General features: G+C 39.2%; 10 protein-coding genes, 4 long non-coding RNA genes and 1 pseudogene across 22 annotated transcripts; 8 read left to right on the top strand and 7 right to left on the bottom strand.

Annotated features, from left to right (window-relative positions):
* The first annotated feature begins 5,856 nt into the window (after positions 1–5,856).
* Positions 5,857–8,885, top strand: LOC148114741 (uncharacterized). Its single transcript, XM_087888821.1, has 2 exons — positions 5,857–6,841; positions 8,803–8,885. Exons 1-2 carry the CDS (start codon positions 5,857–5,859, stop codon positions 8,883–8,885), a joined length of 1,068 nt encoding a protein of 355 aa, XP_087744947.1.
* A 1,423-nt stretch (positions 8,886–10,308) lies between these two features.
* On the top strand, positions 10,309–17,917 carry CACYBP (calcyclin binding protein). The gene is made up of 6 exons (XM_034409754.2): positions 10,309–10,465; positions 11,191–11,386; positions 14,281–14,377; positions 15,198–15,297; positions 16,158–16,252; positions 17,587–17,917. Exons 1-6 carry the CDS (start codon positions 10,340–10,342, stop codon positions 17,744–17,746), a joined length of 774 nt encoding a protein of 257 aa, XP_034265645.1. The 5' UTR covers positions 10,309–10,339; the 3' UTR covers positions 17,747–17,917.
* Positions 17,918–20,949: 3,032 nt separating this feature from the next.
* MRPS14 (mitochondrial ribosomal protein S14) lies at positions 20,950–24,494 on the bottom strand. Of its 2 annotated transcripts, none has more exons than XM_034409758.3 (3): positions 24,360–24,494; positions 23,302–23,460; positions 20,950–21,322 (listed from the first exon to the last, which is right to left on the bottom strand). In XM_034409758.3, the coding sequence occupies exons 1-3, from the start codon at positions 24,432–24,434 to the stop codon at positions 21,140–21,142; spliced, it is 417 nt and encodes a 138-aa protein (XP_034265649.1). In that variant the 5' UTR covers positions 24,435–24,494; the 3' UTR covers positions 20,950–21,139. The 2 variants fall into 2 exon arrangements, with proteins under 2 accessions (XP_034265649.1, XP_060546138.1); XM_060690155.1 differs by lacking the exon at positions 24,360–24,494 and adding an exon at positions 23,701–23,736.
* Positions 24,495–24,518: 24 nt separating this feature from the next.
* Positions 24,519–26,765, top strand: LOC117661186 (uncharacterized). Its single transcript, XR_004589907.3, has 2 exons — positions 24,519–24,611; positions 26,574–26,765. It is a non-coding gene; the product is annotated as an uncharacterized LOC117661186 (long non-coding RNA).
* A 7,457-nt stretch (positions 26,766–34,222) lies between these two features.
* LOC132711371 (uncharacterized) lies at positions 34,223–41,219 on the bottom strand. Its single transcript, XR_015733508.1, has 3 exons — positions 41,131–41,219; positions 35,807–35,865; positions 34,223–34,311 (listed from the first exon to the last, which is right to left on the bottom strand). It is a non-coding gene; the product is annotated as an uncharacterized LOC132711371 (long non-coding RNA).
* TNN (tenascin N) lies at positions 37,186–76,365 on the top strand. Its single transcript, XM_034409752.3, has 15 exons — positions 37,186–37,733; positions 42,595–43,007; positions 43,454–43,825; positions 45,328–45,591; positions 50,874–51,056; positions 54,947–55,036; positions 59,961–60,224; positions 61,318–61,581; positions 63,433–63,563; positions 66,222–66,354; positions 68,100–68,251; positions 69,246–69,342; positions 71,298–71,465; positions 73,220–73,383; positions 76,107–76,365. Exons 2-15 carry the CDS (start codon positions 42,602–42,604, stop codon positions 76,251–76,253), a joined length of 2,835 nt encoding a protein of 944 aa, XP_034265643.2. The 5' UTR covers positions 37,186–37,733; positions 42,595–42,601; the 3' UTR covers positions 76,254–76,365.
* A 4,992-nt stretch (positions 76,366–81,357) lies between these two features.
* KIAA0040 (KIAA0040 ortholog) lies at positions 81,358–104,147 on the bottom strand. Its single transcript, XM_034409750.3, has 2 exons — positions 103,786–104,147; positions 81,358–83,045 (listed from the first exon to the last, which is right to left on the bottom strand). The coding sequence occupies exon 2, from the start codon at positions 82,907–82,909 to the stop codon at positions 82,586–82,588; it is 324 nt and encodes a 107-aa protein (XP_034265641.1). The 5' UTR covers positions 82,910–83,045; positions 103,786–104,147; the 3' UTR covers positions 81,358–82,585.
* Positions 104,148–139,392: 35,245 nt separating this feature from the next.
* TNR (tenascin R) lies at positions 139,393–633,839 on the bottom strand. The gene is made up of 23 exons (XM_060690152.2): positions 633,407–633,839; positions 373,922–374,029; positions 257,250–257,808; positions 244,850–245,326; positions 235,423–235,686; positions 232,000–232,115; positions 228,697–228,847; positions 225,747–226,016; positions 220,831–221,016; positions 200,610–200,699; positions 183,374–183,637; positions 182,419–182,685; positions 175,444–175,563; positions 173,330–173,473; positions 171,731–171,850; positions 170,682–170,825; positions 170,165–170,295; positions 166,219–166,351; positions 160,312–160,463; positions 157,983–158,079; positions 154,878–155,039; positions 152,753–152,916; positions 139,393–151,506 (listed from the first exon to the last, which is right to left on the bottom strand). Exons 3-23 carry the CDS (start codon positions 257,746–257,748, stop codon positions 151,387–151,389), a joined length of 4,071 nt encoding a protein of 1,356 aa, XP_060546135.2. The 5' UTR covers positions 257,749–257,808; positions 373,922–374,029; positions 633,407–633,839; the 3' UTR covers positions 139,393–151,386.
* Positions 164,828–231,822, top strand: LOC148114739 (uncharacterized). 2 transcript variants are annotated; one of them, XR_015733506.1, is made up of 4 exons: positions 164,828–164,917; positions 224,558–224,621; positions 226,635–226,679; positions 231,505–231,822. It is a non-coding gene; the product is annotated as an uncharacterized LOC148114739 (long non-coding RNA). The 2 variants fall into 2 exon arrangements; XR_015733505.1 differs by lacking the exons at positions 164,828–164,917; positions 224,558–224,621 and adding an exon at positions 225,913–226,025.
* LOC148114740 (uncharacterized) lies at positions 187,121–189,343 on the top strand. The gene has a single exon (XM_087891135.1). It carries the CDS (start codon positions 187,308–187,310, stop codon positions 188,961–188,963), a length of 1,656 nt encoding a protein of 551 aa, XP_087747261.1. The 5' UTR covers positions 187,121–187,307; the 3' UTR covers positions 188,964–189,343.
* Positions 633,840–684,980: 51,141 nt separating the features above from the next.
* On the bottom strand, positions 684,981–796,377 carry COP1 (COP1 E3 ubiquitin ligase). 6 transcript variants are annotated; one of them, XM_087891133.1, is made up of 20 exons: positions 796,235–796,377; positions 788,992–789,051; positions 788,219–788,316; positions 786,015–786,079; positions 784,257–784,376; positions 778,132–778,200; positions 777,166–777,225; positions 775,851–775,927; positions 772,954–773,008; positions 770,579–770,693; positions 768,855–768,990; positions 752,130–752,273; positions 741,946–742,054; positions 739,923–740,004; positions 738,175–738,291; positions 724,990–725,107; positions 722,045–722,169; positions 721,033–721,193; positions 693,684–693,728; positions 684,981–686,072 (listed from the first exon to the last, which is right to left on the bottom strand). In XM_087891133.1, the coding sequence occupies exons 2-20, from the start codon at positions 789,033–789,035 to the stop codon at positions 686,055–686,057; spliced, it is 1,758 nt and encodes a 585-aa protein (XP_087747259.1). In that variant the 5' UTR covers positions 789,036–789,051; positions 796,235–796,377; the 3' UTR covers positions 684,981–686,054. The 6 variants fall into 6 exon arrangements, with proteins under 6 accessions (XP_087747259.1, XP_034265635.1, XP_087747258.1 ...); XM_034409744.3 differs by having other exon boundaries at positions 795,737–796,365; XM_087891132.1 differs by having other exon boundaries at positions 786,003–786,079; positions 796,235–796,312.
* Positions 796,378–802,009: 5,632 nt separating this feature from the next.
* LOC117661294 (protein FAM200C-like) lies at positions 802,010–804,959 on the top strand (annotated as a pseudogene).
* A 2,454-nt stretch (positions 804,960–807,413) lies between these two features.
* On the bottom strand, positions 807,414–850,204 carry LOC117661179 (uncharacterized). 2 transcript variants are annotated; one of them, XM_087891128.1, is made up of 19 exons: positions 850,107–850,204; positions 848,657–848,716; positions 847,886–847,957; positions 847,608–847,720; positions 837,226–837,363; positions 828,832–829,089; positions 823,282–823,358; positions 822,509–822,568; positions 821,800–821,871; positions 818,482–818,595; positions 813,481–813,627; positions 811,725–811,801; positions 810,609–810,668; positions 809,855–809,917; positions 809,615–809,679; positions 808,933–809,064; positions 808,630–808,770; positions 807,996–808,133; positions 807,414–807,645 (listed from the first exon to the last, which is right to left on the bottom strand). In XM_087891128.1, exons 12-19 carry the CDS (start codon positions 811,779–811,781, stop codon positions 807,456–807,458), a joined length of 846 nt encoding a protein of 281 aa, XP_087747254.1. In that variant the 5' UTR covers positions 811,782–811,801; positions 813,481–813,627; positions 818,482–818,595; positions 821,800–821,871; positions 822,509–822,568; positions 823,282–823,358; positions 828,832–829,089; positions 837,226–837,363; positions 847,608–847,720; positions 847,886–847,957; positions 848,657–848,716; positions 850,107–850,204; the 3' UTR covers positions 807,414–807,455. The 2 variants fall into 2 exon arrangements, with proteins under 2 accessions (XP_087747254.1, XP_087747255.1); XM_087891129.1 differs by lacking the exons at positions 847,608–847,720; positions 847,886–847,957; positions 848,657–848,716; positions 850,107–850,204 and adding an exon at positions 837,604–837,744.
* Positions 850,106–858,254, bottom strand: LOC117661292 (uncharacterized). The gene is made up of 2 exons (XM_087891130.1): positions 857,800–858,254; positions 850,106–850,204 (listed from the first exon to the last, which is right to left on the bottom strand). Exons 1-2 carry the CDS (start codon positions 858,148–858,150, stop codon positions 850,193–850,195), a joined length of 363 nt encoding a protein of 120 aa, XP_087747256.1. The 5' UTR covers positions 858,151–858,254; the 3' UTR covers positions 850,106–850,192.
* Positions 858,007–868,350, top strand: LOC148114738 (uncharacterized). Its single transcript, XR_015733504.1, has 2 exons — positions 858,007–859,099; positions 862,673–868,350. It is a non-coding gene; the product is annotated as an uncharacterized LOC148114738 (long non-coding RNA).
* Positions 868,351–870,256: the final 1,906 nt, after the last annotated feature.

The following is an 870,256-nucleotide window of genomic DNA, read 5'->3' as shown; positions in this document are numbered from 1 at the left end:
ATCGGAATCCAAGTCTAGAGTGGTCTTGAGAGGTAAAGGCCTCCATCAATTTTTTTTTTTTGAATATATGTTTTATTGGTACATTTTTTCATTAAAAACAAAAAAATCCATTTCTATCTAAACAGCGTGTTGTCTGAGCATAATTAATTTTAAGTAAAGGTATAACAATAACCATAATCATACTAGTAATCTTAATAAACATATTAATATTAATAATAACATAATAAAACAGTTTGTCCACCTTGCAATATTTTCAGTACAAATTTTTATTATCTCTTTGAATTCTTTTTAAATTCTAACCTGTTTTTGTTAGTTAACCATTGGTAAAATATATCCCATGTTAAAAAGTATTCTGTTTCTTCCTTTTCTTTTATCTTCAGTGTCAATCTATACATCTCAGCAGATTGTAATATTTTTTTTATTACACTTTCATCTGTTGGGACCTCATCATTTTTCCATTGTTGTGCAAACACTATTCTTGCTGCCGCTACTACATGCAAAATTAAATATGTATTCCTTTTATTATACTGTTCTGGTAGTATCCCCAGCAGAAATATTTCAAATCTATGTGTTGTTATATCATTTTTTCTAATTAAGTATGTATTTTAGTCCAGTATTTTTTTTTTGCCTTTGGGCATATCCGCCACATATGATAATATGAACCTGGTGTCTGATTACACTTCCAACATTTAACTGATAAGTTTTCAAACATCTTTGCTAACCTTGCTGGTGGTAAATGCCATCTATAAAACATTTTGTATAGATTTTCCTTATAGGCCATTGACACTGTTAATTTACAGTTTCTATTCCACAATTTCTGCCATTTGTCTAATTCTATTGAGTAACCAAAGTTTTTAGCCCATCTTATCACTGATTTTTAAACTTGTTCTTCTTCCATTTTAATACTCAATAAGTAGCTCAATAAGTAGTTTAATAAGTAGCTAACTGGAATGCAGTGGCTAAGACGCTGAGCTTGTTGATTGAAAGGTCGGCAGTTCAGCGGTTCGAATCCCTAGTGCCACATAATGGGGTGAGCTCCCATTACTTGTCCCAGCTTCTGCCAACTTAGCAGTTTGAAAGCAAGTAGAAAAATAGGGAGCAGTTTTGGTGGGAAGGTAACAGCATTCCGTGCGCCTTTGGTGTTTAGTCATGCCGGCCACATGACCGTGCAGACGTCTTTGGACAGCGCTGGCTCTTTGACTTTGAAACGGAGATGAGCACCGCCCCCTAGAGTTGGGAACGACTAGCACATATGTGTGAAAGGAACCTTTACCTAAGTAGCTATAAATTTTTAAATTACCGGTAATTTTTCATATGTCCCTAGTAATATCTGGTCTAGTTCTGTTGGTTCTTTATAGAAACCATGCATTCTTGCATCTTTCTCATATCTTGATTATATTTGCACATATGGCCACCATACGAAATCGATCCTCCTGATTAATCAATTCTTGTTTAGATTTGAGTTCCCCTTTTATCATTCAAAATGTCCATACCATAAAAGGCCTCCATCAATTCTCTGCTGTTAGAAGCAATTTTGTGGAGCTTTAAGTCTGAACAGGCTAGCATCTCCTATGCTCTCTTAAGGAGACCAATTGCTGCATCATTAGTGGGCAGTGATTTGGGGCAATCGTCTACGTAATAATCTTTCTCTACACAGTGTCTGATGTCTGGCCCATAAACTGGCTTACCTTCTTGGCTGAGTGTCTGACCCCATAGTTGCGGGGGAAGGATTGTTGCCAAAGATATGCACCCTCATGCAGTATTCCATAATGTCTTTGGAAGGATCGTTGTCTCTGAACCAGAAGAATCTCAAGAAATGCCTTGTTCCTGTTTAATGAGGAAGCAGTGGATGTCTGCCATGAATGCGACAGAATATGGAAGCGGAAGAGTACTCCTATGAGTCTGTTATTAAGGAGAGAAAGACGTCATTTAGCAATACTGTCAGATCTGCCATTACACCATGTTAGCTTTGCCTCGCATTGATGGCATCCTGCCATAAGAGGGGGAGTAGGGCAAGGGAACACAGGGGATTGCAGGAACCAGAGGTGCCAATCGGAGACAGAAGCATGAGAATGGAATGCAAACACCCATCAAAGAGGTGCCAAACCTTAGAACTCTTACCAAAACAGCTAATTTGAATACTATTGGACACTGACTAGATGATCAAGGGGGGAGGTCCTGGGAAAAGAGAAAATTAACTGCATTTACATCAGAATAGTCAGATCTGGCTTTGCTTATGCTGTAACCATTTGGCCTTTTCTTTACAAATGGAGTCAGAATTTTTCTCCCCTAAACATCCAAGCTAGGAGAGGACTGACACACACCTTACTTACAGCTATTGAGGGACAGGGTACATGGGTGCTATTTGGCAAGTCCTTTATGAGGAAGTGGTTGGGACATGGTTGGAAGTGAGAAGGATGTCCTTTATCTAGTGTGCTGGTAAACATGGTGCTAACTGAAGTGGGTTTGTGTATGTCTCCAGACAGACATCCCCTATGATGACCCACCAATGGTCAAGTCTCTGAGCATAAGGAACGTTGTGGGAACTGTTAATCTGTTCTCTTAGTTTGTGAACCTGCTCTCTTGCCAGGAGCAGGGTTATCTGGGCTTACTCATCATATTCTGATAGGAGATGGGCTATGCATCTCAGATGTGGTTGGTGCATTGCTGCATCTGGCACGGGGATTTTTGCCCAGTAATCTGGATGCACTCGATTAAGGTAGGCAAGGGTAGATGTATGGCCATCTATGGATTCTATGTTGAAGGCAGTAGTCTCCTCCCCATCTCAACAATGCCTGCACAGGTCCTGAGGGAGTCCAGCCTTGATGCTTATTAGACTTATAGACAATAAGTCTTATAGAGACTTATTGCTTTGATCATCTAGAACAGCATACATTTTGATGGCCTTGTTCCTCTGGCCCTTTGGGTACACTCTCACTAGACAGATTTTTGAGCAAATCTTCCACCTGCAGGATCTTTGCATACCGTACACTGAGAGGTATGCAAAGTTTGAACTGGCATGTTTGAAACAATGTTTTTCTGCTTCCCATCCTGCCCATTGGCGTCATCACTGCGCATGCTCGAAGATGGCGGTGTCGGGCTAGCTCCCGGTCTGACAATGGGGGCTATTTGGTCTTTTTGGGGGGTGTAGGGTCGCTAAATCCATCTGCGACCCTGAGCCCCAGCGAGGAGAGCCCCTGCCCAACCTGGGGAGGATTCTTACTCCCTCTGTGACATCGTGGTTGGAGCGAGGGGCTAGTGGTTTGGGAGAGGCCCTGGAGAATGCTGAGGACGCCGCGGAACGCCACAGAATTGATAGTGGCGGCGATGCTGTGGAACCACTCTGGGTGCTGCGGAACTGCCTGGAGCTCCGCGAGGTTATGGCGGCGATGACGGCGCCGTAAAACAGCAGAGGGCACCGAGAAGGCAATGGCAGCGATGGTGGCGGCAGCAACGGTAGCGGCGATAGCAGCGATGGTGGGAGCAGCTTGGTGTGGCCGCAGGGAGTCATCTGGCTGCGGTCTCTATCTTCCATCAAAGAAGAGGGGTTGGAGGGGGATGGCGGCTCCGGCGGTAGTGCGAACGGCCGTGGGGTGATGCCCCCCTCCTCCCCCCCCCCACATTCAAAGTAACAGAGCCAAGGCGGTGCTGGCGGTGGAGGCCAGTTGGCGGTGCTGGTTGCCCCCCCCTCAGATGCATCTGTTTATTTATTTATTTATTTATTTATTTATTTATTTATTTATTAAATTTATATACCGCCCTATTCCTAAGGGACTCAGGGCGGTGAACAGCGAACGATAAAAATACATGTAATACAAACGTTAATAAAAAACCAATTAAAATATACTAAACACTCTGGTCCTAGATAATTCAAGACATCCCAGTTTAAAATAAAATCAAAAAAGCAATATAAAGGGAAAGTTAGGCCAGGCCGGCCTGCTGAAACAGGAATGTTTTGAGGGCACGGCGGAAAGTGCGCAGATCCGGAATCTTCTGTATCTCTGGGGGGAGCTCATTCCAGATGGTGGGTGCCCTCAGAAAAGGCTCTCCCCCTGGGGGCCGCCAGTCGACACTGTTTGGCTGACGGCACCCTGAGAAGCCCCTCTCTATGGGAGCGTACTGGGCGGTGAGAGGCTATTGGTGGCAGAAGGCGGTCTCGTAAGTATCCCGGTCCTAAGCCATGGAGCGCTCTAAAGGTGGTAACTAAGATCTTGAAGCGCACCCGGAAGACCACAGGGAGCCAGTGCAGCTCGTGCAGGAGGGGAGCCACATGGGAGCGCCATGCTGCTCCCATAACTACCCGTGCGGCCGCATTCTGGACCAGCTGGAGCCTCCGGGTGCTCTTCAAGGGGAGCCCCATGTAGAGAGCATTACAGTAGTCCAGGCGTGAAGTGACGAGGGCATGAGTGACCGTATTTAACGAGTCCCGATCCAGAAAGGGACGCAACTGGCGAATCAGGCGAACCTGATAAAAAGACCTCCCGGCCACAGCCGTCAAGTGTTCTTCTAAAGACAGCCGTGAGTCCAAGAGGACGCCTAAGTTGCGAACCCTCTCCGTGGGGGGCAATGACTCATCCCCAATAGTCAGTGATGGCACCAATTGACTATATCGGGACGTTGGAAACCACAGCCACTCGGTCTTGGATGGGTTGAGCCTGAGTCTGTTCCTCCCCATCCAGATCCGTACAGCCTCCAGGCACTGGTGCTGGGGTGGTGGGGGGGTGACACTGGTGCCGGTGATGGCGTCTGCTGCAGAATACTGCAATGGAGTCTGCTGAGAGTGAAGGGGAGAAGCTGAGGTGAGGAGGCCTGGACTTATAGATCGGCAGAGGAGGAGATGTTACCCTCCTCTGGGGATACTGTTTCCCCTCCTCCCTCTCCCCGCCTCCCCCCTCCTCTATGGGGGGAGGGGTTTACGAACTGCTACACTCTGGACACTTTGGACCCCCCCTACCATGTTCCACTCACGCCCTCGCTGGTAGGAGAGACTGAGCACCATTTGAAAGAACTGAGGGATTTTCTATATCCCAACGGAGAGGATAGAACACTGTTCCCGTTAACTTTTTGTAACAGGACCGGCCGTCGTGAGAGGATGGTTGGCTATTAGCCTCCGTTGGAGAAAAAGAACATTGGACCTTCTCCCTGTCGTGAGAGGACAGTGGAGTCCAGCTCTATAAATGGATATTTTGTGACCCTTTATGCTCAGTTATCCCTTTGGACTATGATAGACTCCCGGACTGGCCTTCCTTTCCCATCTTTGGTTCGGTTGATGCTCCAAAAAGCCAACCTTCTCGCGCTGCGAGACTCCCCCCTCTCGCAGGCCTGGCCCTCCACGTTATCGAGGGCCTATCAACCCCGAGAGATGGCATGCAGCAAAGAGGGGGTTGAGGGTTTTTTTAGCCAAATTTTTAAGGAAAATTTTAAGGGGACCCGGGAGGGAGGGAGGGGGTTGTAAAAGCAGACCTGGGGGGGTCCAGATAGTGACTGAGCGGGATGATGGGTCGATTAGTTGCGCCAGGGGGGTCGTGAAAGGAAATTTAACCGGGGAGCAGGGGGACGACAGGAAGGGCTGTGAAATTGAAATAATGAGTGGGAGGGGCAGGTATGACGGGCGCAGGGGGTCATATCAAGTGTCGGGGGTGCGCATGCGCTGTCTCAGAGCGATTGCGCACTCTGGCCCCCAATGCATGACTCGTGTCCTGGGTTCTGTAGAGTCTCAGGCCCAGGGTCTGCGGCTGATGTTGTGTAATGCCAGGTCGGTGGTTAATAAAGCCCCCCTCATTTGTGATCTTATTTTGGAGGGGGGTGCGGACCTGGCAGGTATTACGGAGACCTGGTTGGGTCCCCCTCGTCGAGATGTGCCCGCCAGGTTTCCGTGCATTTCATCAGCCAAGGGCCCAGGGGAGGGATGGGGGAGTGGCGGTGATTATTAGGGAAAGTCTTTGTCCGAGGGAGACCACTGTTCCTCAGATAGCCGGATGTGAGTCCCTTTGTGTGAAGTGGGGCCGTGGGGTGCAGATGGGTTTGCTGACTACATACCGGGCTCCCTGCCACGTGGCAGCGACCCTACCCGAGCTACTTGACGTCATTGCCGGGTTGGCGGTTGATACCCACAGACTTATTGTCATGGGGGATTTCAACCTTCCATCCGCGGGTGAGGCTTCAGAGGCGGCCCAGGAGTTCATTGCTTCCATGACTGCCATGGACCTGACCCAGTTAGTTCAAGGCCCCACTCACATAGGGGGACACACTCTGGACTTGATTTTTGTCTCTGGTCAGTGGTTGAATGATCTTGGTAGAGGGGACCTAGATATTAAACCCTTGTCATGGACAGATCATTTGCTCCTCCAATTAGACTTTCCTACCACCTTCCCCCACCACAGGGAGACGGAACCAACCAGATGGTTCCGTCCCAGGCGCCTGATGGACCCCGAAAGGTTCCTGATGGAGTTTGGGCCGTTCCCTGAGACTCTAACACACGACTCAACTGAAGAGCTGGTGGCTGCCTGGGAAAGGGCGGCCACTGGAGCTTTGGACCGCGTCATGCCTTTGCGGCCTCTGACCCGATGCCGATCTCAATTGGCTCCTTGGTTCTCTGAGGAGCTGAGAGAGATGAAGCGTCAGAAAAGACGCCTAGAGAGCATTTGGAGGACTAGTCAATCCGATTCCGACCGGACACAGGTGAGGTCTTATATCAAGACCTACCTAGTGGCGATAAAAGCGGCAAAATCTAACCATTTTTCCGCTCTTATCGCATCTGCAGAGAACCGCCCAGCCACCTTGTTTAGGGTGAACTACTTCCTTCTTCGGGGGGGAGTGCAGGAAGATCCCTTGCAGGGTCGTGCTGAGGATTTTGTGTAATTCCTGCACGATAAAGTCGCTCGGATTCGGGATGGCTTGGACTCCGACTGGATGAGTCCGCGGGAGGAGACGAGGGCAGGTCTTGAGAATGTTATCTGGGAGGAGTTTGATCCTGTGACTCCCGAGGATGTGGACAGGGTTCTGGGTAAGATTAGTGCCGCCACGTGTTTATTGGACCCGTGTCCCTCCTGGTTGGTGCTGGCCTCCCGGGAGGTTACACGAGGCTGGCTCCAGGGGATTATAAGTGCTTCTCTGAGTGAGGGTGCCTTTCCTGCCGCCTTGAAAGAGGCGGTAGTGAGGCCCCTCCTCAAGAAGCCTTCCCTGGACCCGGCTGAATTAGCCAACTATCGTCCAGTCTCCAACCTTCGTTTTGTGGCGAAGGTTGTTGAGAGCGTGGTGGCACGACAGCTTCCCCGGCACCTGGATGAAGCTATCTATCTAGACCCATACCAGTCGGGCTTCAGGCAGGGGTACAGCACAGAAACGGCATTGGTCGCGTTGGTGGATGATCTCTGGAGGGCTCGGGACAGGGGTTGTTCCTCTGTCCTAGTCCTATTAGATCTCTTAGTGGCTTTTGATACCATCGACCATGGTATCATGCTGCAGCGGTTGAGGGGGTTAGGAATAGGGGGCACCGTTCTGCGGTGGTTCTCCTCCTTCCTCTCCGACCGCTCGCAGTTTGTGTTGGCAGGGGGAGAGAGGTCGACCTCGAGGCATCTCGCATGGGGAGTGCCGCAAGGGTCAGTCCTCTCACCCCTCCTGTTCAACATTTATGTGAAGCCACTGGGTAAGATCATCCGTGGTTTTGGGGTGAAGTGTCATCTGTACGCTGATGATACTCAGCTGTACATCTCCACCCCAGACCACCCCAACGATGCCCTTGATGTGATGTCCCGCTGCCTGGAGGCCGTGCGGGTCTGGATGGGGAGGAACAGGCTCAGACTCAACCCCTCCAAGACCGAGTGGCTGTGGCTTCCGGCGCCCCGATATAGTCAGCAGGTGCCATCACTGACTATTGGGGGTGAATCTTTGCCCCCCACAGAGAGGGCTCGCAATCTGGGCGTCCTCCTGGACATACGGCTGTCTTTAGAAGAGCATATGACGGCCGTGGCCAGGGGGGCCTTTTATCAGGTTCGCCTGATTCGCCAGTTGCAGCCCTTTCTGGACCGGGACGCCCTTCGCATGGTCACTCACGCCCTTGTTACCTTCCGGTTGGACTATTGTAATGCTCTCTACATGGGGCTCCCCTTGAAGAGCACTCGGAGGCTCCAACTGGTCCAGAATGCGGCTGCGCGGGTGGTTATGGGCGCAACTCGTTGCGCCCACGTGACACCCCTCCTGCGCGAGCTGCACTGGCTCCCAGTGGTCTTCTGGGTGCGATTCAAGGTGTTGGTTACCACCTTTAAAGCGCTCCATGGCATAGGACCCGGGTACCTTCGAGACCGACTTCTGCCACCAATAGCATCCCACCGACCAGTCCGCTCCCACAGGGAGGGTCTCCTCAGGGTGCCATCGGCCAAGTTATGTCGGCTGGCGACACCCAGGGGGAGGGCCTTCTCTGTGGGAGCCCCAGCCCTGTGGAATGAACTGCCCCCGGAAATACATAAGATCTCCGACCTCCGGGTGTTTCGCTGCGCACTGAAGATCCTGTTGTTCCACCAGGCCGGGCTATCAACATAATAATTTTAAATTGGGGTATTTTAAATTTCTGGGATTTTAATTTGAGCCTAATCTATTTAATGATTTTAAGTTTTTAATTGTTGTTTTGTTCTGTGTTTTTAAATAGGCTGTACACCGCCCTGAGTCCTTTGGGAGAAGGGCGGTATAGAAATAAAATAATAATAATAATAATAATAATAATAATAATAATAATAATAATAATATTATTATTATTATTATTATTATTATTATTATTATTATTATTATTATTATTATTATTAGCTGTCTTGTCGGTCCAAGGAGCTTGGCTGGGATGTAGTGCTATGCTGTGGTCTGTACTTTGTACTTTTGCACTCCGTGCATGATACACTAACCTTACAGTTCCTGGTGAGGTATGACACGGATAAGCAGCACCTGAAGCAGATGTGATTCCCTTTTAGGAAGGCTTTGTGGTCCATTAGAGACTTCTCTCTGAAATCTCTACATTTCAGGAAAGGATGCAGCTTCTTGTGTAGAGGGCATAGCTTCTCAGGGTCTCCGCTTTTGCCCTCTGGGTGAGAGGAGTTTGGTGATCTGTAAGGAGAATCTGATGAGGAGATATTAGTTTTATGTACTGCCACCGGTGACCTGTTCAGCTTGGAATCAAGAGGTTCAGTGCATGCCAGTGTGAGGTCAAAACTGGGATCATTCATGACCTTCGTTTTCTGAGACAAAGTCTAGAAACACACTCTATGGTGGAAATGGCAGCTTGGATTTTGTCTTATGCTTGAACCTGTATGTAACCCACTTTTATTGTCAGTCAGGAGGTACCTTCAACACTGGGTTTAATCCCCCTGGTCGTATCCAGGAGAGGCTTTGGCAGCTTGTAGCTCTTGCAACAAATCCCTTAGTTCTCTAGCTTTTGGTACCCCCTGCTGGTTATCTTAGGGAAATCGTCAACTTTCTTAAACAGTGCATCTTCAATTGCCTTTGCTGAGCCATAACACTCCTCTAATCTTTCCCAGATCATCTTAAGACCAGTTTCTGGGCATTTTATGTTAATGTTCCTGATCCTCCTGGTGTGCTGAGCATAGTCTTTCCCAAGCCATTGGTTTAAGAGGTCCATCTCCACCGTGTATGATAAGACAAGATCCCTTATTGTACTTTGGAAGGATGATCACCAGGCTCTGTAACTTTCTGGCCAATCGTCAAACCTCCCAAGTCCTTTAGTGATCAGGTCATATTCAGCAAGGAACTAGGCAAGATCTGAGGTGGATTGGTTTGTGGATGGGTAAGATGGTGGCCCATTGCTGTAGAGTGAGTGGTGTGTAATCATACTAGCCCGGTGCTTCTGCTTTAGGCCAGCTTGTGCCATACCGTTGAGGAGGGGAGGCAGTGAGTGTCCTGGCATTGGTATGATGCTTGAGGCCTGTGGTGTGTAGAGGAGTAGGTGGCCTCTGCTTCATGTAGGTGAGCATCCTTTTCTTTGTTGCTCCGAAATTCCAGGTTAACTTCCTGCCCTAATTTTAACGATGTATGGATGATTTTTGTGACAACATCCTTTGATTCCTGTGGTGACAGGATGTCTGCCGCTGATCTCGAATGCTGGTACACTTATTCGGTACCCTTATTATTGTTTTGGAAGCAAGACAGGAATCTTCAGACTTCATCTCTATCACCCGTTTAAATAGCTCTACCTTTTATTTAACCCGGAAGCTGTACAAGAAAGAGAGAGATTCGTGTTTACTTTTCTAGCTCTTTGTTGCTAAATTCGCGTTTCTTCTGCTTCCGTTAGGAAAGCGCCCCGTTATTGGCTGGGCGAGCAGACCAATACTGACGAATGCGGGAGGCCCGGCAGAACCGTCGGGAAAGTTCGAGAGGGGAATCTCTGCGCCTGCGCCAACTCCTGACCCGGAATAGAAGTTCACCATCCTGTAAGCCGGTGCTCGGCGCAGACATGGAGGAGGTGAAAAGGGGAAGGGGAGGGAAGCGGTTCTGTCCCTGCAGGGAGACCCAGATCCGAGCTGGAGGGATGGGGAGCAGCAGCAACCCTCCACTGGCCTGGGCCGGTTGTCTTGGAGGTTGGGTTTAGGAGCGGGCACTAGCAGGGCTTGGGATGCTGCAAAAGTCAGCGGAGGGATGCTCTTGCGCAGAGGTGGAGCCACGAGAATTTATATCGATTTATATAGATGATAGAACCAGAATGTTTCTAGTTCGGAATTATTTTTATTAACTCCCCCTCCCCCCCACCCCCCATCCTTCAGTCAGTCTTGACTCCTGGCCACTGCCTGGAGAGGTCCCTGCCGTTTTCTTGGTAAGGTTTTTCTGAAGTGATTTGCCAGTGCCTCCTTCCTGGGGCTTTGTGTCTAAGTCAGCCTGGTGCCTTAACCACTACACCAAAGTGGCTCTCTGGTTCAGATTTTAGGTGAGCTTAAACCACTTCCATCTCCTTGTCATAGTCTTTCATTCTGTGGGTGAATTCTCTTTTTACAAGACAATGGTCAAGGTTGCTATGCTCTATTTAAGCAACTAGAATGCTCTTGTAACTCTTTCTAAATGTCAGTAGCCTAGTTTGTCTCTGTGATTTGATCTTTATTGTTAACTTTTTATAAGCTTGCCTCTCAAGCAGATGCTGATAGAACATTTGATAGAAATGCTAATTAATTTGTATACTCAATGTATTCTGTGCAGCTACAAAAAGATTTGGAAGAAGTGAAGGAGCTTTTGAAAATGACAACAAGAAAGAGAGTACATGACTTTCTGCTGGCAGAAAAAAACAAAATAGAGAGGGAAATCAAGAACTGGCAACCACTCAAGCTAAAAGCTGAAGGATCTGAAGAAGAAAAACCAACAGTCACTGGATATACAGTGAAAATCAACAATTATGGTAGAAATGGATTTATTTTCCCTCATTACAGAATGCAGTAGAAGAAAATAGTGTAGCCATCACAGTACTACAAAAAGCTGCATAAACAACATCTATTTATAACTTCCAGTATCCAGCATTTATTTCACTCATGTATCACAAGCTAGCACATATTGAAAAAGTTGGTTGCGTATGTCTACAGGAGCATTAAGAAAATGTTGCATATGTCATAGGCAGGATTATGTGTAATATAGTGTATTTTGTGAACATATAAGTAAATGAAAACAATTCTTCGTAGTATTCAGCTTCATGGAGCTGCTAATTCCTATGGTTGTAAGAACAGTGATACAATTCAAGTTTGCTTCCAGTATTAGCTTCTCTGACCAGTAAATGTAGAATGAATGAAGCAAAAACCATGTAACATTTATGTATAATATAATGCATATTACTGAGTTTAGTATGTGCATATTTTTAGAATTGAGCATATATGACCATACTTATAAATAGTTCCCTATTGACAATATAATACTTATTAGATTATTCAGAAGCAAAGGGAGAGAAGAAAAATACTTATTTGTGTTCTTTTATCCAAACAGACGTTCTTCCCTTTGCCCTCTAGAAAATTAGCTTATGTGCCTATTGGAAAGAAAGTGGGGAAAGAGAAATGAATACATTAGAAACTTGAATCAAACCTACATTTCAATCCAGGGGTGATTTGCATTGAGATTAATAATTGTTACAAAATGCTTTTTGAAGATAAATGAGCTACTTGTATTGAATCCAGTACAGATTAGATAGGAGTGATATTACATCTATACCTTAAAACTGTATAAAATGTGTGAGTTTTTTCCATTGGAAACAGTCATACATGCTATGCTAATGCTAACTTGTGAAATTACTGAATTTTCTTGACATTGGCATAGAAAGCACAGTCTGATGTCTATTTATATGGAACAAAAAGTCAAGAAAATCAGCATGACAAAAGTGTGAGTTGTACTGGGGTATTTCTGAAGATCAGTTCTAAGAACACAACATTTCAGCTCTCTTTCAACATCAAGTCATAGAACTGTAGGTTCAGTTTTGTATCTTTCTTCCAAAATGTTTGAAAAATATTCTGTGGGATCAGGGAGGCAAGGGAGTAATTAGAAGAATTATTGTTCAAGAAAAAAACCAATAGTTATCAGAAAAAGCTTGACTAAATTCTGAACATAGTTGGAGTAGAAAAGAACCCAGGATGCTCATACCATAGTTCTTAGGAATTTAGACTGGATCTTTGAGGTCTTGGATCTCTGTAGTGAGAATACTGCATGTCATAGAAAAGGTAGATTGTAACAGTTGCTCTATAAAGGTAATTATAGCAGCAAGAACGTAATTACTGCCTGTGCTGTTGACAAATTCAAAAATAGTTTGGTAATCTTAAAAGCCAGATGTGTGATAGCATTATTGGCTTTCCCCTCAAGGCTTATGTTTAGGATATACTTACAAATATTTAAATGCCTTGATGTGTTCTGTATTAAAAAAATATTCCAGCAATGGTCCAACTTGCAAATCTTGTAAATGAAAACCACTATTTTTGTTTGGGCAAAGCTGATAAAAAGGCTTTGTAACTACTTGTATGAGGAAAGGGTTTGGAGGCTTCATATAAGCCTATTTATGTGATGGATAGGGTTGTTTTGTCACTATAAAAGAGAACTGAAACATGCTTTTGAGAATGGAATTCTGTTTTTGTCAGAGCTTGAAATACAGAATGGATACAAAAATTTTGAAGCAAGCTAGTAATCTTAAATCCTTTTTAAATGGGATTTAGGACAGAAAAGTAACTGAAATACTAGAGACATATCTAATCTGCATTGAGATATGCAGTCTTCACAATCAAAGGGAGAAACAGAGTCAATAACTTTAGATGTTAGTTTTATCCATACCCTATTTCTAGGTATTGAATCAAATGCTGCTTTTAAATTGATAAAAATGATGTTATAGAATGGCTAGAATATTTTTTCCAATAGAGGGGGGGACATAATACAGTGGCTGAATGTTGTCCTGCATCAGCCAGTATGTCCAATAAATATGATTTGATTATGATCTACTTATTATGCTTAGGTGATCAGTTGTGTAATAATTTGCTGGATCCATTTTATCTTTCTTGTAAATTAACCTGAAATTGACCTTTTCCAGTTTGTAAGGATTTGTAAAGAGTGAAGTGTATGAGTGAATAGGTTGTCAGTACTATGACCCATCCATGAGTCTGCTTTTGATAGTTTCAGCATGGGAAAAGAGATAACTGGAAGGTCTTCCAAAATGAAAGTGTCCTACAGAAAAATAATCACATGAGGAATTTATTCTTTTTTATACTTTGTCCTTAGAAATGCTAAACATTAAATTGTTTGAATTGAACCTTGAAATCTTCTGCAAGCCAGCGCAGCTAACAAAGCACTATATGCCTTGACTATATTGACTGGCTAATTAAATCATCAGTTCAAATGTGAAAATTGTTAAATGCAGGTATATAAAAAACACGTTTTCTGATAGATATGCGTGGAACAGGATAGCTCCAGAGAGTCTGTTTAAATGTGATGTGAGCTATTCAATTTTTTTATAGGTTCTGGGCTGTGATTCATTTTGTAGAGTAACCTTGAAAGGACCTTAATTGAAAAAAACAATCTCTTCAAAGTTTTACATCATCCTATTTCTGTGGGTATGGTAGCCGTTATTTTTCTAATCTTTATTTTCATGCCTAATAGGATTTTTAAAGCTTATTTCAGAATTAAAATGAAGAACTTGATTTAGACACAAGATCTAGATGGGATGGGCGGCACACAAATCAAATTATTCATAAACATATTGAAATGTTATAATTTATTTAAAACTGGTATTTGCTTTTTAATATCCAAAATGCTTTCTTTTCATTCCTTTAGCATGGGATCAGTCTGATAAATTTGTGAAAATCTATGTCACATTAAGTGGTGTTCAACATCTGCCAGCTGAGAATATTCAGGTGCACTTTACAGAAAGGTAGGTTTTGTTTTTGATAGGTGTAAACAGCATCTGGTGCTATTGCTACTGCTGCTTGTTTTCACAGAGTCTCAAAGAGATTAGGAAAATGATCCCTCTTCTTATATAGAAAGAAGAGATGACTTCTGTTCCCGTTACGGTTTTACAGAAATGATAGCATGTACCTGCTGCTGCTTCCAACATTTATAAAAAGGAAAAAAGATAATCTCTCTCTTAAAGGTATACTGGCTCATTAAACAAAGCTTAGTCTAGTGATAACCATGGTTAAAATATTTGCCCACAATGCCAGAAGAGTCATAATCATGGCTAAAATACCCACAAAGCCAGCATCATGCAACATGATAAAGGAGTCCTACTACCAGCAACCAATCAACTATCCTAGTAGCTTAGCTATATGACTGATTTTTATTTTTGTTCAACTGTTTAGTTAACATAATCCTGATCACTGTTGGTTACATGAGCGCCATTATACAAGACCAGAAGAAATGAGATAATTCTGTTCAAGACCAGGATCGTGTCTCCTTTGATACTAGGTTATCCCAAACTCTTTTTAATTTATTTCTGATAGACCCATTATATATAAAACAGATTAAATGTGTGACTGCAACTCAAATTGATGTCTTAAAGCAATGCAATCCTTGCCGAGGTCTTATCCATCCATATTTAACAAAACTTTTTCAAACACTCAGCTATATTAAATTTTAGGCCCAAATGAACCTACAGCTTTTTCTCCTTTTTCCTATTAAGGTGGCTTCTTCTTGATGTTTATTTGATGTGGTTGTTTATTAGAGAATTCTGATTCAATTTCTTATCCTCTTAGTTCATTTCATCTGCTGGTGAAAAATTTAAATAACAAAAATTATACAATGACGTTCAACAACCTTCTGAAACCAATCTTAGCTAAAAGCAGCTCATGGAAGGTCAGTATATCTGATGTAGTCAATTTTAATACTGTTCATACAAGTGCTTTGGCTGGCTTTCTACTCATTACATTTATTCATTAAATATTTTGTTTGGTTTTGGCTTAAAATGGTGTACAAGCTTGGCATTTGTGATTTATACAATGATTAATGGTTAAAGAAACCAAGCTTTATAATGAGGCAAAACCCTGCCTTTAAGTTGGTTTCAGCTTTCTGGTGTCTTCCTGTAAATTAGCTTTATCACTAGATGGTCTTTTACTTTGGTAATTGTCTTTGTAGTTCTTATTCCCAAAGAGCATTTCTATTTTTCTTGTCCCGAGTAAGAGGGAACCAGTTGCTAAATATAGGCCTAATTCTGAGTGAATTGGTGAATCTTATCTTGGAGTACTGCTTCCCTTGGCAGACTTTTCTTCACCTTGCGAAGGTATAAAAAAAAAATCTAAAATAGTTCATATCACATCCAGGTTCAGAGTTCTTAGAAAATGTAATTTCAGATTTGAAAATAGGAAATCTCTTCTGTCTAGAACAACTTTATCAATCCAATATCATCACATATGGAGACTCGTAGCTAATGCTTTCATGTTGCAATTGTTAAATTCAGTGACAGATATAGAAGGGAATCTTAGGAAGATAAATAACCCGTGGTTTTGAATTTTATGAACAGCATTTATGATTTAAATTTCTTAAGCTCTGGGTTTTAAAAAAGAAACATTCTACAAGATTAGATTACAAAAGTAAGTTTGTTATTTTAAATAATTTAATATATCTGCATTGGGTTTTGAAAATAATCCAAATCAGTTCCTTTCTGGTAATTCTGGCTTCTTGCATTATTTTGAACTCTGCTTTCTTCCTCCTTACAGATCAAAACAGATATGATCTTGATATTATGTAAGAAGCAGCAAGAAGAAAAATGGGAGTGCCTAACGCAGGTTGAAAAAGAGACTAAGGAAAAAGAGTAAGTGTACATCATCTGCTTGTTCCAGCAGTATGATATTACTGTTACTATTGAAAAAGGTTTGCAAGCTAAAATTCAATAAACCAAGATTCCTTTAATCCATGTAATACATGGAGGTTGAACAGATTTAAAGTATTTATACTTATCCTGTTCTTGCTCACTATGGTTCTTAAACTTTATGGGAAAAGAATAATCCAGATTTCTATCGAAATTGCATTTTATGGCCAGTTGCTGAAACATGTTCACTAAAAAACCCAAAACTTTTATACCAGGCAATTTTTATACTGAATACTATATTGAATATCAGAGTAATACATGATGACATTTTGGAACTCTGCTCCGAAATGAAAACTATAATTAGATATTATTTAAATTATCATTGGTTGTATTTTAGCAGCTTTTGGTATATTACAATGTACAGAAAACAGTTTAATGAACTTTTTAATCTTACCAAATGTATATGAATTAATGTATATTACTAGATCTCCAGAGCTATTATATTAGTTTGGTTTTGGAAGATTTGTGAGAAAAAACAAGTTAGGCATTGAAAAATAATATAGGCTTTGTACTTAAATTCCATGATGTTTATTTTAATCAAATTATTTTTTCAAATATCAAATTCAGTATCAGGCAAAGGTGCTCAAAATAAGCTTTATTGCCCCTTTTTTCTGTGAACGCACTGGCACAGATTAAAAAATGAAATTCTGATGCCTGCTCTCAAAAGAATATGCGCGCGCGCACGCACACACACACACACACACACACACACACACACACACACACTATCAGGGTTCTAAGTAACACCCCCAACGAAAGAAGACTCCGAGGCTAGAAGTTCCTCAAAGTTCCATTTTATTACAGATGTCATATTGACACATCTGGGAAAACCCAAATCTGAAAGCTTCCAGGTTTTCCCCACCCAAAAAAAGTGCAAGTTCCTGCCCCAGGACCCACATGCCCATCACATGGTCCAATCAATGCACCGTCCCAACTGGAGATGCCTCCCAATCATACCACTCCAGGTGCAGAGCAGAATGTCCTTGACTTTCAAAGAAAGGAATGTTGTTATGGCTATATATCTCCATACAATCCCCCCTTCCAATTTTCCACGCACTAAATGTGGCACCCTGAAGATCCAAAGTAAAAGATGACTTCCAGGACTGACACACACATATATACATTTACATACAGACACAGAGATAGAGAAATGATAGATAAATAAATCATAGACCATAAGATTAGAATGTTAAATATTTGGGCATTTGGCTCATGTTATGGAATATACCAAACTCAATACATAACAGCATAATTTCCTGTCCATGTATATCCTTTAGGAAAGCTTCCTATGATACATCTGACCCCAGTGAAGGACTGATGAATCTATTGAAAAAGATGTATGCAGAAGGAGATGATGAGATGAAGAGAACAATTAACAAAGCATGGGTGGAGAGCCGAGAAAAACAATCCAAAGATGATTTGCCATTAGACATTTAACAAGTGTTGAAGATTGTGCTTGCTAATTTAATGTACATTTGATTTATGGAGGTTTCTGCTGCAATATTCTGTTCAGAGAACATGTGCTTTTTATATAACCATCTTCAAAGCAAAAACTACAAAATTTATGTTTCAGATTGGAGATGGGAAATAAAATATGCTGTAAAACTTCTCTGTCTCCTTAAATGTTTGTCCTTCCAACACATCTTGGCAATTCCCAGACTGGTATATATTCAAGTACACAGTGATGAATAAGTGTAAGTATATAATTCCAGTCTCTCAAAAGTTGAAATACCGATTCCTCAGATGAGGTTAGCCTAGAAAGGAAACCTTCAGTTTCAGGGAAAGCAATAGATTTGAATTTTGGGTCAGGCTTATCAGGATGATGTACAATTATAAATACAAAATCCTATCATGTGTTCCTTTATTTAGTCAATCGCTAGATTAAAACAGCAACCAAACAAACACAATACAATAGAAGAACAAATACAAACTAGTTAATACCAAATTTATGTGAGCTCTTGAACATTTGGATCTAGTATATTATACTACAAATATAATATAAAAGAGTTTATTCTTAAAGGCTAAGACTAAAACTCAGCTAAAAATAGTAGTTTGACTGTCAACAAATGAGGGGAAATTACTGCAATATTAGGCTGATAAACTGATGAGTGGTTTTAATTAGAGGAAAAGAGTTCAGCTTAATGACAGTAATGATTAAAAAGATTTTTCAGTGTATTTGCTCATTATGTCTACAAATTTTGATTGTTGCTACACGAAAATTAGCTACATTATATAAAATTGATTCCCTATGCTTTCATTTTGACTTACTGTATATACCAGTGCTAGCGGCTGGGAAGAGGGTGAGTTGGGTAGGAGGAGCTGAGAAATGTCAAATCTATAGCACCTATCTTCAAAAGAACTGATTTTGACAAACACGGAGGAAGCTAGATTGACTCCTCTAGTGGTTTAAATTCCCTGTGATGTATTCAGGAAGAATGGGAAAAGCTATGAAATGAGATTATAAAGATAACAATTGCAAACAATTCCTATGAGGAAAAACAAGAAAAATCTGAAGCCAGCACTGATACATGCAGAACTCTCTAAAAAGACATGCAGGGTGAACTCAATAAATTAGACCTGCCAGTTTGACATCTATACTGGTAAAGTCTTGAACAGATGATCAGGCAGCATGCTTATCAGCACTTGGCTAGATAGGGTACAATTAAGAGGAACCAGCATGGGCTTGTCACAAATTGTACTAGACCAGTGATGGTGAACCTTTTCAGCACCAAGTGTCGAAAAGGGAGCACGTGCGCACACGCGCAGCACCAGGTGCCAAAAAGGGAACACACTGCGTGCTCATCAGGGCTGTGACCAGGAAAAGGAGCTGCCTAGGGGGCATGTGCGCGCTAGATAAGGTACTTCTGGTTTTTGGCATGTGCATGCACGCAGGCCAGCAAGTCTTCTGGTTACTGCTGCGCATGCGCACACCCCAATCAGCTGGCCGGCGTGCATGAGCCAGAAAATGGAAGCCAGAAAATGGAAGACCAGCTCTTCTGGTTTCCGGCACTGCTGTATGCACAAAGGCCAGCTGATCGTTGCATGCGCATGCACACCAGAAACCTGAAAGAGGAATGGGTGACGCCGCGCGTGCCAAGCAACATGGCTCCGTGTGCCACTTCAGGCATGCATGCCATAGGTTTGCCCTCATGGTACTAGACTCTTGTGATAATTACTTTAGTGTATTGAAGAACAGAGGTACATAGACCTTAGCAAAACCTTTGAGTGCCTCATGACATTCCCCTTCATTAAAATGGTAAGATACAAGCTAAATGCAGCTACTGTTAGATGAACTCACAGTAGGTTTAATGACTGCACTCAAGTGATTAATAGATCCATCGCAGCTTGGAGAAGCATTGAGTGGAATGCTATAAGGCTCCATCCTGGACCTCTGCTGTTTTTTACATTTTTGTCACTCACCTGGAGGAAGGAGTTGAGAGACATTTACAAAATTTGCAAATGTCACAAAATTGGAAGGAGTGGCTAATGTTTTAGATAGAAAATTCAAAAAGACAGGTTTTTCAACAGTAGGCATAAGGATGGAATTTAACATGCAAAACAATTTTTTTCATGTGAATAGGAAAAATGGAAGGCAGAAAAAAAATTCATGGGACTTGACTTGGTGGGAATATATGTGAAAAGAATCTGAATGCCCATAAATAAAAGCCATCAGTGTGATCTAATTGTTAAAAAAAATTGCTATCTTGGGGTACATTAATAAGCGCCCTGAGTCCAGATTATAGACACTACTCTAGCCAGGTCAGGTCCCACTTGCAGTCCTGTGTTCAGCTGCAGGCATCACAGTTCAAAAGGGACAATGACAATTTGGATTAGATGTCCTCTACCGAAGAGTTGGATTCTATGACCTCATTTGGCACTGCACGTGAGAAAAATCTAGGTGTACCAGGGACCACCAACAGTAAGTACATCACGGGATTTCTTAATGGGACTCCTGAAGCATTCACTCCAGGTCTCAGGACAAATGATGTCACTGTACTCTTGGTTGAACTGCAAATTGAACACTTCCGAGCACCACAATAAAAGGGACAAAAAAGAAGCTGGAACACATTCACCTTTGAGAATAAGGTTGAGCCAATCCCTATGAAGAATGGGTAAAGTGTATTATATTGAAACAGGGAAGATGGAGGGGGGGATTTCATAAAGGTCTACAAATATTTATGGGTGTCACATTAAAGCAGGCAAAAGATCAACAATTTTAAATATGTTGGGAGGGAAGATTTTTCTGGCAGTAACAGTAGCTAAGCAATGGAACAGTCTGCCTAAAACCAATGGGGATTCTCCCTTGCTGGGGGAGGAGTTCAAATGGACTAGATGTCTGTTCAGTGGAGATGTGCACCAACTGAGCAGGAGCAGGCACTGGATGAAGTATACATTACTTTCAACTTGTACTCAACTTAAATCCCAAGTTTTCTAAACACTTATTTTGGGCCATGCATATACTATTCTACTCTTCTAGAACTCTCCTATCTTTTCTGAAGTCTTATTCTTATGTTATAAAAGTCAGGAAATTATTGTAAGTAGTTATGATATGTAAACTAGGCTATAACATGCAGTGTTATTTAAAAAAAATGTAATGATAAAGTTAAAAAATTACTTCAAATGCAAGAAATGAACCAGAGTCAAATCTGTCACAGTTTATTTTTCATGTCTTCTCCTGAGCTGCAAGAGTAGGTTCACATCTTCATAATATCAGACTGACATCCTTGCCAACATACTTAACATTCACCATCTCTCATTCTTCCATTCCATGTTCAGGAGTTTTCAATTAGGACAGTTTTGTCATGTTTGAAGAGATTACTTGCTTGTATGTTACCACATTGCCCTCTGTATCCCAGAGAGCTGGGCGTGGTCAGCTAGATGGCGGAAGACAATTCGGCTGAGCCTCCATCTCCTTTTCACACCTCTAGGTCGGGATGTCAGAACACATCGATTGTGGATCCGCACAGGGCAACTATCTCGGGGCAGATCAGCTATCTCCTTATCGGTAATTTCCTGGAACAAGTTTTTTAAAAATATAAAATTCCCCTCGTATACTTAACCAAAGATGTGTACAATTATGTCACATGGAGTGAGAGTGAAGAATCTCAAAGATTGTTTTCAACTGGAACTGCCAATCCTAAACTGACATGGTAGGGAATCTGGGATCACAGGATTTTTATCTGTATTTATTCTCTTCCCTGAATAAATACACTGAATTCTTCATATGAGGTCCTGTAATCCTACTGGTTAACTAGTCCAATAGGAATTAGATTGGAAGTGGAACTATTGTTATCAACTAAAATAGCAAGGTATCTCTGAATAATTAGATTTTTTTTTTGCCTGGAATTTTCTAATTACATATACAGATGGCTACTCAACAAAAAATACATTTTGCATTTTTCATAGCCTACACATACCAACTTTTAAAGTGTCTTAAATAGAAAATAGGAGCCTGAGTGGCGTAGGAGGCTAATGCCTCCTACTAAGGCAGCATTTAACATCCAGCTGCCTGCAATTACTGCGAGTTCAATTCTCACCAGGCTCAAGGTCGACTCAGCCTTCCATCCTTTCTAAGGTGGGTAAAATGAGGACCCGGTTTGTGGGGGCAATAAGATGACTTTGTATAAAATATTCAAAAGTATGGAGGCTATTGCTTAACGCATTGTAAGCCGCCCTGAGTCTCCGGAGTAGGGCGGCATATAAAAATAAATAAATAAATAAAATAAATAAAAAACATTTTAAAAAGGATGCTTTGTTCAGTTGCTAAATCATGTCTGATTTCTTGCAATCCCATGGACAATAGCACACCAGACCCCCTGTCCTCCCGTCTCCCGGAATTTGCTCAAATTCATATTCATTGTGTTGTTGACACTATCTAACCATTTCCTTCTCCTTTTGCTTTCGATCTTTCCCAACATCCCAACTTTTCTCATTAGGTGGCCAAAGTATTTGAGTTTCAGCTTCAGTATCTGTCCTTCCAAAGAGCAGTCATGGTTGACTTCTTTTAGGATTGACTAATTTGATCTCCTTGCAGTCCAAAGGACTCTCAAAAGTCTTCTCCAGTACCACAACTCAAAAGCATAAATTCTTCAGTGCTTAGACTTATTATTAAAAAGATACTAATTAAAATTAAAGCAGGAAAATAAGTTTTTAAAACTTAAAAAGAATTACAATTTAACTGTCTGAACATCGCAATCTATCTTTATAACATTTGAGATTCTTTAACAGAATGGCACAATATAACATTCCCAATAAATACAATTAGTGTAAGAGGACCTCCGGGTGTTTCGCTGCGCACTGAAGACCCTGTTGTTCCGCCAGGCCGGGCTATCAACATAATAATTTTAAATTGAGGTATTTTAAATTTTCGGGGTTTTAAACCGGGCCAAATCTATTTAATTATTTTAATTTTTAATCATTGTTTTGTCTTGTATTTTAAATTGGCTGTACACCGCCCTGAGTCCTTCGGGAGAAGGGCGGTATAGAAATAAAATTATTATTATTATTATTATTATTATTATTATTATTATTATTATTATTATATATTATAAATTATAAATTATTATTATTATAGAAAATATATTTAGTGTTAACATGCACAGATGTCTACCTGTCATGTTGGATACAGCAAAAGAGACATGCTCTTAAACTTATCTGCAAGGGACTGTCATCTGGTGGGGCCCAGGAAGAGATGCTGCTGTGGTGCCTAGCCCCTGGAACAACATCCCATTAGAGATTAAACTTGCCTCAACCATGCTGGCCTTTCACAAAACATTACAATCTTAGATTTGCCATCAAGCCTGGGGCTCTGATATAGCCTGTTTCTTGATCATGGTTATATTAAATATTAAATAACACTTGGTGTTGATGCTATTTTAATTTTAGTTTTTCACTATTAATTGGCCAAAATCAAGCATATTAGATAAATTTTCAAATATGTTTTCTCGTTATTTCACTTCATAATATCTTGACAAAAATAATATGCTTCTTACCTGGAGTTCTTTAGGCAAAATTCTATTTTTCCTAATGCAATTCAGCCGTAATCTCTCATCTGCATAATCAAAAGCCATTTTCCTTCTCTTAACATCACGTACCATCCTCCAGTCCACATAATAACTTCTTATTTGACCAGCACATGGCATGGGGAAGAACTAATAAAAAGAAATTACAATCAGCTTTTTGTTCAGGCAAATGGGTATGCATGTCTAAATCTTGACTGATGCCAAGTATTAATGTTTGAAATCTTTAAAAAAAAAGCAAAGCAATCATATTGGTCAACCTATTTTTCAGAAGGCAAGACAAGGAAACAATGGATGGAAACTAATCAAAGAGAGAAGCAACCTAAAACTAAGGAGAAACTTCCTAACAGTGAGAACAATTAACCCACTTGCTTTCAGAAATTGTGGACTCATTCACTGAAGGCTTTTAAGAAGACACTGGACAGCCACTTGTCTGGAATGATGGGTCACCAGCTTCAGCAGGCGTTTGGACTAGAAGACCTCCAAGGTCCCTTCCAACTCTTATTTCTGTTATATAAGGGCAGAGGAGTTTTACAGAACAATTTGCTACTATTTCTTCATCAGAAAAAAGTGGGAGAGAGACAGAGAAAGTTTAAACATACACGGAGAACCCCCAGAAGTCGTTCAACTACAACTAACGACTCCACGGCCAATGATGTGAAGTGGCAGGGACTGCACTTCAGCAATACCTAAGCCTACAGAGAAGCGCTTTAGTTTTAGCCTGTCCGCTGCACCTTCCGTTAACGAGTTCTAGCAGAATGCCATAATATGAGCAAGATATAAGAACTTTAGAAAGGCCGAAAAGGGGCAGGCAACACCAATCCGCCACAGGACTCTCGGGAGGTCGACAGGGCAAGGCTTGTTGTGCATAGCCTTTCATTCTCCTCAAATTCCAGATTTTAAGGCTGGGCTTATCTCGGAGCGACTGTTGGGGGTGGGGGTGGGGGTGAAGCACTGGGCAGAAGCCGAAGTTGACGCAACGAGCACAGCAGCCGAGAGGGAAAGCAGCCCTTCCCGGCCGCGACTCTAACCTGCCGAAGAGCCGAACGCAGCGCCAAAGCTACTGCCGCCATCTTCCCTATAGCAACGCTATTTGAACTGCGCATGCGTTGCTCGCAATAGGACAGAAAGGTCGTGTGAGTTAACCCCGCCGGGGCGTGAAAATGCCGGAAAAGGCGTGAAGGGAAGGGAAGCCGAAGGGGAGGAAGCAGCGAGCGAGGTTTGTGGGAATGGGCGGCAAAATTTAACAAAATATGGCTGTTATGAATTTAGCTTTTTTAAAGGTGAGTGTAGGAGCTTGTACTATTTCCATAGAATCTCTCTCTCTCTCTCCCTCTCCGTGTGTGTATAGTAATATATGCGTGTGTGTATATATATGTATATACATATATATACATATATACATATGTGTATATATATATATATATATATATACACACACACACACACACACACACACACACACACACACACCGTGTATATATACATACTGTGTATGTATGTATATTCGTATCTACACACAACTTGCACAAACATATAGATAGAATTAAGTTACATCCTTAAGGCTAGATTGAGCTTTGCGTTCCCAAATAATTGTGTGTTAAGATTTCTGCCTGGTGGTTCAGATGTTACAGGACTACTTTCATTGCAGCAGGTAAAAGCCTTGTTTCTTTGGAAGCTTTTATTGAGAGACCAATCCATAGCAAATCTCAGTGGGGCTGAATTCACAAAATTCAACTGCACTGGTAAACTAAATGTGGGTGGCTACTTTTCAAGAACCATCCAGGGTGTTTTTTCAACCCAAACAGCTAGATTTATTAAGCAAATCTAGAATCATATAATTGTGAGTTAATACGATGTACTAATAGAATACATAAATGGAATTCTGGATTTCTTGTTTGTATGCTTGTTTTTGAAGTTGACACAATTCAGCACTCGGGTATAGGGAATTGAGAAGGTAACACTGCTAGATCAAACTAAAGGCCAAATAAAGTTTAACTAGAAAAGTACAATTACATTAATACAATGATTATACAAAACTAGCTATAAACTTTAAAAGGATAAGTCTAGTAAGATTTTTATAGCTGGGAAACTATATGGATTTCTACTTATTCTATGGAGCTGATGGACAGACCTGATGAGCCAGCAGTAAGACAAATTGCAATATAACAATATTAAAAATTACTGGTGATTTGAGTTTTTCAGGATACTGTTTCCCATAGATAAAACTAAGGCTGAAACTTCACAATTCTTAACATAGCTACCTATTTGGTGTAAGAATCTGTGTCACATTTAACTTCATTTAGCTGAAGATTATTTTTCACTATTCTCTTTTCCATTTCCTTCCCACCACTTGTTGGGTGTAATTCTCAGATTAAATTTCTGGGGTCTCTGATGGACTATGTTCCACAAAAATGGATATGATAATAATTGAGTAGCGTTTACATGTCAATAAAATTCTTTATTGTATTGGCCGCAGTTCCTCTGGAAAGTAGAAAATGAAGTGACATCCTTAGGATCAGTTCAGGAGGCTGAGAAAGCCTTGATTTCTGCAGAGACCGTCAGAGATCATGAGCTGCTTCAGGTTGCAACAGCAGCACCCCATCGTTTTGAAAGGAAGAAAAAATTCTAGATATATAACTGCAATCATTTCAATGAAACAGATACTATGCTTTAATCAGAGAAGTGATTAACCTTGTTACTCTGCTGTCAAGGTGGTGTCTGTTCAGCCACCTACATTTAAATATATATGAAACTTTACTTCCTTCCCTTTTCAGCTAATTATATTTTGCAATAGAACACTTTTTTCCAAAGCAGAACATTTGCTTCTTTCCAAGGAATATAGATGATTAGAGGACTTAACTCAAATTAGTTAAGCCTTGTGGCACTAATATCAAAATGTACTTTAGGGGGTGCTAGTGACTTAAAAAAAGTGCTGTTATATCAGCCTATATAACTAACAATCTCAGTTTTCTGACTTTTAGACTTCACGTAGCTGAAGTAGTGTGTATTCACATGTAAGAGGGAATTTTTAGAGGGTTGGTGCAATCATTTCAATTCCATCACTGCCAAAAATAGAATCATTAAACCACAAAATCATAAGAGTCATCAGGCCCAATCAATTTGGTTCATGAATTTAGATTAAAGAATCTGCAACAGATAGATGTTCATCTTCTACCTTTCTTGTCATTTGGAAACAATGCTTGTGTTGATGCATCTTAAAATTGCGCTTGTCTCTTTTGCAGGTATGTCATGTGGCTGAGATTCAATTAGTGATCCATTTATATTCCAGGATCTTTTCACACATAATATTACGGAGCTAGATAGCTGCCATTCAATATCTGGGTGTTTGATTCCACCCCCACCCCCCCAATGTACAAGTTTTTATTTTCATGAAATATCAATTTCCCTCATCTCCTAAAATCATTCTGCATGTTGTTTTGTTGTCTGTGTTGTTACTGTTTTCCCAAATTCCATCTATACTGGCAAACTTGATAAGCATTCCTTCCATCTACTACTTAGATCATTAATAAAAATACAAAGAATACTATTTCCAGAACAGAATCATGTGGCATCTTCCTTCTATCCAAATGAAGGACAAGAGCTGAGCTAAGGGACATACACCATCAGAAAGTGGCTAATAGATAACATTAGGTCACCTGATTGCAGCTCTAGCATAATAGTTGGTGAAGTGTGACAGATTCTTCCATGGAAAAATCCATAGAAAAATAGTTGGTGAAGTGTGATAAAGGGGAAAGCTCACAAGACAATGACTTGAAGACAAGGTAGGTAAAGACTCTGGACTCCACCCAAAGACATTGGATACGAGATGGAGAGCAAATAAATTTTATAAATAAAAGAGGTTGCTGGGATATGTGTGTACCATAGTTAGATACAGGTGAAGAAATGCACTGGAACTCCCACCAAATGGCAGTGTAATTTGTGCCTACTACTTTATATTTCTTTGAACGATTAGAAAATTACATTGGGTAGTATACCAACAATAGGATTGCTATTATGGATTCCTTTCCATACTTTAACCTAGATGCTTTCAACATTTATAAAATAATTCCTTTGCATTTTTAAGCAGGTGTAAATATTTTGCAGCTTTCTTCTGCATTGGTCTGTTCCTTTTGAACCGATTACATACTTCAGTTGCTGTAATGCCATTTACCTCAATTATACTTCCAAAATCATTTTAGTATAAGACATTAAAATCATTTTATTTATTTTCAATACTTTGAGCATTCATAGACAGCAGAACTTCTTAAACTCTGAGCCGATGTTTGTCCTGATTTTCATCATGGGTTCTTCTACAAACTTTATTTCCATTTGTAATGCAGAATTCCTTCTATGAAATCTTCATTTCAATATTAAACATTTAGCCATGGCCTATTATCTTCTCTGAGCTTCTCCTAAAATTGATTCCTAGGACCTCTATTAATTGCCATGTTAACTGGGACAGGTTAAAGAAGACAATTTTCAAGATAGGTTTTGAAAAATTACTGTCTTGTTACATATCCTCCTCCAAATTGTAAAACATCTTCCTTTCACCCAATACTAGCATAAGCATCAAAACCTTTATTTGTTTTCTTTCAATTTGAGTTAATAGCCTTCTTGACTTTGAGACACAGGGGTTATAAAAAAAAAATCTCCAGATGTTTCCAGATGGAAGCCTTCTAATGCTATCAGTTCTGAACATACTGTGTACTTACTATTTATGGAGAACCATAAAGACCTGGCTCTTCCCTAAATACTGAGCTAGGATAAGAGTTTAGTCAGAAGGTTAATACTTTGATTGTTTTAGTATCTGGTAAGAAGGATTGATATCCATTTGCAGTCCATCTTGTTTCAAAATAACTTTGGGTGGCTTATACTGTGTTTCCCCAAAAATAAGACCGTCTCATATTTTTTTGAACCCCGAAATAAGCGCTTGGCCTTATTTTCGAGGCGGTCTTATTATTTTGGGGCGCGTGGAGCAAGAGGGGGCTCTTGCCGTCTTACCTGATTTCCAGCTCTGTGTTTAAATATTTTTGGGGAGGGCTTATTTTCAGGGGGAGGTTTATTTTAGCGCATGCGTTCAAAAGCCCAATTGGGCTTATTATCAGGGGAGGTCTTATTTTCAGGGAAACAGGATAGTATTAAAATCATTAAAATTACAAGAGATTTTAAAACAATGAGAATGAAAATTACAATAAAAATGGAACTATAGTTAAAGATGGGGAGTGAGTGAGTAGGATGTACAGGAAGGAAGAGGTGGGATTGCCTCTTAACACATCAGCCAAGTCCAATGTGATGCTCCCCCACTGGGGCCCCAAGCCCTCTGGCAGAGCCAGTCTTCAGGCCCTTATGGAAGGTCAGAAGGGTGGGAACTGATCATACCTCAGGGTAAGAAGTTTTCAAAAGGCAGGAGCCATGGCAGAGAAGGCCCTTCTGATTCTCTACTTATCGTATTATAATTCTATTATTTTTATTAGTTGTCAGCTGCCTAGGATCACTTTGTGGGATAAATCGCCATATAAATTCTTTAAATAAAGCAAATTTTAATTTGAAAAGAATAACTAAATCAGTGAGAAAGAAGAAACTTTCAAATTGAAAGAACAAGGTTACAAACTGGGATTCTAAAGTCAGTTCTAAATTCATCTCCAGACTTGAGTAAACCTAACTTGGAAAATATGTAAAATCTGTATCCCTCTTACTAGACACATTAAATTCCAGAATAAAGTATTATGTTATTATTTATCCTTTACATACATAAATCTAGGAAATTCTTCGAAGCATCTTCATGGAATGAGAGAAAAAATACTTATTATGATAGGTTACGATGTACAGGGATTTCATCCCAGTGCTGATGTCAGTGCAAATAAATGCCTTTATATTGAATTCAGTTGCTAGTAGAAATTGCAAAAGCCTCAAGTAAGGATTTCTAGACACCACAGAGGTCTGGTGGTTGGGATGGGAGTTTTCATAAAAAACATGTGGGATGGACTTCCAAGTGGAAAATATGATACTATGGAATGTTCACAATAAAGCACAAATGTGGTCATTCCCCTCCTTGACATCAATGTCTCTTCCAGTTCTATAATTATAGCACATTTGCTTTCTCCATTAGCCTCCCTCTTTTTTCTAAATCCCTATCTGTATGCCCACGACTCAGTTTACAAATACAGCATTTCATAGTTCTCAGTCCTTCATGATCATGATTGAGCATGTGGTACTTCGTCTTAAAAACATTCATGATTTTTCTACAAAATGATAAATAGGTAATGATTTATTTACAGAGCAGTGCCAATCATAAGGTACAGCAAATACATCAAAATAAGGGGGGTGGGGAATTACAAACTTAAACAGTTATATGAAAATGACACCAAGCAGTCCCTAAAAGCCATGTTTACCAATTTAAAAGAAAAAATTAAGGAAAGCTGCCATCTCATTGGCTCCTGTCTTGGCCATTCTGGAAGGCTGAATGTAGGACACAGCATAAATCAGGACCTAGAGAACTGGCAAGCCACCACAAGTTCAGTACATAAACGCCACATGGGCAGAATATGGCAGGAGTTACAACTCTGACCTTATACCATATTGGTCTTATAAGGCAGGTGAGTATATAACATGGTTGTTCAAACTTTTGTCCTGAGTAAAGAGGAATTGTCTTGAGTCACATATAAAATACATAATATAGTTAATATGTATAACAAAAATTCTTGTGGATTGCAGGTCGGATGTACTTGTATAATAAAAGGGCATTTTGCTGAATTCCAAGGATGATATCCACACTTAAAAAACGACTGCAAAAAAAAAAAAAAAGCTTTGTTCCACTTAGAATCTCCACAAATTGATTTCTTACACCACAATCATTTTGGAAAATATAATTATGGATCACAGGACTTCCTCATTAAAGCCAAGGGTAGTGAAGATGCACTAGTGAGAGAATACGGAAAAATTATGAACAACTCACTCCTACCAGTACACATCAACATCAACCAGAAGACTCAAATCCAGGAAGCCCCCGCTGGCACTTGCACACCATCTATTCAACAACTTTAACATTGATTCCCAATGGAAAGCCTAATTGGTCACTTTGAGCCCACAAAAAAGAGATCAGGCTATGAATTACGTCACAATGGACAATCCTGAATAAGATTTGTACGTCACATGGCATCTGCAGGAACCGTATAAATGGGGCATAGTATCCTATGAGTGCAGGGTCCACATCAAACTAGATCACATTGTGACTGGCTATAAGCTGAGGTCAGTATGTGATTATTTCATATAAACAATGCTGCACTTCAATGGTTAGATGGCCTAGACCAGGCTTGTCAAACTGGTGGCCCCCGGCCTGTGCAGGCCACACCCACCCCGGCCTCTGCAAAGGCAAAAAACATCCCAATATGTCACGATACAGCCCAATATACGGTCTGCGATGCGATCAGATTTGACACCTGACCTAGGCATTGGTATTTGAACATAGATCTTTTTAACATTTATATTTTATTGTGTTTGATAGGTGAAATTTTAATATATAATGCTAGTCCAATTATTATATACCATACACTAAATAGTGAAAACTGTGATTACCCGCTTTGTCCTCTTTCCTTTCTGGTCTTCTCTCCCAATGTATGTAAGGAATAAAGAATGGAGTTCCAAATAAACTGTCATAAAACATACAGGAAATTTCTAAGCATGCACAATATAGTTCTGTCCCAACTTGAGGAGTGATGCAGTCTAAGATGTGGGAGAAGAACATGACTACCACCAAGTTGTTGAACACCTCACTCTTTCCCTCATATCATGTGCATTGACTGCTAGGATGGTGAATTGTAGTAAAATATTCATTTCTGTTGTGAAAAATATAAGCAAAAGAGTTTTTGCACCTTGCCAATCAGTGAATCATTCCAGACATTCTGACCACACTTGTAAGTGGATCATAAGCTTCCTAACAGACAGGAAGCAGCAGGTGAAGCTAAGCAGAATCACATCAGATACCTGTACAATTAGCACAGGGGGCCCACAAGGCTGTGTGCTCTTTCCACTTCTCTCTCTATACCGATGACTGCATCTCAAACGATCCATCTGTTAAACTACTGAAGTTCGTAGATGACACAACAGTGATCGGTCTCATTTGAGACAATGATGAATCCGCATACAGACAGGAGGTTGAACACCTAGCCTCATGGTGCAACCAGAACAATCTGGAACTGAACACACTCAAAACCGTAGAAATGGTGGTGGACTTTAAGAGAAACCCTCCCATACTACCACTTCTTACAAGAGTAGACAACACAGTATCAACAGAAGAGATATTTAAATTTCTAGGTTCTACCTAAAATGGACACCTAACATCAAAAACGTCATCAAAAAAGCACAACAAAGAATGTTCTTTCTGCACCAACTCAGAAAGCTCAAACTGCCCAAGGAGCTGCTGATACAGTTCTACAGAGGAATTGTTGAGTCTTTCATCTGCACCTCTATAACTGTCTGGTTTGGTTCTGCAACCCAACAAGACAGACTCAGACTTCAGAGAATAATTAGAACTGCAGAAATAACCATTACTACCAACCTGCCTTCCATTGAGGACCTATATCCATGACCTCAATGCCTTCCGTCGTTCCCTTAAAACCCATCTTTTCCAGCAAGCCGGGTTGGCTTAAGAATAAATTTTTAAATTCTTTTAATCAGTCTGTGATTTCTTAACTTTCAGGCCAAAATTTATATATATATTTAACTGTTTTTTAATATTAGTATTCTATGTTTTTATCTTGGCTGTACACCGCCCTGAGTCCTCAGGGAGAAGGGCGGTATATAAATTGGAAATTAAATTAAATTAAATTATATACTACACGAGTCAAAAAGAGGGCTGTGAAAATATTTACAGACCCCTCGCATCCTGGACATAAACTTTCAACTCTTACCCTCAAAATGACGCTATAGAGCACTGGAGACCAGAACAACTAGACACAAGAACAGTTTTTTCCCGAATGCCATCACTCTGCTAAACAAATAATTCCCTCAACACTGTCAAACTAGTTATTAAGTCTGCATTACTATGAATCTTCTCATCGTTCCTATAACCCATCTCCTCCCACTTATGACTGTAGGAAACAGCAACCTTGTTGCTGGTATTCTTACGATTTATATTGACTGTTTCCTAATATGATTTGATTGCTTATTTGTTCCCTATGACTATCATTAAGTGTTGTACCTTATGATTCTTGACGAATGTATCTTTTCTTTTATGAACACAAGAGCGTATGCACCAAGACGAATTCCTTGTGTGTCCAATCACACTTGGCCAATAAAGAATTCTATTCTATTCTATTCTATTCTATTCTATTCTATTCTATTCTATTCTATTCTATTCTATTCTATTCTATTCTATTCTATTCTATTCTATTCTATTCTATTCTATGGTTATGACTTCCATCCTGGCCTTGAGGAGGAGCAAAATTCTCTACACTGTATATTCTGAGGAGTCCTTGGTGTTCTCTGAACTTGGTTGTTTTTTTGCAGATGTTTCATTGCCTAAGCTATGTAACATCATCACTTTTAATAAGGAGTGGGGTTTGCTCTCAGTTTATAGTATTCTAGTGGCTTGCTGTGTTGGTGGGGGTCGTCTTAGAGGTTCTTTGGGCCGTTTACTATTGGCTTGTTTGGCAGTTCCTTGATTTGGGTATAGTTTACTGGATTGTTGGTCTGATGTTAATCTTGAAGTTAATCTATGCTCATCTTGGTACTGATTGCTGGTGGAGAGGTGCTTGGGTCTTTTTATTCCCTTTTTGGCTTGATGATTATGGAAGATATGGAAGGGAAAAAAAGTGTTGATTTGCCAAAAGCCTGGCCAAGTAGAGGATGAAACAGTCATCAGAATAGGGATTCATTTCTGAGTAAGTGGCTGGTTTGAATGGGACAGTGGGAGAGCTTCACTCTTGTGGCCTTTCCACTGAGTAAGCATCTTTCTTTTCCGTGCTTTGCACCTGCTGGCAATTTCATTCTAGCAATATGAAAGGAGAACAATTTCTTTTTGTCAACTTTCCCTTTATAGTTTTATACTTTTTTGTTATGCTCTCCTCTCCAGCGAGTGTGATGCACTGTGACCTTTTATGTATTTCCTCAAAAGTGCGCCCTACTACATTCAGTGATTACAGCTTTATTCCTTTCTAAACTAATGTGATTCCTTTAGGATGAAAAGGTTGGTAAAGCTGGGTTTTCAAACAGGAATGCCTGAGAACTGATTGGGAAGATTTTATGAATTTTACTTTAGCTTAATTGTTCTTCATCTGACTTTCATTGGAATTCAGCTGCATCTGTGTCTTTGCACATATTGCCATGGTCTTGACTCTCTGCTACTGCTCAGTACTACAAATGGAGGGAACCAAGATAGTGAGTTGAAGTGAAATCCTTGTTTTCATAGTGAAAGACCATCCATAGGATGATCTATGGAATCCATGATGATGCAGCCAGTACCATCACAATTTCCCCCCACTATCTCAATTGTCAGTGCATTAATGACAACAACATGGTTCATCTCATTTGCATCAGAAAAGAATACACAGATGAACAGTATATGAACTAATAAGATCATTTTACAGAAGATTTTGTATCAAGCAACATTTATTTGGGCCCAACAGGAATTTTTAAAAAGCATAACACATTTCTTAGTTGACTATATGTGCATCAAATTTAACTCTGTTAAAGTCAATGAGGTTTTAGAATTTATCATCTATATATTACAGAAACTCAATTGGGCAAAATGGTGTATCAATTTTTGAACCAAGATACTTTAAATGGGTTAATTTTCAAAATGTGTCCAAAATCCAGGAGCCATGACTCTTGAAGGAATTACATTTGGGAAAGCTGCTTCCTTACTACTGGCTGCTGTTGTACTGCTGGGCTGCTGCTGAAGGCATGTGATCTTCAGTTCCATGACAGTTTCCCAGCCAGTCTCACAATCTCTCCCTTCCACATCCAACACTTACCTTCCTGCTGGAAAGGAAAGAAAAGGCAAGGAGGGAGGGAGTGGGAGGAAAAGAACTCCTGCATCCTCTTCCCGGTTAAGCCAGTTCCCTGCATGCTCCCCTGACCTGGGCTGCAGCAGTGCACCTTCCCCAAACCACGCTGCCTCTCATGGGTTTTCTCTAACTTGTGTACTTCATGCATGTCTTCACCTCTTGCATCCCCCATGTACCTTCTCCAACCTGCATCCTGCATTCTTTCACCATCCCCATGTGGACCTGTTGGGCATCCCCCCCTCACCTCTCCAAATCTGTTCTGCTCATCCTGCGTGCCATCCCTGATCTACACAGCACCTCTTGCACATTCCTAAATACCCCCAGGCAACCTTCCAAACCCACACCAATTGCCCCCACACCAATCCTGACCAGCATGGCACCTCCCACAAACTCCTGCAACCCCTATGCATTCTTAACCTGTACTGCCCCCCATCACACACCCTACATGACCTGATCATCATGTCTTACACACCACTGTGACTCATATGCACCATTCTTGACTGGCACCCCCTCATACACTCTTCTTGACCCTCATAGCACCTCTTTTACACTCCTGTGCACACTTCCCAATCCATGGTGCACAAAAAGTGTTGTGTGGATCGGGGGGAGGGGTGGCTAAAGGGAATGCACAAGAGGTGTCATGCAGATTGGGGAGAGTTCTTAGAAAGGTTCTGCTATGGCCCCAATCAGATCCCAGTTCAGAGGAGGAAGAGGAGAAGTTGGAACTGGGACCATTCAAGGGGAATGGAGAGTCCAGGGCTGACGACAATGCTTCCCTTGGGAGAAGTGGTCAACCGGACAGGGAACTGCCTGCCTTCATAAATGCAGGGGAGTATCTACTGCAGACAGGAAGTGGTGATGAGAGTGGCCAAGAGATTCCTCTCTGACAAGGACTAGCTGCCTCCCCCACCTGATCTGAGGGCATGGAGAATGAAACAGAGGGAAATTCAGGAAGTCTGAGAGGCTGTTCATGAGGAGGCTGCCCTGGCCCTCCTCACAAGGAACACTTGGTTGTGGTGATTTAACCAGAGGTTAGTGGGATGCCTTCATTGGGAACAACCATTTGTCTCAGGATTCACTCTCCTGACCTTTGGAAACCTCGACTTCTGAACTTCAACAAATGTTTCAGCTTCTGGATTTGCATACCTTGCTTTGAGGACTCTGACTTTGGATTGTGGCTTACAGACCTTGTTATGCAACCTCTGCACTGGGTTTGCAGACTTCACATTTCTTCCTGTTTAGGGGCTTGGTTCTGGTAACTATTGGACTGAGCCGATGGGACTGTGTTACATTGACTGTGGGTGGCTGGTTTGGGGAAAAGTGAAGTGAAGGCTTAACAACACCCCTGGAGGGCCACCTGTCATGATTTAGCAGTGCAATAAAAGACTTTATTGGTGCCTTCATCTGCCTGTGTGAACAATCCTCTGATTTGTTTGTTTTAATTCCATCAGTAGACTGATGGTACTTACCCTGACTGGAGATGCTGTTGAAGTCTTATCTTGGACCTGCAGGCTGTGAAGATCTGGATCTGAGAAAACAGACGAGAATTAAATCCTAGCAAAATGGAGTTATTGTTTGTTTATAAAAGCTCCAGTGGTATCTATGGGGGAGCGCAACACCCATAATTTGGTGGTCTTCCTGAATACATGATTCCTGCTGAAACACCAACTGGAAGTCATGGCTGGGTGGGGGGGCTTTGCCAAGTTCTGGCTGGTTGTGATCTTACTTGAGGTGAAGGAATCTAGCTACAAGTGCCAAAGGTGCTTTTTCAGGAGGCAACTGGACTTTCTTGTTTTTTCTTTTGAAAAAGAAAAAAAAAAATACAAAGATTTCTAGCTGCAAGTAGTTGATGCCTTGGTCACCACCCACATGGACTACTGCAGGAAGCTCTACATGGGGCTGTCTTTAAAGAGAGAAGCTTCAGCTGGTTCTAGGTGCAGCTGCCTATATGTCAGCCAGCATACTACATGTCTGCCATGGGCCAATGGGTTTTCAGGTGCAATTTAAAGTGCAACCTTTAAAGCCCTTTGTAACTTACCATTAAATTAGTTTTGAGACTGCATTCTCCCCGTAGAGTTGGACCAACCACTTCATTTCTGGCAACAGTGAATGACTGCAACCAAGATGTGCAAGATCACCTTACGTATCATTAGAGCATAAAGCTCCATTTCAAGAAATAGTAATTGAAGCAAAAAACTTGGCTATTTTAAAAGTGATCTGTGCCATGTTAGGATTATTTAGCTTAAGGCACCAATTTCTTGAGGAAGAAATGGTATGTTTAATTTAAAAGTAAAGGTTGCCCTAGTTTTATGGCTTAGATTCAAGAGCCATAAGAACCCCAATAGCTAAGTTATGTGTCTTCAGAACTGATTTTTCAGGTAGGCTGCTGGAGTCGCTTTCCATGAAATGGGATGAGAAGCAGGATTTTGCCAATACTTTCCCAGAAAGCCCATGCTTTAGTAGAGATAGAATTCCAGGTTTCCTCTTGGCAGAGTCAGCTCAAACCCCTGGGTCCACCCTAAATGGGCAAAATCATGCTTGTATTTCTCTGTTTGAATTGGGTGAAATGCTCCCGGTTTGGACTGGATCACCCAATCCGGTAGCGATGGCAGTGGGTGGTTCGGAGAACCGGTAGCAAAAATCCCTGCAAACCCCCACCCACCCATGCCCAACTGAGCCGCGCGATCATCAGAGGCTGTTTTTTTTTTTTTCTTAAAAAAGCATTTTTTTAAACAACCTCTTCGGCCAAAGAGGTTGCAGAAAAAAATGCTTTTAAAAGCCTCTGACGATCAGGCAACTCAGCTGGGATCATCAGAGGCTTTTAAAAGCATTTTTTCTACAACCTTTTTGGCCAAAGAGGTTTTAGGGGGAAAAAATGCTTTTAAAAGCCTCTGATGATCCCAGCTGAGTTGCCTGATCGTCAGAGGCTTTTAAAAGCATTTTTTTCTGCAACCTCTTTGGCCGAAGAGGTTGTAGAAAAAATGCTTTTAAAAGTTAAAAAAAACAATAGTTCACCCCGCCCACCCAGTCATATTACCTCCCCCCACCAAGCCACGCCCACAGAACTGCTAGTAACAAATTTTACATTTCACCACTGGTTTGAATCCATTTGCAGAGCCCAGTTTTTTCAGCGCTAACAAGGAAAACAGAAACATTCATTCCTTTTTCCATCCCTCAAACCACCTCCATCCATCTGAAAAGGAAAAAAAAACCCAGAAGGGAACCACCCAGTAACTCTATTGGTTCTTTGATCTGTTCCCAAAGAAATTTAAACCTTCAGCGGAGAGAAGAGAAAAGGCATCCCTCTCTGATCCTTTGCTTGCTTCTCCTTGTGGCAAGTGTGGGCCACACCAGACAGCTCTTGATACTCACCTGGGAGAAAGGTACATCTCCAAGGTAAGGAAGACTTTTCTCTGGTCTGCAGAATTTGAGGGAATTACTAGTCTCTTTTTTCCCTCAGGTCCTGTGTATCAGCTTATGATACACAGAAGGATGATAAGAAGAAGTATTCCTTAACTCTTCCTCTTCCTTCTACCTTACAAGATTGAACCCACATTCACATTCAAATCTGGCTCCTTATTTTTGAGGGTCAGCATCGATGTAAGCAATCTATCCATCTTTTGAAAGTTTATAATCTGGTCATTCCGCATCTATTCTTTTTGCAGATCTAAGGACAAACTGCCAGGTGTAAAGGGAGTTGTACTTTGATTGAAACAGCATAAAAACATCTGAGATAGTAACTGTGTGATCATCTGGGGTTTGGTTGTAGGTACCAAAGGAGGAATATACTTTAATAACAGCATCCTGGCCAATGATCTACAATTTTTTTCTCACTCCATTGCTATTTCTTGCCTTTAGTATCTTGCCATGCATATCTTGCAGGTATTAAAGTTCCATTAAAATTAGTATAATATTGATCATATTGGAATAAATATGCAGCCTTCAAGCAACAGGTCCTTAGGTTGGTTTTTTTTTAAAGTAGCTATCTGATTCTGATTTGAACATGAATGCATTTGATTGAAAGTGGTCATCTCAAAAAAAAAAAAAAAAGACTGCCTTGTTTCATTTCCCCCCCTAATATATCAGAAGTTATTCTTGTTGAACAAGGTAGGATTGTTTCTGAATAAACATGCATAAGATCGGTTCAGAACTCTCTATCTTGGTGTAGGGCCTGTGTGCACCATTGTTATACAAATGAAACATTTTTAAATATTTCATTGGAGCACTGTATGCTTGTTTGTAATAAGGATAAAAGTAGATCGCATCAAAAATATATTTATTATTCAAAGTAGCCTCAAACATAGTATACTTTAGTATGTTAAATCCAAGTCTAAAACAACAACTTTGAACCTGTTTGGAATACTCCTTTTCTAATAGTTCCAGAATTCATTACTTTCCAATTTGCTAATTTCAATTAATAATGTAATTTTCCTAATTTATCATAAGTTTGGCACATATATACTTTCTACCACCTTAATAGTTTGAAGTCTTATGTATTTGCTCCAGCATAGTGTAAGCCTCATTTTCAGATGATTTTTATATTTATACAGTATTTAAAAGAATGTACTACCATATCTTCAATTTGTGCATAACCTTATAAAATAAAACAACTGCAGTAAACTCCATATTTCAAATGAGGCAGAGGAAACAGCAGATGAGAGTCTATGGGACTTATTCCAAAAATGGTATCCTATTAAATATAAATTCTCTGGCTAATATGTCACTTTGGCTACTAATTCAGAGATGGTTTTGGATGGTTTTCTAGAAACTTGAGAATAGCACGTATCATTTTCTCTCCTTTCATAACTGCAGCACTATATTATAGTTGTAGTTTGAATCATGTACTGCTGCAATACGCATGAATGATTGAGGACAAATAATTTCTCCCATGTCCGATGCTTTCTTTTATCCAAGAGTAAAGCTTGGATAATAACAGATGATCCAATAATAAAACTTCATATGGGGAATTATTGGCTGAATAGTGCTTCACAAATAAAATGGCTGTGGTGTAAATTTACTGATAATTATAACCTTGAAACAGGATGTTAGTAAAAACATCTTTTATTTTGATTGGCTGAAAGATTATTCAATTTCCATTTTTAGTGCAACTCCTAAGGACTGAAATTTGCAAATTAGTTCAAAAGATAAGTAAGTAAACCTGTAAATTAGTTCAAAAGCTATGCATAAAGAAAAGCAAGTTGCAGAGAACAGTCCAGAGATGTATGATGAAAATAATTACTTAAATACTGGATTTGTTTGCAAAGAAAACCAAAAGGTAAACACACACACACACACAGATGTTTTTTGCTAGTGATTATCAGGAAAAATGAAGATATTAAGGGTATCTGAGAGTTGCTCAGTTGTTGTGAGATGGGTGTCATAAAAATTTAATAAATAAATAAAAATCTGCAGAATGTGCATGGCTGAAAATGTCAAAAGGATGGGCATGGCCACTTGGTTGAAGTCCTGCCTCGTCTTTATGTACCTGGTTGAATCTTGCCCCAGTAGATGGCTGCAAGAAGGAAAGAACAAACTTAGGAACTTCTTTCTTCTGATGCCAGTTGTCCTATACAGTATATGCAAATTGGATCTGTGCTATATAGGGAGATCCCTCTGCTCCCACCCCTATCTCAGTAAGCAGCTCCTGGGGTTATGCCATGTAAATCCAGTTGCCTTTTAGATTGAGGCCCATGTGTGCACACAGGTAAGCAGGGAATACATATGGTGACAATTTAGTTCGAAAGAAAACAATACAGATATTGGCAAAGATTCCTGCCATTTTCATTGCAATCCAATGTTCCTCTCTTCAGAGTGGCCCTTTCATAAAATTATAATATAAATTATAATTGTGATAGTCACATCAAACAATGTATATCCAACCTTGTGGAACAATTAATTTTCTTTGGTATCTGTAAGAAACTTTGCTGAGGCTATCCAACATATAACCCAATAGGCCTCCTTTTTAAGAGACAATTTTTCTGCTATTATTCACTGCAACACATCCCTTTAATAATAGATTTCTTGGTTCTACCTTAATTCATATCTGGTGATTCAATGAATTCATTATATAATAGGCCTTTGTCCCAAGTCAGGCCCAATTTTACTCTGATGGATTGGCAACAAGCAAAGCTGGAATCAATTTGTGGCCCTGACAAACTCTAATTACAAAGTCACGCTTGTGGCTGAGAATGTCATGTGGCAAAACTGAAGGAAGGAGGTTTATTTTAAAAAATGAATGATTTGTTGTAATTGGCAAGTTTGGATAAAAACACTGCCAAATAAGATCATGGATTATCCTTACTACACTTTATTGCAATCATTTAGGCAGTTTAGATCCAAAGTTTTGGCATAATGTTTTTCAGAATAAACTAGGAATTAAAGGCACACTGAGATAGCTAATTTCTGTGGCGAGAGAGAAAGTTTGGAAAATAAAATAGCAGATTTTTAGCAATGTCCTTGATGACAAGTAGCCAGCCAAACCACAGGATAGCTGTGAAGAGAAGCTATTTCAGAAGAATGGTATGTTGTGAGATGAGAAGGGAAGAGAAAAGAGCATATTTGGTCATCCTAATAATTGTTTTTTAAAGTTTCTCTCAAGCAGTGCTTTTAGGTGGAAAATTTATTGGGCAATCTAAACATTATTTTGGATTAAATCATTTTAAGGTAAGATAGAAAATAATAGTGTCATTTTAGTATTTGCATTGGTTGGTTTTAAACAATTGCACATTGATTTCATTCTGTCAGTTCTTACCATCCCACAAACAAAGTCAACAGGAAGTCAGAAATTGCTCACTTTTTTGTCTTCCCACACTCTGTAGCACTTGCCTATAGCGCGCTGGCGCGCGCACACACACACACACAGTACCACACCCACATTCTGCAGGTCTTGTCTGTAGCACGGCCTGCTTGCCTGGGACTCCCAGCTCTTCCCACGTATCGACCCAGGGTTATAGCAGCAACCGGCACTGCCAGGGTTGTCATTGCTAAGTGATGTGGTCATGTGCTTTATGATATTGTGCTTTATGACAGCATCATTTGGCAATGGAAATTCTGGTTCCAATTGATCAGGGGTGAAATCCAGCAGGTTCTGACAGGTTCTGGAGAACCGGTAGCAGAAATTATGAGCAATTTGGAGAACCGGTAACAGAAATTTTGAGCAGTTCAGAGAACTGGCAAATACCACTTCTGGCTGGCCCTAGAGTAAGGTGGGAATGGGGATTTTGCAGTATCCTTTCCCCTGGAGTGGGGTGGGAATGGAGATTTTGCAGTATCCTTCCCCTGCCACGCCCACCAAGCCACACCACGCCTACCAAGCCAGGCCCACAGAACCAGTAGTAAAAAAAAATTAATTTCACCACTGCAATTGATGTTATAACCCAAGGACCACCTGTACTTTGACTTCTGCTTGAAGCTTAGGGAGGAGGGTGGAAACAAGCCCTAAGCTTCTTGGAAAGCTATCTCCTTGGTCATGCTTCTTTATGTTATTACTCCTGATCTGTCTTTTCCAACTACAGCTGTTTGTCTAGGCACTCTATTCTACAGATCCTTCTTCCTCATTTGCATGCTCCTCATTCATACATACATCCTTCCTCCTGAGTTCCTTTTTCTAACTTGGTTGCCTGATTCCTCCAGAAGGTTTACTTGTTGCTCCTTGATGTGTATATTGCACCTCCAATCCACGCAGAAACTCATAGCATGAACACAAAATTACTTTGCCTGATAAGGCTTCACCTCATAAATCTCCCCCTACAAGTCAGAAAGCCTTGCCCAGAAGGGTCTTAATTAATTTAGTAAACTTCTGATGGTTTATGTATCACTTTTCATACTTTTGGCAAACAGAAAAAACTTGAACCTTGAGCCAAACTATAATTCAAGCTCAGTGGCACATGCATGATTAAATGCTCCCTTGAAAGCATTTAAAAAAGACTTCTTCCCATACCTACTTCCTACACATAGTAATCTATTTTTCCAAACAACAGAGAAGCATAGGTTACATGGTGTAAAGGAATGGGTATGTATTTATATATGAATTTATTATGCAAGAAGCAAGGGGTTGCCAAAGTGCATTCTGTAGGGATAACCAATGCCCAACAAGTCTCTTCTATGTCTAGATCAGCTCTTGATCAATTCCCCAGTTAAGATTGCCAGGAATATTTTTCCTGCACTCTTTATAATATCTAGAAAATACTTTTATATTGTTTACCTCATCTTCCCTTCTTATTTCCCCAGTTGAGCCTTTCTATTCTTGTATTTACAGAAGCACAATGGCCATGTGGATTATTTTCCTGGGGATTCTGATGCACTGCTCCTTCCTGGAGGTCCTGACACAACTGCCTGCTCAGCCCGAAAACTGCTCTGACCAAAGCCAGAAGATCAGCTTTAGTCACTCATACAAGATTAAGGTGCCTGAGTCCTTTCAGTTCAAAGTGGAACCAGATCTGGGGCCTCTCCAAGACAACAATCACATGTTGTTCACTAATGGCGAAATAGATGAGGGCGAGGAGCAAAACATTATATTCAAGCATAACATTCGGCTGCAAACTCCTAAAAGAGACTGTGAAGTCCTTGAACAGGTTAAAGCTTTGCTGGAAAGACTGGAAAATTTAGAACTAGAAGTGGCACATCTGAAAAGGATCTGTAACCCTCAAAAATGTTGTGGAAGAGGACAAGGTGAGGAAGCTAGTTGTGTAGCCTGTTGACTGTATATTGTTCCCTATCATGTGTCTGACACTTGCCTTATATCACCCACCAAACATTGGCTTGCTTGTCATCCATAGATGGGGACCCAGATTTAGCATAGTGGACTTCAAGACTATTGAAGTTCTGTAAACTATTTCACAGGGTTTTCTTATGTAGATTCACCCTGCCTATACCCAATGAAAATTCATTCATCATCATATTATTATCCTTAAAAGCAAAGCAGCAGTATTGCACATGTTGGCTTAGGGGTAAAAAGACAGGATTTAGCTCAAGATGTTTTTTGCTTAAAACTGGAGTTTACGCATGTAAACAAGGTGTCAGTGTTCATTATTCTTTTCAAGTGAGTTGGGATCTTGCTGCCCATGTTTCTTTGTCTTCCATTTTTTCTCCTATGTTCTGGACCTCTTCCTGAACAGGGGTGTCATCCTGCAGTGGCCATGGCACTTTCAACCAAGAGATCTGCAGCTGCAACTGCGAGGAAGGCTGGGAAGGGCAGGACTGTTCCCAACCCATGTGCCCAGGAAATTGCAGTGGTAATGGGCACTGCATTGATGGCCGGTGTGTTTGCAATGCCCGCTACGCTGGTGATGACTGCAGTCAACTCCTGTGTCCTGAGAACTGCAGTGGAAATGGGGTCTGTATCCATGGGATATGCCAGTGTTATCAGGAGTTCATTGGAGATGACTGCAGTGAGAAGAGGTGCCCTAATGACTGCAGTGGCAATGGATACTGTGACAGTGGGGAGTGTTATTGTAAGGATGGTTTCACAGAGCTAGACTGCTCTAAAGGTAAGAGCCTTTCCCTAGCTGTCCATGCAATGCTGAAGGATCTTCAAATGAAGATTTCATTGAGCGGCCATTGCTTTTTCAATACACCCCGTCTGGGGGGGGGGGGCAGAATTACATTTGTCCAGAGGTGGGTTCTACTTACCTTTACTACCGTTTCGCAATGGGATCGCATCTGCACATGCGCAGATCACTGATGACAACATCCGGGGTGGTGCTAAATACTGAAAAACTTTTTTTACTGATTAGTGTCTTGAATTCATTGTATTATTTCAAAAACTGAATTATATTTTGGGCAGAGCCCTCTCCATGCATGGGCCTCAAGCAACTGCTCCTGTTATCTCCTCTCAAACTTAATTTGTTTTTCAGTCAAATACTTTTATGGGAAGGTTTTGAAAAAATTATTTTCTAGTTTTCCAGAAATCTTTCCATCTTTTTAAAATATTACAACTAAACAAAATCCATTATGGTATGTTGTATGTATGAGTAGCATACAATAAGTTAAAGCATACATATTGAGAACTGTCTGACTTATTCTGATTTATTCATGCACATTGTTAGACTACAGGGTTTCCTAGTTTGTGGCTCATTGTTTTGTTCTCACTCAAACAGCACTATACATGTGGCGCTATAACTGGAAAGATCCATTTTGTATGCTGTTGAAATTTGTTTTCAGGGTACCTGAAGCAACTCTTATATATTGAACAGAATATTTATTACAGCTGCTATTATTTACTAGGAATATAATCTGCCAGAAAGTGCTCTCCAATTTCTGTTGTACTGAATTGGGAGCTCTTCTTAATTTGCCATAGGATTTGTGAATATGAAGTACATTATCCCTCATTTCAAGGAATGCAGCTGAGTACTTCAAGAATGCCAGTTTCTCTTCCAGTGAGGTTCATACATTTCTAATCTACTTACTTTTCTAAATTTTATAATGATAAATGAAGTAACATAATGGACTTTTATACTGCATATAAATATTTATTGAACTGTCAAGGATTTTAACCGCCATTCTGATGAAAGAGTGCTTGTTGTCTTTACTTGGATAGTCATAGAAAGACAAAATGCAAAAAAGAGACAGTTCTTATATCCTTAAAGAAAGATAACAGAAATTTACAATATTTCTTTTTGTTTTCTACAGTTACTGTAAGTTACCTCTGGGCTCCTTGCAGTTGATCAAACATTTTGCTTGAAAAAAAGGAAGTCAATGTAAGATAATGCAACCTAAAATGGGTAGATTTTATTAGGTTCCAGATCTGCACTTCATCATCTGATGAAAATATTCAAATTTTGAATATTCAGAATTGGACACTGCTGCTTAATGCATGAAAAACAATGTCAGCAAATATTTATTGTCAACACTTGTGCCACTAATTATAAAAAAATGAGATGCTGTGGCCTACCCATTGCTAAGCAAATTATAAAGATAAAATGAAACATGATATGCCTTGCTCGACTCACAGGCTGCATTATTTTAAAATCTTCCCATTATTTCCCAATAGTGCTTGCCCCATGGAATGTCCATCTCCTTAAAACCACCGAAAATTCCCTAACCATTGGCTGGGATAAGATAATAGATGTGGACTACTACCTCATCAGCTACTTTCCTGTTGGGGAAGAGACCTTGATGAAAGAAATACGGGTGCCCAAAGATCAGACAAATTATGAGATTCGGGGTCTGATTCCTGGCACAGAATATGTAATCACACTTCGCAATGTAAAGAAGGAAGTCTTCAGTGAACCAGAACTCCTGCAAGGTAGCACAGGTAGGACACTGCCATTTTCTTTCCATTATCTTTGAACCTGCAGGGTCTTCACATCAACAAAAGGCTAAGGCTTTGAAAAACTAATAATGCAAATATTGTTTCTTAAGGAAGTGGTCCCTATATGAAATATGGTTATTTGAATGAACAAATGTCTGAATGGTAGCTATTTCTAATATTTTGTCCCAAGTTGGATTCTACTGTCCTACAAAAAAAAGGAAAGTAGCTGATAGGGATCAGCTTAATTTTAACTCTCTTTGCAATGTTTTTATCTGCTTACTTAATTTATCTTCTTCATTTGTTTCTTTCTTTGGTTACCTCCATAGCCAAAGTGAGGTCAGAAGGTACAGCCCCTCTAACCGGAGTCACATTTCACGCCACTATGTTTTTCTCTCCTTTTTGGGGTGGGGTGGGGGGAAATCATGTGCATATCTATGCCATGTCAATGGCAGGTTCCCTCTGAAAAATAACTGTTTAAAGCCAAGAATTAACACTAATTGAATATTGTAGCAGATGGTGCTAATATTCCATCTGGAACCAGTTCCCTCAAGATTTCTCCAGAGTTTGGGGTAGGTTTTTTCATGACCATAGCCACAGCCAAGAATTACATGAGGAGTAAATATCCATGGCCAGTGGTGGGATTCAATTTTTTTTACTGCCGGTTCTGTGGGCATGGCTTGGTGGGCGTGGCATGGCATGGCATGGCTTGGTGGGCATGGCAGGGGAGGGATACTGTAAAATCTCCATTCCCTCCCCACTCCAGGGGTAGGTTACTGCAAAATCCCCATTTCTTCCCGATCAGCTGGGACTCGGGAGGCAGAGAATAGATGGGGGCAGGGCCAGTCAGAGATGGTATTTACTGGTTCTCCGAACTACTCAAAATTTCCACTACCGGTTCTCCAGAACTGGTCAGAACCTGCTGAAACCCACCTCTGTCCATGGCCTAAATTAGTTTCCCTGAAGGTTTGAAACAGTGGTGGGTTTCAAAATTTTTTACTACCGGTTCTGTGAGTTTGGCTTGGTGGGTGTGGCATGGCTTGGTGGGCATGGCTTGGTGGGCATGGCAGGGGAGGGATACTGTAAAATCTCCATTCCCTCCCCAATTCAAGGGAAGGTTACTGCAAAATCCCCATTTCTTCCCGATCAGCTGGGACTCGGAAGGCAGAGAATAGATGGGGGCAGGGCCAGTCAGAATTTTTACTACCGGATCTCCGAACTACTCAAAATTTCCACTACCAGTTCTCCAGAACTGGTCAGAACCTGCTGAAACCCACCTCTGGTTTGAAAGCTGTTTTCCAACTGCACGTTTTCCAAGGTCCCTTCTTCTATCTCAGGGTTTAGAAAAAGGCAAAAACTGATAATTAAAGATCAGAAATGAAGCCTTTCCTTCCATCCAGTAACATTTAGACAAAGTTCCCACTGATGATCATGAATTGTTTTGATACCTGTTGTATGTATGGAAGCCTATTTTTGGGGATGAGGGGAGAATCTCAGGAAAAGGGAGGGATGAAACTTCCTCTGCCCAAAACTCATGTTCTCAGTCAGTGTTTTAAAAAGTGAATTTGTCATGTACTGTATGCAGGCTTTTTTATTGTCTCATAAAATATAATCCTACTGGGTGCTTTTGAGGAAGAAAGGATCAATTCTCACTCCAGGATCCTCTGGTGCTGCAACCAGGCATTAAAATAATTAATATTGATTTATTAAATCATTAATATTAGTGAATACTGTACTATTTTAAATCCTACTTGTCATAGTGAGGATTTGGGGTAATATGCACAGTATGTCCATTTGTGTGAATGTAAAGCGCCGGAAAAGACGCCTAGAGAGTAGTTGGAGGGCCAGTCTTTCTGAATCTGACCGGACACTGGTAAGAGCTCATATTAGGAATTACCTAGTGGCGATAAAAGCAGCGAAATGTAGCTATTTTGCTGCTCTTATTGCGTCATCAGATAATCGCCCGGCCGCCCTGTTTAGGGTGACCCGCTCCCTGCTCCACCAGGAAGCGCGGGAGGACCCCTTGGAGGGTAGAGCCGAGGATTTTGTTCAATATCTGTATGACAAAATCGCTCAGATTCAGGAAGATCTGGACTCCGACTGGATAGTCTCAGGGGGAGGGACTGGGGCAGGTCTTGAGAATGTTATCTGGGATGAGTTTGATCCTGTGACCCCTGAGGATGTGGACAGGATTCTGGGTAGACTGAACGCGACCACTTGTTTATTGGACCCGTGTCCCTCCTGGTTAGTGCTGGCTTCTCGGGAGGTGACACGAGGCTGGTTCCAGGGGAATATAAATGCTTCGCTGGGTGAGGGTGTCTTTCCTGCCGCCTTGAAAGAGGCGGTGGTGAGGCCTCTCCTCAAGAAGCCTTCCCTGGACCCGGCAATGTTGGTAAATTATCGTCCGGTCTCCAACCTTCGTTTTGTGGCGAAGGTTGTTGAGAGTGTGGTTGCGCAACAGCTCCCCCAGCACCTGGATGAAACGACGTATCTGGATCCGTTCCAGTCGGGCTTCAGGCCCGGGTACAGCACGGAAACGGCATTGGTCGCGTTGGTTGATGATCTCTGGAGGGCTCGGGACAGGGGGTGCTCCTCTGTCCTGGTCCTGTTAGATCTCTCAGCGGCTTTTGATACCATCGACCATGGTATCATGCTGCACCGGTTGGAAGAGTTAGGGGTGGGAGGCACTGTGTTGCGGTGGTTCTCCTCCTTTCTCTCTGACCGGTCGCAGTCTGTGTTGACAGGGGGACAGAGGTCGACCCCGAGGCCCCTCATATGTGGGGTGCCGCAAGGGTCGATCCTCTCACCTCTCCTGTTCAACATTTATGTGAAGCCGCTGGGCGAGATCATCCGTGGTTTCGGGGTGGAGTACCATCAGTACGCTGATGACACCCAGCTGTACATCTCCACCCCGGATCACCCCAACGATGCCCTTGAAGTGATGTCCCGGTGCCTGGAGGCCGTACGGATCTGGATGGGGAGGAACAGGCTCAGGCTCAACCCATCCAAGACCGAGTGGCTGTGGTTTCCGACGTCCCGATATAGCCAGTTGACGCCATCACTGACTATTGGGGGCGAATCATTGGCCCCCACGGAGAGGGCTCGCAACTTGGGCGTCCTCCTGGATTCACGGCTGTCTTTAGAAGAGCACTTGACGGCCGTGACCGGGAGGATTTTTTATCAGGTCCGCCTGATTCGCCAGTTGCGTCCCTTTCTGGATCAGGACTCGTTACGCACGGTCACTCATGCCCTCATCACCTCCCGCCTGGACTATTGTAATGCTCTCTACATGGGGCTCGCCTTGAGGAGCACCCGGAGGCTCCAACTGGCGCAGAGTGTGGCTGCACGGGTGGTAATGGGAGCGACATGGCGCTCCCATGTAACACCTCTCCTGCGCGAGCTGCACTGGCTCCCGGTGGTCTTCCGGGTGCGCTTCAAGGTTTTGGTTACCACCTTTAAAGCGCTCCATGGCTTAGGGCCTAGTTATTTACGGGACCGCCTACTACCACCAATAGCCTCCCACCGGGCAGTACGCTCTCATAGAGAGGGACTCCTCCGGGTGCCGTCAGCCAAACAGTGTCGACTGGCGGCCCCTAGGGGGAGAGCCTTCTCTGTGGGGGCACCTACCATCTGGAATGAGCTCCCCCCGGAGATACGGAGGATCCCGGATCTGCGCTCCTTCCGCCGTGCTGTGAAGACCTTTTTATTCCATCAAGCGGGCTTGGCCTGATCTCTTCCCTTTTTAAATACGTAAATTTTAATCTGTTTTTAAATTATTGGGGTATTTTAATTTGACTGGGCCAAATAATTTAATTTGATTTTATCGGGTTTTTAAATTTTGTGTATTTATGTATTTTATTGTTGGCTGTTCACCACCCTGAGTCCTTCGGGAGTAGGGCGGTATACAAATCAAATAAACTAAACTAAACTAAACTAATGTGTGTGTATGGTTCTGAAGAAGGTTTGGGGAAGTTATATGCTCACAGTGAGGCGGTTCTGTCTACTTTGCCTATAGATAGGTGTGTCTGAAAGGGGTGATGATTAAAAAAAAATCAAGATGGTGTCCATGTCCACATCACCAAAGCCCCGCCCCTTTTCTCTAATCATAATAGGCATATATGATTAATGAATATTAATCCTAATCAGTTCAATAGGATGCATTCAGTGAGATGTATTTCTTTGCATATATAAAATATTAATACTACTTCAGGCTTGACATTCCCTCCTGTGGATGCTCCTGCATGAAAGACTATCTTTGATGGTACGCAGGCTTAGCTAAATTTACAGAATAATAGAATTGGAAGGGACCTTGCAGGTCTTCCAGTCCAACTATTTGCCACTAGTTGGTTGTAGCCCTCTGACTTAAGCCAGGGGGCCAAATAAGTGAGGATCAATGAACATAAAAAAGGGTCAAGGCTTTGATTACATAGTTGTGGCCACCATCTTAATTCCCTTCAGATACCTATGTCTCTAAGAATTAAATATTAAAACTTCCTAATATTATGGGTAAGAGGCATAATATAACCCAATCATTTAATTACTGTTATTGATACCAAATTTACTTTTAGGAAAACTTTCCTATTATATCATATTTTCTTTTAAACTTCTATATAAATGTGTGTTTTTATTTTATTTTATACTGAATTACTGCTTTTTGTTTCTATATTTTATTTTAAGCTCTGGCCTGTAATAAAGCGTTTTTTGTCTGTCTATAAACTGATGCTACCTTAAGATGGTCTTTGGTCCTCAATTATGTTGTGTTATGATCTTCCTAAGAAGGAGGACTAACTCAAATCCTGACATGACCCTAAATTATCCTAAAATAAGTTTATCCTAAAACTACATGTGTTTTTTTATATTGAAGAAAGATTTATTTGTACAATAGTATCAATATCTAAAAGGATCCAAGAGGGAAAATGGAAATAAACATAATTATAATTATAGAGATATATTCAAGGAGAGTAAACATGGTTTGGGGAAAAGTTTGGTTGGTTGCTACACCAATGCAAAGTGCTTATGGACTTTTAGAAAATGACTGCCATGCTGTAGATTAATACCAACATTTATTTGTATTAGTTGTAGGCTAATACAAAAATTAGATTTTTGCTTTGTGCAAAAATCACTAGTAGATTTTTGGGAAAGCTGCAAGTATAAATGCATCCCTTTGTTTACCATAGCTAAGTGATTACATAATTCTTCATGTTAAAAATGTCCTTATAATCAACACTCTGCACAAAAAAGCTTGGTTGTTGTAGTCTTGGAGTCCTCTTTGTCAATGTTCGTTTTAGCCGTTTCTGCGATTGGGCATATCTGGGTGACGGAGGAGACTGAGAACTCATTGGAAGTGGAATGGGAAAATCCGGCAGCAGAAGTGGATTACTACAAACTGAGGTTCAGTTCTTTGTCTGGAGAGGAGAAGGAAGTAGTGGTTCCCAAAAGTAATGATGTGAAGAGCAGATACATCATCACAGGTAAGCAATCAATGTGTGCTTATCCAGAATAAGGGCAATTAATCTGTTCATTTGGTACCAAAAAGTTGGCTGAGCAATTGCAGGAATGAAAAAAAAGTTTCTGTTTTCAGAGTTAGGGTTCTCGTCTATTTATATTTTACCATCTTGTTATGCGCTTTCCATTTCTGAGATAGAGGTCAATTTCTTTGGAAAGGAAGCCTCCAGCAAGGGCTTTAGACCAGTGTTTCTCCACCTTGGCAACTTTAAGATGGTTGGCTGGGGAGTTGAAGTCCACATATGGCAGTCAGTCAGATGGACTCTAAAAGGTGTACTCCACTTTGCCTACTCCTGCATTAGAAGCTTACAATATTTTATATAGGTTAAAGCACAGAACATAGATGACCACTTCAGCAGACAACCAGAAGCCCTGACACATAATTGGTTTCCAAAGAAGCAGTTTCTAAATGCTTTTGAGAATCAAAGTCTCTGTTTCCTCCTTTCTGTCCAATTTGGAAATATTATTTTCTCTTTTACTTTATTTTAGAACCAAAGGATAACTGCAGAATTTCTCCCCTAATGATTGCTAATGTATTTTAAAAACATAAGATAATTATGGAATGCAAAACCTGTCTTTGTTAACATTGATATGTTGGCACAATGATGGCTGGGTAGAATGTTATAACATGCTTTTCAGTTTGCAACCACAAACATGCCCTAACAGCCTCTTTTTTTCTGCCATATCCTCATGATGTCTTCATGTCATCACCATCCTGTACCTCAGAAAGCTTAGAATCCTTCTTAGCTATTCCAATTCTTAGGTCCTTTTTTCCCTTTAAGCAAACAATAATCTGTGACAGTTTTTCTGTGAGCTCAATACAAAGTGCTTCACTGACCACCTGGTCTCTGCCAGCTTGGAGATCTGGATCTGTCTGAACAGCATCTAACTAATTGTGAGGTCCTTGATTCCCTCTGAGTTTGTTTGTTTTCTTGGAGATGTTTCATTACCAAATGATTATTAGGTAATGATTAGCTAACATCATCAGTGCTAGAAGGGAACAGAGTGGCTTGCCCTGTCAGTATTGGTGGGAATGGTCTTGGTGGTTCCTCGATTAGACTGTTGTTTACTATTAGCTTGTTTGTCTGTGTTATTAGTCCCTTGATTGGGGCATTGTCTACTTCTTGATTGTTGGTCTGGTGTTAATCTTATTATGGTGTTAATGGTTTTAATCTTATTATGGTTTATTGCACAGTCAGCAAGGTGTTCAGACTGGATTTGGGATTTTTTTCCTACCTACCAAGTCCTTCGCAAGGACCTGGGATAGGCAGATGTTGATGTTTTATGATGTTGAAGGTATTGTCATAGGATGTAAGCTATCCTGAGTAAAGCTGTCTTTTGCAATTGAGTGATGATGAATTTGTGAATGCCGATGGGTATTCAAGAGGTGCTCCAGTTGTTTTGGGTTTGCACCCTATTACTGTTGGTACTCCCTTTGTTTTTTTGTTTTTTTTGCTATTTCTATTCTATTTCTATTTCTTTTTTTTGCTATTTCTATTCCTATTTGCAGGTTTTGTATTTTATTATCTTCTCTGTTTGTTCTCTTTTATTCTGCTGTCTACAGGTACTGCCATGTCCACTAACCAGACATTTTTGTTTTTCTTATTGACAATTGTAAAGTCTGGCATGTTATGTGTTTGTTTGAAGTCTAAAGTCCCAGAGCACTTTAGTTTTCATTCTCTATTGTTTTCTCTTTTTTATAGTCCCACCAATTCTTGCTTGCAAGTATTTCTTGCAGATCTTCCAATGCCCCATTGTTGCTACTTTGTCATGCTGTTGTTTGTAGTCAGCTATCTTCTTGCAGCAGCTACCTGCAATGATCCACTATTTCTTCAGCTTCTTTGCAGAAGCAGCATTGTTGACTTCTCAATTCTGGCTTTGTATACATTTCTTAAGGCTTGGTCTTGTGCCGCCAGAATTAGTCTCTCTGTCTCTTTTTTCAGCTTTCCTGCTCTTAGCTATTGCCAGGTCTTGTTATTATCTGCTTTCCCTGCTATTTTTTAAAATGCACCGGCCATGTACTGTTTTGTCTTCCGATGCTTCTTTTCTGTTTTTCATTGGTCTTCCTTTGTATTTTGTTATCTTTTCCAATTCTTTCTCTTCTCTTCTACTGTCTCAGGCACTGCCACATCCACTATCCATACTTTTTTTGTCTTTCTTATCGACAATTGTTAAGTCTGAGGTGTTATGTGACAGGTACCTGTCTGTTTGAATTCTAAAGTCCCAGAGCAATTTAACTTCTTCATTTTCTATGACTTTCTCTATTATTATTATCTCTTTTATTCATTAAACACGAAACTTAGTCAACTGGACATTTAAAATGTGTCACAAATACCATTGACTGGTGCTAATGGTTGATACGGGTTGCTGCCAGGATCCTAGGTATCAACCAAGTATCTTCTTAAAATATATGATGATGATGATGATGATGATGATGATGATGATAATTAATCATTGCACAGTCAGCCAGATGTTCAGTCTGGGTTTGGCATCTCTGTCCACCTAGTGAGTCCTTACCAAATCTGGATGTTTGATGGTGTTACAGATATTTATCGCAGGATGGAAGTTGTTCCAAGTATATTATTGTTATTGCTATTATTGTTGTTGTTATTGTTGGTGCTATCTCTTTTCATTAAACATGAAACTCAGTCAACTGAACATTTAAAAATGTATCACAAATGTCATTGATTGGTGCTAATGGTTGATACAGGTTGCTACCAGCAACCTTAAAATGGATGATGATGATGATTAATCATTGCACAGTCAGCCAGATGTTCAGACTGGGTTTGACATTTTTGTTTACCTATCAGGTCTTTACCAAGGACTTGGGATGTGATGATGATATTATTGTTGGGCTTAGTTGACTTATTATGGCAGAAGGTGCAGGATAAAATGGGGAGAAAGACCATTTTGGTCTTTGTTGCTAAAGTCACAACTCTCCCTATTCCTGCTCTCTTTGTCCAAGCTGTTTTTGAACATAAGTTTAATACTATTTCAGAGTAGCACTAAACCTGTCTCCAGATGAAATTTATCAGCTGAAATTTAGGTTATCCCTAGACAACATTTCCATTAAACTACTGGACTAATCAATTGTCAAAAGTGGCTTCTCCAGACACAACCCATGATTACAGGGTGACCAATGGATATTTTTTTGCTAGCTGGTAATGTTTAATGGAAGGGTAGGAAAGAAAAATCAAGGGAACCCACAATTTTCTGTCCTTAATATGTCTCGTATACCATCTGTAGGCACTGTGCCTGCGAGCATCAGTTCTACTCAATTTGTATATCAGTAAACAAAACGTATATTTTATAAAATTCCAGATGCCTTTTATGACCTGCTTCAAAAGAAGCTGACTCTGAGAAAATACTGCAGCCTAAAAAACCTCTCAGTGCTCTATTAGAATGCAAATAGTCTTAGACAATTTAAAACTCACTAGAATGGAAACATTTCAATAGTTGTGGTATTGCTACAATAAAGGTCTGTCTTGTGCGGCTATAAAGTGGGTTATGCAACAAAGCCTATGATGAAAACTGCAGATGCAGCCATAGACTTAACAAAACAATTTTTTTCATAGAATCTGATACAAAACATTAAAGCATTAAATTAATGGCTTCCTTGAGCTCAGAAACAGTTGAAAGGTGATGTAATTGTTTTGAGTGCAATAATGTAGAACCAAAGTGAAATTTTATTCTTCCTCAAATATGATATCAAAGTATTACTCTGGACATATTATCTAAGAAATGTAAAAAATGTAATTTAAAACTTGTCCCATTAAATCTTGAAAGAAAAGGAAAGAAAAGGATAATTATGTTTCAGACCATTTTATCATTTCCCTCCTGTTTCTTCTTTCCATAGGCTTGAAGCCAGGAACTAAATATAAGATCACTGTCATATCTGTGAGGAATGAGGCTGAAGGGAAGCCATCTTCTGTACATGGTTGGACAGGTATAAACAGAAAGCTTTGTTTGTAGCATAATGATATTCTTACACAATATCACAGCACAATCACTATTGGTCTTCACAGCTATCGCAGCAATCGGCCATACAGCTAGATCATCCAATCACACTTTACTGAAAGCTAGTGTCCAGGAAGAAACAACAGGCATGCCAGGAAGAGAGGGGATTATCCCAGTTAACTCTGGTCCCAACCTCTGTGAGTTGTTTGGTTGGTCTGCAGAGTCTTGACATGTATGGAACATGTATATATTCATAATGTATATTGAGTAGGACTTATGTAAATGATTCTAATTTTCTAGATTCCAGAATTTTCAGGTAGCAAGGGCTTTGGGACAATACCATTTGAGATTAGAGTGCAACTCTATGATCAGGAAGGTTTTTGCACAGATCCATCTTGTGGTGCCCTTTCCTCGACCGGATGACCTTCACATGGTCATTCATGACCCAGTTACTTCATAATTGGACTATTGTAAGCTTTCTGACAATCTGCCCCTTAATTTCTGTTACATACCTCAGGGAGAAACTTCCCCACTTCAGAGTTCATTGGCCCTGAATTCTATATTGAAACTTCCCCACAGAAAGCCTCATACCAAAGGTCATTGTAGGGTTATATTCAGTGCAGGCTCTATGCTAATGATTAAAATAAATGCAGGAAAAGGAAAATGCATCTGTGTTAGCAGGTCAAATTCCCTATTGCTATGTCTTCAGTTACTAGTCTGAAAACCTGGGAGTGGGGTTGTCATGATGACCACTCTTTTGGCTTTCCAGCCTTTGGAAACCATTTAAAAATGTATCAGAGATTAGCCCGGGCTCCTTTGACTATTTCAGATTAAAACATCAGGATGTTGTGTGCTCAGTGATGTTTATACATTTGTAACTTTTGGTTGGTTCATGTTTTGCTTCTGTGTGGGATGGCTACCACCAAACTCCTGGCTTTGGAGTAAAGAAGACCACAAGTTTGACTTCAGAATCGTCCAAGAATGAATTGCATAGCATGACATCAGTCAGAGGGCAGACTGCTGGAGTTGCAGTTTTGCCAATGCAGTCTTACTTCTAATTGTCTAACCCAAACAAATGACACTATTGGTATAAGTGAAGCTTTGCTAGTTATTGTTGGTTGATACATTGAAAATGGCTTGATCAGAAAATGTCCCTTTGACTGGAGATTTGAATTTGGCAGAAGTCTTATTAGAAGATGTGGTTCTAAGAACATGCAGAATGCTAAAAGGATACCAAATAATTAAGTAGCATCAGGCCCCAATTAGAAAATGTTCATGGTATTGTTGTCTTGGTTGCAGATTAAGCCTTGCCCAGCTATCAATGAATGTTAAGAGACATTCCTTATATTTAGAGAGTAAGATAAATTTATTAAGAACTACATAAGATTGAAAAGCCTTACTTTTCTCTAAGCAACATCTTAAAGGTGATGTGCTATATATAGGCCAGGGAGTGCGAAGGCTCAGCAGTTAAAGATGCTGAGCTTGTCAGCTGGCAGCCGGGTTCAAGATCTGAATGCTGGATGATGGGGTGAGCTCCCATTATTTGCCCAAGATCCAGCCCACTTAGCAGTTCGAAAGCATGCAAATGTGAATAGATAAATAGTTACCACTTTGGGAACTATGGGAACTATGGTGGGAAGGTAACAATGTTCTGTGCATTTTGGTGTTGTATAGTCATGCTGGCTACATGACCATGGAAGTATCTTCAGATGCACTGTCTCCCTCAGCTAAGAAACAGAGATGAGATGAATTTCCCCTAGAGTTGGACACAACTGGACAGGGGAAACTTTTACCTTTGCTAGTATAGACCAGCAAGAGAGATGAAGTTGCCTTTGTCTGTTAACATAGAATTTCATTTACCATATTTTTCGGAGTATAAGACGCACCTGAGTATAAGATGCAGATTAGTTTTTGGGGAGGAAAATCGGGGGAAAAAATCTGCCTACTAGATATTCATCTGGCTAGCGTCCTTAGTCTGGTCAGCTTCAGCAAATTAGTTTGCTCGTTTTTTATCCCCTGCTTGGGGATAAAAAACAGCTTCTAAGGCACAGCTGAGAGGAAGCAGCAATGAGAAAAGCAGGCAAAGCATGGGGGAGTTGTTTTCATAAGCAAACAAAGTTTTTCTTGAGATATTTGCAACCATGTAAGAACCAGGAAGGAGCTCTCTAAAATCAGTCCTTTATTTAAAAGAAATAGGTTCTCTCATGACACACTCCTGCAAACCAGCAAGGTAATCTGAAAAGCATCACATACATGTATCACTATATGAAAAAGAGATCATTGGAACCATTGCACCAAAGCTTAAAGATGGTAAGCTCTGTAATGATTTGTCAGCCATTATCTTGAAAGCTAGGCTTTATATGTGTTTGGGGAGAGTTGGGAGATAAAGGCATGCCCCGAACTTTTGATCACTAACCATTGCAACAATTCTCCTCTCAGTATCTAGTCTCCCCACAAGTAGTTTTGTTTCTGGAGTGCCTTTTGTATTGGACATTAGCAAGTCCTGTCTATTTCTGATACCAACTTCACTCCAGGATTTGAACAAGTAGGAGAGAACAAAGGTAGATACATTAGTTCTCCTCCTCTTTACTGCAGTGTCCCAAAAACAACGAGGGATGTCAAACTGAGCTTTTGCTGCTCATTTGTTACTTTCTCTGTATTTGCCAGTTTTAATTACTCTTCCAAAGCAGCTCATTTAAAGATAAAATCCTGAAGTCCATCATTGCTATCAGAGTGCTCAGGCTGACATGTTTTATCTGCTGGCTGATGATTTGCTGAAGTGGGGAGGTGGCAACAAAGACAGAGGAGAAAGCCAATCACCTTGCCTTTATTATGGCACCCTCATAAATTAGAATAATACTATCTGACAGGGACTCAGAAGAGACATGATAGATCCATGGTAGGGATTGGCAAATTTTATGCTGGTATTGCTTTCTACCAACACGCAGTATATAATACTAACACATTGGTGAGAAAGACCTCTAGTTGCCCAAGCATGATTTTACATACGAGACAGGAATATATGATCCAACTCCTGAGGAGCAAGGGATCAGCACAGTTCCATCTGATCATGGAATTAGCCTGCCACAAGATGCTTTAGGCCAATTCTGTGAAAAGACCACACAGACAACCTTTGCCAAGTGGTTAGGTCATTTGAATGTTACTCTAGCCACACAAAAGAGTTGCTCTCAGAAAAGCAGACTCCACATAACTTGTCTAAAATGACCCCAAATTATACAGAAATCTAAGTAATTATTAGTAATTTGAGGGAACTCACCATGAAACTAGATGGTGGTGATGGTAAACCACATTGGTGCTCCCAGGGGAAAGAGGCAGAATACTTGTTCACATTCAACTGGAATTTCTTCTCCTCCCTCCATCAATTATATGCAGGTAAGAGCAGTTTGGAATAAACACAGCAGCTTCACTCCTGTTCTTGTAAATTGAAGAAGGAATGACCTTGAGCAGAAGGAAGAAAAGCTGCTACCAAGGCAATGGTTAGATACTCTGTGTCTGGGGAAGAAATGTGACGTGAAAAAATGTCTCAGACAAAATTTTTCCTAGTTCTTGCCAAGTTGAAGAGAGGGTGGGAAAGCACATTCAGACATGCAAAATTATGTTACTATATCTTTATAGTAACAGTGGTATTAGCCTACATGACTTTGGTTTCCTAGTCTGGCTTACCTTGAAGTGCTTACAGTTCTTACACTGCCCATAGACACTAAGCTCCACCACATTGCAGCCATTTGATTGAAGAAGTCTAACAAACATGCTATCAAGTGAAAGCATATTTCTTCTATGCTGACCTAAGCAATAAGACTTTCTAAATCCCTTTCACAAGGCACCAGGATCTCTTTCCAAGAAAGAGTTGGATTAAGAGAACATTTCTACTTTTCAGACCTTTGGAAGAACTGAGGTTATCAGCTGACAAGAAAACAGTTTTTATGAAGAAACGAATGCATCATAGGAGGAAGGGGGTGTTTGAGCAAATATGCCAGAAACAAATATGATTGAAATACGTGGAATACAAAACACTGGTTCTTTGGGGATTCCCAGGAATTAGGCTAGTTTGAAGTTTTAAATGTGGCAGAGCTGTCTTGCTGTAGCAAGATGTCCAGCTGAAGACCCTGAATATAATCCCCTGTGTAATAACATCTATTTTTAAGCAAGTGAACTCCCGAAGGAGTAACTTCAATGCTAGAAATGGGAAGAGAACTAGTTTTGCTAAAACTCAGATTAAGACTGGATTGTCTTGATGTGGGGAATCATGATCATAAATGGTGTATATATTTGAAGGAGCAAGCAGAGAAAGCTACATCTCAGTTCCAGAAGTATGATACCTCCTACCTACCCCACCCAGTCTCTGGGAAAATCTGGGCAAAGATTCTTTGCTACTGCAAAAGAGGGAAAACAAGATACAAAACAATAAGGGATGACCTTGAGGTTACAATGACTCTCAGTGAAAAGATCTGAATGGGGGAAAGAGATGTATACCATTACAAGTCAGCCAGTATACTTGAGAAAGCAACACAGATTTTCTAAAACAAAACATGATGGATGTGATTCTGACAGGAGCTTGTGGACAGATGTTGTTATTATCATTTAAATCTGTATTAGGTGAAGAAACCAGCAGATTACAAAAAAAGTGGTGATTCTGATTGCTCTTAAAAGAACAGATGAGACAGAAATGATCCATGTGAGCAGCATCCATGGGAAGGTTTCTTTGTGCTAGCCCCAGGTACCAAATCTTCTCAGGCTGGCTTATGCCCTTTGTAACTGGTGGGATGAAAGGGTGCCACGTGGATTGTATACCCCCAAGCATCAAAACGTTCTGAATTAGCCTTGAAAAATGGTGGACAATGAAAAACTTGTCAGAATCACTGTCCTAATTTAAATTTCTAATTCCTTCCTAGACATTGATGGCCCAACACATTTAGTAACAGACCGAGTAACAGAAAACACAGCAACCATTTCCTGGAATGGAGCCCAGAGTCCCATTGATGGTTATGTAGTGAGCTACAACTTAGTTGGTGGTGATACCAGACAAATATCCATTGACAAGGACAAGAGAACCACCACTCTTGTGGGCTTGAAACCTGGCATGGAGTACACTATCCACATCTGGGCTGTCAAGGGAACTCAGCAGAGCAGAAGGGCAAGCACAGAAGCTGAAACAGGTATTCCATAGATATGAAATTGTGAAATCTTCATGAGTCCTTGCGATTTAATTCTACTCAGTGCACTTCTTTTTAACATGCTGAACTGTACAAGTTATATGTGAAGCAGTATTAGAACTCTGGCAGCAGATTGAAGTTTTACAGTCTGCTGAAGGAACCATATATCTTCTTTTTCTTTCTCAGTTTTGTCAAAATAAGTCACGTTCAGTTTGTGACTTTAGAACCTGAAAGATGTCAAGCAAGTACTGATTGTCAAAGAATGAACTATAGAGAAACCAGATAAACAAATAACAAATATTTTAATAATATACGGTAGTAATTGGTTAAATATGGTAATCATATATTGTTATACATTTGCAGATATGCATGTCGGTATATTATGTATGGGTAATCTACAGTTAGATTCACAGTATAAGAGTGGTGAAAACTTAATTCAAGTCCTAAATTAGGACTAAGAATTATTAAATTGGCATTTAAGAATTTGGCCATTGCCAAGCAAGGTGGCTTTTTGTAAATTAGAGTGTTCAGATCTGATAAATCCAATATATTTCTGGATATAGGTATCACTCCAAGGGCTCCAACCATTATTGGCACAATAATAGATTTCTTTTTCCATAAGCATTATTTCAATCTGCAAATCCCAGTATTTTGAATTGTTTTTCTTGAATCCTAGCGCCATGTGATTTAGCAACATCAATGAACCACACTTTCCTCTTTTCAGTAATGGTTATATCAGGCATGTTAAGAACAAGATGGCAGAGTTATATATATATAACACTTCCTGCCTTTGTTGAAGCTGAATATGACAACAATTCTGACAAAACTATTCAGAAACAATAAATAAATGGTTTTCCCAGATTCTTGCTTCCTTTTTTAGTAATCCATAAATTTAAATTTTCAGACATCAAGGAACAAGCATAGTGTATAATGCTGATATTTAGTTGTTAAAAGTTATCTTAAATTTACACATGGCCATATGGTCTCTTCAGTAAAGATTGACAGATCATTTTAAGAAAATGGAGGACTTTAAAAAAGAAAATATAATCCAATGTTACTGAGGAAAAAATGCAATAAACTGTTCCTTGGTTCACAGAAATAGATGGCCCCACCAATCTGAAAACAGACCAGGTGACAGAAAACTCAGCCACTGTGTCTTGGAACAAGGCCTGGGCACCTGTAGAACAGAACATCCTCAGCTATACATCTGCTGATGGAGAAACCAGAGAGGTACCCGTTGGGAAGGATAACATCAAGACTACCTTGACAAACCTGAAACCAGGCATGGAATATGTTCTCCACATCTGGGCAGTGAAGGGAAGCCAGCAGAGCAAAAGGGCAAGCACAAAAATGATGACAGGTAAACTTGAGTAGGGTGGTGGGAGTGGATAACTGCATTTCTTAACCTATAAAAATATTCTGTAGAGGTTCTGAATAACATAAGTTTAATGAAAGAGTGCCCTTTGAATGTCTATGGAGATTCTAAGTCATCCAGGTAATGCTTGTCCCAAAGGTGCTTTTTCAAGAGGCAACTGGACTTTCTGTTTTTTCTTTGAAGACGTTTTGCTTCTCATCCAAGAAGCGAAACATCTTCAAAGAAAAAACAGAAAGTCCAGTTGCCTCTTGAAAAAGCACCTTGGGTGTCCTTTGAAAATGACAGTGATATAATCATACTGCTACCAGAGGTGATGAGTTCTATACTATACTATTTACTCACCGGCTCAAGGTTGACTCAGCCTTCCATCCTTCTGAGATCGGTAAAATGAGGAGTCAGACTGTTGTGGGCAATATGCTGACTCTGTAAACCGCTTAGAGAGGGCTGTAAAGCACTGTGAAGTGGCATATAAATGTAAGTGCTATTGCTATTGCTATTTTCCTTATGTATTCCAGTACAAATTGTACTATATTTTCCAGTTACACAGTTGCATGAACAGGGCTGCTTAGGAAATGCTAGGGACAAACCTAGCATATATACGGAGTCCTGCAGCACCCTCTGTTGACTGACAGTCAATTATTCTATAAGTATTCCTTTCTCCCTGTTATTGGGATTAAATAGGGAGTAAACTTATAAATATCCAATTAGGTTCTGCTATCTTTGCTACATGTTCAAGAAAGGGTAGGAGTGGAAATGTATAATTTGAAAGCTTGTAGAGAATGATAGTAGAATTGAAATAAAAGATCACTTGGTAGATTTGTGTCATAGATCTCCAGCCTTCAGCCTCATCATTTTGGGGCATTAGAAAGTTTCTTACAGAACTGTGCTCTATCTCCTTTGCATATATCACTGCCTCTTTTCTTTTATGTCCCTCCAAAGACATTTATCCATGAGATCTTCGATTTGGCCCCTTATAGTGCAAAAATATATGCTTACTGTAAATTATATATCACTCTATTTCCTGAAATTCTTAGATAACATGCATAGAATTGAGGACTACAATATTTTACAGGGTGATAGAGCTGGTTGGTCATTCTTCAATATAAAAAGGGCCATGCCAGTATACATAAAATATGTATCCTAATATGTATTCTAAACCCTTATATCTTGAATGAAAGAAAAAAATAATAGCTGGGTTCCAAGATATTACTGCTGGCTCTCAGAACCTCCTTCAATATCTCCTAGGCATGTCCATAAATTTTCTCCTCAGCTACATATTCTGGGGTTGATTCTTCCCTAACTACTCTGTTTCTTAGCACACATCCAAATGGCTGTATTAATATGCTAACTTCCAGTCTCTACGTTGGCAGAAAAAAATGTCAATATACTAGTAAATTGTGTTGATGACTCAGCCTTATCCTGCCTTGGCAATAAGGTCACTGAATGGTGCCGCCTGTATAGTTTCAACGTGGGACAAATTAAGACAGTGATTTGTGAGATGAGTTGCCAGGAAATTCTGGAACTGAAAAAATATTCTGGAAATGGACAGTAACAAAGTATTGCTTCATTGTTGTTCAGAAAACTACATGGACACAGATATGTACTCTCCAAAAGGCAATTTTTTACCATACCATAGTTTGCTTCTTCTGAGACAAACCAGGGCAGCAGTGACAACAAGTATTTTAAAACATAACTGCTCAGGGAAAAGAAGAAGATACATAGAACAAAGAAGAATTTGTTCCACTCAACAACACAGGCAACACAGAATATGCATATAATTTTTTGAATTCTCATAAGCTTTCTGAGTATTTTCATGCTGGTCACTGCTTTGTCTAGATATTGATCCACCAAAGAATATCCGTATATCAGATGTGACACAGTCCAGTGGAGTAGTCACTTGGATGCCCCCAGATGCTCAAATCAGTGGCTATCTTCTCACCTATCAACATCCTGTTGGCACCAGTAAGGTAAACCTGCTAAATGCACCATATGTGAAATTGGTCAACCCAGCTATTAGCACATGGCAGACTTGCTTAGATCATTTCAGACAACAATCACAACAACACATCTAGATTTGCCATAAATTGAGCCTGATTCTAATGTCTTGTTTTGCCTTCTTTTGTACATATGTTTTTATGTCATCTTGTTCTATAGTTCTAGGCAACTCACACTAAAACCAAAAGAATATGCAACTTAACCTGGTACAATTTGTTTAAGTAAACAAAACACATCCTATGGCCCAAAACTTGATAAAATAATATGATTATTTCAATAATTGTTCACAATTAGAATTATTATAATTACTTCAAAATAAAAACAAATACCGTAACTATTATAATTACTTCAAAATAAAAACAAATAACTATTACAATTACTTCAAAATAAAAACAAATTATAGGGCAGGAAAATAATATAGAAGATGAAAGTTGAATTCAGGCATTCTTACAATAGCAGTCAAGTAATGGCTTATAGAAACTAAGCTATAATTATCAGCAAATAATGGATCATGAAAAGGCCCAGCACATTGGAAAACACAACTGTTCTTCCCGTGCTGGGCACTAATGCAAGAAAAGAATAAACAGTAAGTTGGATTTTTATGTCAGCTGCAAAAATCTGCAAGGAGGATCTTACATGCAAGGTATATGACTACAGGGAGACTGTAAGTTTTAGTCCCATATTAGGCATTGGCCAGTCCCCCTCTCTCAGCTCTAGGAAGCAGGCAAGTCACTTCTGAAAACTTTGCCAGGAAAACTGCAGGGATTAATCCAGTTAATCTGCAGGAGTCAAAAACTGACCTGGAGGCACAGATGTCAGGTTCAAACTCAGAAACATAGTGAAATCCAATTAAGTTCAATCCTTCACTTATTTACACTTAATGGACAGAATCTTGCCAACTAAAGCTATAATCTTCTAACCTACTAGATATATCCTGAGAGATTCTAGGGTGTGGCTCTCCTGAATCTGTTCTCCTCTCCCCATCCAGTTTGCAACTGTGCAGTCTCTTAATCCAGGCATCTCTCTGGGAAAACTCTGCTAACCCCGCCACCATTGCTCCTGCAGGTGCACATTCCATCCCACAGACATGCATATGCTGCAGGGCCCTCTCTGCAGAAATTCACACTGTGTCTGTGGAGGATGCTGATATCCCTGATACAGAAAAAAGTGTAGGTGTGGTACAGAAAGGCTAAAAATGGTTCTTGCCATGCCTTCATGGTTGTCTGTCTGTCTGTCTGTCTGTCTGTCTATCTCCTGCCTTTATTAGTTTTACAAATAACTCAAGGTGGCAAACATATTTGTAGCGGAGGGAGGCCTGGAGCTCTGGACCTTCAGCTGAAGGAGGAAGTGGCGGAAAAGGAGAGAGGGTGTGTGTTTCTGTCAGGTTTTTGGTGGAAAGACTTTTGGTGAGAGAGTTGGCTGGAATCCTGAAAGGTGAGGCAGCCGGGGGGGGGGGCATTTATCTCAGACAAAGTTAGAAATTGAGGAATTAGAATTTTTAGTTAAAATAACCCTGAAGTTTCCATGAGAGAGAAAGAGGCGGGGAAAGAAGAAAAGGGGGCTCTGTCCTGTTTTGGTGGAAGGACTTTTGGTGAGAGAGTTGGCTGGAAAGGGGAGAGAAGACGGCAGAGGTGAATGGGCCCAGATAAGTGGGTAAGTGACCAGAGGGAGCTCCAGACATGACAGAGGCGAATGGACAGAGGAGAGTGGGCAAGCCTGTGATGGGGGGGGAGGGGTCAGACGTACCAGCAGATGGCAGAGGCAAGCTGACCCAGACAAGTGAGCAGGCCAGTGCTCAGAAGGGCTCCAGACACCCCAGTGGACAGTGGAGGTGACCTGAGCTGGATGAGTGGAGGTGCCTGTGAAGGAGATCAGAGCAGACTCATGTCCAGAACAATGGACATTGAGACACCTGGTGAGTGACTGTAGCAGGAAGAGCCTGGGTACCTGTAGAAAGGGGGTAGAAGAATCTGGACTCTAGCAGCCCTTTTGGTGTGGTATTACATATCCAACACTCTTCTCTCTCCTATTTTTCCCACAATAACAACTTTGTGAAGTGAGTTGAGCTGAGAGACAGTAACTGGCTCAAGATTGCCTGGCTGTTTTTTATGACTAAGGCAGGACTAGAACTCACAATCTCCGGCTTTCTGGGCTGGTGCCTTAAATACTAGATCACAAAGTATGAGGAGAAGTTTTTGCCTTATATTCAGTGTTAAATGTTATTGTGTTATTACACAATGTTTTATTACACTATCAAAAAGACACCTAAAAATGAGACAAGCAATGGTGATAAAAACTGTGCATTCAAAAATGCAGCAGGGAGCTAAAACCCTAAAGATTGATAGGCTTCACAAAATGGTTGAAGAGCATTTGTGATTCAGGAAATAAAAAAGTCCCCTGTGTAAATGAGAATATAAATGCATCCTGTTCTATTCACATACTGTCTGCATTTTAATGTTTCACATAGTTAAAGAATAGCATACATTTTTTGTCATCTGCTGTCCCCAGTGATCTTAGCCAGTCATGTAATTTCCTATTCATCACTGAGCTTTGGGGGAAAGCAGCTCATAGGAATGGAGGGTTAATGTATTAGTTAAATATAATTTCAGTCTCTTTCTTCTTTGTGACAGGAAGTGCAGCTTGGAGCAAATGATCAAAAGTTTGTTCTAGAAAACTTGAGTCGTGGTACTAAGTACACCATATACATTACAGCCTTTAAGGGAGACCAGAGGAGTCGAACTGTGACTGCCACTTTTTCTACAAGTAAGCCTTGTGAACTCTCGTATTGTAATATTTTGGTGCTATATATGTAACTTGTCCTTAAAAGGAGAAGGAACCTGGAATGAATTTGAACTGGGATGAGTTTTGTCTGGAGCAAGAACTTATGGTAAAAGATGGTTTGGAAATGGAACATTAGTACGAAAATATGCAACTGAAGACCACAATAACAAAAAAGAATAGTTATATTTATAACCATGTATTTGAGGATATCATAACAAATACAAAAAGACTTTTGGGCTTAGAATAAACTAAGCAATGTTTGCATTTTGATTTTGTAAGTTAGAACTCCTGTTTCTCATGTGGGAATATTATTGATCTAATAAACTAGTCTGAAAACAGTCCAAAATTGGTAAAAGACATAATCATCAAATTTGAAGAGCAGTAGCTATTAGAAATAGAATGAAGGTTAGTAGTTTCAAAAATGTCAGCATTGGGAGATTTCTATAGATTTGGTAGTAATTCCAAGTGCCATATTCCTATTGTTCAGTTTTAATTTTACGGAATGTAAGTGTGGCTGCTGTCCCTAAATTGGTAAATAATGATTCAAGGCAATTGTGACATATGCTTGTTTTAAATAGATCAAATAAAGAGCATATAGTAAATGGTCAATGGTCAGAAAAAAGTATTTTAATTTCTTCATATTTATACTTTGAAAATTCTTTTTGTAAAACACATGAGATGCAAAGACCATATTAAATGCCACTATTTGTGCCACTAAATATAGGAAAATATAGTGGGAGAAGAGTCCAGTTCAGTTCACCAATTCAGAATGGAATGGAAGGAGTGGAGTGGTGTGAAGTAGAGTGGAATGGAATGGAATAGAATATTAAACTGAATAAATGACAGTTTTGTTATTTGAAATTTAGCCCAGTGTCTTTCCCTGTTTGGAGAATCAAAAAGAAGCTTACAGTTAAAAGAAGATACATTTTAAAAAATAGCACACTTATAAGTAGGAAAGCACATACAACTCTCAATGACCAAGTAACATCTTTCAAGCAGTCATGTTGTATCATGTTTTTATCTTCGGCTGTTCACCGCCCTGAGTCCTATATTGGAGAAGGGCGGTATAGAAATTTAAACAAACAAATAAATAAATAAATAAATGTTGTTCAGAAGATATATTAGACAACAAAGAGCAGAGAGGCCAATTCAGGTGGCCATGTGCAGAAAGCTGTTAGGGTCTCAGTAACGGATAAAGGAATTTCAAAAGGGACAACAGGATTCTGAAGTATACTTTACAGAATGTTATTAGGAAACTGCTTTTCCTTTCTTTTTTCTCAAAGGAAGCTAGATTTCTCTTTCTCGCTAATCTACAAAATAGTGAAAAAAATGGAGAAGATGGAGAAATACAAGATTATTGACAGGTGACAAATGCAATGACATGATCCTAAAATGCAGTTGTATGCAAAAATGTTCCTAAATTGCTGGGATTTGGGTGACATATGAATTAAAGAAAGAAAGAAAGAAGCAATGAAATGTTGCCTGGGAAATAGAAGTCTTATCAGTGTTTAATAGTTTAGACTTGCATTTGCACAGATTCATGCCTTGCTTTCTTAGTGTTTCTTTTTTTTTTCTCTGCTGTTAATGAAATGTATCCAAATGTTTTAGTGGCTTAGATGGTTTGGCCTCAGCTTTTTTTGCCACTAGGTTATTCAAAGACTTTTCTGCATTTTTATCTTCATCCTTAAATTTAATAATGTCAGCTCTTATTTGTTTTGCTCCTGAAGTCAGTTTGCATTATCCCTACCCTGCGGATTGCAGCCAAACCCAGCAAAATGGTAATTCTATCAGCGGCCTATATACCATCTACCTGAATGGTGACAGCAACAGACCCCTTGAAGTATATTGTGATATGACAACTGATGGAGGGGGTTGGATAGTGAGTGTTGTTTTCATTACTTTCAAAACATTATTAATTTTAGCTATTCCCGGTATAGGTAGTCTTTGTTTAGCAACCACAATTGGGATCAGCAACTTGGCTGCTAAGCAAAGCAATTACTAAGTGAAACTGCAACTGTGCTTATGATCTTACTTCAGCTTTGCTTTGCCGTACAGACCTGCAAAGGTCATAAACACAAGGATTGGGTGCAAAGTTATTTCTTCATCACTGTCATAACTGTGAATGGTTGCTGTCTGAGGCAGTCACTAAACGAGGCCTACCTGTACTGAGTTTGCCATTTTTCCTCCATGCTTATCACAGTGCTGATATTGCAACCATCTTGAAACCTCTGAAGTCTTTGATTCTAAGTACAGACAATCCATTGTTAGTCATGAGTCTCCATTGCTGACCTTCTGTCTTACCTCATATTCTTCCTGTTTCATAGTTTAATATGGAGTCTGTGTGTGTATGTGTGTATGGGGTCTATTATACACACAAACATACTTTGAATTTTGAAACGGGTGCAGTTCTCTTTTTTCTCACTTTAAAAGCTTTTGGTACACAAAAGAGTATGTTAATTAGTTCTCTACACAGATAAATAATCTTAATGAGACCACACAAGAATACCTTGTTTGTTGTGGGTCAGTGTATGTGTGTGCTTTTATAGCCATGAAATATGGAAATGAAAAATTAGAGGGAAGATATGATCTAAAACTGTGTAACTTAAATGTTTGAAGAGTTGGATATCAAAGGAGAAATAAAAATGGATAGCTTACTTGATACCATGATTGCTCCATAAATGAAATAGTATTATCTGGAACTCTCAAATTCAGGGAGAATTTCGTGTGTAACATTCTATAGCTTATTCTAGTCTATTTATATCTACTGGATTATGAACTGACTTACCTTCAATTTTTCTTCTATATTTAATACTCTATATGTAGAATTAACATTCAGTAAACCAATTTTCATATGCTTCTGCCTGCTTTTACAGATGATTCAGCGGAGGTCCACAGGGCAGCTGGATTTCTCTAAGAGATGGAAGAATTATGTTGAAGGTTTTGGAAGTTCTTCTGGAGAATTTTGGCTGGGTACTATTGTTTTTTGAATATCATTCAAGATGGATGTATAGGCTTTTTAGAAGAACCACTATTAATGCAGAAATACTAATTAAAGGATTCTACTTTTCTGAGGATGGGTATTGAATCTCCACACTGCTCCTTCCATGGCCCAAGTTCTTAGAGTCTCAATACTACAGGAAGTCTTCACTTAACAACCAACTGCTTAACATCCATTCAAAGTTTTGATGGTCTCAAAAAAGGTTACGACCTATGACCTTTGAAATTGAAATTACGACAGTTGCATGCACCCTTGCAGTCACATGATGGCATTTCAGGCACATTTCAAACAGCTCAAATTTATAACTAGTTCCAGCATTCTGTGATCACGCGACCATAATTTGTGACTTGTTATGCCGTTTTTTGACAGTAAAAAACAAATAACACCCATTAGATATGCTGGAATTGCTTAAAAACTATGCGGTTTACTTAACAGCCATGTATTCACTAAACAACTCTTGTAAAACCAGTTGAAAAATCAAATCAAGTTATGTGGTGACCAACTTAACAACTACAAAGACTTATGACCAAAATTCCGAGCTTGATTCTGATTGTAAGTCAATCATAATGAAAAAGTTGGGAAGATTACCTATAGTGTGCCAAAGTAGGCTCAGATTCTAAGAGTTTTACTTAAAAAAAACCCATTGCATTTAGTACTATCTGGCTATACAATATATAAGGACCCAGTACCATAGGTCATGCTTTACAATGCTATAGGGCAGGGGTGTCAAACGCATGTCATGGTGGCGTAACGTGACGTATCGGGACCTATTCCCCCCCTTTGCTAAACTGGGCGTAGGCATGGCCAGCACGTGACGCATCCGGCCCTCAGGCTGGGAGTTTGACAGCCCTGCTACAGAGAGCTATAGAGAGTCATAACTTTGCTTGAAAATCATTAGCTAAATGGGAATAGAGTTGTGGTGGTGGTGGACTGTGTTGGAATGTGCACCTGCAGGAGCAGTGGGGAAGAGTTTTGACTCATTCAATGCAGAGAGAAAAGGTTCAGGGTAGCCACATCCTAGAATCTCTCAGGATATATCTAGTAGGTTAGGTGATTATAGTTTTAGTTTGGCAAGACTCTATCCATTGGGAGTAAGCAAATAAAGGACTGAACCTGATAGGATTATGCTGCATCACCTCTGGGCTTGGGCCTGACGTTGCTTTAATGTTCAGTTTATAGTTTTTAAAGTTTCCTACTACTAAATGGCATTTGTAGTTCATAATCATAAACTTTGCTAGAGAGCATATAAATGGATATATAAATGATAAATCAGTTTTATTATCTACTTGGAAGAGTTAATATCTCCCCCCCTTACATGCACACACATTCTTAGAATGGGAAACTGAAGTATTTCTATTAATGAACTGATATGAAGTGATATGCAGTGAAATTATTGTATAATATTTGCTTATTCTATAGAAATAACTCCATTTCTTATGGGAGAAATCTTACTTGATTTAAAAATACCTTGAATATAATAGTTTTGTCAGGTCTGCTATTGCATCACTTCAGCCCTGTTTTGCTTTGATGGCATCCTGCCATAAAAGGGGGAGGGAGGAGCAAGGGTATAAAGGGAGAGGGATGACAGGATGAGAGCTTGAGAGCTTGAGAGATTCAAAGACATAAGCTTGGGAATGGAATGTGGAATGCCCGGCCAAAGAGGTGTCAAAATGTGGAGCTGTTAGCAAAACACCTAATTTGAATCTTATTGGACACTTACAAGATGATCAAGGTGGGGAGGGCTTGGGAGAAAGGAAAATTAGCAGGACTAAGTGGAAAATCCTATGCTATAACCACTTGGCATCAGTATACCTTTCACTACAAATGGAATCGAGGGTCTTTCTTTCCTGAACACCCAAGCTGGGACAGGTCTGTCAAGTTTGTTTGGCAGCCTATCTTAAATCTGACTCTGGAATGTTTCTTGCAGGTCTAGAAAAACTGCATAATCTCACCAGGTCTGCCCACCTTCCCTATGAGTTGAGGGTGGATTTACGGACTCACAACGAGTCAGCCTATGCCACCTATGATTTCTTCCAGGTGGGCTCCAGCAGAGATCGATACAAGCTGTCTTTGGGAAACTACAGAGGCACTGCTGGTAAATATTTCTTTTATTTTTTAAATAAAACTTTATTAAATTTCAAATAAAAAATAAAATACAAAAAACCCAAATGGGGGTGAGATATTAAAGGGACAAGTGGGAACGGATAGTGAAAAAGCAAAATCTCACATCCATCTGGGCAGCAACCAATTTTTCAGGGCTTCCTGAACTTATTATATTCAAGGACACTTTGGAAATGTGTATCAGGGATGCTTTAGCAAGTAGCTTCTGTAAGAGAATTATGCATGCACAAATGAGAAAGACCAGCCACAAAATTAAAATTAAAAAAATATACAACAAACATTCACCACTCAGCAGCATGTCCTTTCATGCTGCTTACATAGTATGATGGTATGTCCTGTTCCATTTAATATAATTAAAAAAAATTATAGTCAGTCACAGAACTGACTTATCTGGGAAATATCTATACTTCCTTTTGTCTGCCTGAAAAACAGTTTCAGAGTTTGAACAACAATAAGCAAATTAAAGTATTTGAAACCATAACATTTTCACTGAGAAATAAAATAATTACTCACAAACATGCATACACCTTTTTTGGCTTCCTCCCCACTCTTGTCCATTCCTTTCTGTGGTTCAAAGGAGACAGTGTAAAAAAATAAAATAAAAACACCCTTTGAAATTTTATCCAGCTGTCCAATTTCTGAGGAATCAGGAAAGGAAAAAGGAATCAGATGAGGAAAAGCCAATTTCTGAAGCTGAGAAATTCAGCTGAAGGCACATTGGTTTTTTATTGCCTCAATAAGGGCTGCAGTTATTTTATTTTCCGAAATTTTAAAACTGGGAAAAACTTTCATGTTGTCAGCTTGATGATATCTGGTGGAGTAAAGAAACTTGGTGCTGAGACACATTTTGAGGCTAAGCCATTCCCTGTCAGCACCATTCAACTTAAGATGTGTATGCGTATTTATAGATATTCTGCATAAAGATACCAACTTGGTACATTGCTTTATACTATTTAGCCTAAGGCACATTCATGTATTTATAGTTATTCTGCATAAAGATGCCGGTACTTTGCTTTGCAGCATGCCAGCTTCTTGGTGAATTATTCTTAATAAGATAAATTTGGAAAAAAAGCTTTTTTTAAATAAAAGTTTATTTTTTTTCAAAACAAACACACACAAATAAACAAACATTTTTTTCTGAATAGAGTATTGGCCAGGTCAAAATTTATACAGCTTTTAGTTTTCTCCAACACAATTTATATATTTCATTTTTTGCCATAATATTCTTTCTCTAATTTTTTATTTTATTTTCCTTCTGTTTCTTCTGATATATAATCAATATTACCATTCGCCCTAATCTCTAATCTTGGTCAATTTTTCTTTCCCCCCCCCATTACTTTTTTCAAGTTGAAACCCTTTAATTTAAAGTCAATCATTTTTCTAAAACCTAACCCTAACTCTAAATCATCTTATTCAAATATTTTCCCATTGCTCCCAAATTGGGAAAAAAATCTTGATTGGAGCCTGGGGGCAGCAGGTGAGGTGATTGCTGAACATTTGTGCTTATGGATAATGCGCTGAGAAACCCAGGATTAACTCATATTAAATTATGCTTGCTAAAAAGCAAGATTTTATATCTGTTCTTTGATTAATTGCTTGCATGTTTCTGTGCCTGTGTGTGGAGGCATTGAAAGGTATTTAATTGCATTTCTGCCCACTCATGTCAGTGATCAAAGGATTTCTAAAGTCAGAAATATTATGATTCTAATGCTCCCTTTCTCTCCTAAGGGGATGCCATGACTTACCATAATGGTAGGAAATTTACAACCATAGACAGGGACAACGATATAGCTATTACCAACTGCGCTATAACTCACCATGGTGGCTGGTGGTATAAGAACTGCCACCTGGCTAATCTCAATGGGAAGTATGGTGAACACAAGCACAGTGAGGTGAGTCTGGTACATATCTTTCTAGATTACATGTGACCCATTTCAAGAATACACAAATTACTGTTAATACTTCTCCTTGTGATAGCCACTGTTTAGACCCGTGATGGCGAACCTATGGCACGTGTGCCACAGGTGGCACACAGAGCCATATCAGTGGGCATGCGAGCGTTCTAGCACAGCTCCGGCGTGCATGCAAACACCGGCCAGCTGTTTTTTGGGCCTTCCAGGCCCATCAGAAAGTCGGGAAACAGGCTGTTTCCGGCCTCTGGAGGGCCTCCAGGGAGGCGGGGAAGCCCATTTTTCACCCTCCCCAGGCTCCAAGAAAGCCTCTGGAGCCTGGGGAGAGTGAAAAACAGGCCTACCAGGCCCACCGTGCCATCATGTGCCAAAAGCAGGGGGAGCGTGTGGGGTCACATGCGCATATGTGGGGGGGTGGGGCGCATTAAATTATGGGTGTGGGTCCGCACGCACGTGACTCCCCCTGTGTTCCCCCTGCCTTTGGCACAGGATGGCAAAAAGGTTAGCCATCAGTGGTTTAGACCATCTTAATCATTATTATGAAAGGAGAAGAGTACTTTTCTACTATTATTTGATTTTGAAATAATACAAAGAATCCTTATTTTTAAGGCTGCAGCCTTTATGCATTTTTTTTAAAAAAAGAATCAATGACTCTATTTAATAAACTTCATTGTTCATATTGATCCCAGTTAATCTGGTAGCAGATTCTAAAAATATTGTAAAGAGTTTTTTTCATTAAAATAAGTGTGTAAATATCTAGCAACATCTTAAAGGTCATTCCTCCATTTTTTTTTTACATAGGAGGGAATGCCTCTTTTAAGATATGGCTAATAAATTAAGATTTAAAAATAAGACATTTTTTCAGATCTATTTTTATTTGCATGGGTGATATGAATACAAATTTAATTTTAAAAAAATCAGCCGTAATAATTATACACATTCAATAACTATTTAATAGAAGAAAAACATCTTTCCTGTAGACGGTGGAAGAAGATTGATCTAGTGCATGGGTGTCAAACTCACATTGTCATGTAACATATCGGAACTTTCCCCCTCTTCACTAAACTGGGTGTGGGCATGACCAGTGCGTGACACATTCGGATCTAGTGCTTCTTGATTAGCATATATAATAACACATTTATTGGAGAAAGAGATAATGAGCTTCTATTATGGAAGCTCATAAACTCTGAACGTGTCTTAAAAGTCATCTAGTCCATTGTTTCTCAGCCTTGGCAATTTAAGATATGTCGACCTCAATTCCCAGAATTTCCCACCTAGCATGCTGGTTAGAGAATTCTGGGAGTTGAATTCTGCACATCTTAAAGTTGTTAAGGTTGAGAGACCATGATCCTGTTAAACTCTTTTTAGTGTGAAATCTACTACTGTAATATTTCCAATGACTGTCCAGCCTCTGCTTAAATATTGCAGTGAAACGCTTCATCCCATTTTTAGGGTACTTGTTGCAATCTTGAGCTGCTTTTACTGTTAGAAATTTTATTATAACGTTATCAAATCCACCTCTTTTTGATTGTTTTCCATTGTTGTAAACCTTGTTCTTCTGAAGCAAGAGATTGGGTCTGTTAGCAATTATATTTTTTTGCTAAAATATAAGACTCTGTAAACTATTTCAGTTCTTTCATCCATTCCTCGTAGGTTTAATTCCATTCCTTTATTTCCAGCTTTTTCACCATCCTGGTTGCTTTTCCAAGAAATATTCTAGTTTATGAAAGTTCTTTTTAAAATGTGTTCAGAAGTAGATACAGCATCTCAAACATGTCCTGATTAAAATCAAACAAAAATAAATATTCTGAGTGACCTGAACACTCTGCTTCTGTTAATCTCAACTGAAGTACATTAATACTTTTAGCTATTATGTCACACTGTTTAACTACATTCAAGCCAGACTTTTCCAGTCTAGTGATCTTCATTTGCTTTAGATGCTTCAGTTTTTTGAGATACTTCTGAATATACAATCATTTGCTTGTTAAATTTTCAAACTTGGCCTTTCCCATCATAATCTAACATCTTAGCCACTAAACCACATCACCTTTCTTTGCTGTATTTCAATCATGAATTTTATTCCTCAAAGTCAAAAAGATGTCTGTAATATCATACAAGATATATTGTAGTTGACAGTCAAGCCTTTTCAGTTTGATCCCTGCATGCCACTTGTTAGAAGATACTGAAGGTTAAGATGCTCAGACTGTGAAGGTCCTATTATTATGTACCCAAAAATGAAATAACAGCTGCCAGTTCTTTAGCTGGTGGTGGCTTTCATATGCATTGAGTGTTATTATTATGGCTCATTGCACAGTAAACCAGATGTTTGGACTGGATTTGCCATTTTTATCCACCTATCTCAAATATGCACTTTCCTGGGACTGTATGACTGTAAGCAAAGATGCTGCTTCATTAAGAGATACTCAGAGATGTGGTGGAAGGCCTGCACATCCCTAATCACAAAGTAATTTATGTAAAGTGCCATGTAATTATAGTTATTACTGGATCAAATGAGACAATTTATCAGTCTGTCTTAAAAGATTTTTGCACAGAAAATACATATGCAAAACCCACAAAACCTTAATAATAGTTGAATATTGATGTATGTATATATTTGTATTATCACTATAAAATTTTGCACATTTGTTTATAGATTGAAAAACTTGATCTAACAAGCTCACTAATATTCTATTTTTTCTTTCTAGGGAATTAACTGGGAGCCATGGAAAGGCCATTTATATTCTATCCCTTATGCTGAAATGAAGATCCGTCCACGTTCACATAGCTTTGAGGCAGTCTTGAGTAGAAAACGGAGATCTCTGGCTGTGAAGAGGAAGGAGACTAATGTTTAAAAGTCTTCTGGAAGTGCTGTATTTGCCAACCACACACAGCAATGCACGATCATGTAATAGTGTGTCAGGCCTTTTGTGCTCATTTTAATATAAATATAATCATATCAGTTAATCCAAGTCTTTCTTAGAAATATTTTCTGGTTTGATTTGTTGGGAACACCACAAAATATGCATTACATCTGCATTACTCACATTACGTGTCTGCATTACTTATAGAAAAAAGCCCCTGATTCTCATACGTTCTCAAGTGGTGGAGGTGCTGGTGCTGGTTACGCTCCCTGTGACCATTAAAGCTGCCTGTGACCATAATGGCTGCTTGACACTGCTAAGGTTGAGAGCCCTGTTCCAGTCTTCATTATCCCTCTCTACTTGACAGCAAGGTGACTTATGCTACTCAGTTGCCTTCACAAGTTTTGAGAACCCAAGGCCAAGTAGGCAAGGGCATTAAGTCAGCTTGTCCGCCTCACTGGGTGATTCAGTTTTGCAAAACTGAAGGCTGATTTAAGAAATAATGTTCTATCAGTTGTGTTTTCAATAAGGGATTTATTGTGATTTAACCTGAATATTAACATTTTCAGAGTCTCAGGTCCTATTTGAACTTGTCTTCCAGGAAAAGAAAGTTTCTGTATGAGACAAAAAACAAACATAAAAAACCCACCCTCTTTGCTTTTCATCTGTTCATCAGCAAGTTGAAATGAGGAACTCCAGTATTCCTTTCAGGAAAAAAAAATCCATCTGAGTTGTTTCTATTTCTAACTGGAATAAAACCATGCAAGTATTGTTTGGAAGATCAATTTTTGCCCTTTCATTGGCAAATCTGCCTTTCTACTATTAGAAAACGTAGGTTTAATTCTGAAACTTATTTCAAGTAGAACATAGGTCATGAAATATTATTTCCCCTATACAAAAAAATGCCCTCCTGAAATATTTTATCTATATAATTTTTTCTCAGATGTCTTTTTATTATCACTACCAAAATATTATTGATCCAGAATTACCTCAAGGTAAAATGGGTGGCCAATACATTTTAAAATTAATTAATTAATTGCTTGCTCTTAAATTGGGTGCTTTTCTGGTACTTTGTATTTCATATGCTATTAGCTCTAAGAGATACAATATTGACCTTAGATTTAGTTATACTTTATAGGTAAAACTACATTGCCTGTTATAAAACACAGTGCTCTTCCAATATTGTTGGCTGTTTTTGCTACATTAGAGCCCACTGGATAGCATATGTGTGACAATATGGGGGGTGAAAAGTGGCAGGAAAAGCTTGAGTTTTTCAATCCAGCAAGAACTAACCAGCAAGAACTATCACAGATATGAAGGAAGAATAACACTCTACCATTTAATGCTGACTCTTTGTGCAAAGACTTTGTGCAGCAACCATTTGTGGGCAGGGCCAGAATGATGCCAGACAAACTGTTGTATTTTGCTAACTTACTAGGGTCTGCACAGCGTTGGAAAAGTTTCTGGATACTGCAGAAAGTTTCTGAAGCGCTGAGAGTAGACTTGGTTAAGGCAGCAGAAGAAAGCAGTTTTTCCCCAGGCAGTGATATATAGCAGTGATCCAAATGCATCTGCCATTTTGTGGATAAAATGGTGGCTGCTTCTGGAACCATGGCATGAAGCTGCACAAAGAATTCATTCATTTTAGTGCTCTGGAATCTGGATGGCCTCAGTGCTTTTCAAAAGGTGAGGAGGAGGGTGTTTGGCCTGGTGGGGTAGGAATCAGGCTTAAAGCCTGGGGCGGGGGAGACCCAATGGGAGTGGGAGCCAAGGGGCAGGGGGTGGAGCACAGAGTATCTTGGAGAATGGAGGTGACTTTCGGAGGCTAGGACAGGTGGGCCTAGGCCTGTACTACGCCTCCAAGGGCCTATCCGACTCCTGAGGCACCCCATTTTTCACCTAAAGACCCTGGAGTTCAATTAGACTCACTGGGGAGAGCAGGGATGGTGGCATCATTAGGTGAGATTCTTTACCCAATGACCATTACAACATGCGCCCATAGTGGGCAGGCTCCACTATGGTCATATCTCAAGGGCTACCTTACTACAATCCTATTGTAATTTATCTAGATTTATCATTAAACTGATGAGATTTAAATTTTTTACAGTAGTAATAGATCTATTACTACTACTGTGGAAGTGTCAATTACTGGTATACCCAAGGCTTCCACTGTGACGTGCAACAATTGGATATACATCATTCAATCAGTTTAAATGACAATATCCTTGCATATCTTAAATTTCTTATATAAAAGACTAAAATTGATACAGTCATTAAAGAATAAATTCCAAAGGAGATGGTCATTGCTTACCTACACAACTTCTCCAGATTGATGCTTGAACAGAGATCTATGCTAGAAAAGGGGCATATCAGGCACAAGAAGTGTTACATTAAATTAGTGGCACAGATTATAGTGGCAATACTGTGTTGGCATTATCATAAATATTTAATGAGAAATAATGTTGTAGATGAGTAGATTAGTTTCAGAGAAAAAGAGGAGGTAACATAATAAGTGAACGTGGGGGACAATTTACATGTGGCACTTAAAGCAGATAGGGTTACCAGACCTGGGCTTATACTGCTTGTGTAAAATCCATTGACAGCCAAGTCTTTTGTATCTCTTTGCTGACATTTAATTTTGGACTAGATTTCTGCAGCCCAAATGGGGAAAACCTACTGAATCAAACAAGGGAAATTTCTAATTTTTTAGAATAGAACCTATAATTGTCATTCAGAGTTCTTTCCACTCTTAATATTATAAAAATTAGCACAATATTTTTACTTTATACTTTTGAAGTTACATTTTATGCAAAAAGATATTACTTATAAGTACAATATCAAAATCAATTATTTGGCCAGTTGACTTAGCATACTGTTCTTCAGGGCAATATGGTAATTCATAGCATATTAATATATACTCCATTAATGCATTGCAAGGCCATTCTCACAACATGTTTAACCCAGGCAATTGCAAATCCAATTCCTTTAGCAATGGTTTTCACAGTACACACTCCTGCCAAGAATTCTACTTGGGGAATACAGATACTCTTTATCTATATATAGATTATACAGTCAGGTCCAGAAATATTGGGACATTGACACAATTCTAACATCTTTGGCTCTATACACCACCACAATGGAGTTGGAATGAAACAAACACAATGTGCGTTAACTACAGACTGTCAGCTTTAATTTGAGGGTATGTACATCCAACTCAGGTGAACGGTGTAGGACTTACAGCAGTTTGTATATGTGCCTCCCACTTGTTAAGGGACCAAAAGTAATGGGACAATTGGCTTCTCAGCTGTTCCATGGCCAGGTGTGTGATATTCCCTCATTACCCCAATTACAATGTGTAGATAAAAGGCCCAGAGTTCATTTCAAGTGTGCTATTTGCATTTGGAATCTGTTGCTGTCAACTCTCAAGATGAGATCCAAAGAGCTGTCACTATCAGTGAAGCAAGCCATCATTAGGCTGAAGAAACAAAACAAACCCATCAGAGAGATAGCAAGAACATTAGGCATGGCCAAAACAACTGTTTGGAACATTCTCAAAAAGAAGGAACGCACCGGTGAGCTCAGCAACACCAAAAAACCCGGGAGACCACGGAAAACAAGTGTGGTGGATGACCGAAGAATTCTTTCCCTGGTGAAGAAAACACCCTTCACAACAGTTGGCCAGATCAAGAACACTCTCCAGGAGGTAGGTGTATGTGTGTCAAAGTCAACAATCAAGAGAAGACTTCACCAGAGTGAATACAGAAGGTTCACCACAAGATGTAAACCATTGGTGAGCCTCAAAAACAGGAAGGCCACATTAGAGTTTGCCAAACAACGTCTAGCAAAGCCTTCACAGTTCTGGAACAAGATCCTATGGACAGATGAGACCAAGATCAACTTGTACCAGAGTGATGGGAAGAGAAGAGTATGGAGAAGGAAAGGAACTGCTCATGATCCTAAGCATACCACCTCATCAGTGAAACATGGTGGTGGTAGTGTCATGGCGTGGGCATGTATGGCTGCCAATGGAACTGGTTCTCTTGTATTTATTGATGATGTGACTGCTGACAAAAGCAGCAGGATGAATTCTGAAGTGTTTCGGGTAATATTATCTGCTCATATTCAGCCAAATGCTGCAGATCTCATTGGACGGCGCTTCACAGTGCAGATGGACAATGACCCAAAGCATACTGCAAAAGCAACCAAAGAGTTTTTGAAGGGACAGAAGTGGAATGTTATGCAATGGCCAAGTCAATCACCTGACCTGAATCCCATTGAGCATGCATTTCACTTGCTGAAGACAAAACTGAAGGGAAAATGCCCCAAGAACAAGCAGGAACTGAAGACAGTTGCAGTAGAGGCTTGGCAGAGCATCACCATGGATGAAACCCAGCGTCTGGTGATGTCTATGCGTTCCAGACTTCAGGCTGTGATTGACTGCAAAGGATTTGCAACCAAGTATTAAGAAGGGAAAGTTTGATTTATGATTATTATTCTGTCCCATTACTTTTGGTCCCTTAACAAGTGGGAGGCACATATACAAACTGCTGTAAATCCTACACCGTTCACCTGAGTTGGATGTACATACCCTTAAATTAAAGCTGACAGTCTGCAGTTAAAGCACATTGTGTTTGTTTCATTCCAACTCCATTATAGTGGTGTATAGAGCCAAAGATGTTAGAATTGTGTCGATGTCCCAATATTTCTGGACCTGACTGTAGATACTCTTATTTTTTACCATATGACTGGGTGGAATTTGTGTAAGCTCCTGGATGATTAAGTGTGTTTGCAGAAATTACTGACTGGGCCAACAGTTCCCCCTTTGAACTTCTACAATACAATAATTCAAAGTAGGTTATGGAAGCAGAACCTCAGTTTGTGTGTGTGACAGAGATGAATCAGATCATGAAATCTTGAATGCAGAGAGAAGGAAAGCATCTGGCAGTCCTTGGCATGTTATGCAGACACAACTCTTGTGAGAATAGAAGGGTTTTTACACATGTGGTTGTCTTATTATTTAAGACAATGCACATTTGATTATGTTTTTATTTTTGAGCCAATTACTCCCCCGTGGTCAGAAAAATAACACAACAAATCATTTTTTTCTTTAATTAGTAAGTAGTAGAAATTTGGACACAAAATGTAATGAAGCACAATTTATTAAAATAAATTTATTTTTAAATAAAAAGGTTGTGGGTTTCTTTTAATTATCTCTAGAGTAACCCTAGAATGCAAGTCTAAAAATAAAGAACACAATGCATATTGGTAACAAGTCACCCCATCACTTAATCTAAGCACAGAGTAATAGATTTTTAATGAAAATGCAAAAATATATTTGTAATTGCCTTGACCAAGAGAGTTATTATTCCCTTGTCATAATACATTGTTCCAAGATTGTAGGGTTCCCTCCCCCACCAAATTTTTCATCATGTTGATTGATATGATATTGGTGTTTATTTTTCTACTACTTGTGCAATACTAATGTCTCATCTTTCTGATCTTCAGCCTACCCCATTCCCCAATTTGGTACATCCAAAGCTGTCAGCATAGCTGGAAGTCCTAAAAACCTAACCCTTTAAAGAATGAAAGTAGAGATTATTGGTATGGCAAGCAATGTGTAAAACCTATAAAATTCTGACTAGTTCAGACATGGAGAAGAATGTGAGACATTTGTTAATAAAACAATTTCTTGTGTGCCCAAATGTTCAAACCAAAGGCCCAACTGACTCAGCAATTTTCTTCCAAAACTAGCAAATAATCACTAGTCATAGTCTTCTTCTTTTAAAAATAACCCAATTTCTTTTAAAAATAACTCAATTCAATACCTTGGCTTACATATCAGTGCAATCAGATTGTATAAGTAAATGTGTATGGTAATATATGATATATACCTTCATGTATACAGCAGAGTTTGCTTACTTACTTTCTTACTTGCTAGTGCACATAAGCTTTCAGTGCAAGCTATGCTATGCAAAGCAAAAGTTCTAGTTTTAATTCTGCATCCTAAGGGCACAAGTGCCTATTTGTAGAATACAATTTGCTACTGAGTTCATGTAAGCATATACCTTTGGTGTACACTGAAATAATATGCATTCAGTGGATGCACACTATTCATTCTGCGTTGGTGTAATGTTGCAGCTTGCATGTATCCAACTTGAAAATACAGCTACATTCCTAAACTTAAAAATTAACTTCCTTCATGTGGAAGTAAGATAGAACGGCATGTTCTCAGCTTTATGACGTGGAGCTGAACACATTATGAGATAGCAATAGGAATATTCCTGTATACGAAAGGAAAGTAACTCTTGTCCGTCTGCATTCCTCTAAACCAACAATGATGGCCTTTTTGCCAGCAGGAGCACTTTGGGCTGGGCTGAAATCCACAGATCTTCTTCTTTCTTTTTCTTCTTCTTCATAATATTATGTCTTCTTTTCCCTTGGATTGGACTACTGCTGCTGTGGCTATTTTTGTTCCTTTGCTGCTGGCCACAAAAACAACAATGGCAACAGATGAAAATTCCAACAAGGAGGACAAGAACAGGTAACCCCATTAATACAGCAAGACAGATTGTGTTATAGATGCCCTCCTGATGTTTTAAGCAGATAAAAGACCAGATGGAATGAAAAAAATTACTGATCTGCTCCATGGCAACTTTTGCAGACTGGAAACAGGTCTGATAGAATATTAAAGTTTCTTTCCTTGACCTTTGCCTCTGTCCTAAATGGGAACTCTTTGTGGATTTTGTCTTTGAAGTTATGCAAACATCTTCAGTTTTTCAATTTCTGCAAAGGTAGAAGATGAAACATAAAAATGGGACAAATGAGTAAGGGAAAAGGGTTTCAGTTAATGCACCTGCTGGTGAAGACAAAATATGTTGTGATCCAAATTATATATTTGCCAAAGACCTTAAGAAAGGATATACAGCTTTTCCATATTATTCTCTCAATATTCTAATGAATTAGGTTAGAAGAGATGGATCAAGTTACTTACAGCTGAATGTGAACCCAGCCATCCTTGAACCCACGCTGCCTCCATTCAACATTCTAACCATCATATTATTAACGAAATGTTTGTGAGGATGATAGAAAAGTTGAACTGGAAGTTATGAAATTCTATAGGAAATACCCTCATAATTACACCACCATTAAATTCAGATTAAAATGTCACAGATCAGGCTATATTTTTCCATGATAATAGCTAAAAACTTTCTTTGCATGACATAGAATTACGAGAGAACTCTAATAACCGTGGCAGAATTACAAATCAGGAAAATCCTAATTCAAATATCATCCCTATATAAACTTGGGGCTATCTCAGTCATTTACTGCCACTCTACTTCAATTCCTCCATCTGCAATATGAGTCTAACAACACTGGTCTAAACTATCCTAACATGTACATTAAGTGTTTGGTACAACCTGACATGATCAATAAAAGATAAATGGTAGGATTAAATAATCATACATACAGCTGAAAGTAGATCTACAGAGACAATAAGCATTATAAGCAATAGGAAGAACTGAGTGACTAGGTTAAAGGCAGATAATCCAGGAGAAAAATCTTTCAAGTGAAGGTTGAATGAAAAGAAGGGCCCCTTCCTCTATAATTCTGCTTTAAATAGCAACATTTTAAAAAATTAATCTAGAAAGAATTCCACACTTTTTCTATTCAATCAGGTCTTGCCAGACCATTCCATTTCAGATGTCCATGAAGATATTTCGTTTATGTTGGAAAAAGTTACATGATAAAGCCCGGACTACGTGGTAAGATTCAACTTTGCAATTGCCTTTTGTGTGTCTTTAGATGCAGCACCTTAAATTGCCATGCTGCAGCAGAAGTTCTTTCTTGTGCTTCTGAACTCTTAATTGCTGTTTCAAGTAACAGATCTGGAACACATGGAAATGACCTGCTCAAACAGACAAAGTATAGAGTTTTTTCATGATGGTTTTAAGAAGTTCATTCACTGTTGGCAGATGATGTGTGATGAATGGTGATGATTATGTGGAGAAATAAATATAGGTAACAAAAGTGTTCATTTAAAGATTATTTTCCTTTTTCATATATTAAACTATCTCTATTTAAAATAAAGTTGTGGAGGCAGAGGCATTTCTTTTGATTTGGCTCTTGTTTGTCAATATCAAATCAATAGTCAATATCAATCTGGCACATCATCATCAGATCTACAGAGGTGAAAGACTGAAATGGATAGGTAAGCAGCTGGCATAAACATTCAGTAGTTTCAATTTACTCTAGAAAAAAATCAGTTATGGAAGAATGCTGAAATTGATGTTCTGTTGCTAGTTCATCAATTTTTCTTTTTAAAATGGCAGTATGTTTAAAGATGGCAACTCTGGATTATTTTTAATTTGTAGAATGGTGCAACAAAAAAGGCCTTGTTGCCATCTGAGATACTTCACCTACCTGTATCTAAGGTGATTCTAAATCAAACTCCTGGATCTACTGATGATACTGATTTGTGTCACCTTGTCAGCAAACAAGTCTCTGATTTTACATATCTTTTTTATCACTCCGTTCAGGACACAAGAATATTTTTCCTCTAACCTTCATTGACAGTCCAACCACAGTGATGATGTCAGTCTTGTGACAGATGATGATCTTCCTGATAGTCCAGTACCAGCTTATCAGAAACTTAGTTGCAGTATTTACATAGGTATCATGGGCAGTGCTGTTATAACCCACCAGAATTAAGATTTAAATTTGCTAAAAATGAGCTAGTTTAGAACAGCAAGTCCATGCTATTCTCAATGCTGACAGTTAAGGTGATAATCAAATGTTTTGTTAAAAGGATCTAAAGACAGGAGATGGTTTAACTGTAGCTGGCAATCCATGAAGTGATGCCTGGTACAATTTAGAAAAGTGGTATCTTCCAGGTAGTAGAAAGGAGCTGAGAAACAGTTGAAATCTGCTATTCTTGAAGAAAATATCTGGGGTCTACTTCAAGGTTAGTGGCTTTATTGTCTGCCAAAGGAACAATAATTACTTCAATTGTGCTTTGTTTAATTCCCCTCAAACTATTAGCTGCATTGGAGATGCTCACAATGAAAAGGAGGAGGGGAGTTACCATAATTACTCAGCCTCAGAGATGGCAGCTGTTCCATGATTTAACTTTTTTGGACATGCCTCATATAAGCCAGGCTGAAGTATGAAAGGAAGGTTTATTTGTCTGTAGTTCTTGAAATAATATAACAAAAATTTGGCATGCAAGAGTAAAATGGGCCACAATTTACAATTTAGAAAAAGTGGGTTTCCTCTCTCAGGAGAATTGAACCTTCCTTGATTAATGTTTAATATATGCAGTTCTACACGCCAGTAACTTGAGATGTGCAAAAAGGAAGGCAGAATAGGCTTGGAAATGATAAATTATGGAATAAGGGAAGCTTTCCCTTCTTTTTCCTTTTTAGAGTATGGTCTGACTTATAAGAAATAGGGAGCAAAATACACCAGTGTTTCTTTATCCTCCCAACTGCAGCCAAATAGAGCCACTAACTCCACAATACATTGGTGGATCTAGTGAATCAAACTATGCTTTTAGAGTCTTCTTGCTTTCGGCAGTCTTATTGCTTTTAAATTTGAAATTTAATTTATTTGCCTACTGCTCTAAGAACAACATTTTATTCTGTCACCATTTCCATCCCCCCTTTTAAAAAGCAGAGTAAATCCTAAAAACTCTGGAAAAGCACCTTCAGGAAGAGGAAAAATATGTATACTAATAGTTCTCAAGACAGTATTATGTACAGCCAGCTTCCCCTGCAAAATATACAGGATGGTTTTCTGCATGCTCAAGCTGAAAAACAAAATTGTATGTCAGGAAAAAGTGCCTCCTCAAGCCTCAAATGAAAAACATCTGTATATCTCTATAGTCTGTTGCTTTCATGCTTTATAGTCATTGGCCATGTAAGCTGGAATTCTGGATACTAGTCCCATACCTTTGGAGGACTTTAGTTTTTGTTATAGGGTCAGGCAGAATTGTGGGGAACAAAAGTGTTAAAAAATAAAATGGTATTTGCTCTGGTAAATAGCTAGCTACTTCTAGAAAAAAAATACAAGGATAAATAGATCACAGTTTAATCTAGTAAGACTACTATAATGTTATCAATAACAGTAGGTATGAATGATGATCCTTCCCCCAATTGCCATAATTGAAATTACAATATTTTACACACATATCAAAGAAAACAACAAAAGAGCAAGCTCTGAAAAATATATTACAGAAACGTTGATGTCCAAACGTTTCGACTTTTACTCAATCTATAACCTAGAAAAAGACCATATTTTTTCTATAGTTTCACAAATATTCCATGTATTTACTTTGCTCTACTTTGGCATTTGTTTAAGAATTTATAAAATTGATCTTACACATAGTACATTTTGGCTATAATTTTGGTTTGATTCTTCTCCCCTCCTTAAAGAACACAATTTGAGGAGTCAAATAATAATAATAATAATAATAATAATAATAATAATAATAATAATAATAATAATAATAATATTGACATTGCAATACCTGGTGATGCACGAATTGAAGATAAGCAGCAAGAAAAAATCACAAAGTACCGGGACTTACAAATTGAAGTTGAGCGACTGTGGAAAAAGAAATCGTGTGTTGTCCCGATTGTAATTGGAGCCCTCGGAGCAATACCCAAAGGGCTACCCCGCTATTTAGAAATTCTAAATTTGCCGGACTTGAACATTTTGACTCTACAAAAAACCACCTTACTCGGAACAGCTTACATCCTCCGACGATACCTTAACAGTTCCTAGGTCCTTGGTTAGGACTCGAGCTGCTGAGCTATTAACCAGCCTCAAAGGCTGTGAATCTCACTAAAGATTAACCAATAAATAATAATAATAATAATAATAATAATAATAATAATAATAATAATAATAATAGCAAAATTTCACAAACTGACTACCTACAACGCCATGACCGTGTTGCTAAGATCATTCACTGGAAATTGTGCCAGAAGTTTGGATTTGAGTACAGCAAAAACCACTGGGAACATCAGATTGAGAAAGTTTTAGAGAATGAGAAACTCAAGATCTTGTGGGACTTTAGGATTCAGACTGACAGGCACTTGGTCCACAACACACCTGACATAACAATAGTTGAAAAGAAAAAAGTATGGTTCATTGACATTGCAATACCTGGTGATGCACGAATTGAAGATAAGCAGCAAGAAAAAATCACAAAGTACCGGGACTTACAAATTGAAGTTCAGCGACTGTGGAAAAAGAAATCGTGTGTTGTCCCGATTGTAATTGGAGCCCTTGGAGCAATACTCAAAGGGCTACCCCGCTATTTAGAAATTCTAAAATTGCCAGACTTGAACATTTTGACTCTACAAAAAACCACCTTACTCGGAACAGCTTATATCCTCCGACGATACCTTAACAGTTCCTAGGTCCTTGGTTAGGACTCGAGCTGCTGAGCTATTAACCAGCCTCAAAGGCTGTGAATCTCACTAAAGATTAACTAATAATAATAATAATAATAATAATAATAATAATAATAATAATAATAATTTTATTTCTATACCGCCCATTCTCCCGAAGGACTCAGGGCGGTGTACAGCCAGAATTAAAATACAAATATACAAATATACAATATCATAGTTAAAATTAATTAAAATCATTTAATGAGCAAATAAAGAATAAAAATTATAGCACTTAGACTTATATACCGCTTCACAGTGCTTTACAGCTCTGTCTAAGCCATTTACAGTGTCAGCATATTGCCCCCAACAATCTGGGTCCTCATATATATCTTCATATATATATTTGCTTACTCAAAGGATTGTTTAATATTATTAGTGGAATACCTATAGCAATATGACACTTGATCCTCTTAACATTTGCTATAAATAGCAGAGTTCAATATTACTGAAAGATTAAATATCTAAGAATTTATTTGACAAAAATTATAAAGATATTTGTAGAAGTAACTATTCATAAATTTGGAAGAATATAGTAGTAAACATGCCAAGGTGGAGAAAGCTGGAATTATCTTGGTCAGGAAGAATTGTTGTATTAAGAACTGCAAGAATTAAAATGAATACTCTACCGTGACTTAACCTTTTGTTCCAAATAATTCCAATAAATATTGAAAACAATGTATTATTTGATAAACATAATCAAGTAACATACTAAAGAAATTCAGACAGGGTGAATGGTAGAAAAAGTGGTTTTCCCTCAAGCCTCCTTATGCATATAACTTTCAACACCTGAACAGTAAATCGATGTTTAAAATGTCAGCCAATCCCTGCTCTGAATTTATATTTTCCAATAATACTGTACTGTATCCTCCTAGGGCCGTGATGGCGAACCTATGGCACGCGTGCCACAGGTGGCACGCTGCACGCAGAGCCATATTAGTGAGCACGCCAGCTCAGCTCTGGGGCGCATGCGCGTGCCGGCCAGTTGATTTTCGGGCCTTCTGGGCCCACCATAAGTAGGGAAACAGGCTGTTTCCTGCCTCTGGAGGGCCTGGGGGCGGGGTGGGGAAGGCCTGTTTTTCTTTCTTACCTGGCTCCAGATCCTCTCTGTGTATCTGGGAACGGCGAAAACAGCCTTTCCCACTCCCTTGGAGGCCCTACGGAGGCTCAAAGGGCCCATTTTCCCACTCCCGGTGGGACAGGAAGTGACCTTTTTTCCTGTCCCCAGCATCCAGAGACTCCTAGAGAGGCTCCTAGAGTAAGGTGACCAGATTTTAACATTGGTAAAGAGGGACATTGTGGGCGTGGCTTATTTTGTGGGCGTGGCTAGCTGGTCATGTGACTGGGTGGGCGTGGCTAGCTGGTCATGTGACCGGGTGGCCATGGCTATGTGTATAGGGTAAGGTGAACAGATTTTAACATTGGTAAGAAGGACACAATTGTGGGCGTGGCTTATTGTGTGGGCGTGGCTTGGAGGCCATGTGACTGGGTGGGCTCGGCTAGCTGGTCATGTGACCGGGTGGCCATGGCTATGTGTATAGGGACTACTCGGAGGGCTGAAAAGTCATTTCTGACAGGTCCTCACACTTTTGACTGGTCCTCACACTTATGACCATCCTCACATTTATGCCCGTGCAGCATTCTTAACAACCATGTCACTCATTTCACAACTGCTTCTCTTCACCATGGTGACAAGATAGGGCAAAAACGTAAAATTTGAGGACAGTCGTAAGTTCGAGGACTGGTCAAAAGTGCGAGGACCAGTCAAAAATAACTTTTTCAGCCCTCCGAGTAGTCCATATGCACAAAAGGACTAACCAGAGGGCTGAAAAAAGTCATTTCTGACAGGTCCTCGCACTTTTGACTGGTCCTCACACTTATGACCATCCTCACATTTATGCCCATGCAGCATTCTTAACAACCATGTCACTCATTTCACAACTGCTTCTCTTCACCATGATGACAAGATAGGGCAAAAATGTAAAATGTGAGGACAGTCGTAAGTTCGAGGACTGGTCAAAAGTGTGAGGACCAGTCAAAAATAACTTTTTCAGCCCTCTGAGTAGTCCATATGCATTAAAGGATACAGCAATAGAGAGGGATGAAGGAAGGGAAATTAAAGTAGGAGTGAGGGTAAGAGAGGGAGGAAGAGAGGAGGAGGAGGAGAAAGGAAGAGGAAGTAGGGAGGAGAAAAAGAGGGTGGGGGGAAGAGAAAGTAAGAAGGAAAGAAAAGAGAGAGGTGGTAGGTTTGAGGAGAAAGATTGCTGTACAATAAAAAAGATGAAAGGGAAGAAAGCCAACCCCAAGCAAATATAAAGATATTAAGATAAAGAATGAATTGTTAAACTTTAAAGAATAAAAGAGAACAAATATGAATAAATAGCAGTAATTAGAAACACATACAAACATACAATGTATTTTCTTTGAACAGAATATTTGGCTGGTTCACAAATTTAAACAGCGTTTAGTCATTTCAATTAAATTTACAATTTCTATATTTCCTTTTTGCCATATTTATTCCTCATCTATTTTTTAAAAAAACCAATATTACCCTTCATCCTCATCTCTAATCTTAATCAAATTCAATTTTTCCCTTCTATTCTATATTATACCCCTTCCCATTGTCATCTATTTTTATATCCATCCTTACATTGGTTAATTATGTAATTATGTAATACAGTTGTTTAATACAAATTCAACATTTTAATATAAATCAATTAGTTATATAACTATCTTTTTTGTATATTAATCAATATGAACATGAATATTCCAATTATTTCCATGCAATCCAATTTCTTACAAATCAATTAATTATATTTATCAATAATAATAAACCAAATAATTTCCCCCATATATACTTCCAAACCACAACTTAATTGCTGGGTCGCCCGCCCCTCCTCCCATCCGCGCGGCGTCAGCCTACCCTAGCCCAGGGCTGGGCAATTGTGGCTCTTTTACAACGTTTGGACTTCAACTCCCGCCGAGCCCATTCTGGGGAATTGTGGAGAATTCTGGGAGTTGAAGTCCACAAGTCTTAAAGCTGCCAAGGTGGGAGACATCAAGCATGAAGCTGGCCAAGTATCCTCCTTGAGAGACAACAGTTGAACATCAGGAGAGCTGTAAGAGGGCAGGGCTACATTTGGAAATTTTCACATTTTTGCAGGTGGTGCATTACGATCTGGTGTCTGCAATGGAGAGCAAAATCCGGCTTCTTCTCTCCGCTGTAAAGGCGGCATCAGGATTCCACCTTGGTATATTTGCAGCACAAGGCAGCCCTCCTCTCCTGTCGCTTGGGACTCGGAGCGGTAAACAGCGTCTGGTGCGGGAAGCAGCCGGATTTTGCTCTCCATTGCTCTCTCGGCCCCCTGCAAGCTCTCGTCTCTCGAGGAACGCTCCCTGAAATGGCGCGGGAAACTTTGGTTGGGCTTCTCGAGAGATGAGAGCTTGCAGGGGACCGAGAGAGCAATGGAGAGCAAAATCCAGCTGCTCCCTGCACCAGACGCTGTTTACCGCTCCGAGTCGGCAGGAAACGAGGGCTGCCTTGCGCCGCAAATATACCAAGGTTTTTTTTTTTTAACACTGATCAGCTGTAGGTCGGCCCTTTGAAGCCCCGCGGCAAGAGTTCAAACAGTTTTTTTTCCCTCTAGCCATCAGCGGGGACTCAGGAGGCAGAATGAAAAATCGGGACTTTTTTAAAACGCCGCGGGACGCGGGACAAATTGCTCAAAAGCGGGACTGTCCCGCCAAAAGCGGGACGTCTGGTCACCTTATCCTAGAGACTCCTAGAGATGCTCCTAGAGACTCCTAGAGAGGTTCTGGAGGCTGGGGACAGCAAAAAATGTCACTTCCTGTCCCACCGGGAATTGGGAAATGGGTCTTTTCAGCCTCCGTAGGGCCTCTAAGGGAGTGGGAAAGGCTGTTTTTGCCGTTCCCAGATACACAGAGAGGATCTGGAACCAGGTAAGAAAGAAAAACGGGCCTACCAGGCCATCATGTGCCAGGAGCGGGGGGGGAGGGGGTTGCGCACACATGCGCGTGGGCACGTGCGTGCGCGACCCTCCCCTGCCCCCCCTGTCCTGGCACGCGATGGCAAAAAGGTTAGCCATCACTGTCCTAGGGGATGTTCTCTTTCCATTTCCAGGACAGGCAAGACGGGTTCTTAAAATTCTGCAATGAAATTATTTATGTGCTCAGTCTTTCTACTACCCAGTTGCTTGAAAAATAGGTTTGCCAGTTTTTATTTTTAAAAAATATTGGCACTTTCAGACTATCCCCAAGCAGCCTATATAAAATGTTTTTTCCTGTACATGCTTTTTTGTTCTTTTAATTTGGGAGTGGCTTCCATTTTTTCATTTTGGCTAGTTTATTTGCTCATTAACCATTCTGACATTTTCTTGGACTTAATATTATTTATACATTTGTATGTAAATGTAAAAAAGTGCCTCAGGGGACACTTCTATAATTGTTAGGGGTAAATACAGGGAAGAGGTCTAAAGTCAAGATGGCAGCCATAATCTTGTGATCTATAACTCTGCCCATTTTTAGGAGTGTCACCTTGACTTTTTTTTTCTTGCCTCCCAAATAATTTCAGTTTTAAACCTGAGGGATCCTTATAGAATTCCCAAGCCTCCAAATATTTTGGAGAGCTTTGTCTGTCTTGACCAAACCATTTAACTATTCCTCTTGTTATTTTTTTGACATTTCTTTTCTCTTTTGTGTGAAGTACACTATAAAATGTTTTACCCAGTGGTGGGTTCCTCCCGGTTCGGTCCGGTTCAGCTGAGCTGGTAGCGGTGACGATATGACATCATCGAACCGGTTCTCCCCCCATGCCCTCCCATCCCCTCACCCACCCACGTTATTCTTACCTTTTATTTGGTCCCACCCCCAATCTATTGCTGCTTCCTGAGTCCCAGCTGATGACTAGAGGGAAAAAAACTGTTTAAACTCTTGCCACGGGGCTTCAAAGGGCCGTCCTACAGCTGATCAGTGTTAAAAGCAAACAAATGAGTCGGGTCATAAGTGCGAGGACTGGTCGTAAGTGCGAGGACCTTCCAGAAATGACTGACCAGCTAGCCACGCCCACCTAGTCACATGACCTCCAAGCCACACCCACAAAATAAGCCACGGCCACAGAACCGGTAGTAAAAGAATTTAGAACCCACCCCTGGTTTTACCTTGACTAAATTAAACTGTAACTTTAAATTGAACTAAAAACTGAAGATAAATTGCACTAAATTATAAATCTAAGATTAAACCAGGCATTAAGTTGTCTTAACTACTATAACTGGACTGTAAAGCATTGTTCAGATGTATCAAATAAATAAGTAGGTACTATTTATTTTCTCCTTTCAGAGGTAATTCACAGGCTAAACTGCTTTCTCTGTTTCTCAATAATATAGGATGTGTTGTTCCCCCTTCTTTGTTTTTTATAGTCTGAGGAATATAGAAAACAAATCTCGTCCTTAGAGAAATCAGAATAGGTATTGAGATAGGGCATCAGCCTAACACTATCATTAGAAATAAATTATGAATCACATAAGATCAAATATGTTGTTATGCTGTTCAAATATGCTGTTCAAATATGAATTGTGCTTATTTCATCTCCTTCCTGCCTCAATGAAAAATGCTCAGGTCAAAGGCTAGGAAAAATAGGACTGTCCTACTTTTCTTTTGATCCCCCTTGCTCTTCTGAATCCTGCCTCCCCATTCCTCAAAACCCCACCTATCTGGCAGGAGGGCAATCAGTAGAACTGCAAAATAAGCACATTCTTATACAGAATGGAAGTCCGATTGACATACAATAGTAATATACGGATCACAAGAAGCAAGAAGTTAATAATGTTGAAGAGAAAATATTAAAAAATAAAAATCAGATAGATAATATTATAGAAATTTCTGGGAATGTAAAAAGAGTAGAGAGGAAAAGAAGAAAATTCCCCCTAAAAAAGAAACAGTTAAAAGGGAAAAAGGGAAATATCTGGGAGAGACAAGAGAAAATCTTGGTGAGGGATGCTCAAAAAGTACAACAAAAAAAGATAAAAGGAAGCCAGAAGATGAAATGTAACATATATAAAAAGAAAAAAAAAGAGAATTGAGAAGTTAGAGCGAGATAAAGGGTCGAGCAAAAAACTATTAGAAAATGGGAAAAGATTGAGAGATGATAGTTAAAGATGAATGACGATGAGGTAAATATTAGTAAATATATATAATAAGGTAGATTAATGAATGGGAATGGGAAAGTAGACAAAATAACAAATAGTGGTTTTGATAGTATTGAATTTAAATTGTTATTGTATCGGTAAGAGAGAAGAATTATAGGATATACTGTGATGTTATTTAGGTGAAAGCATTGAATATGAAATGATAAAGAAGTATGTAAAAAGAATAATATGCCAGAAGTTGAAATAATAAGATATGGTGAAAAATTACTATAAATGATTATATCAAAAAGATGAGTGAATAGCATTTGTTTATATTAAATCTCAGCAGACATAAATGTGAAAATAAGTAATTTGATAACATTATTAATTTTGATAACAATGTAAATTAAGATGAATATTTAAAATTCAATTGTAAAGAAAATAACAATGTTGAAATCATGTAAGCGATTATTATTGTAAAAAAGAATGAATAGAACTTGTTTGTGATAAATCTCAGCAGATGGAAATGTGGAAATAAGTACTTTAACAACATTATTAATTTTGATAATAATGTAAATTAAGATGAATAATTCAAATGTTAATGATTGGGAAAAAGGAATTAGAGACAATACTTCCGGAAAAGAAGAAAGATGGTAAATAACTGGAATAATTGAAACTCAGCAGCTAGAGTCAATACAAAACAGATTGATGATATATTTCCCACATGTTAGTGCTTTAATACCTTTTTGATGGGAAATAAAGGATTTATTAACCCTGATAATTAAAGCAGACAAATGTGGCCTTTGGCTTGCAAAGTGCTATATTCAACCTTTTAAGGGTCAAAAGTCCCAAAGTAGGTGTCACTATACCATATATGTGGGTTAGAAATGGTTTGGAGGTTTCTTTGGTTTTTGAACAACAGTATGGTCAGCCATATAGCTTCCATATGTTTTTCACTATTTAGGATACAAATTCCATCAAAACAGCTAATGAGCAACACAAAAATCACAACAAATCGTTTTTTAAAAAATTCATTCTAGGAAGTTCCTTTAGGGACAATTGTTGGTAGCAATCAGGAGAGAGGGGGAAGAGCCTAGCATAGCCAATGTTAGCCTAAATCACTGGCCTGATCATCCTGTTCTGCAACTGGATGTTACTTGAGGTCATTAAGAACTGCATGACTATCTAAATAGACAAAGGAAGCCTCATCACAGCCACTCAATACTACCCCCCCCCCCCAATGCAGCTGGAAATCAAGGCATAGAGAACATGTGAGTTTCTTGAGGTTGCTCAGGAAGTTTTAGGCAAAGCCAAGAACGGAACCTCTTCCCGTTGTGTCTTGAATGTTTTCTTTGCCTGAAGCACAACAGCCTCCTTCTCTAACCTAAATTGCTTCTTCAGCTCATTCAGAAATGCCAAAGGAAAAATAAAGTGGGGGTAGAGAAGTCCTTATGTTATGATCACTTGCCAAGACAAAACAAGTTTAGAAACTGTTGCTTAGAAGGGAAAGTTTGGAAAATCGTTCAAAGAATATGGAGAATGAGCATAGGGGCTTTTCATTCTGACTTCCTTCTAGTTATCCTTGTTCAGCCAAATGTTAGCTTTGTTCTATTTCTTTCCTCTCACCTGATACCTCACAGCCAAACATTTAAATCTTTTTTAATTAAGGAAATATTCTGACCAATATTTCTCACAGTTGGATTACAGCATGTATTTACTCACCTAGTAGATCTGATGTGTCAATCACCTTATTAATGATAATGATTGTATTCTTTACAATAAAAAAAAATATAGAATTGTATTATACAGGTACAAACATTTTTTTTTATTCTGAATCTGTAAACAACTGCCCATAAACAGTAAATATTAATTTCAATTTGTTCCATGTAAACTATCATATTATTGGGTAATAGGGTAGAACTCTCTGAGATACATAGATCAACAACCTTCTAGGCACACCCTGAATAGAAGAAGTGAAACCTTGAAAAATTGCTCTCAAGAACCAACCCCTCCAGATGATCCAGAATAATACAATGAACTGTGATACTAAAAACCAATGAAAGATCTGGGGAAAATAACAATTATATACTCCCCTCTTCTAATTTCCAGCATAAGTCTTAAATTAGCTCAAGCTGTCTCAGGAGTGTATCCAGGATGAAACTCTAATTGAAATGGCTCCAGATAATCAATTTTATTTAAATGCATCTACAGCAGCAAAGCTATCGGGATAACCTTATCCAGAATGGAACATTTCAAATAGGTATAATTATAGAAGACTTCCATGTTCAGACACACCACTCCCCCCACCCCCCCCCACAAAAAAAAAGCCTTATAACTGACTACTTTAAACAGGCAAGACCACATTCTAAACTCAACTCTGTTCATTTACTTTAATCTAAGGCCAGATCAATCTGGCCAATTTTCCTTTTAGTGGCCTTCATCTTCTAATATAACCTGCATCTTCAATATTAAGCTGAAAATAATTCATATAAACATGACAGTTTGTCCAAGTTAGTTCCCTATAATTTGCCCCAGCAGTAGAATTCAAGTCAGGTGAATCCAGTCAACTTTGTTCAAAAAGTTTGATAAAAGTGCTCATATCAAGTTACTTATTTGTTCCTATTTCAATCCTGCAACATATTTTTTTATTTTCCATACTGTAGAATCATCAATCAACTCTGAGTTGCATAGTCTTGCTACGCATAAAGAATTTAAAACACCATAAATGGTAAACAATCGGCAATATTACATGATAATGTATTTCTGTGCCAAAGAATATTTATTTTGTAATGCTGTTCATTGTTTGGCTGTTTTTGGTACAGATGTTGCACAGTTTAGAAAATTAATGCCATGCTGTCCAGTAGTGGGTTTCAATTTTGGTTGCTACTGGTTCGCTCGTGGGCGCTCACTCGCTTGTGCGACACTTCTACGCATGCGCAGAAGCTTCTGTGCATGCACAGAGACGTCCGGGTGGGTGGGCAGAGCCTCCTGCCATCACTGCCGCTATCGGTTTGCCCGCTCTGGGGTGAACCGGTAGCAACCCACCACTGATGCTGCCACGTGTGTATACAAGGAAGTGACTGTTTTCACTGCATCTACTCCCATGAAGTAGGATTTCTCATGCATCTCAAAAAATCCTTCATAGTATATCCAACTTATGTTCAAGAATTCCTCCTCTTGCAATCTAGCCTTCTACTTACCTGATTTTTGTACTAGTAACCTGAGAAACCAAGGTGCTGATTTAGGTGGAAGTTGGTATTTCAGGGTGACAATGATAGCTGCCAGTTATGTCCATGTTCATGCCCAGGAACAGGTAGGGGATTTTAATGCCCCAAATTGTTATGTTTTGTTCCTAATACTCCAGTTTTTTCTTGGCCCAGAATTGTACAATGATCTAAGTTGTTTTATATGTTTGGCAAAATAAAATTGCATAGCTTGCATAACTTATTCTGCTCATGGAATTTGAGAACTACCTGTTATCTCTTCCAAAAATCTGCTACAATCTCCAAGCTCTGCCTCCTGAAAACTTACAATTTCCAATTTCTGAACTGCTCATGATGATTTATGTTGCATATTTCCACCAACAAAGAAGTAAACTATGTATGCGGGAATTCACTTGTGCCAGAGGAAATGCAGGGCAGAGAATTGAATAAGCCCTGGTTTTAGTTAAACCCAGGTGTTGTCAAGTTTGGAGAAGTGATCTAGTCACAGTGGCAAGATTTGAATATAACTGGATATGCCTGAATGATTTTTTTCACCCAATGGTAGATGTCTCCTGAGACCAATAGGCCCTCCTCAACCATCCTATTTGAGCTTGTAGTTTTTCAACTTTTCTTAAATTGTGTTCATGGGTATCGTTTCTCACACAGAAATGATCAAATCTACACTATAACATTGTATTTGCCAAGGTTTAGAAGGACCTTGCCTTTATTATGTTTTTGACCTTGGTGGGATTTGTACATTTTAGCTTTTTTAAAAAATGTGGATTTAACCCATGAGCAGTCTGCAAAGGGTTTGATCTGCTTGATTTTCCTTTTAACTTCTTTTTTATTTATCTCATTTTAGAAAATTACCAAGCCAACTGGCATCCAAAGAATCTATTTATATAAAGGATGCATAACTGTGGCTGATCATGTTTTAAATAGTCTGGCTTCAACTATAAATATTTTCTTTTTAAGTATTCCCCGTTTTAGATCTATTGGAATGTATCTAAATAGGGATGGGCAATAGGTGGTACCTGACCAAGTTTATGTAGCTTTTGCTTAATTTCAAAATCCTTGTAAGAAAATAGTTTAGATTTCTGATAAAAAAGTTGTTTGTCACTTTCCTGTACTGTAGTTTAGGAGGGAACAAGCTATTTGGGGAAAAAATATTTTTTTAAAAAATGGGGGTCCCAACACATTTTTGGCTTTAACTCGGGCACTAAAATCATTTATATCAAGCATATCCAGCAATTTAGGTCCTGCACTTAGGCAGGGAAAACCAAATGCACAGGTACAGAATAGGCAGTATCTGGCTCAACAATTGTGCTGGTGAGAGGGTATCTGCTGGACCATCGCTTAATTATGAGCTTGCAGTGTGCTACGGCTGCCAAAAAAGCCAACACAGTCCTCCAATACTTGAAGGGCTGTCATGGGGAAGAGGGGTCAATTTATTCTCCAAAGCATGACAAGAAGCAATGGTTGGAAGCTCATCAAAGGAAGACCCAAGCTGGAACTAAGGAGACATTCCTTAACAGTGAGAACAATTATTCAGTGGAACAGCTTGATTCCCGGAAATGTGGGTGCTCTATTGGTGGAGAAAAAGACTGGACAACTATTTGTCCAGGATGAATAAGGTCTCCTGCCTTGGGCAAGGGGTTGAAGTAGAAGACTTCCAAGGTCCCTTCCAGGCCTATGATTCTATTCCTATTTTTCTATTTCTGTTGCTTCCTTCAGCCCATCAGAAGCTGAAAAAGTTTGCAACAGAAAAAAAAAAGCCAGCTCATCTTGAATCTAAATAATTAACTGACCTCCAAAACAGCTACCAGTAAAAGTTGTCAAAATACCACTTGCTTCAGAATCTTGTTTAAACAATGGAAAACTGAAATACAGTGATAATTTCCCAAAGCTAATGTTTAATATTTATCTTTCAGAAAGGTGTTTTTATCATTGTTTTGTTGGAAAGGATTACAGCTTACACCCTTCATTGAATTATTTATCATGGCTGACTGCCATAAAGCAAACAAACTCTATAGCCAAGCTTCTAAGGGGTAGACACTTGGTCTTGCCTCTGCAAATTAGTAATCTACTTAATAAAGTATTAGCTTTAATGGCAGAGAACTATCCTAAACCTCTAGGTTATTGACCAATATTTTCAACCACAGGTACAGAATGTGTGGATAATCTTTATGTTTCCAGCAGGGCAGGAATCAAGATGTTTTATAGAAGAGTATCCAGAAAACATGATCCCTTAATTTTATGCATAAGATTGGACCTGAATTCATACTTCATACTATAGGCAAGCCAGAGCTTACAGTAATGATACTTGGTAGGGGCAGATAATTACATCTTAGGAGATAGACTGAACTAAAAAGCAGAGCTAAGATAATAAACCTTATCAAAACAAAAAAATGTTTTCCAACTCCTTGTCTGTCAATCTTAGGACCCTACAATCAATCAATTCGAGATAGCATGATTTCATTTCCAAATGCCTTTCTGAAGAGCCATGTGATTATTGTTCTCCAAAAATTCAATAACAAGGAGATGGTTTTGTTTCCTGGGGGGTTGTGGGTTGAGGGGAGAAACTGTTCAAAAGGAACATATTCTAAAATGTGGGTGCATTTTATTTGCATTTGAATGTCTAGTTTGACTCTTGCTTCTCTCTTTAAAGAAGAATGGCTTGAGATGAGATTGAGTGTGTTAAAAGGATATGGTTCAAAAAAGGGCAAAGTTAACAGAAGACCAACAGCAGCCTTTATGAAAGATTTTAAAACATGCATTTGCTTCCAAGGCTAAACACAAATAGAACAGTTTGTTAAAAAGAACTGTAACTAGAGAAATATAAAATCCAATATCAAGGTCCTATATCAGTGATGGCTAACCTTTTTGCCATCATGTGCCAGGAGGGGGGGGGCAGGGGAGGTTCATGCGCATGCGTGCCCACACCCATAATTCTATGCGCCCTGTCCTGCACATGTGTATGCAAACACACACACCCCCGCGATGGCCCGGTAGGCCCATTTTTCTTTGTTACCTGGCTCCAGATCCTCTTTATGCATCTGGGAATATGAAAACAGCCTTTCCCACTCCCTCGGAGGCCTGAAAGGGCCCATTTCCCAACTCTCGGTGGGACAGGAAGTGACTTTTTTGCTGTCCCCAGCCTCCAAAGCCTCTCTAGGAGTCTCTGGAGGCTGGGGACAGCAAAAAATGTCACTTCCTGTCCCACCGAGAGTTGGGAAATGGGCCCTTTCAGGCCTCTGGAGGGCCTCCGAGGGAGTGGGAAAGGCTGTTTTCGCCCTCTGCAGATGCATAGAGAGGATCTGGAACCAGCTAAGAAAGAAAAACAGGCCTTCCCCACCCCCGCCAGGCCCTCCGGAGGCAGGAAACAGCCTGTTTCCCTACTTCTGGTGGGCCCAGAAGACCTGAAAATCAGCTGGCTGGCGTGCGCATGCGTGCTAGAGCTGAGCCGGCATGCCCACTGATATGGCTATGCGTGCCACCTGTGGTCCTATATTATCCACTCAATTTGGCATTTCCTTGTAAGCTTCCTTTGAAAGCTTTCTTTAATTCCTAATTTCAACTTTAATTTTCAATGGAATTGTTTACAGTTCTCTGTCCATAATCCAAATTGCAGCAGAAGAAAATGATCATATCCCTCAACAACTTCAGAGCACTCAAAGCCTCAGATCACTGGATGGTTCCTCCCCCTTTTCCTTTGGCTTAACCTCAACAAGTGAACTTCATATTCTCCAGGTCCTTTTTGAAGGCTTGGCTGCAGAATTACCCTGACCTTGTCATTATAGCTCCAGAAGATCCAGGCTGACAGTACGTTTAGGTAAGCATGTACCAATAATGTATTACCTTCATTCATTTCTACCATTTGTTCCCTTCCTCCCCACTGATGTGAAAAGCAATAAAAATATTTTGATGGAGCCCTTCCGTTGAACATCCTGGAATATCTCAAACTAAACACTATTGGATTGGATTTCAGATGCCTTTTTAAACATTTAAGAACGCTTGAGCTGTCTTATGGCAGCAGCTGAGGAAGAAATTAACCCTATGCCCTCTGCATCTTTTTCCAAATGAATGTTCTACACCTGAAGCTATTAGATCTACCAGGAAAAAGAAGGGGGAAGGGGGAAATAGGAGCAAAAATCTGCATTTTTTCCTAATCACTTTTTTTGGTGCATGTTTACTAGTTTGGCAGATGACAAAATGAGAGTGTTTCTTCCTGTTCTTAATGGTAAAAAATAAACATTATAACTACTATTGCTCCAGTCAAATTAGCATCTGTATGTTAGTTATGATTATGGGAGGAAATAGAGACTAGGAAATCCAGTTATGAATTATTCATGTGAGCAGAATTGCGGAGCACTGCAGTTTCTTTCTAACTTAATATATAAGGCTGTGCCGGCAGCATCGTGGGGGGGGGGGTAAGTTTTAAAAAAGGTCAGAATAGTAGCCAGGCCACAACTACAAAGTCAAAAACCTGCCCCTTTTTACATGCATTGCACATAAACATAGGTGGAATTATGGCTATGATCTTGACTCTTAAAAGACCTCCCTCACAGAAGCTTCTAGGGTATATATTCTTGGAAAAAGAGTCAGAAGTTGGGCTTCATAGCTGGCCTGCTTGAATAAATAGCAGGGAAATGCTATTCTTATACAACTTCCAACGAATTTCTGAATTAATTTCCAAAGCATGCTGGGTCCTAATTTAAAACATGTATGTATTTAATGTTTATATAAAAGTTGGTGCATCCAAGCCATGGATGCACGGAAAATTAATAACCAGCCCAATTCCCAGCACAGGAAAATTTGTTGGATTCTCAGATGATCAAGGAAACTTCAACATATTTCCTCTGAATTCTGCATCAGGATGAGTAATTTTCCCTCAGGGAAAATCTGTTGGGAACTGGGCAACAAGATGAACAAATTGATGCAACAGCAATTACAACCAAAGCATAGACCATCCTTTCCTCTATGTTTGCAGAGGAAGGGTAAAATATATCAAGATGATAGCTAGAATCATGAGATCAAAACTCCACCCATTTTTATTGGTGACACAAGGTTTTGAAATCATATAGCCAGAAAGCAAATTTGGTGTACAGTGGTGGTTAAGGCATCAGTATGTTAGAAATTGGGAGACTGGGAGTTCTAGTTCCATTTTAGGTCCAAAACCAGTTGGGTGACCGGAGGCCAGACACATTCTGTAAGCCTTAGGGAGGAGGCAATGGCAAATCACTTCTAAATTCTTGCCAAGAAAATTTAGATACTTTTCCAGGAGTGAATTTGAAGGCATAAACATAACATATCCAAGGACACAGGTTGCAAACTTTTACTCTGGCAAATTCAGACCTAGAATATCAGACGTGTGTATACTCAGTGTGCATGATCTGGATGTCACTTCATCCTATTCACAGTTGCCCAGTTCCTATTCAGTTTGTGCATTTTTAGTTTCTAGAACTCAACAGCATCTCATATCTATCCTGTTGCCACCAAAAAGATTCTGAGTGGAGAATCTGTCACACCTTGCCCAGGTTATCAGAGATAATTTGCATTATAATCTATTACAAATGCAGTGGTGATGAAACAAAAGTAATGATGGTGCTTTTTCATTTATTGCAGGTTTACAAAGAAAATATGTTTCTAGATAAAATGGGGATTTGCAACTAACTAATGCAGGGCAAACTGATATTGCTTATAGTATAGGATTAAAAAAGGACCAGTCTCGCTTCCTAACCATGGAAAAACAATACAGTATTTTATTTTATTTTTATATTTTAACCTTGTTTATTGTAGTCACCAAGACAAGTAGACTTTGTTTCAGGATTCCAGGAAAAGCCCTGGAAATGCTTGCTCTTTCTGGGCCTGGCACTGCCTGGCTAAGAGGACTGGAATAGGTCACTTTGCAGCGCACATTGGTTTTCACCCAGAAAATAGTCACAGATGGTCTTCTTTCCTGGTCCTAGCCTTGAGATGTCAATATCATTGTTTAAAGCTATAGAACTTATCAAAGTCACAAGAACTGCCTTGCTTAATAGCACTAACAGCTCACCTTGTCCAGCACTTGCTTTCCAACAGCTGCTAAACAAGTGGCTGATAGAAGACCAACAATTGTTGGGGTGAAGGCAAAGTTATCTCTGCTCCGTAGCAAACTGCCTCTGTCCTTGGACGGTGGCTTCTACCAGCTGCTGAAGCGGAGTTGGCAATATTTTTGATTTTTTGAATTAAATCCACTTACGTCAGGGGATCATAGTGACATTATTTGGTAATTAATTACAAGGAAAGTTACAAGATTTTCTCCTCCTCCGCTGTCGAGAATCGACAGCCAGTGAGAACTCTCTGCCACCGAGGGCGCGCGGGATTTCCGGGAACCCGAATCCAGCTGTGAGCAGCCCACTAGGCAGGCGAAACCCCAACCGATTCAGGCTTCCAAGCGGCTCGTCTGATCCGAATGCACGAATTGGCCACGGCCGACTTTTATAAAACGAATTAGTTAGCGTAAATAATGAATTGAGCAATCGGCGTTGTTTCCAAATAAGTACGTTTTAGGAGCGTCTGGCTAGGCGCTTCAGTCGGAATGAACGGGGAGAAAGTGCCTGAGAGAGAAAACATCGGGGGAAGATTAGTCTGTTTGAACCGGCTGGAACTCAGATCAATACGGATTTTAGTTTAGTTTAAGTAGGGCAAAGGAAAGCGGATGAGAACTGAAAGCAAAACTTACCGGCGTCTCCATTTCTCCAGCCGGCTAACAAATGTCTAATCTTCCGGCAAAAAGCAGGGAGGGAAATCTGCTCCGCACACCATGGCCACGGGAGCCTCCGCATTTCCGCGGGCTGTCAGCCGCCTGGGCCTCCACGCCCCTTTCCTTGGTCGTACCTGGGCGGGACCGGGGCTCCTGGGGCGACGCTTCCTCCCCGCCCGGCTCTGGAACCCGTCCCGAACAGAGCAGCGCCTTTCTCGTGCCTCGCGCGGGGTGGCGTCGCCCCCTTTCAGTCGACCAGGATGCCAGGCTCGTGTGCTCGGCCTCCTGGCATCAGTTTCCCCATTACCCCACGTCCCACCCAGCAGCCCAGTTATGAAGGGGAAGGCAAGCCTCGTGTCCTTTTCGCCTTATAAAACAACTCGTGAGGAGCGCGTCACAAAACGAAAGGCATCCCGCTTCCCCCAATAAAACAACCCTCATAAATGGTTGACTTCTGAAAAGGGAGTGAGGATTGAGTGCTTGAATGTAATGCGTTTGTATCTAGGCTCAAACCTATAAAAGATCTTGAGTTTACAAACTTTACAATTTTGTGTGTGTGCACAAATGTAGGAATTGTGGAAATATAATTTGGCCTATGTGAAAGGTCAGGGTTTTTGGGTTTATAACAGTTGCTTCAAATCGGATGCTTTGAGAACGTCCTAGGATCTGATCAGAATCTCATTTAAGTTATAGAATGCTGATCTTCTTTTGCATCTGGTCAGGCTCCACACAGTACTACTTCGGAGTGTGGTAGGGGCATGTAATGGCAACAAGAAAACATTGTGTTTAGAACATCTCTGCCTAAAAAGACATTTGTGGTAGATGCTAGTCTAGACTGTGCTCCAAACTCCACCTGTGTGACTCACTCGTCCCTGAACTACCTGATACACAGCTCAAAAGGGGAAATTTCAAGACTACTATCAACTTAGTCATACTTAAGTTGTCCTGCAAAAGCCTGATTTTGGTTACTATGAATGTGGTAACTGTTATTTAAGGATGGCTTTCACTGAAGGCAGCTAAGAATATCTAAACTGTTGATATTCAGTGCATACTTTTATGATGCCAACATTTGTAGAGACCTGGGGCTATTTTTTCTTGGTAATATTCCCCCCCCTTATTTCGCAGAAACTAATTACTTCTTGAGCACTTTTTTGTTCCTGATAAAAATACAAAGATAGCCATACAACATGTATACTCTTGCCCCAATGTAAGTTCTTCCTGCACCTGGGGGAGATCAAAATGGAAAGCAGAGAAAGCTTTCCATTTCCCCTCATGAAACCCCTATATTTACTTTTAAGGAAATGGATTCTTTGAACAGCATTTGCCTCTTTAGGTTCTGATTTATCAGTAACACACAGTACAAATGTTAGAGCTGTTTGCAAAATAATATTTTCTCTGGATTATGAAGTTATCAATATTTTTTTCATTTTGGTAATAATGATCCACCCAGAAATGGGACAGTTTTACCTAATGAGAAAGTCAGACTGTGTCTGTGATCAACTTATCCTCTAAAATTGTTTTTGTGATCTGCTGTCTAGCTCATGAATAGTCAGGTTCCTTGGAATGAATGGATCAGCAATAGAGTCTGAGTTTGATTTTCTCTTCTGTTTTTTATTATTATTATTTATTATTATTATTTTTATTATTTAAATTTATATACCACCTTTCTCCCGAAGGACTCAGGGCGGTGTACAGCCAAAAATAAAAACATAAAAATATAAAATTTAAAACAATTTAAAAGTATATTAAACAAATTTGGCCCATATTTGGCCCATATTAAAAAAAAACAACCCTTTTTAAAAAAACGAATTAAAAACAATTAAAAGAGCTACGCCAGCCTGGCTTGCTGGAATAGAATGGGCACGGTGGAAGGTACGTAGATCCAGGATCCTTCGTATCTCCGGGGGCAGGTCGTTCCAAAGGGCAGGTGCCCCCACAGAGAAGGCTCTCCCCCTGGGGGCCGCCAATCAACATTGTTTGACCGACGACATCCTGAGGAGCCCCTCTCTGTGGGAGCATACTGGCCGGTGGGAGGCTACCGGTGGCAGAAGGCGGTCTCGTAGATACTCAGGTCCTAAGCCATGGAGCGCTCTAAAGATGGTAACCAATACCTTGAAGCGCACCCGGAAGACCACCAGGAGTCAGTGCAGCTCACACAGGAGAGGTGTTACATGGGAGCGCCACGTCGCTCCCACAATCACCCGCGCGGCCGCATTCTGGACCAGTTGGAGCCTCTGGGTGCTCTTCAAGGGGAGCCCCATGTAGAGAGCATTACAGTAGTCCAGGCGGGTTTTGATACAGTAGAGTAGTCCAGGTGGGTTTTGATATATCACCAAAGGCTTTCTTAGATATAGGCAAAAATATTTGTTTAAATTTGAGGGAGGGCAGAAAGATAAATCTAAGGGAAGAAATCTGGGTTGGAAGAAAATTCAGAGTGGAATAGTAGAGAGTAGAAACTTGACAAAGAGCAGTTGGAGATCAGGAGCTGGATGAAAAAGAAAGAGCAGAGAAAAGATTTTTCACATATAATCTAAAACAGTGACTATATAGTATATAATAAGAACTATACCAGATGATTCTGAGTCTCTGAAAGAAAACAGGAAATAGGGGAAGGAGTATACCTTACTAGTGGCTTCCTTTGCTATAACGGTGAGATTAATTATAGCACATGTGCTTTGGCTAAAGGCAAAGTCTTTTTAACCTTTGTGTTAGTTTAAAGAGGCTTTGGTCTCTGAACAGAACTCTAGCCCAAATCTCACTTGTAGCTTGCAACAGCCCCATCATACCCTAACATTCCTAATCTTCCCCTTTGGCCACAAAATATTGCCTTCACTTCACCCATCCCAGGGAAAAACAATCTTAAATAAACCACTGAACACCTTGGGATAGCTTGGCTGTGAAATAACTATCATTGTTATAAAATGCTTTATACTTCTGAAGCAAGCACAAAAACATGGGTGGGCGGAATCTGTTGACCCTGTCAGTGTTGTGGCAGCCACTGCCATGAATTAGTTAGCTTTATATTTTAGAAAAACTGAAGCTGGAGCTTGAACATTCAGTCTCTGTGATAATTCCCAAGAATAAATGTTCCCATTTGTTTCATGAGTAATGGAAGCTTCTCCAATTCCACCAGGCCAGTTTTCATGCACCTGATATATAGTACGTATTTCTATCAAAGTACCATTACCTCAACTATTCCACATTCCACCATCTGATACCTTATTAATAATATTCTTTCTGCTATATTTACCCACTGCTTTCCTGAAGATCTTCCTGAATCTTTAGGCCTATTTTGAAGGATCTCTCAAACTGCACTTTTCAGACACAAATATATGACACAAAGCTATACATCATTTTATCATGACATTAAATGAGAATTGTGTTATGTATGTATCTATTTTGTGCGGGAAATTCAAATGTAAAGTGAATTCTGATTGGTTCTTGGTCACCTCTGAAAAGTATATAAGGAAGGTTGTTGCCTGTGTTCTTTTGCTGAAGTCTCACCCTGAATTAAAGAGCTGTTGTCACTAGCTTGCTTGTGCCTCTCGTTATTCCCGCGCTACAACATTGGCAACGAAGGTGGGATAGGGGCCACAAGAAGCATTTCAAAAAGAGCTCTGAGTTTCAGCCAGGGTGACTAGCGAACACGGAGACACAGCATGTCTGCCTACGTTCTGCCAAAACCCTTCGACCCAACCCGAGAGAAGTGGGGATCGTATCTGACCAGGTTCGAGTGCTCCTTGGAAGCGAGCGAAATGCAAGGGCTCTCGGCGAACAGAAAAAGGGCCCTGTTCTTAAGCCACTGCGGGCCAGACGTATTCGAGATGGCCGAATCCCTCTGCGAGCCAACCCCAGTCCAGACGGTTCCCTGGGACGTCCTACAGGCCAACCTGAGAGCTCACTACGCTCCGGTTCCGTCCAAATTTGTACAGCGCTATGAACTCCGGCAACGAGTTCAAAAAGAAGGAGAGCCGGTCAGCGCTTATGTGGCCGCGCTTCGAAAAGCCGCAACGCATTGTGACTACAGAGATTTAGATGACACACTGCTTGAACAATTGATTTGCGGGGTTCGAGATACCCGTTTACAAAGGTGTCTTCTAGCCAAGCCAGACCTAACTGGCCTCCCGGGAGGTTACACGAGGCTGGCTCCAGGGGATTATAACTGCTTCTCTGAGTGAGGGTGCCTTCCCCGCCACCTTAAAAGAGGCGGTGGTGAGGCCCCTCCTCAAGAAGCCTTCCCTGGACCCGGCTGAATTAGTTAACTACCGTCCGGTCTCCAACCTTCGTTTTGTGGCGAAGGTTGTTGAGAGTGTGGTGGCACGACAACTGCCCGGGCACCTGGATGAAGCTATCTATCTAGACCCGTACCAGTCAGGCTTCAGGCAGGGGCACAGCACAGAAACGGCATTGGTCGCATTGGTGGATGATCTCTGGAGGGCCCGGGACAGGGGTTGCTCCTCTGTCCTAGTCCTATTAGATCTCTCAGCGGCTTTTGATACCATCGACCATGGTATCATGCTGCAGCGGTTGAAGGGGTTAGGAGTAGGAGGCACCGTTTTGCGGTGGTTCTCTTCCTTCCTCTCCGGCCGCTCGCAGTTCGTGTTGGCAGGGGGGCAGAGGTTGACCTCGAGGCATCTCGCATGGGGAGTGCCACAAGGGTCGGTCCTCTCGCCTCTTCTGTTCAACATTTATGTGAAGCCGCTGGGTGAGATCATCCGTGGTTTTGGGGTGAAGTGTCACCTGTACGCTGATGATACTCAGCTGTACATCTCCACCCCAGACCACCCCAACGATGCCCTTGATGTGATGTCTCGCTGCCTGGAGGCCGTGCGGGTCTGGATGGGGAGGAACAGGCTCAGACTCAACCCATCCAAGACCGAGTGGCTGTGGCTGCCGGCGTCCCGATATAGTCAGCAGGTGCCATCGCTGACTATTAGGGGTGAATCTTTGCCCCCCACAGAGAGGGCTTGCAATCTGGGTGTCCTCCTGGATGCACGGCTGTCTTTAGAAGAGCATATGATGGCCGTGGCCAGGGGGGCCTTTTATCAGGTTCGCCTGATCCGCCAGTTGCAGCCCTTTCTGGACCGGGACGCCTTGCGCACGGTCACTCATGCCCTTGTCACCTCCCGGCTGGACTATTGTAATGCTCTCTACATGGGGCTCCCCTTGAAGAGCACTCGGAGGCTCCAGCTGGTCCAGAATGCAGCCGCGCGGGTGGTTATGGGCGCAACTTGTTGTGCCCGCGTGACGCCCCTCCTGCGCGAGCTGCACTGGCTCCCAGTGGTCTTCCGGGTGCGATTCAAGGTGTTAGTTACCACCTTTAAAGCGCTCCATGGCATAGGACCCGGGTACCTTCGAGACCGTCTTCTGCCACCAATAGCCTCCCACCGACAAGTCCGTTCCCACAGAGAGGGTCTCCTCAGGGTGCCATCAGCCAAGTTATGTCGGCTGGCGACACCCAGGGGGAGGGCCTTCTCTGTGGGAGCCCCAGCCCTGTGGAATGAACTGTTCCGCTGCGCACTGAAGACCCTGTTGTTCCGCCAGGCAGGGCTGTCAATATAATAATTTTAAATTGGGGTATTTTAATTTTTAGGGTTTTAAATCGGCCAAATCTATTTAATTATTTTAATTTTTAATTATTGTTGTGTCTTGTGTTTTTAAATTGGCTGTACACCGCCCTGAGTCCTTCGGGAGAAGGGCGGTATAGAAATAAAATTATTTATTTATTTATTTATTTATTTAATGCTAGCCGGCGTGCTAGACAAAGCCCGAGCACACGAGGCATCAACGAAAGCTTCGGAAGCGCTGCAGCGACCAAGTTCAAGCAAAGACGGGCCGTTCACAGAGAAGAGGTGCGAACCAGCACAGAGGAAGAGTCGGACGAGGACGTCTTCCATACAGAAAAGAAATTGAGCGAACAAAGCCGCCGCCACGAGAACTGTCCTAGCTGCGGCGGGGATCATGAGAGACATTCGTGCAAATACAGAGAAGCCATTTGCAGGCGTTGCGACAGGAAAGGCCACCTAGCACGAGTTTGCAGAGCTCAATTTCCGCGTAGTCGAAAGCCACGTGACTACCGCGACCAACCAGAGCCGGCTCGTTCAAAACAGCCAATCAAAGATGACGGCGCGAGAAAACGGCGCGAACCTCAAAAGCGGGAAACCTACAGCACGAGAATCGGCCAAGCCAGCACAACCGACGATGAGAAAGTCTACACGAAAGTAGAAATCGATGGCAGACCGTGCGAAATGGAAATCGACACCGGGTCTACGTTATCGATCATGTCCTGGACAACACTCAAGGTGCTCCTGCCCAAATTCCAGAAAACCCAGCTGTCCCGTCAGAAAATCCGCCTCCTCGACTACCAGGGAAACCAAGTTCCCGTTGAAGGCGTAGGCACGTTCCGGGTCACCTACGGTGAGTTCCAGAAAGAGCTGCCCCTGACCGTCGTCAGCAAGCCCCTACCAAATCTATTGGGCATGAAATGGTTCCGAGCCCTCGGCATGGGCTTCACGGGCGTTCACAGCATCAGCGGATCATCCCTCAAAGAAACCCTTCTCCACGAGTTTCGGGACGTTTTCGAAGAGACTCTAGGCAAGTACGTGGGGACCCCAATATCCTTTAATTTAGACCCCAACGTAGCGCCAATCAGACTGAAAGCAAGACGAGTGCCCTTTGCTTTAAAGCCCAAAATTGATGCGGAGCTCGACAAGCTCATTAAGCAAGGGGTGCTAATTCCCATAGATCACGCTAAGTGGGAAACCCCGATAGTCACGCCAGTCAAATCGGACGGCTCACTTGGAATTTGTGCCGACTATAAGTGTTCGATTAACAAGGCGTTGCAACAGAGGGCCTATCCGGTTCCGATAGTCCACCATCTACTGCACTCCCTGGGGCCTGGCAAGCTATTCGCAAAACTAGACCTTGCGCAGGCGTACCAACAACTGCCTGTAGATGACGCTACGGCAGAATCACAGACAATAGTAACTCACAGAGGTGCCTTTAAATGCACCAGACTTCAGTTTGGGGTCAGCATCGCCCCTGGGCTCTTTCAGAGCACAATGGAGCGCCTTCTACAAGGCCTCCCAGGTGTCGTCCCGTATTTCGACGACGTTTTGATTAGTGGCCAAGACGAGACTCAGTTAGGCCAGAGGGTTAGACAAGTCCTAACCAGATTCAGAGATGCGGGACTTAAACTCAAACGAGCAAAATGCAAAATAGCGGTTCCATCAGTGGAATTCTTAGGCTACCGAATCGATGGCACAGGCATTCACCCCACAGATAGTAAAGTCAGGGCCATCCGAAGCGCGCCCACCCCCAAATCGAAGTCCGAACTGCAGGCCTTCCTGGGCCTTCTCAATTTCTATACGATGTTTTTAAAACACAAAGCCACCGTTGCGGAGCCCCTGCACAGGCTCCTTGGAAAAAACGTTCCGTGGGTTTGGGGCAAACGAGAAGCGGCTGCATTCAATGCAGTAAAGAGACTTTTGTCTGAGGACAGTTTCCTTATTCAATACAATGCTGAACTACCCCTAGTGTTGGTCTGTGATACTTCCCCCTTTGGCGTAGGCACGGTTTCAAGCCATAGACTGCCGAATGGGTTAGAGGCGCCCATCGCCTATTACTCTCGCACTTTGTCTAGTGCTGAAAGGAACTATAGCCAGCTAGATAGGGAGGCATTAGCGGCTGTAGCTGGGGTCAAAAAAATTCACGAGTATTTGTTTTGTCACACCTTTGAACTCATTACAGACCACCAGCCTCTTTTGGGACTTTTGGCTGGAGATAAACCGACCCCGGCTGCTCTTTCCCCCCCGGATGACCAGATGGTCCATTTTCTTAGCCGCTTATTCTTACAGACTGCTCCACCGGCCGGGCAAAACCTTAGGACATGCTGACGCCCTCAGCCGATGCCCCTTGCCCAAATTGTTGGACAACCCGACTCCGGAAGCCCCGGTTTTACTTCTTGACATTGTTTCCCCGGGCCCCATCTCCTCAAACGAGGTGGCGAGGGTTTCTGCCAGAGACTCTGTCTTGCGCACTGTAATGGGCTGGGTAACGAGGGGTTGGCCTACCAAGGTGGATGGTGGTGACTTTCAATTGTACTTTAACAAAAAAAATGAACTGTCAATGTTGGGGGGTTGTTTGTTGTGGGGAGACAGGGTGGTCATTCCTTCGCGGTTAAGGCACAGAGTTCTAGAAATGTTGCATGAGGGACACCCTGGTATTGTTCGCATGAAAGGCCTAGCTCATAGTTATGTTTGGTGGCCACATCTCAACCAAGATGTTACTGAGTGGGTGGGGAAGTGCAGGCCCTGCCAGGAGTCCCGCCCAGATCCTCCCATAGCTTCCGTTCGGGAATGGGAAAAACCAAAGGGGCCATGGGGAGGATTCACATTGATTTCGCTGGCCCATTCCACGGCCAGAACTTTCTTATTATTGTAGATGCATATTCTAAGTGGCTCGAAATTGCCTTGATGCCATCTACCACTTCTGAGGCCGTAATCAAAGTACTCAGAAAACTATTTGCAACACACGGATTGCCGTACACTCTGGTATCCGACAATGGGCCCCAATTCACGGCAACTCAATTTGAGGGCTACCTGGCCGAATTAGGCATAAGACATGCATTATCTGCTCCTTTTCATCCGGCTTCGAATGGCCTTGCAGAGAGATTTGTAAGAACGGCCAAAGAAGCTCTTTCCTGGCTTGATGCAGGGGACTGGCAGGCTAGAATAGATGAGTTCTTAGCGGTGCAGCACGCCACCCCGTGCCCCACCTCGGGCCGCAGCCCAGCCGAGCTCTTAATGGGCCGAAAGCTAAGATGCATTCTCGACCGACTGCATCCCAATTACTCCTCCGATAGCTTCACGGGGGAAGGGGGAAGACTAAGACGATTCCAAGTAGGAACACCAGTTTTTGCTAGAAGCTACACCAATGGGCCCTTATGGGTAGAGGGAACCATAGTAGGAATCACCGGTCCAAAGTCTTACACAGTTGATATAGGGCATGGTAAAATCTGGAGGAGACACATAGATCAATTGCGTAAACGTTTACCAAACGAAAACTCTTGTCCTAACTATCAAAGTCTTCCTGACACAGCTACCTCAAGCCCGAGTAAGCCGGAATACTTATCTGGCAACCCAGAGTTCCAGCGCCGCCCCAGCGAGTTGACACTCCCAGCCGGAGATAGCCATACCTCCGGAGAAATCCAGGAGGTTCCATTGGCGAAGCCGGGAGAGACGGGAGGTCCCTCCGACCGGCTCGACGCCTCGCCAACAACTGAACTGCGCAGGTCAACCAGGATTAAGACACGCCCTGGTCACCTGCGTGATTTTGTATGTAAATATGTAAATAGATAGGATAAGTGCCTTCTGGGAGTGGAGGGGTGTTATGTATGTATCTATTTTGTGCGGGAAATTCAAATGTAAAGTGAATTCTGATTGGTTCTTGGTCGCCTCTGAAAAGTATATAAGGAAGGCTGTTGCCTGTGTTCTTTTGCTGAAGTCTCACCCTGAATTAAACAGCTGTTGTCACTAGCTTGCTTGTGCCTCTCGTTATTCCCGTGCTACAACAAATTGGATTATATATTTGGCAATATACTGACATTAATGCTTGATACATGGTTAATTATTACTTAATGGAGCTATATATAGTTAACATTTTCCTCCAATGTAATGTCCTAATTTGAAATGATCCTTTATATTATGCAAGTAGAATGAGCTCCCTACAAAGTGGCCTTTCTTCCAGATCATAAGTACAATTTCTGACTTCAGCTGTTGTACTAAGTTTTGTCTGACATAAAACTCTACTTTTGTAGCATAAAATTATTCTTAAGAAAAATATTTTTTATTCTGAAGATTTTAAAATCTATGCTAGAAAGGCTTGGAAAAGGCATTCTCATGTTTTCATACCAGTGTTCTTTTCCACTCTCCTCTCTTTAACTGAAATTAAAATATGTAATGGAAAATCTTTTCTCTCAACAGCATTCCTTTAGAATATTTTCTAGAAATGTCTCCTTCACAATCCCATTCCTATCTCCACCTCCTCCAATTAGGCCAGTTAAATTCTAAAAATAAACTTGGCCAGATGTAGATTGACTAAAAATAGACCCAAAAATTTATTTAAGTTGTCTTTTTAAAATTTATCACTCCAGCTCTGTTGTGTACTTACAAATGAAAGAGGTAAATGGGTGTGGATGACTTTACCCTTTCAAGAAATACAGCTCATTCTTTCTGAACTGGTATAAATCTACAGTGTTCTGAACCAATATTTAGCAAAACAGAGGGAAATGAGCAAACATTTCCAATGGAATCATTCACCAGTGACATTTTATAAACTAGCATTTATTCAAGGTTTTTCAGCTTCAGTGCAAGATTATTTTTTCTTGACTATTACAAAAACTGCAAATGGCCCTTTATAGATAATTTCTGTTCCCTCCAAAGTGCAAACATGTACAATCCAATTGATCTTCTTTGAACTCTTCGGATAAAATTTCTGCCCCTCCATTAACATCATTCAAATGACATCCTCCTCCCGATTGCAGTTATGTGTACAGAGTGATTCAACACAGGAGCAGAACCTTTCGATACATGGTTGTGTAGTATGTACATTCAGTTCTTTGTGCACCTACATCCTAATGTGGGGGCCCAGCTTGTGTGGAAATTCACGCAAAGGATTACCATCATAGTCTGCATTCTGAAAAATACTTTGGGGCCTGATACCATGCCCTATGTTTGGAGGTTTTATTTGTTCCATGTGTAGGTTTTATATTTTATGCATATTCTTGTTTTGTGTATGGCAGAGACTCCTGGAATTGCTGCAGAATTTGATTAATAAAGTAATAATAAACTTAAATTTATTAATTTAATAAACTTGATTAATTAATAAACTTAAATTAATAAGTTTGAATAATAAATACATGTTTTTAGAGAGAATATGAGTTTTAAGAAAATATACAGACATGGTAATTGGACTCTGGTGTGCGATTGCTTTCAGATTTATCTGACTTTCTTTTACTGCTTCTGTGTAGTTTCAAGATATGTTCGATTGCAGAGTACATTGTAGTTTATTTACTGGCCACCAATTACATTTTAGAAAAGTACTGCTATCAAAATCTTTCATGCATGAAATAGGTTCACTGTGTATATGTTTACTAGATTACCATTATGACACATACTGTAATTGGACTGATAAGGAGAATTTACAATATAAAAAAAAATTAAAGTACAGGTAATGTGTTTCAATAACATAAATGTATTAAAATGACCATTGTTTTATTTCTTATACAAAGGTAGCTAGATACAGTATATGTTTTTCTATAATTGTCTTGTTCATACAGCTTTTTGTTCTTGATGTCACTCTGTTCTGATTATGGCCCTCTGTGAAATCAAACTTTTGCTAGGCCCCAATAATTGTAATCCTTAGAGTGTAAGTACATTACAATACATTCCAAAACCAAAATCTCATGCTATTCTCCCCATTTATGGGTAAATGAAAATGCAAAGCTACTCAAGATATCAGTCATTTGTCAGCACTGGTCTCCAACTTGGCAGAGAATAGTGGGTGAATATAGCTGTACAGTTTTGATAAATCAACCTGACATGAGTTGATTTATGAAAACATGACGTTTATAGTGTAACCAGAGCTGCTCAGGAGTATATCTGGAACCCCTAAGTCATACTATATACTAATAGATGAGAGCCAGTTTGGCTAGTGGTTAAGGCACCAGGCTAGAAAGCCAGAGACCTGAGTTCTAGATTTGCCTTAGCCATGAAATCCAGTTGGATGATCTTGGGCCATTTACTCTCTCTTAGCCTAACCCACCTCACAGGGTTGTTGTTGTGGGAAAAATAGGAAGAATCAAGTGTGTTGGATATGTTCACTGCCTTGAGTTATTTGAAAAAAAAAACTTTAATAAACAAACAAATAATAAAACTGCAGGGACTTTAGTAGTCAACACTGACTTGAAGGCACATGAGCATGCACACATACAAGACTCGATAGCTGCTAAATAAAGGATCTTCAAATAATGCTGAAAAATGGAATCAAACCATTATCATACATATAACAACTTCTTACAACTCGAACGTTTGAATTGAAAAACATACACAAAACAAAGTTAATTCTTTGGTTAAGTCCTTTGGTTACTTTTACATCCTGTGTATAGTATTTCAAATAACTGGTTCTGCCACATGCCTTCTGGGTCAAGTGGAACATATTTTCATGCCCATAGTTCTTGCTCTACAGTATGTATCTTCAGGCAATAGCACAGTTCCTTGTTTTTGCGGTTTTTAAAAGTTGCATTATGTAGTATTTCCTGTATAAGTTGTAACTCAATGTTTAGAAATAATGGAGAAGAGGCTGGCTGGGGAATTCTATGAGTTGAAGTCCACACATTTTAAAGTTTGAGAAATACTGCCTCAGAGCAACACCCAATAAATGGAGAAAATTTTGAAAGACATCAATAAGAGAAGTGGACTAGAAAATCTGCTAATGGAAAAATGGCTATAATTTTTTCTAAAAAACAAAGAAAGAAGACAGAAAATGCCAAAACAAGAACCATTAAAAAAGTCAATGTTGCAATATTTTCAGGATCAGACTCAATAAAGATAATAGGAGTTAGAGCTTTAAATATATTTCTTTTTAATTATGATAGGCATTCTATATTCACTGAATATTCAAGGTAGAAGCAACGAGAATGGTGAGGGTGGCTCCTTATATATACAAGGGGTGGAGCTAGGGATGGGAGTGGTAAGTTATGAATACATTAAAGTCCAAAGAATAAGTTAACCTCTGATGTTCCATATATACATTATTTACACATTGGAGAATAAGGCATTTACATCTGACAAATCCCCCTCTAAATGCCGGTTCGTTACACAACACCAATTACATTCTGATTCAGGACAATATAATACATATAATTTAGAAGTTAAATATTTGTGTTGTTTAGAAGGTAAGGGTTTTGTTAATATGTCAGCTAATTGTTCAGAAGTATCGCAATGTATTGCTTTAATGAATCCGTCTTGAGACAATTGTCTCACATGCTTAAACTTTATATCAATATGCCTGGACCTTTGTCCAATTGCATCGGATCTGGATATTTCAATGGCCGCTTTATTGTCTTCATGCATAATAAATGGTAAAGTGGGTTTCTTCCAAACATCAGTGATCAGATCATTGAACCATACAAGGTTATTTGCAGCCTTGGACAAACAAACATATTCCGCTTCTGTAGTAGAAGTGGCTACTAGTTCTTGTTTACCAGTATACCAGTAAACTGGACAATCATTCAATAGAAAAACATAACCAGAAGTACTCTTTCTGCATGATGTATCACCAGCCCAATCTGCATCAGCATAACAAGTAATTTTTGGTTCTCTGTCATTATTGGGTTCCAACATTAAACAAAAATCTAATGTACCCTTCAGATATCTTAGAATTCTTTTGACAGCTTCCCAATGATACAAGGTTGGTTTACTAACATATCTTGACAATAGATTGAGAGGTAATGCAATATCTGGCCTAGTCCAATTAGATATATAAAGGAGTGAACCTATAACTGATCTGTAAAATGTGTTGTCTTTAAACTCAGGGGAAGATTCATCAGTGTTTCTAAGAAAATCAGTTTGCATAGGGGTGTCACAGGTTTTGGCATTATTTAAGTTACATTTGTTTAGGAGTTCGATGATTTTATCTTTCTGTGTAAGTTTGAATCCCCTTTTAGTTTTGTTAATTTGCACACCAAGGTATTTATTCACTTTACCCAGAGATTTCAGTGAGAAGTGTTCATTTAACTTATTTACAAAGATTTCCCTGCTCTCTTTATGCTTTCCAATGTATAAAATATCGTCCACGTAAATTAATACAAATTCAATATGATCATTACTCTTTTTTACAAAGAAACAGTTATCAGCAGTGGTGGCGTTGAAATCCATGGTCTTAAGTACTTTTACCAAGCAATCGTACCATCTTTTGCCGGATTGCTTTAATCCGTACAGACTCTTATTTAATAACCAAATTTCGTTCTTATTAGTGTATTGACTGTGTGGTGCTCTTACATATATTTCCTTATCTAATTTTGCATGTAAGTATGCGGTCTGTATGTCATATTGGAATACGTCCAGATTGAGTGCAGATGCTACTACAAGGGCTGTTTTGACACTCTCTGTTCTCACTGTGGGTGAATATGTATCAGTATAGTCTTCTGGATATTTTTGTGCATAGCCTTGTGCAACTAGTCTAGCCTTGTATAAGGTATTGCCTCCTTCTAAGTTCTTAATTTTATAAATCCACCTGGTACCTATAATTGTTTTATCCTTAGGTGCGATCGCAGGTGTGAATACATTTAATCCTTGTAAACTTTCCATCTCTTTTTCCATAGCTAGTTCCCATTTTTCTCTTTCTTCACGTGGAAGTTTCAATACTTCTTCATATGTATTAGGTGTTATTTGTTCTCCATTCATATGCATTATGTAATCTTTGTATTTATTTGGTATTTGGTTTCTATTGTTTCTAATAGTTCTTTCAGGCTTGCTATGGTTATCATGCAAATATCTAGCTTCCTTTTTTGTTAATGTGTCTGTCTTTATTTTATGCTGACTATTAGTCCAAGTTTTGGTTTTGTTCTTACTTTTGTTAATATTTTGATTTTCTGTTGTTCCTTCCTCGCAAGATATCGTATCTTTACATTTATTAGGAAATATTTCATTAAGGTGCAATTTTGACCAATTGGCCTGTTCATGGAACACAGCTGTTCTGGATACTATAAATTTGTTATTACTATCAATAAATCTGTACCCTTTGGTTCCAGTTTCGTATCCCATGAATCTTAATCTCCTGGATACGTTTTCTCCCTTTCTCCTCAATTGTTTAGGTATGTGTACGTCTGCAGTGACTCCAAATATGTGCATGTGTGATAATTTGGGTTTTCTATTGTACATCACCTCATATGGTGTCTTATTCACAATACTGGACCAGGTTCTATTTTGAGTGTAATTCGAATAATGTAATGCCTCTGACCAAAATTGTTTGCCTAAACCAGCATCCTCTAATGTGCACCTAATCATGGTTTGTAGTGTGGAATTTTTCCTCTCTGCAACTCCATTTTGAAATGCAGAAAAAGGATTGGACGTGAAATGTAACATTCCTCTATCCTTTAACCATTGGGAGAATTCTTTAGACATGAATTCACATCCCCTATCTGTCATAATTTGCTTTATTCTGATATTATGTTGTGTTTCTATACGTTTGTAGAATTCCTTAAATTTCTGAAATGTTTCATCCTTGTGCTTTAATGTGTAAACAAAACCATATCGGCTGTAGTCATCCACTATTGTTAGAAAGTAACGTTTTCTATAGGTAATTGAGGGACTTAATGGACCAACTAAGTCCATATGTACCAAATCAAAAATATTGTTAGTTGATCTGTTAGATTTTTTTGGTCTGGGACTGGTTTTTAGTTTGGTGGATTTACATACTGAGCATTCCAAATAATTTTCACAATTTTTTATTTTGACACCTTCTGCGTGTTCAGTCATTTTTTGTACTACAGGAAAGCTTGCATGTCCTAACTTCCTGTGTAAGATGTGAGCACACTCATCATGAATTGGTTTACCTATTTTTGGTTTCTTTTCCTTGTATGTATTTTTGTGATCATGAGTTATTCTACACTCATCATTGTCACTGTTACTGACATTTTCATCATCTGCTTCAATACAATCTTCCATATTTGAATCAATGTTATGTAAACATCTTTCTTTAGTTATCAGATAGGGTAGACCTCCTTTTATCATTACAGTACCTACATTTGTTTTGTTCTTTTCTATAGTTGCTTTCCCCTTTGAGAAAACTATATTGATATCAGATTCTCTGCTTAATTTTATGGCACTTAGTATGTTGTGAGGTATTTCTGGGATTAATAATACCCCCTCTATTTTCCCTAGACCAGGCAAGGTCACATTTCCTTTGCCTAGTACTTGAACCTTTTCTTGATTAGCTACCTTTATCACAAACTTATCTTCTATAAATGAAGATAATATACTTTTGTTGTTGGTGGTGTGATTTGTTGCACCAGAATCAATAAGCCAATTGTTATTCTCATCCTGCTGTGTTCTGGTGCTGTCTTGTTTATTTAGCCCATTCAGTGACCCAGATTTCCTCTCTTTTGAATTTTCTCTAACCCTTCTACCTTCTTTGTAATTTGGTGGACTTCTATATTTGTGTCTATCTGTGGAAGATTGTCTGTAATTATATTTGCTCCTATATTCTGGTCTATGTCTCTCTCTTGAGACTTTGGGGCAGTCTCTTCTACTATGTTCCCTGGATCCACAATTGTAGCATCTAAAGGCCTCATTATGTTTATCTTGAAAGACTACTTTCCTAAAAGGTTTGTGGTCTGTTTGGTTACTGGATCGATTTTTTCTTGAATTGTCTTCTGCTATCAATTTGTTAGATAGACTTTCTATGGATAAATATCCCAAATTAATGGTATCTAAGTGTGACATAAAGCTATCCCATGATGGATCAAGTGAATTGATAATAACACTTTTCATTGTTTGATCTGAAATCACTTCCCCCCTCAATTGTAGCTCAGCTCTTATTTTGTTTAGATTTATCAAATGCTCACTTATAGAAACCCCTGGTTTTACTCTAGAGGAAAAGAAATCCTTAGACATTCTTGTGGTTGTAGCTACGCTATCGCTGTGAAATAGATTAAACATGCATTGAATTATTTCTGATACAGTTAGGTTTGGTTTGATGCTATGATACATTGCAGGAGACACGCTAGATATTATTATGAAAAATGCTCTATGATGTAAACAATCTATTTTTAAAGTCCAAGGTCTTCTTGGAGGGCTAGTTATAAAGAATAGTAAATTTTCTTTCATGAAAATAACCTGAAGCTGTTGATACCACTCTTGTAAATTAATGCCATCAATTCTAAGTTTTGGGAAGTCACTGGGTAAGTTACCTACATTATTCTGTCCATTACTTACAACCTGGGGCAGTCCGTGATCTCTCAAGTGCAGGAAATTACAGAACGGCATTGGGATGCTTGCAATGAGTCTGCGCGGTTCTCTGGCCAGTTCAAGTCCTTCTGGGTCGTCTACGTAGTTTCGCACATGCGCGTTGCTCATTTCTTCTTTGGTGGCGTCGTGGAAGGTTCTCTCCCTTTCAGCTCTCTCGATCCGCTCCTCCTCAGATGAGTCGGTCTCTGGCTCGGTTTTTGGGGTTCTGGTGGTGGCGACGGTTCTTTTCTTCTTTTTGTGTGCGTTGGTATTCGATCTTGCCTGTGGTGTAGGGCGAAATCGGCATGGCTCTCTGGGCTCGGGCGTCGTCGCTTTCGAAGTCAGGATGGGAGCGTGCAGGTCTTGAGTCGCCGGTTTGATTTCTTGCTTCTTCGTAGATGTCTTGGTAATTTTCAGTCTTGGCCCAAAAGCAGCAAAAAGCGTTTTCATTGCTGATTTTACTTGAGATTTTGTTAAATCGTCTTCACTTTCTGATTTTGGATCATCTGAAGAGTTTGAGACTTCTTTCTCACTTTCTTCGTCTGATAGTGTTTTTCGCGCCAGAAATTTTGAACTGAGCGTTTTGATTGGCTCTGCTCCATTCTCTTTTGAAGTTCGTTGAAACCAAGATGGCTGCCATTCAAAATTTCGCGCGGGATCACATCTTTTCTTTTTAACAACTATTTTCTCAGTAGTCATCTCACTTACGGTTTTTTGATCTTTGGGTTTTTCTTTAATGACGTTTTTCTCTCTCGCTGCTCCGCTGTTCTTCAGCATCTCCTGGAGGTCCGCGATGAGACTTTCATCATTCTTTTGGCTTTTTAGTATCTTTAATATCTCTGACCTGAGTTCGTTATTTTCTATTTCGATTTCTTTCTGGTCATTATTTTCACTCATTAGTTCTTCTTCTTCAGTGGTGTATTCTTCGGATTCTCTCGAAATCGCATTGGTGGATTCGTTGATCATCTCTTGATCAGTTTCTATTTCTTTGCTGTAGGCCCTGGTGTTGGGCCTATCTTTCTTGGACATTTTTAATTACTTATTGAGTCAATTAACCATCCTCTGCTACCAGCTTGTTGCAATATTTTCAGGATCAGACTCAATAAAGATAATAGGAGTTAGAGCTTTAAATATATTTCTTTTTAATTATGATAGGCATTCTATATTCACTGAATATTCAAGGTAGAAGCAACGAGAATGGTGAGGGTGGCTCCTTATATATACAAGGGGTGGAGCTAGGGATGGGAGTGGTAAGTTATGAATACATTAAAGTCCAAAGAATAAGTTAACCTCTGATGTTCCATATATACATTATTTACACATTGGAGAATAAGGCATTTACATCTGACAGTCAAGGAAACGACCGGTCCACTAATGAGAGAAGATAGTAAACAGGTAATGGGCAGCAGACAGAAAGCAGAACTGTTTAACTCATTCTTTGCATCTCTCTTTATGCAAAAGAAAAAAATAGTCCAACCTAACTATATATATATATATATATATATATATATATATATATATATATACACACATACATACATACATACATACATATATACATACATACACACACACACATACATACACACACACACACACACACACACACACACACACACACACACACACATATATATATATATATATATATATATATATATATATATATATATATATATATAAAAGTGAAAACCACTCACGCCGTAATCACAAAATCTCCAGAACCGTAAAGCCTACAAACTTGAAATTTGCCACGTATGTTCCTCTTAGCTTCTAGGTATTCACTAAGAAAGGATTTTTCGAAATGACCATCAGAGCATTAGTATTTCCTATATTATGATTAACACGCTTTGATGCTAAGGAGTTCTACTCCCCCTCGCCACCTGAAAAGTAATCTGTTCCAAATGCAAAACACAAGCAGAGGAGAGGAGTTTCACTTTCAGTTTTACTTTCACAGCAGGAAGCAGCTTTAATACAGAACACTTGAGCTAAGCCCTGGCCAGGCTCCTTCCTGTCTTCTTCTTGCTCACACAGCAAATACTGTTTTGCTTTCCAAACAGCTCTCTGATGCTAAGGAGTTCTACTACCCCTCCCCACCTGAAAAGAAATCTTTTCCATGCTCTGATGCTAAGGAGTTCTATTCCCCCTCCCCACCTGAAAAGAAATCTCTTCCAAATGCAGAACACAAGCAGAAGAGAGGAGTTTCACTTTCAGTTTTACTTTCACAACAGCAACCAAGGGATAGGATAGGGGAGGCTTCTGTGGAGCAAGGCTGAGGGAGAGAAGGGGATAGGATATGATAGGGTTCTGTGGGGCAAGGCTGAGGGAATGAAGGGGAGAGGAGAGGCCGATCGTAACTACTTATTAATTTTCAAGCTGTAAGTGTCCATTTATCAAGCCGAATCACGTAGTTTCTTGGCAAAGCATGGGTATCCAGCTAGTAGTACTATAAAAACATATTAGGAATACAACTCAAAATAAACAAGAAAATGTCACTACAACACCTATCCAATCTAGATGAATTTAAATCACCAGGACCAGATGGATTATATTCTAGGGTTTTGAAGGAGCTGGCAGATGGAATTTCAGAACCACTGAACCATATCTTTCAAAATTCCTGGAGCATCAGGAAACTACTAGACAACTGGAAAAGAACTGATGTGGTTCTAATCTTCAAAAAAGGGAAAAAATGGACCCAGGAACTACAGACCAATAAGCTTGGGAAGATGGACGTTCCCCAGGATCTAAGCCTGTGGAACTCCACTACCAACCCTGAGATGACTTCCAGTAATTCAGGCACTGAGAGACTATGTAGGAGGAATGCAGCCCAACTGATCCTGCAAACCAAACTTCAGGAACAGAATCTCACACCTGGAAACTTGGGGAGTATAGTCCCTAAAGGCCCAAAGACATTGCCAAATGATTATTGCTATACCTTGCTACCCTACTCTGGGGCCTGGCTAGTGCCAAACCTTAAATCCAGTCAGATACATCTCTGAGAGGGGAACACCCCCCTCTGGTGTCAGTCAGGTATCAGTGATGCATGCCGGGTACACGTGTTCTTCTCCAATAAGGTCACAAATGAGGAATGCCTTATTGTTGACCAACCTAGTATTCATTAGCAGCAGTCAAAGACCCAGGTGTCTGAATGTCTGCTGTGCATGGGCATGAGCTTGGAGGGCTAGAACATACCACCAGTATTAAGTATCAGGGACCTACTTTCTTGCTCCTGTTTCTACCTCTACCTATAACCACATGAATTGGTTGCTCCCTACACCCAATAAGGTGGACTTTTACCAGTGGTGGGTTGCTCCCGGTTCGCAAGAACTGGTAGTAAAAATTTGTAGTAGTTCAGAGAACTGGTAATAACATTGGCTGGCCACACCCCCGAACCGGTCCCCGGACCGGTCGCCACTCACTTATCCTGCCCACCTCATCAGAGGCTGGTTTTTTTTAACTTTTAAAAGCATTTTTTCTACAACCTCTTCAGCTGAAAAAATGCTTTTAAAAGTAAAAAAAAAAGCCTCTGATGATCGCGTGGCTCAGCTGGGATCATCAGAGGCTTTTAAAAGCATTTTTTCTACAACCTCTTCGGCCGAAGAGGTTGTAAAAAAAATGCCTTTAAAAGCCTCTGGTGATCCCAGCTGAGTTGCCTGGTCGTCAGAGGCTTCTAAAAGCATTTTTTTCCTGCAACCTCTTTGGCCGAAGAGGTTGTAGGAAAAAAAATGCCTTTAAAAGCCTCTGGCGATCCCAGCTGAGTTGCCTGATCGTCAGAGGCTTTTAAAAGCATTTTTTTCTGCAACCTCTTAAGGTTGTAGAAAAAAATGCTTTTAAAAGTAAAAAAAAAAAAAAAAGGCCACGCCCACCCAGTCACATTATCCCACCAAGCCACGCCCACAAAATAAGCCACGCCCACAGAACAGTAGTAAAAAATTTTAGGACCCACCCCTGTCTCTATCCTGTATAAGCCAATTGCCTATTTCCTCTTCTACCCCCAGTAGTTGATGGCAGGATGCCAGTGAGGTGCCAAGCTGAAGTAGGTCTTAGCACTGCCAAGAGTCCTCCGTCTCTACAACCCCCAGTTGTAGTATATAATGTAGTATATATTTAGTATAGTTACTAAATATACCCTTTCAACACAAGATGGTTTCTCCCACTTGCCAGTCAGTGAGGGAACCACTCCTACCCTGCCTGTCTTACACCCAGGAAAGTGGGAAGCAAACATAGAATAGCCGAGTACCTGGGTAACCTCTATGCTCACTCTAGGGATCAACCCACTGTCACCTTGAGATCCCTGGACTCCTGTACCCACCCATCCCAACTCCCTTATAAGCTTCTCCCTTTCAGTCCTAGAGGAGGCTTTTTGCCACCAGGGTTCTTCTTCAGAGAGTCTGGCCTCACCCTTAAATTTTTTGCTGGTCCCTGTATTTGTTGGAATTTCAGAGTTTGCAGCCCCAGCCTGGCTTAGCCTAACCCTGGCTCTGTCAGCTGTTCTGCCATCACCAGCTCTGGTCTGCCTTACTGGAGGTCTCCAAACCTGTCTCTGGTCTCTGAGCCTTGCACTCCTTCCCATTTGTGAGAGAAAAATTCCCTCACAGTTGCTGTGCCTATTAATGGCCTTTGGTTTAGACAATTAAATAAGCCAATCAGAGAGCAGCTCCTGGCTTTGAATCTCCCGGGCTTTTCTATGCCCTCCCCTAACTGTCACTGTGACAGTATAAAAGGAGATGCTTGCCAGCAGACATTTTTTCTCTTTGGGATCAGAGGCAGAGCTGAAGTCACTAAAGCCTCTTCCTTCTGAGGAAGAAAAGCCCGAACTCCAATCGCATAGAGCGATTGCACCAGAGAGCTAACAGGACACTTAAGAAAGAGAATGACATCTAATATTCTTTTTGAATAGACCTTGTTTTATTTTATGTAAATAAAAACAGTTTAGTGTAAACTGCTCGTGAGGCTCATTGTTCTAGTAGATTGTAAAAGAGATAAGGTTAAGAGGCCCCCTCCATCATACCATTGGTCTCTGATCTGGGCCACCTACTTCTCTGCCTAGGCCTCTGGGCTCTGGGGCAGTTCTTGCTTCTGGATCCACCAGCTTTATTGCCATTCCGGCCTGCTCCAGTCCAACTTCAGGCTGACTCTTCTCTGTGTCTCTGCTGGTCTCCTTCCCTCTGCACACACATTTTCCTGTGGCCTCTAGGTCTGCAGCCCCTTCCAACCAAAGATTGTATAGCCAATCTTTATTTATTGATTAGCCCTTGGGCCATATCAAAGTGCAGCGCTCCAGAAAAAATTATTACAAAAGTTAGGTAGAAACATTTTAAAATGAAATTGGAGTAGGAATAAAACACAATTTAAAATAAAATTAGAGTAAAATACGTTCTAGAATGAAATCAGAATAAAATACAATAATTTAAAATATAAATTAAATATGATTAAAATTATATTACAATGTCATCCCTGCATCTACCCAATCAGTCTTAAAACTACTATTAGAATTATATTATTAAATCAAGTGATCTTTCCTGCAATCTACAACATTCTGCTGCACCAGCTTTGTCCTTTTTTCCATCAATTTTACAGCAAATTTGGCAATCCATTTCACCAGCTGCAAGTTTGAACCTACCAAACAATGTTGCAAGAAGCACTCTTTAGACTTAGGGGTGCTGGCATAAAAGATCCTGCCCAGCTGATGTTCCTTCAGATCTGAGTACAAGGGGCAGTCAAAAATTACATGGGACATTGTTTCAACTTCCCCCTTCCCACATAAACAGACTCTTTCACTTACAGGGATATCCTTATACCTATCCCAAAGCATGTTTGTTTGAAGTTGGTCTAATCTCAATTTGGTAAAATATCTCCTTATGACGGGAAACAAAGGCACAGTTAAATATTTTTCTATTTTAAAAATTTGTTTATTGGCCGATAACCAGGGCAAACTTTTACTGCTGTCACCTGTGCAATATCCGATTGTGCACTTATGTCCTTAAATCTCTGCAATCCAATTTCGGATCTGCCTATGATCGTACTGCTGCCAATTTAAAGGAATACCAGAGCTAGATACCTGCTTCAGAACTCTTGATAACCAATTGTTTTTATTACTTGAGATAATCTGCTCCATTAGCGCTAGCTTTGGTAACCTCCCTTCCTCCATCTCGATTATTCTTAAATAATAATAATAATAATAATAACAACAACAACAACAACAACAACAACAACAACAACAACAGTTCCTAGGTCCTTGGTTAGGACTCGAGCTGCTGAGCTATTAACCAGCCTCAAAGGCTGTGAACCTCACTAAAGATTAACTAATAATAATAATAATAATAATAATAATAATAATAATAATATTCCCTTTTGATTTTTTGTATGCTTCCCAGAGACACAAATTGTGAGAGGGGTGGTCTTATAAATATTTTAAATAAATTTATAATAAAAATTTCAAAGGAAAGGCAGAAAATAAATGTAAATGATAATCACATTTTCATAGAAAGGGATGTTTGCTCTTGTAATAACCCCAATTACCCCCCCCCACCAAAACCCAGGCAGCTAAATTGAATGTGTAGCTTTTTACATAGAAAAAAATGCTAGTTTAACTTTAAGTAGTATTGCTGTTTACTTAAAGCATAAGAAATATCAATGCAGTCTGACTGGGCACAATATTCTAATTTGGGACTAGCAAATGTAAACACAGCTGTGTCTGATTAACCATTTCCCTCCTATTCCTAGAATTTTGGTAAGGAATTATAAGAATATTAGGACCCCTTTGCTAAGTCTTAGATCTGCTTTTCTAAAACCATTAGAGACTCGCCAGGTGTGTTGAAATGTTGACTTCCCAGAATTCCCAAATTCCTAAGGAACTCCCAGTCTTGGCCACTGGCTGCATATGAGGCCACTATTGGAAGGCACAGCATACATCTGCCAGCTGCAGCTGGCACAAAATGACAGGCAAGGCTGAGAGCCCAGAAAAGTAAAAAAGAAAGTGCCTTGACAACAACAGCAACAGAAAAATAACCCTCAATGCCCTAATATATTTAGGCTCTGAGTCACAGCTAGCTATGGGCATCCAATTTTTTTTCAAGATCTGTAAAGTGTACAAACTCTGGAGGGGAGAATGTCAAAAGAATATCAGGCAGCTGGGAGCCCATTCAGCAAACCTGCTTCCCAGGCTGAAGGAAATCAACAACTGGCAGATGACCTGAACATGTTTTACTGCAGGTTTGAAAGGAAACTACAGCCACCTATCTCCACAAGCCCCATCTCAGATACACTAACAACAGCCAAGCCTCCTACAGCTGACCCCATCCCATTGGGTTCCCAACCCCTAGTGATCACAGAAAAGGAAGTGCAAGACCTATTTCACAGACAAAAGCCAGGAAAAGCTGCAGGCCTTCTTGCTTAAAAGTCTGTGCTGACCAATTGGCCCCCAATTTACCCGAATCTTCAATAAATCGCTAGAGATGGGCTATGTTCCTTCTTGCTTCAAACGTTCTGTATCATCCAAAGAAGCCCACCATCAAGGAACTGAATGTCTACAGACCAGTTGCTCTAACATCTGTAGTCATGAAAACCTTTGAAAGGCTAGTGCTGTCCCACTTGAAAAACCATCACGGATCCGCTGTTAGACCCCTTGCAATTTGCATACCGAGCAAATAGATCAACAGATGATGCTGTTAATATGGCTCTGCACTACATCCTACAACATCTTGAATCTCCAAAGACCTACACAAGAGTCCTCTTTGTAGACTTTAGTTCAGCATTCAGTACCATCATTCCAGACACTCTTCTAACTAAGCTAAACCAGCTAGCGGTACCCGAACACACTTGTAAATGGATCACAAGCTTCCTAACAGACAGGAAGCAGCAGGTGAAGCTAAGCAGAATCACATCAGATACCTGTACAATTAGCACAGCCCCCCCACAAGGCTGTGTGCTCTCTCCACTTCTCTTTTCTCTCTATCCCAATGACTGCATCTCTAACGATCCATCTGTTAAACTACTGAAGTTTGCAGATGACACAACAGTGATCGGTCTCATTCGAGACAATGATGAATCTGCATACAGACGGGAGGTTGAACAACTAGCCTTGTGGTGTGACTGGAACAATCTGGAACTGAACACACTCAAAACCGTAGAAATGGTGGTAGACTTTAGGAGAAACCCTTCCATACTTCCACCTCTTACAATATTAGACAACACAATATCAACAGTAGAGACCTTCAAATTTCTAGGTTCTACCATATCACAAGATCTAAAATGGACACCTAACATCAAAAATGTCATCAAAAAAGCACAACAAAGAATGTTCTTTCTGCGCCAACTCAGAAAGCTCAAACTGCCCAAGGAGCTGCTGATACAGTTTTACAGAGGAATTATTGAGTCTGTCATCTGCACCTCTATAACCGTCTGGTTTGGTTCTGCAACTCAACAAGACAGACACAGACTTCAGAGGATAATTAGAACTGCAGAAAAAACCATTGCTACCAACCTGCCTTCCATTGAGGACCTGTATATTGCATGAGTAAAAAAGAGGGCTATGAAAATGTTTGCAGACCTCTCACATCCTGGACATAAACTGTTTCAACTCCTACCTTCAAAATGACGCTATAGAGCACTGCACACCAGAACAACTAGATGTAAGAACAGTTTTTCCCTGAACGCCATCACTCTGCTAAACAAATAATTCCCTCAACACTGTCAAACTATTTACTAAGTCTGCATACTATTAATCTTCTCATTGTTCCTATCACCCATCTCCTTCCACTAATGACTGTATGACTGTAACTTTGTTGCTTGTATCTTACGATTTATATTGACTGTTTCTTAATACGATTCGATTGCTTATTTGTACCCTATACTATCATTACGTGTTGTACCTTATGATTCTTGATGAATGTATCTTTTCTTTTATGTACACTGAGAGCATGTGCACCAAGACAAATTCCTTGTATGTCCAATCACACTTGGCCAATAAAATTCTATTCTATTCTATTCTATTCTATTCTATTCTATTCTATTCTATTCTATTCTATTCTATTCTATTCTATTCTATTCTATTCTATTCTAAAGTCTCATTCCCCATGGGAATGGTCTGGGAGTATGGGATTCCTGTGGATAGGGATTTTTTTTGCGGGGGTGGGGGGGAAGCAAAAAGAATGTCATTTGTGCCAAAGAATTTAGAGGCTTGGAATTTCTATGGAAAGTGAAGGGGATGGAGGAGGAATTTATAGTCCTTCCCTCCTCTTTCCTAAATTTTAGGATTCAAGCTCTCGCTCATTCATTAATTGTAATGTGAAAGGTCCACTAAAATTGGCCCATTTGATTTTAGTTTTCTCTATTACTTAGACAAAAGATGGGAATTGATGGCTCTTTGCTGGTTTTTTTTTTTTGAAAACATTCTTGGAGGTTGCTTATTACTGTAAAAAGAAAGCAGTAGCCTCACTCTGTAGTGTTGGAGATCAAGTATAAAGTTCTGATGATGGCCAGGGTCCACTAATTTATCAAGCCAGTTATTGTAACATATTGAACTTGGTCTGAAAGAACTGTTGTCATGGACAGAAACCCTGATTCCTTGTTCAAAATATGGTCCAATATGTTTCTTAGCATTGAAGTGATGTTGAGCAATGAAATGGACATAGCTGTTAAATTACTGGGGAACCTTATTCTCACAGGACTAGGATATCACCCCCCCCCCTTTAAAGAAAGCTTCATTTATTGTGTGAGATTTAGTAACCGCTTCATTTATTAATTAAGATTGCAATCCAAGTAATTCTTTGCTGAATTAAGCTTCATTGAAATTAATAGGATTTATTTTAAATAAATTTAATTTTGAAATTGCAACAGGTGCAAAGTTGTCCAGGTGACTCTGGTTGCAGCTGGTTCCATTTCCTAAAGACATTCCTTTCAGGTAAGAGAGATAATTGGATACTTTTTTAAAGATGATATTTGCAGATGTTGGGTTTCAAAGATGTTTGAAACCCAAAGATACTTGAAAAAAAGTTGCCTAGAAATTCTCTGAAAATGCTGCCTAGTTACAGTAGTTAAGGACAGTATTTTCAATCTGATTCATCAATTAATTAGAGTGCCAATAGAATGTATAATTGCATTTGCTCCTATTTATAATTCTTTTTCTCATTCTGCTTTCCTATGTTTCCTATTTTGTAAAGAATTAGATTGCTTTTTCTTTGAGGCAAGGACTAATTTCATTATACAAAGTACTATGATCAATGCTGTCAGGTACTAATAATAGACACTGTTAACCATGACCTGTACTGACGTTTCCAAACATATAGTACTTCTAAATATTATTCTGACATACAATAGTAGTTTCCATCTTGTAACATTCTTCCTCCTCAATTTTCTAATTCCTTAGAAATTTTTGGCAATTGGATCTTCAGTCAGGACACCAGGGCTGAACTCTAGATGGGGGATGTGGCTGACACTTGGTGGAAGCAGGGCCGGATTTTCCTATAGGCTAACTAGGCTTCAGCCTAGGGCCTCAAGATCAAGAGGGGCCTACGACTGTCCTCACATTTTACGTTTTTGCCCTATCTTGTCACCATGGTGAAGAGAAGCAGTTGTGAATTGAGTGACATGGTTGTTAAGAATGCTACAATGGGCATAAATGATGACCAGTCATAAGTGCGAAGACCAGTCAAAAGTGCGAGGACCTGTCAGAAATGACTTTTTTCAGCCCTCTGGGTAGTCCTTTTGTGCATATGGACTACTCAGAGGGCTGAAAAAGTTATTTTTGACTGGTCCTCGCACTTTTGACCAGTCCTCGAACTTACGACTGTCCTCACATTTTACGTTTTTGCCCTATCTTGTCACCATGGTGAAGAGAAGCAGTTGTGAAATGAATGGCATGGTTGTTAAGAAAGCTGCACGGGCATAAATGTGAGGATGGTCATAAGTGTGAGGACCGGTCAAAAGTGCGAGGCCCAGTCAGAAATGACTTTTTTCAGCCCTCTGAGTAGTCCCTATGCACATAGCCACGCCCACCCGGTCACATGATGAGCTACCCATGCCTACACAGTCACGTGACCAGCTAGCCACGCCCACCCAGTCACATGATTGCCAAACCACACCCCCAACTAAGCCACGCCCACAGAACCTGTTGTTAAAAAAATTGAATCCCACCACTGGTGAAAGGGCCTCGTAAGTGGAATAGCCTAGGGCCTCTTTTCATCTAAATCCGGCCCTGGGTGGAAGGATGATCTAAGTAGTTGCTTCCATTGCTGTCATTTGTCTTCTCTTCTCTTGTTCTTAATATTTAGAGCAGTGGTTCTCAACCTTCCTAATGCCGCAACCCTTTAATACAGTTCCTCATGTTGTGGTGACCCCCAACCATAAAATTATTCCTAAAACCATTGAAAATTTGTGTTTTCCGATGGTCTTAGGCGACCCCTGTGAAAGGGTCATTCGACCCCCAAAGGGGTCGCGACCCACAGATTGAGAACCACTGATTTAGAGGATGAATCTAGCCTCCTATTTTTGGGTGAGCAACCTTGGTGCTTGAGGGAACTGGAGTTACTTTCAGTAGCTTTTCTTTGTAATTTCTTGGCTCAGCCACAGAATTCCATCCTGAGGAAATCTTCCAGGCCCTGCTTTTTTGATGAGGATATCAGGGCTGGCAAAAAAGCCTCTATGCAAAGAAAGTTTGGAGAAGCAGAAGTGGAAGTGAGGAAGGGTGACTAGGAATTACCCTGTACTCAGGGGTGAAATCCAGCAGGTTCTGACAGGTTCTGGAGAACCGGTAGTGGAAATTTTAAGTGGTTCGGAGTGATAGCAGAAATTTTGAGTAGTTTGGAAAACCGGCAAATACCACATCTGGCTGGCTCCAGAGTAGGGTGGGAATGGAGATTTTGCAACATCCTTCCCCCAGGAGTGGGGAGGGAATGGGGATTTTGCAGTATCCTTCCCTTGCCACGCCCACTAAGCCACACCACACCCGCCAAGCCAAGCCCATAGAACAGGTAATAAAAAAAATTGAATTTCACCACTGCCTGTAGTCAATGGGAAAGGAGAAAGAATCTCCAGGAGTTCCTTCAGACTTCCTTGTTGCAGACAAGTATTCTCACATGTTCCTCATTTAAATAAAAGGAAACTTCTGTGCACAGAAAAGGAAGATATTTCAGGGGAAAGTTAATGTAACTTTTCAGAAGAACAAAAACAAATACTGCAGCTAGCAACCAAGGTCAAACAGAGAGCAACCATTATAAAATACAGGATACAACTCCTTATAAAGTATGAAAAGTGCTTCCTGTCTTTCCCTTTGAAGTCATGGCAGAAAATACCACAGAGACACAGTTTTTTAAATCTTGTAAACTAACATGATATTATTATAAAGAACTGTGGTTCTGAATAACTTTCCCCAGTGTTATTTTTTTAAACAAGAAAGAAAATACTGGAAGTTTAGTTAAACAAAAAGAAAAGGCAGAATACACAAACACGAACACACACACACACACACTTTACAGTATAGAAATACAGAATACTTAAGTACTTTAAGTATAACTTTAAAAGTTACTTTTAAGTAACTTTTTTACTTAAAAAGTTTGAATTGGGGAAAATTTATATGGAACTCATGAGATTTGAGGGTTTTAAGATCTTGTGAGAATGCAGCTTAGTGATCATTCAAAGTTATGTGGTCCCCACAAGCTACTTATGACACATTTTCAAAGTTATGGCCATCCCCTCTGCTATGGATTCTTAATAGCATTTTGGGCATTTGGTAACCAGTTTACCTTTAGGGTGATTTGCAATGTTCCATGGCCATATGACTGTGATTTGTGACTTTTTTGCTTTTGCTTTTACTTCCGGTTCCTGAAAAAACATGCCAGTTGGGAAAAATTGATTCATTTAAAGAGCATGGCAATCACTTAATGACTGCTGTAAAAATATTAAAAAAATTGGGTCTGGTCACATGATGCTTCAACTTATGTCCATAATTACAACCATAATTATGTGTTCAATTAGGATCATAAATTGAGGATTATCTGCACAGAAAACTATAGTACTTTATTTCCAACACTAGTTTATCCAGTTTTTTGTAGTTTGAAGATGGTAACTCTAATTTCAAAGGAAGCAACCATAGAAATCACTGGAAGCTTTTATTTTAGAGCTAATATCAGATTGGAAAGAATAAGAAAGAAAGGGTTTAACCTCAATTCTGATTGGATGATTTCCCCCCTCCCTTTCCTCCTGATCAGCTGGGAGGTAAACAATGATTAGTATTATTTCTCAGGACTTTGAAATCTCCAGAAGTGTAGATGGCATACTCTTGTTGCAGAATGCTTTCTGAGGAGATTGGGGCAGAGAAACATTGTGGTCTAGAAATATCTTTACTACACATATCTAAATCAGTGTGTATGTTATTGGGTGGTCCTGTAACAATATCATCTGGGATCATTCGTAGTCATTCTTAGTACAGATACCATCAATTATTTAGAATAACTCTCACAATAAATAAATCAGTGAATCCCATTTCCAGCAGAGTTAAAGATGTAGTTTATGTGATTTGACATAGCAGCTCTTCCAGAGGTGGGTTTCAGCAAGTTCTGACCAGTTCTGGAGAACCGGTAGCGGAAATTTTGAATAGTTCGGAGAACCGGTAGTAAAAATTCTGACTGGCCCGATCCCCATCTATTATTTGCCTCCAAAGTCCCAGCTGATCGGGAGGAAATGGAGATTTTGCAGTAACCTTCCTTTGGATTGGGGAGGGAATGGAGATTTAATGGTATCCTTCCCCTGCCATGCCCACCAAGCCACACCCACCAAGCCATGCCACGCCCATCAAGCCACACTCACAGAACCGGTAGTAAAATTTTTTGAAACCCACCATTGAGCTCTTCACTAAACTTTTATTGATAATCTTGGATGACATAAAGATATTGAAGACCAATGGCTGAGCACAACTGTAGCACCACTTGGCTATTACACAAGTGAGAAGGCCTCTCATAGCTTTCACAGCCTCTCATAGCTTTCACAGACTGTGGGGCATCTGTTACACAGACATTTCTTGGGAGCAGAATGAAACACTGAAAAATGAGAATTTAATTGTGTGCATACTTGAAGTTGCCTTACTTTTATTGCAGAGGAGCTGAACATATTGCTAAAGTCCTAATTGCCTTCCCTGTTTCCCAGAGGAGTTGTAAATTCTAGGAACATCTTTCCTTGTTCAGAGGTACCTTTAACAATATATGTGGCTCAAGTTGTCCTGATTGTCAGAAGAATAACTAAACTCTTCCAGTTTCTTCTTCATAATTTCTCCTCCTTGCACCGTGGTTTGAATTAGAAAAGTGAAATTCTCATTTGCTAATTAAATACTTTTCTTAAAAAACCTGGGTGTATGTAAGAGAAATGTGAGCAAATGGCCCAGGGATCTCCTGAAATAGGGATATCACGAGATAGCTTTGCAATGTGCCAAACTTTTAAGCAATCTCTTGTGGCCTTATTTATGCTTTATTGTTTTTAATTGTTATTTAATATGTGTTTTATTGTCTTGTTTTATTGCATGCTACCCAGAGTTGCAGTTGGGAGATAGGCAGCTAAATAAATTTGATAAATAAATACATGGGAATTTCTTGGGAGGATGCTCAGAAGGATTGGTGTGGAGCAACCTCTTTGATGAATGGACATTGCATAACTGTGATACTTATTGGGGCAGTCATTTTGTGAATGAACAAGCCCAGCCCTTCTACCATGCCAGGAGTGTTCTTATGACATACTCTTAAAATAGAAAAACTCCTATTGTTTAAAAGGATGTCTGGTTTCTGCAAAAAAAGAAAAAAGGATTCCACTCTTCAGTGTCATCTTATCTTTTTGTATGTATACATACATACATACACACCGTGTTTCCCCCAAAATAAGACCCTATCTTATATTTTTTTGAACCCTGAAATAAACGCTTGGCCTTATTGCCATGCGCCCAAAAGCCCAATTGGGCTTATTATCAGGGGATGTCTTATTTTGGGGGAAACGGTACATATAGACTTACATACATACTTATGTGTGTGTGTGTGTGTGTGTGTGTGTGCATCAGGGGTGAAATGCTCCTGGTTCGGACCAGATCACCCGATCCGGTAGCGATGGAGGTGGGCGGTTCGGAGAACCGGTAGCAAAAATCCCTGCCCCTCAGCATGCCCAGCTGAGCCGCACGATCATCAGAGGCTTTTTTCTTTTAAATGGCTCTGACGATCCAAGCTGAGTTGCCTGATCGGCAGAGGGTTTTTTAAAAACCCTCTGATGATCAGGCAACTCAGCTGGGATCATCAGAGCCTTTTGAAAGCATTTTTTTTACAACCTCTTCGCCGAAGATGTTGTAGAAAAGATGGTTTTAAAAGAAAAAAAAAAGGCTACGCTCACCCAGTCACATTACCCCCCAACCAAGCCACACCCACAGAACCGGTAGTAACAAATTTTAGATTTCACCACTGGTGTGCATGTATATAAAACAACATGTTTGAATCACAGTATTACTTTATATTTTGCACTATTGATCGTTTGACATCCCTGGAGTTTTATCTATATGCCTTGCAATAGATATATAAATTTGTCATAGCTAGATAAGTGTTAAATTGTCTTTATTAACAGATATGTTTTCAATACCTATTCTGAAAGTTAAGTTGCTATGCTGTCCATTTGCTGCAGCAAGTAGACCTGAACCAAAAGTAAAGAGGAGTAGCACCAATTAGTGAAAAGTAGGAGCTTGAAGTATGAACTCTGAAGAAAACATTCACCAACAGTTGCCATCCAAATAGGTTCAGGTCCAGATCAGGATTAGCTTGAGTAGTGGCATTATAGTCTGCTGTTCCCTCTAAGTTATAAAGGACATGTTCTTTTTGCTACTAGAAAAAAATCCCAGAGATAAATTGGCAAACTCCTGGTCCCAGATAAAAAATATTCTAATATTTATATACCACTTTCAGGCAACCTTCTGGTCTTTTCTCAAAGGTCAACACAACTTTTCTTAATAATTACTGCAAGAAAAAGTTTGGTATACATAAGGTCACTGGTGTTAATTATTTTTGTGTGCATTTGTGCCTTTGAGTCAGTCTTGACTCCTGGAAATGCCTGAAAAGTCCCTGCAGTTTTCTTGGTAAGATTTTGAGGTAGTTTGCCATTGCCTTCTTCCTAGGGCTGACAGAGTAACTGGCTTAAGGTCATCTAGCTGGTTTTGTGCCTAAGTCTGTCTGTCTGTCTGTCTGTCTGTCTGTCTGTCTGTCTGTCTGTCTGTCTGTCTGTCTCAATTAATACTGAATGTAAACTGTATTGTTAATCTTTCCCCCTTCTGTATAAATTGGAAAGAAGTACCTGCTGCCTGAATGGCTGGATGAAAACCAAGAAACTAAACAGAAAACTGGAACTCTGAGAGCAAGTGATAATGTTTTTTTGAATTTGTGATATCCAGCGGAGGAGGAATGATATTTTCTGTGATTTGATCATATTTGCATGTGGCTACCATTTAAGTGACAGGTTTACTGCATGCTGGGAAAAGATGACGTGCAATGGAAACTACCAAGCCACTAACCCAAAGCAGGAGATAGAGCAAAGTATGAAGACTTAGAAGTCTTCTAAGAGAAGAGGTACCAGCTTGACAATCTCAGCTGTCCTACTGCATTATAACTATCCAATTCTATATTAGAAAGCCATTCAACAGACTTGCTAAAAGTTAGCTTTAGAAAGATTTTTGGTGGGATGTGGAGGCATGTTAAGCCTCAAAACTGCATGCTTCAGAATGGAGTTTGGTTTAACATTTACATTCAAAAATTTCCAAAACTCCAAGCTGGCTGATGCTTATAATGTTATACTGTTTATTCAGTACAAACTGAGTGGAGACGTTCAGTTAAACAGTAATGGCTAATTATAGTAACACATTTTCTTATAGTCCTTGGATTCTTTTGCCTAATAGAAGGCATCATCTCTTTGCTAATTTCTGCTTCTTTTTTGAGGCCTCTCCTTGCCATGTAAAGTGCTGGTTCATTGACTTGCTACTCCTTGATTAGATCCCCATTTCATAACACCTTGTTGTATGGAGATACATTTTTCCACTGCTTTCAATGAAGCAATCTCAGTCCAATTATACATGTGTACGGTATGTATCTAGTTGCTGCATTTATTGTTTTATTTTGGTACTTAAATAGTGCCCTATATTTACTTGAATTCAGCTTTTGGGCTTGAGTGTTTGTTGGGTTGATCTGTGCTTCTTCTGAGGTGTGCCTAGCATAGTGCTAGCTGGCATAACTCTTTCTGAATGCAAGTCCTCCCTGTGGCCCAAAGCTATGTTTTAGGTCAGATCCTTGCCCTTGCTGCCACATTTCACAGAGAGATCTTCTCTTCTGAGAAGCAATTATTGTGGTTATTTAGGTAATTTCCATTTCACAGGGTATGTTCCACCCCCCAAATCAGATTTTAGATATCTGACAAATGCTGCTTCTTTAGCCATATTCTTTGTAGATATTTCTCTGGCTCTTTGTGTGTTTTTGGAGTTCCTGCAATTGGAGCAGTGAAATATCTATTCTGAATGGTTGGCTTTAGGCTGTGGTTTGGTCTTAGAACAAAGTAAAAAAGTACAAAAATCATGAACATTTAACCAAGACTATTTAGTTGGGCTAAATGGTTTCCCTCTAATTTTCCTGATCTCTTCTCAAATTATTATTTTCTGTAGGTTATTTAGGATTTTAAAAGTGGCATTGTTTTATCCCCCCCCATCTCCAATGCTTTTCTGATTTATTTGTAGTCTTTGTGTACTATCCTATAACTCAATTTGACTCCAAGCCACTCACAATATTGTTGCAAAAGCATCCTGCAAAGTGTGAGGTTTGTGGCATTTTGATCTTACTCTCTATATTTTCCAGATTGTAAAATAAGATAACCTTTATTATCATTTTTTGAACATTATGATTAAAGTCTTTTGCTTCTCTTCCCTGCTGAAAATTTGTATAGCTTGGTTCTGATTTTGCTAATGTTCTGTCCTGCTCTTATTCTGAATTTGTTTGCCCTACCTTTCCTATTTTCTTTGTTGTATCTTGATTTACAGATAACACCGGGTCTTCAGTATCTCAAAAATATTGACAATATCTTCATATTTTATTTTACTGGTGCTTTTCCCCTATAAATATTTGTGGTCAAATAACATGGTAAATATCTTAAGTTTAAGATTAATATTTTGAGACTCAAAGGCTCACACATTGGTCATCTTCCACGCAAGACTATGCTGTTGATGTATACTGAGTTTTCTTTAGTCACGAGTAGTGATTGTAGTGATGAGAAAGAAAGTGAGATGCTGTATGAGGTCTTGCTACCAGATCTGGATTGCAAAAATCTAGGTAACTACAAGATGATAGCAAAGAGATATAGAAATTCCTAACTCTTTGCTATGATCTAGTGATCATGAGCAAACTAATTCCATATAGAAATAGGTTGCTAATGTGCAGAAATTATCATTGCAACCTACAATCCTTCAGCACTGACTACACTTACTGAAGTGACCTGAATTAAAATTGAGGAAGCTCAGAGAATCACCCTTTGCCCATCTTTCCCACCGTCAGACCAAACACATTGATTAGACACGCCAAAGTTTCTCCTTTGGAATCTTTTATTAACGTATAGAAAATGCATTAAAAAAGGAACTATACAGAGCCTACAAGCAATCAGGACTAAAAATACTAGTTAACAATGGTTAACAAGCGTAAATCCCATTCTGTAAGCTACGGTTCCATATGGGATCCTTGTAAGGGCAATTGCTTTTTCCCCTTCTCCCCCTCATTCTTTTTCACAGGTAAGATTTCTTTGGAGTCTTTCTGAGGGAGCTTTCATCTCATTTTCTTCTTCTGTCAGAGAATAAGTTCAGTTCTAGAATTACCCATATACCAAGGAGAGGGCCCATGTTTTAAAAACCTTTTTAAAACTCTTCTGGCAAGAGGTGCTAGCCCAAATATAAGAACTCTTAGACAGTTCAGTATCTCAGCTGGTTCTGATCCTAGTTCCCCCAGCTTCCTCCCATCCCATCTATCTTTCCTTGCAGACACAGCAATACCTGAACCAATATAGCACTCATCCTCCTTTAGGCAGTATTACTGGATTACATGGCATGTGGATCTAAGGTTTAAAGAAAATCATCATCAGAGCACCTAATGACATCCCTGAACAGGAGAAAAAAGGGGAAATGTCTAGGCAGGGACACAAAAATGAAAAGGGGGCACTGTTTTCAGCATTCTCAGAAAACTCCAGAGTCACAGTGGTTTATCACAAAGAGTTCCTTATGGCTAGAGAGGGCATTTCTTAATTTAATAATTTTGGCCCATTCTGCCTGTTAGGAGGTTGAGAAATAAAGAATAGGAAAAGATACTATCCACCTAGAGCTTATTGCAAGGACTTTTATAAAAGTCACACTCCTTCATTGTATACATAAACATGCATTTAGAAGGTTTATTTATTAAAAATCCTCCTTATCCAAGCCAGTGCTACCAGATTACCATGTACAAAGAAGGATCAATTAAGCAAAATTGTGTCTTTAAGAGGAAAGTAATCTGTATGGAGTGATATTATGGATGCGCTTTAGGATACTAGTGGATGCCAGTTGCATGTACCATCATAAGAAAAATTAGTACAAACAACCTAAGGTATTGTGTCTCATCTCCTTTGTGTTATACATGTATTCCTTTGTGCAGAATTTGATGTTATATCCAAAATCTGCCTCAGCTGAAATAATAGAAGTATGTCTCACTGCAAGAAACAACTGAAGTGGAAGGGATCTGATGCAAGACACGACTGGTTCCCTGGACCTTAAAGAACTGTGCTGAAGACAGAATTTTAGATAAATCGAGTATTGCTGTAATTCCTAGTTTTGCACAATTATTAAGGATACAAAGCTTTGGTCCTCTTTTGTCACTTGGTACTTTTATGGGAAGATGGATAAATTTATTAATCCATGTTGCGCTAGTGATTCCTCTCTTGATGTTCTATGCATAGTCTGTAAGTAGTAGTAGTAGTAGTAGTAGTAGTAGTAGTAGTAGTAGTAGTAAGCCCCCATGGAAACCACCTTCTCGCAGTGGGGATGTTACATGCTTTGATGATGAAGACTATGCTAAAGGTAGCTGTGCTGCCATAATTTTCAAGCAAATCAGAGAGTTATGAACTAAGAAACCTGACTAAGTATTTCCAAAACCCATTAATCAAGTTAAAAACATGAGAAACTGATTTTCGTGCTAGGTTGTCATCACCCAAGTCAACAAGGATTGTGCTGGCCATTATGGCTCTTGGGAGTCCAGTGTCAAGTGTGCTAGAGGATTTTGTCCACTCTTCTAGGGCAGTAGGATATGGGAATGCAATGCAATTGGATGGCAAAAGAAAAACAACAACAACCCAGAGAAAACTAGGAATACCAGTTCATCATGGAATATTATTACTTTTCAAAGTTAACTATTAAATATTCCAAAAGTGAGTGGTTGAAATGTGGAAGCAATGATTCCTGAATTCAAATACAACTGAACAAAAACAATGGATTAATATGATTAGTTGATCATTAGGTGATCATTTCTTTAAAAGCGAATTTGTCTGAGAAGTAGAACTAGGAGAAATTGAGCAAATAATAAAGAAAACTTTTGTGGAACTTAATGAAAACCAAAGAGTGTCAAATTTATTCTCTGAAGGCATGATAGAAAATACAGTTGAAGAAAATTTAGAAGAATACTTTGGCCAAGAAGTACAATAAATAATTGAACAATTGGAAGGATTTTACTTAACTGATTGGCAGAATGAATTGGCAAGAATAATAAAAATTCAAATGAAAGAATTAGAAAGGGTATGATTTTCACATTGAATGCAAATAAAAAGAAATGATTTCACTTTATTTTGCAAGATGATGATAAGCAAAATGTTTAAAAAATAAACTGATATTATTCCAGAATTCCATAAACCAGGATATTTAGTGAAGGAAATTAAAAAGGAAAATCTGACTTGAACAAAAAATAAAGAAAAAGAAAACAAAACTTCAGAAGATTTAAGTCACTTGGGAACTTCCGGTTGACGTCTGGGTGGGAACGGCTGGAAAATAGTGGAGCTCCACCGGGTTCCATGAAATGCAGCCTGCAACTGCTTGCTGGGAGACCCTATGGGGTGAACCCGCCTGGAGGGGTGGTGAAAAAAGGAGAGGTGCTTCATTGATCATGAGGAAATAGCAATTTCCTTGTTGATCCGAAGAAAGCTCTCTCGAACGGCAGCAGGAACGATGGCCATTTTGGTCTGTCACAAGCTGGGACAACCAGGACACTAAGATCTTGTGCTGGAGCAGTAAGTGGACAGAGCAGTGAAACTGGGTGAGATAACTTCCAACTTCTACCCCAAAGATTTAACCCAAGTTAAAAATTACAAAAACCAATCTCCAAATAATAAGAAAGCGGCAATTGGATTTATGGAGAAGGATTAAAGACTAAAAATCAAAGAGAAAGACTAAAGATTAAAGATTCAGATGCAAAAGAAATAATTAAAGGATGTTTTAAAACACAGAAAACCTGGAAAAAGCTGAATAACATCGTGAAAAGTGATTATTGGGAGAAATTGCTTTTCTAAACTCTATTTTTAACCCCCCCTGTTTTGACTTTTACATTCAGTTGAATGCCGGAATTGGGAGCAGGGGAGCCATCTATTAGAGGAAGAAGATTACTGCAACATAGGAAATCTGAGTGAAAGTGATGAAAGAAGAAAAAGCAAACAACAGCTGGAAGGCTATTTGACCTTGACTTTATCTTATTAGACGATTTGGAGGCTTGGAAATATTTCCTGAGGTGTTTGAAGATTTTTTAAAGCAACTGAACTATAAATACCAAAACCTTATTGAACTGTTCATTGAAAGGTGAATTTGAAATATTTGAGGAAACCTGGTGGGCCAAACTGGATTTGATTTACTAACATCATTTGATATATCATGATAGAGGCAAAAGAAGAAAAGCGATAGAAAGGGGGGGGGAGGAAAGGGGGAAAAAGGATATAAGAAGGAAAGACAAATAAGACTTTGAAATTTGGACAATTGGGAAGGTATAAACTGTAAACTATAAAGACTGTAAAGTATAAATTTATAGCATTTAAGGACTAGAAAGCTAGGGGACTTGGAGGAATAATTCGGGGATTGATAAATTTTATTAATAATTGACTTTTTTGGAGTTTTTAGATATTGGGATAGTGGAATATTAGAGATATATTGAGTAATTTTTAATTTATTAATTTGGTACAAAATGACTCAGCAGGAGACAATAAAGTTCTATGAAGAAATGTTAATGGTGGCTAAAAGCTTTTATGAAAGTGTGACAAAGAATCATAAGGAGATGATGGGATTGTCCAAAGAAAAAGAAGTAAGTGTAGAAGACCCTCAATAAATGGTGGGAAAAGATGAAAAAAATATTCAGAAGACAGATGAGAAATCAGAAGGTGTGGTGGAGGAGACAAATCAAAATAAGATAAAAGAAAACAAAAACAATGAAAAGACAATAACAATAAATATTAAGAATCCAATAGATAATTCCTTACAATAGCTTATAATAGCACAGAGAAAAAAAAGGAAGACTTCCCAAAAATAATGAAAGGGTTATGGATGGGCATCCAAATGATGCAGCAGAAGGAGATAAGGGGTAAGGCAGAGGGAATATTCAGTCTATGTAAAAATGTTAGAAAGAAATATAGGATTCCAAGAGAGAAATATAAGAGAATCACCAAAAAGTCAAGAAATGATGAAATTCAAAAAAGGCTGAGAGATGATGGATAGAGACATAATATCATGTAATACTGGGATGGTATTAAAACTAATAGAAACAAATAGAAAGTATAAATTGGGAAAATAGTAACACATATATAGATATATAATAGAATTTATTCTATCCACAAATATACTAAGGTTAGGAAGTGGAAGACTGTAATTAGGCATATTTAAATGTATTATTATGATTAACAATGTGCAAAAATAAATTGGAATTTATAGTTTTTAAGGATTACAAATTCAGGGGACTTAGAGATATTATCCCAGGACTGATTACATTTTATTAATAATTGGTTTTATTGGTGTTTATAGAAAACTGAGATATTGGAAATTTGGTGGAATTTGAGCAATATTTAAAATATTAAAATATTGGTGACCTAACAGGGGTCAATAAACACATTGTATGAAGAAATATAATTGATATCTAAATATATTTTTGGAGAAAGTGATAAAGAATCTTAAAGAGAGGATAGTACTGTTTAAAGATAAAGAGGTGAATATGGAAGAACCCAAAGTGGGAAAAAAATAAGTACAAATTGGGAAAATAGTATTATACATATTGATACATAATGAATATATTATAATTATAATGCACATATTAAGGTTAGAAGTTGGAAGATAAAAACTATGTATATGTAATTGTATTATTATGGTTAGCACTGTATAAAAAATGTATGGCCCAGTTGTTAAACTGTCCACAAAATATGTTGGTTGTTAAAGGAAAACTGCAAATAAAACATATACAAAAAAGAAGAAGAAGAAGATTTAAGTCACTTGAAGAATTTGAAATAGTGCAGCCTTAAAAAAATAAACCATAATCCTGTAGAGCAGTATAATATTGGTCTTGAGACCATTATGGAAGTTTCAGAAGTGAAGAAACGAATTATGGCAATAGCTCAGAAAAGTGAGCATTATAAAATAGAATTAAGCAGTTCAAGCAAAATGTTTTCTTTTAAACAATTTTTATTTATTTTTTAAAATCTTGATAGTGATTGGGCAAAAATTTGAAACAACTACAAGACCTGGATGAAGGAAAACTGTTTTGTTTAGAAAGCTTTCATGGGGAAATAAAGCAGAATATAATAATAAGGCAGAATGAAAAATAAAAAATGAAGAACATATTTGAAGGAAAACAAATGAAAGATGTCATTATACAACTGAATTCTTCAATTTCAAACTAAAAGAATAAAAATCCAGAGTGAACCCAGGGAAGGATAAATACAGTTTTGGGATTAAATACCTTGCAAACCTACATTCCTGATTAGCAACATAGCTAAATAAGCTTCTGTAAACTGTAAAGAATGAAGAATAGATGACAGTGAGAAGAATCTTTCTAATGTGAGAAAAACTAAAGTGAAAGGCACTAATCCTGACCACTACAGGTCTATCACTTGCTTATAAGAGATTTAAATTGCGCTTTATCTTTTTAGCAAAATGGAACTTTTAAAAATTCACAAGGCACGCAAGACCAGAGATTAATTGACAAGATGATTAATTAAAAACTTAAAAGAGAAGAATCTGGTTCAAATCCCTAGTGCCGCGTAACGGGGTGAGCTCCCATTACATGTCCCAGTTTCTGCCAATATAGCAGTTCGAAAGCACGTAAAAAATGCAAGTAGAAAAATAGGGACCACCTTTGGTGGGAAGGTAACAGCGTTCTGTGCGCCTTTGGCGTTTAGTCATGCTGGCCACATGACCCCCATGATGTCTTCGGACAGTGCTGGCTCTTCGGCTTTGAAACGGAGATGAGCACCTCCCCCTAGAGTCGGGAACGACTAGCACATATGTGCAAGGGGAACCTTTACCTTTACCTTTTAAAAGAGAAGAAGTTTTTTATTGCTTGGTTAGACTATGAAAAAGCACTTGGCTCACTTCCATGTACGTGGACTAGAAAATGCCTAGAGATTTTTGGGATTAGTAAAACATTAAAGTGTTGATGAATGCATGAAATAAATCTAGTAGCCGACAGTAATGTTTACTGGCAAAGTCAAAATTGAATAATTGATAACGTACCATTAACTCAGTGTCAATTCTTAGCAACCACATAGATGGACCCCAGCTTAGCCTTTCAAGATCTCCCTGTGGTACACACAGTCACTGAAATCAAGTCCATTCATCTTGCTGCTGGTTCTTCTTCTTTTCTTTTTATTTTCACCTTTCCCAGTATTGTGGTGGACATCTCAAGGAAATATGTTTTCACTTAATATGACCACTATTGTCATTTGTGACTCAAATGAAAACTCTGGATTGATTTGTTCCATGATCCTTTTCTTGGCTATCTGTTGCATAAGTCTTCTCCAACATCAATATTCTTTCTATCCTGCTTCTTCAAGTCCAATTTTTTGCTTTCCATAAAATGGGACAAAAAAGAAATCCTTGGCTTGTATAATTCTGACCTCTGTAGGTATTCATACGTTGTGGCATCTTAAATTTTTTTCCAAGGCCTTCAGACACTCACCTTTCAATCAGCATAATGGTTGAATAAAAAAGGAAAAAATATATAGCCTTGTCTCACTTCTTTGCCACCCTGAGGGCAGTCTGTTTCATTATGTTGCATCCAGACACAATTAGTTAAAATTAGGAGGATGTTCCCATCATTATCACATTCACCATTTGTTTTAGCAATAATGTCATCCTCACATTTAAGCAACTCTTAAACAAGATCCAAAAATAATTCATGAATGGATGACCTAAAGTTATTTGAAAATCAAAAGGAAAAAACTTGGATCTCTCCTGGAGACAGTCCATATATTTAGTGAGGATACAGGAATGCACTTTTGTCTATACAAAGGTGCAGCTTTGAAGATTGAAGGAGGCAAAATCGTTAAAGAAGATTGATTAGAAGCTAATGAATGCAAATGCCATGAAACAATTGACACCAGAAGAAGGTTTATTAAGGATTAATGGGAAGCTTCCGACTTACTACATGAGCAAGTTAAAAAGAATACCAATTCTGATTATATCAAACAAATTTTAAAAATTGAAAACAAAATTAAGCGTGGGGAATATAATTAAAGACATAAACACTTGGGCTGTTCCTGCTGTTCAATATAGTGTGGGTATAATTGATTGGGCTCAAGCTGAATTAGACATACTTGATAAAAAAGAAAACACCAAGAAAATTAATGACCATGCTTTTCACATAAGAGGTGAGATTGGTAGGTTCTACTTCGCCAGAAGTAAAGGTGGGAGAGAATTACTTCAAGTCGAGCATACAAGGGTAGAAGAGAAATATGGCCTGAATGATTATAATAAAAAAAGCACTACTGGTAGAAGTTTGTAAAACCTAATTAATGCCTAGAAATTTAAATCTCTTCATACGCAATATGATATTGAAAGAAAATAAAACCAAAATTTGACTTGGCAGTGGCTGAAATAGTTAAAAAGAAATTGAACAATAATCATGGCAGCTCAAAAACACAGTATGCAAGCAAACATTAATGCCAAAACTGAACATATTTCAAATGATAACAAATACTATGTAAGTTCAAAGAATACCTTATTAGTGGCTTAGCAAAACTAAGCCAAATTGAATATATAATCTATGGATAGAGTTGCAAAAATTTGGCACTGGAATTTATGTAAAACATTTGGTTTCATAAAAGCTGTGGGATCATAAACTTCAAAAAGCCTTAGAAAATGAAGACAGGATTGTGTGAAGTTAAAAATACAGACCAGTATATTCTTGAAAGGCAACACACTATTATTATTAAGAAGAAGAAATGTTCTATAAATGTAGCAATCCAAGGAGATAGTTGAACAAATTTGAAAAACAAATGGAAAAATATTATGATAAGCAAATTGCAGTGAATGACTTTGGAAGGAAAAAAAGTTCTCTAACACCAATGTAATTGCATTGTTGGAGCTATATTAAAGAATTCACCAAATATGTGAAAGTTTTAAATTTGTAAGACTTAATAGTATTGACTTTGCCAAAACAAACAAACAAACAAAAACCCTTGCTAGGAACTTTCTACATAGTATGACAATACTGCTATGATTTCTAGTCTCTTGGTAAAATCTAACCATTGGAAAGAACCCATTCTAATGATATTCATTGGATTAATAGAGGAGGAGAAGGAGGAGGAGGAGGAGGAGGATGATAACGACATACCCCAAAGGAATACAATATTCTATTGAAATTTAAAACTTGCTGGGCAGATAGGATACTTAAAAACTTTCTGTAAATTAGATTATGTTTCTACTTTTTTTCACTTTAGAACAAATGTCCCTAAAACAATGTGTATGATAGACTCACTGTTCCTCCTTGTTTATTGTCAGTTATGCAAATTTAGTGACTCATAAAGTAGTTTGGCTAATCTAAAGTTCCTTCCTTGATTCCATGCCATATATCCTTGATTGCATCACTAGATGGCTGTTGTGTGCTATTCTATTCTTTTAAAAGATCCTTCCTTCCTTCCTTCCTTCCTTCCTTCCTTCCTTCCTTCCTTCCTTCCTTCCTTCCTTCTTTCCTTCCTTCCTCCCTCCGTCCCTCCCTTCCTTCCTTTCCCAATAGTGTATTTTTTTTACCTGCTCTGCTGTTTCCCAACTGTAATAATCTCACAGCCAAATCAAAAGAACATATCCATTCACTAACCTTCAGTATCTTTGCTGTTAATTTAGATGTTTCCCATGCTCCTGTTTGTTTATTTAAAATTCTGTTATTTGATTTCTAAAGGTCATATATAGATGCATATTCTATTAAAATATTTTCAAAAATGTCACTAACTTGTGTTGGTTCACTCTGTAGTTACGATTTTTAGTACAAACTCATGTTAAGAGGGATCAGGTGCTTCTGTTTTGGGTTTACAGACACAGTGATTTATACAATGCTTTGTGAGCTAATGGATCACTTTTGTAATTATGGAGGAGATACAGTAAACTGCTATGTGTAGGGGCAGGAACCAATTCAAGGAATTGGTCAGCACATGCAGATAGAAGAATAAGTGTTTGAAATGAACTAGATTAAGGTCTGCCCATCTAATTAGACTTACGTTTTATTGAAACTTGTACAACCTACAAACATGGGTTCACTTGAATGTGCCTTCATGCCTAACCAACCCACAGAACTTACACATACAGAAGGCTCTGGGGCAAGATAAACTCCAATTCATCATGCTTGTTTTCTATGTGTAACAGATACATGTGTGGATTTCCCCCCCACTTGGTATTATGGAGGAAGACAGGTCGGGGACCATGATAGAAAAGATAGAGATCTATGTTAAGATTTTTATTATTTATAGTATGGGATTTTTTTTTTTTTTTTAGAAAAACACAAAATGAAGGCTTTTTGTGACTGAGGCTGCAATTGCCATGGACTGAAAGAAGTCTGGAGAGACTTGACTGGGAAAAGTACATAGGACAGATGTGTTAAGATAAATACATATCCTGAAATCTGAACCAGATTTCAGGATTTCAATTCTTAACTCCTATTTCCACTTGCTGATCTTTCTTAAAGAAAATAAACAAACAGCTACATCTGGGTTCCAGAGATTATTCTCAAGGGTGAACAATATTCCCCAACAAAGGAGGACAATATTTGTCTTTTGGTGATCATGCTGTAACTATATAGTTGGAAGTAATTATATAAAGAATTTATCTTCTTAAGTCTTGCCTTCATGTCCTCCTAGTCATAGCATGAACATGGCTTGGCTATTCCTTTTTTTTTTCTGCCATATTTTGCCCATCTGGTATTAAAGTAGACCTCTCTGTTCTCCTGACAGTTTCTGTCATGGGTATCCTCTGGCATCCTTCACTGACCATTTGGTTGCTGAGATCAAGAGATGGGATCACTCCAACCCCTACTAATCGCTATAGGCTGCTGTTAAGCACAGCCCTACTTCTATAGTTGCTTAGCACTGCTGTCTATGGCCAGTTTGGCTCCAATTGCAGCATCCTGTAATGTCATATTGGCACTTTCTATAGTGCTGGCCATGTCTTTCAGTGGCTCCTTGTAAATATGGTTTGGTGCTTATCTGCAAGAGTGCTGAACCTCTTTTATAGCATGGGTGTAGTGGTCTCTTGGATGAAAATTAGTCCTGTGCCACATAGAAGATCAATATAAAGTGGGAAACAGATTTCTGCTAGCTATGGTCACCACTGGATATATTACAGACTTTCCCCCTTGTATCTACAAAAAAAGAGATTTAAAGTGATTGCGTAGTTTACAATTTTTGCTACTTTTATTATTTCTGAGGACTTGCACACATGCTACACTTGTTACCTTGCCCTTCGGGGACTAATATACTGCAGTTGCAATTCTTGTAGCCACGTGTGCAACACTCTACTACACTAACTCATGTAGCCCCTGGTGGCAGTGGGGATGGCTGTGTAATTCTGCCCACTCCATTCTGGATTTGGCAGTGCTGGGTTACATGCTGTTATTATACGTGGATCAATTCCAGTTGTGTGTTCTCTGTGCCCAACTACCACCTAGTTTTCAGTGCCTGCCATGATGCCAGAAATGTACTTATTGGCCATTTGCTGCCAGCACTGCCTCTCCTTTGCAGCATTAAATAAAGATGGATCTCACTCATTGGATCTCACTCATTAATGTTCCTCTCTCCTCCACTCTGTGCAACCACTTTTGCTTTTAATGCGTCAGGGTTAGGGCTCTTTCAGAAGAGTACTGGACTTGTGTTCAGAAATACCCTGAAGGGTCATAGACACAAAGGAGGGAGTTATGAGGAACACCAGGAAACACCTGTCTGCTTTAGCCCATTCCCCACTCTTTAGTACCAACCATTTGCTAGGCAGAGAACTTGATTGATGGCTCAACGTACTGTTTTAGGCATCCATGTAAAATTGAACTCCGTTCCATCCTTTCTAGGAAGATTAATTGGTGATGGCACTGGGTGGGAAAGGAAACAAAGCCAGGGTAATCCACCAATCCCTTTCCTTAATTTAGCCTCTAATAAATAAGGCAAAACAATACGGAGGGAAAACAGTCTAGAATAGAAGTGAGGACTTTGCTTCCAAATAGAGTTCAGAGTATGTATGTCTGCAGCATTCGTAACTATAAGCTAATTTGTGAATGTGAAGATTACTGTTTTAGGAATTATATATGCTTGTTTATGTGTATGTATAAATGTTTGTGTATGTGTATATGCATATGTTTGTTTGAATATGTATGTGTGTATGTGTATGGGGCTGTATGTATGTTCTTGTTGCTTGCTCAGTGCAAGATGGGATCGACATGAGTTGAAATAAATAGCTATAATTTGTCTTCTCTTCCTGGCAGATGGCCTTACGTTGACTCAATAAGCATCATTGTGAAAATTCTGCTTCAATCATATAGCTGCATGGATCCAAATATCTTTAAAAATAGCTCTTTGAGCTCCTCCCCCTCAGTACCCTCCAGTAAAGCAGTAAAAGAAAGCATCTATAACAGGGCTGAACTGGGCCAACAGATCTAGATTGCAAAAATCTGGATGGCAAAAAAAAGACGGAGAGAAAATGCTAACTCTTTCTGTCATTTAGTGATCACTTGGATTTTTGCTGCTCAGATCTAGCGGCCATAACCAACAGCAGAAATTGGGTTAAGACAAAGACCTTAAATGAAACCATTGACTAATAATTTCAAGAAGAAATGGAATGAAAACCCAAAGAAGTGGGGCTAGGCAGGAGCCCAATAGGTTCCTAGGAATGATAGCAAGCATTATGGTTGTATCAAAGTTAGTCAGCCCTCTGGGGTATCATGGTGTTCCTCAGCCCTCAGCATGGAGCAGGTTTCTACCTCAGTTTTACTTTTGTTCTTTTCATATTATAAAATGCAAATGCTTGACAGAAAAGGACTGCTTGTCCAGAAGGATTCCTGCCGTTTCACAGTTGTACTGATCGACGTTTCCTCCCCAGGGAGTTGCGATGGTTATACGGCCGCATTTTCATTTCCACAAAAGGTATGGAGAACTCATGTCCTTTCCAATGGTACCAGTTAATACCCTGAAGGCCAAAGAGAGGAAAAGGAATCAATATGCTTGGAACCATTTGCACAGCACCTCTTTCCAGTTATGAGATGCAAATATATCACACTTTTTCAAGCCAAAATGTCCCAATAATTTGAGTGGGAACAGTTTATAATAATGATAAAAGTTGAACATAAATATTGTAAACAATGAGGTGTTAAACAAAAAACCACTTTGAGCTGTAGATAAAGAGATTATATTTTCATTTATTGTATATAATCTCTCTGTGAGTAGAAAATAAGGATAGCCTTGAGGTGGATAAGAGATAATTTGGGCTTGATATTTTAGTTGTTATTACCACTCCAGAATGCATATAATTTTATTATTTTGTAAGAACCGGAATTAAGTAAACAAAACAAGATATAAACATTCTATCCATAACCATATTCAATCTTAAAACACTACACTTTTTAATTTTTTTCTCCATATAAATCTCCTCAACATGCAGACTACTGGTGCATTTAAAACAGTGAGACTTTTTTTCCCTGCTGTGTTTAGTTCTCTACAAGGCATATTTTTTTATGGCAAAAAGGATTTGAATATTCAAATTTATATTTTACCTGAACTCTGGTTTAATGTAGTGCAAAATTCTAACTCTTCCAAACTATTGCCCCATTCTCTGTTTTTTAAATATAATCTCTTCTGTTTTATTTTAAAATAGTTTCCTAAAGCTCTAAATATAAAACCTTATGTAATTTTTAGGGAATAAGTATAACAACAACAATAGTATTAACAACAAATCCGAGGCATGGGGAAAAGATAAACCCTGACCATACTGATAGCATTTTTTCCATACTGGGGTTTGAGCTTTATGCCATGTTGCTTTCAAACTGTAAGTAGCCTATAAAAGTATACTTTGCTGCAGTGGCGCCACCAATAGATATTTGGGCTGGAAGAAAATTATGTAGACTGGGGTGAGATCCAGATGACTCTCTCTTCCCCATAGATTGTTGTTATTGTTGTTAAAAAAGCTTTTGGCATTTGGTGAAAATGTAAACTGCCATTTGTTATTAGTTATGTGGGGTTCTTGGTGATCTCTGAGCTTGTTTTCTTGCTGATGTTTCATTACCCAAACTAAGTAACATAATCAGTGCTGTTAGTTAATTTGATCCCTGAAACTAATCAAATCTATATGACGAATTGTCTGGCTTCTCACTCACTCTTATATCCTTTCCAGAATAGACTCTTTCTTGCAAACAGTACTGTATCGATCCTACTCTTACCTGGCTGTGTCGGGATTCACCATATTTACCATTGAGGTTAGTTCGATGACAGTTTTTATACCACCAGGCCCCTTTGTATGACATAGCACAGTTTGTAACGGCAACATCATTGTCCCTGTCTTTGGTGGAAAATGGACGTCCCTGATGATAGCTGAGCGAATCCCCTGCAAAATAAGGCATTACCTTTAATTTTTTCCATCAACAAAAGATTGATATTTTGGTTTCTGTTATTGGAACTACAATGGTTTCTATTGGTTGGTTTCTATTTTGGTTTCTATTATTGGAACTACAATAATATCAAAGAACTATAAGAAAGCTCTGATTCCAGAGCTAAGAATTTAAATGTCTTCACTGCACCTGTTTTGTTTCATGCGCTCAGGTGACCATCATCAAACCATGTTTGCTAAGTAAATGGGTTGTACTGTAAACAGATAGCACTTGGCTATTTATTTTTGTAGGAAAAGAGAACAGCTGAACATTTTGACATAAAACAGTAGCTTTCAGAGTCAGTGGCTACATCCTCCAATACACACCTTGCTCCAATACATATGCATATTGTATGCTGGTTTTCAGGATCCTTAAAGACTGCACTGTTAAATGAGTAGCATTTTCAGCTTTTGAGACAACTGAGATACTAGAACAGCTGATTAAACCTTTTAAAACTAAAAAAAACTCCTGTTAGTTTCTATAGAATTGTGTTTTATAGAAATTGATTATGGAATCAATTTTATATGCAGATGTTAAAGGGTCTAGGACAACTTGCTGCATCCGACTCACCCTGGCTGTCTCGCCCCGGCTATCCAGCCCTGGCCAACTCACCCCAGGACAACTTGCTGCAGGACAATTCAATACGGGATAACTCAAGAGAGGGACAAGAGAATTGCAGCAGGCCTTGCTGCAAAAGGCTTTAAGTTTGAATCTTCTCAAATTAGAGGTCCTTAAGGCTGAGGTGAGCCAGAGTTTGGAATCCCAGCAGCCCATTGGCCAAGCCTGATGTAAACATGGCACACCTGGGTACTCCCTGCACAGATCCAGGCCGAAAGTGTGGTGCATGTGTGAGAGAAGGCCCACCACTGCTGCCATTTCTTCCAGACATGCCCATTTCAAGGACCAGCTGCTCTACTGACATCCAGGTACTGATCCTGCACTTCCAGCCTTACCAAATGCTCAGGGCTGGAAGGAGAAACATTGGGCTTGGGGCTCTTTGGTGGTTTCATTTTAAAAGGGGTTGCAAATTTCTCTAGGGATTTTTACTCAGCCAGAAAGAATTCTTAATTGGTCCAGTGGCATTTTCCTGCCCAGTCAATGAAGGATTCCTCAGGGATTCCTGGGATTCCTGGGATTGGCCCATTTGCTCCCACTACGCCATGAGGAGTCGAAAGCAGGGGGGAAAAAGGGATGACAACAGCATCCTTCAGGATGAGCACCAATGCATCTGCTTTTCCTCTCCCCAATGCCCCCCTTCTCTCCTCTCATAGTCTTAGCTCCAAATCTGCCCTTTCCCTTCCTCCCACAAGCCTATTTTTTTTAGAGAAGAGCAACAAAGATGATTAGGGGATTGGAGGCTAAAACATGAAAAACACTTGTAGGAATTGGATATGGCTAGTCTAGAGAAAAGAAGGACTAAGGGTGATATGATATCAGTATTCCAATAACTAAGGGGCTGTCACAAAGAGGAGGGGGGGGGAGACAACCTATTCTCCAAAGCACCTGAAGGGAGGACAAGAAGCAATGGATGGAAACTAAAACCTAAAACTAAGGAGAAATTTCTTGATAGTTAGAACAATTAATCAGTGGAACAATCTGCCTCCAGAAGTTGTGGGTGCTTCAAACACTAGAGATTTTTAAGAGGAGATTGGACAATCATTTGTCTGAAATGATATAGGGTTTCCTGCTTGAGCAGGGGATTGGACTAGAAGACTTCTAAAGTCCATCCTAACTCTGTTATTCTGTTATTCTGAAGGGGAGAATAACTGGGAGTGATGTCAAGGAAGTGGTTCTAAGGGTGAAAGCACATAGATTAGTTCCATCATCTCTCCCCCAGCCTTCATTTCCTCTGCTCCATGAGAAGAAGATAGTCTGTTGAGATAGTCCGGGATGGGAGGAGTAATTCTTAAAAGCATACCAGCAGTGCCATTATATTCCCCTATCCGGAGCTTATAGAGATTCCTGGCATCTCCAATGGAAAACTTGTCATAATAGGCATAAGTTGTTTCTTGACCATCTCTCATATCTATCCGCAGTTCATAGCGCCCTTGTGATGTGATCTTGTGCATATTATCTAACCCTGGAGAAAACATAAACAGAACATGAACAGAGATTTTATAAGATCTTGTATCTAGAAATCTGTAAACAATGAGTAATGGAATTCATATTTCAGATGGCATGGAATTTGGATTGAGAGTAGAATGGATATCTACCCTAAACCTACTTGTAAAAAAGAAATCTCTCCACTGTCCAGGTACACTTCCAATTTTGGGTGATTATGGCCATGTGCTGAAAGGTTCTAGATAAGGGACCTCAGAAATTATCCCTCCCCTTTGAAACATCTTCAAATGTAGTCTTGGCTTTTCACTGCAGTTATTTCTGTCTATTTGGCTACCCATTTATTATATTGTATTCAGGAAAGAATTTATAAAAATAAAAACCAATAAAATGTTAACATATTTCATTGGTTGTGCCAAAGATACTAGTTTCCTTTGAAAGATCCAAATAAGTCTCTACAATATTTTTATAGCAGGTTACTATGCTGGGTATCTGATTTGGAAACCTTCTCTTCCAAAGCCAACTTGATGAACTTGCTATATGGGTGTGAAGGCTGCATTTACAATAGAATGACTATTAAAAACAATAACAACAACACTGATCCATTGGCCCAGCCTTTTAAGGAAGGGATAGCTTATTTCCTTATCCAGAAACTTTTCATGATGGTTATAGAAAGGCCTTTATGCTGAATGTCAAGCTGTTTTCACCTGACTACTATTGGTATCTTCATTTTATATGGGGAACTGACCAGCATGCACATCCATGAATTTTCCAAGATCATGAAATCCTCGGGCTGCAAGAATTATTTAATGAATATGATCACACTTATCTTGAACCATTTTATTCCAATAATTCATTTTGTATGTTTCTCTCACTAAAATTCATGACTATGCTGAAAAATTCTCTGGTGATTCTTGCATCTTGCCCCTTTAAGCACCTTAAAGGAATAGACAGAAGCTATCAATCTCTCTCCCAATGTTTTCCCTCTCAGATGGATTTCCAGATGTTTTTTTTCTGGGAATGGGTGAGATATGATGAAGGCGGGGTCAAGGAGCCATGTGTTTTAAACTTCTAGGGGGAAACAAAGAAATCTGACAGCATGTTAAAGAGCAAAACGCTGCTACCTCAACGAAACATAGAAACACAATCAGCAGAATCTCTTTCTGCTGCTCTAGGCATAGAAAAGAAATAGTTCAACTCCTTAATAATTTCTTCTACAGGTCTAAAGGAGACAATGAAGTGAAAAATGAAGTTCAATTTTTTTACCAAAATGCCCATCCAGAATACAGTAGTCATAAATTAAAAATTATGGTTTTTGATAAAAAGGAGAGTTAGAGCTACCTTTCATGATTAAATAAGTTTGCCAAATTGGTTCTTTGTTTTATGGAAGAGGAATAGTCTTAAATTCTCCTTTGCAGACCAGGCATATGTATTAGGCTAAATTGAAACTGAATATTTGTGTACAGTAGATGGCAGCATCTACTTGAACTTGGTTGTTTCTAAGGCAGTGTTCAGCCTGGTTAAGACTTGAAAAGGAAATCACTAGGAAATCCAAAGGTTGCAGGGTAGACAGGGAATTTGGGGAGGGAGGGTTGCTTGTGCATTACTGAACAGAAATTTATATAGTCATATTTGTGTAGTCACCTTGAGTCAGACTCAGTTTGAAAGAATCTTTACTTTTACAGAGTGCAGCTAGATTAAGGATTGGCATCTTCTCAAAACAGACTTTCTTGGGGCATGTTGTGTTTAATGTAGTATATAGTCTGTTACAGAAGAACAGAATTCTCTATAGTAAAGGAATTCATTTAATTATGCCCTATTGATATTTCCTTATAATACACAAAGGTAGGGCTAGGAATTATATTGTGCTTCCTATACATTGCGGGCTAGAAGGAATATAAACTTAATGCACAATAATTCCTTGGCATAGGCTTTTCTTTAAGCAGATACTATAATGCTGTGTGACTGCATGTAATATAATTAAAAGTATATGTGCATAAGACAATGATTCCATGTCATCTGAACAAAGAATTTGATCAACACATTCTATGGAAGCAAAAGGGCTTCATTACCTGAAAAATAAGCCATTTTAGACTAGACTAGACTAGACTAGACTAGACTAGACTAGACTAGACTAGACTAGACTAGACTAGACTAGACTAGAATAGACTAGAATAGAATAGAATAGAATAGAATAGAATTCTTTATTGGCCAAGTGTGATTGGACACACAAGGAATTCATCTTGGTGCATACGCTTTCAGTGTACATAAAAGAAAAGATACATTTGTCAAGAATCATAAGGTACAACACTTAATGATAGTCATAGGGAACAAATAAGCAATCAAATCGTATTAGGAAACAGTCAATATAAATCGTAAGGATACCAGCAACAAGGTTATAGTCATACAGTCATAAGTGGGAGGAGATGGGTGATAGGAACGATGAGAAGATTAATAATAATGCAGACTTATTTATTTATTTATTTATTAGTCCAATTTATATGCCACCCTTCTCCATAGACTCAGAACGGCTTACAATGCATTATAGCAATAGCCTGCATACTTTTATGTATATACCTGCTTATTAGGGCTTTCGGCCCCCCCTAAGTGGTGTTGTTCTATACAAAGCTGTAATAACTTAATAACTAGTTTGACAGTGTTGAGGGAATTATTTGTTTAGCAGAGTGATCGCGTTCGGGAAAAAAAACTGTTCTTGTGTCTAGTTGTTTTATGTGTTTTCATAGCATGTGGTTTGTTATTAATAAAAATCAGAACAAAAAATGAATAAAGCTGCCAAGCCAACCAGACTATTTGTTGAGGCAGAGAGAACAATGATTAAAAAAGGCAATCGGGGGGAAGAGGAGACAGAGAGAAGATGTGTTCATGTTTTCAGGTGCTATGATGAACAGATATCTAGTCTCTCCACAGACAGTGTAAGTGGCAAACAAAGTTAGTGATTTGTTACCCAGCCAGAACTCATCCTCCAGGTTTCCAAAGCCAATGCGATAGTCTGCCCATTTGCGAAAGAAATCAGTCAATCCATTCTGTCTTCTCTGGAAAACCTGCAAGGAAAGATCAAGGTGAAGGATACTGTAAGAAATGAGAAGACTTTCAATATGTCTTGCAGGAAGATGTGTGATTTTTCTAACAGAAAACTTCAAAGGGAAAAAGTTGATGAGTTTAAAATAGACATAAGAAATTTCAGGGAGTTTCTGAACTGGTTGTACTCTTTCCTTACATTCAGTGCAAAAATTTATTTACCAGATTTTTAAACCACTGCATTTTTTTAAACTTCAGACAATTTACATACCTAAAAACATCTACAATACAACAATACAAATGAAAAAAGTAAAACTATAAAAACCATTACCATTGATGTCAGTAAAAAAAAACACACCACTTCTCTGTGGAAAGATTTGGCATTACCCACTATGGAGGAATAAGTGGTAGAAGTGAGAGAACTTTCAGAGAGGTCTTATTATTTTGGGGCGTGTGGAGCAAGATGGGGCTCCTCTTGCCATCTTACCTGATTTCCAGTTCTGTGTTTAAATATTTTCGGGGAGGGCTTATTTTCAGGGGGGAGGCTTATTTTAGCGCATGCGCTTAAAAGCCCAATTGGGCTTATTATCAGGGGGATAATAAGGTCTTACCAGGTCTTATTTTTGGGGAAACAGGGAAATTACCCCAAAATCTTCTGGAACAGTTTGATTTTGACCAATGTCTAGAAGACCTGCAGAGCTGGGGCAAGCTGTCTTCCTGTGGTTTGCTCCAAGAGAGAGGTATCTCTTCCTAATCTCAGCCATTCCAAGGGAGGGAATGGCTGAGGGCTGGTAGAGGGAACTATGATCATTTTTTCCCATATAGTTTGTATTAGACAGATTAATTCTGGTTGAATGAGGTAGTCCTGAAGATATGAATATTCAATACTGAATGTTGATTATCATCTCTTTTTAATCTTTATTGCTATACCAGCAGTTCTATAAACATCTGAAATATGATTTCTTCCCCACTTCTTTCAGGAAATCAGGGATGATTTCTGGCTGATAGGATATGTTGCTGGCAACTTCTCAAGGGAATCAACATGATGTGCTACTGTAGATGGAACCTAAACTATTTCTGCTCAGCTGTGAGAACAGCAAAAGCAAGATTTTTTTTATTTTAAGCCAATTGTGAAATTCACTCCAACCTGGAACATGGGCAGCTTTATCTGTGAAAGTTTGAATATGAAATTGAATAAGCAAGCTTTGAAGTGGATGGAGTAGGAATACATTTTTCTTCAAGAATTCATGCAGGTTATGTAAGAAATTTTATGGCCTTACTTGGCTTTACAGTATGTGAGTGCTTTATTGTTACTTTTGCTACCTCTGATCTATCTTTTGAGGATGGCTAATGCACAGTATCGACTGCAATCTAATCCTGTTATGTGTGTTTGTGTTTATGTGTGAGTGTGTATGTGTGTAATTTCCTATCTCCTATATATGAAATGAAAATATCAGCAATAAGGCCTTTTGCCCATATTAAAAATGAAACACATTTCCTTTTGAGATTAAATCATCTCACAGGTCTTCTGTAGCCTATCCTGGGTCCACACATTCCCTCTAGCTGCAATATATTGAGCAGTGAACATGGAAATTTCACCGTTGATTAATTTCCTTGATAGAACCATGAATCAGTTGCAGCTTCACTCCCAAAAGGAGTTTCAGTGTAAAACCAATCACAAGGAACCTGATTGTAACTATTATTAACTTAGTCCTCAGGGCATGGGAAATAGAATATCTCAGCAAGTCATTCTGATGTTTGATTCATATTTTTCATTCCTGCTTTACATCCTTTATCTAAGAACTTTCATTCAGGTAAAATATACAGTAAGTATCTGTAAGATTCCCCCCCCCACCTTTGCTTTCCAAAATAAGTTTTGTGTTGAAGATCAGCCATTTAAAATGGGCCTCGATACAAATTTTTTCCATCTATTTGTTCTATAACAACAACCTTTAAAGTTTCACGCTAATAACCTCAGAGCCTCTGATGGACTAAAATGTTTTTTTCATGATTTAAGATTCTTTTCAGAAAGCTCTGCTCTGCTACCTCTAATTTATGAAGAGATGAAAGAATTTTGAAAAAAATAAATGACAATAGTTATTTTGGCAAACTTTCAAAACATAAGTTGGTATTTATAAAATGAAAAGTTGCACTACACAAAAGTTGTATTGTTTATACGCTGGACTAGATGTGTTCATTTTCTTCTACCTCTGATAACTGAACTGGATAACATGTGGCATTGGTTATTCACTTACAATCCATCCACCGCCATCTGTAGTCATATCACAGTATACTTGCACTCTCTGGCTGAGATCCCCATTAAGGGAAATGGTGTAAACGCCACTCAGATTGTCACCATTGATCAAATGCTGGGCACAGTCCTGAGGATTCATAAACACACGGCCTCCTGTAGATGGGGGCAATAACAGCAGAAGAGAGATTGCAGGATTGTTTACATATTTACCAGGGATATCATTCATAATTAATTAAGATCAATGAAGTAAGTCACATCCTAGGAGTTTACTTCAAAGAAAAGAAAATACGCTCCTTAATATGAATATCACTAGTATTTTTTGCTGATAACTAGGGAGGTGATCTAAGGGTCACTTCTAATTTTACAACAAGAAATTATTCAGAACTATGGAGGAACTTGATCCATGGGAGGCTACAGGTAGTCCTTGATTTATAACCATTAACAACTATTTGAAGGAACAACAGCACTGAAAAAAGTGAATGCAGTTTGTGCACAGAAAACTGGGTATCAAACAAGCTCAGACTGTTTTTGAGGTAACAACGATGTTTGAAGAAGTTGCTGATGACAAACCTCTGCCATTTGCTCTGAATAACAAAAGATGTGGCCCATGATAACTCTGGCTGTACAATCTTAGACAACTACTCCTTTGCCACAGTAGCCATTGTTTTGCCATGAGTCCCAGCAATCAGCAATGTAAATGGGAATTGCTGAGAGGGATGTCTGTGCAACCTTCCTTTGAGAAGGTTAGCTAGAATTGCTGTACAAAGGGCACTTCTGGAGACAACCATTGAAGACACCCCTCTTTCTTGCAAATAGGGACCTCCTTTCCCATTTAGATTCCTTCTAGTGCATGATACTCTGAGGTGTACCTTGGAAGAGAACTGTTCTCTGCTATCAGTCTTTTTGACCTTCTGACTTGACCATGGTATTGAGTTTGCACAAACCTTGAGCCAAATAAGGGGTACAGTTTAGAGTCAGGGGAAAATAAATGACATAAAAATTCTAGCCACAGACCTAGACTTAACTTGGGATCTTCCTAGTTCAAAACATCAGATCAGTTGTTGTGCTTCTACAGATGACTAAGATTTTGTAAATAGAAAAAAATGGTTATGCTATTCTTAAGTGCCATGAAGAATACTGCATACACTTATGTATAATTTCTGTACCAGTAAATGATTGAACTCTATCAAATAATTTGGGTTGTGAGGGGTTCTTGGTGCTCTCTGTGCTTGGTAGATTTCTTGTAGACATTTCATTATCCAAACTAGGTAATATCATTAGTACTAATAGCTAATTTGGGTTGTTTTGCACATATTTTGTTTACCTCTGCTTCTCAAGAAATGGAGCAAGAGTTTTGCAGGGCACTGCAAACAGCTCTTCATTGCTTTAATGACAATGAACACATACAATTTTGCCTTTGGGACTAATATTGCTTATATAATTTCCTTTTTTAAGATTCATAGATATTTCCAAGTCTTTCACTGTGCAAAGAGACATTTACTTTTTACAATATTTAAACCGCTTATACTCCTCAATTCACTTCATGGGGATTATTTATTTTCCATTTATATTAATACCTTTAAAATTTTCAACAGACCTTGGAAGAAATGGGTGACATTCAAAAGAATGTTTCCTTTGTGTGACTTGTAATGTGTTTCCCCTGAAGGTTTCTATACATATGAACAACAAAGGACAGATAGTTATTAACAAGATGCAAGGAATAAAAGGCCTCTTTGTTATGTTTCCAATAAACATGAGCAGGCATAACACTTTCAGTGTACAGCCAGGGAATTTCCTTTTTGTTAATCATATCTTATTGTTCTGGAAAGCATTACCAGAATTTAATCAGACTGGCATCTTGAGACGTTTTTTGTTTTTGCTTTTTGTCAGACTATACACATTATATTGTGAATTCTGTAAGTTGGTCCATACATCTGGAAGCCCAGATTGGAGAAGGATGTTCAAAGGAGTGTTCAGTTGATCACCTCTGTGGGGCCTTTGGAAGGCTGACTGAGAGGATGTGAGGAGTGCCAAATCTGCACTGGATTGGCTCTTGATCCTAGATCCCTATAGTGGAATCTCTTTTAGTAAAACCCATGCATGCATCTAGGGTTGAAGGTTGTTCTAAAATCTGTCCCCTTCATAGCATTTCCTTAGTAAACAGAAAGACTCTTAAAAATATAGAAGTTGGTTGGCAACTTAAAGGCATTGAGAAGTGGAAAAAATGCAGGGAAAAGCCACAAAGATACTTTGGGGGGGGGGGACTTGTAAACAAAATCCTCCAAAGATTGTTTAAAGGAATGTGATGTGTTTAGCTTACAGAAGAGAAGGCTAAGGGGACACACGACACCAATCATCTGGTTGATGAAGAGATGTCATAGGGAAGGGAGTGTGCATTTATTCTCTAGAGCACTCAAAGGTAGAACACAATGTATGGAAGCTTTACAGTGACACATTCAAATTTGAAATAAAGAGGAATTTCCTAAATGTAAGAGCTATCAAGCAGTGGAGCAACTTACTTCCTGCAATCATGGGTGCTCCTTTACTGGAAGATTTCAAGAAAAAAAAAATGGGACAGCCATATATCCAGGATGTAATGAGGATCCTGCACTGGGCAGGGGGTTGAACTAGAAGACCTCCAAGGACCCTTCCAACACTATGATTCTATGAAAAGTGACCAAGGGAGAAGATGTATATAAGCATGCTATGTCAAATTACACCAAGCGATTTGATAAGCTTTAACTAAGCTGGATGGATCATTTTGAAAACTCTTTTATCCTTTGCAACAAACTTGCTCTAATCCTTTATCCTAAGTGAAGTGGAAGGAAGAATAATGTAGCAGCCACTGATCTCTGGCTATTTAAAGCAAGCGGGGTTTGTGTCTGTTGATAGCTACTGTTGTTAACTGACACTTCAAAAGCCTTTTTATTTGTCTCAGTGAAGCATAGGTCTGCAATACGTCCAAGGAATTCCTTTTAGGCTACTAGATATAAACACAGACAGTGCGAATGGGTGGACAGCTCTTTTCCCTTTTGTCATCTCTTCTGAACACTTTAATACAAATGAAAATGGATTTGACCATTTTTGAACGTGGCTTTCTAAAGAAGTAATTTCACACAGCTATCCTTTTGTTCTGCTCTTATTCACAATGTGTTTACAGAATAGTATTCTGCTAAGGCGAGATTTCTCAGTAGCACCTGGATTATAACAATGTGCTTCATAAACTGACACTTCAACACAAAGGAAACATTCAGATTGTGGAGTTAGATATTCATATTTTTTTAAAAAAAATCTTGCTGTATTGGGAATAAATAGATGTTAGGTATTAAAACAGTTGGTTAAAACTATTCATTTTCTCTACCCTGAGTGGGAGGGGCTTCCTGAGAGCGATGCAGAAAGGGCAAGAGAATAGCAAGAGAAATGTGGGAAAGAAACAGTTCTTATCTTATCCTGCAGAGATATTGAGTAGGATCAAGAAACTGTCCGAGGAAGGCAAGGTGGGAAAGTGGTCATAGTAAACTGTCCACAACAGTATCTAATTTACAGGTATGTGTGTGTGCATGCATGCATGCATGTGGGCTTTCATGTATATATATATTTAATGGATTTATAGCTGCCAATCTCATATACATGATTCCATGTGGTTCACAATATGAAAAGTAACAGAAACATACACAGAAATATAAAAGCTATAGCAACTGGGATTACAACCCACACTCCAGCACAGCAATGGGCTTCCATAAAACACATGTTAGAAAATGCAGCCCATGTTCAGATTAGGTGCTATGGCATGTAATCTTCAGGGAGTGTATTGAACAGCTTTCCTGTGGGAGGTGGCAGCTGAAGAGAAAGAGAACTGGCACCAAAAGATCTGCTTTCCACCTTCTCTTGCCTTGGGTTGCAAGAGAAGTAGAACTGTTGCAGTGGGTGGCAAAAAAGAAAAGTAAAGTATATTTTTGCATGCATGTGGAAGAAATGGGAAGGGGGTCTTCCGGTGCCAATAATTGGACCAAATGAGACATTTGCACCCTACATCTCTCATTTCTCTTTATTCTTTTTTGGGCAAAAACCCATTCTGGTGGTTCTGTCTAGTGATAGGATCTGTGGGCAGTGCATTTTATACTAGCATAGTTTTCTGCTAGCTCATGACCTGGAGAAAAATCACTGTAACACTGCACAGTCCAGGTGCGCTTTTGAAAGCCCTTTGGAAACTCCAGTTAGTAAATCTGAATATTTTGCCACAACTATGAAATTAATATATGTAACATATTATGTTATTTTGAAAGACCTACAGTATGCTGGCTTGTCAACCTTGGTGGCACTACTGTAAATGGTATGTGGCAGTGACCTTGGGAGACAGGAGGAAGAGCCACAGCCTAGACAATCACAATGCAAAAGGATACCTCAGTCCACAGAAGGAAAAGGGGCATGGGAAGCATCTCAGAAGAGACCCTCCCTAATTTTCTGGACAATAAAAGTAAAGGAGAGGAGACGTGCTTTCAGATCTGCAAGATTCTGATACTGTAACCATACAATAAAGTTAGTGTTAATACTCACGGCTTGTGCTTCCCTGTGTGGACCACCTTGAAGAGCTGGAAACCCTCCAGGTATGTTGGAATTGCAATGAAATTACTTTGTGTAAAAGTCTATCCACATAAGAATCTGCTAAAATTGACTCCCTATCTTCCAAAGTAAATCAACCGGCAGCAGTTCCTTTTTAATGAGGCATCCTCTCTTCGGGACTCTTTCTTCAGACAGATTTTCTGGCATTACTTCTATTCTTTTCCTAGTACCAGTCAAAACCTTTTTTTCTTTAAATTTCCCTTGCCTTAAATTATTCTGTGCTGGATTTATATTTGCTACTCTGATTTTGTTATCTTTCATTTTGTTGTTCCACACAGAAGTCAAATAATAAACAGGATAGAAAGTTCAGTGTTATTGGAAGAAAATTAAAAAGGAATACCTAATTTTCTGAAGAAGTACATTTGTTTTTCCCTTGTGTCATCTATTCATGTTCTTAGTTCATTGCTAACTTTGGAAACAGATGACTGGTTTGGAAAATCTCTATCTTGAATTCCTATGGAAAGATTTGCATGGTGGGACCAGGGCCGGATTTAGATGAAAAGAGGCCCTAGGCTATTCCACTTATGAGGCCCTTTCACCTATAGTGAAAGTGTAATTTTAATTTTGCTAACAATTTGAATGTAGGCCCCTCTTGATCTTGAGGCCCTAGGCTGAAGCCTAGTTAGCCTATAGGAAAATCCGGCCCTGGGTGGGACCTCACTCAACCAATTCAGTCACTCTGTTCACCAGCAATCCATAAATTGGGGTGGCTGGGACAGTCATTTATCTGCAATTTCTAGTCATTCTGATTGTGTAAAGCAGGCTGGGAGATGCCCATTCCCATTTTCCATTTTTTCCTTCTGTGCTAGATCAGGAAATGAAAAACTATGGTGGAGTTATCAGAGAAAGAGCCCATCCCATCCCAACCTTTTCCTGTCCCTACATGACTGCGTGAAAAAATGTGTGAAAAAAAAAGTTTGCATTTAGAGACCAAGTGTTTGCTTTTGTTGGCCTGTCTTTGTTGTGGTCATGGCAATGCTACTGCCTACTTCCATGATATTATGTAAACAGGCTCCACAATGTATTTTACTTTCACTGCTTTTGTGTAGGGGAGGAAGGAGAGTTAATTTTTGCTAGGAGGTTTAAGCTTTAGTAATACTAACTGACTGTGCATGGAATAGTTATGAAAATTGCTCTGTGTTTGTGCTGTTCTGAACCCGAGCAGTTAATTATAAGGAATGATGCAAATCAGACAGAGCTCATTTTAAAAATCATTCTCTTAATAAAACTATGGTGGTTATGGTGGCCATGCGAAATAGGATAACATATGATGTACTGCTCTTACCTGTAGTGAAGATAGTGGAGATAAATCCACTCCTCACAGCATCTTGAGCTGCTTGCAGGCGCACAGTGTACTCTGTATTTTCAGAAAGGCCTTCTAGGCGGATCCAGGTATCTTCTGCATCCACAATCAGCTCCTTTGTGTGTATCATCAACAAAATGGAAACACAAATATAACAGAGATGAAATTTGCAGAGCTTGGGTAAGAAATGAGAATGAATAGGAAATGAGGAAAAGGTATCTGGAAATTCCCCAACACCAAGATTGTTATCTCAAACCTTTGACTCTTGGCAGTGGGCAGTGGAAAAATCAATTATACCAACATGGATGGGTCTCAAATGTAATGGAACAAAACATGCTAGGTTGTACTACTCAGTTACTGTCAAAGTTGTAGATCAGGCTTATTCTCTTCTTTGAGCTGCCAGAGAATATCCAATTGCACGAAATTGACATGAAAAACACAGAAGATTGATTTGAGAAGGGACTCATGCAGGGGAGCTGGGAGGAATTAGTGTGCTGAGGGAATGGAAAAGGTCCCTATAATCCAGTTCAAGAGATTGGAAACAAAATCAGCCATTCAGGATAATTCATTTCTGCTAAACTGAGAATTTCTCATGATAATAATTTTCATGACAAACTTCTAAATTTCACTGTTGCTTACATACTTTACTGTAACAATGTATATAGCAGCTCATCTCATCAGAGTAACTCTAGATGGCATACAGATGGTTAAAAATCCAAATAAAACAATTTACAAAATAAATACCCAGAAACAGAAAAATAACAGAAACTTCCAGAAAAAAAAAATCAATATTCTGCTTCTATTTTCTCAGATTCAGGTGCTGGAAAACCTCAGCTATCTACTGTAACCATATATCCAGTTTTCCAAATCTCTATGACAAGACCTCAAACAGAACTAGAACACAATATCCCTTTTCTACAAGCATTTGTCAGTGACTAATAGTTAAGAAGCATCTTGCTCCAAAAATTGGAGATGGATCTCTACATCACTTCTTGATTATTGGACAGAGATTAAAAGTCTGTATCTATTCTTATCAGCTTGTATCTGACTTGAGGACTTTGTTCTTACATCTAAGAACACTGCAGTGTGAGATAAGACTATTCTGTTTGTCTATTATGTGTGGACTTCTTGGCTGATACTAAAACTTGGAGTAATTATTATTTGTCTGAATTTATTAGCCCAACTTCAATGGATTATATGCAGTGTACAAACCCAATAAAAACAGATAAAACAATCAAACCATACAGACAGCCTAGATTAAAATGATTTTATAAACAACACAAATCAATCAATTAATCAAACAGGCAAACAGGAGAAAAACCTGAACCGGTTATTTTTCTGCCCTTAATCTATGGCATTTGCTGAGAGCTGCCCAGCAGCCCTGTTTATTATAGTATCAAGAAAGGGTGCCTTCTCTGTCACAGCTGCCCCCATCAGACAGCATCCTCCTGGAGATAAGGGTAACACCCTCTTTCCTGGGGTTCCGGAAAACTCTTAAAATCTGGCTTTGGTCCCAGATCTGGTGTTGACATATCAATATATTATTGTATTTCTGCCTCATCCCCCATCCATTTTTTGATAAAAAAAAAACAGTTGTGAATTTTGCCCACTTTACCGTTATTAAGTGAATCACTGTAGTTGTTAAATTAATAACACTGTTGTTAAGTGAATTTGGCTTCCCCATTCACTTTGCTTGTCAAAAGGTCGCAAAAGGTGATCATATGACTCTGGGACACTGCAACTATCATAAATCACTTTTTCAATGGTCTTGAAACTTTGAACGGTCACTAAATGAACTGTTGTAAATTGAGGACTACTTGTTTTGTTTTTTATATTGTTTTGGTATATGTGAGGCATACAAAGTCCTTTGGCTTGGGCAGCATTAAATCAAATCAATAAGAAAGCTATACAAAGATGTTGCAAAAAGCCTTTAAAAAGTTGCATGCAAGTTTGAATAATGATATTAGCTCCCTTCACTCTCTGCAGTAATTGGCAGATGAATTGATGGAAATTGCTTCTGTGAAAGCTTAGGATGTTTTTAGTTAGGTGAAGTTTATAGGAATTTTTTTGGATAAAAATAGTGCATAAAATCTATTTAATAAACCATGACTTTAAAAATATGGAGGCAGAAGTATCTTATCTCTTCTACAATTCCCCTGCAGTTGGCCAAGATATAATGCTATTTCTAATTGTATTTCTCTTCAGCGATTACAGTGCAGAATGGGTTGAATAGAAGTGGGGAAATGCTCTGAGTAACAGTGTGAAAGGATTCTCTTCTGTAAGGGAAGAGACTAGCCAGCTTTGCTTGCTGGCCTGTTGCTTCCTTCCATTACTTTTTCATACTGTGCAGGCATGAGTACTATCTTACTGAAATAATAATAATGCTGCAAAACTATTATAGTAGATCATAAATAAAATGATAAACATTCCTTCAATTTGAGATCCACTCTCAGTAATTACTTAAAGAGGCCAATTTAGTGTTTTTGATAATAATATAGAAATGGCTTGCTAGTGCCTTCTGTGATATTTCAAGTTTTCAGTCTCATGTACAGTTCTGGAATGTATGATTGTTTCATAATTGGTTACTCGGAGCAAGAGGTTAGGTGTATGCAGTGGTGGGATTCAAGTAATTTAACAACCGGTTCTCTGCCCTAATGATTTCTTCCAACAACCAGTTTGCCAAACTGCTCAGAAAGTTAACAGCCGGTTCTCCCGAAGTGGTGCGAACTGGCTGAATCCCACCACTGGGTGTATGTCTATACAGATAATCAGATAGTCCGGGTTCCAAGTAACACCCCTAATGAAATAATTCTTCCATTTAAGAAACTATTTTCTTCTCCAACCCATGACAAAGGGCTCTGTATTTTAAAGCATTAAGTAACACATAGCCAAACAGGAGCACTGAGTTATTTTGTGTGCCAGGAGAGAAGAAAGTCCTTCCTTTAAACTATTGCTTTTTTAAAGAATTGTAAGAGTCGGCTTTGTTAGTCCTGATTGTCTAGATTTTTTTTTTTTTTGCTTTAATTTATACGCCGCCCTTCTCCGGAGACTTAGGGCGGCTTACAATGCGTTAAGCAATAGCCTTCATTCTTTTGTATATTTATACAAAGTCAGTTTATTGCCCCCACAATCTGGGTCCTCATTTCACCTACCTTTGAAAGGATGGAAGACTGAGTCAACCTTGAGCCTGGTGAGATTTGAACTTGCAGTAATTGCAAGCAGCCGATGTTAATAACAGTGTTTAGTCCACTGTATTACAGGCTCTTTAGCTATAGATTGCTCATGTGACCTCATAGCCTTCACTCGTAACATATTGCCCTTGCTTTTAATGCTTTCAACAAATAGCCATGTTTATTGTTCTGTACTGTAACAACATCATATTAAATATATGATTCTTGATTTGTAGGCGCGTTAGGAATAGTAATGAAACAATGGAAACCACTTTAGAATAAACCAGGGAGGAGAAATAACTGCAAACAATTGTATATACAAGTGATTCTGGACTCCTTAGGGCAGGGCTGTCAAACTTGTGGTCAGCGAGCCAGATGCGTCTGGTACTGGCCACGCCCACACCCGGTTTAGCAAAGGAGAAAAAGTTGCAATAAGTAACATGACGCCGCTGTGATATTGTGAGTTTGACACCCCTCCTTAGGGTCATTACACACAAGCAAAAAAAGAAAAATATAAAAGTGGCATTTTGTTTGATTCAATGACTTATCATTACAGGCCACAAGTGGCCACACCTGGCCACTTTCCAAAAATCAGCAGTATCGATTCCTACCATTATGAGACAGGAAACTCATGAGAATTGTAGTTTAAGTGTACAGGAAACCTGAAAATAGACTTAACACAGATGCTTCCAAATTCTTTGATACAGCCACAAAATGTTGCCATCCCTCATAATGGAGCTAAGAGATGAAGGCCCCACCTTGCGGCTCCCATCAGGGGATCTGTAGGTCATGATGTAGTTCTCAATCTCAGCTACAGGAGGAAGCCATGAAAGAAGAGCGCTTCGCCGAGTCACTTCACTTGCTGTAAGATTTGATGGCGGATCCAAAACTGTAAAGGTAGGAAAGGAATAGAGGAAGAGGCCTACATATCTATGTAGAGGTGATAGGGATTTTTAAAAATGAGTCATGCAGAAGTTATAGTTTTCCAAGGAAACAAAATGCCATCCAGGTTCTTAGGACTCAGTGGGACCAACAAATTTCCACTCCACTAACTGAAGAAACTGGCCATCTCTACATTATTCTTTATGCTTTTAAAAACAATTCTGAGCAAGAGGAGCAGCAGAAAATGAACAATATACAATAAATCACTGAGCTTAACCCAGAAAACATAGATGCAATTGTGGCTTATCACTATCAAGCAATACTTTCATTTCCTCCTAGTATTTGAAATCAACTTGTAAATTCCTACCAGAGGGAGGAATATATAATACTTACGAGTAGTAAAGTTGGTGAAGATGGTTCTACTTGTGACAGGCCCATTGATGGCATACATGGTGACTTTATAGCTGGTACTGGGAAGCAAATCAATAAGCTTATATTCTTGTTCGGTCCTGTCCACCAAAATAGTTTCTCCTGCAACTGAAATCAGAGGCAAAAGGATTGAACAGAACATGAGGCTAGGTGGGATCCAAATGGAAACAAGAATTAGAATTAATTATCCGATAGCTTATTCAATGTTTTAAAGGAAAGAAAGGTAGAATCACAAAGTCAGTTTTCAGATAGCAATAGTCTAGGTTTATTAATAATACAGACTTTAGCAAGACCACAATCAGATACAAATTCAGCAAGTCTCAAAAACTGGATCTGCTGAATTCATGTTAAGTCATAAATCTTATGTAAGATTTATTTTTAATATTAGGATAAACAGGGAGATTCATTCCTATGTCCCAGTTGGGAACTATTTTGTGATTCACATACGACATCCCTTCTTGGTAGGGAAAAATGTGTAGACACAAATTCAGCCTATAATACAGGAATCCTGCCAGAAGTAAATAATGTTGAAGAAGGACAACAAAGCAGCTCTTACTTTGTCCTGAATTAGTTACAGTATTTGTTCTTATTTCTGCAAGGGAACAGTACTGAGTCAATGGCTAATTGTCTTATTAATGAACAGTTAACACTTCTAAAAATATGGTTATACTTGTATCACAAATATTTAAAAAAATTCTGCTTCTTTGAAATGTAACAAAGGGTGGAGATGGAAAGGTCTGAAAGCGTAACAACTGAAAAAAATTAAGACCAGTTGTCCTTCACTCATCTGTGACTGAGAAAGATGGAGAGCCATAGTTAAAGTGTGAGTGATAAAAGCATGAGAATAAAAATATTGTTGTAAAATATAATGATATTTATGCCAAACATTCTTCAGCATTTAACGATTAATATCAACTTTCATCATCAGCCCCAGCCACTTGTGTTTAGCTTAGCTGATTGGTGGTGGTTGCCTCAATTCCATGCTGAAACCTGATCATTACGTAAAGACATACCATTGTCATGGGTAAGCACAATGACATAATTTTCAGCTTCAACCCCAGGCGGGTCCCACTTTAGCAAGGTTTCTGTTGGGGTAATGTTTATGGCAATCAAATTCTTTGGATGATCCATGGCTGCAAAAGAGGCAAAAAGCAAGATGAGGTAGTCATCAGAATTATTAGTAATTAGTAATGATGAAAAAAATAAGACCAAGACAATAGAAAACATAGTAAAGGTTTATGTTTATGTATGCAAAAGTTATAGAGAATAATGTTTTTATTTCTTAAATTTATGTGCCACCCATCTCCCCAGTAGGGTGATTCTGGGTGGCTTATGACAGCAAAACCCTCATGGAAGCTTTGTAAGCCATTCAGAGTCATTGCTTCTCATCCAAGAAGAAGCTTCTTGGATGAGAAGCAAAAGGTCTTCAAAGAAAATACAGAAAGTCAAGTGGCCTCTTGAAAAAGCACCTTTGGGACAACCATGACCTGGATTACTGAGAATCTCCATAGACATGATGGATGAATGGATGTCTCAATAAATAAATGTTTTAGAATAATCATTATCAACAACTAAAGTCCCAACTAAAATGCATTATCAGTGAAGCACTTGATTGTTTCTTTGTCGCAGCCTCCCTTGAAGCTGCTGTACTTCAAGGTTAGATCCTACTGGACTATGAAGTAATAGGTTTAGAATTTCTTTGGATTACCTCCTCAACAATAACACAGCATTCATACATGACCAGAGATATTTTATCACTCCCTCCCCTCTCTCCAAAAAGGAAGATTGAAGAAAATGATGTAAGCGGAAAAGCTGCCTATAAGTTTTCAGCATATACCTGAAACTTTGGAAAAACACTGTTCGGTATATTTAACTGTAACTAGCCATATTATTTATTATGTTTATAGGAACATTTGGAATAGGATAGGCAATTTGTGGACCACGTTTTAGTCTTAGCATTCCTCTACTGTTCCTGAATTATCCTTAATTGTGATAGTATAATTTTCAGGTCAACATTAATATGAAGATATAAATACAAGTGAATGATTCTGAAATTGGCCAACATTTTTCGACCTTAGGCAATTTGAAAGGGTTAGCTGTAGGCTCAAGTCCAAGTGAAGTTATCTCTGATTTAGAATAATACAAGTTGATTCTATTCGGGTAGAATATTTTACATATTGTTTACTGTTGCTCCTTTCTTTATAACCTATTTCTCAGTGGGTAGTAGTGGAGCTTTGTCCCAAAGGAAGAATTCAAAATTTATTTCCCAGATTAACATTTGTCTCTTTATTTTGTCAGGGCCAATGCATCAAATAGCTATTTAGTGGAATATTTGAATTTGACTACTAGTTCAATATGGCCAATATAGTCTGAGGCGTAGACTTCTAAGCAGACCACGGCACGAATTCATTAATATAATTAGATTGAACATTCTTTAGCTTCCCCAAATTTGTTTCCATCGAAAGGCCTGGTTCCTGGCTCAGTCAAACTCAGTGAGATCAGTGGGATACAGGGTCATCCTATAATTAGCTAATAATGCTTGTCTATCATGAGTCATCTTTTCTCCAAATAAACTTGTTACATTTCTATATTTTCAAAGACACATCTCATACCTGTATACATGGTATGTAAAAGTGGTTCACTTTCCTCTCTGCCCCTTATACTTTTTAGGCTGATTTCATATTCAGTTGAAGGCTGCAAGTAGTTGAGAGTATATTCAGTAATACCTTTTGCAATAACTATATTGTCAACCCGTCCTGTAGGGATTGAGAAAATGACCTTGTTATTTTCAGCTAATGCAGGTGTTCCAAAAACAGCCTGACAAATGCGAGGTCGTATCCAGGAAGAATTTACATTCTTAGTTCCATGGAAAAACCTGAAAAACATAGCCCTTATGATGCTTCTTTCTTTTCTGGATGCAAGTACAGATAGCTCTTGGCTTACAACTATTTGTTTAGTAACCATTTTAAGTTACAACAACATTGAAAAAAGTGACTTACAACCAGTCCTTGCAATTACAAGTGTTGCAGCATCCCCCGGGTCACATGAACAAATTTCGGATGCTTGGCAGTGAAATTACAACAGCCACAATTTCCTGAAGTCATGTGATCGCCATTTGTGACCTTTCTAGCTGGCTTCCAACAAGCAGAGTCGGGGGTGGGGATTGGATTTACTTAACAACTGTTTGATTTGCTTAACATCTGCTGTGATTCAATTAAGATCCATGGCAAAAAAAGATCTTAAAATCTTGTGCAATTCACTTAACAATTGCCTTGCTTAGCTATGGAACTTTGGGCCTTAATTGTGGTCATAATTTGAGGACTACTTGTTAAGCATCTAAAATCTGGGGAAGTGGCCATAAGAAATCTTCTAACCCATTGGAAGTATACAAATTGGCAGTCATCTACAGAAAATCTCTGGTATTGTTTCAGTTCAGACTTGGTGGACTTAATTAAAATGTAATCCAGAAATGTGCAGAATAAATTCTTGGCACTGTGCATTGCAATCAAATATGGGCTGTATTTAACACATTATCTGAAGAAGAATGTATCTCATGAGAAAATTCAGAGCTTCTTGAAATACAGTTTGAGAAGCAATCCAACATTACATTTACAATCCCTAATATTTTTGGAGTGATGTTTATCCATGTTGTGCTTTAAGATTTTCTAAGCATGATAATATTTCTTTTCTAACAACCTAGACAAGACCGCATGTTCACTAGGTTCATATATTGTGCAGAACAATATTGTAGTTGCTTGGTTTGGGTTCAAAATACGCTCATTCATCCATTGTGATTTGTAAGCTATGATTTACAGCTTAGTGTATTATGTGAACTAAGCTAAGTGCAGCTTATTCAATAAGCCATGGTTAAGACAATGGTGGCTTATCACACTGTATGAACTCATTTTATACTTGCTTGGGGAAACATATATAAAAACCTGTGAATTAGGCTGAGCTGATAGATAATGAGTGGCTCCAAAGTAACTTGTACATTTCTATGGCTGAAGTTGGATTTGAACCTGCATCTCTCTGATCCTAGTTCAATACTTTAACTACTACACTATATTCTATACAATAAATAGACATATATGCATCTACTCAGCTCCAAATTATCTGTAAACATATAATGCTATTTGTTCCTTATTTTTTAAAATGTGCAGTTGCATTATGTCAACATGCTTCCATGTTTACAGCGGAATGTCAGAAGACAAGGCAGGAAACTGAATTACATCTGCAGTGAATTACTTCTGGGGAATGTGTTCTTCAAGTAACTAGCAGATGACTTTTTGTATAGAAGTATCTTATTCAAGGTGCTTGTCAAATGCAATGAGAGTCTCTTGCCAAAACATTTACCCCTATTTTATTTTGAGTGCCCATCTGTCTTTTAAAATTAAAATCTTTGGAAGTCTGGTGTATCATTTTATGGAACTGCAATAAAATAATCTTTTTAAGCACATTAAGACTGCAGTTCTGAGCAAACATAACTGGGAATAAACTGGATCCAATGAACTGGATCTTAAGTCTGAGCATAAAGGTGCATGAATGGGACAATGTTAGTCTGCTTTCAAAGGAAAAAATGTTCATACAGTCAGTAAGACCCTTAATAATGCTGGCTGAAAGTAGCCCAGCTGCTGAATAGGTTATCCTGCTATATAAATCCATTTATATATATTCTGTTGGGACCCTTGAACTCCATTCACAAACTTTGGGGATGGAGAAGAATTACCTTGGGCAGATTTGCAGGAAATCTTATAGTGGTCAAAAGGTGCAATTGGAGGTGCCCAATGGAGAGCCACAGATTCTGTAGTCACATTGACAATTGTCAAGTTCTTCGGTGGATCAATCCCTAAATGAAACAAGAGGCAACAGTTAAAAATTCCAAAATTCACATTCTAATGGGAATATAGTGAGCAACTTTGGGTAGCAATTATACAGTATATACATAATGCTGTATGCAGAATGCTGTCAAGCCCCCTTCACTATATCATCCCTTCTTTGAAAAGATATACTGGATGGATTGCAACTTCCCAAAAGATACTAGGACTAGTTCCAGGCTAGGACAAAGTAGGCTTTGACCTAGGGGACCCATATTTCAGGGGATGGCAAAATAAAAAAAAAAACCCATAAAAATCAAAAGGCATTAGATGTACTTCTTGAGCCAACACACTCAAGGATGAAAATGTCCAATAAAAGAAATATATATATATATATCCAGGACTGAAAATCATAAATGTAAAGCCCAAAAACTTGAAGAAGAAAAAAGAAACAAGAGGACACATTCCAACAAAGTCGGAAGATGAACCAAACCATATGAGGCACTGGAAAAATGACTTTGCCTAGGGCAGCAAAATGTCCAGTCACCCTATCTGCAAGTACCTGGAAGCTGATATAGAGCGTACAAGAGATGACCTTGATAGAAATATGCAAGAACTGTTATCCAGACAAAAGAGGCTGATTTTTTTAAAAAAAAAACCCGAGAAACCAAATAAAATTCAGAAATACCTCAGGCATAGGCCTCCTTGATTCTCTGGAGTATAAGAAAGGGGAGCATAATCAGACTTGCACAATTCTGAGCCAATCTCAATAAAAGGCAATCTTAGCCTTCCTGTGGAGTTGGTTTCTTGATCTGGTCTATGAACCCTAAAACTCTGAATTGGATCTTGAAGCAAAGTAGCAGAAGCACAACAACTGGAGCAACAGTATCTGTCTTATCTGTACCTCCAGTTAGCAACTGGCCACTGCATTTTGGACCAATGCAGTTCTTCTCCAAAAGCAGCCCATTTGTTCCAGTAGTTTAACTATGATCTTATGAGGATAAGGTTACTATAACCAGGGCTTCTTGGTTCTAAAAAAACCCCAAACCCAAACCACGCATAACTGCCATACCAGCTAAAGATCAGCAGGGCTTCTGAGAACCTCCAACCATGGATGTGCTAATTCAGGGGAGTGTGACTGAGAAGCAAGCAATTTCATTTTCATTTTTGAAAGCTCTCTGTTTTGGACAGAAGTGTGGTGTGTTTGTTGTGTCAGGGTAATTAAGGAGAAATGGAATCAGTTTTGTCATGAGTGTTTCCAGGATTGCTGTGGCTACTTGCCTACTCACAAACAGTATGGTTTCAATCAAGCCATCTCCTGTTTGTAATTACCTGCAAGCCTTCCCCGCCCTAGTTAATTGCAGGTTAACTCCCCATATAAGCAAGGACCTTTTCGCTTGCTACTTGGGCCTAGACTCCTGGTTTAGGCCTAAATGCACAGCTCCTGCAAGAAGCTCAGTGCAACGCCGCAGATGGGAGAAGAATGCAGACAAGGACTCCAGACACCGTTGCAGAGAAACTCCCACGGATGCTTGCCTTTTGCTGTTTTGTAGCACGCAAGCTATCATCGGGACTGCTGTTGCTGGACCTTCTTCCTCCCACAAGCTTCAAGCAATGTTTGCTTTTTGAACTGTTTTTACTTCAGGTGACTTTTAGCTGTGAAGTTTGTGCTGCCCCCACTTTGATTGCCTTGATGATGTATCGACGCCGAAGCTGCTTACCTTCATGCTAGTTTTATTCTCCTGTGAACTGTTTCGGTATTGTGGAGAGGGATCTAGGGAGATAGCCTTGCTTCACATACCCAGATAAGACTTTGTTTTTAATGTGCTTTCTTAAAGACATAGTGCTTTTTAAATGTTTTAAAGTAAATTATATTTTTACACAAGATGCCTCTGTCAGAATTATTTCAGTCTCAGTGTGTTTGCTCATGAGCTGGTTCACGGTCCGGGGTACCCCTCAACCCCAACCCCATTTCATAACAAGTTTGCTTCCCAGATGCCCGCCTCTTCTATTTCCACTCATACTTTTAAGGATACAAACAAAAAATGTTAGTAATTTTATCAAACAAAGTTTGGTTCTGTAATGCTATATATTGAAAATGGTTTTCTGTGATACCAGTTATTTCTATAGTCTAGCCAAGTGAAGGCAAAGTGGTATTCATGGCACTAGCAATGGAAATTTGTGAGAAAGCATGAAATAGGGATCTGGTTGTCTTGGTCACTACATAAAGTCCATGTTCTGTCTGCGTCAACTATTTTACTACTCCTTACTCCAATCTGAAGTTATGGCCAGATTATGTTGTAGCTACTTGTTTCCAGCTGGAAACCAAAATACAGCTGATGGTAAGAATGCAGCAAGAGTTCTCAAACATCAGAGAGCTACAGAGACTATTTTCTAAATTAAAATTTGGAAGCTCTCTTCATTCTTACCTCCCAAAGAATAATTTTGGAATCTGCAGAATACAGTAATTTAATTAATTTAAATTTAAATTTAATTTAATTTAATTTAATAAATTAAATTAAATTAAATTAATTAATTTAATTAATTCAATTTATATGCCGTCCCTCTCCAAAGACTCAGGGCGGCTCACAATACATTTTAAAAATCAGTAATATTGCTTTCCCTGAGAGGAGCCCCCAACTCTTGCATTCTGTTCCAGTCACTGCCCCTCATCAGAAAATGATAAATCCTGAACTAGACTTACACCAAGATTGAGCTGGCAAATGTTTTTGTGATATGTATTGGCTGCGGGATCCTGCATGACTTACCAGAATTGTTAATAATATAAATGTATTTCTTGGAACAGACTACTAGCTCTCCAAAAGTTTAGGAATTACAGTACTAAGTTAAATAAATTGAGATAGAACATTGATTTTTGGTTAATCTATACCCTACTTCACAGATCAAAAATTCAGTTTACATCATGTTATAATTTTCATAACAATCTTTATTATGGCCTCACATATCATTCTTAGACTCGAAATAACCTGTATTATTCCTCTATTATACTGAAAGACTCTATGTTTCAAACATGATTTAAAGAGATGGAATATAATGAAAGCAAAGAGCTTTTTAAAACAGTCACATCTCCCCTCCCCCCCACATTTTGGGACATTATTGAAAACAGATGGGGCTATTTAAAGGAGCTGAAATATTAAAGCAAATGTATCCTAATGTGACTTCTTCAAGCAGTTTTGAGGACTGAAGCATACAGTTATTTATGTTTTCAGATATTTCAGAAAACTGGACAGCTTATATTAAGTAGGCAATGTAAGCTAGTCTACCTTGAGCTAAATGTGATTTTTAATATCCCAAAAGAGTTTAAATTTAAATCAAAGAGCATTCTCTCATTTGAAAGATTGCCTTTAATATGTACTTATATATTTATTAGATTTATAAAGCTGCCCAACTCAAAGAAGGAGACTTGGGCAACATAAACAGAAAAACAAACAATAAATCAGGACCCCCCAAAAATAAAGCTATAAAGCAAACAGAATATAAATATAAAATACAAAATATGAAGTGGCAACCAAGCACAATAATAAAAATATCTAAAAGGAGACTCCACTCAATTGGTCCCAAACAACTGGTAGAAAAGTTAGATCTTAACAGCTTTTCTGAAGGCGACCATAATTTTGGTGGTGATGGTGTATACAGTATGTGTGTGTTTATGTGTGTAGGTAGAGATATACTTACAAGCAGTGGTGGGATTCAATTTTTTTAACGACCGGTTCTGTGGGCATGGCTTAGTTGGGGGTGTGGCTTGGTGGTCATGTGACTGGGTGGGCATGGCTAGCTGGTCATGTGACTGGGTAGGCGTGGCTAACTAGTCATGTGACTGGGTAGATGTGGCTAGCTGATCATGTGAACAGATGGGCGTGGCTATGTGCATAGGGACTACTCAGAGGGCTGAAAAATGTCATTTCTGACTGGTCCTCACACTTTTGACCGGTCCTCACACTTATGACCATCCTCACATTTATGCCCGTTGCGACATTCTTAACAACCGTGTCAGTCATTTCACCACTACTTCTCTTCACCACCGTGACAAGATAGGGCGCAAAATGTAAAATGTGAGGACAGTCGTAAGTTCAAGGACTGGTCAAAAGTGCGAGGACCAGTCAAAAATAACTTCTTCAGCCCTCTGAGTAGTCCATATGCACATAGGGACTACCCAGAGGGCTGAAAAAAGTGATTTCTGACTGGTCCTTGCACTTTTGACTGATTATCATTTATGCCCATTGCAGCATTCTTAATTAAATTAATTAAATAAAAATGACCTGTTGGAGCAGTCTTAGGCAGTCTGAGGTGGGCGTTCGGGCCGGCTGCAGGGCAAGGTGATACAACCGGGGTAGATAGGCTGCTGCTGCCCAGGTGGGAGACGGGCGCAGGCCTACAGGGCTGGCTGCAGGGTGAAGCGATCGGATGTCTGCAACCTTAAATACTCAACCTTAAACACATGTAAACACTTAAACACAACCTTAAACCTGGATGGGCATTGCCAACGCCATATCACTTACTCCCACACAGGTTTTGTGGCTCCCAGTATTTTCTTTTAAACAGGTATCTCTGGGTGTCTCATATCTCTCATCTTTCTTTTTCCCCTTCATTTTTCTTTCTCCCCCCTTTCTCTCCTTCATTTCTTTCTCTCCATCTCTTTCTCCCTCCCCCTTTCTCCCCTTCATCTCTTTCCCCCTTCTCTCCTTCATTTCTTTCTCCCTCCATTTCTCTCCTTCATTTCTCTTTCTCTCCATCTCTTTCTCCTCTCCCCCTTTCTCCCCTTCATCTCTTTCCCCCTTCTCTCCTTCATTTCTCTTTCTCCCCCATTTCTCTCCTTCATTTCTCTTTCTCCCCCATTTCTCTCCTTCATTTCTCTTTCTCTCCATCTCTTTCTCCCTCCCCCTTTCTCCCCTTCATTTCTTTTCCCCCTTCTCTCCTTCATTTCTTTCTCCCTCCATTTCTCTCCTTCATTTCTCTTTCTCTCCATCTCTTTCTCCTCTCCCCCTTTCTCCCCTTCATCTCTTTCCCCCTTCTCTCCTTCATTTCTCTTTCTCCCCCCATTTCTCTCCTTCATTTCTCTTTCTCCCCCCATTTCTCTCCTTCATTTCTCTTTCTCTCCATCTCTTTCTCCCTCCCCCTTTCTCCCCTTCATCTCTTTTCCCCCTTCTCTCCTTCATTTCTCTTTCTCCCCCCATTTCTCTCCTTCATTTCTCTTTCTCTCCATCTCTTTCTCCCTTCCCCTTTCTCCCCTTCATCTCTTTCCCCCTTCTCTCCTTCATTTCTTTCTCCCCCCATTTCTCTCCTTCATTTCTCTTTCTCTTCATCTCTTTCTCCTCTCCCCCTTTCTCCCCTTCATCTCTTTCCCCCTTCTCTCCTTCATTTCTCTTTCTCCCCCCATTTCTCCCCTTCATTTCTCTTTCTCTCCATCTCTTTCTCCTTTCTTGTTTGGGCAGCGGCGGCAGTGAACCTATGGTGTTTAGTCATTTCAATTAAATTTACAATTTCTATATTTCCTTTTTGCCATATTTATTCCTCATCTATATTTTAAAAAAACCAATATTACCCTTCATCCTCATCTCTAATCTTAATCAAATTCAATTTTTCCCTTCTATTCTATATTATACCCCTTCCCATTGTCATCTATTTTTATATCCATCCTCACATTGATTAATTATGTAATATTACAGTTGTTTAATACAAATTCAACATTTTAATATAAATCAATTAGTTATATAACTATCTTTTTGTATATTAATCAATATGAACATGAATATTCCAATTATTTCCATGCCATCCAATTTCTTACAAATCAATTAATTATATTTACCAATAATAATAAACCAAATAATTTCCCCCATATATTCCTCCATAAACCACAATTTAACCATTTCTGCTTTCAACACAATATACAATTAATAGTATCTCAATTATTACAATTCTCTAGTTAAATAGAGCTTTTTTTCTTTTGTGTTTTAAAATCTTGAACTCTCCTCTTTTGCCCTAAATTTCCCATTGTTTGCACCTACCTTTTTTGGTGAGGAAAAAGAAAAGAAATCTGCCTCTGCCTAATTTTCCAACGTTGCAGCAAACAGCAAAGCCAACAGCCTGCTTTACTTTCAGTTTCATTTTAAGGTTGATTTGCATAAGGAAAAAAAATCTGCTCCAGCAATTTAGCTCTTTGCACAAGCAGCAGAGCCCTGCGCAAAACAGCTAAGAGCAAATCAGCTGAGAGTTGGGAGGCCAATCTAATCAATGAGCTAATTAGCCTAGCTGAAGCTGATAGGAGTTGTTTTTTCTTGCTGTTTGCTTGCAAGGAGGTAACTGCACAGGCCAAAGGGTGGGGGCCACCCTCCTTGCCACTTAGTGCCCCCCTGCCACCCCCTTTTGCCTTTAGCTCCCCCCTGCCACCCCCTTTGCCTCTTACCGCCCCCCTAAGACATCCTACTGCCCCCCAGGGGGCGGTACCGCCCACTTTGGGAACCACTGGTCTATTCATTTGTTTTCTTTTAATACTGATCAGCTGTAGGGTGGCCCTTTGAAGCCCTGCGACAAGAGTTTAAACAGTTTTTTCCCCTCTAGCTGATCAGCTGGCTCCGCGGGCCAATAAAATTACAAAAAAACACTGAACCGTTTTTAAATTGCTGGCTTGCCCACCCATCACCCACCACTATTTATTGGCAATTAATAGTGGTGCAGAGGGGTGGGGTGAGCCAGCAATTTAACAAACGGTTCGGCCAAACCGCCTAGAACCGGCAGAATCCCACCACTGCTTACAAGGGCAACTACTCAAAAGGCATTCTTCCTAAAGGATCTTGTAATCAACTCTCTTGTAGAAGAGATTAAAAAACAGGCATCACACCAGAATAGAGAACACTCTGCTCTTTTACCTGTTGTGACTGAACCAACTATTGGCTCAGAGCTGACAAGGCCATGTACAGCCACCAGGGAAATGATATACTCGGTGGACGGTTGTAGACCTGACAAAGCAGCATGTCTCTTTGTAGGGTCCAGCATCACTTCCTTGGTTTCCTTCTTATCTTTGGGGCTGTAGGTCAGTATCAGCCTATCTGCTGGAGGTGAGGGGTCATTCCAAGTGATGTTCACGCTGGAGGAAGTTACATGAGAAAAGTGAAGTTGTGTGATCGGTCGGAATCCTAAAAATAAGAGCAGAGAACAGACCTGTAAATGTGAAAATGGCAGGCTGGAGTTTATTCAGCCCTAGGATGTGAAATGTAATGATAAATTTAGATGTGCTCATCAAATAATCAGAGGTAGTTTTCATTAACATAGAAATAAGGTAGGGCTAAAACCTCAAGGCTATAAGCATACCATAAAACCTTGAGTGTGCGTATGTGAAATTTTGTCTAATTTATCTTTATACATTAATGATAATATCAACCCAGTTTAATTAATTAACTTAAAATAGGATCAAATGTGCCTCTCAGCTAAGAAAGGTTACTGTTATTGTTAAGAGTTTGGGAATTTATCTTTGGAATGGATCTCATGAGCACTCTTGAATTTTAGTTCTCTGTTTTGAGAAATGAAAAACTGTTCTGAAATAAGTTATTCTATATAAAGGGATTCATCAAGGTGGGCTGCAACTCATGAGGAACAGGGAGGTGGAAAAATAAGGTGTGTGTGTGTGTGTATACATGCACATGGCCATTCAGTTGCCCAGGGCATGAGAGAAATCTTCTAAATACTAGAGGGCTTTGTCTAAGACAAATCACCTACACCAACCAAATGTGACATGGAATGCTTAGACAGTCATAAAATAGCAATGGAAGACCTTTGAGATTTCTCTCAGTACCTGATTAATGTAATCTGATAGTTCTTTAGTACCTGTGAAGGCATCCACAGTGTTTTCCAAGCTTTGCTGTCGGCCCCTTTCAGCAATGACCGAGATAGTGTATTCAGTCCCAGGTTCTAAGTCTGTGAGTGTAAGCTCAGATTTATCTTTAGAGACAGTAACTTCTGATGCCATTCCTGAAGCTTGCATGAAGATGACCCGATAATGATCAATGGGACCCTTGACTTTGGTCCAGGACATAGAGATGGATGTTTCTGTGGAAGCTGTCACAATCAGGTCATGAGGGCTGTCCAACTCTATGGCAGCAGCAGGATATGTAAAAAGACAGAAAGTAACAAAGGCGTGAAATGCATTCACCTTCAGGATAAGAACTAACTTACATTTTGAGTTTTATGCTGAATTTGATTGTGTTTTCATGTCCGTAACATTTATCTAAATGTTAATTTAAACCACTCTGAGCTATTTGAAGAACACAGCTGGAATGTGAAATGATAAATGGTCAGATACACAGGCTCTAGGACAACAGATTACATGAAAAGGTCTGTCATGAAGACATTTCATAAGAACATTTCCACTGAAAATCTATTTAAATTTGAATTTGTCTTGAGAAGTTGGATAGGTATGTCAGTGTATAAATTTTGTATACAGAAAACACAGTTGAGACCCTCAATAATAGCCATTAGCTGTCATTCAATACTTCTGGCTTAAAAAGATCAACAGCTACACCTCTTTCCTACTCCCAAAGTTGGTCCTCAGCAATTTGTGACCACAACCAGTGACATTTTCCCCTCACAGCTATAAATAATAAAATATTAAATTACTATCAGCCAGCTATCCTTCAATAGTCTCTGAGATCTGTTTAAAAGGGTGAGTTTGCACAACATACTAGAAGAAAACCACATACACACAGCAACTTAAAAGTGCTTTTCTTCCATCTTTGAGAAGAAAAAGATCCCACATCTGATGGTGAGCAAGTTGCTCTTCTTACAGAATGCAATGTTGGACACTTCCAGGTCAGTGATAGCTTCCTGGCTCACTTTTCCCTCCCATCTAGCATTATCTCCTGGTAGCTAAACAAATCACTTAACAATTCTCCTGAACATACGATGTGGCTGGGATAAATGTATTCTTTTCCTACCTATCTGATGGGTAGGGATAATTGCCAGTGGCTCCTCTAGTGCTTTGTTACAAATGCCCATTTCCCCTTTGTTCTGCTTTATCCTGCAACATTTCTCACCTTCATAATCACTTCCCTTCATGGGAATGGGACAGTTTGTCTTTTTATTCAAGGGGATTGGAGGGCAACCCCAATCCCCCACCACAAATATCCCATACTGTAGTGAAAAAGGGAGATGAAAGATGGAAACATTCTGGAAGGAGCCCTGCCAGTCTATGAAGAAGGGAAGGAGCTGGTACAGTTTGGCTCTTGTGCCACAGTCCTACTTCCCTTCTACATATGCCTTCCTTGTTGAAAGCTTTTCGTGGTAGTAGTTTGGCTGCCAGTTTACCAGCTCTGTTGTAGGACATGTTCATGCACTTCCCAAGATTGGAGGCTGAGGTGGCTTTGCACTCGAAAGATGAGCTGCTCTTCCTGCAGCATCATCCTAGCCCCCCTCTCTTCCCCAGAGCCTCTCATAAATAGGCACTGCAAATAGGCACTCCAGAGCCAGCAGAAATCTGACTGCCTGCATGGAACACCAGTTTGTCTCCCCATCAAAATGGTACCTATTTATCTACTCATGTAGAACATGCTTTTGAACTATTAGGTAGACAGAACCTGATGTGAGTGACTGGGGCTCACCGTGCCACACAGTGCTAGAACTCAAACCGCTGGCACAGAGACCATCTCCAGCATCATTAAGACATTGAGCCACCATCCTCCATAAAACCAATGATAGAAAGACATGTATCCCTTCAAGTCAGTCTTGACTCTTGGACAAATAAGTGCAATTTCTTTGACAACATTTTTGGAAATGGTTTGCCCCTGCTTCTTCCTAGGGTAGAGAGGCACCCAAAGTCATCCATCTGGCTTCATGTTTAAAGCAGGACTAGAACACACAGTTTCCCAGTTTCTAGCCCAGTGTCTCATCATTGCCCCAACCTGGCTCTTAGGAAAAATATATTAATTTAAAACACAATAAATATGCATGTGACAGGGAGGCACTTTTGGGCCAAAAGACATTGACAGGGTGTGAATATTAAATCTAAATAAGAAAGGGCAATACTAATATTTCACTTGATGCCAAAATGCAAGTAATACCATTGGCATCTCAGCCTCTGGGAAGGAGCATTTGCAAAATTAGAAGAACTTCCTTTGAATTCTAGCTGAAAACGATTTGCTCAATGCAAGCTTGAGGTTCAGATGGTGTGACCTGAGTTTTTCTGCCTCATTGGTCAATCAATCAATTTCCCTTCTCCCTAATCTGAAACTGCAATTCTTAAAAGCACAGGTCCCTAAAATACAGATTGGCAACTGTAATGATACAAGCATGCAAAGCAATCAGCCAAACCTAATATGGAAAAGAAGTAGAGTTGAGTAACATTGATAGAGCAGTTTGATCTAAAAATCAATATTTTGAGATTCTAAGGCAGACTTTGATATTTGCCACACTAATCACTATATAAATATCAAATAAAGGCAAAAGCTGTTTGCATTGAATTTCCAGCTGTAAATACTTTCCCCATGTGTAAAATGTCAGCTTGCTTTTGGGTGTATAAAAATAGAACATCTTTAACTCTATTCTTCTGAGTATACAGAGAAATGGAGGCTAAATCAGAGTTCTTCCCACATCTGTAGCATTTTGTTATGTACATCTGCTATTAATTCAAAGAGATAGAGTTTTTAAAAGCACCCTCATAAATATGAATGTCAGAAGGTTTGCAGTATTCCTCTTTAAACCCTTCAACTTTGTGTTCCCATTTGTATTAATTCTTATATATTTTATTTTTGCTTATTTTTATTTATGACAAGAATCTGGGAGAATGCATGTTGCTGTTTTAGCACATTCAAAAGTACACATGACTCAACATGGGAGATAGAAAGTTGCAAACATTTGGTTCTGTGTTAAAGGTAATATTTCCTTTGCTGAATTGATTATGTGTAATCAGCCATGCTATTTTATTGGAGCTAAATGGATATTGTTTGATGCTGCCTTTTTTCTAGCATATTTTCTCCCAGTTGTCTGATCTATAGTCCTGCTTAGGTTGAGTAAGTATCGTGAATCTTCTACTTTTAAAAGAAAAAGCTCATGAAATCCACAGCGTATAGATGGTTATCTGAAAACAGTTTTACCTGAAAGCTTCTGAGCTTTATTAAAATTCAGTGAAGATGTAGCAAATTCTAAAAAACATGGTTATAATTTTCCCCCCAGAAACAGAAGGGCGGGGGAAGGGAGGGGGTAGAGGGAGACTTTCCACATATTTCTTTGTTTTGCACATTCTGGATCTGTACATATATGCTCTAAAATATTGATTTATTAAATTCTCACTGTTATCTGCTAAACATAGAAATTGTTATAGGATTATTGTAAGCAAATGTGTAACAATCAAGTATTACCAGTTCTATGATAGAGACTGACCCTTTTTTGGGTGCCTCATTTGTATAGCTAAGTATACTCCTTGTTATGCAAATAGGTTTGTTTGGCGGGAAGTTCGAATTAACTGACCTTCAGCTGATTGGCTGACCACTACAGCTGCAAGGTATATAAAGGGAGCTGGCTCCCTGGGTTAGTTGCTGGATTCTCACTATACAATAAAGAGCTGTTGTCACTCACTACTCTGGCTTGCTGCGTCCTCATTCACCCAACTTAACATTGGCGACGAGGGTGGGATTTTGAGGCCAGAAGCAGAGGAGAGCTGAAGCCACACTCGAGAGAAAAGAGCTGAAGCCACGTTCAGAGAGGGGACCGGAGACCGCATCCTGAATCCAGCCAGGCAAGCGAGCGGAGCACAGGAGAATCCCGAACGATGTCTGCCTACACCCCGCAGGCGCCTTTCGACCCCAAGGAGGAGAAGTGGGGATCCTACATGTCCCGGTTCGAGTGCTTCATGGTGGCAAATGACATGCAAGGGCTACCGGACATTCGAAAGAAAGCCCTGTTCCTGAGCCACTGCGGGCCACGGGTCTTCGACACAGCCAAAGCATTGTCAGAGCCGAATTCGGTCCACAACATTTCCTGGTCGACGCTACAGACCCTGCTGAAGGACCACTGTGCACCAACGCCATCGAAATACGTCCAGCGGTATGACTTCCGGCAACGGCTCCAGCAGGAGGGCGAATCGATCAGCGAGTATGTCGCTGCCCTGCGTAAGGCCGCAACCCAGTGTGAGTACCGAGACCTGGATGAAATGCTCCTAGAGCAACTAATTTGCGGAGTGAGAGACAGCCGGCTCCAGAGAAGACTACTCGCAAGGTCAAACCTGACCCTACACATCACCCTGGACGAGGCCAGAGCGCAGGAATCGTCAGTAAAGGCTGCAGAGAAACTAAAGAGCTCCAACCTAACCAGAACAACGCAGAAGACGGCGCCTGTGCACCGAGAGGCCGTAAGCACTGCGAGCGAGGGGGAGTCTGAAGAGGAGGTCTACTGCACCGAGCAGTCCCGCACAGCCCGGAGGGAGCCCAGAGACGGATGCGCCAGCTGCGGAGGGTCCCACTCACGACAAAACTGTAAGTTCAGGGATGCCATTTGCCGTTCCTGCGAGAAAAGGGGCCACATCGCTCGGGTCTGCAGATCCAAAACACACCAGAGCTACAAACCACGTGGCCAAGCCTTCCAATCCGAGCCAGCGCCACACCGGAGGCCCAACAAAGATGGCGGCAGCCGGAAGGGCGCAAAATTCAAAGACGCTGGGGCCTACACCATACGCATCGAGCAGACCTGCACCTCGCCCGGAGAGAAGACCTACACCACGGTCGAAATCGAGGGATGGGAGTGCCAGATGGAGATCGACACGGGATCACCAATATCCATCATGTCATGGGACAACCTGAAGAAAGCCATCCCCAACTCACACAAGCGACAGCTCCAGCCACAGCGACGCAGGCTGAAAGACTACCAAGGGAACCGCATCCCCATCGAAGGAAGAGGCGAGTTCCAAGTACAGTACGGGGAGTTTTCCGAGAAACTACCCCTCACTATCGTCAGCGACAACCTCCCAAGCCTCCTGGGCATGGACTGGTTTAGAGCCCTAGGCATGGGATTCATCGGAGTAAGGAACGTTCGAAGCACCCTGAAAGACGACCTGATGCAGGAGTTCCAGGACGTGTTCGACGAACGGCTTGGCAAGTATGTGGGGACCCTGATTTCATTTAATCTCAACCCCAATATTGCACCCATTAGTTTAAAGCCTAGGCGGGTACCGTTCGCCCTGAAGCCCAAAATTGACATTGAACTGGACAAATTAATCAAACAAGGGGTGCTCGTCCCAGTCGACCACGCCAAATGGGAGACCCCAATTGTTACACCGGTAAAGCCGGACGGATCAGTGCGCATATGCGCTGATTATAAATGCACAATTAATAAGGCTCTGCAGCAGAGCGCCTATCCAGTGCCCATCGTCCATCACTTATTGCATTCCCTGGGGCCCGGCAAGATCTTCGCAAAACTCGATCTTGCTTAGGCGTACCAGCAACTGCCGGTAGATGGCGCTACCGCAGAGGCACAGACTATTGTAACCCACAGAGGGGCCTTCAAGTGCACCCGCCTGCAATTCGGAGTAAGCGTAGCCCCCGGACTGTTCCAAAGCACCATGGAGTGGCTACTACAGGGAATCCCCAGGGTGGTGCCCTATTTTGACGACGTGCTCATTACCGCCGACAATGAGCAACAGCTAGGGGAAAGGCTGAGGGAGGTCCTAAGGAAATTCAGGGACGCGGGACTCAGAGTAAAAAGAAACAAATGCATGATCGCAGTCCCCTCAGTCGAATTCCTAGGATACAGGGTAGATGGCACCGGCATACACCCCACAGAGAGCAAGATCAGAGCAATCAAAGAAGCACCCACCCCCAAAGACAAGGCAGAATTACAGGCCTTCCTGGGACTATTAAACTTTTACGCCATTTTCCTTAAAGACAAGGCAATAGTGGCAGAACCCTTACATAGACTGTTAACTAAGAAAGCCATTTGGAAATGGGGGAAGGCTGAAGACAGGGCATTCACCGGCATTAAAAAACTGCTATCAGCTGAGAGTTTTCTAATCCAGTACAACGCAACGCTTCCCCTTGTTCTAGCATGTGACGCGTCCCCGTTCGGGGTGGGAGCCGTCCTGAGCCATAGACTCCCGAATGGCCTAGAGGCGCCCATCGCATACTACTCCCGAACTCTGTCAAGCGCCGAGAGAAATTATAGTCAGATCGACAAGGAGGCTCTCGCCGCCGTTTCGGGAGTAAAGAAATTCCACGAGTATTTGTTCGGGAGAGACTTTGACCTAATCACTGACCATCGACCGCTCCTGGGCCTCCTCGCGGGAGATCAGCCAACACCGGCAGCACTATCACCCAGGATGACACGCTGGGCCATTTTCCTCGCAGCATACTCCTATCGCCTGGTACATCGACCAGGGGCGGACATGGGCAACGCGGACGCACTCAGCCGATGCCCACTACCCAACAGCCTAGAAGACCCCACACCTGGCATCCCCATCTTGCTGATAGACGTTTTGGACTCCGGGCCCATAACATCAGCCGAGGTTGCGAGAGCCTCAACCAAAGACCACGTGATCCAGACAGTCGCAAGTTGGGTCATGAGGGGGTGGCCGGAAAAGATTGGGAGCGGGGAATTTAAACAGTTCGCGGGAAAACGGGACGAGTTAACAATGCAAGGGGGTTGTTTGCTATGGGGCGATCGGGTTGTTATTCCCTTGTGCCTACGGGAAAAAGTTTTAACATTGTTGCATGAGGGGCACCCTGGGATTGTAAGAATGAAGGGGCTAGCCAGGAGCTACATCTGGTGGCCCAGCATGGATACAGACATTACCGAGTGGGTGGGGAGATGCCAGCCCTGCCAAGAGTCCAGATCAGACCCCCAACGGCACCCGTGAGGGAGTGGGAAAGACCCCAGGGACCCTGGTCTAGGATACACATTGACTTTGCTGGCCCATTTCATGGACAGACCTTCATGGTCGTTGTAGATGCATTCTCCAAATGGTTGGAGATCAAGCGAATGAAGGCCACTACCACCGACGCAACCATCAGGGAGCTAAGACAGTTATTCGCCACCCATGGGTTACTGGACATCCTAGTGTCAGATAACGGGCCACAATTCACCGCGACACAATTCGAGGGTTACTTAGCGGGACTAGGGATCAGACATGTCCTTTCGGCCCCGTTTCATTCGGCTAGTAACGGTCAGGCTGAGAGATTTGTGAGGTCAGCAAAGGAGGCCCTTTCACGTTTAAGCCCCGGAGATTGGCAGGAAAGGGTAGACAAATTCCTAATAGCACAGCACTCCATATCCTGTACAGCCACAGGCCGAAGCCCGGCAGAGTGGTTAATGGGGCGGAAACTCCGAGGAGTACTAGACAGGCTTAATCCCAATTACTCCCCAGAAGCTTTCAAGGGGGGGGGGAGAGAGGAAGCTTAGAGAGTTCACCATAGGAACACCGGTACATGCCAGGAACTACGGACAGGGCCCACTCTGGGAGACAGGGACCATTACAGAAATCACGGGGCCCAAATCATACAGGGTAGACATGGGGGACAGGAGAGTTTGGCGCAGACACATTGACCAACTGAGAAAACGAGTAACCGCAGACACCGACGACAGATTCGACGAACCAATCTCTGACCATGACTACCAACCAGAAACACAAACTACAAGCCCGGGTAGAGCGGAGGACTTAGCTGAGAATCCTGGTATCCAGCGCCGCCCCATCGAGGTAGTCCAAACCGCCGGAGAAGTCGCCGCCCACAAGGAAGTCCTGGAGGCCTCATTGGTGGAGCAGGGAGAAACAGAAAGTCCCTCCGACCTGCTTGACGCCACCCCTCCGACTGAACTGCGCAGGTCAAATAGGACTCGCACACGCCCTAGTCACCTGAGAGACTTTGTATGTAAATAACACCCCAAGTGACTTCTGGGAGGGGAGGAGTGTTATGTAAATAGGTTTGTTTGGCGGGAAGTTCGAATTAACTGACCTTCAGCTGATTGGCTGACCACTACAGCTGCAAGGTATATAAAGGGAGCTGGCTCCCTGGGTTAGTTGCTGGATTCTCACTATACAATAAAGAGCTGTTGTCACTCACTACTCTGGCTTGCTGCGTCCTCATTCACCCAACTTAACACTCCTGTCCCCCTCCTGCCTCAATCAAAGAAAGCATGAAGCCCTGCTTGCCATAAAGGACAACAGAATGACTTGCCCCATTATCTCGACCTTGATGATCCAACAGTGTAGCATAACAGAATGAGTTGACTTGGAAGTCATTAAATTTCGTGTGTTTTCATTTTTAATTACAGAAATTATTCTCATATGGAAGACCAGAATGTGGGACAGATGTCCTTTTCTGCTTGTAAATCACACTCAGGGTTACATAAGATTCACTGAATATTCTCTAGCAGCGACTAAGGGAGAGGAAATATCAATCCCTTGTCTGTGTTAAGTAAATCTATTACAGTACTACAGCATTTTCAACAGGTAGCTTACCCAGCTGTGGCTAACAAATTTCTAACTAAGAAATGCATAGGCTCTCCGTGCATGTTTTCACATCATGGCTTGAGAAGATGGAAGTCCACTGGGATGTATATTCTGTTTATTATTTATTTTATTTATTGAATATATTTGCCATCCATCTCATAACGAAATGACTCTGGGCCAATGATGCACCAACTATTTAGGATACATTTTTATTGACACTTTAAAAGTGAACCAGAAATATATATAGGAAAAAAAATCTAATCACCTTGAGGTAAGCTAGTGTTTTTATGTTGGCTTAACATTTTAGTATAGCTGGTAATGGAAGGTAAATTTTATAAGATTCCTATGGAATTCTGGGTCTCCCCTTGTGGCTCAGGGCAGGCTGAAACCCTGAGTCATGTTCAGTTGTATTTCTTATTTTATTGAGATCCTTGGGTGACCACTTCTCTCAATTTTAATTAATAAACTAAGTATATAGTTTATTAACTGATATAGTTTATACTTTCTTTTTATTGGCGGTGCAGATAGAGCTGTTCCTCTTCATGTGGCCAAATTTTATGCTGCAGCATGTTGAATCTGCTAAGTGACACTTCAAGAATTGGGTTAGTAATGAGTAATTTAAGCCCTGAGCTTTATCTAGATCTTGCCAGAATGATTTTCAATGTTTTGTTTTGTTTTGTTCTTACTTTGACTGTTCAATGGCTGTAATAAAAATGTTCTTGCTTGCTTAGGGAAAGAAAATATCAACTTTCCTCTCTCAGAATTTCGAAAGAATGTTGAGAGCAATCCTTAAGTGTGGCTGAGAATCCTGGGGTTGGGTAGAAAATATAGCTCTGCTCCACAGTTGTATTTAAATTAAACATATTTCCCATAAAAAATGTATTCAGATTCCAATAGGAATCCAAAATGAATTGCTGGGCCAGGAGCTGTTCATAAACAGCTCTTGGCCCAGCAATTACATCATCACTGCACTGTAGACTGAAGGCATCTAAACATGGCTGCTGTCTTTGTATCAAAAATAAAACAAGAACCATACACTATTCTTCAAACTCTGAACATGTTTTGAAGGGTTTTGACCTCAATAGGAGAATGAAATTACAATGATGCCTGCCACTTGGAATTTAGCAGATTTGAAAGCTTGAATGCTTTTCAGCACAGGAAAAGAGTGTTTTTCCTCATTGCAGTGGCCTTATCTTCACATATGAGTTAAATATCGATTAACCATTCTGCTGCAGGATAATTTCACTCCATGTAATTGCAAGAGAAGTGGGATGGTTGGGCACACATGTTAGTCTTCTCAGCTTTCTGGAATTAACTGCAAAGATTCACTTTGTTGAGGACTGGTTTCTGTTTAGCAAGCAAAGAAAGAAATGAAGAGATTATTCTGTGGATCAGTAAATCCATGTCGCTGGCATTGGAGAAAAGTGGCTGTCAAAAAGCCAAGGAAAGATCCTTGGTAATAAGGTCAGATTGTTTGCAGAGCTCCATCAACAGCAGCTGATTACCTCCCTTTATAAATTGTCTCAGATTAAATAAATTTAGCATTTACTAAATATGCTTAGTCTTTTCTTCCTAATGTTTGCAAAAGAAGTTTTTTCCCCCTCAAACAGCAACAGCAATTTGGACATGGTATTCAGAAGAAATATTGCTGTTGCCTTACAATGTTACTTTTTTAATTATTGATTTCCTGGCAGACCTTTATTCAGTCACTATTCCCATTTCTGATAACATCTCTCCCCCACCCCCAAAAATAGCAGTGCAACACAGGCATTTAGTTTTCACAGCACAAATAGTCATGGAGAAACAGCCCAATGGCCAGGTAGGAGACTGGCATATAATGGAGAAATGAAAATTTGCCCTGCGGGTGAGCACTAAAACCATTCCAAGCCAGTTTGCTGTAGTGATTAAGGCACCAGGATAGAAACAGGAGACTATGAATTCCAGTCTTGTTTTAGACATGAAAGCCAGCTGGGTGACTTTGGATCAGACACTCTCTCTCAGCCCAACTGACCACACAGGTTAGGAAGAGAAAGGAGTATTCAGTATACAAATAATGCAGATGGAGTTAATTTAAAAAAAAATCTAAAAAAGAATCTAAAGGAGGTGCTTTTTATTATTTTTGTTGGAGTTATGAGAAAGCAAAGTAATATTGGCCACAGATCCATATTAAAATGCAGAAGCTTTTTAAACTAATATACAGTTAAAACCTTTTAGGATTACTGGATAAGCAGATGGAAAAAAGATCTGTTACTATATTTCTTGACTGCAGTGAGAATTTGATATACACAGAAATGGAAAGATACATCAATCTCCACAATAGATAGAAGAACAGAACAGAATAGAAAGAATAGATGGAAAATGGATGGAACTAGCAGAGATGGCAAAGTTGACTGTTTTAATTAGAAAAAAAAGACCATATTTAGCTTTGTTTTTTCTTGGAAACTGCTCGAGATAGAAAAAAGCGAACTCCTGACTTTGGGTTTTGATTAATTTAGTTTGTTGTTATAGAAATGGATAGTATTTGTGATAATGTAAAAACATTAATAGCAATAGCACTCAGACTTATATACCACTTCATAGCCCTCTCTAAGCTGTTTACAGAATCAGCATATTTCCCCCAACAATCTGGGTCCTCATTTTACCGACCTCGGAAGGATGGAAGGCTGAGTCAACCTTAGCCTGGTGAGATTTGAACTGCAGTACTGCATTCTAACCACTGCACCATTACGGCTCTAGTAAAATACAAAATTAAGCAGTAATTTTATATTTTACTGTACTAAAAAAGTTGGATTCCTTTTTTCTTTTCCCCTTTCCCCTATATTCTCATTCTCCTTTCTTCCTCTTTTCCATTTTTCTACCTTCTTTTTATTTTTATTTTCATTTTATAACATGATAATCTTAATATAAGGCTTGAAAAAAATCTTAAAAAACAGGAATATGGCCAGAGTTTGGCATCAATCTTAAAAATTCCAATCTTAATTTTTGAGTTGTACCCTTTATGAAGGAAAATTATTACATAGGAAGAAAACTGCCTGCCTGTAAGAGCAGTAACGTTAAAGACAAACAAGAACTAGAAACTAGACACAAACACCAGGAATGGATGGCTTAAAAATCCTATCACTAAATGTTAATGGTCTAAATGACCACAAAAAGAGGAAGATAATTCTATCAAAATTGGTAAAACAAAACCCAGAGATAATATGTATACAGGAGGTTCATATAAAAAAAGAGGAAGCAAACTGCCTAGAATTTACTAAATTTGGCAAAGTATTTATGTCTTCAGCAGGGAAAAAGAAAAGGGGAGTGGCTATGTATGTGAAAAAAGGAATTGAGGCAGAATTAAAATATAAAGACGCCAAAGGGAGAATCCTAATCATAGAAGTTAAGAGAGGTAACTCAAAAATGATGTTGGTGGGGGTTTATGCCCCAAATAAAAAACAGGGACAATTTTACAAAAAATTACATGAACAATTAGGAAATTGGGCTCATGTCGAAATATGCATGTTAGGTGATTTTAATGGTATTGTTAATCCAGATAAAGATTATAAAAGTGGGGAAAAGAAAAAAAATAAAAGGTTACCTCTGCCAAAAAGCTTTTTTGATCTGGTGGATGAAATAAATTTAATCGATATGTGGCGTACTCTACACCCTTATGATTCCCAATATACTTTTTATTCAAACTCACAGAACTCCTGGTCTAGAATTGACATGGTATGGACCACTAGAAAACTAGGATTGGAAATTAAGAAAGTTGATATGAGTACAAACACCTGGGCAGATCATAAGCTTCTTGAAATAAACTGGCATTATACAAATAAGAGAAAACAACAGAGATGGATTCTAAGGACTAATCTTTTGAATGAAAAAGAGTTTATATTAAAATTGAATGAAGAAGTCAAGCACTTTTTTATAGAAAATGGCAAGCAAGGCACGGCCAAGGAAATAGTGTGGGTTACTATGAAAGCATATGTGAGAGGAGTAGCGATATCGTATATGGCGTTTAAAAATAAGGAAAAAAGGAAAGCTAGGGAGGCCTATAATAAAAAGCTAGAAGAAGCGGACATTAAATTACAACAAAATCCGGGAGACGAGGTGGCTAAGCAAAAATGGATGATGGCTAGGCATAGCCTGAATATTCTGGATCAGGAGGAGCTAGCGCAAAAAATTAAGAGAATAAAACACTACCATTTTGAGAATGCCAATAAGTCTGGAAGGTGGCTTGCATACAGACTAAAAAAAGAAAAGGAAAAAAAATCAAATTCTTATATTAGAAGATTCCAAAGTAATAGTCTGACAAAAGAAGAGGATAATTTAGAAAGAACAAGAGAATTCTATGAAGCCCTATATAAAGATGAAGAGATTGACCCAGATAAAGTCGAACAATATTTGATGGAGCTACCCTACCACATATAATGGAAGAAGAGAAGGAAATGCTGAACAATAAAATTACAACAGAAGAACTCAAATCGGCCCTTACCAAAATAAAAAAAAAACAAAACACCAGGCCCAGACGGTCTGCCGGGGGAAATATATACAAAATTTGATGAAGAATTACAATTAGAATTGTTAGAAATATTTAATGAGGTTTTAGTTGGCATAAGAATCCCAGACACATGGAAGGAAGCATATATTACACTCATATTGAAAGAAGGTACCGACCCAAAACAAATAGCAAATTATAGACCCATTTCTTTACTAAACTCAGATTATAAACTGTTTACAAGTATAATAGCGGAAAGAGTAAAAAAAATCCTAAACGGTTGGATCCATAACGATCAGAATGGATTCCTCCCAGGGAGACAAATGAGAGATAATCTGAGGACTGTAATAAATGTCATAGAATACTATGAGCAGCACCCGGAAAAACAGCTGGCGTTAGTGTTTTCGGACGCCCAAAAGGCGTTCGATAACCTGAACTGGAACTTCATGGTTAACCAAATTAATTTAATGGGATTCAGGACAAATTTCAGGAAAATGATTGAAAATATCTATCATAAACAGAGGGTGAGCATTCTAATAAATGGGGATAAGACGCGGACATTTTGGATTCAAAAGGGAGTTAGACAGGGATGCCCCTTGTCTCCATTACTTTTCATTATGGCGCTAGAAGTTTTACTTAGAAAGATCAGAGCCAATCAAGAAATTAAAGGACTTCAAATCAGGAAAGAAACATTTAAAACACAAGCCTTTGCAGATGATGTGGCTTTAATAACAGAAGATCCCTTGCAAACTGGCCCCAAATTACTTCAGGAAATACAGAAGTATGGAGAAGTTGCTGGCTTCAAACTTAATAAAACAAAAACTAAAATATTAGTGAGAAATGTGACAGAGACAAATAAGAAAGAGTTAGAAAAATCCTTAGGTCTTCAGATAGTGAAGAAAATAAAATATCTGGGAATATGGATTACTTCGAGATATTCTTCTTTAAAGGATGACAATTATATTCCATTACTACAAAAAATAAATCAGGATATAGATAGATGGAAGAAGTTAAAATTATCTTTTACAGGTAAAATTGCAGCAATCAAGATGAATATCCTCCCTAAAATCATCTTTTTATTTCAAACTATACCAGTGAATCTCGACAAAAAATTCTTCTTGGATCTGAATAAGAAGGTGCGAGATTTTTTATGGGAGGGAAAGAAGGCGAGGATCTCATATAAGACACTGCAAGGGAAAAGAAATATGGGTGGCTTTGGACTCCCTGATTGGGAAGTATATCAAAAGGCGGCTAAATTAGTATGGATTAAAGAGTGGGTTATATTGCAAAACAAGAGAATTTTGATGTTAGAAGGCCACGATCTACAGAAAGGTTGGCACGACCATCTATGGGATTTAAAGAACAAAAAAATAAATAAATCATATTTTCATAAACACAAAGTAAGGGAGACTCTTATTCAAACGTGGGAAGAAATTAGGCAGCGATTCTATGTGAAAGTACCAAATTGGCTTTCTATTATGGAGGCCCTGACCGCCTCAAATAGAAGAGATATTCTAAAATTTAGCATGTATAAAGATATATTAGACGATAAAGGAACCCTTAAATCTCGGGAAACATTAAGAAATCAAGATTTTAATTTAGATTGGTGGAATTACCTACAGATAAGCTCAAGATTCCAGAAAGATAGAGACCAATTTGGTATAGATGCGAAGCATAACAATGTGGATAAAATTATGTTGGGGACGGAAAAGAAAATGTTAGCGAAATTCTACAATCTTCTATTAGGTGAGGACAGGGCAGAAGGAATAGCCAGAAATCAATTAAATATTTGGGAAAAAAACATTGGTTATAGCTTAAATTTCAATGATTGGGAGGAGGCCTGGAATAGAAACTACAATTTGACTAAATCAGCAACTTATAGGAAGAACCATTACAAAATTTTCCATAGATGGTACCTAGCGCCAGCTAGATTAGCGAAAATATTTCCCAATGCTTCAGCAACGTGTTGGAAGTGTGGAAAGGAGGTTGGCACCTTCTATCATATGTGGTGGTCCTGCCCTGAGACAAAAAAGTTCTGGATAAGAATACGAAATTGGTTACGAGAAATAGTGGAAGAAGAAATAAAATTATCCCCTGAAATCTTTTTATTGGGAATGATCAGAGATGGATTCTCTAAAGATAAGATACATCTTATAATACATATCACAACAGCGGCCAGGCTAGTTTTTGCAAAGTACTGGAAGGACAAATCAATTCCTCCAGAGGAAATACTAATAAATAAAATCTTAGAATGTGCAGAAATGGCAAAATTAATAAGTGATCTTAATAATGATGTGAACTCAAAATTCTATGCAGTATGGGAAAGGTAGTACAAATGGTGGAATAATAGAACGAGATTGTTATGTTAGGATATATTTATTTTTAGTAATAGTAATTTCAAATTTATTTGATATATATATTTTGTAAATATGTAAAGACACGACACCTCAGATGTTAACAGAGATTTGATGTTTTCTACAATTTTAAAACCAATAAAGTATATTAAAAAAAAAAGAAAAAAGAAAACTGCCTATCTCGAGATAGTATCTAATGAATAAACCTGTGACCTAGACCACTGCAGCAATATTTTATCTTCTTTTAATGCATTACCTCAGCCTGTTGCACCAGTAAATTTCTTTCATTTGAGGGCACATGCTAAATAGAGAACTCAGCTAAGAATAGATCCTTGTGAGGCTAAAACAACATTCTCCTATGAAATGAAGACATTAGCAGCTTTTCAGAAATGTACAAAATGTTATAAAGGAAAAGAAAAATGAAAAAAAAAAAAAACCTAAGGGAGAAGATCCAAATAGCTCAATAAGAACTAAAATGTTCAATAAACATAGGATGCAATTCTGTATGCATGTTCTGCAGGGAAATGTACTTCCTCAAAGAAGGCATTGTTAGCTGGCTGGAACTCTTGAATATTGTCACATTTTGTTTCATTTTTAATATGGTAAGTAAATAGTTTCCTTATTGTAATCACAGGTAATAACAATATAGTAGAGCATAAGGTACAATACTGTGAAGCAAAACAACATTAAAAAAAGTAGAAGATGATAAAAAAAAAAGTGCTGGATATAGGAAAATCAGATAAACTCAGGGCTACAGTTAAGAACTTAAAATTCTGTTTGCTTAAATGACAAGGTAAAAGACCAACCTGCAAACACACCTGCAAGAATGTAATTAAACAGTTTAAGGGTTCAAGACCTTATGGACATTTAGTACCATAAATTTGCCCCAACCTCATCATAAATGGGACAATGGCAGACACAGTGAAATATGTCCTCTGTTTATTATAGTGAGAGATGCTTTTCAACAGGGCGCTTACAAAATCTCCCTTCAAGATATACCAAAGGCATGGTTTGCAGAAGGGTATAACAGCCTTTTTAAGTTTTTTGCAATAATGATTGAGGATACTTTTGTAGCCTAAGCAACCTAGATTTGGTCCATTGATTCCCAATAACAAAACTAGCAAGATTTGCTCTTTGAAGTCTTTCTAGTTTCTTGTAATGCTCCAGTAGAGCAAGAGGTACGCTAATGTCAATGGAAGGTAACCCTACCTACATCCTTAGCTGGAATGTCAGGTTTTATATACAGATAGTCCTCAACTTACAACCATTTGTTTAGTGACCATTCAAAGTTACAATAGCACTGAAAAAAGTGACTTATGATGGGTCTTTGCACTTATGACCATTGTAGCATCCGCATGGTCACATGATCAAAATTCAGACACTTGGCAACCAGCGTGTATTTATGACACCTGCAGCATCCTGAGGTTATGTGGGCCATTTGAGACCAGCAAAGTCAATGGGAGGAAGTTGGATTCACTTAATGATTGCAGATTCATTTAAGAACTGTGGAAAGAAGTTGTAAAATCAGCTGTAACTCACTTAACAACAGCCTGGCTTAGCAACAGAAATTCTGGTCCCAATTGTGGTCACAGGCTGAGGACTACCTGTATCAGGGGTGGGTTCTACTTACCTTTACTACTGGTTCGCATCGCGCCCGTGCCCGCTGTTCTGCCATGTGCAGATCACCTATGATGACATCCGGGTCAGTGGGCGGAGCCTCCCACCAGTTTTACTACCGGTTCTTGTGAACTGGTCCAAACCGGGGGCAGCCCACCACTGACCTGTATGCAGTATGTCACTTACCAGTTCTTGCATTCATGGTGGCTGGAACACTCTGCTTACTATTCATTATAGCTGAAATCCCAATTCCATATTCTGTTCCTGGCACCAAGTCTGCCCAAGGAAACATACAATAAAATATAAGTGACTCAATAAACTGCAATGATTTCCATATATGTAATATTTTCTTTTTTGTCTGACTTCATAGCCTGATACTTTTTCACACAGCAATCGCAGTTGCCTGGCTAAAGCCATTTTAAGGTGGATCTGGGGGGGTCTATATAGCCACTGAGCGGGGTTATGGGTCGATTGGATGCAGTGGAGGGGTTGTGGAAGGAAATTTGACCGGGGAGCAGGGGGGTGATAGGAAGGGCAGTGCAATTGAAATAATGAGTGGGAGGGGCAGATATGACGGGCGCAGGGGGCCATATCATGCTCCAGGGGTGCGCACAGGCTGTTTACGAGCGATTGCGCACTCCAGCCCCCAATGTGCAACTTGTGTCCGGGGTTGCACAGAGCCTCAGGCCCTGGGTCCACAGCTGATTTTATGTAATGCCAGGTCGGTTGTTAACAAAGCCCCCCTCATTTGTGATCTTACCTTGGAGGGGGGTGCAGATCTGGCAGGTATTACGGAGACCTGGTTGGGCCAGGAGGGGAGGGTCCCCCTCATTGAAATGTGTCCTCCAGGTTTCCATGCATTTCATCAGCCAAGGGCTCAGGGGAGGGGTGGGGGAGTGGCGGCAATTATTAGGGAAAGTCTTTGTCCAAGGGAGACCACTGTTCCTCAGATAGCCGGATGTGAGTCCCTTTTTGTGAAGTGGGGCCGTGGGGTACAGATAGGTTTGCTGACTACGTACCTGGCTCCCTGCCATGTGGCGGTGACCCTGCCCGAGCTGCTCGATGTTATTGCCGGGGTGGCAGTTGATACCCCCAGACTCATTGTCATGGGGGATTTCAACCTACCATCCGCAGGTGAGGTGTCAGAGGTGGCTCGGGAGTTCATGGCTTCCATGGCGGCCATGGATCTGACCCAGTTAGTTCAAGGCCCCACTCACATAGGGGGACACACTCTGGACTTGATTTTCATCTCTGGTCAGTGGTTGAATGATCTTGGTAGAGGGGACCTAGACATTAAACCCTTGTCATGGACAGATCATTCACTCCTTCACTTGGACTTTCCAGCTGCTTCCCCCCGCTGCAGGGAGACAGAACCGACCAGATGGTTCCGTCCCAGGCACCTGATGGATCCCGAAAGATTCCTGACAGAGCTTGGGCCATTTCCTGAGGCCCTGGCACACGACCCAACCGAAGACCTGGTGGCCGCCTGGGAGAGTGCGGCTGCCGGAGCTTTGGACCACGTCATGCCTCTGACCCGATGCCGATCTCAATTGGCTCCTTGGTTCTCTGAGGAGCTGAGAGAGATGAAGCATCGGAAAAGATGCCTAGAGAGCATCTGGAGGACTAGTCAATCCGATTTTGACCAGACACTGGTGAGGTCTTATATCAAGACCTATCTAGTGGCAATAAAAGCGGCGAAATCTAACTATTTTTCCGCTCTTATCGCATCTGCAGAGAACCGCCGCTCTGTTTAGGGTGACCAGCTCCCTTCGGGGGGGGGGGGAGTGCGGAAAGATCCCTTGCAGGGTCGAGCTGAGGATTTTGTGCAATTCCTGCATGATAAAGTTGCTCGGATTCGGGAAGGCTTGGACTCCAACTGGATGAGTCCAGGGGAGGAGACGAGGGTAGGTCTTGAGAATATTATCTGGGAGGAGTTTGATCCTGTGGCTCCCGAGGATGTGGACAGGGTTCTGGGTAAGATTAGTGCCGCCACATGTTTATTGGACCCGTCTCCCTCCTGGTTGGTACTGGGTCCCGGGAGGTTACACGAGGCTGGCTCCAGGGGATTATAAGTGCTTCTTTGAGTGAGGGTGCCTTTCCCGCCGCCTTGAAAGAGGCGGTGGTGAGGCCCCTCCTCAAGAAGCCTTCCCTGGACCCAGCTGAATTAGCTAACTACTGTCCGGTCTCCAATCTTCGTTTTGTGGCGAAGGTTGTTGAGAGTGTGGTGGCACGACATCTTCCCCGGCAACTGGATGAAGCTATCTATCTGGACCCGTACCAGTACCAGTCGGGCTTCAGGCAGGGGTACAGCACAGAAACGGCATTGGTCGTGTTGGTGGATGATCTCTGGAGGGCTCGGGACGGGTTGCTCCTCTGTCCTGGTCCTATTAGATCTCTCAGCGGCTTTTGATACCATCGACCATGGTATCATGCTGCAACGGTTGACGGGGTTAGGAATAGGGGGCACCGTCCTCCTTCCTCTCCGACCATTTGCAGTTTGTGTTGGCAGGGGGACAGAGGTCGACCTCGAGGTGCCTTGCATGGGGAGTGCCACAAAGGTTGGTCATCTCGCCCCTTCTGTTCAACATTTATGTGAAGCCGCTGGGTGAGATCATCCATGGTTTTGGGGTGAGAGTCCATCAGTACGCTGATGACACTCAGCTGTACATCTCCACCCCAGACCACCCAATGATGCCCTTGATGTGATGTCTCGCTGCCTGGAGGCCGTGCAGGTCTGGATGGGGAGAAATAGGCTCAGACTCAACCCTTCCAAGACCGAGTGGCTGTGGCTTCTGGTGTCCTGATATAGTCAGCTGGTGCCATTGCTGACTATTGGGGGTGAATTTCTGCCCCCCACAGAGAGGGCTAGCAATCTGGGTGTCCTCTTGGATGCACGGCTGTCTTTAGAAGAGCATATAACAGTCGTGGCCAGGGGGGCTTTTTATCAGGTTCGCCTGATTCGCCAGTTGCAGCCCTTTCTGGACTGGGACACCTTGCGCACGGTCAATCACGCCCTTGTCATCTCCTGGCTGGACTACTGTAATGCTCTCTACATGGGGCTCCCCTTGAAGAGCACTCAGAGGCTCCAACTGGTCCAGAATGCGGCCGCGCGGGTGGTTATGGGCGCAACTCGTTGTGCCCACGTGACACCCCTCCTGCGCAAGCTGCACTGGCTCCCAGTGGCTTTCCGGGTGCGATTCAAGGTGCTGGTTACCACCTTTAAAGTGCTCCATGGCATAGGACCCAGGTACCTTCGAGACTGACTTCTGCCACCAATAGCCTCCCACTGGCCAGTCCGCTCCCACAGAGAGGGTCTCCTCAGGGTGCCATCGGCCAAGTTATGTCAGCTGGCGACACCCAGGGGGAGGGCCTTCTCTATGGGAGCCCCTGGCCTGTGGATTGAACTGCCCCCGGAAATGCGTAAGATCTCCGACCTCTGTGTATTTCGCTGTGCCCTCAAGACCCTGCTGTTCCACCAGGCCGGGCTATCAATGTAATGATTTTAAATTGGGTGTTTTAAATTTTGGGGGTTTTAAATTTGAGCCGAAATTATTTAATTTTAATTATTTTTAATTGATGTCTGTCTTTGTGTTTTTAATAGGTTGTACACCGCCCTGAGTCCTTCGGGAGAAGGGCGGTATAGAAATAAAATTATTTATTTATTTATTTATTATTTAATAAAACCATTATTTGAATATTTTGCTAAGGTTTGCAGGTGAGGTACAAATAATGGAAGAATATAGGAAATAATGGAATGATTGTGCAACATCTGTTTTCTTTCAAAGTAAAGCAATTCAGCTAAGATGTCTGAAAAAAATCAGTATTTTAAAAACTAAATAACTTTAAAAGCTATCATCACATCATTCTTCTTTTCTTTCTTGTACAAAAATTGTTATCCAGGATCAATGCTCAGAAGGATCTTGATGGCATGGAGCATGTCCAGAGAGATTCTCTCTCTCTCTCTCTCTCTCTCTCTCTCTCTCTCTCTCTCTCTCTCTCTCTCTCTCTCTTGTCTTGGACAGAAAAAAGCAAAGAGCTCTTAGCAAATCTATTGTAAAACAGAACTGAATACCTTTAGGCTTCTCTGGAATCTGTATTGGGTTTTTTGATAGGAACTTCAGGTTTTTCAAGCCAGGTAAAATGTTGCTCCAGGTGGAACAAGGGACTTAAAAAATTTAAAAAATATTTCTAGACAATGCTCAGTCCTAAAATTTATTTTCAGCACTGTAAATAAGCATGCACATCAAAACTAAGTTATCTTATCACCATCAACAAACCGGATGCATCAGAACAGGCTAAACACAGAGATAGAATGATACATGCATATTCAGACAAGAGACTCCATGATTTGTCTTATAAAATCGTAATTAATGATAAAGCCTTTGCTGCCAAATTGTGACCAAATGGCAAAGTGACTACATTAAGGATAAAGATAGGAGATCTTTTAGAAATATATATATTTTTGGAGCACTTGTGAGTAATCCTGGTCCTCTCCTTGATGCGAAGAGAGGTTCAGGGAACTGATCCATTCACTGTTGTATTTATTGGCTCTGCTCTTTGAAACCATCTTCAGCCCATCATGGCAGTTGTCAGGAAATTAAAATGATTGAATTTATGTTATATATTAAAACAGTGCAGTCTTCAAAACAAATTTCAGAAGAGGTTCACACTTCTGCCGTTTATTAAAATAGCCTCTCTTTTTTCAGACTTCTGGATAGGCCTCAAAAAGAAAAAGAAAAAAGAAAAAGGAAAAAAGATGCCACTGATTTTAGAAATCCACTCTAAAATTTTCCCCAGGCTAGACCAAATGATAGCTGAAGTAAGCTAAATGTAGTATTTGCTGATTTAGAAGATGCATATCCTTCTGTTCCCTGCAAAAAAGCCACTCAACACCGCTAGTAAACCCTTGTCATTGTTTGTCTGATTACAAGCGTTTGTTTTATGTGTATTAAACAATACATATTTTCCTTCATCCACTCCAGAAACAATATTAGATTTTTTCTGGATTTAAACAATTTTATTGGATTTGAACTCTGGAGGATTTTATCTATGGGTGAAAAGATATTGCCTAGAATCCTGGTTAATCTACATAAAAAGAAGTATATATCTAATAAATCAATGGTTAGATCTTGGAAGATCTGGTAGTCTATCAAGCTTTTATAATAGTTCTGGATGCCATTATAAAACCATGCAGTTCATAGTTTTATTACAATGCAGTTAAAATTTAATTATAAAATATATACTTGATTACATGTAAATGTTTATTACATAGCTGAAAAAATGGCTGAAAGACACCATGAATGACAGTATGATCTCCCAACACTATATACTGTTTCCCCCCAAAAATAAGACCCTGTCTTATATTTTTTGGAACCCTGAAATAAGCACTTGGCCTTATTGCCATGCACTCAAAAGCCCGATTGGGCTTATTATCAGGGAGTATCTTATTTTGGGGGAAACAGAGTACATTGTTTGGCTGCTGTTTTCACAACAAAAGGTTTGTTGCTAATTCTACAAAATGTTCATCAATGTACCCAAGATGAAGGGAGGCTTTAACTTTGGGGCAGAGCTTCTATTTTTCATGCCCTGTTTCCTCCAAATAGGGGAAAAACATATTCCAACTGACAATTGTGGCAACTGCTATCAGTCAGTGCAATGGACCTGCTGTACCTAAATTCAGTAGGAGAAATTTGGGAGAATAACCACAAGGGTCAGTTGATCTGGTTAATTCCTACAGGATTAAAGAAACTCCAACTAGGCAGACACGTAACAGGCACTCAATTCCAGTGAGTTTAGAAGCCTTGTCTATCAAGAAGAGCTGGAGAGAAACTGCAGCTGTAAAAGCAAATCTTGCCATATCAGGAACTTGCTAGAAGAACACCCCTCCCACAGACTGGATGTCCACAGTGATGTCATGAGTCTTGCGGGTACTCTCTTTCTCAAGACTCATGAAATGCTACTCACTTCCTGGAGAAAGATGGTGCAGATTCTATACAATGGTGACTTTTGACTCAATTGGCGTAATTGTTTGTTACTCAATCCATCAGTAAACATATCTTGTTTACATGGCTTGGGATCAGGTTATCTGAGGGACTGTCTCTTGCTGGTCACATCTACCCAACCCATCAGAGAGGGGAGGCAAGTAATGTTGCGGGACCCATCCCTGAGGTAGATACACCTGGTGGGACCCAGAAGAAGGGTCTTCTCCATGGTGGCTCCCTCTCTCTGGAACATCAATCCCCCAGAGATTAGAATGGCCCCCACTCTAATACTCTTTCAGAAGGTGCTAAAGACCTGGTTCTGCCAGTGGGCCTGGAGAACCCAGAGCAGGATGGAGCCCATTAAATGGCTTATGTGATCTGCTGTCGCCGGGGTGGGGGGGTGATTTTGTTATATTTTACTATATTAATTTATTTGATTCTTTTTGTTAGTTTTTATTGTTTTAAATGTTTTTTTTATATTCTGTAAGATGCCTTGAGTCGCCATGGGCGAATAGGCAGCAATATAAATTCAATAAATAAATAAATATCTACCTCGATTAGTGACACACACACCCATCCAATCAGAGCACAGCCAACCCCCGATCCAATCAGAGCACAGCCAAACCCCCAACCAATCAGAACACACCTCCACCCAGTCAGAACACAGCCAAGCTCCCATCCAATCAGTTCACACCCCCACTGGCAGTTAAAAGGAAGAAACAGCTGTGATCACACACATTGCTCCTAGAAGCATGAAGCCGAAAACACCAGCCTGAAGATGACGAATGAGACTTCGTCGAAACGTTGCCAAGAAACCTCCAATTTTACACAGGAGAAAACCCGAATAACCAAAGACCTACATACAAACACCCGCAAAAACCTCAGAAAACACACACACACACACAGTTGTGTGTGTGTACAGTTAATATCTCGGCAGACGGGAAGTGTCATCACGTTTATTCATACAATATGGTCTTTTCTCTATTTCAATGGCCTCTCTGATTATTCTGCCATTGAGATGTTCTATTTTTGCAACTGTTTTTGTGTTATTAAAATTAATATTACGTCCTGTGGCATTTATGTGTTGTACTAATGATGATGTGTGTTCTTTCTTTTGTACTGAGTTTTTATGTTCCTCGATGCGCATACTCATTCTTCTGTTGGTCTGTCCAATATATGTTGAGGGGCAGGAAGCACACGGGATTTTGTATATGCCTTGATCTTCTAATTCTATTTTGTCTTTAGGGTTTCTCAGAATAGATGATATCTTTCTATCTGTGTAAAATATGGTTTTGATGTTGTGTCTATGCAGTACTTTGCTAATTTTATCCATTGTTCCTTTTATATAGGGCAAGATGGCTTTCCCATTGTTTTGTTCCTCTTGTTGATTTTTCTTCTGTCTGGGTGTTGCATGCTGGATCATACTGATGATTTTATTTCTACAGAACCCATTTGATGTCAGTACGTTAGTTAATATCATGTCCTGTGGCTTTAAGGTGTTGGACCAGGGAACCAACTTCTTCCCTGGTCCAACACCTTAAAGCCACAGGACATGATATTGACTTTAAAAAGACCAGAACTATCGCCAAAACTGAACACTTTAACAACAGAATAATCAGAGAAGCCATCGAGATAGAAAAATGCCCACACAGCATGAATAAACGAGATGATACCTCCTGCCTACCAGCCATTTGGAAACCCGCCCTCATTGACAAACGCGTCCCTAACACAAAGAATGACACCAGACCCACACTCACGAAAACCACACAGGTGACATCCTGTGTGGTTTTTGTGAGTGTGGGTCTGGTGTCACCACACATCCATGCAAAAAGCAAATCCACATCGATGAAGCACGACCACAAACCAGAAGCCAGACCACAGCTGCATCATTAGCCACTTTAAATCCCTCCAATCCATACATGAACCAACTGACATGCACCATGAAGATGTGGCACGACCACAAACGCGAAGCCAAACAACAGCAATGCAGCTCACCAGCTCAAATCCCCCTGCAACTCAGACTAACCCGAGCACAACCAAGCCCCCACCTAAACAGAACACACCCCCAGCCAATCAGAGCACAGCCAAACCCCGATCCAATCAGAGCACAGCCAAACCCCTAACCAATCAGAACACACCTCCACCCAATCAGAACACAGCCAAGCTCCCACCCAATCAGTTCACACCCCCACTAGCAGTTAAAAGGAAGAAACAGCTGCGATCTCACATTGCTCCTAGAAGCACGAAGCCGAAAACACCAGCCTGAAGATGACGAATGAGACTTCGCCGAAACATCACCAAGACACTTCCAATTTTACGCGGGAGAAAACCCGAATAACCAAAGACCTACATACAAAAACCCGCGAAAACCTCAGAATATATATATATATATATATTCGTAGGATTTATGTGTGTTTTCCTCTAGCCAGGTTTTTCCTATGTAACCAAGGTTTTTCTGCAGCCCTAGCTCAGTGGAATCACATCCACTCAATTCTTTTCTTTTCTTTCTGGCAGCCAGCAAGTTCTTGCTGCCAGGTGAGAGACTTATATAGATCTATTTCTGTCTCGTTAGCCATCATCAGTAAGCCGCACCCACACCCTGGCTGCAGAAAAACCTTGGTTATGTAGGAAAAAACTGGCTAGAGGAAAAACATACATAAATCCTACGAAGAAGTAAGAAAATAGATATTGTACCTTTACAGGGAGGATACATGAGATGTGGGTGTGGCTTACTGATGATGATGTGAAGACCCTTCACATAAGCCTGATGATGGCAGATGAGATTCTGTCGAAACGTCGCTTCTACCCTTTTAGAGATATGTTCACAATTACACGGGAAGAAACCCGAAATATTAACTGTACACACATATATACCTGTGAAAACTTACATATATATATATGTATGTATACACACACACACATACACACACACATATATATTTATACTTATTAATTCATAGGTTTAAATGTATGATATTTTTGAAATCAGGGTTTTTTTTCCTATGTAGATAAAGTTGTTAAATGGCCATGGTGAGATGAAATCTCCAATCATCACTTTCAGGCCTGTCAGACATTTTGTGTTGTTTATTCTGAGACTTATGGGAGACTGGGATAGCACTATTTCGGTTTTTTGAACCTCTTCAGCCAGCCACACCCATATTTTATGACTCCTCCCTGTAAAGGTCAAATATTTATACTTATTAATTCATAGGTTTAAATGTATGATATTTTTGTAATCAGGGTTTTTTTCCTATGTAGATAAAGTTGTTAAATGGCCATGGTGGGATGAAATCTCCAATCATCACTTTCAGGCCTGTCAGACATTTTGTGTTGTTTATTCTGAGACTTAAAAAACCGAAATAGTGCTATCCCAGTCTCCCATAAGTCTCAGAATATATATATATATATATTTGGTACAGAATATATATATATTTGGTACTGTTAATGACAACAACAATCCCTTGGATAGTCTCATTGATCTTTGGGGATTGATAATGACACTTTGGGGAACCCTGGTTTGTAGGACCTTCTAGTTCAAAACAGAACATTGTTTTCTTGACAAATCCTTTGCAATGGCCAAATTTATGCAATAGGTATTGCTGTCAAAAAATATGTAAAACATTCTTAGCAGAGACTTAACAACAAATGCATGTGATTTATAATCCTATATTTTATTGCAGCTTTGCCTCACACTGGAGAAATTCTTGCAAATGAATCTAAAACTCTAGGCTCTGTGCCTGCTGAATCTGCTATTCAGGTGCTGAGTCTTAATTGGCCTGTTCAAGCTTCTGCTTTCATTTATACATTTATTTGCTGCATGAGTATCTTCCCTTTTTTCTAGTACTCTCATTTCTATTTTTATTAGGATTACCAACAATGGCTGCAAAGGTTTGGAGGACCACTAGATCATACCAAAGAGTGATGAGTCTTCTGATTCTTATAACTGTTATCTTATGAAGAACCAGATTTGCATAGATGTTGACCAGTCCCAATTTTATTCTTTGAATAAACCTATAACTTAGAGCTGGCTATGAAATTGGACCAAAATTACCCAGTGAGTTTTTCATGACTAAAAGCACCTCTGTAAGTTTTGGTCTGGAACCTGTGTGATTGTAGAATGTTGACAGATTTTGAAAATTGAAGCTTTTCTGGATTTGCTGCAGTGGAGAACAGTTGGAGGTTTCTACTCAGTTCTCCAAAGTTTGCTGATGGTCCAGTTTCTCCTGGTAACTGATGAGTAACTCACCTCCAGGCTCCTGAACTCTCTCTTTCCTGCTGGTAACCTATCACTTTCAGAGGGTTTTAAATGCAGTGGAAGAACAATAGCATGTCACGCTGAGCATATCCTCACATAATATCTTATCGTAATATGGTTGGCAATTTATTTTGTTTATTTTTGCATAGAGTGGGTGAGAATGAATCAAAAAATTCTTTTTGTGGGACTAGCAGTGACTCAGAGGGCAGAGCAACAATTGTATGATGTTCTCTTCAGGCTCCCATTAGGCAGTTGGAGGGGATATTGATTGACTTGTAATGATCTGCCTCCAGGCTCTGAAGGTTGGCAGTGAAGTGAAGATATTTGCAGATTAGTTTCAACAACTTTGGAGGGGAGGGAAGGAGAATAGTTGCAGATGTGTGTGCTCAGTGTGGATTTGAACCATTCTGACATTTTAACTATTCTACAATTACAGTATGTTTGTCCTTCTTGTCTTATATTTTTAAACCTTTCTTAAAGCTTTACATTGGTCTTGGATTCATACAATTTTTGAAGAGGAAATTGTCCTCTGTAAATTAGGGTCACGTTAGCACAGTAACTCTATACAGCAGGGGTGTAAAACTCAAGGCCCGGGGGGTCGGTTCCAGCCTGTGGGATGCTTAAATCTGGCCCACAGGGCCACCCTGGAAATAGTGAAGGACCACCCCACAGTGCCTCTACCAGTGAAAATGGAGCTCTGGAGGGAGCTCTGCTTTTGCTGGCAGAGGGTTGCAGGAGGCTATGCAGCTGAAAATGGAGCTTGGGACCTGTTTTCGCTGGTGCTTGGGCCACCACAGGTGCCCCCAACATGAGTGACATCAAGCTGGCCATGCCCCCCCATGTCCCCCCAAGGTCAAACATAACCCTGATGTGGCCCTCAGTAAAATTGAGTTTGACACCTCTGCTGTACAGTATTATCAGTTCACATGTTTTTTTTTCAGTGTGTTAGGTGATTTTCTGCATCAACATCTACAGTAATATAGATTCACAGGATATAATAAAAAAGGACAAGTTGGCAGCTGTACCTGGTTTGTAGGTGCATTACAGCCTTTGCAGCCACCATCCTGATTTTTTTTAAAACCACACTCTGTAGACACCCCTGACCTGAAAACAGCTAAGATAAATAACTGCAGGTGATCATGAAGAAGTTTGGTACTTCTTATGTTTGGAGTGGTTCTGAATAAATGGGTTTATGTCAAAGAGTTGGATCTAAAATCTCTTTCAACCTGACATATGGAGATAAAGGATAAAGGGCAATTAGCTAGAGGTTATCAATGATATTAAATACTGTCTACCAATACAATCCAATATCCATTTTGGATATTGCATCCAAAATGCAAGAAGGTAGCTTCACTTTCCTTTCTCTAATAAAGGGAGCTGTGGATCACAAGGAAAACTCTACTCCCACTTTCCTTTCTGACTTATCTCCAAGGGGAGGGCATGCAGGGATGGTGTGAAGTTCAAGAAGGGTAGGAAGTGTGCATAAAAGGTGCCACATAGATTTGGGAGGGCATGTGAGGATGCAGCACAGGTCAGGGTGTGTAAGGTGCACAAGAGATGTTGCACAGATTGAAGAGCGCATGCTGGGAAGTGTGAGTGTCTGGCACAGCCTGAGCATAGAGAGGTTGGGGAGGCTGGGTGGTGAGAGGTAACTTGCAACCTTCCCTGTCTGCTTCCCCATTCATGATGTTTCCTGCCAAGTTCCCACAAGCAAAGCTGAAAGAATGATGGCAATCATGACTGAGTTTCCACTTCCTGCTGGCTTCTCCATTGACTTGTGGAAAGTCAGGGAACGTAGGAAATAACCATCATGTGACTATGACTGACCTCAGTGGTGTGTTAACTGGTGCTGAAGCAACCACAACTTCCCCAAATTTCATTCCCATGGAAGTAATAGGTCCTGGGATTCTGTATGTTAGCCCATTGAAGGTACTTAGTTCAAAAATTGTTGCCCTATGAGGCACTGATGCATCCAACTGAAGGTTACAAACAGACAAACATGACAGTTTTACTAGTGTACAGATTCATTGATAGGAGATTTGTTGATTCTGGATACCATTTTAAGAGTCTGTGAATGAGATGGTATCTAAATTTGATAAATAAATAAAATTTTGTCCATTTTAGCTTGACAAAATTGGGTGTGTTGGAAAAGAATAACTAATTCTTGATTATTATTCAGAACTGCTGCAGTTGTCTTTTATAATGCTAAAATTAAGAGAGAGATAGAACATCCAGGATGGCTTTATTTGTTACCAAACTGATATGACATCTAACATTTTCACTTGAGTTTCTTATTTATGAGGCATAAATGAAACATTCAATAATTAATGATAGGAGCCAGCTTCTCCCTGCGTGCTGTGGAGCTATAAGTATCCAGCAGCCTGCAGGAAGCTTGCCCTGTGGTTTTTGGCACATCAGGGGAGACAGCAATTTAGTTAATTTCCAACCAATCCATCATCTATTATCATTATTGGATCAAAGCAGATCCCACTGGCTCTTTGTCCGCTTTTAAAAAAAAGTATTTGTTTATTGAATGGATGTTGGCAATTCTTTGGAAGTATAGAAGACGTAGTAGTGTAGACAATTTTCTTCCCAGAAATGAAAAGCAGCATACATGTGTTTTAAAATTAAATACATATTGTATTATATTTACATACTGTATTGTATTATATTGTATATTAAATACAATATGCTATGGATGAATAGAATAGATCAATACAAGTAAGGAGGGCAGCGTGGCCTATGTTAGACTAGTGGGTAGGTTGCCAAAAATCTCTTTCTTGAGTGGGGAGAATTTATGTTTTTGTTTTGTATTACTTAAAGGTAGATAGAAATCTCTATGTAGTCAGGAATTTTGCTTTGTCAGGCTTCTGAATTTCACAGACACAGAGGGTTTTATGCACATTAAAATCATGCAAGTAGAAGCTTGCTATAAATGTCCCTGCTGAATCCATGGAAATTAGAGAGAGGATGGGTTAGTGTCTGCTAAACCACAGGTGTCTGCAGAGCAATTGGCAAGTCACAAAATGTGTAATGCATTGCAGTTAGGAATGGAGGATTATATGCTGAATGTGATTTCTCACATAGGTTGTTTTTCCATCTGAATGAGGGAAGCTGGTATTTCAGTCTTGTCTCCTTGAGTTCTACTTATTTGCCTTTGCATGATTTCACTGACTGCCCAATTTTTAAGATTACAGAATTGGGAAAAGATTCAATGGGGTTTTCTACGAAAGCATGGATGGATGAATTAATGCAATGCTGTTGATGTCTGTCTGGTATTGTTTACAGCTTTATAGAGTGATATACCAGTGTTTTAAATTACTTCAGGTAAACACGTTGTCTCTTAAATAAGTCACACAAAATTATTCTGGCAGCTATTCTGATTTTAAAAATATAAAGATATGACACTCAATGAGTATTTTTTTTCAAAAAACCCCAGTAAATGAAAAACCTTTTCAGTCCTCAAACAGCATAAGGAATTTAGCATAGAGAAACAGGTAAGATGGTGGGTGAGGATTTTTTTTTTTAAGTTTGTGTTTTATAGTCGATCAGATGGAATGGAAGCCGCTTCTGGCATCAATGGGAGCTTTTCACTGGAATTAAACAGCAGCTGGGAGTGGAGAAAAGAACAGTAGCACAAATGGAGCATTTCTTCCCCCTTCATCATGGCTCTCATCCCCACCATCACAGCTGTTATTAAGGTTGGAAAAATATTTGAGCAGCTCCTAGCAGCGTTTATTGTATACTTATCTATATTTTGGCCCTAAGATCAAATCAAGCTTCACCTAGTCCAGTTCATGTATAGTAGGCAACAGTTACTGGTAGTTTATTAGTGAGTTGTCAGTGTATCAATGCTTTACCAGTACATTACAGTGAAGTTGCATCACAAAAATATCAGCCTGGGGCACAAGGTTGACTAAGCTTTCCATCCTTCCGAGGTTGATAAAATGAGGACCCAGATTGTTGGGGGCAATATGCTGACATTTGTAAACCGCTTAGAGAGGGCTGTAAAGCAGTGGTTCCCCAACCTTTCTGGCACCAAAGAACTGCAGCAGCAGTGGTGGCGGCAATGGTGGAGAGACAATGGCTTTGCATGTAGCTCCTACACATGCACAAATGAAGCTTCATGAGCTCACCTGCAGTTCCCAACAGACTGTGGAGCAGTACCAGTCCATGGCCCAGGAGTTAGGGATCCCTGCTGTAAAGCACTATGGAGGAATATATATGTCTAAGTGCTATTGCTATTGCCACCTTCTCAGATAGTTTTCAACATCCAGTTATCCTGTTTTTTAGTCAATTAAAAAAAAAATACATGGCAAGATACTTAATTTCTATGCTATCCCCTTTCTATTTTTTTTTACCTTATTCTTGCTACTTTGAACATTGTTTTTTTTCCCCTAGCTTGCTCCAGTGCTGAAAATAAACCAAGCAAGGAGAAAACTGCAGTTCAAAGCATGATTTCCTTTGTTGTTTCACAACAAGTAGCAAGGCTTCCTGCTGCACTTATTTGGAGAAATTTTGGGAGGAAAATACAATGAAGAAATATAGAATTGAATGTTTTTTTCCCACCTCCGTTCTCCCACCTCCATTCTAAAGAAACCTTTGAAAATAATTAGGGACCAATCACATTAGTTGCAGTGGAGAGAAGAGGTAATTAATCAGGCCAAAAGCAGCAGGAGGAACCTTGAAAAGAGAAAATAGTTTTTAAAAAAGATTATCTACACCTGCAGACTTTCTTCTTTTAAAAAAATGGATTTTCTGCATGAGGAACATATGGCATAATTATTGAGAAATCAAAATCTAAAAGCATAAAAATAGCAATATTATCTGCATATTCTGTAAAATTTGAGTAAAGAGAACATGGCCAATGCACATTAAATAAAGCGTATGCAATACAATTTGAGTACAAGTTATTTTGAGCTCAAAAGAGCCAATTTGAACATTACATTCTGGAAACAAAATGTGTCTTGAGAGTTTATTTTGCTTAGGAATCAATTCAATCTGCAATTGTTTCAAGTAGTGGTGGTTGGAAGATTATCTGTTCTCTGAATCTTGACATTTTAAAAAAAAATGGCAGTGGTTTGCTCAACTGTTAATTTTCCCATTAACCAGCATCCTTAAAGTATGTTTTTCAGGGAAATGATGTCTGGAAGTTGAATCATGGCAACTGGATTTCTGTTCTTGTTGGTTCATAATGTTTCACTGCTCGTCCAAGTAGCTTCTTCAGCCAGTCTGAAGAAGCTAATTGGATATGCAGTGAAATGTTTCGAACCAACAAGTCCAGTTGCCACGAGTCAGCTTCCAGGCAACTCTACCTGGATGACTGAGATTCTTCATTGACAGGGAAATGATGAATTATTGGAGCAATTCACATTCTATAGGACAAAGCTTCTTGGTTGGACATTCCCTGCCTGATGCTGGATGGAGACTAAGGGTTAGCACTCTTACTTAGACGTCCAGACTATTAGCCTTTGCCTGCTGCTACCAATATTCAGATATAGCTGATGGTAAGGAATGAATGCTGTCCCTTAAACACAAACTTGCCTGTGTAACACATAGCCAATCACTGGCTCACTGGAATGAATCATATCAAGGTAAATCTCTAGTTCATGCCGCCTAAGTCATGGAAAAAACTATCTATGAAGGCTTGTGTGTTATGCACACTGTATAGAAACCCATCTGGTTTGCTTACAGATCTCTCTACTAAACTTTGTAACTGCTGTGAGAATCAGTTATAATCCTAATATACACCCCCCAACCTTCTCCCATGTTCCACTCACCTTCCCACATAGACAGTAATGATATTGGTGGGTCCCAGTTGTCAATTTGACCGGGAGACAGACTGGGCTGAAGCTGAGTTGAACTCTATGGATGAGGTGGAGCAACAAGCAAACCACAGCCAAGATCTTAAAAGAGATATTTTACTTTTTCTAAACCACTTAGAGACACTGAAAATGAGTTGGTGGCCATAAAAATAAATAAAATAAAATAAAATAAAATAAAATAAAATAAAATAAAATAAAATAAAATAAAATAAAATAAAATAAAATAAAATAAAATAAAATAAAATAAAATAATAAAATAAAATAAAATAAAATAAAATAAAATAAAATAAAATAAATAAACTGCTTGCTGCTTCAGGACATTGCCTGACTTCCAGGAATGTAAGATATTGCAGTTTTAAAAGATTCTTTGCTTTGGGGATGTTTTTGCATGGATGTGCATGCACACATACAAATAAACCATTTTTGTTAAATGTTAAGTGAGATTTTATGTATATGTAAAATGAATGTAAGGCACACAAGATGTATGCTATATTTATAAGATTATTTGAATGCATTTCAGGTTGGGACTACATGGTATGGAGAGGACATTACTTATGCTTAATGATGACCTTTGACAGAGCTTGGCTAGGAGTGATGCTACTATCCTGGCCCTTTTCGATCTCTCAGCAGCTTGTAATTCACTGGCATCCTACTGGCTGATTGCAGAAGTGAGAATGAGGAACATAATTTTATGGTGGTTTTTCTCCTTTCTCTGTAACAGATTCCAAAAGTTCTGGTTGGGCGGCAGTAACTGAGCTTGAAGCCCTTGATTTTTAGGGTGCCTCAGGGCTCAATATGCTCTTCACTTCTGTTGAACAACAACATGAGGCTTCTGGAAATAGCCATCTTTGATTTGGGATCATATACAGTATTGGTATATTGATTATCCTCATCTGTACTTCTTGACTCTTATTCAACCATGATGCTGTCAGGATGTTATTCCAGTGCCTGGAGGTTGTAAGGTTCTAGATAGGGAGGAGCAACCTTATATAGCCAGACCATGGCTGCTCCTGTCTATGGAGATTCTCAGTCATCCAGATCATGATTGTCCCAAAGGTGCTTTTTCAAAAGGCAACTGGACTTTCTGGTTTTCCTTTGAAGATGTTTTCATCTCATTCATCTCATTCTTCAGAGCTGAAGAAGCTTCTTGGATGAGAAGCAAAACATCTTCAAAGGAAAACCAGAAAGTCCAGTTGCCTCTTGAAAAAGCATCTTTGGAACATGGCTGGTTCTGCCAATACTAGCAACCTTCCTTCTTTGACTTGATTGCTGTTTCATTTCCCTGCTTGGGACTGGTGCTCAGACTGAAGGTCTTGCTGGATTCTCAGTTTCTGCTCAAGAAGCAGGCAATAGTCCCTTTTTTTCACTGCCATCATACAGAAAGTTTGGCAACATTTACTGATATAGCATGCTGCTGCTGTTAAAATGTTGGACTGGCACTGAGGTGAAACAGGTTTAAGTCCATCCAAACTGGCTTTGGACCAATTCTATCTCAGCCCAGCCTACCTCAGAGGTTGTTGTGGCAGTAAATAGGAGGAAAGATGCTATTATGTTACCTTTCCTCCTGAATGAAATCTTTCAAATAAATCTACTATAACAATGGCTGGAATGATCAAACTAAGAGATGCTGACTAATTTTTAATTGGATCCAGTACCCCAGCATCAAATCAGATAATTTTCTGCTCTGTTTCTTAAGATTGTCTGAGACATTTCCTGTTTTCATTAAAAAAAAAACAACATGCCAGAATTTCTGCAAGTTTCAGTCAATATGGACAAGCCCTACCCCACCAAATGTTGTGGAAAATATTGGCATTGACACCATATTCCATATTTCAATTATTCTCCATGTCCAGAATATATGAAACATTAGATGTTTTTATTCTAAAAGAATAAGGAACATTTAGGATGCTTTTAAAGATCAGTTCTGTCACAATGCAGACAACTTAAAGTATTTTCCTTTGAACTCGAAACAAAATATGTTTTCCATTTTATGAACCTATAATATTAAGCCTCACCTGGAAATGCTCCTATTACTTCTTCTTTTTCAAACATACCCTAAATATCTGAAAAATTATGTACCCCTTCACTCTTCCAGCCCTGTTTTGAGTATTCTCACTTGTGTATTGGATACAAAAATTTTATTTGTGGGAATCCCTGTCATTTAAAAAATAAATCATAATTCAGTTACAAATGAAAAGATTTGCTCACTAAGGTATATTTTGCTAGGCCCCAAAGCAAAGGTTGAGCAACTTAATCCATTATAAGAGTGCTGCTTCTTTTAGGCAAGGATTGTACAGAACAGAGTATACTACCTACCCCTCCCTCTTTGGAGGCTATACATTTTTCAATGTAGAAGGTAGAAGCTAAAAACATTGGAGGGCTGTTATTACCCTGCCTTGCTTGGGAGGCTGGTGATCGAGGGGGGGGGTTACTCTTGGGGTGTGATGGAATAGATGGCCATTAGTCTGACCAGTAGACATCCAAGGGTGTTTTAATGAGAACAAGAACAACATATCCATCCTTTTCCCTAGCTACAATTCAAAGTCAAGTGTTCTATTGATTTCATTTGAAATCCTATTGATTTCAACTGAAGTTATTCAGGTATGTGGTAGGTCTCCCACTGCAGCTATTTCTAGACAAATAAGCTTTTCATGCTATCAATCAAAAGGCCAAGCTTTTTTTTTTTAAAGATTTTCTATGGTAAGACAAGAAAAGGAATGTGGAAAACATAAGAGGGCTACAAAGCAAGAAGATACTACCTGGACCCTTGGTGAAGTTCTGTGAATGAAAAAGGTAACTGCCCAATAAAGGCACAATCTGAAATCTTCCTTTAAATGTCCCCCCAATCTTGTGAACGGCGTACCTATGTACCTTTCCCCTCACCTGTACCCTTAATTTCCCAGTGCATTTCTTAGGCAGCAGATGGTGTAACAAAAGCAATAGATGGAGGGGTGGGCTCTTGACATTGGGGATTTCGCACAATGGACAAGGGCTCAGATAATTTAGTTCATAAATATTTAGATGATACTGTAATGGCATACAATAAGAAGTTTCCTTGATAATGAGACATCTCTGCCACAAATATTAACTTCAACAGATAAATGGATGTTAATTTTCATTAAAAATCTATTTAAGGCAGCAATGCATAAAAACTACTTGGTTGTTTCAAGTACAGAGACTGGGGTCTATTGAAAATACTGCATTTGTGTAGGAAAAGAAGCAAGAGATAGACAAAATAAATTTTAAAATATGCCCAGTAGGGTAAATTCACATTTTTTTTATTTAAGGAGGCATTAAAGAAAATTTATTTTATGTTCTTAGACTCATCTGTGCTTCAAAAACTATATTTGGAGGAAAAACTGGAAAGAGGTGAGAAACAGTAGTACCATTTTCTACTTCAGGGTGCACAGAACAAAACCCGTTTTACTAAAGAGACCAAGGTAAAGGAGAAAAACAGGAGCCTTTGGGAGAGCCAAAGAGTTTACAAATAAACTGACCAATTGAAAATATTTCTTATAAGAAACTTTGTTAAAGGGAGACACTTTTTCAACTTTTGAATAAACTATGGTAGCTTCATGAAGATTTTGAGGCACAAAAGAGCCACTATAGATTGAACACAATACAGAAAGATCATCTTAAGGTAATCATTCCTATTTAAAATACTATGCTACAGTATTTTTTGTTTTTTATTTTCTTCTGGGGCTTTTATTTTGTAGCTCTAGGAGAATTGTGTAATAGTAGTTTATTTTAAAATATAAAAAGTGTGGAGGTTGACTAGCATCCAAATGCTGTGCTAATCTTTAAAGTGGCATTATTTTGCAAAGGCAATAAGAATACCAATGGGCTTTCATCCCAAACTGCTTTTCATGTTCTGAGGCCATTACAATAACAACAAAGTTCAGATATAAATGGTTGATCTGTTGGATAAGACTTGAAAGGCCTGACTGAAGTCCTAATCTCAGCTCTCTGGCTGCTTTTGGTCCAGTCGTTCTCTTTCTCTTCTCTGATTGTTACCCTTGGCTTATAATTAAATGAAGAAATGCAATATATACTTCCTTATGTTCCTAGAAGAAAAGTAGAATATAAATCTAACGATTTAAACAAATGAAATACTAATCTTCTAGAACAGGGGTGTTAAACCCGTGTTGTCACATGATGTATTATGACTCCCCCCCCTTTGCTAAACTGGGTGTGGGCGTGGTTAGCACATGACACATCTGGCCGCAAGTTTGACACCCCTGATCTAGAACGAAGAGATTATACTGCAATGGCACATGTATGTTTGCACTTAAAAGCAATTATGAGGTTTTTCCACTGGAGTCTCTGCAACTAGTCCAAAGGCTTACCAGTGAGTGTGGCTTTGGATGTGGCACCTGCATTGCGTGGCACCAAAACTTCATGGTACTGCTCACCAGCCAGGGTGCTGTATACCACTTTGAAGTTTTCCACTTCCGCCTCACTATTGTCCCACTCAAGGTCTAGGCTGTCTGATGTCCGAGAGAGTACGCGTAAATTCTTCGGAGCATCAATTTCTGCATTAGAAAAAGAAAGTAAACAATACAATTTTATATTATATACTTTATATTCACACCAAATATATCTCATATTATTAAGATATGTTTGGAAATGCATTTCAAAAGCAATTCAGGTGGACAGGTTATTTAGGTTTCACGCTATTACTCTAGGAAGAGATAATTTGAACCATAAACACAAAGGAATTGCTAATTATAAACTATCAACAATGGTAACTATAAGAACTATGTAGTTGTGTAACACATTAAAGATATATGTTTCAGTTGATGTCAAATCTGCTACATTTAAAATGAAGCCAAAAATGGAAAATCCAAGGAGTCAGAGTTTAAAATGAAATCAATTTGCTTCAAATTAAAGCCTAGTTTAATTTTATGAAATAAAGGACTCTGTTATTAGAATTGATTCTGTACAGTCTTAGGCAACAAGAAATCTTTCTGAGCTTTTAGATTTAGAAATTGAATCTGAATGTGGCTATGTGAACAGCATTCTTATCTCACTGAGTTTTGTTCTTTCTGTTACATTTAAAAGGAGCATAATGCTATACATGAAGCTGCTCTAAGATGAATGTTCCCTTTAGCTTCTTTGGTCCAGGACTATCTGCTGGGATAGGCTCCTTCTTTTGCATTTTGACATTTAAAAAAGAAATACTATTGTTTGGCTCAGGGCTCTCAGAGGTATGTCCTTCTATCTCACATGAATACATAAGGGACCTGAAACAATGATGTTTCACATTTAAATATGCACCTGGTTGAAAAGCATGCTTTGCCTGTAACAGTGGTTCTTAAACTGTTTGATCCAATTACCCCTTTTTTGGCCTCAAATAATGTCATTAGCCTGCCCATTTATGTACACAAAAAACAAACTGTGGTTTTACACAAGCATCTTAGCAGTGGCAGTCCCAAATTGGATTGTTGACTCACAAACAAGCAATTACAAATTGCTGCAGGATATGCCCCAATTATCCCCTAACTATAGACAGAAAAACCAGATGCAAATTGCATACATAAATATTTGGGTAGGTTTGGGTTCCTTTTCAACTGTGTACATTTTCATTGTGGAGCTGACAAGTATTCCTGGAACCTCAGTAAATGATATGCAGGGCCAGTATCAGAACTGTATAAATTTGAGCCCAATCTGAATTGCAAATAGCAGCAAGAAGAGAAACAGAAGCAGGAATAAAAGGTCAGGAGGCTTTAAAGCTGCACAGAAAAGAGTTACAGATTAAAATTACAGGTAAAATTCTACATCCAGTCACCTAGGAGGAAACATTCCTGTATGAGATTTACACCTAAGATGATATGGACTGGAGTGTGATGTGGTAGTTGCATTTCATTTTATTAAAAGAGGCAGAGGTTAAATTTGACTTCAGTGAGGTTTTAGTTCTGCTGATTTGTCTTAATCCACACCAAAAGAAAGGTCTTCAGTAATTTTAAGAAAAGTGAGTTAAGATGCGGAGGTCTTCCTGTTGAAGTTGGTGTGGTATGAGTTTCCCGTTGATCAGTGACATAATCAGGGATTTACAATTATAAGGAATTGCAATGCATCTCAGTGTTATTGCGTTCAGTCTGTGGTGAGAAAAACACCCCCTCAAGGTACAAAATGTTTCAAAAATAGCAACTTCTTACCACCTTGTGTACGTCCTGGCTTGTCCCACCTCCCAAATCATAGGATCCAGTCATAGCAGCATGCTGCCATGAACTGATAAAGAGCCGAAATGCAAAAATACTGGAATGCCAGGTTAGAAGTAAAAAGGCAAGATGAAGTTATTAAGAAAATTATGGAATGTGCTGAAATGAGCAAATTGACATTTGAGATTAGAGAACAAGAAGATAAACAATATTATAAGATATGGGATTTATTTTATCAATGGCTAGATAATAAAACATGAAAATGAAATAGAGATGAGACCATTATAACATAAGAATGGTAGAAATATACAAAATATAATACAAAATATAATTGTATGGCTATTGTTAACCTAGGATGAAGAAATGAATGTTATAATATAAACATTTGAAAATAATTTTTATGAAAAAAAGGGGAAAGCCATAGTTAAATGATTAATGAGGATTATATCACAAAGATACTTATTAGACTGGTAATATGAGAAATTAGATAATTAGTAAGTAATGAATATGGTGAGGAAGTGTAAAAGACTTGTAACTGACCGACACACTGTTTGCAATTGTATGGATGATGGATTTATGTTTTATGTTTTGTTTTAAAAAATAAAAAAATTCTTAAAAAAAAAAAAGAAGTAAAAAGGCAATAGAGTTTTGCTATGCACAGAATCATGTGGAAATACTAGCATTTTTTGAACAAAACATGGAAGAAGAGAAAAGGATTTGCATTTGTCGCGGTGGCACAGTGGTTAGAGTGCAGTACTGCAGGCTACTTCTGCTGATCACCACCAGCAGTTTGGCAGGTTGAATCTTACCAGGCTCAAGGTTGACTCAGACTTCCACCCTTCTGAGATGGGTAAAATGAGGATCCAGATTGTTGGGAGCAATATGCTGACTCTGTAAACTGCTTAGAGAGGGCTGTAAAGCACTGTGAAGAGGTATATAAATCTAAGTGCTATTGCTATTGCATTTAGGCCTGCATCGAAGAGGAGATGGAAAGGCATTCAAGTGCTGGCTAATATACAAGCACTGATTGACAGTTCTTTATGCACTGTTATTGACCAAGAAGTGCAAGTGCTCATTGATCAGCAGTTCTCTGTGAACTTTGAATTGAAAACATATTGTACGCTTAAAACATCCTAATATCCAAATAAATCTAAAAATAGTCATGGATCAAAAAAAGCTTGGCTCTACCTCAGGTATATTTTAAATTGGATTCACTGTGGTTTGGAGATGGAAAAGTTAGTGGTCTGGAAGAGTTGTAGCTATCTTTGAAAGAAATTAATCACAGCCATCCTTGTGGAAGAATAATTGACCCGAATGTATCATTTTGTGGTATCCTTCCCTAGCATTTTGAGGGTTGCCATGCCACATTCTGGGTACTGAAAGCAAAATAAGAACATTTTGCACTGTGTGAAACAAGAGTAGCAAATACATCATGCAATAGTTTTGCTACTTTATTTATTGTTTTGATTATGACATCTCACCAAAGAAAGTCTAGGAATGAAAAACTCAGCAAATCAATAGATGCACATTCCCCTTTCTCTTAAGTACAGTCAGCACAATATTATCATAGAGATGATACAAAGCTCTAGTATCCATCTGAAATCTTTATGACAGGCAATATCTAAGCCATAAAACAGTTGCAAGCTCTGTTTTCCATTTCCTCCTTTATGGAGTTGTAAATTAAACTTGCTAGCTGACTATAGTGTTGACTAAAAAAAAACCTGTTCTAAGTTCTTGAATATGATACTAGAATGTACAATACATTTATTATGAGGTTGGTCAGAGTTCCTTCCCAGTGTAATGCTTCTCTTTCAACCCAATATTCTATCCTCTCTCCCTATGCTTGCTTTGTAAACTGGTTTCTTTTGGAATTAATGATTTTTAATTTCACATTATTTTTCTAACTGAAAAGGTTGACAGGATGGTGTTTCTCTGCTGCTATGATGAAAGAGGGAGGACCAAAAGGAGGTTATTCAGTAAGTGCCAAAGTACTTAGCATGCCTGTAGAATAATGATGCCACATGCCTGCGATCTGAGCCTGTTTTTGCCTACAGTTTCTCATTGGCTCTTTGTGGAGCCATTCATTGATGCAGACTCCAAACTGAACAAACTGTGCTCACTTTTTTTGGTAAGAACAAAGGTTCAATCAAAAGATTCCCATAGAAGAAAGAGAAGGCTGCAGATGGGTTGGCAAAGGAGGTAGTCTTAAAAATTTTCAGTGAAGCGCTCTGGAAAAAAGAAAGTTGGAAATGGAGTTGAAATCTGGCAGATAATATAGATTTAGACAATACGTAAAGATGGATGGTTGGTTTCAATCCAGAAACAGGCTAGTGATCCTTACAAGGATTAGGCAATATTTGCACTGATCAAAGCTCATTAGCTTTTTCAGGAAGAGGAAGAGGTTGAAAAATGAGAAAAGAAATGAATTCTAAAGTTATAATTCTCAAGTGATCATTAGCTGGATCAAAGCCAATTGCCATTAATATTGTAAATTCTTTCTGAACCTAGAATTAAGAGTAGGCAAGGACAGAATTGAAATTAACAAATGTTAAGCTTGTATCATTACTTGTACGCGCACACACACACACACAAGTTAGGTTTAAAGTTGAATAGAGGTGAGAGTTAGAATTCAGAAAAAATATTTTTATTTACACTTGCAAATGTACTTGCAAAACAAGTAATTTAAGTGAGTTATTAAATTAAGCGAATAATTTCACGTAAGAAAGCAAACTGCTTTTGCTTATCAGTAGTTGGAATAAAAGGGGAGAAAACCTGGAATGCTGTTTCACACTGCCTCCTTAAGACAAAAGCTTTGGAGCCTTAGACCTATCCTGTGACAGCCTACCTTCATAAGGATATGTTTTTATTATTTTAATCTATTTATTTCAGTAGATAAGTTTTCCAAGATCTCAGGCAGAGGTTGATTTTGATAAGACTGAAATATTTTTTTAGGTAGAAATGCTAGCATTTCCCTCCAGATTCCTCTAAATGCAAAGAATATACCATAATACTAAGCTATGACTCTTCCTCTACTGTACTGAGGGAGAAAGCAGAGGACCAGCGTTACACCAATGAAATATTCAACTAATGCTTGGTCTTACCTGTTACAAAGTGGGTGATTGCAGCATCGCTCTCATTAGCACCACGGACAGCAGAGATAGAGACTTCATATTGGGAGCCAGGTCGTAAAGCTTGCATGGAATACTGCCTCAGTGGAGGCTGCAAGCGGAAAGTAGACTTTCCCCCTTCTTCATTCTCTAGGCCATATTTCAGTAGAATATAGTCCACTTTTGCCCGGGGTGGAGACCATTCAACAAAGGCCACAGTGTCAGAGACATCACGAACCAAAATCTGGGTTGGCCCATCAATTACTGGAGACAGTAAGTACGTGAACAAATAGAAAAGAAGAAATTAATTTCTTTGATCAAAGGGACAAAATAATGTACATTTATGGCTGAGTGGGAATCCCTAATAAACATTTTGCATGAAACAGAAAAATGCATTTATAATTTGTAGTTTTGATAATTAGAAAGAAAAGATAACAGAAAAGCTATTACCAATAGCTGTTTGTGGTAATCATAGAGTAAGAGATAATTTTGTAATTGTACTTATACATGCCTCAAAGGAAATCAGAAGTTTCTTCTATTTTTATCTTTTTTATTCTCTCTCTCTCTCTCTCTCTCTTTCTTTCTTCACTTTTGCTTTTTGCTTTCTTTCTTTCCTACTTCTGTTGTTTATTAATATGTATTAGTTTTAAAAACTATATATATATATATAATTAAATATATACATTATAATTGAAATAAAGTGTTTTGAATATTAGAAGAAGCAATCTATATTCATTGACAAGTTTATTTCCAGAGGAACCTCACTAGGGTAAAAAGAAAAAAAAAAGAGCAGTGACAATTTTGTATATCTTTACTTTTGTGTTTAAATGGTTCAGAGAATGTATATTCAGATAGATTTATTTTATTTTTATTTTTATTTAGATTTTTATTCAAAAATCTTCATGGGAAAAGAAAACTGCATTTAAAGTAAGTAAGGAAATAGATTGGATTGATGCTGACTGACATATCCCTACCGAAAGTCTGCATATATTCACTGTAGTGTTTTACAATGTATAAATGCAGAAGTAAATTATTGCTGAGAACTTCAGCTTCTTATTAGCAAAGGAACTTACTTGAAAACTAAGGACTTTTAAGTGTGGTTGGTGATCCTAAATTTTGTATATGAAACAGAAGGAAAAAAAATGGTCAAAGGTGCCAAGAAAGATTAAAACCAGGAAGGTAAAGACATGGAAGTTAAGAAAGAATTCCGTGTGAAATGGTTACAGTCCTCTAATAGGTACAAAGGATTTTAAAAAAAAAACTCTGTGTAGATTGAGGTTGAGGCAAATGGCACCAACTATTTGTATCCATTAGAACCATACTTAGAATTTCACATACAATAAGGAGGCCAACTTATATATAGAAAGACCCAGTTTGGTCTAGTGGTTAAGGCACCAGGCTAGAAATCAGGAGACCATGAGTTCAAATCCTGCCTTAGTTAAGAAAAACAACTGAGTGACTTTGGGCCAGTCATTCTCTCTCACCCAATCCACCTTGCAGGATTGTTGTTGTAGGGCAGGGGTGTCAAACTGGTGGCCTGTGGGCCAGATGTGTCATGTGCAGGCCCCACCCACCCTAGCTCTGCGAATGGAAAAAACATCACAAAACTTCATGTGATGGCAATGTGACGCGGTAAATTTGATACCCATTGTTGTAGAGAAAGTAGGAGGAGGAAGATTTATTGGATATGTTCAATGCCTTGAGTTGTTGTAAAAATAATAAATAAATAAAAATAAATAACTTAGATTCATTCCACTGTTTTTATTTCCCTCTAATAATTTTTCATTGAGAATATAGAGACATAGCAGAATGACTCATACCAGTCATGAATTACTGGTTTCGGATTAGAATCTTTTCAAGCTGGAGATACAATTTGAACTCTATATGAGAAGCTGTGAATTTCATTTGAGGTTGTAATCCTTACTACTCTAACACTAAAGACACTGAAGTGTCAATATGAGATATTCCTCTAAAAAAATTAGTTTCTATGAGTCTTTTTTCACTCAAGTTGTACAGTATTCCTGGAAGGTCCTGTCAACTCCTGCTGACATGTTGCTGGCCTTGTCTTGACACCAAGCATACTTTAAGCTCCTTTATTCTTACTCATACTGCAAAACATAAGTCAAGGTCAAAACCCAAAGGAAAATAAAGAGAATGAAACCAATGATTATTCTAGCAGCTCTTCTATCATCACAGCAAGGTATGGCTTTGCTTATGGACCATTAGGCAGAAAAGTCTCTTAAACCAGTTGAAATGTATAATTGCTTCACTTGGCCTATAGATGTCATTGGTAAGCTACATCCCGTAAGCAGTTCTCAAACACTGCTATATCTGTAAAGGGGGAAAAATGTTTGTGTGCAATAAATGTCTGTATGTACTTGCTGACATGATGAAAGGATAAGTAAGGTGTCCATCAGGATTGCGCATTAATATTTAGCATGTTCTCTTTTCTTTAAAGGAAGACCTCCTTGTGCTATGCAATAGCTGGCATACATATTTTTGCCCGGATCAAGAATTCATTAACTCTTTATAATTAGCTTTGTTGATGCATCCTGTGTTGAAGCTATTTGCATGGTTTTCTTCCTTCACTCCCCAAAATAGATTTTGCTAAGTGCAGATATGTAAAAAAGATGACAAGAAACATTTCTAGACAAATGAAATCCTTGCTTCCTAGGTGAGAACTTGTTTAACCTTATTGTCGATCTATCCATTCCAGCAAAACGGTTCCAACAATGCTCATACAGGTTCGTGTTCCACAAATAGAGCATGAAGGAAAAAGCAAAAGTCTCTTCTATCACTGCATTTATTATTTAGAAGTATATTATTCCTAAACACGATGATTCTTCTTGAAGCAAATTACTTTTTAAATAGTCTTTTCCCATCAGGAAAGAAGGCTGATATTAATTCACAAGCTTACATAAAAAAGTCAGTTAGGGTTACTTACAGGTTGAAACACTGGCTGAAGTGGGTGAACTTCGGGCTTGTTCCTTGAGAGCTACAACATTGACTGTGTACTCTTCACCTGGTTTCAGACCGGTCTGATTGAAGGTTGTCATACTACTGGGAAGTTGAGCAATCACGCCCCCTTCATTGTCCTATAGACATTAAAAAAACTGATTCAAAGTTAAATAAACTTTGAATTGTCTCCTTGGGCATTACTGAACATCATGTTGCTGTGCCCTAAAATTTACTTCCCTTCTCTGCAAAGAAAGAGAAACATCCATACCCCAGCAAATTGGGAGCTATAGTGAATTTACTGTATGAAAATGTTTTTGTAGCATGAAGGGGCAGTCTGTAGCAGTATAGATTCTAATAATATATGGCATCTACAACCTTCCAGTGTTCTTACCCCACTTTTTAAAACACAAAAGAGCATATATAATCCCCATGAATAAATCTAAAAAGTGGACAAATATGTATAGGAATTTGTAAACTTTTGCTAATAAATAAAAGTATGGTAAGAATGGATTTTCTTTCAATTTTGAGGGGGAAAAATAATTGTCTCAATTTTAATAAATCATAAAGTGAGTATTTACTTAGAGTTGGACTGTTCTGACCAGTTCTGGAGAACCGGTAGTGGAAATTTTGAGTAGTTCAGAGAACCGTAATAAAAATCCTGAGTGGCCCTGCCCGCATCTATTCTCTGCCTCCGAAGTCCCAGCTGATCAGGAGGAAATGGGGATTTTGCAGTGACACACACACACATATATATGCAGGATGGAGGAATATACAGAATATACAGTAGAAACTGTAAGGAAGCCTGTGTATGTGTGAAAAAGAAAGGAAAAAAGAGAGGGAAGGAGAAATAGAAGATTGAGAAAATGAATAATCTTTTGTGTGACTGAGAAATCTTTTGTTGATATTTTGTTTGTGTTTGAGAATGCGTTACTATCCCTGAGATTGATGGATGAATTGTTGAGCTTGTAGGTATGTTTATGCTATTGTAAATGCAATATGTATGCGGCTGAACTTTCAGTATTTCCTGCAGCATGCTTATATGTTCAATGTTTTCCTGCCTCCACTAACATTTAAAAATAGGTAATCTTTTTAAAATATACAAAAGTGATTGTTAGTATATTCCAATCCCCCATAAACTGAGATTTACATGAATAATTTTATTAGTTTGGTTATCCAGACTTAATACTTAAATTGCGAAGACTGTTACAGAAGTAGGTACTAAAACAATTTCTATAAATTACCTTGAATCCATGAAACAGAGTGAAGGCAGGAGAACATTGTTACCAAATAACTTTTATTAGTCATTTTAAATATGATTTCATTAAAATAATATAGCAAACTATTAAAGAAATAAAAGTAGCACCTGCTCTGTAAGTTCCACCACACTAGTGACTGGTGAGCTGCAGGTTCAGTCCTTTCATAAAATATTTGTGTGAAAAATTCCTTGTGTGTCTAATCACACTTGGGCACTTAAAGTATTCAATTCAAAATATATTATTCATGTATGAGTGACAATGTAGTGGTATAAAATAATTGTACATAATGATACGTATAGTTCTGTCTTTGCAAATATATTATGAATTAGAAAACAAAGTAATTCTGACTTTCACTATACTATACATGCAATGATGTAATGATCAAAAAAGCTGATGCCTTTTTCACAGAGCAGGGGGTTTATATCTACGGTCAGCAGCAAACTACAACCAGAACATCAATCCTGTGATCTTCACTCTATAGTGTGACATCAGCAAAAGGTGGCCTGCTTTATGCATGTCAGCTTCTTCCACTACTTGCTGATTTCTATTTCTTCTGCCTATCTCTTTAAGCCTTTAAGTGGTCCAGGGAAGGGTGTATAACAAAGCAATATCTCATGTAGTCATGTGAAGAAGGACAAAGAGAAAGAAAAAGTGAGTTGGATACAGGATCCAAGCAGAGGAAAAGTCACATAAACTAGGTAAAATCCATTCTAGGGAGATGCTCTACTGCAGGGGTGTCAAACTCGCATCATCACAGTGGCGTCACGTGACGTATCAGGACTTTTTCCTCCTTCGCTAAAGCAGGCTGGGGGGGGGGCAGCATGTGACGCATTCAGGCCACAGGCCATGAGTTTAACACCCCTGATCTACTGTGTTAATCTTGTCCAAAGACAGAACCAAAACTAGCTCTATTGAGGATAATTCTAGAAAGAAGGATATATTAACAAACAACCAAGTCAAATTTCTGCTTTAATCCAGGAATGTGTGAATAAATTGATAATGCAGACATCAGTGGAAAAGGTATATATTTGGGTAAATATATCAATAAAGGGAAGTTCCAAGATGATAATCAAGAAAATCCCAGTGACACTAAGAACTCCAAGATCAAACGGTGTTACTTCCAATTTACATTATTAAGAGTCACTACTCTATGAAACTTTCTGTTGCAATTTTATTCCTTATCTTGCTCTTTACAAGGCATCTTCAATTTGATGGTTTAGTGTCCCTCAGTCTCTTTTCCCAAGCGACTTGCCTATACTGGACAATGAAGAATTAACCCTTATAGCTCTTGTATGCAGATTCAGCAGATTTCTCTTTTCCAATTTCTCTTTCAAGCAGATGTTTTCCCCTCAATCAGAAACTTAACTCTAAATTCTACCGTTGGAACCATTAAAGGTGGGAATCCAATTTCCCAGGTGTTTTGGATGCTACTTTGGCAAAAACATCCTTATGGTCATGAACAGATTGTAACTAGGTAAGACATATCTCTAATGATTTTCAACATCGCATTGTAATTGGTTTATTCTCCTTAATGATAGGCTATCCCTGAGCAATATCCCATCATGCATGCAGGCGGAGAAAAGCATGAAGGCATCAACCATCCAAACTGAAGTTGGGAAAATCTCTCATTTCTACCAATTCAATAACATTTTCTCTGATAGGGATCATGGCCTCTCTATCACTTTCTAATCTGTACTCTAAGCCTTCTAAATGCCCCTTTGAACCTGTGTTCAATCTTAAATGTTACTGCTGAACCTTGAAAGCTTTAACTATTTCAGTGTCAACTGAATGTAAGTTGAATAAGGTTGCTCCTTTCCTGCTAATGTATACCCACCCTCAATAAATTGCATATTAAAATTAAAGTTTCTCCTGGGTCTTTGTTCACTTTTTTATTTTTTTGTCTTCCCTCTAGTGCTGCACACATACTGTACATGTTCCCCCAGCCTATGTACCAAAGATACCATAACTTGAAATTTCTCCACATGTTTTGATAACAACTACTTCTGTTAAAAGGATATTTCCAAAGGCAAGACCTTGGGGATGAAGCTGATCTCCCAGCCATCAAAGGAGAAGGAGAAGGGTTCCCATTCCATCTCAACAGTGGTCTCTGTGATAGTTTTGAACTGCAGTCCTCGTGGAGTAGAGAGTTCTGAAATACAGAGATGCAGATAGAGATGGGGAATACAATCTTTCTTTAGTTCAGGTTTAACTATCCTCCTCACTACATACTCAAATGCCTATTTTCCATTGTCCAAAGTACATAACTGGGAGACACCCTGCTTCAACAGAACAATTAGAACACTTATACTATGTACTTATAACTCCAGAGAGGGAATGGTGAAAATAAGACAAAGAAAAGTATATCTCTACTTCTTGAAAGAACTCTCTACTAATTGAAAGAATCCAAGTTATTGAAAATGGAACAGTTTTGTGAACAGAAGGGAGATTTTCCCCGGGGTAACACTTCAGCACGAAGCAAGGATATTTGCAGAAGATTAATTATGTCCACAATGATATCCCGAACAAGCTCTATGGGTCAGTAATGCACTAATGCAAAAGTTGGTTGCATAATCAAGATAATGAAGACGAAAGAGGCTAACTGATCTCCATATGTTTCTTTCCAAGCTATGCTTGTTTCTTCAGTAGTAGAAGGTTTTCATGAATGCACAAGGAGCCTGGCTTTCCTAATGACAAATTCATTTGGCAGAGTGCCACAGCCCTTCCTGACTGAAAGCTCAGAATATTCATAATTGTCAGCTCAAAGCTGCAATTGCCTGTAATTCATACTTCTAAATTTTCAGTTGTATCTTTATGATATCATAGCCAGAAAGTGTTAATCTATCTATAGGAATGGAAGCTATTTGGTTTTAATCAAGTGAATTGAATAGATGTCAGTTGAGATATTTTTCTCTTGCCTATCGTCGTTTTAATACAAGAAACTCAGCGAGAAAAACATATTGGAAAGGCTTTATGAATGCTGCAGGCAGCACCAATAAAACTGTGTCTATGTGTATGTGTACTTCCCTTGTGGTTCACCTACTGAAAGATGAATTTCATTATGATATCTAAGATCAATTGATTTACAATTACCTTAAATCATCTCTCTTTCCTTACAATGGCATAATTTTAAAACATATGTAAGCTAAGGGTTGCCAATTTTTTAATCACCCCACAAACCATATCCTTAGCAGTTGCTTTATGTGTTGACAGCAAAGGTGACTGAACTTATTTCTGTGATATGAAAATTTCAATACCTCTAATTCAAGATGCTACCATACTCATACAAGCAGGCCAGGTTACCCTCCCTCCCTTAACCTTAATGGACTTGAATTCCCAAGCACTGCTGTAACCCAAAATTTGTGAGCAGATATGATCTGAGATGAAACAGACCTAATTATGCAAGGATGCTAATGTTGTTTCCAATAGATTTCCAACATCTGATTGACTTTTTAAATTACTAACTCAGTATTTCTGGGGGATGAAAAGATTGTAATGGGACTTGGATTTCAATGATTTTGAAAATCACATGAATATCGGTATTGGCTCTCAGAGTTGAAACTTTTCAGTTAATCCTGATAAATAGAACTTTGAAAGTGTGCCATATCTGATTTGTGTTTTATAATGTGATGCCTCTCTGCTAATATTCAGATTGGTTTGATAATATTATTTGCCTTTCTCAGGTCTCCTTTCTGGATATCAGTCCTCTATCAACTAATTTTTCTTTCAAACAGAGCAATTCATTGTTGCACAGAATTCTACTGTTTTGTCTTCATGAAGCTCAGAGGTCAAAAGAAGCCAACCACCTATTCATACACCTATAATGAGGTTTTCTGCATAATAAATTCCTGGAGATATTAAGTCCATACCAGTGGTGGGATTCAAATAATTTAACAATTGGCTGCCCTAATGATTTCTTCCAACAACCAGTTCACCAAACTGGTCAGAAAGTTAACAACCAGTTCTCCCAAAGTGGTGCGAACTGGCTGAATCCCACCACTGCTCCATACCCTTCCCAAGGTAGCTAGCCATATAAGAGTTGTGGCATATTCTGTTGGGTGTTGCTTCCTTTGATTCACACTGCTTGCTGTGGGATACCCTAGAAGTCATACCTGTTGCTGCAGGTAGAAAAAAACCCAAGTTTATTATAAATTGGGGAAGGACTCAATAGTGTAACATCACATAATTGCAGTTTCTCAGTCTGTGATTGAGTCTGACTGATTCAGTCTGTGACCTGCATTCTGAAGCTTATATTTGTTCCACATTCCTCCCCACCATCCCAAAGTGACTTTCTTATAGTCAAAGCAAGTATTGCAGTTCTGTGACATGAATTTATATTAGTTTGGCCTTAACTGGTTGATTGGAATCAGAGCATAATCTGTCCCGCAAACACTACACAGCAAAGTCAGCCTATAATTAGGGAGAGTGGCAGCTGTTTCAGCTAACAAATGTGAGGGTTAGGGAACAACATCAGCAGAAGACATGGAGGACAAAGCTATGTGCAGCAAGTAGCCTGGTCTGGTTTGGCCACCCTAAATTAGATTGCTGTTGTCAGCTGCAGAAAAGAGTAAAGCCTTGTTGCCATTGTCAGCTTGGTTGGGTTCTGTAAGCTACCGTTTATTGCCAGGCAGCAAAAATATCTCAATAAGTCCACTTTAATAGGTAGAGCATGACTGTTCCAAGCTTATACTGTCCAGGTTCCACTTGGATTTAAATAAATCATTTTGTGAGGATACATATAAATACTCAGCATGAGCAAGGACGCATGAATATTTTCTGGAACCAAAGAATTTGTGAAACCAATTTTTCCAGTATGTTAAGTGGACTCAGTCCCATCATACAACATATCTCTGACAGATTTTATGTGACCATCTCCCTGGTAGATATGTTATTCAACATATCTACCAAGCAATGTATAGCAAGGAACTGGGGCAAACAGTTGTGATAAGGGAAGAAAAACAAAATTCTGTTTGGAAATGTGATATAGAAATTTGGAAATCCCAGGGACCCAATAATCACTGAGATGATTGACTTTACTGGTGATTTTACCAAGTTCTTTTAATTTCTTTGGTATTCTTACAGATGTGTTTCCCAAATGAAATTTTTCCATATTGATTTAGTTAAGATATGTTGAAACTGACTTCAAATCACTAAATTTTATTATAATCTTCAGTTACACTTAATAAACCGAACTGCCTAGAATGCGTTTCAGTCTCTCAAACAAAACAGAACAATTGCTCCTTTGCTACAGAGGAAGCAGGCTTTCTTAACAATAATTCTATAGGAGTTTATAATATCTGCAACCAATCACCTTCAAAAAGAGACTTTTTTGTGTTTTAATCTTCAACCTTTTTAAACCTATGAAAAGGGATGTCCTTAAAATCTCTTTTTAAAAACTTCTCTCAGTTGTGAAACCTGAAATAGCAATTCAGGGTGCAGAATAAGTAGAGAATACTTACGGGTGGCTACCTTGACTCCAACAGGGGCACTGAGCACTTCACTGATAACAGCATAGATGCTGATGTTGTATGTCAGGCCTGGCTCTAACTCCTTCAGAGTGACAGTGCTCCAGTCACCTGGCACCCTCTGCTGGAGCTGCAGACCCCCTGGCACAGCTGGCTGGTAGGAAATGACATATTCAGTCACAGCCATTGGGCCATCCCATTCCAGGTCAATTGATTGGTCTCTGACTGCAGCCACTTGCAGACTCTCCGGAGGAGCAACTGGAGGTGGGGAGGAGAGAGAGAAGGAGACAATTTTCAAATGTGATTCACCAATCTCTTCAAACTACTCTTTGACATCTGTTTCCCTTTCGACCAACTCACTGAGATTCCGATACTGAGCACCTTACTTTGGGAGTATATTCTATTGAATTCAATGGAAAATGTTCCAAGTCAAATGGCACAATGGCAACATCATTTGTACATATTCCTACAATCAATACAGATTTGCTTTCATCTATACAGTATATTTAATGGAGCCACCATGATTCCTCTTCTCTGATGAAATCTCTTGATGTTATTGTCTTTGCAAGGACATTTTATTTTGTTAAATATTCACTTAGATCAGTGGTGAAATATAAAATTTGTTACTACCAGTTCTGTGGGCGTGGCTTGGTGGTGGTGGGGTAATATGTCTGAGTGGGCGTGGTCAACTTTTTTTTTTTACTTTTAAAACCATTTTTTCTACAACCTCTTTGGCAGAAGAGGTTGTAAAAAAATGCTTTTAAAAGCCTCTGACGATCCCAGCTGACTTGCCTGATCAGCAGAGGCTTTTTTTCCTTTTAGAAACATTTTTTCGATAACCTCTTCGGCTGAAGAGGTTGTAAAAAAAATGCTTTTAAAAGCCTCTGACGATCAGGAAGCTCAGCTGGGATCATCAGAGGCTTTTAAAAGCATTTTTTCTACAACCTCTTCGGCTGAAGAAGTTGCAGAAAAAAATGCTTTTAAAAGCCTCTGATGATCCCAGCTGAGCCGTGCAATCATCAGAGGCTTTTTTTTCCTTTTAAAAGCATTTTTTTTGGCTGAAGAGATTGTAGGAAAAATGCTTTTAAAAATAATAAAAAAAAGCTTCTGATGATTATGCAGCTCAGATGGGCATGGGGGTGGGCAGGGATTTTTGCTACCGGTTCTCTGAACCTCCCGCCGCCATCGCTACCGGATCGAGTGATCCGGTCCGAACTGGGAGCATTTCACCCCTGGCTTAGATGTTGTTTAAACAAATGTATTGCACAAAGTAGACTTAAATCTTAGTTAAAGTTAAGTGTCAGTGTTGTGTTTGTATTTCCTCCTCATGGGGAGACCTTTCAGGTGGACCTTGGGAATTTTTTTTAATTCATAGCTTATATTGTATTATTGCCATAGTAATTTTTTCCAATAGACAATCCATTTAGGCCCAAATAAAAGTCCCAGAAGTTGTGCACAGTTTTCTTTTGGGTGGCTTTGACTTTAACCAGCAATGCCATTCTCAACAACTCACTCTTTCCAGCATTCCACTTGTAATATGCATATGTGCAGTATTTTTACATGCATATTTTCTTTTACATAGTATAATATATAAACATTCCAGGATTTCCAAATATTACAGCTACATCAGTTTATGACTGTTTCGATCTCTTTCATTGTTTGTGGCACTTTGGAAACCGAGCTATGCTGCCTTTGCAGTCCTCGTTCCCATCTCTCAATTTGTTAAGGGTGCAAGGGAGCTTCATATGGTAAGATGTGCTTGCACACACAATTCCCCATCCAGATTCAGATACAAATAAAATGATAATAACTGATCTTTTAAAGCTATCTTTGGCAGCTATGAAGATTAGAAACATGCCTTTTTGAAGTGAGAGCTCAGAATTTTGGGAATCCAAATGTAAATGTGGGACAGTTGCTAAACCCCTAAGCTAAGGTCTGGTCATAAGTCTCTTTTTCAGTGCTATCATAATTTCAAACAGTTGCTAAATGAATGGTCATTAAGTGAAGACTACCAGTATAAAATATAGCATCACTAGAAGGAAGGATGATCTTTGGAATTAAGTAAGAAACTTTCTACTCATCGAGTATTCTTGTGTGTGAAAGTGCCAGTGCTAAGAGAGAGATCAGATAGCATATTGTGAGGGCTGTTTGGTAGGATATGGAATACAGTAAGTGGAATTGAAATTTCCACGTCTTTGTATTATTTAACTTGCCAGCTTATACATGAAGTGTGGTGAGGCTTTATTTTCAACTTAAACTGAACAGGTCAAATGCATGGCTGAGGCTGTAAAATTGATACATAAAAAAGCTTGCTAAGCCAAAAAGGCTTTGTCTCTATACAGTATTTAGGAGATATACAAATATATGTAAGTTCTCTTTATTCTAGAAATAATTTAGTACAATAAGGATTAACTTTAATAAGCAGAGGACATTTGAGAATATTAAGTTCCTGCATGTGCAGTCAGCTGTAAACAATAAGACAGAAGAGATTGCCTTTCATGATTCTACCTCACTGGTGAAGGAAGAAAAATATTAGCATGTCAGAGTCAATATAGAAACACACCCAAGCTTTTTAATTAGCCAGAGGAAATTACTTCTATCACATTAGCTGCTAAACACTTGACTGTGCTCTTTGTTTGATGATGGCATTGTTTAGTATATTCTTATTTCTCTTTGAGGTGAGACGCTGGGGACAATGAGGCAAATTTAGTTCATAAGAAAAAAAAACCCCATCTAGGGTAACTGACATCAATATGGATGTTGTTGTTAGTTGCAAAGTCATGTCCGACCCATGGTGACCCCATGGACAACTTTCCTTCAGGCCTTCATGTCCTCTACCATCCCCTGGAGACCATTTAAGCTCACGCCGACTGCTTCAGTGACTCCATCCAGCCACCTCATTCTCTATCACCCCCTGCTTCTTTTGTCCTCAATTGTTCCCAGCATTAGGCTCTTCTCCAGTGAGTCCTTCCTTCTCCTTAAGTGGCCAAAGTATTTGAGTTTCATCTTCAGGATCTGGCCTTCTAAAGAGCAGTCAGGGTTGATCTCAGAACTGACTGGTTTGATCAGCTTACAGTCCAAGGGACTCACAGGAGTCTTCTCCAGCACCATAGTTCAAAGGCCTAAATTCTTTGACGCTCAGCCTTCTTATGGTCCAACTTTCACCCCATACATTGCAACTGGGAAAACCATAGCCTTGACTATACACACTTGGTAGGGTGATGTCTCTGCTTTTTAGTATGCTGTCTAACTTTGCCATAGCTTTCCTCCCCAGGAGCAAGCATCTTTTAATTTCTTGGCTGTAGTCCCCATATGTGGTGATCTTGGAGCCCAGGAAAATACAATCTGTCACTACCTCCATTTCTTCCCCATCTATCTGCCCCATCTATTGAGGGACGAGATTTTCTGGAAGCCTTTGAAGCTCTTGCTGGCATCATCAGGTTGAGATATAGCACCACAGCCTTGGCTTCTGTTATTCCAACTGGAGTGGATGAAATGAAAACATGGAGTGAAGTGATAGGAAGGAACTTTCCACTCTATTTCTTAAGTACTGTAGCAATCCTATGCCCATTTGCTTAGTAGTAAAGTCTAGTAGTAAACTCAATGGAAACTGCTTAGACGTATCATTGTACTGTTAGCCACTACCTGTGTTCCAACAGTAACAATGGCTTTCTCAGTATTCTTTATATACAGGTAATAACTGGCTTGGAAACTAAACAGCTGTTGTGTTGTAGCAACCCAATTTGCAGAAATCAGGTTGTGAAGCTTTTTGTTACTGTATAATTTGTAGATGGCTGCATTACTGCCCTTAAAAGGAAGAAACCAGTAAATAATTCAAATGACTGAACTCCCACGTCCTTGCTTTCATGATACATCTAGCCTTGGGACCTCTGCAGCAAGCATGGATTGAGATGAATGGATTTAGCAGTCCACTCCGCATAGTTGGTCCAAACTCTCCAGAATATTGGATGATAGAAAGGGGGACTCAGCTCATTTTGGCATGCTAATTTATGCATAAAAGGTGTATTTGTAAGAACACTTGTCTATCATGTGAGTGCCACAAGCACCTCAAACTTACATTGAACCATTCACTAAGAATATCAAGCCACTCATTGGAGGAATTCCCTTTGGGAACAACATATAAAATAATATATTTGAGTGAATGGGACCACTGTTCCTGCTGCTGTCAATAAGGGATAGGAGTTCTCCAGCCAGCCTATGTGAAAATAAAAGAGATGTCTCAAACATGGCATCTCACAAATGTAAGAGACTGTATAATTTGTGGGAATGACCAGGGACATGATCTTTAGATTCTTAGACCATGATTTAAATTACTTGTATGTAGAGCTTCTGGCAGATGATGGGCTACACTTCACAAGAATCAGTAAGAACATTTTTGGAAAACAAGTGGCTCAGCTTATCCAAAGGACTTTAAACTAAATCTGGAAGGGGAGGGAGACCAATCTTTGGGACCTAATCCCAAACATAAATCTCAAAACATTTTGTAGTGTAAAAGAAGAGGAACCCACATACAAAGCAGGAGACATAGGAAGCAAATGCAGGGCCATCAAGAAGGACTCAGATGCTTATACACTAACAGATCAAGGGGAACTTATCAAATTTGCAGATGATACCAAGTGGGAGGAATAGCCTCAAGATAGCCTCAAGATAGAGAAGGATCTTGACAGACTTAAACACTGGGTCCTATCCAACCAAGTGCAATGCACTGGTGAGAAAAGTAAAGTCTTGCACCTAGGCAAGAAAAATCAAAATGCACAGGTATAGAAGAGGAGATACATAGCTAAACAGTTGTGTCTGTGAAAGAGATCTAGAGGTCCTGATGGACCACCACTTAAAAATGAGTCAGCAATCTGCTACAGCTGCCAAAAAAGCCAATGTAGGCCTAGGCTGCATCAAGGATAGCAACAAGATCACAGGAAATACCTCTCTATACTGCACTATAGTACCTCTCTATACTGCACCATTGAGCCCACATTTGGAATACTTCTTCCAGTTCTGGTCACCACCATATAAAAATGATGCTGAGGCCCTAGAAAGTGTGCAGTGAAGAGCAACAAAGATGATAAGGTGGTTATAGGCTAAATCATATGATGAACAGTTAGGGGGACCGGGTATATCTAGTCTAAGAAAGAGAAGGTCTATGGGTGACATGATAGCTGTTTCCCAATACTTGAGAGGTTGTCACAAAGAACAGGAGGTCAACCCATTATCCAAAGCACCTGAGGGTACGGCAAGGAGTAATGGGTGAAAGATTATTAAAGAGAGTTACAACCTGATAGGAAAAATTATTCAGTGGAGCGGCTTCCCTTCAGAAATTGTGGGATATTTTCAAGAAAAGACTGGACTGTCATTTGTCTGGAATGATATAAGATCTTCTGCTTGAGAAGGTGGTTGGACTACAAGACCCTTCTAAGTCCCTTCCAATTCTGTTATTCTGTTATTTTCCTCTGCAAAAAGGAAAGAGGCAGACTTCTGGAAAACATTAGCAGGAAAGATGCTGTTTCTGGTCATTGCCTCTTTTGCTTCACTCCCTTTGGACAATTCATAAGATGAAATTGCCTTGAGTTAGGAGGGAGTGGTCTTTCACAAGACCTCTTCTCACCCTTATTAAGCTTACTATTTGAAATGAGAAATGTGAAACAGCACTTTTCTCCTTTTTTAAAAAAAAATAGCCTTCTCCTTGAAGCAAAAGTAGAAAAGCACTTTGGATAAGAGCCCTCCTGCTCTTTTGTTTAGTCCTGGGCTTGATGAGCTGCCTGAGCTTATCATACCAAATGCCATGAGGGTGATCATGCAATAGCTAAAACCTTTCTGTTACTGGAAGTTCTAAAACATAAAAAACAAACTAGGGAAAACACATCCCAGATCTGAGTGGTCTTCTGAAACCAAAGAGTTTGCTACTTCCCATGGCATCTCTACAGGAAGCTAGAACATGTACGACTCTTCTAAAAATGCCTGTTCAGTGTTGGTACCTCTGACCTGCGGAATAACCCTTGCTGATTATCAGAAATACAGGGACAAACAACAATGTTTCCAGATATTAGAAATGGATTTGATACTCTTAAAGGTTGGAATAAAAATCCTTTGTTCTTCTACAACTGTTCTAGAATATATATTTATGATTCATTTATTTATTACATGTCATACTATTGTAATCTACAGGGTTTCTTGGTGATTAACAATTAAAGAGAGATAATGATTATAATGTCCACAAAAACAAAACTAATTAAGTTAAATAAAAATTAAAAATGAAGCAACAACAATTAAAACAATAAACATCCTATTCTCCAGAAGGGCTCTGTTTTCATTAGTTTCTGGAAGATGTTCAAAAGACTGCTAGTCTAATTTCTAAAGGGAGTTATTCCACAGGACTGAGGCCATAACTAAAAAAAAAAAATATCTGTGTTTTACACCCCAATTGCCTCCTGAAAATGGGAAATAGCAATTTTTCCTGAGAAGAATGAATCAAAGAGATTAATTTTGAGAAAAGGTGGTTTGGCAAGTACCCGCATGTCCAGCCACGCAGGACTTTATGGATGAAAGCATTTTGGATTGTATCCAGAAATTCACTGGCAATTAATGCAAGTTTCACAGCTCATGGCAACAAGTGCCAGTTAGCAAGCAGGTTAACAAGCATTTTGCACCAGCTACGATATTCAAGTGGTCTTCAAAGACAGCTAGATGATCTTGAAGGTGAGATCCAGTGACCTGCTGCAAATATGATTAGAGATTGTGCTGGAAGTTCTGGGAATCATGGATCGCTGCTCTTTCCTCTGGTCACCTGCCAGCATCTCCTGAAGTCCTTGTTATTGTCATGGCTTGCCCTCTTTATTAGCATTTTGTTTCTGGCTTCCTTTCTTCCATCTCTCCATCCTCTGATTTCGCTAGCAACTTCTTTCCAGATTTTCAATAAAGTAGAGCAGAGAAGAGCAAAGCCATCAACCCTCTGAGATAGCCCAGGTCAAGAAATAGATGCAATTTATACTAAACAAATTCATGATGGGATTATTGGGGTTACATGCTTCCTTCTATCTCTAGAGTATTGAACCCTTGCCAAAGTCTCTCCTTAATGGCTCATTTCTTCCTTCCACCACCTAATGGCACTTTCATACCTTGCACAAGGTCAGCTTGTTTTTTTTTTTTTTTTACTATTTTATGTAGAAAAATAGAAGGGTGTAATAATAGTATCTACATATTTTATTGACAGTATTTGAGAACAGCAGGATCTGCACTATTTTATTGGGGGAAGAGTGGGCATATTTGCATAATTCTGCATTAGTATTTTTAAGGGACTGGTGAAGATTTGCCATGAGAAGCTGCGACCACATTTTACCTCACTGTAACATCCAGAATATATAATACAGGTCCTTGAACTGGCACTTTATTGCTTATCTGTCAATTTTTTAGTATTTATCAGTTTCAATCTCCCATGAAATAAAAGTTATCTCAACAGCTAGCCTATTTCAATAAGACCTCTTTGTAAAAACATAGAATCTAAGGGTTAAAGAAATGTTGGCGATTATCTAATCCCTTTGTTCAATCATTAAGTCATGTCTGATTCTTTGCGACCCCTACCCCATTTAGATAATGGGTAGGTAGTCCTACCCACTACCTAAATGAATCCCTGCCCCAAAGCTTCCCCACCTCAATTAAACACTTCCAGCAAAAGAAAGTCTACCAGTTCCTAGGGCAGTCTGTCCTGTTCCATTGTTCACAGGGTCTTATTGTTGAATTTTTTCCTGATGACTAATTGAAATCTACTTCCCTGTAATTTAAGCCATTCGTTCTTATTTTATCAGTGTACTTCCTTAAAAGTAGTACCTAGAAATAACTACAATATTCTCAGCATGGTCTTTACACCGAATAAAAAGAATATATTGAGAAGACCATTTGACATCATATGATATCCTGCTACCACTCCAATCTCATTGTCTGGTAAGGTCCCTTACCAAGAATGCACAATTATTCTGGGCTATGACTCCTAATCTTTTGTTCATTTGGTTGAGTGACTATACTTTGCTCTTCTGCTTCAGAAACTTTACAGAGCATTGGCCTTTGGGTTTATTATGGCATTATCTGCCTAAAGATTTCAGAGTCCAGCCTTGTAGTTTTGGTAGCTATGTTTGATTTGTGGTAAGTCTTCAGTCCTTGAATGAAAAAGAGGTAATATTCAGAGAAAGCAGTTAAAAGCAGAAAATGTATGTTGCTCTTGGAAAACATAAAGGTATATGGGAAAGATCTTGAGTGGTGGGGTAAAGAAATGCTGTCTAGGAAAGAGATAAGAGAGTCTGCAGTTGCACAACGGTCAGAGAAAGAGACTCAGAAGGCACCCTCCCTAGCTTCTCAGACTGTAAATGAGAGGGCAAAAGTTTTGTACTTTCAGATTTGCAAGATTATGTTAATGAGGTCTTACAATAAAGTACAATTATGGTAGCTCATCTAGTAATGTCGCCTGTCTAGTCTACCCAGGAAGGCTGACAAACAAGCACAAATAGTAAGAAAATAAAACTTCAAGATTTATTAGAATTCAGTTCCATTGCCAAATGCATACATATGGTCCCTCTGAGCTGGGCATCTCCTTTCCTTTCTATCAGGGGTATCTGCAACAGGGCAAAAAAACAAAATAAAACAGGTGATGCTTAGATTGCACTGTTGTGGCCACCTTCTTGACTTTTTGACCTTATCTGGATCCCCCTCTTTTCTTCTTACCCAATATAGACTAGAAGTTCATTGAAAGAGAAGCCTCTTCACTTCTAGACTTGTATTAACAACTTCATAAAGCTTGCTTCAATAATAAAGGTCTTTCACTATTATATTTTATTATTAGCAGTATGCCCTGAAATATGGATGCATAGATATGCCTACTTGTGCATAAATCCTGTTTTGATATGACTGCATATTTAAAGAAAATGCATTTATCCCATTATTTTCCATATTAAAATATTTTCTTTTTTCTATTGTAAAATGCATTCTTCAACATGGATTGTCTGAAGTACAGTATGTATTTTATATGCTTTTAAAGTTTATTTGTTGTAGAGAAATAAGAAAATTGGAGATTAATAATATTCACTGTCTGTATTATGGGGAATGCAAATTATGTCTGTTTACTTAAAAATGAGGATTGAGCAAAGTCCTCAAGCATCTCATCGCCTTTAAGTCAACAATGCCCATGCAAAATCACCGTTTTCAGTGTTTTTTTTTTAAAAAAGATACATAATCCATTAACTTCTAATGAATCTGGTTGTATGTATATACTAGCTCCAATATTTTCCTTGGCAAATGCTCCTTTTAAAAAAAATGCTTCAGAGTTCTAAAAATGACAAAGTAAGGACTGAAATTTGCTAGGGGTCCTTTGAGCTTTATATTTATTCATTATCTTAACTGTTACATTCTGTCATACCTGCTGAACAATCCCGTCCTTGGTAACCTTCCTCGCAAGAGCACAGGCCTTCTTGGCAAAATCCACGCCCACTGCAAGCGTTGAGGCACCTCAGCTGCCCACAGTCTTCCCCTATATAGCCCTCTTGGCAGATGCAAGTCCCATTGGCACAGACTCCCTTCCCTGAGCAGTCCTCTGGGCATCTGAGCTCGTTACAGTCTTCTCCAGCAAAGCCTTCTTCACAGATACATTCTCCATCCACACAGAGTCCTCGGGAGCTGCAGTCAGTTGGGCAACGTGCCTCGGAGCAATCCTCCCCACTATAATCATTGTCGCAAATACACTGGCCATCAATGCACACACCCCGGCTAGAGCAGCCAAGGGGACAGAGAGGCTCAGAGCAATTCTTTCCAGCCCAGCCTTCATCGCAGATGCACCCACAGATTTCCAGGCTAAAGTTACCATGACTGCTGCAATGGGGGAGGTAATCCAGCTGCCCTGGAATTATAAAAACAATTATTAATGCTATATCCTTGGCACACTTCATACCTTCTTAATAATGAATAAAGACCACTTCAACTCAGCTCAAAGTGAGATATATTGGGATATCTTCAACAACTGCAATTGATGCCTCTATTAAATTCATAGTCCCTCCTCCCCTTTGTCCCCCAAAATGCGATTGGGTACCTCTCTCCATTTAGAATTCCCCACAGTGACTCTAATGAAGCATTGCAGTAAGGAATAAACATGGCAAATAATTCTACATTTTCCTGGCATTAATGGAAGAAGGAGTTTCCTTAATAAAGGCAAGGAATGAGAAAGAAAATGAGAGAATGATGGATGCCTGCAATGATACTGACCCAGCCATCACAGGACTTGGGTTATGAGGTTCCTAAGAACAGCTGGGTTGATTAGGTAAAGTTATAAGTCCTGGAAACCATTTAAGGAAACATTACAAATAAGTGTGGAACACTATTGTCCCTGACAATACTAGGTGCTAGAGGTCTTGGGAAATAAAGTTATTCAGATGTTATCATATCATGCTATGGACCTTTCAGAATATTTCCCAAACTCCATGGAATTTAAAACACAGCTTATGCAAAGGCCACAAAACATGAAGGGGTTTTAAGTGTTGCAAAATACTTTGCAGATTGCACATACTCTGCCATATATACGATATATATATATATATATATATATATATATATATATATATATATATATATGTAGGTCTTTGGTTATTCGGGTTTTCTCCCGCGTAAAATTGGAAGTGTCTTGGCGACGTTTCGACGAAGTCTCATTCGTCATCTTCAGGCTGGTGTTTTCGGCTTCGTGCTTCTTGGAGCAATGTGTGATCGCAGCTGTTTCTTCCTTTTAACTGCCAGTGAGGGTGTGAACTGATTGGGTGGGAGCTTGGCTGTGTTCTGATTGATTGGGGGTTTGGCTGTGCTCTGATTGGATGGGGGGTTGGCTGTGCTCTGATTAGATGGGGGTGTGTTCTGTTTAGGTGGGGGCTTGGTTGTGCTCGGGTTAGTCTGAGTTGCAGGGGGATTTGAGCAAAGGGGGCAATCAGAGCACAGCCAAACCCCCATCCAATCAGAGCATAGCCAAACCCCCAACCAATCAGAACACACCTCCACCCAATCAGAACACAGCCAAGCTCCCACCCAATCAGTTCACACCCCCACTGGCAGTTAAAAGGAAGAAACAGCTGCGATCACACATTGCTCCTAGAAGCACGAAGCCGAAAACACCAGCCTGAAGATGACGAATGAGACTTCGTCGAAACATCGCCAAGACACTTCCTGTCAAGTATTTACAAGCCATTGGCACATGTATCATACAGACACTAGTGGAGGCAGAAAATGCCCCCACCCCTATGTGGAGAGGAGGGGCTTACACTGAGTATAAAACCCCCTCTAACCTTTCCACCATGCTCTCTTTTACGTTTGTTCTCCATGAGACATGATCTTTCATAAGGGTAGTCACACACGCTGTGTGCCCCCTATCCTAATGGATATTAATACAGCCTTTGTATATAGTTAATATGTTTTGTTATATGAATAAATACATTTATCACATTTATTCATGCATCTGCCTTTGGACTCTTCTATGCTCCTGGGTGTTTCTACGATCCCAATTTCCACACTTCCAATTTTACGCGGGAGAAAACCCGAATAACCAAAGACCTACATACAAACACCCGCGAAAACCTCAGAAAACACACACACACACACACACACATATATGTATATGTATATGTATAGTGTTTATATATATATATATATATATATATATTTATATGGTATATATATCTTCCAATAAATAGTTGGAAATTTTAATGCAACAGAGTTGTAAGATAGACAGGTTTATATTCCAAGCCAGGTAATACAGTCTTGGAGCATCACAAAGAGAAAGTAGATAATATATATATATGGCAGAGCATGTTTTGATATTTTTAAGACTTTCTGTTATCGACTTTCTCTTTATGATGCTCCAAGACTGTATTACCTGGCTCAGAATATAAACCTGTCTATCTTACAACTCTGTTGCATTAAAACTATTTATTTTTATTTCAACTATTTATTGGAAGTTTTTCCTCCTGGTATTGATTTTCCAAGCATATCTCACGGTTTTTTTGTTTGAGCAGCATCATCTCAGGTACTAAGAAGCCCAAGAAATGTTCGTGTTCTTCGAATGGATGCCAGGTGGCCTAGAAGCTCCATATCCAGCGGGTGTTTCTGCCACCAGATGGTCGCTCATGGGCATTCTGAATAGCATCCATCACAGGGAAAAGTGGCCCCCAGACATGCAATTTACAGGCCACTTAATGTCCTGGTGTCTGCAGGATGGCAACATTTAACATGCTGCTGCATCAAATAAATGGAAAAAGAGAACTTAAGGAATTGGCTACAGGGGAGATTGGGAAAATCCTGGCAGGTGAAAAATGTTTCTGACACCAAAAGCCAAAGAGATTCTTCCCCATTCCCAGCAAATTGCAACTCTGTTAAATTCAATCCACAGTTGTGATAACAGAGGTTCCTTCTCCTACAACGATACATTGATGGTATTAATATCAAGTTTATATGTGATAATTTGGGAGATGGGGTGGGAGAGGGTGACAGTAAAATGTATACAGGTAGTCCTTGACTTATGACCACAATTGAGCCCAAAATTTATGTTGCTAAGTGAGAAATTTGTTAAGTGAGTTTTCCTCCATTTTACGACTTTTCTTGTCACATTTCTTAAGTGAATCACTGCAGTTGTTAAATTAGTAACATGGTTGTGAAGTGAATCTGGTTTCCCCATTGACTTTGCTTGTCAGAAGGTTGCAAAAGGGGATCATATGACCCTGGGACACTGCAAACGGTTGTAAATATAAGCCAGTTGTCAAGCATCTGAATGTAAATCACGTGACCATAGGGATGCAATGGTCATAAGTGTGAAAAAAGGTCATAAGACACTGTAACTTTGTATGTTCACTAAACAAACTGTTGTAAGTCGAGGACTACCTGTATTTTTGAGATTTGATTATGAACACTACCCCCACCCCCAGAAGTCTGGGAGGTCTTTTGGTAAAAATTGCAATTTTTTTTTTAAAGCTCTGGATAGCTATAGATCAATTAGCATTCTTGATGGATACTATGCATAAGTACTCCATCAGAATAAACTTGTACTTGGGTGGGTGAGTGGGTGTATCAAAGGTTTCATTAAAATCATCCAGCTTTCCCCCCAATTCTGGCTCAAATCAAAATCCTCAATCCCATACTTAATCAAAATTAAAAATATCTCCAAACATCTAGAATAAGTCACAAGTAGACAAGTCTCTGATTCTTCGGTGACCACCATGATCTTTTTAATAATATGTTGAGCCTTAAGGAGGTCCTCCCACTTTTTACTGCCAGCAAGAAAAGAACATCTGAAAGAATTTTACATAGAAAAAGGTAAAAAAAAAAACAAAAAAACCCTTAGCAGGCTACATGAAAGCATCCTAATATATTTTTTGGATAGATTTTTAACATGAGTTTGCATACTCTCTAATATTTCAGAGAACATCCTCCTTCTGAGGACCATTGCTGGAGCAATCCATTCTTATGCATTGTTGAAGGTGCACAGCATATTCATTGTCATTCCAATGGCTTAACTCTACCCTGGTGTCTCAATGTACATGTCCTGGTCTGTATGTACAGTCTAGAGGTGGGTTTCAGCAGGTTCTGACCATTTCTGGAGAACTGGTAGCGGAAATTTTGAGTAGTTCGGAGAACTGGTAAATACCACTCTGACTGGCCCCACCCACATCTATTCTCTGCCTCCTGAGTCCCAGCTGATCGGGAAGAAAAGCAGAAACCTTCCCCTGGATTGGGGTGGGAATGGAGATTTTACAGTATCTTTCCCCTAGAGTGGGGTGGGAATGGAGATTTTACAATATCCTTCCCCTGCCACACCCACCAAGCCACGCCCACCAATCCATGCCATGCCCACCAAACCACACCCACAGAACCGGTAGTAAAAATTTTTGAAACCCATTTCTGGTACATGTACTATAAACATTTAATGATGCAATGTCAAATTTTGCAATGGAAATGCTGTCAATATTAATTAAAGAGTTTGTTGGTTTATTTATTTATTTCAATTTTTATGGCCGCTCTTCTTACCAACGTGATTCTAGGCAACTACTCAAAACTTAGAGCCTAAGATTTTTATTGCACCTCTACAGTCTTTGAGTATTACATAATGCCTATCACATAAGAGTCCTATGACGCAGTGGTTAGAATGTAGTATTGCAGGCTAATTCTGCTAACTGCCAGGAGTTCAATTCTCAAGACTGACTCAGCCTTCCATTCTTCTGAGGTCGGTAAAATGAGGACCCAGATTGTGGGGCAATATGCTGACACTGTAAAGTGCTCAGAGAGTGCTGTAAAGCACTATGGAGTGGTATATAATTCTAAGTGCTAATGCTATAATGTAATCATTAAAACAGCAATAATACTCTGCAAAATAATAAAAATCGTACTTCTTCTTCATACCCTCAAAACCACCATTTAGTGTTTGGTATATATCTATGAGTGCATAAAAGTGAAATTATTGCAAATGATAACTTTCAACAAAATGGGAGAAGTCATTTGCCAAGGATAGGTAGATGAATTGTCCTTAAAAGAGATGGAACATATTGCCAAACTGTGAGCCCATCTTGATTTATCAGGCTCCCCATGGTTTCTAATCTGAGAACTTGCCCAACGCTACTCATGGCGAAGTGCTTCCTGCTGCTCAGTCAATTCTGGCAAACAGCAAGAATCTACCTGTGATAAATTTTATTTTATTTATTTATTATTTAAATTTCTATACCGCCCTTCTCCAAAATAGGACTCAGGGCGGTGAACAGCCAAAGTAAAAAACAATACATACAAAATTTAAAAGCAATTTAAAATAATTAAATATTTTGGCCGTAAATTAAAACAACCCAATTTAAAATCAATTTAAAATTAACTCAAGCCAGCCCAGCTAGTTGAAATAAATGGGTTTTCAGGGCCCGACGAAAAATCCGGAGGTCTGTTATTGTACGTATCTCTGGGGGGAGGTTGTTCCAGAGGGTGGGCGCCGCCACAGAGAAGGCTCTCCCCCTGGGAGTCGTCAGCCGACATTGTCTGGCGGACAGCACCCTGAGGAGGCCCACTCTGTGCGAGCGTACTGGCCGGTGGGAGGCTATTGGTGGCAGAAGGCGGTCTCGTAAGTACCCCGGCCCTAAGCCATGGAGCGCTTTAAAGGTGGTCACCAACACCTTGAAGCGCACCCGGAAGACCACCGGGAGCCAGTGCAGCTCGCGCAGGAGAGGTGTTACATGGGAGCGCCTCGTCGCCCCCATAATCCCCCACGCGGCCACGTTCTGGACCAGCTGGAGCCTCCGGATGCACCCCAGGGGGAGCCCCATGTAGAGAGCGTTGCAGTAGTCCAGGCGGGAAGTGACGAGTGCCTGAGTGACTGTGCGTAGGGAGTCCTGATCTAGAAAGGGGCGTAACTGGCGTATCAGGGGGACCTGATAAAAAGCCCCCCTGGCCACGGCCGTCAAATGATCTTCTAACGACAGCCGCGCGTCCAGGAGGACGCCCAAGTTACGAGCCCTCTCCGTGGAGGCGAGTGATTCGCCCCCAATAGCCAGCGATGGCGTCAGCTGGCTATATCGGGACGCCGGAAGCCACAGCCACTCGGTTTTGGAGGGGTTGAGTCGGAGCCTGTTTCTCCCCATCCAGGCCCGCACAGCCTCCAGGCACTGGGACATCACTTCAAGGGCATCGTTGGGGTGGCCTGGGGTGGAGATGTACAGCTGGGTGTCATCAGCGTACTGATGGAACTCCACCCCGAAGCCACGGATGATCTCACCCAGCGGCTTCACATAAATGTTGAACAGAAGGGGCGAGAGGACCGACCCTTGTGGCACCCCACAAGCAAGGTGCCTCGGGGTCGACCGCTGCCCCCCTGTCAACACAGATTGCGACCGGTCAGAGAGGTAGGAGGAGAACCACCGCAGAACGGTGCCCCCCACCCCCAACCCCGCCAACCGGTGCAACATGGTACCATGGTCGATGGTATCAAAAGCCGCTGAGAGGTCTAACAGAACCAGGATAGAGGAGCAACCCCTATCCCGAGCCCTCCAGAGATCATCCACCAACGCGACCAATGCCGTTTCCGTGCTGTGCCCAGGCCGGAAGCCGGACTGGAGCGGGTCTAGATAGACATCATCCAGGTACCGGGGAAGCTGTTGCGCCACCACACTCTCAACAACCTTCGCAACAAAGCGAAGGTTGGAGACTGGACGATAGTTAGCCAAAACAGCCGGATCCAGAGAGGGCTTCTTGAGGAGGGGCCTCACAACCGCTTCTTTCAAAGCGGCCGGCAGGACCCCCTCACTCAAAGAAGCGTTAACAATCTTCTGGAGCCAGCCTCGTGTCACCTCCCGGGAAGAAAAGATGCTACTATTGGACCCAGCTTCTCAACTTTATAATACATGGTGAGATGAAGAAAAAAAAGAGAAGGCTGATGGCTGACGACATAGGACAACATATTCCAGTATTGTCTCATCCCTTAACAAATATTCTCCTCCCACATGGAAGGAAGGAGAAGATGATGTGTAGGAAGGAAACATACATTATCCCCCTTTCTTCCTAACAGGTTCACAACTAAAATACTGCTGATTCTTTTACTGTCCTGTGTGTTTTGGGGGTGGGGTGTAAGTGGGTGAGAAACAAAGAAGTCTCTTTTATCTTCTTCCTCCTAATCCCACTCCATACTGAACAGCAGAGAACAGTTTTAATATAACTCTCCTATCTGGGTTGCAAAAATTCAAAATTCTGGATGACATTAGATAGTAGGGAAAAGCTGCAGCAAACTATCTTTGTTGCTTTCTAATTGTCACTCACATTTTTGTAGCCCATATTCAGTAGGCCAAGCCCTAACCTCTTGGTGTACACTCTCTTCCTCATCTGCAGGATAGGATCGTATCTTGCTTTTGTGGTACAATTTCCTCTCCCCATAATTTTCCTTCTTTCTTTCTGCTGCCAGCTATTTTTTTTTTACCTTTCATTTTCATAGTTCAATTACTCCGATATTCTGTGGGCTTCAAGGTTGATTGATCTTTGAGTGATTTGTTTTACAGATCTAATTTTCTTAAATCTTTTTCTGCTCACAAATACATTACTGTGTACCAGGAATCCTCTGGAATTGCAAAACTGCTATCTTGTTTTTCTTCCTTACTACAAGGAAGTATCTTCACTCTCATTATACAATAGAACTTTCTCTCTTGCTTGCTTTAATGCTCTACCATTGGTAGTCCTGGAAGGAAAGCATAAAAACATCTCCATTTCAGAGCAAATTGTCAGTGTGAAATTCAGACAGTAGTCGCTAGCTGAGACATTTCCACACTGGCTTTTCAAGGGGAATCCATACTTTCACCTGATAACTCCCCTTGCATTTTATAGACTCTATAGATTACATTCAATTCTGTTTTTAAACTTGATTTGCTTTAAATATTTTTTTCCTGGATAATCTGATCTTATATTTAAAAAAAAAAAACTAAACCTCCACAAGGTTGATTCTTGTTTGGCTTTTGAAGGAACAAATGGGGTCTGAAATAGAAGATTGCAACATAAACAACTCAATTAAAAACACTAGTTTTTCTCTATCAATCACTTCCTGGTTAGGAAAATAACTCCAAGGACCTCATCAGAGGCCTTGCTCTGAATGTATCTATATTTTGAGCCTAACCGAATAATTATTTGAGGTGAGCAGGCATTTTCAGTGATGGTTTCATATTGTGAAATATCCTCTTAGGAAAGTTCACTTAGTCTTAGCATATTCCCTTCTTGCTCTTTCAGGGCCAAACCAAACCATGTTTATTCACTCAAGTGCTTTAATGTATGTGCCTCTACATTATGTCAGGTATAATTTAACACTCTGGGGCTATATTTTTGAATGATAGTTTTAGATATCTTTGTTTATCGACTTTTAATGGTTGCTTTTAGTCTTTTAAAGAGTTTGTGTTTTTGCATTTGCCATTCATACTAAGTGCATATTTAAAATGATTTTATAGATCTTACTCTTTTATTGTTAAGTTCAGGCTCTAGCTATATGATTGATTGAAGACCAGTTGTACCGCTTAAGCTTCTCCTCAAGGGGGTAATTAAATTAAACAAATGGAAATAGAACTTCTCTTTTGTTTGTTTTCCCTGCCAACCTCCTGTTGCCCAGAGGCCTTTGCCTGTAGATAAATATTACTGAGTGTTCAGTTTTGGGATTCCTAAATTTAATCCTTTAATATCAATGCAGGTTTGGGAGGGGATGGCTCTCTGGAGTATCTCACCCATTGTTTCCTCCCTTTAGAACTACCCTTTCTAAATATAGGAAGGATAGCTCTATATAGTCTTATTGCACAGATGCTCTCCTTTCAGGATATTACTATAAATTGCTAAGAGGCTTGATCAGCCCAGATTCTTCACTCCATCTCCATTTCCCCTGTGTTTTCAGTTGAAGCCTTAACCTTCCTTGTCTCAGTGCTTTCAGGTACATTCTTCTAATATTCTAACGAGAGAGGTACTGTCCAGCCTCTCTTGTCTCAGCTGTGTTCAATGTCAGAATCACAGCTTCTGTCTCATTTCTGACTTTTAGAATCCAGATGCCCATTATTACTCCTTTCTTCCCTCAGTGCACTGGGAAAGACTCAATTCCTCAATCTAAATGAAAGCTGGAAGCATTGAACACGAGACGAGAGAATTGCTGGAGTCAATATTTAAAGAGAAACCTTTTAAGGGCATTTGCTGATGACCTGGTAATAATGTTGGAAGATCCTCTAGAAGAAATGGAAAAACTAAAGGATTTAGTGATGTTAGTTGGTTTTAAAATTAATAAACAAAAGACAAAGATGTTAACAAAGAATGGAAATGGAAAATGAAACATTTTTTCTTGCTGGGATTAAGGGACAGTCAATTAGAAAAGAGCCATGGAAATTTATTCTTAAATACAATTACTGCTGCAAGATTATTATACCAGCAAAAATGGAAAGGCTTTGAAATACACACAAGGGAGAAATGGTTGGTGAAGATGACAGAACTAGCAGAGAGGGCAATGTAAACTTATTTGATTAAAAAAAGATCAACACGTATATTTATCAGTGATGTGAAACACCTTGGACTTTTTGTTGAAAAAAGAGTAAAATGAACTTGTAATTTATGGATTTGAAGATTAGAAAGGATAGCTTATGAAAAAAAAGGAAATTATTATGTAACCTTAAAGAGAGCGGGTAAAATAAACATGCATTTATAACTTCTGTCAAAAAGAACAGAAGCCATTTCTTTATGTTTTCATTTTTCTTTCTTTTTACTCATTATTTTTATTTTCTTTGTCTCTTTTCTAATATCTGCATTGTTTTTATCTTGTTAAGAATCTCTTCAATATATATATATATATATATATTTAAAAAAAGTACTTCTTTCTTTGATGACATTTTCTCCCATCTAGCATATTTTCTGTGTACTACCTATCCCTTTTGGAACTGAGATTCATTATGCCAACAGCTCTCTTCAGTAACATCTTAGCACAATGGCCTGCTGTTTCTTTAGTTTTGAAGAACAGATTTGTAGAGTTGACCAAGTGAACCATGTCTTTTGAATGACTAAACTGACAGGTTTCCAATGAATTCCACAAAGCTTTGCTGTTTGCTATTCAGAAAGAACCCATATGAACAGTTCTGCTTCCATTGAGAGAGTTGTTGTTGCTTTTGATTGCATTTTAGTTTGCTGAAGACAGAATGTCACAGGCATTTTAAATATGTGCCCTTGTTATATGATCACAAATGATTGAAGGCTGTTCATTAGTAATCAGATACATGATTGTTTGTCTCAATGGCACAGATGTGAAAATTGCTGCATTCCTTGGCTCTGTTCAGAAGTTCATTTTCATCATATGAAAGGGGAGAATGAGACTAGGTTTCCTGCCCATCACTCACCATTATATACATATTTTTTACATTTATCTAGGATTTTATATTGCACGGGGAACACATACTCATAGAGGACTCTACTTTTGAGAAAAGCTGCCCATCTATCTTCTCATTCCAATTTGAGGAAGCCAGAAAGAATGAATGCTAGTTTCTGTCCATCCCATCAGATCTGGCAAGATCCCTTCTGAAAACAGTGCCATCCCATTGGACCTAGAAAAAATGGCTTTCTGTCACTGTAGAACATCTTCTCCCCAGGGGTGAAATCCAGCAGGTTCTGACAGGTTCTGGAGAACTGGTAGCAGAAATTTTGAGTAATTTGGAGAACCAGCAAATGCCACCTCTAGCTGGCCCCAGAGTGGGGTGGGAATGGAGATTTTGCAATATTCTTCCCCCAGGAGTGGGGTGGGAATGGAGATTTTGCAGTATGCTTCGCCTGGAGTGGGGTGGAAATGGAGATTTTGCAGTATCCTTCCCCTGCCATGCCCACCAAGTCATGCCCACCAAGCCACACCACGCCCACCAAACCATGCCCACAGAACCGGTAGTAAAAAAAATTGGATTTCATCACTGCTTCTCCCTGAGATTTGAATTGCCCTGACTTGGTTGGCTTTCTAGAAGCCTTTACAAATGTGATTCTTCCTTCAGACTCTAAAGTCAGGTTGATAATAGAGTCCAGAAACTTTGTATTGCTTTTGTATGTATGCTTATGTTTTTAATGCTTTGGTAGCATAAATTAGCAGAATGAATGAATGAATGAATGAATGAATGAATGAATGAATGAATCAATCAATCAATCAATCAATCAATCAATCAATCAATCAATGATTGATTGAATGAATGAATCAATGATACCATAGCTAGAATGAAAAATCTAGAAAACCACTCGATGGCAGTAAAGAGTTTTTGCATCTCTTCCCTGCTATCTAATGGTCATCTGGATCTTTTCAGTTCAGGTATAGTAACCATAGGAAAAGGGTAAGATTGAATGCATTCCCTTCCCTTGATGCTTTGCATACATAGTTGCATGAGAGAAAAAAGGGCTCTTGTTTATACTACTTTCATTTTTTGGAAGCCGTAAAGGGGCTTATTCTCCTTTTATAATGCCACAAAGATGACAGTATACAACTTTTCTTTTGAATTTCCTGTTCTAACTTTGGTTTCCTTAAAATTTGGGAGCAATTGATTCCTTGTTTCAAAATTGTTAGGTTGCTTATGCATCAAAATTTTAATACACTTTCTCAAACTCTGGGGATGATTCTCTAAAACTTTCTTTTTCTCCTTGTCTTTTTAAAATATAAGCTCACAATTATTAAAGACTTGGTGAAGTCTTTAATAATTAATTTTGTCATGGGAGATACAGTCATAGTGCAGATTTTCTTGAATTTGTAAACTTTTCCTTAGAATAATCAGGAAATAGCACTATTTGAGGGTGGGGGGAGGCACAGGATGGTAGCCATTGGGTACTTTCAAGTAATACTTCAGGGGCATTCTCAGAGGCCTGCTACTGCTTCTGCCTATTAACAGCAATTTTGGACAGCGATACTACCTGAGGCAAACCTCTTCCCAAAAGCCTTTTGAAGTGATCCTGTACCCCCTGAAAAAAAGGTTCATTAACCTGTGTGCATAGTTGTAAAAGGAGTGGAACAGAGACAGATAATTATTTTTATAGAAAGAAAAAATAAAGTGTAAGGAAAGAAAACAGGGTGAAAGAGGGGGAAAGTTGGACATAGTAAAAATTAAACATGAACCTAATCCTACTAATAAAGAGTAAAACTAAAAAGGATGTCAAGACTGCCAAACGTGAAACTCTGAAATTTGGAAGCAGAATGGAGTATTCGGTGTGTTCAAGCTTCAAGCAAATGACTCCAAGTTCATTCTTTCACCTTTGACATTTCTTAGCTCCTAGGAGGACCTCATGGCATTAGTTACTACCTGTGGCTGCATTTTCTTGACAGCAATTGGAGTTGCATTGGTCTCGGAGTATAGACACCTCCCTTTCCAGCATCTCAATCCTGCTCAGCAGCTCCTGTATGTCCCGGGAGGAGGCGGCACACTTGCAAGTCTGTTTGGGGAGGTTTATCTTGTGGGTGAAGGTGACCTGGCTCTCACTGTCTGAGGTCTGCTCGGTGTATTCCGTCATCCGGTCATCTTCCGAACTCACCTCTGGGTCAGATGAAGCCTCTAGGGATGAGGAGCAGAGGCTGTCCAGAGGCACATTAATGTTGTATATATGGCTGAAGACCATGGGTTGCTCTTTGATAGGGGATGTGTAGTTGGCAAAGCTGCCTTCTTCATCAGTCACCTGTTTTTTAACTCTCTCTGTCATCACTTCCAGGTGGCATTCAAAGGGTCTGAAGATGGATGCCAACAGCATTACGTTCAGGCTAACCAGAACATTTCTTAGGATCACATTTTCACCATCCGCCCTCATTTTCTTGAGAAGGACAGGGAACTTCTACACCAGCCTTGGGAAACAATGTTTTAGGAAGACCTGCAATGAAGCACAGCAATATATTGTTACAAGTAGCTCCTAAGAAAATCTAATGACAAAGATCAAGACAGTGTTTCTATGCATGGGAGTAACATTGCATAGAATAAAGTAGAAAGGTACAAGTTAGCCTGCAACAGGGATCCATTTGTAATCCATGTCAGTCAAAAGGTTTTTCTAATCCGTAGTAAAACAAAAGGCGGCTGAACTCTTGCAGCCACTACTATTTATGATTTTTCCCATTTGCAAAGTGCTTCATAATCTTAAGACTGTGCAGAACCTTCCCATCTGGTCAAACCAGAAAGCCGCTTTGCCTTTATACAGTCAGGCTCTAGGATGCTGGTGCTGAGTAGTTTTCTTGTCCCGTCTTTCTTCAGTCAAGACAAGCAGCAACTGAATCTGAGACCATCTGAGGAAAAGGAGCCTGAATTGTACCAGATTCTCTCAGCCATTGCTCTAGTGCAATCTCTCAGTCCCTATTGCATGCTGAAATACTTATCCGCCCTGCCCTCCAAAATGCAAGTTCTTCTATTTCGCCCTTACTCTAGTCTCTTCCAAACTTAGTTTTAAGCTATCAATTCTCTGGCCCAGCAACCTGTTGTTTGATTCTCAGTCTTCAAAATTAAAAATTAATGGCTCAAAATAATTACTGCAATAATTATAATTGTTAAGTACCGTGACAATCTGGAGAAGCATCTGGAGTGGCAATATTAATTGGCTGAGGACTGTTTTCTACATTGCCATGCAATGCCATTGGAAGGAGCCCATTGATTTATGCCTATTGGATCTAAGCAGTTTCTTTAGCTATCTTGGAAAGAATTCATACTTTTTCAGCTTGGCTGATTGGTTCTAATGAGATGGGTACAGTCCACATCAGAAGGAGGAATACTTCCTTATCTCTCTAAAACATTTATTCTGCGCATATTGAGTGGCATTGGGGAAAAAAGAATGAAGTATTAAAATACCAATAGTGATTATTTAAAGCATGCCTTCATCTCAGTCCATGTAATGTTCTCCAGAAATGCAGAGCTAATTTCAGGCCGCTGCATTAAATATAATTAAAAGGCCCTGCACAATATTTGGTTTATTTACGTTTCTGCATAAGACACACAAATACAGCTTATTACAAGGCTTTTCACCTCCCACTTGCAAACTGAATGATTTCGTAAAGTGTTTTTATCTACAACAGGGCAACTTTCCATTTCGGTATTGATTTGCAGCCCCTGGGTGTTAAATCCAAATTCCAAGGGCCAAATTCATCCTGCAAGGAAAGCTATTTTCTTCAAAGTAGTTAGGCTGAATCTATACTTTTGTTCAGCAGGGTTTTTCCTTTGTTGTTGATGATTGAGGATAGGTAGATGGGGGCTGGGAAAGCTATGCATTGATCAACATTTCACTCTAATGCTTTAAAGAATTGTGGCAGAGCCTCTGCAGGCAAAGTTGTGATTCCATGCCAAAAGAGCCTCATTATTCCAAGCACAGCACTGGGATCAGGGGACTGCCTCATGCTTTCCTGCTGCTGGAAAATTTGTCTTGCATTTAATTTTCACTGGGCACCTGTACAATTTAAATATTAACTTGCTTGCCTGTTTATTTATTTTTATTTATATATTTATCCATCCATTCATCAAATTTACATGGTTGCCTATCTCTCAAAGACTCTGGGTGGTATGGAAGTCTCATTCATCATCTTCAGCCTGGTATTTTTGGCTTCGTGCTTCTAGGACAGTGGTTCTCAACCTTCCTAATGCCGCGACCCTTTAATACAGTTCCTCATGTTGTGGTGACCCCCAACCAGGGGTGGGTTCTAAATGTTTTTACTACCGGTTCTGTGGGCGTGGCTTATTTTGTGGGTGTGGCTTTGGGGGGGGTCATGTGACTGGGTGGGCGTGGCTAGCTGGTCATGTGACCGGGTGGCCATGGCTATGTCTATAGGGACTACTCAGAGGGCTGAAAAAAGTCATTTCTGACAGGTCCACGGACTTTTGACTGGTCCTCACACTTATGACCATCCTCACATTTATGCCTGTGCAGCATTCTTAACAACCATGTCACTCATTTCACAACTGCTTCTCTTCACATGGTGACAAGATAGGGCAAAAAGGTAAATTGTGAGGACAGTCGTAAGTTCGAGAACTGGTCAAAAGTCCGAGGACCAGTCAAAAATAACTTTTTCAGCCCTCTGAGTAGTCCCTGTGCACAAAAGGACTACCCAGAGGGCTGAAAAATGTGATTTCTGACAGGTCCTCGCACTTTTGACCGGTCTTCACAGTTATGACTGGTCATCATTTATGCGCATTGTACCATTCTTAACAACCATGTCACTCATTTCACAACTGCTTCTCTTCACCATGGTGACAAGATAGGGCAAAAACGTAAATTGTGAGGACAGTCATAAGTTCGAGGACTGGTCAAAAGTGCGAGGACCAGTCAAAAATAACTTTTTCAGCCCTCTGAGTAGTCCATATGCATAAAAGGATACAGCAATAGAGAGGGATGAAGGAAGGGAAGGGAAATTAGAGTAGGAGTGAGAGTAAGAGAGGGAGGAAGAGAGGAGGAGAAGGAGAAAGAAAGAGGAAATAGGGAGAAGAAGAAGAGGGGGAGAAGAGAAAGTAAGAAGGAAAGAAAAGACAGAGGTGGTAGGTTTGAGGAGAAAGATTGCTGTACAATAAAAAAGATGAAAGGGAAGAAAGCCAACCCCAAATAAATATAAAGATATTAAGATAAAGAATGAATTGTTAAACTTTAAAGAATAAAAGAGAACAAATAGGAATAAATAGCAATAATTAGAAATACACATACAAACATACAACACATTTTCTTTGAACAGAGTATTTGGCCGGTTCACAAATTTAAACAGTTGTAGGAGGTTAGCACCCACCCCTTTCCTAGAAGAATGAAATATTTTGGGAAATATTAAAAAGGCAGAATATTACATTTCCCTGGATGAGAAATGGAGAAGCATATTTTACAGACAAAGCAGCTCCCACCTTCCTGCCGCCCACCCTTTGTTAATGGGCCAGAGGCAGAAAGTCAATCCTTTGTCAAAAGACATTTGCAACACAATAGCAACAGAAACTAACACAATGGGCCCCATCTAGCAACCGAAACTCACATGTGACCTGGGAAGCATTTGACCTGGGAAGCACATGTGACCATCAGCCAGCAAGGCTAGCTAAGACCCCCACCCCCTGGGAGTCTGACAATCAATCAGGATACTCTTTCGGGGCCCCAAGAAATGCAAAGCCAGAGAGAGCATAAAAACCCGAGGATTTACTGTATCTACCCCTTTTCTGTTCAGGAACTCAAGCCATGTGATCCTGTCCACCATTAAACCATCTTTCCAAGCAGTCTCCATGTTTCCAGTGTCTTTTTCCCCACTTGGAGCAGAACCCAGAAGGATATTTCTTCCAACACAGTGTTTAGTCATTTCAATTAAATTTACAATTTCTGTATTTCCTTTTTACCATATTTATTCCTCATCTATTTTTTTTTAAAAAAACAATATTACCCTTCATCCTCATCTCTAATTTAATCAAATTCAATTTTTCCCTTCTATTCTATATTATACCCCTTCCCATTGTCATCTATTTTTATATCCATTCTCACATTGGTTAATTATGTAATTATGTAATACAGTTGTTTAATACAAATTCAACATTTTAATGTAAATCAATTAGTTATATAACTATCTTTTTTGTATATTAATCAATATGAACATGAATATTCCAATTATTTCCATGCAATCCAATTTCTTACAAATCAATTAATTATATTTACCAATAATAATAAACCAAATAATTTCCCCCATATATTCCTCCAAACCACAACTTAACCATTTCTGCTTTCAACACAATATACAATTAATAGTATCTCAATTATTACAATTCCCTAGTTAAATAGAGCTTTTTTGCTTTTGTGTTTTAAAATTTTGAACCTCCTCTTTTGCCCTAAATTTCCCATTGTTTGCAGTTTTGCACCTACCTTTTTTGGTGAGGAAAAAGAAAACTCTCTGTCTCATTTTGTCACGTTGCAGCAAAGACCCTGCTTCCTTACTTTCAATTTCGCTTTTTCAGCATAGCTAGGGGGAAAACAATTTGCTCCAGGAATTTACCTCTTTGCAGCTAGCTCTTTGAAGCCCTGCAGCAAGAATTTAGTTTTTTTCCCTCTAGCCATCAGCTGGGACTCCGGAGGCAGCAATAGATTGGGAGTGGGCAGGGTAAGCGAATGGCGACCGGGCGATCCAACAGAGGCAGAGGGTGAGTGAAGGCGTGGCGGGGGGGGGGGGGGCGAGAGAGGGCTTTTGGCGACCCCTGTGAAATGGCCGTTCGACCCCCAAAGGGGTCGCAACCCCCAGGTTGAGAACCGCTGGTCTAGGAGCAAGCTCGAAACGTCGAAACGTTGCCAAGACACTTCCAATTTTACGTGGGAGAAAACCCGAATATATATATACATATATACATATACATATATATATATATATATATGTGTGTGTGTGTGTGTGTGTGTGTGTGTGTGTGTGTAAAATTCTGTGAGACTAACATAAATCAGATTTAGAGGAGTCTTCAGATCCCAGCATTTTTAAACTGCAAGAAACCTTGGTAAGGGTAGGGGGCAAAGGTTGGAATGTAAGCCCATGAAAGTGAAGGTCAAGTGGTTATGAGAGTGGCAGCAGCTAAATTGGTGGAATCACAAGTTCTCCACATTCGCCTACAAAGCAAGGCAAGAGCGATCAAAGCCAGACTGTAACTTCCAAAGAAATATGTAACTAAGCAGGCTGTATGGATTGAGCTGTTTCTACATGGCCATGTGGATTTCACATTTGTCTGCTCTGTCCTATTTGCATGTTATTGTGCAGTAAAAATTTGGCCAGAAAGATTTATAGTTGAAATATTTATTTCCACAAATGACAAATGGATTTTCATCACATCTAGGTATTACTAAACATATTTTAAACTGAGAAGCTTTAAATACATGTTAATATATCTTTGGAACTGAGAAGTACATTGGGAAAGTCTAAGGATGGAAAAGTCCGAAGTTTTTAATTTGCTATTGGACTGGGAAAGGATGAAAATTCTTCAGTCATTACTGAACAGAAGTGAGAGAATGAACTAAAAAAAAAAAAATAATAATGCCTGCACATTTGTTAAAAGGGTATTCCCTCTATCCCAGCCCTGCTTCCCCCTAGTTCAGCTCTGATGCTGCAGCTAAACTAGTCAGAAAAACAATACAATGAAGACACCTTGAATAGTAAAACTGGATTCTGATTATCTCATGCAACTTTTTGTAATGTAAAAATCAGATTCCTGCCTGCTATTTTATACATGCGTTAGGGTAGACACATGACTAGGGTAACACAGTCAATGCTGTTGTCTCATCACGATTTAATCCCAGAGATTAATCAATTCTATTCTATAGACAATATAACTGATATTCAGCTAGTAACATGATCAAAGGTGGCCTGAGAACCACTCCAACTTATATGAAGCAAAGGAGCAGAGCAGGCTGGGAGATACTAAGAGCTACATCCTCGCCATGCCCTTTGAGAATGGAGAAAAAACTTCGTTCCCATGAATGAAGGACAAGATAATAGATTTTCCAGACCCTGCATATCTTACCGGAATGAATGGGGACCAATGTAGGAATATATAATACAGCAGTGACAAATGTAAAATTGCTTTATATAATTCATACCTGTTTTCTGTATTGTGGTTTTTTTTATTCCCCAAGGGGAATGAAGAATCTTCTACTCCTACAATCAGTTGTGTACTACTTTTTTCCTTTTTGCAAAATTATGGCAAGCCTAAAAACATGCTCAGCATTTATAGCTTTAATTTTTCTTAAAGTTACAGCTGCTGTTTGCTTTCCTCCTTAATCAGTGAATAATACCTCTCCCTGAAATCAAATCAGTAGATGTCATCTCCACCTTTGTTCTATGGGAGAAAGAAGAGCACAGATTTAAATTCAGTGACAACCTTATAAAATCTCCAGTTAAGGGGGTGAAGATGAGAGATAGTCTAAGATGGAACACTATAATTCTGATGAAATGAGCTGCCCTAAGGGTTGTGAACATGGAAGTGGTTCAATAGATGTTTATTTCATTAATTGGTTAGCATCATTTGTATGCTCCTTATTCATAACTACTCTAGATTAGCTGATTAACAGCTGTTAAAATTGCTACAAAAACATTATACTACCATATTTTCAATGCTGCCCCTTCCCCCTCTCCCCCCTGCCCTGGTGCCTATTGTTACTTTCCAAAGACTTTTTGAGAAAGTATAGTTTTAATACTTTTCAGAATGCTATCAGGGACCACCCTAGCCTTGGGAGAAGATTTCTTGATTCCTGCCCTCTTAATATGTCATGGTGGTCAATCTGTAGTAGGCCTTTTTGGGCCTCTTATCACCAAGTCATAAGTGGCTTGGTTTCTTCTTTTGTTCCCGTGAAAAAGTGAGCATCTTAAACATGGGTAGGCATCTTGGTTCTCTCTCATCCTCTCCAAGCAATATAGTTAAGAGCAAGGCATAATATAGGATGTAGTCCAAAGCATTTGGAGAAAACTGGGTTGCCTAGCCTCTGTCTGGACAGTACTATCTGGACAATAATCAACTTTTTCATACTGGGATCCTCCTTTCAGCACACCCTACAATCTATTTTTTTTTTAAAAAAAATTGAGTACATTGCATGCCGCCCCAAAACATCAATTTCCTGCATAGTTTACAGTACTTAGTTCACAATTTCTACTTGTCTTTTTCTTATGCATCACTCTCTATTTTCTGTTTCCTCCCCATCCTTCCCACAAACTGACAAATGGCAGTTTGAAGAAAACTGAAGAAAGAAAGAAAATGGCAGATTGATTCTATTCAGCTCAGGTGGGGTCTGGCTGAGACAATGTGAGTTGCCCAAATCACCCAGTCGGCTTTCATGGATAACACAGGACTAGAACTCACACTCTCCTGATTTCTAGCCTGATGCCTTCACCACTAAATCAAATTTCCATTCTTCTCTGGTAAAAATGAATCCTTTATACCTAAAAAATATTGTAGAGTAGGCTAGGAAGCCTCCACACTGAGTCTTCTCAGATTCTCGGACTAGCTATTCTCATGGTAACTAATGGCTTGAAAGAAATCCCACTGGTTTCAGGTTGCCTTCTGGCCTCATACAATATCTCAGGTGGTTCTACAACTAAGACTTACTGGTAGTTTCTGTTTTCAAGGATTGCTATAACCTTATGGCTGGGTATTATTTGGACTTTCCATGACTATCATTTTTATATCAATATGTTAGGTATAAGATAGCAACTCTGGTTCTGAGCAAGCTGAGTGGAGAAAGAGCCAACACTTCAAAGCCAAATTTGTGCATTGTGGGGATGATAGATGGTTCTCTCTGTGGAACTGACTCAATAAAGAACACAAGAGTCACTTTTTCATGGAAAGTGAACAGAGGTTGACCAACTGACGAAATAAGAGAGCAAAAGTCTGTGCAGCATGCAGGGGAAGATGGATGGATAAAAGACAGAGGCAGGAGCAGCAGAGAGGAGAGACTAACAATATAAAGGTACAGAGATAATTCAATAAGAAGGAAGGATGAATGTGATCCTGCAAAAGCAAGGGAAGAAAGATAGAACAAATACTGACTGTATACACATTTGTTAACACTTATAAATTAGAGAAGATAAAAGAACTTGATGAAAAGATATTTGGGGAAGCTACATACCCATCTTATCAATATAATTATCATGGTAACCTTCAGCAGCCAAGGTAATGATGTCCTTTGATAATTTATAAGCACTAGATAATGGACTTTTCCTACTGCTCCATTTTGATACAGTGCTAATGAGGTGAATTGGGGGCTTTCTGCAGGTAGAGGAATTATGCAATCTGGCTATCTTCAGCACTTTTTTTCCCTACTAAATCTTTGCTGTCAAAGGACGGTAGCTTGATGCTGATTGCTCTGTAATTTTGTAGCTTGCTCTCCATTTTCTCCTCACAAGAAAGACTTCTCTATATTTATCATCTTCTCCACAAAGATTGCCAATGGAACTATTTTGCTTGAATCTTACACCAACCTGCAAATGTCAATACATGTTTGCATTGCTGCAGGAAACAGCAAATAGGAAAGTGGGTTTGGAGGGTAGGCAGAGCAATATTACTCCACCGGCCATCAATGATTTGAGACCTGCATTCATGTCTGTCATATTTTTAAACTTTCCACTGGGCGGTCTTAGGCAGCAACCAAGACTTAGCTTCATCAATAAAGGAGAATATCCATAGCTCAGGATTGAAATGAGGTGTCTTTGATGCTCTCTGAGCTTGCTTGTTTTCTTGCAGACATTACCTAGTTACCTAGTTTGTTATCCAAACTAGGTAACATCATCAGTGCTCAGTACCTCTCACTTAGCTTCACCTTACCCATATATCCAAAATTAGGTTAAGTCACACCTTCTACAGTAGGCAGAGCTATTAAGATAAGTCATTCCACTAATTAATTGTTCTGTCAGGAAATATCTCAAATATCTCTTTAATTCTAGGGTCTTCTCTCCTTCATTAATTTCCATCCATTGTTTCTTGTCTTGCTTTCAGGTGCTTTAGAACATAGATTGATCCCCCCTCTTCTTTGTGGCAGCCCCTTAGATATTGGAACACTGCTATCATGTCACATCTAGTCCTTCATGTCACCTCTTTTCATTAAACTAGACATATCCAATTCCTGCAACTGTTCTTCATATGTTTTAGCCTCCAGTCCCCTAATCATCTTTGTTGCTCTTTTCTGCACTCTTTCTAGAGTCTCTTTTTTATATTGTGGCAACCAAAACTGGATGCAATATTCCAAGTGTGGTCTTATCAAGGCATTGTAAAATGGTACTTCACATAATCGTGATTCTATCCCTCTGTTAATGCAGCCTAGGACTGTGTGGATTTTTTTGGCAGCTGCAGCACACTGCTAACTCACATTTAAGTGATTGTACACTAGGACTCCAAGATCCCTCTCGCAGTAACTAGTACAGAGCCAGTTACCACATATACTGTACCTATGCATTTGGTTTTTCTCTTGACAACTATTTCACAACCATGAAGTTTTCTCTCTTTGGGGGTTTTCTGAAGCCCAAAGTGAAGATTTCTGGAAAGATGGCCTCTACCTTTATGTAGAAGATCTATGAAAGGAGAAGGATTTTCCTGTCTATTTCTTTATGGAATAAAATTACTTGGGCCAGTTCTGATATTGTAAGATGACTGGAATCCATTTACCACTGCAAATAGATATGATTGACATTCCAATAATATAGAATTGGCAGCATTTTTGTGGCTATAGCTGCTACTTTTCCACTTAAAAAACCTTTCTTGGTCCACTGTTTTATCACTTCTCCAGTTCCTTGAGATAAAAGCAATACGAAAACATAATTCAAGCAAAACCTCATTGAATACAAAGATTATAATTATTTTAAACATAATCATTGTCACCTCACCATCAGAATCCCAGTTTGAAGGGTTCTAGGCATTAGTCAGGGATGACACTCTACCAAAAAAAGGCAGCACTTCTTATGATTTTACTGGCATGCTTTTGGGGACATGCATAGATAGATGGGTGTATGGTTTTAGGATTTCATTAAGAAATTAAAACTCAGTAAAGGAATAGGGATTGCAGTCCCATTTGAAAAAGATAAAAATGCAGAATGAATGGGCTAGCTCTCATAATTTGGTAACAGACAAGGAGCTTTAAGTATGTGGTTCAGGTTTCAGGGTTCAGAGGGATTTGTTATTACCTGCTGCAGGTACATGTAATTTTTCCTAATTAGACCCATCAATCAATTTTGCTTCCAAAAGAAAAATGAACTTGGAGGTCTTGCACAACCTTTGTTGAAACATAAAAGAAAAACACCAGATCTTTTTTCATTAATTTCCCTTTTAGGTTCTGTTATTTTATTGTAATAAACAAAGGCAGACATGGATATAAGACTTGAATCTGTTCAAGGATATACAGTAGTTAATTAACATGGGTGTATTGATAATTGAAAGAAGGGATTCTAGCAAGTTAATAATTTGTTCTCTCTCTCTCTCTCTCTCTCTCTCTCTCTCTCTCTCTCTCTCTCTCTCTCCCTCCCTCCCTCCCTCCCTCTCTCTCTCCCTCCCTCCCTTTCTCTCTCTCTCTTTCCCTCCTTCTAAAAGACACATATACAGGTTAGGGCTATGGTGTACAGGTTTCTCTTTCTTTCTTAATCACCAAAAAAAGTATCAGATACTAAGAGATACTGAGTGATTTTCTTTCTGTCAGTTAATACACTATTTTTCTTCTCCTAATCATATGCCTCTTTATTTTTATTGGAATGTGCTGGTCATGGGGCTGCCCATGAAGAGCATGCAAAAGCAGTGCACGGGCAAGTTATATGTGCCCCTAGAATTGTTACACTCTTGCTCCGTGAGCTGCATTGGTTGCCAGTGTGCTTCCAGGTCCAATTCAAGATGCTGGTTTTGAAATTTAAAACCTTATGAGGCATGGGGCTGGGTTGTCTGAGGGGCCATCTCTCCCTGATTATGTCTGTTCATCTGACCAAACCTGGCACAGAAGGCCTGCTTTGGGGTCCCTTCTATTATGGAGCCTTGGTGGCGCAGCAGACTAAAGTGCTGTTAACTAGCACCAGCTGCCTGCAATTACTGCAAGTTCAAATCTCACCAGGCTCAAGGTTGATTCAGCCTTCCATCCTTTCGAGGTAGGTAAAATGAGGACCCTGATTGTGGGGGCAATAAGCTGACTTTGTATACAAAAAAAAGAACACCGCTTGGGGGGGGGGGGGCGGCGAAAGCCCTACTAATCAGGTATATACAAAAAGTATGAAGGCTCTTGCTTAACACATTGTAAGCCGCCCTGAGTCTCCAGAGAAGGGCGGCATATAAATCGAACCAATAAGTAAATAAACAATAAATAAGTTACACTTGGTGGGTCCCAGAAGGTGGACCTTCTCTACTTTGGCATCCACTTTATGGAACATGCTCCCCCTGAAAGTGAGGCGACTCCATCCCTTTTAACATTGAACAAATCTCTCAAGCCCTGGCTATGCTGTCAAGCTTGGAGACCCCAGGGTCTCTAAATTATCATCATCCTCTCTGCTTCTATGTTTTCATATAGGTTTTAATTATGACTGTTTTTGTATATTTATTGTTTTCTTTTTCATTTACTATTCTATGCCACCCAAAGTCACAATTTGGGGAGATGAATGGCCATCTAAATATGATAGATAGATAGACAGACAGATAGATAATGCTCCTGTATTTAGTTTTATTTTAATAAATCTCAGATATCAACCTGGGGATCAATCCTATGTATAGAACCAGGTGTTCAAATCAGATGGTATTTCTTCTGCAAAGGTGTTAGAAAATATTACAGTATTAGAAGTATTAAAAATGGACACATTTGCAGGCTATGGAATATGGCTTCTTGTTCAGTGTTTTTCTTTCCCATTAAAAATGAACCTGTTCCATTTGGGGCTTGAGTCATATATTAAAATATCTCTCTTCTTTTCCAAAATAGATGAGTGAATGTCAGATAAGAACAAGAGAAAATGTCCTCTTTTGCTCTTCATTGAATCCAATTTAGGAATTAGAAGTTTTCAGGTTGACATTTGAGCATAAACAGAAAACCATGTGAAACTTTCTGCTCAGTGCAAGGTGCTCAAGGGGAAATGTGTGTAAAACAAGATGCTGTTGGCCCATATGGGAAAAAAAAAGAGTAGGTTGGAATGCTTTTATTAGTCTCTTTTCAATTTGTGTCAGTTTTGTGTTAATGAGTTGATTCTATTATGTTTCTGTATTAATGTGGATTTTTAATGTCCTGTTTAGAAAGTATGCTGATAAACTCCAAATGAGATTTTCTACATAAACTTTGTGTTGCACAGATTTTCTGGGAAATATGTTAAAATGCATTTTAAAATATGGAATCGACAACAAAGGATATGCAAATAGAACTCTGTACAACTTGAAGTTTATGCAGAGGAAATTGCTGGGAGAGGTTCATTGCAAAGGGAGAGAAGGGAGAGAATGTTGAGAAAGAAGTTCATTTAACTTTTCAATTGGCACTGAGAAAAGTTTATCTAGCATAGAAGGTCTCTTTTTCAGAGATTTCTAATTGCTTTTCCAAGAAGACAGCTGAATCTTGATGATGGTTATACAACTGAAGGGAGAAAGTCAGGAAAACTTTCAAAAATCAAGGAATGGAAATAGAACAAGGATCTTTCTTAAAGTGTGCTAGATAGAGCAATCCAAATAATTTCCTCCCCCCTCTTTCTTCTTTCTTTTTCCCTTGTATTCTGCTATATACCGTATTTTTCGATGTATAAGACGCACCTTTTTACCCCCAAAAAGGGAGTGAAAATCTGGGTGCATCTTATACGCTAAATGTAGCCCCGCCCACCCGCCGGCCCCCACCCTTCGGCCATTTTCGGCCAGTTCCAGGCAGCAGGGATCTGGGTCAGGGTGTTGTGACTCCGACCCCCAAGCCCGTTTTATCGGAGGGAGAAGACTCCGAAAGTGAAGGAGAGGAGTTGGCAAGGCCTCCCTCTCCAGGACCCTTCTCTCTGGCAATGCCTCAGGTGTCTCCCAAAGGAGAAGAGATAGGCCAGGAGCCAGGCATCTCCGAGCAGCTGCAGTTAGACAGCGACGGAGATAAATCTTGGCTGGATCCCCACCAGCATCGGAAAGACAAGCGCACGCAGCAGAGAAGGAGGCGTGCCAGAGATTAAGCTGAGTCACTGGACCACACCCCACAGGGGATAAAAGGGGGTGTTGTGGCCATTCAGGTTTTGTGACAGATAAAACTTAACAGCTAGCAAGTCATACTGTGTCTCTGGAACTTCGTTATCTGCCTTCCTTGGAATTATTATGGACTTGACAATTCTTTGGCTTTGTGAATTTATTTTGGTTTATCTGATGGAGGAGGAACACCTCCCTCTATGAGTAAAGTTTTTGGCAAGCAGCTACTGGGTTGCTGCCAATCCTGTTATCAAAGGAAATTATTGTCTGCAAGTTTATTTTAAATCCTGGCTGACTGTTCGTGTGTGTGTGTGAGACAGGGACAGAACACAGGGCACAGCCTGAGGAACAACCCTCCCTCTTGAGAATTGCATTGGGGAATCCAGGCAGCGATGGCTGGAAAGGAGGAACGTTTCCCTTTAGAGGCTCCCATTCAACTCGGCTTGGCTCCTGGGTGCAGAGAGGGCTTAGGCAGTGGCGGCGGCGGCTCCTCACATTGCTGGGGAGTGAAGTCAGCACGGCCAGAGGGGTGACCAGCTGCAAATCGTGGCACCCGCCTTGTTCCCTGAAGCTGCAGGGCAGATTCCTCCCCCCCCCCGACCATCCCGAAGAGGTTTGTTCCTCAGGTTGTGCTCTGTCCCTCCCCCCAGAGCATGTGAGGTGTCTCTTTGGGGGAAAGCGAGTATTCCCTGCACCTTTTACTTGCAGGAGGAGGAGGAGGGTGGCGCCACATTAAATGCTGGTAGGCAGAGGTAAAATACTTTTTTCCTTGTTTTCCTCCCCCAAAATTAAGGTGCGTCTTATACTCCGGTGCGTCTTATACACCGAAAAATACGGTATATATTCCCTTATATTTTCACTTATATTCTGATTAGCTGATTCCTGCTAATCAGTAGGAAAGATTTAGTTAGGTTTAAGTATAGACCTGGTTTGAATGGGGAGATTCAATAGTCTTCAACAGATTAGATCAAGCCCCACATTTTACACCAACTTTTACTCCATCCTATTTGGTTCAGGTTGCTCTTCTGCTTCACAATTTTTCTTTCATGGAGTATAATTGTTGCAGAGCACTCTGGAATGCTTCTGGTTTTCTTTTTCTTCCATCCCTGCAGCCAGCACCTTGGCTTCTCTATTAATGATTGATGAAATCAAATTGGCCAAGGCTGGGTTGGGTCAGGGCAACACTGTACTGCAGTGTGTTCATGTGGTGTTCAGCTTCTGTTGCTATATTAAGCTGCCTATGCTACTCGTAAAATCCAGAAAATCTCATTTTTGAAAAATAACATAGCACTAAGAAGGTCAGCAGGCTTGGACAAAAATAGCAGCAATTTGTTGACTACAAGTGCCAGTATAACAATATTCTAAGAAGGAAAACTTACAAACTGCAGCTTAGTAATTAGAAGAATATGAATGAGAGCACATACTGTATGGTTATAAGTATATTTGGCTAAGAGCTGAATTATTTGTTTGCTATTTTTTGTAGTCAAGGGATGACAGCGACCTACAGTTTTGGATAAATATCTTGAAAAAGCAAGTTAAAAATGTATTGGTGCTTAAAACTTTGTGAACACTTTTGAATTTCCAATATTCTGCATAAACATGACCTAATGGCCATTCTCCACAACTAGTCTTAAATATAGCTGAAGAGAACCCAGGTAAACAAATGAGTGAAAAAAATTATACTTGTTCATTTATTCACTGAGAAAAATGATCCAATCCTATATATACGATTAAAAATTCCCAAAAGGTATCCAGTTGTGAGGGTAGCAAACCTGTTGCCTTCTCAATCTGTGTGACTGATAATGCTGGCCAACCTTCAATTCTGCATTTGGGCAGCATTCCCAAATATGCTGGCATGTTGCTAAGAGGAGTTAGGAGGGAGGAAAAAGACAAGAATTTCCAACAAGGGAAAGCTCAAGGCAGCGTTATGTTACCATTTCTAATGTGACATTAGCTTAGCCAAAATGGCATCTCCCTGTTCAAAGATAAAGCAGCACTGGCACAAGGAACAGCAAACCTCTAGTGACAAGGCTGCACAATTAAGGGAAGAGGGTTCATTTCATTTCATTTCTGAACAGCTCAAGATTGACTCAGCCTTCCATCCTTCTGAGGTCAGTAAAATAAGGACAATATTGGGGACAATTATTGGGGACAATATGCTGACTCTATAAACCACTTACAGAGGACTGTAAAGCTCTATGAAGCAGCATATATATATATGTTTTCTCAGGTTTTCGCGGGTGTTTGTATGTAGGTCTTTGGTTATTCGGGTCTTCTCCCACGTAAAATTGGAAGTGTCTTGGCGACGTTTCGACGAAGTCTCATTCGTCATCTTCAGGCTGGTGTTCTCGGCTTCGTGCTTCCAGGAGCAATGTGTGATCACAGCTGTTTCTTCCTTTTAACTGCCAGTGGGGGTGTGAACTGATTGGGTGGGAGCTTGGCTGTGTTCTGATTGGGTGGGGGTGTGTTCTGTTTGGTAGGGGCTTGGTTGTGCTCGGGTTAGTCTGAGTTGCAGGGGGATTTGAGCTGGTGAGTTGGGTTGGTGTTGTTTGGCTTCGTGTTCATGGTCTTGCCACATCTTCATGGTGGGTGTCAGTTTGCTTCATCTATGGATTGGAGGGTTTTAAAGTGGCTAATGATGCAGCTGCGGTCTGGCTTCTGGTTTGTGGTCGTGCCTCATCATCGGTGTGAAAGCTTGGAAAACAAAACCTCTGGTCTTGGTGATTGATTTATCATTATTTGCAATTTGTACAATTTTTGTAAATTGTAGTGTAAGGATTGGGTTCAGAAAGACTTCCTTCAATATAGAAAGTTTGAAAGCTCTATTTTATCTGGGTATCTACATTTTAATGTGGGAAACATGATATATAATTAAACTAATTGAAGACAGCAATGTCTATCATGAACTACACTGCAATTTACTTATATTTTTATATTGTTATTCATGTGTATGATATAATCCAGGAAGGTGGAAATAAGAGTGGCAATGAATGAACAGGTTTTGTTATAACCCATTGTAGATGAATGACAGGTTTAGCTGGGGACAGAGAGTTTTGGCAAGAGAGAAATTAATTCATATTGATTCTATGGTAGGTGGCCATGTGAATCAAATTGATGTGACAAGTACAAGTATTTCCTGTATTGTAAACCTAGCCAAACAAGAACATTTAAATATTCATCAGTATCAAAATAGAATTTCCCAGTTTCCTTGAATTGTTTTGGAAAAATATTTGTAGATGAACTGTGTAGATTTTGTTTATTACTATTATACTGAGTCACATAGACCTTAATCTTGCTGCATTTCTTAGGGTTTTATTTATTTCTTCCATGCTTTTTGGCATCAACATGATTTATAGTGAGCAATTCTAATGTGTTGAAGATAGCCACATTTTGGGTTAATTGTAGCAGATTCAGATAATGAAAAGCGGGTACTGAATTTATGTCTGAAATCAGCAGGGGAAGATGGAAATAAGTGAATGATTCATATGGCCATGAGCTACAATTATTTTTTGGGTAGATTTGCATATTACCAAAACATTAACTTTATAGTTTTTTGGCTGCATATATTGTCATTAGACGCCCAAGTACCTTCTGAGATATGCAACATTTTCCATTGAGTAAAACTGATGTCCCTGTGATGCTCTCACAGTGGAGACAAGGTATACAATCAAGGAAATTGTATTCATAATCATGAAAAATCATGATTATGAAATTTCATAATCATGAAAATCCTCATGTCTTCTGTGCTGAACAAACATAAATACTGGATAGACAAGGCTGCCTTTATAAATTGTTTAGAAATTATATACTTATTTATTTAGAAAATGTATAAGGCCACCCACCCATCTTAAATACATAAATCTGGGAAATGAATAATGCATACAAAACAGCATTAAACCCTGAAGACCTTAAAATAACACAATGCAAAAACAAAATAAAATGAGCAAATAACCCCAAGATAAACAAAAATAAAAGCAAATTGTTTGGGCAAATGGTCAATAATCATCCACTTATTTCCATCTTCCCTCAGCTTTAGCTAAATTCAAACTAAATATGTTTCGTTACACAATTACTATTTAAAAAATTATGTTTAAATATTTCCTTAAATATTGTGCTTATTGGTAAATTCTGATAATTGGAAAGGGATTGTTTTCAGCTGCTTCTTACATGGAGTGTTCCTCTATGGAGACTAGATTTATTACTGGAAATCTGAAATCTTTGGGGAATAACTGAGGATGTTGTAAGTTGACCAGGCCATCTTGGTAATCACTAGTCTTATCTGAATCTACAGAATCTCACTGGGCTCTGTTTATGGCCCCTATGAAAATAATGGTCAATAGATGTTGAACAAAATGCAGGAGGTTTGAAGACTGATTTTCACTCGCCTTTGGTAAGATTTAAGCTCAAAAAAGTGGCACATATTTTTAATACTGCTCCCTGGGTATCCTTGGAGCTAGGCACAAATTGCTGTTTGCAAGATTCACATTCTTTGCATCAGTAAGAGAAATCTCTTGTGCATTAAAAAATCATGGTTGTTTATTACATTTCTCTTGGAAACATTAGATCTGTTTACAATGAAATTGGACTTGAATTGTATCCTGAGAATTTTAACTCCTGCAGTGTGCTAGAATCCACTGAAAAATCAGGGCAAAGGTCATACGTTGAGAGATTATTTTCCTCCTATGAAGTTCTGAAAAGCTTCAAGGAGCACTGGGAATCCCCTACTTTACTTTTTACTTACCTATCTGTGTCTCAGGGGTAGGGGGAGTGTGTGATGGATCATATAAGTGAAAAATAAATCCAATAAACACACCCCTTAAAAGAAGCTAGCAATCTTAGTTGAATTTTGGTTGAAGCATAAGAGACACTTTAATTTTATGAGTGTTTGACCATAGAAAAAAGGTACAGAAAAGAAGATGAAAGAGATATAACAATGCATCTTACAACAAGGAAAAACAGCATACTGTAAACTGTTTCACATATTATTATTTAAAATTCATGGATGATAGCCATTTATAGAATCACACTTTTATAAATATGTGAAGCTGTCATACAATGAATCACACAGACAGAAACTTTATTTCAGTCATTGACCATTAAGGAACATTCAATAGAATGAACAAAGCAAAATTATCTTCTAACAACAATAACTATTGGCAACCATTTGTAGGCGATGCTTATACATAACAGAGTTATTTTTTGATAAATAGATTTATCTTGGTTAATTGAATCATATGGTTGGTCTTTTTTGTTTGAATAGCAATGGTGAATTAACTGTTATTTTTTCTACTTTAAATATGATATAGCTTTTATAGCTTTAAAAATGATATACTGGGATCACTTATAATAAAGAATTAGCATTTCTTCTTCAATACAGCCTAGCAGCCTGATGGAGCTAAGGAAGCTTGCATTCAACTTCTTGAGGACAAGAAAAGATCAGGTACATTCTGTTTTTCAAGGGTACAGTGTGTTGTATATAGGGGCGGGTTTCAAAACCCGTCACTACAGGTTTGCTCGTGGGTGCGCACACGCTCACGATGCTTCTGCACATGCACAGAAGCATCCGGGCGGGTGGACGGAGCCTCCCACCACCGTGGCTATCAGTTCGCCCAATCTGGAGCGAACCGGTAGCAACCCATCACTGATTGTATATAGGATGTGTGAAGACACTGTTGCTATCAAACCTGTTTTACAAGCACTTCAGTGGTGGGTTGCCCCGGTTCGCACTGGTTCTATAGAACCGGTAGTAAAACTGGCGGGAGGCTCTGCCCACTGACCCTGACGTCATCAAAACATCTGCGCTTGCGCGTGGCCCCATTACGAACCGGTAGTAAAGGTAAGTAGAACCCACCCCTGAAGCACTTCATACATTTGATTTAAGTTGCTTATTCAGACACTTTGTTAAACCTTTTAGCTTAGCCTGATTGAAAACACTTTTTGAGGTTTTCTTTACTAGCGACAGTATGTCCTTGAAAATGTTTTAAAATGGGCATATTGCAGTCTGAATCTTGAATATTGTATATGCATAGTATGCATGTTTTGCTACTTTTCCAGCAAAAATTGTTACCACTTAGAACCAATAAAAAGTCGCCTGGTCCCATCAATAAGTTTGTCATCCTATGTAATTTTTCCTGAAGCATTCATATTTCTAATTTATTGGTTCTACTCAATAGCACAGGCACCATATGGCTGATACCACCTGCAGCTTTGTATTTCTTATTTCTTATTCCTCAGACTAGCTATGGCTAACATTACAAATGCAAGATGTGAAAGGCAATAAGTTCATGAATTAAAATTTCATCGCTGTTGAGTACATTCACTGTCCATCTGAGAATGAATTTTTGCCCTTTTCAACAAGATAGAAGTCTAGTATCCATTGTGGCAACAGTTGTATTCATGAAGTTCATTCATTGAGACTGAAGGGATATTCCACTGAGTCCTGATGAAAGCCAGCAGAAAAATCTTTGGCATTTACCTGAATGTGAAGGATTTGTTTCACTAGATTATGTCTTGCAAGTTGTTATTTGTGGCCTTGTTAGGGTTTTTCTTAATACCGTGCAGAAGACACACACAAAGAGTGTTTGTTTTTCCCACAAAAATGTTTTATTCTACAAAATTAAATGCTTATCTAATGATATTCTCTTCTTATTAGTATAAATTTACCATTGTTCTATCTTTATTGCATCTTTATTTAATCTATACATTTCTATCTCTGTGTTTGATTTCTATGCTCCTATTCCTATGTTAGCAATATGTTTTCTTATCTTAACCATTTCATCTTTAAATCTTTCCTTTCCCCTCAGGGTTCCAACTCTTGTATGCAATCTCTAGTATTGTAGAATATCCAGACATAGAGAATAAAAGTCTTGTATGAAAAAGAGACTTTCTTTTACTCCTGAGGGAAGAAATGATGGTATCAGGATAAAAAGTTTGGAATCCAGTTTCAGATCTGAACTGGAATGTATCTTCCCCAGTGAGATCAAATATTGGATTGAAATGTCATAGCCTTCAAGATCTAAATCAGTTTCTTTTCCAATATGATTGATAGCTGTCCCGTAATGTTAAGGATATGAGTAATCTTAAGAGAAAGGAATGGGAAAGAGTCTGAGATGGCAATCCTTACATAGTTTCAAGCAGAACCAGTCCAGATCCCAAGGATAATAAATAGCTACAAACCAAGAAATCTGGAATATAACTCTTACAATTTTAAATTGTTTATCTGGATTTACTGGATTTACTGTTTTTTATATTTTTTGGTTTATCTATTATTGTTGCGCATAGAGTCATTTTAGTGAGATGGGAAGCTACAGGTAGTCTTCAATTTATGACCGTAATAAAGTCTAGACTTACAGTAGTAAGTCATTGCGATGATTAGGCAGGTCACCAGACAATCATGCCTAATTCTACCTTTTTAGCAATTGTCGGTAAGCAAATGCTGCAGCTGGTAGCAAACACCATAGTTGTTAACCGTGATCATTAAGTAAAACTGTTTTATTAAATGGGCAATTTTTTTGTCAGAAATCAGAAGTAAACATCACAAACCGGCAAAAACAAATTATCTAAAATTATGAGACTGTAAAATGCAGCAATGGCTGTAAATGCAAGCCAGTTGCCAAGTGCCCAAAATACAATCACATGATTGCGGGAATTGTAGCTGTTGGAACTTCAAAATCAAGTTGTAATACCTTTTTGGGGCATCCCTTGTAACTTCAAACAATTGCTAAGTGACTGGTTGCTAAATGAGGATTACTGTAGTTGTATATAAATTTGATTAATAAATAATGAACTGTAGAACTATATAGGTCCCATAGGGCAAGAAACTCATCACTTTAGCTTTGCAGATATTAATAGTGGCACAGATATCATTGGCAATTGTTGCCAACAAAACACAGAATTGTGTTAGCAACCTTATGACTCCATCAGTGATGACTTTTTTTCCCTGTTCCTTCCTGGAGGTAGATGCTTGGAAAATAATTCTTAGGTATTTAAAGACCATAGATTGTTTCACGTGGTTGTAATTTGTTTTTCAGCAATGAAAAACAGCTTTGCCTTTTGTCTTTGTAATTTTTTTCAATAATACATTTCCAAATGAATATATTCAGTATTTGACCCTTTATTGCTGCTGACCAAATAAATAAATTAAAATATGGGAATTTTTTAAAATTAAATAACTAATTTACACTTTCAGATGCTGCTAATTTCTATCCTCTAATTAGCCTCTCAATTCTCTGAGTACTTGTTCACCACAGCAGCTCCTCAAAAGCTTTCCCTATGTGATAGAGAAGCAGTCTGGAAGACTGGGAAAGGAGCACACTGAAAGCCGCTGTATGAATGGCACAGACCATTACCAGGAGGTACTTTTTGCAGACTCAGGGGCAAAATTGAAATGTAGGCAGGTTGCAGAATCATGTAAAAATTAGGTTAGCTAATGCAATAAAATAGTTTAGAATTAAATCTTGCATGGAGGGTATTTCTGCACCTCTAAACCTACTGACCTCTATAACACTATTTCTTAAACTTGGCAACTTTATGATGGCACTTCAACTCTCAGAACTGAATGGGGAATTCTGGGAGTTTAAAATCCATACACCTTAAAGTTGCCAAGTTTGAAAAATACTGCTGTAGGGATACAGATACAGGAATTTAGCAGAGGAGTTTTGCACTTGTTTCCTTAGATAGCCCTGATGATGTTACCTAGTTTGGGTAATGAAATGTCTGCAAGAAAACAAGCAAGCTTAGAGAGCACCAAGGACCCCTCATCTGTTTCCTTGTCCAAAACACTTATATTCTCAGAACCTTTCCCCCCTTACTCTCAGTTCAATCTTTTTCCTCTTTTGACCCTTGTGGTTCAGGTATTCTCCTGATTCAATTTCCATATGACTCTTAGCTGCAAACAGACTTCAGTATCCCGTGCTACCGCTATTAACTTGCTTTATTTTTCATTCACATAAGCACCAACATCAAAACAACGTTCTGATACAAGTGTTTGCCAATCTGCAAAGCAGGCAAATTTATCAGATACAATGGTCATCTATGATCTAGCAAAAAAAAACCCAGACTCTATTCAGATACTGAATGACAGTGTCCATACAAGATCATCCCTTCTGGTGAAAAAGTTGCTGATACCATTAGGGTTATACATATTCAAGAAGAACAATGGCCAAGAAAAACCAAAAAGAAAGGAGAATGGGATTCTGCAAACAGAGAAGCCGTAAGATATTTTAAATCAGAATGTAAGTGACTCACTACAGATTCACAATGAGGACATGAATTCAAAGATGTTTGGAATAAATTACAAGGCTTATTTCAGCAAAGCAGCACTGTATGGCTTTTCAAATATGTTTAATATTACAAGTATATAACAAAAACCTAAAGCTGAAAATGAATTGTCAGCTCAAATAGGTTCCTTTTTGGAAATTTTAAAGCAATCCGAAAGCCAAAATGTAACTTTACCAGAAGTACCTGAAAGAGTTGCATTCTTAACAAAACATGAGATGATTATTAATATTCTTTAAATAAAAGATAACTTAAGTTTTCTTCAAGAACATTTACAGTACTAGAATATAATCTTAGAAAGCAAGCAGAAAATGAAATAGACCAAGAAGGAATAGGTTTCGAAAGCTGGAAAATAAATAAATTTCAAATTAGCAGGCAGGTAATGCTTCTCTTTCAGACCTAATTTACATCTGAAAGAAAGCTGACTAGAGTTGTCAAACTCATAACAGTTGGAAGGATTAAATGCAAGAGGCAAATGCCAGAGAATCAGTCACCGACAAGGCAAGTGATGACAAAAGAAAAAGAAGAAGGAGGTTGGGGAGCAAAGCCAAACCACCTATTGATAAAGAAACTGTGGAATAAATCTTAATAAAAGTCAGAAGAGTCAAATTCATCTGTACAGTGATGCAACTGCCCACTATTTCAATAATTATTCTGCTGAATTAGTTAGGACAGGGGTCAGCAACCTGTGGCTCTGGAGCTGCATGTGGCTCTTTCATCCCTCTGCTGCGGCTCCCTATCGCCAGTCGGCTCCACAATTGATAGGGCTTTCAGTTAGGACAGGTAGAGGAAAAAGGAAACCGTGCTAGGAGGAGACTCTATGGTGGAGGAACCAGACTTCTGGTTCGCTCCAGAATTGAACAGGGGGTTTCCGGTTAGGACCTTTGTGGCTCTTTGAGTGTTTAAGGTTGCCGACCCCTGAGTTAGGAGTTTTAAAGTACCTGCACACCTTGCAGATGGAGAAACTGTAGAAGCAGAGGGAACAGAAAAAGGACCTTTCATTTGTAAAATTAGTGAAAAACAAATATAAGAAATATTTAGTCATGATATCTATTCTGCACCATGCTTGGAAATCAGTTTTCTGAGTGTTAGATTACACTCAGGCATGTATATAAAGCTACTGTTTGTTTTTTCCTGACAACCAATTCTTTCTAAAAGGAACACTGGGACAGAATTTTCTACATTAAGTACAACATACATCTGAGAAATCATGCAGTATAAAAAAATGTTTGTACAATGACTACATGAAACACTGGCACAGGAGATTAGGGCACAGAAATATAGACCGTTAAAGGGATGACTAAGGAACTGAAAATAAAACCTTATAAATCTGAAGAAAAAAAAAATACATTAAAACAAATGTGTTAAGGCAAATGTGACCTGGACCATTTACTGTCTCTTGGTAATTTGTAGAAATACATAGGATTCTTTCAGATTGATGTGGATTACTAACCTTATTTTCTGAAATTTACTGATGATTTTTTAAAAGCATGTTTTCACTTACCCATTTAATGGAAAAGGAGATGTTTTGGAAAATCTATAATAATACATTATAAGAAGAAATAAAACAAGGGATGCAGAATTCTTGACACTGCCACTGTGGTCTGTAAATATACAGATGGTAGATTATTTTGATGAATGACGATAGCCAAATAGTAGAAAAATATCAAGGCTTTGTTTAGAGAACCCAATTAGGGAAGCAATGGAGCAGCATCCAAGCAGAAAGAATGATCCTTGTTTCTTGAGAACGAGATCCAGAAATAACTGCATAGCAAGTAGAATCAGAGAGCTTCAACCAGCAGTAAGATGCTAAAGACTACTATTTATCAAAGACTAATAAAAGAGAATATTTGTAGCTCAGGGTTGACATGAGGCGACATTGGTACTCTCTGAGTGTGCTTGTTTTTTTGCAAATGTTTCATTATCCAAGCTAGTTAACATCATCAGTGCTACTCACTGATGATGTTACCTAGTTTGGGTAATGAAACATCTGCAAGAAAACAAGCATGCTCAGAGTGCACCAAGGATTCCTCATTTATCAAAGAAGATAAGAAAATAAGTCCTTCCACAAAACAATAAATAGGAGAGCTGCAATACACTGACCAAGACAAGTGGCTACAACTAGCTAATGACTGAATCTCTACACAGGAATAAAATACAAATTCTCAAATGTATAAAGGAATATCAAACCAATGTTGGAAGAGTGAAAGAGAATACTTGTACACGGTGGACCTATAAAAAAAACAAAAATTTTTTGGGTACAAATCCAACGATGATGAAACCAGAATTTATCTATTGGGTCTCCTGGACACTGAATTAGAAAAGAAATATGGGAATTCATACTGTCAGGTGTGCTTCCTTCAAAGTCCAGGAAAGAATGACCCAAACTCTATTGCTTATAGAGAAAGGTACTTTTACTAGAGATGAAGTGAACGCAACCATAGGAAAGCAGAATCTAAGGCAATACGCGTGAAAAGTGCATATAGAAAGCATTCCCTCCCACTGTCCACCGTAAATCATCAAATCCAAAGGTCTCCCAGGGGTCAGGTGGAAGCACACATCTTCCAGCGTCATCAATCAGGAATGCCACGACCGTTGGCCCGATGGCAGCTTCAAATATACAGTCCGGTGGCTTAACTATCGGTTTTGTTTTCCTCCTCCAGCACGTTTCCCCCCCTATGCTACCTGCTCTCCCCGCTCCCATTACTATGGCAGCCAAAGCAGAAAAGGCAGAGGCTGACACATACTTGTATATATGACAAAATTACTGTATGCACAGATGAAAGAAATAATCAGAAAGGAAAAATCAATCAATCAATCAATCAATCAATCAAGCTTATGGCAGTGGCAAAGTTGATCAGTTTGGTCAGGGAAAAATATGAGAAAGACCTTTTTGAAAGACTGGCAACTTTATATGGACTTTTTGTTGAAAGAAGAAAATATTGTAGGTTCTTTATTACTGGAGCTTTTCAAAAATAAAGCTTTTGTCATGTTTGTTGGGAAAACATGACAAAAGACTCCTGTCCTGGGTAAGGGGGTTGGACTAGAAGATTTCCAAGGTTCCTTTCACCCCTATGATTCTATAGTTTATGGATCTGGATATTAAAAAAGATTAAAAGGGAAAGGGAAGGGAATTAAAAAGTAAGAGGACAGAGATAAAGCAACTGGATGAAATCTCTCCTTACGTTAGAAACTGGATTGAAAGAGTAGAAAGAGGAAGAAGGAGAAAATAACAGATCTCATAAAGTGCCTTGGACTGATAAAAGCCAATGAAGTACAGATGCCAATAGAGACACATTTCTTTAAAGACCAAAGATCAGCACGCTTCTGTCAGACAACACTATAGATAAGGACAGCAATAAGTAAAATCCTATATGTATCAACAGTTACTAGTCCAGACATGTCAGCATTAGAAATACTATGTAGGAAGGTGGATGTACCAACAAAGACTGACTGAGTTATAGCCAAGAGAATACAGATATGTCTAAAGAAAACTGCAGATCTAAAATTAATGCTACCTGTAGACAATAATCCTCAATTACTGAGTTATATGGATACAAACTGAACTGAAGAGGATGTAAAATCAATCAGTAGAAACATTTATTTGTTTGTTTGTTTGTATTCTGCCTTTATTACGAAGAACTCAAGGCGGTGAACCTATCCAATTTCCCACACAACATCAACTTTTATGAGGTGAGTTGGCTGAAAGAGAGGGACTGGCCCAAGGTCACCCAGCTGGTTTTCCTGGCCAACGCAGGACTTGAACTCATGGTCTTTTGTTTTCTAGCCCAGTGCTTTAACCACTAGACCAAACTGGCTCTACATTTCAGTTCCCTTGATGAAAGAGTAAAAATTCAGAATAAGAGTCTAGAATCAATGCAGAGAATGGCAGGTTGTTGTTGGATGATTTTCTGCTCTAAACTTTAATCAGTTGCTTCATCTATGCATCTCTCATGGCATGCTCCATTCTATCTGTTTTTCCAACTGAGTATCTTTGTCTCATCCCATTCAGATTCTCAAATTCTGGTTCTTACACATCAGACTGTGACTATCACGGAATCCAACAATATAACCTGGTTAGGAGGACTTAAGTGATATGTTGCTGTCATGTTTATCCAAAAAAATGAGAAATTCTGCTTACTAGACATTTTCTAAGTGCTCAATGGGGCAGAATGAATGGTGGAACCAGAATTCAAAATGACAGACTTTTAATTGAACCCAGAATAAATAGGACATAGGTAAAATAGCAAAATATTTATATAATCTGAAGAGAAACCAGAGCTTCAAGTGGCTTCAAAATAAATGAACAGAAAACAAAATGCTCATCAAGAATATAGCTTTTCAGGCTTATGGAATATTGACAAAAAAGTCGGGTGGAAAAAAAGGTGAAATGTCTTGGGTTTACATCGACAAATACAAATTATAAATTATTTCAAAATTTCAGTTTGTGGAATGGTATTACAAAAGACTTATTAAGAAGGGATAATTTGCAATTATCCTTATTGGTTGATTTTTTTGTAATTAAGATGAATGTTTTACCAAAGATGTTATTTTTATTTCAGACTTTACTGATATTTAGAACTGATACTCCATTTAAACAATGGCAAAGGGATATTTCCAAGTTCATATGACAAAGAACCTCCCCCCCGCCCCCCACCAAGAATTAGATACAGTATAAACTACTTTAGATGCTAAAGAAAGAGGAGGTTTGGGGTTACCAGATTTCAAACTTACTTTGATGTCTGGTTTTGTGTCTCAGTGAAAGAGTGGGTGACTGTCAAAAACAGTAGGTGTGGTATCTACTTATGAATGAAAACAGGAGTAGGTATATTGTACATTAGAAATCACTTTTCTTGGACACTGAGTGTAAAATAGGCTCATAATTTTATTGCTTGAAAAATGACCTTTCTTTTTGAGAGCCCATAATAGGTGTGCGATGGAGTGTAAAGTGAGCAGCAATATTCCCTGTATAGATTTACATGACATTTCAGGCTGACAGCCCTTTGCTTTATGGAATGCTTATTTTTTTTTTCACAGGGGCATATTCTTTAAAGGATTAAATGATATGCATTAATAACACTAATTTAATAACCAAAGGTTTGGACTGGCTGTACATTACACAAAAGCAACACTCTGCTATCAGTCAGAATTTTTTTCTGTTTCAGTCAGGAAAGACTCAAAGGTACAGATATAATTATGACCAGCCTGGTTGCAATTATCCTTCTTGGGTAGAAGTACACAGCAGGATGAGATCTTTCCCTCAAAGTGTGCATTTGTGTGTGTGTGTGTGTGTGTGTGTGTGTGTGTGTGTATCTTTATTTATATCACTGATTTAAAATAAGAAGTGGTGTTGATTCTTGGGGCTGATTTGCACATTCTTTTCTGATATTTCAGTAAAAAGGCCCAAAATATTTTTTTTATGTAGTTGATTTCACACTACTAAGGCTTCTTAGGGTAGGCACTAACAGAGTGATTGAGTTTATAGAGTTGCCATATCAGGAAAGGGCAAAGTTTAAGAACAAAAATGTGAATTTGTTCTCAGTGGTTTAGGAACAGATTTTTAAGAGATCAGAAAAATGAAAATGTTTTTGTTCCTTTTTTAAAAGTTAGGGGACTGCTAAATGTTTAGTACAGTAAGTGACTAAATCACTAATCCAGACTTTCCAGGTGGTTGTGACTGGTCAAGGGAATAGACTCTATTTCTAAGCAGAATTCTGTTCCTGCTTTCTGACAACAAAATAGTGACTTGATTACATAGAAACCTCTTTCTGTCCTGAAATTGTTCATGTCAGGATTTAGGAATTCAGGCTCTGCCAAGCAGCCTCCAAAATCTGCTCTTGCTGATTTTGAGCTAGGTTGGCTACAAACTCAAGGGCCAAAGCATCTGAATGCCATATTCCCCTTGACTGAAAGCAAATCCCGTTGTCTTAATTATTAAACTTACCGCTGTGATGGTAGCTATGTGTATTGTCACTTTTATAATATATTCTTCCTGGTATTATTGAATTTTGCACCACAGTTCAATAAAACTCTGTTTATTCCCATATGACGGAAGTCAGCGGCTTAATAACAAAGGTTCTGGATGATTTAATTTCATTGGTGCTATAGCAGGTAAGAGAACTCAGGTCTTGATACCAATATTCAAAATAGTTTGTTGGCTTGCTCTTCTGTGAATCATTTCTACATTTCCAAGAATAAATAAACCTGCAGTGAGGTTATTAATTTCTGAGTGGTATTATCCAAATTTATGTCAGCATTTGTTTAGCCCCTAATAAATGACTTCACTGCTTTCATGGATGCATATCTGTAGATAGTGAAATATAAATTTAATTAACAAACTAGGCTCATCACATTGCCTCCATGTACTCAACATGGCCTCATCTCCTCACCAGACCTCCACCAATGTAGCCCAAAAGCTGGATTTAGGTATACTGGCATTGAATAAGTATCAGACCTCCCTCTCCAGATATGGATGAAAACTCTAAGAAATCAGTAATCTGCTGGTCCCCACCAGGCTTGCTGCATAACTGCCCTTCCCTGTCTCCTGCAATGCCATGCCTATAGAAGGGAATATATGCAGCTTGAGTTGAACTGTGGAGTTATTGATGCTCTCTGAACTTGGTTGTTTGCATGCAGACATTTCATTGACAGACTAAGTAACATCTTCAGTGGTAGAAGGAATGGGGTTAGTAAACAAAGAGCAAACATCACCAAGGACTCTGGAGTGTCATGCTCTGCTTGTTGAGTGGCAGCAGTCAAGGAAAGGAGGACTGCCAGGATGGGAATAGGAAGAAAAGAGAGATAGGTGCATGAGGGATGGTAGTTTGAATAATGAAATATCATTGCCCACACATGTGTGTATGTTTAAGGGGAAATCTGTTAAGCAGCTTAGATGGGCTGTTTGCAATGTTGCCAATCCTCCAAGGAGACAGAGAATAAAGAAGGAGAGATGAGGGAGAGAAACTCTAAATCCATCCATGCCATGGAGTCCTTTGAATGAAACTAAAGCTAAGGCAGCTCAGACTGGTTTGGACTGATGCAGCCCAGGTGACACCCACATACTACTGGGCTTCATCCTTTCCTCCGCCTGCCACATAATATCTGCAAAGAAGGAAAGAGTAGGTGGGAGGGCATGAGAGATTGAAATTGGTGGAACATGGAGGAAATTGCTGTCTCTGGAATGAAAGGAAGACCTGCCTTTCTCCTGGGGAAAAGGAGGGAGTGCTTGAAATTATAGAAAATCCTTCACAAAAGTTCTACCTTCAAAGGTTGATATTGCTATGGGTAGAACTTTCCTACATTCCAGGAGAGGCATGCTCTGGGCTCCATCATCAGCAGCTGTCTTTGGAGGAACATCTGACGGCTGTTACCAGGGGGACCTTTTATCAGGTTCGCCTGATTCGCCAGTTGCGGCCCTTTCTTGATCGGGATTCCTTGTGCACAGTCACTCACGCCCTCGTCACCTCTCGCCTTGACTACTGCAACGCTCTCTACATGGGGCTCCCCTTGAAGAGCACCCGGAGGCTCCAGCTGGTCCAGAATGCAGCAGCGTGGGTAGTGATGGGAGCAACATGGCGCTCCCATGTAACACCGCTCCTGCGTGAGCTGCACTGGCTCCTGGTGGTCTTCCGGGTGCGCTTCAAGGTGTTGGTTATCACCTTTAAAGCGCTCCATGGCATAGGGCCTAGCTATCTCCGAGACCGCCTGCTGCTACCGACGACCTCCCATCGAACCGTGCGCTCCCACAGAGAGGGCCTCCTCAGGGTGCCATCAGCCAAACAATGTAGGCTGGTGGCCCCCAGGGGGAGGGCCTTCTCTGTGGGGGCTCCCACCCTCTGGAATCAGTTGCCCCCGGAGATAAGAAGAATCCATGACCTCAATGCCTTCCGTCGTTCCCTGAAAACCCATCTTTTTCAGCAAGCCGGGTTGGCTTAAGAAGAAATTTTTAAATTCTTTTAATTAGTCTGTGATTCTTAACTGGCCAAAATTTATACATATTTTTAAATGTTTTAATATTTGTATTCTATGTTTTTTATCTTGGCTGTACACCGCCCTGAGTCCTCAGGGAGAAGGGCGGTATATAAATTGGAAATTAAATTAAATTAAATTAAATCTAGCAACATCCAGGAAGCAGGCCTTTTCTGTCATACCACTATTGTCATGTCATGCCTTCCCCCCATCTCTACCTTATCCCCTAATTCATTTGTCCCTGCTAGCATTTCAGAAGGCTTTAAAAACATGAGTGATTAGTCACACGGAACAGTACTTGATACAAATGAACAAACTATTGAACAATAGTTTGTTCATTTGTATCAAATATTTAACCTTAGGTGAGCCACCCAGATTTGCTACTGCAAGATAGACAAACATAGACAACCAAATAAATATTTTGAAAATGTATTTAAAAGTCCATCCATAATTTATTAGCTCCAGCTAATCTTGCAGGGTTTGCCTTCCCAGGATTTGCTGGTCCTAGGGAGCAATAGATTGTGACTTGGCTGTCACTACTGAAACTATCCAATAGTCAACTGTATATGGCAACACAATGACTGCACTCATTGCCAAGGCATGGCTAGATTGGACTATAGCTAGCATTTCCATATCAAAATACTTCCTTGTCTCAGGAATGGTAGAAAAGCCCATTGTGTTGCTGAGTGGATGAACTTAGAGCCTCTGTACTTTATACTGTACTTACTGTATGTGCATGTAAATCACTTGATCATGCTACGGACACTCATAAAGTACCAATTGATAGAGGTAGGAGACAGACAATGATATGGCAGTGGAGATTCATTGTCTTTATTTTGTTGTATATTTTTATTAAGGATTTTGATCACTATAGCAAAAACCTGAAGGGAGATAAAAGACTAATAAGGAAGAATAAAAAAGTGCAAGAAAAAAAGAAAGAATATGATAAAGAAAAAGAAAATAAATATATAAAGAAGTGACTTACAGCTTCAATTACAAACAGATATATTTTCATCTCATATTTCCAACCATTATCTATAATATTAAGGACTTAGGGAATTAGAGTTGGGTGGCACATGTCTTCTGCTTTGTGGGGTGCCACAGAGCTCAGTGCTCTCTTCACTCCTTTTTAATATGTACATGAAACTGTTGGGCAAGATCACCGATTGCCACAGGATGAGGGATTACCAGTAAACTGATAATGCCCTGTTATATGTCTCTGTCCCAGAACCAGACTTTATAATAACCCAGTCTGCTATCGGTATAGAATAGAGGCAGACACAATAGGGGGAATACTATTATGCATATTTTTTTATAATACACTGCTCAAAAAAATAAAGGGAACACAAGCAGAAGACATCCGAGATCTGAATGAATGAAATAGCCTTATTAAATACTTTGTTCGTTACATACAGTAGTTTTGTGTTCCCTTTAGTTGTTTGAGCAGTGTATAAACTACTGTATGTAAAGAACAAAGTATTTAATAAGGCTATTTCATTCATTCAGATCTCGGATGTCTTCTGCTTGTGTTCCCTTTATTTTTTTGAGCAGTATATATTACAAGTAGTAGCTAGATATAAAGATTAGAGGTTGAAAGATGGTGATACTATGTATGTTCTAATGATACTGTTATTGTTATTGGAATGGGGGACTAAAATGTTGAACAATTAAATAATGAAGGCTTATATTTTAATACAAATATGTATAAGAATATTATTATAATTACATAAGTATGAATTAAATGATAAATAATATTAATACTACCATTACTATTTGTTTTCAAATGAATGATACCCAGATGCCTCACTGTTCATGTTGTATATATTGTAAATGTACAATATATACATCAATATGTACATATTGATGTATTTTTTACAATTTTTAAAAAAAATTAAAAAAAGAAAAAAGAAAAGGTGGGATTTGTAGTCTGTCTCACATATAACTCTCATCTGTAATGTAATCTGTCTCAAATAATTTATCTTCTCCTCTTTCTCCCCTCCCCTGCTGCCTTCTTCCCTCATCCCAATTCTTTATATCTCGCATCACTTTAGCCACTCTATGCATCTGATGAAATGAGCTGCAGCTAATGAAAGGTTCTGAATAAATTTTGTTAGTTGGAAAAGTTGCTATCTTAATTTTTTTTTGCTATAGTAGACAAATATGGCTCTCCTACAATTTGCATCTATTGTATCTTTTTATTTATTTTTTTAAAAAATCTTTTTTATCTTGTAATTGGTATTCAGTTTATGTTTTTAGACATGTCAGCTAGTGAGAATTGCCACAGATTGTGGAGTATAAAAATACTATACAAAGAGAGACAGGGAGGAGGGAGAGAGCAAATTGAACTACTAAAAGCAAAAAGTGACCATCCAAGAAGAAAAATTCACCAGTGACACTGGGTTGAAATAATGTAATACATATAATTTTCTATGGACAGGACTTATTTCAAAGTTTAGTATCTTGAACAAAAGAACTTTCTGCAATATCATCAGTCACTTTCTGTCCAGCTCCAAGGCTATTCCTTAAGTGCTGGTCCATCTTCAAAATTAAAGTTAAACTAAAGCGACAGTTTTTTTTAAAAATGGTGTGGTATCTAAAAACTTAGGGCATTTCATTTCTCAGCAGGATTCTTTTATGATTGAAAGGAAAGGCCTAAAATTTGATGCACTTTAGATTCAGATTCATGCATTTGAATTTCAACTTTAACAACTGGACAGTGATTTGTGAGAAACATTCACTAATGCATACAGTAAATGTCCAGAATAGGAATGTGTACTTGATAAAATAAAGTTAAAGATGAGTAATTAATGTTTATTGCATAAGCAGTTATAGGACTTAAATGGCTTGCTTCAACTGAGTGACTGCATTTGATTGCTTAATTACATAGTAAGGTAAAATATAAGTACAAAATTAAAGAGCATTATACTTCTATTGTTCATTGAGATATTTTGTTCTTGACAGTTAATGGCTGATTCTAATGTATAGTCTAATAACATTCAAAAACATGCAGTTTTCTGGTAGCTATTGTACAAATAACATACGTATAGTAGCTGTACAAATGTTGGACATTGGGAAACACTTCGTTTCCTAGATAGTGAAATTGAAAAAAATGTCATAGATATATAGTATGTCTTAAAGCAAACATGAAAGCAAAAAGAGAGCATCCATTTATCCTTAATTAGAAGGGCTTTTAAATATTTGAATGATAAATTCTAAATAGCATCATTCAGTGAAATGTAGTTTCGGAAGTCCCCCACCCCTCTTTTCTAATATTAATTTCATAAATTCATCCCTATTTCTTTTGAAACAAGCATACTTCAGCTTTGGCATTTATTCTGTGGACAGCTTAAAATGATAAATGTTTGGCCGTTAGATGATGGTGAACTTGCAGACTAATTCTCTAGAAATTTCCCACATTTCTGTTTATTATGCATTTTTGCAATTTTTGGAAGAGAGAGTTGAAGAAATTCATGATAAATTTGCATAAAGCCAAGGTAGGCAAGTCTTAAGAAAAAGGGACCTAATACATTTCTGGCACCAATTAAAGCCCTGGACAATTATGGTTCGTAGGACAAATGTCTCAAGTGACAACCTAATCACCAAACTAACCTTAGCAATCAACATTAGCATAAAAAACCAAGGCTCTTCATATTCCTTTTCCAATGAAAGCCAGACAATTGTCCCTTTATATCTGAAAGACTACATGAAAATGTGGAGTGCTTTTTTTCTTGGCATGAGATAATTTAAGGTACTATCAGAGACAATGTAGTTTCCTGTGATAGAATCTGGCACTGAGTTACAGAAGTGAGGGGTAAAGAGAAACATCAACCTTTAGTTGTTGTTATGCAAGAAGCAGCGCAGGAGGGATCCTCCCTAAATTATTCATAGCAGATCTCCCTCCCTCCCTTCCTCCCTCTCTCTCCTATCTGTCTGTCTGTCTGTTTATCTATCATCTATCTATCTATCTCAGGGATCCCTAATCTCTGAGCCATGGCCTATTTGCAACCAAGCTGCATGAGTGGTGGGCTGCCTTGCTCATGCGCATGCACCCACAACCTGAATTGCACAAGTCAAGCTATTTGCATGTGCACATCAATCCGACGCTCATGTAGCCTGGTTCTCCTCCCCTCCAGCCAGGCTGCCTAGTCCAAAGGTTGCAGACAGCTGATCAATCTATCATCTAGCCATGGTGGTGCAGTGGTTAGAATGCAGTATTGCAGGCTAATTCTGCTGACTGCTGATTGCCAGCAGTTCAGCAGTTTGAGTCTCATCAGCTCAAGGTTGACTCAGCCTTCCATCTTTCCAAGGTCAGTAAAATGAGGACCCAGATTATTGGGGCCAATATACTGACTCTCTAAACTGCTTAGAGAGAGCTGTAAGGCACTGTGAAGTGGTATATAAGTCTAAGTGTATTGCTATTGCTATCTATCTATCTACCTTCCTACCTACCTATCTACCTACCTACCTATCTCTCTCTCTCTCTCATCTATATCTATCTATCTATCTATCTATTTCTCATCTCTCATCTCTCTCTCTCTCATCTTTCATCTATCTATCTATCTATCTATCTATCTATCTATCTATCTATCTATCTATCTATCATCTATCTATCTATCATCTATCTATCTATCTATCAATCTATCTATCTATCTATCTATCATCTACCTATCTCTATTCTATTTCTATCTGCTCCTCTTCCCTCAGAGAGGGGCTCAGGACTGTGTACAATATAATTTATCACAGAATTATGCAGAGTCTACTTTAATCTGGCAAGATTCTGTCTGTATAGGCGAACAATAATAAAGTAGCTACTGTGAGCTTTTATGCATGTTGTTCTTGTCTTTCAGTGCCTGACAGTTCCACTAGATAAGCAATGTTTTTTTTAAAAAAATTTAAAATTAGATTATAGAATAAAATACAAAATACAAAAGCAAATTGGATGACACAGTGGGGGGAGAAGGGGAAAGAGAAGTGAGGGGGGAAGGGAGAAAAGAAAAACAAAGCATTGACTTTCAACTCTCTCTCTTGCAGTAAAATAAAACATTAGCATCAAACCACAACTTTTTACTTTTCCATAACAATAAAAATTAGCCATTTCTATAAAAACAAATTAATCTAATCAATAAAACCCAAGGTTAAAGTTTCATTTTTTTCCATCTCAAGCACAAAGTACAAAAGCAGTTTCCATATAGCAACAAAAGTACTTATATTCTTATCTTTAATCAAAAAGGTCAATTTAACCATTTCTGCCAACTCCATCAACTTCTGTAGCCATTCGTCCATGGTGGGAATCGAAATATCCTTCCATTCCAATTCTATCTTAAATCCATGTCTGCACCTCAACTTCATGATTTTCTTCCTAATCTTTTTTTTTTAAAAAACCCAGAGAAAATAATGCCTTTTGTTTATATCTTGGTAAGAAACCCTGGAAAAATATGTGTGTGTGGAGAAGTTGTGGTAAAATTTTAGTTTTTGTGTTATTCTCATCTTTTGATTGTGGTTCCTGGTATGTGATTTGGTGGTGAAGTCCCTCAAGAAGGTGTCCACTCTGCTATAGAAAATAATGAGCTAGAAGGGTCAATGACCAGACTAGACATATGGAAGATCCCTATATCTTTGTTTCTATGAAGATTGCCAAATGGTGAAGAGAAACAGGCCATTTTTTGGATCTCTGTCACCAATTAAGAGTCTACTTGACAGAAAATATTACTTTTCTCTCTCTCTTGGTTTCTTATTATTCTATGCAGGTAAAAGTAACATGGCCTCATGCCCACCTATGTAATACATACTTGTCATGTTTCATTAGGCATTTTAAGGTATTACGGACCTCCGCAGGGCCTTTCCACTTAACCCAGATAGTGTGCTTCTTGTCAGAAGTAAATTACTCTGCTCTTGCTGCCTCCTTCCAGGTTCTATCAAAATACCATCATCTATTATCCATATGCAAAACACATGCTGTGTCAGCTCAAATCTAATAGCATGTCTCAACATTTTTTTAAAGTACGGTAATGTACAAAATGTACTGGAAGTAACAAAAACACCACCTGTTATTGCTATAATGGTAACGCAGAAACATGGGAAAATTCAAATGGGCTGAAGATAAGTTCTGAATGATATGCCCCATTGGGACCAAACCAAGTGGGGAAGGGCCATCTTAGTAGCCGGTGACTCTACCTCAGTTCCCACAGAGGTCTGCAGCAGAGGTGGAATTCAGCAAGTTCTGACCAATTCTGGAGAACCACTAGTGGAAATTTTGAGTAGTTCGGAGAACCAGTAAATACCACCTCTGATTGGCCTCACCTCCATCTATTCTCTGCCTCCCAAGTCCCTGACTCTGATCTGATGGGGAGGAAATGGGGATTTTGCAGTAACCTTCCCCTGGAGTGGGGAGGGAATGGAGATTTTACATTATCCTTCCCCTGCCATGCCCACCAAGCCATGCCCACCAAGCCACACCACGCCCACCAAGCCATGCTATGCCCATCAAGCCACGCCCACAGAACTGGTAGTAAAAAATTTTGAATCCCACCACTGGTCTGCAGCATAAATCATAAAGAAGAGGTAGTGAAAAGAGTGCTTTATCAGATAAGGAGCTTTGTTGTATTAGATCAGGGGTGTCAAACTCACGGTGTCACAGCGGCGTCACATGACATATCAGGACTTTTCCCCCTTCTCTAAACCGAGCATGGGCATGACCAGTACGTGACCCATCTGGCCTGCGGGCCAGGAATTTGACAGCCCTGTATTAGTTGAATTTTCTGTTTTGGCGGTAGCCAGGCATACCTTGTAATCTGGACTCAATCTGGGCTCCTTGAGGCTTTTTTAAACTCATAGACCATCTATTCAACATAACTGCAGGGCATTCAGAATCCCAGAACTTGGCAATATCATTTCATAATTCAGTAAGGTAACCTGGGATATAACCTGGGAGGCAATAGAAATTTGGCAAAAAATTTGTATGTATGTGGGGGAACTAGAACTCAGAGTTGGCCACAGGGTTTGTGTGTTCAGCCTCTGTACTCTCTAATCAAGCTACATCTTAGATGGGAATAAAATCTTCTTCTCAAATTTAAGTCTCTAAAATATTATATGCCCCTCCCCCCAAATTGCATTTGATGCCTAAAATTTCCTAATAAATATAATTTCTTTATTTGAAAGAAGGGAAATGTATTAAATGTGTGACAACTGATCAAATTAACAAATTTTAATTTATTGGATTTGAAATTAGTCAAATTATATTTTTGTTATATAGTCATCCCTTTTCTTTACCTTTAAGGGAAGATATTCACAGGCCTGTATGCCTCTATCAGATTTATCCTTCTACCTACTCTCCTCCAGTTACTTTCTCATGCTGTCCTGTCTCGTGTGTGGTTTGGGGGAACTGGTAGCAGCGGGAGGCTCCGCCCACCTTCCCGGATGTCATCAAATATGCTCCACGCATGTGCAGAAGCTTTTGTATATGCGCAGAAGTGGTGCACATGCAAGTGAAGCAAGCGTGCGTGCGCGAGCAAACCGGTAGCAAAGGTGAATGAAACCCACCAGTGGTTCAAAGGCTTTATTCTAGTTCAATAATTATAAGAGCAGCAGGCAAGGTATGTACACAGATGGACACACTGTCTTAAATAGTCCCAAACACCTTGGAAAATTTACAGGCCAATTCCCAGTAACTGAACTGAAAGTCCATTTTATTATCAATTTTTATAGATGTTAGTTAATGGGAAGAATTTTGAGACTTATCCAAATAAGTGAACAAATGAGAAACTTTGGATGTCTCAGGAAGTCCATGCGATGTTGAAAGTGAGAAACACCACTTTCAAATCAGATGATGTGGCAGCATTTAGAATAGCAAGAGCTGATTTGAGACGTGCTATAAAAACAGCGAAGTGAGCCTATAGTCAGGAAGTACAGAACTTCTTTCAAGATCCTATGGACCTGAGACATACGTGGCAAGGTATTCGGATCATTACTGACTATAAGGTAGCTTCCCTGACATGTAAGGGTGACACGGATTTTCTAAACAAGCTAAACATGTTTTTGATGGTTTGAGGCCACAAACAATGTTCCAGCAAGGAAGGCTCCTCCCCTTCCTGATGAACAGGTGGTCAGGTTTGATACAACTACTGTTCAGTAAAGGTCCTGTGAAAAGTCAACACTCAAAAAGCTATGGGTCCTGATAATATCCCTGGGCGGGTACTTAAGGAGTGTTTTGACCAGCTGGCCACTGTTCTCACAGACATCTTCAACCTCTTGTTGTATTAGGTCATAGTTCCCATCATGTTTTAAGATTGCAATCATTGTACCAGTGCCCAAAAAACCTATCATCACATCAGTGGTGGGTTTCAAATTTTTTTACTACCGGTTCTGTGGCTGTGGCTTGGTGGGCATGGCATGGTGGGTGTGTCCCCATTCCTCCCGATCAGCTGGGACTTGGGAGGCAGAAAATAGATGGGGGCGGTGCCAGTCAGAATTTTTACTACCGGTTCTCCGAACTACTCAAAATTTCCACTACCGGTTCTCCAGAACTGGTCAGAACCTGCTGAAACCCACCTCTGCACCACATGCCTTAAAGATTACCGACCAGTTGCACTCACTTCCATTATGATGAAGTGTTTTGAGAGATTGGTAAAGGACTGTATGGTTTCATGCCTTCCCCCTACATTTGACTCTTTATAGCTTGTCTATTGGAAGAACCGCTCTATAGATGATGCACTTTCCTGTGTGCTTTATCTTAGCTTGGTGCACCTGGAGGTGCAAATGCTGTTTGTTGATTTTAGTTTGTCATTCAACACAATCATTCCTCAGCATTTGGTGAACAAAAAGGGCCTATTAGGATTTTTTTTTTTTTTTACAGAGGCACGATTGAGAGCATTTTAACAAACTGCATCACTATTTGGTTGGTAATAGCAGTGCCTCAGATAGAAGGTCCATATAGAGAATGGTAAGGACACTGAGAAGATTATAGGAAGCTTGCTTCCTGTTATTCAGGATACTGCTCATAAGCGCTATATGCTTAGAGTTCAAAGCATTGTTAGAGACCTCACATACCTACTTCATGGTCTATTTCTGTTACTCCCCTATGGGAGGAGGTTTTAAAGTATTTCTAGCAGGACTACCTGATTCTGTAACAGCTTTGTTCTCTATGCCATCTGTCTGATAAACTCACAAGATTTGTTTTTCTCATCATGTACATCGGTATACATCTGAACTAGACTGTGTTGTTTCTCTGTGTCATATAATATATGTGGGTATGTGGGTATATGCATTATTTATTTATTTGTTTGTTTGTCATATTTATGTAGTGTATATTGGAGGTGGTGACCTTTGAGATCAGTATGCAACAAAAATTCATTTTAATGTATGCCTATTAGTGTACATTTAAAGTGACAATAAAGTTATTCTAAGTCCAAGTCTAAGTAGCCTTCCAATTTACCAAATGGCTGTGGTATACCAGTCCAGTTTGATATAGAACATTCATAAAAATGTAAACATCATCAGCATATAATAACAGGATGTGCTCAACTCAAACTGCCTCAGTTTGAGTTGAGCACATCCAAGTTACACAAGACATTGATGGTGATAGGTGAAGAGACAATTCCATGGGCAATGAAGCCAATGAAGGATTAGAGAGCCATATTTTAGTCCAATTAATTGTACTAAAGAAGGAAAATTCATGTTTGGCCAAAGTTTACTCTAGACATTTCAATTGTACAACTTCAGAGGCCTTTTCTGTGTCCATCAAAACCATCATTATTAACACTATTTTTGATTACATCTAAAACAACATCTAGCAGTATCAAATTTAATATTGCATTATATCTTTATAAAATCAGATTGAACAAGAAATAATTTGAAGGTAATTTTTTATTATTTTTATTAATTAAATTTCTATACCGCCCTTCTCCAAATAGGACTCAGGGCGGTGCACAGCCTAAGTAAAAACAGAGCATACAAAATTTAAAAAACAGTATTAAAATAATTAAATATTCTGGCCGTAAATTAAAACAACCCAATTTAAAATCAATTTAAAATTTAGCTCAAGCCAGCCCAGCTAGTTGAAATAAATAGGTTTTCAGGGCCCGACGAAAAATCCGGAGGTCTGTTATTATACGCAACTCTGGGGGAAGGTTATTCCAGAGGGTGGGCGCCGTCACAGAGAAGGCTCTCCCCCTGGGGGTCGCCAGCCGACATTGTCTGGCGGATGGCACCCTGAGGAGGCCCACTCTGTGCGAGCGTACTGGCCGGTGGGAGGCTATTGGTGGCAGAAGGCGGTCTCGTAAGTACCCTGGCCCTAAGCCATGGAGCGCTTTAAAGGTGGTCACCAACACCTTGAAGCGCACCCGGAAGACCACCGGGAGCCAGTGCAGCTTGCGCAGGAGAGGTGTCACATGGGAGCGCCTCGTCGCCCCCATAATCCCCCGCGCGGCCGCGTTCTGGACCAGCTGGAGCCTCCGGGTGCACCCCAGGGGGAGCCCCATGTAGAGAGCGTTGCAGTAGTCCAGGCGGGAAGTGACTAGTGCCTGAGTGACTGTGCGTAGAGAGTCCCGATCTAGAAAGGGGCGCAACTGGCGTATCAGGCAAACCTGATAAAAAGCCCCCCTGGCCACGGCCGACAAATGATCTTCTAGAGACAGCCGTGCGTCCAGGAGGACGCCCAAATTGCGAGCCCTCTCCGTGGGGGTGAGTGATTCACCCCCAATAGCCAGCGATGGCGTCAGCTGGCTATATCGGGATGCTGGAAGCCACAGCCACTCGGTCTTGGAGGGGTTGAGTCGGAGCCTGTTTCTCCCCATCCAGGCCCGCACGGCCTCCAGGCACTGGGACATCACTTCATCATTTTGATTGTGATCTCTTTGCCAGGGTTGCATTCAGCAAATTTTATGCTGCCAACAACATTTAATAAAGAAATTGAGCAATAGCTAGCACAATCAGAATATTATTTACCAATTTAAATTTATATTTATGTTAGCCTCATTAAAGAAAGTTGGAAAAAAACTTTATTCAGAGAAGTATCGTTACAAATTTCCAACAATAAAAATATATTCATGCTTTATGTCATTCAGTAGAATAACCATTAGGATTAAAAAGTTAATAATACATCCATAGGTTGTTTTAGACATGAATAAATTGTTGCTTTATGCAATTCACTTAATATTTTGATTCAAATGCATAGAAGGTATTAAGTTCCAAAAAAGCAGACAGAAAAACATTATACAGTTTCAGTGTAAGTAGTTTTGCATTTATGTTCAATAGGGTCTCAACTTTTATTTTCCAAATTTTCTTGGAAATTATATTTAGTAATCTAGATTTTAGATTTTTTCCATGAAATATATGCAATAAAAGGACTACAAATATATTCCTTAAAAGCATTCCAATTAAGTTTATAGAATATCTGATGTTAAAACAATATTCAAAATCTTGATTCATCTGTTTTATAAAAAAAGATAATCTTTTAATAATGATGTATTTAAATACCATCTTGAAGACAATGGAAACTTTTAAAATAATAATTAATAGTGTTACTGAACATGAAGAGATATTAAAACGGGATCTATATTATATAACTTTATCTTATCAGTTGGAATTTGAGATACAAAAAGTAACCAAGTCAGGAACAAATCTGATGTGAAGTTGAAAAAAAAGTATATTTTTGTTGTATAGGATTTAGAAGTATAGCCATCAAATTAAACTCTAACATCAAAGCTTTTCCGTGTTAAATCGAAGTGGAACAATATTCTGATCTTACAGAGGATCCAAAACTTGATTACCATTTCCAACCATAATTATTTGGTCCAGAAGAAACTAAAAAGATATTCAAAATAATTACAGTATGTAAAAATGTAAAATACCTTAATAAAGCCATTATAATTAATACATGAAATGAATCTTTTTCATGAGGAAGAATATTTAAATTGCCTAGTTTAATAAGTGTCTATTTTCTCTTGGGTCTTTAATATTCCACAAAACACTAAGATGGTATGAATTAAAAACAAACAAACAGCACATAAATTCCTTTTCCCGTATGCTCATAAATCAAAGAAAAAAAGGAAGTATAATTATAATAAACTTAAAAAATACAGTAAATCAAGAAAAACTCAAAAAATAAAAATGTACTGAATAAATATTTATTCTTTTAATTGCAATAAAGACTTCTGAAAAATAAAGATTGTGAAAACAGTAGAAAAATAGCTAAAACCTAAAACCTAAGAGAAAGTAAAATAAATAAGCAAACTTATAGTATAGAAACTTGGAGAAAAGACAATAAAATATAGTACAGAAAATGGCTTCAAGGTAAAGTGACCTATCTTCTGAAAAATATAAAATGAAATCTATTAAAAAGATTGGTACTTTTTTGCTTCAAAAAATCTCAAGCTAATAAACTTTTTTTTGAGACTTTGAATCAAATAAGTCTTCAAATCAAAATCCAGTAATAAACAAAATGACAAAAAATTTTTTTAATCTCCTTCTGTTTTGCTGCCAGGTAGTTTTTATTGAAAAGCATGTGATTCCAAATGCTTTTGTAGGCGGATCTAGAAACATCCATATCTTTAAATTCCATTCTAAAGATACTACCTGCTAAGCTACATGCAAGATATGATTCTGTACAATTAAACTTAAAAATCATATGTCAAAGGACTGAGTTCCTGTACTGAAATAGGAATAGAAAGCTACATGATAAGAAATTTCAATTTCCAGTTTACATGTTGGTTGCAATTTTTATTTTTTATTTTTTTATTTTATTTCAAATTTATATACCGCACCTTCTCCCGAGGGACTCAGGGCGGTGTACAGCCAGATAAAAAACATACAATACAAACATTAAAAACAATTAAAAAGATATATATTAATTTGGCCCCAATTTAAAATAACAAACCAATTAAAAATATTTAAAAAATATATTAAGCCAGCCCGGCTTGCTGAAAAAAGAAAGTTTTAAGGGCACGGCGGAAGGCACCGAGGTCTTCGATTCTCCTTATCTCTGGGGGCAGCTGATTCTAGAGGGCCAGAGGGGCAGCAATGAAAAATCACTCATTTATAAATATCTCCATAAAATCGGCTATTAATTCAATCGTTCTGAAATATTATATATCAGGAGAAAGTGTTTTTAAACTGTTAAGCAACATTGCATAATTTTCTTTTTCCATAGTTCAGTTTTACTTTCTTTTGTGGGTCAAAAATAAATTCAGCTCTCAACTGTTCTCCATTTCCAGGTGATCCAGAAGGAAGAGGTGATTCTTATTTTACTTGTCTTCTTTAATTAATCCTCACAGAGCAGAGTTAAAATTAAAAAAGAAAAAAGGAGATTTCTGTCTACCTATCAAAAGGTGAGACAATAAATCCTTACACTGATAGAGGACTAAGTTTGTAATTTCAGCATACTGATATATCAACTGGAAATTTGATCAATCAATTAGGGATGGGCTGCTCATAACCTCCAGTAACTGAGTTATAGTTCCATAAGGTTGGAAAATCAAAATGGACAAAATTCAATAAAAATATAATTTTTCATTTCTTCTTCAAAATTAGAGTGGGAATAAGAATGGGAAGTCTCCTGTTCCCATTTTAACTCCACAACTCCATAAAAACCAAGATGAATAATTTGACAGTTGTCTCTCTCCCCATCCCTGAGTTTTAAAGGTTAAAATGAGAGAGGGAATTTTAAAGGTAGAAATAAAAATAGGAATCCTTTGAAAGATTCTGAAAAGAATGCAATTTAGAATTAAAATTTGAATTAAAGCAAGAAAAGTTAAGGGGCTGGTCTCAGATGTGCGCTAAGGAAGAGTTTCCTTTAGGAAATTACAGTTTAATCTTCATCAGAAATATTTAATTCAGGCCAAGATTTGATCTGCAAAAGTCCAAATGACACTAGATGAAAGCAAGGAGTGATAGAAAACACTTACTTTTTATTACTATCTACTGGTTGTCCATATTTTTGTAGTTGAAATCTGGCAGCCCTAATTTAGACAAAGGTTGGCTTGTTATCTACTAGGGACCCCACAGCAGCAGCTGTGATCATCCTTTCAATTTCATTGTATGTGCATGTTGCCACAGGACTATATTCAACCATTTCAACATTTCAACTATACAGAAATGTTACTAATTTTCCTAATTTCTCTGTCAGTCATACTAGATTTTATTTGGAAACAATCTCTGTTTATGTTCTATAACTTTATTTTTTATCATTTATTAAAGCTGGAAAATTATTGAAATAAATCATTTAATTCAATAAATCATTTAACCGAGGAGCTGAGGGAGTTGAAGTGCCGGAAAACACGCCTAGAGAGTAGTTGGAGGGCCAGTCTTTCTGAATCTGACCGGACACTAGTAAGATCCCACATTAGGAATTACTTAGTGGCGATAAAAGCAGCGAAATGTAGCTATTTTGCTGCTCTTATTGCGTCATCAGATAATCGCCCGGCCGCCCTCTTTAGGGTGACCCGCTCCCTGCTCCATCAGGAAGCGCGGGAGGACCCCTTGGAGGGTAGAGCCGAGGATTTTGTTCAGTATCTGTATGACAAAATCACTCAGATTCGGGAAGATTTGGACTCCGACTGGGTAGTCTCAGGGGGAGAGACAGGGGCAGGTCTTGAGAATGTTATCTGGGATGAGTTTGATCCTGTGACCCCTGAGGATGTGGACAGGATTCTGGGTAGACTGAATGCGACCACTTGTTTATTGGACCCGTGTCCTTCCTGGTTAGTACTGGCTTCCCGGGAAGTGACACGAGGCTGGCTCCAGGGGATTATAAACGCTTTGCTGGGTGAGGGTGACTTTCCCGCTGCCTTGAAAGAGGCGGTGGTGAGGCCTCTCCTCAAGAAGCCTTCCCTGGACCCGGCAATGTTGGTAAATTATCGTCCGGTCTCCAACCTTCGCTTTGTGGTGAAGGTTGTTGAGAGTGTGGTCGCGCAACAGCTCCCCCAGCACCTGGATGAAACGACGTATCTGGATTCGTTCCAGTCGGGCTTCAGGCCCGGGTACAGCACGGAAACGGCATTGGTCACGTTGGTTGATGATCTCTGGAGGGCTCGGGACAGGGGGTGCTCCTCTGTCCTGGTCCTGTTAGATCTCTCAGCGGCTTTTGATACCATCGACCATCAGGGCCAGATTTAGATGAAAAGAGGCCCTAGGCTATTCCACTTACGAGGCCCTTTCACCAGTGGTGGGATTCAATTTTTTTAACAACAGGTTCTGTGGGCGTGGCTTAGTTGGGGGTGTGGTTTGGCAATCATGTGACTGGGTGGGCGTGGCTAGCTGGTCACGTGACTGTGTAGGCATGGGTAGCTCATCATGTGACTGGGTGGGCGTGGCTATGTGCATAGGGACTACTCAGAGGGCTGAAAAAAGTCATTTCTGACTGGGCCTCGCACTTTTGACCGGTCCTCACACTTATGACCATCCTCACATTTATGCCCGTGCAGCTTTCTTAACAACCATGCCATTCATTTCACAACTGCTTCTCTTCACCATGGTGACAAGATAGGGCAAAAACGTAAAATGTGAGGACAGTCGTAAGTTCGAGGACTGGTCAAAAGTGCGAGGACCAGTCAAAAATAACTTTTTCAGCCCTCTGAGTAGTCCATATGCACAAAAGGACTACCCAGAGGGCTGAAAAAAGTCATTTCTGACAGGTCCTCGCACTTTTGACTGGTCTTCGCACTTATGACTGGTCATCATTTATGCCCATTGTAGCATTCTTAACAACCATGTCACTCAATTCACAACTGCTTCTCTTCACCATGGTGACAAGATAGGGCAAAAACGTAAAATGTGAGGACAGTCGTAGGCCCCTCTTGATCTTGAGGCCCTAGGCTGAAGCCTAGTTAGCCTATAGGAAAATCCGGCCCTGTCAACCATGGTATCATGCTGCACCGGTTGGAAGAGTTAGGGGTGGGAGGCACTGTGTTGCAGTGGTTCTCCTCCTTTCTCTCTGAACGGTCGCAGTCTGTGTTGACAGGGGGACAGAGGTCGACCCCGAGGCCCCTCATATGTGGGGTGCCGCAAGGGTCGGTCCTCTCGCCTCTCCTGTTCAACATTTATGTGAAGCCGCTGGGCGAGATCATCCATGGTTTCGGGGTGGAGTACCATCAGTACGCTGACGACACCCAGCTGTACATCTCCACCCCGGATCACCCCAACGATGCCCTTGAAGTGATGTCCCGGTGCCTGGAGGCCATATGGATCTGGATGGGGAGGAACAGGCTCAGGCTCAACCCATCCAAGACCGAGTGGCTGTGGTTTCCGACGTCCCGATATAGTCAGTTGACACCATCACTGACTATTGGGGGCGAATCATTGGCCCCCACGGAGAGGGCTCGCAACTTGGGCGTCCTCCTGGATTCACGGCTGTCTTTAGAAGAGCACTTGACAGCCGTGACCGGGAGGATTTTTCATCAGGTTCGCCTGATTCGCCAGTTGCGTCCCTTTCTGGATCGGGACTCGTTAAGCATGGTCACTCATGCCCTTGTCACCTCCCGCCTGGACTATTGCAATGTTCTTTACATGGGGCTCTCCTTGAGGAGCACCCGGAGGCTCCAACTGGCGCAGAGTGCGGCCGCGTGGGTGGTAATGGGAGCGACATGGCGTTCCCATGTAACATCCCTCCTGCGCAAGCTGCACTGGCTCCCGGTGGTCTTCCGGGTGCGCTTCAAGGTTTTGGTTACCACCTTTAAAGCGCTCCATGGCTTAGGACCTGGGTACTTGCGGGACCGCCTACTACCACCAATAGCCTCCCACCGGCCGGTACGGTCCCTTAGAGACGGGCTCCTCCGGGTGCCGTCAGCCAAACAATGCCCACTGGTGGCCCCCAGGGTGAGAGCCTTCTCTGTGGGGGCACCTACTATCTGGAACGAGCTCCCCCCAGAGATACGGAGGATCCCGGATCTGCGCACCTTCTGCTGCGCTTTAAAGACCTTACTATTTCACCAGGCGGGCCTGGCCTAATTTTCTCCCTCTTTTATAAAAGATTTTTAATTTTTAAATATCTTTTAGTATTTTATACATTCAATTTTAAATTGGTTTTAAAAGTTTGGGGTTTTAAATTTGTCGGGGCCAAAATTATTTAATTTGATTTTATTCTACTTTTAAATTTTGTATGTATGTGTTTTATTGTTTGGCTGTGCACCGCCCTGAGTCCTTCGGGAGTGGGGCGGTATAGAAATCAAATCAAATAAATAAATAAAATAAATAAATAAATTCAAGTCTGACATAGAGACTGGAAAGCTGGATACTACTGGAGGTAGTTTAGTTTAAAAAAAAGGAGAGAAGAAAAATATCCATTCACATCAATCAGATATGAAGAACTTTCTAATTCTGTCTCTTCCATGAGAGCTTTCCTTCTCTTAGAGTAGCCAGTGAGAAAACATTCATTGTGTTAGCCTAATAGCAATAAGCAGCTGGATTGTCTTGTGCCTTGTAGCATGGCTATAGGCAGAACAAAATTAGCTGTTAATTCAAACTGCATCAATTTGTTTTCTGAATTTTTATTTGCACATTTATGCAAATATCTAAGACAGATACAGGCTCAGATATTTAATTTGAAAGCTGTTAGGATCTCAGTGTTCATTAAATACACCTCTCTTTTCTGTATTTCTAGCTCTTAATATTGAAGACTTCCAGTTTTGGTACAAAAGCTTCAGTCATAGAAATTTAGCGGTTGAAGATTCATCCTATATTTGTATACTTTCATACTTTATCCCAGAAAAAACAAACCAAAGCAAAAATCTCTGTTTAATTTCTACATGTCAACCAGTTGTTGAAATTTTTTCTAGTGTATTGCTAAATTTAATTTGTACTATGCTGGGCACCCAGGGCTTGGCCAGGAATAATTAAAATATAATCTTAAATAAAGAAAATAGCTGAGACCCTATTGAACACATAATAGGTTGGCTGACTCTGTGCTTAACCAAAATCCCCCTGATCCAGAAAAAGGATGAGAGCTCTCTTTGAATTAACTGTAACATGTTTGAAATTCTAACTTTTGGCCTATCCATAACTCGACTGTAGTTCAGCTATGATGTGAACTTTTCCTTGCCTTTTCTTCACCCAGCTTTTCACTCTTCTTTTGGTTTATAATCCTTCCGTCCCATATTTTTAAGTAGCTTGAAAACTAACAAGGATTCGGCCTAAATTAGCAAATTTTTGCTGGGGCTGCAACTTTAAACTAAAAGCAATTTCTGCACGTTTCTCTTCTCTGGGAAATAATATTCTGTTTGTAAGAGTTAAATTTGTATAGATTTCCCACTGTCTTATTCCCTTAAGTAATTTAATAGCATGGGTACAGATTTTGTGTTGTTGCCTAAATTAAATTTCAGTTGCCAATCATTTTATACCTTTTCTGCTCAGAAAACTTCTGGAAATCTTTGTCAGTAATAATTAGCCTAAACATTTGATTGCCCTCAATATTATCCAATTGAGTTAACTAGTGTGACATTGAGGTTAGGTTGAAATCAATAGCATCAGCCATCTGAATTGGTTTTATAGTTTTACATAACATAGTCAGAACAATATAACATCAGAATATATTTCTTTAAAAAAAAAAGTTCAAGGAAATTCAAGAATTTGTTCTCAAACTCAAAACATGGAAACACGAACAAGTAGTCCTTGGCTTACAACCACAATTGAGACTGGAATTTCCATTGCTTAGCAAGGTCAGCCAAGCCCCAATTTTACAACCTTTTTTGCTATGGTTGTTAAGCAAATCATAGCAGTTGTTAAGTGAACCATGTGGTCATTAAGTAAATCTAGGTTCCCTTATTGACTCTTGTTGGAAGCCAGCTGGGAAGGTCACAAATGGTGATTATATGAACCCAGGATGCTGCAACTGTCCTTAACATATGCGGCTTGCCAAGCACCAAAATTTTGATCACATGACCATGGGGATGCTAAAATGGTGTGAGGAATGGTTTAAGTCACTTTTTTCAGTGCATTTTCAAAGATCATTGAACTTTGAATGATCACTAAATGAATGGTTGTAAATTGAGGACTACCTGTAATTAAATCTTTGCAAACATTCAGAACCACCCTAAAACCTTCCTTCAAGTTCATATGAAACCATAGAATTAAAGAAAAGTCTCAGAAGAAGAGATTGTGTGTTCCATTAAATGATGAGTTTTTGCTGCCACTTAGCATAGAGGTAATGAACTGAAATCCTATGAGAACTCTCTACTTCTCCCTGCAAGGATACAAGAACCCCATTCCATTCTGTTTTTCCAACATTTAATCATCTTTTCTTTCTGAGTAAGCTACATAGAGAGAGAGATCATATCAAGAGGACTAATTGAAAATAAGCAGAAAGCTAAAGATATATGTTTGAGTGGCATTTAGTACTATGGAAAATTAGATTTCCCATTTGGTTGTGAAAACCTAGCTTCTAATGAGAAAAGGCAGTGCAAAAGTACCTGGTGCAATCAGAATTTGCACTCAAGCCACTACTGAGTTGATCACTGGCTGTGGACTCGCCAGAGCAGAGGTCGTGAGACAGGATAATGGCAAGACTAGGGTGTATTTGAAGACCATTTCCCCTCTTTAATATAGCTATCAGCAGTCTAGGTGCTTTGTCTGTGGTATGAAGATGTTTCTTAGAGTTCAAAGTCATCTTGTAGGTGGAAGTTAGAGACCAGTATTAGGAAGGTAGGGATAAAGCACATGTTTGTAGATGCAAAGTTCTAAATTCAATCCCCCTCCCCAACAATCTCATCAATTAAAAAAAGTAGAATTAGAAGGACCAGGAATATGATAGTTAATGGCAAGATTTTATGTTTACATTGTCAGTATAAATTGCTTTCAGCAGTTCCTTTACTTAAGTGTTTCTCAAGCTGGGCAACTTTTTAGAGGTGGAGATTTCAACTCTCAGAATTCCCCAGCTAGTATGCTGACTGGAAAATTCCAGAATTGAAGTCCCCACATCTTAAAATTGCCAAGGTTGAGAAACATTACTTTACTGGGAGCATATGCCTTTTTCTTTGCTTGGATGCTAGATATTGGGCAGAACTGCATATTTTCCAATTTAGATTTTAAAATGCATAATCTTGTGGGAGCCATTGTTTTTCCTGTCTCCTGCTTTGATCATTCTCTCTCCACCCCCAGTGCTATAATTTCTTCTTAAATGAGATATTTATGTGAAACTGTCTCCAGTCAGCATTTATGTAATCATGAGGCTACATCAGCACTATAGCAGAAGACCTGCTATGTTATTATATTATCATATCATATCAAGAACCAGAGAAACAAATGAGTAATAATTTTCTAAAGAAATGCTGACAAATTATAATATAGTTAAGGTACTCTCTGGGCTGACAGAAATAGATCTCAAATGATGATAAGTAGACGATACGATTAAAAATTCTACAAATGACAGTCCTTAAAGAAGAAAGATGGACATTTCCTGTCGATGCCAGTTATGATGGAAGTGCCTGCTTATGCAGTTTGCCTTCTAGCTCATGAAAAGGCGTTATTGAAAATAAAGTATACTCATTTGATAGATATCAGCAGGATGTGATAAGAAAAAGTCAAGATGTTTGCCATGATGGTACAATTGAAGCTCTGCCCATTTTCTTTAAAAAAAAAACACAAAAAAAACACATTAATTCATTTATTTCATTCAATTTGTACCCACCCAACTCGCAATGGTTCTGGACAGTTCACATAAAATAAGAAAAACTATACAAGAATAAAAATAATACAGCCAAAAAGAAAAGATGACAAAACTAGAGACCAATCAGCAACCCCCCTACAAACACACCTCCTCAAAGGAGGCTACGCTCATGCCAGCCAAAGCCTTGGCTGGAGGGCCAGATCCTTTATGTGTATTACAAAAATAGGCAGAGCTTTAATCGCACTATAGAGGCCACTATGTTTTTTTAAAACCCAGCAGACATTTTTTGTCATATATTGAAATATAGTTATAGCTGCTATGCTTTAAAACAGATGCTAGGCTAAGGTTGTTATGTTTTTAAAAATATGCCAAATATCGTCTCCTTTCCCTTTGTTTATTTTACAATGGCAGCTTTGGGTTGCTGCTTCCACAGCTGCTCAGGGCAGGAGAAATATTAGGCGTTCTAGGATCTGGAGTTTTTGCAAGAGGCATCCACTCTCATCTCCCAGCCCATGTGCTCCTTTTGGACACAAGGGTCACCTTGCTCCAAGGAACCATAAATGCTGCAGGAGTAATGTCTCTTCCCCAAAGTATAGTAAATTGTTCTTTCATCTTCTATTGAAGCAGCAGCATAAAGAGGAAGAAGGCTGAATTTGTGGTGGATTGAAGAGAGAAAATAAATTGTATTCCTACTGCAGAGGCTTCAATTGATAAATAATGCATATAGAGTTTGCAGTGATAACTACTCTTTTCCAATTCAGCTGGTTATGATATATTTTGACACAAACTGTATGTATTTGTTACAGGCAGTGAATGATTGCAGCTTATTTCAAGTTATGGAAGAGAAAAACAGGCTGTTAACATTCTGGATCATGTCAGATAGGTTAATCTGGCATTTTACCTGGGGATGTAATGTATACAGAAAAAGCAAAGACAAACTGTTTTTTCCTCTCTTTTATAATATTTGAACTTAGGTTGGGATATCATTCAGAGAAATGAACCAACCCTCAACTTCATATTCATCCCAAAAATTCCATAATACAAATATATTCACTTTTTCATATGCTTTCTTTAAACCAATAAACACATAATAAACTTCCTTTCTTATATTCATACACATTTCAGGGTCTTGCAGAAGAGCACAAATCTGGTCTGCACATTGCTTGCTTAGCATAAAACTTCATTACTTTTGTTCTCTGTCAACCTTGGTATCATTTAACTCTTAATTCTGCCAAACATCTTTTTAGACAAACCTAGTAAACGAATCCCTGCTAATTTTTGTATTCATTTTTTCTACCTTTCCCATTGCATAGGAGAACAATGATTTTGAAGCATCCGGCATTGATTCAGTCACTTCACATACTCATTAAATGAGTCACATGGTCAATTCATAAGCAAACCACATCCTTATTTTAACATTGTTCCAGTTTCATCACCTACAACTGCAGCTTTACCATTTTTCAATTTTCTGATAGCACTTGTTGCTTTGCTTTCACCATTTTTTTCCTCAGACATTTATAGCATTTTTTCAATTTCCTATACACATCCCTAAAATACTTCATCCAGTATTCCTTCACTTCAGTTTAATATCGAACATCACTTTTATTATTTACATTATTAGTATCACCACTCTGCCAGAGGCTCCTTGTTGTCCAGACTAGGACACTCAGAAATACTAGACCAGGGGTGTAATGCTACCGGTTTGCACTGGTTTGGGCAAACTGGTAGTAATAAAAGCTTCCAGTTCACCTGAACCGGTAGCTTTTATTACTACTGGTTAAAAAAGTAAAAAAAGGTACCACTTTGTCCAAACCGGTATTTCTGACGATCAGCTGTGCCGTGCAATTTATGTTCAGTAGAAATCGCATGGCACAGCTGTTCCCCCTCCTCGCTGTTCTACTTACCTTTTTCTGCATGCAGTGTGCATTTGGTGTGCACTGTGCATGCATGCGCATAGCATGCATTTGGTGCATACTGTGCATGCGTGCATGCAGCGTACATTTAATGTGCATTACGCAAGCGCAGCGTGCATTTGGTGTGCATTGTGCATGCACATGTAGCGTGTAATTGGCAGGCATTTTGCATGTACGCGTGCTGCATGCATTTGGTGTGCACTGCGCATGCATGCGCATAGCATGCATTTGGTGCATACTGTGCATGCGTGCAGGCAGCGTACATTTGGTATGCACTACGCAAGCATGGCATGCATGTGGTGTGCATTGTGCATGCATGTCAGAGGTGGGTTTCAGCAGGTTCTGACCAGTTCTGGAGAACTGGTAGCGGAAATTTTGAGTAGTTCGGAGAACTGGTAGTAAAAATTCTGACTGGCCCTGCCCCCATCTATTCTCTGCCTCCCAAGTCCCAGCTGATCGGGAGGAAATGGGGATTTTGCAGTAACCTTCCCCTAGATTGGGGAGGGAATGGAGATTTTACAGTATCCTCCCCCTGCCATGCCCACCAAGCCACACCCATAGAACTGATAGTAATAATTTTTGAAACCCACTGCTAATGCAGGTGTAGCGTGCATTTGGCGCACATTTTGCATGCACGTGCACTGCATGCATTTGGTACGCACTGTGGGTGCACAGGCAGTGAAACGGTGGCAACCCATTTCACCACTGCTCTTCCTCCTTTCTCAAATTAATTCCCATGTAGCATTTCACTTGTTTAGCCTTTTTCAACCACTTCCCAAACATTTCCACAGCCTATTTTACCTCATCATTCAACCAAACATCTTTTTTTTTCATACATATTATGAGCCACGCAAAGTGTATGTGTCAGTATACTGTGCATTCACACTTTTCTCTCTCTGCTCCCCTTTTATGTAATTTCCCAATCTTATCATGGTGAACTATTGGACAACTTTCTTTGGTAATGTGCAATGAAAGCATGAATACAAAATGTCATTCATTTTCAGCTGTCTTCAGCTGCACTGTGACCCAATCATTATGCATCATTCCCCCCATTTCTAAATCAAGAGCAACAACTCACAGCGGATGTTCTGAGGATAACGAGCAGTACATTGTGGATATCGAATTCTGTAACTTTGAAAAAAATAAAGTTCTAGTTTTTCATTCTATTTTTCTGTATAAACAGATTATTTGAGATATCTAATATTTGCAGTTATGGATATGAACTGACTTCATCTGCCCTTCCAGGACAAAAATATGGCTCAGAACATACTTGTTCTTTGTTTTTCTCACTTCACAAATATTAAATTACAGCTTTCAGATGAAAATATTTTAAAATATGATGAGAGCAATATTTATTTTAAAAAATTGAACCTGCAGATTAATTAAAAAAACAAGGCAGAACAAGCTTTTAGTTATATCTACATGAAGATGACAGAGCTTCAAAATAAGACTGATTCACATGTCTTTATAGCAGAATTAAAAATCTAAGTCCATGCTTCAGGAATGCAATGGCATGATTTCAGTTATAAAATTGGTCGTTTGATTCTTTAATCAACATTGATGCTATCATACTCTGAACATATGAACAGTTTCTCCTTGCTTCTTTACCAGCATTTTAATTTTATCTGTCAGATGTAAATGCCTTATTCTATAATGTGTAAATAGTATATGAATGGGATATCAGGGGTTAACTTATCCTTCTATTCTTAATGTATTCATATTTCACCACTCCCTCATATAGCTCCACCCACTGTATATATAAGGAGCCACCTTCACCCTTTTCCTTGCTTCTATCTGTGAATATTCAGTGAATATAGAATGCCTATTGTAAATAAAAGGAAGTATATTTAAACCTTTAACTCTTACTATTATTATTGAGTCTGATCCTAAAAATATTGCAACAAGCTGGTAGCAGAGGATGGTTAATTGACTCAATAAAAACTTAAAAAATGTCTAAGAAAGATAGGCCCAACACCAGGGCCTACAGCAAAGAAATAGAAACAGAACAAGAAATAATCAACGAATCCACAAACGCAATTTCGAGAGAATCCGAAGAATACATCACTGAAGACGAAGAAATAAGAGATGAAAATGATGACCAGGAAGAAATCGAAATAGAGAATAACGAACTCAGGTCAGAGATATTAAAACTATTAAAAAGCCAGAAGAATGATGAAAGCCTCATCGCGAACCTCCAAGAAATGCTAAAGAACAGCGGAGCAGCGAGAGAGAAAAACATCACTAATGAGAAATCTAAAGACACAAAAATAGTGAGTAATACGACTGCAGAGAAAGTCATTATGAAGAAGAAAAAATGTGCTCCGGCGTGAAATTTTGAATGGCAGCCATCTTGGTTTCAACAGACCTCTGAGATGAGCGAAGCAGAGCCAATCAAAATGCTCAGTTCAAAATTTCTGGCGCGAAAAATGTTATCAGACAACGAAAATGAAAAAGAGGATTCAAACTCATCGGAAGAGTCAGAAACAGAAAGTGAAGATGACCCAACAAGATCCCAAGTAAAGTCAGCAATGAAAACGCTTTTTGCTGCATAAAAATTACCAAAGAGCCACCGAAGAAGCGAGCGAGCAAGCCGACACCTCAAGACCTGCCCGCTCCCATCCTGACTTCGAGAGCGACGACGCCCGAACCCAGAGAGCCTTGTCGATTCCGTCCTACACCACAGACCGAGGCAAATGCCAACGCCCCCAAAAGAAAAAGAAGAGCAGCCGCCGTCGTCAGAACTCCCAAGGCCGAACCAGAGACCGACTCGTCTGAAGAGGAGCGGAGCGAACGAGCCGCAGTGGAGAGAACCTTCCACGACGACGCCGAAGAAGAAATGAACAACGCGCATGCGCGAAACTATGCAGACGGTCCGGGAAGACATGAACTGGCGAGAGAACCGCGCAGACTCGTTGCGAGCATCCCCATGCCGTTTTGCAATTTTCTACACTTGCGAGACCACGGACTACCTCAGGTTGTAAGTAATGGGCAAAATAATGTGGGAAACTTACCCAGCGACTTCCCAAAACTAAGGGTTGATGGCATTAATTTGCAAGAATGGTATCAACAGCTCCAGGTTATATTTATGAAAGAAAATTTACTATTTTTTATCACTAGTCCCCCAAAAAGACCTTGGACTTTAAAAATAGATTGTTTACACCACAGGGCATTTTTCTTAATAATATCTAGTGTGTCTCCTGCAATGTATCATAGCATCAAACCAAACCTAACTGTTTCAGAAATTATTCAATGCATGTTTAATTTGTTTCACAGTGACAGTGTAGCCACCACCACAAGAATGTCTAAGGATTTCTTTTCATCTAGGGTGAAACCAGGGGTTTCTATAAGTGAGCATTTGATATCTTTAAACAAAATAAGAGCTGAACTGCATTTGAGGGGGGAGGTGATTTCAGACCAAACAATGAAAAGTGTTATTATCAATTCACTTGATTCATCATGGGATAGTTTTATGTCACATTTAGACACTATCAATCTAGGATATTTATCCATAGAAAGTCTATCCAACAAATTGATAGCAGAAGACAATTCAAGAAAAAATCGTACTAGCAATCACACAGAGCACAAACCTTTTAGGAAAGTAGCTTTCCAAGACAAATATAATGAAACACTTAAATGTCACAATTGTGGATCCAGGGAACACAATAGAAGAGATTGTCCCAAAATTTCAAAGGAAAGACATAGGTCAGAATATAGGAACAAACACAATTATAGACAGTCTTCCATAGATAAACATAGATATAGAAGCCCACCAAATTACAGAGAAAATAGAGGGGGCAGAGAAAATTCAAAGGATAGAAAATCTGGTTCACTGAATGGACTAAATAAACAAGACAACGCTAAAATACAACAAAATGAGAACAACAATTGGCTTATTGATTCTGGAGCAACTAATCACACCACTAATAACAAAAATATATTGTCTTCATTTACAGAAGATAAATTTGTAATAAAGGTAGCTAACCAAGAAAAGGTTCAAGTATTAGGCAGAGGGAACGTAACCTTGCCTGGTCTAGGAAAAATAGAGGGGGTATTATTAATACCTGAAATACCTCATAACATACTAAGTGCCATAAAACTAAGTAGAGACTCTGACATTAATATAGTTTTCTCAAAGGGAAAAGCGACTTTAGAGAAGAATAAAATAAATGTAGGCACTGTGATGATTAAAGGAGGCCTACCTTATCTGATAACAAAGGAAGAATGTTTGCATAACATTGATTCAAATATAGAAGATTGTATTGAAGCAGATGATGAAAATATTAGCAACAGTGACAATGATGAATGTAAAATATCCCATGATCATGCAAATGCACACAAAGAAAAAAAACCAAAAATAGGTAAGCCAATTCATGATGAGTGTGCTCACATCTTACATAGGAAGTTAGGACATGCCAGTTTTCCTGTAGTGCAAAAAATGATTGAACACGCAGAAGGTGTCAAAATAAAAAATTGTGAAAACTATTTGGAATGCTCAGTATGTAAATCTACAAAACTAAAAACTAGTCCCAGGCCAAGAAAATCTACTAGAACAACCAACAAAATTTTTGACTTAGTACACATGGACCTAGTTGGCCCATTAACTCCATCAATCACTTATAGAAAACGTTACTTCCTGACAATAGTAGACGATTATAGCCGCTATGGGTTTGTTTACACATTAAAACGCAAAGATGAAACCTTTCAAAAATTTAAGGAATTTTACAAACGCATAGAAACACAACACAATATCAGAATAAAACAAATTATGACAGATAGGGGATGTGAATTCATGTCCAAAGAATTCTCCCAATGGTTAAAGGATAGAGGAATGCTACATTACACGTCCAGTCCATTTTCTGCGTTCCAGAACGGGATTGCAGAGAGAAAAAATTCCACTTTACAAACCATGATTAGGTGCACATTGGAGGATGCTGGCTTAAGCAAACAATTTTGGTCAGAAGCCTTACATTATTCAAATTACACACAAAATAGAACCTGGTCCAGTATTGTAAATAAGACACCATATGAAGTAATGTATAATAGGAAACCAAAATTAGCACACATGCACATATTTGGAGTCACTGCAGACGTACACATACCTAAACAGTTGAGAAGGAAGGGAGAAAACGTATCCAGAAGACTCAGATTTATGGGATATGAAACTGGCACCAAAGGGTACAGATTCATTGATAATAATAACAAATTTATAGTTTCCAGAACAGCTGTGTTCCATGAACAGGCCAACTGGTCTAAATTACATCTTAATGAAATATTTCCAAATAAATGCAAAGATACAAAATCTCATGAGGAAGGAACCATGGAAAAACAAAATACCAACAAATATAAAAGCAAAACCAAAACTTGGACAAATAGCCAATACAAAATAAAGACAGACACACTAACAAAAAAGGAAGCAAGATATTTGCATGATAACAATAGCAAACCTGAAAGAGCCATTAGGAACAACAGAAATCAAACACCAAATAAATACAGAGATTACATAATGCATATGGATGGTGAACCGATAACACCTAATACATATGAGGAAGTGTTAAAACTTCCTCATGAAGAAAAAGAAAAATGGGAACTTGCTATGAAGAAAGAGATGGAAAGTTTACAAGGATTAAATGTATTTACACCTGCAATTGCACCTAAAGATAAAACAATTATTGGTACCAGGTGGATATATAAAATTAAGAACTTAGAAGGAGGCAATACTCTATACAAAGCTAGATTAGTTGCACAAGGTTATGCACAGAAATATCCGGAGGACTATACTGAAACGTATTCCCCCACAGTAAGAACTGAGAGTGTCAAAACAGCTCTAGTGGTAGCATCAGCACTCAACCTTGATGTATTTCAATATGACATACAGACTGCGTATCTACACGCGAAACTAGATAAGGAAATATATGTAAGAGCACCTCACAGTCAGTACACCAACAAAAATGAAATTTGGCTGTTAAACAAAAGTTTATACGGATTAAAACAATCAGGTAAAAGATGGTATGATTGTTTAGTAAAAGTACTTAAGACCATGGATTTCAATGCTACCACTGCTGATAACTGTTTCTTTGTCAAAAAGGGTGATGATTACACTGAATTTGTGTTGATTTATGTAGATGACATTTTGTATATAGGAAAACACAAAGAGAGAAGAGAAACTTTTGTAAATAAGTTAAATGAACATTTCTCGTTGAAATCTCTAGGTAAAGTGAACAAATATCTTGGTGTCCAAATTAATAAGACTAGAAAGGGATTCAAACTTACTCAGAGAGATAAGATTATAGAACTTTTAAATAAATGCAATTTAAACAATGCCAAACCTTGTGATACTCCTATGCAAACTGATTTTCTTAGAAATACTGATGAATCTTCTCCTGAATTCAAAGATAACACATTTTATAGATCAATCATAGGTTCACTTCTTTATATATCTAATTGGACTAGACCAGATATCGCCTTACCACTCAATTTATTATCCAGACACGTCAGCAAACCAACAATGTATCACTGGGAAGCTGTTAAAAGGATTTTAAGATATCTGAAATGTACACTAGATTTTTGCTTAGTATTAGAACCTAGTGATAATAAAGAAACAAAGCTTGCATGTTACGCAGATGCGGACTGGGCTGGCGACACATCATGCAGAAAAAGTACATCTGGTTATATTTTTTTCTTGAATGACTGTCCAGTTTACTGGTATACTGGTAAACAAGAACTAGTAGCCACTTCAACGACAGAAGCGGAATATGTTTGTTTATCCAAAGCTGCAAATAACCTTGTATGATTTAATGATTTAATTTCAGATGTTTGGAAAAAACCTGCTTTGCCTTTTGTTATGCATGAAGACAATAAAGCAGCCATTGAAATATCTAGATCCGACGCCATTGGACAAAGGTCCAGGCATATAGATATAAAATTTAAACATGTGAGACAATTATCTCAGGATGGATTTATTAAAGCAGTGCATTGTGATACTTCAGAACAATTAGCTGACATATTGACAAAGCCTTTACCTTCTAAACAGCACAAATATTTAACTTCTAAATTGTATGTCTTGTATTGTCCTGAATCTGAATGTAATTGGTGTTGCATAACGAATCGGCATTTAGAGGGGGATTTGTCAGATGTAAATGCCTTATTCTATAATGTGTAAATAGTATATGAATGGGATATCAGGGGTTAACTTATCCTTCTATTCTTAATGTATTCATATTTCACCACTCCCTCATATAGCTCCACCCACTGTATATATAAGGAGCCACCTTCACCCTTTTCCTTGCTTCTATCTGTGAATATTCAGTGAATATAGAATGCCTATTGTAAATAAAAGGAAGTATATTTAAACCTTTAACTCTTACTATTATTATTGAGTCTGATCCTAAAAATATTGCAACATTATCAATCAAATGTATTTACGGTACTTTCTTTTCTTCATCCACAATTTACATGACATGCCAATCACATTTAAGCAGTAGCTACTGCAATGTTAAAATCATCCTCTTTCTTTTGTTTTAATATTACTAGACCAAATGTGCATTAAAGTAGATTATAAAGCAGGTATGGCACTTCAATAGCTTCGTCAGCATAAGTCATTATAAATAATGAGATGCAGATGGAACGATACTTTAAGAATGCAGCAGAAACTTAAAAGACCATTGTGAAAATTAAATAGGCCATGTTCTCATAAAGCTGAAGTTTTAGGAGAAGAAAAATGAGCATGAGGAGAGGCCTGAACAAACCAATCCATTTTACTTCTCTTAAGAAGCAGCAGGCAAAACCAGTTGTTTGTGTCTTTTTAAAGGGTGGAAGACTCTGTGGCAGAGTTCAAGCTATTGAGAAAATTTTCTGAAGACTAACAAATTATCTTGGGACATAACCCTTTTGGAATGAAATATGTACTCTAAGTGGGTAAATGGATTGTTTTTTATTTTGTGGGAACACCAAAAAGGAACATTAGTCCCAGTCAGTTAAATTCAGGTAGTTTAGTAGTGGGTGGGTGTGCCTTCTGGTACAGGAGATGCCATCTTGAGAGATGAGATGATACGGAGACAAGTAGTGCTGGGTAAAGTTTCCAGAAACAAATGAGATGGAGTACAACTATATCTCCTTGAAAGGAAGATATCTGAGGGGAGAGAGGATTAATAACAGTAGTGAGACCTTTGGAGTACTATTGGTTCTTTGACTCCCTTTCCCTTTCCTTTTATGACTACTCTCAGTCCAATTTTTTATGGGTAGGAATTTGTGGGTAAAAGCATTCAGCGAAGTCATGTGAATCCTCACCTGCCTTATGACTGACAAAACCCAGCTCAGACAGAGAAGCAAATCTCTTGGGGGGCCTCTACATTAAGCAAAAAAGAAAACAGTCAAATTGTGTTAGGAAAGAAATGCATACCCTTTCCTTGGCCATTATTCCTTCTCATCTGCAAATTACCTCAAGCCATTTTGTTACTGGTAGGGTGCCAAGAGTGTAGATTTTGTTTAACCTTGCAACTGTATTTTAAAACAACAAGAAGGAAAAAAAAATCAAAGGGAATCAAAACTAGTGAACAGGGAAAATGTACACAACTCTTTCCTCCCTATTTCTCCTTGTCCCTTCTGAAAGACATTTTTTTCTAAATAAGGAGTCTCTAACATTTTGAGCATTTTAGAAGCTTTCTCACAAGTTCATTGCAAAAATAAAATACCATTTCACCCAAAGTCAAGCTGGGGAGGATGGTCCCCATCCCAGTCTTGATTTTCTAAGATGCTCTACACCTTCCTTCCTTCCTTCCTTCCTTCCTTCCTTCCTTCCTTCCTTCCTTCCTTCCTTCCTTCCTCTCTCTTCCTCTCTCTTTTTTTCCTAGGACGAGGAGATCATTTTCAAACAAAGCACTGGACAGCAGCCACTTGGTTGTTTTGCTAAGAAGTCTATGTAGGAGCCATTGGCACTGCTGGAAAAACATTGCCCTATGTCTATGCAGTAATAGTTGCTGCTCTTTTTGTACTGATCCAAGATTTTCCTCTCCTTGCTTTTACCCCACCCTCTCATAGAAAGGTATTCAGAGACTAGCAAAACTGCAAATCCAGGAACAAGCTTCTTTCTGAATTTGAACTAAAATGACCTTAATCAAGCAGTGCTTCAGGGAATGGCCTTAATATTTTTATCACAACTGTGGAATGCTAAGCACTGAAGGAATTGAGATGAAAATATCTTTGTCAAAATACCTTGAAGAAGAAAAACTTTGGCCAACCTGCTCCCCCCACCCCACAAGAGCAATGGATAAGCCACATTCATCTATCAATATTTCATAGTGCTTTGAAACAATTAGGACAACACACAACCATTTCCATTCTGCCTCCCAATTATCAGATGGTAAACTCAGTAGTACTTTCTTGACTTGCACAATCTGATTATGAATAATGATTAACTGAATCATTATTCATAAATTTGTATTTATGAATACAGTTTCAGGTTGAGAACAAAAACATGCACTTAGTATCACAGTCTCTCTCAAGAGGCTATGTTCTAGGAGTTGCCATTCCAACTCATCTCAACTGAAGGGCATCAGTTTATGGAACTTTATTCAGTAGACGTTGCCTTTTGCTATTCAGCCTGAGATGTAATAATGGGGTAGATCAACTATGAGGGAATAATCCATGGGGAAATTCTTCATGTGCTAGTCTTATTAAATGACATGGAGCTATTCAACGGCTTTAATTACAGTTATACTTGTTCCATTACTAAAAGTGTGTAAAAGAAAGAGAGAGAGCATGAAGGAAAGAGTATCTTCAGCAAGTAAGACAAGGAATAAGTTTACTGCAGAAATCAATACCAAAAGTTCATTAAGATACAAGATTACATTGGAGCTTTCGTGTTGGATGGTAAAATTCATCTAAAACAGGAATGCTTCTATTGTATTGTTTTTCTTGCCCACAAAGAAGTAATGGCCAGCTTGGCAAGTCAGAGTCCATTTAGGGCTGGCTAGAGTTTCAATAAGAAGACTGTCAGCTGCAGTATAGTGGCTTAACCATGAGGAATAGCTGCCTCCAATCTATGTTGCCCCCAGCAAGAACTAAAAGGCCAAATACAAGTCTATTGGGAAGAGGCGGGTTTTGAAGGAAAGAAAGAAAGAGAAAGAAAGAAAGAAAGAAAGAAAGAAAGAAAGAAAGAAAGAAAGAAAGAAAGAAGCAGTCTTAAATATATGTTTTTAGAGGCATTGGGCAAATGAAATCAAATGGACAGAAACATTTAATATATGCAGACAGAAGAGGATTGGAGAGTTGGAGAAAAAAAGTCACAGGTAATTATATAAAGGGAAATTAGCACAAGAGGTCTTAGGTGGAACATTTAAAGTTGTTTATCCTCTTCCTATTCATTGAACTTTCACAAGAAAATTCCCTATGAATTATATCTTAAATTCATTAATTCTTATCTTCTAAATGAGCCACGGTGGCGCAGTGGTTAGAATGCAGTACTGCAGGCTACTTCTGCTGATCACTGGTTGCCTGCAATTTGGCAGATCGAATCTCACCAGGCCCAAGGTTGACTCAGCCTTCCATCCTTCCGAGGTGGGTAAAATGAGGACCCAGATTGTTGGGGGCAATATGCTGACTCTGTAAACAGTTTAAGAGAGAGCTGTAAAGCATTGAGAAGCGGTATATAAGTCTAAGTGCTATTGCTAATATAAATGGTTACCTGGTTGATGCTCAATGCGTGAGGTTGTATGATTGCTCATATCCCAGCATTTGTAGGCAAGAACATAGGCACAACTATAATTCTTTTTATATCCATGGATATATTATGTAAAGAGGGCTTCTATTTCCTTTGACCAGTAGGGATGTAAATGTGACAGCTGACTATAACTTTAAATCAATCCCAATATGCCAGGTTTCAAAGAGGATTTACTTTTTAAAGAACCATTAAGATTAAATCCTCATCTACTTCTTCAGCTGGTGTCATCCAGAAATTGCCTGAGGATTCTGGGATATCAGAAGGTTGCCCTCGTTATGAACACTTCTGAAACTCTTGAAAAGCCTGATTATTTCTAGGCAACAGCGAAAGTTTCATTTAGTTCCTTCTGCAAAATCGTGAACATCATGGGAATGAGTTTATATTCTCGCAGCAACTTTGTATACAGTTTGTTCAGTACAGTTACTCTGGATAAAATTAAGGCAAGGAGTGCTGAATATAAATATTAACCAATTGGTACTAAAAAAATTAATAAGAGAGTTTTGACAAAATATTTATGTGATTTGTTTCAAATGACTATGCAAATGTCTTCTCACCGCTACTGCAGGAAAATCTCTTGAGTATTTTCTATGATGGCCCAGCTTTTCACTCCACTTTCCTTTTCCTGCCTTTCCTTCTTGAGGTGTGAGTTTCCTGAGGTGCACTGTTTCCCAACCCACATTTTCTGTCTTCCTCTGTTTCTCTGAGATTTTTTTATTTCTCAAATCCCCAATTGTTTGTTTCTCTCTTTAAATTTTCTATTCTAGGGCATCAAAAGATTTACTACAGTCCCCATTAGCCTACACCTGTGAGGGCTTTTTGGATAGACTTGGCTCCCAAATTTGAAGCCCTCTCAGGAAAGTTCTAAAATCTCAGAAGGAAGGAAGAAAATTCAAACTTCATTACAGTAATAATTTTGAAGTTTACTCCTGCAAAATCTGTTAGGCGTCAATCGAAGCGCCCTCAGATTCTGTTACCTCATCTTGTAACACTGCAACCTACACAGGTTTCTGTCCAACCTGAGTATTTTCTGGGCATAAAATGCTGATATGAGAAATTTAATGACTCATATAGGAAAAGTGAGCAAAAAAGAAATCTTAAATTCAACAATTTAAAAACTTTAAGGATTTGTAATTTTGTCCTGCTTCTTGGAAATCAGTAAGAAAAACTCCTACTGATTTCAGAGAGAACATTACATCAAAGAAAATGAAGAGAATTTGAAAAGCTGTAATTCCTGGTTGTCAGCATTTACAAAGAATAAAAATCTTTGCAATAGGGCTATAAAGCTTTCCCTTCCAAAAATTGTGATAATGACCAACAATTCGATCTCAGTGAGTAATGAGATTGCTGGCTTTTGTTGAAAGCTAATAGAAGCAAAGTGTTCAGCTGCCATACAGTGCCTTTTACAACCTATTTTCCCAGAATGCTTAATATGGAGTTGAATTTACATCACCATTACCTGAAGTGACAGATAAAAATATAGGAATGCTTATTTTCCTGGCTTCAAACAACAGGGCATATAAGGACATACAAGGAATGAACAAGCTAGATTTATAGGTAGCTTGGAAAGATGGAGTCAGATCAAGACAATAAAAATGTGATGTGCTTAATTTACCATGTATTTTAGGAAATAATTAATTTGAGTCTCTTTTTACCTCTTATTCAGATTTTCTACCTTTAAAATGAAGATGTTATAGGCTCTGAATTCAAAATTCTGAAGTGTGGAGTTTTAGTTTTTCTCCATTACTCGTGTAGCCTTGTTATTGAGAAGAGATCAATATACATCTGACTAATTGTCAATGTCTGTGGAGATTCTCAATCATCCAGGTCATAGTTGCCTGAAGAAGCTTCTTGGATGAGAAGTGAAAGGTTTTCAAAGAAAAAACCAAGGAAGTTCAGTTGCCTTTTTCAAAAAACACTTTTGGGACGACCAATTCTCAAATGTCCTTGCATTGCATGGAAAAATGGATGTGAAGTCTTATTTAATAAAAGCAAGGGACATTTTTACTTTGACTTGACTGAAACACAGTAAATAGATTTTGTATTTTTCTATTAACATTTGGATTTGGAAGAGGGGGTGAAAATATGGAAATAATACCATGCAGAAACCAAAACAGCAGAGAAGCTATAGATAAAAGAATATAAAACTATCTTGCAAAGTATATTTTATCTGGCATATTTGCTTTTCAGTACCTGGATGAAGCTATCTATCTCGACCCGTGCCAGTCGGGATTCAGGCAGGGGTACAGCACAGAAACGGCATTGGTTGCATTGGTGGATGATCTCTGGAGGGCTCGGGACAGGGGTTGCTCCTCTGTCCTAGTCCTATTAGATCTCTCAGTGGCTTTTGATACCATTGACCATGGTATCATGCTGCAGCGGTTGAGGGGATTAGGAATAGGGGCACCGTTCTGCGGTGGTTCTCCTCCTTCCTCTCCGACCGCTCTCAGTTCGTGTTGGCAGGGGGGCAGAGGTCGACCTCGAGGCACCTCGCATGGGGAGTGCCGCAAGGGTTGGTCCTCTCGTCCCTTCTGTTCAACATTTATGTGAAGCCGCTGGGTGAGATCATCCGTGGTTTTGGGATGAAGTGTCATCTGTATGCTGATGATACTCAGCTGTACAACTCCACCCCAAACCACCCCAACGATGCCCTTGATGTGATGTCTCGCTGCCTGGAGGCCGTGCGGGTCTGGATGGGGAGGAACAGGCTCAGACTCAACCCGTCCAAGACCGAGTGGCTGTGGCTACCAGCATCCTGATATAGTCAGCAGGTGCCATCGCTGACTATTGGGGGTGAATCTTTGCCCTCCACAGAGAGGGCTCGCAATCCGGGCGTCCTCCTGGATGCACGGCTGTCTTTAGAAGAGCACATGACGGCCGTGGCCAGGGGGGCCTTTTATCAGGTTCACCTGATTCGCCAGTTGCAGCCCTTTCTGGACCGGGACACCTTGTGCATGGTCACTCATGCCCTTGTCACCTCCCGGCTGGACTATTGTAATGCTCTCTACATGGGGCTCCCCTTGAAGAGCACCTCAGAGGCTCCAACTGGTCCAGAATGTGGCTGCGTGGGTGGTTATGGGCGCAACTCGTTGCGCCCGCGTGACACCCCTCCTGCGCAAGCTGCACTGGCTCTCAGTGGTCTTCCGGGTGCGATTCAAGGTGTTGTCACCACCTTTAAAGCGCTCCATGGCATAGGACCCGGGTACCTTCGAGACCGACTTCTGCCACCAATAGCCTCCCACCGGCCAGTTCGCTCCCACAGAGAGGGTCTCCTTAGGGTGCCATCAGCCAAGTTATGTCGGCTGGCAACACCCAGGGGGAGGGCCTTCTCTGTGGGAGCCCCAGCCCTGTGGATTGAACTGCCCCCGGAAATACATAAGATCTCCGACCTGTGCACTGAAGACCCTGTTGTTCTGCCAGGCTGGGCTATCAACATAATAATTTTAAATTGGGGTATTTTAAATTTGTGGGGTTTTAAATTGAGCTAAATTTATTTAATTATTTTAAATTTTTAATCGATGTTTTGTCTTGTGTTTTTAAATAGGCTGTACACCACCCTGAGTCCTTCGGGAGAAGGGCGGTATAGAAATAAAATTATTATTATTATTATTATTATTATTATTATTATTATTATTATTATTATTATTGTTGTTGTTGTTGTTGTTGTTGTTGTTGTTGTTGTTGTTGTTGTTATATCTCTGATTTTCAGGCAGCAATCTTAATACGGGATAATGAAAATAAATTAAGAAACTTCTGTATTGTTTGAAGTGTTGCCAATGGCATGAAGCATACCCTTTAAAAAAGGTACATCACAGAATGAAACAGAGAAGGGGGAAGGCAGGCAAGCAATGACGGCACCTATTAGATATATTGCTATGATATTTTGTTACATTACTATTAAAATGACTTATAGAGTGTTAGATTGGTGCAGGGAAAAAGAATACACGAGCAGCGAGTGGTCCGTTCAGCACTTTTATTAAGAGAATCAGAACAGCCGACTGTGCTGCTGGGCTTGCCTTATAAAGGGAGTTGGCAGGCAAGCTGGCCAATGACAGATCTTCAAATCTCCCGCCGGTGGACTAGCCAATCCAGTGGGGATGCCCATATATGGACATAACATAGAGAGTCCTGAACAACATCTCCTCCTCCTCCTCCTTTGTATATCTCTACTTTGTATAACGCAAGAGGGTTTCTATAATATTCCCACCTTCTCTTTGCTCAATCCTGTGAACTGGGTTGAGCTGAAAGATAGGGACTTGTTCAAAGTATTTCAGTGGAAATTAGGGTTCAAAGTTCTTATTTTTAATTTAGAATAAACCCCAAACAGTAAACAGCAAACATTTGTTTGCATCGTACTCCACTGATGATCGTATTAATGAATGAGCATTGACAAATTTGTTGAAGTACTCCCTGTCCAATTGGAAGCTGTTTTCTGAAGTTCTTTGTGTCCTCATGATTCATTCTGAATATACCTTTGCTCTGTAAAGAGAAATTACTTCTGTTCAAAGGAATGTTAAATCTTTGCACCCAAGACAGCACTTATAAATCTGTCCGTCTATCCATCCATCCATCCTACATAGAAGTGCTGGTAAATTTTATGGCAGGAGTATATTCTTAACCCAGAATTTCCTGAATTAACTCAGAATTTAATTTCAATATAATTATATTCTTTAAAAAACCCCTGGGCCTTGATTCCATGTAAAACTGTATTAGGATGGCATGGTTTTGAGAGAGGTAGTTAAACTGTTAAAATTAATATTCTATGTATACAGTTTCCTTAAATTGGCATCTCATTCTGGAGAAATCTGAGTATCTGCCAAATTTCAATTTTTCTTCTTATGAAATTTGTAATCTCCCCCCACCCCAAAAATGAAAAGACAAAGAAATATCAAGCAAATCCTGATTTTTATATGTAATTCTTCATTTCTATGCATCAAAAAGCCGAATAGATTAAGAAGCAACTCAGAAAGCACTCTCAGGTAGGTCTTGTGTTGCAGAGGCTACTTTGTTTAGAAATGAGAGAAAAAAAATACCTTGGTAAATTACTTAATTAATCATCTAATGAGCCATTTGGCTTGATTCCCGTTTTTCTCAACTAGCTTGTCCAGCTTATGGTCCATTTTCTACAGCAAACTGTCATGGCCTACAGTGCTGTCAGTTGGTCAGGAGGAGCTAAAACATCCAGCAATGAAGTCCGTGGAAATCTGCCTGTAATACTACAAAATAAGAACCCTCTGCTTCAGCTTTTGTCTGTAGAGAAGCAATGGAACTCTAATAATTACAACTATCCTAGATCGTGTAAGCACCCAAGTGGGCTCTCAGACTCCCCCAGAAGAGTATAACTAAGCAGAAGTTTCCCTGAAACTTAGATAACAAGGCTAGGAATTACATCTTTCCTGCTATTTTGAAGCAGTCACCATTGCAAATTATGAGTGGAGACTGTTGCTATGCTTGCTTTTACGTAATGAAGCTTGTCTTTCTTTTCTCAAACTTGCTCATAAATGCCTACTGCACATTTATGTTCACTGCATCCTTACCAGGGGTGAAATCTAATTTCTTTTGCTACCAGTTCTGTGGGCGTGGCTTGGTGGTCATGTGACTGGGTGGGCATGGCCAATTTGACGTCATTCACATCACTCTGCTGTGCATGGGGCGCTTGGAGAGCGAGTGAGCAAGACAGCTTTCCAACCTGTGTGTGTGTGTGTGTGTGTGTGAGGGAGGGAAGGAGGGAGTGATCTGAAGCCGAGGCACCCAAATTTCTGACAGCGGCGGGGCAGCTTCTGAGCAGCCAGCTCCACCTGACCTACACCCTGAGTCTCGCCATTCTCCTGCCCCCCGCCCCCAGCTCAAGCAGCGGCTTCCCTGCTCAGCCCCAACAAGCTGTGCATCCATGGTGACCGCACCAGCATCCCGAGAGAAGCAGAGAAGATCATTGCTTGCAAGCAGGCAAGCAGAGGTAGCAAGCGTACACCGTGCTGTGGGAAAAATGAGAGGTCCTGTTGTACTGCAGAGCCTGCAGCTGCTTGACCTGGGGGCGGGCAGGAGAACGGCAAGACTCAGGAAGTAGATCAGGTGGAGCTGGCTGCTCAGAAGCTGCCCTGCCGCTGCCAGAAGCTTGGGTGCCTCGGCTTCAGATCCCTCCCTCCCTCCCTTCCTCCCCTCCCACAAAAACAGAGGTTGGAGAGCTCTCTTGCTCGCTTGCTCTCCAAGCGCCCCATGCAGAGCCCATTGGAGGAAAGAGCATGGATGGCTGGGCACGTTTGGCTGCAGAAGGAGGCACAGCACAATGGGATTGTTTTGTTCACCGAGGTGGTTCTTCGGGAGGGCAGGTGGACGTCTGCAGCTGACAACTATAATGAATATGTCCACCTGCCCTCCCGAAGCACCACCACGGCAAACAAAACAACCCCATTACTATGGATGCCTAGCTTGTCGGGGCTGAGCAGGGAAGCCACTGCTTGAGTGTGTGTGTGTGTGGGGGGGGGCTGCTAGCTCCTTCCCTGCAGCCCTGCCATGCTTGCCTGCCTTCCACGTGGACTTCTGCTTGCCTGCCTTCACAAGGTGGCCACCGGGACACCAGGAAATCAGCATGGAAGGCAGGCAAGCATGGCAGGACTGCGGGCCGTGGATCAGTTCGGGGGCGTGGCCAGCCAGCCATTGCTCCCGGTTGGGTGAACTAGCCTCAATCTCCACTACCTACTCGCCCGAGCCAGTCTGAACCGGGAACATTTCACCCCTGATCCTTATTATGAAAAACTCTTGACACTAAAAAAAAAAAAAGCTCTGAAAGTGGATCCAGATGATCTGGAAACAAAAGTGGCTCCAATAATATTTTGTACACATAGTATATCTGTGGACATATAGTTTTCAGCTTGTGATCATTTATTTAATAACTGTTCAAAGTTACAATGGTGCTAAAAAATGACTAATGATCAGTCCTTGCATTAGGACTGTTTCAGCTTCCCCACAGACATGAGATAAAAATTCAGGGATTTGGCAACTATCATGTATATATGATGGTGGCAACATTCCAAGGTCATTTGTGACCTTCCCAGCTGGCTTCTACCAAGAAAATCAGTAAAATCAGGTGTGATTCACTTAAAGATCCCATCATTTAGTAATGGAAGTTGAGATTCTTATTGAGGTTATGAATTGAGGAGTGCCTGTATATATGGCAGTCCTTTAAGTTTGAAGAAGAACAGACCCCAGTTGTGCAGTTTTTCCCTGTTGTGAGATTTAATCTTGTGACACAAAAATGGCTTTGCAGCCCCAATCTGGTAGTACAAAATCTGTCAGATGTAAAGGATCAGGACTATATGTTGACATCCGAAAGATTTATAATTCATTATACACAAGAATCTAGTAAACTAAAGTTCAAAACTCAATCAATGCCAGATAAGGTTCAATAAAATTCAAGCGGGGTTGGACTTGTATTGTTTGTGGCAACATAAGGACTCTAAGCTGATGACACATTTAACTCTGCCCCCTCCCCCTGCTTTTCTCCTACAGAATCTAGCACAATGGAGGCACTGGATATTCATTGTTGTAAAAACTGTGGGTGTTATTCTATGAAGCCACTCATGATTTCTATCAGTTTTTGGCAGTGCCTTTCTTCAATACATAACATAAATGCATACATAGACATACATATAAACTATTCTCTTGAACCGTTGGTATGCTGAGGGCCAAGGGGTTCAGGAAGTGCCTAGGGAATTCCTGAGAATGGCTGATATTTACAATTTCAGGGAAATGCTACTGAACCATTGCCAAAAATAAAAATAATAAAAATGAGGATTGAAAATATGAGAATTTGGAACCAGTAACTTTCCGGCCAGCTGAAGATGCCAGAATACATTGTTGTCCAACAAGAACTAATAGCTCTATTTGGCAGGGCAGAAAAAGCCATTTTTTTTTACCATACATTGGCTGACAGGGGCTACAATAACATTCAAACTTTGCAGTACAAGCATATCCCATCTCAATCTGTACAAGCCAGTTCCTTAGTTTGGCCATCAGTAGCCTGATGAACTAATGGCCCAGTTTTAGAGATTTTCCATATTTAACTGGTATACTTCCTCAATCAGAGTTGTGTAATTTGTAGTGGTCCTCTTGTTTCTGCTCAAAGAGAAGGTAGGAGCCATGAGCAGGGGTCTTTTATATAGGTTCATCTTGTGCACCAATTGTGCTCATTCTTGGATAGGAAAGCCTTGCTCATGGTGACTCATCCCATAGTCACCTCTCATTTACTGTAAAACACTCAATAAGGGGCTGCCCTTGAAGAGCACTTGGAAGTTGCAGCTGATCCTGAATGCAGTGGTGTAGTCAATTTTTGGCATTTACCAACACTGCTCTGTGATGCCTACTGGCTCCCAGTAGGCTTCTGGTACAGTTCAAAGTGCTGATCATCATCTACAAGTCCTCCATGACAAGGGATAGGGTACATGCAGTCTTCCATTTTCCTATTTTCCTTATCGTTTCTGCATGCCTCGCCAGATCTAATAGAGACAGTGTACTCCAGATTCCCCCTTTTTAAAATAATGTCATGTTGCTGACTCTGAAGCCATGCCTTCTCAGGGACAACACTTCCCTGCCAACAGCATCTCCCTGGAGGTTTGCAGGGCACTGTTATCCTTTTGTAAGGCATTGTAGACCTGGGTCAGATGGTTAGATGAGTTCTGTTATTATTGATGGGAGTGGGGTTACTGTTTATCCTTGGGCACCAGGGGCTCTGTTTGGTGGGTTTGTGTGTTTTAATCCTGTAAACTGCTCAGTCATTTGTGTGAGATAGGTGGCTATACAAATCTTATAAGCAAGCAAGCAAGCAAGCAAGCAAGCAAGCAAGCAAGCAAGCAAACAACTTTATATATGGAAGTTTGCTCAGTTCTTAGCTGGTCCCACTGAATCACAAACCAAGAACTCAATGCCAGCAAGCAGATGATCTTTTTTTTGTTTGTTTGTTTGCAATAGAATTAGTATTTGAGGAGCACCAAGCACCAGTGGAGAAAATTTAGACTTCCAATCCTAGACAATGGAGTATGTTGTTTCTCTTCAGAGCTTTTTGTAAGGGAAAATTTTGTGAGTTAAAGTGGAAAGATGTATGGCTCCATGGTCTCAGTCTGGATTGCCATCTGCTTTTATTTATTTTATTTACAACCTTTTATCAAACTTACATCAAACTCTCCATACACTGTTTTCTTTATAATACTGTAAATAAAGATGAGAAAAGCAACTAGTTTGGTTAAGTTTGCATGACATTTAGTTTAGCAACCACACAGCTTAAAGTGTGAAAATTCTATTTTAAACAAGAAAAAAATCTAACTTCCCACTTAGATATAACTGAATATTTTGCCTATCATGGTGGAAACTGGAAAAAAATTGGTCACGTTCCAAACTCTCTTATCCTGATTTTTACATATATTAAAAAATTGGTGAAGAGAGTCTGCCAACATAATTAGACCATCTTAGCCAGTAAACTTGGTCTCTCTCTCCTCCCCTCCTCTCCCTGTATATTTGTGTAGTGTGTAAAGAAGAAACTGAATGATTAAACAAGGTATTCTTCAGACCAGTAAGTCATGAGAGGGGTTTTGTTTACATCAAAACACTTAGGTGTTTTTTCCATCTCTTCCCTACAGTGTACTAGCTCATCATGACCCTCCCAAAAGAATGTACACATCCTCCACAAGATTCCTCCAAGGGAAAGGAGTCCCCAACAAGCTGCTGGAGTTAGAAAAAGGCAGCTGTTGTCCCAATCTTCTACTAAGAAGACTGCACAGTGCCTGGGCCTAAGACGTATTCATGTGCCATTTCTCAATGTTCCATATATTTCCTTGTGACGGGAGCAAAGAATCAAAACTGCACTCTGTATATAGGAAGAAAAAATGGTCAAGCCAAATGTTTTGCACCATGATTCCAGAAACTACATGAACTCTACTCTCCTGATAACTGAATGTCATACATGTGTCAGTAAATTCTCCTACCAAGAGATTATTTCTGTGACATGTATTGTCTTGATTGTAGTACTGGTTTTCTACGAAACCTTTTCAAATCTTGAACCCAGAATTTTCCCCTTTTCTAGACCATCTAACAACTGCCTTTCTTGGGAAGTGGACAAATCTGTTTGTGAAAAACTGCACTCAGGTTAGAATCTGAAGGCCTATATGTCAATTTCAGACTTCCTAAAATGTACTTATTAATTACTCAAATACAGCACACTCTATCTTTCTAAAGTATGCATGATTGTGTGAGAAATGAATGGATTGACAACCTGTTGAAAGAAAAGTTTAGTTCTTTCTTGGCTCATTAATTCCTTTGCCAGGCCTATGAACATTGGAGATGGGGTGAAAATGTTAGCTTGTTTGCAAAAGAAAAATAAATTCTCTAAACTGTGAATGGGTACAGAGTGATCTTTTAAAGATGCAGTAGATTTATTTTTTCTAAGAAATGAATTATGTAAAATTATGGGGCAGAATTTTGCATAGAAATGCTTCAGCTACTTGTTGCAGCAGTGAAGATTTTTTTAACTTCTGGAAAGAGAAAGAAGAAAGAAAAGAAAAGAAACCTTTTGTGCCCTATCCAATGCAAAACTTTTGAGATAAAGTTACTCTCCATGGAAAGATATTCATATTCATTTGCTACCTGACAATTTCTTTGTATTATGTAATGTTTGTTTTATTGGAACATGATATTCTGTGACTAGGAGCTGGCAGTTAATTATGTCTTCATTTTTGTACACATCTTGTTTAGCATCCCTGAAATCTGTTTGTCTGCTCAAAATTCACTTCATTTTTTTTTTCTTTAGGGACAACTCAGAGACAATGCTGCTTGTCACTCAGGATAATTCATTTTAAGAGGTCATTCATTTTCATTTCCCACCACAAGTTGATAGTCAATCTGTTCTGGAAATAATTTTATTATGCTGTCATGAAAGAATACTGCTACTTCCCATACTGTCTCTTGGAAGGCATGAAAATCTACTCTAGAGGAATTACCAAAGAAATATAAGTGCTTAATCCCCTCACTACAGAGATGTTACTGAGACAAAGGCAATCAAACATTTTTTTCCAGACGACCCCAGATATTGGTCTCTGGCTTCCTTCTGCAATACACAGTCCTCAATTTGGCAGGTCCACCTGCAGCCTTTCCAGCCAAAATGTAGATGGAAGAAGGACACTATGCCACACAGCTACAAAACACATTTTCTACATGCAGTAATGTTTGGGCAATCTCCTTTCTGGGGTAGCCTCTTGAATCCTTTCAAACCTCTTCCTGAAATTCACAGTATCCTTTTTGAACTCCATTACATATTGGACAAACAGTTGGAATAGCAAAGAAAAACAATGCTAAATCAATGAGTTAATTTTATGCAATACCCTACAATTATGTAGACATATTATTCCACCATGAATATAATAATTCATTAATGGAAAAAACAAGCTCTACAAAGCAGCTTTCCTATATCTCTTTTATTGATCTAGCACTTTAGAATTGGCTAGTGGTCCTGTGTATTTGGATAACGGGAACTATATTCGGACATATGGTACTGTATCTGAAAGCTTGAAAAAGATTTTCTATAAACATGCAGGCTTCCTAGCGCACACAATCCATATGGAAAAGTTAAAAATTATTATATTAATGAAACTTTAAAAAATCACTACTCTGAAGTACCTTCCTTTTTAGTAGAATAAATCTCAGAATCCACTGTTAAAATGAATTGAGCTACTTACAAGTCTCTTTTTACAAAAAGTAGTTTCAGCAATTTTCAAAATGCTTACAATGATCTACGGTATTAGAGCCAAGACATTAGCATGGGAAAAAACTACCCTGACCTGAATTAATTAGCATTCAACTTCTAAAATTTTATTTGTGTTGTAAACCTCAGAAGAAAAGATAATAAAAAAAGGATTATATATTACTGTACATGGATTATCAGAAAGTGGGGGATGCTGCAAAGGAACCAGTTCAGAAGTATCGCTTTCTGTATAAAGTATTTATCAACATAATACATTATTATACTTCTCAGCAAGAGCCCTCATCTTCTAAAAACTGTCATGTTGCTACCACAGAGATAGTGAAATAGCTGAGAGCATATCAAATAACCGACACGAAAATTTGCTTTCCAAATAGTTATTTTGAAGCAGTGAGCTTTAGGACAACAGGGCATTTCTGTTTTCTATTTGAAGCCTAATGAATCTAAATAGCAGGGACAGATCTGTAGGGGACTTCATTGTTGCATGAGGAAGGACAGGTTGGCCTTTTGATCTGACAAAAACTTACAGTTCCATAAACAGGTCTCATAGCTGTTCTCTAGGCAATCAGACTGACCTTAAGTTAAATATGGTTAGTGACTGAAATAATCGGCTGGTGATCATCTCAGGCCTAAATGATTGTAATACAAGCACCCCTTTTTAATATAACTTATGTAATATGTTCAAGTGGTCAAAAGTAGAAAAAGTAACTCCCTTTTTAATAATGTTCAAAGATCACTGCTACAATGCTGAGGAGAATGCTGGTATTTTCCACAATTTTTGGTTGTTTAGAAACAGTTATCTGGTACAGGAGACGTTTTCTTCACTCCGATGATCTTTATTTGTTCTTACTGACATTGGCATAAAGCGAGTGGAACTGAATACACAGAGAATTATGCTATCATAATTAAATGGGATCACTTCATGAAAAAGGAAAGTTTGAAGGGTGTTTGTTTTGGAGAGAGAATCCCCTTCACATAATAATTAGTGACAAAACACAACTGAAGAATATTTGGTTTAAGACTAATTGCAGCACATCAGATGGAGGTCAGTTACATTACACATGTAATTCAGTGTAAAAATACAGTCAATGAGAAATGAATACATGTATACCAGTTATATATCTGATCTGAAAACTGAGTGAAAAATGAGGAGAGAGGGAGAGATGTTTCCAACCATCTTGTGCTCCAGATAAGCGAATTGACTTCAATGTAGTCCATAGCCCCTATGATATTTTTGCCCTTTTAGTATATGTTTTGTAGACCTGCCATAAATAAAATATATAATACAGATGAAAGAAAATTGTGAAATGAGAATTTTTCAAGATGTTATGTTCTCTTCCATGAACCACTTGAGGGAAACAATTGAACAGTATTTGCATAAATCTGATGGAATTGCAAACTTCTTCATTGCTGCTTTTTTTGTTGTTCTGCATAGGGTAAAAATTAGAGATATTGACAGATCTCACAGACATTTTATAAAAGGTGAGGTATTTTTGGAGAGTAATTTAATTTTTTTTAAAAAAGGACTCTAATTAATTACTCATTTCTTAATCATGTAAAGTTTGGTAAAAATAAGTTGGAATTTATGCCAGAAAAACAAACTAGAGCTAGTGTGAATACAAAAAGAACATTTCTGCACACTTCTTGCTGACCCTGAAAAATCTTATAATGGTGTTTGGAAAAGAAAAACCAATAGAGACAGATGGCATGCAAGTTTTCCATTCAGAATAAAGGAAAAGTATTCTTAAAATAAAAGCTTCAACAATAAGCATTTTTTCCCCATGAAATAAATTCTACCGAACTCAATGGCACTCTTTTAAATGCAATTTAATAAATGATATTAAAATAGTTAAAATTGTTCTGTAAATGTCAATATAGTAATGACCATGTGTACTAAAAGAGGAATAGCAATACCACTTAGACTTATATACTGCTTCATAGAGCTTTACAGTCCTCTCTAAGTGGTTTACAGAGTCAGCATATTGCCTCTAACAATCTAGGTCCTTATTTTACTGACCTTGGAAGAATGGAAGGCTGAGTCAACCTTGAGCCAGTGAGAATCAAAATAGAAGAAAAATCTGGTGGAACAGTGAGGATAGAAAGCTATATGTCTCTAAATGTTAACAATAACACTAAGATTCAAATTACACATGATATGAAATTCTGATATTTTTCTTTTCCACTCATTGAGCCATATTAACTATAATCTACATCTGATCATTCTGTAGCCTACTTTTTTCACCAAAAAAATTAGAGATTTTTATTTATTTCCCCCTCATCCCCACTTCAAGTGGTGAAGAAGCAGTTTGGGAAAGATGATTCTTAGCAGAAAAATAATGGGGAGAGAAAGTTTAATAGACTCTCTCCCTTTCCCCTATTTTTTCCTCAGTTTCCAGTTTTACCCAGAATAATCAGAGACAAGCAGTAGTTTCAGTATAGAAGGGTTTATGGTAGAAATCCACATTGTGGATAGCACTGTGGACAGTTCCAGGTAATACTCAAACTGGAGATAATTCTATTGTCTAAACAGTGAGTCTAGACTGAGAGGAAACAGATTAGTTTTGTCTTGCTAAAGAAAATGTTTTCAAGAAGTAAAGTCCTTATCTTTTTTTAGCAAATGTTGGGAAAATATGGCCTTGCTTTGTTTTGAGATTGAAATCCTCATATTCTGAAGATTGCAACACAATTTCCTCTGGTTGGGAAATAATATCTAGATAGATTTCAAGTATGTGGTGATTTCTGGGGAAGTGGGAAGAACATGTGCAGAGGTAGTTTTTCTGAAAATTTCCATCAATTCTTAAAGGTCATGCCATACTATTATCCCCTAAACACAAACATATAAATCTGATTGACTAGTAATAGTACTAGTGCATACTTTGAGCTGTAGATGAGGATATTAATCTTTCCTTTTTTGCCCTTAAAATTTCAATATAGATTCCATACACTGAATTTGAAATCTAAAGTATAAGGACACTGAAAAATTCTTATATACTTCATGAACTTTAAAGTGAAAGAAGTGCATTTTTAGAACAGCTCAATGACTTTTATGGAGCATGTAGGGTTTTGAACATTATAAATGTTAACATGTATGAAATATAAAATGCTAATATTATATAAATCATGCTAGAGGGAGGAAAAACCCTTTGGAAGTGATTTATTAGATGGCTCAAATATGCGTGTAGGTTTTGAGATACAAAACCAAGGCAAATTAAGGGTTGCTGTTTCAATATTGCTTGATAAGCAGTAAACGAACAGGACATTGCAGATGATTTTTCATATGACAAATGTTCTTGTGACATTGTTCCTGACACACAAGAAAAGTGGGGACAAGAAGTAGGGAGTTGTTTTGGAAATTCTGAATAGCAAAAGGAAGGATTTGTAAGCTTTCTGAAGTCTGAACTAAGCATACAGGTTCACTGCAGGAAACCGAGTGCTATGCTATCCCTCCCAGATGGCTGCCCATCTCTGTTGGAAGACTTCAGTTAGGGGGCCTTGCTAGCCTTCTAGATAATTGGATCTGCTTTTAAACTACTGCAACTACGGTGTTCCTCCTAAAATCAATTTTTTTTTATCACATAAACACAGAGCTTCTAGTTCTATCCTTTGGGATAGCAGAAAATTTCCACTTCCGTATGGCAGACAGTTAAGTATTGGAAGTATATTCAGCCCTCAGTCTTGAGGCCAAAATTCTTTCAGGTTTTCCAGATTTCTTGCTTTGTATATTGCTACCTTCTGCTGACCCCACCTCAGTTTTCCTATATCCTTGTATAAATCAAACAGATTATTATCCCCTTTCTTTTGGGAACTATTATACTATTAATGCTCCCCAAGTGCACATTCACATTTCATATCATATAAAAGTTTCTTTTCACATGTATCATTATCCACATAGATGTTCCCATTCTATACCTGTCCTTTTTATTTTCCTTTCTTAATTCGGGAATATTCTGTTGAGATCATTTAGGTTCCCCCCCCCCAGATTTCTATGCTGCTAACTAATGCCTCATAGGATTCCTTGATAGGGAACCATTGACTATGCCTTGAATACAGTTTTTAATTAGATGTGAATCCCCATGAAGATACATTTATCTAGCTTGCACATAACAATTTTGCTAACCATAAATTATGGGGAACTTTACTGAATGGTTTTCCAATATTAAACTAAATTATCTGCATGGCATTCATAGTTCACATATTAGTATATTTATTAAATGTACATCTTGTCTAGCACTAGAACTGGTGCTTGAGGCAGCCAACAATAACATACAAATAAATTAACAACATTATAATTATTAAAATTTAGCAATTAAAAACTCATCAAATAAGATATTACACAAGATTTAATTTGGGGCCTCATTTACTTTAGAAAAATAATCCTCTTGGACTATTTAAGAAGCTTCTTACTTTGCCTCAGGGAATAATTATTTTTCCTTCCTTCCTTCCTTCCTTCCTTCCTTCCTTCCTTCCTTCCTTCCTTCCTTCCTTCCTTCCTTCCTTTTTGTATGCTTAGCTCTACCTCCTATAGGGATAAATCCTAAATGTTATCCAAAGGGGATCTTTACTAATTAAGGATTAAGTGGAAGAATTAATTAATTCTTCTTAATTCTATTATTTGGTAAACAATATTAATAAAAACTGCAGGCTTTATAGAAATATTATTCAATGAGACATTTTCAGATTTAGAACAGATATATGAAGAATTCTGTTATATTTGCACATAATTAAACAATGCTTGCAGGGAAGACCACTATTTCTCACCATTCTTTTATTTTCTTGAAATGTTTTTATTCTGTAAAAAATATTTAATAAAAATTAATTTTAAAATGTCAAGCTTTAATGAGTGACCGAAAGATGCTGCCCTCGCACAAGGTCCAAAGCACTTTCTCCAGATGATTTTTGAACCATGCTCTGCCTTAGAACAACTATTTTTTTGTTTATTTTGTAAAGCTTCTTTTTTTTTTGTAAATATTTTTTTATTTTTTCCCAAACATAAACATAAAATATAACTTTCAAGAACAGAGTTTCAATCCGGTCATAGATGGTTAGCATGCTTACATTCTTTTAACACACTCTATTCCACTTTTCCATTACATCTTTTAAAAATTTAAAACAGCGAAAAAAAACAAATTTAAACATAAAATTCTAACACTTTCATCTAAACAAATCTAGTATATCAATACAGTTTTAACTTTGAATTAAATTTTAGCTCATTATCTCTGTATCTATATCTCATCAATATCCAAATAGTTATTAACAATATTCTAGTCTCTTATTTTAATTATACACCTTACAATTTTATCACCAAAATTATCAAGTTCAATTTCAATACAACTCCATTTTGTTAAAATTTATAAAACACAATTTTATCAACATCTTAATTATTTGACCCTTTTTATCAAATCAAAATATCTTGAACTTTCCAATTTAATATCCCACATATTACACAGTTTTATCACAAGAATATATTGCTTATTCTTCTCCAAGTTATCAACTCTTTTGAGATTATTCCCAATATTATCTCCTCCCAATCTCCCAACATTATTGGCTGATTTCCAGCATATTGTATTTGACTAGTTTCTAGCATAAGCTTCTCCCAGACTCCCTCCATTGTTTGGCTGATTTCCAGCATATTTTGTTTGGCTAATTTCTAGCATAATCTCCTCCAGAACTCCTTCCATTGTTTGGCTGATTTCCAGCATATTTTTCTCCAACTCTCCTCCTATTGCTTGGCTGACTTCCAGCATATTTTATTTGGCTAATTTCTAGCATAATCTCCTCCAGAGCTCCTTCCATTGTTTGGCTGATTTCCAGCATATTTTTCTCCAACTCTCCTCCTATTGCTTGGCTGATTTCCAGCATTTTATTGGCTGAATTCCAGCATTTTCTGTTTGGCTGATTTCCAGCATAGTCTCCTCCAACTCTCCTGCCATTGTTTGGCTGATTTCCAGCATTTTATTTATTTTCCCACTTACTTCCTATGAGTCTCTAACTCTTATCTAGTTAGTATCCTTCACCTCATTATTTTAGTTTTCCCTTACATCATAATTATCTATTTAATCTCTATATCTCAGCATATTCATCAAAATTAATTCTCATTATGTTTCATAATAATCATCATTTCCCATATTTGTTAAATTAGATCACAATTTATCTCTATCATCTGTGTATTTCATAGTTTCATTCAGTAATATGTTAATCAATCATAGTCAACAGTCTAACTTTGTTTGCAGAATATAGTTAAGACATATTACAACAAATAATAAGTTTTCTTAAAATTATCTCACATTAGTATACACTTCTCATAGTAATTTTTAACCACTTAGTATATAAATCCCTATTTTAATTGCCATTTACTATTATTTTTTCTTTATTATTCCAAAAACCTTCCTGTTTAATCCAAAAGAAAAAAAAACCCTTTTATTCCTTTAGGCTTTTAAGCATTACATTACAATTAAGCTACATTTAGTTTAAATCTATTTTGTTTCTTCTTTTTCCTGTCTGTCCACATGTTCCACTTCAAAGTTCATCTATTCAAATTAAAAGTTCTATATATCACTTTAATGCTCTTATAAATGTCTGCTCCAAGCATGATGTCTCCACTTCCTGTCTTTGTTCGTGCGCCACACCTTCTTTTTGCTAAATCTGTAAGTTTCCATTATAGAAAAGGTCCAAGATCTTTCTTCTTAAAATCACCCAGAACAGGATAGAAATTTCCAAAATCTATTAGTCTAATGTTAATTCCAAAGTAATCATAATAATCCAAAGTAGAAAGCCATTTAGGATATTTCTTTTCCAAGCAGAAAGTAAAATCTCTTCAATCCACTTTCCTGCTTAGTCACCGCAGACTTCATGGCAATTTTGTAGCCATCCGTCTGTCAATCTTCATTAACTTCATTAACTTTCACAGATTTAAATTCCCCCCAAAATACTTCTTCAATCCACTCCAAAGAGAACAGAAAAAAAAGTCCAATTTTCCAAATTATTAGAAACAAATTCTTCTAAGCCAAATTAATTAATGCAAAGTTTGTCTTGGGTCTCCATTGTTTCCCCCCTTTCTTTTAAGTCTTCAAGCCCCATGGATCAGTAGCTGCTGTTTAAGGTTGGGGTCTTATTTTAAAAAAAATATTCCAAGTAATCCCTTTATTTGCCTGGGTTGGTGTCACTCATCTGGCTTTAAAATGCTCATTCTTTCTTCTTCTTCCTGTACGATCTTGTGTCCCGGTCTGCCGCGGCTTTGTGGCAGCCGCCATGGCTGCCTACCCCCGCCGCCGACTTTGAGGATTCCCTCTGGCCTCCGAGGAACTTTCCTGTTCCTCTTGGCCCTCCGAGGTGCTCCTCTTCACCTCCCATCCCTACAAGATGCGGGTCAGTCCAAAGACCGGTCGGGCACTGGTTTGTCAGTCGGGGTTTCCATGGGCTCATTAGAGCCTGCTAATTCCCCGACTGTGGCGCCGCGGATCCAGATCGGAAGTCTATTTTGTAAAGCTTCTTAACCAATGAAAGAATTACTCTCAGAACAAGTATATTGACTTGGACATGGTCCTAAAAATCTTCCAATGAGTTTCCATACCCGTCTGGGATGAATCTATGCATTACATTGCTTCCACAGCCTTTTTTAAAAGTACATTCCAGCTTACTCAACATTCCTCCAAACCTTTATCAAATAAACTGTCTTTTTAATCTATGATTTAAAAAATGAATCCATCAGTCAGTTCACTGCTTTCTTTTCCTTCCCTTTTTCTCTCATCCTGCATGGAGAAATGAAAACACTTTTGACTTTCTGCTTTTCTACAATATCTCTTTTACAGTGACTGCCATTTTAATTTCACAGAATATACCAAGCACAAAATTCTTCTTAGACATTCTGTGGGGAAAGGGTGACAGCATTACCATTTCCCCCTGATGGCATATTTTGCATATGATCATCTAGCATAGCTGCATATCTGTTCTGGGAACATTCTACTTGATTTTTCTTATTGGAGAAAATCTAAAAGTCATTCCAGAATTGGTGGAGTCTGCCAAGTTTTTTTTTGTTGTTGTTGGTTTGAAGGTTTTTCCATCTTATTTATTTATCATGCTTGTATACTCAACTCACAGCAGTTTACACTAAGCCATTAAACATTAAAATACAGTTAAAACTAAACAATAGTAACCACGTAGTAATACAATAATAAATAAAACAAGTAGGCAAACTAATAAACAATCTCAAATATCTTGGCACCAGCTCATCAATCTAGTGACCATAGCTTTACATTATTCTAGACAATATACTCAGACTTTGTAGCTTTACAAATCATACCAGGGTCGGGTCCATGGAGAAGATATTTTACAAAATGCGAAGTGGGGAAAAACATTTCTTGGCTCCCACAGTTCTCACTGTTCACATCTGGAGTATCTTGTCTCATATTTGAGCAGGGGGGGTGGACTAGAAGATCTCCATGGTCCCTTCGGCTCTATTCCAGCTGATTGATTGATTGATCTTCACTATCACCAATTGAGATGAGCATACTGAGTAATCAGTCTTAGTTGGATTAAAGTACTTATGAGCCAAAGTATAGTTTTACATCTGAACACCACAAGCAGTTAGAACCAGATAGCTTACTAAAAATTAATGCAATGCCTGCTATATAGGTGACACACAGCAGTAACAGTTCTTATCTACCAACATGCATTTAGCTGCATTCTGCACCAACTGAAATTTCTGAGTAGTCTTCACAGGTAGAACTATTCAGAATGTTCAGAAGACAGTAGACTATTCTGGTGCTGATGAGAGCACAGCTTACTGTCAGCAAGTTCTCCCATTCTAGATAAGGTCACAACCATCACTTCAGATAATGCAGTGGGGATATTTTCTGGCCACTGCCTTGGTTTGCAAATCCAATAGTAATTGTGAGCCCTGGCCCAGTCATGGACCTGTAATTTCAACAGGGCTGCCATTATCCCATCCAGTTAATAGCAGAGCAGATGGTTTCTGCACAAAAACTGCTTCTGTCATCTTGATGCTCAGCTCAATAACTTCAGTTTATTTCTTGCCACCAAGATCTGTACCAAGTCAAGAATCATGTCAACTTTGGTTTTGACATTTGACCTTGAACTGACAGGTGACCTCTTCTGGTGTAGAGTGTAAACGCCCTAATCTTAACTACAACAAAGGACTCACTGGACCAATCTCTCCTCCCCTTCAACTGTTACTGGGTACTTGGGAAGGAATCAATTCGGTATAATGTGATGCCTCTAGTCCCCAGCCCTCCAAGGAAGTCCAGAAGAAGACCAAGCACAGTGATATGGAGAACCACTAAAAAGTCAAGGAAAGAGCATATGTTTACTTTTAAAAGCAAAATAATCTTGGCTGAGAACCAGTCATGACCTACAGACTAAACACTGTGGCAGGAGAATAAATTACCTATAGATAATGTTCCACAAAACTGAAGTGAGGAAAGCATTAAATTACACAAAAAGGCTGAAAATCAGCTTAATCTCTCCATGCATCTGATGAAATGAGCAAGACCTTCTGCCTTTTAATAAAATGTGTTCATTAGAAAAGGTACTACCAGAATCCTTCTGATTTTTGGCTGTCAGAGAGCAACCCAACTTTCCACCTACAATATAGAATCTACAAAAAAACCCTTGTACATTTGCCACGCAGGAGAGAAGCTTCACTGATGAAGACATCATGTCACCCTACAGCTTCAATGCTTGTCCTCTTATTTTACTGTTAAATATGTGAGACATAGGAATTGTCTCCAGGCAGCTTGACCTTTGCTTTAAGAGCAAAAGCATGCGCAGAATGTAATTTTCTTTTAGTGCAGTCAACTGTTTTAAACTCAATTTTTGAAATTCTGAACTAAAGTTTTGACTATTAAAAAGTTGCTAATTAATTATCGGACTGAATCCATCAATTTGTATAACTGATCATTCAGCAAAAGACTGAGGGCAGTGTGCATCATTAAAAATATCAATAAAAGCAATAAAATCATATAAAAGAACATACAAAATGAAAACCAAAAGAAAAACATATAAACTGGTCATGTTTGCTGATAGGATAGCTTCCAAAAGTAATTTCATGCCCTGTTTTCCCCAAAATAAGACATCCCCTGATAATAAGCCCAATCGGGCTTTTGAGTGCATGGCAATAAGGCCAAGCACTTATTTCAAAAAAATATAAGACAGGGTCTTATTTTCAGGGAAATACAGTTGGGAACTGTGTTTTCCCATTCATTCACCTTGTTTGTGAGCTGTACCAGTCAGTTCTGATAATCACCAATTCACATTTCATGAATATGCCAACTCTTTTTAACATATAAGGAAAAATATTGTGGCAAGTTCTCCATCTCCTAAATGTTCATCCTACAAACACTTCCTCAGATATTTTTGTCCAAGGTGAAATAATGGAAATATTATGGATTTACGACTGAATACATTTCTCCAACAACACTTTTTATGCAAATGGAAACTGCACAGGTTCTTTAAAGTGAAGACAGTGAATCGGAAATAAACTTAACTAAAATATCTGGAATTTGATTAGGGTTGTAAAATAAATCATAACAATGTCTTTGTGCACAGATTTGAGAAACAGATTTGAGAAATTTGCCAAAACAAGTTCTATCCTGGCATAATGATAGTATTGAATAAAGTCTGCAAGCATTTTTTTTGGGGGGGGGTGTCAAAAACTTGCCCCCCAAAAAAGTGTGACAGATGCACCTGAAAAAAACATGTTCCTGAAAGTTGCATATAATTATGTAAAATGGAAAGAAGTTAATCCAGGAAAATGCATTTTTAAAAAAATCAGAAATACAAATGAAATGCAAATTTGCATTTAAAAAGAAAAATAACTAGAAATGTATGTTGAATTTATGTTGAAATCTCTCAGTCAAGAAATGGAGATGAGCATCTTGCTCTAAAGTTGGACATGACTGGACAGGGAAACTTTCACCTTTTTGCCTAGACATTATTCTGTGCAAGTTACAGTGCATATTTCTATAGAATTAGGAATGAAATTCATAAATATAAACTATTTTTCATATATGGCTTCATTCATGAGTGCAAGATAGCTACCTGCTAAGCACTTTCCTTGTCAAGCATATAAGCAATGGAACAGTAAAAGGCACATTACTGATGCTGTTATTCAGTGCATCATAACTAATGTTGCTAATAAGTATAGAGTGTAATAATCACCATACAAATGACCATTACAGGGAACATCTTTGTAGTCCACTTTCAGTTTCCTGATTTTGGAAGAAAATACACCTCACGAGAATTGGATTTTCCTTACTCATTGCATGCCCTTCTTGTAGCACTCTTCTTGCAAGGGGGACTAATGGGTGATTTTTTGCATCCCCTCAAATCTTTCCTTTCTGCCTTTTTAATCAACTCCAGTCCTACATCCCATCTTATATTGTGCTTCTGCTTCATCAGCATCCATTAAAGTCAGAGATATATATGATAGATAGCTGCCTTGGCATGATCAAAAAGATGTGGAACAGATTAAGGAAGGGCAGCGTCAATAGACAGAAGAAAAGTAGAAAAGAGACAAAAATAATATAACGTATTGAAGTTATTTCTGTTCACTCAATTCTTGTGGCATTGGAAGCAAATTTGCTTCTTTTTCTCATTTTGTGAAGGTTTAACTATTTTGATTCTTTGGAAGTCTCAGGATTTAGTTTAACACTTCTGAAGATAACTGATCATTTGAAGGGTTTCTGAATGGTGTGTGTTGTGTGTCTTTCTGTGTAATTACTCTGAAGTGAAATTGCACATTGTAGCAACAATATTCTGGTTACTGAAGATTGATTTAATAACCATTTTGGCATCAAAGCTCATCAAAGTAACCCCAATATGAGAAGAATTCACTTGGTTTGTTCATTGCATCAACCTCATTCCAGCCATACACAGTTAGGGTTGGGGGAAGAGGAGGGAGGTTTTTGGACCCAGGACCTTGCTGTGTCATATATTTCACCTATTCCTGATTACACATAGAAAGTAGAAGTGTAGCACAAATTTTAGCTTGAGATTTGTATAAAAAATGAACTGAAGGATTGATTGTGTAGCACACTGAATGTAGCTCTGCTTTTCTTCTCTATCATCTGAAGATTGAATGTCTGAACAGAGAAATACACTTGACTCTGAGAAAACTTACATTGAGCTAGATTGCAGGGATTTAAAAATTTTGCCCATGAGCTTTTTTGAGTTGCTTCCCCAGAGTTGAATGAAAAGAAACCTGTGTTTAATTATTTGCTGCCTCAATACTGAAGCAATTCTTTGTGTCTTACATAGCATGGTTCAAACAATCATAAAAGTGATAGAAATAGAAATAATGCCTTAACATAACCATACATCAGGGAGAACTGTTGAGATACAGTGCCCCGCCTCCCAACCTTTGCAGAAAGACTTGAAGGATACTGTGATTGATGGTTTTGAATGCTACTGAGACATTGAGCTTCTCATGCTGCATTTTTCTTAGTTTGGGGAATGCCCCAAGGTTTTTATCTAAATTAGACAGAATTCATTTCCTTCATCTAATCCTTCTCCCTGCTTCTTAAACATGGGAGGGGTAAAAGATGGATTTTGAGGGGCTGGGAGTGGATTTTGCCTTTGATTTTGCCACATATTTTCCCAAGAGCTCTCTCTCTGTGCTTCTTTGTTTGTGTGCATGTATGTGTGTGTATACAGTACCCTATGATGGGAGGGAGATGCTAATCCCATGACTGCAAAATTGGAAGGAATATAGAATTTCCATGGACAAAATATGGTGTATTTTGTCAGCAACTGGAAGTGGATAGAACTTGGTGGAGAAGTTGCCTTTTTTCCTTTTAGCCACTGCAAAAAAATGATCCCGGAAAGTACTGTATTTTTCGGAGTATAAGATGCACTTTTTTCTCCCCTAAAAGAGGGTGAAAATTTGGGTGCATCTGATGGACTGAATATAGCCCTGCCCACCTGCTGGCCCCCACCCTTTGGCCTCTGTCTCCCAGCAATTTGCCTCCTTGGAGCAAACAGCAAACAGCCCATTTCAGTTTCAGCTTCAGCACAGCTTGATTAGCACAAGCAGTTGATTGTCCGTTGGATCGGCCTCCTGACCATCAGCTGTTTCAGGCTGCAGGGATTGTCATTGCCTAGTGCCGCCTCTGCATACCCCATTTTTGGCCTGCGCTGTTTGCTGTAAGGAGGCAAATTGCTGGGAGGCAGGGGCAGATTTATTTTTCTTGTTTTCCTCCCCAAAAAAGGTAGGTGCGTCTTATAGTCCGGACCGTCTTATACTCTGAAAATTAGGGTAAGTCCTAGACATTTTCCCCATTTCAACTGTTGGGGGAAGGAAGGAAAGGGACTTAAGCTCAGTATATAAAGATTTTTTTTTCTTACATCCTCCATTTTTTTAAATGGAGAGCATATCCACTCCTGTCTGGAGGAGGTAGCCAGCAGGGGCACAGACAGTGAGAATGCAGAGGCAACCAGACAAAGTCTGCTGCTGGAGATAATATACTTAGTATATTATATTCGTATAATAGATAATATACTTAGGTAATGTACATAGTATACTTAGACTTCAACAGTATACCACAACAAAGTATACCACAACCTACTTCTTGGTAAACTATACAAATGTGAGGTTCACTTCTGGTTGAACATCCGGCGCCTTCGGAAGCGAAGTCTGTGAGCTCTGCAGCCCCGTTCCGAGCTCTCCCTGTTGGGGGCTTCATTTATTTTATTTATTTTATTTATTGAATTTGTATACTGCCTTACTCCCGAAGGACTCAGGCCGGTGAACAGCCATAGGAATAAAACATATAAATACAAAATTTAAAATAGATTAAAATGAATTAAATAATTTGGCTGAACAAATTTAAAACCCCAATAATTTAAAACCAGATTTAAAATTTCCATTTAAAAAGGGGAAAAACTTAGGTCAGGCCGGCTTGATGAAATAGGAAGGTCTTAAGCGTGCGACGGAAGGTACGCAGATCCGGGATCCTCCGTATCTCCGGGGGGAGCTCGTTCCAGATAGTAGGTGCCCCCACAGAGAAGGCTCTCCCCCTGGGGGCCACCAGTCAACATTGTTTGGCCGACGGCACCCGGAGGAGCCCCTCTCTATGGGAGCGTACTGGTCGGTGGGAGGCTATTGGTGGTAGCAGGCGGTCCCGTAAATAACCAGGTCCTAAGCCATGGAGCGCTCTAAAGGTGATAACCAAAACTTTGAAGCGCACTCGGAAGACCAGCGGGAGCCAGTGCAGCTTGCGCAGGAGAGGTGTTACATGGGAGCGCCACGTTGCTCCCGTCACCACCCACGCGGCCGCACTCTGCGCCAGTTGGAGCCTCCTCAAGGGGAGCCCCATGTAGAGAGCGTTACAATAGTCCAGACGGGAGGTGACGAGGGCATGAGTGACCATGCGTAAGGAGTCCCAATCTAGAAAGGGATGCAACTGGTGAATCAGGCGAACCTGATGAAAAATCCTCCCGGTCACGGCCGTCAAGTGCTCTTCACTTGAAGCCATAACCACCCTGAAAGGGTGGGGAAGCAAAGGGGGGCTGCCTTGCAGGTTGAGGGGAGCTGCATCTCCCCTCCCTTACTCGGAACCCCCCCCCATCCCAAGACTAGAAGCAGCAGCAGTCAAAATGGCTGCCATGAAGCTGGGGAACATCCAAAAACCATAAATTTGTGCAGGAGGAGAGAAATGGTGAATGATGTGTCATCTGGGTGAGAAAAGATTTATTTCTGAAGCTTGACCCCCCCAAAAAAATTCAAGGGGAATACATTTTAGAATGATTTGTTACAGCGGCATGCAATTATTGGGAAAAAACATTGGAAATTTAAAAAGTAAATATTTGTTTAAAAAGAAAATTAAGCTGGAGATTGAATCCTCAAAACAAAAGGTATGACATTAAGAAGGCATATTAAGATGCTGGAACCATAACCCCACCTTTTCTTCAAATAATTTGCTTTAAGTATTTGGATTTAAAAGTTAAAACAAACAAAATAAATAAATTGGACTTGTCAAAATAAAAGCAGAGAGGCAGCAGAATGAAGTAAAGACTGCTGATGAAAGTGAATTTTTGCAAGTTGGGAGTAAACATTGAAATAAATGAAAATAACTATTGAACTATACATATTTACCCTTTAACCACTGGAGACTGGAATATTAAATAAGATTTTGCATTTGGAGACCCCTGAATATTATTGGATATATAAAAATAACTTGAGGAGTGGAGGATCCCTGAAGTAACTAACTGATTTGATTGAATATTGATGAGACATTAAAACTTGACTTGGAGGCTTGGTTTCTGAACTGATGATTGTGGAGATTTAAACAGAATGGAGTCAATGATTCAAAGCATTAAGGACCTTATACTGGAACTACACAAGGACATGGTGGAAATATTTGATCGAATAGATAGAAGATGGGAAAATTGTATACAAGAGACAAGGAGCAAAGACCAGGACAAGAAGGAAAGAATGGAATTAACAGTTGGAATAGAAGGGGAAATAGAATTGAGAAACCAGCAAAAAGAAGATAAGAAGGAGGAAACAGTTTTAAAATTAATAAGGATAGAAGAACTAAAACAGAGAGAAAATACTTTAAAAGTTTTAAAAAAGAAATGGGAGGAACAGGAAGAGGCTTGTGGGGGGAAAGATAGGATTTAGAACAGAAAACTTTCAAATTAAACAGTGGGAAAGGGCAGGGCAAGGAGAAAAATTAAATTATAGATTCAGACTATAAACCTCGAAGTAGATGGAATATAAGACTTAAGAGAAAAACATGGGAGACAAGTAAAAAAAAGGTAGGATTAAAGGATTGTATGTGGACAAGAGATAATGGTTAAAGGGAGAAAAAGAGTTATAGATACGTTATGATCATATTTTAATAATTGTATTAATAGTAGAATGATATAGGCTGGATAATTAGTTGGTATGTAATATAATAAATATTAGGATAAATATTTTACTATAAACAGATATGTAACTATGGGAAAATTATAAATGAGAATTTACTAGTAATTGGAAATCAGAGGTTGAATGATGGTATTATCAAAAGTGTGGAAAATATGACTATTGTGTAGGTAATGTGATAAGTAGCTATAGCTATGCGTAATAATAGTAGAATTATATGGAACAAGAAAACTAGAGTTTGAATGAGAAAATTAGAAAAAAGATAGAATAGGAATATGTTGAATGCTTTAAATGATTGTGATTGATATTAGAAGTCACTATTGAGATATTAAATAATGGAAGAAAGAAAGAAAGGAACTAATATACAGTATATAGAGAAGAAGAGTTAAATAATGGGAGTATAAATAATAAAACAGATTATCATGTCTTTGAATATACTGTAATAATGTGAAGGGGGAAAATGTTAAAGAAAGTTTAGAATGGAAGGGTGGTAAAGCAATGTATTAATAATATGGAATAAGGAAAATGGAATGTAATAATTATGAATATGTTTATTTGTTTATTTGTATTGAATTGTATGATATTCAGATAACACACCATTCACATAATGATATATATAAACTATACAAAAATAAAAAACTTGATTTTTTTTAAAAAAATATGGGATAGACAGCATCATCACCATGGATTTGTAACTTGATGACAAACCATACTCAACAAATTGTCCTTAATGGTACTATGTATACATGGAGGGAAGTAAGCAGTGGGATATCACAAGGTTCCATCTTAGGGCCAGTACTCTTCAATATCTTCATAAATGACTTAGATGAGGGAATAGAAGGGGAACTTATCAGATTTGCAAATGACACTAAACTGGCAGAAGACAATTGCAGGATCCAAAAAGATCTTGACAGACTTAGACTTCCGGTGCAGCAGTCAGGGCGAAAGGATTGGCGCTGTGTTAGCTCCGCAGGACTGATTGAATTTCCAGACCTCTGCGGCATTTTTCTTTGCCGTTCTCAGCCCCAGAGAGGTTGAGAGAGCAGAGGGGCTTTCTTCGGAGGCGAGAGGAGAGAGTGCGACCCCCTCCCCACAATGAAGCGCGAGCTCTGAGGATCCGGAGGACAGGAAGAAGGCTGTGAAACAGCGGCCCCGAAGCTAATGACGCTGTGGTTTTGACCGGCTCGGGGAGACAAGGCAAAACAGAATGGATAGAGAAAGAGGAAGAAGGAGAGCTATTTGAAGATTAAAGGGATTGTGTAGCGACCAGAGAAAATAGTGGCAGCTTAAACTACAAGTGAAAGAAGCTTTTATTTACCATCTTTGTGACTACCTTGCTGCTGTGGAATCGAAAGAAACGGAAGTAAGACTCAATTAGACTACTGAATTATAGTGGGCTAAAGAATAATAAGCCTGGATCTACCAACTACAAGAAGTAGAAGATGAATAGGGAGTAAAACTTCTCCTGATCCCCCTTCCTCCCAGGAGCTTTAACAGTGAACCCTTTCCAGTTTAATTTAATTACTCTGATGAATTCTGATGAATTACATTAATTAATTTGATATTGGTGATTAATATCCCCCTAAAGAATCAATTGACAATTTATATTTGTTTGTCTAATATCTTTAATATTTAATTGTTTATAACTGTTTACTAATTGCTTATAAGGATTGTGGATTAATTGATTGACTATCAATATATATATATTTATGCTTAGATCGTATATTAAATCCAGATAGATAAGATAAACTAGATTTGATTTAGAATTATATAGGATTGAGATTAAGAACAGTAAGAGCTTACTCAAAGGGGGTGTTAAGTTAAATAGATGAAATAATAATTGTGTATGATAAATTGGGAAGATCTCTTTTGCTTAGCCAATATGTCCACCACAGTCACATCCACAAAAGTAACAAAGAAACATATAGCCTCTACAGTGGCATCCTCCCCGATAACTACTCCTCCAGGATTAAGAAAATCGTCTGAAAACTTACCATCAGCAGAGAAGCCAATTACGATGCAAGGCATGCAGGCAATGTTTCAAAACATCCAAGAAATCATGGAAAAAAATCAAGAATCAATTGCTAAAAGTTTTGATGATCTGAAAACTGAGATGAGTGGACTAAGAGGAGAAATTATACAAATAAAGGAGACTTTGGGAAAAGTGAAAACAACTATCTTGGAACATGAAGAATGATTGATAGAGGTGGAAAAAACCTCTGAAAAAGTTGAATTTCAAATTGACAAGTGTGAAAAGAAGTATGTGCAAGCGGTGGGGAAAATTGAGGATGAATTAGTCTTCTTAGAGATGGAGAAATCCACCTTTTTCCTACGTCTCCAAAATGTGGTTGAGGACAAAGAAGAACAGCTGGATGAAATTGTGGGAGAAGTAATTGCAGAAGTAGTGGGGAGGAGAAAAGAGGAAGTACGTGGCGATATAGTCGAAGCATACCGTATATTTACCAATTATGCGAGACGTCACAACTTGCCTAGAGAAGTACACGTGAGGCTAACCAAAAAGACTTTAAGAGATGAAACTCTCCACAAGGCCAGGGATCAGAGTGTTACATATAAAGGACGGCAGATCATAATTCTAAAACAGATCCCTAGAAGAGTGAGAGAGCAGAGACAGAATTATCAATTTATAACCTCACAATTGAGAAAACATAATGCACCGTATCGATGGTTACTCCCTGAAGGACTCTTAGTGACATGGCAAGAGCGGAAAATTAAAATTGAGAGTATATACGATACACAAGATTTTTGTGAGACTTATTTTGGACATGGCGAAAGTGAAAGAGACAAAGAAGTAGTCAAAGAGAGTCAGAGAGATCAGAAAGAGGAGTGGAGAAAGGAGAGAGGAGCACAAGCAGATTGCGGAAAGGGGAAAAGAAATGGGAGGAGGGGGGAAGAAGGGGGAGTGGAAGAATAAGGGGTAGAGACTCGCTTAGCAGCTAAGATTAAAGGGGCAAATAGATAGAAATGAATCAAGGAGTGAGATTACTGACAGTAAACGTTAATGGTCTTAATGCTGCGACAAAAAGAAAACGCATTTTATCCAAAATACTTAAAGCCAAAACGGATATAACATGTTTACAAGAGACCCATATCAAATTGTCACAAACAAATTTATTGAAATGTCCCAAGGCAGGGAAACTGTTTGTAGCGGCCTCAGAGGAAAGGAAAAGAGGAGTAGCTATATTTGTAAAAGAACATCTCTTGCCGAAACAACTATTTGCTGACGAAGAGGGAAGAATACTAATGTTAGAAGTGGAACTATTGCAAAATAAGGTACTACTGATTGGAATCTACGCCCCTAACACTAAACAAAACTTATTCTTCTGAAGAATACGAAGAGAAATTAAAGAAATGGAATACAAGCAAGTATGTCTCATGGGTGACTTTAATGCAATTATTAACAGGACACAAGATCATAAAACAGGAGACAACACCAAAAAAGGAAATAAAGGACAAGATAAGAGGATTTTACCAGCCATCTGTAAGGAAATGAGAGACGAATTAGGATTGAAAGACACCTGATAATCACCTGGCGTGATTATAATTCGAATGTGGAGCAATTTACTTATTACTCTTCTAGACATAAATCGTGGTCCAGATTGGACATGATCTGGATGTCACAGGAACTTAACTCCCAGATAGCAGAAATTAGAATTTTGTCGAATGACTGGGTGGATCATAATCCATTTTTGGCAGTATTAAAGGAAGAGGGGAAAAATAGAAAGAGATGGATGATGAGAACAGAGATATTAAATGAAAGTGAATTTACACAAAAACTGAAGACAGAAATAACCCTCTTCTTTCAAGAAAATAAGACACCAGGAATGCCATTACAAATAATTTGGGATACTGCTAAGGCTTTCATAAGAGGTCTTATTATAAAACATATGGCCATCAAACGTAAAAAAGAAGAGCAAGAAAGGAGTGAAATATTAAATAAACTAACGAAAGCTGAGAAACAGCTACAAGATAACCCTCTATCCATGGAAGCGGAAGAACAGACAATATTGCTAAAACACTGGCTTAATATTCTAGAGCTGGATAAATTGAAGGATAAGATAAAAATAGCAAAGCAAAAACACTTCGAATCAACTAATAAATTAGGAAGATGGCTAACATATAGACTTAAAAAAGAGAAACAAAATAAACGAATTGATCAGTTAGAAGATAAGGAGGGAAATTTAATAAGAGATAAAGGAGGAAAGGAAAAATTACAGTGGACTTTTATAAAGAATTATATAAAGAAGAAGAGACTTTTGTAGGTGCGATAAAAAATTATATAGAGAATTCGGGTTTACCCAAAATACCTAACTTAACGAAAGAAACATTAGAAGAGGAAATTACCTTAACGGAGATTGAGAGAGCAGTGAAGAAACAAGGGAATTTAAAAACACCTGGCACAGATGGACTCCCGGTGGAGTTATATAAAACAATGTTTGAGGTAATGGGAGAACATATGAAAGATCTATTCAATGATGTTTTGGAAAAAGCAGAAATTCCCCATTCATGGAGAGAGGCCAATATTAACTTAATTCCAAAAGAAGACCCCCCATCGACAGATATAAAAAATTACAGACCAATATCTCTTCTGAATTCCGATTATAAAATTTTCACAACAATTTTGGCAAATAGATTAAAAGGCTTCCTGAATGAATTTATACACCCCGATCAGAATGGGTTTCTTCCATCACGTCAAATACGAGATAACTTGAGAATTATGTTAAACATTTTAGAATACTATCAACAGCATCCAGGCAAACAAGCTGCACTAGTGTTTATAGATGCCCAGAAGGCTTTTGACAGGGTCACTTGGGAGTTTATATTAGTGCAGCTAGAATATATGGGTTTTGGACAGAGATTTATAAATGCAATTAAAGCTATTTATTCTAAACAAAAGGCCAGATTACTGATAAATGGGGACTTAACAGAAGAATTTTCTATTAATAAAGGCACAAGACAGGGTTGCCCCCTCTCCCCCTTACTTTTTATTTTAACATTAGAAACTTTATTATGAAAAATAAGGAATGAGGGAAAAATAAAAGGACTTAGAATAGGGCAACAAGTATATAAGACTCAGGCCTTTGCTGATGATATGGTTTTCATTCTGGAAGAGCCGATAAAATCCTGCATACATCTATTAGAGATGATTGAGGAATTTGGGGCAGTATTGATTAATAAAAAGAAAACAAATTTATTAACAAAGAATATTTTAGAGGAAGATAAAAAAGAATTACAGGAAGTGACCGGGTTGAAAATAGTTAATAAAATTAAATACTTGGGAATTTGGTTATCTGGTAGATGTTCGAGTATACAAGAGGAGAACTACAATAAATTACTATCTCAAACAAGGAAAGACTTAGATAAATGGGGTAAAATACAACTCTCACTTCTAGGACGAGTAACAACAGTTAAGTCTTACATTTTACCAAAATTTAATTTTCTATTTCAAACTGCCCCAGCGAATTTATCCAAAAAATTTTTCAGGGAACTAAACCAAATAATAACTAAATTTATCTGGCAGGGGAAAAAACCAAGGATTAAGAAAAAGATGATGCAGGAGATAAGAAAAAGAGGAGGCCTAGGATTACCATGCTGGGAGAACTATTATTCAGCAGCATTATTAACGTGGGTAAAAGAATGGATTACCTTGGGTAATAATCGTCTTCTTAAACTAGAAGGCTATGACCTACAACAGGGCTGGCATATGGCACTCTGGCGAAATGGCTCTCCACAAAGTAAATGGTTTACTAGACATTACATAAGAAACATTCTAATTCGAAATTGGGAAAAGATCAGTAAAAAATATTATATTAAAATACCGTGCTGGATATCACCTGTGGAAGAATTGACATATCCTAAACTTTATAACCCAACAAAGAAATTAACATACAAAGATTTATTGAATGTACAGGGAAAACTAAAATCTAAACAGGAATTGAACTCATTAGGAATACAAATAGATTGGTGGACCTATTTGCAGATCCAATCCAAATTTAAAAAAGACAGAGATGGAAAAGGCATACACGTGGATTTACAAAAATTAGATAAAATCTTGATGGGCCAAGAAAAAGGCATGATTTCAAAAATTTATAAATTACTAATGGAATTAGAGATAGGTGATGAGATAATCAAAGACACAATGATTGCCTGGGGGAAAAATTTTGGGTACCCAATTCACTTAGACAAATGGCAAAAGATATGGTGGGAAAATATGAAATCAGTAGTCTCCACGACTTACAAAGAAAACATTTATAAGATGATATATAGGTGGCATCTCTCCCCTGATAGACTGGCTAAAATGTTTGCTGGACAATCGGCTGTTTGTTGGAAATGTGGGCAAGAAAAAGGCACTTACTATCATCAATGGTGGACATGCCAGGAAGCAAAAAAATTTTGGGGGAAAATTAAAAAATGGCTGAATGAGATTTTAGAACAAAAAATTGAATGGTCACCAGAGACATGCTTGCTCGGCTCCAGACTGGATAAGATTAAGAAGGATTCATGGTATTTAGCTCTTCACATTATTACAGCGGCGAGATTGATATACGCTCAATTTTGGAAAAACCAGAATATCCCATCAGAGGAAGCAATCATAAAAAAGATTCTGGATTGTGCAGAAGCTGACAAATTAACCAAAAAATTAAAAGATAAGGACCAAACACAAACATGTTTATCCTGGGAGAAACTATATATTTGGCTAGAGAAGAGAATATCATAACCCAAATTAAATGTGGAAGGATTGTTAAGGAGGAAACTATATTAAGTGAGGTCGGTTAGACCTAATTGATATATAAAGAGAGATGAGTTGTTCTGTCTCTCCTGGAATGTAATATTATATTGAATACTTAGATATGAAGGTACCATCTGTACCTACCACTTGTGTGTTATTTGAAATGTTTTTTGTGTTGTATGTTATTTATATGGTGTATTGTTATTTCTTTGTTTGTTTTTAATGGAAAATGTAAATAAAGACTATTTTTTAAAAAAAAACAAAACAAAAAGATCTTGACAGACTTGAACAATGGCCCTATCCAACAACATGAATTTTAATGTGGATAAAAGCAAGGTTTTACACCTAGGCAGGAAAAACCAAAGGCACGAGTACAGAGTAGGTGAAACCTGGCTCAAAAACAGTAACTGTGAGAGGGATCTTGGAGTCCTAGTGGATTATCATTTAAACATGAGCCAGCAGTGTGTGGCACTAGTCAAGAAAGCTAATACAATGCTTGGTTGTATAAACAGAGGCATAGAATCAAAATCACATGAAGTATTAGTACCACTTTATAAAGCCTTAGCATGGCCATACCTGGAATACTACATCCAATTTTGGTCACCATGTTACAAAAAAGATGTTGAGACTTAGAAAAAGTGCAAAGAAGAGCAACTAAGATGATTAAAAGCCTGGAGACAAAAACATATGAAGAACGGTTGCAGGAATTGGGTATAACTAGTCTAGAGAAAAGAATAACTGGTGGGGGGGGCATGAAAGCAGTATTCCAGTATTTGAGGGGCTGCCACAAAGAAGAGGGGGTCAACTTATTTTCCAAAGCACCAAACAATGGATGGAAACTAATCAAGAGTGAAGCAACCTGGAATTAAGGAGAAACTTCCTAACTGTGAAGACAATTAATCAATGGAACAGCTTGCCTTCAGATGTTGTAGGGGCTTCATCACTGGATGTTTTTAAGAAAAGACTGGACAGCCACTTATCTGAAATAGTATAGGGTCTTCTGCTTGAGCAGGGGGTTGGACTAGAAGACATCCAAGGTCCCTTCCAGCTCTCTTCTGATTGATTGATAATCAGCTCTATGCTATTAAGCCTTAGCCTAGTGGGTCTCTGAAGAATTTAACAATGAGTTTCCCCTAAATGATCTAAAATATTCAGATAACACATCTGGAACTCCAAGTTGTTGAACTTCTGCAAAGCAGCATTTTCATACTTCGTTTAATATCCAGGATTTTCATGAAAATTAAATAAGAGCTTTCATTTTCATGCAACTTGAAATAAAAAGATCAAGAGTCATGAAAATTCAGACCAGTGCTATCAACTTCAAGACAACTTCTCTCAAAATAGCATTCATTAACTGCTCTGCAACAGTCTCTATTCCAAATTCCAATCCATTCCTTATAGTTTTACTAAAATGTGATAAAGATTGAAATTTATTACAGTCTTTACCACTTCTGTTAACATTGGTGGCATTTAGTTACACTTCTTAAATCTCCATGTTTTCAGAATGGTGATTTGCCTTGTTTGCATAAATCTATCCTGCTATATTAAGAGTTTTTAAATATCGAATTCAATGTAGCTCATGATAAAAACAACCAGGATTTACTTAAAATATTTAGAGATGGACTTTTTTTGTGCACAAAAATGCCACCGACTGATACACTGTCTATAATTGTATGGAATGATAATGTTTTTATGTTTTGTTTTGTTTGTGTTTTTGAAAATAAATTTTTTTATCAAAAAAAATATATATTTTGAGATGTACTAAAGAGAACTCATTATCAGACTCAAAATAGATAGTTTATTTAGGAAATTGGGTGTCTTTTGAAAGAAATTGCTTCTTTCTGAATAGGTTTTTGTATTGTGACTACTGCTGAATGTGGGGGAACAAATATTTAGTGACAAGGCAAGACAAACTTAAAATATCCAACCTGAAGCCTGAAATCTTAGTTCTTAGAATATGCTGTGATATAGTGCCATTTGTTTCCATAAGATTTTCGTGGCAGAATTTTCCATTAAACCACTGGAGTGAAAACTGCAGTCTCCTAAATGTCAGAGAAGTTCTCCTTCCAATATTTTTCACCATTGGCCATGCTGGCTAGAGCTGCTGGGAATTGTAATTTTGCAACATTTAGAGTGTAGATTTCCTGTCCTTTTCTTTACTGCATGTAAATCTAAATACAAGACATTTATAACCCCGGGAATGAAGCCAGATTGCCTAAACAGCCATTCAAAGCATGAATATTACCTTCCAAGAACAGATGCATCATGAGACTTCTTTCCTACCCAGCATCTGCCTTTATGGTCACCTTTCAGTTTGACAATTCCTTCTGTGCTGGCTTGCTTGCTCTGTAAATGTAAAGCTAAATCCCTGGGACATCTTTGCAGAACCATTGCAATCCCTTCCCCTTCACCCTTATGAGGATCAGAACTTCTTGGGAGACTAATGGCAGGACACAAAGCGGAATTTATTTGGTCTGACCAGCTTCTCTATGCTTTTCTGTTTGGTACATTAAATAAATTGTGCCCAATTCTGTTCTGACACTAAGCACAGGTCGAATGCTAAACACAACTTCTGGCACAGCATTCCTCTTCATAATAAAATAATTTTTGGGATCCATGAACCAACTGTTGCACATTTGTCTCCAGCTTGGACAGGCTGAGTTTATTCTTAAACTGAAAAGGCATCTGCAAGAGTTCTAAATTGTCCTGTCTCCCTCCCTGTCCTTTGTGTGTGTGTACTGTGTGTTTGTGTGTGTATTTTCTGGTTGTTTATGTATTCATATAGCCTTCCTCATTGAGTGAGCCAAATACCTCATTGTACATGACACAGAGGCCATCAGCCTCAGTAGCTGCTACTGAAATATTTATCAAATGTCTGCAGATGCAGGGGATGAATGAATGAATTTATGAATGAGTTAGTGAGCAAGCAAATGAATGAATATGAGACTCAGCATTGCTTGCCCTTAATCTTGCTAAGCAGTTCCAAATGAGTTGTCATACTAGATGGCAGAACACCTTTTGCAAACTCTGCAGGCATTGTCTTCCTGAACAGATCTCACAGTAACATATGCAAATTTTTGATGTTTTTGAAAATTGAGCTTCACTCACTTGGTTTCCTTCAAGCCCTAGATCTGGCAGGAATTTACTTTTAAAAAAAAATCATAGTTCTTTCCTAGAAAATACACTTGGATTAAGAAATCTGGGGTTGCTTGTATCAATTTCAGCAAGGTGGGAAGTTTTCTCTAAACTTTGATGGTTATGTATATAAAAATAATATATAATGTATAAAAATATATGTAGAGTATGTGTATGTGTTTATATTATTTATTTATTTATTTATTATTAAGCTTCTATGCCACCCATCTCACTGAGGCAACTCTATACATACATAACATTAATGTATATGTATGTAAGTTTCAATCCTGTTTAATTAATTAAGTTTATTCACATCTTTTCATTAAAAAATGCTCAAGGTAGCAAACAATAAAGTATAAAAACAGAAATAAAATGCAAACTATGAAGTATTATCGTATATAAGAATCAAACTGTTTGCAGTTGAAACCAATTACTCATTATTTAATCTCTTTTAAAAATACATATTTTCCTGAAAATACTGAACCCCAATCTACTCTAGACATCAATAGTTCCAAACCCAGCACTTGCCATAGAGAAGGCTTTTCCAAATTTCTCAAGAAATGGCCCAACCTATAAAGAACAGAACATTTCAGAAGATCTTCAAGCCTTTATGCCTTAAAATAGAAGAATGAACCTTAGGTAAAACAGATCCAATCAAATATAGCTTCAAAATCTGTATGTTGCACTGTGCTTGGAAATAGATCAGGAAAAATGTGTGATACGGAGAGGAGGGGGGCAAAATGTTCCCTCTAGCTGATCCTACTCAAAAATCTAGGTGTAACATTCTGAACTAGCTGAAGCGTATGGACAGCATCAAAGGTGATTCTCTGCTGAGGAAGCTTTAGTACTGTAGTCCAAAGGAAATGTAGCTAAGGCGTGTGTCTCCATCTTTGATATTTCAAGATGGTATGCTTGTACTAAGTGGGCTCAAGTACTCCTCACCATTGTACAAGTCTGATTCAAAGTAGACTCCAGAATGGGAATCCTGAGTCTTCTATGGAAGGTCAAGTTGCTCCAAGGAAGGTTGAATTTCTCATTCCTTGTTCTGCCTACTGACTGATTAGGAACTCTGATGAAACTTTCTTTTGTTTGCTTTCATATGGCACCAATAGCCCTAGCTTTTGTGTCTGCAAGCTCAGATGGCCATGCATCATTTTGAGAATGAAATGATACTATGTCTATGGAGATTCTCAGTCATCTAGATCACGGTTGTCCCAAAGGTGCTTTTTTTAAGAGGCAACTGTACTTTCTGGTTTTTCTTTGAGGACGTTTCGCGTCTCATCCAAGAAGCTTCTTCAGCTCTAACTGGATGGTGGGGAATGAAAGGATTTATACTCTTTGCAGACAGCTGTTTGTTTAGAAGGTTGTTAACCTCCAGTTGACCTTAATGACCCACTAAAAGAATGCAAATAAACAGCTGTCTGCAAGGAGCAAAGACATGTTTCAATCCTAAGGGACTGTTTCCTGCAAGTTAGTCCAGAAATCCAACTCTAAAAATCAAGATTAATTAACTGGCTTTCTTCCTCTTTGGCTGTGTGGCTAGACTAATCAAGACTTTTCCATTAGGTAGCAGATGTAGGAAAACAGTGCCTGAAGAATGGAATATTTTACTCCTCCTAAAACTATGCTCTTAAAATGAAGGGCTTCCCATTCCAAACAAGAACCATCTTTTTTTCTTTTATTTCTTTCAGGTGAAATGCAAAAGAATGGTCACATTCCTTATTCATGTTGAGTGGAATAACCTGATGGAAAGAATAGGTCCTGGGAATAGGAAGTGAAATTTCCAGAGGCAAGTTTCCAAGGGGACTATTGGCTGTATTGCAGGACTTGCAATGTATTTCTTAAAAAGTAAAGTATTTCAGAAAGTCCTGATTATCAACCTAAAATTAATAGGATAAACAAGTTATCCTGCATAGTTGAAGGCAGTGTTCTCTCTCACCACTTTCATTTTTATCCTTTTAACCTCTTTCTGATGTAAGCAGCTGCTGATTCAAGAGTGTTTTCTTCAACATGCAATCTTACATGGATTGTTAATTCTTAATTCCTGCATAATCTTTATGATTATGAAACTATGAATCCATAATTTCTGACATTAGAAATGATAAATCCAAACTTTTCTCCTGGGTTTGAAGCCTGAAAGGGATTAGCATGTCCTTGCACCCATACCGGGCCTTTGAGCAGCACAGTATGCCCCCTTCCCCAATTTCCTTGCCATGGTTTGCTTCTAAGATGCTCAACAAGTGAAGTTCTGTTCTCCTTCTTAGAAGGACTGATGCGTCTTCATGCCTTAATGTATGAGGCTGTCATTTATTGGAGAAACATGAGATCAAATGATGAATAAAATCTCATCATTGGGGAAAGGTAGCTGCTGATGTCTGCAAGTTGGACTAGCTGCAAAACATTTGGATACAAGATGAATAAATAGAAAAAAAAATCTGAAGCAGTCCCAATACCAGGCCTAGATTTAGAGACAAATGCTATAAATAATGAAGACTCCATCACCTTCTGGCATGATTGGACAGTAAAATCACATAAAGCTTTAGAGATGAAAGGTGGGTTGATGACGATAGAAATTATCTTCTTGTGTGATACTTTGATGGGACTTTGGATTCCATTGAAGAGGAAACTGTCCTTTTCTCAGCTCTTGTCCTAGGAGGTAGCCTGTTATTGTAACTATGTGCACAACTACCTTTGTATAATTCCTATGAGGAAAAATGAATCTCTGTGCAATAAATAATCTTTTTCTCCTTCTATTCCTTGGTCTGTAAGAATGGCAGATGCTTTATAAATAAAAAATCAATGCATAAACCAAAAGATTAAAGAACTTCAACGTATAATTTATTTATCACAGTTAAATTTTATTCCTCCTTCCAGTTAGCTCAGAATGGCATTTAATTACCTATTCCTGTTTATCCCCTTAACAGCCATGTGACCTAGGTGATATAAAGAAGCTTCTGTACAGAAAACAATGTTTTCTCCTTGATACAATTTTAGGTGTTTATGTGCCTGGCCTGGCTAAGGACGATCTCTTATTTGAAAAGCATCTTCTCTTTGAAATGCTGACTTGTTCAAATACTGTTTAAAGAAGAAGATTAAAAAATTAAAGAAGAGCAGAAGCCTTGAAATGGTTCATGAACAGTTAGCACCTAGATAACAGCCTAAGCATGTACATAGACTACTGATGTATTTTACTGCTAATTTTCCATGACAATATCAATCATATTCTTTTTGGGGTGTCAAGCATTGCCTTACTTTTGATGGAATATAATATTCCCAGCAATTTCCCACTTTTGGACTTGGATTCTGGCACATACACATCCAGGTATGTTTTCTAGAAGTTGGCTATGTATCCTGTAAAATTGGTGATTGGAATTCAGAGCTAATTCATTGATGCCTAGGGATTCCCCGTGACACACTGAGTTATAAACCATACTCCAATTTGTGGATGGCCCTTTCTCATTCTTTTCATTCTTTAAAATTAAGTAAAATTCTATTGACTTTGGGAGCCGTCTGGAATACAGTATTTATTTGTCTTGCTGCACCCACTAAACTAAACCCTTTTCTTCTTTGGAATTTTGTTTCTTCTTTATTTCTGTCTCCAAGATCACACTACTAGCAGGAGTATACTGTATAGGACATATGGGATGGTACTTGGACAATAAATAAAGATATGAATAAAATTGTATTAAATAACCTAAATTGCTTATAAACACTGTCTTATAATTCTGTAATATATATTCCAATTAATATTTATCACTCTTGGCACTAAATATGAGCAGTCTTTTCCCCTTCACCTAACTCCCAAACTCCTCTTTGAATTCTTTCTTCCTTCTGTCTGTGGGGTATAAACTAGGAGGTGATATCTGTATTGCCATGTTTTGATTGGAAGTTCCACTACTCAGTCATTGCATAACCAATCACATTTAGTCCTAGTATACTGAGAGACCATTCAATTGGAGTCTCTCCATTTGTGTCTCCAAGGCAGTGTAATAGGCAGAGGGAATTTGAGAAGGATCTTTAGGACTATTGAATATACAGAAATGGAGCCAAATTATGTATAATAATCAAACATATCTTTTTTTCCCCTTCTCTCTTAAAAAAGATGTACTTTAGCATAATTATGGAGGAGGGACTGCTTAACCCTTTTCCCTTTAAGAGCTTTTTGTGCTCAAAAGCTGACAAGTATTGCTGATTAATATCCAGGTGGTCAGGAAGTCAAAGATGGCTTTAATTAACTTGATTCTTCTGAGCAAAGTGTCCATGACATCCTTTGGATGATGCCTTCTAGAATTTTATTTAGAATTCTTTCCTCCAAGGAAAGACCTTTGCAGAATAATTGTTGACATAATAACCACTGTCCATTAGTTGACTCAGAATTCTGTTGTTTTAATATGTGATCTGTTTAGTAAATGATGAAAATGTGAATGAAAGAGATTAGAGATACATTTTTCAACCTAACATCGTCCCATCTGTAGGCCTATGACATCCAATATTTGCAGCCAGTTGACAATGTCTAGAGGGCACCATCTTGAGGAAAGCTGTTATTCTGGGGTTATAAGGTAAAGCAGAAGGACAATTGCTCTCCAAAGGATCAGGATCTCTTTGATATTAGCAATTGCAAAGCTGTGAACAGGCCTGTAGTATTTGGGAATGTATTTCTTTCTGTGATATAAATGGGATTGTGTGGCGAGGGGAAGGAAATAAGGTAAATGGAATTTATCATTCGCTCCAGTTTCTGAAACTTTCATTATTTCTAACTTCATGTTTTGAGATAAAAAAATAACCAAGTGCTTTGCTTTTTGAAACTGTGACAGGTTATTTTGAGTTCTTATTTTATGGCATTTTTTCTATCCATTTTTTTTAATAAGCCTATAGCCAAAGTGCCCCTACTCATAATAATTTTGGTTACAAAACAATATTTTTATATTAGAAGGAGCCATAATCTACAGCAGTCTTTTCTTTCTTGTTTTTCTTCAATTCCATGGTATTGTTTGTACCTTCTCTTCCCATCTTTATTTCATAGTTGTCTGAGCATTTACAACAATATTCTCCACCTTCTCAGCCATCTGTGTCAAATACCATAACCCCTGCCTGTCAACTCTGAGATGACGCAAAGACCATTAGAAATGCTCACTAAGATGTAATAGTCAACTAAATGATACACATTATGAAATGCTATGTGAAGGAACAGGCAACTGGTGCAAGAGATTTTTCATAGTGTTACGCAGAGTAGGATTGATAACGCAGTATGTGATACAACTAAAAAACCTCACAATATCACAATTTACTTTTATTCAGTTATTGAACACTTGGAGGATATACTGTATATACTGTAAATCAAAGAAACAAATGGAGGTTTAATATTTTGAGTGAGTGCACCACAGGTCAAGTCCAATTTGTGACATGATATTGCATTATGACAGACCAGTGGATATTCCCATTTATCCACTCTAAGAGGCATATTTTTATTTCTAGCCTACAGAACAGAGCAGCAATCTGCATTCTGCTCATGGTCTGGATGGCAAAATAGTCTAAACAGTTAGTGGAAGAGTCTCCTTTTTCCTTCCATTTATTTAACTGCCCATCTACTGAAGGAATCCTGGGTGGCAAAGATAAAAATAAATACAAAAATTCACAATTAAAAGAAAACTAAGTCGAAGCGACTGATAAAATTGCAATATTGACCTATTGGGGATGCCTACATCAAAGCTCCATTAACATTTCAGTTTCAATGCCTTGTTACACAGAGATAAAAAAAATCCTTCAAGTAGAAAACCTGCTCAAAAGTTAAAGGTTTTGGAGCTGACTGTTAGTTTACTAGATCCACTTCACATGGGGAAACATTGAAAAATGCCATCACAACAGTTCCAAGTGGTAGAATCTATTCTGTCATTTCATGGTTCTCCCAACCAGTAGTGGGTTCCACTTACCTTTGCTACCGAAGGTAACGTTCGGAATTGGGAGTGTGCGTGTGTGCACATTCACTTTGCTTGCGTGCGGCTCTTCTACGCATGCGCAGAGCATCTGTGATGACGTCCGGGCAAGTGGGCAGAGCCTCCCGCTGCCACCACTATTGGTTTGCCTGAACCGGGGCGAACTGGTAGAAACCCACCACTGCTCCCAACTCTTTTTACTGCAAAAGACAATAGCAATATATACTTCTACACCAGCCCATAGTGCTTTACAGCCCTCTCTGAATTCAGTATGAAGGGTAGAGAAGGCACGTGATTCTGTGCATCAGTGGAGCCCACAAGTCTGCTATCAAAGCCCCTCACAGTTCTTGTGTGCCTGTATGAGTTGTTTATTTGTGCTGTATTTCAATTGTTTTCAGATAAGTTCCTCATAGATCTAATTTTATATAGAATCATGATGGTGTAGCGGTTAGAATGTAATATTGCAAGCTAACTCTGCCCACTGCCAGGAGTTTGATTCTGACCGGTTCAAGATTGAATCAGCCTTCCATCTTTCCGAGGTCAGTAAAACCCAAATTGTTGGGGGCAATATGTTGACTCTCTAAATCCCTTAGGGAGTGCTGTAAATCACTATGAATCAGTATGTAAGTCTAAGTCCTATTGCTATGTCATCCCCTTTCCAAAATAGACTAAATGTGTTGAAATTACATAGAATGTCAAACATGCAACTTGCAATAGGAAATATCACCCATTAATCCATTTATCATATCACCAAAATTGGGAAGGTAACCTCTGCTACTTAGTTTATTGGGAGCCACCAAAACATAGGGATCTCTTTTGCTGTGGACCCAAATGACCAAAGCTGGACTGGTGCATCAGATTGGCCTTTTGGAAATAGGACTGCTATTAAAATTATGCTTTAACATAATTAAAAACTGCACTGTCAGATAGATAGAAAATGAAATATGTCACTGTAGGTTTGTATATATGTATATATAATAATAGAAATTAGTTAGTAGTTGAAGTTGTGTATTGTATATGTATATGTAAATTTGTTTCTTGATTAAGTTAACTTTTAACTTAATCAAGCTTTTGTATGTTTTAAATGTTTTTAAGAATGAATAAAGTTTTGTTTTTAACCCCCCCCCCAAAAAAGACTTGGTCCAACATAAAAAAAAGAAAAAGAAAAGGAAATAGGACTGCTTAGTGCAATGTTCCTCAACCTTGACAACTTTAAGTTTGAATTCCACAGTAGTTGTATTCACCTCCTCATGGCTGGCTATGGAATTCTGGGAGTTGAAGTCCACACAACTTAAATTTGCCAAGGTTGGGAAACACCAGTTTATGTGTTATATGTTAATCCAGTCATTTATGTATTTCAGTATTGTGTATGAGCCATGCCACCATGGCTGGTTCATTGCCTTAAAAGTACATTGTGTCGGTGTAAGAGGGATTCCAGTTTCAGTTCAGAAAAAAAGTCTTTTTCAGTTTACAGAAATCTTGGTCTGTGCTTCTACAAATTCCCATTGGCATTTAAACCTATCAAGAGTGTTTCCATGGTGCATAGATATAGTACTGCCCTGGTCCTTTCCTCTGCTATCAGATGTCACTGCAAGTATTACAGCTCTGATACTTACTTTTATTAGGAGCCCCTCACCCCTTTTATTAGAATAATTTTTTTTCCTATTATGGTCATCATCACGTCATTATAATTCCATTACCTATGCCAACTCCATTACTTTGAACAACAACTGCCTTGCAATCCATTATCTTTCTTATCATCTCCTCTACGGTTGTTATCTTCACCTTTTCTTTTTCAGTCATCACCTCACCACAATTACAGTCCCATTATTGTTATCACTGTACTTTGTTACAGACTTAATTATGCCATTACCATTTTGTTATCTCTTTCTTTCTGGATCTTCTTCACATTAAAAAAAGAGGCACCTTTATGACCATCCATTAGTACTCAGGTTTCTTTCTTTCTGCATTTTGCTCTTTACCTATAACTTGTTTTAAAACCAACTGGTTTTAAGACCAGCATTCACGCTTGTCATCATTTTGCTATTGCAATTTGATTGCTATTTATTGTCAGAGCTGTCTTCATCCATTACAGTTTTACAAGTTACTGGTATTTTCTTAGTACATGGGAAATAGAAGGGAATATGACAGCATATTATCCATTTTATTTTGGTCTTCTTTTCATATTAACCATCCCTTCTATTTCATTGTTATTATCTTCAGCTTATTCCACCATTATCTTTCTTCTGTCAGGATCATCATTATTCCCATTATGTTTCCTTTATTCTTGCTTATATCTCCACTGCAAATTTCATAATCTTTGACATCATAATGTTTGTGCACTTACCAATGGTCTCTCTGGAGTAACAAAAAGTTCCGCCACCTCTTTATTGCAATGCCACCTTTAACCACCTTTAATCTCTTGACTACATTGTTATGCCATTCTCTCATTATCCCTGCAATGCCAGTTGGTCCTGTGTGGAATTACTCTTCTTTTAATTAATAGAATTTCCTAATTTTCTGCAATGACAATGCTAAATATTTTCTACATTTATAAACTTAGTGAAACCTCAATGTAGCAAATCCCAATTTAGTAGAATTTAGCAGTGAGAGAAAATCTATGCATTCACCAAGTGCCAAAACTAACTTTATCATCATCCTCCTCCTCATCATCTAGCAGGCTTTGGATCAGTGATGACTAACCTTTTTGGTGCTGAGTGCCCAAAGCATGTGTGTGCAAATGCATGTGCTGGAAACCTCAAAATGCAATGCAAGTGCCCCCCCGCCTGTGCATGCGTCCCGCTCCCCCGTGGCCCATTTTTGGCTTACAGGTTGGTGCAGGAGGCCTTCAGGCCTAAAAAGGAGCACGCGCATGCGCTCAACCCCCCAAAATACAATACAAGCCCCACTCTGCATGCGCCCTGCCTCCCATGTATGCGCAGCAAAGACCTGAAGACCAGCTGGCCAGTGGGAGGCGCATGCGCATGGGCGGTGGAGCTGGGCTGGGATGACAGTTGGCATGCCCACAGAGAGGCTCTGCGTGCCACCTGTGGCACACATGCCATCACGGCTTTGGATGATACTGGTATGACCCAAAATTATTTCTGGTCATCCCCCAGAAATAACCAACAAATCAAGTGTACCTGAAGTAATCTGGCCAAGGACTTTAGATTTATGTTCATTTTTTTTTCATTTACAGTGACTTATATCATTTACACATGATGTCATTAACAGAGGAGGGAAATTGTGTCATTTGCATACAAACAGCACAATTTACCTCATGTGCATATTGATATCATTACACAAATGACATACTTTGCACTTTAGCAGGCATTCAGGAATAACAGTCCTCCTATTTCCCACTTGGTCCATTACATCAGGTTTCACTATACTTAACTATTTTAATTGCACCTACCTGACAGATACCAAGTAGTAAATAACTATATTTGTTTCAGTCCTAACACACCATTCTCAAGGGAACTTGCTTTTTCACTTGGATTCTTATCTTTAATAGTTACCTTAACACCAGTTGTTTTTTATTACTTAGTTCATGAACCAAAACCATGCCATGTGAGGCACCACTAAGCAAGTTAAGGTAGAATAAAGCAAAATTATTTCTACTCTTAATTAGTAGCAGTCACCCCAGGGGCATTGCTCTTTTGACGTCTTATAACAGATTGCTAGTTTACATCTCATGGCTCTGTCACCAATATATCTTTCAGAACTTGTGGTAGAATCCCTCTCTCTCCCCACCCCGTCCCTCCCTCCCTCCCTCCCATCCATCCATCCATCCATCCATCCATCCATCCATCCATCCATCCACTGATTAAAGATATCAGTCCAAGACATCACATTTCCACTCTGTGCATTTAACTTCTTTTGAGAAAGGGAAGATAAATGCTGACATGCAATAATTAGGGCTCTTTTGCGAGCAACTGCAATATGAAAATAAAATTAGTAAATGAAAATATTGGACCAAGTTATATCAACATCTTTCATGAATCATCCCACTGGTGGGTTGCCTCCGCTTCGCACCGGTTCTATAGAACTGGCAGGAGGCTCCTCCCACCAACCCCGACGTCATGAAAATGCTTCTGTGCATGCATGCGCGTGGCCCCGGTAGTAAAAGTAAGTAGAACCCATCCCTGAATCATTCCTATTGTGACTTTGTGCTAGCAGAGTCCTAACACTTCCTGCTAAAGAATAATCATTGTCTCTCATTGTTTGGTCTTTTAAAATTTAGGAATGGATTAATCTGTCCATGTTGGTTTGTTATTTTTCCAAACATAAACTTACTTTGACCAATTTGCACATCAGCTTGAGGTTTTTTTAAATTTCTCACATGAAAATCCATATACATTTTTGCATTTTATTAACATAAAACTTTAATTAATTCAGCTTTGTTTAATATGTATTTCAGGAAGTGTTCTGTAATAATATGCATTGTTGTTTGTACATTATCAGCTTTTCTTACCTTTGGCTTCCTATGTATTGGGTGGTAAATCCTATAATCCTAAACTAGCTGGCCCTTCAGTCTTCTCGATTGGGAATTCTAGTAGTCAGACACTAACCTTGGAGCTAGGGAAAAGAGCTGATTTAACTGCAGCTTATATTTGTAATAGAAAACTGTACAGAAGTGCAAATTTTGAAGAAAAACACTAATCAAATAGCTTGGGGGTGGGGAGCTATGAGTCAGTTTTGTCTCCTAGTAACACCTTGGACTGGTCCATGCACTTTTCTTGGTAAGATTTTCAGAAATGCCTTCTTTCAATGGCTGAGAGACATTAACTGGTCCAAGGTTACCCAGCCATCTTTCATGCTAAAGTAGGACTGGAAGTCATGATCTTCTGATCTTCACTACACCAAACTGGTTCTCCCTCTATTGTTTTAGATATATCAGTTAGGTAGTTTCTGATCTGGACACATTCCTGCTTAAACTTACCATGCATGAAGGAGAAAAGAGAGTGACTGCTGGAGCATTGATATATCTACTTCCCGCTGCTAGTTCTCAGTTTGATTCTTAACTGTTAAAAAGAAATGGTTACTGCCCACTGCATTAATACTACACAACTCCATAAATCTGTATTGATTTTTTTGTGTGTATTCCTTTCCTTTCCACATGTTTCAATAGTTATGACAGCAAACTCTAATTGGTAAGAAAAGCAGGAGCTGCCACGAGCCTTGTGTGCTGAAGGTTTTAATAAATGCAACAACAGGCTAGAAAGGAACAAAGGAAAGGATCCGTTTTTCCCATCACTTTCACTTCATACGCACCTTACTTATTCATTTATTATGCAATGTAACTGCTTGTAGTCCTTGCTTACTGTACACTCATTCAGCAACCATTTAATGTTATGATGGTGCAGAACAAGGGATACTTATGATTGCTCCTTGTAGCTGTCACATGATCATGATTTGAGCATTTGGTGACCAGCTCAGAATTATGATGACATAGTATTCTGTAGTCACATTATCTTATTTATCACATTTCTATACCATCTATCTCGCCCAGCTGACTCTGGTTATTGCCATTTGCAACTTTCGCTGCTGGATTCCAATAAGCCAGGTCAATAGCAAAGTCACAAATGATAATCATGTGATCATAGGACACTGACTGCATGGATTCAACTAACAAAAGCAGCTGGGGCTCCTGGAACTGCCACTGTGTCATTGCACCTTATGACTGCTTTGCTTAGTTTTCTTTTAAAAAAATAATCTGCTTTTTAAAATATATATAGCTCAAGGAGACAAACATACCAATACTTTTTCTTCCTTCTATTTTCCTCACAACACTCACCCTGTGAGACGAGTTTGGCTGAGAAGCAGTGACTGAAAAACCCAGCTGGTTTTTCATGCCAAGGTGGGACTAGAACTCAAAGTCTCCTGATTTCTAAGCCTACACATAAACCACTATGCCAAAGTTGTCACTGAGTGCAGAGTTCCTGGTCCCAATTACTGTCAGTGAATGTTGGCCTTCCCATACCTTTACAGTAATTACAGTAATTGAGAACTACCTGTACTGCCTTAACTTAAAAGGAATCTAAGCAAATTGTAGTGGTAAAATAAAATAATATATACAAAAGTACATCAATTAATTAAAGGTGGTAATGGTGCCACTGATTCCACAGGCACCTTGTACAACTTACAGACAGTCCTCATTTAATGAGTGCCTCTGACAGCAATCATTCACAGTATAACAGCGATAAAAAGTAACTTTGCAACCAATGCTTGTGTTTACAATCTCTCTCTCTCTCTCTCTCTCTCTCTCTCTCTCTCTCTCTCTCTCTCTCTCTCTCTCTCTCTCTCTCTCTCTCTCTCACACACACACACACACACACACACACACACACACACACGTGCATCTTTAGTACACATTGTTGACCCATTTTTTCTTCCACCACTTCCACAGAGTGGAAAGATTGCCTAAACAAGGCATGGTATCTCTTTCTGAACTGCTTTTTGCTGTATCTTAGCACCCTATCCTCTGTTGTAGGTATTTCAGTCTTTCCATTTTTGTGCATATGATAGTCTCTCAGCAGTGATCCATTACAACAGTCATCTCCTGTGGCTCTTTTCTGATTGACTGTCATGCTTACTTGATTTTTCACTTAGTGACTACTTCACTTAATGATTGAATTGCCAATTCCAATTGAGGACTGCCCGTATTGTATTGTTCTTTTCGCTTCTAACCCTGGGTTTTTATCATACCACAATATTGTTTAATCATGATAATGACAAACTCCACTTCAGCATGAAGTGCTTTGTCATGGGTCAAGCAATTTGCCAACTATTTATTTATTTAATTAATTCATTTTTTATACCGCCCTTCTCCTGCTGGACTCAGGGAGGTGAACAGCCAAGAATAAAAAACATCCAATACAAAATTTAAAATTATTAAAAGAATTAAACAAATTTTGGCCCAGATTTAAAACATCCCAACTAAAATCCGTTACAATTAAAATATCTAAGGGGGGGGGTTTACGCCAGCCCAGCTTGGTGAAATAGAAAAGTTTTGAGGGCACGGCGAAAAGCACAGAGATCTGGTATCCTACATATCTCTGGGGGCAGGTTGTTCCAGAGGGCAGGTGCTGCCACAGAGAAGGCCCTCCCCCTGGGGGTCGCCAGCTGACATTGCCTGGCTGACGGCGCCCTGAGGAGTCCCTCTCTGTGGGAGCGAACTGGCCAGTGGGAGGCGATCAGTGGCAGAAGACGGTCCCGTAAGTACCCAGGCCCTGTGCCATGGAGTGCTTTAAAGGTGGTAACTAACACCTTGAAGTGCACCCAGAAGACCACTGGAAGCCAATGGAGCTTGCGCAGGAGGGGTGTCACATGGGAGTGGCCCATCGCTCCCATAATCCCCCGCGCGGTTGCATTCTGCACCAGTTGGAGCCTCTGGGTGCTCCTCAAGGGGAGCCCCATGTAGAGAGCATTGCAGTAGTCTGGGTCTGGGTCTGTTATTCTATAGGGTTGGTAATGCAAAAAGGGGATGGAGTAAAAGACTGCTGGTTTCTGAATAATGTTTAGAAAGCATAGAATGGTCATTTTGTTAAATAAATAAGTGATGCAATTGTAAGGTGCAACATCATGTGATTGCTTCGATTTATGATGGCAATTCTGGCATCCCTGTTGCCATTGTTAGGTGAATCTTATGTGGTTGCAGTGCCCCATGGTAACATGATTGCCATTTGATACCTTCTGCCATCCCTGTTGACTTTGTCTGTTGGAAGCTGACAGTGAAGATCACAAAAAGGGAATCCCTTGATGTGGAATGCTGCAACACTAATTGCAAGCCAGTGCACCTTCTCTGTAGCACTGTCTGCCTTCTAGAATAAGCTACCCTTCCCAGCCAGATCCTGATGCTCCCCCACTCTGCTGTTGTTTAGAAGAGCCACAAAAACCTGACTCTTCATTCAGGCCTTTGGTGAGGGAGAGGGAGACACATTCACATATTTTATCTTTTATGTTTTATTGATACTTATCACTATAATTTTGCTTTATTGTTGTGAGCCTCCTAGAGCAGTTGAGAGTCATGCAGTATACAACTTTAACAAGTTATTAAATTAATTGTTATTATCCATCAGCACTCTGGTTATCTCCTTTCCTTACTCTCTTGTGGGTGTCTCCAACAAATCATTTATGGGATGTGATATACAATGCCAGCCAGGGTTAAAGTATTGCATGTAGCCTTTCATCCACCACATGCTTTTGTCTAAAACAAATGTTCCTTGTGGTTGATTAATAGGGTCAGCACCATATTGTGCTATATATTGAATCATAACATACCCAATTGTGCAGATGGTTTTGGTTTCCTATGGGTTCTCTAACAATAGCTCTTTGTGTGGTAAATAAAAGTTTTTCGGGAGTGCAGTGGGCTGGGAGGGTGTTAAAAAGACTTCAGCATGCTGCCAAAATAACTAGTTCTTTAAAAAGTTTTGTGCTGTCACTGCCGTTGATCATATCCACAGGGTACCTCACAAGGGAGAAAGAGATATATAGAGCTTATGGAAAGCTCTGAAATTAAGGGGGAGCTCCAGTTTGTTTCTCTTTCCACCACATTGAGACTAATGGCAATAACTGTATGGATAAGGTTATGTTTTATGCTAGACATTTGAAGCTGTGAAAACATTGAGTTAGGCTAGTAAATAATTCAAAATATTGATAAAGGAGAATATTTGTAGCTCAGGGTTGACATGAGAGGTCCTTGGTGCTCTCTGAGCTTGCTTGTTTTCTTGCAGAATTTTCATTACCCTAACTAGGTAACATCGCCATCACTAGCACTAATGATGTTACCTAGTTTGGGTAATGAAACATCTGCAAGAAAACAAGCAAGCTCAGGGAGCACCAAGGACCCCTCAATTCAAAGTATGATTTATATGAGCTCATAAGCGGTCAGGTAACGGAGGAATATAGTAGCACCCTCAACTTGAGCAAGCATAGCAATAAGCTTTTATTTCCAGTCATGAAATAACCAGCACCCTTAAGTGCCTTACTTGAAAACAATGTGATCAATGATTACTTCCTTGCATTCATGTAATTATGTGGTCCTTCATGCAGTCCAGCAAAATCTGGCACCCAATAATTAGCTGCTGTATGCATGTTAGTGTCTTTGGGCTTGCTATTTAGGCAGCGTCCCTCTTCCCCGACAATGTCTACCATCTGAAAATAATTCATCAGATGTGGTAAAGCCTGAAGCTGGGATCCAAACCATAGTTAGATCTACTTAGTGCATTCTGGGGGTCCTGAGTCCTGCAAGGCTTTGGTTAAATGCAGTTCAAAGATGGTAGATTCTTGGGCTTCCCAGTACCTCAGAATAAACTAACAGAACAGGAAAAAAAGATTTGCTATTAAAATGTAGAGGTAGAATAGTTGTGCAGGGTAGAGTTCACAACTTCTTACCAAATTGAACCAGCAAAGCACTACAGGACATGCTGAAGGACAATGAAGGAAAAATAAAGGTAGTCCAGTACCTGCTACGTGCTACAACAGGCTGTTTGAAGTTCCCGGTACACGATACGCTTCTTGATTCAGTTCTTCAGAGCAACTGACCTCTATCAACCCAACACTTCTGAAGCCACCTAGAGAGAGCAAAAGAGACATGTAACAGATTACATCTTCTCATTCAAAGAGAACAACAATATTTGGAGAGAAAGGAGCTATTTTTTTCTCCTTAACTTATTAGAATAGCTTCTAGACTGCCTGCTTTTAGGATTATTTTTTCTTTCCTTTTATTCAATTCTTACAAGAAAAGCAGAAATTACATCTGGTTTCTGAATTACTTCATCTGACATTTGTCCCCAATGAGAATATTCAATCCAGTAGTTCAGGAGAAAGGATACAGTACTTTCTAATTGGAAATTATTACCTATTAAGACAAGAAATCTGCATGAAATGTGGGATAGGTCTTGTATTTCCTTCTGAAGTCAGTTTATACTTTAGAAACATACCTTAACTCAGTCCACAGTCATTGCAAAATATCCAAGGCTGCCTAAACCTGAGCACCAAAGCAGTAGAGATTCAATTTAAACATTACCAATCCAATAATGATAGGCCTGAGTAAGCCATATTGCTCCCCAAGAGTATAAATCTTCCACATTGGGCATATGTACAACTTTTATCTTAAATATAGGAGAAGTGGAGAATTTTCCTTTCCCAGTAGAAGAATGACTTTTCTTCTGCCTTATTGACAGGAAATGGGCCTATGATCAAATACAATTTTAAAGGTTTCATAAGAATCTTGAAATGGGGCAAATGCAGAGTGCCTGTGGTCAATTTCTGGCAATGTAGAAGATGGGCTTGAAGTGGCTGGTAGAAATTTTCTGTTGTTTTGTAGGAAGAGAAAGTAGCACAGAATAAATTGTCTAATATTCCAAAGGTGTTTTTTCAAGAGGCAACTGGACTTTCTTTCTTTTTCCTTGAAGACATTGCGCTTCTTATCCAAGAAACATCTTCAGTTCTGACTGAATGGTGGAGAGTGGAAGAATTTATATTCCTTGAAGTCATCTGGTCATTAGCAATTCTTCCGTCCTCCACCATTCAGTCAGAACTAAAGAAGCTTCTTAGATGAGAAGTGAAACGTCTTCAAGCAAAATTAAACTTGTGCTAAAAGTGCTGGCTTGAAGGTTCTCCGGAATCTGGATGGAAATAAACAGACTCAAATCCAACCTGATCATATGGCTGTTAATTCATGTCTACTGAATCTACAACTATGACAACTGTAACTCTCAGCAGGGTTGAGAATGTGAGTTTACAATCTGAACTCATTCGACTTAGAGAAACAGGTGGAGGCTTTTTCTGGTGTAACAACTATATAGCATCGAATGTACTGAGAACATTCACTTGCCATTTCTTACTTAGATCACTGTAATTTTCTTTATATGGGGTTGCTCTTGGAGACCACCAAAAAAACTGAGCTTGTCCAATATGCAGTGCCTGATGATCCTTACTAGTCAGTAATGTTGGCCAGTAATATTGCCATGTTAGACCACTGCAATGGGTTGCATTGGTTTCCTGTGTGATTTTAAATGATATTTGAGGTTCAGGGCTGTACTTTAAAACCATACATAGTTTGGAGCATGGATTTCTAAGGCACTGAATAAATGTGAGTGTCAACTCATGAAGCATTCCTGACCTGATTTAATTAGGGCATCGGTCAGCTCACCCTGACAATGAGCTCCCAACCTTTTAGTCCAAGAGTACTACTAAATGTTACAGGAGGGGGCCTCTCAGCAGATGCCTGTAGGACTTCCTGTCCTATGGAATGATCTGCTTTCTGAGGTTGCAAAGATCTCGCTGTTTTGGAAGGTCTTTGCGGATTGAGGCTGGATTAATTTTACTGTTTTGCTGTGTGCTGTCCAGAATCTCACCCAGAGGTGCCTTGGGTGTGATGAATTGCTATACAAATTTTATTAATAAATATTGTATCATATTTTCTATCATATTATTTATAGTTGTATGTAGAATTGATTAGAGTTGCACCACTCCAGAAGACTATTATTATTATATTTTTATCATATACTTGTGAGCTGCCTGAGTGTGACTGGAGTGTGCCTAACTCTCCTCAATAAATACATGAAAAATTGTAAATGTGAACAATGTCTGCACAAACTGGCCAATCAATTCATAGTTCATGCCTATGTGCTGCATCCACACAGCTTCTTTCTTGGTCTGTAGCAGATTTCTGTGCAGGCTTATAGAGAAAAGACTTCTGTTGAAACAAAGTAAATCTTGACAACTTTGAGGTACTACAGTTTTCTTCATTTTAGGGACTACATAGGCCTAATCAAGACAGAGTCAGAATTGAGATGGAAATGTCTAGTTTGATGAACTAGAAGCTTCTTAAGCCTAGTAGAACGTAACTTGCTTCTCCTTGAGAATAGTCTTTCCTCAAGCTTTGATAGTTCTAAAATCATTCTGTCTTTTTCATACAGTGGACAGCCAGGTTTTTCCTATGTTGTTGTATTATATTTATATACATCCCCTGCAATCAATGGATCTTTTCTTGATTGCAGGCTGCATGTCAGAAGGAGTGAACTGGATGCTTTTGTTCCTGGCGACAGCATCCTAGCTCTTGTAAAAGCCAATCCTATTTGATATTACATTTCTGTACAAGCCCAAAATAGAAAGGTGCCTGTTACTCCTCTAATAAGATAATTGCTTCACATTCAGGTCCCAGCGGGATTGGTGAACACTGAAGGATGAAACCATACAATGATCTTGCAAGGGAAGCAAATGTTATTAGCTGCATTTTTACCCATGGGAATGTGAAAGCCTGAGAAAGGAAAAGAAGTTGGTTTAACTGATGGAAGGGGCCCAATCCACCATGGCAATATCAAAGATGTGAAGAGTTTTTTCTGGTGTAACTAATAGAATGCCATCTATCTCAGTTACTCCTCTTTTCCATTATCATTCTTTAAATCCTGCTACCTGACAAATTGAATCTGACAAATTTTGGAGATAGGCGAATGGAGAATTACTGCAGTACAAGTTCAGTCCCAGCTGAGTGAACATCAGGTTTTTCCAAGGCCACCACAAGCCTGAGTTTACCCTTTGTTTGGGATGAATACAGAGAGGAGAAAAAGAGAGATTCTTGCTGTAAAATAGCAGCTGTGCTAATGGTCACGGCTGTTAATGATTCCAGATTTGGGAAGTTAACATCTGCTATTGAAATATGTTGCAAAGAATGACAAGTGAAACAGTGATGCAATACACAGAAACGTGTTTGCTTTCAAACACTCATCAAATATCCAGATTGAAAAACAAACAAAAAAATCCCAAATGTAGGTTCAGAATATTGAATAGAAATATTGTCCATCTTAAATTGATATTATTAGTGGCAGGAGATCAAAGGTTGCTGCTTATTTGAGTGGTTTCATTAGCCAAGAACAGAGTGGAATGATTGACCTATTCAGAATTATAATTGGAAATGTAGAAAAGGGAAAGTAGCATTGCCTTCTAAAGTCTGGGAAAAACCTATATTCATCTAAAGATCTTATACTATGCTGCTGTCTAAGCTTATATCATAGCAGCTGCCCATCTCCAAACGGAAAAAAATGAAAATAGAAATGCAGAGTTCCAGAAATGGAAGTCTGGTAGAAGAGCTGAAACTTTTTTGTCAGAGGTAGCTTTCCTACAGTTCCCAATGTTTTGTCAGCCCTGGAGGCCATCTTTTTCTTTAGATCTTCAGGGCTGCCACACTTAGTGCTGTGGGAAACTGGGAGAGGGGATTGCATGGAGTTGTGGGGATATCCAGCCTGCACTTGGAGTGGCGTGACTGGAAGGCATCTCCAGTTGGGACGGTGCATTGACTGGGCCATGTGATGGACATGTGGGTGCAGGGGAAGGGACTTGGATTTTCTTTTGGGTGGGTAAAGCCTGGAAGCTTTCAGATTCAGGTTTTCCCAGATGCGCCAATATGACATCTCTAATAAAATGGAACTTTGAGGAACTTCTAGTATCAGAGTCTTCTTTTGTTGGGGGTGTTATTTGAAACCCTGACATGAACCAGTTCCCCAACCTCTGGGGTGCTGTCTGGGGTCCTGAACCCCAAGCGTTGACCCGACACCAGGCGGCGTGAAGACTCAGGGAAGATGGAGGAGAGAATGGTGACCACAGAAGGAACCACCGGGACTGGTTTGATGGTCCACGTCAAGACCCTCTACTCCTCTTCTGAATCTGTGGGGAAGGCAGCGGAGGCCATCGAAGTGGAATGCTGACAGGGTGCTCGATCCAACAAGCCGGTGCCTTGGCAAGCCACTCAACCAGATCCCTCTCTATGGGGCGAGGCTGCGGGAGCCACACTGTCCCAAGAGTTGCTGACTGGGGTGATGCTGTGGGAACATCAGATGGGGGTGAGCAGAATGGAGCAGACCCAGGCCCTCGAATGGAAAGCACCAAGACCAGCTGATCTCAGTGATTCCCAAGAGTGGGGCTTTCTGCAGCCGACGCGAAGCCCGTCACTGGTGGGTCTACAAGAGCAGTTCAACCAGCTCAGCATGGGCAGCATCACATAACCTCCTAATACCGGCCCACCTGACTGGGCTCTGACTCAATCCATGTTCACCTTCCTGGGCCAGGGGACCACAGTGGCACCAAGTGGAGCATCAGCCTCGTTTCACTTGGTGCGAAGCAGATCGCACCTTAGCCTTCCCCATCGGGCCCAGTCTACCTGGATGACAGCTCCTGCTGGAATCAGAATGGTGCCACAGCAAGGCCCGTTAGGCAGTCCAGTCTGGCGCTATGAGAAAAACCGTTGGGACTACTGAGACCCAGCACTCCCCCTCACCCATCGGTCCTCAGATTGCCTCCTGCAGACCAGATCCCCCCTGGTTGGGCCCAGGCCCCACCGCTGGCACTGGACCTGCCTCTGGCACCGCTAGGCACTCCTTCTCCATGGTTTAGAGCAATGTTCAATGGGACTCCAGAGAAGCTGGCCTACTTCCTCAATCGTATTTGGTCCCACATCGATTGCTATGGGGACCAATATCAGACCGATCGGGACATTATTTCAGCAATTGCGGATGGCATGAATTAAAGGGAAGTGGTGGGATTGATAGCTGAACTACACGATGACCTTTGCTACAGAGCTAGAGGATGCTGAAGAGTTCGTCCAACTACTCCAAGCCTGGTTTGAGGACATGGCCCACTGGCAAGAAGCTGAAGCCCAGATCAAAGCACTGAAGCAAGTGGGCCACCCCCCAAAAGACAGTGTGGGAATTCCAGAGGCTGGCTGGAAAACTGAGAGACTGGCTTGAACGCCTCCTCATCTAACACTTCAAAGAGGCCCTGGACCTGGACTCATGGGCATTCTGTCCACCGGAAGAACCAAAGAATAGGAAAGAGGGCTGCTGTGTATTGTTTAATGGACTGCTAAATTGGAAAAAGGGACTGCTAAATTGGCCATGTCCACCCAGTCACATGACTACCTAGCCATGCCCATCCAGTCACATGACCACCTAGCCATGCCCACCTAGCTGGTCCTGCCCCCTAACAGTCTGTGGGACTGTGAATTGGCATCCTGTTTAAAAAGTTTGAGGACCTGGGTACTAGATGATTGAAAAGTGTTAGTTTCCATGCTTACTTTCTAGATGTTTTGCAGTCCAAATCTAGTAGCCCTATACACAAGACACAGTGAGGTTTGAGTAAATGTTCTCAGAACATCCTGTTCTAAATAAGAACCCAACTTTTGATCATCCAAACATTTTCCTAAATAAGCATTTTGTCCATCATCAATCCCCCTTACTACATCATCATGCAGTGATGATCTGGTTCGGGTGACAAGATTAAGCCAGCATAGAATGTATCTTTGTTTGCTTCTCTCTAATAGCAGGTACACTATATAGAAAAATAACACCTAGTCCTATCAGTGGCTGAGAAAATTAGTTTTCTTAAGGGCTAGCATAAATTGCCATAGGAAAAATATATGTCCTGGCTAATGCATGGCCTACTATGGTGCTAATATTAACTTTGTTAGGTTTTAAGAGTTTGACCCAAACTTCCCTGGTTATCTTGGAAAAAGTAATTAAAACTACAAATAAGAGGGAACAACTGAGACATTAAGCCAACCAAGACAGGCAGATTACTTTCTTCTCTTCTACTTAAAATGTAGACTTTCCAGGCTTCATCTCTATGAAAGCAACTCAACTGTGCTACCCCAACAAGCTGATGTCATACTCTGCTCTATTTAGTTAATTAAATATGGCCCCAGCCTGCCACTCAAAGTATACTTGGCCTTGATTTCAGGAATGAGCATATTTTCCTATTATGGGGCTAATCTTACCTATTTAGAAGTAAAGTCCATGTTTCTCTCGGGGCAGTGGAGACGTGATTTGGAATTAAGGGATACAGATGTTTCTCCTTTGTCGTGGTCAGATCATTTCCTGCTGAGGTTGGACTTTAGGACACCACTTCCCCATCGCAGGGAGGCAGAGCCAATTAAGTGGTTCCACCCCAGGTGCCTAATGGACCCTGCAGGGTTCCAGAAGGAGCTTGGGGAGATACCTGACTTCCTTGTCTACAGCCCGGCAGAGTCCCTGGTTGTTGCCTGGAATAAGGCAGCGTCTTGTGCCTTTGTGACCTTTCAAGAGCACTGGATCCAGGAAAGCTCCCTGGTTTACCGAGGAGCTCCGGGAGATGAAGCACCAGAAGAGATGTCTAGAGTGACGCTGGAGGACCAGTAAATCTGAATCTGACTGAACACTCTTAAGAGCCTTTATTAGGACTTATTTAGTGGCGATACGGTCGGCAAAATGTTCTCATTTTTCCGTACTTATTGCATCCGCTGATTCTCGCCCATCCACACTGTTTAGGGTGACTCGCTTTCTCCTTAATGTAGGGGGAGTGGAGAAGCCCTTACAGGGTAGAGCTGAGGAATTTGTGCAGTTTCTGTTGGATAAAGTCGCTCAGATTTGGATGGACCTGGACTCTGATTGGGAAATTCCGACCGAGATGACGGGGGCAGGTCTTAGTCCTATTGTGTGGGATGAGTTTGAGCCTGTGAGTCCTGAGGAAGTGGACAAGGCTGTGGGTGTGATGAGTTCCTCCACTTGTTTGTTGGACCTGTGCCCCTCCTGGCTGGTTTCGGTCAGCAGGGAGGTGACACGAGGCTGGCTCCTGACTTTAGTTAATGCTTCCTTAAGGGAGGGGTCTTTTCCACAACCATTAAAGAAAGCGGTCATAAGGCCCCTCCTCAAGAAGCCTTCCTTGGACCTAGTAGAATTAAAGAACTTTCATCCAGTCTCCAACTTACACTTTGTGGGGAAAGTTGTAGAGAAAGTGGTGGCACTTCAGCTCCTACGGACATTGGATGAAACGGATTATCTGGACCCTTTTCAATCTGGTTTCAGACCTAGCTACAGCATGGAAACTGCTTTGGTCGCTCTGATGGATGATCTCTGGCAAGCCCGTGATGGGGGTCATTCCTCTATCGTGGTGCTACTTGACCTCTCAGCAGCTTTTGACACCATTGACCATGGTATCCTACTAGGCCAACTAAGGGAGTTGGGAGTGGGAGGCACCGTGTTATGGTGGTTCTCTTATCTCTCTGGTCGGTCACAGTCGGTGTTAATAGGAGGACAGAAGTCGACCCCTAGGCCCCTCGTTTGTGGGGTGCCTCAGTGCTTGGTCCTCTCTCCCCTTCTATTCAACATCTACATGAAAATGCTGGGGGAGATCATCCAACAATATGGGGTGGGATATCAGCAGTATGCCGATGATACCCAGCTGTATATCTCCACCCCGCATCATTTCAGTGAAGCAGTGGATGAGATGTGCCAGTGCCTGGAGGCTGTGAGAATCTGGATGGGAGTCAACAGGCTCAGACTTAACCCAGACAAGACCGAGTGGCTGTGGGTATTGCCTCCCAACAACCATGTCCATCCTTAGCCCCGGGGGGGGGGAGAAGCTGTCCCCCTCAGAACGGGTTCACAATTTGGGTGTCCTCCTTGACCCACAGCTGAGATTAGAGCAATACCTGGCAGCTGTGGCTAAAGGGACCTTTGTACAGGTTTGCCTTGTACACCAGTTGCGACCCTACCTGGATCGGGAGGCTCTTCTCACAGTCACTCATACCCTTGTCACCTCACAGTTGGATTATTGCAACGCACTCTACATGGGGCTACCCCTGAAAAGTGTTCAGAGACTACAGTTGGTCCAGAATGCAGCCGCTCAAGCGGTCGTGGGTGCACCTAGGTACTCCCACATTACACCAATTCTCCATGAGCTGCACTGGCTTCCTATCGGTCACAATTCAAGGTGTTGGTTATTACCTTTAAAGCCCTATATGGCTTAGGGCCAGGCTATCTTCGAGACCGTCGTCTACCGCATAGCTCCCAACGACCGGTAAGATCTCACAGAGTAGGTCTCCTCCGGGTCCCATCAGCTAAACAATGTCGGCTGGTGGGTCCGTGGGGGAGGGCCTTCTCTATGGCTGCCCCAGCTCTCTGGAATCAGCTACCTCCTGAGGCCTGGACCGCTCCCACCCTACTGGCCTTCCGGAAAATGGTGAAAACCTGGCTTTTCCGGCAGGCTTGGGGCCGTTGATCTCACCAATGCGATCTTGCGAGATCCGGCCATGAGCAGTGTGTAGGGTTTTTTTTTAACATCTTTTATTGTATATTGTTTATACTGTCTTTGTTGTAAGCCGCCCAGAGTCTTCGGAGAGTTGGGCAGCATAGAAATACAATAAATAAATAAATAAATAAATAAATAAATAAATAAATAAATAAATAAATAAATAAATGAATGAATGAATGAATGAATGAATGAATGAATGAATGAATTAAAAAACTGAAAGAATTGTACTTCTGGCGATATATTATTCTAAAAATAGTGCTAAGTGGGAGAGAGGCACATATTTTGGCTGAAAGTAATAAGGAAAGCCAAGGTATAATTTCAAAATGCAGAAAACACTGCAAAACATTGCTAGAAAATAATTGTGAGTAATTGGCCATTCAAAACTCATTAAAGAAAATGAAAGTTTTGCTGCAATATTCATCCAATTTTTGAAAGAAAAAAATTAAAATTACATATGGGTAACCACTAGAAATTCTTCTTGAGATGTTTTCAAATTTCTTCATAATATTTGAACTCTAAAAAGTCTGATAGAGGAATCTGGATCAAATTTTAATTGTAAATTGGTATGTAAATTTCATACATGTGAGAGAGCATAAGAGACAGGAAGGAAGAAAAGAAGGAAAGAAAGATAAAATGAGTTTTGATACAAATATAATAGGCTACAGCATTACAAGTATAAAAATGAGAAAATGTGATCCTCATAAAACTTATACAAGTTAACAGAAGGATAGTAGAGTTTGCTACCATAATATTCTACAGCATTATTAATTTAGTGCCACACAACTGAATGTGAGGGTGTTTGCTTTAATTGTGCAGGAAAGAAATGTTTTTGACCTGGCCAAAAAAACAAAAAAGAACTTTGGTGTTCTCTCCCATAAATGGTTTTGTTATATACAGATATCAACAAATTAGAAATGAACCTTTCTATTTTTTGGGTTTTTTAAAAAAAATTTCTGGTGAGTAGTTCAAACAGGCTTCATGAAATCAGCAGAATGACTGCTATTATGTGTCTCTGTAAACTTGTGGGGTTACTGGATAAAATCTGCCTGCAGCCTAGTTTGAGACTTGAGGATATTTCTAATTTCAGTCCTTGTCCAATGTTTTTGTCTCACAGTTCCCCAGAGATGTCAACCCTTTGGCAAAAATCCTATCATACAGCTGCTCAAGCTGCTGGCTGTTGTACGGTTCAAAAATCAGTTTTATGAGCCTTGTTTTTCCTTCTTTCTTGCATTAAAAAGCCTCTGGTGTAAAATGGGTACAAGACTGCAAAATGCCACACTGAAAAGGGAAAGCCTCTCAGAGTACCTAAATGCAATTTAATTACATTCCTTCTACACTAGTCAGGGGGCCACTTTACCATTCAGAGTCATATACTTCACTCAGAAAAACAAATCTGAATAAAATAGACAACACTGGTTTCCTGAACTCCTAACGTTCTCCTGATTATTGCATCTGACTTGTCCTCCAAGCTAGTCAGGGCAATGTTCATGGGATTATTCTTTTTTAGTCCATAACCACTTAGTTGTAGCTTGCCTAGCATAACTCACTGAGTTGCACGGAAAAGGATTGTTCAGAGAGTTGATCGCCTTGGCCCCATTTGCTAATTAAATTCAGGACAATGGACAATCAAAGTAGGCAAGAGGGGGCAGCAATTTTTCCCATTACCCTATTGTTGAGGTCTCTTATATAGCATTTATAGGTATGAAGAATGGTGTTTTTAAGGAATTAAAGGACACAGTAGGGTTGGTGAGAGCTGACCACTTTCCTAATTTCCCTTCCCATTTATTGCTGCAGATAATCTTTGCTTGGCCTTAACATAGGGATGAGGTGAGGTGATGTTGAACCATAGCTAAATTAGGCAGATGGTGGTTGGTGTCTGTTCCTTTGAACTACATGCAACTTTTGTAGCAAAAAGGAGACACTCCCCCCGATATTAAAAAGGAACACACAGAAATACACACACAAAAGATGCATAAGCCACGTCTGGTTTGGCTCTTAAATATCATGAGTCTTGAAATGTAGGAATTTCTACTGGTCACAGTGAGATGGTACTTTGAATATATTCCCTGAAGGTAATTCTTAGGAACTTCAACCCATCAAGGCTTAGATGGGTGCTGAATGAGTAAATACTTGCACATATTTTCCTATATAACCCCCACATATTTGGGTTAGCAACTAGTTAAAAATTGCATGTTTAGGTTTTACATTCTAAGCCCCCCCCCCTTCAACTTCATGTTAGATTTATGAGGAGAGGCAGTGGTTGGAAAAGCTTTTCCGTAGGAATTAATTCATTTTTAATCAACTGAGCATAATGATTTGATATAAATGATCTTCCTGAACTGAGGTTAATCAGCTCCGAATGGGCCTTTTCCATAATGTTATTTAGAGGGGCATTTTATAGAAATACTGCTATAGGCCTCATTTAATCATGTGTTTGTTTCACTGTGTACACAGTTTTTTAATGGGCTGCTCAGGATTTAATGCAAGGCAGGTTTATTTTTTATTATTTGCAGTGGATTTAGCGCTGACAACATGCACAGGATTAATAGTGCTGAAGGCAGAAACAATCTGTCTCCTTTCCACCCTTTCCTTAACATTCCAAGTCAACACAACCAGGCATTCTTAAGCCAGCAGCCTCCTGTTTCTGTGCTTCTGAATTTTTGTAGATTCTTTGTTCATACCAGTTAAGAAGAAACTAGAGCACATGAGTGCTGTTAAGGGAAGGATCGATAACCCACAACATGAGGATGAGATGTGGCTACCATAACTCCCTTGTATACACCTCATTGTGAGTGTAGTAGCTGGACATTGGCAGCATGGCTTCATCTCATTTTGAAGAAGGAAATATAAAAACTAGTCTTCACCATGCATGAGGGTCCTAATCCGGACTATGTTGTTTAAATAAAGTAAACTCAGCGGTATCACATATATTTCATTTCTCACACTCATTCACAAACTTTTCTTGGATTTCTGAAAACAGAGTTTTTGATTGTGACTTTATATATTGACAAGGCTCATCAATATCCCCAACATTTGCTGAGTTGGCCATATGCTGAGAAGCCAAAATAGACCTGAACTCATATTCTGCTTCCCATTAAACATCTCACATGTCATCTCTTTTCATACAGCAGTTAAACCATTTTAAAAATATTACTTTTTATATTAAAATTTAGGGAAAGCAAGTTCAGCCACTAGGCCAGGGGTATCAAACTCAAGGCCCGGGGCTGGATCCAGCCCATGGGGTGCTTAGACCTGGCCCGTGGGGCTGCCCTGGAAGCAGCAAAGGACCAGCCCACAGTAACTCTACCAGCAATAATGGAGCTTGGGAGGCCATTTTTGCTGGCAGAGCACTTGGGCCACCAGAGGCATCCTCGACATGAATGACATTGAGCTGGCCATGCCCACCCTGGCCACACCCACCCTGGCTCCCCAAAGTCAAATATAACCCTGATGCGGCCCTCAATGAAATTGAATTTGATACCCCTGCACTAGACCATTTCCTGATTTGTTGACTAGCTCTCTAGTGATTTTCCAGTAGTGATAAGAAGAAAAAGATAATAACAAACTAGCAATGTTTAAGCAGCAAAGCTGAAAATAAATGTAAGAAAATGGAGACTGCATAGTCTTTTCTTCTCTGTCTTTTAATCATGGCCAGGTCAAACCTAATCATATCAGACCCAAATTGATCCTCACTGTCCCCAAACAAAGCCCCTCCCCAATCCTATATAAACCAAAGAATAGAAGCATCCTCACCAGCTCATAGTACAGCCCAAGGGTAGCTCTAACAAGAAACTACAACATAGAGATGCTTTTTCGTTGTTCAGGGTCCCTCTTTCTTTTCATGCAAGCAGGCACTCAGAGATCCTTGCAACAAACATGGTTCTCCTCTTCAGTGTTGTGCTCCTTCTTCAGACTGAATCCATGACAGTAACTAACGTGGCTACCTTAGATTGATCTGTCCTAATTTTATGTGGACTTCAAAAAGAACGATTGCTGCCTTTCCTATTCCCTATTTACCATCTAAGCTCCTTTTATATCTTTTTCTTTCACTGTAATGTATTAAATGGATTTCCTATTAAAACCTTTCTCATGTGGAAGACTGCATGATTGCCCATTTACCCCTTATGTATTCAGAACTTTCCCAAAGTGGATAACGTTGACTTGAGAGGTTGGGAGAAAAGCAAACTGGAGGCATGAAACCTTTGTAAAAGCTTAAGACATTTCTAAAAATAAAGTAACTAAAATCTCTCTTATGTTAAGTTTTCCTGTTAATGACTTCATGAGACAGACAGAAAAACACACTATAAATAGTATTTATAGAATTTCATTTTCCATTTCAAGTTAGAGCTGAAATTATACAGGAGAATAAGAGAACACTTTTAAATATGTATGTTGTACACATCCTCACCTAGATAATTATGAACAGGCTTTCTTGCCTCACCAGCATTCAATTCTCTACATTTGTAGAATAAACTCCAAAGGGCAACCAACTGTCTTGTGCTATTTTATTCTGAAAAGCATTAGTTGTACCAGCAATTGGCAGCTTCTGGCTGAATTTTTACTTATTTCAGCCATCAATTTTTGCTAGAGGCAATATGGATACATTGAAAGGCATGGAACCTATCAACAATTCCAGTCTAAGTGTTGCCTGTCACCTTCCATCCTTCCATATAACTAGCAAATATCCTGTCCAAAATGGTCCTTCAGTAACATTAAGTAAACAGTTGTAAACATATTGTAAAATGTAAGTGGTGATAGTGGAGGATGGAGAGAAATCTTCCCAGATGATCCATCTAGTCTAGTAATGGCTAACTTTTGAGCTCAGAGTACTAAAAAAAAAATAATCAGAAAATGCCTAACTTGACTAGATTGGTGTGTCACAATTCTTTACATATTCATTTATAATTCAACACACATCTTGTTCACACAAATGCAAAAACTGATTTCAGACAAACACTGATAGAACACTCATTTTAAAGACTATTGCAATTGCAAATATCCTCTGTGCTTGTACCTTGAAAATAAGCTTCACCGCACAAACAATCATCCTGTGCAGCAATTGGAAGATTCCTGTCATATTCCAATCACATTTTGCATATTGCTCTCGTATCACCACCAATCACAATTCTGAAGATGACAGATTGGATGGATGGATATGGATGGTGAGAATCATTTTAAGCTTTGGGTGTTGCTAGTTGCATATTTCTTGTATGTGTATCAATTTCTTTGGTAACTCAAAGAGGGAGAATAGTTGTTGTTAAGTGTTGATGAACACTGGTGTGTCACTCAGAACATCATGGATTATCAACTTTGACACTCGTGTCATAGCTTCACCATCACTGATCTGGTCTAATATCTAGTTTCCATGAGTTGGCAAGCACATACTTCTAAAAGATCTACAGGCAATGCAATGAAGACACAATTCTATCCTGTTACTTGCACTGCGGCAGGTCAAATTATGAAGATATACTGTAGACTCCATGGACAGAGATTTCACTTAGCTATCAAAACCTATCCTCCATGCATTTATCTTATCCCTTTTAAAGCCATTTAAGCCAGGTGTCATCACCACATCTATAAGAACATAACCATTTCAGCAGGAACAGAAAGGCTATTAGAGTGAAGAGGAAAAAAACTTGGTGAGGCTGAAAGAAAATGGAACAATCTTCCGAGAATTTTTCTGAAGTAAAAAGCTCACTTAGTATGACAAGGACATGTGATTTTTGTACAAATCATAATCACAAGTACAGTGCTGAAGCATTTCCCAATACATTATGTCCTATATCTAGGAACAGTGGTGTCTATAAATAACCCCACAATCTGAAAATCTTCAACGGGATTTGCAAAGATAGACTCTTCTGTATTGACTTGACATTTTAATGAATTTTAAAATATCAAGACTGTTTGTAAATAAAGCTTCTGAGTGACGCCTACAAGCATTTCATGTGTAGGTTAAGCTACAACACAAAAGCAACACAGAACCCTGTCCTAAATTGGAGAATGTACTTTCCCCCCAATACTCCATCCCCGACATCCCAAGTGTTACTTCTCCTCCTCCTCTAAACAGAGATTATTCTCATTGCTGCTACCAAACTTTTCCATCAATAGCATAGTCTGAGAAGGGACTTTTTTTCCTACTGGGGCATCCTATAAGAAAAAGAAATACCTTTTTTTTACCATTTTTGCCTACATCATTAGGAAATGATATAATTACAGGGTATGTCTAGTCTAATGAAAAGAAGGATTAGGGGAGACATAATAGCACTGTTCCAATATTTGAGGAGCTCCTACAAAGATGAGGGGGTCAACTATTTTCCAAAGCACCAAAAGGCAAGACAAGAAACAATGATTGGAAACTGAACAAGGAGAGAAGCAATCTAGAACTAAGGAGAAATTTCCTAACAGTGAGAGCAATTAACCAATGGAAGAGCTTGCATTCAGAAGTTGTGGGTTCTCCATCACTAGAGGCTTTCAAAAAGAGACTGGACAACCATTTGTCTGAAATGGTATAGGATCTCCTGCTTGACCTGGGGGTTCGACTAGAAGACCTTCGAGATCCCTTCCAACTCTATTATTGTATGAAACAACATATAGTATATGAATAATAGCAGACAGGCACAATAGTAACTTTCTGCAACATTAAACTATGAACCACTTTAAAATATGCAGTATATTGTTCAAGTTTCATCTCTACCTCTTTCAACTTGAGAAATGCATTCAGTATAATTGTCTCTGCCAACATCTCACATACTTGGCTGCTTATTTCTGCCTTCATGCATCAGGTCTTCAATCTGTCGTCCCCTTTCATTCTAGCATCTTTGCTCCCCAGACCCCCAGCAAAGTCCAGCATGCTTCTCAGCTTGTCTTCACCCCTAGCTCTTCAGGTATCGTATTAACTCAACTGTCAGTTGTCCCAAAGGTGTTTTTTTCAAGAGGCAACTGGACTTTCTGTTTTTTCTTTGAAGACGTTTTGCTTCTCATCCAAGAAGCTTCTTCAGCTCAACAACTGTCAGTTGTTTCTCTAGTATTCTTTGCACAAAGCCTTATGCTTTTTCACCTTCATTTCTTGATCACAATTTTGGGACCACAGAAGGTGTCCCCACTTGCTAGCTCCTGTTTTCCTTTCTTCTTCTCCTCTTTTTCATCTCACCTGTCACATCTAAACTTAGATTTTTCTTTTCTCCTTAAACTAGTTTTCTTCCTTTCAATCTTTTTTCTTCTCCTATTGCCTGATTTTTAGGACTGGGTTAGTAAGTTATGAATCTGCAGGTCTGCTATGAATTTGCTATCTTTTCCCAAAATTTGAACCATCATTTACTTGTCTTGGAGGAGTTGGTTCTCTGCATGTTGCAATTTAGCTACTGAATTTCAAATTAACATTCTCTGTTCACACCCAACTTCATCGCAAACCTTTGGGTTACAGACCACATGAATTTTGCACTAATTCCAAAGCAGCTCTGCAACCCATAACTAAAGCTGAGTTTAGAAGCTGAACCATCTTATTTGTGGATTAGCTGCAATGTGAGCTACAAGTGTTGGTGCTCTGCAGAGCTTACAGACTCCTTGTTCCCTTTCCTTTAAGAAAAATGTGGGTTTGATTGAGCAAGGGTAATACTGACAATAGGTGCACAAAACCCCAGGCTGCTGCTTAGTTTTTTAAAAAACTTCTCCCCTCTCCCAACCCTTTTTGCATAGAAATAATGTATTTCAATTATGCAATGTAAATAGTGGCAGTGTAGAAAAGTGCTTAAAGTGAATTCCTGTCCTTCAGTCTAAAATAATATTAATTTTATTTAGAATTTATCACCTCATTCAGCAGAGACTGCCCATTGCAGTCTATAACTATGCATAGAAATGATGGAAAAGGTTCTTAGTTACAAACTTGGTGGTATATCATGCTACCTTCACAGCATTCAATTGGATTTTTAATATAACAAGAATGACAGCTTTGTAGCCAGGCAGCTTCAATTCATTATAATGAAGATATTTTTTTCCTAATGTCTAGAAGCATCCATATTAGGGGGAAATGGATGGAAGGGTGCAATTCATTTATTTTTCTTTTTGTACAGAGCTAAGGGGATTTTTTTAAAAAACTGCAGGACTGTCCTTATTTTAAATGGGATATTGACTGAATTATTTGTTGGTTTGTTTTCAATCCCGCTTTTATTATTTTTAAAACTAATGCAAGGCAAAAATCATACCTAACACATTTTCCTTCAGTGGGCTGAGAGAGGAAGATTGACCCAAAGTCATCCAGCCAGCTCTCATGCCTAAGGTGGGGCTAGAACTCACAATCTCTTGTTTTCTAGCCTGGTGCCTTAATAACTAGACCAAACTGGCCTAAGGTATTTGCAGTGGGCTAAGGTGACCGAAGGTGCACTCCATTGGATCAGATATTGCAGGTAATCCAATAAAGTAGGAGGGGAGAGTCTCTCCTGCTTTACAGAAACCCCTCCTATCTCAGGCTCTAGCTAAACTGCTTCTCTAGCTATCAGACACAATGTACATCTTCACCCAGCCACATCTCCAGGTCATGCTAGTAAGAGATTTTGGTGTAAGATATTCACGCTAGAGGGCAATCCACCTATCAGTGCAACTTCTCTTGGCCTGCATTAATACTGTACTAGGCCAGTACCACTCATGGTGCAAATTTCTGATAAGGATTAGAAACTGGTTATTTAAACGGAGCAAATTTGGCCTGGTATGCTTTGTGTTGCTTCATAGACTAGAGGATGGCAAGTTATGCCAGCTATCTGAATGGATCCTTACTTAGCTCTGTATCCTCTTTTTGAACTGAAATGGAATCATATTGCTGGAGAAAAGGCAGAATCTTTCCTTTCTTTCCTTGGCTGAATTGCAAAATTACCACTCTTTGTTCTCACAGTTCAGTAACAGAAATTGGGGTGAATCATTTGGTTCCTCCAGCAACCTGGGGATACTCTGACTTACCTTTCACCCAATGGGCAAAGCTTTTGCTCCTGTCTGCATTCACTGCCTCCTGACTCTTTCCAAAAGAAGCCCACTATAACCTGTCAGTTCAGGTTCAATGAGTTCTGGAATGTTTTGACATTTCACCGAACAGAATCTGTTTGGAATGAGAATATTTGTACATAAAAGCTAAGATCCAATAGAAGAACTTCATGTGGGATTTTCTTGAGAGTGCAAACATTCAGCAATTCAGGCTATATGAATGTCTGGACTGTGCATAAAAGAAGCCACATGACTTTGAGAAAATAATTTAAGGGTGCTGGTTTTAAAGATAAAAGGTTTTCTGTGCAAGTTTTTGCTCACTGTCAAGAATATCATTGCTCATATCTGAAATAAAGACTTCATTTCATAGTAATCCAAATATACATTGCCTCTTAAATAATCTAAATAGTCTCCCCTGTTATTGTTAGGGGCTTTCAATATTCCAAACCATTAGAAGCTTTTTTCTGGCTTAAAAAAATGCATATATCTTGGCGATTCAATGTTTAGGCAATAGCACTAGCACTTAGACTTATATACCACTTCACAGTGCTTTACAGCTCTTGCTATATGGTTTACAGAGTCAGCATATTGCCCCCAACAATCTGGGCCCTCATTTTACTGACATCAAAAGGATGGAAGGCTGAGTCTACCTTGAGCCGGTGAGAATCAAACTGCCGAATTGCTGGCAGCTGGCAATCAGCAGAATTCACCTGCAATACTGCATTCTAACCACTGTGCCGCCAGGGCTCTTGATTTAGTGTGTTCTGTGAAGACATACATCAGCCTTCCCTAGTCCCAAATCCTTGGAATGTATTGGCCTGCAGCCCTCATAAAGTCCAATCAGCATGCTCCTATAGTGAACACCTTTCTCTATAGAAATAAAGCTACTTTCCACTGTATTTTGTGAATTATATGATACCTTGTTACTACAGTCCTGCAAGAAATGAAGAGTTTTTAAATTACAAAATTTTCTGGAAGGATGCGAGGCATAGGGATTCCTGACAAATGAATCAGAATAACAAAAAATATCTTAGGAAAGATGAAAACCGATGTGACGTAAACATGGTAATTGTGGCTCAAACAGATGTTTGTTATGTTAGAAGGTACTTGTTTTCAAGACAGTTGATGTGTCATCTAGCCACTTCCATCCCACTATGTGTCAGGCTTAATATGTAGCCTGCGGCTATGTCTATGCTTGAAAAAAGAAGTCAACCAAATTAGAGCTATGCGGGGAAGAAATGCTTTTCTATAGCACAGCAATTTGGGGAAGTAAGGTATTATCTCCCCAGGAACATCTCTTCACATCTGCTCTCCACGGAGCTAAGATGTTTAGGAAAACAACTCTCCCACATGCCAGTGGAGATTGCTCGACTTCAAATTCTTAATCCTAGATGGGATAATTTCAAAGGGACTGGGTGCGGCTAGGAATGCTAAAGTTGAAATTCACTATACTATTGATAAAAAATTTGGTAACTGTACTCGATTGTGTTTCAGATAATTAATAAAAGGGGGGGAAAGTAGCAACTCACATTAGATTTGTTCCCTAGATTGGTATACCTACTGTAGATATTTGTCCTTCACCCAAACATTGCCTTCTTAGCAGTTTATCTGAGCGAAGCAGCATGTAAAGGTAGATTTGTGTTTTCATTTCCCTGCAGGTTTTAAGAAAGGCAAGTAGCATTAATCTAGAGTGGGGTGTCTAGCCTTGGCAATTTTAAGACTCAACTCCCAGAATTCCCCAACCAGCCATGGGGAAATCTAGGGGAATGTTTCTGATCTAGGATATCACTGGGACCCCAACAGTCTTGCTGGAGGAGTTTCACTGTTCTTTGCATCAGGAAGATAGCTCCTCCCAGTAGTCTTTGCAAAGAAGATGCCTTTAGTAGGTAGTGGAGGAAACAGTTAATGCTTTGTTTATGCTTGTTGCAAACCATTAATTACTGTTTCCCCAGCTGATGCTCTTTCCATTTTTTAAAATCAGCTCATTAAATGCAGAGGCACATTTAGCACTGTCTGCAGTTTGACCCCCAAACTCTTAGGCCTTGGGTGTGATTATTGAAGGCAGAATGTACATAAATTGAAACTACAAAGCTTCTTTCTTTATTGATTATGAAGACAAATAAAGTCCACACAATATTTATTGATTGATTATTAAATTTATAGGCTGCCCATCTCTATCATGACAATATTATACAAAAGTTACAAAAACAAATGTCCATAAAAATTAAACTAACTGTACTAGACCAAACATTGCACAAGAGGTTTAACCACTCATTCTAACCCACAGCCTGTTGAAACAGCTAGGGCTGATTTGAACAGGGTCACAGTGGGGACTGTACAAATCTCTGAAGGAACATCATTCCAGACAGCAGGAATTGCACCAAGAAGGCCCACTTCCTGGGTTCCATCAGGGATCAGTGTTTAATTGATGGGTTCAGAGTATGTTGTCCCAGTTCCTAAATAATCTGGTCCTGTGTCATGAACGGCTTTCTAGAAATAGGCAGCACTTCACTATTGTACCCAGAAACCTGCTGGTATACAGTGCAGCTGGTTACATGGGCATATAGTGACTGGTCTGTAACTATCAAAGCTGCTGTGTTCTGGACTAGTTTCAGTTTCCAAGCTGTCTTCAAAGGCAGTCCCATGTGGAGCACATTGCAATAGTCCAAACAATGGGTGACCAAAGTATGAATGAGTGTCCTAAGGGCCTCCTGGAGCACTAGATGAAGCTATGAGAAGGTTTTCTTGGGCACAGCTGCCACTTGCTCCTTGAGCAAGAACTGTGAATCCTGAAAGTCCCTCAAATTCTGTACCAGTCCCAAATGGGTTCAGGCCGGGTTATTTAAGGGGTTGCCTCTTCCCAATCACATCTACAAGCCTGGGAGTTAGGGTATGTTACAGGTCCCATCCATAAAGGAATGTCATCTGATGGAACTCAAGAGGAGAACTACTTCTTGGTAAGCTAGAAAAAAGTGGGATAGATAGCATCACCACCAGATGAATTCATAATTTGCTAACAAACTATACTCAACGAGTAGTCCTTAATGGGTCTACATGAAGGGAAGTAAGGGAGCCTCTCTAGGAGTCTCTGGAGGCTGGGGACAGCAAAAAAGTCACTTCCTGTCCAACCAGAAGTTGAGAAATGGGTGAGTAGGGAAGGCCGTTTTCGCCCTCGACAGACTCATAGAGAGGCTCTGGAGCCAGGTGAGAGAGAAAAACGGGCCTACCAGGCCATTGTGTGCCAAGAGCGGGGGCGGGGCCTGCATGCACATGATAGGGGCGGGACGCATAGAATTATGGGTGCAACCAAGATGATTAGGGGACTGGAGACTAAAACATATGAAGAACAGTTACAAGAGCTGGGCATGGCTAGTCTAGTGAAGAGAAGGACTAGGGGAGACATGATAGAAGTGTTCCAATATTTGAGGGGCTGCCACAGAGAGGAAGGGGTCAAGCTATTTTCCAAGGCACCCGAAGGCCAGACAAGGAATAATGGATGGAAATTGAGAGAAAGGAGGAAAGGAGAGATTCAACCTAGAAATAAGGAGAAATTTTCTGACAGTGAGAACAATCAACCAACGGAACAGCTTGCCTTCGGAGGTTGTGGGAGCTTCATCACTGGAAGCTTTCAAAAAGAGATTGGACTGTCATTTGTCAGAAATGGTGTAGGGTCTCTTGCTTGGGTGGGGGGTTGGACTAGATTACCTACAAGGTCCCTTACAATTCTGTTAATCTTTTAAAACTTTTTTATGCTGTGCACCCATTCTTTGGAATATCATTTCCCTTAGGTCTCTGTCTTGCTGGCCATTTCCATGGCCTAAAAATATAACTTTTCCATGTCATCTGGGAATCTAGGAACATGGGTATAGAGCATGCAAAGTATTTGTATTGCTCAGGAAATTAGCGTACTGTCCTACACATTTTAGTGGTTTCTATTGTTTATGAATGTTTGTGATACTTTTTGGTTATTTTGTAATAGTGTCTGTGTTTTTTATTTTTGTAAATCATTCAGAGTCATGTATGTGAGATGAGCAGCTCTACAACTTTACCAAACAAATAAATAAAATAAATAAAATGGGAAGCGAGACTCCATTCAGGACTAAAGATAAAACCTTTCGAGGCCTGAGTGGTTCAAATACTCACAAGCAATCAGCTATATCAAGAATTAGCCTGAGTCTGTTCTTTTCCCTCCAAATCTGCATAGTCTTCAGATACCAAGATAAGATCTTGATCCATAACCTAGTTGGCCTGGGGTTCAGATATATAACTAGGTACTCCAATTATTAATAATACCTGATCCCCAGCCAAGAGATGACCTCAACAGCTCCAGGTAGATACTAAATAGGAGGGCAAAACCATTACGCTCAAAAATGCCTTACATATCATAATCCCTGTATATGATCTATAAAGATACTGAAGTGGATGGTATTGAAAACTGTTGCAAGATCAAGGACAGCCTTGATAGCTGCATTAGTTCTGTCCCAATCCTCAATCAGCAAACGTGATCAATGTTGTTTCAATATTATGACTTGATCTAAAATCTGGCTGAAAGGGGTCTGGATCAGGAGTGAAATCTAAAATTTGTTACTACTGGTTCTGTGGGTGTGGCTTGGTGGGGATGGTGGTAATGTGACTGGGTGGGCATGGCCAACTTTTTTTTTTAACTTTTAAAAGCATTTTTTCTACCTTAAGAGGTTGCAGAAAAAATGCTTTTAGAAGCCTCTGACGATCAGGCAAGTCAGCTGGGATCGCCAGAGGCTTTTAAAGGCATTTTTTTCCTTACAACCTCTTTGGCCCAAGGGGTTGCAGAAAAAAAATGCTTTGAAAAGCCTCTGACGATCCTAGCTAAGCTGCGCGATCATCAGAGCCTTTTTTTTTAACTTTTAAAAGAATTTTTTCGGCCGAAGAGGTTGTAGAAAAAATGCTTTTCAAAATAAAAAAACCAGCCTCTGATGATCGCGCAGCTCAGCTGGGCATGGGGTGTGGGTGGGTGGGTGCAGGGATTTTTGCTACCGGTTCTCCGAACCACCTGCCGCCATCGCTACCAGACCAGGCAATCCGGTCTGAACCGGGAGCATTTCACCCCTGGTCTGGATAATCTATTTCCTTCACGTCCTGCTGAAGGGAACCACCGTTTCAACATCTTTTTCTAAAATATGAAAAGTTGGAGACTAGATGAAAATCAAAAGCTTTTTGAGGAGGTCATATATTACCTCCTTCTTCAAGAAAGGGATATAATCCTCTTTCTTGATAAAATGGATATAATCACATGGACCCAACCACATGTCACCGTCTGGGTGGCCTTTGCCAGACAGCAGGGATATGTTTCTTGCAAACAGGTGAGTAGATTAACAATCCCAAGGACTTTATCCCTCAGGTGTTACACTTTCAAACTCACTGCAGGGAACTGCAAAACATCTTGCTTCTTGAGTCATATAAAGGCTGCTGGATAGCTATCTATAGTGGTAAGAGTGAAGAGGTATGGGTTCCTACTAATGCTTGGTCACATTCACTCTTCATTTTCCTCCAATAGTGCTCTAGGCATCTCTTCTGGCACCTCATCACATATAACACAAGCTTTCCAGAAAAATGGAAAGCTTGATTCCATTAAGATCTTATGCTCTTACGTTTTATAGCACCCAAGAGAAGATGCATTGGAAGTTAGAATGAAAAGCCAGTTCAACTGCACACCAAGAGCATTGCATTGGGACCATTCTGTCTCATGCTATTATGAAGCATTTTGCAATAACAAGCAGGGGAAAAAGCAACAAAACACAACTGTTTGCATTTTAGGAAGCTCTCTGATGATTTAAAGATATGCTGTAGAAAAAGCAAAACGTCATTAAAGTATATAGGGGGAAGGAATAATATGACTCGTAAGATAAATACTGTTCATAGTGCATTTTTTAAAAAAAATTAGCTTAGGCATTGAAGGGCCAGTATCCACAAACAAAAGGCAGCCTTTTTTTAACTGGGTAGAATAATCAATAGCTTTATTATGAGGTTTAGCAGAATAGCTTTTTCTCCCAGCTCTTTTCATGCTTTTTTCTTATCACTGATGGCTCCCATGTAAATAATTCAAAATACAGCTTTTAAGAATCATTTGTGGCTTCTTTTAAAACAGAAAATGAATAATAAGAGGGTAAGAACGTACCAATCCATTTAGGACTGGAGATATAAGGATTAATTATAAAATTGTGGATTCCCAATCAGTTTTCAGGCTGTATGCTGATAACATTCTAAATACAACAGAGCGTATAGTCATAAGAGACTTCTGAGAACAATTAGATAGGACACCTTTTTTAAAAAAAGTTAAGAGCTGAATAATGATTATTTATAAGGCAGAAAGGAGGTTAGAAAAAATAACTGTAGTTTAAATTTTGCAAAAGGCAAACCAACAAATTGCCTATGTCAGTTGGTACAGATTCGTCAGTTAAATTGCATTTTACTCCACATTACCACAAATCAATAGTTGCTCTTGAATGAAGTTTATTCTCAATTCATTTTATGTATACAGTGGTGCTTAAATGTTTGTAAGCCCTTTTGAATTTTCAAAATTTCTGCATAATACGACTTAAAATGTGATCCATTCTTCACACAAGTCCTAAAACTAGATAAAGAGAACCCAATTAAACAAATGGCTCTAAAACAGCATTCTTGTTCATTTACTCAGTGAGGAAAATGATCCAAAGCTACATATTTGCATGTGGCAAAAGTATGTCAACTTTTGCTTTCAGTAAATGGTGTGCATCCCTTGGAAAGTAATAACTACAGCTTGAAATAATTATTGATTGGCCCTGCACATCAGCTTGGAGGAATTTTAGACTATTCCTCCTTACATAACAGCTTCAACTTATAACAGCTTCAACTTCCTTGCATGAACTGCCTGCTTCAGATCCTTCCAGAGCATTTCTATAGGATTAAGATCAGGACATGAACTTGTTCATTCCAAAACATTAATTTATTTATGCTTTAACCATTCATTTATTCTGCTTTAACCATTCTTTGATCATGCAACTTTTGTATTTTGGGTCATTGTCTTGCTGCATGATCCACTTTCTGTTGAATGTCAGGTCATGGACAGAATATGGACATATTCAATTGGCTCCATTTGTACACAATCTACCTAACAGTGGACTGGTAGAGTCCAAACTCTTTGGAAATAGTTTTACAAATAGTTTTTGTAACCTTTTCCAGTCTGGGGAGTATAATTAACTGCTTTGTTGCAGTTACACAGGATTTTTATTGCTTAATAATTGATCTCAATTAATGCTGTTAAGTGAGGACTATTTGTGCATAGAATTCTGTTCCTTAAGTAAGGCATGATCTCCAACACTCACACATGTTTGTCATCACATTGATTGAAACACCTACTATTAAACTCCCCATCAAATGAACCGATTACCCTAAAAGTGCATGTATTTATGCCATATGCAAATATGTAGGATTAATGCCTTCAGTGAATGAATGAATAAGTGTAATTTTTATTCATTTTAAAAATTTGATTCTCTTTATCTAGTTTTACAATTGTATGAAGAACAGACTGTACATTATGCAATATTGAAAATTAAATACTAAAATTTTTACCAGATATTTATTAGTTGCTGATATTATCATGCAAATAAAGTTAAACATCTCAGAAAAGAATTTAATATAAAAATTTCAGAGAGCTGTTAGAAGAAATAAAGAACAATACTACAACGACATCTGTAAAATCATTAAGGAAACAGACATGGAAAAACAAGTCAAGTTTTCCAAAATATCTCTGATTTCAGAAGGAGATTCTAACCTCAAAAAGGCATTACCAATGGGCAAAAAATATAACTGATTAAAAAAAATCCATCAAAGATGGAGTATACAGAATTTATGTAAAGCAAGGATAGCATCCAAATGCCTTAGATATTCCTTATTTAAAGGAATCTCTAGTATTAGAAGATGATTTCATTTCAACATTCCAGTCACTATCAAATTGGAAGGTTACAGGAATTGATGGAATATCTACAGAATCATGGCAAGTAACAAAAGAAGAATCAGTAAATGTTTTAATTAAACTATGCCAGCAAATCTGGAGAACAACACAATGGCCAACAGATTGAAAGAGGTCAGTCTACATACTAATGTCAAAGAAAAGAGATTTAACAGCTTGTGTAAACTATCACGTAATAACTTTAGTTTCACACTTTAGCAAAATAATGCTCAGGATCATCCAATGAGAATTAGAACTCTACATGGAGAGAGATATGACAGATGTTGAAGCTGTTTTTAGTAAAGGCCAGGAAACAAGAGACATAACTGCTGATGCACTCTAGATAAAACTAAGGAATACAAAAAAGAAGTTGCTATGTTTCATGGGCTAAGCTTTTCAATGTGACAACTATGAAAAATAATGGACAGTCCTTAGGAAAATGAGAATCTCAGAACATCTTATTCTCCTCATGAAAAATCTATACAGGACAGGAAGCCATAATGTGGACAGAATGTGGGGAAACAGATTAGTTTTAGATTGACAAAGGAATGAGAAAAGGTTGTATAGTTTCATCATATTTGTGTAACCTATATTCTGAATATATACTGTTTTTGCAATAAATGTTTTTTTGCAATAAATGTGTTTTTGCAATAAATAAACGCTGTATTGGAAGAAGATGAAAATGATTTTAAAATTAGAGAAAGAAACATCAGTAACCTGTGCTATGCCAATGAAACTATTCTGATAGCTTAATATTCAAATAATCTGCAAATCAAGAAGCACAGTGAAAATAAAATGAGACTAGGATTAAATCTGAAGAAGACCAAACTAATGAAAACAGGTTTAGCAACCAGAATTGACAATGAAGATATTAAAATAGTTGATAGCTTCTGTCTTTTAGGATCAACTATCAACAGTAAAGGAACCAATATTCAAGAAATATGCTGGAGACTAGCATTTGATAGATTTCCTATGAAGGTTTTGGAAAAGTATTCAAATGCTGGGATGACATTCAAACTTTACAATCATGTAAACTTTGGTTTCCTGTAAAGCTTCATGTAAACAGTCAAGAAACAATGGATGGAAACTAATCAAGGAGAAAAGCAACCTAGAATTAAGGAGAAACTTCCTAACAGTGAGAACAATTAACCAGTGGAACAGTTTGTCTTCAGAAGTTGTGGATGCTTCAACACTGGAGGTTTTTAAAAAGAGACTGGGCAGCCACTTGTCTGAAATGGTATAGGGTTCCCTGCTTGAGCAGGAGTTGGACTAGAAGACCTTCAAGGTCCCTTCCAGGTCTATTCTGATTGATTGATGCAAACAATGGTTCTCTTATGACACTTTTTATGAAAACAAAAGTTGGACCTAAGCAGCAGGCCTGAAAGTGTACTCATGCTTTTGAACTTTGATGTTGGAGAAGACTCCTAAGAATATAATAAATAGCTTAGAAAACAAACAAATAGAACATAGAAAAAAACCTGGTCTCAAATTCTTATTTGAAGCACAAATGAGCATGCTCAAACATCAATTATGAGAAGGCCAAGCTCCCTTGAGAAGTTGTGAGCTTTCACCTTAAAAATGATGGAAAGGGTATGGAAATATAGTCATATGAATCTAAAATGTGACATGGAGCTATTTTACATTTACGGCATTGGAAAAGAATGGTCTGGCATCTGTTCAAAATTCTCAGTGCAAAATACGAATCCAATGCTACAGACTGTGGCCTATGCTTGACCCAGAATGCAAGGCACCTTAGCATTCCAAACTACAAAGAGTTTGTATTCTAAACTCACCAATATTAAATTCTTCCTCATCAAAAGTTTAAGCCACTCTCCCATTTTACAATAGCTATTTTTCTTTGACTTTTAGAAAAACTTCCCTGCTCTTGTAGAAACATGCCTTATGAACACTTATCTTTTAACAGAAGCACCTGTGAAGCTTTCAAGGCAGTCCAGAATTACCTTGTGAAAATAATAACACCAGCATCTGATCTGGCTTGCATAGGTTTAAACAGTGGTGCATCGATAGCTTTCTGCAGGCATATTGTGTTGTTCCCAACCCATCTGTGCAAAAAGCAAACAGGGCACCTGAAATTTATGTGAATGCAGTAATATGCCTGCTGAGACATTTTATTGTGGCTACATTAAAGAAATGCTGCAAAGTAATTTAAGACAGTCTGATTGCTGCAGTACAGCTAAATACAAAGTGGAGTTGAGATGTTGAAGAGCATTCAACAACAACAACAACAACAACAACAATAACAGGAACAATTAATAGGCACAGTGAAGACAACTTTCTTGATCTTAACACAAGATTGGCAGGCTCTGTTTTGAGATGCCCAGAATGCAAGTCAGCATTTTAATTCCAAGGGGATACAGGAGGCATTTAGAGTTGTTTGAAAAGGCTATTTCTTCAGAAAGTTAGTGCTTTACAACCTAATCAATAGAGCTGTACTAATTATCATTCTTCTGCCAGTTGTTTTTCTAGAACTGCATTGGCTTTCTGAGCAAATCTGCTTGGTGGCAGATAAATTCACTGGTCACTAAAAGAACCATTTGTGGCAGAGTCTAAAACCAAGATAGCTTTCCTTGCCAAGTCCCAGAGTTTCCTAAGTTTCGATGTTCCGTCTGTGTAGGATTCAGTTGCAGAGTGTAGGATCTGATGGGAAATATCTTGCAGGACACATCTGCTGCTGTCTCTTTTTCTATACAATTATGAATTGTAACCTTGTTCTTTTTTCCCCCTTTGGGCCTCACATGTTTCAGCAAATAATGCTTTCATATTGGATAATGCTTTCCCATTTGCACAACATAATAAAGACAAATTCATCTGTGAAAATATTGGTTATGTTCTTTGCACACTATGGTCTATAGACTATAGAGCATTTATTAGGAGATTAAATTAAATTATCAGGGTTGTTCAGTGCATATATAAATGGGTACATGCCTAATTTAGCTACCTCTCTTTTTAAAGTAATGGTCTTGGTTTCAAGCTTATAAAAATTGTATAGGTGGGAATGATGCATATACAGTAACTGCATTGTATTAAGCCTCATATTTTACTCCCTCGAAAAATATTTAACAGTCTTTAAGCTTGTTAATACAGAGTTAAACACTTTATTTGAGGAATAAGACTCATCCACCATGATTAGAATAATAAAGGAAAGTGAGATTAGTTTTATAGAAGAGAGGAATTTCCCTGAGGTGGGGTCGTTCTGAGCCCAATAATATGACAAGAATCACTTCCAAATATGAACTGTTATGAAGAAATAAAAAAATAGAGTTCAGAAAAATTCTACTGTTTCTGACAACTCTAGGGATTGTCAGAATAGAATATCCTCTATCTTTATTTATTATTCCACTAAATACACTATTACTAGCATAACAGAAGAAAGACACCATCCCCACAGAAAGCAGTTAATTGAGAAATGCTGATTAAAAATATTTAAGTATAAAAGCAGATTCCAGGTTGGTGTGATGTGATGGTCAAAGGTGTTGGATTAGGAGCAGGAAGACACATGTTCAACTCCTTAGCCATGGAAACCTACTGGATAACCATTAGCTCTCTTAGCCTACTTTCCTAGACGAAAGATGGAATAAACAGAAAAGGGAACATGAATGTGTGTGTTATGCGTATGTATGCGCGTGTGCGTACAGTATGTGTGTCTATATGTGTGTTTCTGGATCTAGATAGGTACATAGTTCAGGTTCTAAAATCTACACATCTGTTGTTGAAATCTCCAGCTACTCTGTGTGGAAGCCTTTCTTACAATGACAATTTTCTTTTTCTTTTTCTAACGATATTCCTAACTGTTCACTTGCAGTTTTCTGATTAAACATTCATTTTGCTCTACAAGACTGATCTGAGAGAATATTCAGTATCTCAATATTTCAGGATTACCCTCTGAGGAATACAACCCTCCAGAAAAAAGAAAAGAAAAAGAAGATTTCTCATCTTACTAGAGTGTAGATTGACAAAGTGTGAAAACTTATCTTAGCGGATAAGCTTTCATCAAATGAGAATTACCAAAGGGCAGGGAAAGAGGAACATTTATGTTAGGATAGATGTCAGTAAATAATAGTATGTTTATAATTCACAGAAAATCACGAATGATGACAAATATATACAGAGCATTAGTATCATATTAATACCAGAGAAGTAAATCAGTTATATCTGATAACTGAAATGAGGGGGAAGGATAAAGAAAAAGAAGTGTTTTTAGAAAAATTCTTCAGTAATATTTAGGCAAATAAGACCAGATTTTATTTTAAATGTTACAATTGTAGACAGATTTGTTCACATGAGGTCTTTAGAAGTGCATTTGTGTAAAGAAAATAAATAAGAAATTAAGTTCTATAAAGGAAGCCCTAAAAGTATGCAGCAGAAGCAGGCTATGGACTGGGCTGATTGGCACTTCTGGTATCAACTTCCTTAATTATCACCATTCTCTCTGGCCCTGTGTACCTCTGGATTTTACATCAGTCCAGCAAAGGTTATAATATAAAGCTAATAAGTTCTCAAATTGGCATGAACTGCAGCCAACTTCATATCAGTGCAAAATATGTGCTTGACAGGATTTCAAAATGTAAATTAATGCCACTCAAGGCTCATGCCCACATTCTGAGTCCCCTCAGCTCTGCCCTCAGCTCACAGTAAAGGTAGCTTTCACTTGTCTTCTCCTGCTCCACATCAAAAGTGGTGCTTTATAAATATCAAAGTAACAGTGTATGATGAGTAGGAATTGTATCTGTTGTTATGTTAAAATATGCATGGAAATAATAAAGCCAAGAAGGTTGCACTGTGTCCAATGTTTAATGTTTATTTAATTAAAAAAAAAAAGTTTAAAAAAGTGGTGCTTTCTGACTTTTGTCAGCTATACAGTCTGTCTATGGTGCTTAGTTGTAGGCAATGACTCCCTTCTTATTGGTCAATGTCCCCCTCCATTCTGGTCAGTAGCAGCTGCTGTCCCTGGTCTTTTAATCTGTATCTGTGAGATTTTGCCTGAAGGAAGGTTCAGCTTCAGAAGGAATCTTTCTACCTAAAGCCTGCCAGTGCTCTGCTTTGCAGGGCAAGTCTCAGGCCTTAAACGGACTCTTTATGAACCCCAAGTACAAGTCTTTTGGAACAGTGGTACCCTGGTTTCTGTATGAGTAAGGCCCCATGGTATATTTAAATAATGAAAGAATGATACTTGGTGTAAGTAGGCCATAGGGTAGCTGCTTTTATCTTTTTATACCTCCCTGTTGTCCCACAGAGGAACATCATACAAAAATGCTTGCCCACCGAAAAACAGAATTTTAATGATGCCATGTGGAAAAGCCATGAATTTGTATGAATAGTGCAAAGATGCTAGACATAAATATATTTTGTATTAAATGTTCCTAAAAACGATAAAGGCATAACTGTGTAATTAGGAAAGAAACTTAATGGAATATGATATCATTTGATCTGTATCTACATATCAGTCTATAAGAAATGACAATGTTACTTCATTTTTCTGTAAGGCAATCAATGAGTCCTCAGTCTGGCAAGACTTTGTCTATAGGTGTGAAACAATAAAGAATTCAATTTACAAGAATTGTCATGTGCCATTCTTGATTGTGCGCCTGACATGAATCTAGCCAGACTGAGGACTCTACTATCTGCAACTACAATATACTCTGGGAATTATTAGGGAGATACTATCTTCACCCTCTTTCTCTCACACATAGTATCTGAGCTGAGTTTCCTCTTATTCCTCTGGAATGCACCCACTCCCTCCTGGGAATCTGCTTCCTCACTACATTCCATCATAGCACTGTAGCTACAGAAATTCTTTGCCTTTACTTCTTATGTTCATCCTGATCTTTAATACCATCACCTAAATAATCACATTTTTATGTAGCCATTGTATCAAATTATCTCAACATTAAGCTTAGCTTTTTTCATTTTAGAGAAACAGCTAGTTAGACTCCACCTGTAATCTATTTCTGCTTCAGATTATAATTTAACATGAATTCATAGGAAAACCATTTCCCATTTTTAGGGTCAAATGGTGACAGACAATTATTTTCAATAGAAAATTGATGACCCCTTTCTGCATCAGACACATATTCTGGAGATCTGATGTTACTAAATGTAACTAGGTGATTTGTTACTATTTAAATATGTAATTTATATCATGTAGTTAGTCTCTTACCAGAGTGACTATAATTCTGATATACTAAAGTTTTGATAGTGCATGCATAAAGTGATATATACTTCAGATTCATAACGGGTTCAAAATCTATACTAGATTTAGACTGCTATGCACAAATTTCTCTTAGAAAGGATAACGGATATCAAATTATCCATCTTATTGAACTCTGAAGCCTTGCTCATTTAAATTATACTTCAGGCAGAACTAGGTGACTCTGAGAATAATTGTATAACGCCTGTTCTTAGCATTTGTCCTTTCAGAACTAATTAATGTACTTTAGGCTTTTGGAGAGTTTCCGTAGTTCATGCATTACAAATGACCTGCTAAAGCAAAGTCAGATCAGAGACCTGTTCTCCTGGAAAGCTTCCAAAAGGCTTTGCAAAAACTTGTATTCCAACATTCTGTGATTCTGCCAGCAGCTTAATTATTTTGTGTTGCCAAAATGGCTATATGCATGCATATTATTTATTTATTTATTTATTTATTTATTTATTTATTTATTTATTTATTTATTTATTTATTTATTTATTTATTTATTTGTTATTCAAACTTCTATACCGCCCTTCTCCTTTCAGTCTCAGGGCGGTGAACAGCCAAAATAAAAACATTTATACATAAAGTTACAGTTAAAAATAGATTTAAAATAATTAGATAAATTTGGCCCGTAGTTTAAAATTTATCAATTTAAAATCCATATCAAATTTTAAAACCAACCATAAAATCAAGACAGACCGGCTAACTGAAAAAAATAAGTTTTTAGGGCCCGACGAAAAGTCCGGAGGTCGGAGATCACTCGTATCTCTGGGGGTAGATTGTTCCAAAGGGTAGGTGCCACCACAGAGAAGGCTCTCCTCCTGGGGGTCGCCAGCCGGCATTGTCTGGCCGACGGCACCCTGAGGAGGCCCTCTCTGTGGGAGCGAACTGGCCGGTGGGAGGCTATTGGTGGCAGAAAGCGGTCCCGTAAGTACCCTGGCCCTAAGCCATGGAGCGCTTTAAAGGTGATCACCAACATCTTGAAGCGCACCTGGAAGTCCACCGGAAGCCAATGCAGCTCGCGCAGGAGAGGAGTCACATGGGTGCGCCCCGTCGCTCCCATAATCCCCTGCGCGGCCGCATTCTGCACCAGTTGGAGCCTCCAGGTGTACCCCAAGGGGAGCCCCATGTAGAGAGTGTTACAATAGTCCAGACGAGAGGTGACAAGTGCTTGAGTGACCGTGCGTAGGGAGTCCCGATCCAGAAAGGGGCGCAACTGGCGTATCAGGCGAACCTGATAAAAAGCCCCCCTGGCCACGGCCGTCATATGCCCTTCTAAAGACAGCCATGCGTCCAGGAGGACGCCCAAGTTGCGGGCCCTTTCTGTGGGGGCCAGTGATTTGCCCCCAATAACCACCGATGGCGTCAGCTGGCTATACCGGGACGCCGGCAGCCACAGCCACTCGGTCTTGGAAGGGCTGAGTCGAAGCCTGTTTCTCCCCATCCAGACCCGCACGGCCTCCAGGCACTGGGACATCACTTCCAAGGCATCGTTGGGATGGTCTGGGGTGGAGATGTACAGCTGAGTATCATCAGCGTACTGATGGAACTCCATGTTCTGTCCCTGTCTCCACACACACACAAACACAGTCAGCCGAGGGTTAAGAAAGCACTTGGCACACACACAGGTTGTTATCTAAAACTTGGCAGCTATAAGAGCATCGACTGCCAAGGGCTTTACTTCATCAGATAAACAGAAAATACATACAAATTGCAAATAGTCCAGTTCCAAACAAGAAACCTTTCGGCAGCTTTAAGCGTTGTTCAAGTGACTAGCCAGAGTTAGTTTTTGTCCGTCACAGAGTCTTAAATGGCCACCACACTCTCTTATATAGTCTCTGGGGTGTGGTCCAGTGACTCAGTTATAATCTCTGGCACGCCTCCTTAACTGCTGCAACCGTTTATCACGCCTTCGTTGACGTGGATCCAGGAACGACAGATCACCTCCCTCGCTCTCATTGGAGACACCTGGCTCCTGACTAATCTCCTCTTCCTCGGCCGGCACTTGAGGCAGTGCCAGAGGGGAGGGGCCTGGAGAGGGAGGCCTGGCCGACTCCTCTTCTTCATGTTCGGAGCCTTCTTCCTCCGATGAGATAGGCTCAGAGGGCAGGGCCACAACACTCCACCCCAAAACCATGGATGATCTCACCCAGTGGCTTCACATAAATGTTGAACAGGAGGGGCGATAGGACCGACCCTTGTGGCACCCCACAAACAAGGCGCCTTGGGGTCGACCGCTGCCCCCCTGTCAACATGGATTGCGACCGGTTGGAGAGATAGGAGGAGAACCACCGCAAAACGGTGCCCCCCACTCCCAGTCCCTCCAGCTGGTGCAACATGATACCATGGTCGATGGTATCAAAAGCTGCTGAGAGGTCTAACAGGACCAGGATAGAGGAGTCACCCCTATCCCGAGCCCTCCAGAGATCATCCACCAACACGACCAATGCTGTTTCCGTGCTGTACCCAGGTCTGAAGCCGGACTGGAGCGGATCCAAATAGACAGCTTCATCCAGGTACTGGGGAAGTTGTCGCGCTACCACACTCTCAACAACCTTCGCAATAAAGCGAAGGTTGGAGACTGGACGATAATTAGCCAAAACAGCCAGATCGAGGGATGGCTTCTTAAGGAGAGGCCTCACCATCGCCTCTTTCAAGGCAGCCGGCAGGACACCCTCACTCAAAGAAGCATTGATAATTCCCTGAAGCCAGCCTCGTGTAACCTCCCGGGAAGCCAGCACCAACCAGGAGGGACACGGGTCCAATAAACATGTGGTCGCATTCAGCCGTCCCAAGATCCTGTCCACGTCCTCGGGAGCCACAGGATCGAACTCCTCCCAGATAGCACTCTCAAGGCCTGCCTCAGTCATCTCGTCTGAACTAACCCAGTCAGCGGCCAAGTCTTCCCGAATCTGAGTTATTTTATCATCCAGATACTGTATAAAATCCTCAGCTCGGCCCTGCAAGGGGTCCTCCCGCGCTCCCAGATGGAGAAGGGAGCGGGTCACCCTGAACAGGGTGGCTGGGTGGTTATCTGATGATACGATAAGAGTGGCAAAATAGCTAGATTTCGCCGCTTTTATCGCCACTAGGTAGGTCTTAATATGAGACCTTACCAGTGTCAAGTCGGATTCGGAACGACTGGCCCTCCAACCGCTCTCTAGGTGTCTTTTCTGGCGCTTCATCTCTCTCAGCTCCTTGGAGAACCAAGGAGCTAATTGAGTTCGGTGCCGGGTCAGAGGCCGCAAAGGCATGACCCGGTCCAAAGCCCCAGCAGCCGCACTATCCCAGGCGGTCACCAGGTCATCAGCCGAGTCATGAGCTAGAGTTTCAGGAAATGGCCCAAGCTCCATCTGGAACCTATCAGGATCCATCAGGCGCCTGGGGCGGAACCACCTGGTCGGCTCCGCCTCCCTGTGACGGGATGCGGCGGTCAGAAAGTCAAGTTGAAGGAGAGAGTGGTCAGACCATGACAAGGGTTCAGTATCTATATCCCCTATATCAAGGCCACTCAACCACTGACCAGAGACAAAAACTAAGTCCAGAGTGTGTCCCCCCATGTGAGTAGGGCCGTGAATTACTTGGGTCAGGTCCATGGCCGTCATGGAAGCCATGAACTCCCAAGCTACCTCAGATGTTTCACCGATGGATGGCAGGTTGAAATCCCCCATGACCATAAGTCTGGGGGTATCAGCCGCCACCTCGGCTATAACATTGAGGAGTTCGGGCAGGGTCGTTGCCACGTGGCAGGGAGCCAGGTACGTGATCAACAAACCCATCTGCACCCCACGACCCCACTTAACAAAAAGGGACTCACATCCGGCTATCTGAGGCACAGTGGTCTCCCTCGGATCAAGACCTTCTCTTATAATGACCGCCACCCCCCCGCCCCTGCCCTGAGCTCTCGGCTGATGAAATGCACAGAAGCCTGATGGACACATCTCCACGAGGGGACCCCCCCCTCATGGCCCAACCAGGTCACCGTAATACCTGCCAGGTCCGCTCCCCCCTCCTGAATGAGATCACAAATGAGGGGGGCTTTATTTACTACGGACCTGGCATTACACAACATCAGCCGGAGACTTGGGCCCTGAGACTCTGAGCAACCTGAGGAACGGGGAGAGCTAAGGGGACCGGGGCACGCAATCGCTCGGAGATAGCGAGCGCCTGCCCCCACCACATGATACGGCCCCCTGCTCCTGCCATACCTGCCCCTCCCACTCAGCATATTAATGGAGAAGCCCTCAGTAGAGGGCATTCTAACAATCCCCTTTCCCCCAGAGTCCGTACCCCCTATGGCACCATTAACAGCCGGACTGGTCTCCATCCCCCGTGGGTTCTTCCCCAAACCCACATAACCCCGCCACCCCTCAGGGCCCCTTAAAAGTCTATTTAAAAATGTCCTTAAAAAACCCCTCAATCCCCTTTTTGCAACATGCCACCTCTCGAGGTCCCAGGACCCGTCATTAAGGTGGGCCCTCGATAACATAGAGGGCCAAGCCTGCGAGAGGGGGGAATCTCGCAGCGCAAGAAGCTTTGCCCTAGAATACATTTAAAACACTGGAGTGATAGTACAAATTTGGCATAGACATGGCCTAGGGGTCTATAATGATGGTTTCCAATGTCCAGGAAGCAAGACTAAGTTAATCGGAAGAGTCACCACTACCCTCTCACGGTAATGGGTAGGAGTCCTCACGTTCTGTCCGGCTGGGGGAACTATCCAACCACCCTCTCACGGTGGTTATCCCCTAAACATGGGGGAAAACTTAACTTTTTGCAGAAAAAGGAAAAAATAACACCTATGATGTAAAATGTCTAAGCAGCCTAAATGAACTGAGAAAGTTCAGTGAGGAAAAAAATTACAATATTTTTTGGAAATATTAAAAAAAAACTAGGAGGGAAAAGACACGGAATGAAATGGAATTAATTATCCTTGAAAGGAACATGCCTGCCTGGCTGGAGGCTTGAACAGAATCACTATAAACTTCCAGCATTTGTTGCAGGTCTTATGTCTTGGATTGTCTTTCTACTTTTCTATATTGGCCTTTCTGTCAAAGAACCAATGTGCATTTTAATAGATTTGAGGGTACAATCCTAACCATGTGAGATTTGACAATGTGCCTTGAAATAGAACCAATGCTCCCCTAGAGCTGTGCATTGCAGCAAATGATAGTGTGAACAAGTTATTGAGATGACTTATAGCCACAGGTAAGTTCTGATTTTTGAAGCCATAGTAATTGAGAGAAGCTGGGAATTGGAATTACCTGGAGTTATCAGCATCCCAACAGAGATCGGGGTTATATAAAAAACAATTCAGCCAGTGATGACTAAACTACTGGCCATTTGGTTGAGTATCTGACTGAGGAAGGTCAAGAATAGAACTAAAAATGGTCCTTTTAAAATTATCCTTTTAAAATGGAGCATATGCTTTCATTAACAGGGCTAGTTCACTTTGGCATTCCTATGTATATAAGTACATATATAGCTCACAGGCATAAACCTTGAGAGAAACCCAATGGTCAGTTTCATCCAACAGGTCCAGATGGGATGCGTCTGACATATTTGACTCATTTAGACGCTGTTCTCCATCTGGCACATACTGTAGATGGGCTACCTTTGGTGTTGCTTCTCTTCGAAAGTTTCTGCAGCATCACAATTTTCTAACTGATTTCCTGCACTCATTGCTCTTTCCTATTGACTTGTATATATTCTAGCTGCCTTCCTGAAATGTCAATAAATTAAGATACTGAAATGTTGGAATAAAGGAGACATTTAAAATTTTAATAGAGAGGTGGAGAGAGAGAAAGAGTGAACGAGCAAGAGTGAGACAGAGCACTGTGCATAATCCCCAGGGGAAGTTAATGGCCTGCACTTATTTCTGGTTGTCCCAAGAAAATGATCTGTCCCCGTACCCACACACACACCAACACAGCCAGTCGAGGGTTAAGGAAACACTTTGGAACGCACCCAGGTCTTATCTCCCACTTGGCAGCGATAGACACACCGTCTGCCAAGTGACTTTATTTTCAAAGTAAAACAGAAAGATAAATACTCAAGAGTCCAAATGTCCGACACTTTAAATCTTTCTCTCAGCAGTTCCGGACGAGGCTTTAGTGACTATCTAAGGTTTGCTTTGTTCGTCACAAGGATCCTTGACCACCGCCCTCTATTATATAGTCTCTGGGGTGTGGTCCAGTGACTCAGTTCTAATCCCTAGCACGCCTCCTAAGCTGCTGCAAACGTTTATCACGCCTTCGGAGGCGTGCGTCCAGGAATGATGTTTCTTCATCACTCTGATCCGAACCAGCTGTCTCCTCTCCCTCGGCCGGCACTTGAGACAATGCCAGAGGGGCAGGGCCGGATTTAGATGAAAAGAGGCCCTAGGCTATTCCACTTATGAGGCCCTTTCACCTATACTGAAAGTGTAATTTTAATTTTGCTAACAATTTGAATGTAGGCCCCTCTTGATCTTGAGGCCCTAGGCTGAAGCCTAGTTAGCCTATAGGAAAATCCGGCCCTGTAGAGGGGAGGGGCCTGGAGAGGGAGGCCTGGCTGACTCCTCTTCCTCATGCTCGGAGCTTTCTTCCTCCGATGGGACAGGCTCAGAGGGCGGGGCCACAACAGAAAAAGGCTGAAATGTTGACAAGGAAATTCAAGGAAAATGTTTGGAGACCTTCTTCTACTAAGGCTACCTTAAATATACCAGGGAAAGTATAGAGTTTCTGGTGCTCATCATTGAGAAACCATTATTTGATTTTATCTTTAGAAGAGATTTTAGAGATAACTTTCATCAGGTTATGCTGTTAATTGGTCTTGTTCAGATTTTTGCAACTTCCTCAGAGTTTGTAATGCTAGATTCCTCTTATCTTTAATGTCCTTGCATGTAAATTTATGTTCATAAATGTCAAGACATTCTGTGATGCAAACCTATCATTCATCTGCTATTTCTCCCTCCCCCTCTCCCTCCCTCCTTCCCTCCCTCCCTCTCTCAAATCTGGCCTGTATTTTTGCAGAACAATGACCTTTTTCCTTGTATAGTTTAACCAACTTATTAAAGAAAACATTCTGCTTTTAAATCAATATTGTAGCAGAATAACTTCTTAGGAAATAAATAGACACAACTGTAGCTTTCTAAGGTCTAAAAGTTCTTTTTTGCAATTTGGTAAATCAAAACAGCAATCACTATGACGTCTTTGGCACAACTCCAAGGCCTGTATATTGAAATGTAGTATAAGCACTTATAGCAGAACTACAGGCATTTTCTTCCCTTCCTTCTTTTAAGACAACTATAATGATTTTTGGACTGGAAATTCTTTGAGGCAGGGATCTTTTCTTTTTTAATTTATTTTGTAAAACTCCATTTACATTAATAGCTTGTGCCTGGCACAAAATTTCCCTAATGCAGGGATAGGCCTCATTTGTAAGCAATCAGTTCAGATCTCAAGCAAAAACAATCACCCCCTTTCCCCAGCAGCTTGCTGTGTGAAGAGAGAAAAAAGTGAGGGGTAGTAGGAGAGCAAAATTTGACCCATTTCTTCCTCTGGTTGTGCCCCACATGCTTTCCCCTCACCTATTCCATATGATGCAGGAGCCCCAATCAAATTGTTCCTGCAAGAATGCAGTCCTCAACAACATCAAGAAAAGGTCCGCCTTTCCTGGTCTAATGGATGGACTAGCAATCTTCTCATCCAACACAATCTGTTGCAGAGGAAGCAAATTTATCAGTGAGTCGAGGCTGGTTAGCTGTTAGAGTAGAAAGGCCTTGCCTGGAACCAGGAGAAGTCCAGTAAGTCTTGTCCTCTGAAAGGGCAAGCCATTAATAAGGAGTCATTTGTGTGAATGGCACGTCTGAAAGAGTGAGTGGTCAGGCTGCATGAATCTGTGGAAAATGGAAGCATGTATTTGTTTGCATTTAGCATCTTCTGCTATAGGGAATTAGCATGATGTGAATCTTGCTTTTTATCTCTGAATCTAGACTATAAAATAAATGTCGGGGTAGTTGGCTCTGAAAAATGAAAAAAATAAAATGCAAATGCTTGCAGAATATATTTCTACATGGCTGAGGAATACAGATGAAGTCTTTTCCTTGAGTAAGAAGTGGAAAATAATAGGAAAAACATTAAATGACTGCCAGAGAAGGAAACTGAAAAAATAGAGAAAGTGAATCTAGTTTTGCATAGACTCTCTGCATAGGTGAGGGAATAACATAAATTAAAGGAAGCCAGAGAGAGTGAAAAAAACATATTTGGCAACTTTGGGATGGCTACTTTCTGCACATTGCTTAGCTTAAAATGTGCTGTGAAATGAAAGCAATATATTTGGATGAAAATCATATGTTTCTTAAGCTCATCCTGGAAAAAGATTTGTCAAACTGGTCCTGTATTCCTAGTGAATTTATGTTGGAATTTAGAGTTTCCCAGGGCAGGAATGCCACTTTGCACTGAATGGGAAAAATGCCAAGTAAGCGGTCAGTTGTGAGAAACCAAAAGAAAGAAAAGTTCCTGATTTAAACTGCAGTGGATATAAGAAGGGACTGAAACTGTATTAAGGGAAAGCATTGTGGTTCAGTTTAGGTTGCCTTAAAAAGTCCTACAGGCTTTTCTTAAGAGTATGGAATAAATCTAAACTTACTTTTTGCCTGAAAAGACCTTTGCAGCTTTCAGTGCAAGAAGAAGTTTATAGATAAGAAATTATAATTAAGCATAAATAGTGATGTAATAGGATTTTCTCATGGGTAGATTACATTGTACAATGAAATCAAGAGAATATTGACAAGAAAAGGATATTCTTGTCAATGGTTTTCTTATGTACAATTACCAGAAAGGTCTAAAGTAGATAAAATGTTTTGTAATTTTGAACAATGTAAGACTGAATTTGAAATAGAACTATGTAGTAATAATGAACATATTATTATTAAAATGTATAAACTTCTGTTGAAATATGAGACAGAAGAAAAACTGAAAGAATGTGTATTAATAAGGGCAGTATATAAGTGTATCCATAGGAAAATATGTGGTTGAAAGGATTGAAATTTACATTATGTTTTAGCTTTAAAGAGAATGTTTATAAAATGATGTACAATTGTTATTTATCACAAGAGAAACAGTCTAGAATGTATGAAAGTACAGTACTTTAAATCTTTGCTGGAAATGTGAACAACATGAAAGGACATTTTAGCATATTTGGTGGACATAGAATAGAATGCTTTATTGGCCAAATGTGATTGGACACACAAGGAATTTGTCTTGGTGCATACACTCTTGGTGTACATAAAAGAAAAGATACATTCGTCAAGAATCATAAGGTACAACATTTAATGATAGTCATAGAAAAACAGTCAACATGTTTAAAAAAGCCAAAATAATTTGGATACAAATACATACCTTAACTGAGGGTTGAAGTGAAACCAGAGACTTTTCTCTGGGGGCTAATTGACAGGCAACTAGGAAAAACTAATGAAAGTTTATTTTTTATAAGGCAACTGCACCAAAAGTATTATATGCTCAAAAGTGAAAGGTTCAACATTACTCACAACAGAAGAAATCTGGATGAAAATGATGAAATTTGGAGAGATGGCTAAATTACGTTAACTACATTGATCAGAGAAAAAATAATAGCTTCCTGGATGGCAGATTGGATACTCTTTTACAGACTTTTTGTATAAAATAGAAAAAAAAAAAAGGCTTATGATTTCTGATTTTGCTTATTACCGTAGGGAAAAAAACTTTGGATAATAGAGAAAAATGAGTAATTTTAAAAAGTTTTTATCATACAATAAGAAATAATTTTGTAAATGTACTTATATTTGCTGCTAAGGAAATCAGAAGCTCCTTCCATTTTTTAAATTCTTTCTTTCTGCACTTTTTGTTCTTTCTTTCTTTTCTTCATTTCTTTTACCCTTCATTAGTTAATTTTAATGTTCTTTGTAAAACTTTTTCTAGAAATTTATAAGAAAAAAAGTTATTCAAACTAGGAAAAGGGAGGTTTTGGGGGGGCACTTAAGGCTGCATGGGTTGGGGAAAAGATAACCTGATGCCATGTTATTGGACTGGAATGGGATTTGGGAGTGCGGGTGGAGGCCAATGAGATTTTTTTAAAAAGATATTTTAACTCTATCAGATGGCTTAAATACTACTCTGACTCCCTTCTTTCCCAAGAACAACAGAGAAGTGTTCCATGAAATACAAATTGCCCATCCTTTCCTAGAAGGAAAGAAAGACTTGTTTACAAACTGAATTTGCTCTGTAGTGATCTGAAGCATTAACTGCTAAACCTGATCCCATCTAAATCAACATTCTGTTGCTGGTTCTGTTTTTTTGGTCATGCTGCTAAAATATAGCAAAATGATGGAGATCAGCATTTATAGCAACAAGAGGATAGATGCTTTCTTCAGTTTCAGTTTCTCCTTCTATATGGAGATAGCGACAGTATGAAATAATCCTTTCAACTTCTAAGCCAGTTTATCAATTCCTCATATCCGGTATGGCCATTTAGAGCTTACTATCTTTCTACTATCTCTCAATAGATGATGAGTATATACTGCCAGAGATGGACATACAGCTCTATTGTCAAGATCTTATGCTTTCATTCGAAAAAAGTCATTTCTTATCTGATGCATGGAGTCTCTGAGTCGAGACACAGATAGCTTTGATGGCACCATATGAGGCTAAACTTGTCTCGGCATCATCAGCAGGCAGCCTCTTTCATAAATCTCAGATTGTTCTTTATTTGTTCCCCACTTCTAAGAACAGTCCTTTCAGAGAACAGATAATTGCAGTAGCATTTCTAATTTAAGCAATAGGCAAGCATGTACTGGAGATAAGGTTAGAATATAAAACCAAAGATCACCTATGTATTGTGTTCTCTTGTCACAACAGTAAAGTTACATCAATAAGGGAAGAGCAAGCCCCCGCTCCCTAGGATTGACTTAATATTATATACAGGCACATACCTGCCCCCCCACCCCCCAGACAAATATGTGCAATCAGAAATTAGAGCTACAAAGGTGAATGAAAGGGAGAAGGCAAATACTTTGGAAACATATCAGGTCTCTGTCTTTTTATTAAGCTCAGTTCAAATTTAGTTGGGGAGGAGCCATAAATGTGGTCTTGGATAGCTTCAGTAATAAGCAGACTTTTAACTTCAATGGCATTTGTGGTGGTTTTCTTTTTGTATATCTCACTTTTTTCAAATTCACTAAAAATGCTGCCAAAAATGGTGAAATGTAGTCCGGAAGGATTAATGCCTCTTGAGGCAGCAGGATATCATGTCAGGCAATCATCTTGTTGATAGAGATCCTTAGGAGCTTCCAGTAAGGAATTATGGCAGGCTGACATCCCCAGAAGAGCAAAACGATATTATGGCCAATACTTTTGGAAGTAATTAATCTAGAGATAAAGAGAGTTGCTTTTGCAGCACAGATAAGATTCCTTTTGGCAAGTTTCACTTTTCTGGATTACAAAATTTATAAAGAGACTTTAAGGGTTTAAAGATCCAAGAATCCTTAGCAAAAAGCTTAACAAGGAAATGATTTAAGAATGTTTAAATTGGAGAGAGGGGACAGTGTTTTTTCTATTTTTATTATTTTTATTTTTGGTGAAAGTTGTTTTACATAAACTTGAATTAATTAGACAAAGGGACCAGACCTTCATGGGTGTTTACTATTAAAGAGTGCATGTTATTAGCGGCTTCTACATAACAAAAAATAAAGAAGGCAAGAAAATGTTTAGAAAGATTCAAAGAAGAATTGGAAGAGATTCAAATGATTCAAATGCACAGGAAAGAGTTGGAAGACAATTGAAAGTAGAGACTTTTCTTCTGGAATTGATGGCCAGACAGTTGGAAAAAAAGCAATGGAATTTTTTTTATATATGATAACTGCAGCAAGATTATTATTTGTTCAGAAGTGCAAAGACTCAGCACTACCCACAATGGAGGAATGGTTGGTGAAGATGATGGAAATTGCAGAGATGGCCAAACTGATTTCTTTGGTTAGAGAAAAGAGAACATCTATATTTATTTCTGATTGGAAACACTTTGTACACTTTTTGCATTAAACAGAAAAAAATGATCTTATGATTGATGGTTTTTAAGATTATAAACAAAGATAATGGAAAAAAGAGAGTTTTTTCTTTTTGTGACCATAGGAAAAAAGGTAATTTTATAATTGTACCTATATTTGCTGCAGTTGGAAACTACTACTTTTTATTACTTTTAATTCTTTCCATGTGTACCTTTTACCTTTTCTTTAATTTTCTTTCTTTCTTTCTTTCTTTCTTTCTTTCTTTCTTTCTTTCTTTCTTTCTCATTATTGTTTATTCAAAACTCTCAATAAATATTATACAAGATAGAAATCCTTTACTAGCTATGTTAGAAAATTAAATTTCTTTTTGCAAAGCACATATTGTTCTTCCACTGAGCCATCATAAAACCACTTTTCCTGGACTCAGCTACATCTGAAAAGGTTAGTTCATCAAACTTGATTTTTAAACAACAAAAGCCCTTTTTCAAATTATTTATTTTGGTCCATATCTCTTCAAAGATGTGCATTTTTAACATTTGTAATTGTGTTTAATAATTTTTGCCAAAACTTTCTCCTCATATAATATTTTTCTTACAATGTCTTTATAAATACATGCTTTGTATACATTTTTAACAGCAAATGGAATTGTAAAGTTGTGGAAAAAAACTAGATGAATTTGAAGAATAAATGCCAGGATGCTCAATGATTTTAAAATGTGAAATTCAGTAAGTCCACATTACAATTTGCTATAGATACATCCTGAGTGAATTGCTCCTCTACATCAAGTATGCAGTGGAGTCTTTCTGGCTGGATCAGACTCATGGCAGGAGTTCACCAAGCCCTCACATTAAAGCTGTTCTGGGAATGCAAGAAGTCTTTAGGACTTGCTTACTCACAAGGGGGCAGAAAGTCAATCTCCTTCTTTGCTGCAGCCATCCCAGTAATTCAGTTGCTTTAGTTGTAATACTTTCTATTCACAAACTCTGAAAGTGGCATTTTTGAAAGACAGATGGGTCATCTACAAAGGATGTTGCAGTTCAGCTCCTTCCCCTTACAATGGTTTCCTGACTGACTGGAAGAAGCCATACTCTAAAACCAGGGTATAGTACCCTTCCAATTATGCTCTGTAAACTGCAGTTTGATGCACATGAGCAAAGGTCCTATTGTAATCTATGGGAATCACATTTAAACCAGAGTCCTCAAATAAGGATGTTTGTTCACAGGGATTTTACAGCTAATAATAATAAAATCATTGAACACAATGAAAACCTAAATGTGGTATGTATAAAGCATTTCTGAAAAAAGCAGCTTTAGCTTCAGACATATATTTTCATATGCCTCCTCTTACACTGCCTAATGAGTGAGGCCCTAACCTACCAGCCTCCCCTTTACAGGTAGTCCTTGACCTACAAACATTCATTTACTGAGCAAAGTTACAACGGCACTAAAAAAAAGTGACGTGTGACTATTTTTCACATTTACAATCATTGCAGCATCCTCATGGTCATATGATCAAAATTTGGGCATTTGACAACCGGCATGTATTTATGACAGATGCAAATCCCGGGGTCCTGTGATTGCCATTTGTAACCTTCCCAGCTGGTTCATTTAACAATGGCAGTGATTCAGTTAACAACTGTGCCAAAAAAGGTTGCAAAATGGGCTGCAACTCTGACCCATTTAAAACTGCCAACAGAAATTTTGGGCTCAATGGTGGTCATAAGTCAAGGACTTACACAGTGTTTCAATAGGGGTGGTTCTTCAGCTTTATTCCTGGTCCTGGACTGACTGATAAGGCAGAGCTCTAACTACTCTCATTATATTGTTTTCATAAACATTTTTAGCAGGGCCAAGAACACCTCTCTTTTTCAGAAATGTTCTAGTGCTCATTCCAAAAATGTCTACTTTTTTCATGTGGTTCTTTGTCTTCTCCTCAGCGAAGTCATGACATATCAGTATGGCTAGTTGTGGAATACATTTTTTAACACTGGAGAAGGGGAAGGAGTTTTGGTGGTAATGGATCTAGGAAAAAGGAGAAAGTAGCTGAGAAGAAATAATGCTGAATCCTCTAGAGTACAACATTAATTTTTGTCATCTCAGTGTTTTCAGGCATCATTTTACCCCACAGAGATGGTAAATCTCCACCAAGCAGTGAAACTGGGAATATTTGGCTTGGCACTAATAGCTACCTGAGTGCCATTATTGCATCCTTTTACCTATCCTGCCAAAGTTCCATCTATGTTTTATGGCCTAAGCAATTCCTATTGTGATATGAAACAGGTTTCACACCAACTGGCAACCTGCCAGCCATGCCATCTGCATGGCCAACATACAGTTTCTTGCCAGCTTCATCATCAACATTTGCACTGCCCAGACTTGAAGCTGTGCCAGCCTCACAGACGGCAGCCTATAATCCGTCCATGGCTTTGCCAGGTTTAAGACTGGAAATGTACAGATCCCTTTATTAACATTTATCAAGTTTACAATGTTTAATCTTGGAGCTTTTGCCCACTTAGCAGACTATAAAGCATTTCTTTCATTATAGGCTGTGCTTTTTCACTTTCCCTCATTAAGTCCTATCAGAATGGCCTCTCTGCTCCACTAATGGAGTTAATATTTTAGCCCTGATAGTGGAATTCCATCCCTTCTATACTCAGGGAAGAGTGTGCTAAACAGTTAACAATTGCCCACTGTCTGAGTACTAACACCACTTGTCAAAGAGTGATAGATGGGCATATGGGGAGCAGGGTCAATAGAGCCATATCTACTCAGAATAGCAGCTGAGTGTGCACTGCTGTGGCTCGATGACTTCCTCAGTTGCAGTCCTTTGAGTATTGGCAATGGCTGGGGAAGTTTTTTTAAAATGCAGTTAACAAAGAAACCGTGAAGAAAAGAAACTGTGAAAGAAAAGATTTTAGGAATAGAACATGGCACAAATGTCCTTTCAATATTTTCCACAACACTGGTAAGTGGAGAAATTGGGGAGCTGAGTTCTCCAGGGGTAGGAAAATGCTTCAGTTCCTCACCCAAGGGCAGAATTCTCCCTTAGTGGTAACAATAGCATATCCAGATGCCTAGGGGGAGTTGATGCCCTTCCTTGGAATTTAAGGAATTTAAAGAAGGATGGAGACAGGAAATTCGGGCTCACACCCATTTGACTATTCTGAAACAAAATAAATGCAAGAACACCACACTGCGCCTATGAGCATTTGCCTGACACTCTTTAAATACATTTCTAAAGTATTTCCCCCCCCAGCAAACTGAATGGAATCTAGTACAAAAGAGGCATGATAATTTCTCTACCCAATCATTACTAAGTAATAGCTCAGCAGAACTGATAAAAGCATTAATTCCTGAGACAGGGCATTCCTAGTTCCTTGTGTACCCTCTGGTGTTATTTAAATTAAGTAATAAACATACTGGCAATGTCATGCTAGCCCTTCAAAGTAGAAATGCCAAAGTAGTTCATATCCGACATAACTTTTAAAAATCTTTATAATTTCAACATAACTGTATATAAAAAACAAGGTGAGTCCCAAAAATGCCAATAAGACATGAGTGTCTTGAATTTTCTGCTGCCATGAACCACTACAATTTCAAATAGGATTTATTTTTCTCATCACCTTGATATTACAGATGCAGGAATCTGCTCTAAATAATATATTGAGAGATGCAATGAACCCTTTGAGAAATGCATATGTTTGGAAATTAGAAGAGACGTTTCCACTCCCCGTGGAAAACCTTTCAAATACAGTACAGAATTCCCATTGAACTGAGTAGCATTTCTTGATAACAATATTTTAGAAAATGTGACCCTAATTGCTTTGCTCAGATTACTGAAATAGAAGTAGGTTGAAACCTGATAAGTGTGAATAATCATGAAAGTATTACTGCTCAAGGATTTTTACCATTCAAATTTAGTTCTCCCACATTTTGATTTTGTTGATGTGATACACATATTTAAACAATGAAAACTCTATAGTGATAGTATAGCACAGTGATGGCAAACCATTTTGCTGTTGCATGCCAAAAGTAGGGGGAGTGGGGGGGGTTTGCATGCGTGCATGCCCACACACATAATGCAATGCCCCCCATGTGGCCCGCTCCCTCACACATGCGCACACAACCCCCCTGTGCTGCTCCGCCCCCTGTGCATGTACCCACACCTGCCAGCCTCGCTGTAAACCTCGGGATTTGCCTTACGGGGTGTGTGTGTGTGAAAGATCCTGGTGGGGGGGGGGGAGAATGTCTGTGGTGCTAGTGACTGCAGCCATGCTCCAGAGAAGCCCTGTTGGAGCTGGTCAGGTGATTTCTGGCATGGCCTGCACTGGTGGGGCACAAGGCTTGCCTACATAACTTTGCAGTGCCACTGCCTCCGCAAAGAGGCAACTGTGCTGGCAAAGTTATGTAGGCAAGCCCTGCGCCCTGCCTGCATCCCAGAAATTGCCTGACCGGCTCCGCAGGGCTGCAGAGCTGAGTGTCTGGTGTCCCGCTTCTCTTGTGCTGACCACCATCATGCACACAGCTAATTGGCGCTCCAATGGGGCTTCTCCGGAGCGTGACAGCAGTTGCTGACACCAAGGACATTCCCCCACCCCCGGCCAGGATCTTTCTCTCCCCTGTAAGGCAAACCCCGAGGTTTACAGTGAGGCTAGCAGGAGGAGGAGGAGCCACCACTGCCTCTGCAAAAAGGGTTCCCCCCTCACCAGGACTTTTCTTCCCCCGCCATAAGGCAAACCCTGAGGTTTACAGCAAGGCTGGCAGGAGGAGGAGGAGAAGGAACTGCCGCTTCCTCTGCAAAGAGGCAGCGGCGCAGGCAAAGAGGCAGTGCTGCTTTGCTGGCGCGAACAGCCTCCAACGTGGATCCTGGGCAGCGGGCGTCGATGGCATGGCCAGTGCACACACACGCTAAGAGAAGTTGCCCAGTGGGTCTTCTTGTTACTGGCGCGCATGCTGGCTGGTGCACATGCATGTGCCGGAAACCCAGAAGAGGAATGGGCACCACCATGCGTGCCAGGCGACATGGCTCTGCGTGCTACCTGTGGCATGCGTGCCATAGGTTTGCCATCACGGGTATAGCAGCAGCAACAGCTGCAGCAGTAATAGTAGTGGTAGTGAAGAGGCATTCAATGCAATCCTATATTCACTGGCCAACTTTTTCTTAAAACTGGGTTGATGTAAGTATGTTTTATGTCCAGAATCTTAATGTATTAAATAGGCATAAGGACATATAATATAGGGATCCTTCTCAATTTACCTGGACAAATGGGCTGAGCTACAACTTGTATGAGACATTAACAGCCAGTTCTGATGAAATGGACTGAGTTAAATAATACCTGGGTGTGAAGGGAATGAGAATGTTTTTCTTGATTTAGGAAAAACCAGGTGAAGGAATCTTCTGGAATAAGGTGAATAATAGGGAAATAAAGCATTTAGGGAATTTCATAAAGGCTGATAAAGCAATGGGACCCTTGCCCTTTGGGCTTATCCACACATCCAACTTATCATGGCATAAACATGTCTTATTCACCATTTTTAGAAAACATCCTCATGATGTAGCCTTTTTCTCATTCCCAACTACTCAGTTTACTCAGCCCAAATACCCCCTTAGCTACGTTAAGGCTTGACATACAATTGATAAGCCTCATTCATGACCTTTGTGATGACATTTGGAGTGGGAATCTGTTAGGTTCCTATTGGCCAATTCAAGGCTGGGGCAGGGATACCTCTCCTCTTCAGCCATTTGATACTACCTTCCATTGACATTTTGGCTTGGGCTTTTGCAAAAATCAACCAGTTTCTTCAGAGGCATGTGGTCATGTAATGACTGACCCATTGCTTCCCAAAGTACTGTTCAGACATAGCACTCTGTAAGATATTACCAGGCGCTTCCTTGCAGCTCTTACTAATTTGGGAAATTTGCCAAAAAAGCACATCAATCAGGCTGGTAGGATACAGACTGGGCCAGAATGAAGCAAGTCAAGTCTCTCTCATTATGCCATGTGAGCTCTTTCTGCTTATACTGAGAGCTTATGCACCAGAGACAAATTCCTTGTATGTCCAATCACACTTGGCCAATAAAGAATTATTCTATTCTGTTCTATTCTGTTCTGTTCTGTTCTGTTCTGTTCTGTTCTGTTCTGTTCTGTTCCGTTCCGTTCCGTTCCATCCGTTCCATTCCATTCCATTCCATTCCATTCCATTCCATTCCATTCCATTCTATTCTATTCTTCCTGAACTGCTCCTCAACAGTTGGATATAGGTACTAGTATTCCAGGAGAATGGTAGACCCATGTTCAAAAGTAGTTGAAGAGGAGAGGTATCCCTGAGCCAGCCTTGAATTGGCAAATAGGAACCTAATCTGAAAGCCAGATTAAATTTGGGTGGAATCCCAGATTCATAATGAGTCCCCCTATATATAAAAACCTGTTTATACAAAAAGGGCCTTTAGGGGCTCTTTTGGTTCAAATCAAAACTCTTTTGATGACTTCTCATTTCTGGCTGCACAATATTCACCATAGTAGCTAAGTTATATTTTCATTTTCTCTTTAAAAAAAATAACATCTTCTAGAGTAACCCAAACCCACCCATTGTAGTACCAAAATAACATTAATGTGAAAGGGCATACTTTATATCAACAGTATCTGGATGATGCTGTGAACATGTATTAAATTACAAATGAGCAAATGCCCTTAGAGAACTTTCTATGGGAGACAGCTGTTGGGCATTGTTCTTTTCAAACATGTTTCCTATACAATAAATCAAAAGAACAAAACATATTATTTAAAAGGAGAGAACAGAAGAACACCAACTCTGGAAGTGGACTAGTCCAAGTTGACTGGTAATTTAGTGGTGATGTGGTAGAGTCAACTGATGGAGTCAACTTGGACAAATGTAAATGGGTGCTGGGAATAAAGGTTTTAACCATCTTTCAAACTGACCAAGTCACAGATCACCAGCATGAAAATATAGTAACTGCTGGTGGAATCTGGGATCCCACCCAAATTTAATCTGGTCTTCAGGTACCATTATACAAGCGGAATAAATAAAAAGTCATTCTGCTTTTGAGAATACATTTACTGTACAGCTTCTGATTATTAACCTGTTACAGGAGATGGAAACTATGAAATGGATCACATGACCATTTTGCAATACCCATGGGCTTGATATAGACTGTTGATCTTTAAACAATTCCAACATTATGGGGGTATATGTCTTATTAAGAGCAATGGGGAAAACTGAAGGGCAAGGCTGATTTCCTGTATGACTCCCAGTATGTATTTCATCTGTCCATTCCAATAGCCAGCAAACAGCAGCTTAAAGAAAATTATTCTTTCCCCCCATGATTACAACAATATAGCTTGCATTATGTATGGACAATGAGCTACTGCAAGGTTCTGTCTTGGACCCAGTACTCTTCAACATTTTCATAAATGATCTAGATGTGGGGAATATAAATTTCAATTTTTTGAAATTTTGCTCATCAAATTTGCAGATGACACAAAACTGGGGGCTTGCTTCCTAAAGTTGAGGGTGCTTCATTGCTGGAGATTTTCAAGAAGAGATTGGACAACTATTTGTCCAGATGGTATAAGAACTCCTGCCTTAGGCAGGGGATTGGAATAGACCTCCAAGGTCCCTTCCAGCCCTCTGATTCATTGATTCTATCCTTTGTCCCTCATGCAACTTTTAATCTGTCTTTCTTCTTCTCTTAACCCAATATCTATTCCAAAATATTCCTTATTGCATGTAACCTGCATCATTGTCCTACACTTGACAATTGCTCTTCTCAGATAACTGAGGATGGGGCAGATCAGCATAATTTTAAAGGTCTGCAACAGAATGATAGTCTGGGTTCCCAAGATTTGGGGAGAATGGAACTCTTATCTTTCAGCCAAACATCCATTCTGAATAGACATTTTCTGGAACTCCCACTGAAATCTGCAGAGTTTGCTTTTAAGCAAATATGTTTACAATTCCCCTCCTTTTAAAAAAGTCTTAATATTTCTTCCTTTCTTCGTATGTTGTGTATCCTCCCTTTGTTTCCTTTTGCTAGTCCATTATTTTTATACTGAGGACCTAACCCAACATGACTGGCAAGCTGAATAAATATTTCTACTGATCCTGGTTGTATCCACAATCAAATAATATTAGCATAATGTGTGCAATTTACATAATTCCTTCAATTCATAGTCAACTCTCAGACTTGAGCATTCCTGGTTACTTAATTTTGATTTGTTGATTTTAAGTAACTCTCCTTGATGTCTAAATGTTATTTACATTAAAAGACATTTAGGTTAAAATTGGTTTGTGTTCAAAGTATCTGAAAGAAAGCAGAACGAGGGGAGGTTGGCATAGGAATTGCCATAGCTGTGAGGTAATTGTCTTCAAACAGCAATTCCAGAGATATGAACTTTCAGATATAATTGGTCCTGGAGATACCGTGATTTGGGGGAAAAACCATCTTATTGGAGGACAGCTAGATGTTATTTGTGTCTGAAACTGGAGGGTTGTTTGTTTGTTTTTGGTCACAGATTCATTTTGGACAACATGGAGAATAGGTTTCATCCCTGAAGGGTTTTATCCCATAGCAGGGAAAGACATACAGATTCTTGTTTCTTCTAGAACAATGGTGAATTTATTCTACATGCATGAAACTGCATCCTGAAAGGCTCTGCCTTTCCATTTCATCAAAAATAATATCTGGGAGCCATGGGAAGGGTTACTTGTTTTCAGCACATTACAGCTTTCCATTTCTATAGACATAAGGAAGAGTTGTCATTTTCCAGAACATCCTAGTAACATACAGTAAGCTGTGAGGAACAAAGCTTTTATGGTGGAGAAGTGCAGCAGGCTTTTTCAAATTCAGGTAGTCCTTGCTTAACAATAGGTCATTTTAGGGCCATTCGAAGTTATGATGGCCACAGAATGGGTGCTTTACTGCCCCATTCAGTAAATGGGGCAGTATAAATACCCACATCAAATCCACCCCTGCCCGCAATTATGTGATTAGACTTTGGGTGGTCATCTTTACATTGTATATTGCAACATGGACCTCAATTTGCGATGTTTTTTTTTTTTTAATTTGATTTATATGCCGCCCTTCTCCGGAGACTCAGGGCGGCTTACAATGCGTTAAGCAATAGCCTTCATACTTTTGTATATTTATACAAAGTCAGCTTATTGCCCCCACAAACTGGGTCCTCAATTTACCTACCTTAGAAAGGATGGAAGGCTGAGTCAACCTTGAGCCTGGTAAGATTTGAACTTATAGTAATTGCAGACAGCTGGTGTTAATCACAATGCTATCAGTCTGCTGAGCCACCAGGCCCTTTTCCCTGATTTGAATAGGTTTGCTTAACAACCATGGCATTCATTTAATGAATTGTGGTGTTCACTTAATGACCATCGTATTTATTAACAACTGCTGCAAAACATCTGGAAAATTATTTCCAGTCACCTGACTATCTCAATTTACAACTGTAACAATTTAAGACTGTAATTCCAGGCTCAATTACAATCTTAAATCCAGAACTACAGTATCTGTAAAAAGAATTCTGTGCCAATATCAACATTTATCAGAATAAAACAGATCAAGACTCTTTCTCAAGGCCTGTAGAGAAAGAGATATGATATTGCATCCAGAGGTGAAATCCAGCAGGTTCTGACAGATTCTGGAGAACCGGTAGCGGAAATTTTGAGTAGTTCAGAGAACCGTCAAATACCACTTCTGGCTGGCCCCAGAGTGCAGGGAATGGAGATTTTGCAATATCCTTCCTCTGCCATGCCCACCAAGCCACACCACGCCCACCAAGCCATGCCCACAGAACTGGTAGTAAAAAAATTTGGATTTCACCACTGATTGCATCCATCCCAAGCAGGCTTGAAACAAGTGAGAACTAAGAGATAACTCCATCCTCCCACTTTCCAAATTCCCCAGTTTAGCCCCCCCCCCTTTGCATCTGGGCCAGCACTCATTTCACTCTTGAAGGATCCTAGCATAAATTCCATTTTACACTATGGGATTCATTACAACAATCTAATTAATCTTCAGTCACTTTCCAGACACCACTAATAGTCTTCTGTTCACCCATTTATCTTCTTTTTCTCAAACTATCTTCTCCTCCTTAGGTTCCTGGACATAAGGCTGAATTATTTTAGGATTTTAAAAAAATATTTAATTTGCCATTGTTTTCAATGTTCTTCAATTACAAAAAAACCTGCAAGACCTGAAAGGATTGTTACCATTATTCTACAACAATGAGAATCTGTGGAGACAACAGTCTCAAACTGCTCCTTGTCCTTCCTTGCAACTTGTACTGACCACAATATTACATTTTAGTGCCTCCAATTCCAAACATGATAATTCAATTTTCATGTAACATTTTGAGCTGGAATATGTGAAAACTGCAATATGACTTCAAAAGTACGCTTAATATATTTTTAAAAAGAAAAAAAGGTCAATTTACTACTCCCCAATCTAGAAAATCTCAATCCTTCCCATCATGTAATAGGGCTGAGCCACATTCAGCTAGATTTAAATATTCATGCCATGGGTTGAAGATGGCTTTATAAGAGCCAAAGTAGGCATCTCAAAATACATCTGAGAGATATCTTAACTAAACATCCCAAAAGTGGAAGGGGTTGCAGAGAGCAAAGTTCCTTTCAACTCTGGGATTCTATGGTTATACAGTGTATAGAACTAATCCTTCATATATACAATCTTGTTTTAGTTCCATGACTTTGAAGGATGTTTCCGTGACAGATTGTCAAAATCCAGGGTTATAATGTCAAAAATAGCTGTCTTCAAACCATTGGCTCTCAGCAATAATCCTCCCTTCCTTGTACTTTTTCTAGTCAAAGAAGAATTGCAGCTACTGAGCCACAAAAGGTTTCCCCATAAATCTGCTCTGGGTGAGATTCGGAGACAGGCGCAGAGCCTGAAAACAAAGAGTGGCATCTGACAATGGAGTTTAGCAGGGAAGAGGATGAAGTTGTTCCTGGGAAGCTGATGAACTAAGCAGGATGGATGGATTGGAGAAGATGGCCAAATATCTCAGTCTGAAACTCTTTCTAACCCTTAGGTTAATTTTCATTTTCCACTGAGGAACCCAGGAAGAAGGCAAAGGGACTGAATTTTCAGACAAAAGAACAGGTTCATCTGGGGAAAACCCCCCTTACAGGGGGACTAAAGAAACAATAAGTAGTCCCCAACTTCTAGGAGGCCCTTTTTCCACAGGAAGATTTTTACCTCTGTGAAACTTTCCGTAGATTTGCTTGCAGTATTTGCATAAATGATGCAGACTGCCTTCCTACCTAGCATTCTTCCTCAGAGATGCCCTTGAAGCAGCATGCTTGATGGGCGCATTGTTTTCTGTTGCTTGGAATAAAGCCACTAGGCTCTAATGTAATGGGAGAGGGAAGAGAGAGGGCAGCCAGCCAAGGAGTTCCTGGAAGCAACATAAGCATTTGGGGGAAGGGGGGGAAACAGTCAGGAAAGAAAAAGAGAGAGGATCTGGCTCACTGTGCTTTAGAACAGGCACAAAGATTTCTCAGCACTTCATTACCCACGCAAAATAATAACATAAAATCAAAGCAGTTATCCTAGTTTAAAGGAGATATAAGTTTTATTTTTTAAATTTATTTAAATGATATAAATGTTTGCAGAGGAATACAGAAAAGTGGGAGTCTCTGTTTAAGCTTTTTTATCCCTCCCTCCCTCCCTCCCTATCTGTCTCTGCCTATTGTGATGGTCTCCTACCTGCTGCCACTAGCAGTCTCTTGAACCTGCTCTGGTTCCTGCCTGCTTGTCTGTATCGCTGAATACAGAAGACCAGGCAGGGCATGGAAGAGGAGAGGGCAAGGCAGGGCAGCATACGTGATGGCAATGGCTCTGCAGGGACCAAGGAGAATGAGAGAAACATTTTCCTCTGGCAGCCTTCTCTGACAGAGAAGGAATCTGTCCTACTTGCTTACCAGACTGTGTCTGCACTGGGCCCCAGTCACTCTCCAATTATCTTGCTATCCCACCAGCCACTTCACATCCCTCTCTATTGCCTTTTAGGACTGAGCTGAGACAAAGAAGAGCATTCCTCTGGACCCATCAGAATAATTGTTCAAGGCTCAAGTCCAGTAATTTTGAATCCAGCAACACAATGTTACATTATCCCCTCCTCTGATTCCATTTTGTTGCTTGGTGGGCCCAGAGAGGGAAGAAGAGACAAGCGAGAATGGGCTTTAGATGAGAGTTGAGCGCAGGCAGGAAGACAGAAGTGATCCAATTGATGCTGCATTTTGGATCTTCAGACTTTTTTCAGATTTGAGGAAGGTTAGCAGTTGTGGGTGAAGTCGATAGGATTTCTTCTGCATAGTTGACTTGCTATAGTACAGGAAACAGGACAGGAATAAATGGACACTAAAAGGCTCTCATTATGATGGATTTTTTTGTTCTGTTTCTTTGTGGAACTGAAACGGAGGCAATTTGTACAGCAGTTCTGTATAAGCAAAGAGGACAGAGAGCAAAGAAAATAGCATTTCATAAATAAAAGCAGCTTTTTTTTCTCTTAGTCTCTCCCCCTCTGCCAAGAGAAATGTGTCTTTCTCTAAAAAATAATTTGGATTTTTTTTTTAAAAAAAAGTATAGTGTACATTACATTTTATATTGAATATGTTTCATCTAGATACATCTTTACAATTTAGTTGAGGTTCTACAGGTGTTTGAATTGTAAACCACCCAGAGTCATTAACTGAGATAGGCAGCTACAGAAATTTAATTAATGAATGGATGGATGGATGGATGGATGGATGATTCCCTTTTGAAAACATCTCATTTTGACCTCTTATTTAGGAATCCATCTGCAGTGTTAACTTTGGGCTGTTGTGTTTGGACTAGGCTCAGACTTGATGTGACATTGGCCCTCCATATTGCTTAAACTGGTCCTGTAGTTTCAATGGGCAGGCTGACTGAAAGTTATAATTGTGGTGGCTTATTGGGAGAAATAGGTAGTCTCCAAAAATTGTTCAACTTGTGGAAAAGCAGAAGGTTTTAGAGCGTTGTATTAGAATAGTATGGATTATTTTTAATGATACTTCATTTCCCTACTCAGAGCAAGGATTACCAAAAGTGTCTGCAGTTTTTTTTTTTTTTGAAATCCACAGCTGTCATGCCCCATTAATACATAGGTGCAGAATAGCCTAGCTGCACCCTTTATAATCTTTGGTTAAATATCTCAAGAAGTAACAAGAATTGGATGCTCATGGTCAAGGTCATTTCCTCTAAATTCTCTCTTTTCTAGCACAATTTCTTTTTTTTTTGTTTCCCTGCCACACACAAATTCCACAGAAAAAGGTGCCAAATATATTTGTTTGAATTTTTGTATGAACTTTTTCTAGTGCTTTTACAAGCAATTCTGGCATAGAAAAATATAAGATTGTTCAAAATGCAATAAACACATTGACTTGCAAATTTCTCCCTGTGTGGTGTGTATTTCTCCCTAAAGGGCATATTTTTTTCAGTTGTGAAAAGAGCAAGCTTTAAGCAGGACTAGAAAGGTATTTTCTCTAAGAGTTCAAAAAAGCCACTGCCAGCTAGAAAAGTCAGGGCAGAGAATAGATGCTGTATGGCTGAGGTGCTGGATATTTTAGAGATTACTTTTCCCCAACCGTGTCTGACCTTCCTACCTGGACAACTAGGAAAAGCACTTCTACAGGCGGTGTGGTATGCAGGATAATAGCAAGTGTTCTCTGTAGCACTCTCTGTCTCTTTTCAGGCATCTGAAACATAAATGGTCCCACCCCTCATGGCATTCTGGAAATTGGTGAAAACATCAACTTTCCAGAACGCCTTTCAGATTGACATGTTATGATGGCACTTCTTAATTTTATAATTGTCAGCTTTGTATTTTAATTGTATTCAATGATTCATTTATGAACACTGAAACTGGACATGGAACTTCAAATGGGGCCTGACAAGGCAGACTACAGTGAAACAATGACTTTCTTTGATCTGGAGCTCATCTATGCTTCCTATAAATGCTGCCTATTCCATGTAGCCCAAGATAGTATTATTCTGTTGGCTCATGTTCGACAAGGAAACCAGGTCATTTCCATATGTATTACTGCTAATCTTCCCAATTTGGAACTTGTGGCTATATATCTTTTCTACTCAGATCTAGAATTTTGTATTTCCTCTGTTAAATTCCATCCTATTAATTTCTGATCAAGCCTGTCTATGCCTTTTTCAAGCTTCTTTTTTCATCTGTAGTATTAGCTATTCCTTCCGGCTATGTGTCATCTATAAATTCTAAAAGTGTCCCCTCGATTTCCTCACTCAAATAATTGATAAGAAAGTTGAACAGCCATATCACGCTCCACTTGATACTTCCTTCCAATGAGAACTGAAGCCATTAATGAGCACTCCTTGAGTGTAATCATTCAGCCAACTATGACCATCTGACAGTAGTAGCATATCTCAGACTATACCATTCAGTAAAGGAGAATATGATGAGACAGTCTGTCAAAGGCTTTGCTGAGGTCCTTCTGTATCCCCTTTTCTCTTCAGCATATTAGAGAGTTCAGTGTGTATCTAGGCTGGCCTATTTGAATTTCTCTCATTTTTCCCCTCTTTGTTGGAATTGTTTGTGATTTTGCTTTCCTGATTCCGTTCCAAACAGACCCTGATTTACTAATCAGGATTAGTTGGATTCCCTTTATTAATTGACTTCTATTCTTTGAATGTACATCTTCAATACTCATGTTTAATGTGTTTTATTATGCTTCCAGAACTTAACAGAAATGATAATTTTTAAAATTCTTACACATTTTCTGTATTCATTGAAATGTAACTGTTAACACTGAGCTGAGAATACAGGAAGGAGATAAATTCAGAATCAGACACTGTGGATTCAGGTTGTATTAAGGACCAAAGACAAATAAATGTGCATGCTATCTCAATATGGATAATTTTTTGAGATCTCAGTGGAATTATAAGACAACTTAAGTCTTAGCAGACAAAAGGTCATTTCCTTTTCAGGTAGAAAAATCCCTCTTCCATACTCCTGTGTCTCCCTTAATAAGATTTAGGTTTTTTTCTTTATGCAAATGTCTGTCAGTCTTTGCATTTCCAATCCCATTCATGGATTGCACATAATCAGTGCATAACCATAACTGTGCCAAACACCTGGGGAAAAAATCCAACACTCGTTCCACAGTGAAATAAAAATGCAAGAGAGGCTATGAATGTCCAAATTGTTCAGAAAAAAAACACCAGATATTTAGATGAGAGCCATTCAAAATGGCATGAGAAGCGAAGCATTTATGACTTTTGAGTTGCACTATAGATGGAGTAATATTTTCTCTTGCATGACTTCCTATTATGTACTTATTTTTAAAATTGGTTCTTAGGTAGTATGATTGTACATTTTAACAATCGTTTATAGTGAGAGCATGAGAACGATCATATCCACATATTTTTAGATAAGAAAAAACTCACATTTAAATAGTGACCCTACATTCCAGGGAGCCTGATCTCTCCTATTGGCTCTAACCCTAAGGTATTATTCTCCTGAGTAACCTGATGTCATATATTATAACTGTAGGCTTACTGATTGAGAACTGGCCTTCTGACTTCTATTTATTTTGCTTAGCATCTTAATCAAATAAATCCAAAATGCCAAAGTGTGGAACACATTTTGGAAGATTTGGAATCTTTTCTTTCCCAGAAGCAAATACAGAGAATAAAGAATGAGAGCCAAATATTCCCTGTAGCCTTTTTTCATCATATGTCAAATGTGTTTTACTTATAACATCAAAGAGCAATTCCGTATAACGTCTAGAGTGGAATTTTACTGCTCTCAAGTAATATACATACATCTTTTTTTCCTCTGGTGTAACTTTTATTTCCTGCAACTAAAATGACAACATCTGTATTAAGTTGGCATGGAAAATGAAATGGCTCCCTTGCCTAAGACATAAGCATTTTCATTACAGATCTCTGACATGATGATTACTACTATGGCATGACTTACAGTAGTCAGTGCAAGGATTACAGTACTTATTCAATCACAGGCCTTTCCTCCTGCATTGGGCTTATTTTAATGCCATTCCTTAAGCTTAATGTATATAATGGCTTGCTTCTACTTCTAGCTCGAGGCAATTAATAAACAAAACAGTCTGTTGTACAGCTGCCTGAAGTCTTTGATATGGACTTAGCTGTACATCAGTTGCACTGTTGCCGCAATTCATTTCTGCAACAGTCACATACTCCACTTTTAGCAGGAAAATACATCAAGGGGTGCAAAAGCCACTGGCAAACACTTTGGAATAGAGGCAAAAAGCTGCAAAACCTGTGTTCAGAAGCTGTGTGATAGGACATTGTACAGGGCAGGGTTGAACACTTACAATAAGACCATATATCAATAGTTTCCCAAAGACTCCTGATATGTTGGGGGAAATTGATCTGGAGTATTGAGTCTGAGTGAGATAAGCATTTGCTTATCAATAAACCTCTTCATTTTGCCAAGCTCCACTGGAAGAGCCATAGAAGAACTTCCTGTGATCTGCTCTGGCAAATAAGATACAAAAGCTTTTTTTGTTTTGACTACTTCGGGCTACAGATGTGATTTCTGATTTGTGAGTAGTCTTCCATACAAACAAACTCCTTTTACATAAGCAGTTAGATGTTACTGAAAACAGTGCAAAGCAGGGGTGGGTTCTAATTTTTTTTACTACCGGTTCTGTGGGCGTGGCTTATTTTGTGGGTGTGGCTTGGAGGTCATGTGACTAGGTGGGCGTGGCTAGCTGGTCAGAGTCATTTCTGGAAGGTCCTCGCACTTACGACCAGTCCTCGCACTTACGACCCGACTCATTTGTTCGCTTTTAACACTGATCAGCTGTAGGACGGCCCTTTGAAGTCCCCCGGCAAGAGTTTAAACAGTTTTTTTCCCTCTAGTCATCAGCTGGGACTCAGGAGGCAGCAATAGATTGGGGGTGGGACCAAATAAAAGGTAAGAATAACGTGGGTGGGGGGGGGTGGGAGGACGGGGAGGGGAGAGAACCGGTTCGATGACGTCATATCGTCACCGCTACTGGCTCGGCCGAACCGGACCGAACCGGGAGGAACCCACCACTGGTGCAAAGGGATTCTGCTTGTGCCATGCTGGTTTGATGATGTTTTCCAATCTCACAGGGCTAAATAATCTTTTAAACTTATTACCATTCTGGAAGCTTCTAAGCTTCTCAGACATAACTAGAACTCAAACCTAATAAAATAAATAAAAGTAAACTGTAAAATTATCTGTCATATTTCATATACAAATAATTACCTCAAAAGAATAGAATTTCAGGTAATTTCTGGTTTCATCCAAAAGATATTTCTAATTTTTTAATAGTAAAAAAGATCAAACCAATGCCCTACTCATTCCCATATAGAACACAGGAAATATCCTCTGTACATGTGGCCATTCTCCTAAAATACAATCCCTTGCATGTGATCAGATGGAAGAACTCCACCAGCAAATGGCAAGGCACTTAGCACTGGCTCTCTGCAAATTAGAGGTGAAGTGTCCCAAGGAAAAAAGGTGATAGGAATGCTGTTGGCAAAAAAGGGGAATGGATGCCAAAAGGGAATGGAAGCCAAGAGTAGACAGTGCACTGGGTGGGTGCTTCCATTGCCCAGACATCATGTAGCAGTAGCATTTATATGGTGGTTTGGGAGAAATTAGCCAGAAACTAAAGTTGAAATTAATTACTCTTTACATTTCTAATGGAAAATCAGAATCTAGCAATAGTTGTTAGAAGTAAGTGGAGTGGAGAAATTCCATAACATTCAATGTTGCAGATATACTAGATATGTTAGTTTGTGCTGGGAAAATGTAAAGAAAAAGAGCTTATAAAATTTGATTGTCCATTTTTAACTTCTCCGGAAATATCAAGTGATTTCTTTGGCTGCAGCCTAAAGAAAACTTTTTCAAGATGTCTACATTTCATCATGGTCTAGGATTTTTCTTATCGTGTGAGCAATGCATATATGTTCCTTAAGGTGCAAAAGAACATACAGCACTTGGTTCCTGATTGTATCACAGCCGGAAAATGAATTTTGCTAAGAGATAATGGAACAGTGCTGAAGATACACAGGCTGTGCTGAAATGTGACAGAGCAATTTAACCCGAGGGCTACAGTGTGTAAAACTCTAAAGTAGACATGGCAGCAGGAAAGGATGCAGAGCTAATAAAAGCAATCAGTATGCTTGGCTGAAACTAGATCAATCAGACTAAGATAATCAGGTTTTCAGCTTTACAAATGGAGGGCAAAACTTCACTTTACATAGGCCACCAGGCTACCATCAAAACCGGTAGTCCCAAGTTAAGTTCTCCCACTTGTTATGACTTCATTAAATTGGGAGTCTTCCGCTATATAATTGACTGTTGCCTGATGGGCAGGCAGAAGCATAAAGCCATGATGTCATGATATGCAGGAGAGATTTAAAGGGGATTGGGAAAAACTGATGCAGGAGGGCCACTTCTAATCGAGAGCCACCAGCTCTCGATTTCTCAAATTCTGGCTTTAAGAGATCCTTCCAAAAGAAAAAGGCAGGCTGTAGTCTATAGCTAAAGTTTGATTAGTAGAGTTTACTGCTGGATTATACTGTTTTAGACTGCAAGAAAGTCAGGATTTACATGATGAACTAGTTCCACATTCTGAAAAGTTGGGATGATAAGACAATAACATTTCTCTTTACTGTATTTTGCTCTACTCATCTTAATCACATGAGTCCCCAAGTGTGAGGTGAAGTGGCATAACCAGGATGTAGATTTAGTTAGAAAAGATATATACAACCGGGGCCCTTGGGCTCCAAATACCTTTGCTGCAGTTTTAGAGACCTTTGAAACTTGTTATCAAGTGATAATTTTTAATGTTACAGTAGAGAAAATGCTTAAATGCACTGGAAAGCAGTATTATCAATTATATTTAATTTTATATATAATATAAATATATATATGTGTGTATAATGTAATTATAATCAATTATATTTAATTTTATTAAATGCAAATATCAATGTAAATGAAGCATTTTTTTAAAAAAAAGTTAACCTCTTCAAAGAGTAAATTAACTTCGAAGTTGTGAATTACCATGTTAAAACAGCCTCATGTCCATGTAAATTAAGAAGAGTCTTTGCCACTTAAATATATCTGGCATTCAGTTTATGGCAATTGTGTCTATATTTTACTAATTGCATTGAGCAGAAAGTTGTTTTCCCTATTCAGCTTCAAAAAGTAAAATATGAATCAGTGCAGAACAGGATTTTCTAGTATGCATAGCTTACTATTTTTTATGCCCTACTGTAATTGCATTTAAAAGCGTGATTCCACCACAAAGCCTTTATCACAATTTCTCTAAGTTACTGTAGACCTTGTAAGGTTCCTGAATACAGGGGACTTGTTTTCCTATACTCTTTCAGCCATTCTGCATTACCAAAAAAATATGTATATGAATGAATGAAATTCCTGCTGAAGAAAAAAAACATGCCTGAGGAAAGAGGTATTAATGCTGGCATGGGATATATATGATCTGAAAATATCATGTTGCTTTCTTGGTAAAAAAAAAAAAAGCCACTACATTAAAATCCATCTTACAAGAATAATAGAAAAAATGAGTATTATACTCAATTAATATTATAACTTTCTACAAAATGAAAAACTGTACATTTATATGTAGCACAACAGATTAGACAATCTAAATGTATATTATGGTTTATGGAAAGGAATGCAAACACAAGAAATAAATTTCAGCTCTTCCAATTAAAATGTGTACTATTGGCTTGAATGATCTGATTCATTCAGCCAATAAAAATACACTTCAGATGAAGAAATCATCTCTTGCTCACATCTTATTTGTGCTTTTCCTTCACAAATAATTGTAGTATAGTGTAATGGTAATGATGCTTGGAAGCTGGGTAAGTGGGAACACTATTTCATCCTACCTGTGTACCATCACCAACACACATAAGATGTGATGATTTACTATGGACCTCCCTAATATAGTGTCTCCCAGATTTTTTGAGATTGTATTGCAATTGTCTTAGTTGGGGAAGCTTTGCAGGAGAAATATCTCCACTGAGAAGAATACCTGACCTGAGAAACTGCTCCATAGTCCCCATTCTTCCCATATCATAATTATTTTATTGGAAAAGATGAAATGAGGCTCTATGGGGAGGGGCCACAGACAGCTAAAGACCAGCAAAACGCCTAGCTCCTCTAGTCCTCAGACATGCCCTTGAATAAAAACATGAGCCCTTGAACTGGTATAGATCTGTTATGGGAGGAAATTTGTATGGACAAATAAGCAAACATAAACATGTCATGGTGCAAGAAAGAGAATAAATTCTGTTTTCTACTCTGCTGGCATGAAGTCAAACTTCTCCACAGAGAACAGCAATGTAACAGTAAACCATGAAAAATAATGTTTGAGAATGGCCGGCATGGAAGAAACCCAGAATAACATTTAGGCTCAGTTTACGGTTTTGTGTTTCAATATGTTCAATTTATTTAGTATCCAATATTTTGATATTTGGAACACACTTTCAACCTCATCTTGCAATTTGGTATGATTGTCAAGTTTTCTCCCCTCTGTGTCTCATTTTCCACTTTCTTCTCCTTCCTATTTGTTGTCTCCTCCTCCCGGGTTCTCCTTCCTGCTCATTAAAAAAAAAATTCTGCAGCAAAGAAAAAGTCAGTCGCAGAACTGATGATCTACCTTTGCTTAGGCTAGGCTAGATAGCCTGCTGCCCTCTAACTCCCTTCAACCCCTAGCCAACATGACCAATTCCAACTCCTCTACATTTTAGGTTTACTCAGATTCAAGGTGTGCAATTGGCCTTCAGAAATCTTTGTTGGGATAAGGCAACCATAGATATTGCATGTATTGCAAAACAACTGGTTATCCAAATAGTTTAGCAGGCTCATTACACAGAATACATGCTTTGGGTAAATCTCTACTCCTGCACCCCTACCAATCCTCTCGCATGTCATAGCCTTTGTCTCCAAATTTTATTTTCATAACTTTTTTCTCCTTAATCTCCTTATCTGTTAATACCAATCATTTAGGATAACCAATATTTGATCATACAGTCTGTAGGTTATGGAAGTTTATGCTATAATATATATTATAATCTTTATAGTGCTAGAAGACTTTACATGCCTTTACACATTTATTGCATCTAGGAAAATGAGGCTCTCATTTCCAGGGTATGTAGTCTTTCTCATGAAGGTAAGTTTTGAAGCACTTGGAAACATTTTTTTTCCCTAAAGAAGAATGTCCCTTGCTGTTGCAATGGGAATGCTACCACTGTAAAAGCATAAATTGATCAAGAATAATAATTCTTCCTTGATTATTTTAGAAATAGTCATCTTGGTTCAAGGAAAGCTATCTATATAACTACTAACATGTCTTAAGGGAATGCCACAGAGCCCCTTTCTACTCTAAAATAATTATTATTGAAACTAGGGTCCCCTGCTTGAGCAGGGGGTTGGACTAGAAGACCTCCAAGGTCCCTTCCAGCTCTATTCTGATTGATTGATAGGTTGATTGAAAGCTTCTATGCCAGAAAGAAAAAAGAAAGTTCTATAACTTGCAGAAATTTAGCAAGATATCCTCTGTACACTTTTGCTTATTCAGTGCCAATTTGCTTTTCCTTAGCCACGAAAAACAATAATAATCTTTTCTCTCTCCTTCTACAACCAGTGAAAATGTTTATTTCAATCAACATATTGGTGTTTTTTGGTCTGGTCTTTATTGGTCAGTGGTTCCAAATTATTCCCTAGTGATTGCTGAGAAAAAATATCTATGTCCCCTGACCATTAGAGCTTTAATCCAACAATAGTGGAAAGTGAAAGCCATAGAACCAGAACAATGTATTTCCCTACAGTTATGTAGAAATATCTGAAACTGAGCTGGCCTGGGATCCCAAGGGACAGCTTGTCAGCATATCCAGTACCTGATTCCAGCCTTATGACATTTATGCGTAGAATTGTTCCTGCACAGTGGACCTGTCATACATGGAAGTCTGTATGAAACATCAGCTTAGATAGAGGTGCTAAACAGTCAAGCAGGTTAACAGCCTTTGAAAACTTTGTCACAAGAAATATTTGTGCCAGTTTGCATGGTGGGGAAAAAAACCCTGTGACCTCTGAAATAAAAAGAATGAAATGGCATAACAGTTGCAATGTACTGTGCAGTAAAGGCTGATTATAATGCCTGCCTTGGTCTCCAAATCTGCTCTTCTTGCTTGCTATAAGCCATGCAGAGATCAAGAGACAGGAACTTTGAGCTTGAAGCCTACAAAATGATCATGGAGGCATTAGTTTATCTTCTCTTTGTGGCAGGAGTGCAGCAGGTTGTACTCCAGAGAGGTGCATTTCCTGCTTCCAGTGAGAGCAGATATTGGCTTCACAGCTCCATCTTTCTTAGCATCAGATGGGGTAATAGGCATCCCTATTTTGTCACCTGATGGGAGGGAAAGAAAAAAGCAGGAAATGGCAGCAAAGGCAGAACAGCTCAGAGCTGCTAAGTAGCTGCACTGGAAAAGCCCCTTTCCACCCCTGGGAAGTAGAGGTGATTGTTGAGCAGCTTAAGCAGTTGCATGTTGAGGCAGAACTCTGGGGACCTAAACTAGGGGGGAGGCACAGAAAAACTTCCCCAGGGCTCCCTCATTGTTGCACAGAGTTTTGTTTTTGTGTCCAGGTTGCTCAAGTCTGTGGGGGAGGGCATATGGATTTAGTCTCCGTGCAAATTTATGCCTGCAGCTGCTGAAGGAAAATTAATTAATAGAAGTATAAAAGAGAACAAGATGTAAATTAGATTTGGAGCCCCATATATCTCTTGCTTTCTCTCGCTTTAGAGCGAAGATTAAAAACTAACAGAAACCAATACAAAGTACAGAAGGAAAAGAAAGGACAAAAGCAGAAACAAAGAAAAGGACAAACATACAGTAAGAAAAGATAAAAAGAAATAGAAAGAGGAAGCTTCTCACTTCCTTTACAGCAAATACAAGTATAATTACAAAATTGTCACTCTATGGTTACACAGTACACCCCCTTTTTCTATTATCTAAAATTTTCTAATAATCAAAAGCTAAATCAAAAGTTCATTTTTTGCTGTTACATGCAAAAACAAACAAACAAACAAAAACCTATAAGGGGTTTCCAGGCAACAATAACTGTAGGTGTTATCCTTTCTCTAATAAAAAAAAAAAGGTAATTTAGCTATCTGGAGTCCCAAATATTAAATGTTAGTGTTCTGTTTTTTGTTTTTTAAAGAGGAAAGACTGAAATGGTTTTCCACACTAGTAAAATTCTGGACCATTTTGCAGTATAACAAGCACAGTTTTTTTTAGGTCAAGTAAGATCCAGATTACAAATGCTCAGCACCATATACCTTCATTATTGGCCATTCTTTATGGGTAAAACAACACCTACTTTTGTTTCTATCTATACAGGATGCAGAGTAGGAATTCTAGATAGATAGATAGATAGATAGATAGATAGATAGATAGATAGATAGATAGATAGATAGATAATTGCATATACTGTATGTGCAGCAGGTTTACTCAAAGGAAAATCCAATGATGAAGTTGAAATGAGGCTACGAAAAAAGTCAATGTAATGCTTAAGATATTGTACTGTCCTTAGGGATGCACAGGTTCAAATCTTATCAATAGATGATTTTGCCTACCTAGTCTAAACCAAATCAGAATGTGCTAGAAATCCTCCTTCCATGTGAGATAAGAGATTGGTGGGTCACAAATTAGGATTTCTCAGTAATGGCCTTTGGAAGAACACTCCCCTCAGAGGTGCACCTGGTCCTGACCCTCCTGCCAAGAGATCCTCAAAACATTTTATTTCAGTGAGATAGATCTTATGAAACTGTGGCTAGCCAAAGAGCTGTATTATTGCTGTTGGTAATTATTGTAATTTCTTTGTTTTGTAATATATACTTCCTAGACTATTTTTTGATTGGGATAGTTTATAAAAACTATTCAACAAACAGACAAATAAGGTAACTTAACTCCTTGGGATCCTCCAAGTAAGGCCACTCTTGGGTCCTGAGGCATTGCTACAAGTAAATATGATATGAGATTCTGGTGGTTTGGTTTGCAGAATGTCAGCTTTGTATCCACTTCTTTAAGATAAAAGACTTGAAAGAGGAAGATGAAGCAGAGATTTTTTTGGAGCTCCCTGGAATCCATAGACATCATGGTCTAATTTGGTATCAATCATTCGTTGATGGTGACAAATTCCACAATAAGAGCTGAGTGGAATCTCTCCTGTCTATTGTTTCTCAGCTTTTGCAGTAGAAGGGAAGAGGAGAATATGCTGACATTTATTGTTTCCTTGCCTCACCCAACTGGCTTCTTTTCCTTCAAAATAAAAATTGCAGAAATTTTCACATACCAGATTAATTTTGCATCTAGTTAAGGCAGCTGGCCAGACAATATGCCTCTTTATAGTTGCTAATTATAAATGGTTGCATCCATAGCATCACACAGACCACCAGTACTTTTGAAGGGAAAGGAAAAAGCTAAGTGAACACTCTAACTTTGTTGTTGAGCCAACAGCTTCTGGTTAATAGGAATTAGGAAAGAGAGGAGCATCTTTCAGAATTTTGTAAAAAATTCAAAAATAAACTTTCTGCTTAAAAAAATAGGTCTGGCTTAGAAATGCCTTCATAGGAAGGGCAAAGTAAAATGGTAAACTTGTGCTGATTCCTGTGTGTGTAACTCCCAAGGCTAAATCTCCTCCATATTTAAATCAGAACAAACAATAATAATAATATTGTATTTAGAATTCAATTAAAGAGTTCTTGAGAAATATTTTCCTGACCATATTAATATGGTCTGATCTGTACAGCCAGAGTCTGGACTAATGCACAAACAGAATTTAATTATTTATCTAATTTTGATGTAACAAATTTCTCAGATCAAAAAACATGAAATATCCTAATTAGCTTTATAGCTCTTAAGTCTAGATACATATATTAAATGTGCAATTGGAATATGATGAACAATTTACATTTACATATCTCCACTTACAAACTAGCATGCAGGATATCTCTCTCTGTGTCTCAGTGTGTAACAGAATTAATATACAAATACAATTGCTAGGTCTCTGGGAAAACACATGTAAAAACTGACAGAAGAGAACAAGATGGATGAATTTATCCCCATATCTTATCTCCTTAATTAGCCCACTTTTTCTGATAACTACAGTATATTGAGACTAAGGAACTATTCTATAGTTCATGAACAGCAAGTTGCATATATTCCTAAAAATCATCTTTATTCATCAGGATTAATGTCTATTCTGGGAGTAAAACCTGACATTACAAATATATATTCCAAGGATAGTCTTGCATAGAATTTGCTTTAAAAGATATTGGGAAAACATGATTTTAACAATAAGTGAAGAGACTGCAGAAACCATCCCATATGGGAGGCAGACAAATGATGCCTTGGCATACGATGTCCTTCTGTGCTAATCTGTTCCATTCATGTTTCAGCATTTCTACCCGCCTTGCACGTCCCATTTGCACGCCAGCAGATAAAATGGCCCAGGTCCATCTCTTTTAAATCTTCAGTCTTCGGTGACCAATTAAAAATGTCCCCAACTTTTTTCTTCCATGCTTTCTGTCAAGTCATTTTGATGTTCCCAAAGGCAGTAGTTGAAAAGATCCTTTGTGGTACAGATTTCCTAAGGAGGTTCTTGATTGACTTTGGAATTGATTTTTAGTTGTTTATCTGTGTGCCAATAACTTTCTGCTGCATAGTAACCAATGTCAATCTTCTTCCAGTAAACAGCCACATTTTCCACTTTCCCTGCATGGGCTGAATGAACAGCAATGATATGAGTTGGTAAATGCTGCTGTCCTGCATTCCTAGTGCGGACAGCAGCCACTGACCTGAAATTAGCAGCTGAGCAGAACAGCAGGCAGTATGGGCATCATGATACCCTCAGATTTACCCAGTTAGGAGCTTGATTTTATTTAGCAATGAATTGTGATGTAGTAATAAAAACGCTCTGTATGCAAGTGTTATGTGCTCTCCATCAATAACTGAGACTAATTCTCATAAGCAACTTGAGATTTTTGGCAGAGGGCTTCTGCAGTTAAAGTTGCATCTACAAATCATAGGTTGTATGATTGTACATAGATTGGACTATGAGCCATTCGGTAGGTTCAGAAAGAGAAGCAGTTGTTGCTTTGGGAATCTACAGCAGGAATCTTTGAGAATCATAAGCAATTTTACCCATTCCCATTTCAAATATACTTTTGTAGAAGAAACAGTTAAGTTAAACTGATAATAAAGCAGAAGGAAGTCTGCAGTGTAACACTGTCCCCAGATTACAACTTCAAGGGAGTTCTCAACCCCTTTTATACATAAATCCTAGAACTTTCTTTTCAAGACTGTACCTTCAGCACACCGTTCCATTATGTACATATAGCATTATATATAAAACTATATTGTTGGCATGATTTACACAGGGCTATCAATGTACAAGGATTAAATCTAAACTTACTTAGCATATGCTGATAGCAAACAATGGGATGGAAGTGAATTGTGACTAGTTTGTCCCACTGATTTCAAAGTGCTGACTCTAATGATGATTAGGTTTGAATCCAATCATGTTGTTTTGTAGAGAACAAAGTAAGAGAGAGGGGGAAAACAGGTTTTTGTCCCAAGGAGTTTGCAATCTAAATGTCAGTAGAAGAGACGGCAGGGTACTGTGACATCTTAATACACTCTTGTTCAGCATTTGCTGAAATGCTATATCAAAGCAGTACAGCAGATATATATTATCCAAAGCCTATGAGGCTACCTTCTCCTGTCAGGACCATAACAAATCTACCTCAGTCCTTTCAACTGAGACTAGCAATTGCAAAACAGGATTTCAGGCCAGGGGCCTTGCCATCAAGATTCATGGTTCTACAATGTGAGGAAAATGCTGCTAGGTGATGTGCAGTGCCAAATAAAGCCCCTAAATTTTAGCCTACTGTTGGAATCTTGACTTGCTGCTTGCAGCAATTAATTTGGAAGTGTGTTAATAGAAAATGGAAGGAAAAAACTTCACTGTTTTTCAGCTCCTCTGTCTTCTAGGCAATTATAAATCAAAAGTAGAGTTAAATATTCCATGTTTATGGGGAGCCTACAACCCTAAGTAAGTGGACTAGGAATTTGGGGTATAAGAGTATTTATGATCAAGAAAGTAGGCTGCAGACCCAGTCCTCGGTACATTGTAAAGTAAAGTAAACTGCAAAGTCTATTTGGAGTAAGTCCTTTTGAGCATAGTGAGATTTACACATGAAAAATGTGTATGGGAGGGAGGGAGGGAGGAAGTGCCCAGAGAAAGACTAGGGGTATGAAATTCTACATTCTTTTCTTGATCCAACATTAGCACTGGGAAACCTTCAGGTGCGCAAAGTACAAATAGAACAATGTTGATATTCTCCCCTAAGGAGAGGACATATTTTTCTGTTTGTATGACAGTGCAGTGCCCTATCATCAAGTATCTGAGCTGTAATTCATTGTGGAAATACTGAAACACAAAGTACCTTTATGGAGGGCGGGTTGGGGAGAGCCACAGTTTGCAATCATTTCCATTTTGGGACATTTGAAATGGATACATGATAGTTTTGAACTTATTCCTCTACAAAGATTTATTTAATGTAATTAACCGCCTGGGAAGATTCCCACCCTGGCTAAGGAAGTACATTGATTTTGCAAATGGATTCTGCAGATTGCTGCCTTTGCAATCTTGCCAGGTTGCCATTTATCTGCAACTGAGTGTCTCCAAAATTCCCATCCTACTAATAGGTTTTGAGAAATTTTGCAAATGGTGCCTGAATCTAGAGTCACAACTTTTATCTCTAAAAGAAAAAGATGTTGAGGCAGTACTGGGTCCATTTAAATGCGCCTCTGCTAGAAGTTAGAAAAGTCTCCTACTTGGAATTTAAAACAGTAAATACCAACCAACTGCAAAGAAAAATTGTTGCTATAGGATACTATTGTTGATGTAAAGATTTACAGCAGAGCAGGAAAATCATTTTACAACCAGAGGCCATTATGACTGTTATTAGTATTATATACACAATATTATCTCATATTGGTTTTCATATGAATTGAGTTCTTCCCAAGAACTGAGGATGTCATAATGCATTGGTGTAGTATATATGTGGATCCAAGCAGTGTGGCCTTTTGTGACAGACAGAATTTTTGTCAATATGCAGATTTCCTAAGTGCCGTCCAAGTTTGGCATCCAGTGGGCTAATAATCCCTGGGATTTATCATAGCCACTTTATGCCATAATGTCATGGCCCCATTGGAGCCAGGTTTGGAGGAGGAGAAGGAGGAGTCGGAACTGGGACCATCTAACGGGGATGACATGTGACTCTTGGCATGTTTGGAGAGGCCAGGATCTGAGAACGATGCTGTCCTGGGCCCCTCAGGCATTGGGGGAGGTGGTCGACCAGATGTAGAGCTGCCTGCCTGCACAGACACAGGGGAGGATTGGCTGCTGACAGGCAGTGGTTCTGGGAGACAGCAGATCTCTCTGATGGGGAACAGCTGCCTACTTGATCCAAGGGCAAGGAGAGTGGAGCGTAGTCAAGCCCAGAGAAGGGCTGCAAGGCTTGGGAGGAGGTTGCCCCACCCCTTCTCATAAGGAACACCTGCAATGGAGTAACTTAAGGAGAAGCCATGGGGAGTTAGTCTTTGCCAGGAACAATTGTTTGCCTTGGCTTTGACTCATGCCTGTTGCTGTTTGCCTTGCCTTGCCTTGCTTCAAAGTTTGCTCTTCGCCTTGTGTCTTGGACCGACCTTGCCCTTCTCTTGTGGACTGCTTTTGGTCTTTGCTTCACTGTGCATTTGGAACTGCTTCTTGCCTTGGACCTTTTCTTTGCCTGGGGACTGCCATTGTCTTGTGCCTGGACTCTGCCTTGTGGACTGGACTTGGAACCCTGGGCCTTGTCCTGTGAGCATGCTCCTAATCTGGGGACTTTATTTGTACTATAGGGCCTGTTTTTGGGGGACTGAGGGTGGCTGCCTTCAGGGTAGCATGGGGGTGGAGCCTTACTAGTCATTGGAGGGCTGTTTGCTGGACCATTTGTTGAGATAAATAAAAGAGTGTCTAGAGGCCTGCCTTGCTTTGACTACATGGATCATACCACATAATCTTTCAATTTCAGTTTTCAGATCTTGATACTTTCTGATCTTCTCCAATTTTTCTCTTCTATCCTACTATCCCCTAAATTATCCACACTTTCTTTTTTTCAACCACAGTTTAATGAACTAAGAGATTATCAGTTTGTATCCAGAAATCCCACAATATTTTAACCTCATTTTCAACTACTTTTTTCAACTCTATGTTCCCAACAATTTTCAGTGTTAGCACATGATAATTTTTGCAGATGTTCCAATGAATCATTTTGGTGACTGTCGCCTCCAGCAAGATGAGTGGTATACACATTTAATTAATAAATATGCCATTCTTTAATGCTAGTCAGGGCTATTTGGATTTTTTTAGGTTGACTTGAGCAGAAAGATCAAAATTAAATAAATTAATGGATTATAATCATTTGTTAAAGAACACCAACAAATGTGGCATTGCTGAATTTTGACATTTTGCTCCTGAATATTGTTGGTGGTGAAAAAACATAAATGGGGGGCTATGCTTATGATACATTGCCCATGTTTTCTACGTATGCTACAAGAATTCTGGTTGCAGCCCTTCCTTGGAGTGGAAGCATCGATCTATAGTAACTCATCCCTTTATGACTATGTAGTTAGGCTTCTGGGAATGTGCTCCATGGGGCTGATTTTGAAATCTACTATTGCTACGGGATTCTGTTTCCATATGGAAATTAAATTTGAAGGATGATCCTGCTCGTTCACTAGTACTAGTCACTCTGTTCACAGTATACCCGGATATTGTGGGCACCTACAATATCTACATTGGTTGCCAGTAGGTTTGTCAGTAGGCTTGGGGATCCAATTCTAAGTATTTGTTTTGACTTATAGTAACTTTGGTAGTTTGGTACCAAACTGTTTGCAGGACTGCCTGCTTGAACCAGTATTGACTCATCCAAGGAGATTTTCCTGAGAAATGCAGTAGTGCCCCATTTGTGAGAATTGAGAGGGCCTGAAGCTAAAAGGTATGTGGTTTTTTTCCCCAATGATAGCCTTTGTCTAGATGGATTGTCTGCCTCAGCAATTCCCTTTGGAAACTAGCAAATGATGAATTCTTATAGAGGATATCTGGAGCGTGAACCTTCACCATCATTTTTATTATGCTACTTGCTACTTTTTATTGGTTCGGGTTTATTGAGGTGTTAATAAAGGCAGGGAAGTACATTTTAATTGCTTACTTTTCCCCATTTCTTAGAATGATATTTTGATTTTTTTAAAAAGTGGTTATTTGATTACATGAAATATTTATTTCTCGTAAACTGCCCAGCATTGGAATGATTTAGCACCATGCACATTTTATGAGTAATAATAACATAGAGAATCAGCATAGATTCTGCAAAAGGAACTCCTATTTCATTAACCTTTTAGAATTCAGTAAATGTCACCAAGCATATTCATTTAAAGAAAAGACACACAAATAGGGAAATAATGGAGATATATAATATTAGTTTAAAAATGGATGGGGAAAGTTTTTTCTTTCAAAGTAATTGAGTCTAGAGTGAGTCGATTAAGTTGAATGATGGCCATTGAGGCTAGATTTTTAAAAAAAGAAGCAACAGCATTATGCAGATGTAACAATGACAATCTTGGACTGCAATGTATATGAACATTTTTCCAAATCAACAAAAAACATAATTATAGGTTCCAGATTAACAAAAAAATGTTTGTGGAATTCCATAGTTGACATTTATCAGATTTTTGTTCTTATATAAATATTCAAGATGGATATTTTGCATTTACAAACAGGTGACCCTAGAGTCATTCTCAATTCATTAACTGAAATAATTACACATTCTTTCCATGCTAACTCTGTGGGGAGAATTGTAGCTTGAAGGCAGAGCACACACATGTGCAAGAGGCCCTATTTAAACTTCTATCTTCACATACATTTGGAAATTGCCTTTGTTTCAAACTTGGAGAATCAGTCTGTCACAACCTGGAATCTTATTAATGAGTTTTATATGCAATCTCCAGGTTAAGAATGTCCAACTTACGAACAACTCCTATTACAAACAGACTGCCATAAAGTTTATTGTATTAAACATTGGTGTTAAATGCTCATGACGCTCATGAAAACTTTGTGTGGCTTCTGCAAGCTTCATCAGCTTGAGAAAGGAGACCGCCATCTTCCATTTTAAATCAAATCATGTTGTTGTTAACACTGCCCCATGTATCTGTTCCAACCTAGCTACAAATATGACCAAAAGATAGATTCAGGAACAGATCTTGTTTGTTACATGGGGAATGCCAGTACAATTTTGGAATACTCAGCATAGGGCATGAAGTGTATCTCCCTTGTTCTATCCCTCTTTCTTTTATTGTTTTGCCATGACAGTTTTTCGACAGTAATCCATCTGGGGCAGAGTCAGGTTTTCTTGTACTCTACAGAATGCAATGCACACTGTAGCACTATATAAACCTCACATGAAAAATGTATACCAGGTATGCAGCCCTGAACAGTTTCTGTACTGTTTATTTTTGGGGTTCTAGAAACTGCTTCTATTCATGCTACCAAATGTATTCTCTGTGTTGCCACTGGTGCCAGAGTTTTGTTGGGAAGATGATGTATGAACAAAGGCATCCTGGCTTGAGTGGGCACATTTTATTTAAACATTCCTTCCAGTGCTAAAATGCCTTATTTACCCCTTACTGTTTGTGATTGCTTTAGAAATATTAGCAGGTAAGATTTGAAAAGATAAACCAATATAAAGTATTAAGATTCAAGGAGAGGAACATAAGTTAAAATATTATGCACATAATGTAGTTCATGTAACCACAAAGTGCAGTATGACAACTGATGAAAACAATCAAGTTTTGGTTGTGCTGAATTTTCTGGATACAAAAATCAGTACAAAAAAGCCAAAGAAAATCATAAGAAATTTAACTTCAGAAGAAAATAACAAAGGATAACAAAAAGATCTAATGAAATATTTGAGATTGTAAGTGACAGGTAGTAATAGCAATAGCAGTAGCACTTAGACTTATAGACCACTTCATAGTGTTTTTACAGACCTCTCTAAGTGGTTTACAGAGTCAGCATGTTGCCCCCAAAAGTCTGGGTTCTCATTTTACAGACCTCGGAAGGATGGAAGGCTGAGTCAACCTTGAGCTGGTGAGATTTGAACTGCCAGCTAGCAGTCAGCTGAAATAGCCTGCAGTGTTGCACTCTAACCAGTGCTCTTAAATAAAAACATAGTTCAAAATAAATAAATTTTCGAGAGAAACTAAAAAATCTTGATAGGTGGAAAATATGTAATTATGATTAGGAACAATTGCTACTATCAGAATAAACACACTACTTAAGATGAACGTTTTATTTTATAATTTCAGTCCCAAACTTTAAAATACACTTTAAAATTTCAAGAAGATTAAAAAATGATCTTGGGAGAGAAATTTTAAGAAGGATGACAGAATTTGAAACACTTTAGTGGAATCAAGACCACCTACTAGGATGTCTATATGAACTATTATTAAAATATTATATAGAAATAAAATTTGCATGATAAATCCAAAAACTTAAGAAAGCATAATATAACAATCACAGGAAAAATAGAAGATCAATAAAATTCACCCAAAGCTATGATTTAAGAGAAAATTGATACAAAATAAAAAATAAAATTGTCACTGTAATAACAATTCTTTACCATTCTAATGCTTGCAAATATACTGACTGAAAATCTCAAGTCAGGGTACAATGGGAGGGAAGAGTATAATTTGTAGTTTCCTAACAGCCTTTTTATTAATTTTTAGTTTTCCCCTCTTTTTCCTTTGTACAGAAGGAGCCACTTTTCTCTCTCTTTTCTACATGATCATTTGCATTTTTTTTCTGAATAATAATAAAAATAGAAATGAAGGCAAAAAAAAAAAAACACCTTATAAAACCCGAATTAACTGTACTCCTTCAGGGAAAATGTCTTGCATAGCTATCACTTAATTAACTGGCAGGCTAGAAAAATATACTTCTCAGTCCTTTGCATACATTATGTCTGTTGGTGAAAGAAAAGACTATTTCTATGAATTCAATGCTAAGACTCTGAAACACTTTGCCTTATTGCTACTATTAAAGAACCCTAATGCAAGTTGCCGCCCAGCCCAAGCACAACTATTGTGTAGCAGTCTCCTTTTATATTATACAAGAAGGTCCATGGAAGGAAGGCTTATATTTGGGTGTAATTAGTTACATGAGTCAGCTGTGGATACAGCTGGAACAGAAATATATTTCTGACAACATTTAATAGTGTACAAAGGTTCTTGAAGAACTGAAAGAGAATCCATACCTCCAAGCTTCCATAAACTCTCAGGGCTGCAATGTTGGCTGAAGCAAAGAGATGATTTTGTTGTTAGTCACGAAGTCGTATCCGACCCATTGCGAGCCCATGGACATCGTTCCTCCAGGCCTTTCTGTCATATACCATCCCTGGAGTCCATTTAAGCTCACGCCGATTGCTTCAGTGGCTCTATCCAGCCACCTCATTCTCTGTCGTCCCCTTCTTCTTTTGCCCTCAATCTTTCCCAGCATTAGGCTCTTCTCCAATGAGTCCTTCCTTCTCATTAGTTGGCCAAAGTATTTGAGTTTTATCTTCAGGATCTGGCCTTCTAAGGAGCAGTCAGGGTTGATCTCCTCTAGGACTGACCAGTTTGATTGCCAAGAAACTCGAAGGAGTCTTCTCCAGTACCATAGTTCAAAGGCCTCAATTTTTTGACACTCAGCCTTCCTTATGGTCCTACTTTCACAGCCATACATTGCAACTGGGAGATGATAGATTAACTAAAATGCACATATGAATGCAAATTTGATTCCAGAGAATTCTGGAATTCTGCTCATCTCAAATATTCAAAGCTTTGACCTCTGACTCCAACCAGTTGTCAATATCTGATTCCAACCAATTTGCTTTTTTTAAAAAAGTTCACAAACTGGTTCATCGAGGGACTTAGGTATAGAAAGTCTTTCACAAGCTATAATCGTTTTTCATTATTATATCAACATTCCCTATATCAGTAGGAAAGTGTATTTGTGTCTGCAGCTAAATTTGTAAATAATTGAATAGATATTTAGATATTTCAAGCAGATAACTTGAAATCCAGACAAGAAGGAGATGGTTCTGCTTAGAAAAAGGGAAACCAGCAAATAGTCAGTCTAACTGTGTTGAGTAGTGTTACATTCGTCCCAAACATTCAGGTTGGAAGTGTGGGTGTAAAATTTGTTTCAGCCCTGAATCTGGATGTTCTTGGGTATTTCATATTTTATTCAGGCTGACCTTTGGTAGATAATTTCCTTTGGCTGATGAGATGAATGGAGGCTGCTTGTTTTATTACTGTGTTTTAATGAAGATTAAATAGGCTTTAAATTTCATTTATTTGTTTGCTTAGTCTTATATATGCCTCTCCAATTGCCATTATCTATTAACTGTTTACACAGTCCCCAGGTTACAAAGCTCATACAAAGGAAAATTAGCAGGTAAGAGAGATCAAAATACAAGATTCAAAAGTTACCAAATCTCCAGGAGAAGTAAAAGCCATCCTCTTTAAGGGTCTTAATGACTTTCCAAAAAGCTAGAAAGTTTAGAGCTGCTCTAATCATTGGGGTACATTGTTGCAAACAGAAGGGCACTGCAATGGAAAATTGGGTTCCTGTCTGACACTGAAAAGATGGGAGGAAGGAAGGCTTTGGATTCAGTTGTGTATCCTGATGCCCATCCCTGGATGCATGAGATTGGCACCAAAGGTTTTAAACACAAGAATATCATAACATTTTTTTCTTTTCTGTGGTATCTGTGGTGGCGCAGTGGTTAGAATGCAGTATGGCAGGCTAACTCTACCCACTGCCAGAAGTTTGATCCTGACCGGCTCAAGGTTGACTCAGCCTTCCATTCTTCCAAGGTTGGTAAAATGAGGACCCAGATTGTTGGGGGCATTATCCTGACTCTGTAAACAGCTTAGAGAGGGCTGTAAAGCACTGTGAAGTGGTATATAAGTCTAAGTGCTATTGCTATTGCTATCTGATTCCAAGGGTTGTAAAAAAAATTTAAAAAAACCTTCATCCCCATAAAACAATATATAGACATTTTTAATTATATGGGTCATCAGTATGTGGGCTGCCTACTCCTGGTTCAAACCTAGATCCAGTTCACCATAGCACTATTCTGCATGAATGTGGGGCCCAGATGTACCTCTTGCAATCATGGAATGGAGAGCTGACTTACTCTAGATCAGGGGTGTCAAACTCACATCGTCATGGTGGCATCACGTGTCATATTGGGACTTTCTGTCCCCCCCCCCCGGCTAGACCAGGCATGGCTGTGGCCAGCGCGTGACACATCTAGAAGTTTGACAGCCCTGCTCTAGATGCTGCCTTTAATTTTCATCAACAGGATCAGTCAAATGTCCTATTGCCATAGTTTGGAAGTCTTGGCTGAAGCCCTCTGCCTATTTCTCCAAAGTATCATTCATCATTCCTTATTTTTGTCCACAGTACAGAAGCAACTGAAAAAGATGATATCTCAGCAAGTTGCATTTACTCTGCAGACTTAATTTCCATGTTACATTTGCATATATTCAGGTTTTTCTCTTCAGCATATACCGTATATCCTGCAGCCTCAGCCCTGGGATCTATGAAATCAGGCTGTTCTCTGTCTGTTCCTGCAGATTGGTTCTGACATTGTCCTGAAATCATAGCATTGGACTCAGCATTCTTGTTCCTCAAGGTCTTACAGGCTTGGCAGAGCTGACAGCAGTAACCAATCTTGAGTAGCTAGGTAGAACATATTGTTTTACCCTCAAAGCAAAATAAATCATTTAAAAACTAAGCTGACTCTGTGGTGTGCATCTTCTTAAGAGGGTGAAAATTATTGCCATATTTTCTAGCTAATGGCTTTTTAAAAACTAGTATTAGCAGATTAAACAAAACACACACAGATATTTGACAGGAGCCCTGGTCTTCCCATAATGACATGTCAAATCTCTCACACTAGAGAAACCTAGAGATAATGACAGGGTAACTAGCAAAGCAATAAGGAAGTCAGCATGGTGTTTGCTCCTTTTCCAGCATCATGGTGCCCAATTACAGGAAGCAATGCTGGTGGACTCTCATTTGTTCCCAGAGAATGGTGAGGAGTCTGTAATTACATTGGCACTAAGTGGTGAGGTGCAGAGCAACAGATTGGTAGTTACAGTGTAATTAAACAACAATGACATACAAGGAGAACTTTTCCCTCTTAGTTGAAAGCAATAGTCATCCAAGCTGTGTCTAATTATGCAGAGCAAGCTTTTGCACTCTGGTGGAAAGAGAAGCGTATTTGCCTTGGTTCACAGTGTAATTGTGTTTCTAGTTAAAAAATTGTCCTACTACTGAACAATCCTTAGCTTACCACTAGTAATTTGTGGGATGACAGAGAACGAGGGGACAACAGAGAAAGGGGACGACAGAGAATGGGATGGAGTCACTGAAGCAGTAGGCGTGAGTTTAAATGGACTCCAGAGGATGGTAGAGGACAGGAAGGCCTGGAGGAACGTTGTCCATGGGGTCGCGATGGGTCAGACACGACTTTGCAACTAACAACAACAACAATTTGCTGTTAAACTACTGCTTATTCCTTCTGGTTATAGAAGGGGATCTGCAAATGGGTTATCTATATTTTGTTTCTTGAGCTTCTCTTTGGCAAATAATGGAAAAGCACGCCTTCAAAATAATTGTATTGTGTAGTAAGAATAATCTTGAGGAACAAGAGGAAGAGCTATACCCAGGATAAATGGTCAGATTAGAAAAAAATCTGAGTTTGGGACTGTAAACTGAGTAAGAGAGTGTGTTTCCATTGAGGTTCTCCATGGATATACTACGAGTATCTAAAAGGAAGCAAGCGGATTTCCAAAATAAGTTTCCCTTATAATAGGAAAGTCACCTTAAGATTTGCTGAAAATCTAATCTAGTAATGGAGGCAATAATGAGGCGAGGAGTTGTCTCTTCTTCCTTGAGCAGGATGATTGTTTTCATATTGGTATGTTTTGCCACTAATCCTAGAGGCACTATGTAATCATCATGGCTAAGTACCAATAATCTTCCTTGTTCATAATTCCATTAAAAGTATGTAAAGCCCCACTCTTCAAAATCATGAAAGACACCTTTTATAAATAGAAACTAGAAGAGGAAAATAATATTTTCCTAAAGGGTGTTCAAATTCTGAAAAGAAACCTACATCAAAGGCCAGAAGTTTAGAAATCAAAAGTAACATAATTGTCACCTGCCAGTTCCTATTTTTTTAATAGGATTTAATTTTGTTCTGTATTTTTACTTGTTAACCAGCCAGAGTTGAGTGGTATACACATTTAAATAATTATAATTTACCTGGATCTGCTTATATAGTGCAATAATACCTTTAATACCATCAATCAACAACATCTGCCTATTCCAGATGATTGGGAAAGACTCAATAGGTGGATAAAAATACCAAGTCCAGTTTGAACATCTGGCTGACTATGTGACCAACCATAATCATAAGCCATAATGATACCAAAGAGACCAACATGGACTACAAGAAAGAGCAAGTGAAAAATAGAAAAGAGACATGGCAAGGTAAATATTAAATGGCCAATACATACAAAACTAGCAGGCCAAGCAGATAACAACAAAATCTTGCAATGACCAAGAGCAGGAAAGTTGAAGAAAGAGATAGAGGGGCTTATTCTTAAGACAATGACCAAGTTTTAAGAATAAATATGTATAAAGCCAGAATTGAGAAAACATCAACAGATAGCAAATGCTGTCTTTGCAAAGAAGCTGAAGAAACAGTGGACCACCTAGTTAGCTACTGCATGAAGATCACAGAGACTGACTACAAATGACAGCATGACTAAATAGCAACAATGGTGCATTGGAACATCTGCAAGAATACCATTTGCCTGCAAACAAGAACTGGTGGGATAATAAAATAGAGAAAATAATAGACAATGAAGAAGCTAAAGTGCCCTGGGATTTGAGGATTCAAATATGCAAGCATCTGCCACACAACACTCCAGACTTAACGATCGTTGATAAGAAATCCAAAAAAGTCTGGATAGTGAACATGGTAATATCTGGAGACAGCAGAATAGAACAGAAAATCACAAAACATAAGGACTAGTAAAGAGAAGTAGAACTGTGGCAAAAGAAAGCAAAAATAGTACAATACAGGTAAGCCTCAACTTACAACAGTTCACTTAGTGACCATGCAAAGTTATAACAGCACTGAAGAAAGTGACTTATGACCATTTTTCACACTTATGACCATTGTAGCATCCCCATGGTCATGTGATTTACATTCAGATGCTTGATAACTGACTCATATTTATGACGGTTGCAGTGTCCCGGAGTCATGTGATCCCCTTTTGTGACTTTCTGACAAGCAAAGTCAATGGGGAAACCAGATTCACTTAACAACCATGTTACTAATTTAAGACCTGCAGTGATTCACTTTACAAATGTGGCAAAAAAAGGGCATAAAATAGGGCAAAACTTACTTAACAAATTTCTCGCTTAACAGCATACAAGTTGGGCTCACTTGTGGTCGTAAATTGAGGACTACCTGTACTAATAGGTGCTTGGGTGCAGTTCCAAAACATCTGGAGCACTATATATATATATATATGTAAAAAGTTAAAATCTCGGGTGTTTTCCCACGTCATTATAAGTTTGTTAGTTAAAATGTTTAAAATCCTGGCTAAGATCACAGCTCAGAATCCTCTAAATTCCCAAACAAAAACCCTTTTTAAGGTCTTTCAAAAACTCTGGCTGAAACCCTAACCAACACTTTAAGGTTAGGCAATGTTTCGACAAACTCTCTACCTTGTCATCTTCGGGCCTTTATTATCAGTTTAGAAGCTGTGGGTCATGCTTCATTATACTAGCTGCAGCCTGAATGTGTGTTAACGGTCCAGTTTTCTCTGGCTCCCTATTACCAACTGTCAACTGCAAAGAGGTAAGAATATATATATATATATATATAATGAAGATTTCTTAGAACCATGAGCAGGACTGGAGGCTAACTATCCCCAAATTATCAAAGTATCTCACAATAGACAAGGCTTCTAAACAATATGTTAACATCCACATACAGTGGTTAGCTTTTGATGTCTGTTTTACATCTGTGGTCTTTTACAAGACCATTAACTGCAAGCAATTTCATGCATGGTAATACATCCTGGTGATGACACTGGATCCTCCATACATGATAGTACAGCCTTGATAGTACAGTGGTTTAGTGCACCCTGTTATTAACACAGCTGCCTGCAATTTCTGCTGGTTCGAATCTCTCCAAGACTCAAGGTTGACTCAGCCTTCCATCCTTTCTAAGGTAGGTGAAATGAGGACCCAGTTTGTGGGGGCAATAAGCTGACTTTGTATAAAATATACAAAAGAATGAAGGCTATTGTTTAATACATTGTAAGCCGCCCTGAGTCTCTGGAGAAGGGCGGCATATAAATCAAATTAAAACAAAAACAAAGAAACAAAACATGAAAATTTGCAATGTTGAGTAGAGATTTGAAGCAGATTGAAGGAGACAGGTGTGTCACATAAGTAATACAAGCACCTGGTAAATTTTATTTTTCTGTAAACGAGGTGATTTATTTCAAATTCAAAGTACAGTAGCTATTCAGGTTTTATATTTTAGCATTAATCAGATAAACAAAACTTGTCTGAAAGGTCTTCTGGGCTGAAAATCTTCCTAATTTTATTAAATTACTATTCTGTGTTCATTATTAACTCTTCTTGAGCCTCATTACATGTTTTGTAAGAAAATATCAAATGGAACAGGGAAATTATAAAAGAATGACCAAGAGATGCTTGAGATTCTAGTCTATGGTTGCAGATATTAAACTTGTGATGTGTGTCTATCTGATCAACACTTGACTTGGATATACAAAAGTATCTCTTCTAGACCAGAAACAATCCTGACATATCATACTATTGGAGAAGCCAATACAATCTAGATTATGAGTCTTACTATCTGCTACACTTTATATTTAAATATGGATTTGAGATACTTGCAATCTTTATATGACAGATACTTTACACTATATAGTGGAAAGTTTGAATATTTGAATTTGTTATTAAGAACTGAGTTTTTTTCTCCTTCACACCTTTTTGGGGGGCTTTTTTTTTCTTTTCTACTTATTTTTTTTTGTACAACTTTTTTTGCATTTAGCTGATAGTTTTCTGCTCTATATTTCTATATTAAAGCAATACTGTAAAAAAATTAAAATGTAGATTGATTCCCTTTCCCCTCTCCTTCACAATATATAAATACATTAGTAGACATTTCATTCATCGTTAACCAGTTAATTTTTTTAGAGTACATAAAAAAAAACCAGGAACAATATATCCACTTTTTAATATTTATTATCCTCTCTAGTGGGAAGTATTTATTCACACTACCTTCTGGTTTTCAACTGATGACTAGATTAGAAGAGCTCTCTCTTCTTTCACAACTGATACATTTTCTGGGTGCCTTTGGAGAAGAATTTAATCAAACCCTTTCTGAAAACCCATTGTCTACTGGTACCATTATCCGTATGGCTGATTACCCTAAAGAATGAATAGTACCATTGGACACCTGCCTACTCTGAAGCAACTTCCATTGAGGCTTATTCATAAGTAAGTGGATATAGAATTGCTCCATAAAAGGTTTATGAGGCAGGATCTATCTTCAGAATAGCTGTGCTGAAACAATTTCCACCTTAGTAATGCTGTAGTTATCGGTAACAATTTTATGCAACATTTAGCTTAATTTCAAAAGTCTTTGGAAGACATCAGTTGAAATTTCTGATAAGATATTCCTTTCTTTTCTTGTAGTTTACAATGGACACAGAGTACATTTGTCTTTGTCCTACCAATCTGTCTGCTCTTCGGCATAGAGGCTAATCTCGGGGACAGGTTTTGTTAGAAAAGCTGCCATTTTCCCCTGTACCCCGGAACCTTTATATGCCCATCAGGTTCACCATTACTGTTCCAAGGCAGGGAGAAACAATAATATTCTCTACTGAAATAGCAGTTGGGATTATATATTAGCAACATAGTTATTATTGCACTTAAGAATAAGAATTGCAATTAGGAAAGATGTCTGATGCACCACCAAGCTCTTTCTTCTAATAAGAAAAGAGGACAGGCATATTGGTGAGACAAAGACAGATATTGATTCATAATACATGATATTCATATTTAAAATGATTATTCTCTAGCTCTTGAGGTCAGTGGCTAATATAATATTTCCTGAAACCAAATGTTATTCCTAAGAAAAGACACTGAAGTCCCATTAAGTTCAGATTTTTTTCCAAAACCCAGGGTACTATTAAAGCCTAAGATCAAAATGTGATTTTGATAGAACTGTCATCCTTTGAAATTACAGTATCTGTAATACGGCTGTACTGTAGCAATGAAAGAAAATGTAATTGGTAACTGTAGTTAAGTCTATTGTGAATGTATTTGTAAGGTAAAGATAAAGGTAAAGGTAAAGGTTCTCCTCACACATATGTGCTAGTTGTTCCCGACTCTAGGGGGCAGTGCTCAGCTCCGTTTCAAAGCCGAAGAGCCAGTGCTGTCTGAAGACCTCTCCGTGGTCATGTGGCTGGCATGACTAAATGCCAAAGGCACACGGAACACTGTTTCCTTCCCACCAAAGGTGGTCCTTATTTTCCTACTTGCATTTTTTATGTGCTTTCGAATTGCTAGGTTGGCAGAAGCTGGGACAAGTAACAGGAGCTCACCTTGTTATGCGGCACTAGGGATTTGAACCACTGAACTGCCGACCTTTCGATCGACAAGCTCAGCATCTTAGCAACTGAGTCACTTAATTTAACTGATTTTAATGTTTGCTACTGCAGTTCATAGCTACACCTCTTTACTGTACATTTGTATCTGTGACCAAATTCTGTTTTTGCCTATAGATTGCTGCTTGAAGAAACTGGCCCGTGCATAATATTAACAAACAGTGAGAATAGATTGTATCTGCAATATCTTCTCCTAGAGAAAGTATAGGCTTTGACACTGTTGATGATTGTATAGAATTGAGGGGGAGAGGGGGAATGAAGCCAGTGATTAAGAAAAGAACAGGTAGGGAGTAATCAGGTAATCTCCTAGTTAATATTATGGAACATTTATGCAAATGGTAAAATCAGATTGTTCAGTTTTTAGTATAGTACCATCTATTTGAGTATACTTTAATTCACCATAAACAGTCTTTTCTGAGAAAATAAATTTGAATGTTTAGGCACAAGAACAAATTTATTTACAAAGCAATAAACACATGGATCCCCCGATAAATTAAGATAAGAATATTCTAAGGAGGAGAGAGAAACACGTCTGCTTACTTCTAATTATTCCCTGGATAGAACTTAAAAAAAAAGAAAGAAAATAAACTTTCAGGTCTTCTTAAGGCATTTTTTATTGCCAGTTAGTGTAATGACTCCCACACTAGCATACAGAACTATTGTCTTATCCATTCTAAAATTCAGCAGGATGTATGAAAAATGTAGCTTTGTTTGATTGGGTACTTATTCGCATTATGGAATGGGAACTGAGAGGATATGTGATTTAGAGTGAACAAAGGAGAGAGATGCAGGTTCCAACTATGGTCATTGGAGACTCAGGATTTGTTTCTGTTATTCTTAGTTATCAGAACAATTCAATTTTTTTTCTTTGCAATTTAAATTCCTGAGTTCCAGTTCTGGCAATCTGGTTCAAGTCTAAGACCATCCTATGTTGACTAGCAGAGTGGCTATGTTAATCTTTTGCCAAAGCTTAGCTCCAGAAACATGCCCCCCCCAAACTGGTTTATCTACCAAGGGCTTTGATCATTCCCCTCAGATTAAGCCTCATATTGCAAAGACTAGTTTGGTGCCTTCACATTCATTCAGCCATGACTCTGTGATGGAAGAGAAGCAACGTTATACTAAATAAATAAACTAAATCCTAAATAAACAAGCAGAATGGCCTTTTATAAGTTTCCTGGAGACATTTGACTGATGTCTCTTAGGAAAAGAATCCTAGTTTAGATGGATTCTTTGCTCTGATCTGGTAGGGCTAGTTCTTGAATAACATGCTAAAGGTCATAAGAGGAAGCAGTAAGTGACAAGGCAATTTGTCTTTAAAGCACAGCAAGATCCTGTTATTTTTGCTTCAAAAGACCAGCATAGAGTTACTCTTGGATGCGATACTAGAATCTAAATCTTTATCATTTTAAATCCATCCTTAGCCTAGCAAACAACCGACTAGCTTTTAATTTGTAAACAACCTATCAGGAAGAGGGAAAACAACCCAAACTCTTTTCAGACACATTTCATGCTGTCCTCTTGTTGCCCTCTAACCTTCCTTATATTTTTCAAAATTCTGTGTTCTCGGGTCTATTAAGATATCATCCTGAGTTTTGTGTTTTAGCTGAGCCTAAGGAACCCAAAACAGCAATAAATAAAGAAGAAAATGTAAACAACCTTGCTTCTGTGCTGTGGCTTCCCTTCAACAGGTTCAACTGGTGCCAGACATTCACTTAATAAGAGGAGAGAGATGAGGCTTTGCTGTGCCTGGCTAGCATTAGTTTTAATTGGTGCTTGGCTGATCCATTTGTCTTGCTAGAGCTACAGCAGCAAGACACATTGCTTTTCAGTGGTAGCCAGCAAAGGAGCCATAGGTAGCTAAACAAGAGAGAGTCACATGCTTGATGCAAATAGCACGTCAGTGTTATCTGGGTGACTACCAGCAGCAATGGCAAAACTCTCATTTCCATTGATGTATTTATATCCCACCTTTATTATTTTTGGAAATAACTCAAATAACATGGAAATAACATCATTTTTTTTTTAGTTTTTCTCTTTTCTGTTGTTTTTAAGGCAATTTCAATGTGTCCTTTTTGCCTACTTGTCCCTGTTCTAAGGCCACCATTTTCAATCATCCTCATTTGTTAGAAATGGTACTGACAGTTATTGGGAAAAACTTGCCTTTTATGCTCCTTTGCCCTATTTCTGGTGCACATTTGGTCCAGTTCCAATGGCAGTTTGATGTGATCCAATCCAAGTACTACTGCCGGGAAATGTTCATTCATAATTAGAAAGTTGGGAGTGAAGTAATTGTCCAGGGCTTGGGAAGAGGGCTCCTCCCAAATAGTACTTCCTTTATAAATTGTGCTTTTAATAACTGTGGAACACTTTTGTTGCATTTTAAAATGATCATATTCAATAGCAGTAAAAATCAATAAGGAACATGTTGTAAAACAAAATGTAAAAAAAAAATCCACAATGCAAAATAACAACATAGAGGCTCATAAATGCTGCGGAAAAAACCAGCAGGTCATCCACTCCCACAAAAAATCCCAGATCTTTAAAGGAAGGCAGGCTAGCTGACTTGGGGTTGAGGATGCTCCTACATAATACAGGAGAATTTATCTCTTCAATTACTGCATATGACAACCTGGTTGATTTCTGTAAACATCAAACTGACTGATATTCAGGAGACAAAACTAAAAGTATTAAAAATAACTAAGGAGGGAGAGAGTGGCTTCAAAAGCTAAATATGCTCAAGGATAAAAATTAGAAATCTGAAACCTCAGAATTTAATCTAGCTTTGGAAGGCTCAAGGGTAAGACCAAATCAGCTTTACTTTCTGTAGCAGCCGATGCTTGTGGTCATATCTTTGTAGCACTCAGAGCAATGACCAATTCTGACACAGTTGACAACTTCCTCTGGGATTACAGTTCTCTTCCAATTCTGCATCAGTAGTGATTGACTCATTCAGCTGCCCTGATGCAAAGATGGAGCAAAATGACCAGGTTTTATCCTTCCATTCCTACCTAAGGCCGAGTGAAGGGTGTTTACTTAGAAAGAGAAAGCACAATTCACACAAAGCTAGCCAGACTTCTATATAAAGAATAATTTGAGCTACTAGTAGCCTTTAATTACATCTTCTAAATACATTGATATTTGATTCTAACTGTACATGGCATTTTATCTCTATGATGAAATGAATACGACTGCTCCTTTTGTTCTCTTAGAATTCTGATCAAGCATAGAAATGCTGCAAATTGTCCTCAACACAGCATGCATTGCAGGAAGTGTGTTTATCTTATTCTAATATGTTAGTAAAAATGTTGATATGAAGCTATACCAGAGTCAGATCTGGTATAATGCAAAAGCCTGCAATTCTTTTCAACAGATTGTGGATCATTAAATATTTTATTCACTGTGTATCTCAGCCCTGCTGTGGAATTAATTACAATAAGTGAAAAATGGAATCTACTGGGTAGGTCTGCCAAAATGGTACACCAATGCCCATCAGACTTACTTCTCATTATATCCGCTTTGAGTGCAGTTTTGGCAGAAAAAGAAAAGCTTTGTCATGGACCTTTTTAATACTGATGCAGCTGGTATTGAGGTAGGAGGCTGACAAGATAAGACCCTGTGTAATTATATCTAATTAAATATACTCTAATCCAAATTAGTTCATTAATGAGCATCCCACAGTAGCTTTGCTGACTCAGTGAGGAAGATTATAAAAAAATAGATGGGACAGACTGCAGAGCAAATTCTGAAAATTGATGCACCAGTAAATACACCTTAGAAATTGGGGTTCAGAAATCAGAATGGAAGGATAGGCACTTTTAATTTGCAGCTTTTATAAGACACATCTTGTCTCCTTTTAGGTATGTATGTATGTATATAAAAATAACTCTACAAACACGGAAAATGATTTCTTTGTGATACTTATCAGGAAACCTTTTTTTTTTTTTTTTTTTTACAAAAGTGATTCCCAAGCATGTTTTAAAAAGGTTTGTCCCACTATGTTTACTGAGCTTAAGTCCCATGTAGGATTCCCAGCAGTCAGGTGTTTTGTTTACTTTTTTAATTGAGAGGAGGGTTTCCTGATTTTAAATCCAAAGGAAATGAAAACCATTATGGGAAGACTTACGTCAGCAAATATCCAGAAGCAGGAGTGAAAGATACAAGAAGCAGTTTTCATAAACCAAAGCAATCAAGAAATAAAATTCTAAAGGTAAACAAAGGCTGATCTGATATAAGAAACGACCCTCCTGAGGGTCAAGTTTTCAAATAATAGAGGCATCTGGTAAAGAGCCAAGGGCCAGAGGTAGATAATACAAACCAAGATAGGAAGGCAGATGGTCAGATCCCAAAATGGAATAAGGATTTACCTAAGGAGCACCTTTTCTGGTAGAAAAAAGCTATTCAGAGAAAAGGAATTTAGAATCTGGTGAAGTGTTCAGATAGGAGATAAGATTGAGACTGCTATTTGGCTAGCACTTTTGTATGTGAATTTTGTATTAGTTTATAAAAATATAAAACATAAAGAAAAGGAAAATAAAAGGAAAGAAGGAAAAAAAGGAAGAGAAAAAAGTGTAGGGTAAAGGGGGAAAAGAAAGAAAAGCATTAACTTTCATCTCTTTTTAGCACAGTAGAATAAAACATACACCCTCAACCTTTTGCTTTTAATAATAATATATACTAGCCATTTCTATAACAACAAACCTGTCTAATCAACAAAACCCAAAATCAAAGTTTCATTTTTTTCCACCTCAAACACAAAGTCCAGAAGTGATTTGGCTTTTGAAAGACACACAATTTAGCCTCCGACTGCTGCAGAGGCAGTGCATGCCTGCAGATAAATTTGTTGCATTTGCCTGGGGGGGGCGCAATGAGTGAGGGCAGAGTGGCAGGTGGAAATAGGATAGAAGGAACGCTGCAGGTGGCTTCATGGTTAACTACATGTCACCTAAAACCAGCGTTTCTTGGACAGATGGTGGCTCTGTAAGTTAAATAAATAAACAAACCACCGCGTGGTAATTGTTCATGTTAACCTTCTAGGTAGGAGAAAGGAACTAGTTAAAGAAGTAAGGAATACCATCACGAGAAATAACAATAGTAACTCTGAATAAGACAGAAAAAAAATATTTTATGGGAGATATTTCTACTTCATGAAAGTGCTGGCTTGACAAGAAACCAAGAGAGAATATTTAGTGCAGTTCTGGCTTTAACACCGAGAATAAAATTCTTGTGGGAATCTGGAATAAATGATGTCCCAAACATTACTTCTTCTAATGTTCTTCCTAATTTGGATCTTCTTGTTTTTTAGACAGATTTTAAAACTTTAATCCTTAAACAACTAAAATGAGTCCTGCTTAAATCAGACTGAAATTTTAAGGTGAAAAATAACTTCTATTACCTTTAATGGGACAGGAAATATTTTTAAATTATATTGGCTCCAAGTTCTTCGAATTATGCAATCTTTTTTAAACAAAACTCAGAGCACTTTTTTGGCTTTATTAATTAGTTGTTTGTGATATGATTTAGGAACCCACAAGTTTAAGTTAAACTTATAATAAATTTTGTTAAAGATTATATGATTAAATGGATTCAAAAATTAAACACAATAATTGATATGCAACTATGGGAAATAGGAAAATATTAAATTTACAGAGAATATTACATTTAGAGAAAACTGGCATGAAACGTTTTACTGATGGTACATCACTCCACTATTGATTGGTAACATTGGTAATTGATTAGTGTTAGAAATGATTAGGTTGGAAATTCTTCTGTATTTGGAAGAATATTGTAAAGGCCAGCAATTATGGGAAATGATTTATAATAGTATGAAGCAAATTCTAAAAGTTGAATCCCCTTTCCAACCCCCTTTCCAACTATTATTCTATTAAATATTACTAAACTATCTATGTATTTTTACAGAGTATATTGAACTAGTATATGCTAAAAGCTGTCAGGATATTCTGTGGTTTAAATTGGGAAGTACAAACAATTCTTTCAGTAGAAAGAATGACAATGCAACCGTGGGAGTATGTCTCAATGCACAGAACAAACTTGTGTTTAAAAAAATAAATCTAATATAGCATTTAATTTCAAAGTAAGCTATTTTGGTTTTGAGATTAGATTGATCCCAACCAAAGACTGAACTCTACCAGCCTTTCACAAAGCATTGGAAACCTGGAAGTCCTCTGGAACTGTTGTTTTACCAACTGCTTTGGATTTATTCTTGGTGTTCTTTATAGGCTTTATGTTTTGTTGATATTCTTTTAATGTGTTATGAGCTGCCCAGAGTTACATTTGTGAGGTGGGCAGCCATATAAATGGATTAAATACATAGAACAAAAAAATAAAGTTTGGGGTTATAATTTTCTCTGTGAATTTGTACCGCATCCAAAATTTGAGTGTCCCTTAACCTGAGGTTTTAACATTTAAACCATGGAGTTTTTGTTAAATAAGATTAGATGTCTTATTGACCAGATAAGAGTGTATTTCTCATTTTAACTTATATTTCATATAATGTTGATTAGTATTGATGTTTTTTCTTCCATTCAATTGTGTTTGATTCTCAGAGACTGTTTGGACAAGTCCCTGCAGTTTTTTGGCAAGATTTTAGAAGTGAATTGCCACTGCCTCCTTCCTGGGGCTGAGCGAAAGTGACCAGCTCCAGGTCACCCAGCTGACTTTGTGCTCATGATGTGACTAGAATCCACAGTCTCCCTGTTTTGGGGTGAAGTGTCACCTGTACGCTGATGATACTCAGCTGTACATCTCCACCCCAGACCACCCCAACGATGCCCTTGATGTGATGTCTCGCTGCCTGGAGGCCGTGCGGGTCTGGATGGGGAGGAACAGGCTCAGACTCAACTCATCCAAGACCGAGTGGCTGTGGCTGCCGGTGTCCCGATATAGTCAGCAGGTGCCATCGCTGACTATTGGGGGTGAATCTTTGCCCCCCACAGAGAGGGCTCGCAATCTGGGTGTCCTCCTGGACGCACGGCTGTCTTTAGAAGAGCATATGACGGCCGTGGCCAGGGGGGCCTTTTATCAGGTTCGCCTGATCCGCCAGTTGCAGCCCTTTCTGGACCGGGACGCCTTGCGCACGGTCACTCATGCCCTTGTCACCTCCCGGCTGGACTATTGTAATGCTCTCTACATGGGGCTCCCCTTGAAGAGCACTCGGAGGCTCCAGTTGGTCCAGAATGCGGCCGCGCGGGTGGTTATGGGCGCAACTCGTTGTGCCCGCGTGACACCCCTCCTGCGCGAGCTGCACTGGCTCCCAGTGGTCTTCCGGGTGCGATTCAAGGTGTTGGTTACCACCTTTAAAGCGCTCCATGGCATAGGACCCGGGTACCTTCGAGACCGTCTTCTGCCACCAATAGCCTCCCACCGACCAGTCCGTTCCCATAGAGAGGGTCTCCTCAGGGTGCCATCAGCCAAGTTATGTCGGCTGGCGACACCCAGGGGGAGGGCCTTCTCTGTGGGAGCCCCAGCCCTGTGGAATGAACTGCCCCCGGAAATACGTAAGATCTCCGACCTCCGGGTGTTCCGCTGCGCACTGAAGACCCTGTTGTTCCGCCAGGCAGGGCTGTCAATATAATAATTTTAAATTGGGGTATTTTAATTTTTAGGGTTTTAAATCGGCCAAATCTATTTAATTATTTTAATTTTTAATTATTGTTGTGTCTTGTGTTTTTAAATTGGCTGTACACCGCCCTGAGTCCTTCGGGAGAAGGGCGGTATAGAAAAAAAATTATTATTATTATTATTATTATTATTATTATTATTATTATTATTATTATTATTATTATTATTCTAGCCTAATATTTTAACTACTGCACTGGATTGGTTCACTGGATTGGTTCTCGGGATTGTTGATACTCATATATTAATTTGATTTAATGATAATCTGTAATTTTAAAATTACATAGGAAGTTTAACTTACATAGACGTAAATTATCTTTCCTGGGAAGATCCAGAAGATAAATTGCCCAAGAATTTGTACTGAATATGTAGTTATTTTATAAATTCCTTGTTTAAATACTTTGCACTTTTCTTAATTGTTTTTTTTTTAAAAATATTTAAAAATATTTTAAATTGTTCAATTTAATTTTTAAATTTTTTAGAAGAATACTGGGGTAGGGGAGGATTGGTTTATTTCAGAAATCAGAATTGGGTTGATAAAACTAATAATGTTTATTTAGATACTTTTATTCATTGTAACTGATCATAAGGGAGGAACCACTAAGGTCATGTATAAAATTCAGGTAATTTTGGTATGGAAATATCTCCATTTGACAAAGAAAGTGCAATTCTATGTGGTGTTATCATTCTCCAGCATTTAGTAACAGTAACAGAGTTGGAAAGGACCTTGGAGGTCATCTAGCCCAACTCCTTGCTCACACAGGAGACCTGTACTAGGAATTTGAATCGCTGAACTGCCGACTTTTCTGATCAACAAGCTCAGTGTCTTAGCCACTGTGCCATCTAGTCAGGCTATCTATGCATCTATGCTTCCACTTTGCAGTTACAAGGCAGAAGGCTCTCCTGAAACAAAAGTAAACTAGGATCTAGTTTTCAATAAACATGCAAAGTATTATGCTGCATATTCTGCAATCATAAGTCAGAGAAGTACACTATGAACATGATTAATAATGCATTTTCTATGAGTATTAATATTTTAATATTTGGGATTTTTTACATTTTAAACATTTTAAAGTCTTGTTCCATGGCAATATGTAATATGTAGTATTTGTAAAATTTTATTTATTCTAGATTAGATATACTTTTCAAATTGCAGAACATTCTATGAGCATAGAGGAAGGGTGAAAATACAAGAAAATACTGGTGTCAGATCCACCATCTTTGGCTTGGTGCCTTGCTGGTAGTCTGCCATCAATCCAGGAAGGGAGGGAGGAACAAATGAGCAATAAAGCTGTATATTTTTATGATGGAAAATTGGGAGGGAGATTGACAGTTGAGAAAGAACAGAGCGTTTTGGAATCTGGTTCGTGCTGGTGTGCTGGCAGCTTCAAGGCCATTTACCCTGAGAGTGGAATTTCACCAACTCAAATACCTCAGGGTTTCCCAAAACATCTCAGTGGTGCCGGATTGGCTACACATAGATGGACCATGCGGGGAGAGTTAGGGGGAACCAAGAGGTTAGTTCTGTACTGGTGCACAGGAATTTTAGAGAAATTCTGCTTAACTCTACTGCATCTTTTAGTAAAAGTGCCTTTTCGCTTCAACCAAATGGAGTCAAGAGTTTTACTTCCCTAGGAGATCAGAGTGGGGCAAGTCTGACAACTGATGATAAGAATCAGTAGGAAGGGATATGAAAGGCAACCTCAGACATAAATGTCTGCAGGGAAGTAAAAAATGGTGATTACAACCATGTGATTGAAGCCCCACCCCCATTTCAATGTGTCTTGTGACAAATATAAAAAGGATGTGGATTCAATTACAAGGCTTTTGCCACTATCTTGAATTTTTTGACTGGAGACATGCCTGACTTGGAAAATGCGAAAAGTCAAAATGGACCAATCCTCAAATGGATGTTTTAGCAACAGTCAGTTTCCATACTTTATTTTTTAATGTTTTGACAGGAGCAATACATAGTACCAGCTAGCCATAGCTGTACCAGAAGTACAGGCAGGATTTCAAAGAGGCAAAAGAACCAGAGATCAAATTGCCAACATACATTGGATCATGGACAAAGCTAGGAAGTGCCAGAAAAACATCTACTTCTGCTTCATTGACTATGCTAAAGCCTTTGATTGTGTGGATCACAACAAAGAGATGGGAGTACCAGACCATTTTATTTGTCTCTTGAGAAACCTATATGCAGGTCAAGAAGCAACAGTGAGAATTGGACATGGAACCACTGATTGGTTCAAAATTGGGAAAGGAGTCCGGCAAGACTGTATACTGTCGCCCTGCCTATTTAACTTATATGCAGAGCACATCATGAGAAAGGCGGGGCTAGATGAATCAAAAGTTGGAATTAAGATTGCCGGGAGAAATATCAACAACCTTAGATATGCAGATGATACCACTCTAATGGCAGAAAGTGAAGAGGAACTAAAGAGCCTCTTGATGCGGATGAAGAAGGAGAGTGCAAAAGTTGGCTTGAAACTCAACATTAAGAAAACTAAGATTATGGCATCCGGCCCTCTCAATTCCTGGCAAATAGATGGGGAAGAAATGGAGGTAGTGACAGATTTTATTTTCCTGGGCTCCAAGATCACCGCAGATGGGTACTGCAGCCAAGAAATTGAAAGATGCTTGTTCCTGGGGAGGAAAGCTATGGCAAATCTAGACAGCATACTAAAAAGCAGAGACATTACCCTGCCAACAAAAATGCGTATAGTCAAGGCTATGGTTTTCCCAGTTGCAATGTATGGCTGTGAAAGTTGGACCAGAAGAAAGGCTGAGTACCAAAGAATTGAGGCCTTTGAACTATGGTGCTGGAAAAGATTCCTGCGAGTCCCTTGGACTGCAAGGTGATCAAACCGGTGAGTCCTAGAGGAGATCAACCCTGACTGCTCTTTAGAAGGCCAGATCCTGAAGATGAAACTCAAATACTTTGGCCACCTAATGAGAAGGAAGGACTCACTGGAGAAGAATCTAACACTGGGAAAGATTGAGGGCAAAAGAAGAATGGAACGACAGAGAACGAGGTGGCTGGATGGAGTCACTGAAGCCGGAGGTGTGAGCTTAAATGGACTCCAGGGGATGGTAGAGGACAGGAAGGCCTGGAGGAACGTTGTCCATGAGGTCGCGATGGGTTGGACACGACTTCGCAACTAAAAACAACAACAAGCCATAGCTGTGGCTATATAAAACCTGTTTGCCTTAGTAATTAATTGCCCCCACAATGAAGCTAGAAATCATGAATTTGGACAGCCTTTTTCTTGTGCTTTTCAGTCTCTCAAGATGGCTGGCCAGACAATGAAGAACCTCTCAACATAGTAGAGCAAATAGCCCACAGTTGCTCCACTGAACTCCCAAGCCAGCCAAGGGTCTGCCATGACACTTTTTCTATCCAAGAAACTCACTGCACCAAGTCTAGAAGTTCTGACTACTTTTTCTTGCATGTTGGATCTGTTTTTTTGACATTCAGACCATTCATTCACTTGTCTATATCAGTGTAATATCTGTATCAACTTGTAAGACAATGCTCTGGGTGTAGCCAATCTATTTTTTCAGAACTTCCCTTGTTAGGTTTTTCTACTTTGCTCATTTAATTAATTAAGTGAATAACCATGAAGATTAAAAATCTGTTCTTTTAGGAAGAAGTTAACGGTGTTTTTTTTAAAAAAATAGTTAATTAGCTCAAGGTCCATGAATTAATGCAGTTATATATGGTCATATGCGCATTTTCTTCATTCCCTCACCTTTTGGAATATTCACTCTGAGGATGGGATAATTAGCAAGAACAAAATTAATGTTTGTATTTGCATTCATTGGTGAGGAAGGGATTACAAGAGAGTAAGCAGGAACACTCTGAGGAATATACATCAAAAACAATGCTGTATGGAATCTAATAAAGAAGGTAGTTTTCCAGGAGGGAGGGGGTTAATTACAGAGGAGTAAGAGGCAACTCCAGTAGTGATTTTCAATTTTGGCCGCTACCAATTTGCTCGTGGGTGCGTGCGCACTTGCACACGCGCAACACTTTACATGCACAGAGATATCCGGACAGGTGGGCAGAGCCTCCCACTGCCGCCGCTACTGGTTCATCCGATCTGGGGTGAACCAGTAGCAACCCACCACTGGACAACTCCGTCTGGATGTTACATGTGAGAGAAAGATAGTCCTTTCCTAATACTTCACAGGATATATTGTAGATGCTGGTAGTAGGATTTTCAGTGTGATAAGATTTTGTCTACAGACATGAAGGAATAAAGAAATCAGCTTGGAAGGATCTGAATTATTTTTCTTCTGAAAAAATCATTGTCTACCAAAAAGTATGCATTTCTTTGTTTTCTAGGGCCTTGTGAATAATTTGAGATGAGAGTGTGTTGTGAGTGTGTGTCTAGATAATAGGGGCATTCCTTGTAATTATTGGATTGCATGAGACACATAAAAGATTTTAAAAACTCTTGTCAGATGGGATATAAATCAATTGGTAACCATCAGAGGGTGTGGAATTTCTGCAAAGGAAGATGGCTACCTAATGACCATAACAGAACATTTTCTACCCAACTTCAAATCAATTTAATTTAAACCCAGTCATGCTTACTATAGATGCACAAGTAGGGCAAGTAATTAATATAGCATTTGGACAGGCTGCAAATAATGCATAGCTATAGCTCATCCTTTTCCTAAACATCTACTAATCATTTATTTTTTTAAAATGTTTTTTATAAATGAGAATTTAATTATTTAATGGGTGGGTTTTATTTAACATGAAGGTCCAGCATCCTATGCCTCACTTTAGAGTACTTCTTAAAAAATCTCAGCATCTTTAAGATATGTGGACCATTTCCCACAATTCCCAATCCAGCATGTTGGCAGAGGAATTGTGGAAGTTGAGATCCACACATCTTAAAATTATTGAGGTAGCAAAACACTTCTTTAAAGCTACATTTAGAGAGTTCTGTTTATACTGCAGTAAGTTTTCTTCCAAGGTTTCTTGAACTTATTGGAGGATAGAGGCTCAGGCATTGCTTGCTTGCTTCCATAATTATTTCTGTGTTTTATTTATAAAGAAATATATGTGGCAGATTATTTTAAGCTCCTGGTTTAAGTCCCAATTCTTAAGATGCAGACTCCTTTAGAAGGATGGATGTTGAGGTATCAGTCCAAGCCCTTGCTGACTTCTGACTCTTCTGATTTGATTTTTTTTATAGTTCCTATAAGTGGCCATTGTCAGCTTCAAGCTTTAGAGCCAAACCATAATTAATCTACCAGGAAAAAAACATTTCAGTTCCCATATATTTATTTATAACCCTCATCCACATCCTGATTCAGATGATATCCATTATATCTCAGATGTGAACATGATTCTCCCATTTTGAAAGCATGTTTTTAAGGAGAATTAAATCCATCAGAAATAAAGAGGTAGGGGATTAATTTACTTGAGAGAAATGGGAGGAAATCTGCAGAAATTCCTCATAACTAAACCATGGTTTCATTATAATGCCCTAATGAGGCCTCTGTGTATATTTCTACATTTAAATAGAAATTAAGGTCAGTAGCTCTGTTAAAACATATGTTATTTCCACAACAGTTTTATCTGGATTTCATATACTGAGGAATATCTTGAATCATTTAATTAGTATGCACTTTCTAGTAGTGGAGTGCCATCATCTAACAGCACTTTTTAATAGTAAAATAGAAGTGTTTACAAAGAATAAAATGTATGAACATTTATTCCACCTGCCTATTGATGATGCAACAAAAATGGATTTAAATTGTAAAAAACTAGATATTGAACATAACTGTATGGGTGGTTCATTAGTACACGATTTGCTTAAGATTGCTGTCCTAATCATTAGAAAAAAAAATTTATTTTATTTTTTATTTTATTTTTTTTAATTTGATTTATATGCCGCCCTTCTCCGAAGACTCAGGGCGGCTTACAATGTGCTCAGCAAAATTAACCCAGGCTTGATATCTGTTCAAAAATTAGAAATTGGAGATTTGTAAAATATTTTTAGTTCTACACTTCCCAAAATCAGGAAAAATGAAGTACAGTAATATTTCTAAAGATCTACATTGGTGGAAAGAATCTTTTCTGCCAAAAATTGGCTTCTCTAGCCAATTTTGCAAGAACGAGGTCAAAATAATGTTTGGATATATTTAAAGGATGGGAGATCTAGAGCTAAAGTACTGTAGAAGTACAGATATTTTAACATTGATTAAGACAAATAATATTTTTTTCATTTATTGAAAATATGAGAGGTGATAAAGTTAGATGCATTTTAAATGCATTTTTAAAAATAAGTAGTTAAACCCATTCTGTGAATGACCTTATCCTCATGGCAACCATTTTCTGAACTGTTGTACTTTCATGACAATCAGTATGAGTGATAGCCTTGACAGTTCCAGATATAATCATAAGGCCTATCCAGTGGTGGGATTCAACCAGTTCGGACCACTTCGGGAGAATCGGTTGTTAACTTTCTGAGCAGTTTGGCGAACTGGTTGTTGGAAGAAATCATTAGGGCAGAGAACCGGTTGTTAAATTATTTGAATTCCACCACTGGGCCTATCCCTATGAGCTAGATTGCTGTGCTGCTCCTTTTATACAAGCTATCAACCTAATATCTGAATCCCTTTTTTAAACCAATGTTAAAAATGTAACATTAATTGACTATTGTTATGAAAGACTATTGTTATGAAAGGCTTTCTGGGAAAGCAAAAATGAACTAAGACTGCTTCACTTTTAGTGGAGCAGATGATCATGATGTAAAGTGGAGCCCAGAGAAGGAATCAGCTCCCCAAATTCCTCTTCAGATAAAGGAGAGGACTTGGGATCACTTACAGACATTCCCTATGTTGGGACCATAAAATAGTGGTCTCTCACAGGTTTTAGAGTTCTGGCAGTCATGAAAAACAGCTTTGCCTAAGCTGCAGTTCAGAGCCTTTCAAAAAAGATGTTGAGTTCACCCATTTTCCCTCTTAGTCGCTTTTACTGGAAATGGCTTATAAATTGCTTTTTGGACATTAAGAACCCCCAAAAGGACAACTTTTATTACACAGGTGATTTTCCTCCCCATCAGCTAAAGAAGATTCATGTAAGTCAAAAACCTTTTTTAAAAAACCCCTTTTTAAATTAGAAATAAGCAACAAAAGGGTAGAATGTTGATTTTGGAAAGTATTTAATGGACTAAGTGGCCAGATAAACTGAAAACAAGATTTTGAAAAAGTTATAGGAATGCTTCCTGTAGTTTATTTAAAAGTTCACTAAAATATATAAAGATTTGAGTTTAAGTATAAGAAATCTCTTCCTGGGAACAATGTTTAGATGAAAGAAAAACATGATAAGAAGATACTTTAAGACTGGGAGAATTAAAAAGGAGATGACTCACTAATACAGAATGGAGAAAAATATTTTAATTCTGGAAGAATGTAAGCATATTTGGCAACAAATTTGATAAATAAATTAAATAAATAAATAAACAATGTACTCAGAACGTATTCTTTAGACTGTCTAATACAATAAAAATGGGCTTAAAAAAGAGCAGGGAGAAGGTGATGTAATTGAAAATCAGGCTGTTTTAGATGTGGGTTTAAAACTGAAGGGAACAACAATGATACTGACAAAGATGTTGTACAGCAGGGGTATCAAACTCAAGGCCAGATCAGATCCGGCCCACAGGGTGCTTAGATCTGGCCATGGGGCTGCCCTGGAAACAGTGAAGGACTTGCCCACAGTGCACATGGCCCTCCCAAGCTCCATTTTCAGCTGTGACGGCCTCCTGCAAACCTCTGCCAGTGAAAACAGAGCGTGTGCGACCCTCCCGAGCTTTGTTTTTACTGGCAGTGCGTTCAGGCTACCACAGGCACCCCCCAACACGAGTGACATCAAGTTGGCACGCCCACCCTGGCCACGCCCACCTGGCCCCCCACCTGGCCCCCCAAGGTCAAACACAACCCAATGAAATCGAGTTTGACACCCCTGTTGTACAGGATCTAAAACTGAAAATGGATGTTTTCATAGTTAAACGGGACATGCAAATAATAAACCAGAAGAGTGACTAGGAAATGTGGATGTAACTCAGAAAAGTGACTTGGACAATTTTCTTTCTTTGGATTTATAAAAGCGATGTGTTATACATATGAAGGAATGCCTAAGAAAAGGAAAAGAGAAGAAGTCAGCTTCTGGGCATTACCTAAGAGGAATTATCAAGAACTTTAAAACTAAAAAGTTTATAAAGTTGGCTTATTTGATCAAGATTAAACTTTACATGATCCTCTTTTTTCTAACAGGAAGTCACAATGATTATGTATATAATATGTCTGAGCCAAAAAAGGGTACCTCTACGTATTTCCATTCTATTTAATTCCCAGAAATAGATTCAGAATGTGAACTCTTCACAAGATTTCTTAACTAATCTTGATGGTATCTAGTAGTACCAAATTATATCTAGGCAGTCAGTTCTGTGACCTCTGAAATAAGTTTGACAGAGTTGGAGTGAACAGTAAATTCTCAAGTTAATCAAAAAATACCCTGATGCATTAGTTTTGTTCTTCAAAATGGTCCCACTTCTAGCAATGTTGGTACCAAATAGAAGTATAGAGCTGCATTTCCTTTAGCTTGATCCCTGAGTTCACTAGGGATATTAGATTGCAACTCCAGGTCTTCCGTATAGTGCAATACAAGTACAGTTCATCTATGTCTCCAAAATGGAAAAACTTGGAAAGAAAAACAGTACTTTTGGAATGCATATGCTATCATATGAGATAATGGATTCTCAATACTTGAAGGCTTTCAAACAAAAAGCTAGACAACAATCTGATGAGAAAGCTTTTAGTAGAGTGTACAGCATATAGTCTAGTATCCACTGATGCAATAGGGGAAGAGTATCTATTTGCCTCATGTCTTCATTTAATAGTATCCATCCCAAGTATTTATTTCCTCTACAGTCCATCAGGATCTGGCCAAAAATCCCAACCAGCTGTTAGACAAAGTTCACCTATTTTGAAAAACAGTGAAAATGCATCTAGTCCTCCTGTGCAATTAATAGTGTTAGATACATTAAACAGGGATATGTAACCCCTCTTGAAGAATATTGCTGTCCTACTTTCCCTCAGAATGTTCCTATTCAATCTGCATTTTGCTTTAGTGAAATTCATTGAAAACCCTGACGTTAAAGGCAATCAAGTGTATGCCATACCATTTGAAAAAGACTGCAGAAATTTAGCAGAGAAGTAGGGAAAGCAGTTAACAAAACCAAATGAAAAAGCCCAAAGAATTTCAAGCAGGCAGAATAAAATAATGAAATGGCTAATATCACCAGTTACCTTCGAGGCAGGGTGGAAAGGGCAATGCCTTAAGACCCAAGCAGAAGAATTGGGTGACTTATTCAAGAAAGTGTTGTTTGGCAAAACTAGAAATGTCAGCAATCAACGGTGCAGTGAAGGGGGTTAGAAAGTAGGATCACTCACCATATATTAAAGCCAGGCTTTCTTAACAGATCTGGAAGTATCAGCATATAGATTTTTTAAAATAAGATTTGTTATTGGTTCTGTTCTGTTCTTTATTTATTTTTCTATCTGTTTGCTTCCAGTGTCACTCGTTTTGATGGGTGGCCATATAAATTGGACAAATAAATATATTTTCAGGAATGCTAGATAAGGACAAGTGATAATCTTCTAGAAAACATGGTGGCCATATTTACAGCATATTTAAAGAGGTTAAACTAGTTAAACTATGTGGTGTGAACACTAATGAAGCAATGAATGGTTACATTTTAATTCAAAATTACCCTGGTTTTATTTGGGGTTATACTATCTTTCCTAGACCAACTATATTATCATAACATTATATATATTACATGTATATATGCAACACACTATATTAACACAACAAAATGTGGAAATTTGCCCAATTCTGCTCCATTTGACCCCTCAAAGAAAAAGTATTGAGATATAGATCCTGTTCATTAAATAATTCATGACTAAATCCTGGCAGTGCAGTGCAATTTCCCAAATACTGATTGGCTGTATTTTCCAATCCTATCTGCTGAGCCAATAAGGATGGATTAAATCATGTAAAAAGTCTTGCCAGGAATCTCCTTGTTAGCTTCATGTGATGAAGAGAACTTCCTAGAGACAGTGGAAAGAGATTCTGTATTCCTTAAATGGCAATTTTTAAAAAACAAATAAATATGATCATTTTATACCATAACCCCCAGGCTATTAGTATAGTTTTAACCAGAGGTGGTATTCAGCAGGTTCTGATCAGTTCTGGAGAACTGGTAGCGGAAATTTTGAGGCATTCGGAGAACCGGTAAATACCACCTCTGACTGGCTCCGCCCCCATCTATTCTCTGCCTCCCAAGTCCCAGTTTATCAGGAGGAAATGGGGATTTTGCAGTAACCTTCCTCTGGAGTGGGGTGTGAATGGAGATTTTACAATATCCATCCCCTGGCACACCCACCAAGCCATGCCAAGCCACGCCCACCAAGCCACGCACACAGAACCGGTAATAAAAACTTTTGAATCCCACCACTGGTTTTAACTGGATTAAGCATGGTGTGAGAACAGGAACATTTCAAACAAAATATTGTTGCAGAAACTCTGCAAATTATGGAGATTTCTGGGTATACATATTCCACTTGTGAGTGGCTCAGGTCTTTAGGGCTTTCTGGGTGCTTATAGATGTATAATGTAGATGTATAATGTATAATGCAGTGGGTGCGAGCTATCCCAACCCAGAAAGGGGAAGGAGTTGATGGGGGGGGGCTGTGGGAAGTTCTGGGAGTTGAAATCCATAAGTCTTTAAATGGCCAAGCGGCTGCCCATGCTGCTGCTGGCCTCTTCGCCCTCCTGGCAGCGCTGTCGAGCGCAGCGCTGTGGGACTGCTCCTGCCTGGCCGGCTTGAATCATCCCAGATTGAAAACCTCTAAAAACGTTCTGAGCATCAGCAGCCTGCCAGGGCCCCTTCAGGAGCAGCTGCCTGTGTTGCCTCGCCCACTGCCGCCTTTGGGCTTCTGAGCACCAGTCTGCATGCCTATCTCCCCCCCCATCCCTTTCCCTTCCATTGCTGCTTCTGGGATCGCTTCTTTCCCTCCCCACCATCTCTTTCCCTTCCATTGCTGCTTCTGGAGAGCAGACAGCATGACAGAGAGAGCGGGGCCAAGGTAGCACTTTAAAAAAGTAAGATCTCCCCGAAAATAAGCCCAAGTGCTTATTTTGAAGCCCAATAGGGAAACACGATAGCAGTTGGACAGAAGACTGAGCAGGCACACAAATCACCCTATCAATCTTTCAGATTATGGTAAGGTTTGTTGTATTCTATTCAAAATACAGAAATATTTCTAAATTTGCATTTTCATATACAGTATCATGTATTTTTCAGATCAATGTCTTCCTTTGGATGACCCATTTTTTTCTTATTTGATGGTATGAAATAACTGCTACTATCTGCCTAGCTTTAGAATCCTGGTCTCTTCCAGTCTTATTGTTTTACCCTCATGTTCTTCATTTTCCTTTCTTTTGATACCCCGATGTTCTCCTGATGGGCTTTGTCTGAACAAATGTAAAGCTTTGTCACAATCATGTTGGGATTTTCATCTGCTCAAGTGCTAGTGATTAATTTAGTGGTTAATAGACTTCTAGTTTGCAGGATATATTCCATTACCTCATGCCCAAAACTTGAAATCTATTAACGTATCACTGGAAAAGGTACATACTTAGGACTAAACAAACACTTTTTTAAAACTGAAATTAAGCTTGAAAATCCAATCTCAGCACCATGAGAATCCCGATGGTACTCCACTGAGGAATGTCTATGGAGATTCTCAGTCATCCAGGTCGTAGTTGTCCCAAAGATGCTTTTTCAAGAGGCAACAAGACTTTCTCTTTTTTCTTCTTGAAAAAGCACCTCTTGAAAAAGCACCTTTCGGACTCCACTGAGGAAGCTTCCCACTTCAAGGCAATCATTGCAATGAATGCAGTGTCTTCTCCCTGAAGTGATGAAAATTCATTTTTATTTATATATTCTCATCTTCTAGTGTTATGATAAGACATTGGGATATCAACCAGCAACTGGGCATTTAACAAACAACATTCCTTTCCCCATCCAGGCACCATAATTGTAACTCTATCACCCCAACCACATGTTTACACTGTGGCTTTGCAGTGAATCACACCAGTATATCACAGGGAGAACTGATGTCTTGTGACAATAAAAACCCTTCACAATCTTGGAAGTAAAACAATAGAAACAAGCATTTACTGAACCCTCTGGAGAGTTCTCGTTGGTGGTGACTCACTATATTTGATAAATACTTTAATTGTTGCACTGATAGAGCAAGCAAATTATACTGGTTTAATAGGGACCGAATTAGCCTTATACAATAGCTACAGTATAAAATATTTTGACAATTTTATTATCCTAGAAAAAAGATAGGACCTGACAGTGCCAGGCTTTTGGACCAAAACAAAGGCTGGTATACCAGAATGGATTCTCTACAGACAAGCTCATGATTATTATACACAATAATGTGAAATCACAGCTGTCCTTTCTTTAGCTGGTGTAGGCCTTCATGTGCACTGAGTTCTTCCCAAGAATTTAGGGCATGGGTATCAAACTTGCCACGTCATATTGATGTATAAGTATAAGTATAATTTTATTTCTATACCGCCCTTCTCCCGAAGGACTCAGGGCAGTGTACAGCCTATTTAAAAACACAAGACAAACATCAATTAAACATTTAAAATTATTAAATAAATTCGGCTCAATTTAAAACCCCAGAAATTTAAAATACCCCAATTTAAAATTATTATATTGATAGCCCGGCCTGGCGGAATAACAGGGTCTTCAGTGCACAGGGAAATACCCGGAGGTCGGAGATCTTACGTATTTCAGGGGGCAGTTCATTCCACAGGGCTGGGGCTCCCACAGAGAAGGCCCTCCCCCTGGGTGTCACCAGCCGACATAACTTGGCCGATGGCACCCTGAGGAGACCCTCTCTGTGGGAGCGAACTGGCCAGTGGGAGGCTACTGGTGGCAGAAGTCGGTCTCGAAGGTACCCGGGTCCTATGCCATGGAGCGCTTTAAAGGTGGTGACCAACACCTTGAATCGCACCTGGAAGACCACTGGGAGCCAGTGCAGCTTGCGCAGGAGGGGTGTCACGTGGGCACAACGAGTTGCGCCCATAACCACCCGCGCGGCCGCATTCTGGACCAGTTGGAGCCTCCAAGTGCTCTTCAAGGGGAGCTCCATGTAGAAAGCATTACAATAGTCCAGCCGGGAGGTGGTAAGGGCGTGAGTGACCGTGTGCAAGGCGTCCCGGTCCAGAAAAGGCTGCAACTGGCAAATCAGGCGAACCTGATAAAAGGCCCCCCTGGCCACGGCCGTCATATGCTCTTCTAAAGACAGCCGTGTATCCAGGAGGATGCCCAGATTGCGAGCCCTCTCTGTGGAGGGCAAGGATTCACCCCCAATAGCCAGCGATGGCACTTGCTGACTATATCGGGACGCCAGAAGCCACAGCCACTCGGTCTTGGAAGGGTTGAGTCTGAGCCTGTTCCTCCCCATCCAGACCCGCACGGCCTCCAGGCAGCGAGACATCACATCAAGGGCATCCTTGGGGTGGTCTGGGGTGGAGATGTACAGTTGAGTATCTTCAGCATACAGATGACACTACACCCCAAAACCACGGATGATCTCACCCAGCGGCTTCACATAAATGTTGAACAGAAGGGGCGAGAGGACCGACCCTTGCGGCACTCCCCATGCGAGGTGCCTCGAGGTCGACCTCTGCCCCCTGCCAACACAAACTGCGAGCGGTCAGAGAGGAAGGAGGAGAACCACTGCAAAACGGTGCCCCCTATTCCTAACCCCCGCAACCGCTGCAGCATGATACCATGGTCAATGGTATCAAAAGCTGCTGAGAGATCTAATAGGACTAGGACAGAGGAGCAATCCCTGTCCCGAGCCCTCCAGAGATCATCCACCAATGTGACCAATGCCGTTTTTGTGCTGTACCCCTGCCTGAAGCCCGACTGGCACGGGTCCAGATAGATAGCTTCATCCAGGTGTCGGGGAAGTTGTCGTGCCACCACGTTCTCAACAACCTTCGCCACAAAACGAAGGTTGGAGACCGGACGGTAGTTGGCTAATTCAGCTGGGTCCAGGGAAGGCTTCTTGAGGAGGGGCCTCACTACCACCTCTTTCAAGGCGGCAGGAAAGGCACCCCCACTCAGAGAAGCACTTATAATTCCCTGGAGCCAGCCTCGTGTAACCTCCCGGGAGGCCAGTACCAACCAGGAGGGACACGGGCCCAATAAACACATGGCAGCACTAATCTTACCCAGAACCCTATCCACATCCTTGGGAGCCACAGAATCAAACTCCTCCCAGATAATATTCTCAAGACCTACCCTCATCTCCTCCCCTGGACTCATCCAATCGGAGTCCAAGCCATCCCGAATCCGAGCGACTTTATCATGCAGGAATTGCACAAAATCCTCAGTACGATCCCTGCAAGGGATCTTCCCGCACTACCCCCCGAAGAAGGGAGTGGGTCACCCTAAACTGGGCGGCTGGGCGGTTCTCTGCAGATGCGATAAGAGCGGAAAAATTAGATTTCGCCGCTTTTATTGCCACTAGGTAGGTCTTGATATAAGACCTCACCTGTGTCCGGTCGGAATCGGATTGACTAGTCCTCCAAATGCTCTCTAGGCATCTTTTCCGACGCTTCATCTCTCTCAGCTCCTCAGAGAACCAAGGAGCCAATTGAGATCGGCATCGGGTCAGAGGCCGCAAAGGCACAACGCAATCCAAAGCTCCGGCAGCCGCACTCTCCTAGGCGGCCACCAGCTCTTCAGTCGAGTCGTGTGTCAGAGTCTCAGGGAACGGCCCAAGCTCCATCAGGAACCTTTCGGGATCCATCAGGCGCCTGGGACGGAACCATCTGATCGGTTCCGTCACCCTGTGGCAGGGGGAAGCAGTAAGAAAGTCCAAGTGAAGGAGCGAATGATCTGTCCATGACAAGGGTTTAATAATTAGGTCCCCTCTACCAAGATCATTCAACCACTGACCAGAGACAAAAATCAAGTCCAGAGTGTGTCCCCCTATGTGAGTGGGGCCTTGAACTAACTGGGTCAGGTCCATGGCCGTCATGGAAGCCATGAACTTCCGATCCACCTCTGACGCCTCACTCGCGGATGGAAGGTTGAAATCCCCCATGACAATAAGTCTGGGGGTATCAACCGCCACCCCAGCAATGACGTCGAGTAGCTCAGGTAGGGTCGTTGCCACGTGGCAGGGAGCCAGGTAGGTAGTCAGCAAACCTATGTCACATGATATATCACAACATTTTTTGCCTTCGTGGAACTGGGGTGGGTGTGACCTGCGTGTGACGCATCTGGCCTGTGGGCTGCCAGTTTGACACCCCTGACTTAGGGTGTCATCAGTGTAGTATGTTGTGGATCCAAGCAGTGTAGCCTTTTGTAATTGACAGATGGAAATTTTATTAATGTGCAGATTTTCTAAGTTCCATTCAAGATTTTGGGGTATTTAATATGATTGGTATAACAATGGGTTTCTTTTCCCATAAACATTCAACTTCAATGTCCAAGTTCCAGTATTTCATATTTTTTTCCATTGTTTTTCCTCAATCTCCTGATGTAGCAACATCAATGAACCAGATTTTCTTCTTTTCAATAAAGATAGTCCTCAATTTACAACAGTTCATTTAGTGACCATACAAAGTTACAATAGCACTGAAAAGAGTGACTTATGACTGTTTTTCACACTTACACCCATTACAGCATCCCCATGGTCATGTGATCGAAATGCAGATGCTTGACAACCGACTCATATTTAGGAATGGTTGGAATGTTTTGGAGTCACATGACCTCCTTTTGTGACTTTCTGCCAAATAAAGTCAATGGGGAAGCCAGATTCACTTAACAACCACGTTATTAACTTAACAACTGCAGTGATTCACTTAACAACTGTGGCAAGAAAGGTCGTAAAATGGGGCAAGACTCACTTAACAACTGATTCACTTATTAATTTTGGACTCAGTTGTGGTCATAAATTGAGGACTACCTGTAACTGTTATGTCAGGAATCTCATACTTATCTGTTTGGATTGTAAACTCCCATAAGATCTTATTATTATTATTATTATTATTTATTAAATTTATATACCGCCCTATTCCTAAGGGACTCAGGGCGGTGAACAGCGAACGATAAAAATACATGTAATACAAATGTTAATAATAAAAAACCAATTAAAATATACTAAACATTCTGGTCCTAGATAATTCAAGACATCCCAGTTTAAAATAAAATCAAAAAGCAATATAAAGGGAAAGTTAGGCCAGGCCAGCCTGCTGAAACAGGAATGTTTTGAGGGCACGGCGGAAAGTGCGCAGATCCGGAATATTCTGTATCTCTGGGGGGAGCTCGTTCCAGATGGTGGGTGCCCTCACAGAAAATGCTCTCCCCCTGGGGGCCGCCAGTCGACATTGTTCGGCTGACGGCACCCTGAGAAGCCCCTCTCTATGGGAGCGTACTGGGCGGTGAGAGGCTATTGGTGGCAGAAGGCGGTCTCGTAAGTACCCCGGTCCTAAGCCATGGAGCGCTCTAAAGGTGGTAACTAAGACCTTGAAGCGCACCCGGAAGACCACAGGGAGCCAGTGCAGCTCGCGCAGGAGGGGAGCCACATGGGAGCGCTATGCTGCTCCCATAACTACCCGCGCGGCCGCATTCTGGACCAGCTGGAGCCTCCGGGTGCTCTTCAAGGGGAGCCCCATGTAGAGAGCATTACAGTAGTCCAGGCGTGAAGTGACGAGGGCATGAGTGACCGTTTTTAACGAGTCCCGATCCAGAAAGGGACGCAACTGGCGAATCAGGCGAACCTGATAAAAAGACCTCCCGGCCACAGCCGTCAAGTGTTCTTCTAAAGACAGCCGTGAGTCCAAGAGGACGCCTAAGTTGCGAACCCTCTCCGTGGGGGGCAATGACTCATCCCCAATAGTCAGTGATGGCACCAATTGACTATATCGGGACGTCGGAAACCACAGCCACTCGGTCTTGGATGGGTTGAGCCTGAGTCTGTTCCTCCCCATCCAGATCCGTACAGCCTCCAGGCACTGGGACATCACTTTAAGGGCATCATTGGGGTGGTCCGGGGTGGAGATGTATAGCTGAGTATCATCAGCATACTGATGATACTTCACCCCAAAACCACGGATGATCTCACCCAGCGGCTTCACATAAATGTTGAACAGAAGGGGTGAGAGAACCGACCCCTGTGGCACCCCACATACAAGGGGCCTCGGGGTCGACCTCTGCCCCCCTGTCAACACAGACTGCGACCGATCAGATAGAAAGGAGGAGAACCACCGCAACATGGTGCCTCCCACCCCTAACTCTTCCAACCGGTGCAGCATGATACCATGGTCGATGGTATCAAAAGCTGCTGAGAGGTCTAATAGGACCAGGATAGAGGAGCAACCCCTGTCCCGGGCCCTCCAGAGATCATCTACCAATGCGACCAATGCCGTTTCCGTGCTGTATCCAGGCCTGAAGCCCGACTGGAACGGATCTAGATAAGCCGATTCATCCAAGTACTGAGGAAGCTGTCGCGCTACCACACTCTCAACAACCTTCGCAATGAAGCGAAGGTTGGAGACTGGACGGTAATTAGCCAACACTGCTGGGTCCAGAGAAGGCTTCTTGAGGAGAGGCCTCACCACCGCCTCCTTCAAGGCAGCAGGGAAGACACCCTCTCTCAAGGAAGCATTTATAATCCCCTGGAGCCAGCCTCGTGTAACCTCCCGAGAGGCCAGCACCAGCCAGGAGGGACATGGGTCCAATAAACATGTGGCCGCGCTTAGTCTGCCCAGTATCTTGTCCACGTTTTCCAGAGTCACAGAGTCAAACTCTTCCCAGATAATATTCTCAAGACTTGCCTCCATCCTCCCTCCCGAATCTACCCAGTCAGAGTAGTATCTTAACCTGTTATTTCCAAAACCTTCTTAAATTTATGATCCCAGTAGTTTTTCTTTTTTTTTTTTTTTTACACTCATATTCAGACCTCTGGTAAAGTTACCAATAAATAATTTTGGCAACTTGGTCATGATGCTACTTTTAGTCAGTTTCTGAAATTTTGCTGCAGCCACTAATCAAATAATCAATTTTTCATCCTTTTCACTACTAAGCCAATTTTTGCTATTATTTGTTACATGTTGAATTTTCACCTTCATGCAATTAGTTGGCAAAGCTTGTTCTTGAGTTACTAAAATAAAACCTCTAGTTTTTTTAACACTTCTGATCTTAACCAACTTCATATACTGTATTATGTATATAATATATATACTGTATTATGTATATAATATAATAATATAATAATTAATAAAGTATAGTATTGTTTTAATAATATACATTTGCATTTGCAGTTTTAAAATGGCCTATTCATAAGTTTTTGAAAGAAACTCTCCCAAAATAATAACAATATGAATATGAATATATAATATTCATATTATATATTTATATAATATTATATATATAATATTACATATATATATATATATAATAATATATATAATATTCATTATATATTATATTATATAGATAGATTAATATCTAATCTTCATTTCAAAACTTATGAAAGGCCATTTTAAAACTGCAAATGCAAATTTAGCAAAAGCTGAGGCTTTTCATAATGAGAAATGACAATCCTAGAACAATACAATTTGGAAAAAAATTCACAGATGAGACATGCTTAACACTTATCAAATCTCACTTGGCAGAGATGAAATAGAATTGTTAATGAAGTGAATTTCAGATATAAATTACTGCTCAGCAAAACAAAAAGCTGCAATTAATAAGGGCTCCAATAGAGATCCACCCATGTGGGTGCATAAATCTTTTCCTTCTTTAAAGCTGCCACTATCAGAACTGATAGTTTATTCCTTAAGCAAGCTTTTAATCTTTTCTCCTCATCTGCCACATGAGGAGAGCTGCCATTTTAAACAACAACAGTTTGATTCCTTGATTGTGCTGAAAAAGAACTTGACGCAAAATGATTGGCAGAATTCCTCTGTGCATTGCTTGAAACACAATGTTAATGTTGTAGAATTTGGCTGGATGATCTTTTACCATTCTTTCCAACTAGTGATGTTTGACTCTGTGACTTTTCCAAGTGAATTTTCTATAGCGTTTGTTTCCTGGGGCACATCTTTCACAATGGTAAAATTGCACAATATTTATTAGGAAAATTAACTGTTGGCTTTCAAAAGCTGTTTGGGTATGGGTGAAGAAATGGCCAGAGGCTATTGGAGAATGAAACAACCTCTATAGCATTTCTGTTGCTTTGGTTAAAGAGCATGACACCAATATGAATATCAGAGCAGTGGCAGTTTAAGGAAATGGCTGATAAAGAATAGGACAGAATTTGGGCTTTGGAGCATTTTATATTGCAAGTTAGCAAACCTGCAGTGGGAACAATGATTTCTCAAATGTTATGTGATAACACAAAAGGTGTAATCAATGCTCAAGACTCATGTTTGGAAATTAAACAGGTAAGTGCTGTGCTCCTGAAATTGCTTTAGCATCTTGAATATCAAAATGAAGAAGCATATTTTTTTTCATGAGAGGTGGCTTTGCTTTTTGTAGGATTTTAGTTCCTGACCAGTCATGTCCATCATTTCAGCAAAATCAGGATCTTTGTGGATTTGCCAGCTCAGATACAGTTTAACTATAAGTACCGTCCTTCCTTCCTTCCTTCCTTCCTTCCTTCCTTCCTTCCTTCCTTCCTTCCTATTCAGTAAAAGACAAATGGAAAAGAAAGCAAGAAATGCAAGAAAAGATAAAGAAAAAAAAGAAACTAAAGTTATAAAATAGAGGTCAGACATTCTGCCCTGTTCCTCCCCAATGAAGGACAATAAGCATATGAGCTAGAGCAGACACCAACTTATTCTGAATAATGTGAACTCACACCATGTCAGCTAAAACTTAGAAGACAGTCACAGCTTTCAAAATGTAATCAGAGTATTGCCTTTAAAAATGTATTTCATTTGTGTGATCGTTCAACAGGTCACAACAAGAGTTGCAAAGGGATTGAATGATTTCTTATCCAGCATTACCAAACTCAGATCTATACTCCAAAATGGATAACGCACTCAAAACCATTTATGGCTGTGTTAATCATGTGGTTCTCATATCATTTGCGGCAATTATTTGATTGCAGATCAAGGATGGGAAACTTGGAAACTTGCCTGGGAACGCTTACTGGGGATTTGGGGAGTTGAAGTTCACATATCTTAAAGCAGCTAAAGTTGAGAAACACTGCTCTATGGCAAGGGTTGCTGGAAGATGGTATCTTAAGAGGCTTAAGTTTAGAGATTTGCTGTGAAAAACAGGAAAACCTCATTACCTTTTTACAGAGGAAACAGAGACTAAATAAATAAGCCAAGACAGAGTTTATTCACTTTGCAAAGGGCCTTTCTCTGTGGAGGAGAGAAAAGACGAAAAGAAAGCAACTTACACGGGTTATATAGTCTTCAGGATACATCAGAATATACGTCAATAAAGTCCCTTGGGAATCAGTTTCAATCTTATATAACATATGTAGTACATGATCCACCCTGGAAATTCCCCAATTTCCCAACAGAAATACCCTTCAAAAACATCAATTGCGTACTTCCCTTTTCCTAGAACAGACAAACCTTAAAACAATCTCATTTCAGTACCTTTCCCAGAACATCAGTTTCCGTCAAAACAACTGCATGATACATATTTCCTACAAGGTAATCATTTCAGAAAATCCTTATTATGTTCTTTTTGTCTAGTTATATAATCAGGTTATACAAGGTAAAATACGGCACTTAAAATGGCGTAACTCAGGTTATACTTTTACAGGAATAATTCTTATATCTCTCACATTTGCAAACAAATAACTGTTGCAAATGAGATGAGAATTCTGGAGTTGAACTTGACATAACATTAAAGAGCCAAAAAATCACCATGGAATCTGCTTTCTGGACTTGTAACTCAGTAATGTTCAAACCAACCTTGTTTTAGAGAAATGTAGAAGCTGAACCTATTCTACGTTTTTTTCAGTTTCTGCTCACTAACTGAATCATGTTAACTATCCCACAGAAGCAGTCCTGGTTTCTGTCCATGCTTTCCACCTTCCTTTTTCAGCTAGGTGGTTCAGAGGAGCTAATATGATAGAATGGGTTACATTTTTTATTTAGAACTGGAAAATCTAACTTCAGTTTCTTGCTGAGCAAACTTTTCCAATGGATGTAACTTTGGGTCAGTCACTTCTGTTAAGCCTCACTCTGAAGGATTGTAAACCTAATAAAAATTGAATCCAAAGTCAGCAGTTGCTTCTCATTGCTCTCTGACCATTCTTCAGACTGCTGATGCTGATGGGAGATCCTGACCCCTGGCTATGTACTGTTTATGCTCCTGCTCAAAAGTGAGTTTGGGACTTAGAAGTCAGTTCCTTCTTCTACCATTTCCCCATCAAACTGACTGGGACACATAAGTGATAAAGGCTTCAGGAAGCTTATTTGATTTAAATAAAAGTTACTTTTTTGCACCAAATCTCTCACTCCAGGAAAACTTTCCCCTGGTCCCAAGCAAAGATATGTTGTGGGAACTAAAGTTATCAGCATAGAACACAGCAGACAGTTAATAACAATACTGAAGACAGGAGTCATTCAAACTGGGAACTTCCCGATTCACAACAAGTCTTTTACACCAATATGCACTGCCAAATCTCAAGGACTTTGAAGAATAATATGGCCTTAATGGCTGAATAAATAGTCAACCTTGGGTATGATAGCTGGCATAATTCTTCTATAATAATCTATAGAGCAGTTATATATCGTATATTCTAGGGAAGTTAGCCCAACTGAATTCAGTGTGCCTATTTGTAAGCAGACATACCCTGGGTATTAATGGACTGAGAGGAAACATTTTCAATATTTTCAATATTCAAATGCTATAGAGAAAATTGGGGGGGAGGGTGTTTCTCTCTCCTTTTCTTATAAAACTAGAAATGGAGTTACCCAGTTAAATTGATTGGCAGTAGTTTTAAAGGTACTTGTCAAAAAGTTCTTTTCTACCCAGTACATAATTCACTTATAAAATTAGCTGCCAAAAGCTTTGCTGCTGGCTTGTATGACTTTAAAAGGAAATGAAACTAAGTCATGATAGATGGCTCTTTTAATGCCTCTTAGCCATGATATTCAAATGGTATCATGATAATGTATGGTCAGGGTAATCTTGCAGGGGGGGAAATGGAGGAAAAATAACGAGAGGACATTTTTCTCCCAAAACTTCTTCATTATCAGCTTAGAAACCTTTTACTTAGATTGTTATTGACCTATTAAATATTAGGACAAAGTACAAAATTGTGGAAATGGAGAATATGGGTCAGGAGAAATAGGTATGTTCAGTGCCTTGAGTTGTATACAGTATATATAAAGGATAAACATCTAATAATAATGAATAATAACCATTTCCCCTAAACAAGTCAAGAGAATGCTGGCACACCATATTATAGAATGTATTTATTTAAAAGTTTTATATGGTTGTCCATTGTAAAAACAACTCTGGGTGGCTTATAAATTAAAACGAACTATAAAAACATTTAGAAATAATGGCTACAATCCTACTTGCCATTGTGCTTGGAGAACTGGTTGTAGTTAGAAGCCTGCTAGATGGTTCTACTACTTGTGAGCTATGGATTGTAAATGACACTGGTTAGGTTTCATTATGGTTTAATTTGAATTAAATATGGTTTTATGGTTACTTGTATTTTATTATATTTTGCAGTGGTATTAAATTCTGTGAGCTGTCCAGTGTCACCTGGGATGAGTGGTTATATTAGTTGATTGAATGAATATAAAGTACCTGTCATTATGAGCTGAGGTGGCGCAGTGGTTAGAATGCAGTATTGCAAGATACTTCTGCTGACTGCTGGCTGACTGCAATTTGGCAGTTCGAATCTCACCAGGCTCAAGGTTGACTCAGCCTTCCATCTTTTCAGTTGGTAAAATGAGGACCCAGATTGTTGGGGGCAATATGCTGACTCTGTAAACCGCTTAGAGAGGGCTGTAAAGCTCTATGAAACAGTATAGAAGTCTGAGTGCTATTGCTATTATGGTGGGGAAGGCTGAGCCCAGGGAACCTGGGTTTCTGCTCAGCTTCGTTTCCAGAGCTTTGCCTCTGACTGATTATCAGAGACTTCTTTATTTAGAAACCAGATTTGAAGCGGGCAGCATTTTAAAAGGAGAACTATCAGCTGAAAGAACTTCATGGGGACTGTTAAGATTAACCTCTTAGAATGTTTCTATGTTCCTGGGGACTAAATGGAAGAAGATAAAGAAAGGAACTACATCTATATATTGTTTTTCCAGATAAATACCAGCATCTGTGAATGTATGTCTTAAAATAGGGCCAAAGGCATAAAAGGAATGACTAAATTCCATTCCTCCTCCCATACTGTAGCCTCACTTGATACTTCCCAGTTCTTTTTTATTTTTTTTAAAAAAAGATCTCCATGGAATCTCCTGTTTTTGTTGCATTACAAAGATCCTGGGCCTTAGTCAAGGTAGTGTTCCAAAACTGCTTCCTCGGGGCAATATAAACATAATAACATTGGCTGGCTTATGGGTCCCTTGAAAGCCTGTGCAGATAATAAATATAAAGTGGTTTGAATGCCTGAAATATATTAATTCCAATCTCGTCTCTTGTGCATTTTTAAATGAAGTGGTGTACTTTTATGCATGTATTTTAAGTTGCATAGAGAAGGTCAATCACATTAATGAAGACATTAGTAGGGATCCTTTTATTGTAGTAAGCTTCTTCCTCGTCTTCCTCCTAGTAAGCAGACATTTTTCCTTCATTGTATTCTAGCATTCAGCAACCACTTATGCTTATAAGAAAAAACTGGGATTACCAAGCAATTTTGTGGGCAGCAAAATTCAGATGATCACTAGATGGCAGCAAATAACTAAAATTCTTTGCTGCCATCTAGAGGTTACCCAAAATTTACATTTAGATCTGACAGCCCTAGATAAGATTCTTTGAAAACTGAAGCTACAATGTTCAATAAAACTCTCTGTTTCTTTAATTGGTTTATCGATATTACTCTCCATTGACAACTAAGTATATTCTGCGTTCTGAATAAAATCCAAAATGATGGTTTTTTGGACATATTTGTTTCTGCTTCCTTATACACAGGCTAATGAATGTATGTATAGTCAAAGGCATGTTCTTTTGAAAAGCACATCACCTCTGTGATCCTTCTGAGAAAGATATCCGAGAGTACAATTAAGTAAGGATGAGTGAGCAGAAACCGTGCCTGCTGAAGGTTTTAAGCAGTGAGGTTTAATGGCACTGCGGCTTCCTCTTAAATTAAGAACTTACCAATTCTGCCTTTTAAAAGGGTGTCTGCATAAAATGGCACGGTGCAAGTTGCCTCCTGTTTTAAATAAACAACTGTCTACCTCCAGAGGAAATATGGTAATTTAAGATCAGATAGGGATGAATACGGAAGGTGCTTAGCTGAGAAGCTGTCTGAATACTTCATTCAGCCCTCCAGTTGTATCTGCAGCAGGGACGCCATTTCAGTTTTCACTTCATGGCACGAGAATTTTGTGTAACAGTTTTAAACACACATGCAGACAATCTGTATTGAAAGTTGAAGTGCAACTAAGTAATATTGCACAGCAGCAGCTGAGCTGAAAGGAAGCCCACTCTGGCTTCTTCAACAGTTAAGAAATGAAAGGCTGTTGGGTTGTTTGCATATTAAGAATTGCATATGCCAATTCTAAGCATGCTGTTGAGAGTGTTGGAGTGTTTGCATCAGGCTGTGTGGCGCTTAGGATCTGTAAGCAGAAAATGTTTTAGAGTACACTGGGGAGTTCACTAGCACCTGTCTGTAACTCCATAAGCCAGCAATGTCTTTTCCTGTAATTATATGATGGCCTTCTGCTGTAGCAGAGTGATTCTGGACAAATATGCATGTGACTTTCCGAGTTGCAGACAAGAACAATGTGCAAGCCTGCACATCCCCCCAAGTATCTTTCTGCCTTCAAATTCCGAGCACTGCACACTCCTGATTGCAATTTCAACATGTGTTTGTTTGTTTGTTTGTTTGTTTGTTTGTTTGATATATAAGTTGTCTGTTTGGCATGCTTCCCAAGGCAGCATGACGACTTTGAAACAGAGATAGAGGCAACATTTCAAACCAACTGTTATAAAATCCTAATTCAAAAACAAAGCAAGATGCACTTAGGTTTCTGTAGGATTGTACTTGTTATAAATGTAATAAATAAACAACAAAGCAAGGGAAAAAAATCCACCTAAAACTTTATAAAAGTATATGAAATTTGATACCTGTTTGAGCATCTTTTAAATCCTCAAAAGGATCTTCTTGTAGACCTATGGTTATGCTAGAAAAATATTATGGAGAGGCTACTGGAGTTTTCTCTTGAAACCAAGAGAAAATAAATAAATAGTGATAGTTTGCATCTCCTTCTCTTCAGGAGACCAAGGGCTGCAGAGTCAAGGATCAGTGACAGAGGGTAGCCTCCAAGTTACTTTGGTGAATAAGCTGCAAAATATTTTAATTTTGCTTATTTTAATGCAGAAATGTGTAGTGTCTAGCTGAGATATTTTTCTAGTCTAAATCCTGCTTTCTTCAAATTTTCCAAAGTATCATTCAGCCAGTGATCAGAAAACATGAAGACCTGTCTGTTGTCAAAATAGAATTTGCCACTGTAGATTTTGATGGGCAGAACTACATCTCATATCTAGTCAAAATGGAAGAAAACATATATTACTAATAGTTCTGATCTAACTCATTTAACATACTGTTTTCTTCCTAATTTTTTTTCTTTAAGAAGAAAAATGTCTGCAAATTATCTGAATAGGAGTATCTGGCAGAATACATATGTATATGAAAGTGGGAAGACAGGATGTACTTGAAAAAATAATCCTTTTAGATAATGTTCTGATATATGATTAATATTTAAGATAGCCGGTTTCAGGCAGATCTTCTTTCAGAATCAGGTGGAATCTTATCAATTTATCACAGTACTACAAAGCTAACTAGCAATCATATGAAGGAATGACCCATAGAATATACAATATTTAAAAAATTGCTTATCCTATAGCGATCACTCTTTAAGGAGGTATTGGTTGAATTCACAGAGGGTGTTTTCTGCATGTACAGAAACCTTGTTGTTACAAAGATCTTTGGCAGTCTACTGCACATGTCTACAAGTGTGACTTCTCACAGATCCTCCAAAACTAACACAGCAGTTCAGGAGAGCCGACCATTTGAAGACCATTATTACAGGTAAGCATTTTTTTTTTCATAATGGTCTCTCTAAATTCTAAATAGGGGAGTATGGCAAGCTTATTTTAAATGAATATTTCTCAACTAGGGTAATTTCCAGATGTTATGTTCTTCAACTCCCAGAATCTCCAAGATTGTATGGCCATTGCTGAGAATTCTGGGAGTTCAAATCCCTGCATTTGAAACTGTGATATGTTCTTGCAAAGAAAGTGGTGGCATAAGGTGAATTAAATGGGCAGCACAGTTGAACTGTTTCACTGATCAGATAAGCAAAACTCTCAAGTGAAACAGATGTGACATTCATATGCCTGCATAACAAATGTATACTACTAGGAAAAACAAAATGATTTCTTTGTCAGCACACAATGCCAGTGCTGTCCATACATGCAATGAAGGCAAGCAAATATGGCTGTCATGGGGAAAATATGAGAAAGATTTCTGTGGAAATCAGAAGGTACCTTCACCTAAAGAGATATATCTCTTGAAGAAATTTTCTGGAAAAATTGGAGAAAGGTAAAAGAAAAACAAGAACCTCTGTATTTCCAAGATGCAGGCAGAAAACATTTTCATTTTTGCATGCCCATTTGAAAGCCAAAAGAAGATGGTGGATTTCTCATTGTTTCCTGTCTCCTTTTTAAGTTATTAAAAACAGGATTTTATTATCTGTCATATTTTTAAAGTTCCTTTTAAGTTTTTTTAAAGTTTAATCTTTCCTAGCAATCTATACAATTGTTGATGTTTCTGAAGTTTTAAGAACTGAGTAAATGTTAGTTGTTCCTCTTAAGATTGGCATGTATATTGGTTTTGGGCTCTGTTTCTGTTATGTCACTTTATAGAGTTCAGAGTTTGATGTTTTAACAGCTTTTATTTTATTTTTAGATGCTGAAAAAAACATGATCACCCTGCTATACCATATAATAATTATAAATAACTTAAAGTACATCTCTCAAGTGGGAAAGTGCTGGATCAGTAATGGAACACTAGAAAAGGGGAGGAGGCTGATAATATTGATTTTATCTAAAGTACACCTTCTGAACATACAGGATGCAAATATAAGCAAGCAACATTTAAATTAATCTTGCAGCATATTTCAAGAGAGCAGGATCTGAATCATTCCAAAATTGCAGCCCAATTTTGAGAAATTTTAGTTGGAAGCATTTCCTTCTCTTGGTTTTCTTGGTTTTCTCTAAATTCAGATTGAAAAAATATCACATTCCACACAATACACAAGTTATACACAATATAACTTGAGAACAACTCATGAATGAATGAATGAATGAATGAATGAATGAATGAATGAATGAATGAATGAATGAATATAAAGCCCCTGTCATCATGGTGGGGAAGGCTAAACCCAGAGAATTTGGGTATCTGCTCAACTTTGCCAGATTGATTTAGTGATTAAGGCACCAGGTTAGAAAGTGGGAAACCATGAGTTCTAGTCATCTTAGGCATGAAAGTCAACTGGGTGAGTTTGGGCTGATCCCTCTCTGTTGGCCCAATTCATCTCACAGGGTTGTTCTTGTGGGGAAAAAGATGGAGGAAAGTGCATTGGATATGTTCACCTCCTTGAGTTATTTGTAAAAATTATAAAGGCAAGATACAAATAAATAAATTTCTTTCCAGAGGTTTGCCTCTGAGCAACTATTGGAAGCCCTTTATTATGAAATCAGACTTGAACTGGGCAGCATTTTAAACAGAGAACTATCTGCCGATAGAACTTCATGGGGGCCTTTCACCACTTAAACTATGAGGATATTTTTATGTTCCAGAGAACTAAATGTAAGTATGTTCTCTACTTGCATTGTATTTGCGAACAACAGGAGTATTCACCTTGGTGAACTGTCTTGAGGCCATTTGGAGTAACTACATACTCTGTTTAAATTCCCTTTGCATTTTCCATTGATGCAGTATTTTTCTTCATTTCCCTGCTCTACATAGCACAGCTCTGCACTCTTAATCAGGCATGCAATCTCATCACAAAAACAGTTACGTTTCGTTGCCAGTTGATGAGGAATCATTCAGCAGAATTAAATTACTTAGAAATTATCTAATAAGAATATTTCATATGGGGGTGCTGGTGCTCCAGCAAGACCTTTGGAAATGATTATTTTGAGGGTGGTTTCGCAAGGGAACTTCCTGGAGGATTCCCTGTGTCTCTTTTAACACTTTGTATCACCAAGACAAAGACATCTGTTCTCACTTCACGAATCAAGGTGAGGAGCTGATATTTTCCCATATTAAAGTGAGAAATGGAGATGCTGAAAACTTGTCCTTCAGTTTATACTGGGTATAGAGAGGAGTTGTTTTGTATTTTTCAAAAGGTGAAAAAATGCTTTCAGGTTGTTGCATAAATATTTAATGTTTGAATAAAAAGACTACCAAAAGAAATGTTTGAGAGGAGAAGCCAAATACCAGATGTCGCAGGCATCGGAACTGATATATGAGATCTCTTCCCTTTCCTTCTGCTGCTGCAGTTTTAGAAAAGTCCTGGGATCAGGATTTACCAAAACACCATGGAGGTAAATCTTTAGAATGGTTTATAGATTATGGTCTAATCTACTGGAAATTCAAGTAGTCTTCAATTTACAATAGTTCATTTAGTGACTGTTCAAAGTTACAACAGCACTGAAAAAGTGACTTATGACCTTTTTTACATTTGCAACCTTTATAATCCTTGATCGTGTGATCAAAATTCAGACATATGGCAACTGACTCATATTTATGATGGTTGCATTGACCCAGGCCATGTGATAAGCTTTTGCGACCTTCTGACAAGCAACAAACATGGTAGGAAGCCAGATTCACTTAACAACTGTGTTACTAACTTAACAGCAGTGATTCACTTAACATCTGTGGCAAGAAAATGGGGCAAAATTCTCTTAATAACTGTCTCACTTAGCAACAGAAATTTGGGGCTCAATTGTGTAGGTCGTAAGTTGAGGTCTACCTGTATTTGACACCATAATGAAATTCTCCCACATTTGAATATTATTCAGAATTGGTTGCAATGAGATTTTCCTTCAATGAAGTTCTTGGGTTTAAGTTTCCAAAACTCCACATTTCTAATACTATTCAGATCCAATGTGCCCATATGTAAAATGTTAGTCTTGATGCAAAAATGTGAACTTTCTTTCTGACGTTCATGCACACCCACCCACACCAAGTTCCCCAAGTCAGCTAAAATAAATCAATTCTCCATTTGAAAGTCGCAGCTCAGATACCAGTTTAATGGATAGCTCTGGGCAAGTCAGTTGCTTAGCATCAGCAATTTCCAAATTGTAAAATAGGCATGATAACAACTCACTTCACAGGGTTATAGTGAAGATGGATTGTTAAGGACTATAGTATATAAATCTACATTGTATAAGTATTATGGAATCAACTTACTAAACATCTGGTCCAAGATTACCTACACCGACAACTGAGAACTAGAGTAAACTTCTTAAGTACAATATATGCCCCTTCCTGTATCAGGAAGAGATGCTCCAAGATTTTGTTCAGCTAATATATTTAAATAAACCAACATAATTTGTACTTTCCGGAATGTTGTTTGCACTTCAAATAGCTCATTGGTAGTTCAAAAGTGTATAAAAATCCACACAGCAAGGCATGTTTTAAACATAAAATGTGTATAAAAATTAGCATTCTAGAATGTAAGGCTTATAAAAACACATTTAAAATACTAACAGTGAAGCACATTTTAATGAGTTTGTTGTAAATAGCAAGTTGTTCTATCCCATTTTTCCATCAATTGTATGGATTAACATGTACAAATGGAACATCTTAGAGAAACTAGACTACTCTATCCATCACTCTTGTAAGAGTGGGCAGTCTATAGATTCAGGGAACATGCATTCCTGATGCCTCACCTGAGCATCCTGTTAGATGAGGGGATGAGAAGAAAATTATACAGGGGCATGTTCTCAAAATAATCATGTCATATTTTAAAACATCCTTACTTTGCTCCTCTGGTCTTTTTCATCCACAAATGATGTGGCCCTGCCCTTTTTATAGTCTTCAGCCCCATCCAATGTTTATGGACTTGACTCCTCCTATTCTAAGACAGGAATGGACTGCCAAACTTGACTATTTTAATGCTTCTTATTTTCACACAAATCAGCAGAAACTAGCTATTTATGAAGAATAATTTTAGCATAGCTCTCCCAGTTGTGCAGCCTTCCTACTTGGAAGAAACCCCATGCTGGAAAAATAAAGATTTAGACCCTTACCCCTTACCCTAAATGATTTTGATTCTGCAATCAGTAGATTAGTAAGTAGATGTACCACCAATGAATTTAACCATATTTCTGCAGTTTTGACAAGAGACATTGAGCTAATGAAAATCCTGACAGATCCTCTAGAAAAACCACTCAATGTGTGGTAAGTGAGAAAGTGTGAAAAGGAAAAGTTGCACATGGAAATAAAAGGCAGACTATAGACTTCAGGAAGACACATACGAACAATCATTCATGTGGATACCTAGATTTCTTTATGCAAGGAATTTTATATGCAAAACGGCATTCATGCATTCTCATATCTTCTGAATCAAAACATGGCAGAGATAGAAGTACTTAAATTAGGGTTGCCAGGTCTGCTTCCAAAAAATAGAGGACAAGCCAGGGGGTGGGGGTGGGGGGTGGGCTTAAGTAGTTAAAAAAAATAAAAAAAAATTTACAATTAAATTATATATTTTCTTACAAACATTTTAACACATATTAAAATAATCACTTCAAAACTTTACTTAAAATTCAAAACATCAAATATATTATAATAATATGTAAAATATTAAATTACATTTTACTTTGCTGTTGTGTGTATTTTTTATTTGACTGCGCAGCTTTGATCAATTCTTTGTGTTTAAGGAATAATTCTTTAATTTCAGTACAACATTGAGAAATATACAAAGTTCACTTCTAACTGATACAAGCAGTTGGTTACGTTCGTCAGTCCACAAATTTCCCATGACGCTGAAAATTCGTTCAACGTTTGCATTTGATACCGGAATTGATGCACAATACTGGAACAGTTTCAGTAAACTCGGAGCTGGCTCTTTCTTGAAAAAGTATGTCCACTTATCAAGGGATGAATCGCCCTGCAGATGAACATAAACTTCTTCTAAGGCAGAAATTTCATCGAAGAGAGTGTTGGGTGGAAGTTCTTCTCGCCATGGTGATAATAACCAGATGTTCGTCATTTCTTCTAAAGTTGGAGGATTATTGCAATCAATTAGATTGAAACAATTTAGCGTCTCATATACTGAATCGGTGAAATTATACCACTTTTCTAGGTACGCAATGGCTCATTGATGGCTTCTTTCTTGAACTTTTGCATGGCATTCTCAGGCAAATGTTTTTTATGTAAGGCAAATAAAACTTTCATTCCAAAAAACTGCTCATCGTATTTTTTTGCAAAGAATCACGCAGCTTACGAAGATCACATGCAAGAATTTTCTTGCTTTCCAGCTTCAGTAGGGTGTCTTGCATTATTGACATGAAGAAGTGCGTGAAATATAAATACAATTCTGAAATTGTTGGTTCATCGTCCTTTGCGAGTTTTCCTGATCCGAAATAAGGTTCCAGATAACCTTATGGCACTCATCAGATCCAAGAGAAATAAAATACGATTTTAGAGGTATCCAGTTTAAAAGAAGTTTCGACCGCTTTAAACAAACTTAGCCAATGTGTTGGAACATGGCGCAAAACTTCATGGAATTCTGACTTGCAAAACTCAAAAAATGATTTCAACTCTTCTCGTTTCTTCGCAGAATTTGAAAATTCGGCAAAAACCTTCAGCACTACATTTTCGATATCAAAAGATAACTGCTTTAATGCATTTTTTGCGCTGTTGTGTAAAATGTGATTATTGCAATGAGCATTCGATCTTTGTTTCATTCTAACTTATGAACAAAAAGACAAAACGCAATTCTCCTATTCTTATTCTCTTAGACTGTACAGCTTTAGATTACGTACCATTTCATCATAAAGCTTTTGAATATAAAAAAAAGTCCACTATTTTGTGAAAAAAAATAGTGAACATAATGTGAAAAAAGTGGACTGTCCGCTCAAATAGTGACACCTGGCAACCCTAACTTAAATATGTAAATATTTTCTAGACCTATATTCTTAAAATGACTGACTTTTCTGCTTCTGGAAGAAAGAACAATCCTAAAGAATTCAGTTCAGTTCTGAAATATATTACCTCAGCTTGTCTCCCTCTGCCTTAACACTATGATGGAAAAACCATGATAATGCTTTTTGTGGTGATTGAAATCTGGAGCTGTCAGTGAAAAATATATATGCCTCCTTTCCCAGTCTTCACTTTGCAGCAAGGAATTTTCCTTACATGGAGAGTTTGCACAGAAATGTACCAGTTTCCAATTTTGTTTCATTTGGGTACTCATTATTTTCTCTGTGTGCATGCTGATGCGTATGCATGTGCATGCTGTAGATTTATCAGTGGTGGCTTTATCTCCTTAATATGACTGTAATGAAGCTTTGGGAATGTTCAGATTCATATATGATTTGATTTCAATAAGATCCAGCTCAAGCTTGGATTTCCCACGAATCTGCCTAAACTAATGATTCCATTTTAAATTCAGGATCTGGTGGAACCCTATGCACCCTCAAGTTTAGGACCACCATATATGGGGTTATCCAGTAGGTGGCAGCAAGAGATACCAAACATGCTATAACTTAGTTGCCATTTTATGTTCTTCCAGAATTTATATCCAGAATATGGTAGTCCTAGTTAAACAATGAAAATCATTGTTGTACTTAACACATATCTGTTTATCCCCACACAGTTATACATTTTAGCACTAAGATCTGCACAAAAATGGGAGAGCTGGTGTTTATTAAATCAATAAAGTGGCTATATTTTCCAAGTTTTATTCTATATAATACCTAGGAGAATAAGATTTTAATTTTGCCTCCTCACACTACCAGCATGTGGGAAAGACTTCATTTTAAAAAAAATCAAACCTCTAACAACCTTTTTCTCCAATCAAATAGATTCTATGGAACTCTGTCTAACTCTCAGTTCTGTTCTTCTGGATTTGCTTATGTTTTACTTCTGCAGCACTGGCATCTTTGTCTCAGCCATTCCAAAATACTCAACTCTCTCAGGTGGAATTGGGGGGGAGGAAAAAAAGATCAACAGCTTTCTGTAGGAAAAACCATTTTGCATCCACTGAATGCATGGATGTTCCAGATGTCTCCAGAGCCAACAAGAACAATGACCAGGCCATCCTGAAAGTGAGAATAATTCTTCCAACATATGAATGCATTGTAATATGTAATAATATGAGTGCATTATATCAGTGTGAGAAAGATGTGTTTGATAAGGCAGCCCTGAATTATCCAGATGTCTTTAGACTCAGTTATGGCATTACCTTCCAGTTCCAGTGGTTTAAAGACTGCATAGTGGCTTCCACAGGTTAATTAACCCTCAGCAGGTTAACTATGCAAGTAAAAATTATGGAGAGAAAGAGCATTAACTGAGACAGTGAGCTGATATAATCACAGCCCAGAGTCACTCTATGAGGGACATGGGAGATTGTAATTATGATTGATAAACAAATAAAGTTATGAGGAACACTTATTTCTTATGCAGGTCCTTTAGTTCTGTGGCTCTCCAAGGATAAAAGATCTCCTTCCAAAGCATATCTTTGGGGACCTGGATGTCTAAAAACTGAGAGAAACCTTGTTCTGCATGGAGCTTTAGCAAGTAATCCAGTGATCTGAGGCCAGGAAGACTATACAAGGGTGCCCACCTAGAAATTTATACTATGTGTTATGATCTTAAAGACAATTTTTATAAAATTGTTGTTGGCACATGACATCAGAGAAATTATCTAGCAATCATTATTATCATCAGATAATTTCTTTGGTGTCATGTACCAATAATTTGGTGCTTCAAATGTATTTTGGAAATATATTTTGGAAATGTATTTTGGAAATGTATTTTGGAAATGTGAACAATGTGAAGGGACATGCTTTCATGCTTGGTGAACATGTAAAAAAGATTTTTAAAAATGGATTCAAAAGCATACATTGACATAAGAGAAGTTTAAAAACTAATATTCAATTGAAGCCAGAACTTTTCCTTCTAGGATTGATGGATACACAGTTAGAGAAGAACTACGGAAGATTATTTCAATATACGATTATTGCAAATTTATTATATGCACAAAGATGGAAAGATTCAGCACCACCCACTATGGAGGAATGATTGGTGAAATGGACAGATTTTGCTGAGATGGATGAACTGAGGAAAAAACAGTGAACAGAGGAAAAAAAACCCAATATCTATATTTATTAGTGACTAGAAACCCCTCTGGACATTTTCATGAAAAGAACAAAAAAATCACTTGCGATTTATGGTTTTGATGATTAGATATGATAAATTATAGAAAGAGGGGTGTTAGAGAGGTTAAAATATAATTGTACTTAATAACTGCTGTGAAGAATACCACAAGCTACTTCGTTATGTCTTTATATACTTTTATATCTTGCTTTTTGTCTATATTTTTCTTTTTCTTTTTTTATTGTACTCTGTTACCTCTTTCTTTTTGGTCTGATTTAGTTTGTTGTAATTTTTATTGTTTTTAAAACTTTAAATAAGAATGTATTTTAAAGAATGTAAAGGAAAGGAAGTTATGGGGGACGGAGGCATTTTCCACCTCAGTCAGATCCTGCATGGTTAATGCTTCTGCTACAAACCTCTAGTGTAAATTAATAAAAATGTGGCCCTAATTACCTGTCCCTTGGTTTCTATTGTAGCTGCAATTATGTAATTGATTCTGATCACACTCTGTGCTTGTTTAGGAGAGAGAGAGAGAGAGATGTAGCCAAGAAAATGCACAGTTGCTTACCCGTGATTAGTAAGATTGGCTCAGATCCCACCTGAGTAGATGGAGCAGTCTACTATTACATAACTACTGCTCAGATGTTTTTCTGGCCAGCGAACCACTATTTCTCTCTCAGGAAGGTGCACAGAAACCAGGGAGACGAATTACATCTCTACTTAAACAGTGAAAATGTCAATAATGTCCTGTTAGCTAAACATTTAGACTATGTATCTGTCTTTCTCTGTGCTTCTATGCTATCTTATAGGAGAACTGTCTATACTGATTAAGTTGCTGAAATTGCACCTCCTTTTCCTGCCTTCCCTTCCCCTGGACTATTTTTCTATATTTTATTTCTATAGCCTGTAAATTGTTCCTTCAATACTAGTTGAACAGATTGGAAAAAAAAGACAAGCCAATAAGAAAATGGACTTACTTCTGAGTAAGTATGGATAAACTAAGAAGCTTATTGAATGTCCCTAAACTCTTACTCACTTGATCACTTAGTCTTTACATGTCACTTACAGAGAATAAGAGTGAAAAGAAAAAGAATTTTAAAGAGGATGAATTCACATGAAAACAGTATCTTAATTTCTATGCATAGATGTAAATTTAAAACATTTGATGTAATTTAAATGGAAATGCATATTTTTCTTTGCTGTAACACCAACAAAAAAAGAGTGTTTTGGGTTGTTCTTCCCACTGCTGTTGTCAAGAGGTATACATTCCCAAATTCCAGGCCTTGGAAGGAAATTCATGATAGGACAATGCAGTTGGTAGGACTTGGGTTAATTTTCAACAGCAGACTCAAGTGACTATACTCATGAGGATGGCCTCAAGAAGTAACATCTGCTCTTCATTTCCAATTTTGGGATCCTGCATCACTCATCCTTCCCCATCCCAGCATCTTCTAATATAGCTGACAAGTAACAGCCTGGAAACAACTGATAGGAAAAAATATAAGCAAATGTAATGCTGGGAAAGTAATGGCAGAGAAGCACACTAAAAACTACATCAAATATTAATTTGTCCTTAAAACCTAAGTTTGCCTAATAGCAAGGGTCACCTAGGCTACATATCTCATTAGGAGCTCTATAGCCATGTTGCCTAGCAACTAAGAGGGACCTAGAAAATCTGCTTTTGGCAATAAGCTCTTCTGCTGAAAAAGTTGGCTTTCTGTAAGGTGTCTCTATATTGCTTTTATTCATCAACCCTAGCTGACAGCATATCCTGGCTGCACTGCTGAAGTACTTGAGTACCGACTGTCCAGCTGAGGCAATCAGGCAGAGCAGTGAAGGAAGAGACAAATGGGGGAGGAGAAGTGTCTCCTTTGGGCCAGTTGCTGGAAGCAGAAGACCCACTTCAGCTCTCTCCTCCCCTCCAGTTTCTCTCATCTATGGCCAAAGTGACCATTCCCTGAGAATGGAGAACTGCCACCAATGCATATCATTGTTTCTCCCACCCATATCTTCTGCCACCAGTGAGGGATGTAGAGCTATTCTCCTATTCTGCAGATCACTCTGGCATCTCTGATGCTTTATCTTAGAAGGAAGGTGAACAGGAAGTGTCTTTAGCTGCTGATATCCATGGCAGCATTTCCCTCAACACAATACTCACTGCAGCACCTAATACATTGGGGAGGAGTAGGCAGCTTCTTCTTGGGATACAGTAGCTTGGAGACATTTCCCCTTTGCCTTGCTTTCTCTGTTGGTTCTCCACTCCCACATAAGCCTTCGGTTGGGTAGAAGGAGTGGTGGCTCAGGAACCGCCTCTACTTTTGCCAGCCTTCCATACCCTAGCACAGTGATGGCTAACCTTTTTGCCATTGCGTGCCGAAAGCGGGGGGAGCACAGGGACCCATAATTCAATGCGCCCCAACCCCAACCCCCCCTGCTTTTGGCACGGTGGGCCTTTCTGGGAGAGGGCAAAAACAGCCTTCCCCACCCCTCTGGAGGCCCTCCAGAGGCCAGAAACAGCCTGTTTCCCGACTTCTGGTAGGCCCAGAAGGCCTGAAAATCAGCTGGCCAGTGCACGCATGCGCGCTGGACCTGAGCTAGGGCAACACTCATGTGCCCACCGATATGGCTCTGCGTGCCACCTGTGGCATGCGTGCCATAGGTTCACCATCACGGCCCTAGCAGCTACAAGAAGTCATAGAAGTAGGCTTGATCTGTTCTGCTGGAAGTCTATGGAGATTCTCAATCATCCAGGTCAGGGTTGCCCCAAAGATGCTTTTCAAAAGGCAACTAGATTTTCTTGTTTTTTTTCCCCCTTGAAAATGTTCTGCTTCTCATCCAAAAGTACATTATTTGAAAACCAAATTATATCTCAGCTTAATATTTTTTTCTTAATTACTTCTAAACAAAGGAATGTTTGGCAGGTTCTTCATTCATTAGATTCAGACTATGTATTCTTCTATAAATATATCATTGTTACATCATTTCTCTTCAGTTTCTCCGTTTTGAGTTTGTAATTACTCAGTCCCTTTTGTCCTTAATTTTTCTGTCTTCCTCTCCCCTTCTTCCTTGCCTGCTCTTTCCACCCCATGATGCATTCTAGTGTTTTAATCTTCTTCTCCTAGTCCGGTTTTTCCCATTCTGTTTAGATTGCTAAAATACTTCACTGAATCAGAAATGTTTTCCCAATAAACACATTTTTTTGATTTGCACTAAAGGAAATCCTTAAGAGCAGAGATATGTTTGGAGATCAAGAAGTTCTGGAAACATGTTTTTTCCCCCAATCAGTTCTCTTGAGTGCAGTCTAGATCTGCAACAGAATTCATTCAGATCATAGTGCAATCACACTCTTTCCCACACAAAATGCTTGTGACTAATGGAAAAGCAAACTTGTCATTTAATAGAAGTGAACCAATTGATGCAAGCCATTTATTCTCTAGTGTCTCATCACTGGGGACAGGCTGTCCTTATTCTACAATGACATTTGTCTAAAAGAAGGATGTATATATAAGTCCAGGACTGTCATGCAGCTAGATACTGCAGAAACTCTTACCAGCCTTCTTGTGGTCATCTGGAGCTTAGCAGCCCAGATATAATGTAACTGGTCTTTATGCTCAGCTTTATCAGCTCTCCTGCCTTAGCTATTTTATGTAGAGCTAGCTGCATCAATCCTAAAATCTTGGCAATATCATATTTCTTGGGATTATTGCCAACTCATTTGTTTCTCATTTGAGCAGATTTTCCTCTTTGCATTTTACTGTACATGCATGTAATCCAAAATTCTTTATATTCAATAGCTGAACCTTTTGATAAACAGTGTTAGTGCCATTTTATTGTTGGGTATTCCAGAAATATTAAAATGTTATATGCTATAAAAAAAGGAAAAAAACATTAAAAATATACAAAATGTAATGCAAATACATGTAAAAAGGTGAAATGTGCAGTATTTTTATTGACCTAGTTTGAGAACAGAGAATATGTATTATTTTAATTTATGCTTTTGAGAATCAGTTTGGTGTAGTGATTAAGACATAAGGTTAGAAACCAGGAGACTGCCAGTTCTAGCCCTGCTTTAGGCATGAAGCCAGCTGGGTGACCTTGAGCCAGTCCCTCTCTTATCTCCAGATCCTGCCTCAAAACATTATGAATCCCATTCCTACAATACTGGGTACTGTAATTCTTTTCTTTAGTGGACATTCTCACAAGAAACGTGAGAATAAGATGGCAAATGTTCATAATTTATAGATTCATAATTAAACTTCTGTTTCTGAAACAATAAGAAAGCTTTACTCATGTTACTGTAAACTTTGAGTTTGTATGTTGTATGTGCCTAGGAAGAAGAGGATTCTGCGGGCCACAAAGAACCATGACAAATAATAATTTTGAAAAGCCCTAATAAAAGTCTTCTAAAGATCTGCTTAACCTTTTTATTTTACAGTGTTTTTCTTTCCTCTTCCATAGTACGTAGGATGTAGATCAGTCATGAAAATATGCATAAACTGAATCAAATCCTTACTTGAATGTATATCTTAACAGGAATATTGTCCACTGTTTTCAATGGGACATAACTTTAGTATTAGAGTTTGCAGCAATCCAACCAGCACACAAGTAAACAATTCAGCAGGATTCATTTATATAAGAAACTTCTTTATATACAATACCCACACAGCAGAAGCCATAACCAGAACTCAGAAGACAGAAACACAGAAGGTATATAATATAGAGGCAATATTGCAAGGACAAACAACTCTTTTATACATAACAGTCAAGCTAAGCCATGCCCAGGCTCCGAAGTGTCTGAGTCACCAAACAGTCCCCATTGGCTGACCTGTTGCCATGTCTATTCCAATTCATGACCTTTTATACACTGACAACTAGCTTTGCATTTCTATTCTGAAATTCTAAGCAAGCATGGGTAAGAGTCACCAATGGCTAAGTCACCAATATGTTTTCCTTTACAAAAAGAAATAAAATAGAAATAGATAGAATATGTATATATAGTACAGATAGTCCCTGACTTAAAACTTTTCCTTTAGTGACCGTTCAAAGTTACAAGAGCATTGAAAAAAGTGACTTATGACTATTTTTCAAACTTACAACTGATGCAGTGTCCCCATCACATGATCAAAATTCAGATACTTGACAATTGGTTCATATTTATGACGGTTGCAATGTCCTGGGATCATGTGATCACCTTTTGTGACCTTCTGACAAGCAAAGCCAATGGGGAAGCTAGATTCACCTAACAACTGTATTACTAACTTAACAACTGCAGTGATTCACTTAACAACTGTACAAGACAGGTCATAAAATGGGGCAAAATTCACTTAACAATTGTTTCACATCAAAAATTTGGGGCTCAATTATGGTTAAGTTGATGACTATCTATGTACCAGAAATTGAAGTACAATGAATCTAACATATTTTAGATTACAGTGTATAATTTTGCAGGAACAATTGTTTTCCACAAAAAATGGAAATCATTTCTACAAATGTGGCTTTAAAATAAAAGTGGAGATGGCCTTATCAGATAATAAGGAACTTTTATGACACTTAGACAATTATGGCCTGTTTGCTATGGCTTAATAAATAAAATACGTTTTTCTATAATTATTGTTATACTTGGTCAGAATTAGTCCTTAATATCCTGTTTATTTTTCTCATTGTAAATGAGGTCAAGGACTGGATTGTCGATCACTTGTCAGGTTAAATCAGTAATTTTTCTGATCTTGGAGTCATGGCTGAGAAATCAATGAAAAGGTCAAAGCAATGTGTGGCAGCTATAAAAAAGGCAATGCCATTGGCATTACTAGAGAAAGTATTGGAAATAATGCTATCAGCCCTGTGATGCCCTCATACACATTTTAAAATGAGGCCACAATACAGTTGCCCTGTGCAGCTGCTCAAAAGTGAATTAAAAAGGATAACTGATTGGGCTCAATTATTTTGCTTTCAAAAGAAGTCCAAAGAAATTTCTACTGGGAAACATGACATAAGTATATATGCAGTATGTTCAATAAATACAAAAAGCATGAGGTTAGACCAGCATGAGGTTAGACCTCAGCTGATCTAACCTCATGTTAGAACTACATCATTCTAAGGCTATTGGATCTTGCTGCAATAATCTGCAAGACAGTAGATAGCAGCAAAGACTAGATTAACAGAGGATCCAGACCAAACTAAACAAATGCTTTTTTCATAGAATTCATAACAAATTTATAGACTTCACATGATGCAATGATGATCAATTACAGTGGATGATTGTAAAAACAAACCAAGGAACCAAGCAAAGGAGACTATTTTGTCAACAACTGTAGACAATGGGGACTCTCCAAAATGTCTCCGCATAAAAGTGCTGGGTGACCACAATGGAAAAGAGAACATATCTTTCAGATTGGCTGGTAGACCTCTAGAGGCATTGTGGAAAGAGTATGCTGGGCTTGGGGAACTCTTTGTCTAATTCAGCAGGATTCTTTCTCATTTTCCATTTTCTGATTGAATATAATGGATTGAAGATGCTTTCCTGAATTAAACAGCAGGTTTTGTACCTAATCTGTCCTGTGTGCCTGTGAACAACTTGGGGTTTTTTTTCTACCTTACTGAAAATATGTTTGATTACCCTGCAAGGGGTTGGGTATTATCAATACAAACCAGCTGAGCACATTAAATTCCTTTTATACTAGTAAGAGAACCATTCATCGTAATAACACCCTCCCACTGAAATGAGTAGGGATTAATGTGCTTAATGTTGGTTCGATGCATCTTAGAAAATTGAATTTGTGTTGCCCCTGAGCACCATCTGTGTTACCTCCTTCTAGACAGAGAGACGAATAGGATGTCTTTGGCCTTTTTTGTTGTCAAATATCACCCTCTTTTCCTGAAAAGAAGCCCAAACCATAAATACCTGCCTTACCTCTGAAGCTTCCAATGTTTAGCTATTTGAAAAATGAAATCCTATTACAGTTAAATGACTAATTCAGACCTGGCTCGCAAAGCACTCTGAATCTGGTCAGGATTGGCTGATTTAGTCTGGAATTTCCTGAGAGGCATGTACTATGCATACCCAAGGACTCAAATTAATGTGCGCTTCTCACATGTCAATGTCAGACAATCATGCATTGTGAGGGAATCCTGCTCCCTCCTTTGGTCTGTTAATGCACTCAGAATGAGGGAGCAAATGCATTTCTATAGAAAGTGATTTAGTTGCAAATCCTCAATCAATGAAGAGAACTTTAAAAGCTTAAGCTTTTTCAGCTTTGCCTACAAATGAGATTGTCCTGTTTGGGATAGGGAGGATGTACTTTCATTCAGACAATCCCAGAGTTACCAGCCTCCTCTTGCAATTTGCTGTGAAATTTCTCACAGACCTTTGGGCTGGGCTAGCCATCTTCTTTTTATACCTGGGTAGAACTAATACTGCAACTTGGAACCTTTGATCAAGTCTGTGTCTATACACCTGTCATGGCTGCCTTTCACCTGTCCTATCCAGACTTCATGAGCTGACAACCTGACATTAACACGGGGGAGGAGAGAGGGAAAGATTGAAATGTAAGGAAAAAGGAGGGGGATGGAAACCCAGCTGAGCCCTGTGAGAAGCTAGAGCCAGTCAAGGTCAATTAATGATATGCAGAGCTGGGAACTGAGCACCTGTTTCCTAAACAATATACAAGCACCTGATTGGACATTTGCAGATAACTGGGGGATGGCCAGTGGGTGGAGGAAGAGGGAATTTTCCTTTGTGTTGTGTTTGCATGGGAAAACCTCAGATTCAGCTTATGCTACTCCTGTAACCATTTAAGCTTCAGTAAAGTATGATTTCAGCAAAACATATGGCGAGGGGTCTTTCTTTGCTAGATGACTGAGTGGGACAACATCATTCCTTGTATTGAAATCTGTCCATCTTGTTTCTGTCTCATTTATATGGATTCATCTCTTGCACAAGGAGTAAATTCCTGATTCACTTTGCTCAGTTAAACATGTTTCTCAGATTGTTTTATATCTATTTTCAACCTGCTCTACTGAGCCTTGGCATTCTACAGAAGTTTGAGATCAGTTTAGACCAGAGGTCTGCAACCTTAAGCACTCAAAGAGCCATTTGGACCCATTTCCCACAGAAAGAAAACACTGGGAGCCACAAAACCTGGGTGGGCATGGCCAACTCGATGTCACTCACTTCCACCAGTCACATGACACCCCCCCCCAGCCACACCTACCCAGCCGGTCATTAGGGCAGAGAACCAGTTGTTAAAAAACACCAGGAACGACAAAACCCTTTTGACATCTCTCCCTCCCTCCCCCCTCCCTCCCTCTCTTCCTCTCCCTCTGTATCTCTCTATGTCTCTCTCCCTCTCTCCCCGTCTCTGTATCTCTCTTTCTCTGCCCTGGCCACTTCTCCATCCCCCGCCATCACCCTTACCTTCTCAGGCCAGGCGAGGAGTGACTGGGAGGGGAGGGCGAGAGGTGGGGCCAGCCAGTGGTGGGATCACCCGACAGGGAGCCACAGCAGAGGACCCAGAGAGCCGCATGTGGCTTCGGAGCCACAGGTTGCTGACCCCTGGTTTAGACTATGCTACTGGTCCAAACCTTATCCTGTTAGGTGCCACTACAAACAAGAATGCATGTGTTTTTATAAGCACTTTCCATTTGTGTGGGATAATCCTGAGATCCAGTACCTAAGGGGGTCTCGTAGGCCTAAGAGCCTATGAGGAATTGAACATAAATCTTGTAGCAGCAGGGGGAAATTTGTTTAGTTTACATTTGAATGTTAACATTCAAAATAATATTTTATCCACATTTTCCAATGCATTTCTAATTTTAAAAAGCATATTGAAGGAAGGTTTGTACAAATATAAATATATTCATTAAATAAGGTATGAAAATACATCATGTTTGAAGAAACTAAACAAAAATGCATATCCTGGACACAGTAAAGCATACAATGTTGTTAGGATATTTTGTTTTTAAACTTTCAGTCAAACTTGACATATTTGTAAATATATTTGCAAATTGAGAGAAAGCAGAAAAACTTAATTCATCCATCGCCATGTTTATTTATTTTCAAGCAATAAAGCTAAAGGCACACTAAGATAGTTGGAATCTGTGAACCAAAAATTCCAGGTGGAGGAAAAATAACTGGACCCCAAGTTCTGTTGTCATGGCAAGAAAGCTTCTTTTATGTCATTTGCCGTTTAACAATAACCTTCTGTTCTTGTTCCTCTGGAAGATGCCTCTGAATAAAGCAGATCTTGATATCTTAATTTTTAGAACTCCAGAGGTGACTCCCCTTTGGTTTTAACTTAGAGGGCACAAGATCAGGCCATCCCTGGATTTAATGGGCCCTTTTGAATCTTCCTCTCAAACAGTTCCACATATCTCAAAGGAAAATATATACTGTCTGGATGAAATCATCCTTGGGCTTTGAACAATTCCTACAAAGGCTTCCCTGAATGGTCCTGAATTATTATTAAGAATTCAAGCTCAGAACAAAACATAGAGATCTAACCTGCCATTTAGTTTTATTCTAAATGCAGCTATTTCTGAATTTCTATTTGCTTGATTCTTTTGAAAATAAGTTCTCTGAGAATTTAGGTAAAAAGGAGAATATCCTTTTTACCCTGTGAGTGGCTTTAAAGTCAGATTTATTTATTTATTTATTTATTTATTTATTTATTTATTCATTCATTCATTCATTCATTCATTCATTCATTCATTCATTCTTTGTTTTTCATTCATTCATCCATTCATTCATACTTCATCTTTCTTAACTGTCCATCTCCCTTGTTTCTGATTGGGTTTTTTTTGGGGGGGGTGCTTAAAATAATTTCTGGGAAAGAGGGATAACTTTCTTCAAAATATAATATAAACTGTCATTTATATATAAGGCAGGTACTTGAGAGGCAGTGACTGATCGAAGTAAGAATACAGATTATGCAGACTAGTTCCAGTTGGCTTTTGGGCCTGGTTTTGGAACTGTCTTGGTTACTCTGGCAAATGTCCTATGCCTGGAATAAGGTAGTGGGGGTAGGGAAGGGAAGCACTTTTGATAACACCAACCAACTGCTGATTTCTCTATCTGAGACTGAAGTAGAAGGCTTCTACTTATGGCTGCTAAGCAAGTGAGTGGCACTGTTAGAAGACTGGGAATTGGACATCACCAGTTGTTGATCATATCCAACTTTATTTTTCCCTATTTACTAGAGTCAGCTGACACCATACAGATATTGGACCAATGACTAGACATTTTAAATAGCTGAATGAGGGGCAATAATTTGATAAATAAGACAGACTTTTGCAACTAATGATTTGTGCAACTCTTGTGTGATTTGGAAATTGTGCAACTCTTCAACTCTGGATGAAATTGAATTCTGAAGGAACAGAGACACCTATCCTGGATTAATCTGTGTCAAGTAAAGCTTGTGTGATTTTTAATAGCCCAGAGTGCATTTGGTCCTCTGTGTCTTGTCAGGGATTGTTTTCTCAATGACTTGATAATTTTACATGTGGATTATTTCAATGGATACTGGAAGGGTCTGCATCTGATAATGACTCAGAAGCTGTGCTTAGTGCAGAATATGGCAGTGAGGCAGTGGTGGGTTTCACTTACCTTTGTTACCGGTTCGCACATGTGTGCGCCACTTCTGCTTAATGTCAGGTATGCTTCCTTCAAAGTCCAGGAAAGAATGACCCAAACTCCATGATTTATAGAGAAAGTACTTTTACTAGAAAATGAAGTGAACGCAACCCAGGAAAGCTGAAATTAAAGGCAATAAGCGTGAAAAGTGCATATAGAAAGCATCCCTCCCACTGTCCATCATAAATCATCTAATCCAAAGGTCTCCCAGGGTCAGGTGGAAGCACATCTGGCAGCGTCATCAATCAGGAATGCCACGACGGTTGACCCGATAGCAACTTCAAAGATTCAGTTTCGTTTCTTCCAAAGTTTCGTTCTTCCTCCAGCACGCTTCCCCCCCCCAGGCCCCCTAGCTCTCCCCCCTCCCGTTTCTTATGGCAGCCAAAGCAGTAAAAGCGGGGGCTGACACATGCGCAGAATCTTCTGCACATGTGCAGAACGTATTTGATAACGTCTGGGCAGGTGGGCAGAGCCTCCTGCCGCTGCTGCTACCGGTTCGCCCAAATCAGGGCGAACCTGTAGCAACCCACCACTACAGTGAGGATGTTATTCAGAATACCCTTCCCGAACCCCATATAACATGGATGCTTAAAAAGCATGCAGTAGCTTATTCCATATTTCTGATAAGACATTTAGATTTTACCCATGACATTTAAGACTTTTAAAAGATTAGAAACCTAATTATTGAAGAAGACCCTTCTTACATATGTACCTGCCTAAATATTAATATCTACAGGGCATAGGTAGCACTCACAGCTGGAAGAGCATATTATGTGGGAACATGGAAGAGGGTCATCCTGGAACAGCACTCATGTCAAGGCCAGACTGACGCTGACATTAGATGTCTTTGGCATCAGAAGACCATCTGGCATTGGGGGAACTTAATGGCCATAACCTGATCATGTCTTCTGTCCATTGTGCCTCTCTGTCTTGTATTTCTATGATTAATAGTCTTTGAAATTAAGGTATTATTGATTACATTTGATTTGTTTTATCATGCTTTTTAAAGGATTGTACCTTACTGCTAAATAATGGACAGGAATAAAAAAAGAAACAAATGCAAAACAGAATTTTGAATATTGTACATTAGATATGCGAAATCCTTTCATATGTCACCCAGAGTACCTTTGCCGAATGAGATCAGCAGCATATAATTAAATAAATAAATAAAACGTCCCATCAAAACACACTACATGAAGTTTTTTTATTTCATATTTTTAGTGTAAGGACATACATTGGTATAGTGGAATTGTAACCAACTCTGGCCCACAGAAATAGATTTCTGAGTGTAGCTCAGAAGTCTACAGCTGTTAAGGCAATAGATGGACCATGGCATGAAATCAAAGGCATTGTTTAAAAGCAACTAATAGATTATGTTGGATCCTTTGCTAGGGATCCATGATCTTTTTGACACCTGATGGATTGTCTGGCAGTCCCAATGCATCATATGGGCCTGACATTGATGACTATTTTATTGAGGAGTAAAGCAATCTTTAGATGTCTGTGAGTGATAGCCAAGGAGAGGATTTCAATCAATATTCTGGTAATGATAGCCTACATTTCATTTTTTTTTTAATCTATTGATTCAGACCAATGGCATCACCCACTGCCATGTCAATAAATCAGCTCTTTCCCAAGTCATAGTAAAGAAGCTTTAATGTGGGTGTCTCCTTAATCCTAGGAAGAAAGTGAACCATAGTGACACAAAATACACTTCTAAGAGGCTTGAAGAATATGGGCATGTATAAATATGTTGTTCTTCTGTTCTCTAAAACACTTTATTGTTCGCTTGTGGGCATAAATTAAAGAGAAAGCCTATATATTTCAGGATTCCTATCAGAGACAGAATGCTGGCCCACCAAGTATCAGGCTCAACATTGAAATGGTGACCCCCCCACCCCAGTCATAGCATTTTTGTTTCCCATAAGAGTAAAGAGTAATGTGTCCAGAGTAAGTTGGTTGTACTTAGTTTCCACTAAAATTAATGCAACTTTGTTTAGTAATTATGCATTTCTGCCTTCATTTCAAATGCATTTAGCTTAACCAACTCTCTTCTGTGTGTACTAAATAAAGAGGGCCTCACAGTGCTGCTGGTAAGTAGAATCATAGTACTAGGGCCATGCCAGTATTTTGGGACTTAATCACTGACATGGTCATTGTCTTCTTCTTATCTTTGTAGGACAAAATACAGCTGTCAATTTTGCAATCTCTAACATCCCACCACTTGATTTTTCTCTACACACAATGCAGAATATGGGGGATTGCAATTAGATCTATTGGATATTGCTCACCCAAAAGCATTGTTCTGCTTTTTATTGCAGGTTATTCAACTCAATCAGATTGCTCGTCATGCATGGAAAGTTCAACTTGAGTAGAAGTCAAGGAAATCACTTTGACAGTTGGAAGTGAAGAAAACTTAAACATTATATGGTAGAAGATGAAAAAAGACACTGCAGAAAGTAGTCTGCTGTTCAATGTGCGTTAAAGTTTTGTTAACGGGCAATGCCAACACACTACAAATAGGCAAAGGAATGGAGCTGTGATGCTGTTGTTTGGCTTCGTGTTCGTGGCCGTGCTACCTCTTCATGCTTCATGTATGGATTGGGGGGGTTTAAAGGGGCTAATGATGCAGCTGTGGTCTGGCTTCTGGTCCGCAGTCGTGCCTCATCCTCAGTGTGGGTTTGAGTCTGCTTTCTGCATGGATGTGTGGTGGTTACATCCTGTGTGGCTCTCGTGAGTGTGGGTCTGGTGTCATTCTTTGTGTTAGGGACTCGTTTGTCAATAAGGGCGGGTTTTCAAATGGCTGGTAGGCGGGAGGTATCATCTCGTTTATTCATGCTGTGTGGACGTTTTTCTATCTCGATGGCTTCTCTGATTATTCTGTTGTTAAAGTGTTCGGTTTTGGCGATAGTTCTGGTCTTTTTAAAGTCAATATCATGTCCTGTGGCTTTGAGGTGTTGGACCAGGGAAGAAGTTGGTTCCTCTTTTTTGACTGAGTTCTTGTGTTCTTCAATGCGTGCACTTATTCTTCTGTTGGTTTGTCCGATGTATGTGGTGGGGCAGTGTATATATATATATATATATACACACATACACACATACATACATACATACATACATACATACATACATACACACACACACACACACACAGTGGTGGGATTCAAGTATTTAACAACTGGTTCTCTGCCCTAATTATTTCTTCCAACAACCAGTTTGCCAAACTGCTCATAAAGTTAACAACCGGTTCTCCAGAAGTGGTACAAACTGGCTGAATCCCACCGCTGCATATATCAGGGGTGGGTTCTACTTATCTTTACTACCGGTTTGCATCGCACTCGCACTCGCATGCATATGCATGCGCAGAAGCTTCTGCACATGCGCAGATCGCCTATGATGATGTCTGGGTCAGTGGGCGAAGCCCCCCGCCAGTTTTATTACCGGTTCTTGTGAACCAGTCCGAACCAGCAGCAACCCACCACTGAGATATATATATGGTTTCTGAGGTTTTCACGGGTGTTTGTATGTAGGTCTTTGGTTATTCGGGTCTTCTCCTGCGTAAAATTGGAAGTGTCTTGGTGACGTTTCGACAAAGTCTCATTCGTCATCTTCAGGCTGGTGTCTTCGGCTTCGTGCTCCTAGAAGCACGAAGCCGAAGACACCAGCCTGAAGATGACGAATGAGACTTCATCGAAACATTGCCAAAAAACCTCCAATTTTACGCAGGAGAATATATATATATATTCACAAGGATGGTGACTGTTGCTGTCAAATAAAAAAATGTTTGCAATGTTGAAGAAAGACATAAAAGTGCAAGCACAGCACACTGACAACCAAAAGAGATTGTCAAAGTTACTATTTGCTCAGGTATAACATATGAGTGTGAAAGCTGGATCATCAAAATGGCTGAAAAAAGAAAATAAGATATCTTTGCTGGAGAAAATGGTTGAGAATACCCTAAAAAGAAAACAAATTGTCTTGTCAAAAGTTTTGTCCAGGCCTTCCCAATCTGAAAGCTCTCCAAATATGTGGGTTTCAGTTGTGGAAGCTGAAGTGCCTGTCTTTTTTGCCCCTTCTTCTCTTCCTGAAAGTTTGGTTTTCCACTTGGAATGAGAAAGCATCCCTGACAATATTTTCAATTGCCTGTTTGGTGGAAAGGAAATGAGTCTGGAAAAAAAAAATCTGGATTTAGCATTTTCATCTGCACCAGCAATGTTAACAGAAAAGAGGCATTACTGATATCAGAATTCAGCAATCTTAACGTCAACTGGAGGCCAGAGAGGGGAACAAGTATATATATTTTCTCACATATAAGCTACAGTCAAGTTAATGTAACAGAAAGTTGTTTAGATATATAACACGCAGCAGCTTCACTCAGAGAGATCTGGTAAAGGAAACCAAACAGAGCAATATTATGTATGCCTATGCTGGAAACTGCTTTTCTTTCTTTCTTTCTTTCTTTCTTTCTTTCTTTCTTTCTTTCTTTCTTTCTTTCTTTCTTTCTTTCCTTCCTTCCTTCCTTCCTTCCTTCCTTCCTTCCTTCCTTCCTTCCTTCCTTCCTTCCTTCCTTCCTTTCTTGTTAGAACTGCAGCCTCAACATTAGCAAGAAGCAAAAAGGTTTTCCAACCTTTGGAACCTACAACACTGTCCAATGTGTTGTATCTGTCTCTGTGTGTGTGTGTGTGCTTGTGCATGTGAACAAAGCACCTGCCTATAACTCCTTTAAGCAAGTACATTTTTTCGGAGGATTACACAGCAGCCACACAATTTCAGGAAAAGATAAAGTTACTTTAAACAATGCTATGTTCATATCTCTCCACACACTAAAAAGCATTCTTCCAAATTATTTCTCAAATGCTGCATAGACCTAATTGAAATGAATTGCTTATTTGCAGTATTTCTTTTTAGCCCATCAGACAATGCTTAGAGATCATGAAACAATCTTAGGCCAAGAAAAGGTGGAAAATATTATTTCATAAAGCCACAGAGTTTTATCCCAGTGAAATTGCCCTTTCTTCACTGGGGCCCATGCCAGTATTGCTGATCAATCAGAAAAGCATTTCAGCTCCCTGTCTTGGGCTGCTGACATGCCATTTAGCATGCAAAGCTGCATTAGCAGGATTGCAGATTGCTGTTGACCCATCTTTATAGATAATATTACGCTTTTTGAGAGAATATGCTACATGCCTATTAAAGATCATTGCCTTTAAGTTCAATGGTTTGTCCTCCTTGTGACCAAGTGAAGAGGCAAGGATGTGCCAGTCTTGGCCATCTTTTGAAGCACATCCAAGCTTCTAACCTTGCTTTTCCCTTCCACCCTCCTGTTTGCTATTTTCCTCAGGCCAGCAGGAAGAAAAGACAGACCTGCTGCATTGCTTTCCATTCCAAATTCTTTTTTAAAACCATGTTCAGCACCATGCTGGGCTCAAAAGTTCATTATTAAAGCTAATCTTGCATCTTCCCAGAGGTGGCCTTTGCCCTTTTGTGAACAAAAGCTGCTCAATGGATGGCATTTTTTGAGACCAGGATGATTTATATAGGCAACTACAGACCTTGAGAAGTTTAGAGTATTACCTCACCGCTGATTATGAGCTTCAAAAAGAAAAAAAATTCAGGATGTAAAGTAGATATATACATTTATCATTGTTCCTGATGTTATCCCAAATCTCTTCATTCTACCGAATTAAACTGCTCAGTGCCATTAAACTGTAAGCCATCTAGTGTTACATTTTGGCCTTGGAGCACCATCTAGTCACTTCCCTAACTCTTCTTTAAATCCCTTGATGAACCTTCCACTGCATCCTTTCTTGCTATGTTCCTGTTACTAGAAATTACATGCATGTTGATTGCTAGAAGAACGATACATTAACCAGTGCTTACCTTTCTGTTAACATCTGTGGCATTTATTTTTAATGACAGGAACTGAGCTAAATACATAATTAATAAAAGCACAACCATGTAAAATGCCAATAGTTCCATCTACATGAAGACATGAAAAACAAAGACTAAACAGGGTTGCTTTTATAGTCTGGAACGGTATAACAAGAACAGCACATGGTTAAAATGCAATCAATGATGAAATATTATCAGTTAGACTTTGTGGACAACCTTTAATGTGAAAATCATTCAAGTTTAGCCTCAACCACTGATGCAGGAGAAAAGGAAGTTGTTGACTTCTATGATCAAGTTCAATTGACATTGACAGAACATGCAAGCAAGATATGTTGTTTGGGATTGGACACTGGAATGCCAAAGTTGGAAACATGAAAGAGGAAAATGTAGTTGGGCTGCATGACATTATTGCTAAAAGGAGGTAGAGAGCTGAATTATAGCATCAAAGATACGGTCAGGTGCTGACTGGAACAGATCACAGATTACTTGTGTGCAAGTTGACAAGTTGACAGCAAGTTAAGCTAAAAAAATTAAGAAAGTCTATTTCCATGATATGATGTTAAGTATATATTCACCATTTCCAAGAACATTGGGAATCTCTGAAGTCCTTCATTGATCAAGAACCAAAGGAATTATGGATTTTGGAATGGATTTTAAAAAGTAGTTAAAGATTAATGTAAAAGTGACTGCCAGAAATGAAGAAAGGAAAGAAAGTAAACTGGATGTCAAAACAAACTATAGAAATTGCCAAGAAGAGAAGTCAAAGCTAAGAAAGGCAAAAAAATATTGGAAAGGAATTTAGCAAAGAGTTTCAGAGAGCTGTTACAAGATGTAACAAGCAATATTACAACAGCATCTGTAGAGACATTTAAAATGGAAGAATACATTTTGTGGAAGGGAAATCTTCCAAAAGGTTTCTGAAATCAGGAGCTTCTAATCTTGAATTGGTAGCTGAAGGAGAGATAGCAACCAATTCAAAGCATATCAAAAGAAAATGGAACGAGTATACTCTGCACAGAAGAGAGGTCAACATCGAAGATTTCTTAGAAGCAATTCCCCACTTCAATAACTTTAGTACTAGAAGGTTAAGTTAGAACAACACTCCAGTCATTACCAAGTTAGAAGGCTACAAAAACTAATCGAATACTTACTGAAATATGGAAAGCAACAGAATCAGTCAAGGTTCTAACCAAGCTAGACCAACAAATCTGAAGAATAACAGTGGCCAACCTAGTGAAGAGGTCAATCTATGTTCCAATACCAAATAAAGGAGACTTGACGGAGTGTATAAACAATTGTACAATAGCCTTAATTTCACACACTAGCAAAATAATGCTTAGCATCATCTAACACAGATTAAAGCCTTACATGGATAAAGCTACTGCAGAGAGACTAGTTCCAGATTGGCAAAGGAGTATCATACGTGTATATTCTCCCCTTATTTATTCAACCTATATGCTGAATATATATTAAAGGAAGCTGGATTAGAAGAAGATGAGTGTAATTTTAAAATTAGAGGAGGAAACATCGGTACAGTACCCGTGCTATGCTGATGACACTACTCTGATAGCTGAAAATGAAATGGATCTGGAAGCCCTACTATTAAACATCAAAGAGCAATAGTAAAAAAAAAAAGATTAAACTTAAATATAAAGAAGATTAAACAAATGACAACAGGTAGAACAATCTGCCTTAGAATTGACTGATGATATCAAAGTGGTGAATAGCTTCTGCCTCTATGATCAACATTAAAGGAACAAGCAGTCAAGGAATCTGTCGTGTAGACTAGCACTTCTTAGAACAGCCATGGAGGCCTTGAAAACATATTCAAATACTACGATGTGTCTACACTTTCATGCAAACTATGGTATTCCCTGTGACGCTTTATGGAAGCAAAAGTAAGACTTCGACAAAGAAGGATAAGAAAGGTAGTCTTTGAACTTTGGTATTGGAGAAGACATAGAATATAGAATTATAAGGCTGGAAAGGACCTTGGGGGTCTTCTACTCCTGTCCTCTGCTCAAGGCAGGAGCCTTATACCATCCCAGTCCAATGGTTGTCCAATCTATTTTTGAAACCTCCAGTGTTGGAGCACCCACAACTCCAGAAGGCAAGCTGTTCCATTGATTAATTGTTCTCACTGTCAGAAAATATCCCCTTACTTCTAAGTTGAAGGTCTCTTTAACAAGCTTCCACCATTATTTCTTGTACTGCCCTCTGGTGATTTAGAGAATAAGTCAATCCTCTCTTCTTTGTGACAGCTCCTCAAGTACAGAAGACAGTTATATGTCCCTGCTAATCCTGAGTAGTCCTGAGTGTGATGTGGATCATCAAACAAATCAACTCAGAGTTCTCACTCAAATTATAAATGACCAAGCACTAAATATTGTGTGTAGACCCTGGTCTCTTTCTAGCTAAAACACTGGAAAAAATGGGAGAAAACAGAAGAAGAAGATAACCAGCAGCAAGGTGGATGGATTCAGATGTACTGGCAATTAGTGTTGGGAGGCTTGAAAGAACAGGTTAGGGATAGATCATGATGAAGAAAATGTACATGGTTGCTAGGAGCTGAAAACAACTTGATGACAGATAATCAATCAATCAAGCAGTCCACCTACATGCTTGAATGTAGATGCTCAGCAACCAAATTCCTCCAATTCTATGTGATGCTAACTTTCACTGCTTTTTTGTTTATTCATGCGGTTGATGTGATTCATTCTGAGATCATTCAAGAAAACGAGAAACATTATAAGGCAATATAATCAATTGCATTTGCTTAATTGATGGTGTAACTAAGGGCAGAATGAGGGTAATGTAAAAAAATCAATGTTTTTACAAGAAATTACTTTGTTATGACACTATTAAAAACTGTATACTTAACTTAGCCTTAACACCAAATAACAATGTTGAGAATGAATGTAATACTGGAGAAACCAAGCTAAATGTTTACACTACAATCCTACTTTCAAGCTTGTTTCAACAGAACTAATGCATGGAGCAAAATAAACACAGTCGTATATGTGTAAAGTAAATCAGGAAATCACAAATCTCTTTCTAGTTGTATAAAAAAAATTAAGAGTTTTTTGGGCAAAAATGACCTCCCCAAATTGATTAATCAAATGTGGAAGGAAAGATGTTGGATAATTTGTGAAGGAGGAGTGCTTGATAGGTTTTCAGAAAATGGTTCCTTCTAGCCCCTGCCTGTCACAAACTAGTCTTTCCCAGAATTATGAAAGCTGAAGTCCAACGTGTCTGAAGGACTCTGGTTGGGGAGGGGTTTGAAAAAAGACAGGTTGCTGGAATTTAGAGACAGTGGCAGGAATCCTGTTGATGAATGCATCTGTTTATGACATTACAGGAAGGCTAAAGGAGAGGAAATCTCTGCAAATAGCAATAATAGACTTATAGACCTCTTCATATTGCTTTACAGCCCTCTCTAAGTAGTTTACAATATCAGCATATTGCCTCCAGCAATTTGGGTCCTCATTTTACCGATCTCAGAAGGATGGAAGGCTGAGTCAATCTTGAGCCGGTCAGGATCAAACTCCTAGCAGTGTGTTTTTAAGTTCTCATATGAGTAATTCTAATCAGAGATCACAGAATGAACACGCTGAATCTCAGTGTTATATTGTAAGATAATGCGTTGACTATTACATTTGAGTCAAAACCTGTGTCTCTTAATGACTGGAGCTAGGGGTGTTTCAGTGGAGGTTAGATTTGGCTCAGATTCAGATCAGGATTTGTCAGGGGAAGTTTAGTGCTCCATTGACCATCACTGGAAAATCAACAGCTGGCTATAACATTTTTATTTTGAACAGAACTGTGTGAAATTGCTACAGTAGCTCATTCTATGAGAAACCTACCTAATTTCTGAGATGTATTTTGTTCAAGAACAGCCTCTAGAGTTTAAGTTTAAAGGATTTACTTACTCACCAGTTTTTGGTGAGACAAGGTTTTGTATGAAAACTTCATATATCATAGAAGCATGGAGCATGGAGAGGAAATTTGCAATATTTCAGAAGGATACAACCATAACCTCTTAAGGGAATTAAAAGAGATTCACTACCCTCTCTCAAGACATTGAATGAATCAATATACTAGAGAGATGCTCCTCAGTAACTTGTAACATTTCAGAAGGACTGACCCAGCAACTATGGTATTATAATAGATGAAAGACAGATTTATTGCATAATCTGTAGAGATACATAATTAATATTTAGGGATAGTTCTTTTGTACATTATATACTGAATTTTGTATTTCTCTGTATGATATTCAGATAGATATATGATATAAATGTATTACTTAGATATACAAGCATCACACAAACCACAATTAACATAGAATTGTACAGACCAGGGGTCCCCAGCCCCCGGACCACAGCCCACTACCAGGCCATGAGCTGTTCAAAACTGGGCTGACCAAAACGGTGGGCGACCATGCACCCATGCATCCTGCCTTGCACGAGCAGTGGGCAAGTGTGTGCATGCACACTCCATTTCCATGAACAGAGTGCGTGTGTGCCCGCGGCTCTCGCAAATAGAGTTGCACACGTGCACGTTTTTCCCCACCACTTGCACAGAACCATCCCCTCTCCCCGCCCCCACCAGTCCACAAAGCCGGGAAGGTTGGGGAACTCTGGTATAAAAAGCAAAGTATTACAATAGCTACAAGAAGGATCACAACCAGATTAAAACAGAAAGGATCAACACTGAAGCTGGAATTAAAGAATAAAGGAGATCATGTTCTCTGAACATAAATACTGATAAATAAAACACGATAGATTTAAATAAACAATAGCATGAATAAATTATAATGACTAAGTGCTGGTTTGGGAAAAAAATAAAGATTTAGACTAGGATTGGACAGAAAGGAAAGGACTTGATCAGAATGAGGCAGAAACTAGATTAGAAACAGATTGGTACTGATGTGGAACAGAAGCCACAAATCTCCCAAACACCACCATAGTTATAAATTCAACACAGAAGAGAGAGAACTAGGGCAGTGCACAAAACAAATCAGTGCAAGCTGATATATTAGTTCAATGCCTTTTTCTCAAAACACTGTAATTAGAGACCTCTGATAAATCATGCCCTGGGATTGGAAATTATATCAGACAGTTTCAAATTAATACCCCTAATTTTCTTTTTCTGTTTTGTAGCTTCATGTTCTATGGAAACTTTAGGACAACTATTACAATTTCTGTAGATATTGTGTCCACTACTTCCCTTTTGTCTTAATCACTTGAGGAGAACCTCAAATTGATTCACAGGACTTTGAAGGATCCGATTGCTGAATTCTGTCTGGGGTCAGGATTGATTGAAATCTCAGGTACTCTTTAACTATGCAGCCAATCATTTATGGCAGTATTCTAAGTTGACTGGAGGCAGATTCAGCTTAATTAAAGGCATCTTGCATTCTAGTCACATTGCTTGCTTTTAAATAATTTGCCTGAGGAGCCCTCATACTTCACCAAATTTCACTTTAAAGCAGTTTTGGGAAGCTATTTTACACGAAGGACTTGTCTTATGTTGTGCGTGAAAAGCCTGGTAGATAACACATTATGTCTGCTCAAAGTAAAGTTCCATAAAAATTAACCATGAAACTACAGAACAGCAACTAAAACAGGGGCTTGGAATCAATGAAGTTTTTTTCCTGGAGGGCTAGTTTACAAGATGACTCAAAAGTAAAGTCTAGGCAAAAGTAGAGAATTATATAGTATGTTCTTTTTTGCTGGAAATTATGAGAGATGTCACAGATAACTAAATATAAGTAGGAAACAAATATAATGAAGATGTAATTTAGTGAACCTCCCATGTCAAGGAAAGAATATTCTATATAGGAGAGGTTCTAAATTGTAACTAAACAGAGACTGAAATAAAAATGTTGGTGACTCAAAGCAGGCTTTGGGATATATTAAAGGAAAAGAATAACATGACACTGAGCAGTAGAATACCATCTTCTGTGTTAAGATGTCCCAAAGTAGTCCATCTGTTCTCACAATCCACTGTTCCCATCACCAAGGCAATATCATAAATAGAATGCAATGTTAGAAAAGCAAGGAACATGAAGGGAGAAATACATAGTCATGTTACAGAGCGGAGATAAAGGAGCAATAAAAGAATAATGGTACAATAATGAAGGACTGGTGCAGAAGAAGATGATCTGGGATATCTCTATCTCTGTTTTCTCTAGATACCAAATGAAGGACATACCCATACCAAAAAACAAAAACAACAACAAAAAAAAACAACCCATCAGGGCTCAGATGCCAAAATTGAAGAGGAATAACTATCTCAAGCACAGAGAATTCATTCATCATTTTTTTCTATTATAAAAATTCAGTGTAGACTTGAATAGTTGTTATCAAGAGTTCTCTTTTAGCTTGTCCCTGATCCCAGGAAAATTCCTCTTACACACACACACACACACACACACACACACACACACACACACACACACGTTTCTCACAAATTATTCTTTCAACTCTGTCTCTTCGTAAATGAACAATGTATGTTTGGATTCTTGTGACATTTGTATTAGATCATTACTCTTGCTATTTCTATTCATCACTAGTAAGACTTAGGCTATATCCCTATTTGCATTTAACTCATGCAACAGTCGTTCCTTGACAACACTCCTTTTATTTGGTGCTCAGCCCAAGACTGAGACATCTTAAATGAAGCATAGCTATGCTGGTGATAAAGTTTTTCTTCTTATTCCAACGTCTTCCAATGGCAGATTCAAAGTGTGCAAAATATATTAAGCTTCACTATCCTTGGCATTAGAGGTGAAGTTGGGTGACCCATTATATGGGTACTGGGTGTTTTGGGTGAAGGTAAGCACAATCCCTCCCCCCTGGTCTGATTGCTGCTTCTATCACATTCTGTTGCTTATTCCCTAAAGAGCTGGTCAGCACTTCTTAACTGTGCTGTTGCAAAGAAAGCTACATAAATATGTGTTTGTCATCACCACTAGTTGAACATGACTTAAAAGAAACTTTCAGTGTATTCTTTGGACAAACAAATTGGGGGGGGGCATGGTGGTAGCAGTTGAGCAGATTTGTTCCATATTACTTCAATAACACTGCTAACTCTGACACTGAATACTTTCTACATTGCCCAGATTTGGCCAAGGTTGCATTTTACAATTTGATAAGACTACTATTTTATAAAATGATAGTAACACAGAACATAGAATAATAGGGTTGAAAGGGACCTTGGAGATCTTCTGGTCCAATCCTCTCTGCTCAAGCTGGAGACACCATACCATTCTGTCCAGTCTCTTCTTGAAAACGTCCAGAACTATGTACCATCGGGAAACCCTTAAAGTGACATTACCTTTGTGATTCCTATTTGGTATTTTAAAACACTTTTTACTATAAAATGAAATGTGGGAACAGGGAAACACAAAGCAGCTTAGAGATAACTTACGGTTCTAAAGACTCATCCCATACCTGTTGTAGTGGCACGATTGGCTAATCATTTTTCTACCAGCTGTGATATGCTGAACAGAGATGGCAACAACACCAAAAGACCAATAGACTGCTTTGTTTATCAGGCACTCAATTATCAGGGCACGACCAAGTGACAGTCACTTGCAGATAGTGATAGTAGAGGCAGAATAGCAAGCAACAGTGAAAAAGTAAAGTTCATGCTAGGATAGTATTCTGTTGATTCCAGGATAGGTGTGGATAGCATCCTGGATAGAAGTGGGAAAGGGCACTCAGCCAGGTGATCAAGGGACAGTATGTAGTAAATGGAAACTCGGGGAAATACAAGTATCTCCTTTCCTAGGTAGTTGTTTCAGACTTTCGGTCCAAAAGTGGATCTCAGGATATATAAAAAGTCTATATGCATAAAGATTGATATGCATAGATTTTGAGGACATCTAAGCCAAAGGCATGGGTGTTGAGGAAGGTAGATGATGCCAGGATGAAGTAGTATTGTTCTCCTACAGCCCCTTTGCATACAGCACATCCAATGTATGTCATATACTGTGTATGGGACCAGGGGTGAAATCCAGCAGGTTCTGACAGGTTCTGGAGAACTGGTAGCAGAAATTCTGAGTAGTTTGGAGAACAGGCAAATACCACTTCTGGCTGGCCCCAGAGTGGAGTGGGAATGGAGGTTTTGCAATATCCTTCCCCCAGGAGTGGGGAGGGACTGGGGATTTTTGCAGTATCTTTCTTCTGCCACACCCAGCAAGCCATGAATACCAAGCCACACCACGCCCACCAAGCCACGCCCACAGAACTGGTAGTAAAAAAAAATGGATTTCACCACTGTATGAGACCCTGTGTGTCCCAGTGATTAAAATGTTGGACTGTAAAAGTGGAGAGACCCAGGTTCTGGTCCACCCTGAGCTCCCTGCCGAATGCTGCTCGCATGGAAGCTCACTGCTGAATTTCAGCCAGTCATTCTCTCTCAGCCAAGCCAAGTTGGAAAAAAAAGAAGGAGAAGAGAGCTGTCCTTTGCTCCTGAATGAAAGGCAGAATATAAATCAGATAAATAGAACACAGAACATAGAATAAACAATGAGATTGGATCCCATATTATTTTGTGTGTTATTTAATATTATTATAGTAGTATGTACTTCATATATTTGCAGTCAGTTTCCTTTCCTTGCTCCTTGGGATGAGGAAATTTTCCCGCATTCTGCATTGTGAACCTACTCTGAAGGTATCACACTTGAAAGTACAGCATGTTTTGAATATGGTTTTGCATGTTCTTTTAACATTCAGTGCACTGTGTAATTACTGAAAAGATAGTTATCCCACGGAAGCATCACACTATTTCAATGTTGCTTCCATTGCTGGAAATTTTTACTTTTGCTTTCCTTCTTGTCCCTCATTTATTTTCAACGTGCTATAATCTTACTGACTGTGCACACTGAGATTTTTCTTCTTCATGTGATACAATCAGGAAAATTGCAGGAGGAAACAAGAACAATAATAATAATGAAACAATAAGAAAATGATCCCCCAAAGAACAAGATGCTGAAAATCAAGAGACCTAAATACCATCAAATGGCTCAGGCTTGGAGTAAAACATGAGATCAGATAAGTAGCACCAATTCAGTTGGAATAGAATAGAATAGAATAGAATAGAATAGAATAGAATAGAATAGAATAGAATAGAATAGAATAGAATAGAATAGAATTCTTTATTGGCCAAGTGTGAGTGGGCACACAAGGAATTTGTCTTTGGTGCATACGCTCTCAGTGTACATAAAAAGACAAGATACATTCATCAAGAATCACAGGGCACAACACCCAATCACAGTCATACAGTACAATAAGCAATCAAATCATACTAGGAAACAATCAATATCAATATAAATCACAAAGATACAAGCAACAAAGTTACAGTCATGCAGTCACAAGTGGGAGGAGATGGGTGATAGGAACGATGAGAAGATTAATAGTAATGCTGCCTAATGTGAATAGTTTGACAGTGTTGAGGAAATTATTTTTTTGGCAGAGTGATGGCGTTTGGGGAAAAACTGTTCTTGCGTCTAGTTGTTCTGGTGTGCAGTGCGCTATAGCGTCGTTTTGAGGGTAGGAGTTGAAACAGTTTTTGTCCAGGATGCGAGGGGTCTGTAAATATTTTCACAGCCCTCTTTTTGACTCGTGCAGTATACAGGTCCTCAATGGAAGACAGGTTGGTAGTAATTGTTTTTTCTGCAGTTCTAATTATCCTCTGAAGGGGTCTGTCTTGTTGGGTTGCAGAACTAAACCAGACAGTTATAGAGGTGCAGATGACAGACTCAGTAATTTCTCTGTAGAACTGTATCAGCAGCTCCTTGGACAATTTGAGCTTCCTGAGTTGGCGCAGAAAGAACATTCTCTGTTGTGCCTTTTTGATGATGTTTTTGATGTTAGGTGTCCATTTTAAGTCTTGAGATATGATAGAACCTAGAAATTTGAATATTCATTTTACATATTCATTTTGATGAGTGTACAATAAAAGAAAACAGTTTCATAATCATTCCGCATTGAGTTTGGGATAGGCTGTAGTTCTGATTATTTCAGATTAGGCTTCTGGAGCTGATATTTTAAGAGAAAAGTTCTTTTTTTTACAGCCAGGACTTTGGACCGGTTTACAACATTAGCTAAATTTCAAGACTAGAGCTAGCAATTCTGTTGCTAAATTGAATGAAGTAAAATAAGGGAGGGAGGGAGGGAGGTACCATTGTGCAAATTTCATTAATTCCTCCATTGCGTTGATACAGTGCCAGTTACTAGATGGAAAGTAAGCACATATGCTCATTCATGTTCATGCTCATGTCCATTCATTCATTCAGATTACAGCATAGACCCATAAATATAAAAGAAATATAAACAGAGAGAAAGCCATGTTTTCTTTTTAATTTTTGTTTTCTTTACAATCCAACTAAAAGAAAAGGAACAGAGAGTAGTATAATAAAACATGTCTTAGGGACTCCATTGCATTCAATCCAATCATTGAAAGGAACTCTTCTGAATTTCCCTTCTATAGCATCAGTAGGCTCACAGAGTCTCACAGGGAACCAGGCTGAGAAAATTTGTAAGTTCAGGTATTGTTAAATATTTCAGGTTTGTCACTGGTTTCTACATAGGGGCGAAGCTGCTTAAAAGTAGGTATTTAGGGGAACCAGAACTATTCTGTCATTCTATATCCAACATTTGTGAGTTCATCATTTGGGATGCCTGATTATAGGTTAGCATATAATGAACTTCCCATGATACGCCTAATGAATTGTGTTCCTTTTCTGAGCACAAATATATGGTATAACAAAGATTTTAAGTCCAGAACAATTACAATATGGCAATATTTTCAAACAAAGTCTGTTAAATTTGGCTGAGAAGTATCTGCCTCATCTAAAGTTCTTCACTACTGGAATATATTTTCCTTTCCCTTCATTAATTTTGTTATGCTTGCTGACTCCATTGGACTCTGGGCAGTTTTTCTTATACCTAAACTACTTATAAAGTATTAAAGATTACTGTTAAGCTGGATATTAGTTATCTTTCTTTAAAAACTCTGAAATAATGATCCAGAATAGCCTGTATTGCCAAATCACTTGCAAAGATTTTTTAAAAGTAAGTACGGTATATCTCTTATAATCTTAAAATGAGCTTAATTCAACTGAAGCTCCGTTTTTTTGTCTATTGGCTTTTTTCAGGAAATATTCAAAAAGGGATAATTACCAACTCCACTATATTGAAAATACAATATGAGGCTTATTCAATTAATATTCCATTTGGGTCTGATGTTCACAAAATTTTTGATATTATCTTACAAAGATTACTGTAGTCCAAAGATAAGTGCTGCTGAAATATGTATCCAAACTATGCAAGAATGAATAATTTAATTAATTAATTAATTAACTGATTAATTTCACATATGAAGAATTATGGCTTTATTATGCACAGGGGATAGAAAAGAAAATTAGAAAACTAGAAATACTCCTATCTGATGCCTTTTCACACTGTCTTTTTTTTATTGTTATAGAACACAATGTTTGGCATTGTCATGGCTCGGGACCTTCAGACTATCAGAATATATCAAAAGTTGTGCTGGATGAGACAAAAGCCTAGCATTCCATCTGTCCTGTAGCCAACCAAATACTCACAGAAAACCCACAAGCAGAACAGGACCATAATAGCAAAGTCCCCTTCATGTTCCTCAACAATTGCATTTGAAGCACAATTGAACTAAGAAATAACCTGCAAGGCAAGGTTGAAAAAAATCCAGATGATCAGTAGATGGCAGCACAGAAATACAGAAAACTCTTTACATACTGCCTTCTATAGTTGTTGGTTCAGACTTGTACTGCCACCTCTGTGACTCATTAAGGCACCTCTCTCTCTATTTTACTCTTAGGTTCAAGGGGGTGGTTAAGAGATGCTGTTCCTTTAAGGAATCGAATTATTAAAATTAGCACAGTCCTTTAAAAGCAGCAGCACTTTTACAGAAAGCAAAATCCAAAACACTTGTTCGTAATAATTTTTAACCAATGCACTGTGTTTATGTGTGTGTGAGAGAGAACAAGAGAGTGTTTGAGAAAGAACTCTCTATTCCCACTATTCATTCTTGGCTGGCATCACATTAGTTTCTTATGATGTGAGGATAAGGGAGGTTCAACATGCTTTATGGTCAGCTAATCTTTTTCCGTGTCTTTTCCAACCCTTTCAATTCTTTTAGGTAGTTCAGAGAAGAAACTAATACCACAACTATCATTATTGTAAGGTTGCAGTAACACAAGCCTGCAAGCCTGGAAGCACTTCTCCCCTCCCCTCCTTTTACTTTCCAGGAACTAAAGAGGGTCCTTCTGAGATGCTTCCTCCACCCCAATTTTTTCTGTGACTTGAGATGTTTCTTATCTCACCATTACCCTGGCTGTGGTTCTTTTGCTTCTTATCTCTCAAGGATATTCCCTCAGGCCATTAAAAGCTCTTCAACTTATTAAAACAGTTCAAGATTCCTTGATGACGGGGGTATTTCCACCAGGTTCCTTGGATGGCCAGCAGCATCTAGTGCACAGGACATAGCTATTTTTTAGCATGGTTGCTGCTTGAGGATTCAGCCTCAGAGTCCGTTCTCCAGAACAAGGCAATTGCTTGCCAGCTGGCCTTATGACATGACTTCCCTCATACCACTTTGCTAGTGATTATGGCCTTTTCGTAGGCAGTCAGTTGTAGTGGCTACCGGGGAGTATGGGATAAGTGGGGAAAATTAATATATTTTATCTTTGTGACTAGAGTGCAGGGAGGCAAACACTATCATTTCCCTCCCCCTGGTTAGTTTCTGCCTGGCAGCTGCACCTCTCTTTTCTAAGAAGCAGAAGACTTTGGGGGGCAGGGAGAATGGATATAGACAAAGCAGGAGAAAAACCTGCAAGCTCATTACATCAAACTGTAATGACTTGGAAAAACATACCCTATCAAGATGGGTTTTTTAATTTGATTGTGACAAACATTTAATACCTAACAGAGCTTGCACTGGCACAGTTAATTAAGAATGAGACTCATGCAATTCACTAGTGGGAGCTCAAGAGGAAGGAAGGGGCTTCACACTGAGGGCAGTGGGGACAGGTGGTGTGTAGTCAAAAGGGAAGGAGGGACTCCTTCAATTGCCATTGTTGTTAATTTGCATGGTGTGTACAGTGGTGGAAGAAACAAATTATTAGCAAGATTCCAATTCCCTCTTAATCAGTGAGTTTTTTAAACTTAAAAGATCCAAATGAGACCAGGAGGGCTCTCTGTCTCCATAACACCACTTCAATAAGCTTCAGACAGTGAGGCTTGTTAGCAGTGCTTTTGCTGGAGAAGGATAGTTATCTGTCTACAAGAATGGCAAGTTGACAAGGAGCTATTACTATATATACACTACAGAGAGAACTATCATGCCACAGGGAACATCTGTGGGCTTTGCCGGAAGTGATTAAGTCTCCCATTAGAATTGCTACATGGGTTTGTAAAAATCTACAAATACACCAGGAGATCTTACATGGATTTTCAAAAATCAAACAGAAATATTTTACCCTGAAATTTTAAAAATCAGAAACTGAATATAATGAATGTGCAACATTTTACATTTAACTGGTTCTGATGGACACAGTGAGACCAGGTTAGTTCAGAACTGAAGGTATATTGACACAAAGAAGCAAGACAATAGAGACTTTTATGCTTTTTTAAAAACTAGATAGCACACAACCCCAGTGTCAGCTTTATTCCTAAATCGCTCTTCCAGAGGCTATTTCTCTCTAGCTGCTAACTGCTTTGCTTCCTCCCCTCCTCAATTTTCCTCCTTCCCCTGCTTATCAAGAGAAAGTGAAAAGAAAGGTATAGGGTAGGATGGATTTACTGTAGTGTGCTCAATACAGCTTGATTTTCTCCTGAATCTACTCAGCCATACTACTTTTCCTCCATTGAGGGAAAACCTCTCTAAGTGTCTTCTGGCCAGTCCTTCCCAGGAGAACAGGGCTTCGCAAACAACTGATTTCTCCTTCTTCCTGTCTTGGATGTTGCACGAAGATGCCATCTGTAGCCAACCAGCTCCTTTCTCCATATCTTGTGCTTGGGTAAAGATGTCTTTTCAGGTCTTCCTTTCTTCCAGGGAAGCTACTATAGACCTGCCTTCTCCTTTCCCAACCAACAACTGGTCTGCATGCTCACATGACTTCACTTTTCAATTTGTCTGTTCAGCCACTCCATTTTGTATCTTCTCCCTCCCTCCTCGCCTTTCCCCCCTCCTTATCCCTCTTTCCAATTATGGGTCAAACTGGCAGCATGTCATCCAATATTTGAAGAACTGGAGTCTCCCAGGGTATTAATCCCCAACGCCTATATACCAGGCTGAACCAATGGGAGTTCTGTCCCTACATCCCAAAGTTAGCACATGCCTCATGGGATATTCCCATTTCAAAGATTAGAATGGCTACAACCTTGTTGGCCTTTTGTAAGGCTCTAGAAATTTGGTGGTGTACCCAGGCCTGGGGCTCAGAATGTGTTAAGGGTCCCATTTCTTGGCTTTACTGTTAGTTAATTATCTTGGTTGCTGTATGCAATTATTTTTTGGTTGTTTTTACCATTTTACTGTTTTTGATTTTTGTTTTAATTGTCACTTGGCTGAGATAGGTGGCTGTAGAAATTGAATAAATAAAAATAGATATATCTTCCCACAGCTCGTAAATTCTGTTGCAATGTTTTCAGGATCAGACTCAATAAATCATTTAAGAATTAATAGTTCAAATATATCTCTCTTTATTTACACAAGGCATTCTATATTCACTGAATATTCACAGATAGAAGCAAGGAATGAGTGCGTGCAGCTCCTTATATATACAATGGGTGGAGCTAGATATGGGAGTGGTGAAGTATGAATACATTAAGAAGTGAAGAATAAATTAACCCCTGATATCCCGTTCATATACTATTTACATATTGGAGAATAAGGCATTTACTTGTGACAAATTCATATGACAACATAGCTGACCTTCAAGACCAGAGCTGAGCTTCTTCTTCCCTTGATTCATAACTTTCTCATTGAAGGAATTGTTCTCTCCCACAAACAACTGTTAAATGTCATAGCTCAAAGTTAACCAGGTCCAGCTACTATCTTTTGTCATTTCTGCTTTGCCAGGAAAATCCAACATGGCTGCTGATATCAGAGTTCTCCATGCCTGGATGCAGCAAGATTAAACTAGAAATGCCATCTCCAAAACCACTTAGCAAACTGCAAGCTTTCATATGATAAATGATTATTTTTAAAAACAGGATTGAAAAACAGTCATGTCATCAAAATTTAATTTTGATTCCATTTAAAAATAAATGGACATATTTGGAATGAGAATAGGTCACACCAGGAAAAGGTAAAATCTGCTGTATTCCAGACAGTCAGAATGTAACAGGAGAGACTACTGTTGTCTAATATTGGTGCTTCAGATGAAGTTAAATCAGCATTTTAATGTGACTGCAATCCAATTGGGACCCCCCAAAATAGCTCACTTCAGAGTTGAAATTAATTTACACATTATCCCAAATATTTTTCAGATGCTCCTTCTGCTAATTTTGCTGGCAGGTATTTATTTTCCTGAAATTCTCAGATGTGCAAAATGTGTAATAGATTCCGTAAACACTTCATATCTTTGACATTCAGCAACCTTCCACTTAACTTCTAATATGTTTCTTTTCAAATGATCATTATTTCACTAGGAATAGAAGATTCTCTTACAATCTATTTCACTTTGCATTGGAACTGAAATTATGATGGATTGTCTACTAATTCTCAGTATGAGCCAATGTGGCATAAAAGGGCTCCAGGAAAAGTCAGACAGAATCTGACATTTGTCATTTGTGCAAAGTTTATCCTTGTCTTCTGGGAATCCTTTCTTTAAAAGAAAAAAATAAAAATCTGCAGAATAATTTCAAACAAAACAATGGACATTTACTATTATGGATGTTGCTCCTGAAATATAAGCAATCATTTAAAATGATTTGTAGAGGAACTCAGGGACCATTTTAGAAGATGCACAGAAATTAATTTCTAGTGCAGATTAAGTATGGATCTGTTATTTGCCTGTGAAGGGAAAAGGCACTCCAGTTACATTAATTAGGTTACAGTATGTAGGCCAACCTGTGGCATGCGTATCTCAAATAATTGAGGCAGAAGGTATTCATTGAACTTGTGTGTTTGTGTATATTTGTGAACGCTGAATGTGGCAGACTTCAGTAAGTAAAATGCATGACAAAATCAATATCCTTAATTTAATAATATATCCAGCATTTTCTAGAACATTAAAAATTCATGAATAAACCAGGTCAAAGTCCTTAACCATGCACAAGTTTGAAAGCCTTTTATATGCCATTATTAATAATAAATCTTCCATAAATTTCACTATAATAATAAATTTTGAACCCCAACAAGACTTGGGAAGCTTCATCTGTTTTGAAATATGCATTATAGCAGAATTATATTATACTTTGGTTTTATGACTCACTATCCACAACATTTCACCAGTAGTGGATTATAACAACTTTTTTTAAAAAGTTATTGGATTTCTATGCTGTCCATTACCTTAATACAGCGACTCTGGGCAACTTACAATAATAATAAAAGTTAAAAAGAGCAAAAAAACAATAAAAATATATAAAAAATTAAAAATTAAAATTAAAAATCATTTATTTATTGAAATTTCCACCTATCCTCTTACCCTCATTTCTATTTGTCTTGAATAACTCTGAAATAAAACTAGACAAGAATCTCAAGGGTTTATTAATTCTCGAAAGCCTGCTTATCACGATTGTGTAATATATTTATTTGCACCATGGAGCACAAAAATGGGGAGTAGGTAAGCATGTCATATAAACTCTCTTCAACTTTTTCAAATAATACACTTAACTAGTATAGAATGGGCATTGGTCTTACCTTGAATGCCGAATTTCTTAAGAGTTGTGGCATCGTCAAGACATGGGTTGCTTCAGTCGGATCTGCTACTGCTGAGTTATAATTTTTTGACCATGCCCCTTGCTCCTCCCTTTCAAGTTCAGTTTCGGTGAAGAAGGGCCACAAGAAAGATCTCCAACAGGAACCATCACCGTCAGAGATAGAAATTGGTCCAACAGGACAACTGGAAAATAAACTCCTTGAACATTAACAAACATGGCTCAGGGCCAGGTTATCTTCGAGACCGCCTTCTACCACATAGCTCCCAGCGACCGGTAAGATCCCACAGAGACCGGCTGGCAGGGGAGGTCCTTCTCTGTGGCTGCCCCAGCTCTCTGGAACTAGTTATCTCCTGAGATCCGATCCCCACCCTATTGGCCTTCCAAAAAGTGGTGAAGACCTGGCTTTTCTGGCAGGCCCAGGGCTGTTGATCTCACTGTTGCGATCTGGCGAGATCCGGCCATGAATGGTGTGAATGGGTTTTAATTGTTTTTAATGTTTTAATGTTTTTATATATGGTTTTTAAATGCATTGTAAGCCGCCTTGAGTCTTCGGAGAAAGGCAGCATACAAGTTGAACAAATAATAATAATAATAATAACAATGATAATAATGATAATAATAATAATAATAATAATAATAATAACAACAACAACAACAACAACAACAACAACAACAACAAAACTTTACAGGCCCTGAGACAGAGGGAGGGGCTGGACGATGCCACAACTCCTAAGAAATTTGGCATTCAAGGTAAGACCAATGCCCAATTTCCTTAATTGGTTGTGACATCGTCCAGACATGGGACATATCAAAGTTTTGGCAGTCCTAAGGGCAGGATGTCGAAGGGCCTGGAGAGACCCCTGCTTGGTGCACCTGTTATAAAACCCTCCTGCCAAATGATGCTTCAGCAGAAGCAAAAACATGTAACTTGTAATGGCGAATAAATGGCGAGGGGGTGGACCAGGTGGCCGCTCTGCAGACCTCCTCAAGGGAAGCCTGAGTTGCCCAGGCCACCAAGGTAGCAGCACTCCATGTGGAGTGAGCAGTAATGCGACTGGGAACAGGAATTGCCTGGGCCTGATATGCTGAGGCGATGCAAGCTCTATTCCAGTGACTCTATTCCTGTTGCAGAGGAGACCTTATACCCTAGGGAACTTGGTAAAAAGCAAACAAATAAGGCCTCAGATTTTCGGAAAGGGGCAGTTCTTTTAATATAAATTTTTAGAACCCTCCACACATCTAAGGTGTGCCACCTTCGCTCCAAGTTATGAGAAGCCCGTGGACAAAAGTTAGGGAGAATAACCTCCTGAGCCCTGTGAAAGAGGGAATTAACTTTAGGGATAAAGGAGGTCCAGCCTCAAGACAAGAGTGTCAGGTTTGAAGATACAGAGATCTTCTCTAACAGAAAGGGCTGCCAGCTCTGATAAGCAGCGAGCTGATGTTATGGCCACTAGGAAAGCTACTTTAAGAGTGAGGAAATGAAGGTGGACAGTGCGAAGGGGCTCGAAGGGAGCCTCAGTTAATGTGTTAAGGACTTTGGCAAATCCCAAGTGGGATATCTATGAATTGAGGAGGGCCTTAAAAGCCTGGTTCCTCTTAGGAACTTTTTGATAACAGGGTGTTGAGTAAATGGCTGTCCAGAAGAACTGGACAAGACCGTAGATAGTGCCGCCAGGTGCTTTCAAAGGGTGCTATGGGCCAGACCGCAGTCCAAGCTATCCTGCAGGAATTCTAGGATCTGGGGAGGGGAGGCTGACGGGATTTACACCATCTATAAAAGGCTAGCCAGGTGATATTGTAGAGCCTAACTGTGGACCTACGTCTACAGGCTTGTACAGTGTGGATCACCCTATCCAAATAATTGTCTCGTCTTAGGAGGACTCTTTCAAGTGCCAGGCAGTCAGTTGGAGCCACTGAGGTTCCGGGTGAAGCAGGGCCCCTTGGCGCAGGACGATCTGGTCTGATGGAATCTTCCAAGGGTGAGATATGGAGAGATTGACCAGGTCCGCGAACCACGGGTGACGTGGCCAGTGTGGAGCCATGAGGATAATTTCTGCCCTGTCGGTGATGACCTTCCGAAGCAGGGCCTAGATTAGAGGCAATAGTGGAAAGGCATAGTGAAGACCGCATGGCCATTTGAGTCAGAGAGCGTTGACCCCCTCCGCCCCCAGTGTCGGGAAACTTGAGAAGAAGCGAGGAAGCTGAGTGTTCAGGTTCGTTGTGAAGAGGTCTATGGACAGAGTTCCATATCTGGTGGAATATGTCTGGATGGATCTGCCACTCAGCATTGTCCACCCGGGTCCTGCTGAGGAAATCTGCTTGGGTGTTTTCCATACCCGCTATGTGGTCCGCTTGAATGGAGAGGAGATTTTGCTAGGCCCACTTGCCTAGACAAAAGGATTCCTCCATGAGGCATCTTGAGTGGGTCCCCCCTTGACGATTGACATGCGCCTTTGCAGCAATGTTGTCTGTCAATACCAGGACATGACTGTTTTGAACAAACCGTCAAAATTGTGTGAGGGCGAGGTGAATGGCCTTCAGCTCTAGCCAACTGATAGGGTTGGTTAGGTCTGCTGCTGACCAGCATCCCTGAGCTATGTGCAATTCGAGATGAGCTCTCCAGCCATACAGGCTGGTGTCTGTAGTGAGTATGAGCCTGTTTTGATCCATGAAGAGACATCCTTTGTCTAGAGAAGGTGATGTTCACCAATGTAGCGATCGTCTGACTGAGAGTGGAACTCTGACAGTAGACATGGTGTGAGCCTGACACTTTCATTGGAAAGGAAGTAGGAATCACTGCAAGTGGCGGGCGTGAAGGTGCGCCCATGGAATGATCTGAATGCAGGAGACCATCTTGACTAGGAGTTTGGACAAGATGGCCAAGGGAACTGATGGGTTTTTGTGAATATGAGTCATCAGGTCCCTTATGTTGGATCGCCATTCCAAGGATAGATAGACGGTTCACTGACATGCATCGATGATGGCGCCAAGATGGACAATTCTGTTGACTGGCACTAACTGGCTCTTCTTGTAGTTGATCTGGAACTCGTGATCGTTTACAGTTCGAATTGTGAGGTCCAGGTCATGTAAGGCTTGGTCGCGAGAGTGAGCCTGAATCAGAATATCGTCCAGATAAGCCTGGAGCCTTAATGGCTTTAGCCTTAAGTGGGCTGCTATGACCGTCAGGACCTTTGTGAAGACCCTTGGGGCCAATGCCAGCCCGAAGGGAAGAGCTCGGTACTGCAGATGTTTTCCTGCATAGCTGAAACGGAGATACTGTTGATGCTTTGGCAGGATGGGAATGTGAAGGTAAGCCTCCATGAGGTCTATGGAAACTAGAAAGTTGTTGGGATGAATCCCCTGAAGAATAGAGGTTAGTGAACACATTTTGAATCTGTGATAAACTATGTAAGAGTTGAGGGATTTTAAATCTAGAATCGCTCTCCACCCCCCCGACCGCTTCGGAACCACGAACAGGATGGAGTAGTATCCCTGTTTCCACTGGCTGTGGGGAACCTCCTCTATGGCGTGTATTTGCAGGAGGTGCTGAACAATGTCCATCAGTTGACGTCTGGACTCACTGTTGGAAAGTGGACATTGAATGAAACAGGTCAGAGGTTTGGAGAGGAATTCCAGGGGAAGGCTGAATTTCACTACTGAGAGGACCCAGAGATCTGGGGTTGAGCTTTCCCACCTGTCCGTGAAGAGGGCCAGGCGACCCCCAATGGGAGGGTTTGGCGGTGAGTCATTTATGGCTGCGGGACTGGCAGTAGTCAGAGTCGCGAAAGGACCGTTTGGACTGCGAGAATTGCTTGTTCCTATCCCGAAAGGATTGACGGTCCGAAGTCCGGTTTGATTCTTGAAGGTAACTCTGATGGGAGGGGATTCCTTGAGAATAGAAACGAAAGAATGCTCTCCTGTAATAGGGAGAGGACCTTCTGTCAGAACGTTTAGACGTTGAAGGCAGAACCTTTTGCTTGTCATGTGTTTCAATAAGAAGAGGATCAAGAGACTCACCAAACAGCTTCTCTGCTGAATATGGAGCTGCAGCCAAACGCTATTTGGCCCAAACGCTATTCTGCTGGCCACTGGTGGAGCCAGAGCATCCTGCGGGATGGTACTGTAGAAGCTAGGGTCCTAGATGCAAACTTGGCCAAATTTAAAGTAGCATCAGCTGAGAATTGAATGGCAGCTATGATTTTATTAATATCCTGATGGAGGCGAATCTCACTAGGGGGCACCCTTGCTTGTAATTGTTGAAGCCAAATAATGGTGGTTCGATTAAAAAACGAGGCCAAGGAAGCCAATTGAATTGCCCATGCTGCAGCTTGATGATTCTTTTTGAAAAGAAATTCCAATTTTTTATCCTCTGGTCGTAGATCTTCAGATGTATCCCCTGCCACATATGAAGAGGAAGAGGAAAGAGCTGCCACAGGACTGTCCACTGGGGAAATTTGGAATTTGTAATAATTGAGCAAACTTGGGTGCTACAGAATAATATCTCTTTTCTGAATCATGTGCAGATGACATGGTTGCATGACCAGACCATTGTTTTTTAACCATGTCTATGAACAGTTGTGGGGTTGGAACATAACAGTGTTCAGGAGGAGGCTCAGAGAAAAGTCCCTGTGACTGTCCCTGTTGAGCTTCCTACATTTCCTTGAGGTAATCATCCTCCTTCAATGCAGCAGTGATGCGTGCTTTATGCAACAAGGACTTGAATTTATTTGGGGGAAATAAACCTGTAAAGGCAGGTTGGTCTAGAATCACTCCTTCATCATCTGATAAATCAGAGTGGCATTCTGCCTCAAATTATTTATTATTATTATTATTATTTATTAGATTTCTATACCGCCCTACTCCCGAAGGACTCAGGGCGGTGCACAGCCAAACAATAAAAACACATACAATACAAAATTTAAAAAATAGAATAAAATCAAATTAAATAATTTTGGCCCCGACAAATTTAAAACCCCAAACTTTTAAAACCAATTTAAAATTGAATATATAAATACTAAAAAATATTTAAAATTTTAAAAATCTTTTATAAAAGAGGGGGAAAATTAGGCCAGGCCGGCCTGGTGAAATAGTAAGGTCTTTAAGGCGCGGCGGAAGGTGCGCAGATCCGGGATCCTCCGTATCTCTGGGGGGAGCTCGTTCCAGATAGTAGGTGCCCCCACAGAGAAGGCTCTCCCCCTGGGGGCCGCCAGTCGGCATTGTTTGGCTGACGGCACCCGGAGGAGCCCCTCTCTATGGGAGCGTACCGGCCGGTGGGAGGCTATTGGTGGTAGTAGGCGGTCCCGCAAGTACCCGGGTCCTAAGCCATGGAGCGCTTTAAAGGTGGTAACCAAAACCTTGAAGCGCACCCGGAAGACCACCGGGAGCCAGTGCAGCTCGCGCAGGAGAGGTGTTACATGGGAACGCCATGTCGCTCCCATTACCACCCGCGCGGCCGCACTCTGCGCCAGTTGGAGCCTCCGGGTGCTCCTCAAGGGGAGCCCCATGTAGAGAGTGTTGCAATAGTCCAGGCGGGAGGTGACAAGGGCATGAGTGACCGTGCGTAAAGAGTCCCGATCCAGAAAGGGACGCAACTGGCGAATCAGGCGAACCTGATGAAAAATCCTCCCGGTCACGGCCGTCAAGTGCTCTTCTAAAGACAGCCGTGAGTCCAGGAGGACGCCCAAGTTGCGAGCCCTCTCCGTGGGGGCCAATGATTCGCCCCCAATAGTCAGTGATGGCGTCAACTGACTATATCGGGACGTCGGAAACCACAGCCACTCAGTCTTGGATGGGTTGAGCCTGAGCCTGTTCCTCCCCATCCAGATCCGTACGGCCTCCAGGCACCGGGACATCACTTCAAGGGCATCGTTGGGGTGATCCGGGGTGGAGATGTACAGCTGGGTGTCGTCAGCGTACTGATGGTACTCCACCCCGAAACCACGGATGATCTCGCCCAGCGGCTTCACATAAATGTTGAACAGGAGAGGCGAGAGGACCGACCCTTGCGGCACCCCACATATGAGGGGCCACGGGGTCGACCTCTGTCCCCCTGTCAACACAGACTGCAACTGGTCAGAGAGAAAGGAGGAGAACCACCGCAACACAGTGCCTCCCACCCCCAACTCTTCCAACTGGTGCAGCATGATACCATGGTCGATGGTATCAAAAGCCGCTGAGAGATCTAACAGGACCAGGACAGAGGAGCACCCCCTGTCCCGAGCCCTCCAGAGATCATCAACCAACGCGACCAATGCCGTTTCCGTGCTGTACCCGGGCCTGAAGCCCGACTGGAACGGATCCAGATACGTCGTTTCATCCAGGTGTTGGGGGAGCTGTTGCGCGACCACACTCTCAACAACCTTCGCAACAAAGCGAAGATTGGAGACCGGACGATAATTTACCAACATTGCCGGGTCCAGGGAAGGCTTCTTGAGGAGAGGCCTCACCACCGCCTCTTTCAAGGCGGCGGGAAAGTCACCCTCACTCAGCGAAGCGTTTATAATCCCCTGGAGCCAGCCTCGTGTCACTTCCCGGGAAGCCAGTACTAACCAGGAAGGACACGGGTCCAATAAACAAGTGGTCGCGTTCAGTCTACCCAGAATCCTGTCCACGTCCTCAGGGGTCACAGGATCAAACTCATCCCAGATAACATTCTCAAGACCTGCCCCTGTCTCTCCCCCTGAGACTACCCAGTCGGAGTCCAAATCTTCCCGAATCTGAGTGATTTTGTCATACAGATACTGAACAAAATCCTCGGCTCTACCCTCCAAGGGGTCCTCCCGCGCTTCCTGGTGGAGCAGGGAGCGGGTCACCCTAAAGAGGGCGGCCGGGCGATTATCTGATGACGCAATAAGAGCAGCAAAATAACTACATTTCGCTGCTTTTATCGCCACTAAGTAATTCCTAATGTGGGATATTACTAGTGTCCGGTCAGATTCAAGAAGACTGGCCCTCCAACTACTCTCTAGGCGTCTTTTCCGGCGCTTCAACTCCCTCAGCTCCTCGGTAAACCAAGGAGCCAATTGAGATCGGCGCCGGGTCAGAGGCCGCAAAGGCACGACCCGATCCAGAGCACCAGCAGCCGCCCTATCCCAGGCGGCCACCAGGTCTCCAGTCGAGGCGTGTGCCAGAACCTCAGGAAATGGCCCAAGCTCCGTCTGGAATCTGTCAGGTTCCATCAGGCGCCTGGGGCGGAACCATCTGACCGGCTCCGCCTCCCTGCGGCGGGGTGCAGCGGTTCGAAAGTCGAGACGAAGGAGAGAGTGATCTGACCATGACAAGGGTTCAGTAACTATATCCCCTATATCAAGATCCCTCAACCACTGTCCAGAGACAAAAACCAGATCCAGCGTGTTTCCCCCTGTGTGGGTAGGGCCATGAATTAACTGGGTCAGGTCCATAGCTGTCATGGAAGCCATGAACTCCCGAGCCATCTCTGACGTCTCACCCACGGACGGCAGGTTGAAATCCCCCATAACCATAAGCTTAGGGGTATCAACCGCCACCGCGGCGATGACGTTGAGTAGCTCGGGCAGGGCTGTTGCCACGTGGCAGGGAGCCAGGTACGTGATCAGCAAACCCATCTGAACCCCATGACCCCATTTCACAAAAAGGGATTCACAGCCGGCCGTCTGAGGAACAGTGGCCTCCCTCGGTCTCAGACCTTCTTTAATGATAACCGCTACCCCCCCGCCCCTCCCCTGTGACCTCATACAAAGGCTTCACTAGCTTTAGAAGCTGCAGGGGAGTGAGAGCCAGTAAGGCTAACTGCAGGGGAGCCTCTAATTTGAGCAGAATGCTCTGAAATTATAGAACCAGAGTGATGACCCTGAAAGGCAGCTGCCACACAGGAAGCAATGGCCTGATCAATTAGGATCCTCAATCCTTCTGATAAATTTTTAAAAGGGTCCTCAGGGGTTTGCACAGGCAAGAGAGATTCCCTTGCAGAAGCTGCTGCTGCCACATGTCCACCAGAATCAGGAGTTGCAGGAATAATTAATTGACTTGCAAAGGGATTTTGGAGAATACCTTGTTCTTCCTGAAGAAGAACCCCTCCCTCTCCTTCTGATGACCAGGCCTGGCTAACTTCAGGAATAGGGAGGGGGGTAGATGGAGGAGGAGAAACCTCCTTACCGGGCACATTTGCAACAGCCTTGCTAATTTGCTTCTCTAAAGTTTTGTGTTTCCTTTCAAATCCTTTTCCTCTGCTTTAGAAAGGTGCTTGCGTTTGCAAGTTGCTTTTTTTCCTGTGGACATAGCAATTCCCTCCCCTTGGGAACAACGATCTGCCATCTTAATAGTATACTCACTGCGACCAAGATGTCGACTGGAGAAGAGTTAGTTTCACTTTCGCCATGTGGAGTGAGAAAAAACAAAGATGGCGACGACTCTGGCATTAAGCTCAATGGCTGCCAGGTCACATGTGAGCAGGATGAACGCTGCTCCAGAGGTCACTTTCTAGGTGGCCCTAGAAACAGTTCCTATTAAGCGCCTCCACAGCCACGATTCCAGTAATGGCTGGCTGAAATTGCCACACTGAGAGAGCAAGGAATAACCTTGCAGCTCTCCTTAATGCAGAAATCACTTTGGTGGTAAAAGGGGAAGAGAAAGGGCTTCCAAACTCCTGCACTAGGCTCGTTGGTGGCAAAGCAGCAAAACTGTGCTTGAAATTGCCACACCGCTTCAAAGAGCCACCCTACAGCTGATTGTCGGTGCTGGGAGCTGAGGGTGGTGGCGGTGGCCGAAATTAGTGATTCTGGAGCTGTTACCAGGAAATCACTTTAAATCATTGGTGGTATAGCAATTTGAGCTCCCTGTACATTCGTTGGTGATGTAGAGCTGCAAAGCCTCACCAAAGAAAAAAATTTAAAAAATTGAAATGGGGCTTCCAAAATGGCTGCCGCCAGGAGCGAAGCAAAGCCTGGTAGACCAGGTCGCTCCAAGAGAAGATAGACCGGCAGACTGCAAAGAAAAAGAAATTGCCCAGTAGACCGGTACCCTTGGAAAAAATCAAGTAAAAATTCAAAAAGTAAAAGAAAAGAAAAATAAGGTAAAATAAGAGGTCAAAAAACTCACAAAGTATGTGTGATCGAACAAACCTGGGCTGAGAGCCAGATCTGCAGGAGATGTTTCTCTCAGGCTGACTGAGTCGAAACTGAGCCTGAAAGGGAGGAGCAAGAGGCGTGGTCAAAAAACTATGACTCAGCCAGTAGCAGATCCGACTGAAGCAACCCATGTCTGGACGATGCCACAACCAATTAAGGAAATAAGTCAGTTAGCTCCAAATAAACATGGTCTTGGTAGGGGTTTACTTTTTTTTTTTAATCCAAATAACCCCCTCCTTCCAGCTGCTTTTTGTGCATGTCTACTCCTGCATTTGTGCTTTAATCTGAAAGGCAAAGGCAAAGTGAATTTGGGCTGGTATCCAGCTTTTTGAGTAATTAATATGCTAAAAATATATATATATTTTTTAATGTACAATCTGTACTGCTAAAACTTCTATTTGGAAAGAGGTGATCTTGCAGGTTGTAATTAAAATTGGAGCTTTACAAATATTTCTCACCTAAAAAACAATATTTGAAATGATTTGCTGTACCAAGAATGGTTATTTATTTTTAGTACAAGTGTTTGATTTCTTTGTCAACTTTGTTTACTAAAAAAAAAATGATTGGAAAGGCTAGAAATCATTGGGAAATTATAAAGAAATAGTTATTTTTTCCCTGGAAAAACAGAAGAAGATATCTAATTTGGACAAGTCCAGGCTTCTCTAGTAGCAGTACTTTAGCCACACCAATCTTCATGACCACTTGAGGGCAGCCAGGAGATTAAAATAAAAATCCAATGGTCAATAGGTCAGTGAGTTGCCTAAAAGACAGGTCAGCAATTATTTTGAAGAAATGATGCAGAAGCTCTGAAATTAACTAGCATTCCTAGGCACAGAGCCTTCTCTGTGGGGGCACCTACTATCTGGAACGAGCTCCCCCCAGAGATACGGAGGATCCCGGATCTGCGCACCTTCCGCCGCGCCTTAAAGACCTTACTATTTCACCAGGCCGGCCTGGCCTAATTTTCCCCCTCTTTTATAAAAGATTTTTAAAATTTTAAATATTTTTTAGTATTTATATATTCAATTTTAAATTGGTTTTAAAAGTTTGGGGTTTTAAATTTGTCGGGGCCAAAATTATTTAATTTGATTTTATTCTATTTTTTAAATTTTGTATTGTATGTGTTTTTATTGTTTGGCTGTGCACCGCCCTGAGTCCTTCGGGAGTAGGGCGGTATAGAAATCTAATAAATAATAATAATAATAATAATAATAATAATAATAATAATAATAATAATAATAATAAAATGCATACTCTATAATTGAAAGGACTTTGCTTTTACGCTTCTGTAGCCTGAGTTATAATATCTGACACTTTGGGGATCGCCTTGGCTCCTTAATTTTTCTTATGTGTGTGTGTGTGATATATATACACTTATATATACACTTTTTTTGTCTCCTTCATTTTTGGATGAATGAAATAGAATATTTAATTGATTAGTCTTATGACCATATCATTAAAATAAAATAAAAATACAACACATTATCTGATTCTGGAAGAAAATAGATAAAAGAAAATAGAGTAATAAAATACATATGTGATCATACAAAGAGACAGCCATTTAGCCAGGTAATACATAGGGGTGTCTCATAGTGTCATGATAGGTCTGAGGAGGTCTCCTATTTTGTGTATCTTGGGGAGTCCATAGAATCTCACTAGGGTAATGTCTGTTCCTTTCATTTTCCACCATTCCTTTTCCATTACATTGTTGTTTTGTTTGAATTGGCTGAAGTAAGTTTTCAGTTGTGTGACCCTTGTTCTCATCTCAATTCTGCTTACAATATAGACATTAGAGCCCAGGAGGAAATAAGACAATCTATAATTCAGATCCCAGTGGGCTATTCTTTCTAATAGATATGCTAAATATCTAATCCTAAAGGGGCATATAATTGGCAGTTAAAGAAAACGAGCAAAATTTCCAAGAGCTGAGGCACCACATATGCATGTCCTCTCATGGTATGGCAAATGGTAGCAGCGCCCATATTTTGCCATGGAATCCAACAACTCACTTTTGGATGAACTAAACTTCATATACCGGTGGCCCTCAACTTACAACCACAATTGATAGTAAGCAGAAAACAGAATTTCTCTTGCTAAACAAGACAGTTGTTTTATCCAATTTTACAACCTTTTTTTGCCATGATTTGCCAAAAAATACAAAAAAACTCTAACTTCTCCCTGCCGCTAAATGGTCAGTAGCTTGATTAGCCAACAAGTCAATAAGTATTTTGTAGAATTTGGGTAGAACTTCCTGATGACACCCCACAGTGGAACATCTCTATCTTAGACATCAAAATACCCCTCTTGAATATGGACTCTCAGAACAATTAGCACATCACTCTCTGTTGTATAAATGTAGGTGACCCCTAACTTGCAGTTAAGAAAGATGACCTCTTTACTATCGTGTAGTGTTTGTTTGTTTGATAGTCAACACTCTTTTGGGGGGGAGAATATAAAAAATGGATGGAGAGCTCTAGTCTTGCAAGCAACATTTTAACAGGTGCGGTTGACTCTACCTTTTCTATATGGTTGGCAATGTGCACATTTTAACCACTAATTAATTATCTTTCAGGATTGCATGGAGGAGCATGGAGACAGCAGCACAGCATGACCACATTAAGGACAGGCTGTGGAGAAGGATTTCTTCCAAGCTCCAGGATAGGAGAATGAAAGAGCTCTCTATGGAGGAATTATTTTTACATTGATAATAAAGTGATAGCAATTTGCCCCTGATGACCTCCTTTGTGTAAATTTCCTAATAGTTCCCACAGCTGCTAATCAGTTTGTGGTCGCAAAGTGCTCATCACAAATAGCTGTTTATGTGAAGTAGTGCTCCCAGCTGAGCAGCTGTCTACTCACCCAATAATATTTCCATGATCACCTAGCAGTTTTTCAAGCCACCACAATTCTTTCAGCCTCTTTCTTCCCCCCATGGTTTAGTTTATATCCCACTTTTCATTCAAAGTTAAAACAATCAAAAAATATATTGCAAAATTAAAAGCAAACAAATACAACTATTATATTAACAAAAGCCTGGTGAAACAGAGGTACTGAGTATTTTAAGATTCAGATGAGTTGTTACCCAATATATCTCCCAAGTGGTTTTATTTCCATCTTCTAATGCAGAAGAATATTTGGTAGATAAGGGGGGTCTCTTGACAATGGTGCACCAAGAGATTGTCAAGAGTTTGGACAAGCATTTGTTCACAATAATATAAGGTCTCCTGCTCAAGCAGGGGGTTGGACTAGAAGACCTCCAAGGTCCCTTCCAACTCTGTTATTCTGTTACACTTTCTGATACCTTCAGAAGGGCTTGTCCTTCACATATTCATATTTAGACACTTTTGCAAATAGTTGAGGATTTTAAATTGATCGTCTTCCAGATGATAAATTTATAATAAGGATAACTATTTCAATTGGTTGAGTGAGATGAATAAAAAATTTCAACCACTGGTGTCTGCTTTAATTCATCCCTGTATTAGGGATGAGTTTGGGCACAGACTATCAGAAACTTGCTACCTAAAAGAGATCCAAGGAGGAGAATTGGAGCCATTGTTGTTTCCTAGCATGTGGCCTAAGCTTGAAGTAGCAGGTTCAAGCTTCATAAAGGTAGAAGTGTTTACTTTCTTTTGAAGAGGCAATTGGACATGCCATAAAAATCTGCCTTGGTTCCCATGAATCAGCTTGCTGCTTCAGAAGAGATGGAGAATATTAATAAAGAAACAACTGCCAATGAACATTTGTAGGTTGATTGGTGGCAGAGGACCGTTTTGTTTTTGCCTCAGCAATAAAATGCTTGGGCTATGCCTCCCTCTAGAAATCCTCTGGGATTCATCTGGGAATCCTTTTATGGCCTGCACATTTGAGGTAGACATCACCTGTTAAAAGAAGGAGAATTCTGGAGAACTGTAAAGAGGAGTGAGATAATTGGCTTTCTCCATTCCTGCAAAATGCTCTCCTCCCATCAGAAAACAGAGCACCATTTCAGCCCAATGGGATGAGAAGTGGTGAGCCTCACAATCTCAGGTGTCTCGTTTACAGAGATGTACCCGCACCCTGGGGTCTCTAGAGCTGTTTCTGCTCTGATTTCTTGCCAGGCCATTTAAAGGGATTTTCATCTGATTACATGCTCCCACAACTGGAGTACATTTAGGACTGAAAAACAACTGCCCAAATGGGCAATGGAGAAACAATGAACTTCCTAGTCAGAAGAGCCTGTATTTTGGTTCAAATGAGCCTGAAATCATAGATAAGGCTTGTTAACAGCACCAGCTGCAACAATATTAGTATGCTTCTCATAACCAGCCCTCTTTCCCTGTTTTCAATGAAACAAGTGGAGTAATTTTGGACACAGACATGGTGATGTCTCTTGATACAGAGCAATGCTCTTTCACACCCTCCCTGCAATGTCCCCATTCATTGTTATTCTCCAGCAGCGAACAGAACTTGGATTGAACAAGGGACCCATCTGCAGACAGAAAAGAAAGAGTCTCTCTTCATATTACTGTCTAATGTAATAAAAAGAGTCTTTCAGATTCCTCAACGGAGGAACAAAAGAAGGAAGGAATGGGAAGCCAGAGGAAAGGAATGGGAGGGGGGAAATTTGCAAACTTAGATTCAGTGGCGGTTCCCGAGGGGAAGATATCTTAAAAGCCTTGAAATGGGTGATAACTTATTAGCACTGAAATCATGTAAACCTTTTCCCACTGTGTGGGTCCCAATACAGCAAGATTGTCAATTGACTGAAAAATGTGTAGATGTCTGATTTTAAGCTCATCAGTATTTTTGAAAAAAGATACATTACTAAAGTGTCTGGGGCCTTTTTCAAACCCAGAAATAAGTGAGGGAAATTGCAAACTAATACTACTTTTGGCTTAATAGGAAATAATATCTTTAATTTATCTTGTATTATGGGTATTCTGAATACTCCAAATTTGTTGTTTTATTAATAATATTTTAATGAATAGCAAAGCAATAATATTATTTCCATTTTGCACATGTGGAAAATGAGGTTCCTAAAATTATGGTTTGAATTTAATGTTTGTAGCAGAGATGTGATGCCAGTTGTTGGCTCTTTTACACATGATCTGAGTATATGATTTATCAGAAATCATATTGAATTAAATGGGATTCTGTTCCATGTATATTAGGAGTGCCATAGTTCTAAATACTGTATAATAGCTTACTGGATCCTTTATAATTATGCCTAAAAACTGTTATCTTTTATGACATTGTGTGTACGTATTTGACACCCTAGATTATATCAGTGGTGGTTTTTTACCAGTTCGCCCCGGATCAGGCGAACCAGTAGTGGCGGCGGCGGGAGGCTCTGCCCACCCACCCAGACATCATCACGGATGCTCTGTACATGTGCAGAAGGTTCTGCACATGTGCACAAGTGCTGCGTGTGAGCGCTCCCGATTCCAAATCAGTAGCAAACGTAAGTGGAATCCACTACTGGATTGTATGTGTGTATGCGCTTGATATTCATCCTGAAGGAGGTTTGGTCTTAACTAAAAGGCTACACATTACATGACATAATAAATTACCTGGGAAAGATGCAAGAAGAGGAGTCGTTCCATCCTCCAGCCCACTCCAATGGCAATTTTGGCCAGATTGAGATTGCTAGCAGCAATGGAAACAATGCAAGGGGTTGTCATACTGCTAACAAAAAGCCTGTTTGGTGTAATGGTTAAGGCACTGGGCTTGAAACTCTGAAACCATGCATTCTAATTCTGTTTTAGGCATAAAGCCAACTGAGTGACTTTGAGCCAGTCAATCTCTCTTATAGCCCTAGGAAGAAGGCAATGGCAAACCACTTCTGAAAGCATACCTCTAAAACTGCAAGGACTACCAAGCAGCTGTTGGGAGTCAACAATCACTTAAAGGCACCTAAATCAATCAACCAATCAATCATCTGTTCCAGGGGCTGCAAGCCCCCGTGTGTGCAAAAGAAGGAAAGAGCAGCAGCTATCAAAGACTACCTGTGCTCATGCTGTTCTGAGCTAGGATTATAAACAAGGCAAAGGCACAGTTTATAGCCCATCATTCTTTGCTCAGAATAAACATAGAAGTAGAAAAAAGTTATAAAAGGAATCTGTGATGCTTATCTTTCTTTTTTTCTTAAATGGTACTGAGCTGATAATTATACCCTTGGCTTGTGGCTGCTACCTGGCCACTTGCCAAAGAAGTTACTGCCTTACTGATGAGTTGCATAATACACTGTGAGCTTTCCTGAGCCTGTTGTTAAAAGTCCCTGGCAGTTTTCATAAAAGTTTGACATCTTCAGACTGGCCATAGTCCAAATCGGATAATGATATTTTTGCCCACCAGAACTTTCTAGGCTAGATATCTTTTGCTTTGCTTCTTATTTTGTAAGGAGATTTGGTATAGAACTGTTGAGCAGAATGAGTGAGATGATGGAAATTTAGTTTTGATATAAAGGGACTGCTGATTAATGTAACCTGCTTTCTGGAGAGGTGAGTTCTCTTCCCATTTGCTGCCCAAGACCAGTAGGGAAACCAATTATTTTAACTACCGGTTCTGTGGGCGTGGCTTGGTGGGCATGGCAGGGGAAGGATACTGCAGAATCTCCATTCCCACCCCACTCCTGAGGGAAGGATATTGCAAAATCTCCATTCCCACCCCACTCTGGGGCCAACTGGAGGTGGTATTTGCCGGTTCTCCAAACTGCTCAAAATTTCTGCTACTAGTTCTCCAGAACCTGCTGGATTTCACCCCTGCACAAGACCCTGCTGATTATCCAGGGGGAATCTTTACTACCCTTAGCAGCTGCCACAGATGCCTTTTCTGGGGAAAGATCGGTTTGCTGATCCAAGAGGGCCTGGATTTAATTGACTGAACTCTCCATACTTCTGGATTGGAAGTCAGATCATACCTTAAATATATCTAGCAACCAAATGATATTTTTGTCCTTATAAAGTTGAGTGCAAGTCTTCGCTTATTTTTAATTGTTTGCAAGTTTCTCTAGGAACCCTTCCTGATTGAAGAATGGAGTAAAACTTAAAATAAATTTGTTCAGACACATTCATTTTCTGGTAACTGACACGAAGGTTTAAAAGACTAGCCAGATTAAGTATATATTACTTAGGTGACAACATACATTACCTTCCCCTGTCTAGCCTCTCCTAAATGAGTTGAACTCATTCATATCATCTCAACCAGCTCCAGGGCTGACCTAAATTCTGATCCTCCTTAGTACACAACCACAGTCCACACATATTCTCATTCTGTAATTTGTTCTGAAGTGTCTTTCTCTTGCTCATTATATGAAACCTTGATAATAATCCATGCCCAATGGACTCATCAATGAGAGGGTTAGAATGAGGCTATGTATTTTGTTTCCCTTTTTCATTTTTTTTCTCATCCTCTCTGTCTCTACTACCACATTAATCTTTGTTCCTATATCATTGGTCTTCATTACTGGGGCAAAAAAAAATAAAAATTAAAAAAAAATCATTATAAGTAAAATGACACTTTAGTAAAGGACAAGAGACAGAATTTCACAGAAAATGAGGCTATTGTTTACCAGAGACTACTGTCAGGTTAATTGGTTGGCAAATCCAGGGTGGGCTTACATGCTTTCTTGCATGGCATTTGGGGAAGGAGGAGAGGTTACAGAGGTCAAAATTCTTTCTTTCTTCTTAAATATTCCAGACACATGGAACATTTTTATGGAATGTATGGAACCTACATTCTAGATGCAAAACATGCAAATAACCAAGTCTCTGACTTTATCTGGTACAACTTAGCAAACTGAAGAATGTAAGATCCAAGTTTCAAAACCATATCCTCTTAGCAAGGCTGAGTCCCACTGGAGAAATGATGGTGCTAGCTATGAAATAGAAGAGAGAGGGCAATGTTTTAGCAGCTGGGGCAACACCTTCATTTTTACAATTTGTGTTCACTTGCAAGAGCTGCAAGGATATGGCTGGTAATGAGATGATGTGCGATGAATAATGAGATTCTTTAAAAAATCATTATGGTTTTCAGGGATGTAATACGTTCGTTTTATCTCTTATTTTTAGCTCATAGGAAAAAAGACCCCACAGATAAAGCCATGCCACTTTTCTGTTTGAATTTTGATGACACGATCTGGGGGAGCAAAAAAGCCATAATATAGATTCTATGGCTGGCTGTATGTTATCCATCTCTAAACTAAAATGCCATTGAGCCATGGTCCTGCTATTTGCGAAACAAGGCATTGGAATTGCCTTGTGACCTTCCTTCCCAACAATATTACAGAAATCCACTAGATCTAATTCTGGGGTAGGGTGAATCAGGTATTTGAATCTCTCTTGACTTTAGGATGCAAGAGGTGCTGCAGACCATGGTGTCGATGTGCACAGGCACTGTGCTTCTTAAAAGTGTCCAAAAGGGTTCATCCCCTTTCTGTGGAAACTTTGACTTACATGCAAACATTCTGCAGAGAGCTCGAAAGAAATCTCGGCTGCAGGCCTGAATTATTGTCAATCAACTATGCCCCAGGTAGAGTGGGCCTCATGGGAGGAGAGGTACTGCTTTTCTGTATGATACAATTTTCTAATTCACGATTTGTTTATGTACTGTCTGGTCTCTTAACGAATTATATAACTGTCCTCTTTCCTCTGTGTTTGCATGATATAATACACGTTGGAGTTGGGAGATAAATCCAATGAATCACAAATGTCTTTTTCTAAACCAGCTGACACAACTGTTGTTGTTGTTGTTAGTGTCGAAGTCATGTCCGACCCATCGCGACCCCATGGATAACGTTCCTCCAACTGACCCCTTTCTAAATTGTTTATTTTCTTTTTCTTCCTTTATTCTCTTTCCACTAGAGAGCTTCTCTCCTAACCACAATTCCATTGGATTATTGAAATGTTTTAAGTCATTTATGATTCTTTTCAGATGATAATTTGCAAGTTTAAAAGGAAGTTTATTCATGACAACAGAACCCTTTAAAAATGATGGTAGTCAAGCAGACGTAAGTGAGAATGAAAAGAAGTGCAAAGGGACTTGAAGAATCCCAAAAATCAACTCTGTGCCTACTGTTTATTTTCAACGTAGATAGCATAGAAAGGTCATTTCTCCCTGGCTAAAAACAATATAATAGAGCCCATTCCTGATCTCATTGCCATCTAAGTACAAGATACAAACAAACAGAAAACAATCATACGAATAGGTTGTATTTCACAATTATTCAATAGATTGATTGGTATACATTTTAATTCACATCTTGCAAACTGCTCTGAGCATTTGGAAAAGCTGGATAAAACACTGCAAATACTAAATAAGCCTGCAATGCTACATGGACATACCATGTTGAGCACAATGAAACTTATTCCGAGGCAGGAGCAGGATTCTGTTCTGAATAAATAATTAGATATCTATAAGTATTATTACAGTATAAGTATTATTCAAATTCTCTATTACTGTGTCACTTGGCTTGTTTAAAAGTGAAGAGCTTTCCCTATTTATAATTTGCAACATTAATTTTTTGGACCAAGAGAAATGTATTAAATGTATTAGACTTCTTCTAAACCTTTCCTGTCACTTGTCCTAAAATGTCCTGAATGACGCACTAATCCATTGCTTCATTCCTTCCCTAAATAAATAAGCAACCTTGATTGGCTTTTCCCCATTCAAGTTGCCCTTTAGTTTCCATAATAACAGCTTTTTTTTGCCATTTTGTCTTGTTGTTAACCAGGTATAGACTCCATCCAGGAGATGCCAATGTAGACGACTACGAGTACACGGACAGCAATTCTTCTTCGTGTCTCTGTTCACCTACAGCAGTGATGGCTAACCTTTTTGCCATTGTATGCCAGCAGCAGGGGGGGGGAGGTCATGCGCGTGCATGCCCACATCCATAATTCTATGCACCCTGCCCCTGGACATGTGCATGCAACCCCACCATGATCGCCCCGCTCCTGGCACATGATGGCCTGGTAGGCCTGTTTTTCTCTCTCCCCAGGCTCCAGACTCTTTCTAGGAGTCTGGGGAGGGCGAAAACGGCTTTCCCCACCCCGTTGGAGGCCCTCCGGAGGCAGGAAACAGCCTGTTTCCCTACTTCTGGTGGGCCCAGAAGGCCCGAAAATCAGCTGGCCGGCATGCACAAGCACGCCAGAGCTGAGCTCGTGTGCCCACCAGTAGGGCTTCACATGCCAGCTGTGGCACGCGTACCATAGGTTCGCCATCAAGGAACCTTTGGCAACCTTATGTGTAGCTTTCAGCTCCAAGATTTCTTCCTATTTTTCTTCTCCAGCAAGACAAATAATCCAATAGGGATGAGGAGGTTCTCAGCAGGAGGTGGCATGCTGAACATCCAGTCCTAAACTTTACCAGCCTGATAATTGGCCCTGATAGTTCATAAAAAGCAATTCTAGCCCACTTGAAAAGCTTGAATTTCTGGAAAGCATTCACAGGATTGCAGCCTTGGGCCATATGCAAAGAACATGCTTGCCAAACAAGGTAAAAAAAATCAATAATGATGCTGTTATAACTGTCAAAATGCAGTTAGCATCTAAGTGGAAATTGAACAACTCATCAATCAAAAACTGGATTAAGAAACTACAGAATATTCTGACTTTCATCCAAGCAAAGGTTCAGCACTGTTTAATCTCACTGATGGAACGAAGAGTTAAAACATGTTTTAAATCTCTCCTATTAAAATCAACAGGTAATGAAAGAGACAAAATTAAAATGGAATGTACATTTATTAACATTAATAGGCATTAATATGTTGGTTGGATTTAATGGTTAAGATGTGGGGTTTAAAATGTGCATTGCAGTCTTCCCTTAGGCATTTTCTCATTTTCTCTCAGTCCATTCTGATTTACAGAGTTTTTGTTGTGGAGAAATTAAGAGATGAGTGCATTATGGGAAGTCCTTGACTTACAGCCATTCACTTAGTGACCATTCAAAGTTACAACACTTTAAAAAGTGACTTATGACCATTTTTCACACTTACATCCGTTGTGGCATCCCCATGGTCACATGACCAAAATTCAGCTGCTTAGCAGCTGACTCGTATTGATGATGGTTGCAGTGTCCAGCAGTCATGTGATCACCTTTTGCAACTTTCTGATAAGCAAAATCATGCTTAACAACCATATCACTAACTTAAGATCACCGATCTTCCTGACATCTTGAGAGCTCGTTGCTCTCCAGGACGCGACGGCCAGGACAAGGACGGAGGTGGCTGGGATGAGGCTTTGCAGCCGGGTGAGAGCAGCCTTGGTGTCTCTCCATGGCCACCAGGCTGGCAGAATGGCAGCGTCGGCGTCGGCAGTGCTGCCCCTCATTGGGGCTCCGGGGGAAGCCGTGGGGACAGCTTCTGCGGGACCCAGCGGTGGATGGAGGTGTTTTGGGGGGCTGGCGACGTCAGTGTTGGCGTTGGCTGCGATGCTGGGATGAGCGGCTGTGGGGGATGACATCAGAGAGGGCGAAGAGGGGTGAAGAGGGGCAGGAGACCCCCATTGGGAGAGCGGGGGCACTTTGATCACTATACCGACTATGCTACCAACGTTTGTAACTGGGACTGCCTGTTACAGCCATGGGGGGGTGACCCACTTGGAGAGGGCCCACCCCTGGTCATTTCAGAGGCTCTCCTCCTCCCTCATGTGGATGGGGGGTGAGCTAGAGGCATTGTTGTCTCCATTGGCCATGAAACATCTCTGGCCAGGTTTTTCTGTGCCTCGTGTGGTCTACTGGCCTTTGCATGGCTATTTATCATCTGGAGGTGGCCTCTGAACAATGTGACACCTGCCTCCCATGGACTTTATAGCCTCCTGATTTGCCTAAGGTGCAGCCAGGAAGAGCAGGAGTCTCTTCCTGGCCTGTGGTCCTGTGGATTGGTGGTTGTCATCAATTGCTTCCCAACTGTAGAGGGATATATCCTGGATCTCAAGTCTGGTATGGAGTCGGATTAAGACTGCGGTTTCTTGGCCCTTCCCAGCTTTTGTGAGAGGGCGGCTGGTGTTGACATCTGGCCCTGAAATGGCTTAAGACTCCACCTACTGCTGTGAGAGAGCAGTGGAGCTTACTGACTTGGACCTGAATGGATATCCCTTTTTCCGGAACTTGGACCAACTTGATTAACCCCCTGGTCATGGGCTTCCCCCGATTATTAGATGTATTCGTCAGCAGAGCTTCTTATTCTGCAAGATTCCCCCCTCTCGTAGGTGTGGCCCTCCACCCTATCGAGGGCCTACCTTTATGATGGGGTTTGGAACTGCGAGAGGTGGCATGTCGCAAAAAGGGGATTGAGGGGTTTTTTGGGGAATTTTTAGACAGATTTTTAAGGGGTTCTGGGGGGCGGGAGGGTTGTGTGGGTTTGGAGGATAACCCACGGGGGGAGGGGCCTGGCCCGGCTGCCAGTTGGGCCATGGGGGCTATGGATTCCGGGGGTAAGGGGGGTATTGGAGTTCACTCTGCTGAGGGCTTTTCTATCAATACGCTGAGTGGGAGGGGCAGATATGGTGGGAGCAGGGGACCATATCATGTGGTGGGGGCGCACACTCGCTATCTTCGAGTGGTGGCACACCCCAGTCCCCATAGCCCTTCTCGTTCCCCAGGTTGCACAGACTCTCAGGGCCTGAGCCTTCGGCTGCTGTTGTGCAATGCCAGGTCCATGGTAAATAAAGCCCCCCTCATTTGCGATCTTATTCAGGAGGGGGGAGCGGACCTGGCAGGTATTACCGAGACCTGATTGGGCCAGGAGGGGGGAGTTCCCCTTGTGGATATGTGCCCACCAGGCTTCTGCGCATTCCATCAGCCGAGAGCTCAGGGCAGAGGCAGGGGGGTTGCGGTTATTATAAAGGAAGGTCTTGATCCGAGGGAGACCACTGTTCCACAGATAGCTGGATGTGAATCCCTTCTTGTGAAGTGGGGTCGTGGAGTGCAGATGGGCCTGTTGATCACATACCTGGCTCCCTGCCACGTGGCAACGGCCCTGCCTGAGCTGCTCAACGTCATAGCCGGGGTGGTGGTTGATACCCCCAGACTTTTGGTTATGGGGGATTTCAACCTGCCATCCATCGGTGAAATGTCTGAGGTGGCCCGGGAGTTCATGTCTTCCATGATGGCCATGGACCTGACTCAGTTAATTCATGGCCCTACTCACACGGGCGGGCACACTCTGGACTTAGTTTTTATCTCTGGTTAGTGGTCAAGTGGCCTTGATACAGGGGATATAGTCATTGAACCCTTGTCATGGTCTGACCACTAGCTCCTTCGACTTGACTTTCTAACCGCTACACCCCACCGCAGGGAGGCGGAACCAACTAGATGGTTCCGCCCCAGGCAACTGATGGATCCTGATAGGTTCCAAATGGAGCTTGGGCCATTTCCTGAGACTCTGGCTCATGGCTCGGCTGAAGACTTGGTGGCCGCCTGGGATAGTGCGGCCACTGAGGCTTTGGACCGCGTCGTGCCTTTGCGGTCTCTGACCTGGCACTGAACTCACCTAGCTCTTTGGTTCTCCGAGGAGCTGAGGGAGATGAAGCGCCGGAAAAGACACCTGGAGAGTGGTTGGAGGACCAGCCGTTCCGAATCTGACCGAACACTGGTGAGGTCTCATATTAAGACCTACCTAGTGGCCATAAAAGCGGCAAAATCTAGCTATTTTTCCACTCTTATCGCATCATCAGATAACCGCCTAGCCGCCCTGTTTAGGGTGACCCACTCCCTCCTCCATCTGGGAGCGAGGGATTATCCCTTGCAGGGTTGAGCTGAGGATTTTGTGCAGTATCTGTATGATAAAATTGCTCAGATTCGGGAAGGTCTGGCCCCTGGGTAAATCCGGACGGGATGACTAAGGCAGGTCTTGAGAGTGTTATCTGGGAGGAGTTTGATCCTGTGGCTCCTGAGGACGTGGACAGGATTCTGGGACAGCTGAACGCAACCACATGTTTATTGGACCCGTGTTCCTCCTGGTTGGTGCTGGCTTCCCGGGAGTTACACGAGGCTGGCTCCAGAGGATTATTAACGCTTCTTTGAGTGAGGGTGTCCTGCTGGCCGCTTTGAAAGAAGCGGTGGTGAGGCCCCTCCTCAAGAAGCCCTCTCTGGATCCGGCTGTTTTGGCTAATTATCATCCAGTCTCCAACCTTCGTTTTATTGCGAAGGTTGTTGAGAGTGTGGTGGCGCGGCTGCTTCCATAGTACCTGGATGAAGCTGTCTATCTAGATCCGCTCCAGTCCAGCTTCAGGCCTGGGCACAGCAGGAAACGGCATTGGTCGCATTGGTGGATGATCTCTGGAGGGCTCGGGATAGGGGTTGCTCCTCTATCCTGGTCCTGTTATATCTCTCAGCGGCTTTTGATATCATCGACCGTGGTATCATGTTGCGCCAGTCAGAGGGGTTGGGGATGGGGGGCACCATTTTGTGGTGGTTCTCCTCCTATCTCTCTGACCAGTCACAATCTGTGTTGGCAGGGGGGCAGCGGTTGACCCCGAGGCGCCTTGTTTGTGGGGTGCCGCAAGGGTTGGTCCTCTTGCCCCTTCTGTTCAAAATTTATGTAAAGCCGCTGGGCGAGATCATCCGTGGCTTTGGGGTGGAGTTCCATCAGTACGCTGATGACACCCAGCTGTACATCTCCACCCCAGGCCACCCCAACGATGCCCTTGAAGTGATGTCCCGGTGCCTGGAGGCCGTGTGGGCCTGGATGGGGAGAAACAGGCTCTGACTCAACCCTTCCAGGACTGAGTGGCTGTGGCTTCCGGCGTCGCGATATAGCCAGCTGGCGCCATCGCTGGTTATTGGGGGTGAGTCATTGGCCCCCACGGAGAGGGCTCGCAACTTGGGCATCCTCCTGGATGCACGGCTGTCTTTAGAAGAGCATATGACAGCCGTGCAGAAGGGCTTTTTATCAGGTTCGCCTGATACACAGTTGCGTCCCTTTCTGGATCGGGACTCCCTACGCACAGTCACTCAGGCACTCGTCACTTCTCGTCTGGACTACTGCAATGCTCTCTACATGGGGTTCCCCTTGGGGTGCACCCGGAGGCTCCAACTGGTCCAGAATGCAGCCGCGCGGGGGATTATGGGAGCAACGGGGCGCTCCCATGTGACACCTCTCCTGCACGAGCTGCACTGGCTCCTGGTGGTCTTCCGGGTACGCTTCAAGGTGTTGGTGACCACCTTTAAAGTGCTCCATGGCTTAGGGCCGGGGTATCTACGAGACCGCCTTCTGCCGTCAATAGCCTCCCACTGGCCAGTACGCTCCCACAGAGAGGGCCTCCTCAGGGTGCCGTCGGTCAGACAATGTCAGCCGGCGACCCCCAGGGGGAGAGCCTTCTCTGTGGTGGTACCTGCTCTCTGGAACGACCTACCCCCAGAGATACGCACGATACCAGACCTCCGGACTTTTCGTCTGGCCCTTAAAACTCATTTATTTCATCTAGCCGGGCTGGCTTGATCCCATCCTTTCGGTTTTAATTTGGAATTGATTTTAATTGGACTGTTTTAAATTGTGGGCCAAAATCATTTAATATCTTTTAAACTGTTTTTAAATTTTGTATGTTATGTTTTACCTTGGCTGTTCACCACCCTGAGTCCCGCTGGAGAAGGGCAGTATAAAAATCAAATAAATAAATAAATAAAATAAACAACTACAGTGATTCACTTAACAACTGTGACAAGAAAGATCGCACAATGGAGCAAAACTCACTTAACAATCTTGCTTAGCAACAGAAATTTTGGGCTCAATTATGTCATATGTAGAGGACTACCTGTATATATACCACTTTGAGTTGTATACAATAAAGACAGGACAGGACATAAATCTAACCATAGTAATAATGAAATGCGTAGGTAGCAAGAAGAAAGAAGGAAAGATAATCAACTTTCAGTACATTTTTGGCAGAGACAAAAGAAGCATACCTTCTGCTTATCAGAAACCTGAGGGTTGTTGTTTTTTTAAACACTGAATGTGGGAGAAAGAAAAAATTATAGCCTCTCTCCCCAAATGAAACTGAAATATAAATGCCAAAGGACAGCATAATAATGTATTCATATACAGTATATTGCAATATCATCTGGGCCACATACCAACCAGGAGTGAATTCTCGGGAAAATATGCTATTTTCAAAGGCTATAGGCAGAAATAAAAGCCAAGCTGATTCAAAATTAAACTGGAAACCAATTAAATTGGGGTTTTGGTTTTACTGTAATGCTGTAGTGCATGATAAAGGATAAAACTGCAATTAAGCACAAACTTGCAAATGAAAAAACTTTGAAATAAACCAGTACATGTCCTTCAACTATAATAATTATAACCTACTATTTGCACTATAGTGGGCAGTAAAGGCAATTCAGCTCATACATGTCTACCCATTATAAAAATTGTGCTATCTTTGTTGGCAGCCTCAATAGGCCACCAAGGCTAAATTGTCTTCTCATTTATCTAGGGATGCATCCATTTGAGGCAATAACACAGCTGGTTTCTGTAATATAATCATGTTATGTATCTTTTTCCTTTCAGCCTCTGCAATTGGATTGCACATGTTGTAGATTGCTGGGTGCCATTTCCAAAATATAGACTACAGTATAGTCATTGCATTAACAGTGAACTTCATTAAATGACATTATTTTTTCTCGATTGTGATTGTCCACTCTTTGGATCTGTATTAGACTTCGAATGACTGTTTGCTTTGATTCAGCTTTTCCCGTCTATTCTAGCCAAATGAATTCTCCAGAAAGGTGGTAGTCGACACATAGGCATACAAAGCTACCTTATCTAGTTTTAGACTAGATGGCAACACTTTTCCAGAGTGCTGGACAGAAATTAATTTCAACCTAGCTACTGATCTCCTTTTAACTGGAAGAAAGCCAAGGGTTTTTTTTTTTTTTTTATTTGATTTATATGCCGCCCTTCTCCGGAGACTCAGGGCGGCTTACAATGCGTTAAGCAATAGCCTTCATTCTTTTGTATGTTTTATACAAAGTCAGCTTATTGCCCCCACAAACTGGGTCCTCTGCGACTAAGATTGTGCTTTATACTTTCTAAGGAAGCCTGGGTCAGAACAAGACAGCATCACCACCAGATAGTTTTGTAACTGGCTGACAAATCGCACTCAACGTGTGCTCCTCAATGGAACTACATCCACATGGAAGGAAGCAGTGGGGTACCACAAGGTTCCATTTTAGGCCCAGTACTCTTCAATATCTTCATAAAAGATTTATATGAGGGAATAGAAGGGGGATTCATCAAATTTGCATATGAGAGTAAACTAGCAGGAATAGCCAACACTCCAGAAGATAGGCTGGTAAAACCTGTCTCAATAGCAGTTGGAATGCTAGTAGACAATCACGTAGATATAAGCCAGCAGTGTGGGGCAGCAGCCAAAAAAGCCAATGCAATCCTAGGTTAGCAAAGGGATAGAATCAAGTTCACATGAAGTATTAGTGCCATGTTATAAAGCCTTAGTAAGACCAAATTTAGAATACTGCATCCAGTTTTGGTCATCGTATTATAAAAAAGATGTAGACTAAAAAAAGTACAGAAAAGAGTAACAAAAATAATTAGGGGGCTGGAGACTAAAATATATAAAGAATAGTTGCAGAAATTGGGTTGTCTAGTCTAGTGAAAAGAAAGATTAGGAGTAACATGAAAGCAGTGTTCCAATATTTGAGGGATTGCCACAAAAAAGAGGGAGTCAACCTATTTTCCAAAGCACCAGAAAGCAAGACAAGAAATACTGGATGGAAACTAATCAAGGAGAGAAGCAACCTAGAACTAAGGATAAATTTCCTAACAGTGAGAACAATTAACCACTGGAACAGCTTGCCTTCAGAAGTTGTAGGTGCTCCATCACTGGAGACTGGAGAGCCACTTCTCTGGAATAGGGTCTCCTGCTTGAGCAAGGGGTTGGACTAAAAGACCTCCAAGGTCCCTTCCAACTCTGTTATTTTGTTCTATCTGTTCTGTTCAATTTATTCTTAGATAATGATCAAATAATTGCTTCAAAGTGCAGGTTGGGTTTGTTCGTATGTTCAGGCAATACTTTTGAGTCCCATTTTATATGATTCTTTGAATATATTCTGATAGATTGTTTTTGACAGCTAAGGTAGCATTTTTCTGAACTTACTAATTTAGTAACTTTTGTTGTTTAAAGGCTCCATCCTCAGAGTTTCATTGGCTAAGTTGCTCTGAGACTAAGCTGCTCAATGTTTGAATAATAGATGGAGATGTTAACTTAATTTAAGGAGACAGTTACGTTACTATTTGAAAACCCTGAAATAATATGATTCTTTTTAAAAGCATTCTCTTTCAAACCCAATGATTTGGATTGAGATGATATGCCAAGCTCTGGTTAAGGTAAAGCAATCCAAAATAATTCATGATTATAAACTTTGGTTAAACCGTTTCATTTTAATGCAATCTGACCCATGATCTGGGCTCAAATGACAAACCAGAATATGCACAATTGTGATATAATTTAGAGCTATGAAAATCCTGTCATAGCCTTTACAACAAATGCTCCGGGCCCTTGTGCATATAAATTGCAAACGTCATAGGAATATAGATTAGAGGTAATCATATGCTTTGCATGATAGTCTCTTTCTCTGCCTATTTCATATTCCCCTGTGGCAGATAATATGCAGCCAACTGGAATGCAACCAAATACAGTGACCCATCGTGCTATGAAAAATCTATTTTTACTTTGTATATGATTGCTGGTGAATTACGTTTGGCTCAAGAAGTTACAAGTTTATAACACTATGTTACACAAACTTATCCACTATCTTCAATGTGCAAGTTGAGTCCAACTGCACATTGTATAAAAATAGCCCCCTTACATACAGATTATTGATATCCATGTTTTCAAATACTGTATATGTCAGCCACAGAAATAGTTTCTAGAACTTCAGCTGGCAGGCTACTTCACTTCAAGAAGTGGGTGCTACAGTTCTGCCTTGTCCTGGCCTCTGCAGCCATTGTAGGGATTCATTGCAACAGACTGGAGGGTCAAGGAAGAGAAATTGGAACAGATTAGCACTGGGGTTCTTTTATAAAGTAGTGATGTATGGCTGCCAGCAACAGTTAAACTCTTCCCTTACGTGGAGAGAAGGGGGAATGAGAATCAATCAACATGATGTGGGTGCTATTTTGTGGACTGCCTTCCCTCCTCAGGCAGATATCTGTAATCTTTCAGTGAGTCCAGTTATCTATGGTCCTTTTCTTTTGATTAGACAAGAACACAGAACTATTTATGTACATTGGAACATGGGGGCAGCATTACCAATGGCATTAATGTTACAAATGGCCAGGCTGTCCTATCTGAGAATCCTCTCACAGTAATACGTTTTCCCAATACCGTTTTTTTTCTTCTCAGATCTTTTTTTATCTCTGACTGATTTCCCTCAACCACCAACCCTTTGCAGGTTTTCCATCCTGAGATCTGTGACTTGATACAGTGGAAACTCTGGCCACCTTCACTACATTTTTGTGATAGAATGTAGAGATTTTCATCATAAGATACAGAATATTTTTCAACAACTATGCAATGAATAAAATATAATTGATCTGTTTCCCTGATTTACTCAATATCAGAAGTGAAAAATGTGGATAATTGTATCACTATTTAATCTGGAATGTTGTCTAATCAGAATTGCACAGTCTTGATCGAAAAGATAAAACAATTCTATTAGAATTTCTAATAAACATCATAGCTAGCAACATACAAGGGCCATTTTCATTATAAAATGCCCCAAACTCATAGTGCTGACAGAACATTGAAATTAATCCAGACACTTTAACAACTAATGATTGATTGATTGGGGGTTTGCAGATTGCTGTTGAATTTAGAGACCAATAGATAGATATTTTCCTGTGTAATTACGGTATCCTCAATCTTATTGTTGTTGTGATAAAATCCATCCATCTTGCTGCCAGTCATCATCATCATCTTTTTCCTTTCATTTTTCCCAACATTATGGACTTCTCAAGGGAGCCACATCTCTGCATAATGGGTTCATGTCTACCTGAATAAAAGAAAATAGCTGCAAATATAGCCGTTGCTAAATCCACTTTAAATTAATAGGACCTGTTGGCTGCATTTTTAATATCAACATCTTTCTGGATTAGAGCTAAACCATCCAATTTATCCAGTGAAATTATTAGTATATTATATAGCAAGCAGTGTGGAACTCCTGACTATATTCTTTAAGTGCTGGAAGATGGTGATCTTTGTGGTATCAGTATCACCATGGCAGATCCATCTGCCATGGATCAGACAGAGTATTCTGTCTGACACACTGACTATTTCCCTTCAGAGGAACTGCATTATAAAGTAAGAACAGCACCACCTTTCTCAAGGTTTACAAGGGGCAGTTTCTATGGGTAGAGTATCAGCATTACACTATCTTTCTTCAGCACTGAGCATAAATGGAAGATGGCTTTTTAGCAATATTTGCACATCATTTCTTATCTGAGAAAGAAGCTGGATTGAAAAGTGGTTTATAAAATCTGCTTATAAAAGTTTCCAGATGGTTGGGTTCAGCATTGTAAATCTGCTTCAATTTCCACTGTATTATCTTCATTCTGCATTGCCTTACTATCTGAACTTTCAATTCTTTCACTGGATTTGCCTTCTTGGTTTCATATTCTGATCCTGATTTCATTTGACCAGTCTGTGAAAACTCCTGAGGTTGATTTTGGCCTTATTAGTGAATATTATGATGTGATTTTGTCCCCTGGATTTCAGCTTTGGCAAAAGCAACACCTACAGCAATACTATGCCTATTAAGGATTGGTTATAAGTCTCTTGTGTTAGCATCAGCAGCCTGTGATCTCACCAGATGTGAATACAGTTTGAGAAATATTCCCTTGCTAGAGAGAACTGCTTCCATTGTCATCACTTGGCCACTATGCTACACCTCTTCAGGAACAATCTTTATCAGAAGCTGACTCCAAACTCCAAAGATTTAAAAACCTTAAGATAGCGGAGAGTTCAAGTTAGACAACGAAGTGCCCAATGGGATAACAGGCCTCCATGTGCATAAAGGCTTAAAGGGAAGACTTCTATTTCATGTAGATACCAATGGTTAAAACCTAAGTGGGGCTTCAGAAGCTCTCATAATAAAAACTCTGTTTCCAGCATTATTGCTGGAGCAATATTTGTGAAAAGATGTTTGATTCTGCTCTCTACAGTATTCCTATCCATTCTTAGATCTTATCTTGGATTTCAGGAGCTTGACCCCTGAACTCTTTCCAAAATCCACTTTAATTCTGGCATTATTTGTTGCTTCAGCTTTTGACTGGAGCTTCCTGCTTGACCTGACTGCTTTTGACTTTGCACTCAACTCTCTGGGTGGTATTTTGACTCTGTTGCCTCATGATTTCTGCTTAAAGGCATGATGGTGAGAAAAGAGGATTCCCCTCCCCATTCCCACATAAGGCTGCTGGCACTTCTGCTTGGTGCACTGCCTTGCTCAACTCCTTTTCATCACCTGCCCTATGCAACAATCTAACTTTAACACCCAGCACAATATTACCAGCAGTCCTTTTCTTTGGCACCTGGCAGGTGTCAAATGATCAGATCACACTGCCAGTGTTTTACCTAAATAAATAAGCCTAAAACAAAGACACATTTTTTTTCTATGAGCCTGCACAAAAGAAGCTATATTTGCCATGAACATTTGTGTATGATGTACACTATGTGAATAAAAACATAACCCTCTCCCTCCTCTTAAACAGGTTGCAATTTGTGAGGCTGCTGACACTTAAGGCATCCATGTCACAGCTCCTGTTATCACTGGCAATCAATATGGCCCTCAACCTTTCTCTTGAATTCAGGAACAATACACAAAGCTGATAGCATCACCTTTTCTCTCTTTCTACTCTCTTTGCTATTTCCACTGTGAGCGAGGTAAAACACAATACCACAGTTCTTAAAACCAACAAAAACATGAAATAACAAGGAGAAGTCTCTCGTTGAAAAGCTGCACAAAAAGCAAACTTATCATTAAGGCCACATGTTAAAAGAAGCTCTGTGGCATCTTCTCTTTAAAAGTTTCCATGGAACCACCCACATCTTCATTTCATCCCACTATTTATAGGAATTGCTGTGAGCAATTGACTGCTTGTATTAGCATTAGTTATACCTTTAATTATTGTTCTGATATCTACGTGGTGAAAGGCAGTTTGTTATGTTTAATAAGAGAACCTATAATGATACATCTAATCCCTCTACCTTATTGCTATCTTCCCACCATGTGAACATGTGAAGAATCATGAGTTCTTTTCAGTGTACCTATGATATATCCCACAACTCCCTCTATTTTGACTTCAATGCAGAAGGTTTACCAGGTAGAAAAAACAATCAGTATAATTAAATGTAGATCCAGCCAACTGCACAAGCGATTATAAAAATCAGAAAGTTTAGAAATAAAATAAATAAATCATCTCATCAAACTTCCGTCACAATCACGTCAAATTCAGTTTAATAGTTTTTAAAATTATCCTAGCTAATAGGAGGAAACCCAGACTAGACTGCCAATGCCATTGTAACTATACTATCAAGGATGGCCTTTTTCAAAAAAAAAATATTTAAACAAGGCTGCAACAAGGCTGTCTTGAAGAGACTTTGAAGTAGGCAGAACTATAGTATCTGGTTCTTGCTGAAGCCGTTGGTGACTATTCACTCTTTAGCAACAGTACCAATCTTCTGGAAAGATTAGATGACATAATTTCCCCATGAAACAATAAGTCTATTGCCCTGGTATAAATCTCAGAGGTAGACAGACCCAAGAATTTTGCTACTTCAAAAGGTGGATAAGGTAGCATCCCATTCCAATTCTATATATGAAACTGAACTTCAACAGTATGACAGAGAATATATTTTGCCATGCTTGGCAATCTAGGCTTTGAAAAGCTGTAATTTATACCTTTCCTAGAGACATTTTTAAGTACATGTCTGTCATTTTTCTAGTCCATTATGGACTTCAATCACCTTCCTTATCCATGTAAAATAACACAGATGGATGGGTGCATTTTATATGTATTTAAAATCCTGACCTTCAGTATATGCTACTAAGAAACTACACAATAGCATATAAGCATCATTCCGTATAGAAAACTAGATGAATGCAACAATTCCAATTTCCCTCACTAGCACATTGCAAATTCCATTGTTTACAACAACCCCTATGATAAAACTATAGACACATATGAATCCTGCTTAATTGAAGTAACATAAAGTCTTATGTTAGTTAATAAAGTCATTAGTTAATGAATACATGAATGGTGGCACAAAAAGGGATTTAAATAAAATTTATCAGGTATTGTACACTACTATTGTTGTTATTTACTAAACATGGATGCCTGCTTACTCTCAACTAAGTTAAAAAAATTACTAGGCAGAAATCACTTGTGACTAACCAAAGTTCCCAACTAAAACTATTGAAATGTATCATTAATTCTCTACATCCCAACTGGACAATAGCCCTTCCCTTTTATTGGCTACTGGGATAGGTCAATACTTATTGGTCCAGCCTAGAATAGGTAATTAAAAACAATATTTTTATCTCAAAAAAAGCTGTGTCCTCCTTGAGACAAGGAGATACAGGTAGTTCTCAATTTATGACCATCACTGAAACCAGAATTTCCATTGCTAAGCAAGCTGGTTGTTAAGTGAGTTGTTCCTGATTTTACATTCTCTTTTATCACCATTATGTGAAGCAATTAAGTCAATTAAGCAATTAAGTGAAGCAATTGTTAAGTCAATCACATGGTCATTAAGCAAATCAGCTTCCCTCTTGACTTCACTTGTCGGAAGCCAGCTGGGAAAGTCACAAATAGTGAACACATGACCTGCAACCATCATAAATACATGCCAAGCACCTGAATTTTAATCACTTGCCTGTGTGGGGATGCTGCAATGGTTATAAGTGTGTCATTATAAGTTACATTTTTCAATGCCATTGTAACTTTCAACCCTTGCTATATAATGGTTGTAAGTCAAGGACAACCCTTACTGTACAGTTCCATCATAAAACTGTTGAGCTGGGCTTTCCCAAACATTATTTAAATGCTTTAAATAGAAATGAGATATATTAATGCCTTTTCATAATGCATAAAATGTCTGTGCAGCTTCTAGCAGCTGCTTTGTAATTATTATAGCCGGCAAGTTATTATGTCTCTCACCTTTCCTTTTATATTCCCCTTCTCTTCCTAATCCTTGGTGCAATAATAGCTGTATGTTTATACAAAAGGACGGTGTGAAGCCACAGTGCTTTTCTTTGATAAGGTGCTTTGTGCAATTCTAACTGTGGTGAGGTAGTCCTCTTCAGTGATGCCCTTTGGATCACCTTGAGCCCAGCACTTCTTGTAGGTGACTGGAAGAGTTTTCTGGGCATGCATAGGGAATGTATAAAAGCCTCTGGCTAGAATCGCTGGTGGATGAGAGGCAATGTGAAATGAAACAGAATGTCCACTTAGCTTTTAAAAGCTGGGTGGTACATTGCTTCGTAGGCTAGCTTTGAAAGGCTACCTCATATGAACCTTTATCAAAGCGAAACCCTCTTTTGACTCAGTGCACAGGACTTGCTTTCTCAGTGCTCTATGCCATTCATGCAGTGAACAGAACTTTACTCTATGAAGTCTATGTTTATTAAGGATAAGGATAAGGATAATTTTATTTCTATACTGCCCCTCTCCCGAAGGACTCGGGGCGGTGTACAGCCAGGTAAAAACACAATACAAATATCACAATTTAAATTTAAAAAATTATTAAAAATATTACATTTAAGGCCAATTAACTAAAAAACCCAAAAATTTAAGAATTCCAAATTTAAAACTCAATTTATGAAGCTAGCCCTGCCTGTTGGAAGAGCAGGGTCTTAAGAGCACAACGGAAAACTCGGAGGTCAGAGATCTTACGTATGTCCGGGGGCAGTTCATTCCAAAGGGCAGGAGCTCCCACAGAGAAGGCTCTCCCCCTGGGTGTCACCAGCCGACATAATTTGGCCGATGGCACCCTGAGGAGTCCCTCTCTCTGGGAGCGAACTGGACGGTGGGAGGCTATGGTGGCAGAAGATGGTCTCGTAGGTACCCAGGTCCTGAGCCATGGACATTACAATTATTATAATGTAATAATTATTACGGTACATATACAACTATGCAAAATCACAGCTGCCAGTTCTTTAGCTGGTGTTGGCCTTTATACACATCGAGTTCATTCTCGAAACCTAGAATGTCAGAATGTATCAATGTAATATATATGGAGATTCAACTGGTGTGGCCTTTTTCACTTGACAAATGGAAATTTTTGTCAATGTGCACATTTCCTAAGTGCCATCCAATATTGTTTACTATGGCACCCAGTGTGCTGCTAATCACTGGGACTACCATCGTCATAATCTTTCAATTTCAATTTTCAGATCTTGATACCTTGTGATCTTTTTCAATTCTTTCTCTTCTGTTCTAGGGGCTGTTACAGAGAGGAGGGGGGTCAACCTGTTTTCCAAAGCACCTGAAGGCCAGACAAGGAATAATGGATGGAAACTGATCAAGGAGAGATTCAACCTAGAAATAAGGAGAAATTTTCTGAAAGTGAGAACAATCAACCAACGGAACAGCTTGCCTTCAGAAGTTGTGGGAGCTTCATCACCGGAGATTTTCAAGAAGAGACTGGGCTGCCATCTGTCAGAAATAGTGTAGGTCTCCTGCTTGGGGGTGGGGGGGTGGTTGGACTAGATGGTCCCTTCTAACTCTGTTAATCTGTTAATCTATATCATGGTATTGCCACATCAATTACCCATTTTCTTCTCAGCTACAGTTAAATCTGATGTGCTATGAGGCAAGAGGTTATCAGCTTGTATTTGGAAATCCCAAATATTTTTACCTACTCATTTTTGACTGCTTTTCAACTTTATGTTCACACCAACCTTTAATTACTAGCATACAATATTTTTTACAGATGTTCCAGTGAATCATCTTAGTGATTGTGTTATTGTTTATAATCAGTTTGTGTAATCTTCTTGAATAAACTAAATATATGATCTATTATTTCTTTTGCATTTTTGCCCAATCTTTCAATCTTTTGACAATTTTTAAAAAATCTGATCTTGATTGTATCAATTCAAATACTCTGCTCTTGAGAAAAAAAGTGACTTCTCATCTTCATCACAACAGGTATAAACAAGTTATTAAAAGTTAGTTTATATAGTTTTTATGTTCTACACTTTCTGTTCTTTTAATTTGTATTAGTTTTTACTGTTGTGATTGTATTCTTTTATAAATTTTTTATTTTAAAAAATATCCAGCCTTTAGCACAGTGGCTGAAAATTTGGGTGGCTCCCAAATTTCCCCAGATCCTGAGGTTTGAAAAGGCTTTCTTACCTATTTCCTTCTCACTCTTTCGTCCAGTCTTCCACATTTTCTCTTGCATATGTTCATTAGCCGAGCCCCAACTAAAATGGGCACAGTTACAAACCAGGCACAATTATTTTTGAACAGAGAATTGAAACAGAAACAAGTGTCATCAACAGAACACATGTTCCTGGGATTCTAGCTTGTTTAATTAGCTTACCCATTCTGAAATTAAATACAATCATAAACAAACCACAATAAATCCATTTCATATGATAGTATAGCACTTAAGTCACAAACACTGAGGCATGTCTGGGTTGAAAGGATTAGCAGGTGACATTGTTGCCAAGGGGATGCCTAGTTGGGGGCTCCTTTCATGTACCTGGCAAGATTTTTATATGATAGCTATAGGCCTATCCTACCCTCACTCAAAATCTTAAATTTCATGATGCTTAATGGATGCTGAAAAATATGAAAAAGAACTGTCTTTAAAATGTCTCCAAGGGTTGACTAGAAAAAGAGAGCAGGAGCAAAGAAAGCCTCTTAGATGCTGGCCATCTTCTGTGTAAGATTGTTTGTACAAAGTATTTTCCCTGCACCTCAAAGGAGCTCAGTTTTCTATAGGCATTTTGGCTCTTGAGAAGATGAAAAACTTTTCCCATGAGCTTGGCTGTGGCTGTTTCTGTGTAAAACAATCATTCAGAGCAAGACGCACGAACTGATAACCATGAAGACTTAGGAACAGGGTTATTTTTCTCCCCAAGGAACAGTTTGGGAGGCAAGAAGGGTCTGTTGACAGCCATCAAGTAAGGAACAATTTCACAAGTAGCTTTTATCTTCAATGGCTGACAGATTTTCACCTAACTACAATTCCAAAATTGGAAGCTAAAAAATTCAACTCAAATCAAGAAACTATGAATAATTACTCTGTCACCAATTTCCCTGGCTGGCCTTTGGCAAGCTACTCACACTGCCTTTACGGAATTGATCTACGTTACCATAGCCTTTTCTAACCAACCTTCAGCTATGGCCCCTTCAGCTTTCACCTAGTAAGTGTAAAGGCTGCTTTCTAAAGTTATGCTAAATATAGGTATTACGGTAACGATCCTTTCAAATAGATTTCTGATCAAGGTTCAAACTCACCCAAATAGTATTGCTACCTATCCACCTGGTTGTTTTGGGGTAGATTTTGGAAAACATTTGAAAATTAAAATGTATCTTTTATTCCTTTGGTATATGATACTTAAGGTTGATGTCAAGGAATTCTATGTTCTTTTTCTATCTCTGAGCCCTTGGATATTTGTAAATATTTGTTCAAGACTGCCAATACTCATAATTTACCATCAACTTGAATTCATTTTTCTGTTTCTACTGTAAAATGTAAGAGAAACAACTAAAATGATTATATATTTAGATTGTGAATCAGTTGACAATATAGTGAACATAAGTGCATTGATTAACACCATAATTTACCTAACCATAATAAAAACATGTAATTTTCAATGAATATTTGATTGCTGCGTTTCTTTAAATCTTCTAACAAAATGCATTCATTTAGACTTACACTGTTATTTTAATTGTTAACTGCCCAGAGCAGTTGGGAATCAGGTAGCTTATAAATCTTTCTTAAATTATGATAAACAATTTGTTTCATTCAGTTGTAGGCTTCTATGAATAGAGGACCAAACAAAACAGAAAGAGGCCAGTTCTCCTTGGAGTAAATTTATTTGTAGTATTGGAAGACTGCATTGGGCCTTTCTATGAAGCTGTTCCATTTACCAAATGTGCAAAGTTCTGTTCTGTGAGAGAAAGGGGCCATTTTAGATAATATTTTAAACTTGATTTTCTGAAGCCAAACATTTTTGTGTAATTAATTAGGTGGAATTATAGTCAATTATAGTGCTAGAGATAAAGAAACTTTTTAAGAACTCAAGAATGTTTTTTTACTAAATAATATTTAGTAAATAATTGTCCAAGTGTATGTATGTATATATGTATATGTATGTATGTATGTATGTATGTATGTATGTATGTATGTATGTATATATGTGTGTGTGTGTGTGTGTGTGTGTGTGTGTAAAATTGGAAGTGTCTTGGCGACGTTTCGACGAAGTCTCATTCGTCATCTTCAGGCTGGTGTTTTCGGCTTCGTGCTTCGTGCTTCTAGGAGCAATGCTCCTAGAAGCACGAAGCCAAAAACACCAGCCTGAAGATGACGAATGAGACTTCGTCGAAGCGTCGCCAACACACTTCCAATTTTACGCGGGAGAAAACCTGAATAACCAAAGACTTACATACAAACACCTGTGAAAACCTCAGAAAATGTGTGTGTGTGTGTGTGTGTGTGTGTGTGTGTGTGTGTGCAGTATTCATGTATATGTGTATCAAACCATTCTGAGTGCTAACTCCAGTTGTACATAATTTATCTAAGCTTGTTTTCTTGGTGATGACACATAATAAATTACCTTCATAATTTGAAATGAAGATTCTTCAGATTTTGGTTATTTTGGCAATAACATTGTGGAGGTTACCATTTTGCCATGCCCAAAGAGGAAAGAAGCTGTGTTGAAAAATCTTCCTGTTCAAAGTAAGACTGAAATAGGCATTTTGCTTTCTGCAACCAAAACTTTCCAAAAGTAGATGGAAAATATTATAGATGTTGAAACACATGCTTCATGGACAATTGATATCAGGAAATAGCCAGACCAGCACCAGTTTTCCATAAGCTGTGTCTACATTGGATTCTTCCTTTCAATGAACGTCAGCATTATATCATAAAAAAGAGCCTGTAGTACAGTGGACTAAAGCACTGTAATTAACATCTGCTGCTTGCAATTACTGTAAGTTCGAATCGCACCAGGCTCAAGGTTGACTCAGCCTTCCATCCTTTCAAAGGTAGGTAAAATGAGGACACAGATTGTGGGGGCAATAAGCTGAGTTTGTATAAATATACAAAAGTATGAAGGCTATTGCTTAACGCATTGTAAGCCGCCCTGAGTCTCCGGAGAAGGGCGGCATATAAATTAAAGCAAAAAAAAAAAAAAAGTGATATTATTTAGCAAGGCTGGAGTGTTAGTGCCATAAGTAGTACCACTGGCACTATATCTTTTTCTCCTGTGAGTTTATTCATTTTGTAATTTTTCACCTGTAGTGCTTCCTAGTGAGATGCCACAGAGGACAGAGAATATCTTTGAAGCAAAATAGAGATTTTGAATTTTCTTCTGAGCCTATGAAAGAAGGTGCCCCATTAGGCTCTCTCTAACCATTAATTTTCTCTCTGTGAGAAAATCACTGTGTGATACATATCTTCCATCTCATGATCTTGATTCAATCGAGCTTCTTCTTTTTTCTTGTCATACTCAGTAGTCAGCATCCATGGATAGTGCCAGAAAAAGATTGGAGGGGGGAAAGAGGCATGTACATTTGCAATTACAGGAAACAATCATAGCTCATTCTTCATGCCACTGAATAGAATCAGATGTCAGGGAGAGGAAACTGGTTAGCTTGCTAATGAATCCTGAGGATATGATGGAAGTGACAAAGGAAAGCTCATCTGTGAAGCCAGGGGTCTCCAACAGAGGAGTGGCTGGCAGCCTTCCAGAGATCTGTAGCAACAAATGAATTCCAGAGATTTAGGAAGGTATCCAGCCTGAATATTGTTTAGTCAGAAGCAAAGCCTGCTGATTCCAACTGTCAAAAGCAAATATGCACAGGGCAGTAGTTTTAGCCTTAACAGTGTGAGTGGTTTTGCTTTTTCTTTACATTCTAGTCCAAAGCATTTTTAAAAAACTCAACCAACAATTTTCTTTCTTATTGGTTCTAGCAGGGAGCATATACCCAAATATTTATCACTGGGGAGAATTTTAGCAACAGGATTTGTTTTAATGCAGTGGAGAAGACAGAAATAGACATCCTTTCTGTACGTGTTGTTCTCATGAAATTCAGACGTACTGTATACAACCCTTTGTGCCTAGTATTACTATATTAAAATCCCAGGCTGGGTTGCCAATAATTAGGTTTGTGTTAGGCGTTGCAGCAGAACAACCAAGCCAATAGTGGGAGAAAAGTAGCGGCCATGAAGCAGAAAGACAGACTCTCAACAGAGATAAGAAAAACCATGCATCATTTAAAGAGAAGAAAACTAGTAAATTCCATTTAACTTTAAATATTAAAAGGCAAGTCATTTCAGTAAAGATAAATCACAATGATACAGCTTAGCAACTTAGAAAGAAAAATTCAAAAAAAAATTGCAGGTAGTACTTGACTTATACAATTGGGATCAGAATTTCAGTCACTGAGCAATGAACATTAAGAGAGTCATCATGTAACCAGACACTTTTATGATCATTTTTACTGTGGTTATGAAGTGAATAACGCAGTTCTTAAATGAATCATGCAGTTGTTAAGCAAATCTGGCTTCCCCCCACTGACTTCTGGCTTCCCCCCACTGACTTTGCTAGCAGGGAAGGTTGTAAACCATGATCATGGGACTGCAAGATGCTGAACCATCATAAATGCAAGTTGGTTGCCAAGTACCCAAAGGGCAGGTATGTCAGTTGTAGCTTTGAGGATGGATTGTTAGTCACTTTTTTCAACATCACCAATGATGGCATGTCAAGCCATCATTAAACAAATAATTGTAAGTCAAGGACTACTTATAGATCACAAAATGTGCTGGTCCTCTCCAAATCTCATAGTATTTTCAGAAAGACCCTGAGAAAACTTTCCAAATTTCTACTGCAAAATTATACAAAGATTCTAAAGAGAAATAACATCTTCAACTTTGTCTTATACAAAGAAATATAGATAGTAGCCTATAGAAATATAGTAGCCTTAGCAGCCTATAATCATCCTGTACATCAAGGTTGTTGGATTACTGCACCTTCTTGGTTGTTCCAAGCTTTCATCAGAAGTTATAATGGAAGTCCTATTTTCCCCAACTCCTCCAGGGTTTCAATTTTAAAAAAATGAATCTTCTTCTTTTTCTCTAGCTGAGGGGGGACCTGAGATATATAATTTTTTGGGCATCTCTCTCTTATGAAGAGGATTATGTCATCTTTGATCCACACCTCGCAATACTGTGTACATCTGTCAAGATCTAATTATTATTTCTCAATTTAATGCTTACCGTCTCCTATTGAGTCCAAAAGGATTGAAAAGCTTATTTAACCAGTTAGCTAAGAAGTGAAGGCATTCTATCTAAAGTGAAAGGAGTCAAATGGCTTGTCTTTGCATACCCAATAGAAAACAGCCGTTTGCTCTCCCGCAAACATTACAGCATGGCAATTGATGAGCAAATAGTTGCATAGCTGGAATCCTGTGCTCTATCACCCATGACATCCTTCCCCAACATAATGAGCCCAGGTTTCTTTGGAATATAATTCTCAGAATTGGCCATACTGGTTAAGAATTCTAGGAGTTGCAGTCCAAGCACAATTGGAGAACACCAGCTGGGATAAGACTACAACATGCAAAGCTGTAAATAAACCACCTAGTAGATTCGGACTCCTAAAGGCCTTCTGATCTAGCTTCCTGCAGCAATTTAGGATGATCCATTTGACAGATGCCCACAAGCCAATTTATACAACCTAGACTACAATGTGCCCCTAGAGCCCAGTTAGTGTTCTGTTTAAATGGCCTCCAAGAGTGAACATTGTGGCTTTTGACATACAGCTTGAAAACACTCCTACTAACCTTTCCTATTTTCTACTGAAAATGTTTCTACAGATCAGTTGCTTTCCACAAAGGAAAATATATCTGTATACAGAGCTTCCCTTTATTCCTCTTCTTCTTCTTTTCCTCCCTCTATTCATGTCTATTCATGACATGAATAGAGGTTTATGTTGGTCTAGCTTTATGTTGGTTTTCCAGTGACTAAGAGACATTTTGCTACCGGGCAATGACTGTCACTTTTTCACACTGAGTTGCAAGCCAAACTAGAGGTGGCAATCTGAGGCCACCTGAGGCCATCCTTCATGTAGAGCAGAGGTATCAAAGTCAAGGCCTGGGGTGTGGATTCGGCCCATGGAGTTTAGATCTGGCCCATAGGGCCACCCTGGAAACAGTGAAGGACTGGCCCACAGTGCTTCTGCCAGTGAAAATGGAGCTCGGGAGGGCCGTCCCACGCTCCATTTTCGCTGGCAGAGAGTTGCAGGAGGCCGTTGTAGCAGAAAACGGAGCTCAGGAGCCCATTTTCAATGGCAGAGCACTCGGGCCACCACAGGCGCCCCGACATGAGTGGCATTGAGCTAGCCACACCCACCCTGGCCATGCCCACCCCAGCCCCCCAAGGTCATCCACAACCCTGATGCAGCCCTCAATGAAATCGAGTTTGACACCTCTGATGTAGAGCATGGCAAAGCAATTTTTTTTGTGTGTGGCCTTGACTTTAATTCACCCCTTTTGCAACTCCCTCTTTCTAGGAGACTGCTGTGACATCATCTAAGGAAACTGGGCAGAATTTCCATTCATTTCTATTCTCCAAGGTATGCTGCATGGAGACCATGAGTTCTAGTCCTGCTTTAGGCATGAAGCCAGCTGGGAAACCCTGGGACAGTCATTCTCTCTCAAACTTAGGAAGTTGTTGGTGTCATTCTCCTGGGGGCAGAAGGGCTCCTAGGACTGAGGATGTGATACAATCCATATGTTGGCTTTGGGGGACAACAATGACAGCTGCCTCTCTTTTGCCATTCTAGAAAGAGACTGTACTAAACCGTGTGTGTGTATGTGTGTATATGAACAATCCCCATGAAAATCATTTTCTACCAAAAATAAGTCAAACAGTTGTCTTGTTTTTATCCTCCTATTTGCCTGAGCTTTCTACTGTTGGAGTAGCATTATATCAATTTCTGATTATCAATTAACTGTTCTTCATATTTACTTGACATTACTGCAAGATTGCACTAAAAAGAAAAGAATGATCATGGCTAAGTTTTGTTTGAAGGGGGATGTGCAGTTTTAGAAAATGCACCACCCACTAAGGAGGGAAGAGCAGTCTTAATTGTAAATTGGGTCTCTTCCTTTCTTTGACAATTTTTTTTTATCCAGTTATATCCATCCTTTCCAGCAGCAGGTGGAGACAGTTTATACAGCACTTCTTTCTGCTTCTTTATCTCCACAGCAAGATCAACTGAGAAAAAGACACTGGTTGTCCAGTGAATGATTCTGTATTCACTGCCCTACATGTTAAGCATCACCTTACAAGAGAGATCAATCACAAGAAAGGAAAAGCACTTTTGCCTGCAATGTGTCCTCCACAAGACCGAGGGAAATGAAATGGTCCATCAAGAAGGAGATAGGGTTCTGGGTCAGGCTGGGCTGGGGGGGTGTGATATGAAGGTTCAGTAATAAGCATCAAGGCTCTGAGTACTAACTATAGCCAGCTTCTGCATGCATATGTGTGTTTCTATGCACACTTATGCAGACAGATATGTGTATTGTGGTCCGCCAGCAGCCTGCGGAGCTGGCAGCGAGTCAGACAGCGATGAGGCTGAGGAAGAACATGGGCCAGTCCTGGAGGCTGGGGAAGGCCCGGATGAGGGCTCTGCATCAGAGGCAGAGATGGGACCAGGGCCATCGGGGAATGAGGGCAGACTCCAGAGCCTCCAGAGACTGATAGGAGTGAGGCAGAGGAACAGGAGGAGCCTGTTCCTAATGCACGCATGAGAAGAGCTGCCAGAAGGCAAGAGCAGCTCAAGCAAAGAGGACAACTCAGGAGTAGGGTCAAGAGGTGATTGGCCAGAAAGAAGAGATAGAAAGGTTAACAGGATTCGAAATAGTTAAGAAGGTTAAATATTTAGGGGTTTATATTATGACTGCAAATATGAAATTATATCAACATAAGTTATGGCAAAAAATACAGAAAGAGATGGAAAATTGGAAGAAATTACAACTGTCTTTGCTGGGTAGGATAGCCGCTGTAAAAACGAATATCTTACCAAGATTTTTATTTCTTTTTCAAATGATACCTATACTTAAAAAAGATGAAAATTTGAAGGAATGGCAGAAGGGCATAAACAAGTTTGTGTGGGCAGGGAAGAAACCACGAGTTAATCAAAAGATAATGCAAGACACCCGAGAAAGAGGTGGTCTTTAAATGCCCAATTTAAGACTGTATTATGAAGCTGCTACCCTCTCAGCAATTACAGATTGGATAAATTTAACGGAGGAAGAGATACTGAATATTGAAGGATACGGTCTGGTCTACGGCTGGCATGCTTATCTATTGTATGACAAGAAAGTAGATAAGACTTTTAAAAGTCATATATTAAGAAATGCTCTACTGCGTGTCTGGAAAAAGTATAAATATAAACTAAAGGATAAGTTACCAATATGGACAGTACCCAGACATGCGATAGAGAATATAAATTTGGAGCAAAAGCAAGATAAGTTTACATATAAGGAACTCCTTTATAAGGAAGAAGTTAGATTACAATTAAAATCTATGGAGCAATTAAGAGAAGAAGGGATTATTAAGACTTGGTTTCAGTATGGTCAGCTGCAGACCAGATGGAGAGAGGATCAAAAAACTGGTATTTTGCAGCAGGATAAGAATTTGATAAAGCAAATAAGAGATAAAGGTCAAATGCATATTAAAAGGTTGTATAATGTATTAGTGGAAATAGATTCGGAAACAGAGCTAGTCAAGGATTGTATGATAAAATGGGCACAAAACATAGGTGAACCAATAATGTTGGATACATGGGAAAAGATATGGGTTAGAAATGTAAGATTCACACAAACTCAAAACTTAAGAGAGAACTTTTACAAAATGTTTTATAGATGGCATTTAGACCCAAAAAAACTAGCCTGCATGTATCCAAATTTACAACCCAAGTGTTGGCGATGTGAGTGTGAAGATGCTACATATTTTCATGTATGGTGGACATGTAAAAAAATAAAGGCTTTTTGGATAAAAATATGGTGGATTATTCAAAATATTTTAAGGAAAAAAATTAAATTTACACCACAGTTTTTTTTGTTGGGAATAGTCACGGATTGTACTGTAATAGAGACTAAGTTGGTTTTGAATTTAATAACAGTGGCCAGGTTACTGGTGGCACAGTACTGGAAGAAGGAAGATCCACCTACTATTGAGGAATGGACATTAAAAGTTGTGCATCTGGCTGAGATGGCAAAAATTTCATCATATCTTAAAGATCATTCAAATGAAAGATACATATCAGAATGGAGAAGATGGATTGACTATATGCAAAAAAAGTATCCGAACAAGAAGATTCATATAGTTTATGAATGAAATATTTTTAAGTAGTTTATGTTTATAGTTCTTGAGTTATAAGGAGTTAAAGATTTAGGGAGAATATGAATGCAATAATTTGTTAGCATATCTTAGCTTTATGTTTGTGAATGCTATACCCTGTGCCTGTTCTGGGAAGTCTAGGGAGGGGGGTGGGGGGAAGGGGGGAGGGGGAAAGGGTGGGGGGAGAAAATGTTTGTATTTCTTATAAAACTTTTTAATAATAAAAAAAAAGGCTCTGAGTAGTAACTATAGCCAGCTTCTGCATGCATATGTGTGTTTCTATGCACACTTATGCAGACAGATATGCGTGTTGTGGTCCGCCAGCAGCCTGTGGAGCTGGCAGCGGAGTCAGACAGCGATGAGGCTGAGGAAGAACATGGGCCAGTCCTGGAGGCTGGGGAAGGCCCGGATGAGGGCTCTGCGTCAGAGGCAGAGATGGGACCAGGGCCATCGGGGAATGAGGGTGGACTCCAGAGCCTCCAGAGACTGATAGGAGTGAGGCAGAGGAACAGGAGGAGCCTGTTCCTAATGCATGCATGAGAAGAGCTGCCAGAAGGCAAGAGCAGCTCAAGCAAAGAGGACAACTCGGGAGTAGGGTCAAGAGATGATTGGCCCCTCCCATAAGGCTTAAAACAGACCAGCAACGGCGTTTGGTCTTTGCCGGAAAACAACATTGGTAGCTTCGTCTTCTTCTTAGTCTACGTCTTGTATTTATTTTTGTATCTGTGACTTCTGAAAGTTTGCCAAGAAAGGCCTTTGGCAGTTTGCCTAATTGGATCAAGGTTTGCGATAGGACTGAGGAATTTGTGTTGGGAGGAATTTGCTTTAATTTAGTTGAACGATGCTGGGAATGAAGTAATTCTCAGCTGTTAGAATAAAGTTTGTTTGTTTTTTCATTGACTGATTTTCCTACTACTTACTTGGGCCTGGGTCACAACAATGTGCTTGTTGTGTTGGAGGGAAAAGGCTACTTGACTATAGAGTTGAAAGAAACAATGTGTCAGCCTCGATGATGCTAGCCTGCTATCGGCTGCCATAGTAATGAGGGCGGGGGGGGGAAGGTTAGCATTTGGGTGTGGTATGTGAGCTGGAGAGAGATGCCCTATGTGAACAAATAGGGAGGATTGCTCCTATGGTCTACTGCACAACTGTATAGACTTGTTTATATCGAGTCAAGGTCAACCATCCTGGAATACCAGATAGACAAAAACACTTGAAGATGCTGCCCACATGACACCAATTGGGATGGGGATTGGACATTTACCCTGGGTCTTTGGGGGAGGGATACTTTCATTATGTAACTTTTGTGCCTTTTGCTTCAGATCTTCATTGCTTTTCTTTCATTGCTATCATTCAAACTCAGTAAAAGTATCTTTCTCTACAAAAATGGAGTGGGGTGTTTCCTTTCTTGGGTTTTGAATGGAGGCATGCCTGACACAATGTTCTCTTTAGGCTGAATAGGAATAAGAGCTTGGCTACTTTCCCCCCATACTTCATTGTTGCTCTTGACAGAGTGTGGGTAGGCTTACTGTCTGTGCTTTAGACTCATTTTAGGCAGACTGAAGTAGAGGCAAAATGAAAATCCAAGAATGATGATGGAAGAGTATAAAACAGTGAAAGAGAGACATTCAAGGCCAAGTTATGTCAGAATGGTTGCCTTTGCATGTAAGGAGGAGGTTGTTTTTTTTTTAAAAAAATATATGTATAAATTACATCATCTGGGTGGGAAGGAGAAAATTACCAAGGAGAAAAGTGACAGCCCTGAAAACATCCTTTCCTTGGTATAATGTTTATATTAGACATTATGTCCCATTGGCATCCAGAGAGATTTCCTCCAAAGCAAATACCTGTTTCAGGGTGGCTGGATCTGTTGAAAAGCTGGCAAAGCTCTAGCTTTTATTCAGTATTGATTCTCATGAACCAGTTGCTAGAGTGAAGAACTAGGGTCTGACTTTATTTTTCCCTTCAGCTCAGCCTCTTGCATCAAGTACCTGACCAAGAGGTCCCAGGTTTTTTAAGGGTTATGTGCCAACTAGGCTTAGTTGGCATCAGCCTAGAAAATAAAGCAATGAAATCACTAGGGCAGGAATAGCCATTGGCTATTGGTCTCCATTAACACATGAATTGTTGAGAAAATATTATGTTGCCTTATTTTCCTACCTCCCTGTTAATAGCTTATTGATTTAGAGCTTTCCATTATTGAACGTCTGCTCTAAAATAAGATATTGTAGGTCCTGGTGTTCAGGTATGCAGAACACCAATTCTTTTCTGATGGGACTGTGCAGTTCTGAAAATTCTTGCAAGAGGTAACCTGCATATTTACATCATCAACATGATAGGGAATTCTTCACCAGGGTCTACATTTGGAATCTTCAGGAAAACAAATGGATACCCTCTGAACTGTTAGTGCAGGTGCTTGATAAAGAGGATGTCCATGATGTCCATGACAACGACAATTGGATTTCCAATGCTCCTTTGTTACTTGGCCAAATTGGAAATTCCAGGCAGTTGAAAGCATCTGCTTTGCATGCAGACAATTCAGTGAGAAGCTAAGAAGCTTCATTATACCTGAGAACAATCCCTGCATGACACTATAGAGTGATTCTGAGTTGGAGTTAATATTGAGCTAGAGAGTTGCTGAACAAGAATGTTATCACCGGAGCTTTGTTTGGGAAATTGTTTAGACACTTGGATGTGTCTAATTTTCTAATTTATGTGTATTATTGTGCATATAGAATGTGCATTTTCTAATTTATGTGTATTATTTTAAAATTGCACATAATACTTTTATATTAAATTAATTATTTTGTATTAAACTGCTTAAATATTAACTATTTAATAAAGTGACCTAGGCATATATGCAAATCTAATTTTGTTTAGCACCTGTGTGGTTTTATGAATCATTTTTCTGTTTCTTAAATATAATTAAAAAGAAAAATAAAGCAGATTTTTAGGCAGAATTGCATATTTATAAAAATTCTATTCAGACATAATCCTACCAATATCTTACCTGAACATATAATTTAAGGAAAGCCAGTGTGGGTGTGGCATAGATTAAACTCCTTGGCCACAGACACTCAAGGAGTGAATTTGGTCCAGTCATTCACTGTCAACCCTTCCCATCTCATAGATGGGTGTTGGGGTGGGAACATGGGAAGAGGGAGTGTGGCATTGCTGCCTTGAGGTATAAATCAAACAACATCTAATTTATAAACCCTCTGGCCTTCATAAAAAGAGTAGAGACATACCAGTTCCTATCAAATAATATTTTATAGCATCCTTTGTTCTTCTTATGCACCACTGCTTACCCTGGCTAATATGGGTTCCTAGATGTCTTCCATTTTGCTGGGAGAGATTCTTTAGTTAGATTAGGTTGAATCCAATCCAGAGAAATCTGGGACCTTCTCAGTGTCAAGCATGTCCTCCATCAATAAGTGATATATTTTTTACAATACTGCTTCTGCCTCACATTGAATTGCAGTCCTCATCCTACTATTTACATCACCAGAGGAAAAATGATGCCAATACTCTGTAATAAAATGCATTTTCCTTCCCGTCGTTAGTTTGATGGGGGTATTAAAAGAGGTGGCATGAGTATATACTGAGACAATGATGTCTTTAACTTTGTTTATTAGAGACTGTCTATATATAAACCACAATTATAAAAAAGTAAAGTACATACATCTCTCTAGCAAGAAAACCTAGAGGGCATCTTTCTGTGTTTAACCTATCAGTTTTTGGAGCTAATTGCCTTAAGGGGGTGGGAGAGGAAGAAGACTCAATTAACTGCCAATACAGACAAACTTGTCACAAGTAAAACCCGGATTGAGAAAGTTTTGAAACTGCCAAGTCCCTTGCAGTTAGCTGTGTCTCGCATGTGTTCATAATTTGCATAAACTTCAATTACATATTCATGTAGACCAGGGGTAAAATCAAACAGATTCTGACAGGTTCTGGAGAACCAGTAGTGGAAATTTTGAGCAGTTCAGAGAACTGGCAAATACCACCTCTGGCTGGCCCCAGAGTAGGGAGGGAATGGAGATTTTGCAATATTCTTCTCCTGGAGTGGGGTGGGAATGGAGATTTTGCAGTATCCTTCCCCTGCCACGCCCACCAAGCCACACCCACCAAGCCCACAGAACCGGTCGTAAAAAAAATTGGATTTCACCACTGATGTAGACCAGTAGTGGGTTCCTCCCGGTTTGGCCCGGTTCGCGAGAGCCGGTAGCAGTGACGATATGACATCACCGAACCAGTTCTCTGTCTTTGGGAGCTGGGCCCTCCCGCCCCCTCCCGCCCGCCCCAGCGTTATGCCGACCTTAAATTTCTTCTTTTTTTGCCCAGCTGAGAGGTGCGGCAGAGTGGATTGCTGCACCTCAGCTGGGCAGATTCGCAACGCGCTTGCACAAAGCGCAAGTTTGGCGTGCAGGCGAGCAAACCGAGCATGCACATGGCGATCGCATGCGAAGCACGCGCACAAAGAGAACCATTAGTAAAGCCGGTTAGAACCCACCCCTGATGTAGACACTCCATAATTAAGTTCACTTTATCATTTCTTTAAGCTCCCAAATATATAATAAGACTTCTTCCTCCTACTGATCTGCTGAAGACCAAAATTGTGTTGTAAATATATCTTGCTCCGCATAAAGCCACACTACACTTCCCAAATGTTGCTTTGTTACTTCTTGCACACTTTCAATTAGAATTCTGCCAACATCTTCTGAGGCATGTTTGAGAAATTGCTCTGTTTTTGCATCCACACTTGTTAGCTTTCCTTTTGTAAAAAGGAACACTTAATAGCATCCTTCTGACTATCAAAACGAAGTGCCATCTTCATTCAAACATTAAACAAATTGGGGAGGCATTCTAAAAGCAAACCACATTTATCGAGCTATACCATCCATTCCTACCATTTTTCAACATGTTCAAGTTTTAATACTTTTTCGTTAATTTTTTTTAAAAAAAACATACCAACATTTACAGCGTTCATTACAATTCCACTGTTATTCCCACAGAAATCTCTAAAACTCACCTTCCAACATTCTCTCATTACAGTTTCATATTTAATCATTTCATCCCCTTTATATTTAATTTCCTTTGTTCCCCTAGAGGCCTTTTCCACTGATACCCCCCCATTTCTCCCCCCCCTCCCAAAAAATTTACTCTGCATTTTCTATGTCTTTTAAAATATTAACCATTCCTTTCTGATGCAATTGTATTTCTTTCTGTCCACATAATACAGTAACTTTCTCTTATTCATCACATAATGCAGTAGTCATTCCCTTACATGCATGCATTTTTTTCTCATCCACAATTTCTTTCACTTCATCATACTACAAAGCATCTTCTTTGTACTTCCCGTTTGCATAACTTCACATAGTCCTGTGGCTCTTTATGACATAATTCTGTCCAGTCTGTTCCAAGCAGCTTCCACATACTCTTTCTTTACAACTATATTCCATTATTTTGTTAGGAGATTAATCTCTCTTTAACACTTTACCTTGCAGGACCTGTATTTTCTCTTTATGTGATTGTTCTATTTTTACTCTCATTTCTCTCAATTCTTTTCTCTTTTTCCCCCTTCTAGTTTTTCCCTTCAATATTCATTCTTGACATTGCCAAAGGTTATTAAGAATCTTTCATCCTCTTGTATTCGTCACTGTTTTTTCAGTCTTTCATCATAAACAACAGGTACAGTGACATTTTTACATTTTGATGTTTATATATGAATAGATTTACCTAAAACTTTATTTTGAAAAACAAACAAAAAAGAAGTTATCTAAATAGATACTCACCAATCATCATTTTCATTCATTCTGAGGTCTTTAATTGACTCAACCACTCTGATTTTACCACTTCCATTCCTGTTATCTAAAGAAATCATCCCCCTTCCATTCCCCAACTGCATTCATTCAGAATGTTAATCAACTTTTCCCATGGTCTTTCATTATCATCATTCACTGGGGCATAACATGCAACTTGGCACCAACGAATGAATTCCAAGTTTAATAATATAGCTGACACCGGTTCATTATTTCTGACATATTTTTATCCCTTTTTGTGTAATTAAACCATATCTTTACTTTTATGTAAGTATTACTCAATTCCATTTCACAAGATCAGACCATCTTGATTCAGATTTAATATATCCTCTCCCTTTCCCTTAGTTTCACAGGTACACAACATATGCATACCTTTTTTAAATTTCATACTGTTTATTTACTTCTGCTATTTCCCTTACAGGTTACAGTCTTCCATAGGTGATGACTGTCCAGATGGACAATAGAAAATTGATTTCCACCAGCCATCATGGTTTCTGCATTTGAGGCTTTCACACATTACCTTTGAGTAAGTTAGAGAAGATATGGACCACGTGACCAGGTGTAGATGCAACACTCCTTACTAAAGGATAGGAATTGTATTAGTTTGGGCACATTTTGATCAGTATACTACAAATGCAACAATGCTAAATTTTACCCACAATATACTTGTGCTATTCTAGTCAAGTAAATGTCTAATCTAGAGATATCCCACTACTAAGAGAGCAAAACAGTGCACTGACACCTATCTTTTCTGAGTTACTATATGAGACCCCGTCACCAGGCACCCCAGTTTCCATTCCCCAGTCCATTAGACAGCATTCTGCCATGGGCTGTTTGGGTGCCCTTTTCCGCTCCTTTTTTTCCACAGAAGTAAGAAGAAAGAAAAAAAATTCTTTCTTCTATTCAATAGCTCCCCATCATGCAGAGAATACTACTTTTGCTATAAAGCATTCCACATTTGGCAAATGAGTTTGGAGTTAACATGCATTTTTGTAAAAAAAGATGAAAAACAATTTCAAAATGATATCTCCATACTGGGTGAGTAGGCAACAAAAATGTAAACAAGGTACAGTATTTTCAGCCACAAAGTCTAAGGCAAGACATTCTGGTTTAAGAATTATATGGATGAAATCTTAACTGACCAGGACTCACAAAGGGTGAGGTCTCAAACTCTAATGAATTGTCCTCCTCCCGACCCACCCACCCCCAGTAATGAAAAAACCAAATGCTAGTAAGTAGCTGAAAATTATTCTGAATAGCAGATAGCATAATTGCATTTAGAATGCAATGCTGTTTCATCTAATATATATATACACAGAGAGAAAGAGTAGATTTGGAAATGATGCATAAAAAATAGTCAAAATTATCAAGAGGTTGGATCACTTGTCCTAAGATGAGTGAAACAGATAAAACTTGCAAAAGTAAAAGTGGAACTAAAAAAATAGGCTGGGGATATTTTTCTCCAATAAAACAAAACTCAATGAAATTGGAACCAAATGATTTAGGCAAATAGGAAAGACTACTTCCCCACAAAATTCATCATGTGCTAATATATGATAGCCATTAGATCATTCAAAACTAGAATTCTTACTTTAAATGGCCATGAATTGTGAGAATTTTAGGAAAACATCAAAATGTTTCAATCAATCAACCTTAAAGATGTGGGCTTGGTAATAAGTGTGATGAACACATTGACATTTGGAAAGCTGCTATGTGATGGTGGCCCTGCAAAAATGTAATTTGTTAAAGAGCTACTGAGCCTTTGGGAAAAATACATTTCCTGGGATGTTTGCTATGCCATTTTCCTTGCATTTTTCCTTCTTCCAATTTGATAGGAAGACATTTGGGAATTTCAGAAGTCCATACAAGCTAAAAAGCAGATCAGCTTAGAAAAAATAATACAATTTCCCATTGGAACAGAGAGGGGAAATCTTGGATTAGTTAATTTAGTTTCCTCTTAATGCAGTCCAATGAAAGTTAGGAATGGTGCTGTTATTAATAAAAATATGTATATACTGGTACATTCGTGGAAAAGCAGTAGACCAAAGATTAATTGCCACAGTACTATGATTCTATAAATCTCTTTTAGAGACATTGTATTTAGAACCACAGGGCAGCATCTAGCTGGCTTTGGCTGATCTCAAAAGGTGAAGCAGGTTTGGGTCTGGTTAGGAGTTGAATTTGTGATCATCAGGCAATCCAGTGATGTGGGCCAGAGTGAGAATTTGAGAGGATATCCTGAAAGTACTCAGTGGTAAATTATTTCCATTTTGTTGCAAAGGAAACCAGATGGCTATATCCATCTAAATGGTGCCCTCTATTTGGACCCTGGAAACCCTTTTCTGTCAGTGCCTGCCATCTGCAATGAGTATCTATGGTCATCCAGATCATGTCCATGGTCATCCAGATCATGTCCATGGTCATCCAGATCATGTCCATGGTCATCCAGATCATGGCTGTCCCAAAGGTGCTTTTTCAAAAGGCAACTGGACTTTGTTTTTCCTTGAAGACTTTTCATTTCTCATCCAACAATCTTCTTCAGTTCTATTTAGTTCAGTTTTCTTCAAGGAAAAACAAAATCCAGTTGCCTTTTGAAAAAGCCCCTTTGGGACTTCTGGAATGAGGTTCCTCCTGAACCTCCTTTCTTCCCTTTCCTTGATCCCCTCCTGGGATCTTCACCATCTTTGTTCTTTTGTCTTGTGTTGTTTTTGTGTTTTAGTATTGTTCTTTGTTTTTAAATGATGCTGGGAATAGGGCAGCATATACAATTAATAAATTATTAATATTAGTCTCAAGAAATGAAGCTTTAAAAATCAGAAGCATTTAATGTCGTATACAATCATAATCACAACCCACTTCTCAGAAAGTTGACCAGTTGGTCATCTTAGAAAACAGATGTTTGATGAAAAGGGTGCTTGATCTGAGTCACTAAAACTCATGTAATTGTTCTGTATTCCTAAATCATTATGGATATATAGTTATGAATAAGGTGCAATATACAAATAAGCTGTCATGTTCAGTAAAAGCAATGGCTTTTTGTAGCATTCATATAATGTTTGTTTGTTTGTTTGTTTGTTTTTTGTTTGTTTGTTTTGATATATATCCCTGATTAGCAACTACCGATGGAATAGTGGCAACTTTAAAAGCTAGTGCATAATGAAGAAGCAATATTTCTACCTGAAAAATGGTTTTCATGTCAACAATAAACTGGAACATAGAAAAAGAGGATTCATAGCTGATCCTCATATGAGGTATGACAAAGCCACCTCTATCAACTTCATGCCAAACTTTTACTAGAACAAACATTAATTGGATATTCAATGTTCACATTCTGGACATCCAGCCTAATGACAAATGATAGTGTCATTCCTCTTTCTCCTTCTCCTTCTCCTTCTCCCTATCCCCATCCCATTTTCTGTATTGCAGCTTTCAGGTCATGCAAATGAAACTGTTTACAGCTTACATTCCAGTGGTTGTTTATCTCACCTTTCACCTTCTAGTTTACCAGAGATAAGGTGCTCCAAAAGGTAAGAAATCAATAGTGGTTTTAATTACACACCCCAGATTTATCATTGCTCCCATATAGTACTTATGGCCTTTTTATTAGAAATGTGAAAAGCAGAAGAGAGGTTGATAAGCAAAGCAACAGAGAACTGGGATGTTTTTGATGGGAAGGAAGGAAGGAAGGAAGGAAGGAAGGAAGGAAGGAAGGAAGGAAGGAAGGAAGGAAAGAAAGAAAGAAAGAAAGAAAGAAAGAAAGAAAGAAAGAAAGAAAGAAAGAGGGAGGGAGGGAGGGAGGGAGAGGGAGGGAGGGAGGCTGGTTCTTTAGATGTACCTCTTTTGTCCATCAACTGCTAAGCATTTTCTTGTGGAAAATCTATCAACAGTGAGTAATGCAAGTGCAGCATTTCTCTCTTTCTTTCTCTCTTTGTGCCACTCTATAGGATGCAGTAAATTAGGATTACATTAAACAGACTGAGGAGTGTCCCTTTAACATCCTGGCAACAAAATATATGTTGGCAGATCTGGGGAAAGGGCAGTCTTGTTATCTACTCCTCCAGATTTTGGTATTACAGGACACTTACATAGAACAGCACTAATTCATGTAGAACTGCACTCAGTAATATTGCAGTATAGTCATTCCATTTTTAAGTTGAACATCTGCAGATATAAAACAATTTTAAAAAATGAGGTCTCTACTCCAGAAACCATTTAATCCTTGTTCTGTTCTTTTCCAGAAGAAGGCTTTTCTGGAACACTTCCTGGCTAGCATATTTACACCTTGGGAGTAGATAGATCTACCTTCTGCTCTGGACTTCTTAATTTCTTTTGCCTTAGTCTTGCTCCATATATTTCCCAATAGAAATCCCTGGGAAAAGTCTCATCTGATTTGATTTTCACTGGGCCAGAAAATTGGGAAATGCTTTTTTACCTCAACAATTAAACAGTTTGTTACTCAGGAGACTGAGTAACAAAAAAGATAAGTCATTTGTGCAAAGAGCTGATATGATGTATTCTAGTCAAGATCCTGCCATACTTGATTTTGGTTGATTGATTATATGCCCTGTAGCTATTTTTGACTCATACTGACCACATAGATTTTCTCCGTGATGATGTGTTCCAAGCCTTATCTTTTGAGTCTTTCCTTCCACCTTTCCCAGTATTAGACCATTCTCCAGAGAACTGGTCTTTGCATAATGTGAGCCTTGTCATTTGTGAGGACTCTGGGTTGATTTGTTTAATGGTCCATTGGTTTGTTTTCTTGGCTTTCCATAATATTCTCCAACACCAAAACATCAATATTTTCCTAGCCTGCTTCTTCAAAGTTCAACTTTCACTTCCACAGACTGTCACAGAAAATACTATGGTTTGCATGACTCTACTCTTTGTAGGTATAGACATATCATGGCATTCGAATATATTTTCCAAGGCATTCATTATACTACTATTTTCCAAAAGTCTTATTATCTGTTATTCAGATTAGAGATTAAGCAACTCATGCTCATCCATCCACTCTAAACAGTGAAAAGAATTCAACATGAACCCAGTAAGTGGCTAGCTAGCACAAATAAATCAAATGCTCTTTTTTTTTTGTCAGTTGTTCAGTTTGACAAAGACTCCCATGCAACACATTCCTTCTGCTTTTTCTTTCCTTGCTCAGATCCAAGATCCAGGATGGTTCAGGTTTTGTGGTACTTGACTACTGTTAGATATTTGTGTGGATATCTTCTGGTCAATTTTGACTCCTGGCAATTACCTGGACACTGTGTACACAGTTTTCTTGATCTGATTTTTGAAGTGGTTTGCTATTGCCTCCATCCTAGGGTTGAGAGAGAATGACAAGCTCAAAGTCACCCAGCTGACCTCATTCCTAAAGTGGAACTAGAAGTCATGGTTTCCAGGTTTCTAGCCCAGTGCCCTAACTATTATATCAAACTGACTAGGCTGATTCAAATACTCATTCAGCCATTGAACTCCCTGGATGATTTGGGGTAGTCATTATTTCTAGCTGAGCCTTTTTCAAAGGATTGTCATATGGTTAAAAAGAACAGGGGAATCCACTGCTCTGAGAAATTATAAATAGCTTCCTGTTTTGTTTTCATAGTAAATTTACCCGCTATCGCATCAAAATCACCTGAACCTAGGGACATGGAAATCATCACAAGTCAGACTATTTCTAATATGAATGAGATATGAATGGTGAATGGCTTTATTTTTCTGGCACTTAATAGGTGTGCTGAGCATAGTTTTCCTAAGGTCTTTATAAAGTAATAGACTGGTGCTATTCAAAACAGTCCAGTAAGAGCCAAGAGCTCTGGGGAGAAAAGCAGCAAGCTCTTTAACTTAATGGATCTTGGTGTGTTAATTAAAGATCTACTGTAACCAGGGACACAACAAACTCCCTCTTCTGCCAGCAGCCAGTGCTTCATGTCCAAATGCATTGTTATCGACTAGCCAATCAATTTTCAAATTCCAAGCAGCCAGACAAATGAAGAATAATTATATCATCCAGTCACATGTTCCCACTAATACAAATGGAACAACTCTGCATTTCTAATGCACATAAACACACACTTGTTATTTACAGGGCTTTTTGTTTTGTTTTGGTTTGTTTTCATAGACGAAATGCTCCTAAATGGAAAATCTATAAGACAAACTTCAGGGGTCATTGGTTGGTCATGAGACAGGGAAGAAAACAACACTGTGCAATGCTTTTTTATTTTTATAGAGTTTACATTAGATACAAATGTATTAAAAGATGCATAGCTCATGTTACAGTAACATAAAATGCATCAGGAACAAGATTATGTTAATATTTATGCATAATAAAAGGATTGTATTTATCTCCAAAATTACTGCCTTGGCATGAAAATATAAATTTGTGAACCATTTTCTATTGAATCTTTTATAAAATGGGGAAATAAATCAGCTATCCACAACCCGGTACTTCAGATATTGAATTATGACTCTCATGATTCCAAGCCATTATGCTGTCTTGGGATGGGTAATCCAATATTTTGGGTGAAGACTAAATTGGGAAAGACTATTTGTTCTATCTTATACAAAAATCTGCTTGATAGTAGCTGAACTGGTAAGTTCTAGATCTCAAAAAACAATTCTTTCAAATAGATGAAAAGGTTCTCATGGCCAGATGCATGCTGAACCTTGCCAGGAACCTAAGAGAGGCCAAAGGATGCAGATGGCTTATGCCACAATATTTATCAGCCTGTTATAACTAAATAAAAGCAGCCAAATAGATATAAGAAGAGGGCTTACTACAAAGGTGATGTGGATACCTCATAATAAAGTTAAATCTGCATTCAGGCAGGACAGGAGAATTGGAAACTAAGTGGAAAGGAGAAGTTCAGGATAACAGACACCTCTTGTAGGTCAATACTCAAATTGGTAGGAAGGACAAGGCAAAAAAGTTTCTGGGAGATGTCAAAATCTGTAAAATGGCAGGTGAGTTATTATGATGACACATAAACAAAAAAGGTCTTGGCTTGGATCATGACATCACACCTGCCATCTTGCAGATTTTGATCCTTTCCCACAGGTGAGGCCCCTGTTTTGCATTCCTTCTCTAATCACCCAGGGAATTGTTCTGTAAACCATGCAGTGACACCACAGCTTCAGTATTCCCCTGGCAGAGGGAACAGGCACCCCTTAGAACTTATGGAAGACAACAATCTTGCTTTTCCTCTAATTTGTTCTTTTCTGTTGCTTTTTGAAGAACTGAATGTAGTGAGCAAATAACAAAATGAAAAACAACAAGAAAAGAAATGAAAATAAAATTGTCATGAAATAATAGTAATAAAAACCAAACTATTTATAAAAATGCTGTGATCAGCAATTTGATTTTTTAAAAAACCCACTGAAAACATTTCATGAAAACCTAAAGCAACATCTCCCCATGAATTGCACATACTGATACCTTTAGAGAATGTGCTTTTGTATTATGCTGGTCTATGACTGAAATAAAGATTTTTATATTATGTTGCATTGTCTTATTTGAAAGAAAAGAAGTTCCACAACTGTAATACTTTTTTTTTTCAAAAATATTCTGCTAAATTATGAGATAAAACTCTATTAGATAAAGCTCAATGCAGCAACTCTCACCAAATCTTATAAAATAAAAAAGAGAAGACAAAGGATTAATTTCATTTCAGCTAAATCAGTTTTTGAAGCATTATTCCAAAAGAAGTATTCTTAAGAAAGACCAGGTTACTCTTCTGAAACTTTGTTATAATAAGGCTCTGGAGAAGTTACCAGAAATTTGGTTGGAAGATGGCCTTATCACTACACTCTTGTGCTGTTCTGTCCATGATGGTGCAAGCTATTGCTAACCTAGCTGAACTTGATTATTACTTTTTTGAAGATGCTAACTTGCCTGTCAGTCTTCCTATCATTTTGGTATTCTGTGATTCTGGTCTTTCTCAAGAGAGAGCAGGGCAGAAATCGACCCGCTCTATAACCATACATTCTACTTCTATAGCAAAATAAATAATGAAATGTTGATGTTTCTCCATTATCCCAAGCAGGGTCTTTCTCAGTCCAATCTTGAAATCCTTTAAAGGAGATGTCAAGGACTGAGCTAGAATTTATGCTTTGTTTGATTGTTTCCACCTACAGATAAGGTGATAATAATAATGGGTTATGTCAAGAGTTGTATACTGTATTTATAGTTACAGTTCTTCAACAAACATTGAGAACCACTGTCTTATAGGCCAAATTCAACCTTACCTAGTCTTTACATCTTCTCCCTAGACTATTTTCTGAATGCCAGTTCTTCCCAATCCCTGTAATGTGGCAGGTTTCAATTGTAGAACAAACCATACTTTTCTGAAGATTCAGCTGCATAGGATCAGCCATGTTTGACTGAAATCCAAATCACCTTGGCTGTTCCAGGTTGTAGACAGTAAATTCCAAACAGGCAGGTAGAGCAAAGCTAGCATGCATCACCTCTTCTCCCCTCATTCCCTCAGTAGATCCCAGTATGATATACAGTATCCCATCAGACAACCTTCTTCCTGATCTTCCTCTCTTTCCTCCTCTCCTCATCCAGCATCCTGCTGATGTTCTGACATGGCAATATCTGAATGGCCCACATGCCCCTCATCTTCCCAACATCTTCCCTTGCTTCAGCCGCCACTGACACCATAAATGTCTCAGCATAGCATAATTCATCAGCGCACTCCCTCCCCTGTCTCCATTTAGATGCTGATGCCCTCAGCTTTTCCTGTCCTTGGACCACTTTTGCCCAGATCAAAATAGTCTCATTTTGTTAATACACAGAACAAAACAGTTCCATTTTTGTTTTGCACTAGGACAAAAATATCTCAAACATGTGTTTTTCAGTTCAGGTCTGGAACATCCAAAAGTGAAGTGTTTCATGCATTTTCTATGAGAAACATTTTACACAGTACTAGTTACAATATTGCTCAAGCCCCAGAGCAGGGGTATCAAACTCAAGGCCCGGGGCCAGATCTGGCCCATGTGGTGCTTAGATTTGGCCCATGGGACTGCCCTGGGAACAGCGAAGGACTGGCCCGTGGTGCCTCTACCAACAAAAACAAAGCTCGGGAGGCTGTGTGCAGCCCTCCCAAGCTCCTTTTTCGCTGGCAGTGGGTTGCAGGAGGCCTTCGCAGCTGAAAACGGAGCTCAGGAGCCTGTATTCACTGGCAGAGCGCTCAGGCCACCACAGGTTCCCCCGACACGAGTGATGTCAAGCTAACCATGCTCACCTGGCCCCCCAAGGTCAAACACAACCCTGATGAGTCCCTCAAAACACCTCTGCCCTAGCGGGAAAGCATAAAATATACATAAAATATATACAAAGATCTTTTATTTTTCCTCCCCAAATTGCGGAAATTAAGTTACCCCATTCTGTATAAAATGTCTTACACAAATATTTACTCTGCAATAAGTTGCAAAACCTCCCTGCTTTATTGTGAGATTTTTGCTGAACAGCTTAAAGCTGCAATATCAGCAAAAAAGATGTTGTAGCTTTACTACATTCATTCATATAAGAAAGATTTTTGTACAGCTTGATTGATTGCTTAATGGTCCTTGATAACTGGTGGGTATCAGCTACTAAAATGTGTTCATGCCTCATCTCTTGAAGAAAATATCTGGACAGTTTGAATGTAGTTAATAACAAAGAACAATGGTCTCTGATTTTGCAGCTGACCAGTAACAACAAAAAAACTGTAGGGATTCTAAGTGGACATTGTTGCTTTTAGAGATTGGAAGATGAATTAACATTTAAAACATTTACTCTAGATTTTGCTTTCCCTCTACTTAGCATGTATGCTCTTCTCTTATTTATTCAACCTATATGTACAGCTTTAAAACTGATGGAAGAAGCATCAACTGCCTGCACTAGGCTGATGACACTAGCCTGACAGCTGAAAATGCAAAGGATCTGCAAGCCTAGTACTAAAGTGAAAAAGCACAGAGAAAATGTGAGACTAAATTTATATATAAAAAGACTAAGGACAACAAGTAGAAGAACCAGCCTTCAAACTGGCAATGAAGGTGCTGAAATGGTGGATAGCTTCTGCCTTTTAGGATCAACCATCAACAGTAAAGGAAAAAAGCAGTCAAGAAAATAAAAATTTGTTTTGCTGAAGATTAGCACTTGGTAGAGCAGCCATGAAGATCTTGGAAAAGATATTCAAATGCTGCGATGTGTCTATACTTACAAAGATCAGAATTACACAACCCATGTCACTCCAAGTTGGAATTTAAAGAAGCAGGATAGGAAGAGTATTGATGTATTTTAACATTGGTATTGGTGAAGACACTAAGAGTACTATTGATAACCGAAAAACAAGCAAACAAACAAATAAACCGATGAGTCACTGAACAATTAAACCCAGAGTTCTTATTCAAGGCACAAATGATCATGCTCAAATTGTCCTACTTTGGATACATTATTGAAGACTCGGCTCTCTGAAAAAGGTTCTAATGTTGCAAAAGGTGGAGGAAAGAAAAGAGGATAACCATCAGAAAGGTGGATGGACTCGGATATGATGATGATAATGATCACTATGGGGAGGCCTGAAAGAACAGGGTTAGGGATAGGTTGGAGACAATCTACAGTCAGGTCCATAAATATTGGGACATCGACACAATTCTAACATCTTTGGCTCTATACACCACCACAATGGAGTTGGAATGAAACAAACACAATGTGCGTTAACTGCAGACTGTCAGTTTTAATTTGAGGGTATGTACATCCAACTCAGGTGAACGGTGTACGACTTACAGCAGTTTGCATATGTGCAAACTCCCACTTGTTAAGGGACCAAAAGTAATGGGACAGAATAATAATCATAAATCAAACTTTCCCTTCTTAATACTTGGTTGCAAATCCTTTGCAGTCAATCACAGCCTGAAGTCTGGAACACATAGACATCACCAGACGCTGGGTTTCATCCCTGGTGATGCTCTGCCAGGCCTCTACTGCAACTGTCTTCAGTTCCTGCTTGTTCTTGGGGCATTTTCCCTTCAGTTTTGTCTTCAGCAAGTGAAATGCATGCTCAATGGGATTCAGGTCAGGTGATTGACTTGGCCATTGCATAACATTCCACTTCTGTCCCTTCAAAAACTCTTTGGTTGCTTTTGCAGTATGCTTTGGGTCATTGTCCATCTGCACTGTGAAGTGCCGTCCAATGAGTTCTGCAGCATTTGGCTGAATGTGAGCAGATAATATTGCCCGAAACACTTCAGAATTCATCCTGCTGCTTTTGTCAGCAGTCACATCATCAATAAATACAAGAGAACCAGTTCCATTGGCAGCCATACATGCCCATGCCATGACACTACCACCACCATGCTTCACTGATGAGATGGTATGCTTAGAATCATGAGCAGTTCCTTTCCTTCTCCATACTCTTCTCTTCCCATCACTCTGGTACACAGGGCCAGATTTTCCTATAGGCTAACTAGGCTTCAGCCTAGGGCCTCAAGATCCAGAGGGGCCTACACAATGTGGGATTCTGGGGGTTCTAGGTGGCTCGGCCGAACCCTTTGTTAAATTGCTGGCTCCCCCGCCCCTCCGCACCACTATTTATTGCCAATAAATAGTGGTGGGCGAGGGGCGGGGGAGCCAGCAATTTAACAAAGGGTTCGGTGTTTTTTTTGTAATTTTATTGGCCCCCGGAGCTTCAGCAGAGGCTAATTGGCCTCCCGGCTCTCAGCTGATTTGTCTCCGCTGTTTTGCTTCCTTCCAAAGAGTGCTGATTTTTTTTCCCCTAGCTATACTGAGAAACGAAAGTGAAACTGCTTTGCTGTTGCTGCAAGGTTGGAAAATTAGGCAGGCAGAATTCTTTTCTTTTTCCTCACCAAAAAAGGTACGTGCAAACAATGGGAAATTTAGGGGAAAAGAGAAGAGTTCAGGATTTTAAAACACAAAAGAAACAAAAACTGTATTTAACTAGGGAATTGTAATAATTGAGATACTATTAATTGTATATTTCTGAAAGCAGAAATGGTTAAGTTGTGGTTTGGAGGAATATATGGGGGAAATTATTTGGTTTATTATTATTGGTAAATATAATTAATGGATTTGTAAGAAATTGGATTGCATGGAAATAATTGGAATATTCATGTTCATATTGATTAATATACAAAAAAGGTAGTTATATAACTAATTGATTTATATTAAAATGTTGAATTTATATTAAACAACTAATATTACATAATTAACCAATGTGAGGATGGATATAAAAATAGATGACAATGGGAAGGGGTATAATATAGAATAGAAGGGAAAAATTGAATTTGATTAAGATTAGAGATGAGGATGAGGGTAATATTGGTTTTTTACAAAAATAGATGAGGAATAAATATGGCAAAAAGGAAATATAGAAATTGTAAATTTAATTGAAATGACTAAACACTGTTTAAATTTGTGAACCGGCCAAATACTCTGTTCAAAGAAAATACATTGTATGTTTGTATGTGTGTTTCTAATTATTGCTATTTATTCATATTTGTTCTCTTTTATTCTTTAAAGTTTAACAATTCATTCTTTATCTTAATATCTTTATATTTGTTTGGGGTTGGCTTTTTTCCCTTTCATCTTTTTTATTGTATAGCAATCTTTCTCCTCAAACCTACCACCTCTCTTTTCTTTCCTTCTTACTTTCTCTTCCTCCCCCTCTTCTTCTCCTCCCTACTTCCTCTTCCTTTCTCCTTCTCCTCCTCTCTTCCTCCCTCTCTCTCCTACTCTAATTTCCCTTCCCTTCCTTCATCCCTCTCTATTGCTGTATCCTTTTATGCATATGGACTACTCAGAGGGCTGAAAAAGTTATTTCTGACTGGTCCTCGCACTTTTGACCAGTCCTCGAACTTACGACTGTCCTCACATTTTATGTTTTTGCCCTATCTTGTCACCATGGTGAAGAAAAGCAGTTGTGAAATGAGTGACATGGTTGTTAAGAAAGCTGCACGGGCATAAATGTGAGGATGGTCATAAGTGTGAGGACCGGTCAAAAGTGCGAGGCCCAGTCAGAAATGACTTTTTTCAGCCCTCTGGGTAGTCCTTTTGTGCATATGGACTACTCGGAGAGTTGAAAAAGTTATTTCTGACTGGTCCTCGCACTTTTGATCAGTCCTCGAACTTACGACTGTCCTCACATTTTACGTTTTTGCCTTATCTTGTCACCATGGTGAAGAGAAGCAGTTGTGAAATGAGTGACATGGTTGTTAAGAAAGCTGCACGGGCATAAATGTGAGGATGGTCATAAGTGTGAGGACCGGTCAAAAGTGCGAGGCCCAGTCAGAAATGACTTTTTTCAGCCCTCTGAAAAAAGTCTATGCACATAGCCACGCCCACCCAGTCACATGACGAGCTACCCACGCCTACACAGTCACGTGACCAGCTAGCCACGCCCACCCAGTCACATGATTGCCAAGCCACACCCCCAACTAAGCCACGCCCACAGAACCTGTTGTTAAAAAATTGAATCCCACCACTGGTGAAAGGGCCTCATAAGTGGAATAGCCTAGGGCCTCTTTCAATCTAAATCCGGCCCTGCTGGTACAAGTTGATCTTGGTCTCATCTGTCCATAGGATCTTGTTCCAGAACTATGAAGGCTTTGTTAGATGTTGTTTGGCAAACTCTAATCTGGCCTTCCTGTTTTTGAGGCTCACCAATGGTTTACATCTTGTGGTGAACCCTCTGTATTCACTCTGGTGAAGTCTTCTCTTGACTGTTGACTTTGACACACGTACACCTACATCCTGGAGAGTGTTCTTGATCTGGCCAACTGTTGTGAAGGGTGTTTTCTTCACCAGGGAAAGAATTCTTCGGTCATCCACCACACTTGTTTTCCATGGTCTCCCAGGTCTTTTGGTGTTGCTGAGCTCACCGGTGCATTCCTTCTTTTTGAGAATGTTTCAAACAGTTGTTTTGGCCATGCCTAATGTTCTTGCTATCTCTCTGATGGGTTTGTTTTGTTTCTTCAGCCTAATGATGGCTTGCTTCACTGATAGTGACAGCTCTTTGGATCTCATCTTGAGAGTTGACAGCAACAGATTCCAAATGCAAATAGCACACTTGAAATGAACTCTGGGCCTTTTATCTGCACATTGTAATTGGGGTAATGAGGGAATATCACACACCTGGCCATGGAACAGCTGAGAAGCCAATTGTCCCATTACTTTTGGTCCCTTAACAAGTGGGAGGCACATATACAAACTGCTGTAAGTCCTACACCGTTCACCTGAGTTGGATGTACAAACCCTCAAATTAAAGCTGACAGTCTGCAGTTAACGCACATTGTGTTTGTTTCATTCCAACTCCATTGTGGTGGTGTATAGAGCCAAAGATGTTAGAATTGTGTCGATGTCCCAATATTTATGGACCTGACTGTATCTATGTGGTTGATAGAAGTTGAAAATGACTTGATGGCACATACAATAATCAATCAATCAGTTGGAAAACACACTCAGTACAAAGCATGTCCAGCATGCAAACTGTTTCCACCATTACTTTTTCAAAGGAAAAATATCTAAACCATGTTCTAAAGGGATACTCTTTTTCATCAATTCCATCCTTCTACACTCTCCAGCAACTTCAATCAATCAAAGTCAAAATTGTGCATCCCATTTTTCTTTATTACTGGTGCCTTCCCCTTGCTATTGTTCACAAACTGTGAAAAGTATCTCTTTTTCACACAGCACTTTGGAAGCTTATGAATGTACTTTTTTTAAAAGTACAGAAAATGACTTTCTTAAAATCTTTGTTGCTCATCATGTTTCAATAACAAATATTTCTAAGCATTCTGGGAAGTTTTATATCAACATATATTTCATTCCTTATACTGAGGAATTGACAGTCAAGCTGAAATTAAGCTAATCAAATAAATAAAAATAGCAAATGGAAAAATCAAGCTTCCTCAAACTTCAAGTAAATTAGCCAGACCTAATCCATATATCAAAGGAGAAGATCTGCTAAACACAAATAGAGTTAATTAAAATAGTCTCCCAGCGAATTGCATGTTCACAAGATTAAACATCATAGATGACACTTAGCTACACATATCCACGCCTCTCAAATGTCACCCTGGAATCAGCACATGCACACTTCCACATGCAGGACAAACTCCCCTATAAAACAGTGCCTCTGTACCTCATTTTCTCTGCAGCTATATTTCTCCTTCTCAATCCGTCTGGATTTAATTTTTCTTTATTCTTGCACAACCCCAGCTTGAGCTGGAACCCCAAATTATTCTTCTGACCCCCTCAATACCCCAAATATTATTCCTTTGAATGTATGTGCTTTTTGGAGTAGTGTTAAATAAAGAGACATTGAAAACAGAAATGGCTTTGGTTATGCATATTTATCTCTTTGAAAGCCTCCTCCAAAGTATTCTATTATATTGGTATACTAGTTGCTTGAAGCTGGATTCTTGCTCTTTTTTATTATTCTTTGGAGATTTTAATAACGCTTGAAGAGATATACATTATTTTTTCTTTAAAAAAACTTTCATGCAGTCTACTGTATGCTACTTCATAGTACTTTGGATTCTTCTCCTGAAAGAGAATGGGAAAAGGGGTAATATAACTCACCATTCCTTCTTCCTACATGGAGGCATCATGACAATCTAGTTTTTATTTCATTGTGACAATGAAATAAAAGAATAAACTTCAGCTTTTCTTGGTCTCCAAAGTTTCTTATGCCTACTCTTTCACCTCAGTTTATGATTAGACACAAATTAAAGCTCAGTTGGTTTGCTATTTATTTTAGCAATGGATTGTTGAAACAGGTCAATATCACAAAATATTAATATTTGTTGGTGAAAAGATAGTTATGATTAAACAGAGTAAAGATTCAAATCACATGAGAAATTGTAAATGATATTATTAGAACTTCTCCTCTTCCAAATTTTACAGACAGAAGGCAGGAAATATGAACCTGAAAGAAAGTTAAGTTCATTCTCATAATGGGTAAAGACAGTTTATTGGTATACTTGTGGTGGAACATGGGGTTTCCTTTTATTCAATCATTTCAATATTTTTTAAGGATTTCATTAATGAACATGAATGGAAGAAACTATATTTCCAATATACAATATTTAGATTCTAAACCAGAGGTCCTCAAACTTTTTAAACAGGGAGCCAATTCACAGTCCCTCAGACTGTTGGGAGGACACACTGGCTGTACATGACTGGCGTGACTAGGTCATCATGTGACTGAGTGAGCAGCTGCTGACAATTGGGGGCGGGGAATACCAAAGGAGCAGTTCCTCACATTGTGGTTGCTGCAGTGAATATGAGAAGCACAGCCAAAGTTTTGAGCACAGTTAACATCTCCAGCCCAATGAGTTCTCCATTAACACTCACCACACCTGTCAATTTACCAACTCCAGTTACTGCACCAGTGAACATCACACATCCAGTCATTATCACCTCATCAATGAATCTTCCAACACCAATGACTGGCCCTTTAAATATAGCCATGAGACCTGTGGAAAGCATGCCTTTCCTTCCCCAGGCACTGCCAATCTCTCCCTCCAGAAAAAAAAAAAAACAACCTAGAACAAAAACTTCATGCAGTATTAAAAAGAAGAATAGAAAAGGGGGCTGCTGCGTATTGTTCAATGGACTGCTAAATTGGCAAAATAGACTGCTAAATTGGCCACGTCCACCCAGTTACATGATGACATAGCCACGCCCATACAGCTGGTCTGGCCCCCCAACAGCCTGAGGGACCGTGAATTGGCCCCCTGTTTAAAAAGTTTGAGGACCCCTGTTCTAGCTCAATACCATAATGTAGGAACTATAACATGAGTCACTGGGTGACATATCTACTAACACACACAGATACTAACCAAATATATGTATGTTAGTGTGTGTGTGTGCCTATGTGTATGTGTATGTGTCTCTGTGTATGTATGATTTAATCTCTTTCAGTCACTTTTCCAATATTATTTTATTTAGTGTTTACACCATCACACAAAATTATTTGATAGTACTTGATACTTGAAAATGTTGCCATAATCATTGATGCACTGATGCAAGTGTTAATATAAAAAGTGTTGGCTGTTCAATAATCATTTTAATTCCTTTTTTCACCGAAATTTCCTTTTTATTTTTAGGTGATGAAAAATGCAGCTTTTAAAAAATGTAACATAGTGTTTCAGCAAACAAAAATGCAATTGTCTGTTTAAGAAAGCAAGCCTGAAGCTTTCTGCCTAATTGGACCCCAAAATTACTTTGGATGATCTGATGAAGAAGTTGAATTACTTTGGAGCTTTGAGGGGTTCTTGGGGCTCTCTGAGCTTGCTTGTTTTCTTGCAGACATTTCATTATCCTAACTAGGTAACATCATCAGTGCTAGTAAGGAATGCTGTTTGCTGTCAGTTTATGTTCTGATGTCTTATCTGTCTGTGTGGGTGGGTGGGTGGGAGGGTGGGTGTCTTAGAGATTCTTTGGTTGGGCTATTTACTGATGGCTCTTTGGCAGTTTCTTGATTGGGCTGTTGTTTATTTGATTGTTGTCTGAAGTTAAGCTTGGGATAAAAATGCAATTATCTTTATTGGGCAGGATCTCTGAGTTCAAGATGAGTATTTTACCATAAATGTTATTTTTTATTTCAGTCACTGTCCATATTGATGACTAAGGTTCCATTTAAGCAATGGCAAAGGGACATTTATTTGGCAAGAAAAATAAGCAAGAATTAAGTATAAATAATTATGAGATGCCCAAGAAAGAGATTTGGGTCTTCCAGATATAAAATTATATTTTGAGGCATGCTGTTTGATTTGGATGAAATAATGGGTGACTCAAGAATAAGAGGTTATTGGATTTGGGAGGTCATGAATTGAGGCTTGGATGGCACGTTTATCCATGGCTTGATAAAGTTAAAATAAATGTGGATTTTGAGAGTCTTTGGCATGACATCCATAGAATTTGGAACAAATATAAATAAATATTTAAAAAATCACTTTACCCCCTCTGTTTTCCTCCTTCCTTTTTCCATCATCTTTATTTCTCTATCTGTATTTTGTATTAAGGAAAAAACCTTTCAATAAAAATAATAAAAAGGAAATGTGCTTTGTTTCCCCCCACCCTTCCTTTTTGTTCTCTGCTCTGCTACCATTACTGAGGTTTTGTTCCGGAGCTAGAAGAAAAAGGGAATCTTAAGGGGATCCACCGATATAAACCAGATTTGGTTGAGGTCCAGGAATCCATGCAAGTAACCTACATACTTCATAGACATTTTTTTCAGCAGGATTTAGGAGTCAACTATTATGGATATCCTGAACTGCATTAACATAAACAATAGTCCATCTAATCCTGGGAACAGGGCAAGTTTCAAACATTTAAAATGCAGCTGAAAAAAGCTAACTTTGCCTGTTTTAAAGACAGATGTGTTATTCAGAGAGCAAAAATAAAGGTCACATCCACACACTAAACTTTTATCAGTTTTGCTGCCACATTGCCATGGCTTCTTTGAAAGAATCTTGACAACTATAATGAGTCAAAGTCTTAGCAATTATTTCTGCTAAAGCTCCCCCCTCCCCCAGCGGCTGATAACATCATCTAAATACAAAATACAATTGCCTGAATTTCTAGGTTAGAAGCAATGATGATGAAGGCAGTTGAAATCTTCAGTGAAAGTATGCTCAATGCTTAGTGTTGTAATCTCCAAGCCTGATGGAAATAAGCTAAAGCAGAGCTCGGAGGGAGGGAGGGAGATGGAAGATGATAGAGCCCGCTTCCAGTGTAAATGGGAGTGTATACGTGGAACAGAATCATGAAATAAACTCTTTTATGCTTTATTCCATTTTTAAGCAACAAATGACCTCATTGGAATGAGTTGAAAAAGGCTTTTGTCTGTATTCTGAGTTCCTCTTAATTTAGTGAAGGGAAATAATTATGCAGTGGATTGGCAATAGAGATTTATAGAACAAGCACAACCATGTGCCAAAGATCTTCAAAGTGGTGAAGGAAATAAAAAGGCTGGCACCTGCAAAATATTTATATTTTCATAGGTAAACCTTTTTCAGGGCTTGGTGACATGAATATGCCATGAGTAAGTCATTATCATTTGACAGCACTACCACCTGCAGTGATAATTTTGCTTACATATGAAAATTGTTGGAAGTTTTATTCTATCAAGTTTTATTTATTACATTTTATTATATTGGCTGAAGTAAATTTTTGATTTGGAGCTTTGTCTTACACATGGGAGAAATAGTGCCAGTCAATATAGATAGCATTGACTCTGCACTCAACAGACCAAGGTGACTGGATTCATACATTGCAATGAGCTGTGATGGTTTAACTACCAAATAAGCGACAATTAGCTTGGTACAGTCAACTTGTAGTACTTCCATCTAATAGTTTTCTAGCTATTCCACATATTCCTTAAACCCAGTCTGAATTGCATACACAACTTTGTCTTATCTGTGGTAAGATTGCAATCAATTACACCGAGTAGCCAAACAAGGAGGCAAATATATGAGCACATGCCAGAAAAGCCACCATTTCCAAAGAGCTGTATTCCCAATCATAAAGCAAAGCCCTAAGACCTGGACAATGAGTGCTTTCCAACTGATCAAGAGTCATGCTGGATGAAAATAAGCTCATTTCACTAGACTGCAGAGTAGTCAAGTTTGGTTTGCCCACAACGAGCTATGGATAGCAGAGAGCAGCATATGAATGATAAGAAATCTCAGGAGGAACTGTGGGGCTTCCTGTGTATGTGGGATATGTGTATAAACAACTCCTAGGTGTATGCAACACAAAGTGCTAAAGCTGACAAGCCACATTATGGATTTGAATATGATGTGAACCAAGTACTTTTATGCACAAGATTAAGAATAAGAATAATTTTGGGCTTCCCCATTATTTGTGGTACAATCTATCTCTGATTTCAGTGTCATTATGATGGCTGTTTCCCATACCTGGCAATATCAGACTCTTATGGGAGGAAAGAGAAAAGAAAGAGAGAGCATTTACTGAATCTCATTAATAATGCCTGAATACTGTTCAGGCTAAATACTCTTAAAGCAATGTTCATATGAGGACACAGGGCACACCTAAGAAATAATAAAACTCTACAGATGTAAACCAAACAACTACCATCATAGTTCAGCACCTATTTCAGCCAGATCTCTAGAAGCTTTTGGAAAATCGTGAGAATATCAGACCACTTTGCTTCAGGGAAAAAAGTTGTCCCAAAGGAAGGGAACCCCATGACAGGTGGAGACCTTCAGCAACCTATGTGCCTTCAGATCGGATGGGCCAAATCTAGTTGAAAAAAAAATCTAGAAGATTAAAGCCATATAGGGTTTTATAGATAATAGCCAGATCTTTGAACTGTACTTTGAACAGCAACCAATGCAGCTCCTGTAGCAGAGACATTACATGGCACTCATGAAACTGCCCCATTGTTGGTTGGTAAAGCCATGTTTTCAGGCCTTTGCAAAAAGCCAGTAGGGTTGGTGCCACTCTGATCTCCAGAGAGATGATGTTCCAGGGGGCGGATATCATGGTTTAAAAGGCTCTCTTCCTCTTCCTTAGTCATATGGCATTCCTTAGTCCCATGACCCTCCTGCCAGACCTGATGGGGCAAGTAGATCTAAGTGGAGAAAGACAGACCATCAGATAAACTGCTTCTTCCATAGGGATATCAGGTGACACAGGAAAGCCATTTTTGTGCCTTTATTTATTTATTAGCGCTGCTGAAAAAGTTTAGCCAAGTATACTTCCTATACGCTTTGGCTTCTTCTGCTGTAATACTACAATTAACCATTTACTGCAGATGTTTTCCTTACCTTTTGCCCACCCCTTTTCTTAAAGCTATAGTTTAAATTGTAATTCATCAGGTGCTCAGAAACAGTATAAATACTTATTGAGCGTGTATGTGTGTGTGCGTCTCTCTCTCTCTCTCTCTCTCTCTCTCTCTCTCTCTCTCTCTCTCTCTCTCTCTCTCTCTCTCCATGGATATAAATATGTATATAAGTATTGAACTACTGAGTCAGGTACAGTGAATTTGTTGGTGTAGAGAAAGCACCTTAAAGTTGGAAATATATTTTTTTTTAGATGAAAATGTGTGGAATGAATCAAAGAGGCAGTTTTAAATGCAACTTGTGACATTCTTCAGAGCCACACTACCTCAAATGGGCTTTCACACCATTTTTCTTTATTATACACAACTTCTTTCACCTTTTTACCTCTGCCTTTATTATCCCACAGCTTTGAATTGACCTTGCCAAGACATCACGGGCAGATAGGTTTGCATGCAAATAGGGAAAATTACATCCATTATTTGGTGGCAGAATTTCTTTAGCTTTATTTTATCAGAAGTGGAGCAGAGACTGACACTCCTTTTTATCGCTACCCAAAATTAACCTTTTCTTATTTTCAGGATTGATTAAAAAGTTGACTTGATATGCTCATCTACCTTGACACCTGGATTTGTTTTACTCTTGGCAGCCAACGGTATGATTGTGACATAATCATGTAAGCGGACCAGACTAGTGTGTATGCAATTTGCTGTCTTGGTCTCCATAATTGTTTGGGCAGTGCTGATACAAAGACAGAATAAGCAATGACATATTTCTTAAGTATAAAAATATGCCACAATATTACATTTTGCTTTATTGGCTGGTGCAGACTATATGCAGTTCCTGGAGAAATATTGCAATGTGGACACATGTGATACTAAAGAAGGATAAAGAACCCATTATGAGAAGTGTTTTGCTGAATGAAGAATGATGGAATGAAAAATGATTTTAAAGAGAGGGAAATTCATTTATCCACTGAATAGTCACCTTTCTCAAAATAGTGTTTATTAGTGCAAAAACAATGGATGATGAATTTTAGCAGAGCAGAAGTCAGTTTGAATTTTGCTTTATGTTGAAAAATGATGATTTTTTCCCATGAATATAGCTACTATACCTTTTGAAATATTTCATTTATCTGGAGGCTCTGAACACAATTGCATTGAAGCAGACTTTCAGATTTTCTGTGGGTTTTCTAGGTGCATAATGCACAAATTAATCACCATACCATAAAAATAAAAATTAAAAAACTCTTGTCAAAAAGAAAAAAAAACAGTTCAGTTTAGTCTGACTACTACTTTGTCAGTTTTATTACTTTCCCAGAAGAAAGTTAGAAACATTAGGGACTTTTTTTCATATTAAAAAGTATGGTTTTCTCTTCAAACATTTCTAATCGTTATTGAGCATTCCATTCCAGAGTTGTATGGAAAATTGCAAGAACAAATTCCACCCTTCGACACACAGAGGAGAGTAACAAAAAAGTCAAATGGCAGCCATGAGCACTCAGTCAATGCTCCACCCCTTTTTACATGGGTCACATGTAAGGTGACCAGACGTTCCGCTTTTGGCGGGACAGTCCCGCTTTTTAGCAATTTGTCCCGCGTCCCGCGGCGTTTCAAAAAAGTCCCGATTTTTCATTCTGCCTCCTCAGTCCCGCTGCCTCTTGAGCCCCAGCTGATGGCTAGAAGAAAAAAAAAACTGTTTAAACTCTTGCCCGGGGCTTCAAAGGGCCGCCCTACAGGCAATCAGTGTAAAGCAGTTTTTTTTTCCCCTAGCTAAGCTGCAGAAACGAAACCGAAACCAGGATCTTTGGTGCAACGTGACAAAATGAGGCAGAGAGAGATTTATTTTTATTTTTATTTTTCCTCCCCAAAAAAGGTAGGTGAAAAACTGCAAACAATGGGAAATTTAGGAGGAGAGTTCAAGATTTTAAAACACAAAGGAAAAAAAGCTGTATTTAACTAGGGAATTGTAATAATTGAATTGAGATACTATTAATTGTATATTGTGTTGAAAGCAGAAATGGTTAAGTTGTGGTTCAGAGGAATATATGGGGGAAATTATTTGGTTTATTATTATTGGTAAATATAATTAATTGATTTGTAAGAAATTGGATTGCATGGAAATAATTGGAATATTCATGTTCATATTGATTAATATACAAAAAAGATAGTTTTATAACTAATTGATTTATATTAAAATGTTGAATTTGTATTAAACAACTGTATTACATAATTACATAATTAAACAATGTGAGGATGGATATAAAAATAGATGACAATGGAAAGGGGTATAATATAGAATAGAAGGGAAAAATTGAATTTGATTAAGATTAGAGATGAGGATGAAGGGTAATATTGGTTTTTTTTAAAAAATAGATGAGGAATAAATATGGCAAAAAGGAAATATAGAAATTGTAAATTTAATTGAAGTGACTAAACACTGTTTAAATTTGTGAACCGGCCAAATACTCTGTTCAAAGAAAATAAATTGTATGTTTGTATGTGTGTTTCTAATTACTGCTATTTATTCATATTTGTTCTCTTTTATTCTTTAAAGTTTAACCATTCATTCTTTATCTTAATATCTTTATATTTGTTTGGGGTTGGCTTTCTTCCCTTTCATCTTTTTTATTGTACAGCAATCTTTCTCCTCAAACCTACCACTTCTCTCTTTTCTTTTCTTCTTACTTTCTCTTCCCCCCCTCTTCTTCTCCTCCCTACTTCCTCTTCCTTTCTCCTTCTCCTCTCTTCCTCCCCCTCTTACCCTCACTCCTACTCTAATTTCCCTTCCCTTCCTTCATCCCTCTCTATTGCTGTATCCTTTTATGCATATGGACTACTCAGAGGGCTGAAAAAGTTATTTTTGACTGGTCCTCACACTTTTGACCAGTCCTCGAACTTACGACTGTCCTCACATTTTATGTTTTTTGCCCTATCTTATCACCATGGTGAAGAGAAGCAGTTGTGAAATGAGTGACATGGTTGTTAAGGATGCTGCATGGGCATAAATGTGAGGATGGTCATAAGTGTGAGGACCAGTCAAAAGTGCGAGGACCTGTCAGAAATGACTTTTTTCAGCCCTCTGGTTAGTCCTTTTGTGCATATGGACTACTCAGAGGGCTGAAAAAGTTATTTTTGATTGATCCTCGCACTTTTGTCCAGTCCTCAAACTTACGACTGTCCTCACATTTTACATTTTTGCCCTATCTTGTCATCATGGTGAAGAGAAGCAGTTGTGAAATGAGTGACATGGTTGTTAAGAATGCTGCACGGGCATAAATGTGAGGATGGTCATAAGTGTGAGGACCAGTCAAAAGTGCGAGGACCTGTCAGAAATGATTTTTTCAGCCCTCTGGTTAGTCCTTTTGTGCATATGGACTACTCAGAGGGCTGAAAAAGTTATTTTTGACTGGTCCTCACACTTTTGACCAGTCCTCGAACTTACGACTGTCCTCACATTTTACGTTTTTGCCCTATCTTGTCACCATGGTGAAGAGAAGCAGTTGTGAAATGAGTGACATGGTTGTTAAGAATACTGCACGGGCATAAATGTGAGGATGGTCATAAGTGTGAGGACCAGTCAAAAGTGTGAGGACCTGTCAGAAATGACTTTTCAGCCCTCTGAGTAGTCCCTATACACATAGCCATGGCCACCCGGTCACATGACCAGCTAGCCACGCCCACCCAGTCACATGGCCTCCAAGCCACGCCCACACAATAAGTCACGCCCACAATGGTGTCCTTCTTACCAATGTTAAAATCTGTTCACCTTACCCTATACACATAGCCATGGCCACCCGGTCACATGACCAGCTAGCCACGCCCACCCAGTCACATGACCAGCTAGCCACGCCCACAATGTCCCTCTTTACCAATGTTAAAATCTGGTCACCTTAGTCACATGTGACGTGTGCACTACACACTATAAAAAGAAAAAGTCCAGGGCTTCAGTTGTGGCCATTTGTTTTTATTTTCTCACGGATGCCCCTGTTGCAACCTAAATGCCTGGCTGCTTCCCAAATTGGAAACCTTGAATTCAGAAACCTTTAAAATAAGGCCTTGTGGAGACTGAAGCCAGAGCCATAATAAAGGGAAGGAAATAAAGTGGCGACATGCCAATCTCTCTCTCCACCTTATCTACTGCAGATGGAGCAACTTTAAGACTCAGGAGTATCACCATATTCTCCATGAATTTCCCTTGAATGTATTTCTACAGCAATGTGTGTTTCCTCATAAGCATCAAATGGTGCAACCAAAGGTCCTCTGGCAGGACCCAGGGGAATACGTCTTCCCTGTGGCTACACCTACCCTTTGGAACAGTATCCCCTCTGAGATTCAGCTGGCCCAAAACTCCCTACCTTTTGAGAATCTTGTTTCCTCACCCCCAGTCTGGGAGGGGAAGGACCTGTTGGATGCATTTTTCCTGTACTTTATGTGTTTCTGTTTGGCAAACTTCCTCCCTCCAACTCTTTACTGTTTTTTTTTTTTTAAGTGGGGGTGTTCCTTCAGGTCAGGATTGACTCCTGGTGACTGGCTAGTCAAGTCCCTGCAGTTTTCTTGGCAAGGTTTTTCAGAAGCGATTTGCCATTGCACTCTTCATAGAGCTGAGGGAGACCAAGTGGCCAAAGGTCACCCAGTGAGCTTTCTACCTCAGGTAGGACTAGAACTCGCAGTCTCCCAGCTTCTAGCCTGATACCTTAACCTTAACACCAAAGTACTATATTGTAAATTTACTGAATTACTCTACTGAATAGTTATTTATTAATGATGTCTGCCACCCCAAGACATGTGCCAAATGGGTGGTTAAAGTGGGCGGTAAATACTTGTTTATCTTGATAATTTTTTGAAATTTACACTGAAACACTGTGGATACCCCTTTGTCCTTTTGATAAAAACATCAAGAATTTCAATGTATAAAATTTAGCATTGCCATTTTATCTTAACTGGGGAGGGATGAGACCCCACATAAGAACTGTGATTTTTTTTTTATGACTATCTTTAAAAATAAGATTTTTTTAAAAGCATCTTCTTCCCTTCCCTCCTCACTTTTCTTGTTCTCCTGCTTCAGCAGGGGGCTGGACTAGAAGACCTCCAAGGTCCCTTCCAGCTCTATTCTATTCTATTCTATTCTATTCTATTCTATTCTATTCTATTCTATTCTATTCTATTCTATTCTATTCTATTCTATTCTATTCTATTCCATTCCATTCCATTCCATTCCATTCCATTCTATTCTATTCTATTCTATTCTATTCTATTCCATTCCATTCCATTCCATTCCATTCCATTCCATTCCATTCCATTCTTTTTAAATCTAAAAGTGAAGCACCCTTGTTTGCTTGGGGGTAACAGCCTGTCCAATTCCCAGTTATTCATGACTCTGCTCCTCTGACCTTATCTCTTCTTGCTGAGCCACTGGAATGAAATGCCCTAAACTTAATTTGTTTTTGATTGTTTTGCAGAAATGAGAAGACTGTGGAAAATACAGAATATTGAGCACACCCTGCTACTAACTTTCCTTATTGTTTGTCTCTCTTCATCTGCAGATTTATTTCATGTACCCATTTCTTTCCTGACTTGCATTTGTTCCCTCTTCAGTCAACATAAGAGGTCTGTTATTACTATTCTGGCAATTAGAAATGAAAAGACAAGCAGTACTTATGTGACATCAACAATCACTTCATGAGTTGGTTGCACCACTTTGTGTTTTCCCTTCCACTTTCATTGTTACAGATTCCCCAGACTATTCATTTCCAAGCCTGTATGTTATACATTTACATGAAATTGCGGTATTTTCAAATTGTCTTTTCCTAATCCATCCTGAAATTCACTACAGGCTGATCCTTGTTTAATTCTTGTTTGTAAATCTAGACATTGCAGAGAAGTCCATATTGCTGCTTCTGAATTAATCAGTAATCAAGGTCCACTTTTCAATTGTGGTGGTATAACTACCAACTTTTCATATAGAACTCTTCTTATAAAAGGAAAATGTTTATAGTTTAGGTTTGAAATGAGGGGTCCTTGGTGCTCTCTGGGCTTGGTTGTTTTCTTGCAGATGTTTCATTACCCAAACTAGCTAATATCATCTGTGCTCAACATTATCAGCACTGATGGTGTGAGGACCAGCTTCCCTCCCTCCACCCCCACCTTCCAAGAAAGTACGAATTCTTGAGAACTTTGTATTTCAAAAGGAACTGTTTATTGAAAGGGATGAAAGCAAGTCAAAACTCAAAGCAGGCTCTGGGGTCCTTCAGGGCATGCAGTTCAGGATAAAGGAAATTAGGAACCCCCTCCCCAACTTCCGATGTGGATTCCGACCAATCCGCCGGTGTGAATGCGAATTGCACCAGCCTCTCTGAGAAACAGATATGAAGAGCTTCTCAGGGTCATCTTACAATTCATTCATTTCCCCCACCTTCTCTTTCATTTCCCCCACCTTCTCTTTCATTTCCCGAGGTGTGAGAATTCTCCAGCAATGGTTATAAATCAGGGTAAAGTTTATACAAAGAGGATCAGGCAAGAAATTGGATACTTAGGACACCTAGGAAAATAACTAAATGTGACAACTCCAAATCCCACCCCCCTTCTTCTACGAAGAATGGCAGATACATGGATCTGACAGATGGTGTTACATAGTTTGCAAGAAAACAACCAAGCTCAGAGAATCCTCCTGGATATGCAGCTGTCCTTGGAGGAACATCTGACGGCTGTAACCAGGAGGACCTTTTGTCAGGTTCGCCTGATTCGCCAGTTGCGGCCCTTTCTTGATCGGGATTCCCTGTGCACAGTCACTCACGCCCTCGTCACCTCTCACCTTGACTACTGCAACGCTCTTTACATGGGACTCCCCTTGAGGAGCACCCGGAGGCTCCAGCTGGTCCAGAACGCAGCAGCACAGGTAGTGACGGGAGCAGCGTGGCGCTCCCATGTAACACCGCTCCTGCACGAGCTGCACTGGCTCCCGGTGGTCTTCCGGGTGCGCTTCAAGGTGTTGGTTATCACCTTCAAAGTGCTCCATGGCATAGGGCCTAGCTATCTCCGAGACCGCCTGCTGCTACCGACGACCTCCCATCGACCCGTGCGCTCCCACAGAGAGGGTCTCCTCAGGGTGCCATCAGCCAGACAGTGTAGGCTGGTGACCCCCAGGGGAGGGCCTTCTCTGTGGGGGCACCTACCCTCTGGAATCAGCTCCCCCCAGAGATAAGAAGAATCCAGGACCTCAGTGCCTTCCGTCGTGCCCTTAAAATCCATTTTTTCAAGCAAGCCGGGCTGGCTTAAGATGAAATTTTTAATTGTTTTTAAATGTTTTAAATCTTTTAATTGGTAATGAGTTTTAATTGGGCCAGATTTATATATCTTTTAATTGTTTTTTAATATTTGTCCTGCATGTTTTTTAATTTTGGCTGTACACCGCCCTGAGTCGTCAGGGAGAAGGGCGGTATAGAAATTCAATAATAAAAATAAAAAATAAAAATAACAAGGACCCCTCAGAGCCCTTCTTATTGGTTCAAAATGTAATGGTATCATTCCATTATGGAAACCACCTCAGTGTTTGTGGAAGCAAATAAAGTGAAGGAAGTACAAGGATCTTTCTGAGAAGAAACCTTTATAATTTTCTTCTCTAACACAAGCATGAGAGCATCATTGGTTGGAATCATGTAAGGTAGACCAGATAAATGGATGTTAACACACTCAAATATGGAGCTAAAATATGTAATACATCAATACTGAACACACTTCATCTGGAATTACTATTAAATAAAAACCAGAAGCTCAGAAGTGCTTAGTGTATCACATATAACAGTATGATGAACACCCATTTTTGTAAAAATAAAAAAACAAAAAGATCTTTGCATTGAAAAGGAGGTTCTGCTTTTAACAAAGAGATGCATTTAGAGAAATAATAAAATAATTATATGCATTTCCCTTCATTTAAATGCTCACCATTATAACTTAACTCCATCTATGAGGAATGTACTAGTAAAATATCTAACAAGACTCCGAAGAAATGTAGGCAAATTTACATGTGGGAGGACATCTCCCAATGTCTGCCTGCAGGAGGGATTCCCATCCTTGCTGAAAGAAGCCATGGTTAAGCAGAATCAGACTCAACTAGCGATAAATCTTGCCCTCATTTTGGATGCATATCCAGTCTCTTTGGTACCAAGTCCTTACCCCTAGCTAATGTACTCCATCACTGAAGGCAATTTGTGTGAGTGTGTGAAGAGGGAGAACAAATTCCCACTCCTAACCTTTCCCCCTGCTTACCAGAGAACTGATTTAAGCTTCTTCCTCTCCACAGCTGCTAACAATATAAAGAGGAATGACAGAATTAATGAGGACATTGGATAGAGATATTATGACCTCCTGAGAAGTGTGATTTCTGTGATTCATCCCAGACAGGCTCTATTCCCCTTTTCAAGGCAGATTTTGGGTAAATTGAGTTCTTCTCTATTCATAGGGATGCCTCAGTGATTGACTCCCATCCCTTCGTGCAGTACACTGTTTCTTCCTGTGAAAGCGTGGGGGTGGGTGGGGTGGGAGAGCTTTGAAAGGAGAAGTTGAACAGCTGAAAATGTAGAGCTCTGGAAGCTCATACAGGGCACTGCAGAAGCACTTATCACACAACATCCTTGCTTATACTACCTGTTAATCCTTGTAGAAGACGGCATTATACAGTAGTGGCCAAAATTGTGGAAACCTTTTTGGGAAAAATGTATTTTCTAAAACTAGCTAATAATACCACTTATTTTTGGAGTAATACCATAAAATTATATATCAATGGAAAGATAATTTAATCAAGAATGTAATGCAATAACTTGTATGAAAGGATTTGGTATTAGAATAGCAGTTACAGTATAAAGAAGAAAAGTGAAACACGTAGAAAAAAATGAGATATACAAAAGTTATCATGTCAGTTAATATTTAGTTGGGTAACCTTTAGCATGAATTACGGCCTTACATCATCTTCCCATGGAGTGAACCAAATCTTTTAGTTCTGCAGCTGTTATAATGTGAAACCAAGATTGAAGGATTGCTTCTATTAACTGGGTTTTATTGTTGGGTCACTTCTGACTAACAAGTTTCTTTAATTGGCTCCATAGATTTTCAATTGGGTTAAGGTCTGGGCTATTCCTAGGCCATTCCAGCAGTGGAATATGATTATCTTGAAACTCAAAAAAAAAAAAAGTGGTGTTATTAGCCATCAAACCTTAAAAATCCACTTTTCCCAAAAGGTTTCCACAATTTTGGCCACTACTGTATATTTCTGATCCCATTTTTGGTCTGGAATGACCTCCACTGAGGCAGGATTTTTGTACATCAGGGGTCCTTAACCCCTGGCCGTGGCCCACTACTGTGCCTTGAGCAGTTCAGAACTGGTCTGTAGAAGTGGTGGGCGAGCACAGGCATGCACATCCCTACTTGCATGAGCAGTGGGCCAGTGCACGCTCTATTTGCATGAGCAGTGGGTGTGTGCATGTGCCTGCCACTCTTACAGAACCATCTCCTTTACCCTCCCACTGGTCCACAAAGCCAGAAAGGGTGGGGAACTCTGTTCTACATGCTCCAAATGCCTTATAACTGAACAATGAATCAAGTCACCCAAAATCTGAGAAGACTTGAAAGCAAAATACATGAGATTCCTATAAAATGTGTGTTTGGTTTTATGTTTTTATTTTAAAACTCTACTGATGTGGATTTCTGGGGAAACTAAAGGAGAGTGAAAATTCTAATTCTCTGGTGGTGTTGTCAAAACCAAAATAATAAAAATGGTAGGATTGAAAAATGCACATTTCAGTTTATATTGTGTGAGAGGCCAGAGCACAGCTGCTGACTTTTAGAAATTAATCCATATGAACATTTATTGATATGATGAGTTGGCTTGACCATGCTTTCCTCAGTTCAGAGAGCTGGGTTTTGCCAAATTCTAGGCATCTCTTGGGAGCTGAAGACAACCTCCAGTTTCTTCCAGGCTTAGTTGCTGTCAAACCAATGTTAACAACCTGTAGCCAGGGGGAAAAGTGGCACAGGACATTTTCCTCAGTATATATATGGCAGCCTATAACTTTGAGAAACAGGTAGGTCATAGAGGTTGTTTGATTTGAAGTAGCTTTGATCTAAGACTCAAGGGTACAGAGCCTGATAGAGATGATTGATAGCACTGTGTGGGCCAGGAAAGCATGGCTGAATAAGATGCCTCCAAATGAAATTAACAGATGGGTGTGGAGGGCAACGTGAAAAGCAACAGGTTTTAAGCTAAGCCAAATCTTCGGAACTATAACTATTGGATCATAAGAATTAGGCAAAGTCTGATATACTGAATTTCAGCCTACTTAGATTTTAAGGAAATATCCTATAAAGGCTAATAAATAATTTGAAATCACAGATAAAAGAACAGAGGATATTTCAAAAAAGCTGTAGGGATCCGCATGCACTGTTCCCACTTCTGTGTGGTGCCCTCAAGTATCCCTATTTCTATAGAAATGTGTGAATTTGTTTGTGGGCTGGAGAATTACAAGCATTCTCTAGTGGCAACATATGCAAGCCTATCATTAGAGGCAAGTATTTTCTATCATTTCAAATAAACACATCAATATCTAAAGAACAAATATAAATTTTTGATTATAGCAAAATCAGACAAACTGTTCACTATGTTTCCACCATATAAAATCTACTATTTTAGATGGTGCTGTTTGATCACAAAAAGCAAAGAACATGAACCTACATTTTATTTTTTTTAAAAAAGCAAATGAAAGGTCTGTTATTCCTCTTTGAAAGAACTACTTGGAGGACTTTATGCAATAACATTTTTTCTATCACTCCCTCTTCCAACTCTATTTCTTTCCTCCATGGTTCGTGTTTTGTATATTAAAAGCGCAGACACCCACATTATCTCCTGCCAAAATGCAGGCATGTTGCCTGCCACATTGATCTATGCATGATGTATAGACTTGGATAAAGTCTTTTGCTATTTTATGGTGACTTCTCAATGGTATTAAACCTCATTTATATGTCTATAAATATGTGTGTAGCTTTGAATGGAAGCTTTATTACATCTTTCATAAGTTCCATCCATTTGGGATACAAATTTTGTTTGGCTGAAAAGGCGATCTATTATAAGCCACAAGGGAAAGACTTATCATAGTGATGGATGGCATGTAAATGCAGGGTTCACTGTAAAAACTGTGCCCAAGTTTTTGTGAAGTTGTCCTGCTTCAGAAAGGGTAAGCAGACACATCCCAAATAAAGGATTTTGCTTCTACAATCAGAGTAAACAATACACAGCCAGTGACTTTAGAAGCAGAAAAAAGCATATGTTATTTTAAAAAAGGAAAGGTAAATGTTTTAAATATATATATGTTTAGCATCCAAGAGACAGAAATATTATGCCTTTATGCACTGGAACTGGGTCAAGCTACAAAAGATTTGCCTTTTTTCTTTGTTTGTTTCTTTGCAGTTGGAAAGAAGGAGATAAAAGGTCAAACTTGATCAAATTATGTATACTGTTTATATGTAACATAAATTACTTTCAGAGTTTGGTATAGAAATCAACAATGGAACATTCACATATACCCACATGTATGTATCATCAACATACATATGTATATATCATCCTGATTTGATTTGGACTGAGAAAAATGGAATGGTCCCTGTGTGGATAAAGTCAAGCATTTGTTCAGGCTGAACTAAGCTGGTTACGTGTCAACAATACTGTAGTGCGGTGTTTCTCAATCTTGTCAATTTTAAGATGTTTGGACACACTGGCTGGGGAATTCCAGGAGTTGAAGTCCACACATCTTAAAGTTGACAAGGCTGAGAAACATTGCTGCAGTGTTGAATAGAGGGTTGAACTAGATGATTTCCTTCCAAACCTATAATTTATGGAATCAGGAGCTTACTGCTGAATTCTTGCTTAAGTAAGCTAAGAAAATCCTTTTGTGCAATGATTTTCTTTCTTATTGACATTCACTATCACCTGAAATGATTCTTATTCTAGGAATGAATCCATATTCATGAATCAAACAGCCCAATATAATGCTCACGGCTCAGAAAGAATTGTCTACTATGTAGCACAAGTAGATGAGAATTCAGTATGTCTTTTGTTTACATTGTGTACCTTAGCATATAGTCCCAATCCAGACTTCGTGGGTAAACTACAAAGTAAATATTAAAATAGTAGTATTATAAATCAAAATAAATTACCACATTACACATTATAAATTTGGTAAAAGGGAAACAGAAATTGTTCTAAAAATACCGTAAAAGCCATATCTTGAACATTCCTTGAGTATCAGAAAATAAAGAGAGAGAGAAATAAGGAGTGGCAGGTGGAGAATTGCAATTATACAGAACAATCTGCACCTTGTTTGCTACTAAGGGTTATGATGGTACAGGTGTGTATTGTAGAGTTGAGTTGGTAGAGGGCTTATGCTATTGCTCTTGTCCATCATAGAATTTCAACAGAGCACTGACTAGATTGAGACATGCTTAGCTTCGGACAACACAGATAGATGCTGTTTTTCAGTATGTGATGCTGCACAGTATAGATGGATCATGTGTAGGTTGGCAAGGTACAAGTTATATATCAGCTCACCTAGTTTGAAATGCAGTGCCTTTGGGTGGCATCAGTGTTTGAATAGTAACTTCTCATGAACTAATGGTGGAATATGCCACAACTCTACTCAGAAATAGGTCATATTGGCTTCTGTTGAAAAGCATGTAATTTGCATTTGCAATTAATCTTATGCTAATATAAAACAAGCCTAATTTTCACAGAGCAACAAGGGTATGAAAATGAGCTGGATTTGAAACCAGTGCATTGCCAAGATTCTTCTAAAATCCCTACTCAACTGTCATATATCCTTGGATATTTACCAGTTACTTATAAGCATGACTGTGTCTTCAAATCATTATTGACCCCTGGTGACAGCCCAGACAGGTCCTTGCAGTATTCCTGGCAGGAGTTTGGAAGTAGTTTGCAATTGCTTCCTTCCTAGACCTGAGAAAAATGACTGTCCCAAGGGCACCCAGCTAGCTTTATGATGAAGGGAAGGCTACAATTCATGGCCTCCCAGTTGCTAGCTTAGTGCCTTAACCATTACACTAAACTGGCTCTCTAATAGTAAATGTAGCATATTTATCACATTATAAATTAGCAATCCCCTCTGAGGAGTGTGGGTGTGGGTGAGTGTGGCTGTGTGGGTGTGTGTAGTTTTTTCCTGACATTTTATTTTGCCAAGGATAACTTCTAGCAATCACTTTTCACCTTTCTTTTATTGATCTTGTTCTCACTTGTTTACAGAGCAATTAAAGCCACCCTGTCTGTGATCATCCAGATCATTTTGTTTCAAAAGTTAATTGTTTCATTATATTACAATAAGATGGTATTTATTTTATATAGTGTACTATATTTATATCCTGCTTCCTGTGCAGAAGCATTTCAAAACATTTTACAGTAAAAAAAAAAATAGCAATTCTAGAGGACACCAACATGTTTATGCAAAGAAAGCTAGTTTCTTTGTAGCATTCAGCAACATGCCAGTCAAATGATTACATCCACTAATGTGGTTCAAGTTGGCCTCCTGACAGAGCTGCCTTCTGGAGGTCTTATAGCCTATTTATTGCACAGAACTCCTCAATAAACCAGAAAGAATCTTATCGTTTTACCAGAAAAGGCTCTTAGGATAATAGTTAAGTGGTTCAATGTGTGATCCCATTCCCCAGATCAATAAGAGTCTTAGTAGAAGGATCAGATTTGACTTAATTCTAATTCAGGAATCTATAAGGTTGCTCTTTAGAAGGCCAGGTACTGAAGATGAAACTCAAATACTTTGGCCAGCTAATGAGAAGGAAGGACTCACTGGAGAAGAACCTAATGCTGGGAAAGATTGAAGGCAAAAGAAGAAGGAGATGAGAGAGAACGAGGTGGCTGGATGGTGTCACTGAAGCAATCGGCGTGAGCTTAAATGGACTCCGGAGGACGGTAGGAAGGCCTGGAGGAACATTGTCCATGGGGTCATGATGGGTTGGATACAACTTCGTGACTAACGACAACATAAAATTTCCTAAGTTTCCAAAGTGAACCATTTTAATAGTTTTCTTGCACCTGCAATGGAGATAAGCTGCCATTCCAACAAGCCAGGCTGGCCTAACAAATCCTTTAAATGATTTTAAATTTGTTTGTCTTTTTAAATTTTGGGCCAAATTGAGATATTTCCTTTTAATCTGTTCTTAATGTATTTATTATGTGTTTTTATTTGGCTGTACACCGCTCTGAGTCCCTAGGGAGAAGGGCGGTATATAAATTTGAAGTAAATAAAAAATAAAAAATAAATTATCCAGACTACTTCCCTTTCAAGCTGAAACAAGTACTAAGTTTAGGTTTTATCCTGGCATATGCATTGATGCAAGAATAGTTTGAGGCAGACTCTTTGTGGGGGGCATGAAATCCTAAATTGGCCCTGCTAAAACAGCACAGCAGACTAGCCCTCCAGACATTTTTCACCATTACACTTGGGCCAGCTCTTGGCCAGAAGAATGGTTGAGTTCATCAACAGTACCTTCATTATCTATTTCATTATCCTACAGCCAAGGGAAAGATATTGTAGACTGTCTCGTTTGGAGAGGTTTTCAGTTGAGTAAGATTGTATCCCTACATAGCAAAGCACTTTCTCTGAGCTGAACTCAGCACTGTTCCACCTCGAGGAAGCTTCCAGCTGTCACTGGGGAATATCCATGCATATACCTATATTTAAAAAAAACCAACAAGATAGCCAGCATTCCCTAAAGTCCCCCCAAAGTGGGCTCCAGAGGAATGATCTCCTATAGTGATACCATCAACTCTTTTTCCCATTATAGCCAATGCAATTAAATCACAATGAGGGCAAAAGAAACCAAAGACTTCAAGGGGGGAAATGAAGGAGGGGAAGCAGTGCTGACAACAGCATCAAACATAAATAGATAGTACCAGAATTTTCAGATAGATACTATAAATAGATAGATAGATAGATAGAGAGATAGATAGATAGATAGATAGATAGATAGATAGAGTAGATAGATAGATACGGTAGGTAGGTAGGTAGGTAGGTAGGTAGGTAGGTAGGTAGATAGATAGATAGATAGATAGATAGATAGATAGATGACAGAAAGACAGACATTCAAATAAGCACTGAATATTTGTTCCTGTATGAGCCCCCATCATACTTGGTTGTCTGTGAGAAGAAAGCAGAACCATAATGAGGATTGAGGAGAGCAAGCAGACTGACTGTGAGCCATCTGCTCCTTCCCCCTCCCACTAGCCTAGATTAATCCTGCCATCAAAGATAGAAGATGTCAAGCAATTCTGCCTGTATATACAAAGAATGTACAAAATGCCATCCAGGAAGACCTTAGTGCCAGACGAACAGAAACTCAGCTTGGAAATGACAATTTTTATATCAGAGATCAGTCAGACTTCAATACCCATGGCAGGGAAATAGAGATGGCAGCTTGTGTAGTAACACCAGCTGCAGTCTTAATACCCATAGAAGCTGAACCATGCCATAAGTAATAACTACATAAGCAATAACCACAGACCATGTCTGAGAAGAGCTGAATGCCAAAAACAAGGTGGTAAGATCTGGCCTTAAGTGAGGGAAGAGAGAAATCTTCAGCCATCTCTGGTCTACTCAGCCACTCCTGGGCCAAGACAAGCAGGCAAGAGAGAGGTGACTTCTCTCTCTTGGCTAATATCTTCCTGTCTAGAAAATAAGTGGGAACCTTCAAAGAAGTATTTCCATTCACCTTCAAATCAAGAGATCTTTACTCTTGATGCATCCCTATGCAATCCCACCACTCTCACCCTGGCACCAAATGAAGCCACATTTTTTGTTAATATTATAATTGTCACTTCCAGATCTATCTTTGTTGGGGTGGGGGCAGGGACTTTCCCTCTTTCTGCCCTCCTCAGAGAAGGGAATGGCTTCATGGCAGCATCTATGGTCACATCAAGATATGAAGAGTCCCAGGCATTTCATTCCAAGAAACACATTTTTTTCTGTTTCCAAAAGCATAATTATGATGGATTCTATCTTTCTAACATAATTAATTTAGAGGAAAATTAATCCTCTAGGAAAATTAATTACATCTGGGAAAATGTAGCAGAAAATTTCATTCACAAATTCACAAAATTCACAAAAAGACAATTCTACAATGGAACATGGCAGTGAACCTGAAATCAGTATCCATTTAAGAAATATAGCAAATATCTCCTCTCCCTAGAGATGTTATATCCCAGAGGTTGGTCTCCACCATTAATAATTACTTTTGCTGGTTTTTTTTTAAATTAACAATATCAAAATTAAAATAGCTTCTACAATAATAATGATTTTTAAAGTGTCCCAATTTCAGTCTAACCAAACAGAAAATTTGATGCTGTTGGACTTAGGACATGTTAAATACAGGATTTACATAGATGGCTAAAATAAGTATCCTGAAATTTGTATGCTGTGCTGAGTGATAACCATCAGTCAAAGGATTTTTTTAAAGTACAAAGCAACAGTAATAATCAGAAATAGTACAGATAGTTTTTAGAGCAGTTCAAAGTTTAATGACCGTTCAAAGTTACAACGGCATTGAAAAAAGTGACTTAAGATCATTTCTCACACTTATGAATGTTGCAGCATCCCCCTGATCATGTGATCAAAATTCAGACACTTGGCAACTAGCATCTATTTATGATGGTTGCAATGTTCTGGGGTCATGTGATCACCATTTACAATCTTCCAATAAGCAAAGTCAATGAGGAAGCCAGATTCACTTAACAACTGAGATACTAACTTAACAACTGCAGTAATTCACTTAACTATGTCACTAAGCAATAGAAATTTTGGACTCAGTTGTGGCTGACTACCTGTATATACGGCAAAGAAAATGGTTATCTGAAACATTGCATGTCCTGTTAAGATTAACTAGCTGGACACTTCAGGAGTGCCAGCTAAGGTCCCACTTACCAAAACCTATAGCTCCTGTCCCTCTTTTACAACCCTTTTACTTTGGAATAGTTTGGCCCCTGCATATGGTTGATGACCAACTCAAGCACAAACATAACTTTACAATATATTGTCCCAAGATAGAAAACAGCACCAGTGGGATGGGTCTGCTTTCCAAGATTAAAAAAAACCCAAAAGCTAGAAAATGTCACTTAATCAAGACATATTACTGATACATTTAGAAATTGGTGGCCGCATCATTACTCAGTAATAATATGCTGCATCTAACCTAATTTCACAGATGTCAATAGCAGCTGCATTTGCATTATGTTACCATTATGTGCTTAAACAATGTATTGTTGTTCTTGCTGCTGATGCTATTATTGAATGGCTGTTTGTGGGTTTGTGCCTTGCTATTGTATTATGGGAAAATAGGAGAATACTTAATTATGTCAAGCTTCTTTCTGCTATCTGAAATGGTTCAATCCAGGCATAAGATGACCCACTTCACTTCAGTGAGGTCATTTTTCTGAAGGACTCACATTCTTAGATTTAAATCTGTTTATTTATTTATTTTTTAGACCTAAGCTAATAGACACAGGAGAGGAGATATGTCAGTTGTTAGAAAATGCTGAGGTTTCTTCTTTTCTTCTTGCCTCTTTTATGAATGAACCATAACAATTCACTGCTAGAGAATCTTGGAGAAATTTGGGGGGTTGCTTCTATAACATACCCTGAACAATCCATAAATTCATCCCCCGAGTTATGTCTCCCATTTGATTTGCCACAGCATTTTTCTTTGGCAATCAAAGAAAAGGTTGTCCCACAAGATACGGAATAGGAAGCTTAGCATGAATGATTGATTAAAGAAATCTGGGATGCTTTACACATGACAACTTTTCTTCACAAATTAATTTCACACCGTGATGCATGAAAATCATGCAGGTGTTTCTATTGCTGTAATTATATGGATTCATTATTAGAAACAACTTCCAATAATGTGTATATTTTTAAAATGTAATCACGTATGTGGGGACTGAGAAACACTTTTGCTGTCCTGGCAAAATGTTATGGGTGAAGTAAGCTTTAAACCTTCCTGTAACATTCATTCTTCCCTCTGCTTACATACTGTGATGCTGGAGGTGATAACAATAATCACTGAGCAGCTGTTTGGTGGACTACATGGAACAATTCTGATTGCACTAACTAAAGACATAGGACACAGGTTTCTCAGTGATTATCAGGTATACATGTAATCCTTGTCCTGCATAGTGGCAGCATATCCCAGAATAATTCTTATCTGGGACAGAATATACTGTAGTTCTTGTCAACTGCCTCCTTACAAGTTTCCAGGAATATTTGACTGACTGCTATGCAAACTCTTTATCAATGCAATGGTTGTGTTAATAGAAAACCAATAATCATTATTTGTTTACTTATTACAATGTATAGCCTGCACTATTCCCAAGATTCTGGGCAGAAATACATAGGCTAAAATCTAACGTAAATCATAAAACCACAGTTGCCGTTATAAATGACAGATCATTAAAATATTCAGAATTGAGAAAGATACTATAATCATCTCACAATGAATGGAATCTGGACCAAAGTATAAACACAAAACTATTGAAAATTTTCTCCCACACTTTTAAAAGCTACCCAATGACCCTGTGTCATTGACACAGATTATTTGTAGTCTAGAATTGATGTTCCATGTCAGCCAAGGAAAAGCAGGATCTGATTATTCAGTTATTTATTCATATATTTCAAAGGTTCATAAACTTATACTTAACTTTGTTACAGTCATTAACCAGCACAAAAAACTGGTATTCAAATTTTCAGAACATCTAAACTAAATTGACAATATCAGGAGGGTTAAGAAAGATACATATGGACAAAATATTTGACTAAAATACGATATTAAATCAAAATATGTGTAGCTTGCTCACATGTGCAATGAAGCAAAAAGAGATTAAAACTGGCAATCTGGATAACATAAACTTTGAAATAGCAATATCAAATCAATGAGCTCTTCTTTGAGGGAGATGGGCAGTTTAAAAATATAAATAAATAAATAAATAAATAAATAAATAAATAAATAAATAAATAAATAAATAAATAAGTACTATGCACATGCAGACACATGTATATATGAAAAAAAAACAGTAAAATGATCCAAGCGTGTTTTAAAAATTATAACTTCTCTTAAAGACTCCTATCAAACCTGAAAAAAATATAGTTTAGTAGCTGACATGGTATATACATCGCAAAGCCAATGGTTAATATTGAACCTGAGCCATTTCTGGCTATCTATATTCAGACAGGTTTAATTGCTTTTAATTATTTTATGCCTGATTTTGCATGCCACCATGCAAAACTTGGCAACCTTATGTGTTATTTCAGGGTTGATATTGGAAAGTGGAGATAGCTTATATTGTTGATTGTTCTGTGCTGTTTTGCTAGATTTATAAACTTGTCTTTAGAATGGTATTCCAACATGGTTTATGTATATCAGAACATGAAATATTTTCATGAAAATATCATGAAATGTAATGCAAGAATTACAAAAACAGAGCAGTCAAATGTTATTCTAGATAACATTATACATTTAATGCCACTGCATAAAATCTTAATTAAATACTCGTTTGTTAAGTGCATTAAACATCAAAAGAAGGAAAGACATTTCATGTCTCAATGAAGTTCAATAAGTCTGAAAAGATTTGGAATGTTACATTTTCCCATCATAGGATGCATTGGCTCAGTTTTTATAGTGTATAGATGAAGACCACATAAATATTAAGTGAAGAATGATGTATATAGACACCCTCTGAAATATTATACAAATTTAATTTTTTCCGGAACAAGTAATGTTGGAAGTAAATGGAATATCTTGCACAAACATATGCCTATATCTTCAGCTGCAAGTGGACCATCATTAGAGGACTGGGTTTGAGTTGTGCCAAATTCTAATGAGCCATACAAGGAATCCTTTTCTTTCTTCTTTCTTTTCACCCTCTTCTTTAAGAATTGTCCAACGTCCAAGAAACCTAGCATATATCTGAAATATGTTTTACAGTTCCATTCTGCCAAATCTCACCCAGATTTACAATCACCCAGATTTATAATGTACTAGCTGTACATTATAAATGCGTTGTTGTATAGTATACACGCGTTCCTGTGGCCCAGTCTGGTGCTTCTGCTGGGCTAAAAGTGCGAGGCTGAAGTTCCAAACTCTCCACGAACATTTGGTGGGCATGGCCAACTCGACGTCACTCACTTTCATCAGTCACATGACAGCCCCCGAGCCACGTCTACCCAGCTGGTCATTAGGGCAGAGAACCAGTTGCTAAAAAACAGTGGGAACCACAAAATCCTCCCTCTTTGTCTCCCCCTCTCTCTTTGTATCTCTCTATGTCTCTCTCTCTCTCCTGTCTGTATCTCTCTATGTCTCTCTCTCTCCCCCCTCTGTATCTGTCTATGTCTCTCTCTCCCCCCCTTTGTATCTCTCTATGTCTCTCTCTCCCCACCCTGTGTATCTCTCTATGTGTCTCTCTCTTCCCCTCTCTCTGTATCTCTCTATGTCTCTCTCTCTCCCCCCCTCTGTATCTCTCTATGTGTCTCTCTCTCCCCCTCTCTCCGTCCTCCCTACACAGATGTTCTCTGGGGGCTCAATGGGGTGATGCATAGCAGGGAAGGGAAGGGAAGGGAGGGAGGGGGTGCGGTGGGGGTTCGAGGCTGGTTTGGGGCTTCCCGCCCGAAGGAAGAAAGCGGCAAAGCCAGGAGCCACACACACCCCACTGGACCCCTGCTGCACAGTTCTCCTCCCCCGCCTGCCAAGGGCAGGAGAATGCTTAAATCCCCCGCTCTTCCAGGCAAAATGAAGGAGGGCCGGCCATCCTCCCTCCTGCCCGTTTCTGCCCCCCAAAGCCTCCCCAGAGCCCCTTTTCTGCCAGAGGGTGAAATTTTCATATAGGCTCCATGAACTGCCAGAGCGTGAACTGCCAAAGGTGGCACTGGTCAAAGGCGACCCCGAGGATCCAGTTGCCTCCATCTCCTGCTCACCGACCAGATTCATATAGCACCGGTTAGCGGCTGATTTTTCTGAACTCGGGGCCCGTGGTAGTGCTGGGCCAGGCACGATTCGGGCCAGGCGAGGGATGGAGGGTTCCCGCTCGGCAGACCGAGGCAGCCTCATTGCCAGGTGTTCTTTGGAGGGAGCCTTGAGAGCAGCTGGCAAGGGGGATGGGCAGCAGCAGCGGACGAGGCTAGTTCGCTGGGTGGCCGGGGGAGGGGGAGGTCAGAGCCAGGCTCAGGCGGGCCCTGTCCAGCCCTAGAAGCACTGGCTGCGAGGGCTTCTCAGCAGGGAGCCGGCTGCCTACCTGCCGAGCCTGGTGGCAGGATATGGCGCTCGGGCATCTCTGCCTACCTTAATGCACAGTTTCTTGGAAGGAGAGTCTAAATATAGGGAGCAGAAATCTGTTGAGCATAATCAGGGCTGAGAGGGTGCCATGTTGATTTTACGTCCAGCAGATGGCACTGTTTTTCAATGTTTTTCAATGTTTTCCAATGTTTTTCATGTTTTTACCTGTCACAGGTGTGACATGTATATAATATAGGTATATAAAAACACGCCCGTAGTCGAATGCAACATTGTGTCAAAATTTGAAAGCAATCGGTGAAGAACTTTCGGAGATGTGCGGTTATGTACAAACAGACATTTACATTTTTATTTATATAGATTGTATAATGATAGATTTAGACATTTGTTCAGCATGGAGCGAGGTTATGTTCTGGTGATTAATTGCAATAATCCACAATTTATATATGGAATTAAACACAAGCCAATGTAATCATCATATGTGGCAGTTTTTCAGTGTAAAAGTAATATATATTGTTATTAAATTCAGGGGTTGAGTTACAGAAAAATCTTCATTAGATTATTAGAAGAAAGTACAGATGTTGTAGAAAAAATTCTACTTAAAACAGAGTCTATGATGTTCTTTAGCCATCCTCCCTTTTTAAACTCCCTTTTCATGACCCTATAATCCTTTAATTCAGGGTAGAATCAGGGCGACTGAATGGAGTTGAGTGCCAGATGCCCTTCCTGATGTCTATGTGCAGTTTGCAGCAGATATTTTTTCTTTGCGCCCTGAGAGAGAAGCACCTGCCACTACCTAGGATTGAACTCTCAATCTTCCAAGTAGGAGGTGAGTGTCTTTATCACTAGGCCACCACACCACTCATTCATTAGACTTACTGTGTAATGTGGGAGTTGAAAAGAACCCCTCTTGAGAAGACACAGATTTAAAAAAGAATAAAGATATATCTTTAAAAGTAAGATGGAAGAGAAAAGAAGCTGAACACGTATGCACACCAATCCAAAACACCTGATGACAGCATTTTTTTATTTTTTTATTTTTTTTGGAAAATGCTTTACACTCTGCTACTTCCTGCCAAGAGTTTGGTCAGTGAATAGCTGCATTCATATATGAGTTTAAGTCATTTATAACAGCGCTCCACTTCCCGAAACCCATTGCTTACTCCAGTGATAGGAATCTGAAGATTAAACAGATAAAATGTGAAGTCTGTTACTTAAGCTAATCAAATACAGCAAAATTCTAGGGAGGGAAATCTTGGAGTATTTATGTGGGTGTGTTGTGTTTGTATATTTTTCTGTCTCCTCTCTCTCGTTTTTCCTTGAGAAAGTTACTTAATATTAATTCAGATGTAGAAATTTTAAAACAGGTATACTATGAAATATTTTCATCTGCAAATCTTAAGATTTCCATGGAAGTTGTGCACAGATTTGCCTAGAAGAAGTGTATAAAAACTAATTGTTAAGGATGCTTTAAAATGCATTAACATTTACTTTGCAAAAATCTAATTCTGTAGCTAAGTAATACAAAATATAAAAGCTTGAATCTTAGGTGAGGTAAAATAAGAAATAGAAATAAATCTCAACTTCATTTGTGATTTGTTGGAGTTCTATTTTAGGCTTTTCCACAGAAATGGAAAAACTTTTTTCCCATGTTCATGTTTCTAATATCTCAGAAAGTACTATTGATTAGACCAATCATTTTAGGATGATTGTAGGGTTTGAGTTAGACAGAATTTCTCTTTCTTATTTTACCTCATCTAAAATTCAAGCTGTTGAATTTTGTACCACTTAGCTACAGAATTAGAATCTAACAAAAGCCAGGTTAATGCAATTTTAAAGCATCCTGAACTATTAGTATTTATACATTTCTTCAGGTAAATCGGTGCACAACTTCCATGGAAAGTTTAAGATTTGCAGATGATTATGAAAGTATGTTACAGCCCCTCACTCATCAAAAAATATGAGATACAGCTACCACAGATGAATGTAAATGTAATTTTCCTTTGTAGTTGGGCATTGCAGAGAGAGATGGAGGTTATTAGCAAGCTGTTTCTCAGAGAAGCTTGCTTGCCATTACTGATATTCATTAGTTACAGTTTGATTGCGCTTTGTGTCCAAACATTAATTTCCAAACCAACTTGTGGCAATTAAATCAGAAAACCAATAGTATATACAAATAATACAAGATACTAATATTTCATAATTCTGTTGAACAGATAATCTGACCAGCTGGTACTACTTATATTATGTAAAGATACACAATATTTAATATGTTTCTCATACTATTTTAGACAACAAGGAGGCACTTTGAAAGACATCGGGAAGCACAGTAAAGTGCATGGGAAAAACAACAGGAAAAACAGAGAAAGAGGGAAATGATGTAAGGAGGAGGCCGTGCCAATGCATAAATATAAATAAATATACAATGTAGTTTCATTAAGATGATAAATCCCCTTTACAGATTTTATCACAAAATACAGGATATCTAGGGATATTCCACTTAGTTCTTTGAGTATGAATACATGATAAGCTTCCAGAGAATTTACAGTTCACTAGCACACAAGTTGAAAGCTTCTCCTTTACCACTGTTATGAAACCACTCTTTCAAAATGTACTTTTAGTTATATCCCACATCTCTTATTCTGTTGCTAAATATTGACTTAATGCTTAAGTCCACAGTGCTGAAAACTATTTATATTTCAAATTTTTTAAAGAAAAAGTCAGCTTCTTATCTCAATCTACTGTATTCTTCATTTGATTATCTTGGTTTTCAGAGTTTTGCTGCTTTTATAGTAACCATTGTCATAAATAATCAGGGAAGTTTCAGAACAGAAAAAGGGTGGTTTAATGCTATATCAAAGAAGGAATCAAGACTAAAGAATGCACAGAATCCTGAAACTGGTGATTGGTCTCAAAGCTACAATCACTCCTTTAACCTCTTCGATGAAATTGAAGCTTAATTTTTGCTCATATTTAAGAATCCCAGAGACTGTTCAGTTTGCTTTGACAGAACAATGTCAAATTTCTATATAGCCTACACAAAAGGAAAATGGAATCATTTTAACAAAATTAAATCACCTCTAAATGATTTATTTATATAGGGGATGATTTATTTTAAATTCCATCATAAATATTGATAAAACACGAAGTAGTGGTTATTAGTAAAGGGACTCGGTAGGTAGCATATGATGTTATCTTATAGAACAGTCTTGGGAGCACTTTGTTTTAACTCCTATTATCAATTGCTACTGACTGGGTTTGCACAATATGCTAGTTTATGTAAATCCAGCCCATTCAATGTGGTTACTTTATTGTTTGATATCTTTTGTAAACACAGGCAATTAGGTAAATTCAGTAAATCATGATTCATTTCATTGTGCCTATCATGTTCACATGATCAATAGGATGGATTCAGTAGATGTCAGATTAGATCAAATTCGTGGCTAGTACAGCAAGTTTTTGATCTCCATAGAACTTTTCCTTCAGCCTTTGCTATAGCTGTGCACTTTTCTGAGTACAGTATATTGTTTGTGTTGCTGACAAAAAATAGTTTTGCATCTCAGAAACGTACTGCCTATTAATACATTGAAAAGAATAAAGGTCTCATATGACCAATTTGAAATCTGATTTCTTGTTAGTATTTCCAAGGAAGGAAGAGCTATTGAAATACTGTAGACCCCACCTGTGTCACAAACATGATGGGAAAAAAAAGCTGCATCAAGACTTCAGATATAGTTATAACACAAAAATATTGATTTGATTTTTTTTCTTTTAAAAATAGGACTTAATCCCACAAAGTCAATTGCCATTCTGAGCACCTTGTTTCAGGAAAAAGACATACTACAAATGAGAGATAAATATTGATCAAAGAAGTGCAGCTTTCTCTGTGCAAAAACAAGCAATAAGAAACAGGAAGGATCTGGCTAAGGGATAATAGAATTGAATAGTTTCACATTCATAAATCAGGAAAATTGATATTTGAGTCTATATCATGATTTCTAAGGCACATAACTCAGAAAACAAAATTGGGAAGGAGGAAAGTTTCAAACCAATGCAAGTTGATTTGCAGATTCCTTACTGCATTTGGTAATAGTTAACAGGACAAACAAAAACAATATCTGAAGAACTGTGAAATGACACTTGAAAACTCAAGTTTCAGATTCATTTTTCTTGGACAGCAGACCCTATGAATGTCACATAGCAAATTACATTTGGAGTTGAGAGAAGCCATAAAGATAGCATAGGTCATGGAATGAATGGGAAAGTAGCAATTTAAAGGAACAAAGACATTTCCTTTGTATGAATGTAAAAGCTCTTTTAAACCTGATTCTCCATATAGATCATTTTATGAAAGGAGTGGGAAAGGAAAAGATAGCTACATATTATCAGTCCATTTATCTGCAAAACATTATTGTTTTCTTCTAGAACTAGCAAGCATAAATATTTGGGAAAATGGGGTTTAAGAAAGCATATGACAGAAAGTAGGGCAAGAGTTATAACAGCAGAGTTCAAAATTAAATAGCAAGGAAGATGGCCTTTGATTATTGTATCCTTCTGTAGACAATGTTGCCCATTTAGCATGCAAAAAATAGCATTTTCCCTGATGCTTTTTGCATTCCCAGCAGGCACTGAGAGCAAGTTGACTCAATTTAATCTCATTTTAACAAGTCTAGGCAAAACAAAGTGCAGCAAGGCCTCACATTTCCAGGGGAAAATACAGGTGTTCCTCAGTAACTAGTGCCCTACAACTCCCTCTCCACCTATACAATCTGCACACCAGAATGATTACTCCTCCACTGCATTCCCTATTATCTTCTTCTGCCAACTCTGCACACGGAGGATGGAGTTCTGAAAATCTGGACACTTCCCATCCTACTTCATCAGCAGGGCAATACAGAAAAACCGTGAACTAACCAAGACACACACACACACACACTCATCAGCCCCTAGATCTAAGCTGAACTTGAACCCAGTAACATTTTCATCGTCAGGAGGAGTTAAATGAAGGACTCTCCTCCACATCTAGGAGATCCTAGACAGTTTCCCACGCATCCGTTTTTTCTTTGAAACACACAGAAACACCTGCCTCCGGTATCCTGCGTCAGCCAGCAAGGGCAATCTTGCTTGCCAGGATCCTAAAAGGAAGCTGGGGAGGAAAGAGAGCGCGCGCCGGCAACCCATTGCGTCGCTCTCCCTGGTGCTGAAACAAGCAAACCCCAAGCAATGCGAAATATAACAAGTGACAGTGGACTTACCGAGGTTGGAAAGAGAAGCGCCAAGCCCAGCTGAGAACAGGAGTGTTCCTTGTCCGGCTGTCTATTGAGTCTCACGACTGAAAGATCACCCAGCTCCTGGTCTGTCCTCTTCCACCCGCCACTCGTCTTCTCTCCATTGAAGGAGAGAGAAGCCGGCAAGAAGCAAAGCTGGAGGCGGGGATAAGGGGGAGCAGAATCAGGTAAATGGGAAGTGTAGGAGTCAGCCAGCTCTCTCAGCTGGGACAAATCTCCTCTAAACCCTCATTGCTTCATATTTCTCCTCTCAGATCATTGTGTTGAGCCAGGAGCTTTAATGCAGCTACTTGATCCTCACCCCTTTGCATTCGTGTTTCCTTTCTCTTCAATTTCAGCAGCTTGGAGGTGCCCCCCACCCCCAGCACACATACGCACAAACACCACTTTGCCTTTAGCTTGCAAGAAGCCACCTAGTGGCCAAAGAGAAAAGCAGTCCAACAGTCTAACATACATAAAAACAAAAACGTAACAGCATTCACTCAAAACATGTAATTCTAACCTTACCTGCCTATTTATGTGCCCATTTACATTAACTTCAGATGTTTTGATTTGCTGTCTTGATCTGCCATGCAGATTCATGTGTATTGTGGACAACATGGTTTTTTGTTTTTTTTGTTTTTTTTGCTACTTTTCTTGTCACACACTTTGAGATACCTAAGGACTTCCCAAGATTTCTTGGATAGAGAAATTCTGAATATACTCTACTGTCCAGTCTGCCCCAAAACTACTTAGGTCTCCTGATTCTGGTTTGTTGGGTTTCACATCCTAACCTATGAATATTCAGCTTCAGTTTAAGCACTTGACTCAACCAAATGGGAAGTTTTTCCAGAACTGGAGTTCTTTTTTTTTTTTTTTGTAAAACTCATTTTCCATACAGTCAAATCTACAAATCAAAGGATCAAAGTCATAGAAGAAGCAAAATTTTAAAAAGCATATATCTCCTGGGTATTCAGCTTAGTGAGTAGAGCTGGTATTTTGAATTACTTCTGTCTTTAATATTGGAAAATTTCTTTTTGGATGCCCCTTTAACTGGAGTGGGAGCTGGATGATTGCATGTAGTATCATGGCATGCCACTTGGCCCTCTCAAATCTCTCTTGTGCATTAACAACTAAATCAGAAATCTGGATTTTATGGCTTTCTTCTGTACCATTCTATTTTTCTATTTGCACTTATTTTTATTTTTCATGTATAGAAACACTCAGTTTGAGATTTCAACTTATAAAATTGTACAGTACAAGAACATCATTTCATTCTGCTGAATACCTCTGACATTAACAACTCTACTGATATCACTCATTCTTAATTATAATTGGCATTTCATGAGTTACGTTTTTAAAGTAAATAGATAAGCTATGTCTTGTCATTTTATTAATTTATAAGTAATTAAAGGCTGTGAATATGTACAATATTCCTTCCTCTTCCTCTTTCTCTCCACAGCAATAACCATATGAGGTGGGTTGGGCTGAAAGAGAATGACTGGCCCAAAATCACCCAGCTGGCTTTCATGGCTAAGGAAGGATTTGAACTCATGATCTCCTGTTTTCTAGCCTGGTGCCTTAATCAATAGACAGTATTGGCTCTCTTATCTATTTCAAATGTGACAACCATGATGATGATGTACTTCTGTGTAGCACTTTTCTAGGCCAGTACCTTAACCCGCTACACCAATCTCTCTGAATTCTCTCAAATATTACAATCTTGATGAACATGTGCTTCAGTGCAGTACATTTGCAGTATTCAATGCACTCCTGCTATGTACTATATTTTGATGATATGTTTAATAATCCTATTTTGCAGATAAGAGATGGGAGCTTAAGGCTCTTTAGAGAGTCCATGGAAGAAATTAAATTGAAATCAGATTTTTAAATATATATATATATAGTAGCTCAATCTCTTAGACATGGCTCTAAAACTGTCCAGTAGTGAAACACCTTCTTCCTCATAAAAGCAGCTTAATTTACAATGGGTGATTTGGCAATGACACCCAGCTGCGACTCATCTATTGTATATTTTCACACCTCATTAAAAGGGAAAATTTCCTGCAACATTCCCCTTATACACAATCCTGGAGAGGTTCCACACAGCCCTGTAAACAAAGTAGTAGCAAGTTGACATTTGAAACAATTAAAGGTGTCATGTTAAAACTACCTCACTGGCAAGATAAAACAATTCAGGGAACCAGTTCAGCTAAAAAGGAAGATACTCTGTTTAAAAAAAAGAGTCAAGCATACCAATGCTTAATATCTGACCTTACTTGTTATACTGTAGACTGTGCACTGAATGGCCAATAAATAAATAGATTCTATTCCCCAGATAGGTCAAAGTTCTTTCTCTAGCATTCCAAGTAGAACACTAAGCAATAAGGTACCAACTCTGATATTTTATATGTCAAATCCATACTCAGTAATGGAAATTCCCTTGTTGGCTTTTGGAACAATCAGCCCAATATACCTTACAATAAGGGGTATTGCTGTGAAAACAATTGAAGGAGGGACTATTATACACACATACACACACACACACACACACACACACACACAATGCATTAAAAGTATTCAGACACACACGTTCACTTTTGTCAATTTGTCAACTCCATTCAAGGTGTAGAAACATATCAGTAATGATCAAGAGAAATGGGAGGTAGCAGAGCTAAATTTCACATCTTGTTGCACAGGGTCTGAATACTTATGCCAATTGTGATATTTCAGTTTTTTCTTTTTAATAAATTTACAGACATTTCTAAAATTCTGTTTTCACTTTGTCTTTATGTAGTACTGAATGCAGATTAATGAGAGAGAGAAATGAATGTCAACAATGCCGAATCAAGCTGCAGCATAACAAAACTGACAAAAGTGAAGGGCATCTGAATACTTTCTGAATGCACTGTACATTAACACTCTGACCCTCTGGAGAAAAAAAAATGTTATGAATCTAATGAATTAATATTTGAATCCAAATTAATGTTTACAAGGAAGGTATTTTTATCCACTTATCCCAGATAGCTATGTGTGAGAGTGAGTATGCATATGAAAGAGAAAGTGCCTGACATCAGATAACAGAGATGCATCTAAAAGGATTGATGCCTTAAAGATACTTTAAGGTGGTCACTATATTAAAGCACCTCTTAAAACTTAATCATGAATAATCCAGGAGCAGGTTTTACAATTACAAACAATTTGGAGCTCTTATTATATTATAACTGAACTTTGAAATTCTTTTTATTCAGATAAACCATTAATTTATTCACACTTTAAAGAATCGCATAAGAAAGTAAAAGAAAGTTATGTGGCAGAATTTTAGCCAAATTGATAGAAGAAATTATTTGAAAAAAGCTTTTGAATAATCAAAGACAAAACATGAAATTTAAACTAATGAAAATTAGTTTAATTAGTCTAACATTAATAGATAAAAATCAATTACATTTTTGTAATTGAATATGCTAAAAAAGATTCCATTAAATTGTTTATATTCCACATTTTCTTCTGAAAGGAAACTGAAATGGCTAGTAAGAACTTGCAACAAAATCGGGATCAAGCTCTGATGTCACAGGAATTTGAGTTAGTAAGAGATAGTATTTAATAGCAAATCTACTGAGGTTCATAAGATCTTACCAGCTGGACATGAATATAACTCTTCCACTGGATTATATTAGGGCTGTGGTAATGTTAACAAAATTAATATTTTAGTATGTAAAGTGTGTGGGTGAGGGGAGGTTGTAGACAAAAGTGTTCCCCTCAAATGATTTTTTTCTTTTCAATGCCTATTTCATCTATTGCTTCTAGCACATTTTTCCAATTATATGGTGACTTCATGGTGTGATGATGCTATGACCCTAAGGCATCTAAAATGATTATGAAAATGCCTAATCTATAGATGTTTAATTAACAATGAAAAGTAATAAAAATGTTATGTACTTAAATTGGATTATATCATTACAATATAAAGGTTTAAAAGGTAGTATTATAATGCAACGGTACTACTGAAGTATTTCATTATGTTATTTTGTTATTCTTGCATGTTTGCAAACTTGCAGTTGTGAACTTTCTGAATTTACAATTACCTGTATAAAACTATGTATTTAAATAAGTACTGAATGCCAAGAAGAATCATACCTTAATAATGCATCTCATGTTTTTGCACGTGGAAGGCCTCAGGTTCAATCTCTGGTATATTCTGATAAAAAAAATTCTTCAGAAAGAAGGATTGGAAAAGACCCTTGAATCTATGCTATAAGCTGAGCTGAAATAAACAAAGGAGATCATAGAGTTCCAAGATATGTCTTAATATATGCCTACTGTGAAAAAGGCGACCTCCATGGTATGGATCGTTAGGAAGAAAGATAAAAACAAAACTGCCAATATCATAACATTGCTATAAAATTCCATAGTGGGGCTAAAATTGGCCTACCCTGCAGAATTCTGCTTTCTCTTTTTCAAAAATAATATTGAAGAGGCGGAAAGATTAAAGGGTAACCAAAAATGATTAAGGAGCTTCTTAATGGGGGTGGGGAGATGAGTAAGTGGTGAGGCTTGGTGAAGGCATATAAAATTATGCCTGACTTGGAAAAAGGAGAGAGAGAAAAATGTTTGATTAATCATCCACAGAAGATGAACGATGGAAGATTGTAAAGGAAGTGCTTCTTCACCCAGCACAAAGCTAACAACGAATTCAGTATCACAAGGTGTAGTGACAGCTATTAACTTTCATCATTCAAAGTAGACTTAGAATCATGGAGGAGAAAGTTATCAATGGCTGTTAGTAATGCTGTGTTAACTTTTTGTTCCATTTTAAAGCCATAGTGTAGCAAGAAGTAAAATGCAACAATTCCTTTCAGAATCTCAGAGAAAGAATCGTTTTTTATCAAAGTAATGAGCTTGCACACAGTCATGTGCCATGTTTTTCTTTCTTAAGTGAGCTAAGTTGTACGGAGAGAGAGGGAGGGAGGGAGGGAGGGAGGGAGGGAGGGAGAGAGGCAAGGAGAGAGAGAGAGAGAGAGAGCATTTATTTACTTGGTTTATGTGCTCAGTTTCTTTTCATAGTGAACACCTATGATTGTTTTCTATTTAAAATGCAAAACTGAAAAATAATAAATTAAGCAACTGTAAAGCATTGGCATGTAAAATCTGGAATGAAGAAAGGTATCTTTAGAGATTTTCTGAAGGCAAAAAAAGTAGAGTGCAAGCAGAATTCATGAAGAAATGTATTCCATAATCCAGATTGTTTTGAAGTTGTGATCACATTGCCAGAAATTTAAAGCTTCAGGACAGCCTTTTGTAGGAGGTTAGCACCCACTCCTTTCCTGGAAGAGTGAAATATTTTGGGAAATATTAAAAAGGCAGAATATTATATTTCCCTGGATGAGAAATGGATAAGCATGTTTTGAAGCAGCTCCCATCGTCCTGCCCCCACTCTTTGTCAATGGGCCATTAAGGCCTGGGCCAGTCTATTCTACATAACAAAGATCTACCTCCTTCAGGCAGAGCCATAGTAGGAATTGCCAAAGATCCAACAAAGATAGGATTAGCCCTCTACACAATAGCAGCAGAAACTCACCACATGTGACCTGGGAAGCACAGGTGACCATCAGCCAGCAAGGCTAGCTAAGACTCCCACCCCCTGGGAGTCTGAAAACCAATCAGGATACTGTTTTGGGACCCCAGGAAGTGCAAAGCCAGAGAGAGCATAAAAACCCGATGATTCACTGTATCTGTCCCTTTTTTCTGTTCAGGAACTCAAACAATGTGATCCTGTCCACCATTAAACCATCTTTCCAAGCAGTCTCCATGTTTCCAGTGTCTTTTTCCCCACTTGGAGCAGAACCCAGAAGGATGTTTCTTCCTACACTTTAATTACTTATCAAATCTGAGGTAGACCAGACACTGTAAGGGCAACTGGAGCGTTGATTTATGTTGTACAATATAATAACACAAACTTTAAAATCTGCCAGGTTCTCCCTCTGTCCTGTCTTATATCATATAGCCATGATGGCAAACATATGGCACGTGTGCCAGAGGTGGCACACAGAGTCCTCTCTTGGGCACACATACCATCACCAGCTGCTTTTCCAGGTTTGGCACCGAGTGCCAAAACTGGAGCATGTGCATGCACACGTGCCGGAGCACCAGAGCCCAGAAGAGAGCTGGTTGACCAGCTATCTGTTGTGCATGAGTGTGATGGAATCCAGAAGAGCAGCTGGCTACCACACACATGCACACTGGCCAGCTGCTTTCTTCCAGGCTCTGGCACTCCAGCACACACACATGTGCGTGCTCCACTTTTGGCACTCAGTGCCAAAAAGTCACTGTCATATAGAATCAAAGTGGAGTTATCTTAAATCTTTCTTCTGCATCCTTGTTTTCTTGTTTCATTTTTTGTCTCTTTTCTCTGCTAAGGGTTCTTGGCATTTCTTTGCAAACTTTTATCTCAGTTTCCCTCTACATGCCTCCTTAGCCAACCCAGTATCTTCAAAAAAAGATTCTATAACCACCTTCTTGAAATAGTGGGGATAAATACTCCCAACAAAGAAACATTAATCAGGTCCCTTAACTATGTGTCTAGTCCTGTCTGGTATCTTTGCTTAGCCAGGAGGGACAAAGGTTGAATAAACAGCCTTCAGCTCTCCAACACACACTATCTGGCTCTACCCAAACTAGGTTACCATTAGATGGCAGCAAGGAGCAATAAATCTTTTTAATTCTCTGCTGTCATCTAATGGTTGTTTGGGAATTTTGCCCATAACTCTGAGAACAACAAGCTCCAAAATAGCAAAATAAGCAATTTTATTTATTTAAAACATTTATATAGCCAGCAATTGCCAGGATTCACATGACCTGCTCTAATATTACAATCTAAGAGAATGCAGATCTGACTGACTCAATGTGCAATTTTTTTACAATGAACCACTGAAAATTGAAGACAAAGAGAAAACTATATAGCTGCCACTGCATCCATGCTTGTGAAAATTGATACCAATTAGGTCTTCATTTGCTCTCAATCTGCTTTGCCCCAATATTTCCTCACCTGTTGTCAACTGTGTTGCTTTCAGCTCTTTAGCATATCATAAGGCTTATTTGGCTTCACAAGAACAAAAGGGCATTCAGAACCACAAGACATCTGAATTTGATGCTTTACTTCATTCCTGCAAAATTTCTCAATAAGATGACCAGCATAACATCTGTCAATGATAACAGAATGAACAATTTGCTCCTCACCTTAAGACATGCAGAGTGGGCATGCAGGGGCCCAAAGTCTACAGAACATTGGCTGGGACACCTGTTCAGTAACATAGAATTCCTATTGACCATAAATCTTCCATAACACCATCCTTTCAATACAAGCCTGCTGCCTTCTAGTCAGGGCTAGGAGACATGAACTCTACCTATTTGTCTCAGGTAAGTCTTTTTACTTTATGCAAGGTCATGATATTTACCCAGGATTTACCCAAGCTCCATGCCATTTATACAGGTTTAACTCTTAGATATTTAATCAGCAGCTGACCTAGCACTAAAGAGCAGAAACTTTATTGAAGTAGTCATCTTCACTGACCCCATGATTTTCTTAATTAAACTGCACCTAAAAGGTAGAGAGGCCTTTTACCATCTTTTCCAAACATGGACTCTAGATAATACTTGCATTATGCTGAGGAAGAATAGTTTAATCTCTGGTGGGGAAGGGAAGTGTATTCTTTTTGTGCTGTTAAATCTACAAAAATAAATGTTGTTTTCATTACAAGCTCTTGATTGTATTTTAAAAAGAGATTACCAGCAGATGGACAATATTCATATGTGGCAAGCATTAGATGAAGGAACAATGGTATTCTGCTCCCAGCAGACATGTTGAGTCTCCTGGGTTTAGCTGGAGACAAAATTGAATCTAACTGGATGATCAGACTGAAGCATTTCTGGGAGTTTGCTAGTGACATTCAGCAAAGAGAAGTTTCTGTGTCAGGAGCTAATATAGCCCATGATAAAGACACAGCATTGCTTCAGAGCTACAAGCTAAATATTGAAGAGTCAGTCCGATGAAGTAGTGTCATGCCAGTCATACTACTGCTTGCACTGCACTTATTAGCCAAGTGAATAGTTAGACCTGGCACTTCCTATTGCTGAGACACCAGATGCCAGCCAGCAAATGAGTGCAAGGAATGGGAGCATTCATTCCACTAGCACAAAAGAGCATCTGAGGCAACTTGGGTTCATTGATGGTGGTACCTCCAGATGCAGAGTATACCTAAACTCAGTTGTAATATCTCTTAAGCAACAAATGACTCAAGCATTGGGCAAGAAAGCAAGAATGTGTACTGAATATGTGCAATGGTAGGCACTTATTTCACTTGTTCTAGTAACACTTGCCAGCTATAATGGAATTTCAAATCCCCATTTTCTGTTACTGCTCCAATAGATCTGAAATCTATTAAGCTGGAGGAGATGGCTATAGAGGCAAACTCATACAAGTTGCACACATATGTATATATATATCATACACAATAATTTGATCATTAGGGTGGAACACAAATGACCATTTGAAATTGTCTATCAGATTTGTGACCTGAAAAATAGACTGTATACTGAAGTTTTTAAGGGGAAGAATACTCCAACAATCTTTGAAAGAAAAATGTCTCCTGTACCAATTGTAGTGCCACCATTACTGGAAAAGTCCAGTAGAAAGAATTCTCCTGTCTTCTCTTAAGATTGAATGGAACGCATCAAACACAAAGGCTGCAGATAAGCAGAGAGTTTATAGTGAAAGAAAAAACAGCCTATTCACATAATTGTTTTGGCCACCTCATATGTAAATAAGTATAAAACATCCACACTTTATCTATGAAAATGTCTTTGAAATGTTCTCCTTTGAAAACATTTCTGAAGCAAATTTTCATTCATCAAAATAAAATACTTTTACGTAGTGAATTTAATTTGCCTCATTGCAGTGAAGAGGGAATGCAAGGAACACTTCAGTAAAGTGCTTTGTGTCATCCTGCAGCCTCCTTTTGGCTTCTGCTGGTATTTGCAAAAGCTGGAGGAGATTTTTGCACAAGAATTACACTCGCATAGAAGCCCGTGTTTGTGAATGATATGTATCCAATATAAATGTGTTAACTAAAAATTGAAAATAGAGGGATAGTACCTGGGAGAAGCTAGATTCTGTGAGATACATGTATAAATACATCCCAGGAGTAGGATGACAAGAGAAAAAGGTATTTCCTGGCCACAGATTTGGTCAAATCAACTAATTAAATACTTTTTTTGTGCAAAATTTGCACAGAGAATAGAAATCCTATTGAAATCTTGAAGAACCTTTCAATTAAGAAGAGAAAAATTACTGAAGATTCAACATCATATTCTTGGCAGGGAGCCTTATGATCTCTCAAGTATCTTACTGGCAAGCAATACGGTAGGTTAGGGACAATTTGGGGAAAAGCAGCATTGAAGGCTGGCTGCAAGCCATGTGTTATTTAAAACCTAGAAAGTGCATGAAATTTACTAACTGTGAATTATGGTTCACCATCTGCTTGAAACTGTGGCACAATCAATAGATACTGAGGCAATGGTCTCCACTGTAGATTGGATTGGACAACCACTTACTCTTTAAGACAATATACTGTGGTTGAGCCATAAAGTTACTTACATTTGCTTTTTATTATCATGATTTAAATAATCATTAAAAGCCTGCATACACCCATCCAACAAAAATAATTAAAAAGAGGTTCACCAAAATGCACATCCCATGACTAGTTTCTTTCAAATAAAAACTTTAGGGAAAACAAAGTTCTTGAAGAATCAGAGAAAGAAAGGTTAATGAGATCTTGAGCAGTTTGCTACTTGCTCAAACTCAAATTACTTGTGTAAGGGTTATTGACAGGAATTTACATTGATGTGGTTGTTTGGTTTCCCTCTAACAAGATAAGCTAAATTTAGCAGGTAGGGCAGAATATATTACACCAGGAGAATTTTCCATTTATTGCAGGGATACCAGTAAGAACTGTAGGAGCTGAGAGGAAGCCACAGTGATGACAGCAGTTCTAGATATTGCTTTTCAAACTAAAAGGGTAGGTTTAGAGTACCAGCCAAATGGTAGTTCTTTTCCTTAAATAAAGTTCCCTTCCCTAATGCTCAGCCCAAACAGAATTTTGGAATGACATCAAAAGTGACAGCCCAGACAAATTAATAATCCCAGCAGAGCCCTGACAGAACTGAGTGTCTCCAAAGGCATGTCTGCCGAGGAAGAAAAACACTGCATAGAAAACAATACAACATCACTGCCAATGGTAATAATACAGAAAGGGTTATGTCTGGGGCTGAAAAGAGGGGTGATCAGTGGCTGCACTGACTAAATGAAAGCTCTGTGCCTCCAAGTACAAGTTACTGAGATATATAATGGGGATCTCACTGGCTTCAGTGGCTGCTTGTGAGGGATCAAAAGCATTATGAAGACCGTTGTACTAGATGCAGTCAGCACAAGAAGACAGTTCCTAAATATAAGAAAGAAAAAGAAACATGAGCAACATCATTCTGAATGGTAGTTGGGACAAACATCATCTTGTGAAGCATTTAGGTGTGGCTGATCTGCAACAGCCTTACCTCAGAGGACCAACTTCAGCCCATGATACTTGCAGTTTGGCTTTGAAAGAGGGCTTCATCCAAAGTTTCACTGAACAGATGAACTCCACTGAAACTTCGCATACCAGTACAATCCTTTTTTTTTTTTTTGCTTTATTAGAATGTTAGAATGTTAAGTTAGAGTCTAGAGGGGTGTCAAACTGGTGACCTGTGAGATGGATGCATCACACACAGACCACGCCCACCCTAGCTCCATGAAGGAAAAATTGTCATGAAACGTCATGTGACAACAATGTGACACCACATGTTTGACCCATGATTAGATCACTGCTTTTCATTATGCACAGTTAATGAACCTGATTGCCCCCACCTAGGAAACGGTATGGTCCAGGGAGCACAATGCCCCAGTCTCTCCTGATTTTAATGATTAGCTGTTGTGGCAAAGTTGATGCTAGTTTGGGCCAGCTCCCTCTGCAGCTGATAGTCTGGAATCAGAGGGAGATATCGCTAAACTTTCTTAATTCAGAGCTCTAAATTATCCAACTAAGACTTGAGAAGTTTTCCATGGTCCTTTCTTTTATGAGGGGTCCTTGGTGCTCTCTGAGTTTGCTTGTTTTCTTGCAGACATTTCATTACCCAAATTAGGTAACATCACCTTTCTTTTATTTTCAATATTTTTTAGAAAAACTTTGCGACAGTTTTGTTTTTCCACAAGATATTTCTATCAGCCCCCTATGCAAACATGCTTAACTGTCATTGATACTTACACATAGGTGTAGAGGGATTACTATTTCAAAAAGAAATTATGAGTACATTTTCTACCAGTAAATCATTAGCCTGCAGGAATGGGACAGAACAAAATCAAAGCTACATCCAAGTATTTCTTCTCCTGTGAAAACATCACCAACCCACTTTCTATAGCCACAAATTTGGTGGTAATTTTTTGAAAGAGTTGCAGTATTTTTGTAGAAGAAAACATGTCGCAAAAAGAAAAAAGAAAATAAAAAAGGAAAGGAAAAAAAGGGAAGAGATGAGAAGGGAAATTGTAACTCTTGCATGTGTCATTGCAATAAATGATAACTTCTCCCTGAGGAATGTTCTGTTCTACCTGCTAAATTTAGTTTGTCTTATTAGAGAGAAACCAAACAACCATAAATATATAAATTCCTGTCAAAGGAAAGAAAAGAATGGGGTGCAAACAAAAGCAAGACAAACATTCCATGGGAACTTAAATATTTTGAAATAGATGTTAAAATATTTTAAATGAAAATATTTTAAATTTTTATAGTCTGCTTGTGGATGAATTAAAATAGATTGTTCATACTGTTAATCATGAGAAATCCTGCTGAATTTGCCTCATGGGTTTTTCCCAGGGTAAAGAATTGGATAAGCATATATATTTTTGATAAATGTGTAAAGAAGTAAATATACAACAATGCTTATATAATTATAGTTTATTAATAAAGTACAAGTAGTCCTCGACTTACAACAGTTCATTAAGTGACCGTTCAAAGTTGCAATAGCACTGAAAAAAGTGACTTACGACCTTTTTTCATAGTTACAACCTTTGCAGCATCCCCACATGATCATGTGATCAAAATTTAAACACATGGCAACTAGTTCATACTTATGACAGTTGCAGCATCCCAGGTTCCTGTGATAACCTTTTGCATCCTTCTGACAAGCAAAGTCAATGGGGAAGCCAGATTCACTTAACAACCGTGTTACTAACTTAACAACTGCAGTGATTCAGTTAACTGTGGCAAGAAATGTCATAAAATAGGGCAAAATTCACTTAACAAATGTCTCACTTAAGAACAGAAATTTTGGGTTCAATTGTGGTCGTAAGTCGAAGACTACCCGTGTGGACATTTCCGCATGGAGAAAGATTACACATAAGAGGACTTCAAGGGAATATTTAGGGAATGCCAGAACAGTTTTGGAATTCTTCAAGAATGTGGAAGAAAGCTTGATAACTGATATTGAAATATATTAAGAAAATAAAATATATGTTAAATTTGTGGTTATAGTGGTAGACCTTAAGTGAAGGACTCTTAAAAGCAGAAGCCAGCATATCAGTGGTGGGTTCCTCCAAGTTCTGGCTGGTTCCACCAAGCCGTAGCGGTGATGATATGACATTACCGAACCGGTTCTGGCCTCCCCCGCCACCCCCCCACCTCCCCGCCACCCGCGCGTTATTCTTACCTTTTATTTGGCCCAACCCTCAATCTATTGCTGCCTCCTGAGTCCCAGCTGATGGCTAGAGGGAAAAAACTGTTTAACTCTTGCCACAGGGCTTCAAAGGGCCGCCCTACAGCTGATCAGTGTTAAAAGAAAACAAATGAGTAGACCGGTGCCTGCAAAAATACATGAGTAGATCAGTGCCTGCAAAAATACATGAGTAGATCAGTGCCTGCAAAAATAAATGGGTAGACCGATACAGCTCTGCAAGCAGTTAAAAGCATGGTAGACCAGTACCTCTGCTAAATCCTAAATAATTGTCACATGACCATCAAGCCATGCCCAGAAAATAAGCCACACCCACAGAACCAGTAGTAAAAAAATTTAGAACCCACCCCTGCAGCATATTATAGCTATTAAACTATTAGACCAATGCTGGGAAATTCTAGATTCAAATCCAGCCTCAGCCACAGATGTTCCTTGTATGATTTTGGACCAGTGATGCTCACTCAGCTCAATTTACTACAGGGTACAGTAGGTGTGGAGAAAAATTGGGATATAGAATATATTTAATGTTGTATTGAGTTACTTAATGAAAGGCAGGATGCAAATCTAGCAAAATAAAATATACTGGTACTTTTAGATTTGCTTCTCTTTCTTTTATCTGGCGATTTAACTGATCATGGCTCTGTTAGGAGTAGTGCATTCAACCAACAGTCTCCAAGATTTAGGCAAATAACAAAACAGAAGAGGATCGAAAGATCTTTCTTCCAGTTGTGACTTGTAAAAATCTCCCACCAGATTTTCAGTGCCAGTGAATATTGTATATTCATCATCCTTCAAATAAGGTTTAAGGTCAGGTACCTTAACAAACAGATTAAGAGATTAAAAACAGATTAAGATTAAATTAAACAAACAAACAAACCCTGAAACTGAAACAAATTTGTATCACTCCAAATTCTCCACAAAATGAGAAATAATAATTCTAAGTTAAGCAATAATTCTGAAAAGAAAGCACATTTTAGATACATCGCAGTGAACTTCTGCCTTTTGTTGGATTGCAGTTATCTTCCATTTGCATGTTTTAAAAATGGAGCATTGCAAAGCTGCTGCCTTATTATAGTTGCCTTTTTTTAATCCATCAAATATTAGAATAAATTAATTAAAATACATAGTTAACTACATATCACAACCCTAGGCACAAGTAAATCATAATTGTAATTAGCGTTCATCAACCTCTTTTTCCTCTGAATTCAATATTTGCTGTATATAAACTCAGTAATCCTTTCCAATAATGGTATCTTGAATATAGTCTTATTATCTCCCCATGTACAGCTCTAGGGCTACAGTTGAATCCAAAGGAATTAAACCTGTCTTGTCTGTTTCCCTTTGAATGAGATATAAACAGAAGTAGATGGTTCCCTAGATGTAACTTGGGAATCTTGCATTTTATTTTAGAGACAAGTAAAAATAGGAAAAGCATGTATGGTTCAAAGTGGAAACATTTACATTAATTTATATAATCTATGTCTGAATGTTTATTATTTTAAACAGTGCCATACTTCTTGGTCTGCTTTTCTACATTATGAATGTGTTAAATTGCTTTACAATTAGCCAACTGCTACATGTTTTCTACCAAAAATATCTGAATATTGCAAGTATTTTTTAGGTTCTCGGTATTTTGTAAAAAGTTCCCAAGGCATCCATCTTTCCCAGAATCTGAAATTAGGAAAGGTTCTACTTAAAAATTAGAAATTTAATAATTATAACTTCATTTGGATTGAAGAGCATTCTTCAGCTTGGTGCCCTTCCAATGGGCTGGAATTACAACTCCCATATATCCTAGCCAATGTGAGCACTCGTAAGAATCAACTAAGATCCTTGAAAGCTAATGCTTAATAACGCTGAATTACAGTTCATCCAGAAACAGCTGGTTCTCCCTCTGCCCTGGATGTCCTGTAAACAACCATGAGTCATAAGGTTCAGAAGGTTATGAGTGGCAAGCTACAAAAACTGACCTTTGTGCATAGGCATAGAAATAAGACCAATATCTTCTCATGGCACAAATGTTGCTTGTTATGTAGACCCCAAGAGATGCCTTACCCCTCCCTTTGGGAAACTGAATGATTGAACTCTTTGGTGTAGTGGGGAATAAAGGGTAAATTCAGAAGGCAGAACTAGGAATTAGAAGACACAACTTGGTATGGAAGCTGAGAAAATGGACCAGGTTTCTGCCTATTTTCCCAGCCACTCAATTAATTCATTGGCATCTCGGGAAATGGGAAGTCCACGACAGAGGATTAAGACAGAGAAAATAACTGCTATCTCTGGAAATGCAACTTAAAAGTTTAGCTAGGAATATTGTGTTAGGTTCAATTTTTGTTTCTTGTGCTTTGCTAAAAATTCCTGACCTACATTTCTATGCACAAAGTAATTTGTGGAGAGACTGCTAGGTGGTTATACTTTTAGGAAAATGAATGGCACTCTTCCACTGATTATGTTTTTAACAGTAAAATAGTAATTTGTTGGTAATGCATTTATTTTTTGATTGATTTTTTACAATTGTTTTCTAGATTTTTAACTTCGTAAGCTACTCAGAGTCACAACAATGAGATGAATGGCTATATAAATTTAACAATAAAAAACTATGTAAGATGGTCATGGAGTTATAATGTTTCTTCAGAATCTTGTATCCTGAAGTAATAAGTTGAATTCACTGCAGTGAAAGAGATTCCCCCACCCACCCACCCTCATTTTTAGCAGTCCAGCACCATCTTGCAGTCTGCCTATCTTTTATTATCCTTATTGTATTATCCTGTGGATTTTTTTATTTCATTGTTGACCCTGATCAAGGCAACCACAAGCTTTGTGCTTGTGCGAGGAAAGCATGATCGGAGCTGCCATCTCTCTATAAATACTGGTGGGGAGGTGTGGGGTGCTGGCTTTGCTGCTGTGAGTGGGTTGGTTGCCTGTGTTGTTATATCTTGATTGGTAGATGGAGTTAATGTTTGCAGATTAGTCAGCTGTTTTGTAACATCCTGTGTGGGTGAGATCCTTAATGTGTGCCCAATAGTCTTTTGTGTTTTAACGACCTGGGTAATGGGCTGTGTGTTAACATCCTGAGTTCTAGTGTTGTGATATCCTGAGTTTTTTGATGTAATGTCCTGAGTAGATGGCTGTGATGCCACATCCCGGGCTTTGGTTTGGCTCTGAGTTTGAGGTCTTGCCATGTGTTCATGGCGTGTGTCAGTTTGCTTTGTGTGGGGATCAGAGGGGGTGCAGCAGCTGGTGATGCCATCGTGGTCTGGCTTCTGGATGGTGGTTGTATTTCGTCTATGGGATGGGTTTGGGTTTGAATCTGGTGAGGATGATTGGTGGTGGTGTCATGTGTTATCTTGGATCCGGTGTTTATTTTCATGGCTGGGACTCTTCTGTTGACTAGGGCTAGTTTCCAGATATCCAGTAGGCGGGAGGTATCGTCACGTTTATTTATGTTATGGTGGTGTTTCTCTATTTCGATGACTTCCATGATTATTCTCTTGTTGAAGTGTTCAGTTTTGGAGATTAATTTGGTTCCTTCAAAGTGAATTTCGTGTCCTGTTGTTTTAAGGTGCTGGAAAAGGGAGGAAGTTTTTTCTTCTTTTCTGATTGCGTTCTTGTGTTCTGCAATGCATGCATTTATTCTCCTATTAGTTTGTCCAATGTATGTGGCTGGGCAGATTTTGCATGGTATTTCATAGACTCCTTGGTTTTCTAGCTGGATCTTGTCTTTGGGGTTTCTTAAGATGTTGGCTATTTTTTAGTCAGTGCAGAAGGCTGTCTTGATATTGTGTTTGTGGAGAATTTTTCTGATTTTATCTTTGGTGCCTTTGATGGAAGGGAGGAGGGTGATGCCGTTGTCCTGTTCTGTGTCTCGGTTCTTGGGGGGTGTCTCCCTTTGGATTAGGTTGATAATAGGGAGACACCCTCCAAGAACCAAGACATATATACATACATACATACATTCATACATACATACATACATACATACATACATACATACATACAGTGGTGGGATTCAGCCAGTTTGCACCACTTCGGGAGAACTGGTTGTTAACTTTCTGAGCAGTTTGGTGAACTGTTTGTATATACAGTATTCTCTAGGGATGTGATGGCTCAGTGGTTAAAGATGTTGAGCTTATCAGTTGGAAAGCTGACAGTCTGGATTTGAGACCCAAGTGTTGTGCGAGAGGCAGTTGGGTCTCTCATTACTTGACCCACCCAGCTGCTGCCATCCTAGAATAGAACTGAATAGAATTCTTTATTGGTCAAGTGTGATTGGACACACAAGGAATTTGTCTTGATGCATATACTCTTGGTGTACATAAAAGAAAAGATAACATTTGTCAAGAATCATAAGGTACAACACTTAATGATAGTCAAAGGGAAACAGTCAATATAAATCTTAAGGATACCAGCAACAAGGTTACAGTCAGACATAAGGAGATGGGTGATAGGAACGATGAGAAGATCAATAGTAATGTAGACTTAATAACTAGTTTGACAGTGTTGAGGGAATTATTTGTTTAGCAGAGTGATGGCGTTTGGGAAAAAATTGTTCTTGTGTCTAGTTGTTCTGGTGTGTAGTGCTCTATAGCGTCGTTTTGAGGGTAGGGGTTGAAGCAGTTTGTCCAGGATGTGAGGGGTCTGTAAATATTTTTTGACTCCTGCAGTATACAGGTCCTCAATGGAAGGCACGTTTGTAGCAATTGTTTTTTCTGCAGTTCTAATTATCCTCTGAAGTCTGTGTCTGTCTTGTTGGATTGCAGAACCAAACCAGACAGTTATAGAGGTGCAGATGACAGACTCAATAATTCCTCTGTAGAACTGTATCAGCAGCTCCTTGGGCAGTTTCAGCTTTCTGAGTTGGCGCAGAAAGAACATTCTTTGTTGTGCTTTTTTGATGACATTTTTGATGTTAGGTGTCCATTTTAGGTCTTGAGATATGGTTGAACCTAGAAATTTGAAGGTCTCTACTGTTGATACTGTGTTGTCTAGTCTTTTAAGAGGTGGTAGTATGGGAGGGTTTCTCCTAAAGTCCACCACCATTTCTATGGTTTTGAGTGTGTTCAGTTCCAGATTGTTCTTGTTGCACCATGAGGCTAGGTGTTCAACCTCCCGTCTATATGCAGATTCATCATTGTCTCGAATGAGACCGATCACTGTTGTGTCTCTGTGAACTTCAGTAGTTTAACAGATGGATCATTTGAGATGCAGTCATTGGTATATAGAGAGAAGAGAAGTGGAGAGAGCACACAGCCTTGTGGGGCCCCTGTGCAAATTGTGCAGGTATCTGATGTGATTCTGCTTAGCTTCACCTGCCGCTTCCTGTCTTTTAGGAAGTTTATGATCCACTTACAAGTGTGTTCGGGTACCAGTAGCTGGTTTAGCTTAATTAGAAGAATGTCTGGAATGATGGTGTTGAATGCTGAACTAAAGTCTACAAAGAGGACCCTTGCATAGGTCTTTGGACATTCAAGATGTTGTAGGATGTAGTGCAGAGCCAGATTAGCAGCAGCATCTGTTGTTCTATTTGCTTGGTATGCAAATTGCAAGGGGTTTAACAGCAGATCCGTGATAGTTTTCAAGTGGGACAGCACTAGCCTTTCAAAGGTTTTCATGACTATGGATGTTAGAGCAACTGGTCTGTAGTCCTTGATGGTGGGCTTCTTTGGCACTGGGCTGATAGTAGAACATTTGAAGCAAGAAGAAACATAGCACATCTCTAGTGATTTATTGAAGATACAGGTGAAGATGGGGGCCAATTGTTCAGCACAGACTTTTAAGCAAGAAGGAGTTATCTTGTCTGGGCCTGGAGCTTTTCCTAGCTTTTGTCTGTGAAATAGGTCTTGCACTTCCTTTTCTGTGATCAGTAGGGGTTGTGAACCCAATGGGATGGGGTCAGTTGTAGGAGGTTTGGCTGTTGTTGGCAGTTAGCAGTTGGAAAACATGCAAATGTGAGTAGATAAATAGGTGGAAAGGTAAAAGCATTCTGTGGGCTTTGGCATATAATGATGCTGGTCACATGCCCACAGAAGAGTCTTCGGACAATGCTGGCTTCCTTCGCTAAGAAACAGAGAGGATCACCGCCCCCTAGAGTTGGACATAACTGGACAGGGGAAACCTTTACCTTTATATATTCCAAGTGGCTGGAAAGGGAACAACTGAATCAATGTTTTTCAAACTTGGCAATTTACATTGGCAGAGGATTTCTGGGAATTGAAGTCCAACCGTCTTAAAATTACCAAGCTTGAAAAATACTAGAAGAGAGAGAGAGAGAGAGAGAGAGAGAGAATATTCATGCTCAAGGTCAGAGCTCTGTCAGAAAAAAATAATAACAGCTGATTTCAATGTGTTAATGTATCATATGGTTTAGCCTTCAGCAGCTGATCCTTCTGCATTGAGCAGGAAGGCTTTAAACTGGGAGTGGTGATAGGTTGGCATTCACACTGGCATTTATTTGAAAGCCAGTAATCAAACTGAAGGGAATAGATGAGAAACCCTTTTCAGACCTTTCTCCTTAGATCAGCAGTCTTGAGGAAATTCACTGAGAAAGGATCCCCAGGCAAACTTTAATGCCTTGACTAGACTCCATCCCTAATATTGCCGCCTCCTATTTTCTTGCCATCACATTTTACAGATGGAACTTAAATATTCATGGATTTAGAAAGATAGAGCAGACATCAGTGATTGGTATCATTACTGAAGTTTTGTGTTTTCAAAAATGGAAAAATACTTTGTTATGACTTTGAAATGCATGCGGGGTTCATGCAATCATGCCCAAGACCATTTCAGCTTCTTACAAATAGATGGTTGTCAGAATCGATCACTGCAATAAGCCAAGTAACCCTTTGCTTTCTCTCTGGGAAGATATGCTAGAAGGGCAGCGAAAGCAAGCAAGCAAGCAAGCAAGCAGATGAATCACCTTCCCAGTGAGGGAAGATGAATGCAGCTTGAGGACTCTATGGAGGAAAAAAGTGGAGATTTGACAGAAGTCTACTGTATATAGTAGTATTACTATATAGTATATAGTATCTATTACTGTTTGGAGTAATAGACTCCAAACAGATCACTAAACAAAATTTAGCAGCTGGATTGAATGAATGTGCAGTGATGGGACTCACCATCTTAAGACCTGATGATGGGGAGTGGATTAGGTGGTTTTGTAAAATAATTCAATGGAGATAGGGCTGCCACTATCTATTAACTCTAAATTAAACTAAACCACAGCAGTGGGGATTTATTAGTAATGTACATTTCTGCAGTTTTTTTTTCTTTTAAATTTGATTTATATGCCGCCCTTCTCCGGAGACTCAGGGCGGCTTACAATGCGTTAAGCAATAGCCTTCATACTTTTGTATATTTTATACAAAGTCAGCTTATTGCCCCCACAAACTGGGTCCTCATTTAACCTACCTTAGAAAGGATGGAAGGCTGAGTCAACCTTGAGCCTGGTAAGAATCAAACCTGCAGAAATTGCAGGCAGCTGTGTTAATAACAGGGTGCATTAAACCACTGTACTACCAAGGCTTAAGTATTCCTCCACCCTCAGCGTAAGTATTTAAGAACTATAGTCAGCATCTAGCAAAATGGAATCAACACAGGATAAAACTTTCCAGTCTTCTAAAGGTATCAGATGCTTTCAGTCTTCTGCTGAGGCAACTCCTTTTCTGGTTCAACTTCTGACTGGAATGTACAACTGAATGTCATCAGTGTACTGTATAATGTATGACTTCTCCGTATGGTTTATATAGTTGTCCAACATGGAGGGGACTGAGCCTGACCTCTAAGAAAACCCTTTTCACTATTGAGTGGAACTGCTTGTTTAGGAAGGAGCAGAACCATTGCAAAACAGGACATCAATCCCCAACCCTTGTAGACAACCCAGGAGGATATCATGGTTAATGGGATGAAGAGCCACTGAGAGGTCTAACAAGACCAGAAGGGCTGCATTCCCTGCCATTCAAATCCTATTGCAGGTCTTATGGATAAAAGAGCAACCAATAGAGTTTCCATTCTATACCCAGAATTAAACCCAAATTGACCAGGATCCAGATAATTCACTTCTTCTGAGTTTCTGCTTGAAAGCGAAAGAACAAATAGTATATTCATAAGATGGTGTGTCTATTTACATATGCCACCTTGTGTTTATTCTCATTCTTCAACTGTAGTCTTGTTCTGTTTACCACAGCTGGATGGATTTGAAAATCTGAGCAGAGTCTTTTCAACTGTGAGCCACTGTAGATTTCTTCAAGAAGCCCTGACACTATATTCCAGTATTTTCTAACCTACCGTCCCCATAGATGTGCTGGATTGCAGTGTCTATCATTCTTAATTTGCATAACCATTACTCTTTCTTTGGAGCCAAACATGTAAGCTAATTAAAAGTTGATATATTTAAGTCAGCTCCTGTAGTCAGCAACTTCTGATTTGATACTTTATTTTTTTTTAATAGTGAGTGTGTGGATAGGTTAATAGTAATCATGTAATTTGTTTTACATATTTAATATTTTCCCATCATTGTATCTAGTAATGTAATAATTGAGCATCACATAAAAACAATAGAAGATGGAAAAGATGAGATTTACCTTCTTAGTTTCATGAGTATGTGTCAACCCTTTAGTTGCATAGAAGGTCTACTCTAACAAAACAATGGAAAACAAAAACTACAGAGAAGGGCATCACTAGAAAACAGAAATATGAAGTGTATCAACATGTACCTGTTATGATCTACAGATTGGGTCATTTTCAAGTGAGATGTTTAAAATGAAAGTAATATACATATATTAAGTTATGCATGGTGATATAGCAGCCTTGTGACACAGAGAAATGCAAGCCTCTTGCTGTTTTTCTCTGAACTAGTTAAGCTTTTTTCCTGTACTGGATAAGCAATGCTAATATTAATACTGCATCACCATTAAACTGCTGTCACCATGATGCGCCTCCAAGCGCATTCATCCATTCTAGACAGCATTCCAGCAGACAGCAACCTCACCATCAAAATAAATAGCCCTTAAAAGCAGAGACAGGAGACAAGCAGACTCCTGGGGCTCTGAGATGTGGCAGATACAGGGCTGTGCTCTCTATACAAAGCCAGAGAGCACGGCACTTGGGAAAAATATGTTGCTTAACATGCCCACCAATTCACAAGATTTCAAAGGCTCAAATATAGCTTGCCACACTGCCCAGTTTCAAACATGCTCTAAACCAGATTCAGGGACTGGCTGGGAGCATGGGCATATTAGGGACCTCCCAAATGCATTAATCCCAGGCTAGGGTCCTTCAGATTGGTGATCTGAATCAGGACAAGGAGAAACTTAGGACCCTAGAATGTATGCCTGTTGAAATAATGTGGTGGCAGGTGGCAGGTGGCAATGTTTTTTCCATTCTTTTTTGTGAATGAAAATATCAAAACCTGAAATAATAAAATCTGAGGGGCTTTTAGCCTCTGGTATTGATAGCCCATGCTAGGATCTCATAAACAGACTTAGAAACTGAGTGGGCATCCTTGGCCCAGTCATCCCGAGAACCTTGAATCTGCCTATCAGACCATCCCACCTGGCATAGCTTGGCTCAGAAACTAATTCTTGTTCCTGATCACATTTTGTTTCTCTCACTCAACCCTGGATCCAAAACACACAGAGGACTATAAGGCCTTGCAATTCAACCTGCTCAGAATGCAATCCTTTGGCCTCGAATATTTTGGTACTCTGGACAGGAGAGTTTGTGCAAGCCAGCAGTGTTCTCCCTCTGATTTATAGCCAGTTTCTCCTAATTGATGATGTAGGAATAATTCCAGTTACCATATATAACAGGTCTTCCCTCCTGAGTACAAAAATACTGTATATTAATCATAAATGCAGTCATTAATTTTTAGTTATCCTCTCATTAAACCTACAATGTCACTGCTTTACTTTTCCTAATCGCAGGGCAGGATCCTGAGTAGGAAGCCCAGTTTCCAGGTTTGTCTGTTTATTACGATTCCCGATGGAGTCTATGACCTGTCAAGCAATTGACAAAACCCGAAGGAAGGTGGAAATCCTTTTTAAAACTCACAAGCTTCACCCTACAGAGCAGAGCTGCTGCCTTCTTTCTCATGTATTTTCAAAATGGATTTATTATGACTTTGGGTGCCCACTGTTAGATCCTAACTTTATGTGATGTTAAGTGCATTGCCTGCGGCTTCATGTATCCTTTTTCCCCCTTTGAAACTACATTACCCAGAGAGGGAAAGTATAACCCTTCTTTTCCTGCCATAATTCTACCAAAAAACATCTCTCTTCTGCCATCACCATGCTACAATTACAACTCTATAATTGCAGCATGAAGGGGAGACATTTTAAATCTGATCTTCAGGATTACAGACGAATAAAGAACATGACAAGCTCTGCCTTCTGGCTTCAGATCTAAATGATGTGAAAGCAGGAGGGAGGAATTGGGGGGGAGGAAAGAAATCAGATGCAGTCTGCTGATTTTTATACCATCAGGACTGCAGTGAGGGAAAGAAAAGTGAAGTTCCCTCTGTCCATTTTGCATGCTTCCATTCCAAAATGGGACTCATGCTGTAAGTGACTCATACAGTTAAACCCTCAGTCTGTCTGCCCCTTATGGAAAGATACTGTGCTAGAGCAGACCAGGTTAAGCATCTCTGTGACTCTAAAAAGATCATTTGCCTCATGTTCTGATCCTTTAGCCTCATTGTTTTCCCAGGCTATCTCCCAGAAACCAGGTGGTTGGGAGACTCAAAGAAAGGAAAGAGACTAAAGCAGAGTAAAATGTGGAGTAGACATGGATTCTTTTAGGAGATAAAGGCATGAGAAAATGGGCATTGCTGGGGAGCAGACGTGTAGGACAGACTGGAAGAGTGAGAATTAAATAATGAAAGGCAGAATCCGTTCTTCAAACAAAAGCAAAATGATGGTTATGGAAGCCATGGCTCATGGATGGATTGAAGGAATATTTGAAAACAATCCTACAGTGAAAGCTTCCTCTACTTACCCAGTTGTTTGATGAAAGTCCAGTCTAACAATAAAAAAGGGAATGAAGGATTCCTACTGATACTTAGCATGTTGACGCTCATCAAGGAGGCAGATGCTCACATGGCTGTTCCTATCCTCCCTTTAATGGTCATTTACTTCAAATAAAATAAAATTACTTATAAATATAACTACATAATAGTAGGCATATTGTCAGGTTTGTCCTGACTTGATTATTTAGGAAGAAAGACCCTTGACTCCATTTTCAAAGTGAAAGTCAAGCAGTTACAGCATAAACAAAGCTGGATCTGAATAGTCGCACACAAAGCCTGCATTTTTCCCTCTTCCCTGGCCCTCCCCCCACTTAATCAGACCATCAGTGTCCAATGATATTCGAATTAGATGTTTTGGAAATGGCTTTGAGGTTTGGCGCCTCTTTAGTGCAGTTTCGCATTCTATTCTTATGGTTCCGTCCTTAATCGGCCAGTCTGTTCTGGATGAACACCTCTGGTTCCTGTCACCCTGTTGTTCCTCTCCCTACCTTCTACTCCCCCCACCCCTCTTCATTTGATGACAGGATGCCAGCAAAGCATGCTGAAGATGGCAGACATGACACATATAATATGAACAAGCACATGCTAATTTGCATTCTTTTTGGTGCTTTTTTGGAGTGGTGGTGAAAAATAACCTCATTATTTATTTTATTTTATTTTATTTTATTTTATTTTATTTTATTTTATTTTATTTTATTTTATTTATTTATTTATTTTATTTTATTTTATTTCTATAGCGCCCTTCTCCCGAAGGACTCAGGGCGGTGTACAGCCTAATTAAAAACACAAAGACAGACAAAATTTAAAAATAATTAAAATTATTAAATAATAGGCCCAATTTATAAAACCCCAAATTTAAAATGCCATTTAAAACCAATTAAAATCTTTACATTGATAGCCCAGCCTGGCGGAACAACATGATTTTGAGGGCACAGCGAAACACACGGAGATCAGAGATTTTACGAATTTCTGGGGGCAGATCATTCCAAAGGGCAGGGGCTCCCACAGAGAAGGCCCTCCCCCTGGGTGTCGCCAGCCGACATAATTTGGGCGATGGCACCCTCTCTGTGGGAGCGAACTGGCCGGTGGGAGGCTACTGGTGGCAGAAGACGGTTGCGAAGGTATCCAGGTCCAATGCCATGGAGCGCTTTAAAGGTGGTAACCAACACCTTGAATCGCACCCGGAAGACCACTGGGAGCCAGTGCAGCTTGCGCAGGGAGGGGTGTCATGTGGGCACAACGAATTGCGCCCATAACCACCCTCGTGGCCGCATTCTGGACCAGTTGGAGCCTCCAGGTGCTTTTCAAGGGGAGCCCCATGTAGAGAGCATTGCAGTAGTCCAGTTGGGAGGTGACAAGGGTGTGAGTGACTATGCGCAAGGTGTCGCAGTCCAGAAAGGGCCGCAACTGGCGGATCAGGCGAACCTGATAAAAAGCCCCCCTGGCCACGGCCGTCATATGTTCTTCTAAAGACAGCCATGCGTCCAGGAGGATGCCCAGATTGCAAGCCCTCTCTGGGGGGGGGTGTAAAGACTCACCCCCAATAGTCAGCGATGGCACCAGCTGACTATATTGCGACACCAGGAACCACAGCCACTCGGTCTTGGAAGGGTTGAGTCTGAGCCTATTTCTCCCCATCCAGACCCGCACAGCCTCCAGGCAGCGAGACATCACATCAAGGGCATCGTTGGGGTGGTCTGGAGTAGAGATGTACAGTTGAGTATCATCAGCGTACAGATGGACTCTCACCCCAAAATCACGGATGATCTCACCCAGCAGCTTCAATAAATGTTGAACAGAAGGGGCGAGAGGACCGACCCCTGCGGCACTCCCCATGCAAGGCGCTTCGAAGTCGACCTCTGCCCCCCTGTCAACACGAACTGCGAGCGGTCAGAGAGGAAGGAGGAGAACCACCGCAAAACGGTTCCCCCTATTCCTAACCCCCTCAACCACTGCAGCATGATACCATGGTCGATGGTATCAAAAGCCGCTGAGAGATCTAACAGGACCAGGACAGAGGAGCAACCCCTGTCCCGAGCCCTCCAGAGATCATCCACCAATGCGACCAATGCCGTTTCTGTGCTGTGCCCCCGCCTGAAGCCCGACTGGTACGGGTCCAGATAGATAGCTTCATCCAGGTGCTCGGGCAGTTGTCGTGCCACCACACTCTCAACAACCTTCACCACAAAACGAAGGTTGGAGACCAGACGGTAGTTGGCTAATTCAGCCGGGTCCAGGGAAGGCTTCTTGAGGAGGGGCCTCACCACCGCCTCTTTCAAGGCAGCGGGAAAGGCACCCTCACTCACAGAAGCATTTATAATCCCCTGGAGACAGCCTCGTGTAACCTCCCGGGAGGCCAGTACCAACCAGGAGGGACACGGGTCCAATAAACATGTGGCGGCACTAATCCTACCCAGAACCCTGTCCACATCCTCGGGAGCCACAGGATCAAACTCCTCCCAGATAATATTCTCAAGACCTACCTTCGTCTCCTCCCCTGGACTCAGCCAGTCGGAGTCCAAGCCTTCTCGAATCCAAGCGACTTTATCATGCAGGAATTGCACAAAATCCTCAGCTCGACCCTGTAAGCCTGTAGTAGTCTGTAAGCAGTAACCAACGAGGCTTGAGAGAATAAGGTTAGATCTTGAAAGACTGAGGCAAGAAAGTTGAGCAGAAGGAAAACTTTCTATAGAGTGCTGGAACTAATTAGGATTTTTGTGTACTTCTTGAAGGAGAAATTACTGCATTTGCATCACTTTTTCTTCCTAGAGATTTCAGTGTTGCATGCATAGGTGGTAACAATATCATTATTTTTATTCTACCAAGATAGGTTTTTAATATACTGTATCTAGGCTGCAAAACTCAATTGATCACAAACTGGCAGCAAACATGTCGTTTTTTTGTGCCTCTTTGTTGCCATCTAGTGGTCATCCAGAATTCTGTAACCCAGATACAATAACATGCTAGGAATCCAGGGTTGGCTGGCTAAAGGCATCTGGCAAATTCTGGGGCTAAGCAGGGCGCTGAAATCAGATCTTTAAAGCTCAGCATTATCTATGACACTAATCTGGTTTTATGGTCATAAACCAGGAATCTGTAATAATTTCTTTTTGAGATTTACTAGTCCTAACTATATCCTTTCCTGGTGAGATTTTCAGTTTACTTGTCTCAAACAAGTAAAGCCCATATAATACCAAATGCAAGAAAAATGAATGGGCAACAGCCATATAATCAAGTAGGAAAAGTTGAAATACAATGTTTCTCAAACTTGGGCACAAGATGCGTGAACTTAACTCCCAGAATTACAAAAACAGCCATAGAACAACAGAAAAATTGTTCCTTGGTTATTCTAAGAACAGTCAAGATAGGACATATTGTCTGTGATAATGCCCATTAAATAAGATACAGGATCTGGAAATCAGAAATGTGTCCTTTGAGTTCTCTTGCTTCTCATCATTCTTTCTTTTCAAAATACCCAATGATTTGCCTTTTAACAATATTTTAATTAACCCTCTACAGGGTATTATTATATTGAAACATGTCCATCTGGAAGAATCTTTTGTAAATTTACTCAGAACTAAGTCCTACTAGTGCAAAAGTTTCACTTCCAGGATTGTAACCTTAAAATAAACAAAAACCTATACACCCAACATTAAGCCAATTGTGGGACAATTCAGACAGACCCTGCTAAATTATTTTCCAAAGCATCAGAAGGCAAGACAAAAAACAATGGATGGAAACTAATCAACCTGGAATTAAGGAGAAACTTTCTAACAGTGGGAACAATTAACCAGAGGAATGACTTGCCTTCAGAACTGGTGGGTATTTCATCACTGGGGGGGAGTTTAGGAAGGGAGTGGACAGCCACTTGTCTGAAATGGTATAGGGTTTCCTGCTTGAGAAGGGGAACCATGGCAGCTCATTAAATCCTAGTCTATTGGGGTATACAATTATATGAATACTGTGCATAACCCCACATTTCATTTTATCATATTGTATGATCTAGCTATCCTGTTCCTATTTATACTTTCCTATACTATCCTAGACTTGAAAAAACATGGGAAATCAGCTTGTCCAACCTTCAGGTCAATATTAGAAATCTGTTTCTCAACATATCATGATGATACCAAAATAAAGACATACAGTATATGCCACAGGCATATAAATCATGGTAATTGTGTAAATTACCTTATTACACAAGTGATATCTTTTGTTGCTGCTGCTGCTGCTTGTTTCTCCCAAGTTTCCTATGCTTTTTGTTTCATGGCTATATGATGATATCTCTTCTGTTTTCTCATTCAGGATGCTAAATACAGTTCACCTTTTCTTAAGTTCCCAGAGCAAAGAGATATAAGCTTATATCATGCCCTCACGTATCAGTTTTTACATAACTTCCACTCCCACCTTGTGTATGGGGAAAATATTTTTGCACAATATATATTCTGTGTAATTCAGATGCCTGGGCATATTAAATATCAACCATTATTATCCATTCCTAAAATTGGAAAAGGATGCACCAACAAAAGAGCATCCAGGGGCATCTGTGGGGAAGAAAAAAAGGTCAAACTGGTGATTGCCGCTGCATAATTGAAGCTTTGACCCATGAGACCCATAAAAAAGGAGCAAAGCTTCAATCCTGCAGTCCCAGCTCCCATCTTGATTGTTTTTTGACTGGGCACCAGGAAAACCTAGGACACCCGTTGCCTATTCCTTGCAGCAGAATAGAGATTTGACTAAGCTGAAAGTTCTCCAAGCTGTTAATTGATTAGCATATTCAGATGGTGCCTGAGAGAGAAAGAAATTCAAATAAAGCTTAGTTAAGCTAATGTCAATGTGAACCCCCCAAAAATATGAAACTGAGAAGGGAAATCGGGACTGCAAAGGAGCAGGAGGAAGAGCGGCAAGAGAAATGTCATGCTGTTCCGTGGGAGAAGCTCCCGCTTTAATGACACACAAATGCAGCATCAGGGATAGGCAGTGATAATTTATGGAGAAGCGGCGAATGGCCAGCTTTGACACCCACGAAGACGAGATGTCAGCTCAACATCTGTTCCTGGCTCTTCAACAACTAATTATTTCTCCACACACGGCAGTCAGGTTGCTGGAAAAGCCCTGGGGTGGTCTCAGCCCTGTCAATAAATCCACATTGGATGAGCTAAGACAAAAATAATAAAAGCTTCAGGACTGGCATCAGATGATCAATTGAACTTTGTGAAGGTCATTCACAGCCAGAAGAAAAGGAGAGGGAGAAAGAGGGAGAGGGGACTTGGGGAAATTTACCCACTTGTGCAAAAAGGCAGAACCAAAAAGCATCCTCAGAGAAGTGACCCGTGGAAGAAGGTTGACTCATGAGAGACTGATGCATGGGAGCAAGAAAATGATGAAATTCATTACAAGAAAAAAGGTCATTAGATCAGAAGAGATACAAACATTAAAACTCCCCCCCCCCGCATTTATCCTAAGAATAAAAGATATGATGGCCAGAGTCAGGGCCATAGAACCTCATTAGAGACTTTGGACAAGTAACTTCTTCCCAGCCCAACCTACTACCCAGAGATATTTAGTTACTTTTATGACAAAAATAGGAGACCATTGTGCAGAAAAGTGGGATATAAATCTAATAAATAAATAAGTAAACAAATAAATAAATAAACTCTAAATTGGCTAAAAAAACTGAACAACAGAATGCAATTTAGGAACAAAGACTCAAGAGAGAGCAAAGCATAGGAAGCAGAGGATTAGGGATACAAGAAGAGTTTGAGAGAAAGTTTAAATGGAAGTGAAGAATGAGATCTTTTAAGAAAAAGAAGCTAGGGAAGATGAAGGACAGGTGGATGGATGGTGTAGTAGTTAGAGTGATATGGACAAAGTCTGAGATACACTTGCTGAGTCTTTTGGATTGTGGCCACATGGAAACATATTTATGAAATAAATAAATGAATACATTCTGCGACTCACAAAGCTCATAGGGTGGCCTAGAGGAGAAATCCACACAGTTACCCAACTATGACATTCTGTGCCATACAGCGAAACCATGCTATCTTAAAGATCAGGCTGCCCCCCCAAAGCATTTGCACTCTTATAGTGCAGTCTGTATGGGTCTGCTGTGGGCCACTATCACTTCAGGTCTGCTGCACCCGAATCAAAGGTTCATGATCGGTAGCTAATTAAAAAAGAGTTCATGAAAAGTCATCAATTAGGCCTGGTGTTTTTTCCCCCCTCCTTAGTGCCATTGACTGCACTATTGTCAAGCAGTCAACCCTATGATCCAGCACTAATGCCTATAGGGAGACCAATCAATTGGTTGGTTGCCTGGTTTATCGAAGAAAAATTTAAAATGTGAGAGTGGGGCCTGGAGGTCCGGTTGCTTTTGCAGACTCTTAGGCGTGGAGACAAGGTCAGGAACCAAAGAGATCCAGAACAAATTGTATTCACATTATTTGCCTCTTTTAAACACTCTTGTTATGCACATCTGCATGGCATATATCATCCACATGCACAGTCTAGAAGTGGGATAATGTAGAAACCACAACTTCAGCAACAGAATAAAGTCATATTTGGGAACTGCTCCTGCTACTGGCTGCCCTTGAGATATAAGTGGAAGCAAGATACATGCTATGAGACTGGTGGGTGAGAACTGCTTGCTGTGATGCAAGGAGACTATTTGGATATGGCCAGGACAAGTCCTTAACTTACATCTTACAGTTATTTAGAAGAAAAAGAAGAGGAGGGAAACTATGTATAACACCTTGATGTGAATGTGAGGTACAACAAAAATAAACAAATATGTGTTGCAAAGTGGACAGAGGCTGTCTAGAAAAGTGAAAGGGCAAGAAGGAAAACTCTCCTGTGAGAGTAAGGAGCAAGAAGCAAAACAGAGCTACAAACAGGCTGGAGAAGATGAGATGGCAGAAGGAGAACCGAAGATTAGAAATGAAGACAGGAAGATGATGAGCAGTGGGGAATGAGAGTTGGAATGTGTTCAATGCCTGTGTTCATTTTGTGAGTGTTATTGAGAAATGAAGAGAAAATATTTCCACAAATAAGGACAAGTGGTTGATGTTATGTTGTGTGGTAGCAAATATTTCCCTTTCGTTTTCATATTCTTGATGGTTCTATCTATTGATTTTAATGTTTGGAGCACCATTGTCAGAGATGTCCCACCGTCTGGAACAAACCCTTACTTTCAAGCTTGAATGTGAAATACTCAGCATCGTAGAGTCTGTCAAGCACTGACTTCATAAAAATGATGACTGAAAGGAGCAGATTCAGGCTGTAGTCAAACTCCCCACAGGAACATCAGTATTCAGCAGGGTGCAATACATTCATTTCCAAAAGTGCCAGCATACCCTTTTTAGTGCTACTATCATCATATGCAATTCGCTGAAATGTTACAGCATTATTAAAGGGCATATTAGTGCAATTAAAACCTATAGTCAGTTGCAGAATCCAATATTGCAAAATGAAAATTTGAGAGCCTTGGGTAGTTGGAAAAATGAATGTTCTTTCTGGGCATACAGATACAATAACATCACAGATCAGACAAGGCTGATAAAAGGGATAGCATTTTAGAGAGGGGGAAAGCTGCCACCAATAGTAGCACAGCACCACTTCTCCAGCCAGCTCTGTACTTTGGACTGGGACAGGCATTAGCCTTACAGAAGACATGCCAGCAACCCAAGGAGTCTGACACAAAGAGAGAGCATTTGTGCAGAACTTTAGTGTCCAAAGAATGTCACTGTTGTTATATCAATAATTCTTGTAATAACTGGTGATGCCAGTATCATTAGCACCCTATTGCATGATGGGGATTGAAGCCCACCCAATGAAGGTGTTATCAAGGTTTCCATCCTGTGTTAAAATGTACATATCTCTTGGTCAGTGGAATAGAAGTCTAAAGTGAAAATAAACCAAGTTGACTCTAGATAGCAAAGTCAATCAATGTCACAGTGGGAAATGCTATTTAATAAGGAGAGAAAATTTACCTTCAAATAATAAAAGTCTCATCCAAGAGATTATATAGTCTCTTTCTGTGCAAAATTTCATTGTTCCCTCCTTGCCATTAGAATTTGTTTCTGGAAAATGGGTGCTTTTGACGAGCATGTTCACAATGGCTACCAATTTATGAGCATGCTATGGCATACTCTCAAAATCGCAAGTGTGACCACCATTTAAACAAAGTTAGGGATCCTTTCCTTATTGTCTAAAGAAAGCCATAGATCAGTGATGGCTAACCTTTTTGCCATCGTGTGCCAGGAGGTGGGGGGCGAGGGAGGTTCTCTCACATGTGTGCCCACACCCATAATTCTATGTGTGCGCAACTCCCCCTCCCCCACGCCCCTGGCACGTGATGGCCAGGTAGGCCCGTTTTTCTTTCTCACCTGGCTCCAGATCCTCTGTATGCATCTGGGGAGGGCGAAAACAGCCTTCCCCACTCCTTTGGAGGCCCTCTGGAGGCCTGAAACAGCCCATTTCCCAACTCCTGGTGGGACAGGAAGTGACTTTTTTGCTGTCCCCAGCCTCCAGAGCCTCTCTAGGAGTCTCTGGAGGCTGGGGAAAGCAAAAAACATCACTTCCTGTCCCACCGGGAGTTGGGAAATGGGCCATTTCAGGCCTCCAGAGGGCCTCCAAAGGAGTGGGGAAGGCTGTTTTTGCCCTCCCCAGATGCATACAGATGATCTGGAGCCAGGTGAGAAAGAAAAACGGGCCTTCCCCACCCACCCCCAGGTCCTCCGGAGGCAGGAAATAGTCTGTTTCCCTACTTCTGGTGGGCCCAGAAGGCCCAAAAATCAGTTGGCCAGTGTGCACATGCGCACCAGAGCTGAGCTGGCATGCCCACTGATATGGCTACCATAGGTCCCATAGGTTCCATAGGTTCTCCATCATGGCCAGAGATCATCTTCCACTGTAATTTATTTTAAGAGTGAAAAAGATGTAGTAAATATTGGACACTTTTTTTTCTTACATTCCTTCTCTTTTTCTTTCCATCTATTGAATAACATTTTAGAGCACATCTAATGAATATAAGTGTCTAACATTAGTCTCTTCCAGATATCAATAGCATAGTACTCTGAAAAGATTTAGTCATTTAATGGTTGAGCGTTTAAAAATTCCACCAGAATATTGTGACTGGGAATGTCTCCTTGTACAGCAATGTGGGCAGTCTTTGTTGGCCTTTGACAGAAGGGATTCTCCCTGTGGGGGAAACAGAAAGGAGGGAAAGGTCTTCATATAAAATCTTTATTTCATTTGTTTTTTAATGTTCAGTTCTGTCTTAACTCCTGGTGATTGCTTCGGCTAGTCCTTGCAGTATTCTTGGCAAGATTTTTGAAGCGGCTTGACCTTGTCTTCTTCCTGGAAGGGCAGGACTACAACCCCTGGTCTGGTTTCTAGCCTTGATATATAACCACTATATCAAAGCTTTTATCCACTGCTCCACTTATAAAGAGAATGTGACTGCTGTCAGATACACAGTATGAATATAAGCTTCAGTGGTAGCAAAGGAGCAGCAGATCTTTAGAACTGCCACCCGAGGGAAGCCCAACCATGAGACTGTCATGCGTGATGCAACGGGGGTCTCCTTTTGTTAAAAGACTTATTAATTAATGGAAAAAGGTAATACCTGGGTTTAATGCGGCCTCACACTGCTGGATTGGATGGAACAAATCTACATTTTAAGAAGTTTTCTGGAGCCAGTTTTTCTATATTCCTGCATATCCTATAGCACTCACTGTATGTTCCGTCCTTTTTTTCAGGATTTGGGCAAGACATGGAGCCAATTCTGTCCTGCTTTCACATTGTCAAAATAATTCCAAACCATTTACTATAGTTGCATTCCACAAGAAAGGGCCCACCCCAAGAAGTTAGGGGATAGTTACAATCCTTTCTCAAAGACTAATGGCAGAGTTCCAGGCATCCCATTCAGAAGAGAAAAAATGCCAAGAGACAGACACAGTAGCACCTTCTCCATCACTCCTTCCCTCTAGCTATTTCTAAGCAGATCAAATCCCTGAGTTTATATTGTGTTATGTAGATAATTTAAAGAGGAAAACTAAATTGTGGGATTCATAAACTACCATCATATTGGAAGACAAAGTACTGCCATTAATCTCTTAAGGAAGAAAGGGAAAGAAAGAGAAGAAGCCAGTTAGAAAAAATTCCCTTCTCCCTTCCTTCCCTTCTGCAGGCTCCAGGGGCGCATTTATAAATGAGTCAAGCTGCAGCTCCACATAAGTGTACTTTGCATTGCAGATTTATCTTGTACACACACACACACACCCTACACACACACATACAAACCCTTCTTCTGTTGCAAGCAATTGTGTAAATAATAGGCATTATTCTCCCAAGTTCTTTATACAAAGTAATCTTGCATATTTGTCATCCTGAAGTCCTTGCTAAGTCCATTACTGAGAGGGTTAGTCTAGGGGGAAAGAAATGCTCTTGGGAACCAGTGCCCCTGTAGGTACTTACCCATTTGACTTTAATTTTTAAAGAAGTATTTTAATTACACGGAAATGGGAAACTGTCATGCTGCAAAGTCTCAGCTTCTATCATGATGGTTATTTACATGAATGACTCCAGGGTCCCACAGGCATTTTTAAAAAGTAGAAACAAAGTTCTTTTTTTTTATTAAAAATGCTAAAAAGCAATTGGGGATTGGGGAACAGGGTGGGAGCATAGAGGGGTGATGAAAACAGCTTTATTGAATAGAGTTTCAGTAGAGCTGAGAAATAATTAAAGCAGTTCAAATTTGGTGAAAATTAATAGGAGTTAGTCAAGAACCGTGAGGGATTTAAGCATTTAAGCACCAAGAATTTGACCCAAAGTTCTGCAATTGGGAAAAGTCACAGTAAAGAAATCAGAATAAAGGACCCCTGGCCAGAGAAACATTCTTTGTTCCAAGGATTAAGATTAAGAAGGATAACAGTAACAGAGTTGGAAGGGGCCTTGGAGGTCATCTAGCCCAACCCCCTGCTCATTCAAGAGACCTGTACTAGGGATTCGAACCGCCAACCTTTCTGATTGACAAACTCAGTGTTTTAGCCACTGAGCCACCTAGTCAGGATATAGGCAGAAGATAAAGGGGTGGAGCCATCACACATGTAGAAGATAAAGGGATAGAGCAGAAAAAGTCTGGAACAATATTTTATTTATTTATTTGTAAAAATTATTGGCTGCCCATCTTACCACAGGGTAACTCTGGGCATTTTACAAACTTAAATATCTAGAATAAGGAACAAAAGGAAAGGGTTAGCTAAGGGTTTAAGTTGAAGCAGAATGGCTACCAAAGACTATAGGAACAAGCAAGAGGTAAAAGAGAGAACATACCATCTAATCTAATGGGATTCCCCCACCCCACCCCCACCAAGTGCTACAATCAGATGGAATTCCATTCCCTGCAGCTAACAAGGAGAAGAACAGCTCAAGTGAGGGATGTTCACGAATTAAGAGAACCAGCCGTTTATCATAAGAAGAGAACGCCTGATAGTTTCACCAGCAAGAAAACTGCCCATGAAATGACTGAAGAAGGATCAAGACTTAAAATGCCTGGAGGAGAGGTGGACTGTATCTGATGGACCTGGATGGAGGGGAGCTGAAATAGAAAGAAAGATTAAACAGCCAAGCATAGGAGAATAAGAAAAATTTCTATATATTTTTCAGCTATTGGTTCGGACATTCTGTAAGAGAGATGGAAAGGTTGGCTTGTGTAAATGTACTTTAAGGAAACAGCACAGCTTGCTGTATCTGTATATATACAGTAAGAGGCATACATTGTGCAGAGTACCTCAGCAGAAGAACCCCAATTTAGTTCAATAGCTTTCCCTTGTTTAAAGTTATTCTTGTATCTATGTGATACTATCTATATTGGTGGTTATTTTTTTTTTTCAGTAGGGAAGTTGTTCATGATTTCTCATAACAACCCATATGCATATTGTTCTTACTGAAATTGCAAAGGAGGGAAAGGGAGATGACTGTTAAAGCTGCCCTGCTGGTCAAAGACTTGACAGCAAGCCTTTAGAAGTGACTAACAGTGTTAAAGAGATTCTGCTTGGGGTATCTCGGGGATAGCCATCTCCACAAGTCCAGGAAAGCTTTTGTGTAAAAGCAGGAATTACTGCATGTGTGCTTTGCCACAATCACAACAGCAACTTGTGAATAAGTAAGCTCTTTCTCTGATAGCCGTAACTTTCATAAGTCAGAAATATCCACCAGCTCAGAAAAAGATGTGCTATTCTGGGTAATATTCTAGTGTAACTGAACTATATTGAATTCCACCTTGAATTCAATATGGTTCATGGCTTTGGTCAAAGACATGTTGGCTTTGATACTCCAACTGCGCTTACTGAGCCAATAAAGTTTATTGTGTATTTTGTTTCTTTACGTCTTTCACAGCCTCTTAAGAGCAAGCATCATTGATGACAAGTAGCTTTTGACATCCAAATAAAAGTAAAGAAACTTTCAAATTGAACTTGACTTTTAGTGACTTAAATGGGTACATGCAAGTAGCTTATCGCTGCATTATTCTCAATGGTTTCTTTTTTGTTTCCCTTTTTGATTTAACTAGCAAAATAAACCCAAGTCACTATACAGTACCACCTAGTTGGGACTGCACAGTGGTAAGAGAAGAGAAAGGAGGCAGAAACAGCTGCCAAAAAGAAGTGAACTTAGCAAGTAAAAGAGGAAGGGGACCTTAGTTGCTGAAAATTGTAGGAGAAGCTTGAGCAGCATGGAATAGGGAAAGTAAAGGAACAAACCTCAGCTGAAAATCAACAATTTTAAGCCTAGAGTGAGAAGAAAAGGCTATTTATAAACTCTTTTGGAAATGGTACTTTGTGAGAATCTGAACTTCATCTGAGAAAAGTGGTCAATCTGCCCTTCAGAGACCTTTATCCTTTTCACAGGGTGGGAGAGGAATGAACTTCCACCATGATTCTGGATGTCCCACCTAGACATGCTTAATAGATTTTCTCTGGCCAAATTATCTTTGAAATATTTATAACAACCCACCCAAAGCTGTAAAATCCCCGCTGTTAATTTCCTGTAACAATGTGGATATTATTTCATACTATTTCTGTAACATGCAATCTTGAGAACTTGTGGCCCCTGAATTTTTGAAGGATATAGATTGTGGCTCAGAAGATTTGGAACCTGCATTGCCTTTAAAGCACATCTGTTTCAACATAGTGTACATTCCTTGGCTCCTTGAAATGTTTAATCATGTTTTGGATTCTGTTTTCAAACTTTTACCTCAACCTGTCCTCTTCTGTTTCAGGTACCCCATGCCTGTTGAGATCCGGTCTACTTAGTTACTCAGTACAGCTTTTTACTCTGTCTCATTTCCACTTTTAATCTTTTCCCCTTTGCACTCTCTTTTCTATATTCTTAGATTGTAGGCCTTTGAGCAAAACCATTTTGTAAAAAAAATATTGCTTAATCACTATTATTACTATTAGCTGGCTATGCAGATTCTGTACAGCTTGAACTGGTCCTTGGAAGCTACGCACGCTTAATGCATCTCCATTACTCCCATTAAAAGTGAAAAGCAAAGCCTATCCCTGCAGATACGAAGCTGGCAAGTCAGAGGGAAGGGTGAGGGCAAAACCTTCTGGTGTGTTAATGTGTTTACCTGTTTGCACTTTCTTTTAAATGCAAGGATGTATTCAAAATGTGACTATAATTAAAGGAGGGAGAAATAATTGCAAGACTAAACAGGCTCTGTCCGCAAGGCATTTAAGAAAGCTCATGGAACATTCATTGATGTCAAAGATAAGTAAGAAAACAACCTGCCAGGGACCCCCGTGTCTGCCAGTTGTTCTGCCAACTATCAACTAAGAAGAAACAAGATTTAACAATGGAGAATTGCTAAAGCCCTTTAGCAGGCCATAATTTGAAATAGATGTTCTGATTGGCAGTTCAACCTCTTAGGCATACTATGTGCACTTCCAATAGTCGGTTTAATGTGCTTTCTTCCAGAAATACACAAAAGTATAGTATAATAAAATATATACAGCATAATATGCCCCACCTTAAGCCAATCTTTATTCTGCTGCAGTAACAAGGCCGGTACAATGGCACACAGTGTTGTCCTAACAGTGTTCAATGGGACAAGTAAACTTGTAACATTTCCTGCTGATAGAAAATCACTCTCCTTAATGGCTGCAACTGGAAGAGGTAATCGGTAATAGGTTTGGCCATTTGAGTTTGAGCTTGATCTGCAAAATGGATAAAGGCTTTCCATACCGGCTTCACCAGCAGGTCTGTATCCAACTTGTGAGGCAGGCTGGTTCTGCTTTCCCTGGCAGCTCTGTTATTCTCCTGTATGGACCAGATGATCTCTGCAGTAGGTATGAATTAACAGGTAAAGCTCTTTCATAGCATATGGCAGGCAAACGCTGCCCAACAGAGTAATCTACCTTTCACATGGGACATATTTTTCAACTGATATCAATGTTGATTGAAAAAGTAGAAGACAGGCAGGTTACTTGATGGTGGAGGCTGTCTTAATTACTTCGTGGTACAACCTGCTAAAAATGGCATATAAGAGATAATCAGAGCTTAGATCCATCAGCAATATGTCCACCACTGCTGCTAAGGCACCATAGATTGTATTGTACATGTAGCAAGTCTTCTCTTGGGAGAAGATGAAGAATGCCACTTTCACACCAGATAAGAAAACATTGAAATAAATTGACTGTAGCTTCAGGCTGGATATGAGAGGAACTATGCAGGAGAATGTGGTACTCAACAATGTTTTGTGAGGCATTATGAAGCCAAAATTAAAGACATATATGGATATATTTAATGCCACGATCACCCTAAAAACAATTTTTGAATTATTTTAGTGTGGAGAATAATGTATCCTCTACTTCTAGAGGACGTCAGATCATTTGTTAAAGCTGAAATATGAATAACACCGTGTATATTAAGCCAGAAGTTGCTCCAAGAAAGGCACTATCAATATTTTTAGGAAGTCCAAAATTTAGATTTTCCATGTTGAAGTGACACTGCTGGAAACCAAATGCATACAATACATTTATATACCTGTAAATCATTTCACATTTAAAGGGTTCCATTATACATCAGAACCATTGCAAAGATTTTATGGAGATCCATCCTTCTGATGTACTCAGTATCCTGTAACATAATGACAGTCTCTTTGTTAGCAATATTTTTGCTAGCTTTCATGCACAAACAGGTTCCTTTCCACCACCACCACCACCACCTCTACCACCCATCAAGATCAGCTTGATACTTTCCTGAACACTTAATTCCTCCCAATTCTAGCACATCAAGGAATCCTGCTTTCCTGGGCTCACCATAGCATGTATTTGCACAATTATGATGATGTGAGTCGGTGAATAGATGTTTGCTTTGTTCACAGCAGTCTCTCCGACAGTACTCTGAATGCATAAAAATGTGGGAGATTGGCTATTCATCTTACTTTGAATCTGCAAAGAGAGGCTTTTATTTCTAGTGCTTAGATTTTCAGAATAACACATGCTGCTGTCAGTAAGAATACAGATTCTACAAACTCATCATGCTTATCATAACTAGAAGAAATTCTTTCCTGATGGAGTATTATACTTGCAATAGGCATGGATCCATGTTTACCATTCTTAATGGATCTTAGGGTTTATTAAAGTAGTGGATAGATAATTTTATTGTCATTAAATAAACAAGGGAATTAATATTCAAATATTTAATTCAAATTAAATTGACAGTGTCATGATAGAAAAAGTACATATAGACAAAAAAGGTTTGGCTAAAAGACAATATTAAATCAAAATATGCTAAAAAGCTTGCTCATATTTGCAACAAGAAGATCAACATTTCAAAGTGTGTATTAGCTAGATTGCTAAATGACCACAATAAGGTTATCTATTGAATTGTGGATATAAAATTGCCAGGGCATGGCATACCCAAGAATTCCCATTCTTTTGCTGTTTTCCAGAACTTATTTTTCCATTTAAAAAAAAATTGTGTTGAATGCTTATTGTTTGCTTTACTTTTTAATGTTATTAACTTTTTTCCTATTTTTGCCAGCATATAAATTTTATTAAATATTGATTATATTGCTTCGATATTTCCATAGCATAAAAATAGAATGTTATAATAAATAAGCAACTAAAGCTGACAGCTGTGACACTAATCTTTGATCACGCTTAATCATTTGGGGAACTGACTGGATTTGTATGCATCATTTCAGTCCAATCCAGATTGAATAAAGAAAAACCAATTTTGGAAACCAATGTCTGGAAATTATGGATTGGAGTCCTCCAAAGTGGTACATGCTTATAGCAGGATAAGATGGCCTAATGGGCCTTGAGTTGTAATTTGGTCCAAAAATTGGTTGTTTTATCTGTTGTCCCACTTTGTGTAAAATGTTACATAGATATCTATTGTAGAAGCAGCTTGGATTGATTAAGGCTGCCTTTAGGGGAAACTGTATGAAGGTCAGATCTGTTAGACCAGGGGTATCAAACTCAAGACCCAGGGGCCAGATCCGGCCCACAGGGTCCTTAGATCTGGCCCACAGGACTGCCCTGAAAACAGCAAAGGACTGGCCCTCTGTGCCTCTGCCAGCAAAAATAGAGGTTGGGAGGGCCACCTGCGGCCCACCCGAGCTCCGTTTTTGCTGGCAGAGGGTTGCAGGAAGCCATCACAGCCAAAAACGGAGTTCAGGAGCCTATTTTCGCTAGCAGAGCGCTTGAGCCATCACAGGTGCCCCCGACACAAATGATGTCGAGCTGGTCATGCCCACTCTGGTCATGCCTACCCTGGCCCCCTGAGGTCAAACACAACCCTGATGCAGCCCTCAATGAAATAGAGTTTGACACCCCTGTGTTAGATGACAACAACAACAAAATGAGGTGGTTGATAGTATTGTTTATGCTAGATGAATCAAAGAGCAAGGACTAAAACAGAGTTGGAAAGAGGATCCCCTGAAGAAAGCGGAGAGCTGCTGGCAGTACCAGAAAGGGAATCTGCAGAGCAGACTAGCTGTTGAAAACTGCATTTGTAGAGATCAGTCCAGAAGCCCCAAAGAAAAAGAGGACCAAGATGCTGGCTTTCCCAAGAGGCTGAGGAAAGATTTATTCTCCCCTCCTTCCTTTCTCTTCTAAGCTAACAGAATGTTAGTAATTTAGGAACCACAGTGATTCACTTAATAACTGTGGAAAGAATAGTCATAAAAGGGGGTAAAACTCACTTAACAACGGTCTCATTTAGCAACATAAATTTTGGTCTCCGTTATGGCCACAAGTCAAGGACTAGCTGTACTCTATTCTTTGTTAGCAGCAGTGGAATCTCCCTGTAATTTTGCTCTATGGGAAGGACAAGGCTGAATCTATCTGGAAGAGACACAGCAGGTTTGGAGACCTTGACACATATCATCATTGTGCACACACAAGGGTCACCTGAGTCTTTGTATGTGATGGTATTATCAGGGGTGGAGGACAAATACCTAAAATGTTTTTGAACATCCAGACATTTTCTATAACTGGAACTCTTGAGAGGCTGTATTGGTTTAGAACAGAGGTCTTCAAACTTGGCAGCTTTAAGACTTGTGGACTTCAACTCCCAGAATTCTCCTGCCAGCTATGCTTAAAGCTGCCAAGTTTGAAAACCTCTGGTTTAGAAGATCAGTCTTTAAATGACTGCAAAGTCCCAGCATATATTCCTGTATTCCATTCTGAAGTCTGAATACTCTATCTGAAACTAGAATAACCAGAAGTTTCTATTGGGACAAAGTTCCATCAGAAAAATCTCTGAACTTGACAGAACTCAGTCCTGAGGATGTGAAAATATCCTCCATCCCATTTTCTATATTAAACAGTCCTAGCAATTATTCCCAACTGGCTACAATTTTCTGCAGCTGTCTCATTGTTATTTTCTTCCTTGAACACCTGAACTGTTTTATGGGGATTTTGACAATTCACATTAGATGCCATAATCAAGACAAACCACTTATTTAAACAAAGTCCTGGCAGACAAATTCATATTCTGGAACTTTCATTTGCTGCCTTTTCTCTCATCTCCCTTGTTGATTATATGTAATTTTTTCATTAGCTTCTCTCTGCTTTGTCACCTGCACAGGCTATTTAATCAGTTTTTGATATCTCATTTGTCACCCTTACTACCTCCAGTGTCCGCTCTGAAACATGCACCATAGCAACAGCAGGGGTAGCAATAAAAGGTGGGGGGAGAAATCTTTTGGAGAATTTTTTTTAAGGTGGCTTTTATATAAATTGATCACATGCTATAGGGGTGGCCAATTCATCAAGGTGGGCTATGGTTGGTGGATCCCATTTCAATTCCGTTCACTTTCCTAGTTCAAACAGAACTTTGCAGCTTCTGTCATTATAGGTTACATTATAGGTGCCTACTGAAACAGACAAGTGTTCCCAACATTCCCTTTTCCCTTGTGTTGTGTGACATTTGTTTCAGGTTATAAGCCTAGACACACATTTAAAATCTCTCTACACACATTCATATGTTTCTCTGGGATCCTTTTTTAAATGTGTTAAATTTGACACAATCTGCACTTGATATTGGTTGTGACCTCTTTAGAGCTCATTATGATAACACAGCTCTCGTCACTAGATTAAAGGTAAGAGACTTCATGATGGTGACTGTAAACTCTCTCAATGTTCAGGCCTGCTCAATCTGCTGGATGTAGTAGTTCAGTATCATCTAGAAGGGTACACATTCTGCATCTTAGGTACAGGGGTGTTAAACTGGTGGCCCACGGGCCAGATGTGTCACACGCAGGCCACGACCATCCCAGCTCTGCAAAGGGGAAAAACATTGTGATACATCACGTGATGGCAACATGATGCCATGAGTTTGACACCCGTGATCTAGAAGCTAGTAATCTAAAAACAGCTTTCTTACATTACTGCAATAATATGTGTTAACCAACATCAGAACCACTTGGACAAACTATGTTCCTGAGTCCCATAGACAAAATGAATTGTTTACCAGCTAGCTGACACCCAAATATAATTTTCTATCAAATTATATTGCAAATATTCAAATATTTAGAAATAACTAGCATTTTTTACTATTTAATACTTAAATATTTCAATATTTAAAGGGAATAATTTCAGAAAGTAGAGTTGTTTCAGTTCTAACTAATTCAACTTATTTGACTTAGATGTTTGGACTCCACAAAACCTAGTATGTTGATGTATCCTTTAATTCCCAGACATTGATGCATGTAAAATAGGTCATTGCAACTTCAAAGGATTTTAAATGCAAAACATTTAAAATATTAGGATGGATTGTAAACCATTCAACCCTCTGGGGCATTTTCATATTTTCTTATCTTTGTTCTTTTGGAGTAGCAAAATATTATTTTCAAATGGCAGCTCCCCCTCCCACTGAGGGACATTTATAGAAGCCCAAGAATGAGATGTCCTCCACATAAAGAGCAAACTGTGGAATCAGCCTCTTTCCACCCAAATCCCCAGAAAATGACAACACAACCCCAAAATACTTCTTTTTCTGTGCTTTTTTTCTGTGTTGCAGTTATGAGGTTACTTGTTGTTAAAGTATTGCATGATGGGGAAATCAGCTGCCCCTTCTTTGGCAAGGGCCAGGAAGATCATTCTCCATAGCCATTCATGAGGTTCTGCAGAAGCCTACTGACTAACCTTCTTCTTATCAGGACTGCAGAGTCAAGGTTTATTTTAGTCACTGAAGTTACCCAGATCATCTAGGTAGGCCAGAGGCAGCAGGAAGAAATGTTATTTTGTGTGTAACAGGCTGTGATATTCATGAAGCCTTTGGAGACTCCTGTCAGAAGGGAAATAGCCATCCACTTTATACTTAATATGAGAAGTAAGGCAAAAGCTACATCTGGCCTATAATAAACTTGGCATTTCCACATTCTCATCTATAGTTCATGAGGTGATAAAAGGATTAGAACTTACTTCATAGGATACATTTTCACTTCTGTCTTTCCTAGCACTACATAGCAAAACTAGATTATTTGAATGTGACAGTTGATAGGACGTTATTTTGCGATATATTACCATCTTTATCAGAAGTCCAAAATTACTCAATTGACTAGTTTTTTTTTTTTTAATGGTGCCGGTAGTTGAAGCACGTGGACATTTAGTATGAATTACACCTTGCTGAAATCCAGCTTTGACAAATCTGATGACAGATTTAGAGTACAACAAAAAGGTGGGAATGTGTTTTATTTCTCTTATTTTAATCTAAGTTCAGTCGTGCAGTTTAAATGAGTTCCTTTTTCAGCAAAAAGGAGTAACTACTATGCACAAATAGAAATTGCAGAAGAATTAACAGAATGCTCCATGGAAGCTGGCACTTGGAATACCTTGTGTCTCTCTGAGCTGTGGGGAAGGATAATTTTCTAAGATGAGTGAATAGCCCCACCAGGCATGTCATAAAAGAAACAAACTAAGTAAGATTAAATAAGCAATTTAAGAAAATGTGTATTATTGGTCTTATACTACATATGGTAACTTGTTTTTAAAGAGCCAAAATGATTTCCACCATTGCTGCCATTTATGCCAGAAATGAGGATTAGGCAAGTGCTAAATACACAGCTTAAAATCCTGCCCCAAATGATCAGAATGCTGCTATAGATATTTTTTTAACCTAATGAAAACTAGTTTCCAGTTATCACCAAGCTCCAATGAGCAGGAAGAATTTGTGTTAACTCTTGTGTTCAGGGAAATCAGTGGCACTGGAACATTTTTGTGGAAGATATTACCATGCAAAAATCAGGTAGTGAACTTCATGTGTGACATTTTAAAGTTCATCTGGTAGTCAATCTAAATCCTATCATTTAGGAAAGGGAGAAGGAAAAATTCAGGGGTGATTTCAAACAGGCTATTTGAACAGTACTGTTAGGAACAATGTGTAGGAACAGCAACATCTACCCACCTAAGATGGATAATCATATTTTATAATAGTGATGAAAGAAGTGTGGTGCTGGGTCCTACAATCTTACCACAGTAAGCTAATCAAATGTATGGGGGTGTTGACTCCAAAACTGAGGATCAGGCCTAAAAAATTCCTTTGCAAGGTTCGCCCCAGTCTCACTTGCAAATGAAGAAGGACAAATTTTTCATAAGATCTACTTCTTTCCCTCTTATTGAAATATCTGTAGTCCTGGAAACTTTTACACTGGATGGGAATTCCTTTGCAGCACTATATACATTCTGTTCTCTTTGTTAAGTACACAGCAGAGAGTGAAAGGACCATTTAAGGCACATTGCATTTAGCAAACAGCTCATTTCCTTTCCCCTGCTTGTTACAATGTGTCATCATCAACTGCTTTCACCAAGATCAAATGAAACCAATATGACCGTTTGTGATATTTTTGCTGTAGTTTCATATCCTCTCCTGCTTTTTCTAATGTTCAACCAAGTGTTTTACAATCACCTTGCAGTTCAAAGACATCTGGACATTCATGAGCATCCATAGCCATTTTTGGCTTCAGATATGAGAAAGCCAATGAACCAGAAATGCCAATAAACCTTGCTTGGCTGTACAAATTTAGTATCTGCCTGTGCAATATTATTGTATGTGTATTTACGGATGTATATTTGTAGAAACAAGTGCTGGTTGAGTACAAGAATATCTAAATTAATTACAGCTGGCAAAGTAGAAAGGAAAAGGAAGGTTAATCCCATTCACCTAGCAAGCCTGTTTATGAATGCACAGAAAAATCCCAGAAATTGGATTGAATGGAAGAAGAAAAGAAATGAGTGCATGTTTCTTTCCTGGAAATACTTTGCAATCTGGCTAAATGACCGAGTCAAGGCAGAAGGAACACATTTCAAGTGCAAAGTAAATATATCTGAAAGAAGGGCAACTGAAAATGATCCAAATGTATTGAAAAGTAAGACATATAATAGTACAAAGATTTTTTTGAGGAAACAAAGGGAAGGAAGCATGATTTCCAATAATGCAACACACAAATAAACAAAAACAAAATCCAGACTTTCAAGCATGAAGGTCACTTCCAAGACCATTTTCCAAAAGGATATTTCAGATGTCTGCTCAGGTTAAGATAGAGATCTCATTATTTTGGAGGCATGCTACAATGCTGGTCTAAACTAGTATAGTTTTGCTAAGGAAATGTGAAATCAATGAAGTTGGAAGTTAAGAGCCCCAACGATCAATATTCCATCTTCATAAAAAATGCCATGTTACACCTATTCAGTTCTGTATCTTCAAAAGTAATGAAGTGAATGACTAGAAATATATCTTCAACTCAAAAAGCTCAACGGATTTAAAGCTGCATATTGTTTACTGATGGCTCTGACTGTTGCTCAGGTTTTGTGAAATCCCAAATGTCCTGCATCTTATCTCCTTCTGGCCACATTTGCTTTCTTAAACCAGGATAGGAAAACTTTCAAGTTTCAGAATAGATTTCCTCTGCAGGGAGATAATCACATTTAGTACCTTTTCTGACTATCACCAAATACCATAACCATAACCAGTCCATCCTGTGAAATCTATTGTACAAGGATGGGCAGTTGATTCTTGAGTGAGGTTTCCTTTCTGAAAAGCTTTTCACAATCCTAGATGGCCAGGTTGACCAAGTTCAGGAATGTGAATAGATGCTGCTAGGTATTTCTGTTCATTATCCTGTGATCCTCCTAATCATCATTGGTAATGGGTTAGAAATGTAGCTTGCTGCTGCGAGGTTTGAGGCTGCTTTGTGCATGATAACTCTGAGATAATAGCTGTTTCACATGAACTGTGCAAGATTTATGTTTCTTACCCAGTAAACACTCTAATTGGTTGTCCAAAATGAAGGAAATATATCTAGAAAATTGAGTATGGTGCATTCACTGAATCCTAAATGAATGTTCAGGTTAACAAATCTGTCACAAGTTGACCTTCTGTACTTGTTTAGCTCTGATGTGTGTTTCTACCAAGGCTTGCTGATTAGCCTTATTATTTATGTATGTATATTTGTTGTTCTGTATGTATGCCTTATTTGGAAATGGTTGTCTTGTATGCTTTCCTGGGACTCTGTAAACACCAGTTGGATAATTTTAAAGTGGCTTCCTTAAAACTCTACAACTGCTTGTTTTCCAATATCTCAATCTCTCTTTTTTGAATAGAGTGGTGTATCGCCAACACTCTTCTGGAGATCAAATCGAAGTAAACTTCTGTAGATATTTCAGGCACTGCTAGCACTAAGAAACTCTTCTGGATTTTAACAAATGAAGCTGGGCATGTATGTTGAGACATTCAAATATGCAATGGGAAGTAAATGTTCTATATGTGAACTTAAGAGACAAGTGTCATAAACTGTAGGCAAAATCTGTCAGTCTTTTCCCTGGTGCTTTCCTTCAGAAGCGAGATCAGAGACAGGGTCTTCTGTTAAGCTATCAAAAATGTTTTATGTAGTAATTTCGTATCCCTTCCCCATTTAGGATCCTTCTCTTGGAAACTGCAGAGTAGGACATTAAATCTCTTAGACAATTTCCATTTGAATAAAACAATATGAACAGCACAGTAACAAATTGATCTCCATGTGTTACTTGCACAGCTTCAAGGAGTTCCTCTGCTGCCATTTTTGGGGTCCCTGGCATACTGAAAGGCTGGGGACTGGAATACCTTTCTCTGTTAATTTTCTTAATACTCAGCAAAATCCTTTTTTGCCTTCAAATCTTAGTAGTATCAATTTGCTCCCGATTGGTGCCAGGGTGCCAATACATAATTTGGCAACAAGGATGGGTGAAACAATGGCTTTTTTCGGGGTGGGTGAGGGGAAGCCACAGAAGAGAGGGTGAAGAATGCCACTACTTGGGCTCCAGTGAATCAAATTTTGAGTGCCCCTCCCTCAGGGTCATGGGAATTTATCAGCCCTTTGAGGTAGGTCAGGCCAGGAAATGAACTCCCTAAATTTCACTGGCAATATACTATGTTGATATAGGCTATAACAGAATCTCAAACACCTGGCTGCATTTTCTCTTCCTTTCTTCTTATACCCCAGGAGTTAAGATGGTGTTTCTTCCCAATATTTTGTTTCCCAGCCTTAAAGCATGCTTGAGTACATTCTGTTGAAACTATCTGTGCATAGTTTTCCAAGGTCACCTCTGGGCTCAATACAGAATCTGGGTTGGTTGAGCATGCTGCAGTGAAGTGCTTGCAGGCTTTTTGAGTGTAGCAGAGAAAAGGGAGAAGTCAGTGAAGGGAATGAAATGAATCCTCCTAACTGTGCTGTGAGATGCATAGGAAATTCTAGTAGCCACTCAGAAGGTGGGCAGCAGGCTCCATTGAGAGAAGATGCTCAGAAGAGATGGGAGACAGTGGAATGCACTATTGTCCTGGCTGTTTGTTAAATTAAAGCAAATAAAGTGTCTAACCCTGGAAAGGTGATATCATGGCTTTGTTGGGTGCTGGTTCAGAGGAGTAGGAGTTGTTACCAGGACCATCTAATGGGGAGGACACAGTCCCCTCTGAATGAATGAAGAGTCCAGGGGCTAAGGACGAGGCAGCACCAGGGCTGTCTGGCAGTGGGAGGGGGGGAAGACAACTGGATGGAGAGCCACCTGCAGGAGTGGAGCAGCTGCAGAGGGCCAGCAGAGATGACAGGTTCCAGACCACCTCAGATGAAGAATAGCTGCCTCTCCCACCCGATTCCCGGGCGAGGAGAGCACAGTGGAGGGAAGCACAAAGGTGTCAGCAAGGCTGTTTGCGGAAGATACCTTATAGCTAAGGATTGAGAAGAATCAATCAATTTTTATGATTCACCTCTAAAAAGAGCTGAAAGCACTGGCAATTAATTAGCTCTAAGGGCTATGAATATTACGGGAACAATGCTTGAAAAATTATTTATTTGGCAATTCATTCATCAACATCAGCTATATTGATTTTCATTTTAATTTTGCAGTAAAAGCTGTACTCAATATCTTGCATATTTGTACAGTAGTTTGCATGTTGTCATTGAAAAATAGAGCATATTTAGAATCAATGTTCATAGAACTAATATATGGAGAATGTAACAGATGTTAATCAGGCAATGATGGGACAAAATAAGCTACTGAAAGAACCTTAAATTCAGCAGGTGGAATATACATAGAAGACTTTACCTAAAAGAAAATGAATTAAGTGCTGTAAATATAGAACTAGCTACATCTAATTTCTTTTATCACTTTGTTCAGGGAGTTCTAAATTTCTAATTAAAGCTAGGCAATTTGAATGTTCCTTAGCAGAGAAATATTTGAAAATATAACCACTTTCCATTTAATTTGAGGATCTGCCTCAGACCACTATGCAACTTTCTCATTTCTTATTCCTTTGTCTGTTTTGTTAGAAAAATGGTCTGCTAAGCCCTTCAAAAAGAAAATGAATAACAGTTTAGGGGTATTTCTTTCTGGGACATTATGTGGTCATATTTAATTTTATTCATTCATGCTTTCACTCGTTCAATTTATGTGATCACCCATCTCAAATGCATGACAATTAAAAACAAAACAACATATAACATAAAGTAGCAATGCATAGCAAACATTCACAATCAATGCAGCTGTTGTGGTCCGCCAGCAGCCTGCGGAGGTGACAGCGGAGTCGGACAGCGATGAGGCCGAGGAAGAACATGGGCCAGTCCTGGAGGCTGGGGAAAGCCCGGATGAGGGCTCTGTGTTAGAGGCAGAGATGGGGCCAGAGCCATCGGGGAGTGAGGTGCGGACTCCGGAGCCTCCAGAGACTGATAGGAGTGAGGCAGAGGAACAGGAAGAGGCTGGTCCTAATGCACGCATGAGAAGAGCTGCCAGAAGGCCAAAGCAGTTCAAGCAAAGAGGACAATTCGGGAGTAGGGCCAAGAGATGATTGGCCCCTCCTATAAGGCTTAAAACAGACCAGCAACACTGTTTGGGCTTTGCTGGAAAACGTTGGTAGCTTCGTCGTCTTCTTCGTCTACGTCTTGTATTTATTTTTGTATCTGTGACTTCTGAACGTTTGCCAAGAAAAGTCTTTGGCAGTTTGCCTAATTAGACTAAGGTTTGCGATAGGACTGAGGAATTTATGTTGGGAGGAATTTGCTTTAATTTAGTTGAACAACACTGGGAATGAAGTAATTCTCAGATATTTGAATAAAGTTTGTTTGTTTTTTCACTGACTGATTTTCCTACTACTTACCTGGGCCTGGGTCACAACAGCAACCAAAAAACAGGCTCACCCACATTACAAGGGCCCCAGAGAAAATGAACACCTATAAAGCTCTTCATGGCACAGGGCTGTTATTTGCGGACTTACCTGTTCAAATTTCCTTTGATCATCCCATGAAATCCAGCAGGGTAGCCATGCTTCGGGTCTTTTCTATAAAAGAATGTCATCCACTGGAACCTAGGAAGTATGCCTCACCCATGGAGTATCATCCCCTCAAGGTTTGATTGGCCTCAATCCTGCTGGCCTTTTGAAGACATTCGTGGAGAACATAAGATAAATCCATCAATAATGCTTTTTTGAAATGGATAATGGCCTTGATAATTCTATTATTTTGTTATTCTTTTTTTTTTTGGTTCTGAGTGTTTGTTCTATTTTGCTTTTAGTTCTTGTTTTTCTGATTCTGTCCAATTGTAAGCTGCTGAGAGTGCTTTTGTGAATTGAGTCTCCATTTAAATCAAATAATACAGGTAGTCGCGGTAATTGAGCCACAGAGGTGCAGTGGTTAGAATGTGGTACTGCAGGCTACTCCTGCTGATCACCAGCTGCCAGCAGTTTGGCAAATCGAATCTCACCAGGCTCAAGGTTGACTTAGACTTCCATCCTTCCGAAGTGGGTAAAATGAGGACCCAGATTGTTGGGGGCAATATGCTGAGTCTGTAAACTGCTTAGAGGGCTGGAAAGCACTGGGAAGTGGTATATAAGTCTAAGTGCTATTGCTATTTCTAGTCCTCAATTTATGACCACAATTGAGTCCAAAAATTACATTGCAAAGAAAGATGATAGTTAAGTAAATGTTGCCTCATTTTACCTTTCTTGCCACAGTTGTTAAGTGAATCACTGAAGTTGTTAAGTTTGTAATATGGTTGTTAAGTGAATCTGGTTTCCCCATTTTTATTTATTTTTTAGCACCTTTAGGCTTCCCCATTGACTTTGTCAGAAGGTCACAAAAGGTGATCACATGATCTTGGGATACTGCAATAAATACAATATTTTCCCATATGAAGGATTCTTATCCCAAAATCCTGTTTTCAAATATATCTGGACCCTTAGTCCATTTGTAATTTTCCATTGTTTGCGGTTTATATTAAAAAAAAATAAGTCCATAAACTTGTATTTAAAACTTCTTTCACTAAGGAAAACACCCAGTGTTTTCAGACTAGTCAATCTAAGGCTCCCTAATAGTTGAAAAGCAGTCAACAAGCAATTTCTGAAAGTTAGAAATAAAGTTAGAAGAAGAAATACCCAAATTTAGTTGTTAAAGGTGCTGGCTGTGGTTTGAGCAAGATGACTATCACCTCATGCTCCCAAAATTATAGGAGCACTTGTCGGTGATCTCAAGTCCTTTTTTTTATCCAGAGAGGAATGACAAAGAGCCTCTGTACTTGATGGATCTTCCTTCCACCAGTTGTTGGCTCTGTCTTCAGTTCATATTTCTTCCCTTAATGTAGGCAAATTTTTCCATGTCACAGTAAAGGAAATAGTACTGCCATCACAACTAAGACGTCCACCTCCTTTCCCCAAACAAGTCTTACTTTGGGATGACAAACTAACAATGTGAAATATTTGGAATCAGTTTATTTCCCATTCACTTGTACAATTAAGAATATGCATGTTTATTCAAAAAATAAGGCTACCAAAGCCTGTCCCAAAATATATTACAACATTCAAAATGCTTGGCTTTTACAAATGACACAAGTAGTGAGATGATTGGAATGAACAAATTGGGGACAGTAATGTGTGGATAGGCACTGTTGCCTTTCGTGAAGCAATTTCAATAGCCACTCAAATCAGAAGAGACAGAAAGTCATTAGTTACTGACAATTTAGTGGCTTGTATAGGGATAACTATGTCGTGTCACATCTGCTCTCATTCAACACATGTCTACATCACAGATGAGATCCTTATATAGCTGGCAGGCATGAGAGCTGGTGAAGGAGCAGATGGGCTTGGAAATAAAATTGCTTACATGCCCTCCCTCAGACTGGGAGAGTCTGCACTAGTTAGTTGTACAGAGAGCTTCAATAGTTGAATAGTAAAAAATGACCTGAACATATCATTTGAAAAATAAAATAAAAAATATTAAATGAAATTTCACTTGAGGGTCTCAAGTCAGATGCATGCTCACAATGTTCCAGTCAGGATTAGACAGTTTACCAGACTTTTTGGACTAACCAGAAAAAAGACCAGTAGGAATAATCCAGAACATGGTTCAAAGCATACTTCTCACAGAAATCATTCAACAAGGCAAATCTGTTACCATGCCTATCAACAAAGGGATATCCTGTTTCTGTCTAGTTCAATGAATATTCACCATTCCTTTCCTGCATCAGCACCTGCTTTATTTAAAGGAATCCATTCATTCCTCCCACCCCATCATAAAAATCAGATAAGCAATAGAATCAGCAGCAGCGAGTCTGTGCAGTTAATGTTGATGGTTCTGAATTCTGAATCCACTGGTACTTCTCAGAGTCCCAACTTGCCCTAAGGGTATCCATAAAAGAAAAGAACTCCCACCCCCAAAATGTGACCACTCTGAGAAGGAAGAGCAAATTATCTTCATTTTTGTGCCCCACTGAGAACTTCAGATGAAAGCTGTATCAAGTATTCCACTCCTTGAGAGAGAGAGAAAACCTTTCATACCAGTTCCAGTACCTGGTGGGAAAAAAGAGGGGAAAAATTAGCCCCAGAAACACAAAAACCCCTTTCTTAACCAAGGTTAGATGTGCTACAGGCAGCTGGGTTTTTATTTTACATGCCTGCAAATATAATGCAGGACGATAGTTATATTTTATCAAAGGAACATATGTGAAGCTGGTGAGCAGAACATGATCTCCCTTGTGCATTGTAACTGTTGCTTAATTGCTCTTCCCTCTAGTTCAGTTACCACGTATCACAAGCAAAGTGGCAGCGCAGCACTGTATTTAATAATAAAATTACTTATAATACTACACTTAGCTTTATGTGGGAACTGAAAAAAAGCAGTGGCTGACTTTAGTTTTATTTTAAAAGAAAAAGGTGCCTTTTTCACTACCATAGGCTCCAGTTCAATAGAATAGGGAACTCTGTTCTGAACCAGTGTCAAAGACTCTTGTATCAAAATGGCAGAGAAATCATTTCACAGCTGATTCTTCTACTTGTAACTTCAAGCTTAATGGGGTAATTTTAATGTCAAAAGTTTTAAGTTAATAACCATCATTCCAGCATTGATATGGAAAGCAACTCAGAATATATCACCTCTGAACATGAAATCCCTCAAAAGCAAGGAATGGGGACGTTAAAGCAGCTTCATTTTGAAATCAGCTTTATTTGAAGCTGATTTGCAGCAAGTCAGGAGAAATGGCAGATGATCAGAAGGTTCATTCAGTTTCAAACTAGCTCCATAATTTATCCCAGCTAATGTAAAATAGATCCCAGTTTGTTTTCCAACTCAAGACTTATTTTTTTCAGAGCAAAGGCAGATAGAAAATAGAAATAACTGACTCAGTATTATTGACCTGAAATGTAGTATTGGGATGGAGGAAACATTTACAGGATCAAAAGTCTATTACCAATCTATCTGATAAGGACAACGAAGAAATATTCCTCCATATTATCCAAGGCTTGGGTAGAGTCAAAGACATGCAGTTACCTAACAGTAATACGTGTAGCAAACAATATCTAGAATTTACTGTGAATCTGTATTACTACAGGAGAGAGTAGCATTTTATAATGGGTATATCCCTCTCTCTCTCTCTCTCTCTCTCTGGAAGCAAGCGTTAGAAATGTTCAGATGATTCTTCCTTTGGAGGAGATAACTCCTTTCCCCAAATTTAGAATAACAAGCCAGAAAGAGCGAAACAAACCAAACAAACAAGCAACCCCCCTGCCACAGGAAACATAGGCATAAGGGAGTGCAATGTAAGTTTTGTTGGCAAAACCTGGATGGGCTGGAGAAAGCAGATTCCTATATCCCAGAGTATCATTTTCTATAATAGACCAGTGTATTCATAATCTATGCTAACTATCATGGTGAGAACTGGACACTGTTTCAGCTTGCATCTGCCATGAAGGCAACAGTCATGGCCACTTTCTTTCTGCTGAGTTCCCTCTGCTCTTGGATTTTAAGTTGTGATAGCTGCCCCAAGGCCTCAGCCATCTTTCTTGTCATTATTGAGAAGGGCCTCTGAGATCAGTGTTGCTACAGGATTGTCCATTAAGGAGAAGTTATGGAAAACTAATACTGACTGCAAGAAAATACAACGGCTAGGGAGATGTTACCCTTTGCTATTTTGGACTCTCCACTCAGACCTGAGGAACTAAAATATGTCAGGAAAAGGAAAGTATATGGTAGAACTGTTAGATACCAGGTCCATCTTTACTGCCAGTAAATCCAACAGGAGATCCATGGGAAAGAACAGTTCTGGTTCCTTCAGGCCTAAATTGTTACAGATTTTCCTGCGTATTTGTAGGAAATGTTCACATCTTTCTTGATGAGCTTCTTTCTCATCTAGGGATAACTCCTGTCCTGTGTGATTGGTCCTGAAGGTGGTGTCTAGTAGTATATCATATAAAGGAGAGATTGGGCATCTCTCCCTCATTCAGTACTGTTTTCCAGTATCCTTCCTTGTTTTCCCCAACAGGCCACTGCGGTGGAGAGTTTGAAAACAGTACTGTCCTTGACTTACAACCATTTGTTTAGTGACTGTTTGAAATTACAACGGCACTGGAAAAAGTAACATATGACTATTTTCCACAGCCCACTCCAGCATCCCCATGGTCACATGACCAAACTTAAGATGCCTGGCAACTGGCCCATATTTACAATGGTTGCAGTGTCCTGGGGTCATATGATAAACTTTTGCGACTTTCTGACAAGCAAAGCCAACGGGGAAGCCAGATTCACTTAACAACTGTGTTACCAACTTAACAACTACAGCGATTCATTTAATAACTGGTAATAAAGTTCATAAAATGGGGGCAAAACTCACTTAGCAACTATCTGACTTCACAACCCAAATTTTGGACTCCAATTGTGGTTGTAAGTCGAGGACTACCTATAACCTTCATCTTTCACATCCCTCATGGGTGTGTCATTGAAAAGGTATTTCTCAGCTATTCCATGATCACATCTGGAGGTCTTCCAGATGGATAAGAATTCACTTGCGATCAACTGTTTTTCACTGTGAAGAGTATGGAACAGAGATGTGGGGCTATGATGCTTAACTACTGGAGATCAAGCCTCTTGCTCAGCCTCAGCTATCAGGAAAATCACAGCGTGTGTACAAATTAGCAAATATACGTTCAGAATTTGCTAGCCCTGGAGCAAATTTTATCCATTTTATTCATTTATAGTAACTTTTAAAGAAAAACACACAAGAATAAAGATAAAAAAACTAACACTAACAGCCAATAATAAAACAAAAGTAAAAACATTTGTGGAAAAAAATAATGATGTGTTATCTCCTTCCCTCCTAATTATTTACCTAACTGCTAATTACAACTAAATATTTGCACTTTACATTAAATGTGGTACATTCAATATTATTGCTAGCATTTGTTGAAGAGATTTCTTCTATTGCTTTTAATTGGTCTCAAGACTCTTTTCCTAGATCCCATATTTCAAAGTTCTGTATTTGCCTTGCTGTGTAATACATAGTATATATGGAGCCATTCCTGCTTAAATTTAGTTAAACCTCTATCTTAACTACTATCACTTGCCATTGCTATATATTCCCATTTTGGTTTCCCAATCTTGTATGGTAAAAAAAAAATTCTCCCAATGCTGTGTCAAATTTATTCTTGATATATACTGTATCAAATTATATTTTTTCATCTTTTGTGAAACATTATAATTAAAAATATTTGTGATTTCCATTCAAATTTTATTTGTAGAATTTTCTGAATATTTTGATGTATTTTTTTCTAGTACTTCTGAGGGTTTTTTTTTTACAAGACCACCATATTCCTTATTGATTCTCACATTTCCAACATTTATTGTTATATGATTTGTCTATTTTGGTAATTACTTATGGAGTTATATACCATCAGGTTCTTGGTGCTCTCTAAACTTGGCTCTCTTCTTGCAGACATTTCACTATCAAACTAAATAACATCATCAGTATACCTATACATACTTTATCCCAATTTTCCCTTAAGCTGTATCAGGAAGTAAATTACATTGATTTCTTTTCCATAGCATTTCTTGTTAGTGTTCTGTGACTACTTTTTAGAAATTTTGCATCCACTTTAACAAAAAATTTAATTTGTTCCTTTTCCATATGTAATTCAGTAACAATTTATATATAGTATATATCCTAACAGGTGACCTTGATTTTGTATAAATGTTTCAATGTTCCTTCCTTCTTTCTTAAGATCTCTTTTTATTCTTCCAGCAATTTGTAAATATACCAACCACGTTGGATTTCTACTTTAATTGAGCAGTTCTTGCTGTGTCTTCAGTTAACTTTCTGAGTCTGGCCACAGAGCTTCTGACTCTAACAACTGAACTGAATAATGTAGTGGAAAAAGAAAAAAAATAATTAGATTGAGAGGGTCTTGGCAGTTTAAATGACTGATGGAGCTGACCAGTTGGGTGCACTTTGAAATTATTTCCTCCACAGGAAGTAATGTCAGTACATTTCTAAGCTCTGCTTCTTGTACAAGTTGGAGGATTATATTCACAATAGGATATTCACTATTTTTTGTGTGTACATATTGTACCTTTAAATTAGTAGTGTATTGTTTTGGGTTCTAGGAGGCTGTCAAAACTCCTACCATGTTGCATTATTTATGAATTCCGCCAATTCACTAACACTCTGGGCAATGTAAAATTGATGGAACAGATCTCCTTAGAGAGATTTAAAAGTTTTGAATAGGCATTTAATTGCTAATTGCTTTAGCTTAATTTTTAACACTTAATTTGGAAAAGACAACTGTGACTTTGTTTTTATTGTAAATCGTCATGATATTTTGATAGTTGATGTTATAAAAATTGATGGATAAATTAGTAAAATAAAGTAACTTCAATGTTCAAAGTGCTGCTATTGAGGTGTACATCAGAAAGGTTCAAGGAGAGAAGATAACAAATTTAATTTTTGCTCATTTAATGGCCAAAGGGAGATGTCTAAACATTCCCAATCCTTTTCATGAAGGCCAGAAAATTTGATCCATTTATGAGTGCTACCTGGAGAGACAATAAAGAACATCTCATATGAAACCAAACAGTGATAGGGATACTTAAAGGTTTGTGAATCTTTTTGAATTTTCAATATTTCTGCATAAGTATGATCTAAGATGTGATATGTTCTCAGAACTAGATAAACAAACCAAGCCAATTATACAAATGTGTGAAAAATGTTATACTTATTCATTGATTTATTAAGGCAAATGATCCAAAGCTATATATTTGTGTGCAACAAATACAGTCAGGTCCAGAAATATTGGGACATTGACACAATTCTAACATCTTTGGCTCTATACACCACCACAATGGAGTTGGAATGAAACAAACACAATGTGCGTTAACTGCAGACTGTCAGCTTTAATTTGAGGGTATGTACATCCAACTCAGGTGAACGGTGTAGGACTTACAGCAGTTTGCATATGTGCCTCCCACTTGTTAAGGGACCAAAAGTAATGGGACAGAATAATAATCATAAATCAAACTTTCCCTTCTTAATACTTGGTTGCAAATCCTTTGCAGTCAATCACAGTCTGAAGTCTGGAATGCATAGACATCACCAGAAGCTGGGTTTCATCCCTGGTGATGCTCTGCCAGGCCTCTACTGCAACTGTCTTCAGTTCCTGCTTGTTCTTGGGGCATTTTCCCTTCAGTTTTGTCTTCAGCAAGTGAAATGCATGCTCAATGGGATTCAGGTCAGGTGATTGCCTTGGCCATTGCATAACATTCCACTTCTGTCCCTTCAAAAACTCTTTGGTTGCTTTTGCAGTATGCTTTGGGTCATTGTCCATCTGCACTGTGAAGTGCCGTCCAATGAGTTCTGCAGCATTTGGCTGAATGTGAGCAGATAATATTGCCCAAAACACTTCAGAATTCATCCTGCTGCTTTTGTCAGCAGTCACATCATCAATAAATACAAGAGAACCAGTTCCATTGGCAGCCATACATGCCCAAGCCATGACACTACCACCACCATGCTTCACTGATGAGGTGGTATGCTTAGGATCATGAGCAATTCCTTTCCTTCTCCATACTCTTCTTTTCCCATCACTCTGGTACAAGTTGATCTTGGTCTCATCTGTCCATAGGATCTTGTTCCAGAACTGTGAAGGCTTTGTTAGATGTTGTTTGGCAAACTCTAATCTGGCCTTCCTGTTTTTGAGGCTCACCACATCTTGTGGTGAACCCTCTGTATTCACTCTGGTGAAGTCTTCTCTTGATTGTTGACTTTGACACACATACACCTACCTCCTGGAGAGTGTTCTTGATCTGGCCAACTGTTGTGAAGGGTGTTTTCTTCACCAGGGAAAGAATTCTTCGGTCATCCACCACACTTGTTTTCCATGGTCTCCCAGGTCTTTTGGTGTTACTGAGCTCACCGGTGCATTCCTTCTTTTTGAGAATGTTTTAAACAGTTGTTTTGGCCATGCCTAATGTTCTTGCTATCTCTCTGATGGGTTTGTTTTGTTTCTTCAGCCTAATGATGGCTTGCTTCACTGATAGTGACAGCTCTTTGGATCTTATCTTGAGAGTTGACAGCAACAGATTCCAAATGCAAATAGCACACTTGAAATGAACTCTGGGCCTTTTATCTGCACATTGTAATTGGGGTAATGAGGGAATATCACACACCTGGCCATGGAACAGCTGAGAAGCCAATTGTCCCATTACTTTTGGTCCCTTAACAAGTGGGAGGCACATATACAAACTGCTGTAAGTCCTACACCGTTCACCTGAGTTGGATGTACATACCGTCGAATTAAAGCTGACAGTCTGCAGTTAACGCACATTGTGTTTGTTTCATTCCAACTCCATTGTGGTGGTGTATAGAGCCAAAGATGTTAGAATTGTGTCAATGTCCCAATATTTCTGGACCTGACTGTATGTTGTGAAACATAGTGGTGGCGGTACTATTGTTTGGGCCTGTTTTGCTGTCTTTGGATCAAGACAGTTTTCTATCGTTGATGGAACTCTGAATTTTGAATTGTACCAGTATTTTACAGGAAAACATCAGGCTATCTATCCATGAACAAAAGCTCAAGAGAATATAGGTCACATAGTAAGGCAACAATCTCCAAAACAGTGGTAAAATCCACATTTTTTTACTACCGGTTCTGTGGGCATGGCTTGGTGGGCGTGGCTGGAGAAGGATACTGCAAAATCTCCATTCCCACCCCACTCCTAGGGGAAAGATATTCCAAAATCTCCATTCCCACCCAATCTTGGGCCAGCCAGAGGTGGTATTTGCTGGTTCTCTGAACTACTCAAAATTTCCGCTACCGGTTCTCTGAACTACTCAAGATTTCTGCTACCGGTTCTCCAGAACCTGTCAGAACCTGCTGGATTTCACCCCTGCTCCAAAATATGAGTCATATAATGAAAGAATAGTTAAAGCAGAGGAAAGTTAATGTTTTGAAGCCGTCAAGTTATAGTCCTGACTTTAATCCTACAGAAATGTTGTGGAAGGACCTGAAATGGGCAGTTCATGCACAGAAGTACAGCAACATCCCTGAGTTAAAGGTATTTTTTAAGGAGGAATGGGCTAATGTTCCTCCAAGTCAATGTGAACGACTGATCAACAGTTTTCAGGAATGCTTAGTTGCAGTTATTGCTGCCCAAGAGTTTACCAGTTACTGAAAGCAAAGGTTCACATTTTGCCAAACACAAATATATAGCTATGTAGATATTTATCTTAATAATAAACAAATATAATGTTTTTGACTCATTTGTTTTAATTGAATTCTTTTGATGTACTTTTGGAACTTATGTGGAGAACAGATAATATTTTAGGTTATACTTATACTGAAATATTGAACATTTAAAAAGGTTCACAAACTTAAGCATCACTTCATTCTTTTGACTATGGCGTGTACAATATTTTAATTGCAGCTTTTTGTTTTCTATACATGTCTTGAAAACCAGTGCCTGTTAAATACATTACATTCCACATTTTTTCCTCAACTGACATTACTCCCGTCTCCTCAGTAGATGCAAATAAGTACTTTTAATTTATAAACAGCTGTACAAAAATGGAACTCTTGAAAATGTCTCTTCTAATTTTCTGTAACCTTGCTGCTATCCCCGGTCAACATTTTAAAACTTACCTTAATTGTACCCTGACTGTTAGCAGCAATCAATACATTGGACTCCTGCAAAAGAAGAAAAACTATTAGGCATTATGCTGCAGGCAGTAAACCAAGTAAATTGGGTGCTATTTGCCTTAACAATCAGATATGGTTGTCCCCAGCATTCAAAAGACTGTAGAATTTGACATAACAATAACAACAACAACAACAACAACAACAACAGCAATAATAATAATAATAATAATAATAATAATAATAATAATAATAATAATAATAATAATTTTATTTATATACCGCCCTCCTCCCGAAGGACTCAGGGCGGTGTACAGCCAAAATTAAAACATAAATATACAATATAATAGTTAAAATTAATTAAAATCATTAAATAGTTTTGGCTGAATTTTAAAACCCAAAGTTAAAACCCAATTTAAAATCATTCAATTAGACAACCCCGCCTGTCGGAACAGTAGGGTCTTAAGGGCACAGCGAAAGACCCGGAGATCAGAGATGCTGTGCCTGTATAGTTTGGGAACACCACCAGTTGGTGTCATGATATTTCAAGCCATCTGACATATATGAAATCATTGTTAGATCTGTGAACATGGGAAATAAGTGAGAAATTCAAATTAAAAAATGCTTCAACTGAACTCCATCACTGACTACTGGAACAAACTAAATAGGCAATTTTTATTATGTAACGGAATAGAGAATGATTGAATTTAACCATAATTTTGTAATCTATGTACTAATAAAACTCTTGTGTCTGTAACCTTTAATTGATGTACCATAGGATAAAACTTTGTCAACAAAAGTACTTCAAACAAGCAAATTTACAGAATGCCTGGACCCAACAGCCCAGAGACACTTTGGTGAGATGGGCAGTGTAAAAATTTGATTGACTGATACATCGATCTATCGATCAATCAATCAATCAATCAACAATCCTCCCTTGGGAAAATTGTGATGTTTCTGTGCTGCTATTGAAAATCTTCATTCTGTCACCATTCTGTGACAGTTTTGTGACCACTCATACAATTCCTCATTCTCTGCTTCTCCTACCTAGCAGTATACATGTTGGGAAGGGAAAGGAAGGAAAACAGGGAAGATTCGCCTTGCACCCTTCCTGTCCCACATCATCCTGCCTCACACCCTCCCTCTGTATCTTTCCCAGCTGGTGTGGCATCCCCACAAACCTATCCATGTGCACCTTCTCTGACCCATGTAGCACCTCATAGCACCTATAACTTTCCCAACCAATGCCACCCACCCCCCAACATATGTGCTATCTCTCATACACTCATGTACTTCTCACTTCCTGCCCCACATGCTTGCTAGCCTTGAACCTGCAATTTCTTACTGGCAGGAAGTTGGAGTTGCTTCCATTCCATTCCCACTGCTTTTTTTTTTTTTTTTTTGCCTGACTGTGGTTATTTTATTTCTCTGTTTAGGTGAGGAAATATCTCTGAAACGATGACCCAATGGAACCTGGATTGTCTAGTCAGTGTCTTCTAATATACTAACTAATCCTTTATTATTGTCAATTTCTTTATGCTCAGCAAAGCAATTCAACTTGCTATGTTGAAGCTCTCCAAAGGTTAAAAAAACAAAAACCCAGTTTATAGAACACCCAAAATCTCTACCATTGGAAGGCAAAAATATTTGGATGGAAAAGCATAAATTACACCAGATATAAAACAATTAATAGAGTCAAGAAGCAATAAAAGTAGTCAAGCATTTAAAGCAACTCCTTTGGTTTAACATTAAGAATGGGTACCCTATACAAGGAAATTGCAAATTAAAGTAATAATCCTAATACCTATAACAGTGCATGTTAAGGGCACAGTTTCCTAGTTATATTAATATCTATAATTATGGTTTTTATTTTATTTCTATATGTATGTATTATGTTTGTATTTGGTTTTAATTGATTTTATGATTATTTGACAGAGTCATTTGTTTGAGATGGGCAGCTGTAGAAATTGAATGAATGATTAATGATCAAAGTCTATCTATTAAATCAAAGACAAAAGTGAAATCAACCAATGTCACATAAAGTTGTTTTCTGAATCCATTGATATACTGTTGAATTAAGACCTTCAAAGTGACATAGTGATTTATGTGCTCTGGCTTTTATGAAATCCTACCTGCTCCTGATGTATAGAGTTTGTTGCTTCTTCCTAATCCCCCAGTTTATCAGAAGATATTAGGCTAAAGTTTGGAGTATGTCCAAAAAGGCTAGGAGGTATTATTGCCTGCTGTCTTTTTAAAAATTGGGACATATAATCCTTTCAATTTTCAATTATTAGATCTAACATGTCTATTTCTTAAAGAATATTTAGTTAGAATAGGGACTCATCAGTGGAAATTCTGATGATATATCTCTGGGGATATCATATATTCTCCAGGGACTTTTCAAGAGCCAATGCTATCATCTACTTGCATTCTAGTTCGAGACAGGTGACGACTCTGGTAATATATTGAGTTCTATGTGAGCATTGGTAAAATGCTATATAATACAAGCTATTAGTCACCAATTTCCGGAATTTTTCTCTCATTTTTTTGGGTGGTGGTGGTGAATTACACTGAGGCCGAAATCCACTTTATTGAGCTACATAAGAAATGTTTGGATTTTAATAATTATTTATATTGGAATTAAAATTGGACTAATAGCTGAATTAGAGAGTTACATTTATTCTTCCTAACTCTACTTTCAATCTTTCTTGAAGCTTGTCACTGAAACCTATAGTCATGATCAAGCCATCTCTTTTTTATACTGATCTTTTGGGGCTGTCATACAATGGTCACCTGAGCGTAATGCACATGATTGATTATGCTGAAAATTAGATATGTTTCAGTTGAATTGCAATATGAGGTCTCTTTGATTCAGCATCTGCTAGTTATTTAATACAGCTATAATTTTCTCACTGAAGTTAGAAGTTCATCTAAATTGATCTTTAAATTGAGTAATACCATCTGGATTACATCATCTCACAGGAAGAGGGCCCCTGTATAACAAAAGAGTCAGAAAGGGGTAGATAGAATTTCTCTGCTCTGTTATGAATGTCAAAAGAACTAACCTGAGGAAGACATGTAGGTTTGATCAGAAATAATCATTACTGCTGCTTTAGAAATGTATAGTGCCAGTTTGAGTGACCCAGAACAGTATCATGCAGATTATATAGACCAAATCTAAAGGACAAATTCAATAAGGAAAGCCCATGATTGTGTTTAATACTTTATTCATGGAGGATCAAGTGAGCTACCACTTGTCTTCTTGGCTAGCCTGGGTTATTCTGATGTAACTGTTAACATCTTTATCAATTCTGCCAGGCAATAAAATGTCTATGTTTGATAGTGATTGTTCAATATACTCAAAAAGTATTTGCAGAGAGGACCAAAACTTAAATCAGAGATTTAGATTCCTGCCAGCAAGGAAATAAACATTAGTACAAAGAATTGACCCAAAAGATTTGCTATCTACCTGGATTAGCTGGATATGACCATAATAAGACCAGACTTCTCTGGTATAATGTCAGCTGAAATAAAAATTGATATCCTATCACGTCTTTCATTCAAACCCTATTTCACTACTGGAAAGTAACATGAGGAGACACTTGACAAGTAAAGGCAAGAAACAGTCTGGCACCATGTCGTATGCAAAAAAATAGTATCAATTTTTTCCAAGCAGTATTCAATTTAGATTTGTGAATTCCTTTCCCCCCTCATCCTGTGAATGATTGATACTGAACAAGGGCAGATCACATACACATCAGAGGTGGGCAACGCTTTTCAGCCTGGAAACCAAGAAGGCAATCCTAGAGACTCATCAAAAATGTAATAATTTTCAGGGTTTCTCCCCCCCACCCCCCAATTGTTGGGAGATGTGCTAAAAGTGAAAAATGGGCACATTAAGCCTGAATGTTAACACATCTATTTCGGATATTTTATTCCCCTTGCCCCTACAAAAGTCCCAAACTCATAGTATCATGTTTGTAGAGTTTCTTGAAGAATTTCAGCAATGCTCTCTTGGAATTCTCTAAAGATGACAAAATGGGGGCTAAGAGGAATATATATGACCTTTGGGACACTTTAAAGTATAATGTATTATAATATTAAGTCCAAGAAGAGCAATTAACAATGGCTAAAAATAAAATTAATTGGCAAATGAAAGCTATTAATCTCTTCTTTACAATATGCCAGAGAGCGGAGGGAGAGCACATGAGGCAGAAGCAGTAAAGGAGGCCAAGTCAGTGCTTGGCTTAAGACTGAACATGAACACTGATGATCAAAACATATATAGTCCCATTGCCAAATGATTTTATGTGCTCAATTTATTTAGCTGTTGGTCTCACATGTGTGACTCTGGCAGCCCACAGTTAAAGTAGCAAAAATCAAAACACATGTAATAAATAACCCTAACCAAAGTCCAAAAAAAAAATAAAAATTAAATTTAAGTCATATAAATTTTCTAAATAAATAAATAACATTAAAAACAAGTTAAAACAAACATAAAATAGAATGTGTAAGAGTACCAAGCAGCAGATTATGAACATCTCACAAACTGCATATCTCCATGGGGTCCCCAAACCTGATGGCAAAATCATGTCTCTGGGATCTTCTTAAAGGCCAGTTGGGGTCGGGACAATCCGACCTCGGGAGGGGGCGGGGTGTGACCCAGAAGGCAAGTTCCATGGCAAAAAAAAAAGGCTATCATCCTAAAACTCCTTATTAGATGGGACCTACTACATGCGCCCCTCTGTTGGATTTGATGGAATGGGCGGATGTAATCAAGAAGTGGTACTCTCTGGTCCCATGCCATTATTAAATTAATACTGCATGGAAAAATGCAATCATAGCAGACCAGAAGCCTTAAAATACTTTGAAAGTCATGAGGCCAAATAATATAAAGAGGGAAAAATAGGTTTGGAACCATATTATTTAATTTATAAAAATGTTTAAAAACTATATCCTTTAGTAATATTACTATTGTAAAAATGCAATTAATTAAAAAGCTATTTATTTCATGTTTGTTTTAGATACTATCAAGAGATGGAACTCTAGTTAACTGGTTATATATATCAAAAAAGTAAATTAAGGTTCTAAGAACTAGGAGTTAGCTTTAGCAGAGTATAATACTTGATTGTTTCTTTACACTAGTGATGCTCCTTACTTTCCCTACCATAAATGTTAACTTTTCTGTATTAAATTTCAATCTCTTTAAAAAGTGATATGACTAAACTTTGAAATTAAGAATCACTTTAATTGAAGTGAGTAACTAAGCAACTAAAAACTTTTTAATTGCTTGACAAGCCTGAAGATAATATTCCATAAAGTAGATTTTATGCTATTATTATCAGATTGGTTATTCTCCTTTCTATATAATATTTTGTTCAATCTTTCTTTTAATTCACACTGTTATCTACATCATGATTACTTCTCTGAGACTGAAAATATTCACCCAGGAAAAATTATCCATTTTCAGTTTTTTAAAATGTTCTTATATTTGCAATTATTTAAAATGAAATTGAGCCCCAGGTTTTTTCACATTATTGCATAATCTTCCTCAAAATAATTTATAACACAGTACACGAATCTTCTAAATTATCTTTATAAATGCTTAGTATTTCAACTTTCACATTCATGTCCCTGTGCTGAAAGCTGCAAGTGGAATTCCAGCCAAAAATACTTCTCAAGAGAGAATGAAGTTTTAGCAAAACAGGACTCCGATCCATCATCTATTTTAACCTTGAAACTTGTTGACAAGCAATAAATTGTCAAAGGTTGCAAAACAGAACCAACCAACAAGAACACCAATATATTCCACAAAATTGGAATTGTTTTTGCTTTTTGAAATCTATTTAATGACATTCACTGAATAAAAGTTCTTCTTTATACAATAAATAATAGTCAGATATTTATTACTGTGAAACAAGGCCTGATATTCCTAATGAAGTTGACAATAATATCATACAACTATTAAACAGAGCATTATCACTGAAGGACATAAATAAGTGATTTTTGTGAAGTAGTTTGGAGACATTTCCTAATTCTAATATGAATTCTGTGGGTCGCATTATATTGTTAAGAAAAATCAATCTAAAAGACATTTATTTTTCTGTATCGTGGGATTACCACATAAAGAATACGAGACAAGTCATTTTTAAATAAAATGTGTAAGGTTTTAGATTGTTAGATATAATCTGATCAAATATCTTTAGTGCCCCAGGAATGTATTTTTGATTCAGGAAGTAATAGTTCATTATATAAAAGGTTATCATTACCAAACTCAATCATTGTATTCCGTTTTGCAAACATAAAGTTGGAATCCATCTCCAGTACATTTCTGGTCAGTTGTATATTTTAATAACTAATTTTAATTAAAATATGCTTTATAATAGAGCAAACTTAAATATGAAAAATAAATTGAAGAAAGAAAAGCAGAAATGTGGGGAAAAGATGGGAAATATTAAGATCAACAAATGTAGAAAAATTGTAAAAAGAATTTAACAAGTCTATGAGTTTTATTCTTCTTAAGTTTCTGAAAAACAGAATCTATGCATTTGGGCACTGCTGTTATATTAACACTTTCATATTAAGAATTTTGTGACTAGGTAACATATGCAGACACTTTTGTTGAAAACTTTATTGTATGGAATGTCTTTTGGTTACCTGTTTGACATGTCTATTTAACTGAAAATTTTAAAATGAGTTATCTCCTACATCTGTAATTATTTCATTTCACAAGGCTTTTTTGCCTTAATTTATCAATGTCTATAAAAGAGCTACTGAAGGAGTCTATTTTAGACTTAAAACTTTGAAAATATAATTGCATTACTCATCTACAATTTTTTCTTCTGTGCATGTCTCTTCTAATGCTTGATAGATAATATAAGCCAATAAATTCAGTTAATTTATTAGGTTAGAAATAAAAAAAAAAGCATCCAGAGGTGCAAAGAAAGTAAGTTTCTTGAAATAAGTTGTAAATCAAGATACTGCAATATTTGTAGTTGTATTGAAGATGTCCAATTTTTCAGAATGCTTCTGAATATTCTTTCTCTCAATTCCTAACAGCTGATGAGAATTTCAGAAGTGCTCCAATTCCAAATTTCTATTCTATGCTAGAAAAAAATCCAAAATCCTCAGAACCCCAATTTCATATTTAAAACAGCAATGTCACACTCAAAATGGAACAGATTGTAGAATTACTGATTAGAAAAGTGTCAAAACTAAATATTTTATACATCCCTAGGATTGAGTTTCTGTAATCAATTAAGCTGAAGGGATGATAGCATGTTGATTCCATATACTGTTTCCTCCTACTGACACACAAAATTAGATTCCAAAATAGTAAAGAAAAATTTATGCCTTGAAAGTTCTATGCTTTCAAATATTCAGAGGATGTATACATAATATATAGGACATGTTTTAAAAATAATATGCATTCCAAGTATGTTGGTAAACTACATGTACTCTCCCAGTTAAGGGAACCTGAGAAAAATATGAGGGCTTGCAAGGTGGAAAGCAGCTTGTACCAACTAAGTTGTGGTTGGATAGCAATAGCACTTAGTTATATACCGCTTCACAGTGCTTTCCAGCCCTCTCTAAGCAGTTTACAGAGTCAGCATATTTCCCCAACAATCTGGGGCTTCATTTTACCCACCTTGGAAGGATGGAAGGCTGAGTCAACCTTGAGCCTGGTGGGATTTGAACTGCCAAATTGCAGGCAGCCAGCAGTCAGCAGAAGTAGCTTGCAGTACTGCACTCTAAACACTGCGCCACCGAGGCTCATATCTGAAAATATTGGCTAAAAAGTGCCCAAACCAATACAGTGCTACATGGGTACAAATAAGATTAGTAACCTCTGCTATTTTTCCTCTCCTCTTCTATGTCTCCTCTCCTCTCTTACTAAAAAGCATATGTGAAAATTCAAAATGGTAATGGATGAGGGAGTCAATATTTTATCAGCCAATCTGTTCACAGCCAAAACAGAAGAATGAAAAGGAAGGAGCAGTAAATGGTAAAAACCATAAATTAACAAACAAAGTGAAGGTGAGAAAAAGAAGTATGTTGTGTGTTGGGAAAAGCTAAGGGTGTAACAGACCTGGTCAAGTCTTGCGAAGTTGAACTAATGAATAAAGGCAGGGAAGTGAAAGTGAAACACATTGGTTGATGGTGCTTTTAGATAATCAGGAAAGTATCAGAAATGAGTTGAGGGAAAAGCTGCAGTGATCTAAGTGAAAAAATTATTCTGATGTGCCATATGAATAGTTGGATAAAAACAAAATGATTGGACAATTCAGAAACCTACAAGTAAATGAGAGTAGTGAGAGTTGCATACTTTGAAAAAATCTGTTTGCTTTGAATATGAGATTTAGGCATACATACAAAAGGAAAATGAATGTATTACAAAGCATGACTAATCTGATTGTTTATGAAGATAAATTGGTGAATGATACAAAGATAAACGAGTAATTCTGAATGCCAGACAACCCTTTTTATTTTAGTAGCGTCAAGAATGCAGAATGGGAAGAATGATATCCAGGCTGGCAGAAGGGGCATGCTGTGGACTCCGTCAGTCAAGAAATTCTGGCCAGTGGAGTCCAGGAGAAGAGCCTTTTTCACCATGACTTCCACGTCTGGAACATTGTGTCCCCTGAGGTGAGATCCGTACCCACATTTTGCCCTTCCATGAGAGATTGAAAACTTGGCTCTGCCAATTGGCCTGGAGCCCTGACAGGGGCACATCATGCTGAAAGTGGTTAATGGACTGAGATAAGACTCCACCTCCACTCCATATGCATCTTGCTCCCTTCCTTGGCAGCTTTGTTAATTTTAAGCAAATTTTAATGTTAATATTTTAATAATATTTAATAATATTATTATATTATAATATATTATATTATATTATATTATAATAATATTTTAATATTAATATTTTAATATTCATGTGTAATCTTACTGATTTTATTTGGTTTTGTAAGTTGCCTAGAGTTGCCTCTTGGCAAGAGGGCAGTATATAAATTTAATGAATGAATGAATGAGTAAGGATGACTGAAGGAAGAAAAAGTAGACATCCTCTAAAAATATTAAAAAATATTTTTTTAATAGAAAGAAAAATATTAAAAGACAGGTTTATCTCCCAACTCAGTGAAAGGAGTGTAGATCTGGAAACTGCTTGGGACACAGTAAAAAGGATAATGTTACAGAATACCAGAGTAGCACATGGAGTTATAATAACAAGATATAGTTAAAATCATATTTGGTGCAGTAAAGACACGGAAAAAGCTGTGTGTGAGAAAACAAAACAAGAAAATGCGGCAAAAATGAAAATGAAAGAACACTATCACTGAATACCATTCCAGAAGGCTAGAGAAGGTATAGACCAGTAATGGTGAACCTATGGCACACGTGCTGGAAGTGGCACGCAGAACCATCTCTCTGGGCACGCCAGCCGTTGCCTGTTGCTCTTCTGGTTTCTGGCGCTCCTGCGTATGAGCACTCCCATTTCGGCACTTGGTGCCGAAAAGGTTTGCCAACACTAGTATAGAGGATTGCAATGATGCAGGGATTTCCTTGCCCTATAAAGGAAACTGGGATGTTTGGTGTGGAAAAAAGAAAATTTGGGAAAATATAACTATGTTCACGTAAAGAGAAGCTACAAGGAAGATAGACAAGAATTATTTTCAGAATAGAACAGAAACTAGAACCATAAGAGGTAGAAGTTGCAACTACCTCACTTTCATTTAAAAGGGAAAATGAAAATTTTCTGTTGGGAAGATCTGTATAACCCTAGAACAACCTATCTATAGAGGTTGTGTGTTGCCTATCTCTAAAGATTTTAAGAAAAGGATTGAAATCCATTTCTGCAGAATCATTTGATTAGTTTCCTGCACATCTAGTTGGACTAGATGATTTTTATGGACTCTTCGAACTCTACAATTCTATGATTTTATAATCTGTATTGTCAGAAAAAAACAGTTACAAAGAATGTATTCAAAAAGAGCAAAGAATGATTAAGAGTAAAAAGACATAAAATGCAGAGTGTTTTTGATAGAAATGAACAAAAAGGGAAAAGAAAAATAGAAAAGAAAGAAAAAAGATACAAAGAAATAGCTTTGGATCTTCTTTACAGCAATTATAGTTACAATCATAATTTAGCCCTTACACTATGGTTACAGCAGAACTTTGTTCTATACGTCTCATCATCAAAACCAAAAATCGTATGTTCATTTTTCTGTTTTATTAATGTTCATAAGAGAATTTCAGTCAACAATACATGTAGATATTGTCTTTTCTTTTATCAAAGAATTTAACAGAAATAAATTTAGCCATCTTAGCAAGTCCCATCATCTTCACCAACTATTTCTCCATTAGTGGGTAGTGCTGAATCTTTCCATTTTTTATGCATACAATGATCTCACTACAGTTATCACGTACAAAAACAAAGTTCCATAACTGTTTGTCCATCGATCCCAAAAGAAAAACTACTGGTTTCAAATGTATATGAATCTTTAAAATAGTTTGTATCAGTGTATGTATTTGAATCCAGAACTTTCTAGCTTTTTGACTTAGAAATGTTCTTGTAAATAAAATAACTAGCTGCAGTCCTGTACTTTATTGGAAAGGCCACCTGATTTAAAAAATCAAATTAAAATAGAAAGCATCCTGGGTACACCTTTCTATCGTCTGAAAATGCTTACTTTGTGACTGGCCATAGTCAACAATGAATGCTCATAATTCTAAATGCAACCAAAGTTATATTCCAACTAAGCCTTTGGAGTTAATTAATTGGAGCCAATATAAAAAACTATTATTTTAATTGAAATTGCACTCTCTCCTCCTGAAGTACATTAAGGCCCAATTACTTAACAGTTTACAGTATCCTTGGGAGAGGAAATGGCACACATTTCCCAACCTTAATTTTCCCTCCCAGTATGCAATGAACCATTAAGGTACTACTCTACCTACTTCTAAGCTTAATGTACAGGCCAAATTATAAGCAAGCACAAAAACTGAAATTGTAGAAATGGTTTATGTTTACGCTGCACTAAAGTTGAGATCTTTTAATTAAGTTTCCCCACACTCCCCTCCCTAATATGGTAGCAAATACTTGCATGATTTTTGTATCTATACATATTATACCAAACGACTGGGCCCTTTTGTTAGTTTATAACAATGAAGTCCAGATGGAAGTCATCGTATAACAATTATATTTTTAAACGAATAGTTTTCCCGAATCAAAATGTCCACCTGCAAGAGAGGCTACTTGCTCCATGATTCACTATTTTAACCATGCTTCCCTCCACTTTCCCACCCTATGCAAATCAATATCAGGTATGAACATTTTAATTAAGAAAACAGTGCTGTAGTTATCAAAAGATGGATGATACTGACTTAACACTAAGTGGCATACCCAAGTTGTAATAGATGACTTGATTTTTTTTCTGGAATACAAAAGTAATAACAATAACTTCATTCATGACTTTTCATAGTAGGCACAGCAAGCAAAAATCCCTCATGTTGTTCTTAGTAAATTCGACTTAGATGGAGCTATAAAACCTTCAAATACTACTAGTGGCACTTTTTGATGAATATCCATGGTTGTCTTGCAAGATTTGCTATCTTTATCATTCTTGACTTATATGTAAGATGTAAGATAGAAATAGAGCCAGTGTGCTGATCTCTAAAGCCGAATATTGCTTAACTACCCCTGACTACCTAGCTTTAGATCCACTGATGAAATGCAATATAATAATTTCAAGTATTATTTTTACTGGATGAATAGTTAATTAGATGTGCACATATAATTGATTTATTGACATGATGGGATGAAAATTTAATAATGTACATTATTAATGTCAAGGTTAAGTCAATCTAAAGCTTGCACCAAGATCTTCATAATAGGATGGAAGTGTAATTAACAAAGCTAAGAAGGAATTAGAGGAGACAGGAAAGGGCAAACTGTGAAACTCTCTGATTGCTGTTTTCCACAGAGATATGACACTATTTCAATTATTCTGATTGGGATTAATTCAAGAACATAAGGTTGAAAATACCATGTCCCATTTCTTCTACAATAGCTAGAACCTTTAAAAAAAATTTCATCTATGTTAACATAATCGGGAAATCAAATAATATCAATCAACCAGCCAAAATCTGGAAATCTCCTTATGGAGGGATTAAAAGTGGTTTATGCCAACTATAAAGTCAAAAAGCTTTTTTTTTTTTTTTGTGCTCTACATAATGGCTTGTCAAGAGGACAATGATATTTCCTTCACTACACAGTATTTTCTGCAGCTACTAAGATTGTTGGATGAGAAGGCACAAAAACAGCCAGGGAAGTGATTGAAGCCTGGGAAACGGCCCCCTTGTCAGTCAACAACAGTGCTAATCTACCACCAGTTTATCAAGAACTTAGATAAGGAGAGGGCTATGCAGCACAAGCAAAAGACAGCCAACAACTTAATAGCCAGCCATCAACACCCCAATCAACATCTAAAAAACCACATACAACAGGCACCACATAAATACCACACATAGAACAGCCCACACTCTGCTAGAGAGAAGTTCCCTGAAGATGGCTCCAGCATGAGTCTGAAAAGTCAGAAAACTAAACCTCTGGTTCCAGTGATTGACCCAGATTGGATCCTGAAATCAAAAACTTTTTTTTAATTATATCCCTATTTTATTTCTAATTCCAGATAGTATCACATCTTAAACCAATTTCCTACAATCTGCATACAAGCAGATTGTAGGAAAGTTAACTAAGGAAGTGGGTTTAATTAAGGTTAGCTCAAGCAGATTTCTCTAAAGAATAGAGAAATGCAGGTATCCCACATTAAAAAAATGTTTTCAAGATTTATATAAGGTTAGGTTCCCTGACCCAAACCTTTCCCCATGTTCTGACTTAAGAGAAATTTAAGAACAGTTCTAGACCTGCACAAATTCATTTATACTTCAAGTATTTATACAAGTAATTTGAGGGGAAGTACTAGAAAAAATAGCAAGAGAAGCAGGTTTTTTTTGGATAGATTTATTTGTAAATTTTACTGCAACTCAGTTTTCTTTCCCATCTAAGGCAATGCTCATGAACTTCTAACTGATCAGAAATGGCCAATTATCTAAAATTTTAGCTAAATTGATTTCTAAAATAGAGAAATTATTTTTCATATTTGTCGTCCGGGGCCTGAAGCCATTTCCCACACTGCTTTTTAAATCTGTCCTTATGGCAGCTTTGAGTGCTATACTAGAGTGTGTGTTCCAGAGATATAATCTATTTATATCCTGTCTTTATTTATACAAATAACAAGGTGGCAAACATATCCAATACATCTTCCTCCTTCTATTTTCCCTATAACCACCCTGTGAGGTGGTTTGGGCTGAGACTGTGTGTCTGGACTATGGCCATTCAGCTGGCTTCCATGGTTAAGGACTAGAACGCATGGTCTCCTGATTTCTGGCTTTGTATCTTAATCACTATATATGTTTATTCAGGAAAATGGGACTGTACAAAGGTTTGAAAATACCATTTAGTAAAATGTTACTAGAAAAAAGCGCACTTCTCTGAAGCAGTAAAGCAGACAAATCCTTTGGAAGAAGCATGGAGTTCTTTCAATTATTGTTCCTAGTCTTTTATATGTGTATATTAATGTCTAGATAGCATTTCTGCTGGAACCATCAATGATAAAAAGAGATGTGCATACAAACATACTTATAGCCCCAGCCCTTGAAGCAACAGTTTGAGTCTTCCAGAGAAAATGGCTGCCTATATTGCTTTGAGGAGGGCTACTTTGCCGGGACATGCTTTTCACTTCCTTATTAGAAAGGATTCTTTATTACAAAAGGAAACAGAATTCTCTAATATAGCTTGTTAAATTCTGGTAGCACACAGATGTCAGACAAGCTTTAAGTGAGAAAGTCTACTATTATACTCACTAATAAAATTAGTGAATTAATTACTTGAACATTTACCATCAACATTCTTGCGGAACGCTATTTCATAGTAACCTCACAAGTTTTGAATTCATAGATACTGAATTAGGTATTCTGTTATGAAGCAGAGCAGATGGGAAAGAAATGAAAATTTAAAAATAGTGTTAGAAGTCGAAAGGGTTAGAAAAAAATGTTTATGTGAAACATTGCACAAACAATCCACAATGCAGCTTCATAAGCATCTCAAGAAAATACTGCCAAAATTCTACAGCAAAATAGCTGGGTTTTAGTAAAATCATTTTAATTAATTAATTAATTAATTTAAATTATATAGACATCCATCTCTATCAAATTATTCTGGGAGGCTTATGATAATACAGCTAAAACCAATAAAAATGACTGGACTGGTTTTGAGATGAGAGTAAAATACTCTCAATCCCACCTCCAATCTCATCCATCTGCAGTCCAAATAAAAAAAAAAGTGTCCCAGATTTTTAATTCATCTCTTTTTGGCTAAAAATACAAACACTAGATTGCAGCTTCTGTCCCCCTCCAAAAATTTGTCTAATTATACTGTAAAGTTTAGAAATTCCTCCTTTAGTTATTGGAATTATGTGCTAAAGTTCCAATAGTTTTAAGGACTATAAAAGCAGGATTTACTTTTATTTCTTTTTAAAAAATTCAATAAAGGCTAGAAATCACTTTAAAAAAATCATTTGCATTTTTCATTTTAGAAGCTTTAGAAACTTTGTTCAAAATTAGACAAACTCCAAACTATTTTACAGATGTAATGACATTATGTCCAATGTAACATATATTGTACTTTGATCAATCAAACCTTTTCATAGAATCTATTCTACTGAGATTACTTTTTCTTTTAGTAACATGCTATTTATTTTGTTTGCTGTGTCACAATAGATTGATGTCAACACTGATAATATAACATTTAATTCTTTTTCCCTCCATCAATAGATAAACAGAATAAGGCATCATTTCCTGAGGCAGCTCAGGAGGACATATGCCATATGGGAAAGCAAATGAAAGAGTTTTGAGTACTAAGTGTCACAATTTTGCCCCCCTCCCAGCCCTGATTTAAAAAATGGTGACTTTAATAATGAATGAAAGTATGTTCTTTATATATTCCTTACATGAGATTTTCTTTAAAATGAATTTATACAGCAAGTGAAATTGCTGTTCCTTACTGGATAGGTGAGACAATTGGGCAGATTCATTTGTGCAACAAATATAAAAACTATAGTACATTTAAAAAGCATGTTGTCTTACAAAGAGTCTTATGTAGAAAGTTCCATTTCAATGTAGCATAATTTTATACATATAATTTTTTTACAACCCTATAATCCCTTAATTCAGCATAGAGTCCAGGAGACTGAATGGAGCTGAACATTTACTGGCTGAATGCCCGTCTTGATTCCTACATGGAGTTCGCAGCAGTTATTTTCTCTTTGTGCTCTGAGAAAGAAATATCTGCTGCTATCTAGGATCAAACCCTCAACCTTCCAAGTTTGAGGCATGAGGCATATATATGTATTAGTAAACTTTATTCTCAGGGATACAGCCACAACATGTATAATCTGAATCCTGGTGTGGGTGGGTAAGAGACAACAAAACAGATAGTTTATTTTAATTGTCCCAGGCTAGATACTTTTATAAATCTTACTTGAACAAGAAAGGCAAATGTAAGCAAGAGATTTCATTAGTCAAACAGATAATCAATATCAATGTTCTTACTAATTCTTCAAACTCCAATTTTAGAGAAGATATTTAACTATCCAGAGAACTAATAAACTATGTTGTCAAGTTTAGGGTCTTTTGGGGGGAAGGGGGAGGGATGTTCAACACTAATAATTTAAAACTGGTTATTTTTTAAATGAAGTACATCTTTTCAATACACTGCAGAGTATTCTAAGAATTCTTCAAGAATTACACTTCCTTTTAAACAGGATATTAGCCTGGCATGTTAATTCTTGTCATCAATCCTAAATGAACTGAGAATATAACCAAATCTACATTCTTCAGTAGCTGTGCATTCCGAAAACTTAGTGTAATGAGGATTCTGCTACGTTGTGGATCTTTTCTCTAAGAGAGTAGAGAAAAAGAAGAAGGGGAAAAAAAACTACTCAGAAAAGCAGCTGGTATCAGATTTGATGAATGTAATCTGTTGTGAATAACACAATCTCTTCTCTACCTCCCTGAGTGCAATACCTTTTTTTTGGGGGGGGGGGGAGAACGAGGTTTTTTATTTGGAGTCTAGAAAAAGGGGCATGCAAGAAAATTGATGCAAAGGGATGTATTATTCATCCCTATTCTGAGCTAACAATTCCACATACATATCTAATGAAAATTCTGAATCTAAACATGCCTCCAAGCTTCATGCATGCTTCTTCAAACTTAAACTCAAAGAATTATCTAGAATTAAACTAGAATTATCATTCTCTTTTTTGCTGCATTATCTCTTTTTATTCATATTTTTTAAAAAGAAAAAACAAGGACAAGTGAAGGAAAAAAGACTATTGAAAACATTATGAGTAAAAGTTCCCTTTTATTGTGCTCCGATATGCAATATTTCTAAACATATGAAATTTCCATATATTTCTGATGTTAGTTCTTTGGTCAATTCTTTTGCCCTTTAGAAACCATACTCTAAAGTTCAAGTTTATATTCCCAGTCTGATATCGTCAGTACAAGTATCTTATAAAATGTGATTTTTTTTTTGAAGTTGTCTTGCAATTTTGCCCAGTTAGAAAAAATTGGTTTGAATTCAAATCTGACTATTAGACAGTCTCACCAAGCAATGTATGTGTATGGATTTTACATATGTTGGCACCTATGTACAAATAATAATCTCTGTATATGTTTCTAAGGTCCAAGAAAATCAATAGCTCCAGAAAATCCATCAAGAATAACTAAGGATCAACAGCTATAGTAAAAACGGTACTGATCTAGGATTCTAAGATTAGAAGAGACTGAAGGTTTATATGCTGCACCTATTTTCTGGTTCTCTGTTAGTCCAGCTTCCTCTCAAACAGATATGCCTGATCAATTATGCCCCAAACTAAGATTTTTCTGGGTGATCAGTGCAACATGGCATGTATTAACATAAGTTATTTTTCTTTCAATTTACCAAGTAGAAAACTAGAAAATTCCAAAATTTTTGAATCACACACCTGTAATCCAATAAGACAAGGTTGTTGTGAGAACAGAATGGACAATGCAACATTGCATTAAGGTGTGCTGCAGTAGACAGCAGAAACATAATTATTATCACTCAATATTCTGATACCATTCATTTTTAGGGTGTTCTTTCACCAATTTCACACATAAGAGAAGTATTATGAAATGCTATTTGGTACTGCAGATACCATATAATGGAGAGCTGCATAGGAGAACACTCTTCAAAAGTAGACTTTTTTTTTTTTTTTTTTAATTTGATTTATATGCCGCCCTTCTCCGGAGACTCAGAGCGGCTTACAATGCATTAAGCAATAGCCTTCATACTTTTGTATATTTATACAAAGTCAGCTTATTGCCCCCACAAACTGGGTCCTCATTTCACCTACCTTAGAAAGGATGGAAAGCTGAGTCAACCTTGAGCCTTGGAGAGATTCGAACCAGCAGTAAATTGCAGGCAGCTGTGTTAATAACAGGGTGCTTAGACCACTGTACTATCAAGGCTCTATTGAATCCCAAAGAAACACAAAGCTAATAGTACAATGAACCCATAAAGAATAATGAATGGGATCTAGGAATGTTGACATTGTAATTCTCTTGCATGAAGTGAAAAAGTTTTCTGGATAAGAAATATGTATGTATGTATGTTCGTACGTATGTAAGGAAGGAAGGAAGGAAGGAAGGAAGGAAGGAAGGAAGGAAGGAGGGAGGGAGGGAGGGAGGGAGGGAGGAAGGAAGGAAGGAAGGAAGGAAGGAAGGAAGGAAGGAAGGAAGGAAGGAAAACATATTATAAATTCCCTTTTTTGTATTTTCTCTAAAAATTTCAGAAGAAAGAAAGTGTCAAAACACTAAGGTTTTGAGTTGGAAAGTGTGCCACTAATAATAACAGCTTGACAGACTAATGTTGATCTCAAGAGTGTTACTGTTGTGGTGACAATAATGAGTAAAGGAGTTGCTAAACTGGCCACTTTTTCTAATTATTCATGTAAAATGATATTTTACATGAATAAATAGTCTAGAGATCTCCTTGCCTCTAGACTGGTGCCCCATCACTATACCAAACTGCCTTTCTCACAATGGTATTGCTAAGTTTCATATTCTCAGTTTTCATTGTGGGTTTATGATTAAATAATACAGGTAGTCTTCGGCATACAACCATTGCGGCAGCAAGCATTCCAAGTTATGGTTAAGTAACTGAATCGTGGTTACTGGATGACTAGAACTCTTGGACTTCTAGTCATCCCAGCATGTAATTCCAATCTAGGCACTTAATCGGTTTGCCCTTACAACTGGTTGCAGAACCTTTCGATCATGTGAATGCCATTTGCAATCTTCTCTGCCGACTTCCTCAGAAAGTCAATGGGGAAGCCAGAAGGAAAAGTAGCTTGACATTAGCTTGACAGACTAATGTTGATCTCAAGAGTGTTACTGTTGTGGTGACAATAATGAGTAAAGGAGTTGCTAAACTGGCCACTTTTTCTAATTATTCATGTAAAATGATTTTTGCTATGGTATCCTGGAATATAGCAGAAGTTGTAATGCATATGCTTTATATGCAAATGCAAATAAGCACAATTTATAATTCCTTTACAAAACTGTTTAAAAATCACTTAGTATGGAACAATTTGTTTCTAAAAATACATACCAATTCATGCTAAATAAATGAAATAAATTCATTTCTAATCTTACTGTCAACCCTGAAGCCATTTTGGAGCATCTTCAGGGCTGTCACAGCAAGGCTGGTTGGAGCTGTGGGAATGGGAGTGGGGAGTAGAGATAGCTGGGGACTTGTAGCCAAAATAAAATTCTTTCTCCTGGGAACCAAGGACATTCTCACCAGGTGCTGGGGAGGCGTGGATGGAAACCAACTGGAGTTGAGACTGTGACCTGGTTGGACCACGTGATAGATATGTGGACTGGGGAGAAGAACTTTGATTTTTAATTTGGGTGGTGAAAACTTCGGGACCTTCAGAGTCGGTTTTTTACCAGATGTGTCAATATGACATACCTAATAAATTTGGATTTTAAGAAGCACCTTGGCCTCAGAGTTTTGATTACATTGGGTCTGTTACTTGGAACCCTGACACTTATATATTTAAAATTAAGGTGGACTCTTGTACAATTGGGAATATTAGAGCTCACACTAAGGAGGAGATAATCTGCTAGTCCTATAGATGAAAAAAAATTAAAGACTGTGTTCATAGATAGCAGATTGTATAGAAACTGGGCAAAAGAAAGTAAAAGATGTAAAAATTAATGATTATAGAAGGAGATTAGAAATGCGCATTTTTAAAATGTTTGAATTTACTTAGCATTTAATTCATAGTAAGTCTAATATTTATTGTCACAGATGCGCCTTTCACATTTCATTAATTGATGATTATTTGAAATTATTATTTTTTAGCATATGCTGAGAACATGACAGAAGAGAAGTAAACATATATACACAGTCCACATAATTATATATGAAATTATATATGGGGGTAAGGCATTCCTTAACCTACACGTGCTCCCTGGGTGGTGTTAAATGGGTGACAATGACCAGATGCAGCTGTACAGTTCTTTTGGGCCTCACAGCATGACAAACAGAAGTGCATAAAATAAAATTCTAAATAATCCAAAGGTGACATGGAAGTAGTTGTTGAAAATAATTTTAGGAATTTGCTCAGTTAATATAATAGTAAAAATGAATTGACATTCCTTATATTTAAAGAAAAAGTTTATTAGTTCCCATACTGTTGTATATAATGTGCCTTTATGTCATCAAAATTCAGAGTAGATGAAATGGCTCTTTATTAGCTGGAAGAAGTCAAAGAATGTTCCAGAATTCTTTCTTCTATATGGAGCTTGAGGTCATATATTGGTAAAGGGATGATTTGACTCCAGTATTTCACTATGGTTAAAGGCTTTCTGAAGCAGTAATATAAATGAAATCCAGGTGGACTTTAGAATGTGACTCAACAGAAGTCAATAATCAGAAGGCAGGTATTCTCCCCCCCCCCCTACAATGTCTAATTTTGAATTAATTCAGTTTAAAAATTACTGCCATGGTGAATTTAGAATTTATAAAATAAATATAAATATATCAATTGCAGATAGGCAGTATTCTTCTAGTCCATGTCATCTGTTTCTCTCATGTCTGTTTCATATGATTTCTACACTAATCTGTAGAATATATTCCATTCCTATATTATTTGTCCAAGAGTTGAGGATCAGATCACTTCATACTGATAATTCCCCAAGTGTCAACAAATTCAAATTAGCCCCATTTCTCAATAAAATGCAAAAAAGAGCAAATGAACATATAGGCATAAAATCACAAGAGACTTTTAGCTAGTAGTACTATTTTATATTCTCTTGAATATTCTAAAACATGGAACAGGGTAGTTTTTCAGCTCTAGCTTTCTTAGTGTGCTTGTTAACAGAATACTTTTTCAGTGATGCAGAATAACTATGCAATTAACAGAACTTGATTAAGTAAACCAATAATTCTGGCCCCTTCAGTAGAACTGAAATTTATGAGTTTTCCACAATTCCCTATTACCATTACTTCAGAGCTTCTCTCTGGAAGGATTCTAGATATTTTTATGACTAATTTGCATTCTATTTTCTCTTATCTTCATTTCCAGATAGTTTTCCAAAACACTTAAATTCTACTTTCTTTCCAGGCTAACCTATTTAAAATATTACAATGAACATACCGATTAAATGACTTCTTTTATAATGATGCTAATAAATTGAAGCTATGCATAATCTATGAAATCATATGGCTTATATATAATGCCTGTACACTGAACAGCAACAGCTAAAATAAGTTTTCTTACAATACACTTAGTTAATGCCTATCTGTTCTTTTTTAAAGCAACATCAGCAGAGGCATAATAGGCAGAGATGGGATCCAAATCCCATTGCTACTGGTTTGCTATCAGTAGTGCGCAGCGCTTCTGCGCATGTGCAGAACGTTTTTGAGGACTGATGGGCGGAGCCTCCCACCACCGCCACTACCGGTTTTCCCGAACTGGGGCGAACCGGTTGAAATCTACCCCTGATAATAGGACTTTTGCTCAAATGTAATCCAATCTAATGCATTTGGAAACCCATATCCCAGTTCCAAGATGCACCATGACTGAGGACTCCTGGTGACTGCCTGGATTTGATTCTACAATTTTCTTGGCAAATTTTGGGAAATGTTTGACAGATTGACTCGGCCAAGGTCACCCAAGCTGGCTTCGTGTGTAAAGCGGAACTAGAACTCATGGTCTCCTTGCCTCTAGACTGGTGCCCCATCACTATACCAAACTGCCTTTCTCACAATGGTATTGCTAAATTTCATATTCTCAGTTTTCATTGTGGGTTTATGATTAAGTAATACAGATAGTCTTCGGCATACAACCATTGCGGCAGCAAGCATTCCAAGTTATGGTTAAGTAACTGAATCGTGGTTACTGGATGACTAGAACTCTTGGACTTCTAGTCATCCCGGCAACACCACAATCATGCAATTCCAATCTAGGCACTTAACCGGTTTGCCCTTACAACTGGTTGCAGAACCTTTCAATCACGTGAATGCCATTTGCAACCTTCTCTGCCGACTTCCTCAGAAAGTCAATGAGGAAACCAGAAGGAAAAGTCACAAGTCACTGGGATAAGTGTCCCCTGACGACACATTTCCCCCCCATGCTCTCTGCGCTTATGCCATACCTCTCTTGCATCCTTGCACACTCCACAACCCTTCCCTGACCTGCACCATGCCTCCATCACACCCTTGTGCACTTTCCTGGACCATGTCTCTTGCATACCACCTCTCATCCTCAATGCATACCTCATGTACCCCCTCTCTGACCCGCCATAGCACACCCGCTCATATTATCCCTGACCATGCACCCCTCTTGCACATTTCCTGGCCCAAACTACACCATGCCTCTTACATACAGCCTCATTAACCCTCTCTGGTCCTTCCCCACCCAGCAGCAGTCACTAACCTGTCTACAGCTCTGGGACTTGAACTTCCTACAAGCTTCCCCAATGCCTTTGGTTGTGAGAAGTTGGCAAGAGGTTTCTTTGTCTAATCACCATGGGATTTGGTTAATGATGGCAACTAGGACGAGGGACTGCTGTTGCTATATTAGTGGTAGCATGACTACATCAGTTAGCAATGGAAATTCTGGTCCCAATTGCTGTCATAAATTGAGGACTACCTGTCTTAACTGCCCCAAAGATGCTTTAAGGTCTATGTTGTTGGCATCCCTGGCATGTGTATTAAAATATTCAAGATGATGATTGTGGCATGTGATTTGTCCCTGCATGCAAAATTAATGCACTTAATTTTGGGTGGGGTTTCTAGCTTCTTTTGACCTCGCTAGTGTCCCTGGAACTTTCTCCCCAAAACAATGCATGAGGAGTGTTAATCTTCTCAATATTTTCCAATAGATTGCATGTCCCAGTTGATTTAATTATTTTCATATTTCCAATTATGAAAGGCTCTAGAAACACTCTTTACAAATTTTTTAAAAATAGTGAATAATTGAACTAATACTTTGTTTGGAAAGTGGAAAGACTGAGAGAGCATAACTAGCCCAAAGGCATGGTAAGTTTCCATGCCTGACGACAGACTTGAATCCAAGATTTCGAACATCTTCACTATTATGGATCACTAATAGACTCTTTTTAGACACTTCTTGTGACCTCTTTATTTGCAGCAGACTGAAAATTACATTTGCTTTAGTTTTTTTCTTTCGTTACTAATTTAAAAGTTGTTGTATTACCATGATCTGGGCAACAGTATAATTATCTTTCCCTACAGTGATTGTTTGTATATTTTTTAAAGCATGGAGTTTAGGAAATTACATTTTATCTTTTTTTAATGATTGGGTTATTTCTGTTACTCCCTGGGGGGGAAAAGTTTGAAATTTCAAGCTAACATACCTCTAAGCTACATGACATGGAGGTGATACTATAAAAGTGATTTCAACTTTTGCATTTTAACCTTTAATTGCTAGAAAGGCAGCAAAGAGTGTGAAAGCTCTATTTCTCTCACATACCAGGTGAACCATTCCAAAGGATTAATAGTGGCAGCAGAAACTACCAAGCCACTGTCCAAAGCATGAGGTCAGGTCAGTATGTGGAAACTCAGACAGAAAAGGTTTTCACCTCCAGCTTCTACTCTGTGGACCTCAGCATTAAAATGCAGGCAAAAATGAATAACGATGTTGAAAGAGAAAACTAGTTGCTATAATTAAAAGGAATAACAAAGCACTGAAGTAACGCATCATACTTCCTGAACAACATAAACCTGCAAAGACTGTTTTCTAGCACAACCAAAAAGAAGATACAATATTCCATATGAAAATGGAAAAATAATAATTTCAGAGAAAGCTAAGAAAATGGGTAGAAAACAAAGTATCCTCCCCAGTCCACTTACTAAAACATGACATTCAGAGCACAAGGCAAAAATTGTAATAACATAGAATTCTAAAGTTTCATGAACTCAAATAAGCTCTGTTGCTATAGACTTATGACCCTAATTGAGTCTGTGGAATTGCTGCAGTCATAAGTCGAGGCATCCAGTTGACCGGGAGTAATTTTCTGTACTTTTTCATGGTAGTTGTTAAGAGAATGTGATGGTTTTTAACTAAACCCATTAATTTAAAGAAGGTCTTAGACTGAGGGAGGCCACTATTCCTCAGACGGCCGGCTGTGAGTCCCTCCTTGTGAAGTGGGGTCATGGGATACAGATGGGTTTGCTGATCACGTACCTGGCTCCCTGCCACGTGGCAGCAGCCCTGCCCGAGCTCCTCAACGTTATCGCAGCGTTGACATCGGTTGACATCCCTAGACTTATGGTCATGGGGGATTTCAACCTGCCGTCCGTGGGTGAGACGTCTGAGGTGGCTCAGGAGTTCATGGCTTCCATGACAGCTATGGACCTGACCCAGCTAATTCATGGCCCTACCCACACGGGGGGGGGGGGGGGAGAACACGCTGGACCTGGTTTTTGTCTCTGGACAATGGTTGAGTGATCTTGAGATAGGGGATATAGTCACCGAGCCCTTGTCATGGTCGGATCACTCTCTCCTTCGCCTTGACCTTCGAACCGCTGCACCTCGCCGCAGGGAAGCGGAGCCAGTAAGATGGTTCTGCCCCAGGCGCCTGATGGAGCCTGATAGGTTCCAGATGGAGCTTGGGCCATTATTCCCTGAGGCTCTGGCTCATGCCTCGACTGGAGACCTAGTGGCCGCCTGGGACAGGGCGGCCGCTGGAGCTCTGGATTGGGTCGTGCCTTTGCGGCCTCTGACCCGGCGCCGATCTCATCTGGCTCCTTGGTTCACCAAGGAGCTAAGGGAGATGAAGTACCGGAAAAGACGCCTAGAGAGTAGTTGGAGGGCCAGTCTTTCTGAATCAGTCCTTCTGACCAGACACTGGTAAAATCTCATATTAAGAATTACCTAGTGGCGATAAAAGCAGCAAAGTGTAATTATTTTGCTGCTCTTATTGCGGCATCAGAGAACCGCCCAGCCGCCCTGTTTAGGGTGACCCACTCCTTGCTCCACCAGGGAGCGCGGGAGGACCCCTTAGAGGGTAGAGCCGAGGACTTTGTACAGTATCTGCATGACAAAATCACTCAGATTCGGGAAGGTCTGGATTCCGACTGGGTAGTTTCAGGGAGGATGACTGAGGCAGGTCTTGAGAATGTTATCTGGGATGAGTTTGATCCTGTGACTCCTGATGACGTGGACAGGATTCTGGGTAGACTGAACGTAACCACATGTTTGTTGGACCCGTGCCCCTCCTGGTTAGTGCTGGCTTCTCGGGAGGTGACGCGAGGCTGACTCTAGGGGATTATAAATGCTTCATTGAGTGAGGGTGATTTCCCCGCCGCCTTGAAAGAGGCGGTGGTGAGGCCTCTCCTCAAGAAGCCTTCCCTGGACCCGGCAGTGTTGTCTAACTATAGTCCAGTCTACAACCTTCGCTTTGTGGCGAAGATTGTTGAGAGTGTGGTTGCGCGACAGCTCCCCCAGCACCTGGATGAAACGGTGTATCTGGATCTGTTCCAGTCGGGCTTCAGACCTGGGTACAGCACGGAAACGGCATTGGTCGCGTTGGTTGATGATCTCTGGAGGGCTCGGGACAGAGGTTGCTCCTCTGTCCTGGTCCTATTAGATCTCTCAGCGGCTTTTGATACCATCGACCATGGTATCATGCTGCACCGGTTGGAAGAGTTAGGGGTGGAGGGCACTGTATTGCAGTGGTTCTCCTCCTTTCTCTCCGACCGGTTGCAATCTGTGTTGGCAGGGGGGCAGAGGTTGACCCCGAGGTGCCTCATATGTGGGGTGCCACAAGGGTCGGTCCTCTCGCCCCTTCTGTTCAACATTTATGTAAAGCCGCTGGGCGAGATCATCCGTGGTTTCGGGGTGAAGTACCATCAGTACGCTGACGATACTCAGCTGTACATCTCCACCCTGGACCACCCCAACAATGCCCTTGAAGTGATGTCCTGGTGCCTGGAGGTGGTGTGGATCTGGATGGGGAGAAACAGGCTCAGGCTCAACCCATCCAAGACCGAGTGGCTGTGGTTTCCGACGTCCCGATATAGTCAGTTGGTGCCATCACTGACTATTGGGGGCGAATCGCTGGCCCCCGCAGAGAGGGCTCGCAACTTGGGCGTCCTCCTGGATTCACGGCTGTCTTTAAAAGAGCATTTGACGGCCGTGACCGGGAGGATTTTTCATCAGGTTCGCCTGATTCGCCAGTTGCGTCCCTTTCTGGATCGGGACTCTTTACGCACCGTCACTCATGCCCTCGTCACTTCCCGCCTGGACTACTGCAACGCTCTCTACATGGGGCTCCCCTTGAGGAGCACCCGGAGGCTCCAACTGGCGCAGAGTGTGGCCGTGCGGATGGTTATGGGAGTGACATGGTGTTCCCATGTAACACCTCTCCTGCGCGAGCTGAACTGGCTCCCGGTGGTCTTCCGTGTGCGCTTCAAGGTCTTTGTTACCACCTTTAGAGCGCTCCATGGCTTAGGATCTGGTTATCCATGGGACCGCCTGCTGCCACCAGTAGCCTCCCAATAGCCGGTACGCTCTCATAGAGAGGGGCTCCTCTGGGTGCCGTCGGCCAAACAATGTCAACTGGCGGTCCCCAGGAGGAGAGCCTTCTCTGTGGGGGCACCTACTATCTGGAATGAGCTCCCCCCCGGAGATACGGAGGATCCCGGATCTACGCACCTTCCGCCGAGCTCTCAAGATCTTTTTATTCCATCAGGCTGGCCTGGCCTAATTTTTCCCTTTTTTCCCTTTTTAAAACGCAAATTTTAATTCGTTTTTAATTTATTGAGGTGTTTTAAATCTATCTTCAGCCAAATTGTTTAATTCGGTTTTCATTCTGTTTTTAAATTTTGTATTTATGTGTTTTTATCTTGTGGCTGTTCACCACCCTGAGTCTTTCAGGAGTAGAGCAGTATATAAATCAAATAAACTAAACTAAACTAAACTAAACTAAACTAATTTCAATCGGCATTTTTTGCTGGAAACCAACAAAAAGTACTGTGAATCAAGGTCATGTGACCACATAACATTACAACCAATCATAAAGCTGACCTTCTTGACATGCAGCCATGTGACTGGGTGGAGGGGCAACCATTTACAATGGCTAGAGATGCTTAACAGGCATCTATTTGGGCTGAGAAAGCAATAAGAGGCATTACGTTTGTTAGGAGTAAAAGGATCCCAGGTCGTAGCTAAGAAGTTATCTATACACTAATACCACAATACAAAGAAAAATTTAAACACAATCTTTGTGGAAAAGCTACTGAATTCTGAAGTAGCAAAGCCCGATACAGATCAAAGATAATATTTGTTGCATAATAGTCCAGTGATATCTGTTTGGATAATCCCTTAACATCTGTTTATATTCCTTTATCTATACTGGTAATTCTAAGTAGAAGTACCGTGTTTCCCTGAAAATAAGACCCTGTCTTATATTTATTTTGAACCCTGAAATAAGCGCTTGGCCTTATTGCCATACGCTCAAAAGCCCGATTGGGCTTATTATCAGGGGATGTCTTATTTTGGAGAAAACAGGGTAGTTGTTATTAAAGAAAGCCTAGTCTTGGTCATTTAAGGATCCAAAATGAAAACTTCTATTTATCTGACATGTTCACAACTAGACTAGGGTTGATCCAAATAAATGGCCTGCAAATTATTTTGCTCCTTGTTAAAAAGAAAAAAATTAGCAAAATATTTACCCCATCTGGTAGTGCCCTCCAGCATACAGCACTGACAAATTCATTTGTGTCATCCTCCTTACGGTCTTTGTCCAAGACACTTTTGACAGTGTCAAATTTGAAGGTTAGCAGTGTCTTTGAGAGACCTTTATAGTACAGGTAAAGTGAATTATTTTCACTTCCTACAACCAAAAACAAAAATACAGGTTGATTTACAATATTTATTTCTGTCACTTCCAGCTCAATCTAAACTTTCCACTAAAACTTTTCTACTGGTTAAAGTAGAAAACTCTAATATAGGAGTTAGATTAAGTATAAGATGTATAATTTGATAAAACTAACTCATTCCAAGTATTCAATACTCAGAAAGTGAATGGAAGGTGGCAGCTACCATGATTAATACAATTTAAGAAGTATACATCTGAAGTTGTAACATTTGCAACTTTTTTGCACAATGGCATGACTCCAGATGCCAGAAGATATTTTCTATGACCTACTTTAGATGTTAGAGTTCAAGGAGAATTCTGAAATACCAAACAGGATTTAGAAGATAAGAAGTGATAAAAAGTCCAGCGTACAGACCAAAGGAGATTACGCTGAAGGACTGGGGATATTTTTCACTACTGAAAAGAACAGTAAGCTATGTTATTGTACTATAGGTTACTTTATGTTATCGACTGGAAAATTGAATTCTTTTCCTTGTTGTTTTGAAGTTTGAGATTACCCAGTTTTTCCATTTGGTTTGAACTATAATGATTTGGGATGAACAAACATTTTCTAAGTATGTTCTCAAAGTTTTGAATCTCCTTCTTTTACATTTCTTGAAAACAGATGGGCAGGCAGATGTTAGGCATATTTTTAAACATAAGAATTTCTTTTTTATCAAGAAAAGGGATGATTCCATTCAATGATTTTGCTGATATTTCATAGTGTATTCAGTTTATTGTAATATATTGTCATAAACGTGACACTGATAAATGCTTAAATTTGACAGTATATTTAAATTTCTTTGCTCAAGCAGCTGTTTACTTACCACAGGCAATATAGTCTCCATTAGATGCCAAGCCTACAAAATTCTTCTCATTGATGTGACCCTTAAAAGAACGCAAACAATGTGGCTTCCCTACATTCCATAACTTTAGCTGGCTATCTGTTGACCTGAGGACAGAGATACAAACTTACAAATAAATTGGAAATTAGGAAAGACTCCCAGGTAGGCCAAATCAACACAGTGTAAAACTTAATTTAGGCAGAAAACAGATTTGTTGTACCATCTGTGTCTGGGACAATGCAAGCAAAGAGGGAAGCTGCATTCAACAGAAACCATTCCCTGGGTTCTGCAAAGGTTTGTTTTCCAAGCAAAAACACTTTCAAGTCCTTTGGGAAGGGGTAAGGAATACTTGTTTCAAGTAAAGAAGTCAGCTTTAGCACCAATAGCCTTGTAACTTATTAGACAATATATATTCATGGAAAAACAAAAAGCCATGGAGAATCCCAAGATACATTTTCCTGTAAAATCATGTTAAATTTACTGAAATTTACATAACATTACTCTTACATTTAATTCATTGAGGCTTACGCCACTGGAATGAATCCAAAGAATACCTGTTATATAGAATCACAGAACTGGATTCTCCATATTAACCAACCCCCCTTAATATGACTAAAACCAATTAAACCACCCACAATAGACAACTGACCAGACTCTTCTTAAAAATCTCTAGAGTTAGTGAACCCAAATGTACATAGTACTTAGTTTCCCTGAAAATAAGACCCTGTCTTATATTTTTTTTGAACCCTGAAATAAGCACTTGGTCTTATTGCCATGCGCTCAAAAGCCCGATTGGGCTTATTATCAGGGGATGTCTTATTTTGGGGAAAACAGGGTACACTATTCCATTATTATACAGGTAGTGCCCAATGTATGACAATTGGGATTGGAATTTCCATCGCTACACAAAATGGTCATAAAACACAATGCCATGTGACCGCATCACTTAGCGACAGCAAACACAGCAGTCCTAGTTGCCTTTGTAACTCCATGCACATGGAGTCGTTAAAGAGAGAGCATGGAGGCTGTTGCAGGAGTGAAGAGGAAGCCTTCAGCGGCCCAGTGTAAGCCGTGTGCAAGTTGGGGTCCTGCTGCAGTGCAGCATGAGTTCAGGGAGGCCCTGGAAGGAGTAGGTTCTGACTCTTTCTTGGCACACCATAACTCTGGGGTTGCAATGCAGGATGAAGCCATAGCTGCCATAACTTCAGGGACTGGTGTTAAGTCCCTTCTTTCAGTGCTGCTATAACTTTGAATAGTTGCTAAACAAATAGTCATAAATCAAGGCAATAGTAATAGTACTTAGACTTAATTAATTATCGCTTCACAGTGCTTTCCAGCTCTCTCTAAGTGGTTTACAGAGTCAGCATATTTCCCCCAACAATCTGGGTCCTCATTTTACCGACCTCAGAAGGATGGAAGACTGAGGCAACCTTGAGCTGGTGAGACTCAAACTATTGGAACTGCAGAATTAGCCTGCAATACCGTATTCTAACCACAGTACCACCACGACTACCTGTACAAATCTGAGCATAAGGGCATTTTTGCTTACAGTTAAGCAAAATCTAGATAGCTCAACTTGTACCCATTATTTCTAGTTAGTTCCTAACTATCATCCCTATCAGGGGTGGGTTCTAAAAATTTTTACTACCGGTTTTGTGGGCATGGCTTATTTTGTGGGCATGGTTTGATGGTCATGTGACAATTCTTTAGGATTTAGTGGTCTACCAGGCTTTTAACTGCTTGCAGAGCTGTACCGGTCTACCCATTTGTTCTTGGAGTGCACTGGTCTACCACCACACTGCCTTTCAACACTGATCAGCTGTAGGGCGGCCCTTTGAAGCCCCGCGGCAAGAGTTTAAACAGTTTTTTTCCTTCTAGCCGATCAGCTGGGACTTGGGAGGCAGCGAATAGATTGGAGGCGGGGCCAAATAAAAGGTAAGAACAACACGGGGTGGGGTAGGGTGGGTGGGAGGGCCCAGCTCCCGAACAAAGAGAACCGGTTCAGTGATGTCATATTGTCACTGCTACCTGCTTGGCCGAACCGGGAGGAACCCACCACTGATCCCTATGGGCCAGCTTGGTGTAGTGGTTAAAACCCCAAGCTAGAAACTAAGAAGCCATGAATTCTACTCCTGCCATAAGTACAAATCAGCTGGGTGACCTTTAGCCAGTCACTCTCAGCCCTAGAAAGCAGGCAATGGCAAAACAGAAAAAAAAATCCCCTATTGCTTCCATTCATGTACATAAAAACTGATATGCCTCTCTTCAGTCTTCTAAACTAACACTTAAGTTATAATAAAGGGTAAGATTTTGCCTGGAATGTTTTTAAATTCCAAATGTAGTTTAATCATTACATAAATTGCCTTCTGCTAATTGTTTACTCCTTAATTTGATCAAATGATTGCTGCCTATGCCTCCAAAGTTCAACTCTTCAAATGCAGCAAATCTCAGGTTGTATGTTACCACATGAGGGCACTCCTGTAATTCTTAAAACATCTGCAAGTAAAAAATCTACCTTTCAGAAAAATAATGGAATCAAATATTGCCTCTTCAGTGATTACTATACTAAAGAGAAACATGAGTAGTTTTCACAGAACTAAGTATTTGTTTCAATATATTGTCAGCAACTCCTAAAAGTGTGGCTGAGCAGACAAGAACTAAACAAAACAAAAAACCTACTAGCTATATAGCTACTGGTATATCTTTCTCAGTTTCTTCACCACTAATGAGACACTCTGGATCCAAAAGAAGTGAGAAACAGTTTTCTATTTTTATTCTAATAAAAGTACTAGAATCTGCTGTGCAAGTTGACAGTTCACACAAACACACAGTATGTGCATACAATCTCGCTCATAAGCTGTGCAAAATACTAATTTTCTGAAATTCATCAAGAATCAGAAAGTGTAGAAGCTTTTTACAATACTCACGCAGAAACAATTTCTTCTCCACTAACAAACTTTGCATATGAAACAGCTTTGCGGTGCCCTTTGAAGACCATAATGGGCTGTTTAGTGTTCCGAAGATCGTAGTAGTGGACACAGTGATCTTTGGAGAAATGTGGGGAAAAAACCCAAAGATATTAGTCAAGTCAAAATAGAGAATAATGTAAAGACAGACTGAACATAAGGCTACATAGTCTTGCAAGGTAATCCAGATAGAAAGTATGCAAAGATGAACTAATTCTACTTTAGTGTAAGGTGACATTAATAGAATCTTGCAAGTCTGAATGTAAATTTTTCCATTGACACATTTGTAGCCCAAGAAACTAGGTGTGGTCCTTTCTGAGTCACTTGCCACACCCAGATACCGTCTGTGGGCTAGGACACCTCTTTTTTTGTTTTTTACGTCGTCACATTTATTTCAAGCTCAGAAAATAATAATAATTTCAATTTGTTTTGCTTTTGTTACAGCAAAGAAAAAATGTTCTTTTTGTTCATATAATTCACAGTCAGGAAATGACACTGACATTTTCTCCTCTATATTTAGCATCCTCATTGTCTGGTGCTAATATGTTTTTTTTTATTATTATTTTTATGATTTTATTAACATACATAAATCATAATATATAATATACAACAATATACACAATACAAACAATCAACAAGTGCTCCCCCACCCCTCGGGATCATTCCTGCTTCCAAAATCTTAAAGCTTCTTCTGATAGTGGTATCCCCCTTCCTCCCGAAAACACATATATTAGGAACTGTTTCCAGATTCCATTGAATTCATTTACTTTCATTATGCCCCTCCTTACTTTAATATTACAAGTCAGTTTATCATTTATGGCAATATCCCATACTTCCTTATACCATTCTTCCAAACTATAATCACCTCGTGTCTTCCAGTTCCTAGAAATCATTAACCTTGCTGCGGTCAACAAATTTGTTATCAACTCTTTAGTCTCTTTTTTACACTTTATATCTTCCAATAGTGAGAGTAACGCTACCTTTGGTGGGCTAGGACACCTCTTATCTCACTGTTATCCCAACTATCCCTTTCCTGTTTCCCAAGATCATTCACACGTAACATTACATCTGGTTAAATGCTGCTTGGCACCCTCAAATTCAAAGTCCTCCATCAACGCCCCTGCTTAAATCCCATGGATTTCAATCCTAGGCTGGATTTTTACCCCTAGAAATGACTATTTCTGTTCAGAAACCGTGCTTCACTTTTCAGAATGCCCTGATTTGGAAGAGAATCACCTTGCTAGGAGCTGAAACTGTCACAAATAAATATTGTGATAATTGACCAGTTTGATCAAGCTTAGTTTATCTGAGACACCCAATTTCTCAAGATGCTTCCATGTAATAAATTATATCTATTATGCTAGTTGTTCAAATAAGTACTTGACCAGCAGTAATACTGTACAGTACCTTCTCGAGTTATGACCAAAATGGAGCCTGCCTATTACAATTGTAAGTCAAAATGGTCATAAAATTGGTTGGTCATGTGACCGACCTGACTTTACAATTTTTTTAGAGTATTCATTAAGCAAATCCATTGTTTGCCATGGCACAGTTTTGCTGAAACTATGAAAGTGCTAGTTTTCAATAAAAACATTGTAAAACATGTAACATCACCATGGGGTATTGCAATCCACCATAGATGCAGCAATGTTGCTGAGTGCCCAAAATGCGGTCAGGTGTCCATGGGAGAGGGGGGACTGCTGGAGTTTCTTATCTGGCTCCTAAGGCTCTTTTTTGGGTAAGTTAAAACTTCAAACAGTTAAAATTTCCTGTCATAGCTAAGTTTCCATGTTGTGTAGCTATTACACAACATAGCACTGCATAGTGAAATGGGTCTCCCCAATCAACAAGAGTATTCTAAAACTATTCTGTGAATTTGTAACTGATCTACAGATTCAAACAAAAACATTGGTTTAAAAGGGCATAGGAGTTTTTGTGGCAGTGTTCAATGTTTCATGTAGCTGGCCAAAGTGGACTGTAGATCATTTCAGCCTCAACAAAACTGTCTGTCTAATATTTATTAAAGTCACTCTTATGTTGTAATTACAAGAGAATAAAATGAACATTTCTCTGGAAAAAGGTTTTAATAACATTTAAATGCAAAATAATAAAATATTTGCTAACTGATGCTTTCTTTTCAGCTAAAAAGCTAGAATCTATGTTAACGGCCACATTTTAAATGATATGGACAATATATTAATCTATGGCAGGAAGAATGACAAGTATAGGGAATAAATGAAGCAAGCCAAAACATCTGCTTGCAGCTTTGAATACTTCTTCCAAATACTGCAATAAACAACTAATCTTGATGGCATATGGCTCCAGCCCAGCATATGTAGCATATGCTATCAATCAACTCCTGTTCTGATTAATATCTGAATGGCTATTGTGCTCTTAAATTAGTTACTCAATAATTTATTATTTTAGAATGTAATCTCCATGCCCAATTGAGCTGTCATTATTATTTTTATCCATCCAAAGTTGCAATTTTTGAGTAGTTACATCAGGATTAATGCTCATCACATTAAATAGTGCTTGAACAGTGTGCCATGTTTCGTAGTTAAACATTTTATCAGAATCATTATATTTATTTGTTATAATTCTATCCTGCCTTTTTCTCCAAGTGCTAAAAATAACAACATATGCCATTCTCCCCACACAATTTTTCCTCATAACAACCACCTACTAAAATAGGTTGCACAGGGAGACTCTGTGTACATGATTGGCTCAAAGTTATCTAGTGAATTTGTATGGCTGAGAGAGGGAATTAAAAATTGTGTCTCCCTGGTGACAGTTAAATAATTAAATACAACATCTACAACATCTAACTCACAACAGATCATATGAACCTTTTGCTGAACAAGATAAAAGTGTGATCTATTAAATAAACAAAATTATTGTTTTTACTGTAAGTAAGAACTATAAAAATCTCAGGTACTCTAGTTACTGCAGAAGCTTCTCAAATGGTTTACCATGGTATTGTCACAGGTAAATACTGTTTAGGGGCTTTCTATTCCTTTTGGACTATAGATTTAAGATGCTCTAAAAATTGAGATAATTCCAGTAATATCAAGAATCAAGAGCATACCGAGATAAATGCTTTTTAATCTTAATTCTTTAGCCTCCTTGCCACAGTAGAATAGAACGATGGTTCAAACTACATTCAACCCAGTCAATATTCTCTTTAATCTACATCACAGGCAGCAAATAATTTCAGGGTGGGAAACTGCTAAAATATTTTGAGGGATATTAAATCAATGTTTATATTAGCTAGTCTAGGAACATAACAAAGATTGATATAATTTCATGTACATCTTAAATTTCAGATTTTACAGATTTCAATGGTTAACTTTTTTTGATGAAAAAAATTTAAAAAGGCAACTCTTACGTGACACAGACATCACAGAATTTGAAAGCATGGAAGACAACAACATTGAGATTACCACAATAGGACTACAAAAGTCAAACCAAGAAAAGGATCTGGACAAGGAACAGCTGCAAGAAGAAATCCTGAATGAAGTCAGATCTCTTTATGGGATTTACAAAGTAGGCTGGTGAAACTTTTGAAGTCTTCTTTTGAAAGTCAAAAAATTGAGGAAATATCAAATCCCGTGATGCCATTGGAATGTTTAAAGGTCAAGATTGTGAAGAGCAAAAAGAGGAATACAAAGCTACATTATTTGATATTTGTTCAATATTTCTGGTAAACCCTAATCAGGACTGAAAAGATGACAATTTGTGGATTGCACATAGGTAGGTTAGGCTATGGGAAGAATTTTTTCATTTGTAATTTTAAATGAGAGTGAAAAACTTACTATATTAGTTTATGCTCGGTATGATGAAGATTGGAAGCCACTTCTTTATTATTGCCATATGTTTTCTTTTTCTTTACCCTGTTACTTTTTTCTCATTTTTCCCCCTGCACCTTCTAAACATTTTTTTTTACTTATCTTTTTCCTTGTAGTTTAATTTGTAATAGTTTTTACATTTACTAAAAATATCAATAATATTATTTTAAAAAAGTAGGAAAAAATTTGTGAAAATGCAAGGAGGGGAAGCTAAAGGGGAACAAATGCTTTTTCACAGCCTTAACCTATTTTAGATCCCCTCCAAGAACTGTATAATTTACAGATTTAGTTTATAAATATTAAAACTATTATCTATTTTAAATGGGTAATTTTTTCTATTTATCTTATGTGAGACAAAGATTTGACTCTACAATCAAACTTCTTACAATACTGCACTTCATCAGCTCTTTACTATATTATTTTTAAATGGATGTCTAATGATACCATTTATCTGTAAGGTAGACCAAAAGGAAGCCTAAAAGTGAACGCCAGGCAGACTTTTAAACTTTTGAATTAAATAGCTTCCATATAGCTTGAGGTTACAGATGACATTCATCAAGTGATGGAAATCAGACTTCACACATCAGGGACTTTTTCTGTGTATAGATAGATAGATAGATAGATAGATAGATAGATAGATAGATAGATAGATAGATAGATATAGATATAGATATAGATATAGATATAGATATAGATATATAGATATATAGATATATATGTGTGTGTGTGTGTGTGTGTCATGGAATGGCTTGTAGAAGTTCTATTAAATATATTTCTACCAAAAACATAAAACTAATCTCATTCAAAAATGTAATTAGCCAAGATGAAAAGGTTGAATGCAAGGTTGTTTTAAAATGGTTTTAAGCTATTCGTGATTAGAAAAAACTGATGTTTAAATTTGTACACAAAAATCAACACATTTTAATTTCTGTAATTGAGAATTAAACATTATCTGCTTGTGAAACAGCAGAGTTTTGTAATATTGTGAGAGCTGTTGAACACAGCTGCAGCCATTAACTTCACTATGAATTTTGCAAAAGAAAGAGAATTTACCATATATGTTGGTGTCCCTAACCAGTATTGGAATTGATGCATGTCAGGGCTCAATACTCTCAATTTTATCCTCCAGGAAAAAAAAGGTTGCAATCATCATTGTTATGAGAAAACAAATAATAAAACAACTGATGTAGTGACTCATCTGTAGGAATGGGATGTACTATCAACTGGGAATGCCTAAATGGAATGCTGTGGTCCAAAACGATGCAATCTCTCAGTTGAAGTGACTGACCTGGGGATCTTTTGTTAGAAAGACAGCGCAGCAAGAGAGGCACAGCCATATACAACCTCAGAAATGTGAATGTCTGGCTTGTAACAATACCATTTCCCCTGTAAATGTAAAACCCCAACGAACTATAGACATTGAAGTTTTATACACAATTAAATTGGAAGTGAATATAAATGTGAAGTATGGAAAATCATTCTAACAGGTGAAAAGGGCAAAGTTTGATTAGAACAGGGGATTGAGTTCTGTGCCCATTTTCTAGCTGAGATAACCGTAACTTGGAAGAAAGTTTTAAAGTACATTTTGAAAGAAATGATGTCTATAAGTTTAGAAATAGCATCCCTAAAAGCTATGAAAACTCAGTTCAGATTTCAAACAGCAAGCAGGAGAAACAAGATTCAAAATGGGTTGACTATTCATGAATCCATGAATGCACTTATGGAACTTATAACACATTGATTCTTTCAAAATGTACCTTAAAACTCTTTAATGACTTCATAATGGCAGAGTAGAATTCAATGTAAGCAACTGCAAAGTGATGCATGTTGAAGCAAAAATAAATAACTAAATCAATCAACTAATATCTATGCACACACTAATGTCAAAGGATCCTGGGGTAACTTATTGAAAGTGATCTCAGAATGGTGGATGATTGCACAATTAAAATTTCAACCTAATTTTTGATGGATAAAGCATTAGGTAAATTTCATGTTATGAAATATTTGGAAACAGGTGAAAGGATAAGTATAAATTTAGGTAATATAACATCCTGATTTTAGTGGAATGCAGAAAGAGAAATAATATTCAATTCTGAGGACTGTGAAAATGATTCCAAAATCTGTCCCGTCCCCCCAAATAAATGTATCACAGCTGATTTGAAGATATGTTTAGACTGTTGTCTTGTTATTCAAGACATCATATGCAAGGAGACTTAAGAACATTCCTGAGGTTGAAAAGTTCTGCAAAGAAGAAGAGTGGGGAGGGGGAATCCAAAAACAAGAATCTGAAGATTCATCCAGCTATATGAGATTTCTGGAAACATCTTACAAAACAAAACTTTAAAGACAGCATCCATAAAACTAATTATTTTTCTTCCTAAATCCTGTAACATGTTTATATATTCCAATGTAACACAGTCTCTGTAGTCCCTGAGTATATTTTTGGCTGTCAATTTCACTGGGTTTCTTGCCCGATTGTCTCTTTTATGTCTCCTCTAAAAACACAAAAAAGAAGCAGCTATTTGTACTGATCAACATCAAGATCCAAAGAATGCTGGCAAAGTACTGAAAGACAGTAAATACAAGATCATCACTCTGTCTATAGCAGCCGTTCAAATAAAGTTCATATGAAGAAAAAGTACAGTAAATACATCACATTTTCTCTTGACAAAATAATGTTACCCGCTTATCTTTAATTTTCTCTCCCACTGTGTATAAACCAACCTAAGTAGAGTGTATGTTCTAGACTTGACAAAACACAGATTTCTATGAATCCTAACTGACTGAATAAAATATCAGGTAGCAATTTAAGTGTTTAGAAAGAAGTCGATAAAAGAATTAATCCTGAATGACTGTGAAGACTCTATGAGAGTTGTAACGTAGCTGCTGTTGAATCAACTAAAAATAAAAAATGTAAGTCAAATTTCTTGTGTGTCTATCACACTTGGCCAATAAACCTATTCTATTCTATTCTATTCTATTCTATTCTATTCTATTCTATTCTATTCTATTCTGTTCTGTTCTGTTCTGTTCTGTTCTGTTCTGTTCTGTTCTATTCTATTCTATTCTATTCCATCCCCATCCCCATCCCCATCCCCATCCCCATCCCCATCCCCATCCCCATCCTCTGCTTTATTCCAATGATATTGAAATATTGTTCAGTAGAAACTTGCCAACAATCCTATCTAACTTTGAAACAAGAATCTTGGCCTGATGTACAAGAATGGATATAGAAAGGTGTTAAAGTCAACAAGTCAAACTTTGCCAGAAGCTTTGGAGGTTATTTAAAAGCATAATAATGACGTGATTAGAGAAAGGGCAGTAATTACATTCACTAATTTATTAGTGAATGGAAATCCCTTGTGGAAATTTTTGCTAAAAAAAAATGAAAAAAAATGAGCTTGTGATTTATGGGTTTGATGATCAGAAAGGATAGACTATGGAAAGGAGGAAATTATGCAGTAACATTAGAGAAGAGTATAAAATATAAACGTACACTGACAGCTGTTAAGAAGACCAGAAGTTGCTTCCTTTTCTTTTTTTGTTTATGTTTGTTTTATTAAATTTATATACCGCCCTAGTCCCGAAGGACTCAGAGCGGTGAACAGGCACAGAATAAAATACAGAAATACAAAAGTTAGAAACAATTTAAAACCAAATTGAATAATTTAGCCCAGGACAATTAAAAATCCCAATAATTTAAAAGAAATTAAAATTTCAGTTTAAAAATTTAAAAGAAAGGGGAGAAAATTAGGCCAGGCCGGCTTGCTGGAATAGGAGGGTCTTAAGAGCACAGCGGAAAGTGTGCAGATCCGGGATCCTCCGTATCTCCGGGGGGAGCTCGTTCCAGATAGTGGGTGCCCCCACAGAGAAGGCCCTCCCCCTGGGGGCCGCCAGTCGACACTGCTTGGCTGACGGCACCCGGAGGAGCCCCTCTCTATGAGAGCGTACCGGCCGGTGGGAGGCTGTTTGTGGTAGTAGGCGGTCCCGTAAATAACTAGGTCCTAAGCCATGGAGCGCTCTAAAGGTGGTAACCAAAACCTTGAAGCGCACCCGGAAGACCACTGGGAGCCAGTGCAACTCGCGCAGGAGAGGTGTCACACGGGAGCACCATGTTGCTCCCATAACCACCCGCGCGGCCGCACTCTGCGCCAGTTGGAGCCTCCGGGTGCTCCTCAAGGGGAGCCCCATGTAGAGAACATTACAATAGTCCAGGCGGGAGGTGACAAGGGCATGAGTGACGGTGCGTAAAGAGTCCCGATCCAGAAAGGGACGCAACTGGCGAATCAGGCGAACCTGATGAAAAATCCTCCTGGTCATGGCCGTCAAGTGCTCTTCCAAAGGCAGCCGTGAATCCAGGAGGACGCCCAAGTTGCGAGCTCTCTCCGTGGGGGCCAGCAATTCGCCCCCAATAATCAGCGATGGCGTCAACTGACTATATTGGGACGTCGGAAACCACAGCCACTCGGTCTTGGATGGGTTGAACCTGAGCCTGTTTCTCCCCATCCAAATCCGCACGGCTTCCAGACACCAGGACATCACTTCAAGGGCATCGTTGGGGTGGTCCGGGGTGGAGATGTACAGCTGAGTATCGTCAGCGTATTGATGGTACTTCACCCCGAAACTACAGATGATCTCGCCCAGTGGCTTTTCATAAACGTTGAACAGAAGGGGCGAGAGGACCGACCCTTGTGGCACCCCACATATGAGGCACCTCGGGGTCAACCTCTGCCCCCCTGCCAACACAGATTGCAACCGGTCGGAGAGAAAGGAGGAGAACCACTGCAATACAGTGCCCTCCACCCCTAACTCTTCCAACCGGTGCAGCATGATACCATGGTCGATGGTATCAAAAGCCGCTGAGAGATCTAATAGGACCAGGACAGAGGAGCAACCTCTGTCCCGAGCCCTCCAGAGATCATCAACCAACGCGACCAATGCCGTTTCCGTGCTGTACCCAGGTCTGAAGCCCGACTGGAACAGATCCAGATACACCGTTTCATCCAGGTGCTGGGGGAGCTGTCGCGCAACCACACTCTCAACAACTTTCGCCACAAAATGAAGGTTGGAGACCGGACGATAATTAGACAACGCTGCCGGGTCCAGGGAAGGCTTCTTGAGGAGAGGCCTCACCACCGCCTCTTTCAAGGCGGCGGGGAAGTCACCCTCACCCAACGAAGCATTTATAATCCCCTGGAGCCAGCCTCGCATCACCTCCCGGGAAGCCAGCACTAACCAGGAGGGGCACGGGTCCAATAAACAGGTGGTCACGTTCAGTCTGCCCAGAATCCTGTCCACGTCCTCAGGGGTCACAGGATCAAACTCATCCCAGATAACATTCTCAAGACCTGCCCCAGTCCCTCCCCCTGAGACTACCCAGTCAGAGTCCAAATCTTCCCGGATCTGAGTGATTTTGTCATACAGATACTGAACAAAATCCTTGGCTCTACCCTCCAAGGGGTCCTCCCGCGCTTCCTGGTGGAGCAGGGAGCGGATCACCCTAAACAGGGCGGCCGGGCGGTTATCTGATGAGGCAATAAGAGCAGCAAAATAGCTACATTTCGCTGCTTTTATCGCCACTAGGTAATTCCTAATATGAGCTCTTACCAGTGTCCAGTCCGATTCTGAAAGACTGGCCCTCCAACTACTCTCTAGGCATCTTTTCCGGCACTTCAACTCCCTCAGCTCCTCAGTGAACCAAGGAGCCAAATGAGATTGGCGCCGGGTCAGAGGCCGTAAAGGCACGACCCAATCCAAAGCTCCAGCGGCCGCCCTATCCCAGGCGGCAACTAGGTCTCCAGCCGAAGCGTGTGCCAGAGCCTCAGGAAATGGCCCAAGCTCCATCTGGAACCTGTCAGGTTCCATCAGGCGCCTGGGGCGGAACCATTTTTGTATTTTTTATCTTACTTATTACTTTTCCTTACTTTCCTTACACTGCTTTTCTCTTCAAATTTGTTTTTATTCATTTTAAAAAATTCTTTAATACAAATTATATACAAAATATGTAATGTACACAACATGCAAAAAGGACCAACAAGGCCAAAAGATCACAACCAAAAAAAGCATGTAAATTTGTACCAAAGTAATCCAAGTAAATAGTTTTGGGAAGAAGGATTTTGAGATAAATATCAGTAATAATAGGTGAACAGTTGAATGAAAGAAAAGAGAACAAAGTCAGAATTAAGACTGTTTAGTATAGTGATTAAGACAATGGTATATAAACCAGGAAACTGTGAGTTCCAGGCCTGCCTTAGGCATGAAAGCTGGTTGGACGATTTTGGCTAGTCATTCTCTCTCGTGGCAGAGTACAGGGTGATGTCAGGTCCTGCCAGTTCCTGCCATCAAAGGCTGGAGGATGATGGTGAACAAATGGGCAATATGATTGTGTGTATGTGATGGGAAATAGGGAATGGGGAATAACAGGTGATGAAGACCAGAGAAACCCAGAACTGGTACCAAGGCCATGCAACCTGGGAAAAGAATGTGAATTGTCCACAATATTTCAGTGTTCTCATACCATATTAGCGAGCTCCGATTGGCAAAACAAAGACTGGTCACAGGGGGAAGGAAGAAGGGAATCTTTCCTGTATCTTTTTTGTGCGGGAAAACCTTAGAGCTAGCCTAATGTTAGACCTTCCCTAATCTGACTCCATTAGGTTGAAGCAAAAGGTTCTTTTACTAGAAGAGTTAGTTGCAGTAAAGTCAGGCTAGCTCAAATGCACAGAAGTGCGGGGGAAGAGAAGAATTGAAGCATAAGCAAGCATGACAGGGCAGGAAAAGCAGGAGGTTGTCGCCTAACGTTGGTATGGTCCTTGCTTAACAAATGCAATCAGGACTATCAAAACTGCCATCTCTAAGCACTGTGGTATGTGATATATTGCCTACTGACCACTTTGCTTAGTGACAGAAAATCTAATTCCAATTAGGGTCTTTCAGCGAGAACTATCTGTACAGTGTAAGGGGAATGACAACAATGACAGATTATAAAAAAGTACTTATAAAACAAGTTCCAGCAGAAGTTATTAAGAAACATTTATATTTAATATAGATTTAAAACCTGAAGTATTTCTGTTGGGCATTATACCAGACAAATGCAGTAAAAGGAATGCATATTTAATAATGCATGTGTTAACAGTGGCCAGAATCATGTTCGCACAACATTGGAAGGGCGAGGAGATCCCCACAGAAGAAAAGATAATAACAAAAATTTTAGAATGTGCAGAAATGAATAAACTAACATTTGAAATTAAAAGAAAAGGAAGACACTGAATATTTTGAGGTATGGGATCTGTTTTATCAATGGTTAGATAAGAGAAACATGAGTTAGAACTTCTAAAATTACAAGAAAAAGAATAATTTTATTATTAGGGTTGATTACTGTAACTTATTAATTTTGATTAATATTAACAATTAATATGTATTAATATTATAAGGGAAAAACACTGTTATTATGAGATTACTATTAGAGAATACTATTATTATTACTATGATGAATATTACTCAAAAGAATTGTAGCCAGACAACACACTGTCTATATGGATTTTGAACATGTTGCTCTTTCTATTTATATTAATAAAAAAGCATTTATGTTTAAAACAGGAAGCTAGTCAGTTGTCAGATTTAGTTCAAGAATACAACTACCGTATTTTCCGGCGTATAAGACGACTGGGCGTATAAGACGACCCCCAAATTTTCCTGTTAAAATATAGGGTGGCTCACCCACAATGTAAAAGCAGCTGTGCTAGACCCAAAATGGCCCCTGCAACAAGCAGGAACCTCACACAGCCACAAAAAGCCCCCAAAAAAAACAACTTTCACACTTTACACACACAAAATTCCACATACAGCTTTGTGAGATTTTGTGTGTTTGTGTAGTTAGAGTGAAACACTACAGAAACACACTAAATCTCAGAAAGCTGCACAAATATTATTTTATTTTATTTTTATTTTTATATGAAAGCTAAATTTAAAACTTCCTAAACTTTAAATGGCTAGGTCTAAAAAAGAACAACTAAAAAAAACCCCAATTAACTATTTTTTTTAAAGCTCCCAAAGGGGAAAAAAACTTACCCAATAGAACAGGGGTCTCCAACCTTGGCAACTTTAAGACTTGTAGACTTCAAATCCCAGAATTCCTCAGCCAGCTTTGTTTTGCTGGGTGAGGAATTCTGGGAGTTGAAGTCCACAACTCCCTGCCTGCTTGATTGCAGGCAGGGAGTGGCTTGTTGATGGAATGGATTCAGGCAAGCGAAGCAAGGCAAGCGTTGCGACTAGCAGCTAAGGTAAGCAAGCTGGAGGGGGGAAACTTTTTTCCTTTTACATGGCTCTGGCGATCCCAGCTGAGTTGCCTGATTAGCAGGCAACTCAGCTGGGATCGTCAGAGCTTGGATCGCCAGAGCCATTTAAGGCTCGTCAGAGCCTTTTGGGCTGGTCTGCCTGGTTACAGGAGAACGACACCCGGCGTATAAGACGACCCCCGACTTTTTAGAAGATTTTCATGTGTTAAAACGTCGTCTTATACGCCGGAAAATACGGTAATAGAGAGTTTTGTACATAATTTCTTCTTCTTTTATTTTTCTGGTATTTTATTATCCAATATCCAGAGTTCTTTGGAGTTAGGCATTTGTAAACCTTGTAACTAAATAGAAAACTCCATTTTAAGTAAAAGAGTTATTGGCCCTGTGATCCTGAAGAGCTGCCTCCTGGAAAGAAAGCAATTACTTTAGCTTTTGAGGATTCAATAGGTAAAACTGAGTTATATTTTCAGAATGCTATCCATCTAAAATGTCTCCTAAAAAAGAAGGCAAAGTACAACACTTGCAGATAAATATCTATTAGCTCTTCTAAGAATGACTAGCTCCTACAAGTTCTTGTTGTTTTCGCTCCAGGACTTCTTCCTCCCAACAATTTAATTTATTACATGTGGATTGTGCCTATAGGTTCCTTGGTTATAAATTTCTTGGTCTGCTGCCCAATTCATGTCATAACAATACTGGAAAGCTTCTAACACTCTTTTCCAAAAGATAGCAACGGAGAACTGAAATTTTCATTCCTCCCACATTTACTTGAAGCAACAGAAAGCAGAAGAATTCCAGCATTTTCAGTGGCATCCTTTTTCAAAAATGACTAATTCGAGATATGTGACTGTAGCCACCACTTGGCCTTATGTTATTATAAACCATTGGCTAAATGGATAGATACCCAAAAACACTTACACATGAACATATAAAGAATTCTACCCTATTTTTCATGTTATTCGTTTTGTCCCACACAAAAAAGAGCAAATTGTTTCACCTACCTGCACAGCCAAAAGCAAGATGATACCTGGATGAAGGGCTGAATTTTACACAACACACATTTGCCTTGGCCTCAATGCTTGCTACTGAATTGTCCAGGTTGGTTGACCATAGCTTCACTAAGGAAAGATAAAAGAAACACCAGCAAAATGGGTAGATTAAGCTGCAATTGCTTTTCTGGGATTTTCACATGAAATATTTTTTCCTTTTATTATTTCATTGCTAAATAGAAATATAGCAATAGGAAGCAATGCTTACATGTGGATCTCATGCTATCTTCACTAATCCACAATGGATTAGTGAAGACTTCTTACAAAAAAATAAATAAACGACATGATGACATCATCAGCCACATCCTCTGCATTCCATACAGGGAAGAAAGACACAAGACAAGAGATTCTAAACTATTTTGGGACATAATGCAATAAACCAACATGTGGCCTTAATATAAAACCAAAGCACAAGAGACTTATTGTTAATTGCTGCTGAGTTTTGTTTAATAGTTTTGAGTTTTATTCTTCTAGAAAATATTACACACTAGCAACATTTTTGAATTAAGTCATTTTCTTTCAACCTTCAAACTTTTTTAGTTTAATGTTTACTCAAAACTTAGTCACCTTTCCTATTAACTGATCTAAATTGATAAAAAAAGAAAATAGACAGTCTGATAAATTTTTCCCAAACCCTTTTCAATGACAGTTCCAAAAGCAATCAGATTTTTTTTTTTACAATATGGTAGACGTCAAGTTCTTTTTCTGCACAAATCAATAGTCAGAACCCTTTTATATAAAAACAGTCTATTTATCTTTTTATTACTATTCATAAAATGGTTGTTTGATTATAGTGACAATTATTTTGCCCACTTCTTATATTTCAAATTTCGAAAACATGGCATGATGCTATGATTACTGTATAAGTACAGAACTGAACATTCAGAAAATGACTGCTTTAGTGTCATAACTATTCATAAAATAGAAATAATGGAACTGGGTGTATAAAAGCAAGTTAAAGAGATACTTTGTTGTGACTGCAATACAATTTCACACACAAAGCTTAAACACATATTTGGGAAAGAAGTTGCATTGAACCCATTTCCTCTGAAATTTAAACTTTCAAAAGTCATAATGATGACTGGCATATTTAATTTTGTTTTAGTACTAACTTTCATTAGGCTATGATTAAAGCATGAAACAAAGAGGAAGTCATTGGGGCTAAAGAAGACAAGAACGTGAACTCATATTTCCATGTGGCTTGAAAGTATGTAACTTAATTTATTACATCAAGGATCCTACACATCTATTTTATTATCAAAAGGTTTTATATATGATATTTGTGCTTAGAGAGCCAGTGTTGTGTAGTTGTCAGAGACTCGGGTTCCAATCCTTCTATAGACATAGAAACCAGTTGGATGACTGGGGCTCATGACTTCTTCTCAGCCTAAATCAACATCAAGATCTGCAATAAGCTAACTAATAAACAAAAAAACCCTATAGAATTGAAAGCCACTGTGAAGTAGTAGCTAAGGTGCTGAAATAGAAGTGGTAAAATCCAAGTTTTCTCTTATGTCTAGAAACCAGATGGGTGACCTTGTCACTGTCTTTCAGAGTCAGGCTTTGCAACAAGCCAGCTGGTAAATAAAACTCCTCACTAAATGATAATAAGAACCAGATACAGTTAAAAAAAGACAAGTAGACACTGCAGCTATTAATTCAGCTGTGGCATAGTGATGGTGGGGGGGGGGGAGCAATACCTTTTGCATCATCAGAACCTGAAGCCAAGAGTTTAGGATCCATCAAGTTAAAGTCCACACTCCAGCATCTTTTTTCATGCTCCTGTTTGTCATGGGGAACAGAAATAGTATGATAGAAAATTACTTCTTCAATATAATCAAGGTAATGATGAAATACATAGAACTTTGGTTAAATTTTTATTGATAAAACTTTACTATTTTTCTTCTACCTAATATAACTGATTGTACTGTTTGATAGCAGCCTCGGCAAGGACACAAAGAGAGCTATCTTGATACTTAGTTAATTTTTAAAAAAATTACATTTTGAAGACCTTACATTACTCTTACAACGGTATAGTTTCAACTTGCTAGTAATCCCTTATGGAATTTCTGAAGAGGCAACTGCTAAATTTCACCTCTAAAAACAAATTAGCCACTTAGTAGGATGTACAAGCAGTATGTTTCGCTACAGATTCAGTTCTCAGAAGAACTTTATTTAATTAGCACATCCGTTTCAGTATCTCTAGTCTCCTTAAATGTGAATCCACATATGCTGGAGTTTCTAATTTAGAATTAGAGATTTTAAAGTCAGTTTTTTTTTAAAAAAAAAATCAGTTTAATAACTTCTATTACCCAGATTTCAATTAGAAGCAAATTAAAACTTTTTGAGAAAACAAGAATCTGAATGTTGTCTCCAAGCTAGAATTCTAAGCAAGCCTATTGGCTTGTACAAGGTCTTTTACTCCTATATTTTTATTTGGATAATCTACTAACAATTGATTTAGTGAATTAAATATTTCAAACTCTGGACAGGGCAACTGGGATATAAATTATTGCAATAGTTTATTTGAATAACAAATTTAAAAAATTCTACTGAAACATTAAATACATAAATTTCCTCATAATCCTAAACAATATCCCACTCTATACTGTTGAGCCTCCTTTTCCATCAACTAATTCCTGATTCTAAATGCTTTGTCCACTGCAAAGTTTTCATTTTCAGTACTTTAGTAGCAACCGTTCTGTCAATATCAAAAACCATTAAAAACCCTGTTTTCTCTAAGCCATATTTTTTTTTTAAAAAAAAAATATGAAAGTGATTCTGGGTGCAAAGACATCTAATGAGTTATGATTTTTAGCATTCACAAATAAAGCTTATAAATCACCACATGCTTTCAATAAATGATCTCTTGTATTGTTATTTCTGTTCCTTGACGTAAATCTACCGTGTTTCCCTGAAAATAAGACCCTGTCTGATATTTTTTTGAACCCTGAAATAAGTGCTTGGACTTACTGCCATGCGCTCAAAAGCCCGATTGGGCTTATTATTAGGGGATGTCTTATTTTGGAGGAAACAGGGTAGCAGCTAGTCATTTTAAACAAGAATTTAATAAGAATTTTTCAACAAAAATGTTAACAAGTTTTCCTTTGATCCATGATGAAACAGTTAAAAAGGACATCAATTGAAAGCAACATACCACTGGACAGATTTATCACATGTAAATATCAATGGTCCTGGCATCTGCAATGCCAAACCATAAAGCAAATGATTAATGACACTCATCTTCAATGAGCTATGGTGCAGTGGTTAGAATGAAAGCAGTTTGGCAGTTCAATTCTCACCGGCTCAAGGTTGACTCAGCCTTCCATCCTTTCGAGCTGGGTAAAATGAAGACCCAGATTGTTGGGGGCAATATGCTGATTCTATAAATTGCCTAGGTAAAGGTCAAGGTTTCCCTCGCACATATGTGCTAGTCATTCCCGACTCTAGGGAACGTATACATATATAATACTATTTTGTTCATTTCCTATACACACAAGAACACATTTACCCATTTTTTCTTTTACATCCAACGTCCCTCTCTGTTTTGCACACATGTACATGCACACCACTTATTCTCTCATACTCATTTATTTGTCATAGAGGCCAAATTGTCTCATCTGCAATCATTTTCTCTTAACTCTATTTCTTGGTAATATTTTTGATCTTGATTTTGATTTGATTTTGATCAAATTCCCCATAACAAAACCAGCATTTCTTTACCTGATAGACTTTTGAACGTTGCCCTGTGAATCCATCCCATAAGATCACTGTTCCTTCATAGTCACTGCTGGCCAAAAGGTTTTTGTGGTAACTACTCCAGCTGATACAGCTGAAAAAGAGAGGTAATACAAATACATTTTATTCTACAACTATGGATATTGTAAATTAGATAATGTAATAATTCAGACTACTTTATGCATCTCCTGCAGATTTGTTTTCATACTCCTGATTATTATTATTATTATATTATTACGCATCATCTGCAGATTTGCTAGTTTCATACCCCTGGTTATTATTTAGGTCAAAATTCTAAATTCAAATGGAATAAAGCTAAATAAAGCTAAATTTATCGGTGTCACTAGACCTTATTATATCAAGAAACATATATTTAAGAAGTTTAAGTTGAAAGTATTCTTTCTTTGTTAGCGGTTGTAAGAGAGAGCCTTATTCAACCGACTGGAAGAGGTCATCTGAATTCCAATACCAAAAAATGGAGACTTAATAGAGTGTGCAAACTATTATACAATATTCTTAATTTCACATATTAGGAAAATAATGCTTAGGATCATCTAATGTGGATTACAACCCTACATAGAAAAGAAGATGCCAGATGTTCAAATTGGCTTAGGAAAAGACTAAGGAATATTATGCTGATGCATGCTGAGTAACTGAAAATGAAAAAAATACCAAAAAGAAATCAGTTTGTACTCCATTGATTATAAAAAGGCCTGACTGTGTCCATTACATCAAGATGTGTAATATGTTCAGAAAACAGGGATGCTAACATCACATTGTCTTCATAAGAAACTTATATACAGGTGAAGAAAGCATGGTAAGGACAGAACATCGCAAAACAGACTTGTTCCAGGTTGGCAAAGGAATGTGAGAAATTTGCGTAGTCTCCTTTTATTTATTCAACATAAATGCTGAATATACATATTAAGGGAGGCTTGACTGGAAGAACATTGCTTTAAAATTGGGGAAAGTAACATCAGTAACCTATGCTATACTGATGATATTACCTTGATAGCCAAAACTGCAAAGGATCTGCAAACTCTAATAATAAAAGACAAAAGGCACAGTTTAAAAAGGAACTAAAATTAAATGTAAAGAAGACCAAATCAATGATAATAGGTAGAACCACCAGTCTTAGAATTTACAAATTCTACAAAGATACTGAAGTGGGGATAGCTTCTGCCTTTTCACATCAAGCATCAACAGTAAAAGAACAAGCCATCAAAAATGTATTTCAAGTTAGCACTTGGTAGAAGAGCTACAAAGGCTCAGGAAAAGATACTCAAATGGCATCCCATGGACGCAAAAACTGGACTTTGAAGCAGTCGGATAGGAAGATCATTAATGCTTTTGAACTTAGATATTGGAGAAGACTCTTGACAATACCATGGCAGTACCATGGATCAGCAAGCAAATTAACTCAGAATTCTTGCTCAAGGAACAAATGACCAGACTCAAATCATCCTACTTTGATACATTAGGTGAAAAATCCAGCCCTCTGGAAAAGTTCTAATGCTGGGATAGGCAGAAGGAAAGAGAAGAAGAGAATGACCAGCAAAAAGGTGGATGGACTCCTATTTCAATGACATTGGAAGACCTGAAAGACCATGTTAGTGATAGATTATCATGGAGAAAATTTAACTATATGGTCAGAAAGAACTGAAAATGACTTAACGACACATAATCAATTTTCTTAAATGTAAATATATTTGAAATGTATGCCCTATTTGTCATTATATTTCAATCAACCATTGAATTTGATATAAATTCCTGTTTTAGATGTCAACAGAACAAATTTAATGGCCTAATGACGTTTTTCTATTCTGCACTAAAGCACAAGGCTTTGAATAGTCATTAGGGCTTACAGAATGTAGAGTATGGCATCTTCAGTTTTAACTAGTTTAGAGCAGAGAAACCCATACCAGTATGGTGCAAAACCTATTCATTAGTACCTTCCAAATCTATTTTTCCATTCTATACTATTTCAACATGTCCTACTCTATAAGGCATGTATCAAAAATAATTTATTCTTAGCTGAACCTATCTGTTATTTTATCTACATTGCTATTTCACTCATTCCAGATCACTGCAGGAGGGATTTTAGAATTCCAGTGACTAAATGTTCCTATAATAAAATGTGCCCTTACTTCCTTGAAGGTACAGTTGCAAGAAAAAGTATGTGAACCCCTTGGGATTACGTGGAGTTTTGCATGAATTGGTCATAAAATGTGCTCTGAACTTCATCTAAGTCACAACAATAGAAAAACACAGTCTGCTTAAAATAATACTAAACAAACATTAGATGTTGCCCTGGTTTAATTGAACATAACATGTAAACATTCACAGTGCAGGGAGGAAAAAGTATGTGAACCTTTGGACTTAATAACTGGTTGACCCTCCTTTGGCAGCAATAACCTCAACCAAACGTTTCCTGTAGTTGCAGATCAGACCTGCACAACGATCTGGAGTAATTTTGGACCACTCCTCTTCACAAAACTGTTTTAGTGTAGCAATATTCTTGGGATGTCTGGTGTGAATCGCTCTCTTAAGGTCATGCCACAGCATTTCAATCGGATTGAGGTCAGGACTCTGACTGGGCCACTCCAGAAGGCATATTCTGTGCTGTTGAAGCCATTTTTGTTGTTGAATTACTTGTATGCTTTGAGTCATTGTCCTGTTTTGTTTTGTTTTTAAATTTGATTTATATGCCGCCCTCCTCCGGAGACTCAGGGCGGCTTACAATGCATTAAGCAATAGCCTTCATACTTTTGTATATTTTTATATAAAGTCAACTTATTGCCCCCACAAGCTGGGTCCTCATTTAACCTACCTTAGAAAGGATGGAAGGCTAAGTCAACCTTGAGCCTGGTGAGATTCGAATTTACAGTAATTGCAGACAGCTGGTGTTAATCACAATGCTTTTAGTCTGCAGAGCCACCAGGCCCCTGTTGCATCACCCATCCTCTGTGGAGCTTCAGCTGGCGGACAGATGGTCGTACGTTTTCCTGCAAAATGTCTTGATAAACTCTGGAATTCATTTTCCCATCAATGACAACAATCTGTCCAGGCCCTGAGGCAGCAAAGCAGCCCCAAACCATGATGCTCCCTCCACCCTGTTTTACAGTGGGAATGAGGTTTTGATGTTGGTGTGCTGTGCCTTTTTTTCTCCACACATAGTGTTGTGTGTTCTTCCCAAACAACTCAAGTTTGGTTTCAGCTGTCCACAGTATATTTTGCCAGTAGTGCTGTGGAACATCCAGGTGCTCTTTTGAAAACTTCAAACGTGCTGCAATATTTTTTTTGGACAGCAATGGCTTCCTCCGTGGTGTCCTCCCATGTACTCCATTCTTGTTTAATGTTTTCCTTATTGTAGATGTGTCAACAAAAATGTTAGCATGTGCCAGAGATTTCTGTAGGTCTTTAGCTGACACTCTAGGATTCTTCTTTACCTCATGAAGCATTCTGCACTGTGCTCTTGCAGTCATTTTTACAGGACGACCACGCCTAGAGAGAGTAGCAGCAGTGCTAAACTTTCTCCATTTGTAGACATTCTGTCTTACCGTGGACACATGAACATCAAGGCTTTTGGAGATACTTTTGTAACCCTTTCCAGCTTCATGCAAGTCAACAATTCTTGATCGTAGGTCTTCTGAGAGCTCTTTTCTGCGAGGCATGGTTCACATCAGACAGTGCTTCTTGAAACCAGTAAACCCAAAACAGGTGTGTGTTTTAAAGGGCAGGACAGCTGTCAGCAACACATCCAATAACATCACACTGATTGGAGTCAAGTTTGGTCACTCCTGACTCCAATTAGCTCTTGGAGAAGTCATTAGGCTAGAAGCTCACATACTTTTTCCTCCCTGCACTGTGAATGTTTACATGTTATGTTCAATTAAACCAGTGTTTCCCAAACTTGACCCTTTGAAGATGTATGGACTTCAACTCCCAAAATTCCTCAACCAGGCAAACTGGTTGGGGAATTCTGGGAATTGAAGTCCATGCATCTTAAAATAGCCAAGTTTGGGAAACACTGAATTAAACCATGGCAACATCTAATGTTTGTGTATTATTTTAAGCAGACTGTGTTTTTCTATTGTTGTGACTTAGATGAAGTTCAGAGCACATTTTATGACCAATTCATGAAAAATTCCACGTAATCCCAAGGGATGCACATACTTTTTCTTGCAACTGTACAGTATGTAATACATATTTATCACTGTGTTCCCTTTCAAGATAAGCAACTATATGTAGAGCATAGCAAAAAAGAAACAGGCAATAAGCCAACAAAATTAAAGGCATGAGATAAAAAAAAGTAGATACAGCTAAATGCAGTTTACATCAATACAATTCACTATACTTCTTTGTTTCTTTTTATTCTTGAAATTGGTATTTGCTTCCACCATATTCATATAGTTTTCAATGACCTGCTGAAGAGCAAAAAACCTGATCTATACACTTCCTGCCTAGCATAAAACTGTAAGCGATTTTGGATCACCTCTATGTTTGTTATCTACAGGCAGTTCTCAACTTATGACTAGTCATTTGACAATCATTTGAAGTAAGAACATGCTCAGAAAGGATGCTTTGCAGCAGGGGTTCATTTGGAATTGGACTGCTGAAGTGGCGGATAACATTGTGCACATAGTGCATTTGTGCCCACCACTCAGCGGAAAAAATCCCCCCTCCCCTTCCTCCCCTGCCAGTCCGTAAAGCCAGAAAGGTTGAGGAACTCTGCTTTACAGCACAAAAATCATTTCTGGCTGTTGTAAAATATTTCACCACCACCTCACCTGCAGCCACATGACTGCATTTTGGATGCTTGGGAGACCTGTTTTGACTGGTTGCCAAGCACCCCACAATCAGGTGATTTCCATTTGCAATCTTCTCTGCCAGTTTCTCCAAAAAAAATCAATGAGGAAAGGAAGTTTGCAAGCTACTGCCACCTGCTGAGTGGGCATTCTCCTAACTTTGGGGGCTGACTGAAAGAGCTGCTGGGCTGCAGAAACAGGATTCACAGAGGCATTCTCTTCTGTGCATGGAAAACACTGAGAAGCCAATGAATGCCATTATTCTGAAGGCTACAAAAAGATTTGTATCCTTTAGAATGATCACAGTTGCTAGCTTTCTAGCTTTCCTCAGCTAGCAAATGCAATTATTCCCAGGATCGTTTGGAAGCCCTTGACAATTTAGAGAAAGAGCCTTCCAAGTATTGCAACAGTAGGGCCCGCTTGCAGGATGGCATGAGGCGGTCATGGTAGGAAGGTAGTGCCTTGCATCAGCTGGGCTCAGCTGCAGCTATATAAAAAGGCATAAGTAAGTGGACCCAGGCATGGTAGCATGGGGAGAATACCTCTCCACAGTGCTTTGCTTAATGACCGTACAATTGTTTAATGACAGCAACTGTGAGAGTTGGAACTGTGGTTGTTGAGTGAAGTGATCATGTGGTCCTGTGAGTTTAATGACCGCACTGCTTAATGACTGAGATTCCAATCCATTGTAATTGTAAGTCTAAGACTATCTGTAAAGGAAGGAATCAGATTGGATAGAAATGCTGAAATAAGAAAGAAAATATTTTTCTTTTTTAAGACAAATTGAAATTTGGAAATGTTTAAATTTAAAATTTAAATTTTTTAATGCTTTCATCAGCTAATTTAGTAAATTTGTTATTGTAGGAAAATAAACTGCATTATGCAAAATGATACATCATACTCATTTAAAGTAATAATTTTCTTCTAAGAATGGTTTACTAATATTCTTTTACACTTCTTCTGTGAACACTTGGAATGTTTGCAAACATATCACAACACCTCAGCAATTTTTGGATAGCTTATATAAATGCAAGGACTTTTACTCAACAAGCACATAAATTAAGGTAAATTTTTCCACTGTAATTTTTTGGGGTGTGTGTGTCTATTTTTCTAAAAAGCCCATCACTGCTTCGGATGATAGCATTACCGGTAGTAGACACTGAGAGACCAAGAGACTCTTTTTGCCTCTCTTTCCCCATAAGTACTATGTGATGTTATGTTCACGCTATTCACAAAGGAAACGTTTTTCTCCATGCTACAATAATTCTACCTCAACTAAATGAACTGTAGACACTATACAAGAAAAGAAGGATTATAAAGAAAAATATACTAATGTAAGAAACAGGTACACAAGACTCTGCCCCAGGGTCTACTGGAAAAAACTAGATGTTTATGCTCTTCCAAAGGCCAGCATGGTTGGTGCCATACATACTTCCAGGAGGCAGGGGCAATCACAAAGGAAGAATTTATACAGTAACCCTCAAGATGATACTATTTCATAGATGAAATCCACAGCATGGTGATCCTGCAAGATCTTAACAGATAGACAAAAGCCAGAGGGATGCCATAGACATCAAATCCCAAACCTTGAAAGGTTCTATAAGTAGCTAACCAGTGCAGCCTGTGAAGTAGAGCTGTCACATTGGCAAACCAATATATGCCTAGAACTACTCATGCTGCTGCATTCTAATTGGCCTTCGGCAACAGCCTTATGCAGAGGACATTGCAGAAATCCGAACAAGAGATGACTAAGACATTACTGACTATTTCCCAATTCATGAAAGGACGTAACTGGCCTACAAGATGCATCTAAGGAGGGGTTCTTCTTGTCACAGCTGCCATTTGTTCTTCAAAACAATTTGATCTCAATTCAAGGTCACATATTCAGAATAACAGAGTTGGAAGGGACCTTGGAGGTCTTCTAGTCCAACCCCCTGCCCAGGCAGGAAACCCTACACCACTTCAGACAAATGGTTATCCAACATCTTTAAAACTTCCAGTGTCGGAGCATTCACAACTTCTGCAGGCAAGTTATTCCACTGATTGTTTTAACTGTCAGGAAATTTCTCCTTAGTTCTAAGTTGCTTCTCTCCTTGATTAGTTTCCACCCATTGCTTCTTGTCCTACCCTCAGGTGCATTGGAGAATAGCTTGACTCCCTCTTCTTTGTGGCAGCCCCTGAGATATTGGAACACTGCTATCATGTCACCCCTAGTCCTTCTTTTCATCAAACTAGACATACCAGTTCCTGCATTCTTCATATGTTTTAGCCTCCAGTCCTCTAATCATCTTTGTTGCTCTTCTCTGCACTCTTTCTAGAGTCTCCACATCTTTTTTACATAGTGATGACCAAAACTGGATGCAGCATTCAAAGTGTGGCCTTATCAAGGCATTATAAAGTGGTATTAACACTTCACGTGATCTTGATTCTTTCCCTCTGTTTATGCAGCCTAGAACTGTGTTGGCTTTTTTGGCAGCTGCTGCACACTGCTGGCTCATATTTAAATGGTTGTCCACTAGGACTCCACGATCCCTCTCACAGTTACTATTGCGCTAGGTACCACATATACTGTACCTGTGCTTTTTTTTTTTCTTGCCTAAATGTAGAACCTTACTTTTTTCACCGTTGAATTTCATTTTGTTAAGATAGTGCCCAATGTTCAAGTCTGTCAAGATCAACAGCCAGGAGATATAATGGTATGTATGACAGATGTTAGGAGACTGGGCAAAGAAATGCTGCCAAGGGAACAGTCAGATAAGAATTAGCATAGTCCATAGCTAGATAGCAGAAGGGGGAAGAGGCTCAGAAGAGATCTTCCTTAATTTCTCAGACCATACAGGGAAGTGGGAGAAGGAGGGATTTGTACTTTCAGACTTGCAAGATTGATCTAAGCTCCCACAGGGTAAACCAGAAAGGAATCACAACTAGATAAACTAATTCTACTTTATTGCAAACTACATTGACAGAATCCTACAACTCTGAAAGTATAGGTAGTCCTCAATTTAGAATTGTTCATTTAATGACTGTTCGGAGTCACAACAGAACTGAAAAAATTGACTTGTGACCATTTTTCACACTTATGACCGTTGTAGCATCTCCATGATCATGTGATCAAAATTCAGACACTTGGTAACTGACTCATATTTATGATGGTTGCATTGTCCCGGGGCCATGTGATCACCTTTTGCGACTTTCTGACAAGCAAAATCCATGGGGAACCCAGATTCATTTAACAACTATGTTACTAACTTAACAACTGCAGTGATTCACTTAACAACTGTGTCAAGAAAGGTCATAAAATGAGGGAAAATTCACTTAACAGATTCTCACTTAGCAACAGAAACTTTGTGCTCGATTATGGTCATAAGTCAAGGACTACCTGTACAATTACATCTCATATACAGTCTGAATACTTGGTTGAATCGTGTGTGTGTTCTGAGCCTCTCCCCCCCCCCGGCCCCACCCACTACCCAGTTACAGGCTAGGCTGCCTTCTTTCTGACAGTGTGTCTACCCCCATATTTTTCACACATACCAATACAAAAAGCCAGGAGGTTCCACAAATTATGCACAATTCTGGTCACAAGTAGTGCAACTTCATTCAGAATTAATGTTGGTCAATCACTGGCCATGGGAGATTCTTGTTTTCATAGCCACTCAATTCTGACTGAGCCCAAGCATGTTCTACCCCATCTATGCTTCAATATGTTCCAGGCACCAGGGCCATGGGTGAAGATAGCTGGATATCATCTAAGTATGGATGATACCTGATATTGCCCGAAAGATTCATATAGCAGTTGTGCTGAACCCTAAGCAATATTGCAAAGCAAGGGCTTCAGTCTCTATTGATTCTCCCCACTCCCTAAACACCAACTGGAACCAATCCCAGAGAAGAGGAGAACCACTGAAAAATAACACATCCCAACTCTTAGAAGGATACCGTGACTGCTGATATTTAATACTAGCCTAACATCTGCAGTGTAACCCTAAAAAAATGCTCTCTAGCTATTTTCTACCTACATAAAATAACCAAACAAAATGATTAAAAAAAAAAAAAACAAGTCCCAAACCACAGATGAAAAACTTTACTACTGATACCGAAGTCTGGCTTTTTAAAATTAACTTAAGATAAATGAAACAAGGGATAATGGAACAGCAGGGAAGCAGGGCCACCTGTACTTTGCACTCATTAAATATCCAATTAATACCTCTTTAAACTTCTTCACACAACATAAATTTTAATTCTATTTTAATTTCAAAATGAATTATCACACAATGTATTGAATTTTCTTCATTTTCTAAAAATGTTCTAAGTTAAAAATTAGAAGATGTGTTTTCTATACAGCATGCTGAGAAGCGTCTGTTATTAATGGAAAGATTAATGAATATGTTATACATTCCATCTGTTGAAATAATTTTGTTTATATAACATGTCATTGTCTACTCATGCTTGTAAAGATGTCGTGACAAAAACCCATCTTTAAAAAAGTAAACTATCCTTAGTAAATAAAATGTTAAGTTCAATAAATAAAGCAACAGTCCTATGTCAGATCTTATAGGGAAAAATATTTTCAAACTTTAACTTAGCAATAGAGGTAGTCCTCGACTTACAACAGTTCACTTAGTGACCATTCAAAGTTACAACGGCACTGAAAAGAGTGACTTATGACCAATTTTCACACTTATGACCACTGCAGCATCCTCATGATCATGTGATCAGAATTCAGATGCTTGGCAACTGGTTCATATTTATAACGATTGCTGTGTCCGAGGGTCATGTATATTACGACCTTCTGACAAGCAAAGTCAATGGGGAAGACAGATTCACTTAACAACCATATTACTAACTTAACAGCTGCAGTGATTCACTTAACAAATGGGGCAAGAAAACTCATAAAATGGGGCAAATTAACAAATTTCTCACTTAGCAACATAAATTTTGGGCTCAATTGAGGTCATAAGCTGAGGACTACTTGTATATAGGTCAAAGTGAAAATTATAATGAATCTTACATTATACAGAAAGTCATTCATATACTGCCTTGGCATTCATTTTTGTTGCTTTTATTTCCATTAAAATTATAGTAGTAGCAAAATACATCTATCCTTACTAGAATGCTAGTATCCAAGAATAAGCAATCATCAGTACTGTCCTAAAGATAGTTAACCAGATTTGGATTCTTTACGACAATTGTTTACCAAAACATTTAAACAGTAAATTCTATCATCTTGTCACTGAATAATATTTCTGCAGAACCATTTAATAATGGTTGTAAGTCAAGAACTACATGTACTCAAATATGGAAGTACAGGAGACAAGACATTCTTACTTTTTAAAATCGAAGAAGAGAAGCAACATATACCTGATTTTGGAATTACATGTCATTTCGTTTTCTGGATAATGAATATCAACTGCATCCTGAATGACTGTGCCATATTCATAGACTTTAATCTTCTTTGTAACTCCCGCAATAGCAAAATAGTCACAGTCTCGATCAAATTCAATACTAAGAAACAAAAACACAAAAGACATAAATTTATGAATATAACATATTGTTTTCTTATGATGATGATGCGTATTATTTTTCAGGAGAACACCATCTCCGACGTTCAGGTTAAGATACCAAAATTTCTAACTTTTAAGTTTGCAAAAGGCTACCTTCTCACTAAATTTTCTGTCTTGTTGATTCATTTCTACTGGTAGAATAAAATTAACATGAGAAAGGAAATTTAATCCAGAATAATAAAACAAGAGAAAAGAGAAATTAAAAGGGAAAATGTGTGGGGAAGTAAATGTTATTCCTGATATTTTTTTAAATGCAAAAGATGGACTTGCTGGATTGTTCAGCATTGTATAAAACAATACACCAGAGCCAGGTTGGCTATTTCTTCCAAACTGTCACATTACCAACTATCCCAATGACAAGGAGGACAATTTACCCATAAAACCTGAGAATAGTACACAGTTTTTGTATCTGAGTTAGTGTGTAATTGTGACTTACTTACTAAAATAGGTTGACTCTGTCTATTGCTGGCTATCCTTTCCTTTGCTCTATCAGGAACAGCATGGGCAATAAGGGATGCAATGTATTCATCCTAAAAACATACTTGCAAAGAATGCACTAAAAATAATTAAATTTAAGACAGAGAAATTTCTGAGTGATTTTAATGGAAGTAACCATTAATTATTTGATTTAGTATTGTCTGACTAACTCCTTATTGATTTTGGGCAATTCATGGTACATAAAAAATATACAGTCCACACAGAAAACAGTAAACAAGATGGCAAATCTGACCAGCAATACAAAAACATATATTACACACCCCAAAATAGGCTTCAGCCACCCTGGTCCAGAGTCCATTTTGGAGCTGAAGAATGGGCTGAAGAATGTGTCCCTAGCAGAGCAAATTATATTAAGAATACAACTGACAAAATGGCTTAGGATACAACTGAAGCAAGAAAATGCTGGAAAAAATATTTTATAGATGTCTATGAAAATGACAGCAGTATGCTAAAGAATGGAATTAAAATAATTTCTATGAAAGTTAGTACCCAAGAAAACAATGATGAAGTCCCAAATATATGAGAACATGGAACAATTGCACAGGCTCTGTGAACCATTTAACCTGGATGTGAAGACTGTATTTACATTTGATGACTGGAGGAATGGTGGCATGGTTCATCTATATCAGAGGTGGGTAACTATGGCCCAGTTATGACTTGTGGACTTCAACTCCCAGAATTCTGGGAGTTGAAGTCCATAAGTCATAAAAGGGCCAGTTACCCACTCCTGCTCTATATGAAATTAAAAAAAAATAATAATAGAAGGGCTTATTTTGTTAAATTTGTCTGGGAAGGAAGCAGAATTCTGACTAAAAGGGCACAACTGGTGATAAAGAGGAAAGTCTGAAAAGTCAAGTGCTGGGTTATATTTATAATGAGTTTTGCAGACCAAAGCTTGCAGATCATTGAGAATCATGTGTTTGTTAGAAATAAATTTTATTGCACATTTCTCAATTTAGAGAAGTGCATAGGCTTAGATTAAGAGAATGCTTTGGAAGGAATGTTGGTTGTGATATCACAATTCCTGTTCTCTATATAGGCCTGTATCATTTAGCTATATCACATTAATCAGAATTTTTTTTAAAAAAAAAACACATCATTTTTTTTTGAAGATATCAAAGAACCCCCAAATTGATATCCAAATTCTGGTTAAAAAGTATAACGTGACTTAGAACTTTATAGATGCTGAATTAGCTGAATTTAATGCTTGAAAACTGCACTGTCACTATATCAATCATTATAAAGTTGTTCTGAAATGAAAAAAATAAATTCTAATTCTAAAACTTGGCAAATTTGGAGTAGCTTCAGGTTTTGAAGCTATTTTTTACATTATCAGAGGAACAGTGATCACAACACTATATTAGACATTGTACAATAATCTTTTTTCTCATTAAATTATCATTTATCATCTATTTTCTCTAAAGTTCTGGAAATCCCTCAGTTCTGATTTTACATCATACTTTTTAAATTTTCCAGAAGGGAAAGCCTTTATCTTCTTATGAGAAGTTAAGATTATTTTCAGGTAGAGCAGTAGGGGAAAAAAGATAAAGATCTCTAACTTCATTTGTGCTTCATAAATCTATAATTCTAATAAATTAAAAGCACTGGCATCATCCATTTTCTAGTTTAAACTCATTACAGTTTATCATTAATGTCCAAAACAGAAAAAACAGTGATTATTTTGAACAATCATGAATAGAAATACAAATCAAGATTCTAGTTTTAACTAGGTACATCTAAAGGGAAAGGAAGTTTCACCCAAAGATTAGTTCATATTGTGAAATGTAACATTACCAGTCCTACAGTATGTCCTTCCATGTTTTGCACAATATCCAGCCAGAATGACCCAGGGATGAGTATCATAAAATGATACCCTACAGACACTCACAAATAACTAGAAATAAATTTGGAGAATCATGCATCTCCAGCTTGTGAAAGCAACTAAACTAATAAACCAGTCTGATCCCATAGGTGTTTCAAAAATTAAACACTTTAGTGTTCTATCTGAACACTAAACAGATGAATAAAGGGAAAAGAGTATAGCTGCACATTTGAATGAACTAATCGAGCTGAGCTGTATTTAGGGTGATAAGCTTGTACTGTTTTTGTTAGCTATATCACTCAAGACATTTGCATACTCCAATTAATCTTCAAGACAAGGACTCAAGATCTCACCAAAACGCATCTTTAGAAATACTATTTGTAGAGAGAATAAAATACTGCTCTTAAAAAGATCAATATCTAAAAATGCAATTTGAGCAGTTTCATTTAATTACTACTTTTCAAACTTTAAGGGGCGATCAAGAACAGACTCCTGCTGAATTCTACCTTGGCATTCTCTAGGCTCTATGCTTGTCCTGACTTAAGATTTGTCCCTCCATGGTACCATCACAGCCACTTTATGAATGAGCAAATTATGACTCTCCACAGTAGCCCCACCACAAAAACATGTAAAATTTCAAATGTGGCAATTTTTCAAAAAGTTTAGATTCCCATATATTTATTCTGACTTCTGGGGAAGAAAGGAGATAGGATAGTGATATAACAATATCACTGGAGAGTTCATTTTTGGAAGGATGTTCAAAACAAGTGTGAAGCCTACCCAGAAGCATAACATACTTATTTAGAGCTATTTATTTGATAAAAGAATAAAAGAAAGTGCACTGCATTGTTGTGTTATTATTATTTTGGAACTGTAATCCTAGAGAATTTGCATCACAAAAATGATTGTAAGGACCATGAACAACCCACAGGGTTCCTGCTCTCTCTTGACATAAGAGTGAATATATGATTGACTACGATGATTTTAATGGATCTGAAGTCCAAGGCTACAGCCTTGTATTAGTTAAGTACATCAATGGTGTTCTCATTATTCTGTTACTAATATAATCTTAAACAACTGAGCTTGAAAAGGAAGTTTATCCCAATCAAATGTGCATCTAGGAAGACATTTGTGAATGTGGTTGTGAGATGTTGTGAATGTATGTATCTGAGATGTACATGGGGACTATCAATGGTTGTGTATTATTATTATTATTATGAATTTGAATTGTAGATATTTGAATTTTTGTATGGGTACTTTATGTTTATTGTTTTTACAATCCACTTAGATTTACTTTTCTCCATCAGATTGTTTATTATTCTTAGCAGAGCATATACAGCTGCTATAGGCAGTTAATATAGTTACTGCTTTATTTCTGGGACAGCACAGTAATAGTCTGCCATGCTTCAGAGATGAACCATGACTGCAACAAACACTTGATAATCATTTTAAATAAGACTCCTATTTATAAGCACAGCAATTAACTATTAATATGACTCCTTTTAATAAATATTTTCCCCAAAATTGTGACCAATTGCAATTGCTTTAATAGCCACCTATGTGGGAAAGGTAGCTCTACTGAAATATATGTGCAAAATAACTACTTATGAATATTGTCAGGTGCTCCCACATGGGTCTTTCATTTGCATATTGCATATTCATGTGGGAAGCATTTGAATTGCCTAAAGTATATGGCAATATATTTACTACAATGCATTCTACATGGGGCTGCCCTTGATGAGCATTCGGAAACTTCAGGTGGTGGCTTGTAAATGGTGCTGGCTATTTGACACATGTAACAAAGGCTATATTGGCTGCCACTGTTTCAAAATGCTGGTTGTCATCGTTAAACACCTTTATGGCTTGAGACTGGGTTACCTGAGGGACTGTCCTAGTTGTTTCTACCCAACCAATCCAGTATGCCAGGATTGGTTGGGTAGTCCTGTCAGCCATGGAATGTTATTTGATGGGAATCAGGAGATCAGGAGATGCTCCTTTTCTGCCATAGTGCCTGACCTCTGGAACAGTCTGCGTCCTGGGATTAGGATGGCCCCAACCCTGTTGCCTTTTCGGAAGGCCTTGAAGACTTAGCTATGTGTTTGGGCTTGGGGTCCCAAGTATGTGAAGGGTTTCATTTCCTGGTTATGTTGATATCAACAGATTATAATGCTATTTGGCTGCTATTTGTATTTAATTTCTGTTTTGTGCTGTGTTTTAACTTCTTTAATTGTTGTTATAATTGTTCTCCACCTACTGGTTTTAGATGGATGGCTATACCAATGGAGTATATAAATACTGTTAATCATCTCTTGATTTCATTTAGTTCAGCTGCTCAGCAGCATCTAAAACATCTGAGATATTATCAGTATTGAAATTTTGGATGATTCTATGATTCAACATTAGTTGTTTGTAAACAACTAATGAAGAACTGGAATAATTTATATTAACAAATCAGTGACTAGGGTGTTAAAAATATTAAGCATATTTATTATGATCTTAAGGTGAAACTAAATCAACATTGAGACCGCCTGCTGCTACCGACGACCTCCCATCGTCCCGTGCGCTCCCACAGAGAGGGCCTCCTCAGGGTGCCATCAGCCAATCAATGTAGGCTGGTGACCCCCAGGGGGAGGGCCTTCTCTGTGGGGGCACCTACCCTCTGGAATCAGTTGCCCCCAGAGATAAGGAGAATCCAAGACCTTAGTGCCTTCCGCCGTGCCCTTAAAACCCACTTTTTCCAGCAAGCCAGGCTGGCTTAAGAAGAAATTTTAAATGTTTTAATTGGTTTGTATTTTTAATTTTGGGCCAAATTTATATATATATTAATTGTTTTTTAATATTTGTATTCCAAGTTTTTTAATTCTGGCTGTACACCGCCCTGAGTCCTCAGGGAGAAGGGCGGTATATAAATTTAAAAATAAATAAATAAATAAATTTATTTTTCATGTTTATTGGACCTCACAGATAATGTGACATGACATGATAGGGCCCCATTATCTCTTACACTAACTGGAATTGTCCTGGTTTTAAACATATGAACTTATTCAATATATCCAAAAATATAATGGATCTAATTATTTTTCATATGTTATAAGACCAATTAAAATCCATGTCAAAGTTGACTTGCAAAAGTCCTCTTTCTGCTTGCAGGGAGGGGTATGATTGGAATGTCTGGGAAGCTGGGAGCGAGAGAAGGAATCTATGTGAGCAGTTTGCAGCCTGAGAAAATCTTACAACCCCAAGATCATGAACTGAATACTTTCAAAAGGTGCAATCTGTTTTCCCAAAATAAAATGCTTAATCTGGATTTGGTGGACAGTGGACACTGGGCAGCCTGGGGAAAGGAAAAGGGGGCATCATTATACTGCGCTTTGTGCCAAAACTTCAGAACTGGATTCGCTTCTTCTGTGTCTGTATGGATCTGTCAGTAAAGTTTTACTCTTGGTAATAAAAATGTCCCAGGAATTTCTTTTGCTGTTCATGCCAACAGGACGGTTGACAATCAAATTCCAGTTATAAAATTCTAGGGCTACATGTCCATGAGTCCCTAGTTAAAATATTTGCTCTGAAATTGTGAGCTAAATAAGTCTAGTATTATTTTTGAAGTAAAAATTATTACCTTACCAAAATAACTACAATTTATATAAAGTTAAACAGGAGAAATAGTCCATAAAGGCTTCCAAACAGAATTGTACTTTGCACTGTATTTGATTGCCTTGTAATGTGTTTTCTGATCTGTCTCAAGAAAGGTTTTACAATCAAGAATTTATTCCATAACAATCTTAACTGAATTGCTGTATCAACTTCTGTTTCATTGTAATGGGAAAGGCAAAAAGCTAATAAAAGAAATAACTTTTATCTAGGTAAAAGGTACATAATTTTTATTTTACCTATAAAAAAATATTTTAGTAACTTTTTGGATTTCCCCTTACAATTAAAATTACATCACACTACATTGTTACTACATTGACAAATATTAATTTTTGAAATTTCTCACCTGTTTGGCTAATCTGGCATTACACAGAAATATAACTTTGAAATTAGAATGTATTATCCAGATTCATCTATTGAAACATCATCCCTATCAATAACCTATTTTATGAGTATGCAAAAGCTACTTGGGACAAAACAAATCTCTGCAATAGTGTAAATCAATGAGCGCAATGAGTTATGTAGTTTATTACAGCAAGAATGTGGATATTCTGTCCACATCCAATTTCAATAGATATACACTGTTTCCTCAAATAAAAGTTTATTTTATTCTAAAAGGATTCTTGGCTGGATCTTTATATGAATCAATTATATGAAATCAATTAATACTTTCCCTTTTGAGATAAAAGAAGATAAAGGAAGACAATTACTATAAATTGAAAAAGCAAATTGAAACAGACTTGGAGAAATGGAGGAATCTGCAACTATCATTAATGGGAAGAATAGCATTAATAAAGATGAACATATTACCAAAACTGTTATTTCTCTTTCAAACGATACCAATAAAATTGGAGAAAAAGTACTTTGAAAATTTGAAGAGAATAATATGGAAATATGTATGGCAAGGAAAAAGAGCAAGAATTTAATATAAAAATGCTACAAGATGCAAGAACTAGAGGTGGGTTTGGACTACCGAATTGGGAACTATGTAACCAAGCAGCAGCATTAACGTGGGTTAAGGAATGGATTTTATTGAGAAACATAAGACTATTGACGTTGGAGGGGCATGATTTACAACTAGGTTGGCACACTTTCCTATGGTATGGGAAACAAAGGATACATGGATATTTCCAGAGACATTATGTAAGAAATGGTTTGTTATTAGTGTGGGAAAGAGTGAAAGAAAAACATTATTTGAACATACCAATGTGGCTTTCAACAACAGAAACTTTGACAAATCCAAATATTGTAAATATGGAGAATATTATTAGATACAAGGATATTTTAACAGAACAGGGAGAACTGAAGCAAAAGCAAGAGTTAGAAAAGCAAGGGAATGAGATAGACTGGTATACAGGATTGCAAATACAATCAAGATTTGAAGCAGACTGTAGATAGTATGGTTTTAATTTGAGAAAATCAGAATTAGATGAGATACTGACAGGAACAGAGGAAAAAATGATTAAGAAATTATATAAACATTTATTGCGAATTGAATTAGAAGATGAAGAAGTAAAAGAAAGAATGATAGCATGGGCAAAAAACTTTGGTTATACTATTGAATTGGAGAAATGGCAACAATTATGGGAGAGAAATTATAAATTAACAATGGCAACAGCATATAAAGAAAATTTGTATAAGATGTTTTATAGATGGCATATGCCATCAGAAAGATTAGCTAAAATGTTCAAAGATAAATCAGCTAAATGTTGGAAATGTCATCAACTGCCAGGATCATATTACTATATGTGGTGGACATGTAAAGAAGCAAAGAACTATTGGGTTAAAATACAGATATGGTTAGAGGAAATGCTACAACAACGAATAGAGCTAAGAGCAGAGATATTCTTATTGGGAATACTACCAGAGAAATATAGCAAAGAAGATATATCTTTGATAATTCACATAATAACAACAGCTAGAATAGTATTTGCAAAAAACTGGAAAGCAGATAAAATCCCGTCGGAAGGAGAGATAATAAAGAAAATTTTAGAATGTGCAGAAATGAATAGATTAACATTGAGAATAAAAGATAAAGAGGAGTCAATGTATTTCAAGACATGGGGAGGTTTTTATGATTGGTTAGAAAAGAAATATAAATAAAGATAGAGAAAGGAAGTGGATAGGGAAAAGACAAATAAGATAAAAGACAATAAAAAGAATAGAAACTCAGATGACGCCTAGATAAATGGAAAAGGGGGAAGGGGGGGAAGAGAAAAAGTATTACTATAAAAGTGTACATGAATGATAAAACAGATGTAATTATTAAACAAAAAAGAATTTGAAATGAAGATATATGTAAATAGAAAATCGGGGCTGCTCGAATACCATTCTAGATTAAGTTGAAAATGGATACAACAAAGGAGTGGGAAAGGAGAGAGGAAAAGAAAGAGGGGAGAAGAGAGGAAAGGAGAGAGAGGGATAGAAGAGAGGGAAAAGGAGAGGAAGAAAAGGGAGGGGTAAGAAGAGTAGAAGAGAGGGTTAGAAAGGGAGGAAGACGAGAGGAGTGGGGAAGAGGAGGTGAAGTAGAAGGGGAGGAGAGGAGGAATGAAGAAAGTAGAAAGGGACAGAAGAAGAGAGAGGATGGAAGAAGAGGAAAGGTTGTGGTAAAAAAAAGAAGAAGAAATGGTAAAAGAGTAGCCCTGAACAAATAAAAATGGAAGTTAAAGGATACGATGAATGATCAATGATTAATGATGGATAAGAGACTGTACACTTAAATATGTTTATGAGAAATAAAAATAAAAAAAATTATGCAAAAAAAAAGAAAAGAAAAAGAAAAGAAAAAGAAAAACAAAACAAGAGATAAGGAAAAGCTTGGGTACAATGCTGATTTCTATTTTATTAAATATTATTCTTTATTTATCTCCAAACTAGTCTTTTTGGATACATTTTACTTTAATAACATAATTTGATCCTGAAAGAGACATTTTGCTTCAGACTGATCAAATATATGTAAGATTGCATTAGGAAACCGTCACACTTAAATAGGCAAAAAAGCAATTTGGGCTACTTTTGTCTTGCTATTTACTTTCTAGTATTTTTGGTAACACTTTTTCACATCTGTCTTCAAATACTCAGATTACAAACTTTCTTTTCTGTATTCATATTAGCATATTAAAACCTCCATTTCCATCTGATATGAAATAAACTAATGACACTAGGTTACTGAACCCCTGTTCATCAATTAGCATCGACTGTCATGGATAGCACAATCACTTCCAAACTATGAAAATAATATATGCCAAAAAAGCTATAGCATGTCAGAACACAAAGGTTAATGTCATATACATTTTTAATATTAATATATAATTGTAATAGTAACATACAATTCATTTTATCATTATTACCACATGAATTAGACGTTTATAAAATATACTTGGGCTGAATTCTTCTCAAGATACACACACACAATTTATTTGCACGAGCATAAAGCATTCACATTAGTTTCATATTAGTTCACACTTCTAGCAGAGAATGTTTTCTTAAAGAAAAATCTGCAGCTATAGAGCAAAAAACCTTGAGAATTTGCTATTTCTTCTCTGCTTTTATAGATATACTGCATGCCTACAGCTTTGTTTGTTACATAGATAAAAATAACATTTGCTAACTGAAGAGGTGTTTAATGTGTTTGTATGATATATCATCAACATTCACAATGACATCTCTAAAATATCAGTAGCTTAACATTAATTATTAATACTAAATTTTACAAAAAGTTCCACTGGTAACTCAAAAATTTCCACTGAATTTTCCAAATTCAGAATATGCAAATTTCCATATTCAGAATATGGAAATATGCCTAGAATTAAAACTCAACAATGAACAATATAAGCACTTGCAGTGAGATTCCACAGCCATTCAAAAGCTCAGACAAAATGGAGATACTAAGACCCTGGCCAAAATGTATCAGGAGTTGAGCAATTCACAGAGAATATCTTGGATCCGGGAGCAAGAACCAGGGAGAGCAGTTTGCAGTGATTCTAGCAAGAAATCAAAGATGCTCAACATATAGGTAGTCTTCAACTTATGACTGGTCATTTACTGAAAAGTCTTCAGTATTGCAATCTTTATTATTGTTTGAATCTGGTATTATTTGGAGGATTGCAAAATTTTCTTTTTGTTTGCCACAAGAAAACTCAGCTTTAATTCCGGAAATGTTGGAAGATAAGATTTTCAATCTGTACCATTCATTTTTGGACTTTTTTTTTCAGCCCCGTTTCTCTCTCACTTGATTGTACTACATTTGGTATTCTGATATTTGACAGTAAAGCATCAGCATGATCCACATTCTGCACACGAGTAGCAAATACACACACACACACACACACACACACACTCTCAATGTGGATTGTATTTAAGCAATTAAAAAAAGCACCATTCATTTGTATAAGAAGGGAGAATAGTAAGTTTTAGTTAAATGAAAGATTTTCAGAAATGCTCAAACACAAAAAAGAACAGAATACTCTGGCTGACTGAAATTCCAATAGCAATATTTCAATGCAATATTTTTTGTAGCACACATGTATACATATTCAAAATCCAGAACAAGCTGGAGCATCAGGATATTTTTCACATCCTTTTTGCTTACACAGTTGAGCCAGGTTTTTTTCAAAATATAACAGAAATCCAAAGGTTCCCATATGGCAGGAGCCTGCATGTTTAAACTGACAGGGGAAGATGCCAATGCTGCAGAAATGTTAGTCCCCATTGGATAGCCTTAGGAACCTCATGCTGGTGACATAATATTCTACAGGATGAGAAAAGGGAAGAAAGGCAACCTGGGACCACTGCAATCCTCTGAAGTTTGCAGTGTCCTGCAGACAGAGACAGCAACTCTGAACCTCTCTGATGGAGATCGCTGCAGAAGTAAAGAGGAAATTAATCCTAGGAGGGCGGAATGGCAATCTTAAGACAATATCATCGAAGAAAAGGGCATTTCAACAACAAGAAAGATCAGAAACAATGGTCTTCCCAGGGGTAATGCACAGCAGTTAAATCTGGACACTGAGAAAGAATCCAAATGCTTTTCCAATTATGCAGTTGGAAAATATTAGTAAGGGTGTCATGCATTGCAAGAGCAAATCAATCTGTCCATAATCAAATAAAGCCTGACTGTTCCCCTGAAGCAATGACCAGCAAGCAGAATCTCACGTATTCAGGGCACATGATAAACTAGGAAAATAGATATTTGGAAAGTCTGAGGGAAGACAATGGAAAAACTGAATAAAAGAGATAACTGAATGTGGATTTTATCGATCTCATACTGCCATTTTAAATTAATTAAAATAGCCAACCCACCCCTAGGACACTCTTGTTGTCCTTGGAACATCTATAAGTCAAGATATGAGTTCTCTTCAGTTACCAAAGCTGAACCAATTCAATGCAACTAATCAATGTAATCCATCTGCTTACACTGAAAAATTTATTCCTTATACAAAGAGCTTTCACATATTTTGTCAAAACAAAGTGGGTTCAAACTAATTATTTTATTTTGCGGAATTTCTTGTACATGGGGAGTATAACCTGCTTTTACTTGTCCATCTAGTTTTCTGAGAAAAGAAATCCATTACACTTGATTAGCAACTACTGAATTCATAGAGTCCAGTTATTTTTAAATGGGAATGGATTCCACTTACAGGATGTATTGGTCTCTGGCTTTTCATACATATTGCATGAACAGCTGTGCCTTCCTGACAGCCAGTCAGGTTTTGCCAATATTCTATTTTATGGTCAGATCTCTCAGAATTCCAAATGTGTCTTATAACACCAAAAGCTTGCCATCTCCTCCATTAAACAAACCTGTTGGAGAATACCAATATCAGTTCTCTGAGACAGAAGTATTCTATTTCTTCAGAAATTACCTGCTCCTCTGTACATGTATCTAATTTACGAAGTCCAAAAACAGGGGCAGAGAAATTCTGTTTACTGTTGTTACACACATTTTCACAATATAAGGTACATTTTCTCTGCACAAAAACGTGTATCAAAATTTAGACTATAAATGGCATAAAAGCTATTCCATCAATAGTTTTATAATGGTCTGAAATAAACTCTATTTTTTCTTTAACAATAAAAATCTATCACTACCTCTTCTAAATGATGTCTTCATTAATATTTATCTATAGTGGTAAAATGTTTGTGAACCTTTTCATTTTTAATATTTAAGATGTGATCTGTTCTCCATATAACCCCTAAAATGAGGAAGAGATAATCCAGCTAAACGAAAGAGTGAAAAACATTATACTTATTGATTTATTGAGGAAAGTAACCCAAAACTGCTTATTTCTGTGTGGCAAAAGTATGTGAACTCTAGGATCATCAGTTCATCTGAAGCAGAATTTAGAGTCAGGTGTTTCAATCAAGGTGATAATTGGTTGTATGTGGGAGGTCCTGCCTTGTATAAAGAACAGAATTCTGTTCTTTATACAATTCTGTTCTGGGGATCCACTACTCAAGGATGTGGAAGTGTTTCAAAGATTGAACAAAGGAGATATCTGAGCACCTCCAATTCAACACCATTACTACTGTTCCCAGGAGAAATTGACCAATCGAGATCATGCCAAGAGCAAGGCATGTTAATACTCTGGGAGATCTTACAGAACTGCATTATAATGCCTAAGGAACTAAAGGCCTCTCCTGCATTTGTGAATGTCAGCATTCATGAAACCACCATCAGAACACTGATCAACAATGATGTACATGGCAGGGTTGCAAGGAGAAAGTTACTATTCTCAAAAAGAACAATGCTGCACATTTCCAGATTGCAAAAGACCACATGGAAAAGTTAGAAGGATATTGAAAGAATGAGACCAAAATAGAAATTTTTTGGCTTGAATGAAAAGTGTTAAGTTTGGTGAAAAGAAAGCACTGCATTCCAACATAAGAACTTTATTTTATCTGTGAAACATGGTGGTGAAAGTACAGTTTGGATCTGCCTTGCTGCCTCTGGACCAAAACAGCTTTACATGATTGATTGAACTATGAATTCTGAATTGTACTAGCAAATTTTAGAAACAGAAAACGTTAGAAAATCTGTCCATGAATTGAAGCTCAAAAAGCACAGAAGTTGTATGACCAAAGACCGGTTAAAGCAGAATAAAGTTGATATTTTTGAATGGCCAAGTTAAAATCCTGACCTAAATGCTACAAAAATGTTACGGAAATGATATGAAAAATGTTATGAAGTGGGCAGTTCATTTGAGGAAGCCCACCATGGTCCCTGAATTGAAGATATTCTGTAAGGAGGAGTGGGATAAATTCCTCCAAGCTGATTTGCAGGACTGAATAACGGTTATCAGGAATGCTTAATTGTACTTATTGCTGCCTGGTGGGAGGGAGGGGAGGGACTGAAAGCAAAGATTCACATACTTTTGCCACACACAAATATGTTGCTTTGGATTATTTTCCTCTATACATAAATGAACAAATATAATGTGTTTGACTCATTTATTTACTTGGGTTTGCTTTATCTAGTTTTGGAACATGTGGAGAACAGATAACATTCAGGTCATATTTATGCAGAAATATTGAAAGTTCAAGCGTTCAGAAACTTTTAAGCACCACAATAACTCTAGCTACCTAGTTTAGAGGTAAAACAAATGAACAGAGATCAAATGGGTTTTTTTCCAGTATATTAAAAGTATTTCAGCCCATTCAGAAATGAAATCATGCTGCAAGTCACATACATCATGGTGAACTTGTAGAAAGATGACTTGCTTCAATCCCTTGATGATATGGAATAAGACACAACGGTGAAAATTACATAAATACAAGAAGAATGAGAAAATTTGTGTGTGATAGATCAGGGGTCCTCAACTCCCAGGCCACAGCCGACTACCGGGCGGTGACCTATTTGGAACCGGGCCACGCTAGAGGCCAGTGTGTGCACACGCAGCTCCATTTGCTGAGCAGTGCCCCAAAGGCTTTTTTGTTGCATGAGTGAAGCTGCACGCATACGTCAGTCCCCGCTCACGCAGCCCAGTTTCCCTCTCCCCCACTCCCAGCCGGGCTGCCAAGACGCCTGTTCCCGATGCTCTAAAAGCATCCCCTGCTCAGCTTCGCTGACTCACCAAGGCTGCTGCGCAGGACATCGGATCCATTTTTGGAGCATCAGGCAACCTTGGTGAGTCTGAAGGCTTCTCTTCTCCACACCAAAAGCTTTTGTAAATGGATGAAAGGCTTTGAGGGAGTGATCTCGTCCTGCTTCAGGCCTTCTGTCCCTTTGCAAAAGCTTTTGGTGTGCCTGAAAGAGGGTGAAACCGCACCCCAAAAGCTTCTCGGGCTTCTCTTCTCTCTTGCATGAATGGAGCCATGGCGCAATTCCCCTTTTCCACCCAGCCAGGCCGCCAAGCCGCAACGGTTGGGGAGCACTGTGATAGATAATGGGATACAGGAATACATCATACTATGTATTTGACAGGGTGATATATACAATTATGACATGAGGCTGCCATATCTGTTGATGAAACTTTACTAAAGTCCCATGGGAAAAATCAAGGAATCTGCAATATGAGTTTTTAAAACTATTTAAATTAATCTATCCTATGATGAAAGTCAAGGGGATCATCTTGATGCCATCAAGTTGTCCCTGGGAATTGGATTCCCAAATGATTTAAGCACTCCTCCTAATTGTAACTTGAGTCTACTAGTGCAGATAGGTCAAGGGATGCCATCACACTACTGAAACTGAAAGTTTTTGAAGGATTTTTCTCTATAATGACTAAACGAAGTTATATATTCCTGAACTGTTAACGGATAATCTGTTATGGTGTGATTACTAAGCCACTCAAAAAATGATTGAACAAGAACCTTCAGAAAAAAGCAAATGCACTCTTCTTTAAGATTAGTTTCATTAACTGTGAATCCAATCACATAAAAAAGCTGCTGTCTTCTTGGTTAGGGGACTAATACATAACTATTTCCTTTTTAAAAGGAAAAAAAGAGGACGGGAAAAACTGGAAAAAGGCAAACTTAATTTAATTTTTATTTTTTTAATTTTAATTAAAAATTTAGAATCCTTCAATTTCTTCATAAATGAAGGGGAAAACTTTAACAATGTAAATATCAAGAGCACAAAACACAACATAAAAGTATAAGGGTTTGCACATTTAACTCTTACAAGTCTACGCTTAAAATCTATATATTCAGCCACGTTTAGGATGCTAAATTTAGGCTGCAAACTGACTTCATCTTAAATTATATCACAGATACAACATGGTTCTCTCAATTTCTGGAGTAGTAAAATGTGTTTCTGTCTGCCTGGTGCTTCCAATTGAAAGTACTTTTTTAAATAAAGGACTTGGCAACATTTGAGAACAACAGGAGAGAAAGTATTGACATTTTTAAAAAGTAAAATGTAGGAAGTATCTGTTTTTCCACAATTTTGAGAAAATAACAATTACCTTATCAAGTTTGCTGGTCAGTTTGCTACACAATCCTAACACTATGTAATACACACACACAAATTAAATTAAAAGCAGTTCTACTTTTTGAAATGTCAATATTGGCTCATAAGTTCTGAAAAATTTCACTCATTTAGAAATAAAGAAAATGCTTCATATGTTCCTTTGGTGAATACAGATGGTATGAGATCTTGCCAATGAACTATTTTTATCAAACAGTTACAGTTCTTGTTATTACCAACATTACCTGTAAAGTAAACTAAGGTTGCCACCTTGTGGTCCGGTAAATTACTACTACTATATTTACTTGCCTGGGAAGGTGACTTTTACCACCACCACTACCCCACCTTTTAAATGAGAATATTGTACTAAATTTATTGAGAATGCAGAACAGAAACAAAACGTTTCTTTTCAACATTTCCTTGAAATTGGACTGGCATTGCTTAAATTCAGTCCAGCTGCCTTTGAGATAAAAACTGACTAACACTGACCAAAGTAAATTACCCATAAGGATAGCCCGTTTATTATAGATGATCCTAAAGACAACAAGATAAATTTAAGGAACGTTTTCAGCAGCACTAAAAAGTAACACACTCTGAAATGTATATACTTAAAATGTCAACCAAACTAATATGGCATTTCCAGCATCATCCCTGTGAATAACTCTAGAATAACTTAGAAAATTCTTTTGACTATGTTTTAGCTGGTAAGCATACTGTTTTTGATAAAAGAATTTTCCAAAACACATTGGACTTCAATATATTATGTTGTACTTCTATAAAATAGATGATTTCCTACTGGCATTTGTAATATTTTCTCCATTTTATGTAGACTAAATGTAATAAATAAATTAAATAAATTTATATAAATATGGATATGAATCTATATTCAATTTATTATTACTATTGTAACAACAGATCAGAAATTATGAATGGATTATTCCATCTCTTAATTATTTCAAAACTAGTGTAGTGACTTATGCTAATTATAAAGAATGAAAATAAGCTTTAAAAAGCAAATATTAAGATAATATAAACAACATCTAACTTCACAAAGTCCTCTGAATAAAACTGCCTGCAAATAAATGAAGAGTTTTGTCAGATTATAAATTCTCAGGATTTATAGCACTCAAACAGGTATTGATTACCTTGAGACTATGCTAGATCCGTTGTAGAGATCACTTGCATAAGATAGTGTTGCCAAAGGTCGAACAGAATTGTAGCGAGTAAACTTAGACAGGCACTCTTGAAATTCATCCAGCTGGTTTGAGGTTCTACTATCATCTAAATGGGAAAAGCAGGGAGGAAAGAATGCAGTTTAAAAGTTTACAAGAAGGGAAAAATGGTAAACATAGTTTCAGTAACTGCCACTATATGTTTACAGTTCAATTAAATACTATTTTTTTTTCTAATCTGCGGGACTAACATAGAAATGGTTATATATGTAGTCCATTAAGATCTGAAAATACGTTCTGCAGTACACAGCAAATACAGAATTTAAGCAGAATACCTGAAAGTCATATATAATCTTTCATCATCCTTTCCCAGCCTGACGCCTATCAGATGATATAGTAGGTACACACAGATGTCATCCCCCACAAGCATGATTTGGGCATAACCAAGTACTTCTGTGGAAAATACATACAATGTAAAGGTAGTCTTCTATTAGTCTGCCTAATTCTAAATCTCTTAGTAAAACTAGCAAATATAGTTTGAGAGGGAAAATAACTTTTCAACTATTTAAGACATGAGAAAAGCATCCCGTCAAACTTGCTGCAATGTAACTCCATACCCATTTATATAATATGAATACAAATCCCAATGAATGTTATAAATTATACTATAATTGATATTTTAAACCACTTTCTTATTACAAAGCTGGGATGTAATCAGTGTAAAACTCTGTTATTTTGTATACGATAGATCTAGGGAGAGATAAGGATATGTCATGAAAAATGTCTGCCAGATGTTGAGGAAAACAGGTTGTCTGTCCAGTGGTTTGAGGAGGAACGTCTTATGAGGTGAACTACAGAAGAATTGAATTACACTGTAGTGGAAATCTAACCATATGGAAGGGGACTGAGATGTGACATTGGTCTCCAGGATAATACATATATAGGTAGTCCTCGACTTACAACAGTACATTTGGTGACCGTTCAAAGTTACAACGGCAATGAAAAAAGTGACTTATGACCATTTTTCAGTTATGATCTTTGCAGCTTCTGACAAGCAAAGTCAATGGGGAAGCCCTATTCATTTAACAACCAGGTTACTAATGCATCAAATGCAGTGATTCACTTAACAGATGTGGCAAGAAAGGTCATAAAATGGGGTAAAACTCACTTAACATGTTTCACTTAACAACAGAAATTTTGGGCTCAATTATGATTGTAAGTCGAGTACTACCTGTAACACCTATGAACAAGCACTCCAACATCCAAGAAAAAATATAACCCTGAGATTTATACAGAAAAAAATAGAAGGCGAACAGCAAGAAAAAAAGAAACATAGTTCAGGATCCAATCTGGGTCTATCACCAGGACCAGAGGTTTAGTCTTCTGAGTTTTCGGACTTGTGCTGAACCCATCCTCAAGGAACTTCTCTCGTACCAGGATGTGTCGCTTAGAGATAAGAAACATCATTTTGAAGTAAACAATATTAGGAATATAGGAAAGGGATGAATCATACAATAATATTATGGCTGCAGATGTCTATTATCCTGTCCTGTCCTGTCCTGTCCTGTCCTGTCCTGTCCTGTCCTAGCCTGTCCTGTCCTGTCCTGTCCCAACTATAGCAAATTACTATGCCGAACAGAAGGATGATATTGGGAGGCACGATAAACCACTTTATTCAGAAGGTAATAGGCATTTACCTGATAGACGAGTCATCCTGGTAGAAAAGTAGCATTGTTCCAAATCTTCAAAATGAGCTGTAAGTCTCTTCCTCCTTGAAGCTAAAGTACTATTATACCATGGCTGTTTCTTAGTCTGAATGAAGGAAAAATAAAAATTATGTTCATAAATCAAACTTAGTCCAACTATTTTGAATATACTCATCATTTTATAAATTGTACTTAAGATATTTCAAATAGATATTTATCTCATTTTTTAAAGTTATGTAATATACAGGTGAAGGGAGAAGTTCAACTAATTTACAGTTATATATCTAAGTTTCAAAAAACAATAACAAAATCAAATGTCCATTATTCTCACACCAATATGGTTTGGACACTACAAACTAAAAAAAATGCTGAACCTAGATCTTCTGGCAGGTTAAGAAAGAGGCAGATTATGAAAATAAACATTAGGACCACCAATGTATCTTGTTCCAAAGATTTACAGTCTTTTGTCAGGAGAAATACTCCCATACAACTCAGTACATAAAATATAAAATGGGTGACCAAATGTGATAACCAAGAGGGTTCTCCACTCAACTGGACCTGGGGAAACAACTTTTCTAAAGGCAAGCAGAATTGAATATATTGTGGGGACGTATTCCAAAGAACTGGAGCAACCAGCAAGAAGGCATGCATTCAGACATAAGATGCCTATCTTTAAAAGAGAGCTCCTCCTACCACTGTGTGGGGCAGGTGGATGTTCTTGGCAGTCGCACAAGTCACCCGCTTCTATGCCATGTAGAGCTTTAAAGAAGGTAACCGGGCCCTTTATTAATGGTCCATTCATAACACCAGGGAGCCAATTGGGAGTTAATGCACAACTCTGCAGAGTTGTAGTGCCGCATGGGCCTAACAAATAGCACCTATAAACTACCTAAACCACTGCATTTTGCCCAGAGGAAGCCTCTGGATGGTTTTCAAGGACAGCCAATACCATATTGCAAAAGGCCAATTGGGAGATGAATAAGTCGCAACTGATGAGCAAATCTCCTGATCCAGTAATGGGGACGTCCCTGGCCAGAGCTGCCATTGCCCTTCAAGCAGTGATTCCAGAAGGACCCTTAGATAAGTCTGAACAAGGCTATGCCAGAACCCTATTCAAAACCAAAGATAGAAAAACACCGGATTCCTTGGTGAAATGGACAGACATATAAATCAAATTTAATGAGTAAATGAATATGTTTCTTTATATGTAAACCAAAGACAATCTGAGAGGCTGGCAGCCCTTTCCAGAAAAAAGTATCATGTTGATTCTATTGTTGATGGGAGATTATCTGAAAAGTTTTGCAAATAGCAATAGAATTTATATACTGCTTCACAGTGCTTTACAGCCCCCTCTAAGCAGTTTGCAGAGTCAGCATATTGCCCCCAACAATCTGGGTCCTCATTTTACTGACCTCAGAAGGATGGAAGGCTGAGTCAACCTTGAGCCGGTCATGATTAAACTATTGCAGGATTAAGCCTGCAATAATGCATTCTAACCACTGCACTACCCCAGCTCTTTACCAAAGAAATTTCAGGTATTTGGAATAAATGGACCAAATTTAGGAAACAAGTGATGGGGGGGGGGGCGGTTGTGGGGTGTCAGTCAATACTTTAAATACCAGGAAGCTGAATCGTGTACATATACTCGCTGTTTATGCACTCCTAACTATATTGCTCTTGACAAAACTGGTTTTTTTTACTCTCAAATTTATGTTATTGATACAAAATACTCAATAGTGTAATTTCACTGGCAAGTAAATACTAAATATGTACTGGTAGTTAAAATATTGATGTTTTACAAAATGTAATTCACTGTGGGAAAAATCAGTAGAATAGTCTTTACTTCACAGACTAATATCAAAACGCTCCTGGTTTTCCTAACAGTAAATTACGTTTTTATTTCAATGACATTTTTTTATAGTAAATTCAAACAAATTGAGGAATTCCTCCCATATAACAATAATTCATATTAGATTTTTTGCTCCATTTTCAACGCTGACTTAAAAAACATGGCATGTGGGTGGGAGTGACCTTATTACCTATTCAGTAAGATGATAAACAGATACCCTTAGGGCATGCAGAAACAACTTCCTCAAGAATGAAAATTACACTGACTGGTCAAGATACAAACAATGAAAAGACAGAAGCTAATACATATACACCAGGGATTATTTGCATCATACAGCAACAGAAAAAAAGTCTACAAATAATTAAGCATGTATACATTGGAAGAGTTTAGCTGCTTTGATTTAATCACTGAAAAATAGAACAAATCTTTCACTGAAAATATTCTGAACATTCCAGATTCAAAAAGGTATCTACAATGTTTATCAGCATATTTATGTATATGAAGATTACTCTCATACCTGGGAACTGCCACTAAATCCAGGTTGGCTATATTCTGTAGAATCAATAATGCTACTGTAAAAATTAAAAAAAACAGAATATAACAGTTAATAATAAAAAAAATGAGTTTTAATTTATTTAATAATACAACTAAGAAAAAGAGTTTTATTGGAAGTTCTAAAGAGGAAAATTTCCTAGTGAGCAGCAGTGATGCGGTGGTTAGAGTGCAGTACTACAGGCTACTTCTGCTGACTGCCGGATGCCTGCAATTTGGCAGTTCAAATCCGACCAGGCTCAAGGTTGACTCAGCCTTCCATCCTTCCGAGGTCAGTAAAATGAGGACCCAAATTGTTGGGGGCAATATGTTGATTCTGTAAACCGCTTAAGAGAGGGCTAGAAAGCACTGTGAAGCAGTATTTAAGTCTAAGTACAATTGCTATTGCTAGTCTTTTTGGAGATGAGATTGGAATAATAGGTCATCCTCAATTTACAACCATAATTGAGTGCAAAATTTCTGTTGCTAAGTAAGGCAGTTGTTAGATGAGTTTTGCCCCCATTGTACGACCTTTTTGCCACAGTTGTCAAGAAAATCACTGCAGTTGTTAAATGAATCATGTGGTCGTTAAGTGAATCTGGCTTCTCCCATTGACTTTGCTTATCAGAAGCTGGCTGGGAAGGTTACAAATGCTGTTCACATGACACCGGGACAATGCAACTGTTGTAAATACATGATAGTTGTCAAGTGTGCGTATTTTGATTATGTGACCATGGGGATGCTGCAATGGCTGTGGGTGTGAAACCCCATCATAAGTCGCTTTTTCCAGTGCTGTTGTAACTTCGAACAGTAACTAAATGAATGGTTGTAAATTGAGGAGTACATGTACAGCAATTCTATACTGAGGTATTAGGGTCACTGGATCATCTTCAGAGGCTCTGATAAGGAAACAGCATCAGAGACAGAGGCAGGGCCTTGTGTCCTCCCTCAGGTGGAGAGGCAGCTGTCTTTGGGGCCTGAGCTGAGTGAAGGGGAGGACGAGATGGGGCCCATCCCAGATACGTGTATGCGCAAAGAGGAAAAGAGAGAAGAGCAAAGGAAAGCAATAAGCCGGCTCTCAAGAAAAAGCAGATGTGGACGCTAGCCAGCTCCTCCCTGGCTGGGAAATAAATAGTAGGGGTTTGGGAGTGGCCGGTTGACACAGGCAACCCATTACACACCCAGTCTCATTCCTCACTCTCAGCCCGTCTATTCTTATTATTTTTTTTTTTTTAATTTGATTTATATGCCGCCCTTCTCCGGAGACTCAGGGCGGCTTACAGTGCGTTAAGCAATTTATTTATTTAATTTCCAATTGGATTCAAAGGGAGTCTCTCTCACCTCAATGTCTCACGTTGCTTTCCTGTCATCTTCTTTCATTACTGCTGCCACAGCTTCCTAGCAACTTCTAAGGTCGCTTTCTCAGCAGTCCTGTTTGAGGAGCTTCTTCTGGTTCAGCCAGGGAGTTTGCGAACCCCCTAGGCTGGCCAGTCTGTGCTCCCCTTGTTTATCATCCCTTCAGGATGACTTAGGCCACTTAGGACCCCAGAACTGCAGAGATATCGACAGGTCTTCAAGAGATCTTAAAGAACCCGACTTGCTGCTGCGACATTGGCCACGCCTCCCCGACTAATTACGTTTTTGTTTATCCACATGAATAAAAGACTGTTCCTACCCTATTTGAAAAGGAGTTTGTTTTAATCGCAAGTAAGCAGCTTATCATTACTTGCTAAGGCTGGGTCAGAACACTGACACAGTATTATTAAAAGCCCTAATTTATTAGTGGTCCATTCATAACAATAATTAAGTTTTCCTGATCATGTTGTATAGTCCTACTAATTAAAACTAGTAAAATTGTTGCAGGAGAGGTGGACATATCTGCCACTTTTTTTTTCTATTTTATTTTTATATTTATAGGATCTCTAGAGAAATAAAGATGATTCTAGAATTGATGCTTTGTTTTATCACAAACAAAATTCCTTTTTTGTTATTTAAAATTTGAAAAAAATGGAATAGGGAGAAAAGGGAGAAAATAGTTTTTGCTTCCTAAAAACAATTTTTTTAAAAAACCCATCTGCTCTGTACTGCTCCAATTTGCCTTCTTCTAAGTCCCCTGTGATATTACCCCCTGAATATTTATTTATCCAAATATTTGGTATTTTTATTTATTGCTGTCTTAAAACATCATCTCCTTAAAGCAAATATTCCCCCTCTCCCACCTCTGGGACTGTTAAGAGTTGTAGACATTTTTCTATCCAATGTACTACATAGCCCTAGACAGTTACTTTGCTAACTATACAGGCTAGCTTAATTTATGAGGATACCTTTTAACTGAGATGATCTCTAATTTGTGAAGAAAACAAATTAAAGACATTAAAGTACTCAATCAAGCAAAATTTCCTGCTTTGTAGCTTTTGCATACAGAATAGCCTATGGTGAAACATCCCAGATTTTGTAGATTTAAAACATCTACGGTGTTATAGATTTATTACCTCTGTATTAAGAAATTTCTATCAATGTTTGCTTCTACATAAACTATGCTTTAAGACAAGTTAATATGGAGTACAACAAGGAGGGAAAGAGTGGGAAAAAGATGTAAAGTGGTTTTCACTTTTTCACTATTTTTTATGGATTCTGTACAAACTTCAAAAATGGTTTGAAAGATTACTTTAGACTTGGACTGAGTACAAGCATACCACTTTTAACCATTAAAGCAGATAATTTGACAGGGAGCCTCATAAATCATTAAAAGAACATGTAAAGCAAGAGAGTCTTTTTCAGGTTTGCATGCCTGTTTTAATAAAAAGCAGAGAGGTGCAGGCATTCATTTTTTAAATCATTTGAAAAACGTATGTACATCTAATTCAACTGAAATTTGGTTACCTGTGTGAAGGAGACGGCGCTTCAAACTGGGGCACAGTGCTGTCTTCACTGACTGGTGAATACAAGCCACTCATTTCCTGGAATAAATATAGAGCCACACCACAAATAAACAATTTGATATTTATATCCTTTCGTTAATTTTTAATTTTTATCAAAGTATTTATTACTTGCCATCAAGTCATTTTTACCCCTAGTGACCACACAGATAGATTTTCTTCATGATAAACTGGCCTTTCAAGTCTTCTAATGGTGCACCATTCACCACTATAATTTAACCCCTCCACCTGGCTATTCTTTTTCCTTCCACCCTTACCAGCTTTAAAGCTTTTTCCAGATGTCTCTGCATGATGTCTCTAAAATCAAAGCATTATACTCATTTTTTATTGCAGCTATTTTTTCCCAAAGGTGCTTTTTCAAGAGGTAACTGGACTTCGTTTTTCTTTGAAGATGTTACGCTTCTCATCCAAGAAGCTTCTTCAGCTCTGATAGGATGGTGGGGAATGGAAGGATTTATATTCCTTGCAGGCAGCTGGTCATTTGCATTCTTTTAGAGAGCCACTGAGGCCACTTAAGAGGTTTATCTGTGTCCTCAGGGTCACCTGAGTAGCGCAAATGGGTGTGGAGCCTTCTTTGGTGCAGGATGTTTTCTGCCAGATGTTTCTTCACTGTTGAACAGAGGCGCAGGTTGTTGGGGATAAGTCTGTGTTGTCTGTGACCCTGAGAACACAGATAAACCTCCAAGTGGACAGTTGGATTTGTTTAATGAGTTGATTCGCTTAATGACCGTGATTCATTTAATAGCAGTAATCAAATACGACATGACTTATTTAGCCAGTGTATCACTTAACAACAGACGTTCAAGTCCAAAGTGTGGTCATAAGTTTAGAACTATTCCTCAACACATGACCACAATTGGGACTGGAATTTCAGTTGCTAAGCAATGCAGTTTTAAGCCGGACTTGATTTTACAACCATTTATACTGCAGTAGTTAAGTGAATCATATGGTTGCTAAGTGAATCACATGGTTATTAAGTTTCTCCAATTGCTTTGCTTGCCGTAAGCCATCTGGAAAAGTTGCAAATTATAATGATGTGATCGCAAGATGCTGCCAGTCATAAATATGAGCCAGATGTCAATTGCAATTACTTGACTGTGGAGCTAAAGCTTTATAATTGACAGCATTATTTGTGGACGTATAGGAACTCATAAAACGTTAATTCTCCACCTTTATACTTGCCATCAAGCATGATGCAATAAGTTTGATAAACATTAAAATAAAAACGTGCTTGTTGCAATGATTGTGGAGAGCTTTACCTCTACTCGTTTAATATCATCTTCCAAAACACTCAGCTCCTTCTGGATTTGCTCTAACTGCTGTAGATTAAAAGAAAGATTTTAAAAATGTAAGTTATACTGGCAGGACTATCATAAATTACTTGTGACAGAAAAAGAGGCTGTGGGCCCAATAAATGGTAAAAAACAAAATGCACTAATATATTTTTAGGTATGCATTTTACCAATAGACTGATAGCAATATTGAAATGATGAAATATTATCAAAAATTATGTTCCTCACCCTCAGTTACAAGCATCCTCAATGTTAATAAATAAAAAATGCTTAACAGCCATTAAAAAAAACCACAAGTAATATGGCAGTCCTTCGGATTTGAAGAAGACATATTGTTGTTGCGGTTCATCTGTAAAACTTTGATTTGATTTGTAAGACTTATCCCTTCTCCAACATTAAATCAATTTTGACAATTATGGGGAAATTCTGTATATCCTTCAGTTAATTAATCATTATTTCATTATACTCCTCTTTTGTAAAGAGGAGCTTGAAATGAACACCAATTCAGAATGAAGTACTCAGAAATATCACCAAAATCTACAGGAACATATTTACTTGCAATAGGCCTTTGAAATTAAAAAACCTTCACCAGAGACACAGTAACAATTGGTATAAAGCTACACAAAGTTCAGGCCAGCTACAATTTATTTCAAGAATTTGTTATAACTTCCAACAAATAACTTTAGCAAACTTTTCTCCTCAAAGGTATGAAAAGTAAAGGAAAACAATCGTGCAATTCAATTCAAAAGAAGTAAAGTCAAAACCTCTCATAATTGGCATGGTCTAAAATTCTTCAGGTTTATGTGCTTGAAATAAACTGTAACAGATTGCCACTATCCACACTTCTTAAAAAATGATAAGCCAATTTGTATTATTTAAGAGAGTAATGGAAATATGTTCTTAATAATAATAAAGCAAAGTAGGTCATGTTACCTCTCTCTTATTTCTCCTGGCAACCTTGAGGAATTCCATCAAAATCTGCAGCTGGGCAGCATGGGACTCCTGTAACAATAAATTGTGACAAACAGGGGAAGATGTGGAAAAAGGAAATTGATAAGCAAAGAGGCATTTAAGACACTGGCATTCTATGTGCAATATTTAAGTATGGATATATACATATCTGAATCACAAACTGCTAACTGTAGTGACATTGAGAAAACAAACGGTTTATTCACAACTTAAGAGTCCACTTCAAATCAGTTTCAGACCCTGTATTATGAAAAAATCATGTTTGTGGAGAATCTGCTCTAAGGAATTCAAAACACTAGTGAAGAAGCTCACATTCCCCTAACTGATTCTTACCAATAGTAGAGGCAATAAGGAAAAACACCAAGCAAAACAGGAAATAATATTCTGTACTAGCCAAAAACTGTGTACACTATGTGCACAATGAGTAACTTGATCATATCATCCTTTTTATGCATATTTTCCACCTCCAAGCTCTATACACATGAAAACTTAGTAGATAAAAGCATACCGGGTGATGTGAATTTGTATAATGAGGGAGTGTGTGGCCTAAGGAGATCAACACAGGTATGGCGACTACCGGAACAGGGCTCAATACCCTATATCCATGATGGCGAACCTATAGCACGCGTGCCACAGCTGGCATGCGGAGCCATATCGGTGGGCACGTGAGTGTTGTCCAAGCTCAGCTCCGGTGAGAGCGGAAGTCGGGAAACGGAGGGCCTCTTTGGGGGTGGGGGGAAGACATTTTCGTCCTCCCCAGGCTCCTAGAAAGGCTCTGGACCTGGCGAGAGTGAAAAACATGTCTTCTGGGCCCACCAGAAGTCAGCAAATGGGCTGTTTCTGGCCTCCGGAGGGCCTCTTTGGGGGTGGGGGGAAGCCATTTTCACCCTCCCCAGGCTCCTAGAAAGGCTCTGGACCTGGGGAGAGTGAAAAACAGGCCTTCTGGGCCCACCAGAAGTCAGCAAATGGGCTGTTTCCGGCCTCCGGAGGGCCTCCAGGGGGTGGGGAAGCCATTTTCGCTCTCCCCAGGCTCCTAGAAAGGCTCTGGACCTGGGGAGAGTGAAAAATGGGCCTTCTGGGCCCACCAGAAGTCAGCAAATGGGCCATTTCCAGCCTCCGGAGGACATCCAGGGGGGTGGGGAAGGCCGTTTTTGCCCTCCCCAGGCCCCTAGAAAGACTCTGGAGCCTGAGGAGGGCGAAAAACGGGCCTACCGGGTCCACCATGCTATCGTGTGCCAAAAGTGGGGGGAGTGCGGGGGGTGTCACACATGCATGCATTGGGGGGGTCGGTCGCATTGAATTATGGGTGTGGGCACGTGCATGAATGACCCCCCCCGCTCCCCTCCACTTTTGGCATGTGACGGCAAAAAGGTTAGCCATCACTGCCCTATATCAAGGTGTGCATAATTATTAGGCAGCTTCTTTTCCTCAGGCAAAATGGGCGAAAAAGAGATTAAATGACTCTGAAAAGCCAAAAATTGTAAAAAAGTCTTTCAGAGGGATGCAGCACACTTGAAATTGCTAAAATATTGGGGTATGATTACAGAACCATCCAACATTTTGTTGCAAATAGTCAACAGGATCGCAAGAAACATGTTGAGAAAAAAAGACGCCCATTAACTGTCAAAGATTTGAGAAGAATCAAACATGAAGCTACCAGGAACCCATTATCCTCCAGTGCTGTCATGTTCCAGAACTGCAATCTACTTGGAGTGCCCAAAAGTACAAGATGTTCAGTGCTCAGAAACATGGCCAAGGTAAGGATGGCTGAAACCCAAGCACTTGTGAACCAAACACATAAATTGAAACTGTAAGACTGGGCCACAAAATATCTGAAGGCAGATGTGAAGTTTCCGAAAGATGCCCTAATTAATTCATGAGCCATGAGCCAAACTTCAAAAGAAATATAGTCATTTATTAGGAGCATCATTTCGGCAATATTCGGATGCAGTTAGAACTAAACCTACATAGATTTACGTTCCCCTATGACCCTGTCTTTCCCCTCCTCCCTGGCCATGTCATAAATCACATTCTCCAATTAACCACTTTGGCTGGCTGTGAAATCCAACACCTTTCTTCTGATTGTGGAAAGAAAGCATGTATGGAATGTAGCTTCAGTTAGGGAAATCAATCAGCTCTATCAGTTCTCCCTCCCTCCTGCTCATGGCAACCTGAAAGCTTGAAAGCCTCCTGCTCATGGCAACTTTGAAAAACATTTTTCAAAGGTTTTATGGACTGATGAGATGAGAGTGACTCTTGATGGACCAAATGGATGGGCCCATGGCTGGATCAGTAACTGGCACAGAGCTCCACTTTGACTCAGACACCAGCAAGGTGGAAGTGGGGTTTTGGTAAAGGTTGATGTTATTGAAGATGAACTAGTTGGACCTTTTCGAGTTAAAGATGACTCAAAATCAACTCCCAAACCTACTGCCAGTTTTTAGAAGACATTTTCTTCAAGCACTGGTACAGGAAAGCGTCTGCATCTTTCAAGACGACCATGATTTTTATGCAGGACAATGCTCCATCGCATGCATCGAAGTACTCCACTGTGTGGCTAGCCAGCAAAGGCCTTAAAGATGAAAGAATAATGACTTGGCCCCCTTCCACACCTGACCTAAACCCTATTGAGAACTTGTGGACCCTACTTAAATGGGAGATTTAGGGTGAAGGAAAACAGTACACCTCTCTGAATAGTGTCTGGAAGCTATGGTTGCTGCTGCTCAAAAAGTTTTTTCCCCAAGTTTTTAAATTTTATTTTACATATACACATCAATGCGTGGACAGTGTGGCACCTGGGTATCATACGTTTTGGTGCAAATAAGAATAACATTAATCATATTTGTTACGTCCTCAAACTTATATAATTCTGTTAATACACATATTTGTATTAAATTATAGTCCATCATTATTTAATTATTCAATGTTTCAATATATTATTCTAATGCCAATCACAATATTGTTAAGACTTACATGAGAATTCCATTATTCAATTCCTAATCTTCCCTCTAATTATTGCTTTTATCTGATTATATAAAAATGTGTATATTAATAATCCCCCCTTATTTCTATCTCCATTCTAATTTTTAATCATGCCACCATTATATTTAAAAAAAGACATTTCCTTTTTACCCTTTATCTCTTATCCAGCTTAATAGCTTATTTCTTTTTCACTTTCATTTTAATAAAAAATAATATCATATTCATTACATTCATCAAACTAATGTAGTTCTAATATTAATACACATATTTATATTAAGTTTTGCTTTTCCATTATTTAATTATTCAGTTTCAGTATATTATTCCAATGCCAATATTTAAACATACATATAACACCATTTAATCTCTAATTTTCCTGCTTTGTTATTGCTTATATTTTATTATATAAAAGTGTATATGTTTCCCCATTTTCTTATTTCTCTCTATTCTAGCTTTTAGTCATGCCACCCTTATATTAAAAGACATTTCCTTTCTAAACATCATCTCTTGCCCACATTAATATTTTAATTCTTATTCATTTTCTGACTTGCATCCCATATTCCTCTTAAATCTTTGTTTCTGCCTATATTCACATCATGACTATTCAAGCTGAATATTCCTCCCATCTCTACCCTCTTCCAGTGTCTAGTTTTCAGAGTAACTACCCATACCCGTCTCCTTTTCAAAAATATCTTCCTGCACCTCCAAGTCTCTTTTTAAAACTCTTAAAGTATTTTCCCTTGTTTTGTTTCATCAGTCGTTGTTTTTATTGTTTTCTCCTTATCTTCTTTTATTTGTAGGTTCATCTGTTTTGTTTTTTCCTCCGTTCTCTGTTGGCTCCTACCTTTCCTGGGTGACTTGATCTTTACTCATTGTCCCTTGTATTATATTGTCCAGCTTTCCCTCTATGCGATACACTATTTCCTTAATCTCCTTGTGGTTTCTTATTCTAATGTCCTTTATGCTTTGATACATTAACACTTCCAAAGATCCATCCATTTTCCCCTGGAGAGTCTCATCTTATTAATCCTGCTCTTACCAGTAGTCCAGGAACTGTGTATTCAAACCTAAAATTAATCCTTCAATCCCCTTTAAATAGTCCAGGGGGTTGTTCAAAGTCTCTTTAAATCCTCTTTATAAATTCAATCATGTATCATAACATTCAGGGGTCATTTAATTAGACATTCCTTGTTCTCACATTTAAATCTCCAATAAAGTAGATGTTTATAACTCAATAAATATCTTCACAATCCTCCAGATAAGTATTGTTTATTCCTATCCAAAGTCTTGCCAGGCTTGTAAATATATGTTGTATTTCCTTTCATCAGCAAGTGGCGCTCTCAGCTTAAATTTCAATGTTACTGCGAGACGAACCAGTTCCAATCCAATTTGATTTTAATTCAATTTATAAAAGCAGTTAACTTTTGAAGTAAATAGTTCCAGCATTTTAAAATGCCTTCCCAAAACAACGCCTTCCCAATTTCAGAATCCAATTTCCTGTATTTTTAAAAAGTTTTTTTGTTTTCTTCCCTTGATCTTTTCTTTCCAATCTAGTAATTTTCTCAAAATGCTCACTCGCTGCTTAACAAATAGCTCTGAGTAAATAGTTCTGGATTTTTCCTTTTGGGGTTAGATTTTGAGTAAAAAGGAATCCTCTCACCCAGTTCCAGACACTGTTCACTAATTCCACTCCAGCACCAGTCTTAGCTGTTTCTCGGTTGTCCCGGCTTCATGGCAGCCATCTTTGGGCTGCCTCTTCTCCTCATCGTGGCTGAGAGGGAAAAGAAAACCCCGGGCCAGGCAGGAGAGATGCGGCTCTCCACGACCTCACAGGGCACCCCTCTTTGCTTCGCCACCCCTACAGGGCAGCTTTGGCTCCTTTCGGAGCCCACCAACGGGAAGAATTCAGCCCAGGAGAGCGAAGACCAACTCTCCGTGACTGATCCCGCCGCAACATCAACCGGAAGTCACTGCACAAAAAGTTGATCGTCAACAAATGAAGAAACTGATGGACTCCATGAATGAAAAGCTTATGACTGTTATTGAAAAGAAGGGTGACTATATTGGTCACTGGATTTTTTTAAAAAAAATGTCAGAAATGTTTATTTGTAGATTTTGAGTTGTTTGTTCTTTTAACAGATGCAAATAAATGAATGAGATGGGCAAATTTTTATTTTTTCATTTAGTTGCATAATAATTCTGCACACTAATAGTTACCCAATAATTGTGCACACATTGATATTCTCCTAAGAAAGCCAAAACCTCACTTTTACTTTCCTAAATATTCAAATTTGAGGTTTATTAACATTTTGGATTGACCGAGACCACTGTAGTTGTTCAATAATAAAATTAATCCTCCAAAATACAACTTGTCTAATAAATGTGCACCCAATGTATTTTGAGAAAATACCATTCATTACAAAATGTTGCAATGAAACTTATGGCATAATATTTTTTTTCTCCTATGGAACAAAAAGGGAAACACAAGCCATATACAGACAAGTACAAATCATTTGGATATTGTCAAGGAATCCATTCCAGGAGTTGCTAAAGTACAACACGCCATAACGCAGACAGCATAGGAAAGCTAGGAATGCACTCAGCAATTTTTGGAGATCTATAGATAAAGGAGCCCTTCTGCTCAAGATGTTGATAATACAATATATGCTTGAAATTACTTGTTCAAATATTTTTATCATCATCTGAAACCTAGCGAAATAATGATTTGCTACACGTCTAAAATATCTTATGAAAGCCAACAGATTATGCCTTCATTTAAAACTGAATAATGAAGTGGATGTTAACTTTTCTCAGCCATGTAATAATCTTGCATGATGAACTAGAGAACACCCTGCCACTTTAAAAGATCTCACATAAAGCCATCAAAATCTCATAATGTGGTTTTTTTTTTTAAGTAAAGCATTTTATTCTGATGATGGTAGGACTATCCACTGGGTAGTCAAAGACCATTTTAGGGCCTTTAGGCACTATGTTACTGATCTGTACATTGGTACATCAACCAAACTCTGGCAAAAAGGGTAATAAGTTTCATTAAAATAAATATATTGTTTTATAATATATATCTACTAAGAGATTAGAAAAAAGCTTACTGCCTCCAGTTGTTTCTTCTTCTGCACCAGAAGTTCCAACATTAAGTTAACATTGGCCAAATCAAGATTGTCTTGGTCTGTTCCCAGCAAATCTTGAAATATTTGCCACCTGTGCCCATTCTAAAGAGAAAAAAAGGCAAACAAATAATCAAGACATGTTTCAGAGCCTTAAGTCAATATAGCTTAGATATTTCATAATAACATAAAGCAATCACAGTAATCCAATGGAAGCATACCATTCTGAGAAAAATTGTAAGGAAAGGATAAACTTACTTCAGGCTACTTTTTTCTTTTTCATTATTTGCAAAAGCAATGTCCAGTCTCGAGGTGAGTCAGGACATGCATTACTGCAGTTGTGTGGAATCCCACACTTTGCTGTAGAAATGAGCCCTGAATAATATACTGTGTTTTCCCGAAAATAAGACCCTGTCTTATATTTTTTTGAATCCTGAAATAAGCGCTTGGCCTTATTGCCATGCGCTCAAAAGCCCGATTGGGTTTATTATCAGGGGATGTCTTATTTTGGGGAAAACAGGATAATCGCAAACTTATCCCACCTCCTTCCTTCACTCCCATGTCCTCAAAATATTTTTTGGAACACTTAATTTTTATTAGAGCTTCAATTATCCAATTCAGATCCAGAGAGGATTCCAAAGTCATGCACATCTGACAGATTCTCTCATGTCTCCAGTTTCACTTGCCATCCATACAAAATACTATGCTTAAACTCCCAGGTGCAAATAGATTGATGAATGAGCATGAACATGCTGAAGAAGAGGGGAAAGCCCAGCAGCATGTTCAGAATATTCCATAGGTTATTTTGGTAACTTACTTGGGTAATTAGATATGTAGTGGAAATTGTGATATTTCAAATGAAATGTTAATATATCTATCTATCTGTTTCAACATGTAGGAAACAAAACAATGTGGCCGCTTGTTCCAAAGAAAAGTTTAACAAAAACTGTATATATGTTTACTTTAATATGAAAGTGAAACCTTTTAGCCAAACTATTTCAATTTCTTGTGTAAATACAATGTTAACAGTCCAAATACAGTAATGTTAGCATTAGTCCATAGCTATACAATTATATTTAGCATCTGTTTATGATTATCACCTGAATTTCAACAAAAATTGTTCACATATTTACATTTGTTCAATAATAGTTCAATAATATACTCGATGTGCTATGATCTCATGATAGATTTATTCAGTATGGCCCCAAATTGCTGGCTTTTTGTAAGTCCTCTGTCCCAAGGCCTGGGGGTCCAAGTGTGTGCAGACCCATTTTATGGTTAAATTAGTTATTATAATGTGATTTATTCTTGGTTCCTACATATTTTTTTAATATTATTAATCACTAATACTTATTAGTCGCTTGGTGAGATAGATGGCCAAATTAAGTAAATATACAAATAAATGTTTCTTGGAAGAACCTTAGAATCTATCAGAATGGCATAAGCATACCACAATCACCTAAGTTCTCAAAAGAAAGATTTTTTTTTATTTTTTAAAAAATTATTTTTATCCACCCCGATCTACATATTCACAAATATATCAAAATCATTATTATGTTAAAGAGTAAAGTTAGATTGTATAATGAAAATCCCAAATAACACTTTGCTTACACAGATTGAGCTGTCTGCTAAAAAAACAGACATTCTCAAATGCTTAGAACATAGGAATACATGCACTCCATCCCTTAACCCCCAAAATAAGCAAATGAAAGAAAGAAGATTGGGACATACGGTGCTACTCACTGAATGGTCCAATTTGAATCTCTTTTCCTCAAATCTTTGCTTCTGTTTAAGGATGAGCTCATTCACTACAGGGCAAAAAAGATCTAAGTAGTACATTTTAAGATAAGAGATGAAAGACAAACTGTCTTAGAAATAAATGCATACTAAGAAGATCAAAGGAGTAAACTTCAACACTGCACTTTTATTAATTCAGTAAGAGCAACAAATATTATTACTCACTTGCCAATTAGAATAAAAAGATTTCCATTTTTTTCTGGAAAATGTATACTGTACATACAATATTTTTAATTTATACAGCAGTATTGATGAACACAGTCACTCATTTTATTTTAGTAAACTATAAAGTACATCAAAATAAGATGCATCTTCACCATTCTGTAACTGGTTCATCAAATGTGACCATTAAATGCATTCAGATTTGTGGGTGTCCAGCTTCCTCTAACATAATAATGACCTAAACATCATAGTTGTAGCGCACTTAAATAAAAATATTTGGTGAAAATAAATCATGCCATTATTATCACACCTTTGGATTACTGCAAGCATTCTACATGGGCTTCACTTAATCACAATCCAAAGCTACCATTGGTAAAGAATGTGACATCCATTATGCAAATATAACTCTTGTTCTTTATTCACTACACTGGTTGTCAGTAGGTTTTCAAAGTGCTGCTTTTAACTAAGTGGTTTGATTCCAGGGAGTCATCCCCCCACCCCAGGCAGAATCTGCTCAATACTGACAGGGAGAGGATACTGAGAATCTCATCCCTACAAATATTCAAAGGGACATGGGCCTAAGACGGCCTTCTTCCTTGATGGCCTCCATCATATTTGGTACTCCTATTATTAGCTTTCAAGAAGGCCACTGAAGCAATCTTGTTTTAATAAGCACTTGAAGGCTGTTTAATAATTTGGTAGCATGCATATTCTAGAATTTGGATTTTGTTTTAGTAACTGTGATTTCATGCTTTTTGATATTACTTTTTGCAAACTAACAGGAGTCATTTTTAGCTGGGTAATATAAAATACAATCAATAGCTAAAATTTAACAGGATTTATCCCTAATGATCTAGACATTTAGAAATGTGTTGTTGTAAATACAGCACTTAAGTACAAATATGAGTAAATAAAGGAGATTGAAGCTCATCTAATATGTAAGAATATTAAAAGCTATATTTTATTGTACACAACAGTCTACTTACAACAGATGTTAACTCGTTTATATTTTAACAACTTCAGTTGTTCAATGTGACTTATACGTTATGTTACTAATTAATTTTATGAAACTAAGCATTTGAAAATGAATCACATTTCATGGAATATGTCCCAATCCACATTACCTAGATTAAAATATACATCATAAGCACAATTTTCCCCCATCATATACAGAAGGTCCTTAAAATTGCTCTTTTAATAAGTCTATAACTTTATTGTTAAATGTACAAAATGGACTTATTCGCACGAGATACAACCAAATTACATAATTGCACTTTTTCGTACCCTCCATATTAATTTCATGTACGTCTCTCTCCAATTCACACAAAATCAAAAGGAAGAATGGACTCTTAATTCAGTTTTATTTTTTCCTACTTCCAATTTATCATTACATAAAACATAAATAATTGTTTAAAATAAATTATTGATCAGCAAACTGAGGGCTTGCAAAATTACTCGCAAACAGCCCAATATTAGAAAAGACTATTATCAAACCACTATATAAATGCCACTATTACTAAGAAAAGAAAAAGGGTTATAAATCCATCTTGGCAGGAAAATTGAGTCAGAGGCACTATGACTTAATAAGATTTTATGGCGAGTATACAATTTGTTTAGCATAAGGCCTATTTTGAGCTTCACCTTCACCTTCCTCTCTTCACATCTCACAATCAAATATGAATCAACTAAGAATTATTACATTATTTGGTTACTAATAGTTTTCAATTTGTTGCTTTCACAATCATGGTCTACCATAGATTCTCTCTCAACTTCATCTCTTATTGTTTTGCAAAGCTAGAATGATTTTTCTATCACTGAATACCTGATATTCAGATATTACGTGTCCAGGAATGTAGTCTATGTTGTACAAAATCAACAGAAGCATGTGAAACATAATATAGAAATAAACACCCAGCAATAAAAGTTCAGTTATTGAGAAAGTTACCAAGACATGATTGAAGCCTGTATTACTGAACATTAAAACTTACCTAAAAAGTTGGGATATAGATGATCAATGTTATCCACAACATAATTACATTTGGGACACCTGTTGTTATCTTCCAGGCTTTGATGAATACATTTGTAACTGTTCAAGAAAAGTAACAGAACAGTGAAAAATACTGCAGAAATTTATTAAGATATGCTTTTGAATAAGATACATTGCATTATGTTTGTTAGTTGAGGAATTGGAGCTGTGGTATCAGGTGATTGGGTACTAAAGATAGATCAAATCAATGAAGCATCTTCAAGTTCTGGGCAATTTTTTTTTTTTTTTTTTTTTGTAACTAATGTTATCTTGTTGCAAAAAGCAACAAAGTATTGGATGTTAATAGACAGTTTTAAAATACAATTGCTTGCAACACAGATTTATCATCTTCAAAGATATTTCATAACATACAAAAGTGGAGAAAGAATTGTATGCATCCAAAGTTTCGATGAGACACATCACTCCAAAAAAATAAGCTTTTAAGAGTAAGAATTTTGAAAACCATTGATGGCTTTGAAGAATTCAGTCACTTATAAGAATCTGATGCATGTGTCCTGTCTTGCTTCATCCACCAAATTTTTTTCATATATTTTAATAGTTATTTGTTTAAAGCTATGTCAGTGCTACCATTCAGAAATAGAAAATGTTTTATGTTATCCCAGGTTATCTCCAATGAAGATATTGAGTTAGAAAGATGCATAATAACTTTAGTTCAAACATTTTCATTTTATAACTAAATCTCTCTTACTAAACAGTTTTAACAAGCAACCTTACCAGAAACTGTGTCCACATTTTGTCATGTAAGCTTCTTCAATCATATCAAAGCAGATGGGACTTGAAAGGGAAAGAAAAGCACATAAATTATCAATGGAATCTTTTAAACAAACACATCACCAGCATTGAGAAGCCTCTGTTAATCTCTTATTAATAGAAAGCCCAGAAACCAAATCTTAATCATTTATATGACTTAAAATCTAAAGAAAAATCTAGAAAAATAGGCTGAGACATAAAAGATGTGCTACAAAAGACACTCAAATATACATCCAAGTTACTTCTTTATGTATATATATCTAGAAAAAGTAATTGATAGAAGTTATCTCAGGTACTACACTTAAAATTTAAATAGGAAAATGGTTAAAAATGAGGAAATAGATGCTTTTTTAAAGTAATTATTTAATTTTAATATTAAATCACTAAAATTATGGCAGAAAACATATCCAAGCAAGATACGTCTTTTGCATAACAATGAACTATATAAAGAATATACTAAAAACAACCCAATTTTCCAGGTCAGTGTCAAGAACTAGTTGAAATCTTTGATGAGGGAATTCATTCTGAAAAATCAGGAAAAACTCTAAAGCACTCATTTATATATGTGTTCCTCTTAAAAAATTTAAGATTACGCTTTTCCTTTCATAACTATCAACATTTTAAAATCTGAAAAGGGAGTAGCAGTTTTTTCCTAAGTGCACAAATTGTTAAAAAATTACAGTTAAAAACCTGAATTCTCAAAAGGTTCATTTTAATTTCTTCACACATTCCAGAAATACTCCAGATGGTATTTCTAGTCAAAGCCATATTCAACAAAAACAGAATCTAATATTAACAGCATGGACCACTTTCTCCTGTAGTATAGAAACAGCAAAAACACCCACCCAAAGAAATCTAAACACATATTTCTTTAAAATTTTTGCCAAACATCTTAGTTTGCTTACAATTTCAACAACTTAAACATGTGTTTTTAAATATCCAGAAACACTTTCAGCCGGTCTTCTGTGATCAAGGATCAACACTAAACTCTCAATTTAAACCTCTCTCTCCCTCTCTCTCTCTCTCTCTCTCTCTCTCTCTCTCTCTGTGTGTGTGTGTGTGTGTGTGTGTGTGTGTGTGTGTGTGTGTGTCTGAGTGTCTGTGTGTAGAGGAAAGCTGTACCTGTGGATTTTACTCCACTAGTAATAACAGACTTTGGGGGGAACGGGTGCATAAATCTGAATGTCTGTTAAATCTCAATTGAAAACACTTGGGTTAAGTGATATTATTTGAATAATGGTGCAAATCATAAAAATTGAATTGTTAATTTACTACTTAGATAAAAAGTGTATATAATAGATCTATTTTAGATCTTTAAACTATATAAAATACATTAGTGTGAAACATAATATATTCCATATAAAATACATTAACTGTATTACATCATAATGTTCTTTAATAACAAGTATAAACATACTGGAGCAACTTTTCTAATCCCGATCTTGTGCCTTTTTATTTGATCTTTGCTTAGATCTAAGATTTTATTTGTCTTCTGGATCTTGCTTTTGATATTTGCTTTCTGTCTTGATTTCTAAATAAGAATTTATCTATACTTGACTGCAAGTGCTCTGACTTTACTATGAATACTCTACTTTTTCATGTTTCTAAATTAATTTTAAAGAAAAAAGTAAGAAAAAAATGTGAAGGAATTTAAGTCCAAATCGCACTAGCCAGATAGAAATCCAGAAATACTTGCAGATACAAAATCAACAGAAGACTTTGATCTGGAATGTTTCTTCAACATATATTTTAAAATATTGTATTAACATTTGATAGTTACTTCGCTACCTCAGTCTGCCAACAAAAAAGGGATTGGAAAATAGTAAAGTCTCAAATTCACCAATTCACCTTACAGTGTTTGAGAAGGTAGTAGTTTTATAATTCCAGACATATCTGAATCATACTGATCATTTGAATCCATCTAAATTGGGCTTTTGGATAAGATATGAGATCAAGACTATTATGGTCACCTTTATGGCTGACCTCCAACAGAAATGCCTCTACTGGTTATTCTGAATCTCTTAGAAGAGATTCAGTACTTTTGACAAGGCATTCGCATGGATTATGATATTTTTGCAATGTTTTGCCAGATGGTATTCAGCTAGGGATTGCAGTTCAATAAATAAAATATTTGTTTATGCTGTAATACTGAGTTCCATCTTGTCCCTGTGACATTTAATACCTGCATGAAACTACTGGTGATAAGAAACCTAGAAGTATGGAGTAAGATTCCAGCAATATATTTAAAATACATTGCTGTCCTTTGTCATCTAGTTCCAAATAACTAAGTCATTCTTTTAACTGTTGCTTACATTTGCATTTGCCCCAAAGTCTACACCCCTTTTTAAAGATCTAAAGTAGTTTAACTTCACATAAGGTCATGGAACTACCAGCTCACTATGCACTTAAGCAGGCTTTAAAGTTAACAGATTGACTTCTTTAAGACATCTTTATCTCAAAGACCCAATGCTCACAAGTAATAGAAATAATAGAGAAATAATACCTCTGTATTAATTTCCAACTATAAAACATGTTCCTTCAGTAATTGGATTTAACCTCTATTTTTCCCTGTCTTTCTTTCTTTCTTTTATTATTTTATTTTATTTATTATTTTATTTTATTTATTATTTTATTTATTATTTTATTTTATTTTATTTTATTTTATTTTATTTTTTTATTTTTTATACCGCCCTTCTCCAGCAGGATTCAGGGCGGTGAACAGCCAAGCATACATTTTGTAAGCATAGCATACAAAATTTAAAACAATTTAAAAAGATATTAAATAATTTCGGGCCATAATTTAAAAACACCCAAATAAAATCAATTACAAATTAAAACCGAAAGATGGGATCAGGCCAGCCCGGCTAGATGAAATAAGTGAGTTTTAAGGGCCCGACGAAAAGTCCGGAGGTCCAGGATCATGCGTATCTCTATGGGTAGGTCGTTCCAGAATGCGGGTGCCACCACAGAAAAGGCTCTCCCCCTGGGGGTCGCCGGCTGATGTTGTCTGGCCGACGGCATCCTGAGGAGCCCCTCTCTGTGCGAGCGTACTGGCCGGTGGGAGGCTATTGGTGGCAGAAGGCGGTCTCGTAGATACCCAGGCTCTAAGCCATGGAGCACTTTAAAGATAGTCACCAACACCTTGAAGCATACCTGGAAGACCACCGGAAGCCAGTGCAGCTCGTGCAGGAGGGGTGTCACATGGGAGCGCCCCATTGCTCCCATAATCCCCAGCGCAGCCGCATTCTGGACCAGTTGGAGCCTCCGGGTGCACTTCAAGGGGAGCCCCATGTAGAGAGCATTGCAGTAGTCCAGGCGGGAAGTGACGAGTGCTTGAGTGACGGTGTGTAAGGAGTCCCAATCCAGAAAGGGATGCAACTGGCATATCAGGCGAACCTGATAAAAAGCCCCCCCTGGCCACAGCCGTCATATGCTCTTCTAAAGACAGCCGTGAATCCAGGAGGACACCCAAGTTGCAAGCCCTCTCCGTGGGGGCCAATGACTCGCCCCCAATAACCAGCGATGGCACCAGCTGGCTATATTGGGACGCCGGAAGCCACAGCCACTCGGTCTTGGAAGGGTTGAGTCGGAGCCTGTTTCTCCCCATCCAGACTCGCACGGCCTCCAGGCACCGGGACATCGTTCAAGGGCAACATTGGGATGCCCTGGGGTGGAGATGTACAGCTCAGTGTCATCAGCATACTGATGGAACTCCACCCCAAAGCCACGGATGATCTCACCTAGTGGCTTCACATAAATGTTGAACAGGAGGCGCGAGAGGACCGACCCGTGGCACCCCACAAACAAGGCGCCTCGGGGTTGACCGCTGCCCCCCTGCCAACAGATGAGGAATTTTCCTTTTCAAGTTTTCTGACGTGATGAACATTACCACATGTTGCATAGTACATTCCTTACATGTACCTTTTGAATCTCCTATAATTTAGCTTTACTGGATGGTAGTATACTGCAATACTATATTTTAGACTTATGAGAGAAAAGTTTCTACTTCTTCATACTGTACTAAATTTATAAAGTATGTGTTTTTTTCAGTTATTTTTTCTAATTTGACAATATACAAGTATAACCTAAAGAACAAATATTGGTTTTTTTAAATATTTAAGGTTTATATTGAACATTGTCTTAAAGCAATGTATAAAAATACTTATTTCAGAAATATAAATTTAAACATCTTTTAATTATATTTTAAAAGTCATGCATTTCAGATTGGTAGACATATAAATCTAAAAAATAAGAAACTTCATATTTATTTTACAGAGAGGGAAGAAGACCGGTAGCTAGCAACTGTACTTGTACAACGAACCTATCAACCCTTTGAGGTGGACCAGATCATGAAAAAGTCTCTATAGGACAACTAGAACTAGACTTTATTGAGACAGGCTGTAATAACAGAATCTTGTAAGCCTGTGCTTCTCCTGCTAACCTTTTTATACCCTAGTACTGAATCAATCTCTTCTCAATAGTATCTCCCTTCCCAGAACTTAAATCTTCTGGTTCTCTTTGTTTAGTTTATGAACATTTGCTTTAAGGTTGATTTCACTGAAATTATATATATGTGTGTGTGTGTGTAGGTCTTTGGTTATTCAGGTTTTCTCCCATGTAAAATTGGAAGTACTTTGGTGACGTTTCGTCGAAGTCTGTCATTAATACACCGAACACATAAAATAACAAGTCTTTTTAAGAAATAAACTTTTTTTCTGCAAAACAAGTTATATTTCTTTTAAAGTTCTTTGCTAAGGTCAGCAAGCATGTGAAAGTGGGGATCATCTTTCTAGATCTGAAGGATTCACTTCTTCTTACTAGATTCTGAAGAATTCACATACCAAAGACCCTTGAGCAAAATTAACCATCTCAGAAGTGCAGAGATTCTCTTATGTTTATCTGTCTGAATATCACTGGAGGATGACAGCCATGATAGCCTGAAACTACAGTTTCCAAAGCTTATGTCTTTAAAAATGTGTTAGTTGGAAAAGGTGCTGACAGATTCTTTCTGATAGTCTGAAGAACAGAAAACCATATGTGAGCAACAGGGTCTTTGAAAACCCACATTCTTAACATGTTAAAGGCAAGAAATAAGGCAGCCAATAATTTCGATGACAAAAATTGTTTAGAACAATAAGCAAAGTGTTCCAGAATACAGAATAACAGAGTTGGAAGGGTCTTCTAGTCCAGTCCCCTACTCAAGCAGGAGACCCTATACCATTCCAGACAAATGGCTATCCAATCTCTTCTTAAAAACCTCCAGTGATGCAGCATCACAACTTCTGGAAGCAAGCTGGTCAACTGATTAATAGTAGATCCAAATTAGAGCAACAGAAACTAAGATGAAATGCAAGTAAGGATAAAGACTTTCATACTAGAACAAAACATCTTAAATCTTCTACAATGGATAGTGTCTGATCTGGTGATGGCTAATCAGAAAAAAGATATTAGATTTGTGGTAGATGACTTGATGCAGATGACAGTACAGCTACTATGTAAATGTTTTCTTTTGTACATTATTGCAACATAAACCTATAATAAATTTTGTAACATCATAATTCCATGATTCAACATTAATATTGTTGACAGCTTTGGTTACACAACTTCCAAAATACAATGTCGAAATAGATCCAGAAAGGGCCAACTTAGTTTAGACCTAGGTGGAGCTACTATGCGAGGAAGAAAATAAATGGGCAAAAAAACAGGCTCAGTACATGGTATAGATACACAGAATGATGCATGTTGAAGAGAAATTGAATAATCCCCAGAAGGCAGTAAGCATGTTTGCTGATCAGGCGCTTGGGCACCTAAATTAAAATGTCTATTCTCTGAACTAAAAGATTTCTTAAAAATAATGTACCAAATTTATATTGCCCAACTTACAGATACTGTTTTAGAAGAAAAGACAGAAGTTTGAGGCACATTCCTTGCACAAGCATCTTCTGTAAGAAATGGGGATCAAAATCTTTTTTTGTCTGGAGTAGTTAAAGAAGTCCTATTGACTGGTTCTGCTGGAATAGTGCTCCAAGGTAAACACACTGAATTAATTGGTGAAGCCCTATGAACCCACAACATGATTCTATGCCGATTTCAGAAAAGAGAAGGGAAAATTGAAATGCCCCAAAACACATTTTTTCTTCCTGTCACTCAGTAATCAAAACAGAATCCTGCTGCCAACACAGATATTTCAATCCTGGTTGATCTGTAATAATCTGATTTCAGGCAAAATGCAGGGCAGCTGAAACCTCACCATCTACTCTTCTGACCCGGAACCTGCAGAATGACTGCAGTAGTAAGGCCCCCTTAGCTCCACAGAACTTATTCTTAAATCATAGGTGTGCACGTGTGTGAGAGAAAATCACAAGCTACCAAATGCACAGCTTAAATCTTACATCAGCCGTGAGTTCGCCGAGTGCCCATTCCCTCCTCTCTTCCACTGCGGTCGCAGTTCCCAGGCACCTAGATGAGCTAACGCTCCTCCTAGCATGCCAGCAACAGCCCTGAGCTATAAGGCACAACCGTGGGGCGGCATTATCAACCAGGGGGAGTGTTGCACTTGGAAGAGCAACGTTGAGAGATGCCTAGATCTACACCAACGATTTCGCCAGCCTAACCCTAACCCCACGACGACGCCCCCCCCACACACACAGCCCTGTCCCCAAACACACGGGAGTAGCAGCACCTTCCCCATCCGCCCAGCGCCACTCACCAGACGAAATCGTTGCTTTTGTCCTCGTAGGAATTCAGAAGGCCGTTGCAAAGCGGAGTCAGAAGCGGCCTCTTCCTGGTGCCGCTGCTGGCTGCGCCACTGCCGCTCCCGACTCGGGTCCCCGCCAGGCGAGAAAGGCCCCCGCTGCAGGAGGATCCGGACACGGCGGCCGCCACCAACACGGGTCGCGAGGGGACCGCTGAGGAGCCCGACGCCATCGCGGTGCCTGTCGCCATCGTGGTGCCCAAGCAGGCCGAAGTGGTGACCGAGGAGGTCGAGGAGGAGCCGGGAGGGCCCGCAGCACCCGGCCCGGCCGGAGGGTGCTGCGGCGATGGCCTGCTTCCGGACATTGCCGAGGCCTGTCTGGGCCAACTACGGCGGCGAAGACGGGCCTTTCCTCCTCGCGAATCAATGCATCGCTCCCACCTCCCGCAACACTAACCAACTGCGGGCAGAGAGGAACAATAAAGCGTCTACGGAGAAAATAAAAACTCTCACCGTCGTCCCGCCTCAGGAAGCCAGTACGTCGCATCTGATTGGTTTCCGGACTCACGCTGGCTCTCCACCTCCCATCCGAAAGCAAAAGGGGCGGGGAAATGCCTCCCGCTTGTCGAACTTTACCGACGCACATTCTGCACTCCGGAGGCGGGGCTAATAACGACGCATGCGCCGCTGAAGAACCTCCTCGCTCCCTCTATGGGGCTGCGCGAGGAATGGTGGTGTGTCGGGCGCTTGTGAGACGAACTGTCAGACCGGTTGAATCGGTGCTCTTGGGGGGTTCGCCTTCCTTGCACGACAACGACTTGCGAGGAAGGACGAGCTCTCATCAGCAAACTCCTCCATTTCCAAAGTTTGCGTGGCCTTCGGACACCTAGACGCCTAGAATTTCCAGTTATCCGTTGGGGTTGGCCTTTGTGCTGTGGTCGCGTTCAACTAAAATGCCTTTTGGGACTTCTAAACAAGTTGGCCTTTTCCCTTTGAAGATCAGTTAGATTTTTGCACATCCATTGGCAGAGTATTTGTCTCAACAAGAGACCGTTATTATCAAATTGGGCAGGTTTTACAGTTTCAGTGTGCAAGAGCCCTTGACACGATATTGTCTGCTAGTTATATGTTCGCCCTTTCTTGCAACAGCTGAAACCTTTGGTTGTAGCATTGCATTTGAGAACTGCCATTGAGGACTTGTATACTGCCCAAGTCAAAAAGGGCTGTGAAAATATTTACAGACTGCTTGCATCCTGGACATAAATTGTTTCAACTCCTACCCTCAAAATGACACTGTAGAGCACTGCACACCAGAACAACTAGACACAAGAACAGTTTTCCCCCCCCATGCCATCACTCTGCTAAACAGATAATTCCCTCAACACTGTCAAACTAGTTACTAAGTCTGCATTACTGTTAATCTTCTCATCGTTCCTCTCACCCATCTCCTCCCATTTATGACTGTATGACTGTAACCTTGTTGCTGGTATCCTTAAGATTTATATTGACTTTCCTTATGACTATCATTAAGTGTTGTATCTTATGATTCTTGATGAATGTATCTTTTATGTACACCGAGAGCGTATGCACCAAGACAAATTCCTTGTGTGTCCAATCACACTTGGCCAATAAAGAATTCTATTCTATTCTATTCTATTCTCTATTCTTCCTCAACTGGGAGTGAGACATCTTTGCCTTCAGAGTCATCAGCTTCTTACAGCCAGATACCTTTGGAATAATTCAGAGGCTCTGCGCGTGAATAATGAAGGTTTTTTTAGCGCTCGTATGAAAGGTATGTATATGTGCCTCTAAACTCAAATATAAAATTTGCAGGCCCTCCTGGTGGAGAATAACAGACCGACAAACTTTTCAGAAGGAAGGGTTCTCACGGTGTCAAAACTTGTTCAGTCTGTTGCATTGCTTCCTGAGGAGAAAGTCCATTTTTGGTCATTCTATGTCAAGTGGTCTGGGGGCTCCCCGCTCGACCATCATAGATTTCAATGAAATTTGGTGTGAACATGCACATACGTCCCCAAGGAACATTGATAAAGTGCTATGTGTGCCGATGCAATACTTGCGGAGATATACTCATTTGACCCCATACCCTAGTCTTCTACAGTATGATTCTGAAGTTCCAGCAACTTTGAGACCTAATATCTCCAGTAACATGTACAAAACCCGTCAACTTTACACTCAATTTGTGAACTATTGGAAAGCAGTAGGAGAATGAAATTTTATATTCAAAAACCTTGGGTTGCTAAATTATTATGCACAAGGTTTCATGATTCTCATACCTTTCCTTCGAGAGATACAAAAAGCCAAACTTTAACCTTTTTTTGAGCCGCAGTAATTTTAGGCCAACTTTGCTCCAAATTATCTAGATGGAGATCGCTCATGAGAATGTTTTTATTATTTTGTTTAATAGAGCACAAAAAGTTGTATAAGATGGCCAAGTTTTGTTTCAACAGAATATTGCCAGAGATATTATGTCTCAAAGTTGCTGGAACCTCAGAGTCATACTGTAGAAGGCTGCAGTATGGGGTCACCCAAATGAGTATATCTCCACAAGTATTGCATCAGCACACATAACCCTTTACCAATGTTCATTGGGGACTTGTGTGCATATTCACACCAAATTTCATCAAAATCCTTGATAATCAAGCAGGGCAGTTTTCTGAAATCAAACTACTTGACATGGAATGACCTTTTTGCCTTATTTAGTACCACCACATCTGCACAGTCCCTGCCAACAGCCACATTGTGGGGGAATTTCCCTGGAGGATGTAACTCAGACCACATTGCAGGTAAGAAAGTGCTTTCTGAATGCAGCAAGGTCCCAGGAGTTTCCAACTGCCTTCAATCATCATCTTCTGTTCTGCTCAAACTGTTACAATCAAAGAGATTTATTCCCCTTTCCTTTCCCAGTCAGCTGACACAGACTGAATGCAAATTCCACATTTATTGAGATCAGCTTGACTTTGTTGACGGACAGCAGATCACACAGAAGTGACACCTTTTTATTTAAGAGACTGAGGTGGATACCCATTTTATAGGCAACATCTCTGGGAGGGTCAATGTATAACAATCTTCCTCCTCCTCTCCTCCTCCTCCATATATATAAAAAAGGATCTATGTATGTATATATATATATCATCCAGCATAACTCTGGAACAGCTTGAGCAATTTCAACCATACTTGGTACACAGATGATTTACTGTGGAAAAAAATACTGTGGAGGTAAGACACCCCTAACACCCCTTGGGGGGGGGTCTGTCTCTCTATGTGTGTTCTAGCATAACTCTGGAACACCTGGGCTGCTGAAATGAAAAGGAATTAATTATATCTATAGTGTCAAATCACAGTACTTTTGACAGTGATAGTGTGTATTTTGTATTCAAGTTCTATTAAGATACTGTTGTGCCTTAAAATGGCTTCTAATGTACATCACAATGGAGTTGCCATGGTAACGGCTTCACAGTACTCCCTCTGGTAAGGGGGATTGGTTCTTAAACAAACAAACAAACAATAAACCCCCTAGGCCCTCAGGTTCAAGCAAAGAGGGCAAGTTGTCGGGGGAGGTGCCTGCTAGTGCAGATAATTACCTCAAAGGGTGTTCCCTGTAGAATTTTTCCCAGGCTTTTGGCCAGGGCAATTAGGTCTCTAATTTTCACCACAGTGAGTGATGGCTTTTCCTGTCTAATACAGGATTGGGATAAATAAATACCTGGGCAACGCCGGGTTATCAGCTAGTAAAATATAAAAACCAACAAAATGATAGTAACCACAAACTGTATAGGGCAGCAGTTCTCAACCTGTGGGTCGCGACCCCTTTAGGGGTCGAACGGCCCTTTCACAGGGGTCGCCTAAGCCCTCTCTTGCCCCCCCCATGCCTTCACTCACCCTCACCCTCCGCCTCTGCTGGAGGGCTGTGTATCCCAGCATGCAATGCAGTGCCCCCACCCTTTAGCAAGGAGAGCGGAGAGAGGTTGAGTGTGTGCATGCGTGCGTGTGCACGCGCTACATACTAGAATAGACGCCTGGAGAGTAGTTGGAGGACCAGCCGCTCCGAATCCGACCGAACACTGGTGAGGTCTCATATTAAGACCTACCTAGTGGCGATAAAAGCGGCGAAATCTAGCTATTTTGCCGCTCTTATCGCGTCATCAGATAATCGCCCGGCCGCCCTGTTTAGGGTGACCCGCTCCCTCCTCCATCTGGAAGCGCGGGATGACCCCTTGCAGGGCCGAGCTGAGGAGTTTGTGCAGTATCTGTATGACAAAATCGCTCAGATTCGGGAAGGGCTGGCCTCTGACTGGGTATGTCCGGACGGGATGACTGAGGCAGGTCTTGAGAGTGTTATCTGGGGGGGGGTTCGATCCTGTGGCTCCCGAGGACATGGACAGGGTCCTGGGACGGCTGAACGCGACCTCATGTTTATTGGACCCGTGTCCCTCCTGGTTGGTACTGGCTTCCCGGGAGGTGACACGAGGCTGGCTCCAGAAGATTGTTAACGCTTCTTTGAGTGAGGGGGTCCTGCCGGCTGCTTTGAAAGAAGCGGTTGTGAGGCCCCTCCTCAAGAAGCCCTCTCTGGATCCGGCTGTTTTGGCTAACTATCATCCAGTCTCCAACCTTTGCTTCGTTGTGAAGGTTGTTGAGAGTGTGGTGGCGCAACAGCTTCCCCGGTACCTGGATGAAGCTGTCTATCTAGACCCGCTCCAGTCCGGCTTCCGGCCTGGGCACAGCACGGAAACGGCATTGGTCGCGTTGGTGGATGATCTCTGGAGGGCTCGGGATAGGGGTTGCTCCTCTATCCTGGTCCTGTTAAACCTCTCAGCGGCTTTTGATACCATCGACCATGGTATCATGTTGCACCGGTTGGCGGGGTTGGGGGTAGGGGGCACCGTTCTGCGGTGGTTCTCCTCCTACCTCTCTGACCGGTCGCAATCTGTGTTGACGGGGGGGCAGCGGTCGACCCCGAGGCACCCTGCTTGTGGGGTGCCACAAGAGTCGGTCCTCTCGCCCCTTCTGTTCAACATTTATGTAAAGCCGCTGGGTGAGATCATCCGTGGCTTCGGGGTGGAGTTCCATCAGTACGCTGATGACACCCAGCTGTACATCTCCACCCCAGGCCATCCCAACGATGCCCTTGAAGTGATGTCCCAGTGCCTGGAGGCCGTGCGGGTCTGGATGGGGAGAAACAGGCTCCGACTCAACCCCTCCAAGACCGAGTGGCTGTGGCTTCCAGCGTCCCGATATAGCCAGCTGACGCCATCGCTGGCTATTGGGGGCGAATCACTCACCCCCACGGAGAGGGCTCGTAACTTGGGCGTCCTCCTGGACGCACGGCTGTCTTTAGAAGACCATTTGACGGCCGTGGCCAGGGGGGCTTTTTATCAGGTTCGCCTGATACGCCAGTTGCGTCCCTTTCTAGATCGGGATTCTCTACGCACAATCACTCAGGCCCTAGTCACTTCCCGCCTGGATTACTGCAATGCTCTCTACATGGGGCTCCCCCTGGGGTGCACCCAGAGGCTCCAGCTGGTCCAGAATGCGGCCGCGCGGGGGATTATGGGGGCGACGAGGCGCTCCCATGTGACACCTCTCCTGCGCGAGCTGCACTGGCTCCCGGTGGTCTTCCGGGTGCGCTTCAAGGTGTTGGTGACCACCTTTAAAGCGCTCCATGGCTTAGGGCCGGAGTACTTACGAGACCGCCTTCTGCCACCAATAGCCTCCCACCGGCCAGTACGCTCGCACAGAGTGGGCCTCCTCAGGGTGCCGTCCGCCAGACAATGTCGGCTGATGACCCCCAGGGGGAGAGCCTTCTCTGTGACGGCGCCCATCCTCTGGAACAACCTTCCCCCAGAGTTACGTACAATAACAGACCTCCAGATTTTTCGTCGGGCCCTGAAAACCTATTTATTTCAACTAGCTGGGCTGGCTTGAGTTTAATTTTAAATTGATTTTAAATTGGGTTGTTTTAATTTATGGCCAGAATATTTAATTATTTTAATATTGTTTTTAAATTTTGTATGCTCTGTTTTTACTTTGGCTGTGCACCGCCCTGAGTCCTTTTTGGAGAAGGGCGGTATAGAAATTTTAATAATAATAATAATAATAATAATAATAATAATAATAATAATAATAATAATAATAGATTCTAGTGCAGCAAAAGTCCTGGGGAGTTCCGGGACTCCCTGCTGCTGCCGCCGCCACCGCCAATGCCTGCAGCTGCAAGAACCCCACAGGAAAAGTTTGGGTGAGTGACTTCAGGGATTCCCTACCGCCGCCATGCCGCCGATGCCTGCAGCAGTGAAAACAGCACTGAAAAAGTTTTGGGTGAGTGAGTTCAGGGATTCCCTGCCGCTGCTGCTGCCGCTGATGCTGGAGGACTGCATATCCCAGCGTGCAACGCGGTGCCCCCCCTTTAGCAAAGAGAGTGGAGAGAGGTTGCGTGTGTGTGTGTGCACGTGTGCACTACACACTAGAATAGATTCTAGTGCAGAAAAAGTCCTGGGGAGTTCCAGGACTCCCCGCTGCTGCCGCTGCCGTCGCCAATGCCTGCAGCTGCAAGAGCCCCGCAGAAAAAGTTTGGGTGAGTGATGAAAAAGTTTTGGGTGAGTGAGTTCAGGGATTCCCTGCCGCCGTCGTGCTGCCGATACCTGCAGCAGCAAAAGCTGCACCGAAAAAGTTTTGAGTGAGTTCAGGGATTCCCTGCCGCGGCCACGCCACCGATGCCTGCAGCAGCAAAAGCCGCGCAGGAGAAGTTTCGGGGAGTGACCCTGAAGCTCCCGTTTCAACCCCTGCCTCCGCCTGCCACAGCCTGAAGCTCCTGTTTTGGGTGCAGCTGCTGCTGCTGCCGCCGCTGCAGCCAGGCATTTTCTCTCGGGTCTCCCAGTCTCACTCTCCTAGACTTTGAAGGAGGGAGGGAGGGAGAGAGAGAGAGAGAAAGAAGGAAAGAGGAAGGGAGAGAGAGAAAAAAGAAAGAATGAAAGAAAGGGAGAAGAAGGAAGAGACAAGAAAGAGAGAAAAAGAAAGAAAGCGGAGAGAAAGAAGGAAAGGAAGGGAGAGAGAGAGAGAGAGAAAGAGGGAAAGAGGAAGGGAGAGAGAGAAAAAAGAAAGAATGAAAGAAAAAGAGACAAAAAAGAGAAGGAGAGGAAGGGAGAGAAAGTCCTTGATTTATGACCAGAATTGAGCCCAAAATTTTGGTTGCTAAGCAAGAGCATTGTTAAGTGATTTTCACCACATTTTACTCAATCCATGATCTCTCCTGGCTCTAACAGTCATGTGCAAGTTAGGGAAGAACTATGCCATGTATCATCTTTTGCATTATTAAAGCTATTGTTATATATTATTTTCATTAGCAAACCATCCCATGACAATGGAACGTGTAGAGAAGAAAGTTAAAAAAAGAAAATATAGTGAGGATTTTTTACAGTATGGGTTTACCTCAATAATTACAGCAGGAATTGAGAAACCGCAATGTGTTATTTGTTGTGAAGTTCTATCAGCTGAATCTGTGAAGCCGAACAAAATAAAACGCCATTTTGATAGCAAGCATCCGAGCTTTGCCAGTAAGGATACCAACTATAGTATTTTAGAAGCAAAGCTGATGGACTCAAGAAAGCTAGGCTTGACGCTGGTGGCAAGTACTACAGACAAAACGTAGCAGCCGTTGAAACTTCATATTTGGTGGCACTCAGAATTGCCAGAGCTATGAAACCTCACACCATTGCTGAGGATTTACTGTTGCCAGCGGCCAAATACATTGTTCGAGTTATGATCGGAGATGAATTTGTTAAGAAATTGAGTGCAATTTCCTTATCTAACGATACTGTCCCCAGAAGAATAGATGATATGTCTGCTGATATTCTTGATCAGGTAATCCAGGAAATTAAATCTGTTCTACTTCCAATATTTAGTATCCAGCTTGATGAATCTACAGACGTTGCAAACTGTTCACAGTTACTGGTTTACGTGAGGTATATTAATGATGGCAACTTTAAAGATGAGTTTCTTTTTTGCAAACCTCTTGAAACGACAACTACTGCACATGATGTATTTGACACAGTTGGTTCATTTCTGAAAGAGCATAAGATCTCTTGGGAAAAGGTTTGTGGTGTTTGCACAGATGGTGCTCTAGCTATGCTATGATGTCGATCTGGATTTCAACGTTTGGTACTGAATGAGTCACCAAAAGTCATCAGAACTCACTGTATGATTCATTGGCAAATATTAGCAACGAAGACGCTGCCACAAGAGTTACAAGAAGTAATGAAAAGTATCATAAGTTCTGTCAATTTTGTAAAGGCGAGCTCTTTAAACAGTCAACTGTTTTCGCAACTGTGCAACGAGTGCTCTGCTATTTCACACTGAAGTGAGATGGTTGTCAAGAGGAAAAGTTTTAAAATGTGTTTTTGAGCTTCATGATGAACTCAAATTTTTTTTTTTAATCAGAAAGCAAGACCGCAGTTTGAAGCACTTTTCAGTGATAAAAGTGAATTGCAGAAAATAGCTTACTTGGTTGATATCTTTGCTATCTTGAATGAGTTAAATTTATCACTGCAAGGACCAGATGCAACATGCCTCGATTTGTCTGAAAAGATCTGATCATTCCAAATGAAACTTCAGCTTTGGCAAAAAAAATTGGATGAAAATAAAATTTACATGTTGCCTACCTTATCTGCTTTCTTTGAGGAACATGACATTGAACCAGACAAAAAGATTATGATGATAATTTCTGTGAAAGAACATTTGCACATGCTTGCAGACGAAATTTCATTGTACTTTCCAAATCTACCTGACACCCCATTTGCACTTGCCAGAAGCCCATTCACAGTCAAAGTTGAAGATGTTCCTGAGACAACACAAGAGGAGTTCATTGAACTTATTAACATTGATGCAGCGAGAACTGATTTCTCTACAATGCCAGTTACAAAATTCTGGATCAAGTGTTTGCAGTCATATCCTGTTCTGTCTGAGACTGTGTTGTGCCTTCTTCTTCCATTTCCAACAACATATCTTTGTGAAATAGGATTTTCCAGCTTGTTGGTTATCAAGTCTAAATACAGAAGTAGTTGTGGAAGATGATCTTCGTTGTGCTCTTGCAAAGACTGCCCCCAAAATTTCTGATCTGGTGAGAAAGAAGCAATCTCAACCTTCACACTGACGTTGGCTTTTTGCGCATACTGTTGCAAAATGTACCAATGTAGTTTACTGTTGTTATATTAAAACTGTTATCCATGCTACACCATGCTTCAAGACAAAATTTCATTTATTTGTAATTAGAAAAAATATTTCACAATATATAATTACATATTGTTTTTGTGATTAATCACTATGCTTCAATTATGTTCAATTTGTAACAATAAAAATACATTCTGCATATCAGATATTTACATTATGATTCATAACAGTAGCAAAATTACAGTTATGAGGTAGCAACGAAAATGATTTTATGGTTGGTGGTCACCACAACATGAGGAATTGTATTAAAGGGTTGCGGCATTAGAAAGGTTGAGAACCACTGGTATAGGGTATTGTACCAGCAAAACTATTCTCTCTCCACACCTTCTGAACTCCAGTCTCAACCTACCTCATGTTTTGGAGGAAGAACCGGCTGTTTGCAGGGTCCTTATCATGCAATAAGGGGATGGAGGGAGGATGCTGAAACTCATAGAATATCACTTGGCAGGGGCAGCTATGGGAAAGATGTGCTAACTAGGTTTCACTGGGTGACAACATCTAAGCGAGGGGACCCAGAGGCACTTACTCTATCTTGCTCGGTCATATGGGCTTGTACCCTCAGAAAGAGGCCTTGCAAGTATCCTGGTTCTGTGCTATTCGTGGCTTGAAAAGTGATAACCAGCACTTTGTATTAAACCTGAGAAAAAAACCTGAAAGTCCATGCAGCATGACAGCCAAAAGAAGATTAGCTGTACAGCCTGTTACATGAGTCCAGCTGTGAAGGGACCAAATTGTGAGGGATTGTGAGCAAACCCTCTCAGTCTAGGAATGGGCAAAGTTGATGCAGGAGATGGCTCTGTGCAAAGCCAGCTAGCCACAGCTATCAGTTGCTCCTCAAGCAACAGTTGTGAGTCCAGAGGGAACCCAAATTGAACACCAGCTGTCTTGGGGAGAACTTACCCCACTGAGAATCAGGGTTGAGGGAGACCTCGTTTCTCCCTATCCCAAAATTCACAGCTTCAAGCACTGTGTAAGCACATGAATAGCATGGCCTGAGGGATCAGGATTCGTGGCTGCTCCTTTTTAATACCAGCAGTAGATGAAACCATTAGGTGAGACCATTTGGCAGGACGTGGTATACTACAGTATTATGTGGTCCTTTGCATGCTCCTTTCTTTCAGCTTAACCTAGAATGGAAAGTATGGAAGGCTTTCTTTGCTGGTGCCCAAAAACTGAGCTGTCTTTGCTGCAGAATCAGTGAGCCAGCCCAGAACTCTGGTTTATAGAAAAATGTCTTGGGAGGAAGGCTGCTCCTGATATGGAGATGATGTGCTCCATTTCACATGGGGGGAGCAGAGCCTGGCTTCTTCCCTTACACACAAAGTGGCAAGGGGCTTGTGCATTTCTGCTGCCTCTTTAATCAGCTGGGGAGATCACTGGGTGGAAAAGCAAGCAAAGCTTCCTATCCTTGGCTTGTGACACAGTGTGGCTTGATGGTTTGGTAGTGCTGCAGCCTGCTCTGGACTGCCTATGCAAGGCCAGACCCATTCCGGTGGTCCCAGATACTTTATGGATACAATTAATTTATGGTGGAGAGCCTGGTTTGCCAGTGATCTTATTCTCTTGCCACAATTGCTTCTGAATAGTAAATTTGTTTGGGTGGCTCTTTTGTTTGTTTGTAAATTTACTTTGTTATTCAAAGTAAATAAATCTGATACATTTCTCTCCCCCCCCCCCGTGTGTGTGTGTGTGTTTGACCAAGTGTCAGGCAATGACCAGTTGCCAGATAAATGGCTCTTTCAGAATCAAAACAAAATGAACACACCAGTTAATGAGATATCAAGCTTTATTAAGTACCTGTAGCAGGCAAATTAAATACAAGAAATATCAAGTCCAATGATCATTCTTTAGCTGCTAGGAACTCCATTTCAAGCAATGGAGATACTTTGAGGCTCTGGGTATATAGCCCTGAGTGCTCAAACCAGTGCAGAGCTCAGAGCTGAAAGGGCAATTTCATAGTTTTAAAGTTTGGCACCCAAATTCCAGGGTTATGGCAAGACCAAACCATGGCCCATAACTGTGGGATGGGCATGGAAGCTGAGAACTTTCCTAATAAGGCATACCTTCCCTTCCACAGAGGCTGCACTGTTATATTAGAAATGCTGCAGTCAGGGGAGCAATCCTGATTTTGGTTGATTCCTTTTCACCTTGAAAGCTTCCAGATCTGGTCCACCCCAGATACATTATGGATACAGTTGATTTCTGGTGAGAGCCTGGTTTGCCAGTGATCTTGGTCTCTTGGCTCAATTGCCTCTGAATAGTAAATTTGTTTAAATCCTTTGTTTGATTGTAAATTTACTTTGTTATTGAAAGTAACTAAATCTGATATGATAAATCAGATATATTTATGTGTCTTTCTGTATGTGTTTTTCACCAAGTATCAGGCAATGGCCCAGGGGCTGGATAAATGGCTCTTTTGGAATCCGAACACAATGAACACCGCAGTCAATGAGGAGATTTCAGGCTTTATTAAGTACCTGTAGAAGGCAAATTAAATAGAAGAAAACATCAAGTCATTTGAGGCTTCATTTTGTCTTGAGCTTCTGTCTTGTTTTCTGCAGTGTCTGCACTTGTTTGGCAGACACTCAGAGCTTCTTTTGCATTCACTACTGCTATGTCTCTGGTCCATCTGCTCTCTGCCCATCAATAAGGTGCAGCAGCCCTTCCTCAGTTGTGTCTCTCTGGAAAAAATCAGAATGTTAGCTGTAAATCTGGACCAATAACAAAGTATTGTTAGTTAAAAATGATGGGAACGGCTTTGATGTCAGGAAACTCTCACTCTGAAAGTATATAATATTATTGGGCAGAGGGGGTTGGAGGTTGAAAGATCTCTCCTATACATATCTTCCCATTCACGTCCGTGAGACTAACTCCTAGATTTCTATATGTAAAAGTATAATGAGACATAATTCATTAATTTCTTTCTAAAGTAAGGAGAATGTCAGGTTTTTCCAAGCTTTCTAAGATAAGGAGAACCTAATATGAAATTCTGGAACAAGAAGTTCGTGGTGGCGATCTAAAAATTTCTCACCTCCACAATCTTTCTTCGTAATCTCTGCAGAGCTCCTCTTTCTCATCACTTATTTCAATATTTTTGGATGTCAGCATCTCTGTCTTCATTTGGAGCTCTTTGTTTTCCAATGTTAGTTTCGACATCATTGCTACCTTTCTGTAAATTATGAGGACAAGAGATATTAGCCCTTTTCATTTTTTACTTGAATTACTAAGCATACCTACATTCTTTTTTTTTTATTGAAAAAGTTTTTCAAATACAGATTTCCCCCCCTTTCCCCCCCCTCCTCCCTAACCCCCCTCACCCCCCCTTCCCCTTTGACTTCTTCATAATAAAACCCAAATTCATAACAGATTATTTCATGCTTGACTATCCACTTACTCCATCTCCATATACTGACCCTTTCTTTCTAATAAAATTATCATACCCCCTTTATACTATGCTATAATGCATAGTTGCTATGCATTATAAATTACTATGCATTCTTAATTATTTTTGCATTCCATTATACCTATTGCTCTTCTCTTATTCAGTTATACATACATATAAAAGAATGGAACATTTCTTTCATCCAGTATATCTGGCTTAAGGGCTCTAATAAATAAATTTGAATTGGAAAGAAAAAATCAAGTTCGATCTAAATGTTTCTCACCTATAAAGGTCTTCTTTAAGGTCATTATTTTCTCGTAGGAGCTCTGCTTTTTCTCCAGCGTATTTCTGTACTTTGCAGCTGAGACACTCATTCTCTCGTCTGAGTTTGTCCAGCTGCCCAGGCTCATCTGAACTATTTTTTCTGTAAAATATCAAGAGTGGACTGCAATCAGTCCCCTTAGGTTTTTTTATTTTATTTGATTATATGGTTTTTTTATTTATTTAAACTTGTTTGGAATTAAAACTAATTAAAATAGCTGAGAAAGGAAGAGAAAGGCAGGGTTTCTATCTAAAATTTTCTCACCTGTTCAGCTTTTCTTCATACTCTTCGCAGAGTTCCTCTTTTTCTTTGACCAATTGGAGAGTCTTATTTATAAGCTCCTGAATTTTTAATGCCAGCTCCTCTTTTTCTGCCAGCAATTTTGACATTGTCTTTCTGCAAATTATGAAGACCAAAGAGAAATTAGCCCCCTTAGGGGTTTTTTACTTGAATTATCAACCTTTTTATTCAATTTCAACATATTAAAAATACCTTCATGTGTGTGTATCAATACACAGGAAATAATGCTTTAACCATTTATTTTTCTTTTTTTTATACATTCCACGAAAGACACAAACAAATTCAAAATGATTTTCAGAAGCAAAGTAAAGTTATAGATGGAGAATATGGGGAAAGTTCTCACTGCTCACAAATGCCTAACTGTCCACATATCCCAAACAAGTTGCTTCCTCAGTGATTAAGGCAGTACCTTGTTTATGAGGGAGCACGAGATAACAAGGCAGTCATTATGAGAGGTTCTATTTAAAAACAAATTCAACTGTTGCTATTCCCACCTTATTTCCCAAGCTTTACTAGAATATAATTTTCATCACTTGTTTGATAAAATGGCCAGTCCAATTGCCAGTGTAGAAATTATGAATGTTGTATTGAAAGTGTGAACTTAATAGGATTATGCAAAGATTTGATGAACTATGCCAAGACTTACATATAACTCTGGTCCCTCGCTCTCTTCAGATCTACTTCCAGTCTTTCAGTTTTTGTCTGAACAATCTAGAGAAGTCAAAATACATCACAAATCAGGAATATATTTCCATATCAGCCCACTCACTATCCCCCACCCAGACTACCCCATCACTCACACTGGGCTTCTTCACCTTTTGTTATGACATGAACTATTTCTCTTTAATGGACACTCAAAGGATTCCTCCGATGCTAGTTTGCTTACCTGATGGGAACGCATCTTTAAACTTAAATCCTGGCCCATGTGCATTTCTGGACACCTGGAAACCTGGCAGTTCCGTGAAGAATGAAAAGCATAAAATGAATTTTAGACATTTGCTTGATAATTTTCTTCATTTCATGGTCATGAGAAGAATTACATGAATTTGTTTTCCATAAATTCTCTGTCATGTCAGTGTAAAGAAGATATTAGTTGAAACTTCCTCTTTAGAAAAGAATCTGGGGTGTAGACAAGCATATTTGTGCATATTAAAATCATGCATGTCGAGATGAGCACGAACATGTGCAACTCCCAATTTATTGCTGTAGATGTTCAATACAGGCAATAAAGATTATTCACGCTGGGATGGGAAAAAAATCTAATTTTAGTTAATTTGTTTAGGGAATGTAAAACACAGTGGTTTAAACAAAATATGAATTATCTAAATTTTATTTCACTGCTATTGGTATTGTATGTGGCCTCAGAATGTAGCTAATGTGGCAAAGAAAGAACTAACCAAGAATTAGATGAACTCTGATAATTGCCATTCTTTAATAGAAATTACAAATAAACTAGTTTGTATTGAATAGGTGTGTGTGTATGGATTTCATATATGTAATAGAAATATAAAGGGAAGATATATACTATATAAAATATGCCGCACATGCATTATTAACAATTACCAATTGTGAAAAAATCATTTATTTTCATTTTTCTCATAAATATATTCTAAGGTGAGCTATAAGTATACATTATATACCTCAGCACGTCTCCATTCTTCTGTGGTAGATGACAGAAGAGGAAGTCTGGATGTTTCTTCCTGCAATGACAAAATATCCCATTTTTAAAAAAACCAAATTGACAGTGATTAAAGCCACTAATTTTTCTAACAACAGCTCTATGTGACTTGGGTTGTTGTTAAACATAGTTTCATCTTCAAGTCTGAGGTGCCAACTGTATCTCTGGCACCTAATCTTTGAACCCTTGCCTGGAAATTCACACTACTGAATAAAATAAGATTTTGATATTCTTCCAGAACTGAAGAAACTTCTTGGATGAGAATCTAAATATCTTCAACGAAAACAAAAAGGAAAGTCCAGTTTCCTCTTGAAAAAGCATCTTGGGGATAGGAATGGGACAGATAGGAAGTCCTTCTACTATATCCCCAAACAGCCCTTTCATTTTAAGTGGAAAGTGCAGAGAAAATAAAAGTACTCCTGCTAAAGTCAAGTAAAATCTCAATTAGCAACTTGGTCTATTAAATACTTTAAATCAATATTTACAATGACCTAAGGTAGCTCTGCAAATTCATTGATTCATTCATCCAACTTATATGGCTGCCCAACATGCAATAGAGACTCTGGGTCTCTCTCTTTGCTTTCCTTCTACTTATTTGTGTTTGATTCTCAGGGACTGGCTGGATGAATCCCTGCAGTTTTCATGCAAGGTTTTTCAGAAGTGGTTTGGTGTTGCCTTCTTCCTAGGGCTAAGAAAAGGTGACTGGCCCAGGGTTACCTTTGTGCCTAAAGTGGAGCAAGAAATGTCAGTCTCTGGGTTTGCAGGCTGATGCCAAACTGGCTTTCTTGGGTTGCTAATATAAGCTAACAATGTATTTCAAAAATAAAGTCCAAAACAAAACCTATACTGGCAACTGAGGATAAACAGAAACCACAATTAATATTCTGTCTGTCTGTCTGTCTGTCTGTCTGTATCTACTGTAACTACCTACCCTATCATCCATCTCTCTCTCTCTCCCTCTCTCTCTCTCTCTCTCTCTCTTATCTATCTATCAACCTACCTACCTACCTACCTAAAATTTCTATACGTTCCACCACACATTTGCTGTGACAGTCTATGAACAAATGTTTTCTCTTACCTCTTTTTGGAGACATTTCATGTTTTCTCTTAATTTTCTCAACAAATCGTTTTCCATCGCAAAATCAGTGATGGAAACTAAAGATAAAGTAATATGAGAGAATGCAGAATAGTTTTGACATTTTTATTTCAAAAATTGGAATGTAGACTTGAGAGACAATGTCTAGAATAGCACATGATTTTTAAATTATATTTGCCCTCCAATTCCTCTAATCTGATCCTTTAGGACAAGTGTTGAGTACAAGTAACATAAAAAGATAAGCAAATAAATGTTTCTTTTCCTAAAGGATGTAGAGGAATAGTCACAATAATGAAAAATGTGATTGGTAAATTAAAATACAAAACATAAAAATATTGGCCTCTAAAGACCATACTAAAAATAAGTGTTTTGTATATTTTATAAAGACAGAGCTGTAGCCAAATGCAGCTGCCTCAAGAGTGTCTTTTAAACTCTGGGAATGAGGCAGGAAAAGGCCATCTCCCATCTGCCTAATAGTTCAGACTCAAAGAGCAGCAGAGCTTCTGGGTTTCTCCTGCAGACTGTAACATCTGCTGAAACACATTCTCTTCTGTAATCAGGCTCTAAATGCTTCAAAAGGCAACTCCCATTGCCTCCCCTAATAACTGAGGGAGACACAGTCCAATCTTCCTGGATAGCACCTGATTGCCCATCCCTCTCCAGGAGTTTTCACTTTCCACATTATAACAAGAAATATCAACACTGACTTTGTTTTAAAAATGTAAATCCTACTATGTAGGGGATACAATCACGGATCTGCTAAACTATCTAGAACTGTGATGGCGAACCTATGGTACGCGTGCCACAGGTGGTACACAGAGCCATATCTGTGGGCACACAAGCATTGCCCTGGCTCAGCTCCAGCGCGCATGTGCGCACCGGCCAGCTGATTTTCAGGCCTTCCGGGCCCACCAGAAGTCAGCAAATGTGCTGTTTCCGGCCTCCGGAGGCTTCCAGAGGGTTGTTTTTGCCCTCCCCGGGCTCCAAGAAAGCCTCTAGTGCCTTGGGAGGGCGAAAAACAGGCCTACCGGGCTCACCATACCATCATGTGCCAAAAGCAGGGGGAGCACGGGGGGGGGCACACGAATGCATGGGAGGGGGGGCGCATTGGATTATGGATGTGAGCACCTGTGCTCCCCCCGCTTTTGGCACATGATGGCAAAAAGGTTAGCCGTCACTGATCTAGAATAACTGGCCGTGAATATTCCCCATGAAGAGTCTTTTAAGTCAAGGAACATTTTTCTTTTTCATACCACAACAGACACACACAATTTCGAGAGGCAACAATTTTGATTTAGTGTATGAGAAATGTTTTCATTTTATTCCCAAATGCCAATCTGCAAAGGTAGCCCAAAAGTTGCTTTCTCACAGTTTAGACAGTACCTTTTTGTGAGATTGCATGAGATCACAACTGCATCAATAAAATTTGCAATAGTGATGAGAGCTTCATATGAAAAAGAAGCTCATTGTATTGGGGCCACCAACGAATAGCAGAGATCTTCTTGGTATTCTATATTTGTTCTATAATTTATCTGCCTTTAAAATGGGAATTAGCAACAAAATTTTACAGACATCCGCCAAGGTGTCTGCCCCCCAATTTCGAAGTAAAAACTAAATACTGAAAGCAAACATGTCATCAAGGCTTGGTGCGAGATGTAATGACATCTCAGTGCTTTCTCTCGAAGTGTGACTTGTGACCCACTGAGAAAGGAAGAGGAAGTCAGGGTTACTAGCTCACCTGCTCAGCTTTTCTTCATACTCTTTGCAGAGTATGAAGAGTTCCTCTTTTTCTTTGGCCAGTTGCAGATTTTTATTCATAAGCTCCTGAATTTTTAATTTCAGCTCCTCTTTCTCTGTCAGCAGTTTTGACATTTCCATTGTCTTTCTGCAAATTATGAAGATCGGAGAGAAATTAGCTCCCTTTGTAAAAGAATGAGCTTTTTTACTGAAATGATCACTCTTTTTCTTCAATTAAAACACATTAAAAATACCTTCATGGGTGGGTGGGTGCGTGCGCGCACTTTCGTGCACCACGTTTGTGCGTGTACGTCAATGCACAGGAAATAATGCTTTGACCATTTATTTTCCTTTTTTTCTAAATATGTTCCATGAAAGGCACAAACAAATTCAAAATGATTTTCAGAAGCAAAGTAAAGTTATGGATGTAGGATATGGGGAAAGTTCTCACTTTTTTTTTTTTTTTTATAATTTGATTTATATGCCGCCCTTCTCCAGAGACTCAGGGCGGCTTACAATGCATTAAGCAATAGCCTTCATACTTTTGTATATTTTATACAAAGTCAGTTTATTGCCCCCACAAACTGGATCCACCTACCTTAGAAAGGATGGAAGGCTGAGTCAACCTTGAGCCTTGGAGAGGTTCGAACGAGCAGTAAATTGATTCGAACCAGCAGTAAATTGCAGGCAGCTGTGTTAATAACAGGGTGCGTAGACCACTGTATTATCAAGGCTCACTTCTCACAAATGCCTAACTGTCGACATATTTCTTTCTTTTTTTTTTTTATTGAAAAAGTTTTACAAATATCAATTTTTCCCCCATTTCCCCCCCATCCCTCCCTAACCCCCCTAAACCCTCCCCTCTTCCCATGACTTCCCCAAGGTGAAATCCATCCATCCACATTATATTATATCATACTTTACCACCCCTCTATTCTCCCCCCTGTGCACTATACATTTCTACATAACAATAAGCTATTTTGCCCCCTATAAACTATACATTTCTACACAACATTCAGCTAAATGCTAACTGGTACTTCCTAGTTTGATATTTATTCTGCACATAATCTATCCATTTCTTCCACTCCCATGCATAAGTCTCCTGAGTCCGGTCTTTTAGATATGCTGATATCTTGGCCATTTCTGCAAAACTGGCCATCTTCAAAGTCCATTCTTGAATTGTAGGCATATCATCCCTTTTCCAATATTGACCAATCAATAACCTAGCTGCTATCACCATATACAATATCAATTTTGTTTCACCCACTGAAAAGCCCTTAACTATACCCAGTAAAAACAATTGAGGAGAAAATAATTTTTTTTTCCAAGACATTTTGCATAACCCACCAAATTTTTATTCAAAAAGCCTTTGCTTTCTTGCATGTCCACCATATATGATAATATGTAGCATCTAAACAATCACATCTCCAACATTTTGGTTGAACATCAGGATACATGCATGACAATTTCTTAGGATCTAAATGCCACCTATAAAACATTTTATAAAAATTTTCCTTCAAATTCTGCGACTGTGTGAATTTAACATTCTGAACCCATATTTTTTCCCAAGTTTCCATCATAACTGGTTCTCCAAAATTTTGCGCCCATTTTATCATACAATCTTTAACCAATTCATTTTCTGAGTCTCTTTCTAACAAAACTTTATAAACCCTCTTAATATGCATTGGGCCTTTCTCTTTTATCTGTCTAACCAATTCTTCTTCATGGAACATTAATCCAATTTTTTGATCTTCTCTCCATCTCAGTTGAAGTTGATTATACTGTAACCAGGTTAAATTAATCCCTTATTCCAACAGTGTGTTTAATGACTTCAATTGCCATCTGCCCCCATCATTCAAAAGTACTTCTTTATATAAACCCCCCCCCCCCGAGTGACTTTATATTTATATTCCATATAATATGACCAAGATCCAACCACAACGGTATTTTATAATCCCATTTGAGTCGGTGCTTCTTCCATACTCTCATCAAGGAGCTTCTAAGTATATGGCTGTTGAACACTTTATCCACCTTGTTTTCATAGAATAAATATGCATGCCAACCAAATTCAGGATCAAAACTCTCAATATTCAATATTCCAGTCTTTGTCCTTCCAAACCAATCACTTGCTTGTGTAAATGCTGCTGCTTCATAATACAATCGCAGGTTTGGAAGTTTAAGACCACCCCTTGCACGAACATCTTGCATAATTTTCAGTTTAACTCTTAGCTTTTTCTCATTCCAAACAAACTTATTCACTCCTTTTTGTCATTCCGTCAAATGTTTATCGCTTTTAAGCACCGGAATCATTTGAAACAAAAATAAAAATCTAGGTAGAACATTCTTTTTCCAGGTTTCCATATCCTTTTGTACCTTTCGCCACAACACCTCATAGTTATTTTGAAACAGTTTTATATTTGAATCTGCAACTTGGACTCCTAGATATCTCACCTTTGATACTATTTCAAAGCCTGCCTTCCTTTCAAATTCCTTCTTTTGATCAACTGTCATATTTTGAACTATCATCTTGGTTTTTTTCTGATTCAGTCTGAATCCTGATACCATACCATATTCTTCTATAACGCCTTTCATCTGAATTATTTCAACAAGTTGGTCTCTCAGAGATAGTAGTACCGGGGACTTCCGGTTGGTGCCTCAGGGACACAGATGGAAATGGCAAGCTCCATAGAGCTTCGCCAAAACCCTGTCTGCTAAGCTGCCGCCGACAGGTCTGCGGACCTCCCCTGTCTTGAAGGGACAGGGGGACAAGAAGGGACCCCTTTGACGGCCGAGAGGAATGGGCAGGTTCCTCGGGGCCGGAGGCTTTCCCTTCACGTTGGCGGCAGTGGAACGACAGCCATGGCGGCTGTCCTGATCCTGCGGCAGCTGGGAACAAGGATCGTGCTGGAGAAGAGGAGGAGAAGCGGAGAAGAATAGAGAGCGAACGTCTCGAAGCTGGGTGAGTGACACCAATCCAGGCAAAACAACACACATATTTGGACTTTAAAAAATAAGACCCCAAACTTCAAATAGCGGCTACAGAGCCGTGGGGCTTGAAGATTTAAAAGAAAAAGAAAAAAAATAGAATGAGGACCTGAAATAGTCTTTGTTTTATTAAATTTGGCTTAGAAGAATTGACTTTTAACAACCCAGTAAATTGACTTTGCTTTTATTTGGAACGGTTTGGAGAAATGTCTCCTTGGGAATTTACACCTTTGAAAGTTAAGCTAATGAAGATAGACAGACGGATGGCTACAAAATTGCCATGGAGTCTGCAGTGACTAAGCAGGAAAGTGGATTGAGGAGATTTCCCTTTCTGTTTGAAAAAGGAACATTTTAAATGGCTTTTTACTTTGGATTGCCTTGAAATTTACATTGGATTTATGGACTTTGGAGGTTTCTATTCTGTCCCAGATGATTTTAAGAAGAAAGAAGGAATATTTTGGACATTAGACAATGGAAATTAACAAGCCTTGGAAAAAAAAATTAGGTGTGGCGCAGGAAAAAAAGACAGGAAGTTGATGCACTACACACGGAACAGACATTATAAAATCATTAAAGGAACATACAGAATTTTTTAATTCGAATGGATGAACTTTGAAATGGAACAATTATGGACAGATAGAAAAAGGAAGAAAAGGAGGAAATAAAGTAATAAATTTTAAATGTAACTGAACTGAAATGTAAAGATTAAAAGCCTAAAAATATATATGATTTTTGGATAAAAACAGAAAAGCTTTTTGAGTAATAAAAATAGAAAATAAGAGATGGCAATTAAAATAGAGGATGATATACAGGTGGTCAAAAACAAGAGTGGGAGTCCTGGAGAAGACTATGCTGGAAATCAGCCAAACATAATATGCTGGAAATCAGCCAATAAAATGCTGGAAATCAGCCAAACAAACAGGAGGAGAGTTGGAGGAGAATATGCTGGAAATCAGCCAAACAATGGAGGGAGTATAGGAGGAAACTATGCTGGAAATCAGCCAAATATAATATGCTGGAAAGCAGCCAATAACAATGATAGGCTTGGAGGAGATTATATTGAAATTAGCCAAAAATATTTGGTGTTCTGGAGAAAAATATGTTGGAAACCAGCCTAACAGAATATGTTGAATAATAGCCAAATAACAGAGGGAGGTATAGAAGAAAATATGCTGAAAATTAGACTAAACAAAACATATTTTTGTGATAAATCTGTGTAACATGAAAAGAGTAATAGATGACAAGGGAGATAAAATCAAAGATAAATTGATAAAGTTTAAGATATTAAGAATTAAGGAAAGGGTCAAGAGACTAAGAATTAGATAGAACTTTGCTTTATAAAGTGTAATAAGAATGGAGTGGTATAGAATTTGAAATCAAGATTTGTGGTGATAAAATTGTAAAGTAAATAATTAGAACAAGAGGTTAGAATATTGTTTAAAAAATTCTTTTTTGATACTGATGGAAAAAGATATAAGGAGAAGAAGAACAAGATATGATTAAGATTGATTAATAGAAATAAAAATGAGTGAGTTAATTTGAAATTGTATCAAATTGTATTGATATAATAGATTTGTTTAGATGATGATGTTAGAATTTATATTAAAACTTGTTCTTATAGGTTTCGAACTTTTACTGTAGAGCTTGGACTAAATTTTTTTTTATGTTTTGATTTTGAATTTTAAAAGATATAATGGGAAATTGTGAATGGAGCCTTTTTAAAATGTAAGCAATTGTACCTATTCATGACCGGATCGAGACTTCACTCTCGAAAGAGATGTATTTAAAGTGTTATGTTGGGGAAAAAAAAATATTTTGGAAAAAAAAAAAAAAGAGATAGTAGTACCTTGTTTATGAGGAGCGTATATTAATTGTATTAATACCCTTGTTATCTCGTGCTCTCGCAGTACCTTGTTTATGAGGGAGCATAACAAGGGTATTAATAAACCCATAAGTTAATAAACAGCAAATTGTTACTAAACTCTTTTCAGAAGTCATTCTGTAGTGTAGAGGATACCTAAAATGTTTGTGCACCACATAAAGGTATGGCGTATGCCATGATTTACGCATAACTCTGGTTCCTCGCTCTCTTCAGATCTACTTCCAGTCTTTCGGTTTTTGTATGAACAATCTAGAAAAACAAAAATACATCACAAGTCAGGAATATATTTCCTTTTTTTTTTTTAATGAAAAAGTTTTTCAAATACAGATTTCCCCCCCTTTCCCCCCCCTCCTCCCTAGCCCCCCTAACCCTAACCCTCCCCCTCCCCTCCCCCCATGGCTTCTTCAAGATAAAATCATTGACATCAAATTAAATAATACTTTACCATCCTTTTACACCACCGCCCACATGCTAACCATTTCTTTCTAACATTGTTATTATATCCCCCTTATACTATACATTTCAAAGCAACCTTCAGCTATAAAACTATGTAATAAATCCTAATTTGGCATTTATTCAACTCAAAATCTACCCATTTCCTCCACCCCCATACATATATCTCTTAATTCGAATTTTTTATGTATATTAATATCTGAACCTAACATCCCTTTTCCTAAACTAAACAATCAGTAACCTAACCTATCTCCACCCCTTTTCCTACAGGTCTACCATACATAGTATTTTAATATCTTTGATCTTCTGCCCACACCACACCACTAAGAAATATTTCCATATATAAACAAAATCCTCAAATGACTTTAAGTAATCCATATAATATCTTCTGTAATGTCTTTCAACTAGATTATTAATTCCATCGCCCATGTAAGGGTAACATCAAGTTCTAGTTCCAACAGTATGTTCAGTATCTTCAATTACAATCTGCCCCCATCAGTAATGAATATTTTCGTATATAAAAAACCACCCGCGTGACTTTATATTTATATTCCATATAGTATCTTCTGTAGTGTCTTTCATCTAGATTATTAATTCCAACCACCGTGTTAGGGTAACAACCAGATCTTCTGCATGCCCCAATCCCATAGTTCTCATGCCTTATAGCTCAACATATACGTAATCGATTTTTCAAAGAGTCCAGAATAGAAAGTTCCAATCCACTCAGTTGGAGGCCATCTTCCACATCCCAAAAACACAACACTGCAGAGATCTGTTATTCTTCTCAAAATAGTATAAGTCAATAATTTGCCTCAGCTATATTTTCATATATCATTCATCTATAAGTCCCGCTTATTATATTTAAACGTCTCTTAAGTAACTGGCATTAGACTGTTGTTTAGTCTAAAATTTTTTAGTTTTGTAGGACCTGCTTCTTCTCTTCTTAACTTTTTGTGGTTTAGATCTCCATCCTGGTTGCCTTTCTAGGACTTGTATATCAGCTGATTGATTTCCATGCTGGTCTGTAACTTGATAAGACATCACATTAAAATCCAAAGCCGCCTCTCTTGTATTTATAGATAATCCAGCTATAATCTCTGAAGGAGAATCCAAAAGCGACTCGTCCGAAGGGGCCTCTGTAACTTGTTGTTTTTCCATTACCTCCATCTCCATCTGCTTAGCCTGGGTTTCAATCTCTTGTTCATTTCACATTTCTTTATTCCCGTCCTGTCCTAACACTGATGGTCTACATGGAGATGTTGAATCCTTTTTGAGAACCTTGTAGTAAAATTCTTCCGCTTTTCCAACGGTATTTAATTGATATCTTTCTCCTTGGTATCTCAATATTATGCCAACTGGAGCATCCCACCTAAATGGGATGTTTTGTTTCTTTAGCTCAGTCACCAAAAATCCAAATTCCTTTCTGTCCTTTAATATTTTAGACGGCAGCTCTTTATATATCCAAATCTTCCTTCCGTTCATTTCTAGAGTGGAGTTAAAAGACTTTTGCACAATATCATTTCTTATTCCTTTATCAGTAAAGTAAATCACCACATCTCTAGGCAACTGCTTTTGCTTTGCCACCCAAGAATTTACTCTGTAGGCCTTGTCAATCTTACAGGATACCTCTTCAGGACTAACCTTTAAAATCACAGCCAGAACTTCAGCAGACATCTTTCTCAAATCATCTCTATTATTTTCCTGTAGTCCCATTCTGACCGCAAATTGCATGGACCTGTATTGCATCATTGTGACTTCTTTTTCAATCCTTTGTTTTATATTATCTGCATTATAAGTCTCGTAATCAGCTTCCTTTTTAGACTTTACTTCTGAGCAAATGTCTTGAATATTTATCAAATCATTTTCAATTCTTTGTATTTTATTGTCCAGATTATAAATTTTATGATCAGCTTCCTTCATTTTAGACTCTAGTTCTAAGTTGGTATCTTTATCCATCTTTATAACTATTTCTGAAAAAGTTTTCAAAGTTGTTACAATCTGTTGTTTCAGATTGGCATATTTTTGTTGTACCAACTCCTTAATTTCCTGCCTGAATTTTTCAAGATTCTGGTTCACAATCTCATCATGTCTTGCTATCTCTTCCAAGACAAATTTGTTTAAGTCTTTAAAGCCATTCTTCTGAGTCTGCAAGTTCAAAACTTGTTCATATGGTTTGTAAAAGGGGGAGCCCCCCCCCCGCTGCTTGTTTGTCTGGCTTTATCAGTTTTAATGCCATCCTGCCTCACAGACAAACTCTTTTTAAAGAAAAAGACTTCTCTCCAAACGATATCAATATCAAGTCTCCAAAAAGGAAGAAACATAAAATAGAAATTTTTCTTTTCAATTCTAGCCAGCGCTATTATTTCTGCTACTTTGTAACGTGTTAAACTATTCAGGCGGAAGGACTTTCGCTTTCAGCTTTCTTCTTCTCAAGCCTCAGCCAGTCGCCATTTTAAACTTTTTCTCCTTCGCTTTAAAATCACTTATAAAATTGTTAGAAATACTTGCGATTTAGGGTCCCAAATCCGGATTTCATCCTATTTCTTTAAGCAATCTGTTGATTTTCATTGAATGGATTGATTCCGTCACCTGGCTCTGCAAAAAGCAGAGTTCCCTCGAAGCCCGGAGCAGCGGCGAGCTGTATGGGGAGCCACATTCTGCTTCCTCCCCAAGAGTAATAAAAAACTCTGGGGAGTTCGCAGAGGGCTCTACCTGCCCTCGCCGGCTCTATCTCACGTCTCCTTGAGGAGACGGAGTTTTTCGAGCTGTCTCTCAGCTGTAGAGACGGCTCTTTACAGGCAACGAGGCTGGCGGTCCCGAAAGACCGTCTGGCGGCGACGGAAGTCAAACCGGAAGCCCCAGGAATATATTTCCATATCAGCCCACTCCCTACCCCCACCCCCACTACCCCATCGCTCACACTGGGCTTCTTCCCCTCTTATTACGACGTGAATTATTTAATCCACGCTCAAAAGATTCCTCACATGCTAGATGGCTTACCTGATGGGAACGCATCCTTAAATTTAAATCCTGGTCCAGCTGCATCCTAATATTTTCTGGACGCCTGGAAACCTGGCAGTTCCGTGAAGAATGAAAAACATAAAATGAATTGTAGATGTTTGCTTGATAATTTTCTTCATTACGAAAATTTCTTCAAGGAGATACATTTCATGATCATGAGAAGAATTACATGAATTTGTTTTCCATTAATTCTCTGTGATGTCAGTGTAAAGAGGATGTTACTTTAAAGTTCCTCTTTAGGAAAAGAGTCAGGGGTGTAGACAAGCATATTTGTGCATATTAAAATCATGCATTCCAAGATGAGCACACACATGTGCAACTCCCAATTTATTGCTGTAGATGTTCAATCCAGGCAATAAAGAGTATTCCCGCTGGGATAAAAAAAGAAAGACCTAGTTTTAGTTAATTTGTTTAGGAAATGTAAAAGACAGTGGTTCAAACCAAATATGAATCATCTAAATTTTATGTTACTATTATATAGGGCCAAAGAAAGTAGCTAATGTGGCAAGGAAGGAACAAACCAAGAATTAGCACAAACTCTGATAATTGCCATTCTTTATTAGAAATTACAAATAAACTTGTTTGTATTGAATAGGTGTGTCTGTGTGTATCTCATATATGTAATGGAAATAGAATGCGAACATGTACACTATCTAAAATATGTTGCACATGCATTATTAACAATTACCTCAGCACGTCTCCGTTCTTCTGTGGTAGATGACAGAAGAGGAAGTCTGGATGTTTCTTCCTGCCATGACAAAATACCCCATTTAAAAAAACAAACAAATTGACAGTGATTCAAGTCACTAATTTTTCTAACAACAGCTCTATGTGACTTGGGTTGTTGTTAAAGATAGTTTCAGCTTCAAATCTGCGGTGCCAACTGTATTTCTGTCATCTAAAGTTTGCACCCCGGCCTGGAAGATTTTGATGTTCGTCCACAACTGGAGCAGCTTCTTGGATGAGAATCTAAACATTTTCAAGGAAAACAAAAAAGAAAGTCCTGCTTCCTCCTGAAAAATTCCCATTCCTATTCTTGGGAATAGGAATGGGACAGATAGGGAGTCCTTCTACTATATCCCCAAACAGCCCTTTCATTTTAAGTGCAGAGAAAACGAAAAGTACTCCTGCTAAAAGTCATGTAAAATCTCCATTAGCAACTTGGCCTATTAAATATGTTAAATCAATACTTACAATGACCTAAGATAGCTCTGCAAGTTCATTGATTCATTCATCCAACTTATTTGGCTGCCCAATAGAGACTCTGGGTCTCTCTCTTTGCTTTCCTTCCACTTGTTTGTGTTTGATTCTCAGGGACTGACCGACCGACCTACTTACCTACCCACCTACTACCCACCGACCGACCGACCTACCTACCTAACTATTCAAATTTCTATACGTTTTATCACACTTGAGAATAGCATTTACTGCGACAGCCTATGAACAAATGTTTTTTCTTACCTCTTTTTGGAGACGTTTCATGGTTTCTCTTAATCTTCTCAACAAATGGTTTTCCATCGCAAAATCAGTGATGGAAACTAGAAGGTAAGGTAATAGGTGAGAATGCAGAATAGCTTTAACATTTTTATTTCAAAAATTGGAATGTAGATCTTGAGACACAATGTCTACAATAGCACATCATTTTTAAATTATATTTGCCCTCCAGGTCCTCTAATCTGATCCTTTAGGACAGGGCTGTGTCAAGCTCCCAGCCCGTGGGCTGGATGGGTCACATGCTGGCCACAGCCACACCCGGTTTAGTGAAGGAGAAAAAAAGTCCAGATATGTCACGTGATGCCGCCGTGACGACGTGAGTTTGACACCCCTGTTTTAGGACAACTGTTAAACACAACTAAAATATAAAGTTAAGCAAATAAATAATGTTTCTGTCCTAAAGGATTTAGAGGAACAGTCATAATAATGAAAATTGTAATTGGTAAATTAAAATCCAACCATAAAAACATTGGCCTCTAAAGACCATACTAAAAATAAGTGTCTTCTGTATTTTATAAAGACAGAGCTGTAGCCAAATGCAGCTTCCTCAAGAGTGCCTTTTAAACTCTGGGAATGATGCAGGAAAAGGCCATCTCCCATCTGCCTAACAGTTTAGTCTCCAAAGAGCGGTGGAGCTTCTTGTTTTCTCCCGCAGACTTCAACGTCTGCTGAAACGCATTCTCTTCACATTCTCTTCGGTAGTCAGGCTCTAAGTGCTTGAAAAGGCAACTCCCTTTGCTTCCCCTAATAACTGAGGGAAACACAGTCCAATCTTCCTGGATAGCACCTGGTTGCCCATCCCTCTCCAGGAGTTTTCACTTTCCATATTATAACAAGAAACATCAACACTAACTTTGTTTTCAAAATGTAAATCCTACTATGTAGGGGATACAACCATGGATTTACTAAACTATCTAGAATGATCTATATAACTGGCCGTGTTATAATGTTCCCCATGAAAAGTCTTTTAATTTAAGGAACTTTTTTTCTTTCAAACCACAACACACGCTAACAATTTCTAGAGGTAAAATTTTTGATTTAGTGCGTGAGAAAAGTGTTCACTTTTTCCCCAAATGCCAATCTGCAAAGGTAGCCCAACAAGTTGCTTTCTCACAGTTTAGGCAGTACTACTTTTTGTGAGATTGATTGCGATCACAACTGCATCAATAAAATTTGCAATAGTGATGAGAGCTTCATATGAAAAACAAGCTCATTGTATTGTGGCCACCAACAACTATTTATTTTATATATTTATTTTATTTGGCTTATATGCCGCCCTATCTCCCAATGGACTCAGGGCGGCTCACAATAATAAAAACACAAGCCACAATACAAAATGGTATCTTACTGCACCAGCTGGAGGGGTTAGGAATAGGGGGCACCGTGCTTCGGTGGTTCTCCTCCTTCCTCTCTGACCGTTCGCAGTTTGTGTTGGCAGGGGGACAGAGGTCGACCTCGAGGCACCTTATTTGTGGGGTGCCGCAAGGGTCAGTCCTCTCACCCCTTCTGTTCAACATTTATGTAAAACCACTAGGTGAGATCATCCGTGGTTTTGGGGTGAGTGTTCATCAGTATGCTGATGACACACAGCTATACATCTCCACCCCAGACCACCCCACTAATGCCCTTGCTGTGATGTCCCGTTGCCTGGAGGCCGTGCGGATCTGGATCGGGAGAAACAAGCTCAGACTCAACCCCTCCAAGACTGAGTGGCTGTGGCTTCCGGCGTCCCGGTATAGTCAGCTGGTACCATCACTGACAATAGGGGATGAGATCTTGCTCCCCACAGAGAGAGCCCGCAACTTGGGTGTCCTCCTGGATTCACGGTTATCTTTAGAAGATCATTTGACGGCCGTGGCCAGGGGTGCCTTTTATCAGGTTCGCCTGATCCGCCAGTTGCGACCCTTTCTGGATCGGGACGCCTTGCGCACGGTCACTCATGCCCTAGTTACCTCCCGTATGGACTACTGTAATGCTCTCTACATGGGGCTCCCCTTGAAAAGCACCCGGAGGCTCCAACTGGTCCAGAACATAGCCATAGGTGATTATGGGCGCAGCTTGTTACGCCCATGTAACACCTCTCCTACGCGAGCTGCACTGGCTCCCGGTGGTCTTCCGGGTGCGATTCAAGGTGTTAGTTATCACCTTTAAAGCGCTCCATGGCTTAGGACCTGGGTACCTATGAGACCGTCTTTTGCCACCAATAGCCTCCCACCGACCAGTTCGTTCTCACAGGGAGGGACTACTCAGGGTACCGTCAGTCAAATTATGTCGACTGGCGACTCCCAGGGGGAGGGCCTTCTCTGTGGGGGCTCCAACCCTTTGGAATGAACTGCCCCCGGAGATACGGAATATCCCTGATCTCCGTGCTTTCCACCGTGCCCTCAAGACCCTGATGTTCCAACAGGCAGGGCTAAACATACAAACATGCGAATGATTTTTTAAATGTTATCTAATTCTGGGTTTTATTTAATTGACCAAACTAAGTAACAATTTTAATTAGCAATTTTATGATGTTTGTGTGTCTATATTTTTCTTGACTGTACACCGCCTTGAGTCCTACGGGAGAAAGGCGGTATAGAAATATAATAAATAAATAAATAAATAATAAATAAAATAAAATCTAAAATCTAAAAAAATTAAAATTTAACCCTTAAAACCCCCCCTCAGACCAGGTCAAGCGATTTAAAAAGCCAAGTTTTTAATTCACGACGGAAGGTGCGAAGGTCAGGCGCTAATCGGAGCTCCAAGGGAAGTTGATTCCAGAGGGTGGGCGCACCCACCGAGAAGGCTCTATCCCTGGGGGCCGCCAACTGGCACTGTCTAGCCGACGGCACCCTGAACAGGCCCTCTCTATGGGCGCGAACCGGGTGATGGGATATCGTTGCTGGTTGTAGGTGGTCCACCAAATAATCTGGGCCTAAGCCATGTAGGGCTTTATAGGTCATCACCAGCACCTTGAATCTCACTGCAATGCAAGCCGAGCAGGAGGGGTGTAACATGGGAGTATCGGGATTCTCCCATCACAACCCCTGCAGCTGCATTTTGCACCAGCTGAAGCCTCTGAATGGTCCTCAAGGGCAGCCCCATGTAGAGAGTGTTGCAGTAGTCAGTCCGTGAGGTGACCAGCGCATGAGTAACTGTGCGTAGGGCATCTCGGTCCAAGTAGGGACGCAACTGGCACACCAGATGTATCTGGGCGAATGCCCCCCTGGTCACGGTCGTTATATGATCTTCTAAGCTCAACCGTGAATCCAGGAGGACACCCAAGTTGCGCACCCTGTCTACAGGGGGGCAAAACTTCACCCCCTATAATCAGCAATGGCACTTCTCCCCTGAACCGAGATGCCGGTACCCACAGCCACTCGGTCTTGGCCGGGTTGAGTTACAGTCTGTTTCTACCCATCCAGACCCGTACCACTTCCAGGCACTGGGCCATCACATCGAGGGCATCTCTGGGTTGGTTCGGGGTGGAAATAAAGAGCTGAGTATCATCAGCATACTGATGATACCTAACCCCAAAACCACGGATGATCACCCCTAGCGGCTTCATATAGATGTTGAACAGGAGGTGCGAGAGGACCGACCCCTGGGGCACCCCACAAGTGAGGGGCCTCGAGATTGATCTCTGCCCCCTTGTCAACACCGCTTGCGTTCCACCCGAGAGGTAGGAGAACCACCATAAAACAGTGCCCCCCATTCCCAACCCCTTGAGGATACTGTGGTCGATGGTATCAAATGCCACCAAAAGATCCAATAGGACCAGAACAGAGGAATAACCTCTGTCCCGGGCCTCCAGAGATCATCCACCAGCGTGACCAATGCTGTCTCCATGCTGTACCTGGGCCTGAAACCCAATTGGTACGGGTCAAGGTAATCCGCTTCATCCAGAACCAGCGGAAGCTGACGTGCCGCCACATTCTCGACAACCTTCACTAAAAAGCGGAGGTTGGAGACTGGACAAAAATGACTTAAAACAGCTGGACCCAAGGCCGGCTTCTTGGGAGGGGCCTCACCACCGCCTCCTTCCAGGTGGTCGGGAAGTTACCCTCCCTCAAAGAAGCCACTATCACCACCTGCATCCAGCCTCGTGTCACCTCCCGGGCTGAATAAACCAGCCAGGAGAGACACGGGTCCAACACACATGAGGCCGCACTCAGCTTCCCCATGATCCTGTCCACTTCCTCTGGGGTAACAGAGTCAAACTCTTCCCAAAGCACAAGATCTGCTGTCTCACCCCCGTCTGACTCTGTCCAGTCAGAGTCCAGGCCGTCCCGAATCTGAGCGATTTTGTCTGACAGGTGCTGACCAAACTCCTCGGCTCATCCCTGTAAAGGGTCTTCCTTCAACCTCTGATTTAAGAGGGAGTGGGACATCCTGAACAGGGCAGCCAGACGATTCTCTGCGGATGCGATCACATTGGTGAAGTAGCGGCGCTTTGCCGCCACCAACTCCACCAGGTAGGCCTGGGTAGCCAACCTTAACTGAAATCGGTCAGATTCGGAACTACTGGCTCTCCAACAGCTCTCTAGGCCTCGTCTACGCCACTTCATCCCCCGGAGCTCCTCAGTAAACCAGGGAGCCAACCAGGGTCTGCGACGAGTCAGAGGCTGCAAAGCAACAACCCGGTCCAGAGCCCCGGCAGCAGCCTCTTCCCAGGCCTACACCAGGGTCATGGCCGGGGCATGGGAGAGAGAGCGAGGGATCATCCCAAACTCCGCCTGCAACCTCTCAGGGTCCATCAGGCACCTGGGGCGGAACCAGATAGTTGATTCCGCCTCCCAGCGAGGAGGGGCGGCGTAACGGAAGCCTAGCCGAAGGAGATAGTGGTCGGTCTATGACAGGGGATAAATCGAAGGCGATCCCTCACCGAGCTCCACTCGCCACTGCTCCGAGACAAAAACAAGATCGGGCGTTTGCCTCCCCCCATGAGTCGGGCCCTGAATAATCTGAGTCAGGTCCATCATTGCCATGGAAGCCATGAACTGCCGAGCCACCCCCAATGCTGCACCCAGGGATGGCAGATTGAAGTCCCCCAGAACAATAAGTCTGGGAAACTCCACCACCAGCCGCGAGAGGGCATCGAGTAGCCCAGGCAGGGCTGTTGATACGCAGCTGGGAGACAGGTATGCAATCAACAAGCCCAACTGACCATACGGGCCCCACCTCATGAGGAGGGCCTCACACCCGTCAATCTTAGGAGCAGTGACCTCCCGCGGACTAAGGACCTCCCTAATAACCACCGCCACCACCCCTCCCCTACCCTGGGCCCTTGGCTGGTGCAGCACCCGGAAGCCTGGTGGGCACAATTCAGTCAGAGGAACACCCCCCTCTGGGCCCAATAGCAGAGGTCTTCTGGGTATTCTATTTAAAATGGGGATTAGCAACAAAATTTTACAAGGTGCCAAGCAAACATGTCATCAAGTCTTGGTGCTATGGGGTGATAATATCTCAGTGGTTTCTCTCGAAGTGTGACCTATGACACCCTGGGTCATCCTTCCGGAGGTGTGTCCTTACCAGGATCCTCAGCTCCTCCCACTTTAGCACCTCAGCACTTCAGCACCTCCGCACTTCAGTTCTTCAGTACCTCAGCACTTAGCTCCTCAACACCTCAGCCCTTCAGCACTTCAGCACCTCCGCACTTCAGCTCCTCAGCACTTCCGCACCTCAGCTCCTCAGCACTTCAGCACCTCAACTCCTCCGCAATTCAGCACCTCAGCTCCTCCACAACTCAGCACCTCAACTCCTCAACACCTCAGCACAAGGATTGGGATCCTGGATATATATATATGTAGCAGTCAAAGTCATCACAATCAGTGTTTCATGATATGGTCTACTATGTCTTAATCTTTTATCTAGCTATGAAAGTTGCTAGAGGTGCAAATTGTATGCCCCACAGTGTCATGGCAGATAGCAGATATCCCCTTCTATGGCCCCTAGTGCTCAAATCAATCAATGGCTGTCCACTATCGTGTGGTATTGGAGCTTGGGCTACAATGCCATTGAAACATTCTTTCGCTTTTTACTAATTTCGGAACAACTAGAATACCTCAAAAATGCTTGGCTGTTTATCAGGCTTGACTTTAGGGGCGCTTCTACTATGTACATTATAGCAAATGCCCTTTGCTTCTGGAGTGCGATGGAGTGGAACCATTACAGGGCACGAAACCATCTCAGGGGGTGGGGTCCTTTCTGCAACAATGACTATCTTTTTTTTTTTTTTTTTTTTATTGAAAGAGTTTTACAACAAATACAATTTCCCCACAACCCCCACCCCCCCTCCCCTTCCCCGACTTCCCAGAGCAGAACACAAGGTATTTCTATTAAGCTTTAACAGTAAGCTAAATTGCATAACCAATTATGCTAACACCCCTAAAAGAAAAATTCCCTTAACCCCCCATATATGAAATCCTATTTCTTAAACATAATATTTCTAATATCACTTATATAGCACTTGTACAAATAATAAGAAAAAAAAACATCATTCGTAAGCTATTTGATATTTTTTGGTCTGATACTTATTTTGTATATAATCAATCCATCTTCTCCAGTCCTGTATATATCTTTCTTGTGTGTGATCCTTCAAAAATGCTGAAATTTTAGCCATTTCAGCTAAATTAGTTACTTTCAATATCCAATCATCAATAGTAGGCAAAAAATCCTTCTTCCAATGTTGTGCAACCAACAATCTTGCTGCTGTTATCAAGTTCAAAATCAATTTAGTCTCTACAACTGTACAATCTGTGGTTATACCCAATAAAAACAACTGTGGAGTAAATTTCAGTTTCTTTTTAAGAATATTCTGCATCACCCACCAAATCTTTATCCAAAATGCTTTGATTTTTCTACAAGTCCACCATATATGATAATAAGTTGCGTCATCACAGTCACATCTCCAACATTTAGCTTGCACATTAGGATACATACATGATAACTTTTTGGGATCTAAATGCCATCTATAAAACATTTTGTAAAAGTTTTCTCTTAAATTTTGTGCTTGTGTAAATTTCACATTTCTAATCCAAATTTTTTCCCAAGTCTCCATCATTATTGGTTCCTGAAAGTTTTGTGCCCATTTAATCATACAGTCTTTAACCAATTCCGTCTCGGAATCTATTTCTAATAAAACATTATACAACCTTTTAATATGCATTTGTTTTTGATCTCTAATTTGTTTTACCAAATTCTCCTCATTTTGCACAAAGCCAGTTTTTTGATCTTCCTTCCATCTAGCTTGAAGCTGACCATACTGAAACCATGTATAAATTATACCTTCTTCTCTCAACGTATCTAGAGATTTCAAGTACATTACCCCCCTTTCCATAGTAAGAAGCTCTTTATAAGTAATCACCTCCTGTTTTTGTTCTATACTTATATTTTCTATTGCATGTCTAGGATTTGCCCATACAGGTATCTTGTAATTTAACTTATACTGATATTTTTTCCAAATCCTTAACAAAGCATTTCTTAATATATGAACCTTGAATACTTTATCCACTTTTTTATCATATAACAAATAAGCATGCCATCCATATAACAAATCATAACCTTCTACATTCAGAACTCTACCCTCAGTTAGATTAAACCAATCACTAATATGTGATAACACCGCTGCTTCATAATACAATCTTAAATTAGGCATTTTAAGACCCCCTCTTTCACGTATATCTTGTATAATTTTCATTTTTATTCTGGTTTTTTTCCCAGCCCAAATAAAAGTATTAACACCTTTCTGCCATACTTTTAGATTTTCGTCTTTCTTAAGCACAGGTATCATTTGAAATAAAAATAAGAATCTAGGTAAAACATTCATTTTAATTGCTGCAATTCTTCCCAATAAAGACAACTGTAGTTTTTTCCAATTTTCCATATCCTTCTGTACCTTCTGCCAAAGTACCTCATAATTGTTTTTATATAATTTTGCATTTGAAGCTGCTATATATACCCCTAAGTATTTAACCTTTTTAACTATTTCAAAGTCTGTCAATCTTACTAATTTATCTCTTTCCAGTATAGTCATATTTTTAACTATCATCTTTGTCTTATATGGATTAACTTTAAATCCTGATACTTTCCCATATTGATTGATTAAATTCAATATATGTGGAGCCGACTCTATAGGTTGGGATAAGGTAATAACCAGGTCATCTGCGAAAGCTCTTAATCTATAGTCTTGTTGTCTAATTACAATACCCTTCACTTTTTCTGAGTCACGTATCTTATTCAATAATATCTCCAAAGTCAAAATAAATAATAATGGAGACAGAGGACACCCCTGCCTTGTTCCTTTCTCAATTTTAAAAGCCTCTGTTAAACCTCCATTAACTATGATTTGTGCTGTTTGCTGCTGATATATCGCTCTAATTGATTGTATAAAATATTCCCCAAAGTGCATTTTCTCTATTATTTTAAACAAAAATTGCCAGTTCAAACGATCAAATGCCTTCTCTGCATCCAAAAATATAAACGCTGCAGGGACTTGATTATTTTTTTCCAAGTATTCCAGTAAATCTACGATTTGTCTAACATTATATCTCATTTGTCTCCCTTTTATAAACCCTGATTGATCATTGTGAATTATTTGTTGCATAACTGGCATTAATCTATTAGCTAATATTTTAGCAAAAATCTTATAATCAGTATTCAAGAGTGAGATTGGCCTAAAATTCTCAGGTTTAATGGAATTATGATCCTCCTTTGGGATTAGTGAAACAAAGGCTGTTTTCCAAGAAGGTGGTACTCCTCCTCCTAGTTGTATTTTATTAAATAAAATTTTAAGTGGTTCTAACATTTCAGATTGTAGATGTTTATAAAAAACAGCTGTTAATCCATCTGTTCCCGGAGCTTTACCTATTTTTAATTGTTTGATTGCCTCAACTATTTCCTCAGAAGTTATTGGCTGATTCAATCTCTCTCTCTGCTCCAACGTTAATTCAGGAATCTCCATCTTTAAATATCTATCAATATCACCATCTTGAATTAAGTCTTTAGCATATAACTTTGTATAAAACTCCAAAAAAGCCTTTTTTATTAAATTCTGTTGATAAATCTCTTTACCTCTAAATTCTATCTTATCTATGACACGTGATTTCTGTTTTTTCCTCATCGTATAAGCCAACCATCTCCCAGGTTTATTAGCATTACAAAATGTATTATGTCTGGCATATTGTATGCTAGTTGCTACTTGCCCAGCCATTAACATATTAAATTGCTCTCTTAAAATATTAATCATATCTTTTGCCTTTTTATCTCCCGGGTTATTTATAAGCAGTTGTTCTTTCTTTTTAATTTCCTCCTCTATCTCTTTTCGTCTATTTTGTTGTTTTAATCTATATTTATTATTCAAAAAAATTAATGTTCCCCTCATATATGCCTTACACGCATCCCATACCATCTCCATCGAGGTTCCTTTATTCATATTATTAATAAAAAATTCTTTCAATTGTTTTTTAAGCTCAAAGAGATTATCTTCATATCTAAATAAGTTCTCGTTTAGCCTCCAAGACCTCCTTTCCCCAAGTGTTTCAACAAGTGTTCATCTACTAAATGACCACTCACAAATGATTCCAAAAACCCTAATCATTTCTCAATTTCTAGCATGTGTCTGCTTTGTTTCATCCCTCTGGTGAATTACCATCCAACTTTACCATCCTATTTTGCCTGTGGAGAAATCCTTGGGACACATCTGTGCCAGGAACACAACACTGGTTAATTTTCTCAAGTGGCAGATTGCCCATGTCAAGGGTGGAACAGATTTATGTGACTCTCTCGATTCTTGGAACAGTTCAGCAGTGGGCAAGGTGGCTGAGGGAGGGTCGTCCTGTCTCCTCTCTTGTCTGTGGGGAGGCCTTTTAACTCTAGCATGAGGACATGTTGAGAGAGTTACTGATTAGTCTTGTAAAAAGAATTTTAAAGGGAAAGGGAATTACTGTCTCCAGAAGAACCTGAGAGAGAGTCCATTTTGCCTCTGGTGTTTCAGAAGACAGAATCAAAAGATGGAAGGTTTTCAGCTGGACATCAGGAGAACTTTCTAAAGTGAAGGGAGAGATTAGACAATTGACAGCCGTCAATTTTTCCTCCCAACTGTGGACATCAAAGCCCCCACTTTATCAACCCCATTGGGTCTGAAAAAGACAGTTAAGCTGTAGGCAGCTTCAGAAGAACATTGGCTCTCCTTGGAGATCCTAAGCTAAGTCTAAGAAATTTTAGAATGGTTCCACAAGGAAAAATGTAAGTAAACCACCAAAGTTGTGATGTAGCAGTCAAGGTATTAGATGAGGAACAAGGAGCCTCCCGGTTCAAGTCCAACCATGGATGTTCCTGGGTGACTTCATCACACTTTCTCATCCCTTTATCTCACACGGTTAATGGATGGAGGGAAAGAGGAACAAAAACTCTCCGGTACCATGAGCTCCTGAACATGAAGCAATACAGGCTGACACAAACACCTCCCAAATTCCAACTGTGGGTTGTGCAGAGGTGCGCTCCTGCATGCGCGCTATTGGTTCAGGCTTCCTATTGGGAAATGGGGGAAGGCAAGGCACATACAAGCAGGGAATGTTAAAATTTGCTGATGTATAAAAGGAACACTTATGCAACTGTCCCTGAATAACAGACACATACGTTCACTCTTATGCAGTGCCAGAGTAGTCTGCTCAAGCTGTAAGTCCAACCCTGAATTCTGTTGTCTATTGTCTAACTCCAAGCAAGTGCTAATTGTTAGTTGAGAAGATTCTGTGCATAGTTTCAGCGTTCCGACGGGACCTTTGTGAGTTGACACATACGACTGTTTAGCATTAAATCAGTTTAATTGGACCTTCACATGTGGACCTGGTCTTTCCATCAAAAACCATGTTGTCAAATTTTTGCCATTTCATCCCTGGGTCATAAATTAATTATTCATGTTGTCGTCATGTGACAGCTTTTACATCGTCACCTTTACTGCATAATCTTTTTTTCATTGAATGACCTCTACATTTTCTTGATGCTTATAAAGTGGCTTTGTTGCAGTCTCCAAATGCTTTGGTTTTTCTTAAGGGAGTAGATTATTTTATGCAACAGATAGTAATGTACTCAGCACCTAGATCCTATTGCAACTTCCCCAGGATCAAAACCAGATTTACTTTGCGATTGCTCGTACGTAGTGGGCTCTCAGCTCCTTGTAACTGATTCATGGTGAATATGAATTTCTGACTGTCGCAGACTCAACAGCACTCCAGAGGAGACAGAAGTCCTCGAAGGCAACCAGCCTCAAGGATTCTACCACTAAACCAGCAATGGAGTTTAGCAGCTGAAGGGGAAATGATGCCATATAGTATGGAGGCAGGTATAGCGGCAATAAACCCAACTGCTCTTTAAAACCCAGCTTCAGTCAGACAATCTGACATCGTTACCTGTGAAAGCCTCTGAAAGCCCCCAAGGGCACCCAAATGATTGCTGCCATCCCACCTATCCCTGCCCTCAACTCATGGCCACATATCCCACAGCAACCAGTTCTGTCCACACCAGATCACCTCAATCTCTAAAAGGGGAATTTCACTCAAATCTTGGTTATTCACACCAGATCATCTCATCTACAATCCCTCAGCGAGGAGTGTGAAGGGAGGCAGACACCGTGCCTCTGAGGAAAAGAAGCAGCGAAGCCCTGACTGTGATCCGGGTGGGGACCGTGAAGGGACACGCGCCTGTCGCCCTCGCTGCCACTACTTTTGCTCTCGGCTTCTTCCATGGGGGTGCTATTAAAGTCGATCTTGAAGAGCTGGAAGGTTTTTCGTTAGATCGCTGTCAAACTCATGGTTGGGGAGGTTTAGTCCCTGAACACATGAGAAGTCTCGGGCAAAGTTGTCTGACTTTTAAAACGCATCTGTGCGGCGTGTGCCTCCCTTCACACTCCATGCAGAGGGATTGTAAATGAGATGATCAGGTGCGAATAACCACGATTTGAGTGAAAGTTCCCCTTTTAGAGATTGGGCCCTATGCAAGGCCAGACCCATATTGGTGGTCTCCCCCAGATACCTTATGGATACAGTTGATTTCTGGTGGGAGCCTAATTTGCAAGGGATCTTGGCCTCTTGGCACAATTGCATCTGAATAGGAAATTTGTTTAGGTGGCTCCTTTGTTTGATTGTTAATTTACATGTTATTCAAAGTAAATAAATCTGATATGATAAATCAGATATGTTTACGTGTCTGTCTGTCTGTGTTTTTCGCAAAGTATCAGGAATGGCCCAGGGGCCAGATAAATGGCTCTTTGAGAATCCAAACACAACAAACAAACCAGTTAACGAGGAGATTTCAGGCTTTATTAAGTACCTGTAGAACAGGGATGTCAAACTGGCGGCCTTCAGGCCGTATGCCCCATGCACAGGCCATGCCCACACCAGCTCCCCAAAGGTAAAAAATGTCATGGAACGTCACGTGATAGCAACGTGCCGAAGGCAAATTAAATAGAGAAAAGCACCAAGTCTTAGAAGTCATTTCACTTCTCAACCAAGAAGGTTCTTCAGGTCTGTTTGGATGGTGGGAATGGAAGGATTGATATTCCTTGCAGACAGCTAGTCATTTGTATTCTTTTAGAGAGTTGTTGAGGCCACTTGGAGGTTCGCTTGGTCCTCAGAGTCACCTGAGTAGTGCAAATGGGTGGGGAACCTTTTTCGACCTGCTGAAAGGGTTCCTGCAGTCTGCAATTTTTCTGGAACTCCCTTCATACTCCCACACCATCAAGTCCAATGATCGCTCTTTTGCTGCTGGGAACCGTTACTGAGCATCTAGGTGTTCTTCCCCCTCAAGATTCTTTATAGATATTTCAAGTCATTTTTTGGCATCTTGTTTAGATACTTTAGGACCTTCGTCTTGCAGGTTTTTAAAGGATTGTCGAAGCCATTTTTCAAGAACTGGTCTAGGTTCTCCAGAAAGTGACAGGCTTTCTAAGGATCCTTGAAGCCATTCTAATATATTCACCAGAGATCCTTCAGGACATTGCTACTTGAGGTTCTCTATTGATTTTTCCAGCTATCCCTTTTTTCTGGCTCGACTTGGATTTTTGTAGATGTTGAATGCCTATAATAGATGCTTCAAGCCATCCCTGCACATCTAAATCACAGGTTTCTGGCCCTTCTTCTTGGAGATGATTTATCGATGTTTCTAGCCAACCATTCACATCCCCCCTGGATGCCTCAGCACATTCCTTCGGGAGGTTGGTGGTGGATGCTTTAAGCCATTCTGGCAGGGGGTACAGTTCAGAGGAATCCTCTTTCAGGATTTTCAGCGATTGCTGAAGCCACCTCAGTATATTTTGCCCAGGTTCCTTAGATGTTCTGATTTTGAGGCTGTCTACCGAAGCTTTAAGCCATTTCTTATTTAATTGATATGTCAAATTGATTTGAGGCTTCGTTTTGTCTTGAGCTTCTGTCTTGTCTTCTGTAATGTCTGCCCTTGTTTGGCAGAGACTCACAGAGCCTCCTTTGCTCTCTCTGCTGCTGGGTCTCTGCTCCATCTGGTCTCTGTCCATCATTAAGGGGCAGCGGCCCTTCCTCAGTTATGTCTCTCTAGAAAAACCAGGTTAGATGTGAATCTGGACCAACAACAAAGCATTCTTAATTTAAAAAGGATGGGAACTGCTTTGATGTCAGGAAACTCTCACTCTTGTGTCTAAAGCGTGTAGAAGTGTATGAATATTGTTGGGCAGCGGGGGTTGGAGGTTAAAAGATCTCTCCTATACATATCTTCCCATTCACTTCCATGAGATTAACTCCTAGATTTGTACATGTAAAAGTATAATGAGCCATAATTCATTAATTTCTTTCTGAAGTAAGGAGATGTTCAGGTTTTCCCAAGCTTTCTAAGATAAGGGGAACCTAATGTGAAATTCTGGAACAGGAAGTTCATAGTGGCTATCTAAAAATTTCTCACCTCCACAGTCTTTCTTCGTACTCTCGGCAGAGCTCCTCTTTCTCGTCGGTCAACTCAATATTTTTGAATGTCAGGATCTCCGTCTTCATTTGGAGCTCTTTGTTTTCTAATGTTAGTTTCGACATCACTGCTCTCTTTCTGTAAATTATGAGGACAAGAGATATTAGCCCTCTTCATTTTTTACTTGAATTACTAAGCATACCTACATTCTTAATTATTTTTGCATTCCATTATACCTATTGCTCTTCTCTTATTCACCTATACATACATATGAAAGAATGGAATATTTCTTTCATCCAGTATATCTACCCTGCGGGCGCTAATAAATATATTTGAATTTGAAAGAAAAAGTCAAGAAAAAGTCTAAATATTTGTCACCTATAAAGCTCTTCTTTAAGATTATTATTGTCTCATAGGAACTTTGTTTTTTCTTTAGTGTATTTTTGAACCTTGCAGCTGAGTTTCTTATTCTGTTGTCTAAGTTTGTCCAGCTGCCCAGGCTCATCTGAACTCTTCTTCCTGTAAAATATCACGAGCAGAGTGAAATTAGCCCCCTTAGGTTTTTTTATTTGAATCATAATACTTGTTTAACATTAAAACTAATTGAAATAGCTGAGAAAGGAAGAGAAAGTCAGGGTTGCTATCTAAAATTTTCTCACAAGCTCAGCTTTTCTTCATACTCTTCGCAAAGTTCCTGTTTTTTTTTAGCCAGTTGGAGATTTTTATTTAGAAGCTCCTGAATTTTTAATTCCAGCTCCTCTTTTAATGTCAGCAGTTTTTGTTTTTTATTGAAAAGTTTTACAAAAAGAAAAAAAATTCTCCCCCCCAGTATTCCCCCCACCCTTTCCCTCCCCTCAACCCACCCTTCCCCCCCCAGACTTCCCAGAGCAAAATACAAGGTATTTCATTTAACAATCATAAGCTAAGTTAAACTATCTATCCTTAGACTACTAGATCCCCCCCAAAGTCTTAACTCCACTATAGATAACATAATACTTCTAGTACTTAGCATTCATTCATAAGCTATTTGATATTTTCTTGTCTGATACTTATTTTGAATATAATCAATCCACCTTCTCCATTCCAATACGTATCTTTCTTGTGTATAGTCCTTCAAATATGCTGAAATTTTCGCCATTTCTGCCAAATTCGTTACTTTCAGTATCCACTCTTCAATAGTACTCTCTGATTGGGCAGAATCCAATCGGGAGACTAGGGTGGGTCTTAAGAATAATATCTGGATTGAGTTTGACCCTGTTTCTGTCAAGGAAGTGGACAGGATTGTGGGCAGACCTAGTTCCTCCACTTGCTTATTGGACCCTTGTCCCTCCTGGTTGATTTCGGCTGCCAGAGAGGTGACTAGAGACTGGATCCAGGCAATTGTCAACGCTTCGTTGAGAGAGGGGGACTTCCCCGCTTCTCTTAAGGAGGCGGTGGTTCGACTTCTCCTCAAGAAGCCTTCCCTGGATCCAGACTCACTTAATAACTATCGTCCTGTCTCCAACCTTCGCTTCATCGCGAAGGTTGTTGAGACTGTAGTGGCTCAACAGCTCTCACAATTCCTGGAGGAAACGGAATACCTTGACCCGTACCAATCAGGCTTCTGACACGATCACAGCACGGAAATGGCATTGGTCACTCTGGTGAATGATCTCTGGCGGGCTCGGGATGGGGGTTGTTCCTCCATCCTGGTCCTACTTGACCTCTCAGTGGTTTTTGATACTATCAACCATGATATCCTACTGCAGCGACTTGTGGGATTAGGGGTGGGAGGCACTGTTTTACGGTGGTTTTCCTCCTACTTCTCGGGTCGCTTTCAGTTTGTATGGGCGGGAGGGCAGAGATCCACCCCAAGGCCCCTTAATTGTGGGGTGCCTCAGGGGTCGGTTCTCTCCCCCCTGCTCTTTAACATCTATATGAAGCCACTGGGTGAGATCATTCGTGGCTTTGGGGTAAGATATCATCAATATGCTGATGATACCCAATTATACATCTCCACCTCAGACCATCCCAGAGATGCCCTTTCCATGATGTCCCGTTGCCTGGAGGAGGTACGAGCCTGGATGGGCAGAAACAGACTCAAACTCAATCCCTCTAAGACTGAGTGGCTGTGGATGCCAGCATCTCGGGTTTCAGAGGCTCCATCACTTTTGATAGATGGGGAAAAACTTGCACCCGTTGATAGGGCTCGCAATTTGGGTGTCCTCCTTGATGCTCGGCTATCCCTAGAAGACCATCTAACGGCCGTGACCAGGGGGGCCTTCGCACAGGTTCGCCTGGTGCGCCAGTTGTGCCCTTTCCTGGACCAAGATGACCTTCGCACAGTCAGTCATGCCCTGGTTACTTCCCGCTTGGATTATTGCAATTCCCTCTACATGGGCCTGCCCCTGAGATGCACCCGGAGACTCCAGCTGATCCGGAATGCAGCTGCACGGGTTGTTATGGGAGCCCCTCGTTAGTCCCATATAACACCCCTCCTGCGTGAGCTGCACTGGTTACCAGTGGTTCTCCGGGTCTGCTTCAAGGTGCTAGTCCTCATCTATAAGGCCCTTCATGACTTAGGTCCAGGATATTTGCATGACCTTCTCCTGCCTGCCTCTCACCGTCCTGTTCGCTCATATAGGGCCGCTCTCCTCAGGGTTCCGACGGCGAGCCAATGTCACCTTGCTGTGCCCAAGGGTAGGGCGTTCTCTGTGGGTGCTCCAACCCTCTGGAATGAATTACCTACTGAGCTCCGGACAGCTCCTGATCTCCACTCCTTCCGTCGGGACTTGAAGACTTGGCTTTTCAAACAAATAGGCTGAGACTGATTCCGGGCTTTATTATTTACTACTAATTAATTATTTGGATTAAATTATGATTTTATTGTACTTGTTTCTTAACTTGTGTTCGCCACCTTGAGTCCTTCGGGAGAATGGCGGCATATAAATACATGTAATAAATAAATAAATAAATAAATAAATAATAGTAGGCAAAGAGTCCTTCTTCCAGTATTGCGCTACCAACAGTCTGGCTGCTGATATGAAGTTCAAAATCAATTTAGTCTCTAATACTGTATAATCCGTCGTTATGCCCAATAAGTACAATTGAGGAGTAAATTTCAACCTTTTTTTCAGAATGTTCTGCATCACCTACCAAATTTTTATCCAAAATGCCTTGATTTTCTTACAAGTCCACCATATATGATAATAGGTAGCATCATCACATTCACATCTCCAACATTTAGCTTGCAAATTCGAGTACATACATGATAATTTCTTAGGATCTAAATGCCATCTATAAAACATTTTATAAAAATTCTCTCTCAAATTTTGTGCTTGCATAAATTTAACATTTCTAACCCAAATCTTTTCCCATGTTTCCATCATCACTGGTTCCTGAAAATTTTGTGCCCATTTTATCATACAATCCTTAACCAATTCTGTTTCTGAATCTATTTCCAATAAAGCATTATACAACCTTTTAATATGCATCTGACTTTGATCTCTAATCTGTTTCATCAGATTTTCCTCATTTTGCATAACACCAATTTTTTTGGTCTTCCCTCCATCTAGCTTGAAGCTGACCATACTGAAACCAAGTATAAATTATCCCTTCTTCTTTTAATACATCTAAAGATTTCAATTGCAGTTTACCCCTTTCCAAAAAAAGAAGCTCTTTATAAGTAATCACCTCTGTTTTTTGCTCTATACTTATATTTTCTATTGCATGTCTGGGATTTGCCCATATGGGTATTTTATAATTTAGCTTATATTGATACTTTTTCCAAACCCTCAGCAACGCATTTCTAAGTATATGACCCTTAAACACTTTATCCACTTTTTTTTCATATAACAGATAAGCATGCCATCCATATAACAAATCATAACCTTCTATATTTAACATTTTTTTTTCAGTTAAGTTAAACCAATTGCTAATTTGAGATAAAACAGCTGCTTCATAGTACAATCTTAAATTAGGCATTTTAAGACCTCCTCTCTCACATACATCCTGTATAATTTTCAATTTCACTCTTGGTTTCTTCCCACCCCAAATAAAAGTATTAACCCCTAGCACCGGCTGAATCAATTAGACACCCAAATTTAACAGATAAGACAAAAATAATTAGATATAAAGATATAATTGACTATCAAGGCAAACTAAAGACAAAACAACAATTGGAGATAGATTTACACAGAGGAATAGACTGGTGGACTTACACTCAAATACAATCCAAATATAGAGAGCATATAAAAACATATGAAATTTATAATCAAAAACAAGAAATAGATAAAACTATATTAGATTCAGAAAATAAATTAATTAGTAGAATTTATAAATTTCTCCTACGCTATAAATTGGAAGAAGAGACAGTCAAAGAAACGATGATTAAGTGGGCTCAAAATATCAAACACACAATACCTTTGGAAAAATGGGAAAAGTTCTGGCAGGTAAACCTAAAGTTAACGAAAGCAACGGCGTACAAGGAAAATCAACTGAAAATGTTTTATCGGTGGCATATGTCTTCAACCAGATTGGCAAAAATACAACCTAAAAATAGCCCAATTTGTTGGAAGTGCAAAAAAGCACAAGGGACTTTCTATCATTTATGGTGGACGTGCCCGGCAGCAAAGAAATTTTGGTCTAACATCAAAAAATGGTTGGAACAAATAACAAAAACACAGATTGAAAAAGAACCAGAAACATTTTTATTAGGAGTATTTAACAAATCATACCCTAAGGATATCAAATATCTTACAATTCATATATTAACTGCTGCAAGAATAACCTACGCAAGAAATTGGAAACAAGAAAAAATACCAAGTGAAACAGAAGTAATAGGGAAAATTTTAGAATGCACTGAAATGGATAGGTTAACCAAAGAATTACAAGAAAAAGAAGAATCAGACTATTATAAAATATGGAATAATTGGTATAATTGGTTAAAAATTAGAAATATACAAAAAATATAGGGGATATATTACTGATTGATACATATATATGTAATAAAAATATTATTAGATTACAGAAAGGTGAAGGAATATATTATAAGTAGAAGTGTAGAACGTCACTCTGAAAAAATGCTTAAGAAGAAATTATATTCTTTTTGTGTATATGTTGTATAAATGTTAGTTGTGTATATGTTACGTATGTCTTTTTTAATATTTATATTCAATAAAAACTATTTAAAAAAAAAAAGTATTAACCCCTTTCTGCCATTCCATCAAGTTTGCGTCTTTCTTAAGCACTGGTATCATTTGAAACAAAAATAAAAACCTAGGTAATACATTCATTTTTATTACTGCAATCCTTCCCAGTAATGATAGTTGTAGCTTTTTCCAGTTTTTCATTTCTTTCTGCACTTTTTGCCAAAGAACTTCATAATTGTTTTTAAACAATTTCGTATTTGAGGCTGCAATATATACTCCTAAATACTTAACCTTTTTAACTATTTCAAACCCCGTTATTCTCCCTAAATCTTCTCTTTGAGATATGGACATATTTTTAATTATCATCTTTGTCTTGTGTTGATTTACTTTAAATCTAGATACTTTACCATATTGACCTATTATGTCCAACATATATGGAGCCGCTTCTATAGGTTGAGATAAAGTAACAACCAGGTCATATGCAAACACTCTTAATCTATAATCCTGCTGTCTAATTACAATTCCTTTAATTTTATCAGAGTCACGTAACTTGTTCAACAAAACTTCTAAAGTTAAAATAAACAACAATGGCGACAAGGGACAACCCTGCCTTGTACCTTTCTCAATTTTAAAAACATCTGTTAGGCCTCCATTAACTATTATTTGTGCTGTTTGTTCCTGATATATTGCTCTAATTGAGTGTGTAAAATACTCTCCAAAATGCATTTTTTCTATTATCTTAAACAAAAATTGCCAATTCAATCAATCAAATGCTTTCTCTGCATCCAAAAATATGAACGCTGCAGGGACCTGGTTGTTTTTCTCCAAATATTCCAATAAGTTTATAATTTGTCTAACATTATATTTCATTTACCTCCCTTTTATAAAACCTGATTGATCTTTATGAATTGTTTGGTTGCATAACTGGCATTAGTCTATTCGCTAATATCTTAGCAAAAGCTTTATAATCAGCATTCAAAAGTGAAATTGGCCTAAAATTTTCAGGTTTGGTACAATTTTGATCTTCTTTTGGGATCAGTGAAACAAAAGCTGTTCTCCAAGAGGGTGGAACTCCTCCCCCTAATTGAATTTTACAAAATAGAGCTCTAAGCGGTTCTACCATTTCAGACTGTAGATTCTTATAATAAACAGCTGTTAATCCATCTGTTCCCGGAGCTTTCCCTGTTTTTAACTGCTTAATTGCAGCAATAATCTCCTCAGAAGTTATTGGCTGATTCAATCCTTCCCTCTGTTCTCATGTTAATTCAGGAAAATTCTCTTCCTTTAAGTATCTATCTATATCTGTACCTTGTATTGAGTCACTAGCATATAACTTCGTATAAAATTCTAAAAAAGCCTTTTTGATCATATCCTATTGGTAAACTTCCTTACCTCTAAATTCTATCTTACCAATGACTCGTGATTTCTGTTTTTTCCTCAGCATATAGGCCAACCACCTACCTGGTTTATTGGCATTACAGAATGTATTATGTTTAGCATATTGTAAACTAGTTGCCACCTGATCAGCCATTAACATATTAAATTACACTCGTAGTATATTTATTGTTTCTTTCACTTTCTTATCTCCTGGATTGAGTATGAGTAATTGTTCTTTCTTTTTTATTTCTTCCTCTATCTCTTTCCGCTTCTTTTGTTGTTTTAATCTATGTTTATTATTCATATGTATTAACGTACCCCCTCATATAAGCCTTACTAGCATCCCAAACCATTTCCACAGAAGTACCCTTATGCATATTAATAGCAAAAAATTCTTTCATTTGTTTTTTAAGCTCTTTCACATTATCTTCATATCTAAATAAGTTTTCATTTAACCTCCAGGACCTCCTTTCTCCCCTCTCCTGTTCAAATTCCACCCAAACCGGACTATGATCAGTTAGAGTTCTTGGACATATCTTCGTCTTCTTCACACTGGAAATAAAATCATTTGTAGTTAGTATAAAATCAATCCTGGAGAAGGATTGATGTCTACCAGGAAAAAAAGTAAAGTTTCTTTCCTCCACGTTACGTTCTCTCCAAATATCTCTCAATTCTATATCTTCCATCATATCAAAAAAGGATTTTGGTAATTTTGCAGTTGTTGAGATCTTTGATAAACTTTTTTTATCTTTCTGTGTGTCTATTGCTCCATTCCAGTCACCCATTAATATAAAAGATTTATAATCCCATTGTATTATTTTAGTATGTAAAAATTTATAAAACTTGTCTTGTTACTGATTAGGGGCATATATTCCAATTAAAAGCATTTTTCCAGTCTGTGTTAATAGTTCAATTGCAATATATCTCCCTTGATCATCTGCCTCAATTAAATTAGCTGATAATCCTTTCTTTACATATATAACTAACCCATTTTTCTTCTCTGATGCTGATGCCACAAAGTGTGTGTGCCTAATCTTAAATTTATCAAATATTTTTGATCTAATAGTCTAATATGTGTTTCTTGCAGGCAAATAACATCATTGTTAAATTGTTTCAAATAATGAAATACTTTCTTTCTTTTTTGTGGTGAATTTAGGCCATTAACATTCCAAGATAAGAATTTAATTGCCATCTTTAGCCTTATGAAGCCTCATGAGCATCAGCTGAACATCCTCCTCCACCTTACTCTTCGGCCTAGCCCCCCCCCCACGGCTTGTGTTTTTCGAACTTCTTGAGATAGATCTTGAGATTGTTGCATTTTTTGTTGTTCTTGAAATTTATAAATTGATCTGGTCAGTCGTTGTTCTTTTGGCTCTCCCTTCTTAGGTGGTTCCAGAATTGGGGGTGGGCCCCCAAGATCCAGATCCTCTTCCATGGTGATTCCTCCAGCTGCAACTTCCGCATAAGTTTATATCTGCTTACCATCTTTTTCTTGTTGTGGTATCTCCATTTTCTTTCTAACCCCTCCCCCCCGGTGAGGGTGGGTATCCAGCCTTTAAAACATTAACATAAAAATCTTTTGCCTTCCAAACTGTATTCAACCGGGATCTTTCTCCACCATAAGTCACTATTAGACCAGTTGGAATGTCCCATCTGTATGACACTTGTTGATTTCTCAGTTCATTTACCCAAAAGCCAAAGTCCTTTCTACTTCTCAACATTTTTGGAGGGATCTCTTTCAAAACCACCACTTCTTGCCCAGCCACCTGAACCTTATTCTTGTAAGAAGCTTGTAAGATGTCATTTCTGATCCTCCTGGTTGTGAAGTAAATCACCACATCTCTTGGCAGCTGTCTTTTGTCTTGCCATCCAGGAATTAACCCTGTAGATTTTATCAATCCGACTTGCCACATCTTCTGGTCTTTCTTCAATTATCTCCACAATAGCTTCAGCACAAATGTCCTTTAGATTTTCCTTACTATTTTCTTTCAGGCCTCTCAATCTCAAGGCAAATTCCATAGATCTATATTGTAACATTACCAGTTCATCATCAACCTTCTCTGTTTTAGTCATAATATCTCCTACTCTGTTCTCCAAATTCAAGTTGGCTTCATTGATTTCTTCCACTCTCATCCATCTGAATAACAAGTTTTGACAATCCTGAGACTGCATAAACAATATCATCTCTTATTTCATCATGCTTTGCTGCAACAACTTCTTTAATTGACTTTATATCTTCCTCAAATTTCTTTAACTTCCCTTCCACAATTACTGTTAGATTATTCATAGATGCAGCTTGATTATTCATAGCTTCTTTCATAAATTCTTTGAGGTCATTAAAAGCAGCCTCCTGACTCTGTGAATCAGCCGGAAGTTGCGCTTTCTGTGTCACTACAGACACTACTGGAGAACCTCCTCCTCCTCCTCTGGCAACTCCTGGCTTAACTTGTTTAGAAGCCTTTTTTTTTAAGGGATCTTTTTTCCTTTTCCTTTCAAAACCACAAAACAATTTTCAAAAGCTTGTAATTTATAGTCTCTAATTTATCAAGCAAATAGTCTTTTCTCCACAAGCGCACAGTTCTCAGCAGCTTCAATCCACTCTCACAGTGCAAAGTTCTCAATAAGCACTTCCGTTTCTGACTTTCACTTTCATAACAAAGTCGCCATCTTCAGCCTCCAGCTCAAAGAACTTCAATTAGAAACAAAGTTAGTCCGGAGTTAAGCACTGTTATTTTAAAGCTTGTTCTCCTGTTTCCGCTCTGTCTGCGCTTGTAATCAATCAAACTCACTTTTGACAGCAGGATCGGTCGCGGCGTCTGGCTCTGCTTGAAACAGAGTTGCCTCGGATCCGGAGCTTTTTAGTGGGCTGGCTGGGGAGCTCTCACCCTCCAAGCCTCCTGAGTTATTCCAGAGGACTTTCGGGGAGCTCTACTCACACCGACCGGCTCTCCTCTCCTTCTTCTCCAGATGGAGAGGTTTTTCAGCCGCCAGACAGCCAATTAGCGCTGTCAAAGCGGCTTTTACGATATCACAGGGTTGGCGGTCTAAGGAGACCATCCACGACGCCTGCGGTGCCAACCGGAAGCCTGAATGTCAGCAGTTTTGACATTTCCATTGTCTTTCTGCAAATGATTAAGATCGGAGAGAAATTAGCTCCCTTAGTAAAAAGAATGAGCTTTTTTACTTGAATTATCAATCTTTTTCTTCAATTAAAACACATTAAAAATACCTTCATGTGTGTGTGTGTATGTGCATTCATGCGCCATGTTTTTACATGTACGTCAATGCACAAGAAATAATGCTTTGGCCATTTATTTTTCTTTTTTTCTAAATATGTTCCATGAAAGGCACAAACAAATTCAAAACGATTTTCAGAAGCAAAGTAAAGTTATGGATGTAGGATATGGGGAAAGTTCTTACTTCTCACAAATACCTAACTGTCCACATATTTCAACAAGTTGCTCTCTCAGTGATTAAGGCAGTACCTTGTTTATGAGGGAACATGAGATAACAAGAGTATTAATACAATTGTCAGTCATTATGAGAGGTTGTTTAAAAACCAAATTCAACTGTTGCTATTCCCATCTTATTTTCCAAGGTTTACTAGAATATACTTTTCAACACTTGTTTGATAAAATGGTCAGTCCAATTGCCAATGTAGTAATTATGAATGTCGTGTTTAATGTATGAACTTAATAGGATTAAGCAAAGATTTGAAGAAGTGCTTCTGTTTTATGAAGCTATGATTATCTCATGATATGTAACCACTAAATAAACTAGGTGAGTATTAAAAGACTTGAGGGCAGATAATCCCTCAAGATAATAAACAGCAAATTGTTACTAAACTCTTTTCAGAAGTCATTCTGTAGAGGATACCTAAATGTTTGTGCACCACATAAAGGTATGACATATGCCATGATTTACACGTAACTCTGGTTCCTCGCTCTCTTCAGATCTATTTCCAGTCTTTCGGGTTTTTTGTGAACAATCTAGAGAAGCCAAAATACATCACAAGTCAGGAATAGATTTCCATATCAGCCTACTCCCTACCCCCATCCCCACTACCCCATCACTCACACTGGGCTTCTTCCCCTCTTATTACGTGAATTATTTAATCCACACTCAAAAGATTCCTCACATGCTAGATGGTTTACCTGATGGGAACGCATCCTTAAATTTAAATCCTGGTCCAGCTGCATCCTAATATTTTCTGGACGCCTGGAAACCTGGCAGTTCCGTGAAGAATGAAAAACATAAAATGAATTGTAGATGTTTGCTTGATAATTTTCTTCATTACGAAAATTTCTTCAGGTAGATACATTTCATGATCATGAGAATTACATGAATTTGTTTTCCATTAATTCTCTGTGATGTCAGTGTAAAGAGGATGTTACTTTAAAGTTCCTCTTTAGGAAAAGAGTCAGGGGTGTAGACAAGCATATTTGTGCATATTAAAATCATGCATTCCAAGATGAGCACACACATGTGCAACTCCCAATTTATTGCTGTAGATGTTCAATCCAGGCAATAAAGAGTATTCCCGCTGGGATAAAGAAAGAAAGACCTAGTTTTAGTTAATTTGTTTAGGAAATGTAAAAGATAGTGGTTCAAACCAAATATGAATCATCTAAATTTTATGTTATTATTGTATAGGGCCAAAGAAAGTAGCTAATGTGGCAAGGAAGGAACGAACCAAGAATTAGCACAAACACTGCTAATTGCAATTCTTTAATAGAAATTACAAATAAACTAGTTTGTATTGAATAGATGTGGTGTGTGGATCTCATATATGTAATGGAAATAGAAAGTGAACATATATACCGTATAAAATATGTTGCACATAACAATTAAGAATTGCGAAAAAAACATTTATTTTCAGTTTCTCATAAACATATTCTAAGGTGAGCTACAAGTATACATTATACATCAGCGCATCTCCGTTCCTCTGTGGTAGATGACAGAAGAGGAAGTCTGGATCTTTCTTCCTGCAATGATAAAATACCGTTTTCCTGAGAATAAGACTTTCCCGGATAATAAGCCCAATTGGGCTTTTGAGCGCATGTGCTAAAATAAGCCCCTCCCCCCAAAAAATAAGCCCCTCCCCCCAAAAATAAGCCCCTCCCTGAAAATATTTAACCACATGTGCAGCCGGTCCCTGCCATTTCCTCTGGTTAGGGTCAGGGAGAAAGAGCTAGAAATCAGGTAAGATGGCAAGATGGTGCTCCATGCGCACCAAAATGATAAGACCTCCCCGAAAATAAGTCCAAGCATTTATTTCAGGGTTCAAAAAATATAAGACAGGGCCTTATTTTCGGGGAAACACGAATTAAAATCTACAATTTTATTGTATACAATAGTCTACTTACAGCAGATGTTAACTCGTTTATATTTTAACAACTTCAGTTGTTCAGTGTGACTTACTATGTTACTAATTAATTTTATGAAACTATGCAGTTAAAAATGAATCACATTTCATGGAGTATGTCCCAATCCACATTACCTATATTATAATAAGAACAATTATAATATTCTTATTATAATAAGAACAATTTCCACCCATCTTACATAGAAGGTCCTTAAAACTGCTCTTTTAATATCTCTACAGATTATCAAATGTACAAAATTTATTCACATTGTATACAACCAAAATACGTATTTGCATTTTTTCCTTTCTTCCATATTAGTTTCATGTATGTCTCTCTCTTATTCACACAAAACCAAAAGGAAGAATAAACTCTAATTCAGTTTTATTTTTTCCTATTTCTAACTTATCATTACATGAAACATAAATAATTGTTTAAAATAAATTATTGATCAGCAATCTGAGGGCTGGCAAGATCACTACCAAAAAGTCCAAGATCAAAAAAGATGATTATCAAAAGGCCATATACCAATGCCACTATTTCCAAGAAAAGTCCAGAAAAAAGTTTGTAAACCCATCTTGGTAGGAGAATTCAGTCATAGGCACTATGACTTAAGATGATTTTATGGTGAGTATTCAATTCATTTAGCATAAAGCTTATTTTGATCTTCATCCTCCCCTCTTCACATTTCAAAATCAAATATGACTAAGCATTATTAAATTATATGGTTACTAATTGTTTTCAACTTGTTTTCAAAACCATGGTCCACCACAGACTCTCTAAACTTCATCACTTATTTTTTTGAAAAACTAGGGTGATTTTTATATCACTGAATATATCACCTGATAGATATTCAGATATTACATGTCCAGGAATGTAGTCTATGTTATACAAAATCAACGGAAGCATAATAAAGAAATAAACACCCAGCAATAAAAGTTTAATTATTGAGAAAGTTATTGATTGATTGAAAGTATGATTGAAGGCTGTATTACTGAACATTAAAACTTACCTAAAAAGTTGGAATATAGATGATCAATGTTATCCACAACATAATTACATTTGGGGCATCTGTTGTTATCTTCAAGGCTTCCATGACTACACTTGTAACTGTGCAAGAAAAGTAACAGAACAGTGAAAAATATTGCACAAATTTATTAAGATGTGTTTTTGAATATGATATCACATTCTGTTTCTTAGCTGAAGAATTGGAGTTGTGGTACTAGGTGGTTGCATACTAAAGATAGATCAAATCAATGAAGCAGCTTCAAATCATCAAATTACTATCTAGTTTAAAATGAAATTTACCGTATTTTTTGGAGTATAAGATGCACCTTTTTACCCCCAAAAAGGGGTTGAAAATCTGGGTGCGTCTTATACACCAAATGTAGCCCCCCCCCAGCAGTGGTGGGATTCAATTTTTTTAACAACCGGTTCTGTGGGCGTGGCTTAGTTGGGTGTGTGGCTTGGTGGTCATGTGACTGGGTAGGCGTGGCTAGCTGGTCATGTGACTGGGTGGGCGTGCCTATGTGCATAGGGACTACTCAGAGGGCTGAAAAAAATCATTTCTGACTGATCCTCGCACTTTTGACCGGTCCTCGCACTTATGACCATCCTCACATTTATACTCATTGTGGCATTCTTAACAACCGTGTCAATCATTTCACCACTACTTCTCTTTACCACGGTGACAAGATAGGGCGCAAAACGTAAAATGTGAGGACAGTCATAAGTTCAAGGACTGGTCAAAAGTGCGAGGACCGGTCAAAAATAACTTTTTCAGCCCTCTGAGTAGTCCATATGCACATAGGGACTACTCAGAGGGCTGAAAAAAGTGATTTCTGACAGGTCCTCGCACTTTTGACCGGTCATCATTTATCTTCTAGTCCAGAGATCTCCAAGCTTGGCAACTTTAAGCCTGGCAGACTTCAACTCCCAGAATTCCCCAGCCAGCTATGCTGGCTAGAGAATTCTCGGAGTTGAAGTCCACAAGTCTTAAAGCTGCCAAGTTTGAAGACCTCTGAGCTAGGGCTTTGGGGCCAGGCTTTTGGGGAGGGGGTCCCATTCGGAGAGACCCCCTGCCTCTCAGGAAGCATCAGGCCCAGGCAGAGAAAATTGCCAAGGTTGGAGATCTCTGGACTAGAAGACCTCCAAAGGTCCCTTCCAACTCTGTAATTCTGGTATTGGCAAGCAAGCACAATTAAGCTACTTAAATCCTCCAGAGCAGGGGTCCCCAACGTTTTGGACCTCAGGGACCACCAAGTTCATAATTTTAAATTTCGTGGACCACTAATACGAATCCAGCTTGCTGAAGCACCTGGACTCCCATCGACGGGATAGGGTCCTTCAGGCACTCTCCCCCTCTCATTCTCTCTCCCACTCTTTCCCTCTCATTCTCTTTCTCTCTCTCCCCCATTCTTTCTCTCCCTCCCCCCACTCTCTCTCATTCTCTCCCCTTCTCTCCCTCCCCCCACTCTCTCATTCTTTCTCTCCCACTCTTTCTCTCCCCCCCCTTTCTCTTTCTCTCTCTCCCCCTCCCTCTCTCTCATTCTCTTGCAGGGGGCCGATCTGGTGTCTGCAACAGAGAGCAAAAAAACCACCTCGGTATATTTGCGGCGCAAGGCAGCCCTTGTTTCCTGCCGACTCGGAGCGGTAAACAGCGTCTGGTTTGGGGAGCAGCCGGATTTTGCTCTCCATTACTCTTTCGGCCCCCTGCAAGCTCTCATCTCTCGAGAAGCCCAACCAAAGTTTCCCACGCCACTTCAGGGAGCGCTCCTCGAGAGATGAGAGCTTGCAGGGGGCCCGAGAGAGCAATGGAGAGCAAAATCCGGCTGCTCCCCAAACCAGATGCTGTTTACCGCTCCGAGTCCCAAGCGACAGGAGATGAGGGCTGCCTTGTCCCGCAAATATGCCAGATTTTGCTCTCCATTGCAGACACCAGATCGTAATGCACCACCTGCAAAAATGCGAAAATTTCCAAATGTAGCCCTGCCCTCTTACAGCTCTCCTGATGTTCAACTGTTGTCTTTCAAGGAGGATACTTGGCCAGCTTCATGCTTGATGACTCCCACCTTGGCAGCTTTAAGACTTGTGGACTTCAATTCCCAGAATTCTCCACAATTCCCTAGAATGGGTTAGGCGGGAGTTGAAGTCCAAATGTTGTAAAAAAGCCACAATTGCCCAGCCCTGGGTTAGGGTAGGCTGACGCCGCGCGGATGGGAGGCGGGGCAGGGCGAGGGGCAGGCAAGCCAGCAATTTAACAAGCAGTTCGGTGTGCTGCGGGGCCAATAAATTACAAAAAAACACCGAACCGTTTGTTAAATTGCTGGCTCGCCCGCCCCATTTATTGGCAATAAATAGTAGTGCGGAGGGGCGGGGCGAGCCAGCAATTTAACAAAGGGTTCGGCCGAACCCCCTAAAACCGGCAGAATCCCACCACTGCCCCACACCCTTCGGACATTTTCGGGCAGTTTCAGGCGGCAGGATCTGGGTCGGGGCACAGCCTGAGGAACAACCCTCTTCGGGACGGTGGGGGGGGGGGAAATCTGCCCGGCAGCTTCAAGGAACAAGGCGGGCCCCACGGTTTGCTGCTGGTCAGCCCTGTCTCTGGACTTTGTGTGTGTGTGGTTGTATGTGTGTGAGTGGTTGTGTGGGAAGGAGGGGTCGCCCTGTGATATAAACACCCTCTGCGGCGCCTGAAACCGGAGTTGCAACTTGGAAAGCCGGCTGCCCATGTTGCCCCTCTTCTCCTTCTACCCCTTCCTTCTTCCTGACCACCACCCACCCACCTCCCAGCCCCTGAGGCCGCCGATCCTAACCCACCCACCCACCTGTCCCCCGGAGGAGAAAGAACTCCCTGCTCCATCCTCATCCACGTGTGGCAATGAGCCTCCTCCTCCTCCAGCCTTTGCACGGCTGCATCGGTGTGCCAACAGGAAAACACACAAGAGTCTGGGGGGCCCTGTGTTATAAAGAGTGGGTGGGTGAAAAAGGGGAATCCTGCCGCTACCTTGGAAGGTATTTTCTGGGTGGGCAGGCATATTGGGTAGCGAGGAGTGGGCATTTCTCCTCCTCTTCTTCTCTCTCTCTCCCCTCTCCTTCCCCACCGCAGCAGATTTTCCCGATGGCATCTTCTCTGAATTGGATTTTCCAAGGGGGTCCATGTGGAATTGTGGAGAGGGGTTGGAGTGTGTGTCAAGCTGTCAATCTCTCCTTCTCTGCCTTGACTGCTTCTCTCTCACCCCCACCCTTCCTCTCCCCCACCGTTTCCCCCCCTTCCCCCCTCAGCTCCGCATGGATCGATTGTTGGCCAAAGTCATGCAGGAGTGAGTTTATACATATTTTAGAACCGATCTCGGCTGGCTGGTGAGATTGGCAGTGCCTTGTTTTTTAAGATGGGAAGGGAGGGGAGCGGAGGAAATGGTGCACCCAACCTGGACTCAATAGGTCCGCCTCGAAAATGGCCGGCCAAAGAGCCCTGCGGGATGCCTTTGACTGAGTGAATCCGTGGGTTCGTCGTGCTGTGGGAAGCTTGCTGGTGGGGGGGAGGCTTTCTCTGATCTTTGGTGCATGACCAAAACGGAAAAATCACTAGCATTCAACCAGGGGGGGCTGGGGGTCCCTCCCCCGTGTCGGCTTCACGGGTTTTGCCACTGGGACCAGTCTCAGCCCGCTGCGTGGGGGGCGGGATCTTCCTTCAAAATTGCGACCTATGAGAGAAGGCGAGGCTCTCAGGGAGTATCCACAGCCTTCCTCGGAGGGCCAAAAGCTCATAGCCCAAGAAACCCCCAATTCTGCAGAAAACGGGCAGCTTGCTCCCACCCCCTCAAAGGGACCACAGAAACAGCTCTCCCTGGTCTATTTGCCCCCTTGGCAAATTTAAACCCAACGCCCTCTATTTTTGGCCCTGTCCCCTCCAGCCACTCAGAGGGGGGCTTCAGCTGTATACAAACAGTCATTGCAAACATTGCAGATGTGTGCGGTAATGGGAATGTGCAATGGGAAGAAAATCACTTTCAGGCGGCAGCGCTGCAATTCCCTCCCCAAATCCAAAATGGTGCACATTGCAGGGGAACTGGCCGCCTGCCGGCTGAAATGCGGCTCTGAAAATTGCATTGGGGATTCCAGGCAGCGATGGCTGGAAAGGAGGGACATTTCACTTTAGGGGCTCCCGTTCGGCTCGGCTTGGCTCCTGGGCGTGGAGAGGGCTTAGGCGATGGCTCCTCACATTGCTGAGGAGTGAAGTCATTGCGACCATTGTCTGCCCTAAGCTGCCTCCTGGGCGGCCAGAGGGGTGACCAGCTGCAAATCGTGGCACTCGCCTTGTTTTCCCCAAAACTGCCGGGCAGATTCCCCGACCGTCCCAAAGAGGTTTGTTCCTCAGACTGTGCTCTGTCCCTCCCCCCAGAGCGTGCGAGGGGTCTCTTTGGGGGAAAGCGAGTAGTCCCTGCAGATCGCAGGAGCACTTTCCCAGCCATCCCTGAGGCACCTCTCGCTTGCAGGAGCAGGGCGGCGTAAAGCAGCGCCACCTTAAATGCTGGTAGGCAGAGGTAGAATTCTTGTTTTCTTATTTTCCTCCCCCAAAATTAAGGTGCGTCTTATACTCCGGTGTGTTTTATACTCCGAAAAATACGGTAATCTGAAAAAAAAAAAAGAGAACAGCGGTTATATCTTAAATAATGACTTAATTTATTTAAATTTATCATGACTGAGAAATGAATACACCTTCAAGGAAGTAGAAAGGAATCATTAATCAAAACCAGAAAACCTTTCCTTAAGATTGAAATCTTTGCCTAAGAACTTTTAACTTTAAGGAAGGGCTTGGAGAAAGAAGTTAAAAATAAATATTTGTTTGCTTTAATGTCTCTTCTAAGTAAATTTGTAGAAAACATTACTAAATGTAAAGTAATTAAACACACTGAACACATAAAATAACAAGTCTTCTTAAGGAATGAACTTTTTTCTGCAAAACAAGTTACATTTGTTTTAAAGTTCTTTGCTAAAATCAGCAAGCATGTGAAAGTGGGGATCTTCTTCTTTCTAGATCTGAAGGCTTCACCTCTTCTTACTAGACCAGGGGTCTGCAACCTTAAATACTCAAAGAGCCATTTGGACCCATTTCCCACAGAAAAGAAAACATTGGGAACCACAAATCCTGGGTGGGCGTGGCCAACTCGATGTCACTCATTTCCACCAGTCACATGACCCCCCTAGCCACGCCTACCCAGCTGGTCATTAGGGCAGAGAACCAGTTATTAGAAAACACCGGGAACCACAAAATCCTTTGACATCTCTCCCTCCCCCCTCCCTCCCTCCTTCTCTCTCCCCTCTCTCCCTCTGTATCTCTCTATGTCTCTCTCTCTCTCCCCCACTCTCTCTGTATCTCTCTGTCTCTGCCCTGGCCGCTTCTTCGGCCCCCCATCACCCTTACCTTCTCAGGCTAGGCAAGGAGTGACTGCAGGGGAGGGCGAGGGGTGGGGCCAGCCAGAGGTGGGATCACCTGACAGGGAGCCACAGCAGAGGGCCCAAAGAGCCGCATGTGGCTCCGAAGCCGCAGGTTGCTGACCTCTGTACTAGACTCTGAAGGATTCACATACCAAAGACCCCTGAGCAAAATTAACCATCTCAGAAGTGCAGAGATTCTCTTATGTTTAGATACTGTCTGAATATCACTGGACGATGACAGCCAGATTAGCCTAAAACTACAGTTTCCAAAGTTTATGTCTTTAAAAATGTGTTAGTTGGAAAAGGTGCTGCCAGATTCTTTCTGATAATCTGAAGAACAGTAAACCATATGTGAGCAACAGGGTCTTTAAAAGCTCACATTCAAACTAGTGCTTCTTAAGGTGTTAGAGGCAAAAAGTAAGGCAGCCAATAATTTGGATGACAAAAATTGTTTAGAACAATTTGGTTCCAGAATACAGAATAACAGAGTTGTAAGGGTTTTCTAGTCTAGTCCCCTACTCAAGCAGGAGACCCTATACCATTCCAGACAAATGGCTGTCCAATCTCTTCTTTAAAGCCTCCAGTGATGGAGTGTCACAACTTCTGGAGGCAAGCCGGTCAACTGATTAATATTATATCCAAATTAGAGGAACAGGAACTAAGATGAAATGCAAATTAGGATAAAGACTTTCACACTAGAGCAAAACAACCTAAACCTTCTGTAATTGGTAGTGTCTGATCTGGTGATGCCTAATTAGAAAAAAAAGATATGTTGTGATAGATGATTTGATACAGATGACAGTACAGCTACTATGTAAATGTTTTCACTTGTAGATCACCGCAGAATAAACCAATAATAAATGCTGTAACATATTATAATTCCATGATTCAACATTAATATTATTGACAGGTTTGGTTACACAACTTCCCAAATACAATGTTGAAACAGATCAAGAAAGGGCCAACTTAATTGTTTAGACCTAGGTGGAACAACTATCCAAGGAAGAAAATAAATGGGCAAAAAACCCCCAAAAAACCGTCAGTACATAGTACAGATAGACAGAATCATGCATTTTGAAAAGAATTGCATAGGGTTAATTTTTTTATTTAGCTCCTATAATACTAAAATCCAGACCATACAATGAAACCATATAGTCTTCATTTAGGTCATGGCTAACTGTGAAATTGGATATAAATGTTTTTAGAAGAGTTTAAATACATTTATGAAAAATAGCAAAAATCAGGTAAGCAGCTGGTCAAAGTGCTTTTAGCGTAGAAATAGTGCTCAGCCTTGTCTATCCCTCCTCCAATAGTCCCCAGAAGGTAGTAAGCATGTTTGCTGATCAGGCGCTTGGGCACCTAAATTAAAATGTCTATTCTCTGAACTAAAAGATTTCTTAAAAATAATGTACCAAATTTATATTGCCCAACTTACAGATACTGTTTTAGAAGAAAAGACAGAAGTTTGAGGCACATTCCTTGCACAAGCATCTTCTGTAAGAAATGGGGATCAAAATCTTTTTTTGTCTGGAGTAGTTAAAGAAGTCCTATTGACTGGTTCTGCTGGAATAGTGCTCCAAGGTAAACACACTGAATTAATTGGTGAAGCCCTATGAACCCACAACATGATTCTATGCCGATTTCAGAAAAGAGAAGGGAAAATTGAAATGCCCCAAAACACATTTTTTCTTCCTGTCACTCAGTAATCAAAACAGAATCCTGCTGCCAACACAGATATTTCAATCCTGGTTGATCTGTAATAATCTGATTTCAGGCAAAATGCAGGGCAGCTGAAACCTCACCATCTACTCTTCTGACCCGGAACCTGCAGAATGACTGCAGTAGTAAGGCCCCCTTAGCTCCACAGAACTTATTCTTAAATCATAGGTGTGCACGTGTGTGAGAGAAAATCACAAGCTACCAAATGCACAGCTTAAATCTTACATCAGCCGTGAGTTCGCCGAGTGCCCATTCCCTCCTCTCTTCCACTGCGGTCGCAGTTCCCAGGCACCTAGATGAGCTAACGCTCCTCCTAGCATGCCAGCAACAGCCCTGAGCTATAAGGCACAACCGTGGGGCGGCATTATCAACCAGGGGGAGTGTTGCACTTGGAAGAGCAACGTTGAGAGATGCCTAGATCTACACCAACGATTTCGCCAGCCTAACCCTAACCCCACGACGACGCCCCCCCCACACACACAGCCCTGTCCCCAAACACACGGGAGTAGCAGCACCTTCCCCATCCGCCCAGCGCCACTCACCAGACGAAATCGTTGCTTTTGTCCTCGTAGGAATTCAGAAGGCCGTTGCAAAGCGGAGTCAGAAGCGGCCTCTTCCTGGTGCCGCTGCTGGCTGCGCCACTGCCGCTCCCGACTCGGGTCCCCGCCAGGCGAGAAAGGCCCCCGCTGCAGGAGGATCCGGACACGGCGGCCGCCACCAACACGGGTCGCGAGGGGACCGCTGAGGAGCCCGACGCCATCGTGGTGCCCAAGCAGGCCGAGGTGGTGACCGAGGAGGTCGAGGAGGAGCCGGCCGGAGGGTGGACATTGGTGAGTCCTGCCTGGGCCAGCTACAGCGGCGAAGAAGAGTCTTTCCTCCTCGCTTACCCGCATCGCTTACCGCCCCTCTCCCACAACACCGACCAACTGCGATCAGAGAGGAACATTAGGGCTTCTATGGAGAAAATTAAAACTGTCACTGTAGTCCCGCCTCAGGAAGCCAGTACACCGCATCTGATTGGTTCCCGGACTGCCTCTGGCTCTCCTCCTCCCATCCGAATGCAAAAGAGGCGGGGAAATGCCTCCCGCTTTTCTAATTTTACCTTCACCCAAACGCAAGTACTCCGGAGGCAGGGTTAACAACGACGCATGCGCCACTGAAGAACCGCCTCCCTCCCTATCTGCGCGAGCAAAGCGGGTGGTCGCGTGCTCGTGCGACAAACTGTCAGAACGGTTGAATCGGTGCTCTTGGGAGAGTTCGCCTTCGTTGCACGATATCGACTTGCGGGGAAGGACGAACTCTCATCAGCAAACGCCTCCATTTTCAAAGCCCTAGTCTTTCCTAGGCTCTGTTTGCGTAGCCTTCGGACACCCAGACGCCTAGAATTTTCGGTTATCCGTTGGGGTTGTCCTTGGTGCTGTGGCTGTGTTCAACTATTGCCTTCATTAGACAGAGAAGGGCATCATTCCTGAGGTTTTTTTGTTTTGTTTTTCATAAAATGCCTTTTGGGACTCCTAAACAAGTCGGCAGTTTTCCCCTTTGGAGATCAGTTAGATTTTTGCATATCCATTGGCAAAGCACCTGTCTCAACAAGAGACCGTTATTATCAAATTGGACAGGTTTTACAGTTTCAGTGTGCAAGAACCCTTGACACGGCATTGCCTGGTAGTTCGCCCTTTCTTGCAACAGCTGAAACCTTTGGTTCTAGCACTGCCTTCCTCAATTGAGAGCCAGACATCTTTGCCTTCAGACACATCAGCATCTTACAGCCAGATACCTTTGGAATAATTCAGAGGCTCTGAACGTGAATAATGAAGGTTTTTTAAGCACTTCTATGGAAAGGTATGTATATGTGCCCCTAAACTCAAATATAAAATTTGCAGGCTCCCCTGGTGAAGAATAAGAATCCGACAAACTGTTACAATCAAAGAGATTTATTCTCCTTCCCAGTCGACACCGACTGAATGAAATTCCTCATTTATCGGGATCAGTTTGATTTTGTTGTTGGACAGCAGATCACACAGTAGTGTCCCCTTCTTTTTATTTAAGAGACTAATTTGGACATCCATCTTACATACAACATCCCTGGGCAGGTCAGGGCATAACAATAAAATATAGAAGCCAGCAAAATGATAGTAACCACAAACTGTACTGCGTATTATCATACCAGCAAAACCATTCTCCCTCCACACCTTCTGAACTCTAGTCTCAAACTATCTCATGCATTGGAGGAAGAAACACCTGTTTGCAGGGTCCTTATCACCCAATAAGGGGATGGAGAGAGGATGCTGGAACTCAGAAAAATCCTTTTTCACTGGGCAGGGGCAGCTATGAGAAAGGTGCGCTAACTAGGTCTCACTGGGTGACAATATCTAAGCAAGGAGACCTGAAGGCACCCACTCTATCTGGCTTGATTGGATAGGCATGTACCTCAGAGAGAAGCCGCCTTGTAAGTATCATTGCTCTGTGATATTCGTAGCTTGAAAAGTGATAACTTTGTATTAAATCTGAGAAAAAACTGAAAGTCCATGCAGCATGATGGCCAAAGGAAGACTAGTTGTACAGCCCATTACATGAATCCCATTACATGAGTCCAGCTGTGAAGGGAAGTAGTGAAGGACTGTGAACAAACCCTCTCAGTCAAGGAATGGGAGGAGATGGCTCTGTGCAAAGGCAGCTAGCCACAGCTAACAATCGCTCCTTGAGCAACAGTTGTGAGTCCAGAGGGAACCCAAATTGCACACCACCTGTTTCTGGGAGCGCTTACCCCATTGAGAATCAGGGTTGAGGTAGACCTGGTTTCTCCCTATCCTAAAATTCACAGCTTTCAAGCACTGTGTAAGCAGATGAATAGCATGTGTAAGCACATAGCACATGAATAGCAGGGTTCGTGGCTGCTCCTTTTTAATACTAGCAGTAGATGAAACCATTTGGCAGGACGTGATGTAGCACAGTATTATGTGGTCTTTTGCAAGCTCTTTTCTTTCAGCTTAACCTAGAATGGAAAGAACGGAAGGCTTTCTTTGGTGGTGCCCAAATACTAGCTGTCTTTGCTGCAGAATCAGCAAGCCTGCCCAGAATGCCGATTTCTAGAAAAATGTCTTGGGAGGAAGGCTGCCCCTGGCATGGAGATGATATGCTTCATTTCACGTGGGGGGAGCAGTGCCTGGCTTCTTCCCTTACAAAGTGGCAAGGGGCTCGTGTTCTTCTCCAGCCTCTGTAATCAGCTGGGGAGGTCACTCTGTAGAAAAGCAAGCAAAACTTCCTATCCTTGGCAGGTGCCACAGTGTGGCTTGATGGTTTGGTAGTACTGCTGCCTGCAAGGCCAGACCCATTTTGGTGGTCTGCCCCAGATACCTTATGGATACAATTGATTTCTGGTGAGAGCAGGGATTGTTAGTGATCTTTGTCTCTTTGCACAATTGCTTCTGAATAGCAATTTTTTTTGGGGTGACTTCTTTGTTTGGTTGTAAATTTACTTTATTATTCGAAGTAAATCAATCTGATAGGATAAATCTGATATGTTTATGTGTCTGTGTGTATGTGTTTTTGGCCAAGTGTCAGGCAACAGCCAGGTGCAACATAAATGGCTTTTTGAGAATCCAAAGACAATGAACACACCAGTTAATAAGAAAATTTGAGGCTTTATTAAGAACCTGTAGCAGGTAAATTAAATACAAGAAAACATCAAGTCTAATGTCCAAAGGTGCTTTTTCAAGAGGCAACTGGACTTTCTTGTTTTTTTCTTTGAAGACATTTCGCTTCTAATCCAAGAAGCTGCTTCTGCTCTGACTGGATGGTGGGGAATGGAAGGATTTATATTCCTTACAGATAGATGGTCATTTGCATTCTTTTAGAGAGTTGTTGAGGCCACCTCTTTGTCCTCAGGGTCACCTGCTAGTGCAAATGGGTATGGAGTCTTTTTGGAACTGCTGAAAGGGTTCCTGATTTTCTGGAAATCAGTTCATACTCCCATACTATGAAGTCTCATGATTTTTCTTCAGCTGCTGGGAACTTCATTTCAAGCAACGGAGATACTTTGAGGTCCTGGATGTGTAGCTCTGAGTGCTCCAACCAAGCAGAGCTCTGTGCTGAAAGGGAAATTTCATGGTTTTAAAGTTTGGCACCCAAATTCCATGGTCATGGCAAGACCAGACCATGGCCCACAAGTGTCAGATGGGCATCAAAGTCTGAGAACTTTCCTGATAAGGCACCCCTTCCCTTCCACATAGGTTGCATTGTTATGCTAGCAGTGCTGGAATCAGGGGAGCACTCCTGATTTTGGTTGATTCCTTTTCAAACTTCCAGCTTTCACATCTGGCTTTTTGATGAGAGCTGCATGTCGTTCTCTATATCATTTTATACATGCAGCTCAGTTGATTCCAAAGAAACAAAAGGATCAGCAGTAAAGATCCATTTGAAATGGTCCAAAAGAGTTCAGCACATGCCGAAACTTAGCTGACACTGGATAAACCTCCTGTAAGAATCAGGTAAAAACATGGTATTTCTCTGAAGAGCAGGGCTGCAGATGTTCCTGGATTCCATCCCCCGAGAGAAGGCCCATGAGCTGGGAGTTTGCACCCCAAAACTACTGGAGGCCCACAGATTCTCCACCGGAGATGATACAGTATTCACAGTGCTTCTCATCAAGATGCTTCAGAAATCCTTACCACAGCCATGACGAGTAAATCTGTCTTGTTCTTTTCCTAAATGTGCTGACCTAAGTGATCATGGGGGTGATTTCTAGACCTTCTGATCCATAAACTAACCTCTTAGTTATAGAATGATCTCTCATTTTGTTTTTAGGGTAAATTCACATAGGACTGTTCATAACACATAGAAACGGAGTGTGCATCTAAAATTTTTGTCATTGCTGACTGATCTAATTTCTAAACTAATGCTTAAATGCATTTCTCTGACTAGATCCTTGGTGACAGCTGAGTTTGCCCAGCTGCCCAGGCTCATTTGAACTATTTTTCCTGTAAAATATCAAGAGCAGAGTGAAATTATCCCCCTTAGATTTTTTTATTTGAATCATAAAACCTGTTTAAAATTAAAACTAATTAAAATAGCTTATATTTTGTTATACACATTCTTACCTTTTAATTAATGTAGTTTTGCTATTTCTATTACAACAACTAGTAAGCTCTTACAAGAATCAATGCTGGAGTGATTTACTGGGTACTTCTGAAATTCTCAGTAAAAGTGATGAATCAGTAAATCTATACAGACTCTACCTCTGTTATACTCTAAAGGGATTTGGTTAGCTCCTTCAGCATTAAGGTTAAGATCTATATTTAAGAGTTTATTAGTACATTAATAATGGTCATTTTCAGTATTTAGCATTACATAATCTATTATTATCACCAAGAAAAAAATGTTTTTTTTTCTTTTTTCTTTTACATGCTAAAACAGGCACGAGCCAATTCAAAACAATTTCCAGAAGCAAAGTTTCTTCTGTGTATAGAATGATGGATGAGGCTGAATTTGTGAGAATTAAAGAACAAAGTGGAAGCCGAGAGCTGGCGTGATTGACAAGGACAGTAGTAAGTAGGAGATAAAACCCAGGATCTCCTAATTATACATGATTGGGTCATGAAGATTTCCTGTGAAGAGATTCATGATGTCTAATACCCATCTGGGACCCAATGCTCTCTTCTCTTCTTTTGCAATTGCTTTAATAAAAAACAAAGTCTCTGGAAGTGAAAGTCTTTGAAGAAACAAGGCCTCGCTGCGATCAGAAGAACGCACTGGCCAGGTTTGGAGAGCCAGAATGACTGGAAGGTTGAAAAGAGTCATCTTTTTTTTCCCCTAACCTTGTTCCAGGCAATGTAATTCAACCCAGAACATTGTGTTAAGTACATCCACGGGAAAGAGCTTAGGAAAATATAATATGAAATTCTGGAAGAGAAAGTCAGGGTTGCTCTCTAAATTTTCTCACCTTTTCTTCAACTTTTCTTCATACTTTTCGCAGAGCTCCTCTTTTTCTTTAGTCAGCTGGAGATATTTATTTATAAGCTCCTGAATCTTTAAGTCAAGCTCCTCTTTTTCTGTCAAGAGTTTTGGAATTTCCATTGTCTTTCTGTGAATTATGAAGACTGGAGAGCAAATAGCTCCCCTAGGTTTTTTACTTGCATTATCAACCTTTTTCTTCAATTAAAACACATTAAAAATACTTCTCACAAATGCCTAACTATCAACATATCCCAACAAGTTGCTTTCTCAGAGATTAAGGCAGTACCTTCCTTATGAGGGAGCATGCAACAACAATGGTATTAATAGAACTGGCAGTCATTATGAGAGGCTCTGTTTAAAAAACACATTCAACTCTTACTACTCTCAGCTTATACCAAGCTTTACTAGAATGTAATATGCATCACTTCCCTTTCATTTTTAACAGAAATTTGTCAAATTTACCAAAATGGCCTTATTTACTTACTGACTCACTGACTGACTAAATAACTTACAAACCTATTACTTATTTGATAAAATGGCCAGTCCCATTGTCAGTGTAGAAATTATGACTTTGTGTAGAAGTGTGAATAGGATTATACAAAAATTTGAAGGAGTGCTTCTGTTTATGAAGCTATGATTATCTCATGCTACATAACCACAAAATAAACTAGGTGAGCATTAAGAGTCAACACTGATTTGATGACAGCAAATTATTACTAAATACTTTTCAGAAGTCATTCTGGAGAGGATATCTAAAAAGTTTGCGCACCACATAAAGGCATGACGTATGCCATGAACTATTCCAAGCTTACATATAACTAGTCCCTCGCTCTGTTCAGATCTACTTCCAGTCGTTGATTTTTTGTCTGAACAATCTAGAGAAGCCAAAATACATGACAAGTCAGGAATATATTTCTATACCAGCCGACTCACTTCCCACCATGACCCCACCACTAGGCTTCTTCATCTTTTATTATGACATGAAATATTTTTAAGTAATGCCCACTCAAAAATTCCTCAGATGCTACATTGTTTACTTGATGGGAACCATTCTTCTAATTTAAATCATGGCCTGCTGCTGGTTCCTCATGGCCCATGGGCATCCTAATGTTTTCTGGATGCCGGGAAACCTGACAATTCCATGAAGAATGAAAATATAAAATGAATTGTGAATTAGACCAGGGGTGGGTTCTACTTACCTTTATTACCGGTTCGCAACAGGATCGCGTGTGCATGCTTACTTTGCTTGCGCACATGCCTTGCTTCTGCCCATGCACAGATCTCTTCTGATTATGTCAGGGTCAGTGGGTGGAGCCTCACAGCGTTTTTACTACTGGTTCTATAGAACCGGTCCGAGCCGGGGGCAACCCACCACTGAATTAGACGTTTCCTAATCCTAACACTAATCCTAATCGTAACCCATTCCTGCACATCTAAATCACATGTTTCTGGCCCTTTTTCTTGGAGATGACTTAGTGATACATCCAGACAATCATTCACATCCACCCTGGATGCCTCAGCACATTCCTTTGGGAGGTTAGTTGTGGATGCTTTAAGCCATTGTGGCAGGAAGGAATCCTTTTAAGGATTTTCAGAGATTGCTGAAGCTGTCTCAGTATATTTGGCCTGGATTCCTTATATTTTTTGATTTTGAGGCTGTCTACCGAAGCTTTAAGCCATCTCTTGTTTAATTGATATTCCACCATTTGAGGCTTCATTTTTCCATGAGATTCTGTTTTGTCTTCTTTAATGTCTACCCTTGTTAGGCAGACACTCACAGAGGCACTCTCTACTACTAGGTCTCTGCTCCATCTGGTCTCTGTCCATCAATAATGTGCAGCAGCCTTCCTCAGTTGTTTCCTACTAGAAAAAATCAGAAGGTTAGATGTAACTCTGGACCAAAAACAAAGTATTTTTAGTTTAAAAAATGATGGGAACTGCTTTCATTTCATTTCCGGAGAAATATTAGCTCTCTTAGCCCTTTTTGACTTGAATCGTGTGCGTGTGCTTGCTTTGCTTGTGCACGTGCCTTGCTTCTGCGCATGCACAGATCTCTTCTGATGATGTCAGGGTCAGTGGGTGGAGCCTCACAGCGGTTTTACTACCGGTTCTTTAGCTTTCTAAGATAAGGAGGACCTAATATGAAACTCTGGAACAGGAAGTTTATGGGGGCTAAAAATTTCTCACCTGCACAGTCTTTCTTTGTACTCTCTGCAGAGCTCCTCTTTCTCATCAGTTAATTCAAGATTTTTGAATGTCAGCATCTCCGTCTTCATTTGGAGCTCTTTGTTTTCTAATGTTAGTTTTGATATTACTGCTCTCTTTCTGTAAATTATGAGGACTGGAGAGATATTAGCTCTCTTAGCCCTTTTTGACTTGAATTGCTAAGCATACCTACATTCCTAATTATTTTTGCATTCCATTATATCTATTGCTCTTCTCTTATCAGTTATACAAACATATGAAAGAAAAGAATATTGCTTTCATCCAGTATATCTACCCTGAGGGCTCTAATAAATATATTTGAATTGGAAAGAAAAAGTCAAGATTGCTCTCTAAATATTTCTCACCTATAAAGCTCTTCTTTAAGATCATTATTGTCTCATAGGAGCTCTGCTTTTTCTTTAGTGTATTTTTTTATCCTTGCAGCTGAGATTCTTATTCTCTTGTCTAAGTTTGTCCAGCTGCCCAGGCTCATCTGAACTCTTTTTTCCTGTAAAATATCAAGAGCAGAGTGAAATTAGCCCCCTTAGGGTTTTTTTATTTGAATCATAAAACTTGTTTAAAATTAAAAATAATTGAAAAAGCTGAGAAAGAAAGAGAAAATCAGGGTTGCTATCCAAACTTTCTCACCTGCCAAGCTTTTCTTCCTACTCTTTGCAGAGTTCCAATTGGAGATTTTTATTTAGAAGCTCCTGGAGTTTTAATTCCAGCTCCTCTTTTTCTGTCAGCAGTTTTGATATTTCCATTGTCTTTCTCCAAATTATGAATCTGAGGTGCCAACTGTATCTCTGGCATGTAAACTTTGCACCCTTGCCTGGAAGTTCACACTACTGAATAAAAGAATATTTTGATATTTCTCTATCTGTACTGATACTAGCGTTTAATATAAAGTGTGTAGCTGCAGTTTCATCTGGCATAAGTTGTCTTGTCTCTTTTAACCCCTACCTTTCAGAGCCTGATGGGTTGGAGAAGTGAAAGGCCGCTAATCATTTTGTGGCATTTTAGTCATCTCAGTAAATTTAATATTTATTTTCTTTCTCTGCAAAACTGGATGAAGAATCTTAAAAAGTATATCTAAAATTGGTCTTCCACTTTGGTTTGCACTGTTCTCTTTAAATAAAGAATGGATTAAAGCGGATCTATGGAGATTCCATCACAAAATCGGTGATGGAAAGTAGAAGATAAAGTAATAGGTGAGAATGCAGAATAGCATTAACATTTTTATTTCAAAAATTGGAACGTAGATCTTGAGACACAATGTCTACAGTAGCACACATCATTTTAAAATTATATTTGCCCTCCAGTTCCTCTATTCTGATCCTTTAGGACAAGTGTTGAACATTTAACATAGTTCAACTGTGGACTTCCTGTTGGCACCGCAGGCTCCATGGGACGGTCATTTATGACCACCAGCCCTGTGTCTCCGTAAAAGCTGTTTTGATAGCGCAAATCAGCTGTCAAATGACTGAAAAAACTCTCCTTTGGGAAAAGAAGGAGAGGAGAGCCGGTGGGCAAGAGTAGAGCCCCCCGAAAGCTCTCTGGATCATTTCCAGAGGCTTGGAGGGTGTGAGCTCCTCAGACAGCCCGCCAAGAAGCTCCGGAGCCAGGACGTCCCTGCAAAAGCAGGGCGAGAAGCCGCGATCCGATCCTGCTTTTAAAACGTGAGTTTGACTGATCCCAAGTGCAGGCAAGCGGAAAACAAGAGAACAAGCCTTAAAAATAAAGAGCTTAACTCCAAAGTTACTTTGTTTCGATCTGAATCCTGAGCTGAAGGCGGAAGATGGCGTCTTTGTCAGGGCTTTGAAAGTGAAAGCCTGAAACGAAAGTGTTTGAGAACTGTGCGCTGAACTTTAAATTAACATCTTTAAAGACTTTGTTGCTTTCAAAGAAAAGAGGGGGGGGGGAGGGAAAAAAAAGGGAAAAAAATGGCTTCTAAGCAAGTGAAACCAGGAGTTGTTAAAGGAGGGGGAGGCTCCCCAGTTGTGTCAGTTGTGACACAGAAAGCGCAATTTCCGGCTGATTCACAGAGCCAGAGCCAGAGTCAAGAAGCAGCACTTAATGATTTTAAGGAAGCTATGAAAGAAGCCATGAACAATCAAGCAATAGCAATGAGAGAAGCAATGAACAATTTAACTTTACTTGTTGAAGGGAAATTTAAGAAAATAGAGGAAGATATAGGTTCGATCAAGGGAGCAGTTCCAAAGGAGCATGATAAAATAAGAGATTACATCGTTTTTGCTGTATCAGGACTCTCAAATCTTGTTATCCAGCTTGATGGGAAAGTTGAGGAAATTAATGAAGCCAATTTAAATCTGGAAAGCAAAATGGGTGATGTTATGACTAGAACAGAAAAAGTGGATGATGAATTGGTAATGTTACAATACAGATCTATGGAGTTTGCTTTGAGACTGAGAGGCCTGAAGGAAAATAGCAAAGAAAATTTAAAAGACATTTGTGCTGATGCTATAGCTGAGATAATTAAAGAAAAACCAGAAGATGTGGCATTCCAAATTGACAAAATTTACAGGGTTAATTCCTGGTTGGCAAAACAAAGACAGCTGCCACGAGATGTGGTGATTTATTTCACAACTAGGAGGATCAGAAATGAAATTTTACAAGCTTCTTACAATAATAAAGTTCAGGTGGCTGGGCAGGAGGTGGTGGTTTTGAAAGAGATTCCTCCAAAGATGCTGAGGAGCAGGAAAGACTTTGGCTTTTTGGTTAATGAGCTGAGAAATCAACAGGTGGCATATAGATGGGATGTTCCAACTGGTCTAATAGTGATTTATAAAGAAGAAAGATACCAATTAAACACAATTTGGAAGGCAAAAGATTTTTATGTAAACGTGTTACAGGCTGGATACCCACACTCACCAGGGGGGTGGGGAAAGAAGAAAATGTAGATGATACAACAAGGAAAAGATGGAAAACAGATACAAACTTACGCTGAAGCTGGAGGAATTATTATGGAAGAAGATTTGGATCTTGGGGATTTACCCCCAGCCTTGGAACCACCTAAGAATGGAGAGCCGAAAACACAACGACTGACCCGAGCAACTTATAAATTGCAACAACAACAACCAAAAGGGCAACAATCTCAAGATTCATCTCAAGTAGTACAAAAAACAGAAGCAGTGGGGGGAGCTAGGCCGAAGAGTAAGGTGGAGGAGGAGCTTCAGTTGGTGCTCGCAAGGCTTCAAAAGGCTAAAGATGGCAACTAAATTCCTATCTTGGAATGTTAATGGCCTAAACTCTCCACAAAAAAGAAGGAAAGTATTTCATTACTTGAAACAATTTAACAACGATATTATTTGCTTACAAGAAACACATATTAGATTATCAGACCAAAAATATTTGATAAATTCAAGATTAGGTACAAACTTTGTGACATCAGCACCAGAGAAGAAAAATGGACTAGTTATATATGTAAGGAAAGGACTATCAGCTAACTTAATTGAGGCAGATAATCAAGGAAGATATATTGCAATTGAGTTATTGACACAGTCTGGAAAAATGGTTCTTATCGGAATATATGCCCCTAACCAGCAACAAGACAAGTTTTATAAAATTTTACATACTAAAATAATACAGTGGGATTATAAATCTTTTATACTAATGGGTGACTGTATGGAGAAGTCGCTGGCTTTAAGCTTAATAAAACCAAAACTAAAATTTTAGTAAGAAATATGACAGAGACAAACAAAAAAGAGTTAGAAAAGTCCTTAGAACTTCAGATAGCAAAGAAAATAAAATATTTGGGAATATGGATTACTGCAAGATATTCCTCTTTAAAGGAAGATAACTATAGTCCACTACTACAAAAAATAAAGCAGGATATAGACAGATGGAAGAAGTTAAAACTGTCTTTTACAGGCAAGATCTCAACAATTAAAATGAACACTCTCCCCAAGATTATATTTTTATTCCAAACTATCCCAGTGAATATTGATAAAAAATATTTCCTAGATTTGGAAAAGAAGGTGCGAGAATTTTTATGGGAAGGGAAGAAGGCAAGGATTGCATATCAAACATTGCAAGGGAAAAGAAGCTTGGGTGGCTTCGGACTACCCGATTGGGAAGCATATCAGAAGGCGGCCAAATTAGTATGGATCAAAGATTGGGTTTCACTACAAAACAAGAGAATTTTGACATTAGAAGGCCACGATCTACAGGCAGGCTGGCACACTTATTTATGGGGCCCAAAGAATAAAAAGAACTCACATTTCCACAACCACAAATTAAGGGAGACCCTGATTCAAACATGAGAAGAAATTAGACAAAGATTTTATACGAAAGTACCGATCTGGCTCTCAATTATGGAGGCTCTGACCTCTAATAAAAGGGATATCTGGAAATTCGGCATGTATAAAGATATATTAGATGAAAATGGTATTCTTAAATCACGAGAAATATTAAGCAATCAAGGTTTCAATTTAGATTGGTGGAGCTACCTGCAGATAAGCTCTAGATATCAAAAAGATAGGGATCAATTCGGCATAGAGATGAAGTACAACAATCTAGATAAAATTATGTTGGGGACTGAAAAGAAAATGCTAGCAAGATTTTATAATCTCTTATTAGGCGAGGAAAGAGCAGAAGGAATAGCTAGGAATCAGCTAAGCATTTGGGAAAAAAACATTGGCTATAGACTAAATTTCAACGACTGGGAGGAGGCTTGGAATAGGAACTATAATCTCACCAAATCAGCAACTTACAGGGAGAATCATTATAAAATATTTCATAGATGGTATCTAGCCCCAGCTAGATTAGCAAAAATATTCCCTAGTGCCTCAGCAATATGTTGGAAGTGTGGAAAGGAGG

The sequence above is a fragment of the Pantherophis guttatus genome, chromosome 3, assembly GCF_059756535.1.
Source record: "Pantherophis guttatus breed Tessera chromosome 3, ASM5975653v1, whole genome shotgun sequence".
Classification (NCBI taxonomy): domain Eukaryota; kingdom Metazoa; phylum Chordata; class Lepidosauria; order Squamata; family Colubridae; genus Pantherophis; species Pantherophis guttatus.
The sequence above is the reverse complement of the archived record's forward strand: the minus strand, read 5'-3'. Positions and strand labels throughout refer to the sequence as shown.

Coding starts and splice junctions, on each gene's coding strand:
- LOC148114740 (XM_087891135.1), top strand. CDS start 187,308: ATGTCTGCCTACACCCCGCAGGCGCCTTTCGACCCCAAGGAGGAGAAG.
- LOC148114741 (XM_087888821.1), top strand. CDS start 5,857: ATGTGCCCGCCAGGTTTCCGTGCATTTCATCAGCCAAGGGCCCAGGGG. Junction 6,842..8,802: donor GGAAGATCCCTTGCAGGGTC/GTGCTGAGGATT, acceptor TATTATTATTAG/CTGTCTTGTCGGTCCAAGGA.
- CACYBP (XM_034409754.2), top strand. CDS start 10,340: ATGCGGGAGGCCCGGCAGAACCGTCGGGAAAGTTCGAGAGGGGAATCT. Junction 10,466..11,190: donor TCGGCGCAGACATGGAGGAG/GTGAAAAGGGGA, acceptor TATTCTGTGCAG/CTACAAAAAGATTTGGAAGA. Junction 15,298..16,157: donor CTAAAAGCAGCTCATGGAAG/GTCAGTATATCT, acceptor TCCTCCTTACAG/ATCAAAACAGATATGATCTT.
- COP1 (XM_034409743.3), bottom strand. CDS start 796,086: ATGTCCGGAAGCAGGCCATCGCCGCAGCACCCTCCGGCCGGGCCGGGT. Junction 778,201..784,256: donor AGAAGAAACAACTGGAGGCA/GTAAGCTTTTTT, acceptor TTATTGTTACAG/GAGTCCCATGCTGCCCAGCT. Junction 725,108..738,174: donor TCTTGCTTTTGGCTGTGCAG/GTAGGTGAAACA, acceptor ATTTCTCCAAAG/ATCACTGTGTCCACTACTAC.
- LOC117661292 (XM_087891130.1), bottom strand. CDS start 858,150: ATGCGGGTAAGCGAGGAGGAAAGACTCTTCTTCGCCGCTGTAGCTGGC.
- TNN (XM_034409752.3), top strand. CDS start 42,602: ATGGCCATGTGGATTATTTTCCTGGGGATTCTGATGCACTGCTCCTTC. Junction 60,225..61,317: donor AAGCACAGAAGCTGAAACAG/GTATTCCATAGA, acceptor CTTGGTTCACAG/AAATAGATGGCCCCACCAAT. Junction 61,582..63,432: donor AAGCACAAAAATGATGACAG/GTAAACTTGAGT, acceptor TGCTTTGTCTAG/ATATTGATCCACCAAAGAAT.
- LOC117661179 (XM_087891128.1), bottom strand. CDS start 811,781: ATGGAAAACGATTTGTTGAGAAAATTAAGAGAAAACATGAAATGTCTC. Junction 809,065..809,614: donor GCGAGGGACCAGAGTTATAT/GTAAGTCTTGGC, acceptor CATAATTTGCAG/AAAGACAATGTCAAAATTGC. Junction 808,771..808,932: donor TATGAAGAAAAGCTGAACAG/GTGAGAAAATTT, acceptor GATATTTTACAG/AAAAAATAGTTCAGATGAGC.
- TNR (XM_060690152.2), bottom strand. CDS start 257,748: ATGAGGGCGGATGGTGAAAATGTGATCCTAAGAAATGTTCTGGTTAGC. Junction 182,686..183,373: donor CACTGTGGATGCCTTCACAG/GTACTAAAGAAC, acceptor TCTTATTTTTAG/GATTCCGACCGATCACACAA. Junction 170,296..170,681: donor CTTCACCAACTTTACTACTC/GTAAGTATTATA, acceptor CTACCTTTACAG/TTTTGGATCCGCCATCAAAT.
- KIAA0040 (XM_034409750.3), bottom strand. CDS start 82,909: ATGGAGCAGATCAGTAATTTTTTTCATTCCATCTGGTCTTTTATCTGC.
- MRPS14 (XM_034409758.3), bottom strand. CDS start 24,434: ATGCGCAGTTCAAATAGCGTTGCTATAGGGAAGATGGCGGCAGTAGCT. Junction 23,461..24,359: donor TGCGTTCGGCTCTTCGGCAG/GTTAGAGTCGCG, acceptor TCTTTTTATTAG/TTCTTCCCCATGCCATGTGC. Junction 21,323..23,301: donor TTTTGCCTAAAGAACTCCAG/GTAAGAAGCATA, acceptor AACTTGTTCCAG/GAAATTACCGATAAGGAGAT.